We start from the raw sequence: 1,095,908 nt of genomic DNA, 5'->3' as shown, positions 1-1,095,908 counted from the left end.
CCCTGGAAAATAATTTGTCTAGACAAATGTATTTTCCAGGAGCTCATTATGATCGAGAGCAATCAGCTCTGATGGTCCCAGAGACCAGGCTGCACTATGCAACGTGATTATTGGACCTGCCAGGCAATTCATTTTGGCCGAAGGAGGGACATGTTGCTGGCTTTCATGTCCCTGTTTGAAAATGTTTTCAAAGTTGGGAGAGGGGAGCCCAATTTTTCCAAATAGGTCAGTTCTATGCCCGAAACATTTTGGGAGCAATGTGGATGAGAATTTTATGATTACAGCGCGGAAGTAAAGAGAGGGGTTCTCAAGTGAATGCAGGCAACTCCCAGGGTGACAGTAATAGAAAAGGCATCGGGGCATGAGGAGAGATCACAGTCGGCTTCTGGCAGCAAGAAAGCAACGCTGTAAAGTTGCACCTATTGTTTACTTTTATTCAATCAAATGATTTTGAAGTGTCTCCATGGTAACTTGCTACATCCACTGCTTTCATGTCACGTCCTCCTGCTTGGATACTTGATGTCACCTGATTCAAGTGTAGAACTTAAAGGCTTGAATTAATTTTTCACTTATGCATATAAAAAGATGTAAATCCCAACAATAGATATTCTATACACAGTTGAATAAGTACACCCTCAACCAGTTTTCAGTAAACAAACAATTTTCTGAATTTTGATGATGTTTGGATTTTCCTTACCTGGGTAAATTCTTTAATTTATCGTGACCCTTGCTTATACCCTGAAGTATGAAAATGTTTTGTGTATTCCAAACTGCAAGTTAGAAGTGTGCAGGAGAGCATGATGATGTGCAAATTGCATAAAAAAGACGTAGCTTATCAAAAAAATTCCCATCAGCTTCAGGTAAATCATTCATTCAGAAAGCACACTGCCTGAAAGAGCAGAAGAAATAAATGTAGAGATATTGTGTAGGCAATCGCCACACATCTTCAAGCCAATTATAAAACTACTCTTTAAGTTTGTAATGTTTGCACAGGTTCATGAGAGGATAAAGGGAATTTATGTCAGTCCAGGGACTGTTTCTGTTTTTGGTGGTTGACTCTTTTAGATGCTAGAAATGGCTCTTTATATTAAACAGTTGCTCTGTTTACCCTGGAGCCTTGGCCAAATATATTTAAGGGTTTCCACTCTTCTGGAATGTACTTAACAGTAAAACAAATACGTCCACAAGACATTGAAAGTGCTCCAATTTACAAAAATAATCTTAGTAGAGATTTTCTCGAAACATCTCAAATTCACAAGTTAGAACCTTATGAGTAATGTCAAGTCAAAATGCCCTGACCTTAAGAATGTAATCAACATAAATACAAAAAAAAATGTTTTCTATTGGACGTGCACAACCTCACAGCGCTTGTCTGTCATCATTTAGGTGTCAAGGGCTCTTTTGGTTGCTGATGATGGCGAGGAGTTGCATCAGAACTTTTAATTAGGTGAAAGATATAAAAAAAAAAAAACAGCATCCCATTCAGAGCATGGTGGTGCACTGTGTGGCTCTGTAATGACCACACATAAGGGCTCTCTTTCATGGCTCTTCTGGACCTGTGTGATAAAAAGCCCGCTCTCTCCACAGATGATGGACAGCCCAGAAGAATAGAAGATGGTCAGGGTGAGAGCAGCAGGGCCAACGTGGAGGAGAGGGCAGCACAGGTGGAAAGCTCTTGTGTCTGTAATGGTTTGTCTAGTGCATGCTGATGGGCGGACCGGTAGGCGTTTGAAGGAGTTTACATCTAAGCACTTACTCGTTGCAGTTCTTACGTCATGGCCGCGGCTATTTGGTAAATACCCTAGCGATATGTTTGTCATGCTTTAAAGACTCATACAGATGATCATTCTTTTATTTCATGTCTCTTAGGACTGTATTCATCTTTCTTTATTTCTCTTAGCCAGACGTTTTGAACAATCCATCCAGAAAGTTTTCACAGTGATTTATTTTTTTCACATTTTATTTTGTTAAAGTGTTCTTATCAAATTTGGTAAATTACGCTGGTCAAAAGCAAATTTTAATCAGAGGTGACATACTTCTGCCCACAGCATGTCAGGTTTTTGCGATATTTTTTTAAGTTTGTCATATCAGAGCTTGCGCAATATGAATTTTACAGTACTTACAGTTGGATTGAGTTTGTGATTATTAATTAGTCACATTACTTTAGGTTAAAAAGTGGAGTAATTCCGACAATAACAGTTGATTGATTGATTGATTGATTGATTGATTGATTGATTGATTGATTGATTGAGAATTAGGGCACACTTTCTAAACAGCCCTCTTAAGAATAGTTGCTTTTACAGTGCTGTTCTGTGTCTGACGCTCCCTATAAAACCCTAAGCCCAGCCCAAGGTCATGCTAATCTGCATCCCACAACATTTAGCTGTTGCCTTTGAAAACAATAGTGCTTCTGTGTAATCTGCTTATTTTACGACAAAACAAAAAGTCAGCTCTTTACTGCCAAATTATTTGGTTGTGTAATTCTGCACTTAATAACTGGGAGGACACTCCAGAGACATATTTGTACAGAAGAAATTGAAAACTTAATTTTCTCCAAGTATGTGCTTTTTAAGAAAAACATCCAACATCCCTGTGCCAATTTCTGTTGCTCCATGCAGAATCATTTGTGTTTGTGCTGACTTGTTCTCCAATGGTCCCTCACTAAGTGATGCGTTTGTCCAAATGGAGCCTTTTCAAAGCAATGTAGTTATTGTGTGAACCATCATAAGCCATTATGTTGCTTCCAGTAATGTGTAACCTGATATTGTTCTGTTTTCATAACTCTTCCTCTTTCAGATGGCTCACTCAAGCCTACAGGACAGATCAGGTAATAATAATAATAATAATAATAATAATTCCACATTTTCATATCACTGTACAGTTTACAGAACCTTTTTTGTTCTGTACTGTGGCAAAGATGTGAAGAAAGATGATGAAAACAATTTGTAAGACAAAGTACAGACAAAACCAAGCTGACAAAGCTTTTACACTGAAAAGGACAAAACCTAATCTTGCCCTCCTACAATCACGTCACAATGTTTGATTGACATAGAGTATTTAAGAATAGCTTCTTGTGCGTAGCCTGACAGAATTTTTTTTCCCCATTTCAGAGCACAAAAATTGTGGCAAAACTATTCTCAAAATGAAGGTTGCCCATCTGAACACGCACTTAGCATATTGCTTCCTTCAGACTGAGAACATAAGAGCTAAAAGTAGTCATCTTAGTATATACAGTAACCTTCACCAGAGTGCTTCTGCTTGTCATAATTTCAAATCAAACCAAAAACTAAAGTTACTATGATGCATTTCCATGTTCACATTGGAACACAGAATAACAAATCTCCTTTAAATGAAGCATGGAACTCTGCAGTTGAGTCAATTAAGATCATTTGTGGAAATACGTAACAGTCTAAATGAGAGCTATATATCACTCTAACTATGCTACGTTTTGATTACTCTTCTTCACTTCATCCACCTGGCATGCACACATGCTCAATGATCTGTGGTCAGACATCATGTGTTAATAGCACAATTATGCATACTTAGGGAACCTGTTTAACTGAGGTCTTATCTGGTGTCATCCACTTAACAGCTATCACACATCTGAAGCCATCTTTCTATACATGGACGGGTATCCTCTCGTTTCTCGTTTGAATAATTCCGAGCCATTCGCTCTTACTGTGGTCAATGGTCAACTCTTCGCACTGTAAGCGATATAGTGACGATATCAGAGCAATCTGATTGGACACTTAAAACGTATATATCGAATTGTTATCATATAATTATTTTTCCTGCAAATACAAATAGTGTTGATATTTCACTAGAATTTACAGTCTGATTATTCACTAATCTCATCTGTTTAAGATTAGTTTACCTATTCTTAGTCTTCGGAAAATATCCAGCATGTTTATTGTTACCGGAAGTCTTGAGGTCTTTGTAGTGCTGTAACACAACCCACAATCAACAAACGAGCTCTAATAAAACCAGAAACAGGAAACTTTGCAAACATTCATGACACCAGTGTGAACAAAGAGGAAACACCATTGAAAATGTGACTGAGAATGATGGGAAAAATTTGCATTTAAGAATAAAATGCCTGATGAATCTAGCTGCAGTCTTGTAAAAAGTAAGCCTCAGTCTAAGAATTACTGTGACTAAAAATTCAATAACTCGTCTTTAAATATGAACATTTTTCCAAGGACCGGGTAGCTTTGGAATGGTTGCCTGTAGATTGCAGGACCCATATGGACACAAAACAATCTCACACGCCCACCTAAGGACAGTTTAGTCATGAATTAATCAAATATTACATATGTTTTGGGAATGTGGGAGGAACAATGAGCACTGAGAGGAAACCCACGCAAGCACAAAGAGAGCTAGAGCCAAAAGTTGAACTGCAATCTCCACAACTGTGAGGTACTGCTACCACTTCAACAATCATTCAACTAATAATTCTGCAAAAAAACAACTTGAATCGTCCAAATGTTTGTCTTTCAGCATTCATCAAATTATCAGAGCAAGCACAGTGAGCAGGCTCAGACTGCGTGGGTGTTCTCCTCCCATCCCTCCTGGGGGTTTCCTGGACGGCATGTAGAAGAAATGGTCTTGGGATTCAGTGGTGGCAAGTAACAAGAGTATAAATGGCTGTATATTTTCCAGGTATCTATAATTTCCTTTTCTGGCAACTTTTGGCTTTTACTCCCTACATTTAAAAACAGATCTGTAGCTTCTACTCTTCACTTGGTCAAAACAAGCTTGTTACAATTTCCACAAATGACAACAAAACTTATGCATTAGAGAGAGGTAAAGTCAACTGAGGTTAATAGGGTCTTTTTGATGTTCTATTTTTTTTCCTGTCAGAGGAGAACCCTCCTCTCAGCTGCTGTGGCATGACGTGAACGAAGCAGTTTTTTTTTTCTAATGCCGTGACGAAACTCATGCGAGAATTGCGGCCGGGGCAAAGTCATATTTCATCTTCAGTCTGCACGTAGCATACTGTAAGGGCAGACGGAAGACAGTAGCCAAAGCAGATGACAGCAGAGGGAGTGTGCATGACAAAGAGCAGCAGCAGCAGAAGCAGCAAAGCACTCGGCCTGATTTGATCTTGTGAAAACAAAGCGCTAATTGAGAGCACCGCCAAAGGGGTTGAGGTGCACAGGCCGCAGGTGTGTTTTATGTATCTGCGAGCGAGTGGGTGACCTTTCGATTGAGTACACAAACTGCTTTGGTGGGAACACAAAGTCCATCTCATTTTTATGCCAAAGGCTTCCACTCCAATTGCACGACAAGATCTTAGAGCCTCTTCACGCTGAAGCCCGCTAATTCCTGAATATATCACCAGCAACCCAAAATGCATTGTGACCAACCTCCTCTTATCGAGAAGTCCGCTTACTATCCCATATATTGTGAGTCCACTTCTTCCCATCAATAAGAATAATTCGATTTCCTCGGGAGACGACTCATCTTTCATATCAATGCCAGTGGTGAATTAGGCTGAAGCTCAGCCATGGTAAATGGACATGATGGTCAACATTTATGGCTAAAATGGGTTATGTGGCTTCAAAAACAAATGGAAGAAAACCACTAGCGTTCTCTCCGGTACGCTCCCAGCCAATATGAATGCAGCAGACAAGTGATGTGTGCATGAATCAGTGGAGCGGATGGAAGCAAATGGGTTTTGGAAGCAGACAATAGCCCAACATTGTGCATAATTAAAAAATAACAGCTGCTCGTGGTCTGTCACGCCAAGTGAGTGCCAGCGCATCTGCGCTTCCCTGACAGCCTTCATTTTCCTCAGTACCAAACCAAACAACAACTTCGTGAACAGCCTCTAAAGAAGAGCCGATTTTACTGTCCCCTCGGGCATAGCGCATTACGAATAAAACAAAATCGCTCGAGAGAGATCAGGTGGGTGCGTGGGAAATAAATGGCCTTGGTCCATCCAAGCTGCATTCCAAGCTGCTCAGAACAAGGAAATCTCCAACTTGGAACTTCCGAGGTCCAAAGTCATAAGTAAGCAATAAACATGACCTTAGTATGCATTAGGGGTACATTCAAGTCATGCTGTTTTAAGATAACTTTATTTTATTTCACTTTTTTTTTTACGCTCATTTATTGCGGGGGGTAGGTAATAATCAAAGTTCTTAAAGAGGTGAAAATCTGTGCTTTAAAGAGAATAAATAAATAATGAATCGAAAGTTCCCCAAATGGGGAGAAACTGACACTGTGAAACATAAAACAAAACATGTACATAAAAAATTCAAATCATAATTTTAACCACAACAAATAATACCAAGAATGATAACAATAATGATAACATCACTTTAATATATCCACGTGATGGCTGGATGATGCATATGCAAAGCTACCACTGGCTAACATAGGCATTTCACATTTGACTCAACTTCAGTATTTATATAAAATGACCATCAAATTTCATAATACCCATCCATCCATCCATCCATCCATCCATTTTGGATGTGGTGAGAATTTTAAAAAACTGCCTTTAGTGGCACAAAAGGCACCGGTTACTTTTAATATTTTATATTAATAACGAGCAAGGCTATTGCGCTGTCACAGTTCTTTTTAGTTCATTAGTTCATTTTAGTGCGGTCGGGAGACATCGACTCGCTCTGCGTAACTTGGAATGGCATTCCAGGTAACATTATGACAGTCACTCCTCCGTGACTCTCATAAAGTCTGTGTACCCTTAAAGTGTGCTTTTGAAATGCTTTTTTTTTCCGAGATGATTGAATCTTTTGATATAAGAAAATATTCCACTGGTCAATACTTCCATTCACTCTTCTAGGCTTTTGCCCTTCAGCTCAAACGTATTCTGTTCCTATTCTCCTTTCTTACGACTTCTAAATGGATTTTAAAGAGATTCCAAAAGCAGTAACGAAAATTCTTTTAGGGATTAATAAATTGAAAAGTGAAAGAGGAGACAGCGTGGCTATGTAAGAGCAGCAGAGATGTACTAGATGGAGGCCAGGAAAAGACCTGCTGCTGAATACTGATGCTGCAATCATTTCCGTTTTTTCATGCAAAAATCCAGTCAGTGCTGGACCGCTGAGTGAGAAAACAAAGTGCGAGCTGAGCTTTGGGGAAAGCCAAACATCTGGCACAGTCGCTCACTCCCGTCACGTTTTTTGGGTCCTTGTTTGTTTCTTGGGGAATTGTCGGGGCCATGTGGGAGCGATGTGAGGGAAACATAGACATCAATCTCTCTTGCATGATGACGAACGACTTGACTTGTTCCCAGCACATGGACAGATATGTATTTATCAACAATTACGTGACTTGACACTCAAACGTGCGTGCCTCAGTCATCTGTGTTTACTGTGGATGTTTGCATCCATCATCAAAATCTTGACAACGGGAGTAGTTTCTTCATCAAACAGCTTCCAACAAACCTGTCACGGAGGATCGGAATGGACTTTGACTGAGCACCCTTGTTTATAACGCTTCGACCCCTGCTGAGTTGTGAACGTTGTCGACATTAGTGCGTGCGCGCGTGCTCGTGTCGGTCTACAAGGATCCACAGTAGTCGGTTCTCACAGGATTTAAGCTTCCTCTGAGGGAATGAAAGCATAAACAGCAAAGATTATTCTGGAGCTGCTCTCCCCCGCTCATCCTCCTGGCCACATCGCCTCCTCTCTCACCATCATGACTTTTCTCCTTGTGTACCCCCCCCCCCCCCCGCCCATATCACTTCTTCCGCTCCATTTGTATTTTTGCTTGCCTTTCACCTCCTTCATTAATTCCTCCTTGCGTTTTCCCCAACTCTGTTCTCTCCTCCCCCCCTTCTTTCTCCTCTCCTTTCCAGTCATTACCCTGCTGTCCTCATCTCTTTCCCCTCTTCATCCAACTGGAATCTGGTGACCTCTCTTTCCTAATGACCTCTTGATTAAGTGGGAACTTGCTGGAGAAATATGAGGCACCAGGATGTGGTCGCTGCCGATAGTTATAATTGACATGTTGCCTGCTCATACACACACCACACACACAAACATGCACAATCACACTGTCAGGGCAGGTGCATTAAACAGCAAACTAAAAGTACTGATTTAACAATTTAATTTAATAAACTGACAATGGAAAAAAATACATCTTACTAGCTACCCGACAGTGGTAAATAGAAGGCCACAAATCCTTTTTATTATTTTATTTTAAAGGCCGTTTATTGACGTCAATCAGGTCACATGTAATCTGTAATATTCCAAAAGGTGTCATTTTCATTTAAAATAAAAAAAATACAAACTGAAATAAAATGTCATTTCCGTTTCGACACAAATTAGAATAAATAGTTGAATAAAAAGAAAACATGACCTTCGTCATGAGTTCAACACAAATATATGGCAAAAGCACTTATTGCGAACGACTGTGAGAAATCATCAGGTATGAAACAGGAAAATTAGCCCATTCCACTTCAGGCAGAACATTAAAATGCTTTTCCACAATATGGCAGATGGTCTGATTAACCTGTGTACCACCTATTGGCATTCTTACAACAGCCTTTAAAGGACAGTAACAAATTAATTTGTACTTTATTTGCCACCACCGCACATATGGTGCGTATAGATGCACACACACGCACGCACGCACGCACTCACGCCGTCAGACGCAGGCGCCCAGAAAGAAGCACTCTCACTCTGTCAGAGCAGGTGCATCGGGCAGATGGCATGTAATGGCGCCAACGCATTTGCAGGACAGGAAACCTACGGGGTCACCTGAAGGGAATTCAATTGCAGGAACCTTGTGTGCAATTTGAGGGTGCTCCCAGAGGTACTTCCTCCATGCTCCCATTACGATGCTATTTTGCAGGGGATGATGAACTCAGTATTTCCATGCCACACAGAGGAGCCACAATACCAAGAAACCCATCTTGTAATGGCACAATTAACATGAAAGTGCAGATGGAAAAGAGTAAATGATCATTTTTGTTTGTTTCTAGATTAGATGACTTAAAAAAAAAAAAAAAATGGATTATGCATGTCCTTGTCATACATGGCTGAGAGATGAGAATGTTTTCGCAGAGGGAGTTCTGTCAGTCATCGAACAATGGGCCATTGTTTGTGTAAGTGTTGGTGAGGACACAGCCTGTATGCGTGCGTCATCTACAATGTGATGCCTTGAAGTATGTAAGAACACCTCATATGATTTGGAGCACCCAAAATATTTTTGAGGTGTTCAAATCATCAACTATCAGCTTTTATGAGCACTTTTTATCTTCAATATAAATGAGGGATTGCCAACTAGTCTCCTGCAGCACATTAGCATGCCAGGAAAGATCATCAGGTGGGATGTAAGATTTTCTGTTTCCTCCAGTAAGGCATCACCTGGTTACACAGTATACCAACAAATCCTGAACTTCTGTATTAAAAAAAATAAAATAAAATTATACATGTGGTTTATATGCTTTATGAAGACGGGAAGATATTTTCCATGAATAAATTTTGTTTTAGGAAAAATTTATTGCTATTATAGACAATATATTTGTTAAAATGACTTTTTAAAATGATTTTTGTCACACGGCAGGATAAAGAACAACAGTGGTTGGAGGAAGATATTAGTGTAGGCTAATGTTGGCTTGGCTTCAGTCTGTTAGGAGGAGGAATAGGACATTACCGCTTCACTCAAATTTGATGAAGACACAAATGTTAATTCTGCGTGCATACAAATGTACAATTAGGGTCCCGCGACTGGTCACACTCCTGCATATATTACAACAGTAACAGTGCAAAGCTTTGCATGCTGATTCAGAGAGCAATTTAACACATATTCTTCATGCGGGTTATGGTTTTGGTTAATGTGATTTGTGTCCCACAGGCATACAATTGTTTGATGCATTGTAACTCCGCATTAGCCTTGATCTCTGTAGATTTCCAAAGCTAATATGAGTTTTAAAAAAAATCTAATTTGCAGCAAGCACTTTATCATGTGACACCTTGACTGCTGTGAAATCTGCATGTACCTTATGTATTGTATTCCATGTGGGGGATTTTACCCATTTGGTGTTTCCGCCAGCATTAGCATCCCCCCAACCCCCATTCTGCACATGACACTAATAGAACACCTTTCATGTCAAATGGAACAAATGGAATAGTTGTCAAGATGCACAGAGTTTGAAATAGTACACGGGTTGCTGCCTTGCTCTAATGGGATAAGCAGCTATTTCATCAATGTGTGGCATTTTCCTCTTGACTGAGGAAAACACTTGGAAATGGAGAGTGGGGAAAGGGAGCCGCATGACTTTTCACAAATCTGAATCCTGCTGGAATAGGATTGTGTTCTTGCCAACCAAAAAAACTGCAGAAAATGGCTCATTGTATTTTTGTGTGGGCAGCTTTTACTTCAGCAGATTTGTTAAAAAACAGGCTTCTAACTTGACATGCTTCTTGTTATCCACATGCAAACATGTTCTAAAATCCCTGAAAATAAATGACATTAGTTTTTAAGAAACGGCTCCTTTTTTCAGTTTTCCAGGTCTAGATGTTAACATGCGCATCATTTTATTCTTTAATTTAAAATGTCACACAATAATAAATTAAATCGTGATTTAATTAAATAGATGACAAATATAGATGATAATTAAATAATATATAATCATAGTATATATAAATTCATGACTGTCAAAAAAATATGACAGAGCAAAGGTTGGTGAACAGTTCAGATGAAAAGATGATGTCACACTTTTCATTTTCCAGACAGCTGTCTTCTGTTGCTATGAACATAGACGAAATGATGATAGGGTAGATACTGCATAAAAATAAAGTTGTGAGCGTACATAGTGTATCATGACTTTCAGCTTGTTTGGACACTCTTGATGTGCTTTTATGACTTGTTGCTATGTGTTAGACTTGGTACAGAGTACAGTCCAATGAAGCATCAAAATTGAGCAGGGGACGGTGGATGATTATGCAAGGTTAGCTGTGACTTTTCACCACTTTCCTCGACTTTTCACTATTGTGTGTGAATGGCTGTAGTTAACATATTTTCATTGCAGAGTTAATTTCATTTTGCTCAGTCAGCGTATGTGACCAAGAGCAGAATTAGCTGCAGAATATACAGTCTCTCTTGCATCTATGTTCATGGCTGTATTTTTGTTTCTTGTGAATTCCATTAAATCCTGCATAACATCATTTATTGTGTTTGAAGAAGCGTGACACTACGGCCATATTGGAACTTGTAAATATCGCACAAAAAGATGATACACACTTGCCAGAGACACCCCAAGGCAATGTCAAGTTTCCTCCTCAGTACAAAGAAGTCTTATATTGAGGAGGGACAAACCCAATTAGATGCTTGGCCTTTTTCAATCAGTCTTATCTGCCCTCCTATGCATGCGAAGGCGTCTGCCTGGAGGTGAATATTCAACAGATGTTCTTTGGGAACATCCAGCTCTGCAAATCATCATGGTCAGGGTGAGTGGGAGTTTGAAATGGCTAGATACAAGTTTACGCTTATGGATTCCCCAAACTAGCAATCACACAAATTGATGGTTGAAATTTCTTTGATGCATTATTCTTTTCGCTATTCATGTTCCTCTTCTCATGTTCCCAGTACTCCCCATGAGGTAGCCTCTTTTTTTTCCTCCATTGATTTTCTGCCTCCGCTTGTGGGCTAATGGACAAGATCAGATTCACGAACGCTTTAAGGGTGGCCGTCCTTAACCTTCAGCGCCTTTGCCAGCAGCGGCTACTGGCATTTAGTGCAATTCATTAACGCAAAGACAACAGGGAATTGGTATCAACTCTGCCAGAGTAAGATGGAAGCTCTCATTACGTAACGCGGTCGGCGGAGCTTAGATGACATCTCAGCGTCACACTGGCTGTGCAAGTCATGACACACTGCTCCAATTTGAATGCAGTTATGCTGTATTGACCACGACATGTATGTCTCCTAGGTGAGGCAACTCCTTTCTGCTATCTGCTTCATTTTGCTTTACCTCTAAGTGGACCAAAAGTACAATTCACTTCAGTTGCACAATCAATGACTGTAAAGTTGACTAAAATAAACACCATGCTTGATTGAACTTGAACATCGGTCACCTCAAACTGCCAATGAGGCAGAACAAATGACAAAGATATGAATTGAATCGGTTAATATATAACTACAAAACACAAGAAACAAATAGGAAGAGCATTATAGAAATGACCCTCATGTTGTAAGTGTTCTGGTGTTGTCCAGTATAGGAGGTGCGAAAGTAAGGCATTAATGTTGCTAACTTCTCTGTTGCCTGAGGTCCCTCCGCCTTGTTTTGTCTCTCCAATAGAGTATTGAAGTTTAGAAAAAACACACAAACAATTCACTTTGATGTGGTAATAAATTAACCAAAGTTCAAATTAAAACTGACTCTGAGTTTTGCTCTTTGTTCAAAATAAACCGAAGTGCAAAATAATACAGCTTCAATATGTAACTGAAGCATGACACTATTGCAGTGCTTCTCGATAATTTTCTGTGATGCCCCTCCTAGGGAGAAGAAAACATTTCGCGCCCCCCATGTTATTAACATTAAAGTAAACAAAATTTAAATAAAAAAGAAAGATCATCTTACAATAAGGAATAACTATTAATAACATTGTTTTTTAGTCTGTAACAGGACAGATTCAATGTGCATCACTTTGCCTGAAATTAAAAATAAATTCTAATTATTTAAACTATAAACATTCTTGACCAACTGCCATTTTATGCTGGCAAAAATACAATAAAATAATAATAATAAACATACATCATATTAAATTAAATAACAGCAATAAATAATATTCAATTAAAGTAATCAGCAACATTAACTCAGGAGCACAATATATAAAACATTTTAACCTACAAAACAAAAATGAATAAAACAATTAAAAATAATGAATGAATAAAACCGTTCTTTTCATCCCTGTTCAATATTTTTCCATGGTGTCCCACTGCACTTTTTATCGCCTGCTCTGTGCTGTGTGTGCGTGCGTATGTTCCGTGCGCTCGACAATGGAGAGTAGTGTTGGCTCGTGAGTGAACGAGTCGCTCAAAATAACGATTTTTCTTTTAGTGAACGAGAGTGAACGAATCACTTTCTAAAGTGATTGTTTTTTTCAGTTCATATGACTTCAACCGGTAGGTGTCGGTAATGCGCATTGAAGCTGGTGCCACCTCGCCGTAAAACAAAACGAAGAAGAAAATGATGTAACTTCCCGTTCACGAACGAGTCGTGAATTGCTTCATCAACTGAACGGATCTGTGAGTGAATGAGTCAGTGATTTACATTTCCAGTTCATCGCGAGAACGGATCAGTGAGGGAACGAATCCTGACTTTCTCGTTCGCGAACGAGTTAATAGGTGAACTGCCTTCCTTCCCCCCGTGCATCAACGGATCAGTCAGTGAACGTGTTGCGTCTCCCTCCTGGCGTGAACTATGTAAGCCTGAATGTAGATTTACGATTTGCCAAGGGAAGAAAGAACCACTCACTGAAACACCACTTCTTTTATGCGCGTTTTCTCCAAGCTAACGGCTAACTTTATTGCATGAAGGGATGGGCCGTTATGCAACAACGGGGAGATGATGCTTCTCTTTGATGGATTGTTGATTTTATAACACTTATAGTAGTTTTTAAATAACGTGTATGCATATATACGCCTAAATATTGTTATCCAATATATCTACTGCAATTTCACATTAGATTGCTGGTTTGAAATGTACTTTAATTATTATTATTATTTTAATAAACATTAAAACCTGTTAAAACTTGTCTGGTGTTTTATTCCTTGTTTTTATTTTTTTGGGCATGAAAACAAAAATCTGACATTTGGTTAATTGCTTTATATGACAATATGTATGTGTTTTACGTTGTGTAATATGTGTTGGTGTCCCCCAAAATAAAGAGCAAGTAGTCAAATACACATTCTTGACACGTACAAAAAATGCATAAAGTTATTAGGTACACCTGAAAATGGTGGTGTACCTAATGTAGTGTCCGTGTGACGTCACAGATCAACCAGCCAATCAGGAGGTGGGGGTGAGGGCGGGTGTGGCACTTGTCACTTTCAGTTCAGTTTTGGCCATGATTTTTCCCTAATGAACTGGCCTGTTTTTAGGTACGCTTGAAAATGGCGGCGTACCTAAAGGAGTGTCCGTGTGACGTCACAGATCAAACAGCCAATCAGAAAGTGGGGGTGAGGGCGGGTGTGGCACTTTTCACTTTCAGTTCAGTTTTGGCCATGATTTTTCCCTAATGAACTGGCCTGTTTTTAGGTACGCTTGAAAATGGCGGCGTACCTAAAGGAGTGTCCGTGTGACGTCACAGATCAAACAGCCAATCAGAAAGTGGGGGTGAGGGCGGGTGTGGCACTTTTCACTTTCAGTTAAGCTTTGGCCATGATTTTTCCCTAATGAACTGGCCTGTTATTAGGTACACTTGAAAATGGCGGTGTACCTAATGTTGTGTCCAAGTGACGTCACAGATCAAACAGCCAATCAGAAAGTGGGGGTGAGGGCGGGTGTGGCACTTTTCACTTTCAGTTAAGCTTTGGCCATGATTTTTCCCTAATGAACTGGCCTGTTATTAGGTACACTTGAAAATGGCGGTGTACCTAATGGAGTGTCCGTGTGACGTCACAGATCAAACAGCCAATCAGAAAGTGGGGGTGAGGGCGGGTGTGGCACTTTTCACTTAAACCAGGGGTGTCGACCTCCAAGTCCTCGAGGGGCCGCGTTCCAATATGTTTTCCAAGTGACCCTCGTTAAGCGCACCTGCGTGAAAAGTTTTAGCTCATTTCACGTTCTGCAGGAGCTAAAACTTTTCACGCAGGTGCACTTAACGAGGGAATCCCACGGACACTCCATTAGGTACACCGCCATTTTCAAGTGTACCTAATAACAGGCCACTTTATTAGGGAAATATCATGGTCAAAGGTCACAGGTGTCAAGCTCTAGTCCTCGGGGCCGCGTTCCAATATGTTTTCCAAGTTACCCTCGTTAAACACACCTGCGTGAAAAGTTTTAGCTCCTTTCACGTTCTGCAGGAGCTAAAACTTTTCACGCAGGTGCGCTTAACGAGGGAATCACACGGACACTCCATTAGGTACACCGCCATTTTCAAGTGTACCTAATAACAGGCCACTTTATTAGGGAAATATCATGGTCAAAGGTCACAGGTGTCAAGCTCTAGTCCTCGGGGCCGCGTTCCAATATGTTTTCCAAGTTACCCTCGTTAAACACACCTGCGTGAAAAGTTTTAGCTCCTTTCACGTTCTGCAGTAGCTAAAACTTTTCACGCAGGTGCACTTAACGAGGGAATCACACAGACACTCCATTAGGTACACCGCCATTTTCAAGTGTACCTAATAACAGGCCACTTTATTAGGGAAATATCATGGTCAAAGGTCACAGGTGTCAAGCTCTAGTCCTCGGGGCCGCGTTCCAATATGTTTTCCAAGTTACCCTCGTTAAACACACCTGCGTGAAAAGTTTTAGCTCCTTTCACGTTCTGCAGTAGCTAAAACTTTTCACGCAGGTGCGCTTAACGAGGGAATCCCACGGACACTCCATTAGGTACACCGCCATTTTCAAGTGTACCTAATAACAGGCCACTTTATTAGGGAAATATCATGATCAAAGGTCACAGGTGTCAAGCTCCAGTCCTCGGGGCCGCGTTCCAATATGTTTTCCAAGTTACCCTCGTTAAACACACCTGCGTGAAAAGTTTTAGCTCCTTTCACGTTCTGCAGGAGCTAAAACTTTTCACGCAGGTGCGCTTAACGAGGGAATCACACGGACACTCCATTAGGTACACCGCCATTTTCAAGTGTACCTAATAACAGGCCACTTTATTAGGGAAATATCATGGTCAAAGGTCACAGGTGTCAAGCTCCAGTCCTCGGGGCCGCGTTCCAATATGTTTTCCAAGTTACCCTCGTTAAACACACCTGCGTGAAAAGTTTTAGCTCCTTTCACGTTCTGCAGGAGCTAAAACTTTTCACGCAGGTGCGCATAACGAGGGAATCACACGGACACTCCATTAGGTACACCGCCATTTTCAAGTGTACCTAATAACAGGCCACTTTATTAGGGAAATATCATGATCAAAGGTCACAGGTGTCAAGCTCTAGTCCTCTGGGCCGCGTTCCAATATGCTTTCCTAGTTACCATTGTTAAACACCTGCGTGAAAAGATTTTGCATCACTAGTACAAAACAGTGCAGACGACAATGGGTTGCCAGGTCGAAATAGCCGACTGGTTAGTGACATGGGCTATTGATCAGTAAGAGTTTGGTTCGATCCCAGGTGCGGGAATATACCTTAATGTGCTTTTATTGTGTAATTAATCCTTTATTTATTTACCTCGTGTAGTGTACTTATTGAATTGTCCATGAGGTGTACCTAATCACAGGCCACTTCATTATGGAAAAAGCTTAAGTGAAAGTGAAAAGTGCCACAGCCGCCCTCACCCCGACTTTCTGATTGGCTATTTGTTCTGTGACGTCATTCGGACACTCCATTAGGTACACCACCATTTTCAGGTGTACCTAATAACTTTATGCATTTTTTGTACGTGTCAAGAATGTGTATTTGACTATTTGCTCTTTATTTTGGGGGACACCAACACATATTACACAACGTAAAACACATACATATTGTCATATAAAGCAGTTAACCAAATGTTAGATTTTTGTTTTCATGCCCAAAAAAATAAAAACAAGGAATAAAACACCAGACAAGTTTTAACAGGTTTTAATGTTTATTAAAATAATAATAATAATAATTAAAGTACATTTCAAACCAGCAATCTAATGTGAAATTGCAGTAGATATATTGGATAACAATATTTAGGCGTATATATGCATACACGTTATTTAAAAACTACTATAAGTGTTATAAAATCAACAATCCATCAAAGAGAAGCATCATCTCCCCGTTGTTGCATAACGGCCCATCCCTTCATGCAATAAAGTTAGCCGTTAGCTTGGAGAAAACGCGCATAAAAGAAGTGGTGTTTCAGTGAGTGGTTCTTTCTTTCCTTGGCAAATCGTAAATCTACATTCTGGCTTACATAGTTCACGCCAGGAGGGAGACGCAACACGTTCACTGACTGGTCCGTTGATGCACGGCAAGGAGGGCAGTTGACCCATTGACTCGTTCGCGAACGGGAGAGTCAGGATTCGTTCCCTCACTGATCCGTTCTCGCGATGAACTGGAAATGCAAATCACTGACGCGTTCACTCACAGATCCGTTCAGTTGATGAACGGGAAATGCAATTCACGACTCGTTCGTGAACGGGAAGTTACGTAATTTTCTTCTTCGTTTTGTTTTACGGCGAGGTGGCACCAGCTTCAATGCGCATTACCGACACCTACTGGTTGAAGTCATATGAACTGAAAAAAGAACCAATCACTTTAGGAAGTGATTCGTTCACTGAAAATAAACCTGTTCTTTTGAACTAATCGTTCACTCACGAACCATCACTATTTTGTACTTACCCAACCGGCGCGGAGCGAAGTACTGCACGGATACGAATGACTCGAAGTGAAAGAAAGGTGACCGCCCAGCTTACCACGATTGGCGAGTGGCTCCGTCGCTGCGCTCGAACACCTCAGATTTAGGGTTCGACGCCCCACCCCTGCGGAATGTGCTAAGCATGAATGTACTAACGCTTGTCAAACTTCTCCCCGTATTCCTTTTTTTTACCTCTTCAAAAAGGAAGAGCATATTGTATGGGTTCAAGATAAAGTACAAAAATCCACTAATAACATTCTTTTTTTTTCTCAGTTGATGAAAGGAGGCAGATGTGTAAAATTAGTATGTGCATGAAATAATGTAATAGCGAAAGTCACCCAAATTGAGTTAAAACATAGACGTCTAAGCTAAATATTAGTAGCAAAACACCAATAAGTCATTGTTATTTGGTGCTGATTTTTTTTTTCATTCAAAAAAAGCTCGTTTCAGGGGTGCCTGGCTACTCGAGTTATTTGCATCTGTATTGTACTTTGTTCTCTTTTCTCCACTTAACCAAAACTTTTGACTACATGCGGTTGCTCTGTTTTGCCAGCTGTTTGGCTCTTTCATTAATTCTCTTTTTGCTCTCTATATGTGCATCCACCCTGCAGAGGGTTTTATTGCTCTCTTACTTGAATTCCTTTGTTCTCAATAGGAAGAAGCCCTGGAAACCTTCAAAAGCCATCACATAAATGAGTTCTAATGGCATGTTTGAATGTTTTTTGATGTTTAATGATGAAATATTGAAAGTCACATTATGGACTTGCCTGCAGGCAGGTGCTCTAAACCCCCAGTGTAGTATTGGCTCCTCTTTTCTGCTTTTCTAAGCTACAATTTCATTCCATAATTTTGTTTGCCGAATGAAATATTTAATCACGTGCCGAGCTGCGCCTTCAAATACCCTCATTCGTTCAGTAGTCATGTACGGTGGGAGAATGTCATTACTCGCTTATTCCCCAGGAGAATAGACGGAGATGATTGTCAAAACGAGAAACACAATTGGTCACGTTTAACAAAAGAAAGACATTGGTTTTGCATCTGACAGATTTGTACTGTCACACAATGTTCCGCCACGATTGCAGCGTCCCATTGTACGCGGCAATCATTATTAGATTGTGTTCCCAGTGGATGCTGCCGGAATGCATGAAATACGGAGCGTTCCCAAAAATTCAACACCATTTGAAATGGACACATTGAGCCACTCAGTGACATGCAGTCAGAGCCTTCAAAGCTTTCTCTGTTGGTTTAACCATTATCAATACACTGGCCATTGATGAAATCACATTTATTTTATTTTATTCCGACAGTCGATTAGCTTCATGTGTCTTGGCTACATAGCTGTTTTATTCATTTGCCCAATCAGGTTTCAGCTTCTGTGTGCTGCCATGTCAATGTAATTTGCCCAGGGCCTTCATAATGTTGATGACACTTCCTGCCTCAGAGAGATGTCTGCAATGTAATAATGTGGAATGTAAAAAGGCTCACCTCTCAGACACATGCGTTGATCCGGCCTATGCATGTTTGCCAGGGTGACCACGCAAATTCTTGTTGCGCTTTATAAGTGGTGAACTTATTTTTACACTTGTATGGCAGCTAAGAAAGAAGTCGATTCAATTCCAGCAATGAGTCATTTTTTAGATTGCACAGTGCACAATATAAACGTTACTTTTAAAGTACACAAGAATGCCTGTTAAGTATCTTAAAATATTACTTAAACATGTGTATTGCCCATACAGGTAAATGGTTTGATTAATGCAATTCAGATCAATTCAAGAGAAAAAGAAATAGTATAACCATATCAAAAAGTGAAAAACTGCAGTCGACTTTGGAGGTTCCATTTGATGTGAAAGGGTTTTGCAGCCAGTCCAAACAGTTTTAAGTTATTAAACTTCATTCAATAGCCTGGCGTCATGGGAGCTTTTTCGTTGTCGTTTCCAGCATTGCAAATGAATGCAGCGCTAATGAGGCAAAGTAAAACACACTGTTTAGTCATGTCTTTTCATTCAGATAACATATTTTGATTATCGTTAAGACAACTTGTTAGCATAACACTAAAAAGGTCAATGACCCACACAGCTAAAGTAGCCCATTTAACATTCATGTTGTTCATTGCTCTTATGTAAGCAGAAGAATCAGAGCAGAACACTGTCTAAACTCCGGAGTTCTAATGTGAAGAAAGAAGAATATGTGGGAATTGGCCTCACATTTAACTTGGTGGCACTGTGACTATTGCCTCTTCAGGACACCAAATGGGCTCCTTTTTCTTTCCTTCTTTTTCTTACTCTTGAATACCCCCTTGTTGTGAGTTCATGAATTTGTGTGGCCAGCGAAGGACGAGAGAACATCGACCCAATGGAAATGTGTATCGGATAAGACCTCGTCGCAGTGCATTAACCTTGCTAGGCGTTCATGCACAGGCTCCTAATAAGGTGTGAGGATGCTGGCATTCAAACCCCTTGGGTGAAACGTGCTCCCAGTCCAAATTCATTGCATTTCTTTTTTTATTCCGACGTTGACTGCTTCAGAGTATTTTATATATTGTCCAATTAATTCAGACACGTCTTAAGACACGCCTGTCTAAATCCAATAGCTCAACTCAGCTCAAATGTGTTTATATTTGACCACAACAGCTGCAAGAACTATCTAGAAAACAAAAACAAATACAAGTGACTTGTCACCTGATCATGAGTTTTTTGAGATATGAGCCACAAAAGGAGGCACAAAATTAATTGGATTGCAGCAATTAAATTATGATGCACAACTTTATTTACATTCTGCTTAATGATGGTATTATTCCGTGTATTTATAAAGTACAATTTTAAAATAAAACAAGGAAAAAATAATGATATAATAAAATATATATATTTGGGTGGTGGGGTGGTCAGAGAGGTGAAATAGAATGACAGCGTTTCTATTCATTTCAATGATGACGGATGATTTGAGATCAAATGTAAAGGCTCATTTTGATTGACACTATCAGAGATGACAGCATTCATCTTACAGTCAGGTGTTTCTGCTAACTTTTCTTTGCAGTTTGCTAAATTGATCATAAAAATATTAGAAACTGCTCTGAGTTTGATGAGTTGCACTGCAAACTACAATAACATCTGCATTGTTGTTGCAGAAAACTCACCAAGCGTCACATTTTCATTTAGCCTTTTTTTCCGCTAGCAAAATTCACTGAATATTAACTAAAATCAACAAATAGTATGGAAGGGCAAATATGCTTGTTGTAGTTCCCTTGTGGAGCCTTTCATCAAATATTCATATTTGAGTTATTATCACATAATAATCACATAGTCTGAATATAATTTTACTGCATGCCTACTTGAACAACTGAGCAACTCCAATACTTCGGCATAGTGCTTGTGCCCTCTAGTAATGGCATCAAATGCCAGCTAATGCAGGTCTAATTTGAATTTTGTGGGGCTTATTATATTCCTATGACTTAGCTGTTTAAAAAAAATCATCACAAGCCTCGGATGTCATTACTGCAGTGTGGATTATTCATTGCTGATTATTACCAGGGGTTCGTCTGTCTCGTTGGTAATGTTGTGCCATTAAATGGATGCAATCACTCAAAACACAGAAGTTACTTGTCATGCAGAAGAATCATTCTGAATGAAAAAGCTTTAAAGGCGCTTGGTGAGTCTGCTTCCTTTTGTCTTGATCCTGTATCATTTTGGAAATTAGCACTCACAGTTTGATGCACATGCCGACAAGTACCAATGGGAATCCGAACTCTCGAAACAGTCAGACCTCAACATAATGTGCTGGCACAAATAAACAAGCATTGGTTCTTTATCTTTTGGAGCCCAGTTTGTGTTACTTTTGACCCGTAGTTTTAAGAGTGTGCTGGTGGCAAGAAAAGCCGTGAGCTGCGAATATCTAGTTAATATTCAGGCCACCATTATTCCATTTCCATATTCGAAGGATCCATTCATGCATGGTTAATCTCATTTAAAAAAAACACATGCCTTACATTAACAATAGTCAACAGGGTTACGTACATTATCACCCATGTGTTGCATAATTTTAGCTTGTGGCAATCTTCTTTCTATCAATTGTGAGCAGTAACTTTAGCATGGATGCATCAAAGATTCTGCAAACTATGTATCAACGTTTATACTGATGCCAACTCATCCTGAGAGATTTCCTAGCTGGTCCACAAGCCTTCTTGACCATAAAGCACAGAGCACATATGGAGACAGACAACCATTCACTCAAATTCACATCGATGGACAATTTAGAGCACAGGTGTGAAACGCAAGGACTCAGCACATCATTTTATGTGCCCCACTTAAATCAATAAAGCATATACTATACTTCATTTTTTGGGCCAAATGGATTTGTTCTTTTCATTTGGGTAGAAAATTGGTACCAAAATTGCACATTTCTACTTTTAACAGATAATACAAGCATTTTTCTTCTTGACATTATTATTGTTAATAATACCAATCCAGTTTTAAGAATAATCCTATTTTGTAATAATAAAATGGCATCATTTATATGAAATGAAGTCATGATAAAAATGAGTTTGACTTTCTGAAATTTCCTATGTTGACTTGATGTTAGACAGTCAGGTCATCAGTCATCTCATGTGGGTACCATGACGTTGAGTACAAACAAAAGAAATGACTGATGACAGGTTGTGAAGTGTGATCGAGACACACCTGAGTCTCTGACTGGGGTCCTCCGAGTTCTGATCAATCCTTCTCTTCAAGCCTTTGAGTGACAGTCCTTCCTCCGGCGTCCTTTAACATCTCATCCTTATGCAAGTTCAAGACTGGACCTGGGTCAGGGGCCAAGGGTTAATGAGCATAAATGTGACAGATGACTAAGCCTTCATGAGTGTAATCCTCCCGTATAGTACATCAGATGTGGCCTGCATGAGATCATGTCCAACTGCTCTGTGGCCTTGTTAACCTTTGCAAGGCAAGGTTGAGGTGTGTCGCAACACAATCTCTTTCTCAATGGCTCTTTTGGCCATGACAAGCTAATTTTTCTCGTTGATTTGATAGTTTTTGATTAAAATGTTAACATATATTCTATTTCTTTGTTAGCAGTGCTTCTCACGGATTTAATACAGGAAAACAGTCAATCGGTCTGCCTTCCTCTCAGTTTGAAAATTGATTTTGGAGGACTAAAAAGTCGCTGACATTCAGATGAATCAAAAGTTAGATTCAAAGTGTTTGCACAAAGAGCCTTCTCGTGGCAGGAAGAGCATTTCCATAACTTTTTGCTGTATTTATGTGAGCCGGTTTCCATAACAATGTCGCCCTTGTGAGGCTGCTTGAATAGCAACTTTCCCCAGCCTCCTGTCAATAAACACCTCTTGATTGCTTTGACGCCACACGGAGGGTTGAAATTTATGCATTTGAGGAGCCAAGCAGACAAGTATGAAGAGAAGATTGATATTCAGCTTACTATTCTTTGGATTTAATTATTTGTGCAGGGTTATTTGAAATGAGCAGCAGAGTACGATTATCATTTTAGATATTAAACTCTGCGTTTGCCTCTAGAGAAATAATTAAGCAACACATCATGCTTTAAAACAATGACTTTTTTAAATCAGGAGATTTGCTTAGTTGTCCATGAGTAATTGTCGGATATTCAAATTATACTTTCAAGACATTCTCTAATTTTTAAACACTAAATACACTTGTAAAGCCATTAAAGTCGTGTTTGCAATTATAAATAACGTAACCAGCGGCAAAATTTGTTCCAGATGGAATCTAGAAGGGCACATTTTTTTTGATGCTCCATCCATGCAGACACGGCATGTTGGCATCTGGCAGACAGCATATTACGCAACTCTTCTTGTAATTCACATCTCAAAATTATAAACGTACTTATCATGTTTATGAAGCAGATGTTCAACCACTCCACCATGTCTCTCCTCAACCACGGCACCACCACATGCTCATCTTCATGCTGGTGAAGTAATTTCAATTGAAAACTCCAAATTCATTTTTTTAAGTATAAAACAAAACAAAATGGGGGGGAAAAAAACAGCAGCGAGTGGCATAGCTGCTTTATTATTTTTTTTTAAATTTTCACAACATCTGTTTGGATGTTTCGGGATATGCTCCTAGTGTTTGTGCGAGCAGATGGATTGTGTACTCTGCCGCTTAATTCAATCACACTTAGTGTTTAAATTCACATGTGTACACTGGATTCATTAGGTTCATCAAAACAGAACGTGCCTTCATCTGCGTGAATAAATTTGTAGCCACATTTAGTTATACCCGGCACTTTAGTGCTGCTTTGTGTTTGCTAAACACTTAAATCTATGCACACCAAAAAATCTGACAATATTTTAAGAGTAGACAGAAGTAGAAATTAAACACAGACTTGTAGTATACTCGTGAAAATACTTCAAAATTCCACCCTAGACAAATGTTTTTTCCAAGTCATGTCATCTTTTTTCATGCTGTAGCTCGTTGCATTGTTTTCTACATCATTTCGACAACATTTATTTATTCAGTTTCCAACTTTAATCCACGGATATGTTTTGACTTCTACATGACGATAATTTATGCAGCATGAGATACTTGAGCGCTTGAGATTACCTAACTGAATCCTCCCTCAGAGGTTATTTAGCATCCTCCGGCTGGTAGTCTCCTATCCTTGTTCTAACCTATCTTAAGCCTAAAATAAGCATAGCTTTCAGCATCAGACAACAGTTGGCATTCTCAGAGGTGGATGACCACCTTTGATTTATTTTTTAAATAGAAACAAATGTATTTATATGTATTTTGTATCAATCCTCTAATACACACCACTTATAATCAGAAAGACAGAAAGTCAAAGGCAGTCCAAAGTATGAGGAAGTGACTCAAAACAGGTAAGGTTGTGTAGGAAGTAAAAAGACAGAAAGTGTGACATATCTTCACCGTGTCACCCGTTGTAATTTCTGTCGTCTGCTGAAAGTGTCAAGTGACTGAGAGGAGCACTGGGAAAATGAATAGCGTCAACCTATGAGAGACGAAATGAACGTGTTGTGAAAATTGTCTACTTGCATGTCAGAGAAGCTGCTCGGTGGAAGGAAAAGTTCAATTACCAAAAAAAAAAAGACACACTCATACACTGGAATGTGCTGGAAGAGAAATGGAGTCAAATCTTGCAGACTAATAGCACATTAACTCCAACCTCCATCTTTGCTGGCAAGCTTCCATGGGAATTGTGTTAAAGCTTCTGACCAGCTGAGTGATGTTAAGCAAAGTAAACACAAGAAGATAAATGGCACAAAGAAGCACACGCTGTCAGTCACATTGTGGCTTTAACAGTGGCCACTGTGTCAATGAAGAAGTTATCAATGTTTGGCAAGATGGACTCTGTGTCACTGAACCATACTTGCACTGTGCTCATGATTGTTTACTCCTGCTTCGTTAGGATCACACAGTGCAGACCAAACAGAGAAGAAGTTTGAGCTGGCAACTTTATTGGTTTTAGAATATTTGGAAATATTTTATATAAAATATATAAATATAATAAATAAACGTCACACATTTAAGAAGCAGCTACACTATAAACAATATTTTTGATGGAAGAAGTTTATAAGCCAACCAAGCAGCCATAACTATTGAATGTAATTGCCAACCTCCAAATGCATCATATTGATCTCATCTGTCCAGGAAGCTAGATTTTGATGATAAAACTACTGTGAGCAATGCATGTCATTTACCCAATACACTATAACTATCTAAAGAACTCAACAAATTTGTGTTGATACTGTTAACAATTCATAATTGCACCTGTTTACCGTATTTAAATGAAGCTTCAAAAAGCATCAGTTTCACGTAAGCCAAAGACTTGCTTTATAGTATATTTCAATGATCTGCAATGGTCTGTTTACAGAAATAAAATCCAGCAGCTGTCTTGCCTGAGGCACACTGAAGGACAAGGAGACTTCTCCATGGTTACCTATATCTGCACAAGTAGGAAGCCTGACTGGACAGCGTAGCAAGGAAAGCTGGATTATTGGGATAGCGTCTAATGAGGCAGAACGGGGCTAATTCTATTTGAACTTCTCCTCTTGAGTCAACTTTACGGGCACGGTTAGCTTGCTGACACGAGAGACGGGAACAGAGGGGTTGTGGGAAGGTGACGATGGCAGGAAATAAAATCAATTTCCTCTCTGGGCAGTTCAAAACAAATGTTATGAAATTAATATTCTGCCTTTGACTGTAGTTGACCCACTATTCCTCTGTGTATCTTTACAAGGAAAACATTGACCTCAAGTGTTTGCTATTTCATATTTTATTAGCTTGTGCAATAGTAAATAATTCAAGCTATTGGAACCAATAATATCAACAACCGTAAGAATAATTCCTTCCAACTGAGATGTTGATAAGGGCTCTGGAGACAAACAACAGATCAGATGTGACTACTGGCATACATTCTCTTTGTATACAGCACATTCTCATGAGAATTTAAAAGGAACACGATGTTGTGTTCTGAACTGGGTGTCCTGTTCAGAAACACATCATGTATGTTATGTTCTGAAGCTATAATATGTCATGAAGTTAATAGAAACTGGTAGGGTTTGTCATATAGCATTTGATTTTATCCACCCACCCATGCATGCATTTTTTCTCATTAGGGTTGTAGGTGGGCTGGAGACTATCCCAGCTGACTTTGGGCAGGAGGAACCTGGACTGGTCCACCAATCAATCACAGGGAACATAAATAAACAACAATTCACAGTCACATTCACACCTTTGGACAGTTTGGAGCGCAGGTGGGCAAAGTAGGGAGACTGGAGTAAATTTAACAAATTGGCAAATTGAGCCTCCCCTTGTTGCTAAGAAACCATTTAAAAATTCAGCATGTTGCTACCTTTTTGAAAGGAAGACTTCATTAAATGGAATCTGTGAAGGTAAATGCCACTTGGCAAAAGTGGTTAGACATTTATGTTCAAAACAACATTTTTCACAAACAAAAGTATTTTCACTTTTTCAAAAGGTTCAAAATGGCTGTGTAATGCACCAAGTACTGACATATTTATTTATTAAATATTATTTTATTGTTTTGCTGAACAATTATGTTTGTCACATGTGGATGACATTTACAGGTAGGTCAGATGAGCATGACCTGAGTACCCAAACTACACTTGCATTGGTTATATATGTTACATATGGGTGAAAAAAGTGGAATTGACCTGGATCTTCGAATAATCTTAAACTGAACACAGGTTCAGCCCCCACTGAAGTCCTTGACAAAGCATCCAAGGATATTAGAGAGGCTCATTGTATCCCCCTGCTACGTGGACAAATGGAATATAGAGTAAAGTGGGAAGGTTGGGAAACGGATGGAGAGAAAGAATGAATAAATGAAAGCAAAGAGTATGGAGAAGCGAGGGAGGGAGGAAGAAAAGGGATGGATAATGAGGATGGGTGTTGATCTCCACGTTGACTGACACACCAAGAAACATCCTCTTTCAAGAGGAATCAGCTTTCGTCTTTTCTTCCAGGGCACATATTAAAGCATGCTCAGGCCGTTGACATGCAAGTAAACTTTTCAAAATGATATTTTTGTGGATTCGAAATCTGCCCTCATGTCTTTTCTCGAGCAAACTAAGTTTTCATAATAGAAACACCAATATAATGATAGAATAATAATAAAATGAATCTCTTGACTCGAGCCTATCATGATTTCCTAATGTTTCATTCAAACATTGTCCAATTTCAGAGTGAGAATATCTTTTTTGTCAAAGGGTCTTAACACATATTATTCTTGAGAGGAACCTACTTGTGTAATTGGCATAATAAATTAAATGTTCATGAGGTGCCACACTCTTCAAAGATTTTGTCTGTTTCATCATATCGCAACAAAACGTGGCAGCGTCCTTGAATCCATCCTCGGGTTTTACTGTTTGGAAAATACAAGCTATGAATCAAAGCAGTGTTCTAAAAAACATCATCTCCAAAGCGAGCTGCCTTACCCCGCGAGGGCATCAATCAGAAAAATCACAATCTGCCCGGTAAAATGGCCAGTAATAATGTTAAATGTGCAATTTTCTTGTTCAGCGGTAGGCAAGATAACAGAAAAGAAAGCAATCATAGAATGGATTTGCATCACAATTTAGTCAGTGTCATGAAATAAAAAGTTGGAGTACAATGTTGACGGAATAGAAGCTTGCAAAACGGCGTGGGGGGTCAAAGGTGAAAATTACCGAGCTACAATCATCCATCAGCACATGTGACATTTGTTGTCACATTTCTGTGGAGCAGCAGAGGTGCTGTTTGGCTGAACGAATATGCACTTCTCACTTTTATAGTATTTACATGAACAAGGCTGCTTTCAGAGGTAGAAAATGGCATATAATCATATTTACGGTATTGTCACTCTCCCACAATGCCGACCGTATCCCATGTTTGACCCTGAACTTTCTGAACAAAATATGCCATCGATAGTTTCTCGTTTACGTGTGCCAGACACTGCAATGCTTAGTTACTGTCACCTGGAAACAGACCGCGGCGAGTGGAGGGACTTTTGAACCATTATTTTGTGTGCGGCATTGCTTTTAGACAGTCACATTAGAGCTCCACTCATGTTGCTGTCCTGTTGATGTATTATTTCCTGCAAATAAGCCCTTAGAGCAGCATCATTTCCATTTGGGTTATTAGAAAACTTGCTTTCATGCAAACCCAAGTAGCAATCTTTTTTTCCATCACAGACAGCAACAAACACATCACTGACACATTTCGCGTGTCTTTGAAAATGTTTTCGATCCAGCAGAGGGAGTTTGAATGCATTTCACACACAGTTGTGTAAGGAAAAAAAAAAAGCCCAAAGACTATTTCTGGTACGATCTGTAACCTTCACCCTTTGAGTGTGGGAGCGTGAAAAGTTCATTATACAAGCTTAAACGATCCAGTCACAAATCGCCATTGACAACATGCAAACGTTCTCCTTTTGCAATGTCAGGAAAAAACAAACCAATCAAATGGTTTGATTCGAGTGGCTCGGGGTCATAAACATTCAATGAAGCATCCTCGCTTCATTTCTAAACACCAATCAAATGTTTCAGGGAACAATTGAGTTGGGGCTTCGACCTTGACGACCAGTGATTACAAGACCGGCGAGTCAGGCCTTTCTTTAGAATTATCCAGAAAAGAGTTTCTCACAGATGTTATATCATGGTGATGGAAAAACGAAACTTCAAATTTGCCTCCTCTAGACAGCACTATTTGTTCGGAGTTTAAGAAAGGGCAAGTCGGGGACTAAAATGAAGACTGCAGCGCCAGTCAATACATCACAGCATGTCACAGCACCAGCAGTTTTAAAAGCCAAAAAATATTTCTGCTACACTTTAATGATTAAATAGTAAACCATTACATTAGTTGCTTTTAAACCATTTGTCTCATTCAGGAATGTGCTCCTAACTAGCCAACACAATCCATTTCGCATTGCTTGTCTGCAACAAGCACATTTGCATCAAAAACTTCTGCAATAGTGAAAGTATTACAATATTTTCTATGCAGCGTGTAGAGACAAAGTGTGCAAGTAGGAATAACAAAACAGAAAGCCTTTTTAAACTTGCAGGCAAAGAGTCTGCCCTCATCTTGAAAGCGTCTATTCCTTGCAGATACAAGAACCTGATGGAATGACGCACTCTCCACTTATTCATTATTTTTCACTCATCTGGGAAGTAGATGTGCAGCAAACAGGAAAGGAGGAGAGCTCATTGTCTCTCTGTTCTGATGATTATTTCAACTACTATAGTTGAAACCTCTATTCCTACAAAAAATGCATATTGACATTGCTTTCATTTTGAAATGGCAAGAAATGTATCTTTTGTATTCCTGATGCACATGCTATGAAAAAGTATCAGAATAGAATTGATTTTAACAATACTTAAAATACTAACAAAATGTTTTCTCTGAGTCAATCTCATAGAGCACATTTTAAAATATAGCTATGTCATTACCCCAAACAGAATATTCCCATTGAAGTCCCTCAGATAGTAGCTACTAAAAACACTGCTCAAAAGTCTGAAGTTCAAGATTACTACCAGGAGCAAGGCCATTTGTGTCATCTGTGATTCTTTCTGTGGAGCTATACTACTGCGTATGTTGTAGAAAGAGAACAATATTCCACCATTGCAAAATGGCCTGCGGTAACACTGACAGTTAACGCAGACGAACGGGACTTGACCTCAGCATACATACATCCTGAATAGGGTCACGCGTTTCTCTACCTTGAAACCTCTTTGGGCGCAAATTGGCTGCTGAATGTCACAATCCATCACTTGTTCAACCTCAGCACTCTTAAAATGTATGACTGAGAAAAAGCTCATATCTGACAGTCGTTCTTCATTGAGCTTGTCGAGCATGTAGCTTTAAGATGCAGTGGAGCTCATTATCTCTTCTTGTTTTGCCAAGGTGATCAGTGTGAGGCCACGGTGGCATCATTCCCAACACCTTGACAGCAAACTATTCAACAAGATTATGTTGGCCCTGACGAGAAGACACTTCTCAATAGGCCTAATTGAAAGCATCCGTCAATGTTGACCGCCTCCTTCTTTCTCTCGTTCCTCATGCCAGATAACAAACACACGGTTGCTGACAAGATGGGCGGTCATGTCCGAGTCGCGACTCTTTCAAAGCAAAACAGCACCATCTGTGCCTGGATGGAGAGAGTCACGTAAATGCGTGTCATCGGGCTGCCAAGTTTCACCATCAAGCATCTGTAACCAGCATGTTGGGCATTTGGAAGGCTGGAATCCAGCTGAGTGGTGACGGCAGATCAGATTGAGGGCACACAGAGCTTTCCACTGTGAGACTGTCACTTTTTATGTCATACACACCGTCAGGCACTACCCAATTACATGCCAGAAAAACAATCGTGTCTAATGTAGTGTTCCCAAAGCTTTACTGGGCCAAGGTACGGATTCTGACATGATCATTATGCTCGCAAATGTACTTCAGCATTTCAGTCGGTCATTTTACATACACACCTACATACATATATATTTCTAATAATAATTTAAATGCTTTGTGAACCTTCTCATGGTATCTGTGTGCATTTATTTAACATCATTAGCAATTCAAAGCCCGTCGCATTTATATGCACTCTGTGGAAATGCTATTTTATTACAGGGTCTTGTTTCTTTTTCATGTAATAGCAGCACTTGGGAGAAAGACAAGCAAATGAGTGAGCAAAATAATTAGTTTATATGCAAAGATCAAGCATCTCGCTGAAATATGTGCAAATTGACATCTCCTTACTGACACATGTGTTGAATAACTCGCTGCTGTTTAGGAAACACTTGTTGCCAAATTTGTGATTCTGGTGCAACCAATGAGTGTTTTAGATAAACACATGAAATATAATTAACCAGCACTTGTATCTTCTTAGCCGTGTAGCAGCTGGCGACACGCTTGGCCCCCTGTGCGCATATTTTTCACAATATTATAAAAAGACTCAAAGATGAAGCACTTTGAAAAGTTGGGTGCAAACACACCTGCAGGTTTGCACTGATGCCCAACTTTCAAGTTGTGGGTTACAGACATTGAAGTGCTATAAATTTGCTTAAAGGACTTTCCAAACAGCAAGCTTCAGCAGAGGTTGAATGATCAAGGCACAAAGGGCATTATGTTTTACATGAAAGTACTGGACAACAAAATATAGTATTCTGTCGTGACCTATTTAACAGCAAATGGGACCGGAATTACAGCAGAGCAGGAAAACAGCCAGTTGGAAACATGGATCAAATCATAATGTACGGCGGTAACGACACATGTGCACATAAGCAGCTGAGAGCCTCAGCAATGTCATGTAATTTAACATAATGGAGGCAGCCGTTCTTAACCTGAGCTCCCTTCCCCATTAACACGTTGAGCTATTTCAGCAACACCGCTGCACGGGCAGAACAAACAAGCACACCAAAACACAACTTAAAATGACTGTATGAGAACTAACGAGTGGATAATGGGGGGGGGGGACACTGATGGGCTGGATCCATTATGTTGGCTGTAAGTAATGGAACGCTTTTGGTCACGTTGGCGCAGGACTATTTACCGGATGTTGAGGTACCATGGAGAATGTACATAATTCCATTTGTTTGCACTCCTTGAGTGTTATGAACTATTTAGCAGGGACGGTGCATATGAAAGGGGTGTGTGTGTGTGTGTATGTGTGTGTGTGCGTGTATGCATGCGTGTGTGTGCGAGGGGTGCAAACTGATGATATAATTGCTACTTATGAGATATCACACAACAAAATATCCTACAGCATGTACTTAACATGTTAACCCGGTTGTGCATTTTGCCACTCGTGTTGCTTTTTTTCCGCATATGAATGAATATGAATGAGCTCAAAACCACGAGATTCATCGACACAAACATTTTAGCTTTATTTTAATGTAATCAGGGATGACTTTATGTCTTTTTTTTTTTTTTAATCCTCACTATGTTTGGGGCTGAGTTGGAGTGTATCCCAGCTAACTTTGGACTGATTGCCAGCCAATTGCAGTGAATGTCAATATTTCCAAACATTCAACCGAATTGAAAAAGCAATAACCACTCTGCACTTCTTTTATTGACGGCTGGGCTGAAATGCTAGCCTTTAATGAATTTGACACTCTTACGTCATGACCCTAATGTGGACAAGTACTATAGAAAATGGATGGATAATTATTCTACATTCAATCGGGACTTAATAATTTATGGGATTAGTTGTAGAGTATTTGGGATGCAAAATTAATGGTTGTGAATTTTTTGTCGGTGTAGTCAATATTCGTCGGGACTTTGTTGTGGGATGCCAGCACTGCTCGCCACTGGCGAAGTTTGTGATCTCCGGGCTGTTGGGGTCCTGAACTCTCTCCCCGTTGTTTTACTTGTGTGTTAATCGTGTGCTGTGTCTCGTCACCGTGGGATAGGGGGAACGGTATTTCGGTTTCTTTGTGTGTCCTAGCATGAAGGAATTGACAATAAAGCTGACTCTGACTCTGACTCTGAATATTATTATAATGATGGCTGTACATACTTAAATGTCAAAGACTTCATTAGAAAGATGTTTCACAGCAGACTGACGAATTTGGTTGCATAAATGAGTGGAGAATGAAGCAGTTGTTTGCGTTGCCAAGCCCAGCTAAGACGGAATTCTCACACATGAACAAAAAGCTTCCAAATACATTTGCTTTAAACAAATAGACACTGGATTTGTAGCATTGACATAACGAGATCTGCCTTGACGGACGGATGTCAGGCCGGATCTGTCGTTACCATAGAGTGAAGCCACTGTCCGCAGAGTAATGACAAATAAATCAACAGAACACACAGGCTAATGATAATGCTTGCACACCATCGTGTTTTATGTCTGACAGGAGCCACCAATGGGAGGCAAATGAAGTCTTGGCTGTGCATGTTATACTATACTGAACGCAACACGAGAGGTGGTGTGTTGGAAGAAGCAGTTTGCTGACAGCGCCGCGGACTCATGATTAAATTGTCTGTTATCAGTGCTCGCATGATGAATTCCTAAATGTTGCCATAATGTGTTGAAACGGCTCATCAAGCGAGTTTATTCCATATGACGTCAGCCATGTTGCTTCACAAGTGACCTTTTTAAAGCTATTAGAGAAAATATGCACTCAGCAAAAATGTGCTAAACTTTCAAATACCAGCTACGGTGGTTGAGTTCAAATCTTGACTCTGGCTTTTCTGTGGGGAGTTTCAACGTTCTTCCTGTGCTTACATTTCAAAAACACCATAGGTTCATGTGTTCCCCACCAAATTGTGGTTCATCACATAGAACAGATTTGCAAAGGATCATTTTATTCATACGATTATTGGAGTGTTGTACCAATTGTGCCGCAACATGCTGGGCAAGCACCACAGAGGTCTACTGGAAGAGATGCCGCATAATTACAAACAAGAAGAAGAGAAGGACTCCAGCAGAGATCCCATAATAATCGCTGTTACTATAGAGAATCCAATCTTGCTCTATGCTCTGTTTGTACGCATTGCTGCTCCAGGAATGTTGAGGTTGCAGGTGTTTGACGGTTGATACGTTTGAATGCTGACAAGCGCACATACACACATAAGCAGGCATTAATGAGAGAATTGGATCTACTGTAAATATGTACGATGTCGTGCTGGCATGTTGGTCTGTTTAACAAGATAAGATGACATCCATACAATATTCTAAGCACACTCCTTGGGATGTAAATGAAGGCAAGCTCTGCATGTTCATAAATCCTGGACTGAAGGTCCGCTTGTGACACAAGTGTCAATGAGGGGTTTTGTTGGCTAGTGAAGAAAAATGTCTCGCAAATGAGGTAGAAAATGATTTATATGTTAAGCTTGTTTGTTGTCTAGCTGCTGTTGTGTCATAAACAAAACACACAGAATCCAAACACAAACTCTGAGATCATTAGAATACTGATGTGAGGAGGGATGAGAAAATAATTGGTTTTCATCACTTCGTTTCAGGTTCTCTTTTGTTTTTAAATAAAAGGATGAGACAACAGATTAATGCTCAATATAAAAGTACTTAACTGGATCTGCCTAAGGAATATTCAGCAAAATAGTTAAGCCAAATGTATGTGACCACAGAGCTGCAGCAAAATCTTTAATCTAAAGCACAAGTAAATGAAAGACTGCCGTACAAAATTAGGTGTTCCAAAAATCTATTATTTACTGCAGTTGGCCTATATATTTGATCATATATCTATGTCAGAGATGTTTGGTGACAGGCAGAACAATTAAATGCTCTTCCATTAAATGGCAGAAGGTAACTTGCCGATCATTTTTGTTTTCATTCTTGCTCCATAGTGTGCCTTGAGATTCATATTAAATATATGCCTTGGTTTAATTGTAATAACTTGCTTTAACAGAACTACAGTATTATGAAAGTTTAGTTTTCCCATATTTTGTAGCACCCGAGGCGCCTCGGGAGTGAACTTACAGTAGCAAGCAATTAACCTCCCAAATGTTTGCAAAACTGATTGAGCTGATGGCCCTATGTGACCGCCTCCACATCCTGCCTTTAAAATGGTCATTGGTCACTGGACAGATGCAGCCACGGCATTAAAAAAAAAAAAATCAGCTCGAATAGATTGGAAATATGTTTTGCATTATGTCACAATTTAGAAATGATCATGTATCAGCATCGTCGTCTTAACGCAAAGCAATGCACCCGTCTTTCTCACTTACACACACCAATGTGCTGATAATATAACAAACGCAAATAAAACATGCTCGCTCAACTTCCTGGGATATCGTAAATCAGTGGAGCCTGCTCAAAATTCCCACAAACTCGACAATTCCAAGAGCTCTTCGGACCCGCCAGGAATTAAAAATAGTTCCAGCATGTTTGCGTAGCTGCGTGTGTTATGTCACCAATACTATGAGTTATTTAGAAGCTGTGGTGTTATATAATCATCATAATTTTGTTTTCACTTAAAGTGAATACGCTAGATTCTTGACTAACAACTTTATTCCTCCAGACAGTGAGCAGAGACTTAGAATTGAACCTATTTATTACATTGCCTGTATTATAGCTACAGAGAAATCTTTGCAGACAAAGCCAAAACCTTGAAGTTTTTAAAGCAACACTAATCTTATTCTTAAATAAAAGGATTGAAATCATTCTCATAATACACAGGCTTGTTACAATAGAGAACAGCTCATCAGCATGTTTTAAAACTGATTGTTCACAAACATTTAAATGGTATATGTTAGTGAACCAGTGAACAAGACAGTTCTGCCACAGCGGCAAGTAGGAATTTACTATTATTTTTCAATTTTTACAATATCTTTCCAATGGCAAATAAAACTAATTTTCAAAAAAATAAAGACCATTAAGTAAAAATATACAACATGCAACGTGTTTCCCATTTACTTTTGTAAAATGGAATTGCAAATATCCACATTTTGGGGATGAGAGAGAGCGAGAGAGCGTGTCACCAGATTTTCATCCGCTGACAGCATGCTACACTTGGCCATGCGGATCTGGAAAAAATGCTGCTAATCCTATTTCAACTTCTGCCTAAAATCCCACTCAGCTGTTGGATCCATGTGGAGAAATGCTCCTATAAGAACTACAGAGCAGTTAACAATCCGTTTGTTCTCTGGAGGTGTCAGAGACAGAAAAATAAGTCTGCAATTTTTAAATTTCGTTGTACATGTGACAATGACAAATAAAGATCTATTCTATTCTTCAACTTTGTCTACTTGTGTTCTGTTTTATTGATTTATATGTTGAATTGTTAGTTTAATGGATTAAGTGAGAAAAGGGTAGGAATCTAAAAAGCTCTGCTTCCTCCTACTCCTTTTCGAGCATTCTTTGGGTTTTTTTTCTGTTTTTTTTTTTGTGTGTATTTTCTAACTTAAAAACGTATAGGACTTTAAAGTGTTATTTATTGTACTTCATTTTATTTATTTATTTTTCCTCTTTTCATGGTTTTAAATATGTTCAAAATAAAGACATATCAATCGATCATTTCAGATAGTATGAGTGATGTTGATCTGAAAATGACAAAAAAGACAAATGATAGAGCTCCGATCTTTATGGCCTGCCATCTTCACCTGAAGCTTTCACATCTCATTTGTATCTACTGTCGCTGTGGGAGAGCTTAATTTACAAATGCATAATGTAGCATGTCTCCTGAGTTATGCAAAGCCATTAAAGCTCAACTGTACATCTGTTCACTGCCTTGTTTTAACATTAATGTCAATACTCAAAGGTAGGGATGAATGTGTGCGTTTGTTTAAAAACAAAAAGATGAAAAAAACACTGAAAAACATTCACAATACACTTTTTACAAAAAAGAAAATGGGGGGGGATCCCAGCAAGAAAGAAAAATCTGCAAATACGCAAACCTGTATGTGCACAACAGCAAATATACTAGGGTCAACTTTAGTTTTGAGTTGTAATTTCACCAGGCACCACAAGATGTCTGTTGTGCTTAATAGAAACCCTACTTTGAAACCCTAATGCCAGTTTGAAGCCCTAATTTGAAACCCTAACCCTAATTAGAAACTTTACAATGTTGTTTTCCAGCAAGTCCTTGGTGGCGCGTTGGCTAATGCAGATGACTTGCTCATGGGAGGCACTGGTTTGATTTCTGACATGAGCAGTTTTCAGTAATCTTGTTTTCCATCTAATTCTATTCATTTATACTTAAGAGATGATGTATTCTTGTTCTCATTTTCTCAAATTCATTCAATTGAATGCTCACTAATTACATGTGCGTTCAATGTTCACATTCAGCATTTGTTCAGAAATTGCATTTTCTAGTTGAAAGCAAAATTCTATTTCTGTCCAATTAAGTGCAAAGAGTACCATAATAGAGAAAAACAGTCCTTTGTCCAAGGTGACATAACGTGTTAGAAATTGAAAATGCAGGCACACAACATTTGCATTTTTTGAATCCTGTTTCTATCCACCAGTTTTCCAATATGCACTTTCATTGGAACTCTCTTGAGGAAATATGTGACACTTGAGCTGTTAAATCATCGGCTATGCTCCACAGCTGCGGTTTGTTGCTGGGGATGATGGGCAGGTAGTTACCAGACCGTTGGAGTTGGGAAAAAAGCGCGTCGACTGTGCTAATGAGATTCGACAGAAATAAAATCGCTAGATGGTTGGCTGTCAGAAACAAGTTGAAGGAGGCCTCTACGTTTGTTGAGTTACACAGTCTTTGAAAAATAACTGAGATGATTTACTCTTTAGAGAGGCCACATTTGGGCCAAATGTGGCCCGTGAGCCACAAGACGTGATTGTCCTAAAATAACTCTAAACAGTGCATGGTCATTCATTTTTTGACAATACATGCTAATTGTGTTACCTGCAGCTCAACAAGTGAGACTGAGAAATGCAAATGATCCCCAAATGTCCAGGAAAAGTCACATTGATGCAAATGGAAGGTAGTCTCAAGCAAATTGGACATATGTACTTCAAGAAGAAAAAGTGGGATGCCCTTTGTGTTATGAGGCGATGTCGGCAGTCAAAAAGTACAAATTACACCGGCAAAACCAGACTTTATGAAAAACAACTACCGTATTTTCCGCACTATAATAACCTAAAAACCTCCAATTTTCTCAAAAGCTGAAAGTGCACCTTATAATCAGGTGCGCCTTATATATGGACCAATATTGAGCCACTACAGCAGGTGTGTCCAAAGTCCGGCCCGCGGGCCAAATGTATATATCTTACATCTGGAGAAAGTTGAAAGTAAAATGGGCCATTCATTGAAGGTGCGCCTTATAATCCGGTGCGCCTTATAGTGCGGAAAATGTGGTAATTGTATGTGAAAAGTATGTGATTTACAAAACATACAATCAAAAAGAATCTGTGTTAAATGCTACATGTCACATACACACCTCTTGTGTGTTATTTTTGGTTGACGATCCGAGTACAAGGTAGGAAGGCAGAACAGGGGGATTCCTAATCTATGTTTCAAAACCCAAAGAAGGATATCAAGGGGTGAGGGATCATCAAGAATCTCAAAATTCAAAGAATCAAACACCAACATGAAATGACTTAAACGTGTTCAGCAACCTTTCAGAGATTCAAACAGATCAAGCACAAAGCCATGCGAGTGACATAGGAAGACAAAGGAGGGAAAAGGAGGAGGTGGACGAGCGTGACGAGGAGGAACGTCAGGTTTTCTCATTAGCGTAAAGAGGATAATTGTCGCCTGACCCCTGAAGCCTGACATCCTCTGCTGAATAGCATGTGATGGTGACCAGCACATCAGGAGAAATGGCATCACGTGCACACAGGGGAATCATTGTAACCCCTTCCTCTCACTCTTTAATTTCACACATAGTACATTCAAACCTGTAACATTAGATCCCTTCATTTTTGCACGCCTAGTACATATGGACTAGACTTGTCACACTCTAATGCGTTCAATTAGGGTTCCAGCACTCTGAGCCATTTGTGATCTGCTGTGGTGAAAGAATAGATTTTAGTACACGGACTTAGCTACACTTGCACAATATAACACAAGCTAGTGCAAGAGTAGTATCCAAAACCGCTTTAACAAAGACGAAAATTTCCAGGGGTCATAATAATACACATCAACACTCATTATCATCATTGAAAAAGGGTTCTTTTTCTGTAGCGTTCTTTTACTGCCTCTCATTATGCTGTTGTACTGAATATTGAGTGTAATGTATTTGATTCAGTGGAATCCTTCAAATTGAATCAATAGATGATGCATTCACACACTCTTTATACAAAATGTGCTACACTGTGAGGAGACGGTGATAAATTTTGAGCAGTCAATGGCGACTCCAATGAGTGAGTACAGACTTGCCAAGTGCATACGATGCAGCCTTCACACCACCTTGCCACGAGCTGACTTGGAAGGCCATTTTTATGGATGACATTATGGGGGGCGGGGGGGATCAATTGCAAATCTTGTGAGGATGTTGTCACTTTTGGAGCCATCCATTTTCTAGATTGCTTATCCTCATTAGGGGCACTGGTTAGCCGGAGCCACCTGCCAATAAATCTACTAATGCTAAATTCAATATTTTATTATATTCTTACCGTATATTGTCTCCATAGTGTATATAGATGTTTTAATAACCATTTTCAAATTTACTCCCACACTCAGACCCTCTTCCCTCCTCCTCCTTTCAAGAAGGAAATGGTTGCATCCTACCACGCACCATGTTAGGTAACAGCAATTTGTGCAAAAAGACCAGGGCAAATTGATTTCACCTGAAAAGATTATCCTGCATTTTAGGTTCATCTTTAAATGTCATCCGCAAGCCAATGTCACCAACTTTTATTTTCTGGTAGTCTTAAGTATGTTGGCTCAATTCAGATCGGTAAACATTGTATCAATGACTCATATTTGTACCAGATACAGTATCTTCAAATGGACGAAGCTCTACAGGTAAAATTTCAGACGATGGAAGCTCAAAATTACTGCAGCCAAATGCCCAACACAAGATGACAGTGTGCACTAATGTGCAACCGTCCACTTCTGATGAAACCTCAGCCATGGATGAGGAAGCATGTAATCAACGCAACATCTTACATTCGCAACCGATACAACACACTGAAATTACGCAATGCCAAGGCCTTCAACATGATTATTTACAGCAATGTAGTATTTCAGCCCGCACAAGTCGCCGCAAGAAACAAAACGTAAAGAAGTTCACAGTGTTCACCTAATTTTTGGGTGCTTATGCCTTCCATTATTTCCATTAAGTAGGCTTTAGTTCAGCGGTGTTCATGTGAAACATTGGGGAGTAACAAGGCACCAGAGTTGAAAATTGCTTCATCTAGCCACTGACATGCAGTGAAGCACAAAATTACAAATGTGCATGCAGCCTCTCCTCTAACATTTCAGCTCAGTTGCATCTGACACTGATTTTAAATAAGTAATTACATCATTATTGGTGGCATCAAATGTTTATTTCTATGCATTATTTTATTAGGACTTTAAAGTTAGTTGATTCAAGCGCTGCAGAATTAAATAGTGCTAAACAAAACTCATTGGCGCACTTTAGTGGAAGATCAATTGATGCAGGAACACTTGAATAAAATTATATTAAAGAAATATAGAAATGAGAAATTACGTTTAAGTATATGGAGTAGATATTAAGTCTACAATACCCCAGTTCAATTGCCACATTTTTCTATGAGACCACAATAAATCCTTTCAAAAAAATTCCACTAACAATGTGACCGATTGTATAGCCTGTGCACCTCAATTGAACAAAATTCAATATTTTGACTGGGGAAGTAAAAATAAACAACAGAATGAATATGGTTGCACAAGTACTCACACTCTCTTCCTGAAGATGTGACTGTGTTCAAAATTAACCAATCACATTTAAAGTCACGGCAAATTTGAATCAGCACACAATTGTCACCATTTAAAGTGCTAGATTAACACCAAATGAAATTCAGTTTTTCTGACATCACTAATCTGCCCGAATCCTCACAGAGGTTCCTGCAGCGCATTGACGTAGGTAGCTCTCTGCAGACTGTGGCTGGGCTCTAAGATGTGACGAGGAAAACGTCAGAAAAAAGCCTCGTAGGAAATCTGAACTTCATTTGGGGTGAATCAGAGCACTTTAAACGATGACTTTCTTGGTTAATTCTGAACACAGCCAGTTCTAAGAGGGTGTGCACACTTGTGCAACCAAATGATCCAAGTTTTTCTGTTTTACTTTGCCTCCCTCATTTTTTTTATCTGCTGAATAGTACAGGTTATAGGTCATATTAATGGGTGAACACTTCTAAAATAGTCTTTTTGTATTACATAGTGGTTGTGTTATTTTCCGAAACAAAACAAAAAAATAAATCCAAAGTGGCTCCTGAAGGCAAAAAGAATGCTGCTTCTCTCTGGTGGAGGACAGGAGTACTGCAGTATTATGGGACATATTGCTATTTGTTTGAATTATTTGAAGGTTGTATAAAATACATGTGTTGCATGATGTCATTTGAATAATTAGTAGTATGTATTTTAGTCGATTTCTATTCGTAGAAAAAAGGCATTTAAAGGATCTTCATGCTTAAAATGACACACAAAGTGCATAGTGGCACTGAATGACTTTTTCAACAGCAAATCAAACAGCTTTCTGTATAGGCACAAATGTGATGTCAGAATTTAATTGCATTTAAGGGCATGCATGAGTTGTTCCGCTTTTGAATGAGGGGCAACACCTGATGTTTTACTTCATGTCCTTGGTGCTCCTGGCTAGAGACTCCAAGGCAGTAAACATGTTGTGAGGTGTTTCAGAATCCTCCAGCTGAGCCTTTGCACAGAAGAGAGGCGGGTAGAGGTCCATGGGATTGGTGATGCCAAGTACCCAGTTGTAAGTGCTGGAAAAGGAAATTCAGTTATATGGTTGCATGTCATTTTCACACAGACACTTCAGGACATGGGTACGCAAAATTTTATAATAAAACTGGTTCATTAAGAACATTTGCTATGGCATGCCAGCTTATACCTGACAATGGTCCATCCATTTGATGGTGTGTAGCCTGTGAAGGTCATGGGGATGCAGCCGGTGTCCGTGAAGACACTCATATAGGTGCCTGAATTTACGAAGGTATGCAGTGGTGAGGGTTAAGGGCAGTTGCCTTATTAAGGACTACAGGCATTGCAATTCTTAATATTTATGCATCTTAATCATGTGGTTTTGCTTTATCACACAATATTTGCAAATATTTCCCACCTATAAACAAACCTATTGCAAATTTTGGATTGTAAAAGTAACACCCTTGTGTATATTGTCAAACTCTTCTGAACCATGCTCTGGTAATGGACAGATATGTTTTTGCTCCATCAGTGTTTCTTCTCACCATTGCCGGGCAGGTCTCCATACCAGTTGTTGACCAGCACACCCATTCCCCACGAGGAGGAGGAGCCCAAAATGACCTGACCCATCCAGTTGGCGTCATCGGGCACTTGCATGGGAATGAAATCTGTGCTCAGGCGTCTCTTCTTGCAAGACATTTTGCTCCAGTCGATCTCATAATAGACTTTCTAAAAAATAACATCTTGACCTTTAATAAATATTTAAAATTCAATGTTTACTGTAAAGTGATCAATATTAAACTGAAAGGCTTAGAGAGAAATCTCACTACCATTGGGAAAACATTTTTAAAAAAAGACTCTTATTACACACACTGTAGACAGCAGATTAGTGTGTGGGACATTCCAAATTATGTGAATGAAATGTGAATTCAAGAAGAAAGAAAAATGCAAACATCCACATATAAAACATACTCACTTGATAGTGACATTGTTCTTGTGATAGCATTTTTTTATAACCCTTACATTAGATTGTCATTAAACCGTACAAGGTGTATGTACTCTTAAAAAAAAAAAAAAAAAAAAGTTCCAAATACACCTGTGACTTATATTTCGTGCTCACAAAACCACTGGTGAAGATTTATAGAAATCTCTTCAGTCTAGCTTTGTGCTAGTTTTATCCTTTGTTTGATATATTATATTTATATTTGATCTATTCATTTTAGTTATACTTTTAATACCTTTTGGAACAGCATCAGTTGGTCCACAGCAAAGGTTATATTTCCAGCCATGCCAAAGTTTCTAACCCGAATCTTCTGACCAAAAGCATCATATGTGATCGTTCCTGAAGACATGACAGAACCACTGAAACCCATCTGGAAAACAATTGACATCTTACTGGATACTAAAGGGAAAATGTATGCAGAATACGTACTGTATATTTTGCCTGTGTAAGTGGATTAGGGGGGAAAATGCAACTGTCTGACTTACCACAGAGACACCTCCACTCATCAGGGGTGGAGACTCTATGGCAAAAGAAATATTGAAATATACGGTGAAAAAACAGTGGCGTGTACAAAACACACATATGTAAATAAATGGCTGCATCTTGGTTTTACAAAAAAGCACTAAAAACATGATTGAAAATTAAAAAAATTACACCCAGTCAAATGACCTCAATGAGAACTATATCAAATGTTTTAGTAATAATTCTCTGATTTCTTTAGTCATTCATGAAAACAGACTAATTTATCTTGTGTTTAATCAAAATAACACATCTGTAAAAATCTGCATTTATTTCAATCCATCTTGTGTGATATTGCTTAATTGTTTAGTTTAATTATTTTTTAATTACAGCACTAAACATTATCAGATAAAAAAAACTAATTGGCTAATAAAAAGTAATCCAAGAATGCGAATAAAAAAGTATCTGAATAATCTATGAAATAATCAATAGAATAATCAACTTTAAAAATACTAATTGATAGTGGCAGCCCCACTGTATGAAAAATGTATGTAAAAAAATGACATGAAATAACAGTTCTCACTTTGTATAAAACCGGTTTATTTTCTATATAGCGCAGTGTCAAGAGCCGACTCACCACATGGTTTGGATTTCTGGGCACTGGCAGCCGCAAGGAGCAGGCCGAGGATTGCCAAAACACAGGTAACGTTCATGTTCAGAGGCTTTCAAACACCTTGGAGTCACAGGAACAGGCGTCTCCAAATATACTCAAGAACATCTGGACAGGACCCACCATGTGTTTCCGCCCACACTGATTCCTGTCTTTTAGTGGACGAAAAAAGAAAATATCAGCTCAAAATGGAAACCGCCACACATTGGTGACAGGTGCTATATCACAGGTGCACTAACCCGCCAATACCTCTGAATTGAATATTGTATGCACATCCAAAACTATTGCAAACGGTAATTCAAATTGAACATTTTTCTCCAAAGACTCATTTTAAAAATGAGATGCATTAGGACAACAGTCAAGAGTTGTTGACTTGAAGCCAAAGCACCTGGAAGAATTCCCACGTTGTATCAACCTCCACCTGCAGTGTTCTCAAACCTTCTCAAATGTTATCTCGGAACAAATTACTTTTCATCACTCTTTATACCGAGGTAACAATTACTCGCATAAATGATTTCTGCTCTACGTGAATCATGGAAATGAGAATATAGGTGATTTAGAGTTATCATTATAAAGACAAGGACACATTATATATTTTGCTTAGCTTTTCTGCAATATACCAAAAGATTAAATAAATGAATGGAAAACTCACCTGCCTCTTCCCCCCAGAGATTGCCACAGAGCTGAACTCTTGTGCATTATATGAAGAAAAGTTCTCTGCAAGCAAGTACCTTACATTTGAGACATCAACATTCATAAATGGGGAAATGGAAACATGCAGTAAAAAATAAATTGCAATGTGGCATCATACATATTTATTTTCCAATGTGTATAATCTTTGTCCTCATGTTTACTGCTTTGGGTTCTTGATGTGGACAATGAAAGAAAACCAAGCATATGATCAGAAAGGAATACGGTCATTATTTTAGTTACCATTCCAAGTTAAGGGAATTCAACAACAACAAAAAACATCCACCCTCAAAAATAAAATCAGAACTGGCAAATAAACAGTACAACTGTTTGATTTTGTACCTAAGCATCAGAAATGTACAACCTGGTGTAAACGTATGAATATTACCACAACAAAGTCCATATCGTTCCTGTGACATATGGGAATTTGTTTTTGAGTCGTGACTGTGACCAAGTAAGTTCAACGTGGGGCCGTACAGTGTGACATCACATCTGTTCCAGGGTGACCATGAACAGGTGGGAGAGGTGGCATTGCTTTTCTGTACAGTGAAGATGAAAATGGAAAACCTTATGGCAAAAGGGGCACTGGGATGGAACGTCGGCTGCATGGCTGCTTCTGTAGTTTGAAACTAGCAGTCACCCATCACTGAAAGCAGCTGCATTGATCCAAAGTTCCATCACACATTCATTGGCTCATCTCATCCCTCCCAAAAGCAAGCTGCCATTGTGCATTACTCAAAAATAAATTAAATTAAAATAACACTAAGTTAGCGCTCTTTTTATTTTTCTACTCCCTTAAAAGACACATTTTAAAACAATCTGAAGTCCCTCTCATCTTTGATTTCCAATCGGCATCTGTCATCCTCCCGAGTGATTCTTACCAGCTCTCCTAATGTAACTCGAAAAGTCAAGTTGTCAATATTAGCGTTAATCCTTCCTAAAGTTTGCTGACAGCCACCTTCCAGTGTCCTGCTACTATTTCAATATTCAGGCATCACACAGAGTCTCTCTTAATACTCTGGAGGCATGCATTGTAGTGTTCTTCTGGCCATTTGACGGCCAAACACTGCACTCCTGTGTGGGCTTGGTTATTGGCGTCCCTTTGGGGTTTGAGGAAAAAAGTAAATGTAGTCAGAGGGCCCCTTTAAAATCCATCTTTCCTTGCAGGCCAGACAAGAGAAAGCCCCCTCTTGTTGGATCAGCGTGACTGACAGCGACAGAATGACAGACAGCTTAGAGGATGAGTTCAAGAGCAAACAAACACTAAAAGGAGTTCCTGAAAAAACTGGGGTGGAGCACATTGAGTTGTTTTTTGGCCCTTGATGATCCACTTCAAAATCTTCCTCTTGTTGTCAGCAGTCTGAGATTTCTGAGGCGTCACTGGTGAATTTCCTACGCTGCCTCACAGATTTCTCCTCATCCTGCACAGTAAAACAAAGTTATTTTTATGGAGTACGACTGTGGCTCCAATTAGTTTACTATTTTCTGCCCGAGTTTAAGAAATTCCATAGGCTTCGCATACGTCTTTCTCCCACTGTACATCCAGAGCACGCTACATGATGCAGAAGAGCACACATCTTTTTGGCCATTTTGGTTGTACTCACACTCTGGAAGATTCCGTTTGGTCCCCACTCTCCAGGGGACTGGTCCTCTGGGTCTTCTGCCTCGTCTTCCTCCTCCCGTCTTTTTTCTTCTCTCACAGTGTCCATCCCATCCTCCTCATACTCTGTCAGACAGTCCGACTCCTCCGCTGAGGGGAAAGATTTAGAAGAGATATTACCGCAATAAATTATATAGTGGCTGAACCCGCCGACATCCATCCAATGTCAGGGACGTGTTCTGCTGTGTTCCAATAAAAGATGTTTGGTGTAAGGCCTTATTTATTAAACCAGTTAAAGCTAATGAGATCTTGAAGGTGAACTGTGCAAAGTCTTGTCTCAAATATGGAAGAAAGGCAGTAAAAATAATGTGATAAAGAATGAATTCTTCACCCTCAGCAGAAACGTAGTTTTGGACTGGCTCGATCCTGGATACGATCTCTGCAAGGTCTGTGAAGTCGGCTCCTTGACATGTGCATGACTGGAAGACACATTTCCGATCATTTATTCATGCTGAATATTTACAGTCATAAAAAAATGCAGACTATTACTAGTATTCCTAAATATTCTCCTATCCTAAAAATTCGAAGTGTTCTCATATATAATAGCATCCTTTTTGTTTAAGGTTTGGACACTTGCTTGATTCTGAGCATTGAGACAATCATAGAGTATCTTATAATTGGACTGGTGGCTCTCACATCAACTCTTTTGCTGTCGTTGTAGTCGGCCGATCGGTGGTCCCTTAGCATGTTTTGAATGATGTCACCTCGGGCCCAGCCAGTAAACACCAGCTTACCGTGCTGGAAGCCCACGTCCTGAAACACAACAAAATCGACAGGAGATGTTTGGAACAAAGGAAAGAGAAATGCTTCAGATAAAATGCCTAATAGCTTACTACGATTGGAGATGATTTAGGAAAATCGGAAACAACAAAAGTCGAGTCACCGGGGCATACATTATATTTATACGAGGATGTCTAAACAGGTGTCCAGGTGCCCTTCCATATATAAACTGAAAGAGGAAAGTTTAATTAAGCGACTCACATAAATCTCGTCAAACTTGCCAAAGTCCATGGTCTTGAATCGATCGATGGGCGGTCTTATGTACTCGCAATAAGCACTTTTCTTGACCACCTCGAGTTGCCGCACACAAGACACATAGGCAAGCCGAGACTGGATCTCTGCCATGTCTGGGACCTGGACACGGTTAGGAAGATTACAATTACAACACAATAAGAGTAAAAGTGACATAAAAATAATTCATGGCCACACAAACACACTGAATGGAAGTTTTGCGTTCATCGTGGTCATGGCGCTCATGCTGCCAACCTGGACGGACCTTGACTTTTTCAGCCCAAGGATTGATTCGTTTCCACAGCAACCACCAGCCAGACAGAGAGTCGCCATAGTTACAGAGGTCCGTCTCGTCCTGACTGCCCACGTCGATGGCAATGACCGTTTTGGCGCCCATGTTCCTCGCAATATCCGCTGCGATGTCCACAACACAAACACCAGAATCGAGCCAAAGATAAAAGATAAAGATTCCTTCAATACAAGGCACTTTCAAGAGTCCCAAAGTAAACAAACTAACACCACCAAAAGGTTTGTCGGCAGGGAATTTAAGGCCAACTGTTGACTAACTGATACGGATATTCTGGTAAAATTAATGCAAAGAGTACTGTATAAAGACAATATATATCTTTATAATATATAAAGAAATAATTGTCATCTTTTTCATGAACTGGCAAGTGATAAGAAAATGGGTCTCAACATTGTGGTGGTGTTATGCCGATTTAAAGACAAAGTGCAAAGCTCTGATCCAGTGTCAAATGAGCAATAAATACTCTTGATTGATCAAACTTATCAGGGAGAGAGCAGCCCAATAGTTTATCAATAAAGGGCTGCTGATTTTACAAGACTGCAAGTCTGTTGGATCAATTTTTGAACCCGCGGAGCGCCATATTTCACAAGTTTCCGTGACAATGATGGGCAGAAGATGAGATAGGATTCCTATTCCAAACAAAGATTTGCAGCATGGAGCTTTGTGAAATGTGGCTACTCACAGAATCTCGAAAAAGTATTTTCATCTGCATAACATACTGGACTTCAGAAACTCGACACAGCTTACACCCGCAGCTGTAATGTATGTCTTTAAACAATGATTTGCAGACCAACAACCTCAACTTTCCTCGGTCTTTCCTCTGGTTGAAATGGGGACAAACGCAAAGAACAGAGCAAGACAAATACAAGTTGTGCTGAGTAATAGTTTCCGTACATGAACCTGTGATCGATTAACTAATGTCCAATGTCAGTTTTCCAAAATAAATGTCGAAATAGCAGAGCACATTTTGCACTGCCTTGCTCTGTTCTAAGAGGAATGTAAATTTCAACTCACAATGACCTGATGTCAGTGAACTAGTGTCAGCCAGTAAAAGATGGAAAATATATATATATTTTTCAAGCTTACAATTACATTAACTGGACTTTGCCCAAGTATCTAGATGTCGAAATATACAAAGAGATAAATGAAACCAACTTCAAACCTCCCACACTTTCCAAAATTCTGACACTGGCTCATGAAACAGACATCAGATCCAAAGAAATACTTCCATAGCACCACTTCATTTTTGTTGGTAAAAACATGCAATGACCAAAGAGCAGACATAAAGTCCTCAAAGACGTTTTAGGGGAGTGTTTTTCTTCAATTTTTAAATCAAAGGGTGCGTTCACAGTCACACACAACCACAGCGGTAGCCTGTCACTTGATAACGCAAACTATGACATGCTTGAGACGAGCGTGGCAATGTATTCAAAATGGGCAAAGATCCATTTTGTGGAGGATCTTGGATCAGAACAGTACTAGCAGAAAAAGAATGACAACTTTATACCCAGATGGTACAACCCAGATAAAAACTCAAATGTATTTCATGATACTAATGGAACATTTAACTATAATTGACTTGTACTTTCAGTAAGCACTGATTGGGTTGGATTGGACCCATTGAAAAATTGGTTTGCTTAACATAACTAACATGTGGATGTGAACGTACCCTTTCTGATCATAGCGGCCTGCCTCCCATTAAAAGAAACAATGTCATACTCACCCATCTGTGCACATTATTGACCGTAAACGACCAAACAGGCTTCCCTCAGTGCACTTTAAACGCATCCTTCCGGGCCACGGGCTTGGTGGATATTTTGACAGAGGGCACCACCTTTTTACTTGCCTGGCAGGTTGTTGATGTAGCCACCATCCATAAGCAAGTTCCCATCTTTGGGGTCGCAGAGAGGCGGCAGGTACCCGGATAGGGTCATGCTCGCCCGCACATAGCGCCACAGAGAGCCTGGCACACCGAGGACGAAGTAGGAAGTAGGGAGGAGGAAGGGGGGATAACATCTCAATTTCTGCTAGGTGATTTATGTTAGTGTTGATGCAGATCTCAATCCCAACACTATGCAGAGATCAGTCACTGAGAATGAGCCGATCGCTGCAAAGTTTGGGATTGTAGTTCTGCCCGCCTTTACACTCTGTTGCACACCAAAGCGAACCTCATTACCGAGCACGCAGACCCATTGTGACTTGTGCGGCAGGTAAAAGGCAAATGGCAGCCATCACAGAGCATCAAGACTGCACAAATCTCCAAACTGTGTCTCAACAATAGCACATTTACTTTTAGATTTATCCAAGCAACAATATATGTGAAATAAATGGTTGGTCTAAATGTGTTGCTGCAAAGAAACCAAAGTTGTTTTGCGACAAGTTTGAAGATTGTGCCAGGGAACAACCAGCCTGCCTAATTCTGCAGTACAGCTTAGTGCCAGCAGGGGGCAGTAGCAGACAGCGAGATGCATGGGTTGGAAGGATAAGGAGCACAGCAGAGATGCGCCAGGTTGCAACTTTGCATGGAGTAAAGGGTTCTTCAGGGTTCTCTTGTCTGACCTAATGGTCATTTTCAATTTGTACACTTTGTGGTCAGAAATGGGCAACGGCAGGATCCAGAACACTTATTCCCAAATACGTGGAGAAACAATAGAAGTAAAAAACATAAAGCAAGAGACCAAGCACATTTAGGAAAATATATTCACTGAATCAACATGTCCAGAACTGGCATGCACATGGACGCAAGCAAAGCCAGGGGAGAGGAAGGTTTGCTGAAGGAGTGAATCAACATGCTCCTTCAGGTGAAGATGAACATAGAGATGAATTGAAGTGAAAGTGTGACAACAAAAGACCTCCTCATGGGGAAAGCACACAGAAACATTTCAGCCCAATGACAGGTGCAGTTATCCAAGCCAAAACAATGTGATGTAACCACATTGCAAAACTATACTTATACAAAATGTTAGCTTCATTATAACACACAAGACACTCCAAAAGTTGATGACTACTCCTAAATATCAAAGCAAATATCTACCGGTCAATTAAAAGTGACATTGTACAATGGGTATGAACTTTTAACCATCCCTATATCAATTTTCTAAAGCACCCATCTTCATCAGGGGTCATGGCCGAGCTTGGGCCGCTTATCGCACCTGATTTCCTGTGAGACGCAGGGACTACCACGGATTGGTCGCCAGACTATTACAGTGCACAGTGTCGGCAAACAATGATTTTCAATCACATTCACTGGACAATTTAGAGTCTTCAATGAACCTAACATGAATGCTTTGGGAATGTGGAAGAAAGGCAGAGTACCAGGAGAAAACCCGGGCAGTAGGGGATCCAGGAGGGCCCAAATCTTAACCCGGACCTCAGAAGTGCAAAACAGGACGTGCTAACCATTTAGGACACTGTGCTGCTCATATTCCAAGTCTTATGTAAATACCAAAGCTAAATTAAAAAAAAAAATTCGAGATGCAGGACAACAAGCCTCCCATCAGATATACAACACAGCAGTTAAGTTACAAAACACACACGAGAAAAAAGCTCAGGTGTTTGGGTGTTGGGGCACGGTGGGGTTTCTTGACCATGCAGCCTCTCTCAGGGAACCGGAACTCTACAAGTAAGTCAAAGCTTCGCAAATTTAAAATGATCTTATCTTCTCAAACCGATGCTAGTCCCCACTGCTTTGAAAACTGCAGTGCTACATACATGAAATCCAAATCCAGAGATGTATAAGAAAGTTCAAAGCATACACTGAAGGCCAGAAGCAGCCAAAAGATCATGCAACTATGACCCATAGATGCCCATAAAATTTAAAAGAAAAGTTTTTCATAGATTTTTGTAAATTGGAGAGCTCATTGAAGAGGAGGAGATGTACGATTAGCCATTACTGATAGCAGGATTATAGTGAGGTGGGCACAATTTAAAAGACACATCAATAAAATTGGTCTTTCCTTCCAAACCATGGACTCCCCATGTCTAGCTGGTCAGGATGGGGTTAGTCAGGAACAGGAATAGAGAGGGAGACGATAGCCGAGCAGCTATTTGTCGACTATGAGGGTGAGGGAGGAGGTTTTGGTGTGCGGGCATTTTAAGTTCTGACCTGGGACATTGTTTACATAGCAACCGTCCACAAGCAAGTGGCCATCCTTGGGGTCGCAGAGGGGAGGTAAATAGGGGGTGTAGGACGCGCTGGCTCTAACATACCGCCAGACGCAACCTGTCAGGAAATTGACATGGAGGAGGAACACGTCAAATATGGGTTGGACTCAAAGTAGCAGGGGGAAAAGAGAAGAGGAGACAAAGTGTGAAAGGAGAACACAGAAAGATGCCATGGACATGAATGAATGGCAATGTGTTGATTCACTCTACAATATTTAGTTTAGGCTATAAAACAGTAAATGTTTTCACTCTCAATGATAACACAATAACACTGTTACACTCTGTGACTATTAACAGAGCAATAAAACCTAAGTCAGTCCATACTACACTAATAGAGCACGTGGAATTGAATCCCAAGTGTTTATTATAAATAATATTAGCGATGTTAGATAACAAGCAAGGAAAGAGAAACGTGAGTACAGTAGTGCGTGAGAAAGAAAATAGGAAGGAGGACATGAAGAAGAGGAAAGGAAGAGGAAGTCCAACACTTCACTATAACTGGGCCTTGCACTACAATTTTACAATAACGCATGGAGAAAACTGTAACCGGACAAGACTGTGTTTGTGATGAGCTTCAACATATCTGCGTCCCATTCGAAAATCTAATCGAACGAAAAAAATAAATGAAATGGAGAATTATGACACTCTGAGACACCCCAACCCCCCCAAAAAAGAAACCTAAACACAAAATAACCGACTACTGCAAGGTTAGGCAAAGACACACTAGTTTAACTAGAGAAAGCACTATATGAAGTTAAATGAGTGAAAGAGATGATTTTAGAGGGAAAAGGATGGAATGGAGTGTTCTGGATCCTACATACTGACATGGACGTGGGAGAACTAAAAGGCATTGAGGGGGACTGAATAGGTTAGTTCTGCTCCGAAAATTCGACGCGCAGCTCTGTGATGTCTCTATGTACTGACTTCAAAACACAGCAATGACAAAATAGCCACTTTGATAATTCAACTGATCAAATGAAAATGGGAAGGAAATTAAGCAATTTACAAACAAATAAGAAAAATAGAAATAATAGAAAATGGTCAAGTAGTAAACGTGAACAGTGAGACAGAGAGGTAAAGGCTTTGCTTCAGCTGTTAATACACATGCCACGATGCAAAGAATTATTTTAGTCTTGGAAAAAATATTGCCCTGAAGCACTCTGTCCTGTAAACCCCTCATATCCAGATTGCTTTATGGTAAAACACAACTTTACAAAAAAAACAACTGAAAAATAGAATAAGAAATATAAACTAGCACATTGGCAATCATTTATAGTAGTACACTGGATTTGTGGGGTGAAGAGGGCAGCGGACTACAGTACTGTTAGTGATGATGCATATTCTCAAGTGCACACATCCAAATATTACTTTTGTCTATCTGTCTGAATAAATTATATTTTGTGGCCGCTACAAACAGCCTCTTGGAACTGTTTTGCACCATCTAACTGTACCAGTATCTTTTACAATAATTCAATTTACATTTTTGTTTGGAGTGTGCCACAATTGGGTATAAAATCAAGAGCATGCCAGTCACACTAAGCTTATTCCATATAAATTAAAAAGTTATTGTAACTTCGGCAGATAACTAATAAATACAGTACATTATTCCACTTGGGACTGACATTGAGTCTAATGACTGTACTTTTCAAAGTTCTTTTGAAAGTGGTATTATAGCACTGTGTTGTTAACGTGAAGAAGTTGCGCATCCTATTGCTGAGTGTAGTTAAAAAGAAAATCATTGGTTGCCCTAAATTGCCTCAATTCTGCTGTCCCTCCAATTAAATCAGCCATCACTTACCATCTTGATGAACACGCATGGCGGATGCGGTGATATCTGTGGTGACGTTAAAATACGGCAACCACAAATCCTGAAGACATAAATGGTGTCATAAGCATAAAGTACATTTTTCCCCACTCTAATATTAATGTATTCAAGTGCTGTACACTGCAAATCACCTCAGCTTGTTTGTCCTGAAAAACCTTGTAGATGCTGGTATTGAATGCAGAGCCAGAAAACATGGAGGTGATGGGATAGGTCAGGTCCAGCACTGTTTTGAATACTGAGTTCATGGCCTATTAAAATACCAAAAGTCATAGCACTTAAACCATTCCACAATTTTTATCTTTGGAAAAAAACAAAAACAACCTGCAATAAAATTGATCACAAAAATCGAATTGAATTTAGTGGCTCAGACTGTGTAAATAAATGGGGCTATGGTAAATATAGATAAAATAAAACTTACAGTAAACGAATTACGATACATTAGAAATGACGATAAATCCAAAGCATCCTTTCTGGTTACAATGAGAAAAATACAAGTAACACACCTTTGACCACTCTCTGGCTCTCTGCTTAGTTCTGACGGCACTCCTCTCTTCGGCGTACAACGCACCAATGAATGATCCAATAGATGTTCCGCCAACAATGTCAATGGGAATCCCTGCTTCTTCCATGGCTTTAATGACACCCACGTGAGAACAACCTCTACAGAGGACAAACAAATTGACATCAGGTACAGTAGGATGATGCACATCACCTCTGCCTGACTCACCTTGCTCCGCCTCCTCCCAGCACAAGGGCTATACTGTTTCCGGTTAGCTCTCGGGCCAGCCGAGAGAAATCACTGTGTCTATCTGCTGTTTTCTCAAAAACCTTTTCATAAACTTCTCTCTACAAAACACAGAAGACATGTGCGACAACAGTGAAGTAACAAAATCACAGCATGTGACATATACTACTGTAAGGGGATCTAGTTGGTTTTAGTACCAGTTTGCCGGGGCTACGTCTGGAAAAGACCCTGCGAGGACACTTCAGGTGAAGATGCCCCGAGCACCAGCTACGCATGTTCAGCCACTCGACTGTTCTGGAAGGACCTGGGCTATCCTCTCTGTGAAGAAGGATCAGCTGTTTCAATGCCCGGACTGCTGTGTTCTCCAGCATCTGCTCCAGCTGGGGAAAAATATAACAAGAGGTTTGAATTTCTAATATCAGGTGAAAGATTCACTGACTTAGTACAAATAATCTGATCTTCCTGCGACACTAACCTCTCCAACGGTAGGTTCCTGGTCTCCCAGGCCAACAATAAGGATGCAGTCTGCCTGCCGAATGCACCGCTGAGTCCATGGGGTCATGCTGTTGTCAGTCTGGTACAAGACAATTCGATTGATGTCCTCCTGTTGGGCCAGCCAGCCGGACAAGCGGTACTCATGGATGCTGATGGATAGGAATAAAGACTATCATTAGTTACTGTAATCCACATAAGAGGAAAGGGGAAAGGCAATACTGCCAGGAGGAATCATTGGGCTGTAGTAATTATATTAGGATTAATACAGGCCAATTAAGATACGAATGAGAAAATGCTGACCTGTCCAAAGCGGATGCTCCAAGCCGCTCTCTGATTATGTCACTGGTCAACAGCAAAGTAGGCCCTTTATGGTTATAAAGGTAACATAATAAACCAGAAACATCCAAATAATCATCCAGTAGGAATGGGATCAAACAGAGGCCTACCAATGGCACTGAGGGCATGGCTGAGCTCCAGATTGAACGCATTGATTGGAACTTCATCACATACTGGCAGCACAGCTACTGTGGAGAGGTTGCTAGCAGGATTGGTTACATCAGCACTGGTGGTCATACTGGGCAGACTCAAGGTTGAGCCTGCAAGTGAGCCAAGGGAGAAATTTGAAGGGTGGGGAGGATCAGAAGTGTCATTCACTGCAATAAAGATTCAATCACACTTTATAATTCTCAGCGTGAGCCCTTTACCTGAGAATGGACCTCGACCCTGCTGGAGGTTTCCCAGAATTTTCTGTCCTAATAGGTGGATCAGCCTCGTCACCACCTGAACAAAGAGTGAGCCTCAGAATCACATGAGTACAACTGGAGAAAGGTTAACCACGAGCCAAATCTATTTTTACCTGAGGATATCTTCTTTTGATGTTGTTGAGTGTTCCTTCAGGCAGCTTTACCAATTCAGTGTCTCTTACAGCATGCACAGTGGTGGCTCGTGGCTGTCTGGTCAATGCCTCCACCTTAAGCATATTGAGGTTAGTGTTATTTTGGTAAAAGGAAACAAAAATGTCAACAGCTGTGAAAATTGTCTTCTAGGAAGTTCAAATTCACAAATGGCAAACAGGTATTGATCATAGTTGTGCCACTGGCAAAGTGTGCAACTGACTAGATTTACAGTAACTTATGTTACAACACCTGGTATTCCAACAGGGGTGTGTACACTTTTTATATCTGTTCACTATTCAAATGTACAGTGCAAGGAAAACTCACCACTCCGATAAGGTCTCCTCTCCCATATTCCCCAACGAGTTCTTTCTTGCCATTTGCCTTGCGGATAACCGAACGCAGACGCCCATTCAGAACAATATACGTACAGTCTGACTGATCGTCCTGTCTGTATGTGTGCAGACACAAAACACATAAGGTCTAATTACACTTGTGTACTTGAATAAACCATGACAATCATGCATGTAATCCAGTAAAAGATGGAGTGGAGTACCTGTAGAGGGCTCTACCCGCTTCCACAGCCATCCAGTCAATAGCAAAGTCCATCTGTCTGACAAATGGGGACATCCGGATGGCCACGGTGTGCGCTGCGCTCAACACCACACTGGGCTGCTCCCTCATAATCCTGAGCAGTGACATTATATAATGAAGATGCAAAAGAAAGTGAAAGCTCTTAATCATGGTTCAATTATAAATAACTTCATATATTGTTGCAGTAGTGCTTCTTTGTAAGGACTTGATCAGGCAGGATACTTTCAGGAGACCAATTTGCTTGCTTTCAAATGTGACATCTGCAAAAACACTCACTCATAGAAATCAGATTTTGATATCTTGAGGTAAGTACAGTCTCGAATGGCCTTGATGGTAAAAATAAGAGGCTCTCCAGTAAGCACGGCGAGCTGTCCCACCATCTCCCCTGGGTGGGTCACAAACAGGCAGACGGCTTCTTGCTTATTTATCATCCGCTGATAGACATGCAGGCATCCGGACAGAACAAAGTGCAGACTCACATCCTTGGAGAGCGAAGACCGGGAAGGGAAAGCAAACATTATATGATTTAGTTGTCTGTGCTTGTCATTATTTTACTCACAATAGTACCGTGTTTGCATTGGGATTAGTTACCTGGTCTCCCTGTCTGGCCAAGACAGCTCCAGCTTTAGCATGATGTAAAGTAACTTTCCCATTCAACAGAGAAGGGTCCTGGGACCGAGAGGAAAATAAATAAAGGAACAAGAAACATAAATAAGGAACACTAACTGATTTATTTAGGAATCTGTTTGGGTTTTTGGAGTTTTTCCTTGCCCTCCTGGGGTTCAAGATTAGCGGATGTCATTAATATTTCTCAACTGTGGCCATGTGAAGCCATTTGGGATATTTCTGTGATAGAGGGCTATTAAAAAACATTTAACTTGACTTGACTTTTGATTCCAACAAAGATTGAGCTTGGAAAGTCAAGCATTAGGATGTTATTGTTTTTAATGTATAAACCAGCAATGGAATTGGTTTAAATTGAACCTATCAAATGTTTCTGCCGGAGAGTGTGTGCGTGTGGGTCCTCTTTTAGTGCACCACACAATTCCTCTACGGGGGGCTTGCTGACTGACCTGCTTTTTCCGCATTATAGTATGTAAGCAGATGCTGCGGGGTGATTAATGTCAATCGGCTCATTCACGCAGCAAGAGACTAGTTTCTCAATCCATAGGCTAAAGGTTAGATCTGTTTGCTTTGCAAACGTAATTTATTTTCCAATTCCATTTCTTGGAAGTTTGTTTTTGACTGTGGATATAAAATGCAGACAATCAACTAGAAAATGTCTTGTTTTAGAATTAAAAAAAAAAAAAAAAGGCAAGATTTTAACTGAACTCCCTTCATCTCAGAAATGCAATTTATTACTGTCCCCAGTCTTCGATTGCAAATCTCTACTTAACGTATACATACCTCAATCCTCATAAGCTTAAGGACCTCTTTCTGAGCTTCCTCAAACAATGCTGAACTGGATCGACAGGTTACAGTTGTGAAAATATTATCCAGCCCTGCCTCTTCTTCTGGATAGAGGTAAATCCCTGAGGGAACCTCATCCACGGTCACCTTCTTCTCCCGCTGGTCTTGGGAAACAGACTGTCATGACAAGCACAATGTCATTGCTGTGAGTGAAATTATAATTTGTGAAAGTTATTTTGGTTTTAAATCACTTCCATGGTATGACCCGCGAGTCGTTTAGTTTTATGATCCAGAAGAAATAAAATTTGTATCACTGGTTAAACAGTACACTTTACTGCACACTGACCCGAGTAAAGTTGGGTGGGGTGTTGCCATCTTCTGCAGACACAGAAATCCGTCCCCTTTCATATGCCATGTCAAAGTCTGATCTCAGACCTTTCTGAATACCTGCATGGACAGAGGTTTTTGAAGACATCTATCTTTATTACACCATTTACTCAACATGTCATATCCACAAAAAACTGCTTCTTTTAATCCCAAACATCACATCACACAATAAAACATAAAACAAAGGAAAAACACCTCACCAGAAATATCCACAGGCATGGAGATGGTCCTACTAAGAGTAGCTCCGTCCTTGGCTTGATCTCCTGTTATATACGCCAACAAATGGCAATTGAATAAGAGATTTAATGTAAAGGGGGGGAAAAGGTAATGCATTTGATTTTCTCTATCACATTATGGAATGTGATGGTCTTTGAAACAAAGCCTTCAGTCTCATTTCCTTACCAGTCAACTCACCTTTGATGGCAGCTTCGCGTTGTTCCTCAGGCACTGTCAGACTGCCAAAGCGCTTGCCGTGGCGGATAGGACTGGTGCGGGTCGGGTGGGGAGACGGAGGCAGCTGACGTGAGGGATGCAATTCCTGTCATATCGCGTGCATGTGAGATGATCGATACAAGACGGATAGAGAAACAGAGAAGAATGATACAATAATGCATTGCAGTGCTCTCAAACAAGGGCATGGCAATTAATCGTGATTTTTGGCCTCACACGAGTGTGTCTTCAGAACTCACATGGCTGAAGAGCTCATTTGTTAGGCCCAGGTAGTTGTGAAGGGCTAAGACTGTAACTCTCTGGAGACGAACCATGATAATCTGAAGGACAGTTTGAGGGATGAGTAAATCTGAATACATCTGGTGTATGAAGCCATAGAGTGAAAGAATTCACCATCCATTTAAAAAAACACACACATGAAAACATTGGGCACGACACTCAGCAGATGATACATAGTATGAAAGCATTTCAAACTGAATCCAGAGAGAACAAACCTCACCTGTACTACTCGCACCAGGCTCTCGGGATACTTCTCAAATATAGACAGGAAGGCCTCTACTGGTAAACGAAGAACAGTGGAGACCTCGGCGGCTCGTGCCAACACTGTTCTGTAAGGCTTCTGGTGGCCCTGAAAAGACAAAAAATAATAATAATAATATTTTTTAATGTACACAAATGAATATAATTAATTTAAAACCAACATGATAGCATAGGATTAATTTAAGGAATTTTTAAAAAATGACAGTATGTAATTTGTAGCAGTATTAATTTTATCTAGCATCCACTACTTGCATTATGGTGCAACTTTTATAGATGAGTGTTTCTATAGTGCATGTCAGAAACCTGGTTGTACCATACCGTGATGACATCCAGAATACTAAGGAGGCTGTGGACACTGTCTCCAGGGAAAACCTCCTTCACCACACTTTCTTTGCCATCCTGGAAGAAAAGAGTCAACAACAGAAACTAAAACAGCCTATTGCATAACCAAGTCTTTTGAGATCTGAGCTGAAAGCTAAGCAAACAACCACCATAACCAGGAAGCTTTTTAACAATGTATCCTAAAAAAAAATACTTGACACCCTTTCACAGCCTTTTGTAAAATGTGGATACCATTCCAGTAAGGCACAGTTCTAGTTTTCCATCTTGAACCACGTAGATGCTGCTGTCTGGCTGGCCCGGCCTAAAGACGTACTCCCCTTGCTGAAACTGTACAAACACCATGTGCTTGCAGAGTTCTAGAAAGAGGGGCTTCTCAAAGTGGCCCAGCACACTGCACGGAAAACAAACAGATGATGAGAAGTCACTTTATTTTATTTAAATCAACTGTGCAATGGCGCTCAACCTACCGGACATTTTTAAGCATATAAAGCACCTCAGAAGGAAGGTGAGAGTTGGCCACGTCAAATTCAGTAAGATCTGCCTCCAGCACGGAGGGAGGAGGCTCCTTGGCCTGCAATGTAGGCACTTCCTTCTTAAAGCGCAGGATCCTGCAAATGGAGACCGCTTGGGATGTCAGAAGAGCAGCATTGTGGTTGAAGAGACTAGCGGTTAGCCTTCATGTACTTTTTGGCAATGTTGAGCATCTTCTGCTTCTTTTTCAGGCGTGGTCGAGAGGTGGAGGATGTACCCACCAGGGAGGAGGTAGACTGGGAGACCTTTTAAGAAACAATGATACGAGTTGGAATGAGAAATGGAATTCCGGAGACTTTGAGATCAAAACTTACTTTACGCATGATCTTTCGCCCATAGAACATAACTTTGTCCCTCTTACGAAAACGGTACTTGGGCGCCTCCTGTGCTTCTAGGTCTGTCAACAACAAGAAGCTCTCTTACAAATAGAAACATTCACGTTGTAACTTTGTGGACGATTGTGCAAGCGCACGTAAGAAAATCATCACAAGCAAGCACTGACTTCTTAGGTGGATCCGCCGAAGGATGAAGAAGATGAGGATGGCTATGAGGACTATGGCAACGCCAGCACCAAGCACGACCCCCATCATCTGAAGAAAACACAATAGTGTTAGCTGCAATGTGCATTGCGACATACTGAATCACATCATCTGAATGACTTACCATGCTGGTCTGGAGTTCCTCCTCCACAAAACTCCTGATGTCATTAAACTTGTCCTATTACAAACAGTGGAGGTGACATGATGTCAGTCAAGTTACTCTCATTTCTCTCCTTTTAACATGATACATTTATCTCGAAGCATGTAACATCAAAATTGGCAATTCTTGATTAAAAAGAGGCAGCACAGGTTTTGTAGCATGATACGATATACTTCTGCATTTTCCTTGAAACAAACAACGGCAGAAGAAAATTTCTACTGCGGCTGCCTGACAAACCAACCTCTGAGCCATCTGTTTGGACCTCTTGTTCCGAGGTACTTTGTCCCATTGTAACCCTGTTGCTTCATACGGGTGATCCATAAAAGGCCGCTGGAACAAAATCAAGGGAAATATTATTGCTGCAATATACATAGAGAGTTGCGTGTTCAGTACGGCAATAACTCAAAATGCAAACACCCTTAAGCCCAAACAACATGTAGGTGACAAAATAAGCGTGCGTCTATGGACAAATTTGCCAAGCCGAGCAATTGCTAGCTTGGCCCAGAGTCGTGGCGAACTGCTTGTTTTGCGATAAACATCTCTTGCGTCAGTCAAACTATTCTATTTTATTGCTTAGATAAGAGCTTAGATACCGTAATTTTCGGACTATAAGTCGCGTTTTTTTTTCATAGTTTGGGTGGGGGGCGACTTATACTCAGGAGCGATTTATATACATATATATGGGGTTTTTTCACTATTTTGGGCATTTTATGGCTGGTGCGACTTATACTCCGGTGCGACTTATAGTCCGAAAATTACGGTAATTCCAATATCTGCCTAGGGTTCGTGAGTCTGACGTGATGCATAATTACAAGATTTCTGATATGATTGTTGACTTTTTCACCTCAAAACTTGTGTCTTCAAATGTATTATCAATTTAATTTCATTCAGTGCTGCTACATCATGTATTGGCACCACAGACTGACATCAGCTGTATGACAGGCCTTATGCACTTGCTGCTCCATCCTGAACATCAGCGGACGGTTGAATGTCCCTGAACTGCTGTGTAGGGATCAAATTGAATTACTGAAAGGCTGGGGGGTGGTGTCATGTTGCATGAAGTAAGACACAGTGACAAAATAACCCTCCGGAAAGGATGCTGCTGCAATACAGCGAGACAGGAGGCTTCATCCGTCGGCCATTATCCAGCAAACAAGAAGCTTTAAAAGCGGTAGAGCACTTGTACTTAGTGAAATGAGAAGTTTGTAGTAAAATCTAACCGGTTTTGCGCTTGATGGAAGTGACAACACGATAGAAGCCATTTAAAAAACAGTATTCACCCAGGTAAGCATCAATCTGAGTGTTAAACGTCTATCTCTGGCTTCACATGCCCGTGTGTTTAGTTAAGACATGGACTTGTTGCCCCATAGAGATGAGGCAATAGCCCGCCTCTTTTCTCCAAGCAGTGCCTCTCTCCACAGACGCCAACATCTTTTGTGCTCTGTGAAACAAAGCCAGTGTTGACACCACTGTACAGTACACACAAGATGCCTGTGTATGTGATGCCAATCTTTCTCTGTGGGATTAGTAATGTAGGGTTAGTTAGCAGATCAGACAATGTTGGCCCCTACATGAATGGGGACACCCCCCAGTGAAAACTAAGTACAGAACACAACAACTGGAGTAGACGCCAAGACATCGAAGCCAAGTGACCTTGTGGTAAGGTCAAATGACAGCAAAAGGTAAACAAGTGCGTGCGTAGAGCACTTAAAAGGTGAATCTAGAAGGTGCCAGCTCATGTTTCACCCTAGTAGCCAAAATAGTTTTTGCATAATTTGCACCCCCTGAGGTGTTGCCTTACTTAACTCTTGGAAATCAATGATCTGGTCTCGTTTTAATCACAAGGGGTAGGGGCCAAGATATCAAATATAACCCATGGAACACACCTGCACGAAAACCAGCATTGATGCTATTTTTAGCCCCTTTAAATTAGCAACGTTAGCTCGTTGATACCACTCCCTAATCAGCTAGGTGACTATTGCATAATGTTTGCATGAGTACAATACAGAAGTAGAGGCATGAGTTTACATTTGAGCGATTCTCTTGTGATATCGGTGCATTAGAAAATGGAAAGCCTGGCAAGATGCACCTTCTCTGCATTCAGGGCAGAGGGCAACGTGCAGGCTGCCCGTCCCATTGGTAACGTCATTCCTGCTGGCTGGCTAACAGTGATCGCGACAACATAAGCTAGCGGTCGATGCTACTGATAACGGTCCACAGCAGTCCGCTTGAGAGATCACAATAAATAGATCCATGTGATCTAGTGCTTATTTTGCATTGTTCTCTTCCCCTCCCTCTGACAGACAGTATTCAGATAAACACCACCGTTTCGCACTCTGGGATGGTGAGATGTACTTTGCACTCCTCGCTTGTCGCCAACACTATTGGTAAACTCTCGGTTGACAAAAGGTACGACTCAGATGCATAATAATATCATATTCACATACACATGTGTAAGCACTTGCAACAAAAGATAGCAGGAGTGGGGAATTTACCTGAACTGGTGGACTCCCGATTTTTCTTCAATGACTGTCAAATAACCGAACTCATATTTGACTAACTCCTCCTTTATTCTTCCGCAAGACGCTAAACCAATCAGCAACCGGGAAGTTGCAACAATGGACCAACCACAGAGCGTCAATGGGCAAGAGGCTGAATAAAGCCCTATACCGATGTAAATATGTCTTCGTTGTCCAGTGAGCATTGAGATAAACATTCTGTCGCTACGTTATTGGGTGACTAGGGGATTGATTGCTACAATGCCCAACAGCGACGCGGACAAGCTTCCTACGATGCTGGAGTGCTTTATTCTTCTAAACCTTTTGCCAAGTTATTTTTTGAAAACGGGTGACCCAATTTTCCACGACAAACTGATCCCAGCACAAAAAATGAAATAAAAATACTTAGAAAATATATCCACAAATAGATGCCTGCAGGGTTCTACTTAATTAACACCCCATACAAAAAATGATCAAAACAATATCACTTTTCAATGTGTAAACAATTGCACCTGATCTCAAATATTTCATCCATCCATTTAATGTAATCGCTTGTCCTCACTGCAACAGCATACTTCAGGAAAGTACAATTCAATGCCATATATTACATAGAATGTTTGTTTGGATGCAAAAACTGTAAAGTATGAAGAGGAATAAATGTCCTTCTCCAGCCTACATACATACATACATGGCAGCTTCCTGTTCACAATGGGAGGTTCTACAACACTATTTAAAAGTGTACAAATACAAATGAAAAGACACATACCCAATGCATTTAAAATATGTAGTTTTTATTGTGGGGTGAGTGCCAAGTCAATGATTATAATTACAATTCAGAAATGGGCTTGTGGGGCCAATATGGATATTTGACCATGTCCAACTTGGTCTCGGGGAAGGTGTCGTTGAGATCTTCAATGGTCATCTGGTCGAAGGGGATCATATTCCTGAACTTATGCAACTGCGAACATAAAGGAAAGTGAGAAAGCTATATGTATGATTTCTTCAGGCTACTGGCTAAGGTGTTTAAGCAACTATTCATTCTCACCTGTGCTTCATACTCTGCGACGCGAGCTTTTGATGCTTCCACGTAAGCTGTGGCATCTTTGTCCTGGAGAAGTCCATTGTTAGAAACTCTCATAAAAAAATGGTTCGATTCCAGTGAGAGAAATCTCTTTTATACAATGTGTGGTGATGGTATTCATTATTTGATGTTAACACTTACAGCCTCGACCTCCTGGGCGTTGATGGCAGTTGTCTGCGTGTCAACAGGCTCGGGGATCTTCAGAGCTTTGAACTATAAGTACAAGCCAAGACAATGATGCAACCAGCAAAGCAAATGACTAGAAGATTTCAATGATTCAAACAAATTCCAAAGTCATACTCTTAATGTTGGCTTGGAATTCTATTTACCTTCTTCTCAAACTCATCAACCATTCCAGCTTTGGCCACAGCGCTCTTGTAATAGCTCCAGTCTATGGCAACAGGAGACTCTGGCAGGGAAGTTAGTCTAGTTAGGGGAAAGGGGGAAAAAAAAAAAAAAAAGAAAAACAGTCCTGAGCATGTGTTGTTTAGGTAGAACGGCACATGCAAACAAAAGTGGAACTTTTTACAAATGCTGCCAAAGCGCTAAAATGACTTTCAAGTTATTGAGAATATCATCAATTGTTAGTACGCCTTACTTACTACTGTAAACCATATTTCAGCTTGTCAAGACAAACTGTTTGTAGTAATTTTGTCTTTTCACCTTTAAAGAGGATGTTAGGAGTAGAAATTTAGCAAACAAAGCACAATTTTGTCCAAGCATTTCACTGACACGGAATTATCACCAGTAGCAGCTGCGTCTGTTTTTTGACCACAATTTATATCGACCATAAGTGCTTGAAAATAAAAAAAAAAAAAAAAAAAAAAAAAAAAAAAACGTAGCAATCCTTTTGGGCTCCTTGATGATTGATCCGTTTTGTCAAGAGACGGCAAAAGTTAAAGAGCAACGAACCAAACTTGACAATCAAAAGCAATGGTGATGATATTCAACTGACTTAGCAGAAATTGCATCACTGCGGGTCTTCAGGGCATTGAACATGCTCTTCTGGTTGGGTGGAACACGCTCAGCAAATGCCACCCAGTCGACGGCCTTCAGGGCTAAACGCCGGGCTGCCATCTTGGTAATCTGAAAGACACATAATTGAACATAATGAAAGTCTTGGGCATCTAAAATGAAGGAAGTCGATTAAAACGTGATGGATGTTGCTAAATAACAACAGTCAAGTAGTTATGTTCACAATTGACTTCATCAATAATCAACTCATAACTAAATATTGAAGAACATTTTGAACACAACTTCAGTTTGCAGTTCAACATAGAAATGCAGCATTCAAATTTCTTCTACAATCATGATAAATTGCAGAACAGATTTACAACGAGAGCATCTCAGTCTTTCATCAAAACGTGCCAATAAACCAAGTGAGATTTTGACTAAACTGAGACTGCTGACATGAAACTTCGCTTGCTTACATTGTTTCTCAACATAACTATGTTATTATTTTTACATAGCACCCCATCAAACAAAAACACACAAAACGTGTTATTTTTATACCTTCTGCCATTTAGTGGAGGAACATTTACATACATTTAATCAAATGTCACTTGCAAATACGCAAAGATACATGATGCAGCCAGATGAATGAAATGAAATAGCATCGTTTCCAGCAGCATACTACTTAAAAGTAACCCATGTATGTTGCTAAAAATCCTACTACACTAACATAGACTAACTGTGTAAACTAACTATTCATGCTACAATCCTCCCTTCGTCCTTGGCATGAAATTGAAATTGGCTGCAAAACGACGCTAGCATTGTTAGCTGGTTAGCCAAGGTCAGAGAAGACCTTTTCTAACGACAAGGTTTTTGCGAAACATCGAAGGGCAACAAGTTCACGTTTGCAAAGAACGGTCGGGTAACGAGTGCATTTGCACACAGGCACATTGGTAAAAGCCGATTTAGCCCCAGTCAAGGAAATCTGCGATGAATGCGGGCGTCCTTACCTCGCTTCACCAAAGGAGTCCGTGACAGGAGGAATGATGAGCGGAAGTGATTCTTCTTTGAGCAAAACAGGTCGGCAGTGAGCAAATCGTCGCTCTCTGCTGGTCAAAAGGAACAATTACAATGTCGCGTTTCACGCGCTTGTGCGCTAATTCCAGTGGAGAGCATTCAAGGACGGCCATACGTGTTTTTTTTTTTAATAGTAGGTTTTTCGTAGAATAAGTGAAAAAAAAATCCTGAATGCTCATTTTAGCAATAAAATAGTAATACCGGTTTTAAAATGAACATTTTAATCACAGTTAATAAACCCCTGTATAAAATATGAGTTTGAATCTAAGTGCAAAATGTCTGTGGTCATTATTGATAAAAATACAAAAATGCTCAATGCGGGCCAAAGTATAAAAATGTAAAAATGAAATCATCCAATTTCAATTAAAATAGATCAAAATGAATTCATACGTTTTAATATACCAACTATAGGGGGAATGGCTTCATTCATTTACCGGATAAAATATTTTACTATAAGATTAAAAGAAATATGCTGTTTTTTAGTTTATGATTTTTTTAAATTCATTACTATGTAACCTAATCAACCAAAGAAATGTTGCCCTGCTCATTTATGTTATTTTTTTTTTATTATTTATATATTTTATTTATTAAACTAGATGAATGAATTTCAAAATAGAAAGTAATTTATTACACTTTTATCAAGTAGTTTTGAGGAAACGTCTTGATAATAAATATAATAGTAGATAATAGAATAAACTTTCTGTGGGTTGAATTAAAAAACAGAGTGGGCTCCATGTGCCATACTTGTACTCATTTATCCATGTAACCTGTAAACTCAGGCATGAGTTTAAAATGCCCCTGCCATGAACATAGCGTGACTTTTTTTGCTGCATAAATGATAGTTACAATTAAAAAAAAAAAAGACGGCACAGCAATACTAATTTTCTTTGCAATTCTTTGTGTACAATGACATCCCTGCGCCCATTATCTGTGTCACTCACCCTGCACCTCGGATGTGCTGGATCTCAGCTGTCTTCGGGCAGTAGGTGAGGTACATACTCCGTAGTCACCAGCCAATCGCAGTGTGAACATGCAGTTGAAATCATCTGTTTCGTATTAAACACCAATGTACGCATGTTCTATATGAATCAACTATTCCCAAATTGTGTGATACTGTCTTTGTGGAGTACATGAATTTCAAACTTGTGGAAATTACTTCAAATGACTTGAATATTTTACAAATTGTACAATTCACTGTTTGCTCAGTTAATATTTTAAATCAGTCAATCACCATGTTCCAAGTTTCCAATTTACATGAATAGTTTGAGATGTTCATCTTATTTTGGATTAAGGTAATTAGCGCAAACTTTAACCACGTACTATTACAACACATTAAATTACCTTCATATATTTGTCTTTTGCTTTAAAATTATATTTTTGGGGTGAGGCAAAGGTCAGTCCTGTTACACAACAAGATCCAAACCATATTCAGATATGTTGTAACTTTATTTACATGTCACTATAGATTTTCATATAGAAAAGTGTACACAGTACAAAAGAATCAATAAATACAAAGGTCCTGCTTTTCCTCTACAGCTGGACTTTTTATTTACATAGGCTATACCACAAAATCCCATAAAATTCTATTGTAATCCTCTTAAAGGCAACGTTGGCAGAGTAAACACTATTTGATACACACATTTAATACAGTAATAAATTGTCTCTCTGCTGACAACTTCATGGTAAGGAAAATAAACAGCTGAAGAAGACAAAAGTTGATGCTGGCTCTGAAGGCACTTCCTTTAAGTACTTTTAACTACTCAGTCTCAAATACAGTCAATAAACTCATGCAAACCGCACTTTTTCTCCCCACAAATACACACATTTGTACAACGTCTATAACAATATAGTTTTCAGTTTTTGGAGGTAAGAAGAACGTGTCTAAAAATATTTTTTCCCAGTTGAAAATATTTATTGTGCCTTTAAGTGTTTTTGCAACCTGTTTCCCATTACAGCACACACAGCAATGCTAAGACAAATAGTACATCCCGTACGTGACAGGTCCACCAAAGAGCCCCGGCATCGGCAGATTCGGCCTAGGATAGGGGTTCGAGGGGGCCCAAGTCGCTGAGCCCTGCACGTGCGCGCTGAGGGGAAAAGGCAGTGCAAAGGCGGACAGGACGGGCTTGGTGGCCAGCTTAAACTTCTCTAACTCGGCTTCCTGTAGCCTCTTGGCTTTGGCCCTGCGGTTCTGGAACCAGATCTTCACCTGGGTCTCGGTCAGGTTGAGCGAGCTGGAGAACTCGGCTCTCTCGGCTATAGAGAGGTACTGCTTCTGGCGGAACTTGCGCTCCAGGGCCAGCAGCTGAGAGGTAGTGAAGGGCGTGCGAGGTTTACGGTTGTTTTTGTGTTTCCGTAAAGTACACTGGGATGGACTGGAGCTCCCTAGTGCAGAGATAGAGATAGCAGTCATTACGGGGCCAATTACATACAATCAAAATGACTCGTTGCAAACGCATGCTAAGGAATGTTTGACAATGTTAATCATTGTGCAATATTGTGTGGAGGTGTATAGCGCTGGAAGAAAATTAAAAAAAAACACTACCTGGGAAAAAAAAGCAGCAAAAGTAGAAGCAAATGGCTTAAAAATAAAGAATGGACGTACGCTTGTGCTTCAAAAGATGTTTACAGAAAGTCCTCAATTCTTCCGTTTCTTTACACCACAATGTAGTGGTAATTTTGTCATAGTCTCTTAATCTCCTTACCCCGAATGTATGAGCTTGTTTATTCATAAAAATAAAAACACGAATCCCCTTATGAGTTTTTCACGCGTTTTGCTGAAGCAAAACAACCCGAATGTATTAAAAGTCCATTTACAAGAGATTTATATTATAATATGAGCAAGTTAGCCCAATTGCGCAATTTATAAGCAAACAGTACTTTATTATTATTGCACGCATCAGGTGACATTACTTACGAGAGTTCCCCTGGAACCAAGTGCTCTGGTCGCTGTCAGCCGAGTGCAGCGTGTCCTCCGTGGAGCCGCTGCAATTAGCCGGCGAGCCCTCTGCATAAAAAGTCCTCGGAGAGTAGTGCGCCGCGGGGTTCTGAGCATGCACGGTCGACTCGAAAGAAGTCCTACAGGTGCTCTTCTTGGAAATCAAAGACTCGACGCTGAACGGGAGGCGGCTCCTCTCCTTCTCCGTGGTCATGTCCTTGGGCTGCGCGTCCTCCGTCTCCTCCTGAGGATGGCCAACTTGCGCGTCCTGGGACGGCGAGCCCTGCTCTGCGTTCATCGTCAGGCGAGGCGATGGGGCCATGCACCTCCCGGTGGCCCGCAAAAAGGAGCGATGGAGTCGACGATGCGTACACGGACCGTCTCTCGAGTCAGCGACGCACACTTTAACTTTTACGCACGGACAGGAAGGTCTATAAGAGGAAGAGGTGTGTTACCATTCCTCGCTCCCACCAATCGGCTGGCTAATTTGGGGTCAGAGCGCGGTTTGGATTGGCTCACAGCCTTCTAAGGAAACATCAAGAGGCCTCTGAAAGGAAAGAGTACTTAATCATACAGACCCCATGCTGCGAGAGGCCATTCATGGCCCTCACAAAGTAGCTTAGACCAATTTTAGTGTAATTAACCAGTGGGGAGGACTCTCTCGACCATTTACATCCATTAGCCGGACAGTCCATCGGCAGCACTCTTAACTCGGGTCTGTTTCGCAGTCCTTCAACAAAGAATGCGACCTGCGTTAGAGCTGTACAGCTCACTATAAAAACGACTGAATGAATATCATGTCCTGCATTTAAAACCTGAAGATCTGAGTGCCTTTCTGCAGAGAGCTAATTTGGATTAAAAAAATAATAAAATAGCTGTCAAAATAAAGACTTTGCAGAACAAAAGAGTCAGCCTTGCATAGGAGAAAATCAAATTAAACACATCCACAGAGAGCGACGAGTCGGCCTGATTGGGTCAAACACGCATGCAGTATCACGGCAATTAAAGGCCTGTCATGATCCTTTCTAGCTTCACAATGGCCTCGCCTGAGAAGCAACAGGCCTTTTTTTTCTTTCTCCAACTCCAACTATTTAATAAGCCAGACAAGTTGAGTGTTGCAGGCGCCAGGCTTGGCTGGATCTCAAAGGAAGACACCTCGGGGAGAAAGGACTCGACCGTGCAACTCCACTGAAGCAATTGTCCCTCAAATATTTCATCCTGCATAGAGAAGTGTTTCTCATCCCACACATTTGCTAGTTTAAAACTCATGTTGTAGAGTTTAGTCTAAACACACATTTCATCATTAAATAACATAAACGGCAATAGCAACAACATCTAATCCATTACGTCAAATCACAATCATGCATTCTTTGTAGCTTGCTGTTGTGGTTGACGAACGTCATTTTAAACTTTCTATTTGATGGTAAATTGAGCAATTTGTCATCATTGAGTAATTATTACGCAATGGATTCTGAGTACCGTAGTTTTCGGACTATAAGTCGCGTTTTTTTTCATAGTTTGGGTGGGGGGGCGACTTATACTCAGGAGCGACTTATATACATATATATGTTTTTTTTCACTTTTTTGGGCATTTTATGGCTGGTGCGACTTATACTCCGGTGCGACTTATAGTCCGAAAATTACGGTATATTGTTTAAAGCATCCTAACATGTCACTATATAATGTGTATCAAGAAAACAATTACAACCGGTAAAATGAGTTATGTATGAATTGTACTTCACTTGACCAAATATTCCCATCCATAGTTGAAATGACTTTAAAAAGCTGCATTGGCTGGTTGATGATGTAATAGCCCCTCAGGTATGGCACAGTTTTTGATTGGTGACTCAACCTGAGTAAATCCTCATGTGTGTCCCGTCCTATTTGACAAAGTCAGACCTCTGTCTCCACACACTGGCGCCTCGTTCGTTACCCACATGGTTTGGGTTTACGTCTCTGTAGGCACCCTTCTATCTGCTAGAAGACTCAGGCAGGGTTTCATCTGCGGTCCATGCAGGTACACCCAGTCATATAAGCAGCACATGTCTCTTCTCTCTTCTCTCCTTGTAGTTTACTCTCTTCTGCATTATGTGCCCCAAATGCGTTCGTGCAACAGTGTGCTGTGGAGTGAGCCATGTCAGAAGATGTTAGTGAGTTTGAAAGCAGATTTATCCATCAAGGTCAGTGCAGGCATGACAGGAAGCATGTTCCCTTCTATTGGCGTCATACATGGAAAACCATTCAAATGCGCTCACTGGTCACTTCATAAAGCATGCTTTCAGCATTTGCTGACATGAAATACAAGAGAAGCACCAAAAAGAGATACTTTACAAAAGACAATAACATCTTTAACAATATTGGAAAGGTTCAAATTTAAGGGCAGTAAGTCATGAATCAGACGGAATGTGTCTTTACCACTTCAATATTTCATGTTTCATCAAACATTAAACATAAACATGTTGACTTCACTAAACTGAACTTATTTACACAGAATGAATAAATAAATATTTATAAATAAATAAATAAATAAATAAACAATTTCCTATTTTGATATGGAATCCGCAGGCCAAACGTGCGCTGTGAGTTGAGCTCAGTTGTGAATATGAGTTACTAAAAAGTCTCCTTCATTTTCATTTTTGTTCTCCTTCAGTTCATATGAGGTGACAAGGAGCCCAACTTCAGATTGCGCGACTAGAATGTAACAATATGATGTACTTTTATTTCCCACAACTAGATACAAACTGGATCAGAATTGCTTCAGTCCAGGTTTTAAAACCATTAAAAACCACAACCTCAAAAATTAGAAATATTTATGCCTGGCTGAGAATCAAGTTGATGTTTTTTTTGGAACATATAAAATTAAAGAGACTCCAAGTGTCCTGTGGTGATATGCTGTAAATGTGTTTTTGGCTCAGCAATTGATACAAAGCCGATTGTGAAACAATTAGCATTTAAAGCTTAGTACCTGGTTGTGTCTTTAGAATACATATTCAAAATCACAAGCAACATAGTATTTGTCAACGCAAAATAAGAATCTCGTGTCAAACCAATTGGCTGATTTTTCTTGGGCGTAGTAGACTTGACAAACAATGTGAATTGTCAAATTAGGCAGAGGACTGCAGGACATTTAAGTGGCCGTGTGCACACTGTGGTCACATTTCCGAACCCAAGAATGCTGCTGCAATTTTATTTGCTCAGAGTCCAAAGCTGTGTTGCAGTACATATAACGAGAAACACGGCAGCAGCATCAATTTTTCATTTTCATACCATGAAATCTTGAAAGGGTCAAAACCAGAAAACAAATAATTTAAAAAAAAACTGTTGTTTTATCAAAAGTTATAAAGCAATCACAGCTACAGTGCTAAATCGATGAATGAACTCCATCTTGATCAATCACAAGATGGGGTCTTTCTTGAAATCACTTCGTGGTGCCCACGGGCACCACAATGGTGACCCCTACGTGAAACATTTCAACCACATTTTAATGTTCTATAAAATTCAGTTTAAGTCCTTGAGATGAATAAAAGCATTTAAAAAATAATGTCTACTACATCTGGTTTTAATGAAACTGTTATTCTTGTTCTTTTTGTGGCTCTGAAGGGAGACATCAAAATAATAAATCACAACAATCCCAGATTCATTTTTTTAAATCATTACGTCCGTATGAAAAAAAAAGAAAGGAATCATGTGACCAATAATTCAACTTCATTCAATTTAAACGTGCTGACGGTTGAACCATCATAAAACGTTTCCTGAGAGTGGAAGTGCTGACACAATGGTGCAATGAATGGGCAGCACTCGTCTTATAGCGATAACGTTATTGCAGGCCCTGAAGCTCAAAACAAATGTGTGTGTTTGAATATCGTGAGATTACAATTTCAAAGTGTTCCCCATGCGAAGGGGAACAATGGCATGGGTGGGAAGTTAAAAAAGCGGGTCTCTTTCAAATAAACAAGCATGGCTTGCTTCTGAAAAGGATTGCAACGGAGCAGCCGCATTGGTTCTCAGAGGATTGGAAGCAGCCACCCTCTTCCTCCTCCTCCCCCTCCTCCTTCTCCTGCTCAGCTTCCACACACGGTAAACCCAAACAACCCGATGGAGCCTCCTCATGAGCAGAATTCAGCACATTTTTAATCCCACTTTAGTCCACCACCTCTGCCTTCGTCTTCCCATCCTGCATGAAAGTCGAAGATGGGGGTGTCAAACTTCCTATTTTGTGTGCTATTGCTTAATGAGCCTGAAAATACAATTGCACTGTTGCGGCTGTGAAGATAGCCTCCAGGCTGGTGTAAATTAGCAGTGTGAGGAAGCCCAGAGGTCTTGCTGAGCGTGCAGAATAGGGAGATGTGGCGAGTGGAGAAAATCCTGTTAGGAAACTGACGCGGAGGAATCCCGTGTCTTTTGGACTCGACTGTGGCCGACGGGCTCACTTGTTGCATGGGCAAATCCCGGATCCATGACAATGGCGCGACTTCCAGACACTAGTGAACGCCGTTATTTCGGGACGGTTTTGAACCGGCAATTCCAGAAAATGGCTCTTTTGAGGTGCTCCCTTAATCATCACTCAATTGAATTTTCTATGCTAGTATAAAATTGAAGTGAAGGTGCCGTGGTGAGAGTTTCCCACATAGCATATGTCCTCTCGTGAGCGCTGGCTGCTCTTTTGACCGCTCCGCTTGGCATCTGCTGCCCGTAGCCTGCCTATATCTGCATTCTAATGCAACTATCCTGCTGGGATGTTAACTTTAGGCCCTCCATAATTGATGGCTTCCACACTTCAGCCGGGCCCCCCCCTCCCTTGCCCTCTCCCCACCGATTGTTGGTATATCTCTGTGGTTTGGGGGTCTTTCACTCACTCATTGTTCTTTTATGGAGGAATTGTAATAGACTAACGTAGGGGGGGAGCAAAGAGAAAGAAGCCATGGAGTAGATAAAAAGAGAGTCACTGCTGATATTTAGTGAACTCTGAAGGGGGAGTTTTCATTCTCATTCTGCAAGTTTGGCACATGCCTTCTGTTACTAAGTGGCAGTGCATTGAAAGAGAGCCTTGCATTTCCCATTCTGTGTCTCCGCTAGGTGCCTCGACTTACAACCCTGGCAGCTGTTGGGCCTTCTATGTTGCTATAGACTCCTCTCCACAGGTGAGCTGCCCTACCCAACTCCCAGTCTCCACTTCACTCAATGGAGCTCCTTTCAAGTCGTCGACCGTGAGTGTGCGTGTGTGTGTGCATGCACAGAGCAGCACAAACCAAAGCAAGCAGGGTGACTTTAAATATCTCACGAAATGCTTGCAATGGCGCTACACCTGCAGAATCACGGCCTACCTTATATCAAAGATGGACAATTGGTATCCATCCACACTTGGAAAAGAAAACATCCTCCCTTCAAGTCTTAAAAAATATTGGTGAACATACTTCTTACATTAAAAAATGGGAGGGGGTGGGTCACAGAAAAACAACTATCAAAAATATTGAAATGAAAAATATATCCACTAATATTTAAATCCCCCATGGCCCCGCCAGTAGCAAATATTCTGCCGCCCTCCAACATTGCCCATCCCTCTCTTAGATTAAGTGTTTGGTTTTTCTGTGGCCTTTATGCAGTACCAAACATTCAAAAACGAACAGGCAAGATAGCATCAGCATATTGGGTAATACCTCACGAGATCTTAGTTCAACAAGTATCACAAGGCTGGCTCTGTGTGTTTGTGTATTGCTTTTTCTTTGTTTCCGAGCAGCCTCGGCAAGGGGCTTTAAGTGTTGAAAAACATGAAGAGAGGAAGAATATACACAGCAACCTGGGGATTTTGAGGACTCTCATTGGAAGCGGTAAGACTCCAGTGTCACCACACCTGCCGTCAGTCGTTGTCAAAGTTTTTGCACTTTTATTACTAGTAAGAGTTAAAATGTAAACTGCTGGGTAAAAAGTAACCCAAATTGGGTTAAATAGCTAAGACAGTGCTGCATCCAAAATGGATCGAGCAAATGATGGGTTATTTATTATACCTATAACATTAGCTTAAAATTTTAAACTGGGTGTAAAGTACCTTTACAGATGAGTTAAACCTACCAATAAATTGTTTACCTGGTTACCAGTATGGCTGCAGTTCAAAATAGTAATACAAATTCTATTACCAACATTTTCTAAGAGGAAGCTATTTTTTTTTCCATTTAAGTGGTTGATTTTTGTAAATGTCACCAAAAAATTCCCTTTCAGTGCTTTGAGAAACCACTTTAAATGATGTTAGCAGTTTTTGCCAGGGCAGGTTTCAGCACCTTTTTCTTCGTCTGAAGTCGGTGGCAGAATATTCCCCTGTTTATTTTCTTCTTATTTTTTTCCCTCCCGTGTGATGCGAGCTGTTACATATTACTCCTGAGGTGTGGTGCCTCTCCCCTCAAAGGCCTCCAGTGTTTCCCCCAAACTGCTGCCAAGCTGGGCTATCTATTCATTTGGTTACTTAAGTGTAATTGCTCCCCTTTGAAGCCTCAGAGAGGCAAATCATTTGCTTTGGCCTCGGGGCAGTAATGGTCACCGAGCCGGCGACCCCCTCCTGGTCCGAGAGCGTCGGAGAGACCGCGAGAGGCCAGAACCCATACAGAGAAGAAATAATACAGCCAGGGCCGCTCAATTTCACCTCCCTTTTCATCCCATTCTTTGAAAACTTTTTATTAACAACAGCTTTCTCTCTCAAACCGGGGCGCCGGGACAAGGGGGGAGACGAGGCACAGGGAGGGGCTTGAGAGAATATCGGCGGAGGAGGTGGAGGGGGTCCCCGTCCCCCCGTAGATGTCTGCCGGAGTCTCACATACTCTCGTGCACACATCATCAACAGTGACAGGTCAAGGAGGCACTGAGCCCCTTCCCCCCCTTCCACTTTCCCCCATGCTTCACACCGCTAAACAGGGACTCAAGTTTCGTACACCACGGGCTTACGCACACACTGAATATATGAATTTATTTATCTTTATGGACATATATTTTGCATTTAACCCATGACAGGCCCGAGTAATACTGTATATTGTAAACAAAGAGCCCATTTATTGCTGAAAATTACTGCCACTTACTGTAATTGTCACTATGCCGAGAGCATTGACATTGTAATCTCATAATAGCATAATGGGGGCTGAAACTGTGTACAGGAGGACAATTAGAACGGTGTAGCACAGGAAAAACATTTTCCCATTCAAGCAGAGAGAGTGAACATTGTGTGAATGTGTGCGTGTGGTTGCTCGTGTGTGCATGTATGCGTGCATGTGTGTTTTTATATTGCTTGAACCAGAAAAATTGGAAAATCAACTACAGTCATGGCCAAAGAGTGTGGCTGGGACTCAAATGTCATGTTTCATTAAATTGGCTCCTTGTGAGTTTGTTTGTAATTTACATTGATTTTGTATTGTTGTATTGTGCTGCAGCTTTTAATAAATACCAAATTATTTACGTTAAAGTAAGTACCAAAGGTAAACAGAGCTTTCATATATATACCGTAATTTTCGGACTATAAGTCGCGGTTTTTTTCATAGTTTGGGTGGGGGGGCGACTTATACTCAGGAGCGATTTATATACATATATATGTTTTTTTTCACTTTTTTGGGCATTTTATGGCTGGTGCGACTTATACTCCGGTGCGACTTATAGTCCGAAAATTACGGTATATAAAATTCTTCTAAATAGCGTGATTGTATTCAAGGTCCCGGGGCAGAATTAGTGCAAGAAAAGTTGCTTATAAATGCTACATTTTACTTGCATCGTTGTGACTTTGAGTTTTTTTTTTTTTTTTTTTTTTAAGAGAGAAGCTTTCCCTGCAGTCAAGCCAGATGGTAACAATTCTTGGACATATTACGGCCTGCTCTGTGCCAAATAGCATACCTTTGGGCTGTGTTTTCAGTGGGCTATAAAAGAAAATAATGTAATTTTGATCTATTTTATCAGACATCACCCTGCCCTGGTTACACTGACACCGGATAAGAATTTGATATTTTTTACCTTTTACACCCTCGGTGCACATTTTCAATATCTGCCCTGCTGTGTGACTTTGTTTGTTTGACTTTTGCAATGGGATGAAATATGCAGAGAATCACTCCCGTGCTGTCACACATAAGGCCATCAATAGGACACGATTAATGAGATACTCAAGGTTGTGCTGTGTGAATACATGTGAGGGTTCTTGCAGTCACTTTTAAAAAGGCCTGACCTTCACGTCCCAGTGTAATACTGACACAGTAGCAAACTATCTTGAGTGGTCCACCATCAGTTCCATGACTCACCACTGACCTTGCAAAACCTTTTCCAGACCCATTTTGGAACCTTAAGGGACCATCATGCAACCCTGCAATCCATATGAGATTCCATGATACTGAACACACCTGAGAACTTGGTGTGAACTTACATAAACACACACACATTAGTGAAGACAACAAATCTCAGAGAACTTTCCCACAATGTATCTAAAGATTGTGCAGTCACAGAAAGAACCACATCAAGGTGGGACAATGGAGGACATTAGCTCAGGTTTTCCATTGTGAGGGTTATTTTCTTCTCGCTCGATCACACGCACGACCGGAGGCCTGCTGAGTGGAATTGCTCGCGCTAATGGCGCTACACACTTTTGTAGCAGGAAATGGGACAGCCGCGTCGTAACTGCTAAAACGGTGATTAAAAATACTCAAATTGCATCATGATGTGACGGAGAAAAACAAGTCCTGCAAGTGGAGTGACGGCCCCGTTCTGGGCTGCGTAAATGTCGCAGTTTTGTGGAAAGTAAATAAATAAAATCCTCCAAATGTTGGTTAGCTAGTAAAGTCTAATTAAAGCTCACAATATTAACTCTGTAATTTGCTCGTCTAGGCGTGTCCCTGCCTTAGTTTAATTGGATACAACATGCACCTAATGAGACAAATAGTTCCCAAAGTTGTGCCTGGCTAAATGTCGGTTGTGGATGCTGGAAAGTTCTTTGTACTCTGTAGGGAGGGTCATCATCCAAATGATGTGTTTTATATCACTTTGGTAATGAAAAGAATGGGCGCCTTGTATAAGACCGAGTAAAAAACATGGATTCAATTTAACATCATAAGAAAAGTACAGCAAGCACTATTTTGTGGTGCCTTTCCTTGTGATGCTTGTTGAAAGCCATTGAAGATAACGCTACAATTTTGCTGAGATAATCTGTGGCGGACAGGCGAGTCTCAATCTGTACAAAACTTTCTTTGTCTGTCATCTCCAGCGGTCACTTAAAAAGACGAGCGTCCGCCTCCATGGGTGTCTGACTTTTTTGACCAAATGTTTTTCTTCTTTATTCCCCTCCTTGCCGGGAAATTGTGGTTGTATGCAAACCTTTAATGAGCTCCATCTTTGACCTGGTTTGTACTTTTCCAGAGATGTCATGTCTCCAAAGTCAAGGAATGACTTAACATGTCCTCATGATTTAATCTTAAAAGAAGGCAGTCAGAAAAAAACTGGGTTCAGTGCCCCCCTAATGTGAAGATCCTTGTAAAAGTGAAACTACAAATGCTAAATACAGCGCAAGACGATGGTAAAGTTAATATGCAGGATTATACATTTCCTCACTATGTTTGCTTTAAATGACGTTATGCACTATAACACAAAATTAATGTTAAATGTGTAAAGTTCTCGTAGAAAGTACTCACGATTTTAGAAAGTGCCTATTTCTTTCTGAAAAAGGGAACATGATTGTAAGTGACATGCTTGCTGTCATATTGTTTGAGGTTTTTGCCAAAGTAATCAAATTTTGGATGGTTTGGAAAGCCAACGTCATGGTGTGCTTCTTCACTCAGGACATATTTTCAAATGTATGCACTTTAAATGGAAAAAAGAAATACATCCTGCGATATATTATAACTAAAGTTATTTTCTTTAAAAAAAAACATTCAATAAACATCCCTCGGGAGAAATAATTTCCATGCGACAATATAAACTTTCCTATTACATTATCCAGTTGTCATGTACTCAAATCTGTTTGTTTTGTCATGTTGCTGCAGGCTTGTTTTGTGCGTGTGCAGGAAACCCCACTTTAATTAAGTGTGATGGAACACATGTGTCCTTTATCGGGGGCCAGCATCTTCTACTGTTGGCCTTTCAAATGACACTGGCTCCATGGGATAATTTGGCTTTGGCTTTAAAGCGGGGGGGGGGGGCTTCTCCAGGGGTGCCTCTCCATGTGCCTGTCAGCATGGATCAGCTGATTTCGCTGTGTCTTTAGGCTTTTTATGGCAGATTAGCTACAGTACAGGGTCATGGATAGGTAGTATTAAAATAAAGGAGGTAAGAGAAATAGAATTTTGCGGCTGCGTCTTGGGCAATTGTGAAATCTAATTTGACCACCGTACATTCATTTTTGTACAAACGGTTGTCATGTTCGTCCTCAACTTCTGTGAGGCATGCTGAACATGTAGTTTCATTAAAACCATTTTCTTAAAAGTAGTTACAATTTTTTGATTTTCATTTATTCATTTACTATATAAGTGGCTTACCACTCAGCGACAATAAGAAAAGGTGACAGAGTGACACTTGTGGAGAACCACTGTTGAAGATCAATTAGTAAATTGTCCTTTCCTTGTTATGACTTTAATGCTTAAAGAAGCAAACAAAGAAACTTGCATCCTGGCTTATATAATCATGCATGCCGAGATGCACACACACACGCGCACACACACACATAGGCCATGACTCAGCTAAATTTTGTAATTCCCAAACCAACATCCCACAATGGAGCAGTGTTTACTGTCACGTTGCATTCTTATCACATCATCAAACCAACAATTCTGGCTGGCTAAATAATAAAAGTGACAGTAAGCCTGATTTTCATTGGTGCTTAGAAGCAAAGGTGGGGAGTGTTGGAAGGGGGGGGGGGGGGTGTTCTTTGGGAAAATTGAGTCCCAGAAAAGCTCTTGCGTCGTCTGCACTCGGCACCGCTTTGACCGACAGTCCAATCATCTCCGTGCCTTTGCTGGCAGCCTGCTTCCAATTTACCAACGTTTGATTTTGTTTATATATATTTTCTTCCTGGCACAAAAAGATTGGCCAAATCTGCCAACGTTTCAGAACTGAACTCCTGAAAGGATTCTTCTAATAAATAGCACTAGATTCAAATTTTACAGCATGAGCCGTCAACAGGAAGAACGGGCGGCATGACTTGGGGCCAACCGCTTTAATTGGCTGTCTGCAGGAATTTTGGCTGCGGTGAACTAATTGACCCACAACTCCCCGGTGCTTTATCAAAACGGGGGGAAAACGCCACCAGGCTGATAAGCGGCCAGCCTTGTAAACCAATCTATAACCATTGGCCAATTTGAAACATGTGTTATTGGCTAGTTTACGATTGGTCCCTTCTTCTATATGACTAATGTTCAACTCTAAGCTGACGTTTGTAAGATTTAATAACTGGCAGTTGAAGAAGCACAAGGAATATTTCTTGCTCCGGCTAATGTCAATAGAGCCTATTCTCTTTAACGGACAGGGGTCACAACCTGGATTGGTCGGCAGTCAATCACAAGGTGCATATACTGACAAACGACCATTCAAATATGGTTTTTGTAACATTCATTCTCTAAACATTGTACAAGAATTGCATTTGTTTCTTCAGAACAGAAATATTTAATTGAGTCAGGCTTGTCGTTTATGTTGTCTTCATGTTAAGATGTTGCACCAGGGGCTAGCTGACAGTAAACAGGACAGATTCTTCTATCTTTGGCTTCATTCTTCTCAAAGCGCACATGCTAATTGCAGAAACTGCTGCTCGCCGCAATGTGGTCGGGCAAATAAACAAATATGGAGCATCTTGCTTTATTCCCTTTCTTGGAGGAGGGCTCAAGTCTGACGAGAAACAAACTGACTCCGTTTTTTTTTTGTTCTCCTCTGACTATAGAACACATTTAATTTTGGTTTTGCTCCATAAACTGACCGTTGGGGCATGTTTTCACGAACTCATGTAGGGTCACTGATCTTTTGACTTTGGACAAGAAAAATGATGCCATAAACGCTCCGAGTGGCTGCGATAAGTCGCAGTGATCAAAACCAGCTGCCAATTAACTTAATGACTGAATCTATCACATTCAATTAGAGGGGGTCTACGAGCTGCCAATCCAGCCCTCGGATCACTGGTGATACAAAAACACAGGCGGAGTGATCACTTTAGGAGCCATGTCTGTGTCTTTGTGATCCTTATCTGGCAGGCCCTGTGTCGTATTTGAAGCAGCCCCCCTATCCGCCCCCAACGGGTCCCACGGATGAAACGCTGTATGGAAGGGATCACCTCAACCTCTGGAATCCATCGACCGCTTTCTGTCTTGCCCGCTTGACAAATGGGTTCCAAAAGCACCCGGGGAGCGTCGGAGAGAATTTCTCCTGATGTGTGACTGCGGAGAAGATAGGAGCAAAATCTGAGCGATCAATCCATCCCAAGTAAGATAGATGACGCAAAATAAACCATAACGAAAGCCCCTTTCGCTCAATAATCTGACTTTGGCTATTATTCCCCAGAGGAGCAGCTATCTGACAAGAGTTTGCTCCATGGTCAGTGTCTTTAACCCCACATGATAACACTTAGCCCAGCCATAAAGAATTGGCCCCTTTAACTGATCCATTAGCGTCTGATCCCTGAGAGAGGACCTGCTGGTGTCTACTGAAACTTACCAGGAAACCTTGAAAAGAAACAGCATGGCAGACGAGCGGCAAGATCAAAGCGTGGCTCCCTCCTCATCTTCCTCAGCTCCCATTCTCTATCTGCTTCTCTCCTATCTGCAGATTTGACACAATGTTCACATACCTGTAAATCAGCATCAATCATTCTTTTCTTCAGCCGATGTGTGACATATTTATTATAAAATGAAATTCAATGGCTGACATGGGTCTGCCTGCGATAGATACACGTTGGTTCCATTTTAAAACGCACCATCCTTGAATGATATCATATCGGTATCAAATTGTCTGTGTTCTTTTGCTTCGTTTATGTTATGTTTTTACAGATACCAGACAGCAATCTGCAGTCAGATTATAAAATGATCGAGGACTGATTTGTTGCAGAGAATCAGTGTAATGGATCAAGATTTTAAGATTGGAACGGTCAGTTGTGACACCGTTGGAGGGATTAATTGAAAATTATATTTATTATTGTGTCTGTCTGTATTTTCTAGCGGTGAAGAACTGCATTTAATCATACTTGAAGCTGTTTCTAATAAGTTTTTCCTCTTGTGTAGCCAAACAATAAAAGTGCTGTGCTGCGCCGAAAAGAGCTAACAGATGATTGACGGGATGTTTTTCCCAAATGTCCCCTCATCTCGGCACACTTGTTATTGGCCCTTGTTACAACCAGTTAGTGGTATTCATTTTTAGTGTGCTACTTTTATGACAATCACAAATGGTTACAATCATTCTGACTCTACCACGAAAGTGAACATTAGGTCTGAGATGCCTGACATATTCTTCCCTGTTGTCTGTACTTTGTCTTCATGTCCCTGCCACTTTCCCTCCCGTTGTTATTCCGACGCATCCCTCCTCCCAACATCCCCCTGCTGATCAGCCTCTGCTCTCTCTACTCCCAAACTTTCCCATGCAGCTTCTCTTAACTACCAGCAGCCCCCTGGCTTCCTCCCACCGGTGTTTTCAATTTAGTACCACTATGAACCGGTTCACATTGTAACGTTATCAATTAGTCCGAGACTCCGCAGATTTTACAGGCCCAGGAGTGAGTTTTGGTGATTTACTGGCCGCGAAGGAGATGGAAGGGAGGGATGTGCAGACATGGGCTGACATGAGGCTTTTCTGTGGGAACAGAGTCGATGTGGTGCGTACCTTGAGGATTTGGTCCTGTGTGTGGTTTTGGGTCCCAGTAGAACTGTGGTGAGGAAGATGAAAAGGCTCGCGAGAGGAAATATAAAGGAAAAGGAAAACATTTGATATTTTCCGCAGGGTCAAATGGTTCTTATCATACGTTTTGGATTTCAACCACACAATTTATCTTTTTTATGCCATACAAATTGTATTCTGGCTGTGGAAATAGCCGACAAAGAGCAAAGTATTTTAATCCTAGACTTTGAATCCTCTCGTACGGCACGCGTACAGACATTGGGTGAATTAGAACAATGAAGTGTTATCTTTCTAATTTATCAAATGTTGAAGTTGAAAGAAGCTGAATGTTCATGAAAGATTTATACGGTGCGTACAGTCACTACACAGTCCCTAATGTAATCAAAACCTGAGCGTTTTGTGACCTTACATAACCTTGACCTTCTAACTCACAATAGCTTCTAACTCACTACCCAGCTTCCGCTAATAGGTTTTCAGAAAACATAATCATTAACTAATTCACTGCATGTCTGTTATCAAAACAGTCATACTAAAAAATATGTTTTACCATTTTGGACCACCATTGGAAGACATAGTACATACCTGTATGTGCAGTTGTATTATGTGCTGAATTGCTTGCATAGACTACAATGAGCTTTCGTGTGTGTGTGTGCGTGCGTGTGTGCGTGTGCGTGTGCGTGTGTGTGTTTGTCTGTGTGTTATAAGAGACCAGAGTGGGGTTTGTTGGCTTGTCAGTACACACCAGTGGCCCCCATGGTGTCTCTCAGTGTCTTCCTCTTAATTACCCATCATTCCTCTCAGGGCTTGGCCCCTCACAAATTACAGCACATTGTCCATCGCCGATCGGCCTGTCATCGCACGGCTCCACATTTCAGAGCACGGCTCCTTGTGGACCGAGAACTGCTGGGGGGCCGAGTTGAGACATACACAACACGACCATTTAGTGTGTGTGAGTGTGCATTTGCAAACTCTCTCTTTGGCCATTAAGTGTGGTGCCAGCTGACTCTGTGAACCCAGATTCTTTTCTGCCAAATCAGCAGCACCAAATGACAGTGGGACGGTATGAATATCCACTACACGTCAGCCTAAGAGAGAACAAGTGCAATGGATCGTGTGGATGTGTGTGCGTGGGGGGGGGGGGGGGGGGGGTCTCAGTGGAAAAGTGTCTTTTAGCCTAAGTGCGATGAAGTGAGAAGAAGTGACCTTCTGTTCTACATAGGTTGATGAATGCCATGAGTGAAACCTGGTGATGCTGCATTGTCAAGTGGATGCTCTTTGAGCAAATTACATGAAAATGGAAAATGAATGTGTGTGAGAATTAATAATAATAATAATAATAATAATTACCTGTACTGTAGTCAATTGTTGCATGTTGTGCAGGTGGCACAAGTTTGATTCCCAGCCACTGCTGGTCTCAAGCCCGGTTAAAAAAATGGTGGTTCACTTTCAAACTCCAAACTGTGCCAAGCAAATCATGTGGGTGGTTTGCTGTGGTAACCCCTGTTGGGACAAGCAGAAAGTATAAGTTGCAACATGGCAGCTTTTATATTAGCAACCATATCTTCCAGGACTGATTATTTCTCTGGCGACCAGTCTTGGGTGTACCCCGTCTCTTGCCCAATGTCACTCGGGGTAGGCAACAGCTCACCTGTGACCCCAAGGAAGTCAAGCATAACAGAAATTGGATGAAGATAGACTGTTTGGTTATTTTCATTATAACAGTACTGTATCCGGCAGCAACGTAGAATAAATTGAGAAACCAAATATTTGTTGTTATTATTTAGCAGTAGTAGAAGGACGCGCTCTTCTGAGTATGATTCTTGTTCCATTGATGTTTTTCCATTTGGTCAATCCAGCATCATAAATACAACATTGTTCTGGATGGTTTCTTCACAGTGTGAGAGCAGCTTGCGTGTATGTGGCGACGCCGTCCTTCAACTTCTTTGAGCCGACTGCCTAATTCTCTTCATCTTGCTGGAGTAAGTCAGTTGAGAGCCTGAGAGTGTGCGTGCCAAGTTGTTGCATCATCTGAACATTAAAAACGGATTGAAAAACAAACACATAGTAAACTATAATTGTAGGCCTTGGCAATGAGGGCTTTTTAATGTTACAAGTTCTCCCTATTATTAGCCTAAATGTGAGTAAAACGCTAATTAATAATCACAAGCACATGCTGTACAAAGCAAGGAATTCTTTATAGGGACGTTAGCTGTAAATTGGATTAAAAAGTGCAATAACGGCTGGTCAAGCTCTTCAACTATCAAGGTTTTTCCAGGATGAAATATGGTCGTAATTGTATTCAAAAATCATAATCGGCTCCACTTTTCAAAGCACGTTTGCTCAACTTTCCATGCTGCCTGAAATATTACCACAATGTGTCATGTGTGTAAAGAATGTAGCACCCCGCGGCTCCCAAAAACAAATACCTCTTAATTATAAGCAATTTCCCTTAAGTGCTCACTGGAACACATGAAAGCATCAGTAACTGTAAGAGTTGGAATTTGGGTATGGGGGGTGGTGAGACTCGGCTGTAAAAAAAAAAAGAAAGAACATTACCCTCCCAGCTCTGAGGTTTGGTTTTCGAATGCAGGCTCCAGCTTTCCTGTGCAAGGTTTACATTTCTTCTTCCTCCTCTCACATTAAAAAAACATGCATATCAGGTTGATTTAAAAATTTTCCGTCAGTATGAATGTGTGTGTTAAAGGTTGTTTGTTTGCTTGTGTTCGATCAGTCCAGGGTGTTCGTTGCCTCTTGCACAAATTCAGCTAGGATAGACTCCAGCCCACCTGCAACACTACTAAAGTATAGAACATGCACTATAATAAAAGACAACTTTCATTTTTGGGGGGCTAACACAGTAATATTAATTTGAGAATTTTCAAGAAAAAAAGAACAGTGTTTTATGGCAAAGCATAAATAAATGAAATGTGATGTCATCTCATTGCACACTCACCTCATCGCCCCTCAATAAATCAGAAAATAATAAGAAAAGAAAATGGCATGAGTAAGTTGCATGTTTCTTTCGTGCATTTGTACTAAATTTGCTTGAAATTACCAAAGCAGTTTGCTAGAAATCACATTAATGTTAGCACATTTATTTACTTACTTTTTTTATTTTTTTATTTACACCTATCTTTTTGCATTCATTGAATGCAATCACTTGCGTCCTGTCTAATCCCCTCTATCACCCAGGATGGGAAAGCAAAGGGGGTGATCTACATTTGGTACTGATTAAGACACGGCAAATTTTTTTAAAGAAGTTGTCGGGGGTGCTTGGAGACCACAGAAGTCCCACACATGCATCAGAAGGCTCCGTCTAATTTAGATGTCTAAGAATTTTCTGCCTCGTGCCAGTAAGTCTCAGCCTCGGTGCAAATAAATGGCGCAATGCAAGCGCACACTAGGCCCCATTTGTAAGCCATTAAAATATTTTCGATGTGACATATTAATTAAGAGTATTGCCTTGAAGCTCCTCAAGCCTGCCATTTTGAGTGCGGTGCTCCATGACGTAGCTGACACAAATACGTGAGCTGATGATCGCTTTCAATCATCTGTAACTCATCATGTCATGACTAAACAAAGACGCACATCTCTTGAGATGACTCATGTTGCGTTTTGCTGCAAGTTCAAGTTCACTCCATCGTCCCAAAACGCAAAGGGAACTTTGACCAGAAACCCGAAAGACAAGTCATATTTTCAACATGTATCTACGATATGTCAACAATCCATGATGAAATCTGTATCATAAAGATGTTAATGCTAAGTTGTGAGAGAGGTATTCATTTAAAATACGTTCTTATTGTGCCGGTAGTTTGCAGTGGTGTTGATCTTTGTGGCATCATACTTCTATTTTTTTATGAGCAGGGTCAAATATGTGAAACTCAGTATCAGGAAATACAATCCAATTGTCACTTCTAGATATATGACGCTCGCTGTGGCTTCTGCATCCCACTGCTGGGAGCGAGCAAACAATGGGACTACTCATCACTACTGGATGCAAATATATCTTCTTTTCAAAATATCGGCGAGGTCTGTACGTCACTCTAATGACAACAGTGATTGTTTGTAGACCAAAACAAACAGAATCTCTTCATGTGTTTGCATCACTGATACAAATCCCTTAAGGGAGTTTTTGTCTTCATCATGTGGTCTTTGTATCTTTCGGAAGATTAGAGCTCTAATAACTTTCATACTCGGCCCTTGTAGCGTCACTAAAATGTTTACAAGAGGGCAGCAAGCTCCTTTGGTGAAACCGTGCATTCATTACACAAACTTTGACTCAGTTGACTGTGTATAAATATATCCATTTCATTATGGAAGCCGGTCAAGTATTTGTTTTGGCGCCCCCCCCCCCCCCCCCTCGCATATAACTTAAATAGCTGCAAGCTGTTGCACTTGGAAAAGACATTCTCATGATGCTCGCACAAATCACAGTTAAATGTCACATTGAAATGACTACTGGCAACCAGTTTATTCCCCGAATATCACGGCCTATTCAGGAGCACCTTGGTTTTTAATGGTTTTGATGTTTTTTTGACATTTGTTTATAATCACTCCTCTCAGCTTCCTTCCTCATCTCCCGTTGCCCATGAAACAAAAGTAGCTTTCAGTATGATATGCCATTTTCAGGAGGCAACTGAGATAAGTGAAGATGTCAATGGAAAACAGTATTCTGGAATTCTTAGCATGAGCGGGTGATTTTTGAGTAAAGTTCGGACGACCACACTGCTGCCACACTACTGCCACCGTCTGACTAAGACACTCTCGCACGATATTTGTAATATGTGCATTCAGGCATCCATTTTCTGAACCACTTCACTTTCACAAGTGTCTACAATTAATAACAAGTATTTGAAAAATTCCAATAATATAAAGATACGTGCTATGCAGATCTGTTTTGTTTTACTGCTTTAGAGTGAGGTTTCTGTTGCTGAATCACAAACCAATGAGTCATTTTTCAAAAGACCACCTTGAGAACAAACCTGTAACTTATCTCAAGCATTGAAAATGTCAACAATGTAAAAGGAATGGTTAAATGTCTCACGACCAGCTGTATGGCATATTCTAAGCCTGATGGGACAGAGTGGTGGCACCACATTGGGCCTCTGCAGCCATGGGAGAAGACCCCTAGGTGGCAGCCTACCTCATGAATCCTCCACTGTAATAATTACATCAGTCCTGTGATTAAAGCACTGGCTTTTATTTGCTCAGTGGGCAACAAAAGGCAGTGCGTCTGAGCCCGGGGTAAGTTATGATCAGTCTCTCCCGCCCGCCCGCCCTTTAAACAGCAGCTTGATAGGATCTGTTGTGTGCGCTCTCAGCTTGTCTAATGTTACTCCCATCAAAGAGGCCCCAGTAGAGCTGAATGGAGGATGATGTGTGTACTGCCTCTGCTTAGTGGAGGCATTTCCAGCTGGCGCCAGTGCAGAGGAAACCCACTGAGACATACAACAACACATACAGACATTGGGGTCAGCCCCGATTCACCCTCTTATTGCCTGATCACAGTTCCCCTTTTCAGGCCAGACTGCCTCTCTCTCTCTTTTGCTTTCTTCGGGGCTCATCCATTTGATCATACATTGTGGAGCCTAATTCATTTAGAGTAAGATGAATAAGGGGGGTTGAAGGTTAAGAAGCCACTGGCACCAAATGAGATTCAACACAGGAGTTGTAAAAATAGATGGCTCCGTTTTGATTGCTGCTGTCAAAGGGGTCTTCATTTATTTCATGTTTGATATTGTACCGAGAGTTATTCGTGATATTTTGTGACCCTTGTGTAGCACAGTAATAAATCCAAATATTGCACAGGGTTCTCACTATGATGCAATGCAATTCCACACCACTACAAATCACAACACGTTATGACATATTCAAGTGCCTCAATGATTTTGTACAAGCGTACACATGATAGGCAGCTTTTTTTCTTAACCAAGTGATAACATTAACACAAATGTTTCTTTTTTAAAAAAATTCTGGGTGGATGATGTAGGACGAGCAATCTCCATATAGAAAAATCCGTGGTGTGCCTTTATACATGCAACTATTTTCACAGAATTTCAAATTCAACAAAATGATATCAAAATTGGTACCTCAAAGACTTTATGCGTTTGACGTAAGTTCACTTGCATCACTTTTAAGATTCCATTTGACAGCAGTTAAAATCTAGAAATATGAACACAAAATGAGTGTTAGCACATCGCTATGGGCCAACTACGGGAAAGGTGAAATAGAAATTCATCGAGTGAAGAATCTTTAAATAAAAACTCAATGAAGATTTGGAACTTTACTTTGATGCCCTGAGCCAACTGAAACTAAAATATCACCAATATTACTATAGAAAAAAAAAGAACCCTAATAGACTATGTTTGAAAGTTTACAACGACCACACACACTCAAAACCCCGAATTACCGATTCCGTGCACTTGTGGGAACATTTGTGAGTGCAAATGAGATGCAGATGAATATCGACTGTACAAATGGATACAATTGTTGGCGCCATTCTGTTGAAGAAATTAAAACCAACAGTAATCACTAAAATAACCTTGAAACAAGTACTAATGAATAAAAATATACTGACAATATTAAAGCACTGAAAATCAGGCAGCAGCAAAACCTTTGAAACAAGCCAACAAAACAAAAAGATATTGCCCAGGAAAAAAAATTATAATACCTGAAGTTAATATTTTGTTTAACGACCTCTTTATTTATTTAATTAATTCGCTCCTCATGTTTGTGTGTTTCAGGTCTTTTCAAAAATAGTCAGAAAGTTTTCATGCAACTGGAGACCATGCTTTCTGAATGTTGGCAGTTTTGTTTGAGAACGTTTTGGAATTTTTGTTAAACATTACATTGTCAGATGCAGCAAAGCATCCCCAGAACATAACTGTGTGGTTTTTTTTTAATGAAAGAACAGTTATGTTCATGTGTGTCTAGTTTTAGAACTGCAAACCTCTAGAACTGGGATGGAAAGGAGTTGCAAGATCTATGTTGAATCATCTCAGAAGACCTCAGATAAAGAAAAGAGCTTCATGAATGAACAAAATCTACATTTTTATTTTATGTCCATGCACTGAGATCCGGGCAGATGGATTGTGATGTAAGGACAAGCTGTACTGTGATCTTACACTCCTACACACGCAAACACATTTTTGCAAAAAACATAACCAGTGAATCACCATTTGAAGAAAAAAAAAAAGAAAAAGCTGGGAAAAGAGTGACAGTAATGACACATTAGGACACCAAAATTATATGAAGCTGACATCAAACCTTGTATAAAAATATGTATAAATGTCAATGTGTCCTCAGCCTTGGAAATGAATGTCCAATTAGTTGTAAAGTAACGGAAGATGTAAATGTTTGAATAAAAAACATGTTGCACGCTTGAATAAAATCAATGACTAAAAATGTAGACTAAAGCAACTACTCCAGATACATTCATATATTTAAAAATCACAACAAGACATTCTTTATGTCGTTTACTTGCATACTTGTAATCAAATGACAATTATTCTTGCATGGGCCATAACAGTCAGTTCTGACACTCACACATTTCTCATTTAACATCAGTTTCATAATGACAGAACATTTTTTTTTAAAAATGTCACACAACAGCAAATTGAAAGGTGTCATTAAAATGTGTCACTTTCAACATCCCATCGTGACAACATACACCAAAAATATGGATACATCGTGAATTCATGTGGTGCGCACCGAGTTAAGTCAGTGAAACCGCAAGTGACGGATTCCAACATTTTAATAACATTCTTGCCTCTGACCACAAACTTTAAGACGCGCATTCCCACGCACATGCACACACACAATTTCATTATGGCACGCTTTATAGCATCACTGACTGCCCGGTGAGAGAGAGAAAAAAAAAAGCACACCAATAATCACTCGTCTCTCTCCTGTTCACCTTTGACTGGCTGGCTGTCATGTTTGATGGGGTCGGGCTCCTTCAGAGCTCTGATGACCGGCAACCACGGCGATGGCATCTCAGGGCCTGTCCTCTTGACCTGGTTGAGGCGGCTGAGGGCGGCATACAGCCCAGAGTTGGTGCTGCCTTGGATGTCTTCCGGATTCTGCTGCTCGCTGGAGAATATCTCCAGAGCGGCCGGAGTGCAGTGCCTCTGCTGTTCCCACAGAAACAACAGTGTGACTGACGCACAAACCCACATTGAGGGCCTTGACATGCTGGAAACTTAAATTTGATGTGTTTTCCTTCATGAAATTATTTTTTGAAGCCGAACATACAAAGAAAAATAAAATTATGGCTGGTGACTTCGGACAAATGTTAAATACATATTATGTATTTCTACAAATACAGGTGGGAATTCACACCAGTTCATCAGTACCGACAGAAGGTCCGTCATTGATGGACTTGCGTTTTCGGGTGAAGAAGGAAGCCTAAACATCGACTGTAGCCACCTTTGGTGGCTTTGTGGTGAGATCATGTGCTGAAAAAAGGGACGATGCTATGTCATAGTCCCCTTTTTCATTCACTTGGGTGAGAGAAGAGGAAGTGCTTCAACACATTTTACTGAATGTGCAAGTAGAATGCGCACGCGGATTCCCAAACGACTTCAAATTTTTCCCGTGCCAGTACAGTATTACCAAAATAAAAACATTTGAAATTAACCTCAAAAGCACGTGAAAGTAAGTCACAAAGATGAAGGATATTTCCGCTATAATTACAGTTAGTTTTATAAACGTAAAATGTAGTTTCAGTTGGTTATCTCATTTGTATTTATTTCCTATTCAAGATTTTTTCAATTGTTTTAATTATTTGGTTCGTTAACTATAATAACCTTGCTCGCCATTCACAGCAAAGAGGTAGCCACATATTTTTTTTCCCCGATCTCCTCCAACAATTTGTCCTGAAACATATGCATCATTTAGTTTCATTTGTTATTAGTTACATTAGTTTCAGTTAGTTATCTCGTTTGTATTTATTTCCTATTAAAGATTTTTTTAATTAATTTGAGTTTTAATTATTTGGTTCATTTTCGTTAATTATAATAACATTGCTTGCCATTCACAGCAAAGATGTAGCCACATATTTTTCTTCCTGATCTCCTCCAACAATTTGTCCTGAAACATGTACGTATCATCAACCCTCACTTGACTCCAGCGATGCATTAGTTGGAAAAAAAATTCAAAAAGCAACTGTACCTGACAAAAAACTTCAAAGGTTCCCCATTCCTCATTTCCTGCTGTCCCCTCATAGCTAAGCCTTTAATCACCATTTAGTCACGCTCAGCCCTAATTAAAGAGCCCACCGATTCACAGGCGGGTATCCCGACCAGAAACCAAGCGCTGTCCCTCCCTCCGAGGTTCTAACTAACACGCGTTACGCCGCTGCCTTGGTACACGATGCCCAGGAGGTGTCATTAGGAGATAATGACTTTCCTGCTCCAGAGTGGAGAAAATTCTCACGGATGTGAGGGTGTGCCGGGAAACAAAGTCCCAGAGGAGCCACATTCTGTGATACTGCTATAAAGTCTACGTACTTTGGACAGGACCAGTTCATAAGCTACTCCCGTGTGTGTGTGTGTTCTGTACCTGAAGGATGAAGCCCTGTGGGCAGGTCAGACGGTCGTACCACATGGCTTTGTACATGAGCAGGAGGAGGAGGCTGGTTAGAAAGGCCAACATGATGAGGATCAGGCCTGTGATCTGAAGAACATACACACACATGCATTCATAGTTGAAAATTACCATAATATTCATTCTCTGGTCAAAGTTGAGTGAGTTTTATAAAAATATTTTAGCATTTTAGAATGTTACAAGAATAACATAATCTTTAAATGTAGAATTACTAACAAGAACATAAAATATTTAATTTTTTTTTTCTGTCGCGTTTGTGTACTGTACATTTCCCAACTACCTTGACTCTGTCAGACACATTTTTATAGAAGTTGATGTTTAGCCTCTCAGTGCTGGGCATGAACAACTTGTTCTTTTTCTTTTGTTGCAGTTGATAATGAGTCGTCGTCTTCACAATAACCTGAGGAGGAGGGGAAAAAGAATGCAATTAAAATAACTCCAATTTGCCTACAGACTAGTTGGAATTGAAGAGTAAGTGTGATGCAACAGAATTGAGGGAAGGTTGCAGCAAGATGAAATCAGCTTACTTCATCTGCAATGGACAGCATGTTGTGGTCATTGTGCAACGTTATCAGCAGAGAAACGCAAGGACGGACTTACCTTGTCCGCAAAAGACTGCTGGAGCTTGCTGACCTCCAGGGGTGTGATGAGGGGGATGTTATCAAAGCCATCATCTGCAGACGGCTGCTTCTCCATCTTATCAGACAAATTAGTACCCAGCTTCACCATGACTGCACTGTTGCGGGCGGGCCAGGCAACTCAGACTTAGGTTAGAGGTCCTTGATGAGAACGAGAAACACCATACAGATGCTATAGGATAGGCATAATAAATTCTTTAATCGGCTTTATCATAAAGTAAACAAAATGAGAGCAAAGTTTGATCAAATTTAAGTGTGATTTTCATATGGTGAGTTGTAGACCCATTTTAGGTGGGTAGTGGACAGCTAGTAAAAAGTTACATTTATTTCTATTTATTCCGATTTTTTTCCAGAACGGTTCTGAGTTGTAACAACTTCCCACATATAATGCATATAAAATATTGGCTAAACATCAGGAAATGTTACGGACCAGTTTCGAGAAAAAAAAAAGTATAAATTAGTGCATCCACAGGACTCTTGATCATGTGAATGAAGCAATCCATGGACCAATATATGCATTTTGATGGTTGATTTGATTTTGCATTTATTCTGTCAGTGAGGTCATCATTCAGAAATTTAAAAAATGCTATGATTCACCTACCGGTTTCATTCAAAGCTCATCATCTAAATGTGGCAGGAAGAGGTAAATGAGTCATTCCTAGGTCATTCGCACGGTGTAATGATCTCGGGCCCACTGGCCCACTGCTGCGCTGACTCACTAATGACACGTCACACGACTGATGCACATAATCCAAGCCGTAATGGCGGTGTGAATGTGCACTTTGGACACGTCAATGTACAACTTTGGTGAGTTCCGTTTGAAAGGGGCTAGGGAATAAGTCTGTAGCTTGTGCCTCAATACGTTTGTCATAAAAATCCATCTTTGGGCACAGAATCAAATCACAAGCAGTATGCAGCGGCTCTCTGAGGGACGCCATTACTCAAGTACATCCAATGTTCTCAGTGTGTGGGTGGTGGAGGAAAGTGTGAGAGCGATGAATCATCCTGATTAGCATCTGTGATTACCAAATAAACTGAGAGTGTCTAACAAACATCTGATGGGGCTGAAAATAATATCCATTTCTATTTTAACATAATGCTCATCTCTACAATTAATTGATACGACACTAAAATTTGTAAATGTACGTACATTAACAATACAGTATCAATTCATCAAGTAATTTAGCATTTCATTGAAAGTGTTGAATTGATCTGTGATTAATTCTGTTTTAGAGCAATTGAGGAAAAATGTAGCGCACTGCCAGGTTGCAACCAGCAGAGGCAGCACTGATTTAATTTGTTGTCTAACAAAATGTGAAGATGAAACAAAGTAAACCCCTTTTTTTGGTGGGAGATATATTTCAATATTATTCACTATAGGTGAAAATTTGCAATAGAACGACCATAAAAAAGTTAGACTTCTCACACACTTTGAACACGTAAGGAGTATTAAGAAAGACTTTTAAAACTCATTGAAAAAGGGCTGGAAAATGCATTGGCAGATGTGACCCTCCTTTCCCGCATGTGAGGGCATTCCAATATGTATAGTGTAAAACCCCCCCAAAAAAAAAATCACTTTCAGATTTCTGTAACAGACAATTGCCTTTCACCCCAAAAAATCTGCTTTACGGCAGCGGCACCAAATGTGGACCGAGATACAGCAGTGGAACACTGTACATCCATTTTATGGAAATTCCATCGGACATCGTTAATGACCTCAATACATCACTGGCAAAGAAACAGGAGTCAAAAACACAATTAGCCAATTAATTGATCGATAATTTTCCTCTCACATTGGTTAAAGCAAATGGTGTCAAAAGCACATGCTTAGTGTGACTGCCTTTGCAAATGCAAACTTGCTGCATTGAAGCTACATTATCAAACAAAGGTGGTGCAGTCAGACAAAAGAGCATCAATACAACAGCAAATCCACTTGACATGTAGACCTGACCAAAAAAACATCTATCAGTAAATGTGCTTGTGGGTTTTCTTTTCCTTCTCTATGATCTAACGATGGAGCTCCTGTTACAGATATGGTGAGCTCCCTATCTATCGCATCCTACATAAAAAAAAAAAACGTGTACCAATACAGGTCCAGTGTGTCACCGACAAGGTAAATGATGATGTCTGGCCTGCACTAATCGATAAGGAACAAATGAAATCATATTTCTTTACAACGAGAGTGTAACAATAAAGCTGTAATATTTTAGCATCAAACTGAAACACAGAGATGAGAGAATGAACTTACTGCGGATGTCTGTATGGCCAAGCGGAGGTGATCGCACGCCACTGATGCTGCCGGGGACTTGGCTGTGAAAGATGGTTGCCGTGGTGATGTGTTGTTACCGCACTGCGCATGTCACCCAGCTTGCGGCAGCTTCCGGAAGGTAAAGATGAACTCAGCCTTGAGATTCATCTAAAGGGAGAGATGGAATGACAGAACAGTGTTTGTTTCAAATACTGGAAGCATTCACACATTTGATTTGAAAAGCCCTCAGATTTGATGACAATGGCAAAGTACACACATGTCCATGTTTGGAAGTCAATTACAATTGACAAGAGCTGTAATTTAATTAATTCAGGTCTTTAGCCCATATAACATACATCGTCAAGAGTGGCTTGACACGTGGTCTAGGCCACTAACCTAGAGAAAAAAGGCTTTTCAGTCATTTAAATTCTCATTGTCTGTAGTGTATTTTCAAGCTGTTATTGATGTGCTCGGATATGAGAAAAAAAGTGCCAACCACTCAAACACCGGGAAAAATATACTACTCCTATTTAGCATCATCTAGTTTCTGATCATTCTAACCAAATAAGGGACACAGGGAGCTCAACTGATTATCCTTGATTACATGAAATTCCATTTTAGTTCCCTCCTAAAAATTATTTTTCTTTTCCGATCCGAAATGATTTCATTGTGAAAACTGCTGAATATCTGGATTTCTTGTTAAATACACGGGTGAGACAAAGTGCGGCAGGTAGCCGCTGCCAGCCTGACCCCAGATAGTGCAAACCCTCACAGAAAGCAGAAATTGCATGGTGCAGCACCACCTACCGGTAAAATGCCTGAACTACAACCAGGCCATGAATAGTATTAAACAATGAAATACAACTTGGTAAGTACCGCAGAATCTTCCTATTGTTGCAATCGCCTCAATTTTTGCATCATTATCTACTTTTGTTTTCTGGGGAACCTACAGTATAAAATACTTTTGAGTGTTTTCCTTTTTTCTTAATTGTGACTCTGCAGATTCTTTTCTGCAGAGGTTCTGGGAATCATGTGTCATGTTAAGTAGGTGGTGGTAATTTAAAAGAAGACGCCTTTTAAGTTGGACAGAGGGTCAAAGGCCAGCAATTCGGGAGCACCGGTCGTACTTGCCTCTGACCTACGGAAAGATATGATGTGACCTCAGTGACCTGCAGAACCTTCAAACATTTTTATATCAGTACTATACAACCAGAGACAGCACACTGAAAGTTTTTTCTTTTGATGCACGATTATCTGGATCAGCACATTGGAAGACTGTAAGGGGGAGCTGAAGCATATGAAGATGTATGACGTACGTGTGATAGAAGTTTGTTCAAGAGCTCTTTGAGAAGTGGATGGAGAGAATGGGCTCAGCTTAGGCTTGATTTAGCTCAGCATTTCATGGGGACAAAGGGCCATCTTCAGCCATGCTTGGCTGTAGGAAATAGGAAAATACTCATCTATAAATTTCAAGGCCCCCTGCCTGCCACCTTCCCCTCTCCCAAACCATCAACGGAGGCAGTATTTATTTTTTTGACCTTTTCTTGACAGCGTTATGACATCAAAGTGGATCGTCTATCTGTTGTCCTATACACAGAGACAGGTGGTGTCTACAATGTGAGAAACTGACAGACAGTACGGGGGGGCACTGGAGTGACACTCCGTTAGCCAGCAGAATTTTTAATTTCCAAGAATTATTCGCAGTCACAGCTACAAAGGTCAGCAGCATAATTTTGATTACTGATTACCCTGATAACCCTGTACCATTTATATACTTGAGTGTTTTGTTTGTCTGTGGACCAATTGGGTGTAATATGTCTTGTCTCCACCGTGGGATAGTAGGAAACGCAATTTCGATCTCTTTGTATGTCTTGACGTGAAGAAATTGACAATAAAGCAGACTTTGACTTTCAACATTATGAAAATACCCGTACAGTGATCTTGGATCTTGGAAATTCCATGAAATATTTTTCATGTAAAATGGAGATAAGCAAAATCAAATACTTTTTCAAGTTAAACAGATATTAACACCACATCTGAATTTTCTGGTTATTATGTATTTAGATTGTATTTTGAAATGTTTTAGTTACACTGAGAACATTCCTAAGCTTATGCAATTGTTGTTTTGACCATTAAAAGTCAGAGGTAAGCAAGTTATTTGTTCTGAAAAACTTTATTTGCCTTCCAAGCAATTTTAAACCAAAATGGAAACGGGAGTCAGATATTTATTTACATGAACTTTTGAATCAGATGGACTATATTTGTTATAATGTAGATATCTAACAAATATTAAAATTCATATTTACAAATATACAGCTTGTTTTAATATACAAAGATGATACTAAGGTCTTCATTTGCTGGACCGAGACCGACGTGCCTCAATATCTGGAATTGACAAAACAGTGTGATTTAAAAATAACAAAATATAGTGGTGCATCAACTTATGAGTGACTAGACTGTTTTGTCTTGAGCTGCAAGTAAATACTAGACGTTTTTTTTTTTTGTCTTGTGCTGTGAGTAAATATTTGTATGACGCGAGTGCTAAATGGTGGTAGAAATTTCACAAGCAGTAGAAAAATAGAAGCAGTAAATAATTTTCTAAAAAAGTCGAGAACAAATTTTTGCATTATGTGAGTGCTAAATGGTGGTAGAAATTTCACAACAAGCAGTAGAATTTTTTTTCTAAAAAATAAAACGTGCTTGCTTTAAGCTGTTCATTGTTATCGCCAGTTGAAGACTAACACTAAATAAAGGAAATTTTATGTGAGGAAAAACGGTTCATAAGAAGAATGGCTGTTTTTAACCAGAACAGTGGAGGCTCATCAATAGAGAGCGCTAACACGACGCACTACCGCCCAGCTTTCAGTTTGACTTGCATGATGCTTGTTGGAGAAATGGAACACAATTTCTGGTCGTTGTTTTTGTAGGGCTAAAAGAGATCAATGGAATTTCAACTCATATATATATATATATATATAAATAGGGATTTGCTTTGAGTTTCAAGCGTGGTCATGGAACAAATTTCAGTCAAGGCTACAATGCCCGCGTGACTATCATGCATTTTGTGTACTGCATAGTCTGTGTGCAAAAAATGGACACATACCAGGGATCCTGTGAGGCCAAACATCATTACAGGCGGGGCACCGAGGCTCTGTCGCCCCTCTGAAGAATCTTGCCACACATGGGTTGTGTATTTTTATGCCACATGTTGGATTCTCACAGATTTGGCTCTGAAATTTTAAATGAAAGGATTTGTCTACTTTGTTTGACACAAAACCATCAAGATCGGCTTTAAAGACTTTAGTAAGGTGATGTTTTTTGGAGTGGACCTGGAAGGCAATGTTGCGACAGATGCGGCACACTTTGACCTGGTCCTGATACATAGTGCGGATGTATTGCTCCATCTCAATGATACATCTGGTAGATAAGCAGTATTCGCCATTTTTCTGCACAGAATGAAGAATTACAAAAAGTGCATTTCTATCATTTGACATGCTTTGCAAGTTTAACACAAATGTATATACAAAGGTGAATCAAAAAGCTCTTTGCCCGTTAATTGATCAATATAATAGCCTACAGCTCTTTATTCTGGCAATCTGTGATTGCAAAAACTGAGTAGAATTATTTCTGTGATGATGTAGTGAAGTAGATACCAGCACTGTGCGTGAGTGGTTAGCACGTCTGCCTCATAGACAAAACATTTACAATACAAACGCTGTTCAAAAAAAAGAAAAAATACCCAGCAAAAAGCAATATCTCAGGTTCCGATTGGTTTCCTACCTCAATGAGCCAATTGTCTTGCACAAGTCGATTGAGCAGCTCTTCTGTGTCTCTCTTCTTTGTTTTTTTGGTCAAGGATTTGGCACAATTAAGAATTTCCGTGGAGTAGACCCTGCCAGTTTCTGAGTCCACGATCAGGTCCATCTTAACATGAATAGTGCACGGTTATCAAGAAAAACACACAGTACGTTAGTGCACATTCATGTTGCTTTGATTAGAATTTGGGTCCAAAGACGTGAGAGTACATGACTGAACGTACTACTTTCCGGAAAATCTCCAGTTCATGATCGGCGTAGTCAGTTGTCATTGTGGTGGCGTCCGTTTCAATCATGTTAACCTGGACAGCAGTCACATCAAAGTGATTAATAACAATTCTGCAAGACTACATTATTTATTGCAGTATTTTTACTTAAATTGGATTATAGCTGACTTGCAAAATGTTTACTTCATGATGCTGCGATGAACATCACTTACTAAAGCATAGTGCTGCACACCGCTTTCTTCACACATTCCTTTTCTAATCTGCATGAACATGGGCTCCAAATTAGAGTTGATGGTATCAATATAGTTATCGAGCTGGTCTGGAGCGTATGACGCTGGAAACAACACACAAAAAGAAATCCACATGTAAAAGTGACGTATGGAAAGGCCAGCAGTGCCACATATGTAAGCAATGTTCATTTGTGCAGTGACTCACTGTTCTGCGTACTACAACAATGATGGAGGAGTTGCTTTGCATTTGCTTCATCAACAATGCCAATACGCATCAGCGTCTGCAAGAATCTTCTGTGGCTGTCGTCCATCTGGTGGCGCGGCTCTTGACGTTCTAAAGAAAATACAGTACTGTTATGTTCATTTCTTTAACAATTACGTGTCAATGGTGTAGCATGCTAACAAATAAGGAAATCGGTCGTTTCTTTAGGGTGCTAACAACAGCCACAATATGTAGTGTGGCTATTTATTCGAGGTGCTACTGACTTGACATTAAAATTTCACGGTGTTGCTATAAGCGTCGGTTAAAAATATCCAATCACCATTTTTTGAATAGAAATACATTACCAGCGCTAAAATCAACTCAACTTCGGCGCTCTATCGCCTTCGTCTTCCACGGCGCCATGGGTGGTTTAGCAAGAAATTGCGATGATGGCGCCACCTGCTGCTCCGGAGTAGGATCGTGAAGAATGATGTATTGAAACTGTTCTATACTCAAATGATAACATTTTCTTCCACTTTCCTCTTTTTTCTCATTTCAGTTCTAAATGTGCACTACTGTGATTTTGAATACATTTTAGAATATCAAACAAATGCTGGAGGTGCTTGGGCTTCACAGCGTAGCGCCATCCTTGGATCAATGTTGTATGTACTATATTATAATTCCTCAACTTCATTACAATCAGGGTTTGTATGCTATATTTGATCTGTTACAGGTCAATGTCAAATGTACTACGTCTTTGGATTCGGGGGTTTAAATGCTGTCGTTTGATCTGCAATTTCCCTGCTGTCTGATCAATCAATAGTCTTTAATAATATTGACACTTTTAGCAAGTCATCTCCACCCAAGCAATAAATTGCATTGTTGTAATTAATTACATAAAAACAATGGTAATTGTAAATGCTTTAATAGCCTAACAAATTAAATAAGAACATATAATACAAGGTGTCCAAGTCTTTGATTGCAATAAAGTCTATTATAAACATTATTTAAATACAGTTATGTCATTGAATTTTACGGCAGCATTTAAACAAATCAATCTTAACATTATTCCACATATGCTAAGCTCAGTTTCATCCAACTGTCCAGGGGTGAATTCTGACCAACACTGAGTAGTGAAAGTCAGTGATGTCCGCTCACAAAGTGTAAAAACTCAATGGAAAATTATGTTTACGCTGCTAAAATGGTTTACAGTACTCTGTCACAGAAATCAGAGTAACCAAAAGATCTAAATGGCTGAATAACGTTCACAACTAGCAGTGAAACAACATGAGAAAGAAATGGATGAATGATATGACTCTTGCACTGACACCTGTGAATCACACTTAAACATGACACACACAGATCTTAGGGGCACTTTAGAGTTACCAATCAATCCGATATGCATTTGGGTTGGAACGCGCAACTTCTGAATCAAATAATACAGCCCTTAACTTAGCATTTACCACAGTAACACTTGCTCAAAAGATGCTTGTATTCGCAAAAAAATAAATTAGCCACATACAGTAAATAAATTGTTAGTGTCAACGAAGCATTGCATTAGTGTTTTAACGCATTATTCTTGTTGAGCCTTATTACTTATTTGGTTTGCTTTTCCATCCATCTATTTGCAATAATTGTTATCTTTAGAGGTAAGATGGGCTTTCACTTTGATAGGGCTTTTTTGCCTAGAAAGGTACTCAAAGCGCTCTGACTCTTGGTTCACCTGACTGAGTGAGAGGCATGGTACAACAAAGATGGGTTGCCAGCCAATCGTAGGGCATGTAATGTTTTTCTGCATATATTATTTTAATTCTGAAAATCATATCCAGTGGCTGACTGTTTGTCTGCGTTAAACTCATAATTTAAACAATTAAATTAAATGGGGGGGGGGGGGGGCATCACGGTTCAGAGGGTGCAGGTTCGATTCCACCTCCGGCCCTCCCTGTGTGGAGTTTCATGTTCTACCCGTGCCTGCGTGGGTCTTTCCATAGGCACTCCGGTTTCCTCCCACTTCCCAAAAACATGCATGGTAGGCTGATTGAGCACTCTAAATTGCCCATAGGTGTGAGTCCGATTGTGGATGGTTGTTTGTCTCTGTGTGCCCTGCGATTGGCTGGCAACCGGTTCAGGGTGTCCCCCCGCCTACTGCCCGATGACAGCTGGGATAGGCTCCACCACGCCCGCGATCCCCGTAAACAGAATAATTTTACGTGAAGAATGTGATTTTTTTTTTTTTTTTGTCGGAAAAGTGTGAACGTGTTCATTAAGCACAGTATGTTCAACTATGATCGTGACATTCTTGCTTAATTGAAAACAAGTAAAAGGGAACATAATACTGTCAAATGCTATTTGCGCTTCCTTCCAAAAGTGTTCACCCACTCACCACTGGCCACCGTGATAATATTCATGATTTGGAAAAGAATTATAAAAGAAAAAAATGGTACAGCATGTGCATGAGAACTCAAAACACAAACTTCAGAAATTTATCAGAGACCTCAATGCATGTACCACTTCTGCACTTCTGTGATGACACTTAAGTCTAAGTCCTTCTTTCACATTACTAGGCTTGAATTTTAGAGCTTAGATGTCAGAAAAAGAAAGGGCTTCTGGGCTAGCTGGATTTGTTCTCCAAGGTGCCCAATGTGGACCCAGCGTGTGCATCTAATGTCTTCATTGTTTTGGTTGGCAGCAGTTGACTGAAAGGACACCAAACCTGAGAAGAAATCGCTGAGTGAGAAGAAATATCAGTTGTCACTGTTATGTCAAGAAAGCTGCATGGATTCTTAATAAGAAACACGTGGCTGTGGAATGGATGGCTACCATGTTTCCTAACAGACATCCTACAATTAGTACACACGTTGGATGAAATTACTATGAACTCCTCTTTGCATACTTTACGAGTTTCTGAAAGGGCTGTTTTTAACCAGGATGTTAATATCCAATCTAAAAACTTACATTTATGACCCTTGTGTTACCCGTCCATGAATTATAATGAAATGGCATACCTTGTGTTCTAGTGGGTGGGAGGAAACTGTTCATGTGTGTGGATGGACTGTTGCAACTTCTCCTCTTTGGCCCTTCTGCTGTGGCAAAGCTGTTCAGGAACATCAAGGCAATCAACATACTTCATCTTACTGGGCTATATTCCCCTGTTCCTGTTTGTTGGGCTTGCACATTTTGTATCTGCAAAAATTCTCCTACGTAGACATCTGGCACGCTCACCATTTTAGTCTGTAGAAAATAAATCAAGCTGAATCAAACTAATGTGCTTACAACTAAATACAAATGGGGTATGCGTGCTATTGCTGTAGATCAGTGGGGGACCAGGCGAGTCACATTATTATATATACCAATTTTGATGACCGTCAGAAGGATGTTGTATTTAGTGCATGCACTGTGGCTCTCATCTTTAAAAAATAAAAATAAAAAAATGCTGGCCAGGAACACGTTGGAAGCAAAGATATGCTATGATCACAGCGCCTCTTTGATCAACTCATCGAAATATTTTTGTGTTCAGTCATTATGTGCAGCCATGCACAGTGATTAGCAACCCCTGCTGAAGTTTATTGAGCCGACCCTGTCTTAATGCAGAGGGGACTGAGCTGGGACTGTGCGCAAAGACCTGATTTGAAAGTGAACGGCCACCCAGAGCGCATATCTGACATGAAAGTCTGCAAATGACAGATTTGACGATGGGAGAATCTGTGCAGCCACAAAACTGTGCAGCTTTGCCCTCCTACGCACAGGGAACAATATGGCCCTGTGAATTGTATTACGAGCTCACCGTTCTCTTTTCCATGAAGCTGGTTAGAAATTCATCGATGTCGGTGCGTCCCTCTAAAAAGTTTTCAGCCGTGGTTTCTGAGTCATCCTCGGCTTGATGTGCTGCAACCTTTAATCGAGCCTGAAGAGTACTCAGGCTACAGCTCTATAGTGCAGGAGAGAAATGAAGTAGTGTAATTAATGAAAACAAATCCTGGTGCGGATTAAAGAAACGGACCGAAAGACACTTTTTCAAGTGGTCTCTATATTTTTAAAATATCCACAATGAACTTGTATATTGTATTTTTGTGTATGTTTAAAATAGTATACATAAATGTACACTAAAGATCTTGCTAGGGTTCACATTTAATTTCTTTTGCATCAGACTGGATGTGCCTAATTCAAAGAAAACCCTCTGTAGAATTCTGAAACAGAGAAATCCATTCTGCTATGCTACAATGAGATTTACCTCACTGAGATCGTGTTGTCGCTGCATCTTTGTCTCAAAGGCAAACTTCCGTTGTGTCAACTGTTCAAACTAAACACAGAAGAAATGTGAGCTGACAGAAAAATGCGCAATAGGAGGATTTTGACTTACTACATTTGGAATCATATCAAACCTTGTCGATAATTTCTTGTCTTTTCCCTTCCAGTTGTGGCTCCATTTGAAGGTTTTTCTCTGAAAAAGAGATACACAAGTTCCCCCCCCAACTCAATACAGCTTTTCCTTCCAGGCTGGCTGAACATTTAATGTATTGCCATGTTTGGGAGAGGAACGTACTTGCCATATCCACAATGTTGGTGACCAGCTCTTCTTTGTCACTCATGACTTGTTTGAGCTGAGGCAGTGTCATGAAGAATCTCAGTAATACATCCTCATTTTCTGACATGTTGGACAGTTGAGTCAGACTGGGGAAAGACGAAACAAAGTGTGGGTACACAAGTGTGTATGTACAACAGGATGGACAGATGGATGAAAAACAAACACTATTTTCTTTAATTATGCTCAAACAGTATGCTTGAATAAAGTCTTAACACTTAAATTACTTCAAGTCAGAGAGTTCAGGAAAAGACTCTGGAATCTCAGGCATCTTGTACATATGTCCATTTAGGCCAACCTGAAAAGACAAATAAAGGTAATGATGAGAAAGCAAATAATTTAAAGGAAGCCTTTACAAAGGGCCATTAAAAAACTAAAGTATTGTCAATGATCCATCTCTACTGCTAGATTGTATAGTATACTGTAATTTCCAGACAATAAGCAGTATATTTTTCTCACACGCTCCAAACCCTGCAACTTAAGCAACGATGACTCATAAAATGTGCATAGCCAACTAATAGTTGAACATTATCTGGGCTAATTACAATTGATGACCTAAGATTACATTGAGCTTGTTTATTTTGCTGCATAAAAAAAAACGTCAGTCTTCTATTAGATAATAAAACTGTAATTTCTTTAGCTACATGTAAAATACCACAATAATATCGTTATCATGATACAGTATTCCGCAACCATATCGCTATGTTTTTCAGATATTGTGCAGCCCTAAACTAAACTACTAAACGAAGACTTTGAAACCCTAGATCTAAGTGCTACATCATAAGATGTTTTTCCATCAGTGTACCTGCAAGTCTCCAATGGGGACAGGCATTGGCAGGTCAGTAATGAGGCCATAAGGGGTTGGACCTCGGGGGGACCCATGGACTCCGTCAACTGCAGAATGAAGCACTGGTCCTACTCCAGATTGAGCTGGTGCGAGAGGTGGCGTCTGACTTTGCCCAACATGTCGAGGACCGTAGTGGTAGCCCGGAGTCGGATAAGGAGGGATGCTCGATGGCTTGAACATACTACTGTTGGTTTAGGCAAATAGCATTGTGTTACTAAGATTACATTTATCTAAAGAAAATTGAGTCATTTGAGTTGCAGTATTTGTTGACACAAACTATTATCTTAATCGAAATAAGCCTTCACTTGTACATATGCTTTATATATACAGTATATTTACAAGCCTGTCCTGTAACAATGTAAGTGACAATCACAAAGTCTTTTTAAGTCTCATGTTGGCTAACCAGTAATTGAAGGCATACTTCCTTTTAGGTTCATAGGCTCTTGAAATTAGTAGGTAATGTGTGTTTCGGAAAAATACTAGGTTACTAGACATATCATAATGAAACCAATTACCTGACCATTTGAAATTTATGTAAGGGGATATGCTTAGTCAGCTATCATCCTAGTTAGAGTACAGAAAATGCTTGAGCAGAGTTTCATGAGAATTTGGGACTGAGGGTGGACAACAAAACAAATTGTCATCAAACTCAGTCGCTGAGTCAAAAGTGCAGGACAATGACTACAATACATGAGGGATTACATTAAGTCATGTGCTTTGTGGGCTGAGCATTTGTTTAGGGTTCAGTATGAAAGCTGCGATGTCTCTTTTCATAAGTACTGCATAGAAATAGAACAGACTCACTATGGAAAGCCAGACGGGCCAGTAGACATCAAGGCAGGAGGACTCTTCCAGAACTCATCCAGCAGACTTTGAATGACCTTACCAAGGTCTGAATGCATTCCAAACTACAAAAAAGGAATATTGAGGTGAATGAAAAATGTATCAATCTCTGTCTTGAGAGTTCAGCTTCATGTTTATGCTATCCTGTGACACCACACCAATGAAGTAGTCACCAACTCCACAATCATGCTTTGTGATCTTTAAAATGAAAACAAACAAGTCTTTTTTACCCAATAGTAATCATCTGAAAATTATGTGATCGTCACCATGCACATCAGAACAATTCTACAGATAATACTAAAGTTTGGGGATCAAAGTCAAAGCGAGATCCTTTAACAATAGGTTAACATTTTCCAAACGTCCCAGCCATACTTACATTACTGATGAGAGGGCTCGTGATCATAGTGCCATTATTGCTGTCGATGAGGTGGTGACCAACAGGAGGGTAGATGCTAACCACTGGCTTCTCCTGAGGGAACTGAGGAGGCAGAAGACTGGGGGCGAAGAAGTTTGCAACCTTAGCTTGAATATTGATTAAACTATACAGATTTCTCTCTAGATAAGACATGAATACTGTGCTGAGTGTAAAGTTTACATCTAACAGTGTTTGATGCAACACCTCTACTAAACATTCTAGCGCGACTGCATTGGTGACAGACACTAATAATGAGAGCTAACCAAACACTCTGTGAAACAACACTCGTCTCTAAAGTTGTTCAATTTTTTCACAGTCAATTCTTTTTTTAGATGTACTAAAATGCAAAGTAAGTGGTTCTGTAATGAGTAGGAACATTTCAAACTGAAGGGTTGAATATGATTAGCACCCCTCTCGCACTCAGTATGGCCCAGTATTAGAAAAGTATAAACTCTGACTAAGGGTAGTTCAGTTTACCTGACTGAAACCATGCTTAAGTCTGAGTGTGATACCCAAAAACTGCTAACGGTGTCTGCAAATATGAACTCACATGTTAACAGTGATAGTGGAGCTGTTGACTGTAAATGGGATCCTGTATTCCACATCTTTCTGGATTTCTGCAATGCTGAAGACAAAATTCCAGTTAAATCATGAGCTTTCAATGTCTATTTGCAGGAGCAAAGTTGACAAGATTTCCCCAAAATGACAGTCTGTCAACAGTCTGAGTCTGGTTGGAATGGCCACTTCGACTAGAGTATCACGTACCAAGAATTCTGAAAATTGGATGATGGGTTCCAAAGACATTTATTGTTTTTGTCGTGGGGGGGGGGGGGGGGGGGGGCTTTTTGGGGAACGTTTTTGTGTGATTTTGCCTATAGGATCTGGTTCAAATAATGCCTCCAAATAAGAGTAAAGCAGTGGAACATAGTCTAATCATAATCTAGTGTGAACTATTTCCCAGAAATGACAATCAAATTGCATACCTAATCGCTGAAATCACGCTGCTAGGTGCGCACAGGCTGATCAGAAAACAATGTAGATCACATGTACTAGGAAAAAACACCGGGCAATTATGGTGACTAGAAAAAAAAACACCTTAAAAAATGCATCTATAGGACACGCGTGATGTGTAGTGATATGACAAGACGTGACAAGCCAGCGCCAACTCTAAAGATAGCCATGGTCATTGTCACCGTCACCAACTGGATTAGCAAACACGCTGAGATACCAGGAAGTATTAGCAGCATGGTCAAATGCCCACGTAACAACAGACGATTTGCACCTGTCCTAAAACCCACTTCGACCAAATCTTTATTCAGAGAAAATATTGTTTGTTCCTCTCCTGTAAAAAAATAAATAAAATACTGACTGGATGACTCGCGCCGTTAAGTCACATGCATTCTGAGAAGCTACAAAGTTAGCATATCATTGCGATTAGAATGACTCATGACATACACCCTTGGTGTAATGAAACGATGAGAACTTCCAGCGAACTTCCAGCAACCTACATGACCGCATTCCGGTTGTCGTTACCTGGGATGAGCAGCTTTCAGAGACTCAATCTGTCGCTGTCGTTGCTGCTGTAGGCTGTTGAGTGGAGTGTGAGGTCCAGAACCCTTGGAGATGGGGAAAAGCCAGTTCATTCTCTGAACCTAATAAGACTTCACTTGGAAATAGATTACAAACGTCTGGTGTAAACTCAAGCGAAACTGCGGAATTGAAAGAGCTAATTGGAGCTTTGTGTGGCTAACCCCATTAGCTAGTAAATAACGATGCCAACTCGTTTTTGTCCGCACGCGCGTTTATAGCTACGTTTCGGAATCAGACAGCACACAGTGTTGTTCCAGATTAAATGTGCGCGCTCCTGTTTTATCTTGTAACCGGTTTGTCCCCTGTTAGGAGTTAAATTTATCACCGGTAAGTGAGCACATTCGGGCTAAAGGAAAACAACATTGACGCTCAAGCAACTTTACGTAGTTTGTTACAACAGCGTGGGCAGGGTTGGTCATCCTGTTGGTCGTTTCAAAATAAAACCATGATGCAGTTTCCTGTTGGTTGTTTCAAAATAAGATTAATACATCAAGTCATTGGTTCATTAATTTTTGTTTATCTGACGTGTATTGGTTCAATATGACATAAACGTACATGGTGGCACTTGATGGATACATTTATTTGAGAAATGCAATTGGTATATTGTTGGATGTGAACAACATATTAGACTGTATCCTGATACTAGAGATACTTTTATATCCCGATAATGATATAGCTCCAAAATTTCTTTCATGCAGCAAGTTCTTTGTGTGTGTGTGACCTCACGAAATGCCTCATACATTCCGTAATGATCGTTAACTTGCTTGGCTGCAATAAAGTCTTTGAAGACACACTTGTACCAGCATATAGTGACTGAACACCTACGACAAACAATATCGACAAACAATATCAACAACTCCACATACTTTTCTTTTGACAATACCTAACAATAACTTAGGACATATTCTGTCCATCAGAGTCTCATGAAGAAATATCAAACGTTCGTCAATGGCTACAAATTTATTAGATCAAAATTTCTAGCCAGATTCACACTCAGGAAGGAATGTCACCTCTCCTTATGGTGGTTGGTAAAGCCATACATTTTAGAAACGCATTTGTTCAGTTAAGGACTACAGAAATAATCTCTATAAGTATGGCCTTGACAAATAAATATGCGGCGACCGGAAGTCATACGCGATTGTACTATTTTCACCACAAAGAGCGCTTATATGCTGATGTTATCTTTGTCCAAACCTCACCACGTGACGTCTAGTAAAGAAACAAGAGTAAAGGTCAATTCAAATCTATTTGGACGCCTTATAAGAAAATTAAATGTTATAATCAAAGAACATAACCCCAGAAAAAATAGGTCAATGTAAATGTATTTGGACGCCTGAAAGCCTAATTAAATGTTATATCAAAGAACACCAGAATGCTTTGCGCCGGTTGTTTTGATAGCATTTGTCTTTTATCATCTAAATCGCGCATTTGTAAAGCTTAAGGCCAAAGTCTCCGCAGACGTTACATAAAAATATTAAATGGGTTTTGGGGTTGCTCGTGATTTAATTTGGCGTTCATGATGGTTAAGGCAATGCACTGTGCGCCGTTTAATACGGTCCGACCAAGAACGGGTACAATAGAAATGTTCCGCAACCAGTACTTAGAAATCTTGATTAGATTAAAACGTTTACCACCCAAATTATGGAAATTGATTAATAAAACCATGTAACACACAAGCGAGGCACAATATATGTCTTCATATGTCTAATGTTGAACTTTTATCCACGTCAAGTCGGCCTTTGGTTTTAGCTTGCAGTTAGCTTCTATGACACTTGAGGGCAGCATTTTGGCAATAAGTTTAGAGTTTAGTGAGCATTTACTATCAATTACTTGCCTAACTTTAATATGTGCCCCCTTTTATATAGCAAATAGGCTAAAATAATGCAACAATGTTTTCGTAGGTCGTATTGTAGCAGACATACAGTAACAACTGACGTCGAATGAACAGGAAGAAAGCATAATATAAACATAAAACGTTTGATTCGCTTTTTTAATTCTTTTTTATGTTATGTTGATAGTTACATCAGTTAAATGTTAACTTACCAGTATATTGTACATGGAGGAATGGAACATTTTGATTCCTCATGGATGCAAATTAAAAAATGAGTATGCTTAATAAATCTTCGTAAGGGCCATCGTCCTCGAGTTAAAAGCGGTGACGTGCAATGTCCATTGCGCATGCGCATAACTAACAGCGGTCGTACCATTTTCACCGTACGCTTCAGTAAAAGTAATTCACAATTGATTCATTCGCCTGAGATATATATATTTAAAATTTGAATTAAGTAGGTACACCAATGTGACATTTTTAACAATTGATATTTGATTACATTACTAAACATAGGGTGAGCATATTACTCTTGCATATTCAGTACCTGAAAAGCCTCAAAGGAAACATCAACAATTAATCAAATAAATAGGAAGGACTAAAAGGAAAAAACTGGAGTGCATGAAAATCATGCAAATATATTAGTAAGTACATACGTAACAACATAAATATCTTTATGGTCACTGTGCTGTTTCAGTGTGCATAGGTTGCACTGCAGGAGATGAACTTTTCTTATGGTGTAGAATGATTTTGTTGAACTGTTCCAAAACTTAAGAGTATATTTCATTTTTAGACTCCACCCTTGTTCCTAAGCAAGTATATAATGTCTTGTCTCCCATCCAGGAATGCTCTCATTTGTCGCTTGGCCTCATTGACAACACAGCGGGGAAAGGAGGTATGGCATGGGGTCTTCACCTAGTAAACAGACAGCAAAGGGTGGCATGTTTGTGATAAAACTGAACAGTCATGATTTTTTTATCAGCCTATATTTCATTCAGTCAACATGTTACAATCACATTCTAACATCAACTTGTAAAATGGCTAACACAGACAGGTTACGTGTAGAACACTTGATCTTTTAATCAGCAAATATGTAATGGGTACAGTTGTTGGTAATACCTGCTTGCCAGCTCTCTTTTCAAACAGGATCTAAAGGAGATGGCTCGCTCCATAGCTTTATATCCCTGAGAATGATGTCATGTCGTGACAGAGGAAAGGAAAATGCAGGGAGATGAATGAGAATGTTTACAACAGTATAAAAGACAGGAAAGCAAAGCAGGAATGAATCAGATGTTGTTAACATTGTTACAAGGTTAAGAGAGGCATTTGGCATTTTGGAAGGACAACAGAGGACGCAAGAATGCATGAAAGCGTGGGAGGGGGGAAATAAAGACATGGGAGAAGTGGTTAGTTATAAAAGATAATGACATCAAAAAACTACTGGGTCACAAAAACAAAATTGGAACTAATGTTATCTTAATTTCGTGCGACAATATTGACAGTCGTCTGCGCTGACATAACAGAAAACATCACAGGGTTTTTTTCCCCTCTAGAAGCAGCTCAGTTCAGTGACATGAGGTGATTTCCATTTCTCTTGGAGTTTTTCACCACTTCAAATAATTAGGTGGAGTTGATAGCAGCCTTTTTTCTCCAAGCTGTCATAGATAGTTAAGATCAAACATCCTGAAAAATCCCCACAGCTTTCACTATGCAGCGGTGGTAGGAGCGGCAGTTCATTTTCTGACTGTGCTGAATCACAATAATCAGTTCATAAAAATCTTTCATTCATTTGTCGACTGAATCGTTCAGTACTTTGTTGTTTCATTCATGATTCAGCCCTGACGTGCACATTCACTCTGTAATATATTTCATCTGCTATTGCAACTACTATACTTTCATTTGGAAAGGTGCAGGTATGGTCCCACTTCACTGTTTACGTGCCATTGAGCAAAGCATCAAACAAGTAATGTGCAGGACACGAAATAATGGGACCCCCCACCCCGCCATGAAATCTTTCCGCTGGTGCGTGTCGATAGAAAAGATAGTTCCTCACCCTGGCGCCTCGGTGCAGCCTGTCCTTCATAATGCCAATGAACTCCTTGTACGAAAGCTGGTCATCGTGATCCACGTCAAAGATCTTGAAGATAGTGTTGACCAAGTGCCGTGTCAGCTTGAGACTTGTGGCCACATACACTGCCCTTGCAAATTCATCTGGCAGGGGACAAAGACAAACACGGTGTGTTTCTCTACACATAGAAAAAGAGAACCAAAGGTGCCTTTCGTCATCTACTGTAGCAGCTGTACCAACCTTGTCCAATGGAGCGAGAAGCAAAATTGTACATCTGCATGGCAATGGCAAAGTCCTCAAGGTTGTTGAGAAATTGAAAGAAGGAGCGGAACTCATCAAATGTGATTCCCTTAAATAGCCAAAGAAACAGACACACATTAACACTCTGAGGCATATCAGATCAGTGAAAACAAAGTAAAACAAAATGCGTGGAATGAGTTAAAGTAGTTGCTCATGGCAATAATGTACAAAGCGATTTACCATGTGACTGGCCATTTACTGCTTTCCCATTGAATGCCAAGTTATGAGGACAGATTGATAGTGTAGGATTAAGTTGGAGACAAATGCTGCAGAGTTCCAATAAATATGAGTCCATGTATACTAATTAGTGCCTGACCGACTAATCGGCCGCCAATATTGGCCCTTTGATCATCGGCCAAAATGATCAGCCATTTGCCAATTGTTTTTACTTTATGTACAGCATTGAACACAAGTAACACTGATTTCATTATTTCACATAATTATAAACCTCAAACACACAAAACTGAATTTACAATTAGCCATTTAATGGCTTTTTCATTAATATCAAATAAAAAAATTTAACATGATTAAATGCGCACTACAAGTAGGTCAATGAATTGACCTAGATGTCATTATTTTACACGCCACCTAAAGTCACAGTTTCTTTATGGAAAATGAAAAATAAAACTACAGTGCAACATAAATAAAAAATTAATGTGTTAAATATGACAGATATTCTACTGCTACTACTGCTAACAAAAAGAAATGAGAGGGATCAACGCCCATGAATCTTCAGAATTTAAATACTTTAAATACATTTGTGTTTCATCGCATTTACGTATATGTTTTTAGTTTATTTTACAAAGCATGTGTTTTATGAACTCATAGAAAAAAGATCATAGACATTTTACATTAATGTCATGCACTTTAAAGAGAAATGCTGTGTGTGCGTACGTGCGCGAGAGTGCATGTGTGTGTGTAAGTAGTCGGGGAAGGCAATGAAGCATTGAAGTGTAGAGAGCGACAACAGCCACAGGCAAAAATAGCGGGGAGAAATTTCAGGTGCTATTCATGGCTGGGAGGCATGAGCACTCACAGAGGAAGAATAAATCAAAACAGATGTGTGAGGGAATTAAAGAACTGCTGCTGCTAGCTAAAGATAAAACGTCAACCTAAAACATCACTTGAAATTACTGTTTGCAAAAACATGTCAGTGGATATCAATTTATTTTTTTACAATCCTGTTTCCTGTCAATGAAAACAATTATTTTTCACTGTTGGGAAAAAGAGAGTAGGCAAGTGTAACACAAGGTACCTTCTCATCAGGTATACTGTGTCGGACATTTTCCAGGTAGGCACCAATATTCTCCACATTGGTGAAGCGCAAGAGAATCTTGGCAAAATCCTCTTCACTGATGGTGGCCATTCCTTTAGAGTAGGTCAGAAATTCAATCTCCAGCACCTCAGTCTGAAGGTTGTCCATGAACCTGAAAATATAGAATAAAGAATAGCATAAATTACAGTAAAAAATATACTTGCTAATTGGTGGCATGAATAATTGTGCGTCAAGTCATCGCAGGCTTTTGTGCAAGCTATGGAATATTACCTATAAAAGTCATCAAACGTGAGCTCAGCTTTCCCTTTCTTGCCAAAAAAATGTACCAGCAGGGTAGTGTCAATTGTTAAATTCTCATCTGCACGCTAAAGTCAGAAGAAAATGAGACAAAAAGAGAAAGAGACATCTGTGAGAGACCATTCAACAAAACTCAGGCTTTTGCTTTTTTGTCCGTTTCTCAATACCAAACGAGGGAGTCACTACAATGTATACTAATGTAACGCTATTTTGGTGGTCAGTGCACCCTAAGATAACTCACAAACTGAAATGGATAGTACTAGGGGCTTTTGACTATTCTTGAAAAGATACAGAATTTGACTTGATTCTCACAGGGTAAACACACACACACAGACAAATAGACAACAATGTATATTGAGAAACTGAATACAATAACCCAACAGTCCAAGCACATAGTCAAGCTAGCTGGTGTATCCAGATCGTATCAACCAATCATCACAAAAATAAAAAATCAGCAGTCACCATGACACAAATGCACCAGTTCAGGTCACGTTATTGTTGATTTTCTCAAGGTTTTACTCATAAATCAAGTTGGCTAATCCACTTTTGAAAATCTGACAAAAATTAAAACAAACTTAATCAAGAAGGCCAGACTGGTGACGTTTGTTGTTACAGCAGAAAACACAATGCAAAGAAACTGAGTTTACGCAAGTGATACAGCTGAAAGTGGCATGCTCATAGCCAACAAACGTGCTGGAGGTAGAATCGGAATATAGGAAGGAAGAAGATGCAGAAGGAGAGAGAAGATAGACTGAGGTTAAGACAGATGAAGTGGCCGGTGAAAAGATGCAATCAAGCTACCACATCCTCATGCATTTAGCTGCAAATGCCAAAGAGACGGACGGTCAGATCATTAACAGCACAGCAACAAGAGCACACACGCAGAGCATGTGAGATGATTCCACCTTTTTTTTTCTTTCATTTGATCCTCTGATATTTCCTTCCATCCAGTTAGACAAGTCGGTCTACATTGTTATTGTGATTATTCGAGCCAATTAAAAGACTTTGTTGTATTTATTATGTTTTCGCTCATGATGTAATCACTTGCTTATCATACTTCTAAACCCTTATAAAAGAGAAATAAGATGATTATGAGTAGTGAAGGATTCTTTTGAAATGACTAACCGTGGGGATATTTCAGGATTGACATGATTAGAAATGGGACTTTAGGCTTTTGATCAGTTCCAATTAAGAGTCAACAAGCATCAAGGCGGAAAAGGGGGAAGTAAATACTTTTCAACCACAGCCATGCCCATCACTGCCAAACCTTGTTTTTGATGCCCATGCTACTGTAAGCAGAATTGACACTGGGTCAAATCTCATGTTTGCCAAAGATGGGGGAGCATCATAATCATTTGCACCAAAATGTTGAATGGGGCTCTACCTCAAGATTAAAATCCTAAAACCCAAAGCAGGACAAAGACGGAGAAGTCAGAAAAGGCCGTTTATCAAGACATGTAGATAATGCTATGCTTCCAAATTTGCTTGCATACCAAATCGGATGATTATGTAAAACTCAAGGTCAGATGATGAAGCAGGCCCATTAGGTCCAACTTTACCTCTGACCTCACATGAGTTCACCCAGATGAACAGATAAAACATCTCAGACCCATCGCAACATCTTGTAGAAATATTTCCCACAATAGTGGAAGCTTACGTAGCTGTAAAGTGGGTCATCTACTACATATTGTAATGGCCAAGTGTCCCAAAACATTTGCTTTGTGTAGTGTAGTTTAGAAGATTATCTTTACCGTGACCACAAAATGACTACTCGACTCATGGGTACAAGTGTGTGTGTTTGTTACAAAATATTTTTGATCATTTGTTAAAAGTAAAAACATGATGTAAATCCGAGATGGTCTTCTTGATCCTCTATGATTATGTCCAAGGAGCAGCTCAGCTTCAGTCTGTCAGTTAGTCAGACCATGGATTTGGGCTACTCCATGTTTTCATTCCCATGACCTGGTCTTCTGGCCTTCTGGCCTTCTGTCAATCCTTTTTTCCCTTCTCCAGTCCCTTATTTCCCTGTCATAGCGCACGTTCTCAGTTTACGCTTATTTCCTTTCTCCTGCTAGTAACTGTCATTGCCTCCTCCTAGATGTGTCAGTCGGAGCCTCTTTTGCCACACAAAAGCAAAGAGCTTGACTAATCTGTTGAGTAAACACATCCTTCTTTAAATACAACCTGCTCCTTTCTTTTACCCTCAAAGTGCTTCCCGAGGCTCTCTTCTACCCACCCACTTTGTACCTCGACATTTGTTGTCCGCTGACCTCCGGCCGCCTATCTAGCATCCCCTCATCTATTTGGTGATTTTATCTCTTCCTCTTTTACTCTATTTATCTGATCAACTACTTCTTATCTCAAGTGTATTCTATCACGTCAGTGTATTGCTGCTTCCACAATTGACTTGTACCTTTGCGTATGTTTGCATAATTTCTGCACATTCTAGTGTTAAATCATTTGGTAGATGTTTTCCCATTTCATTTATTCTTTTTTTTCTTGTGACTTTGCCTGATTTTGTGTGTGCTGTGGCCATCTGACATCCCAGCAGATGAAAGGCTCCTGAGAGTAAATACAAGGTCAGAGCCGATACACTTCACTGTCATTACCTTCACCTCAGCTTCCGCTGCCACGGCAGTGCCACAGCACAAAGCCTGTCATTAGACAGCTAGCCAGCGTGCTATGTTTTAGCTGTTATTAATCATTAGAAACAAACAAGGTGCTTTTAGGTGAGAGCACAAGATGCTGCTTAACAAACCATTTCACAAAGTTTTACAATTATAAAAAAATTGACCGTGATGTTATTGAACAGAATTAACCCTTATAGCTCTTTACAGGGCAAGGAAAAAAAATTGTTAACTTATTAAGTCGTAATGCAAGACCCGTGGGATTTATTCCAGACAATTAGTGAGAAAGAAGTAATAAAAACTATGAAAACTATTGTAGATTCTAATTAAATATGAAAGATGAACACATCACTTTTTAACAATAACAACACTAAATCATGGACAAACTTTTTTGAGGTTAGCATTTCCATTTCCAATCTGCTTAATTTCGTGTTCCATATACTTCAATACAGATTTAAATGTGCTGTATATGATAAATAGTTTGACCGGAAGATTGGCCACAAGATGTTAAAAAAAGACAAGAGATTGGTTATTAGACAAACATTACATCACACTTAGCGAATATTTTCGAACAATCATGGCACAACAGCACAGTACAGATTTAGAAATAAAAACAAACAGACACATCAAGAATAAATGTTCTATATCCATAGGAACTATTTAAAGTATGATTTCTCAAAATAAATACATAAATAAGTGAATAAAAGGGAACAGAAGTTGAAGTAAATCCATAAACTTTCAATAAAAGAACATGAATATAGCAAGGGGGAAAAAAACAAAAATGGGAGGCTGGGGAAAATGTGGTGGCATCTCTCAACAATGAGACACATCTATCTTGACTCAAGCTAACATCATTGTGGAAGTATTTTGGTACATTTACTGTATATCTTACTCTAGTATGCGTGATGAAGACAAACACACAATGATGATCACTAAATTAAGAAAAAAATGACAAAAATGATCAACTGGAGGAATGACAGCATAGAGGACAGTTAGATCTGTGTACCTCAGCCAGGTCAGAAAAGAGGATTTGGCTGGCGCCTCGCCTTAGAACGTCCCAGTAACTCCGTGCCACAAACTCCTGACTGTCTTTTTTAAGCACCTGTAGGGGTGGTCAAGGGGGGCCAGGGTCAGTTCACTTCCAAAACCACCACTTCAGGAAGTAGCTTCTGCATTTTAGTCATCAATTTTATTTTGTAATTTTATAATAATATCAGGTCATGATGTACCCTGGGACCACCTCGCCCTTATAAAACTACCCAACACACATACCCCATTTATCAAGCAGGTTACAGCCTGACTATTAAAAACTCTCATGCTAATTGGATACTGTTTATATAACAACCTGCTTGTAAATATTCATTTTGAAGATTCAAAATGTAAATTCCCACATTAAAGAGACACAGGCTTATTAACGTCGAGCAAAACGAAACCTAGGTGACGTCAGATCATAAAATCAATAGTGTGTTTGTTCCCCCCACAAATTCAGATACACCTTACTCCTTCCGTTAGCCCTCTTTTTACCCATTATAAAATCAATCACAGAGCTGATGAGGAAAAAAAAATCCAACCTTGGCTACATTCCTTCTGTATACCTGACACTTCTTCCCTATCCTGTCCCAAATCCTAGAAGAATTTTGATGTTAAGCCATTTGACACGAAGCCACCGACAAGTACAGTTTTGGAGCAATTAATTATTTAATCTGGTAATTGTACCCTTTGATGACATTCTGAAACAGGTGAGCAAAAACAACTACAGGGCTATGTTTTTGGATACATACGCTGTTCATGGGGGCAACCTGATATCCATACAGCTGCATATTCTACCACACAGAAAAGAGGCATGAAGAAGAGAGAGAGAGAGAGAGAGAGAGAGAGAGAGAGAGAGAGAGAGAGAGAGAGAGAGAGAGAGAGAGAGAGAGAGAGAGCGACGGCAAAGCATGCAGTCAGAGAGGGAGGAGAGAAGATAAAAGACATGTTAGTACATGCAAGGAGCGAGGTTGTGGATACACTCTGCATAGAGAGGGACATGTCATTTCCAGTGGATCTCTGACTATGTCTTAGAGCAACACACCTAATTTCATCAGGAAAGAAAGTTTTCTCAATTCGCCGCCCTCCAAAACATTTTTTCTCAATCAGCCATTTAAAATATGGATGTGGAGTATTGACAAAACAGTCTGATGAGAGCTTGAGATTCATTTTGTCAAAAAAGTTTTCCATGTGTCCCAACACTATGGATTAACATATTGTCTAAAGTAATCTTTAATAGTTAGGCATGTCAGTAGATGCATATTTAAAAGTAGTTGAAGAAAATGTTGTTTCTAAGACTTAATCACAGAAGCATGGAATTACACAAGAGCATATCCATTTGATTCAGTACACAGTTGGGATGTCACTGTCATGGTAGAAGAGAGAACAAAAAATTGTAAGGCAGCATGCACTCAGTCATGGTCTGATGGTGGGTTATTATCCTTCCTAATACTGCCAAAAATTGTTATTTGATAATTCAGCATTTTAAATGCATCCACATGTACAGTTTGGCACAGCAATACCAAAGCAATTGTTGAATCACAATACCTTTGTGGATGATTTAGAATGATCACAGCCTACAATGTTTACTGTTTGGGTTGTTTTAGAATATTATTATTATTATTATTATAGATAATAGAAAGTATCAGTGTTATCAGTTTTCAGTCTATGGACATTTCATAATTGTCACACTGTTGGTTACATTCAGGACAATTGGCAAAGTGTGATGTTTTTATATTTATTGCATACTATTATTGTGTATGGATCCTTGTTCACACATTCCTGATTACCAACTCACTTACCAACTGTGCTGACTTCTCAGCATCCCCTTTCCTCCCCTTCTTCTCATTTTTCTTCCGGAAGATCTCCTGAAGCTGCAAAGAGGTCAAGAATAAAAACCATTATGATTATATAGTATTCAGACAAAACATTTTTAACACCCAGGAAAAACTATACCACTAACATCAAAAATTAAATGGACAGATTATGCCATGGATGATGGGTTTAGCCTTCCTATTAGAGACTTACCACCAAGAACTCTCTCTTGTCCACCATCTGGTTACCGTCTGCATCAAACATATTGAAAGCAATCTTGAAACCAGCATGGGGCTCTGCAGCAGAGAAGAACACACATGGTGAGTTTTATCAACAGAGTCGAATAGCCACATATAGGATACAGGCATTAGCGGACAATAATCAGAGTCCATTTAAATGACCACGACCTTCAATTTCATTCATTCCTTCAATTCATTAATACAATTAAAAGCTTCTTTACCTATAGTATAGAGATTAAGCAGCCTCCTAGCTTGTTTTTAGACCTAGGCCAACCATTTCATTTAACGAATTATGGGAAAGTAAAATTCACTTTATAGCTATAGAGCTGTGTCTACATTTTGTTGGATGCTTTGTGTCTACCTTAGCCGGAAGGGAAACTGTAGCTATGGCAATACTAGTTCATGTAATACCTACATTAACTTTGAGAGACTCACTTGTCAGAATGCAGAGCAGGAACAAGTACTCTGTGTATGAGATGATACCTAGCAAAGAGACCATGATGGGGTTAGTATGGTCGCACACACTGACACAATAACACACAATCATTACTTTGAGAACATAGCATCTTTTGATGCATCTCCTTGATGTATATCAATAATTCATTGGACCACACACTATTTCTACCAACGTGAAAAAGGCCACCATCTGGAATTTTCTATTAAAAAAAAAAGTAGTTTGCACTTCAAACGCCTCTAAAATTCCCCAAGAAAACAATTGCTGACTAAAATACATGACCAACAAAACATTGGTCTACTGCCTACACTGCTCTCCTTGTTGCTAATGTCTAATTTGTGCAATTTAAGTCGCGTTTTCTTCAGGCAATTTTTTTTTTGTTTTTAACTAAAACCTGTTAGCTAATCTAAGAAAGAGTTTTCAGTTTAGCCGGCAGATTGTGTCTGTGACTTTGTGCGTGTTTGCATAAGCAGATGAAAAATGTTTCAGGATGTGATCCTTTGTGACTTTGGCCCCATTAACACTCTTTTTCGCTGTCTGATTGTCCAGATAGTTCAGGGTGACTTGCTTGAGTGTTGCGGAACACTGCGTTCTCGTGGATGTGGACGCACTTGTGTGTGTGTGTGTTGGTGAACATGACACCAGATAGAACCAGTGACAGGCTTGTGTTTCCTAATGCACAACTACTTTGTGTAAAAGAGCTGATTTGGAACAGAAGTCACCCCACCTCTTCCCATGTAGCTTGAACAACACAATGATCAGGTCTGGGACTCAAACTACTGAGGGTCCTAAAGGAGACAAATAGCAATACTCTATATACTTAACATTGTATTAAGAGTTCCATGGGTTCTCATTGGTGCTGTATACTTAAATGAGAAATGGAGAGGAAAAAAAGAGAGGAGAGGATGGAGATTTGGTTTATTTTTAGTCTGGTCAGCAGGTTGGTTGGTTGGCCGTCAGTAAGGGACAGCATGCTTCCAACCTCGGATTAAAGACACCTACTGTGACTCACAAACATACACATTGGCAGGTAAACCCAGAAACTGAGTAAAATATGGTATTTGAGATGTGAGCCTCATAGAATCATGAATGTAATATTTAGTTAATTAAATAAATAATGTTTAAAATATTTGTAGCATTTGTGTGTGGCATGTGCTCATATACTGTACATGCATGTGTATACTGTACCCCGTTCTCTCAGGTTACGGAATAGTTTGGACGATCCTCTCCATACAGGTGGCGTATCTGAGAGGATTTTCTCCAGCTCCTGAAAAACATATGTAAAAAGTAAATGTCACTGGTAAAGATTCTCATGGGGATTGCCAAGTGTTTTGAATAGTATGTCTTGAAAGCGTAGCTTGAAACATGTCCCCTAATGCTTAAGTCAAATTTAAGATGTTTTAGTACTTTTTAAAAGGCCATTTCAATCAAATAATTTGTCAAATTCATACACAGAAATTGTTGTACAGTACATGTTTATTGTGTTTGTTGCAAGGCTAATTTTCAAAAATCTAATTTTTATGGATGCTAGTGGACACACTGAATTGAATGAACTGTATGGCATTGATTGTAAATAGATTGTTTTGAGTTTACACTAGTGAATCTTTGGCTGCAACCAGCGGAGGCACTGTTGATTCATTCTCAACTAGTTTCTAAAGAAAAAAAATTGAACACCATATTAATTATTCAAATAAATGTATAAATCCTGTAAAAATGTGTTGACCCGTTAATCAAACAGTCAAATTGAGTCAAATGGTGATAAGCGCTACTGTACCTCTCCCTGCGATTCCAATATGAACCACTGTAACTTATTAGGGAGTTAAAAAAGAAAGTCACATTTGAGATTTAAACAAACAACTACATGTACAATACAACAAATGCTGACAACATGGAGGAAAGAAGAAAGGAGCTTTTAGAGTGTGTCTCCCACCTGTTTGGTCAGGGACCTCCAGGGCCTCTTGTCTGCCGGGGAGCCAGACAAAAGAGAGAAAAAGAAGGGAAAGAAGAGAAGAGGGTTTGGGTGGGCTCTGTCAGATAGCATCTGTATTATCTAGAAATGGTCTTAATGTGCACGGTACAGTCACAACACACATGCGCGCTGTATATACAACTGTGATCATCACAGGCCCATCTAAAGTGCCCTGTCCTTGTCTTTGTAGTAGGTGGAATGTCCCGGTAAAAGCACATACTACTTTTGTTCTGTTTTATACAACAAAAGTTCATCTTAATTCAACTTCAAAGGGGGCATTAGAGGATGTCGGCTGCTGAGTGGGCATGTGTGGCTCTATCATATGTCAGGAGCAGCACAGATGTAAACACTCATACAGGTGCATAGTTTGCATGCAACATTTGTCCAGAACTACATTTTTAAAAACATGTGTTGTGTGCGTGTCCTGGAAAAAAAAAAAGTTTGGATGATAATTGGTTATGATAACAAAGTGCAAATGTGAGCAAATGGAACGCTCAAGGGAGGGCTGTGCGTGTCAGTGTCAATGCAGGGTTGTGTCTAACATTAATCTTAGACTAAACAAAAGCTGTAGGGCCATCTGCTTTGAGCTGGCAAATTTGTTTATAATGGCAGCAGGTCGGCAGAGATAGCAAAGACAAGGTCAAACATTTTGATGTATTTAAACTTGATCAGTCCTACGGGAAAGCTTAAGCTTGACACCAACCAAAACATTTCAGGTTGAACACATCACTTGAACTTAGAATTAGGGTGTAGATTTGAGGTGCGCTTTAAGATGAGATTCAAATCCTGTGAGGCAGATGTGCTAGCAATTTAAACACATTGCTGCCCTATTGACAATAATAATAAATGCTTTTGGCTCATTGTCTCTACATACATCTAACTGTTTATTTTAAACAATAATTTAATTTCTGTATGTGTGTGTGTGGGGGGGGTGTATCTCCCTCTGTCCATCGGATGATTGTCACTGGCTTTGACTGGCGAATTGTGTTGCTCAACTCCAAACTTGAGAGAAGGTATGTGGTTGGTTGCCCTGAGCTGTACATATACTGTAGTTGACTGATATAATCTAAATGTTCTGCATTCATATCTTGAATGTTCATATGTAGATGTTGATATGAGCCAAGAGCAGAGGTCACTTCTCTGTACTACTGGTCTACAAAGCAATGCTTTACGTACTCCTTGGCTCACTCATGGTGACTGACTCAATGAAGTTCTGAGGAGTCATGTAGACCTGCCCGTCATACTCCACAGAGCTAAACATACGGAAACGATACTCATGGGATGACATGTGCACATCTCCTTCCTCAAAGTCCATTGGATGTGCCTGTAGAGCAAAAAAAAAAAAAAAGAAGGGTAAAGTTTAGAGGGGTAAACATATCATTTTGTTATATATATATTTTTTTTTAGCACAAAGTCTCTTCAAATTATAAATAGAGTCACACACTTTAATGCAACATAACAAGCTTCAGTACGAGAGCACACGCATTTTTTTCCAAGTATACTTTCAACAAGATTGGAATCTCAAAGCAGCCAGCCCATCAACTAGATTGGCTGCAGTGCTACACCGGCACTTTTGTGCTGCATGAAGCTTTGTACTTACAAAACAGCTTTCCAAATTTAAACCTGCTTGGCCACTGGGCTCATTGCAGCGAGGTTTCTGCACAGCTCAGCTAACATGCTAATGAGCGTACCGATCCATTCATAAAGCTTTGATGTTGCATTGCTGCTTACACTGAGGATGCATAAATATGAGATGAGTGTTCTGCTTCCATACTAAGCATGAGAAGGCTGTGGTTTTCACTCTAACTAAGAAATTACTTTAAAGAGGTACTCTGCTTCCATGCGAGAATGGATGACTAACATGGATGTAACATTTATTTTTGTTATTTGAAATGAAAGGTTAAGTCATGTACTGTGTCTGCATACAACCACAACCTCACTAAAGCCTTGTCCTCTTTCTTCTCGGACCACACAACTGATGGTGCACTCCTTCTTGTCCAATGATTTTATCCAATAGTTCTAAAACCAAATACCAAGTAATAAATAATCCTCCAAATGCCAAAATACTGACCAACATTAAAACACAGTAGCATAGTAGGCGTAAGAGTCTTGTAACCAGATGCCCATACAGAATGAAAATGCTACACATAAAGACCATTCGGATGATGTGCGGCAAATCCAAATGGAATTTCATTTGGGTTCACAGAGGTGGCATACTCTAACCTTAATTCTCACGGCGTACGTGTTCTCAAAAACGCGAGAATCCACCTTGTCTTTAGTCTCGAGCCCACTGGTTTTCTCCAAGACACACTACTGGATAACCGGACCAATCGCAAAGCAGCGATGTGTTTACAGGCGGGATATGTGGCTGCGACAAAAGCCAGAAGCGCTGAGATCGGGGGACACAAACAAACCAACCGAACTGGCGACACCGGAAAAGAAGTTTTTGCTTCTCGAACTTCCTGATTAGGATTTCCATTGCCGTGATTGGTTAAAATAAAAGTTTGGTAGGCAAGTTGCCACATCGCCCAATCAGCTTGAAGTAATGTACTCAATTCAATTGTTCCTCCTTTCCCGAGCACATCACCGTGGAGCTGTACTACGTTGAGTGATTTATGACTCAATCTTGAAACTCTTTTTTGAAATGTCTCATCATCAGTCAATCCTAGGACACAAACACAACACCCATACAGCCGCACATTCACACCTATGAACAATTTAGAGCAGTGATTTCCAACCATTGTGCCACAGCATCATTATAATCTATAATTTAATACCAATATTTCATCTATTAATGCCCAAGACATATTCTGACAAGTGGAACAGGTAAACGCTCTTACACTCGATGGCAGAAATTAATAATAACCCGTGTATCCACTTTTTGTGACGTTTCAATTTTGGTGGTGTTCCCTGAGATGTAAAATATGACCTGAATAAAGGTCAGGAAACACTGACTTCTGAGCCTACCATCGATGTTTTCAGAATGAGAGTGAGCCTACCATGGATGTTTTCAGAATGAGAGTGGAAGCTGCAGTAGCAAAGGAAGCGTAGTCAAGACTCACATTTCGAAATGTCCGACCTGTGAGGTCGGCATACCTTCTAACCACTAACCCCATCCACCGTGCTATCGCTGCACACCTGCTTCTCAAATTTCAATTCAAAGTTGTGTTGTCGCAAGTACTCATGTTGACATTTCAGCACCAGCGCCATCGGACAGCGCCACATCCATGTGCGCGCGCACATTGCCCAGCTGCCAAAATGGGAAAAAAAAAAATACACACAAGGCCGTGGTGACCAAAGACGAACAAACAACATATTTGACAATGAGTACCGAGCTGTCATTTGCCTCGTACAGATTCGCCACCCACCTTCTCTTTAGCTTCAACGGCTGGGATGGATGGCAGCAAACCGTGGATGCTGCGAGTCCCCATAGTCCTCCTCCAGCCTCTGCGGTTGGTCAGGTCCTCGTAGAAGTAAAGTGCCACTGCACCTCCCGTCGCCAAACATACTCCGACAGTGAGACACTTCCGAGTTCTTGAGGCCGTCTGACGCCCGATCAGCTCGTTTGTCGACACCGAGCGCAGGCTAAGCTTGACAGCCAGCGCAGCCACTTTGCGGAAGGCGGCCATTGTTGCTGTAGTAACCTGTTGTGGTCAGGATTTTGCGGACTGCTTGGAGCTATCGCGTGACTTGGACTCTATCGCGAGAAGTGCCGAATGCTGAGGCTGGTTTGTCATGTTATTTTATAGTGTACAAGTGGCAAAAAATGAGAGCAATTGTTGGTTTATTTTGTGTTAACTGCAATATTTTATCTCTGATCAAATAATCAGAAATGTATAAAATGTATAAAATTCATCTATAGAGACCAGGTACATAAACTATGTCAAAATGTAAAAGAAAAAAGGGGTTAATTCATATCTCATAATCTCATAATCTCAAATGTCATTGATCAAATTACTTTTTTAAGTCGAAGCTCAAGACCCATTTGTTTAGATTGTAACTGTAAGCGAGGCCACTATATATACTCACTATAGACTCACTTCATCTGCTCCTTTTTGATTATTTTAATTTTATACGAATTTTACTGTTTTATTTTATTTGTGGAAGGCTTTTAATGTCCTGCAACATTTTTTACTTTTTTTAATAGCACTCTTGAATCGCGTTTTATGTTTTGTTTTATCTATTGTTGTTTTTATCCTATTGTAAAACACTTTGGGTACCAGTTGGCTATTAAAGGGGTATATAAATAAAATTTGATTGATTGATTGATTGGTTGATTGATTGACTTTCACCACAGATGATCTGTCAAACAAATGTCAAAGATCAATTGCCCATTAACGTCAGCAGATACATGCTGCATTAACACCACCCTGATTAGGCTTTTCTCATAGCTCAAAGAATAAAAATGAAGTTGAAGAGATCGCCATCTTCTCACACTGAAACAAGTTTCACCCAAAACTATGTAGTCCGATATGTTCACATTGAATTAAACACTTTACCAACAGTCTGATAGAAATTAATCATATTTTATACAGTGCACACGCAAACTCTTTTGCAATCATATAACTCATCACAGTAGGATTTGATATGTTTTCTGGGATGATCGGTAAACACCACCATGTATTTCATAAAATGATTTTAACCAACCCAGTGACCCTTAAAAGCGATAAATAAAAGTAATGCTGGGGTTGGGGTATGAATATCACGTCTTGTGCATATTAAAAAAAAAGATTAACTTTATATTGTAGATATTATGACAAAATCCTCCATCCACTGGAGTTCAGCTATACCAATCTGTGTGCAGCATTAACCTTTAGGCTATTTAGTTATTACCTTATCCAGATCAGTAATGTCTTTGTGTAGGAGGTTGCAGGTTAGGAGGAAAGGGGGGCTGGTACCCTGAGGGCCTCCTTCATCCACCTCCTACATACAGAAATAGTTCCTGCATGGTTGCCTTCACTTTGCCCCATCCCATTAAGGAAGCAGTACGTAAACAAAGAAATCATCTGGGATAGAGTCACGTGACCATGGGAATACTTCACTTTGCACCTCATGTGGAAATGTGCTGTTGTAGTTTGACGTCTTCATTGTGAACAGATCAATATCTAATATATCAGGATCGGATCAGCCTGGGGGCGACGCTGATCGATCCTTTGGGGGGTAAAGTTATTTTCTGGTCATAAATACTAATGAATCAGGGGAAGGCAAGCGGTAGGATGCACAGCATACATGGTACTTGGTATTTTAAATTTAAACATAGTCAAACATGCACATATGCAGCTTAAACCGAATAGCAACGTTGTCCCACAATGCTCCTGCCTTTTGTCTTTTGAAAGAAAGAGACGAGAATACAAAAATGATCTATTTAGTTATCACAGAGGCACACAAATATGGACACACACACACAAACACAAAGCCCGCGCTACCTCACCTTCAAGTCATTCATCAATGCAACTCCCTTGGGAGGGGGGCAGCTGCATGTGTGTGTATGGCCAACAAAATCAATGTAACATCGCTAGAACTTGGGCTTCTGGTTGAGACAAAACTACTTACAAAGTAGGTTTGCAAGGTTTGCCCTCAGTGGTCTCTCAAGATTTCAATAGAGTTGTGAATGAATGGATAGTGAAGCTCTGCTTTATTGTTGTGCAGCTGTCAATTGTTTTATAATGGTACATTTATTTCCTTCCTTTCTGTTAGACCAGGGGTGTCAAATTCATTTTTGTCGTGGGCCGCATTGTAGTCATAGTTTCCTGCGGAGGGCCATTATGACTGTCAACCCAAATAAATGTATGAACAGCTCATATTATATACAATGTAAGCTACAAAACAAACTTTCAAATCAGACTAGTTAAAACTTATTGTTTAAAAAGAAGATTTTTAAAAGTGAAGACAATTTGCAATTTTAGTAATGACATGAATTTGATGCAAATATGTCTTCGCAGGCCACATAAAATGATGTGGCGGGCCGTATCTGGCCCCCGGGCCTTGAGTTTGACACCTGTGTGTTAGACTATTTTAAAATTTGCTATTGTCCAGCATTTGGAATGATTAATACATACATTTGAGTGCTTTTTGTTACTGTATGTGTATTACTAGACAAGCCGTTGCCGTGGAGTTCAACAATCACCCCTATAGGTCTATCCAAACCTATTTTTTGACAGCACAGTAAGCTATATATAAAAAAAGAACTCATGCATTACTAATTCAAGTGTCATCTGTTGGGGTATTTTGGAGGTCTGCAGTTCAAACAGGTATTTCCCCACTCTAGCTTGTTTTCACCTGATCCTCTTACAAGATCTTCACCACTTTGAAGCTGTTACGTCTTTGATTCACCCTTTAAGACCACAATTAAGGATGTATGAGCTCTTCTTTGAACAGATCCCTGGAAAGATCAGTGACGGGATTGACAGTCAAGTGATGTCGTTTGCACAGGTGTACGGGCTGCTGTGTGTGTGTGTGAGAGAGTTTGCGCCTGTACGGGTCTTGTAAATGTGCTGCTGGCTTACATAAAACGCAGGGGCAATAAATCAGCAGCCGTCTGCGAAAATTACGCAAACAGGGGCTTTCCTTTTCCTCGTCGCTGCACCTGAGCCATTTCGATATGGGCCGGGGCGTGCATGGAGCGTAAATCGTTTTGGATAACCGCAAAATCACTTCATTTCATGCTCTTTGACACACGCACACGTTCTCGCAATATTTATTCTTCACACCGAGGTCGCTGCACTCGCAGAAGTGCACAACACCTCTTATAGGTTTAACAAGGATCCTCCGCCATGCCGGTGATAACGATTACCCCCCCAATAAAAAACATAAAGTCGTGTTGGTTCTGAAGTCCACGGAAAACGTCACTGGAACGTGAAAGTGCGCATCAGAAGTGCATGAATGGGACGGGTGAATGGGCTGTCTTTTAGGGGCAGTGCAGAAATGCACCATAAAGGAGGAGATCGGGGCTCATTTCCATAAAAGATCACCCCGGGCGAGTGTCTATACCCTGAGTGCATTATATAGCTACTGCTGCCTCTTGTGCTTTCAATTCTCTCGCTGGATAGGGCAGGAGACTGCGCATACATAAAAAGTAAGAAGTGAATTAAGGAGGAGGAAGTGAAAGAGAGAGAGAGCAAACCCTCCAACGTGCATCGGAGCAAAGAGGAGTATCCTGAGGAGAGGCAGTGCACTGCCGATGGTGATGATGATGATGATGCGCTGATAATCTGCAGCGCATACGGTTGTGCAAAGCGGGATGTCTGTATACATCCGCTTCACGAGGTGCTGATTAACTGCGCTGCAACTTTTACTTTTTGAACGGATCTCGACTTTGGGTCTTGTAAACCGGATCGGTTCGTTCGCACTGTGATGGGGGCAGCAGCTGAGGTTGGGATCTTCAACGGGTTTCTGGACAGCTTTGGTCCCGCGGGTGGCGCTCATTTCCTTCTCACCCCGGCGGGCGCGATGGAATACAACGCGGTGAGCGGACTCATGCAGCAAGAGCAGCAGGGGCACCTGATGTCCTCGGAACGCCTTTCCCGGAGCTTAGCGGACCTCAGCCACCTTAAGGGGATTCTGAGGCGGCGACAGCTCTACTGCAGAACCGGCTTCCACCTGGAGATACACCCCGATGGTACCGTGAGGGGCACCAGAGAGGACCACAGCAGATTCGGTTCGGAATGCATTATTGTCATTATTTTCTATTTCTTATATAATGGTAATATCTCGGAACGAAATTGAACTTTCACAGTGTTTTTGCGCACCACACAGAATAAGCTGGGGGGATATAGTGCCTGGCTCAAGGGCACAATGACAATAGCAGATTAACATCTCTACAACAATTTAGTTGCCTTTTTTTTTTATTCCGTCTTCAAGCGAGACATTCACTCTCCAGTTCCTTACAACTATCAGCTACTGCCATCCCACAAGTATCACCGTTTGTTTAGCTGCATATTATCACTATTGATGAGAGCGATTGATTTTAGCACTGGTTATAATGCATCACCTGCAACTTGGGATAACTTCATCTATGCTCTTTTGATAACGAGCAACATAAAGCTATTCAATTCTGAATGACAACAAAGCGTTTAACAATTTGCTATTTATCACGCTTGTGTTGGTGTAGAACTGCACTGCATCATGACTGGGTAGTGAAACCAAATTTTCTCTTTATTAATTAATTTTCTCTCTTTAGTGTCGCATGCACTGCAGTTCCACACCAATGCAACCATCCATCCATCCATTTTTTTATGCATATTGAAATACTTATATTGAGTTTTACCACTGTGACGACAGCTGCTCAAATATATCCGTCACTAATGGGCTTCCATAAGAGTCCTTTTATATCACAAGGCTGAATAATAGGCTCCACTAACTGTTTGACTAAAGCATAAGACAAGTATGTTGATACGAAATGTATTTAGTATGCTGAGAATGTACAGAGGGGTGTTTTGTTTACTCATAGATTGAAAGTTTTTCATTATGTCCTGGCTTATAAAGATGATCAAAAGCTTTATCATAAACATCAAAGTAGGCCGCGTAAAGATTTATTTTGCAGCTCTGAGGTAGTAACTCTTCTGGCACTTGTTTAATTCCTCCTGAGTTCTAAATGTGACTTCAAGCCAGAGGGCATTCCAGACTTAACTCGAACTTGACTTCATATTAAATTGACTGAAACTTAGCTTAGAGAGTATGTTGGTTGATTTTTCCTGTTGTACAGGTCTGTGTTTTGATGTATTGTAATGTGTGTGCAGGTATTTTGGAGTTTATCAGTTTGGCTGTGGGGCTGGTGAGCATCAGAGGTGTGGACAGTGGCCTATATCTCTCCATGAACAGCAAAGGGGAACTGTATGGATCGGTGAGTATATTGCATTTTAGGATAAGTTTCTAAGAATCAAATCCTGAGTGTTAACTCATTTACACTGAGTAGACGTACTATACAATATTTTTTTTTTATTACTAATTGGAGTAGCAGTAATCTTTTTGCACAACTTGCAACAAGAGTGAATAAAACTGCACCTCCTGTGCTTTACATCAAGAAAAATATTGTATATTTTAATTAGAAGATAACATTTTAATTATTTATTTAAGGATATGCTACTAGTATTTTAATTATTGGCTTTTCACATCTATGTACAGCTTTATCAAAGCTGTGGTTGTTGTGCAATGCTGAATTTATAAAGATGACTTGTGCGTCAATGAAATTGTTTCATGACATTCAAATTGAGAAAGGCATTTTAATTTTTGGAAAAAGTAAACACAAATTTACTTCAGCTGGAAAACCATCACCCTTCACTGATAAACCCCTAGAAGATAGTCACTTATTAACGATACACAATTCCCAACCAATGCATTTTTTAAGAGAGCTGACAAGAACTACAAGTGTAGTCTTCACTTAAGCCCGTCTGTAATTTTGTTGAGGAACCTATGATTAAGTCCATAAATCCACCATACCTGTTCTTATCCAAGCGGACCGGGTTCTCCTCTGGATAGTGAAGCCACTTGAACAGCTTCTCTGAGTTTCACATCAAGACAAAAGTAGAGACGTTGTAGAAAACCTGCAAAGTGCCATTCCATATGGTGGCCATATTGGATAGGGAAAGTTCACAATAATGGAAAGGGGCCGCTCAAATTGAAAAAAACAAAACCCACAGGTGCAGGTGATAGCTGGTGACCGCCTGCAGTCTCGCTGCTGCCACCAGCTACCAACAGGCCATCAACAGCATTTCTCTAGATGGTTTTGGTTCAGTTGGTAGAGTGGAATACCATGTGATCAAAAACGGGCTGTTTTGTTTTGCTTTTTGCTGCTGGTCTTGCTGGTGACAGCAGCTGGTGACACCAGGAAGATATGCACAAAAACGCACACACTAGTCTGTTGAAACAGCAGCAAAAGCAAAAGAAAACAGCCAAGATTTAAAAACATGACCCCTCAGTCCTACCTGCTTTACCAAGTGAGCCAAAGTCACCCAGCAAGGCCAACATGGCATTGTTGCCCCGCTGATATCTGGTGAAACCAGCAAGACCAGCTGGTCCCCAGCTCTCGCCATCTACTGGCTGGGCCCCAGTAACATACTGGGCCTACTGGGAGGCTGTGGCTCACTTCATAGTTCGTAATTTATTGTGCTCATCTAAAAACAGATATACATCTTAAGAAAGTATTTTTGACATCATTTTTCATTTTTATGGCTTAAATTTTGTGCCTTTCGAGGTGACTCAGCTAGCCAGGAGTGCGGCGCCTCAGCGATCTCATTGACTGCCCATTTACCAACTGTTGTTACATTCTAGCCTGCTGACCTTATTTTTTGTTTTGTTTTGCAGCAGAAGATATCAGCAGAAAGTGTTTTTCGGGAGCAATTTGAGGAGAACTGGTACAACACCTACTCATCCAACATCTACCGGCATGGAGAAAAAGGAGCATTTTACTTTGTCGCTTTGAACAAAGACGGTACAGCACGAGATGGAACAAGATCGAGGCGACATCAGAGATTCACACACTTTTTACCGAGACCTGTAGATCCAGACAGAGTACCAGAACTGTATAGGGATATACTTGGACAGAGTTGAGGCCTACCAAATGTGTGCCAGAAACCGAACTCAAAAGTGATCATGTGCATTTAATACTTCACCCCAGTTGCGGGGAATGTTCGATTCAAAAGGAATCGAACCAAATGCACCAGATCCAGACTCCCGATTGCTGGTATGTTGGAAGGATAGCGACCCTCTCTGAACAGTTTTTCAAGGGACTTTGACAGAATAAGCAGCAGGGAACGTCTGGGATAATGCAACAAAAACACACGTATATTATCTTGTTATTGGCATATGCAGTGGCGTCAGCAGCCAAGATGGATTTCCCCTAAGTCTCCATGCTACCTGCTTGTCCAAATCTGCATGTTTAAGTGAATGAAGGCGAGTTGAGATTAAACAAGCAGTTCTTTTTTTTCTGCTGCTTTTCTCTTTCATTGCAGGATCCTTTTTTTTTTTTTTCATGCTAAACACTACAAAGGCTGCTAAGTAAACCACGTCCAAAAAAATGTATGGCCCACTTTTCAGAATGGCTGGTTTACAGAAAAGGATCGTTTTATGCACTGGAAATCAGCCATGTTTGTGCTGTAGAAGGGAGCTGCAGCAATTTGAAAGGTCCTGTTTGCTGATGCACTGAAAATGAGAATGACTTCTTTGTGGTGGCTGTGTTCTGCGCCAAACTCTCATACTACGACCCAGTGAAGAAATTGTACTGTTCTCCTCGCTGCTTGCAGTCAAACGACGAGCACAGAATGGACATAAGGAATTCACAGACCTGTAGACAGATTGTATTCTTATTTATGAGGCTCTAAATCCTGGGACAAACAATATATTTATTTCCTATATTTATTTATTTTAAGAATATATTTTTACAGGTATGACAAAATAAAAAAAGATCATCTTTTTTCTGCTGTTTCAATGTGTGTGTCATTTCTGCATATTCTAAATGTATAGTTCTGCAATGAAAAGGATGTATCGGAAAGTTTAGTAAAATTAAATATTTTTCCTGCAAAAAATTCAAATTTAGTACATTTGCAACAATTAAATTAAACATTAAACTAAAATGTAACAGACGAACATGGTTTTCATGACTAAAACATTATTGTCAAATTGACAATGACAATTCATTTACTATGTGGTTGCCTTAATAAAGGTCACTAGAAAAAGGAGCTTCAATAAAATCATCACCATGTTGCGCTTTTCTTTTTTTATTATTTGGTTGCAACAGTAGACACAATTGAATCCTATCTGGTGACAAAAACACACCTATAAACTGTAACCGTGTTTATTATTGGAAACAAAGGGATTGTTATTTCATTTGCAGTCAAGTTCCTCTTTAAGAATGATGTCAGGTGGCAACAATAGAATAAAAAAAACAACGTTGGCAGGTGTCAAGACGTTTGGTTCAGTGAAGCCAAGCAGACGATGATAGACGTATTGAGGAGAAAAGGAAAAACAGAACATGAAGTCATCAGTGTGAAGAGACACTTTGCACTTCCACTGACATTCACCACAATTAACAAGTGACTGGCAGGCCGGATGCTGTGCAGCACGCTTTGATCCTCTCCCTCATCATTCCTTTATTTCTCTCTTCACCTGCCTACCGATAGGTGAGTCATCCCCTTTTCTTGAAACAACCCAGCAGAGCGAGCGCAGACATTCTTAAGAGGGATTGTGTCAGTAACGTCACAAAGTTGTTCAAAAATATCTTCAATGTCGAATGAAAAGTTTTTCTTCTCTGACTCACACAAAGTGTTTCAACTGATTTTGAACTCTACCACCTCCTAATGAGGAATTTCCTGATCTGAACCATCAACCAGGATCCATCCATCAAACCATTTTCTCGAGCGCGTGTCCTCAATAGTGTTGCTGGAGCTCAGAAGCAGGGTACAACCTGGAAGACAAATCTCGACAAACAAGTTATTTCAGCTCACATCTACACCTCTGAACAATTTAGTGTTCAGTGAACCTAAAATGCATGTTTTTGGAATGTGGGAGGAAGTTGGAGTACCCATGCAGAGATAACCCACACAAGTGAGAACTTGCAAACTCCACACAGGAAGGCCCAAGAAGAGGCAGACGTGTAACCACAAGGCACTATGCTACCCCACTTTATTTCATAATTCTGATCATTCTGATCCATTAGAAGTAAATATCTACTCATCTGAGGCTTCTTGGTTAATCGTGTGTCTTGATAATATGTGAGTAAGGTTTCTGCTTTGTTAAAGGGTCGTAATCTTTGAAGGGTTAATGAAGATGTTGACAAGAATATGTACCAATTGACTTAGCTGACCTACGATTTTGTATATCACAATGTATAACGTGTTCAGAGATTTGGAATGTTTTAAATATTACTCAAAAAGGATGAGGATGTGAAAAACTGATGTTGGAAAAGGTATCATCTTGAAATTCGTGACAGGCGCGCTCTAATTTGGTCTTTCACCACAACTATCTCGGCCTTTTGAATCAGATTTCATTTAAAAGGAATGAAGAACAACCTTTGATGTAAAAGCAACCTTTAGAAGCAGCATTGTGTCTAGTTAAGAAAAAACTGAGATTGGATATAATCCCCTCATAGGGGTTCACAGTGTGTGGTGAGAGCACCTCAGAAAGAAGCCTGAGTACCAGCATGTGTGTGTTGCTGTTTAAACCAGGACAGATAGAGCGAGGAAGGAATAGCTTGAAGGTTTGTAAGCAAAAAGTGGCTTTGTGAGAGGCAGAGTTACCAACGGTAACGCTGCATGTGGGTTCCAAGTGTTGCAGCCTGTCATAGTGCAATCTTCCTTTGAAATGTGTGTGTGTGATTCAGAGTGTATGTGATCTATGAATCTGTGTGAAGGTGAGCCAGGGGTTCTCCTGACCAGAGGCATGTCTGACTGATGTGTGAGGGCTTGTGTGGGTGTGTGCGCACACGCATGTGTGTGAGCGTGTCGTGCCCCGCCTCTTATCCGATTTTTTTCTCTGTGGGGTTTTCCATCATATGTGTCCTCTATCACAGATTTTCACTTATTTTGGATCGGGCTGGAACAAACAATGTAGTCCAGTTTTTTGGCTTCTTTTCCATACCTGAGCGATGTCATATTCCTGTAGGCTCACTGTACGCGGTCCTGGACACAGGACATTTAAAGTAGGTAGCAGATTATATTTTGACCAAATTTAAACACAAACCTGCCTAGTTTGCTTCAAGAATGGAAAAACTGTAAGCCAAGTTGCCACTACCACACTGTGCCTGAGATGGCTGAGGGGTTTTGTTTTTGTCAAAAGGCAGGCAGGTGTGGAGGTGATCCCTGCTGGTAGGTAGCTCCAGAAAGCAGAGCCCACAGAGGCCATCTTCCTGCGGTCGACATCACACGCGCTGTCATTCATCGCCTCTCTGTGCGTGAGATTAATGGTGCGAGTGACTCAGCTGTGGTGAATTCAGACAAAACAAATCTCTTGCCCAACGCTCACAACAGATATACAGCTTTTGACTAACAAATGATTCCACCTCTCATGACTCCTGAGAGACCCAAGAGTGGCAGTGCTCACACCTTTAGACACACCCAATATATATTTGAAAGCTATCAAAGAATTCCAAAATCCAAAAATATAAACATTATGGATCAGTTCTATGCAACTTTTAAAACTGAATGTCCCTTAAGTTGGGCATTTCTGGATTTTCTGAAAAAAGGTTCATTTGTTTTGAATGTGCATGAAAAACTAATGAATGTTTGCAATAAATCAACAAGGCAAGAACATTTTGAATAGCTCAAACAACATTACCGCCAGTCACTAGTTGATGAACGTCTTCATCAAGCCGTCAGCTATTAAAAGTTAGCCCATTTTATAGGTAAATGTAATTTCCATTAGATGGGTGGGGGCGGTGTCAATAATGTTGAGTATGTGTTAAATAAATATTGTAAATGTCTAAGTCAGTGAAGAGAGGTCTAAACGTCTTTTGGATGCTCTTAAACACTCAACGGATCCTTATTTTATTAATGGCACTCGTTTTATTGTCACTTGGCACACATTCTTTCTCTCGCTCTCTCTCTCTTCACTCTCTCTCCCTGGGTGGAAGTAATTAAAGCAAGTGAAGCTAAATTGAAGTGTATTGAACTCTTCTCTCGCACGCTCCCACTCTGTCAATAGATCACCCGCCAAGCTATATCGACCTCAAGCAAAGACTGCAAAACACTCTTCTCTGCTGTGTCTGCATGAGTGTGTATGTTGGGGGGGGTAAAGATTTGTGCAGGACAATTTTCACGACAGTAATTTCCTCACCGCTCTGCCTCGTGTCTTTATCTTGTGGGAGGTGTCATGATTTTTCAACCGAATAAAAGCATTGCACTTCCACATGTATCACTAGATTAACGGATCAATGGAACAGCATTCCGTGGTCATCTGTGTGCCTGCACAATCCATATGGTGGAGCTCGAGCAGTCATCATAAACACCCAGTGCAACCTCAGGTGACTGCACTGCGCCAGCCCATTTACTGATGCGCAACAAGAACAAACATGAGAGCTGCGCTGCAGTGGAATTAGCAGGGGAGAAGGAAAGAATAGGGTTTTATTGAATATTCATCAGGAATTCCCCTGAAGGTCTTGACATGACAAATGTCTCTCCAACATGCCAAATGGCAAAGGAGAAGAACGCGTCTGCTGTTGTCGAAATGCCGTTTTCCTTGACTTGATGTGAATTCAATCGGAGTTGAATTGATTATTTCCCTTTGGGGATCAATACTAACAGGGTTTGCTGACTCAGGTCCCCCGCTGTGATTTGACTGAGACCCTTTGGACCATTTTCTACGAAATGTTATGTTAATTCAGATAGCACAAGGGATTCTTAGGGGCCACCCGAAAAGGAATATATAATTAAAAGCCCATTTTATTTCTCCTTCTTACAACATCTACACTTATACTGTGTAGTTGTGTAGAATGAGGACTGTGATATTGTCAAGTTACAAGAGTCTTGACAGCATTATCACTAGTAACAACAGTTTTTGCATTGTTCATGAGAAAGACCTACACAAACTAAAATGACCTTTGTTTTTTTGTTATCCATCAGATTTATGACAAATAAAGACCCGCCATAATATTAGGACTTGAAACATTCCAACTTGCTGTATATTCAGTGTGACCGTTGAAATTGTTTTCTTAAGATAACACAACAAATAGTAGAGCGCAGTTCTGCAAAATGGAGGTTTGAATAAAGCATGGTGGTTCATTCCACCATGCTTTATTAAAAAAAAAAATCAAAGTATACAGGTGCAACAGGTAATAAATAAGGGAACCAATAATGATAACAAAATAAGGGTGGTTATTGTGCCTGGCGGAGAAACGTTCGTGACAAAAAAATGAAAAATAAAATAAAAAGATGGAATTTTATGAAGATTATTATGTCAGTGTGACAGCTGAAGCCTCGCACCTGAAAGACTTTTTTTCACGTTCATGCTTTTTACTCTGAATTGAATGGGCCAGAAAATAAGAATGGCAATATTTGCATGGGGAATATTGGGTACTATTATTCGTATTTTGTAGTTTTAATATATTGTCCGTTCGAAAATGAAGATCGGAATTTATAGGTTCATTGTTGTTAATGTTATGGAAATTGGAGCATGCAGATTTTTTTTTACTTGACGGTCGTAGTGAAAGTAGTGTCCCTGTGTTTGAGATTAAATTCTGCATTTTCTGTTTGTGTTGTGGCAATCCCCGAACAAATAGAGGTGCAATGCAGGCAAAATAAAATCAGCAGTTGCAATAGTGTTCTGTCATTGTCATGACATGCATAATTCTACTCTACACAACTTTTAGCAAAAAAAACGAGCACTTGGGAATACCTATTTGAAATGGCATCAACAGTGATCAGAATGAAACATTGGGTAAGAAATGCAAATTGCATGTAAATACCCTTAACTCGTGATTATATCATAAAAATAAATGTATTGGTTTTCATAAGCAAGTCCACTAAAACACTCCTGGATTTTTCTACAGATTTGTGAAATATTTTTGATCCTACGACTTAGTTTTTCTTTCCAAGTTCAGTGAGGTACAGCAGAAAGCATCTGGCATACTCTCTACTGAAACCATAACTTATCACATCATGCAAAAGATATGTAAAAGAGAACATTAGAAGAGCCAGGTGCTCATATTGTACAAAGTGTAGGAATGAATACAAGACCATTTGGGAACTATATATTTTGCAAATTCCTATGACAACATGACAACCAAGCATCTCCTGTTTGCATCAAATCCACCTGTTTTTTTTACTCTTATTTTGATCCTTCATCTCAGAGGCTGAATCCACGCTGAGGTGGCCCAGCTGTGGAGCACGGAGCCAGCACATGTTTGGACAGGAACCTCCACACAACCTGTGATTTATCGCCGTGTGTACACATTCTCGCACACACGTATACTCGCACGCACAAACCGCAAAGACACAGTGACAGGTGTGTTTTGCATACGGCTTGGAAGCACAGAGACAAGATCAGTTGCTCTATGCGGTACGTGTGTAGTAGTGTTCCCACACTGATGCTTGAAGTCAGGTGGGCTTCCACATTACGAACATCTTTGAAGGTGTGTTTATGCATAGCACACGCGAACACACACACACACACACACACACACTGACCAGCTGTTTTTCTCTTGCACAACACTTTGATGTCTATACTTCGCCATTCTATCCTCAGTACTTGCAATCTCCTCGTCGATCTTCCTTCCACCAGTCAATGTTGTTATAACTCCCGAAGAATCGGAAAGAAACTCAATTGTTATTGTGCTACCGCAACAGTCACAGCTGCAAAAAAGTGCCGTACATATAATTATGAAGATAAAACAATTGTAAATAACCAAACAAAAATGTATTCTTCAATCACAGCACACATCATCACATGAGTGCTTTGCATACAGGAGCTGTAGAGTTTTTTTCCCTCTTGTAATTTGAAGCTACTAATGGCTGAGAGAGGAGCTTCTCCATTGACGTCTACGAGGGAACTGGGATCTAGGGGGAAAAAATATTTTTGTGTTGATTTCTCAACGTTGGTAAGCAAGCATGCTGCTTTTTCATCATGGAGGATGTCAAAGTATTTGGATTATAGCCTCCTGCAAAAACAGGACTATGTATTCAGCTCACGGACTCACCATTTTTGCATTTCCCCCCCCAAATCATCTTTCCCTCATCTCTAAGCTGTCAAGACCTTCTAGTATTACCGTCGTCTGTTTTTTTTTCCCAGGCCCGGGCAGCAGGTGGATGCCCATTTGGTCTCTCGCCACAGATACACCTGATACATGCTAGCACCCCAACAAACAATCACTCCACCCTCCAAGTCACCCTTAAAGACCCCGAGTCCCCCTCTTGCCTGCAAACCACCTGCCTGCTTTACTCATGGACTTGCAACAGGAATGAAGGATCTTATTGTTGTCATCAGCGCCCCCCACACCACCATGTGTATTTTCTTTCTGTCTATGGAAGCCATCACTGTCTGGTGTTCCCTTTGTCAGCACTATTTCTATTGGAACGCCACATTCACCTTTGAAGCCCGCCCCCGACCTTTATTGACCTCTCCGTTGCTTTGATTTCCATTCGTGTCAGTGTGAACCTGTATTTCGGCGGACCAAGGACATTTCCTTTTACTTAACATCATCCGAAAGCTGTTCGCAATTCCTTATAAATGTGCTTTGCATGCTTCGATCTTCTGCATGGACTGCAGAGTCAATTTCTGCTTCTGCAATGTCGTCTCTCCTGCGCTTATTTTAAAGGGAATGTGCCTTTTCATTGGCCAGGAGGTCAGTTGGCTGTGTTCACTCCCACAACGGCGCAAATGCTCCATTCTAACTCTGTGAAAACCTCAAAAAGACGGAAAACTCCACCCATGTGCACAGTTAGACTGCACTTGGCGCTAGACTTGCACTGGGCACGAAAATAGGGCCTTCTATATTTTCTCCCAGCGGAATTGATTCTTTTCGCCAAGTTCGCTGGTCAGCACCCGTAAACGGTGTCAAATCCAACCAACCTTCTTGTTTGCAAAAAAATAAACACCAGAACTAAAGCCCGCTACATTGTTGCCTCTCACTTTTTACTGCACGTCACCAACGTGCCGAAATAGCCAAGTTGCTTTGAAAGCCCACGTGCAGAATAACAAGCCTTCCACTTGCATGCTGATGATAGTTTGACTTGGCAGCTTGAAGGACAATGAAAGGAAACCTGTTCATGCCCTTTTACTACATTCACAAACAGCAGTAAGTAACGCCTCTGCAATATACATCTGGGGCGTTAAGATGGCAGTATAATTCTCCTTCCTGTTTAGTTTTCAGGGACATTTGTAAGTATGTGAAAATTGGATCACTACCAAGATCACACATACACTTTGAAACTGACCAAAATTTACATTAAAAAAAAATCACTCCAAAGATTGTCACGTCAGACGTTATCTTGTGTTCTTTCAAATGTCAAAGAATTTTTCCCCAACGTCCACAGACAAGAGTAAAAGATTGTGCATATTCTGATTTTCATTAGGATGAAATAAGATGGCAAGTCACCACAAAAGCAGTTAAATATTTTGATGCAAAGTGACCAGCATTGACAGCAGGTTATGTCAGGGATCGGAATGGAGCAGGGCAACCAAATGCAGCTTGGACCAGGGTTTATTGAGGGAAAAGGTAGTTAGAAGGGAGGATAAGGGGAACAGACGGACAAACTAACATAACGACCTAACAAAACAACAACATGACCGACCGACAGACTGGCTCACCGAAACAGAACTGACAAAAACAGGAACCAAGAAGCAAGAAGACATGATCCGACGGGAGTGAGGGGCAGACAGAACTTAAATACAAGACAGGTAACAAGAGGCAGGTGACTGGTTACATTGATTGTGAGGTAACACAGAAGGGGAGGGGCGACGCGAACAGAAACCATGGTAACATATCGACATAATAAAGCAACCGGGGACGAGACGTGACAGGTTACTGGCATCATCAATCATCATATACTTGTCAATGGAAATCTGTGTTCTTGTGATAGAATCTGGCATGCCATCAATATCACCTATGTGTGTGTTTTTTTTGTGAATGTGACCAAGTGAACACACACAGGGTCAGTTTGATGGATTGGCCCTGTAGTGTGTTCTGTCCCGATTATTGACAGGAAGGTATTGAAGAGGCAGCATGAAATATTAATAGTGTAGATTGCATCTATGGTGAATGAAAGTGGAACGACGGCAAAGGCAAATGTTTAAAAAGGCTGGACCTGAAAAGCGAGCGTGGAAAATTTTTTTGAACTTTTACAGACAACACACCATTTCTACAATTCATTTCAGAAAAACAAACAAAAGTGAAATTGATAAAGAAAATTAGAAAAAAAAAAGCTTTGCACAGCTCAGTCATTTTCCAATGTGTTTCCATAAACATCTCAATTTCTTTAGGTGCTTGAGTATTTTTTAAATCAAAATCTAACTTTTGCGGACTTTTTATCTACAGCGTACAAAAAACGCCTTACACTACTGTGCCTATTGACAAAGTCTATCCATCCATCCATCCATCCATTTTCGGAACCACTTCGTATACTTTAAACTTTGACGTGAGTTAAACATTCCTTCACTCGCAACACAGCGCATGCCTATTATTTGCAGGATGTGTGCATGGAATATATGACTAATGTAATCCAGCTCAACTCTACAGGGATGAAATTGATTCGTAAGGGTGGCAGCAAGTATGTTGTGTTATGTTGCCACCTCTCGTCCGGATGTGGCATCTCACGAGACAAACAGTAACCATGGTTACATGATTACCGTAGGTAATCAAGTGAAAGTCCGACACGTATGCAATGTATAAAATTGACCTTTGCAGATATAGGTAACGAACAAGCTCCAGGGAGTCAATTTCATGTGACTCTTACAATCGCTTACTGCACGCAGCCAATGGGGCACCACGTAAATTAGTTGATTGGGTACACCAGCCGCCGTTGTCCGACTTAAAAATGTGCCCACTGCTGACGAGTGACTCGTTATTGATCGTTCGAAAGACGTCAAACGAGCTCATCCTGCAGTTATGGCGTCCGGTATGCCTCCTAGGAATACACCTGCCGACCGCCTCAATAAATTCAAGAACAAGGGCAAGGATCCGGCCGTAAGTTTGAATCGATCATGGGTGTAAGATAAGCGTCAAGCGTGAACAAAAACTAACCTGGCCCGTTGTTTGTTTGTGTGCAGAAACTCCGAGAAAAGAGGATGACGGAGCACGTGCAGTTGCGCAAAGCTCAAAAGAATGAGAGCTTTATGAAGAGAAGAAGCATCACGCTGTCTTCCCTGCCCAGCGAGGATACGCTTTCTCCTACATACGTCTCCGATGACAAGGTCAGCTGGTGAGCACATGACGGTTCGGAAAGGCCGGGGTTGGCCTCATGCTGCTGATCTGAACACTTTCTTGCAGGTTTGCACTTTCAGCCTTGAGGAAATCCTGAAAGACGTCAACTCTGACTGCAGGGAAGATCAAATTCGGGGCTGCCAGGCTGCCAGGTGAGCAACACTTTTTCATGGGAAATATGCTATTCTCATAAAGCAATGCATCAAGCACAGAAGCTGCTAAAAACTGCTATGAGCACCGTTTTTCAGGCAATATGCATTTTATCCGTTTTAAAAGCGATAACATTTTTAATATGCTCCTGAGCAGAAAGCTACTTTCCCAAGAGTTGAAACCTCGCCTGAAGGAGGTCATAGATGCTGGTCTCTTAGCCCGCTTTGTGCTCTTCCTGGGTATGGAGGATGAGCCCAGTCTGCAGTTTGAAGCCGCATGGGCGCTGACCAATGTTGCCTCTGGAACGTCTTGGCACACAAAGCAGGTGAAAGCACTGCAGCAGCACCAGTAGGAAAAAATTGGCGGAAACGTAACATTTTGGGTTAATTGAAATTCTCACTTTTTTTTTTTTTTTTTTTTAAAGAACAGGGGCTAAAAATATCTATTTCGGTACACAGGTGGTAAAACATGGTGCTGTACCCAGCTTCATTTCTCTGTTGGCCTCCCCACATTTGCACATCAGCGAGCAAGCGGTATGGGCCCTTGGTAACATTGCAGGTGATGTGCTGAATTTACTGTCACATAAATCTACATGAAGTCTAATGAGAATTTGAAGAGAAGTGTAGTTTAGGATTTTATAAGTTTAATACTCTAGTGTGTGTAAAATTATTATGCTTTCCATGTACCAAGAATGTTATCAGTGCTGCTGTTTTTTCTTTCTATATAACTTGCAGGTGATGGTCCAACTTACAGAGATGTCCTCATTGAATGCAATGTGATCCCTGCCTTATTGGCACGGGTCTCCCCAGAAACTCCTGTAAGTCGCTGCTGCTGTTGTTGTTAGCTTGTACATACGTAGTTCTTTACCATTTCTGGTAATCAGGTGTTCCTGTAGTAAACTGGGAAAGAGCTTGGCCTCAAAATATTCTTAGCCTCTAAATTGTAGCAATTTGAAAATCTAATTCTCATCCCTTTCAGGTTGGGTATCTACGCAATCTTACATGGACTTTGTCAAACTTGTGCAGAAATAAAAACCCATTTCCACCCTTGTCTGCGGTCCAACAGGTAAGTCGACGTTGCGTTTGTGTAAAGCTTTCTGAAATGTACTAGGAAATACGGTCTCAATTATGTGGCAAGATCACTGATCTTGGACCTTACTTTCAATTTTGCTATTTTATTTATTTTTTTAAACCTAATACACACTGATACATTATCAGTTAACGTTAAACTATTTGTATGTGTGGATTTCAAAAACTACAAATCAGTGCTCAGCAGTTACACAAAAGTAAACTAATGCATGGACCGATTGTCTTGAAATAAGAAGTTGTCAATGTGAGGATAAAACTGTTAAACTCCTGCAGGTGCTTCCTGCATTGATCCAGTTTCTCCATCTTAGTGACAAGGACATCTTGTCAGATGGATGCTGGGCAATCTCCTACCTGACGGACGGTACCAATGATCGTATTGCTATTGTGGTCAAAACGGGTATTGTCCCTCGGTTAGTGGAGCTCCTAAGCCACAAGGAGCTGAATGTCATGGTAAATAAACTTGTCACAGTTTGGTCTAATTGTTAATCTAATAGTTTGGCTAACCTTTGTCCTTTTCAACCTGTTATACTTGAGACCCCTGCCCTTCGTGCCATCGGAAACATAGTGAGTGGCTCAGATCTGCAGACTCAGGCGGTGATTGATGCTGGTGTTCTTGGCATACTTCCGTGCCTCATGAATCACCCAAAGGCCAATATACAAAAAGAAGCGACGTGGGCCTTGTCAAACATTGCAGCCGGACCATGTCAGCAAATCCAACAGATCCTCACATGTGGTGTTCTCCCTCTTTTGGTAGAAAAACTTAAAAATGTAAGTGATAAAAAAAAATGTCAGAACCTGCATTTCAAACGATTTAAGGTCACAAATTGGCAGCTAAGTCATGTTTTGTTTCCTAAAGGGAGATTTCAAGACTCAAAGGGAGGCTGTGTGGGCAGTGACAAACCTGACCAGTGGGGGCACTGTGGAGCAGGTAGTAGAGGTGGTGCATAGTGGGGCGCTGGAGGCAATAATCAAGCTTCTGCAAGTTAAAGATGCCAAAATCGTTCTGGTCATATTGGATAGCATCAACAACATTTTTATGGTGAGACACATTGCTACACCTGACCTGAAACGTGACTTGGTACGATCACTTGGAGTCTGACGTGTTCTGTTAATTACTGTTAAGGCTGCAGAGAAGATCGGTGAGATGGAGAAACTCAGCATGCTGGTTGAAGAGGTGGGAGGACTGGATCGCATTGAAAGGCTCCAGAACCATGAAAACGAGCATGTGTACAAGGCAGCGCACAACATCATTGAGAAGTACTTTGTGGATGTAAGTCCATGAATAGTGTGCATGTATTGCTTGAACTCTACAATTGTGTATTAATGATGAATGTTTAGCTTAATGCTTGGTGATGGACGGATAGAACAGACTGCCTTAGTTTATGTCAAGAAATTTACAGCTGCACTTGTTTTACCTTGCTTTTCTCTCGAACAGGCTGAGATGGAGAGCCTGATTGATGTCCCAAAGACAGGAGATTCTGTGTTCTAGAAACTCCCTGACACTAAAAACGTTTTAGACTACTGTGACTTATAAATGAATAAAACATATTTTCATACCAAACTGGACGTCTATTTCTGATGTCATGTGCCACAAACACTAGGTGCCCAGTGTATTCTGGTGACTTGGAGTTGAAAGTAACTTATGCAATTTGCAATTTAAACTGTAATAGTTTAAGTGCACGAGTTCCTGAAATGTGCCAGTTTCACCTTGATCGCTTAGAATCTCTTGATCCATGTGGTATTTTGACAGATGCACTCTATAGACTTGTTAAGTCACCCATGAACAGGTTTGAGTGCATTTGTTGGAAAAGGACAAATTCAAAATTTACAATTACATTTTATTAAGTTGCTGACCTTGGGTACCTACAGCTGATTATGTGACTTAACATGATCACAATTTTTGCAACTGATTAGTGAGTTAAACTAAAGATTATGCAAATTATGTATATACTGATACTATTTACAGAATATCAAAAGTATTCAGAATCATTTTTCTGTTTAACAATCATGCTACATGGAAATGGGAGATTTTTAATATGAAACATTTATTCAATAAAGATAACAATGTAGCAAGTTCCAAAACATACAATACATACAATTACAACTAGCTTAAATTCTTTAGTAAGGACTTTTTCAAATGAATCCAATTTGTGGATTCACTGCATATAAATCATCTGCATGTGAAGTGGGATGTTGTAGTCATGGAAATGGTGGACTTTGGACTTAAGTTGCTTAGATCAGTTGCTTACATTTTGGTTTCAAATAGAATTCAGAAAACTTTCAAATATGGAGAGGAGTTAATGGAGTTTGGCTCTTTAAGGAGAATTGGAAAGTGTGCTTCTGAGCTAAGGTATCAAATTGTACAAACTTACATCTTTTCATAGTTGAGTTCATGACCGCAGGTCGTGCAAGTTTTCTTGTAGAGGTCCTCTTCCAGATCAACCACCACTTCTGGTCCATATTCATGTTGATGAACGCTAGTGTCTTTAGTCCACATGCTGCTCCTCACTGCCCGGCGCAACTCTGTCAAAAAAAGAAATGTATTAACAAGTTGTTCAGCCTGCACGTTGAGGTGCTCCATGCTAATCCACTGCTCAAGCATTAAACTGACCTTTAACTTTCTTGTTGAACCGTTTTTGTTTCTGCACATCTCTGTTTTCTTCCCTGGCCTCCTTGGCTTCCTCCAGCGCCGCCTCCGAACCCCACACCTCCATACATCGCTTCTCAACATGTATTTTAAGGTAGAGTTTCATGTCCCCCCAGCGTGGGTTGTGAGGGTTTTTCCTCAATATGAACTTGAGTGGAGGCTCCCGCTTGTCCAGGTCACAGTCCTTCAGAAGATAGTTCTGCTTGGCCTCAGTTCTGGAGATTAACTTGTGTTTCTCGTTGCTGTCCCTGAAAAAGAGAAACGGTCAACTTTTTATTTAGATTAGTGGAGTGCATAGAAGATATTGCAAAGAAAAAACTGGACTTCTGCTTTCAGTGTCAACTTGGTCTCATATCTAAACATGAACAGCATGATGACGATAACTGTTTAAGTGTCAAATCTAACTGAACAAGGAATCGCATGGGTCAACCTGTTGCAAATGTTTCAACTCCTTGCGAGATACCGAAACAAAAGGTTAGAGAAGACTGTGGTAAAGTAATTTACAGTCTAAAGGTGTAACGTGTGGAATTTACCTGCACTTGTCACACACAGACAGGTCAAAGCTGTTGCTGAGGTAGGAATCCATAAAAGGTTTTTGACAGTCGTCGCAAAACAGGTATTCTGGCTCAATAACCGGAGCTGCGAAACAATACAGGTCATGAGAATAAAAAATGAACATCTAAACATGCAAAGGTACCTACCTGGCTGGTGCACCACTTTATTGGTCTTCTGCGTCTCCTCCAAACCCTCCTCTTCCTCGATGAAAAAGCCCCCACCAGAGTCAATGGTTTTGCATACTTTGGCAGAAGTCGCGCCCTGCTCTGCGCCCATAGGGCGGCTCGCTATCCTGGCTTGTCGGAGCATCAACGCCCGCTGTCGATTCCTCTCGATTTTTGCCCGCATCGCAGCAGACAGTTCGGGTTTGGGACATTCTTCAACGACGGGACCGTCGGTAACAAGCACCCCCGACGACCCAGAAGAATCCATATCGCTCGTTGCAACCAAAGTTAATCAACGGGAGATTAACAATATTTCTACGCGGGTACAACCAAGCTCCAAAAGTACACTTTCCAAAATACCACTGAGTCGAATGATTAAGCACGGTAACAAATGTTACGTGCCACCGCTATGTAGAAACCAGACATAACGACGTGTCTACGTGGCGGCCATATTGGCAGGGGCGAATTTTCCATTCAAGGCAATGCACATACATTGAAATAAATTTCATGATATCTGCTTGCTATTTGTCAACGTCAAAGTGTGTGCAGTCAGTAATGCACATTAAGGAAATACAGGCGCTCCATCAATTTACCTTGAGGTTATTCCCAGTCCTTGTTGACGCGATTGTACGCAACGCGTTGTGTGCAACCGCACAATGTGCCGTCATTCTTGTTCATTCAGTTTTGTTGTCCAAACATTAGCAATGTGCAGGACACATTTGCCCTTACTATCTTAGCTTTACTGAAAGCACGCATTTCAAAAGTACCGCATCGCATTTACCTATGTTTACATTTACGGGTTAGATAAGTCACGGGTTTATTTTGCGTCTTCTTCGTTTTACTTTAGCGTAGGTGCTTTTCTCATTACTGCCACTCTGTGGTATATATGTGGACTGAATATGACGAGGTATACTACTGCATTATTGTATATTTTAAATACAATAAACAATGATGATAAACAGCAGATTTGGAGAAGCAAGCTATTCCCCATTCATGGCCTTACTAAAGAGCTATGTTTGATTATCGGGATGATTGTGATGTGTCTTTTGCTGCATAAAAAAAACTGCTGCTGAAATTTAAAATAATCTCCGTCTAGTCTGAAAATACTCATTCAAGGTGGATTTTGTTTTTGTATAATTGATTGTGTTCAAAGACCTGCACACATTTAACACAAAATCCAAAATTGCTGTTTATAGTTCAGCATTAATTTATTTAGTCATGTTTTATACAGTAAATTGAGGAATTACATTTTTATACATTGTTATACACAATTCAAGTAACAAACGAGAAGGATTCCATGCTTGCATGACAGTAAAATGGAAATTTACAACAACAACAAAAATGTTGGTCAATGATGGATGAACTCTTGCAGATATTTTTGCAATGGACATTGATAATCATCAAAGCAACAATTTAAAATATTACTGCATGAGTGCCCTAAAGCTGACTCCCGAGAATAGACATTGAATTGACTATGATTACATACAGGAGTTTATATACAGTGTTGTAATATAGACCTATATATTTTTACAATTATACACATAAATGCAAAATAGAACATATCCTGAAAATTATCTGAGTTCATTTTATATCGTTGGAGAGAAGAGAATTGAGATGTGTATCTGTGGTGTTGTTGTTTGGAATAGATAGCAAGATATGTTTGTCTAAATAGGTTCTACTTCTAGATTGTTAACCAGAGAGAAAAGAGAAACACACAAATAAATGCAGATGAATATGAAAGAAAAGTTTGTGAGTCTTGGAAAAATATAAAGGGGAAAAAAACCAGTTTGCAGCACCTCACCAACTGACACTTTGACTATACAGTACGTGTATCATGTGTTGTTAAAATTGCACTGAAAAAGTTGTCACACAAAATTGTACTTGAATTACAAGATCAAATGCAGCAGATGGTGTGTTATTCAGGAATAATGACTGCCTTTAGCGGACCTTTAATTATTGAGACAATATTTAATGATGATGAATGAATGACTTACCACTTACTGTACGTAGGTCCCGTAGATCTGAATTATTCAGCTAAGTGCTATAAGGTACATTTTAAAAAACGTTTTAGCCTGAATTCCAAGAGAAAATTGTGACACATTTCACAGACATGTTGTTTTTTTTTAAGTCTTTCTCAGAAGATTTGAATATTGTTACAACTGGTGGAGTGCTTTCTGTAGATTTCTGTAATTTTATTTCTAATCTTCTGCAACAATTCTCTCCATCGCTTCCTGTGGCCCATGTTTACTGTGGTCCACTTCATGTCGCCAAACGGCACAGTAACGTGATATAATTACAAGACTTGATATAGTTACAAGTCAATTACAAGTATATTTACAAGTTTGAAGACACTTGCTTTAGAGAACATACTTTGGTTGAATGCTCAAATTATTTTCAATCTTTTCTAGGGGTAGAATCGTTTTGGTCCAGGCCTGTTTCATGAGTATTTTTTTTAAATAATTCTGTTGAACCACAGTAGCATAGCTGGGGGGCTTTTTTTTTTCATATCAGGGGGCTGCCATTTTGTCACTCGTTGCTGAAACAAAATGACGTCACCACAGTCAGATAAAAATGTGTATACTGTACTGAAAACAGCTTGTGTTTGTTCATGAAATGAATGAATGAACAGTAACTGTGCAAATGATTCTGATGAACTACACTGATGATATTGACGCAGTGCATGAAATAAAACATTTGAACATCTAGCTTTCACACAAATAAAGTGTCTCTTTTTTCCCCTCCATGATCATTGGAATCCCCTCCAGAGCTTTGCAACACAAATAATGTCCACTTCAATCCTCTTATTATAAATCACATAAAGTAACTTCGGGTTGAAGAAATGTTTTTCACACAAGTCATCATCGCTGATGATGAACCTTGCTTGACTCATCAGGATCAGTCATTGTTCATGTAAATTTTCCATCAGTCCTGTGAAGGAAGTAGAATCCCTCAAAACGGAGCCTCACGGCTGAAATCAAGTTATTAAGTGGCATCAATGTAGCCAAACATGCTCCTCTCTCAGACGGTTACAGGGCACATAATAACTTTGTCCTCCAGCAAGACGCTGACGATGAGGAAAACAAAGTAGAGCAGGAACATGAGGAAGCCGAGAAACTTGCTCATCCTCCACTTACAGGCCGCGATGGAGATGATGACAAAGAGGAGCATGAGGAAGAGGAGGACGATGGCACAAAAAAGGCCGTTGCTGCTCACCTCCACCGGCTTGAAGTCATTGATGAAGCTGTAGACGAGCCAAGGGAATGGCAGACTAGTGGGACAGTTAAAGTACACTCATGAGCTGGGGGGCAGTGGGTCATATCTTATCTCATTTCAACCTTCCACTTACCCCACAGTAATGTCAAAGATGTTCGAGCCTACTGAGCTGGACACAGCCATGTCACCGAGACCTTTTCGGGCCACGATCACACTGGTGATGAGGTCAGGGATGGAAGTGCCCGCTGCTAGAATAGTCAGACCCATGATCTCCTCTGTGATCCAGAATGTCTCTCCAACCTACAGGGCAAAGAAACACTTGATTTATGCATCCATCATTACTGTTAGGGTTGTTGCTGATGAGTAACCAGTTCAGCCCTCTGGATAGACGTTCCACGGCTTTGCGTGAAACACCTGCTCTGGGAGGGATCTTAGTTTTTTCGTCATCGGTAGTAATAGTGGTTTGACTGACGACCACACTAATAGGAGATGAACAATGATACTCTCCTGAGACCCAGAGAAAAAACTTTTTGAATTTCAAAAACACAGCATAATTCATAGGGGTGAAAAAAAGCATTACTATGTGAAAGAAAAGTCAAAATATGGTTTTGTTTCTTTTTTTTACAATGTGTCCTTTGGAGAGGACCTCAGGGGCTGAACATTAACATGCAGTCATGATGCTATGGCTTCATCTTCATTTACTTATTAATATGAGCCAAAGACAACTGGGATGTACTCCCGATCACCCGTGACCTCAATGATGATAAGTGGTATTGAATCTTCCAGGGCGTGATGGCTCTCTTCATGTCTGTCTTTTGCATTTGCACCATTAAAATAGAGTTGCGGGTTGATCTGGCTGTGGCTCACGGCAGATTAGTCAGGGATTAGCAGCAGAGGTCATATATTTAACACCCTGCTACCAACTGTATGTAACTCTAAAATAGACAGGAAAGAATAGAAACAAAAAACCTTCACGTGTGTGGGTGAGTATGTATGTCAGTTACCTGATGTGCCCACCACACCATCAGATAGGAGAAGAAAGCAATCCAACTGATAGCGCCAAGAAAGGTGACGGGGAAGAACCTTTCTGAGGTCTGAAACAACCAAAGAGGATACAAGTATAGATTGAGTTCATTTTCCTGACAGTAAGGTATGATGTAAGTGCATGTCAGGACACATTTTTATAGCCATGCATGTGTGTGTTTGTGTGTGAATTTTCACCTCTCTCCTGACATCAGGCAGTGTGAGCCAGAGAGGAAAGACAATCGGGAGGATGATGAGGTAAGTGATACGTTTCCTATTGGTGTCAGGCCAGGCCAGACTCAGAGGCTGATCTTCATCTTCCTCCTCTTCGCCACCCTGATGGAGAGCCCATTTACCATACTGTATTTTCTGTTCACATTTCACAGCTATATTTATTTGTTTAAAGATTCATCATGAAGCAAGGTGCAGACACCGTACCTCGTCTCCTATGACACCGTTCATGGGAGGCGTGACTTCCACTGCGACCTTGGTACTGGTGGGAATGGTTTTAATTGCTTGAGGAAAGAACACAAAGAATAAAACATGTATTTAAAGAGAGAAAGAGGTGAAGCTTTGTGTTGTATCTGGGTTAGGGTTTACATATCTACCAATACTGACAAAGAATAATAATTAATTACATGCAAGAAGACTAAATCAGGTCAAAATCATAAGATTATATACTGCGGGTTCGAATCTGGACTCCGGCCTTCCTTTAGGCTTTAAATTGTCAAAGTCAACTGTGACAAGAAAATGGATGGATTGAAATTGAATAAGACTGTAACTCACCAACACCGTTGGCACTGGCAGCCAGATCTTCTTTACATTTCTGTTTTGCCATTTTGTGAAGGATCGATGCCTTCTCTTTGAATCGTCCTGAAATCGGTACAAGAAAGTTTTGTTTTGTGGTTGCATTGGTGCATTACGGGAAAAAGTCTTGTTGTTGATACTTATATATTACGACCTGGAATTGTCTTGTTGAAATGTTTGAGCGCAAGTATCAGTATTTTACTTAAACGCACCTTCATTACTCAGAGGGTCCAGCGTGTGTATCATGAGCTGGAAAATGCTGTTTCTCATCAATGAGTTGTGCAGTGAAGCACAGCTACCTTCCCTCTGTAACCTTGGTTTTGCCTGTAAAAATACAAATGGGTCATAACATTCTTTTGGGGGAAAAAAACTTTGCACACAACAAAGCCGACTCACCATCAGTTTGTTCTCATCATCTGCAGCAGGGGGGTTGACCTGTAAGAGAAAAACAGCGGGAATACAATGTTTGTGTCTACTCCCTCCAAATATTTACACAATTCCTAGTATTTGTTCGGCATATCTGACCATACCACGAAGGGACACTGTCACGGATTGGGGCCCCGTGGAAAAAAAAAAAAAAGAAAAACTACAAAACATTTTTGATACATGACAGGAAGAAGAATTACATGTTTGTTCTTCAGATGGCATCAAGTACAAAAACTTCTACCTGATGCCTTTCATACAGTAGAGACAGTCTTGGCTTGCTTTTTGTCCCTTGCTGGTAATTTCTGTATTATACTATGTGTTGCGTAAATTCAGTGCACTTTGATTTTGTGTTGCACACCACAGGTGGAACACAGATTCAGATTCATGACCCTATTCATGCCCAGCACATGTCTAGCGAAAATCGTAGTCTTATTGTGCCTTTAAATTCAGTGCAGGAGAGGCGCAGAAACTGACTTGCTGTGCACAACTGCAAGCACACTTCCATGGGTGGACGATGTAAAATTGGCCAGAGTGATCACAAATCAACACTGTGAAGTGACCTTCCTACATGATTGTTGGTTAACCTCCAAATTCACCAACATTGTATAACAACACTTGTGCCGCAAATTAGACTCGCTCCAAGCTGGTCTAATGTCTAGTCTACTTTTAGCCACCAAATTATTGGAGCCTATATAATTAAAAGCCCTCGGTTCACAGGAATGCCAAGGACAGTACGGTCTGCCAAATTCCCCAAAACAGTAAAGCAATTTACAGCAGGATAAAAATTAAGATGCACCAGTTTTTACGCCGAGCACACGTGCGCTCTCTACAAAAATAAAACCTTCAGAGAGAAAGAAGCGCAAAGAGTGCTGCAACTCTTGAGCTGGTGTCCAGCTAGAATCTCATTTGTTTGCAAGTGTAACAGTGATTGATATAGATATTGTTTGTGTTGGACATTTTGTACAACTGATTGAGAGCGTGCTGGGATGTGTGTTTGCTGCCGTCACTGAAGGTAAGAAGATATTAAGGGGATAAAAGAGGATTGGTGTCTTCCGTGCTAACATTATGCAAACCAGTAGCTGCTCACTCTTTTTGCAACACAGAAACTGAAGTAGATATTAGGTTTGGTCTCCTGACAATGTCCCCAATGATCATAACTTCAGGATGTTGTCAGTCTTAATTGTGGAGAGGTCTTCTTGCTCTCTACCCTTCTGTGTGCTGCTGTGATTCCCTCTACCACCAGAGAGCACCTGACTATTATTAGCATCTTTAATGGGATTGAAGAGCATTAACCTTTGGGATTATTTAGCAGCAACCATTACATGAGGACAGGAGGACATCAAGAGCCTTGCAACGAAAACGGAAAAGCTCTTTTTGGAGGTGATGTTACGTCATCAAAAGTACAGCCGATTCCCAGAAGGCAGCAAAAGCCACAGGACAGTTGATAGCTTCAATATCCTCATCACGTTTCAATTTGCTATACAATATGTGCAATTTTGGGGGAATAACTCATATCAAGACATTTGATGTTAAGGGGGAAGTGAGTTTTGAAAATCATTAAAATATACAGTATATCATTTACATCACAACATAGTAGTGATATTAATAGTTCTTCTTGAGAATCAGTTTGTTACTGGCAACTGTTGATGATCATCAGCAGGGACGGAGGGGATAATGCCACAGATTCAAAGCATTGACTAGCGTCAAAGAGGTATGAATAATCTTGGTTTTGCATCAATCTTTGTTTGACCTTGTACCATGTCACACAGCACAATGACACTACATCATTTAGACTTCCACCATGAAGTGATTGAACAAGTGGATGTCAAGTGATTGCCTCTGTGAGTGTGTTATTAATACAAAACGAATCCACGGACAGCATAAGTGACATGCAGAACAAAGCCAGCCACTGACCCAGCAGATAAACGAAAGTGAAGGGGCATCTTCACAATGTCAGATAGGAGACAAAATGTGTTGAAAGAGGAAGCGTTGATGAGAAAGACAGTCTCTTCTGCCTTTTCTCAAACTTTAAAATGCAAAGTGTGTTTATTAAATCAAAGAAAGCCAACATCATTTAGAGAACTTTCCACCTAATGTTTGCAGATAAACCAAAGTGGCATCATTTAGCTGTTACAGGAGCTCCATTGTGAATTACCTGGGTTGTTCTGCAGAAAACAACACATTTTTGGACATAAACAAACCAACAAATTGAGTTGTTGTTTTTTTGGAGACAACCCAGCAGCTTTAAGGGTATGTTCTTTAGATTCGCACGAAGAGGCCGTGGCTTGTCTCGGTGTCTGGTACTGTGTGACATAAGAAGAAGTGCAAGGCAAACATTTGTCTCCTTGTACAAAAGAATTCACATGACCTTCTGTTAATTACCGAGTGGTGTATCAACACCTTGGCTCATTACCCTGTCTGGCCTCATAAAGGGCATTGCGAGAAACAAAATTTCCCAGATGCACATGACAAAAGCCGCTTTTGCAAAATATTTGGTAATGACTTTTAACTGTATTAGGTCACATATTTAGAGAATTTGAATTAAAATAAAAAAAAAAGTCTCATGCTAGAAACCAATTTTTGTCGGGCGTGTCATGGATTGGTGAAAATCTAGCTTTGTAACGTGTGGATGGATGGATTTATGGATGGATAGATAGATGAAAATAGGGTTGACTAAATGGATGGACGGTTGAAAGGAAATGATGACAGATGGATCATGTAGTTGGTTCGGTTGTATGAATGTAATGATGGCTCCAGAAACCAACAAATCCATTTAGTGATTGATTGGTTGCTTGATTGGGTTTATAGATAACCAAAGATGTATGGATGAAAAAATGCAGAGATGGGCGGATAGAATTAGGAAGAGAATATGGATGAATGGATGGACAGATGGGCAGATCGATGGTGTGATAAAGGGATAGACAAGTGTATTTAGGGACTGTTCAGAAGATGGATGGATGGACGGACGGATGGGTGAAGGGAATGAATGATGGATTTAGGGGCAATTCAATGAAAGTAGGGTTGAATGTGGGGAAGGATGATTTGTGGAAAAGCAATGCAACAGGGTGATCGTTGGACAAACACATGGAGCGATGGATCGGTTGGACAAACAGTATGAATGGATGTATGAGTAAATGGATAGTGAGTAGAACGAACAAATGTGTTGATGAACTGATTAATGAGAATCTGGCACTTGGTGTGGATAAACGGGTGGACAGGTGAATGGGTGAAGGGGTGAAGGGAGTGACAGATGGCTTAAGGGACAAAAAGTGTAAAAAAGTCAAAAGCAAAAAAAAGTGTACAAACAAATGGACAGATAGCGAAGGAACGGTTGTGTAGGTGACGAAACGGACATACCTTGGGTGCAGTCTCGATTATGTTCACCTGGTTGCTGCCCAGTATCCTTTTGATGACCAGTTCTACTTTGGCGTTGAACTTCATGAAAGTCACGTAGGTGAAGTAGCACGTGAGCAGGGCAATACTTTCCATCAGTGTGATTTCATTATCCAGAAAGAAGTAGATGAGCATGAGCAAGCCAACAATGTAGAAGGAGACATCTCTGAACAGAGGCCACCAGGTGAGGTTCAGCACCTCTTTGGAGAAGATGGCGCACATGCCGATCACAAACAAAATGTTAAAGACGGCCGAGCCGACAATGGTGCCGATGCCCACGTTACTGTGGGAAACAAAGACTCCTATGACGGAGGTGAACAACTCTGGAGCCGATCCGCCCGCCGCCATGAAGGTGGCTCCTGCTACATCATCAGAGATCTCCAGCTTTTCGGTAATGACTGTTAGGGCTGGGACAAAGAATTCATCGCACACAATGGCTAAGGCTATAAACATGTACAACATGCCAAACATATGAAACACCACAAAGCCTTGGCGTCTGTCCTCCACGCTAAAGTAGTCTGTAGGGTAGTCCCCGTGATTCATCTCAATTTCTGATGTTTGTTGGTCACCCCCGGGGTTGGACTCGTTCTGGTGCTCCAGGAGAGTTCTTTGGGGCACCTCTTCATCTCCTGAAACCTCCGATTCAGGCTCACTGGGCACCCCCGTGGTGACAAGAGACAAGGCACTCCATGAACACACTGTGCATACCACCGCCATGCTGAAGATCAAGCCAAGAATTCGCCCCGACCGCAGTTTCCTCTTTACACCCTGGTAGCGGTGCCTCATGCAGCTATGAGGAGGTCCGAGAAGCGGAGCAAAGCTGGTTGAATCCATGGTGTCTTGACTTCTTGTCAGGAAGTAGTCCATCATCTTTGGTTCTCAGGCAGAGTGGAAATATTTACAATCACCCCACCAAATGATGGGTTGATGGTGCTGTTGGCTCTAAGGGCGAGGATCTGACAGGCCACACTGGTTCATCGATTGGTTTGCATGTTGTTTCTCCTTTTAAATCCAATGGAGGCCCTTGAGTCGGATTCCGGGGTCCAGCCCATTTAAAGGCTTCCTCATATTACTCCCTGGACAGTGGACAAAAAAACAACAACATTGTAATTCAGAGGAATTATCACTAGAAGTATGAACAAAAACGTGATGAAAACCAATACAAGAGATGTTAGGTGACACAATCCTATTTTTGTGAAGATTGTAACTAATGCTCAGTTTTGCATGACACCGACAAAGTTGAATTGATCAAGTGTGCACGGCATCATACTGAGCGCTCGAGATAACAAATATTTAATAATAAAAAAATACTACTAAGAGTCCTCAATATAAAGCAATGTAGATGGTCACCGATGCAACTACATTTTGAGAAAAATAAACATATTGGTAAATTTCTTTAATACTGATCGTGTCAGATCTGAGCATTACTTGTGTTATACAATCTCATTAGATTCAAGTGTGATGATGTGACCCCGTACAATCTATAGCAGAGACAACAAAAAAACTTAAAAGATTACATAAATTGTTAAATAATGATTAAAAAAGGGTTGTGATTAGTCAATACTACCACACTTGTTTGCGTGTCTAATTAATTGGTGGTCAAAAGAACCTAGGGAATATTAGTATTAGTTATTTTACACTTGCTTTTTTGTTTTTTTTAACTTACATGTGTGCTGAATTGTAATTAGCAAGACAAACGAGAAGTTTGTCATTGACAGCCGATAGAGAATGATAAAGCTTGCATGGATAAAAAATACTAATAGGTTCTTTTTCTCATACGTGATTAAATGGTGGCAAATTGACTGCATTTTCAACACCAATTTTCGGCACTTATTTTAGTGCTTGCAATCAGGGGAGTTATACTGTCCATATTCAGTGTCTGCAGCAGCCTTCTTAACATTGTGCTGAGAACCTGTGAGCATTTGACATTAGTGAAAGCTTATTAGGAGGCTCGCTAATCCCTGATAAGATATACTTAGATAAGCCACACAGTCAGCACACCGCTGCTTGAAAAGTATACAGTCACAAATCAAATGTCAACTTTACGATCAAAACTAAAATAACAACGTCACTTTTAAACTTCATCAATTAACCCTCAATTAAGAAAAATATGATCGTAGAAGCAAATGAGAAGAACAGCATACACATTCAAAAATAAAACACAAACAAATATGCATAGATAATACTGTGGCAAAGAAGAAATCCTCACCTGAGTTGGAGGTTGCTCTGCCAGTTGGCCTAAAGATGGAAAAATATTCCAGCCCCTCTCAAAAAAGTCCCGATTGAATTTCTAAAACTGCCAATGGTAAATCCTCTGTGAGATCTTCGCCACGAGAAGTTCTAAAGTGAACAAGCCGAGCGCCGACTGCCAAATGCTCCTCCCACGCTCGCTCTCTATTCCTCCCACTTAGAACCTGCCTCCCTCCTTCTGCATCTCCCTGTTCCTCCCCCGTCCATTCTACCTTCAATTCAAATCCAACGTCTGTCTCGTCTCTTTTACCGGCGCCACTTGCCACCTCACCCTGCCACACCTGCTCTTCATCCTCACACCCAAGTCAGTGGATGTTGTCAATCTCAACCAGCTTAGAGCACAATAAAGCTGTGGCCCATCGTGTCATCAAGTCAATGGCCTGTGCATAAGGGCCCAGCAGATGGAACAGCAAACTTCATCAGGGATGATTAACTAGAACGGGGATCAAATTTTTTGTAACTGAGAGCTACTTATTGGGTACTACTGAAATGGTAAATAGTACAGAAATTTGCTCAAATCATCTTTATTTATGCATTATTGATTAACAATGTTAATTAAAAAAAGTGTAACTCCAAAATTTGAAAGATTTTCTCCCCAGACCACAGAGCACTGTGGGATTTAAATAACCTGGCCTTTTGTCTCCTACTGTTTCTATCCAATTAAACAGGAGCATACTTAATGGAGTGGCCCTCTCACTTTCACTCCCAGCAAATGGTGCTGGGGAGGGCTTAGGGGAAGATTGGCTCCATCCTGAGCCTGCCAAGACCCCCGTCAAAATCCTCTTCCATCTGGGAAGACATTAACAGTAAGTAGAGGAGGACTAACCTATTTGTCCTCACTATGCATTCTCGTGTTGGCGAATACCATATCACAACCTGAGGTAACTTCTCATTTGATTTACAACGCTTGAAGGCAGTGGTTTCTATATTAAGGCCCATGCAATGTCCTGTCAGGGCTAAACTTGTTATCTAACCAAGCAAACTAAGCTACCCTTCCTTCAAGGTAGCCTGTGGTATAGCAGATTGCCTGGGTGACCTGAAACAAAAATAAATCTCTTCCCATGCAAGACAAACCACACTTGACTTTGTCTACTTGAAGAAGCATGCAAGCATTTTATCCCTCTGGGTTAAGCCAAAAGGGAAGAATACTGGTGACTTGATTATTAAGGTAATAAAAAGTCAATGTTCTATTTGATAGTTAATTTGTCCCATTATTTTTGGTTTGTTAAAGAGCAGGAAGCATATAGACAAACTGTGATTCCTGTACTGTTCAAATATTAGAATTTAATTTGCAAATACAAGTCCGCATGCTTCCATGTTTTGGCTGGCAGAAGGCCATGCTGGCTCTGACGCTCCACAAACTCTATATAGTGAAGATTGTTTTAGGGTGGGAGGGAAGGAAGGATTGATCTTGGTAGCTAAAAAAAAAAAAAATACAATGACTTCTGGTATGCGTATATCTTCTTTATTAGGCACAAAACGATTGGATGATACAAAATGGAAATGTAACCTGTGACTATTTAGTGCATCTTGTTGAGGATAATGAGCAGCATTCGCCACAGTTTGCAACACTGGCTTCTAATCACAGTTGTTGATTGCTATTTCTTCAGTCTAACTGTCCCTAGGAAAGGACCCAACCCGGGTTTGTGCCACCTCAGAGGACAATTAACTCCTCATCCTGATTACAAAAATGATCTTAAAGCAAATTACCCACCATTTTATGCCCACATGATTTGGGTCCTCACCATTTAAGTGCTTCTCTCCCCATCTTAAATGTCTACTCACAACGTCTATCCACAGCACTTGGCTTTCTTCCCATAGCTGTCCACCACCTCCGGTGTGACGCTCTCGTCTTTGCCGACATCCTCAGTGACAGCTTTGCCAACCAGCTGGAAGATGTCCTCAGCCACTACGCCCATGGGCTCTGCCACCTTCACCGTCAACATGTCTAGACTGATGACGGTTCCTTTGGTGATCTTCACCTTGGCCACAACTGACTTTCCCAGCTGGATAAAAAAAAAAAAAAAAGGCATGTCATCGCCATCTTTTTTACAAATGCAATGTTATCAGAATCAGAATCAAGAAATCAGATACAATTTTATCTGCAGGGTAAGTATCAGAAAGATTTTTCCTTGATTATTGTTATTAACTGGTTACTTTGTTTATTTGGTGTTATTTAGTGATTAAAAATAACTAAACAACAGTTAAGCAAAATCACCCAAGAAAAAGCAGATATTTGCAAATGTCTTATTTTGCTCAAACACAGAAGGCAAATCAGTCATCTTTCAGGAAGGACTAGAGACATTAGAGATTACATTTGAGAGCCAGAAACAAGAAGATTTGGACAATTTTTCTTAATAAAATGTCTCAAAACGACTACCCGGAGTAGAGTTTATATTATACGCCCAGCAATTGCAATAAGATGATTTTAATCTCATCGAGCAGAGTGGTGAAACGGCACCTTGTCGTGACACGGCTTCTCACAAGGTAGCATCTTCTTGAGCCCACTTCCCAGTGCCCTCTCCACCAGTCGGATGGAACGAACCAGCTCAGCCAGCTCGGAAGCCACCAGAGATGCCGCGTGGTCACTTCCTTTCCAGGTCTTGTCCAGTGTAATGTGACGCTCTACAATCTTTGCTCCCAGAGCAACAGCCGCCACTGAAATACTGATTCCAGACTCGTGGCCGGAATACCCAATTGGAATATCAGGGAATTCTTTCTGGTATTCCTGTTGACGACGACAAGTGGTTTGACAATAAGTCCTGCTTGTACCATATCATTTCATCAGCTTATAGTCATTTGTGTTCTATTTACTGTGATCACTCTGAGGTTGACATCCTCAGGCTCAAGGGGGTAGGCACTGGTACACTGCAGGATGGCAAAATTTTCATTGTGCTCCTTCACTGTTTTGTACACCCGCCGCATCGTCTCTATAGACTGCATCCCACTGGACACAACCATGGGACGCCCTGACACAAATGAAAGCAAAGTCATTTCCCCTTGCATAGATAAAACAATGACATGATTTGAAATGTAAGTGCAGAATTTTCCGAGAAGAACACTAATCGTAGCACTATGGTTGGGGATCACTGTCTACCGGTAAAATAAATTACCTATCAAATGCATGCCGTCTCTATACCTTCAGAAAAAGACAACAAGTATAATTACTTGTTCACACCTGGACATTTAAGAGTTGACTTCTGAGAATATTTGACAATGTTGCTAACTAAAACAGCAGCAGCTTCCAAATGTTCTTAAACAGTCAGTCAGATTATAGAGTGAAGATTTGTGCGGTAAAATGATTCCATGACATTATATACAATATCTTAATCCCAATTAGAGCCTTGCAGTGCTGACATGTGATTGTGCCAAAGTGTTGTGGCGTGTGTGTCCACGTTCAGGGACATAAGACGCCCAACTGTGACATTCAAGCTTCAGCCGAAACTACAATTTTCAGCTGCTAATATTGTTCCTAATTCCAAAAAAACGTGCACAAATAAATTATGCAACTGACCAAATACATTTTCATGAACACTAACTAGTTGAGGATATGTTGGACTTTGGAACTGTTTACTGAATTAACTCTCAATTTGGGTTTTCCCACCTTTCTTGGCAGTCTTCTCGAGGTAAGGGAAGTTGTTGGTGTCTCCTGAGCCCACTTTAAAGAAAGGCACATTTAGCTCGTGAAGGAATTCTACCGCCATCTAAAAGGTGCAGAGTTAAGATGGAATCTATGTATTATATACTCAATTGTTCATAAAGCCGGCAGATACATTGAGTGCCCTACCTCATCCATCCCTGAAGCAGTGAAGAAGATCCCCACTTCCTTTGCATACTTCTGCAGTTCCTTGTACTGCTCATGGTTGAACTCCAGGTGGCGTTTGTGTTCTCCATAGGTATCCCCCCACGAGTGTTTGGCCTTGTATGGACGATCTAATGCACGTTTGTTAAACTTGTGCTCCAGCTCACTTTTTTGGAACTTGGCACAATCAGCACCACAGTCCTGTTAAAGGGCATTAAAGTTAGGCCGAGCTGCATTTTGAGAATGACGTGAATCAAGGCGTAACATCAACAAGTATTAGCACAAATATGTATACAATGTGTGCATGGAAGGGAGGAGACCGTGATAAGGTGTGTTATTGACACAAGACAAATAAAACGTCACAAGCAAACTGTTAGCAGACTGGGAGCTTTAGAAATGAGACCATTTTGGAATTACTTCTTTAACTTGAGGTTCGTTTTTTTATACAAATTAACCCTTGTCCAAGCCCATATGGGGTTCAACACAAAAAGCGTTTTTGGTCGCATATCCGAGTAACAGTTTTTACCTTTGCCATTTTGATCATTTTCTTAGCAAGCTCGATGTCCCCCTGATGGTTTTGCCCTATTTCAGCAATAATGAAGCACGGGTAATTGGCTCCGATCATCCTACCGGGGCAAAGTTCAAACTTTAAAGGCATGTTGACGGGAGAGAAAAGAAAAGCAAACACTAAACTAAAGATGAATGAAATTGCTCGGGGAAGTTGGTCTTCTCATGTACTCAGGAACGCCGACCCGGAAAATAGTGACGCATTTCCCGGAAGTGGCGTACGGCGCACGACTTTTCATTTCCCCCCCCCTCGATAATTAGACACGTATTGTTATACAATGTGATATTTATTTTCTTTAGTGTAAGTTTTTTTTTTAAATCTAATACAGCTACTTGTGATGGTGATTCAATGCATCATGCCGGTGCAGAAGAGATTTGGTGTTTACCACGTGCACGCAACTCTTCCCATAAACTTCCATTAATATTTATCATTTTTTCGTATCAGCAGTTAGAAATTGGTTGTTAAAAACTCTTTCATTTTAAAAGCTATTCTTTGGATTTTGTTAGTAAAATTGTGTGGCAGCAGGCAATACCATATGACAGCGGTGACCAACCCGCGGCTCGCGAGCCGCATGCGGCTCTTTGGCTGGTTTCATGCGGCTCTTTTACGTTCATATCAACATTTGTGTTTATTTTTCGTGCGTATTTGCTTCGCTTGAGTTCAATATGGTATTTTGGTCGAACGCGCATGCGCGTGAGGTGAGATCCCGCAAAGGAGGAGGGACAAACAGAGCGATTGGTTTTGCTGGCTTTTTAATGAATGGCGACTGTGACTACGGGGACCCATTAGGTCCAGAAAAGCGTAAAGTTGTTTTTTGTTGAACGCTATGGCAAGCCATTCTGCCTGATATGTCGGACGTCATTGGCGCATTTAAAAGCTTCAAATGGTCAGCGCCACTTCAGCTCACTTCATGCCAATATCGATAAGGACTTTGCAAAAGGGACTGAATTTCGCAAGCACAAGTTTGGAGACTTTGAAAAGTCAGGCAAAAAAATAGGTAGTTTTTCAAAAAAATTACGAAGCACTCAGAGACTGTCACACTTGCATTGTTTCAACTGGCTTGGAACATTGCACGGGCTAAAAAGCCATACAATGAAGTGGAGTTCGTTAAAATATGCCTCAGTGACGTTATTGAAATCTTGTCTCCTGAAAACGACAAACTAAAACGAATGGTCTGTCCCGCCACACATAGTCAGTGAAAAAACTTATTGTTTTTGTTTGTGGAATTTGTTGAACTGAGAGTTTGTCTGTGTGAGACAATGCACACAATGTTCATTGTTGAAAATGTGGTCTTTGGTCTGTGGTTTTAGTACTGTAGGAGTCAATTTGTCATGTTGGTGCGTGACATAATGTCACACAATAAATTTGGCTGAGCAGAGGTGTGTGTGTGTGTGTGTGTGTGTGTGTGTGTGTGTGTGTGTGTGTGTGTGTGTGTGTGTGTGTGTGTGTGTGTGCGTGCGTGCGCGTGTGTGTGGGGGGGTGTTCATGTGTGCTCATGTGTATGATGTGGCTCTTTGCGATGACACAGTAAAAAATGTGGCTCTTGGTCTCTGACTGGTTGGCCACCCCTGCCATATGATATTTACATATGGAAACAGTAATACGTAATCTACTGCGTCTGCCAATTTGGTTATAAAAAAAAACCTTGATATCCGACCGCAAAAAGCACGTCTCACCCGAGAGGCAGGTGGTGTTTGCCATGCAAATGTACTCCCACAACGGTGCACAAAGGCTGAAATCCGTTGGGTCTATTCTATCACGACCGCAAAAAGCAGGTCTCACCCGAGAGGCAGGTGGTTGCCAAGCAAATTTACTCCCACAACGGTGCACAAAGGCTGAAATGCGATGCGTCTATTATATCAGGTCACAGCCCCCTTTGCACATAATGCAACCCGTCAGACATTACTAATATAAAGTCACAAGAGTGACAACTGATAATTCTCGCAGTAAGCAATAATAGTACAGATTTTTTTTTTTCTTCTCCATTCTGGTCACAGCAAGCTAGATTTTATCCAAACAGTCCTTGGGCAAGAGGCAGGGTACACCCTGGAATGGTCGCCAAAGTACATATAGACATTCACATTCACACCCAAGGACAATTAGCATGGATATGCATGTTTTAGGAATATACAATACATAAAGCAAATAAGAAGCCCCTTTTTTTCCTCACAGTTTGCTAGAGTAGGCTATGGGCCATGTTGGATATACAGGAATACATGTTCCAGTCTAGTTTAGCAGGTCTTTGTGTTCTTTGTGGAAAACACATAGTATAAGGAAAGGCTTCTTCATTATTTGAAGAGATGTCTCCCTCTTGTCTGAAAATATCAACACTTGGTGAAGCCCATCCCCTTGCAGTTAAAACTATGCTTCACGTCAGCTGGGCACGAATATAGCGATAACGTTCTGTTCCTTGTTTATGTAATGTTAGCATTCCGTATCTTCAGCCTGTTGTTGCTTATTCTATTTTTATGTTAAATTGCCTTTCAAGGTGACATGTCTATTCTTGGTGTTGGATTTTATCAAATAAATGTCCCCAAAAAATGCGATTTATTCTACGGTGCAACTTATGTGTTTTTTTCTTCTTTATTATGCATTTTATGGCTGGTGCAATTTATACTTATTTATACTGGAGCGACTTTTAATTCGGAAAATACGGTAATAGTATTTAGTTGAAGCAAATTTGTACATTCCATTCACAATTTGTAACATTTCATACAAGCTGCTGACTTCTGAACAATGATTATACGGTAACAACTTGCTACGTTGTGGGAGAAATCCCCTCCCAAAACGATGAGAGATATTTTGGAAAATATCTAAAGGCCGTCCACCACCTCGGGTGTGATGCTCTCATCTTCACCGACATCCTTAGTGACAGTTTTGCCAACCAGCTGGAAGATGTCCTCAGCCGCTACGCCCATGGGCTCTGCCACCTTCACTGCCAACATATCTGGACTGAGGACAGTTCCTTTGGGGATCTTCACCTTGGCCACCACAGACTTCCCCAGCTGGGCAAAAGGTGTAAATCATAATAATTGACTTTTTGAGACGAGACACAATATTCTCTTAACAGCCTAATAATCATGAAGTAAAAAGACTGTAGGGACGGAGCCATTTTTGTTGTTGATTTAAGGGATGTTGCTCTCTGGACATTATCTAAGATCATTTATTAATGTAGGAGACATTACTTCCTTATCCTGACGGCAGTACTACCCCCCCCCCAATATCTCACCTTTCTGTGAAACGGCTCCTCGCAGGGTAACCTCGTCTTGATTCCAGTTCCCAGTGCGAGCTCCACCAATCGGATGGACCGAATCATCTCAGCCAGTTCAGAGGGCTCCAGAGAACCTGCGTGGTCACTTCCCCTCCAAGTCTTGTCCAGTGTGACGTGACGCTCTACAACCTTTGCCCCCATGGCAACAGCCGCCACTGAAACAATGATTCCAGACTCGTGGCCGGAATACCCAATTGGAATATCAGGAAATTCTTTCTGGTATTTCTATTAATGACAAGTGGTTTGACAATAAGTCATGCTTCTCTGTTGACATTATTCAATTGGATTTTGGTCCTTTTGGTTATATTTACTGCGATCACTCTGAGGTTGACATCTTGAGGCTCAAGAGGGTAGGTGCTGGTACACTGTAGGATGGCAAAGTTGTGGTTATGATCCTTCACTGTCTTGTACGCTCGACGTATCGTCTCCATGGACTGCATTCCAGTGGACACCACCATGGGACGTCCTGACACACACACACGCAACTTTGTTCAACTTTGTTCAACTTTGTAATGTCATTCTCAGGGCAGGTTTTTGGCAGCTGTGCCTTCAGTGAGTCTTATATGACCCTATCCCAATACTACTACTATCACATCACAGTTATAGAAACAATCAAAACTATACTATATGTATCACCTTTCTTGGCGACCATTTCCAGATAAGGAAAATTGTTGGTGTCTCCTGAGGCCACTTTGATGAAAGGTACGTTAATCTCATGGAGAAACTCTACCGCCATCTAAAATGTTCAATGGTTAACGTGAAACTTCATATTTGTTCCAAGAGTAAACCCTGCAAATAAATCAAGTGATACAGTACCTCATCCATCCCCGAAGCAGTGAAGAAGATCCCCACTTCCTTTGCATACTTCTGCAGCTCTCTGTACTGCTCATGGCTAAACTCCAGGTGGCGTTTGTGTTCCCCATAGGTATCTCCCCATGAGTTTTTGGTCTTGTAAGGACGCTCTAATGCACGTTTGTTAAACTTGTGCTCCAGCTCACTTTTCTGGAACTTGGCGCAGTCAGCACCACAGTCCTGTAAGTACATTTGGAATGGATGAGACACGCGCGCACACACACACGCACGCACGCACGCACACACACACACAGTATACATACTATACATACTAAGTATATTTTATATAAGTTCTTTGTGTGTCTTAGCATGAAGGAATTGACAATAAAGCTGACTCTGACTCTGATATACAGTACACACACACACACACACATACATTTGTAATATAATAAATTCTAATCTTACTTGTTGCAAACAATAGTGAAGAGTGCATGGTAAAATGAAACAAATGGTCACTCATTACCTTTGCCATTTTGATCATTTTCTTGGCTATCTCAATGTCTCCTTGATGATTTTGTCCAATTTCAGCAATAACAAAACATGGATGATCCCCTCCGATCATCCTACCAGGACACAGCTCAAACGTCAAAGGCATTTTGCTGACAGCCCAAACGAGTTTTAGTACAATTATAAGCTTGCGTCAATGAGGTCTAATGAATAGGACACGTTGCAGTGCCGAAGAAGGACGCAGATGCGTTGTAATTGCCTATTTAAGCAACAATGGGCGTAGTTTTCAGAGGTGGAGCCGTGGGGGCGGTTACCTTCATACAGGGTTTTGTAAGCTTTATTTTGTCATAAAGGCCTGGTTTGTTAATATTTTATGATGTTTCCTTGCTTGACAGAATAACAGTTTTTCGAGAGTAAGCACATGGAACTCCAGAAAGGAAACATTGCCGCTTGTCACACACTCCCAAGAAACCGAAAACGACCACTGGATCCTCCGAAAATTATCATTCGGTTCGCAAATAGGAAACATAAAGTGGATCTTTTGAAGCAAGGGAGGAAGCTACAAGGAACGGGTGTTTACCTAAATGAGCACCTCACTAAGAAGAATGCTGAGATAGCCTGGAACGCACGCAAACTGAAGAAGGAAAACAAGATTCTCGCAACGTGGGTCAGGAACTGTAAAATATGGATTAAAACAAACGGAGCAACACCAGAAGATGTCAAAACTCTCGTTGTGAGTGAACTGGAGGAACTGAAGAAATGTGGCCTGGTGGTGGGGGAACCAAACATTTACAATGGCTGAACTAATGACCATTAACTGGTACCTATGGACCCTCCGGACGAAAATAATGGATTACAGCGAAGTACAACAAGGCAAACAGAGACTGGCAGGGAGGACATCCATCTCAGGTAGACAGTTCCCCTACACTTTTCATGCCATCCAGTGACATTCTCACAAATGCAGGAATTTCTGTCCCACCGAATCTTGACTCTTTACTATTTAATTCATTTGACCTAGAGAATGCTAATGCTGGTATCTATGAGTCCTTCCTTAACCCAGATACAAATTACACTCCCTTAAAATCTGTTGAAATGTCATGTGAATATTTTTCTGAAGATATGTTTAACAAACTGTGCAATACTCCTCCTGGCCACTGCCAAACAAATGTATTCTCCACTGTCCACTTCAATGTACGGAGTATCTCTAAAAATTATGATGGTCTAAAAACCTATTTATCAACCTTAACACATTCTTTTTCAGTAATAGCTCTTACTGAAACTTGGATGGTTGATAATACATCTAGCTATCCTCTCTCTCACTACACTCCTATACATTCCTGTAGACCAAACAAGCAAGGTGGAGGAGTCTCACTGTATGTGATTGATAACTTAAATTTCTCTCCCAGAAAGGATTTAAGTGTCAATTTTGACATGACTGTAGTAGAATCTGTGTTTATAGAACTCTCCTCTTGCTCACTTATAAACAACAAAAATGTGATAATTGGATGTATATATAGACCACCAGACTCTGATAAAATCACCTTCAATGAAGCCCTCGACTCTACTCTAGAAATTATAAACAAAGAAAACAAATTATGTGTCTTACTTGGTGACTATAATATTAATTTGCTTGAATCTAAGCAGTCACATACAGCAGACTTCCTTAATACATTATATTCCAGAAACTTTTTCCCTCTTATCAACAAACCCTCCAGGATCACAAGCTCAACGGCCACTCTCATAGACAATATCCTATTTAATTCTCTAGACTACAAGATAACATCTGGCCTTTTGATCTGTGATGTATCCGACCATCTACCTGTCTTCCATCTCATCCACAATGATAGTAGTCCTGAAATCAAAGATCATATTGGAGATCAAATGAAATTCCGCAAATTTACTGAGAAAAACATGGTATCTTTTATATCTATCATCAGCTCTGTGTCATGGGATGAGGTTATCCTGTTGCATGATGTCAACAAAGCCTATCACTCCCTTCTAACAATACTCACAAATGCATTAGAGTTCTCCTTTCCTTTAACTTCTAGTCGTAAAAATAACTCTAAGGGGAAACCATGGATAACGGATGAACTAAAAAAATCTTCACGTAAAAAAAATAAACTATATAGAAAATCTATTGCAAATCCCATCCCTATAAATATAGAAACATACAAGAAATATAAAAACAGATTTACAGCTTTACTAAGGAAAACCAAACAAACTTACTATGCTGATAAATTTACACAAGCCTCCGGTGACATCAAAACAACGTGGAATCTTATCAACCATTTATTACATCGCAAGAAATCAAAAACATCGACCCCAAATGAGATGCTGGGGAAGAATAGAGCTCATTCAAACCCAATAGATATTTCTAATGGTTTCAATGATTTCTTTGTAAATGTTGGCGCTACCTTGGCATCTAGCTTCTCAACCTCTGATACAAGCCCCTGTTGCCTTATTAAAGGGCAGTTTCCTTCACTCTCCATTCTTGACCCTCCTAGTGTTGAGGAAGTCTACAACATCGTCATGAGCTTGAAAAACTCGGCCCCTGGCCATGATGAGATCAGAAGCATACTTATTAAGAAAATTATTCATTCAATAATAATTCCACTAACACACATTTTCTCCTTATCTTTAAAATTTGGCATTGTACCCCAAGAATTAAAAATTGCTAAAGTCATTCCTATCTTCAAAGCTGGTGAGACTAATGAATATGGTAATTATCGACCTATATCCGTACTTCCTTGCTTCTCCAAGATTCTAGAAAAACTGGTTTACTCAAGATTGGCAAAGCACCTAGAAACAAACAATATTCTCTATAAACATCAATACGGTTTCCGCAAAAAGTTTTCTACTGAGCATGCACTGCTTCAGCTTGCCAACCACATCTCAACGGCTCTTGACAATAAGAAATTCGCTCTTGGTGTCTTTCTAGATTTAAGCAAAGCATTTGATACTGTCGACCATAAGATCCTCATCGCTAAGCTAGAGAGATATGGAGTGAACGATTCTGCCCTGAAATGGTTCACAAACTATCTCGCCAACAGAGAACAATATGTATATATAAATGGTTGTTCTTCCAACAGATCTAAAATACTATTTGGGGTCCCGCAGGGCTCAATATTGGGTCCTCTATTATTTTTGGTGTACATAAATGATTTTTCCATGTCTTGTTCAAATTTTCTTCCTTTGTTATTTGCGGATGATACCAATCTCATTGCCACCCACGAGGATTTTAATTTCCTCATTGCACGTGTGAATACTGAGTTGCACGCTGTTACAAAATGGTTCAAAATAAATAAGTTGTCACTCAATATAAACAAATGTAACTTCATGATCTTCTGCAATATAAATAAATCTTACCCCAAAGAACAGGCCAAAATTTACATAAATAATAACGAAATCCATCAAGTTACTAGCACTAAATTCCTAGGAGTTATGGTAGATAAACACTTAAACTGGTCTGAACACATTGATTTGGTTTGCAAAAGATCCATGAAAACGCTAGGTATCTTACGAAAAGTTTGTCCCTTGGTCCATCCGTCTGCTCATCTCACTCTGTATTATAGTTTCCTCTTTCCTTTACTCAATTACTGCAACATAGTCTGGGCAGCTACATATCCAACATACCTCAGCAAATTACTCATCATACAAAAGAAGTTCCTAAAAATGATCTCTTTTTCAAATAGATATGAACCATCGGCACCATTGTTTAGAAACTATTCATTACTGCCAATTGATAAAGTAAATATTCATCAAACCTGTCTACTCACCCATAAATATATATACAGGAAACACTGTCTTCCAGCCACTTTTCATAATTTCTTCGCATTTGTATCGGAATTACATTCTTATCCTACAAGACAGGGGGACAATCTCCACCCACCGTCCTGTCGAACATCACGCCATCAATACAATATCCATTTTAGAGGGCCCTCACTCTGGAATGAGCTACCAATCCATATTCGATCCATATCTTCACAGGTTGCTTTTAGAAAGCACCTGAAACACCACCTTCTCCACTCATGATCCTACCAGTCCAAAATTACTCCACCGCACTCAGCTGATCCATACTAAGAACATCAACTTAAACCACTATTTATACCCTGATTCTTCCTTGTTTTGTTATTTTCTGTTTGCAGTTCTTCTGCTTCCGCTCAGCTATTTTCTTACCTGGTGTTTTTTGATTGTTTCAACATCACTAAAGTGTCAAATTTTGTTTCTCTTGTTTCTCATTTTGTATAGTGTATTTGTTTATGTATGTATACGTTCACTTTCGTATATATGCATATATAAATATGACGATTTAATATTTAGCTAGTTATGCTTGTGTTTATTCATTGATGTTTATTCATTTATATATATATATATATATATTATTATTATTTTTTTTCTTTCTTAAACACTTGAATAATATTTGATGTCACAGCACTTTGTTTGTTGTGCACTTTGATTATACAGGAGTGGAGCTCCTTACAAGCCCTAGGCTTCGTCTCCCTCCCTGCACTGTTATTTGTTATAATAATATGTGCTAAACAATAAACTAAACTAAACTAAAATAAAGGTGACATAGAACACCTTTATTCTGTCAGGCCTGATGCCTCACATCATTTGTATATGCTCGGTTAACTGTGACGAGTTGTCAGTCTCTCAAGCTTTCTTCCAGGGAGAACGTCTAGTTTTCTTTCATGTCTTCTGTGTCCAGCCCTGCTCTCTGTTGATACTTTGAAGTTGAACTTTTACTTTTCAAATTTGTGTCATGTCTGCTTCTGGGTCCAAATCTTGCTCCACATGTGCCAAAATTATGGAGAAAGCCCACAATGCAAAGAAAAAAAAGCTTCCTTTCTCCAGTAATGGCCGTCTTGATCTCCTTCTGTCTCCTGTTCGTGTCAATTGCGCAGCACTATTTGCCTGGCGGACGGATATGTAATCAACACACCACTCTTCTCCCCAGTGACTGTGTGTCTGGTCACATATCCCTCCGCCCAGCAAAACGGTGCCCCACAACAGGGCCTACAACCTTTTTAAGTGTATTAGACGTCACAAAAATCACAAATTATTACGCAAAAGGGTCCATTGTTGCTACATCAGAACGGAATAATTCATTTTCCATTATTTCTTATGAGAAGAATTGAATCGGATTCCAGTTTTCTGGAACGAATTATGGTCGAAGTCAGAGGTTCTATTGTACTATAGGCTGGCTTTGGCTGTGGCAGCAGATGCAGCTCCAACAAGGGAGTCACGTTTGTTTGCATAGCTCATATTCAGATTGTTATCAGATAATGATTAACAGACATTCCCCCTAAAAGAAAGCCAGCTCTTGGACATGGACTATCTCACAAAAGTCACTCCAGCCATTCGATTTTTGTTAATATTTTATTTTCTATCTTTTCAAGTGACAACACGGAAATAATGACACTTTCATAATCAGAATTTATTTGCCAAGTTTGTGCATGCCAAACAAGAACTTTGACTCCTTTGTACAACATTTAAGTGGCTAACAACATTCAGGTGACTAACAACATTGAGTGGCAAGAACAGGATATTATTGCCCAGTGATGTCTCTGAGACTCTATGAGTGGTGTGAGTTGATCAGAGCGACAGCTCTGAGGAAAGAAGCTGTCTCTGCTGGTTTTGACGTACAGCGCTCTGTAACGCCGTCCGGAGGTGAGTAGTTCGAACAGACTGTGACCTGGGTGAGAAGGCTCTGTAGAGATGTTGCTTGCTCGTTTCCTGGTCCCGGACAGGTACATGTCTTGGATAGATGGGAGGTTGGTCCCGATTATCTTTTCCGCGGTCCTGATTGTCTGTTGCAGTCTGTGCTTGTCTTGTTTGGTGGCCGATCCAAACAGACAGTGATGGAGGCGCAGAGGATTGACTGGATGATGGCAGTGTAGAAGGTCTTCAGCATCTCCTGTGGCAGGTTGAACTTCCTGAGCTGTCTCAAAACGTACAGCCTCTGCTGGACAGAGTCTATGTGGCCGGTCCATTTCAGGTTCCGAGAGATTGTGGATCCCAGGAAATTGGAGGTGTCTGTGGAGGGAATAGCATTACTGAGGATAGTGAGGGTAACGACGATGGAGGTGTGAACAGGGGGGTTGTGGGGGGAGGTGTGTATGTCGATTGTGATGCAGGAGGTCCTGTTGTGTGGGTGGACCGTTCAAACCTGCAGTAAAACCTGTTTAGCTGGTTCGCAAGCCTTGGGTTCTCCACAGGACGTGGGGTTGGTTTCTTGAAGCCCGTGATGCTCTGCAGGCCTTTCCACAGTGTTGAGGGATCAGGATGGGCAGAGAGGTGTCTCTCCAGGCTCTCCCCATAGCACCTCTTGGCTTTCCTGATCTCTCGGTTCAGTGTGTTCTTGGCCTGCCTGAACAGGTCCCGGTCCCCACTCGTGTAGGCCTGCTCCTTGGCTTTGCGCAGCATCCTGAGGTTTGGTGTAAACCACGGTTTGTTGTTGTTGTACGTCAGCACAGATTTTACAGTCAGGTGTTATTGAGTCCAGACAACTAGTTGATTTTCAGTTGGTGTTTGTATCTGTTTTAGAAAAGTCTGCCTTCTCTTTAAGTCTTCCTTATCTTTGTTTTATCGCTTTCAGATTTCTTTTCATGGTGTTTTGTTTTTCTTTACCAGAAAGCAAAAAAAAACATGCATTTCCTAATCTTGTTATCAGCAACACAGCTCAATTGTAGTTTTCCTTTAAATCTGCATTCTTTTTTCCATTCCGTAAAAACTTGGTACTCTCTGAGTTGCAGTATCCCCCAAGCCCTCCTCCTCTCCGCACACTCTAGCTTACATTTTAAGGAGCCCTGCTGCAAAGGATAAGATGGTTCAGCAAAATGATAGTCATTGGGACTAAATGAAAGCGATGATGACCAAGTTAACGCGCTGTTGAACTTGGTGCGTGACAAAAGCGATGACATTCTCGGCATGCTACCACTAACGGGTCAAGATGTAGAGGTGGCAAGAGGCCTTATAAACATTTCGTGCGAAACAGGCTGGCTGCTGAACGCCTGACCTGGGTCACAGTATGCGTGGAACCATGACGGAAGGACAGAGGCTCGACTCCGAGCAGGCCGCCAGACATACAGCACTCCTACTTCTGGATAGTGAGCTTGCCTTGTTCGACGTATCGAACGTATCGTGTCCAGTATTTGGGACACCAGTGATGAGTGGACACCTGCCTGCTCAGGTGAATCCCTCAAAGCACACCGACTCAAACTAGTTTGCTGCCACGCTGCGCTCGAGGGCCTACTTGTTACCTGATTATATCAATGTGAAGTATGTTGCCTCCCCGATACTCCAGCTTGAAGGTCATTACAAAACCCAGTCAAACTTGTTTCCCATGTCCAGTTTAGTACCAATGCTCCGCTCGTCCTCTGCAACACTGCTTCTGAGGTTTGATGTTGAGATTTGATAATTCTTTTTGGAAATTATTTTGGCTTGTGCTGTGCCTGGCTTTCACGAGCTAAACGCCTCCAATCTCTTACTTAGCAGTGGAGAGGTCACGTCTCTGGACTTACCCGAGGATCCCCTTCGTCTTCAACTTACCCACCACTACGATCTCAAATGACCAAGATACATCCACTGAGGCTCTGGATGGAGCTTTCAGTTCATTCAATACGACAGTAACATAAACAATTGCTCCTTCTGATCTCACTGAAACCTGGAAACATTACATGACTTCTTCCAGCTTGCTGAAATAGTTTTTCTTTTATTGGTAAAATAAAAAATTGCAGGGAGGGGTGGGGGGTGGCCTCACCATCCAACGCTGTCCCCTCTTAAATGTTTTCCTGTAAAACTCCAATACCCAAACCTATTACCCCATGCTGAGCTGGTGACTGTCCCTCCTCATCCCTCAGCGCCCTGGCTCCCCAGAAATCTTGCTCAGTCAAATTTACTCACAGTGCTCCCTGAACACACCTTCTCTGAATGAACCCACAATAGTCAAAAGCACCACCTGTGAGTTTGATCTACTTTGCACCTCTTTTGTCAAAGTCTGCTTAATGTCCATTTTTCCCTTGATCACCGGGGTTGGATGCACAATTGTGGCCTTTGTTTTACTTTTAACAATCAGGAGTTTATATTTAATAGAATATGCCATCTGTTTCCAAAGACATAACTCCTAATATATATTTTTACCTTGTATCATGGTCTAAGATACAAAATAAAAATCTATATTATATATATATCATGGTCCAAGATACAAGATAAGAATATATATTAGGAGTTATGTTATCTTGTTTCTTTGGACCCTCTTTGGAAACAGATAGCATATTCTGTTAAATATAAACTCCTGATTCATAAAGTAAAACAAAGGCCACAATTGTGTATCCATTGATTTATTTATCTATTTAATTATTTACTGGTGCTACTGGTCTCTTGTCTCTTCACCAAAAGATTGTGAAAATGCTTTGGTCTACTGACATCAAACTTTCCTAGCTGTCAGTGTTCTATGAAATAAAAGAAAACCAACAAAAACACCGCGCTATTCATTACTTGTATAGAGAAACAAGAAAACATTTGTCAGAATGAAAAACTTAACCTTCATACAAAGATAATGGCACTCTTTATGACTCACAGTTGATCTTTATGAACACGGATGTTGACGTATGACCTCGGATGTTCTTGTAAAATGAGGTCAATAAGCTTTTGTTGCAATTTGTGCAACTCTTTTTCTGATGTCTTTTATGGAGGCCTCTTCCGATTCAGGAACTTGGCACAAACTACTTTTACAAGCCGTAAATATTCAGGTAAAGGCCAGAACTCCGGTTTCTGAAATATTTTTAATAACCTGTTTGCTTGTATGAGCAGTTAGTCCCGTGGTAATCGCAAGGCACAGATGTCAGAACGTTGAGACATTATGTATTTCTATATTTTTTTTAGGAAATAGTATAACAAACTATATTATCTCAGGCATCTACTTTTACTTCCGCTTTTGAAAGTGTTTTTGTTCCAAAAGGGGAACATAAACTTCAGCTGTATCATCTCAACTAATGCTGGCATTTAAAGAGGGGCGTGCAGAGACTTGTATCCACCATTTATTATTGGCAAGTGTTGATTACAGACAACACAGTTTCAGGGTTTTATCCTGTACAGTTAAAACGTGCAAAGTACGTACATGCACTAATATGAGTTTGTGGATCTCTTTTCTAACAAACAACAAATAATCAAAGAATACAGCAGATGAAAGACAAGTTGCACGCAGTCCCACTTGGGCCAGAGACAGGCTAAAGTGAGGAAACCAACTTTCTTGACTTTCCAGGCAGGGTTCCTTTAGATTTGAAAGAATATTTCTTTTCTGATGTCTCACCAACAGCCAACAGTAAGCCTACTTTCATTAAATACTGAACGGGCTGGTGCTAACCGCTGCTGGCCAAACAGCCTGCTGCAAAAGTATCAGTGGTTTAACACCTCTGCTCTACAGTGCTTGTCTGCATTAGATGAGCAGAAGCCTGGCCCAGATGACTTTGGTGAACCTACGGATAAAGTTCGAGCATCAAAGGCATCGTTAAAAGATCTGCATTTTGGATGTGGTGAGTTGGTAATTCCCTAAAATATAACAAATTGGTGCCTTATGAATTACGCAATCAAACATTCCCGTCCGGACAATATAGAGACTTCAGTTAACACAAAATGCATGCTTTCTGGTAGAAAATCAAGAGCAACCGTCTAAAATCCACGCAAGCACAAATTCCACAGGGGAAGGCCGACGGTGAAAATTGAATATGCGAGCCAATAAGCGAGGCAAGTGTGCAAGCCACGACAGGAGAGTTGCTTCAGTATTTAACAAAATCAAAAAGACAGATTACCCACTTCCAACAAGAACCAGTATTACTTGGTGTGCCAGTAATGAGTTGAGTCATGAAGCAAAAGTTTTGAAGGTAATTATTAGATGGGAGGACACTCTATAAACTGAATAAGAGGAACCAGAAAGTCAAGTGTTTTGAATCATTGTTTACTGATATTGAAACAAGTGGGCAATGGACATGCATGGTCAAACAACACTTGACGTATATTTTGTTCTCTTCAAAACCACAACAGTCAGATTTTTTTAACATATAGGTTTAAAAGTCTGTTTATATATTGCCTTCTGTATATGTACATAGGTGAACATGAAGTACGTACACACACTGCGCTATCAACATGTTTGAATTGTAATGTAATGGACTATTCCCAGTAGACTAGGCGCTTTTCAAAAGGAGATGCATAGATTGAACACAAGCAGGCACTACACTGACACTTAAAAATACACTTACTGATTTTTTTTTTAATTTGGTCCTTAAACAGAAAAATAATCAGATCACATTGATGTGAGGTTTTAAAAAAGGAAGGTATAAATGAAATCTTACAAGAGGTTGAGGGGATTACAGCATGGTATGATGGGACTGGTACCATCTGCTGGCTTGATGGACTTGCATTTGATTGGTCGGAGGACACGCCATTGAAAAAAATATTCAGTGGCTAAACAGTGATTTGATGTTCCGAGGCTAGGCCGGTCAGGAAAAGAATACTCTGTGTGGTTTGAAATCGTTGGCTATATCCGTCCACAACAGAAAACAGGTATAGACGGAAGGGGAATAATTCTTCCAAATACAGATGTGGGTCATCAAGATGTTGGTTGTGTTTGCATTCATGGTGATACTGAATGATGTGCACCGCAGCCTAGCGGACAAGCGGGGACTGCTTCAGGGAGATGAGGACGGATCGCATGCGGGACACGTCTTTGGCCTGCTTGCTGGACTTTGGGTTGAAGTCGCACAGGCGAGCCACTCGCTCCCATTCCGTGCCTGGGTTGTTCTCGTCCATGTCTGAAATCATGGCCTCCTCAGCCGCCCTACGCCCAACAGGGGGAAGGGGGAGAATAGAAACTAATCAGCACAAGACGTGATGTACAAATGATGACAAAATATTAAACGGCTCTGAGATATTCCTCTGTTGATAACCAGGTAGCAAAATCCGAATGGGAATGTGAGAGTCACTGTTTAGAATTTGGCTCAGCTGGTATGCTTACAAGAAATTTAGTTCACAATTTTTTGGGGGGTTAAAAAAAAGTATGAATCTGACCTACTTTACAGATGTGGGTAAGACAAACTTGACACCTTTTTATTCCATTGAGTAGCCGTGAATGACACATTTATGCATTGAAAAGTGTTACATTCTTATTTGCTATCAATCATGTAAATGTATCAAGTATGAATTGGTTCAACAGAGGTTAACCGAGAGCGAAAGACAAGGGAAGACAGAACACAACTTAAACGACCCTAATACTCTTTTAACATAACAGTGCAGTTACCCATATTTACGGAAGAGGATTAGGGCCAGTGAAGAAAAAAAAACGAGGGGTGACCGGATTCTGACTTTTTTTCCTCAGAATTCTGACTTTAATAATAATAATAATTCATTAAATTTGTATAGCGCTTTTCAAAAACCCAAAGACGCTTTAAAGTCGGAATTCTGACTTTAAAGTCAGAATTCTGAGAATAAAGTCGGAATTCTGACTTTAAAGTCAGAATTCTGAGAATAAAGTCAGAATTCTGACTTTAAAGTCAGAAATCTGAGAATAAAGTCAGAATTCCCACCTTCTGACTTTAAAGTCAGGATTCTGAGAAAAAAGTCAGAATCCTGTCACCCCTCGTTTTTTTTTCTTCACTGGCACTAATCCTCTTCCATACATATTTGTGACTATGCACAACAGAATAGTTTGTATTAAAAACAGGGAGGGGGAAAAACAAAAACCCATCCAACAAGAAAATGTGGCGCTTGTTGGTGTAGAACGCTACTGTTGAGTTTCAAGCCATTCTGCATGCTTAGAATTTTAGGCACTGCAGGAGCTCGCTCTAGGGGCGCACTCCCATCACTAATAGCTGCCCTTGATTAAAACAAAACCACACAACCAAGTGTTTTGTTTGTTGCTTTTAACCAAGTCCATACAGAGTTTGAGCAATAGTAGCCTTTTACCATGCATGGAACTGGAAATTGGCAGCTTCCTTTAAGTGGATTTGATGCGTTTTGGAATTGTAAAATCAACTCAGTTCTTCTCAAACTAAAACATGTAGGCTACACTTAAAAACAGTAAATACCACATGTGGAAATTGTAGTTGCGTTTTTGATTAGGTGTCATATGTCAGGGATAGCAACCTTAAACCTGGCCTACCTACAAATATTGTACACAAAACAAACACTCCCTCCCCCCTCCAAGGTTCACTACTAGCTACAACACCAATTACACAAAGCAAAATGGGGATAAGGAGCAAATCAAACTTCACAGTCACCACAAACACAATTCACATCACAAAAGAGGCAATACATACAACTGGGTTTATACTGTACATGGGACTAATATTCAAAACTTAATCTAATCCCATCACAATAGCAAGATGAACTTAAATGGACATTTTGGTGTTTTGTTACTTAACTGGTCTAGGCGGTAGCAAGGATGGTTAATGTGTGTGCTTTAAAGGTGCATAGGAAAAGAAAGGAGGGAGAAATAGTTTCACAGGTCAGAATTTAGAAGAGAAAAAAGGGGGAGGGGGCAAAATGAAAGACAACCAAAAAATGAGCTCAATGCAGATGTTTTAAACCAACGTGCAAAAAGTGAGGGGTTTCTTTTTCTTTTTTTCATTTTTATTTCGTTGGAACGTTATAGCATGACCAGCGAGCAGCCTTCACTTTGCTTCGTGGAAAGCTAATGTTTGACATTTGCTTGCTACACACGTAGCAATAAAGTTACTTCCTGTCGTTTCTAGGTTAGGAAGACCCCCCCCCCCTCGATGATTAGAGACACTGTCTTCATCATGAAGGGGCGACTGGTGAAAAAGACTAGTCAAAGCAAACCTCTAAAATGAGCAGTTTTGTTTAACGCTACGTATGCAAATTAGGTTCTTCTACTGCAGACAGCAAATTTCGTGTACAGTACTTACCCAGTTCACTGCATTGAGGTGTGCAATAATTCCCATAGGCTTACATAACAATTACAAATCATACTGGGCTATAAAAATTTCAATAATTCTATGAAAAGAGGACAAATTACTGCCAATTGTACACTGCTGACTGGATTGGCTAAAAAGGTAAGGATGTACACCACAATGTAGACTGCAGAACATTGAAGGCATCAGACAGTAAAAGCAAAGGCTGCACAGGTCACGACTGGCTGGCATGTCCCATTTGAAGCAGGTGTGTATAAGTCTTGTAGTAAAAAAAAAAAAAAATCTTTAGTCTCTGTCTCACTTTTATTGATTATTTAATTAAATTAAGGCAAGATTGGTGTTACAATCCTGACATTATCCGTGTATGCAGTTAATGCTTTTCCACACCGCGGCAAAAGAGCAAGAATAAAAGGTAGACAGAAAACCCCCCCACAAGTTGCTCAACTTGATCAACTACAAAGTTAAGTTCTTTAGTCTGTGCTGCTGCTTTTTCGTTTCCTGAGAGAAGACGGGAAGACGATGAGGCACACAACTATTTGGGCGAGATATTATTTGAAGAAATAAACTGAAATGTGAAGTTTTGTCGACTGTATGAACACATTACATGTTTTTAATCAATAAAAGTCCTTATATGTAATCATGTCTTTTTACAGAGGTATTGGTTGTTTTGTGGCTCACCATTTTTGAGGGGAAAATGCCATGCAAGGAAGATGCAACTTAGGCAAGTTTAAATTTTTTTAAAGAGACAATCAAGATGAGTATTTTTACGACTGTACACAACTGCTTCAAAATATCCTACACATGAATATTCAGTAGGCCTACATTTATTTGGAACCAATTACTAAGTTAAAAAAAATTCGAGTGCCACCAAGGCATTTTTTTTTTTTTTAAATGGGTGACAACTTGCACACACAATTTACACAATTGTGAAAAGAAAAAAAAGAACAATTTGACAGATGCGGCAGGCAGTGAGAATGTGAGCTGTGACATGCAGTAGCATTCCTCTCATGGTTGACATGCTGAGAGAAATCAGTCGCAATTTTGACAAGAGCGATGCTGCTGAGCTATGGTGGATGGGAGATACAGACTGATGGGAAACTACAATGTCCTAACTAATGGGATGAATATGATGCCACATGGTTGGATCATGGGTGAGAATGCAAAGATTAGAAAATAAATAAATAAAGGGCACAAAATGAGGACAGAAGGTGTTAGTTGGAGCAACATACACATAACCAATGAGCTCAGAGAATGGCTGCTTGTAGAAGTCTTCATCGAGCACCCTGGACAAACATCCGCCCGCGTGACAGAGCAGCAAGAGGGCAGAAGAGAAGAGAGAGTGAGCGGGGGAAATGAACAAGAGAGCGGAAACAGGCGTTATCGTACAGGATAGTCAAGTGGTTGCATTGTGGTCACACTTTTTGTCACGGGAAACATTGTTGTCAGTGTTTTACCTCTCGAGTGCGGATTTACATGATTCACGAATATACTTCCAACGGGAAAAAAACACGCGGATCCGCGGAAAATTCTCATCCCTGATTGTGGCGACACCTTTTGTCACGGAACGCATTGTTGTTCCTCTCGAGTGCCGTTAATGATGATAAGATCACCTCGTATTACAGAGCCATCCATTTTCAATTGATAAATGGTAGTGATGGTAGCAGCACAGAACACAGTCATGAATTTGACAAATTAGCCTAATCGCTCAATTATCCTATGTCTAAAAACTGGTTTCCCGTAGTCACAATTTTAATATTTTGTGCAAACAACTAAAATCAGAAGAGCAGGCTAATGTCGACAGTCGAAACATTGTAGCACTGGTCAAGGCCCAGTCAGTACAGTTGGAATAAATTTTGTAAAAAAGAAAGAGGGCAGTACAAAACACAAAAACGTCTTTGTGCCAGAATAACAGAGCATTCTAATGTAGTTGTGATTATAATTATGGCCATGAGCCTAAACAGGAAGGAAGTGAAGTCTGGTTATGCCCTATTTTGACCTATTTACTAGCTTAATATACGTAACAATGTTGAGGATATTTTAACCCTATGTACTGCTGTTATTTACGGGAGTAAGGGAGCAAGACGGGCAGCAAATGAGAAAAGTAAAGCACCCAAAAATTGCTCACGCTTTTCTTATTTCCTATATTTTGAAATTGTCAATCCTGAATATACACCTCACAACACTTTATAATAGCCAATATAATTTCAAACTGATTACAATACATTGGTGCCTTAAGATGACTAATTTGATCTCCCAGCATGCTTGTATCACAAATAATTTTTCCCCAGTGAAATCATAGACATTAACTAATTTAAAAACAAAACAAAAAAAAAACGTTTTTTCCTGATAAGCCTACACTCACCAATACTGTACTGTATACATAAGCTTTGCTCTCAATAAAACCTTGGGAAAATGTCAGCACTAAACACACCCATACACATAACCATTCTCCTTCCTTGTCCTATTTATATAGTCAATGGAAAGTTGGCAAACGGCTCATTACTGCCACTAACTGATATAATCCTTCCACTGCAAGGAAACCGACTTGACTGGATGGATAGTAGCCAGATGATGTGACGTGTGCTGCCGCCCTCTAGTGGTGGAATTTGAGAAGCACATATCTCAACATTTTGCTCATGTCATGACTGGTAAAGAGATGGCTTGTATCCGTCAAAAGCTGTTAGCAATACATTTAGATCTTAAGGCACCACTGTATTACACTTTAAAAAAAAAAAAAAAGGTTTACATCTAAGGAAGGAACAATTTACTGCATGCCAACATTTCTCACACTTTAAACAATCAAATTCACCCTATTTCTTCTGTACACAAACTGTACTTACCATACACATACTGTACATATAATAATAACAGTTTTCATATAACGCAGTGGTTCTTAACCTTTTTGGAGATACCGAACCCCGCCAGTTTCATATGCGCATTCACCGAACCCCTCTTTAGTTAAAAAATAAAATACATTTTTTCAAATTCAAGACATAGATGTTTTTTACTGGTGCACAAAATGAGCTGTGCATGAACATCACCTCGTTCAAAGAACAAAACCAACATAATATTATTAGTATTATTATCATTATGAAAACCCGATTTACGAGAGTGAAAAAAAACTAGGTTTAGTGCCCAACTTATATTTAAATGTACATTATAACACAGGGCTTTATTGCCGACACAGAACTTGTATTATTATTATTACCAATACTATCCCCCAAGACAGAAGCAATCTTTCAAGCCAGTACCTGTTATTGGCTTTGGTTTTCTCCAGTTGCTCATTTTGCCTGGAATGCCATTCCTCAAGTTCCACCTTGGCCTTGGTCTTCCACTCAGACTCTTGCTTGCGAGAGTTATCATCTGGCCAGGAACGTAAGCATAGAGAGACCACATTTTACCAGGTACATAACCAATCAGAGGAAGGAGGGAAAAAAGAAGGGAAGGAGACAGGCGATTCAACCACGATGCTAACTAACGCATACCCATACGGGTGCCTTTTGCAGAATATACTACATCACTCAATGTAATGGAGCTCTTCTGGGCTTACCAAGCATCTCCAGTCGCTCTCTTTGCTCCTCCCTCCATTTGCGAAGGCTTTCAGGCTCTGCCTGCAGGCGGTCGGCGTTGGAAATTGCTGCATAGGCGTCAGATGGGCCGTTGCTTTCCTAAGAAACATGATATGCAGAGTAGTGACAACCGATACTTCTTACAATTCTAAATGGTTCCAACCACTAGCTCAGAGTTGCAGAATTCATTCTTGCAGTTTTTATCCCTTAGCACAAGTGAAATTTGCAGTTGTCTCTCTGTAAAAACTAAATTGATGTAATTTTTTGTTCTTCTCTTATAGGCCAAAGGAAGTCCTGACAATGCAAAAGGCAGCAATGTTGCAATGACAGCACAGGAAAGGGAAATTGGGAAGGTTCTAGAAGCCAGATACGTTAAAACAACATTTTATTGTATTTTTGCCTGTTGCAAACTTTAATGTGGTGATCCACCTTGCAAAATACTGCAAGGTGGAATTGTGGTAAAACTCTGGCATGCAACTCTTATGATGGTTTAGATAAACATACTTAATTTCAGAAGTTTCTCTAAAGATTTAAAAAATGGGTGGTATGCAAATTTTCAATTTTGATTTTAGAGTTAAACACCGTTCACAATTGATTTGAATAATTAAAAATGTCTGACATTAAACCATTTGCTTTGTTGATCTGGAGTTGCAAACTAAGAAACAATAAAAAAAAAAAAGATGTGATAATCTTTAAAAAGATTGTCAAGACTAATTACCCCATGGAACTCTCCATTGACAGCACCATCTACAAAGACAACAGGAAATATTGTGTTAGAAACAATGCAGCAGGGTTCTTTAAAACCTAAGAACACCTCTGCGGAAATATGATCAGTGAAGTACAAAGTGCAACGATTAAAAAAAAAAAAAAAGGAATTCATGCCACTGCAATTCAATGTAAGGCTTTCATTCACTAATATAATCACAAAGTCTCAATCTTCAACTACAATATAGCATGAAACTTAAGCAAAAATTATGTTTTTTAAACTCACACAGTTACAAATTCCTCAAAATTTACATTTTGCAACATTTGAAGAGCAGTTTGAGGGATTATGTGCTACATTTAAAGGAAAAGCTACTGTTTGTGTGTGTGTTTTTTTTTTTAATTATTTTGTTTCTTGGCTATTTATTTAGTCACTCAAACGTTATCATCGTTATGTCATTATCGATGTTCTCTTCTTGGCAGCAGACCATGAACTCACACATTTCACTTAATTTTACACATACCCATCAAACGTCAATTTGTTTCTATCCTTATCATTGTGATATTTTTCCCCTAAAAGTACTGTGTTGTCAGGAGTCAGGTTAGCATAGCAGAGCTAGCTGTAACCGAGATGGACAGAATAGTACATTATAAACAACTTGGGATCTATCTAATGCAAGACTTTTATCAGGGATGCGAGATCAATCTGTCCTCCGTTGACAAGGACAGTCACCCACCGTTGGAATCCGCCAGCGACGAAGGGACGTCTCCACTGTCCAGGATGCTGAAGCCTTCGTCGTTTTCAATCCCCGCAATTTCGCTCTCCTGTTGGGCCAAAAACGCCGCGGCGGGGTCCTCATCTGAGCCGACGCCGTTACCAGCGGCCGGTGAGTTGAGCATGTCAAAATCATCCATATTGCCTTTTACTCTGTCGAAATGTGCAAATATTTAGCAGGTGTAGGTATTGACCATAGGGCGATTAGCCGAAAGGAAAGGACACGCTAGAAAAAAAGACATGAAGCTTATAGACAAACGGAAATGGACGACTGGCAAATAAAAAGCCATGAAAACCGACTGATTGGATGAAGAACCAATAGGAGAAGCCCTGTCTCAATCTCTGTCCAATCAAATACGAACGCCCACCCCGATGCAGGCTCGTGACCTATACGTGCTGTCACAACTTCAATGAAGAAAAAAAAAAAAAAAGAATAACCCATTCTTCATACTTAAACTACGCAATCACCAGTGTCACATTTATTGAGACATCTTACCATCCTGAACCCCACAATTTGCATGAAATATGTGATGGAAATATTTTATAAATAATTGTGTTTGTTGCTTTAATGTACTCTAGCGATACTTCCTATTTTAATTAACCCTTCTTAATTGACGACTTGATCGTTTTTAGGGTGATCTTTTTATTGCAACCTTTAAAATTGAAACCTACGGCAAATTTACGCACAATGAAGGGACCGATATTGGACGCCAAACTCGATTCAATCTCACAGATTTACCTCATTCTTGATCCTCAAGGTTAAGCGCCGTAGAAACAACATTGGTCTCTAACCCAGGAATCACGTCACAGTGGTTAATTATTGAACTGCCCCGACAGCGTCCCATCGTTCAGGTGAAAAGCACCTGACTCAATGTACCAAGTTTCAAACATTTCTGATGATCAGGTTTCAGGTTGGGCTTTGCGGAATGACAATCAATCACTACATACACACCCCAAATATTCTCTTTTATTCAAGTACATATATATTGTTAAATGACTACCTTGAAGGTAGGCATTGTAAATATAACCCATTCATTGTGTACTCACTTGGACCATCATTAACCAAATTTAAACAAACAATGGCAGTACATTATAAAGTATACATACAATGTGTACCACTGAAAAACTATCCTTCATAGCAGCAAAAACAGTAAGTTTCAGTCACGTGATTATTCAGCCTATAATTTCATAATTAAATTAAATTGTACATTAATTGTTACTAAAGTCTTTGAGACAAGCAACTAGAATATCATTATTTAACTCATTCCAAGTCTTCAAAGAATGACATGGAACTATGATGTTAGATTGTATCTCAGTAGGGGATAAACATTTGTAGAAAAGTGAAACAGGAAGCGATACAGAAAGAGATTGAAAGATATATCTAGCAAAAATGTGGTCATTGGCAAAAGAACCTTCTCAATGGACTACTGGTTATTATTTTACAAAGAGAAGCAAATTCCTGCTTGGAGTATGTTGTTATGCTATGTTTTTTTTGTAAAAAACAAACTACTTGCTTTTTTTAAAAATCCGGAAATCAAAAAAGATTTTATGTGATAGAAGAATGCACAATGGATCCACTTGACACAAGAAATACGTATCCAGGCAACCTTTGATTAAGGATCAATTAATTTTAAAAAAGTGGGAATTGGTTTCATTTTCCTGAACACAACATATCACCAAACAGGAAACGACAGAAAAGGCATTTTTCATTTTTATAAACTGGATTTGGATATGTTAACATATGTTTGGAAAATCAACTTCAAGACGATGTCTTCTTGATGGCACAAGGAATCAAGAGACAAGTGTGTCGTTTAATAAGTCCTTCTCGTAGCATAGTCTAACACCATGCTCGCCGCTCCTAGTAAAGCGGGTTCTTCCAAGTCTGACGTTACCACCTTGGTACTCTGAGCTGGTAAGAGGGCTTTACTAGCAATGAGGTGCTTCACCGGTTCTTCGTAGATGGAGGCCAAGACACCAGATAGGATCACAAGTGAGGGGTTGAGTGTATGCATGATGTTGATAATGCCGACACCTAGAGCTGTGGAGGCTACAAAGAGAAACAGAAAAATGGAATGCATATTAACTATTTGCTGTCACGCATTTTTAGGTTTACCTGGAAATGATTTATTTTGTTTCTCTTCTCATTCTACTATTACACCCTATTTGATGTCAGGAGGAGACTAAAGCAACAGATTGCTTTAATGTGGTTACTCATTACATAAGAAGAGACCATTCCCGTTTTTTTCCTGATGTGTCTGTGTGTGTAGGTGTGCTCGTTTAGGTTCTGACCCTTGTTGAGAATAGCTACAGCTTTGGCATTCCCCAGTTTTGCTGCACTGATGAGGTGAGCGGCAGTGATGGGCTCAGACCGCTTCAGAACCAATCCCTCCCCTTTCAATAGTTCATCTGAAAAACACAACAGTATTTTCTTATTGCATTGGAGTTACCTTGGAGTGAGAAGTAAAGATCTGGAAGAACATTTAACATAATTTTAGTTATCGGGATCCCAAGTTGCAGCTGTTCACTCTCTAACTTTGTAACAGATGAAAAACTCAATTTTTGTCAAGAAACCAATTTCACTTCTCTTGCTATCTAGCTAATTAGTAAATGCTGAGCATTTAGTAAGCCTCATCATATACACAAATATGATACAATCCAACTGTCACTCACCATCATTCATTTTTTTGGCCTCTCTCTGCAGGGCCAGACCAGAAGCGTAAGCCTCGATGCATCCTCGGCTTCCACACGAACACTCCGGGCCGTCTAACGACACCATGATGTGACCTAGTTCGGCGCCACAAAATGTACTGCCATGGATCAGCTCGTTGTGCTGGATAATCCCTCCTCCGATACCTTTCAAAGTCCAAAATTGCAAATGAGTAGGATGAACCTACACTCACTGTATCAATGCAATTTCAACAATGAGTAACATAGATACAAATTAGGTCAACTCAGCCCTCAATTCCACTTTATTTTTCGAGTATTTTAAGAACAGAATTGTTGGTGCCTCCCTGTTAATGAAAGAAAAAAATAACCCCTTCACCCACAAAAAGAATGTTCTTGGTTATTAATATCGAGCTTGAGAAACAGGAATTTATCTGTATTGGCTCAAAAAATATATAATGTAATATATAAGAAGGATACCCATTGATCTTTTGTTATTACTAATTGAAATGTCTTGTTTTTCTATTGTATTAATGATTAATTTGATAGACATTCAACTCCCCCTTTAATTGTTGTATTTTTTTTATTCTTTATTATTAATAATTTGATTGGATAACTGAGTGTCTGAATGTGAATGGATGAACAAATCTGTGTGATGGAGGACAGCAGGGAATGAGCAAATGACTGCGTGAAAACTATGGCAACTCACCTGTTCCTGTGATGACTGTGACAAAGTTCTCCACTCCTTTTCCATGACCAAACTTCCTTTCGGCTAAGGCAGCACAGTTTCCGTCATTGTCCACCCAGACGGGCAGGTGGAAGGCATCTGAGATGGGCGTTCTCAAATCCACAGATGTCCACTCCTGAATTAGCTTTGTTGAGTCCAGTACCACACCCTCTTGTGGGTTTACGCGTCCACCAGTGGATACTCCTATGGATGGAAAGATTTGATGCAATGAGCATAAATTTGCTGTTTTTTTTCATACAGTGCTGTGTATCATAGTTTCATACCAACTCCCAAAATCCTACAGTTGAGAGACACTGCATCTTGCATGGCATGTTCACACATTTTCAATATGAGCTGCATCCTGGGCTCAAAGGTCTTTGGATTTGGTTGAGTATATTTCTTCACTACGATACCCTTGATAAAGCAAGGGGCAGTCAAGTATAGAAAGAAAGAGATGGGTGGTGGGGAAAAAAAATCTCATTAGAGAACTAATAAAGATTGATTATCTGTAGTATATAAAAGTCTTCAGATGAGACTGGTCAACTTACCTGGGAGCAAACAATTGCTACTCTGAGATTGGTTCCGCCAAGGTCCACAGCCAAAGCACTTTGTTTCTCCAGGATGTGATCAATGTCTTGGGATATGGAGTCTTTCACCAAAGGAAAGCAGAAAGTCTTCTGAAGGGGCTTACTCAGGTCAATGGATTGTAAGAACTTGAGAATGCGAGGAACAGCGTTTCCATCACCATAGATCTTAGAACTGGAAAGGCAGGAACATTAGGAAGAGAACTGAGAGAATGCAGACCGCCGCTGAAGCTTTAACAAAATCTGGAAGACGTACTGAACCGCTGTTTTTAATAAAAAGGAACATTACCAGGGGTATCGCTTTCCAAACTGCAGCTGCAGAGCATGGTAGATCTTACTATGAGAGTCAGCATCCCTCACATGCAGAACATTTTCACCTAGCAGAAAGAGAAGTAGAATTTTGAGCTCTCCCAGCCTGAAGACATTTCATTGTTCAATTGAGATAGTAAGAGCCAAATATGCACAGTAGGGGCCGCTAGAGACTCAAATTCACAATATCACATTTTCACCCGTCTCTCTGCCTGTTTGTCTCGTTCCCAGGTTGATGACCGGTGTGCCAAAGGCCCCGGCCTCTCGCACACCACAGCTGCTGTTCCCAATCATGCAGCCGGCATGGCATACCAGTTGAATGAACTGCTCAAAGGGGATGTGCTTCACTGCCTGGAAGTTGGGATGTGTCTCAATGCCCTTTTTTCTCATGACACGCACCATTTCCTTACTTCCTGTGGACAGGATAAGTATTAGAGTATATTCAAGAATGGATTGAGCTATGGGCTTCTTGGTTCTACTCATATTGGCCTATCCATACATATTTGATCATTTAATAAAGATCATGCCATAATAACCTATAATACCAACCAGCATCAATGTTGGGAAAGAGGATGAGTGTCCTTTTATTGAAGGAGATAAGTGCATCCAACATAAGTCCATAGATCTTAATAGAGTGCTGAATGTCAGTGGTGACTGGGTGCTGCAACGCCACAATGTAGTCATGATCCTTCACATTGTCGCCTGTAGAATGCAATAAAAATGTGATCAACAAATGAGCTGACTTATTGAGTTCAGGGTTCCTACACATTTGAGATTTCAACATTTTACCAGACCCTGATTTTTAGAGTTCTCTGTAGGTAATAATTTGTAACAAATTGATGTGTATCATTCTGAGGAATTCAGAGATGATACAAATCGAATGTTGTCTTTCGCCAATGAAAATAATTAATGACACTACCGATTTATAATTTCATACGTTTTATAGTCAAAATCAAGTTTTACTGAAGCAAATGTTTTTCCACTTACAATGCATGAGAGATTGACTAAGAAGAGTAAACAAATGTAAACACGCAAATAAAATAATCACATATGTACTGTGATTTTTGTTGCAGTGCAAAGGTGCTTTCTTGCATAGAATTCACCATTTAAGGATGGCACAAAACTGCTGAACAGCAAAACTACATTAAGTGCAAGAACTATTATATTTTTTGCAAATTAATTTTTTTTTGCAAATCAACTCACTCAAAATTTTAACATTTGTATTTCACAATTTTCCATCCCATTTCCTTATGTGTCTGAACTAGAAATTAATGGAATCAAATTTCATACTTTTCCATCGTCGCGTAGGGAACCCTGACATTTTCATGACCTGTGTCTGACATACCCAACCAGCTCTTGATGATATCCAGATAGTCCTCACGGTTATGTGGTGATAGCAGCTTATCGTAGGAGGGACAGCCAGTCAGTAAGATCCGAGAGTGGTCCTCACACATGGAAATGAGGTGTTGCTCTGCCCTTCGTGTGCAGCAGGCATGGTAATGGGCCAGTTTACTGATGGCGTGGCGGATTGAGTCATCAATTGTGCCGCTCACCTAAGAAATTTGCCAAAATGAGACCTGAGATCATGTATAATGTACAGTAAAACAAAACATGTTCAAGTTAGAAGGTAACTCTGTAGAGCAGTCTTTCACCCAAAAAGTGAGACGTTATTCTTGACCGATTCACTTTGGCACGTTTTGTGATTTTTGCATAGTCTAGAATACTTTCTTCCAAACAATTAACAGAACCTCCCTCATGGTGAGGCATCAAAAAACTATTTTGCCAAAGCTTTCTCTTTTCTTTTCTGACCACCTCTTTTGTGTGAGGCGGCATCACTTCACTCAAGTGTTTCTTTTCCAGAAAAGAGGCATTTAGTTTTGGACATAGTGAGGACATAGTGTAGCTATGCATAGAGCCTGTTTAAATAGGTTCACTATTTAAAATATTTTTTTTATATTTTACTTTTCTGTGCAATATATTTTGAATAAACACTTTTAATTTTTTAATTAATTCTTGAGATTACAGCTGATTCATATTCTGACAAAAAGTTTGAAAACTACTGTTTGACTAGAATACAAACTGCATATGTTAGTGCTGGCATTCTGTACGATAATATTAAACAAAAATTATTTAAAAAAAAAAAACTGCCTAGTTTTTTTTTTTTAATGAATATTTTGGCCTACTACACTGCTGTATTTTAACGTTGGTCATGATGGTGGTATTTTGTGTAAAAAGTTCCCTTGAATATTCATCACAATCTTCTCACCTCTCCTCCCTCTAGGTGAAGTATTCTAATGTTCATCAGTGCGGCTGAAGTTGCTAGAGCTAGCGCATCAAAACGATCTCCATGGATAACGACAATATCTGGGCGTAATCTTTGTAGCACATCAGGAAGCTTGACCAGAGCAAGTCCAACACTCTCCACCATGGCTGCTTCATCCTCCCCTCTTACAATCGTGTGCAGTTTGGAGCTGATGTCAAAGTCGTCCTGCTCAATCATACGAAAAGTGTTCCTATGACACAGGCAGAAGAAAACAATGTTCAAATGACGACTGTATGATGGACCCCTGCATATTTGCGACCTGAGATTGACAATAGGAGTCCACTGTACTCCTCAAGTGGTGGTGTAAACATGACATTTTTGTTTACAGTTGCACAGTTAATAAACTAGAACATACTAAGCAGCGCAGCTTTATTTTAGGTGTGTACGCTAGGTTGCATGTGTATCTTACCCATAATCATCAATAAGATGTGAACCAAGGACCACTACATCCAAGTCATAGTCATCAGGGTGGGATTTGATCCCAAACATGATTGGGGCCAGTTTCGAGTAGTCAGCCCTGTTGCATGTCGCCACGCACACTCTCAGCCTCTTCTTACACTATACCAATGGAACAACAGCACACGTCATAGAAGTTGATACTTGAATATGTATAATGGGTTTTTTTTTTTTGCAAGTTAATGGTTATTTATCTGTCACACCTGATTCAGATTGTCCATCTTTTCCCTTTTCTTTTTCTCTCTGCTTTGCATCCTCTTGTAGTACAACTCCTAGAAAGAAAACACAAGGGTGTCACTGAGTTCCCACACAATACAAAAACATTTCTCAGAGCACAATGGTACACAAAAGATAAGTCTGTGTGCTTTAGCAAAGCAACCCACACCTACGTACTAGTCAGTTAATCTAACTTTACTTCTAGAGAGCTTTTCATGCATGTAAAAACAACTCATATTTCATAAGGAATTGAAACGTCAATGTGCCAAAGGTCCAATATAATCACACCCATACCGCTAATAAACTGTGGGAAGCTCAATATAACATATGTATAGCTCATGTAAATAAAGGTAAGAAAAGTAAATAGATAAATATTAGTTAAAAGCTCAATTAAAAAGGTGGGGTCTGTGCACTCTACTAAAACACAGGGCTGAATGATTAATAAAACCAACGTCCAACACATGCTGGCGCTTAAATCTGTCGAAACCTGCTTGCTGATCGACAGCTCATTCATTCAAGCCAGACAAAGCGTATTCTTCACACGCACTAATCGCTAAAGAATTTGTCAACACAAATAATACACAATGAATAACAGAACCCCCCCAAAAATTCAAGATAGATAAATACATCTACATTATCTCTTAAATAGCATCAATATCAAGCACAAAAGACATAGCACCAACAAAAGGATTCATTGTAATAAAATTAGGACAGTAAAAGAAAAAAAATACTCGTGGATAAAATTCTGCAAAGAGAACTATTTCAATTTCCTGTATACACTTATTCTGTCTACAGGAAATAAAATATTAATTTATTATTTCAAATACATGAGACGAGAACTTTGAGACAATTACTGCATATTAATTCACAATCAGAATATTGAGAGGGGGCGTGCATTTTGATTATTTTCCACAACCATTCACCCCTACTAAAAACCCTCAGGCACAACACTACAAACGTTCCAGTCATTACAGGAGTGCTGGATTAGTAACACATGAATTATCAAGTTGAAGAATACCAGAACAATTGTGAGTATATTACCGTGCTATAAATCTTGATTCTGAAGGTAAAAAACACGAGAGCAAGAAAACACTTTAGAACCGCTTTAAATTGTTTTGTTTTTATTTAAATTATATGTATTGTCTTCTTAAGTGAATGGAGTGCTGTGTTTGTCTTCTTGAAATATTGTACACCACACTATTGGATGCCCACTTTTTTCTCCCTTGTCAGGTTTGGTGTTTCACGTTTTATAAATCTCTTAAGAGCTACAATACGCATACCTCGCTTTTGAGCCGATTAGGCATCATGGAGTGGAAAAGTGGAATGACAATGTTTCCCCTCTGACGTATGTCTTTTGTTGTACATCGGACTAGAATGCAAACTTCCACAGCATACCACATAGCGGCAGCAAGACTGGAACAAGGTTCAGGATGGTGAAAAACTCTGCAAAAACAAAACTTGCCCACTACTATATGCAACAGAACAAGTTGTACCGGATCTACAACGCCCGATAGGACTGGCCATAACAAAACAGTAACGCCTGAGTTTACTTTCCATCTTCTAACAGGGAGCTTTTGAGTAATACTCAGACAATGACACTAGTGGGTGTGGAACAAATGTGTTTGCTCACAGGAGGACTTCTTATTGTGATGTCAGTAACAGAGCGATGACAAGTTTTCTTTTCTCGGATATCAGTATCAAAAGACACATTCCTTCATACGATCATGTTATTGTTGAGTTGCACAGATCACACTAGTGATAAGAAACATTGTCAACTCACGTCAAAGTATGTCCATAATATTATTTGAGGATGCCCCGAGTACCGATACCAAGTTTGGTTATACTATACCATGTCAGTATGTTGTATATAAATTAGCACATACATATACGTCTTTATTTAATAATTATGTGTTTTGGGAAAATTTCAAATATTTCATACTTGGTACCGGTATTGGTGACTAGTCAATAGTTGAATACTTATGTTGGTATCAATGTGGGAAAAAAATGTGTTGTTAAACTGAATTTTAGCTCACTGGTCAGCTGTTATGAACGAACGAACGAACGAACAAATGAATAAATATCAATCACAGAAGGCTGGCAGCTTGAAAAGTCAATCTCGGGCCTAAAAGGGTTTGGAATCTCCGCTCTTGTAGTACAAACGCACAAGAAGACATTCATGTTCAAAGATCACATGGCAGCAGGCATTCAGTGTCTTACAATGGGGCATACTGTGAGACTTTTGGGCGTAAAGGGTCTGCTGCATTTTTGTTCACTGGTTATTTGCCCATAGACAACCTGATTCTTTACCATGGTACAACAAAAGCCTTGATTCAAAGCTATAAAATAATGGAAAATATAAAGGCGCTACAACAAAAGCCTTGATGCAAAGCTACAAAATAATGGAAATCTAAAGGTATTTAGTTTAAGTTTACAGTCAAATATCTTTACGAATAAGCGACTCAATACAACCGAATGCAATCAATCACTTTTGACTGAACACTCACAGTCAGAGAAGCAGATTTGTACATTTGCTACCAGCTTCATATCAGAATAACTTTTACTTCAGCAAACAAGCCAGTGTCCTTCACTATGTTTGAATCAACAGAGCAAGTTTGTTTTTAGCATGTCATGGCCACCGACAGATGAGCCAACCTGCCCACCGAAATCTCTCTAAAGAGAGAAAACAAAATTATCAGCTTTGCCTAGACAAAGTATTTTGACTGAAGACAGAATGGGCCGATATACTGGTAAGAGTCGTGAGAGAGTTTTCTCCTCTTCCTAAATATCTATTTCAATGTGATGGGCACTTTACCAAATTTTGTCAGTCTGTCCTCTGTACTTCGTCCCCGACCTGGGCAACCTTCAGTCCTCGTCCCTCCGTCATAATTGTCATCCTAGGCCTTCCAAGTCTCGTTTGCCACGTGGCTTGTACGCCGAAACTAGTAAGGTAAATGACAAAGCGTTACGACAACGTCTTGAAAAGAAAAACAAAAACTGTTAACCGACAGGCTGGGCTTGTTTCTGCCGGCCGGTACTTGACCCGGTTGTGGACGATTACGATGATAAAAGAAACCCACTTCCGTCCTTTATTTAAAACTTGAGCATTCATCAGGTTCAAATAACATAATGGATGAACAGGGTTTTACAGTGGATGTCAAGCATGAGATGGCGCCAGTTTCCCATTCATCAAAATGTAACTTCATCTCAAGCGTCACAAGACAGCAGCAGCAGCCAACACTTGGCTTACTGTGCTGGGGGAAGGTACGCATGCATGCTGAAACACAGGGATGACAAAGCAGCAGACGTACAGACAGAAAAAGAACCCCGATTCTGAGAAATGTCAAAATGGATCAAAACAGATGAGAAAAAAAACCACACACACATTTGTGAGAAAGCAGACAAAAAAAAAATCACGACTCACATGGGGGTTTTTGCACACAAAACCACAAGGCTTTTCCATCCCTCCACGACAAGATCTTCAACCAGTCACCACCTATGTCGTTTTTAACCCTTCAGTCTATTTGTATTGCTATTCAAATGTGTTAAATTGCTAAGCGGAGATGTGCAGGGAGGCGAGGAGAATGGAGCGACAGAGAGACGGTGAGATGGGCAAGTAGTCGGGGGGAGGGGAGGAATTGCCTTTGGCTTATTCGAATTTGAGTCAGTGATTGGCTGAGAGTGTGGAAGAAAAGGAGAAAAGGAGAGGAAGGCAGCAATATTTTCACATTTTCTAAAAAAGGCAAGACTAGGGACACAAATTCTGTAAATGATTAATTTAGGAGTAAAAAATATAATTGCTATTTTTTTATGTGATGTGTGCTATTGTGTTGTTATTGAATGCATTTTATTTAAAAAATAATAATACATCAATTAGATAAGCATTTAGATATCAATCGATTAATCGTTACACCTCTACACAGTTGTAACAGATTGTTGAGATCCCAAGCGAGGTTCCTGCAAAGTCTGCAAAGTCTGATGCGCAACGGTTACTTCCGGGTGTTGTCTCCTCCTTCCGGGTGTTGTCAGATTTCAAAGGTTTGGCGAAAGCACCCTTGTCTTATCAAAGTCAAAGTCAAAGTCAAAGTCTTGTCTTATCAAAGTCAAAGTCAAATTCTGCTTTATTGTCAATTTCTTCACATGCCAAGACACACAAAGAAATCGAAATTACGTTCCCACTATCCCACGGTGACAAGACATATTACACAATATACATACAAGTAAACAACACAAAAAAAAATGATGTATAGTTTAAAATTGGCATATTACAGTATTTGTCCAGCCCTGTTAACAGGGCAGTTATGTCAATGACCTAACAGCCTTGTTAGCAAGGCGACACAAATACCGTAATCAAATAAAATTTTAATCGTGAATACGATTTTGGCTGCCACGATTAAATTAACCCGATCTTTGGTAAAATTGAAATGCGAGTTCTTCTGCAAAATAATAATAATCAAGCACTTTATCAATCAATCTGTCACCAGCCAACCACCAGAGGGCAAACACAATGTTGAGGCCTCATTAAAATGGCAAACTAACAAGAGATGTGCCACAGCAAGAGAGAAAAATACTGCAAAAATTGGAGGTCCAAAAGGCTTGCTCTCCATTGTATAGTATTCAGAGCAAGAAACTTTGACCACAATAAAAGCATCTTTCATTCAAGTAGCCCTTGGTAAATTGAAAATTAATCTGGAAATTTTATTTGTGTTTATACTTTATTCTAATACCCGTTAGTCTGTCTACAAACGGAATGCAACCATTCACCTATTTTCAGCCTGAGGGAGGAAGCAGGAGCAGCCAGAGGAAGGAACTGATCACTGAAAAGAATGACTGTGTCCCATCCACACTCACCGACTCAAAGTAATTTCAGCCTTGAAATGAAAATGTAGCCTAAAAAAAAACAAATAAAAGGAGTCACACAATGACAAATGCAAAAGTAAATGATCTTTCTTTCAGATTATTCTCCAAAGCAAGACATTTGAATTATGGACTATCCTTAAAGCAAGAGCGCTCCAGAAGCCCTGTCTTTGTTTTTAACCCATAGTGCGTATACTGTGGCCATCTGCCGTAAATGCAAAACAAAAGTCAAAAATACACAATTTTTTCAAGTGGTAGATTTTTTAAAAATAAAAACAAGATAACTTATTTGTTTTATAACTGTTAATTTTAATTCGGTTTTCCGCGGAAAAATAAACTTTGCTTTCTGCAGAATTCCCCCTACATATTCCTCGGGGGACTATAAAATGTTGAATCAGTTTGCCAAGTTCTGACCATGATGACTTGCGGTGTGACGTGGTCGACGCAAAATCTAAAGAAGCCACGTCATGAAATAGTACTCATGTTTTGTCAGTGTGTATGCTGCTGCCTGTAGCACCCTAAAGACGTTCTTGTTTTCTCTCGAAAGCCTGGAGCGGCTGATAAAATGATGAATTAGGGTACCACGGCGATGCAGTACGACGAACTGACCATGCTAAACTTGTGCTAGCACGTAATATGAAATGTAACCGTATAACGGTTAAATATCGGGATGGTTTAATTCTGCGTTAACCTCAAGTCATCTTGCCTAACATACTCAGGGTGTCGCAGATAGCAAAGCTGATTCACCATCACTGATACACCTACTCGGTCAAATCGATTTCCAAGTTAGGCTAACGGTTAGCCGAAGTTCACAGTCCAACACTAGTTGCAGACAATAACATACCATCGATGATGGCGAAAGTTAGCTATTTTCCGGAGAGAGAACTTAAGCATGCAGTGGTTGAGGGCCGGCGTAATTACCTTTGTCTGCAATATTTGCACGAGAAGCCAGCGAGCCGAACCAATAGTGTTGTCCAATTGGGAAGGGTAAGGAGAAATTCCGAGTTTCGAGACGTACCGTGAACGCCTCCCGTTTCTCACTGATTGCCATTACTATAATGACATTTGGCTCCCCCTGGCGGCTTGATGTGTGACACTCCTTGCAGATTTCATGTCTGTCAAGTTGCCAGTCTTATTATGCCGCATGCGGGCATAATAAATGGCAATTCCTTGCCGTTGAATGTTGAGAAATGTTCTTTTGAACTATTTGCTTATGCACTTTGTGGTCAACCTCAGCTCTTCCTTTCTTGTGAGCAACTGAGCCTTTCAGGATGCACTTTTTCTCACTGGTTTGTAATGATCCTTTTCACCTTTGTTTGTTTGTTTGTTTGTTTGTTTGTTTGTTCCTTAAATTAACCAGTCTTTTGTTGTCCTGTTCCAGCTATCTTGTTGCAGGCATCAAATTCAAAATGAGACAAAATTTTGTTATAGCTGTCTCATTCAACAAGTTTCATATTTGGGGGGGATTATTGATAAAACAGTTAAACGTTATTTGTTATTTGAAACCCTAACCCAAGTTTGAAGCAAATGACCCAGGCTGCTTCCCTACCCCCAGTATGAGTTGCACCATTTCAACTTCTATGTGCACTTTTCAATGTTGTCCAGGAGGGGGCAATGGTGTAGCCATAGTCTTGTTCTTGTTCCCGTCATAAAGACTGCAATGCAAAGCAAGGTCTCTCTCAAGGGCACACATCATATCTGCAAAGTCAAATGAAAAAAACAGGGGGAGGCTGTGTTGGCGATTTCTGCTGGAGTAATTAAGAGGAGGAGCAATGTTTTGCAATAGCAACAACTGTACAGTATAAGAGTGAAATCCAATAATGACATACAAACCAGAGGTTTAAAATAATGAAGGACAGAACTGGTCTGACTGGCAACGCTCCTCCTACATTAGGCTGAATACTGATTAATAGAGAATTTGTGTTTTGCTTGCAGCAAGAACAGTTGAGCCATCATACCTTCTCTAGTGCCTTACCTTTTTAAAGTCATCAAATATGCATGGCCCTGGAGTGTCCATGTACAGTAATGTATTCACAAATCTTTGTTGAATTGGAAAGCTTCCCATCAGCAGTTTGCCTGTATGGGTGGGTGCATGCGGGACCATGCAGCAAGTACACATCAATCAATAACTCCTGATTCACGGTCCACAAGAAGAAAGTAGCTTTTGCTGTGGGCCATATACTGGTCTAGCACATTTTGAATTTAGACTTCAAGTAGACTCCAACTGAAAATGTATTGTAAACTCGCTAGGCTGCTCATAAAACATGCATGTGTGCAATCTTGGGCTGGGTGTTCAAATTATACTATGCGGTGTGAATAAAGATCAATGATTTGTAGGACTCATTATCAATTGTGTAGCATATAGCAGTTTTTCAAGTGCATTACAAACACCATTTCCCCATGTGACTTAATTTCCCATATCTGACATTAAGTGCAGATCATGTGAAACTTTGGCATCATGCTATTTATTTTCCTTGATATAGGAACATTGCTTCCAAATTCTGTATGAGGGGGAAACTAATGCTTCTCATTAATTTCACTTTTCCCTCCCCCAACTTCTCTGGACTCAGGCTTACAGTATCTCTCTCTCTCTCTTTTGCACCCCCTCTCTTTCTCTCTCTTCTTCTCCCTCACTCTCTCTTCTGCTTTGAGTGAGTCATTGGTGGTTACTGTAAGAAGCATTGTCAGCGCAATATTTATTACTATACGGATGACTAGGCTACATGTGCATATGTGTCTGCCTGACACATTAGCAGTGGTTGTGCATGCATGTGTGTTTATACATAGACAAACACCATGACGCTAATCTATTTATGAGCATTGCCTTATTGATATGATCTACTGCGCAGGGACTCCAGTAACACCGTCAGAGAGAAAGACAGAATTGGATAAGCTGTCTTCATGACAGTATTTTGCATAATATCTTGTTGCAGTGCAGGACATGATCCTGAAAGGCACCTCCAATCCTTTGTAGCTCAAAGGGGCATCTGTTAGAACACGTGCGTTCTGTCACGGGTGGCACTCTGTGGGGGAAATGCCTTCAATATAGTCTGTCCCTTCAGGGGAAAGATTTGGTCTTGATCAAATCATCGATATTATTATTCATTTTTATTATCACCACCTGCATCACCATACATTTCAGGAATAATCTGTTTGACCAAAATATCATTTGGGCCATTCTTCCAAGAGGGTAACAGTAATGTCATGTGCTGTAGCTTTAAATCCGTCACTGCTCTTTGACCATGCTTCTTTTTGAAATGTGTCACATAGGCTGTTCTGATTTGATGGACAGGAAGGGGTAATCTCCCAACCGATAGATGCAACCATATGTCATCTCTGTAAAATCTAGCGAGAGGAATTCCCATTCTCTAAACTTGCGTGACTTGCGCAGTGGGTGTGAATGGAGTGCCTACCCCGTCCCGTCACGCTCTCTTCTCTCCCCTGCATTGCTCCGTGACAGTCCTACTGCACAGGCTTTCTTACTAGGCACCATGCTTCCCATTCTGATGCTTTCCAACTCTACTAGAAGTAAGACAGGGACTGCCTTTTGCAGTGTTCTGCTTCTATTTCAACATGTGTTTTTGTGTAGGTGGAAGGAGTGGATGCAGGCAAGTGGTTACATCTTGTCATTCTTGATTCTTGCAGCTGAAAAAGATGGAGAAAGTTACCACGGTCATCCTAATAAACCTGAGGATGGAGTGAAAATCTTAAAAAAGTGCTGCTGTGATCACAACTCAGAAAGAAGAGACGATTAATATTTACTAGCATCCTTGTTGTTGCATAGCTCCTTTCTTTCCATTTCCTTGCAATTGTGTGAAAATCCCAGTAAATCGGACACCGCCCTACACTTACATCACATTTCATGTCTTCACCATGGAGTGTTTCCAGTTGTCATACTGAGCTGCTTCCTTGGCCACTCCTTCATCACGCTGCTGGTCATGAGGCAGGAAGTGATCTCTTGACACCACAATCTGGTTATCTTTGGTGCCACGCCCCGGTGAGCACCTCCTGTCTCTAACAATTGGCACAGGTTAAATGCATAATGAAATTTGGTGGCTTTTTGAAAAAAATTAATCAGAAAGTGCTTTAGTGGGCCACATACAGTATGGGAAAACCAGCAGTAGTTACAAGTGTTAGTTATTCCTATTCCAATTCCAGTTATAAATGGCGGGAATCACCCAAAAAAAAACACAGGTAGACCTTAGTAACTTTGAAATAGAACATCACTGATGTGACCCATGTTGCAATTTTGGATTTATTCTCTTGTTGTGCAGCCTTGCGGAGTCACTCATAAAGAGATGCTGAGAATCTATAAACGACAACATCACCTTTGTCTTGCGTTCATCTTTGCGGCAACTAGCAAGTCCGCCGGTCGGTTCTGTACATGAAGAGGTGCCTTTACGCATTGCAGCACAGCAGCACCACTTGCTCACGGCACGGGACCTCTGAGGGCCTCGTGGGCTGATGGACACGAACACGCGCACACACACACACAGCATTGCCGTCAATATCTCAGCCCCTCCCCCTCTGCCTCCGCCTTTCCCTCCACCCTCTCTAGGGACCTGAGAGTGCTGCATGGATGATAGACAGCAGACTAATGCAAAAGCTAAATCACTCCTCCCCTTTGACTTCACTAAACAACCTCACAGAGCTCACGGCTCCAAATGAATATGGTAATATGTATAAAAGAGAGATATTATATTCAAAAGATGTTCATGTTCCAATGCGGCTACTAATTCAAAACAAAATGAAACAGTTTCGATGATTTGAACAAATTTATACTCTAAATTGCTTGGTGTTCTCATAAAATGCTTCACCCACTTTTCTCATTGTCATGTCATAAACAACAATCCCTTTACACGGCACAGTTCTCAAAGGAGAATGCTCTTATATGGCGCTGTGGCACTGCATTAGCACAAGTGGGGTTTCCAGGTCAGGTGTGAATTAGCTTCACAGCGAGGTCGGAAGCAGTCAGGTGCAGAGAGAGTTCATTTGAAGGACACAATGCTCAACTGTCCAGACCCAGCAGAACAGATGTCCCTCCCAAAGCAATTCTTTTAGAGCGGGCTCCTCTTTCTGTGCACCGATGAATGGTAGCTATACCAATGGATCAGGGATGTTTTGAAATGCATAATCCTTGCGCAGTTTCCTTCCTTTTTTAGGTCGGATATTTTGGTACTGTATGCTGCTATCTGGCTACGAAAAAAGGATGCAGCCAGAATTTCAAAAGGCTTTCTCTGAGGATCTACTGATGCAGAAACACAAACGGATGCCTTTTTACTTGAACTTGCCGGAGGAAATGGCATTAAATTGCTACATTTAATTTCTGTTACATGACACAATGTCACTGTCATGCTGCTGCAATGCAGTATGAGCAGATGTGATGCGTGAAACGACAACATCCACGCAGGCGGAGAAATGATAAAAAGACAATTTTATTACCTCTTCTTTTTTTACAACTACATTCAGTGATTTATATATATTATGACAAGAATGTGACGCAAATGCAGTGGAATTGAACACACGCTGGACCTGAAATTTTGTTTTGGCATACCAGTCATAAAACTTTATGAACATTATTGGCACTTTTGCAAGGGGCAAAACACACACACACACACACAGCTAATCCTGAAGAAAGTAATTATTTGATTTATTTTTTGTTTTACTGTTGTTTACACTCGTTCTTACTATTATTTTGTAGAGGTGTTAAAAAAAACAGCACCACTGCTGTTTGTGTGACACTATTTGTGTGACAGCAGCACTATGTTAATTCTGACCTTTTTTGAATGGCAGCCAGTCCCTGTAGAACTCTGTTTCCTTTGAAAATGGCTGATGGCATTTCGGGAGCTCATACCTTGGCTTCTTTAGTTACATACATAGCCTGTATGTGGAGATAGGTTCCAAAATGTATTGAAACTTTGCTGAGACTGAGAGACACCCCAAATAATGTGAATGCATTATTGAGTCATTAACCTAAACCAACAATTATATGCCTAATCCAGACTTGTTGAGAAGTGAAGTGTGCGCCCTTTTTCAAATGTAGCTGTCAGAGGGAAATTGTGGTGCAGCGAGGTCTTACATTAAAAAGTCTAATGTTCAATTTGAAAACATTACTGTGAATTTATATTTTTGACCTCAAACCAAATGCTTGTAAATTGTGGGCATGTGACGTGTGCATTTGTGTGTCTGTTCGCATGCGCACTGCATGCTGCAGTTGTCTCTGAGCGTTTCCAGGCTATAAACGAGGTGATGGATGTGTTGGTGCCACAGTGGGTTGACTGGACACAGTCTCCTGCGTCTTGATTAATTGATGTGAGATGCAGCAGTTTAAGCTCCCCCTGGTCCTCTGTGTGCTCTCAGTCTGTCCATTCCTATTGAGTTTGCCAATGTAACCACAGGGGGAAAGGCAGGGATGCTTTAAGCTTTTGCAGGGGCATGCTTTTTTAGGGGGCCAGATAGCAAACACAGCAAAAAAGTAGGTAAACACTTGAGCATTTCAGATTTTTAAATGATGTGCTTTTGTATTACAGCATCTAATGGGTGTGGAAAAAGGAATGTTTTTGTTAAAACTGTACCATAGGAACACAGGCCACATGACGTTGAGCAGGTCCATGGCTGTCCATTATGATTAAATTGGGATGGGTTTGGATTAGTCATGTCCGGAAAAATTATATTCATGAATTTTGGTCGAGGTTACATCATATCCATTATATGTAGCCCGTGTGATTTTTAGTTGTTGTTAGTTTTTCTTTTAAAACGTTTTTACACATATTTTCTCATAGTACAGTATATTATTAGATGCTCAACAAATTTCAATGGCCACTTTTGGAACGTGCACAGTTACAGAGTCATTGGTAAATTGCAGGCTCATTCTACCCTTAAAATTGCATGGATTCATCCAAACTGAAAAAACTGACAGTGGGCAGCATAGCCAATACTATTGGATGGACATTATACGTATAGTTATGGGTATATCATATAAGATAATTGGCTCGGAAATCAACCCAGATTATTCCAGTGCATGTCTGTCAGCTAAGCAGATTGTTTATTTGTCCAAAAAGGCAATATTCTTCCCAAAACCTGATGGAGTGGTGGAACTAGGGCTGAAAAGAAAACAATAAATTGGTGCCAACTGTGCTTGACAGCTTGTGTTTGAAGTAACAAACACAAAGAGTAAAATCAACACTCAAGTGTTTGTGTTTTATATATACTATTCCATTTATTTGAGAAGATTGTTTGAGCTGACGAAGGCCACAATTTTTAAGGGAGAGACATGTTTTTCCACAGAGTGAAAACTTGTTTACAATATACGATACCGGCTTTCAAGCTTGATGGAGTTCATAGCGTTGATTGGCTGAGCACAGGCAATTCAAATGGTCTATTTCTTTAAAGAGTTTGCTGAGGCCAAATTAGCACTAAAGGTGGAGTGAGAGAGTTTATCTACAGGTTACAATAAATGTGTTGCTCTGTGTCTACCGAGTGTGCAAATAGTGCTGATGCTAATATCGGACCTATCCGAGTTTCTGTTTTGAATCCCTGCATGTTTATAAACATTCAAGTGTGGTTCTTGAGATCAAAATACCAATGTTTAAACAGCTGGATACATTTGTTTACTTTGTTTGTGTATGAGAATAGACCAAAAGTATGTATCTGAATGAAAGACAAATGCAGTGTGGTTAGGTTATGTGTGTTATTTATGTATGTCAACAAAAATTGAAGTGTATACGGTCTTCAAGTAGCCACTTCACAGTGCAGATCTTTTTCTGCCATGTTAAGACTCTTTTGTGCGACTAGCCTGCCGCATGATCAAAGTCCGCTGTGACCACTCCCACAGTGGCGCAGCCCTCCCTCTCATCAGTCAGACGGCTGCACTAACCTGCAAAATAATATCCGGTCTAACCCACGTCTGCATAATTAAGCCATGCATGTACTGTGTATGATTTACACTGGTCATGAAAATAAAGCCCCGAGTGTGCATGAGAATGGACATTATGTAAGTAAAGTTGAAAACATTATTTGTTGCTAGTTTTTTTTTTTGTTCAAGAAATTGTATACAAAATATTTTTTCTTTTTTGGACACAATAGCAAAAGACCCGGCTATTTAAACGGAGCTACTTACGGTCATGCACTGTTCCCCTCCCCTCCCCTCCCTCGCCCTCTGCATGTTCTCATCTGGTCCTGCAGAAACCCACTCGCTTCTTCCTCCTCCTCATCGTCCCTCCTCCTCCGCTGCAGCCTACAACCGGCATGTCTGCCAACTAAGAGGCTCGATTTATCCTTTTTTAGACGCAACAACTTGTATATTCCGCGACACCGCTCGAGAAGAAGCAGGCTATTTGTAGACCCGCAGCGCCTTTTTTCCTGATTTGGGCTGAGAAAGAAGGACGAGGATCCAAATCAAGGTAAAGGATGAAACCACTATTGGTGCACCGCGCGGGACAGGATGGGGACGTTTTTTGTGCTCCTACCAAAATACGCCGATCGTTCGCCGAAATATTGAATTACTTGCAAAACGGGAAATGTATCGTTCATCTGAATGCTGAGTTAATAAGGGTTCACGTGAGGAGAAATTGACGCCGCATGCAGCAGACGATGCTGAAGAGGAAGCAAAGGAGGGGAATGATTCGAAGAGGCTGCTGCAGATTAAGGCAACCGCACTTAATGAGTGCCGCAAGTTTTGTAATGCAGCAGAGCACAAGCAAACGCAGCCAATGTGTCTTTTTGATGTATTATGTGGAGAGAAATGTTTAGCAATGTCCAATATTATACCACATTTTAGAGTTACAATGTCACCCGAACTTCAAAAGAACTGATTAAACCATTCACATGCAAGACGGATTATAGTATGCTCTATTCACTTTTAAAATATAGAAAGCAATTATGTCTTCATGGAGGTTATCGTTATCACATCATGGCTTCTATTGCTGCCTTGACCCTCTTCGAGCTCCACCGCTTTCTCCACCAGTGCTTTTTCCCTATGATGATACATCACAGGTAGTTTTGTCAGCATAAACCACAAGATGGATTGCAGTTAAATCAAGGACGTGTACATCTAGAGAAAAGTCAGATCATGGTACATTGGAGGGTAAAGACTTCTCTAGTTTCATTCGCAACATTTTTTTGCCTCTTTTAAAGTGATTCATAAAACACAATGAGTGTGAATAATAAACTCCTGTAATAAAAAAAACAACAACACTTTTCTAGGAGCATTGATGCTTATTTTCACATCGTCCTAACTGGAGGTCATTCGCTCTCTTTTGTGGATCATCCCCCCCCCCTCCTCTTCGTCCCATCAAACTCTCTTGTGTGACGCCCAGCGGAATAAATGTCCTAACAGGCTTAGCTAAAAGTGTTTTGTGCCCCCGCTGCAGGTCCGTCCGTCCGTCCTCGATAACGTGACCCGCTGAAGGAAGAGAACACAGAACTGCTTCATCATGAATTTTGTAATGAAAGCTGCAATGGGAGGTGAGTTGGCTGCCAGGCGACGGCTTGATTTAACAGCACTGCAGTGTAGACCATGTGAACGGGATGCTCAGCACAAGCGGGTGCACAGGACCAGCTCTTGCAATTCAATAGGATGGTGGATGCTTTAATCTAACCTAACTTCAGTCCTGAGCAAATGTTGAAATCAAACAATCACTACTCATTAACATTATTACAGAAAACGGTTGCACAGTTTAAATATGTATTTTTAGTCACATAATATCATTTTGTCGTGATGCATCCACGTTTTACTCCACACGTCCTTAAGAGGCTTTTTGACCCTTCTCGAGCAGTACACAAAACAAGATTCATAATGGCAGTTAGCCTGAGGCATTAGCAAACTAAGTGGTTAAAAAGTGAATCTTTTTTTCTTTACCATTAAACCACAGGTGTCAAACTCAAGGCCCGGGGCCCAGCTCTTGCGCACCATATTATCTTATGAAGCCCACAAAAGAAATATTGCACAATGATGTCACGTTTCATGCTAAAATACCAAAAACCGCAAGATAGCTTTACTTTTAAAAACATTTGAGACATTGCCTCTTTTTTCCTCACTGTAACTCCGACATGGACGGTGACGAAAATGAGTTAAATGCAAGTGTAGCTTTTGTATCAGTACTAGTCAAGCAGCTGTGGTGGTGAGCGGGCAGGCCCAAATCCAAACACAAGCCATAAAATCAAGGTAGGATGGGTTGGTGTTGAAGAACTTTGGAGGCCTGAACTCAGCCCCATTAATCGCCTTTGGGATGCACTATTGTATGTATATATACTTTTCCCCGTACAGTGTATTATCTTCTCTTAATATTATAATAATTTGCCCCCTAATTAATCCTCAATCCGGTCATGTAATTCATCCTCCTTACTCCAGCTTTTCGAGGAGAGCAGCAAAAACGTCCGTTATAATTCCGATGCAGCACACGTAGCGCTGAGATGTGAACAATGCAGAGCTGTTGTTGTGCAGGTTACAGGGGTGTCTTTGGGTTACAGTGAGGATGGGGAGATAAGAAGGAAGAGCTCCCACTGCTCATTGGGATTCCGAGGAGGATGTTGCTGCCTCATCCTGCTGTATTTCAGAAAGCAGCTGCGCTTTATGAATCCCAAAATCAACTGCAATGCATCGGCTGCTGCTCAGCAGTGGGCTGCAGTCTGCCTGCAAGCCTGTTTAGGAGTTTGCATAGTGGGACCACATCTTTTACAATACAGACTGTTGATTGTAAAAAAATGATAGTAATTCACATGTAAGGCTGATTATTATTTCAGTAATAGTTTCAGGAGTTTTTGGTTGTAGTCGATTCTGCAGCAGAGCACAGTGACCTCCTTGCACACAACATCTGTGAAATTGCTGACTGTCCGCTGGATCACAAAAGGTCGCTGCATGGGGGAGAAGCGGAAAATTGAAGCAAAACAATTATCCAGAAAATCAATCAGCCAAGCCTTCATTCCGGCTCTCAAAAATTGTCAATCAATACATCAGTGCTGGTGAGATATTCTTAACTCAATTTTGTTTTTAATGGTTAGGCATCTGCATGGCCTCGTGGTCAAAGCAGCCTCACATGAATTGGTGAAGCACAAATTGGCCAGTATGAAGACAAACACAATCCAATAGAAAATTTACATTGAAATGTACATCTTTATCATTTTACAATCATGGATGAAAAACTTCTAATTTTTCATAATCTGAGGCTTTGTGTACCCTTCCTATAGCTATCATAACGAAGCTACAAGAATAGTCAATAATTATCACAATTTACAGAGAACCACCACAGAAGCTTGTTTGCACAGTTATTTCCACATACAACTAAATTGTGCTCGAGGAATGCAGAGTTAATTTCTGGATTACTGTACATCAAAATGACATTCATACAAATTAGGTTCACCTTGTAGTGTGAGGCCATTGCCTTAGGCTTGAATTTCCACCACTCCCGAGTGCTTGACTGCTGACTCAGCCCTTCCCGGCTCATCTTGAGTTAGTGTGACAGACTAAGGGGCTGTTAAATGAGGCGGACATTGGTTTGAGGGAATGAGTCTCCTCCACAAAGTAGGCTCAACTACGTAGTATATCCGCATAAAAGTTGAGTGTAAAGAAGAATGATCTCAATTTATCTGCATTTGTGCATCTCATTTTTTTTTCATTTATTTTCTTTTTTTTTTGTTTTATTTGTTTATTTGACAGGGACAGTGTAATCAATGAACATTTTTGTAGATCCATCAGAATTAGCCAAGAGGCTAAAATTATTATTATTATTATTATTATCAAACAATGATTTACTTAATCAAAAATGCTACTTCCCTTTGTCAATATGCTCTTTCAACTGTATTTATGGCTTTGCCGATAAATATCCATATACACAAAATTATGAATAATATCATCAATGAAAAGAGTGTTAAAAGCAACTTCTAGTTAGGTTGAATAGAACGTACTGCTATTAATATAACGATCTCTTGCCCTTCATCAAACAGCTGTATTTATATTTATAACACGTTCGGTGTATTTGAAGTCAGACAAAACAGTGTCATTGGAGGTCAGTTGAGAACAGAACACACCTTCCGATGTTTTTCTCTCACCTCAGAATGCATCGGCAGACACTCAGACTGATTGCAAATCAAGTCTTCATTGCTTGATTGACCTTAGACAGACACACACACACACACACACACACACACACATGCACCTCCCCACACACGTCTCCCTATTGAATTTAACAATCTCACCTTTTATGACCCATTACACTGTAATCTTTTCTTTCTCTTAATAGTGATGTGTTTTTATTGTTAATCTTTGTCAACTTTGGGAACACTTAAGTGATATTAAATTTAAAGGACCAATGCAAGCCATTAGCCAATAAGATACATTTTGTTATAAATGAAGTTATGCTCAGTTCACCCAAAACTAGACCTTGATGTTCTCTTCAGGCTTTCTCTCCACTCTTGGAGAGGATTTAGAGAAAGATTTGCACGAGAACCTCGTGGTATAAAGGAGAGGGGATGAATTGCTTTAATCTGGCACTGTTCATTCAAAGTGCATGCACAGGCAGAAGAGCCAAAGGTTAGTCTTTTTTCCTGTCTTATTGAATTTCACAAATACCTTTGGAGGAGAGGGATTAGATCAATTCAAACAAATCTGCTACTAAAAAACCCAGCCCAGAGACCACTTCAAATCTGGTGATTTTACTTGTGAGTCAATGAGTCACTGCCCGTATGACTTTATATTAATAGTTTGTTGACTCATTGATTGTGACTTCAAGACCAACCTAACAATTTTTGTAGAATCAATGTTGCACAAACCTTTACAACAACGGTGCACATTATTGCCAGCTCATAAATGGGCAAGCGCTCCCATCAAATTATTCTCTAAGCAAGACCCATGTGACGCATGAGCGCTTTAATAGAACTGCTTTGACAGGATGTTGCTGTATCGCTTGCAAATGGCACACAAGAGCTTAGCTCACGGCTCAATATAACTCAGGCTTTTGTCTCCTAGGATCTGCTTCTTCTTCTCCTCCCTTTTTTGTATTATCTTTTACAGCCAAGCAGAGACAATTTGAATGTGCTAATAAGCTTTCAGGATCAAATGAGGAAGTCATCGTGAGAGAATCATTTGACAATGAGGCTAAGATGACTGTGAGCCACTGCTTCATTTACCACTGTGTTGATATCAAGGCTTATTTAGTTCAATCCTGAAAGTGCATCAAGATTTTATTCATTCTAATGTCAAATTGTAGTTTTTAATCATAAATATTTGGTATGCACAAATGATGTATGCACCATTATAGCTGCACAACACACCATCATTACAGATGTACGTGCATATAGTAATTCAATCGGGAAGGAAATATGAGCCACTATTCCATCGTGAAAGTGTTGCCTTGAATCCAAATCACATAACAGATTGGTCATCCATACATGCACAATGACGTACACATTCTGTAATGTGCACATGCATTAAAACACAAGAAGTTGTTCAGCCGAGCATTGCTAATTAATGCATGCCGAAAATGGTGTGAAGTCATTATTTATATAATCCATATCGTGGCTCTTACTGGAAATGTATTGCAGCTTTTCTTTTCTTTGACACCATCCCCATGCACATATTAAACACATGGCCTTGTCATGGTTGGCTGCATATTGCCATGTCAACTTCTGGGCTGCTAAGACTGTAACACCGGACTCGAGTTAGATCTCTTGATTTATGTCGTTTCTTTTTATAGCTCACTTCCAATCCCTTAATTAAATTGATATACTGTCTTACAAGAGTAATTACCAACGTGAATGTGAGATTCTCGTGACTATAGCTTGCCCAAAGATATTAAAAATGGCAGCTAGTTAATCATTGCAATGCCTACAGAATGCTGACTTCCTAAAATTATGCCATGATGCCGCTTGGTGAGTGAATGATCAACAAATTAAATCTTAAAGCGGAAGTCAACCCAAACATTTTCTTTAAAATAATTTGTTGTCTTTGTCCCCTCTAGTCTAAACATGGCATTCTGATTAATATTGTGTTTGTGTAATATGAGTTAAGACGCAAAATTCAACCCCTTTTATCCATCTCAGGGGGCGGCCATTTTTTTGCTTACTGTCGACTGAAAATGACATCATAGTTGTCAGGTTTCAAGTCACAACCAATCACGGCTCAGCTTCAGAAAACTGGTGAGCCATGATTGGTTGTGACTGAGCAACTGTGATGTCATTTTCAGTCGACAGCAAGGTTAAAGATTTCCGCCCCTAAAATGAATAGAAACAGGTGGCTTTTGCCAGTTTGATTCATATTCCACAAATAAAACCTTAATCAGAACATTGTGTTTTGACTAGTTGGGCTGCACAGAACATATTACAAGAAAAATTGGAGGTTGACTTCCCTTAAAACGATAACAATGATATTCCATCAGGTGTTGCCAAAGTAATACTGTAATTGCTTTGCAGTGAAACACAAATAACGATGATCAGGTCCAATCACAAAAGAAATTAGCTAATACCAAACCGTGAATATGCTCCACTATATTGTCTATGTGCCTGCATATTGATAATGTGACTTAATCCTCCCCAAGGCAGCAGGCATGTAAAAATGTCCCATCCGTTAACCAGCCCTGCACATCATATTTTCTTATCTGTCGAATAAAACACTCACATTTCCATTTCATTCTCATGTCTCTCTGGTCCCTTCCACCTCATCTTGTCTTTTGTCTTCTATCTCTGCAATGTGCCGCACTTCCTTTTCATTATGCTGATGAGTGAAAATACCAACAATACCAGCGGCGGTACTCGTCTCACGGATTTCCTTTCTCGCTTGCTTGCTTTCGTACTCTCCATAGATGCCCCCCGTCGGCCAGCCCCCCAAGACTTCCCGACGCAAAGCCCCCGACAGCCCACTCTGCTCTTTCCTGCACTCTGTTGCCCTCTTTCTTCATCCTCATTTCCTTTAGTTTATCCTCTATCGTCTTTCATTTGTCACTTCCCTCTAGTCACGCTCTCGATTTTTTTTTTTTTTTATGGGGAAACTGAAGCCTGTTGGATAATCCCACTAACGGGAACAGCTCGGAAAATGTTTCTGACACATTCCCACCTCCTCATTATATTTCCCTTTTCTACTATATATACACAGAGTATCATTATTGACCTCCTTTTTCTTTTCCCTCCCTTTTTATCTACTCCAGTCTTCTCCTAAACCCGCTGCGTCAAACTTGTTTTCATCACGGCCACATTGCAGTCTTACTACCTTTCTAGATGTTGCTCTTGGTTTAAAGATAAATACTAATGCAATTAAAATGTATTAAATTTCTATACATTTTTAGACCATTTAGAGGCATCACAAGTGCTTCATGAAGCTTTATTTGTCCATCACTAGATTTAGATGTGTACATTTTAAACCAGAGTTTCAGTCAATTCATGATGAAATTCTAGCTTAGCTTTTTTTTTTAAAATATGATATTCACATTAAAAAAAATTCAATAATGGCTTGGTTGTGTAATTCCACACGAATGGTGAGAAGGCCAATGTTCAGTACACAAGAGATGATAGAAATGATGAAATGATATATATTTAGAGTGTTCAATTTAAAACAACTGAAATGTGGGGGAAATTTGAGAACCAGTAGGTAATAAGATTCCGTGGCACTTGAACACCAAAAAATTCTATTGCCCTTTCTTCATGCAATCTTTACACTCAAGCTTTTTGACATCAGTCTTTCCAACCGCACACTGTAATCTTCCATTTTGACGTGAGAGAGTACCGTGTGTCTCCTGATAGCGCTTAATTGAGGCATGTCTCTCATCTAGGTGGTCCTCCTGATGTTGGCAAGATGCTGGGTGGTGAGGAGAAGGAAGAGGACCCGGATGCAGCAAAGAAAGAGGAAGAAAGGCAGGAGGCGCTGAGACAGCAGGAGGAGGAGAGGAAGGCTAAATACGCCAAGATGGAAGCCGAGAGGGAGCAGATGAGACAAGGCATCAGGGATAAGGTACCACGGCAATATTTCCATATTCAAGGTTCTACTAAGTCAGCGCAAAATCAGAAATGAACAAGAGAATTAATGCACAAGTAAGAGTGCTCTTGTCACTCTTAGCAATAAAATGCTGTCCATCATATTTGAACAGTTTCATGATTTTGGATTATGTCCTCATTTTTAGCACAAACTTCTAAAGGCTCTGTGTCACCTGCCAGCTTTTTTTTTTTTTTTCATAAAGGTATTTTTACAGCAGACTGTGCCATGGAAGCAGACAATTAAAGAGCTATTTTTAATTGCTTTGTTTCCTTTGGTGTGAACTCCAACTTCCCGACACTGTGTAATAATGCAGGAGAGCAACAGAAAATAGCTGAGGAGAATTAAAGAAGCAAAAGTAGTCATTAACAAAGCAAATAATACAATTATTGCACAACAAATGGAATTTTGTGTGCATGGTGGGAATATCTTCATTAATTTCACAAAGTAGGTGGAGTGCAGCGAATAGAGAATACAGAATGTTTGATTATTTTCTCTTTTAGGTGCTGCTCTGAGAGTAAGAGTATGTTTGTATAATTCTTAATGGTAAGAGATTTTATTCAGCTTTCCGCTGCTATTTTTGCTGCCATTCGCTTTACTACTTTGTCAAATAACACTCCAGTTTTCTAGGTAAAATATTTCACAATCATCAAATTATAATAAAACTTCTGGGGCCATTTTTCATTTGACCTTTTATACTTTTTTCAGTAAATTAATAGAATATTAAAGAGAAAATCCAGCCCTGATAGTCCATTTTTCACTAAAAAGCTCAGTTTATATTTTTGATCAGGAAAATGACATCAGTTTTCATTTTCTGTTTTATAAATTAATCTTGAAGGAATAATGAAATAACCATGACAAATGCCTACTTTTAATTAGGATTATGGCCACCCCTCCCGCATCTCTATTTAGGCCCACTTCAAACCCTAAAAACAAAGCAAAACGATTGGAGAGCAAGAAATCAGCAGCCAATCGCAGCTTCGGTGCCGTTTCTGTCATGTCTGTACACGTATGATATTGTCTATTAATATGGGTCTGGAAGGTTTCCCTAGAAATAAACGGTGCATGATCATTATCTGATCTCTTATCAATTCTCGGATCTCCATGCTTTGATACACCAGTACGGCTTGAAAAAGCGTGAGGAGGCTGAGGCTGAAGCAGCGGCTGCAGCCGAGGAGCCTGCGGCGGGCAGTTTGACACGACCGAAGAAGGCAGTGCCCACCGGCTGCGGGGATGAAGAGGAGGAGGAGAGCATCATGGACACAGTGATGAAATACCTGCCAGGTCCACTGCAGGATATGTTGAAGAAGTAAGACGAATTGCCAGCCAGTGATAGTGCTCGCTGAAGTCGTTACCAGGTTGGCTTCAATCCCAAAACTCACGCTCAGATTAGCAATGTAAATGATTCAAATTTGGTTTATTCAAAGGTGACTATTAAAATTTTTGAAAAGTGAATTGCCACTGTCATGCGGATGTAGACTGCGCCATTGGGTGCATGTGTGTGTCTCGCAAAGGGGCCATTGACACAATTCGAAACAGTCTTTCCTTTTTCTCTGACTACTTCCATTGAAGAGCTTGAAGCATCAACACGGTGTTCTCCTTCACCTCGCTGTTCACTTTAATTGTACATAAGCAATCTATATAACAAGCCTCAAGCAAGGCCAAACAATCAAAGATATCCATTTATTATACTGTCTGTCTCTAAACTAGAAAATGTGATGACATGATAAGCCATATTTAAAAAAAAAAAAAAAAAAAGGATATTTAAAACAAAATTTGTGCAAGCTCTTAAAGCTGCCGTTTGTGTTTGTGTCGAGTTTATGTCAAGCCGTTTTGTACAGTGTTACACATCCTCCGTGAAAAGTGTTGTCTCTGTTGGACGTCAAAGTGTGCTCACCTTTGTGTAATGTAGGAAATGTTCCGTGTGTCTCGCATGCCATTTGTCTTGACGAGTATGTGACTATGTACAAGCCACTCCCTTTTTATCCTCTTCTTTGTTATGCAAAAAATATTAAGGCAATAACTCCTGAGTTTGTGTTTTTCCTTTATGTCAATGTAACAATGAATAATAGTAATAGGAAATAAAGCATTTAGGCCATTTAATTGACAGGTTTGGAGGGCTTTCTTTTGTCAGTAGAAAATGCGACTCTATGGTGGTTCTGACAACAGTCAAGCTTTCAGCCATAAAACCGCCAATTGTAGTGCATTAAGTACTGTTATATAACAGCGAGAGTTGTGAATGACGTATGACATCAGTATTGGACGCGTACAACAATGTTTTGTTTCCCGTCTTAATTTGTGGATAAACATAACATCCATACACTTACTGTCACTGAAGTGACCACATGGTAATAGAAGTGTTTAAATGATGTTTCATTTGTTGTGGTATACGAAAGCGAGCTGCCGAGGCGCCATAGACTGTCATGAGCAATAAAGGATTATTATGTATGTTTCTGCCTCAGAATTAATAAAAACCTAAATATCTTGTTCACATCAGCAATGTTTTATTTCCTTTCTTAAATACTTTACAGGGGGGTGGATGGGCTAAAAGTAACATCAAACCCAAAGGTAACTTAACTGTTATGTAAAATGTTTGCTTTCGGGCCCTTTTTGAGCAGACAAATAAAGCCAGTAATGGGGAGTTTCTATTTGGCTACTTCAGCTTCCAGGTCATGGTTTTTTTTCTTTTTTATACAAATAAGAATCTCAGTAACAACAGTAATGATATAAAATGTCAATATTGTTGTTGCATGAGATAATATCAACTGGAGGAAACTGGAGTACCGCCGAGCAGGCATGGGGGAGAACATGCAAACTCCACACAGGAATGCCAGAGCCGGAATCGAACCCTGCAACTCTGAAATGTGAGGCAGACATGCTCACCCTTACGGGAACGTGCTGCAATTTTTTTTAATCTTAAATAATTATTTGTAATTTATCATCACGTTGTCAAAAGTGGAGTGAATTCAAGCTTTCAAGGCAATTCAGCAAATGTTTTGCTAATGTAAAAATTGGCATCCCCATATTTTCAAAAAAGAAATAAGGGTTTATAGATGTAATGGTCTCTTGTATTGTATGCCAACTTAAAGCTATAAATAAAACCAACTCACTTTTGGAGCAAGCAACTTCCTTACTTTGATAAATAAATATATATATATATATATATATCAATAATTTATATTTTAAATTTATTCTAACTTAAATGACTATTTCAGCCCACCAAATATGTAAGTTGTATTTTTTCATTTGTGTTATTGTCATTATATTTTTTCATAGATCAAATTCTTAGAGCAAACAGCATCGAATTCCATTCCCAAGCACAGTTTGTAGGTTTATTTGAAGTTAGATGGTTTATGAATAATGCCCATGATGTCACTATTTCTCAGTACCATTTGGCATGCAGTGCATTATTACTTCCGAATCCGACCAAGTAACGACACAGTGCTCCCTTTAATTTCAAGGCATATTTATTTCACATACCACCATCCACACTAAATGTGAACTAGCTAACAAAAACTCTTAATCAAACGCTAATCAAAATAAAATGGAGACAAGTGGACACACAAGGCCGCAAATGTCACTGAATCATGTTTACATCATTCATAATTAACATTTGTTGTAAATGACATCAGCTGCCCATTTCTCCAGATCCTTCAAATAGCAATAAATATTTCATTTTAATTTCAGCAAGCAAGCTATTTGTTCCTGACCCTGACTAGATAGCAGCTGCGTTTCCCTCCTCATTCTAGTATAAATGCTGCCAAATGCTCCACATTGAAGCGCGTGCTGGTGGTATCTAGTTAGTAATCAAAGACAATGTTTGGTAAAAAGAACATCAAACCAGGTTCAGTGCAATGACACACTTAAAATGTCCAAAGGGTCCAATTAAAACCTCATCTGCATCTGCTTCAAAGCTTGTTTGAACTTTATCTATTTAAACTTTACCTCAATTAAATGTATCTGCCTGATCAGAATTTCATGTTTATGCTGTGGCCAAATATGTCTTTTAGTGAAACACTCTAAACTTAGCTTTAGAGGTTTGTGTGTGCCTGTGATCATCTGCCAGGCATCTCATTTTAAAGTTCAAGTTTTAACTTGAATAAACAATAACAACAAACAGGACTTGGATAATATTGTAGGAAAATCTGTGCTCTGTCATGTATTTTTGGTAACCGTCCCAGCTTTAAGGCTTGAATGTAATTTAAGTGTACATTTTGTGTATCACCCACAAATTAATCATAGTGTAAGAATTCTCAGATTGTTCATGAAATAATAAGCATTAATATTATGTGAAGCTCCAATTTAGAGTGGTCGCACAAGCACACAAACCCACCCTGAGCCAAGATTTCAAACCAGAAAGTCCCAATTGTGAGGCTAAAAATTAACCATTCAACTCCAAATTAGACCACTATTGGGATGTAGTATGACGGTAAGTTTATGTTTGACAATCATGATAATAATAACAATAATCATAATTCGGATAAATTCACGACCAGGTGAACATGGAATATTTGACGCATCTATAGCGCTTTATTTGTTTGGAGTGTTTGATGCTTGGGATCTAAACACCAGTCTGATCCTGATTGAAGAGGAACATGTGGATAAGTAACCATGTCACTTACCACGCATGAATAATATTAATAACAATATACAACGGTAGAAACAGGATTGTCAAAAGAAGCCATCATTTAGAAAACAGTCCAAGACGTCAAGGCACTACAGTTACTAATAAAAGCCTCTAGATGGCAGCACTGTATGGTTACTAGTTTGCACAATTCAAACATCCCAGCACATAAACATTCAAAGAACAATTATTTCTCCTTTTACATGCACTGGATTTTCTGGCAGACATTGTTGATCACACCATTTATATCCTCTAACAATCTTTTTTTTTTTTTTTTTAAAAAGTCCCAAAAAAGTTTTCTCTGAACCCTGAATCGCACTTGCATGTCAGAGATGATGTGCAAGGTCATCCGGAGAAACCGTCGTCGGACCCTTTGAGGTCGAATGGAAGTCATATAGGGATGGGGAGGACTTTTCAAAAAGGCAAAAACGGGGGGTGGAGGGATGCGAGGCAGGGGAAGAGTGCTTCTTACACATTTGTCCGACACTTGGGGAGGATGGGTCCTCCTTCAAGCCTTCTCTTTCTTACTGTGGATAGAGAGATGACATGTGAGAGGACGGTAACAACATGAGAGAAAAGGACAGAGAGACAGAGCGAGTGAGAGAGAGAGAGAGAGAAAGAAAGAGCGCAGTCTTTAAGCACTTAAGTGAAAAGAGGCCTTTGCTCCTACGGGGTTCATATGCTTCTTTCGAGGTCAAATTACAAGCACTTTCAAAATGGCTTTTGTGCTCGTCCACCACATTAGTACAGTGATGCATGAATTATAGATGCGTATATACTGTACATTTTATGATATAAATTAGGTATTCCGAGTGACTATGAGATCATCTTTTAGAGGGGGTTTATTCATTATTTGTGCTCAGATTTGAGCAAATAAAAAAAATATTTTGTTGGGAGTGCAGGCTTTGAAAAATGTGGCATTACACACAAACAACTTTCCATTTCTTGTTAGTGTGGCAAAAGAAGAAGAAATTGAATTCATCAAGCTATCGACTCTAATTTTGGGAAACCCTGATCCAACAAGAAAACTATCCATTCAACTAGTTATGTGTTTGAAAAAAAAAAAACATGAACATTTTCTTCTTCACTTTATCACAATTTTAAGCAATTTCAACCCTTGAAAAGCATCAGTAAGAACCCCATAGTAGCATCTCTTCACCTTAGCAATAGCGGTCTGAAAGGAACATTGAAAGAAAGGAAAAAAAATGTGCTCCACGCAACTGACTTCAATTGAAGCTTTAGAAACGACGCAAAGAGAAATTGTGTTGTAAAAAGCAGCTTTCTTTTGACGCACAAATTAGGTCACTGTTTAGCGCTTGTTCCTTTAAGTGGTTGATGGTGAGAGAGAAAAAAAAACATCCTCAAGGTAAAATTATAGATGACTCAGCATGAGACTCATTGTTTTAGTGTTTTACTGTGTTTACTATCTTGATGTTATTGATTCATTGTTTTAGCTGATGTTTTTATACACTATGTCTATTTTTTACTTTATGTACTGCAGTTATGGTTGTTGGGTTTTACTTTACTTTTGATGGTTCCCTTTGTTTTTGTCATTAATTCATCCATCCATCTTCCCAACTGTTTATTGGGGTGCTGGAACCTGTCCCAGCCAACTTCGGTTCAGGGTGGGCGACACCCTGAACCGGTCGCCAGCCAATTGCAGGGCACACATAGTCTTACAACCATTCGCACTCACGCCCTACAGACAATTTGGAGCGGTCAATCGGCCTACCATGCATATTTATGGAATGTGGGATGAAATGACAGCACCTGAGGGAAACCCACGCAGGCACGGGGAGAACATGCAAACTCCACGCAAGAAGGCCGGAGCCGGAATCGAATCCGCAACCTCTGAACTGTGTAATGAGAGTTGGTGCTTAAACACAGTAGCCGGTGACTTGATGACAGCGCAGGAATTGCTGAAAGGAGCTCAGGAGAAGTAAGAGAGGCTTTGAAATGAGGTGGCGGCAGTTCCAGTGTTTTGGAACAAAAGTGGAAGCTATCGTCAGAAGAAAAGCAAAACTGAAGGACCACATGTGTTTACTTAGTCTTTGACTTGAACTTTTTCCCAAAGGCCCGTTCCAGCTCAGGGACGGACAAAGTGAGCGTAAAGGAGCCATCGGACTCGGACCTGACAACCCGGGCTTCAAAACGAGAGCAGGAGGAAAAGTTATGTCCAGAAATATGAACCTATTGTCACATATACAAGCATTAAGGATTGCATTTGAAATCAAGAAGAGCTCGCAGAATCCAAATTCTTCTGGAATTTTTTGGGGGGGTATTTTAGAAGACAAACTGACTACCTAGAAGGGAATAACATGCATTATTTATAACATTTTATTTTCAACACTAAAGCAAGAGCTATTATACAACTTTATATGTTAACGTGTTCTGAACACCAAACTCTAGAAATTCATCCTTTACTGAAAGTGCACATGGGCAATGATGTAACTCCCCTCTCATGCACTGTTTTTTTATTAGTTATTTATTTTAGCGCTGATGTCATCATTTAAAAAAAGCATTGTTTGGGTTTGCCTCGGCTTTCAGACGGTACTAAGTGTAGCGGCTGATGACATCACTTGGCATCTGATCAAAGCAAAAAAAAGTGGGATGATTAAGTGCAGATAAAGCGGCAGCTTTGGCCAAATATAACTGATAACACTGCCAAGTGCACAATTCTACAAAGTGCTTATATAACCACTGAGGTCATTCAAACAGAATTGAAAACAATGTCTGAAGAGTCTGAGGACACTTGACGTAACATCGATGTTTCATGTTGGCTACATTCTGGTGTGACCATCAAGTGTAGTAGTAGTGTAGTAGTTTGCATTCATTTCCTACCAAGGTCATTGTTGTTCATCATGGCGTTGGAGCCTCGGAGACGCGGGCCCTGCTGGGTGAAATGGTAGCCGAACTTCAGCAATGTGGTGTTTTTCTCCAACATGCTTGCTATCTCCATCTCCACTTTATTGCCTAATGGCTGGCTCTGCAGAAGAAACATCCAAATCTTGTTCAAGCAGCTATATTGCCTGAAGGTACACTGGCTTGTAACAAAATATTCAAAACACTTGGCATCTCTGCCTATGTGACTTAAACTTAATTAGTGATGCAACTATTCCTTTATCCAAGCAGATTCCAAATTCTCCTCACAATGTTGTTAGCATTTTTTTGTTTCTCTGATTGGATGCTCAGAGCAACATTTGTTACAGCCAAATGAAACTAGCAAAACAAAGCTGTAGTGCTCTGCACAAATGATTAATTTTGATAATCAGCATCTGTCGTGAGTACATGTACTACTGATTTGATTGTTTTTATATTGTCTTTTAATGAACATTGATTCTGAATGCTTTAGGTGATGTACAAGGTATAATTTCGTTCAGTACCTGATTATCAATCTTGAGCTCCAGTAATGTCGTGTTGTACTGCAGTGACTCAACGAGGGCAAGGATTCCAGCCCCTGTTATGAAGTTCGACTCAACATTCAGGCTCTTCAGTGTCGTGTTAACCTTGAGCATCTCCGCCAAGGCCTGATAAAAAACCCAGCACACGTGATTAATTGTCATTTTGTTCTTTTCCTTGGAAACGTTCACCCTGCCTCGAGTTTCCAAACGTCAACATATCGCGCAAGTGTCAAAGTATGAAGTCTGCATGTGTGTTTTGCTTTTTCTAAAGTTTTGTGTGGGTTTCATGTTTCGGAAGACTGAACAGCCTCCACAAGTACACCACTGCCCAATGATAGTCAATAACCCGTTAAACGTTGACTGGCTAGCTGCGATACAAATAACTCGTAAGAGATTTACGTGAGAATGACGTCATACAGGTAATATGACTGGAACAAATTACTGTGCATTTTTGACATATTTCGGGGAAACATATGGAAAGTATGTTCTTGAAAGGAAAAAAAAAAAGCAGATTGTACTTACAAACGCTACGGGGTCATTGCTTCTGGTTCCAACGATACTGAACCTCTCCACCACTGCGTTCTCTATCAGAGCCTGAGAGTATGCCTTTAAAGTCGGGATAGGGATATTCTAAACAAAAATCAAACAAATAAATAAATAAATAAAGCGCTGTACGTGACCATGAAGACACAGACACACTTTGATACCTTAATGTTGTTGAGGTTGACCTCCACAAGCTCAGGGTCATTCCTTTTCATTCTTATGAGGGTTTCCTCTACGTCCGTTGAATTGGGCTCCTCATCGGGAACTGGTTTGTACTGGGTGGACTGGATCACACCTGCCACACACTTACAGTTACTACACAATATTGAATTACTGGAACAGTATCAATTGAAATCACATGGACAATAAAGATGTCACGCCAGCATGTACTTCATTAACACCCATTACTATTTTCTTTTTAGATGGGCTTTGGCGCCATCTTGTGGCATAAAATAAAAAGCACACAATGAATATGCCAACAATTAGTGATGAGGAAAATGAAGCTTCAAATTTGCTTTATGAACCAGTTGTATTTTTGACTTCTCTAGATGGCACGGCTGGTTGAACTAAAGGGGTTTATGAAGCCAATTTGAAGATCACGTTTCCCATCAGCACTAACAATTGTGAATAGCTGAATATGGGTGAATTTGCAAATAGTCTACTGTATATGTGAGGGATTACTGTATTTATGGCTAGCACATTACAATTGTAATAATCAGCAAATATGCCCTCATGAAGCTACAGGGATGACAAGCAAGAAATCAGATCTGACACTAACTGCTTTTAACCATACTATCACATACAGTATTGCAATGCCTACATATTTATTTGAGGGGATAAACACATAAACGGTGTCTCTAAGCATTTCCACCATCATAATTTATCTCGAATACTGTGTATGTGCCAAAGAAATCATAACATTCTGTACTATTCATGGTCATGGTACAGTTTCCCACGGTCAGTTGTCATGTTGATGAACGAGCGACCACATCAAACTGAGGTGAAAAGTACAATTATAGCAGTAGAACTGTCTGGTAAAATAAGAACATAAATAAAAGCAAATAATTTGAGTGGCGTTCCAGGGGCATCCACAGTGTTTTGTGCATGGAAAACTAATTGATTATGCATGCTCCACTCCCCCCAAATTTAGGCTGTATTGGGCTTTAGTAATTCTAACTCACCAACAGTTCTTTTGGACTGGGAGACCTTTTATTGGGGAAAAAAGAGCTATCTGCACAATTAAATTTACCTTCTTTTTTTTACCCAGATATCTGATTTTGATTATAGCAAAACATCAAATTGTGTGTTACATACTGTTAAGTCCTTGCTTGTTGACTATAGTGCTGCTTGCCAGAGCTTCATAGTACTGCTGGTTACTCATCAGGGTGTGCATACCCAGGATAGCTGGGAAAGGAAAGGACCATAGAAAGAATGGAGGTCAGCAACAAAGGAAAATGAACACAAGGGAAGAGTCATACAAAATGTGTTTCAGCTCTGTACTTGACAACCATGCAAAAAGAGGATGGTACATGCATATGGATACTAATAGACAGGTTGCTATGTTTTAGAGCTTGCACTACAAAAAAACAAGGTTGAGAGCCTCTAGTGTTTGGTTGATGCAACATAATGTGAAGTCAAGTGAGGTAATAATAATAATAATAATATTAATAATAATAAAAAAAATAAAAATAATAATATAATATAATATAAATAAGAATAATAATGATTTTAAAAAAATAACAACAATAATAATAATAATAATAATAAATTAATGAGTAGATATCCCAACTATCACCATTCTGCGTTGAATAAGAAAATTGTGAGAAGATATCTATAGTTAGAAAGTGTAATAAGCAAAGTTTTCACGTACAGTACATTTGCAGGAACTACTTGGAGGTAAAAACAGTTTTTCTCGCTCCATTGTAGAATATTTACTGAAACCTTTATGTACACCTGAATGTAAAAATGTTGGTGTCTCATTTAAGTAACATAAAAGGAACAAACAAGTAGAAACACATGATTCAAACGGATGGAGAGTTTTTGCAGTACATAAAAAAACATCAAGCAAAGATTTTCTATAGCATGCATTTAATTAACTTTATGGCTGTGTCTTCTTTTCATGCGAACACATGTATGCAAACTGCCGATACCCTGTTTGGTGCCCAGCTAACAATGATCCAGCAGAGGTGGAGCAAGTGAGGGGGTGATGAAGAGGAAGGGTGGTGGGGTTAGCCTGAAGAGAAGATGAGGATCAGGTGCTAGTATGGGAGATCGCAATGGGTTTTATATTGATTAGTGAAACAGATTAATTCCTAGACCATTAATCATATGACATATTGGTTTTAAATGAGAGATGTGAGAAAAACAAATACCAGAGCACCAGAGTACAGTATACGCCTAGATTGTGTTGACAGGAGTTAAATGCAAGTTGTTACCTGCTATATCGCAAAGTTCAGCATCAGTAGCACTGGCCAGTGCTTCTTCAAGCTCAGGCTCAAGGGTCACATTCTCCATAATGGGGTCCACCATCTTTTTCGGCACCCAGGCCTTCCCTGAAAAACAAAGCGTGTTTATATGTACATCCACCATGTCGCTTTCCCTCATTCACACTCACGTTTACACCTATGAACACAAGAGTCTTTAGTATTTAGATAGGTTACATAGGTTTTAAATTGTAGTATCTCAGCATACAACATACAAACACCACACAGAAGGGTTCAAGTTGAGATTTGCCCAGCTGTGCAACCAATGATCACTCAAAATACAAAAAGAGCAAATAGAAAGAATTCAGACCCAGTCAGAGATGTCTAACTCACTCTTAGAGGAATAAATACAGCAATAGATGACAATGTTGCAGGCTTACCTCGCTTCTCCCCAGTGAAGGGCACCAAGTCTTCCCTGTCTGGATGTTCTTTGGCTTGCTTCTCCAGATGGGCCAACAGGTCGTCTCTCTGGAACGTTCCTGTGGGCGCTTTCTTAGTCTGGTCCTTCTGACGCATCCCGGCAGGTAACAGTGCATTCTAGTCAACAATCGAAATGAACAGCATTAAAAACATTGACATGCTCCATTGGCAATGGGGCATCTTTATTTTTACGTCATTTTGTTATCACATCTAATTCATGAGAGGATTTGGATAATTCTAGGGTAAAAAAAAACGGCTCCAAACAATTACTCGATTATTAAAACAGTTGTCGATTAATTTGATAATCAAATACTTGCCGATTAATCGATTATTTTAACCAATCTACTTACCATATTTGTGTTGTTATGGTTATAACTTGTAGGAGTAGTATTACATTGCATCAAGCTGAGAGATTATTCCCATATTTTAGTTTCTACACATAATAGGCAAGAAAATGCTTGGAATAATAATAGTATCAAAAAAAAAAATTCTTACAGCATCTATCAAAATATGAGCATTAATACCTTTTATCTCTGGAAAGGCCATTTTTTGATACAGTTCTTAAATCGCACAGTTGCACAACTGTGGGCTGAGAAATTTCCCACAGCTTTGCTGCTCCGTGTGTTATTTTTAACTTAAATGCCCATTCAAAATGAAGCTCTTGCAAGCTCTGCTTATAGCCTCATATCTTATCTTTGCTCTCAACACTCTATGGCCTCACTCTCTCTCCTCTCATGACTCATTTATCCTTTTCAAGCTGCCGTCAGCCTCCCACTGCACTTACTCAAAAGCATAAAGATGAACAAAGTCACTACTATTTAATTGCATAGGGACTTCAAAAATATATTTCACAGCACACAGAAGCGTTTAGAGGAAAGCTGAGGTGTATATCACATTGACACTGGCAGGCTCATATCACAGTTACATCACAGACAAGATGTCGCTTGCATTCAGCTCCACTGTGTTATTTTTAACAGTGTGAGACTCAGTTGTCCTCTCTTCTCCAGTCGGATTGTGACTTCCTTCTCCGCTTTCATTGCTTAAACATGGCACCTCAATGTCTCATCTGGCAAGCATTCACACAGCAGCAGCCACCGGCCGGATCAGTTGGAGGGGCTCGGCATTTTGTGGCACTTGCTCTTTGGAGCTGACATCAAAACAGGACAACTTATGTGCATGGCTGAGAGGCTGGCATTTAAAATTCCCACAGACACACTCCAATAGTTTGTAAGTCTTCCAGAAGATTGAAGCTGATGTCTTGTGAAGTAGTGATCAACCCTACATTTTGTATTCTATTTTGACTTTCTTCAGATTATTTATATTCGGCGCAATACAAGGCACACATAATTTTCATGGACAGCAACTAGTGAACCCAGGTGAATGTCCCAACAGTAGTAGAATTTGACAAAACTATCAAACCATCAGTGAACTGTCAGCAAACCTAGTGAGACCTCTGCTCAATGAACCTCTAAAAGATCAACTTGCTTTGTCTTGGGGGTTTTTCTGCTATTTCTTTTTTCAACACAGACAGGAATAACGTAACTGTCAGTCAAGTATTGACGATGGCCACAGATTAACTTCACATTCTTTCTTAGACAATAGAATCTTGATGTCAACCAAGGTCCCAGAACGACTTGTGTTTGACATTGACGCTTTCAGAAAACAGTATTTCTTAAAAATGGTGGTATTTTCACCATAGTGCGATATAGACCAAATAACTCATCAGTTAACGCAGTGCTTGGCTCGTGAGTGAACGATTCGTTCAAAAGAACAGATTCTTTCTCAGTGAACGAGAGTGAACGAATCACTTCCTAAAGTGATTGGTTCTTTTTTCAGTTTATATGACTTCAACCAGTAGGTGTCGGTAATGCGCATTGAAGCTGGTGCCACCTCGCCGTAAAACAAAACGAAGAAGAAAATGACGTAACTCCTCGTTCACGAACGAGTTGTGAATTGCATTTCCCGTTCATCAACTGAACAGATCTGTGAGTTTACGCGTCAGTGATTTGCATTTCCAGTTCATCGAGAGAACGGATCAGTGAGGGAACGAATCCTGACTTTCCCGTTCGCGAACGAGTTAATGGGTGAACTGCCTTCCTTCCCGTGCATCAACGGATCAGTCAGTGAACGTGTTGCGTCTCCCTCCTGGCGTGAACTATGTAAGCCAGAATGTAGATCTACGATTTGCCAAGGAAAGAAAGAACCACACACTGAAACACCACTTCTTTTATGCGCGTTTTCTCCAAGCTAACGGCTAACTTTATTGCATGAAGGGATGCGCCGTTACGCAACAACGGGGAGGTGATGCTTCTCTTTGGATAATCTTGATTTTATAACACTTATAGTAGTTTTTAAATATTGTTCTCCAATATATCTACTGCAATTTCACATTAGATTGCTGGTTTGAAATGTACTTTTATTATTATTATGTTAATAAACATTAAAACCTGTTAAAACTTGTCTGGTGTTTTATTCCTTGTTTTTATTTTTTTGGGCATGAAAACAAAAATCTGACATTTGGTTAATTGCTTTATATGACAATATGTATATGTGTTTTACGTTGTGTAATATGTGTTGGTGTCCCCCAAAATAAAGAGCAAGTAGTCAAATACACATTCTTGACACGTACAAAAAATGCATAAAGTTATTAGGTACTCCTGAAAATGGTGGTGTATCTAATGGAGTGTCCGTGTGACGTCACAGATCAACCAGCCAATCAGGAGGTGGGGGTGAGGGTGGGTGTGGCACTTTTCACTTTCAGTTCAGCTTTGGCCATGATTTTTCCCTAATGAACTGGCCTGTTATTAGGTACACCTGAAAATGGCGGCGTACCTAAAGGAGTGTCTGTGTGACGTCACAGATCAAACAGCCAATCAGAAAGTGGGGGTGAGGGCGGGTGTGGCACTTTTCACTTTCAGTTAAGCTTTGGCCATGATTTTTCCCTAATGAACTGGCCTTGTTATTAGGTACACTTGAAAATGGCGGTGTACCTAATGGAGTGTCTGTGTGACGTCACAGATCAAACAGCCAATCAGAAAGTGGGGGTGAGGGCGGGTGTGGCACTTTTCACTTTCAGTTAAGCTTTGGCCATGATTTTTCCCTAATGAACTGGCCTGTTATTAGGTACACTTGAAAATGGCGGTGTACCTAATGGAGCGTCCAAGTGACGTCACAGATCAAACAGCCAATTAGAAAGTGGGGGTGAGGGCGGGTGTGGCACTTTTCACTTAAACCAGGGGTGTCGACCTCCAGTCCTCGAGGGGCCGCGTTCCAATATGTTTTCCAAGTGACCCTCGTTAAGCGCACCTGCGTGAAAAGTTTTAGCTCATTTCACGTTCTGCAGGAGCTAAAACTTTTCACGCAGGTGCACTTAACGAGGGAATCACACGGACACTCCATTAGGTACACCGCCATTTTCAAGTGTACCTAATAACAGGCCACTTTATTAGGGAAATATCATGGTCAAAGGTCACAGGTGTCAAGCTCTAGTCCTCGGGGCCGCGTTCCAATATGTTTTCCAAGTTACCCTCGTTAAACACACCTGCGTGAAAAGTTTTAGCTCCTTTCACGTTCTGCAGGAGCTAAAACTTTTCACGCAGGTGCGCTTAACGAGGGAATCACACGGACACTCCATTAGGTACACCGCCATTTTCAAGTGTACCTAATAACAGGCCACTTTATTAGGGAAATATCATGGTCAAAGGTCACAGGTGTCAAGCTCTAGTCCTCGGGGCCGCGTTCCAATATGTTTTCCAAGTTACCCTCGTTAAACGCACCTGCGTGAAAAGTTTTAGCTCCTTTCACGTTCTGCAGGAGCTAAAACTTTTCACGCAGGTGCGCTTAACGAGGGAATCACACGGACACTCCATTAGGTACACCGCCATTTTCAAGTGTACCTAATAACAGGCCACTTTATTAGGGAAATATCATGGTCAAAGGTCACAGGTGTCAAGCTCCAGTCCTCGGGGCCGCGTTCCAATATGTTTTCCAAGTTACCCTCGTTAAACACACCTGCGTGAAAAGTTTTAGCTCCTTTCACGTTCTGCAGGAGCTAAAACTTTTCACGCAGGTGCGCTTAACGAGGGAATCACACGGACACTCCATTAGGTACACCGCCATTTTCAAGTGTACCTAATAACAGGCCATTTTATTAAGGAAATATCATGGTAAAAGGTCACAGGTGTCAAGCTCTAGTCCTCGCGGCCGCGTTCCAATATGTTTTCCAAGTTACCCTCGTTAAACACACCTGCGTGAAAAGATTTTGTTCATTTTCACGTTCTGCAGGAGCTAAAACTTTTCACGCAGGTGCGCTTAACGAGGGAATCACACACATAAAAAAAGAATAAATAAATAAGAAAGTGTAGCGAACGATTCGGTGAACGATTCTTTTGAACAAAAATTTTGAGTGAACCGATTCTAAAGATTCAATTCACTTAAAAAAGAACTGGACTGCACATCATTAGTACAAAACAGTGCAGACGACCATGGACTGTCAGGTTGAAATAGCCAACTGGTTAATGACATGGGCTCTTGCTCGGTAAGGATTTGGTTCGATCCCAGATATGAGATTAAATCCCAATGTGCTTTTATTGTGCAATTAACCCTTTATTTATTCTTTTTTTTATTTTTTTTACCTCTTTACTGATTTAAGTGTCCATGAGGTGTACCGAATCAGAGGGCACTACATTAGGGAAAAAGCTTAAGTGAAAGTGAAAAGTGCCAAACCCGCCCTCACCCCCACTTTCTGATTGGCTGTTTATATATATACATATTGTCATATAAAGCAGTTAACCAAATGTCAGATTTTTGTTTTCATGCCCAAAAAAATAAAAACAAGGAATAAAACACCAGACAAGTTTTAACAGGTTTTAATGTTTATTAAAATAATAATAATAATAAAAGTACATTTCAAACCAGCAATCTAATGTGAAATTGCAGTAGATATATTGGATAACAATATTTAGGCGTATATATGCATACACGTTATTTAAAAACTACTATAAGTGTTATAAAATCAAGATGACCCAAAGACAAGCATCATCTCCCCGTTGTTGCATAACAGCGCATCCCTTCATGTAATAAAGTTAGCCGTTAGCTTGGAGAAAACGCGCATAAAAGAAGTGGTGTTTCGGTGAGTGGTTCTTTTTCCTTTCCAAATCGTACATCTACATTCTGGCTTACATAGTTCACGCCAGGAGGGAGACGCAACACGTTCACTGACTGATCCGTTGATGCACGGGGGGAAGGAAGGCAGTTCACTCACAGATCCGTTCAGTGGATGAACGTGAAATGCAATTCACGACTCGTTCGTGAACGGGAAGTTACGTCATTTTCTTCTTCGTTTTGTTTTACGGCGAGGTGGCACCAGCTTCAATGCGCATTACCGACACCTACTGGTTGAAGTCATATGAACTGAAAAAAGAACCAATCACTTTAGGAAGTGATTCGTTCACTCTCGTTCACTGGAAAGAAAAGTCGTTCCTTTGAACGAATCGTTCACTCACGAGCCAACACTACTCTCCAGTGTCGAGCGCACGGAACATACGCACGCACACACAGCACAGAGCAGGCGATAAAAAGTGCAGTGGGACACCATGGAAAAATATTGAACAGGGATGAAAAGAACGGTTTTATTCATTCATTATTTTTAATTGTTTTATTCATTTTTGTTTTGTAGGTTAAAATGTTTTATATATTGTGCTCCTGAGTTAATGTTGCTGATTACTTTGAATTGAATATTATTTATTGCTGTTATTTAATTGAATATGATGTATGTTTATTATTATTTTATTGTATTCTTTCCAGCATAAAATGGCAGTTGGTCAAGAATGCTTATAGTTTAAATAATTAGAATTTATTTTTAATTTCAGGCAAAGTGATGCACATTGAATCTGTTCTGTTACAGACTAAAAAACAATGTTATTAATAGTTATTCTTTATTGTAAGTTTATCTTTCTTTTTTATTGATATTTTGTTTTCTTTAATGTTAATAACATGGCGAAATGTTTTCTTCTCCCTAGGGGGGGCATCACAGAAAATTATTGAGAAGCACTGAGTTAACACAACAGATTAAGGCTGAATTGTGAAAATATGACAGACAATTGTTAGATCAAATTATATATTTGCCTCCTGAGTTGGTCTAATTCTAAAATGTCTTGCCAAAGTCTTCCAGGAATAGAGGTGGGCAGACCTGCTGGGAAGGCTGCAGTGTTTTTCAGAGCAAAAGGGTACTTTACTGTTCTGTAATTGGTAATGCTCGTAAACAGGCGCAAAAGAAAAGTACACACGCACGCTTTGACTCTCCATGTTTGCGTCATCAAGTCCCTCCGGGCCAGGCAGTGCCGGCATATGAGTCCGTGGCACACAAACGCGCACATGCACGACGAATAATAGCCTTGCTTCCAGTCATCCTCCTCTTGCCCCCTTTTGGGATTGAGGAGACGATCACAGCTGCCATCACCGTTATGACTCATGATAGTATATCATTGAGTTTATGACAGTTTACACATGCTCACAATGAACCCAAGATTGCAACATTTGCTGTACTCGACCACTTATCTCCATTAGGTTAATCTCAGTGGGGAAAGATAATTTTTTTTTTTTTTTGTATATGCTTCTTTTTAATCGCATAGTTTCACCTACTGCCACAACAAGCAAGGATTCACTTTCTGTGAGTGGATAATTTTATTACAATACATGCTAATTGGGGTTAAAGGCAGCAGTATTGCCTCTGTTCATCCACAGTAGACCTCTGAGCACAGCTCGCTAACAACATTACTAATGGGCCCACAGACGGCACACGACAACATCTTAAACACAATGAGCCATAGCAATAACAGCGCTGTAGGTGATGCTAATATGTGAAGTCAGCGTGGTCCACATTAGGGCCTGAATGACTCCATAAGTCTACGGTGACACCCGCCGGCAGCATGCTGGCAGAAAGTAAACTTACATCAGGGTCCAGCTCCTCCAGTTCATCTTCTAACCGCTGCAGCTCCTCCTCGGAGAGCTTCATGAGCAGCTCGTCCTCATCGATGTCTCTGTACTTGTCCATCTCCTTCCTCAACACCGACATGATGCCACACACCTGCAAAAACAAACACCAATGTCACAGTGACATTCATTTGGGCCATCTTAAACTCAAGTTGCTTTAGTTCAGATGTTTGTCATTCTTTGCAATGTGTCTTTTATGTTTACTACAGAGCAGTAATTAAATTGGTAATTAACTGTGACAATTGGACTGGGTGCATGGCTAGTGGGTCTTAACTTCAAATGAGAAATACAATACAGGTATGTCAGATGAGCAGCTGGGACAACTCCACATCCGTTGCGAAGGCTGAAGAATAATGGAAACAGACGAGTTGGAATACAAGTGCATTTTTTTTATATACCACTTGGACGGTATGTGACATTAACTAAGAGTTACCTTTTTGATGCAAATTGAGACTGTGTTGACCTGCAGAGAGGTAAAAAGATTTGTTGCTGTGTTTGCATAAACGAGAAGCTAATCAGGCAACTAACATTTGTCATCATTAGTAATTCTAGTCAGTGGAAAATCTGTGTCCCCATGTGACAACACTTGAGAACCAATGCTCTAGTCTAGATGACATCAGTAAAATAACTTCAATGCGGCCAAGATCTAATGTCCTCTTTATTAAATCAAATGAGATAGAACAAAAACATGCTGCATAACTCTGGACTTTCTCCAGCCACTATCCATGACAAGACAAGTTTTCAAAAGCAAAGATGAAAAATTGGGCTCAGATCCAAATAATTGGAGTGGAAGAAGCTGACCTGCTCTGCAGATAGCAAACAGAGCTGGGTCTGTATTTATGCTGCTTTCCTAAAGCTTCTGCTTAGTTGGAGCGAGCAGGACGTAAAGCTGAAGCTGAATTTGCAAAAGTAGTAGTCATAAAAAGACTGAAACTTGTACGTGTGGATGATAGAATTTTAGCTACGTTTTTTTGTTAACGCCCTGCACAAGACCAGAACAGAACATCGATTAGTACATTGTATAACACAAATGCAAATTGGGGTACAAATGAACTTTTTAAAGGCCAAATAGGAGCAGTCATCCACTGATGTAAGGTAAAAAGGTGTGAGTGAAGTAGTGTGCATTCCTGTTGTTGCGTAGTGTAAAATCTTTTATTTTTAAAAATACACCCAATGTTTATCAACTACAGAACATCAGCCAGTAAAGATTTCAGAATAGTAGCCAAAAACCTTTCACAGCTAATAAATCAACGAAATAGCAACAGAGCGGGCAGCAGGACCTGTTGTTAAACTGTTCAGCAGACAACTACTGCTCAGTGTCTTCAGACAGTCACAGTACATGATGTCAGCGTCATTAAAAACATCAGCTTCACGCACACTTACTGTACACGAGAGCATTTCACTGTTGACATTGGAGTTTTTTACACTTTATAGCTCCATTGGAACATTTCAAATGGTGCATATTCTATCTGCAGTAGTTAAATAATGATAAAGCATGTCGTGATGGGTACATTTGACTTTAAAACATGTCATATATTGCTATTTTCAGAATCAAATATCGGATAAGCCAATGTACAATATCTGAACCGCTTCTCCTCACGAGGGTTGCGGCCATGCAGGAGCCTATCCCGGCAGTCTTTAGACAGTAGGTGGGAACACCCTGAACGGGTCACCAGCCAATAGCAGGTTAAACGAAACTAATCGTGTTTTGCTTTTTGTGATATCTGAAAGCAGTAGTATCATTAAAATAACATGTGCAGTTAGTATTATCAAATAATCATTGAAACAAATATATTTTAAAAATCACTTGAAAAGTTATGTTAGTGAGGGAGAACCTTATATTGGGAGAATTGTTCATAACCTGGAACTTTCTAGAATCCACAATACATTTGCATCTACATTAAAGAGGGCAGAAAAGGCCGACCTTGATGTTGCACAGGGTATGCATTATGCATCCCCAGTATGTTGTGCAGTCACGTTATGTAGGTCACAGACAAACTGATGGCCAACATGCCATCAGACAACTGTTGCATTTTACAGCACTTGTTGACTGATCCTAATTATGCAAGGCATTTGTACTGGTCTACTTAAGTTATACATATTTAACACCAGTGAAACATTTGAGGACAACTCCAGCATGTTTTGTGAATGCATTGATTTAGTAGGATCAAGGATTGCTACGGTCTATCAATGCAATATAACATTGTCAAGGACAGGGGTGTCCTAATCAAAAAGGTCCCAAAAAACACATAAGAAATGAGAGGGAACGCTCACCCTCTCAAATAGAAAACCACAGACTGCAAGGGCCACAGTTGTATTAACTTGTACAGTACATTTGTCTCAGTAGTAGCTTTAATGCAGTGAAGTCTTCCACAGGCAGCACTTTTATTTTGCATGCACTGACGTACCTCCAGCAGCGCTATTTATAGCCGGACGGTCCGGATGGGTGACAGCAGCACCGAATACTTTGACCAGATATGGTTCCCTCAGAGTGGCGTGCACAAGCGATGCAGGCTGCTCCTCAACAGCTACACGAAGCAAGGATCGAATACAAGCCCCCTCGATACACACAGTCCATGCGCCGTGGCGCAAGACCACCGGATATTGGTGCAGAATGGAGCGGACACGGAAAGTTGCCTCCCCCGATAGCAGGTTGCAATTGGGACTTTGAGGGCTCAAAGTCGTCTCCCGTAAAGGGCAAAGCCGAGAGGACCTCCTCCCACCACAAGCCACCCCCACCGACCTCCAAGCAGGCTGCACTGTCACTCCTGCAACGACGCGCTCTTTTTGGAGATGCCTGAATTACATGTGATGCATGTTTACCACTTGATTCAATTCCTATGCAGCAGCAAAGTCTTGTAGTAGTAAGAAAATTAAAAACTAAATGATTGCAACAAATACTCAAGAACTCTTATGTAGGCTTGGCTGATGCTGATGAATAATAATTAAAAAAAAGTCATATACGTAGGTATAAAACACATTTTATCAGTGTGGGTGCATCAAACCTTTTGAGTTGCAAACATTACACCAAATAAAATCCTACTTTTAGTAATTATGACATCTATCATGGAAAATGTATAATGGACTCTAGGTGGGATTCACATTTAGCAACAGTGCAAGAAAGACCACAGCATAACACTGATAATCCAGTAACAACTTTTTATTTAACTTGCAGCTGTTTCAAAACAGAAGCATGACAACAAAAACATGTGTGATATTTCCAATTAGCATGCACTCACTCACTGCAAAAATCCGCCATGAGGGTGTGGATCCAAAGGTCCTTGTCTTCTACTTTAGTGTCCACTAAATAGACCGTTAATTTGCGCTCCCACAGTTCCTCTTGGACCTCCGACTCATCTTGTATACTTTCGATCTGGGCGACGAGCGCTTGCTTCTCCACATGGTTCCTGAAGACCAAGGACGCCTCTTCTGACCACTGGCACTTTGGCACACCTGGAGGACAGAAGGCACAAGCTGCTCGATAGATGCCTCAAATAAAGGGGTGGGGTCGTTGTTTTGTCATGTGGTGCTCTGGCTCATTGTTTCACAAAGACCACACTAAAGGTAATTCAAGAAATGGAATAGGACACTCCTGTTGTCTTTGGACAGTCTCTTTAAAAATCATTCAGGACTCAGCATGAAAAATGAGCACCAAGTGTTCAACTCACCTGCCAGCTGTGCAATGACGGCCTGAAAAGGTAGCTGCCGAAATTCTTCAATCAAGGGTTGGAGGAAAGAGCTGCGGATGAGCTCGTGTTTTCCGTGGTCCAGCTCGTAAACAGAAATCAAGCCGTTGGACAGAATCCCCTTCACCACTGCACGGTACCAACTACGTGGAGTGAGTCACAGGTGTAAAAGATACTCCTTTTATATGTACATTACAGAACCACCTCATCTACAGTACATAACTTTCATAAAGTCAGTCACCTACCTTTTGTCTATTTTGGCAGCATAAATGTCTCCTTTTTTGATCTGCACATCTGTGGGGCTCACAGTCTGATTGTAGTGCAGCATCATCTCTCCCATCAACATGACCAATTTATGCAGGTCCTGCCACAGCTGCAGCACAAAGTAACCAGGGTGGCAAGCTGCTGATATGTGGACATCCATGTTCTGACCAAGCTGAAAATTAGAGCACAAAGGAAACATAATGATGATGGGAGCGTTCGAAAATTTCCTGATGCAAGTGCATTCGGAGAGGAAGGAAAAGTGTGCTCCGCTCCTGTACTCACTTACATACGATTCAGACAAGATTGCTTTAAATAAAAACAAACACAAAAACTCATTCTCATACAGACCAGGGGGAGCGCCAGAGGTGGGGGCATCGTGGGGGTTGTTTCTGCTGAAGATGATTCAAATAGCTGTGGCTGAAGGTAAGTTGGGCTGCTTACATCCAGTCTCTTGATTGAAGCACTGCCATCTACAGTTTGAAAAAGAGAAACATGCAACACATTGAAATTGACGGGAACAACACATCAATTTTGTGAGTTATTGGGTGAGCAATGTCCTTACTACTAGTGGCCGTGAAGCTTCTGTTGCTGTTGAGTGTCTGCCACACTTCAGGGTTGCTCAGCTTATGGTTGATGCTCTGGTGCACGTCCTCGTAGTCAGCACGAACAAACAGGTACATGTGCACAAGTTTCCCCTCCTTATGCTCCTCTAACTTAAGAATCTAAAATAGGTAAGGCAGTTGCGAGAACACAAACACACATAGCGCTCGTGTTGGTGTGGAGTCACAGTTGTGCAGCCACAGCCTGTAATACAAGTGTACATCCCCAGGTTCCACAGAAATAATAATTACATTACATTTTAGTGTAGCACACAAAAAAAATGCTACGTTACCTTCATTTTACAATCCTCAACACCCAGGACAGCATTCTTCAACCAGGAAACGACATCTAGGCTCCACTCTCCCTCTGGAATCATCACATCCACCAGACGACATCTGATGGCCTGGGCAAAGAGAAAGTAGTTTTCACTGATTATAAAAAGAAACAGTTTGTTTCTTAGTCTATCATGGATGAAGAACCATTCACATTTACAGTATTTAGTGTTACGTGTTCTGAAAAGACAACAAGATTATTTGAACAATTGCATAGCATTTTACTTCCACAGCTAGGATCTAAATGACAGAGGAGAAGAAGCAACTTCTCCAAGGAGACAAACCTGTGGCGGGATGAGGGCAAAGTCTCGGAGAAAAAGAGGGGGTATCTCTCGAAGTTCAGTGACCTCGACTGTTGCTGAGACACCAAAATCAATTAAGACAACTTCTATGACCCTATTGCCATGAAGGTTGGTTATCTGAAAACAAGAACATGATCAAATGTTTCTGATGAGCCCTAACGGCAAATAGGATGGTAACAAAACAAAAAGCCCATACCTCCACTCTGCAGCATTTATCTTTGTAGCAGGTCAGACACATCTTTCCAATGAAGGGTTGAGAAACCAAGTACTCAGAGGTCACCTGATGGGGACAGATATCATTTTTGAATTAGGACTGCAGAAAATGTAACTAATAATGCAACACATAATGCCTGAGAGCAGTTGCTTCTGTCGCTGAATAATCACACATAGGTCCACAAGTCACAGAAGATCCTACCTGAGAGAGCAAAAATGCTTTTGTTTCTTCCAACAACTTGTTGAGCCTTGTGGCTCCTCTGGAGGGCAGCTGGCAAAAGATGATGCCATCCACACAAATATTTGTGACACATACACCCCGATAAGTAGAATTCACCTTAAGGCAACAGAGAAATGACACAACATCACACAACAAAGTAATAATTGATTCAGAAACCTTGAAAAGTTGACCAAATACAGATTTCCAAACATTTTACATTCTTCAGGCTGTTACTGTAATAACACATCTTCCTGGTTGAGGCTGAGCTTTCAAATGCAAAAGCCATTAGGATTGTAGTGTACATACAGACGATTCGAGTCATCGATATGTGCATCACTTAATCCCATCACACTTACAGTTAAAGGGTTATTCATGGTCTGGTCTTGCAATTCCTTTAAGCAGAGAGAGTTTATGTTGATGTCATCATCTTGTGAGGTATCATAGAGTAAGACCTCAGGCAAGTCACTGGGTGAAGTTGAGGCCAAAATCTCCATTAACATAATCTTTCCAACAGCAAACGTCTCCAAAGAGGACAACACAGATGGATGGGAACTGAATGCCTCTAAACCTGAGGAGAGGGCAGTTACTAAGTGTATGACAGTCAAGTAAAGCAAACACTGACCTGGCACAACATGATGACCACCTGCACAATATCATATGCAGCACAAGAGCTGGAACAAGTATTCGGTTTTTACAAAGTAAATAATGTTCCTTTGTGATTGATATTGTTAGAAAGTATCATTTAACATGATTGTAGTTTCCAGCCGTGAACTCCCCGGCAAACTGCGACACACGAGACGACGACGGTGGTTATGGCTGGTCAAAGGTCATTCCCTGACATCAGATATTCTTCTAGTATGAGAAATCATAATCATTCAAAGTGAATGTGATACCTGCCATCCTAACAATGGTGGCTTGAAAGGGTAGTGAAAGGAAGTCATGGTGCAGCTCCAAAAGACTTTCTCGAGGAATCTCCACAGTAAAGCCATGATCAACATAGTAAACCTGATGGAAGAAAAATAGTGTTTCTTCTTTTCAATGGCTTTATCATTGCTGAACTGATTTGTTTCCATGTGAAGACGAATTACTATTTAAAAAGAACACGCTAGGCACTCCCCCATTTCTCAATCAATTTCCCATCACTCCCCTTGTTGTTAACAGTGTCGATCAAGTGCAAGTAATCAATCATACAGTCAAGCAAACTTGATACCTTGATGTTAGCATTGGTCACCTCCGTGACCTGAGCTCTCGTCAGTTCGTTGCCATTCTCTCCCTTGACTGCTACCAGCTGACCCACGGCAAGCTGAGAGAGAGGCTGGAGTGTGGAGTTTTGTTTATACAAGGCATGCATAGCATCCTCCATTGCCTCCAGGGCTTTGGAATAGCCATCGCCAACATACCTGCACAGGGAGAAGACGTTCTTTTTTTAGATAAAAAGCAGGATTACGACTGACCCCAGTTTTTAGAAGGGCACATGTAACACATGCATGCATCAATAACAAACTGAAACTAAATACGTATGATGTGAGACCTTTTCCAGCCATATCACCCAGCGTGTACTCTTGAATATTTTCTTTTTTTTTTTACTGACAAACTTTAATTGCCCTCTGGGGATAAATAAAGTAATTATTTGATTGAAAATTCTGCTCCACATTTCAACCTGTTCATCAGTAATACAGTGAAAATGAATGAAAATATTTCCGAATTCTAAATATAGATTTTAAGTCGATATATAAATTTTCAGCTTCTTGACATACCGTACAGTAACAGCATTACTGCTTTTGGCCTCAGTAATCAGCACAGAGGGATACTGGACTAAGGGATGAACTAAACAGGGAGGAACTACAGGGCCAGTAACCTCCAGACCAGATGGAAGGTGGTGCCTTCTGCTCTTCTGACTGGCATGGCTCTCAGTGTCTTCTAGCTTCACTCTAATTGGCTTATACAGGATGGCCTGTTCCAAACAAAAAATATGCAGAATATTTGTTTAGAGTGCTCCCCAAACCTCATCACCCCCGACCAACACCACTACCCTTAAAAAACGTATGTGTGCATGAACTTACCTTCTTGCTGTTGTGTGGAATAGGGTATGCCACGGTGCACAAGTCCGGGAGGAGAGATAATTTATCCATAAAGTGTTCAGGGAATGGGGCCTTGTAAGCATCCATGAAAAGTTTGGGCAATGCATGGACCCATAACCCATTACTGTACTTGGATAGAAGCTCCTTTATTCTGTAACAGACATCAGCTGGCAAAACGGCAGCACAAGACTCAACGGGAGGACCAGGGGAGGAAACAGAGTTCAGTGACAATGTGGACTTTTGTGGTGGTAAATCCTCAGAGCGGAAGTGACAAGAAAGAGTTAATGCAGGAGGGTTGGGTTTTGGCGGATAATTGCCCATAGGCGCCATAGAGTAACAATTTGGTCCGCCATTGACAGCAGTTGAAACCAAGTTGACATTACTTGAACTGACTGTGTGACTATTAGACAAGTTTTGTGACATCTTCAAAGAAGTGAAATGATCAGTTGACTGTGGAGCCAAACCGATTGCTGGCTTGGCTAAGGCTTCTCCGGGGCCAGCTGGAGGTTTTGAAACAGAATGCGCTCGGAGAGGGGCAGAGGTAGACACCTGGGAGGAACTTAATGTAGACATCATGCTGGAGCGGAAGGGGGATTTTGAGGGGCCTTCGGACAGGCTCCTTGCCGAAGCAGTCGAGGAAGGCAAAATAGGATAAACCAGGAAGTCACCTTTGGTGCTGCTTGATTTTTCTACCTGTAAAGACCAGAGGATTATACAGTACACTGGGAAACAGTCCACAATAATTTGACTCAAATTAGAATTTCAGCAAAACAAGCCATATCATTCAAATCAGCAATCATACCACGTGTCCTTACGCACCTTACAAATGTGTGTCCACTTTTCCAACTCACTGGTCACCTGAGGAGACAGCTGCTGACCGAACATTTCACTGAAGATAGTGGGCAGTTTTGACATCCACAGCCCAGAGCAGTACTTGCTCAGTAGCTGGATTAATCTCTCCTGCACCACAGTCTTGTCAAGTAGTGTTGGCTGTGTAAAGAGAATTCCCAACCAAATCACTTTTCTGGTCATTCAGCAGAGTAAAACTTTGAAGAAAGGCACTCAACTCTACCGGTAATTCAGTTCAAGGTGACACAATAGATTTGTTGATTTTGTGTGCCTCTTTAACAATCATAACAGTATATTGAATTTTTAATACAACTCTTTCTACTGTATGGGACCACAAAGTCGAGTTGGGGAAATTTGCAAAATTCTCAAGCAAAATCAGTTTATTTCTAAATGTCTCTCAGTATGTCGTGCACGTTCAACTTCCAAAACACAATTTTTCCTGTGTGGCTGCATAAAGGCAAATAGTGAATCCAAAGAAGGGAAAGAGCGATTTCTATACCTCCGAGTTGTTGGTTCCGGAGACTTGTTCATGGGGCTTCTCTGTGTTAACAGAATATTTATTCATTTGAAAATTTCTTACAACTACAAAATACACCATGGCACACTTATAATAGATGAAATATGAAGATCCCAAAGTGCTCTTCCATCACAAATAAACATTGGGTGATTGATGCCAACAACAACAAAAAAATGCTTGTACTAACCTTTCGTTTTCTGCGGAATCACTAAATTCTTGGCCCTACAAAATGGACATGTATTTCATTGTCATGTTTTTCCAACCAATTTACATAATCTAAAGAAAAATGAAAAACTCACTCATGCAATTCTCACCAGATTTGAAAGCAAATGCTATTTTACTCTACAATAAAACTACACAGTGCCCTCATCAGTAGCCTAATCTGATTACATGAAGAAAATGTGCTATGACATGACCACAGATCAATAAGGTGGATGCAGGACTCTTTCTACGTATATCATCACCTGTTTGGGACAGCAGATTGTTTCACAGATGGCTGAGGGGCAGGTTGTCTGTGTGCTATTGGTGGAGAAAAGCACTGGCTCGGTAGCCTGACAATTGAGGAGAACATTTAGTTATTAAGTATAAAAAAAGACTAAAAACCTTAATCATGCCAAATAACATACACAAATCCCCTCCCAAAACTCTTGAATGTAGTTAGCCCTAAAATATGTTCCTGTACCTGACATCGCCAGAAGCACTGAAGCCTCTGTAGCCACCGTGGAGTTGAAAGCGGTTGGCTGGCCTGAATGCGCCACCAGCTGAAGGCTGCCGTAGAGAAGACATTGGCCACCCTAAATGCACACAAAATTTACATTTAGAACAAGGTCTGCGGTCTTGTAGTGGTCAGTGGCGGTATTGCAGGTGGTCCGCAAAATTGGAAACAGAAAATAATTTGTAACATTGTTGGAAATAAAATGTATTATTTAGACTTGGTGTATTTTCCAGCTAATTTTCTGAATCATTTACCCATCCAAATTATGTCAAATGTAGCTGAGATTCCCAAAACAGATGTAAATAAATATAGTTCTATCCTCCTTCGGTGCAAAACGAAATAATATTCCAAAGCAGTGGTCCCCGAGTTGCTTTTTGGTTATAATAGTGGACAAAACCCCTGATTTAGAGCAAATGAGACTCTTTAAAGTAGGTGGGCATTGAAGAGAAAACTTGCATCTACTGGACTTTATATAAGGGGTATTTAAATAAGTAAAGGGAGACTTGAGTTGGCAGTTTTTTATGCATTCTAAGAATATCTTACCACGATTCATGTAAGGCTCGGAATCTTTGCGTCTCATCCTGCAGTTAACGAATTGGGAGCACCCTGATTTCTTGGCGCTCTTCTGTCGCGCCACCAGCTGGGCAATGTGTGCTGTCTCACTGCATACTGCAGCAAAGCATCTCAACTGTAAAGAAGATTGTAGGTGACACATGTATCTTTTTGTGAAACACATATGCTGTTTTATTACTTACAATGCAAGATGAGAACAAAGCGCAGCTGCAGGTCCATACGGAATATAATTGTATCTGTTTGAATTTAGCTTTTAACTGGAAAGGTAAAAGGAACCTACAATGTCAACATTTTGTTGTTTTTAAATGTGCATATCTCTTTTAACCAATATTTACTTAAAAAAAAAACAATTGAAAACATTGCATCTGCATGCATGTATCACGTATGGTTGCTAAAAGTTTGAATTTAGTCTCTCTTTCAGAAACAATTTAGTATGATCTAAATTGACAAAATCAAAATTCACTGATTGATTGTTGATTTCACCTTGGTTCATAAAATCTAATTTATGCAAACACCGTAAATACACAGTGTTTGAACCATACAGTGTCATTTGTTGACATGATCTAATCCTCGCCATAGACAAACCCGAAGATACTTGCCATTAGGCACTCCTAATGATTAAAACCAAGTTCTTACGTCTGCATTGCGGTAGTCCATCCGCACCACAGAGGGTATGCTTCTGAGATAATCCTCCAAATTGGTGAAGCCCAGTTTCTTCAGAGGGATGGTCTCTCCACAGAGTGAGCGGTACTCCGATTGCAGTTTGAGAATACTCACGCCATCCTTGCTAGACTGGAGTACAGACCGCAACATTTTCTTGATGGATTCGCTGTCTGACATCCTGTTTTGGATGAAAACGAGGAGAAAGTTAGATCAGTGTCTTAAGTGATGATGAGGTGTGCTGCGGGAAACTAGTTTAGACCTCGACTCTCACTCCTAATCAATGTGCTGTGGCAGAGTAAAGCTCATTGCAATATTCCAAACACGATTTCCCCCCCCCCCCCCCCCCCCCCCTTAACACGCGAGTTCGTTCCACTTGAGTTGAAATTAATATTTTTGAGATGTTTTAATTTCGATACTGTTTTACTGCTCGTATCGAATAAAAAATGCGTTAAACAATTTACGATTAAATTATGTCACGAAAAGTACATGCATGTGTCTGACAGCTGCCGTTTATGCAGTAGCAGCTAACATTAGCCATCTGCAGCAAATGATGGAAAACTACTTTTCTCGATTACGAGAAACGTTACGATTATAATTCATTGTTTCTGCGTTCAAACTAGAATACTAAGAGATATTCTGGAGTCAAAATTACCTGTCGTTGCCAATGTGCTAACTTTTCACTGTCGAGTGTTGCCACAGACGAATTAGTGCGTTGCCACAGACTAATTAGTGCGTTGTTGTTTTTCTTCCCCTAGGCGTGTTCTCGTCAACATGGCCTCAACCGGAAGTTTGCTATTATCGCGACACACTATTGAGCAGTACTTAGTGAAATTACAGTTTTAGATCACTCATTAGATTATTTATGATAAATATATGGCATGTAAGTTTAGTAGAAATCAGACGTGTGTGCGCTAATTAGGTTCACGTCAAACTTCAAAACCCCTCAATTTGATTACCATATATGTATTTATCTGCTTCAGTTAAATTTAAAAAATAAAAATAAAATAAAAAACACACGCACAGGCTGAAGAATTCAGTTTATAAAAGTTAATGGGTTCAGGGAAAATAAAACATACAAGATATTAAAAACCTGTCACAGGCCCACCAAATTGTTCACTTTTATACTCATAACCACAATGCACTGCATGTGCTATATTGATAAAACAAGGGAAAATATGGACAAATGTATGCACTAAAATGCAACAGTCCCATAATGACCTGTTCAGCAATGAATTAAGTTATATCTTTAACTTCACACTTTTTCTTTGTGACTTTCTTTCAGGCCTCTCACCCAGCAAGCAACAGTTTGGGGTCAAACATTTGTCTTTTGTGATGTCTTTGCTGCTGTGAAGAGTTGTATTTAGCCACAGTTATTGGCAGACAGTCATGAAATAAAGATGTGTTCCTCCCTTCTGCCACATTTTAAAATTTGGGGCATTACTCAATCTTCATGATAGAACAGATACTTAACTCTTCTCAAACCTGTACTAATAAATGTGCATGGATTTATTTAGAAATAATTTTAAGAAGATGAAACTCTACCATAATTACAAACTAAAGTGTAAACAAAGTGCAATTCAATTTTTATCAACTTATCAAATCACACGTGCATTTTGATAAGACCTCCAATCAGTCACAAAATATGTATCAGTGTGTATGTAAGTTATGCATGCTCGTAGTCCGGCGTTTGTGTCTCAGTGCTCAGTGCACCGACGCTGCCTTGTTCCTCTGTGTTTGTGAAGCCATGACCCAAGCTTGCAATATTGTGTCCGATTGAAGCGAAGAAGACACATCCAAAACCCCCAAAGAGGAGAGATGCTGCTTCCTGTGCAGAATAAGATGGGGGTTCCTCAAGAGGGTGTATAACAATGTCCAACGTCTCCTGGCTCGACTGTTTACAGAATACTCTGGAAAGCAGAACAAAAATATGAGCAACAGGAAAAACCACATCAGCAGAATTTGACTTCTTGCAGTTCCTGTTGAATGCAGTTTACAAACCAGATGGTGTGTTGTTTAACGTGGAGTATGTCGGCAGTCTATGTTTGTCCAGGGTGGTGGAGACAAGCAGCTGGCAGAAGCACACCATAACTGGACTGTTATGATAGTGGTCAGCAAAGATCATCCCAATCCATGTACTATAACCTGGGAAATGCACCAATAGTTAGATTTGCACACAGTTCTTTGTGGAGAAATGCACTAAAAATACAATTTTGTCCCCTTTAAGTTGTCTTAAGTAAGTGATTCAAGCATCATATAGTATTAAAATCACCCGCATCCATGGTTTCATAGCCTCGCTGCATTATTGTGCGGTCGATGCGGGACACCAGCCATGTTCCCAGCACAATGCTGATCAGCAGTCTCATGATGCAGTTGCTTATGCCCATGATCACGTTATAGAAAAAGAAAAAGTAGTTGAAGCAGTGGAATGCTTTTCTGAAGGCAAAAAAGAAGGGACAACATTCATATTTTAGGTGATTCATATTCCCATGTTTTATTACATGTAGATATTGTAGTTGAGATATATTCAATGCTGGTTTCAGCAATTGACACTGATGTAGAAAACGGCAACTACAAGTATGACATATGTATAACTTTTTGTGCTTTGCTTTCACATTCATTGGAATACATGGCAAATTCCAGATGTCAGGTTTACAACCATGACCAATATTTCGAGTCCTTGTACTTTTTACATCACAACCCTTCTCTCATATTATATTTGCAATATTAAAATATCTATACCCACCTATTATTGAGAGCCAGAGGTTTTTGTTTATCATCAGGAGACATTTTGTCCTGGAGAAAAAAAATCTGTACCAAAGCTATCTGGAGGATCACCATGGCTACCACCAGACCAATGGTCAGACTAGAAGAAGAGGAACACAAAGAAAAGAGTAAATGTTCTCATATTGATGATGCAGTGGATATAAGTCTACACACCCGTGATCAAATATCAGGTTTTTATGACTTAAAAAAATGAGACATGTACATATAAATCCTTTTTGAAACTCTTAACTAGGATGCGGTTATGCTCATCCAATGAAATTCTAACTCCTATTAAATGGGTGTCCGCATGCACACGTGCCACCATACTGTATCTACAATACCTCCAATTAACCTCAACTATAGTCCAGATGTACTAGTAGGCTTTTTCTTCCTAGCAGAAGCCTGAAGGTTAACACTGACATTTGATTTTGAACTGTTTGTACTGCCATTCATGTCAACTCAATATCCACTGGAGCACACATATATGTAAATGCTTACATTAGGATGCCCAGGTTGGACAGCATGCTCAGGGCTTGTCCATGTTGGATTGGAATAATAATCACATACACCACCAAGAGTGCAACCAGGAAGTGAACAAAGTGGACGAGCACATAACCTGCAATATAAAAATTTAAAAAAACTAATGCTAAAAATGATATATTTATGTGATTAAAAAAAAAAAAGAATTTTAATGAAATCTTACCCCAGAGCGTAAAAGCAATTTGCCATCCAGAGTAGCGTGCGATGGAGGCCTGCCCAAAATCCAGATTTTTTTTTTACAATTTTTAAAGTTGTACAGTAAATGTCATGTGTCTGTTGTGTCACACTCACCACACTGACGGCAGACTTTGGCTTGAGAAACTTCTCTGGGAGAAAACCTTTCTCACCCCTCCAAAGTCTCTTTAAATGTTTCCTGTGGAAACGACATATTATTATGTGAACATGTCAGAGTTTGCGCTGATTAATTGCATTTTCTAGATCCACTTACCGGTAACATACCATTACATGGAACGTGTAAGCAACTGAATTGAGACTAGCAAAAATGGTGGTCGCCCACCAAGTCTCTAGAATGAAAGAAATTAATAGATTGATTTTAACTTGTATCTAGATTAGGTTTTGACAGTCTGTAAAAAAATGTTTTCTGCTATATTTTAGCCCGACTCTGGAACACAAAAGTTATTAGCGATTCTATTATCGCCTCCATTTCTAGTCAGTCTTTTTGTGTGTTAGTAGTAGTTTACAATTCACTAAATGAATCAAAAATGTATACAATTACATATACAAACAAGACATGGAGGCCAACTCACTTTTGGCCACGTTGATGAATTCTTCCAGTTGTGGAATCATTGCTTCCAAAGCTTCATTCTGATTACAGGACGCCAATTGTTTGAGTGTGTTCTTCCACCTGACTACTTGCTCAAAAGCGATATTGCTGAGACTGTAGTCAGCCAGCGTCATCTAAAAGCAAGAACAGATGGCATGCACCATTTGATACCAACTACTTTTGGAATTAAGCATGCAATTGCTTGTGCTCATTACCGTATATAGACCTATGAGGGATATGATGGCAGTGCCAATGATTCTGTTTGGGAACTTGAAGTGTGGATCCCACTCATACACTCTGCTCTGAAACCAGCTTAGGGCCTTGCTGCAACAGTCACTAAAACTTGCGTCACTAGAAATAATAAAAATCAAACAAATGACACAAATGGTGATGAGATACCTGCATTTCTATTTCAATTTGTAACAGTTCCACCCATTCCACTCTGTATTGTATTTTACTTGTGTGTACTTTTCTTCCTCAGAAGTCTCTTAACATGCTGCACTTGATGTTGCTGAGTCAGTTCATCAGAGTCCTGGTGGCATATCAATCTTAACACTCACTTTTTTTTCATTGTAAACACGCATTTAAATCTAATGTAAAAAACAAGTTGTAAAATGCATTAACTGTGAACAAGACTATAACAGTGGGAAAAAATAAAAAGCAAATTTGAAATCTCAATGATTACTCTGTGAGTTCTGATTTATATGCTCTGACCTCGTGTTCCAGCTGCAGATGTATTCGAACAACTTTCGCCAGCATGTAGACAAATCGTCCCAAAAGAAAAATGAGAGAGAGGATACAAGGCCACTGGATAATTATCTTCTGGTATTTCCCCAAAATCTTTTACAAAACACATGTATGTATTGATTTTCTGGCATCAAAAGTAAATACAAACAAACATGTCAGGTGGGCACAGCACTCACCTAGGAGCAGTAGTACCCACTTACCTTGCCATCTGGACATGTGAATGTGTCCCACACTGTAATGATAAGCCTGGAGACAATCAAATAGACATTATAGTAATTTGGCATCACGTTTGCCCATATTAAGACATGCACTCTGAATGAATATTTACCAACACAAAGAGTAGAGAATTCCGAGCACAGCTCCAGCTGCTCTGGAGGGCGTTGACAGACAGGCAAAGAAAGGTAAGTTCACAAGCCCCACCTCCAAAGCTCCAACTAGGTAAACTACAGCTGAGGAGGACCAATTAGTTTATGTGTGTACAAGAGAACATATCTTGTTGGTGGTTAAAAAAAAAAAAAAAAATGTCAGTACCTCTGGCCCAGGGTGGGACACTAAAAGGAATGTAATGTTCCGAGAAGAGCAGCAGGACGCTGTAGGACACCGCGCCAAAGGCGAACCCGTATGACCAGCGATTGCTCAGGCTGCCTATGGTATCCAGAGGTCTACCAAGGACATGAAGACTCATCACCCATCAGGCACACATGGGTTGGAATAAACATTTGAGTTGTGTATTTCATAATAAGCATTGGACAAGTGCCCAATACCAAGGGAGCAATTTGTTCCTGAATCTTCTTACAGTGGCTCCCTGAAATGACCTTATTGCTATTATTACAGACAAGATTTGTCTCTCCATTGTTTGTTGATTAATTTATTCATCGGATCAAACAAAGGTTCAAAAACAGGACAAATGTTTAATTTATCGTGCAGAAAATGCATAAATTAAGATAAATAGCTTGAAGCACGAAAATCTTGCTCTATCTGAGTGATAATAGTTTCTAAGGAATTCTTTACAAAGGTTTTTATTTTTTCTCTGTGATTGACTTACACCACAATGCCAAAACGCCTTTGCAGGAAAGGAAGTCTGTGGTCAATCGCCAATGTTTTGGCTCTTTTCTGAAGGAATGACAGCACCAAGGTAATCAGCACCTGAAAGACAACAAAAGCTAACAATTGCAAAACTTGTCTTTGTAAACTTAGGTAAAAACTTCAATGCACTTTATACATTCTCCCTTCAAGTAAGGTAAAATATACACAGCAAAAAAATTTTAATCCTCAGACTCCTTTTGCTGGACATATATTTGGCCACTTGTTGCTTTTTAGGGGTCAATCATAATCACTCAAGTGGCCAATAAAAAAAATAAAAAAAAACTGCATTTTGAATGGCAAATTGGCTGGAGAAAGATTTCGCAGGAACGGGACGTCAGACAGACACACACTTGGTAAGTCTTCTGTATTAATTAGAATGTGAAAAACAGCACCATCTTCTGTATCATGTGGTGCACTTCAACCCCGTGACTGAATGAGTTATTTCTCACAGATTTCTCCCAAACTCGTGGTTGAATGAGTAAGAGAAGAGTCCAGTGTACATCCCTTGCAATGAAGTACCTGCTCATTCTATCTCAGCAGTGGTGCTGTCGTGCTTTTACTAAACCTATTAATTAAACAAACTGTGAAAGTTTATGAGATTGTAAAAAATCAGTTTGTGGGCACGCTGCTGACTTATAAATAAACACAATTCAACAGTCGAGTTTTCAAGTTCTTGTTTAAAAGGAGGGACGACTTACAGCGGGGATAAGTGTGAGATGCAGAAAGAGGTCAATCGATATTCCATTGTGACAGTCCTGAACTATGGCTTTCCTGTGGGAAAAACGTGAGGATTGTTTTTATTTTGGAGATGTATAAAGGTTGTTTGCATCGGCATAGAACCACGCTGCAACAAAATTTTGTTTTTTAATACCTTGACCTGCTCATGTACTGAACAAAATGGGTAGTAAACACACCAAACTGTCAAAGCAACTGTCAAAGGCCCTAAACTTGGCCCCAAAGTATGGTTGAAGTAAACAAAAGTAAACTCACAACATACTTACACATGCACCAATTGTTCGGTAATCATTGTTAGATTATCCATCGGCTGTCAAAAAGTCCTCAGCACGTCTGATGAGCATGACTGTGTGGAGAGCCATCACTTCCCTATTTCCTGGTTTCACTCATGTGACTCAATCATTTGAACTTTGACCTCAGATTCACCCTTCTCTCATGCATTCCTCCCTTTTCCCTTTCCAGTTGTCATTAATCCTCTCTCTCTCTCTCTCTCTCTCCCTCTCCCTCTCTCTCTCTCTCTCTCTCTCTCTCTCTCTCTCTCTCTGTCTTTTTTAATTCATGAATGAATTGTTTAATTTGTGAACAAATACTGCTGATATTTACTTTCAACTCGTCTTATCAGGAGATCAAGCCCCATTATGGGCAGTTCAAACGGGTGTCCTTATTGTCCTGTGGAGAGAAAAGATCACCTTGAACTTTTCTTAGATCCATCTTAAATCTGCTAGTATAATACAATGGGCAGAGTAGTAATGCACAGTTAAACAGTTCGAACGTTTTATGACTTGATTTTGTTTCCCAATGGAGAAGTACAAAGATTACAAGATACACTCACGGTATTTGTTCTTAATTCCTATTGTTTATCTAGTAAATATAAATGACCATGAGCTACATCCTTATCTGTTCCAAAACAAACAAGAAAAAAGCTACGCGTTACGTATTTCTGCAGAAATACAAGCATAGTAGTTTCTATTTTGACCACCAGGCGACGCTAATACTTTCCAGATAGATTTTCCAGAAACAAACTGTGCAAAATAAAAAATAACAGTAAATCAATCATTTCATCCATCCATTATTTTGTTTTATTTACCTGCAACCACACAGATGAACAGAAGTCCTACAAAAAGAAGTCTCCTCGACATGATGAATGACAATGTCACGCCGTCAGTGCTGTATTTATCAATGTCAGATTAATGTCTAATCTATGTCAATACAGAAGAAGCACACTCAGAAACAAAACACGCACACAAAACTATTTAAGCCCTCGTAGACCATGGGTCGTTTATTACATTCATGTCATTTCTGATATTTTGATTTCACTGCAAATGAAGAATTACGTTGCTCATACTAAATTAGTGCTTTGAGAAAACATTAATTCATCCTGTAACCACACTTGCAATTCATATCTTAAATCATCTTTTGCATTTGAAGTGCAAATGTTTTCAATCCATTAAAATTGTTGTAATGTGTACTTTGAAAGAAATACACTCTTTGGATCAATATTGTCATACTGAGTTTCCCTACAAAGATGGTCAAACCTGGTGCCAAATAACAACTATTTACACATTTCTTGAAATACCTTTATTCATGAAGGGATTTTACTGTGAATAAAACTGTTCCACTGATGAAATTCACTTTCAGGGAGTTTCGCAGGCTCCCTTATAGGCAATCCAAACATTTCTCCCTACTTGCCTGTGGAAAGAAAATAGATAATATGTGAATTATTTCACTTTGATTGGTAAATGGTTTTATTTCATCTTGTGCAAATCAGCTAGGGTAATAGTACTAGGTCATTTAAAAAGTTCAAAAGTAACATGACGGAGGAAATTTCTTGAACTGTGTTAATGCAGATGGGGAAAATGACTCAAACTTCTAACTTGATATTTTTTGGGAGAAATGCAAACCTGAAAAAATACTCATGAAATTCTCAAACTATTTCTTCCATAATAATTATTTAATTATGGCCATAAGCAACATTCCTGATCTGTTCCAAAAAAAACAATAGTACACTTGCTCTCTGGGAGGCTGCTATCGGCCAATCAGAGTTCAGAACTGCAGTTGTAGTTGTTTCTATTTTAACCACCAGAATACACAATACCAGACCTCATGTGTGAATTTGCTGTGTGTGTAAGTTTGCATGTGGGTGCATGAGAGTAGCGTGAAGTACTCACTGGTTGTGTTCACAGAGAACACACACATTGGAGTAAGTGGTTTGATCTGCACCACACACAGGGCTGTAAATCTTGGTGCAAAAATTAATTGGCCCAGCTGGACACATTGGCTGACAAAGAGCAAAAAAATAAATAAATGAATGAATAAATACATTTAGATTTTTGCCAAGAATAAGCAGTGGGGCCTTAAAGTTCACAGTCAATGTGCAATAATTATACATTTGTGTTTTAATTAACTCATTATCACGCATCATACTGATATTGATTAATCGAGCTCATGCGAGCTAAATTAAGCAAAAAAAATAAAACTACTTGTTACTCACAACATTCTATATCACTTCTTTCACACAGAGAAGCTGATAGCAAATGTAAATATTTATGGTAACACTCACGTTCAAATAGGGGCGTGCCTCTGTGTCTGTGAAAGCGGAAATTGTTTATAGAAGTGAGTTCAATTTTCATACTACACCTTCAGTACACAAAACAAAGGAACATGAGAAATATATTTGACTTGCATTATAAAGATGGAAGGAACTACCAAGGAACTACCCGTGTATCTTTATTAATACACTGTAGAAGAACGTTGGTATACATAATGTTTAAAAAAAAAAAACATACAATGACACAGCAATTATCATGGCTAAATAGCATCACATTCAGAGCAAGGGTTTAAGCAATTAAAATCGTGGATATTTAAAAACAAAATTCACTAGCGCTGATGGAGGACCTCATAGAAGCGACCATGCACTTCCCAAACAGATGTATGACAAAAATGCTATTTTAGATATCGACAAAACATGTGAAAATCCACATAAAGTAATTGCAAGTAATTTCTTATTGAAATAAGTTGGGAAAATTGGGGGATTTGTTTTTTGGGAGCGGGGGGAAGTAATCGCCCCTTAATTGCAAATAAAGCTGCAACCAGACTGCAAGTAAACAGATGTCTACTGTAATATTTTAGTTGAGTGTATAAAAACTTGCTAAATTAAATATTCATTTTTGTATACCTGCAACCACACAGATGAGCAGAAGTCCCACAAGAAGAAGTCTCCCAATCATGATGAATGCTGGTCAATGACTAACTCACAATGACAATGTCACACTCAGTGCAGTGAATTTATTGCAGTCAGATCACTGAAAATCAATATCAACACACAAAAAAAGCTAACTCAGACAGTAAACATGGACACAAAAACTAATTAACTAGTTGTAGACCATGGATTGCATTTGTAGATTTCTTTATTTATTTAATATTCCTTCTGATTGAAACATTGCTGCTGATTTGATCTACTTGCTGAACAGCTGATCAGAAGCAGGCTTCATTGCGAACAATCAAAACATCCAATTCTGTTGTCCTGTGGGGAGAAAATCAAGCACTTCAAACATTGCTTGAATTCCTTGTGGATTTTATTTCATTGTGTACAAATTCTATATGATTGAACAATGGGACAAAGTAGGCTACTGTGAGTCACATCCTTATCTCTCACAAAACAAAAAAAACAAAAAAGTATAATGTGTGGAGGGTCGTTTTCAACCATTCACAGTTCTGAATTAGGAATGTTGTTGAAGTTTCATGCCTGTGAACACATTCTGCTTTCTGAAAGACTAGTGAGTGTTTTGTCTTTTGTATTTACTTGTGTTCTTACCTTCTGTGGACACAAAGGGTACACTCATTTGCGTAGGTGTTTCCATCGCTACCACAAACAGGGGCATAGTTCATGGGGCATGCCAAAAAGTCTTCAGGGCCAGGACAAAATGGCTGCAGAATAACACGTAAAATTTGTAACTTTTGTGGCGCTAAGTAAAGAACTACTGCACTATTTAAATTTTTTATGTTGCAGTTGTAGATAATTGCAAAGCGTAAACTGCAACCACAATAATAAACACTAACACGAGCCTAACAAATTTGTATAGAATATGTGTGCAATAAAAGGTACGTCACCATCCTTGGGGTTGCTGCATTCTGTGCATCTGTGAAGAATGTGGAAACATCATTTCAGTCTTCACACAAATACTTTTCAGAAATACATCATTTTATACTCTGGGTTATGAACATTAAAACATGAGCTTGAACTGGTGGTCATGTCTTTATTGCGCAAGAGCATAGTTAACGTTTGACCAGAGTTTGTCAGTGTAGCATGTTTACTGCTACGATTGTCATTTCAACCACCGCATTTAACGCTTCCGACCCGGTTCCTTGTTCGGCTATTTTGGATTAATTTGAATCTTTTTCCTTGAGGTTTTTAGAAGGTGTGATTGATTGTACAGATTAAGACATCTTGCTCCCCTTATTACTCTGTACCACTTCATGGAGGTCCTCTTGAATATTAGGTCAGTCGCTTCTGGCCATTCTCAATAACAATATGCCTTGCGGTGTAGTCCTCCAAAAGATTAAACATACTGTGGGGCATTATAAAACATCTTTTCAATCTCCAGCTTTCAAATCATTTTGAGACTTTGTACTGTTTTAGTGTTTACTTTTTCATGTAGGTATTAAGTTAATGTTTTAATCGTCTTATGTTTGCATTTTGCGTGCAACTGTGGTTGTTTTTAAAGTGGCTCATAAATTGAGTCGAGTTAAAACTTGATACATACTGTATATTAAACATATTTGAATGAGCAAATATAATAGGAAATGATTTGTAGCATACTATATATTTTAGAGAACCAGTCCTTGTGTACCTTACTTGATACAGTACATAAGTCACATACAAACATACACTTTTACAATATAGAAATAGTAAATACCTGCAGCCACACAGATGAACAGGAGTCCAAATAACAAAACTTTCCCAGTCATGATGAATGGTGATCGATGAACTGAATTACACTGGCACATCAGGTTTGTGATTTTACTGGAAGTATTATCGAACGTGGGAACACTGCAGATGTAAATGAATGCCAGGCAAAATCTATTTAACCCCTTCTAGCCCTTGTGTGTGTGTGTGTGTGTGTTGTCATGAGTAATTGTACATATTCAATTATAAGTTTAAAAAAAATATAGGTTAATATAGGTTTAAAATAATTAGCATGCTACACAGTTTAATCCCCCAACCCTCCATACCTCACCCTCCCCAAAAAGTAAACGAAAGCTTTTTTTTTTCCCAAAATGTATGAACTTTATTTTGATAGTTAACACAACAGGCAACAGACTCAAACAGCTGTTGTTTAATACTTGAAAAAATGTAAACAAATAGTAATATTGAGCAAAAGAGGAGAAAATCACTACCACTATCTCTTGATTTCACCGAGAGCAATTGGACATTTCTCAGTCAAAGCACACCTTGCTAAAATCACCTTTAAAAATAAAGATTGGATGCGGTCGTGCAGCACTTTTCTTTTGGGACGCACGGTTCAATGTCTTTTAGCCTTCCTAAGGGTCCACAACATGCTTTCTAATAATTACAGAGCTGTTAGGAAACACTTTGCAAGATTTTACTGAACATTCAGCACCACTTATTTATTTCAACCGTGCATCTATTTGGTCAGAGCACTAATTAAATCGCAGTGGTCCCCGATTGTGTCCGATCATGGCAGCACAATTAATATTAAGAGTTTGGCAACTTTTCACCGTACAGTAGTAACGTGTTGTAGTTTGTTTTTAGTTGACCTAATGGAAAAATGATGTGACATCAAAGCACAGCTTTAGAATTGTACAAAACAGTTGCCTTGTCAGTATTCTGCTAGTTGATACATATTGAACTCAATTTGGCACGGAACTGTTTTGTCATTTTTGTGTGAACATCACAAGACCTCAACTGTACATAACATTGACCATCTTTAGTTCCATCACAAGGAAAGCAGAAGTACAACTGACATCAAGCATAAGTATGAGTGCTACCTTTCAAATTTAACTTCGCCGACTAATCCTTTTCCCCTTAGCCTACTAATCCTCTTCTTCATTTAGAGCCTTCGTGTTCATGATGTTCAAAAAAATCTACAAAGAACGAAGCAGTCTGCAAGCTTCACCACATTCACAATATAGTGACGTAATTCCACTAGAGTGTGTCCAGGCGGTGGAAAGCATGCATCTCTCATCTCTTTAACATCATCTTGTTCATCCACTTCCAGTTTTCACTTAAGGAAGTCCAAGATGGTGGGGGTGAGTGAAAAGATGGCATTACAGCTGCACACCATGTACAGATATCAAGAAACAACATTTTGTTTTGTTCTTTGGAAAGGGAAGGACTGGGGTTTTTTTTTCTCCTTTTTGTGCTTTGTCAAATGAGCTTATCCGTCCCTTTCCAGTCTCTATGTGTGGATGGTTTTGTTAATGGAGTGCTCACATTAAATCCCATTTCACAATAGGCACCGCGATGAACTAAAAGTCATGACATGAGGAACAACAACAAAAAATGACAATGTTATCAATCAACTGTTATTCAAAGAGAAGAACAGCAAAATTGCAACTTATCGCGAATCGAATTAGAAAAAGTGTCACAAATTTTGTGTTCCTCCCTTGAAATGTATTGGACTGTTTGAGCCACATGACGCTTTATAAAAACTGCTCCTGGTAACGAAGAGATTTGACCTTGAAAAGGGATTTAAGTCTTTAAAATCCTTTTGCAGTTGGCAGTGAATGATTGGAACATTCTTTTCCACCTTCCCCAAAGTAGAATGCTATACTTTTTGGAATGGGCTTTCAATTAGACTTCTTCTGACAGAGTAGCACGGCTACTTTTCCAGTCAAACATGTCAAGTCAAGCCTGACGCCGCCGCTTCAAGTGTTCGTAGTGAAGGAGAAGCACCAGTCTCCAACCCTCACAAAAGTATCTTCTTGTCTTAAATATAGAGATTTCTTGCATTGATCTGCATTGAGTTCAGTGTTTCATAATACCTGCAGTCTATGCCTCAGAATATCTTTCGAGGCTGTGCGCTTAACAGCAGGTCCACTGAGACGTAATAAAAAACAACAAAAAAAAAAGACTACAAATGACAACAAAATAAAGTGAACTTATACTGTCTCCCGCTTCTGTTTTTGTGGCGCAGATCATGCCCGTGGTCAGAGTCGAGAGTGACAAACAGCGACACCCACTGGTGATATGCTGGAATCAGACACAGCTCTCCGTGGTTTTGCTGTCCATGAGGAAAGAGTTAAACTGGGAAATGTTCACGACCACCGCATCTCGTTTGCTCAGGTGGACGTCTTTCAAGTGGTCCTCGTCACTTTGGTCCTTGGCAAAATTTACAAACACCTTAACGGGAGAAAGAGAAAGGAAGATTAGATTATCTGTGGCCAAAAGAAAAGACTTACTGTTTATATATACAGACACGAGTTTTGGCATTACTTGGTCTAGCGTGGTCTGAGAGACAGAGTAGTCCTCTATTCTGAGTGCCTCCTTGTTGGTGGCCAGCAGGGAGAAGATGCGTGCAAGGGAGGTGAGGGAGGAGGGCAGTTGATACTGAAGCATGTTGCGATGCTTCTCCTTCAGTGTACTACCAGGAAGTTCCCGTTCGATGAACTCCATCACCGGCCTGAGGTCAGGATCAGGTCCGGCCACCCTCAGGATGATGGTGTAGCCATCTCCAAACCTGAGGGGAAGGACAAACAAGTTTTATTGTCATGTTCATGTGCAGCCAAAATTGACACGACATCACAGTGAATACAATTTGGCAGCATTAACTCCCTCACTTTATATCACCAGTGATTGGACAAAGGCCACATTTAAAAACATGGTAATGAGAGTACTAGTAGATCTCTCTCAAGGCTGTAAGATTTGTCACAAATGTGCCAATTTTCTCAGCAGAAAAATGAGAAAATATTTATTTGAAATTCAGAATCCCTAAGTATATTAAAATCTGATTGCAGTGTGTGGACACGCTTCAGTGTGTGTATTCTCAACAACATGTAATAATGGCCTCCTTGATAGAATAACTTCTTATGAAAGCCTAACCTTCTTGGCCAAGGTCATAAGGTCGGTGACATTTTCTGCAGTGATTCCTACCTGTTCTTCAGGTGCTGCACACTCCCCAGACAGCGGAACCTGCCATTGACCATGATGGCCATCCTGGTGCAAAGTGCTTCACACTCCTCCATGCTGTTAAAAAAATAGGTCACCAGATCAAATTATGTATGTTTGGGGAAAATACAGGACATCAATTACTCAGCTGGTGACTTCAGTTTTTAAATTCTAACCTGTGGGAAGTCAGAACGACAGATCGACCCTCTTTGATAATGCTCAGTATGGCGTTCCAAAGGGCACGCCGTGCTTTCGGGTCCATCCCTGTTGTAGGCTCATCCTGTTAAATATTAACATGATGTGAATCCCTTTCATTAAGGAACATCGAGGGCGACTAATGATTGTGTCCCTTTCCTCTTACCAGGAATACAACAGGTGGTCCTCCTATGAGAGCGATGGCGGTCGACAGTTTCCTCATGTTGCCTCCACTGTAGCTACCTGCTGATTTGTCAACATACTTGACCAAACCCAACTTGCGAATGCCCCACTCTGCCACCTGGTGGAGAGAAGCAAACATCAGCCTTTTTCCCCCGCCATGTCTAAACTAACAATGTCTGTAGCCATAACAAATGTATAGTAGGTTATTTGTCTTGATGGCCCAAAGCCCTCTCCAAATGCTTATTTTGGTTGTGTGTGTGTTACTGACCTCACACACTTCCTTCTCAGGAACACCCCTGAGAATGGCATAGAACTCAAGGTGCTCTCGTCCCGTCAGCAGGTCATTGATGGCATCAAACTGCGGACAGTAGCCCATGTTCTGATGGACCTCATCTATTTCTGTTGTAACACTAGAGTGAAGCACACAAACACAAGGAAAAATATGAGCAAACATTTTCAGCTAAAAGTTCTAATGCCACTGAAGTACTTTTAAGTGTTACACGTGTCGTACCTCTTGCCTGCCAGGTAGGCCTCTCCACTGGTAACCACTGAATCGCCTGTTAGCATTTTGAACGTACTGGTTTTTCCAGCTCCGTTGACTCCCAGTAAACCAAAACACTAAAACACAAAGAATCAAGCATTCACATATCATTTCTATTCCATTAGAAACCAGATCAGGATTCCACTGTGGTGAGCTCGATGGCCCAATTTAAATGTGTCTATCGTCAAGAATGTTGAAAGAGTAAGAAATGTATTCCCTACCTCGCCTGGGGGAATGCCAACGCACAGGCGGTCCACTGCGGGCTTCTGTTTCCGTTTATAAATCTTAGTCAGCTGACGAAGCTCCAAAATATCACTCTGTCCTGCACCGCTGAGGATTCTTTGCCTTTCTCTGGCCACATCTTCATCTTCTTCTCCGATTGGCTTCAGGTGACTGGATGAGGACCTGCAAAGACAACGTGTAGAGTTGAGGTCACACTCATTAAGGCATCAGAGAGACAAGAATTAGTCCCATTGTGAATGCTTAAAAATGTCAAAGAACACGGATAAATTCTTTCCATGCACACACCTGGCCTTGATACAGAAACGATACTGGATGAGGATGGTGATGCAGAAGAAGATGACTCCCTCAATGGCCATTGCAAACAGGTTCTTTCCCACCATGTCCCAGGCCAGAGGGGAACGGAAACGGTTTTCCCCTAAACGCCCAAAAACATCTCGTCAGAACCCACAAAAACATTTTCATGGTCCATCTTAAAAGTGGTACGAACTAGTTTAATCTTTCTGCCAGGCCACTCTGCTGCGCTTACCGAATCTTTCCAAAGCATCAGCCATTGCTTGATTCTTCACCATGTCGATCAAACCTCGTCCCAGACAGAAGTGAGGGAAGATGAGGAATACGTTCTTCAGGATGTCATTGATGCCACCGATCTCCTGAAGGGATCCAAACATTCTCTCTCAATTATCATAGTTTGCTGTAAAAAATGGCCACGAAATCCAAATGAGAGAAGTTGTTATTTACATTGCCTCCAAACAGCTCCAGCACAAACGTGGACACGCTGCCGTTTATTCCTATCAGTATGTTGACACTGGTCAGAACCACGTAAGCTGTGCTGGGTATCTTAAAGAAGAATGAGGCCGGGTACATGAGAGGTGTGATGGACCACCTGGAAAAAAAGAAAAGCCACTTTCAAACACTATTTACGTGTGCAAGGCTGGTTTCAAGCACATACAAATGACACAAATACACGATAAACATATTTAAAATCGATATTACATAACAAAATTACACTCCAACTTACCCATACAGCAGCAGCAGCAGGGCTAGCACAGGCAAGTTTGTGGAGGAGACATAAGCATCTTGTTGGAAGCAGATGAAAATGATGATCACCAGCGTGGCAGGTACGATGTAGTTACACTGTAAGAAGAGGACAAAAAAATAAATAAAAGAATATTTGAGTAAGCTGCAAACCATTTTGAGCATCGTAGATGTAAGCTGCAACTATTTTGAGCATCATGGATCTTGTGTGGTTTGCATGGCACATATTACCTAGCCTGTGGAATGAACTAGCAGTAAATCATTTATCCCAACCCCAACAGATAAACGAGATTTCAAAAAGAAGTTTCATTCATGCAGGTATTTCGTTTACAATAAGTAAGGCAGCTTTCTAAGGTCACATCATTCACAAGTAATCCTCCTATCACAAAACAGATTGGAGAGGAATGTCCTACCATGTCCCAGACAAAGTTGGCCAGCCAGTAGAGGAAAGGTTGCACTCCACTGATAAACTGCAAGTGTTTGGCCTTGTTCACCCTCTCCTGGATGAGAAAGACGACAAAGCTGGCAGGTACAAAGGACATGGCGAAGATCACGCAGATGGACACCAGCACATCCACCGATGTGGTCATTCTGACAAAATAAATAACAAATGAAAAAGAAAGTCATGATTAAGTTTTCTTGAAATTATGTTTTTTTTTTTCAGGGGTTGTTTCAGTTTACTTACAGGGCAACTTGTGACAGCTGCTCCTTGGTGAGGTTGAGGGGATGATTGTATGCCGTGATAGCAAACTTGGCGGGGTCCTGGCCAGCTGGCAGACTTGCTCGAAGGATGCCATTGTTCATCACATTTAGAAAAGAGCCAATACTGTGCCAGCCCTTGTTGTTGAACCAGATCTGTCAACAGATGGGACATCATGCCAGTTGTTGTCAAGTTGTACATTTTCAGATACTCTTTTTTTATGCATGTGAGCATGCACTAACCTTGACATTATGATTGGTGTCTAATCCTTGAACGAAGTTGGAGAGACTGCGAAAGAAACGATCTGCTGCGGTTCCCTAGATGGTTGGTGAAGAAGACAGACTTTGAGGTATGGTCTTTAGGTTTTCCGTATCTTAAACAATTTCTTACGCCCATTATGTTTTCAAAGAGTGAAAAAAATGAATTCTGACATTCCTTACCCTTTCGAGACGGAAGCGCCTACGCAATTGAGCAATTGCCTCATCGATGTTGTCTATCTGGGCTGGAGACTGAGAGCCCTTGGCACCAAGCGAGAAGCCACCATATCTGTGCACAGATAAGTTCTTTTAATACCAGAGACAACCCAGATTCAAGCTCTCAAGAGGGATTGAATGTCAGCTAAAATACCTAAACTCGTTGACCCAGATCTTGTTCTTCAGGCTAGGAGGGGATAGAAACAAAAAAGAAATTAATGACCACTGCGGGGGGAAATGACTTAAAAAGCCAAATAATATGGGAACAATAATTAAATGTGTCACCTTTTGCCAATAATCTGAGCGTAGGTCTTCACCAGATAATCGGACACATTTCTGCCTGTCAAATTCTGAAGAGTGTCAGTGTCACTGAGCTTCATCTGAAAATAAAGCCATCAAAATGGTTAGGTTACAGTTTAAGTAGGTAACCTGGACATTATTTGGCTTTACTAACTTGTGGAGGTGGAAGGCCTCCTGCACCAGCTGGACATTCAGGCAGCATCCTTTTGCGCCCCTCGCAACTGCATTCGCACAGGGGTGATGGATTCTCCATGGACCAGTTGCCGTTGTCGAACATGTCCGTCACGCTTTGAGGTACTTCTGGAATCAACCATTCATTCTCCACGCCGGCGCATGAAGTGTCCCTGCAGCATACAGAGATATTGATACACATTCATTTACAAAGTCAAAATAAAATGGATGATCACTAAACCTATTGCTAATAATGAACATATTTTGTTTAGAATCCACACAACTGATTCTGTTTGTTTCTATTATAACTCACAAAAGGGTTTCTCCTTCCACGCAGCGTATCGTAAATCCCGATTTGTCTGTCAAAGCTCCAAGTAGTTTGTTGGCATGAGGGTCCTCAGGTATGTCATTACTATAAAGGCACACAAATAAGTTGAATTTATTGTGTGTTTGTTATTCCGTTGAATGAGAAGGATGACATCAAATGTGTTTCCAAGGAGTTATTTTCATAATGGCTGGTCGATAAACATACCTGACAAAGGTAAACTGCTCTCCATACATGCTGGGATGCAGAGCCAGGCTGGGGTACTTTCCAAATGGTGGAACTATTAAGCTGAACACCAGTGCAATACACACAAACACAGCTGGTAGGACAATCTAGTGGAGGAAAAAAAAAAAAAAAGAGAATAGCATTTTTTTTTTTTTTAAATGAAAATTAAAACAATATAACTTGGAAGAGAATCACAAATGTGGACAAAAGTACTCAGACACACCTCTTAATTAATCAATTGCTGATTGGGCTTAAAACCTTAGTTCCATTTAAAGCATAATTTTTCATTTTACATTGACACTTGGGACAATTATTTGCATTAGCCTTTAAGTCTTTGTTTTAAAACACCCAATTCCATTCTGTTGTAACTGCAAAGGAGAAACCAACTCTATAGATCAATACATTTGTCCATCTAATCCATTTGTTTATTTAAAAAAAATGCTTGTCATACCTGTGCAAAAAAGCCTTTCCTGGAACGTCGAGCATAGAGGAATCTTTTCCAGAGTAGTGCCACAAACTGCTGCCGCTTCAGACTCCAGCCTTTCACCTGGAATGAGCCTTTACCATCACTGCCACTAAGCCAGTCTGTCTCACGGGACTCTGTAGACACACACCACAAACGTGCGCAAGCATTCAAAGCTTGATTATTTATTACTACATGATTTAATTACATTTTTGCATTTAGGAATGGCAACAAAGACTTTCAGTAATTCCGCCACTGGCTCACCTTCAGAGTCATTGAAATCAAAGTCATCTTCAGTGAAGGGCTTCAAGCAGCTCTGATGGTCTCCAAATGCATGACGGCGACGTGTCCTCGTCGGCACTACCCCATCTGCAAACATGTTACGGCATGTTTGTTATGTTTCCTTCGGCAGCTTTTAAACATTTTATGCAATACAAGACTTTCAATTGATCAGAACTCACCTGAAAGTTCTACAGAATCAACTCCACTGTCCTCAGCCACTTTCAAGAAAATCTAAAAGAGAAGACATGATTAAAATTTCAGCGGAGGGTCATTCTTAAATCACATAAGAAAAATATGATCCATGCACACTTGATTGCTCACAGTAGTATTAAGGCTGAAAAAGGCTCTTTACCTCCTCCAAGGTTGTGTCTGATATTCCATAGCTTGATATTCCTAGGTCGGTGAGACGGTCATCAAGCTCATGGAAGAGCTCTACAAAGGCTCCATCTTTAGCTGACTGATAGGGTAAGATATAGGTGAGCTCGTGTCCGAGATCCTCCACCAGGCGAGCCTCTGACACATGCTTGAAAATCACGTTGGAGATGAGGGAAACATCTGATGGCACAAGAGAGGTCATGGTTTTAGTTTCAAAAAATGATTAATGTGTTTTATTTGTAAAAATACCAATGGTGGTGGTTTCACTTTCTGGTTCACTGCCAAGGCCGGCATCCGAACTGCTTTCAGAGACGCTATCCTCCTAAGTGAATGAATTTAAATTGAAACCAAGACTGTATCATCACAACATTTCAAGTGAGACACACACACACACAAGCCCTCCTACCTTCTCGGGTTTCTTGCTGTAAGACACGGTGCTTGCAGAATTCCTGCAGGACTGTAGAGCCAAATCGTAGTCTCGCTTGACCAGGGTCAGGTAGTAGCCAGTGCCCAGTTGGGTCTTCAGGAAGAGGGAGGAGCCGACACAGCATAGCTTGCCGTGGGAGATGATGGCGATGCGGTCACCCAGGATGTCAGCTTCATCCATGTGATGGGTGGACAGGATGATAGTGCGGCCTGACAGAGGGAATAACAAAATTGCTTCAGGGTCAAATCATTGTTGGCGTTTTTGCCTAAACACAAGCCAAACTGACACTTACGTTTGTCGAGTCCTTAAATCTATTTAAGGTTCTGACCTCAATCGTGGTGTTTTCATTTACATGTTTCCATTTTATTTGATTGTATGACTATGATCCATCATGTTTATGTCGTGAAAATGAATGGAATATCCAATTTACCTTGCCGGTATTTAAGAAGCAGGTCCCAGATGCCCCTGCGTGCATAGGGGTCAACTCCAGCGGTGGGTTCATCCAAGATTACAACTTTGGAGCCTCCAACAAAAGCCAAGGCCACTGACAATTTCCGCTGCATTCCACCTGAATTAAAAGCAATGGGAGAAGTGTCACAAGCTGGTTTCTTGTTTATAGACCAAAAGATAAAAAATTGGGCAAAATAAAAGCGCGCCAACCAGAAAGTGTGTTGGTGCGTGACTGTCGCTTATGAGGCAATCCAACATCTTTGACAATTTGTTCCATTTCGGCCTTTACAATGTCCTCAGGCAGTCCCTTCAGGCGAGCATAGAACCAGATGTGCTCTTCCACTGTCAGCCTGCATTCACATCAAGCAGATCATGAAGCAATGCCAACACAATTTCCAGGAACAGCAAAATGCGTCTTAATAAAATCAACCGTCTCTCATGACTGCAATTGACTGTGATTACGTACATGCTGAAAAGCACATTGTGCTGGGGGCAGACACCCAGATTCTGTCTGATGGTACTAAGCTCCGAGCGAATATCTTTGCCTAAGATGTAGGCTGTTCCTGAAGTGGGCGGGAACAACCCCGTAAGGATTGACCTAAGAAATAAGAAGCAGTGAAAAGTAAGTCAATCGCCTCCTTGAACGGGAACATTTGTTGTTGACGCACATGACGTGTTGCCTTACATTGTTGTGGTCTTGCCGGCTCCATTGTGACCCAGGAAAGAGGTAATCTGTCCTTCGTAGAATCTCAGGGAGAGCCCATCAACTGCCAACTTGTTTCCATGACTGTAGACCTTTACCAGATTCTCAATGTAAACACCTGGATCTATGTGGCTCGGCTCCTCCTCTATGCACGTGGCTGGAGACAATTAAAACACCACATCAGCATGGTTTAATTACGTTTGAGAAAAAAAGCAGATTTGTACCATCAGCGTTGCTTTTCTTGGACATAGGAGTCGATATGTTCTTGCTCTGTTTCTCGCCACACCAGTAGGTCTTAGTTAGAGGGAAATACCAAGGCCTGGGGATTCCATACTGGCCTGTGATGGAAATATTTAGTCTTTTAGTATCTTATCAACAATGTTTCTGATTTACCACATCTGCTGATTTGCAAAAAATAGTCAAACAGCAATTGTGAGAACACTCACCCGGGAACACAGCTTCAATGTACCATGTCATTAGTCCATAGAGCACAGCGTCAAAGAGCATGAGACAAATGGAGGTGGTCAGATTGTAACTGTCCTCTTCAAGGGGGCTCGCCAGCAAATTGGACCACTGGACTCCCACACCTTGCTCCTCAAACAGGGATAAGTACTCACAGCCAAATCCAAAAGCCACAGGAGACAGCAAGCTCTGCGAGAAGAATGGAAAACACGATAATCCGTTAATGCTCAGAGAAGGTATATTCACAAACAAGGAGTTGAGTCGGGTTTATCAAACTCTCCACACACCACAACAATTTTTGCTCCATATCCCACGTAGTCTTGCCAGGCAACACACAGCACGTAGGGCAGGTAGAGGGTGAAGTAGATGATTCCACCACAAGCCGCTGCCAAGTTGGCACGAGAGAACAACGTGCTGATCAGGAAGCACTGCATGATGGTCACCACGCCGAAAGAGCTCAGGAAAAGGAAGACCACGCCGGAGTCGCTGTAAGGCAGCAAGTTTCCCATCTGACAGGAGAAAGAAAAAAAAAAAAAAACGCGCATACATTTCATTCAAAGTTGTATTGAAACAGAAAAACAGAACCAGAGTTTTGATTGGTTACTGACCTTCAACAACAAGACCAATAACCCGGCGCTGATCATCAATGGAATCAAACTGCTAATGAACCAGCTGAGCCACAAGATGCCGTTGTTCAGTCCCATAATCCTCATGGTCTCCTTGAGCCGGGCTTCCTTCTCGTAGACCACACCCTTGATGATGATGGCCACCGAGTACATCCATGCCAACGTCATGAAAAGAGGCATCGATCGACTCATCACCCGCAGAAACCTACAAGAGCAAGTGAGAACCAGAACTTGATAAATCAGCCTCCTGCATTATTGTTTTTACATTGTGGCATCACTTACATGTCATCTACGTAGCAAGGGTAGGGCATCTGCTGAATGTAGATCCCAGTCTTTTCCTTGGTGCCTGTCACAGCTCGGATGATTCCCTGTTCAATCACATCCTGCAAGTAGGAGAATCCACCCCAGATGTAGCGCAAGTCCTCAAAAGGGTCTGCCCTGGGGCCGGGGTCCCAGTAGCTATAAAACACAAAATTCAAAAAGCTCCTCTATAGCTCGAGTACTTGTTCCTGAGGAGTACTTTCATGGCACTTCAAACATACCCATCCTTGATCTTGTTGGTCCTCTCAACATTATCGATGTCCATGCGGATTTTGTAGTTGACTTTGGGAGGCAGGTCAGAGCTGTTGCCATGGGTGATGTCAGGGAACACAATTCCTGCCCAGAACTTTTGGTTGTCGAGCAGACCCATGGATTTGTTGACCAAGCGCTCCTCGTTTGCTACTGGCTCCAGTTTGTCCAGGTTCACACACTGATTTGGAAAGAGGGAAAGGTGGGTTATGGCAAGAGGTCCACATTTGAGGATTAAGTACCGGTAAATAAGACTCACATGAACCCACTTCTGAAAAATATTACAATTGTGATCCAAAATGATCGATACTGCACATGGGCTTTGAATAGACAGTGCAAGAGCAAAGCACGAGCTGAGCCTCTTAACTGATTTAAGCTGTCCTGCACCAGGTGTCTTTGAGGACAGTGAGTTCAAAACCTGATGAAAAGGCAGCCTGAGGACGACAGGCAGGACACAAAGTGTTTGAACTGTTTGGCCCTGACATAGTTCTTGTGAAGAAAGACAGCAAGATGGCATTATAGGAGCTCCTTAGGAGGTGGATTCCACCAAGTAGGTCGAGATCTTGCTTATAGTTGGGCTTGACATTGCCCATGTTATGTAAGTAATGGCATTTGCCACATGAATATAAAGAGACCAAAAGAGAATTTTTACTGTATCTGCCGTAATCTGAGCATCAATTCCGAGAAGAAGAATGTCACAAGGCCCACTGAATTAGCAACCTTCAACAATTGTATCCCTGACGAAGATAAATAAAACACAAGCTCCTTTCAGCTGGGAGAGAACCCTGGTTAATTTTTGTTGGGAGCATGATGTCATGGCTCTTTAGCCAAGGCTTGGCATGCTGACCCACTAAACATCGAAAGAGACAGTACGATGAATCGATTGACATACTGTAGTACTGCTACAAGAGCTTGAAAACAATGTTAACACGATGACCTAAATGGCCAATTAGGAGTCAGCTTATTGCCTTATTGAGTTTCCTCTTGCATAACGACCTAAATGAGAAGTTATTTATAAAGCGGAGAAAATGTTTCATCTGTGCTTTTGCTAGCAATACTGAGCTAGTTAAATTATAATGCAATACTATTTTTTATTTTACTTTTTTTTTTTTTATTAATGTGCTTTACTCATACTGACTTCCATAAAGCGGGTGATGGTGTGTATGGCCTGGTCAGTTTCATTGAAGACATCCCTCCAGGTGTATGCTGATCCGGCTGGTCTTTGGTCAGATGACGATTTGGAAAGGAAGTGCGACACATCGGACACCCGCCACTCCGTTCCACTGAGTTGGGTGTTTAAGAAAGTGGCACTGGCGTTGTTTTGGAGCAGCGTCTGCAAGAAAAGAGTTTTGTTTATATCATAAAAAATGTGGATGACTTTTAATCATAAAACAACAACAAACACTGCATGCTTTATGGCTAAAATCAAACCCATTTATTATAGCTCCATTTTTGGATATTCCCTCTCAGGCTTTTAAAGTTCATCTTCCCATTCCACTATCAAGGCAAGACAGACTTTAACTGGGTGGACATCCATCAAATAACACAGTTTTATAAAAATAAGTAGAGCATGTTATTCGATTGCAAATCATTATTATTATCATTTAAATAAAACTACTTGCAAATAATATATGTAAATAGATATACAACTCTACTCTCATAATAATTTCATGCACAGCTAAAGTTAGGTACTACTCAGTTAAGTGTTACCCATTTTATAGTCTATATTTGTAACACAAATATGAATTCATACATGGAATGAAGACATATTGTGCGTTGTTGGTGACTTTCGGAGTAATTTGTCAAATGCCGTTTGAACATTGAGCACTAGGTGGCAATGATGAACGTTTAACTTTAAAGTGGCCAAGAGCAACCATTTTGTGAGTATGCCATCTGAGAACTTGAGAAAAAAAAAATCTTGACATTTTCATTTCTCGTTAGGTGGCTGCATTTTCTTTCCTGTTAATCTGCCCTAAATCATATGTAAGACTAATTATATATCAAGTAGAATTGTTCATGTACTATATTTCTTTACTTTACTTTTTTTGTGTCTTGAGAATGACTAGACATTCTGAAAGGGGGTGAGAAATTGGATCCCTGAGCAATAGTCTCTGATGTTTGTCCCTCATGTTTACCCTGAAAACAAGTCAGTCCGGTGTTCATTTTCTCTACCTTATTTTCACACAGCCTGAGGATAAACTTGGTTGTGCAAAGTTGTTTATGTATAACAGTTGTTATATAAGGTCATAACAAAGCAGAATGGATCGTGACGCCAGTCGAGTGTTTTGGTACTGAATTTAGGCAAGCGCCTAATAACACTGTTGTCACAAGTTTAGAGCAAGACAAGCTGAATGACGTTAATATATGTATGCGTGTTCTGTCAGTGTAGCCCACTCACCCTGACCAAGTCCATTTCTTCACTGTTCTCCATGAAACTCCACACTTTGGGCTTCATCTCATCCCACATCCCACCAAGGTCCCTCAACAGGCCAAGCTCCTGGAAGGTTTTGTTCACCTGGAGGACCCAGTCCCGCACATTAGTCACCATTTAGAAGGGATGATCTTCCACCAAGACCCTAAGTGTATACCTCGTGGATTATCCTCTGTGTGGCTGGAGTATCTGGGGTGTACAGGATCTTTCCCATCAGCAGAGGCTTCAGAGCTCTCCAGATCATCCTGGAAATGGGACTAGACTCCAGTTTGCGCATCATGCTATTGCAATAAGGAGCTTGACAGAGAAGCAACAAAGAATTTAGAATTAATGAGCATCATTTCAAACTACTTCTCAATAAGAGCGTTATTGGACACTTACTGGATGTATTGTCATAAGTGGAAAGGGACTCATTATCGCTGTCGTTGCCATGGTTTCCAAACAGTGCCTTGTAGTTGTTATCTTCATACCAGTTGAGAGACTTGATTTTGAGGCCACCTCCCTCTGGGTGGCCACACACAATACGTGACACAGCCTGGTACATCTGATTCGGAGATCCCGTGGCATTGGCAGTGAGATAAAGGATCTCTTTTCGCATATCTTTCCAACTCTTCATGCTAGCAAGCTGGAGAGACAAACACAGCACAGTGTAAACAACAGGAAGCATGCTTGGATGAGTTTGGCATGGAAGAATTCAGGAGCCCAAACCGTACCCCCCTTTAACTAGATAGAATTGTGAGTCTTTGGGGTCTCTCTCAGGTCAGGGATGTGTGCAAAGGTCATTGATGAAAATACCTTTGCTTATAAGGCATATAAATGTTGACGAGTTAAGGGAATAGACAATTCTATGGGCACAATTCTATGTGCACATTATTTCAACTGGTAAGATGAACAATACAGGTACAGAGTACAAGTGTAAATATTTGACCATCAAATATCTTCAAGGCACATTTCCCTGTCAACAGATCATGATAATGTTCACTGTGTCACCTTCCAGGAGAGCAGAACAAAGTCACCAGTGGTTTTAAAAACACCGCTGTGTTTTTTATTTTAAACGTTTTACTGTAAACGCCGTGAATATCAGATGTGCCAAAGATCAAGTGTCACAATACAGTGAGTGTCTGCGAGACTGATGGTCATGATCAGCACTCTTAATGGTATTCCAGACATGGCGCCGTGTAGGAGTGTGTATGCACTGCAGGGGGGGGGGGGGGGGGGGGGGGCTCTGTGGGGTGGAAGGCACTTAATAGTCAAACAGATGGTGATAAATCTCCAGTCTTATCTACTGTTCTTTAGTGTGTCAGCCTTGATAACATGCGTAGGCTGCTGCAACACTTGCATACTCGCTAATTTTTAAAAGGCTTGTGTGCCAAAACGTTGTTATTATTTATGACTGAATAGAATATGATTTGCTGTAGGACACACCATTATAGCCAGGCCTGTTATTGTTGTATGTAATGCCTACTTTTGGGGAAATACGCTTGTAGGAAAAAAAAAAAAATTAACAATTATGATGATAATCAAAATAATATATTCAATTCATCAATTTCTCCAATAATTCAGGCAGTTTGATTCATGCTGATGTTATAGTTAAGAATGAAATAAAATAACAAACACACGCCTGTGTCTCAATCAAACCTGCGCCACAACTTAGACCTGCTTTTCTTTGGTTTAATATCTAGTCTGTCTTTTGTCACCAAATTATCAGGTGCGCCGGATGTGTTTAACAGCAAAACGCCTTCGGTCCGCTGGCACAGATAGACGGTAAACAAGACTTGCCCCAGCACTACGATTAATTAATTATTAATTAATTAAGATGTGGCAGTTTTTACACCGAGTGCACGTGCATCCGTATAGCTCGTGGTGGTAGATTTAGTTTTTGTTACTGCTGTTGTTTTTTGTTATGTCAAGCGTAGCATTTATTCAGATTTTGCTTTTCTATATTTTGTGAAATATATGCTCACATGCATTTGACACATTTGTCTGGCCTCTTTCACTTCCTTTGTGCGAGACATACGTAACTTCGTGAGCAGACAGGCACCACAGTTGCCACAGTTTGAGAAACAAGTCACCACAAGTTCTGCATTAATTACATTGTGTCACCGACTCGTGATAGGAAGGAGTGGAGTGGGGGTGTGACCATTTTGTGTAACAAAGAAAAAGGGGCGAAGGAGAACCTTTTGTGTCTGCAAATGTGAATTAGAGGTTACTTGAGTTCATCATTTAAAACTATTGCTCTGAGGTAATGACACAGGTTAGGGCTACCAGAAAAATATGAGCAAATATTTAAGGGAAAATAAGCAAATCCTCAGATACAGGAAAAACGCTGGAGACGTGAGGACAAAGAGAGGTTACTATCGGTCATTCTCCTCAAAGCCAACCACTGCAGGCTCCACAAGTACCCTGCTATTACACTGACAAATGCTGCTTAGCACTCACACACACTCACGTACACACACTCACGTACACACACTCACGTACACACACTCACGTACACAGACACACACTCACGTACACAGACACACACTCACGTACACAGACACACACTCACGTACACAGACACACAGACACACAGACACACAGACACACAGACACACAGACACACAGACACACACACACACACACACACACACACACACACACACACACACAGACACACACAGACACACACAGACACACACAGACACACACAGACACACACAGACAGACACAGACAGACACAGACAGACACAGACAGACACAGACAGACACAGACAGACACAGACAGACACAGACAGACACAGACAGACACAGACAGACACAGACAGACACAGACACACAGACACACAGACACACACAGACACACACAGACACACACAGACACACACAGACACACACAGACACACACAGACACACACAGACACACACAGACACACACAGACACACACAGACACACACACACACACACACACACACACACACACACACACACACACACACACACACACACACACACACACACACACACACACACACACACACACACACACACACACACACACACACACACACACACACACACACACACACACACACACACACACACACACACACACACACACACACACACGCATGGTTGTTTCAGAACAAAAGAATTGTATTATTGTCAGGATCATTTCTAGCTTAAGTAGTTTAACTCGACACATACACTTCTGTCTTTGCTTTTTGTCCACAACACATTCACATTAATCTCACAAAATTGAACGAGCATATACATGAAGCACATTGGGGCAGTTTGTTCTGAGTGTGGTTACGTATGGGCTTTGCTTGCAGTCGTATCAAATCACCAGTTTTCAAGAGTTCCATGCAAAAAAGCAGTGAGCGTGTGTGAAGCATGTTTTATAGAATGCATATCTGTGTTTGTGTAGGTGTCGATAGTGACGCAAGCTACTGAGAGCTAAACTGTGGAATGGTCTCCACACACACACACCTCAGCTGCCTGTTATGCCTCATAATAACCTCCTCCAAGCAGTCTGTCTCAGGTTACCTTAGTTCATCTGCATCATCCAGCTTTAGAAGTCACAATCACCAGGGTATGAATTGCTTATATGTCTAATTATCCAGTTCATTGATAATTGAAGGCACCTACAATTTACCATCTTACCTATCATGCTCAATTATCATCATTATACGGCACGATAATAGTATACACACTAAAATGATCTTCGATATATTTTCATTGGTGGTAAATGACGTGCAAGCACTTTATTATATTTAAATTGATTTGTCAGGTTATCTGTACTTTTGAGTATAAATCTGACTGAAGACTTTTAACTTGTACTCCCTTCATTTGAAAACAGATGTCTGTACTCTCTACTTCATACTTTGTCTCAGATGAGATCACAACTTCAGAGTGGGAGAAGTATGATATTCCACATTCATGGTCTTCTCAAGACAAGGTTTGATGTACGCTACAAAATTGATGTTCAAATCATTGTTGTGTTGGATGTATTTCATTCATAAACAACAACAGTGGGCATCGGACCCTCTGACTCACTGCACATCAATTCACTCATCACACACGAACGCGAATGATCCCTAACATAAGCAGCTTCATACCAAAGACTTCAACACTCAACATCTCTTACAAAACAAATATGCTCTTTCATTTCTGGTTCAGCTCAACACGTTTGAACCCCAAACACAGCCAGACTGCAGTGCATCAAGTTCTTTCCCTTCCATCAACATTTTTTAAATTTCTTTCTCAGTTCCAAGCAATTTGTAAGGAGGTACCCTATAAGGATAAAAAATGCTGAATGTTGCAATGGTCAATGTAAACAGTTGTTCTTACTGCTGATTAGAAAGGAAACATGCGTAGGCACAACACGCACTGTACTGTAATGCGTTGTCAGCAAAGTTGAGCACAGGCCTAGGACAGGGGTGTTTGTGTCTGAAAAAGCTATCTAACATCCAATGTTTCTCATTTCTTGTGTTAATGTTCTGCAAGAATGCGGTGACTTGGGATTAAAGTTTTACTTTATTAAAATAAAATTGCACAATGATGAGAAATGAATGTAAAAGTGTAACCCAAGTGTGAATCGTTATTAGAACGTGTGTGCGTGTGTTTGTCAGCAAAATGAGGCCTAACCTGACATTCACAACTGCTGATCGTTGAGCGTGACTAATTTTGAGAGCATGCTAACAAGAAACTGCACTCTGGACACAAATATTTAGTTTGTCTTATTTCTACAGTGCCTCATAAGTCAATGTTGTGCATGTATGCGTTTAATGCAAGTGTAGTTCAAGTACCTCCACGGTCAGCTCTCCCAGGCTCTCCAAAAGATAGTCAGTGGCAGTGGAGACTTCCTGAACAACTTTGGGATCAGACTTAACATCCTTCTGTGAAGAGACCATAAATATAACATTTTTAGGCTAAGATTATAAAACACATGATGGCGCAAGAATTTAAAACAATATTTTTCCCCCAAGCATTTTGTCCCTCCCCACCAAAGAAAATGCATTTTAACCCTAAAAATATATAATAGCTGCTTATCACACTTCAGTGAGCGGACGTTCCAAAACACACTTTTTTGTACATGTACAATGGGAAGTTTTTTGTAAGATCAATCAGTAAGCCACCTCTAAATCATTCTATCACACTGTGTCATTGGTAGTTCATTGACGTCTTGCAAATAGATTTTCATGGGGACTAAGATTTGTTTTTACCTTGAGTAAAAATGGGAGGGTTATTTGAAAAAAAACCAAATGAGTTCCCTCTTATATTATAATCAATAGTTATTAGATTCATTAAAATGGTTGTAGTCTTCTAAAATGAGTTTTAGTAAATACCAGAGCGAGAACCTTGACATTGTTTTGGGGTGGGGGTGGGGGGCTATATTATACAAAGGGGAAGGAAGGAAGGAAGCTGTGAAAGAACAACGGGCCACAGTGTCTTTGGCCTCTCGTGTTCCCGCCTGTCATACTGTTGAAAGTGGGTGTCTGTTCTTGTATGTCACACTCAGCAGTCAGCTGCTAAAATGTCTCACACACATTCAACCACAAGTGTTGTAAAGCAACCTTAGAAGAGAGAAATGCGTAAATGGTCTTGTATACTTGAACACGGCCTTGTTTTGTCTTGTACCAAACAATTATGTTGTTGGACTGCATGACAACTTTATTTATGCACTTGTCTTATTCTAATTTCCATTTTTCCAATTCTATTCATGACAATTTTGTAAAACTCTCATCAGAATTGTTTCGAGTGAATGTGTTACAGTACTCCTGACTTTTCAGATAATCAGCGTTTCTGTCCGTATGCAAGATTTCATCATCTTTTTTCAGCCGTACAGAACATTTTATTCACCTCTGATCATCATGACTCACTTGGCTGTCATGGGTACGAAGGGAAAGGGGACGGCTTTATTGGGAAAACAAAAGTAGGGGAAAGGTAACAAAGGAAGCCGATGTGTTGAAACAAGCAGAAAACCAAAAGAATTGTGGAAAGCAGAGGAGAGATGTGGGCTTAAGGCAAACTTTCACATGAGCGATGTATAACATATTTGGCTAAAAAAAATAAATAATTAAAAAGTACTTTTAATGAACACACTTACGCGAATTGGCTTGAGAAAGTCCAAGTTGGACAGGAAATGGCTCTGTGCGTTGTCCAGCCAGTCCCTGGAGGACTTGCAGATAATTTCTTGCGTCAGACGAGAGACATTGCGATCAGCTATATGCACAAACTCCTCCAGAGGCGTTATGTTGCACAGGTCTCTTAGATGAAAGCCAAAACCTTTTGTCAAAACCTGGAAACAGGAAGGAGAAAGGATATAAGACTGATTATACTTTGTTGTTTTTTGAAATGCTCCATGACTATCAACACAAAACACTGTACATGTGCAAGTGAGGGTTGTAACTGTGTCTTGACGTGCAGTACTGTGATGTGATTACATATAACATGGACTCACATTTTTCTATAGAATCCAAAACACAGAATAACACTTTTGTGTTTTTATTCATTGGGCATTATGCGCTTGTATACACCAACAAACAAACAAAAATGTTCGTTATCAAAGCTGAAGTGATGAGTCATTAGGATTTACACAAGTGTTTGGGGATTTTGCATTAAAATGAAGACTCCCCTCGAGTATTGAGCAATGACCTTGCTTGCAAGGTTACTGGAAGCTCATCCTTATTGATCAATAGACATCTGGGTAGCGGCAGTGGGTGGAGCTGAGTCACATCGCAGCACTGTGTCTGCACGTGAGAAGTAACGGAGGGAGGGTAGGCAAAAAGGAGCAGTCACGTGACTCTTGCCCCCCTCTAGGAAGTGATTTTTCAGCAGCTGCTGCTGGCGCGTCTGTACATTAGTAAAATTTTTTCATGTAAGATGGTGACCGATGGACAAATAAATACACATATATGCACAGACATTAATTTAAATTAACAAGCAGATAGCTGCACTAAAGTGAGGATGAAGAAAAACTTTTAAATTCAATTGTGATTTATTTTAATTAAAATTGAGCAAAATGTAATGCAGAGGGCATCATTTCATCTGCACCCATCGAAACCCACCCGAGTGTTTTTTTTCTGGCATTATGGGCTTAACATTCTCTACTGAGTCAAGGTTACTGGATTTGTGCATGAGCATCGAGGCTGGGGAATTATGATGATTTCCCATGTGGAAAAAAGACTCCACATACTGTTAAACACATTGACAATGTGCATTTGAAAATCTCGAAATAACACTCATCATAATATTCTACCTTTTCCAGATTGACATCGGCCTCCACTATCTGCTTTAATGCATGGCGAGGGAGTGAGGCATTGTGATGCAAGAAATGGGAGAGGGTTTCGTTGTCCTTTAGAAAGTCCTTCAATTTGAAACCTAGAAAAGTAAAAACAAAAAGATTAAATCCAGAACCTTTTGGAATAACAACTTTAGTTACACAAACAGTATAAATAAGAAATATGTTGGATGGTGAAGACCTGCTCCGTCAATAAAATCAAAGAGTGAATGTCTTTGACAGAGGTACAACAGAGTTTTCTAATCATTAAACCACAATTTGGAATCATTGAGTATTGTCTGTGCAATTCACATTCTGGTCAGACCTGGTGGACCTTTCCTGGAATGCAGGACTGGACATAATGAATGACTAAGACGATTTGGTGCATGATAAAATCGATTGCTGCGTATCACATGAACTTGCTTTGTTCAAATCACAAATTAAGGATTCTTAAGGGGTGATGCAAAGTATCACAAACTGGAACAAACTGCTCTGCTGTGACTTGCTGAATTCAGTGGATGTCAAGCAACTTCTCTAAACAACCTGACTCAGTTCCATGATGACTTGCCCGTCCGCCTGCATAAACTCGCTTTGGTTCAAGAAATGCACTCACTAAAGGTTACTTGTGGCCATTCCACTTTGCTCTACATCCTGTCAGATGGTTCCTTCCTGTCTTCTGCACATGCAAAACAGCTTGCTGCAGTCAAAATGAACATCCCAAAGAGGAAGTGAAAAACTTTAAGGTTCTACGGTTTAGTGAGGGTGTTAAATTGTGCACTTGTGCCCATGAGTTGTCTTTATTCTCTGAGGTGAACCTCCATGGAGTGCTAATAGGCTCTAATCAGTGTCCCAGTGGGAAAGAGAGGCCCCCATTACAGGGTATACAAAGGGCACAGAGGACAACAGCAGACTACAGTACATGCTCATTAAAATGGGAGGTCGTGTGGTCAAGAGACGAGTGTGGGTCCATTCCAGGTTTTTTATCTAATCTGTATGTGTTTGTTGTGCTGGATGTGGAGGATTACAATCTTCATATTAACATTAACGTGACTCGGAAACTCTGACGGCGCCTTTTTTTGTTGAAAAAGACAAACTTTAGTTCAATTCACTCCATGGTGACACGTCCCACCACTAACCAATCTGGTCTATAAACAGGCTGCTGTCATTGTGAACGAGAACAGAAGTTGCTATGCGGCTTTGACGGCAGTGAAATCAATCCCACCATTTTATGGCTGCATTCTGGCTTGTAGGTTGTGATCCGATAAAAAAATGCAGCCAGTCTTTCCTGCTCTGGGTGTGGAACAGCTAGGAAGGCATTTTTCGGAATGACGCATAAAGTTTAAAAAAAAAACATTCATATAAAATGTGCATAAAGGGCAAAGATGGTTGTGTTGAGCAATGTTTGTATCGCGATTAAGAGGAAAGATTTGTGGACCACGAGGACATGCACCCATTCAATTTCTTTGTGGACCAGGATGAAGGTCCATGTCCAATTTGTTTTCCACAACCGTTGATAACATTAAAATATATGACCCCTTTGAAATTGTCTTTTATTTCTCATTAAATATCACTTCGGTTGGAAAAAAAAAAAGATGGTTGACAAATTAAGAATATTTTGATGGATGGAGGGTCTGTCTACTCTCAACTGAGAGCCATTCTACACACATTAAAAATCTACCTTTTTTCTAAGCAATGTTAGTGGAAGACCAATACATTTAAAAATTGACAGTTGCACAAATTATTCAAGCACTGGACTGGAAAACACAATAATCCTGCATTACTCAAATTATGGACAAACAATAATATTTACAATTCTTTGTAAATGTGATGTTCTACTTCTACTAATGTGTAATGTTTGACTTTTTGAGCATAAGCTATGACTTGCAGGGCCGGACAAAAAGAACAGATGGTTTGCAAACAAAAACCCTCGCTGTTGTGCTGACTTGTGTAATATCTGCTCCATGCCGGAGTCTCGTGAAGCTTATCTTGGGCACATTTATTTTTGGAAACAAACTGAACTGATCACATGAGTATTGGAGACATATTTCAGATGCAAATTGATTAAAGTAGAACATACTCAAGCTATTTGTTATATTGTTTTGGTTGTCATATTTACTGGGCAGCATGATGAGGTCGTGGTGGTTAGCCCATCTACATTTGGAAAGTTCTAGTTTTGACTCCTGTTTGGTGCTTACGTGTTCGGCCCAAGTGCCTGTGCTTCGTCCCACATTCCTACAGCATGCTTGGGAGATAAATGAAGGACTCTAAATTGCCCATAGATGTGAGTGAGAGGTCGAATGGTTGTTTGTCTATATGTGCTGTGTAATTGACTGGTGACAATGAGGACAAGGAATATAGCAAATAAACGGAAAAAAACATATGGGTTCAAAAAAGTAAACGTTTAGTAAAACCAGTTTAGTTTTTGAATGTGTTGAAGTGATTCTGTTTTGTTGCAAAGTCAAAACAGGACTTTTTCTTATTTGAAACGATCTGCACCATGTCGGCTGTGCTGCCAACAAGCAGACGTTATCTTAGAAACGCAACCTTTCTCAGCAGCAAAGGTCATGGCTATGACTCTGGATCTGTTGCTCCCACAATCGTTCCAAACATTGCTCTAAAAGTCTAAACAAAAATCGAAGTGCGCTTAACGCTTGAACATTGTGTGACAACTGAAATCTACTGCCTCGGCATAGAAAGTATCAACATTCAAGTCGGGACAACTTTCAGATTCGTGTCTTGGCTGCAGAATAATTGTCAGGGTGGTACATATGCTTGTCTTTCCTTCACTGGCACGCAATATCACAGGCAACACCCAGTGGCCTCTGGGAGTCCGGGCCCCCCAGCCTGTCGTACACTGATAAGCAAAAACTCATAACTCTCGACTTTGTTATACAAGTTGTTACAACGTATTTTGTTAATCTACTGACGATCCATGACTTCCTCAAAAAAAATGTGATGATGATTTTTTACTTGAAAAGCGAACCCTTTCAAACAGCTACATAGTATAAATCAAGTAGAAAACAACTCAATGTGTTTTCAATAATTCAGAAGTCTCAAGAAAGACACTTACGTATGTAGTTGTAGGAAAAATAAAAAAATTCTAACTGCATGAAACTGGTTCACTAAAAGAATACTGTGAGCTGGTAAAGTTGTGTTGGAGTGTTATGTTGTCTTTCCTTATCAACACAAATAGAATTTTAAATGCAAATACAGTGCAAAACAAACTGATAAGCAAATGGTCCTTACGGGCAGTATTCTTCTGCATCTTGTGGAGGGCCCTCAGAAGTTCTCGGTAGCCCTCGTAACTTCTGTCGTTCTGGGTGTACAACAGGATCTTCTTGGCATCAAGGAATAGTCGAGAGATTCTGAAAACATATGCGGTACATTTCCAGTGAGACAAAATAGAGAGACTTTGTCATCCGCGGCATACAAAAGATAATCAATGCGCTACGGTATGAATGTTGAAGAAGGTCATTTTCATCACTCACATAGAATCGTTGAAGTTGCCAACCACCCCAGGACTCTCTCCAGGGGTTGGGTTTCGGAAGCAGGGATTGTTGGCGTTACAGATGATTCCTTGTACCCAAGGCAGAGTGCCTGCTGACGGCATGGCTTTGTTTGGGAAATGGCCTGAAAATGTATACAGTCATTATTTTTTAGTTAGTTTCATAGTCCGAAAGACAAAGTAAATGGAAAAAAAAATAATAATCAATGGGAAAAAATTCTATATGTGTTAATAAACAGATCCAAATCTTTCATACCACACATGTGGCCTCGACTATACTCTTGACGAGACCCATCACTAACTTTGCTGCCACTGAAGCAATTTACTGGACAATTTACTCATGAATTGATAAGCATTAGGGGCAAATTCAACAACTAATTTGCAAACTCTCATTTGCCTTTATTGACTTTCTATTCATGCAATATTTATTTAAAAGCAACTACATATATTATTACTGTAAACCCAGTAAAATATTTTTAGAACATATTGAGCTGTAGCCTTCATTGAGACATCAGTTCATGAAAGAGTTGTGTTGCAATTTAATGATTGTATTTCCATGAAAACCCTGTCATATGTCCCAAGCGTCCGACCAAACATTGACAAATTCCAAACATCCTCCTGAGACAACATACAATATCGATTTTACTGAGAAATTATAGGCTAGCTATGTTTAAAAAGGGGGGATTAACAAAGATGACTACAGCAAATACATTTTTTGCAATATATACTGAACATTGTTTTTTATGCTTAATGGGGAATATTGTTCATTCTTGTAACGGGCATCTTACATTCATGTTGTTCGTATGGTGGATAGTGAATCCGAACTGAGATGAGGATGAGGAAGATAAAGAGGGGCCAGATAATCTCGATCAGCAGCTGAATCTGAAAAATACGCAAGAAATAGAGGAGATGAGATCAAAAGATCAACCACATCCTCTCAGTAGAAATCAAAATCATATGAAACCTGTGCTCAGTCACCGCTTTGCTCAGCTAAGATCATTTTAATGTGGAAGACAAACAAGTGCATGTGCCCGTGATGACACGGAGTGGTCAAGTAAATAGGTTAATAAGTGGAGACAGAGGCAAGTCTGCCGTATTTGGAAGCCGCTGGGTATTGCGCCCATCTGTTCCATATGGCTGCTAAGTCTCAAGCAGACAATCACCAAAAGCAGTGGGAGGGAGGGAGCGACAATACAGACGTTCTCTCTGAGACTGCTCTGTACTTCTTTGTTGAAAATCACTGGGCTGAAAATAAAGCAGGCCCTGCCGTCACTTCGGGGAAACGTTGTTGGGATAAAGGACTACTGTATGCAAATGATAACACTTCATTTGAACAGAAGTCGGCTCTGTGCTCCGTCCGGCCCACTGCTGAATGTGATTGATATAACTTTGAGTGAGTGGATGATAGACTGCTCAAGATATTAACTGGATAATTGAGCCAATGTGCACTTGGGGCTTCACTAATATCAGGAATACTTTTTAGACTTTGAGCCCAAGTGGGGGCAGACATCAAGCCCTCCACTTGCAGTTTTTGTCAGTGTCAACAAAAAAGAACCAAGAAATTCTAAAAGTACCCTAACAATAAAAATCAGATTAATATTTCTAATAAAATACAAGGTTCCTGCATTTTAAGGCAAGTTACTTCGATATATTTTATGTCGCAAGAGCAACTTTGCAATATTCCCAATGTTCCGTGTTGTCCAAAGTTACTCTGCTGTGATCACGTTGTTACTACAAGAGTGATTTTCTTAAATTGTTGCGGTTTAAGAATGTTCATTTATTTTAACACTTGAGATACTGTATATCCTACTGAACATGTGCTAAGATTTTTGAAAGACTGATTTCAGACATTTAGTGTCAATCAACACCTTGTTATTAGATTCAAGGACAGTCTTTTCAGATTTCTTAAGAATCCGCAGAAACCCTGAAATGGCTGAGGAATTTGAACACTTGTTAAAAAGCTACAACGTTCTAATCTTAACTATCTTCCATAATAATTGAGGGTATTTAAAAAACACATTAAATCAAACTCTTTTGACAAGCTGATAGTAATGTAAATACATATTTTAAAATTAATACGTTTTTTTTAAATAACTTGACTTGTGCCTTGATTACGTTTAGCAAGATACATTAATGTTGGCAAAAAACAGAAATACTAGAACATAAAATTAGACACAATGACATTTAAAAAATAAAAGTCATATTGCCACTTGACCTGCCATTGCTTGTTACACTTTACCATGTTACTTATACTTACAGTCTGTCTTCTTCGATAAGTGAAGTTCTTCCAAAGCAGTAGACCCAGTTGAGTGGAGACAGCCATCACACTTTGTTCCTGAGCTCACTGAGCACACTCTCCGGCTCCTCACTGCAAATCCACACACACACAAAATAACAAGCAGTGGGTGTTATAGCTTCCTCCATTGACCACAGGTAAGACAAGACCGTATCGAGTGGAATATTAAAAAATAAGAATTCGGAATGGATAAGTCAATTTAAAATTTGAATAAAACACAAATTACAAACCAGTTAAGCCTTAATTGTTAACATCAAAGGACTTCAATTGTCATTTAACTGTGAAACTCCAATAATTATACTTGATAAAACCACGGCGATGAATTTATCATCATCAGTGGGCTTCTTTGGTGAACATAAACCATAAATACTGCTCATTTGGTCACCCCACTTTTTGAGATAAACCTGATTGGATGGGACACAGTAAGACAACAGCAACACCACTTCGAGGGCAAAAGGATGTGTAAACATGGTGTGTGGGTGTGTGTGTGTGGGGGGGATATTTGGTTGAATAATTGCAGAAAAAAAGCCCAAATCAGATAATTTGTCAGATTTTTTTGCATTACAAGTTTTGAACATCTCAATACATCTCAGTTGATACTAATTCAAAGGTTTTATTTGGTTTGTGCATGACACGATAGTTGAGTCCAAGAACATTTACCAAAGATACTGGTACGTATCACAAACTTTCCCTAGTTGCGTGCATATATTAACCCAATCCCCAGGAATGCATAAAATGTTGCAATGACAACTGACTGGAACAGTGGAATGAACAAACACCACAACGACCTGTGGACTTTATTTTTCTCTGTGAGTCATTGAATCTAATGGGGAAAAACTTGTGACACATTTAACCGCAAGGCACCACTGCATAGTTCCCAATATTTATGATTTACTTATTATAATACACAAAAAGACATATCAGGTAACTTGGGGACAGAAACCCAACCATTAAAAAAGCATCTTGAAGAATGACAAATTCACAAGCATGTCCTCAAATTGGATGCTTCTAATCATACATTTAGCTTACTGTAAAAGATCCCTATTACATTAAGTCCCTCCCTATTTCCAAACCAACAAAGCTGTATGTAAAAAATAAGGGGTGTGGGTGTTGCCGATTGTTTTGTTTTTTTATACATATATATCTTTTGAGGTGGTAAGCCACAGAATGACATCGTGTTCATTTCAACCATGATTAGAGCTTCTAATGATTCCATTAATTGTCACTTGTTTTTCATAGTGCACAGTAAAATGTTCTACATAAATCTAACTCATTTGACAGTTTTGCCGTCGTCTTAGTTCATTTAAGCACTGACAAGCACGTTTTTCATGTTGCCTTCAAGCAGAATGGTGCAGAGCTGCAGCGCCCTTAGTGGTAAACCCAAATATGCTCCATTTTATACTTGTTTACCATCAATTCTAGCTCACGTGTTATTGTATCACACCCCCACTCCGCAGCAGAGCAATGAGATCATTATTTGACAACACGATTATAATAATCCTGTTCATCTCAAAATATTCACGTCGACATTTTTCGCACCTTGATTCAAGAATTTCAAGAAGATCGCAATAAAAGAATAACAAACGTAAATATTGTACTGCAACATCAACATGCACAAACAAAAAGAGCAATGCAAATACAAATACAGCAATAACACAATAAAAACTAAATGAGACGCGTTTGTGTGGTTACGGCGAGACGGTTAAAAATAAAACATAAGATTGCTTTGACCTCGCACAATTTTCAAAGAAACAATGTCTAAGCCCCACACAAACAACACAGTGACAAAAGTGGCAAGATTCGCCACCGCTTGATTACGTCGCCTGAACAAACGCTTTAATTGCTGCTTTGGAGTGAGGTTACTATCGGACATTTATCTTCTTTGTGTTTACACACCAAGGTGTCAATTTCTGAAGACAACGGAACAAGTTTCCCATCTGAAAATGAACAACTTGATAATGAACCGCCGCACATAACAAAACATGTTTGTAAAAAATAAAAAGTTAATATCCACAATTACAATATCATAATACAACATGCTTCGTCCCTTTTGTCGCTTAAAAAAGCAAAATCTAGACGTTTATTTTGAAAGCAATTTACCTAAGCGTTTCCTGTCTAACATTTAGCTTGACCATAATCCATCTCAGAGCAGACGGCAAGACGGCAAAGGAGGATACTGACATCACAATACGACACAACGACCGCTGACAAAGAAAACACCAACACATTTTAATAAACTCTTGTAAAAAAAAAAGAAAAAAGAAAAAAAGTTGCTTTCATTACACATGTCCTTTCAGCATAATGACACACTAAAATACGTTCGTTGGTAAAAGTACATTTATTACTCGGAACACTAGACTAATGCAAAACAATAGTTTGCCTTCCACTAAACTAAAAAAAAAGAAACTCGACAATATTCAAAAGAACGAGACGTGAATATTAACTAATTGTGTCATGCATGTTGCGTGCGGTGAGTGAGTGCATAAAAGAAAATCACAATAAAAAAAAGTCCAAACTCACTAACCTTTATTCTGAATATCCTCTCTCGTTATCTCTTCTCATCAATAGAGACAATTAAGAATAAAAAGAAAAACAAAAAAAACGGTACTCCTGATCCGTAGCGATGCTTCGCATCGGTGCGCTTGAGTCAGTGCAAAACTGTAGTTCAGCCCCCAGTTGGGTTTTATACTGCTGCTCAATGCGGAGCAGAAAGCCAGCAGCAGTCGAGGTAACTAGCGGTCACCAAGAGCTGTCTTTATCCCATATAAGGAACGCACGTGCCCAGTCAAAACATCTCTTAAAGGGCCAGCGTCAGCGCAGTGGCGTCCTGTAAAAGATAAAACATAGATGGAAAACTAAAGTACAGTACAGCAGTGGTCCCCAACCTTTTTTGCGCCACGGACCGGTTACGTGTCAGAAAAATTTTCGCGGACCGGCCTTTATATAAATAAATAAAACGGTTGAAGCCGGATGGCAGCCATCTTAGGTTGCCATTGTTACTGAGAAATTCTAAATAAGAAACACAGAGTCCATCAAGGACAGCAATTTCCCCAAGTGTTTGCTATCCAACTTGTTCGTAGGAGTGCAAAGCAGTCTTGATTATTGCACAAAGAAGATGGCAACCATCTGGCAGTGATTATCTGGCCTAGACTGCCTTCTTTCATTCCTTTTGCTGGAAAGTTTCAGTAGAGCACAGAAAATGCTGGGAAGGTTCATCCTTCTCATTTTTCAGAACTCAATACAGACATATATATATTCCGTAAATTGTATTTACCTGTATTATTTAGGTTGCACAGATTGTTAATTCTAGCAAATGTTACAAAGAGTAGGAAGCAAAGGAAATTTCAGTCAGTTGTAAAATCTCCTTGTATGGAACCTCATTAAAACTGGGCCCTTAATTAAATGGATTGGACATTTAATCCATCTCCACCATTACAGAATCTCCCAAACTGTCAACATGGATAATGGCAGATAAAAAGCACTTAAGATAACAGAATTAACGTAACATGTCTAACATGTCATTGTTTTGTCTAATCATTCAGGGTCCACGTAATACATTTTTGCCTTGTCAAAACAGTGAGGTGAAAGAATTAGATTATTAAATTTGTGGTCATATGTATTATTTGCATTTATAATACATTCTGTCACACTGACAATTTGGGGAATTTTCTTTATTATATACAGAAGTGTTTTTTCCCATCAGTTATATTTCATAAAAGTAACTATATATTTATTCCTTTTTTCCAATAATAACAATTGTTTTCAAAAATTGGATTGTATGGAATCCGTTGACACGAAACTAGTATTTTCTAAAAGAATCAAAATTTAATTCTTGTATAAATCTGTATACAAAACCAAGGCAAGAAATGACTAAATATGTGTAGTTGTCTAAAGATTTAGAATTCAGTTTCTGCACTCCGGTTTCAGTAGTCGTTCAGTCGTCATGATCTTGCGAGCTGTCAGGAAACGTTATTCCACTGACTGGAGAACAACACTTGAACATAACAGTGACATGCACGAAAGGCAGATGGGATTACTCGCCCAAAAGCCGGTTAGGAGTGTCAGAGTGATGCATATCGGCTAACAGTAGAACATCAAGTTAGAAAATACCCAACCAGAACAATAAAAAAAGATGATTTCAGTTTCTGGTTTGGTTCATATCCCTTACAAACTTGATGATGAGCCTCTTTTCAGTCACCTTTCCCCTCATTTAGCTCTTTAGTATGCGGTGTTGTGTTTTTGCCCTGTGGCACACATCTGATAGTTCCTCTTTCTTTGGGGAATGGACTTTATTGGCATGCATTTAAAACTGCAAGGCTGTCTTATCAAAACCCCCAAATTATTTGTTTTGGTCAATTTCTGTATGTTTGAATTAAATTTACTGCTATAATCATTACAATCCCTCAAATGGAAATTCAAATGATTTTACTTGATATCCAGATGTATTCAACAATGGAGGAGGCTCCTCCGTGACACTTCACTCAATGAGTCAGACTCGCCCCTCACCTGTTGCCAGGGTTGCCAGATTGTCGATATACGTAATACAAAATTGATACCTTTGGTAAGTTTTATTTCAAAAACAAAAGGTGTAACCCTGCCTCTTGCCTGAAGCCAGCTCGGTTAGGCTCCAGCACAGCCGTGACCCTAATGAGGATAATCACGATAGAAAATGGATGGATGTGGAGAACACAAATTCTCATTTATCACATCGAACATTTTCGAATTGACAGTGAGAAAGGCCTCGACATAGCTTTCAAAACATCCAAAACTTCCTCCTGCATGATTCCGTAATTGCGGTGCTCATTAAACTATTTTGTTCTTTGTAACAATAACGGGCGCGCATGCGCACGCACGCACACGCGCACACAAAATAACATGCTAATTATGGAATTAAAGATTTTGCCAACCAGGCACGCAGGTATAATTACATGCGACTGACGCCTAGTTAAAACCTCAGTTAAAAACGGAGGAGGAAGGAAAGCTTTGACCGATAGTAGCCTCGGAGATGCAAGTCAAAGAGGAGGGGCGCTTTGACCGATAGTAACCTCGGCAGGCAGTGTAAAAATGAGCGTATTAGGTTGATGAGAAGAAGAGTACTGTCTACTATAGTCATAACTATGTTGCAAAATGTATTTAAAATATTACTCCTTGTTGTTTTATACAAAAGAGACACAGAGTATTCTATCTGTTTTGCAGAACAATTTAAACGTCATGTCATTTTTTTTTTTCATTTTTAAGGAAGTCATAATTCAAAGTGGCATTTAACATCAAGCAGAGAATTGTTGATAAGAAACATCGCTACGCGAGGATAAAAAACAACTTGGTTAGTCCATCGGTATATAAGCTTCAGAGGCAGCGCTTGTGTGACATTTATCTGCTGTCGGAATTATTTAATCTGCGTGATTTAAATCATTCCGTTGAATGACTGGGTCTTAGAATATCGTTTTTGTCCCTACAGAATTTTTCCAAACGTAACATGCATCAAGCTTTCAATCTTTAAAAATTACGGCACTGTGCACCGTCTATTAAGGAGCGTACTTTTTGTTGCGGTTGTTTTCCTTTTCCTCTTCCTCATTCTCACAAAAAGAAACTAAACAACCGACGCTCCGTGACTACGTTGAGTGAATATATGCTTACGCCGAAAAGCTTTTTGTACGAGTCCGCTGTTTTAGTATTACATTCGAACGCACAATCCCGACTATGAGATCTCGGAGATGTGGGAGGGCTCATGCGTTTCGTTTTGACCGCAAGTTACCTCGCACTGCAGCCTAGAGGGAAGTGGGTGAAAGGGGAATGATGTCACTGGCTCCTTGAGAACAACGAATGACTGAAAATGGATAATGGGCAAAAGTGTGAAAGGAGAATTATGATTTTTCTGCATTTTCTATATTTAAGGCAGTGCTTCTCATTAATGAACTAAGGCATTTTACATGACATAAATATCTTAGCACACCCTAAAATTGTCACACTGAGCATGAATTCTGAATCAGAGGCGATCTCGCCTCAATTTACTCACAAAGTGACTCACTCGGTAAATAATTTGGATTTGAATTGAACACAAGTCTAACGCAAGGAGCCATTGTATGCTCTGTTGTATGAATGGCATCATACGGACACGGTTTATTGTACCACCTGCTATCTAAGGGAGGAATATTTAATTGTTCTGCCTGTCATTATACTCTGGTGGCATAGATAGGTGAACAGATGTTTTTAGTAAACGGTGATTTTCATACAAATAATGCAATGATGATCTGTGCCATCTTTAGAAATGCCCTATTAATGGATGATGGAATGAAGCCATTGTTGTACCAATGAAGTTCATGTTTCTATGTATTGCATGATATTCTCGTAAGATCACAAACTAACGATTGTTCTGCTGTAGGACACGTTGCACAATAATGTTGACATGTTTATATAAAATGAACAAAGGTTTCTAGTTTCTAGGAGAGAATGGGCACAGCATGAACAGTTCCTACGCTCATTGCTCACATTCTAACGTGTGTCAAATTTGTGAAGACAAATTTGGAGAATACTGCGTCTAGTCATCGTCCTGTGATGATATAAGTGAAGAAAATTGTAATCATTTGAAACAGTGCTGTTTCATATGTTCAAAAAAGAGAAGTACTTTTTCATTTCCTTTTGACCTGATGACATAATCCAACTAAGGTTAAGGAAAGCTTGATAAAGGTTAGAAGATTGGATTTAGAGTCTCTCGGCCCTATGGATCAATATCTTTCAAAAAGCAAAGGCTATATGATATGGAAGCAGAACTACCCTCCTGTTAGCCTTCATTGCCGTACATTGATTAATATTTCATTTCTGTTTTTGAATGCAGTTTTGCACCCTAGTCTCCCCAAAAACAGATGGCCACTTTTTTAGACGTAAAATTAATATGGCTGAATTTTATGCCAAAAAAAATGCAGCGACAGTGGTAAAGTTAGCGCACATATTTGGAATAGAAAACAGAAAATGCAAATGTAAACCTTTTTTGTTAGGGTGGTTATTTATCTAAACGCACGAGAGAGGTATGTAGCACGTGTTGCATATGAGGCAGTATTTGGAGTAGGTGTTAAGTTGTTCAGTGTTGGCGGTGGGCACTGGCTTGGAACTCAGTGCTGACCTCGCCATTATTATTTGTGAGGGTGACACAATGCAACCGTTGCTGTTATGTTCTTAGCGCATACCGCATAGCTTTCTGCATTCAAGTACACCTTTTTAAAAGTTGTCAATGTAGCTTCAGTTCACACAATGTGCTTTATCTTCAATTAGCATCTCATGGCGTTGGTTTCATGAAGCGTAAAGAAGCTTATACTGTATTAATGGATAATCTGAAGTACAGCACAGATTTTTTTTTAACTGCCATCAAGCTCTGAATGTAGCCTGACTTCACTCCCACCTGACCAAAATCACTGACATGCACTGTTTGTAACATGTACACACTTCAAATATTGTTCTTTTTCTCAACTCCAACAATGACACATTGACACGACATTGTTTCTACACTGTCAGGAAAAAAGAAAGGGCTAGATTTGTGTTTCGAGGAGTCGAATGGATTGTCACAGGGGCTACTTGGATTGAGCTATAGCCTCAAGAGTACATCTGATGATCAGAAATGATCTGAGCTTGTATTTTCTACTGAGCATCATGCTTATTATAACCAGTTTATCATAGCTGACTGGGACCACATTCACCCCTTATGGGCAATTTAGAATCTTCAGTTAAAATAGCGCATGTTTTTTATTATGAGGGAGGCAGCCCAAGTACCTATAATAAAACATTCCTAAAAGCACGAGAATAACATTCCACAGAATTTGACCCAAAATTCATACACAGAACATCTGACTCAAGATTATTAATCTTTTGACCCGCTTATCCTTGCTAGGGTTATGAGGGGTGCTACAGCCTATCCCACCTGAATTGGTCGCCGGCCAATCGCAGGATTCTAAATTACTGCCCTATAAATCGTTCCTCATTAGTTTATTCAAAATGTCCATGACTTCTGTTTGGCCTGTGTATAAACATAAGGACATACTGTAAGAATTAACTTCAGAAACATTTGGCTGCTTAAATGGAAGTGTGCAGAGGACACAGTATATTGTTGGACTGTATTGCAGGAAGATGTCACCATTTTTTACTCATTCCATCATCCCAACTGTCTCTTGCCACTCACCTATAAAGTTGCTGACTTTGTGATTATTTTATCCATATAAACATTATACTATCCTTTTATTGACTAAACCCAAAAGTGTAGCACAGTTATTAACTCTCCAGGTCTTGGAGCAGATTCCGCAAAAAAAGCAGTCCCTCCAATGCTGCCCACAGATGACCTTGTGTGCAATGGTTTCAAATTACACACACACACACACACACACACGCACACACACAGTATTACAGCACAGCTCTGTTGCCATTCCCAAAGGAGAGCTTGTTCCTATTTTAAGCAGTAGGCAGGATATAACGCTGGAAGAGCTCAAGAGGGAGAGAATCAGTATTGTAAAATAGAGAGTCAATTGCATAGCTATGCTGACGACTATCCTATTGAGCGTGAGGGGAAATGCCAGTAAAACCATTTACCTGCACTTAGGCTCACACAAAGTATAAACTTGGCATTAGTGTTGACCTATGTGACCTATTATTTTTATGTGTACTTTAAAAAACATATTGAATTGTAGGCAAAAGTGGAAGAAGAATTATGGAAACAGAGAATTAAAATACACAAATCTTGATTTGCTCAAAAGATACAACGACAACTTTGTTTCCCGGCATGTTTGCTTTCCTTTGTTTGTGGATTTAATTGCTGAATTATTTCCGAAGGGTTGCCTTCAGGTCTTTGTTGGTGCAAACTCGACTGCAATTATCTTGTATAAAATCTGCCTTCATCTGTGCTTATGATGCTAAGGGCAGTTTAACATTCCTGTGACCTGGTGCATGGGTTTTTATTAACTTAAGCTGTGAAAAAGCATGGTGTACATTTTGAGGAAAAATAGAATGTATCTACTACTAATGTCTATTGAGCTTTTTGCTACGATATTATATTATATAGAATAAATGGTGGGAAACAAAGAAAAGACAAAATGAAAGAAAAAGCCAACAAATGAGGTCAACGAAGCACAGAAAAAAACAATAGATGAAGACTCAAAAGGAGAGTTACAGGAGTGCTGCAGTTCTAGCGTTAGAGACAAATCCCCCTCTTTTTTGTTCCCCCTCATGCTGCTGGTGCTGCATCCACGTGAGGGAACACATGCAAATGCAGAGGAAGAGAGGGAGGAAGTGAAGATGTTGGGATGAAGAAGAGGATGGCGATCAGCAGAGGATATTTGACAAAAAGATTACTTCCTCAACTCTGTCATAGCTTTGATTATTTACACATGGATTATAACGGTAATTAAAATACTGTATATCTATGTGCTCATATGAGCACATCCTCATACTAAATTTCAATGTACATGACACAGCTCATTGAGGGTTTTATTCAGAACCAGGATAAACTGGTTTGATGATCTTCGGTTTTATTGAGGAGGCGTTAGAAATAAATCTGTTATGTGACAGTTTTGGCAAGAGGTAATGGGGAGTCAGTCTAGTATTCCATCATCTCAGTACAAATGAGGTCTCATTACTCTTTCATGCTCGGAATAATTCAGCTACTACATCAGTATCATTTTAAACAGGACATAGAGTGCCCTTAAAAGTATTTGCCCTCTTCATAAACTTAATTTTGTGCATAGTTTCCCTACTAATGATCATCAACAAATATAAATGTCAACTGTAGCTACAGTAATGGCACAAAATTACATATTCAGTAATTTCTATGCAAACTATTTCAGAACTTGCCATAAATATGACAAGTTGTCAAATCTGGTGAGGTAAAAAGAATATCTTGTTAAACAGAATAAGACACTTTTTGTAAAGGGGATGAAGAAGTTGCAACGTAGGCCTTTTTCTGATTCCCATCACCCTTAACATTATATTACTGGAAGTGTTACACAGGCGCTTAAAAATGACTCATGTTTTTTTCTGTGAAAACAGGAATAGAAATACTATACTGCGGCGACATCTACTGGACATTTTGTGGAATTACTCACAGCCGTGACAAAAGAGCTGGTCAATTTGAATATCATCGTATTCTCAAACTGCATATTTTATTGCTTAGGTTGACTTCATGAAAATCTAGAAAATTTCATAAAGATGACATTTAACAAATAGCTGCAGATGTAATGATGCTTGACTAGTTAACCAAAGTGTAAATGCTTTTAAATGCAGGATAAAACTATACCATCGTTATGATAAAAGTCTTTGAATGCATTTTAAATTATTTTTTCACAAAACCTTGATTTTGCGTTTAAGTGTATTTGACCCCTGTGTTTGTAAATGCTTTTAAACGTATGTATACGAAGCACATTGTTTATGGAATGCACGAAATTGAATATAGATGGAAAATCAATTTATTTCAATTTGTTTCAAAAAGTGAAACGTTTGAAGTGAAATGCTATTATATTACTTCACCATTCACCGCACACAAAGTGAAATATTTCAAGCCTTTATTCGTTAAAGTTGGATGATTACGGCAGAAATAATAATAATATTCAACAAAACTAGAACATAATGACAAATTTCAACATTGAAGGCTCCCTGTGTGATATAAATGATATCTTGTCAGCTAATTTAGACCAAATGCCTGCAGAGGTTTTTCCTCAGCCTTACATGCTCTTTTAATGGACTTGCCCTCTAGTTTCTTGGCACCCACCTGCACGAAGATGAACGTGCCTTGCCTTGTCCAAATAATGTGCTTAAGCAGTGACCGCTAGCGAGTAAAAGGAGTAATAAAATGCAATGGTTCATGAATGGTGCATGAGATGCTCAAGTGACAGCACAAGCCCTGACTTTGCAACGCTCCACTACTGCATGGTTATACTAAAGTCCTTCGTAAACATAAAATTCTGAGGTGTTTAAGATGCTTAAGGTGTTAAATGCTGTTTGACAACTTTTTTTCCCTTTAATTAACAGTTGATAGTGGCAACACAAATAAATTCAATATGACTGAAATCAATAAATATTGAACAAGAAAAACTTCAATTTTTTCAAAAATAACTCAATTTTATTTTATTTCCATGGCACCCTATAACTACTGCACACATGTGGACCCCAAATGAAGCGAGTCACTGGCATGAAGGGTAAACAGACTTTGGTGAACTCTCAATAATTCCAAGTTTTTACCCAAGTTAATATCAATGACAAGCTTTATAGAAAATAGCAGATGTTGAAGTAGTAATTAAAGTCCCAGACAACGGAGTTCCTCAGACCACTTGGACACACAAACCAACTGTTGTCAACTGGTTTTGATCCATAGATCATTCATCACCCATTATGCACACTCAACTCAGAGTGGGAAACCTTTTCTGACAGTTTGACAGCAGGCAGTCAACAATATTTGCAGCAAAATGCAACATGAAAAAGAAACTTGTGCCTCAAAAAGGAAAGTGCTCAACCATATTCACACTCACTATGGAGCAATGTTACTCAACTTTTACTGAGCCAAGGCATCATTTTACACAAGAAGAATCTCATGGCACGGTTCCATCAATCACAATAAGTCATCCAGGTGCTGAAGTAGTAAAGCATCCCCAGACCATCACACTACCACGGCCATGTCGTACTGTTGGTATGATCCTCTTTTAAGGAAATGTTTTGTTACATGTACGCCAGATGGTCTGAAGCAATACCTGAAATACTGATTTTTTTTTTTATTTACACCGTCAGCTAACACTTAAATTCTGATCAGGGGATTAAGCACCCATCCCAGGCACAGTATAATTCCGAAGGCTGCTGCTGAGCGCATTTATTGTTCTCGCAACCCACCCAAAAACTCCCTCAACAGTTAGCAAAGCCTGCAATGGATTCTGTGGCACTAAAATGGAAGCTACTGTGACACCACACAAAGACATGCATGTGCATGCACACACAGACGCATGTAAACAAAGAAAAAAAAGCTGTGACTATTCAGAGCCTCTCCTCCTGCTGCTTTGTCCTTAATTGGTCGGCCTGTCTTGTTCTTCCCACATATCTCAGTATTTTCCCTGCTGTGTGTCCTGTTTTCATCCATATTTGAACTCATAGAACAAACAATTTTCTGTTATGCCGACAAAGACATTTGAGCAAGAAAAACAAGCTGCGTGTTTTAATTATTTTCATTTTGACAATTATGGCAAATAAGTATCTTGTCCTTGGAAATATTTAAACTCAAAACTTCTGAATCCTAACTCAGGCTTGTGTTATAATACTGCACTAATGTATACCCTAAAAGTCTCTTCTCGTTTATTCATTTTCATTTTTTTTAATCAACATTGAAATCCAATTTACTTTCTAGCTCAATGTGCTTTTATATCCCTACACCACTTGTGGAAATTTCTAAAATGTAGTTGAGCAATTGGTTTTGTTATCAGTCCTCAAGGTCAGAGGTGATTAAAGATGTCTGGGCCACAAAATGACTAAAAAGCAGAAAATCATGTTCGTTAATTTAACGATAGACATTTTTAATTAAGATGACTCGATTAGCTGATTGGTAATTTCAATTTATTTTGGTCCTGACCTTGTCAATTTACTCATTTCTTTTAAGCTCATCCTTCCTCCGAATGCGTTGACGGTTTAAAAAAAAAAGAAAAAAGAAAAAATAACTACGGCAAAAGGGTAATTATAGTGCTGACATGCAGTCACACACACACACACACACACACATGCAAGAGATGCTGAGGGTACAGAATATTTGTAGAATTGATTATTCTAGAATTTCTCCCATTGATCATTCAACTGATTGGCTAAAAAATGATTTTGCATGATTACACAAGATGCCAAACAATGTATCCATGTGAGATGCTGGTATTGTTTTTGCCCACTAGGGGATGCCATCTACACATGCTACACTTTTGTATTGGTGGATATAAAAGAAGCTTTTAAAAGGTTGGATTGGTGAGTGACATGGGCGTCAGCAAAGTGTAGAGTTGGCTGTTCTAAGATCATGTTAGCAACGGGCTGTAAACTGGCTAATGGTTAGACAGTCTGTGCATTGTCAGTTGTGGCTGTGCAGCAATTGTGTGAATGTGTTTATTACGTTTGGTTGTTATTGTTGTTTGCTGAGTAAAGCCATGGAAAATACAATTGTGACTGTCTACCATTGAACAAAGGCTACACTAGAAGATGCAAAGAGCAAAGAGTCTGAGAGTATCCAAGTCAATCTCCAGAGTCAAGGCCTCGACAATGTGCTTCATGCCTTTTAGAGAAGAGACCGAGTGTGAACCCCCATTTTAGGTTATGACCCAATATAACTTGATATATTTTAATGTAAGTGCATGTCATCCATCTTATTTCGTAAAATTCACATAAGGTAATAGGTTCAAATCTACTGGAAACGTTGAACTGATCTCTGTTTTTAAATTTCATTTGTTAACGTTCACAATGAATATTTCAAGTGAACTTTATAAGCAATTCACTTTTTATCATTGCAAGCCTAACCGAAGTTGAATGACTCATTTTTTATTATGCTGGAAAAGTTGGATAATGCTGAGGGAAAAAGTTGGATAATAATCAACGTTCTGGAAACGTTCTAATTATATAATAAGTCATTTTGAAATACACCAAATCTTTTATTCAGTCAAACTAGAGAGATGAGTGCACATGAAATGAGAACACATGGAATTTATGATCTGAGGACCATATGATACGCATACTACCCCTAATACCTTCACTATCCTTCTTTCAATTATCCTTTCTAACATCATTAACTTTCAGGCTTGATTTGGAGCGATCTAAAATATTCATAGCATTCCAGCAGGTAATCCCAGTCAAGCAAGTGCGCACAGGAGGGCATGCACACACACACGCATGTGCACACACACAGGTTAACATCTGCTGTGTATTGGGATGTTCAATATTTCAGCAGTACACACATCCCTCCACCAACAGACCTCTGCTGTCAGCAATCAGGGGATGTGTCAAGGCCAAAAAGCACATTCTTGACTTATTAATGCAACAGCAAAAGATGCTGCATGATGGATGACAGAAGAAAATAAGATTTTGGTCTTATGATGAAGGTGAAAATGGATGGGGGATATATTATTCATGTTTGCTCCAATGTGCTAATTATGATAGTTGGTTTAAACTTTTTAGGGGGGATGAACTTTATCTTTTTCACTTTTCTTCCAAAGACTCTTGTCTCACAGTGTATGAATGTTCCACTTATGAATGATTTGGAGGAAGCCATCTTGCCACCATAAAAGCAAAATTGTAACATGAGCAGGCAATAAATTTTCAATATATTCTCTTCATACTTTACGACCAAGAGTCAGACAAGCATTTGTGTTGGATAACAGAAAGGGTTTCCACTTTTTTGGTACTATTTAAAAAACAAAGCAATCCAGGATGAGTAAACAGCACTTTTCAGATCATATACATTATGGTACACAGACAGCTGATATGATGATTCATGTACTAAAATTTAAGAATAAACAGTACAAAAATGACAAACTAAGTGGGTAAGATAACATGATGGGAAAGGGAACTATGGGTGGGGCTTGACAGTAGTCAAAACTTTATAATAGCTGATAGGCTCCTGTGAACGTGGAGCCCTGGCACACCATAATTTCTTTTTTTTTTTTACACCACTTTAACACCATTGGCAGCAGGATTTGAATAATATGCAAAAATGGTAACATTGCTATTTCTGGGTAACTAAGTAAGGCAAGGTAAATTTATGTTCATTGAGTTTGCGTGAATGTGGGCGTTTTTTTATCTAGCGATACTTTGATGGACCCAATTGACTGGACTGAAGTAAACATGGAATTGTCAAACTGATACGATGTGCCATTACATTCACTGTGAAGCTGAGGTACGAGCAGATATTTGATCTTTTTATCATCTTAGCAAGCAATAAATTAAGTCTCTTCGAGTGCATTATTATTTACAGTCATATCTGTGGATGCTATGAGTCTCAAATATGATTTCAGCCTGTTCTACAAGTCCGAAGAGAATCCAAAGTCACTCTCCTGATTTAATATTGCCGCTCTCTTGATCTATTCATACAGTACAGTGCGTCTCCATCAATCACACCACAATATATCATCATCATCATGCATCACTGAAAGGAAATGTGAGGCTTGCATATACACCCTCAAGAAGTAGGTAAAGAATAGAGGTAAAACAATTTCAGCTGCTCTTAAAACTTGAGAAACTTTGTGATGAAAAGCGATGAATCAGTCAGGCATCGAAAGGGGATACATTCATTTTAGTGTGTCACTTCAAACGCTGCCAGGAATGCCAAAAGACTGTGGGAAAACAAACAACTGCGTCAAGATAAAATGAGTTTCTCAGTAGGAAGAACAAACAGGAAAAACAGGGAGGGGAGTGGGGATGGGAGGAAAAGGTAACATGGAGGAAAATGTGACTTTATCCCTCATTCAAAGTGGCAGTGTCATATTTTAATGTGAGCAACAATTTCAACTCAATTTACTTTGCCGTTAAAAATGTAATTGCACGACAAGATGCGATAGTATTTTAAATCAAAACTTTTAATTCAAATTATAGGAAATAATGTAAGGGAGTATAGTAGGGTGTTTATTCCTATGGCCATGGCAATTCATTTGAGCTCACTGTTGTAAAATGGGTTTATTTTTTGCAGATCATTTCCAGGACTGCTGTTATACTGACAGGTACATCGCCGAAAAGTTGTGATTTGAAAAAAGAAAACAAAAAACAAACAAATATAAAGCATGGCTTGTTATGTGCATCATTCCTTTTGCTGAACTTGTTAAAAGTTACAGAAATGAACTTTATTTCAAAACGACAACACAGCTCAGTACAGTAACAAGGATACCTTCAATATACAAACCTACCTCATTTCAGTGCAGGCAGTGTGTGTTTAGTTCTCACAGTCACTGTGTGACTGTGAGTGTGAATGGTGGAATGTCTCTACTGTATATGTGCCCTGTGGTTGATTGATGACCAATCCAAGGTCTAGTCTACCTTTCGCCCAAAGTGATCTGTGGTAGACACCATCTACCCTCACCCTAAGCGCTGTAAGCGGTATATGAAATGGATGGATGGATGGTTTAAATAAAAAGTTTGAAGAAAAAAACAGTCCGCATGCTCTCCAAGGTTGAACAGAAAGTGCCATCTAGAAGGGTAAAAAAAGAAAAATCCAACAACTGGTTCATGAACCTAATGTGAAACTTCATTTTTCCATGACCACTGTTTACTAAAGTGCTTGTCCTCATTTGGGTCACAGTAAGCTGTCACTGTAAATATATGCATCTATAAATACAAATATTAAATCAAAATTTTTTTCCAGTGGGCAGTATAATTAATAAATTTTGTGCAAAGCAATATGCAGCTTAAAAGTAAAAGATTCTGTTAGAAAACATGCTTAGGACTTAGGGCTATTGTTTCTATTTATTATGACCATTACTAATACCTACAGCCACCTACAACCACTTTATGACCTTTACAACACAAGCTGACTTTTCCAATCTGCAGACTATAAACTATGCAGTGTGGCCCACACTGCAAGCCACAGGAGCCACAATTCGAATATAGACACTACAAACCAATTGATTTTAAGAACACGAGACAGCTCCTGGTGGAGGGAGCTAACGCAACGTATGCTGATTTACTTTGGAGCAGAGGCTATTAGTTTGAGGAGTGTGCTCATATAAACATTCCCCTGCATCTCGTTCAGAGCAGAAATTGGTATCCAGAAAGCAAGAAGAGATGTTGACGTGCAGTCCACATCCAATCAACTCAAACCACAAAACATCCCCTTTTGTGTTAATTGAACCACAACGGTCAAGCTCAATTACCATTCTGAAATGAACCTGTTTATTCACGGACATAATTGGCATCCCTTCACGTTTACAACTAGCCCTAAATGTTCAAAGTTAAAAGTATAGTCCAGGTGCATGGATGCATTGTCCTTTGAAAGATATCATTAAAAGGAGGTGTAAATGACCCCCCGTGGCAGGTACATGCCTGTGTGGACCTTATGTGACTAACAATCTGCCTGTAATTGGCGTTCAAACTTTTGATGAGGCCCCCTCTCCATGTCATTCTCTTTTCTCCTTTTTAAATCATCTTCATCCTCACGCATTTTTAAAGCCTTTATTTCTAGATTTGCATTCTATTTGCATTTATGCTGCGTGCTCGTTTTTGTTTCAAAGGTTGAGGTACCGCATGTCCAATTGGCAAGAATAGAAAAGGGATATCTTGGTGGATCCAAGAATATCTTTACATTTTGGTCTGGCTGCTATTCAGATTGTTTGGAGATAGTTCACAGTAGCTGTAGAGTAATGGAACCTGCGTTTTTGTACAAGACCTCGAAGTAAATTCGATTAGAAGATCTGAGCGTGACAGTGAGAAAAAGCAAGTAAGGAAGACAGAGTGAGTTTACTTCTGGAATGAGCTGTCAAAATGACACAATGTGAACAACATTTTGAATACTTTGTTTCAACCTAATTCACTAGTCTTTCTCTTAGAACTTGTGGAAAAATTAAAAACGCAACCTCCAGAGTAGCTTGAATCCATCCATCTGTATTAAATCTTTAGTTTGTAGAAATGCATGGCTGTGATGAACAGATAATATACACCTGTGCCTAATTCATTTATGCAATTTCTTAGAAAATTAATTCATTTACATGTAGCTTGGAAAACGATTCTCCATACTTTGTAAAGAAAGTGCAGCACCCTATTCACCATTACTCTTAGGTAAAATTTTTATTACTATACGCCAACAGAAAATTACATGGAGAAAGTATCTGAAGGGATAAAAAACCTTTGAAATTAGAATTTTCAGGCTGCTTCTTTTAAGAAGAGAGACACGAGAGCAGGGGCACAGACACACGACATCAGCATGTGAACAGAATAAAAATCTTAGTCTTTTCCATCACCATCCAGTCTCTCCCGATGACCACTCCGATGACAAAACTCAAAGGTTAGACTAATGTTTGTATGTGTAATGTTTGAATATTTAAGTCGAGTTTATACAGGATGAATAATATTGACTTTTATTCGTGTGCTGAGGCATAAACTGTGCAGACTGTTGAAGATAAAGTAGCTTGTTTATGATTGGCTTTTGGCTCTATTGTGCAAATTCATGACCTCTAACTTGTCTTAGTCTTTCATATTTGATTGAGTCTGTGGCTAGAGAGTCTATTCCATCATTACCTTTAGAATCAAGATAAATGGGATGGCATTGCTCCAGAAACTAGAAGAGCTACAACAAGCATCGGCCTACATCAATGAGTAATATAATGGGCAAATCGTGGGGAGTGAAGATGTCAATGCCATGCGAAGGTGTTTTTGCTAAATTAATTTCACTTTTCATCTTTTGTCAGAGTGCAATAAGTCATGGGAATCAGAATTTGAATTATAACCCCAAACCTCCTTTAAAAATCTTTTTTTGTCTGTATTTTCTTCTAACAGAGATGACTGCACTGTGGGCTCCGCTAAATAAACCCTGGACAAGCTGATTTGTATGCTTTCATGAACTTCATAAGCATGCAGCCCACAACGCACAGGAAACGCCGCTCACAGTCACTGTGAAGCAACACGGCGGTAAATCTAACGCCGTCACATTCACTCCATGACAGTAGCTTACTTGGGTATGCAAAGGTGCAGGCTGAATGATCTTGGGGGCAATAAATAAAATAAAGGAGACAGCAGCATCATTATTAACGCCATATCTCATATTCAAAACAACTTCATAATGCATCACTCCTTTGTTTTCTTGTCAAGTGGCTCTCTCATCTGCACACCCCCAAGTGCTTGTATGTGTTTTATGGTCCGTTTTTTTCTTACTTTCCATGTGTGATGTTATCTGAGCTTCTGCTTACTTGTTTGGATGGATATGATCAGAAATATAGTTTTCTGCATGATGACAGTTTGACCCTACAACAGATTTATTCAAGTCATTCATTATTTAGAACAATTTTGCAATCACAATGATGAAAAATGCTGGAAATAAAGATGATAAAATGTTTTTCTTTGAAACTACAAGATGCTTTAGGATGTTGTCAGCCTTTTGTCAGATGGGATAAACTCAAGCAAACTTGGCCACCCTGCACGGGATGTTGAAAATGGATGGATGAAACTACAAGATGAAAAATACAACAGTACCAATAGGACCTATGGTCAAGACTCACAAAATGGATACACAGTAATTCATTTGTGACTCACCAAATAATACATAGACTAAATAGACAACAATCAATAAAATAAAAATGAATTATAGAACAAAGAGGCAAAACTAATCCATCTTAGTCTCGTTATTGTTTTTCCTCCTCTAGCACCACGTCTCCTTGAGACAATTAGAGGACTGCAGCAATGAGGAAACTAGTCAAGCGTGAAGATATGCATGGACACACACGCTCACACACAAACACACAGTGGACATCAGTGCAGTCTGGTGGGGAGGACAATGGGAGAACAAGAACATTAGCTATCTACCAAAGGGCCCACAAGGCACTTTGAACTGTATTACTATTTCAAGATAATTACTGCACAGTATTCACATCTATTGTCCTTTGTCATGACCCCTGCAACTCACATTTCCCTTCTTCCCAACCTTCTCATAAATCTTCTTACCCTTTCTGTTCCATGTCATCCTTTTGGTCCATCCCTACTCTTAATATTTGGGCACTAATTTCCCTTCATCTCTTCTACCTGCATATTGAAACAAGATCCAAGTCTACAATTGTACCCTGAAAATACTTTGCAGTAATATATTTTGGTGACTTTAGTTAACTCCTTTTTAGAACTTCTTACAGTATGTCGCAGTAGAGTCATACAACACAAAGCAACAATAGGGAAAAAAGCCTCTGACAATCAATACAGGACCAAGCAAATATTCAGGTTAAGTGTACAACAGCTGAGGGTGTTATTGACTTAGTACCGAAGGAAAAATAGCGTCACACTATTACTCACTCTGTCTTATGTCTTATTAAGTCCACAACCCAACAATTCTAGAAGAATCAATAATATACAGTACAGTAGATAGCGTCTACAAATGAGGTCCCTCATTTCCTTTATTAATAGCATCAAATGTCCTCAAAAGTCCCCACTGTATAATAAAGTTGATTGAACATCACCATTCTCATCAAGGTGACATTTTCAAGATGAGTTGTACGTGGCCCAGGGCCAGTGTTGGAATGGGGCCCCGTGTCCTGGATGTGACGGTCTGTGTGAAGACTTAGCACAAGAGCATTTATCTCAATAAAGACACGATGCCTGAGAGGAGAGCAGGGCATATTTTTTATCGAGGGAAATTACAATAAATGATAGATTGGGTAGGTAATTAGCTCTTTTTTAATGGCTCCAGTTATACAAAAGGCGGAACAGTAGGAGAGGAAAAGTTTGACACCGGTGAATGGGGGATTTCATGAACATTTTGTGCACTGCTAGACATGTTCTAGGGATCAGAGAATGAAATATGCTAATATCCTAAATGCCAACAGTCTCCAACTTTGAAGGACCTGCTTCAACTTTTCACCTGTGCATAGTAAAATGAATACAAGTCACATTGTATAAAGAAGTGACTGAGCATTCTGTCCTTGTGGTAAAGCAGTTTTAAGACATCATGAACTCTTCGTATTGCTATTACACGGAAAGGACATACCAAGTAGGAAAAGTAGGAAATTATACAATAGTAAAATTGATTTTTTTTTATTTCCTTCATCTGAAAAATAATCTTGATTATGTTTATAAATTAAGGAGTAAGATTTTTCAGTTTTTGAACCTAGTATTTTTTTTATGGGGCAGGCGTCTTAAGAAATCGCATCCGCATTCACGGATTGGTCTTTTGATGTGAAGTATGTGACGGAACTTCCTTGGTGTAAGAATTAGTAATACGACTTATTTCTCACTCTACTCATAGGCTTTCGACAGTGTTGAAATGTTGCCGTGGGATTGAAGTGTCAGAAGTAACGCCTGAGTTAACCTCATGCTGATTTCAGACATCTGAATATAATGTTCACAAAAAGGCGTCCCCAGCCAACCTTTCCTTCTCATCACAATCAAGCGGAAGAGAAAGTGACTCTCTCTTGGTTTGCTGTTATCTCTGACGGGATGTCTTTGGTGCACACAGAGAACATCTATAAAACGCAGCAGCGGTTACAGAGACATAAAGTTGAGGAAAACAGGATGGGGAAAAGCATAACTTTAAGGCACTTGAACCAGTTTGGGGAGACTGCTACAGTACATGTCGAGCAAAACACATTACAAAAGTATGACATGCAATTGTAGGTCCTTCCTCCAACAAACAAACTAGAGTAAAGGGCTTTGCACAGTCCTACAGACTTAAAAATGTAAGAGATGTTATACTTTTATAACACTTGAGGTTTTGTAAGCATCTCCAGACGAGTCTCAAAGATAAAGTAGAGTATATTATTTTTACATTTTAGAGTGGTTAACATGTTTTTGAAGTTGAACACCAATATTAAAACATGAGTGATAAGTCATACATTTGTCATGTATCAATGTCAAGGCCACGTGTATTAATTTGACTTGTGGTGAGACTTGATTAGTAAAATATAAACAAAAAGATCTTATGGTTCATTTAATAAAATGAGAATAATTTTGTAGTGGTTGTCAGATTTCAATACCATCGATTTTACTCAACAGATAGAGTCACCCCCAAAGTTTTATTTTCATTCAAAATACTACAAACATACATTGGAAAAGTATTTTTATGTTTGATTTAGGGAATATAATTTTAAAACGCTTTTTGAGCTGCTCTAACTCATGAAATCAAGTTGAATTCATGAGTTTAAAGAACATTTTGTAACCTCAAGCTATTCTTAAAAACCTAATTGTTCTACTTTCAAGTACACTCATAAGCAGGGGAAACCTTCAAATATACATGCACTTGGTCAACAACAGTTAATACAAAGTTGCATTTCTAACATCTGAAAGGGCCAAGCAACATAAAAAGAAACACTCCGCTGACTGACCTAAATCCCTTCATTCTGCCCGAGCAATAACTGCTGTTGCAAAATAGGCCATAACAGTTTGATAAACACCTTAGTGTGATTTAATAACAACAAACCCACTGGTTTCACAGTATCTGTTTATCTCTTTCTGACAGTTACTGGAACAAAGTAGCAATGTTCACACTAGAGCAGTTGGTTTTAACTTGAGCTTTAGTGTTGTCCTTGTTTGCTGACACAAACGTTGGACTAATTGTGCTTTTGCATGAGAAGCTAAGTGTTTGTTGCATACATGCTCTTTCTTTTTCTTTCTTTCTGCAGTGCTTTCTGCAGATACCAACCAGCTCTTATACAAGAACAGGTAGACGATTTTTTTTTTCTTGTGCTTGTTTCTTCACCGAGCTCTTTTCCCGAGCTAGACTGTCTCCCTAAGCTTTGCTTCTGTGTGTACTGATGTACCCATTATTTCTTGTCCTCATTTCCAAAAGAAATGAGCGACAGTTGTCTTATTAAGTTGCTACCCATTGCGGCCATCAGGTGGCAACACAAATCCAGATATGAAATCACAACAGCCCACCCCCCCCAACCCAATCTTAAATATGACACCTTCTCCCTGTATTTGGCTCAGTCACTGAATTCCAATTAATTTCTTTTCTCCAGCAAAACTGTTTTTCCACCAATGATAACATCAGTGCAAATAAACAAACAATGTTTCTGTGAGCGATTCAAATGAGATAAAACTAATTCAAAATGAGATTTTTTTTTCTGTTGTTTTCATCTATAAATACGTTATCTCTAATACATTTTGCATACAGTGCTGTTGATTTTAAGATGAGATGTACACTATATGAATAAAGATGTTTCACAAAAAATGCGTTAATAAACATTTTATGACTTTTAGTAGAGAATGACTTATATTTTGTTCGGTGTTAGTAACTAGTAAATTTTGTACACACGCACACTCTTAGATATTTGTTACTAGTTTGTGTGTCCGTGCATGTGCTATGCAATGTCCAATGTGGTGAGGTGGCAAAAACCCCCAATAAATCCAAGGATCATTACTTATTATATGATACAGTAGATCAAATAATATGAGTCCTTTTAAGGTAATGGAATGTGGTGATGAGGAAGTAGTGTGTATTAAACCATAAAAAAGCAAAACTATTTATAACATTGAAATGCTTTTAAAAGGAAGAACTTAATTATAAAAAGTTAGAGAAATATCAAGTATGTACTGTTTGAGAAGTAATGTAATTCACAAGTTTTTTTTTTGTTATGCAGTCATAAAGTGAATTCAATGAAAGGGGTGGTTTTGAATGGCACATTCAACAGACCAAATTCCACCAAAATTAGATACAGGAATAAAAAGCGAGATGACCTTTCTGGCCACTAATTGAGGCTTATTTGTTTAGTACCTGAGGATTTCTTCCGTCGACTAACAGGAACCAACATTTTAGTCCATGATTCATTTTCTCCCTTCATCCTTTGCTTTTTTTTTTAAATACTGCTTGTCATGAAGATCTAGGATGAAGTAGAGCCTTTCCCAGCTGACTTTGATCAAGAAGTCCATTGTAGTGCTCATATAGACAAACAACCATTCACTATGGACAATTTAAAGTCTTCAATACACTTAATGCATGTTTTTAAAATGTAGGGATAATTAAACATAATCGGAGAAACAAGCATGGGGAAAATATAAAAACTCCACCCAGAAATGCCTAAACCAAAATTTAAATTGCCAAAGCTCGTTATGGTAAGGTAGTCCTAATCACTCTATGAGGCCCAATTCATTTGTTTCTTTTGGTTTATCAACAGCTGTTGCCACCATAGATTACAGACAATTTCTGAAATAATTTTCAGTAGACTTGATTTGGTACTAATGCACATATCCACAAATGGGTCTTTTTTTGTGCCACAGGTCCACTTGTGCTTATATAAAAGCCCATCTCCAGCGAGATTTTATTGAGCCTTCTTGTTGAAACGAGGCTTGCGCTGAATACTGAACACGACTTCTGAGTCTGTCAAATACAATAACAATCTGATGTTAAAAGCAGAAATATGCGCTTTTATTGGACTTTAAACGATGCAAGTGATTGCCCTATGGAATTACTTTGCCACCATTCTATGGTTGTCATTCTCCTTCCTTACTTGAAACAATACAATCACCGCCCTAGAAACCATACAAAAGGAAAAAAAGGAACTATCCTTCCAAGTCACCACACTTGGATAGTAATTGGCTATATTAAGTCGCTACAGTCCCCTGAAAAATCACTAGAAGGAGCCAGAAATGAATTCTTTAAATACAAAGTTCTCAGTCTAAAATGCAAAGGATTTGTGCATAATGGTGAAGAGATTGCTATGCTAGCAAATCCGTTAATTTCCCACGAACAGTTAAAGCCTTTGATATTAAAAATCCAGACTTCCAGACGAGAGAAAAATAAGATCATCTCAGCAATGAAAGGGGAGCTAACATGGTATTAGCACCATTATTTCTTTTTTTTTTTTTAAATCAAGGTCAGGTTGATGAATAGTTCTACCAAACTGGGCCGGACGCTCAGGTTCTGCATGACAATTGGATGAAGTGTCTGAGGCCGAGTCCCTCTTTGATCGACAGTGAAGTAATCAACAACCTTGTTGGTATAACGCTTTACTCATTTTCAAAGTTTCAGAGACTTTACCAAGCGATGTTGCATTTGTTAAACAAAAAACAAAAGACGGACAGACTACCTCATCGATTCGATGTTGCAATAGTTATCTATAGTTAATTTAATAAAAATAATAGCCCTATTTTCCATTGAGGACAACATTAAACTAATCATCACAATAATAAGTCATAATATTTGACAACAGTGGGCTTACGTCCTTCAACTATATAATAAATAAATATGACTACTTTTATTATTTTTGTTTGTCAACCAGCACACAGCACATAAGCGGATAAAAGCAAACTGAGACGACAAAGCAATTGCATTTTATAAGAAACACCCACTCATAACCATGCATGTATTTGCAGGCTGACAGAAACTTTAAACATAAATCTAAGCAATAAGGCAATTAAGTGCTTTTGGCGTCAAAACAGAAACACCACATTTTTTAGACAAACAGGGCAAACATAAATGCAGAAAACATTTTAATGAGGAGCAGTAATAATGCTGGCTAAAAGTCTGACATGTTTGCAAACAGTTGCCACTAAGGTTTGCAGTGGAACATTGATAATAAAAATTCTTGGTTTATGTAGAACGTTCTTGTTAGTGGGTCACGATCTTCTGGCCAAACAGCGGTTCGCGACATAATAAATTGGGAAATGATTTCAACGGTGACCTAAAAAGTGTTAGAAGGAAGGGATATTCTAGCAAGCAGGACAAGGTGCTCCTGTTAATTTCACACAACTTTCAGCGGCTGAATGTATAACACACCATCCATCGTGGTATGTGCGCTGGCAAGCAAAAGAAAATTGATGCACGGTGGGAGTGCAGCCTTATTAAAGCTCGGCTCATCTCGCAGGTTTGAGGCCACTTTATGGCAAGAGGTGGCCAAGTGTCGCTCATGCTGACAGCTAGCCCACCCAATCAAATATTCTGTCAACTTGTCAGCACGACATAGTCACCACTGGGGAGACAGAAAAAAAACCCCAACAGTGTTCATCCAGACACCTACAGTGCATTAGAAGATCAGGGGGCACTGCAGCTAAAGATGTCACAAGATGAACATCAAAGTTGAACACCTTTACATTTTGAACTTGGATCGTGTCAGAATCTGAACAATCATGAAATCTATTTGTTTTCCTTTGAGAATGAAACTTATTACAAATGTCTTTTTTTGTATGTATGCTATTTGTTTAAGTGAAAGATTAATGAAATATTTTTAATATTTAATTTGGATAGTTCACTTTTTACTTTTTCAAAAGCAATGTTTCAGCGTTAACATAAAACTAAGCACCTTATAAAGACTATTGAATCAAAGCCTCCTTTTCTCCATAATTAGGCTCAATGTTGGCCTGCACCATTATGAAAGCTTTTTATGCAGACATGGCATATTAATTTTTTGCTGAGCCTTTCCAACGTTAATTTTAATTGGAGGGGAGGATGCCAGTTGTCAGCTTGAGTGCTAATTTGTCTTCTTGTCCACCTCTTGTGTCTCAATATCAGCGGTACAAAGGTCTCGAATGCTCATGTTCTAACACAGCTGAATACAAATACATGTAGAAATGGACTTAATCAAAAGAGGATAAGAAATGGTACCGTCAGTACGTGTGCATTTTCTAAATTGAGAATGGAGGTATCATTTTGTTTCATTTCACACGGCTCCCCGTCTGTGTGCAATTTCAAGGGCTCAGCTGGACGTATGCGTCCTTGCTTTTGAGGAAGGCACCCTACCTGTTGGGGGAATTTGTCGAAACGCGGACACCATATGGCATAGACCATGATTAATTCTTATCTGTCATGGGCCAAAACGTCGCACATGCATTGTACACACACGCACTTAAATATAGGGTTGATATTTTACACATGAAATACAGTAGTCTTATTCATCTCCCAAAAAAATAAACTTAGTTAGGTGGGAGGGGTTATTTAAAAAAAGCATTATTTTTATTCATGAATATTAAAAATATATATATCTTAACTTGTCAGAAACAAGTCAAGATTGTTAAAAACTTATGGCTGGTCGATAAGAGCAATCACAAGTATATTGGCTGAACAAAATTCCATGAAGCAAAAAAATTATTTCACAAACGACATTAAGAATCTCTACTTTATAGTTGGCATAGAAAGATAAAATATATACGTGGAAATGGAAAGAGAATAACTATAATTGTTATAATTGTTGTCAACTCTAAAATAAAAATAAAGAGTTCTTAACATGAGGTACTGAACAGCCTCATTTCACTGTTGTGAGTAATGATGACGACTTTCCTTATCAAAAAATTCGGTTTACCACAAGGGCACATTTAAATTATTCATATATTAAATAGGATTTTAAAAATACAAAGTTCCCCTCAATGATATCTTTTACATCTGTTAAACAAATGTGCGTGTGCGCATGACCTGGCCTCTGTCATACAGAAAAAACTACAAGAGCGATGATGCTTGCTTGGAAAGCAGTAGGGGATTCAATTCTCAAGTATTTTTTTTAACAAAAGAGCAGCGTGATTGAGTGTGTCTGCCTCCTGAATTCAGTATTTAATTTCCTTGCAGTCCCAAGAGCCATGTCTCTGTTTCCAATTTGTCTTCCTCATGAGATCAGGATCAGGTACATAATGAAGGACTTTGGCTCCATCTTTGCCCTTTTAGTAAATCCCTCATTTTATTTCTTTATAAATTTATAGGTGAATTAGGCATAAATTAAATCATATACTTTCTTAACGGTTCAGTAATGGCAAATATTATTTCAAAAAAAGTATAATGATATATTGTCTTACCTTGATCTGTTGACACATTTTCCTCTTAGCTGTCAAAGTAAAGTTATGGCTGCAAATCCGATAACAATTTAGTCACTTTTCCGTTGCGTTTCTGTTGTCATCCTCTTGAAAGTCCCACGTATAGAGTACGATAATTGCTCTACAGTGCATTGTGCCATAAACTACGGTGACCAAATGACAATATCTTGGTATTTTCAAAAACAAGAAACATTGCAAGTGGTTTTTGTCACACACCTGCACCACCTGCCTCCCAACCGGTAACTTTTTTGCAAATCATTCTCAGCCCCACCCCTGCAATCACCGGCATCTGCCCCTGATTGTTAACGGCACTACTTAAACCCTGCACTTCCAGCAAACTGTCAGTTTTGGGTTCCTTGAGGGTGGCAGGGTTATATGAGAAAATATAAATGTATGTGTGCCCCCTGGCTTTATTTTGTGTCCCCACTCTTAAAATATGTGTTTAATAGCTAGTGGTAGGTAGATTTTTAGATTGTGAGTTTATGCTCTGACCCAGTATCTGGAACAGTAGGTGGCGGTAATGCCCTGATAGGTGGCCAACCGTTGGACAATCCAAAAAGAAGAAGAATCTCTGTCAGTTTGTCCATGATGCCATCCCTGTGCTCACTGTTCTCTGCCCGGCTGACTCCTGTTGCCAACCTTGACCATATACTGACCTGATTGGCTCAGAACGCCACCCATCCTGACCACTTGATCATGATTCTGCACTACGACCTGCTACCAGCTACCCCAGCAATCCAGCCTCCCATTTCCCCGATAATAATCAATAAAATCTGCATTGTGTTGCACATGGTTGTTCAGCCATGTTTGTCACAGTTTTGGCATTTCATTCTGGACATACAAAATGTTCTAATGCAATTTGAAATGATTGAAGTATTAAGGAAATGTATCTATCAAAAAACTTTTACAAACAATTCCGACAGATGTCAATTGTGCAGATGACCCATTTACCAATACATGCACAAGTAATTGGTTCTAAATTTCAAAAGAAGAGTTACAAGCAATAGGGAAAATTATACCTGCATTAAAAAAACATGCAGAGGGCCATAAATCCTGTAGAAAGTGAGTAATTAAATAAGAACAGACTGTTTCACTATCGCCTTTATGTCCGTGCTACTTTGATACCTCTGACAGCGGGATTAACTCCCACTATAACAGGCCTCCTGAGAGTCGTTTGCTTAAAGAAAATCCCCGCTTTTTCTTTTATAACACCTCCTGTGGAGAAAAATGATAAAAGGAGGTGTGGGTGTTAGTACTGCAATCTATTCTACAGCCCCATTGTGAGAAGCCTAGATTGCGTAGTTATCATGAATGGATGACATACCAAATTAATTATCCCAATAATATCACATGGTCAACAGTTTTACTGGGATTACTTAGTATAATGTAAAAGAACTATATGATATTGTCTTTCTAAAAAAAAAAAAAAAAATAAAAATGTTGTACCGGGATAATTCAATGACATACTATATCCATTAGGCCACTGGAGCACATATTAGAACATTGAAATAAATTAACACCCGACGGAATTTACCAAACCTCAAAGAATACGCAAGATGGGACTTGAACAGAGAATCCCTGTTTTAGGGGGCCAGTGTCCTATCCATTAGGTACGGCCACTGGGGCACATAAAACTTGGAAAACATTATAGGAATTCAATACAAACACCCAAAGGACTTAACCAATCAGGGAAGAGATGACACCGCAGTGCCTTATCCGGTCACTAAACAGAGAAAGGATAACACCCCAGAGTCTCTAGTTTAGGCCACATTGTACCATATTAACACCCAACTGAATTTACCAATGAAGAACACCCCAGATGGGACTTGAACCCACAATCCCTGGCTTAGGAAGCCAGTGCCTTGTCCATTAGGCCACTGGGGCACACAAAGAACCAAAATGAATATTAGCAATTCAATAGAAACACCCGATGGAATTAAAATTTTACCTTCAAGTAAAGTTATTTTTTTAAGGCAAATAAAAACCTGTACACATTTGAAATAATTAAGTTGGATTCATCACATCAATCCTTTTGAAAAAAACCCACAAATTATTTATGTAGTGAAGGGAAAATAAAGCCTCATATTTGCTTCAAGAACCAGTTGATGTATTTCTTTACTCCCCTAGATGGCACTGATGGTTTAAAAAGGGGTTTGAGAAATGGCAAGTCAGTGTGCTTTCAGTACAATGTTGAAGAAGGTGCCATCTAGAAGTGAAGAAAAACAATTGGTCCATGAATCAAGTTTGAAGTTTCATTTTCCCATCACTACCTTTATGTAAACTCTATTTGCACAATAGAACAATTTAAATTTGTTTCTAAAATTTAAAATTGTCATCTGAATTTTTCAAAATTGTTTCGAATGCATCGGAATGATAGGCAAAGCAACGTTATTCAAACAGCACATAATTGCAAGTAACAAATTAATACTTTGAACTATTTGAAGTAAGAACAAAACATTAAACAGCTGTTATATACTTTTTTCAGTGTAGGGCCCATGGAATCACCACGCATATACGTAGGTTAGTGCTTGATTTGCTAGCAACGTGGTCATGATCACCACCTTACCTATTTATTTCTTACTAGCAGGATATTTTAAATTGCCTGACAGTTTCCATCAAAACCGGCACTTTGGGCTCCTCGAGCATCTTTTATGTGTTATCTTGCTCCACTTGTCATGGTGAATGCCACTTAGAGCTGGAGGGACCCACATTTGACTTTTGATTAAAAAGTGAAGTATTTCCACATCCAGTATGTGGTACTGTGAGAGATGTCTAAAAAAAAAAAGATCTACCACCCAAAAAAGCGACCCCAGCCCACTCACTGTCTTAACATTTGAGAACGTTTATTAGACTTACTGGACCTTCATGCTAGTATATATGTCGACTGTGTTCCGCATATGGCAGGATTATTGATATTAGCAATAAAAATTGAATGGCAGTCCTGCAGTGAGGAAACAAGAAGAATCAAACTCACATGCACAAGACTATTTTTAAAAAGAATATCTTTATTTATTGTGTTATTTTATTGGTATTCTTACGTATATACATGGCATCGTTTGTGCTTTTTTTATCAAGAGTAAAATCAAGTCAGAAAACAAACAACTTAAAACCAGGGTTGGATAGTTCTCTTTTTTCATTGGATATACTGCAACGACAAACCCGAGTAGGAAAGTTGGTTGGGTAGTGTGTGTGTGTGTTGTCAGGGGTGGGGGCAAAATAGGAAGTAGGTACGTAGGTAGGTAGGTCGAAAAATAGGTTGACACTTGCAGATGTCCACTAAGCGGAGTGTGAACGTCCAGACTGGGATGTGCTTTTACCAACAGCAGCAAAGGCACCTGTGTATCGCTTTGTAAAAAAAACAGAGTCAGTCAGCCTTGGGGCCTTAATCCTACCGAGCACATACTTATTCAGCTCATTGCCCTTCAGGGGTTGGGGGATGACACCTAGATTACGCATCAGTCACATCACACATTTTCATTAAAAATCATTAAATCATTAAAAACAAACCAAAAAAAATCATTAAATATTGTTGTGGAATCTTTATAGTTGTTTTCTTTTAGTTTGCAGAGCTGTTCAAAGGTCAGCGAAGATGGATGTAACATGTTCCAAAAGCCACAATGAAGACATAAATATTGGGACACCTAGCCAACACAACCAAAATGGCAGAAAACATGGAGTTGAAGCGAAAAAAAAAAAACTGTCACTCTCTTGGAAAGACTCGAAGGAGCCGCCACACAATTTATCCAAAAGGGGTTTGATGTGTTGAATTCTTCCACATGAAGGTTGCTTGACCATGACGTGCCGCTACAGAAAAGGTTTTTTCTCAAATAGTCCCACAACGTCGTCACAGAACTGTGTTGGCAAGATGAAGAATTAAGATTCAGGTATGATGTCCTACCACCAAGTAAAAGATTTTTGGAGGAGTCCCAAGACTTTTTTAAATTTAGTGTTTAGGAATATCAGTTGAGCAACAGATGAAAATGAAAGAAATAGTCAGTACTGAGTGATGGCAATATAATGATTTCTCACTGGTCGATATTTAGTAAAACACTGAAATTAAGAAGGCTTAAAATGTAACTGAAAATAACAAAAAATTGTTAAAAAATAACAGGAAATTAAATGAGTGGAAAAGGGGAATACAGGATGACTCTTGGGTTGTGTTCACACTGTACTTAAGGTTGCTTGGTAAAAAGCTGTATTTTTTGTTAAGACACTCAAATTTCCAAAACATTTATTTGTCTATTATAATTCACAAACATGACTTGATAACTATATTGGGTCAGTATAGTCATCATCATTTGTTATGTTTATTCTTGCCGGTGTGAACGTAAAATCAATCAGTATCATATTATGTGTCTTTTTCCACGTTTGTCCGGACCAGAAAACCAAATGACAAGAGTAAACACAACCTTAAAGTCCATTATGAGACCTGAACTAGTTGTACCGTTGCCCCAGTGTGGTGGTCAAACCAACACCATAACTCTATTTGTCTGCTGCTGGTAACCTGAGCCTGGCCATTTAAAAAAAAAAGAAAGATTTGTTTTCTCAAAGACATTTTAAATATAAACCTAAATAATAAATAATGAATGAAAAGGGTCTAGTTTTGTTGTGACATTATTTTGCGACTGAAAGGGGCGAGTGTGGGGTTCAGTCGTACTATAACAATTGGGTGAAAATACCAGCCGGGTAGGAAAGGGAAGGCCGTTCTGGTATAGCTTGGTCCAGTCGCTAGCCTCAACTTCCCACGAGATGAAACCAAAAGTGGGAGCTACCTACAGCTTGAACACATGATCCTCAGCTGAGGTTGACCCACGGTCCTTATCTGTGTTCCTGCTGGTGAGGTTGCAGTCAATACCGTTCGATTTTTAATCATTTGATGAGCACTACACTTTCTTTCAACATTTGTTTTTGTCTGATGACCATTTTTGTCGCACTTAAAACACAACAGCCACACGAGCATTGTATCAGATAGTCCGACTTAGTACGGTTGTGACATCCATGTCCTTAGTGTGACACCTTTGTCAGTTCCACCAAATTCTTCCATTCTTCTGACTAACATGTTGTACTGGCATACTCCAATTTGGTGGGTAACTGAGCTGATCGTCGATTCTCTCTCTCATCCCTGATGCAGTTCTTTAGTTGGGACTGTCTTGACACAAATCCACAGGCCATGGTGGTTGGTGCTGCCAAGATCTTTTCCATTTTATATGACTTGCCAGATTACAGACAACTGGTCTTTTGGCTTGCAATAGCTTGACCACCATTTATGATCCGTGTTGATTCAGTTTGTTGGCTAGCATTAGCTTCTCTCCTGTGGTCCATTGTTTTTCACTTTCATGTCCGCCTTCTGCTTTCAGCTCCAGAGGCAAAAGTTACTTGTTGTTTGGCAGGTCGAGCCTTTCTCAGCGGGTGATAGGTAGAGCTTGCCGTTGGCGCAGGCACACAGTTCGTACACACCTGTCTGTTTGGTGTAGGTGGTACCTGCTGCAGCACCTTCCAGTGGGTCCACCGCACTGCCAAGGGGAATGTTGCCCAGCCGGATGGTGTTTGCGTCTAGAAAGATCTGGGAACACAAGGAATTTAAGAAGATGGTTTGAGCTCATAACATTAATTGTCTGGTGGAGCCAACAAAAGAAATAAATTACAGATTAGAACAGATTGACAGTAAGAATGATGAAAATACCAAAAGTGATCACTTAAACCCATATCCCCTTGAGGAGCAAAGATTTGCGAGTGTTTGTGAACGTAGTGAAGGTTGATCTTTCATCAGGGTGTCGCAAACAATCGCAAAGATGTTCATCAGATGTTCGGCAACAGTTTTAATGGTTCGCAAACATTTTTGACATGTCAAAATGTCTTAGTGACGATACATTTTCTTTTGCTAACCTCGTTGAGCTAAATAAATATGAGTCTATATCTATTAATTACCTACTGGTCAAATTGAAGAGATGAAAATATTTTAAGTCTGTAAAGTGATTCTCCTGAATTTGAATGACACATGAGCATATTGGAGTCATTGGGTGGACATAAATTAAACAAATTCCCTGGATTATCTTGATATCATGTTCAGCTAATGAAAACAAAAGCATTTTTGAAAACAATAATTAATACATTTCAATCATATACTTACAAACCTGCTAGTTCATCTTTTTGAGTGTATGCAGTAGGAGGTGGGAAATACAAAGAGAGGCCGACAACTTGATGGAGAGAGATTGGACAAGTGAGGAATCACGTTTGAGAAGCAATTAGTTTAACTAATGATTTCACTCTGGCTGACGGGGCACATCTTGATCTGTTTAAAAAACACACACATCTACGTACATCTGCACTGTCTCACTGTTTCTGCAAGATGAAGTGAAGCAAAATTGCAGTTCCAATTGCATTTTAAATATCAATGTAGCTAAAAGCAGAACATCCATCAGCTATTAACCAGGATCAAGATACGCGGGTAACCAGAACATTTCAAATGGTCTCAAAGGTTTTAAATTATTAACATCCTCTTTGCAACAATCCCTGTATAATTACATGGGATTCCGCAAACTACATACTCCTTAAGCACTTGTAGATACAGTAATGACCAAGGAAAGGCTTGGGCCACAACTAATTATCATTATTATTATTTATTATTATTACTATTATTATTATTATTATTTTTGACCACTTTTTTGTCCACTGATCACTGTTTTCCCACCATCCATCCATCCATCCATCCATCCATCCATCCATCCGTCCGTCCGTCCGTCCGTCCGTCCGTCCGTCCGTCCGCCCGTCCGTCCGTCCGTCCATCCATCCATCCGTCCATCCATCCGACAAGGATCATTGATCATTGGGGGCTGTTCTAAGAAATAGTATGAGATGAGACAGGAGGACATTTTGAATAGGTAAAAATAGATGAACCCTTTGCACACCGCAATGACAAAGACAATTCTGACACAATGAAAAAGGAGACTCTAGGAAAAATGATTCAATCCGTTTAACATTTGTGAAAATTCCACACTAAACAATAGCATTTACAAGTGTTCACCACAAATAATTCTGCACACAATGTTCAAACTTTGCCTTTGCTGACCATCAGGTCAAGTTGCCACAAATTGTCATACCCACAAGCACAAAGCTTTCAACAACACAAACATGTGGGAGGTGGTGACACCATCTGAGTCTATTACACAGACCATTTGGCGAACTGAATGTACAGACAGTGAATTGAAGCTGACAACAAACTAAATGATTGGCACACTACAGGACAGAAATAATGGCCAGTCTGCTTGACCACATGTGCACACACACTTCACATACACAAAGAACACCGCTGTACTGCACGCACGCACGCACGCACGCACACACGCACACACGCACACACACACTCAGGACTAAGACGTCGAGTGTGCATGCTGTGTTGTATCCAAAAAGAAAGTTGTCTTTGGAAACTAGAAGTTACAGAAGTTGGCCATCACCACAAGGAATCTTCTTCTTAAGATGACAAATAAGAAAGACCGCCAACGGTTTGCTGAAGACAAGCAGACTAAGGACATGGATTACTGGAACCATCTATACCAACATGTACTGTGACACACTAAAGCAAAACCAGGCATCTGCCAAAATATCAAAACCCAGTCAGTCTATGTACAGATATATATATACCGTGACTTGCACTGGGCATTCAAATAGAGTCAACAAACTTCACATAGACATGTTCCACCGGAGATTTGATGCCAACTCTCCTGGCTGTGTGGCAGAAACTCTAACCACCATTGAGCCAAGACTGTAAGTCTATTTGCTCTATTATTTTGTGTGAGCCAGTTCAATTTGAAGGAGTCATTGCCATTGTGAGCCCCAGTGACTGTGTACAAAACCTTCCAGCATTTTAATTCACTCAACATTCTGCTGCTTTGCTCACAGGTTAATGGACAAACAGAAGCGGAGCAGCCAAAACACAACACCTCTGTCGAGCAAACACCTCCAAGCTAGTCTTGATAAGCCTTGACATTGTTCCACCAAGCCCTACAGTAACATGAACAAAATATTTCCATTATTAACCTCTCAAACAGCACAAGGAGGAAAACATGTCATCATGTAGTCATGATATGATGTAGCGATAAAGAATGTTTAATTTCTCTTCTATGATTGTTATAAAATGTTACTTAAATTCCCATGCAGTTAAGAAATGATTTTATCATGATATTAGTTTGAGCCTTGAACAAATTAATTATATTTACAATTTTTCAATGTAAAGACCGTTTTCAAATTAGAACAACCCACATCTCAGAATGGACTATATATTTTTCAAACATCAATTTAAACATTGAATAATAATAATAATAATAACAATAATAATAATAATAATTATTATTATTATTTTCACCACTGTATGATAGGATGGTAATGAATTAATCAACGAGACAATTGGAGTTGGTGAGAGTAAGACATATTAAGCACAAAATAACAAAAGTGAAGGAAAATAATGAGAGGACCCGCCAGCTCCAATTTTAATGGAACCCATTGCTCTCTACCTTTAGCCCATTTGGCCCTAATTCCAGGACTGCGTTTCCAAACTTTCTAAACTTTAATGGTCCCTTCTTAAATGCCAGCTGCTGACAACATTGATTTGGCTTTAAGCCTTGCTGTCCCACACACTTTTATTTTGTCCCACAAAATCGACAGAAACATCTATTTGCTGCCATCCTCCTCCACCCCCCACTCATTCCATCCGCCCCTTACATTCTTTCATCATCAGCTTGCCACTGTTCATTTGACAGGGTTAGCAGTCAGTCCAAATTAATATTGGAACATGTAAAAAGGAATTGTAAATCATGGATAAGATGCCCTTTACGGGATCTGTGTGCTGTATGCTTATGTGAAAAATGGCTTCGATTAACACACAGTCGTGATTCCAATTTGGGTGAGCTGATTTGAGGATGAGGCAACACATGTAATGGTGTGCCGGTGCCGCTTCCCGTAAACTGTAGCTTGAGATTCTAAGTCATTCAGGTTTCATTAAACCAACACAATAAAACCATTAAATTGAAGCCAACTTGATTTTCACCACACTCAATGTCTTCACCACAAAGAAATTATCCGTTTGCCCTTGTTTCTACCTTCTTAGATTACTATTTACGGCCCATTCTCATCACATCATCAGCCACTGACTCATCCCGCCACGCTAATTGTTGGTTTCATTTGCTAAAATGAGCCAAATAGTAAAAACAGAGCCTCAGAAGAATCTCCCCCCGGCTGTAAGACACTTTCAAATCAAATTTTACATGTTTTCAATGGGCAAATTGACACAGAACTATAACAGCAGTTTTATATGCTCTAATCAGACCTCAATGCCTAAAATATTTGGAAGTCTCAGCATATCGTTCATGTCATTTTGAGCTCTGGAGTTATTGCATCAAACTGTGCTCACATTTTGGCATATGGCGGTGTTCCAAAAAATAAATAAAATAATTAATCACGTGCCAACGCTTCTTGACTGATTTATATGGCCAACCCCTTTCACATAACTAGTGTAAAGATTGACAAGTTCAAGTGGCATCATACAGTATGTCCTTCATGCTGGGATTCATTCATTCATTTATAGAGCCTTGGTGTCAAACTTTGCTCCAATCCTTGCGTAAGCCAGCTTTATCATTCATGTTATTGTTCACTTCCTGGGAGACATCCATTAATGCATGCACGACAGGGAGACGGAAAGAAAGAGAATGAGAGACAGAGATAATGGATGAGAAGGGAACAGAGGACAAAAGAATGCATGAAATGCAAAGACAGAGAGAACTGACACAAAAGAGGCGAAAAAAGTCCCCTCCTTTTTCCTATAAAGTGACAGTCATGCTGATGTACAACCCTGGCAGAGGAAAGTTAATTAGATAGGCTGGGTTACTCAGATATGACAGACTGAGAGGATGGAGGAGGAGAACACGTAAGAGAGGTTTTTCCAAACTGTGGGCTGAGCATCTCTAGCAGTGCATTGTTTCTCCTGACGCCTAAAAATACATCATCAGTCTGAATTTGTTCAAGTCAACTGGGATTGGCTCCACTACCGTGACACCCCTCGGCTCAACGATCTAAAAAAAACAATAGATCAATGGGTGCTCTCACCGCATGCTAAATTTAAGTCCAACACTTTGTTGTGTAGATATAGGGATGAGTTGGTGTACTCTTCCTGATTAAGGGTCAGAGGGTAGAGACAAGAGGTGTGAGAAGCGCATGTGAGGGGATATGAAAGGATTCCAAGAGGTTGGTAGGAAGGAAGAAATGAGAAATGCGCTTTGGAGAGGATCATCATGCTTGTTTTCTAAGACTTGATATGATGTGCATGTGTGCACAAGCGTGTGCTTGTGTGTGTGTGCACGTGTGTGTAGGAGAGAGCAAGAAACAGGGAGAAAGTGTATTCCATGTATGATGGAACCTGACAGTGTGTCCAAATGATGAGGCATTCTTCTGTTAATTACAGAATTAATGACACACTGTGCTCGAGTGGACACATGCACGGATGCTCGTGCACACGCACACACATACACTGACAATGGCCGAGCATGAGCTCTTGCTCCCATGTGGCAGGCTGTTATTCAAAGAGACAGACAGTAAGATAGCAGGCTAATAGAACACACACACACATGACGGCAGCAGATGACAGCGAAGCTCATCAGAGCAGCTTTAATGAAGTCACTTTCCCAAATACAAGAGAGGAGGGGAGAAGAAAAGGACAAGGTCACTAGATTGATGATGCTCATTAGCCCAGCAAGGTACTTTAATGAAGGGGGGGCCTATACTGTCTCGTATTTAAAAGCACACAAACCAGATGAGATAAACACAGATATCACACATAAATTTCATGACATAGGAGAAAGGCTGATCGATTGCACACTGGGTCATGCAAATCCTCTGTATTCTTCTGTGAGGATCAATAAAGGATTATCTCATCTTAAATACTGTATACTCACCTCTCCTTCTGAGGACTGCAGCAGGAGGTCTTTCCTGCATGATGCTGTTAAGTCTCCAACCCCAGCATTGATCTCCACACCTCGAGGCGCCTCCAGGGTTAGCGTCCGAGTTGGAGACTCAAGCCTGGGAAGAAAGAAAAAAAAAACACTCTTGCAAATAGTGGATTGGATTATCACCATGGTTGAGTTCACAATGTGAAGGTGCATTAAGCAATGACAGCCAACTATTACAGTCATTGGTGAGGTCATTCATAGTTTGCTGAACCTGGGATATATTGAAGAGAGAGCGAGAGAGAGAGAGAGAGAGAGAGAGACAGAGACAGAGACAGAGACAGAGACAGAGAGAGAGACAGACAGAGAGAGACACAGAGAGAGAGCAAGGCTACCAGGAACCCATGAAATCGTTTGCTGTTTTGTCCTTCTAATATTTAGAGCAGCAATGGGTAAACAATCACACAAAGGTTGTATCGACAATTTTAAGTGTGCTTCAAGTAGCTAACTTTGATAAACAGCATATACCCAGTAATTACAGTGCTAAAAAAAGGCTTTCAGACAATAACTTCATACACCGAGTGCAAAAATAAAAACACAGCATCCTTGTATTGGCGTTTGAGAGCGTAAAGTGTTTTAAAAGACTGTCTCCTTAACTCGATGTGAACGCCGAATACGGGAAAAACCCCAAAACATTCTGAAGTGCTCAAAAGAGCAAAGAATGCAGTTGGTGTTGCTCTCCTTGAAGCGTGCAAGGTCAGTAGCGCTTGACACAAAGTTGAAAACAATATGAGAAGATTAAACGGCATAGTGGCATTAGATAAGTGCTGCTGTTTCGCTCAAGGGTAAGCTGGCAAATGAAATTGAATAAAAGGTCTTTTTGGCAAAGCAGAGGGAATTACAATTGATGACGGGGGAGTACAATAAATTAAACAGCACATTCACAATAAAATCAAATCGGAAAAACGCTTTGCTACTGGGACACTTGTCGAGATACATTTTGCTCTGAGACACGTTCTCTGGTTCCTTAAACTCTACTCAGTGATTGAGGAGGGAAATAAAACAAGGCAACAAGCAGATTAACCTAATGCATTGTGTCCAATCCGTGGCCATAAGGGGGAGTGCTGGCATTATCATCCTAATGTTCATCAATAGTTAAGGTCCCCGGAGTCGACAAATTGTTTATCCTCAGGCTCAGTTGGAAAGGTAGGGTTTCTGCTTTATCTGGATAATTTGCACCATACGCAGAGAAGCAAGAAGATTCCCTAGGAGAGGTTTTCATTTTGTTTTCCAACGCAAGTACAAAACAGAAAATGGAAATGGGTCTTTCTTGGTCATCAGGTTTGAGAGGTTATTATTATGAAAGCATTCTTCTTTTGATTAGTTGGTGGAAAACACTTGTCTTAGTGTTTCGTTCCTCTTGCCAACATCAATAATCTGACATAACTATGAGTTGTATAATCATAATCATGTGATGCACAACTTCTGACACGGTGGGCGCGCAGCAACAAGTGTAGGCAAGAATGAAAAATGCACAGTTAAAATGAAACAAGCATACGAACTATGACAACTGTAGACACATATACTCAAGTTAATAAGACTGGTGAGATGAGCGGCAAAACACAAGGGAAGGCTCAAAAGCAATTGCCTGGCACAAGAAGAAAAACGCAGAAGAGGCCGTAGCTCACGAGACAAGGAGAAATCCCCGAAGTCAAACAAAAAGGAGCATAATGCAGTCAATAGAAAACTGCTCATTGAAAGGACCTAAAAATAACTTTAAAGAGGGACGAAGGAGGTAAATGTTCCACAAATCAAAACAGATGTCTTAATAAAATGTCTGTGACCCGTGCTTTGTTAAAAATCCCAGAAGAATACAAAATTATATCGAGCGGTGTCTGAAAGAGCATTGGGTTCTTGTAGGCATTTCTGTCTCATGCAAATGAGCCAGTGCTCACCATGCGCTGTTCTGCGGCGAGGTGTGTGCACAGCATGTCTTTGCGTAATATGATGACTACCGAGTGCGAATCAGAAGAAAAACATCACAGATATGTTTGAACCGGTGTTGAACCCAGAGCAAGACGAACGAGACTTCTGAGCAAGTTCGATAGTCACGGTACAACACAATGGAGGCTGTCTTTGACATAATAGTGGTTCCAGAGCTGGCAAAAAAAAAGTCTAGCGAATCAAATAAATTGACCGCAAAAGTTTGTCGACATGAAGTTTTTGCCCTGAGGCTTCACCATGTAAGCCATCCACACAGCGTTTCTACATAAAACTCCATTCCACTAGCCTATCAGCATATTGTGTTGGTGGAATGTTGCCATGACGACTCTTCTTCAGCTTTCATTTGTTCTTATACTGTCTTTTGGCAGGTGGCAAGTACAGTTGGTGCAATGCTGCCACTTTTTTTTTTTATATCATGCTGTAAAGAGGTTGCCACCGGCAGTAATGCATAACTACTTGTACTGCCTTTTGGCGGATAGATAAAATAATTCAAATACAGGACCGGGTAAACTATGACAACAAAAACGGACTTACAGCCCAAAAAAAAAAAAGGGTAAATGTATTATAATTAAATGAATACAGCCTTTATTCAGCCTTCTATGTCAACACAAATATGAAATAAAATGAATTCAATTTATTTAGTTTGGAAGCAGGTGAGAGCAGTGGAGGGATAGATGAGTCATGAGAAGGTTTATTGGCGGGCCACGGTTCAGCTGCTGTGCAGCGAGGCGCTTCAGAGTGTTATAAAAAGTTTTGGAAGTAAGCACTCCACATTGAGTTTGACTTATTGATCGGTGAAAGATAATAGGGGAAAAAGCAGTCAGGTTATGAAGAAGAGAAACAAAAATACACACGGATCAAATCGAATATGTTAACAGAAGAGAGTACCTGTAGACTACCAATTAAAGCTAGTAACCACACTATCATTCACACTGGCATGACTTTTAAAACATTGTCGTGGCAACAGTTTGACCTAGAACAAATGGTTTCTATTTCTATAGTTCTTTGGAGGAAAATGGTGGCGTCATCAAAACTAATTAGAGATCAAGCAGAGTTGAGGAAAATGTATCTACTGTGATGTACTGAGAGGGGGTTATAACCCCAACTTAATTTTTTTCTTCGAAAGCTATAGGCTCAGAGAAGAAACGTACCGGCAGGCACACTCAGGGAAGAGCAATTTTGAGTATCAAACAATTGCATTTGGTTTTCATCCTGTACTCATGCATTCATGGACAAAGAAGGTGTAGATGATAGCTGATATGATAACTAAGCCGAGTACAGAGAGGCTCTGATGAGCATATAATAATACGGCCGAACTATCAAGCGTCTCATCCCTCAGGTGTCACCTTGACACCCTCACCTCCCGTTCCTTTAAATACCTACACATTATCATGCTCAGCGTTAGATTGGGCATGTTATGAAAATTAACAAATCTCCATTTTGTTAGTGCTTCATTCCCACCAGTAAAGTATTCAGACTACTTTGATGCATAGGTCTTTTGATCAACAAAGAAAAAAAGTATTGGTTTGGAGTTTGCAGTATGACAGGTTTAAATATATCCTTGAGCTACTTTTGCATAAAAAAAAAACCCGCGGAAAAACACAAGAGCATAGGAAAAAGAAAAAAAAAAAATTGAAAACCTTAAGAATAAGTATATGTGCGAGTCTGATTGTGTGGACAGCTCACTGTGGACGTTGACGAGAAGAGAGACGAGTTGTTTCAATAAAACGCTCAATTTTGATTGTCGTTATCAGAGAATATAACATTAGTATGGTGTTTGTTAATGTGCTTGCCAGTAGTGTACAACTGGACTGCACCATTTTGAGGAAAAGTAAAGGCACCATTTGGAATAGAGCTAATGCAGGTGTCCATTACGTTGTGACCGGTGAATGTATAAAAAAGGTTCCTCCTAATGGCATTTTATTGCTTTTTAATGGCTCTCAGTGATCAAGGTCTCCGTTCATTAATGTACACTATTAAGGCAGCATGTGAACTTATGGTGTGGACGTTCTACTTTTAAATGCACAAAGCAAAAAAAGATTAGTCTGATATTTCTGTTCATGAATTGGAATGAGATATTCATGAAAACAATTCCTCTCCATGACTCATGATCTTCACCATTTAAAATATGTCTGAACAATACTGGCCAAGGCAGCGATTGTTTATATTGGATCTTGGTACAGTCAGTCGTCATACATACTTTTATGGATAACTGCTTATCCTAAAGGCTTTTGAGATGTACAGGGTTTCCCAGAAACGAAAACACTTAAAGCACCCTCGTAGTTGGCAATGATTACTGTGCTTGACACCCAAAAGCCGCATTATTGTTCTTGAATATAAAATGAATCTCTTTTGTATTCATTGTGGTGTGTTTCTATGTAAGGTTTAAGAGGATGGAGCAGTACAGCGCACAAAGTAATCAGACTCAGCATATCCACTGCAAAGTCTGCAGCAGCTCTCCTGGAGGGGCAGTCATAAGAGAAGAAGAGCAACAGAAAGAATTCCAGCAGGTTTTAGACTGACTACTGTGCGTATGTGAAACATTTGACCATTGCTTATATTCAGCAGAGGAAATATAAACAAAAGGACTCTACACTTATTGGGTTTAAATTTAATGGGACAAGACATACCAGAGCGTAGGATACACAAAGAATCCACATTTTACTGATAAACCCAAGCAAAACTGGACATTTGTTCAGTCTGCAGTCTGCTCAGCCTACCTCTTTGTGTGTTTTGTGTGTGTTTTGACACAGGTGTGCTGGAGCCATTTGGCAGCTTTCAAAGCTGGCTTTAGTCTCCACCATGGCGTCAGAACATCTTCACTCGATATAGAGTAAGTTTTGTCCAGCGATTCTTGAGAAACTTTTGGAGCTCTTGATTGTAATACTTCCTGTCTGTTTCCAGTTTCAGATAACTGCCAGCCCTTGTTTGATGCACAGCAGACTTTAGCACTAAATATGAACCCCTAAACTCATTTCATCCTGCTAAGGAACCTGCTATAATCATACATGTTCCAAGGACTGTGACTACAGTGTGACTGCGAAACAGAGGGTCACAAGAACATTTTGGTCAAGGAACCATTTTGGAACTTAATGTAAAATACTCAGATGGTAATTGTGGTGTGAAGGCGTAAACTTAAGCGTACTTATGAACCTTATGGGGCTAAGTGCTGTAAAAAATGGACAAAGCAATGGACGAATGGATGGATTTTATGTTCAGCTTAGGAGGCTTTGTTTGGCATTTTTTAAAGCAACTAAATTATTGCTACTTTCATTATTTTCAAATCTACAAATATCGAAGATTCATGTGTCCCTGACATTCTAATGCAGTTTAACACACAGCTTTTTTTTTTCATTTTTTTTTTCAATTGTAGCCATAGGTTATGAGTGGCTCTAACAGCAGTGGAATGTTGTGCGAGAGAGCTTACAGTATTGTTCAGAAATGATCCAAAAAAGACTTTTAAGTGCGATTTATATTTCCCACGAGACTTGGGTAACATCCTTTTTGCCCTTTCATCTTCAGATCCATTGAAGGCCTCACCACCTTACCAATTGGGACACAAACCTTATAACCTTTTCATGCTAAATGCACTGTCATCTGCCTCAGTGCCTCTGCCACATCCAATCACATCCACAAAGGCTGTAAAACATATTCAATCTTTTTCAAAAAAGCTCTGAATGAGAGCAAGAAAGGCCTGGAATTTGAAGGATCCATCTTCAGAAAGATCAAAACCAAATGTAGAAATATGGCATTCCAAAAGCCTCATGATTTACTCTCGTCACCTGCAAGAAGGAAAGGTTGATGCGCTGCCCCATGAATCTTTCAGGTATACAAAAAAAAAAAAAAGAGAGAAGGGAAAGCCTCCAGCTGTTTTAAAAGGTTATACAATCCCTTTCTCAGTTAGTGAAGTGACTTGCGAACACATTACGGAGAAAACGTGTATTTGTGTGTCTGCCTTGAAAGAGGCAGAGGTAATAATGAAAGTGAGAGCCATCCACTTGAATAATTTCATCAACTGTTGGCAATTACATTTATTGTAACTGGTAATGTGTTAAGCGCATGTCTTAATCTGCGGCCACAAATTATTTTTATAATATGCTGACAGAGTGGTGTTTTGTCTGCTTTTATACAACAAACCTCAACTTTGAAAATGTTTTCTAAATGTGAAATGAATAACTGCAAGAAAACAAAACAAAAAAGGCAATTTCATGCTTTTGCCTCTGATGGGGCACCAAGCTGATAATTTAATCAGTAGTGAAAGACTGGCCACACTCCTCTGCAGGTTCAAGCAATCTAACCGTGGTTCATTTAGTTCACATATTCATTTATTGGTAAAACAGTTTGCAGCTGAACTCTTGTTAATCAACTGCAACAAAAGTGAAGGGAAGTAGAAAGAATGTGACAATAAATTAGATCCTGTGATGCATCCATGAAAATGGTAGCAATGAGTAAGCCTTGGAGTGGAGTGAAGACATGAATAAGTTTTTTCCGTTTACACCAAATGATCAACTTAGATTGCACATCACCATAGGGCCTGTACAATATGTGAGTTATGTGATGTAGGGGGGAAAAAAAGAGGGCGCCTGATATATAATGATGGATGACGTTCGGACTGAGGTAATAATTACCAATCCATGTATATGCTTAAAATTGAGTTTTTATGTCATTTGTAATTTTCCATGATTAGATGTCCACATGCTAGAGATGAAATGAAATGAAAACTCCACCCATGAGAACATTACACTGCCTCAACCCGCTGGGAACAAGGTAGTTTCAAATAATACCAAATAATAATACCACTGAAGTTGGGAGTCGTGTAAAATATATATAAATATATATATAAATATATATAAACATTATTAACCTACAGTACAACCATAAAAATAACGTTTTTATTTTCATATAACAGCATATTTCCTTAGACACAACTCTTGAGAATATTTCCCCAAAGACAGAGTTCAAAGAGAAAGTGGCGTATTGTAAAATTTAATGATATCCAATTACTTTGACATGAACCCCACTTTTTAATCAAAAAAAAAAAAAAAACAGCCAGGGGCAGCCTTATTCACAGAGTTTTTAAGAGCTAATTAGGTGGTGCTCTTTGCCATCCCACACTACATTCCTTCATCAAGTTCTTCATTGAAAAACCTGCTTAAATTAACGCTTCAACAATCGTGTGGAAAATACTTTCCCTCAGATCCTACTATTTAAATAAAAGAAAGGCGAGGGCTCAGACACATTTTAGACACATAATTTGTTAGACCTATGAGTTTGGCCCATTTGAATGTTCCAAGTCACTTGCCGAGAATCTCATTATACGCTACTCATCTCACGAGTTCCCACTGTTCGAAGCTATAAAATGTTTATTAATTGAATATATCTTCCAACCTTGAAATAAGCTTTTGTTGTTTTTCAATCCAGAGGTTGAGAGAGTGGAGGTAGACTGAGTTTCAGTGATGACTCATCTCCCTACTCCCTCTTTTGAAATGATACATTTCTTAATTGGGCTGGTTTGGAAATAGGCCGCCAGGACGCAGGGCCATTAAGTCAAATCGCTTCTGTCCTTAAGAGACCTACCGCAGGAAAACAACTTCAAACATCAAAGAAGATTATTCATTTTGTAATGCGGAGGTCTACGGGACCTACTACCTATGTGGGATGGAGAGATAGATGGAGGGCAAAAACGAGGTCAGTGCTAGGTGTCTTCAATTTGGTTTTAACAGAATCTCTTGCCATTTGCTAAGGACGTCGAGCCTCACTGAAGGCTCAACACTTAATAAGTTAATGCAGCACAAGTGGGACACTCTGTGACAGTAATTAGCAGTAATTACGCATCCGCCAGCACCACTCCAGGACTATGAATGAAAAGGCTGAGGGATAAAACAAGATCACTTGCTAGGTTCAAGAGACATATCAAAAAGACAGTAACTCAGAATATAGAAAAAAGGCCCCAAGGGTTTTGTCTACCCATGCAAATGCTCTTCACCAAGGACTGTCCTGTACTTATTCCGGATAAATCACACGAGAAAAAGAAAGAGCTATTTAGTCTATGAACGAAGAATATGTAGTCCATTTCTTATGTTTCCATGTGGGAAAATTGCATACATTTTGTACTAACTCTCTCCTGGTTCATGTTAGCACAGATCACTTAATTAAAATGAAAAAATATATATATTGTGCGGTCATCTAAGACTTCCCATGAGCGTAGTCTGAATGGAAATAAAAAAAAGAGGGAGTGAGCATGACAATTTACATGGCATTAGTTCATGCTAAACACTGGAACCTCAAAAAATTAATGAAGTCTATAACCTTATAATAATAATAATTCATTAAATTTGTATAGCGCTTTTCAAAAACCCAAAGACGCTTACAGGGAACAAGGCAAAGACATACATGAGGGGAGGTGGACGGGGAAGAGACAATGGGATAAAATTAAGTCGAGGAAACCATAGGCTTGAGAGAAGAGGTACGTTTCTGGACGGGACTTAAATATGGGGAGTGTGGGTGAGTCACAGACAGACTGAGGGAGAGAGTCCCAGAGTCGGGGTGATGTGCAGGAGAAGGCTCTGTCACCGAAGGATTTGAGTTTAGATTTTGGGACTGTCAGACGTGAAGTATTGGAAGATCGGAGGGGACGGTTGGGGCAGTAGGGGACAAGGAGGTCGGATAGGTAAGTGGGAGCCAGGTGGTGAAGGGCTTTGAAGGTGAGGAGGAGTATCTTGAAGATGATACGCTCCTTAATGGGGAGCCAGTGAAGAGAGTGGAGAACAGGAGTGATGCAATATCTTTTTCTTTTTTCAATTCAGTATTTTGCATCAAATACCTCAAAGGATAAATTTGTTGATAAACTTACAGAAGTTTTGCTGATCTTAAAAGGAGCTGGCTCACTTGAGATTTCTATCAAGATGAAGCACTGCATTATAAACTTGAATAAGACTGGATTAATCAACTAAATGTGTTTTTTCACTGCCATCAGATTTTTAATGAACGGCCTCAACTATGGGCATCTGCAACAATAGGACGATCAATTTGTTTCAGTGTGATGTTGGAAAATGTGAGCTGTGCCAAATCATAACTAAATCATGTTCAAAATGACTTTGTAAATAATCCCTAACAGCAACGAAAGAACACAATGAGCAATGTCATCTGAAAGCCTCAATTTGAAAGTGAGCACGGAATGTTTTTAGTCAACAAACATGAAGCTGCACTTAGATACTTTTAAACTTTTTTTTTTTTGTCTTTAGAAGTATGTTAGCTCTGTTGAATTTGAGCCGCACTACAGTATTTTCTCGTGTTGACAGACTGAATGCTCTCCGATGCCCTTGAGAAACACGAGAGATTTAAAATAGAAGAACTGCAAATGGAAGGTTACAGTCTTGGGGATAAGGGCAAAATGGCAAAGTGCTCACTCAAATCAGCGCCTTTGCCTACAGAAGAGTTAAATCTCCCTCAAGGGCCTTCTCAGATGCCATCAAGGGTTTAAATGAGAGGAGGAGGAGAAGAAGCAGGACGAGAATGAGGATGGAAGTGTGGATCGCGCTGGGGAGAAACTGACTCAGCAACAGCTTGCTTCTCTCTGATGTGGATCCAAGCATTAGATAGTCACAGACCTGTCTCGCATGTCTCCGAGCATAGCGATGCAGTGGCGTGAGACTACTCAGCTATTGATTTCACTCTCCTCGCTCGGGCAAAGTATTGCTTTCCCCATGCAGTTGCTTATTTAATGTCCGTACCCTCGAGACCCAGGGCTTTTCCTTTCCAATGAAAACTCTGGTGTCACTTAATGATTTCAATATGATCATTGCTTTAGCAAAGTGGTGACTGCTTTATTTATGCTTGTTTGTGCTCGTCTGAGATACCGGCCTTCAAAACCAACAAGCTGGAAGAAAATGATCCTTTAGTCCGTGGTGCAAACCACAGTTGATGAATTCAGCAGACGATCAAGTCAGAGGTTTTTAATCAATGTGACATCTAAGAGTAAAGCTTCTCGGCTTAGTTGAATAACAATTTTACTGTCTGTGTTATATGGAAATGAGAAGATTCGTATTTCATTGCTGCTCAGTGAATACCGTAAAGTGCATCCCTGCTTCAGAATAGATCATATTTGTAACTAAGTTGTTTATCTGGAGGAAATCCTGCTTTAGTGTGGACATTTGTTATGGCTTTTCACAGCATACTTGTTTACTATAATGATGAGCCACAATTGTTGATGCCCTTAATATAAAACACAAGCATTTTTTTTATCCATCTATAAAGTGGAGATGGATTTGGCACAGGGTAGCAACAAAACAATTTCTCATTGTTTTTTTTTTTTTTTTTAATTTTCAATACTTTATCAGTCCATAATAAGATTATTTCTTTTGAAGATCTCAAACCATCACACATAATGCACTTTAGTCTCCCTCCCCATATACTTTTGAGGAAGCGGAATATTACGAAAACAAATTACAGTGGTTATCATCACAGCAGAAACTGTGACAATCTTGTGATAGTGTGCTATTTGGAAAAGAGCATTTGGTTGCCACGAGCAGCAACTAAGCTCAAGCACTCTGTGCTTCACTTTTAAGTGTCTGAAACGTCCATCACAGCTGCTATCCTTGGGAGAACTCATTTAACGTTTCAAGTGACAAAGTGATCTGAGCTGCCTCCAGCTCCCTGGTCACTGTGATTGGCAGTCAACACAGTTAAAAGCAGCTAAAAGTCACGCAGAGGAAGCATGGAAATAAAGAGTAGCTTAAATGCAGGAGTGGTGGTAGAATTTAGTTTGTATTTTGTACTATGTGAATATCAATTGCCATAACAGTAACAAAGTGATAAATGTAATAAGTCCTCCTCCCAATGTTTAACATAGTGGAGCAATGTTCATAGTAGATACCCTTTCCCATTCTTTGCGCTCACCTTTTCAGCTTGTTTAAAAAAAGAACATTAGTCCTTCTACACCTCTTTTTGTCCCTACATATTTTTTGAATATTGAATATTTCATATTTCCTCTGAAATGCATTTGTTTGCTCATTGTCAGGAACATGGAACATATTTAAATGGGGTTGTGCAAGTTAAAAATCAATGACAGAAGATGAGGTATACATTGGAGAGCTGCAGGAGAGTGACCCGCGTATTATCTATATTCCTAATTTATAGCAGAGCACTTACTTTAAATCCTGGAATGGCTCTGCCCTCACGTGTGACGTCTGTACGGAATGGCTAAACACAACTCCTTCTGACCCTATGAAACAATACAAGAGACATATTTAGGTTAAAAGAAAAGAAAAATAATTTCCTTCTTTCTGCATAAGACACTGACTCAATTTTCCAGGATTACAATATGGATGAAAGTATAATTTGTATTTGAACAGATTGATATGTGTGCATGTTGAGTATTTTTGACCCAATAATAAAAAGAACAACGCCAAGAAGAACAATTCCAGCTTGAATGGATAAAAGCACCTGTCACTCTGAGTTTCTCAGTGCCGATGCTGATCTCCTCTTCATCTGCAGAGAACAGAACTCTCTCTCCATCAGGACTCTTCACCTCAAACCTCTGACACTGGACCTCCACCATCTCTGAGCCTGATCAGGCGGAAAAGAAAATGGGATCTGAGTCAAAGATTTGGAGCACAGGAACTTTCAAAGCGTAAATAATGTACCATGTGGATGGTTCCATGTAAAGTGTCCAAGAGAACCACATAGTGTAAAGGGTTAGCTTAAATGACCCTAGAAAAATGTGAACTCTGAACTGCAATGTGCTAAAAAAAAGGTTCAGATGCTCATGCCTTGTGTGCTATTGGCGGGTGTATAGCACATCTGCTAAGATTGTAATATTTTACTAATATCTTACAGAAATGATGCTAAATGCTGTGTTCATACATCATAACAGATTGCACTTGCACTCACTCACTCACCCATCCCTACGAGCCAAGTTACTTCTGCTCCCCCACACTTAAGGCACACATCTCTAAAAGCTAACCATCATTAAAAATGTAGAAAGAAAAAAATACTCAAGATCTTATTTCATTTCATCATCGTACCGATTTTTCGGGTTAGAAATAATTGTGTTGAGTTTTTTATCACTTAGATATGAAAAATTTAAAGAAAAAAAATGGTCTGATCTTGTTTGATTGATGCTAGAATATTATTTTCCACCACTTCGGTTTTTGTGCATTGAGCAAGATTGTGAGAGGTCTCTGAAGCCAGACATGATTGATAAGATGGTGTTTCTCTCAAATAATCTGTAAATGTTGGAGTATTGCATTCGAGCTATGGTTGAGAGTGTGCTATGGATATCACAAACACATAGACACCTGCTTTTTGTTTTTGCGAGACTAGACTTGCGCTGGCGCGAAAAAGAAGCTACGCTCATTTTGCACGCTTGGGTGCCATTCTACCAAAATAGGGCCCCAAGAGTGTCCAGTCAGTCTCAGTCAAACATTATTAACCACATCAAAGTCAGAGTATCCCCCGCCTCACCCCTTGCTGTCCATTTTAAACCACCGGACAACTTTAAGAAACCAAGCAGACAAGGTTTTGAAAACCTGACTCATCCTAAAGTGAAGTGTGCCAGAGTTAGAAATGTATGTAAAGGTTTGGAGGGGCATTGGCAGACGCCATGACGGGAATGAAAGCAAGGGAAGAAAGGACTTTCAAGTTAGATGGAGAAAGAGAGGCTGCTTCAAATTGGAGATGTGCTGTCTCAGACATCCAGCGAGTAGTGTTTCACTGCTCAGCTCTGTCACATAATATAGCTTCCAGAGCGGCTTTCCTTGCATTGGAATGGGTCAGCACATTTTCAAGGATGTTTTATTCACATCACTTATTTCTTGAGGGTGGATAAAAGATTTTAAGAAAAGCTAGGAAATCCACGAGAGTGGAAAATGGATAAATATATTATGCTTGGAGATGAATGGGGTGAAAGTTTGCAAACAATACACAATGGGGACACATTCTCCATCCTCAGTACCAAAGCATTTTTTTCTGCGGCCTCTAATTTGCTGATGTTTAAAAAGAAACATAAAATAATCGGAATAGAAATAATATCTTTCAAGCCTATCCCAGCTGACTTTGGACGAGAGGCAGGACACACATTGAACTGGTTACTAGCCAATCACAGGGCACTGATAGACGACTAAACAGCCATTCACACTCATGCCAGTGCTCGGATTTCAACATACAACCTGAGGGGATTTGCCTTGGTGCCACCACTGCGACACATCTATGTGGAGGAAAAACGATGCTGCTGGTTTGTGGTGATGAGTTGATACGTGTTCACACTTATGATGGGAGCAAAGAGTAGACATAAACAAAAAGGTGTGTGTGTGTGGGGGGGACACTGAAACACAATTGATGTTTGCTCATCTTGTAGTCACCTAATGTCAACTCAGAATTATAATCAAATCAAAGTGTGACTAGTCATTTTTTTTTACTTCCCTCAGCTACACTAATAGATGTAGTAAAGAATGTAATCACTGAAAGAATAGTCCAATTTAAATTTATGATGCACAGTATCTGAATAATTCTGTTGACCAATTTCGATTTTGTAATTAAATCAAAGGGGGCATTAAAATGGTCGCCAAGTAACTTTTCTTTTACTACTGTACATTAAAGCATTAAGGCCATAATAAAGTTATACAGCTTGGCTATGCTGGATTTTTAATTCCAGGCGTTAAATTAGTGTTTGTAGCCATAAAGACATATTATGTGAGAAAAACTTCAGAAGATTCAAGAATTCAAAACACAAATAAGTGTCTGAAGTGTTAATCATGCAAATAAACACAAGTTATCCTACCAAACAGGCACTAATCAACTCTAATTAAAATTGTCTTTACAGTGCTTCATTATGCGATCATCTTACGTTTTCCTTGATTTCTTAATAATTGCTTCTGCCATTGCGTGCCACTCAAGTAAATAAAGAGCCAAATAGCTTTCACCATGTTGAACGCAACATTAAGCGTGTTTATTAAACTTCAGCTGCCTGTCACTGGCTTATAGCATCTTCTATTCAAATCTGTGGCTGCTGCATTCCCGCTAAGTTTGAAGAGTTGGCGGCAAACAAAACTCAATGAAATGACTTTAAACTAGTGAGTCAATATTGGAGAAACTTACGAATTGACTCGTGAAGTGGCTTGTTCTGGAGTGTTTTTAAAAATATATACGTATATTAAACACAGTGACAGATTTAGTGTAAAAATAATAATAATCTGCCATTATTTGGAATTATTATGGATTTTTCTAAAATTGTTAGAGGTCCTGTTTTCAAATCAGACATGATTATTAAACTAGTCATTCTCTCAAATAATCTGTAGATGCTGCACTGAGCCACACACACAGTTGTTTTGAAGTAATATTAATAATTGGCCTTTTTTCCATGCATTACAAATGCCACCCTAAAACTGCGGCCTGGGGACGGATCTGTTGTGAATATTTACACTATATCAAGTCATAAATAGCAGTGAAAACACCTTGAAGAGTCAAACAGATGACACTCATTAGCTTGTGAAAATGCTTTAAGGTACGAGAGGATTTGAAAACTAACCATCCTGATGACTTATTCAAATGTGTCTGATCTTATCTGTGGATTCATTTAATCATTTATAGAGTAAGTCGAGAGGATATGCTTGCCATTTTCGTTGCTGTCAAAAGTATTACATTTCATGAATATTCAGTGACCCTGCTGGCTGTATTTGCAAGGTAAGAATTAGTGGTGTGATGAGCATGGCGGCTTGCATATGACGTGCAGCGATGATTTGTGTTTTGTACTGACAATGGCAGATTGCAGTTATGCGAGTTGTTCACACTAGGCAGCAATGCTGCATACATTGGACAGTTTAAAATATTTCGGAATCATCTGCTTATGACAAGCTTAAGAGGATTATTTTATCGATTATGTGAGAGAGCTTTATATATTCATACATACTGCATTTGGTAAAAGACTGACCTGGTATTTTCTTTGTGGATGTATTCTCTCTATTAGGTGAAATGTTTTTACAAAACTATATAAAATGGTTTATGTGCAGTGTTTGAAAACATTCCTGCTTAAATTCCAGTAAAACTACACTTGAATCAAAAGTTTTTGTTTTTTAACTGTCAAAGTAAAAATGATATCAATGCTTAGCAGGACTTTTGAAGCATAAAAGAAATCGTATTTCATAAAGCAAAAAGTATAGCAATTTAATGGTTTAACATAGAGATGCTGAGTTTTTTTTTGTTTCACCTCCTCTTAATTTGTATATGCACATTATGTGCATGCAATACAATATGCAACACAACTTCCATTTTCAACTACTATTAATGGTTACAGGGAAGCTGTTTGTGCAAAATACAAACTTTCATAAAAAAATAAAATAAAAAATAAAAAAAAAACAGTGTGGGCTACTACGCAATCAGTGACCCCAAAATAACAGTGTCAACAACTAAAGAAAACTTTCTCTAGTGGTGTGAGCAAACACAACTCCTAACTATTCAAGATAAGTGAGGCCAGCCACTGAGTGGATGTCTGAAATTGGAGTGATGAAAGGCAAAACCAATTGCATTATTTTGCCACATCTATGAGGCAACAACATGAAACCATAGGGTCACCACCAGCACCACCGCTTTAATGGAACCTTTTTTACTTGTCAAAAAGCAGGGCCAGACCTTTAATCTTTCTGAGTGTTTCTTCAACAAGCCTTAGGAAAGAAACATTCAGATTTTGACCAATTGCAGAGTGTGTGTGTGTGTGTGTGTGTGTGTGTGTGGTGATGGTGGGTGTTATTTAAAATGCTCATAATGTTCAGTAAAATAACAAAAAACATGAGAGGGGAAGACAAATTAGTGCTGTTACCGGCTTCATTTGTCAATCTGAACTTGAGTCTGCAATGATACAATACGATTTGTTTTTTTAACAACCTAGTGCTCACAGCATAATCAATGTCCTTAATACGTATACGACACATAACATTTGGTTTTCTTTTGCTATTCTTATTTGTGTTGTTAAACCAACAGCCAACAACGAGTTGTAGTTTTACTGCACTAATCATGCTGGTTTTTTTTGGTGTCTTGTTTTGGAATCTGTAATTTCTGCATTTGCAAAAACAGTCAATATCAATGAGCTTCTTTTGTCTGAAAAGAATATAAAAAAATATATGGAAATTTAGGGTGCTGTGCAGTCTGGTGTGTTCTGGATGTGACATACAGTAAGTTCAGTTGTAAACTAATTAAGTGTCATATCTGTCAGGAGGTTGCTTTGTTTTGCAGGAGGTTTGTACAGTAAAAATATTGCATAACCTACACATTTATTCAAACTACCTACCACATGTGGGCAGTTTTTCAACAGAGCCAGCACAAATGTAATGAAGGGAAATTGCAATAAACAGCAGGATTCATTTAGTATTTGCACACGACTTACTGAGGTCTTGCAATAATAGATAATGACAGCTTACATGTACTTCATTAATTCTGATAAATCATTTTAATATCTGACATATTGCCTCCGTGGAGGTCGTTTGCACTTTCACATTTGTATTTTTTTGCAGTTTGCTCTGTGCAATATTATTCCAAGGTTCATAACAGCGTATGAAATGTGAACCTAAAATATTTTATTTATCATCAAACAGACAATGCACACATATTAGAAAAAAGGTAACTAAGAATCTAAGTGAAATAATAAGTTAAATACTTTGAGTGTGGCCACTAAAGAGGTCTGATCATTGGTAGTATATTTGGATCATGTCTGATAGAAGCAAAGACAAATTGAACACCGTTTTCCAACAACCTCCTTTGACTGTCATGCGGATTAAGTGTAAAGATGAATCTTGAAAAAAAGAGTGTCAGTACACTATGCTGTAACTTTACGGCAGTCAATAAAATATTCATTTTCAGACACATTCCAAGCTCATAAAAAAGAAAAAATGAAGAAGAAAAAAAAAAAGATGTCTCCCTTTCCCCTTTGTCCTTTAGCTTGATTGATATTGAACAAAGGGAAGCCTTAATACCGAGCTAAAGATTGCATCTTTAAAATGATGAGGTGGCTCTCGACTTTTTCACATAACTATAAAATACGGTATATTTCCATAGGCAGGTCTGGTGGTATAAGTCAGTGGCATTTCATCACTGGTGTATGTGGAGAGAATGGGCATGATGCTCCTCTTAAAAAAAAAAATAAAAAAATAAATAGTTTGGTAGTTTTTTTTACAGAAAGGACATTCTATGAAAACACTAAAGAATTCAATATTATCTACAAACAAATAGAAAGGAATGATTAGGTAAACACCATAACCATTTGTCTTTATTTATTCAAAATAATAATTCTTTAATAGTTTCTGTTGAAGGACATGTCAGACTGAAAGTAAAAACAAGCTTAAACAAGTCTATATAACAACCGACGTGAGGATAAGCAAGGTCACGCCTCAAGCGTTATACAGTCGATCGTCCAAACAAGGTTGCAATGTCAGGTCTGCAACTCACTATCAAGCTGAAGGACGTCTCCATGTAGCTGTAGCAGTTAACTCCTTTCCCACACTTATGGACAACTGATGAAAATATAGTATGACGTCTAGCAAGGTAGGGTAGTCAATTGACCTCTGCATAATATAAACAGAATGAAAGCTATAGGATCAACAACGGCAGTACATCCACGTCTTTATCGAGTCCTTGGCAGCCTCTTAAAATGTATTTCAGTTCATTAATGCTCCAAGCTATGTATTATTAAATGGCTCATTAAAATTATTGACTTGATCAAGGGCTGGCTTTATAAAATGGGCAAGTTGGGCTGTTTGATCTATTGATTAGATGAGGCAGTGACACAGTATCATACTAATTTCAGCATTATCTTTTTTTCTGCCGCCAATTAAAGGCAGAAAGACCTCACTCTTGCTGAAAATGAGATCGCTGTGAAACATGATTGTTATGTACACCATTTGTTTCTCAGAGGGGGATTTGCAAAGATGTAGATTCATAATTAGAATGTGTGTAATGGAACAATTGAATTTTATGCAAGGCTTTGCAAGTGTTCACTCTCCGCACACTAATCAGAAACCAATTTTCGCCGACATTCAGCTGCTTAACTGCGACGGCAACCTCATGTTTCAAAAACACAATTGCATTCATTAGGTTCGCTGAATTCTTTATTTTGCACTTACAAATCTGCAAATCTTAACTACAACGGCACATTAAAGCTTTTGCCTTGGGACCGTCAACATGCTTTTACCACATAGCGCCCATTAACCTTTTGCCTTTCAGTCCCTTAATTTCAGCAATTTTATAATCCCAATTTCCAAGCAACAGCATCAGAGAAATGATCTGAGTAATTCCACCCTGATAAAAGAGAATGTAATTAGTGTAAGAAGTTAAAGATGATGATAGCGATAAAATGGAGTTTAGAAGGCAGTAACAAAGTCGATGGGAAATTAATGCGTTGCATGAAGAGATGAGATCCACATGTGATTAAAAACCATGAACGGTACAAATGACAATCAAGGGAGGGAGCACTTAGACCTTAAAAAGATGGAAATCAAAAACCTACGCGCATTATCAAGAATTATACTTCTTTTTCATACACACAATTTGAAATGAAAAAAAAAGTACTTTTGCAAGTACAGAATGATATATGCACCTTGAATCATAGTATAGACCTCCGCCAAGGTCGATTGCAGTTTTTTGCAGTCAGCAGAACGGACTCAGAAAAGAACAAGGCAGTAGATGGCAATGAATAGCCTTTGTTGCAAACTCTCATACAAACACAAAATGGTGAATTTCCACCCTGGTAATAGCAAGCTGACGTCTGGTGGAGCACACACATCGTTATGAATGATAATGTGAGATGAGAAAATGAGCACTGCTTCGCAAAACTGCAGGAAAATCATGTGTAGCTTCTTGCAGTCGTGCAAAGTGTCAAACAAAGAAACAGCATTTGATTGCTTCTTCATGGCGCTCAGATGTAATCAAGTACGTTCATGGACATGGTAGTGGGGACATTTGTTACTTTGTTTTTCGTCGTGGACAACACAGACCACGGGTGGCCACACGTGTTCTTCCTCTCCTGACGGTGAGTTACACGTGTTTGTTTCTCCCATGTTTCATGTAAATGAATTATTTTGAAAACTGTGGATGGATCTCAAGTCTCTTGATTGTATATTAAGGAGCTCTCATTTGTTTTGAATGTACATCAAGGTGGATTGAACACTGAAGAGGTTTCTTTGAATAGCTCAAATCAGAGGATCACTAATGTTTCTTTTGTAGTCTTTGACAGCAATGTATTCAAAGTAGCCCTGTACGCCTTATCAATTTTAATTCATATATGTACATTTGTTTTATGTTGAACAGTATCTAATGCTTGAATAATTTAATGACACTGGCTCATAGTTTCTGTGCAATAAAAGTCTCGAGAATGTCATTATGTCAAATGTAACAGGCCATATCAAGATTTTAAAATGAAGTTTTAGTGATTCACCGCTATTTATGCATGTCACATACTGTAATAAATGAGCAACATATCAACACGGTGTACTTGTGTATGGATATATATTTCAAATAGATAAATGTTAGAATCAATAAAAATAATTTAATGATGGTCAACAAGTCATCATTGCCAATATGACATTCTGGTAGAATTTCCTCACTTGCAAACGGAAAACAAAACTATCACACATCACAGTGCAAGCCGGCAAAATAATTGGTTCACCACAATCGACACTGTCCCATCTGTACGAGCGCCCTGTTATCAGGAAAGCCACCTTGATCACAGAGGTGCCCACTCATCCCCTCCATCATCCCCTTGCCATAAAAATACCAAGTTGCCCTGACCAGAAAAATATTCCCTGGAAGAAACAAAAAAAGAATCTGCAAATTAAAAAAACAACAACTATCAAGTCACATGTCAACCATATGAGAAGTTTTGGTCCTGCTGTAAGTGGGCACTGGCAAGTTTGCATTCAGTTGAAGGGTCACTTGTTTGGAGCAAAAAAGAAAAAAAAAAAAGTGTTAGATTCCTCTCCACTTCCCCTTACTTTCCCAGATATTGATGTTGCACAGTCCACTCTCTTGAGTGGACTATAATGAAGTATGCATGGTGTGTTCATTGAATGCCTTAAGTATGTTTGCTTAAACAAGTCTATTAGTCTTCATGATAAAAAGCATTTTATGTAACTTGTTTTGATGAATTTTATTAAATCTAATTCACACACTTTGTATACATGCACTATAGGAGTCATTGCATAAAGTCAATTTAAACGAAGCAAATCCAAAAGTGTTGGACCCTAATGAGTTGAGGGGCTTTGCTCCAGGGCACGTCAATAGTGCTCCCACATTACCGCTTACAACTTGCACATTTTTTCAGATGCAAAGTAATACTGCATTATTTGTGGATGAAACGTGGAGATGCACGGCCTTGTCCTAACTAAACTCATGCGGCTTGTCGAGACAAAGAAAAATTAACCACTCTACATGTTTAAGCCCTTCCAGTATTTCTCCTACTTCCAGAACGTGGGCATTCATTAGCGGTACATGCACTTAAGGAAATGAAAATTCAATAAGACCGGCATGGCATAACACTTAGACACTCACATACATTTTGCTATTATGATTAACAACCTTGCCAAGATAACAGCGCACAAAAAGCAGAATAAACCTGAGGAATAACTGCTCCGGTCAAATAAAAATCCTATTAATGCTGCACTGCTGCCGTTTCACTTAACAGGTGAACAACTTTACACATACTAAGAATATTAATAAGCAAGAGACTAATCAATCAGTGTCCCCCGGAACTTCATCATAATAAGACTTTTTTTTTTTCCCCCAAGAACTTGAGAATCCAAACCTAGAGCCTATCAAAATGTTTGGGGTGACCTAGAACAGAGATGGTGAGCAAGTTCATCAGTGATATTAATAGAAACTTAAAGACAATGGACGACAACTGCAAAGCTGTTTTAAATTGAGACATCATGGGGAAGGGTCACAGAATAAGCGGAACTTAAACTTGTAATGCCTATGTGATTAGTAGTCCACGATAGTTCATGTCAGTGTTTTATAGTCTCCAACTGTACTCAACTCAATGGGATCTGACCAGGAATGCATTTATCTGTTCCTTTTTGATGGCCAGGATTCAACTGCTCATGCTGTAACATCACTACCTAGGTGGGTGAAAGGGTAGGGCTTCAAAAACTCAAAATCCACACATCATCTTTATGGTTGCCTATTAAGAACACAAAAATGAAAGGTTCTCACTCACATAAATGAGCTGACAGAGAGGACGGAGGGAAAGAAGAGAAAGGGGGATGAAAGGAAGTGAGTGAGTGCAATAAAAAATGAGATAAAGTGCCCAAGGCCAACAAGCGTACTCGGAATCTCTTCTGCAGCAGATGCATGCTCAAGGGAGCTCACTTGTTAAGTGTGTTTAACTTAAGTTAAGGCACTTACAAAGTAAACTGTTTCTTTCATCACAAGGAAAACACATCAAATCCATAAAAGCTCCAACAGGACAGCTTCAGCTGTGTTGACAGTACATACTGTATGTACATTAATTGGTTTGCTGGCATACTGTAGTAACTCTAAACTTTGGTTCGATCGCTATAGGTCTGGTGATGTTTAAAGATTGAGGAAAAAAAACTAAATATCACAAATTCCTCAGGAATTTCCCCGTGTGGGACAAATAAAGGAATGTCTAATGTAATCTATGTGTTTAAAACAGTTTGCCCACTTTGTCAGCAGATGTCATTTTGTAATAGTTATTTTATATAGAATATAATTATAATATATATATATATATATATTCATTTATATATACAATTATATTGAAGATTTACTACTGTTATGGTACAGTTCATTATTTTCCATTTGTGTTTGACTTAATCCATCCATAGAGTGATGGACTTCACATTTATTTCATCTTTCCTTTCCAGTGAAATACAATTTTGTACAAACAGAAGTTATTCTTCTTGTGATGGAATACAGATCGGGGTTTTACCAAGGTGAAACATTTTTACTTCAAATGTGGTAAGTGTTTTTGTGATGAGGGAAAAATGCTGTTTTTGGCTGGGTAATTCCTAAGAGGAAGCATTCTCTATATGTTTTTGTTTTTCTGTGTGTGAGGGACAGAAACATAAACGTGTTGGCGAGTCAGCACAAAGGAAGCGAGAAGCAGTGGCAGGCCAAGACCAAGGGGTTTCCAGATAATCCTCCGAAGACTTCATTCTTTTCCATTCTGTCTTATCAAGGAGCCACTTAGACGTTTAAAGCAATCATATGTGTGTGTGTTTTTGTGTCTGAACTATCTATATGAAGATGCATTTTAACATGTATCATATGTCATTGGTATTCAGGAGAAATTCCGAGCCTGTGTTTGGCTTTGTTCAAAGTGTGCGTGTGCGTGTGTATGTGTGTGTGTGTGTGTGTGTGTGTGTGTGTGTAAGGTAGGTCATGCAACACAGTTCATGTCATCCTCTGGCGACCTGACTAAATTGACTGCAGACTGTCGCGCCAACCAATTTTACAGACTGATTCTGCCTACTCCAAGATAGGCATGCAGACACACTCACATACATCAGCATTAAAGTGGGTTTCTTGGTGAGGAAAGCTGCTTTGGGGAGCTTTAACAGTAGGAAGGGAGCTGTCAGGGATTTCCTACCTTCAAAGTCCAAGAGAAGGCAAGGCTGTACATGTGTGGATGTGGGAGTGCCTGGTCAGCTTATGAAAAGAGATGACTTATAAATACACCCCAGTAGCATTGCACAAGATAAGGGAAATGAAAAAAAACCCCACCTGAATTGGACTTTAAACATGATGTGATTTGGTTTTGCAAAACTCATCACCAAAATACCACATGTGATAGGGATGGCATTAATCTTCATGTTATTAAAAACAACAAGAATTGTTTGATGGACGGATGGACGGACGGACGGACGGATGGACGGACAGACAGACAGACAGACAGACAGACAGACAGACAGACAGACAGACAGACAGACAGACAGACAGACAGACAGACAGACAGACAGACAGACAGACAGACAGACAGACAGACAGACAGACAGACAGACAGATAGATAGATAGATAGATAGATAGATAGATAGATAGATAGATAGATAGATAGATAGATAGATAGATAGATAGATGGATGGATGGATGGATGGATGGATGGATGGATGGATGGATGGATAGATAGATGGATAGATGGATGATAGATAGATGGATAGATAGATGGATAGATAGATGGATAGATAGATAGATAGATAACTTTTCATCTTTGCCAATATTATTGGCACAAGATCTATAGATTATTCCTGACTATCGAGCACTCGCAAATTTATTTTAAATGTCTCAATTTCTCAAAGGTGTCAAATCCAGGTCCAGAAAGTAAAAACTCAGCCACGGTTTGTGTCCCGGAGCTCCAGCCGGTTGAGAAGAAGCACCTGTAGACTTAGTCAAACTGTTCCAGGGCTTTTACTTTCTGGGTCTGGATTTGATACTTCTGTAATTGTTTCATCTTCATTTCAGTCTCAATCAGAATAAACTCACTGCCTTGTTAAAGCACTACAAACAAAATTGTTGGTCTGTATCTTAACTAGCATTGTGAACAAATTATTTTTAGTGAAGCTTCAAATTTGCTTGATGAATCAGTTAAATTTTTTTTTTTTTACTCCTCAAGATGGAACTGTTGGGGGGATTAAGAAATGGTATTTTATTGTGCTTTCAGCTCAACGTTGAACAGAGAGTACAATCTAAAAAGGACTTGCTTGAAACTTAAAGGTTAAGACTTGAAACTGAGCGATATCACTGTACAAATGTGACTTACTCCACCTCTGGCTGGTTTCAACTTGCTGGTGTGACAAAAAATAGTAAATAGTCATCTTTGGAGATACTCAAGGGTTGGCCCCCAAGGTGCAAATGCAAGTGTCAAGAGTACAAAAGCAAGAGCTCTGAGACTACTAACACACTGACAGCTCATTCTAACCCTTAAGACTTTCTTTAATGTTTTTTTTTGTGTGTGTGCGACAGACCTCATATTGCTCTGACTTGTAACCTGTTCTTACTGGGAAACTGAAACTGAACGATAAGCGCAGCAGGGAAGGTGTGGGAGGCAAAATCCACAACCGCTAGTCAGCAGCCCAATGTGCTAAGAAGAATTCAACGACACTTCTACATAGGGAGTACTATAAGACGTTCTTAAAATAACACTATACACTGTACACTATATGTATTTAATGTCCCATAATATTAAAACGAATCTACATTATAAAAGTTAGCCTTTTTTTTAAGCCTCAATGAAACAAATACTGTGATTCAAATATTTAAATTTTTTGTTAAAACTAATCTATACATTATAAAAGTTAGCCTTGTCTTCAAGCCTCCATAAAACAAATACTGAGATTCAAATATTTATGTGCCAAATGATCGATGAACTGAATAGTTATTTTATCATTGCTCATTTTCACTCACACAAACACGCACTCTCACACATGCACACGGCTTAATAGTCATAAACAACACAAATGGCGGCACATCAATCATAACTCTACTGTTGTTGCAGTCTCATAATTAGCTCATCTCTGTGTACCTTGTTCGTACGACATTATGAGGCTAACCTTTCTAAGTCATTAAACTCTAATACTACTGGTTACTTTAATTTACTTCTCACCAATCTATCAACCAGACAAATGTGCAGGCATGAGCTAGCAAATTCCCATCGAGAAGGGAGACATTTGAACATATCACACTGATCTCTCCCTACAGCTGGATGAATGAAAATGAGTCATGCATTGGGCAGACACATTTGTCATTCAACACATTACAGCATACAACTTTCATAACAGATTTGTTCAAAGTCTTTGCATGCTTGCCTGAGTTATTAAATTCTATAGGAAGACGTCATACACGCCACACAAGCTCAGAATTATATCTTCTGAAGAACAATAGGCTTTCACTAATCCAATTAGAGCTGATAAAAATGATTCGGTCAAAGAAAAAAAATTGCTTTCAAGGCTCAGTGAGAAAGCCTAATGGAAACAGATAGTATTTAGTTTAGTAAACAGAGGGGGGTAAATGCATTTAGGAAGTCAAGCAAAAACAAAGCAATATAACTTAATGTCCTTTGAGAAATGATCTATTTTCTTTTATGTGTTTTTGCACACTCTTCGCATAGTGTGTGTGTGTGTGAGTGCACGTGTATGTGTGTGTGTGTGTGTGTTTGCGCGCCTTACCCACTGTGAGTTGACCAGTCAGTTGTCCATCATCAGTCCTAGCATTGATAGTCACATTTCTATCCGACTGCATGATCAATGGACTGTCCTGCAAAAAGACACAGAGGGGTGTGGTGTCATTAAAATAATTGCTCCACTAATGTTAATTATCGACCTAGATACACATACCACAACACAGATAACCAAATGTATCAGCTCCACCATTTGTTATGCTTCCATCAAGAGCAAAAGTGACAAGTACTGCTTTTGTTTATACTGTGAGGCCCAGGTGGAAGCGGTGACCCATGTGACCTTTTTTTTGATCCCACGGCCGGATTGAGACACTCAAATTCACACTTTTCATCACTCTCTCGATTTTCTTCCTAAAGTTACATGATTTTCTGTCCCATTGCTTTCATTTGTTTTCTTTTTATGCCTTGAAATGGCGTTTTTGTTTGGCACCATTAGTTGCATGGCTCACTGGTGGCTGAATTTCTGTGAGGGTTTCACCCAAATAATCCTTTGTTGCATGGTTCAAATTGCAAGTTTTGGCTTAGTGATATAGACAAACGTATCTTCCATAAATGTTCCCTTCAGGTTTAAGAAATAAAATACTGGGTACCAGCAATTAGACTACATGTCAGAACACACCATCCAGCATCATAAAGATGACTGAGGAGTTCCAAATTGAAAACATGTTTTTGTAACCAAAAACTAGTCTAAAATAGCTCATTATTAGTTACCTATTAATCAATTAAATACACTTTGTATGTTATTTTCTATATACCAGTGAATTAAACATCACGGAAAATGATTTTGGTGAATGCAGATGTTTATCCAAAGCATTTTTACATTGGCTGGTGAATTAAATGAGATAATCTCTGTGCATCATCTTTCGCTCTTCTTTTTTTATCCTTTTACTTTATTTCTTATGATACTCAAATTGCTCCTGAAACACAATTACAGCACATACTTACACCGAAGTGGATGAGGCTGATTGTGCTCCTGACACCACAAGAAGCAAAGACACACAAGCATGCAAAGAAAGGATGCCACATTTGACACACACACACACACACGCGCACGCACGCACGCACGCACACACACACACACACATACATACACACACGCACTAATTAGAGAGGTTTTAATTAAGGTCATGTACATGGTCAAACAGATCATTGAAAACACACGCAAATGCGCACACAACAGCCACTCAGGCAGACAATAAAATGGTTTGATGCACATAGTGCTTATATGCTCCCAAAAAAAAGCATGCACACTGGATTAATTATTTTCAGGAAGGCTTGGGATAAGCTTCACTATATTATCTTTCCACTCTGTTTAAAGCGTATGGCTGCTTTGTGCAGCTTGACAGATGTAATGTTCTCAACATCATTCCAGCTCAACGGGCAGTGCATATGAGCGGCCCTGATGCCATTCACTAAGTGCATTGCTCAGTCATCTAAAACCATGACTGTATATGGAAAGTCTTATTTCATTAAGCAACCATATGCAAATGAATGGAAATTGGAGTTGTAAATAATGAATATTAAGCAGACGCTAATTGCTATTTGTGCAACACCTGGTTGACACCGAACAATGTGACGAATACGAGGATATAGTCACCATAATTAAATCTACTGCATTGGAAAATGAGGTAGCTGCAATTAATGCCTCTAAAATGTCAGGTATCAGATATGATTTTTATAGCCCTTATCATTACAGGAACATGTATACCAATATATCATCACTACAAATCAGGGACGCAATGGCCATGGCCTGTGCTTGTTATGTTTACTTCCACTGGGTTAAGGTTAGGGTTAGTTTGGAGTCAATCAGATTTTCATCAAGTATCTCCAGTTGGTTCAAAGTGCTGCAGCACACCTCCTGGCACTCGTAAGAGGGGGTACATAACGACTACTCTGATGTCCCTTTCATTGGCTCCATGTACATTTTAGAGTTCTCAGCATGAGACTTTTTTTTTTTTTTACTGTCTTTGTTCTCTATTGTTTTACCCGTGTTTGTTGTTGTATGACTTAATTGCGATATACATACAGCGCTTTGCTTTAACGTGCTCTAGATATACAGTTGAGTTGAGTGTAAGTTCCTCACTTTCTCTTCTTTTCTTAGTTTTGCCCCAGGAACAGCAATTTTTTTATGTAACCCCAAGTAAGTAAGTATAACATTGGATTACGGTTTAGGTATTGGTCTGGGCATTCCATCTTAATCAAGCTGATCTGCTTGCTTTTTTTTAATTTTTTTATTTATTTATTTATTTATTTATTTATTTGGAATCCTTGTTGGAGCATCCATTCCAAGGGCGTTTTCTCTTCGACATAAGTCAACATGACTTTCTGATCCATGGTCCCTGCAATGTAACAAAAAGGCCTGACACCATAATATGGGAAGCGTCCCTTGTATCATGTTTGTGCCATCATGCGTCACTATCTTACATTTGGGGGGGGTGAAAAAGCGTGGCCTGAGACCCGAAAAGAACAATCATGCTATCATCAGTCCATAAAATGTAGCCCCATTTCTCTTCAGGCTGATGTTTTTGACAAATTGTCACCTCTTCAGAACATTTCATCCTTTTTCCAGCAATGGAACTCAGGGTGGCTTTACATACACGTCTTGAAGGAATGCAGACGAATTGTCCAATCTTTTTGCTTTAATCAGTTCTTTTCACGCTGCTATTATCGTGAACACAAATGTAAGACCATACCAACCTTTGAAACGAGGAAAAAAAATCTATAAAACAAATAAATCCCACATTTTCTTTTCATTGACAGTAGAAGCAATTTGAGGAATCACAAAGACTCTTCTAATCTGACTGTCAACAGATCTGGGGCACTTTTAGCTCAGCTTCACAATGAATAGAGATGAGTCTACCTCAGATAAACCTCGACACAATCCAATGCCACGTTCACAAACAATCCTTTCGAGTAAAAGAGCACTGATTAAAAAACACAAGTATATACTATCAGACTAGCCTGCAGCATTTCTTCATAAAACATGTGGTAATAAGAGGTTAGGTTTTATATTATGATTCAAGACAGAAATATCCTCCAGCAGCTACAACCAAACACACGCATGTACGCACATGCACAAATTCACGCACAAACTCTCCCATTGCTTTTTTTTGCAAAAATGTTTGAAAATACATTGAAAACCCTCACACCTCCATCCAACATTTCATCTCCAGTTTTATCAATAGTAATACATATGCAGTGTTTTTATTTTTTAAGAATGTAATGTTTTATTTGAAACATTTTTTAACGCCGGTACTATAAAGCAAAAGTACTCACCAGATAAACAATAAAATACAACTTTATTTATACAGCTGGAGCTCGGTTTACATATAACAATGGGCTTACCAAAAAGATGTCAATGAAACATTTGATTTTGAGACATGCGGTAAAATATGGCAGAAGCAAGTACTATAATATAAACATAAACACATTACCTGACATGCACTAACTAACACATATGGAGTGGAATATAAAACTAACATGTTAAACACCTGAAGTTAACGGCGTTTCCAAAGTCATTATTGCGGAATTGGTCCACTTCTTTGCAGCCATAATTGCTTCCACTCTTCTGGGAAGACTTTCTACCAAATGTTGTTGGCATGTGTGTCTGTGGGAATTTCATAGCACGTTTGTGAGGTCAGAGGTCATTGATATTGTTGGTCCTGAGAGAGGACCTGGATCACAATCTGTACTCTGGTTCATCCCAAAGGTGTTTGATGAGGTTGTTCAGTCAAGTTCTTCCAAATGAAAGTCATCCAAGCATGCTTTTATGGCTCTTGCTTTGTGCACTGGGGCACATGCTGTCTTGCTGGAACATAAAAGGCCATCGCTAAACTGTTCCTACAAAGTTGGAAGCATTCCATTATAAAATTGACCAACCCCTTTCCTGACCCCCGCTTGCCTGCACTCGCATATCGTTTAGATGTGTGTCATTACTGTATTTAGCCTACTGCAAGTTTTCCTCATTTTATGAATTGTTACTAGCCGTACTACTCCATTATACAGTCGTCATGAATAACTGTGAGGAAACGATAACATCACAGTACCAATCTACATTGCACTTACATGCATGATTGTGTTTTTGCAAGATTCCTATTCATAACTTGCATAATTTAACATTATTTAAATGTATTTTATTCAATCTGCTAAATGGTGCTGTTATTCATGCATTTTGCATGTTTAGAGGTTTTGCTCCAATACACCTAACTCAAATGATCAGAATCATGATCAGAACTTCATTGTTTGTGGAGTACAGTTGAAAATATTTGCCTGTTTGGATAGTGAACAGAGGCTGCTAGTGAATACTTCACAAATATACAATAATTGGTGAATACAATATCATTTAACAAAAATAATTTTGCCTGGGAATAGTTTACTGCTATGAATGATTTATTATCAGGCCTCTTTGCATAATCACCACACATTGTGGCTTCTCGTCAGTTGTCCATTTTGTTGCTCGTTTGAGCTCAGAATTCGCACTGTATGTTCCGAATTGGATATGTTCTTCCACCGTCATTCTTGAATGCAGCATTGTGGAAAATGTCAGGAAGAAGCAATTTCACAGACTCGCTTCCAAGGTGGCATTCTCACACTTACACATTATAACCCATATTCTCATGTGTTTATAAATGCATTGCCAAGTGTGGAAATGGGAGAGAATGAATTACAATAAAAATATATTTTTTTTCCATGCTTACTTCACTTTTGATTGTATTCTTTTCACTCACCTCTCCCTCATTATCCTTCCTTGTTGTTTACACAAAAGAAGAAAAGCAGTATTAACATAAAAATGTTACAAGCACTTGTGAGCTACCATAACATCAGCTCAGTTAATAATTTGATTTGACATTGATTATAGTTGCAGGCACAAGGCTAGGGGCCTCAGGCACTTAGTGTAATTAGCGCATGAACAGTGAGATGTGGAGTGTTGGTTCATCATCATAGCCTCAGGGCACGAGTACAGATGGGCCTAATAACAGCATTCAGCCTGTCCGTCACACTCACTGTTAGAGTGCTCCCTGGTTCTAAGCAGACGTACTTGGTTGTGTTGTGTGTAAGCTACATGTTTATCCACATGCTTATTTGTAGTCAAGCCTTGATTAATTTTGCCATTATGGTGAATGACTGTTGTGATTATTGGAAGAACTGAGACTGTTTTTCTTCAATGTCCCATCTTGGGGTAATGACAGACAAGGACATCTATCTGTTATAATATCTATGTCCAGTCTACTCTATACTTTAGTTCACGAAGATAAGTGGTTGGATATGGAAGCGAGGTATTAAGTGTTTTTTTGGAAGGCTTCATTGTCTCATTTCCCAAAAGCTGTCGCCACATATTACAATAGGACGTCATGGGAAAAAAGCTTAAGTTTGACTGCAGATCAATATCTGCATCCTCTTGAACTCTTAGGCTCTTCTTCTGGCTCCCTTTTTAAGGCATATTTGGTATCAAAGTAGTCTAAAACTATTTAAAAGTAATCAAGTTACACATTTTATGGTACTTGAATTACGTTACCATTATTTCCATAAGCATGAAAAAAAAAAAATCCACAGAGGAACTGCGATTCATGCTAACTCATTGTCCACTGTGCTTCTCTAGAAAACATGCTTGACAAATATTGCAATTAATGCCAGTCTAAGTTCTGATTCATATCACAACCTACAGTGATGCCTTTAATTGCATAATTTATCTTTAAAAGAATTGTTGTACCCAATGTTTTTCAAAGCCCATCTCTCCCGCTCCAATCACATCTGCTTGTGTTCTAAATAATGTAACAACAAGTAATAAATGAGTTGGGTGAATCGAGACAGGCAGGGAGGCTGGTTTAAATTGATCTGTTTGGACTTGTAGCTACATAGTTCTTGCTGTAGTCAGACTTAAAAAACAGAATACCAATCAAACGGTGAGTGATTAAACAGCCTGCGGTGTCCCTCTATTCCTCTTTTATTTATTCAGCTAAATTTGCAAGCACTATTAAATAAGTAATGGGCTTGTTGTCGGGTAGCACTAATGTCTTATTTTGGTACCCAATGGCCATATAACTGCAGAAGTAGAGAGAAACATTCCCACATGCTTAATACCCAATAGGAAAAAGTATTTACAATTCTGAAGTTCAGATGCCCTGTCAAACTAATTTCCCAATCTCGGTCTGTCACATCCTAAAAATATTTTAAACTGTACAAAGTTTTGAAAACAATTTTAACATTGCTTATCACCATACATGTGCAATCGGATTTTTATTCAATGTCAGCTGGTCTGTCTCACTTGAACAACATTTTAAAGACCATTTAAAAGGTGTATTCTCAGGACTTATTTGATAATTAAGGTCCTAATTTGGAAAAGTTTAAATTGACGACAGTGGTTAACAGTTCATCTGTTCTCATAAGAAGGATGAGGTTCATTGAGATTTTACTGTAGTTTGCAATAAATGGAAAGTCGAGGGAGGAAGAAGCAACGAGAAGCAGGGACCATTTGCTTTTAAGAAACATCTTGAACTACAGATGAAGATGCATAAGGATAAAAGACCAACAAGTCCACAATGCAGGAAAAACAGGAGATAAACAACAGGGTGTTTGTTTCAGAAATGAAAAATGCAAACCTCTATGGAAAACGAAGCATCACTACAGAGCATCTCATGGAAAATAGATTGAAATAGATAGACAACGTATACGCTCATCAGAAATTTGGAGGATGAAATAAAATAAATCTAGGGGCTAGCGAGGGAGTCAAACCAAATGCTTTTGGTCTGCAGCAAAAATAAATATTCATATATATTTGATGTGGAGGGTACATCTTTATGACAGTCGCTAATCCTTTAAGATGTTTCCATGCGAAAAGTTGAACCTCGGCAATAGTAGTAGAGACAGTGATATAAAATAGGGCTGACAGCCATTTGATGAATCACTGACAAAATCAACTCTTAGGCTGTGTTATGACAGCAGACGTGTGTTAAATGGTCTGTATCTATACTTAAAAATCAATGCTCATGGAGAAAATTCGAGCTTACATTTAAGCTGTCAAAGCTCAAAGCGCTTGCTCTACTGGAAGCATTATGACTTTCTGTGTGTCATTGTGTTGGATCTCACATTACCTTTTTATATCAGGCAATCCAGGACATAATACCTCCTTATAATAACTATGAAAAAAATTGAAATTGTTGTTCAAGACGAGTTGCAATTTCTCAGATTCTTTGTTTTGACTTTATATATTCATTGCTGAAGTCTAAAAAATTGAGTGACAAACTATGGGACGAGGTCAGCAAAAGGTTAGGTGCATGTGGAGTCCTGTTCACACAGTGAATACAAAAGAGGATCAATAATATGTAAGAAGTGCTGTGGGCAATTATGGTATTAATTTGCCATAACGGTCTCAGAACATTCCATCAGGGTCACCTCTTCCCTCAAAACATCACAGATCAACCAACTAGCATTACTATTTCAGTACAGCATGTATTTCTTCAAACAGTACCGGGGGGAAGCGAGTACTAGGTGTTAATTTGAAGGTGATGCTTGGGTACGGGTGATGACACACACACATACACACTACTGCTCATTGATTGGTTGATATCTCATTACAATACATCTTCAACATTGTTATTCCATTGGCATGACTGTGATTTCTTTGCTTCAGAGATCTAAGGATAGAAATGAATAGCCACCCAAAGTGGATTTGTTTTTATTTACACTGTATATATTTCATATACCTGCACCTAAGCTGAATAGAGTATCAGTAATATGCACAATTGTGCACTTGGTATAGAAGTCATGAATGAAATAACTCAGTGGCAACAAGGACCGGACTGTCCCATCATGTAAATAAGTTATTATCGATGCGGGAAAAAAAATGACCTTTTGACCTAAATTTGTATCCTGCTGCTGGTCCGGTAATGAATATTTATCCAACAACCAATAGAAACTCATTTTATAATGCTTATCTATCTCCATGTGCTATTCGTACTGTCATTCAACAGTATTTCTACGTAAGGCGATTTCTCCATTTAGTTTGTATTGGACCAGTAAACATAATAGGCACATAAAGCCCGCTACATTGGATTATGAAAAATATGCTGGGAGCAGACAATTTACAATGAAGGCAATCGTGTTAATTTAATTTGCTTGCAAGTCACAATCATGTGGTTAAATTAATAATTGAACTACGTATATGTTGTATGTATCTTTGTGGAAACAGCTCACATCAAATGTAGGCAGGAAGCAGATACTGACTTTCTACTGGTCTTCAAAAAAGAAACCAGTTTAAGAACCTGCTCTACAGCAATGTGCAGTTTATGGGATTTCTTTTAATCTCACATTCTTTTCATCAGAATCTTTAACTAGTTATTTCTAAAACAAGTCACATTTAGTAGGTACACCAATTGGTTCAACTAGTATTGCATTGCACAAAACTAATCAATGAGATGTTTTTTTTTTTTAACTTGTTTTGTTATTAAAATTGTATCCCAGCAACATTTGGTGCAGCAGTTGCTTCATTTGTATTTAATCTCAGGTTGTCAATAAACATCGGCCTGGGCATTTTACATCCCCACATCTTCAATATTCTTAGGCTGATTCATGTGCTCAGTTAGATTTCTTGACATTGGCATCCCTGCAGATGAAATCACAGAGTCGTTACCACCGTAATTGTTGGAGGGTGGTTTACAAGTAAGAGACAACAACAAAAGTGGATCTGTGATTGCCACCATTTGCATGAAAATAGACATGAGCAAATTTCAATGCATTAGCCCGTATGAACACGCTAGAAATTAAAAATAAAATCTGGTTTAGACAAAAATACAGGACTTAGCTGCAGTTCTGTAAATAGAGTCGACAGATTGAACAGTCGGTCAAAGTATAGCAGTATTAGTCTACAGTAGCTAACAAATCACATAGGATAATGAGAGATGGTGTGAAAATAATACAAAGAAATGAATAAAATCTGCATCAACATAAGGGAAGGTCATAAAGAGATAACGACTAAAAAATATTTTATGGAGGATCTGTCTAGTGTTGAATATTATTTTAGTAGTTTACTGCATTTTTTCGCAGTAGAACAGCAGGTCACAAACCCATTATAGTTTGGTAGGGAGTTTAATACTCGAAAGAGTTCGCAATACAAGAAATTAAGGGTATCAGAAACTGCACAGAAGTACAACCTTTTAAACTGAGGACAGACAGCATCCTTGGAGTGAGCCATTCTTTTCAATCAACTTTTCTCAAGCCTCAGTGAACATTTTTTTTACATAATTAAACACAACAATTAGCTAAATACAAGTTGATGAAATGAATGTAACCTTGAAAGATACATATTCCACAGAAGACTGCACAGATAAATATATGTTAAAGGAATGGACCAGCGATGATGGCCCATTTTTTCCACTTATATTATCTCTTTTTGCCTATTCTTTGATCAGAAACATTTTATTAGCTTGCATTTTTAATTATATCAATTTGTTTTGAGAAATTAGTAAATAACTACTCTTGTAATGCCTATTTCTGGGTAGTAATATGGCCCCGTCCCCTTCACAATTCATCAAAGATGGTACCTTTGAGTGGTTTTAGTTTTGTTTTCATTTTAATTTGTATTTCCCACCTTCTTTGTCATTTAATGTTTACTGTATGTCATGTGGACCCATTATTGCGTGTTTTAGCATACTTGGCCATGACATTTATTAAAGGAGAATAACTGCTTGTTGGTTATACCATTTCGTCAGCGCATGCTTGCATTATTACCATTTCCATTGAGGGAAATGTCGGCACTATTCGGCCGTTACCGCGTTATGACCACAGGGACCCATGTGGTTCAACTAAAATGTTTGTGCTCTTGGACTGGCTGCGATGGTACGGCTGGATGGATGACTGGAGGAGGTGAGGATGTGGACTGAAGAGCGTCATCAACATAGGGGCCCGGAGGAGATGTGGAGTTTGAAAACTAAAGTAAAGAGAATCAAATTGGAACAGGAGATCTGAACCATTCTTTCCATATGTGTCTACGGTATGTTATTCACCAACGGATACTACAGTTTCTTGTTTGCGGTGCTTTGGATTGAAGAAAGGAGAAAAGACAAGTACATTTTTTATATCTTGTCAATTCATTATCATTGATATAATTTGTATCCCTTTTTATGATAAATATCCTTTTGCCTTTCCACAATCTGATTTCCCAGAATCTTTAATGTGGAAGATTTCTGGAAAGCCACTTATCTCATGGACAACCTCATATTAATCACAATTCTTGGAATTAACAAGGTCAGACCATTTTCTCCGGACAAGATTTAAGATTACAGTATTTTTTTTTTATGGTGATTGAAGGATGTGAGTGAACTCTGAGATTGTGCCTGGCAGGAGCACACCATAAATTCTTCTTCACTTGATCTATTTCTCTCCTCTCTGAAAGGCTAATATTACTTCCATTCTGGTGACATTCCCTAAAATCTTGTTAAAAGATAATGAAGGCCATTTTATTCATGTATTTATTTATTTAAAGCTATTTTTAATATATTTTATACAAAGCCTATTTAATCAAACCTGGAGTCGGAATCACATTTTTTAAACTTTATATTTAATTTATCAAGAGTGGAAGAGTCACCGTCTTGTTTGATAAATTGTTAATGTTGTGGGGGATGTGGAAACCCTGGGACATTTGTCAAGCTATCCACGGATATCTGCGTGGAGCAGCCCTCTCGACGTCTGACAACATGTCACTTATTCACACAGTGTATTGTAGTACCGTATTTTCCGGACTATAAGATGCACCTGATTATAAACCGCACCAGATAAAATTGGGGGAAAATCTTGTTTTGGTCATATATAAAGTAGTGGCTTATAGTCCGGAAAAAAAATTAATTTCTGTGTTAAGGTTGCAGAAAGAAAACGTCGTGTGAAGAGTGCAAGGTTGACACACTGTTTCATTTAATTAAATTGTATACCTGTTGAACAGATGGAGGAAAGACTTGATACGTATATTGAATAATTTCATGGGATCCAATTAAAAGGTTAACAGAATTTAGGCTTCCCTCAGAGACTGAATTTAAATACAGAGATGCTGCTGCCATGCCAAATTATTAAATAAATGTTGGATTTGAATGAGAGTCAATATTATATCTAACAGAGCGTCCTGAATTGCAATCATTTAGTGCTCCTAGGTTTTGTGAGTGGCAGAGGTATGATATGAGAGCCACCTGATTGGATATTAAGGTGGTTCTAATGGTCAAACGGCATTCATTGTAAACATTTAAGGAATCACTGTTAGATATGACAAAAATCACACGTGATCATTTTAGTTTACCATGTTTCTGCACCTAGGCTGTGGTGTTACATTCAACAGTTTTCACTTTACAGCAACAATCCATTTTGAAACTGCTGCCACTCTCCTCTCCGCCAACTGCTACATGCTGAAAAGTAAATACGGGAAGCCCTTGATCTCCTCTATTGTTGTTTCCGTTGTTTGTGTCTTGTACCAATTGGTGGGTTCAATGCCACTTGCACTTGCAGCTTGCTGTCGAACAAGTAGAAAATCAACCACTGCACAATAAGGGTGGTGTTGGAATTTTTGCCAAAAGGTTCTACCTTGGTTTCATCGGACCATTGTTTGGTATATTTTATCATGATTTGAAACGAGCTTAGAATACATATCTGTGTGTGTGTGTGTGTGACTGACAGACAGGCACGCTTGAATAACTCAGCAGACTGATGATAACTTCTTACCAAAGTCACTCTCACTAAAATAGTGTAATATTTTAATATAAAACATGATGCAAGGAGGGGGTTGGTCAATGACACTTTCCACGGGACAAATTGTATCGATAATTTAGAAATAATATTCCGAGATAACGCTTATTGGCAATGCACACTACACAGGGAGGAATAGGTTTTAAAAAAAGTGCAACAAAAAAGAATAATTTGCCAAAACAAATTACACACACCATGTGATGGGAAAGTCAGAGTAGCTTGACCTGTGGTCTTTGAAAATATTGTACCTTTCCTGTTTCAAAAAAGACAACTAAAATAACTTTAAAACAAATACAGTCAGCCTGCTGCAATTCCTCTGAGAGAAAGTTAGTGCGGATAATGGACAATTAAAGCCAAACAAACTCACAATAACAGCCACACGGTCACAGTGTAACAACTTTAACAGCTCCAAAATGTCCTCCTAAACTGAGGTCTGCATCTGTCTGCTCACATCTACCTAAAATTGTTGACAATATTTCAAAGTCAAAATCAATAGAGACTGGCAAGATGGGAGCCACCTAATTTTTTCTATTAGAAACCTCCAGCATTCAATTAGAGCGGCGGAGTTGGAGAAGTTTCAGCAAGTTCATGTCCTTAGGGAAGAACACTGAAAAGTATAGAGTGGAAAAAGAGTGAATAATAAATCCATTCTTGACAAGGAGAAATGAAGTTATCTCGCCACTATCATCCAACAGCAATCTGTTCCAGGACACTGCATGGGCCGAGGTTCTTTTAATTACAGTTTGAAACATTTTCCAATCGTACCTATCTTTTGTATGTTTATCATATTGTGTTACACCCCTAGAGAGACACGCACTTTTATAAATTACCTCCTTCCATAGCATACTAACATCTATCCTATCGGATCTGTCTGTGACAGCGATTTCCCCCAAGAAAGCAAAGCCCTTATCCAGGCAGTCGACTCCACGTAAATAGGACAGTCTCTCGGGAGGCTGTATGACTACATGGATGAGAAAGGACCCTGAAACTCAAACCAAAAGACATAAAACAGGTGGAGTTTGTGCAGGGGAAAAAATAGTCGTAGATCATTGATAGAAGAAAAGTCTAATAAAAAGCAACAAACAAAGAAAAGCATTTAAGTTGTGTCTTGTGTCAGTTAAGGTTGTTATGTGGTCCCTTTGGGGACAATTACAGACCTGGCGACATGAGTCTGTGTGAGTGAATGTATAGTGAGGATGGGCAATTACTACAGGACCACTGTACACGTTCACAGCAAGTATTGGGAGAGTCAAGGATTTCGTGATGGTCTGCTCACGTCTTATGGCGCTTCGTGCTAGAGCACTTAAGTCTTATTCAACCTTTAAGTCAGGGGTGTCAAACTCATTTTTTTCGTGGGCCGCATTGTAGTCATAGTTTCTTTCGGAGGGCCATTATGACTGTCAACCCAAATAAATGTATGAGCACCTCATATTATATGGAGTAAAAGCTACAAAACAAACTGACAAATAACTCGTTTTCAAATCAGACGAGTAAAAACTGGTCAAATATTTAATAAAAAAAAAAAAAAATTAAAAGTGAAGACAATTTGCAATTCTAGTAATGACACGAATTTGATGCACAATTTGTCTTCGTGGGCCACATAAAATTATGTGGTGGGTTGTATCTGGCCCCCGGGCCTTGAGTTTGACACCTGTGCTTTAAGTGATCATTTTTTGATTTTGTACTGAGAACACTTTCTTAGTACGTACCTTCCAGCAATCAGTTTTCAATCACTCAATTCTATTTGATCAAATGTCTTCATTTGTCTCTCCACCAAGATCTTTGTATTGGGTGAGGGATGTCTTTTCAAACTTATCTGTAAGATCTAATGAGGGCAAAGACAAGGTAATAGAGCTAGTACAGGACTCAAACTAGATAGAGAATACGTAACTCGTACATAGAAATTTAAAATTGGTGTTATTATCTGACTGAATCTCCCAGTTTAGCAATTTCTCCTCTTCTTACCTTGAAAGTGGTCAAGGACTGTAGCTTTAATTATCCTGCCAGCTATTTCCCTCCTCCCGAACCCTTATTGTCACAGAGCACATGCCTTTTGTGAGGGGCTCCAAGCGCTGGTTTGAGATGAGTTTCTCAGAGCTGGCAGAAATGTTGGCAACTGAACAGCTTTATTCTCTGTTCACATCATCCGTGCTTCAGGACTTCCAAAGCTTCACCGGTGCCTTTAAATGCCTTCCCAACAGCCCGCTGATTCGAGTTTCCGGCCAAAGTACCATTGTTCTTGGTTCAAAATTCTGCCTAGCTCTCCATTCATGCAACATAAATACACACTTTAGTGCCAAAGGTGTCACTGCATTTGTCACAGTAGCAGGTATATAATGACAGAATATAACAAGTATGTCACTCAGAAGAGCGCAGGCCTCAGCCAAGGCTCATTTCTTAAGAAAGTGAAAAAAACGAGGTGCTGTATGTCTTCCCTGTGTTTGTTGATCTGTTCATTGACAGAAGTTGATGAACAGTTGGGCATTGCCAGGACTATATTGGAGGGTAAACAGTACCATCGGTGCCTTCCTCAAATAATGGTAAATGGGTTATACTTGTATAGCGCTTCACATCCCATTCACCTACTGATGACATGCCATTAGGAGCAACTGGGGGTTCTGTGTCTTGCTCAAGGACACTTTGGCATGGTTACAGTGGTTGAAGATTAAACCCCCAACATCTGGATTGTGAGGCAACCACTCTACCACTGAGCCATATCCCCCAAATAATAAAATGAAAAAGAATACCCACACTCAAATATAATTATTCGCTGAAAAGACCCATCTCAGCCCTTTTAACAGTCTTGATTCTTTTTTTAATTCATTTAGGCTATATGAACATTATTTTCCAACTTGCAATAGAATGAAGTTGAAATCAATTAAAATGGATCCTCTTCACTAGTGGACTCATTGGAGCCATCTCACCCAACTCCAGCGCTCTGCACAAGAGGCTCCTGCCTGTGCCAGTGTTACAATGATTGATAGTATTATATAAAAACATATATTGTACTGTATAACCTTATACATACCTAGTTTTTATAGCCTGTTTTTATTTTGATATGTGGGTTTGGTATTGATGTAAGGGTGGTGACTCCTGTGCAGTCCGAGCTACACCAACCAAATCAGTGCCCAGCACTTTCTTGTGAAGGTTCGGAGGATGGAGTTTTTACGAACATATACTCTTTATAGTCGCTGACGGCGAAGTGGTACTCTAAATTTGCCTTTGGTGCAGGCAGCATGGATTCACTTCCCACTCAGTGAAGGTGTGAATGGATGTCTGTCTCTGTGCTGGACAGTATATGTGTGCCCTGCAAGTGATTGGCAACCAGTTGAGGTTGCCTTTCGCCTGAAGTCAGCTGGGATAGATAAAAAGTCAATTAGAACTACATGGACAGTAGTGGCGTAGAACATTTACACAGTATTGTAAATTCAGTATATCATCTCTTCTTTTACAGAAGCCATCTGTTCCAATTGCACTCATGCTGATGTGTTTCACCTTACATATATCTGTCGTCATCTCCCTGCATACTGGGTGGCTAAAGATAATGTAATTGAAAAATGTCCCTCCTAGCAGAATTGGAAATTAGGTGCACTGTGTAGAACACAAGCATGACATAATAATATCCACACATGGACGAAATTGTTGCTACCCTTCTGTTAATAATAAGAAAAAAAAAACAATAGTAATAAAAACAAAGAGAGTTTTAATGAACATTAACCAGTAAAAATCAGATATTGCTTTTGAGTTGCAGTACAGCAGAATTACTTTAAAAAAACAAACAAATGAAAAAGGCATGGACAAACATGATGGTATCTTCAATTTAGTATTTTGTTATTGTCCATCATTTTTCCTCCTATGGCCAGATCCACGGATCCTGGCACCAGTCCTGTGGATCTTAGCTTTCGGAATAATATGTGCAATTGTGTAAAAGGCAATAAACATGCTTCCTATTGGCGCCACCATTTACCCGTATTTATTCATTTCATTCTTTCCATTTGGAGTGGTTGCTTCACTCTGAGTACTTTACTGCAAAAAGACCTCCTTCTTTACGTTTTTATATTCAGGCCTCTTATTATCCTGTCTTTCATCACCACTCAGGAATTACATTCCTCCATGTGTCGCTCTGAGAAATATGCCGTTCTCTGAGTTGAGTTGTCACTGTTAGCCATTGTGTGATTGTGTGCACGCGGACTCGTGTGTGAATAACTGTGTAAGTATTTGTACAGTATATCGGCTTTCAACTTATTATGGGTTGTAAAAAGATTTCCTTCCTTTTAAGGCGTCATTATTAATGTATGATTGTTAGTAAAAGGGATGCATCAATGCCCAATGAAAGTGAATCCAATTTGACATCTCTGGGTTGTTAAGTGGACATGTACAAGACAAGTAAAGCATATCAACACGATGCTTTCCCGAAGTGTTCATTGTTAAATAACTTTGCATTATCAAGGAAGATAAAAATAATTTACCTGATGATTCTTATTTACACACTAATGGATCTGTTAAAGGGCCTTTTATCATTTTAGGCTGAGGCATAGTTAGGGTACGTGTACAGGAAATTTCAGGATGAGCAGTTATTGGTTTGATTGGAAAAAAAAAAAATCAAATAATTTCACTAACAAAGCTTCAACAATAATTAACCTCAGTTTCCAAATAATTTTTGAGTTTTGTTAAAAGGAGAGGTCATGTATACTACAAAAGGTCAACATGAAACTGTCCCAGCTTTTTTAGAATGTGTTGCAGGCATTAAGTTTAAATAGAGTGAACATTTGCAAAAAGAAAATCTATCTCAGATAGATTTGTGGCATCAACCCATTGTACAGTCATTGATTTGTGGTCACTCATTTATCTGCAGCTATCTCTTCCCAGCTTGTCATCTTCATTTCACCCCTTCTTTCTGTTTTTTAAGTGCCTATCTCTCAGTATATCTTCTCATAAAGTAGATTATTGGGTCATCCAGGAGTTTCATATACTTCCGATTCAGCAAGTTTCCCCTTAACCAGTGCAACCGCTGCATTATTTATGGTCAATTGTGATAGCTGTTAATGTCGAAATAGGAGACAGTCCATCTACTGAAAATAAGATCATTATCATACAGCAGGTCAATTCTGGTTTCTTTTTTACGTACATATGACATGTATCTGATTTTTTTTTTTTTTTTTGCATGTCAATGTGAACATACAATTTAGATTTGGTCAAAACTGACCTCGGCCTCTTTTGTGTAAGGAAATTGGACAAGCATCTGATGAGACTGGATATCATGCTAACAATCTAAAAGTTTAATATTTATGATCCATCAGTTTATCTACTGTACATGAAGCATAATAATCTGCTGCCTATTCGGAAAATAGAAAACAATACTCAATCAGTATTCAATATTCAAAGAATTCATCATAGTAATTAGGTTAGAATAGTTTTACAACTTTAACTGGTACTGATTCCTCTTATTTGTCTTATAAAGTTGTTCATTTTTATTTAGTCATTTATCATATACAAAACTTGTTAAAAGGCATGTTAATACTTTATAATATTCAACCATATAGTATTTAAGATAGACTCTATGTTACAATGTACAGTAATAATTACAATAATGATACTAAAAAGTTAAAACTCAGGTTTCAACAATATAAAACAGACATTCACTCAAACACACGCAAAATCACACATCTTTCGTTGTTGCATTACGATTCCTCTTCTGATAAATCCCAATAATGACATAAACACCAAAACATTTTTAGGCATGTCAACCAAGTACCAAAACATTGAATTCACATTGTCGTACTGAGTGCAGTAGTCGGCCAAGTTTTGCCACGTCTTTTACACCCAATGTCTGGGTTCTTTGAAAGGACATCGAATTCAATTACATCCTCCAAACTCTCCAATTGATGTTCCACAGCTCCATCTTTTTCTGAAGCCACTCGCACTGATAAACGGCGCAATGGATAAATGGTGTAATGATATCCTAGAGCTGCAATGATCTCATGGCTGGAGCAATGGGAAGAGGTTTGTATTGAAAGACTGATTCTTTTTTAACTTTTTTACTTTTCCCTCTATTTTCCCGTCCCACCGCACTATAAATGTACAAAACCTGTGTCATTCGTGTAGCTGCCCTAATAACACAAACACACACTTTTACACACATTGTCATTTCAAGCATGCTCTAAGTGCGCACCCATTGTCTATGTTGCCTTCACTAGCAGAATCAATGACAATTCTGGGTGGGTTTGATGGATGGAGGTATTTTGAAACAAATGTCAGAACATGTTGTAGTGAGATACAAAAACTCGCGCATGCATCCACAGACGCACACTTTTGATAGATACCTTCTAGGGAAAGCCTGAATATTTCATTAAGATTCATTTTTATGACCTATGTATTATTTACATGCAAAAACCGAGTCAAAGTAAACTAAATAAGGCTAGTATTATCAATGTGATAAGAACAAAGGGGGTAACTCAAAAAAAAAAATACAACACAAACAATCTGGTTTCAGATAATCTGAAACAACACTCAGTGCTCATCAAAAATTTAGAGAGAAAAAAAAACAGTATTTAAAAAAAAAGAAAAAAAACCCCACAGCTTTTAGAATCAAAATAAGAATCAGCTTTATTTTATTAACAATGTCTCTGTAAACACAACCATTTTAATGACAATTTGACTTAGATTGAATTATGTTGAACTACAACTATACTACTGTAGTCCATCCATCTTCTGTACCGCTTAGTCCCCACGGGGGTCGCGGTATACTACTGTAGTGTTTTTAAAAATTAAATACATACATTTGTCAGGAAATGTGTGTAAAAGTCTCATTTGTATTTAGTAGCCTACCTTTTTTGGCAGCATAATTGTATAGTGTAGTCTGCAGTACTTGAACTGTATAAGTCTTTTGAAAGATGTTGCATTTGTTTTTTGACAGATGTGGAGATCAAATTATATTAAAAATAATCTAAATCTAAATAAAAAACATCACCAGTGTTCTTCACCCCAAAATATTAATCATGTGCATGTACTGGGCTCCTCTGGTGGGATCCAGAATTGATTTGAGTCTTTCTTTTCATATGTGCTACCTTTGCACTAAGTGATGTAGTGAAATTGCAATGATGTCACAAACAGAGCAAGTGTATGGACTTGTAACTACTTGAAATTATTAGTATTGTACAATTAAGAAAACCCACATTAAACATTAAAGAAAACAATTAAAACCATGCGACAGGTGCACTTTACACTTGTAGGCAAAACCTTACATTTTCACACTTACCCTTCGGGACTGGATCTCTTTGACGTATAAAGGCAAAAGGAATTCAGACACCCCCTCCAGTCTCACCCCTTCTTTGGTCACTCGCAGATTGCCCATTCCTTCCTATAACCAGAGAGAGGGTGATGGTGGTCAGTGCTTGCTTGTGAGAACAGCCACAGCACAATAATAATAACAGAAGAAGAGTGTATGTTTTTCAAGGACATTTTTGGCATGAAGGGTCACGTTTGAGGATATGACAATGCATGCAGTCACGTCAAGACAATACGACTTAAAATTTTTAGGATGGTACGACAGATTGAGTGTGTAATAAACTCAATGGAATAGATTGGTGGGATATTTGAGTGTGACAGTGATGAGTCTAATTTCTTTTCGGTCAAGGGAAAGCACCTGGTACAAAAACAATCTTGTTTACTCTCATTTGACATTAGAAAAATCTCTAAAAATGTCTTCAACAAGGATAGAAGCATTGACATCAGTACAGAGAATGACTTTGCTGTCAATATTTGAGCTCACTCTTGTCTCAATTACACGATGAGGCGATAATGACTGACCTGCCACTGTGGCTACGATGAATACAAATGAGTTTGACTTGCTGGGCACTTGACTTTTTTTCCCCTTCATAATCACATTTATTGATGGAAATGACTGATATTTTTTAAAGGAACTGAATGTGGAAAGGTGCTATTGTTAATTATCCTTAATTGCCGGTGCAACAGACCAAAACATCTTTTCAAATTGGAAACTTTAGGCGTGAGAAAGATTGAAATGGAGAATTAAGGGCGAGGAGCTAAAGAAAGTTTCAAAGAGAGACAGGCTCAAGAGATGCTTCTATCAAAACAAAATCCTAAGAAAAAAGTTATTGATGGATGGAAAAAAAAACTCTCATACATAAGGGAAAACATTATATCCGTGTGCTCTTTTCTTCAATGCATATTACGTATAGAAACCCATATTTAAATTGCGTATTAGAAGAAAAAAAAAAGCTAAGCATTATTTAAGTGCCCACCAGAAATGGTAGCGCATGAGTGATGCAATGAATTTTAGTAATAGTGCAATTTAATGCACACCTAGATCTAGAACAAATCCCAGAATATCAGACTTGGCAGTCCGTTAAAAGATTTTAAAAAAAAATCAATAACAAAAACCAGCCAGATGTTTTCTGTGATCTGCGGCCATTAAATTAAATGAACAGTGGCGCATGACGCGTGTTCAATAAAAAATAACACAACAGGTCTGAAAAGTCCAAAACACAGGCATAATGGAAAAACACATATCCGCATTAGAACACAGGAGAAGCATCTACAGAATCAAACATTGAACAAAAAGTACAAGCAGCACATGCATGTACACACTCCGGTCAAGTAAACAATCAAGTAAAAGGGAACTATTTCTCATGAATATCTAAAAAAAAACAAAAAACATTGCGACATACATGACTTGTACATATACAGATATTTTGGCTCCATTCAGAAATTCATACTAAATGTACTAAACTGAACTGACTCGTACAACCAGGTGCAAACTGGGCTAAACTGTTTCATTATAACTAAGCACACTACAATATAATATCAGTCTCAAAAATATTTTCTCCCCCAAAATGTGGCATTTTGTCACCTTGAAGAGCATTTGTGCGCTGATGAAGAGGACAAAACAACAGAGGTGAGCTGTCATGGCCAATAATGGCCTTGCCTGATGGCCTAAACACCATCAGAAGCACTGACCTACATTTACACCCCAAATTGTAATACTTGACCCATGGAATTATATTAATATACACATTTCTCAACAGTCTATTCTTTTGATCATTTACAATATCCCTGGGCTGTTGGTTCCAGTACTGTATGTGGATACATGATATTATTTGTCCAGTAAGATTTCAGTCATACTATGTTGCCATTACATGGCGACCGGGGCTTAATGTCACACATTTTACACTTTAGTGTATCTCTTGGAATAGAAAAATATTATATAAATAATGTGCCAAATGAAAGACCAAAGTCTTGGCTGTATATTTTGTATTCATGTCATGTTCATATTCTTTTGTCTGTGCAGAGTTATAAGCAATCAAACAGAGAGTGTGAATATTTGGCATGTTGCTCCATCCTCAAGTAAGTTATCTACATGGGGTGAGATGTCACATTGGATTTACAAGCTAATGAAAAAAGGGTAAAATTATGTGTTTCTCCTTTTTTTTTTCTTTCTTTTTTTACTTGAAGGTGAACATTAAGTCGAGAAAAGAAAACGTTCACTATCGAGGTTGAAACATATTTTGAAATAGGCTTAGAAGTAACTTTCAAAAGAAAATCCAACAGTCAATAGATTACAGTATGACACTACATTACATTGACGTTGGTATCGTTCTGAAAAATGTGGTATCGAACATCCTTATTTCATATGAATACCATCGGTCAGACATAATAAATAAACAATAAAATATCACTGCCATCATTTTACCGCCACACTGGCTACAGTATTGATTTCAAACTTTTACAGGTTGCTCGAACTATCTTCATGACCTTGCTCTTAGATTTGGAATGAGCAGTTGCTTCAGTGGTCAAATGCCCTCCAAATCTTCCAGCACACATCTTGCCACTGGTTAAAGTTCTGTTTCTTTCTACAGTGGTTGTGTTGACAACTTTAATTTGCATCAATTAGTTGTTCCAAGAAAGGATATATGCAACTAGATCCAGTTTCATGCACAGCTATATTTTTGAGTCTCAAAATGCTTGAGAGGTAACAGTAAACCATATTCAATCACTTTAATTTTATTATTAACCACAGTGGTGTGGCATAATAGTGGTTGAATGCAACTCCACACAATGCAAGCTGCTTCTGAAAGTCTTGTGAATCTATATTGTGACTGGTTGTTTATCCCCTGCATAAGTATAATATGATTGACTGGCAACCAGTTCAGGGTGTACCTCAATTCTCTCTCCCCAAGTCCACTAGGATAGTCTCCATCTTACTCACAACTCTAATGGGGATAAGAGGTAGAGCAAATAGTGGATGGATGGAATATTTTAATGTAGATTGAGTAATATGAAACATTTTCACCAATATCTCTGAAAAGGTTAAATACATTTATCAAACATGACAAAATGAAAAATCTTGGACCTGAAAAAGTTCAATGTATGATTTACACACATATAAAGTGCTATATAATGCACTATACAATACACTCATGAGCTTCCGTGTCCCACATAAATTTAAGGGTTAAGTTAAGAATAGACCCGACAAGTTACAGTGAATGCTAAACAGCCAAAATAAAATATGACAAAGAAATTATTGAGTGACAGAAGATTCCTTATGCAGTTTAAATTCCATGCACATCAACAACCCGGTCACTTCTCTGACTAGGACTGATATGACCTGAATACCAAGCAGTGTATAAAATATATGACTGGCTATGTTGTTGATGGATGTGTTGGCGCTAATGTTAGGTGATGTGTGCTGGTCTGTGTTAATTTGAAGCTGCATAGTGTGTCTGTGCAGGATGCACTCTGTGTTCTTGACTAAAGCGCATAAGACTTTGTGGAAATGAAGTCATAACCAGCACAGCAGACACAATAGACAGTAGTCAGTGCCTGCCAGTGGAAGGCATTAAATTAAATGTTTGACCTGCTGTACCTTGTGGATTGTGTCATGGTGTGGCATGACATGAGTGTCATTTTGAAATGGGCAATTTTCAACAAATGGGCTCCAAAACAAATAAACATCTGTGGCCTTATAGGTCAGCGGAGATAACTCAATTAGACATGAAATGTGAAAGAGGTTTTGTTCATAGAAGGACCGCAGGTGAAATAAAACATTGTGGGGAGTGATTTCTTAGTTTGTGTGTGTGTGTGTGTCCTTGAACATAGCATTACTGAACAGATAGCATTACTCTAGTAAATGACAAAAAAATGCAAATGTCAGTGCAATATGGCTACATCGACACTAGCTAATTCAGCATTGCCCCCTCCATTGCAAATTAAACAATGGGAGGTAAATGATTCCCAATGTGAAAGGAATTACCAATTTTATGACAGAGTGATTCCAATCCTATTAGAATATCCATCCATCCATCCATTTTCTGAACCGCTTAGTCCCCACGGGGGTCGCGGGAGTGCTGGAGCCTATCCCAGCCGTCATCGGGCAGTAGGCGGGGGACACCCTGAACCGGTTGCCAGCCGATCGCAGGGCACACAGAGACAAACAACCATTTGCACTCGCACTCACACCTAGGGACAATTAGGAGTCTCCAATCGGCCTACCAAGCATGTTTTTGGGATGTGGGAGGAAACCGGAGCGCCCGGAGAAAACCCACGCGGGCCCGGGGAGAACATGCAAACTCCACACAGGGAGGGCCGGAGGTGGAATCGAACCCGCACCCTCCTAACTGTGAGGCGGACGTGCTACCCAGTGCGCCACCGAGCCGCCTCCTATTAGAATATGTTCCTTTTAAAAAAATAACGGTAAAGCCAAAGAAATCTTTTCATTCCAGAATAAACTGTGGTTCCACTTTACTTCGGATCAAACTAGCAAAGGAGTTTACAAAACTGCATTAGAGATTTTTCTTTTTTTTTTAAGGTTGACAGCAAAGCCAAGAGTCAAGACTGTGCTGCGTTGAAAGAAGAACACAATACGTCAAAAATGTGCCTCCACTGTTGGAGTAACAGTGTGACTATATGCGAGTTAGTAAACAGTCATCCTCAAAAATATGTTCAAGAGACCTTTCGACACACCGCGAGGTAGCACTATGTGCAAATAGGAATAGCGTGGGTTTGTTTCAGCTTGTCTGCACACAAAACTGCATGTGATTTATGCATGGAACCCTTTCAGTTTGTGGGTGTGTTTGTTTATGTGACAGTGTGTGTATGCCTCTAGCCAATCCATCAGTGCAGTGTACACATGGCAGCATGTAGACAGATGGTGAAGTGTGTGTTGAGAGTTTTTGTTTGTGTAAAGAGCTGACAAGGCTGTGGTATTGACATGCATATTTGAAAGTGATTGCCTGCATGTGCTCAACTTTCCTATATATATTTTTTTTATCTTCACCCACAAGATTAAATGAGTGCATATTAGGCAAGGGTCTTTCATGTGCTGTCAGTCACTGCAGATATATTGGCTAAACATACTGGCTGGGAGAGATGGAGAATGAAATGTAGAAGAGAAGGGATAAAAGAAAGTGGTAAAATGAACATTTGAGGGGAGCAAACAAACAAAACAGTGAGAGATCTCAAACGCAATGGGAGAGGCACTGACAGATTGAAAATATGAAGGATAGGGCATGATTACTAAAACAAAACAACTTGAAGTACAAGCTTTTCCCAAAGGAAGTGAGCTTCACTGAAACAAGGTCAAGGTAGCTTTTACATCTCAATATAGAAACCTGTTATTCCAAAATGATTTCAGTGACTTCAGTTTGGCTTATTGGCCTTACATTAGTCCTTTTGATTTAAAAGAAGTTACAAATGCTTCCAGCTTGGTAGAAACCGGTCTGCTATATTGTTATTTGCGCTGGCAAAAAAATAAAATATGCCTGGCATTTGGCAAAGTTGAGACCTATAGTATGAAGTATGAGATGCCACAACAATGACAGAAATGTTTTTCCCATCAAAACTAGCTCAATGTCAAACACTGCATTATTTAAAGTTTAAGTAACAAGGTCATGCCCTCCTCACAGAGTGGAATTAGTTTATAATGTTTATGGTCTGATGCTCTTGTATTTCAATAGATAATGGCAAATGAGAGATTTTTCCATCCGTATAATCTAGTACTCTAAGGGCTTTCTTGTGGGTCTTCAAAACTGTTCATTCCATTTTTGAAACTTGAATGACGTTGGGTTTGTCTAACTGATATTGGGAGGTATCAAGGGCATCTCAATTCCTTTCACTGCATCTTGAAAGACATCTGATGGAATATGTTGCTCCCTGTTGGGAGTCAAGGAAGGTATCTACTTCATCATCCATAAAACGAAAGTAACTGTTCCCTATTTAGAAGGAAAATAAACATTACATTACTCTGTGGAGTATTTTTTTTTTTGTTTGACAGCAAAGTATAGAATCCATTGCATGACAATCTTACATTGTGGGTGAAATGACGAAGGCCCCACCCAGTTTATCAAAACTGTGGGGACCAATAAATGATTCGACCACAGGACAAAGAATCATTTTCAAATCCCAGTTCAGGGTGTACCCCACCTACAACCCAAACACAACTGTGATAGGCTCCAGCACCCCCGCAACCCTCAGGAAGATGAGCAGTTCAGAAAACAGAAGGATGGATATTTTCAATCAAGCCTTTTTAGATTATTAAGAACTGGTCAGGTAAACACTTGACTAAAACGTTAACACAAATAAATTGTCTTTCCATTTCAGGCCGTGGGTAGCATACAATGGCTGCAAGTAACAGATGAACATAATCATTTCTCATTGGCCATCTGGCCTTCATTATATCGATTGGTACTGGCCCATTAAGTGTCTATTTTTTTTCTCTAACATTGTTTGGAACAACAACAGAATTGGTTTTGAAATTTAACAGCCAAGCCCTATATGTCAACGAAAAATAAAGATAAATTACTGCAGTGAATGAACACTGTCAATGAATTCTTCTAAATTGAACCAATTGTACCTTTGCTGTCTAATGTGGAAAGATGATAGACCAAAAATGAGGAAGAGACAAACACGAGTGACTATTTCGCAATACAAAGCTCTGCAAGAACATAATTTGGAAGAATTCATTTACAAATACAGTATCTATTTCGTAATCCAATGATTTGGATGTCACCACAAACTAATTCATGACATCAAGCTAGACAACTATGGAGACCTCATCAATCGTAAAAACTTTAGTTCTGTGAATATCGATGTCAACGTTAATTCAGCAATAATAATGAAAGAACTGAATCTATGGAAATATGACCCTAAGAGAACATGTGCAAGATTGCACTTGATATAATCACAACTTGATTAGAAGTATTTTTTCTTTCTTGAAGAAATGGCAGAGCTATTATGTAACTTTAAAACGAGTCGCCGAAGAAGCCAATGATTTACAATTGCATTACTGTATACATCACACACAATTCGGCACTGTATAAAATAAATAGTTGAGAGGAATCTGCCACAGAATGGAAGCGTGTCACAGATGCAGGAGCTTTGCACCTCAGTTGATAATTTACATCAATTCCCTTTTGTGTTTTTAAAGTAAAACATCACATACTGCATGCTTCTAGATTCACCAACGGTCATTATCACACTGGTGGGTGCAGCTCCCATTGCAGCAGTGTCTAAGCAGTCATCTATTTGCACAGCTAAATTATGTACTGTACATGCTGTGTTAGAAAAACACATCAATTCAATTCCTTGTTTTTAATCATGTGATGTCAACAAAGATGCTTTTGTTGTTTTCCCAAGTGTGACTCTGAAACATGCAAGTCTAGAGCCTTGATTGGGTGAGTGCCTTGCTGAAATAAGTCGGCGTCATTAGGTATTCATGGTGTAGAAGTTTGAGGAACACAAATAAATTCACAGCCAAAATCCTCCGGTCGTAATCCAGACGCGCATCTGCGGAATGTGTTGGATAAACAAGTTTGATCCACGGTGCCATCACCATCATATACTATACAGGACGAAAACGATTTGCCAGCGCACCATCTGAGGGCTTGTGCGGTCCATGTCTTGATGGGTCAACAACAGGTGGTCTTACGCCATACCAGGCAGGTGGCTAAGTGTTATGATGTTGTTTTGACAGTGTGGCAAATCCCTGAAGTTGCTGTCCAAAGTGACTGATCCCTCCCAGAACGCTCAGAGCTCTCATCTGTGGATGACGGAGATCAATGTGGCGCACATGCCAGTAGGCTGTCAACACTTTAGCTGACACACCAGGTAGCACAACCCCCATGGTGGGCCTCGTTTGTATGTATATAGAAAAGAACACAGTCAGATTTAGTATCACAAGGTACCAGAAAATGTTTCTTGTAACAGACAAAATGACCGCATCAATAAGCAATAGGGTCAAAGTTCAAGTTCTGTTGTGAACAAACGTAAAAATGGATACAAAAATAATCAAATACGCATAATAATATCTTCTAATGAAGAACGGCAGTGTCCATCCATGTTCATATTCTTGTTGTCTTAGTTTGTAACAGTGGATACTAAGATAAGTGACACATTCAACAAAGGTCACAATGACATCAAATCATTGCAGTGACATTCCCCATTGAAATCTGTTTAATTCATTATTTTGGTCAACAGAATTTGACCTTTATAGCAAATTATCTTACTTCATAATGTTCATTATTGAACAAAAAGTAATGTGAAATGAGTTGACAGCAGAGGTGCATGTTAAATGGACACTTCCGGAATTACTCAATTAAAAAAGGCCATACATTGTTTTTTTTTTGTTTTTTTTCCTGGTGTTAATGGAGGACAATCACTTAATATGAAAATGTTCAATATATCACATGCTCACATGGACAAGATAAAGAGTATGCTCACCAAGACACAAATTAGTGCCTTGTGCTCACACACAAATATCCCAGAGCAGTAGTGTGTGAAGAAACACAACTTCAGATCATCAGGCCTGAGATTGGATTGGACTCCCAGATGGACAGGTCATCAGTCAAGAGGCTACTGCTGTGTGTGAAACCATGGTTTCCTCGGGTAGTACATTAGTTAACAGGCACAGTTTCTTTTGTAGGCTGTGTTGTTGTTTTTCCTTATCTAACAATTCAGTATTACAGACATATATACTGTATGTCATATCGCTTCCTTGTTGCTCTGAGATCATCACTTTTCAGGCAACCAAAAACAGAATGTTTGTTCCCCAATAATTTGTAAGAATGTGCTCGTCCAAACACATTTACATGTGTACAAACTTGCGGACGGATGGAAACTGTGACCAGTATTTACCCAATTTTGATGAAGGATGGAGGAAGAATTACTTAACTTATGTTTTAAATTGCTGAATATTTTACATTATACAAGAGTAGGCTACTGCTTCTCTTTGAAAGCAACATGAATTGATAAGAACATTGCTTATAGTTTTCCTATGCATAACATTCGGATTAGCATTAAAAGTACATTCTCAGTATGATCTGTGAAGTAAAACGCTCATACCTGCATCCCATTTGGATTACCATATAGAGTTTATGGTCTTCTCCTCAGCATGCAGTCGGACAATTTTAGATTTGACGTCACCAATTACTTCCATAAGTTACATTTAGGATTGAAAGTATTACATTCCCCTTGGATAATAGACCAAGCATCAGCATTTCTGCGGTAATAACATTTATTACAGTACTGCAAGCATGGTTACTTGAGCAAGTAGAGGATGTCCCATGACATCTAAATTGGGCTGTACAACCAAGCTTAGTTTTTTTTCCACAGCTATGCAAGCCATATTATGAATTATGGCGCATTATTATCAGAATATTTACTTAAATGTGCGTTTACTCATCATTTCTTCTGGATGCCAATAACCCAAGGTCCAGTAAAAGACATTAGATAGTGTAAAGAGGGGAAATGATCTCCCAGTAGAAGGACATTCAGCACATCAGCCAGACAGCAGCCATCCTCTTTGGTAACATGAGAACATCTCTTAAGTCCACAAATTCACTTGTATCCATCTAAAATTTCTCCAGCTACTGAAGCGGAGCTTGGCCATGACAGGACCAAAGCCGATCTGCAGCTGATCCCCTCTGCGTCACTGCTCTGTACTCGGTGTAGATGGGATTCTCCTCCAGTGACTACATGGCCAACTAAGCTGTAATAGCGGACTGTGCGTGGAAGCCATCTATCCAAGCGGTGAAACGGTAATTATGGAGCTAAAAAGCTTTACTAGCAGACAGTTCAAGCTTGGTTACGCTTACTACAGGTTTCATAGTGCCTATTTTTGCTGGACCACTTTTTACGATCATTCTTTTAGAAATAAGATGACTTAAAAATTGATATTGTTTGTGGTCATCTGTATTACATGTGGGATGTGACCATGATGACATGAGCAGAAAACACCACTGGCGATCAAATTCACAGAAGCCTCAGATGAGCCAAACCGGAGGGATATTGCTGAGAAGCAAAGTGTGGCTCGGCCGAACACATCCGAAGCTACAAATATAGCCGCTTCACCTGTGATAGCTTTGAAGTGTTCAAACACAAAGCACGTGAAAAAGTGCATGTCAACGGTTGAGTGCGATGGAGCACCTCTGAACCAAAACGGCTCCAAGAAGAAGTAAACATCTAATGGTTAGACCAACAACAGAAATCAGAATTAGACCTCACCGGGTCCAGACTGACGAGATCTAGGTAGGTCCCAACAACGAGTACAGCGCAGGGATGTAGAGGGGATCAGCTGCGGATTGGCTTTGGTCCTGTCATGCATGCCTTGGGGCGCAAGACAGGCTCGCTACGTTGACCATGATACAATTAAGTCACAGGTCAGAAGGCGAAAAGCACGAAGGGAACAGAACGTGTTGTGGACTAAAGCAGTAAATTCGACATGACATAACCACACTTTCCTAAAGTGCAATTAGTAAAATGGGACCGGTGACACGTGCTTGTATATGCCGAGGGGCTGCTTGGATTTTGGATCAGGGACTGTCATCTCTATTTGAGACAAAGATGGGCCCATACGAAAACATGGCTGTGCACGTTGTTTTATCTTTTAGCCACTGCAGTGACGACATAAATGATTTTGGACATTGGATTCTTCTTTTTAAAAAAATATTTTCTTGGGGTTGTGTGGTTTAGCGATTAAACAGCATAAAATACATCTACAAAAATTTTCAATTTAGATTCTTATTTCCAAAATAAGCTTCTGAATCGCTTAAAATGTATAAAATGATGTTCAACCTGAAATAATAAAAAGGAACACATTTGACTGAATTCACAAATACATAAGATGTCTTCATCTCTTTCAAAATCGTGTGTATCCTCGTTTTTTGTTGTTCTGTCATTGTGCCACCTCCAGTGGTGTGACAAAGACTTTGCTAAATAAAAGCCTCATCCACACAGTGAGAGATGATACAATTAAAGAAAAATAGGTTAAGTTGAACCACACATAAGCAGTTAGCCAAATTGCATTGAGTCATGAGCTTGGCTGAGACAGTCTCATTTCTTTATTGTCACACCCCATATACAGTTCCCTTGATAAAGAGGTAGGCAGCCTTTAAAATTAGAACAGTGACTTGCTCTGTCGTCTGATTCCTACTTAATATCAAGCACCATTAAATGATTCAGTTTAAGACGTCTGAGTATCTCTTGAAACGTTATAAAACACCATCGCTGAAAGTTTTCATTCTGGAATATCCCATTAGAAAATCAGTGAGGGAAATTAGGCAGGACAAAGGTTTTAATGAGATGATATGCGGATGAATGCTTACTTACCACAGTACATCCTTCCTAGTGATTTAACATTGTTTAAAACCTTGGGATAACAACATTTAAACAGCACTGTTGTGCCACTAATTTGACGTACCACTCTATACTTGGGTCAGGAGCTCTGAGAGCATGGCATCATGTCGCATGAAATAAACACGAGAAATAACACGCAAACAAGAACGTCAGCATAAAACTCAGCATAAGCAACTTGATCCCTTAAGACACGGCGAGACAAACACTTAAAGTAGCACACTTGTTCCTATTAGTCCACAAACGGACACCCTCACTCTGGGGCCCTGAAAAATGAGTGTGTGTTCATTATTTATCATTGTTAATATCTATGATTGAGTGCCAGCTGAGATAACAAGTTGAAAACTGCTGACTGATGGCTATTTCACATGCCCACACATACATTAAAGACACACTAAATGTAAAATCCCCTTCTTAACACGCACGCACGCACAGACACACACAGACACACACACACACACACACACACACACACACACACACACACACACACACACACACACACACACACACACACACACACACACACACACACACACACACACACACACACACGCACACACAGACGCACACACACAGACGCACACACACAGACGCACACACACACACACACACACACACACACACACACACACACACACACACACACACACACACACACACACACGCTTTAGATCTTATAGATCTGTACACACTGCAGGGAAGCGTTAGGCTCACCGTGTGTGTTTTTTGTGTCTTTTTTTTGACATATTTTTACTGAAGATAATAAGACTATAGTGCTGACTAAATCAAATTTAGCTGTCACGGGCGGTTGCGTTTATGCATAAAAGCACAAATCAGGTTTTTATGTTCTTTTCTAACATCAAACTGAAAATGTTGCTGACACTACAAAAATATCTATGCTTTTACAGAGGCGGTTATCTCTAGCTTTGTTTTTTTTTCCTCTGTGGACTCAAAGACATTTATAACCTCTTTTGTTTTGTAACTCATTTCAAGAATGTACATATAAAGAGACAATAAAGTCCTATTCCATTAATTGTGACATACTGTATGTACTAGAGACTGAACGTTAATATGACAAATACACAAACCTGTCCCGACAAGCGGGTCATACAAGGCTATGCCCAATAACCAAGTTGCTTCTGCCCCCTAAAAATTAACAGTCTTTTTTTCTCTTATCTAGATGGATGCATTCAAGATAATAATATATCAAACTCAATGATATAGGTTTTCCCTGCTTTGTATTGTGTGTGTGCGTGTGTGTTCGTGCACATGTACTTGTGGCTGCGCACCAAGCAGCATATGAATTGACTATCCAAGCAATTGAAGTGTGCCAGCACTCAGTTGTTCTATGGCATTAACCTCTCTTTGTGTATCTGTGAGTGTTAAGGTGTGCATGAATGTCTATGCATGTTTGTTTGCGTGGTAAAAGTGTGAGTGTCAAAGGAGGACAGTACATTTCACGCCGGACTCTCCCATTACCTGGGGTCAGCCTCGCGACTGACAAAATGAGAAAAATGTGTGCCCGTGTGCGTATGCAATAAACTCCAGTGTGCAGGTGTGAGCAGCCATAATGATGTTGAGAGGCAGAGGAGCTGAGTAAAGCAGCTTTCAGTGCTAATACTGCCTTCAACAGCACACACGGAGCACAGCAAAGTGCAAAGAAAATGATCCAAAACTTTTCAGCAAAAATATACAGTAACAAACCATGCCCATCACGTGACAAGCAAATCTCGTGTGATACAAAAAATGAAATATGGAACACATCTTTGTACAGGGTTGCTATTCTTTTACAGGGCACTGAAAAGGATTAAGATGCCGATCTTCTCCTGTACTGAAGTGTTAGATTTACCTGATCTGCAACAACAAAAAAACTGTGTGGCCCACATCTACCACAGAACATTGTTTTTTATGTTCTTGAGGAAGTGAGCAAACCATGGGTGCGACCACTGACACTAACAGTCACTTTTAAAATGCTGCCTTCCTTTCTTGACAGATCACCCACTCATTTCCACTTCATCAGGGAGCAAAACAGATCAGCTCATCATGTCCCTGAGGAGCCTGAAGGCAGAGGGCGGATGGGAGAAGCTGAGCCTGCACAATGGGACACCCTTTTCTTTTAACAAACACTAATAAACACATGCAAATAAACACACGAACACACTTAGTCTGCACATATGGATACGCTTTTTCCCTTTTCCACAGAGAGGTCATCTTATATTTGCTGAAGGACTTAAGATACTCTTGGCAAGTGTGAAAATGTACACAAATCTGGTGAGCATGAATGACGATGGCAGCCATGACAGCAAAGTGCAGCCCGGTCACTAATTGAGATCGTGTACCTATTGCCCTTTTCAGCCTAAGAAAATGACAAATTCAAATGGTCCGGCTAAAAATCGGTAAGACAATGCTCCGCATATGATTCGGAAAGCTTTGGCCTTTCTCTCCTGCAGTAATCTGCCTTCATATGCCATTTATATTTACAGTGTGTTTAATGTGAGAAAATCTAATTAATTTCTTCAGTGACAGTGTAAGATGGTGACATCATATTAATTTGTCAAGTACTTGTTAACAATTGCATCCTTGTGCATTAATATAATATACAGTGAAATGTAAATGCATGCACAGTTATCAAGTACCAATTATAGATCTCTAGTCTATTGCTTCCGGTACATCATTAGGGCTGCAAAGAACGGGGCTGATGAGACAAGAAAGCCAAATTGGAAATGGTCCCGTTTCTAAAAATGAAGATGTATGTACATAGTTTTATAGCTCTTGAAAGAAAGATATAAATTGCTATGCAAAGTACGTTGAAGGAATAAAAAGATTTAGGTACAAAATAACAATTCCACAAATCCAATAATGATAATAGTTTTTTTTTTTTTAGTATGCTGTGGCTCTAACCTTAACGTCTCTCTCTATGGTGTTTTGCAAACAACCACATTTAAAAATAATGAAAAAATACTTCACAAACTGATAGTAAAAGTCAAACCTCCATCAAACTGAGACAATTTACCCGCTCACACACACTTTGCTAGGCGATCTGTTTGGTGACGAGGGATTAAAACTGCAAAGTTGGAGCACAACCTTGAGGAGGAAAGCAGGATAAATGGAATGTCAGCTGAAAATTAATATTTCTGCAGCAAATGCTCACATATTTGAAAGAGGAAGGCACACATGAATGCATGAATAGGCTGGCTTCCACTGACACACATCAGCAGGAGCAGGTGCTGAATAAATGCTGGCACAATGTGCATACATGAATATCCTTGCTGACTCACTCTGCCTTTCAAACACAGGTTGAGCCAATGCCTTCCACCAACATTTACTGCCAAAACTGTCTCTTCAAAACCAAATCTCTTTCTGGTCTACCTTTTCAGTCAGAACTAAATACGACAAGGTCTCAACTCTCTCCTCAACTTTATTTATGGAGAACTTTAAATATAACCACGGGGTGCATGCAGTGATGTACTTAAAGTTAAAATCAAACTCAACATCCATCCATCCATTTCCTGAACCGCTTTATCCTCAAAACAATTAATAAATAAAATAAAATCAGTAAACACAATAAAACAGTGCCGATTCTCATGCTGAGTCAAAAGCCAAAGAATAAAAATGTGTTTTAGGACGAGTTCTAAAGACTGACAATAAGGGCGCTTGCCAAATATTTAACGAGATATCATTCCAAAGGGAGGGACTGGCAACGGAAAAACCTTGGTCCCCTCTGAATCTCCTCCACTTAATCCTCAGTGCCTCCAGTAGCGTCCGGTCCACTGACCTGAGGCCCCGGGCAGTTATGCATTAGTGGAGGAGCTCAGAGAGTAAAAGTTGGGATTCAAAGACAAAAGAATCTAAAAATAGATTCTAAAATGTACAGAAAATCAAATGAACCAACACGATTTTGTGGTCCACCGAATCAAATGCTGCAGTCAGGTCCAACAAAATAAGACGCAGTCTCCAGTGTCATTACCAGGAGGATGTCATCAAAAAATCATAACAGGGCTAACTCTAATCTATGCAGCATCTTAAAACCTGACCGAAAAACCTCCATGGCGTTATGTTTATCCAAAAACTATCTCAGCTGAGTGTGCACCACTTTTCTCCTGAATTTTTAAAATAAAAGGCAGCTTGGGAATGACTCTAGAATTCAACACAGCTTGATCAAGGCCAAGTTTTTATTTTATTTTTGAGTAGTGCTGTTGACAACAGCCAAAAACTGACTGACCTCTCGAGAGGCTCTCCTCTAAGAAATGAGGAGGAACAGCGTTATAAGGGAAACTGGACAGCTTAAATGTGGCAAACCACATTCTCTAAAAACCTCTAGGAAACAGCTTCAAAAGAATTCAGCACCACCCAAAAAAGGGACATGGACAGAGGGGTCTAATGTGGAGTTTGAAACGAGAGGATTTTATTAAACATTTCAGAGGAAGACTGTCTAAATAGGCTGAGGGGGTGAAGAATAAAGTCAATAGTTTTGAATAGTGCATGTGGATTGAGAAGCTTAGCCTTAATAAAGGTTGACAAATGTTCTCTTTTGGCCTCGTTAATGGTGCTCTGGTAGCAGTGTCAGCAGTCTTAGAATTCCATAAGGTACCTGCAGCTATTTCTTCCACCTATGTTTAATTTTGTAGCACTCCTTTTTAGCTGCACGAATTGTTTCATTAAACCATGGCTCTAGACACACAATTTATAAAGGTGCTACCAAATCCAGTATAGTTTCTGTAATTGAAGAAAAGCTCAATGAAAGCCTTGGAGAAGCAACCAGCAGTGGCAGGTTTTACTGCAGCACAGGAAAAAGAGCCCGGGTGTATTATCAGAAATCACATTGTCCAAGACTTTCTAATTTAACCCCAGTCGACCATAAGAGTAAGGTCAGGGGTCACCAAATGTTGTCCTCCAGGGCAGTCTTTTAGATGTGAAATAATAAAAGATAGTTATGATTGTACAGGGATTGCTGGTGAGCTGATCATTTTGAATCAGGTGTGGTGAACGTCGAAAACAATGTGTTTAGTCGCCCTTGACGAGCGGAGTTGGTGACCCTTGCTCAATAGTATGTATTTGTCACCACAAACAGAACAAAGACTTTCATCAAATCCCTGCAGCCAGTTACAAATCAGATGATTTGGGGAAAAAATCCATCTGTGATTCCATTTAGTTGTGCAGTACTGTGAGTCCAACTGAAAGGTGTTCTGATGTTCCAACACCCGCCTTCCAACTCATCATCCCTTTACTTTTACTCTAGCAAGCAATAAAATCGATCAGTGGGTCTCTATGGAGCAAGAAAGCAGATGCTTGAAGGGAGATGCTGAGCATGCATGCCATACTATACATCCTTAATGAATTGTGAAACATTTCATGTCCACCATTTTCACCCCAAAACAGTTCCTTTAGCATAATGCGCTCGGCGTTTCAATTTTAAAAATTCTAAATCAAGTCTTTAAAGTGTAAGTTTTAGCTATATTGTCATAAATCTACTAATGATGATGAAAACAGTTTATTATATGGCTAGCACTTTAATGTATTCATATCATACTTTATTTATTTCACTTTGACTTGTTTTTATTGATGTTGCTTCCCCTTTTCTCGCCTCTTGCCTTTATGACTCCAGTCTTGTGGTTTTCCATATTGTTTTTCACACCGTTAGCCAATGAAATATCCTCTGCTCTTTTTTTTATACCTTGCGCTGGCTGCCATCCCGCAGGCATACATATTTTTTTAACTGCATCCCTCCTTCCTTTGATTTTTTTTTTACTGCTGCTCTTATATCCTCGTATATATTGAAACATAAGCTAGGTGAAATGCTGCACCATTTGCATACTCTCTCTCAGAGTTTTAGCTTTTGGTTCCTTGAGGCGATATGGGATATTGGTGGCTTGGGACCTGTGACCCTTGGATGAGTCTAGCTTGAAAGTAGATGAACCCAGACTGATTGGCGAACAGAGTTTTACGAGTTAAAGAAATGTTGCTCTTTGTAGAATGGGATGAAAACTATTTTGACAGACTACTAGACTGGAATATGCCACAGCAAATCCAGATATATTTTTAATAGTTGGATCCAGAATGACTTAAGTATTTTTTAACTGATGACCTTGTGAAAACTGAAATTAATCCATACTACTGGCAAGCATCACACCTGGACAAACACAGAAGCTGGGTAAGGTAGCAACTTTTAGTTTCTTGAGCACATTTTCTTAAACATTTTAGAGTAATTCACAAATAGTACAACCTTTCTTTTACCTGACAGCAAACCTTTTAAACCACCCCTAAAAGCGTTCCTCACATAAAGTCCCTCATGAGCACTGACCCATATAACATTTTGTCATTTTAATGACACACAGACAGCTCGCCTCTTACCGGAGTGAAATTCATGACTTTGAGGATCCAGATGGTCAGCGCCAGGTTGACAATCATAGTGACGACAAGGAGGAGAATGAAGAAGTACAAGCATCTTTTCCTCCAGCCGTAGATTCCCACCGCAGGGTACATTTGGGCTCCGCACACTGATGACCCCCGCTGGTGCAGGGAGTTTGGCTGCGCTGCCAGAATGTACTGCTCCTGAGTCATCTGAAAGAACAAATGTGTCATAATTTTTGAATAGGGTTGTGAAATATCATACACATGCACTGTATTGGACACTTTTGTTGCAGTAGCCTCGGACATTGTATAGCGCAGATGAACAGATTGCAGCCTGCGAGGTCTTCTGGAAAATGCTGTCATACTTGCTAAACATGACCGACCTTGCGACCACGAACAAAGAGGTCATAAGGTTTACAGATCCTTGGAACACAGCGTAGAAAAATAATCTTGGACAGTACTCATGCGCTGATTTACCAAATCTAAAGACAAAGACAATATTTTATGATCACATGTAGAAACCCCCAATGCAAAATTCTTATTTCACATTTCTATTGTATCCGTTTATTACATAGTGATAACCTTGTCAGATTGTAAAATGGATTTCGAAAAACAATTTTGCCAACACATTTAGAAAATGAAGATTGATTTTAGATGAAGAGGTATCATTGGACAATTATTTTGACAATTGCCATTTTACTAGGTGTCTTATTTATAAGTGAGCTTGCGGGTAAGCAAAGAAAAATGAAAATTCAATACGAGTAGTAGAAACAGAGACAGGAAGGGTGAATATGATGGATAGAGGGAAAGCAGTATTACTGTATTTCCACAAACAGTGGCATTGGCCATATATGTAAACAAATGGCCAAATGGAGGCGTCTAGTCAGGGGAGCCTTATCTAAAACCGTATTTCACAACATAATAGAAATGACAACACACACACGGACATGCAGAACATTACAGAGCGACCAATAGGGATTTCTAACCGCTGGAAATAATCTACAAATAACATAAGATTGATTGTCCATTGTGCTATGAACAACATTTAGTAAGACTCCACACTTTAATTCAGCCGATAGACTGATTAAGGTGCCTCAGGGCTGTTGCTTTGGTTAGCAATATGATCCAAATGGGATCAGCAGTTAACTCTTTAATATCCATGTGTGAGCAATATCAAGTATCGACTGAAGTAATTAAAGTTACAAGCCATTCCCTGTTCTGGGGGGGAAAAACAAGGCGTCTTTTTGAGAGAGACATTTGTCTTAAGAGGACGACCAATTGCTGAACTGAATTACCAGTACAATAGAGACAAACTTTACATGTGACACCTACAAATATAAATGTTCTGTTCTAGACTTAAGTTTGAGTTTTACTGGATGCACAGTATTGATGTTGTGTCTTCTCCGCTCACATGCTTTCTCTCCAGGAACTATAGCTTCCTCCCACAAAAGGAAAACTGCATTTTAATTGAATTGAAGACTATAAATTGCCAATGGGTGTAAATGTGAGTGTAATTAGTTGTCTCTTTTTATTTGTCAGCCCTGTGATTGACGAATGATCAGTCCCAGGCCTTGCTTCTCTTCTTATGCCAACTGGGATAGACTCCAACAGTTGAGTATCCTACACGAGATAAGCGCATACTGTTATTTACATTGCCTGCCAAAAGACCCTGGACAGGGTAAGTGTAAGATGGAAGTTTTGACATGCTGCCTTGACTTTCTGTTCTATTTATTGTTCTTCTTGTTACCTGACTGCACGTGTTCATCTTCTTTGTGTGGAGTGCAGAGCCGAAGCAGAGAACCAAGGACACTTAAGAGGAGTGGACCTTTTCTAATTATTTACCTTGATTAACACCGGGCAATTTGGTGACACAAAGTAGTCTCGACTTAAGATCAGGTACTGGTAAGAGTAGGTCTAAGTTGTGGGACTGATGGCATTTCAGATTCTTTGCTAATATGTGTGGTAAATATATTTTACTTCATTTTACTTCATTCACAAATATGACAACAGAGTTCATGTTTGCATGAGGTTGGGGCATGGTAAAAAAAAAATGGCTTTGATCCATAATTGACTTCAATTCTATTTTAATATTGATCCGCATGCTTTTCTTACAGCCCTGTTTTTCAATGTTAAATTGTTTGAAGGCCATTGAACTGCTTATCTTCAATTTTATTTTGAGGGTCTTCACTGGTTCCCTTTGTCTTAAGTACTCGTTTCACTGAGGCCGTGGAAGCCAGGGAGCAGGGGTGAGTGTGGAGCCGAGGGCTGGATAAGAATGAGAAAAAGTAGAAAGAGGGAGGCGAAGGATAAAGCAGACACAGAGGCGAGTGCAGAAAGGCAGACAGAAGTGGATGGCGAGTGGAGAAGAGAGCGAATGAGAGAGTGGGAAGATAAGACACCAGAGAAGGGTTGAGTCCATTAGTTGTCGTGCAGCAGGATTCATCGGTGGCAGGAGAAATGGACACTGGCTACAAGGCACCACTATCAGCCTATCTGTGTCCGTCTCCACCTCCACAACTCTCTTTACCGTGTACTTTTGAGAGACACTTTCTCTATCTTCCTATTCACCACCTAATTTGCTCTCCCGGTGAAAGGCTGTTTTTGCGATGATTATAACAAGAATAGTTGGGAATCCAAAAATGCTGACGCTTGACTAGTCTCTCGTAAAAACAAAAGTAAACGCACCGACTTTCCAATTTGTTTTATTGGTCTCAAACACATATGAACCTATTAGCTTCCTCTCTATAGGGGCCCTGTTTGTTAAAAAGGCAGGCCCAAGGTCTTATGTCCTGGCTATGACCCCCTTTCTCAAAATAGGGTAAAGTTAAACTTTCGTAAGGTCGTTGAAGATTAACGGGAGAGTCTGGCTTTGTGACAGCAGACACCTGCTGTTCATATGATCCTTATTATCTCCCCAGATGCTACCGACTCCTCTCAGGGAAGCAAGTTAGGTTAATTGGTTAACTAAACTGAATTTCAACGGTACTCTGGGGCTATATTGCATTGGCAAAGTTTCCATCCTCTGAAAGAAAATGCACTTTTCTGTTTATCAAAGCAGCGAACACAAACAAACACTTGGCCTGAATAAACATGCAAGTTTTATGTCAAAATCCTTTTTCAATGTGTGTGTAATTGCATGTGTGCCTGTTATGTGTGCACACATGCATGTGTTGACAATACAATAAATGCATACTTTATAAATGTATTACCTCCATTTAGACAAATCTAATGGAGTACAGTATAATCCTACAGTTGTGAAGTAAATCATCTTTATAATGATCCAGTTATATCGAAGGAGAGAGTTGATGATTTATTCTAATGGTCCTCTTAGCAGGAGCAATTTGTGTTGGTGCATACAAGTGCATCATCTACCCATAGTAAAAGATTTGCATCACCACCAGTCCGACCACTCCTGTCACAAGATGCTTTGCTTTCTAGTGTGTCTGTCTTTACACCGCAGGGGCTTTATTCCACTTCACTTAACACATATACACGGTGACTGAACTATCATAAAATATCAAGGAATGGACCCATGATGCCATGTGGCAATAAACCAAAACATGTCCAATGGTGCATTGTCATCCTGTATATTCCACAACATCATGTGTAAATGTCACTGTGCATTGTGATGGGAATATTACAAGACAAGAGACACATACTGCAGTTTCAAAACTTCACTGGATGAAACTTAAACCTCCATTGAACCTATAAACAATAAGTGGGACTAAATCTATATGCACTTTTGGGGACTAATGTAATTATTAAGACAGAACAGAACAAAACATATGTGTCGTTGATTAAATGAAAACTGGGCTAAAGTCTATGGACATTTTAGTTCACAGCAAAGATGAGGAAAATATTACTATACGTTTTGTTCCCTCGAACATGTTCTTGCGGAATTCAGAGCAAAATCACGCTTGATGGTGAGTTCATTTGTCAAAATAACGTCAGGTCAGTAGGTGGCAAGTTGCCAGTCACAGCAAAATGATCACTGCATAATATATTCCATCTGTTGCGAACAAACCAAACAAACCAAAACGATTTTGCTGTCTGTTGATTCAGATTGTACGCACCAGAAAAGTGTTTGTGCCAGATGTGTGTCTTGATCTGTGCTGAAAAATCAAAAGAAAGCAACTTTGGCACATCACTTAACATATTTCACGTTTGTTTCACCATGTGCGGAAATGTCTCACTTTGGAAAATTTAAATGTAACTACTTAAATTGTGTGAGATATTTGCCCCAACTAACCACTTAATGTCTGCCTGAACCACTGCACAATCAACAACGTCAGACAAAGAAATGAAACTGGCCGGGATTCAAAAGTGAATCTGACAAGTCATATTCGGCTTAATGTGCACAGTGTATGCCCGGATTTTGGCAACAGATGTTGTAACGAAGTAAATTATGAATTAATGAATGAATAATAAGCAATATAGAGGCTTGGGAGAGGTTTTAAATATATTCAGACACAATCGGAGCCTTGCGCTTGTGACTACGTACTCTGCAATGTATGACATAGATATTTTATAATTATATATGGTATGATGTACTTTTACGAACAAAAATAATCTAAACACAGACATACACACAAATGAGAGGGAAAGGTAACGTGGGGATAATAGGATTTAATTTTGCTTTCCATCAAATGTGAAGAATAAAACCAACAGCATTCACTTAACAAAAACAAATACAGACAAGCGATAAGAATACAGGGAAAATACTATTTTCTTAAGTCATCTTTATTTCAGATGCATTTACTGTACAAAGCTTTCAAAATCCATTAGGAGAAACGTCAAATCACACTAGCAGCAACCGACAAGGGGTTCTTCAAAGCGTTTGTCAGATCGCACCGTCTCATCCCTGCTAGCAATGAGGCTCGGGACATCACCATGTTGAAAAGTTTCATTTTTATGCGAAAGGCTACAGTCTGGCCTGAATTGGACACCGATGCATAGTCATGCTGTCTCATTATGTAACCACAGGAATATTAATGCATTTGGGGTGTGAGGTAAATGTCAAGTCAGACACTGCTGTGCTGCATTCTGCAAAAGCGTGGATAAAAATATATATACAGTGCACAGTCTTGCACTGTATGTAAATTTGGTATGCAGTCAGACAGTGGGATAGTGGTGGAGTTGATGGATGAAGAAGAACAAGGCATGCATGAGCACCCCCCCCCCACACACACACACACACATAAATCACACGATTTAAGATTCCTAGCTGAAATGTGTAAAGGTGTAATTAGTATGCATGTCTGTTCTTCCTGGCATATGTGAAGTACTTGGGGAAATTCAATGGGCCTGACAATCAGCATAAAACAGCCATACTCTCCTCTCATCTTCTTGTATCCAATCAATTGTTGGCCTTCAAATGTCTGACATTCTGTTTATCTTCTATTAGCCGCTTCAGTGTCAGGAACAGCAAATACAGCATTAGTAGTGGAGATGGCCACTCAAAAAAATCCCTCTTCCTTTGGATTACATTGATAGGGTAAAGTTGTAATTTGTAAATTTGTATTTGACACACATTATCTTCTTGGACACACCTCGTACGTAAGAACTAAACTTCTTCACATTCAAATGCACAAGGCACCCTTTGAAAGTCATTGCAGATGGTTAAAATCCAGATTTCCTTTTGTCGCCGTCTACTAACAATCCTACTTCATTCGTTCACTTTTTAGTGTAATTTGATTCACCATGTCCTCATACATATCAGCTTAACCCTAACACTTATTAAATTGTCTTACCAAAGAACTAATAAAAACATATTGATTTTTTAAAACAAATGTATATTTAGTTTGAATTAAAGTTGTGTGACTAAATTAGACATTAAACCAAAAATAATATAGATTTGATTCAAAATGTATAATAAACAGACTGATGGCTTTATGAGGTTGTCGGATGCATGTCTATAATGCAATGTTACAACCTGAGAGGAACACTAAAGACTCATTACTATCGCTGTGGACAGAAGTTATGAAACCATGTCAAAAATATTAAATGTACACCAGCAACTTAGATGGTGCTTACTTTTCCATCCTGGGTTTTTCATGTTCTCTCCATGTCTGTGTGGGTGATCTGTGGGTCACAACTAAAACCATCTAGGGTCAGTTTCCTGCCACACTTTGAATAGACAGAGCAACATGAATAAGTACATTTTGATTACCTATGAATAAAGGTAAAATTGTCTTTCAAGTTAATGCACATTAACAATCACAGCGCATTCTGTCAACTGATGAGTGTAAGTACAAGATGTGAGCATGTGCATGAGCTATTCCAAAAGTGTGTCGATGAGGACTCGGGTGTTTAGTAAGTGGATAAAGCTGTCATTCTCAAACATGCTGACACCTGCATAGGACAACTAAAGATGCACACAAGCAAGTAAGTAACAGCGCAACTGTCTAAAAATACGGACAATTACAATATGAGACTGTCTCTCTGGGCGCCATCAAACACAGGAAAACACAAACAGTGTGTGGAAATCAGAACACATGCAAACAAGCCTACTGTGCGGTGAAGCGTTAACTATTTGAGCTGATTTACAAGAATGCTCTGCAGGCATATTGTGAAGAGAACTTAAAAGCATAATATTTTGCTGCCCAAAACAAAACAGCTGTTCCCATTTAAACAAACAATGCCGAATATAAAAAAGCACTGAGGTACAGGAGGAATAAATCACACAAAGAATGTTTTTTCAAATTATGATGATGAATCCATCCATTTTCTAGAATACTTGCCCTTCATTTTTCAAACTTTTTCTCTCCACTCTGCTTCCCCAAAAAATCTTCACCAAGGAAATTTTAGAACGTCTCAGCCCATATTCGCTGACTGTCAAGCAAGACAAGGGCAATACAGTAAGTGACAAGATATTTTAGCCAATCATTAGCTTCAATAAAGACACAATAACAATGCACAATTGTTAGTGAGCTGTTTAATGCAAAATGCCTTGAAATTGGCCTGTAAAAAAATAAAAATAAAGGAATCGTTTCCCACGGATCAAAAATAAAGAAGAAAGGCTGTTGCAGAGAAGGCTTATTTTTTTTCTTTCTTGTTTTTAATTACACACGTGTTTCTCTTCATCATTTCAATTCCTTTATCAGTGAAATTTTATGCTGGTCCAACACTGATACGGCGATACAATCCTATTTATAGAAGCTCCTGAGTGACGAGTTGTTCTCATTTGTCTCTGTCTAGATTTATCTGTGTCTATTGATGTCTTTTTTTTTTCCCAGGACCCGTGAGACTAATTAGCAGATGGTGCGAATGGACAGGAAATTTGGGAGGTATGACCAGAGAAAAGGAGCATTCATTTTAAACTGCTTTTTCTTTTCAAACTACTTAGATGCATAACATTAGCTGTAGACTGATGACTGAAAATTTTCATTTTGCCCAGTTATTCTTGGCAGCTTAAAGTCTCGGAAAGGGAAAAGTTTACCATAGATCAGGTATGGAAAATAGGTTATTTTACAAGTAATATCATTAGGTTATAAAACAATAGCTCTTTGAGCATTCGGCCATTATACAAACAATGATTTTTTTTTTCTCCCGCTAGAATCAGGGGTGTCAAACTCATTTTTGTCGCAGGCCGCATCGTAGTCACAGTTTCCTTCGGAGGGCCATTATGATTGTCAACACAAATAAATGTATGAATGTCTCATTATATACAGTATAGGCTACCTGATGACTAACTAGTTTTGAAATCCGAGACTAGTAAAAACTGTTCAGATATTTAAAAAGATGAATGGTAATGAAAAAACTAGCAACATCTCTATTTTTTTTTTTTAAAGTGAAGACAATTTGCCTTTGCAGGATTGACACAGAGTAGATGCATAATTTGTCTTCGCGGCCAAACATAATTACACTGCGGGCCAAAGTTTGACACCCCTGCTTTAGATCCAAAAACCTATATTTTGTAAGCAATTAGATTAAATGTTGGGCAGACAGGGGACTCTGTTACCATTAAGCACTTGGCTATTTTCGATCATTTCTGTGTGCTCTTTGAATTATGTATCATTCCAAAAGTTCAGGCAACCTCTGAGTCCCTTAAGAAAAAGCACTAAAATGCGAGTACCAGCATAAAGTTTATGGAGACCAACTGTGAATGCAGAGACGGTTGATGAACCGGATGTGGCTCACAGGCCCTACTTTGCCCAGGACAAAGTCAAAAGGGTGCATTTTGTCAATTTAATCACTCAAATTATCATGCATTAGAAAGAGCTATGAAGGCTTGTTATCACTTCAGTCATGGCTTATTGTGAAACAAACAAACCCAGTGGGGCCCGCTCAATAATAACGATTCACATGAAAATAGTTTGCTCGTCAACATTTTGTTCTTATAGAAATAGCAGGGCAATTTGTGCTTTTCTTAAGTATGTTCTAAGTGTCTCGGAGTTATTGCCGCCATTATTCAGCTATTCCTGTGCCAGGCAGAAGACACGCCAAGAGTTTTCCTTGAGAAGTCCTCAAAATACAGTGACTTATGCAACTGTCTTTCCACCACAAAAGTGACACCAGCAGTGACACTTCAGCTGCCACTCACAGTCAGCCAGCATCCGGACAGCATATTTAAAAACATTTGGCAAGTTGGAGCCTACACTGCAAAATTGCCTGGATTAAAAATTGCGTGTAAATTGTGATTCAAAGAAAGAAGCTGTGACTTTGAAGGAAGGGCAAAGAAAACATTCTTTTCTGCTCTTATCTAAAATGGTGTAGAACAACAATAAATGTGGCCTTCCTGAAAGTGTGTGAGTACAAGATACAGACACAAAGGGGAATACACTAAGAGATTGCATGAAGATGGCAAGAACAAGATTCTCCAAGGGCACACTGTGAGAAGTGTAATGGACGCCTGCTGAAAGTGTATGTCACTGTGTGTGTGTGTGAGCTGGTGTGTGTGTGCGCGTGTGTGTTTAAATCTTTGCCAGTGACAGAATCAGCACATAGGCTTTATGACCCTGCTCTGAGCTGGCCTACTCCATCATTGTGCCGTCTCCATGCTTCCTCTTTTTTGTACAGCATTTTTTTTCACCTCATACAAATACACTACAAATTCTGTTGTATGAGACAGCTCATGGGCTATATAATAATAAAATGACCATGTTTGTCTTTGGCAAATTTCAATAACTATGGTTGCTAAGTGATGTAAGAGAGTCATTTTCAATCAATCAATCAATCAATCAATCAATCAATCAATCAATCAATCAATCAATCAATCTCCCATGCTACCCAGCTTCATACAGAGTAAAATGGAACCACAACAACAACAAAAAAAAGGAGGACAAATTAAGATTATGAAGGCATCCTTTGCTTTTACTGGCAGCTCAACACAGTATTCCCTAAACACCAGTCCGCCATTTTGGTAACAGGCCATGTAGAGAGCCAGAATTTTTATTATTTTACAGACCATCACAGCCGCTGCACAGTAAGACCGAGATTCCAGCAAAGCCTTTGATATCAGAAGAAACACCGGTCCCTTTTTTTAAATTAGAAAAATAGCAATTAATAATATCGTACTCCATTTAAAACCTGTGATGCCATAATTACATATTTTCAACAGTTTGTGTCACACTTTGCAATTCAGTGGTATTTGTGCTGCTTTTCTGTGTACTGCCACCTGGCGGGCCAGCCTAAGACAGACAGATGGATATACGGTACAACATGGAGAAAGTCTCAGGAGATGTTACCTCCATTTCATAAAGCGACCTCCTGTTTTCAGTACCCTACAGTATCTAGGTTAATAGACGATTTCAAATTCAACCATAATTTATATTACTTGGATGCTAATGCCAACCTGAATTCGAGAACAAATCACTTCTTTCACTTGCCTTACCCATAACCTTGTACACGTTTTTAGGTCATCACAGAATTTTTCTTCCCTCCATTAAATCACTCAAATGTCTAAAATGATACTGTGAAATAAAGAGTGTTTGCATAAACATGACAATTTTGAAGCGGAGCGAAATAGATCACTTGGTCATTCTTTACATTGGATCAGTCACTCTACTGCATTATTAAGTGTGTTATTACGCAAAAAGCACAAACCACCAATGGCTCCGCTATCTCTTTCTATCAGAGTGTTTCACATCGCCCACACCTCCTCAGTGTAGTTTATTATTGCCCCTGCACCATTCACATTTTTACTTCTGTGGCCATCATTCACTCCACTTGCATTTCTTTCTGACATCCTAATTGAGTCTTATGTTGTCAGTCCCGCAGCTCTGCTCAAAGCTCCCTTTCATAGCCTGAACCAAAGAGTGTGAGTGAGTATGTGGTGCGAATGATGTGTGTGATGTATGTCCGGCAGTCACTCATGTCCAAATTTCTATGTGGACTGCTCGTACGTCAACCGGTGAACACTGCACAATAAATGAATGGAATGAGTGGAATAAACAGGCTGGCAAAGTTGGCATGTAATAGAAAAGTAGTTTGAGATAAGAAATTCAATATATTCATCCTAGACTTGTGCTCTCACTCATGCTAGTATTTTATTCTCTTCAAAATGTTTTTTTTTTTAATTACATCCCTTTATCAATCCAATTATTTTGCCCCTTAGAGAAATGAACTCATTGGGAAATTTGTGCCGTTTGATTACCGTAATTTTCGGACTATAAGTCGCGGTTTTCTTTCATAGTTTGGGTGGGGGGGCGACTTATACTCAGGAGCGACTTATATACATATATATGGTTTTTTTTCACTTTTTTGGGCATTTTATGGCTGGTGCGACTTATACTCCGGTGCGACTTATAGTCCGAAAATTACGGTACTTTTTGTTAACCTTGGCCCTCATCTGTAGATACAAATACTGCACCCTCTCAGATGTGCTGTGCTGCACCAAATTGGTTTCTTTGTATTTGACAAACTTGAGCCTTTACTCTCAAAACAGGAGAAAATAAACCACTACAACAAGGCTAGCACTGTTTAATATTGACGCTATGGTAACTCTTTATCATGCTAAGGACACCACAGTGAGTGAATTATACAGGCAACAAAAAACTTGGAGTATTTTGGAGATATACGTAACAATCAGCGTGAAGCCGTGCCAACAAAAGGCACCACAAAAAAAATATAAAGTTCATGAAAATACATAACTCATGATAACAGCTTTATGAGTGGCCTGTTCTTTACTCATTTTTCTAGCTTGTGGGTTTGATATTAAAGTACAGCCAAGACAAGTACCCTTGCATCTTCACATGCATCAAGAGGCCATCACCGATGGCTGTAAGAGAGAGAATCCTGTCACTTTACAAAAAAAAAAATAGTCTTAGTGATAAATAAACTGGAATTACTGTAAGGTTTTTATTCTTCCATCTGCATGGCCCGGTCCAAAATGGAAGTTATTGCAAAATTGAGCCCTGTGGATCATTGTGGGACGGATTTATTGAATGCATTATTATCATCTTTATGATATTTTTTGTACGCCTCTCATGCACCGATTTTAAAGCCGCTTTGATTGGCGGTGAATCAAGTCGGTTGCATTCATGCCCACAATGGCACAAACGCCCCTTTTAAACTGTGCCAAATGCGCGTGTCTGTGAAAATATCAAAAGCCAGTTCAGCCTCCCAGTCAGCAGATTAGACTGAAGTTTAAAGAAACATGACATATTGGCAATTTAACTATTTATTCAGTAATCAGGAGCCTATGCAGCGCATGGAAGAACTATAGAGAGCTACAACAGCCTGGCATCTCCTCAGTTACAAATTGAATGTACCAGAAGCTCAATAAAGATTCAATAGAAACAGCAAAATAAGATAGTTGGCATTTGCCAGAAAAGATCTGGCACATTTTTCATGGGCGTGACATACTGACATACTCCGCTGCTCATCGCGCAAATGCATGTTCTTTACCAATGTGGCCTTATTTAAATTGGAAACAATATAAGTTTCTAATGGTGTACGATTTATTGACATAAAGTTACAAGAAGAAATAATCAACCCCCCAATGTTTTTTTTAAATAACTATGCACAGATTTAACCATGTGTATGAGCAGCACCTTTGGTGAGCACTTCATTGTCTCACTCAAGGACAATGTAGACTTTGTGATCTTGACTTCTTGACAGTTTGACTCAAGGCTCTGGATCTCACACAAAGACAATAAATAGGAAGAAAAGTCTGAGGTAGAAGTGCAAACACATTGTTTTAAGCAGCCATGCTGATGAATGGCACTTCTCAAGTGTTTTTTTTTCTTCTCTCAGTTGGGTGTATAATGTGAATCTGCAGTGCGCACAAGCTGGCAGAAGGTTGGTCCACATTATTTTGAACACTGTCGAGGATTGATTGATCAATTGATTGATATTATTTGAGTACCATGTTTGAAACAGAATACACAAATTACAAAATAAGGCTAATTGAGGATTGATCGATTGATTGATGTCTTTATTTCGAACATTTAAAACATGAAAAGAGAAAAAAATAAAATAACACTTTAAAGTGACATATTTTTTTTTAAAGTCACAGAAAAAAATTGATAATTGTGGAGTAGGTAGAAGGTCAATGAATTCTTGTTCATACATCTGAATTGTGCTGAATTTTGAGGATTACTGTATGTTAATCTAGTTGTATATAATAAATGTACACAGGACTCTGATTTAAAGGAAGTACAAGTGGTCTATTCTACACCCACATGGTGAAATTGAAGCATTTACTAATTTTCAGTTTATAAAAATCCAATATTTATACGATAGCGGGGACCACAATGGTGTATTTTTCCTAAACTGTGGCTTTAAGGGGTCGGGGGAATGGGTTTGTTGCTATATTTAGTTAAATCTGTTCAGTTTAGCATCTTAAAGCGCTTACTAATTCTGCTGAACATGCTGTTGCACATATATTCGGGTTCTCAGCAACAACAAACAGATGCCTTATTCCCAGCATGCAGCATTGACCTGTGCCTGCTGTTACTGCGCAGCAATGACGCATTAATTAGTCTGCTGTTTCAATGGCTTGTTAAGGGACAAATTAGATGAGATACTCGAATAAGGTTGAGGGTGAGGCTGATTTATCGCACTATTACACATTGGGAGTGTCCTTAGACATGCACACAAAATCTCAAAGTTCACAGTAGCCACACTGATTAAACATATCCAGTCCAGCGCAGTTGACGCTCAACATGGCTGATGTATAGTTTTTTCAGTCCCAGAGCAGGCGCCCTAGCTTTGGTGGTTTTCATTGATTTGAAAGTCAAAGTTTGGTACATAAACTTGACTTTGAAGTCAATCATAATTTTCGCATTTGCAACCAATGAGACAAAACTGAAATACAACTTGATTGTCTTTTGCTAATGGAGCCATGCCCTGTAATTTAACGTCACAGCTGAGTATTACAAATTAAGATTCGTAATAAAAAATTACATTGAAAACACACTGAATAACAAATGGCATCACTACAAATGCCAAAATAGAAAAGAAAGTTGATTTAAGGTCACAGAGCTGAATCTTTTTTATTTTTGTTGTCAGGCAGATATTGGTTGTTGAATTGCTCCAAAAGATATTGTCGTGTACAGGTTTGGAGTTGTTTAGAGAAAGGGTTAACTTTATTTCTTGTTTTAGGAGTAACTGTATCCATCCCAATTATGCAGAATACCCTGCTTCCTCTGTAATGCTAATGCATACTTCTATTGCGTTTTGTTTGTATTATTTCAGACAATCTTGACATTACAGTCATTGTATTGAGGGTGGATGAACTCACTGAGGTCCCCATTATTGACATTTCCAACGCGGCCGTATCAATGCGAAGAAACATATTTATGTAAAATGTGAATAAGTCATATCTGAATGGGTTTAATTAAAATGGTGATGATAAACACAACTGAAAAAGTCATGAAGCCCAGAAGAAAAGAATTGATACAAGGACAGGAAGTGGAGGAAAACAGATGCAGGAAATTAAAAATATATGTAAAAGACCCAAAAGGTGTCAGTTGAACTACAAGGACAAAGAGGATAGAACAACGTCAACATGACAGGGGATGGTACAAGAGAATTAGAAGCGGAAAACAAAAGGGAGACATGGGGGGGAAATAGATAGGGTCCATTCCAGTACTGTCACAACAGAGAACACGAGTATGTGTACGTGACAGCCATGTGATCTAAGGTCTTATGTGTCACTGTCCTGCCTCTGCTGCCAGAGCGAACCATTCATCACCTCAACATCTGGTGCCCTTACAGCTCTCTCTTACACACACACATGCACACACACTCCCTTGCATCTTTGTGCCGTGTCCTCTATCATCCAGCATTCTCTTGTTTATCTTCATCGTCTCTCAGCCACTTCGAATCATCCTGAATTCCTCCTAACTTTGTTAGTATTGCCATCTATTCGTTCATCCATCCATTGTACCGCTTATTCTCATGACACCACAAAACAAATATACAGAAGCAATTCCAAGATACAACTTCAAATCAGGATGAAATCATTTACTCCGCATGAAGCCGATGTATTGTTTTTCAATTTGAGATGCTTGTGTTTTGTCACACCTCTATATGTTGGTAATGCCAAGGAAGAGTGGAAGATGTACTGACAATCATTCAACCAGAAATTGGAATTTCTCAAACAAAAGAGGACACAGTTCAGCAGTTAAGTATGATATTAGGAAAAAAATGACGGTATTACAATGCTGGAGTCAGCCTGAAATGTCATGTCCAAATTTATCGAATTTTCTCTTTCTTTCCGACTTTTTTTTTTTTTTTTTGCACAAATCTGTACTATTGGTCAGTCCCTATGTGGGTCAGGTATTTAGAAAAAATTGCTGACCAATCTCAAGTGTTGACAATGGCTTGGCAATGCCACAATGTCAAACGCGACACTTCTCTTGGAAAGTGATTATTTTGGAAACGTTGCCGCACACACTGGAAAGAAGCGAAAATCAACCAAGGGCTCTTGTGGAAAGTTACATGCAGCGAAACTAAAGTTGAACCCTAACATTAAGCGCACAGTGTGATTCCCCATGGAGAATGTGAAAAAGAATGATAATCTTTAGCTGTTGTGTACTGGGAAGAACTGCTGGAATGCCAGAGTCAATAGTAATTGAGCTAATTAAAGAGGGCATGCTGCAGAGAGCAGTTTACCTCTAATAGCTTAACCAAGGCGGAAAATACAGGAAAACAAAGATTAGAAATTATGTTAAATACAGTATATAATTAATATATATATATATATTTTTGTAGAGGCAATATATATTAACAGGATCACCTCTGTTTTATTTTGCACTAAATAATGGTTTGCATAATACTTTTTATAATAGTCATTTGTTCGTAACAATCAGTTTTTAGTAGATTGATACACATTTGGCACTGAGAATGGATTTTTGACAAGACTCATTTTATAGAAGCATCCATACTAATGCCTTTCTCTGGAGTGGACATTGTGTGTAGCCACTTTTTGCTTTTGTCACACATAAACCTTGCCGTTAGCGGATGCCTTTATCAAAATGTTTTCGACAATCACTGAAAGCATACAAATTTAAGGCAAATCCATTTTTTATTTTCCATTTAGGAGATTACATGCCTGCATTTGCCGAAGCCCAACTGCCCCACAAGGTTATCATCTGCCAAAGCGGAATTAAAAACAGCGCTTTGCAGTGAAAGAAATTGTGTTTATATCTAAGTCACCACAGCACAGACTAAAGCATACTCATATTAAGTTTAAATCACAATTATTCTAGAATAACATATTCTGATCATTATTTCATGTATTTTTCCAGGCTTAACTATTTGACGCATAGCTTATTTTTTGGTTCAATTTATTTCCTGGTCGTTATCATCAAAGGTGGATTTGTAATTGCAAAGATGTCATCTGTAATTATTTTGTCATGCTGAAGTACATGTTATAAGTGGGATGTATTATATAACCACCTGCAGTTTAAAGCTGTTTTTAAAGCAGCTGAAATTAGGAAGGTATTGTGATCATAAAAAAAAAAAAAACACCTAAGAACCCAACATACGTAAAGACATGCATACGCGCGTACACGGAATGATAGAGTGCTGTTTGTTGGCAGGGTGCCCGTAACAGGGGAAGAGCAGCAAAGAAACCAATCGGAGAGGAGTAAGCTGCTGTCCTTGGAGTGGACATTTATCACACAGCCTAAAACACACGCACATGAACAGGGAATTAAACACACCACCAGATGTTATGGGCATCATAATACTAGTAGGAACACTGATACAGAGAACGTGCACAAAAATGGGGAAAAAAAAAAAAGTCATTGATTTATGTAGATTTCAAACTGTATTTACTATGCTCAGCAAATACAAAATGGCACGCTCCATATGAGACGTACTCCAAGGACTCATGCCTGGCTGAGTGCAGCAAAAATGTCTTTATCCATCAAAGTTAAAAAACAAACAATAAATAAATAAATAAATGTGCAATGACTGTACAATATTATTTCTGCAAGTCCCTAAATGGAACAAATAATGTTTTTGTTTTTTTTATATAGAAAAAGGGTTAGTTTGGTGTTAGGGTTTTTATATCTAAAATATGTACCTCGGCTCAATAATGGTTGAGAAACACTGCTCCTCGGGTCTATTTCTTAGACTTGTTGGTATCAAGCATGAGGGTAGTTGAACATTTAGGCAAGATGAGGTGATTATTTTCTCTGAACGTTGTGGTTCTACAATAAGTGTCAGAAAACAAAGGAAATGGTTTGAAAAGAATGGCACAGGGGGTATTTCAAAACACAACCCTGCACCCAATGTTTCATCTCATTTCAGCGCAACATTATCCGATGCCTCACAAGTGTCTGGTCTCACACTGGTTGCACCGCCACGGGAAACCAAATCAAAAAGCCAATTTACTTGCAGCTCAGACCACCAAAACCAAAACTTTTCTCCAAAGAGACAGCAATGATTAATCATGACTTCGGGCAAAGTAGGAGAATGTTTCCTCATGATGCTCTTACATTATATACACACACATTTATTGTTGTTGCATCATATTTATATATTGATGTGCCTATTCTACACACTGTACAATCATTATGAGGATAGATTAGATTGTATTATTTTTTGCAATCTGGAGCTGGATAGGCCCTGGCATAACTGTAATTGTAACTGAATGTATTATCAACCTGTTGGTCCAGTATGGTGTAAATTATGTTTCTGTTTGTGTAACTAAAATAAATAAATGAGAGGATAGCACGTACAAAGTTGAGATTTAGCGATGACCAAAAGCACAGAATATGGCTAGTTGCACATACTTGCTCTTACAAGTCAATAACATTGAGAATTCCATGAGTGCCTGATTTAGCCAAATTGAAATGCGATCTTTGATTCAACTGCTTGCTCTTTTCATTTTAGCTATCTCCCCTCTCGCTCCATGACTAATTAGAGAAAAAGGCCCTGAGCTTGGCACAGAGGAAATGAGGGATGGCTGTAGGGCTTGCAGCTGGTACCAAGAACGAGGGCAGGGAAATGAAGGGATCCAGACAGGACAAACACAGGAGATGGACAGATGAAGGCCAAAGTGAAATAGTGCATGGTCCAGATAGAGCCAGAGGACGGGATAATGATGAGACTTCAACTGGGCAGAAAACTGTCAGTGGATGGGGAGAAGTGAAACTGATTGGATAGAAAAAGACTTATGCAGGGTGGAGAGAGAGAGAGAGAGAGAGAGAGAGAGAGAGAGAGAGAGAGAGAGAGAGAGAGAGAGAGAGAGAGAGAGAGAGAGAGAGAGAGAGAGAGAGAGAGAGAGAGAGAGAGAGAGCGAGAGAGAGAGAAGCAGAGAGCTGCTAGGGGGATAGCAGATGTATGCTGTTGAACACTTGTACTCCATCAGAGATACATTCTTCTGAGGCATACAAGTGATGAACAAAGGCCAGGAAGGATTGAGAATACATCTCTTCCTCTGTCCTTTCTCATTTTTACGTCAGCTTCCGCTGGTCTCTTAAGGGGAACATGTAAATACAAGTCAGTAAGCCTTTATGTAATATGACTGCTTCCCACAAGCATACAATGCAGATGCTTGCATAAATCAAATGAAACCTTCAGTGATGGAATACGATTGTCGGTAATGTGACGGTGGGTCACGTCTGCCTTCTCAAGCAATTGCTTCTTGTAATTGAAGAAAGTTGCAAAGAAAATCTGTGAAGTATCAGCCTCAGGCTCTTGTATTGCTTCAAATTCCTTGTTTGGCACGCTCAAACATGGCGAATAAAAACTCTTGAATCTTGAAGTTTGGGTAAAGGCATAAGCATGCAATCAAAAAATTTAACATGAAGTCAACCAGGAGAAATGTTAATTTGATCTAAAGTTTGCCTCACTGAGGTTATTTTGTGTATTGTGCTTTTTCCACAGGCAACATATAGGTTGTTTAATTTTTTGGGTAATATACCTTATTTATAATCTCAGGTTTTGGTACTGTGTGAATGATGTTGCTCAAAATCCAAAGAAGGCTCAAGGAGCTTGCGTGAAAAACTTTATACTCTGCTCAATATCTTCCATCACGGTTTCACAATTGTTGGGATATCTATCAATAGTTAGTAGTTGGGTTTTTTTCCCAACTTTTGGGAAACTTTTCCCCCCATTTTAAGGACCAGGCTATAAAGAAGAGAAAGGACCTGGTTGGATTTTATGTGTGAAGGTCTTTATTTGCACACTTGATAATGTTGACAGCACACACGCGCACACTCTCACACACACACACACACACACACACCTACAGCTATCACTACACAAACCCTGAACTCAGACAACAAGTCAAAGCAAATGATTGAACTTCTAACACTCTCAGGACTGACTAAGAGATACAACTTGTATGTATGTTTACTGTTGAAGTCATGCTGGTGTTTGTGAAATGTTGACTTATCAAAACAAGTCCAGATGAAAAAGTCTTGAGGAAAATTCTGGGCTTGACATGTTAAGACTACATTTCTCACTCTATGCTGCAGTCATGGACCCCGCGGCACCCTTGATAACTCCATTTTGTGCATACCGTTTTTACAAGTGTAGTAAAGGAAAGAGTCAATCGTAACTCTGCTTTAACTGTGCAAGAGAAGACGTGTCTAACATGATGGAAATTCATTATTGATTTCCGTACGACATACTAGGAGGGGGGCCCCCCCTTAGACTGCTTGACTTATGACTTCCAAAGTGTCCTCAACAAAGTGAGCTCCAAAAACTCTTTGAACATACTTATTCCACACAGTGCATCCCTTTATTAAATGAGAAACATTCTCATTTGCCGTAAAGCAGTTTTAAAAGATGGTTAAATAATTCATGGTTAGATTTTCTCATGCGCTTCGTTAAAATGCCTCATTTTTTTAAGAAACTTTTCTTAACGCTCCTTCAAATCTAGCACCTGTGATGCACACAACTGTTTCAGAACTATTGGCAAAACAGTTCCATGCAGGCTGTTTTAGACACAAGCATCTGCTAAATGATAATGATAATATCACACCAAATGAGACAATGCATTTATTCTTTAACTAAAAATGAGGAACTCATGACACATAATTGGCCATCTCGAACAAGAGCAAATCTCCTTTTGCAGCTCACCAGCTCAAACACACAAACATGCAGCACACCAGCCAGATGTGCTTGGCTTTCATTCCTGACATCTGGCTTTTCAGGGCTGGAATCATTCCAGACTGTCTTCCACTAGCCGAGGGTCAGCATACGACATATGCAACACTGTTCAGCTCTGTCTCTATGAGCACCATCACTTTTTAATCCTGACTCTTCTTCCATCTGTGTATCCCAGCTGCTGCCTCCTGCTTTTTCCGATTCCCAAAACCAATGCATGTTTTATTTTGGGTCCCCTACATTGATTCTATTTGTCTGTGATCTCTGTCACAATGTAGTATTTCTACGGCCTAATTTTTTCTTGCCTCCTCTTTATATCTCTAGTGGTTGCTTCTCCCTCTCGTGGCTCTGCTTCTGTTCTGTCTACTCAATAACAGAGCTTGAGGGTTCAAATCTGCAGGAAGATGAGTCTCCCAGGTGTGTGTGCGTATGTGTGTGTGCGTGTTTGCGTGTGTGATGACAAGCTTCATTACACAGACATCTGTCAAGTGTATGTGCAATGCCTGCCTATTTCATATAAATGTCACACAACAAAGCAGATGCGAGCTAAACACCTGTTTGAATGAATACAAATACAACTGTGTTTTGTTTGTTACAATATTGATACAAACATATATTTTTCATAAGATTGCAAGATAAAGTAAAATTACTCTGTGACCATTAAGAATTAAAAATGTCCAAATATAACAATTATTATTATTCAATTATTTCTGTTGAACCCATTAAATTATTATATTTGTTAATGTCTTATTTGATGAAGTGCTCTGCAAATCTATGTAGTATTAATGTGCTAAATTTATAAATTTACATTGTTTCATCATGCAATAATGTAATGCTATCTTTATTTGCACAGCAATGTATTGTATAATATATCAATCAATGTATAGTATAGCAACAGGCGGCCCATGTCTTTTCTAATATCTTGCCATAAAAATTCCACGATACTGTAATAAATTTTCGTTTCATAAGAGGGCTCTGCTCCTTATAGCTCATATTATTGCCGCTCAATATGTTCTACAATGTCAGTCATCTTGCCGATTTTTTTTTTAAGAGTGCAGTTCCCCTCTTTATGTTCAGCCACTGTTACCATTTTTAATGGGTCCAACTGAAATGCCAATGCAAAAGCAACAATGGCATAATAGCTTCCTGTGCTTATTTATTCCCTTGAGTGTGTTACGAGCCCCATTGCCTCCTTTTATTACTTGCTTCCTTAGTCCCTGCAACTTGAGCAATTGTCGCCAACCAGGTACATTCTTGCTGTTAAGGTGGCAGTAAACATGAACCTGCCCATTGGAAAACGCATAAACAATACGACACAACTGTTAAAATTGACAGTCCGCCTGCTAACTTATGTTGAATAGTCTTTTTTTTTTAAAAGCAAAAACGTATACCTTTGTGCAGACAAGTACCTAATTAAAACTTCCAGGTCTATCCAAGGTATGGAAACATGCATTATATTCTTGCTTGCAGGCACACACATTATATTTATTGCAACGCATCAACACGTGCAAACACACACACACACACACGCACACACAACGTGATTAAAGAGCAAAGCCATCTGCTACTGTGAGGAGGCTGAAGGGAAAACACAATCTCAGTCGATGCAAGCCTTGAGACATGTCATTTACATCCTCCTCTACCAAAACCTCCGGTTTGCCACCTTTCAATCTGCACTTTCCTTTTCTCAAGTTAATGCCACATCCAACCGAAAAATCCATACCCTACCATGATATTTATAGATAACCCCGGGTGTCCCTGATGAAATTAATTAAAATGTGTCAAGCTCAACATGCACCCCAAATGCAATGTCAAGGAATAGGGAATTCCATCTTCCAAAAAGGGGCTGCTTCTGAACGTAAGCTTGAGATATTACAAAAATATATTTTTTCTTAAGCAACATGTAATACAATTTGGTAAAATATTTTTAGTGCATGATTTTTTTTAATGAAACAAGATCAGGACCAAACAAGGGTGGTGGTGGGTTCTTGAACATGTCATTCAAAATATTTCGATTTTTTTCCCCCAGACTTGTAGTTTCACCTGCATATGAGAATGTTCAGATATTCCAAAGCATGGATTTAATAGCCTTGCCTTAATAATATAACATTATCGTGAAAATATAGAGGGGCAGTGCTAGGTATCACTTACACTTTCAGAATGGCGACATATGGGCTGCTTCATTACCTGTAATATGACAACAGCTTCCACATGAGACGTGTGTGGGTAAGTGCACGTTTGCGTGCGTGTTTGTGTAGTTGGCCTGCACCTCAATGCCAGTGTTGTCATTAGGTTGCAATCAAAGACTAACAAGCTCCAGATAGCGACCACCAACACACATCCCCCCTGGAGAGAGCACATCCTTGTCCACGTCCATCCACATCTATGAACAGACAAACCCGAGTCAATTTTAGGACCTGTGAAATGAGGCTTTGATATTATCCAACACAACGCATGAAGAACCAGAGCACCTACAGTATACCGAAGTGTAAAACAGTGATGTATTTCTATTAAATCTGTTAAATACGTAGTGCAACTACATGGACAGATCTTCTAACAAACATGTCCAGATCTGCAAGTAGGAAACTAGTACTGTATATAAAAACATTATTTTCCCTACAGCAGTAAACTGGTCCTTCTTATAAGGAAAATAAAAGCACCAGTCAATGCTTAATCATGAAGTTCTCAACACAGTAACAAAAACATGTTTGTGTTGTAGTCTGCTGTTGACTGCAAAATTAAACATTACAAACAGACCTTTTGCTTGGCTATAGCTCACACTTAGCTCACTCTTATGGTAGGTAAGAGAGATAGTATACAGTTAAACCTCAACTAATTCAAGGACATTTGGAGTATCACCAAAGTAACGAGAGAAAACATGTCCTGTCATGAAAATCCAATCATTAACTCGTGACCTCATAACCAAACCTCACGAGACCTCAATTCAGTCAGCATCAAATTATTTATATGGGCGCCTAAGCTGAGGAAGGAAGCTGATGGTACGATGGGTGGGATAAAGCCCAGCTTTTGTTCAATGACTATCCAACTGAAATGCCAGGAATGCCTAAAGCAAGCTTGAAACTTAGTAGAATTGACTCGGGGAGATGAGCTAATCAATATGTGCTGTCGCAAAGAGGATTTAAAAGTAAATATTGTTTTATCCTTTCAGGTATTAGAAACAGGATTACACACTGTTCAGATTTCACAGACTCCAAGTAATTGAACAGACAAAAGATGACAAAGTATTGAATACAAATAACGTGTCGATACAAATAATGTGCCTGCTAACTTTTCTGATACTTCAATAACATTAACTATTTAGTTGCACAGTGGTGGTTTCATAATAAGGTTTGCACTGTTTGGACATTCTTCAGTTAAAATTATAACTACCGAGAGGTTATTGGCAATAATAAATCAGACAAGTGTCGCTTGTGTCTCGTGCAGTAATTTAGCAATCAGACTTTTTTGTGCTGCTCTGAGTATATTGGCAAATGCACATCAATAAATGCCCAGTTTGAAGGCTTACTTAAAGGTAAATGCAGCATTTCTGTGACAGGTAATGACTCATTGAGTGTGTGCACGATATATACATTCCTTCTTTAACAATACACAGGCTGGGTTTGGCTTGGGTTTCTAAAGTCCTGCCAACTGTTAAGTCTTGTCTTTGTGCCAGTGCCTGCTGTCAGCACCACCTGTGCCATGAAAAGGAAAAACCAACCTTTCCTCAGTCCTTTGTTGGGCAGGACATGTGACATTTTAACAGCAAGTTAAAAATGTGGGTGAGAAATCCATAAAGTGGATGTTCTAAAAAGCTGGTATCAAAATTGGACAGTTGAAAGATCTCAAGGGATTTTTCTTTTTCGGGGTGGACATTGGAAATTAAAAGAAGTTCAAAGAAAAAGAGTTCAAAGAAAAACAACACTGTACCCGGTATTTATTTCATTACTATAACAGTGCAGATTTGTAGATAACTGCAAGTCCAAAAATAATAGGCTCACCATTTTTCATCCCTGTTTTTGCACACCTTCTTATCCCTCCTGTCTTCAACGCTCATACTCCCATAACAATACTTCACCCATATGTACGACGGAAAGACGTGACCTTATAAAGTCCATAAATCTTCTTCTACTTTTGTCACCATCTCGTTTCTTTGTCTCTTTAGAAGTATGACAATATGCATGTATGAGTGGAGCGTAAAATATAAGGACTCATTTTCCCCGAGAGATCTTCAGCCAATATGGGTGACTTAAGATGACCTTTCTCGGGTTTACCAAAGTTCACCTGAGAGGGGACCAAAGACGACTAAAAACAAGACCTACAAATAAAGAAGAACAATAAAACAGGTTGCCGTTCCTCGAAATCCATACCTGGAAGCCCAACAAATACCCAAACATAAACAAATGCCACTCATTCAGTTAATCTATTCTCCTAAGCTTAGCTTTACTGTTTGGTTAGGGTTCAATTTAAAATATTTTTGCTCTCGTATGGCATTGTGAAATAAAACAAAACAAATGTCATCAGCTTGTATCTGTTGAGTCTCATATTTGAATGTGAACCCGTCCTTGGCTAAAAGCCTATTCCCATTCGTGCTCAAAAATTCTTCCTCTGCTCTCCAAAGTACTGATTACAGTCACTCTTCATGGGACAAATCATCTTCCACAAATGGAGATTCTATTTTTAGGCTAATTTCTTGCTGTTCCTTTTATCCCTTTTGCACAGGCTGCTAGCAGTGTGGCATGTTAGAGGTTGCATAGGACACATTACACCATTTAGAATACCGTATCTTGATTTAGACAGCAACAAATGTGAGTCAGAAAAGCACCTGGAAAACAAACTAGTATTCATATTTATAGATTGAGAATACTTGGTTCTTTAGATAGAAAGATTAAAACACAGCAAGCCAGGGTTTCAGGAGGTGGGATCAGTGTAAATTACAGAATACATGAATACGCCTGTAATGCAATCAAGTGCAAAAAAAGTCATCACAAACCTCTGTAGATGTGTATGTACCCATGTACCTTCCTTTATTGGTTTAGACTTATACAAGAGTGATAACGCAAATCCTTACCCTTTAGAGATCAATGGTAATGCATACAGAGATTTCCTCTAGTCCAAAAGAGGAAGTAAGACACAACGGAAACAAGCCGGAGGCTTTTGATGGCTTAACTCCCTTGGAAATTTGCTCTTTTGCTCCTTCCGTCGCAGAGAGTAAAGCAGACACAATGCATGCCAAGTACATCCACCACCACGGCAACAATACACACGTCAAGGGAAACCAATGATAGCAGGTAGCCCAAGTGCTGCCAAAATGGCTTCCCTTTGTTTCCAAATTGCAATATCCTTATTTCACAGTGGGCATTGTGAGGAATTGTTTCATTGACAAAGAGGTCACAAGGCCAGTCAGTGTGGTCAAATGTTCACCATGGATCACAGCTCATGGCACACATTTGGCTGGTATCATCACTTTAAACTCTTATGCATTTAGATACCAGTGGTATTGATAAAATAATTGATGTGAAAAGGTTCATAGGAGCCTGAAATATTGGCCTTGTTATCTAGCCTGTCCTGCTTCACAGTAATGAACCAAAGTAATAGATCCTACAAATGCACAAAAATGATGGTGTGTCAGAAAAGTCTCAGGACTAATACAACATCCAACCCAACTCTGCCATATCTTCATGCATTCCTGGAAGGATTCTCGAGAGAACGCAATCGGCATGGCCTTTGAATGTCTTCATACATGTCTCATCACCAGTGAAACTCATTTGTTTGTGTTTAAAAGTGTCTTTTGGACACCAGACTTGGAACTTTCTGACACATCATATTTGGTGTAGGATAACTAAAATTGGTATAAAAATACATATGCAGTTGGCTGCAACTAGAATTCTCATGTTCGGTACTTTGGTTAGTGGTTGGAGCCTTGAAAAGTGCTACACAAATAAAGTTTGAATGGCAAGTAAATTAACAGTCCTTTTGTTCACGAGGATGAAGAAGAGCGCTAAAGTGAACCTTGGGTTGTCTGCACTGTGGAAAAATACTTCATGCATTACATTGCAATACAGAAGTCAAATTAAGCATTTGTGCTGAGCCAAGTGCTGCTATTCATCCATTCACTTGTCCATTTTTACACTCAAGACAAATACAAAAACCTCTAATTTCCTCTGTCTTTCATTGCCCATGTGTTTCTCAAAGAAAGACAGTTAGTTAGCTTCCTGATAGCCTGCTGCCTTTCAACGGAAACAGTTTGAATTCTACAGCGAAGAGGAGGAGGAGAGCAAGAAGCTGAGCTGAGGGCGGCAGAGAGGAAGATATTGAGAGCTGGAGATCATTAAGTGCATGTTAATTAGCCATTCGATTCACATCGAGGAATGACTGCCACTCAGACTGAGGCTGCTGCACCAGCTGCATGTGTTTGGATGTGTGAAGGCCCAATAGGAATCACCATCAATCGCTCAGTCACATTCTGTACATCACTGTTGCACACCACCACTGAGCCTGCAGTTTCTCGCCCACACACCGCAGGCTGTCGATCATCACCTGAAAATAGGCAGTGGATGCTGTAGCTGCGTGCATTTCATGTGCAAATACTGAATACATTTATTTCCAAAACACTAGTGCTGGATATTTGTGCTTTTGTTATTATTATTATTATTATTAGGGTGGGATGAGCAAATAATTATGGTTTGCGTCGTCCAGAGGTGCAAATGAATTTTTTTGGAAGTTTGGGGCAAACCAATAATGGCCCAACCCAAAGACTTAATGAACAAAAGTAATCAGGCTAGTATTATGTCCTTAAAACAGTTTGCTTAGTTTGTTGACAATTCAATGAATTATGATGAAATATTTCTTGAAGATTTTGTTTTTTGTTATTTAATTTTATATTTTAAAAATCTAAACTACCGAGTAGCATGCGGTAAAGCTACTGATCCTATTCTACTGATGTGACAAATCTCACAATGAGCTGCGGTAGCTGAAATATTTTGCCACAGCCAACACATATTATACACTAACAAACACATGTTTCAAATTTTATATTCTCTTTACTCCGAACCCTGTTCCGGTTTGCAAAAGGCAGACTTCACACTAGACTTGGCTGATGACCAGCCAGCCACAGGAAAGGTTTCGAGGCAGACAACCACTGACACTCGCATTCAAAACGTCACTGAGTGGGAACTAAAAACACTGTCCAGTGAGTGTACCACTACACTTCTAATGGCTGTCTCGAATTATCTCTTCAACCAAATAATGAGCATGTTGATATGGCGAATGTCAGTCATGATGAGTAATAGGGGGTTTCATGTTTTATACATGTGTCTGAGTGAGTGTGACTGATTCTGTATGTTTTCTTCATCAGTGCGCGAGAGCAGTCAGATTCCCTCATTCCTTAAGTCCCAACAGTTGTGCAAAAATGCAAGCTTGGATAAGCAACACGCCCCAGTCAGACTTGCATATTTAATGTGTGAGGAACTCTTGACGTGAGCCACATTCACGTGTTGGCAGAGAAAGGTGGGCTTCAAACAACTCATTGGATTCCTCGATTGCTCGACTCTTAAAATCATGTGAGCTGTAATTAATAATTAAGCAAACGTGCATGATGTTAAAATATTAATCCTACTTAAACCGCCGTGTGCACCTGCATAGTACATTTATGCAGACTTCGATGTCCACGATGAGGAAATGACCTAAGACTAGTTCTTTGGGGGAGCCTCATCGTTATTCTTGTGTTCCTCCCAGGTGACTGAGCTCTTTCCCCCATTTATAGATTAGAGACAAATACTTCAATTTGTGTTGCCTTATTTGAGTGAGTCACAGCAATGAACTGCATATGCTTGTTTTTACGATGACTGCCACTTTTAAATAACTGAATGCAACAAACATCATCTATCACAGACTATGTCTATCATGACTATCATTTTTCTCTCTCGCTCTCTGTCTACCTCCTACCCTCCCTCTCACTCTTATTTGGATTGAACAGAATTGCCCATTTCACGTTCTGAACAAATTAATTTTCAGTATCTGTTCTTTTTCCTCAGCAATCAGACTTTAATACAAACCTCAGCATGCTCCCAACTTCTCTCATAACCAGTCTTGTTAATAATGCATGCTCTTTCTTTGGCAGCCACTGCTGGAGCTTTTGTACATGAATTGATTTTGAATGTAATTGTAGCACAATGATCAGCCACCTCTTATCCTTGCTGGATTTGCCAATGTTGGCTAAGTAGCGCTTTTGCTTTATGGTTTCAGTGTTTGTGTCTTCGTGATAGAGTCATTCATTTAGAAAAAGAGAAAAAAAAATGTGGTAGACCTCCCTGCTTTTGATGTTGTAATACAATCTAATTAAGACCAAAAAAAAAGCCTTAAATTGAAATCTCCCTTTTCTATCCTTATAGTTCCTTAACACTTGCAACAGGTTTCATTTCATCTTAAAAAATCTTGGCTTTCCAAATTCCACAGGTAATTGACCAACATTAAAATCCCATAGTGTCCTAGGCCTGTGTTGATCAAAAACATAGCAGCGGTTACAATCATTAAAGCTGCATCTCATACTGTAAACCATTAATGCTGTCCAAAATGATTAAGTTCTATTTAATTGAATAAATTAAAAAGTATTGTGCACAAAGCGTAAAAATATCTTAAAATATGAAGTGCATGTTATATTTTATGCATAGTATATTACACTTAAGTTAAATACAATAGAATTTATTTGTCAGCTGTACCGTACAGAATTAAAAGACAAAAAATGAAATAGTATGTAAATTCACGTCAGTGATTCTTAAATATACCACTAGAGGGAGCCCACATATCACTGGTGGTACTTGTACCACACTTAAGAACCTCTGTAAGGTGGACATAGCGTCTTTCAGAAAATGTTCACACAGTTTTTATTTTAGTTAATTAAATGTAGTTTATTTAGTTGGGAAAATCTGCAGCAGCAGTCCTCCAGAACCATAATCTTATGGTATTTCCTCAATTAAAACTAGGCTTAAACTAAAATAGTTTAGATGACATCACTCTGACTAAAACATTTTATTTTAATTGTTTTTTAAATGTTCTAGTGAGGAATTTGACGTATTACATATGTCCAGTCTCACCTTTCGGACCTTCTTAGTATTTAAGTTCAAAGTCCAGTTCAACATCCATATTAATCAAAGAAATAGTTTAATACTATTCACACAAGTATTTATTCTTTTTATTTTTAGGCCTCCCCCAAATACTTGACTATTTTAGCTTTTGTGGAAATGTGTTCAATTTGTAGAAGCAGCTGAAAATCATTTTTCATGACATTCCACTGTGTCACTATGTCACTTTACATCACTGTCCTGTCATGAAGAGTAGTCCCTCTTTGGATATGACAATCGCTTGGTGTGCACATCTGCATGATATCTGTTCTTTTTCCGCTACAAAACCAGACAACCCATCAAGAGGCGCTTCCATTTTTCATGAAGTCATCATCTTCTCAAGAACCATTCGTTCTGTGAAACACTACGGAGAAGTCAACAGCTGCCCATTTTTGTCATCCCTCATGAAAAATGGATGTTAACATTTGTTAGTGATGTCTGCATTGTAAATGGTATCGTGGCAGAAGGATGGCAACGGAATATAAATGAATCATTTGTCGTTACTAATGGGACACCATTCATACAATTGTTTGGTTTACTGGCCTGTGAGGCAAGAAAAAGATTGAGATCTCATTCATACTTACATAGCTTATGTATTTTCATACATATTTAAAACTCACCGCTAAAGATGATAATCGGCAAGGCATGCAAAGCATTTTTGTATTATTGTATTTAAAAGTTTACAAACCACCACTAATAGCCTCATATATAATATATCAAATGTAAATCTGCCACTTTGTTGGTGAATGGGTTATCAGGCCCTCAGAGGCTGAGTGTATGACATACAGGATATATTACATCAGTGTTTCTGGTATCTGCCGATCAATTCAATACTCCTGTTCTTGTTTTAGCTGTTTTAAATTGCATTGTGTAGCATTTAGCGGGTGGTCTGCACGCACACACCCGATACAATATATATAAGATGACATGTGCCTTGGGATGGGAATCTGATTACAGGAGTCATTTTAGAGCAATATTGCCAAATAGAATTACTGAGAAGGAACACTTTGAATGTGTTGAACTCCTTTTTTTCATGCTAGAGTTGTAATGGGTTAAATCGTTTTGCCCAAAAAGGTTTTGGCCGATGCCTACTTGGATGGTGGCCTTGGCTGTGTCTCAAATCAGGGCCTGCATTCAAAGCGTGGCAACAAATTGTGTCCCACAAAGCCTGTCCTGATTTCAAGTGTGAAGGTTCCATCAAATCCAGCTGACCAAATGTTTGCTACGCCATCCATCCATCCATCCATCCATCCATCCATCCATCCATCCATCCATCCATCCATCCATCCATCCATCCATCCATCCATCCATCCATCCATCCATCCATCTTTGGGTTTTTGAAAAGCACTATATAAATTGAATTATTATTATCATCATCATCATTATTGTTGTTGTTAATCCATCCTGAATTTCGGTTGATTGTGGGGTCAGCAGCTAAAAGGCATTTTCTAAATATATGAACATTAGCATTTATTTGATAGTTTTGGACATTTCCCTTTTTTTCTGATCTGCAGGAACGCTAACCAAAATAGAATCAGTTGTAATTTTAAGATTATTTTGTGATGGTTTTGAGTAGATTTTGACCAACTCACATTTGGCTAAAAAACGGTGACGTCAGCAACAGAAGGTGGGCCCACGCGTTCTTGTTTGGATCACAGTTCTAGCTGTGTCATTTAAGTTCTGTAGACCACTCATAGTGCACCTCCAAAACATATCTGGGCCAATTACTGGAAGTTTATTTGACGCCTGCTATGTGGTGTAAAGTGCCAAGTGCTCAATCTAGACTTATCCGGACCCCCTCGTCCTTTATTGCAACATTCCTCACCTTTAACAGCTGGTCATGAGTCCTTCCCAGCAGTCACAAAGTTTAAGAATCGGTACAGATATTGCAACTTCAAGCACTAAAATGTGCTTTTACGAACCAACTATGATAACGGATACAGGTTACATATTCGCTCTCTCACTCATGCTACAGAGTGAAAATTGGATAGTTAAGTAGGCAAAATCAAAACGTACCTTTTTAGCTGCTAACTAAATTTACTGAGAGTGAAAAATGTTCTTAAGTTAATCGATATAAGGTTCTCCCAGGATCCACTCAGACCTCATTTCCACAAAGCATTCTATCTTCAATTATGTTTCAATAACTATTTCAGCCAAATTGTGACAGAAAGAGAAAATCGTACATTGCTCGCACCGTGTTTATAAAATTATAGTTGAATGAGTCTTGCACATCCAGATGCACTCTGACAGACACTGCAATGCAAACTCACAACTAGAGTCAGTGCCAGCTGTTTAAGTGACCCATTGCACAATGCATAATGAGCCATGCACAACAATGCGCAAAAAAGCATCCACCCAACCGTTTTCTGCGCCACTTGTCTTGCCTGGGGTCACAGGGAGGGAGTGAGGGAGGTTGGGGAACATTCTGGATAGATCACTTGTCCATCACACGGTCGACATACCCTGAGACAACATTCTGCTTGTTGCACTGGATGGAAGCCAAAGACTACCACTGATTCCCCCAGCAGTCAATCTAACTAATACAGTGGAACATCTAAAGTTAAACACAGATCTTTTCTGAAACTCTGACTACCAACAGTACAAACAGTACAGTACTAAACCTATTAAAACACACTTGATAAAACACATTCTAAAGGTATTTGAGCAAAAACAAGCATTAAATGAAGAACTCACACCAAACTATGTATGTGTACAATAGTTGCAAAAATCACTGGTATTTTTCTCAACTTGCTCTGAATACAAATGTAAATCCCACTCTAACTTTTTTTTTTTTTAATTGCTATGCCAACACACTTACTCACGCTCCTTACTGTCAAATGCAAAGACCCACCCTTCTTTGGCATTATTGTCCAATCACATTCAGACACTTGCTCATTTAATACCATTAAAAAAGTCCACTCAGAGTTTATACTACTCAGACTCACACCAATCCCGTAGCTCAACTACGAGTTCTCTTCTTGTTAGATTACCATAGAATAGTATATATTTTAAGAAAAACAAAAGAGGGTTTTCAATAATGTATTGTATCCAACCTTCAGTTGTGTTACGTGGATTTCTGCAAGAGTTTTGTAAGATCCAACTGTCTTTGAGACCCCGAAGGTTTCTGTGCATGTCTCAGCTATTGCACACAAGCCAAGATGGGAGAGCAGTTGGATGTTTTTCTTTGACACATCAACTGTTCATTTTTCAATAAAGAAGTTACTGATTAATCATGGGTTGTCAGAAACAGACACAAAAGGTTTGATGCAATTGATGTATCAAAATTGACTAACTACATAACACTGAGCTACGATTATTTTATCGATTGTTATCTTTATGTGGCATTCAATTATTTTAGTTGGAAAATGTGTCATCGTGTAACACATTTTTAGCCTCCATGGCCACCAGATGCTATTGTGACAATATTTTAATTTTTGGTAAACACACATTCTGTGCAATCAACCAATAAGTGGCAGTTAAATTTCAATTTAAAGCCTATAATTTCAAGACATTGTATCCGGTGTCTATTTAGGCAGGGGGAAACAAACCAGAGAAAGAGTTAATACTGCATTAATAACAACCCTATTGTGTTAAGATCATAATGGCGCCTCAGATGCTTATGCTGGCCCGTAAGCCAAAATTGGAAACTACTTAGTTCTGGGACATGGGGAACGGCCATTACTGAATCCCCTGAGTTGAATACAAACACGAGGCAGCACAGCAGAAGCTCATAAGGAGCCTCTAAAGCTCGAGTTATTGTCTCAAATACATGCAAGGAGTGGTCAAAAATAAGCTGAGGCTTAGGAAATAGCCCAGCGGAACAGACTGAATTAGAGTGTCCATCTATTTAAGAACGTACCTGGTGGCTTTGGATTAAACTGTTTATGCAAGTGTAAAATTGGATTGCAGTGATTTCTGGATCACAGCAGCAAAGGCTGCCAGGGCCAAAGTTTAAGTGCACCAACAAAAAGTAGCAGTGCTGCTGTCACTTCATTACTTCTTTGCTGCAAATCTATCCCAAATAACGCTCTTTGGACTCACATCAGGCAGATTGCTGACGTCACTGCTATAGAGTTTACTTTTCTTATTAACACTATATAGACAAATACTTCAACAAAGAAAATTGACATGGCGAAGCAAATGTTCTCTGCGAGACATGGGCACACAACTTCTCGGTGACAAATATGGTCAAATATGTTTATGACAAAGAGCCCAGTAATTTAAAAAAAAGTTGATCGCTCTCAACATTGTCAACGTCAGGTGGCTTGTTTGTACGTGGCAAAAGCACTTATGGAACCACTTACTGCCAGTAAACTTACCGAATTAGATGGTGCAGCTGTTGTGAATGACTGACGCATTCAACAGCCTTCCATTAAATGCTATGTTCCATTTGTACTCTGAAATACATTGTACCTTTTATTCATCAAGTGTTTTTTTCCCCCCTATCACTTAGCAGCATTTGCTAACCCTCTCTAGTTCTAAGTGCCCCATCAGGAAAGATTTTCAATGTTGGGGTGACATTTTACTTATTTTACTTAGTTAAAATAATCATTAGCACTTGGCAGCCTACCTGGGATGATAATAAGTGGTAAATACTCTTTTTGGGATTCTGTTGACATTTTCAGGAGCAAAGGTTAATTTTGTTTGAAAGCAAAAAATTCCGAATAATTTCACATATAAGTCGCTCCTGAGTATAAGTCGCAGGATTTGTTGGGACTGCTTTAGACGTTTGTGGGAGGGCATTTTTTCCTATGCTGTCTAAATTCCTAATATCTGGACGGACAGCGTTCCCCTTAAAATGTTATTATAAACTCAATACCATTCCAAGGTTCAGATAAGGAGAATGTTTTTTTTCCCACACAGTGTATTTCAGAGGAGTCAAAGCCTTACTTTGAACCATTTTGTGTGTGTACTAAAGACCAACACATTAAAAAAATACACTTGAAAAGAAATAACCATGTTATTAACCATACTGCCCTGCTGGCAATGTTGGCATCTTTAAAGTCTCTGTGCTTCTTCCTGCTTTCTTTCTCTCGACTTGAGCGATTTTTTCCCCTCATTTCATACCCCACCCTTGTTGCCGTGCTCAGAGCAGCTTTCTAACATTTGAGGACTACCTGTTTGCAAAACGCAGATGCTTGAAAAACTGAACAAACAGCTGCTGAAGGCAATGTGATGTTCCATCTTGCTACAAGACTTAGGGTGATTTCTCTTTCATTTTGCAAAGGTTAGAAGGCCAACTCGTATTTTGCAACATAACACGGCGACAAATGCAACATGCGACAGAGTTCGTGGTTTACTTGTATTTACTGTAATTGGGCCTACCGCCTATAATAGCTGTTTCTCACTATGTGGATGTAGCTCAACTCCCCATAGCTTCCCTCTTAGACCACAAAAGGAGCTGCGATGAGAAAAATAAAACATCATATCCACTGGTTACAGCCAAGTTTGTGATCCTTCAAGTTTATGGATATTGAACTAATCTTATAAAAGTAGGTACTGCAGTAGGTCATTGTAATTAGTTGTAACAAAAATGTAGCCATTCCTCCAGTGTGTGTCCTATCAGATCACAGGAAGTGGTGGCACAATAATGGTCCCCTTTTTGTAAAGGTGAAGAGACTTCAGTATCCTTGAGCAAGGTCTACTTACTGCAGCTGTTGTGTCACCCAATTGTGAATGGGGCTTTACCATCACCACATTATCATACTGCAAAAAACATTTTTTGCTGAAAGATGAACAGCAATACAATAGTACAAATTGTCACTGTAAATGCACAAAGTTAACTGTCACACAAGACTGTTTGGAAAAATATGTTCCCTTCAACTGGAATTGTTTTTTGCAGTAATAAAAAATAATTTTAAAATCCCAAAATGTATACCACATTAGGCTGTTTAGAGTGATTCTTGCTGAAGTATGCAGGGCGAGTTTGTTCAAAAGAGAACAAAACAAAAACAATTCTATTGGATTCCATTTATTTTAATAGCCCATAATTTAGCTAGACAAGTTCAATTCTATTGTCATGAATCACAATGGAGTTTCTGTAGCAAGCAAAGTATCATTCATTACAATTCTAAACTGCAGTATCTATCTATGTGTATACTGTATGAATGTAGCTTTGGATATTGTATGGAAATTCTGCTTTCTTTGAATAAAGGGCAGCAGCTCAAGCAGAGGCTGAATAAGAATCACCTCACGCTACATACAAAGTAGTATAGTTGCCAAGCGGGTCTCTGCAATTAGAAACTCACTGATCGAGAGAGCATCAAGAGAAGTGTGCAAGTACAATCATGTATGTCATTTATGTTAATTTGAGCCTTTTAGTGAATATTTGATGATGGGCCGTGTTAGAAGTCACGTTAGCTGCCAATGTGCTGCTGCAAGTGGAAGATCAAGTGAGCACAGCGAGAAGGACTAATCACTCTGAACGCAGCTCACATCCACAGCGATCATGATGACATGCCAAGCATTAATGATTCAGAGGCCTAGGCGCTGAAAAGAGCGAAAGAGGGAGATGAGGGAGGAGAGATGCCAGGTGGGAAAGTGTAGGAGGCTGTAGAAAGCCAAAGTTGAATAAGCAGACAGAAAGTGGCAGAGGAGGACAATGCCACAGAGACTTCATTGCTCCCAGCCATTTTGGTTGCTCTGCTCTTTCTGCCTTATTTTTGGAAAGTGTGACCAACCAGAATTTCTGCACAGAGTTGCCCACTCCAGAAGTTAGGACATTTAGAATTTAATACAACAGTAACAACCAATGGTAGGTTCAGACTAACCTTTTCATGGCTATCAAAAATCATACAGAAGAAAAAACACACCGGTCTACTTTGCATTTGTGTACTGATGGAAGATAACAGCGATCGACTAAGTGCTTGATCGATTTCTGGCATTGATCTAATGTGTTGCCAGGACAGAGATGCGTGTACTACTTTTGACGGCATAACCAATGGCGGTTCGAGGAGCGCCAGGCCGACCCTGCCCACCTTTTTGTGTGTCCTTTGGAGCAAACAATATCAGAGCTGCTTGTGTGTGCGTTTAAATTTGTGCCCCTCTTAAAAAGCCACTGCTCCCAAACCGGCAAATCCAGTATTATTTGTGGAATGAGATAGTTCAAGTGGTAGAGTGGTTGTCTCCAAACCCAAAAGTTTCTATACTCAGCATTGTGATCACGTCTAAGTATTTTTTTTAGCAAGCTACTGAAAGCCCAGCTGCTCCTGATGCCGCATCATCTGTAGTTGAATGAGGAGACAGTGTTAAAGTGCTTTAAGTGCCTTGAAGGTTAAAAAAAAAAAAAAAGCCCGTAGAATCATCACTGGTTATAATTTCAATTTTGTCGTCCAATTGCCTCTATTTTCCATCAGTGCTGCCGGTCACACAAACAAAACAAAAAAAGCACAGAAAGCCAAAGGGAAAAATATTGTAATGATTGCTGGAATATAAAGAAGTATTACAATTGATGCAGTCTGACACTTGTCTAATGCAATGTTTTTTGGTACCCAATATTCTTGCTGACAATAATTTCTCACTAGCAAGTTGATAAAATGTGCAATTTACCGCCATGAAGTGCGATCTAAGAGACGACTGAGCCCTGCTGGCGTACAGACAAGGTGACGAGGACCTGCAGCCAAGCCTGTCAATGTGATTACACGCACACACGCGCAAACACACACACACACACATGCATGCACACGCACACTCAAGCAGCTCTGATATTTGTTTGCGCCAAAGGAAACAGACCACACACAACGCATGCAAAACACACACAGGTGCAGCAACAAAGTGGCAATGACACTGTTGGTGGCCTTGTCTTAACCTCCCATTAGATGTGGAGAGACACAACACGATCGCGTTTGACAATTTTGGACAGATTTTTCCTTTGCTTTTTTACCATGAAATAAGGACATGAATAGCCGCTAAGTTTCCATAAAGTAAGCAGCCTTAGTATTTGGTGTAAGTGTTACAGTGTTTCTGGTCATTACAAACTGAGAAACTGCCAGTAAATACGTATATGATTGAGCATAGGTGGGTGACTCAGCTAATCAATGTTTAGAGCTGTTTTCCAGTCTATGCTTTTACACTGATTTGGCCAAATAGGAATCTTATTCGCTCCCTGTATTGAGCAACTTCTGGTAAATAAATGACTTTGACTGCAATCTTCTGGGGCATTTTACGAATTTCAACAATCTGACCATATGCAAGGCAACACATTTCTGTTGGAAATGTCAAGTGGCCTAACAGTCAATATTTTCCAAGCTATTGGGAAATCATTTGATGGAAAAATTACCTCCTTAAATAAATGTGATGTCTTTTTTTTCAAGATTAAAATGGTATAAAAGTTTTTCACATTTTAAAGACCAGGTGATAGCTCCTCAGGCCAACAAACACTGTGGTATGTCGTTCAGCTTTGAGTTTTAAATCATTTCCCAATGATCCGAAACTACAAATGAGATCATATTTGCCAAGGCCAATTCCCGATCAACTCTAATACTACAGTTGACAGCGGTTGAAGATCTGTCATCTCCGCTCAGCGCTGCAGAGCTACGGCCGGGATTGAGAAACTCTCAAGCTGTGAACACATTCGTCATGTACGCTTATTATTATTTGATCATTTCTTGTGTTTTGTGCTTTTATGACCCAATTGCTTTGTATAATTGCACTTTACAATAACTATTAAACTGGGTTTACTGAATCAGATATGGTAAACTGCACTTAGGTATACGTATAGCATTTTTTTTTTTTTTTATAGCTCTGCCAGGTCCACACCGGGAGCAAATTGGGATTCAGTGTCTTGCTCAAGGACACTTTGTCATGATCACCAGGGTTGAGGATCAATCGCACAACCTTAGCGTTGAAAAAAACGCTGTCATTGGTCACTATGCGTTTCCAACCGGAAGTCAACTTGTCCACCTTACGCCAAACATGAAAGAGCTGCCGGCATAGAGTCCATCAGCATCATGACTGCGTTTGACCTTACCATTAATACTGAGATAGCAATGGACAGCTTTCCAGTGCCTGGGGCATGTTGAGCAGTTGGATAGCTCATTCTTTATGCTAAGCCACATCTGCCTCCACCGATTGAGGACACTGATGAGCCCCCCCCCCAAAGAAAACATGCTGATTCTTGTTTGTCTGAATAATCGCTACAAGTGTCATCAGTGAAAGTTATTGTTTCCAAGTGAAATTATGGCAGTTAGTAGTGGTAGACTGCTTCCACTTATTGATACTTACCAATGCTCATAAGCAATCGACCACACTCTTACACAAACAACCATAAAGTGGGCAGTGTTTCTTTTTAATACAAATTGAATACAAATATGCAAACGTCTCAATGGAATCCTTGTAGAGACACAATAAGATCTATAAGTACCATGAGCAGTAATGCCATGCACAAGACCTTTGAACCATTAGATTGCTCAGTAAGCTCCATTGATCAGACTTTATTGGCTATCGATTCCTAGGTGCTGTGCTCACACGAGTGCATTGGTGAAGAAACCATAACGGTTAACAAAGACTGATGACCTGAAAACACGGCCAAGGGAAGAGCCCAAGGCGTGACACGATAAACAAGAAATACTCAAAGCAGTGCTTAGACAAAGCACTACCTCTTTTGTATTCACAAAATAAATGTTTTATTACCCTTTACATTACATTCGCTACTGTACCTACAGTATTATGAAGACAAATTTAAATGAGAGCTGGCTTTTCTCTGATGGGTACATAGTTGAAAAGGGTATTTGCATCAGGTATTAGAATGTGGGTGTCAGGTAGAGGGGAAACATATAGAATTTAATCCCCCAGTCAAAAAGAGAAACATTTGATGTAACAGTTCAAATGAAAGATGAGATAGAATTCCCTGAGACGGTACATTTCGGGGGATATGACACAGCTAAATCCAGTTTTCAACTAAGGATAAAAAAAAAAACCACAGTACTCAACATTTTTTACCGTATAGTCCCTAAAAGTGTGCATTTATAAAGTTATTTAAATCAGGTAGTCTATGATTTTTGTGTACAAAGTCAGGGTTGCATTTCACATTGCTGGCACAAGTCATCAGAGCTACTGTTACTTGATAACTACTATAATTTCCAGAAGCTATTTAAATAACGACCCACGTGATTCATTAAATTCAATGGAAAGTGGCTTTTGCAAAGGCTTCCTGTCAAGTCACATTGCGTTTGCTTGACTGATACATTTCGGTCGAATGCCTTATAAATCCACAAGAAGTCATGATTTCCATTGTAACAATTATATACTGACAGAAAACATCTTGTTCTCATGCATTTCTTTACAGTCATTAATTGTAATTGCCAAATGATTGCAGGTCATTAAATCTGTCTCGCCATTAGAATTTACGTAATCATTTTACAGATTCTAAGCAGCATCTAAATTGCCATCGCAGAACATGTATTGCATCCTAAAATGCACACAACCAGCGCCTTATGTCTCCGTCCTCTCTGATCAACAGGACCAATGAAAATATTTGTACAGCAGGTTCCATGGTCTACCTCAGGGACAACCAAATATTTTTGTTTTTTTTATTTGGCATTGTTGTACTGAATTATCATACTCGTGTCCATTTTGCTGACGTCGGGCCAGAATCTCCAATGTCATACTTTGATCTATATAATTAATTATGTGATTATTTTTTTCATAATTGTTTAATGTTAGTAAAGACATCTTGAGTCCGACAGTTTTGTCAAATATGTACTGCTCAAGTCAACATTCTGGCTTGTTAAAAAGAAACGTGAAATGTTTTCAGCATACTACAAATGTGATGAAAATTCGTTTTATTTCTATTTAGTGGCTATTATCCTTGCATGCACAGTATAATAAGTTTGACCTTTTACCAAACTAAATTTGGAGTTCTGTGGTTAAATGCCATCTCTGCTACCCTACTGTTTCAGCATCACTAAATTTGTGAAAAAGAAGAAGTCTGATGTATTGCAGATTATTTGAACAGCAAGTTGTTTTTAGGCAAATGTTCCATTGAAAAGAAAAAGAAAGGCAAAGAAGTCTCATTTCAGTGGAAAGAAAAAAACACTCAATGTATCCTGATAAAGAAAAATATTTAAACACTCGATGAGTGATAGAAGAAAAAAATCATTGAGGAGAGATGCACACAAGCATTTTTTGTTTTTATTCGTCTTCACTCACAGCTGTCTTTTTAGTGCCGCGCCACCCCTTGCATATGTAACAAGATATCATCTTTGTACTTGCACTGCTCAAATGCACAAACATATAAAAGACCTTCTGCTTGTCCATGAACAAAATATCAGTGGACAATTTGAAAGCACTGTGATTTTCATGTCAGTTCAGTAGACTCATAAACAGGTTTTATAAAGTCGATAAAGTCGTGTGCCTGCTAACTCGTGTCCTCTATTTATACTGGCACTACACATGTTTAATTAAAATGTGTAGGTGCTCTAAATGGATTACAACACAAATTGGACATGGCAAAGTCATCCATGGTGGTAAACTCACAACAGTAAAGATTGAATGAAATGATGAGGCACACTGCATTATGTCATTCAAAGATAAAATGCACTTTTGACATTCTCATACAATTAAAACAACAAATGATATGCCAGATTGCCGGTCTGATTATGCACAGGGATATATTGTACATTGCAGATGGCAATGCAAATGTAAGAGATGATATTTAAATGTTTAGTTCATGTTCAAACTGTGTCTTCCAGTAAGCTAGGTTTAGGATATTTTTTTCATCTACACTTGGATATAAAGAAATTACTAATTACTAATAAGACAAAACCTTTTTTTTCCATGTGGGATAAATAAAGTAAATGTATTTGTAATAATTTACAGTTTCCCGATTGAATGGCGATGCCCATTTGAGGTTTTATCAGATTGGTCAAAGTTAGATAAAGTTCATTTCAATACGATTTTATTGCATATATGCATATTGCATATGGCATGACTGTGATGATGATATTTTTGGGCATAGTCAGTAATTGTCCATATCCAAACAAAAACTAACAAAGAAACAAATAAAAACACAGAGACACTATCTATACACATAGTTCAATGTTGCTTACTGTGAAGTTCTTCAAGGTAATCCCTGATTGTTAGGTAATTGATTTTTGTGCTTCACAATGACACTCAAAACACCATTAGTGTCAAGTTCTTAAAAAATATCATGTTTGCCATGCCCTGAAATGTTCTTTGTCTTTGTCAAAAAATTGCCTTGACAGTACAAAATGAAACAGGCCATCTGCTCTGTCCCTGTGGCCTTGGCCCAGGTGTCCCACTAAAATCAAAAAAGGGTAAATCTTGGTCGCCTTTGTAGTGTGTATGCTGAGTTGCACAATTCCAAACCACAAAAACACACAGACATCAATAAAATGGCCATGATAAAATGTCAGCACACGCACGCACGCACACACGCAGGTAGACAGGAGCGCACACACACACACACACACACACACACACACACACACACGCGCTATTGATATGGCCAATTCCTCAGTCTTCGGCTGCAGCAGGCAAAAGACACCAGTCTCAACTAAATATGGCATCCCATATGGGCCAGTTACTATGGCAACCATTGCATCTTTATCCATGTAGCCCAATATTTGCTCAGCAGACAGTTTCCTGTTTGCCTCCGGGCTGGGTAATGACATTGGCCCACCTGCTATATTCTTTACAACAGACAAGATCTATTATAAATGAAGTAAACACTGGTCTTGACACAACCCAGGTCATGTGGCTTGGTTGGCTTCCATGTCTTAACATTTGGCATGGTGGCAGAAATCAAGCAAGATAACTATCAATCATGCAGTACCCTTCATAATATGCTCAGTAAACTAACAAATAGAACAACCCCTTTTTTGTAATACCGATCCCATAAATAGGGTTAAGGTTGACTGCTGGCAGGTCATTCCTCCCTCTTAACTCCTAAATTCTGGAAGTAGTTCCTGATAACCGCCTCTCTGCGGGGTCAGGTGTTCTCGTGTTGGAGGGCAGGATTCGATTGCCACTGGTTGCACAATCTCATCTGGATATGTCTCTGCATTGAAATTGCCTCCCTTGAAGAAAAGCCTTGGTTTTCCAATGAGAGAGAAGCTCCCCGCCTTACCTATCATACTGCCTCCACCAAAAGGTGCTACCCTAATGGAGCAACAATCAGTTCAGTGTTGTCTGTGTCTTCTCCACACTTGGACTGAATGTGGACTCATCAGTGAACATAACATGCAGTGCTTGTTTTGCCAATTTAGCAGTTCAACACAACAAGCAATGGCAAGACCAAAATAGGCTGTTTATTGTTGGCAAAGAAAAATATGTGATTTTCTTTCATTATTATGATTACTTTTAGCACCAACAGTGACTTATGGCAATAGAAAAGTGATTTAGACTGAACTAAATAACTTTTTCTTGTTAGCAGAAAAATGAATTATAACCTCAGTGTAATTTCTGACAAAATGTCATCTTAACAGTTTTACAATTACTTTAATTGAAGCCACTGTTTATAAGATGGGTGCATAACGCGACAGCTATAATTATGGTGTAGGCAGAAGTGATTATTTTTGCATCGTGGAGGACCTCATCAAATGGATGTGCAGACGAAGATCAAATAAATTGCACTAAATTAGCTATTTTGCCTAATTACATTTTTTATGCAATTCAGAGACACAAAAGCGATAAAATTAACAATAATGCTAGTTTGCTAAAGTAAGATGTGACTGTACTGAGTTACTATAGCAATGACCTTCAATCCAATGCAATCGCATTGATCCAACAATTGGGAAACACTAATGCCTTTTGCTGTGACTCAATATGAAAAAAAACATATACTGGCCATTCTTTCTGAATACTTTAATTAAGTGTGAAATGTTACGGTCACTCCATGCATGCGTCTGGCTATCTGGAGGGGCCAGTCTGTGATCCATTTTGGGATATCCAGATTAAAAGACAGATACTGCACTGTGCAAGGAAGAGATTGGGTGAAGGGAAGAAGGTCAAAAGGGATAGAAGTGGAGAGACTAATAGATGCAGACAAAGAGCAAGTGGAGGAAGATTAAGTCATTAGGCAGCACCTATACCAAGAAGCCTGGGGTCTATAGGTCAACTCTTAGTCGCAAGTGTCAAGTATCAGGCCACTACCAACTGCACCTTCGCAGGTAATTGCTCTTTGCATGTGTGTGTGTGTGCGTGTGTGTGTGTGTGTTAAATGAGTCAATTTGGCTGCATCTGTCCCTCATCCATACAGACATGGAGGCAATTGAAGCGATTTAGCAGGTGACAGAGATAGACACTGCAATGATGGATGCAGAGACTTGCAAGTGAAAAGTGAGCCTAATTTTAGAGAAGGGCTATAAAAATGCATTGCGTACTCCACAGAGGACCTCCAATGTTTTCATATTTCTTCAGTAAAATTCCCACCGTCATCGTATTACATCACATAGGTGTAGTTTGACCACAAAGTTTGTAAGCAGCTTTTCAGTCAGAATTTCAGCGGGAATGTACATTTGACATACTGTAGTTTGAATTTTGGGGGTAGGCTTTGTAAAAGCATGAGGCACGGGAGAAGGGGAAAAGTAAAAAGAGCAAGACAAAGCAAATGGATGCTTTCAAAGCTTGCATTTAAAACAGTCTGTATGGCAACTATTGATTTTACATTCTCTCTAATGGACATTATGAGCCCTGTATATCCATCTAGAGCAATTTAACTATTACTGGGTCACAAGAATCACAGCAGCCATCCAAGGTTAACTCACTAAAAGTAAAAAATTACCTCAACTTTATGGAAGTGTAGAAATGTGGCTTGTTTATTGATGCGCCGACTTTGTCCTGTGGTTTAGTTAGCTTCAGTTTGTGTGAGTACATGATCAGAGAAAACAAACACTCATGCAGATATGCTGACACATCGCGTAAACGCTACCGTGCTTAGACACGTGCACTTTCATCAACGTTCAGCTCTTGTCAAATGTAATAGAAGACATGGTAGGAAAGACAACAGGATAATAGGATTATTATTCTCTTCTAATCTGTATGAGTCAGCAGCATCCAGTTTGTGTGTGCACATGTCTGTTGCACTTAATTATATTAAACAAATAGCCAATAAGAGATGGCAAAAAGTGGCAGCACCGAGCCGTGGGTAATAGCTTATACAATATGCATAACATACGTACGTACATCGTGCATTGTTAGTCACATCTTTTCAAGTAGGTTAGAGACAGCATTAATGTGTGCCGTTTCCAACAGTCAACATTCAGCACATTACTAGAATATGAAAGAACTAACTCTTTCCAACAGAGTCAACATTCAGCACATTACCAGAATATGATAGAACTAATGGCCAGTGAATGATCATTGTTTCACTAAAACAGTTGGATTGTTATTAATGTGGTGTTTGTTCCAAGAAAAGAAAATAGGTCCCAGCTTTTTTCAAGGGAACACTCACTTATTCACTAACAAATTAGTCCTTTTTTCCATTTAAGAAACTCAGTACATTAGTTTATCGAAGTCCTAATGGACCGGGCTACTTTATCAATGTGAGAAGCAAAGACTGATTGGACCAATGAGCCTCGAAATAGAACCATTCTTGGAACGCCCAAATTGACATTAGCCAAAAAGTCAATTTGACGTTCTAAGGACCGATTCCAATCCACCTCTGTGGATATTGTAGAAGGTCAAATGCAAAGATAGCCAACATTTGATGAGCATTTAGTCTAAGTGGAGGATGCAAACAAGTCAGCATGTGTTGGCATTCATGCGACGTATTTGTGCACATTTGGTTCAGGACACACATCAGTCATTGCCATTTGAAGACCTGTCTACCTGATACATTGGACCATTTTATATAATTGGTTACGTCTTCAAATGTACTGCAATATACAGACAAGCACAGCTGAGCTGCAGAGGCCAGCATGACCTACTTCAACATTACATAAAAAAGGAGAAACGTAAGAGAACACATTTACCATACTCTGAAATAAAATCCAAGCAACAGGAAAGAAGCTTTTGAAACCTGAAAACCATCCCAGATTTTGTCCTCGCCAAGGGCAAACTGGCGTCAAACAATAGCATTTAAAAATGTCCATCTTGTAGTGATAAACAGAGTCAAAGGTAACCAGCCAGGAGATTCCGCTGCTATTACATGCTTAAGGACAGAACATAGGAAAGGACATAAGGCAGAAAAGAAAGGTTCTTGAACCAACTAGCAAGCCCAAAGTCAAAGGGACATGTCAAAGGTCCAAACGAGGGAATGGGGCACTGCAAAACAGCGGCATTTTAGACACTGCACCTCAATAAATCACTGGTTGCGTCATCCACTTTACAAAATAAATCCCCGCCCCTCCCCTCCCCATGTATGCTAATTGGGTGGTGCAATATAGAATTCCGATGACTGAATCCGTACGTAAATAATGTGATAACAGGGCAGCAAGGCAACGTTTAACTTGCCAGTAATTTCAATGATAGAAATGTTGCACAATACACTAGTACCAATTTAAACAACTACTACAAACATTTTTAAATGGTGTCCTTGTAAACACTCTGTTTTTCAAAGATGAGTTGTTTTTTCATTTGTTTATGTCCCCAGGAAGCACAAAGATTTCACTCAATCAGTAAAATACACTGGTAACTTTGCTTACGAGTGATTTGTGATAGTTAGAGTGAGAACCACTCTAACAAAGTACGTGACAAGAGACATGCTGCTCTGGTTGGGTAGCTGTGGCTAAGGAGTTAGAGTAGGTGAATTGGTGAGGGGTTCTTATCGTTAACCTGTATGCTGATCTATGCCCTGCTTGTTTGTTTTTTTGTTGTTGCCGTTTTGCAAGGAACTCTAATAACTCATAAGTTGGGGCACTTGTATGTCAAGGTACCACTGTTGTATGGCTGCTGGTCAGGCAAGTCTATCATACAGTATGTGATGGTGCAGAAACTTAAATAGGAAACAATTACTTATTCCTCCAGATGCACTAAATTATTGATTGGATTAAAAAACATTAGAATAGTAACTATTAATAAAAGGCAGCACATGTTCCATCGATAGACATCAGAGTCTAACACATCCCAGACAAGAAATACATTAATTCTTTACTTTTGATTAGCTTTAGCTTTTGCTCTCAACTAATCGTTGAAATACATTATCCATCATTTTCCTTATGACAAGCGTTGCAGCTGCTGTATGAGAATATATACAACTGCTGTGAATGTGCTGATTGAAGGGTGCCAGTAAGTATTCTCCCATTGATTTTATGATAACACAAAAGTTAGTCAAATTTAGCAAATTGACAAATGTAGGACAACACTCACAAGCACATTCACCATGCCAAGCCTCGCTATCTATTATTTGGGTAAGGTATGTATTATTCAGAGCCTTCGCATTTTTTGCCTGCCTATCCGTCCTACCGCTACAAATTCTCCTCCCCATTTCTCACATTTCACATCTCGTCATCGTCTTCTCTATCACTCTCCCCATTCTTTCTCACTCTTGTGTGCTCCAAGTTATCTTCTGTAAAGTACAGTAGATAAGTATCAGTATTTCAGTAGCGGGAGGAGAGGGAGAATAATACACAACATGCTGGAGTGAAGGTCGAGCTGCCTATATTATCTGAGTGTTTGTCTGACTGTGTGAGTATGTTGGTTGGTTTGTGTGTGTGTGTATGTGATTTATAACCGCATCGCCTCTGTCTTTATCGGTATTCTTATCCAAAGCTTGGCAACCTTTCCACAGAGCATATAGACACTATTAGTGTCCAAGTCTGGAGAAGAGAGTCAGAACAGAGTGGCTATAAGAGCTGACATCGCGGTTGCTCTTTGAATCCATTTGAATAATAATAATAATCATAATAATAATAATAATATTTACATGGCTCTTTTGTGGACACTCAAGGACGCTTTACAGTGGATCAATTATTCATGCGCTCACACATTCACACTCTACATAAGTAGTCCCAGCTGCCCTGGAGCAGGTTGACAGGAAAGCGAATGCCAGTAGGGCCCCTCCGACCACCACCAAACATTTGCACGTGGGCATAAACCAGTCTAAGTGGAACTTACTCTACTATCTTTTATTGTCGCATTGTTTTTTTCTCACCATAGACCAGAAATAACCACTCCATTTGTTAACTTTTCGTCAAGTCTAACATGAAATGTGAATGTGTGTGACGTCAACATTTATTGCGGCGTTTTCACGAGACATGAGAATTCCTTAGCGATCCAATTTATAAATAAGTCATGAGAAATTAACTTGCAATGTGAATTCAGAAGTGAGGACTGGTGATGTGTGTGGCTCATCTAAGGGTTACTATCAAGGTGTGTGTGTGTTTTTGCATTCACTTTTTAATAAATCCAATGCAAGCAATTTAACAGAATACTCATAATGCTCATAACAAATGCTTCGGAGGCAGTGCACACTAGGAGTCGACCGGGTTGCCGAGCAACACACTGTGCAAGTGGCTCGTCAAATACCCCAACAATTTTGTAACTTACAGCCCATTATTATGATGATTGTATTGTTTGTGATTGGCGCTTTAACTCCAAGTCTTATCGGCATGTGGAAAAGCTCCTTACAAGTGAAGTATAAAGTCAGTTGGCGCTGATCCTTTTTTTCACTCTTTAATACGATTTAATGTCGACGTTTGACCGCCATTGTAATGTTGGGACATTATCAATGAGCATATATGGGACAAGTGGGTTTTGCACATTCATTTAGCATGATGATGATCTCACTAGTTAACTAGAATTGTGTTTTTGCCTGAATTGTGATTGGTTGGTTGATAAGTGCATGTGTGTCTGTGTGCATGTGTGTGAATGTGTATGCATGCACGCAAGATTGTTTTTGTGTGCGCATGTGGGTCTGCATGAGAAATGGCATATGCATGTGCACCTCGACAAATCTCGCCACAAACATGACTGCGTTGTCATTCATGGCTGACTGCTTTTCAGTATACTCACTATGTAAGAATGTATGTTTTGACAACTTCATATGCAACCACATGAATTTGCCTGCAAAGCCACACACACATATGCACCAACACATTATTGGGGCGCTTCTTATTTAGTGATAAAAGGCAAGCCAGAGGGAGCCCAGTAATTGAAGTTCAGCGCACGAGGCTTAGAAGCGCCATGCATATCAAGGGTAATAAGAAAAAAAGTTATTATTCACCTCAAAGATGCATGAATGCGCACTCAAACTGGAGCAGATATATTGATTCACACAACAAAACTCCCAAATCCACAATCTTGAGCTTTGGAATTTTCCAGCCGAACCAAATTGGAAAGATGATGACAATCAGCACATGGAGCAATTGCATAAGCAAATAATGCTTGAAATTGTTGACTTTCACACTCTGTATCCTGCTGTTCCACTGAATAGATCAGAGCCTTCTGCCTGCCTTGCTCTTTGGATGCATTAAATGTGTTGGCATGAAAGAATTCACAATTCCACTTTGGAACACAAGCAAGAACTGGCGCTCACTCAGAGCCTCATGTTATTCATAAATGTTCTCAACTACATGATGGTGGAGCTGGAGCACAGAGATGCAGATCTTACATTTTAACTGTGGATTTTTGCAAAACTTTAATGACTCACAACGATTGAGGTCTATATTGTCATTTGAGGTGAAAACACAGAATTAACCTACCGTAATTTCCGCACTATAAGGCGCACCGAAAAACCTCCAATTTTCTCAAAAGCCGACAGTGTGCCTTATAATCAGGTGCGCCTTATACATGGACCAATATTGAGCCACTACAGCAGGTGTGTCCAAAGTGCGGCCCGCGGGCCAAATGTATATATCTTATATATGGACAAAGTTTTAAAATGGGCCATTCATTGAAGGCGCGCCTTATAACCCGGTGCACCTCATATGGACAACGTTTTAAAATGGGCCATTCATTGAAGGTGCGCCTTATAATCCGGTGTGCCTTATAGTGCGGAAAATACGGTAAAATAGGCACAGCACACATGATGTCCCTTCACGGTCTTTAATGTCATATGACTGATCTTGTTGAAGCATAGCTAATGCTGAATGCTATGTTGTTTTTGTTTTAGGAAAGACAACATCGATCATTCTCCCTCTGACAATGGATTGTAGTAATGTCGGACAAGATGATAACCCTCATCTGTATACGACTTCAAGTTATGTCACCATTTTATGGTACGAGCTTGATTAATTTGCCAGTTGAGCTTTACAAAGGCCTCTCTGTAATGGATGAATGCCAGAACAGCAGGATCTGGCGTATGTTTCCCATTCATCCCATCCTGTTCTGTTGAAGACATTGTAACTTTCCAACATCTGTTAAAGCCTGATGCTAGCACTATTATTATCACATATAGAATTATCTGTTTTCAGGATTCCATATGGATTTTAAAAATCGAAAGAGTTGTGGCAATATTTCACTTTACTGGGTTCCATGTAAAATGTAAAGTCGACTTGATATATTATTTTTCGTTGAGAAAGCATTGGAATCCGTGTGTCAATTCGTATGCAAAGCCTAATGTTCTTCCCGATATTCAGTCATTATCTCAGACATGACCATTTATTGACCTGAACTCTATTTAAATATAGTATATATATATGAGAGGTCATTCATGGTCCACGCAACCTGCTGCTAATGCAAAAATCCTTATTGTATTGCATATCATACGCATGCATATTGTCATCCTGAATCAGATTCAGATGTGGATTGGTAATTTATCAATATGGACTCCTCAGAGACCATCTAGTAATCATACCACATTTTCACTGATGCGCTTGTGCGCATCGATTCCAAGGTACATTGATAGTCATTCAATTATATAAAGATTAGGTATATATACTATTCTCATAAATTATTAATGCTAAGGATGATTTTGGAAATGACCTCTGAGTGCTGCAACATTGACCATATGGAAACTCACAATGTGCTGTTCAGTCATTCAAAGTACACTGAATGGAAGCTATTCAAGCAAGATGCGGGAGTTTTGGGCCGATAGGGATTAAAAAAAAAATTAACTACAAGTGAATTCACAGAAAGGGAACCCGTTCTGCCTGTCAGAACACTTGCACATTCTCTTGAGCATAACATTAGCAGTGGTAATGTTCCACCCTTAAAAATACTGGGTTAGAAACAACCTAATTTGGACTGAAGAAGGGAGTTGGGTCAGTTTGCCCAAAACAACCCATTTTTATCGAACATTTTTAACCTCCGGGTGTTGCATATTAGGGGCATCCTTCCATACTAGGAAATATATGACCACGTTGGTATACTGAAATAGAGCTTCACATTCCCACCCTGAGATTATGATGGGTGCTAAGAATGTGGCTGCTAAAATAGCGAGCAATTACGTGTGGCCTGAAATGATTGCATATAATGACAGGGGGATATGAAGGGAAAAGGAATGAGTTGGAAATGGAATCAGTCGTTTGAATTTTGGAGGGTTGACTGGATGATTAGATGAAGTCTCATGTGGGGAGATAAAAAGGGAGGATGAGCGTCATAGAAAACTGAAAGGCTGGATAGAAATGTAAATAACTCCAAATGTGAGAATAGTGACTTGGAAGTAGCTGTTGTTTTCCAAGATTTGCAGTGTTGACTTAATTAGTCCGAGTTTAAGCTCAACATTTGTTGTCATGCAAATCCATGAGAATGCCCAGATTTATGAGTCAAGAGTGGGGCTGAAATTAAAGCCATGAAACCACACTGATAACTATGTTGGTCTCTCCGGTTATTGTGACAGACTCTCCTTTAAAAGGATGAATACAACTGTATTAACTACAATATTCTAATACTTTTTGGGAATTTGAGTGGATTCGTTTTTGTCACATCTCACATTACACGTAAATGTGGTTAATGTAGCCTGGTAATTTCCCAATTTGTGTACAGTACAAGAATGGGGTCAACATTTTGTGTTTTACAAACATAATAACAAATGTGCCGCCATAAACCACCCCACCGCACATCATCTCCATTTATGAAATAACACCGTTCTTCACAAGGCAATAACACAGGAAGTGGAGCACATCAAAACAATATTGTTGGAACTTCAAGATTCAGCTTTCAAAAGTAAAAGTAATTTAAATGAGAGTCTTCTGGCAGCAAGTCGAGATTTGGAAGCTAGGTCAGGAAATTAAGAAGGTCAAAGCAAATTGAATGGTGTGCTAAAATGTAAGGTCACCTTTGAACATACCTTTTAAGGATGTAAAGAGGCTTAATGAGAAAAGCAGTGTGTGTGTGTGTGTGTGTGTGTGTGTGTGTGTCTGTCTTGACATTGCTCACAGTGTCAGGGGCCTCTGCTCTGATCCCTCTCTTCACCCTTTTAGGGATTGAGAGGTTCACTCTTCCTTCACGTTCTCTCTTTCATCTCGACCCCATCACGCCATCCTCTCGGGGAGGGCAAAAACAGGGGGGAAGGGGCAGCAAGGACTGGCTTTTTATTCATCCATCGCCTCACTTGTCCTTCTCCACCTTCTCATATCCTCGTTCCTTTGCATTTTTCAAGGCCTTATCAGCCCTTTCTAACCTCCAAACCTTGCTTCACTTTCCTCTAACTTATTCTCATTCTTTCCCATCCAATTCAGACCCATGGAATAATGATGATGCAGCATGCTGTCTTGAATGCAGTTTGCATGTCCTTCTGATGCATGCATGAGTTACACTAACACTCCAATAGCATGAAAACGTGCAGTGGACTCTCTGAAAACAATTTGTCCATAATACATAATGGAAATGGGAAAAAAATGTGTTCCTGGATTAGACAATTTCCTTTATTAAACTTGAATTACTACACAAGTCATTAGCTCCTGTACAAGTTTCATACTAAGTACACACACACACACACACACACACACACACACACACACACACACACACACACACACACACACACACACACACACACACACACACACACACACACACACACACACACACACACACACACACACACACACACACACACACACACACACACACACACACACACACACACACACACACACACACACACACACATTTGGTATACGTATATGGATGGTATATGGGATGGGATATACATTGTGTATATAGATAGATAGATAGATAGATAGATAGATATGGATGGACAGATCATGTTGGTGAAAAGAAATAAAGACATGTATGTCATCAAATGTGTGATTTTTATCTCCTCCTTGGCCATAGGCGTAAGAACTGTGGGCGTCAGGCTATTTTTTGTTCAATTTGTAGTTGAGCTGTAATGTGAAGAAGAGCAACTCTCTTCCTCTTTCTCTCACCATCCGTCCTTTGGAACGGACTAAATTTGACAGCTTTCCGTTCCCATGAGTTTATGAAATTTCCATCATTGCTACCTCGGGGATGATTAATACTCAAGACTGGGATTGATCGCACAGTATTTTTGACTAGAGGAAAGCCATGAATCAGGTGAGCTCGATCTGTTGGAACTCGTAAGTCAGGAGGACGAAAAATAATATGCATGTTAATAAATGCAAGTCAGAGGACATCTCATGTTGTTATTTTTATTTTTGTGATTTCAATATGTGAATATAAAAGGAGAGCACCATTGCTCTACTTAGTGGGTAAGATTACTTTTTCTCCCCCCAATCAGGTCAAGTACTATAACACATCAGTACAGAGCATTAACAGTCTTTAGTTCAGACAGTTAATTTATTCTTCGGGCAAAAACCACATGAGTGAAATTATTGGCACTGAGTCAGTCCCGTTTGAGCGATGAGCCGGCAACTGTAATCATCGCAGTAAAACACAGCAATAGAAAACTGATCTCGTTTTATTCATTTCAATCCATTTTCCGTTAGTTATTATCTCTTATTTTGCTCTAAAGACAGATTTATTGTCTTCTCGAAATTTACATTTTTTGCTGAGATTCTGCCTTGTCAAAGCTGCCAGAGTTAAGCAAAATTCATTCTCTACTGCCAACCATGTTGATGCACTGTATTTGTGCACATTGCAGCTGCAGCTGACAGCTCACATATAAAATGCGAGACCAAATCAGGCAAATTCATGGAATGCCACTGGAAAGCGTCAAAACACCAACACAGGCTAGAGGATGGCGACGTCAACAAGATATTGCCTTCACTAACTAAGCTGTCATTTGACACATTACGATTTTGATGAATGATGAAGAAGCCAATCCCATTCAGCTCTTAAGTATAACCATCCTGCTGTGACGTCTCACCAAGGTACAAAGCATCTGTCTGCATAAATGTAGTCTGGAATGGTGCTTCCCGCGGCTATGCCAAAGCCAAAGGCCGTGATGTAAATTCATTATCATGTGTCTTAAAGATGAGAAGCCAATCTGTCTGAGAGGTGTCTGGAAGGCTTCGTAATGCCGGCATGACAGAATGAGCGGGAGTGAAATGCCAACACAGTCCCTGGAGTGTGTGTGTGTGTGTGTGTGTGTGTGTGTGTGTGTGTGTGTGCCGGACTTTTGTGTGAATGAAGTACGCGAAATGTGTTTATTGTGCAATATATGGCTTTAATACACTCATTAAGGTACTTGAAAAACAATGGCATTAGTAAATATTGAGTAAGTAATCACCAGGGTGCTGTTACTGTACTTCATATTAATTCATGTATGGTTTTATTTTTTTACCTATGGGAAAACGTTTGCAAGTGTACTCATCTGTAGCCCTGGGGGAGTACTTGGATAACTCGTGAGGTCCATTTTTGACCCAACTGGAGCAGCAATTACATAGCAAGCAGCCACAAGATATTTGTACAAGCGCAGTAAGTGTTTGCCTGACTAAATGGATGGAGACAAGGTGAAACACAAAATAATTAAAAGTGGGGAAAAAATGCCAAAATATGTATACAGGAATACAATAAAGGAATGAGAGTATAAATAGACTGCAAATCTATTTCAATGCGTCTACCCTGCATTTGACTGGGGAAAGCCATGTTGAGCATCAGCTGACGAAGCTCAGAGCTCAGAGGAAATCAGACTCTCAAGATGACTTTTTTGCATGCTGCTCTAGCTGAAACGATTGTTTTTAACTCAGGCTCAGACATACTGTGGAGGAAGCTGGGTTCACTATGAAGGGACAAACCGATGATTTGTGTACTCTGACTACTGTCGTTCACCAAATAGTATTCGTGTAGCTACAAGTTTTCAAGGACTTTCAAAGGATGTGCAGCCAGTGTTGGGAACATCAATATATAAAATTTGTGATAGTTACATATTTCTTGCTCAAAAAGTAACTAAGTCATTGAATTACTCTATATAAAAAAAACTAGTTGTCATGTATTCTTTGCTCTTAAAAAAACATGCAGTCAGTCATTTAACAATCCTGATTGGCTTACAATTGATTTTGATTGTACCTCAGCCAGTCATCGTAAAAAGAAAACAAAAAAATGTATTTGTTTATTTATTTAGTTAGTTGGCTAAAGGATGATCCGATGAAAATATATTCCATTGTGTAATAATAAAAATAATGCATGCAGAGTATAATTTGGTATTAACAGTAATAATGTAAATGTGATGGAAAATGTAATTAATTAGATTGAGAATATATATACTGTATTTCTTTTACTTTAGTGATGCCCTTACTCCCATCATTACTACTTTGACAGTAGCTGAGGCTGATCGGCAGAAAAAGTGAGTTTGGCAACTCCAGATGGATAAATTATGGTCAATATTGTTGATGAAAACATATTTAGAGAGCCTAAAAAATAGGAAGCAGTGAATCATCAATCGGGTTACGCGAAGCTATTCCGGGGAATTTGATTATTTGGATTTCGTGGGTCTAATTTGGAGTGAAGAGAAAGAATTATGATTATATAAGCGTGAAAGATCAAAAGAAATCCTGTTTCTGATGCATATACGGTATTATTATAAAACTGGTAGTTTTCCAGAGTATGATTTTATCCTCCAGGCACAGAGAATATCCCCTTTTATCTGCCCATAAGTGTGTTTTCAAGCACTGCTTAAGCCATTCATTTGCATCAATTCCATCCCTCTACTGAGCTTGTTTGGTTGAATGACAACTTTCCAAGTCACTCATTAGTTGTTAAAACGGCCAGCAAAAAGAAAAGGAGGGTGAATGAGAGGCTGGAGGAAAGATGACAACTGGCTGACAAAATGACATTCACTAGGGACAAAAGAGGGAGAGACATGCAGGGAGACTGAGGCGAGTAAATAATGATGGGCACGATGTAATGGAGGATTGACACGGTACTGAAGGAGGAGAGGAATATAGACCATGACAGTGATGGGTAGGGTGAAAAAGAAAGTGAAAAATGGAGGAACGGCTTTGTCACTTAAGTAGTTTGTATTTTTCTGGGTATGCCACAGCTCCCTGACAACTCACAGAGTGATGGCTACGTGTCTTTCTCATGCAAGGGAAAGGTCTCTTTGTACACACCATTTAGTCAATGTCGATGTGTGTGTCCTGGTCACCACACAAAAACAGTTCAACGATTATATTTTAAGAAGAGTGAATAGTCACCAGGTTTTCTGCCAATTTCTAAGTCCATGACATTCCAATATCGTTGTATAAATGTGCTGTTTTTTGACAAGAGTACATTAAGTCATTAGGTTACATAGCAAGATGTTTTGGAATTTACCTGTGGCCTGTCCGCATGGTGTTTTTTTGCTCCTTGCATTAGATTCAACCAAACAAGCTCACTATGGAATTCAAAGTGTGACATTGTTGTTAAGTCTTGTTCTATTATGATTAATGCAAAGATGTGAGTTGGTTTTTCTTCTGTAAATTTTGACCAGTGTAATTTACATGCTTGGCAGGCTTTAAAGAAGACGTATAAGGGATTTTTGCTGCAATTTCAAATGGTGTCTCAATTAAATGTCTGTAACATGATGCTTTGCTCAAAATATCCCATGGATCAAGAATCACAGCACACTTTTTACTGTCTTTTTGCAATCCTCAACCAGTTTTGCAGGACCAATGAGAGAACCATTTGCTGTACTATGATGAACAGGGGGCAGTCCTGTTTTGACCCCTGCGTAATGAATGAATGAATAAATAAAGAAATAAAGAAATAAAGAAATAAAGAAATATCAGCCACTTTTGAAAGTTGATACATCCTGGAGTTACTGTATATGTAACAACGCATTCACACCCACTTTCACACCTATGAATAATTTGGACTCAATGCATGCATGATTTTGGAATGTGGGAGAAAGCAGGACTTGGAGAAAAAACACCCACAAGTAAAAGATACAACAAAAAAGCTCACAAGGTGACTGTGATGCTTCCTGACATGATATTCTATTTAATTGGGAGAAAGGCCTTCCGGAACTGCACTGCAGAACATTAAGTGGTGGATGCTCTCGAGACACAGGCTACAATCTTTGAATCGTTGCTTCGAGGAATAAAAAGCTTGATGAGATTTGATATAATCAGCATTTTATCTGTAAACTGAAGTAAATTTGCAGGCCATTCAAAGTGTGTCTGCAAATAGCCCCCTGCAGCATATTATATTTTAGATTTCCAGCTCATGTTAAATGGCCATTGTACTTCACTTGATTAAAGTAATGAAGCGCAATTTACAACTATCACTTTCACGTTTTCACATTATTAAGGTTACTATTTCATATTGCTTCTGCGTTTTCGCAGTAACTCCCAAAGTCAGGAGCGATCTCCTCGGTGAATCAATTTTCCCTGAATTTCAATAACTCGTGTTTGTCTCGAGGTTACAACAATCAGAGAAAATAAGTACTGGCAACATTTACTGTAGGTGCTGATAACACACCTACTGGGAGAATGTCAATACACACACATTAGTACACACTGCCGAATCCCCTCGACCTTCCCTAATGCAAGGTGTGTTTGGAAGGAGGGAATGCACGCCCTGGATTCTTTCACCTTAAGGCGAAGAGGACACACTTATTTATCACCGAGCTTAGCTCTGTCGCAGGCCGGCATACACACATAGACGTTGGCACGCACGCACGCACACACATAGGTCGACTCAAGACACAAAATGTAGGAAGAAGAGAGCAGAAAGAGAGAGACCCAGTAATGTTGGCTTTCTTTGCAGGGAAGATGAAAGTGAAGATCAAACACACGTTGCTACATGATCCAGGAAATGTCATCCCACCCCTCAATCAGACACACACAAACATAGAAAGCAACCCCCGTCATACATTTAAATTCTGCATGCTTAAAAGCAAAGATGTCTATACATATATCGGTAATGTGTGTGTGTGTCCATGCACTGTATAATGGCATCCATCTTATCCTCTGAGTAATTAATCATAAAGCAACTCAGAATAACTTAAAAGCACAAGCATCGTTCTTTTCCCTATAGGGACACAAACAGGGACCAAAGACAAGGTCACAGCAATATTTAAACGAGTTCTTCAATTACACTTGGCCTTATCACACAAAAATAAACATGGCTTACTGCAACCATTGGGGTGATAAACATCAGCTGTTGATGTCCATTGATGATAAGCTCTTTACTGTCACTTCATCACATTACACGAACATGGAGGACAAAGCAAAAATTCTTTTTTAGGTCACAAAAATGATATATTTTCATAATATTTCAAAGTGTTTAAGGTAGGGCAAGATAATATTTTGTTCAGCTTAGTTAAGAAATTATTTCATTATTTGTCTACCAGTCTGTCTACGAGACTAAAGGAAAGCAACTTGGTAAGGAGACACACGCACATCACACACACATATATATATATATATATCAATTTTCTTTACCGCTTGTCCCCACGGGGGGCCGCGGTCTGTATGTTTGGTTTCTCAGAAGAGGAATTTGTGAATAAATGTTTTTTTTATTTTTTTTTTATTGTTTTGTTTGTATTTGTCTGCAGCAGTTGAAAGTCTACAAAGAAATTTTAAAACTACAATTCAAGAGGATGTGCATTTCAAAACACATATTTGATGCACTATGAGGGTAATAAACCTTTGAGTGTGTTTGTGTGCCTTTAAGAGAGCTGTTGAAGACATGTTGACTCCCTCTCGTCAAAATAATAATAAAACGGTATATTTTCATTTGCATGTTATTCGTATTGGATCTATAGCGAAGGGCTACAATCGGCTTAGAGCATTTACCAAAATTCACTTTTTGCCATTTTTTATTACCTGTCTTGCTGTGGCATCATTACATCACAGCTGGCTTGAACTCCCACCAGCCATCAATCACTTCAATTTGAGAGCAGTGGGGGTTGGGTGGTGGGCTAGCAAATGGTTTATAGCTCCCAATTATTAATTCTAGAGGCTGGTAGATAAAAGGATTGCATTGGTTGGAAAAAAAATACAGCAACAAAGAAGTCTGCATAATAATGCAACACTTTTTTTGGCCTGGTGGTAAAGACGTGTAGAGGAAAGCAAGAGAAGGATATTGGAGGATGGCTGGAGTTTGTGCAAATGGACATACGTGAGTGTGATGTTGGAGGAGAGGTAGGGAGTGTGAGAGGATCTGGCATTGAGGGAATAAAGAAATCAATGAATGAAAGGTAAAGTGACGATTGGAAAGGTTACAGAGGACACAAAGAAAGTCAGACAACATGGCCGCCTGGCATTGGAAATGTACTGACAGCGGATAATTGGATAAAAAAGACTGGTGTTTTGGACTATAAAGGACCAAAAATGGTGTTTATGTGGAGGACAGAAGCAAGCACTTTAGGAAGGAGTGAAGCAATAAGCTGTAAAGCCTCACCTGTCAAAAATAATGGGGGGAGGGGGCTGCGAGCAAGCAACAAAAGTACGGAAAGAGCGATAGGGGTCACAAAGTGAGGTTAAGAGTGAAGCTGAGCCGAGGAGGCACATGGAAGAAAAATGTCAGCCTGGGAGGAGAAAACAATGGCAAAACAAAGAACCAGAATACAAACAAAAATATACTTTTTAGCAAAGTAAGATTGTCAGTGATGCGGGGATAGGAGTCCCTATAATTGATGTCGCGTTTACTTTTTTAGACAACAAACTCATTAGGACTGAATCAACGGTATGTCTGCTGTTTACAGACAATTAGTGGATCTCGTTTTACCTTGATTACTTCAAGACATCATTTATCAGCAATCTACTCCACACAATCAACATGCCTCTTAACAATCAATGATTATGTTCATCCTTTATGTAGATAAGTATATAGACATCACTTTACCTCTGACAATCTGAAACCCGCCTGGTACCCTCACACATGAATTCCCATTCTACCTGAAAGGCGGATTATCATGATCATCATTAATAAATAAAATGCCAGCAACCCTAAGCCTGCCTGCATCTAATAAATCCTCCCTGATCCACACTGGAGTGTAATTAATACAGATGGTGGAGGGTGGTGGTGCTAGAAGGTTAGCTTCCACAGGACATGAGTTAATAAGGAGGGAGTGAAGGAGTTGTGAAAACAGACTTACACCCAAGTCTCATCTCTCTATTTTTAAAAAGTTATCAAAACGCTGAGCAAATGATTTAATACCTAACAGTTTAAGGATTACGATACACCAACATGTACCGTCTCGGGGAGATTGCTCATTTATGCATTGAGAAGAATTTCGCTATGAAATGATTTATTTCAGATTAATTTCAAAAAAGTAATTATGAGACTGTTGGTCTCAAGGTGTTGGGTTTTCACAACAAAGTGTTCCTTGAAAAGCACAAATCATCATATTTGATATTCAAATATTTATTATACACATCAATTTAGACCTGGTTTGAGCAATCTCAAATGTATCTGCTTTTTACTTATTTAGGTGAAATTTTATTTGTTTGCAATCCAATGTATGGGACTGCTTACACGGACCATTTTTAAAGAAAAACGATTTTAAAACATTTGGAGAGTGATTTGTTGATATCTGAAACTGCAGACATTTTAAAACAGATTGCTATAGGAAACTCAGTTATCAATTCCATATGAACCTTAAAAAAAGGACCTCCGTGAAACTGGACAGAGGGTTTTATTCTAGGCAGGTGTGTGACACATCAACGGTAATGGCAGAACGAATGTGGACCATCAACAACTTCTGGTCCGGTACGAAAATGTATGAGCATTTTTGACAATACTGATGCCTGTATTTGAAATTTAAAAAAAAAAAACATGTTCTCATATTGCAAGACTCATCACACAATACACACCACTACCATCATTAATGATATTAACAACTTTAAAGTGGATCTCTTGAACAATCATGAGCCTCACTGCAGCCATAGTCACTTGCGGCGCTTCTATCGACGGCATCCCCACAGCTCAGCATCTCAATGATTCATGTACGGCTCACAGCGCTCCTTCCCTCATTTTTCAGTATGGCCGCCAGGATCGGGAGCAACAAGTTGAGCGACACACACACAGTCCATAAACTCTGGCAGCATGGACTGTAACTTCTCTGAGTGGGAGGAGCCAGACTGTTGAAATTGGCGACCAAAAAATGTTACTTGCTCCAAAGCCAAGGCGTGGAAAACAACAGCTTGGAAATTCTTCCTCTTTGCAGTCATAAGATTTAATTCAGTTTGGCGTATTCATTGGGCATATGTTTAGGGAGTTTGGTTTAAGCATTATTCTGCATTAGAATAAAAACATAATTTGTATTATTTCCATGTTTTAGAAAGTGCAGTTCTTCCCTCTGGCCAAAGGTGGAAATTGGCAGTAAGTGGAACAGATTAGAAAATGAACTGGAAACATAACATTGAAACCTCAATCGGCACATAAAATAAAATGAGCATATCCGACTGCTCATAAAACTGATGTTTGTAATTTATAAGGTCATGCATTGTTTTTGTTGAACAAGCAGGTGCCATGCAAGGACCCGATACTGTTAACGTTGCTGAAATGATTGGACAATATTGATGACGCTACGCAGTAAATATGTGAGGGGCCTTTAGTAAATGCACTGTTTGACTTTCCCATGGAAAGAAAGATTAAAAGGATTGGAATATATCTGAAGAATAGGAATTCGATACAGGAGAATGGATCTTGACTTTGACTTGAAGGATGTTCACTTAACTGGGCATCAAACAATGAAACATGGTTGTGTGTATCATATAGAGCCAAATTACAATACCATCTCCTGGAATAACTAGTAGCATTAAAAGATGCCAATTATACTATTTTGTTAATGAATTAAAAAAGAAGTAGTTGAGCGGCAATCAACTGTGTGCTCTCTAACAAGAATGAGGCACTCACAAGCGCAAAATACAGGATCTTTCCTAAAATGCAGTAGATAATTGGCTTGGTACAATATGCAAGCTCTACACAGTTTGATTACATTACAATCCACAAACACATCAACTACCCTCTACCCAAAAAAATTAAAAAAAAAGCCCCAACTCTTGCCCTTTGTCACAGGAGGCAATACCACCATTAATAGAAAGTTACTATTGAAGCGAGAGAAGGTGGATTCTGTAATCTAACATGGCAGAGGTCCCTAGTCATACTTCCATCTTGTTACATTTAGTATTAAACATGTCAGCCTGTGGATCCAATTCCTTTTTTTTTTCCTATGAGGAGTCACTTCGGGGTCACATAAGACTATTTGCTTCTTTATCACTAGTGAGAGTAGTCTTGGTCCCTTTACTCCCTACACAATTTCTAATATACCTGCAGCCATCTGTGTGCCTGTTCGCACACTTGCACACGCGTACATTTGCTCATGCACATAATTCAGTCAATCCACCAGGCTGACTGGGAACCATGATTAAAATTTTTTTCATGTTCAACTTTGGCCGTGGTTAATGTTCAGTGGGGTCTCTCTCACTCCTACAGCCCCCCCCCCCCCTCCCACACACACACACACACACACACACCTGTCAAAAATGTTCAGGTGTCAAATTCTTCGTCTGCATGAAAAATGGAAAACCACCTCCCGCAAAATCCAAAATCGCAAAATCATCCTTCTTGTCCACTGAGCTGTGCATAGATGCTGGAAATCAGCTTTTGTTCCTTCCAGACCAGTGAAAGATTCAAAATGAAGCCAACTTGCCCAATGTGTATGCATGCAATGATAAAGCCATCTTACTTAGCACTATTTGGAAATAAAAGAGGTTATCTTGGTGAGAATTTAGTGGCTTTTGTTTTGTACAAAAATATGCCACCAAGCCATCAGTCCATCCGCCCATCCATCCACTGATATAAATCTGTTCCCGCTTCAATCTTTCATGAGATTCCTCCAGTTTTTCCATTAGATGAAATTCATAAAATGCAAGCTGCCTATAAATATACATATGGTAGCTCGCCAAATTATAATCCACTGGATTGGCTTGTCCACTAACTAGTTCCACAAAATGTAGGTTGTTGTCCACCAAAGAGATTGTGTAATTATGACACAAAAATATGACCATGTAGAAATAAAACAGTCAGACACAATTTAGTAATGTGCATCACCAAACAGTTCTAGGAACACTTCTACAATTGCACAATATTGTAATGGTCTCATGATAATCACATTGTTCATTTGCAGTCCCCATCATTGCCTTTTGTTCTATTTTTTGTATTTTCCAATGAGCATTATACTCACATCATGAAACACCGCTTTAATTGGCCAAATTAGAAATTGTCAGATATATTGAAGTAGAAGTCATTTGGCAAATGGGAACCACTCTGTCACTGAAGTCATTAGATAGCATTTCTATTAACTGATTTCTATCTCCTCTCATTGGGTGCTTCTTCTTCTTCCCATCTTCACTCCATAACCCCTCCGCCCCCATCACGCGACATTTTAACAATGCCTGAGTCATGCCACAAAGCTTCTGAATGCCTCTCATCTAACACTGCGTTCTTGCCACCCTTGCAGGCATTGATGTATCACTGCTCCTCTTTGTTTGAGTCATAGCTTTACTTTTTGATTTGAACTTTACTCACATCTGTTTTTGGAAAGTTCACCAATGAGGAGGAATAATGCTTTTAGAGCGATTACATTCAAAATGAAGGGTGGTTTGTTCACTGGGCGAATCATAATTCCTTGGGCTTTTTTTTAGTCATTACACATCAACAGTGGCTCATAAAGAACCTCCAGAAACACATCTAGGGACAAAATGTAAAACGGCAATAAACACACACACACGCACGCACGATATGCATACACATTCCATGGCCCTAGTTAAAAGTTAGAGGCGTTTACCTAGCTGTAATCTGTCACTTCAAGTTTACCACATGATATGCATGAACACACACACACACACACGCGCGCACACACACACACACACTATGAATCATGGATTAATGCCTTAGTGGGGCGTCTAAGAACACATCTCCTTGCTCCTACTACCCTGGTTGTCGTGCTGTTACACACAAGTGGCAAAGATGTCAAATCCACACAAACACCACAAGGTGCCTCACAGCATGTCAATGTGCTTTTCCTATTTTCCACTGTTTGCACAACACACATTGGCGCTGATCTCCGTGCGCTTCCAGCATTTAAGTCATACGATTGATTTCAATGTTTGAGCACCACATGGCTTAAAAATTAAATTGCCATTTCAATTATAGAAAGATTCTAGGTGCTGCTCTGCTGTTGATCTTGGCTTGACGTGTGATGTGTTTTTCAGGTGTACTCAGCCTAATTCTCATTTGTGTTCATTTTTTCCAAGATTATTCCAACACATGCCGTTTTTGTTAAATTATTTGATTGATGAAATACAATATATTTTAAATGGACGTGAGACGAGAACATCTTTGCATCAGGCAACCATATTTCTCTGTTTTATGTTAGTTGTAACAAGAATATTCAGAATTAGTTTGTGTGATAAATAAATTATCATTTGAAAGTAAAATCGTTTGATAGCCGTAATGTTTATACAATTATTAGCCACATTCAGAGCTGAAAGAAACCCAAATAAGTCACTCAAACTCTAAATTTGGACATAGTTATTATGGAACAAAGTGTTACAGTATATTGATTGAGAAAAACTAAATTAAGTCCATAAATTATGTCCAATGAAATAAAATTTGATCATGATGACAGCCAAGGAAGAACAAGAGACAGTGGAAATGCTTGAAGGGAATATTTGGCAACTGCCATCCAGTGTGAATTATTCCTGCCATCAATTGGACTAGAGTGGGGTACTTTGGAATGGAGGGTACATTTGGAGCAATCAAGTTGTGGCTTTTGATTTGCCTATTTGAAAACATTTATTTCTGGCATTGGTTCGACATCGCATTAACGTTAATTGTTTGGTGCGTGGGCATTTGGAAAATCTCAGTGTGCCCTGAGTTTTTATTAGTCATTGACAATTAGGGCTTGTTGGCAAAAGATCCAACTGTGACAGTTTTTGAATATTCCCGCTTGCTGTACCCAAGGTATTACTTTCTCCGAGCTTGCATGTTGCAGATGATTTGTGCAGGCCATGCTTGTAGTGAGCTGTACTCGTTGGTTATTAAGAACGGCAGCATATTAAAACAACTGGAATTAGGTCAATGGGGCGAACATGGCAGCGCTGCTAAAATGGCCTTTATTACATACTGCACTAGTTTGGTTTGAAAATGAAATAAATGTTAAGATGCTGTCCTTTACTCCTTCCATCATCACGGTCAACACCCTTAACAGCTGAGCGTAAGGTGGAGGCCAGAGGTCTATTCTCCATACTCATTAGAATGATGATATTAACATAACACCAGTTCAGCGCATTTAACTGCCACATACAGGTCATGCAGTTCTATGAGTTTGAGTTGGATGGCTAGACAAATAGAGCAGCTTAGGAAGACAGTACAGTGTCAAATACGTTTTGGGTCTGATTTATGCCCAAAGTTGATTGCTCATACAAATAGATATGGTAACTAACCAGGCGCATCGAGGATTTTGTGCAATTTAAAGGGTTGTATTGCTGGTGTCAGGTGAACTCCTGGTACCTTTGCAATCATCTCATTTCAGGAAATTCCCAAACGAGTGTGTTTATTCATTAACATTGCATCCTCTAAGAGAGTGAGCCATTTTTAACATATACACAACAGGAAAAATGTGAATCAGCGGGGAGGGCTTAACTACATGTAAATTGTTTTGAAATGTCAGACAAATTGATCATGAATTATTGTAGTTGTGCTAGATTGTATTTCACGGCCTTGTGACAATTGGTGCTGATACAGCTGCTGATGCAAAGTACATCCTGTTCCCACACACCCTGGGTTCAATCACACATGGCTTTTATGCAGTCACTAGCTTCGCAAATCTATAGGAGCAATAGATTTCTTTTGATGTTAGCTTGTCTTTTATTATTATGCTTGGCTTTCCCAAATTTCCCATGGAAAAAAAACATTCTTTCTTGGCCAGAAAAATTCCAGATTCCTAAATCAAACATCCCAGACTGCTTCTGGGAAGGTATAGGACTCAAGCAAAAAATTCTGGAGGAGAGTCAAATAATTTCACACAACGTCCATTACAGGAAGGATGTGCACAGTGTGCAATACATAAAAGATGCTGAAGTGCCCTTTGCAGCGTGTCCAATGGATGCTTACAAGCTCCGATGTAGCCAAGTCTGAATTCCCTCTAGTTGACACAGGTGCACTTCTCTGTGTAGCTTATTTAATTAGTTTGAAATTACAGTCGAACAGCCATCCATGCAGGTGTGAAATCCTCACCTTTTTTTTTTTTGGCTCTGGAAAATCTGAGCTTGTTACTTGGTGCAATGACTCACCAGATCATCACCACCCACAGGATTGGTGTGGAATCGTTTCATATTCTGTTGCTGCTATATCTTGTTCAGATATTGTGACTTTTTAAATGGACCCAATTTTTCTGAACAATTTGGTTAAATTATGATGTTTTTCATGTCGCTGCGGTCCATTAGGTCCCTAATGTCTTGTCCTGCATCATATGCGGCAGTTGTTTGGAGTTGTATGCCCTTAGAAGCTTTTTTCCGATCGACAATGCGCAATTGTACAACCACAGTTGAAAGTTCCACTTGTACTTGACGGTTTGACTTTAGGCCACGTGCGATGTCAATAATTTGTGACAATTAGACAGAAAAATAGTCACTGAGAGCTTCACATCACCCCCTCAGCAAGGGCATACCAAATATTTTGCATTCGACATCCGCAGGCCATAGAAGGGGAGGGAGAAGATAGCGAGGACTTGAGGGAGGAGAGCGAGGTGGACCAAGAGGAGGAGATGAGTTGAGACCAAAGAGAAGAGGGGGATTAGAGAGCTTAGAGGTCTTACGACCGGAGTTTGAGGAGGTGAGGTCATGCCAAGAAACGCGGGGTTGAATGAAAGTAGCCAGGAAGAGAGATAGAGAGAGAGAGAGAGAGAGACAGAGAAACACAGAGAGGGGGGAGGGGGGGGGGACTTAGTCAGGGGGAAGGAGTGTGTTGTAGATCCATTATGGCATCCCGTAAGCTTACTCTCCTCTATCCTGCCTCCTGGACTCAATACTATGTCCCCCGACACACACACGCACGCACACACACAAAGCAAGTCGCATCACATATTGTAACCTTCCCTGGGGAACCACCAGACCAATTCTCTCTATTGATTTTGATGGAGACCTTAGAAGCTGATGCGAAAGAGTCACTTTAGACTAAGTGCACCTAAGCTTCAACACAGAGCCATGCTGAGCTATGCTGACTGTCTGTACGGTACATTAGAATATGTGCACTTTTGCCTCCCACCAATACAGTCAGTAGAAGAGGAACCTCGCCAGGGCTGTGTTAAGTGAAGTCAATGCTATTTAAAAAGGTAGATGCGACATTTAATAACATCTAAGGTGGAGGGCAGACACGAGTGGGTAAACAGATGCCACTGACACATTCCGTACACAAAACTATTTGCACAAATGTCTCAAATGTTACATTTCGGAGCAATGTGACAATTTGATGTAAATGCTTGTAAGCTGGTCTGCGAATTTTCTTCTTTCAAAACTGCGGCAAAATAACTCTTGAAACCGATGCCGTTATTCATAGAGATATGTCTGTTTTACAAAAGAGAGGTACAAATGGAATAATTTTAAACTGTAACAAATGCCTTCAGAACATCATTTTCATCAGTTGTGATGTGCTTGGACTTGAAGTGTAGTTAATGTAGATAATTAACTGGTTAATGATGCAAATTGTGTCTTTGCAGGAGTGCCAAGGTTCTTTTGTGTATGAAAAATAAAGCATTTCCTCATCACTTTATGGTGCTACATATATCAAGGAAGATTTCACTATTATATTTTGTAGCGGATCTGGAGAATCCACTTGATATCATTTTACTCAAAGTCTGCTTGAGACTATTGTGTGTTATAGAATGGCAACAATTTTTCCACCAAGATTTGTTGAGCGCCAGTCTCATTTTGTGTTTGTTTTTGTTCAAACTGTTGTAAACAGTGGCTCAACTTGGAATGCGCGCACCTGTCCTTCTCACTATTCTCCTACGGGGATTTTGTGTCATGCGGCACTAACCCTGAGATCTCAACAAATTTGCTGCTTGAGGAAACACCACCGTTTTATCATCTCTCCCAGGGCCGGCCTGTCTTTTTACCTCATACCCCAACAGGGTACTGTGTCAAAATGGCTTCAAATTTGCTTAAACGTGCGTCTTCTCACATTCGGTGGATGACCTTTGTTCTTCTCTTACAACTTGAAGAACTGGTGTACGCAGTCACCTATATTGCCAGACAAACCTTTATGGATAGGAAACCTGTATGATATTCAATACATTAATGTAAAATTTCAGCTAAACTATACTGTCTCTCTCATGTTAATTTTCTTAAACACTTTAGTAGGATGTGATAGCAGAACAGGTGAATAGTCTAGACTCCGAGCAATGCTTTGGATAGGCAAGTCTTTTCATTTGACCTTTGAGCAGTCGTGGTATTGAATAACAGATTGTCACCAAACTGGCATGGATTATATTTCGGATCAACTACCCTACCACAGTCATGCGATATGTCCAGGTGTGTTCTATCCCTCACTCTAAATTTATTTTCGAAAAATTTACATTCAGGGCCCATTCCAAATTATGAGGGGGCTCCCCCATGCAGTTCCCATGAGCAGTGAATGCCTCAATGTGCAGGTTTTTGACAAATGAATAGATACACCTTCTTTCATGTCACTAGACATCATCAATACACTTTCTACACTTTTCAGACCTGTCACATCAATCACAGAAGCCAGTGGATGTCCACCTTCACCTGGGGAACAACCAATCATATCATTCCCGACTCAGTCGCATGGGGCAGGTGGGGGATGGACTACTAAAGAGCCTTCAATAAAGTCAAGTGAGAAGCTTTGGGTGGATGAGTTTCGGTGGGGATTCATCAGGCGGTCACTATGACACTGGCACACTGGGACAAGACTGTGATATAGCCAATGGCAGAGTGGAATGTTGGTTCAACAAGGGTGGGGACGTTAGCAAGCACGAGCAGTCGACTGGAGAGCACAACTAAATCCTAATGGAGAAAAATTAAAACAAGTATCCAAATTCAAACATAAAATGTGAATCCACACAAAATGGTTAGACTGTTTTACAACTCCTCAAAGCAATCATTGTTTTAGAAGATAAAGTTGGTACCATTACAGCAATTTTGTCAGAACAAGACAATATTTCTTGGTTGAAATAAGCACAGAAAAACAGCCCTGAACACTGGTGTTGGTTAAAAGGGTGTTTTTACTTTTGTTCAGATGGAATTAAATAGAAGATGATTATTTTGTGTACTTTTTCCTAAATTGAATCCTTTCCACACACCTATTCAATTCTAAAATACAGATATGGACAATAGACCATTTTGATCAGGACGGTAAAAGGGGTTGTGTTGAAGGACCAATTTCTCTACTTTTGTGGTTAGATAAGGAAAAACTGAAAAATAAAATACACTTGTTGCCTAATTAAAATTTGAGTCTTCTATTCAACTCTATTTTTAAGTTCAACAAAACCTTTGAGTGAGTCATACCTGATGTTTCCAATTACCGGACACCAACAACAACTTGAATGTCCACTGTCGTGATTTACGCTTATGGACTTTTGAATTGCTTTGAATGTAGTATATTGTTTTTTTCCAATGTCTTGTTTACTTGTGCCTTTTGTTCATGTCATGTCCACTTGTTAGGTTTTTATCACCACCTGGTCTTGACAGTTCTGTTCCTTGTGTGTTACAATAACCTGTTTGCTGTGTGTGTTTATTGAGTAGAGGGTTAGTGACATGTTTGTCATTCATGGGTCTGTACAGTATATTTATATATTTATATCAAATTGTCTCACTTGAAGCATGAAATTTAAATTCTGTCTTGGAAATCAATATTTTGATGCACAAACAACAAAGTAGAGGGTCATTTCCCAAGTTGGTGATGTGTTTTGAGTCGTGTCTAAAGATAAAATATAAATATATCTCTTCCTATTCCAGGAATTGTACTTTAAGTGAAGTTTCCATCAAAGGAGGGAGGGGAGGGGCTGTTCTATGCCTGTAATAAAAGTTTACATGGAATGTAATTGATTACTGCACAAGTCAGAAATTACATTGACCCTACTACGAACTCAGTCGAGTAGAATGGCTTGCTTGGGCAATTTGGTACAAAGCTGCTCTAGAAATGGCAGCCAAGTTTAAGGTTTGTGGATATAGACATTTTTCAGCTGGGCCAATGACCCGACACGCTCAATACTTGACTCAAACAGCAACTCCACTTGAGAAGATAAGAATGAGCTGGTAGGCAAATAATGGCGCCAATACACTGCAGAACATGACGACTGTGGTGTTCAGCAGTTGTACGGCATATTCCTTACATACAGCAGAGGGATCATATATCATAGTCAGGCCCCCTTTTGCAAGGTCATATTCAAACACCTTTCAAGCGCATTACAGCTATGTTAAATTACATTGCAGGGAACTGGTCACTACATCGACACCTACATTTACTATATATATATATACACACCAGGGTGTGTGTGCGTTTACATATACATTGTTTTGGACTTTGGAAAAGAAATGGGGTACTAGGACTAAGGGGACTATTCAAACACCTTATGTGAAATTCAATCACATAAATTGCCAATGTAGGACGTTTTTAGTAATTCAAGTACAGTTCCTGTAAGAGATTAACATTGCGAGTGCTACTCCATGTTATATATGTGAGACTGGAGTATGTCTGAGGTCCAACTGTAACTGGCTGTAGTGTTTTATTCCATTTGAAGCTGTTTATGCCGCCTGGTTAAAGTTTGATGAGAGCTCTGGTAGTAAACGAAGAAAGGAAGGATGGTTGCAGAGAGAGACGCATTGCGGAAAACATCTTGGATTGTGTGGGCATGCTTTGACCAAATTGACCTCACTTTGACATTTGTGCATGCGTGCATGAGCTTGCATGAGGTTTATCCCCAAAGCTTACTGACAAAATTGTGTTTGTACCACTTTGTGTGTGTCAATGTGGCGCAGATGAGAGTCTGCGTGATTGGCATACAATTATCAAAGTGTCAGTACACTTGTGCTCTCCTGGGTCGCTCCAATACACACTAGGACTCCAATATGCTGAGAGTTGTTTGAGTGCATGTGGGTGTCAAGGCTAGAGGCCTCCACTCTAAACTTTGGGAAAGATTTACTGAAATCCATCCATCCATTCTCTGTACTGCTCATCCTCACTTGGGTGAGCTAGAGCCTATCCCAACTGACTTTGGGTGAGAGGTGGAAAACAACCTGAACTGCTATCCAACCACTCAAAATGCACATATTTAGACAAGCAACCATTCACAGTCACATTCACACCTACAAACAAGTTTTCAGTAAACGTATCATGCATGTATGTGCATTGTGGGAGGAAAGATGGGAGCCAGGATTTGAACCCACGACCTCTGAACTGTGCTAACATGTTACCGTGCCGAAAACCGAGACCATAAAAATGCAAGTTAAACTATGTTAGATTTTCTTCAATGCAACCAGCCTGCCCCTAATGCTCCAAAGCAAACTTTTTTCGAATTATTTTTATTTATTTTTTACTTATTGTCTAAATAGTATCCTCATACAAGCCTAACTCAAAAACACAAAATATTAAAGGACAATATGAGACTCATGTATTTAGTATTGGAAAACGTGACAAATGTAAAATATAGAGTGCAAACTTCTTGATTTGACAAAAAGCATTAATCCAACAAGTTTGACAAGTGACGAAAGTTTGAGAATTCTGTCATGACTAGACACACTGTTAATGAAATTCTAAGTTGGTCCATCCAAAGGCAACACTGTCCTTGACTCAAGTTTGTCATTGTCAAAAAAGTTTTTGGTTTGTAGTTGTCGGGCTTCAAAATTATAGTGCTTGAGGACACCCCCATAAATTGTCAACGTAAAGTGGATGAAACTGGATGTAACCCAAAGCTGCAACATTTTAGACAAATGAAACCCAAAAAGGCTGCCAAAATGAATACAACTGTGTTTGTACTTTGAAGTATTACTTCCTCTTGCTGGCGGATTCATTATTCTCTCTCCATCCCTGGAAGAAAATATGACTGCTTTAATTGGGTCATGTCATCTAATTCAATTATATTCTGTTAGAGTTGTGGGTTTTCCTCATAATGACTTGCTCTCATTTATACATGTTGGGTTTTTTTTACCCTGGAAAAATGTATGCTATGTAATGGAAAACAAAACATAAAACTTTTGGTTTATGAGAGTAATGCCTTTGTTAAAGCATCTAATTGTGTGTGAATCTATACAACACCGAATAGTCAGCAAACGTATTTGTAAAGAATAAATAATGCATATTCTAATTCCCTGGTACTTTTCTAGCCTGCAGACATTCTGAGCATAACAACCTGTGCATTAGTTGTTTGGTGCCCTAAAGTGAAGTAAAGTAAACAAACTCTCCCAGCACTCATTGCCAACACTCTGCATACTGTAACATATTTTAAATCCATAGTAAATATTAAAACTTATCAGACATTAAATTTAACACACTTTTGGAAGATGCAATAAAAATAGAGTGTGGCCGATTTGATTTTTTTATTATATTTTTATCACATTTGCTCTGGCTAAGATTTGTGAACCATGAACAAATAAGTACAGTACTTCCTCAGGTAGCATCCCTCACAGGGTAAACCAAAATATGTTTAATGCTGAGTCAGGAAATCTCATGAGATCACTTTTATCGCATGGAGGGAACATTGTAATGGAGCGGAAAATGATCATTGATAAAACACCACTAAATCGGACACCTCCTGATGGTGTCACTGTAGAGTCCCAAAGAGCCATTCATCCATCCATCCTTTTTCTATATCATTTGCCCTCATAAGGCTTATGTGTGAGTTGAAGCAGTTCTTAAGCTTAGGCAAGTGGTGAGGTGCACCCTGGACTGGTTGTAGGCAAGTCCCATCAACCCTAAAAAAAAAAAGCTAAAGATAATGTCAAACAGGTTTCCTGTTGATGTAAAGTCTCACATTAAAGATTTATGCAGACTTACCCCTCAGAGATAACAAGTGTTTTAGACGCTGTGGTCCAAAATAGAAAATGTAGGTTGAGAAACGGTGATGACTCCTTAAAACACAAAATCTGCTCCATACAACGCCTTTTTTTTTTTTCTAACCGTACATGTACGAAGAACCATACGTAAGTAGTTCAAATAATAATATGACATAAGTGCCCTTATATGGGAGGTGTGCACGTAATGGTGTTTTCTTTACTACAGCCAGTTTATGATGATTTGAATGTTAATAACAAATATTTTATAGAGCATTTCATATGATTTTCAAACTGAATGATAGCTACTTCCTCTCAATATACCTTTTCTATACCTGATGCATATCTGTCAAACCCGGACTTTCATTGCCTAACATATGTGAAATAATAAGGACTGTTGTTTTGATTCTCCCTAAAAAGTATCGGAAGTTTTTGAAGCCATCCGACTTGCTACATAGCAGACCAAGACACACAATTACCTGCGGGGGAAGCACCATGCCCAAACAAAATTAACGCAAGTCTTTCTCCCCGAAATTAATTTCACGCTATATTTTCCTTCGACATCATTACCGTGTGAATGCGCGCGCTTAAGTGTGGCTCGCAGCTACAATTTGCCTTATCGCAACACAGTGTCACTCCTTTTATTTCACAATGTTCCCCATCTAGGGACGAGATCAAGCGAATCCCATCTTGTGCGCGGAGGAACATGCGTGTATGCTTGCCTGCAAGAGTACTTTGAATGCAAACATGATAGGGATCAATATGAGGCAAAGGAAGTGAGTGATGGAACGCAAACACAAACATGAAGGGCACAAAGGGCGGTGGAGAGGAGAACTTGCGTTGCATTTCAGGACACATTCAGAGATTCCAAATAACTAAGATGATGAAAACGAGCTCTCCTTCCATTTTTAATGCCAACCATCCTTTGTCTTGTTGATGCCTGCAACAATTGCAGCTTATTTTCTTTAACCTTCCTATTCTGCATGCCCTTTTCATCTCCTCCTCGCGCCTTCGCTTCCCCCCCCCCCCAGCCTCACAGGTTGCCTCATCTAATCTCCTCTCATGGTGTCGTTCCCCTCAAACCCTCCTGCGCTCACCTCCGTCTAAAATCAATGACTTACTTGGAACAGGGCTTACTTTGTTTTTGAATTGATCACCCTTACTGCGGGAAATCTTTTGTCAAGATGACTTTCTGAGCTGGTTTTGCTAATTGTACTAATTAATCACACTGCATGTGTCAAGGGGGGTATGAGCCATTGGCAGCACACAAAATTAACCTGATCTAATGGAGAGCTTGCTAAGTGACATCATTTAGCACAATTATAATCAGCACGGTATCTTCCAGAAACCCAGTCGTCAGAATTTGTTTTTCTGTTTAATGTATGCAGTTATTTACTCAAGTGGACGGTACTGGAAATTAATTGGGGCATGCCGTCTATTAAAGCCGAGGACCGAGCAATTAGAAAGACAGAAATCGAGGGATGTCCAGCATTTTTTGTTATATGACACGATGGCGAGACAAAGTAAAAGGCCATTGTAAAACGTGCATTTGAACTAAATATCTAAGAATCTATTCTGTTGTTGAAAACAAATTAGTTATTTTTAAACTGAAAGAAAAAAACAAACATTAACTAGACATTTGTTGCATCACATGAAGTATGGGCCCCGCTTAACACTTGTATTTGTGGTTCATCTGTGAGGAGTTTCCGTTCTCCATGTTGTCTATGCGAGTTCACTTCAGGTATTCAGGTTTCTCTCCACGACTAAAAATGTATGAGGTTAGGGGTCAGGGTTAGGGGGCTCTTGAGGGATTGATTGCAAGAAATCAATTTTGCTCTGCGTTTTACTTGTGACAAAAGCTCAGTTCACACTACAGGTATTAATCCCCAATTTGTAAAATAAGATTTTTGTGTTTGTGTATGAGCATTCACATCACATATTAGTCCGTCTAGCATGTGAGCTAAATGTGTCCCCAAAGTGACAGATGGGCAAATGAAGAGAGGACATCACTCACAACGTGTTTACAGATGTCGGCTATATGTGAGCTGTCCGTTCAGACTGCCGTCGCTTTTAAAAATATATAATACGTATCAAATTTAGGACCGCATATAGAGTGACCCAAGTCTGATTAAAAAAAACCTCAAAATTAAGCCATTCAGACTGTTATAAACAAAATCAGATACAATTCACACATCCGATCAGGTCACATTTGCCTTCAGTTTGAACCTAGCCAAATATTGTCCAAGAATGAACTTTAAATGTGCTTACAGTGACGTAGATTACTAAATTCGCTCTGGCTCTTCTTCCTGGTCATTTCACATTGTTGCGATGCATAACATTGTGCACAATGATATTAGCCCCATAGGCTAATAACAAAATTGACATATTCCACTTTTGTCCACTAGGTTGTTTGAATGACAAACTATAATAGGCCTTCGCTATGTCCTTGGAAAACTGGCAGGAACGGAAAGTCATACAGAACACTAAAGACGTTACAAAAAAAAAAAAAAGGTAATAAGACACTTTCATTGTGGATTGATTTCTTTGCATTTTTATGGACACTACACTGTTGTGGGTCCTGCATGGAATAAATCCATTCTAAAAGCTTTCTGTCCAACTGCAGTGAGGGCCACTACCTTCTTGTCAGGAGGTGTCATCTTTGCTTTGTTCATTTTCCATTTCCTAATTATTTTGTGACAATGATATGAAAGTGTGTCCGATTTTGGTGAGGCATATCTTGTATTGCATAAAGCACTTTAATGCCACGTGTATTGTGGTTTTGTGGCATTGACAAACGGATTTCTCATTGAAATTACAAAAACGAAATTTAAAAAATAAATGAATAAAAAGAGAAACTCAGTCATCCACATTGGGTGCTTTTTTTTTTTTTAGGTGTTTCTGCTCCATTGTTGGGGTCCTCATACACCCCTTAAATTCAATTTCATCGCCCCTAAAATTCCCTCCGACCAAGTGTGCATTGAGCACAATGTATGCACAGAGTAATAGTTGCTGACTTCTAGTATATACAGTTGTAGTTTAAGTACTTGGCTTGAATCAAGATTTGTTTAACAAGTATTAAATTATGTCTATTAATACCCACAATTGCAAACTACACACGATTATCATCATATTTCTTCATTTTGCTGCATCTAGGCAGTTTTATTTATATGGCACATTTTATCTTGATTCTAATTTACTGTGCATTACATAATTAAAACTATGTACAACATTTAAAACCATATACAAAGAAAAACATTGAAACCATTCAAAAGCAAAGTAAAGAAATAAAAAAAAGCATTCCGTGAAATCCAGTGAATAAAACACCGCCCTCACAAAAGCACCCTTACAAAGATTTTTTGTATTGACAAAATTTTGAATATGCACCGTGATTGCCGGCCTTGTACCTTTACCGTTCATTACAGTACTTTACAGTACTCCTCCCACCAACAGTTGACTGTCCACTCAGCCCTTTGCCAATCTCCTCATATACTTCAATGAAAAGTCAAGAAAAGAGTAAAGCTTTTGAAGGCCTTCGCTGTATGAAGACCATATTGATCATACCACTCAAATTATAAAGGATAAAAGGAAGTTTTGCTAGTACAGACAAAAGCCAAGCTCAGAGCTTCAACAGCCCCTGCCCCGTGCTTCTTTATTCTTATGTATCCCTCTTCACACCAGTCTTCCTTTTCATCTTATTTGAACTGTAAAATCAATAGAACACTTCTTTGTGAAGAAGCTGTTGAAAAACTGAGGCTGACCACCAGTTGAGGCAATGAGGACTTGAGAGAAAAGCAATGCTGATGAAAAGTGCTCTTCCTATATATTAAAACCATAACACAGAATGTGTTTGCACAATTCCATTTACCTGATTAATTGGCCATGCTTTTTAGTCACATGGGGAAAACACACACATGCAAATAAACACGTACAGTTATACCCAGATCACTGGTAAGGAATCAATGATTAAATGCCAGACAATAAAACCATTAACAGAAAGAAAGGCCATCCAGACAGAAGACAAAAAGCGACATTGAAGGGTTAGCTCCTGCAGACAGGATTCAGTCTGATCAACACGGACACTGATTGATTGCTATGATTGTAGCTTCTCTACTGCCATCATCAAGTTAGTCAGTGTCCTCAGCAGGGACACTCAGTCTGACGAACAATTCAGAGTGAAAGTATGAATTCATTATGGATACTGCAATGTGACATTTTGTAGAAACAAACATGACTTATAGAGATGTGCAACCTCTGAATGTACCATGACATCAAACAAGTTTAGAATTAAAAAAAAAAAAAAAACAGATCTAGTTATCTAGCTTTAGTAAAGTGAAAATATCTACTCAATTTGGCACAGAACAGAGAAGACAGAAAATAACCCTGTCAAATTTGAATGATTTAAAAAATGTCAAGTACAGCAAATACAATAAAGATTCAAAACTGTGAAAAATTAAGCCATTGGTCCTTTTGTCAAATGCTGTGGGTAGGTGACGTCTGTGTCTGTTTGGCACTAAATTTAGCTGGGAGCGGCATTAAACAACTTGGAGCCTCATTATTAACAAATTGTTCACTGTTGTGCGTTCATTGCCACCATGCAGTGATCTTATTGCCTTGCAAGTCATAGCAAAAAACTTCTTGTACGTCAAGTCACATAAAAAGAAAAATAATAAAATGGATGCAAAGAATCTTCAGCACACACATTTGTAAAAGTAGATGTACGAGAAGAGCAGAAGAGACAATTTTCAGGGGGAATGCTGAAGCACATTTTGTCCAATTATTTTGAATCTGCTCTAGATTTGCAAAGTCCTCATTGTTCAGGACTCACTTCACACCGCTGTGGTCCAACCATAAGAATTCGAGTACACAAAGGCTTAATGTCGCCTACAATGATGTGCGATGTAAAAATAAATGTATTTCACTGCTTTCTGTCAATTCGGTTAAGCTTTATTAAACATAATATGTATTGAGAATGAATAAGTGGTTCTAAATCTGTTGAACAACGTTAGTGTTTTGCTTTCAGCATTAAAAGAAAAGTCAGAATATCAGTTTTTTGTTAGAGTACTTAGGTGTATTTTCAGATTCTTTGTAAGTATGATGTGCAAGACAACTAAATTCAGTGCTAGGTATCAATTATCACTTTGCCGTGGTTTAATTTGTGAGTGGCCTGTCATCATGACTCACTCTGCTCTTTCCACCCCGAATGTCATATAGGTTGTGCCTCACAGATACAAAATCAGTTTCTCACACAATCACACACAAACCGTGGAAACAAAGAAGAATGTTGAAAAGGCATGAGGAGGGAAATAGGAGAAAAAATAGCAGAGCGGAATATGGTACAGTATGTCCCTGCACTAGTTGGTGCTGCAGTGTTTTGCAATTTTCATGACCTGTCAATCACATCCCACTTATTAGGTTTATACGGAGACGACTCCACTTGCTTCTAGCCATGGACAATAGCGGACGATTTTCATTTGATACAATACTTAGGGGGTCTTTTTTTTTCCAATACCAATACTTGTATGTTGTGCTATCTATTTACTTTGTTGCAATAAAACACGACAATAAATAATTCAACAATTATCATTTTGTTTATAGTTAAGAAAAGCGGTTCAGAAAATGTTTGCATTTTCTGACACGAAAATTACGTTTTTAGTTGAAACAATAGTAAGTCAAACTAAGGGATTCTTACGAATGCTCTTATATTTTATTTGTTGTGAGAAACGTGCCAATATAAAGGTTAAGATATGTATGATGCGATTTAAAATCATATATATAATAGTACCACAAAACCTAAGACCATGCCACAAAACAGTTATATTCAAACTCAAGAGGTGAATGACATTTTAAAAAGTATACAAGTGCGACTTACAGTAACCATCCCCAAAGATGAGTTTGACAAGGCAGACCAAGGCTTGCAGTCCTTGCCTGGCTTCCACTTGATCTTGAAAACCAAGCAAGCAGAAAGATGACACGCATGCTAATGAAAAAGATGATAAATGTGCTCACCTCCTTGTGAACTAGTGCTGCAGGAGCCTCAATTAATACAGCTCCTCATAGCCAAAAGCCTTACTCAGCATCTGCCTCCTGTCCTGTCTTATGCCACGCATCAACTGTCTTGATACAGTGAAGGTGTCAACAATTTCCCTCCATTAAATGCAAGGCTGATGAAACTTTTTCAGATAACCCTAAATTGACCTTTTGTTTGTTTTTACACCTGCATGGCAGGTGGGATAAAATGCACCTGATTTAACATCAACATGAACTTCAGTTTGCTTTCGCACAAGAAAATAATTTCTCCTCATTTAAAATGTGACATTCTTGCACACGTCCACCACGTCGTCATAGCATCAAACCACGTCTTGCAGAAATGAAATGTGAATGAATGCAGTGTGTGAGCTTCAGAGCTGTGAAAACTGATTGTAGCCTTACCTTCAAATTTTGTTGCACAATCTTTCGCGACAATAACTTCAGTTAAACATTTTCTCTAACTCTGGATGAAAATTGTGCACCTGTTCACCACTCCTCGTGCGCAAGCTGTCTCAGATTTGAAGAGTGCTTTCTCCTGACTGAACACCACAGCTTTACATCCACAGATGTTTAATAGGATTTAGATCATCGTTAAGAAAATGCCACTTCAGAATAGTGCTTTGTTTTGAGCTGAGTGTTTCGGGACTTCTGTTAAAGGACATATAGCTTGCAGCTTTGGCCTAACGTTTTGAAGCTGGCCAGCATATTTGTGTTTCAGAATGCCTTGAAGTTGTTAGGATTTCAACGTAGCCACCACAAGTCCAAGTTCAACATAACAGAGACTCCTCAATTTTCACTCCAAAGTAGCAACTATGTTATTTTCTTTGTACATGTGTTTCATTTTTCTGCCTGTAGACAAAAAGCTGACAAGACTCGGGAAACAAAAAGCTCTGCTTGTATTTCATCTGTCCAAAGGACATCCTCATAGAAGCTTTATGACTAGTGAAGTTATTTCAGTTACTCTTGTGGGTGAAGACTGTTTGTATGACCTGACTGTAGAGTTTCATTCAAATGATCTGTTGTAGCAGCCATGTCGCGTGCACATGCATACGAGCATGGCTTTGGTGATCAACGCAAGATGAAGGTAGTAGAGAAGTGAGGCTACATTCCAATCTTGCTAGTAGTTATAAAAGTACATATTCCACCTTAAGTGGGGTAAGAACAATTTGCAAATGTTAATGAATACTGAAGTATGAAAGGAAATGGTGAAAATAAGAGAATTTAGAGATAATCGCCGATGGGTTCTGTTGACTTGAAAGGCGACTTCAATAAAGACTTGAACAACAGCATGATTTGGATTTAATTGAAAAAAAAAGTTAGTTTTGACTTGACAGATAGTCCATATGACGTACATTTATCTATTTCAGGGACTGTCTTCATGCATGTCACGAGAATTACAAAATTCAGAAAACATTACTGGAGGCCTATTGGAAATAAAAAGCATAATTAAAGAAATGAGAGGTAGAAGCGGCATCCCAGAGGAACAGATGCAGAGGCGAGAGGAAGAGCAGAGGAGGGAGATGAAAGCTAAAATGTACGAGTGTCAAGCCCCAGAGATGGCAGAATGCAGGCTGGCTAAGCGCAAGTCTCTTACGACAAAACTTGTGCGTGTACATACATCATAGCTGTGTGTGTGTATACGTACACGTGTCATCACATGGTCTTATAATCTTGATCTCAATGCCCAACAGCGTAAAAGAAGGTGAACAAATGGACTTTAATGTGCTTATGCATGCACATGCACAATTGCTTGAGTGAACGTCCATGTGCAAAAGAGCACGTGCGTGCCAGTCATGGATATTTAAGATGCCATGTCTCATTCAAATCGTTCCTTTGATCAAACGTCTTTGTTTTCCCCTACTTTCCTCAAAAGCATTGTAAAGTGGATGATGTGGGAGAGTGATGAGGGAGGGAGCGATGGAGGGAGCATGTGAGGTTAACCAATTGGGAGAAGAGAAAGGATTGAGGTTTTTTTTATTTGAAACAAATTTGAACAGTCAAAAAAAAGGAGTAAACACAAAAACACAATGTGAGACAAATGTACAGTATAATAATTGTATATGTATGACGTAATTTAAAAGTATGACCACATGTCCTCTTGGAGGATTTTTTTGGTGTACCTGTCATTCAACTCTCCAAAATTGAGTGGGCCTGTAGCAACCACAAAGTGGGCACGCACTTTAAATAAAGAGGCACGACTCAATGGCCCCAAATTCAAATCAGAGCATTTTGAAAGTCTTTTGACTTTTATCGGTTACTTCATTCAATCCACAAATCGCATCGATGTCACAATTGCGGCCGCCTTCTTTTGATAGATGACTCTGCGATTATGATCGAAGTTCACCTTTAAAAGACTTTATAGAAATATTGTGTCTTTCCTGCATATGAAATAAAAGTTGGATTGAACGTCATCAAGTACTCATTTTGCAGAAAATATTCAAGGGATGGATGGCTGGAACCTCATTAACTCTCAGTTTAGCCTCTTGGCCCAAACCAGCACCCGCATGCTGCTTTCACACAATGAGTAACTTATCAAGATTTTGTTTATGTTTGAGTCCCACGCACTCAATTGTGTTCTGTTTACAGATTTACAAAAGTTTTCGCATTAAAATTACGATGCAGTGACGCCTTACTAAAATGCATTTGAGCACAAGTAAAACGAGATCCGGAGGAGGAAGTGGAAGAGTGAATGCTGATGAAGACAGTGATGGAGTGAAAGAAAAACAGATTGACAGAATGGTAAGTACCCTTGAGGGTAGAAAATTAGCACACAAGAGAAAAGATAAGTGAGTGTGCGCAGGAGGAATGATTTTAAGACTTGAACATTTTGAAGATTTGAAAAATGAACGGTGAGAAATGAGGGGAAAAATATTGAGTTTAGTGAGAATTGGAGTAGAGATGGCCAAGAAAATATAAGGCTATACTAAAGGTGGGCAGTGGGTGTGATTGTGGTAAGCTTTATTGATCCAGGTAGTGACACCCATCCTCCTAGCATGGATTACTGAAAGACGGCAGGGTCCCGAGTACTCAAACAGACCGGGGGTACACGACAGAAGCGCACACACACGCAAATATGATGACAATTTTGTAGTACTGCCATGTTGACAGAAAATATGTTTGACTGTATATCCTTGTTTGGGGATTTCAGTCTGAACTGGATGACATTTACACACACACACACAAACACACAATATCTCTCTTTCTCTCTCCGCTCACTCTCTTTCTGCCTCACACACACACACACACACACACACACACACACACACACACACACACACACACAAACACAAACACACACACAAACACACACACGTGCACACATATATAGTGGGACACCATTCTTTGTTCTGTGTTCATTGATCCAGAGCTGGGAAAAGTCAGACCACTCAAGCTGTGACACAATCTTGGCTCCCACACACACCTATACTTAAACACGTATATAATATACAGTGCACACAGCCATACACACATTGGGTATGTGGGAAGGAAAGAAGGAAGTAAAGAAGGAAGGAAGTGAAGAAGGAAGTAAAGAAGGAAGGAAGGAAGGAAGTGGTGATAAGATGGTGAAAAAGGATGCAAATCACAAAATCACACGACAAGAAAAGGCAAAAATAAATTAGCTAATATATAAGAGAAAATACTGAATTATCAAACAAATTCTCACTGTAATCGGAGTTATCTGTGCTTGATGGAAGTGTATGGGCCCGTCCGTATGCACGAGTATAAGTGTGTGTGTGTGTGAGAGAGAGAGAGAGAGAGAGAGAGAGAGAGGCGAAGCAGACACCAATTGCTGTACAAGGCCAAGCCTCCAGTATATAGATCATATCCCAATCACCATATTATTGCCTTCAACTCGGGATGGAAGAGAGATGAACACAACAGTTTTACAGCCTGTTCTCATTCAAAGGCGCGCGCACAGACACACGCTCTCTTTTTTCCATGCCTTTTTCATTCCACATAACTACTGGTGAATAATACTTCAAAACTAGTACACTGTAAGAGGAAAAAAAATACTCAGAATTGCAAATATGAATGAAAATCATCTGATATGTAACAGATTTTTTTCATCACTAAAATGTGTAACCGATGAAAAACAAATAGCAAAATATATAAACACTTGTAGGGTAGCAATATGCAGCCACACTGTAATTAGGTGGATTCGAACTAAAAAACTATTTTGGATAAAGAGTAATGAGATGTAAAACAAACTGATTAGGGCAAACACAACATCTTGCAATAAACCATTTTAAGATCCATTTTAAAAGTTGTCATGTCTACATTTTAAAGACAAATTTTGTAAGTTCATCCGAAGGTGATTTTTAGGCTGATTTCGTCTTTATTACTTTAAATATACTTGGCAAAAAAGTCTCTGAACTTACATTTGCATCACCTCCACTTGACTGCATTACTTCTCATCTTAAAAAAAAGTTTGTTGAGGGTTTGAACTCAGTTTCAACCCATTCACAGAAGAAATTTCGAGCACTAAAAACAATGTGCCAATGGGGTTTGATGGAAGCAGGAGATACACTTGGATGGTGCATGGCTCAGGAGAAAAAGGGAATCATTACTGTTGTTTGTTTATTGGCTTGTTGGCTACCAAACCTTACAAGCTGAGTTCAGGAGAGGCAGAAAATAGTGATATTGATCAGGGATCTGTTTAGTTTATCAGATGGACAAATGCTATGATTGCTCTCTTTCTGGTTCCTTTTGTCACACGCATCCAAATACTACCGCGGAAGACTTTTTGGGAGCTTGTTTAAGTGGAATACATTTCATTTCAGAGTTAACATATACCTCTATTTTTTTTCTCCCTCTCAAATTCTGGCTCACCTTTCAAATTTAGCTCAGGTCAGCAATATTACTATGTGCCGCTCAGGGAATCAAATATATATTTGATCTATTATTGCATTTCACATTAACAACTGCTTTTATATTGTTTTTGTTATTTACATTATGCTTATGTAATAATAGCTTATACTTGCATTTTAATAATACCGCAATATGTTTTTTAATTCTGTTAATTTCTGCTGTTGGATGATAGAAGATTCTTCTGCATCGATTTAGTCTTAATCTGTTGATCAAACAATGTCTTAATGAAAAGGCAATGTTGAATGTCCTTTGAGTTATGCATTTTTTTGTGATTTTGAAAAACATCTCACGGGAGACTACAATTCTGAAGTCACACAAAAATCCGTTTCATGTTAGACTTCTGCAAACGAGTCAAGTAAAGACTGAAGTATTTTTTAGAATGGAATTGTTCATCCATGAAACTTCAGATCTTGGAACGGTGTTTACATTTACTATTCGGTGCAAACAACATAACTATCTTGTTTACCGAACTGTTACCAATACGCTCCAAAATCATGAAGCTGGCAAACGAACATCTATCAATACCTGTGACTCTCTTTGTCGCGCTCACTTTTTTTTCCTCTCTCTCACCGCCTCCGGTGCAACTACCGGCTACACTATCTCCTAGCAACAGCATCACGCATTGTGATGAAAGTATCAAATTATGACAATTTCTTGGTAAAAAAAAATGTGCATGAATATTTGATATGTTCGAGTGCATGTTTATTGTTTGAGGTGTGAGTTGTGAGTTGTGGCATTGTCAATGCTACTTTCACACTTTAGCTATTGCTCAAGACTTTTTTTTTTCCTCTCAGGTTTGACTTCTTTTGTGGTTGCTCACATTACTTTACAAATGTTTACAGGGTTATACTTGAGTGAAAACAAACTACTGCCCCAATAGACAAACAGAAGACATCTGCTCTGAAATCACTACTTTGAAGCAGCATTAAACACACCAGTCATTTGAAGACACTAACTAGCAAAAACAATGGAAAGGAAAAATTGTCAGGGACGATAGAGGATAGGATGCAAAGAGGTGTCCGATGTTACTTCAGTCCAGACTTCTTTTTAAAACGGCTTTTCTATTTAAACATGTTTGCATGTAGTCCATAAAGAATATCAGATTACCTTCAAGGTTATCCACACCTCTTTTTTTTTTTTTTTTTAAACTCCTGTTTGGTGTGATGAAGAGAGAAATTGAATGTGGCAGGAATAAAATGTGTTAAATGTGGCAACAGTCAAGGTAGGAGTCAGGGAGACACATGGCGGGACACTTACTGTGATGGATCTTTCCTTTGCTCTTGTAAATCTTCATTAGAAGGAACGGAACACGACTTCTCTTGCGAGAGAACACAGTCGATTCAAATGTCACCTTACCTCCGTTTTTTTTGATGAACCGAATTATGTACTATGTAAGAGAAATTTTCCAGAACGGACGAGTACATGTTGTCTAATAATGTCGTTGTGTTTAGAATGAGTATAGTAAGATGTGGCCCATCACACAAGGTCATTCTTGTCCACAACCTTTTATGTAACTGGGAGAAAAAAAAATGTGTTCAACACCTCATGTGCGTTACTCTGAAAGCTGCTCTGCACAACCTTTCCACTTCTATGCATGTAATAAAATGACAAAAGGAATACCCCTTGGTGTTACCCAGGATTTATGACAGTAATCTAAAAACTTACTACCACAACACACTATAAAAATGTAATTACAAAAAGAAATGCAGATTTGCAGTAGTTTGTATAGTGCATTTTATACACAATGTGCTTTACACAATTAACGGTAAATGATTAAAATTGCAACAGTTTGCTCATCTGTCTTCCACGATTTGTGGTTTTCGCTACCACTCCGTAAAAATGAGTGACCACTCAGCTTTTTTCCTTTGTCTTTAAATATTTTACAATTACAAATAACATCATAATACTAATATTGAATGTACTTTGAACAAATTTGAAATTTTGTTGGTGGTTATACAACTTGTAACTTCATCTGTAACCAAAAAGCAGTGCTTGTTTTCAAAAAGGTTGCTGAGCACTTATCTAAAGGTAAGCCGCAGGGGGATTCAGGGGGCAACCCTGTTCACTGCATTTCCACCACAAGATGAAACGTCAAGAATTTGGGGTCCCGGGGTGATGACCGTGTAGCTAACATTCTTTGTGTGAGGTCAGATCAAGGCTGGACTGAAGGAAGTGGCTGTCCATGCCCTCAAAGGGCACTGGAGGTGGAACAAGCCAGTTGGAACACCATCTTGGTTTTATTGCAGTACTGAGTGGAGGAATCAATTTAAACTCTGCTCCTTTCATTTCCCATTCCTTGTGTAATTACAATGCTCAAAATAAATGAGTACGCACCTTTGAATTTCTTCTGATCTCGTACCGAACGCAATAACAATTTTAGAATGTTAATGATGATTAGTTTTTTATCCATTTATCAGGGTTTGGCAGGAAGATTTAAATGGTTGGGGTGGAGGGATAAAATCAAGAAACAAGTGAGGAACAAGTGACAGGTCAGGTGTAAAAAAACTGAGAAAAATAGGAAAAAAGATCAAACCTATTATAATTTGGGATATTGCAACAGTGTTTAGGAAACAAACTGATATCTCTGCACTATTCAAATTTGAAGCAGATTGTGAACCTGACACCGTCCGGATATACCTTATTTTCCTGACTATACGTCGTTTTAGTTTTTTTTCATAGATTGGCTGGGAGTGCGACTTAAACTCAGGAGCGACTTATACCCCATTGCGACTTGTCTTTTTCTTCTCTATTATGCATTTTATGGTTGGTGCGACTTATAGTCCAGAAAATACGGTAAACGGAATTCGTATTGACTGATTTTGTGCTGTACTAACCAAAAGTTGCTATAGCCTACAGATGAATAGACAGATGGATAGATAGATACTAGATTGACATCATTCAAACAGGCACAGTCGAGACAAATGAAGCAACAACAGGGTTAAGGGCAAGATCAAGAGATTTTTCCAATGAAAAAGAAACCGCATCATGCGTCCCATATCAAAACAAGTCTCTTTCATGTCAAAAAGAAAAGGGAATACGTTATTTTCCCCGCAGAGTATTTTCAATTTTGGAAATGAAAGTTGCATGGGCTGCCTGTCGTCCTTTGTGGCATTGAGGCAAAGGTGCAGGAACAAAGATATGAGGAGTTGATTTGCTTCCAGGTTAAGATGAATGCTCCCAAACATCAAGATTCCTTTGCAGTCAATACCTGCACTGATGTCACACCTGAAAGAACTTTTTATTTGCACGGCGGTTGCTGTGATTTGGGAAGCTAGGGACAAGTGATGCTCCTGTGACATTGATTGACAAAATGCTTGTCTTTTATTGCTTTATTTATTCATTATTTTCTTTTCTGGAGAGCAAAGTGGGGGATTCTGTATTGCAGTTCATTTCGCATGGTGGGGTTTTATTACAAACCATGACATTACATTTTTTACATTACATTGCATTGCATTAAAGCTGACGTTTTCAATGTTAAAACTGCTAGCAAGATTTGAATTGATCGTCACTTCACTATTCGCTCGATTATAGTTATACAATGAAAAGTCAGACGAACTGATGACTGTCACATAACCACTGTTAAAGTAATGACTCTGATGGATTTTTTAAATGCAGCACTAGTATTGAATACGATTGTGTAGGTGTACCTGATGTTTCTGCCAGGGAGTATATACTTAGTGGCGAAATGGATTAGTCATAGCTTAGGCTTTGAAAATCTACTCTATCATTAGGTTTTATTTTTCTATTCCACATGTATGACTGATTTGGGATGCTTAATATTAATTTCATGGAAATTCAATCAATTTGCAATGCTACATTCCGTTTATAAAAGATCATGTGTGTCTGCTATCTTTAGTCATAGAGGACGACTGTCTCAGTGTGAGATGAGGAATAATGCAATATCAATTCTGATTCAATTCTAATGGTATGCCCCCACTTCATGTGTTATTTTCACACAATATTTACAATTTAAAGTGTTTAAAATAGTTTGAAGACATTACTGCTCTTGAATGCAACTTAAAGTAGGTCTGAGAAATGTTGCAAAATCTGTGTGGTGTAATTGTCGATGGTATTAAACGTCTGGATAGTTGTTTTTTTTCTTGGACAGAGAGAACATTTTAAGGTTAGATACATTTAAGTTGGCTTGTTCTGTTAAAATTGATTGCTGTAATGCCTTGTTGCAGAAGGGTGCCCTGCCTGTGCACCATGGAGATAATTTTGCTACTTTGACGTATTCAAAGGCTTGCCATTATTAAACCTCATTTTAAGTTTAACATTTTCATGTTTATTTGACGTATTCTTAACTCTCATACAAGTGAACAATTAGTTTCCAGTAATCATGGTCGTCATCAAAGCACTAAATAAAAACATTAAAAGGTGATACATGGCAGAAGTGTAAAGCACTTCTAGTTATTGAGTTGGTTTTAACTGTTCTAAATGTGAGTGCGCTGACTTAATTCTCTTCTCTTACTAACCTTTTGAGCTTTGGTTTGGAATGAATGACCACAACAAAAGTCAAAGATAAATGTCTACGGTCGATACTTTGAACTCACTTGAACTAAGCTGTATGTTTATTTCTGTTCAGTCATAAGAGATTAGGTTGAAATCGGTTGTTTTTATGTAAGCTCTGGCTGTATTCAATTGAGAATCTATTGAGATTCCAAATTGCATCTCTTGTGCTTCGTTTTATACAATGGGCTCTCATCTCTCCTCTTAAGGCTTTCTGCAGGTATTAGTGCTATTAATATCATTAAATGAATAAACACTCTCCTCTTCCCCAACCTGATTTCTCTCCTTAACCAATCTCTATCAGTCGAGACAGCACATTTAAGTCAATTTAGTAACATGGCCAAAGCAATAATGCAAGTATGCTCTATTTTTATAGCACAGTTTTTACTAGTAAAAATGCAACCTCCTAACGTTCTTACTAGGAAACAATGTTTAGAGGCTTCACATATACTGTACTGTATTTTTTTTTCATTGAACCACAAACAACATGGTGCGATTGTCAAGAAGGAAGCACTGTCTGTCCACTGTAGGTATATTATAATATAAAAGAGGAAATAAGCAAAAAATAAAGGAGTGCAAGCTAGAGGGTTATTCTATATGTTGGATCTGTGCCAATTTTTGTGAAAGTGATACAATTTGGCATTTGTGATTGGTCATGACATCTTACCAGCTACTTTTGTGACACCTACTTTTTCGACATCATGTCCACTCTTCACTGTTTGGTTCATTTTGCTGTTTGCCCCGCCTCAAAAATGCGGTTACTCACCAGACTCAATCGCTAGTACAATGATGAGTCGGGATTTCCAGGCGAGGATGAACACTTCATGTCAAGTAACACAAATGCTTTGTGTCACAACAAAAAGATATTTGTTTCACGACTAATTTGATTTGGATTTGTTCTGTGGCAGCGTAGGCAGAAAAATAAAGGCATGTTATTGGATTCCCTCAAATCTGAAGTAGGCCTTGATCATTTGCCTATATGAATCACATATAGCAATATCTGCCAATATAACTGCAGTGTTGGCAGATTGACCGGCTATACCCAGACACAGAGCTGAATGTCATTGAAAAATATACCAATCAATTGCTCGTACGCACTCATCCTAAATGTGAATGCTAAATTACAGAATCAGATTATCAAATACGGAAAACAACTGGAAAATTGTAATCTGTGAAATAATGTTACAATTAAGTGCATTCAAACTGATTATACTGTTATTGAACCAGACAATATATTTCAGGATCTTTTTGAACAATTTTATTCAGACAGGCACCGAAGGTAATGTTTACTATTATGCTCCATCTGTTAAAGACTCTAGTTTGTTTATGATCCTGCTAACAAGCAAATGGGTAACGTGTTGAACCAAACCCTACAATTTAAGATCATATCCCCCTATAATGTGTATCCAAGTACCCAATAAAAACAGTCCGATTCATTCTTGTCCTGATTTGCACCAAAGAATGATAAATTACTTAAGGTGCAAAATAAATTAGGAAGAACAGAATTAGGGTTTTGCAAAGAGTCTGGAGGTTAATAATGTGTTGGCTGATTACTTGCCTGCTATCTCCTCTTGCCTGCTAGATATCTGGGACGAGAAGACAAAGCTTTGAGTACTTCTTTGCGGGGTGCGACTAAGCACCGAATTTAGAGCAAGGACTTGTATCAAAACGGATCCTAATATTGTATTGTCAAACTCCCAAAACATCCCTATATAGAAAAACCTGCCATGTCACTCAATCACCATCAATGCAATGCTTTTCATCTCTCCTTTGGAATCTTTGAAGATCCAGTTCTAGATTTTTTTCATTTCCTAGCCCTCAAAAAATAAAAAATACACGCCACCTAGCTTGCGTTGCTTATATTGCTCTTCCACCTCCCCTTGACACACTGTGGTGGCTCATTTGGCTGATGATGAGCTCTGTTTTGTCCTTGAGAGAGGAAGAAAAAAAAAATCCCCAGACAAAAAAGGGTATCGGCACACATTTGTGTGAGTGATATGAATGCGTCATGTGCTTTTAATGCACATGCAGCCTGGCATGGCCTATAAAAGTGGCAGGCATGAGTTTTGCGCTGTCACAGCTGGAGAAGCGATAAGTGACTTGTCAGGAGAGCGAACAGCAAGACGATAGATGCATGTAGACGCAATATGCTGCTGGTGACTTCATGTAAACATGCTGGGCCATTTCTGTGGCACATATGGCGCACCTTTGGAGGAAGCACTCATGTACAGCGCGATAAAGAGCAAATACTAAACGACTGCTGCAGAAGTCTTTCTGTTTAAAATATGTATATATGTCATGGGGTTCATTTTTTAGAAAAAATAAGCAATGTGTAGTCATACATTTGTAGTTAAAGTTAAACAGGTTACACTGATGAAGAAAATAATTCACCCCCTCCCCAACTCTCCACCCTCGCTAGAAATATAAATCAAATAAATAATGTTGATAATTGTCAACTGTAGAAGTGTGATTGCATTTCGAAAGTGAAGGCTTTAATTATCTAAAACGTTTCTTATCTTTGTAAACATTGTTAACAACGATTCCAGCCTCTTTGTTGAGTTTTCAGTCAGAGAAAATCAAATAAGGGGAATCGGGCACAAAAATTAACTACGAAATGTTATTTAATGTTATTTAGGGTTTTATTGCTCCTACCTTTCTCTCTTCAATGTTCAGCACTTGGATATGGTTTACTTCTTTTATAGTTTACTTCTAAACACACATTTATATCTTTAGCCAGGACGGTTTTAATTGACCTACTACCACTTCAGTAAATGGTGATTTGTGATTGTTTAGTAAAACTGTGTGTAATTGTTTTTATAAGGACATCCACGTATTCCAGTGAGTCCATGCTGGCTTCATTTAGTGGTTTGATGCTCAACTGAAGGAGCCCATTAAATAATGCTAATTAAACGAAAATAGCATTGACACAATAATCAGCTAGACTATCCTGGTCTCATTTCTAATCAACAGGACTAAATTGCATATAGTAAAGTCAATGTAATTAACAAAAATAAAATGAAACCTCATAATCAAGTAGCCAATAGGAGAACACTGAATCATGAAATGAACCAAACACTTTTTCCCCTGGCTATTTATCAGCCTGTTTCACACTGGCCATTTAAGTTTTTTTTTTTTCTGACTTTTAACCCGTGTGCCTGTGTAAGGTACGGACGCAGGATGTGACAGTTAAATTTCTTTTTAGCATTGGCGGTGTGAATGCATAAAGGTCTGCCTGAAATGGAAAAAAAAAAAACATCTCATGTAAGCCTCTGATGCTCCATTTTATTGGATATGCAGTGTGAATATAACTCAGTATTCGATATCATCAATTATCAGCCTACAGTAGCTGTGGTAGGAGTAGAGTGGGCGTTTTGGTGAAAGATCATTTTTAACAACGATTATTTACTGGTTGAATGTCATTTCAACAATCAGTCAGTACGATAGCTCCCTTGCTGCATCGGAATGACAAATTAAACAGGATCAGGGGAATAATTGTCTTAAGGTAATAAAGGACGCCACCTGCTTGAGCTTACAATTGAGAGGGAAGGTAAAGAAAAATCATACGATAGGCCCTTTAATTGCTCTTAAATTTAACATGCACATGATAACATGATAAAAGTATTGGGACATGCACGGCTTATTATAATAGTGTACACATTTTTATACAGTAATTGAATAATCCTTCAGACAAGATAAATGTCAATCTTGTTAGCATATTTAAAAACCGCCTCACAGGGGCAAAGAAAAAGGATGAAACTTGAACTGTTGTGGTTGAAAGATCAAATAGTGTGTAGCCGGGCTTTACATATAAGCTACTCACACAGTGTTGAAGTGTTAATGATTGTTGGGTTGATTTATTCAGCGTGTCAATGTTGGATTGCACTGCCATTATATTAGAGTCATGCAAGTGACTCATACACTGTAGCATCAAGACTTAATCACTGATATGAGGGAGAGCTACTTTGCCACACACACCAATAAAATCAACTGGATCATGTCCAAAATCCATTTCAACAGGTTTGGGAAATGATGACAATTGCTGCCCCACCCATCAATGACAAGAGACATCAATGTGATCAATGGCGGCTTTACATCATGGCCAAATGGAGTTTTTAAACATTGTGTGTTCTCTCAAGAGCTACAATCATGTGGATCTGACTAGTTTACTAGAAAATGTGTGCACTTCTTGGGCCCTAAAATATTTTTTCTTGCATTGTAAATATACTATAGTATGTTATTAGCTAACTGGAAACGAGCAAAAATGTGCTACTGGACCGCTACCATATATTTTTAAGATGATGTCTAAAATGCTATTTTTGTCATAGAAAGTCAATAACTACAATAGTAATAATAATAATAATAAAAAGTAATAATAGTATAATAAAAAAGTAAGTACTAACATCCACACAACGTCAGTCATTCAACTACCGCCTTCGTCACTTTAACTACTCTATTCATTGCAGTGTAAATCACTCTACTGGGTCTCAACAGCAACCAGTGGCAGCATTCATTTGGGAGAAAATCTGAAGGCCACTGTGGTGTCTAATAAAAAACAATTGAGTAAAAATCCATGCATGATTGACATCCAATGAAATACTTGAATTTTTGTTTTTTTATAAACCCAAAGCACAAGTATGCACAAGTAGGTCCAATGTGGTAGAGGGAAAAATTCATGATTCCATCCAAAAAAAAACAAAAAAAAAACTTATATTTTTGTTTTTTTATTACTCAAAGGACCCAGTCCGAGTCAGTTGAAGGCCAAATGCGGCCCATAGGCCTCCTGTTGCCTAACACTGGCATAGTTGGTGTCCAGGAGGACAGGATGTGTAATGGTGAGTTTAATGTGTAATTATTATATCTGAAGCAGGATGTGGACCCTGGAGTTCCCTCTTGGTTCATGTTCCCCACCATCATGTTTGCTCTCTGAAGCTTCTTCGGCTTCACAGCTCCAGCTACACTTGTGTCTCTACAAACAAAATCGTGAGTACTTAATTGTACAGTATGTACTGTAAGGATAATGCTTGTATTGATCAAATATCCCAGAGGACTGTTCTTTTTAATCCGCTCATTTCTTCTCGTGATAAGTCAGTAGGATAGAATACCTAAGCCCTGAGCTTGATTTAAAAAAAAAAAAAAGAAAAAAAAAATTTAAATGAAAAAATTTACTACTACAGGTGCACCACTAAATTTTCAGTGACCACCTTTATCACATAGGTTTAGTCCAACACTATTTTCTGCGAAACTTTTAATCCGTACTGTGGGTACATAAAAAAAAGTAATTACATTTGCCCTTATCAGCCCATAGCTCATTACCCTTTGCTTTGACCTTCAATGTGTATCGGATGTGATATTAATAATGGTAATAGATGGCATGTAGGTTCATGGCCTCTACAAGCTATTCTTTAAGTACAACTCTGCACCTGTTCCCCAAAGAGGACTAAGTGCACACTTCTGCTTCCAGTATTCATGACACCATGTATTTTCCTGATTCATCATCAAAATCATGCCTAAATAAAGTTTTGTTTGTGTTAAATGAATCTAAATATTTTTGATTAGTCTACATATGCCGTTATCGGATGTTACTACCCCATTCAAACAATGCTTACAAAAGAAGTTGAATACCATCATTTTAAACTTTTAACACAACTTATAAGCTATCGTCACCAAATCTAAAAGATAAAATTGAAGCTTTTCTTCAATTCCTGACGGTATCGAAACTGCTAAAAAAAAATCATCATATTTCCTCTGTGGTTGGAAGGCATGTCATTCCAGCCAATTTGGTTTCAGATCCAAAGTCCTTCACTTTGGAATGCTATTGTGACTGAAATGTTTGATTCAGCATGTTTTATATCCATGTGACATTTTAAAGAAAGAAACTAATTGCTAGTGCCCATATAATAATATATGCATACTGGGTCAAAGTTGTATTAGTATACCAGTCATTTAACTTATTTATGTGCATCATAAATGCCCTTTAAATATTAATCACAATGTAAAAAGAAAAATAGCTGTGGCTCATTATCAGTACCATAACGTCCGAAAGAGTGGAGATGGTATGCATTAGTTTTGTTAGGTGCTTCACATCAACCTCAGTATGTGAGGAGAATGCAGCCCTTTACAATTTATGCAACTTTCACATTGTAGGATTTTATTTGTGCATCAAATTTAGACCTCAGATTTCGTTTTAGAGTTTTATTCAATCTCATTTTTGTGCAACATATTCAGAAGTGCCCTTGGAAAGGAGAGAGGAGAAAACAAAAAAAAAAAAAAAAAACAAAAGAAAAAATCACTGAACCACTAATTGCTCCGTTTTGGATGCTCAGTGCCCATAAACGCATGAATGAACTAGCCTCGGGTGGCTACTGAATATAAGGGGGCGAAATCTCGGTGGGTAAACAGCCACCATGCGAATGTTGATTCACTCTGGCTATAGTTTAAAAGGCAATGGATATCCTTTTGCAGACAAATTAATAGGCAGCTTCCCATCATTTAGATGTTCTGAAACTTTACTTGGCAATATTTTGACACACATCCGCTGAGGGATAATGTATAAAACTGAAAATAGATTAAAATAAAAAATAAAAACTTTTTTTTTTTTTTTTTTTATTTAGTTTGACTTTTAATCTTGAAAAAAAATCTGTGCGACGTCTTATGTTACTCCTGATCTTTTCCTTCTTGTGCTCAGGTACTGGCAGACGTTGGCTGTTAATCACACCTTTACTTAAAATGTTTACCAGCCCTCGTCTCAAACACATTATCATTATGCACCACCTGCAAAAGCGCTTTGCGAGAGGTAAGCATGGTGGCACCACTTGTCACAGTGTGCAGAGATGATCCATATGTAAGGAAATAAAGAGTTGAAAGAAGTTTAGTCACATGTAACATCAGGACTTCTTGTAACAGGCTGTATGTTAGCATTGGTCATTTAGAAGCTCCAAACCTGCTTTGCTGAATAGATGGTAAATTGATATTTCAAAAACATTATGCCAAATGTGTGCTGCTTTGAGCCTTACAGATATGCTATTTAAGATGCAAAATCAGCCGAGACAATCTATCTCAGCGTTTGTATGTTCAATCAAGTCCATATGTGCAGAGCTTCTGTGAAATCAATTTTCAGCGATGACGAGATAAAAGAATGATGTCTCACTCGAGCTATTAAAGAGCTCTTCAAAGACTAGACTTGAGCTTACAAGTGCAAATTTAAATTATTTGTTTTTTACAGATACAACTTGATCTTAATCTTCAATTGGACAAAAATTCATTACGCCTTGATTGATTCTAATGAATGTAATTCATGGCCCAGCTATTTCTGACAATCAATAGCACTTAAACGTCCCAACTTGATATTGAAACCTGAAGTGATTTACAAGCAGTGACACTTTAATCACATTCACACACACACCAAAGAAGCCCTTAATAATGTATATTGGGTCTAAAGTGGTATAATCCCAACGTCCCCAAAGTTGTCCTTGTTCATATCCTCTGATTGCATTTATGGAACACACGCACACGCATACGCACACGCACACACAAACACGCACACACAAACACACACACACAAACACACACACACAAACTTGCACAAAGAAACAGGATATTTATTTGACAGGAAGGCTGTGTTCCAAATTTCTAAAGCCATATTTGGTAGCAAACCAAATCCTTAATATACCATACTGTAATTTACATGTGAATGCACATTTAATTAGGATTATTTATTCTGTGTGAAGTTATGGACTTTTCAACGACGATAAACTTCGCTCTTCTCTCTAAAAATTGCTCAGCAGAGGTGAAAGCAGATGCATTCAACAGAGCCAAGGATCTTCTACTAGCTCAAGAAATAAGCAGAAGAATAGATGGATAGATAGGTGGAAATGGACAAAAATCATTTTTATTCAGCAGACAGGTTGACGCACTCACACTCCGATTGGTTGAAATTTCATTGGCGGACACCCAAAAATGCTCTTTGTGCTTGAAATCTTTACGTTAGGCGACAGGAGCTGTGCCCTAGCCATGCCAACAACTTACTAATGGCACCTGGCAAGAGGTTTGGCAGTTTTACTTGAATTAGTTTCTTTTTGTTACTCAGCGTAGCCTATCTGATTTTGGTTGAGGGAATCACATGGATAAAGTCTCGTAAACAATAAAAAAAAAAACTATTTTTAATGAGTGCCTTTTTGAAGTATTACACTAAACTTCATTCGCAATAAACCTTTCAGCACCACCGCATCTATAAAAAGCCTTTAAGAACACCTTATGGGACAATAGGTTGAAAGAAAAATTCCAATATAGTGTGAGTCATAGTTGTTCAGATATACTTTTCCACTGCATGCTACCTACTCACAGCTCCATACTTAAAATTGACACTTGATAGGGCTTACTCTGCAATCAAGAAGTGACAATAGCATGTGTTTCAATAAACACCAAATACAAAAATGTCCATAAAATGTCATGCACAATGCTTGACATTTTATGATAGAGTATGTTACCATGTCCACTTCAAATCAAGTAAATGTCACAAACTAGCACAAATTATGGCATCAGGACAAACAAAGACAATCAATATGCATTACAGATTACTCAATACAATATGCCCAACAGTTCTTTAGGTTAAGTAGACTGACTAACATTTAAGGTTATTTTTTTTAAATCAGAATGTCAATTTTTATCTTTCGATTGAGCAACCAGCATACCAAAGCAAAGTCAATTTCTTTTCAGAAGCGTGATCACATAAATAGCAGCTTGAAATGTCAAACCCCAGGCGAATGACATCGATTCGATTTGCTGATTTATCCAATTGTTGGTTACCAGTAACAGCAGGCAGCATAGAGGAAAATTAACATTTCTACACAAAATTATCATCTGCATCACAGTCCCATATGAAATTTGACTTTAAATTACTTAAAAGCATATATCAACATTTTCACAAAGTGCAAGAAAAAGGAGCCAAATATTTCTTACCGACTGCCCATGTGGCCTGTGTCTTTGATTGAACAAACATTTCCAAGAGGCTCCACCCCTTTAAATTGCTTACCTGTCCGTCCATAAACGAGTCCCACAAGTACAGGAAGAAAGATTCCCCAGTAAAATGAAACCTAACCCCAATCTGAATTTAACCAAATCTCTCAACAGACGCTGTAACATCAGATCAAAGTTTTACAATTTGTTTATATTATGTAACTCAAATTTCCCAGTCACTTTAGTTGCATGTGTGGAAAAACAACGTGGAAATGGTTATTTGGGTATTTTGAGATTTATTCAATTATAGCACGTTTGGATTTTAGTGAATAATATTTATTCCAACACAGCCCACACACTCACTGATATAGAAGATAAATGTAGACTACAGTAGCCCTACATTATTGTTGCGTACACATTGAGAATCTAAAGACATTCAACACATGAGTATTTAAATTAAGCCTATACAAAGTTAGAAATTGTAGTTTTGATTGTGCCGTTTGCCCTTCCATTTTTTCATAGTTGGTGCATTCATTAGGGTCACGAATGAGCTGAACTGGAGTCGATCCCAGATGATTTTAAGCAAGGAGTGGGGTACGCTTACCAGCCAATTATAGGACCCACATATATAGACAAACAACAATCACATTGACAACATGGTCTTCACTTTACTCCCCGTGCGTGTTTTTGGAATGGTGGATGAAGCCCGTGTATACGTATGAAGAAAACCCATACAAGCACAGGGAAACAAGCATTAACTTAACAAAATTTTGTTTTTTTTATTAAATTCACAACAACCCTAATATTAGACTGTACAAAGAAATGCATATGCCTTACCCCGGACTATTATTTTATGAGTGTGAGCAGATATTTTGATACATCTTTTGGGTTGATTCTTATTAAATCGTGCACTGTGAAAATATGCCCAATGTTATCGCCAAAACTTCTCCGTTGTCTTTATAGCGTGGATAAAAATACTGTATATAGCGTGGTTCTGGTCAGAAGTACCAACACATCACACCCACTCCAGCAGCAAGTAATATCTTTCAAGTGGGTGTTGTGCACTGCACTTGAAAATGATCACGAACTGCTGCTATCACTACACATGAGTGGAGATTGAAAGAGAAAAACAGCAATGGGGTGGATTATTCCTCCCTATCTACTTCTCCTAAATTCTTGCACATGAATCCGCCCCATTGGACCTTTCCGTCCCGTTATTCAAGCTAAGTATCCCACCGACGCACACAGCAACTCTGTGCAAGCCAAGCATTATTGAAATTCGCCCCACGCACTGAATTGACATACCACGACTGCAATCCGTTTAGTGCCCTAAGCAGAGCGTGATGAGCGTGTTTGGAGAATCCCACCAGCATACACCTTTTTTAATATATATATATATTGTACTAAAACAATCTAGAAGTGGAACGTGGTTCTAATATCAGCATACCGGTGACCTAATTCCCCACTTGCAGGTGCGGGTCAAAAAAAAAAAGGGGGGGGGTGGGGAGGAGGGGGGGCGCAGTCATCGTCCAACTGGCCACCCGTACATCCATTTACCCAGCATCGCAAGCGCGGTGAATCCTAACTCTGCCCCCGGGGGCGAGCGCATAACAGTCGGCTGAGCGTCTTACCTTGAGCGCTTCTATATCCAAAGATGCTGATCGTTCCATGAGGAGGGCGGTTCGGGCTATGAGCCTACTCTGGAACCAGCATAGAAGTCCTGTGCGATGACCAAAACAAGGAAACTGTACATAGGCCTATAAATAGAATTTGAGAAAAGTTCGGATGCTCTTTAGATTGCCAAACTCTGCTCCAACATCATCCTGATCGCTATCATTACATCGCAGCAATGGAGTCTGAGGAGAGTTGCGTTTTCCTGGGTGGACGTGTTGCTAAAATCTGGACTCCGTCATCCAGCCAAAGTGGTTCAATCTTCACATGCAGAGGATGCGCACTTAGCGCCCTTCTTGGTCTCAGTTACAAACCCTCTGCCAGAATGAAGTCTTGATCTCCAGTGACCCGTTGCGGTGCGGTCCGGTGAATGCCGTTACATCCGTGTGGCATGTGCCCGTGCAGCAGTGTTGAAGAGTCCGGGAAGCAGATGATGTTGAGTCTTTAGCGACCATGCGGCAAACCGCCAGAGATAGCAGCTCTTCCACAAATAAGAGGAAGAGAACAGAATGTGAGGGAGCAAGAGAGAGGGAGTGTGTGAGGGAGAAAGGGGGTTGTTGAGGAGACGATGAGAGTAGAACGGCAGAGTTGGTAGACAGAGGAGAGATGGACACAGGCTTAGGCTGTGTACGGTCTAATTTATTCATATTGTGTATGCGTGTCTCCGTGCGTGTGTTCGTGCGCGCGTATGCGCGTGTTTGTGCGTTACCGTAAGAGAAAAACAATCAATTGGCTTTGCATTACTTTTAAAGCTTTCACCTTTTATTTTTTATTTTTTTAATCAGGTTTGTCTTTTGCCACATTTAAAAACAATTTACTTCAGAACTTTATCCATCCTATTCCTGAGGGCTCTGACGTAGAAACAATTATAGGAGCGACATCCGAAAGTAGCTGTGAGCTATTTGTTACAGCTTTCGCTTCCCGCAGTGATTTATTTGAACGATTTTACGTTTTAAATTATTATTATTATTCCTATTATTATTATTGTTATTAATTATTATTAATTATTATTATTATTATTAAGAAGAAGGAGACGAAGAAGTTGAGTCTGTGGCTACATGAGCAATGTTTTGAACGTGCACCCCAAAACAATGAGAGAACGTTGTCATCTTCCTTACAGTTTCCAGCGCCCGCCTGGGGATAAGGAACACAGAAGGATTAGTAATTTTTCAGACAATTATAAGGAGCACTTTGATTTTACAGAGTCGGGCTAATGTATTTAATACTTATGCATTAGACATTCAGGTTTTGGTGATCACATAAAACCAGAGATATAGCGTGAGGTGAGGCAAATAATATATCGCCTCTAATCTGCAGCAGCCATCCTCCCTCAATGTGGCCGTAAAACAGCCTAAACGTCTGTTTCCAACTGCCCACCTTTGCAAAAATACCAAAAGAAAGAAAACTCCCCCCCCCATGCATACGATTGTGCTAGACTTAGAGTGGGCACCAAAATAATATATCTAATATCTCTCATTGTTAGTCCCTGCCAATTCTGTTATTTGGTCTCTTGATTCATTTGCCTGTCTTTCATGTTCAGTTTTCACTCTGTAATGGTGTAAATGTGACTGTGAATAGTTGTCTGTGTTCTGTGATTGACTGACAAGTCCAGGATGTCATCTGCCTTTAGCCTGTCAGTCAAATGACTCCAGCTCCTGCAACTCTCAACAGGGTAAGTGCATAGAAAATGGAGAGATGGATGCTAATTCTGTCACAGATGATATGTTGTCTATAATAATCATTCAAGTTAATCTTTTCCAATGGAGTGCTGCGAGAAACACAGTCTGACCCTCAAAGTTTCGTGCATCCTCACTCATGGAACTCGGCAATTGCAAACAAATCATCTGTAGCAAACAAGGAACAAAATGTAAAGAACTGATGAATGCGGCAACGCGTACATCTGCACTCTAGGTCCTTAGGTCAAACCCGATATTAGTTACATGCAGTACACACAAAACGTTTGTTCCACCTTTTGATATTGGAGGCTATAATACAAAAACATGTGAGGTATTCATAATTGGACCGATTTTGTCAGATGTTAAGATCTTTATTTTTCCCACACGGGAAATCGATGTATTTCTTTTAGTACACCCTTTAAAAACTTTTTTTAATTGGTTTAGATTTTATTTTAATTTGTTTTGAGGACAAGAAGCAATTCAATGTCTTGGTTTAAGAAAGTAAAACATATCAATTCATAAACGTACAAATAAATTGGATATGCTGAGCTAATGGCATTGGACTGAACTTGTCAATTAGACTGGCTCCTTTTACAGTACTGTTCATCTTATTCTCATCTTCCTTGTGCTTTGTAAGAATGTCGCCGCCTGCCGGCCATAGATTATCATTTGACACACTGGAAGAAAAGGGTGAAGGGAGGGAGGGAGGGAGGGAGGGAGGGAGAGCGAGACACCTCCTTGATTTACAAAAAGAAATACCATAAGCTACACAGAAGAAATGCTTTTTTTATCATTCCTCGTATTCAACGAGTTTAGCACTTGATAAATCACAAAATTGTACAGCAGTAGTAGGGGAAAAAATGTGTAGTGCCGGCTTTGTGTTTCTACAAGAAAAAGATGGCAATCAATGACCTTTATTCTGAAGCCACACCGAAACACAAAAGACAAATACCTCTTCCCCTGCTACTACAACTAGTTACATCAATTTCATAAGACCACACACACATGCTTTGTTTGATTCAACTAAGCAGGGTCCAAAATTGTAGTGCTGAAAAGACATTTTGTCGTGATAATTTCTGTTGACATTTCAAAAAGTGGAAAAGTGTTGCCATATACTACCTTGATTGCCTGCATTATGCTGGCCTGCTTTCCATGCTGGTTTTGACCTGTCTGCTGAAATACATAAAATGTTAAATTCCTCTATTTGCATAGATTTTTTTAGAGATGTTCAATACCACATTATTTATTCAGACCGATCCCAGTACGAGTTGCAGACTACTGATACCAGTCGTACTTTTGGTACATAAAATGTACACCCAAAAAACAATGACCGATACTTTTAAAGAACGACCTGGATAATCCCAATAAGGCACTTACGTATATAATCTTCTCATTTCTAATTTCTAGTTCCTGATCGTAGAACGGCCACAAGAAGTTGACCAATACAAGTATCAGCCATCGTCGCGAGGACCGATACCTAGAAATAAGGCTGATAACGACACCAATACCTGGTCCCGGTACTCGCCCAGCCCTACTTTTTTTATTGCATGTTAAACTGCTTCACAGTCAGTGTAAATATTCCCATGTATTCCTGGTAAAAACATAAAACAAAACGAAAGACCAGATCGCAGCAATACCTCCATGATACATTTTGCATTTTATTGCTTGGAAGAGGCTACACATCACCATTAATTCTTCATGCTCCCTTTGCTTTTACCCCTCTTGCCAGCCTGACTGTGTCAGATGTATAAAATGAAACATTCATGTTACATACATACTATGTAAATGGCATACTTGACAAACATGCACAACGATGGGCCAACTGAGCAACACTCCGCAGAACACAGAGGAGCATTTGTTGTGGGAGTCAGTGGAAGATAACGAACATTGTATTAATGACTATCTCGCTCGTTCGCTGCATGGCTTCCTTTGTTTTTATGCCTCTCTGCTTTTTTCTTTCTTTTACACTCGCTTCTCACACTGTCTCTCTTCAGGCTTCTCAACCTTTTTTGCTTTCCCTGCAATCCCACCATTTCCCGATATCTTCCTCCCTCCCCGCTCCCTCCTTTTTGATGTTGTGCTCGCTCAACCGCTTTCGCTTACTCACACTCATATACGCCACACACAAACATCAGCTTGCTTTCAATAAACACTGTGCTCTCTTTCGGGAGACATTTTTCTAAAGGCTTTGTCATATTTATTCAGAAGGGAGTGACTGACCTCAAATTCAGCCACCTGGTCCTGTGCCAGCACCATGACATCACCGACCCTACGCCTTTCTCTTGCCTCCATGTCTCTAGGCTTCCTTCCTCTTGCATGTTCAAACGCCATAAACAGTTTCTTTCCCTTAATTTACTTGGAATGTTACCTCAAGCTGCTTGCTCACATATGCAAATGTTACAACATCATCACTTCAGTGCCAAAACTCATCAAAAACAGACTTCTAATTTAGTTACTTGTGTTATGGAAATGGGGGAAATGAAATGAAAATACTAAAATGAAAGAATAAATGAGACATGGGTTACAACAAGTAAGAAGACCTGTCTTCGTTTGCCCCCCATGGGTACATTCAGTATAGCCCACCGAGAAGAGTTGGTAGCACCTTTGCATAATTTGTCAGTGACACTTTAACCAGATTACTCAAATGTAATATGGATAAGGAAGTTAGTTGTTTTTTTCTTTCTAAGTACTTTAAGACTTTGGGGGTAAATGCCATTGAATTAGTCTAGTGGTACCAGTGCCATCAATTCAATGCTGATTTGTACGGAGAAATTGTGTTCTTTTCAGGATTTTCTTTTTCATATACTTTATTTAATGTGGAAATTACTTTCAAAATATTCTGTTTGATGCATGCATTACAATTAAGCGGTTGTGTGTTCAAATTCGGGCTCAGGCTTTCCTGTGTGGAGTTTGCATGTACTCTCTGTGCCCGCCTGGGTTTTCCTTGAGTGCTTGGGTTTCCTCCCACATTCCAAAACGTTGCAGGATAGGTTAACTGATGCCCCCAAATTGTTTGTAAGTGCGAATAATAGTATGAATGGTTGTTTGTTTATACTACATATGTGTCCTGCTTTTGGCTTGCAACCAGTTTAGGATTTTCCACGCCTCTCGCACCTCTCGGCTAAAGACAGTGAAGGAAAAGTACTGTAAGTGGTACAGAGAATGGATGGATACTTTATACGCTGCAGCATATCAGATCAATGTGTCAATATCATGAAACTACATCATGCCTCTTCAGGACTGTGGGAAGAATATGTGGTGTAAAATACAATCTAATTGCATTGTTATGAAGTACGATATTGCTCAGTAGTTTTCAATTCTGTATCATTGCTTTTCTGCCGTAAGGTACAGTTTATTCTTGCAAATATATTTTCATTCATTATTAGTTAAATTATGCAAATAATTATTTTTTCATTTTGACAGTTAGCTCAGATAATTCGACTATTCGACTTTATTGTCGTTGAATAAAGCACAACTATTTGTGATCAATCAAATTAAGACATAGAGTATATGGGTATCTGTAAAACTCCAAAATGGGACTGCTGAGGTAGTATATGGGTCAGGTCTGAACTCTGCTGAGTGCCATTGTAGTTATTTCTACAACAACAATAATAATAATAATAATAATAATCTTTCATTAAAAAGAACATTTCAAAAAGTGACAGAGATAAAAGTAAACTTAAATGGAAAATAGCTTTTCATTTGGTAAAGAAAATGGACAGATGGATCGATTGATATTGATAACAAAAACCAAAAACAAAAAAGAACTTCAATACCCAGAAATGTTAGCGAGTAAATCCCCTTTCGCCAATTGGTCAAAGCAGCGCCCAATCACTTGGCTTAGACGTGTCCTCGGAACCAGAGCATCTTTCCGTCATGGCGTTTGTTTGGGTGAAATGCTTTGCTAACCTCCCGATCCTGTATGTTTTCTTTCTTATGATGCTGTATTTGCCGTCTGGAGGAGGACAGAAGAAAAAGGAGGTAAGGTTTTACCTCCGGAATGTATTTCATTTAAGAGAATATTGTCTTGTCTCTCGACCATTTAGGTTGAATCCGCTGGTGGTCCGTCAAGCAGACGTTGACAGCAAGGAGCAATGATCCCGAATTATTGATTGACTGCTTAGTTTGAAGAATCTCAGTTCTACCTGAAAATTACGTTTTGCAGTGTTGCATAGAAAGGTTTCTGTAGTGCTCTCCACATGATTTGCATTCAATCGTGGGCCACTGCTGGCAAGATGCTTTGATTAATAATGTGCATAATACAGTAGTATGCTGCTCATATTGCGGAAAAGCACTGCTCAAGAAGCCACGATTACAGTAAATTGAGATTTATTGAGAATGGCTTTAATGAAATATTCATAAAACTGATCAAACACAGAACATTTGTGTACACTGGCTTCTTTTGTGACAATTGATTATTTCAAAGATTAGTTGATGTATGTGAAACACGCATTAACAGATGGCTCTTTCTAATACAATTCCAGTAATAGAAGTATTACATTTTTGGGACAATTATACATTAACATTTATTTTAAGATTAATACCAGGGATATGTAACATTGGTATTAAAAATATGCAGTATGGAAATACTTCTGGGTTTTATGCATATCTATCCATCCATTTACTATACGGCTTGTCCCCACACCATGAGGGTTGCGGGCGTGCTGGAGCCTATCCCAGCAGTCATTGGGCAGTTGGCGGGGGACACCCTGAACCGGTTGCCAGCCAATCGCAGGGCACACAGACATGAACAACCATCCCCATTCGCACTCACACCTAGTGGCAATTTGGAATGCTCAATCTGGGACGGAACCGCAGTGCCCGAGAAAACGCAGGTACTGGGAGAAAATGCGAACTCCACACAGGGCGGGCCGGAGGTGGAATCAAACCTGCACCTTCTTAACAGTGAGGCGGACGTGCTAACCAGTGCGATTTTGGGCACATCATAGTGTGTAAATTTCTCTCCATACACCCATTAAACTGCTTGCTATTTGCAGTTAACTAATGTGATATATGTACGGGTGAAATGGGTACTTGAGTGATTCAGCTACCTTGTAAAAATCGGGGCGCACTTTATGCGCACGCCATCTCCACATTTAGGGCTCGGCAGCATGTCTACTTTCGGTTTAATACATACCAATCTTTAAAAGTCTACTGGAATGACGTCAAGTATTACCTTTCTAATTGATCCAGTTATCCAAGTGTCTGCAAAGCAATCGACTCACCAAACCTCATTTTGACACGCTCGCCAGCCTATTGCATTCTTTTCCTTCTGTCCAAAGACTGCTGGGATAGGCTCCAGCACACATGCAAACCTTGTGAGGATAAAGTGGTCCGGATGATGGATATAATGGATGGAAGTACCAGTCTTTGGAAATTATGGTATCACGTTATTTCTGCCACCAAAATTCACAATATGGTGCTGATACCAGTACTTGGTGCAAAACTAGTTGTCTATTATTAATTGAATTTTTTTTTTTTCCTACAACCAAGTTTGAGCAAGTGTTTTCCAACGTGTTTATTGCCATTCAATGAAATTGGCAGTGAAACAGAAAGGCAGTCCGGGGACTTTTCCCCAGCAGCACATGATTTAGTGCATTGAAAGTTCATCATATTTCATCAGAAAAAATGCCGAGAAACATGACGGGCTGCCCACTTCTCTCTCTATTTCTCCCGTAAGAACCCCTCCTTCTTAACTTACAGTTATTGCCGTTAAGATAGTATTTGCACTGTTCAGCGAATTTTTTTTTATCTGGAAACTATTACCCTTAGCCCTTGCGTTGACCACACGTCACTAATGAAATGCCAATGTTTTCGGCATTACAAAACAATTTCATTATTTTGTAAGCAGACCTTTGGTCTTCTATTAATTCAATTTTCGTGGTATTTTGAACGTTTGTGTTCCAACGGTAAGTCCATCATGGGCATTATTGTACTGCTCCATTCATCAAACTGTAATTGTTTCAACAACATTGCATTAAACATCACTGCAGCATTGTGTCATCAGCACATTTCTTCTGAATTAACTTTGCATATAAATAGAAAACTGATGAAGTTTCCAAATAGAATGGAGTATATAAGCTCGGTATTGACAGAACACTTTGTGTACATGCATAATTGAATGCAAAGTTAACAAAGTCAACAGCATTTAAGAGGGGGAACCTTGAACAAACAAATAAGCAATGATTAGGTTCTGTTAAGAAGAATTCTTTTAAGAGATTGAGCCATTAACCACAGAGGCAGATTTATTTATATAGCACATTTCATAGCATCTCTATCTATTTCTGTCTGTCTGTCTGTCTGTCTGTCTATACGCACACGTACACACGCACAAATGTATGATGTGTTACACAAAAAAGTTTCCAATTATCGTATTGGTTTGTAGAAGCAGAAAGTTATCGGTATCTGTGGTTAAAAAGAAAAGAAAAAAGGCGGTTATCGTGCATCCTTAGTATTTATGGGTAATAGCTGAAGTAACAATTGAGTCCGAAGGGTTAAGGCGAGGGTTCGGCATTGAGATTCTGGCAGACAGTAGAAAAGAAATGAAACCAATTTTTGCAAAGGAACTTAGGGCAGCAGCGGTAGACCCTTGCCTCTCTAAATCCTGTTATATACCCCTCGGGAAAGGGAGGAAATAGTCATGGAGAGCAAAGAATATTTATAGCCCTTCAACACTTGCTCGTTCATCACTTCAGCTTTGCTAGATATAATATCTGGCTTGTGTTGTGCTTCTGTCTTAAGGCTGACTACTGCACAAATAAAGAACCAATGTAAGCACTTCCTATATTGAGGCATCTAGAGTCAGCAAGGGGCAGAGAGAGGACAAAATGTCCAAGGCAGATGCAGGCAGTGGATATCTTGAGACTTGTATATTTATAAAGCGACAGTTTGCAAAGTACTGTTCCTGATTTTGCTTCCAGGGACCAATACAATCGTTAAAATAAAGCCGTAATAAACTACAGAGTAAGCTTTTCATTTTCAGGTCATAATCCGAGCTACCTGCTGAGTTTAGATTGTGGCTGAGAAATCTTTGACACTCTGCAAGCACTATTGACTTTTGGTTTCATCTCAGACTTGACATAATCAAGTGTTTTCTTTGCCTGTTATGTTTGTAGCATGTAGGTTTTTGTTCTAACATTCATAGTTTGTGATATTAACAGAAAAAAAACAATTTGTCCGATAAAATCCTGGAACATCCAAAATTAATTCTATGTTGAATTCATTGATAAACTGACAAAGGTGAAAAACAAGAATCAAAACAACAGTACTTAAAGTTGTGACACAAAGGTCTTGAATAGAGGAAACTCAATTTAATAATATATATAAAATGTATATAACATATTTAATGGAGACACTTTTTGGGGTAGATAATTGATGATGTTGCCATTGTTTGAACTCTGAAATTCAAATCACATAGGATAAATTGAATAGTGATGAATGGAACTGCTTTTACATGCGACATAAAACAGAATTTAGATTGTAAGGCATGTTCCTGTGACTGAATCACACTTATCTTCTTTTTGGTGGTGATTATTTAATGGGGATAGAAGTGAGTGTAGTACCTACCTATAAATGATGTGAAATTGTGCATTTTACAAAATGTCAAACATCTCTAGCAAATATATTCAAAAGTATCCTGAAATGATAACTCATTATATCAGATCTGATTTGTTGGAATTGTTCTAATAGACTATTGTAGTTGAAGGGTCCTCGAGTATGTATGGTTGTGTTATCTCACCGTTCATACAAAGGAGCATAGTTCATGCAGTTGAGCTTTTAGTCTTTGAGTTTCAACATCATCTTGTAGATCTTCCTCACGTCAACGTCCCTAGGTTATGTCTCTGATCTACTTATGCTTCCACTGTCTTGTCATGATTTTTTCTCAAATTAAATATTGTCTATCAAAAAATGTTTTTTTTTCAGTTCATAGTTACAAAACATGAATGCTAAAAGACAAGAATTAATTGAAATCCCAAGGTGTATGTATAAAATACGATTGCTTTTTTCGGTTTGCCTGTCTGAGCATCGCTCGGTGGATTTAAACCCAATCAAAGAGGAACATGGGAGCAGTTTGGGGGTACTTTGTCAGCTCAACAATGTTAGCAGCCTCGCACCTCTCCTATTCCCCATTTCCTTGTTTTCGGCTAAAAGTCTTTGCAAGCTGAGCTTCTGCCGCCCCTGCTTTAAAATTCATTTTCGAGACTGCGATTTTGCTGTGTAGGAAACTTGAATTGTGGTTCCGTGGATTTGCGCGTGCTGTTGTGAACGTTCACTTATCACCTGCACTTCAGCAGCAGTTGCTTATTGCACAAAGAGAGAGGACAGAATATCCTTTCATGACTTTCCTCTCTCTTTCTTCTTCTGCCTCACTTTCTCTTTGCCTGTTGTGAAACGGGTCTCTCTGTATTTCACTCTCCCACTCCTCTCTTATGCATGCAGTTTTCAGTCACTCGGTTGATTCTCTCCATCCCTTTCTGCTCATGAAAATAAATGTGTACTATTCAAGTGTACAACAGATGACTATTGCTTCTTCTCCCTTCATTCCGTCACTTTAGTGGCAATCCAAGCCAAACTATAGTTAAAAAGTGCTTCTAATTCAGCCAGGATTTGTTTGGATGATCGCACTCATTAGGTATAGTTTTGTGAATTATTGATGCAGTAGTACCGGGGTTGTTCTCTAGTGACGGATGGCTTGCAAGTCACTTTACTCCTCTGTTGTTCCTCCTTCTCCCCCCATGACGTCCTTTGCCCAGTTTATGAGTTGTTAGTCTAAACTAGTTTAGTCGAAACACTTTGATTAACATTACCTTCGTGGAATAGGAACTAAGCAGAAACATTCACCATTTACCCCCCGAGAAAATCAATCTCTCGGTGTTATATGAGCCCTGAGCAACTGTGATGCAATTTTCAGTGACAAAATGGCCAAACGAGATGGATAAAATCAGATGGATTTGCTGTTTAATTCATACTCCACAAACTCAGTATTATTCAGAATACCACATTTAAACATCAAGGAGATCAACTTCTAAATACTGTATAAGACTATTATCATTTATTAGTGAGTGTAGTGATTGGCCACTGATCATGATGGGTTAATTTCTATGAAGAAGTTCTTGATTAGCATATGTCGGTCATGAACTCTCATTGCCGACCACATTCTGAGCAGCCTGCAGTCAATTAAAGACCATCTTGTGTGTACTGGTAATGTCTCAGATGGGGATTCTGTATTGGCCGACTCAAGTGACCCGACTCAGATGCACACAAATGTCTTAAGTTATCCTAACCTCATACTGTTGTTACAAATGCTAAGAACTCACTGGTATTTCAATTGCCACTACTAATAAAGACAAGGCTGTTTTAAAAATTTGAGGCGAATTTCAAATAAAGTTTGTACTTGTCATGATAAGTATATAGCATAGTCATAAAGCAATAGAAAAACACAGATAATACGAGTGATAAAAAGGGTATGAATAAACTATGACGAGCCCAGCAGCTGTGACATCCTCAGCATCCCTTTACTCACTTTTATGGGCTGCTCGTGGCTGCTCTCCTGCATGAGCAACTGCTGCCCTCTCCTCTTTCTTTTTCTGAGGGAAACATAAAAAATACACCCCAGCAGTCAGTCCTCCTGGTGGGTTTGTACCAAATAGATGCACACGGCTTTGTGTTGGTCGGCCACCTGTGGTGCGGCAGCCTCAGCTATACAAGTAAACTCCGGTTTGTGTCATACTGCCATCAATTCGAAACCAGGGGGAACAAAAAAATCTATATTGGCACCATTTTATGGTCAATACACAGTGGAAACCCTCTGAAGTTGTGGAATATTGCCTTTGGAAAAAGAACTTTCTGCAGTCACAAAACATTTGAAGCACATTCATGTGTCATTACTTGAGTTCAGCAACCGTCATGTTTTTTTGTTTGTTTTTTACCTTGGCTTTTTTTGCAACATTCAGTCTGACAATTTAGACTGCTGCAATGGATGACTTTTGCAGGGGGAAAAAAATCAACTAGCATCAAAGTCTAAATGAACTGTATGTTTTGGCTTTTTTGTTTTTGCAAAAGCTCTGCCAAAATAAGGAATGTTAAGCCAATATTATTATTTTTTTACACCAAACATGACTGCATGTTAAGCCAGCAGAGTCACATTCAAAGTAACACAAAAGTAATTGCTGAAATAATTTGATGTTCTTATGTTTTACAGACAGTTGTACAAACTTAAAGTTGTGTGATAATGTTAAAACTGACCCCAGGTTGCAGATTTCTATTTTTTTTATTTTGTATGAAAAATAATGCTTTATTTGGAAGTCAACAAAAGTTTTTTTGTTCCATTTACCTATCTTTAGTTGTATATATCAGCTCTGATGTCTCTTCTCCCCAGTTCCTTATGCGAGTTTGCCAAGATAAACATCTTGAAGGCCATTTACTAGTTTTACCAAATGCACACTGTTAGCAATTTCACATTGTGATCAGTCATGAAACTTCTGAATTCTTCTTGACCTACAAAAGAATAACAGTTCTTTTAGCCACTTTATCTTTTGCTACCACTTCTGCTGACCTCAACACTTTTGCATTCTCATTCTTCACCCCTCACTTTGCAGCCTTGTCCCGCAGGCTTTTGCTCCCCCTCCTTTTTCCCTCCCGCTTGTTGTCCCCACCTCCCAACCCCTTCTTCCAAAGGGAGACAAGTGTCAAGCGTTTCTATATCGCTGATATGAGCGAGTGTGATTTCCTATTGTGCACCCCATACGTCACGCGTGCGTGCGTGTATGTGTGTTACTGTAAGCAGGAAAGTGTGTTTGTGTGTGTGTCTGGCTTGTGGCTGATAAGGCGTCACACTCTTATCCTCCCAGACAGCCTTGCGTTGCTGTGACACTTCAAACTGAACACATCTTCCAAAACTTTCACTCAGCTTCACATGATCAAAATACATAACTACACGTTTACACACACTGCTCGTATATGACAGTCACACACAGTGCTGACTATGTTTCATTCAAAGGTTTAAATGGAACGATGAAGTTTTGGTGGGTGTCCATGTTGCCTGTCACCATAATCTGGACAGCGATATTTATTTAGGGAATGTCATGAAATGATGTTCTGATTTTAAACTTAATTTTATGCAGTCACTGTCACCATGGTAACCCTGATGCATATTATACAATACAAGCTGTTGCTGGATTCATTTTAAGAGTTGCAGTCTTCATTCAAGGGAAGCAAGTTAGTACTTTTCCATTAGTTTGGAAAAGCACTACGCCTAAACCTAGCTGTGCATCTCGCTTCAAAATGAGACCATATAACACACACGGCAATGCAATAATATCCAAATGCAAATATCTTTATTTTAGTATTAAGCTGGAGACAGGGTAAAACAAAAAAAGTATGGATATACAGCAAGTCACAACTATACACAGTTTTGTTAAACTAATATCACACAAACATTTGTGGGCCTTCCACCAAATCATTTCCATTTGCTTGTTGCATCTCTCTAATAAACTGACATTTCTGACATTCCCAGCAAATATAAAAAAGTATTAAAATAAAATTGAGGAAAAAAAAAAATGACTCTGTAGGTACCGAACTGCAAGCATGCATGTTCATCTACTTGTGAAGATCAGGGTTTTCAGTTTGAATCATTCAAAAATAACATTTTCTTGACACTATCCAAATTCTTCAAATAACATCAGAAAAGGCTTTAACGTCTGAACTGCAGACATCACTGAAATAAACAAGAAGCAAGAAGAAAGACTCTTTCAACCATGCTTGACAGATCATGTCTCTAATGAGGAGTTTGATTGCGGATGATCATTGCACTCCTCATTTCAACGAAGCAACTGGTGGCCACACCCCCTCCCAGCTGTTCCCATTGCTGACCAGCCAATTAGTCTTGGCGCAGCACGGCAGGGAATCTGATCAAGCTCTCTCGCTCGCTTTCTATCACTACAGTACTTAACCAAGGCAAACTTGGCTTTCACCATTGTTGCAAGTTACCATAGCCTCTTAAACTGTCTTTTAGAGTATTCCTAAGAGGAGGTTTTTATCCCCACCCACACAGATAATAAAAAGGGACGTTCTCGCCAGCAGCTTTTCTTGAGTGACGTTATTGCCGGCTCATTCTAAAAGAGCTTTCGCTCTTTAGTCGGCGTGGTGGCCCATTCATGTCTAACCGCCTCATCAAGCTAAGGTCGCAATAAAACATTGGGTGATGTGGCTTCAAGTCATTATATCAGACCTTTTATCGCTTGTCTTTGTTTTAACATGTTCCAAATGCCAAATCCATAGAGGTAGATTTAACCCAGTAATGGACGTCTTAATTCCCTCATTTACGGTCATTTTTGCACTTTACCGACCATGAAAAAGTACTTACATTTGCATTTCGGCTCTAGTTATTCCATCACAAATTGCTTGCCATTAACAGATTTGACAATGTCACTCACTGTTGGTTTAAGTCCAGTTCATGCCATTCAGTGAAAGGTTTTTGTTTTGTAAAAGGTTTTACAGTGTACAGTGAAAGTCACAGCACAAAGTGAGAAAAGATGTCAATCTTTGGATTTAATAAATTGAGCTATCATTGGCAGCAGTAAACCCAACCAATTGTTTTCTGGAGTTGTAAATCAAACCTCTTCAAGGGTCAAGAGGACTCTAAGACAAATCCACTGTACAGAACTGTTTTCGTATAGCAATACTCTTGGGATGTACGATGTGAATCATTCTCTTGAGGTCATGTCACATCTCACTCAGGTTTAGATCAAGACCCTGACTGGGCCACTCCAGAAGGACCATTTCTTTCTGTTGAAGCTATTCAGTTGTTGATTTAGTGCACACACTCACACTCACTGTTTAAAAGATAGTGATCGCTTGATAGTTGGAGACCCAACCGGCCCGTATGTACAGTACTATGTTTCACAACAGTAATAAACTATACTTATAATTCCTGTCGCTGAAATGTATAAGCTACCACTCCATCGCCAAAATGCACTGAGCCAGTTTGTACGGCATAGCGTCACTGAATGGGGCCGATCGAGGAAACCGCCTCCCATGTGCACACACCCTCCTTTTTAAAATACCAGTATAAGTAACACCGATATATATTTATCGATTTATTTATTTATTTATTTACATGAGAAGGATTTAACCGGATGACACGTGTCAGAGTTAGGCTTACGAGCTTGGAGCGCTTTGGCTGATTATTATTTTCGATTTATTTTAAGTACCAGTATTTAGACATTATGGTATCATATTATTTTTGCCAACCAAAATGATATGAGTACCGATACTTGGTGCAAGACTACTTTAAATACACATTGAGACTTGACAGATTGAAAACATCCCATTTTCTCATGTGGAGTCTTAGAGGGTCATATGCAAATGGGATCATTTAATCAGTCGAAAATCTAAGCCATTTAAACAGCTTAAAGTTTGTTAATTAAACACTCTTCTTTCACTCTTTAATTTGATATTGGGTAGATTTAGATGGATGTGCTTCTTTTGCTGTTGTAGTGTGGATTAATGAAATCATCGGACCACCCACAGTTGACCCATGCTGCTTGAATTATTAAATAGAATGCAAAATATGTTTATATTGTTTGTGTTATGCCATTGAATGCCTAGTATGTAGAAGTTATCATGGTAAACAAACAAAAATAACACATCACTAACTAATTGCTATATTCTGACATGTAAATTTTATTATAGCCTGGAAACGTTCAAAATATTCCTTATTAACTGTAACTTTAAGAAACTTATAATCAGATCTGTGAAAATCCTTGAGGGAGTTGTTTAGTATATAGATGTGGCTACCATCTATGATACAGGATAATTACATTTTTACATGTGGACAATTTTTTATGAGTTTGATTTGTGGCTTTTGTTGACATATGCAATAATAAAAATGGTAATAGAAAACAGCAATCCATAGTCTGGCTTGTCAAATCAACTGGCCTTGCAAACTGAACCTTGTTTGTGTGGATTTATTTTAAAACCATCTGTTTTGATTTCTTTTTATAAACCAAATCTTAAATGTATTTCATTCTGCTTTTTTGTTGGGTTTATAATTAGGTTTTCTTCCTTTGTTGATGTCTGCCTATGCATTGTTTTTTTTATCATCTTCCTTTTTCATCCACTCTTATCTCTTCCTAAATAGTCTTCAAACCATGCAATGAAAGCTAAGTCTATTTGACTGAGCACACATCTAATACTGCTGACAGAAACCCAGCTGCATTAATATGTGGCTGCAAAATGAAAATAAATTAGACAAAATCATCCCACCCGAGGTTGATGGGCAGAATGGTGTATGGACAATGGCAGTAGAAAAATGCTTTGATTTGAAATATTTGTTATTTGCCAGCTAAGATGACAAATCTCCTCCCATCACTGACAGCTCGTGTTATTTCTGGAAATGGCAGCTTGTGGGAAGCCAAACTTGAAGCTAGAAAGATGAAGTTTTGTTCTAATTCAATAGAGTTGAAAAATGGAAAGAATAACAGAGACAAACAGACAGGCATAATATCTCCATATCGGGAGCCAAATTAAGGCAAATAACCTTTGTTGGCTTGAATATACAATACAATGTAATGTTAAATAAACATTTATTAGAAGATAATATAAAGGATCTGAAAATCATGAATATATTTATGGATTTAAAAAAACCGTGGGAAAATCACACATTATATGAGGCTCTGAGAAACATGAACATCAGAAATCCCGGGTATTTGTGTTAATAGTTTTGAACAAACCTTTATAACCACCATAACTACTACCAAGTCGGTATCATTCTGTCCTGCATTTAACTCACTCGCCATTCTCTCCCCTTCACTCCTTTGTAATCTTTTTTTAATGTGAGAAAGACAGAATACATGATATTTGTCGGCTTTCTTGTTGCTTCTTAATTCTGTGTTTGTGTGTAAGGGAAAGATGAGTATTTTGTCTGGTGTTACACCAAGCCAATTTTAAAAAATCCCTCTTCTGAATAGAAAAATTGGTGGAAACCATATTGGAACCCAATGGCCAAAGCGGAGATGCATTCACTTACAATAAAAGCAGTTTCAGAGCACGGTGAGCCAATAATTGAACAAATGCTGTTAGGTTTTCATTTGGGAGGTGCACAGAACAAGCTTCTGATTTTTAGAAAATCCAATGGTGCCCCTGTTCAGTGATTCAGCTACCACAGAAATATATCTTAAACCATCCCACATAGAATAATGAACAGAAAGTAGGAAATCGAATAAACTAAAACCGGTGACAGCATGAACCACAACAGTACTTGTTTCTTCAGTTCTTACAGTTCTAAAACATTGTATTGAAAGAATTAAAAAAGTAAAAAAGGCTATGTTGTCAAAATATAAAGAAAATAGTCATGTTTTTCAGAGCCTTTCTCGTGGCGTGTTTTTGTTTGGCCTGTGATGCAAATGTTCCTGACAAAACATCCAGAATGTACCTGAGAAATGATGTAAAGGGCATCTCTGCCCATTCAATGTCCAGTGCAACAGTCTACAATCATTTTTCATTTCTAATCTTAGCCACAAACCTAATGTTTCGTTTCTTCCCCTTTATTTCCAGAACCTCCTGTCTGAAAAGGTGGACCAGATGATGGAGTGGTCCTCTCGTCGCTCTGTTGTACGAATGAACGGTGACAAGTTCCGTCGTTTTGTCAAAGCCCCGCCCAGGAACTACTCTGTCATCGTCATGTTTACGGCATTGCAGCCTCAAAGGCAGTGTTCCGTCTGTCGGTACGTGCACCTACACACAAAGCTCAAGCTGGCATCATGCTTGCGTTCTGGCAGTATTTACAGTCGGCACCATTCATCCATCTTTCTGTCAGTTGAATGACTTGCGTCAGTCAACCCTGAAGGACTGGGGATATTAGACAGGAGACGCTTTGCTGAAGCATAGCACAATATTAGACAATAATAATAGGAAATGCTTTCACTGGTGATTGTCTGTTTAGAAGATTCGCCCAAAATTTACAGATTAGCTTTGGAATGTATCTCATTTATTAGTTTCATGAGTCAAAACAGTGGAAATCTTTGGAATCACCAGATTTTTAAGTAGCAAAGAGAGGGCCATACTTAATTGTTGTTGATTGTATGAATTCATTCAGTGGTAAATGCTTTGAGATGGCGAGAGATATGGTAAGTTCAATATTTGATGTCGTAGATAGTTTAGACACTCTCGATGAACCAGTGGACAATTCCCTTACTGAAATAGACTGCCAGCGAGCGAGATGTATGCGGAAGATGGTCTAAATGATAAATACTTGGCCTCTAGTACAGATTTAGACTTACCGACCAATCACGATAATGATGGTTGATAATGTCATCGTCTGGCTCAATGTGACAGTGGCTTCGAGCACCGATAGCATAGACTAGCGGGAGATGGTTAAGAAAAATGGCCAGATCAATGATTTGAACTTGGTTTGACTTTATGCTTGGAAAGTGAGCAAAAATGTTATTTGCAAGCTGGGGCGCATGACCGTGCCTTCAAAAGAAAGTATCAATTGGTGCTCCCATTTAAAAACAAAATGTGTGATCGATCCAAACGCACAGTCAGTCTCAAAACAGAGTCAGGAAGAATAAATTGTCCTGCGACTACCCTCAAATGCCCTACTACCAAACTGCATAGTACATACGTTTGGTGCAAAAAATTGGTACAAAACATTGTACATAAAGTCTTTTCAGGTAGCGGCTCTGTTGGCCAACACATTTGTGGCCGCCATGCCAGTACTGACACATCTAGACCCTGTATAGTCACAATTAAATACGATAAGTTGCAATCATTATTTCACATTTACTATCTTTTATTATATTACTTATATCAATTTGCTATCACAAAATGAACTTCGGAGAACAAGTACATTTCTATTTGGATCCTACCTTCTGAAAATATTGCCTATTTGCCGTTAGCCGACGAGGCAGAAGAATGGTTGCCGCAAGTACGCATGCACTTCAAAATCACATGTATCATGTGTAAGTCAAGGGTAATGTTATGAGTTTGAAATGATATTAAACGTAAAAACTATCTTCGGGATGTTGCCAAAGGGTTTTTTGCGATCATTGCATGTTTTATCACACTTGACATTCAAGAACACTGTAACTAGAGGAATTTGTGCGGTCATGGTATCTTCAATCTACAGTAATGTGCTAGCTAGCAAAGAGGATACTTAGTTTTGCAACGATCCTAGTGATCATTGATGTATTTGCTTGTGTCTGGGTTTGTCCTCATTCCGGTTGTTTGTCACACCTAAATGTTCTAGGCAAGCAAATGAGGAGTACCAGGTCCTAGCAAACTCATGGCGCTACTCATCTGCTTTCTCAAACAAGCTGTTCTTCACCGTAGTGGACTATGATGAAGGAGCAGATGTTTTCCAACAGGTTTGTATTGTATATGTCCTTGCATTCTACAATTGCTACGTATATTGTTTGGCAAAATGCATACAGTATACTCCACACATTGAATTTGTCCTTGTGTTCAAACCATCCAAGGCTCTTGAGGCATTTGCTTGTTGACACATCTCATGACAACACAAATTTATTATTATTATTATTTTGTTACTGATGCATTACAAAGATCGGGGACAAACGGGCTTGCATCAGGGACTCTCATAACCCATATTTCTGGAGCGTACCCAGAGGACACCCTGAGGGACATGAACACCTTCCCCATGTCTTCAAATGCAGTTTTTGTTTTGTTTTGTTTTTTAATGGCTTGATCCATGCTCACAGTCATTAAAAATGACCGACACAGTTTTTAGGACATAATAATCATGAATTAATGCAAATGAGGCCATTTTATCTAGATTAATTATAGATACATGATCAGCAAAGCAATAAGTGAAGATATTAAGACAAAGTGAAGCTTTTGGGGGTTCTCATGTTATGCGGCAGACTGTTTGTCATGCTGAAGACCTGCTGCAACAGGTCCTGGAGGCATTGAAGGCATCAAAGCGATGATCAAATCAGAAGATTATTGCCGCATCTTGGAGCAAAATGTGTGAGCCAGTGTCTTATAAACAGATCTTAGGCTGAATGGAAAACCACCCAGCAGCGTGAAAACCTAGAAAAAAGAAGCAATGAGTAAATAAGTATTGAAATCCTTCAGAGAAGTAACACTTTCTACTGAAGAAAAAAAAAAAAAAAAAAAAAAGACTTGTGAACACTTTAAATAGCAGTAATGGAATTGTTTGATGTGGTTAGCAGACATTCAGAAAGACTTTTGTCTTTGCTTTGTCGTTCTTTCTATTTTGTTTTAATCTGGATATAAATTTGATGGAATTATGTCTGCAGTTAAAGGGATATAATGCTGGTGATGCAGCAATAAATAAATAAATAGATATAATCAAAGTTATTTACATGTTTTGTTCACTATGCTTGATTTCAATATTTGCAGGAATTGTGGAGATACAATCCCACACAACTTGCATAATGTATATCTTAATACTTTGATTATTGATTTTCTGTTTTCATTTCCAGCTGAACATGAACAGCGCGCCAACATTTATGCATTTTCCAGCAAAGGGAAAGCCGAAAAGGGCAGACACATTTGACCTACAGAGGATTGGCTTTGCTTCAGAGCAGCTGGCCAAGTGGATTGCAGACCGCACAGATGTCCAGGTATGTTACACACATGAGGAGTGCTTAGGACCGGAGCGAAGGAACTCACTGCTAAATGGATGCTTTGGGGTGTTGATAAGACAAAACCGAACTGTCCTCTTACAATAGTTTTACTTTTTGTACAGTTTTAGCAAGAGTAAAACAATTGCTTTATGTCCTTCTCTCTAGATCCGTGTCTTCCGTCCTCCTAATTATTCAGGGACCATTGCTTTGGCTCTGTTAGTCTCTCTTGTTGGAGGTCTACTATACCTGAGAAGAAACAACTTGGAATTCATATACAACAAAACCGGATGGGCCATGGCAGCACTGGTATGGACAACAGCTCTCACTACTTAAAATTAATCAAATGTTGTTGTTTTTTTAATAGTGTTTCTTCTCTCTCCCATTTTGACTCAGTGCGTTGTTTTTGCAATGACTTCTGGTCAGATGTGGAATCACATCAGAGGTCCTCCCTATGCGCACAAAAACCCACAGAATGGACAAGTGGTAAGTGTGTATTGCTCGCAGACATCCACTTGCACAAAAATACGCACAAAAAAATGATACACTCCCATCGGGACCTTTTCTTTCCTTTCATTCTATCTGCCAGCCCTCTTGAGTAAAACTGCACTTGGTAGTGTTGCCACCTGCTAGCAGTTCAGCACTGAGCCAGCATGCCTGAGTCTGTTCTACAGCTAGTATGAGCAGTTACTTTGACTTTAGAGACCGATCAGAGTCATCTTGTACAAAGCCTGTGAGTCATGTCTTTTTGCCACAGGAGCTCTTTTTTATTTTTCCTCTCAGTTTTCTGTCTCTTACTGGACAGGTGATGTGAATTATTTTAAGGTTATTTTCAAACATTTAAAAAAATAAATAAATCAAAATGGAGTCATTAAAAAATCAGATAGAGGCCATGCCGCATACACGCAATAAAAATCTGGTTTGGGTAGCAATTGCCTGCAGTGTGAACTTCGCCTTGTACTCACTCTTTTACTACAGTGTATATATAACATGCACAATATGGCGTGGCATTTTCTTACAGGGAGGTCCCTGAAAAAGACGTTGCTTCAATGGCATTATTAGTAGCTCCAAAGTCTTTATGTACTTTTCAGCATTAATAGTCCCTTTACAGATGTGCCAAAGTGAAGGACAGAGTTTGACCGACAAAAGCGAAAACTCGTAAATTTCAGGGGTCACTCAAAAAGTGATTAAAATTGCCTATTATAATAGTTTAAACAATAAATACAGTATAACTATGATCTCAAAATACTTGGAGGTAGTACCAGGAGAGGTTCCCCCAATATAGGCAAATAGGCGAGTACACAAATGCTGAATAGCAAATATACAAGAGTCCACTGTAGTGAAATGATAACGATGCATACAATCAATTCTTCTGCAATTCCAGTCACATAGCGTACAAGCTAAGCTTCAACGATCCACTTTCTCGGGAGCCTCACCCAAACATTCAGCCAAAATAGCAACAGATATTGCTTTAGTCGCTCTTGTGCAAATGGCCTTCCTAATTTTATTTATGATCATTTTCCACCTTTCTTCTGAGCTATCCTGAAATCTCACTTTCCCTTCATTCTCGCAGTCACTGGTTCGCACCTGCCAGACAATATTAAAAAGATATCTCTCTTCTCCCCCCTATTTTTGTGTTACTTCCTTTTACATTCCTCTCTAATCTTCCACTTCCCTCCCCATTTGCATCAGCTTCCTCAGACAGTATAATCAGGGGTGTCAAACTCATTTTCGTCGCGGGCCACTTTGTAGTCACAGCTTCCCTCAGAGGGCCGTCATGGCAGTGAAACCAAATAAATGTTTAATCATGTCAGCATATTATAACATAGATTACAAATTGATGGATTACTAGTTCTGAAACCAAGGGTAATAGTTTGTTTAGTACTTGTTCAAGTTACTGTTTAAAGGGTAACAAAAAAATCTCAACAAAATGAGTTATTACACGTGAGAATTGGAAATTTTGATACAGATTTTTGCATAGATCATGAAAGACACAATTTGCTTTTGCGGGCCAATAAATCGATCGGGCCAGATCAGGCACCCGGCCTTGAGTTTGACACCTGTAGTGTAATTTCTAGGTACACTTTATTGAAAGGATTGTTGAAGTCATAAATAGTAATAGTGGGCAGATATTGTGTCATTTGCCTGAAGTTCAGCACTGTGCAGGCACACACACACACGCACGCACGCACAGACAAACACACGCACGATGAGACAAACATAATTGTAGATAGAGTGGCACACCTACAAACAAATAAACTGTGCGTGATCCAGTGGAATGAATGAAAAGGGTAGAAGCAAAATCAGTCACATTTGCAAGAATGCATGGAGCATGGCTTTTCTAATTAAGCAGTACCAAATAGACAATATAGATGCATCCTTTTTAATATTCAAGTCCGCCTTTCTGGCTTCCTATCAACCACTTCTTTGTTTACACACTATTAGCTGAGGACATTATTACCATATTTCCAACTGATTTCACAGGATGGGGTAAACCATTTCTGCAATTGTTACGGTCACAGAAAAGCAGGTTTTTTTCATCCCAAACATCAAAACACTTTTATTGCCTCCTGAATAGAAGACTTCTAGCTTGCAGAAGGACACCACTGTGTTTTTATGTTAGCCAGCATGGGCAGTAAGCTATTTGTGTGCGTGCAGGAATTATTACTGTTTGTATTAATAACCTCTAAGAAGAATGATTGTTTAGCATTCCTCACTTCCTGGTTGTAGATGTAAAGACTGTCTTTGTATATGTCGTAATGAATGTGGACTTCGGTTTTGCGTCACTGAGCTCTTTTTGTTTTCGTTCTCGCTCTCTTTTTTTTTTTTTTTTTTTTGTAGCTTTAACCAGCGGGGTATTGGAAAATTAGTCCAAGGTGACTTTTTCCTGACTGACAAAACTTTGTTCTTAATTGGGGTAATGGAATCCATTACAGTTAGAACTTCAGAACTAAGGTCACTAAGGTCATCAACAGAAGCTGCAGGCTTGGTGACAGTGGAAAAGCCAGAGTGAATAATGTACAGGTGTTTTCATCGATATAGTGCTTTTCTAATTACCTCTGCTCCACTTTTTTTCAAATTAGCATGGGCTGATGTTTTAAATAAAACACAGTATTCATCAGATAGGGCAATATCAGGCACCACTACCTTCGAAATATGAAAACCTTTGGAAATAATTGTATCCAATATATGCCCCTGGTTATGCATTGAATCTGTGACATATTGAGAAAGCTCAAAATTGTCCGGGAGATTCAAGAGTTGTACCTCTAGTATTTTCCATCTTTCAGATCGTCAGTACGAAAGTTAAAAATGACCCACTAACACAGCACACCCTCCTCCAAGTTCAGCTTTGCCGACGTTTTATTTTCCCCTTTTGCTGTCTGAGTGCCTTCTGACCTTTTGCAAATGAAACAGACTCACACACACATCCACATTCCCCAAACACATGATAGTCTCAAAAGGGAGGAATGTGGCTATTTGAAAAGGTTACATGGCCTCCGGCTATTAACGGCCAACACTGTTGTGGTTTGGATTAAGAGGAAAGCAGTAACCATAAACACACAGCACACTTAATGCCCACTATGTACTGTTTCTTGGTATTTATCTTGCTGCCTGTGACATGATACAGCAAATATAAATTACAACTTACTCCAATGCACCTGTTCTTAGCCTTTAAAAGTATGGCCTTTAAAATGGGGTGTACATCTAGCTGCATGTGTTGATAAATTTTGTACATATTACACGCTTGCTTTGCACAGACCCCTAATTTGCTTCACTGTCTGACAAATGGGCTGTTCAGTTCTCATAAAAGCACGGTATCGTTACGTCCATGTATTCAAATGAATGAGTAATGCAAGGCAATCACATTGTCGTCGATAACGGTTTTTTTCCTTGCGTTAGCGACAACAAAACGTATTGCATCAAGTACATGCCAAGGAGAGAACAAACATCTTAGTGAATTAGTATACTGAAACAAGTTTTCAAAAGGCTGTAGCCTCTATCGACTTATTTGGTTAGTTTTTCACTAAATATATAATTTGTGCAACATTAACAAGTTTTCGAGACAAAGTTTTCTATGATTTCATTAAACTGCAGGTTTTATACAACTATGCTAGGCTTTCATTGTCATGTACTCAATTTTACAACATTGCAATGTATAAAAGTCTTTTCCATTGCATTTTTGTCTGCGATATTGCAAAATCCCATTTATGCTGTTCACATTTTGGGGGACAATGTCAAGGCTTTTTTAAGTTCATATCTTATTCTTATTAACAACAACAACAAAAACTAATCCATCACAATAATTGGGTCTGTAGAAGGTTAACAATTTACGAGATGTCTCCGGTTTTACAGTTGATATTGAAATGAATTACTTGACGTTATGCTTTTACATCAACACGTCAGATGAGATGCGTTTTAAATACATACAAACATATATACATAATTTGTTAAACTGACCAAGTTATGGAATGTACAACCCCCACTCCAGTCTGCTAATGTTATGCGTTTTTGTTTATCCACCTCAAGTGCAATTTTCTTTTTTGTTTTACAGTTCAAAGCTTTTTTTCCCAGTGACAAGTTTTCTCTAAACAGTCCTATTCAGAAGCACATGCATTTATCTACTAGTTTTTATTATACAGTGGACATGTGTGAATACAAAGGCTGAAGCACACATTCAGCATTGCACACTAATGAATAGAATTCCCACATTCTAATCCATCAGATTAATTGGAAGTGCCTGGCCATGGATTGAGGAATTTTTCATTCCAAGCACTGCTCTTCCTTTAAGGCTCTATATGCACTTGTTTACTTGTTTGTATGAAACATTGGTAGCAAAGATTCATAATAAAATCATATTATGTAAATCTTCCCCGACTCCCAACTCAAGGTATTTCTTAGTTTGTTTTTCATATCTACTACTTGATTTTATTTATTCAAGTTGCGTAAATGCATTTCATTGAATTACGGTTGGCATGGTAAAGTATGAATTGACGCGTTAACTAGTGTTTGTTCCTTATGGTTTAAAATGTAATTATAGCATATTTTTTATTTTATTCATCAATTCTTGATACTGGTTAAATTTGGGGTGGTGCAGGTGTGTCGCAGTGCACCAAAAAGTCAAATATATCTATGCGATGCTTCCTTGTCATGCAATTCACAGGAATTCCCTCCCACTCCCAGTAAATTCCAGAGATAAGGTATTTTTGTGTATTTGAAGTGGCTGCACTATATAAAGGCCTGTCTGGTTGCATATACTGGAGGAGCTTAGTAATGGCTTTGTGAATTGTAAACTACAGTTTTCATTAGACATTTTGTGACAAGTAAGAGACTTGCATTGTTTAGTTGAACTCATGTTTATTTGAGGAGTAAAAGTTCTTCAACGTTACAAATGATTGAAAATGACTTTTTGGGTCAGTATACATTTGGATTTGTGGCTTAGCAGTTGGCTTTTTTTTTTTTCCTAGAAACTTTGCTGTTACGCTTGACAAAGAAGTTTCTTCTCAGCACTCTCATTATATTAAGAAAACTAATTATCTTTACCCATTACAGAACATATGCTATTAAAACAATTTAATCGCAATTCTGCGGCTTATTAATAGAAGAATCAAACAGCATCTTCCAAACCTCTTGTCGTGCCACCAGAAACAACCTTTTGTTCTTGTGCAAATAAGGATTGCTTTGTTGGCTGCAGAGTAAGAAAGGCATTTTGATAACAATTCAAAAGCCCCATCTTGTACAAGACAACACTGTCTGCAGGAAAGACAATAGTATCAGCTTTAGGCCTGAGCCTTTGTGGATTTTATGTCCGCTTTCAAGTGAAAACATTCTTAATTTCCCTCCAGTGAAGCAAGAAATATCTGACCACCCTTCTACTCCTTCTTTGTCATCACTCCATTCTCACCCATGTCTGATAGGAAAAGAAATAAACACCAGGGCAGTCAAGTGGAGAAACGGACGTTAGATGTGCTGTAAAGCAGGGTGCTAATAATCTGTAGAGGCTTAAAGGACTATCAGACCTCCATTCAACCGTTTTCTCATTTCCAAGGACTCCTTGGTCTGTTTTTGTGCCTTTCCCTCATCATGTATGAATTGACAGCAATGAAGTTAGAATGAATTCTCATACGTGTTGTGTAGCTCTTTATGAAGCAAGGCATAATTATTGGGTACTTGAATGGGTAGAGTGAGAGAGAAAATCTGAGGATTTCGCAACCAATCAACTAAAACTAGCAATGATGAAGGCAGGTAGGCTGTCTGTAAACACCATCCCTTACTTCTACCTTTATTGTGAGATTAAACTCTTTCAATCCCTTTTTAATGTCCAGAGTATAGTCTCGTTAAATTCTGAAGACCATGGTATAAAAAAATAAAATAAATTCTGAGTAGATCCCATTGTTTTAGGCTTTTTACAAATAACATGGTCTAGGATGTACGCCAATGTTATTGTTTTAGTCAGGGGTCGCCACGGTGAGTTACTCGCACGGTACGCTAAACACAGTATTTATGGCAGATTTTGCGGTGTCCCCCGGCTTTTTCTCATTTTATCAAAGTTTTTACAACATGAAGGTCAGTCAGTGCATTGGCATTTTAACAACGACCGCAGATTGGAATACATGTGAGGCTCTTATGAGGGCACATCAGCAGCACACAACAGTCAGTAGATGTTTCCTTTAGGTGTCAAGATCTTGAATGGAATCCATATTTAAGTGTTCCCGTAGGTCTCCATTCAACTCTGCCCACTCAGAAAAATAAATTCACCTTTTTACACCTACGCAGTACAGGCATGAAATCTTTAGGATTCACAAGCATAGCCAACGCTTGCACTCCCTGTGTTGAATATATACATTACTGTATATTATATACACTTCCCACTGTGTTTAGTTTAATTTGATTATTGTGATAGAAGTCACTCGGTGGGATATAACTGGAACATATCATTTATAATGTTTTCGTGTTTATCTAGTCCTGCTATGAATCAAGAAACTAGCCTTTAACAAATGTGAGTTCACTTGTATTTTTTTAACCTTGGTATCACTCTACCTCTTTGTCTTACAGAGTTATATTCATGGCAGCAGTCAGGCTCAGTTTGTGGCGGAGTCTCACATCATCCTTCTCCTGAGTATCCTTTAGCCAATATGTTTGTCTGTATACATCTAGAATGCAGCAAATTGCAAATCAATTAAACAACCTCTGCGGTCTACGACAGCTCGTTTGCTCAGCAAATGTATTTGATTCTCCACGCTGTGTTTGTTTCTTAATTTGCTTGCACACAGCCCACCGTTTTATTTCAGAAACAACAGCCAAATACTGTCAGTTATATTTGTTTACTCAGAATGAAAGCTTGGCCATCAGATTGTTCTCTCCGTAGGGGGGGCCACCTCCTCTGCCACTGTGTACGAAGACAGCCTCTAACTGTCAGTTATATTTGTTTACTCAGAATGAAAGCTTGGCCATCAGATTGTTCACTCCGTAGGGGGGCCACCTCCTCTGCCACTGTGTACGAAGACAGCCTCTAACCTCTGTGTTTCATTTGTTCTAAATTCTCTATGATAAATTGTGGCTGTTTACGTCTTTGAAGTAAAATCTCTGTTGGCGTTTGACTACTCGTTTCTGTTTTTGCACTGTTGTATACTTTGTGCTACTGCATGTGTGTGGCCATTGTGGTTGTCCTCATGGCAAACAAGCAGTTCAAGGTCGCACCTGCTGCAGCGCTACATTTGCTTGCCTCTGCTCATCTGCCTTATTTTGTCCGTTTATTGCCTTACCAACTCAATTGAAATGATCACAAAGGTGAAACACACACAGGCGTGTTCTTACCAGAAGTATTTGGCATGTGTGTGTGCGTGTTTTTGTGTAGAGAGCATTATCTTTTTTCAAATGTTTCTTCATGCTCGAAATTGCGCCTGTGTTGCTGCATTGTATCTCCAATTTAATAGTTACTAAATTTGTGATCCACTACAAAATTTTCACAAGAGCACGTTTCATGTACTGTATAAAGAATTTGTAATATTAGAATATATCTTTTTTTAAATTCCACTAACCATTATATACTTTCAGGTTCGGGCTTTTGTACTGGATTATAAGTCAGTGTTATTGTGTGTATATTGAGCAGGAGGTGTTTCTGTTCTGCTACGCATTACTCTGTAGGTTTTCACCAATTTTTCTTGGGGCAGTATACAAGATTTGAGTGTATGGTTTCCTTGACAACCATTCACCAGATGCTGCCATCACCATGGGGATGGTGCTGCTCAATGAAGCTGCTACTTCCAAGGGAGATGTCGGCAAAAGGAGAAGTAAGTAAAGCCTACCGTTACTGATTGGGTTTTTTTTGTCCTTGACAAGTAATGTGTGGCAAGGCTAAGGAAAAGTGGAAACAGGATAAGCAGTAAGTTGTTAACCTCACATGCAATCTTTGTTCAAAATGTCTTCGAGGGGATCAAATCAATGTTATCCGCAGACTATGACATTCTTTTGTCTGTTACTTGTTAGGCTACTTGTTTTCTCACACCAGGTTGATGACCAGATGAAAATGCTTCATCAACCACTCTAAGCTAAACTTAATACAACAAATGTCCTTTGAGATCCCTCTTATTTTTGTGCTCACTATCTTATTTTTTGCTACTTATTATTATTATATACTTGTGTATTATGATGTGACCTGATATTTACATCTTTCCCATGTCAGATATATTGCTCCCATGCAACTGCAGGTGTAACGTCTTATTTTGTGGAGCCAATCAATCACATGATTCATCAATCAGCAAATTAAAGACATTACGGTCGATTGCAAGATTTGCATAAAATCCAAAATGTTGGCCACGCCAAACCAATCCAACCAATCAGATTGCTATAAAGTCTAGTGACTATGAAATACATGCCTGTCTATCGGATTGTTCAACCTTATACACGAAAACCATCAATTTAAGCATTCCACTAAGCCACTTTTGATTAAAGAGCACATGAAAGCCTGCTTGAATCCTTTTTATTTTCCCTCAAAAAGGCACCAAAGCTATTCTCCAGTTTAGAGAAGCAAGATGAAAGAAAAATCTAAATGATTTGGCTTCAATTCTGATGCCATTTAATGAGAGGCACTCAGAGTAATCTCATTATAATTATTTGTGAAAGTTGCGGCACACAACAAGGATACTTTAAAGATAGAAGGAAAATATAAATGCTGAAAGAAAACTTTTACTGTGATATTCTGAATCACAGGCTAAGGCCAAGATTTACACAGAACTAGAGGAAAACTTTGAAGGCATATGAAAACAGATGTAAACTGCTTAGAAGAATGAATGAGTCTTCCAAATTAAATCAAGTTTATAAAATATTCTCTAAATGGACTTGGAGTTGCTTGCATTTCTACCAACTACGCTAAAAACTAAAAAAATGAAGTAAATCTTGCAAATACCACCTGTTGATAATGTTGATCAACTGTAGATTAATTAATTTTAGATTTAGAAATAATTTAATATTTCTTTAAATTGGATTTTAGTTTTGGAGTGGTTCACATTTTATATGAGATAAATCCAATCCAAGTCCTACTCAGTTAACAAAATTGCAGGTCTAGCTATACAAAAATATTCCACATAGATGATAAGTGAAATTATTTGAAACAATTTACGCATGCATAATATGCACCAAAGAAAAACATTCATACTCATTCCATTTTCATTGTAGTAATTTCTATCCTCCTCAAAACTGCCATTTGCCCTGTGATGTAGGAAAACTCATCTGGTACTTTCTTCCATTGACAGTGACTTTATTGAGCTCTATCGTGTGGTTAAAAAGTAACACCAAAATGTGCTGTTTGTTACAAAGATGAATCATGTAGACAGCATTAACACATCTTGCACATCATTTTAAAGCAACAATGCAATGCAGTGACAAACATCATCCCGCTGAGGCATCTTGTGTCTCTATTGTAGAAGAGTTCATTATATTTATCTTCTTAATAAGATGACTTTGTTTGTATTCGCTGGCCCATGCTTAGGAAAGAAATTACATTTGTCTGTGCCATTATATTCAGATTTTAATTAACATACGTAAGTAATGAGTCACTGTTGGGATTGCTGAAAGATGACCAGCAGTATCCCTCCAGGTTTCCATGTTGGTGCTTAATCCAAATTTAATTGTTTTCACCCCTGTAGTTATTTTCTTTGCTTGATACAGCAGCTAACCCACAATTATGGATCAGAACTCTAAGAACCACACACTTTGTAGTTGGTTAACAAACCGGAAACATGTAATTATTCATGAAATAGTACAGCAAATATTTGGTAGATACTGTACAAGAACTTGCAAACTAACAACACAAATATTTACGGGTTTACCTCTCTGAATTAGGTTTTTAACAATTTATGTTGTTGGTGATATAGGAAATGCAAGTGTTGCTTTCAGAATTACTGGATTAGAAATAATGTATTTCCTTGCCTAAATATGTTGGACAAGCAATAATGACCACCAAGGACATGAGAAGGCAATCTGCTGAAAAACAAGACGATGATGATCGTTATTTAGTTATGAAACTTGGACATTTTATTAAACAATGTCCTGATGTCTCGTTCAGCTATTTCTGGTGTCAGAGTTCTCTCAAATTATAGCAATCTTTGAATGTCTGCTTCTTATCCGTTGCAGTTATCTGCTTGGTTGGCCTCGGACTGGTGGTGTTTTTCTTCAGCTTCCTACTTTCCATTTTCAGGTCGAAGTATCATGGATACCCTTACAGGTAACTGCAGTCACCAATCTGTTTTATGGATCTGTCATTTTATTAAGCTTGGGGTAGCGTGCCGTTAGCCCAAATTAAAATAGCACGCATAAATCAATGACATAGGCAACTACGACGTCGTTCAATTTGATTAAAAACCTTGCCAAAGCAGAGTCCTCAACTACACATTTTAGAGCCAAGGACTTTTCTCTAGAGACCAGCTTTGACTCTGTGACATTTTGTTGTACACATAATGTTCCCTCCTGAACATAAGCGAATGAATTAAAAAATAAGAATGGCACTTTGCTGTAGCAGTTTGTACTAGAGGTCAACACTGTATGACGAAACAAATACAGGCCACTGAAAGCGTACAAAGGCAAACACTAAAACTGATACAAGGACAGATAAATAAGTGCACTTGAATCCTCTTGGTACATGTAGCTTTAAAAACAACCACAAGTCTTTCTTCCAGCTCCCTTGTAGGACTTTTAGTCTAATGACTGTTACCAAGTGGAATAAGTGCACTGAGGGAAGCTCAGCTATGGCTTGTAAGAGAGATGTTTTGAGCCAATAAGTCTTAAATTATCGTGCCGTTAGAATAAAGTGCTACCAGTCGGAGTGCTTTTCTGTTGCTGAGTACCCTCAGATTTATTCATGATCAGATGTGCATTTGCTACTCTTCGCTTTTGTGTTGTGACAGATTCAACGAGTTTTCATTGAATACATATCATCATAATACAAAAAAGATCACTATATTCTGCAATACATTTTCAACCAATAATAAGCCTGACATAGTAAAGATTTTTTTTGAAGGGGGAAAAAACAGTGGAGGCTTATTAATTTTCCTATATTTCCTGGATTTAATCATTTCAATGCCATTCGACAGTTAAGTATTCACTATTCAGTTTCTTCTAGTCAATAATATGCACTTATTTCACCTTCTCGCTGTCTGTTTTTGCCCGTGTTATGGAACAAACCCTCCCCCTTGTCTTTCAGTTTCCTTATTAAGTGAAAGAAGGAGCTGTAGGTCAGAGAATGACCAAAGTGGTAGGTGAGAGAAGTCGACAAGATACTTGAAGAGGCGGACACAGCCTAGCTATTGAATCTTCGGTTTGTGTTATGCTTTTAAGTTATTTAAATATTAATATCTGTAGTAGTCACATTGTTTTTGTTATTGTCATAGTGGTTGCTGTTGTTATCATCTCTGCTAGCTGATTAGATAAAGCCCTTCCTTACAATGGAAAATAAAGGCATTTGTCACAACTCTATCTTTGTCATTTCTGCCAGCATTCAAATAATGCATTAAACTTGTCATATTCTCTGATGCAGCAATATTTCACTCTTGTCTCCACATCATATCTAAACTTTTAATATCGGCCCTTACTTTTCTGTCGGAGTCAAAACACAATCCATTTGAAGAAGCTGTTTTGCAAGTTTTTCTCAACCTGCAGTTGTCCTGATATCCTCATGCTTTGTTCATGTTGTGATTTAAAAAAAATAAAAATAAAATAAAAAATAAAATAAAAAAATGGAACAGCCACTTTTAATTTAGTCTCTGAATTATTGCTACCGCCACTCAGAAATCTACATTGATTTGCATTGCACATAAATGTGTTCACAACTGTTCTGCAAGTGGATTTATTTTACTTTTTACTGACTAAGACCCTTGAGGCATACAGAAAAACACGCATGAAGTGAAACATTGAGTGGGTTGTGTGGAGCATTGAAACCATTTATGTAACTTGTTGTGAGTGGGCAAGAATAACAGTGGCGTGACGAATAGACTATTTTTGACAATTGTAATAAAAATATTCACGATTGTTCCATTTAAGCCCCAAATCATTTGGACCTTTACAACATAGTGAGTGAGTGTTAAGAATTAATTTGATGTGAGAACTCTGGGGCGGTTATCAGTTCCATTTTTTCTTGTCCTTTATAATGTCGAGAAAATAAATGAAGTGAAATGGCATCTACAAGGGGGACTATCAGATGGAGCAAAATCAGTGTATTAGTCAACAGTTATATACCAAAAAGGTCATTTGTACCTGCTGCGTACCAAAAGTCTGTAATTAGCATTCTCTTAATCCTTGGAAGTAGAGTATGTTTGGCAAGCATAAAAATTCCATATTTTACATACAGTATGAGTTACTGATGATTATTAGGTATTAAATCTAAAACTATCTCTAATGCTCGAAACTAATAAGCGATCTTATTTTCTTTAAATGAAGACAGCTGAAAAACATTTGTGTGTCGATTTTACACTCTGCTCAACGCCGTGAAAGGGCATGCGGGTGCAGACTTGTGTGCTTGTATAAATGCAAAAGAAAACTTTTGAGAGAAGTCAAGACTGCCAGAGCAATCAATGCAAAGATGGAGTGCTGGATTTAGGGAATAATGTGAAGCAGAGCTATTGATGCAAATGAACAGAAAATGTCTTCCAGTCATATTTTGTATTGACCGTGGGGGTAAAGGGTAACCAAGAAAAATATGATGAGATGCAATTCCTGAAAAACTGAATGCTCTAACCAGAAAACAAAAATGCTATGTTAAGATAACTGATATGAAATCGCTGTTGGAAAAATATTTCAAACCCAGAGGAGATAGTGTTTATTGATGACTAGTGGAAAGGCCTTGCATACATCTATCTGAACTGGTCCTTGCTCTGTCCAAAGAGAGTAGAAATAGAAGTAATAGTTTTGGATAAGGCCATCAAAAAACAAATCTTTTTGGAATCGATTATCCAATCGATTATTCCATTGATTACTCGAGGCATCAGCTCAGATGGATGGTGTATTGATGCCTCCACAACAATCAGGAGTTTAACACCAAAAACAAGATAATTGCCGACTTTTGGAACATCACGTCGCACGTCAAAAGGAGCGTGTTGTATCTACCTAGTCAGTCTACAGTGTATGATTAATGGGGAGCTCATGCACACAAACATCTATTTGATCCTTTTTTTATATTAGACACTTTAATGGCATCTGATCGTAACAGTAGTAAAAAGTGGACGAACACTAACATTGTACCTTGAGTGACCACTAATCAGTAAAATAACTATTATAATTTGAAGTTAACTGTGGCAACACTGGCTCGAACAGACAACCGTAATAAATGGGGGTTCACTGTAGCTACACCACCAGCTTCCAAATTCCAAGTCTTTACACACAAGCTACTGCCACCCTCGTTGTATACTTTTTTTCCCCTTGGATTGCTTGACAATACGGAGGTGGTGCAGCAGGCTGCCATCTGCTGCCTTTCAGCGTCTTCTCTGCAGTGACCTCCGTGTCGGGCATCCTATCGAGCCTGACAAATTTTGACAAAAGTCCTGCTGTTTATCTGTTTAAGGTCTGATGCCACTTCGCTGTGGCGCCTCTTCTCATCTCATCAGTCTATGTACACTTTCTTCAGGCTGCTCAAATAATTATCATCTGGGTGCTGCTTCGGTTGTTGCTGTTGGGTTGCATCACTGTTTGTGTGGGTGGATGGGTGTGCAATCACATGTGCATCCGTAGCATTTGGGCACGATTCTATACAGATAGAGCATCACACATTCCAGAACTCAAACAAAACCTTTATAACATGAAACACTTGTGAATTCTGTTTTCTCCCAAAATGTGCCCGTACAAATACGATCATTCTGCTAATTTACATTTTCCCCACTGTTTTTTGAGACACCCACATACTGTAAGATTTTTTTTTTATTATGATAGCTCTACTTTATATACGTGCATGAACTCTGGCTTCCTGATTTAGAAATGTGACTGGATCATGTTATATATGCAGAACATTTACTGACCTTCTGCGTGCACAAAATTTGTCGAATTAGTTTGATTCACCAGTGTGGGCGTAAGGGGCTGAGACCTGAAGTAGTGCCAGTCATACAGTTGGCCAAGTAAGAATGTTTAGATCTGTGCACAGTGCCCTCCGCCCCCTAACAGAAGCACCATCAAAGCACAAGCCCATGCATGCTGGGTCTAAATCCAGCAGCTTAAACGCTTCAAGAATCTTTGAAATCCCCTCTCCTCACATGGCAGCTATTCCGAACAACCCAAAACTGTCCTAATCACCCCATCATTTATGTGGTAAACAACAACCAGCTGGATTTTTAAACTTAAACATTTATCTGATGTGTGGAAGGTTTGTTCTTATGTTCTCTTATTCCATATTTTTATTCATTTATTTCACTTTCTATTAATGATGCAGAAGATTTCAGTCAGATCTCACCCACGCCTTGAGTAGGCTTAATGATAATGTAATGGTTGCTAATTGATAGGAATAATATGTAGCAGGAATCCAATGTATTCCACCCATCGGTTCCCGCAGGACCATCGCGCGCTTCTATCCATCCCCGCAAACAATTACGTATCCCCTTCTGACTTCAAAGGGCAAAACTTGCAAAAAGTTAGTAGCCATCCTCGGAGCTAATTTTCTTCCACAAACAAACTGTCAAAACCCACATTTCATACAACAACCAGAGGGCTCTGAGATCATCATCACCGACATAGCAGCTTTAAAGAGAAGTGCTTATTTAGGAAAGAGACCTTCAAAGAGCTGCCTTCAAAGTGCTTTTAATTATTACTGGGAGATTCTCTCAGTCTCTGCTGTCATTCTGCTTTCGCTCGGCGAGCTCGGTATTCCCGCTTTTTCTTGTTCTCATTTTTGCACATTGGATTGTATTTACACTCAATGATTTTGACCACACTCGCTAATGAGGTGGAACCTACCCTTGTGCATTAGGCAACCAGACAATGGTAGCATTTGCAAACAAGAGTACGACTCACTGCCACCGGTTGAGCATGCAAGAGCAAGTTTTGGGAGCAGCAGCTTACACACTGCAGCATTACATTGCACATAAATTGACATGATTGCTCTCGTGTATGCGGTCTCAAATTCACCGATTGTCTACTAACCGAATCTTTCCAAAGGGTTCTCAGTCTACACTGCTGTGTATTATTATTTTTATAATGCCCCACGGGAAAATCAAAGACACTCTCCTTATATTTTTGATACACACTTAAAGAGAGGCAGGACCACGGTCTCGTGCAATAAGCGTGCTCAAGGGCACCCCGAGAGGAGACAGAATGCAGACTAGTAGCTCTCCAACCAAGAGTTGCGATTTGTTTAGCCCACAGCACAATCCTAACTAAATTTGGCACAGATCCACCACCCTATATTTCCAACTCCAAAGTCCTTACGGATTAGCCACCTCTGCACAAATTGCTTCTACAGCCACTTTGTTTGTTATTTTCCTGTTGCGAATAAACTGTTTTTCCCAAGACACTTTTTTGTGTAAAAACAATCTAAAGTAATATCCACACTGTCATTCCCTACGGTCGCACCATCCACTAAAAATAACCGACATCAGACTCACTTTGATAGTGACAGCATTGTCGTTTTTAAAATCATTGAGCACGATAAAAGTTACACAGCTGCTTACGCTGCAGATATCAACGTTCAAAACCATGACGAGTGTTATCTGAAAATGAATAACAGCAAAGATTCAGAGTGCACACTTTATAAAGTCATTTTCAATAAATACAAAAGCAAAGTTGTCAAAGTTCTGCTTTAATATTTCTTGCTGGCCTGGAGCAAACTAACGTCCACAGCTCTGCAATTATCCCTGACACATTTGACATGTGAATTGTGTGATTTTTTTGCAATCGGAAGGGTGTTTCTATTATGGCAACTTTCGACAATATTGTGCTTAGATTATTTGTCTATAGGAATAAACAGACTGTTGTTTACATTGTGGGTGTGTATGAATGGATTTTTCACAAAGGTTCACAAAACTATAAGTAGTGGCATTTCATTAAATTTGCAGAAACGTTCTTGATCACATTTTCCCACGCTATCTAAACATGCAAAATTAGCCATCGAAAATCTGTCTCATAAAAAAGTTGAAAGCTGACCAGCACCATTTAATCTTAACTAGATCTACACTTACTAGCAGACTGCCCATCGTGGCATCATTTGATGTTCTATTTTCCACTCCTGCAAAACCAAACAACTATGTTGAACTGTGGAGGGGGAAAAAATATTCATTGCAGGAACGGACAAATGCCATTTTATCACAATTAACCTCATCGCCATTGAAGCCAATCACGACCCCATGCATCTTTACATCCTTATACATGTCCGCTCCCGTTATTTCTCAGGCCGCTGCTATTAGAGCTTCAATTGTGCTTGAAAGTGGGCATAAAATATGATTGCGTGTCACAGGCCCAAAGAGAGAATGTCTCACGAGAGGAATGATGTCAGCTACGAACAATCCTGTCACAGACACAAAATGTAAGCCAATTTATTATTGTTTTTTTTTCCCCCTCATCATTATTCTGTTTCACAACAAACCTGCCTTTCAGCATGTACATACGCTTTGCCCATTATTGCAGTCAGAGAAAAAAAGACAAGAAATGGAACCTGCTGTTAATGACCATGTGAGTGTGAGTATGACAGCTTTTGGAGTATTGGATGGTTTATTTTTGTGACACTTTAGGATGGTAAGATAAATAATGCAAAATTGATAGCATTTTTTTCATTAGAAATGAATTTTTCCATACAAATAATTTGGTGATAAATTAGTTGAAGCAACTAATTCTGATATTTTTACAAGAGAAAGAATAGTTTATCCAAATTCAAATGTATGTTTTTAAAACAAAACAAGAATGACTGCTTTTGTGTTTGGATTCTCCTTATTCTTCTCCCTAAATGTGCAAACCAAACTCCAATACAGTTTTGTGCATTTGTAAGACGGAATCTTGAGTGTGCCCATTTAGTAGCACAGCTCTGTTTGCGTGATGAATCGAGTTGGAGGAGCCTTTTGTAAGTCAAGCCCTAAGAGAAGAAAAGTGGACCAAAATGGCCTTTCCTTCAACTGCTGGATTTTGCTTCCACTTCTCTGTGGGACATTCACATAATTGCTCACATAATTCACGGTGTTCAGCGCCGTAATTGTGGCCGAGTACTCAGGAGACATTTACATTCGCTTGAGTCAAAACCCCTTCCCTTGCTGAACATTTCTTGGAATATATTATTAGATTAGAGATCTAACCGTTGACTCGCATTTGCACTGTGAAAACTAAACTTTGAATTTCTTCTCTTCACTTTCTGATTCACCCAATAGCTATTTTACCATCATGAAGAAGTATAAAGTATAAATGTAAATCTTTTTTATTTTGATTATCTATAATGAGGAGGTTCTGATTTCGATGGAATTTCCTTCGGGGTGTGCGTTACACATTAAAATGGGGTGGCGATATAAATAAAGGTTGTTTATGCTGAACGCATTTTCATCACTCTTATTTGGACTAGCTGTGTGAGCGAGAGAGAATGTTCAAAAAAGCCTTTGCCAATTTCTAAGCATGAACAGCATGAAGCATTTATTTGTTTTTTTATTTTTATTATTTATGTTTGCCTCTGCGGCTATTGTTTTGTTTAATAACAGATTTCAAAATGGGCAAAGCAGTTATTTTTTATGATGTCCATGTGCAAATCACGAAGGTTACTATCTGTATCCTTCAGCAAAATAGAGTCGTTTAAGACATGACACACACCTAAGAAAGGAAAGGCTCTCTAGATTATATATTATTTTGGTATTCTATTATATTATTGGCAGAAATACAAGAAAAGTGAGTTTGGTGTCAAGCATTCAATCCAAGAGGCGGTAGAACCAAATTCAAAAGATACTGCGAGAGCCATCACAACACATTTCTGGAGACTAAGGACATAACTCCAATTCAACTCTTTCTCTGAATGGAAGTACGCAGGTTCAATCATCTGGCGACACCAGTGCTTGAAAGCTACCAATACCAAATGAGACATTTCTGTTTTTTACGAGTTCACTCTTTACCGACCTCTCTGATGGACAAATAGATGTTCACATATGTTGTGGTAGCCTCATCCTTTGCATGTTCTCCCTGTACCTGTGTATGTTTCAGAGAGCTGTCTGCCAATTTGGCAAACACGTGCAGCGAACCTTGGGCCGGCACAAAAATCAGGCTCGACTAGCGTTTGCGCCTTGCCTCGAGTGTGCTGCCTCGAAGAATAGAGCCCCTTGTTTCATTTAACATATTTGATTTTTTTTTTTTTTAAATTGTTTAAACAGAAGAAAAATGCACATATAAAGCGAGTGGCTATAAAAGGCAGGCTTAGGTCAACTCTGAACATCCGCCACCAAAAATAGATGGTGTATGTGGTTGTATAGATAGGTACCCTGAAGGTCCGACCCGTTTATTTACGCTGTGATACCGGCTGGAGTCGACCAGTGACAGTTTGACAAACACAGCTTATTACAGAAATGGTTTTATCAATGCTTTTATACTGCCTTCCCTGTCAAGGATCATGTGTTGGCTTCTAAGTGTGTATTTCTGCCTGTGTATAAGTGAGGGAAAAAGAACAATACATTCGAGTGGGACTGCGTAGCACAGTGCTCTAGAGTAAGCCAGATAATAAATACTTAATGTGATTTTATACTTCTATTTTCTCTTCTCTAGTGGGACACGAGAGGGGAAGGAAATCGACAGAGTAATCAATGGAAAGGCGAGGGCTGAACACACTGGTGGGTTTGTAAATAAATAAAATGAAACTTTTTACACTCAGACATATCTCATTTTGTTTAAATTGCTGTTTGGAGTTTTGGAATCCAAACTAATGTGTCAGGCAATGATCCTGCTACTTTGTGACACAAGCTCTCACATGTATGTGGCCTAATTAAGGGAGCATCACTGGCCCTGGAAACATTTTGTAGTGTAGCTTTTTACATAGCTGACCTTCATGCAGCTGGGGCAAGCTCAATTTCGAGCCAATAGTCCATCCTCAATCACCCTATGATTGACTGCTGACCAGTCAACGATGTCGTCCACTTGTCACCAGCTGGCTTAGGCTCCAGCCCCCACAAACATAATAATCATTATGGTGGAATTATACACACATCATAAAGATGTACCACAGTGTCGGGTCAAGGAGTGTCATGTTTATGCACGTATATAAACGTGCCACACAAATGAAGAGGCCATCTCTGAGCATTAGTAGATGGTGTCAAGTGTTGTGCCTGTCAAACGTGTCCCCAATGGCGTGTCCAAATACTTCAGGTGTTTGGGTTCTACCAAATAACAATTGGCTATGGTGGTCTTTTTTTTTTTTTGTCTGTCAATATATTTTTTCTCCCTTTCCATCTGCATCTGAGTCGGTTTAATTGGTACCAGTATGTGATTTTGGCACTGCAATCTACCAAGGCTGCACTTTGTCAGAAATTCTGTTCAGAACCTTTATTGACAAATTTTCCTTGAACTTGTAGATAATGTGGTTCTCTTGACTTGATCAGGTCTTGATCTTCAATACTTCAATATGAAGGGACTTGAAAATTACCAATTCCAAATCTAGTGCCAAGGTCTTGTGTGGACTGCCTTATCTGAGTCAGGGATGAGATCGTGCCCCAAGTGAAGGACTTTAAGTAAGTCTGTCTTATTTATAAGCTCTTCATTTTCAGAATGTTCCCCGCCTAACCTGTCATGAAATGTGGGTCATGACCGGAAGAACAAGATCTAGGATATAAGCAACCCAAATGACTTTGATCCACAGTGTTTCTGGGCTGTCCCTTCGAGATCAGCTAAGACGCTCACTCATCCGGGCAGGGCTCAGAAAAGAGGAGCCATCTCGAGGAGCCAGATAAGGTGTCTGGGACTTCTGGTGCGAATGCCTCTTGAGGTCTTCCTGATACGATGTCCTAGGGACTTCTCACCAGGAGAAGGCCTAAGGTACAATGACTTGCTGAAGAGTACCATGGGATCTTCCCGGGACAGCAGGACAAAGTGACTGTGGACTGGGAAGTCTGGGCCTCTCCACTTGGGTTGCTGCCCCTGTGACACGACCCCAGATAAGTCGAAGAAAATAGATGGAAGGTTGGGTTATACTTGATGGCTCGTGATCCTCGGTAAAATATTGTGCTTTGGACCGCGGGTTTCTGATGCATCATCTGCAGAGTGTATTTTAAGTGACTCATCTCTTTTTCAGACATTGCCATTTAAGTGTGGGGACAACAAAGACGCAGCCTTGTAGGACCAAGAGCACCTGGCGGAAGTCAAAAGCAGCCCCATAAGCACGGGTCAGCAAACACGTGACCTGGCATGCTTGTACTTTAATAACGGCACTACACAATAACGACTCTCTGAAGGGCATCTCAAACAACAAGGCTCACTAGGCCTTACAGATAATTGGATGCAGCAGAAGAGTAGATACAGGTGAGCTCGCCTTTTCCACTCCGCTTCCGAACCGGACTTTATAGACCCATCACTTTTATTGGCGCACAAAAGCACTTTTATCAAGAGAGAACTATAAAACGTGTATAACTGGTGCATTACTTCGTAGTGCAGCCTGTTGTGCCGAATGTCTATTGTGTACTATGAAGCAAAGGCAATTTTGACAAGCTATTTTGATAAAAGCAGTATTGATATTAGGTTCACTTTCCAATTCAGCGTCCTTGTAGTAACCTTTTCCAGACGCAAGAAAAGACATATGAACATCATTTGACCCAATGGAAATAGGTAATGATTGAACATCTTGACAACAATTGTGATTCATTCTGTCCATTTGACAGTGAGTCCCAACCGGGGAGCTGGCGCGCACTAACATGCCATGAAAGCTCATCAGGGGTGCCACTGGAATGTATTCTATTTCACTGAATTAGAGTTTATCAATAAATTATAACAAATGATACACTATAAATGAGTCTGAGTAAAATTAAGAAAGTATGTCACATTTGTACCAGGTTTGTTCAATGTGTCAAATAGGGAGACTCATAACAGGTATATATTTCTGGGCAAATTTTTCTTCTAAGTTGAGTTGACAATATTGCTTCACATTTCTTGAGCAAAACTATACATTGTTAAGGCAACTTTTCTTGAATTTTTGACTGTTTTTGCTATCTTTTGCACACATGGAACATCTTCCCACTTGATACTTAATTAGCTGTCAGTTGTCTGACCATAAACTTACCATGAATGTTCTATTTTCCCTGCAGAACCCTTCCTGTCAGCATTTTTGACATGTTTTTTAGCACCTAATCAACACACTGTGTTCCCCTGAGGGTTTTGCCAGATGCTACAGGTGCATTCAAATCCCAGCTTTAATAAGCAACGGGAGATGTCACCTTTGTTGTTTCCAACCCATTCAAATATGGTGCATGTCTTTGTACTTTGCGCGATTGGACTTTCATAAAGACATTAAGTGCCCGGTCCAGCATGTACCCTTCTTCCCTCACAAAGTTTGTAGGGATTGATAGGCTCCAACTCACTTGTGACTCTAATGAGGGCAAGCAGTATGGAGCAGGGGGTTCACTTGGTTTTCGGGATGAGGGGATAGGGGGGGTGCAAGCCTCCAGGAGATGCGCAGGATGTAAGCGAATGTTGTTCACAAGCACTAAATTTCACAAAGAGCTAAAAAAGACATTGTGTTTGGACAGATTTACCAAAGGCACCGATGATGGTTAAAAAAAGAAATGGATGGATGGTTAGACAATACGGAGTAAATATAGTGAAACTAATTCCAAATAACTGTGGGACAAGAGGTACACACGTAAATGAAAATGCAGCAAGATAAGCTACAATAAAATGACAAAAGTAATCTAAACCTCATGGAAAACAGTTGCAAAATGAGGAGGTTCTGATTGTTTTACACTGTACATGCATTGTAGTGTGGTTAGTTACACACAATGGTTAAAATGCCAGTCATGTTGTTGCACAGAAAATATGGATCAGCCATGAATGAAGTAACTTTAGCCCTCACAATGAGATGCTCCAAGGCAAAATAGCTAGAAAGCCCACAGAGCTCTCTATAATAATCTGCCCGGATAGAAATATGATGACAGCATCCAAGACTCTAAGCCACCATTGTAGTTTTTAACAAAAGCTTTTGTTGTCTTAAAATATGACAGAGTTTATTTTGTAATTGGGGGTTCATTCAAGCCCCCTTTCAATTTGTGTTAATTTTTACTTTCTCTCCTTGCTATTCGCCAGTCCACTAGTGTTGGGAAAGTGAATTTACTACATGAAAGAATTTAAAGCTCAATTCCCCTCGTTTCCCCCTCATTCATGCACATACAGGACATTATTTGGACTAGTTTTCATTCCTCTCCTTGGCAGTGCATAGTGCCTCCAGTCCACCAAAATGTATTCCCTGCTTTCACAGCAGATCACAATGTCATCTGCAAACATCGTGGTCCGTGAGGATTTCAGTGTAATCGCATTTGTCCATTACTATTGCAAAGAGGAAGAGGCTCAAGATTTATCTGTGTCTCCTGATGTCACCAGTCACTCATTTCAATTGTATTTTAGACATCAAATCCTGGTTGGAAGATGTTTTTCCATCACAACCATGATAAAACTGAAGTTTTAGTTATCAGTCCTGAGGCAACTCTAAAGTAATGTGCAAGCTCTATCAACATCCCTCACCAAGTGAAAAACCTTTGTGTTATTTTAAACTGAGTTCACGTATATATATATATCTCACTCTAAACGATTAACAAAAATTGTTTTTTATAACTTGAAGAATATAGCAAGACACTCTTAATTTCTTTCTCTCTGTCCAGCACAGAGATGCTTATGCATGCTTTTATCAGTAATCAGATTGATTACTATAATTTCCTGCTTAGCGATTTCCTAGAAAGCAGCGCTGTAAGTGTATGCAGTATTCAAGAAGTTGATTCAAGAAGTTTATTGGCCATGTTTGGGCATGCCAAACAAGGAATTTGACTCCGGTAGATCTCAGCCTCTGTTCAACATTTAGGTGACTAACAACATTCAGGACATGTGCGAAAATTGACAATTATTCTCAAACATCCCCTGATCTTAACGTATGAGCACTTCTCAATTTTAGCCTGAGCATACTGGGAATTCACATAGCACACAGTAGCTACATTTGTTCTACTTCGCCTTTCGTACTACTCTTACGACTCCTTCAGTTATTCGGGTAGGTCAAACTAAAAAGGTGAGCAAAGATTTTTTTTCTGCCTCTAGTAACAGTTTGTGTGCGTGGATTGTCATATAGACATGTCAAGGAAACAGGCTAACTTTGAAAAAAAGACCACACAGGTATCAGAACCACACTGCAGACTGGCTGACAGACATAATTTGAAAACAATTTTGAAAATAATAGTTCACTAGTTTCATTTCATTCAAATTTTTACTCATGTTGATATGACAGAAAAAAATCAATTGTGACCACAAAGACTCGTCGTAGAATGTCAGCCTTTTATCGTTACAGCGTAGTGATAAAAAGTCACATTTACTCAAGGAGATATTCTCATCCAAACATTTAATGGTTTACAAATGAACAAAGTCTACGTTTACAAAGTATTTCTTTGTTGTTGTCAACCAATACACACAATATCATGGAACATATTGACTTTGGAGATATGCTTTCGGCTGTGTTTGCATGGATGATGACAGTCACAGCAAATAGAAATTCATTTTGGATTCAATGTTATAAGGTTCACTGAGATAAACTATCTGAATGATGCCTCTCATTGAGTGCACGTTTCTTTTTCAGTCAGGCTCATTTTATCTACTATGAATGACCACATTAATGCCATGGGAGGGCTCGGGATTGGAAAATGATGTTTTCTTTTACTCAAGTAACGCAACTCCGCTGGAAATCGTTTTTTCTCCCTGAATCCCACAAATAGGTAGAAACAAAGAGCAAACAAGATGGACAGAAAGACTGTTTGGTTTCACGGGTGACTGCAATTTTGCTTTGGTTTCCTCCTCAGTGCCTGCTGGATGGGAAATACATTTCCACCTCATCTCTAAAGGCTCTGACACAGGAGCATACCCACTAAGACACACACTCACACATGCACAGACAATACATTTATCACAGTGCCTTGCTCAAATGCTCTCACTGCCTTTCACAAGCTGGCAGAGGTAAACAGACATTTAAATTGCATGCTGACCCGATAATCAACCACTAATACGCTCTTTAGGGCTCTTTAGTTACTGATAATACACTGCATAAATGGTAGCTGCCCCATATTCATGAGGACATAAAGAGATGGACATTGGAATTTTCATTGATGTGATCTGATCTAATGTACTACTCGCACATCCTCCAGCGCCTTAACACCTTCATCAGTTCTCTGGGTGCGCCTCTCTTTTTCATGCAAAGCCGTGTGTGGAATAGTAATCTTATCGTATTCTGTTATATGCAAATAACCATAATCAGGCATGTAGATGTGAGGCTAATCACAGGCATACACAAACACAACACCAATTTTATTAAGGTAGAATTGCCTACGGGTGGCTGAGGGCCATCTCCACTTACCTTCCTTTTGTGCAAGATCACACATGCTCGTGATCCTTTTTCTTCACTGTCTTTGTGGGTTTGTTTGAAGTGCATAGCTTATATGGGGCTGCTTTCATTAGTGGAAATTGCAGATGAGAGTGGATGGTGCATCAGGAAAAACAGGTCCTGGAAAGAAAGCAACTAAATTAATCGCTACAGCTATTCACTTTACCAGCACCACTCAAGCTCATGACCTAAAGCAATGGTGTCATGATTGCTTGCATAACAATTCTACCTAGTGAGTGCATTTTTCTGCTCATCACCTTTAAACTCAATTAATGAAGAGTATGTTTACTTCGAAATGTACAGTATATTTAACATAATAATAGTAATTATAGTAGAAGTGTTAGTGTAGTGTGTGAATTTAGGTAATGTATGATTGCTAAATTCACTGAAATATCAATTAGCACCCCCCAGAAAATATAATTTTCTAGCTATAATTTCCTACATAGTGTAACACAATTTTAATAAAATCAGAGAAAATTCGTTCAGTCTCATTTCTTAACGGCTGCAACTTAACATTTTTTGGCTGCTACATCACATTTTTAGATTCTGGGAAAATTCTTCACCCGATTACTTTAGCTTCAATGCTCACTATGCTAATAGTAACCACCAGAAGATTGCATATTTTCAGTTAAACTACTTAATGCAGGGGTGTCCAAACTCTTTGCAAAGAAGGCAGATTTGGTTAGATGAAAATGTTTAGGGGCCGACCATTCGGACTGACATTCCTCGAACCATTGCCATTGTAAATGAACTTGGAAATATGTAACTGTATTATTTGCTGTCTGCTTTGTTTTATTATTGTTATTATTGTATTAATGAGAAGGGTGATATTGGTGTTTCGACTGCAGTAAACAGGCCAGGTTGTATCATGTCAGATTTTTAATCCAAATTAAATCATTCTCCGTTTTTTCTTTTTTCTTTTAACTTCATACATAACAAAAATACTTCATAATCACAAACAGTTTTTTTTTCTTTTCTTTTCTTTTTTGCAATCACTGTGAGTGCACGGCGCGGACGCGCAGTAGTGTTTGCAGAGTTAGTAGTAATTAATCAGAGCTCTCACCAGTAGTCCTGGGACCTGGATTATTTTGCCTTTTCCTTGTGCAACGTCACTGGCAGCGTCTCTGAGTTTAGCGTCCCCTTAATCCTTGGTGTGCGGACATTTAAATGAGGAAATGTTTGTTCACTGATAATCTTGCAGACGGGCACCTGTGTGCGCGTGAACTGAGAAGGGACGCACCCGATCATGAGCGCTCGCACCCAATCATGAGCGCTCGCTCCTTTGCGCGTTCCTGTGCGTGCGCGTTTCATTTCTGTGGCTCGCTCTGGGGCGCGCAGGTCCCCGCGACGGTGCCCGAGGGCCACATATTGATTTAATGACACGATGCTTTGGGCCGGTCATAATTTAAACACTGGCCGGATTTGAGTAGGGCGATGCAAGCCATCAGGAAAGGCCACAGTGACACAATGGCCTACCTCAACTCACTTATCTAATTATTAAGAGACCTAATCTAACACCATAGAAGTCAGTTCATCCAGTGTACGTTACATAAAACACACAATCAAGTTTTGTATAAAGGACAAATTAATTTACCAAATTGGATACTATGTGTCCCATACCATAAAGAGTAAATGAGTGATTGACAAATATACACATTTTTATTGTGTGCAGAGGTGTCAAATGCAGGTTCAGAAAAAAGAAACCCTCACACAGTTTGGCTTCAGCCACTGATGCTTCTAATTAGCCGGCGGATAAATAAACTACACGTGGTTGAAAAATTAATAGAACTAAATTTATAGACAAAAAAAAGAGTGAAGAGAATGATAATGACGATTCAAATTACGTATTACCATTCCCGAGGTCCCACTATAAACTCTTGGAATAGAAGTGCAGTAAAAGGAAACAGGTATACAGTATATTGGTTGGCTTGGCATGAAAGATTGCTGTCAAGACAAAATCTCCCCAGCAGAGCTTATCTGCAGAGAGCTAACAAAATAGTGTTGACAGAAACGCTATGATACTCATAAAGTGATAAGTAAACAGTAGAGTGCAGCAGTTATGTAAATAGAGTTCACCTGAAATGACCACAGAAATATACAAAGTTATTGTTTTATACCGATACATAAGTACATATACGCACCAGCTTCTAAAACTAAAAGTATCAGGTCAAACTTCCTAAATAAGAAAATATATGTAATCCTTCATTCAGGTAAATGTCATCCCTAGGTTAAAATATTTCTCTGCATTTTTTATTGCCACTTAAGTTAGAGCAAACAAACTACTAATTGCAGATCTCTGTTATGGATAGCACGCAGACTGTTTACATTCACCTTGTTGCCTACTGTAAAGGACACATAACATGGCACTGAAGCATGAGATTAGATGCACATCTCGAGGTACAGCCACATCCAATATAATGGCATAGTAATAAATACAGACACACACACACACACGTTTTTAAATAGCCCTATGCTGCTGAATAATCCTCTTTACCTTTTCTTTTTTTTTACATTGATAAATCCTGATAACATCTCACCATCTGCGGGCCTAAACCATTTGTTTAACATTTGCATATCAGACACACAACCACACAAAATGTTTGGGAATGCACACAGTTGTGCTCCGGCAGAAGTATCTGAACCGAAGCCGGGAGCGACGGCTTAAGCCGTATATCAAATACAGATGGATTTGTCGCAAAAGTAGAAAATATGAGGTTTTTTTCCACTGCACAATACAATAAGCCACAAACAGAAAATCATGCTGCATACTATCACAATCAATCACTGTATGGCGGCGGGTTACACTCCAAACTACCGAAAGAGTTCCCACCTTGAAAAAAAAACAGGTGTATAATGTCAGGGCTACTATTTACCCGCCGAAGTACAATACCACCATATCTTTTGTCTACTCTAGGCCTTATTTCACTGCTAGGCGGTCTCTGGTGGAACATGTTCTGAGTGGAGTTTTTCAAGGGATTTCCTCCCACATTACAAAAGCACCGATTGGGTAATTGACTCTAATGGCCCTATTTTGGTGCTCAGTGGAAGTCTAGCGCAAAGAGCAGTCCAACTGAGCGCATGGGTGAAGTTTTCTTTCTCTTTGTTTTATTCCTGCTCACATGCAGATAGAGAGGGCATTTGCGCTGTTATGGGATGGAGCGCAGACGAGTCCTGACCCATTGAAACAGCCCCCCTTCGTTCCCATTATAATCAGGGCGGGGAAGTAATATGCAACACAGCCCTAGATAGACAGCAAATATCTAAAAAAAAATCCTGGCCACTTGTTATCAGTTATCAGAAGAAAAGAAAGCATTCTATCATAACCAAAAGGCCTGTCTTTTTCCAAGTCTTTTTTATAACCATACAAGATTGCTTTTGATACTCACTCACACTAGATTGAAGCTCTTATAGCTTTATTTTTTTTGAATAAACTTATAAAGCTGTCATTGGATTCCTCTTACCCATACTCACTTTAGAATGGGCCAATGGTGATGTCATATTTCACAGAGCTGTTTTTAATGCAGCTGGCGAAGGATCAATTCTCCCTCAACGTATGGTTCAGTCACCCTGTGATTGACTGGTACTCGATCTCTGTTTCAGTTCTTAGTCAGCTGGGATGGATTCCAGTTCAGCCCCTACTGTGCCCCTGCACAAGCTAAAAAGCATAGATCAATAACTTTATTTCACTTTTCACATTTTGATCCTTGGCTAAATCAGTTTATTTACCTAGCTTTGTTGGACTTTACTGCATTGTAGCAGTTGCTAAGAATATGACGGCCTTATGAAGTATTCAAAAGTCAGCTTTGACACAAGCTCATACTTGCAAAAACAATCCCTTTGTACACAACGGAAATGAAAATCCTGGTTTGATTCATATTGCAGCGAAGGCCCCCGTGTACACACAACGGGAGGTTCGCGCGTGTGCATCTGCACAAACTAGAATACCTAAATGTCATTGATACGTTTTCTTGTAGCATACGCCAAGCGGTATTACCGTAATTTTCGGACTATAAGTCGCACCGGAGTATAAGTCGCACCAGCCATAAAATGCCCAAAAAAGTGAAAAAACCCCATATATATGTATATAAATCGCTCCTGAGTATAAGTCGCCCCCCCACCCAAACTATGAAAAAAAACCGCGACTTATAGTCCGAAAATTACGGTACCAATAAAGTGTAGAACCTCTTTTAGAAAACACAAGCGTCAGACCAAGTGAAGAGTATCAGGTGAGCAGCACTAATTATGTTGATAACAAGTGGCTAATGCTCTCTTTGTAATGCGACACAACCTGATCCCTCATTATACCACCGTTGTGGCTTTGCGGGTGTTGCTGTTTGCGGTCTCACGCTGCGGCGACTGATTATCATGATGTCACTGCCATCTTCTCCTACATTCTTATTAATCACACTTGATCGCACCGCTTGCCTTGTGAAGCATCATCTCTCTTCACTTGTTCCTCTCTAGTGTCTTCTGTGTTTTTGTCATCAGACCCCCGTGGGTTTTCTGCCGAGCTCCCCGCTGAATCACGTTCCGCATTTTGGAGGCCTTTGTGCAGTGTGCCAAACACAACTGTCTAATCATTTGTTGATGGAAGTGGCACATTTCATTTACAGCTCAGCCAGACTTAATGATCAAACAAGTCTCACTGGAGTTGCAGGACTATTAAATTGTAGGGTATGAAGGACATTGAGTTATAATCTAAGATTTGAGAATTATTTATTTAGTAGTTAAGAATAGGTGACTCACCAGCGATCACAATTTTGTATTTTCTGTATTATCACACTTTCACATGAATCCTCACACCCACCACATGGAAGTGTACCCCTTCAAACATTTATCGTTTCGAAAGCTTATGTAATACAAGATGTACCGATGTGCGACATGAGGTGGCACGGCTCAGTGGTAGAGTGGAGGTTGGGGGTTCGATTCCCAACCAATGTGGAAAAAAGTGTCCTTTAGCAAAATACTGATTTTGTGTCTTCACTATTTCCATCACTTTTGCAATCCTGAGTTGCACAATTTACATGTTTCTCTTCAAACCCTGCACAAATGATACTTACTACCTATTTATTAAACCAATTCCACGCTTGTCTTTATACAATCATAAAAGCATGCGGGTCCTATTTATTATTTTGTAATCCGCAGTATTTTCTTCAGCTGATTAAATAAAACCAATTTTGAAAACCATCTACACAAAATTTAGATGCATAGCTTTGTTGTCATTGTTGCCTCTGGTTATAAAATTATTTTAAAGTTGTCAGTTTGCAATAGAAAGGATGCAATAATGTTTTATAAGTAAGGTAATAAACATTTAGTATTATTTGGTGGGTTTTGAGCGAGCACTCGTAATCCTGGTCTTATCATTAGCAGGATATTCAAGCCTTAAACACAACTATAAAGCAAAAAGAAGCACAAATTATGCAGGGGGTGAATGTTTTTTTTTTTTTTTGCCTTTAACAGCGCATCATGAGATGACAGACAGCAGTAATCCATATTGGTGTACGTGCATGAGTGTGTGGATTGTGCATAAGGAATAATGCAAAGTCGACTAGCGGGGGAGCGAGAGAACGCGATTATGAGAGGAAACAAATGCAGCTGGGAAAAACATTCATCAGAGCAGATGAGCTGCACCGTAGGTGTCGTGTGTCTCAGTGTGCATCCATTTTAATGTGCAAGACAGCGCAGCTAGATTACACACACACACACTTGCGCACACACACAGGCTGTACAGTTTCATTCATATGTACAGCAATGTGTGTGACTGTCAAATGGATAAATATTGTAATATCCCACTCCTTCTCATACATACATACCTGAAGCAGATAATAAACAGTTATCGCATCACAATTCATGTCCATGCACAAACTCACAAATACTGCTTTGCTTTCATATTTGAATGAAACAAAAGGCACCACAGCATTTGTAACTTCTTCAATCTTTTATTGTGTTTTGCCCGTGTCATGTTTTTTATTCAGTCATGCTGCAGTGTAATATCTTTCTCTTCCAAACAACTATCTATTTTTTATCATGATTCTTCAAGCACTGATCAAAATACTTAATGATGGTGTACACGCACACACCAAAATAGAATTATGCCCTAATACTTCATGATTATATCAGTTTGTACCTTTGCACAAGAGCTGAGATGATAAATAGCTGCTTAGGGAAATGCTGTGGGGAAACCATTCCTTAGAGAGTTAAGTGAAGTGTCTTTTTAGTGAGGCAAAGTATCCTCTTGTGTCGTTTTTTTAATTGACTCCATCTCTATGATCAGTGTGTTAAGGCTCTGTTGTTATCAATTTAGTTTTCTTTCCAAGGACAAGAATGAACTTTAACTTCTCCTTTGTGTTGTTTCCTAGGATCAAATGTTTATACAGGGTTTTTATCTGAATCTGAATGGCTCATCTTATCCTTGAATTGTTCAACTGCTTTCTTTTTTTGTGCCAGATATATTGTGAGCCTCTTTTATGAATAATGTAAAGCCGAGGTATTTTGAGAATATGTACGATACAGCCATTAGCATGTATTAGCATTGAAAGGTGCCGCTTAAATAAAACCCATCGGTCTTTCACGTACTTTACAAGGATCCATATCGTGAGTGCAGGTATTTAAATGTTTATCATAGTAGGCATGAAATGGTGACGAGAACCGTTGGTGTAAGGACATTTGCAGGCGGTGATTGCGTAAACCGTGTGTGCACGTGTGTGTGTGTGTTTGTGCGAGCGTTGCCTCGCAATTGATGCTCTGCATCCCCATAATCATCACTCATGCTTCTGCGGCTTTCAACACTGAGTGGCACAGCCATATCACAGACTATTAGCGAGGGAGTGAGCCTCTACATGACTTTGTTTATGCCGTGTGTTATTGTGTCTGTGGACGCTCTTGGATGCGTAAAGGGTATTTTTGTGACCTGCAATCGCCGACTGGATGACATCAGGCCTCCGGGCTAACTTTTGCCAGTAAACTTGTCCATACAGAAGTTCAGTCAGGACGCATTGAAACTGAATTTTTAACAAACGCTTTTTCAACCTCAAGGACCACTTGAATTCGTGTTTTCAAAGAATGTACTGCTACAATGTATCAAAATGTGTCTCAACACCCTACAGCACTTGGACTTCAGTATTCATGACAATCTATATTCAAATTGCCACATTAAACACATTAAAAAGTCAGTGGTTGCCCTCTTAATGACGATGCTTGGCACTGGTGACACATTTCAGCATGCTTTGTCTGTTTTGATGACATTGAAGCCTCTTGTTGGCACACGGTGTCCACGACGTGTCATGTCCCACATGATGGGTGGTTTGAATACTGTGGCCTGGAGCATCCTTGCTATCCTTGCTCTTGTCATGGATTGCATTCAGCACATTTGGCTGAACATCAGCTCCCTTCAGGATTCAGTGACACGCAGAAAATGTTCCCTTCCCTTTCCTTGCCTGCCAAATCTCAGCACTCAACGGCAGCAAAGCCAAACCTGTCAACATTTGCAAAATATCTGAGGGAGGAGTGTGTTTGTAGAGGTTGCGCACAATGATATGTAAGGGAAGCATCAGTGTAACTTTTGTATTCATATTTGAAGAGCTATTTTCTGAAAGGCCATGACTGTATTGTTATTCTCTTAAAACAAATTATGATAAGTGGGTAATTTTCTGCGGATGCACGACGCGAAACACATTTATGGTTATTCACAATTAATTTTGACATTTCCACCAGCAAATGATCATGAAATTGATGCTGCTGTCTTGCATATTGATTAACCAGCAGCATGTGTGCAATCATTTCCTTAATCATTTTCTTTTGCTTGAGTATCTACAAAAAGGAAGCATCGTATTAGTGGTGTACACCTGTAGCAGTTGTACACATTCTTCATTTCTTTTTAATCAATTTTATAGTGAGCACCATTTGATATTGACGAGTTGTTATCCCAATATATACTGATATTAAATCATTGCCCAACCCTAATATAAGTAAATGTTTCAAAATATGTTACAAGCCGATAGTGTAACTCTTTAAGAACGTCTCTTCATCCGCTGTCAATCAAACAGCCTGTGGTAACTGTCTGTCATATCAGACATGTCAGACAGCAGACAGACCACACAAACACACACACACACACACACACACACTGTTTTGCTCGTTCCTTACATGCAACAACTAAACGTAGTTAGCTGTTACATAGTTTTTAAAACCATAGTCAGGAGAGAATCATTTCTATCGTGAGGAGGAAAGAAACTCTCCAAACTAGTCCAGCATATCAAACCGCACTGATTTGTAACCGACAAAAAATCTGGCTGTGTCAAATCGTACGTGTAACTTAAAGTCCTTATATAGTTTTTCGACAAGTCATTTTTTTTCTCTCTCTCTCTTCCCTCTAGCTCTTCTCACCCACGCAGCGTGAGCTGTTTCAGAGAACATTATTATAATATGATGAGCACTGGCAGGTTAAGACCCCATAAAGTGAGAAATGACTTCTACAGGTCAGGTTGTTGAAATAGACTAGTAATGGAAAATATTGCTCCTCTACTTTCAGAGTTTCATTTGCACATTTTGAAATTAGTCACAACATATTGTCACAAATAGAAAATGTGGCTTTACACTGACTGTACAGTAGGCTGAGTGTAAGTCTTGCTTAGGTTTAGATTGTAATTACTCAGATTATTTTTTAAAAAGAAGTCACATCCTATGTTTTTCCACTTTTCAGGAAAACACTTCATGCATTACTGTGTGGCCCCATAACAAAATTAGCATCTTCTGGAAGCCAAGCATCTGGGATTTGTGCAAATCCAGTGTTGCTATTTTTACTCACTGCTTATTATGTGCCTGAGGTCTGCTCCGGTGTCAGAAATTAGGAAGAAAATAGACGCAAAAATGTGCTTGTGTAGGAAGATGTGTGCATGTGCGGTGTTATTATTCATCCATGACGGAATTTACATTGTCCTCTAAGTCAGCAGGGAGCGGCAATAAAGGCACGTACCTGTGTGCGTGCATGTGTGTGTTTGCTGCACTGTGGTCTACTTGACCCCCTCTCCACCTCTTTCCTTGTCTTCCAGCCTTCATTACCATTACCACGTTTCACACAGCTGCTGTCAGCCCACACACTGATGCAAATACAGTAGCGCACGTACCAAAACGACGGGATGGCCGTGCGTTGTGCTTGCACGAATGAGTAAGTGTGAGAGAGGCAAGACGGGCCACTGACCATGTGATCACAGTCAAGCTGAGAACAAGTAGGGAACATAATTACATTTCCATATGAGTATGTTGATATCTCATTGTCAATCAAATGGGGGCGGGTTATACATGATCACGATTAGGGTGGAGAGATGAGCCAAGTCACAAACAAATCATCACTTGCAACAGTGACTGCCAAGTTGACAATAATTCAACAAATGCAAGAAAACACTGCCCTTTGTTTCGTTTGTGAAAGCACCATAGCTTCAGAAAGTAATGCATGCCATGATTGCTTTTAGTTGTTATTGGATTTTTTAGGGGACAAGTGTCACCCTGATGTTGGGGAAAAGAAGAAAAACGCTCTTCAAATGCTATAGAATGCTGAGCTCAATCGGCGGTCCAGGATTTTAGCTCACTGGTCAGCGTTCTGCGCTGTCAAACCAATGAAATGTTGATGGCCAGGGGGTTCAATCCCCGACCGACTTGGGTACATGCTGCAAGAGTAGAACGCCACCAGTTACTCATATCTGCCTCCAACACTGGATGAACGTGAGTCCATGGCTTACCAAATAATTAACTATTAAAGAATGTATACACAGTCTACTTCTGGCCTTAACGCTTTTGAGTTGAGTGTTTTATCTCGAAATCTACCCGTGCAAGTTCCGACTCATTTTGATATGCAGCAAAAGTGGCGTTGAAATGTCATATACAAAACTGTGAATGAGCTATGACGTTTTTTGAGGCGTGGGGTTGTATTTATTTTTGCGATGCCACCAAAGAAAAGTACTCGTGATGGTCAAGAGAATAAATGTGTTGATAACCGTTGTCTCTGTCTTGGATGTTAAACAAGATAAAATCCAAAATAAGTCGTCATCAATTATAAAATGAAACACTTCTTTGTACCACTTATGTATATGACTGGAAAATAATGTTAAGGTTTTATGATGGTGTCAGTTTAATTCTGGGTCAGAGTATTCCATTTTCCATTAGTTCATCCGGCAAGCCTTCGAGGTAGACTAGCATCCCAGAATGATTATGTGCTACCTCTACCATATTTACAGGACACTGACCAAATTACTTATAAAGTACTGGACGGTATATTATCACACATGGGCAGCAGGCTTTTGTTTTCTGTTGTGCACTCAACTGAGAGCCGGTACATGTATTATGTATTTGTCTTGAGGTGAATAGATGAGGTGGGCAAAGCAGCTCCTATTAACCTGCCATTTCACAGTCCACAAAGTACAATAATCGTGTGGCTGAAGACAAACATGCACACGCACATGCACACAGCTATTTGCCATCCCTTTAACACATTTAACAAAGGGGAGGAGGTGATTGCTTCGACTCCCCCCCATGTAATCACACCATCTGAAAGGGGCCTCAAAGGCAATCCCACACACTTGCACATAGAATGCTCTATATCATCTTTCCTTCTGGATTTGGTCATTATGGCACATTACATCCAATTCAAGTTGTTACTGTTAGGGTGAGATAACAAATAACTTCCGTAATGTATGTGTGTTATGTGTGTCATACACGATCAACCCACCATCGAGAGACATATTTAACTTCACATGCCGGCATTGTCCACAATGGTTGTCATCTCCAAGTGGAAAAATGATTGATGGTGTGTGGGTAGGTTGATAAATAGGTGTAGAGCCAAATGGATAAAAAGGTGGGCAGATGGGTGGATGAATAGCTATGCAAATGGTCGGCTACCCATCCACATATTGTGTGTAGATGGACGACTGGTTGGTAACTAAAGGATTGTGTAGGATGACAAAGGGCTAGGTCACAACATAAATTGATAAAGATGTGTCATCTGCATTTTCGCAGAGGTAGAGGATTGCACACAGAAGATGACCTTTTGCTTTTTGCAAAGTATAGCGAACAAATTGCTACATAAAGGAAGTGCATCATGCTGGCCAATTCAAGAAAAAGCCAAACGACTCAAAGTGAAAATCAAGTAAAGAAAAAAAAACGGCACCATATCTGAGTAAATTAGAGGTTCACAATACATGGGAAATCACACCATTTTTTCCCAAGCGCATGTAATTATAGGAGGTGTCACATTTAGACTGACAGAGTAGATATTGAGCCATTTAAATGACTTGTGACAGCATCCAACTGAAAATTATTCCTGGTTTAACATTTGATGTTCCACAACAAGCTGGTTGCGGTTCGGTTCTGCGCAATGAAGTGTGACATGGAAATCAAATCATCAAAGTGGTGGACCAGTGGTTAACGCTGCCGCTTCTCATTTGCAGCACCGAGTAAGCATCCCAGCTGGCAATAATGTACAAGTCAACAGTGTGGGGCCGGTGAGACACATGTATGCTGCTAAGTCACGAGAGGTTGCTGTCACACATCACTTGAAGCACATAAACGATAAGGGAAAGAAAGAGGGAAGAGGCAAGTGGCACATGTCGTTTGTATGAAGATTCATTCATCCTTTATTCAGATGCTAACATCACTGCTAACATCTGAATAAAATTTAATTGAACATTTATTAAAAAAAAACTTTTTTAGAGCACCTCAGCAACAGAGGCCATGGTTGGGGATGAAGTCAGATGATGCAGTTTTTTCTTCTCTCTCCATCATGGATGAATCAAGAGGTGGACAGTCACTTCGATGCAGTGTCCGCCGTAATACGGCAGCACCGTCATCCAATGGCCAATTAATGGCCAATCTACATTCCCACCCTTAGCTATGGTGACAATTAAGGGTACTGACCAAAAGGACAAGATCCTGGATAGAAGCTGCTAAAATGAGCTTCCTCTGCAGGGAGTCTTGGCTCAGTCATTAGGGACGTGTTGGACGAGTAGGGCCACTGTGCCTCTACCAATTCTGGTGACTCAGCCAATTAGGCTACACTTACACGATGTTCCTGGTGACTACGGCAACCCCGTTTGCCTGAAACCTAATGTTGCCTGGGATTTTGACCACCACCTTCATTCTTATTCTTTTTTTTTTTCACGGCCTATCACAATATGTGTGAAGTGCCTTGTGGGGATGTGGCTGCTGAATCCTGGAGGTTCAAAGGTGCAAGAGGGTTCACGTTCTGATTGGCTCACTCATGCATATACATTCTGTCAGGGCGAGATGAAACATAGATGCCATAAAACTCCCTTGCCAAGCCCGGCTCCAGAGTCCGCATCAGCATAAGCTCACATAGTGGCGCTCAGTAAATAATAATTTTCTAATTCACTAATCCATCTCGTGGACCAAAGCACGCAGAGGGAATGGCCTCCAACTTGTGTTAAGCCCCAACAAGTGCTGTTGCATGCATCGTGTTTTACGACAGACAACAAGGTTTCCCATGAAAATGTTTAGAAATCCCCCTGCGTTCACTCACAATCATCCTGTTTTATCCTGAAGGCAACATAGTGTAAACCAAACCACGGCCACAACCAGTTAAAGCAATGGCTGATCACAACGTTGTTTTTTTTTCGTGTGTGTGTGTGTTTGTCCTTATACCACTTCTCCAGCCAAAGCAATTAGAGGAGGAGCTCCAAGTGAGGGAAAAAAAAGTTGGTGCACAGCCAAATGTTTTTTCTTTACAAGGTGAGATTGCCAATTGCACAGCATGCACATTACTGTGTTTTCAGTCTAGCACAAGTATAGTCATAAAAAACATCAACAAAATATCAAATTTCCATCATTTATTTTCCACTCCAGTGTGTTTTTTCCCTCTTCAAGCAAAAACATCAAAAGAGAAATGCCAATGGATGTATCAGAAACATGGTCTGATATTGTGTCACGATAGGAATGGGATTTATGCTCGATGAATTCTCATCGGTACAGAGGGGGCTTGGTGATTGGGATTTCCCACATTGATAGGATCCTTGTTGTATTTCTTAGTCCTCATTTTAAGATAAACACAGCAGCCTCTGCCCCTCAGCACGCGGCAACCTTGCAAACTCCTCTCCGGAGAACCACTAAAGTCTGTGATGCGTATCGAGTTTACTGTCGGGGTGATTTGAGCAACTTGTGTATCTATGGTAATTCTTGCAGTAATTGCTCCTTTGGCGCCTTGGTCAGGTTATGAAGATGTACCTGCTGGTATTCGAATCACTTTGGTGTAAAAAAAATAAAAAATAAAAGGCCCCTTGTGTGATAGGCATCATATACCTGACTTTACAGAATGAAGCTTAAGAATTGCCCTTCTTTCTCACTTTTTTGCTCTTTCCATTCTTGTTTCCATTTCTCGTTTTGCCGAATTCTTCCTTGTACCCGCTTACCAATTCCTTTGCTATTAGCTTCCTCCGACCTGTGCACAGTTCCAATTCTCCACACATCTTCTTTTCTCCTCTGATTACCCTTTCCTCCATTGCATCTTTTCTCTATTATGTTCCTGTGATTACACTGCACTACACCTTCATTTGTTTTCCCACATTTGCTTTTGTTCTGAAGGTAACACTCTCACTGTCTATCTCTTCTGTAGCACTTCTCTCCTCAGCCTATTTCCTTTCCAATCTCTCTACCTTCTCCGAGGGTCGCTCATCCGAGCCAAACATTTTCATTCTCCACCAACCTTCCTCGTCTATGTTGGCCTTCTACCGGACCTGCAGATTTGATGCCTACTTCAATGTCGCTGTTGTTTTTGTGAACCCACACTAAAATCTATACTGCACTAGACCCTCAGCCAATTCTCTTGTCTCACTCAGTGGCTCATTTGTCTTTTTTTGCGATATCTACTCACCATTTTGCCCCCTCACATTCCTCCCACAGCCTTATCCCTCTCTCCCACTTCTTGATTATTTTAGGGTAATCATCATAACTATGCCCGTGTTCATAAATGCTGAAGTCCAAGGAGAGGCAGGAACTCGTTTTGAACCAAATTGTTTCATAATGCTGCCATCTTTTGGAGAGAAGTTGCACAGGAAGCATAAGGTTTTAAAATAAGTACTAGATCAGTCAATTCACACAGCCAGGCAAAGAAAAAAAATTCATGTTTACACAAAACTAACATGGTTTAATTTAACTGGCTGGTTCTTAATTTGTTCTTATTGTGAGGCAATGGTACTGTAACACGTCTGTCATGCAATGTGCAGAGAAATGTGTGCTTGTACGTAATCATCCCTAAGGAGCTTTGGGCGGCAACTGTGTAGGCTCCAGGGCCAAATACAAATCTTGTGTCTGTATCTTAGGCGAGAGCACTGACTTGAAGTCAACTTTACACAAACCTACGCAGTCAAGCAAGACAAGCAAAACAAACTACACGTAGAAAGGCCACAAAGTCACTTAACAGCACTCCAAAATGAATTCAGCCAAGGGCATTCTCAAATGTACTGCAGCAACAATTCTTGACTTTTATGTGTTTACTTTTGAAACTGCACTAAATACACCAGGTCGCAATGTCGATGAGATTTCACCGAAAGCATGGTGGACTCAAGTTCTAAATATTATGGAGAAAAAAAACCCTACAATGTACTTTTGAAGAAGGAAACGTTTTGATAGTAACATGCGGTATTGACAGAATAATATTGAAATGCAATAGATGGATTGATTGAAAACTACATACAGCCATGATGTTTGTTTATATGCAAATATTCTTGCTATTATGTGATTATATTATATTTCATCCCTTTGTCCACACGTAGCTGAGCTTGTAGTTAAGCTAGAGCTGGGTAAAGAGAGAGCCTCAAAATGTGTTCAGGCCTCAGAGAGTTTTGATTTAAATGGTTTGTGGGATATACGCATAAAAAATGATTTGATAATCTAATGATGTTATGCATGGATCTTGATACGGTGCTACTCTTACCGAGAGCTGGGTTGAATCCATTTCCATGCTTTAGGATGATGTCATCATAAGGGATTGGGCTGTTCTTGGTGAAAGGCCTGAGGCAACTTGTTTGGAGGCTCAAATAGGCAGTGAATGCAACACTCATCCCTCCTGAGACAAAAACAGTCCAACAGGAAAAAAGACAGGATGAGATAACGTCGCCTTCCGTGGCTCGCTCATTCACTTGGACAGCTTGAGAAAGCGAAGTGTTTAAAAAAAAAAGTCACAGGAAACTTTGGCTTGTTGATAATGAATAACTAACAAATAATCTTCGACATAATCGGCGCATGTTGCAGTAGCTCCAGCTTGTTGTTGACCTTTTCTTGTTTGTATTTTTTGAGCTTTGTGTGCTTCTTTTGCTTTCTAAACATGGACGCGCAGTTTGGGCTGGCACGAAGCTGCAGCTGCTGCGTTTGGAGTCAGGATCAGCTGTCGCAGTTGTTGGCACTCCATACCAGAGACTCAACATCTGTGGTGGCAGTCTAAAACACTCAATGTAAAAAAAGATTAGTGTCACTTGAACTGTGATCAATCATCACCTTCATTTGTGTGGACTTCTCTACTCCTGCCCACTCCCACCTCTGAAAATATCAAAATAACCCGGGTTATGGATGCTGGAGTGCCATGCAATAGTTTTAGATTTTTCTTTTTTTTTTTCATTTTGTTTTAAATATTTTAGTTTTGGGAGCTTTGAGTTCCTTTGGCTATGTTTATACATACCAACAATTTTGAGAATACTGTCCCCCATTTGAGACAGGGTCATAGTCAGGTTCAGCACCCTTAGCAGATCATCTTCGAGCTCACGGAGTTCGAGGCTGGCACAGCAGCAGCTGTTGAAGGCACACTCGAAGTCCTACTCATTGTACGTAAGCTCATCCTCCAGTGCCTCTGCAAACATAAAAGTACATCAAATTTTAAATCAACAATATTTCAAATAACAACACAAGAACAAATATATTAGACATATGCATCCAAACATGTTAAGGTTCACATCATATTTTATCTTTGTCCGCAAATAAATGCAGGCAATTTGATAAAGGTTTTGGGCCGTGTAACCACATCAAATTGTGGTTTGAATCATTTTTTTTACTTAAAGAAAAAAAAAAAGGTAATTTTTACCTGCAGCCTTTTTCAATACGCTGATGGACATTTGGGCTCTTGCACTGTGCCACAGCAGGATTATGACAAAACGAGTGCACACGAGCCTTTGCATCTTACACCTGAAGGGAAAGTCCATTGACAGTAGGAATAAAAACACGTTAGAATAGATATTGTGGAAATGTTTATCTATTTTTTGTGGCATTTATTTTTATTTGGCATCATTGCAGCCATTCACTGAAAAAACTGTGTTGCACATGATTAAAAAGTCCTCAAAATATTCAAATGTTAGTTTGACATGTTTGAATCAATTGGTGTACATTTTATGACTGCAATTCCCTCAAAAATATGTGAGTAGAAAATAACAAGAATAATACTTATACCTTTTTGAAATCCCACACATAATCTCCTGTCCATTCTCTGACTTTGTTACCCTGAAAACACCACCAATAATCCACTAAAAAAAGGAAATACAGACAAAGTTTCTGCCGAGTTGTTTCTCAAAAGATTCTTTCCGTTCAATGCTTGACTTTTAAAGGTCCAGATGGATGGAGGGAATCAGTCCTCTGGAATAACAATCTCTTTACTGACGTTATCTGATCAAATTGTACCGGGAGGTCCCCTTTAATCTCTGTGTTCACTTCAGTTGAGGAGGGACGCGTCAACAGGCAGCATCCCCAGAGGCTCCGCACTGTATCAAGGTGTGTACATGTGTACAGTAGTGATTTGGGTCAAAGGTGTCAGGTTATCTGATAGCATCGCTGTATAACCTCAAAAAATACATTTAGGCCAGGGGTGTCAAACTAATTTTTTTCACGGGCCGCATTGTAGTCATAGCTTCTTTCGGAGGGCCATTATGACTGTCAACTCAAATAAATGTATGAGCACCTCATATTATATGCAGTAAAAGCTACAAAACAAACTGACAAATAACTCGTTTTCAAGTCGGACGAGTAAAAACTGGTCAAATATAAAAAAAAAAAAGATATTAAAAGTGAAGACAATTTGCAATTCTAGTAATGACACACGAATTTGATGCACAATTTGTCTTCGCGGGCCACATCAAATGATGTGGTGGGCCGTATCTGGCCCCCAGGCCTTGAGTTTGACACCTGTGATTGAGGCCATTGGGAACATTGCGAATGTAACGATCCATTGCTCCTTTTTCTCTCGTGCTTGTCCTCAACAGATGTGAACCCGAGTCTTTCTTAGTTGAGCTTTGGTGACAGTCGTTTTTCACCCTTGGACTACAGATCACTTCACATTCACAGCTGTCGACATTTGAAATCCTCAACTAACCAAACAACTATATTTTGGGCATGTGGGGGGAAAAAAACAGCACCCACATCTCATGACTCACTTCTGACTGTGAGGCAGGTGAGAATTCGTGAGCGTTATTGTACTTCACATTGTCCTTTTACATAAAAATAACTTCTATTAAATAAAAAAAGCTTTGTGTCCAGCGCTGTACTTTTAAAGAAAGACTTGATGCACTCCAAAGTTCCAAGGTGGAGGGTGTAAATGGAAAATGGATGAATCAGCATAGTAACAAATGGAACAGTGCCAGTTTTAATGTTGTAAAAGTAATTCCTTTATTGAATTTTTTACTTAATTACAATCAGTCTAGCAGTGACACTGCAATGGTGCTACTTCGTTCCACAAGCAATTTTCATTTATTAGGTCTAAATCCTACATGCTGCACATCCACAAAGTCTATATTAGTAATATGCAATCCTTTTGCAAAGACAGTATTGAGAGCTCAACTTAATGGCTTAAGTGTGGCAATATAAAGGTAAATCGACTCATTCAATATCTTTTTACTCTACTACACTGGGTACTTAATTGTTGATAGCACATGACTAAAATATAGTAAATTACATTTCCCCCACTTTTCCTTGAATATAAACATAATGTACTATACTAGTTAAACTTTAATTTTAATCATATGCCACGGATGTGAAAGGAAAGGATTTTTATCAGGTGCTGTTTATCAGGTTACTTTAGGCTATATTGAGATGCAGAGACACAGACACATGAACACTCAATTTCGGCATCCAAGGAGGAGCAATCTAGATGAACATTTTCCACTTCTGTTTGTTGTGCCACTCTTGCTCCTAAATGTCATTAAAAGACACCAGTTTCAGGCCTGACATTGTTAGCTGCAGATTAGTATGACACGCAGTATTCAAGCAGTTTTTTTTTGGCATATCAGCAAAAATATCTCATCTTTGGCAAAGTGTTTACTAAAGCCAATTTGATATTTAGAATTTTATTATATGAATTCTTTCCTGTTATCCCTTTTTTTCAATGATGTAAATGGGATAAATAGTGATCAATTGACAAGGTGACAAGGCTGGTATTATTGTCATTGCCTGACACCAGATAAATGAATCTCCATTCCAAAAATACAATGTTAGAATATTTGGAAGAGCATTTCACATTTGAGATTTGCATAATAAGGCACAAAGTTAAGCACAAATTCAGTTTATATGCTTGCCAATACGTGCATATTACCTGAAAATATAGAAAGACCAAAATCGTATGTGTGTCTTCAGGATTAGGATTCCTTCACTTTGTCATCATAAGTGCCGCTTCCCTTGTAAGATGCAACATAGCCACTACTGTCTGGGATGTCCTCGCGTCCAAGCTTTCCCTTTCCTTTTCCTGAATCATCGAATCTCTCCTTGTGTGTTCCTGTGTACTTGGACGTGTCGGTCAGTCTGTCCACAGCCGCTGCCTTTGCTGGTCTCTAATCAAACAATAAAATAATAACCACACAAGGTAATTTCTCAGTCACATCACTGCGATTGTAACATGTTTCATTTGACTGAAATTGGTAAGCATGCATCCCCTCTGTTGTGCCTCATATGGAGCACCAAGCTCTTCCTCTGCAGAAGGAGGCATGAGTGCAGTGGAACTAATGACAATGTACTCACAGTGATTCCAGCATTGGCAGGCTCCTTGCCAACAATGAGCCCATAGAGGAGCTGGAGAGCTTCCTCTTTACTCTTGCCTTTGAAGCGCTTCGGGCCCAGCTCAGTCAAGGCCATGATGAACTGCTCAAATGTGATTACACGAGCTGACTTGGACCTGAGGAAACATGTAATACCGTTGTAGGCTCCTCTGAGAAAAATCTTTCTAGTGCCAGAGGACGGATATACCATCAGATTCTTTATGTAATGCAGGAATGTGAGATTCCGACAGGTTCTTAAAGTAGTCAATGTAATCTTTGTGTGGCACCTGCATGTGTTCAAATGATTTCTTTGCAATTACCATTATCCTATCCTGGTGGCATTCAACACAAGAATCACAATTAAATAAACACATAAATTTAGATCAAGGGATGGCAAGTCACAGCCTGCTGGCAAGCGAGATTTCTTCTTTGTGGGAGGAGAACTTGGTATAGGTTTAAATAGTATGTGCTGGTGTGGGTCAGGGTATTTGCTTTTTTTTTTTAAATGCTTCATAAAACTGTTTTTTTATTTCTCTAGATGGCACTATTGGTTTAAAGAAAGGTGTTTAGGAAATGGCAAGTCAGTGTGCTTTTGGCTCAAAGGCGAACAGAGAGTGCTATCTAGAGGGCGCAATAAACACAATTGGTTTATGAAACATTTTGAAGCTTCATTTTCCCATCGCCAGCAGCATCCCGCGGGATCACATTGGATTTGGGGAGTGATACTTCATTTGCTTTCAACGTAACAGTGCGGACTAAATGAATATTGCGTGTTAAACTAAATCTATTAATGGTTTGTCATGTCAGGTATCCTTTACTAAGTTAGATTTGCCCTGTTACAAATGACTACTTTGTCTGCTAACGATGCTGCATTGAAAACATTACTTGACTTTGGTGAAGACGATGTCAACATCTGTAGTGGTGACATTCTTGCCGTCAGTGATGAGACAGTCCTTGCAGATTTTGGCAAAGTTCTTGCCGTTCATCTCCTTCCCCGTCGCCTTGGTGTCACCATGAATGGCAAATTTGTGGAAGGACATCTCCACCTCTGCTGTCAACACAGAGCCCTCAGCCATGCTGACAAACACACTGTGGATAAGCATTGCATTATTATTTTGGGGGTTGGAATAGAGTACACCTCCATTTTTGTTGAAGGAAAACATTTCCAAAACTTGATTGGCATGTTAATCAGTTGAAGTGATTATTTTGTTTGGCTCTGAATTTTTTAGAAGCATGCAGCAGCAGTTTCACATCCATCACAGTTCTGTTACTCAAGCTGATTGCAGGCCAGTTTAATTCAATCATCCCCATTTACAAATGGCCCCTCTTTGGCCCACTCTGTTCAGGATAACAAATGAAGGTCGTTTACTTTCTTTTTTCCCCTCAACTCAAGACACAGACATAGATTCAGCCATCATATATTTTTCAGTTATGCTTTTCTAAACCTATCTAAAGTCGGATGCAATTTTGAATTGCCTTACATGATGTCATGATCAACATCACCTCGTAGATGACAGGATTAATTAGCTTATTAGAATATTCATACATACTCACTGTAAAAAGAAAGTAGCAAGTAGATAAATACCACTAAGATATAGTATTTCTCAAAATCATTTGACAGATATATTATTTATGTTGCTGGAGCAAAGAAAGTGCAATCCTTTGGCATATAAACAATGTCCTCCTGGCAGTATTCCCTGCTGCATTGTCCCTCAGGGCATCCACTGCAAAGAAAACAAAGTGTACCTGCTGCTGTAGGCTGCAGGATTGCTTGCCCGTGGATATTTTAAGGAAATCCCGGAAATCGCTCACGGCTGCTCAACCTTCTTGTCCTCCTCCTCCCTTCTTTTTTCCTCCACTTCCTTTCCTCCACTCTGCCACTCCCAGGCTCTTTAGCGGTGACGACATCCATGCAGATGCTTGGATAGGAGGAGGAGAGAAGGGGAGGAGGGAGAGAGTACCACCCAGCACCATCAGTGACATCACCACCACTTAGCTTCTGTCTCTTTTTGTCTCATAAAACATGCTGTTAGTATATCATTAATTATTTTAATCTACTGTATTTGTATTACCCGCTATGCTACAGCGTTCTCTGCATTTTCTGCAGTTCAACCGTATTTTTATTTTGTTCATCATGCATATGTGACAGCTTCTATTTGGGCCACAATGACAGTAGTAGGCTTGTTTGCACATGATGAGAGTCATCCTCGAAAGGACAAAGCGCACTGACGACATAGCTGACCCATAAATCCCATCAAACTCTTTCATGATGGTAAGCCTGAGCAATATTCACTCACATGGAAAATAACAAAAACTAATACAAAAAAAAAACCTGAAAAGTATTGCCCATTATTATTATTTACCCATTCAGAGGTAGAGTTTTTCATTTTTTCTTCTCACACATTTATATCCTTGGCTGAAGTTGAATGCTTGTTTTATCCCAGTGTGATGAATGGTTTTAAGGATTGGTCAAAAGACAATGTATTTTCTTCTGTTTGACTTGCTCATCCTCTCATAATCCAAATGGCTTCTCTTCCCTTCCCTCCATCTGTCCTGTCAGCCAGGTTTGGCATCCTATGGGAGCATCAGAGCTGGGTTGCCCTCCTTTGAGCATCATTATGAGCATTATCTCCGCTCTTTCCTCTTCCAAACATATGCTTACACAGCCCGCCTCTTGCTTTTTTTCCACAAACACATCAGAGGGATGCACTCCATGTGACAGACCTCCATCACATCACAGCTAATTTGCCACATGTTCCCCATGACTCATCCAAGACGTTCCACCTAGATACTCTACTTTGGCAACGCCTCCACAAACAGATTCAGCAACAACATCACTTATTTTGGTTCTGTGCCAAGTATGCTGCAGCAAAATCTCACAAAATGTAAGCGCCTGATTATTCATACTTGTATGAGCCAACTGAAAGATTCCTTCACAAGGGCGAGTGATCATTCCCTAAATTGCTGTCAAATGCCCACAATGCACACTTCATCTAAATCCTGGATATTGTCACCTTGCATTATTTGTCCACATTATAGCATGTATTTGCGTAGGTGCCCACATCCTGACAGCATGTTTTCTCTTCATGGTACACAAGAATTGTTTTGAAAACATGCACCATCATGAAACTCAACCTGCTCAGTCACATGGACACTGGGAAACAGCTAGAAGCACGGAAACCTTTTGCTGAGAAATTCTGTATAAAAACACAATGAGCAAGTCGTGACAGTGCACCTGAAACTCAGCGATTTCGAGTCTGTTCATTTACAGCACAGTGAAAACATCTTGGTTTCCTGATTTAAAAATCTTTCGCAGTCAATCATTTTGACACGGTAAAACGGTAAATAGCAGGGACTTGCGAGGGTTAGCAATAATATTAATTTGGGTTCCATTCAATTTGGCTTCTAGTGACAGCTTACTGCAGCTGTTTTATTGTTGTTCATTTCCTCTGGCCTTCACGGTAGGGAGAAAAAAACTGTATGTCTAATAAATGGATATATCCCGCACACAAAATAAAAGAACATATCTATACAGCAAGAAGGAGTATATGGATCTTAAGTGCTTTTTTCAGCAGTCACTGCCTTGAATTATTTTTAATGTTTTATACATTCTGAATTTATAAAAGCGTGCTTTGGGTCCACAAAAAGTACATGACAGTTTCTTGCTGACCCGTATGTCAATGGATAAACTAAAATTTGTAAAGGTCGCTGACTGCTACTTCAACACAAACGACGAAGAGACGTCGTTGTGGGTGAGGAGACAGGCTGTCTGCTTGTAGTGTACACAAAACCTCCCCTTTCGAAATGTCAGTATAAAAGCAGAATGTCACCGTGTTTGGTCACTTCTGCTTCAGATGCTTCTTGATTTATTCAGAGAGATCTACATATGCTTAAAAGAGTCTACACGCATTTGTTCTAAAAGCATTATGGCTGAGTCGGGTTTCCCTTTACCTCCAGATGCCATCTGTCCTCTCTGTGTGGATGCACTCAGAGACCCGGTCACCATCCCATGTGGGGACACTTACTGCTTGGAGTGCATCAAGATCTACTGGGATCAGTTTGACCACATGGGGGTTTACAGCTGCCCCCAATGCAGAGCAACCTTCACGCCAAGACCCGTGCTGAAACGCGATTTACCGGATGTCTACCACGAGCCCCGCCGGCAACTTCCAGAGCTCACACCTTTCCCCTATATGCACCAGGAATCCTTCTGTGATTTCTGCGTGGGTCGGCGGAACAAGGCAGTCAAGTCATGCCTCATGTGCTTGGCTTACTACTGTGAAACACACGTGAAGCCACATTACGAGTCTTCCACCTTCAAGCGACACAAGCTGGTGGATGAAACAGGCCACCTGGACAGGAAGATCTGCCCACAGCACGAGAAGGGCCTGGAGCTGTTCTGTCGCTCTGACCAGATGTGCATATGTGTCTTGTGCACTGTTCGAGAGCACCGCGGCCACAATATCACCTCTGCGGAGGAGGAGCGCATCGACAAACAGGTATAGTAGGCATTGTGAACTAAATGGCACTTCCACAGAAGCTGCTGGAGATAAGGACAGTCTGGTCATTGGCTGGGACATGTATATCGTTACACGAAACAGTACTGATTGGTTACCTTACTCAATTTGTTGGTCAAATTAAACAAAAATTGGAGACATCTAAAGTTCGTGATGGGAAAATGAAGTTTCAAATATGTTTCATGAACCATACACAAGACTTCCAGATCACGCTGTTTATTAAAGTAAAATGTCATACTTAGCAGCCTACAGTAGCTCCAAAGTAAGAGGAGATGAGATTTATAAAGTCCTTCTTATCCTTTGTTTCTGCCAGAAAGTCCTGGTGGTGACACAGTCTGAGGTCCAGCACATAATTCAAGAGAGGATGAAAGAGCTGCAAGAGCTCAAGCATAATGTGGATGTTCTCAAAGTAAGACCAGTCAAGCTTAACACTCTGATAGATAGCAAGTCATTCCAAAATTATATTTTTATGTACCTTAAACATCCTGACAAAATGACCGTACCTGTCTGTTAGAGCTGTGCTCAGCGGGCCCAAGTCGAGAGTGATAAGACGTTCCATGAGATGCTACAGGCAGTGGAACGCTGGAAGGCTGAAATCCATCAGATGATAACAGCCAACATGCAGGCGGCTATGTCCCAAGCTGATGGCTATGTGGAGCGTCTGGAACAGGAGATACTGGAGCTGCAGAGAAGAGATGCAGAGCTGAGGCAGATTCTTGAAACAGAAGACAACATTCACTTCCTGCAGGTGTCACGGTTGGAATGGAGCAGGGCGAACAAATGCATCTTGGACCAGGGTTAATTAAAGGAAAAGGGGAGTTGGAATGGAGGATGACAGACGGACAAGCTAACATAAACGACCTAACAAAACAACGTGACTGACCGACAGACTGGCTAACAGAAACGACACTGACAGACAAGGACGTGGGACGAGAGACAAGAAGACATGAGATGAGAACAATCCGACAGGGAGTGAGGGGCAGACAGGTCTTAAATGCACGACAGGTAACGAGAGGCAGGTGATCACACTGATCATGGGCAGACACAGGAGGGGAGGGGCGAGCACACAGAGACACGGACAGAAACCATAACAACAGAAACATAATAAAACAATCAGACGAGTCGTGACAGCAGGTCACCAATTGTCATTTATTTCGGAATAATTTCAGAATTTGGTCAGTGGAGTTCTTTTCAATTACCCAAAATGTAGCACTGTTAAATGTTTCAATTTAAATGCTTTAATATTTTTTCATTAGTTTTTTTTACTTGATTGTGTAACTCTTGTCTCATTTTGTTGAATAGAACTTTCCAACTCTGTGCATTGCTCCAGAAGCCATGGTACCCAAAGTGCTCATCAACCCTCAGTTCTCTTTCAGCGAGATGAGCAAAACAGCCTTAGAAATGAAGGAATATCTTGATGATATCTGTAAAAAGGAACTCAGTAAAATCTCCAAGACAGGTTTGTCCTCCAAAAAACAAAAACATTTTGTTTGCTGCTCAATGTGCAGCAGACAAATGTAATTTGCCTCCTTTTAACAGTAAGCGAAACGCCTGTGTACATCCTTTTGCCAAGAAATGGAGACAAACGGATCAAAGGTAAGTGTAAACCAAAACATCAAATTATAGTGATATGATTGAGCAAATACATATGTGAAGACAAAACAAATTGTGAAATATTCATTTGGTATGATATTTCTTTGCTTCACTTTCTCCCAAGAAATCTGTTCCATTAAATGTGTCTTCACTATGCTTATTAACTTCATTGATCAACTTTTTTGTTGTTTGATCAATAGAACCACTATCACAGTGGCCCAACAAAAATGCGGTACTCTGTTGGTGCTGCATTCAGGTACCTGGGGGAACTGGAAACTGGACGGACTGAACATTCGACCGATACAAAATGGTTTCAATGTGTTGCTTAGCCATCAAATTGAATGTTACCCAAAAACGAGGCATAATTTGAAAGAGGGACTTTACAGTTGTTTAAAATGAATTGCACAAAGCATTGTGGCTATTATTTTGTTCAGGAAAGTGGCCTCATTTGATCTCAACTTATCACAGTAAATGTTTCATATTCTCTTGCTGCAACAGTTCCTAACAGAGTGGATTTCCAGGAGCCAAAAACAAGATCAGACTTCTTGAGATGTGAGTAGTTCATTGTTGAAGCATACCTTCTACTCTTGGCCCAATGCTGCCCTGAGAATCATCATCATGTTACTCTCGCTGGCCCTACCTATAATTACTATAGTGGATTGTGTTGTGATTGATTGTGAGTGATTGTTGATTGCAGTTAAGTGAAGGAATGTTTGCTCTTAGATGCCTGTAAGATGTCCTTCGATGCCAATACAGCCTATAAAGAGCTGGTCCTGTCAGATGGAAACCAGAAGGTCACCAGGAAGAAGACAGTCCACTTTTATTCTGATCATCCGGAACGCTTCGATGGCTTCTCCCAAGTGCTGTGCAAGGAGCCACTTAGCGGCTTCAGATTTTACTGGGAAGCTGAGTGGAGTGGCGAGTTTTCCCTTGGGGTGGCCTACAAAAGCATCAGTCGCAAGGGGAAGAACTCACACAGCCTGCTGGGCTACAACAACAAGTCTTGGAGTCTGCTCTGCTCCGACTCGGGATATTCCGCGTGGCACAATAAAGCAGACTTTGACCTCGCCAATGCACCCCGTGCGTCACGAATCGGCGTGTACCTGGACTATGGTGGCAACACGGTGGCATTTTACTCTGTCTCAGAGAGGATGGAGCTCATCCATAGATTTAAAGCTCGGTTCAGCGAACCTTTGTATGCGGGCTTCGGTGTGGGCTCATCAGTTACCCTTTGTCACCTCAAACAAAGTCCCACACCTTACTAAAATACTCAAATATGGTCGAATTGTTTTACGTTGTGCAGTGCATGCTGTATTAGTAATCTTAGAATTTTAAAATATGTGCAATCATTTAATCGTGACAGCTTCATAAAAAAAAAAAATCTGATTACTAGTCTTCAGTCGTCGCCTTTTCACCAAACTGTTGATTTTACAAAGTTACACCTAACATACATTAAGGTCATCTTTCACACCTTACTGTTTTCACTGTCTTTGTCGTTGTGTCAATATTTTATGTTATGTAAAGCATTTTGTTATAACTGCAGTTTCTGTGGAATGCCCTGTGTAAATAAAGTTGTATTCTATTGTATTATTATGATTCATTCCAACTGGCCTTTGTGAATAGATTCCGAACTAGACGCTGACTTCATCATTGCAGCGCAGGGTGTGGCAATACTAGCAGATCCAGTTTGACATTTCATTTGAGCAGGGTGTTGAGTTAAAACAAAAACAAAACTAAGAGTACCGCGCTGAAAAGCAAGTTTTGTCTCAGAACTAAGGTGGGGGAGACCACCTACGTGCTTCTCTTAATGGGGTACGGCCTGCATTGAATTGTGTATGAGTTACTAAGCAAACAATCTCTCCATCTGATTTGTGACGCATAATGATTCAAGAATTTAAATGAAGCAAATACAGAATGTAATTTTCACAAATACTATTATAGTTATCTATCAAAATGTAGGTGCAGTTTCAGTTGAAAACAAAAAATGTGTTTCATTAGAAAATATTTTCCTGACAGTGCTTAACTTTTGCTTTGGGGACATTTTTATCAATATATGGTTGTAAAGTGGTTGGCCTTTGTGTGTGTGTGTGTGTGTGTGTGTGTGTGTGTGTGTGTGTGTGTGTGTGTGTGTGTGTGTGTGTGTGTGTGTGTGTGTGTGTGTGTGTGTGTGTGTGTGTGTGTGTGTGTGTGTGTGTGTGTGTGTGTGTGTGTATGCATGTGATATTGTCCTTTGAAAATGTCAAAGCAGTTTTTCCTCTCTTTGAATAAGTGTTACAAAAATACACTGAAAAAAATGCTGTATTTTTTGAAAGGCCTTTATGCTGTATTCAGTCCTCAGTTATTTTTTTCCTTTCTAGATGTACTTGGCAGGGGAACCTAGCATGGGTCATTACTACCTTTCTTCTCCTAACCTGCCCGCTGGTGTCTGTCGTCATCTATCTTCTACCCCACTGCCAGTACATTTCCGAAAAGGTAATTTGATGAAATTTCTCAAAGAGAATGCTGTATTGCCATCTAGTGGGTAAATGCTGAGCCACAACTTTTCCTTCTGTTAAGGATTCAGCACAAGCCAACGACTCCAGGGGATACGGCTGCAATACAAAACCCATTGTATTGACTGATGCTATGGTTATAAAGACAATGGCATCGGATACAGACTTCAGTCAGGCTTGGAGCGATGCAGAAGAAAAGGCTCGGAAGCCAGCCCACGCCTACATTGAGAAACGGCATACTGTGGCCATATACATGTATACAAAGTCTTTGGATAAGCATTCCAGCAATAAATTAAACACTGGGCAAGTAAGTGGCCATCAAAGGAGCAAAAATGAGCCCATTTCTATCCATTCAAAGCTTTACTCTTCTCTGAGTGAAGCCATTCAGTTTTGAAACACAGTCAAGTGACATGTCTCAAAGCCAACTACCGAACACAAAGACCTTTACATGTGGACATTTCTAACAAGCAAGTCCGGTTTGGCTCCTTTACGTTAGCTTCTGATAAAAGGAGCCTTGAAAGGAGCTCCACGTGTTTTGAGATGTCCACGTGTTTCGGTGCCGACATAAGCCATTACTCTGCGCTGGAAATGAATCATCAGGTATTGATTCCTCCATATGAGGTCTTCAAAGTGTCTGGTGTCCACCCTGACATGACTGAGGACTGTAATGTCACCTACATGTTGGACAGCAACCTTGACTGTGTGTATGATACAGAGAGACAGATGTTACATCCAATATCTGCAGCTCCAGAAGAAGGATTGTGGTGGATTGCCATTGTCACTTTTGCCATCACTCTCTATCTTGTGTTCTCTGTCATAATTTTGAGGGCATATCGAAAAAAGCAGAGTGTTTCTTATTTCCAATCTGTAAACTACTGTCATGCTGAGGTGGTTATGAAAACTCCCTCATTCACTCTTGAATAAATTTAATTTATCTCAAGTTCTTCCTTCATAATCATCATTAATTATGTTTTTTGTATTTGTTAAGGTTTTTATTAAGCTTGTCTGTACGTCTCAGATATTCACAATGACTCACACCAAATATTTCAAATAATAACACGTAAGTACATTACTTGAATTACTTGCAAGCATCTGCTGTATATGAAGCCATAGAGGTGTTTATTATCTATTATCTAAATCTAATTTGTGCTAGCAGTGCAAATGGCATTATGTAGTCAAGTAAATAAAAGTCAATTAATAAAGACCACATTTCCATAATATGTTCTCTTTCTCTAAAATATGATGTGAAATAGTTTTACAAAAGCTGTTCTAACAGCTTTCCTACCTAAATAAATTGTATTAATGTGATGTTAGCATCTGGGCATTCAAGGAAAGTGAAACAATACTTTAAGATTTAGTCCTGTTTTCAAAATAGGGGTGAGGAGGCAAAGGTATGTATTAGCCACAAAGGCCTCAAGGGAGAAGTGTTTGTTTTGTTGACTATGTTGATTCAGCAGGTTAACAACTGGACTAAATACCATTTGACTGTTGCTTAGTCACTAAACATGTTGCTGGACTAGCTTCAGTAATTCATATTCACACACACACACACACACACTTCGGCGGCTCTCAAATAAGAAAGGACCCACAATTTACCTGTGTTGATCCTGGGAACTAAAATGTACTCATCGGGAGACTAAAGCAGCCTGAATAATAATTTTGTCAACTACAAGAACATATAAGGTGAGTCTGTCAAGTTTAACGTCTTTTTTTTTTCTTGCTTGTGTGTTCCCTAGGTTATATCATGTTTCTAAATTCTTTCTATGACTGGGTTACTCCAACTCAATGCTCTGGCAACTGATTGTGGATTCAATTATAAATGAAGAGTGATGGTTTTACAACAAACTGGGATTTATAGAGAATTTCCATTGTGATTTAGGTTTCTCCACATCATGATAATGAGCAACAAGTGGAAAGTCTTGCTGCCGGTGTCTGTGGTCCTCACCCTCACAGGCCTAACACAAAGCTTCCAACCACTCTTTGTGTCTGATGGAAATTCAAGCACTCACCGCGACATCACCCAAAGGGCCGTTCTTCAAAAGACTGCTGAAGTCTGTAAAGACATGGCTGTGGCGGATGGAAGGGACTTTGTTTTAACTGTAAAATAAGCGACACACTTATTTAGTCTCACATAATCGTTTCACAAACAGCTTTTGACTTTTTGTTTTTTTTGTTTTCAGATTGATGACAGTCTCACAGTTGAGCAAGTACAAGCGGCATGTTCATTTTCAGACAATTCCCCCTCACTTCTGTCCAGTGTCTCGTTCCATATTTCCATTGCCAATATATACTTGAGCAATGCCAATGTGGATTTGGTATCTGCGCTGAGTGATGAGCACCATTTTGATGGTGAGACGTTCCAAAAAGGGAGAGACCTAATCACACAAGGTACACAAAACCATTTGTTGAGTTGCTGATCCTTCTACGCGTTTTTTTTTCCCCCCTTATATTGCTTCACCTGCTGTCCTTGTCTGTTATTTATCCTTTTTTAAATTTGGCACTTGTAATCTTGCAATGTGACAAGTAAATCTCCCCGCTGTGGGATGAATACATTTCTATCATCATCATCATGAGATGAGATACATCATTGGTCCTGGTTGGTGAACTGCACCAACCAAAATATTTAGAGCATGTTCAGAAAAGGAAAACATTTATATAACATCGCTTCACCTGCCTAATAAAATGAGATAAAATATTTATTTGTCCCACACGGGGAAGTTCCAGTATGCTAGAATAACGTCATTGGTGACGAGCACCAACCAAAATATGAAGACCATGTTCAAGAAAGGGAACATCTTATGTCTTACTTCGCTTCACCAACTAAGATGAAATCTGTCTTAATTTGTCCTATATGGTGAACGTAAAGTAGTGAAACAGGATTGTGGCTATGTTGTACTTCATTTTTTGTTGTTGTATCGCATGCGCAGGTGTGTCTTCTGTAAAGGCCAGTGTAAAACTGGAGAACTTCAACACTGCACGCTGGACTCTCGGTCGTATATGTCACACACTACAGGTGAGTTTAAGGACTAGTGTAGTTCTGAAGGCGTGATGCAAGTGATGCCGCATATAATGAGTATAAGTTATGATGTTGTATGTTTGCAGGACTTCTACAGCCACAGTAACTGGGTGGAGCTAGGGAATACATTTCCTTACAATGCCCTGATCAAACCTGACCAAACTATCGTAAATGTGGCCGGTAGGATGCTGTTCATATTTATAAGGAATGCTTTCCGTAGCAACTACTGCTCTGTGTGAATGGGGTGTATAGCTTTAGTAAAACACAACAAAAGGCACACTGTCATCTTATCATACGACTACCCTAGGATGGTTTGTTTTTAAAATACTCATTTGTCCTGATACAATGAGGCTCTTGTAGCATACATGGGGCCAGTTATGTGGGGTAAGGTTGACTGGTGCGGCACCACCCCTCTGGAGTTGGGTACAAATATAAAATATAAATAAAAAAATGAACCCAAATTAGAAGATGGGTATATATTGTAATTTGGACATTTATTGAAACAAGATTAACAGTGGATGATCAAATATTTGTTTTCAAAGTTTTTAATTATCCCTCCATCCATTTTGTTTATTGGCGATAGAATGATTAACTAGTCCGTTTTGTAACCAATGCCCAATCTACAGCACTACAATAAGAGATAGGCTTGCAACCACAATTGGTTTAAAAGCTTGTCTTTTAAACATTGGGTATTGAATCACGATCCGATTTTTCCTGACCTAATTTTCTTGTAGGAATAAATATTTCAACGTGTAGAAACTGCACAGGAGACAATTGTGATGACAACATTTTGCCTGACGTACTCGAGCAAGGACTTCTTACTTCAGGATACTTCAGCGTCATATCGCCAGACAAACCAGATGGTAACTGCGAGAAATTTGTTGTATGAATGATTTGCAGATTTGAAACATCAATTAGACTTATTGGATCACTTTGCAGCCTAACACAACATTGGATTTCTTGGACACAAAAAGAATAATATGAATGATATGAAATTAATGATACATTCTGGGGTGGTACACAATCCATTGTATTCCTTTGTGCTCCAAGGTAAATGCAGCCATGGAGGTTCTCTTGACCAAACGAGTAAACGTGACCCAATTGGGGGCATCAATAAAGACACGATTGAGTCCAGCCATGGTTCACTTCACCAAGAAGCAGCAAATTTGGCCTTGAATGCCACTATGGAGCTTCTGGAGGACATCAGAACAGCTGTAGGAGACAAGAACTTCACACGGTACATGAAATGAACATCTTGGCAAACCCTTTTTAACGGAGCATTCTTAATCCCGAGGCGCAACTGGTCACGGTGAAGACATGGAGTGAATATGGTTTGTCTTTCAAATTCTTGCAGACTGATGGGCCTCTCCCAGTCCTCTGCACTGTGTTTTGTCATCGACACGACAGGCAGCATGAGCGATGACATAGCAGCAGCGAAAAGAATTTCCTTTGACATCATTGACAGTAAGAGGGGAACCCAAGAGGAGCCTTCGGCCTATATATTGGTTCCGTTCAATGATCCAGGTGGGAAGCAAGCACTCATACCAAGTGTATTCATGCTCCTATACTTAGTCTCAGGTTGCAGGTTGTAGAGAACACACCCTACTGTAACAAATAATATAATATTCTTTTATCATTTGCAGGATTTGGACCTTTGCTGTCGACGACCGATGCAGACAAATTCAAAGAAAGCATCAATGGACTGACTGCCAGTGGCGGTGGAGACATTCCAGAGTTGTCCTTGTCTGGACTGCAGGTGTTTTGAAGCGCAGTGAACCCTTTCTTAGGAAATACAATTTCCAATTTAGATACTAATTTACTAAATCTGGATTAAACTAATTGACTTTATTGTGTGTTTTGGGAAAGTTAAGAGAACAGAATGGTGTTAAGTCACAAGTACTATAAGTGCAACAGATGAATCCGAATTAAACTCTGCAAATTTACTTTTTATTCAGGTCAGTGGCTACATTTTGACTATTCTGTTTTCGGTTGACAGCTTGCCCTTACTGCTGCTCCATCCTTGTCTGAGATATTTGTCTTCACTGATGCTCCAGCAAAAGATGCTTTTCTGGAAAGCACCATCACTGCCCTTATAGAAAGCACAAAGTCTGAAGTGAGTCCGTTTTACATCTTAAAATGTCAAAACATCGCAAGGTTTGAGGTATATTAGGGCCAAATTATGAAATTATCATCACTATATGAACCAACCAAGTGTTTCGTTTTTTTTCGTTTGGTTTTGGCTCTCTTGAATTTCCAGGTGACTTTCATGTTGACGGATGTCTTGTCCAGTCGACGCAAAAGAACACTGAATCGAGCTGATGCCGAACTGTACCGTAATATTGCCCGGGCCTCTGGAGGTCAGGCCATTGAGGTTAGCAAGGCAGACCTTGCTCTAGTGACAAGTGTCATAAGGGATTCCTCATCGAGTGCCTTGGTCAGTGAAAATCAAAGGAGAGAAGCAAGGAAAAACTGCGCGCAAGATGTTTAAAACTTTTCTACACTGTCTTTTTCAGGTTACGGTCTTTCAAATTGTGATCAAGCCCGGAAAGCCTGATAATTTTACATTTACTGTTGATAATTCGCTACAAAACATTACTATTTACATCACAGGAACCCCTTCTCTCTCCTACAATCTGACCAGCCCCACAGGTATTTTAGTTTGTCTAGTCTATATTTTTCTTCATTCAAAGTACTTGCCAAAAAACACAGTTTATGCATGTTTATACAAAATTATATATATATTAGATATATTTGATATCCTGTTCCTACCCTTGCAGGTGTTTCTCAGAACTCGAGTGATTCTAGTGGTCCTTTAGCATCTTCGAGCTTGGCTGGTAACCTACGGAGACTGGCCCTGAACAATGACAGTGAATCAGGAGTGTGGAAACTCAATGTAGACTCTAATGACCCCTACTCAGTGAAGGTCACAGGTTAGTTAATTTAACTCAAAGAGGCAGGTAAATTGATGTTTTGACCATTGTAAATTTTAGCCATTCTTGACACTAGGTCAAAGTTCAATGAACTTCATCTACAATCTTGTGGAAGCCCGTGAAGCAATCCATGGTGATTTCTTTCTAAAGGAGGGGCGTCCTATTACAGGTGAAGATCATATCATACACTTTGACCTCCAAATCTTTTATCCATGTCCCCAGTTGTGTCTTTATTCAGCTCATGTAAAATTGTATAAATGATTGAATGTCATATTGTGCAAACTTTCAGGTGGTAATGCCACCCTCTTGGTCACAGTGACAGGAAGTGACAGTGTAATGATTCCAGAGGTCACGTTGTATGACAGCTCAGGGCCAACGGAAGTCACCGGGACCTCAGAGGCATGTTGGATAACATTCTTAAACACTGATCACTCAATTCATTAATAACAAAGTGAATATGCCTCTGCTATAATTTCAACGCTAAATACGTACTTCATATTACTATTCGTTTGGTTTGTTTAGTATAACAGCGTAGTGTCCCAAAACAAAAGTCCCCAACTCCAGTACTTTGTTTGATACAGGCTTCAATAATTACTACTTCAGATATTTACTCTGCTTTTATATCATTAGCCTTGTCCTTTTCTCCACAGTCATTAGGAGGGTCAAACTTCCTAGTGACATTTAATGAGATTCCAGCTGGTGATTTTGTGGTTCGGTTGGAAGGAGAAGAGAGCAACTCATCAGCAAGGGCAACTCCAACCAGGTTCATGAGGCAGGCCCCCACTCAGCTTAGGACTTCAAGCATTTCTATAACGGTGATTTCATACACCCTCAGTTCTCAGAAAACAATAATCAACATTGATCCACTCAAACTGATAAATCACAGTTGAATTCATTGCGCAGATAAATTATAACAGACTAGAAAATGGATGGATGGGATGGATAATTGCAATTAAAGTGATTCGAAACTGTTAACATGCACTTTAAATGGCTTTTCTCCTATTTTAGGCCCAAGCCAACAGTACCAGCATAGAACCAGGCTCCACAGTGTCTGTCCCTTTCAATGTCACCAAAACAACTGGTGGAGTCGTTAACGAGAGCGCAACTGGGACTTTCGCCGTGCGTGCTACCAATGACCGCAGCTTTACCTCCACATCGCCCAGTTCTGTGACCATAGAAACAGACAGCGGCGGGAAAGCAAATGGCACTGTGACCTTGACCGTTCCCGACAGTGTGGCATCGGGGAATGATGTCACGCTTACGATTGAGGCAGAGGATGAAGCTTCCAGTGATATCAACTATGTTGTGCTAAGATTTTCAGTTGCTGCTGTGGTAAGAGAAAAGCACTAAAGGTTTTTTTTAAGCGGTAGAAGATAGATGGATTACATCAGACTTACATTTTATCATATTGCTACTTCACTATCTGCCTTCAGGTGACTGATGTTAGCAGTCCAGTGTGCCAAGAGGTCAGTACATCCCCCAACTGTTCCTCTTCCTCATCGCTCTGTGACTCCTCCCAGTGGGGATTTGTGGCCAACGTGACCGACGGTGTAAATGGGACGGGTATTGATAGAATCACCGTCAGTGAAGGGAACGGCACTCTCAACACAACCCAAGTAGTCGGGCCAGGGGGCGAGAACATCACCGTGATCTCCTACCAGGCTTCCTGCTGTGCAGACAGAGTTGAGCTGTCTGTTGTGGACAATGTAGGAAATGTTGGAGTTTGTGTGGGCCAGGTGAGACAGTCCACCACAGTTGCTCCTATGACTCCAACTAATGGGACTCCAACTAATGGGACTCCAACTAATGGGACTCCAACTAATGGGACTCCAACTAATGGGACTACAACTAATGGGACTACAACTAATGTGACCACCACGCCCAACGGAGGGCACACCTTGAGCACAACACTTTGGGTCTGGACAACAATTGTGGCACTCCCACTTTGGAAATGAAAGAGATGCATTGAATTAAATTGATTGCAGCACATTATGAAGATACTGTGATTATATATCATGTCATCAAATCTATATATTGGTGTTTGGATGAGAATTGTAATTTTTATAAGGTTTATATACTTATTCTAAAATTATGTTTATTGTATGTGGTTAGGGATTTTTTAGGAGTATTATTGAATTTCTTTATGATTCAGTCAAATTATTGTTATAGGGTTACAGCAGTGCTCTCTCATCTAACCACATTTAGTACACAACAAAAAAATGACATGTGAGGATAATGCTTAATTAACAGTTTAATAGCGTGGCAAGAGTTGATTAAAAATCATTTTGGGGCTGTATTGATGTGGTTTGAATTATGACCTAGTCGCATTCACACTTGTCACTTGGTTAGCCAAAGTCACTCTCAGATGCAGTGTAGAAAACTGTATTTACAAAATGTACAAATAGTGAAAGATAACAAAACCAATTTCCACAAAACTATGAGGAAAGGGGAACAATAACACACAGGAAAAAAAAAGAACTGCAGTACACACTATGAAACCGCCCAATGACATGTTCATTGTCACCTACCTGATGCAAAAGAAAACTGATTTGCTTGTATATATTAGATCAATGTACTAGAGCAAACAGTGCAAAAATGACTTGACCAGCAAACAATGAAGCCACAAAGACAGAACAAAACCAGGAAACATGTACAAGCAATTGATGAGACAACAAGAAACACCTAGACAAGACACAAGTTGCTAAGGGATCTGATTGGAAGATACAAGGGACCGGGCTGGTGAAAACAATGACATAACCAACAAACATAGAATGATCTCACAGAAAACAAGAACTAAATCTCATCAAAGCCAAATCAACAAAACCACAGATCATGAGTGAGGAAGACATTTCTTTAGAATAAGCGAAATACGGCACTGTGCGCTCATCAGTGTCCAGTCAGCATGCCTTTGTTTTTATAGAAGAAAAAAAAAAATTCCCCCACTCATTGTTAAGTTTGTTATTGTTCTCCACCATTTCTGGCCATAGGCTCACACACAAAGTGAGATAGCAAAGAAAACACAGAGCACTATCTACCTACCTGGAATGTACTCATACAGCGACTGAAGCGTTCCAAGTTCTGACTGAACTAATGGACAAGTAAGACATAAAAAGGTGAGACTCTTTGTATTTAATTTGGCTATTTCAGAAATTCAGATTTTTGCTGGGGATCACATTTCATACTTAAAAGGCAGCATGCAGTGTTTCACTAAAATAATTCCAATTCCAATCGTTTCCTCTTGCCTGGTTTCATCTGTTGTAGTGATTTGAGAAAAAGACAGGTTCCTTTGTGATTTCAGTTTCTTCTCATCCATCACCATGAGCACCAAGTGGTCCCTCCTGCGGCTGCTGGCCATGGTCATCATGCTCATAGGTCTAACTCAAAGCTTCCAACCACTCTCTATACTTAACGGGAAGTCCACCTCGCACCGTGAAATCACCATAAGGGCAATTCTCCGAAAGACAGCCGAGGTCTGTCGAGACATTGCTGCTGCAGCGGGACAGGAATTCAGTCTGACTGTAAGAATGTAGGCTTGTACGTTTCTTCAATGAAGTGTTTGTCTACTTTATGTTTCTCATTGTTTGGGAGGTGATCTATGCTCCTGTACAATGCAAGGTATGAAGAAGCGCAACTTATAACAATATTTTGATTATTATTAGTGTCGTTGGTGCATTACATCGTGGGGCTGCTGAGTTTTGGGTCCTTCATGTTGTCAGTTGCTATGGTCCTTTAATTTGTCACAGTGTTGCTGGCTTTCAGTATTTAAAATTGGGTTAAAGGAAACGTCATCAGAAAGGTTTCTCCCATGATTCTTTGTTTGGCGCACTACAACAGTGGCCAACTCTTTGTTATTACTTTGTTTATGCCAGTCTTCTTCTGCCAGCCTTCTGTTGGGTAATTTTAGGGGATATTTTTTCTAGATATTTTCTGCCTTTTTAATTGTTTATTACATATTTTTTAGATTATTTCTTTTATATTTTTTATAACTTTATAATGCTCTTCACGTCACGTCATGTTCATAGTTTACTGCATCACTTACTCCTTGATGAAAGTCCCAAACAAATAAACAGCCCAAAATGTTGCAGAGTAGATTAAAGTACAACTGAAATCGTGGACATTGAATTCAGGGCTTGATTCTGTGTTTCACCACTTCAGGTCAAAACTGCTGCATCTTGATTTTTGTGTTGGTACAAGTGTCATTCAGCATGCACGGGAATTTGGCAGAATTTGCTGCATCATATGTAGATGGGTGTAATAAAATAAAGGTAGTGGAGCGATTCATAGCCTTTATATGTTGGCTTGTGGGGCGAAGGTGAAGACGTAACATTGAACAAAATTATGAACATTATGAATGGTAAATCCTTACACTAATGCCGTGGCCCATTGTCAAGATGTCCCCTGCCTTAGCTCAACCTCAGTTTTGAGTCACCAAAACTCCCAAATGCAATTCTAACCATCAATTCCTTTCCCTTCAGATTGATGACAGTCTAACAGCGGAACGAGTGCACAAGGAATGCTCCTCCTCAACAAACTCCTCAATCCTGTCAAGTATCTTTTTTTCTGCTTCCATTGTATCGATTTACTTGAACAATGCAAATGTGGATTTAGCGTATGCACTCAGTGGCGAGCATCATTTTGATAACGAGGCCTTCCAGAAAGGACGAGACTTGATCACACAAGGTACAGGATTCCTTGTTTTCTCTTCAGTTCACTGTGTTGTGTGTCTTTTTGTGTACTGTATATCATATGATTTTTTTTACGGGCTTATGGGGGCAATACTAGGGCCTCATTGAACTCTGCCTGACAACAAGTGACATCATCAGTTCTGTTGATCTTAAAAAAAATTATTTGATTTGGGTTTGTTCCATGTTATTTAGTCAGATACCACTACTAATTGTCTTCCGGTTGAATTATTCTGATTAGGTATGTCTGCTGTGAAGGCTAGCATCAAACAGGCAAATTTTATCGCAGGCCGTAAAACACTTGGACAACTATGTCACACTCTGCAGGTGATTTCAAAGATGATTGATCTTATTGACATTGGTTAAATATACATAGTGTTGAAATTTTGAAGATGAAATGAAACCAATAAGTATTGTATGGCCTGAGTAAGTTGTGATATTGTTTATTCCTAGGACTTCTATAGCCACAGCAACTGGGTAGAACTGGGGAACACGGATCCTTACAATGCTCTAATCAAACCTGACCAACCTTTTGAGAATCTGGCAGGTAGGTTGCCAGATTTATTCACAACATGGCATTTGTTTCACAAACAGGATTTTACTTGGAATGCATGTTAGGTACATGTGAAATTTCCCCAAATTAGTTTTAAAAACTTAATTGGGAATGTCTAAGATGTGATTATGCTGATCATTGTCATACATTGAGTGCAGGGCCAGATGAGCCCACGTGTAGAAACTGTGCAGGAGAGAATTGTGACAACAACCTTTTGCCTAATGTGCTGAAAAAGAGGCTACTCACCTCTGGCTACTTCAGTGTCTTCTTCTCGAAAAAGCCAAAAGGTAACTCATATTGTCTTATGACAATATTTCATCTGAACTTTGAAGGGGCTAAAATTGGGTTGGGTTGGACTGACACTGAAATGTGACTAGTAACGTCATGAACGATAAACCATTTCGATATTCTGTCCTGAGTACCTTTGTCTATTTTGTGTCAGACGAACCACTATCGCTGGCATCGGGCATAATTAATCATCAATAATTAGCTGTGGGACTCAAATGTTATAAGATCTGGCATCGTAAGCAATCTTGAGTTTGTGTTCCAAGGCAAATGCAGCCATGGAGGTTTTTTAGACCAGACGAGCAAGCAGGAGCCAGTGGGGGGCATTAATAAGGATGACATTGGATCCAGTCATGGCTCACGTCACAGTCAAGCAGCCAATTTGGCTGTGACTGCTACTATGGATCTGCTGGAGGACATCAGACTAGCTGTAGGAGACGAGAACTTCCTTCGGTAAGGTAGAAAAAAAATTGTTGGGTCCAAGCTGACACTGATCAGGATGGAGACAAGTACTATGGGTTGTCTTCTTTGCATTCCTGCAGGCTTATGGGTCTCTCCCAGTTCTCCGTGCTGAGTTTTGTTATCGACACAACAGGCAATACGAGAGACGGCTTAGCCCAAGCTAAGACACTTATTTTAAACATTATCGACAGCAGGAGAGGAACTCTGCAGGAGCCACCAGCCTACACATTGGTTGATTTCAATGATCCAGGGATGCAGGGCGCACACACGCATTTCATTGTCATGGATTAAATACAGTGGTCCCTGGACTTGCAAGTGCGACAATTCACACATTTTGGTGTTACAAGCGATTTATTGGTTGTGTGTGTTTTTTTGCGCATATAAAATTAGAGTTTGCTTGTGTAAAAAGGAAAGGAGAGCAACTGTAGCCAATGCAGTTTCAGTCATTGTAGAGTGGGGCAAATAGTCAAAATTATAACACTTGCAAGCAGCTAAAGTGGGCCAGAACTCACATCTGGACACTCACACAAACACTGAAGAATGTCGCACACACATATGACACTCAACTTGCTCAAGGTGAACAGAATTGATTAATTTTCATGTTTTCATCATTACGATTTTAATTGGCTTTATCAAAAGCATGTAACAAAAATGGGCCTATTTGTGGGGGACTGGAACAGATGAAATAATTTTATGGGGATTATTGATTGCTATGAGGTTGGCCATGGAATGATTTAAGCTTGTAAGTCAAAGTATCACTGTAGTTTTGATTTCCTATTGGTTCAGGATGGCTGACAATCCACTAGAGTCTTATAAACGGGCATTCAATTGCTTCCGGCAGGTTTTGGACCCGTGATAGCAACAGCAGATGCAGACAGGTTCAAAGAAAAGATCAACGCCCTGATTGCCGATGGAGGAGGTGACAACCCAGAGATGAACTTGTCTAGACTGCAGGTATTTGCTCTCACGCTAATGTCCATTTCTGTTTGGAACATAATTAACTAAATGCAATGATGTAGTTTTAACCTCAAAGTACATTTCTTTTGAGATAAAATTCAGATTTTTGTCATGTTCCTTTTTTTTGCCTTAAGCTTGCCCTGACTGCGGCTCCGCCTTCATCTGAGATATTTGTCTTCACTAATACTCTAGCAAAAGATGCACACTTGAAAAACACAATTTCTGCCCTTATTGAGACCACAAAGTCAGTAGTAAGTGTTTTTCATTCTTCTTGCTCCCAAAGTGCCATCAAGGTCATGAGTTTCAAAACCTACAGGATTTTAAAAAAATGTTCATTAAATTAATAAAAACTGTATCAAATAAACTTGATGTGTTTTCTCTTGCTTTTATAGGTGACTTTCCTGCTGACAGATGTCCTACCCCATAAACGCAAAAGAAGCCTTAGGGATGTATTGCCTCGAGTTTTGAGCCAAACAGATGTTCAGCTCTACCATAACCTGGCACAAGCTTCTGGAGGTCAGGCCATTAAGGTCAGCAGGTCAGATTTTGCTCTGGCCACAAGTGTTATAAAGGACTCTTCGGACAGTGCTACGGTAATATAAGAGCAAAGGATACATTCAGAATAATATAGCACATGTACATTTAACATGTGTGAATGTCTCTTTTAGGTGATAGTTTTTCAAGGAGTGAGAAATCCCGGAAGGCCTGCTCATTTTATGTTTGATGTTGACGGCTCACTGACAAACAAAACTATCTACGTCACAGGGACCTCATCTCTCGACTTTAATCTCATCAGCCCAACAGGTATTTATAGTAAACATCAGCCATGCTGTTTGTATATGAAGAACTTGCCACTCCTCCATTGCAGGTGTATCTCAGAGCTCCAGTGAGTTAAGTGGCCCACTGGCTTCTTTGAGCATGGCAGGTAACCTACGGCGACTGAGTCTGAACAATGACACTGAAACAGGACTGTGGCGAATCTCTGTAGACTCTAATGACCCCTACTCAGTTAAGGTCACAGGTCAGTAATCAAATCTAATTTAAAGAGGCAGGTACAGTAAATTGTCTCATAAATGTGTTTTGTTAATGCTAACATCAGGTCAAAGCCCAGTTAATTTCATCTACAACCTTGTTGAAGCCAATAAAGGACTCCATGCAGACGTTTTTCTAAAGGAAGGACGTCCTCTTGCAGGTCGGATATGAATTTCATCCTCATACTCATTTCCCTTGGTCATCATCCCTCTATGGCCTCTTAATTATGTTCAGGTTATTGCAAAAAAAGGGCATTGATCTCTCCTGTGCAAAATTTCAGGTGATAATGCCACCCTGTTGGTCACAGTGACAGGAAGTGACAGTACACATGTCACAGAGGTCACACTGTGTGACACCTCAAGCCCAACAGAGGTCAACGGAACATTCCAGGCATGTTTGATCCAACAGAATTCTCATCAACCAAATCATCTAATCCATATACAGAGAAGTAGATCGTATTAGATAGATAGTGTGTAATATCTGTGATTTTTTTTTTTTTTACCTCAACCTTTCGCAACAGTCCTTAGGAGGTTCCAACTTCTTGGTGACATTTATTGAACCTCCAAGGGGTAATTTTGTTGTTCGACTGAGAGGAGAAGACAGCAGATTATCCTCAAGGTCAACTGCAAGATGGTTCCTGAGGCAGGCCTCCACTCAGATTAGAACTTCAAGCATCTATGTGACTGTGAGAAACTCCTTCAGATCTATACCAAAGAATCGCATTTACCTCACATTAGACCTTCAAAAGTCATCATAATTTAAAGTGCCTGAAGTATCGAGGGCCTCCCCAGGTCCTGAGACCGTAAAATAAGACTGGTACCAATACCTGGTATCAATTTGGTATGGGCCTTTAGTTGGTTTGGATGGATGATAGCATTCACACTAACCCTAAACCTAACCCAACAAACACTCAAAATTGCACTCTTTTCCTCTTCTCCAGGCTCAAGCCAACAGCACCAAAATAGAAGCAGGCTCTACCACCTCCATCCGTTTCAATGTCACCACTGCCAGTGGAATTGGGGCATTCATGGTCCGTGCCACCAATGACCGCGGCTATAACACCACATCACCCAACTCTGTCACCTTAGAAACGCATAGCGGAGGGAACGCCAACGGCATTGTGACCCTCACTGCTCCTGAAGGTGCAGCATCAGGAACAGAAGTGACACTTAAGATTGAGGTGGAAGACGCAGCTGCCACTGATATCAACTATGTTTTTCTTAGGTTTTCAGTTACTGATAAGGTAAGAGAAAAGCAATAAAGGTGATTTAAGAGTCTGATAAACAGTTTTTGTCTTTTTTTTTTTGAAACCTTGACATCAGTTCTTATTCCTATCAATCTGGCTACAAATGAATCAATCCCACCCTGTCGGGAAGCAAATTTAACTGCACACAACCAGTGGAAGCAAAACAAGCTTGGATGATTTTTTTTTTTTATATAAATTATATACTTTTCATTATGACCATGACACGTGAACTTTAAGAGCATGCTAAGTCACCTTCGAAAAGGAAAATTCCTACATATAAATTGGACACAAAGAAACACAGCCAATAATTTTTTACGCTTGGCCATGCTGTAATGACCTTAATGCTGGGGTGAACACAAAACGGAATGCATTCCTTTGAGTCCCGAGAACACCTCAAAGTTTGGGGCTGTTCTAAAGGGGACTGAAAACTAAATTATTAGCTTTCAAACCGCTATTTTTTTTTATCCTGACTCCCAAGTGTGTGTTTTTTTTAAACAGTTGTCTGTTGTAACCACTTCTTTTATTTTTTGTTTTAAATCTCTGTAGCACGGAGATGTATTTGAAATGTAAAGTGTATTACAAATAAATATATGGGGAAAGCTCCGTTTAAATTACCCACGTCTGGCAACAAACAAATCAGTGTGAAAATGGGTAAAAAGAATAAAATGATAGCCATAGTATTCTTTTGTTCAGACAAGTTGCAAGGTCTTACCTTAGTAGCTTTTTCTGACAGTTTCGGCAGTAATTTCCGCCTTCATCAGAGAGATGAAACTGTCAGAAAAAGCTACTAAGGTAAGACCTTGCAACTTGTCTGAACAAAAGAATACTATAGCTATCACAAATGAAGACATAACGAACACAATCCAACTAAATAAAATAATGATGTATGTACAGACCCATTTCAGTTTGTAAACAAAGATGCATCAATTAACTACTTTTTTTTTTTATTTGTCTTGCTCTGCTTAGTAAAACAATAATTACAATAAAGAACCCAACGAAATACAATAGATACAATTGTCAAAGTGGAAGAACTCAGCAACTATCAGATGAAAAATGTTTAGGGCGTACTGCACAAAGCAGAAACAGACAAGAATACACAAAGTAGTTCATTCATCTTCTACTTTTTGGGACAGGCCCCAATTGTCAATGTAAGCACAAATGAAAAGTGCACCAGAAAAAAAAAAAGTTGGTCCTTCAGAATGAATTTATCCTTCAAGTGCAACCACAAAAAAAGGGGGTGGGAGGGGGGGGGGGGGGGAAGTCATCATAAAGCGTGTTCATCTCACTAAAAAGAAACTTTTACAAACTCTACAAAAATGTGTCCTGCAGTGAAAACAAAAGGTACTATTGTATGAAGTGCACCACTATCACCAGCAGCATTACTCAATCAAAACTCAATACAAAGTATTCAACTTGAAACAACAATTCCTTCTTAGATACAAGCATATTCATGAAGCTGCCAACCATATCACGCAACAAGACCTTTCTATTTTAAGACTTTTTAGTTACAACGATGAAACATTCCTGAACAGATTCAAATGCAAGGAACTTCCTATACTAATCAATGAGAACAGCATTTACATTACTCTTTTAAACAGAGCAGACCATATTACATAGTTGGAAATTGTGTTTTTTTTTTTTTATTGTAACAGCCCATCGTAGATTAAATGTATCCCTGACAAGAGAGATGGTAATACCAGAGTTGTCTGTGTACTCCTTACAAAAAGATGATAAGACAAATACGACAATTAATGATGAACTGTACAGAATATTAAAGATTTTATGCCAAGTAAGACCACAAGAGGATGCTCATGTTATCACTACCAGGAGAGCAATAGAACACATTGCCCCATTCACAAATATAACTGGGCTGTGCAAAACGCACACCGGAAGTCAATTTCAAAAGTAACAGCTAAATGGACGGCGGAATAAAAACAAAAATTGAATAACAAGTTAGCCCTGACACATGCAGTTAAACCCACAATGACGGACAAACTGAGCTAAAACAGATTTATATGTTGTGATCTTTTAGGAGACACAAGTAAGTGGAAGAAGACTGTATAGGTAAGAAGAAAATAATGAAAATAATTCATATCCTAGAATGCAGGAATATGGAATGATTTTATTGTATAGTTGCTTAGAATGTGCTGTATTATGCTGTTAGATAGCTTGAGCCTTAAGAATGATGCAAAAACATTGTCAAAATTGTGAGAGATGTGAATTACTTTCAAAAGGAAGAAAACAATATACTTTCTTGTGTCATTTGATTTCCAGACAGATCTTCAACACATGCAAATTCAGTTCAAATGTTTCACAGGTTAGAATCATTTGGGGCATAACTGCATGTCATTTGTCTAATGATGCCTAGCTCAGCTACAACACCACGGGATGCTGTAGGCCATGCACATATGAATCTAGGAGGATTCCATACTAAAAGTAGTGCACAAACAACAGCAAAACAGTCTTTTGGGGCAAAATCCTAGCATGCCCGTTGGTAAGGCAGATGCATTCAAACAAAATAGTCCAGTTCACGAATATTGTGCTTTTTTTTTTTGTATGTTTTCCCACTAAATTCTCATGTACTTCCTGAACAGAAACCCGGTGCTGATATACGGTTTGTTAGATTACATGTGACAATGCTGTTGAGGCATGCAGAGGCACCAAGTTGAAGTAGTTTGTAGGCCTGTAGTCTTTCATGCTCACGTCTCACTTAAAATGTATTGAATATAAAATTATAGCATTGAGGCATTCATCGAATTGCATCATCAAAGGCATTCAGTCTGAAAACTGCATATACAAACATCCTTCATGTATACATAAATTAGGAACATCCCATGCAGCATATACAAGTACTTTGAACAATTGAATAATTCCCCATTACTTATGTACTGTAATATTGTGTGATGTTCATATTGTCTCGAGTTGTTGAAAAGTAGGACTTGCCACATTTTTGTAACCTTTCATAATTTTCACCAGGTAGAGAGAATATATTGACTAGTTGGGTAACATGGCAATAAAGAACAATTCTCTGCTCAATCACTCATCAGACAAAATCGATGCAGTTATGAGGCGAAAGTGTCTGCTCTGCTAACAAAGCACATACTCAAGTCAGCTTGATGCACATGCCCGCATCTTTAGATAGAGCTTCGCGGGACCCTTCCGTTCACTGTGAATATATTATGGTGTGTAAAAGCTCCTCTAGAATGCCCCCGCCCCCATTTTTAAAAGTGGTACGTTAACAGAATTTAATAAATAAAATAAAAATGTAAAAAGAAAACTTTCTTAGGGCAATGGTGCCAAGGAGCCCATCAAATAGTGCAGAGACTGAATAAAGGTGCAGATAGATTATTGTCACCAATATGGCATTTCGTGGAATTGTCTTCTAGGAAGTAGCTTGGTGTCTTGACAGATGAATAAAAACAAACATGACCTATGACTTTTTTGGGGTAACTTTTGTTAACAGTTCAGCCTTTCTGGAGGTCTATTGAGTGACACACTAGTTATGTTTGGTCAAGCTAGAGTTTCTAAAGTTAGTTTTATACAGCACTGTATGCACATGAGCCATTCAAGCATACATACTGACCACAAGTTGTGGTATGGTAACACTGTCGTGCCAAAACTGCCAGTGTACTTAATGGCTTTATTACGTATAGGCAAACATTTTATGATTGTAAACAGTCCGTGGGTTCAGCATTACAAGGAATAGGCTGTGTTGTAATATAAAAAGTGGCTGTTTGGCAACAAGTAAGTAGAGTAAGTCTACAGTGACATCTGTGAGTCGAGGAGGGGAGACCTGAGGTATGAACACTGATCTTGTAATGCTTTGTGTACTTTATGAAATACTCTAGGCCCCTAAGAACATAACCGCAGACTTTCTAATGTGAACTCGCAGTTTGTGTTGTGACTAAATACAAAGGGAAACTGGTGGCTCTGCGGCGCTAGTATAAGGCATCTATTTTTTTTTTTTTTCACCAACTAAGGAAAACAAGGGAAATGGCAAATTCAAAGAATCGCTACACAACAAAATTAAAGATGAATGCTCTGAAGCAGAAGTGAAGGTCAAACCATTCAGGGTGGCTATGATAGTATCTCAGTGTAAAGGGCGAATTGATTTGTTGTCCAAACTTTTGAAAAAACACAAAAAAAACAATCATTGTCGTGCAAACATATCTGAGAATGCCGAAAGAGTGAATATTTGGGATTCTGGGTGGGGGGGGGGGGACAGATCAAAAGTATGGGGAAGACATTCAGAAAGGTCCATCTACTGCTCTCCCATCTCAATAGGATCGGCGCTGGAGGAAGGCGATGTTGAAGATTGAAGGTGATTCAAAGAAGGAAGTGGGCCAGTAGCAGATCCCTGCTGCACACCGCTCGGAGACGGCTCGGGAAGTGTCAGGGTTTCTGGAGCTGACTTTTTGCGGGGCCTGTCCTTGGAGACCGAGAGGGAATCGGGTGCGTCGGTGCACAGTGGAGTGGAGGGGGCGCTGGCGGGACCAGTGAGGGAACAGGAGGATAGGGGGGTCTCGCTGATGGAGATCGACGGGGGGAACATCCCAATCTTCTGGTTGGTGGCCTCCTGGATTGTTCGCTCAAATTCTCTCACCTCATCCATTGTCATGTCTGGGTTGAGGAGACATTAAATGACAACAATGAGGTGTTTGGCGAAAACTACATTATTATTAAGATGAGTGAAAGAGGCACAGGACAAACGCATAGTCCTATTTTGTTGTTTTTGTATAATCTCATTGTATTTTGTGTCACCTCTTTCTAGATCTCTGAAGATGTTCTCAAGCAGAAAACAACTTTGTATGAATAAAAACAATTGGAGGTCATCAAAGGTCATCAAATATCAAAGGTTCATATTGGAGGGAAAAAAAAGAATGAAAAAGTCACATACTCTTGCTTTCTCATGGATCTGTATGGCATCCTGTGAAGATGGATTTGTTGTGGAATGCTCTGCCTGTTCATGGCAAACTTTAATGTTGGTTTTCTCATACATGTTTCTCTCGTAATTCCTGACGTCATCCCAAGTCATATCTGGAAGAAGGAGGGAGGGGGCAAATCTGGTAACTCCTCTGAAAAGGCACTCCGGTTCAGGGAGAGGGGAGAAGGTGATGAAAGTGGCGAAAATGCAAATAGTTTGAGCAGGAAGCTTAACTAGAGGAATAGCATGTAAAAGGACAATCATCCCAAGTAGAAGAGTCAGACAGAAGATTTTCAAGATGCAGACAAAGCATAAAATCCAGAGGTCCAAGATGAAAGCTGGGATGGGTTTGGCAATTCTCCATCCAAAAGAAATCCATACGTTGAGATCAACGGAAGGGAAAACAAGGTGAGCGGAGATTGCACAAGCACTGCAGACTAAAGCGTTAAGAGTCATTCCAAAAGGATGGATGCATTTAGGGAGTTGCAGGACTGGCAGTTGCACGGTTAACTTGTTGGAGTGCAGGTAAGGTGAAAGTACATGCACGATAATAAACAGTAACAGTTCTGGAAAATTCACAGTTAGAGGTTGAAATTTCAGTAAATGCCTATTCTCATACACTAGGGGAAAAAGTATTGGGACAAATACACCCAAAATAAGTATAATTTCCCCCAAATGGCATTAATTCCTTCCATACAAGATGAATTGCTCGAGGGCAATGCTGAGAATGAGCAAGTACACTATAATTTTGAAATCATCCACTTGTGTACTGGAATGCATGAGAAAATACAGATAATGTCCAGTGGGACACATTATGCTGATTCAGGGAAGAACCCATAATCAAGTGCATGTGAAGACTGGTTTTAGTATTATAGTATGATAATTCAATAATTCCAATTATTTGGTTTATATTGTGTGCATGGAATTTAAAGACTACATTGTGTAACCTGAAGAACGATTGACCCACCAATCCATTCATCCACCCAAGCAAAGGCCTGCCTATGTCCAAGCAGCAAGACATCACGAATCAACTGCAACACAGAAACAGTTGAGCTGCCTTTTTTTTTTTTCATACAGACTTCTTTGTTAGCAGAATTATTTCTGAACCAAATTCGACCAAACTTTTGTTTCTGACCTTGTGAACAAACTGTTCCACACGCGTCTGCAGACCCCACACCTCAAACTTGACTGTGACCAGTTTGTACGAGCACATGATGGGATGCTGCGTGTCCCTCCATCCTTCCTGAAGCACGCCCCGCGATGTCTTCTCTGACTTGAAGTATCGCAAGTCCTGCATTGGTGCATTATGAACACGCGCAGAAGAATAAACTTGTGTTATGACGGCAACAAAGGAGAGCCTAAAGTCGAACATAGGATTACAAAGTGTTTTAATGTTGTTTCTTATGACAATCCAACACAATGGAAATAGATTACAATGTTTTCAACTTCTATTATTTTCATTGTATGATTCAAAATGAATTTTAATTTAATATTTTTCTGGAAATCCACTCAAATTGAAAGTGTGAATAAAATTAGCTCATCAGAGACAGAAAAAGTGCTTGAAGCGATAAAGCATCATTTGCCGATAGACCCCCAGCTCACCTCTGATTCCTTATAGTAGCGGTCAGGAATGTCATCATAAGCGATGTCGACAAAACACACCTCCCTCTCCTGGTCCTTCAACTCGGAGTCAAAGATCTGGTAAAACAAACACTTTGGTTGACAAAAGGGAATATGCTGACAAAACAACTATTTGAAGGACTAAGGATGGAGTTTGTGATCATTGTGTAACACTCTACAAACCCAGTAGGGGGAACTATGCCCATGTTTTTATTTCTTCACAAGGCGCCAAGCGTTTCGATGACATTATTATACACTGATGGGTCACAACAATAAAACCGCTTAAAGATTCAGTGTAAAGCCAAGTGTCCTCTTATAAATTATTCATTCATGAGCCCTGCTCTTCATCAGTATGTTATTAGCATACCACTGCCCAATAGCCACCAAATGGCTTTCTGTAGCTATAAAACAGCTGAATAGTGTGCATGCGCGTGTGTGAGAGGGAGTAAAATCTCTCACTTAGGCTCCTCTCTGTCAATGCTGCAAATTGTAATTGTCTGGTCCCCCTGTCAGTCATGGGGCCCCGGCAACTTAAAGGTTCTGATCAGAAACAAACTACACCCAATGAGCCAAACATTTAAGGTTCCAGTCTATGAAATATACATTGGAAAGAAGACGAAACATTTGTGTCTATTTGAGTCATCACTACATTTTAGGAATAGTGTCAACATTATGGCGCTCATCATCTTAATCTTTTGAGGAACAGCATTTAATCCGTCAGTATCCCTCGAGGGGGAGATTACAGTTGACTGTTACATTTTTATACACACAAGAGATAGTAAGTCATGCAGTGGTATCTAAGTGCATGTATGACAGATGTTGGGGTGAAGGACACGTTTGTACAATGTGGTGTGTTCGTTGAAGGTTCTACGCTTTAGCCAAGGTCACTTCAGCTGGGCTTGAACATGAACCGATACCTCTAAAGCCATGGTTCTCAAATCGGGTAACTAAGCACCAAGGGTCCATGAGCTAGCTGTAGCTTGAGCTCCACAAAATAAATTGCAAGAAACAATTGTGTTAATCGTTTATTTACAGAATGAAAGGTGAAATATCACAAGAAGCTATATTTTTAAATTCACCTTTTCCTTTGATAAACTTTGCTTTCATACCACATCACAACTATGTTGAAAATGTATTTTAGGAAACCTTTTTTTCCTATGACATTTAGTGATGGTAGACATGGTGGCAGGCATCCAGTCAATGTGTCAAGCATTTGTTTTTCCTCAACTTTCATGGCTAATCGAGCTTGATATCTTTAAGAGCAGCTGTGTCGCTTCCTGTTGGGTCAGCACTTTGTCACCATGACGGATGTGGAAAATGTTCTTTCTATACTGTTTTTATCTTAGCCTTCCAGGGTGTCAATGACAATGTGGTTGAGCACTGCTGGCATAAAGGGGGTGATATGTGACATGCATGCTTGAATAGGGATGAACAGATGGCAACTTGGGGTGTTTAAGAACTGAAGACAAAAACATGCGGGTATGTCAACGACGGTTGAGAGAATTTTATAAAATAATATTTTAGTTTTTTATCCCCAGAAAATAAACTAAATTAATAACAAATATTACAGTTATAAATAATTCAATTTTAGAGATACAATTGCATGACCATACAATTAAAAAGATGGTGAGCAGGCCAACAAGTTGAGCAATTTCTTTGGCAGCCTCAAATCTTATGCAAAGTGATCTTCAATATTCCAAATGGCTCATGCCGTGCCAAATCTTTGACAATCTCATTGTTCTCTACTTTAATTTCAGAGTGCACTTACGTTATCATTGCTACCTTTGTTGTCCTCGTATTTCGTCTCTATGTGAATGGAGAACTTGGGAAGGAATGAGCACTGAAAAAAAAAAAAAGAGCAACACATACTTTATTTCAGCATGTGCAAGTCAGCTTATTTTTTTCTCTGCTCTATAATTCACATTGATGTATTACAATTCAACTCCAGTTTATGAATCGCAACATAAAAGTGACTCGTAAGCTAAATGCTGCTTTGAAACTTCATTGGAGTGGTGAGAAGAAATGCTGCCAAAGATGCTGTAATCTTAAACTTGATAGCATTTAGGCACAGAGCCACTTGACAAAGTGAATTCAGCCTTCACGTGTCAACACTGACACATGTATGGCAAATTCCTCCCACACTAAAAGAAATATCAAGCATTCTGTCACTGCCTTGTCATCGCCTTCTTTTCCATCCCATTAAAGTGTGGCTCGTGATGTTGACATTTATTATCTACATAATATACATCCAGAAGCAAAGTGCAGACCAAAATTATACAGTGAATCTTCAACACTAAATTCATCACAGGTCACGTGTCACATTGTCAGTGTCATTATTGCAACTATGCATCATATTATTTTTTAGGGTACCGTATTTTCCGCACTATAAGGCGCATCTAAAAACCTCCAATTTTCTCAAAAACCGACAGTGCGCCTTATAATCCGGTGCGCCTTATATATGGACCAATATTGAGCCACTACGGCAGGCGTGTCCAAATATATAGACTTATATATGGACAAAGTTTTAAAATGGGCCATTCACTGAAGGTGCCCCTTATAATCCGGTGCGCCTTATATATGGACAAAGTTTTAAAATGGGCCATTCATTGAAGGTGCGCCTTATAATCCGGTGCGCCTTATAGTGCGGAAAATACGGTAAATTCTTTTTTTCCCAGCATGGAATCACTGCAAAGTAATTTTATTGTGTTTAGAAACTAATGAGTCAATCTTCTCAAAGGACAACCGTACTGTATGCACCTAAAATAGCACCATTGCTACGATTGTTGGTTGTGTAGCGGAAAAAATATAAGATTTGATTTGAACATATGTAGTTGTTGTGTTTAGTTTCAAATGTGCCTAAGAACAAGCTGAAAAAATATTACCTAACAAGCTCTCTCGCTTATCTTCAAGATGCAATTTGATATACTGTATGTCCACAAATGGTAGGAAATATACTTACTGTGTATTCTACAGGGTGAAGGATACACAACCAACCATCCATGTCATGTCAGGAAAAGCACAAAAACAAAATTAATTGCTGTCAACTTCTTAAATAGCTTAAAATATGAACACATTTATATAATAACACTGATGAATGAACAACCGAATACATTCTCATGTTGGGAACATGTTGATGTTTTCACTCTGCTGGCCAAGTGAGGAAGAGAGGCTGCACAAGTGTGACTTACGGTGAGATGGCTGAGTCACCATCAATCGAGTCGTTAAATGTCAGCATGCCAAGCAGCGTGCACTGTCTGTTCTACAGCTTTTCTCTTAAGGGGCATCAAATATCCTTGTGTGCAGGTACTTGGGTTGGCAGCACGTAGCTTTATAGTAGCACTGTATAAGTTGTGCGTCATGATAAACGCTTAATAAAGTCAACAAGGAGGTTTTGTTTCGATTGGTGTGGGTTTGTCTAGTGGAGTTTAAATGTGCTTGCATGGGATATCCCCAGGTAGGCCTGATTCCTCCCACATTTTCAAAACATGCATCTTAGCTTGACTAATTGCAATGAGAGTACAAATGGTTGTTTCTCTATATGTGCCAGTTTCTGGTGTGCCCCGTTTCTCGCCCTCATGGCCGAATTGACTCATCACTGAACAGAAAAACTCTTTTGGGGGTGTGAGGGCCAACTTCACTTATTGTTTGCAGTCATAGTTTGAATAAACTGCAACTAAGATGTAGTTGGAGCTGAGTTTTGCACTTTTCCCACATGTCCCTTCATGTACCGTATTTTCTGGACTATAAGGCGCACCTAAAATCCTAAAATTTTCTCAAAAGCCGAAAGTGCGCCTTATAGTCTGGTGCGCCTTATATATGGACCAAATTCCTAAATTTAAACTGGCCCGAAGCATTGTGTCATGAAATCAATCATAAGTGGCCCGCTGAAGACTATGAATCATGAATCAAAAAGACTATGGATCATTACTTTGCGATTATAAAGTAATTTGTTGCATCTGAAGTTGAAATAAAAAAGATAAAATGGAGAATGATTTGATTTGGATTAAAAATCTGACATGATGCATTAATGGTGCGCCTTATAGTCCGGTGCGACTTATATAAGGACAACGTTTTAAAATGGGCCATTCATTGAAGGTGCACCTGATAGTCCGGTGCGCCTTATAGTCCGGAAAATACGGTAAGCAGAAACCTAAGGTTGCATTAAGTCACCTTCAATACAATAAAAGTCAAATTACAGTTGATGCTAATGGCTGTAACGTGCTAACCTGTGACTGTATAAGGGTAATAGTTCCACGCCTTCTCGGTCACGTAGAAGATTTTAGGAACGACTGCCCGAGCCCAGCTGGGAAGTTTACTGCAGAGACAGAAAACGATGAGGTGCTTGCTGAAACAGGCTCAAATGGATTCTGTAATCAAAGAAGTCATCTTGTTCTACTTGCTCACAGCACAGATTAGTGGAAGCAAAAAAGAAGTGTGACTTCCGAAAATGCTATATTCTCCACAGTCTTCTCTGCACAGTGTTTAGGGTCTTCCAAAAACATCATGCAAAAAAATGAACGGCAATATTATCAAGTGTAATTATGTAGCGTGAATACACTGAAGAGATATTTTTAAATACACTCAAGATTTCTTAAATAGTTCAATGTCAGATTAGATCAATGTTGAAATCCAGATCTCAAGTGGGCTACACAATGAACATAATGTATCAAATGCAGTCTCCTTCCATCTGCACTTTCTCTGACTGACAAGGACACCGACTGTGAATCAAAAGTAATATAAAATGAATGCATAAAATGTAGTGTATGCATCGATTATTTCTCTCTTCATCTCTGTCCTAGCGACAGACACTCCGCCCACACTTTCATCTGTTGATTTCTCCCATTCCTGGCTTTACTCTTCTTAAATGTCTGCCAGGAACTGTGTGGCCATGCTTACAAGTGGTGCGAGCAGTTGGCCATTTTTTTGAAAAACAAACTCTAAAATGCTGGACATTAGAAATTAATGCTCCAAAAAACTATTTCACCAAATCAAAGGTTTGGAAATTGTTAATCAGCATCATTAAAAAAAAATTCATCATTTACAAAGCATATATACGTTTGTTGTGTTTTGATTTTTTGGAAGCAATTTCCATTCACCATGATATCGAATGGCAGGACATGAATGGAAACAACTTGGGCTTTTTACTTTGCTCCTGCAGGGCAGTTGTGTGCTTAGTCAGCAATGATCCCCCCTGCAAGGTGAATGCTGACACAAGTGATTGGGTTCAAATGAGTCTCCTGCAACAACTTTGTCCACCACGTTTCGCCCACCCTGCCATTGTTCTTTCCTTTTACATCATACTTGAGTTAACTGATTGCAACTGATAAATGATGCACGTTAAATTTCACAGATTAAACTATCACAAAATGGTTCACTCTATTTATAGCTAGCCTCTGTGAACACCTGTGCAAAAGGAGATTCGCTTGTTTGCAGGACTAAGCAAAATATGACACTTTGTAGAGGAGTGGGCATTCCTAATTTGTTCATTTGTAAAGTCTAATCATGAAGGTGTGTAATTTTTTTGGTTCGTATCAGAGTGTCAACTGGCTCAAGAGTTACAGTCATTTCATAATGCGCAAACACTTCTGCCTCTGAAGAGAGATAGAGGCGTTACTACACTGGGGGAAAATGAAGGCGTTAATTGAAAGCGTACAGTATATTAGAGTGGGTGATGGGGAAAAAGACAGCGTTAATATTGAAAGCGAATATTCTGAAGAGTAAATAAGCAACGATAAAAACACCTGTCATTGTCTTCTACACAACGACGACAACACATCAGATTTCAGTCGGTTAGAGTAGGAGAGGTATAAGTGACAGACCTGTTGAGGTAGACCCGTTTTTCTGTGAACTGTCCCTGCCCATGCAAGGGGTCCTCAAAAGGTTCGTTCTGGACAACTTCCACACCTTCCCCTCGGTCGCTCTGCTCATGGCTGTGTTTGCTGATCATGTAAAGCTGCCCAATGCGGTACTGCAAAATAGAGAAAGAATAATAAATAACCTTGAAAGCTTGCAAGGTGCATTAGTAGGTGTTAGTCTGAAACAGATGGGACAGCAGAGAAGTGTTGTTTGATGGCCAGGGGCTGGCGGGCTGCTGTCAGCCAAAACAAGGCACTGGTATTAAAAGTCATGGGTAGATCAAGAGCCTGCAGAGATGCTGAGGAACGACAACAAGCACAGCAGCATCTGATACACCAGATGGGACACTTGCTAGGTGTCTGAAGCTGCTACAGTGAAATTGAGCACGAACCCCCGCCCATAGAACCATTCCCATCCGTCCATCACAGTGTGAATACAAAAGACTGTCCCTGCATAAAAAAAGACTATTAATGTTGATCAACATTTGATACAATTGAAAATCAAATGTTTGAATTGTATCTGGTATAATACTGTTAAAATTTGATCTCTGTGTGGAATTTGCACGTTCTCCCTGTCAACTGGAAACCGCGACCCAAATGAGGAGAAACGGTTTTAGAATATGGATGGATTGATTTGTTTTCTTTCACAAGCTTTAAAGCAGCAGGGACTGGAGGCCAGTGAAGGGAAATTTAAACCCACTACACTACCGTTGCTGCTCTCTTTCTCTGTGCCCTTTCTACCTGTCATGAGGCTGTCAGAGGGGAAAGACCACGCAGTCATCTCAAATACATTTAAATATGTGCCAACTCAGCACCCGGCCTCTGTTGCGCATGACCCGAGTCATAGATTTCAGTTTCTGGCAAAGATCAATACAGCAAATGCCTACAAGTCCAGCAGGTCATCAGCTGATGTTGAGAAAGATTGCAGAAGCAAGCAAAAATTGCAGCTTACGTAAGCATTTGCTGCAGCTTTATCCAAGTAGACAAGTCCCTAACTCATTAAATAATAATTTCATAATTTTAAGATTGATGAGATTAAATGCAAAACGTGAAAAAGATAACTTGGGTTGCAATGCAGTGCTACAATCACAATATTAACTGTGATAGGGCAAAATGTTTGAAGCATTAGTTTGCATTAGATTGTGAAGAGAGCATTTTTTGTGTGCAGTCATTAGACATGAGTTGCAGTGACATCTTACGTTTTGGGTCACCTTCATGTTACATTTAAGAGTGGCTGCTGTGTCAGGTGTTGTTCAAGTCACTGCACAGCTCCAGTTCATTTTGTGGCTGCTCTCCAAATCTGTTTGAATGTATCGTGAACCTGCCATGCGCTCAACTAAAGGTCGAGCTTTAGCCTATGCGGTGTAATGGAGTAGTGCAATGTGAAATGTATCAATCATCATCTACAGAATTTTTCAACGACAAGGTGTGAAACTCTCACAGCCCAACAGCGTGACTAAATGCATTTCCTGTACTTGCGTTGTAGTTAGAAATAAGCAATTTTGCGGACTGATTTGACAGTCAGCGGTGTCGAGCTATTAATTGAGGATTGCTGTAGAGTAGCCGTACCAAAATACTACTTGTTTAATACATCACAACATTTCCAGATGTCATTCAGAAATTTCTAGAGCAGTTTTCAAACCTGTTGGACAAAGAACCACTTGAAAAAAATACTAAGCGTTCCAAGTACCCCATCATCAAAGCACAGTAGCCGTAGTCGATTCAAGTGTTGAATAAAATGGGGCGGAGGTTAGTGTCTCAAATGGCCTTATCAATCTATCTAAACTAGATTCTGCCATGATTCTTCTCCTGAAGGCAATCTGTCACATAGGCTACTTTAATAAGGCATCATCACTCTTGTGATGCCGCAAATGCAATGAAGCTGTTTCTAAAAGCAGCTGTGGCATGAAAGACCCCGACAACCTCAGAGCACATGTGAATAATGTAGTTGATTATAACTCTGGGTTTTTCACACCGCACAAGAAATGAGGGATTCAAGGACACTGATGCACAGGGTGAACTGAGGGTGAGGACAAAGGGCAGGGTTGGCGAAACAAAAATAGCAGGACATCAGCGTCATCACCTAAAAATTGCAAGGATGGCCGATGTGATTATTTGAACAGCGTGCTTGGCCACAAATGTGCAAATGGGTCCTTGTGTAAATTGGTTGGCCTATTATTTCGTTTACAGACATTCAAGTAAAATAGGTAATCACTCGTGGGAATGATTCAATAATGATGTTCTTCTCTGGGAACGTCACAGGATAATCATGTGGCAGTAAAAAACAAAACAAAGAGGCCAGTGCCTTCCTTAGCCTTATTTGTCTGACAAGCCACTCAGATTTTTTTATTGTCCTTCAATCCAGTGGATTGTTATTGTTTCACCACAGCACGGATATATTGATAAAACACTCAAGAGCGCCAGAAGGCCCGGTCATATTGCTTTCGCTCCAACATGCAGTAGTTTTGCCTTACAATAATGAAATGACATAGTAATTCAGTATAACCAATTACGCAGAATGGGTTAGTCAAGCTAACATCAAACCATTGTGTCAGTAGTCCACTAAGCATTTTTTTTTAATCCTGGAGGCCAGCATACTTCAATCTTGTCAAATGTGATGTGGAAGTATGGGCATGGTGGCCATCGGAAATTTCGGGAAAATTTTGATAATTTTCAAATTAGATACGCTGTTATGAAATAACACATCAGCTAGAACTCCGTTACACAACAAAGAACGAACAAGTAATTCTCAATCATTTTGACCAACGAATGCTGGAGACCATTCACCTGTAATGTGATTCAAACTACGAAAAAGAAAAACACACATTAAAGGTGTCCCTTCGGTATCAGTGGGTGTATAATTAACCTCCACTTAAACAGCAGCAGCAACATACCTCCCTACTTGAATGTCATTGTGAGGCAGTAAGCACACTAATGGCTTTGCTAATCACCATACTGGGCTTGCAACAAGGGTGCCATGCAGGAGGGAGCAGAGCCGCTGTTCATCTGAGATCATTTTGCCGATGGTCACTAAATCTGAAATTTGAAACACTGATTGTAACGGGGTGGTTTTAATTGCACCATTTCTGTGTGGAGGATTGCAACAACAATAGCAGTAACAGCAAAAAAAACAACAACAAAAACCACTGGGTTCATTGTTGCCATGTATGAGCTCAGTGCTTTCTTTTGGTTTTAGTGTGTGGGTGGCCTGTAACCAACCGATGTGGTCGCATGATTAAAACCTGTCAAAGTGTGAGCGGAGGGTGAGGCTATTCCTACAATACATACTCTGCCATTAGGCAGGTAAAGGACAATGATTAAACAAAATAAATGTGACAAATGATTATATGGTCAAAAGCAGTGATGCATAATCTATCTTGTGCTATTATTGTTGTTGGCAAAAATATATCAATAATGTCCTTTGGAGGTTATGAAACAATTCTCACCTCTTAAAAAATGCAGTTCCACATTTTTGGGGTGTGAATAATTTTCAATAATAAATCATTTCAATTTAACTCAATGATTTGGCTTTGCGGCCTTTCCCACAATCATTAATCACATACTTAAATAATCCCATACGGCTGTTGGCACTGTGATGGACCCCCATCGCTTTGCACTTTCATTACCTGCTACGGCACACACACACACACACACACACACACACACACACACACACTTTCTGCGCACATTTAATCAACTGGGCAAGTGACTGTGCATTGGGCTGCTCTCTCTAGATAAGATTATTCTTCAGTTGTAAGCCCGCGAGTCAATAGGGGTACAAGGAGTGTAATTAGTAGGAGCATACATGACAGAAGGGTAAAGCAGAAAGAAAGGGTAAAACACGACCGCAAAGATTGCGCATGAGTACTTGGTAGTGATAAATGCAATTGAAAGTTATTGGTGCAAGCCATCTGAGCATGATAACATCAAGCAATCTGTGGCATCTGCTGTGTGTGCACTTGCAATGCCTCCACCTCCTGCTGCAGATAAACTAAGATTGAACAATGGCTTGTAATAACAGAGATCCAGCTTTCTAAAACCCAATTAGTTACTGATCTTGACATGAAAGTTGTAGTCGCGCGTTGTGATATAAAGAAACCGCACACACCTGCTGCGGCCTGCTTACACGACAAGGGAAAAGTGTGACAAGATGTCTGTGAGCATGTCTGTGAGTGCACGTTGGTGTATGCATTCATAGGTTTTCTCGCTTTCCCTTGAATGTCTCCTCTGCCATTTTCGGTCCCCGCAATGTCATTAACTATATACATTAAGGATTCACATAGTGTGAACAATTAATTCATAACCACGGAAAGGAAAAGATGTGTGAGACCTTCCTTCAGCAGATATACCAGAATCGGGTTCACAAATCACAGAAACCCCCAGCTGATAGTATGATAGTACGTATGGATAAGATATAAGATTATGCAATAAATCTTTTGATTCAAGAAAAGCGATCTCGGGCCAAATCAATAAACATGTTTTACAAACAGGGCTTGTCGAGAACAAATGAGTAGAACAATGCCAATCGGTCTGAAATGCGAATCAATCGACTGTTCGAGTAAATGTAAAGCTCTCCAAGTTTCCATAGAGATAATTACATTTTAACTGGAGTGTTATTTTAGGGTAGTGGCATTGTTAGGCTTATTTTAGGGGGGCAAAAAAAATCTCATACTCCCTGCTCACACTCCGACAATTAAAGTGCTAATGCCACCTACTGTAGTGGATGTGCAATTACACTTTTTATTCCAGTACAGTAAAAAAAAAAAAAAATTTCCTTGGCACCACCGCTGGCATCGTGCCCACCTGTCCATAAAATCTAGTTGCACCCGCGCTGAAGGGGCAAACAAAGACAGCGCCGTGGCAGGCAGTTGGCTCTGATGAAGTCATAATTATAAGTGGGAAAGTTAGAGTTAAGAAGAAAAAGAAAAACTTTTGTACTTTGAGACTTATATATACCAAATTTATGAAGGGGCTTCATTTTTTATGTCAGGGAAAAGCAGAGGAGGAACAGAGACCTAAAAAATGGATAACAACAGAGAAGGTAGGTAGGTGGTGATGTCCCAGCTAGAACAAAGCACGCAAGGAGAGGATGGATGAAAGAACACAGAATAAATGACAGATGTGACGGGGCAGAAAATGAAACAGTATGAAGAGGGCATACAATAATGAAGAGAAAAATTCTATTTTGAAGTGATGGCTTTCTGACAAGCTCACCAAAAACGCAAAAACTACAGAATTATCGTAATTGTAAGGCTTGGTGGTGTATTTCGCGCCTGGACCACTCGTACGTCGACGTATGCATAGCATTTTTGTGTGTCTTGGCATGTGAAGAAATTGACAATAAAGCAGACTTTGACTTTTTTTTTATTTTCTGTGGAAAACAATACGCAGACAGGCAAACTGACCTTCACAAGCTTTGAATTTACAGGGAAGGTAGTCAACCACACTACTGAGAGAGGCGAGAGGAAAATTGCACCTAAACACCCTTTTTTGACACTTTCAACAATGTCGTTTTTGTTTCAAATACCCTTTTTTCTCCCTTCGCCAATTTTCAAACGTATCCTTTTTCCTTTCGCCTTCGCCCATTTTCCTTTCATCTACTTGTCATACTCACAAGCTGCTCTTGAACATTCAACTTGTCTCATACTTTGCCATTGTCACTGTGACCACCAGACTGTCAAATAGCATACTCGGTAGAATAAAAATGGCCACTCTGTTATTGTTCCAATGATGCAAAATAAGAATGACAAGAAATTCACGCATAAATAGTAAAATATGGAATTGTTCAACAAGATATACACAGTCTACGGAAGTATGCATATATGTATATGGTTTGCACTGTATAAAATTAGGACATGCCATTCTACCTTGCTACATAAGACATTGCACACAGCAATTTGTGCCATTAAGGTGTCACATCTTGAGACATTTATGCACTCCAAGATGCCTTTTCACGGATTCAATTTTGTGCTTCTACATTTTGTGTCTAGACACTGTTTGGGATCTGGCACATTGCGTTCAATAGTTTTTGAAGACACCATCTGTTTCACTATTAGATATGATGTACCAGTGAGCTAGTATATATTTTTTGGGAAACGACCAATCGTTTTTTCTTGCATGAGTGGCCTCATTTGTTGTGTGCTCGCAGTGGCTAATCATGTGGGTAAATGACTAGGGAGGGCCTTGGTGAGTAAACGCAACTCAAATGAAAAGGTCACATTGAGTGAAGGCAGCTTTGATGGGAATGCCCACTGGGAGTGTGCGTGTGTGTGTATGTTTGTGTGTGTGTCGGTGTGTGTTGCCTCCTCTTTCATCCCATAGTTACTTTTGGGTCTTTTTATAGTTCAACACTGTTCAAAATGCATGTTCACCTTTAATGCACAATCCAGCTCTGGGAAAAGGTCTTCAGGCCGATGTATAGACCACAAATAAAACTACTATCAGAATACACAACATTTTTAGAATAAATAAATAATGTGGCATCAACAAATGGTTCTCAAATTTTGAAAGCAATACAAATCTATACTGTTCTAACAATAGGGCTGTGCACAAATCGATGGTAATTCAAATATTTATTTGAGTGGAAGAGCAAATGTCAAATAATAAATAAATGTCATACTCTTATCAGAACAAAGCAAGTCATGTCGCGTGTGCTGTCTCTTGAGTGAGAAGCTCAATGTGTGACGTTGGAATGCGGGGGGCGGCAGATACATCTTGTGGAGGTAATACTTGTGCAGATACGTATACTTGGAAGTGGGTGAGTGTGTACGCTATGTAATTGGCCAGCTAATCAGCATCAAATCACACAGTAACAAGCGAAGGGAGTATGCCCAGAAGACTAACTAAGTTGTACCGCACCAATAGACGCAGTAACCGATCCAGATTCTACCTTTGGCAAAATTGCAAAGTAGTTAAAGCAGCAGCAACCAGCCTTCAGTACGCCAGTGGCTGCCGCTGTACTTTCCAGTTCAATAGCTTTCAAGTAAATGAATGAGAGGCTTTGTTAAGTGCTTTGGGAATGCTATAAGCACTATATAAGTGCACTCCATTTAGCATTTGGATTTTCCATATCTGTGGAAACGTATCTTGAGGGAAAGAGTGCAAAAGATACAAATCAATTTGGAACTAATTCACCAATGTCAAGATGAATAGTGAATTGGGATTTGGGGTACCATTCTGACTTCTAGTTCTAACAATGTAGCCTAGGACTTGTTGACAGAAGGACGACAACAGACTGACATTAAAATTTCACAGACATCATGCACAAACACACAAGAACAGCAGTCAATTCTTCCTGGTCATAAATGTTTCTCTGTCAGCTGCACAACCCTCCGCTGACTATACATGCTCTCTTCCTTCAATCTCACCCAACGCTGACATCAACACCCTTTGTAGTGCCCACTGCTGATGTGATGTTCTTCTGAATGGCTCTTCATGTCTGTCCACAGGGCCAGTGTTACTTTCTCAGCACAATACAGTACATCCGAAACCAGCCTCAGCATCTTTCGAGATGCCAAGCTCCAAAAACCTTTAATATGGAAAGTGGTCAATAGTTAAACCATGTGTGATGCTGGTGAGATGAGAAATGGTATCAGCATCAATATAAAGTGCCGGCACGGATGTTGCTTTTCTATTCAGGCATTCTTACCAATTCTTTTGATCGTGACTTTCTAACCCCCACCATTGGAAAGATCTATTTTGAATTGTTTTGTACTCATCAAAGTCCAAAATAGCTTTGTGTGTCAATTCAAATCGCCTACACAGAGCTGTGTGACTTTTACAGCCTCCACAAAATCTGTTAGGCCTACCGCTTGCTTCCATTTTTTGCCACTTCGGAGTACATGTTTTAAAATGTGAACAGATCCATAGTACATATTTGTGCTGATTTGATATGAAGGAGCAAAAAAAATGATGATGTAGATTAGGCATTTTATGAGGCTCTTGTATATGAAACACTAAATGTTTGCGCTCAAACATCAGAATAATGAGAAAGTATTCATCTGGTTTCTGCTGCTGACTGAAATCTGCAAACAAAATTAGTCAATTTGCTCTAAACTGTACTGTTGCTCACTGTTATCCTTGGGAGCACGCGTTGATCTGTGAGCAGCCAGCCCTCTGTGCAATTTAGGCTTTTGTGACTTTGTCCCAAATTGGCTCTGCGGTTTGTAAAGCTAACGAGTGTAGAGATAAGGGAAACTAATGCACACGTCTTCAAGTCTTCACTCAAGCGCAAACACAATTTGTTAGTCACAAGGAATTAGTGGCGCTACCAAGGCAACCAAAATAAAAAGAGTTAATTATAGTTATTGCTGTAACGTTCAGGACGTAAAACTCCTTCACATGGATGAACATCCAACCATCCATTCCCTGTACCGCTTCTCCTCACTAGTGTCACGGGTGTGCTAGAACATATCCCAGCTGACATTGGTCGAGAGACAGGGTACACGCTGAACTGGTCGCCAGCCAAATGCAGGCCACAAATAGACAACATTTCACACTAGCGGACAATTTAGAGTCTTGAATTAATCGGCCAAGTATGTTTTTGGAATGTGTGATAAAAGCAAAGAGAAGAAAGCACACGCTGACATGTAGGGAACATGCAAATTCCATACAGGAAGACCAGAATCTATAACTTCAGAACTGTGAGGCAGATGAACTGACCCAGGGATGTCCAGCTTCGGTGCTTGAGGGCCGCCAATTACATGTTTTATGTGCAGTTTAACAGGGGAATGTCAAAACAGGTTAAACAGAGATGACTCAAAGTTAAACTAAGTAATAATGGACAAAAAAACAGGATGGTACTGAATTTTCCTTGGCTACTTTTTTTTCTTAAGCAAACTGTCCAGTATGCAAATGCCTAGCAACATGAAAATGACCATGCCAGCAAGAGGCCCCTTTCCTCTCAGTGTGGGCGCTCTCACTCCCAGAGTGGAAGCCAAAAATGGTCTAACTAAAGTGTTCCCTTTGGAATCCCTTCACTTTGTGTCCAAAACATCCACAAATGAATCAGCAGCAGGAACAAAAACACAAAGACAGAAAACCACAGTTGAAGTATACAAATGCGTTCATTTGGCATTTGACCAAAACGGGATGCAATCCAATTTGGCTCTTGCTTTCCTTTCACTCATCGCAGAGCTTCCTGAGAAGCAAATAATAGATGTCATTTCCGGGAACTCATTAAATGAATTCTAAATGCTAGTGGACAAAGGCTAAAAGGTGGAGAGCTACCACACAATTGTGAAGGAAAAACCAAGCACATGCTACTAGTCCACATAAAAACACCATGGCCCAAGTGACAAGGTTGCAGTATGCCAAGTATGCTCACTGACAAGATTATCTAGCAGACATTCAATGGGTCTCTCAGTAAGTTTCCAATAAGCATTAGGCTGTGTTCACACAATTTGCTCCGTGTTTTGGGAATTGAAAAGCAAATGATACATGGCACGTTTAGTCTTTGGCTCAGACATCTTTAATTGCACCAACAGCAGCACAGTAAAAAAATGTACAGTACTGTTGTCCGTTCTTGCTTGCTAGCTAACCGTAGTCGGGAGACGCGAGGAAGACGTTTCTCCAAGGCCGGGATTGCCAATGGAATTGCAATCGCCCCCACGTCGTGGAAGGGGGGAGCACACTACAGGGAGACAGTGGGTAGTGTAATGCGTGGCATATTTCTCAACAGGAATTCAATTATTTTTGTTCCTACCAATATTCAATAGAACATCCAGGACACCAATGCTAGACTATTTTACGTGACATCCTAATATAAACAACCAAATTCTCCTCAACTTCCAAAGTTTATGCAGCATATGGCAACTTGACAAGCTCCTCAACCCAAGTACACTTTAATGTTCATTTAAAACAAGAGTCCAAATATTACCACCTCTTTTTACCCCCTTTTAGTGTTACTAATGAGATCAAAACTGTTTTAAAAATAATTATAATACTTTCCTGTTATGCCTCATTATATCTGGAGTCATAGAAAATAAGCAATAGAAGTCATGAGGACGTTAGAATTTTTGGGAAAATCAGAAGAAGATTGTAAATTTTCCTTTTCACTATTGACATTTTCCTAGAACTTGCAAGATGTCATTCAGCAAATTTAGTAAGCCAGTGATGTCTGTGACATTCACAATGCAGCACAGTCACGCTACAGGGCAAGCCAGCCCAAAGGAGTGTGACTAAAGCGCTAATGAGCTCTTTTACCTCACTGCCTGCTGGTAGATCAATAGGACTCCCTTCACTGAGTGTCTATTTCAATGACTTGCTGGGAGGAACAGTCTGTCAAGGCGAGGAAACCAGTGTGCGTGTTTGTGTGCGTTGGGGTGTGTATGTTGGGTGTGTATGTTGTTGATTTGTCCACAATTTTCTGCAGCGGTCCTGGAAACAAGAATCCCAGAGACTTCCTTTAAGTCTAACAGAGACATTGCTGCATACACTTAAGTTACCTACATGATGTACGGTTGCAAATAAATTACTGCTGGTGAAGATATTCCCCAAATTATAGTGACAAATATTGTTGAAATGTCATTTTAACACAGTGAGCCAAGCATGAGGTCCTGAAAATTTCAAATGTAACCAGTGATGCACTCGAAATTAGTTGGATTAACAACAGGGGTCTCAATTTTACATTTTATCACACTAAAAACACTGTCAAAGCTCATGTGTACTAGGCTTCATTGTAAAGTAAAATAAAGGCCAGGAAAAAACATATTTGGCCCTAAAAATTATTGTGGAAAAAAAGACTTGAAACGACCTAGCGTATTTTCCGAACTATAAGGCGCACCTAAAAACCTCAAATTTTCTCAAAAGCCGACAGTGCGCCTTATAATCCCGTGCGCCTTATATATGGACCAATATTGAGCCACTACGGCAGGCGTGTCCAAATATATGGACAAGGTTTTAAAATGGGCCATTCACTGAAGGTGCGCCTTATAATCCGGTGCGCCTTATATATGGACAAAGTTTTAAAATGGGCCATTCATTGAAGGTGCGCCTTGTAATCCGGTGAGCCTTATAGTGCGGAAAATACGGTACTTGAAACGGTCACCAGTCTTGAGGAAGCATTTTCACCAGTGAAAATAAAACAAGAGAAAGCACTGAACAATGTGTGCTAAGAATTTCTGCATTTTAGGAGGGTATTAAATTCAAGAATGTATTATACTAAATTTCCACAAGAGTGGTTGCTCGCAACTACTTTCTTCTCAGCAACATACCCGTAAATCAAATTCGTTGGCCATCCTCCACCCTCTTCCCTCAGTTAAACGGAGGCATCCAATGAAATAAGGGTGGGGGGGCAGTAAACAAACAGAGGGAACGTGACGTGAGGCCGCAGCATGTGTTTCAGCCCTCTGGACCAGTTCCCAGTCCCCTGCTTGCGTCATTCATCTCCAAAGATGCTACAAAAGTGCTTTTCACACAAACCCATGACTTGGATCAAGCTTAGAAAAAGATAAGTACAATGTAAGCCATAAAGTGAATACCAATCTTTCTAATTGACCGCATGGCTGGAATCCAGGCATGTAGGCCTAATTTATGATGACAAATGAGCTTGGGGAATTGTAAAAATTAATTAAAAGATAAAATAAACAAATACAGTACATAGAGGGTGAAGGGATGCAGTAATTAATATGCATTTGAGTCCTTCAATTGATTAAGTTAATAAAACACACACACTCATTTAGGTCTGGTTTTCAGAGGGGTACCTGAGGTTGCTGCTCTTTTTTTCCAGACCCACTGACCTCACTGTATGAAATTTAAGACTTAGAGAATAGTACCAACGGATTTGGCGCAGTTCTCCCGGGTAATGCTAGCTATCATTGATCAGCCGATAAATGTGTAACTAATACATTTACCAATGGAATTGGGGGGGGCAGGGTTGGTGCTGTGGCCCTTTTGTACGCGTAGAACAGGAAGGAGCAGAGAAAGGAGGTCTGCTGCCTCTGCATCAGGTTCTCTGGTGAGTATGATGTTATTTATTTCAAGTTTTTATGTAGATGAATATTACTTTACTGCAGTGCGGAGGTTAGGAGTGATATATTGGAAGATAACAGCAACTGTGTTTTTTGCTTTGATAATACTTAAATAATAAATGATATTCATGCTCAAATTCATGAAATGCCTCTGCCTCTTCATCTGTGTTATACAGTGTTGTTTTTTTTGGTACATTCTAATGTGACATATTAAGAGATGATTGAGGTGACTTCAATATCCACTGGAGGCTCGGGTTTGAAACTCACAGCTCACCACTGATTTAACAAGAAACTGACAATTCACAGAGAAGTGAGACTATGTGATATAAGCAATCACGCTAATTGTGAACACATACAGCTCAAGTCACATGGAGCAAACAAAAGTTGCTTATATGAGGCTTCGGAAAGTATGACACATAAGTGGTAAAGTGACGCAGCCAATGACAACTGAGAAAGTTAGATGCTGGAGAGAGACAAACCACACTTTGTTCTACTTTTTTTGTTTTCTGCTAAAGATACTTTGCACCCTGCTCAAACATTTGATGGGATGTCCAAACATGAGCTTTGAATGCATACAGAAGGGAAATATTGAGTAGAAAAACACAAACATGAAAGGAACATATAGGGAGCGGAAGGAAAGAGTTGGGGGTTGTTTTTTGTGTTTTTCATTATTTGTATGAGAAAGATGTCGCTGACAAACTACTGAACCAATTTTACAAACGAAAAAATGAAGTGCATGAAAACGTTAACACTCTCAATGAAATAAAAAGTGATAGTTATGCTAGTCCATCTGACTTCAACAACTGTCTAGTTTTTTTCTTTCATTGGTTGGAATAGGACGTGCGGCAAAATTCTAATCTTGCTAACAGCTTGGGTATCACAGACTGCACCTTTCAATTTCAAATTTTGGCATTGGCAAAGTCTTGCGCTTTTCACATTTTTTCCATTTAGAGAACAGTCAACTTCATCTATTTGCAATGACAGCATGAATAGAAAAACAATCCACATCTCAGTGATGCGAGTCAATTTGGCACAAAGCACATGAAAGAGTTGTGTCCAAGTGAGAGGGAGGTGGTAACGTGAAACATGCACGCACACTAAGGAATGTCTATATAAAAAGAAATGTGTGGGAGGTGATCAGATGCCTGCTCCCGCTGAACAAACGTCTTGAGCTGGAAAGCAACAAATAAGGGGGAAAATATGTGCACGACGATTGATGGATGGAAACGAGCGACTCGAGATATATCTAAGGATGCCAAGGAAGAACAATGACAACAAATACACCAATACTCTGAGGAATTCATTAGGAATATGTTGCTGCAGTAATAAAACTTGCTTGCAGAGTCATAAATGTATATTGAAAAGAGTAAAAACATGGTTAAGTGTGATGAGAAGAAGGGACATGGTGTAAATAAAATACATTCTTCAATTGTTCAACCTCAGCTTTGAAATGAACATAACATGATTGAGATGAGAGTATTTGGTTTCTTTCCTAAAGCGGTTCAACCTAAGATAGATGCACAGTTGTTATGGAAACTCTCCACAACCAAAACACACACAGGAGGCACTGAATCTTTGCATGTTAGAATTTAGAACGCCAACATACCAACTGTTTGACATTAGAAAACCAAAATACTTTCACACTTCTGAGTTTTATGCTTCATACTAAAAGCTGTTGAAAACAAAGCCAGGATATCTTGAGCCAAGAAGTTTGATCCTTGACTGTGATGTGCCATGAGATAATGTGATATATGTCACAAATATAATTGTTTGTATCTTTATAATTACAGATTCAATTAGATTCATTTTATGTGCTAATTCCAAATCTGCCCTCATTTTTTTCTCTTAGATTAATTTTATGTGCTAATTCCAAATCTGCCCTCATTTTTTTCTCTAACACATTGGGGCTTTTATAATAATAATAATAATAATATGTAATAAAGCAATATATGCAGTAATATATATGAATGATGGGTTAGGTTGAGCAACAGTCTTTACATAGATAATTGTTTATCAATAATAACATAATAAAGAAGATTTGAACTAAATGTGTTTATACAGAAGTGTGTATAAAACTGGTGTCACATTAAAACAAAATACCTGAGAAGAAGCTCTTTGCCTTGGTCAATGGCCCCTTATTTACATGATTCAATGCACCAAACATTGCAAGCTTTACTGTAAACGCTGGAAAAGTAGAGGCTTTATTTTATGGGGGCATCACATGATTTACATTGCTAGCATCATGTGATCTACAACAGTATGCCGCCTGTTTAAGTCATTTAGTACCTACATGACTGGTAAGGCAAAGCAAGTTTATTGGTATAGCACATTACAAGACAATTCAAAACGCTTAACATAACACATTAATTTAATATCACAATAAAACACATTACACAAAGAGAAACAAAATATTCCCGTATTTCCTGGACTATAAGTCGCTCTGGAGTGCAAGTCGCACCAGCCATAAAATGCATAATAAAGAAGTCGTACTGGAGTACAAATTGCATTTTTGGGGGAAATTTATTAAATTGATCAAATTTATAAAAAATAGAATAGAGGCAACAACAGGTTGAATAATTGTACGGTATGCTAACGTCACATGAAACATAAACAACGAACTGAGAATGTGCCTGGCGTAACATATTAAGAGTTATTCAGGTAACTATAGCATAAATAATATGCTAACAACTTTACCAAACCATCCATCACTCCAATTCACTAATTCCAATGAAATATTCATCCTCTGTGTCACTTTTAAATAACTCCACTAATTCCGGAGGGAGAAGATGGGGTGCTTCCTCTTCTACGTTGCTTACGTCAGGTTCATCGTCAGTTGCAGTTCAAATTATTCCACAGGCCTAGGCAGTCTTGGGTTTAGTGTGAAAATTACATTGGAAATTATATAATGCGTTATTAATTTCACACCTAAGTCGCTCCTGAGTATAAGTCGCACCCCAGCCAAACTATGAAAAATACTGACTTATAGTCTGGAAAACATGGTAATTAAGTAAATATTATGATATTAGGAATTTAAAAAAGGAGAACAGTGAATAGTTTTACTTAATCAACCCGTTTGAGCAGATTTTGGCTATTCAGGGAGTTTGTTGCACAGGTGAGGCACATAATAAATGTTGTTTGGTACTGGTTCTGCCGACATAAAATGGATCCGTCAGAGGCCTGAGACGTCTGGATGCTACATTTTCCATATGTTTTGGTTCAAGACCATTTGGAGATTTACAGACCAATAGCAAGATTTGACTAACAGAAAGCCAGTGTGAGGGTTTGAATGAATTGTATCACAATAAAATATTCACAATAAAATATCCATCCATTTTCTCAACTGCTTTTCCTCACGAGGGTTTTGAGTGTGCTATGCTGGAGCCTAAAGAGTTTTTAAATTAATATCTAACATATAAACACACTCACACGTCTTTGTGAAAAAAACAAAAGTTTAGTTGGTATTTTTAAACCAGATGTGTAAACATGATGCAAAGCATGTAACGGAATGCTGAATGAAAGTAAACATAGGCTATTTACATGAATGTGTCCAAGCGGGGGGACTTAGAAAACACACTGCAAAGACCTGATTGGTGTGGTGAAGCTTAAGGGAAGGTAAGACTTCATCATCTGGCTCATTATTTGACAGTTATCCTGGGGAGGGTCTTACACTACAATCACCACAGCGCTATAATCCACCTTGCTATAGGGCAGTGGCAAGCATGGATAGCGATGGTTGCCACAGAAACGAGAGATCATAATGAAGCGTGGACGCATATAGCTATCTTTAGCATGCTTTATATGTCTGTAGCTGGGAGAAACGTTGTCTGCACTTCTTAATTAAATTTGTTTGTTTGTGATTAACTTAAATGTACAGTGAAAGTCCATTCGTTGCAAAGAGCCCAGAAGAGTTTACAGAGTTAAGCCATTCGAAGAGGTCACAGAGGTCACATTCAGTACTTGTGGTATCTGAGAGGGAAACTTGCAAACACTGCGGTAGAATCCACAATCGAAGGTACCATAAGCAAAGGACGGTAATGGAATAATGACATTGGAATGTGGATTTAAAAAAATAAATAAATAAATCAATAAAACAAAAGTGTGCTATCAGCCAACTAGAGATTATGCAGACTGGACCGTAGCAAAATTATGTTTCATGTTATATTCGTCATAATGACATAACAAGCACAATCCTTTATTTATCCTAAATTACCTTTTTTGTTACTATTTTCTTCCAGCTGTGTGTATTATGCTGCGGCATTGATGTTTTAACCCTGTTTATTGTGTTAATGCCCCTTGTGCTTTTGTCAGGAATGTGTTCAATAATTCAGAGAGAGAGAACGGGATGTAGTGTTCAGATTATTTCTACAGCAGATAATGCTTATGGAAGGTACGTATCTTCATGAAACTAAGTCATCCATTCATTATCAACATTGAACCTGGTTAGATGAAATCCTGTATTCTTCTGTGAAATTAAATTATTTTTTCACTGAGAATAGATGGCTAGTTTGACTTCTTACTAATCAAAACATCCGTGTCAGTGTACATAAAAATGTCCGACATACTAGTATAGCCACTTTGCTCCATCATTCGGCACTCGCCGCTCCAAACCTCACTGCATTATTAAATGTGTTTCAGGGCAAAGGGTTTGAATGGTTTGCATAAACTCATTTCCCAAGACCATTGAATGTTCTTCCCATTTCAAGATAAGCTCGTCATAAGTGCTTCTTCTTAAACTGCCCCGTGGTACTGAGTAGCTCAGTCTAGCAAATGAATTATTTTACTGTAATGTCAAGTACTTGGAGCACCACAAAGAGCCTTCATCTCGCATCACATTCCAGGAACTCTTATCATCATCTCATCACAATGAAAATGTGACAACTTTATAGAAATGTAATTATTAGCACACTACCAGATGTCTGATTTCTACAGCAAAAGCATGTTTACACTTTAAGGAACTGTAGTTGTGTACTGTGAATTCAGAAAGATTTAGACAGAATTTTAATTTGAAACATTTGGAAGAAACTTGGTAAACCGCATCCAATCATTGCTTGGAATTTCATCTCTATCGTTATGCTATAATTCATCCAAAATTGATCCTGCATGCCTCACTATGAGGCAGTTGCAATGAGTTCATCAACCAAAAAAAATACAGACATGCTAAAATATGAAAAGGCAAGAAAGCAACAAATAGTTACATAAAATGATATCAGTATGTCAAAATACACATACATCACACACTTTTTCAGAAAATAAAGTCATTTTATTCTGGTTGTGGTCTTGGTGTGAAATAGCAACTTTTAAAGTCTTTCAATAGGTTTTCTGTGACAGGATAACCAATGCGACTCGTTTCCATTTCACATGCAATTTCTGAGAGATGGAACATTTTAGTCACAGTAAAATATTTAAGATGAAGCGAGTATCTTCTCAGAATGAATAAACACGAGTCACACGGGCAAACTTTTTGTAATACTACATTATTCAATGGTGTATTTTTTTTGGGGGGGGGGAGTATCTTGAAATAAATAAATAAATAAATAAATAAATGTAGACACAGCCACACACAACATTACATATGTTGGCACTAGACGTGGCTAGGCTAGAGTAACATTTTCGACCCAACAAAGCTAAGAGGAAAAAGATGGTCTCTGTGAAACAAAAACAACAATAACAACAAAGGTGGCAAAATTCTCTCATATTGTTGCCGCATGTCATGAATGCTGTATAGGTGCCACTGCTGAGTCACGAGAGGGACACACAATTGGTTATGTGGCTAAGTAAGTCTTCTGCTTTCAGTGTTTGATATGTGCAAAACCCACGTTGTGAAACAATCGCAAAGCCCACGTGAACGCAAACACAGAAGTACGTGCACATAAGGAAATGAGAATGGTTGGATAATGGGCCATCACAAGGACTAAATGGAAGTAAATGGGATTTTGATTGAATCACAGCATTGCATTGTATACCAGATGGTAAAAGGCCTTGCACCTCACCATGACACCAAAGAAACAAACAGCCCATTTCCTAAACAAAACCATGCGTGGAAGGAAGGAATCTGACCATGAAGGGTGTGGGATGGAAGGAATGCACCAAATGGAAAAACCTGGAGTAACCTAATGCATAGCAGTTATACGTTCTAAATCATGTGATCAGCTGGGTGAATTTGGAATGAAAGAAGTGAATCAAACACTTTAGGAAATGAAATGGTGATCCAAGGCCCTATTAAAGGATTCAGTTGTGCCCTATGATTGACTGGCAATACAGAGTATAGTCTGCCTCTCGCCCAAAGTCAGCTGGTTAAGACTCCTGCTCACACATGACAGAGCACTACATGCAGAAGATGATGAATTTAATGGAATTTCATGGCCATTTCCAACTCCATGCTGCCACAACCTAGATTAAAAAAAAAAAACATGCCTGTGAGCATTTTAAACCTAATCTTGTGCCTCAAGCCTCATGCTCATGTTGCAGTCAAGCATTCAAATGGTCAATGTCATTCTTGATGCTGGCACATGTACAAAAAAAACACAAGCGCTTCCATGGATATCAATGACAGATAATTGTCCACAGGGGGGGGGACAAATGACACTTGTAATCTTGTTACAGTGCAACAACCAGGTGTCCGGATCAGGTGGATGTGCCAGCTGCGTGAAGACAAACGCTTCTCCGTGGTGTGTGTTCTCATATCAACAACATCAGCGATCCGTCCACATGCAAGTGGTCAGATGGAGTTACGCGGCTAACCCTAAATGAGGCTTTAGACGTTAACTCTATGTATTCTTTGGCAAGTAGGGGTCGTATTAAATTTATAGATATTGAAATTTATTCAGTTTTACTCATTAAAAAAAAAACAGTTTTCTTACAAAACACTAAATAAAAACACAATCGGACCTGTCAAGTCATGAATAAGAAATATTGTTTGGTGGCCTAAGCAGAATACAAAAAAATAAGACAAACAGGCAGGACTGAAGGAAAAAAGCTGATACCCCACCGTTTTATTATTTTCAAAGAAAAGAGAGGAAACTTACTGTATGTCAATTGACAACATTACACATACGGTTAACCACACAGGACGTTGTGTATGAATCTTTTAGATCGCATTTTGTGCATACGCAGTAAGTGAGACCCACGGTGAGAAAGACTCAGCCCAGTTGTCCCTGCAGTTCCAGTTATCCATCTGGACACTGACTCACCAAGTTCGGCCTCCTCTCATTCAAAGAGTCATGCATCTCCAAATATCTCCAATCCATCTTCATTGCCTGCCATCTAAAGAAGAAGTTGTGTTTTTCCTAAAAGACCCCTTCGGACAGTACATGCTTTGATGCAATTGCAAAAGCGAAACACAAGGGGTGAGTGTCTAGTGGGTCATTTAATTTCACACCTTTTCTCAGCATAACGGCATTCCCCTACGCACAGGCTTGTTGCACCTCTGTTACATCTCTGATACTACGTGGGAAAATGGGAAATCGCCCCCATTCAATACAAGAGTGACCCAAGAAAGCAAAACTAAAATAGCTGACTTTTACAAGCAGTGGAAATGTGGTTAAGATGTTGCAAAGAGCTACTTGTCAAGCACGCCTTTACAATCTAACCTTTATGGTAGCAACAACTGCTTCAATGTCTACTTGAAAATAAGTATGCTTTTAAAAATAATGTTTTTCTTGCATCAAAGTCCACACATTAGCCTCCTGTATTTTATACTTACCAGCACTGTTTTATGTCCACCAAACCTTTCCAAAACCAAAACAAAGTTGTGCCAGGTTTGAACTACGTTATTGTATAAACATAACCTACGATCAGGGTTCCAAAAACGGCACCCCTGCCCCCACCACCACCAATTTCCAAGTTATCTTTAAACTACTAGCACAACCAAAACGTTATTGTTTCTATTTCTATTGAGGCTATTATGATTGACATACAATTGCATACACATTTATGTTTTGATCCATACCAAAAAACCATGTCAATTTACATGATCAGTGGGCTTCACTTAATCACTTTACGAGCTTTTAGTTTAGCGAGTGTCTAGTCATCTAGTGATTTTGCCGGCCCCTAAATTTCTCCACCCTTGGGAGTGGGCGGCAAAAAATGCCAGGGTGGACTTTTTCACCTGATGATTTTTCCGCCCCCTAGATTTTGTCACCCTCGGCGGCTGCCGAGCTTGCCTAACAGTAGGGCCGATTCCTGTATGTAGGCTTCATTTTAGGCGAACATGACGTCATTAATGCAGCTGGAGCATATGCTGACTAAGGGCAGCAATCGAAGTTTTGCATGATGTCAGCATTTTGGGTCACGAGTTTGCAAATAAGCTTGTCAGCCGAAGACTGGGAGGTATAAGTGAAAGCAGCTGTAGCAAGGAAAAACACTGTGGTACCTCATCTACCGTGACCTACGACCTTTTTCATCTTTTCCAAGAGTAGCTGGGCGTGGCAGAAAGATGATCCAATGAGACTAAATTCCTTCACAAATGGTTTTGTCTGTTTTTGCAGACCAGAAATTTCTGATGTGGCATGAGTGACATCACAACCATGGCTGTAATTATGCTTACACTTTATATATATCAAAAAAAGTGCTGTTGTACATCCCTAATATCTAAAGAAATGAATCATATCCAATCCGTACCTACTTCCAACAGAAAATGAAATGTCTCTTTGTTGTGGAAAAGATATCAAAATGAGCTTGTTAATAAAATACACCTTTGAGAATGAATTGATCACAACAAAGCAATCGCCTTTTTTTATTTGCAACAAGTCATGATTCTCAAAAATAAATCCGTTAACCATAAGGATAATAGCTGTCTTATTTTCTTGAGTTGATTAAGGCTGCTTGACAACATGAACCGTCAGGCCCGAAAAAATATCAAACAAAACCAAACATACGATGTGACGTAAATCCACCAAGCTTGCCGACCCCTCCTCCTTTCAGTCACATGACACAAGTATAGCGGCGGCGCAATTTCTTTCCTAAAACAATGCACGCTTCGGGTGAGCCTTCAAAAAGACAGATGCACAAAAAGGAAGTCTGGAGACTTAAAACAGGTGGCTGATGGAAGACCGCATGCTGTCTGACATTGCTCAATGCTTTCTTTGGTGTTTACAGTTCAACTTGAGTAAACGCCGTGAAGCAAGTCTGTCCTACATCTGCCATTGTGCTGAAGCAACAGTCATAAAGCCGTCAGAGACATCGGTTTCCGGAGAATATACAGACAGAGACATGACCTTGTTTGACAAAAACACATGCAGGCCCGCACATACGCACGCACACACAAACAAACCGTCATTCGTGCAAAACTCTGAGGAAATTCCAAATTAGCACAACTCCTCCCTTATTTACCAGCATCCACTCCTTCATTTGTTTAGCTTGAATCCTTAACAGTCAGCTACACAGTCACTTTACAGTGGCACATTTGACACTCCAGCCTCTTTCCTTCCTTCCTTTCTTTCTGTTTGGAGGGGCAGGAAACTTTAAAAACACATTGATGGCATGACACGTCGTACAGCCTTGAGAAGAACAAACACAAGAAGTGGCCTCTTTGTCTCCATCCTGGTTCATTTAGACCTGACTAACTTAAGAGAATGTAAAACGTGCTTTAGCTGGGTTTTCCTTGCAAGTGCGGTCGAGTAACATAACCTCTACTTTCTCTTTAGCTGCCTCCTTCCACATTCTCAACCTACATATGCTTGTATATAATATTTTGCTTACGATGTGGATTAGTACACCCCAAAAAGAGGCAAGTGTGATAGTTAATTAAGCTGAGAATTGAAAATGGCATTAAAACTCAAGGGTGTGTATACTGTATGGAGAAAAGGAAAATAAAACATTTTGTCATATTCTATAGATGTACAGTGGTACCTATGGGTTGGGAAAATGTTGCACATATACCGTAATTTTCGGACTATAAACTGCACCGGACTATAAGCCGCACCAGCTAAAACTCGTGATTCAGGGTTTAAAATTTGCAAAAATAGTCGCGGCTTATAGTCCGAAATTTACGGTATTCCTATATTTGCAATGTCTAATGTATCAAATTCATATAATTATACTTTAGAATTTTCGCTGGTCTGAGGTGTGGTAAGAGTGGATTTTTTTTCATAAAAGGGTCGGAAACATTTGTTTCTATTTTATTTTATTTTTAAATAAAAGTGGGTCCTAAGGACGACAAGAAGTATTTTCCAAACGCTCTGTCGACTTCAGTAATACTCAACACATATCCAGAACTTTGCTCTTCTTTGTTTCTGTTAGAGGACTTTGTGTGTCACACCTGGAAACAGCTCAAACAAATGCAGGAGTGTCAGTAGAAACTCTTGACAAGGTAAGAGACCTTATCTTTACATCAAAAAACATGCCTGAGAACAAGAGTTCCTAATATATCAAATTACTATATGGATAATACTTTTTTGTGCATGGATACCAGGAATTCTGAGGATGTATTATACATATGATAGAAAATCCAGAACTTACGGAAAGGGCATCTTGAAATAATTAAGGCGTGTACTGTACTGGTGAATCAGTCTCAACTAGTTTGTGGTCAAAAGAATAACATGACATCAGCTTTGGGAAGTTGAGCAACTCTTCCGGGTAGCATACTTTGGCTGTACCAAGTTTGATGAAAGTGAGATAAATGTGTCATTTAGAATTTGTATTGGCTTCAAATAAAATCAAGCATACTGTTGTAGCACACATGCTGTCAAACTACTCCCTGCCTAGCCTGATATACATTTTTAAGTGGTCTTGAGGAGCTTACAGACTCTATTGAAATAACACCACCAAATGCATATCGCCAGTCTGCGACTATAACCAAACCAGCAAGAACAGGAACTAGGCTCAAAAAATAGCTTGTGTGGTAGCTTAGCAACAAATGGCAGATTTTGGCACACTTGTACTGTGCCACTGTCATGCCTGCATTATTCTGAGTCCTACCTCATGGTGGGCACAGCGCAAACTCAGTGCAGTGTGAAAGCACTTTAACACTTCTCGCAGGTCAGTCATTGTATGACACCAGACTCTTGTTTAGGTCATATTCAAGTTTTGCAATTATTTTATCATCAGGTCATTAAGCATGTGAAGTTTGACTTGCATCATGAATGTGTATGTCGCAGCAATTTATGACAGCCTGAAGTTGGTCACAAGAGCAGTGGTTTTATGGTTCATCAGAAACATCAACATGCAGGCATTGGTGAGACACATCCTTTGCACAAGTCATTAAAAATCCATCAGAAGACGCCAGTGCTCCATCAAGTCATATTTCATGTCCTATCAAAGTAAGCATGACTGCCTCCAGAATGCTACATTGAGGTTCTTTTCTACGGATAGTGTCAACAGATGCCTGTGAGAGGGGAGCAACTAGGCCTCAAAAACACTAAAGTGCTGAACAATAACAGAGTAGCTGTCAAATGGTGACAACTGAGAGAGAGAAAAGGTGTTGTCTTGTTTGTAATGTGCATGCCAGTGCAGGAGAGCAATTATCCTCCACTTCTAATTTTAGACTTGACTCGAGACCTGATAGACAAATCTGAATGCACACAATGGGGGAGGGCATCCGTCACTCAAGTGTGTGTGCGTGTGTACTCATCACGTGTTGAGGACATACAGTGGGTTTATTGCTAAAGTGCCATCAAGGGAACCAAAAATCAGGTTCTGATGCCTCAGCTTGTACACAAGCTCAGGTGAATTGGTCAGCTCGAATGACAAATATGGAAAATGAACACAAAATAAGCACCGACAGCTGCCGGTGTATCCTTGGAAAGGACCCAAGTACCAGTATATGTGCCCATTTAACCAAAACAGAGACATTTTTCAATTAAGGTATGCCTGCCTCAGGAACAACTTTCTAACTTAGTGGAGCTTATTATTATTTTGTTGTAGGTTAATTCCAGGGAACTGAAGCAATTCATTAAAAAATGAATAAAATATGACAACATAATGAATGAATAATTTAGTTTGCTTTTTTATAGAATCAACTCTTATTTCATACACACATTGTGTATAGCCTCAAACTTGTTTTATGTCTAGAAGCAAAGCTAAATAATTTAAAATAAAAAAAAAGCTCTGTTGCAATGTAATTTGGGAACATTTATTATGCAAAAGTCAAAGTCAAAAGTCAAGACTATTGAGAGAACAAACAAATAATATCACTCACAAATTTAAATATTTTATGCTGGATTAACATACATACTTTTAAGCTTTGATAAAACCTGCAGGGAAAAATACCTCATAAAGTTAGAAAGTTGCTCCTCCTATTATGTAATTGATTTGCATAAGTGCTTTTATTTCGAGCCTTGTAATATAATATATTGCGTCTGTGCGTGTCGGGAGCACAACTGGCGCGCGCGCGCACACACGTTAAATTAATTAATTCAATTAATTAGATTATTAATATATTAAAATAATACATTAAATCATCGAGGCAACAATATATACATAAATACATATATATATAATAATAGCGCTTGTATGTGCGTGCTTGCTATTGACATGTGGCTGTCAGGCATGAACTTCATCACTCACGCGCAAAGGCGCGCACACAGACGAGCCAAGTTAGATGAGTTTGCTGGACAAAACCGAGCATTCATAGGAGCACAAAAACGCCACAAAATCAAAGAACTCACCTCCTCCACAGTGAGCGGCATGCATATCCTGTACTCTTTCAGCAACATCTTCCCTGTGCTGCCCGTGCTGCTGACAATGTGTCTCACAACGCTCCCTCCTCACTGGGATGTAGGATCCAAAAAAAGAAATGCAAAACTCCTTTGCTTTGTGTTAGCGCATACGGGAGGATGGTGCTTTCCAAGTACGGCCCGACTTACGGAGTTCGCTCATCCGAAGCCAGCATTCGCTAGCGGAACGTTGCAATGCCAAGTCAGCTCAGTTTGAAGGATTCGTCCCCTCCTTTAAAGCTCAAGAGTCAGGAGTTAGCAACAAGCTCGCAATAAGCATAACCGGAAATGTCAAAGATTTGAGCTTCAAAATAAAAGCACAATGAGTTTTACCTTTATATAAAAAAAAAGGTCATAATCAGCACGTTGTTCTCGATGTTGTCATTTCAAATCTATAGAATACTCTTTCCATTTACCATGGACCGTGCACTTTGTAATCAGATCCATCCATCCATCCATCCATCCGCTTATTCGGAGTCAGGCAGCATCTTCACCAGTCAAGCCCAGACCTCCCTCTCCCCAGCCACCTCTTCCAACTCCACCCAAGGTGTTCCCAGGCCAGCCAAGAGACATTGTCTCTCTAGCGCGTCCAGGGGCATCCATGGAACGTTCCCGGAAAACCTCACAAGGGAGGCGTCCACCTGATCAGGCCCTCAAAGCGCTTCACACTGAATTAACATTCACCGACTGATGACACAGCATCAGGAGCAACAATTAAATTTTCAAGGATATTTCAACAAGGTCACAATGGCCAGGGATCAAACCCCCGACCTCTGGTTTGGGAAATGATCACGCTACCACAATTATTGAAGGGAATTATTCAGCATTATTAAAAGGAAAGGTGATGTAATTGTATAAATATGCCTTTGATCCCAGCTTTTTCTGAACATGTTGCAGGCATGAATTTCGAAATGAGAGTATTTGAAAAATAAAGAAGTTGATCAGTTTTGACATTAAATATCTTGCCTTTGTACTATATTCTGTTGATGTGAGAATTCTTGCCTCCTTTCCTCAATATGACATAGTCAGGCTGATGTGTGAAAAACCAGACACAACCCACAAGTAATGTCCGTAATTAAGATGCCCTGAATGTAGTCATAAAAAACGCATTAAATCACCAACGAGATTTTCAGCAAGGTGAATTTCGGTGCTGACATCATTTTTACATCAGACCTATTAGATTAAGTGCTAACGTTAAGGTCTTTCAATGGTCCCTTTAATAATTAACAATTCATTTGAGAAGAGACTGATCATGTTAATGAATTCTCACAATAATAAACTTCAGCACGGACACGACTCATCAAGATAAGATGTGCGAAAAATAAATGGATGGATAAATATCAATTTACACTTTATTTCTATAACTTTCTACCAGTGAGTATATTTTCAGATGATAACTTTTACAACATTCCAAGGCGAGGCTCAAGGTTATTTTATGAGGGCTAAAAGGCCTGATGATGCCACTAGTTCGGCGTCTTCATAGTTGAGAAATTTTGCTTCAATGTAACTTTTATTCAATTGAAACTTGCTGTTAAGAATGTAAACTTAAAACATGTTTTAATGGTTGTGAACGTTTGAGCCAGGATTGAATGAATTTACTCGACATTTGTTTTGAAACTAAGAAAAGCTGGCAGCGGCAAAAAACGAATTGAGTTTGAATTTGGAGGTTCCACTGTGGATGCTCCAGCGAGACAGCCGAGCTGTTTGCTTTCACATTATCTTTAGTGGAGTGCCTTTGGCCATGTGGAAAAGAGGTATGATTTGATATGAGCTGGACATTTGATCAAACAGAGATTTCATCATGTTTCTCTGATGCATGGTGCAAGAAACATTTACTCGGACAGTATTTAGAAGGATTATTTATTTTTTCTGTATTCCTATTGCTTTTACTGACGCTTCAGGGGATGAGAAAGTAAAGGCCTGTTGATGACGTAACAATTTCAATAAGGTCTTGTTGATTAAAAAGCAGATTAGAGAATGATGTCATCTCAGATGTGGTTTCATGCCAAAGGTGGTAAAAAAAAGATGTGAAAGACCTTAGTTCTGCTTTACAGCAGAGAATCACACCAACACCTAAAACATTTTCTACTTAGATTTGAATATTTTCAATGTTAGATGCTATATTCAGAAGCTATATCAGAAAATAATACACCAGTTGACAATAGTAATATAGGTAAAATATTTGTTACCCTCAACCCAGTCTCCTTTATAAAGGATAGCTTATATTTCTAATGTCATGTAAAGTATTTTCAGAACAAAGTCAGATTATGCAACGACATAGTCATTGCCCTATTTTGATATGAGCCTTTGTAATGCACGCCACGTTTATTTTTTTAACTCTTCAATCTTTATGTTGATTCAAATATCGGTGAAGCAATCAGGGCTGTTTCTGCTACAAGGAGGGAAACTGTTGACCCTTTTAAGCGCTTTTTTATGGCCTGTGTTTAGATTCAAATCAAAAGCTACAAGAAAGACCTCTACTGGTGTATAGGAGACGTTACATGCTTGAGTCGTTTATGTCGCAAAATCTTGTTGAGTATGGTGTATTTCTACAAGGTCACTAAAGTAAAGTGACACTGATTCACAATCTTCAAAGGCAATTGAATCACTGTAAATTTAAAAAATAATATATATTAAAATAAAACATTTTAAAACCCGTGAAATGTTAGACATTACATTTTGAATTAAATATCCATCCATCCATTTTCTATACCGCGGGTGTGCTGGATCTTAGCCAATCAGTTTTCGGGCAGTAGGCGGGGGCCACCCTGAACCGGTTGCCAGCCAATCGCAAGGCACACAGACACGAACAACAATCCGCACACGCAATCTCACCTAGGGACAATTTGGAGTTCTCAATCGGCCTACCAAGCATGTTTTTGGGATGTGGGAGGAAACCGGACCGCCTGGAGAAAACCCACGCAGGCACGGGGAGAATATGCAAACTCCACACAGGGAGGGCCGGAGGTGGAATCGAATCCGCACCCTCCTAACTGTGAGGATGACGTGCTCACCGTGCCGCTCTTGAATTGAACAAATGTTGAATAAGAAAATAATTAATTATGATAATATAAATTGTAGGTGTATTTGTTTTTGCTTTTATTTGGCTATGTTTTACTCTGCAGTCTGCTGCCAGATCGACATTGGAAATCACCTGTTCTTAAATGCCTTTCCTTGATCAAGTTTAAATAAAAAACTAACATAACGTAATAAAACCTGAGAATTATTAATTAAAACGATTGTATATGATTTGTAAGCACGTTTTTACTGTTTTTGTTTTTGTCATCTACAAATCTCCATTTTAAATACCTGACGTGGCCCTCAAGCCCCAAAAATAGCCCACTCCTGGTTTAAATACACTAAATTAAAAATAAAAAATGTAGTAAAGGATTAAAGGAGTAAAGGATGAAATAAATATGCACAGGTGTGTGTACAAGTTCATATTTAATACTTTCCTTTCTACCTAAGTATCAGTCAGACGGCTATTTGCTGTGAAATTTGTTTACGCACACACGGGGGAAATTATTTAGTAATATCTAACAAGGCATGCTAAAAAGGAACTAAAGCGGGTCCTTCCAGGGTCTTTCAGGCATACGGGACACCTTTAACATCCTCGCAACTGATTGGTCAACTTCCAGTCCCGTTCATATGACAGGCAAAATACTTGCGGTAGCCTTACGAGCAGTAACCCCGTTGTAACTAATCGTTACCTGGACATCTCAAACATGGCAGAAGAAAGAGCCGAAAGATCTGATGGAAAGATTGTAAAGATGGAGGTCGACTACAGCTCAACTGTAGATCAACGTCTCCCGGAATGCGAGAAAATGGCTAAAGTAAGATGTCGCGAAAGAGGCCACCGCTGGCTGAGTCATGGTGTCAAGTACTCGTTTTCTAGCATTTGAGCTAACGTTACACGCCTGAAAAGTACCCCCTAACTCTCTGAGATAAATACAGTTAAACTAAAAGCTTGTAGTTCATAAAATGTAGAACTTCCACACATCCGTTATATTCTATTTTAATACCTTTGGTGTGCTTGTTTGTATACTGAAGCATAGTATGCTAGCAGGTTTAGCCGTCCGTGTAAATATCACCATCATCATCATCATCATCCCAACAATTAACTTGAATAAATGCTTGTGCTCATGAAATGTTCAAAATGTTGCAAATGCTAAACGTGTGATATAAAATCTATGTTTTTCTTCCATCAGGATGGCAAGCTGCAAGAAGCAGTTGAAAGCCTGTTATCATTAGAGAAGCAAACTAGAACGGTAAGTTGCAATAATGATGGTTAACTTTATTTTTATTGCATTAATTACATGGACAGCACTTGTAATTGTGTAAATTGAGGGCTCCTGGACACATTTAGTCATTGATATGTTCATTTGATTGGGATTTTGGTGCTGATAACATGTTTTTTTATTTTATTTTTATTTATACTTTGCAAAGGCATCAGACATGGTGTCCACGTCGAGAATCCTTGTGGCTGTGGTCCAGATGTGTTATGCAGCAAAAGACTGGGATGCTCTGAACGAAAACATTATGCTACTTTCTAAAAGGAGGAGTCAGCTGAAGCAGGTCAGACATAATATTTCCATCAATGTCCCTCCTTACCAGTGAAGTCATTCAATAAATAGTTTTCTCGTGATTTTCTGCTTTACAACCCATTTTGTGTTGTACTGTTTCTCTCATTAGGCTGTTGCAAAAATGGTGCAAGAATGTTACAAATATGTTGATTCTGTGACGGATTTGACCATAAAGCTCCGGCTCATTGACACGCTTCGGACTGTGACTGCTGGAAAGGTTTGGATTAGCCCTAATCAGTGTTTGAATTTCTTTGGATCTTGGCATTTTGTTGCATCTTTTGGCCAATTTCATGAACTACCTTTTTCCCCACACAGAGTATTGTCACTTAGCATTTATTTTTCATTTTTTTATCCTTAATAGAGCAAATCATCAAATACCATGGTTTATGTTTACTTAGCTTCTCCTACAGAATTTCTATTTCATTCTGATATTCTTACTTCCTTAAATGTTATGTCGCGTTGGCAAAGCTTGACTTTGCTTCTTTTGATAAATGTTGAAACATATCTTCTTCCCAGATCTATGTCGAGATTGAGCGTGCCAGGCTCACAAAGACCTTGGCTAATATCAAGGAACAAAGTGGAGATGTAAAAGAGGCATCATCCATTCTTCAGGAGCTTCAGGTAAGAGACTATCGCTGGGATTGGGTTCATATAGTGGTAGTTGCCAAGTTCAATTTCCTCCTGCTGCATACAAAGTAATCACCCTTATATCTGCCTGATCAATGCTTTTTTTAACCTCAGGTGGAGACATATGGCTCAATGGAGAAAAAAGAAAAGGTGGAGTTCATCTTGGAACAGATGAGGCTTTGTGTTGCTGTCAAGGATTACATTCGCACACAGATCATCAGCAAGAAGATAAACACCAAATTCTTCCAAGAGGAAGGCAGTGAGGTAAGACACTAGCATAAAACCAAATGTAAAAATCGTGTTCAGTAGAAAGGAGTGAGGGTGTGTACTTTTTGTTTGTGTGTTTTAAGAGGAGTTTGATGAACTGTGATTAACTGGCAACTGTTTGAGGGTTCTCCTCACTTATTGCCCAATCATCTGGGAAAGGGTCCAGCTCTACTAAAACCCCATTGAGTGCTGAACCAGATATATGGATGAAGGTTTACCTGAAAACTCTCTTCCCTATGAACAATTTAGGAACTGAAGCTGAAGTATTACAACCTAATGATTCAAGTGGACCTACACGAGGGGTCTTACTTGTCTATCTGCAAACACTATCGGGCCATTTATGACACCCCATGCATCTTGGAAGACAGCACAAAGTGGCAGCAGGTACACCCGTGCTACATTAAACATACCTGCTCCCGATAACTGATCAGTTGTCCTCATGAACGAATGTGTGCACAAAATGAATGTGTGTTTTAGGCCCTGAAGAGTGTCGTGCTGTACGTGATTCTTGCACCATATGACAATGAACAGTCTGACCTCGTACACAGAATCAGTGCAGATAAGAAATTGGAAGAGATTCCCAAATACAAGTAAGTGACACGACTTACACGCTGCTTCCAGAAAGTATTCAGAGCAATTTTTACACGTTTTGATAAATTATAGCTGTGTTCTATAATGGAATATTTTTTTCCCTTCAAAATTCTACACATGGCACCCATTTTATAACAACATGATTCTTTTTTTTTTAACAACATTTTGACAATTAAGAATAAGAAACTAAACCACTGTCACTTAAGTTGAACTTTTCCTTTTGCATTAATCAGCACCTAAAAAGGCACGTGATATTGCTTAATCGTTTATTTGGTTTTGATTAATCATTAAGCAATACCAAAAAAACAACAGTCATTGGTTAATAACGGTCAATAATCACTGTAATCAGAAAAAAATAGTTTGCGATACATTTATTGCAAAATTATGTCCTCGGTATCCCTCAATAGTGCAATGCGATGTCAGTGGTCTCTGTCTAACCGTGATCAATCTCCAGGGAGCTTCTGAAGCAATTCACCACCATGGAGCTTATGCGCTGGGCTGCCCTTGTGGAGGATTATGGGAAGGAGCTGCGAGAGGGCTCACCTGGGAGCCCCGCTACAGATGTCTTTTTGTATTCCGAGGAGGCGGAGAAGCGGTGGAAGGACCTGAAGAACAGAGTAGTGGAGCATGTAAGTCCAGGACTCAGTGACAGACATTGGTCGAAGCAAGTGACATTGACAACATTGGTTTTAGCAATCCACACATGAAGCATTAACCTTTAAATACGGTGAACGCTAGTTTATTGAGAGTGATATGTTCAGACCCAAAAAAAAAAAAAAAAATTCACCGCTTGCATAATGTGCAAATGTCACTCAGGCTCACTCTCCAAATAAGCACAGTTGCAATCACAGCAGCAGAAAATCAAATGTTGATTGTGTTGTATGTGTCTCTTCTTTTCCTCAGAACATAAGAATAATGGCCAAATATTACACCAGAATCACCATGAAGAGGATGGCTGGGCTCCTTGACCTCTCCATTGACGTAAGAAGTGATTAATGGGCTGCAACTGTCAGCCCCGTTGTCCGACTGCCATTGTTTGAAAACACGAGGATTTTTTTAAATGCATTTTATATTGCCAAAACATCAAACACCATATTTACCTTTATTTAAATTGTACATTTAGGATACAGTCTTCCCAATTTTGAAAATGCTGTGAGGAAAAATCTGGCATGTTATACTGTTCAGGAATCCGAGGAGTTTCTCTCCAGCTTAGTTGTGAACAAGACCATCTACGCCAAAGTGGACCGTCTGGCCGGAATCATCAACTTCCAGAGGCCCAAAGATCCCAACGACCTCCTTAATGACTGGTCACAAAAACTCAATTCTCTCATGTCGCTGGTCAACAAGACCACACATCTCATTGCCAAGGAGGAAATGATCCACAACTTGCAGTGAAACAACATTGTAGTTTTTTTTCCATTGTTGTAGTTTTCCCTCCTTCTGAGGAATTGTTTTTGAGTATACAATAACGTAAGATCTGCAGTATAAGCACGGCAGCAGGGCTGTGCTGAGTTGTTTATTCCATTAAAAACGGATACATGACTGTTGTATACTCCTGTCACATCTTGCTATAACGTCATCTTGAATTGTTACCGCCTGACCATTTAAAATAAACTTCCGTTTGTGTAATGAATGTGTAATATACTATTTAATGACAAGCATTACAGTACTTATAAGTGAGCTATCACCTGAATAGTTTGAACTTTCATGAATTTGCCAGATGCATCCAACAACACGTGCAATCACAGTTGCAGACTAAGACATGTCGACAGCAGCATTTCCCAACCTCACCAGGTCTTAAATTTTACATCAGGAAAAAGCAGCTGAAGTGATCTCACGCTTCACCAATTTGCTTTCAGTGTGAAATCTTAAACATTGGTATTTTGTGGCAACTGTTTTTTTTTCTCTCAATTGGAAGAGCATTGAATTGTTCTGTTTGGATGAACAAATATCTGCTTATTTTGTTGTGTGTAATACCAAAAAAAAAAGAGAATGGGAAATTTCTTGCAACTCACCTGGTCATTTCTCACACAACTCTGCCATCGTACAGTGGTTGAGATCGACTAAATTGGTGCTATTGAGCATGAAACATTGCTTACTCTGTCTCTTGCTCAATGTCAGCTGGGATAGGTAGGACATTTTACATAAATGACATTTTATGCAAAGAAATGTTATTCCCCTAGCAACAGGATTGCTGTGAACCTACCAACCCAGGCTTATTTTTACTAAATATTAATATTTCACCAAATATCTCAAATTCACACTGTTGACACTTTCTAATTTTTTTTTTAGTTCCCACAGTGTGACTTTTTTTTTGTGAACAAAATGAATGTCACAGAAAACTAGCACGCACGCACCCGAGCTCCTTTCAACCTTCAGATCATTTCGTCCCATGATCCTTTGCGCGAGTCTGACAAGTGGATCCAAGATGGCGTAGAAAGTAAAGCTAGGTAAGTATTGACTTCCCATTTTCAAAGCTTTCATTTTCTTTCTTTTTTGAAGGCAGATGTAAATAATTGCTTATTCGCAGCATTAGGAAAATGAAGCATGTTTGGATTTTATGCGTAGACAACAGGGCGATGCCATATAAAATATATGCGCCAATTTACCGTAGCAGAATCACAGGCCCGAACCCGTTTTGTTTAGGCAAACCCAGTTTAGCCAAGCTAGCCAGCTAACATTAACCCAGCAGCCTGCGACTCTTTATTTGAGCTTTCAAGGTTTGTGCTGCGAAGATGCATGTTTTAACAAGCGAGCAAACTTGCAATCGCTGCGTGCCTTGTTAACGGCATTGCCGTTGCGCCTGTGGAAACGCGGCGCGATGGAGACATTTTCGAGGCTTTGAAACGTCACCGTTTGCTACAGTCAAAACAAGTTTGCCTCTCAAAGAGAAAAGTAAGCCCTTACTCTACCACTATCCCGTCGATTTTAAGTATAACGATCTTCTGATCTTCAAATGTGTCGGCTAGTTTTGAAACGGCGCTGCACCATTATGTCAAACCGAGAACAATTTGGTTATTATTGTTGTTATTATTATTTTACTACTAAGCTCGCTGGTCCGTTATTCCAGCCAGTGCAGTGATGGGCTTTTGTTCTCTTCCTTGTGTAAATGAGTCTCACACAAAACATTGCAATCCTCAATATTTTTTTGCCGTACCAGTTGTATGGTCTTAAAAGCATCCTTGTCTCACTGCAACTTTGTAACACTTTCACAAAACACGCAGCTGTAATAAAGTGCTGTGCACCAAAGATAAAATAGTAACGTTATAATAATATTACGATCATAAATGACCAAGCATAATATTGTCTCATCCAAATAGATTTTTAAAATGTTAGTTGATAAGAGGAGATAAAAAATTGAATTCTCCATTGACTGGCATAAAGGTGCCTGAATTATAGATGTTGCGATCACAGTGTACATGATGTTGCTCAGTTTTGCTTCAAGCTAAGTTTGAAAGTAAACAAGCTACTTTTCCAATTCTCCTGCCCCATTTTGTCATCTCCCTCTCTCGACTTTATTATAGAAACAAGCACAAATACACTTCTCCAATGATTACCATGGCCAGAAATTCTGAAAACAGTCCACATAAGGTCTATATGACATAAAAGATGTACAATCAACTATAAATGAGAAAAAGGGTGAAAAATTAGCAGCGTTCTGCCAAACTTAAAAGGTGCTGTCTTTTCAATGTTTGGTTTTTCATACCCTTTACTCCCTCTCATAGCAACTCCATGGCAACCAGTTTAGCCCTGATTTTGTAGTTGTGGTTGGTGATGTTTCTCATTTGCTATTAAAAAAAAATTCATTGTCAACAGGTAGCAACTGAAGCAAGACAAAATTTCAATGCCCATGCTGATATTGCATGCCCCAGCCACAACAAATGGTAAATCTACAAAAGTGAATATTAAATACAGAATATTTAGCGTGAACTACATGAATGTAACAGCCTTTTGTGAGATAATAGTCTTCAACTTCACTTGTCATTGCTATAAGTCTGATTGTAGTTTCAACAAATCAAGATGCAATAATAACTGTACGACCCTAGTTAGAATAAGCGTTATGGATAATGGTTGGGTTAACAACTTGAAAACAACAACCACGGCTGTGTCCAATTTTTAACATGCACATATATAAGGTTTCTCTCGAGAATGCATTTCTTTTTTCACACCATAAGGAAGCCCTAAGCATGGCTTTGAAGTCATTGTTGGTGGGACGATCCATCGTTATGGTTTCAAGAAATGAAACCGCAAAACACATTCAAATCACAAGCAAGAACAAGCATCGTTTGGAAATATGAGGAATAGAAAGTTTTAAGAAACCGACTTTCATATCAATAAACTGATCTCTGAGGGGCTACTGAGCCCCCTGTAGCTGCAATCAACAAAAAAATGTCTCCCAAAGAAATCTGTAATCATTCACTTTGTTTAATGAAATTTACTAATCCAAAATAAAATGATACCGCCTACATTATTGATATTAAGATGTTTGATGGAATAGTGGTGATGAGTGCTGGTCTAGTTAAAGCCTAACCCTAACCCCCCCCCCAATCTTCCCCTCACAGAAGTTTTGTCCCTGAGTCATGGCGGACAGGAGAGCGGAGAAATCATGTGAAGAAGCCAGCAGATCCTTAGTCAGGCAGGACTATGAGGCAGTAGTCAGCCATAGCACGGACACCTTGGCGGTCCTCGCTCCCCAAATCCAATCCACAGGCGCCCCACTCTCACCGAACCCGCCTTCCGGAAGCCTCCGCAATCGCGCCCTGCTTTACCGCATCGCTGCCTTTCTTCAGTTGGTGAGTACAGTGCTGATCAAATGTCTTGTTATACATCGTCAAAATTGAAATAGTCCCTTTTACAATGCAATCTTCATTTGTACAGCATTTTCACATCAATTTGCGCCGTAACGAAGCGCGTTGCAAAAACAAAATAACAATACAGCAGGAAATATTACATAAAACACTGGCAATAATACAATAACTATCCCTCCATATGCTTTGTTGTTTGAAGCGGTTATAGATTAAATAGGAGAAATTCGAAGTCTCCTTTCGGTAGTCGATTAAAGGCATTTGCTCCAGCTAAGTTTGAAATATATCAAACTCTTCTTCATAAACAATAGCCGTAGTGTCCAGTGACGGACAGAGAGACTAAGACAGGATGGTTCAGTTCTCCTGTCCCATATAGATCCGCTTCAATTTCAAGTGGCGATTCAAGGCACAACTCCGTATGCCACGCCACTCCGTCTTTATTCTCCAACCAGACCTTCCAACAGCGCCGACATGTTCTCTGATCAAAACGGGGCCGTCAAAAAAGCTGCCCAACACTGGCTCAAAAATTACAAACGTCCCGTGGCTGTCGAGCTGTAGCAGTCAAATAGCGCAGACATTCCCGCCACCAAGATCAGTGCTACTGATTAGGCACAGATCTCGCTCCTTTGAAACGCTGGAAACGTCTGCAATGGGTGCATATGTTGGACAAAAACACACAACATGAAAAATAAATGACAAAAACACAACAACAACAGCGCTCTTGAGGCACTGCGGTCCCAAGCCAGACATATTGATGGTGCCAGTTCAATCCCCAAATTGGATTGATGTTACTCATGACTAGGATGTTTTTAACTTGCTGTTTCACCTATAACCAGAAAGAGGAGATTAAATGAGAATAATAATTATTTGTCCCTCAAGGGAGATTTAATGAGAATAATCAACATTTGTCCCTCACGGTTCTCTTCTCAGAACATCAAAATTATACACTATACATTTATAGACACTACTTGTATTATATAATGACAGTGGAAGCAAGTCCATTGTGAGGCCTACTGTAGATCGTAATTCTCTGAACTTCTGAGTGAAGGTCTGACCCCGACAGCATGTCTAAAGTATATTTGTCGTGGCTGTTGTTCAAATTATTTTTTTCTTTCACAACAGAAAAAATATGATGAAGCAGATCAAGACTGCAAACATGGTAAGCATTTTTTCAACTCTCGAGTACTTACCGATACCAATAACCGATGCCATGAACACTTTTGGGGTGACAATAAACTACGGAGGTGCAAAGAAAGTTGGCGTGCATCATGAGTACGGATGGCTCTGACTTTGCATGTACAGTGCACTGAGTAGGAACATTTCTACACTTGGATTATTGTCTTAGGCATTATGTTCTTGCTTTTCTGTCTAACCTAGTCCTGGCAGAAGATCGGACCGCGGGAGACAGTTTGCTCCAGGCCAGCTTGAACTCTATGCAGTTGGATGGCAGCCTGCAGGATGTGGCCAGCATCCTTTCTAAAGCCTTGTTTGGAGAGCCAACGGTACGTTGAATGAACATGTACTATACATTGTGTACTAAGCGGTTCGGATAACTGATGGGTTGACAAATGTATGTTTAAAGCCATCTTTGAGTGTTCCAGTTCTAGTGTTAAGATATTTGATTATTGCTGTAACAAAATTCACCATTCCTTCCACTCCAAAACAAAGCACGTCCTTTAAATACGTCTTACAAATCATTGCTGTAATAAAATTCTCCATCTTCTTTTGCAGAATGGCATCGTTGCAAAGGACATATCCAGATTAAAAATTCTGTTTTCAGAAATCGAGGTCAGTTTCAAACTCATGCACCACATTGCCATGCTTACGCTCCATTCTTGTTTATGCCCTTTGCCGTGTTTTAATGGCTGAATACTACAAGCGAGAGTCATATTGGCAAATTTATTATCCCACTCAGTCTCATTTGTAGCTGTTTTGAATCTAATACTCATTTGGAATTCCAGTGGTCAATTAATAGCCATGCCACAATAATTGTCTGTCTCCACCTAACCATTACCCCGTCCTTTTTTTGTCTGTCAGGCTATAAAAAAGAGTGAGATGGCACCTGAATACACAGATGACCAGGAGGAGGGTAGGCAAAAGTTTGGCAAAATTTGCACGCAACTTTGTGGTCTGCAAAAGGGTTTTATTCAGCCTCGTTGACCGTTTAACTTTGTGTACGCTGACAGAGGTACAAGATGGCTGGCAGTTCAGGCCCCCTCCTCGAGGAGTCACCAGCAGTGAAGAGTACACACTCTGTAAAAGGTTAGAAACAAACACAAATGTGGGTCTCAAATTGTGAAAGTATTGTGAGTTTGGATGAGTGTTACATTGTCAGACTGATGTTGAAAGGCAAATGTTATCTTCATCTGCATTTAACTGTGCAGTATCATGTCGATTAGGCATTCTTAATTGAGAAAAAAACAAGAAAACAAACGTTGTTGTCGAACTAGCACCCAACCACACTGCTCACATTTCCTTCAGGTACTTGGAGCAGGGTCTGTGTCGGTATGGGGCCCAGTGTACGTCGGCCCACTCGCAGGAGGAGCTAATGGAATGGCAGAAACGCTACGCATCGCGCCTCATCCGTCTCAAACAACAGCAGGAGAGCAAACACTTCACTGAAAATTACATGGAGACACTAATTGAGAAGTGGATGAACTCTCTGTCTCCAGAGAAAGTGGTATGAGATAGAAAACACACTTTATATACTATAGACACTTTTATCTTGAGATTTGAATTTGTTGCACTGCTTGTGATGCTTATCTGCAGCAAACACAGGATATAGCAATAGAATTCATACTTAAGAAATAACTGTTGTTCTTTTTTCCATTTATTTATAACGCATTTATAATCCTTCCTGCCCTTCAGTCCCAATGGAGAATTATTATTCCCAAGTCTGCAATAATTAACCTGTAGAAGTAAAAAAAAGTATAGGCATTTCACCTAATTATTTTTCTCTTTCCAGCTTAGTGATTGTTTAGAAGGAGTCGCTGTTGAAACCAGCTCAAGCCTCTCTCTAACTGTCACCACCAAAAAATCCTTCCACTCTTGGACCTTCTCACTGCTCTGCAAGGTAGGGGGAAGTTCTGTGCTTTATCAGGGATGTGCATTTGACTCATTTTCCTTGATTGAATATTGACAATTTTCAAATGTTTTTCATTATTATTATCTTGAATCCCTTCAAAATAATGTTAATCTCCACGTTTAAGTAGTTTGTCAATTTGTCACTCACTCCTTACACTTATAATACACCTTTATTGATAATCACCCAATGCTTATATCTGAATTTTGCCATTGCGAATGGAACAGTATTTTAGAATGCAATGTGTTTTCTGTTCTAAACCACCGTTTTTCTCTTTTCTGTCATCTGTGTCAGCCTCCCAGAAAGCTATATCGCATAGCCCTGCTCTACGATGCCCACAGACCACATTTTTCCATCACAGGAGTTTCTGCTGGGGAGCAGATCCAAACTGTGTCTGCTGGCTCTCAAGAGTGGACTCCTCAAAACGAAACTGCAGGTATGTCATTTAGTATATGATGCAGAACAGTCAGAGTTTAGGACCACGTCACCTTCCTCGTACGCATCTAGAATTATCTATTCAGATGACCCATGCTACTTTTTTTCCCCCTAGCCACCACCCAAATTGAATTAGCAATTAAACTGATATCCGCATCTGGTACCAGTACTTGCTCTTCCCTGGCTAAAATGTTTGACAGAGCTCTTATATAACAAGTATACGCCCTTCGTATGTTTTATTAGATGCCATACAATGCAGAGTGTCAAGTTTATCTGAAACGGTTGACAAATAAATTCAGGCCTTTTCACTCCTTGTGATTTTTGCTGTACGAACAGTGGCGGCAGACAATGGCATCGACCACTGTGTCTACAAGGTCACCGTGGACTTCACAACAGAGATCTTTGGCACCTTCAGACAGACAATAGTTTTTGACTTTGGCTCGGAGCCAGTGCTGATGCAACGAATCATGGTGGATGCTGCCTCTATTGAAGGTATGTCAAAAAGAAGCTTTATTGTCAGATCCATCCATCCATTTTCTGTACCGCTTGTCCCCGCGGGGGTCGCTGGCGTGCTGGAGCCTGTCCCAGCAGTCATCGGGCAGTAGGCAGGGGACACCCTGAACCGGTTGCCAGCCAATCGCAGGGCACACAGAGACAAAGAAAAATCCGCACTCACGCCTAGGGGCAATTTGGAGTGCTCAATCGGCCTACCATGCATGTTTTGGGGATTTGGGAGGAAACCGGAGTGCCCGGAAAAAATCCACACAAGCACAGGGAGAACATGCAAACTCCACACAGGGAGGCCTGGAGGTAGAATCAAACCCGTACCCTCTGAACTGTGAGGCGGACATGCTAACCAGTGCGCGGACGTGCTAACCAGTGCGCCACCCCCGCCTTGTCATATACACAAAGTTTCAAAAAAAAACACTCTTAACTGTTTGCTTTTGTTTTCTAGATATTGAACATCTGATGGCAGCTAGACAGCAGCTCTTGATGACTGCCAAACGTTGGGACTCTTCCTGTAAGACTTTAGTTGGATTCACACCTAATGAGACCATGTGTGATCTGGAGCGCAGCCTTCTTTCACGCTATCAAATCCCACTGTCGGCGGATCAGCTCTTTACTCAGTCAGTTCTGGACAAGAGTCTGACCAGAGAAAACTACCAAGCCCGGCTCCATGACCTTCTCTACATAGAGGAGATTGCACAATTTAAAGAAGTTAGCAAGTAAGTAATTTTTTTTTTCTTCCCTTATTGTATGGTGCAATGGCTTTCCTATAAACAGGCGCACATAAATAGATAATAGTCAGTCAGATTTACAACAATAAAGGAGGGAATAATTTTTGTCGGCTTACAATATTGGCAGTGTTGGAACGATATTGAATACCAAATTACTTTTCATGCCCTTTGAGCTTTCTTATTCCACCAGATATCTAAGACAAAATAAATAAATCTTGTTTAGGCACAACTGGATGAAGAGTGCAAATTATCTTGTTAAATGCTGGCAGTTGGGATAATAGCAAAGCTACACCTCTGTGTTTGACAGTCCCACTCAAATAGTGCCCTTGTGAATTTTGAAATTGGATGTTTGAATGAATCCCAAATTGGTGTGTTTTCAGCCTACCACAAGGTGTCAGACTTCTCACACACAATTAGACTTCCAGTGAGGTCTAATAACATGGCTGAGATGATAGTTCAGAGCAGGGCTTTTTTTTTTTTTAACTTTGAATGAGCAGACCCAATTTGTTCCCTTAGTGTTACACAATCACTACAATCTACTGTGATTTGTATTTACAGGCCAAATCAGTTTTTTTTTTTAATTTGATACCTTGATTTTTCTTCGAATTATGATGGTCCACTGGTTTGTAAATATGTTAGTTGGTCCTCTAACTTTTTTTTTTGTCTCCCAAGGTTTAACATCAAAGTAAGCCTGCAGCTGGTATCCAGCTTCATGCTAACTGGCATTTCAGTTGGAGCCAAGTATGCCCAAAATGGACAACTTTTTGCACGTTTTAAACTTACAAAAACACTGTCTGAGGTATTGTGTGAATAGATTTCCCATTGTAGTACCGCTAAAGATCAACATTTTGCGTTCTCTGTTAGCTAGTTAAATCCAGCAGCGTTTCTATCACCCCTCAGGACACACTGGCTGGACGACTAGTGATGACCAAGGTGAATTCAGTTCTCTTCTTGCCATTGGGCTTGGAGGGCTTCAGCAGCCATCCTCCTCCGGGGGTTAAAGAGCGTGTCTACGAAGCTGTGATTGAGGAGAAGACCAAGGAATACATCTTCCTCAGGATTTGCAAAGACTGCTGTGATGAACTTGGACTACTGCCTGACAGAAAACTCCAGGTTTGCAACCTAATGATGCCTTAAATATGACCCCCCCCCCCCCCCACTGGTACTTAGCTGTCTCCCGGTTAAGAAAGTTCTTGATTGAAGATGAAACCTTACATCTCGTTACTGTGGGTATAGCCGTTGATTTAGATTGTCTGTTTAGTCAAAGGATGTTGTTTCTGCATCAGGTGGAGCTCCAGTTCCAGCTGAACAGGCTTCCACTGTGCGAGATGCACTATGCCCTGGATCGCATCAAAGATAGTAAAGACAATAGCATTCTCTTCCCTGATGTAAGCCTTGTCCCGACCATCCCCTGGAGCCCTAACAGGTAATTCTCGCATTACACACTCTTCAATGCTGCAATTCCTCCAACCGGGTACTTTTGTCGGAAGCCTAGTTTGTCAAACGCAACTTGTAACTGCAACATCATGCTATCCTCACAGAGAGCCCGTGATGCCAATTTATGAAATGACCAATTACACTTTGACTCCCTGATCTGTCAGGCATCATGAAAGCGCCTTTCAGATTGTGATTTAATAATTGAAGTCAAGGGCAGACACAATATGAAGCCCTGCAATTTACGAAGCTTTCGCTCAGCTATGCTCCAGATATTGATTGTTGTATTTGATATGAATTTTGACAGAAAGATAATAGTCTTCGTACTTATCTGTTTGGAAGGCATTCTTTTTTTTTTTTTTTCTTTGTCATTCATGGCGGCTCTTTTCCCAGTGTGGTTGTTTGTGCATCCGCAGAGCTGGCCAGGTAGATTTTGTCGGTGGAGACTGGGCTAAATGCCAAGTCGAGTACAGACCGTCGGCATACACGAGGTTTTAGTGGCTCTATTTCAATAAAACCTTATTCAAATCATTACTGAACCCATCTTTCTCTGTCCCTCAGGCAGTGGGATGAACAGCTGGATCCACGTCTGAATGCCAAGCAGAAAGAGGCCATTTTAGCCATCACGACCCCTGTCACTATCCCCCTGCCCCCAGTGCTCATTATTGGACCCTATGGCACTGGCAAGACATTCACTCTGGCACAGGCTGTCAAACACATCCTCCGCCAGGAAACTAGCAGGTACTTGTTTATTGGGTGTTATTTGTACCACGTTTTGGCCAATGAATTTGTAATCATTGTTAGTCCCAAACCACCAATTTTCCTAAGCGTCATTCTTGATCACTTTATTTGTTTCATTTTGTTAGTTGTTTCCGAAACATGACATTCATCCCACTTTAAAGTATTTTCTGTTTTAATTTTTATTGGTGGACAAAATAAGAGACCCAGGTCATTGTGCAATACAAGTCAACACCACAGCACTGCTCTTAAAAAGTGAATAAATGAATAAAAAGATAAATAAATATAAATATCGAATGAACCAATTGCTTGTAAAACCAAGTATCATTAGAACAAATTAGGACTTGTTTGTTTTTATTCCACTGAGTACGTTTTACTCCCAGTATTTGGATAACTACATTATACCTAACATTTTGAAATCATAGTATTAATTTTTCTTCTCTCACTGTGGCTGTATCGGTGGTGAATTTGCTTTCTCTAATTTGATTTCTCGGGTCATGTGGAGACATTTGGGTCATTGCACGCACATTGTTGGATTGTCGTTAGTGAGTACTCTGTACAGATAATTACGTAATACCTCTTTATGGAAACAATGCCATATACCAGGTCTCAAATGAATGAAATACTTTGTTGAATGTTCAGTTCCTTAAGTGCCAGAAGGTTGACTACATGTCACATGAAAGTGGAAAAAAGATCTTTGGGGGAAAAACAGGCAGCAAATGTAATATTTTTATCTTTTGCCTCTGAATGCATGTAATATTCAATGTTTTGGATGAATTATCCATCCATCCATTTTCTGAACCGCTTAGTCCCCACGGGGGTCGCGGGAGTGCTGGAGCCTATCCCAGCCGTCAACGGGCAGTAGGCGGGGGACACCCTGAACCGGTTGCCAGCCGATCGCAGGGCACACAGAGACAAACAACCATTTGCACTCGCACTCACACCTAGGGACAATTTGGAGTCTTCAATCGGCCTACCAAGCATGTTTTTGGGATGTGGGAGGAAACCGGAGTGCCCGGAGAAAACCCACGCGGGCCCGGGGAGAACATGCAAACTCCACACAGGGAGGGCCGGAGGTGGAATCGAACCCGCACCCTCCTAACTGTGAGGCGGACGTGCTACCCAGTGCGTCACCGAGCCGCCTGGATGAATTATAGATGTTTTAAAAGCCAATACAAACAGAGGTGACCATTTTAGTTTCGTGACATACACTCAACTTCTTTTGTTCGTCTGTCAGTAGCTCAACATGTTGCTGGTTTTGAATGATTTAGCAACCTTGTAGCTGAAGTACCTATACAGTTTTATAGGTTGCGTTTTAAACATGTGTTGTGTTGAATAATTGTGCAGTATTTTTGGAATGATATTTGAATTCAAAAATTTAGTGTTTTGATTAAAAGTAAAATGCGGGTTGCATTGCAGAGTAACTACTGGTTAGTGAATTGGAATGCTAGCATTAGATCAACCTTAACATTGCTCAGATAACAACATGGTAAGACCTCCCACTTTGGTTTGCCTTTGAGCTCATTTATTCTACTGTTTTGCCCAGCAACATAATTCAAATTGGCTTCGCAGCTTACTCTTAAAGGCCCATGTGTAAACACAACAGTAACATCTCTGATCTTTGGTTATTGAACTTGCTAAAAAAAAAAGCAGGCGGGGGGAGAATTTTGGTATTTATTTCAGGCACATTATGAGCAGCTTGGGGCACAATATTTGCAGCAAGTTCAGTGTTTGATTTCTCTGTGGCTGGTTTTTGTCTCAGCAGGGTTCTGATCTGCACGCACTCCAACAGTGCAGCTGACCTTTACATTAAGGACTACCTTCATCCTTACGTTGAAGCAGGCAATCCACATGCCAGACCTCTCAGGTATTGATAAACGCACTAAAGAATATCCATCATCGCCATCAGAATAAAGCATATTTAACTCATTCACTTCCATTTACAAGTCTATTGCATTTTTTTGACACGGATGGGAGCACAGCTGATGCGATTCCTGTAAATGTCAAACTTGGAAACAGCTTCACAAATTAAACAAAAGCATCTTATGTTTGTTTTGATTAAAACCAAAAATATATGAAAATAAGACTGAAATAAAAGGAAAGTGACACTTGAAATTCAAGAACTCTTAAGTGTAAGTTATAATTGATTTTAAAATATATAATGAGAGATTGGCAAGTATCCAAATTTGATTAAATTGAAACATTAATTCTTTTTTTTCCTCTTTTTCCAGGGTATACTTTAGGAACCGCTGGGTGAAAACGGTCCACCCAGTGGTCCAGCAGTACTGTCTCATCGCCAACACACAGGTCACTTTTAAAATGCCCACAAGAGATGACATCCTCAGGCATCGTGTGGTTGTGGTCACCCTCAGCACTTCCCAGTACCTCTGCCAGCTTGACTTGGAACCTGGTGAGTCGCAATTCATCGCATGTACTTCAATAAAATCAATTTCTCTGTAAGGCGTGGCACAAATGCATACCAACATGAAGAAATGAAATACCATGAATTGCACAGCATAATGTATTGGAGCATTTTTCAGATGTGGAAATTCAAACTCGTTTGAATAATTAAATAGTTGTAGCGTTAAGAGTTTAAAATTTATAAATGTGGTTTCTCTGTGGTTACCCGAAGATGAATATTCCTAAGATTCTTTTAGGATTGGCATTGCACTGAACCCTTGTTTATTTGTGGTTTGACATTTTAATGTCAAAAATCCTGAAATGTGTAACAACAATGATATTATACACTGATGTTGCAAAGTGAAAAATATTTGCGGTGTCCAACTTGGCTGAATGTAAGCTGAACTGGTAATCTTTTACAAGTATGTGTACAGCCATTTAATTAAGAATATTGTTTCTTGAGCATGGTGAGACAGCTGAAGAAAAGCCGTGTTTATCCGGTTAGCTGCAGTTTCTCGACTCTATCTTGTCCTGACACAGGGCTACTGTTCAGTCAGTGATGAAACTCATTTATGTAGCGTTAAAAGACAAGCTGAACGAACCACTTTGTCAGAGCAAGCAAATGACTGCTTCTTAATGTCAGTGGGAGGGGACTTTGTTGCGTGGGAATGCCATCTGCCAGTTTTAATGTATTTTTACATCATTAGGCTACTCCCCACATTCCATCTCTTGGGCTCGCCTAGTGTTTGATGGTGATGTAAACAGTCGAAAACCTCTACCAAGTTGCTATCACAAATCCTCAAAGCTATGCTTGGGTACTTCGGAAAGATGTCTAAGCTGCTTTATGTTACTAATCAGCTTGATTTATGGCCTGAAAGTTGAATTTAGGATATGGATAAAGTATTGTCGAGATGGTGGAACAGATACTACCTACATTTTGATTATTTAATTTTATAGTTAATTCTGCTTTTAAGAAAACGGATGAACGCAGTTTGTTGACTGTTTTTAGATGTCCTGAACAACAATAGTGGCATTCATTTGTTAGTTTTAAATGGTTGCCTTTTCCAGGTCAGATGTACTGCAGGCAAGCGACTGAAGTGAAAATGTGCCAGGGCTTACGCACATAAAGTAAAGGACTTGCTATTTATTATTAAATGGTTTTCTTAAGTGCTGATCATTGTGGCAGTTTTTTGCTTGGCACATCATGCCATTTGAACTGTCATTTATAAATATAGCTGTCATCTGCAGAGCCATGACAGATAACAAAAGGCACCTAACGATTGACCTTTGCGGGACCCCACATGCTATGGCCATCCAATCAAGTTTGAAACTTACTATCACAAAATAGCTATTTTTCTCCAAGTAGGACCTGCTCCATTTTTGAATAAAGTTACAAAATTACATTGAGTTTAACATGAAATTTTCATAACGAAATTGTACCTCATTAAATTTTGTACAAGTTATAGCAATCATTTATCAAAAATGCTTTGTCCATTCCATTTAGGCCTGTTCACTCATATCTTGTTGGATGAAGCTGCCCAGGCCATGGAGTGTGAGACGATCATGCCTTTTGCCTTAGCTAGCAGTACCACCCGCATTGTGTTGGCTGGAGACCATATGCAGGTAAGTGCCCAAAAAATGGCTACAGCAGAATATGGATTTCTGTGCTGTACATTTGTATGGAGGAGGCACGGTAGCGCACTGGTTAGCACGTCCGCCGCACAGTTCAGAGGGTACGGGTTCGATTCCACCTCTGGCCCTCCCTTTGTGGAGTTTGCATGTTCTCCCTGTGCCTGCATGGGTCTTCTCCGGTTTCCTCCCACATTCCAAATAACATGCATGGTAGGCTGATTGAGTACTCCAAATTGCCCGTGGGCGCGAGTGCGGATGGTTGTTCGTCTCTCTGTGCCCTGCGATTAGCTAGCAACCTGTTCAGGGTGTCCCCCGTCTACTGCCCGATGCCAGCTGGGATAGGCTCCAGCACGCCCGACGGGGGTCACGCCGTACAGATAATGGATGGATGGACATTTATACGGCATTTGACCTTTGTTTACATGCTGGGATGTCTTCACACTGTCAGACCTTAATTAAATCAAAATACTTTTGAGGGCGAGCGGAAGAGCTTGCTGCAGATATTAGCCCTGTTTTTTTTTTTCCCCCCCCAATCAGAAGAAAACAGCCTTGTTTGAGCTGTCCAAACAGCTCAGCCACAGCGAGCATGAACTACAGCGTCAGTGAAGCTTTACAAGTCCACATATGGATTTACAGCTTTATATTTCCTTATATCCTGCTTTCTATAAATTGCAGAGGATTAACAGTACAGTGAATGACAGCTTTACAAAATGCCTCATAGCAAATTCATTTTAATTACTTAGTCTGTTTGGTCCACTCAATAGTGGGTTTAAACTGTAACCAACCACCTGTGTGCCAACTGTCCATAACTGCATTGCCTTTCAAATTGTTATTTTTCTGTTGCATTTCCCCAATGTAAACATTTCTACGTTGTGCTCATAGGTTTTCATACCCTGGTAGAATTTGTATGAATTTGTATTATTTAAAGTAAATAGGAGTGATCAGGCAATTTTTATTTTTTATTTTTATCTATTATATTTAAAAGCCTTTCAGAATAGCCCTATAATTACACAAAACTCTAAAGAAAGTAATGAATTGGTCTCCCTTTAGTCATCATTTTTCCAGAATTGCCAATATTTCTGAACCTCATGAGCGCAACATTAGCTGTGCGTTCCAATTTTAACTTTAGCCTGTATGTTAATCCGTCAAACAGTTGCATTATCTAGCCATTTATTCATCTCATGATTGCATAGGGTTGGCCATCTTTCATGTTCTATTTAAAAAACTAAAACTACATGGCTAGAATAGTCTTTTGCCAAGGTTGCTATCTCCAAAGAATGCTTTTCATGTAGGCACCATTATGTTATGGCATTTGTCAATCAGTCTTGACAAGCCTGATATTAAAAATATTTGCTTCTAAAAGGCATTATTGTGCAGATAATGACCAAGCTACTCTAATTTCCTTTTCAATCTACAGCTGAGTCCATTTGTGTACAGCGAGTTCGCCCGTGAGCGAAACCTGCACGTGTCCTTGTTGGACAGACTATATGAACACTACCCTTCAGAATTCCCGTGCCGCATCCTGCTGTGTGAGAACTACCGCTCCCATGAAGCTATCATCAAGTAGGTGTGAGCCCTCAGTGCACTGGCATTGGAATGGTGGTGGGGTGATGAGATGCTTAATAGAGGAGAGAGAGGAAAGCAGACTGACTTGGGTATTCAGAATGCTTAGTCTCATGATTAAGGCAATGCTCACAGAGATTTCATATTTCAGATGCTTCAAAAAGCTACAGTTTGACCTGTGAAATAACATCAAATAAAAAAGAAAAAAAGAACACAAAGTTGCAAGTTGACATATTCAGTTCTAAGGCAAGGTCTTTTTGCTCTGGTATAACCATATATGTATGCAAATTTGACATTATGAACCTGTGGTTGGCTGATAACCAGGGAAACTACGACTACGATGTGTATGAACTGACTTAGATTAAAATGTTGATTCTTTTTGTCTTATTCCTGCCTATTGTTTTTACATACAGCTACACGTCAGAGTTGTTTTATGATGGCAAGCTGATGGCAAGTGGAAAGCAGCCCTGTCACAAAGATTTCTATCCTCTAACCTTCTTCACTGCACGAGGAGAAGATGTCCAGGAGAAGAACAGCACTGCCTACTACAACAATGCTGAGGTATTGAAGAATACATTTGTTTTTTAGTTCATATTCCACAAACATCTGAGTACCGTGTTTAGTGGTTTAGTTTAAAACATGTTTTTTGTTTTACAGGTGTTTGAGATTGTGGAGCGTGTGGAGGAGTTGCGCAAGAAGTGGCCAGTAGCTTGGGGAAAGCTTGATGAGGGCAGCATTGGAGTGGTTTCGCCGTATTCGGACCAGGTCTTTCGCATTCGGGCTGAGCTCCGAAAGAAGAGAATGCATGAAGTCAGTGTGGAAAGAGTGCTCAATGTCCAAGGTGAAAAAAACATCCTTACCAGGTTACCATTTAAAAAAAAAAATCTTAAAATTGAGGTCCCTTTTAGGGGCAACTGCATCCCAAAAGCCTTGGTAATATTTCTCCATAATATTTTGTATCCACAATTTCCTTTTTTGAGATACTCTTTATGTATTCTCATTGGGAATGTGAGCACACTACACTACCCTGGTATGTCCCACTGTAATTATGAGCGTGTATATTAACCTCCACATCATCAATTCTCATTATAAGGGGTATATAAGAGCTTCGAGCATTCGCTCCCCTGATCAAGCATCGTACATCTTCCACTTGCATCCTATCCAGATGCTTTCTTCAGGTCATTAAGCCCCTCATTAATTGCACATAAAAGGCACGGAGACACATACACTCAAACAACACTCTGGTTAATGCCAGAAAGTGAATTAGAACAAGGCACATATGTTAGTTTTAGTAGCAATGTGCAAAGTCATTTATTGAATAATTACAGGGCCTTGCTTTTTTATTATTATTATTACTAGGGATTTGGATTCTAATGTTTGTGGTGTGATTTAAAATAATTAGCTGTTATTTGAACTATTTAAATTCAAGTGAATATTATTCTTTAGCGACAAGTAGCTGTGTGTATTTTTTATTGTTTTTTAAATGAAATGCCAGTTTAGAATGAGCACTCAACCAAGACATGTTTGTAGGTAAACAGTTCCGGGTCCTGTTCCTAAGCACGGTGCGGACGCGGCATACCTGCAAGCGCAAACAAACAGCCATCAAGAGGAAGGAGCAGCTTGTGGAGGACTCCACTGAGGACCTGGACTATGGATTTTTGTCCAACTACAAGCTGCTCAACACAGCCATCACCAGAGCTCAGTCGCTGGTTGCGGTCGTGGGAGACCCAATTGCACTGTGCTCTGTTGGACGCTGCAGGTAAATAAATACAAGCTGTCTTTCATACCATTGGAGGATTTGTGAAAGTATAGTACATCTATATTTTTACAATATCATTTTAAAAATCCCAACTGATTTAATTTCAGCTAGATATGTAGTAGTACTAGTTTAGAGCAGCTTGTACCAGATGTTTTGAAAGAATTTAGCTTTGACTAACACTGTATTATAGTTGTGACACTTTGGTTAGAAACCACTGAAGAAGACTCTTCCTTAAAAGGCTGGCTTTTCTCTTGATTCATTTTCAGAAAGTTCTGGGAGCATTTTGTTTCCATCTGCCATGAAAACTCAAGCCTCCATGGCATCACCTTTGAGCAAATAAAGACCCAGTTAGAGGCCCTGGAGCTAAAGAAGACCTATGTTCTCAACCCTCTGGCTCCAGAATTCATCCCCCGTGCCCTCAGGCCACTGCAAGGGCACCCGCCTTCACAGGCCCTACATCCCCACCACCATCCCCATCCTCAGCATGTGCAGACATCCTCCACAAAACAGGCACAGCAGCAACAGCAGCAGTCACCACCTAAGGTAAGGGGTGTGTGTGTATCTGTGTGTGCCTGTGTGTGTGTGTGTGGGGGGGGGGGGGGTAGAAAAACATGCAATAACACTTGCGGATTGTATATATCAAACTCACTTTCATATCCAGTGATATTGCTGCAGTCTTTGTTGTTCACTGTGTACACAAAATAAGATAGGACCATAGGTAAAAAATAGATTAGTCAGTTGCTTTGCAGCGCACGGTAGCAATGTTTTAAGCAAGCCCATATTTATGGAAGGTCTAAATTGTGTGACTAAACTGCCCCGTTGTTTCATGTACCCAACCTCCAACAGGAAATTGCTTTTATGGCCATTCATTTAATGAACTAGGGTGTTTTTTTTTGTTTGTTTTTTTATAAATATGTGCTTGTGTACCCGCTGTCTGCCCTGAGGTAAAGGTTAACGAAATCGCCACTGCTGCCAACATGCTGCCATCACCTACTGGGCCTAATGAGCCCCAGCATCAGCTGGATTTAGCAACACAGACATGCAATTAAGCAATGAAACACTTGATCCTATGATGCTTCCCGTAAATGTCATTTCAGCATATGCAGCATGTTGCTTGTTGAAAAGGTCATCCCATTGTTTGGCTATTCACGAGTCACATATTGTTACAAGTGTCATTCTAGCTTTTTGCGTGATGCTTTTTGGATTAGCTTTCTAATATGGTTGGCATAGAGGTTCAGTGTTTCAATGCAAGTTTAGTAGGTCGACACGAGACAGATGGAAATGATGATGACCAATTTGTCTTTGGATATTACAGCATTAGATCCTTAGGAACATCGTTATACAACGGAGTCTGAGCTCAAAATTAGATTTGTTATTGTTTGTTTTGCAAGACAATAGTCTATTACTTAGTTGCTCTGTTATTGTTCAGCTTAATTCCTGCTTACCCATAACTAATGAAAAGGTGCTGAAAGTGCAACAGCCAGGACCACCCTAACAGTCGTGGCTTTCCTTTGGATGAGCTCCACATAGCCACTCGTGGCGTTTATCGAGTCCCCCTTTGTGATTTTCTAATGATCCTTTTATCTTGCAGGGCAAACATGCCAACCACACAGAGCACCTTCCACCTGAAGGTTATGGTGAGTGTTTTGAGTTGTCTTCTGATAGTCTGTGTAATTGATACTATTTCTGAGGAGTAAAAGTGCATGAAACATGTTGCCAACTCAACAGCAGAATTGTTGTCATGCTGAGTGCATGTTGAATGTCCATGCACGTCTGGCAGCCACGATTGCTAGAGGTGAAATAATGACAAGATCACCATCAATGTCTTAGAACCTCAGCTCTCATTAAAAAGTAAAAAGTGTCAGTCACTCAGAGTAGTAAAAGATCCTTCGGCAATCCCATCGAACCTGTAATACGTGGAATCACTGTGACTTGATATGTCTTCATTTCAAACACATTTAAAACATAAAAGGAGGGAAATAAGTAAAATACAATAAACAACACTCCAAAGTGCCACACCCAAGTCACACAAAAAACCTAGTAGCTCGAAACCTAGTATCTATAAATGGCAACTACAGCGTCTTTTCTACTCCTCTCTCATTGCAGTCCAGCCCAACCCAGCTGTTCTAATGGGAAACCCAATCCAGGCATTTACACCCCCCGTGGGTGCCGCCCCAGCTGGCTTGGGCAAGTCACCAAGTCCTGTTCAAAGGATAGACCCTCACACAGGCGCCAGCATCCTTTACGTTCCAGCAGTATATGGTGGAAACATGGTCATGCCTGTGCCACTTCCTGTAAGTTTGTGCTCGATAACCAATTGACAAATGTGTGCAAGCCAAATATGTAATCTAGTAGTTTGAAATCGAAGAGCTGACATTTTTCTCAATCTTTAGACTAGATAAGAAAGATGTTCTTATTTGTGTATTGTCTTTTTTAGTTGCCATGGCCAAGTTATCAGAACCGCTTTGCTGTTGACCCGCGAATCATGAGCCACCAGGCAGCCATGGCCTACAACTTCAACCTCTTGCAGGCCCAGAATCGAGGCTCTCCTATTCCTTGCAGTGGAGTGGTACATCCCTCTCCCCTTGGAGTGGGACAACCAAGCCCTGACACAGATCTACAGTCGGATGCAGTCAGAAATGGCATGCTTTGATTTTTGTTTCACAACCGTTTTTAAATTCAAGGAGGATTTATGCTGCTAACACTGTTGTTGTTGACTACTTTTTAGGAAAACTAGAAGGATGTCCAAAGTCGGAGCAGACACCTGAGAGAAAAAACACAGAAATTAAGGATAAACAGGTACACTGTACATAATTTTTTGTCTACCGACCATACACGGTGCTGTGTCTTAGATAATTCTGATTCATCATTTTGATTCCGGTTCCAAACAATTCTCAATTCCAATTCTTTTTGGAGTTAGTCTTTCATAAATCAGGAAGTTGTCTGCAGATAGACAAACAAATATGCAAAATTTGCTGAAATGTTTTCACATGTACATTGGAGAGCTGTGCTCACCATAGTGTATATTGTCAGTCTTAAACGATAACGGGGACAATCCAGTTAAACGTAGTTACAAGCTTGCAGTTCATTTGCTGTATACAACTGTGTCATTTCTCAACTCCAGTCCCCAGTTGTTAAAACACAACGTATATATATAAAAATCATAGTTAATTGCAAAACATTGTTTTCCTCTATGTTTTTCAAAGGGCGATTTTGACACTGGTCGAAGTCTGGAATCACAGCCCGATGGTATAGCTGGTTTTCCAAATGCAATGCTTCACCGAAAAGACCCCTCGGCCGGTCAGAGAGCACTCAATTATCATCTGGCTCCACCCAACCCTGCCTTCCCACCACATCCTGTCAGTGGAAGATCTCTCCCCCAGCAGTGTCCGGTCTCAAGGCTCCCTTATCGGGTCAACCAGCCGCAACATCCACCGATGGTCCAGCAGAGTCAGCTCAGCCCTGCCTTCCCTGGTGGGGGTCACAGCGCATCCTTCTTTAGTGGCAATATTGCCCCTCATAGGGCAATCCAGTCTCCCACTTTAGATGTGCCAGAATCAGGAAGCGTTGAAGAGATGGGAGGCTCTATTAGGACTTCTGTGGCCCACCTGGGGGGTCACCACCCAAATCTATCACAACACCACAACAGAGTCAGTAGCTTTGGGGAGGAAGGACAAGATGCACCGCACTCAGATGGTCATGGTGAGTTGTCTCCAATGCATTCAATTTTAGCTCAGTCATTTGCAAAATCACAAGGGCAGTCATTTTAGAGCTAATGTCATGTCCTTTCAGATCTGCGAAGGCCCTTGGCTCTGGAGGTCCTGAACCAACAGCAGCAGGCTGCCAGGCTTGGCCAGTGGAATGAAGCAGCAGGCCCTTTCCTCCCAGGGGGTGTCGCCTTCCCCTTGCCCCAACAAAACCCCCACCTTGCTCAGTCACCCATGACTCGCTTTTCTCATCCGTTACACCGTGCAAGTTGGGGCCTTGGTGCCAACATAGAGGATGATGCTAATTCCACTGGTCCACCATTCAACAGGTTAGACCATACATAAAACATTGTTTTAAAAAGAATGGATTGAATTTGCAGTTTAGTCTCACCTTTAGTTATATTGATGTCAGATTTTTCAAGATCTCATGCAACGCATTTTCACTCGTCAGGTACACAGGCCTCCTGAGAGAAATCCCCCAGCACGAGTCACCTGAAACCAGGGAAGCAAGTGAAATTCAACCCCCTCCTCAGTCTCGCCTTCTCCAGTATCGCCAGTCCCGTGCCTCAGCTGACCCTTCATCTTTAGCTGCTACTTCAAATCATGCCGGCCCATTTCCGTCTGGACCTTACCACCACGAAAGCGGACGCGATCACCTTAACAACAACAACGTTCTCAACAACTCAGCTCTGCAGCAGCATACCGTTGGAAATTCTCTTTATAATAGCAGTTGCTACCAGACACCAGCGCACCCTGCCAGTCCCCCTGCATCACAGGTCAAATACCTTTTACAGGAGACCCAGTGGTCCCATGGTGGAGGCGCATCCGTGAGCCCGCCACAACAGAGCCACCTGTTAGGTAACCAGGCCCACGGCCTTCCATACGGACTGCCCATCATGGCACCACCCAGCAGGCAGGAGCAAGTCCATTTGATGCAGCTTCACCATCAGCAGCAGCAGCAACATCAGCAGCAGCAGCAGCAGCAGCAGCAGCAGCAAAGTCAAGACCAGGAGTCCTACCAGTCATTGTCACCCAGAACATCTGCAACCACTGCCCTGCACAGTGTAGATGAGGTAGATGTCAAACATTTAGTTGGTTGATGCTGGTTGTATAGTGTCCTGGACGCAAAGCAAAACAACAAAATGCAGTTGTACAAAAAAAAAAAAATGGAGGTGTCAGGTCAATTCTTCTTCTTGGAATTCATATCTAATTGTAGATTTTTTTTGCATTCAGCAGTTTGCATATAAATTTTAAAATTGGTCAAAAGACATTTTTCTTCCATGAATATCCTTCCGCATTACATACTACTATTGTATCACTTCTGGCACCTTATTACTGTTATTGTTAATGCTGATTATGTTTGGATGAAACAATAGAGCTTTGTTGAAGAATAATGTTTAGGGCTATAAATGTCATGTTCTCATTGGGGTACAATTGAGAGAACATTGATCTTTTTCTAATCTTTTCCATCTTTTGTCCTGTATCCAGTATGAACCCAGAGGTCCTGGTCGGCCCCTGTATCAGCGCCGCATTTCCTCCAGCTATCCAGATCAACCCTCACTTGCCAATAGCCACAATGCCATGTCCCAGCAGTCCCAGTCCTGTGCAGGAGACAGAAATCAAGACCACCTCCATCCGCACATTCAGCAGCAGCAGCACCCACCCCCTCCCTACAGCTACCCGTCACATGAGCTCTGGCCCAGTAACGGTGGTGGTCCCGGTCCATTCCAGAACATTCCATGTAATGGAGGTGGGACCCTCACTCATCATCGGGAACTTCTAGGTAGGCTGTTTCACAAGAGGTGTTTGCATGTATGTGTACAGTAGAAAATATATGGCTGCCAACAAGGTTAAATTTGTTTTGTTAAAGGGTACCAAAATTTATGTTCAGGCATGAGTTTGTTTTTTGAAATAATTCTGTTCAAGGGCACAAGGGCATTGTCAGATATCCATTGTCTAATTTTCAATACATTTGTATTGATTACTTCTAATTAATGACTGCAAACTCACATTTTTAACTTAATTTACAGGTACCAACAATTTTGTACATGTGTATATGAGTAAACAATGCGTTTCTCATATTTGTATGCAGCATATATGATGTTCTCTTTTTGTGTTTGTCAGCTTCCAAGGCCCTCCGTCAGATGGAGGAGCAGGTAAAGGCAGAGCCACCGGCAGCACAGCAAACACACCCCCACACGCTAAACTCCCTTCAGCACCCTGGACAGTTCCCGCCCCTCATGTCCAACAAGCAGCAGCCACAACAGGCTCCTGCAGAGCCCGTTCAGGCAGCTCCAAATCTAAACAAAGCACCTACTATGTCCTATGCCAGTGCTCTCCGCGCTCCGCCCAAACCACGAGCGATTCGACCTGAGCAGGCCAAAAAGAACAGCGACCCACTCTCGCTCCTGCAGGAGCTCACTATAGGGAGTTCAGATGGTAGCAATGGCTACTATTCCTACTTCAAATGAGTGTCACCCTCTACCTGTATACCCCCTAAAACATTTTAAAAAAAACAAAAAAAAAACAAAAATGGAGAAATCTTACCTGAAAATACAAAAAAATAGTGCAGTTTATTTACAAATCGTTTCGATCAGTAGGTTTGTTTTCTGCATTTTGTTCTATTTTAAACCTTTTATTTGTAACCGTTTATGCTGTTTCACATATCTGTGAAAAAAAAGTATATATAATGAATGCATTACCAGTATATATACATAGTCATTATGTATATATGAACATATATACTTATATTATCTACAATTGTATATGTACGTAATGCTAAGAAAAAAAAGTATTAAAAAAATTTAAGAAATTTTGGTTGGCCACTTAGCTTTCCTGTATTTTTACTTCCATATTGAAGTTAGTTTTGCTCTTCACTAAACACACGTGTTGGCAGTTTCGTCGAGTTTTCACATGATTTGTTTTTGTACTACTATAGTTGTGGCAAGGGTCAAAAGCTAAGTGGTCAGCTGACAGAATCTACATGGAGATGTGTATAGAAGTAGACAGTTTCATCTAATCTGTACATTAAAGACAATAAATGACTGAATCGTATGCCACAGACATGTCCTTAAATTATTATAGACCCTTGTTATGTTTTCAGATATGTTGGACATTCTGCACAGCCAGTTAACCCAAATATTCCACATTTGGCTTCTTGAAGCGTTGTCATGTATGGACATTTTCCCCTCCATTATTAGAGCCCATTTTGAATCTTTAAACAGGGAATCGGTGGTGTTGTCATATTCTGTTGAAAAGAAACGAAACAAATATTGCTTTTATGCTTTACGTTTTAGGCATCAGTTAGAATTTTTAATAAAGTTTTTCCTGTGGAAGCAATCCCCTCTCACTGCTCTCATTGTGGCTGCTTGTTATTCAATTTAGTCTCGCTAGGAACAGGAGTTGTGGTGGTTGTATTTGGGCTCGACAAAACCTCCAATAAAATCTGATATTGTTACAGAAAGGATAAATGAAATGTGCTGTTAGTAGAAGGACAAGAAGGTCTAACAATTTGGAATGTTGCAGTACTGTGATGGTTTGTGAATGTGAACTGGAGGGACTTTGAAGCCAGAGTGGAGTGGCATTCGGGATAATTGGAAAGACTTTGCGTCAAAATGTTTTGTTTTTGGGATCTAATCACACGTTTGTGATAAACATGTACTGATATGGCTGAGATCTGACTGTTGCACACACTGCTCATGTTTTCCCAAAAAGACAATCTACCAACAATAATGTGAACACGACATCCTTAATCAACCTCATAATGATTTTCAATTTGCTTTTCGTTTGTGCCAAATTGGTTTCAAAGTACAGAAGCGCAGTCAAAAAAAAAAAGACTAGTTTTATTTGGTTTCTGCTGGAGAGGTGGGGGGGCTTTTGCTTCCTATTAAAACAATTTGCTAGCTGGTGTACTGAGAGCACTGCTAGTTTTTAACGAATGAAAAACAAAACTGCTCTTTTGTCCAATCAGATAAAAAGTTGGAAGCAGCAGCTATTTGTGTTCACTGCCCCGTCTGGCTCAAACTAGTGACGTCATCCCACTGTGCCATGATTTTTCATACAGCAGTTAAAACTTCTTAAAATGTGAAAAGGGACCTCCTCGTCTTCTTGTGCTGGTATTTTCATTGTATCGCCGAGGTGTAGGTTCTTGTCACTTAAGGTATATTAACACCGGATAAACGTATACTTGTGTATATGCATTTTCTAAGTATTGACGAACCCTAAATTTGAGAATTTTTGTAGATGCTATTCAAACGAAGAGATATGTCCTTTTTAATCATGCAATTTCGCAAAAGTCAAAGTCGAAAAATCCAGTTGGTGGGCTCAAATGTCGACATGTTTTTTGTTTGTTTTTTGATGTTCAGAATGACAACTTGTTGTTTCACACTACCCCCCCCCCCCCCCCCCACTCTGTACAATACTTTAGATTTCTGTTTCTGTACTACAATCATGATTTTTCTTTTTCTTGCATGGTCATTTTTTAATCCCTATTTTTATTTGTATCAACTGTGGGTGGCAAACAAAACTTTTGTTCAACTCTTCACAGTCAAAACTTTTTGGTGTATTTGGTGTGTACAATGTGACATAAACCAGCTATTCTATTTTAGTAACATGTCATTCAGCAATGTATCAGTCATGTACTATGTTTTGTGTTTCAAGCGGGGCTCAAGCCGAAGTTGCTCCCTGATGTGTCTGAAGCTCATTGGCTGAACTTGTGCAATACTAATATTTCACTGCCTCTCCAGCTCCGATTGTTTTTGTTTGTTTTTGTGGCAGACGGCATTGAGCCAAAGACTATTAGACTATTACTTTTTTCTCTCTCCCCCTCATATGTGTTGCTTGGATTGAAATGTTTTGGCCTCCGCTTTTGTCTTTGGAAGAACCCGAGTCAAGCAATTTGTGAGCGGAACACGAGGGGAGCAACTTTGGCCCAGCCATCAGAGATAGATCAGTGTGTCCATCTCTTTCTGTCATCATGTTGCTCTCATCTGTTACTCCCTGCAGAGACTCTGTAGTGACTGGCACGTCCATCCACCCACCCAGCCCCAAATGGCTAATCCCTAATGTGGGTGCAAAAGTACTGAATAGATCCGTTTTACTCTTTTCCATTTCAACTGATGGTGGTTATAATAAAGGATTTAGACTGTGTTTTAAAGGTTATTTACTTTGTTTCTCTATTAAAGTGTTTTTATTGAAACACGCTTGTTTTTTCCCTTCACAATTATCTTCTACTAATGGCTTGTGTGAGTTTATGAATGTCTTTTTAGTATTCAGGCCCATTTTAAAATGTAATTTTATCACGTCTAGGAAATACACTGATTAATATTAAAGAAGTCAAGTCAAAAACAAGATTCTGATTCATATTATGTCTGTGGAATATGAATTAGAGCAAAACCTACCAATTTTTATCCATCCATCAATGTTTAACTAAATTGAGATCTTCAGAAGTGCGATTTGATAGTATACTGACAATACCCATTACTTCATTCATGCACAATTAACACAAAAGCAAGCATATTTATTTGTCATTAAAAAGGTACACACAAACGTTTTAAACATTTTAACATTTTAAAATTCAAACACACTGATAAATAAAGCCAGACAAAGTCACCATAAAGTGTACGTATTAAAAAAAATTAAATCAGAACAACCCTTCATTGATGGTACTGCCCAAAAAAGCATGTAGCACTAAAAAGGTGTTACTTTTATGTTTTTCAGACTGAAAGAAAACCCTCAACAAATTTGTAGATAGATGCCGTACAGGTGACAAACACAGCTGCAGCAGAGCACATCATGAAGATCATTGGGGGCTTCAGCGTGAATAGCAATTTCTACAGATTTTGTAATCTGGTCATTAGGATTTTTTTAAAACATACATTTGCTAATACAAAGCTGCTTATCGCCTGCACTGTAGGTGTATTTACTCCAAAAAGTCCAAATGAAATAGTCAAATGCAACTCATCTAAAACTCAATATATGACTCCATTCTCATTTTCTTTCATTTGTATTTGTTTTTTGCAATTGTACCATTACTTGTGAGATACCACCAAAATAAATGAGAAGAGGAACATGAAATATGTACAATACATAATACATAAGGCAAAGACTTCATGCACAGCATAATTATCAAATCACACCATGGTCACATTTTAAAACTATTTGATTTTGAATCATGTGGGGAGAAATAGATGAAGGTGACCGCAACCAGATGCTGGACCCCCGATTAAGGTACACATGTGCACCCTAAAAAGAACCAGGAGTAGAATATAGGAAAACAAATCATTGTGCAGGTTTACCTAAGTTAAATCGCAAAATATCGTGTAACCCAGTCTGTTTCCCTGCATGTGAATGACGGGGCTCTGTGTTCTCCATCTTCATCATCAACAGGTTTAGGAGATGACGTGTTTCTTTTCTTTTCTGGTATGTATTTTAGAAACTGTACAACTGACCTACATTCAAGTTGTTTAAAGGTTGAGAGGTAAACTTTCCATCATGGCTACGGTCCTTGCAACTCTTGTTCTTCTCAATCGCTAACACCTATCGGCCTCTCACTCCACTTGCTCGGGCTCGGCGTCCATGCAGGTCTCCCATGGGTTCCTGGGCATTTGTGGCATGGAGAGGATGAGGAGGGCGATGCCAGTGAGAAAGAGAAGAATGAAGCCGGCGCAAGCGCATCCGAAGGACCAGCTGTAGTAGTGCTGGATCCAGATGGTGTCCTCGCTCTCGATCATGCGTTTAACCGACTGACGCATCACCTCCAGTGAAATGAATGAACACAGACCTGGAAAGATAAAGGACAATTTTAAGTTGCTCAGCGTCAGTGCAGATGAGGAGTTATAGCGTAGTGAACCTACCCGAAAAGGCAAAAAACATTCCAGCGGGTTTGAGGAGGTACAGTCTTCCTTTTCCTTTACCCGTGCATGAGCCAATTAAACAGAGGGAGCCTAAGATCATGAAGGCCAGACTGAAGATGGAGATGGCCGCAGCAGAGATGTTGTACTCTGTAATGAGAAATAATTGTCCCATTATTGAAGAAGAAGAAAAAAAAATAGGGATTTTTAACTCAAGGACTTCCAATGCGCTGGAAAATTGTAATTACTATTTTCTTTATACAAGCATGATACACACATCTCGACTAAGCACTGGTGCCTTAATTGTGCTAGCACAACGTGAGAGGTGTCCTGGCTAGTCCATCTATATTACAGATGATTAATGAAGGAGATTCAGAAAACATGGCTTGTAGAGTTACTATATAGACTCCGGAACAGATTATTTCTATTTGAGAACTTGCAGTGTCCGTGTCACTGGTGGGGCTGATAGACTGTGAGTGGCGGATGATGGGGGGAAGGGTTGCTTATGTTTGGAATGCCTGCAATAGCATCTTTAGTTTCGGGTGTGGAAGCGTACGCAACTTAATGCTCACATTTGCACCATCCGATACATCTGCTGCAGCGGGGACAGCTGGGAATGCAAATGTGACAAAACAGCACAAGCGCACAATGACAGATTGAAAGCAGCCGTCTCCGGAGAGTTGGTGAGGGGAGTATTGTGGAGTGGGGGGCAGCCACAGAGACTCACCTTTTTGAGTTTTGTGTTCAAAGATCTCAGAGTCCTGTCCTGGTGTAAAGTGGCCAAAGTAAGTGCAGTTTTCATCTAAGGGGAAAAAACAACAGATATTAAGTTCATTCATGTATTCATTCAATTACAGTATGATGAGTAGCAAGTTCAACAAGACTAGAATATAAAATGTCACTTTTTATGCGGTAATTTCCCAGATATTATTTGGATGGATGGATGGATGGATGGATGGATGGATGGATGGATGGATGGATGGATGGATGGATGGAACTGAACATTCTTTGTTGTCAAAGTCCATCCACCCATTTTCCGTGAAACTTGTCCCCCCCCATAAGACTGCAAGTAGACATGAGGCCTTTATGATTAAGTGTTTAAGAGCTTCTTGCACTTGTAACAAGGAAGACAGTTACAAAAAGAGAAACAGTATATGACAATTGATGGCAACGTGAATCACCTTTGCTTCACCCTTTTGTATTAACATTTCAGTTTTTCGCTGTTTAATATTTCATTATAAATTTGCATTGCATTTATTTTCTACAAGAAAATAGATAAATCCCAACAAAGGAGAGGTGGACGAAAGTCCTCGAACATATTGTTCGAATTCAGAGGTGGCGCTGTAATTTCTTGCTGAGTGGAACAATGCAAGTTATTCGATGAGCTTTGGCATATTAACACCTCAATGTGTACGTTACGAGCTGACAGCTGTCATTTCGTTTCAGAACTTTAAACTGAGAGCCAGTGTGCAACACTTTGCACTACTCAAGCAATATGAAGAGCTGTCGAGTGAACTGTGAAAGCAATGTGGCGTGTTATTTATTGCTCCAAATCTTTTCCAAAGTCCTCGTCAAGTTTTGCCCCGCATACTTTAACTTTGAATTCATATACATACATTATGCTCCACCTGTTGTCACTGTACGGTGTGAATATGTAAATCATACCAAGAAAACCATTTACAAGAATAGACTAGGTAGAAAATTATATATCTTCACAAATCTAGAAGAAATCTAATAAGTCTATCACCTTTGTGTGGGAATGTGCAACAAAATGTCACCAGTTCCACAAAGTATTCGTAGGCATCCTGCCAAAAAACAAATAAAGAAACCAGAAGCACTTCTGTACTAAAAATGCTTCCACTGAAAGGTGGACTTATCAAGGAGGGGGAAAAACATTGTTACTTAGCAACAAGATCCAATTTGGAGGACACACTTGACTTGACTGTAATTTTACTTCAAACCTTGTCAAATCTTGTGGATTATAAATAGTTTTGAGTGTTTGTACTTAATGTGATTACATATTAGCATGTTTAAGGAAATTAAAATCCTTTCTCGTCATTCTCTTCTAACAAGCTTGTTAGTACATAATGTCAGGACATTTTCTGTCTCACTACACTCGGAAGGAAGATGAACAGAGAGAAAGAGGGAGGGAGGGGGGGCAGAAAAATGACTGTGTGCAGGCTTTGTGCTCGACATGTATTTCAAGCAGGTTTTTGTGACTCTTGCTTGGCTTTTGATTAATAATAATTATTCCCAACTGAAAAGACAATGCTTTGATGGCTGTTGCTTTGCATATTCGATAGTTTGTAATGAGCAGTATTTTGGGGCACTTAACAAGAACCCAATTTACATAAAACTTTGTAGAGGTGTGGTCTACCAAAGAGGAACTGCTTCAATTTTGATGAGAATCTGGATGAAGGCGTAGACAACCATTTTTTTTTGCGTCACTAACAAAAAATGTCCCAATTTCACAAAATTATAGTATAGTATAGTTCTGACCTAGAACCAATTTTGGAAAACTTTGTTGAGGTGTTGCACACTACATTATGTTTACTAAACGGTCACCGTCTATTTGCAATTAGAAAAATAAATGGGGCCGCCTATTTGTTTCTAAAATGTTTCGTCACCCTCATGAGCAAGGGAGTACTAACTTACCACACAGATGGGAAAATAGTAAGATGCAATAGATTTCCTTTTTTTTAAGTTTGTTAATACGGGGCAGTTGGTGGTATAGTCGTTCATATACTAGCTAGCACCCCTTAAAATTGACAGTCTGCTCTTTTTTTAAACCTGTAACGTTCAGGCTTGGTGGAGGCCTGAGCCATTCTACTTACATCTTGTTTAGACGTAAATTTACATGCAAGCATCTGTTAACATATGCTAGCGCAAGTCAACTAGGCAACAGTCACATTTGTTTATTGCACTCTACTCGGCTATGTTGACAAGCCACTCTCGCTCCTATTGCTCTTTGTCAGTCATCTGTCCAAGGATCGATCATATGAGGTCATGGACGTAATCGGATTTCAGCATATTTTGTATCACCAATCGTTTTTGTTTTCATCCACAGCAAAAGGCTATTTTTGGTTTGAGTTTCTTTTGAATCTTGCCATTACAAGATGCTTGTTGTCACGTTGTAAGGTGACACGAGTGATGACAACTTTGGTTATGTTGGTGAAATGGTTGACACATGAGCACACCGACAAAATAGTGTCCACGCCACAAACAATGGTGTTAGAGGCCTTTCGGTGTTTGTAATAAATGATAACAAAATGAATCAGTGGATCGCAGAATCGGATAAAACCGAAGGTGCAGACAATCGAAAGCCATATTAAATAAGTGCCTTTACAAATCTCAAAAACTCCAAATGAATGGGATGTATCTCAAAGCCATCGATGTATTTTCTCATTTCTGTACATGATGATTCTCCTGTATTTGCAAAGGCAGATACCTAATAAAATTTCTCCTGAGTGTACAGTGCTTATGTAGCTGACACCCAAATGGGAAATCCACCAGCCTCCACAGAGAAGGCTGGCACATGGCCCTGTGTGCTCTCTCCTGAGAGGAGCATGTCCTGTGAGGACTCAGGAAGGCCAAATGGTAGCAGCCGTTTTACCTCACTGCATTACAACTTTTGTTGAGTGTGGGGTAATTTGAACGTCTGGAAATGTGAAGGCAGCGGGGGCGAGTTCTTGCTATAGTGGGACGACAAACCTTGGAGATCAGTGGGGTCCCCACATGTGGTGCCGTCACTCAAAAGGAGACTCGGACTGGTTGTGAACACTTGACCGCCGCGGCTGCCGGACTTGACAGCTGAGTATTCACGCGGCCTATATTTGTATCTCTAATAACTCCCTGCCACAGACTTTACATGGCATCATTAAAAGATATTGAAAATACATTATATAAATACTATATTTGTTTTGTCTGGAGCCATGCTGAGTTCACTGTTCTCATTTTATCTCTGCTGTGATGGACAGCAACCTTCTCACTCAATCCTTCCTCTTTTCCTTCACCAACTGGCCTTGGTTGAAATGTCTTTAGATCAAGTGGAACCTCTAGATGGGTGGTTAGCAGAAGAACATGAAACGTAAAGAAGAATTTACACAGGAAGTTACAGTATGCGAAGTAAGCTGACTCACATACAAAAAGCCAAGACAGGTCTCTAAGAGTGGTTCATTATTTTTACAGTTAAATCGTATTTAAAAGTTCCCTGTTGTTACTTTTTAGGGTGTAATAGTTTGAAGCTGGAAAAGACTATTTTCATTATTTCCACTATGAAAAGTGGTTCCCCCAAATAGATAATGTTGGACCCCAGAGGCTACACTGTAATCCTGCAATCTACTATAAGACCTCACCAGTTTTCCCCATGAGTGTCTCGCCATGACCTCATCTCAATGCATTACTAATGGTATTAGTCCTGCTTTTTATCACTGGCTTTTGACACCACCCTTAAAGACTTGTGGCTGTGATAAACAATAACGTTCCTCTCCAAATACAGCAAGCAGGTTCGCGACTTTCCTCAAGCAGGTTTACTCAGTTCGTAAACAACGGCATGCAGCACGGCGATGGCCGCTAATCAGACTTATTTATGTGGACCTCAAAATGACTCAGCTTCATTAGTTGCTGAATTCGTCTGAATGACCCTCAAGCAAGATCATAAACTTGTTCACATGATGTCCTACACCGTACAGCAAAAGACTCTTTTTACCGGCATTAAAAGATGCTCAGCACTGAACTAAATGCAGCCAGAAACAATTAAGGCCACTTTTTGGTTGACCAACAAGAATATTGTTTTTGAGCTCCATAAATGAGATTGACTGGGAGATCATCTTTCCAACTTAAAAAAAAAAGTTTGCTTTAATTTTGTAAAATGTGACTTTGTTAAACACTGTAGTTCTACAAGTGCTTCTTTTAAAAAAATTGAAATTATTTTGACTAACAAAAAAGCAAAGAAAACTACAATCTGCATTCTGTGATGCATTTGTCATAATATTAGGATTGTACACTTCCTGCCTAGACAGGAAGTGCTGGTTAAACTGGAAGTAGGAAGTAAGTTCAGTGTAGTGTTTCAAAACCTGCTTTTAAGTGCAATAGAACCTCTCGTGCATGGTCATCTGGACTGAAGTGCTGCATGTACTGTAAGTCTATGCTTTGTATATTTACTGACTGTGGTGTGTTATGTGTAACCTAGGCTACAAACTTTGGATGAAGGCCTAGTCAGTTTGCCTCTCCCTTATTTGTTTTGTTAAAACACTCTTCTTCTTTGCTATTTGTGTATACTGTACTTGGGCAAACGCAGGTTACAACACCGACTCTGCCAAATTAATTTTATTGTTACCGTAATAAAGAATAAATAAAGTGCTACCTTGAGTTCAATTCGTCACATGACCACACATGAACTGTAAAAAGAAATCATCCTCCCCTAATAGAAATCTACCTTCCCCCCCACCCAAAAAAAAAAAAAACTATTTAAATCAAGACATCACTATGCATATTTTTGTAATAGATACATCAACAAATGGTGATTATCCTTTTTTTCTGTTTGTGGGTTCCTATCTGCTGCAAAGGCCTTCTCAGGAGGCTGAGATGTCTCATCCTCCTATTTGTCCCAAAAAGGAGCACGGACGGCATCATTTGTCACTTTGATGCTCCGCAGCATATTTGCAAAGCACAATAATGTTTTAAAATTTAAGACTTGGAACGCAGAGGGCTGAAATTCTACTACATCTTCTTGAACTGTGTTACTCAAGTGCAGAAAGCCAGAGCTTGCTTGTTCATCTTCAATATACACATGTACGTTATGAACAATGAATTTCAGTTTCCACTGTTAAACTCGGGTTGTTTTTAACTTTGGCTCTTGTTTTCAAACTCTTGAGAGTGATCAGACTAAAGTTTGGCTGTGTACTCTAATCATAAGTCATATTTGCGTCAGTGATATTTGAGTCGCAAACAGTTGCTCTCCTCTTACTATTTTAAAGTCATCATTTTAATTTCTTTTGGACTGGACCATTTTGTGCTTGCACCCTCTGTCTTGCACTATGCAACTCTTGGACTCAAAGTTTCTATACTTTAACTTGAAAATTCACCACTCATCATTTATGAAAAATAAGCATCATTTTCAAACTTTTAAGAAGACACAGGTGCAAAATGTAAAACAAAGCTTGTGTAAGCCGCACTATTGTGAGAATAGTTTTGGATGTTTTTTACAGTAGTTTGGTTTTATTTCAGTATGACTACTTTGTAGATTTGTTAGTTCGAATACATGTGTATATATATATATATATATATATATATATTCACATGCATATTTATATGCATATATATATATATATATGTGTATACATATTTATATGCATATATATATATATATATATATATATGTATACATATTTATATGCATATATATATATATATATATATATGTATGTCTGTATACATATTTATATGCATATATATATATATATATATACACACACACACACACATATACATACATATTTATGTTTATATAGGTATATATATGCACGTAAAATGTCATTTCAGTTCGCTATCATTTTTATTTCATTTCATAAACAAAAGATGCTTTGGGGATTTTTGTTTTTTTCATGAGTTTTCATTAACGTGAATGACCTTGACCTGCAGCAGCATCTCTCCCCTTGCTAGCTTATGAGGAATCAGCTGGACATTATCCATCCAAACATGTTCTGTTTTAGTGGAATACAATGAGATGACACCACGCCTCACCTCCAGGCAGGGTGATGGGTCCGCAGCCATGCTTCTCATCGTAGACGTCAGCGCTGATGTAGATATGCTTCTTACACAGCCTCCAAAGGCCAAAGTGGGCCGCCTCACACGTCTCATTGACCTTCTTCACCTGGGGGCTCAGCACGGCCCAGTAGTCCGTCACCACGGCCGTGAACATGCAGGCCATGCCCACCAGCAGCACAAAAATGGCAATATTGATCTTGATGCGCTTTTCCATGCTCCCAGGTGATCAGTGTTCAATCCAGCAAAGAAATAAAAATATCTTTTGCTCGTATACACAATCGATGACTCTTTCCACTTGAATGAGTCAGCGGCAAGCTTTTGTCTTCCTGTCGCTCTATCTGCGCTTTGAGTGTGTGCCTGTGCTTCGAAATGAAGAGGGTCAAACTCCTCCGTCCCACTAATGATCCTTATCCTGCTCGCTGTGACCGAGGGGGCTGCAAGTTTAGAGGCACAGCTGTTGAGGTAGATCAGAAAAGCTGATGACCAAACCAACTGTGTCTGCCTTTGCAAGCAAACGGGATAGTGGTGGTGGGACGCTGCATGTGGCGGTTGGTGTTTTCAAATGGGGCCGGCCGGGGGTGTGTTTGTAATTCTATAAATGTGACCGATGAGTCAAGTTGTGTGCCTATCCCGTTGCTCTCAGCATGTTCGAATAAATTGAACCTCTGAACCCCTTCAGAATTTTATGGGAAAGTAATAATAAACCAAGACCTATTCCATAAAGATCCAACATATCAACATTAACTGGCAACCACTCTTTTTTTTTTTTTTTCTCCCTCCTTTAAATAGTGTGTATACCAAATTCCGTTCATAAACACGCTAAAAATTAGACTTATATAACTAAGGATTTTTAGGCTGGGCAAAGTCTGCTTTCTGTTACCAAATTATCAGGTGCATTGTGGTAACGCCTGCCACTTGTTTTCTGTGTTTGGTCATGTGATGTTTGCAAGGTGCGCCCTGAGACACTGTGATGTCATTTACACTCGCCAGCAAGTTGCAAAATGGCCGCCCCCTGACACGACTGAATTTTTCTGCCCAATTCATATTCCACAAATGCAATAATAATTAGGGTAGCATGTTTAGACAAGTGGGGGATAGATAAAAGATATAATTGTGAATTATTATTTTCCTTTAATTTGCGGCATCTCTGAAAAAAGGTCTGTCGGATTTGTCCAAGATTTTGGTTTATTTATCAGTCATTTGGAACTCTGAGTATTTTCAATAAAGAAAGAATCAGTAGTTCCGGATGTGACTTGGGGAAAGTTGCCCCTAAAACAAGTGATGTTTTTTGCTCGTTACATATCGGATAATGAGGTCAAGCATCAATATCTGGTGTGTTTCACGATTCAAATGAAAGGATATACTCCAACTCGGATTGCTCAGGGCTAAACCGAGCCTCATCACAGTGACAGATGTCTCCCCTGTCGTTGCCGGATCCACTGCATGGCACCAATATCCACAGGAAGCAGGGTATAAAGACCCCTGCCGGGAGAAATGTCAGCCATTTAACACTTTCAAGAACTTAAGAAGAGAGTGGGTGCCTGTGGAGAGGCAATCTTGCCAGGGGGCAGAAGCTCCATCTGACTTAGACACTTCTTCACGGGTTAAAGCTGAATGAGGTTCTCATCCTTTTGAACTGACGATTGATTTTCTACATGGGACATTTTGGAATGTTTGAGTAGTTTGAAGACACTATGGTGTGCTTGGGCTTGAAACGATTGTTCATGCATGAGCAAATGCACCATAAACTCTCAACGATTATCAATAACAATCGCCATCCCGCTCGTAAAAGATAAACTCAAAGACTCAAATCTCGCTCTCTCACTCACAACCATTGTCTGAACAAACATGTGACATGGTCAGGAAAAAAATAGTCACCTGTTTGTGATATGCTTCTCCAAAAAAGGAAAAGAAAGTCTCAATACATGTGAAGCAAATTTCTTGACGCGTAGGAATGTTTCACATAAACAAGGACGCTACTCCTAAAATAAACACCCATTGGATGTAAATGTTTTGTTTAGTATGTGTCATTTGATTGTTTTTGGGAATCTCAAGGACTGATATATGAACTGTAGTGTCGTCTTCTATTTGTCACATCAGCCCAGCATGTGTCATTCTTGCACCTCAACCTAATGGCGACTATGTGAGTGCACGGAAAGGTGACCCATGACAATCTCTTGTCAATTAGTGGAGGAGGCACTATATATCACTGGACTTAACAAGAAGGATTAGGGCACAAGCTTCATTGTGGATAAAAATGTCAGAGCAGATCCACGGGTGTCAAGTAAACAGTATTGGCTGAGCGAACACCCTAATTCAGGACCGCAGAGGAAGAAAGGTCATACGACCTGTTTGGCAACAGCAAGCTACATTTACGCACGCAAGTGGACTCAAAATAAGTCCATCCTAAATCAAGGCTCTGTTGCAGAGACTCTCCAACGACGCTCGCCAAGCACATGAGGATGAGTTTGACCGATTCCAAACTGGGCAACATATTGAAAATCTTTGATGCAACTCAAGTGTGTAAAATAACAAGAATGTGTGTGATATTCTAGATGGCCGTGCCACAGACAACAGCCGCTTTGCTTGATCTTATGTTACTAGACTGGAGAGGAAGCGTTCAGCAGCTTGTTAGCTCAGTCAAGCATTATGTTTGATCGAGCATTTTCACTTTAACACCTCGCATTGGCTGACTGTCTGCCTTCCAGCGTTACGGCACAACATGCCTGCATCAGTGGACAAATATAACCTCTCCGGTCAACGAGCACATCTCTCCCTCATTTTTATTGAACCCCAATTCAACTCTAAATAACAACATTGCTCATTTAAAAAAAAACAAAAAAACATGACATCACTTTATAAAATTTATTGTAAACTGTACTGAAATAAGCCAACAGGTTCTGCAAGTATGCAAACAAAGCAACCAACATGCAACAGTGGCACCATTACTATGAAATAGCCAATTCAAAGAAAGAATTCTCAGGATGGCAGAAAATACGTCATTTTCTGTAACACCCAAATTATCTGAGCGCAAAGGCAACTAGTTCCTAACAGAGACATGTAAATATCATACACCTTGTTGTAACAGTCCCGTTTAGTTACAAAAAGCAAACATACTACATACTGTATTTTCTCATAATGTGGCTGGAATCATTCAACAGCCTATGAAATGTAATGTTTGTGTGGCGCTTTCTTATTCAAGTTGGCCATGCAACCAAGCTAGGACATGGAGGTTTTTTTTTTTATACCAAATGAAATACAGTATTTGCTTTTCTTGTAAACAAAAGAAGTAGGAGCTGCTTGCTTTTTCCTGAACTCCAACAAATTATCATTTGTCCTTGATACCGTCCCTGAGCAATCGACACGCATTTATACCGATTTAAATTAACACGCATGCTTCGGATGTACCCTGGAATATGTTTTGTCGTTCATAATTTGCAAGACATGTCCGTATTTACAAAAAGCACGTTAAAAGCATGTGGCAATGTTTCAGAGCTGTTTAGCACATTTCACATATTGTGAACACAAAAACTAGAGCTAACAAAATTTTTAGGAGGCTTTTGTACACATTTTTGTAAGAGGAGAGCATAGCACCAGCTGTTAAAGAAAACAACACATACTTTTCGTAAACATTTTTGTAGATGAGACTTGCTTCAGTTAAGAGGTTCTATCGAGCAACTATCCGTTTTTATCACGTAACATCTCCTTTTGCAAAATGGCAGTAAAATCTTTTTTTATACGATTTGTCACAAGACAGCAAAAAGATTTTGTGGTTGCGCTGTAATTTTTCATCTTAAAGTAAGGCACAAATAATAAATGAAGCTTATGTCTTTGTTTTACTTTTAGTCCACAGTCAGGCCATGATATGATGCATAGTCCTCTTCTTTGATTCCATTGATGGTTAAAATCAGGTTGAAACATGTATTTTACTGCTACCCACAGGGCGTCAGTGGAACAGCAGCAATATAAGTGACAACTTAAATCGCAAGTCACCATCAGTCTAAATTGTGTATGCGGTCAGCCCGGTGAACGAGCAGTTAGTACAACTGCCTCACAGTTCTGAAGTTCGGGTACTTCATCCCACATTCCAAAAAATCAAGCACGTTAGGTGAACTCAAAACTCGAAGACTCAACATTGTCGCTAAGTGTTAGTGTGCATGATTGTCTGTCTTTATGTGCCCAGCAATTGGCTGGCGACCAGTCCAGGGCAAATCTCTCCTTTCATCCGAAGTACTTGCAGCCCTCATCAGGATAAGCACTGTGAATGGATCGATGAATTCTTTTTGGGTATGTCCATCTATAAGTGAGGATACTTCTGCATTTATTGTACATATATACTAGGACTTCAACTAATTAGTCGACTATTAAGACTCGACCACCTTGACATTTAAGGCTTGAAGTAGACTACTCACATGGTCTTGGGATCTCATGCGCCAGTTTGCAAATCTTCGCTTTCGATGGACTATAATGGACTCATTCCAGCCAACAAAGCAGCGCAGTCTCCATACATCCGTGCAAAAGCTGATTGCGGCTTTGGCTATTCTGATTGCCATATTGCCATTAATATAATATTCATTTATTTTCCCTCTCCACAAATTCCTTTTTTCCCCCCATAGTTTCCCCACATTAATGTTTAAGATCATCAAATGTGTGAACATCCCCTCAACTAGTTTATTTAACAAAGATAGCCCAAGTAAACAAAACGCAAATTTTAAATGATTTAATTCATCAAGAGAAAAGAAACATTCACTTCAGCTACCTGGCCCTGTGATGTTCTGGTTGGAGAACTGAGCAAAAATATCCCACAGAGTCGTCGAAGACTCATTGCAATTTGTCACACCAGGCCAGGTAGCGTGGAATATTATTTTTTTTCCCCTTCATGAATCAAATCACCATTTTAAAACTGCCCTTTGTTTATCTGGGTTAACCGTGTCCATCCATCCATCCATTTTCTGAACCGCCTAGTCCCCACGGGGGTCGCGGGAGCGCTGGAGCCTATCCCAGCCGTCATCGGGCAGTAGGCGGGGGACACCCTGAACCGGTTGCCAGCCAATCGCAGGGCACACAGACAAACAACCATATGCACTCGCACTCACACCTAGGGACAATTTGGAGTCTTCAATCGGCCTACCAAGCATGTTTTTTGGGATGTGGGAGGAAACCGTGTCTTATATTTCAATTTATTTGATGACAAGTGGGGAAACAATGAAAAAAATAATAATTTGGGAACAGGGCAAATACTTGTTGATGTCACTGCACAGACACGTACAGTCAAGTAATATCTCTCGTATTGTAAAGTCAGACAAGAGCGCTCATACGGGTGTGGTCCTCCTGTTGCCTCCATCTTTCACATCTTCCTGGAAGCAGTTGTGCACCTGCAAGAAGCCAGAGTCACTCTCAGGACTGTATTGCCTGCCTGCCTTCAAAGGGTCAGTGCGGAAGGTGTATAGGGATATGTCTCCCACCTGCATGCTCATCTCCCCGCCAAATCCTCCCCCCCGCTTCATCCCCCCCGGGGAGAGCTCCAACGACCTGGAGCGCGAGCGCCTCCGTCTGCGGTGGTAGCTCGGGATGCGCGCGTATGGCGAAGAGGAAGTCATGGATTTGATAAAGTCACGCCTGGCTCGGAAGCGCGTCTCTTTGTTTTTCTCGATGTATATGTTGATGGCGAGTACTCCGACTGACTCTGCCACAATGAAGGAGAGGGCGCCAAAATAGAAGGACCAGCCGTAGTTATAATGGTTTTTCTTGTCTTCGTCTTTCTTGTCACTGGGATCGCCAGCGTTACTGGAGATGTAGACGATGATGCCGATGATGTTGCTCAAACCTGAGGAGACGGAGGAAAAACGGATTAGAAAGCTTTGTTGCAATCTGGATGGAGACGTGATGACATCACCTTGATTGACTGGAGGGAAAATGAAAAAATCATTAATCAGCACCTTAAGTTATTTCAGATATATGTATGTATGAACCCATAGGAGGATCTATGTAATTTTTAACATTGCCATTGGAAGAGAATAATAAATTGGTGAAGCAGAGATGACTGTGGATGTCTTCTCGTGAGTATGGCGTTACCTGCAGCCACAAAGAGAATCCCAGCACTGAGCAGGATGTTGTTCTTCCTGGTGTAGATGCGCCCGACACCAACACACAGGCCACCCAGCATCAGGAGGATGGTGCTGAGAATGGGGAAGAGGCTGGAGGCTCGCACGATACCTGACATGATGGAAAAAAAAAAGAAAAGCGGGCGTTACTATAATTGAAAGTGGCGTGTGAGTGAGTCATAGCTGATATATATCATTAGCAACAAAAGTTGGAGAATTTATTTTTCATTTCCGTGTTTTTAAACTGATCATTGCATCCATTGTCATTGTTGACTCAAGGAATTTAATCAGTAAAGTTTGTTTAATTGTGAGTGAGTAGAAAAGCTTGCATTTGGTAGGGTACAGGGCCTTTGATTGATTGCTAGGTTTTTGTCATGTAAAAAAAAAATTATACGTATATAGGTATATATATTACAAATACTTTTTACACTTTTTACACCATGAATATGACCATTATCCTCAACTGATCCAATTAATTACCGTATTTTCCGCACTATAAGGCGCACCGGATTATAAAGCGCACCTTCAATGAATGGCCCATTTTAAAACTTTATCCATATATAAATCCATATATTTAGACACGCCTGCTGTAATGGCTCAATATTGGTCCATATATAAGGCGCACCGGATTATAAGGCGCACTGTCGGCTTTTGAGAGAATTGGAGGTTATTAGGTGCGCCTTATAGAGCGGAAAATATGGTAGGTAAAAATCAAATTTTATTGATAGAGGGGGGAAAATGTATTATTCCTCACTGGTATTATTATATCAATATATTAGTATCATTTTTTTTATTGTATTTATATTAATTACATTGACATTGATTGAACTACAACATTAAGTGGGTGTCTCTTGGGTGACAAGATTTGAGGAAGGCCAATTAGTCATGGGCACACCCTTTGTCATTGCTTTTGAGCCAGTTAGCGTCCTGACATCCGGATTTAATGGGGGCGGCGGGATGGCAACGTCATGACTCATTAAGCCCCCCCCTTGGTGATGAAGGCATCAGCACTTGACAAAGGCCAGAGGATTAAGAATTGAAGAGTGTGAGGATGACAACGCCAAGAACACTCACGTAGAATGTACTCCGAGCTGTCTGTGTCATAGTCATTATCGTCCGGGAAGTGATTGATTCGAAAACAGCTTCCTTTGTTGATACCTGCACGAAACAATGACAAACACTTAAAATAAAAATAGCGTCTCTCTTGCTACATTTTGAGGACAACCCAGGATTTGTGTGTTTAAAAATGGTGCGGAGCCCCCAGGCACTTTCTATTCCAAGACTTGGCACACAAAGTATATCTTCTACTTTTAACAGAATAAAACATGGGTCAATTATGAATATCGAATTCTCGACTTTAAATTAAATGTCAAACGGATGATTCCGCCAACTTTCAGCACCACTCGGATGATGGCACAAGGTTGACTTTAAGGTTGAAAGAGTATTTTGAGAAAAAAAAAAAAAGACATTTTGAACAGCATTTGATATTCGTATTGTTACTATTGAATATTTTTGAAGAATCTTTAGTGAGTGTAATTTACATTGTTGCATACCTAGGTCATATTAGTAAGTCATTAATTGAATCTTAACAGTTTGGTGCTGTGATATTGCATTTATGGGTAGTATTGATTTCTATAATTCTTACATAACAGTGGTGGAAACTGAAGTATATGGATAACGCTCCTTTTGGGGTAGTTGTATATTTGTTCTTTTTGTCAATAGAATTCAATCGAAGGGAGCTCACAACCGTGTATCTTGACTAAATTCACCGAAATCATTTATTTACCATCTTAACTTTAATAGCCGTAATTTTCTGCAATTAATATATATTTTAGTTGAAAGAAAAATGGGCTAATCTCACCAGTAGAATGAACATCTGAGGCCTTCTTAAACAGACCTGTGAGCAGCCTGCATGAGATAAAAGCACACATGTGTCTCTTGATGATGTGTTGACATTAAGTCTCTGATCCTTATGATGTTTTTCAGAGGCTGCCTGAATAATTTCATGTAGGCTCTGAAATAAAGACAGCCAAGGAAAGAGAGCGCAAAGGAATTCCAGTTTGAATTTGACTCCTCTGGGAATTTAGCGTACATGATGGCTAAAGCAAACAACTTCACGTTTGTCCTCATTCAACTCAAGTCAAATTTGGAACAACCAGCTATTAATATGTTAGATGGCAGTCAAAATAATTCTGTTGTTCTTGCTTAGGTGGCTTTAAATGATGCAATGCACAAAAGAAATCATACCTGGAAGAATTAGCCAGTATGTGAATGGCTTTTCTGCTGAAGAATATTCCATTTATTTCACCTACACTGAGAAGTTTTGGAGCATTGTGAGCACCTCACCACATTGCATGGGCCCCAAAAGATGCCAGCCCAACGGGTATCTGCCCTGTACGCCAGATGACCGATTCAACCATTCTGTTGCTAAATGACTCGAAACCTTGCTGTAACAAAGTTTTGTTCTTTCATGTACCAAACAGCCCCGTTGGATTGGTGTCTGTGTTAGATTTTAAATATACTTTGATTTATGAGTGCATCTAAATTTATAACGTATCGCGTTTCAGATAATTGGATCTTTCTCCCAACTGAGCCATCTGAAAAGGTCCAGGAAGAGGCAAACACTGTCCACTGATAATCGCAATAAAGTAGAGAAAGAAAGAAATGGAGATGGATGTGACAGAAAGAAAAACATAAGAGTTAATAATAACGGTGGGATGAAAGGAAGAAAATTGTAAGGGGGAGGAACTGGAGAATTATCTCTCCCTAGAGCAAGCCCATCTTTTATTAGTCAGCATAACGTCACCGTGGCAACATCCTCCCCTCGGCAAACCACAATCAGATTTCTTGCTCGACCTCTCACAGGATTTCTTTGACATCTTAACTAATGTATTCAACACGCACGCACGCACACACACACACACACACGCACACGCGCACATACACACATCACGCTAGCTTATATTCATTTCCTGCAGACACATCATGGCCACAGCCACAACTGGCTCTGCAGGAAGAAAGGCAAGTATCCACAATTAATTAATACTACCTGTGTGGACACCTTATTAGGTACACTTGCACTGTCCAATGCACAAGCTTTTAGAAATGAAAATCCATGATTAATTCTAAAAAGCAAATGGCTTAATTAAATTCTTTTGACAAGAGAGACAGACACACTCAAGAGCCCGTTTGCCAATTGCAGTCACACAGAACACCTCGTACTTTGTGCCTCAATCACTTCAAGATGAGTAAAAAATTAATTCCTAATTTCCGAATGATTAACCAACCAACTAATCAATCATCATATGTACTCTGAATTTCCTAACGATTAACCAACCAACTAATCAATCATCATATGTACTCTGAAAAAATATTCATCGTAATTCAATTTAATAAAACAAAACTCAAAATGAAAACTGTATTGATTAACACCCCCCCCACACACACACACATACACAATTGCCCTTCCATCTGTCTCTGGGTGACGTGCACACACACACTCATGGCAATCAACAGGCCACACTAAAAATGCCCCTCCCACCCCCTCAACACTTCTGCCTTACTCTTTGTGACATGCATGCAGTGACACGCACTTCTTGCTGACAGTGAGATGCTCTAAAGCAGCTACTAAAGTGGCCTCTCTGAAGGGATGATACATTTTCAGGGAGTTGTCATCGTAGCTATCTAGCTTTGTGCCACGTGTTAGGGTTAGGGTTAGGGTTAGTGTGCTAGCACGTGTGCTAATGCCATCAGTTATTTTACATCGTCGGGGAGGAGCAACTCATACAAGACTCCCAGGTTCTATTTTAGCCACGCCCACAAATTAGCAATACTGAAATGGTGAAAATCAGCTTAATGCCAAAGTATTGACACCTAACCATATGGGGTCGTTATCATCCCTGGAGAGGCAAAAAGAGGCTTCTAGTTTCAGTCTAGTCTGAGTAAATGTTTGCAGTGCAACACTGTCATCACTCACAACATGAGCATGATGAACATCCTCCCCCTTCATAAAGGTGTGTTTGCCACATGGGGACAAACTTTATTGCTTCTACATGGTTAGCCAGGGTGCCCTCAGACTAAGGCTTTATTTATGTTCTTCATTCCTCCCAACTCAATACAACTGTTGCAGTGCAAGCCATCTTTCCTTTACTTCCTGTCATAGATTGAAAAAAATGGTGCAAACTATGCCGACTGTAAATCCCTTCGAGAGACAACAAATACACCACAAATGTTCAAGGCAGATTTTCTGCTACGCTGTTTCAGTTGAAGTGAAGAGTATCACGCTCAGGGCCTCCACTCAGTAGCATCGAAGCTGCTGTTTTCACTTCCCTGCAACTGTAATCAATGTGTGTGTGTTTGTGTGGAGATGTGACACCTCTTCACAGATGGGACTTGGAAAACGGAAAACATATTCCCAAAAAAAAAGTCCGACTGATGCTTTAAGTGTAGCGTGCACTTGGCAGTGATGCCGCTTATATTAGGCTCAGTGCTTTGAAGCACGAGAGAGGAAATGGCAGTTTGAGTTTGAAGATGGTTCTACATTTTTAATCTAATTCCAGTAAGAGTGGGGGGCAAATACAATGAACGGCATGCAATAACCTAATTTTGGCCCCCTTTTGTGTTGTTTTTTTAATTATGAAATATTATCAATAACCACAGTAATGAGGAATTTAATATCATTGTTTTACAGTGATATAACACATTATTTTATAGTTTGAAGATGAATATATGATGTTACCATGGTTACTTCCGATCACTCCCATAATTGGTTTAGTCATCACTTGTTCTGTGTTTTGTGTGAGTTCGTTGGTATCAATACTGCTCCTTTAACAATCTGATATTCAGTAGGAAAAAATGTAAACCTTCTCACACGCATTTCTGTGGTCATGGATTTATTGGCCAACAGTACTTGCATCCTAAAAAGATGCCTTTTGCATTATGCATGGTCGCCTTTTTTTATTATTTTTTTTAAATAAACTGTTAAAGGCGATCATTAACATTCTGTGATTTAGTAATTATATAACTGTTATATTTCATTTGGAATTATAGCTCACTATTATATTTGATCATTATGTTATCATTTATATACAGTAGAGTGCATAGACCAACATCATAACCGATCCAATTAAATCACTCTCGCAAATGTTCTACCTTTTTTTTTTTTTTTTTTTTTTAATAGATGATGTTTTCTTTCTCAGTTTTAACATGAACTACATGGAGGCAGTTCGCAAGTAACCGCATCCCGTCTTTGAGACAAGTTGGACACGCGTTTGATTACGCAAGGATGCTTTTTGCGTAACCAGCAGGATGTTGCCTCCAGTGCGCATCACATCACGCCCATGTTGCATGCACACAGTCTGATTTGCATGCGTAATCCCAGTTCTTAAACGGAATAAGACCAAACCGGCGCTAAAACAAACACCCCGAAAGTTTGTTTTATTTCTACCTTCTATGCAGCAGATCCTCCAAAGTCCAGAGTGCGTCAGGTCGCCTTTGACTTTCTTGCTCTGAGCTTGGCTGTCGTCCATGCTCGCGTTGGTAGCGTTGCAGATATACGCCCGCGAGTAGAGCCAGTAGTCGGTGCCGATGGCGATGCTCATGAGACTAAATGCGGCGAAGGCGCCCACGACAGCCAGGAGCGTCTGGAGCCCACGGTCACAACAAGCCATGACCGCGCATCGTGCGTGTAAAATAAATCAACAAAAGTACCCCACCATCATCGCCACTTTGTCTGGTCAGGTGTCTGCTTTGTGCTCCACGTCCATCCAAACTTCAGCAAAAGTTGAAGGTCGACTCAGGAGGTCCATCATTTCTTTTCATTTTGTATTTTGCGGGACCTACAGGTGGAACACTGGAAGAACCCGTCAGAAGAACCCTGAAGACCACAGCTGCCTTTTTGGAAAGTGCAAGAACCGACATCCAGACCACACCTACCATCAATGAGATGCAGCCAATGGGAGAAGAGACTCCGAATTAAGAGAAGGAAAAAGTCACGCTTCAACCTGTTTGGTGTGCAACTACAAAATGAAAGACTGTCATCACAACAACTGCATGCCTGATTGAAATAAAATGAAGAGGAAAGAAAAAAAAATGACATCTAAAAAGAAAATTAGAGACATTTATGTGTAAAGCTATGTTGCTTCAAAGCAGACCAAAGGCAAAGCAAGATGAAAAACCATATTTAAAAAAAAAAAAAAGTATGACTCACTTTCATATTTGATTCCTGATCTTTTTAATGCACTGCTTAGTTGGGCTGACTAGTTTTAGCTGCACTGTAAGTGCCTTTTTCTTTTTCATATATATATATTTTTTTTCTTCTTACAGATAAAATGAAGTCGAAAATATCCTGCAGTCTGAGTGGCGACTGTCGCAACAGGGGGGATCAATCTGGTCTCTCCAGGCAGTGACCCCCTCCCTCCCTGCACCTTGTTAAAAAGTATGCTTTTAGGAGGACTGGTGGATATTTAATCAAGAAGGAAGGTAAGATTCGGAAAAAAATTGTTTCCGGTAAAGCCTATGGAGATGTATGAGTATCCATAGTTCCCATTTGCATCGTCCAAAATGTAACACATCATTTCGAGAATGAAGACGTCAGTGCTTAAATCATTGTCGAGTGAGAGCAGGTTAGGAGATTTAAATAGTAGACTTACATGTATATGGAAGGCCCAAGATTCCAGAGTTAATCAGGCCTACTGTATATAACAATCTAAATGGCCAAAGCAAAACAAAAGGACTAGAACCTATTTAGAACAGTAAAGAGGTTAGCATGTGTGACTGACCTATGTGACCCGTCGCAGCCCAAAATACTTTCTTTAGAATCACTTTTGTGCTGAGTCAGTGTAATAATTGCTCCAAGGCTTCCTGGAATACAGAATGGACCAAGAGGCTCAGGCTGTTCAAACGAAAAATGAAAGCCCCTGTCAATAAAGTGACTGGTTATTTGCGTTAAAAGGATTCCGTGAAAATTCAGGATCGTTTAGCTAAATTGCAGAGCAGATGAGGAAGAGGGCAATTTATGCCACACTAGATGAAGGGAAATCAAAACTTTGGATAGGCAAATACGTAAGGTTGATTTTAAACAAGTAGATAAAGGTTTGAGTTAGGATTGTGTGGAGGAACCAGTCGCAAGTCTTCCCCTTCTTTGACATGCTCCTAGAAAGTGCAATTGATGATTCCATCTGCCTGGTAGGGTGCTTCCTGACACCCTCTGTGCGCCGCACGAAAGAAAAAGCACTATAAAAGTACATAACAGTATTGACACTGATGCTGCAGGGTGCTTTGAGGCCATCCTTACATCCAAAGTACATCCACTTACAAGGTAATGCTTTTCCTGTGCTACTTAAGATTTCCAAGATTTGGCAGCTGTGGCTCAGGCAGTAGTGCGGGTCGGTTAGTAACCGGAGGGTTGGCGGTTCGATCCCAGCTCTGTCACAGTCACATGTCGTTGTGTCCTTAGGCAAGACACTTCACACACCTTGCCTCCAGGTCGCCATTGTAAATGAGAAAGTGTTCTCAATTGGCTTGCCTGGTAAAACAATGAATAAAAAAAAAAAAGAATTTACCGACCGAATCAATCTTGTGATCCAAGTCAGCAAAAGCCAGGTTATTTGGATATTACTAAAAAATTAAATCCTGAGCGAATATCTTGTGGTGTGGCGCGTGCTAAGACAAAATGTCATCTCTGAAATTGTAAGGGCGACAATTGTAAATGTTAATTTCATTCATTTTGATTGGAAATCGTTACTGAACGATGTAACCTAAATCTTGCACTATGGCCACACAAAGGAGCAAATGGCCATGCTGAGTGTTTGCATATTGTGTCTCCCAAATCATTCATTCAAATAAGAGTTTTTGCAATTGTAATATAGTTGCCAGACAAGCCAAACTTCTTTTCTAAAAAACAAATTTAATTTACCAAAAATTATCTTCTTTTGTTTTGTTTGTTTTATCAAACGAACAAATAAACGCTCTGTATTCTCAAGAATAGTTTGTTGCCATTGTGTTTTTTTTTTTTACCTTACAAATGAATTAATTCATCAGAGAGAGCACTTTCCAAAGATTTTGCAGAAGGCCCTGATGCACCAGTAAATATCATACTGTTGTGCGCAATAAGATGATAAGGTCATCTTATTAGTTGTTGTAGAGTATAAAGAAATGAGAAAATAAACAGGAAATTGATTCTTTTTTTTATATGCACCTCACGTTGCTTGATCGCTATCATGATTTTATGAAAGGTCCAGCTAGGATGGAGGCCTCGCGCTCGTGTAGTTGGTTTAGTATATATACACCATGAATTGGTTGCCAGCCAATCGCGGGGCACCAGTATCTTAGACGTTTGCCTTTATGTGCATAGATATACAGTAGTATACTATCATATCCCAGTTCACTGGGTGGAGGATTAACTGCGTCTGTGACGTCTACGCAGACGAAGCCTGCAGCAGAACCGAGAGATTTAGAGGGAAATTGAGAGGAATTGGAGTGAAGGAAAGCAAACACAGACTCTGGCTTCAGGCTGTCACAGACAAGCTGTTGTAGACTATCACAGCCTGAAGGATGCTTTTGCCATGTTCTGAACATAAATCATACCCATATAATGTGTGAAATAATATTGTATGTGTAGTTGAAGCAATGTATTGTGTAAAACCTGCATGCTAGTTTAAATGAACTTGTCCACATACCAAAATGTCAACGCATGAATTTTCTATACATTTTTTTTTCACCTCATTAGTGTTGCTGGTGAGCTGCAGTTACTCAGCTGACTGACCAAAGCCTTGGACTGTTCGCCAGGCAATCACAAGACATTTATAGACGTTCATACTGACATTCATAATTGACAATTTAGGGTCTTAAATGCGTGCATGTTTTTGGAATGTGGCAGGAAATGGGTGTGTCCTGCAAATCCCACGCAAGCATGAGGACAAGCAAATTCCAGTTAGGAAGGCTGGAGATTTCAAACCTGTTCTTAAATTCAATCCACTTGGAATACAAATGAATGAATGAATGAATGAATGAATGAATGAATGAATACTGTGTATTCCAGATGATTTTAGAATCATTGAGTTGGCAATGCCTCAGTTCCTGTTTTATTTACAGTAAAAGACAGAGGGAACCATTTTCATACTACTTATTGATCCCGTGGCCTAATGAGCAATGTCTTTTGTGAAGAACACTCACATTTGTGTGTTTTCAATTTGTCATAAAACACTGTAAGATTGTTTTCTTAGATACATTAAACTGAACACATGAGGCAGTTCCATTTGAAAATACAAATCAAAGCAGCAAACTCCCCAGAGTACAATTTGCATTGGTAATCCATTTGAATAAGAACATGTTGGGCCTCAATTCTATTGCTTGTTAGCAACATCCCTTTGAGGAAAGCTTCTGCTTGTCTGGCCTTGGTTTTTTATTCATGTGTTCGAGAGAGCAAATATTTTACCTTTTGGCCATTTTCTCTTTTTTATCTTTTTCTTTCTAGGATTATTTCCAAAATAAGTAGAGTGTCTCTGACCATATTTTATTTTATCAAATGGGTGGACCCAGAAGATTTTGGAGCTCAAAATGTATTGCAATATAACGTGCAAGATGACTTCAAAAAGCCATTTTGTTTTGCATTTTTGCACATCTCTTATGTAGCACTAGTAACATTAGTCACAAAGTTTGGGATCAGTATTCCAAACTCCTGTGCTTGAGGACTCCCTTATTTATTATTATTATTATTATTGTTGGTGTTGTTGATATTATTATTATTGTGATTTTAGTTATTAAGAAAACCTTTGGATGTCTCGAACAGCTCTTAAATTCAGCTCTTGAGTTATTTTTATTGTCATTGATATATTGGTCCAAACAAATTTACTTCTAGGTACACCGTACTGGGCATAATCCCCCCATGACTGTATGTGTTTATGTTCTAAATATTTGTCATGGCTTGTTTATTGTAGTAGCAACTAGAGCAACTCTTTAACTATCGGAGACAACTTGTGTATTCATAAACATCATTTGGCTTGTAAAGTTCATTGTGAAGCGCAATCTTAGTGTGAATGTTTTTTGCTTTTGCCTCAAGCACAGAATGTCATAAATTAGCATGAAGTGTTGAATTCAATAAAGATTTCCTTTCCTTACAATTACATTATGTTGAGTTGACAGTAACTAACCAGCACTAACTCAATATGAGGCAAGCATTGCTTTCTTGACTTCTTAGCTCCCTCTTATGGACAAAAGTAGAGGTTACATGCCCTTCTCATGCAGTACATTCATTATTTCACCTTAAATACTAAGAATTCCTTAAAATGTTAATACTACATATCAAATGGTGTTGGTTGCATATTTATAAAAAATGAAAAATGTACAGAGACATTATCAAGAGAAGCAAATGGTTCCCTTGTTCTTTTAATTTCATTTTTAATGTGAGTTAATGGCTGTGAAAACAACTGACTTGACACCAAGGAAAACGACAGCTGGACTGGAGTGATTTTTCTTGTCTATGCCAATGTAGTGATTGGAGTCCAGTAAGATTGTGAGACTAGACAGCTCACACGAAAGCCAATCAGCCTTTAGGAAGACCCCCTTTCAGGCTTGCAGCCTATTGATGGGAGCAATCACTGCGCGAATGTGCCAGTTCATCACGTCAAAAGCTGAAACTGCTCAGTTGGACGGCCATCAAGCAATCAGTTCATCCATCTGATTCACAGCATCATTACGTCCCATTCAACATGCTGGACGTGTGCCATTCATGACCAGTCACCTAGAAGAGAGACTGAATGGCTCGCAGCCTCCATTCCAGTTCAAGTTTGCCCGCCTTTACTGAGCCAAGGCATACATAGAAAGCACTTGACACAAAAATTGAATAGAAAAAAAAAGATCAATTAACTTACAAATGTACTTATTGGGATATCTGGGCCTGTATGGTTGAAGACAACACTAATATTCTGTTGGATGACAGGTTAATCATACTTTCTGCCCTCTGAAGAGTATTTAATTGTTTTGCGTGTCACTCTGTCATTGGCATAGATTGATAAACAAAGTCACGAACGTTAGAGTTGTGCCTTGAGTAGCTCGACTTCTTGAGTTTTTTTAGATACTGTACATAGCTCACTTAATGATAAGCTGCAGTTTGGCAGTTATTGAACAAGTTGGTTAATGCCACTTACAGTTTTATCATTTTGTTGGCAGTCAAGGCTGACAAAATGCAGGGCAAGATGGATGACGCAGTAAATGACTTGTTCAAATCGGTTTCTTCAGACATTGTCTGAACGGCTGTTATTTAATACATGCATCTTTTAAAAGACGAGCAACAAAACAGAACATAAATTGTTTTGCAAATCCCTTTATTTCACTGAGTATAGAGTCACAATTAACGTCATATTGTAACAATTAATGTTCACGTTGGCTATCGATCAAAGAACAGAACATCCATAAATGTATATTTAAACTCTCCTTTATACAAATCTTAGTCTATATACATCAATAATTTCATATTTACACACGTTTGGAATATAATCACAATGATCTATATACAAAGATGCTTGCGACGGATACTCTTGTGTTCGTTTAGATCTTGTATCCTGTTAGACAAATACTGAATGAACAAGTTTACATGTACTGCAGAAAATGCTGGATACTTTTAATAATAAGAGTTGACACGATACAACAGTAAATATGAGCAGCTATCATTATCGCAGTGAACTAAAGTAAAAATAATTGCACAAGACAAAATGTTTCTCAATAATATGTTTACTCGCTTAAAGCTGCATGAAATGTTTGTATTCAAGAGTTCCTTGGCACAGGTCTTTTGGGAATATTCTGAACAGGACTATTTTGTCATCAGAAGGGTATCAGTTACAAAAATATCATATCTACAATTTGAATTGATGCATATTTTCCTTTTTGTATGTCTTACATATGGCAAGATTCCCTTGTTTGTTTAGAATAGCTTTTTCGTAGCAGTATTTTACTGCAACATTTGTTACTGTGATTTGTTTGTAATTTCAGTCAACATACTTTTATTTCCATACTTTTAAATGTATTTACTTCTCTGATTTAAATGCTGTACTTTGGATTTTATGTGAGGTACATTGAGTCACCTTTGTGTATGAAATGATCATCTGTGACCTTGATGATGACAGACACTATGGATTAAGAAATGGATAACAGGGGGAAAAAAATTCTAACGCTTCTCATTATGATGCAGTTCAGTTTTACACCACTGCAAAGTGCAGTTCTAGACAAAACCATGGTGCCAGGTAACCGCAAGGCATCCCTCTAGACGCCATCTGGTATTTTGTCATGAATTCCCATACACAGCTCTCGTATTGAATGTCATGACATTCTATGACTGTACAGAGCACAGTATTACAACTTGGCCGCTGCTGTAATAACCTTTGGTGGTTCTTTGCTTCAGCAAGGCGATGAGGACATCTGTTCATATTCAGGACACTTGAGGAGGGCTGGGTAGTTGGAGGAGTTCATCTGCAGGGAAGCCTCGGAGGAGATGGACGAGGGGCTGCGGCCGCGTCCGGCCCATGCGTCCGGATGGAGGAACTGGCCCGAGTAGTCTGAGCAGTTGCTGAGGCGAGGCCGGTAGAAGCCCTGGTGGGGTCGGTACATGTCCTCCGCCGTGTAGCGCTTCATGAACAGGTACACCGACATCACGCCGGCTGTCTACAATGGCAAATCGTTGCATTGGAAAAAGAAGCATAATACATTCAAGTGAGAAGATAATCATTTTGGAATATTAGCTGTCAACAGTAGGCTTTCACACAGGCTGGCCTTCCTGACACAAACCATTTCACGACCATCTGGGAATCCGTACCATATGTGTGAAAGGCTGCAGCATGCTGCTCTACCATGCTTAAATGATTTCAATACAGATTATTATTTTGCCTTTGTGTTATTGTACAGCTTCGCCGCTAGGGTGCACTGTGATTGCATTAATCATTTTGAAGCTTTGCTGCAAGGGGAGATGCTGGCATTACCTCAGTGAGGAGGAAGGAGATCGCGGCAAAAGCAAACGACCATCCATACTTGTAGCTGAAGTAGGCCTCATTGCTTTTGGTCCTATTCAACATTTCATCATTGATATTTGAGATGTACAACACCAGACCAACGACCAGAGACAGACCTGTAAGCACAGAAAGAACACATTAGTGTTCCACTGCCACCCATTTTGAATCTACAGGAGAAAGCATCATTCATCAAAAACAGCAGCAAATTCAATATGAAAAAGACAGCACGATGCTACTGTGCTTAAAATGCCACAAGTGATCCATCCATTTCTGTAGCACTTCATTGTCTGCATTAGGCCTATGGGGAGATGAAGCCTCTACCAATTGATATGCAGCAAAAGGCAGACAACACTCACAGGGACAGTGGAATGACTCCATCGAGACCTTTGCTGAATTTAAAGGGAATGAATAAGTCGCATCTATCGGCCGTGAAAAGAGACGACTGTGTTCACTCCCACAATGACGCAAACACACCTTCCTGTCTACTAACTCCATCAATTCGACCAGTTCAACTGCACCTTGTACTAGACTTAAAAATAGGGCCCATGATGTCTCTCAGTGAATAGAATCCCAAATACGTACCTGATAAGATGAAAAAGATTCCTGAAATAAAGGCTAGGATGGTGCGATGTGGTCGAATGTGGCCAATGTTGCTCAGGACAAAACCGATGAACATGAAGAAGAGGCTGACTAGTGGGAAAGGTGTGGCAGAACGGATCATCTCTGCAATGAAAGAGAAATGAAGAATTTTGCTTACAACATTACTTACAAAGAAAGAGCAGCAACCTGTGGCTATCTGTTAGGAGTGTTCCTTAGCATCCCATAGTTTAAGGTTACACATCAAGATGGAGTCTGACCTTCCTACTGAGAGGCACACAAACTCTTAAAAGCAAAAGGCTCTTTATTCTTTGAAGCCTCCTACTGTGTTAAGTTAAATGTACAATATTGAGCGCTTCACTTTTCAAGTGCTTGTATACTAATAGTTGGGTCTCAGTCAAGAGCGTATGCCAACTCATGTTAAACAGTCAAGCAAATATGTTGTTTTATTTACGTGAAGACTCGATCTCGTGTTGTATGTGGATTTACTTACTCAACACACTAACAGTGGACTCCGAAGTCAACTGGACTTTAGTGGGCATCACATATTCAATGGTAAAACAGCGACCTTTCTCCTCCCCTAGAAAGAAGACGCGGCAGGCAATCAGCTTTAATTGAACACATTTCTGTCACTAATGATATAAGAAAGTGTATAAAGCATATGCCCCCAACAGGGCTAAAACGTCAATCATTTTTTAAAATGTGGAATATATATGTGGGGGCAGAACCATTTCCCTATTGACTTTATTGTGGACTGAGATTGTTTTTTTTGTTTTGCCAATGCTTTTACATTTACTACTGTTGTTGAGGACATAGGTCAGTGATAATCTTGTCTCAAAGTCTCCCAAAAAGTATCAATGAAGTATCACGTTGAATATGACTCCCAAATGATGTTTTTGAGTAAACAATCTTTCTTTGACCTCCCAAAAGTGCAACGAAAGCAACAAAGTGACATCAATGTAAGCCTAAATGTCCATGCAACATCATTCAGGGTCCCCAATGTAACTGTGCCATGTGATAATGGCCGGTGATTATTTGTAGGTCAAACAATGTGGCAGTTAAGTGGGCAATAAGGCCACTCAATTGGCCTTAAAACACTGTGTCCCATTAAATAGCCCGTCCCTGTTAAATGGGATGGGCTGCCGCCGTGTCAGGAAAACATCTGTTATCTCATCACATCGTCATGACCTGCCTACATCCAGCCTGGGCGGTCATATGAGGACTAGAAGAAGAAGAGCTCAAATATTTCTGCTCCAAAGAAAGTTGCGCAAGATGCACAGCATAACAAAGTAAACATTGGAATACTTGCGTGTCAGGCAAGACTTCTTTAAAAAATGCAGAGTGAGCGGAAAGTATTTTCAACACTCACAAAGACATAACTGCTGTCTCTTTTTTCCACCTTAGGTGTAAAAGTAACAGCGCACACTGTCGCTCTTTGCAGCAGCTTTCAACAGCATCAATTGAAGGCGTCATGTGACCACAGTTAATATAGTCGGCTGCAGAGCATCGCAAGATTGTGTTGACATCTAAGCTGAGCAGAAGACACTTCTTAAACCTGATAAAATCATGTTTTGGACACACAATGGAAAAGTTTCAGCAACACCTCAAGATTGGTAGTCACAGCTCTTGTGTGTTTTTCACACTTGCTCCATATGCTTTCGCTGGGTAGAAGCTTGTAAACGGCAGGGATTTACAGTACCTAATCTCACCAAAGACACATATATATGCATATATATATATATATCATTGACAATTATTCTCAAAGCATCCCCTGATCTTATGCTCCCAAGAGAGCAAGGAAAAACTAAAAAAAAAACTACTAAAAGAAAGAAATAGTCGTATCATTTTATTTCATCGTATTTATATATTTATCATAAATGTATTATTTATTCATATAAAGGCCGGTCCGCGAAAATATTTCTGACACGTAACCGGTCCGTGGCGCAAAAAAGGTTGGGGACCAAATCTATTCGCTTGTGAGCTACTCCATAAAACCATATTTATTCCAGGAAATGTGAGCGAGGCTTCCATAGTGTAGTGCAGGGGTGGCCAACCAGTCAGAGACTAAGAGCCACATTTTTTACTGTGTCATCGCAAAGAGCCACATCATACACATGAGCACAAATGAACACCCCCACACACACCTCTGCTCAGCCAAATTTATTGTGTGACATTATTATGTCACGCACCAACATGATAATGACAAATTGACTCCTACAGTACTAAAAGCACAGACCAAAGACCACATTTTCAACAATGAACATTGTGTGAATTGTCTCACACAGACAAACTCTCAGTTCAACAAATTCCACAAACAAAAACATAAGTTTTTTCAGTTACTATGTGTGGCGGGACAGACCATTCGTTTTAGTTTGTCGTTTTCAGGAGACAAGATTTCAATAACGTCACTGAGGCATATTTTAACGAACTCCACTTCATTGTATGCCTTTTTAGCCCGTGCAATGTTCCAAGCCAGTTGAAACAATGCAAGTGTGACAGTCTCTGAGTGCTTCGTAATTTTTTTGAAAAACTGTACCTATTTTTCTGCCTGACTTTCACCTCACGCGCATGCGCGTTTGACCAAAATACCATATTGAACTCAAGCAAAGCAAATACGCACGAAAAATAAACACAAATGTTGATATGAACGTAAAAGAGCCGCATGAAACCAGCCAAAGAGCCGCATGCGGCTCGCGAGCCGCGGGTTGGCCACCCCTGGTGTAGTGCTTAGTGCTCCGGGCTCTCACCCCAGCGACACGGGTTCGAATCTCAGTGGAACCCAAAAATTTTATCTATGATAATTTTACCATAGAAAATATGACCATACACCTCCCTAAAACTTAGGGTTAGGTTTAGCGCTAGGGTTAGGCAAAGCGCTAGGGTTAGAGCTGGGGTTAGGGTTAGAGCTAGGGTTAGAGCTAGGTTTAGAGCTACGGTTACAGCTGGGGCTAGGGTTAATGTTAGAGCTAGGGTTAGGGTTACAGCTAGGGTTAGAGCTAGGGTTAGGGTTAGAGCTAGGGTTAGAGCTAGAGCTAGGGTTAGGGCTAGGGTTAGGGTTAGGGTTAGAGCTAGGGTTAGAGCTAGAGCTAGAGCTAGAGCTAGGGTTAGGGCTAGGGTTAGGGTTAGAGCTGGAGCTAGGGTTAATGTTAGAGCTAGGGTTAGGGTTAGGGTTAGAGCTAGGGTTAGGGTTAGGGTTAGAGCTAGGGTTAGGGTTAGAGCTAGAGCTAGGGTTAGAGCTGGAGCTAGGGTTAATGTTAGGGTTAGAGCTAGGGTGAGGGTTAGCGCTAGAGCTAGGGTTAGGGTTAGAGCTAGGGTTAGAGCTAGAGCTAGGGTTAGGGCTAGGGTTAGGGTTAGAGCTGGAGCTAGGGTTAATGTTAGAGCTAGGGTTTGGGTTAGGGTTAGAGCTAGGGTTAGGGTTAGAGGTAGGTTTAGGGTTAGAGCTAGGGTTAGGGTTAGAGCTAGAGCTAGGGTTAGGGTTAGGGTTAGAGCTAGGGTTAGGGTTAGAGCTAGAGCTAGGGTTAGGGTTAGAGCTAGAGCTAGGGTTAGGGTTAGAGCTGGAGCTAGGGTTAATGTTAGGGTTAGAGCTAGGGTGAGGGTTAGCGCTAGAGCTAGGGTTAGGGTTAGAGCTAGGTTTAGAGCTACGGTTACAGCTGGGGCTAGGGTTAATGTTAGAGCTAGGGTTAGGGTTACAGCTAGGGTTAGAGCTAGGGTTAGGGTTAGAGCTAGGGTTAGAGCTAGAGCTAGGGTTAGGGCTAGGGTTAGGGTTAGGGTTAGAGCTAGGGTTAGAGCTAGAGCTAGAGCTAGAGCTAGAGCTAGAGCTAGGGTTAGGGCTAGGGTTAGGGTTAGAGCTGGAGCTAGGGTTAATGTTAGAGCTAGGGTTAGGGTTAGGGTTAGAGCTAGGGTTAGGGTTAGGGTTAGAGCTAGGGTTAGGGTTAGAGCTAGAGCTAGGGTTAGAGCTGGAGCTAGGGTTAATGTTAGGGTTAGAGCTAGGGTGAGGGTTAGCGCTAGAGCTAGGGTTAGGGTTAGAGCTAGGGTTAGAGCTAGAGCTAGGGTTAGGGCTAGGGTTAGGGTTAGAGCTGGAGCTAGGGTTAATGTTAGAGCTAGGGTTTGGGTTAGGGTTAGAGCTAGGGTTAGGGTTAGAGGTAGGTTTAGGGTTAGAGCTAGGGTTAGGGTTAGAGCTAGAGCTAGGGTTAGGGTTAGGGTTAGAGCTAGGGTTAGGGTTAGAGCTAGAGCTAGGGTTAGGGTTAGAGCTAGAGCTAGGGTTAGGGTTAGAGCTGGAGCTAGGGTTAATGTTAGGGTTAGAGCTAGGGTGAGGGTTAGCGCTAGAGCTAGGGTTAGGGTTAGAGCTAGGGTTAGAGCTAGAGCTAGGGTTAGGGCTAGGGTTAGAGCTGGAGCTAGGGTTAATGTTAGAGCTAGGGTTTGGGTTAGGGTTAGAGCTAGGGTTAGGGTTAGAGCTAGGTTTAGGGTTAGAGCTAGGGTTAGAGCTAGGGTTAGGGTTAGAGCTAGGGTTAGGGTTAGGGTTAGGGTTAGGGTTAGAGCTAGAGCTAGGGTTAGGGTTAGAGCTGGAGCTAGGGTTAATGTTAGGGTTAGAGCTAGGGTGAGGGTTAGCGCTAGAGCTAGGGTTAGGGTTAGAGCTAGGGTTAGAGCTAGAGCTACGGTTAGGGTTAGAGCTAGAGTTAGGGTTAAAGCTAGGGTTAGGGTTAGAGCTGGAGATAAGGTTAGAGCTAGGGTTAGAGCTAGGGTTAGAGCTGGAGCTAGGGTTAGGGTTAGAGCTGGAGATAAGGTTAGAGCTAGGGTTAGAGCTAGGGTTAGAGCTGGAGCTAGGGTTAGGGTTAGAGCTAGGGTTAGAGCTAGGGTTAGAGCTGGAGCTAGGGTTAGAGCTAGGGTTAGGGTTAGAGCTAGGGTTAGAGCTAGGGTTAGGGTTAGAGCTAGGTTTAGGGTTAGAGCTAGGGTTAGGGTTAGAGCTAGAGCTAGGGTTAGGGTTAGAGCTGGAGCTAGGGTTAATGTTAGGGTTAGAGCTAGGGTGAGGGTTAGCGCTAGAGCTAGGGTTAGGGTTAGAGCTAGGGTTAGAGCTAGAGCTACGGTTAGGGTTAGAGCTAGAGTTAGGGTTAAAGCTAGGGTTAGGGTTAGAGCTGGAGATAAGGTTAGAGCTAGGGTTAGAGCTAGGGTTAGAGCTGGAGCTAGGGTTAGAGCTAGGGTTAGAGCTAGGGTTAGAGCTGGAGCTAGGGTTAGAGCTAGGGTTAGGGTTAGAGCTAGGGTTAGAGCTAGGGTTAGGGTTAGAGCTAGGTTTAGGGTTAGAGCTAGGGTTAGGGTTAGAGCTAGGGTTAGAGCTAGGGTTAGGGTTAGAGCTAGGGTTAGGGTTAGGGTTAGGGTTAGGGTTAGAGCTAGAGCTAGGGTTAGGGTTAGAGCTGGAGCTAGGGTTAATGTTAGGGTTAGAGCTATGGTGAGGGTTAGCGCTAGAGCTAGGGTTAGGGTTAGAGCTAGGGTTAGAGCTAGAGCTACGGTTAGGGTTAGAGCTAGAGTTAGGGTTAAAGCTAGGGTTAGGGTTAGAGCTGGAGATAAGGTTAGAGCTAGGGTTAGAGCTAGGGTTAGAGCTGGAGCTAGGGTTAGGGTTAGAGCTAGGGTTAGGGTTAGAGCTAGGGTTAGAGCTGGAGCTAGGGTTAGAGCTAGGGTTAGAGCTAGGGTTAGAGCTAGGGTTAGGGTTAGCGCTAGGGTTAGAGCTAGGGTTAGGCTAAATGCATATGACAATATGTATATGTGGTTTATGTTCAGTCACGCACCCACGGTCTAGATATTGTGACACACAGCCTGTGATAAAATTCTACTGGTAACTTAGTAGTAGGTAGTGTAATTGCACCTGTGTTGAACATACCAGCCAGGAAACAAACCCTCCACAGGCCAGAGTGCAGGGACATGCGTATCTCGGTGCTCTGGTTGAGTGGAAGGATGACGCCTTCCTCCAGGTAAAGCCAGTAGTCGGTGCTTACGGCGATGCCCAACAGGCCCAGGCCGCAAACAGCGAACACGCTGCTCAGCAACGTCAGCGCCTTCCTGCCACATAGGCTCATACCACAGGCTCAAGAGCAAAGGGGCGCCGCCAGCAGAAAGGGAAGCTGGGAGAAGAGAGGGGGAAAAAAAGATTTCATATAAGAGGAGGTAAATCAAGAGTAAGGAAAGTGGCCGTGTGATCATAAGATTATAATATCTTGAAAACAAGAATGACAATTCCGCTTCCTTTGAATGCAACAATGAAAATCAGCATTGCAGATGGTGTACATAACGTGTCAGCGAACAAACTTCAAAACAATGGGTTTTTCATATGATAGCCGGTCCCACATTTGGCAGGAGCTTGAACGCTGGGGATCTTGGCACAGGATTTCATGTTGAAAGGAATTGATTTTACATAATGAGCTCTCAGCGTGCTGCAGTATTAAGCACTCACTGTGAGACTGGAACGATGCAAAGTAATTATGTGGAAGGATTTTTAACTCATTAATTCTACTCGGCCTTTTCCTTTTTTCCCTACTGTGAATCGAAAGCCCCAGCTGAAAAGAAAAGACGAAGAGCAACTGTTCCACATGGGAACTTGTTACACCTCAGTACTGCTCTAAAACAAATCCGGATTTCTTTACAAGCTGTCTGTGACCGATCTAAAATGGCTTCAAGTTGAAAATCTGATGCATGTAAGAATGGAGTTACATTTCTTTTCTAAAACGTAACCAACATGTATTGGGTAACTAACAATGTTGAAATGCAAACTCCCACAGTAAAAGCGGAGTTAAACACAGTCTGAGCTATTTTTAGTTGTGTCCTTTACCTGTAAGCCACAGGTCAGCAGGTTGTGGAGAAAATCTGATTGGAGGATGAATGGAAGCATTTCAACCCCCCACCCCCCTCCCTCCAGAGACATGCATTAATGTTCAAATAAGTACCATCATTCAGCCTTCTCTCATAGCATGGTGCAATCAGTTTCCATTCAACTCATGTATGCAGAGAAGTATGTTATTGAGGAACCTACCATGTTTTATTTATAGTTAATTGTCCTCATTAGGATTCGGGTAATGTGAGGCTTTGTGCAAGAGGGATCAAGGGGTACACTTTGGACTTGTTGCCAGTCAATCACATGGCACACATGGAGCAAACTAACATGAAACGAACATGTCTGTTTTGGGGATATGAGTGGAAGCTGTAGAGGGAGAAAAACACAAAGTCCCTGGAGAGATGTTCCAAGAGATACTCATAATTAAGGATACCTACATTTTGCATACTAATATGGTGCAGAATGTTCTTATTCAACTATTTCCACCTCTGGCAAATTTCAAATTGATTATGTATATGTATAAAAAAAACATCTGGCACATAGCTGCCCAGTCCACCCACATTCTCTAAGTAGTATTCTGATTATGCTTCCACCCACATCACACACAACACTGCGACTCCACTCTAAATATAGTTTCACAGATGTTGCTTACTAATAAACACCCACGTACATATAGTGTGTTTTTATTCTACAACCACTTGATTTTCTGCTAAGTAGCTATTTGGTTAGAGCGTCATGGGCTGAAATAGATGTGGCAGACAGACAGCTAGAGTAAAGGGCAAGCTATCATGTGGATTGAGGCATTCCAATGAAATGCTGTTTCATTAAATGGCAGAAAGTATAATTAACCTGTGCATTCACTTGTTTCCATTCATTTACTTGGGGGGCAGACAGAAGTTATTTCTCGTGGATCCATCATCCATGTCTTGCGTCGTGACAAAGTAATTTTGCTGCCGATCTAAGCATTTTCGTCAATCCATCTTCACAATTGGATGCCCATGGCGCCTCTCTTTTTGCGCTCCCCTGGCACTAAGGATATTAATAGATTAATCATTATTTCAATCGCTACTCATTTGTGACTTTTAGTTTGGTGGTGTGTTCCAATAAAGTTGGGATGATGTGTAAAAGTTAAATAACAGAGTACAAAGAGGGCTGTCATAATGGAATATTTTTAAAACCAACTTTTATCTAGATTATTCCGTGAATTCTATTGATTATTCTATTGCTTTATCAAATAATCGGATACACTTTTGGTTAGTGTATTACTTTTTTTCCCCAACCATTGTTATTTTGTATTTTTGGGTGATTACAAACCAACTAAACAACAGTTATGCAATATCAAGAAGGATTGATAATGTCTTTTTTTTATTAAGCACAAAAGCTAAATGAGTCTGCTAGTCAGGACTCATGAAAAAAGAAAATTGGTACTTTTCAAAGACTGAATAAAATACGAAGCTATTAATTTGATCATCGATCTGTTTTTGATTTGATTAATTTTGACACTTATATTTAATTGAATACATTACAAAGACACAATATGTAAGAGTCAAATTGATCAACTTAATTGTTTTTTGTGACTTCACTGACTTTAAATTTGGAGCCTGCAACACGTTCCAAAAAAGCTGGGCCAGGGGGATGTATTTCACTGCGTTGTGCCACCTTTTCTTTAAGCGTTTGTGATATTGCAAAGCTCTGTAGAAGAAATCCCTTCCCATTCTTGCTTAATGTACAACTTAGTTGCTGGAATCTGACCTGGGCCCAAACCGTTACTTGGCTACGAGAACACATGTTGGCCCTTCTGATTGAGATTTTTGGCCAACTACAGTCAGAATCCAAACATGGATGTGCTTTTGCAGTGAATATTGACCCAGTTAGAAGATCTGTGGGAGCCCTTTTACAAATGTAGTCCCTGGGTGACCTCTGCGTGGACAGGCAACAAACACAAAGCAAGCTCAGCACAGAGGAGCATGAGGAGCCACATGGGAATACACAACAGAAGAAAAGAGAGTTAGTAAGTGAACATCGTCTGCGCACAGCTGGATGTGGCCCCTGTGATCCTTCCTCTGTTTGACTTCAAAATGCATGCTGAGGAGCAGCATACTTTGTCTTCCAGTGTTGCCAAAAATACACACACACTCCAAATTCCCTTGTGCATGCATACATTAAGTGAGGCTTACGTGTTACTGTGTATCTACTAAGCCTGAACAATTGAAAAGTGATCTAATTACCCCCCCTAAATATTATGATTTGCAGTCAATTTGCAATTATTCTTTTCAGGGTCCTCTTCCCATTGTTTTTTACGAGCTTTAATTAATTAATCTGTTTTATATTACACACAAAATCTGGGTCTTATCACAATATATGCGATTGAACTTTATATTCAAGACAGTTTGACTTCAATTAGAGTTGTTAACTTTGACATGTAGTCGTTTAAGTGTTCACAACAATTTTACAAAATTCTACCAAGTAAACGTGATAATTATTTTTCCATTACTTTCTACGACAATACATTATTAGTAAATGCCAACCTGCAGGGTTTACTTAACGTTAATAAGTTCACATGTGCCTGCAGTTAAAAAAAAAAAAAAAAGAGAGAAGCGTGGGGAGTCTCTGTCCCAAAATGCATGGGTGCAGTTAGTAGCTAGGGCGATCATTGCTAACAGCCTTGTGAATATTTTTCAAAATCATGGTTTTATCCTCATTGGAGTCCCAGTCGGAAATACCGCACTGTGATGTCAACATTACACAGAGCAAATGCATCAATGCCTGTCTCGTTGCAACAAGTCGCCTGTCATTCACCATCACAGCAGTTGCGACTGCCACAAAAAGCCCTGACAGTTCCCCGAAAGTGTTTACGTTGCATTTGCAAACACACATTACGATGGCCTCCCACACATGACTGTATTTCTGCTGTAGCACTTTTTGTCTGGCCAGCATGTTGACGAATGGCTGGCAGCCAAGCAAACCCGTGGGCTGTGCACTGCTACAGAATAACAAAAACATCAATTGCACACAATTATGTAATACTGGATGATATATCAGTTGGTTCACAGCTACTAAAATGAGCAAAGTACTTATTGCTTACTGAAGAGCAGCTCATATGTGCTCTTGGTTTGCTGTCCGTGGTGCTGAAATATCAATCTACGTATTGGAAGCCATTCTTTAGTAGTTTTAGCCACTTTTTTTTTTTTTTTAACTGGAAGATCTATTATCCAATCAAAACGTATAGCTTGATTTCTATTTTTATCATCCTGACATGAATCAACACAGTGCGTCAGTCCTGCACAATTCAACGACATCCAGTCGAAGAGCTGTATCACGATGCATGGATTTGAATTATACTAATTGTATACTACTACCGTCAACAAATAACTCAAACTTTACTAGTATAGCTGTAACATAACTACTATTGCTAAATTAATATATATCTGATTATGTCAATCAAAACGGAACACAACGTATATTGGTAAAAACTGTTCTTTTTGATACACCACTTGTCTCAGATGAAAACTGTGTAAACAGTAAGACAACAACAGATGTTAAGATTATAAAACGGGTCGACGATTTAACCTCATATTATTCTCCAAATGTTGCAAAAGGCAAATTTGCATCCTCTCACTCTCGTGGCTAAATTATGTCGATGGCAATAAACGTGAAGCTTCAGGCTGAATAATAACAGCTGCCACTATCATTGCATTTAGAGAGCAAAATAAACTCTTGGTTTAGAACTCCGAGTTTGAAAACAGTGTGTTACTTGTTAAAACATATGAAAGCTTCTAGGTGCGCATAGGAAGACCTCGAAGAACGCGCGTGACATAAGACATAAGTAAAACAAAGCCACGGAAAGATGACATCAATCCAAAATTGATTACCTTCACGAAGGAAAGTCGTTGAGGAAAAGGCTGCTTTGTTGCTGTGGTGTGTTTTGTTTGTTGTGTCCTTGTTGGTCTTGCGCGTAGTCTCCACTTTGGAGCCAAGCACAGCTGTGAGCACCTCAGGCTCGTGCACGCCTACTTGCTCCACAAAAGGGAGTGCGCGTCGCACGTGCCAGCCGACTCTTCGCGCACGTCAAGCGCGCATGAAAATTATATGATGTTGAGGAGCTGATGGATGCTGATTGTGTTTATCAATCGATCAATCAGTCAGATACTCATTTCTTTACATCTGGGGGCTTTCTGTATTCATCCCTGCAAGAAGCCCCCCCCCCCCCCCCCCCCCATAAAAAACACGTCACATCACTCAGTAAGTTTTTTTTATTTGACATATAAAAGGAAATATTGTAACAAAAAAAATCAAGTTGCAAACATTACTTTCCATGATTACAAGCTAAAAGAAATATTTGTGGACTTGTATTTGGTGAGAGGGAATGCTTGAATATGCACTTTTTTTTTCTTGTCGCCAAGAAATTTTGCGGCAAGTCAAAACTGTCTGTGAACATACTAGAAACTTTTTGCAACCTTTTCAGAAGCCATTATTCACCCCATACGCAATTATTTGTAAGAACACAACACAATAACTGAGACACACAGGACAGAAGCAAAACATGACAACAACAAAAAAATCAACAAAACCCAGAACATGACAGCAACAATTACTAGCATTTGCCACGCAGTCAGATATAACCTTTAGGGTAAGAGAAGTTTGTAGGTATTAATGTAAGCGTGATTGATTGTTTGTCTATAAGTTCCCTGCAATCAGACAGGATCTCGTCCCAATTAAACTGAGATGGGCTCCAGCTCACCCACAACCCTGGTGGAATAAGTGGAATAGAAAACGGAGAGATAAGGAAAAAAAGCAAATAAAAATGGATAGTATATTGCTCTTTCTCAACTAGGTCATTAGCTGGTCGTTGGTTTGACTAATGAGACAAACTGGCATCACTACTTTTCTCATATGAGGGATACACATTCACATGATAAGTACATAGTTCCAAAGCTAATGTGATTAGCCTGAGTTAATGCAGCCTACTTAATGTCCATGTTAGTAAAGAGTGATTAAATAATGCAGTATGGATCTAATGTGTATCAAGCCACGCTAATTATTCACAAACAAGATTACATTGCAGCATGTTGTCACGTGGAATCAAACATACCCTGTGCATATGTCACTCTGATTTAGAACATGGCGTCTCAGAACATATGGGCCGTCTTTGAAGAGCATCTGGACATTTGCAGTATGACTAACACATTGTGTTCTTCGGTGATACGATGAAAGATGGATGCTTGAAGAGCACGTCATCGCTCAGATGAACCCTCATTGCACTCGCAGCGATGGCACCACTCACACACTTGCCATTTTGTAGCACTCCCTTTTATTTCATCTTTGATTTACCCTCTCTTCTGAAAGCCAAATATCAAAGTCGGTCACACCATCTGGATTACCACAGGCAGAAATTAACATGAAATATAAACTCTTCCAGCATACCCTGGACAGTCACAGTCACATATTTATTTTTTTAAAAATCAAAAAGTGACCAACGATGTAATCATCTGTAAAGAAAAATGGGTCAAATATTCGACCTATCGAAAAATGACAATCATTTGTCTTATCATTGTGGTTGTAGTTCACAGTGGTTACAGAATTGTCCATCATAACAGTGAGCTCTGTTTTGAATATCAATGGAAATCAAAATAATCTGGTGGAATGTTGTTTTATTGCATGAGAAAATATGAGTAACTGCACAGGCAAGGTTTTGATGGAAACATCGTCAGTGCTCAGTTTCAGGAAAGAAGAGAATGCAATGTCATTCAGACTTTGGACAGACACATATTCAAATGTGGATATACGTACACGTGGGTGCAGCGGCAGGAGGAATTAAAGGTCTCAGATATTATTCTTAAAAATTCATTAACATTTTCAGTCCTAGTGGTGCGAGACTAAGATACTAAAACGCTGATGTGTTTCAGTGAAACATTAAATGCGCCATTGCACTTGTTCTACCTTCCAACAAGTGTGAGCAAAATGCATTAAATTAGCCATATAATTGCTGGTGCATGTACACAATGTTCATACTATAAACACAGATGTCACTTTATTAGCTATTAGAAGTGCGGCTAATTTGACTCAGGGGACTGGAGGGCTTTCAGGGCTCAGACCGAAACGTGTGCTTCTGGAAGCCTGCCTTCGAAGGTATGTGTAATGCAATTAAATATTGTAAATGGAGATTTCATAATAGTGTGAATATGCCATAATAACTATCTACAAATGCTGGGGTGTGTCATAAAAATGAACAGTTCATAGTCGTCTCATTTCATAGCAGTAGATTCAGTCAATGTAACAAATTGTGCAACGAATGCTTTTTTGTTCCAAATCATTGGACATTTCTGTCTGAATATTTGAGGAAAGGTCATGAAGAGGAATGCAAAATACAAAAATTAAATAATTGCTAGCAATGACCTTCCCGCTGGTGGAGTAATGGTGAACACGCCGGCCTCACAGTTCTGAAATTTGGAGGCTGAGGCCGACCTGGGTGGAGTTTGCATGTTTTCTTTTTGTACTCTGACATCCTCCCTCAGTCCAGAAACATACATGTTAAGTTCATGTTTGACTCATGTGTTCACTCCACTTTAAAGGTCTTTTTTTTTTTTTTTTTTTTTTAAATGTACTTGCATAGTAAAAAGATTTCAAAGTATGAAACTCAAGTTTCCTTTTTTATTTGCATTATCATATTAGGTACAAATGACACAATCAGTTACAAGGTAGGTTGCTCAGTCGTTTTAAAGGTTTCAGGCTGACGATGAAGGAGAACCAACATTTGCAAAATACAAGGTCATCTATTTATTGTCTACATAGGCATCTACTGGAAGTAGTAGTTTATGTACAAGGACAATAAGAGATTGTGTGATGAGTTTGGCAATAAGGCATTTCTGCCCTCGTTCTAAGGGATGACACGTCCTTCACCTCTCTTAACTGGAACAGACTAACTTCTATGAAAAGACAACAGGATTCATCGAAAGCCTTATCACGTGCGTACCTAGTACAGTAAAGGAGCAGTAGTGTAAGAAAGAAAACAAACCCTTCACTCATACTTTACATTTAAGATGTATTCATTAGTATCGGGCCATAATTATTTAAATTTAAAAAAATGACTCAAGTGTAAACCGTGTAAAACACAGACATAAACATGACTCGTAAAATTTCCTTCTGGGGTTTATGATAGAGAAGTTGGAGTTGTTGAAAATAATGTGTGTTTGTATTTATGCTCGCGTGTGGAGGCTGTCAATTAATTAGGCCTTGCATCTTTTCTCAGTGTTTTGGTTTCGTTAATCACACATGAGCAGCTTCATTTTATAAAACTACGGGGACTAGCTTATCTGTTTGGCACGGGAAAGATGATTTTGTATCTGGTGTATAGGTATCAAATATGTCACATATTGCAGGAAAGAAAGTTCGAATGTTTGTGTGGTTTTTTTTTTTTTTTTTTTTTTTTTTTTAAATAACATTCTCATATTGGCTGAGGAAGCTGGAAAGATAACTGACAATGGCCACAAAAGTAAACCTAAGAAAATAACAAACACAACATTTAAGATTATAAACCCCATTAATGAGACATAGCTGGTCTATAGCAACACAACAAGCAGTGTTAAAGGAGCACTAAGAATGTGTTTGTCACGATGATGGATTCGGTAAAAATAATAAATCCACAAAATCATGAACTTATGACCTAAAAGGGGATGTCCTAAAAATTATAAGCAAATGGAGAGCACGCTGAATATCTGCAAAGCTCTGCAAATATGCAAACCTAGCACTCAAAATATTTAAGATAAGCAAATATGATTTTTTTTTTTTTTTTTACCCTAAAACTGATCAATTTTGTCATTTTGTTGCATAAAAGAAAAATATTTATATCGACAAACATAAACCATGTTAATTTAACAAAACGGAACCACCAGTATTCATCGATAAAATGTCAATAAACGCCCTCCTTTTTGAATTCCACAAAAAATATATATTTCCACTGGAAGTATTTCAGTGAACTTTATTTTGAGGAAAAAAAAAAAACCTTTTCAATTCGCATGATAACATCTGCTGGTATAAGATAAGAAATCTTGGCCAATGAGGAAGTTTGCTGAAAATCACAAATGACCCTCTTAAAACAGACCCGAAAACTCTTATGATTCAAATCCTACACACATATTGTAAATACTAACCATGAAGACGTAGAGTGAGCATCTAACTGACTGAAATTGTTTGAGTTTTGAGGAGAGTGTCACTTTCTAGTTGAATTGACGATTACATTTAGGTGGCATGCTGCATTTAATGACTCACGTGCATGAGCGATTCGATCACGTGCTTGCTCGTCCTACACAACTTCAAATGAAACGACGATAAACAGTGTTCACCAAACCTACCAAAATGAGCAACTGGCAATATTAGGAGCGCGCTCGCTAAACTGTAGATCGTCTCAACAATGTTGAGAAAAGCACATTTAGGTGTCGGTATAAAAATTTGCTAGACTCTTTTGAAATACTCCATAATGATTATTTACAAAGGCGTTGTACACAGATTTAGGTGCGTTCTAAGCTCTTATGTCATAGATGATGAGGGTGATGTATTTATAGTTTCGCAAAAAAACAAAAACAAACATTGTTCTACTTTTAACATAAATCTAATGAAAGATTGTTTTTTTTACACACAACATAATGCATCCCCCCAAGAAAAACATTGCATGATTACTGCTGTATTCAAGAAACCAAATGTCTACATGACAGTGATGTTAATTTCTAAAAACAGCACGTTAACTAGAATTTGTTGACCCCTGTTAACTGTTAATTATTTTAAGGGTATACACAAAGTATCGATGTGTCCTGTGAGTCAAACGTTTCATAAATGTGGTCATAAAAAAAAAAAAAAAAAAGATTTGACGATCTGCAGAGAAATGCAGGTTTAGTAGGGCTTTGTAATTTGGAACTAGTCCTGGCAAAAGTGAACAGCTTTTTCTTTTTCAAGCTCCATTGCATCTTACCGTATATTCAAATCTGACTTCATTTTCGCCACCACTGGCAATTGAGACAATTGACACTAAAACCTTACAGACATAAATAAGTTAAACGGGCAGAAAGCTGTAAACATGACACCGAAACATTCTCTCACGAGGTGCTTTTTCAATGCCCTCTCTTTCATATTTGACTACGGTAGCCAAGGCAGGAGGTGCCTTCATGCTATTCTTATTTGTTCATTCAAAACAAAACTGAGCCACCAACTCGATGCGTGTGGACAACAATGCTTCTCAAGTCATACAGTTCATGCATCTAGAATGAATCCATGCTTTGAATGCTCTTTTGAAATGATCTTGCTTCTACAATAGACAGCCGCAAATGAATATATTCTTTTACTTACATCGATGAACACTGTTTTGTCTCAGTGCGTCCAGTTCTGGAGTAAACTTTCACTAAAAAAAGGACATCATTGAACACAATACATGCTCATTAGTAAACTAAACAAAATGACTTCTTGTGGCGGCACAATCTAAATCAAAGCTAATCTAGATAGCAAAATATACCATAGAAAACAAATAAGCATGCCGTACAATTCCCGCTTGTGATTAGAAATGATACATCAAGTTTTGTAATGTCAAGTGGTGGTCGTATATTAGGTTGTTGCTTAGTTTTAGTGGATGGCAGTGAGTAGAGGAGCTCCTTGAAGGGTGACTACGAGACGTTTGACCATCCTTCTCATGCTCTGTTGTTGAGCGACGGGTTTACAAACTGCGGGTTTATGAAGGAGAAGCCCGCAAACTCAGCCTGGTCAATGTTGGCGATCACCAGCTCGTCAGGAGGTGTGAGCTGAGGCTGCGTGCGAGTGAAGAACTTGTCGAAGTTTTCGGCTCCTTTGCCACACTGTAGTGACAAAATAAATACACGAATTGATGAGGTACACGTGAGCATTTTTAAATTAATTCATTTTGGGGCTATTTCTTAGATGATAATATTCACGCTTCCGTGTGGACAATACGATTAAAACCTTTGCAGAGTCACTTAAAATCATTTCCATGTGGGTGAGGTCAAAACTGTGTCTTAACTTTTTCTGAGAGAGAAAAAAAAAGCTGTTTACATTATGAGCATGCATGACATGCAGATATATAGATTTGTGCATATATTTTGTCCTTACAAATAAAATCACATGGGTGACATCTTTAGGAAGGCACATAAAAAAAATAAACATCCTGTAAATAGTTAAAAAAAAACTGTTGTGCATATCGAGGGTAAGCATTTCCCACGCCGACCTGTTGGTAAGGATCACGAAACGTACCAAACTGAAATTGGTTGAACCAATCTCTTCGTCTGAATATTCTGTGCGCAGTGACACGTAAAAATGAAGAAAGAAAAAAAAAACACCTGACTATTAACGTCACATTACATGCTCCAGATCTCATTCACAATCAATGGCAGTGGAGCGTTCACAAGACCAAATCAGCATAGGCGCAGCTGCAGAACACTTTCAAACAAACAAGGTTCATTTAGTGTGAGCTTTGTAGTATTAATGATGCGCTCATGTGATCTACATCTACGATTCATCATGCAAAAAAAATTACAGTATGTACTCTACATGAGTTCTTGACTAATTTAACATTGCATTTACATGGTTAATAAATTCATGTAGTATACACTACCGTTCAAAAGTTTGGGGTCACAAAATTGTTTGGGTGACCCCAAACTTTTGAACGGTAGTGTAAATATTATTATAATAAAATATTATGAATTAAATATTATAAATTATATTTTATATTTGTATAAGATTATATATAATCTATGAATATAAGTATACATATATATTATAAGATTTTTTACACAGAAGATTATATATATAATCTATAAATAATTATCTAAATAAATATAATCACTACCGTTCAAAAGTTTGGGGTCACCCAAACAATTTTGTGACCCCAAACTTTTGAACGGTAGTGTATATATATATATATATAGCTATTTATATTGTTTTCAAACATAAGATTCCAATGTATGAATTTTAAACAAGGGTTTAACAAACTGACTAAAACTACAGCTATTAGAATTAAACAATAACAAAGACATGTTGATAACGATAGACGAGGATGAGTGTGTCTCCTGACCTAATTGGTGGTCTAAATTTTCCTCTAAATAAGTTCAACTTGCTCGTGGGATGTCCCCGGCTGCCCTTATGTGTCTAACGGGGTTTTCCCTTTCTTTTCCGATTAATTAAGATCTGAGTTTTGTTCAGACAGAGCTGCTTATTTAGGTCAAGACAGATTCATCACGTGTGCTTGGCCATGTAGGGCAACTTCTAACTTTGTTCTGCCACATTTTGGCCTGAACTCACACAGCGAGCAGCAGAAGCCTCTTGGCTGCTCATGACTTCTCTTTCAACCCCAAACATCATCTCCTCACATGAAGCATCAGTCAAATGAAAAAAGACTTCCACAAAACATCCATCACACAGTAGTCAGTTGAAGTGGATAGAATCGACCAAAGAACTGCAGCACCTGAATTCCAGAAATTTGGTAAACTCGAGGTAATTTTTCCGTTATTTTTGTTTGGTATAGGATTATCAAACTTGAGTCTTAGTATGTCTCACCACTCATAGGACTGGACTGGAAAAAAATCCCAACTACAACTCAACATTTTTTTTCTTATTCATATAATCCCTAAAAATCATTAGACAGCAACCACACAAAAAATAAAAAATAAAAAATAAAAATCGATCGATGCTGGTGATGTTTACCATCATATTGATATTTTGTTCCCCTGTGGCTTCCTTCCTTTGTCATGGTCGCTTCAAATGGTTACTGGCAGCTGTAACCAGCCTCCATTGACCTACATTCCTTGTGTTTATGCTAGCGTCAATTGTGTATGAATGTGCACAAACATGCACAGAAATAATTTTGTCTGGCCATGCACTGTTTTATTTTCCTGTCATTCTTTTTTATTGGACAAAAACAAACAGGTTCATATAAAGAAGCACAAACATGTGTTTGTGTGTCACAATTGTTCAAACGATATTTTTACCGACAAGTGAACTTCCCTCCAAGCCACTCTTCGACATAAAGAACAACTCCCTGTGTTTATGCATGCGACTGATGCACAGCAGATACCTGACGGGTATCGCTCGCGTCCTTCAACTGTCATCTTCCATCCATCACTGACTACCCTTCACTCAAGAGGGGCAGTGCATTTCGCACTTTGACCTCTGATGGCCATCTTGGCTTCTTTTTCCGAATGCCACGATTGACAACAGAACAAAAATCATTGCCCACTTTTACTAGAAATCTTTAGACCATTCATTCTCATTGAATGATTCGGTCAAATCTTACAGGTTGATGACCCAAGCTGTTGATAAATTGATATTAAATAAATTGATAAAGTATCCAACATGGGATTTTGACCTACTTTCTTCTCATCTTTAATCGCTTTGCCTCGGTCCTTCTATCTCTCTCTCCGCATCTACACTGCCATGCACGCCTTTGCACGCAAGCATATTAAAATAAGTCAGCTACTTAGGATGATAACTGTTTGCTCGCCTCCATTAAGAGTTGTGCCAACCCACTTGCTCTCACGCACCACAACTACCTCGCTCTCTCGACAGCCACAACTGTGAGAAGCCCTCCGCTTTTCACCTCATCTCACCACAAAATTGAGTTGTTTATTAGCGGTGAAGACATTTGCACTCAGCATATGTTGCACTGAGATAAGCAGTTTATGAGGAGAGCAAGAAATGATTGGATTTAGGGTCTTCCTTGTGTACAAGATTTGTTTTTGGTTATAAGTGTGATTAACGTAGCGCTAAAATAGTTTGGGCAACTTTGAAAGATTGGAACACCGAATCCATAAATTTAAACATTAAAATCCCATTAAAAATAAGAATGAAATCTTCCATTACCAATGAAAAATGAGGCATCCTTGCAAAGCCTTCACAGATTAGCAGTGAGAAAAATCAATCACTAAATCACATTGAGTGCTTAGGAAAGACATGCTTGACCTTTGACCAGCTGCATATACCAATCACTTGCTTTGCTGATATTTACTACTTGTCGGAAAGCTGTGACCAATCAGCACCCACCTAGTGTAAAATAAAACGTGCATGAGAGATTACTGCAGTGTACAATTCCAAGAGAGGAGAACACACTACGGTAGAAGAAGCAGTTTGGACTGAGAGAACAACATTCACAGGATCTGTTTACCAATCAGTTCAGTCATGGTGATCTGTGAGGTCTCAAAGGATTCAAAATGTTGTCCATTTTGGAGACACTAGTCAAAGTACTAGGGCTTTTTAAATACCTCTAGAAAAATCTTGGTTTACTTTAGTTGCTTTCACAGTCTTGGATGTATGGTTGATTTATGGTTCTACCGCCTTCCAAAGAGGCGTGAGTGTGTTATTTGACTCAAATGCCAAATTGTGCCTCATAGAGAGTGGACGAGATATCAGTCATCTTTTACCAAATGTCATTCGAAAGCAAACAAAAATCTTGCCATGTTGTCAATGTAAATATTCCCTTTTGCTTCAGGAAGGTCTGAAATTTTGCCTTGCAGCACACTAACAAGAAACCTTCAATGAGAGCACTTTTGTTAGGCATCCTTTAAAAATCTACAAGATGCTTCTACTTCTACTATTAGTATTTCTCCAGGTTCACGGCAGAATGTAAATAAATCTGATTTTAGCCCTTTAAAAGCAGGCCAAAATAGGCTATGTGTCAATGTCATCTTGTAAGCGTGTGTACCCTTCATTGTCTTACAGCTGCAGTGAGTCATAATTCATGCGAGCGGCCATTAGGTATGCCGTCCATGGCCAATGTTCCAGGATGTCTGCGCAATGACACAGACCTCCCACTCTTCTTTTCTGATCCTCTGTTCATTCCCAGCTCCAGCTCACACATCTATCAATCAACAGCTTTTACACTCGACCTAGTTTCCTCCTTAAAGCATGTTGGCCATCCATATGTGGGCGTTTCTTGCTAACACAGTGCTCAATGGATGTTGTCAGTGTTGCCTTGGTAACAACATCCCATGATAGATGGACGCATGAAAAAAAATGCCTCCATGCTTATACTGACATACATTTTTTTTATCCACCTTTGAATCTAAAATGCAGTGAAGGCATTGATTGCAATTGTGCAGCTGATGCGGGCAGATGAAATGATAGTGAGCAAGGATGGCTGTGCATAAAAAGAGGAAAGATGAGAGAATGGGATGGAGAGGAAAGCTTGGATGTAGTCGAGTGTGAAGGGAGTATAACAACAGCTATTTGCTGATAATGGACAAGTCCCCAGTGCTGTATTACATAGTTGGGTGAGATGGACATGATAGAGCATTACGTATCAGATCACAACATTCACCCTAACACGACCATCGCTTGTCTTTTTCCACATCTACAATACAGCCATGCAAACATCCGCTGTGCTACGACAATGCCGACATGCTTGCATTGGCTTCCCCTCAATGTAGAATTAGACCAGCACAAAAAAAGATAGGCACAAAGGCCATGGGAGTTCTATTCTTTTTCTACATGTGAAAACTTGGACTTCTGTGCAGCAAACACAAAGCGTAAATACTAAATACAGGACATGCATCCCTAGCTTGTCTCTATTTCTACGGCACTCACATTCTTCCTACGTATAATCGTTCAAATTGAAAGTCACGCACACGCAAAATTTGCATCACACAAAGAGGGACAGTGAGACCGGCCGGCATTCACCTTTTTAGATGAACCGGAGCCCTTGAGGGTTAAGAGAAGAAAATAAATACTGTATTCAAATATGTAACACGCACACGCTTCTACATACAAGTAGTTCTGCCTGTCTTCCATGCTTAGATTTGTTTCATGTCTGGGTTGACAATACTTGCCTCATTGTATCCTTCATAAGTAATTGACAATGTATTAATTATACATTGGGATAAGAAGATATGGAATTAGTATTTATGGGCCATATATGTATGCCAGATGCAATCTACAGTATGCCCTGTCCCTGCAGCTCTGTTTTGACATTGTCTCACATCACAACATTGTTGAAGGAATATTGCCCTTTCTTCACTTGACATCTTAATTGGTGTTGACTTGAAGTTCGAATGCCCAGAAGGTTAAACAATCTGACCAGAATTTTAGTGTCACAATTTCCAAAGTCAGTTTACATAATGTCAGAACACAAGATTTTATTTCAGACAGCGTCGTTGGGTTAACGTTTTGCCTATTTTGTTCTCCTGAAAGGTCAGCAGACAAGAACATGTATGGACAGGAACAATGATCGCCAGTAACCATGAGGATGATGATGATGAATGACTGTCATGTTTATCACTGTTCCTTTATTCATCTTGCTTCATTGCCATTGGATTGATAGGACTCGCAGGATTGACCACAGATTGAGGTAATTACTGCAAACATAATGATAATAATGTTTCTCATGCTGGAGTGCCACTCATGCCTAGTAAGTTCCATACATTACAGTAGCAATGAAGCTATTTAGTATTGTAGCCCCTTGAAGGACTTGTTGTGTTTAGTATTCATGAGCTACCTAAATGGCTGCATTCCCTTGACAACGGAGCACAGGGAAAGCAGACGGATACCGTAGATGAATGGAGATTTGTCATAAAGGCGGGAAAAGTTAGAATAATGTTTTCAAAAAATATTCATATAATAATGTAATGTAAGATTAAATCACTCACATATTGTTTGGTTCGGAAAGTGTTACTTGAGTTCAAAATGGAAACGTGAATGAATGAGAACGTTTTCTTTGCATATTCTATGAAATATGACAAAGACTAAATCATTGTGCCGTGGCCGCAACATCTTGAGGCGTTCAGGGAGGCATCCTAACCAGATGTCAAAGTAGCAGCTCACCTCTGCGATGACTGAGATTCTCACCTGATCTCTAAGGGAAAGGCCGGATATTCTGCGGCGAAAACTCATTTGTGCCACTTGTATCCGTGATGATGTTCCATGACTTGGAACCTTAGGTGATGGTGGGACCATAGACAATTCAAAAGCTACACTTTTCACCGAGCTTCTTCTTCATCATGACGACTGGATGTAGAAACCTCATCCTTGCTCGAAAGGTGACATTGCACATTGCTAGCCAGCTTTTGGATCAAGAGATCAGAATGCCAAGGTCTATCCACAGATGCATAAGATATGGCCATGACAGGGTGGATAATTTTCTTTTTTTTTTTTAAGTGTATGTGCACAAGACTTACCAGTTTTGGCTTGAAGGGCGGCTGAATCTCCTTATTCTCAAGACGCTCCCAGTCAATACGTCGGAAGAAGGCATGTTCTTTGACATCCCGCTCTCCTTCAAGACCGCAGCCCAGACGCTTGGATGGATGCTTAGTCATTAGCTGTTTAATGTACAGAACAACAAAGTGGATATGTTGTCAAAACAAGTGGCTCGCACTGCCTATCATCATTACATCACAATTGTACTCAAACGGAGTAAAGTGTTTTTTACTCCCTCTCCAGTCTTCTTACACTGACGTGTTCCTTAATGAGATTTCACTGCATTTCTAGGTCACAGAAGGGCTCGAAAATAAGTGACATAATTGTGATTTTTTTTAATTTTATATATATCCTCTCTGTTTTTCTTTTAGAGAACTGCTGCCACTCTTAATCATATCACAGAATATATATATATATAATTTTTTTTTTTCAGAAAGCAAATTAAAAAGTACCCACAGGAATATGAGCAGCAACAACAACAAAAATCAGCTCCGTGTTTAATTCTGCATGGCCAACCAAATGGCACATAAAATATGTATCAAAATGGAACCATCTAGAATAAAATACAACTTAGTATGACTTGTCTCTTTGAACAAGAGTTTCTATGATATTCAGTTTCATAAATAGTTTAGGTTGAAGCCTTTAACATTGGTGCAATATGTGACCTGTAATTACAACATTGTTTATATTTGTGCTTTCCCATGTACAGCTTGATAGCGAAATAAAACAATACTTTAGTTGAAATCAGGGATTCTAAGAGTGAGCGCTGGGGAACCATAACTTGGGCCCTAAAAAGATAATTGCAATGAACGAGGTCACATCTTTTTGTTTTAAGTACCTAACTAAATATGAAGAGGACCATCACAACAAATAAACATCCCAAACCAATTACTCCTCCTTGTGTAGATTAACTGTAACAAAAATGTTTTGCTTGGTTTAATTCCTGCAATTTAAATCCTGAAATCAACATTTGTATTGTGTCCAATTTACTTTAACTCACAATATTATTTACACTGACCGAGATGTTGTGAGCATGAATTGTTTTACTGTTATGTTTCCCCAAATGCACACGCTGTTGTCTAAATAAATCTTGTGATAAATAATGTATTCATGATTCCATAATATCTTAACTTAGAGGTACTATAATGGACAAAATGTTGGTTTTCCTGCAGTGTGTTTTAATAATGTACGTATATGTGCATGTTAAAAAAAAATAGGTGAGACATGGCCAAAGCAGATTTAAAGAACATCTATTCTAATTCACACTGACATAGAACTCGGGAGCTGTTCCTTTCAGGAATAAAGATGACAAATGTAGAACGAGCAGACTTCCTCTTATATTAATGTAAATGATGTTGGATTTGGTGAAAGTGAGTTCCACTGCACTTAGATTGTTGATTTCCATGAGTTTCTACTCAGACTGATAGTAATAATGCATTTTTTTGCATGAATGTGTGTGTGTGTGTGTTGTGTTGTGTGTGTGTGTGCGTGTGCGCCTGTGTGCGCGTGTTTGTTTGAAATGCCATTGATTGATCAAACCTTTTACTCACCCCTTTGCAGATGGAAACAGCCTCTTTGGACAAGGGCTTTGGGTAGGAAACATTGTGCTCCATAATGGACTGGAACAATTCGTCTTCATCCTCTCCATCAAAAGGAGGCTGCGGACAGATAGAGCGTGATGTTGAGAGTGTTTCATCCATTATCACAAGATGGATGAATAGATGGTTGCAGTTTTGAGACCACAAACAATTTTTTGTCAAGTGGTACCAAACAGTATGAGAGGGATCCAACAGTGGCAGAATTGGGGATTTTTAATTTGTTTTCTTCTGACAAACAAATTTAAATTGGCCAAATTGAAAATATCTGGAGTATGAATAGCAATAACTAGTGGATTATCAATTGATGGAATGTATTGTTAATTAAATGCATCTTTAAGCAATGTAAGTAGACATCTCTGAGCAGCGTTGTGCCTTCTTCACTAGGTGGTTATCATCAGTAGCTCTCATGTGGATGTCTCAACAGTTGAGGAAATGAATTATTTGTTGTTAACACTCCACTAGGCTTGCTAGAGATAGCCCGTCTGCTTCATGACCTCTTGATCCAGGTCTTCACACACTCAGAAAATATAGGGACATCTCAGGTAAAATGTTATATTCATTGAATAAAACAAATATGGATTTAGAAGAACGTGTAGAAAATACAATACAGTTATATTACCACTTGTGAGAGACCCAACTAACCAGTTTGTTGACTTGAGTTCTTGAGTTGTGAGAAAAATGTGAGCTATGGTGCAGCAACACGTGTAGACAAACAACATAATACTGAATATAATAATGAGAGCATGGTCATGGAACAAATTGAACTCGTAAGTCAACAACTGAGCAAGTGTGTGTATGTGTGCAGGTGTGTCTGTGTGTGTGTAAGACACTCACCTGTCCAGCTAACATTTCATATAGAAGCACTCCATATGCCCACCAGTCAACAGAGCGTGCATATGGCTGATATGCAATAATCTGTGGAGCACAAAAAAAAAGAGAAATCTGACTGAAGCAATGTTATGTTTGTTTATATTCCCGATTGAATGGATTGATGAAATTAGATTTTTAAAAGATATATGAATAATTCATCCCATATTCGATCGAATTCTACAGGACTTGTCCTCAGCACAATCTGGAATGGTTGCCAGTCGATCACTGGACAATAAGGACAAATAACCATTCACAATTAAACAAAATGATTAATTCATTCATCCATCAATTTTCTTTACTACTTATCTTGTTCATATGTTTAAATCCATCAAAACAGACATAGACAAACATAGAATTCTGAATGATGACCTTTCCCCCATCCCTCCTCCCTGCAAAAAAAAAGGAATATATCTAAATGTTTTTAGGATCTCTCAAAGATCCTTGCTGAGTAACATCTGACCTTTTCAGTTAAAGGACATTCCTTCAGGTCACGTGCACACAAACACACACCAAGATTGACAAATGCACATCCAGCTCTGCACACCCGAAGGTTGCATGACTTCCACGTTAACCCCTTCACACAAGGGCAAGAACGTGCACATTCATGCATGAAAACAAGCCACAATTTTTGAATGTCATCATTCCCTAGAAGAGTAGACAAAAAAAAGAATGCAAACATTTAAGTAGTTCTCTTACTGCCTCTCCTAAACTAATAAGAATACAGTTGAGCTTGGACAGCAAGTTTCTTCCACAAGTAAATAACCTTGCATAACTCTTGGCCAGACGTGCAAAAGATTCTCAGTCTGCGCTCTGCAGACCATGAAAATGAGGTTTTTGTAACTCATCACACTCAAATGCTGCATGTCGGAATGCAAAAGTTGTGGAAAAGAGACTCCGCGCTATCAAACCTACTCAGGATGAACCCGCTTCAGAAGACTGCTTCGCACTGCTCAGTAAAGCGGAGGTGGTTATTTTTGCATGAACTAAGAAATTAAGTGCAACACAAAAAAGAGAAGCGAGTGTCATTTCTGAAAGCTGACGATGCAGGCAGAAGTTGACTGGAGTGTTTGCTGTTGGTGGGTGCTCATTGGTATTCAAAGGTCGTTGGAAAGATAATACCTGCTCTTGGCGTCAGTCGCGGGGAAAAGTCTACAAATGAGATCCAGAGGCAACCAAGAGGGATCGATCGGTACTAAACCTGAACCTGATTTTTGAGAACTCTGTTTGATTATATGTCTCATATGTGTTATTTCAAGAACCAAACAAATCAAAGGTCACAGAGCCTTCAATTCATAATACCAATGTTCAATCCTGAAAATGTTTAGAAATAAAATGACCAACAGTGCAAATTGTCAATATTTGTCAATGTATAAATTCACAAAAAATCATTATTAAATTGTGTCCAGATTTGTTGTCATTTTCAGCACCCTCTTTTTGGCATAGCAATCACCATTCCACTGCATTCTTGAATCCCTTGAAAGCCACTAAATAAATCAAAGATATTATTATCGTTAAATAAGGATGAACCTAAAACAAGCCCACCATTGTCATTACTCCTATGATGCATCAAGATGTAAATAGTAGAGAAGCCACATGCCAATAAGGGAAAACAAGATTATGTCTGGACTCTGCAAATATTGCAAAAGAAACGTGATCATCTATCTTCCCCAAATGAAGTTTTACTTCAACTATAGATTGGTAAGATGAACTTGACTGGTTGTCTTGGTGAAAACGTCCTAGTGAACACCCTGCATTCAGAGAGCCTTAAGACTTGGAGACCGGCACACACATGCTCATTCATGGATCAAAGTGTAACTTAATCCTGGATTTTCTCTTTGGTGAACAATGAGAAGGAAGAAGACGTGAGGTAAACTTTCTTTGTCTTTCTTCCATGCTTTTAATTAGCGAGCAGGTCAAAGACTGCAAGCTGAGGGAAATCCTGATGATGAAATTCTTGAGCATGGCTGTTTAATCCTGTTTCCCGCCAGACTAGTGCTGAGTTTGTGTGTGACCTTGCAGCTACAAACAAAAACACCATCTGTTGTCACACACTATTACAATATAAGAAAAACTACACAGCAAACTGCTCTTAATGGTAAAATTATGTTACAATTATAGCCCCTCCAAAAACATAGCCGTATGCTAAAACAGTACATATGGCACTGCTACATGCCAGATGATTAATAAGGAGAGAAAGCTTACTTAATCCTGTGGTGATCTGCTGCAAGCTGACAGTATGACAGGTGGAACAAAGCCAACGCTAGACAGTGTGTCATTGAGGACCCACCGAAATATGTCACATGCGTTCAACTCTGTCTCTGAATTGACCCCTACGGTCTCCTGCAAAAACTGTCCACATTAAGGAATTTAGACTCAGGAAGATTTTGGTCAGGAGAGACAAAACAGTGCATGACATTGCTATTTAGGATTTAAAAAAAAAAAAAAAAAGAGAGAGAGAAGGAAGACTAGTGGTAAGTCATGAAACCAGACTGAAATTTAATATGTGCAAATTAATTTGTTCCAGGCCATCACCATTGTAACACCCTTATGAAACATACAGCTGATTTTATAGGGGACATAATGTGCATTATTTTTAAATTACAACAATGCAAATGATGTGTGTATTCCATTGTGTCATCCTGACCACCCCACAAAAAAAAAAAAGGCTAGTTCCCTGCCTGCATCCTGTTAGGCCAATGGCAAATATGGACTTCATTACCATGACAACTAGGGGTGGGGCTGCACTGGAGCTACAGGAAAAAAAAAGATAGAACTGCGACGTGAACACCTGCAGTATAAATTCTATTGCCCCTCGATATTTATTTTCCCTTCAATACTGTCAATATTTTGTGTTCTCTGAAAATTAAAAAATAATATTTGACAATGTGTAGTATATTGTTCGTATAATCAACATGCTTTTAGGCCAAACATATTAATTTCATCCTTTTAGAGTGTAGAAAAAAGTACTCCCCGTTGAAAGTGTTAATGTGAAGTAGCTGTGACTTGCTGCCCGTTGTCACCCTGAACTTATCTGCAACACCACCAGCAGAAAAGAAATTCGGTCATGCTGACCTTTATGTAATGCGTTGATGTTTTGGGTTTCGCATTGAGTTGGAGGAAAGTGATGAATAAGTCACGTAAGTGTTCTTTCTATCAGCCAGGTTGTGAGAAGAAGAAATAGCAATTGGAAGAGACGTGTGAAACCAGTCTGACATCCAATGCTTTTATCTAGTTGTTTCTTTTTTTTAAAATGTATTTTATTGTATAAAAGCCTCTGGCCAACTCTGCTGATCTACTACAGCATATGAGCGTGTGTGTGTACATACCAGCAGACCTATATCATCGTTTATGTCCATCTACTATAGAGTTACTCCTTTACAGTATATCTATACATCTATATGAATTTATTTATTTATTTATATATACATACTTGTTTTTGGTTCTACGCAAGTGTTGGGGTGTTTCTGTGTGCGTGCATGTGTGTGCGCGTGCATGTGTGTATGTATGTGTGTTTTGCTGTAGACATTGCTCTCCCATTAGGCCTAATACTACATGACAGTTTTGGATCAGACTGCTAGCTATTTCAGGCTAGTCTCTTTACAGCAACACTCAAGACACACATGCTGATACGTACATGTACGTGCACCAGAGCAGCCCAGACCACCTTTGTGCTCCATATGAAAACTATTTAGAATTCACTGCATTGTGGTGAATGCCTTGCTGATATTGGAGGATGCTTATATACAATTGCTCATGAGGGTCGCAGGTAAGCTGGAGCCTATCCCAGCTGACTGCCGGCGAGACTGACTTCTGGGGCACATGGCACTGATAGACAAACATTCACACCTACTGTAGACCTACAATGGATGTTTAGGGAAAGAGAGCATCGTCACAGGGATTCAAAAACTGAGCATCACAACTGCGATGGACGTGCTTTGCACAGTGCTGCAATGTTGGATCTTGTAAGATAATGCAGGTGTTTCTAGTGGCCAGCAAATAGAGTAAAAATAGAATAAAGGAAAAGAGAGCTTGTTAAGAAGCTAAATTTGTACTTCATTATCTTGATGGCACTCTGATATTTATTTATTTTTTATTCCAGAGACGAAGCTGTGTGCTTGGGTCAACAAGACCACAAAGGGAAATGTGCCGCATCAGACAGCTCAATAGTCTCAAATGCCCTGTGAAATGTCACTGAGTCATCCTTAGACTGATTTTACGCCTTCCTTTCTGCCTTCATTGTCCTGCTTCTTCTTCTGCTCTTTTACGCACATTTAATAGCTTTTACATCTCCTTGTTTTCCTGACAGAATCAGCTTTTTGTCTCTATTGCTTTCTCGTTGTATCAAAGTCACTGAGGTGTAAATGTACATTAGTGCGATCATTCTTCCCTGACAGGCACAATAACAGACTACTTATATAGGTCAGGCTAAACAGAGCGATAACTCCATGTGTACGTGTGTGTTCACGTGTACACTGACAGGCAAGGGAAAACACTTTGATTCTCCAGCCGCCGATGAAAAGTCGAAAGTGAGAATATTTCTCAGGTTACAACTTTAACACAAATGGATTTTTACATTTGAATGGCAATGGGTAGAGCGTGGAATTCCAGCACCAAAAAGCGTGTCTTAAGATCTTTTTGTTTCGCTCATGCATTATTATTTGCACAGAAAGAAGAAGAATCAGCTACGACTTTATCCAGAGCTGCACTAAATTCAAATGGATTCCTCCTTCATTTTCACTTCCACCTTACCTGCGACACAAATGTAAAATCAAACCAAATCTCAGCAGTTTGACTAACACTGAAGTTGCTTTTTTTTTTCTTTTTTTTTTTAAGATAAGTTGCATTGTTTTTTTTAAGTAGTTGCTTATTCCATGCAGGGAATGGAGGAGCACAGAGACTCAGGAAAAATAATGTAAATCGCAACTCAACAATAAATAAATACAATTAAGATGAGAAGCAAATCAGAAACAGTCAATTCCTTAGCTCCTTAGCTGTGTGAGGTGTTGAAAATCTTTGTGAGGGCTCCGTGATACAGCAATCAGAATGAAATAAATCTCACTTAATAACATGTAAATTAAAAGTAAATATTTCAATCTTGCTGATATTGATTCACAGAGCTGTGTCATTCATATTCTTCTATAGAAAATCACTGACAGATTTTTTTCTAATGGCTTTTTGAGTGTGCCTGTATATGCAAGCTTGCATGTGTGTGTATGTGTGTTAGTGTGACCGTTTTCTGAAATTACATTAGATAAAATCTTTAGCTTCTGAAAAGGGGCAGGATTATTTCATTAAATATTGAGAGAAGCAAGGTGTATGTTTGCAGGAGGTTACTTTGGGAGTTAGCCACCCCAACTTGTCGCTCAGTGAAACCCACCACCGCGATATATGTATATTTAAGTAGACCCTTACTAATATGGCTGTGAGGATAGGCGGTATACTGTAAAGAATAAATAGAAGGACTGAGAAGTTTCTTGAAATATACCATGGTGAAATACTTAGTTGCATGTGACCACAAAGTTCAAATCTGTCAAAGAGAGTGGAAATATGTTGACACATTCGAGGTCAGTCGTCTCTCCAAATTATTAATTCGTTGAGAAGTATGTAACACTTCCAACGACGTGTGTAAAAAAACTACAGCGTGTGTGCGCTATTGTACGTTTGTCCACTCACTCACAGCATGGTGGAGGCAGCGGCCGATGCCATCCCCGCTGTGCCTTCAGTGGCTGGAGCATTAGTGTCAGTCTGACTGTGTGCAGTCACAGCATGTTGTCCTTGACTCCATGTAGACAATATCTCATTCTGACAGGGAAGAAAATCTATAACACAAGTCCCCAGTGGACAGGAGGGAACTAACTGATAATGGCCACAAAGTTGGACAAACTTACAGTATATGTATATGTGAAATAACTGCAGCAGGCTCCTTATCTCATTTTTAACATGACTGGGTACGAGGGCACAAAGCAAGGTCCATAAAAACTTGGACGGCAGAGTCTGGTATGGATGAACCGACAGGACACCTTTGGGATGAATTACAAGCCAGAGCTTCTCGTTCAACATCAGTGTGTGACCTCATAAATGCTCTTCTGAAAGAATGATCAGAAATTTCCATTACAGAATCCTAAGCCTTGTGGACAGCCTTCCCTATATCGACATCCTATTGAAGCCTCAAAAATGGATGGTCACTTAAGTTCATATCTGAGTCGAGGCTAGGGATGGGAAATCCCACGTTACCAATTCCTTGGAATCGTTTGCTATTTTGCTAACAATTCCCTTAGCGATTCCAGTCAGCATGAATTTCGTCACTTCGCACATAAACTGATGGCACCTGTGAGGCAGAAGCGTTCAAAAGTTTGGTTACATTTCACTAAGAAGAACGAAAATAGAGCAACGTGCAATACTTGCAATGTTGAAATTTCAACAAAGGGACGAAAGACCTCTAATATGCAAAAGGATTTGTACACGCAGCATGCCATTAGTGTTGCTTGTTTGATCCGCTGTGGAGGGTCAGTCAACAACCCAGCACCAGCAGCAACATTAACCCGAGCCCGACGTGCAGTTTTACAGCAGGATAATAACTAAAACTGCTTTCCGAGCTAGCTCTTTTTCTATAATTGTAAAATCTGCCATGCCAATCACGTCTCGTGTTTTATTTCAGATGATGACGAAAACCGTATTTCCACTCATGTTTCTTCTACCCAAGCCACCATACTGAATGTAGGCCACTTAAGGTCAAAAAACAAGTTATTCGTCATCGCTGTGTTTGATGATGATGGTTGAGCGCGGACCGAAGCAGCATTTTGGCATCAGCGTTTTGCTGGGGACAAGCAGACACCCCACGCTGTGCTTCACAGCAGACGCACTGGGAGTCTGCTTGACTACAGTGCTTACATCATTAGAAAGCACACGTGTGTGTGTGTGTGTGCGTGCGTGCGTGCGTGCGTGCGTGCGAGTGAGAGCGGGCATGCGCGTGTGCATGCGTGTGCGTCTGTATGCATGTGTGTCCTGAGGCTGTGGCCTTAATGTGGTCCGTGAGGATGACACAAGTGACCTCTTGCATCAGGCCATGCTCACTCTTACACACGCACACGCACACAAGCACACGCACGCACGCACACATCTTCCAAGTTCAAACCTTACCTCAGGGGCGATGTAGTCTGGAGTACCACAGAAGGTGCGAGTGGTCACTCCATCTGACATGTTCTCTTTACACATGCCAAAGTCAGCAATCTTAATATGTCCCTCATTGTCGAGCATCACGTTGTCCAACTTGAGATCTCTGGAGAAGCAGACAAATACATGTTAATACTGATATTTTTAAAAAAAAATCCCTGAAGGGCATTCACATTCATTTTTGAACGGCCTTCAAGAACATGGTTTGCAATGTCAATCATGGCTAACTGATTTCATTAAAACTATTGCTCTTGCAAAAATGCCTTTCTCTTCAGAGTTAATCTCTCTGAAAAGTAGACTTCAATATAATTGTCATTAGCTGAAATAAATGCTTACCTGTAGATGACTCCTTTACGGTGAAGGAAGAAGAGACCAACAGCGATCTCTGCTGCATAGAACCTGCAATTACAACAACACAGCCAATCGCAGAGCGCATATGGACAAACAATCATTCACACTCACACTCACGAACAATTTCGAGTCAATGAACCTAACGCAAGGGGAGAACATGCAAACTCCACAGAGGAGAGCCTGAGCCAGGATTCAAACCCGCGACCTCTTACCTGTGAGGCGGCCTAACCACTATACCACTGTGGAGCCCCACACAAAAATCGAATAAGCAAAAGAGTCGACACTTCTTGCAAACTAACCTCACTCAATTTGTTGCCAATATTCGTACTTGACATACTGTAAAGCGTCCATCGGTGTGAGTGCTTTAATAAATACGACAGCAACGCACGAACGATTATTTGTGGAAAAGGCGGCTTTAAATTCCTTACACTGCTTGCGGTTCCTTGAACTTGCCCACTTGTTGAATGTGATACATAAGGTCTCCTCCATTCACGTACTCCATGACAAAGTACAGACGATCCTGTGTGCAAAAGAAATGGGGAAAAAAAGTGCACATAGAAAAATCAGAACGTCTCTTTTTTTCTTCATTAAATCTATTTTGAAAACTCCCGTTAATTCCATTGACGGTTTCTCCACCAATAGGTGGAAGTATTATTTTGCAAAATGATCTTTTTTTCCATTGATTGTGAGAAGGATTCATTAAAAGTATTTGGCTGATTTTCTGCAAACGTAATTGAATTGAGGGATGGGGTGGGCGATGGACCACAGAAGAACATGGAAAAATGTCTTTTCTTAACGTTTTCATATTTTTTATGATTTTCTCAATATCCCATTGAACAAGTATAAATCTTTATGACACAATTTAAAATTGCAGAGGGATTGTTTGGCCTTGACAAAGCATGACCTCTGAGTGCTATTCTAACATGGAAATGGAACATATTGTACATATCCTATACAACTGAGCCTCACACGCTCTAAATTATGGGAATAAAACCAGGCATAATTGAACAGAATAATACATAATTTGGATTTATTATTATTATTATTGTGCTTGCAGTTTCACAATGAATCACGTAGACGGTTTGTTATTGTTGTACGCCGCATTCATTCATTGCATACGTGGTTAAGTGGCCAAATGTATTTTATGTTTTGTAATGCCACAGAGCTGCTCATTTTATTATTACGCCTCAGTCTGTGTTTGGCCTCTAAGGGTTTAGTGTATTTTTTTTTTCTTTTTATATAGTGCAAGCGTCACTTTGTTCTCTCAGGTTGCGCAGTCTGTTCTTTTCCCTAAGGACTCAAACGTGCAATTACGTGTTTTCCACACAAACTGCCTGTTTAACCCCCTCCCTTTCATTGTACTTGTCATGCGTGTCCTCTGTTTAGCTCAGAGCAACATACTTTGAAGCGACCTTGACCTAAGAGCATTGTACCCACCACAGTCTGGAAGCACGAGTGTAGCTGTGTGAGGAAGGCTGGTTTCTCCTGCTGGGCAAGGACCCTCTTCTCCACCATGGTACATTCAACGTCGTCGTCCTGAATCACCACGTCCTTTTTGAGGATCTTTATGGCATACAGCTCTTCTGTGGCCTTCATTTCTGCCAGCATCACCTTCAGTCACAACAAAAGTCATTTTCACCAAAGAGCAGCTTACTTTCTTGCGAAAGGTGACTTTTAACATGTGTTCTACCACAAGGAAAGAAAACAACATTCCAGTTTACCTTGCCAAAGCTGCCTTTCCCAAGTACAGCCAAGAAGTTGAAGTCACTGAGTTTGACTTGGTCCAAGCTGTTGAATGGCAGCTGGCTGGATGGGCTGCCATCTGTCTCTGTGGCGGCCTTCTTGGTTGGGCCCAGCTTGGCTTTCTGCGCTCAGGACAGGGTGCGTCAACATGCAGTCCAAGGAGCACAACATTTGAATAATGTCCTAATCTAAATGCTCCCTTTCAAAGACAATAATCTGCTTTGAATGACATTTCCTTGAGCAATATATAACAATACTTTCTGAGTTGGACCTCAAGCCACAATCCAATGTGATATTTCCTTGTTGGGATAGGATTGGGCCAGTGTTGGGTGGACTTTTTTCACAAACTTGAAATTATTACACATAAATTCCACATGATGATCCATTTGTGTCCTTAAACACTTGACCATTTAAAAATGCACACAAACATGTCAACGCTTGACCTTCATTCAAGAGATCCCTATCAATATTTTTTCTGAGTGACCCAAGACTTGGAAGAAAAAAAAAAAAAACTTGAGGAGCTTTCACTCAGGCATGGTGATATTTCAAGTCGAGAGGAATAATCTACTACTACGTGCATTCATGCCTGCTCCAGACAAGCCTCTCATGTCAACAACAGCCAAAACATGACAAATTCACCATGAAGCTCATTCAAGCCAAATTCATGCTTAATCTTTATCGACAAATGAAAAGCGTTTCATGGTGCAAAAAAATGCTGAGCATTGACAATGGATCGATAGAGATTCTCAAGACTGCTGATTAATAGTGGTGTCGCCAGCAAAGGAGCTGTTGATTCATTCTCAACTAGTTTGTGGTCTAAGGAGGAAGATCTATGAGGTCTATGAGAAGCTTCACACAAGCTTCAGTTACGGCGCAAGCCTTCCCGATAGTTTTATTCTTCTCAAATACAACCCTGGCGTGGAAGCAGGAGTTCAGAACATTCTATAAGTAACTCTTCAATCTTTATTCTTGTCATTCAAACAAAATGGGCAAATATCCTATTGGCTATGCATTAAAAACCCAACCACATTTCATGTCCACAGTTCACACTCAGCCAGGACAAACATAGATCCAAACCTCATGCTGAACCTGATATTGTGGCTAGAATCACAATCCAGAGAACTTTGACTTTCACTATAGCCAGCACGAATGGATTAAAAGCCAAGCACACATCATTTTCACACCTTTAACCATAATCAACACTAGACTATAGCAAATATTGGTTTGACTTTTGACAAGTTGGTAAATTCCGTGTCAACTCACTGACAGACCTCAAGTATTTCAATGACGTGCTTCCCCTCTGTCCAGATCAAGAAACATTGATTTCAAACAAGCTTGTGACAAAGTAGGAGCAGCCTTAGTTTGGTTAATTGCGTGAACTAGAGTCTAGCTAATGTGCAAAGGGCAGCAGACTACGCCAAACCACAGCACACCTTGAAGCTTTAGCCAAAGACAAGAGCCTGTCCGAGCTGAGCGAGCGAGCGAGCGAATGAGCGAGCAGCCTTACTTTCTTCCTTTTAGAGTCTTCCAAAATTGCTTGGTCCTGGAACCATAAGAAGAAGCAACCAAAGGGCCTGACTCACTTTGAACATCTCAAACAATACTTTTACACTGGGACACTTTTATGCTCAGACGTTGAGGGACAAGGAAGAGTCTGGCACACACAGAAACAATATTTTGTAATAATTCATAAACATGATCCATTCACATTCAGACATGGTGAGAGCTGTTGCTAAAATGACAATACAATATTTTTGTTCATCTTTTCCTGTCATATAAGAGCCAGAACAAACTAATGATCTTCTACTATCGCATCATCATTGTCGACATTTCTCTTTGGTAGTGTGCCAATCGATTTCTCTCATATAAAATACGATATGTGGTGAGGCTGAATAACTTTAAAAGCGCTGGTCAATAATAAAACTAGGTATTTTGTTATTTGCTGACATCTAGTGGTCAAATGCAGAGCACAACGTTATGGTAAAAATAGATTAGGAAGACGAACATTTATCTTTCTTATATCTACTATTTTCTGTGGAATGAATGCACACACAAAAAAAGCCTAACACACTACGTTTCACCCTAACAGGTACCTAAAGGTAATTAATATAAATAAATAAAAAACTTTACAATTAGCTTACATACAATGCTGATAAAGAAATAAGTCTCTGACAACTAAAACTTATTGTCATGTATTGCAATACTTTTGAATTTTCAAGTAGACTTACATTTACCAAAAATCTTTCAAACTTCCCATCAAACAGAATAATTTATTCTGGTTGGTGTGGTAAAAATAAAATCTGACAAACTATTTATTTATAGGGAAACGGATATACCAAGTTAAAATCAATAAAAAATGCCGACTTCTCAACTTTATGTCACTGAAAAGACGGGATATTCTCGAATGTGTACTTTTGTAACTCCTTCTGCCTGCGCCTCCTACCCCTGCCAGGGAAAAAAAAATGATCAGAAAAGGACAACCCTCACCTCAAATTTCAGTCGCAGTTCTTCATTCCCATCATCCTCCTCTGAGATGGGAACGTTATAATACTCTCCCTCCTCCTGGCACAACAACTTATACCTGACAAACCATGAGACAGCGTGAGTAAATGAGTGTGCAATCGGCAAAGTCTTAAAAGGTCAAGAAATGGGTCTTTACCAGCCACACGCCGGAGACATTATGAGCTCCGACACCCCAAATGAAAGGGCGCCCATGAAGTCATTCCTGGTTGTCCGATCCCAATCCCACACTTCCACGGATAACCTGCGGTCCTTGTCTGTAGGTCTCAGTTTACTGGAACATGCAGAGAATTACATAATGATCCATCCAGAGAATTACAAACTATCCCAAAAACTGAATACAAAGAGGCAGTTACTTACAAGGTAAAAGTCTCACCCCATTTGGGGTTCAGATTAGAGCGGATGGTTTTGGTCTTCTGCTTGGTCTCATTTTTGGGATCAGGTATGAGCTTGAGTTTTACGTATGGATCAGACAGGCCATTGGGGTCCATCGGTATCAGATTCCTCCCTTCACCAACTGAAAGAAAAAATGGGAACATAAGTGTAGGTTTATTGCATTCATTGAATTCATAATCAGCAGCCAATCTATTATTATTATTATTATTTGTTTCTTTTTTGCAGGCAATACACATTTTGAGTTGAGAAAATGTCTTCACTTTGAAACTGTTGAAATTTCAATGTGAGACAGAAATATTGTCTCGTTGTAGAATTTGGATGAAATGATTAATGATTATCCAGAAGTTTGTTTAAGACTTTTATACAAGAACCACATGATTTAAATAAATCATGAACAACTTTAGTAGTATCATAAAGAGTTAAAGGTGAGCCCATTGGGATAAATACATTGTGGTCGATCGTGAACTTCAAATAACCTCAAATTTGAAAATCAAATGAGAACCATGAACGGATTTTCTTTTTTTAATAGGGTCTCTCATTGTTCAAAAGGGACCGCTTGAGCATTTGTTCTGCACTGAAGTCTCAATGAATATTCAACTTCATTTCATCTGTATCAATCCAAAAAAAAAACAAAAGCAAAACAGATACTGCAGGTGAACATCAGTGGAACACACTGCAGGTGTTCAAGATCAAATGTGCGTCCGTGCGTGCGGTGACCCTGAGCTTTAGATGGAGCAAAAGCAGGAAGTGGGGGAAGGCTCTTTTATCCTCCCGTTGTGAGATGGACAGTAAACAACACGGCAAGAATTCCATTAACCAGGCTTAAACTAAACAAAACACACACATAGGAATAGACATACATTCAAATGCATTTACAAAACATTCGGTTTTTTATTGGTGCATGCTTTATTCAAATTAAAATAAAGCTGAATTACTATGTGAGGGGAACTAAAGAAGAGACTCACAGACCTTTTAGTGCTAATGACAGAGAAAACAATTAATCTCACTGAGAGCAAGTGGAAAGTAAAAAAAAAAAAAATGGGAAGAAAAGTGGCCTATACAGATTTTCAATTTTCTATGCGTTTTTAAACCTTATTAGATCAACAACAAGAGGCAGACAAAATCAATTTTAACGATTACTTAAAGGGAACTGTCAACACAGGGTACTCAGGATTACCACATCTGCCTCACAGTCCTGAGGTTCGGTGTCTAGATCTATCTTCCTGTTCAAAGTTGTTGTTTTTCCCCCTGGGTCCTCTGGCTTCTTCCCACATTGCAAAAAGATGCGTATTAGGTTAATTGAAGACTCTAAAATTGTCCAAAGGTGTGAATTTGAGCGTGAATAGTTGCATGTGTAAATATCCACTACCATTGGCTGGCAACCAGTCTTTGCGCTACACAACTACAGATTTCATAATAATAACTGATGATTTGGAATCATGTAAACCAACTTTCTCATCTGCAAACAATTTTTTTTTTCCAACAAGAGTCTTAATTACATACTCCACCTCCAAATCTAGCATCTCGCACTGACAAAAAATTCAAAATAAGTTATTTTTCTAAGATGTACTTCCAGACTAAAACGATAGAGGGCGAAAAGCCCATTCTAATGTCGTTCAGCAGGCTCATGTAAAGTAGAAACCAGTATGAAACCTTCCAAATGCAGTCCTCATACAAATTGGAATGCAGTTTTAGTCAAACAATTGTGTAGAATTAATGGATACAAATCTAACCTTAATATACTATCAAGGTATCAATAGTATTAAGGTTTTCAATTGAGAAAATAAATGTATGAACGGCACAGACGCACATGGACATGTTCATTATTGATGTAAAAAAGAAAACCGAGAACAGTATGTTCAATCGCCAATGGTTACCTTCTCTGCACTCATGACAACTCTACTCCACTTCAACTGACACGAGTTGACCCCGTCCACAAAGCAATGAGGTCAGCCGCGTTTGCACTCCTTTGGCAAACAAGTTGAATAAAGTTTTTAGTCTCATTACCTAAATATCCCGCTGTGTACACTGTTGAAAACACCCTTCTCTGCAGAAAAAAAGAGAGCTCCCAATGCTTAATTTAAACAGCATAATGAAAGAAGAGAAAAAGGGAACATTAAGTATAAAAGATTTGAGAGTAGTGAGCTTTTAGAGCTGCTTGTGTGGTTGACAGTTAATAAAGGCTTGAAGATGACTTCACCATACATCCCCTTGGAGTGTGTCGTTCTTGTAGAAAATTGTGTGCCTGTGTCCTTGAATGGACTGTACAGCATTTCAAGATATTTTTCACAGACCAAGTATTTTTCTGGTTAAAATTTTCATAGCTGAAAGCTAGTTGGCATGGTTACATGAAGGCTCTTCAGTTTCTGCAGTCAAAAACAATATTGAAGTTGATTTCCTCCTGGCAAAGACCTCTTGGCATGTGTGTGCAGTGCCATTGAGTATTTTACAAAGAAGGAAATTGTAGAGCGAAGGCTTCAAAGTGGAAGAAGCTCGGGGCCTAAATCATTGTATCTGCGTGCTGTGCTGTCCACTGCCAGGCTGCATGCAAAGCCCAGACAAACTGGTGAAGCAAACTCAACTCTACCTTCCAGCAAGCCTTCTTTCCTAGCAGAGACACTAATGGGAGGAAAATGTGATTTATTTATTTATTTATTTATTTTGTCTGGTTGATTAGCTGGCAGAGCGAGAGGCCACATGTGGAGACCTAATGCATTTTGACCGTATGGAAAATAGCAGTGATGAAGAATTAAGGGCTTATATGAGAGACTTAGAAAAAAAAAAAAACATTACTGATGGAAAGTGATTCATGTACATGCATGGAATCTTCATATAATGCAATCTCCGCATGATGCTGTGTAGCTCTATGAAAATAATGACTGTATATATGGTTAAACCATATATACGTGTGTGTGGGTGCGTGTGTGTGTGCGTGCGTGCGTGATATATATACAGTGAAACTGGTTATACCTATTTGACCTTCCACGGCTATATAAACATTTGTATGCCTATTGCCAAGCGAACCAAATCGCAACGCGCTAATCCGAAACTCGAGACCAACTGTTGGTTTGCCATGTATGCTCACTATTAAGCAATGAGAGCAGAAACCTGATACTGTCCTCTGCTTACCGCCAGCATCTCAAAATAGCCTGAAAAAGTGTGAAAAGCAAACAATAAAGAAAGAGAGCAGGCTAGAGGGAGTCAAAATGTACAAGATAAAATGTTCATGCCAACATTTAGATAACCCTTTGGATTTTTACCTTCAATACTGACAGGTTATAACATGGAAATGAATCAATGATCCTGATCTTCAAGAATTTAAGACGGATTTAATTAATTCATGTTATTTGCCCGCTTTTAACCTGTTTGAGTCATGTGACCCTTTTATTCTTTTTTTACATATCTGGAACAATCCAATCACTGTTACAGGCGTGACAAGTTAGCATTCACTTATTTCTTGTAACATGTATTTCAAATACGACTACACTAAGATAACAATATTCACCACTAAACACACTGAAGAACTATTTCCAGTTCATCAGACTGTGATATTTTCTACTTCTGGCTTGTTGCAAGTGTGCACACAAGCAAACGCTGCAAGCAAAAGTCCAGGGCAGATTTGAGCTTTGACAGTAAAAGAAAAACAAACCAAGAAAAAAAGGTTAAAGACAAAATGGGATCTCTCTGATCCACCCACATCTACAGTAAATGTGCCTTGAACACTAACTCCTGCGACCTGTGCACACCTACACAGAACCATCAGCTGAAGCACAGTTTAACAAGTCAAATAGGTTAACAATTAACAGACAAAGATGGGGCAGTTGGTCAGTAGTAGGGATGAAAACTGGGAAGAAACTGCTACAAAGTACGTAATCAAGGTGTGAGTTTTGAATTTCTTGAAATTTTCATCGTAAAACTGCATATACAGAAGGCGGTTGTCCACAAAGCTGTGCAACTGAGCGCTAGTATGTACTCCTCCACAGTACCTAGAGGTGGCAGAGTTGTGTAACGGCCACAAATAGTGAACTACAAGGAAGTAAATTACAGTACATGCACAAAGATGCTCTTGAGTAATACAGTGAATACTAGCACACATCGAGGAAACAAAAGACCAAGGCGAGGGTGGCTTGCTCAGCACTGACCAATACAAAGGAACTGTGTTCCTGAGTTATGGCAAAGCGAAGGACGGCACTAAAGCACCACAGTTGTCCTCCACCACACAAACAAAACCTCTTGTGTCTCCTTCAGCACCTCCCTGCCAGCGCTCTTTCCCCACAACAACACCATTTCACCATCTCTGTATTGAAACTGCCACAGTGACAAATCTGTTCATTTTGCAAGCGTTATGCGCAGAAGACTGCTTGAAAGAACATCAGACATAATACTTCCTGCACAACGTTATGGCTCTGGACACTAGAGAATGATGGATGGACACATCGGTAGAGCTCGCTTATGCCAAGAAGAAGAAGAAGTAGAACTTTAGTTAGTTTACTCCATGTACTTCGCCTTCCACTCACATCCGAAAAACATTCATGTTAGGCAGAAGTGGATGCTGTTTATTTTGAGAGCAGCGCTGTACATGTGATAATAATGTAAAGATTCTCGCTTCGCGCCATCCAGCATGCTATTTAAACTGTGTAACTCAAATCTGTTTGGAAGGCTGCCCGCTTGGCGTCAACAGCGGCTAATGTAATCTGTAATCTGTACAAGATGGCATGAGTGGGCTGTGCGGTTAGTACATCGGTTCTGAACACATACACACACAGACAGGCTCACCAGCCATCCATTTTCTGCAGCACTTGTCCTCATTGGAGTTGCAGGTGAACTGGAATGGCGGAACCTATCCCAGCTGAGTTTTAATCACGAGGCGGGGTACACTGTCAATCGCGTGGAACAGACAAACAACCATTCATACTCACCATCACACCATTGGGCAATTTCAATTTGTCTAACGTGAATGTTATGGAATGTGGGAAGAACATACTTTCTTCATACCAAATGCATAGAAAAAGCAGGTTCACCCCAAAGACAAAATCCCTAAAAGAAAAGTCATGCACTGCAGTAGCGTGAGGAATGCAATGACACTCGAGAGACTAAGCCGCCATTGCACAGGCGCATGACATAATATCGGGGAGTGGCTTCGTCGAGTCCAGTCAGCTGTCCATATGCATCTCGTAAAGAAAGGCGGCAATGCTTCGAGGACAGCCACGTACAAATTCTGGATCGGGAGGGCTGCTATTTTGAAAGAGGTGTAAATGAAGCCATCTCCGTGAAAAAAAGAAAAGACGTTTCTAAACAGACATCACCTCTCATCTGCCTCAAACAAGAACCTGATGCCCGTCCATGCAAACATCTCATTTCCCAGGAAGAGCGGCTCAAATGAGTTGCCAGTGAACAACCGATTGGTAAGCAGGGCTGACATTACATTAACCTCGCCCGGCAAAAACAACAGTGCTGTGTTGTTGACAACCCCCAGGGGACACACCCACCCAGGCTTGACCTAAAAAAATTGAAGAAGCCTTTTGAATTCAAGGTGAAATGTCTTCAATAAAAAAGTCTCATTGCCATGTTGCAGCACTTCAAATTTCTGACCAATTACTCAGAAGTCCTCGGGTCCTGTTGAGATCATGCGTTTAGATCAAGCTAAGAATAAAAATTCTCTATCCTTGAGGAGCATGTTTTGACTTTTAAATTTGTGTGTACGTATGCTTCGCACAGTTGTATTGTTTTACTCTTTTCGAAATCTATTATTTTCACCGATTAGCGATATGTCAATATTGAAGCAGCTTTGATTTGTTTTGTTTTCCTAACTCCCAGCCATAATTTATCCTGTTTCTCCACCTGCTGTTCATTTGATGAATGAACGAGTCACGAAGTTAGTGCCTCATGACGCGCTGACCTCAGTGAGCCAAGCTAATTGAATGATTACATGAGCCCGCTGTCGGCGCCCCACCGTCATCTTTGTTCTAGCCGATGTGCTAATTCTCTGTCATCACGGAGCGAGGATTTACAACATGCCTCCAAATAAGAAGCAAAAGCTGTTGCGAATAAACACACACACTTGAGCTGTTTACGGAGCAGCTTCATTATTTAATTCAGACTGTTATGTATCATTTATACAAGCTGCAATCAGTTTGATATTCTTAGCATAGCATATCAATTTACAGAGTATATCTATTATTATTCAAGGCCTAATTACTTTCTTACATGTTCAAATTGAGCCACAAACCTACGTGAAAAACTGCTGATGCAAACATTAGGACTAATTTGAAAATACAAAATCATTCTGATGGCACTCCTACTTAAAGAAGAAGCCAGCCCCCAAATTTTCATTGTAATAATATGTTCTGTGCAATCCAACTAGTCAAAATGCGGACTTCTGATTAATGTTTGGTTTGAGGAATATGATTTAAGCAGCAAAATTGACCTATTTTTATCCATTTTGTAGGGAGACATTTTGCCGCTTGCTGTCGCCTGAAAATGGCATCACAGTTGGTCAGTCACAACCAATCACGGCTCACCAGTTTTCTGAAGCTGAGCCGAAATTGGTTGTGACCTGGACCAGGTAACGGTGATGTCATTTTCATTTTGCTGCTTAACTCATATTGAACAAACACAATATTAATCAGAATGCCGTGTTTGGACTAGTGGGAGCACATCGAACGTATTATCGGAAAGAAATTTGGGAGGTTGACTTCCTCATTAAACAGTCAATACTATTCACTGATTAGACTCGTGTATCTTTACAAGCTTTGCTGCAAAATGATCGCACAATGTCTACTTCAAGAATATTAGATATAAACAGTTTTACTACCTCTGCTGGAGTGGTGCTGTTGATGCCTGCTAACCCACTACATTATAACGTCAATTTGAATTTGATTATTTGTTTTGCCCATCAGGCTACCCTTATTGCGTTATCTAAAAGCTTTTAGTGTTACACTGACAGCTATTTATTTAATGACAGTTTAAACATAGCAGGCACAATCAGGATATTTCTTTTGGCTGCGGAGCTCAAAATTAACAAATTGCAGCAAGAGGATTAGGACAGATTAAGTAGGCCTCGGAAATGTTACCTCAGAATTCATTCATCACATTAGGACATGTTCTTCTATGATTGCCAAGTGACCGCAAGCACCCCTCATTGTGAACTGTATTGTACAATCCTGTCTGAATAGCAACCAAACAATGTGTAACAGCCCTAGATTAAATATATTCTCTGCCACCACAATGGTGAGCGACAAAGTGGAATGGAGCAACATTCATTTTTGTACTACATTTCAGAGCCTGTACTTTTTCTTTTACTTAAGAAATCAAGCAGTATTTGTAGTTTCATCGGTCTTTTTTTAAACATGTCTGTACTTCTATTTAAGTACAGAATGGGAGTACTACTGTACTTTTCAGTACCTATGACTAGGTCTCAAACACAAAACAGATCTAGTTTTTAGTGAAAAATATTGTTGATTCATTGTTTTGTTCAACTAATCGTTACCAGTTTAATTCGAGGTAAGTCTATGCATCCTTTCTTGATGTCATCAAATCAGGACAATTGATCGATTTAACCCACAAATAGATTCAAACTACCAATTGCAATTAGAAGTCGGATTGAAAAAGAACAAGAAACAGAGCATACTGAAGAAAATGGACGAACGGATAGATGGACGGGCGGATAGTGACGGCAAGTCATTAAATTTGATTTGTCGGTTCATTTTGAGCCAAGCCTTGGTGGATGGATCTCAGGTACCACCATACTTGCTACTTTTCATGTGATTGTTTTGAAGGCATGTCCTACAAATGTTTTTCACGTTGTTTTTATGACTTAACTAATGTGTTAAATTTGGGTTTCATCGCTTATGTGAGAACCGACACATACAGCGCATACATATTTTGCTACATAAAAATCAGGTGAATGAGGTGTTACACCATTACTGATGCCGAAAAATACATGTCAAGTGTATTGTCAAGAGATGGTATGAACTGCTGTTTATTATTCCAACACGTGTTTTGTTCACACAAACGGGCACGATGAATTGAGGCAACTGTTGCTTTTTTTTTTTCCTGGAACAAAAAGCTTTTAGTGGGCTGTTCTGTGTCCTGCAACTGCACCGGGTTTACCCCATGCCCCTCTTTTGTGTGGCGTGCCAAAATGAGAACATATTTCATTGTGTAACCTTGACAATTAATGAGAAAAACATGGCGAAAAGAACAGAACCAAACTAGAAAAAGACGAAGATATGCAGCCATATATGATTGAACCAGAGGATGACTGAGGGGAAGATGATTCAGGATGTTAAAAAGCATGGTTTGTTTTTAATGTTTTGTTTGTATAATGGCAGGTTGGAAAAATTCAGACAGTAAGCTTTTTCTGTCTCTGTGTGTTCATCCAAGTACACTGCAGCACAACTCAGCTTTTGTCTTTGACATAATGATTCTGCGGTAGGTAAGACATATTTTCTGATATGGCTAACGTAAAAATTATCTGGTTGTGTAATTTCATACATGATGGGTTGTGCATAAGAGCAATCCACATTTCCATAAGACGTCCCCTTTAAGAGACTTCCACCACGTCACACTTAGAATAAATAGAATCAAGCCATGTCACAACATCAAATCTAAGCTATAGGATATTGCCACTAAGGAAAATCTCCATTTTGTCTCGAATGATTTGATTGAACACTGCGTTCGTAATTGAGATTCAGAGTTTGAGCAGCATCTCTTGCCAGCACAGTCGTGACAGTTTGAAAATATAGTAACCCACGCGCCTGGCTGCTTCTGGACTATTCACTTTGGTATTTCCTTTCTTACAGGAGAGTCTAGCAAAGAGGATTATTGATCCGTTTTCTAAATGGGGTATTGCTGTTGTGCCATGCTGATAACTGAGTCAGCCGGGTTGTTAGCAGTGAGATTGACTGCATAATAAGCGGGCAGAATAAATGGTCAAAGAGGTTTAATTCAGGTTAATGGTATCAAAAGACTGAGGGTGACTTTTACGTATGAAATGAGATGGCCTTGGTGTTAATTCTGATCTGAAGTCACAGCGGAAACAGGCCAATAGCCGGGATGTTCTCGCACAGACAAGTGTATTCAAGCGGCAGTGTACTCATCAAGCAAATGACAAGTCGACCTACCTGTGACCTGCAGCTTCTCCCCGCTGACCTCGCACTTGAGGAAAAGTCGCCCCCTCTGTTCCGTGTAGTCCATCCCACACAGGCTGGGCACGTTCATGACACACTGCTTGTGGACGTTCATATCGCACGCTGGAGAACAATTTAAAAAAAAAAAAAAATCTGTTTAGTACATTAGTCAGGTGTACCTAATTGTGCGAGTGCATTCTGTATTAGAGCTGTCTTGTTTTGTTTTATTTTGGGTTAAAATATATGAATATATGAAGCACTTACTGTCACACTTCATTCCCTGGTGCACAAGGCCGTACAGCAGAGAGCCACAGTGGTCACAAAAGGTCGGACTCCCAAACGTGTGGATCTTAAATTTATGTTTTGTTCTGGGATCCTGAAGAAATAAACAGGACAGGAAAAGAAAAAAGGTTAGTGATCTAGTATATACATTAACTTCAAGTATAGACTGAAAGCAACTTTATCTGTATTATAAACAGATTCTTTTGTTCAGACAAGTGTAATTGTCTGAACAAAAGAATCTGTTTATAGTATTACGAAGACATGATGAATCTCATCGAAATAACATTATCTGTAGCTAAACCAATAAAAAGACAAGATCACGTGTACCTTCCACAGGGGATTGTCCCTTTGTTTTACAATTATTCACTTGAAGAACACAAGGCCTGCCGGAGCAACAGTACTGAACCAACACTTGCACCTACACAAGTTTGAATGTTTACCTGCTTTCCACCCCAATGATTTCAATTATTGCGAAGTGAAATTCTTTACAGCACCACTTTGAGGGAAACCCATCCTGTGCATGAAAAGATGTACTACAAATGCGCTAAGAAAGAGACTTGAATTTTCTTCTGAATCTGAATTCCACAGTCCAATGCGTAATGGATGAGGAGAATATCAACAGAGAGATGGAAATCAAGAGTAAATGGAAGAGTGTAATTAATCTCTGTCAGAGCTGGCAGTATATCATTTTGGCTGTGATCAATGAAGCCATTTGCCAACTCGGGGACTTTGACACTGGCCTCTGGACTGATGCAATAAAGTCTCTGCCTATTTTTCTTTTGAAAGGGTTTTCAGCGTAGAGGAACATTTCTATCGTACGCTTTTCATGGCTGAATCTGAAGTAAAACACGGGTGATGTTTTGTCTAGCTCCTGTACGAACACAAATGTATCACCTTGAATTAGGAATGAGCAAAAGGAGACGGTGCAGATTCCACAGTGGTGGGACGAAGTCGATATTTAAAACCAAGACTTCTTGGGCTTGAGGTGTTACCCAGTTGAATATTAAATATATCAAATGGATGGACATTTTTAGAATTCAAAAAATGGAATTGATAGCACACATTGAAACATCATACAAAGAAAGGGGAATGCCAATTTTACACCAGTTTGTTAATTCGATTCGAAAGTCTTCATTACAACCAAAACATCAGTTTTCAATGACGGAAAATGTATAAAAATAATAATAATAATAATAATTCTAAGATTGAGTCCCACCATCCAAAGCAGGATTTCAATTCTCCTCAAATCTTTATACTTGCACACATATCAGAAATGAAAAAAAGCATCAGAGATACTGCAAAGCCTCTTGTAACATGCTTAGTTTAAATTCACTAAAGCTACCATGGCAACAAGACCTGGTGGTGATGTTCGAGTCACAGTTTTGTTGTTGATATAATGCAATGTATTTCTTGTTGATGTTTTGTTAAGCGGCTTTTATCATGTCTCTTTATTGGCGTGTGAGCTTAGCGTTTAATGACGAGAAAATTAGAACATAAGCCGTAATATTTAAATTCAATAACGGGAAGTTCTGACGAGTATGATGTATATTGTAGTAGTTATTTAAATTCTGGCAGACACACAAGGCCCATCTTTTTGCGCACTCCGTTAACATTACACATTGTTCAATTAGCAGGCGGGCCGGAGTGTGCGCAGATAACGACAAGCTGGGGTTGACAGACAGCGCAGAAGGGGAGAGGGGAGCCATGCCAGCTGCACTTAGTCATGCCCACCTCCACACAGCTGATCTTGAAGGACTATCCTCTTGTCACCTCACCCCTTCTCTGCTTTGTTCCTTCCACTAAGGCGCAAACAAGTGATAGCGACAGATCAACAGATGGAGTGCATTTTAAAAGAAAAAAAAAAGATCTACAATCCCAGCAGCTTTGATAATGAAACAATTTCGATGTTCCAGTCTGTGAAAGTGCCCGATACTGCAAGATTCAAAGATCTGACCGACACCTTGACATGAGGACAATTGGCGGTCTGTCCAGTCCTTCCATTTTTTGCCGATAGCGCTTGTTCTCATTAGGGTCATGGCAAAGGGTGTAGTGTCTAGTCACCGATTAATCGCACATTCAAACAAAAAAAATGTATCCACACATCTATGCACAAGTTAGAGCAGGGGTCACTGATCAAGCTGTGAGCTGATTCTTGGGTGCTGATTATTGCAAAGGGCTGGATACCACAAGTATATTAGTTTTAGGTTTATAGTTATGCTATAGTTTTTATATTTTGACTTTTGTTTTTTAAAATTATAGTTTTCAACATGGTTTGTTAGTTTTTATTGCTTCAAAAATGTTAAATATTAAATATTTTTTTCCATCGAAGGTTCCCCTGAATAATAAGCAAGCGTATAAAACACCCCCTCATTAAATAACCCTGAAAAAGCTTTTTTTCTGTACTCGTTTTAAATGTGGTTCCCCAATTTTCTGGTATCTTTTATTATCTAAGTGAAACAGATCAATTCCAAGTATTGTTGGACTGGGGTATGCTTTCCTGACAAACCCTTAATTAGAAAACTTGGGCACGATCCACTTTGGAGGTCACACCGTAAAATGTAGTACTATTAAAAGGCAATTTTTTAAATTAGCAATTCATTATTAATCATAGTCGTAAATGAATCAGTTTCATGGTGTAATTGCTAGAATGAATTCACATGAAGTGACATGGCAGGTGTGAAAAGTCTGAATAATTTGTGTGCATCTATTTAAAGATTGACTAGGAGGAAGATGTAATGCGCACAAAATGAAACCTGTAGCCTAAATGAAGATAAGTGACGGCACATCACTGAGCACACGGGGTTGTCCATTAACACATCTCTGGCGGCTACTAGATAAGTGTCTCAGCGCCTCCAGATCCTCTCACCAATTTCAGCCTCACCGGAAATTCAAGAGCGACCGGGTGGCACCGTCGTACCACAGCAAGTGGTGCCGGGAGAAAGGAGCAACCTAATCACTTGGCTCAACATAAGGACATTAGAATGTTACAGCAAAGCAGCCCAGCGGCTGGTACAAGGCAGCCTAGAAGATGGTTGACCTTTAATAATAATGCCAATAAAGGCCATCGCGGATAAAATGTGCCCACATGTTCCTTCAGCTTGTTGTTCATCACAATGGAATTAAACATTCATCTATGCTTGCTTTAAGCAGTGCTTATTAGATTTGACTGGCACGTGCTAGTCAACGGAGCATGTTCTTTTTTTTATTTTTTATTTCAATTGCTGTTAGATAATAGAAATAAACGCACTATACTGCAGTGCAAAGAGTTTATTTCTAAATTTCTTTCTTTCATCAAGTTGGGCACTTGAGAGCATTTTCTCATTCACACCACCTCAGTTGGAGGGGGGGGGATTCAAACTGATGCCAGCCAAGTTCGTTATATGGAGCACATCAGTCCTCATATCTACAATCAAGGGAATTCGTTTCCAATGGGCTTGATATGATAATGGGATTATGCATTCAACATTCTATCATAGTATTTTCTTTATTATTATATCACCATTGGATGTTACTCTGCAAGTTGTTTTATAAGTTTCATGTTTTTAAAAAAAAATCTGATTATTCATAGATATTTTTGCCGTTTTCTAGTTGAAAACTTGAACACACAACTCTTGTGTGGGTTTCAATTCAGTTATACTGTGTGAAGCGTTTATTCTTGAAATGAATGCTTAAAGTTGGTGTGTATTATTTATATTCTTAATAAATATCCCAAATGTCATAGTTTATAAGTTAATATTATGGAAGAAAATAAATTATATAGAAAAAAAAGTGTGTGTGCAAAAAGATTGCTGTGAAAGTTGTCAAAAATGATCCAAATTGATGAACTGCTGATGGTGTAGATGTTAATGAGAAAACATCCTGTAAATTATTGTTGTGATTGTTTCGGCAGAAGAATCTCTGAACTAAATAAAATGTACAAACAGTAACTCTTAAGAGGGAGGGGCAACTATCATTTGTCTTGCCTCGTCGTGTTTTTATTCCATTTTTTTCTGTTAATCCCATCTAAGTGTGTATGTAAAGCCAAAGGTCATGGACAGCACTCATCTAAAATTTGCTGGAGGTAGTAATGAATCGGAGACACAGGGGTCAGCCCACTGATGTCGGCTAATTGGCCTCACTCGCCGATCCAGCTTCATTAGCAAGCAGGACATCAGGCAGGCTTGTTAATGAAATGCTCGGCAGAGTGATGCTGAGCAGGGGCTTTTCATCAGAGGAAATAATGTCAAGTAAACTTTTTTTGGTCTCAATCAACGTTCTTTTGGAATTTGTCAGAGCAATCGAAGCCATCAGCGGGCATCTTGTAATTACAAATAAGTGTACCAATGATTCAGTCCTTCAGTGGATCTCACCATCATCATTATTATATCAAGAACTCAGTCCAAGATTTTAGTGTTGAGTAAATAAAAATGGTATAGTGATTTATTTGGGTGGACATTTATGTGTGAATATGAGCAGGTTTTCTGCTGCCAGGGACATCTATCTGCATCTATCTGTCAGATCACTGCATATTACTCACACTTTTACTGTCAAAAGGGCTTGAAAATTTATGAACTCACTCATTTACCTTAAACATGAGCGTCGCTAAAGGGCTAGCTACAGGAAATCTTCTATTTCTTGCAAAAATGAGCTCAATGAACTGGATGCTAATCAAAGAGGAGTAGCTAATACAACCTGCCTGCATCCCACAGAGTCAAGAGAGACCCACCTAGTGTGGCATTTGCAACCTGTGTGTGAGCAACACGAACCGCCCTTATTGTCTCTTTATTGCCTTGTATCTTTTGATCCGTATGAGCCTCAAATTCCCATCAGATTCTCCTTTCCCTACTTAAACTGCCCTTTGTTTTTACCGTCATCCTTCATCAAGAGGTGACATCTGAATAGGAGATGGCAGGAGGTTCTCCCTTGAGTGTAAAAGCTTCATGGCTTCACTTGCTGTATCAAATTGAATTTGCTTCAAACCGCTGTCATAGCGATAAACTCAGTGTGACAAACTTGCATTTGAAAGTTTGTACAACTATGTGACATTGGCAGACAATAGAATTCTGCGAATACATTAAGAGTAATTAAGTAAATTTAAGGCTCACATTTATGCATGCAGGTGTAAAAGTGATTGCGACTAGCATGTTGTATGTGCCACTGTGACTGACAGGCAACCAGTCCAGGCTGTCCCCAATTTGTCACAAATGTCAGCCGGGATAGAATTTACTCCCAGCTTTGATGAAAACAAGAGCTACACAAAATGTCATATTGTAATGTACAACACTTTGAAATATGGTAATTACCTGTTATCAACCATGGTCAACAACTGCGTAAATAAAACCCGACCAATTTAGTCAAAGCAGGGTTTAAGGTACGTTTGATGATAATCGTCCAGATTTTCTGGATAAACCATTTACATATTTTTCCAGTTCTCACTGTATATTTTATAGCTTAATGACTGTGACACTTCTGCTGCCAGTTGAAACAGTTATTGCATACGCTAATTCATGCAGCACTTAGTGTAATAACACTGTAACGATATTATGTGTCACTTTGGCTCTGTGATTATTCCGCTGTGGAGCTTCACATTTCAATTAGACTTCATAGCGCTCATCAAGTGCACATCAAGACACGTGTGCATACGAAAAAGATGCAAGAGCAGTACTGGCTGGTTGCTAATGCTCCCTTTTCAGCGACTTAGGCAAGCGGAACTAAAGTTCAAAAGGTTAGTCAGTAGAGAACAAACTGGAGTTATCATCTATCTGGACTGGAGGTGTTAAACTAGACGGGGTTACTATTTTTAGCCCATAAATCACCACCCTCATTCCTCTTGGCCTTTCACTAAGCTGATGAGTGCTGAGAGGGTGGGCAGGTTGCCACTGCAGCTCACAGGGGGTTTTCCTTCCTGTGTGCTAGCTGTTAACATTTATCTGCAAGCAATGCACTACATGATACGTGAGATTTTAACTATAGTTTGGCCCAACTCGTTAGTTCATTCATTACGATCCTGCTCGTTACGTTCTGTTCAGTCAGGGTGACGAAGAAGTGGAGGGTATGTCAGGAGACTGAAAGAGGGGCCACGTCACTGCAGAGTATTAAGCAAACCTAACATTCAAATGCATGATAATAAAAAGTGATAAAGATTGTTTGATTGACACCATCATCGAGGTATTCATCTAACTACAGTATATTGTTGTAATCATACTTCGCAGTGGTAGAAAATTACACTGCTCTCAAAAGAATACTCAAGTCTGCCTAATACTGTTTTACTGCTTTACTTTTCTGAATAACATATTAATAATTGAGGCAAAAGCAAGTTGAAGTGTGTAAGTACCGTGTGGCTGAGAGTAATGATGTCATGTGTCACTGAACAGGTCAAGCAGGATCAACAGGTCTTTTTAAAATGGGAAACGTGATGTAACGATTTGCATTTTCCAGGAAAGTAGAGCTGAACGTTTATTGACGCGGCTGGGGTTTTTTTTTCTCTAGTACTAGTTAGTGTACTTGAGAATAAAAACAGTTGAGTACAGTTGAGAAAGTGACTTGTGCTTCCAGTTGATGATGATCCAGATGCCAAGTGGCAGAATAAAGAGGCTCAGCAGTCATCGACCATCTGTCAGCTGCATAACGAGTAAATCTAGATGTGTTGGAAAATATTTAGGGGAGCCTTTTTCAGCATAATGAGCCAGCTGACAGATTCAATTATTTTATTATTCTCAGACCAACCTCGGACAAAATAAATGGCGAGAGAGAGTCAGTGACGTCCTTTCATCAGTATTGATTCGTGAAAATTGCGAGAATGACTCAGATTCATCAGAATCGGTTGTTGTCTACCCGCCGGGTGGATCCCGGGGTAGGTGTCGTGTCGGATGAGAAAGCAGGAGGTGCCGACGCGCTCGCATGTGGCCTGCCTGGCAGGCAGTGGGCTTTTTTTTTTCCTGACGGTGGCTTATTAGGGTCACCTAGCTAGTAAAAAAAAAATATCAAATAGAAGATTTCCATCCATACGCAATTTGGTGGTCCGTTTCCTTCCTTCCTTCCTTCCTTCCTTCCTTCCTTCCTTCCTTCCTTCCTTCCTTCCTTCCTTCCTTCCTTCCTTCCTTCCTTCCTTCCTTCCTTCCTTCCTTCCTTCCTTCCTTCCTTCCTTCCTTCCTTCCTTTCTAATTGTCATACAAAAGAAAGCAACGCCTACCTGAGCTGAGCTTACAATTTTGCATGATCTGTTGTAACCAGCACATTAGTATTGGGTCTCTCTTTCCTCCACTCAGTCTCTGCTTCCGGCATGTACCTGCGCGACTCTCATAGAGGGGGCGTGTCTGCAGGATGGGGTTCCTCATCTCCCACTGTATATAATTTCTGTTGCCCTGGAGGTCCGTCCGTTTGTGGAGAAGGAAGATACCCATGATAATTTGTCTCCAATTTTGATAGTTGCAAGTCTGTGTCCCATCTTTTTTGCATTGCCAAGTACCTTGTGAAATGTTGAACATCACAGTGGGGTGTCATTTGTCTATTTTAAGAGGATAGCAACACCCTTTCTTTGCTTGAAGGAAGAGCAGAACTGATGACAGGATCTATTGCCTGTGACATGCAACCATGCCTGTGGCGCACATGATGTCATTTAGCCCCACTATCTAATCTGATTTCCCATTTCCACGCAGACTCCTTACCACAATGGTGAGCTCCAAGCGTTTTCACCACAGTGTTTGTTTTTCCAGACATTTCTGTAACAACTCTTCCTGAGTGATTTAAGTTTTTAAATATTAGAGCTCACTTTGAAATTAAACATTTAAACTGAGACTTTCAAAACGCAGGCCATCAATAAATACGATATTTCTGTCTATTGCCAATTCTGTTGCTTAGTAAGAGAGAGCGAGACAGACAGACAGACAGACAGACAGACAGACAGACAGACAGACAGACAGACAGAAATAGAGAGACCGAGAGAGCAAAGGGCAAATCAGTGTGGATTTCCTCGGGTCATATACAGCAGACTGCTGGTTAAGTGGACATCAATGATGCAGCAGCCATGCACCCGCACTAACACAAGCACAGTAAAGCTCTCAGTTTCATCTGCTGAGCCTTGTGGTGAAAGGGGAAGCATCTGCATTATTGATGCCTCTATCCTGTAAAACACTAAAGTCGCGCGTGCTGCTACTCCTAGCGTTACACCAGGCAGTCAACAAGAGCAGCATTTTGTCAAATAAATGGCTTTAGCAAAAACAAGCTTAAGCCACGTGTGGTCTTGTAATGCCACTTGAGTCACAATCTGAAAGGGTTAGATGTACCAATTAAGTCTCTTTCACTAAGCAGTCCTGTTCGGTTGGCGTCACCCCAGTATGATCCAAACAGCGGTTCAATGACGATTGCCAATTTTCACTGCTTGCTACCTTCTCGTAATGCCTGGTTAGTTGGAGTTCCAAGCGAGCAGAGTCAATTTCAAACTATATAATGATATAAATCACCGCTTCCATTTCCTTGAGACAAATTCCTACTTTAGCAGGGCTTTGGCGTCCAATGACAACCCTGCCTCTGACCAAAAGTCAGCTGGGACAGGCCAAAGCTTGCCTGCAACGAGAATGAGGACGAGCGGTATAGAAAATTGATGGATGGAAGCGCTGCATTGAGCCATGTTGGTGCCATGCAGTGGGAAATGCTATGATGTAACACTGTCTACGCAGATGACACGGCTATTGTCGTTCCACCTACAGACATTTGAGACGTAAATACAAGCCTGACCAAATTTAACCAATTTAATCCAAAATAAGCAACATTGATGAGTACATTAAAGGAGCCAATTATGTGCGTAAATGTGAAGATGATGCAATGTGCGGAATCTAACCGTGTCAGATGAAGTTACCCAAAATATCTTGTGGTTGCCTCTCAACAAAAGTTTTCTTTTCCAGTAGGACTGTTATAAAACATTACTGTGAGTCATTCAAAGCAGGTAGCCAAGAACCCGCAGATTTTAAGAATATTTACTTGCCATGGGAGTTTCTTCTTGGACTGCTTGCCCGGGAGGCAGAATGCCATGTAATATGTGTGGTTACCCATGGCAACAACACTACTTAGCACACATAAATGTATATTAAAAAGATAATGGTGTACTTCTATCGAGCAAGAGTTTCTGCATCCTTGGAAAACAAAGATGTGGCACATGGCCAATGAACAGTTATAAAGACATAACGTGAAGCAAAAAGGCCAGTGTGAAGTCATGTGCGAGACTCATTTAACACTCTGCTGCTCCAACACATAGGGTCGCCTGAAATATTTCTCTTGTGCAGATTCACTCCCTCTGTTGGCCACAGCCATTAGATTCTAATGGGGAAGCACTGTATCTTGAGGGCCTTTTGTCATAGTGCAAATCAGTGAAAGCGTTCTTGTACTGTAAAGAAAAATCCACTATCCAGTAAGTTTCCTAATGAGGCAGATGGGTAATATAAATATTAATGTGTGACCAGAGGGGCCTAGGTTCGTCAGACCAGAACATCGTTATGACAGTCTTATCAAAGTGACCCAAGGGGCTTTTTTAGGCACTGATTAAAAAAATGAATGAGGAATTCCAACATCAACTATAGTATGTATGTACTTATAAGAAAAAGTATTTGACTCCTTTGGAAATGACCTGCATTTCTGCATTAATTGTTGATGTAGTTGTTCCCATATTGATCAATGCTTTTTGAGAATAGCATACTCATAAGCCGGAGTGTGAATGATTACAAATTGTGTGGTATTAGTGTAACTATAGGATTATATATTAGTATAATGTAATTGTCTATTATTTTGACTGATGAAGATAAGACTGCATTTAATGCCCAATTCATACGTAAATCCAAGCAATTACAAAGGTTTAAAAATACTGAAAATAATTTATGCTAGGATTGTTCATTCAGAGTAACATATTAGGATAAAGTAAAATGAGAAACATTGATGGATGTTTTGTGGCACAAAAAAAAACTTCATACGAGTTGAAATACAATAAATTTTTAAATTAATTTTGAACAATTTGTCATTTTATTAGGACCAACACAAGTAGTAACCTCTTTGAACCCTTGTTTCTGTTTAAGTAATGAGGTGGCCCGGCTTAAACTATTTTTGGGTGCTCAGGCTTCGATGATGTTGAACGGCACAAGTCTGGCTTGTCTCTGGTTACAGAGGCCAAGTTAGGTCTCTGTAACACTGAAAGGTGAACTGGCAATAAACGCGTCATGGCCACCAAGCAGACACACGCAATGTGGAGTTTTCACATTTGGCAAGCAGTGGTTGATTGAACTGCCAATTAATTGTTGATTAGTTGCTCAAATAATTTTGATGGGAAAAAAGTAAAAAATAATGTAAAATATAACAAATATAGAAACACTGGACTATCCTAAAATACCATAATTTATCAAGAATAACACTGCCGGATTAGTTATTATTTACAATTAAACCTTGAACTCTCACTGTTCTGGGAGCAAGCTCAAAAGGGTTTGAACATGTTTTGAAATCACAACCTAAATTATTGGCATAGAATAATCTTCTCTTCCTGGGCTGTGTGGAGGCAGTGATGCAACAAGTAGACTATTTGAATCCTATTTTCCTAATTGCAGCACCCAGGGACCCCATTGAAACATCGATATTAAATGAATTGACTTGTCCACCTGCACCTGCTTCGAGTCAATCACACAGCATCTTGACTAAATCTATACATGCAGTAGCTCTTATAATGCTGACTTGAATTATTATTTCTTCAGTAGCTTTTACACCTGAGATATTTCTGGGGTTTTTTTAATTAGAACAAAAAAATTCTATGTATAAAAATTGATATGAAAACATTACAAAACTGTCAAGGCACACCACTAAATAGAAATATTTACGTTGGCTATTTTATATGTTTTACCACATAGTGGAAGACCATTTATGTAATTGTGCCTGTCACAAACATAGCTGGCATAAAAGGTTGAACAAAATTACAAAAAATATTTTTTAAATATTTATTCACCATCTTCATTTGTCAGTTCCAGCAAAAAAAAAAAAAAAGTATTTATTCTGTTACTTTAGCTCAAAGTTTAGCCAGGCTTGACTGTAAACTTAGTTACTTACAATCTGAGTTACTTACATCTGTGTCTGGACCCTTATCCGCTCCTGGGCAAGAAAATGTGACAAATTCATGGCACCTCTTATGGACCACAAAACAGCAAACTGCAAAAAAAAGAAGACAACAGCAGAATGGAGTGAAATTGGTGTCAAAGAAGTACATTGACCGACAACACAAAGGAGCTAAATAATGCGATGGTTAACACAGATTGTATCATCATCAATGTTGACAGCACAGTGACAGTTATTGATAGACCAAATGAAATCTGGTCTCAGCTTGTTCTTGAGTCCTGGTCCTGCCAGTGTTCTTGTCACACATTACAGTGCAACTGTTTGGGCAGACACTATATAGCATCCAGACCACACGCATATCCTTGAACAAATTGACATATGTGCACCCACATACACTTGGAGCTCAGAGTCTGGCTGTCAAAGAGTGATGAGGTCACTGAAATCGGTCGACAGCAGATTCTCAGTTGGACACACATTGGGATAACGCGGGTGTCACTGGGCCAGCACAGGCTCAGTGCAAATAAATTTTTAAAAAAAGGCAGCAGCAAAGCAGACTGAAGGAAATGCAAGCAGTACAGCGTTAACCTCCAAAGAGACCAAGCAATAACACTAGATGTGCTAGTGTAATACTATAGAAAATGTCATTTGGAAATGTCTTCTGTTTTAAAACAAATTAGAAAATATTGGAATGATGGGTATAATTGAGGACTTGATGCTTATGAGTGCACTTCTTGGCGGCAACAAGGCGAGGCAACCTCATTTTCGTACTCAGTACGACAGAAACATGGAAGCAGGAATCCTGAAATTCAGAGAGTTTTCAACCTCCAAATATAAATAATTAACTAATAGTTGTTAACATCTCCTACAATCAATAAAGGGATTTATTTAAATGCCAATCCTGACTGCACATGGGAAGGCCTGAGCTAAGAATTGAACTCTGGTCCTCTTGACTGTCAGTGTTAGACTTGCTAACCATGAATTTACTGTAATGGCATTTCAGCATATTCTTATCATTTTTTAATGACATAAAAACGATTCTAAAAAAATATATACCAACTATATTTTTGTACAAATCACAGTTAATGGCTTTTTGTAAAAAAAAATAATAATAATCCTGACTCCTTCTTAGAACAGGCTGTCTATATTTTCATTTTGTACAGCATGTTAGAACATCCTTGCTTCTCACCAAACGGCTAAACTCTCACTTGATGTTTGCCAGATCGACACTTGCTTCATGGCATAAAATCATCGGACTGGTGGTTTCTACGGTCTTCACTTAGCAATGAGTAAGCCTGAGTAGATTAGACTGCATTAGTGGTTTCTGTTCCATTTGTCCTCCAATGCCTTTTCAAAGAAGCTTGGCAGATTTTTATTCCACACTTGCACAGTTCAAAGTGTTGGGGGAAAAAAGTCTCTTTGTTTCATAAGAGCCCATTAAACCTTCACCTGTACTTCTCTTCCCACTGAGGTCTTCTTTGGAGAAAAGACTAAACACTGTATCACCACGGAGCTGCACAGCTACCATTCTGTGATAAATACGTCCTGTACATTTAACATATTTTGGAGGCATATTAGAAAATGCAGCCATATGTTTCACAGCGTGTCGCACACACTCTACATAAGGTATACTTTCACAGTAGAGCTGTGTGGGTGAAAGTGTGTCCCACACAGCACATATTTCTACTTCAAACAGGTGTTTTTTACTTGTATTCGTTTTCAGAATAAAATTGGAATGCAATATGGCCTTGCAAAAGATAAATCCAAACGTTTGACACAAGAAGCTGGCACTGCATGAAACGCTTCTGACTGCAAGTTTTGTTTTCCTCATCTTTATGCCAGCATTTGCAGATATTTGCCATTTGGATGTGTAATTCTTTGCCTGTGCAGAGCTTATGAAAACTTTCACAAGGAGCATCCTTCATAAATTAGCAGTTTCAAATAATGAAGTGTGCTGTTGTTGACAACATTACCCCTATGTAAAGGGCAATGGTCACTAAAGAAAGTGAATGTTGCCATTAATGACAGAAAATCAATGCAGTTCCACACAGGCGTATTACACCACCACAAGTTGACCCAGACTACCCTCTGGTGCCCCCTCAGAGCTCTTGGTCAGCAAAGTCAATTATCAACACAAAACCATTGGGTAATCAATCACACCAGCACCAAGCCACAAACCTGACACATTATGCATCTCAGTGACATCACAACAGGCCACACAGGATGACCGGTTGGGTTCATATATTTTCATATAAATAAACATTTACATATCAATAAATGGTCTCGAAGTTAGACAATATCTTTGTTTTTGCTGTTGTTTTTAATTTGTAGTTTAGCTTACCCTTGTATTTATTTTTGTAATGAAAACGTGTTAAACTCTAAAAAACAGACTTGGTACTTCCAAATAAAATTGTCAACATTTATTTGAGTCCTCATATTCTTCAAATGAAACCCAAAGGGCAGTGAACCTAAAACAAAAAAAATGCAGTCTGCATCAGTGTTCCATTATCATTTTATTGTGTGTACTAAGTGGCGTGCCAAATGAGTAAAAGAAAAATCATTTGAAATTCAATACTTATTATTTATTACTTTCGAAAGTCACAGAGAGTCAGAGGGATCAAAGAGCCTCATGTGGCTCCGGAGCCACGGGTTGCCAATCCCAGTATCTAAAAGGATTTTGTCCCCAGAGGTTCGACTTGCTTTTCACAGACATCTATATCTGAATTTGATGAAAACAGCCAGTGGCTCACAAACAGGGGAAAGTTGGGAAGACTACTACAATTGGAAATTTAAAAAAAAAAAATTGATTCTTTTGAAATGTAAGGTTGCAACTCGCAAGAGAACATTTTCTGTATTACAGAAGTTGTAGTAACAGGTTTGTTCAGGGATCCTGAGGTAGTTCCCTGTGACAAAACATTTTTTTCCTCCAGGCACAATTCATTATAAAGCGGGTGAGAGTTGAATGACAGTTTGAAAATCAATAGTTATTGATTTTGACTATAATACACATGAGACCACCCTCCTCTGAGATCACCACTCCTACAAGTCAAGGGTTCAATTTCCTGAAGCTTTGCCATGGAGTAAAAATAAAAATGATCCAAAACAATGATTCCATGACCCACCACTTTGATATGGATACATACACACACCCATATTTACATTTACATTGACATATTAAAAGCCAGAGAGAGAGAGAGAGAGAGAGAGAGAGAGAGAGAGAGAGAGAGAGAGAGAGAGAGAGAGAGAGAGAGAGAGAGAGAGAGAGAGAGAGAGAGAGAGAGAAAGAGAGAGAGAGAGAATTAAATAAGCTTTGTGACGTTAAAATTTTAATTACTGATATATTAAACCTTGAGAACAACCAAGTGATTCAATAACACAGAGAGAACAGTTTGGCGGTGATGAACTAAAAGATTTAGTAAGAATAACAGTCCACAGTGTATTTAAACCAAACTTTAACAATGTTTGAAAAACTAAATGCTAAAAAGGCAAACTGGAAGAAAGCAAGCATAGTTTCCAAGACAACAAGTCATATAATGAAATTACTGTAGGAAACCAAGGAGGCTGCCTTACAATGAACCCAAGGCCATGTTATTGCACTGAAACATGGTTGCTGATCTGGGAATGGCAGCGGTAATATAGCACCATTGACTTTAAAAACACAAAATAATAGTATGTGCTCCAGGCCATGTTTTCGGTTGTTTGCAGTCCAGATTTTTCTGGCTTTCGACTTCATCTAGTGCACTTTTGAGCAACAAGAAATATTAGTTGTTCATATTTAAGCATCACAAACACACTAATAACATGGGAATGAAAATATTATATGTGCACACTAGCACTAATTCATCAAACACATTTTTTGAGGCTGGCTGCCATTGTATCAACAGTTCAATTGTGCATTCTTGTAAAGCCTTACGTTTATACAATAACCCCTATAAACATTCATTTAATAGCCCAAGGAAGCATAATATAACTGATTTATGAACAGGAACTTGCCTCTTCCAAAGATAGAAAAGATAAACAAAATTCCTGAAGCAGCTGTATTCACTAGTATAAAACCAACTACGCAGACTCTAAACAAACAATGTAACCCTTTCAATGTGCTTTTAGCAGTTGCTTTATTATGAGCACATTTGATTGTTTTACTGTTAAACACTCACCATTTTATAATGTAGGATCATCTCATACATAATATCAATCTAATGTACATATTTTGTAGCGCTCTGGGTGAATAGGAGAAGCAGGGTTGTAAAAAAAAAAGAAGTAATTAAAGCTGTGTTTAAATATTTACAATGAATAACAAAAAGAGAACACTGAATGTTTCATATGACAATAATATTTCTAAAATATTCAAGTCACCAATGTTATTGCAAGTTGAAAACCTTGGGGGGGAAAGGATATGAGATCATTTCATTCAGCAAAGTTTGTTTTATGTACAAAATACCTTCACTTATAGTCAATTACACATTGCCTTAAACTGTTCTCACAATTAAACCTATTGTTTTGAATGCAACTTTTACTCTAGCCAAAAAGTAAATAAATAACGAATCTATGTGTAATAAGCCCAAAATGGTTCATGCACAAAATATATGGAATACTTTGAGAAAAAGATAATCATTAACCAATTACCTGTGTTGACATTTTCAAACCAGTCGATAGGAGCGTTTACAATCTAAAAGAATGAAAGCAGCTTGGATGTAAGGAGATAAAAATCATTACGGACCATCTAACCCAGCAGTAGAAAAAAATAGCAGTCACTATGGATTTGTCTCGTTACAGGCCCTGTGATGGTCATTGAAGAGAACACTGGTGAGAACATTTGTTCTCTCGAGAGGGAAGCTCCAAAAGCCTAGAAGGATATTTGTGTTTTACAACCACTCAGTTGTTGTACGCCAATGAACATTTTCAGTCAAGAGCTAAAGCAGATGAACCTCAGCAATTAAATGGCACCAATGCTTTTATTTGACTTTGACCAATCAAATAATGGTCATGTTTGGTGGTCGTATTGGAAGAGCATTAAATTGTTAACCATACATTTGAAGTGAAGATGTACAACCGGTTTTTATCAAAAGTGAAAATCTAGTTTCTGCAAGAAGATTTCAAAAAAGATTTCGTTTCTAATTGGTCAGCACCCAAGCAAGTTCAATCTGGTTTAACCAGAGCGTCAGTGATCCGGGATAGACTTAATAGGATTCCAAGAAGGGAGAGATAATCCAGAGCAAGGCCAGTAGACTCTCTGCAAGATACACTTATTGTGCCTTGAGGCAAGAACTTACATTTTCCAATCCATTTTCCAAAACTTGGCTGTTATTTGTTTTGTGTGGAGGTATCTATTCTTGTTTACGTCTGTGTTAGGCCATTTTACTGCCTGTCAAAGACAATTTCTGAAAACCCTTTGGAGTCAGACAAAAAAGTTGCATAATGAATGTGCAGTTGTTGCTCTGGGTTGCTGGCTATGGTCAGTGTGTGTAACATTTACACAAGACCATTTAAGTATAATGTTTTGCTCTTCATGCTTGCCATTCCTCAGACATCTCCAAGACATGCAATTCAACCATTAACAGACCCACATGGTATGTTGATGAATGACCCAATTGTCATCCTCATCAATAATCGACTGACACTGAGGGATATCTCCATAAACAGACCTTTCTGTGTCACACTTGTGCTCAAAATGGGATCAATGAGTCACATAAATCATCCAATGATTTTGCATCAACAGGTCTCAATAAAACATTGACGACTAATCTATTTTTGTAGTGGAGGGAGAGCAGCCATTTCTAATAATAAGATGTTTGATTTGGATGTCCAAGAGGTACTGATTGAGACCTCCTCCTGTGAATTCTTCTTCTTATTGCATTAGATATAATGCTATAAATGGAATGGTGTAGGACCAATGACATTTCATTATTCATACAATATGATGCACATGATGCTCATACACCACTCAGTGGTGCAGATTTTGGAAATGGGAGTGAAAGGTTGTGATATTGATGTCTCACTGTTCTTTTTAATCATAAATATAATCAAAGAGAATGTAAAGAAAAACATTCCTTATATAAAGTGTGCAAAAAGTCATGCAAACACTGAGGTATTCATGGATGAGATGAAGGGCACGTGCACATTGTTCCTCCAGCGCGAGTGTCCTCGTCATGCTCCTTGTGAGTGTTTTCATTTTGTATTTGTGTTTGACTCCTTTGTCCCATTCATTAAATAGCTGAACATGCTTTGGCGACATGCTTTGACTACAAAAGGAAAATAGCCTGTTGGCAAACTGTGGCGCACTTGCAGAAATGTTTATGCGCATTGTCATTGCTCAATAAATCAATAAATAAATGAGTTCTTACAAGCCATAACTCGCTAGCTTTTTATATGCTCTTCTTATGAAACAAACACACATGACCAAAAAATGTGTCACTCTCTTGTAACATAACAGCTCACATAAGCTGCAAAATAAGGCAAACTAAAAAATGAATTTCCATAAGTTAACGTCTTTGTAGGTCACAGGGCCAGCATCTCACTAAGTATGTACAGTAGATCGTTTCCATTGAGTTATTGCTGCAAATGGAGCCAAAGATGCCAAGTGTTGATTATGTCCTTGGCTCTTAGTTATGTTATGAATTACATTCTATGACAGGGCCTAATAAATCTAAAACTGATGGTCCATTTTGGAGAAAAATACTTTGCTCATTGGCAGCATTCTGGTTTTTTATTACTTGTGACACCTCCAGAAAGCCTGCAATGCTTTATTTCTGTCGACTGGTGCCAGGGTGCTGAATAAGGCGTGAAAGCTTCAGGGTCTGGATGTAATGAGCGCTCATTTAAATCCTCACTATCATGATTAACAAGTAAGGATTATATTTTTTTTCTCCACGTTTGAAGGAATTGTAGATATTTCTTTCGACTTACAATACGTCTGATCGTGTTTTCTCTTCTCGCAGCTCGGAGACCATTTTACTTGTGTGTTAGAAGGACAGCCTTGACCTTGACAAATAACATTCTTATCCATGATGTTGAGAAATTGTGCATGGAAATGTCATAGTGGGTGAAGTAGCTGAGGTAAAATGGAGAACAGTACTTGGCTGTAACCAGTAGAGTGCTTGTGCAGTTCAGTCAGTTGCCCCAAATGTCAAATGTGAAACATCCATGCATCCATGTAAACTTCTACGATGACACAACTCCGCTGACTAGCATTACTCTGCTCAATGCACAACTGGAATCAAAACAGGAGTTCTGAACATGAAAAGAGAGAACCTCCAATCCATTCAAAATAATATTTAAAGAAATAAAGCTGATTGAGGAATGCCCAATCATAGTTGTGAATTCTTATTTACACAGTCTTTTATTTGCAGACAGCCTGCATCACATACAGTATAAAGGCCACACTTGGTGTGAATTCAGCCATTCACATGCCCCCCCCCCAAAAAGTTAAAAAACAAATTCAGAATAAATGGGGGTCAGGCTGCCTTTGTGAAAAATTAATACGCAATATATAATTCAAGGTAGTCAGACAGTGATGATTAGTGTCTACTCATAAATGTCCGACTAATAATAGCGACGAGGTGCTCACTAATCTTGTGATAATGTGGGTGTTGATGAAGTAAGGGAATGGAGGAAGGAGGGGGGTGGGGGGGAAGGTACACTTTTTTTCTCACTAGGCAGGCTAGTATGCCATTAGTGCAACGCGCCAAAACTAATGATAAATGATGTTGATTATTTTTAGCTGATTGTTAAGTCATTGTCGTTAATATTGCTGAACTGTGTTTGAAAACATCCATCCATAGTTTTTTTTTATATTGTGCTTGTCCGCATCTTTGTAAATGAGCTGAGCATATCTAAAACTAAATTTACAAGTTACATTTTGTTGAGGTAAAAGAAAAAAAAAAAACTAGAATGGGAGACTTCATAGATTAAGCATGGTGCAAAATTACAGGAAGACAGAAGAAAATTAACTAAGACATGACAAATGAGGAAAAGAGATAAAAATGTAAAAACCCCTGTGGGTAGGTACACTGACAGTGAAAGGAGCAGGAGATGGGTGGGAGGGAGGCTATGCCCAAAACTTTAATTACGAAGTCAAATTTGTGCAGATGTGTGCATGCTAAATGAAATCTCTACACCACTATTTATATAACTCCCTCATTTGCGCTTTTCACACCGTCTAAATCTTCTGCTAATCTGGCAGCACATTTGTCACAAATTCTGAATAACACAACTGACCAAGTGCACGTTTACATGCCAATACGCAACCAGAGCTTTAAAAACTCCTCGATACCTTGAAATAGGGCCTGTATCAGCCTACTACCAATACTTGGTATCAGTACTCGCCCACTTAAAACACACTGAACAACTATGAGTGTACGTGTGCATGATCGTGTGTCATGTTTTTCCTCCTTATCTGTTAGGAAGTAGCGCTGGCTTCTCACTCCTATGGCAATATCGTCTGACAACCTCCCGTCTCACAAAATAACAACCAATCCAGCAAGAGCAGGAAAGGGGAAAATGCTGTTTAGACGATGCTGGCTGATTATACATCAGGAAATGGGTGGTGTTTGGCTGATATTAAAAGTACAATAGTGAAATGTCAAGTTAATCTGTAACAGTACAACTGGTTAAAAAAAAAATACAAGGATGGAAAGTTTTGCAACAGTTTTCTATCTTTACATTGGTGATCTCCATTAGTGTGAAACTGCAGTGCAATATACCAGACAGGACAGATAGTATGTTGTTTGGATCTGTATGCACGTTTGCTACTGATGACCTCATGTTTGAGAAACAAGGCCATTGTGCCTCTTGACTGTTTGCATTTTACACATTGTACTTAATCTTGTCATTCGCTGACAATAAAGGAATAAGGATTTTGGGTTCAGGATTAAATTCAAATTTTATTATATACTAGTCGCACCTGAATATATTCTAAGTTGCTAGATGAGACAAACTGGAAAAAAAAAGTGTGACGTATGGTCTGAAAACTACGGTATTAACAAATCATTGGAAATGTAATTGGGATCTCATCAGTGAGATATTACATGGACATAAATATTGGGACACACTTCTCGGAATGGAGTTACACAATTGGTTAATTCTCGATTTAGTGCCTATATCAATTTAAGCTATTATTATTATTTTCAACCATGTCTGAAATTTCTCTAATTAGATCTATTGAACAAGCAAAATGTACATATCAGAATGAAGTAAATTTTCACCTACCGTCGATGTAACGAATACGCCACTGGCCGCTGACAGAACTTGTTTTTCCTTTTCAATGATGCGTGCACCTTTTATTGTAACATTCAGTGCTCCAATTCCACATCCAATTCAACTTTGTGAGAGCTGTTTTGAGAAAGCCACTTAGTGTTCCCAAAGCACATTTAACAAAAGCATTGATAGGTTTGTTGCCTGGAACCATGACTTCGAACCTATCAAGTTTCTAAGAAGTCACACAAAAGTGCCGTGATGGTGGTCAAAGTGGGCAGCAGGAGATGGAGGAAGGAGCAGCTACTAGATGAGGGTGACGTGGCTAAAATTACAGTTCAGTGAGAAGGAGACGGATGACCTGGCTAGAAATGGCCTTGTCTGGCAATACTCTCTCACGTCTACTGCTTCTTGCTGACGGTGATTTGCCGTTTTCTATGTTATCTTCACTTGATTATGTGAGCAAGAACTCCACATGATGCTTGCAACTTGTTTTTTAACTATTATTAAAAATGGTACGTAGAGTAAAAACAAATTCAGTCAGTCTGATTTCTATGCCCCAGTATTTTTACATATTTTTTTACATATTTATACATGTGTTTTCTTTTTTTGTCCTTTTATCAGTATTTGGTTTGTTTTATTTTCTTAAATACAGTTTTTTCCCCCAATGCATTTCAATAGACGTCGAATGAAACCGAATGAAATTCTGGGCCAGAAAATCCAAGAAGAACCAATATGCTGCAATTGATTATATTTTTTTAATGTTCCCCTCAAACCATTTTCTTTCTTTTCCAATCATTATACAATGCAGAAGTACAGCACTGAACAAATGCAATGTATTTGCCAATGTACAAGTGACCTTTATGCCAGCTACATCAGAGAACACACAAAATAGACACCATTGCTATCCAAAGCAAAGTTCACACCCTAAATGTATTTTCTTGGACTACAAGGGGAAAAATGCTATTTGTTTTTTTTACATTACCTGCCAATCACATAGTATGTCCCCTAAGGCAGATACGAAAAAAAGAAGCCAATCTCATGAGCTGCAACGAAAATAACGGTACGGCCGAGTTTGTCAAAGGTCTTCACAAGCGAGTCAGAGGGAGACTGTGGCCAGCACATTTGCGACTGCAAAGTCGATAGTCATTAGCTGCAGGAGCTACTAAGATGAATGTGTGTTTGGTGTTTACTGTACGTAGAGTGTAATCGCTGATGCTGCAGCTCAATGTAACACAGTCTGGCGAAGAAATAAACGTTTGTGAAAAGTAAAGAGGTAGTTAGAGGAAAGGAATTTGTTACATGTAATTTCACGATGTGTCATGTCGGAAACCTGAGCAGGCACACAAAATTTACACTCCGAATTGTTTGTTTCTCATGTAGCATTCAAATAGAATTCACTCATTTGTTACTTGCCGAAACTGAAAAGGAAAGGAAATGTCCGTATCATATGAACATATCAGCAAGTACTAGATATAAACAAAAGGAACATTCACAAGCACCCCTGCTCAAGATGTTGCCTCCAGGCTGAGCAGCAGACGAAATGTTTGTTTTGACAAATAAGCTTTGCGGTTGCTGGTCCTTAGCCATCACATTTATAAAAATAAAAAAAATGTTTATTTGACAACCTGAGAATATATACACTGCTCCTTACTCTCATAATGTGTTTTATTTGTTGTTATTGATTAACAGTAGAGCATTATAAGTACAAGAAGTGAAAATGGAAAACTATCTCGAATAGGACAGCTACCATATCTCCAGGAAGACTTTGTATGACATTTTAGTGTATTTGGTTTTGGCTTCGCCCTGAAAACAAGCAATGATGGACCTGAAGGAAGTAGCCAAAACATATAAAGCAAGTCAAATAATCTTCCCTGACTAAAAGAACTGTTTAAATAGTCAACTTAAGAAGACAGTATAAACTTTCACAAAACATTCCCAAAGACCTTTAACAAAAAAAAAAAAAAAAATTAAAAACTCACCCTTTATGAAACTTTGCTTCATGTACTGGAGCACAGTCAAGATGGAACAAAAGGGCAATAAAATTCTTGCCCGCTAGTTCCCTCGCTAGTTTAATAAGGAAATACAATAAAAGCAAACCTTACTATTGAAACAATAAATCTGAGCAAAGCTGGAGCATGAAAGAGCAGAGTGTTGGAAGAAAAGAGACAGCATGTACAACACTGTAAAGACACTCAGAATGTGTTTGTATTAGAGGTGTCGAAATGCATCGGATGATTGACAACTAATCGATTATAAAATTAATTGGCAACTATTTTAAGAAATGAGTAGTTATTTGGAGCCATTGTTTAGCTTAAAATTGTCCAACTTGTCTGTTTCAACCTCTCATCGGGAATGATTAATTTGCGCAAGAAGACGTTTTAATTGTCTTTTGCGTTTAATAAAAATGAGACATTTGCACACATCTGCTTTTACTTCGGAAAAGAATTATAGAACCAGTATCTGAACCAGTTTAAAAAAAAATGAGTACAACATCACTACCTCTTGTGATATAAGTCTTGTAGTGCATTTTAATGCAAAATGTTATATAATTGTTCAATTAACTCATGTAATAAAACAATGACTCGATAGTGACAAAATCAACTTTTTTTCTATCAAAAAAATATGTATATTTAATATTTCCCTGTCAGATGAGGCAATGGGAGGATAATCTCAATAAAGCTTGAGCTCAATAAAGGTAATATGATGTCAGTGATTTGTGTCTGCCAGGTTTTTAGCTCAAGAGTGGGCCATTACATTTTGGGGTGGATCCAAATCAAGGGGGGAATGTAATTTTAGCATTTTATTTCTAATAACCTAGGCCTTATAGTGATCTATCCATCCATGCATTTTTCATATTGCTTATCCTCATTCCAGTTGCAGGTAAACTGTAGCCAATCCCAGATGACCTTGGGAAAGAACTGAAATGCATCCTGGGCTTGTCGCCAGTCGGTTATATCAAATACAATGTTGAGCATTTTGCCAAAAATGTTTTTCCTAACATTCTTTGATAAGTGCAATACGTAAATGTTGTGTACGCTACACACTTACACACTGGACATCAAACTATGTGAAATCACTGTTGAATGAATGAAATTATGTTTTGCTTCTGTAAAGTGCTTTCACAGTAGTTATGGTTTTACACTCCCAAAAAGTTGAACACGATCATATTCTTGTCACTTGTGATCGAAAGATAGTTTTGAAAGGTGGTGTTAGATGTGTGCTGTAAATTCCATTATGTTGGCAGTTAGTTTCATTTCCTACTTACTTGTGTGGCAGATAATGTTAAAAGATGGGATTTGTCAGTTGAGCGTAAGTGAGGAAACAAGCAAAGTATTTTCATTTAATGCGGTGGGCATATTACTGCGCCATCTAAATAACCTATGTTATTAGGTCACAAGAATCCACTCATTTTGTTTTAATCCTCACAAATGGGAATTTAATATAGGGATTAAACAGTCATACAGTGTTTGAACAAAAGTCATTTTAGGGCTTGTCTTTGTGAAGGGCAAAATACCACGGGTTTATAATAGCTTTAATTTTTCATTAGACTTTGTTTTTATTTTGTTATGACTTTTGTTTTTCTTAAAATCTATTTCTTTTAATTAATTTTTATAGTATCTTAGGTCATTATGATTAGCTTTTATCTTGAGCAAATTCTTTCTTTGAGTTCATTTTTTACTAGTGTTTTTATATATGGAGTTTTTCAAGTGAAAGGTAAAAAAAAAAAAGTATTGTAAAAAATTTCTTGACCCCAGCAATACCAAAAGATACAATACATTTAAAATGAAACACAAAAACTCAATGAAAACAGAGGACACTTTTGCAATAATCATACAGTTTTAATTTTACAAACATTTACGTTCAACTAGTTTTCATTTTTTTAAGCATTTTTATTTAAATTTTTTCCAAAAGGTTTTCAGTAACTATAATAACCATGATATATGTACACGAATGCCTAGTGATAAAGCCCCACACACACACACAAATATCTCAGTCCTAAATGAGAGTTATGATAGAGTCCTCAATGTGAAAGGAAGCCGGAGAAACCAGAGAAACCCAATCCAGGCGCAAGGAGAACATGTAAACAACACAGGAGGCAGGAGGTGAGATTCAAACCGTCAACCTCAGAATTGTGAGCAGCTGAACAGAACAATGTAAACGCTCTTCCGCTGTGTAATAACATTGTGGGATTATATATATATATTTTTTTTTAATTTATGAGTTTAAGGTCAATTAAATCTTTTGTCTTGGATTAAAAAGCACTTTGCAAACCAGAGCAGAATTAAGTCGGCATTTGGAGTTATTTATTTTATGCGTATTTGTGTGCTTTGCTACAGTCTGGCAGGATAAACCACTGGCTCAAAGTTAACCTTTCAATTTTGTCTGAACATAATTGAAAAACATACTCTAGTCACACAGACACTTTCTCTGTTCTGATATGTTCATTTATGCAATTATGAGTGTTTTATTGTTATCATTTTCACCTTTCCGCCCTCATATCAGTTCAAATGTAATTGTGTATATTAAAAACAAAAAATCTGAAAGAATTTAGGAAACTCCCTTAGCATTGTATTATGGTTTTAATGATTTAAGTCAAAATCGGGACACCATGAACTTGAAAATGTCAACATTCTAAATAATGGGATTTCTGTGCTTGGCTCTATCATTTTGTGTGGGGGACAGTGAATAAGAAAGTCAGCAAGGCCATAGAGGACAAAAAAAAGGCATCACATTCACCATTTAGAAGTCTGTGATTGTTCAGGTTTTGCAATGACTACAAAAAGGAACAGAGAGACAGCCCAAGGATGACATTTTACTGTTGCTAACCTCTCAAGCTGTAATGATGGAGGTCTAAATCATCTCTTCAGGTCAACAGTCTGTATAATGGCCCGAATCTATACCTGACTGTATCTGTTCCATTTGCACCGCCTGTTGTTTTTCTTAGTGCTCCTGCGTTAGATAATACCATTATCACATCAAAACTGCGGGCAATTAAATGTAGATTACACTGTAATTCGGAGTCTGGTGCATTAGTCTTTGCTCCATCACAGAGCTATCTAATACAACTCTAATGCATTCAGACAGTATCCCACACTAATCCTTGGTAATGTTCAGTGCTGCACCTCGCCAGGGATTAAGTGAGCCCTCTCACTTTTAAAAGCATTCTGATCCTAACCAAAAGCAGGGCGCACCTCTAAAAGGTACACCTTTCGGAGGTGCCGCTTAGAGCATGAGCTCAAAGATTTTTTTCCCTTGTGCATTAGCCTCACAACAACATGCAAATCCAGGTCAAATCTTTTCCACAGAGGTTTGTTATGCTTGCTAACATCTGCTGCATACACTGACCTCTGACAAACCACCTTTGCGTTAAGTTAACATAGCCTTCAAAACAGCAAAAGGGGAAAATGCATATCAAGGGACTCCATGAACACAGCAGGGTTGAAAACATAAATTGTCTGGGCAGATGTGGAATTTCCAGCAACACAAAGTATGATTCTATTTTTTTTCACTGCAAAGCAATTAGACATCTGCTAGGCCCTTAATGATCCAATTAAGGGTCCTTTCAAGCTCTTCCACCACTATGTTGGCGATCATGATCCAAGATATTGAAGGACTGCTTTTTGTATGCCACTGTCTTTGTTCAATTACGACGAGAATAATCGACTTTGCATTGTCTTTGGAATTCTATTACACCACCGCATGCAGTTGCACTTAAAGGCAAAACAAGTTTTAGAAATGACATCCCTCAAAGTGTGTATATGCTTGTATTTGTTTCTGCATAACAGGAGGATGGCCAACATTCGCTGCACAAAGGCTTAGCGACTTAGCGGACGGACAACGATGGAGCTAGATAAAAACTTGATATCATCCGGAACATTAAGCATTAATAGTCAAAGTAATCCACGGGTGAATTGGGGCAACTGATGGCGACAATATGGTTGTTTTTCTTTAGAATGCTTGTGTCCATCCAAGCATACATTTTTTTATTTACTGCTCGGTCACGGAGAGCCAATTCCACCTGATTTAGTCCACTTATCAACAGTCAATCATAGGTCAATGGTGTTTTATATATATGATATAATCAACACCTTCTTTCCTTTTTTAAAATACCTAATAGCCAATATTTTGAGTTTTATCCATGAAAATCGATCAATCGTTTACCCAAGCTCTGCATATTTGATTGCTCTCATTATGGTCACTGAGTCTACAAGCTTTACTATTTCATCCACATGTATAATTATAATTTTCATAAAGTATTGTTTTAAATCACAGACATCATGGATTTTTATAATATTAATTTATCATAAGCATACACACAAGTATGAAGGTAGACAAAACCCACCTTCAGAAGAACTGACTGCAAACTGTGTTGATTGTGCAAATCATTTTACTCTGTCTCTTCGCAACGTGGCTCAGGTGTTAGAGTCATAGAGATGAGCATTAAACTATTTTTTTTAATCTCATCATCATAATTGGAAAATATGGGATGTTTTGCATTCGGTCAATCTTCAACTGGGATGCTAATGGCGAATGGGTTCTGGTGGGTTTTGCAAAATGATTCCAGCAAACCTGCACATCTGATATTGTCAGAAAAATATTACAAGTTATCGGTTATTGATTACCAGTTCAAGTACCAGTACAAGTTCTTAGCGATCAGTAGGCTATATGTGCTGTGACAAAAAAAAAAATCCCGCGTCTTGAATAAATTTAAAAAACTCGTGCAGAGTTGTAACCTCACAGGATTTCCAAACACACAGGAAAGTAAAACCATCCCAGGGTTTAATTTGAAAGGCCAACACAAGGTCAGTGTAATAGTCTATGTCAATGCAAACAATCCAGTTTAGGGACCGAGCCGGCCCGACCGCCAGAGGCCTAGTTTGCTTGCAGACAAATGTGACAATTTGCAAGCCGTTGATGCAACAGCACCGATTAAACGGTGCAGACAGGGATTGTATCCTTTTGCCCACATAAAACTAAAAAATTAATCTGTGCAAATGGGCGCACTTACGACAGGCAAATGACAAAACAGGTGGCCCCGTTCATGAAAAACCGAGTCATTCATTAGTATATTCATATGACAGCAGGAACATGGGCAGCACTGAAAGCCTCTCATCAAACAGTGACACGGCCAACACGATGCGTCTTCTGACGCCTGAAGACAAGTGAGTGTTTATCAAAGTGTGGTTCAGGTTTCCCTAGAGACTCACGAGGTGATCAAATACAGAATCAGCAAGAGTGGCGCTGTAGCAAATATCACCGTGCCATTTAAAAGTGTACTTAGACACACATACAGTGTACTCACTCGATGAGCACGTGGTCCGAAATAGGCTGACGAATATGACATGAACACTACCCGACGTGTACGATATGAATTTAGCGCAAATGCACATTGACAATTGAGGTGATAAATAATGCAGCTGCCATGATGGCTTGGTCTCTTCTTAATGCGGCTGAATTGATTAGTGGGGAACAGGAAGAGATGTGAGAGAGGCTTTCGGAGAAATCCAAACTGCATGACAAATTTGGTAAGGGTTGGTTTAAAGCAAAAACATGCAGAGTTTTTTTTTTTTGTTGCACATGTTGCATGATGCTGTTAGGAGAGAAAGTTGCAAGCAAAATTTGAATCGGAAAGTGATCTCGTAGGATTTTAGAAGCAATGCGACAGTTCAGACCATCTTTCACAATTACAACCTGCAACATCAACTTCATTTTAAAGTATCAACATGAGGTTTTTTTGAGGAAGCAGTTCTTGAAGGAAGGAAGGAACAAGCCTGAAAGCCAACCTGAAGAGCTTAAGTAATACGTATTGCATGTCGCAAGAACATAATCACCAAAAAAGTCCATAAAAAAAAAAAAAAACAGCAGCGTCACTTTTTGAGGGTCAGAGGAGCTTTAAATGTATGTTCTGTACATTTCGCCTTGTAAACACAATACATGCGTATATTTGGCGACTCGGCTTTGCGAGTGTTGCCAGAGACAACCGAGCAGTTGAAAGATCTTACCTCCAGGAACCCTGTCATATGAAATTCCGCCCAAAAGACGAGATACGAGTGCCAAATTGACCACGAGTGCTAATTTACGCTGTTTAAATGGCAAGCGATGAAGAGATCTGACAAGAGGGGGAGTGAAGCGCCATAGGCACTCAGAGAAAATGCACAAAGTGATGCTCACGGCTTATAACAAGTGTCAACGCTGCTGTGGATGTCACAGAGCATACAAGCAACATGGATTCAAAGGGCCAAAGAATTATTTATGCTTTGTTGACAGGAACTGTGAGAGGGTAAAAAGTATGTTCAAGATGCATGTTCATCTTTTCATTTCATATTTCATCCATTAAATTCCATTCAGTCCATCCATTTTCGGAACCATGCTTGATTTTTTTTTTTTAATCAAAAGTATACAGTCATTTTTTTGTACCAAACTGCTCAGCCATCAGGTTTAATCCAAACTATAGTTTTAATACTCGATTCATCACATTTTAGGGTTGAGAATTTGCATTTTGAATGTGTTTCTGCTGCTAACAGTCAACATAGCCTTTACGACAGCTCTGCCTTTTCGTGTTTACACAATACAGAGAATTTAAAACAATAATCATTTTGAGAACCTTTCTTTCACTTGTACTTTTGCTTTCTAAAACACAGCCGGGTTTACCAGGAGCCAAAAAGACACCAATTGTTTCTATTTGTATTTAAAAACAGACTGATGTGAGCAAACCCTAACTCGCCAACTTTATCTGTCTGTAAATTTGTGTTTGGAAGGAAATGTGTGCTTGTGAAAACTATCAAGCTAAATTGTTTCCTCTGTTGACAAGCTCTATTGTAGATTCGGGATGAAGCAGAGGAAACAGACCAAGATGCTGTTTGAATAAGTTACCAGTGCAACAGTATCAGGTAAAGGCAGAATGTGTGTTCTGAGCACATGAACACTGGTGAAGTTTACCTTTCAACTGTCAACAAAGGCCGTCGTCCACGATTCTGAGCACTGTTCAAACACTGAGCAGTTACTGTTTTCTTGACATTTGTTAAATTGATGCTTTAAATACAGATGACACACATGACTATAAAAGGGTCATCTGTGTGTGTGTGCAAGTTACTTAAATTATGGTTAAAGGCAAGGTGTCATGTTTGAATGTTAAGTGCTCAATGTAGCACAAAGATCATCATTGAATCCTCTTTTCCCAACTAGTCAATGCAAGAAAGGTCATTCTTTTTAAATTATTTGTATTCATGTGAATCATGGACAAAAGCTCACTCACTCAAGGGCTGGCGTTTTTAAAAATGATGGATGAGTCAAGATAAACAGATAAAAGGAGAGTATGCGCAATCGTTTAATCGCGGTTCACAGTGATGCTTACCTATGCTAACTACTTCAAATAAAAAAACATCTAGACTTGTGAGATATTCTCTTTTTGTGCTGCTTAAGATCATATGGCAATGAATGTGAATTAGATTACATCACATCTTGAATAAAGACTGAAAAGTTTCTGCAAGCACTTGACAACTCCAGTTAGGGCAGCTACTGTAGCACTACTTCAGATCTAGATAAGAATGTTAAGGAGGATCTAAATAAAACAGGTCAAGGGAGAGAACCACTGAAGGTAAACTGTGCTGAGGGACGGCGACAGGCCAAGGCCAAGGCTTTGAAACATGACTCGGCAGGAAATGTTTGTTCACGAGGCAGATAGCATCAAGACGTGTTGTTTACACAACATTTCATTGCTAGTGTCAAAAAGAGAGAGAAAGACTGATTGAGTCTACATTTTTGCACAAGTTCCTGACTAGTAATGTGTTTTGTATGAATGCCTCAGTCTGCAGATGTCGGACACTGTGTCCCATGGCGCGCTGAGATTTATCACTAACTGCGAATTTCTCACTCACCATTGGAACGTTGTACTCTAAAGTCAGTTGGGTTCTTTTGATTACACGTCGTTTTAAAGATTGGCACATTTTCATCAATTCTAGGCTACAGTCCAGAGTACATTTCCCAAGGTCTGAGCTGAACTGGGAAGAAAATGATGTACAGTCTTCCATCCAACCTATTTTCTTTTTTAAATCAATTTAGTTAAATGCCCATCCTGTACAAACATTGCCACTGTGCTCGCAATGAAGATGATCTTATATCATCTCATTTTGACTTTGAGGAGTAAATGGATGCTCTAAAATGTCAACTGATGAAAATCTCTTTCATGAATATTTCGTCAAAACTGATCTATTTGGGGGGGTGGGGCCAAGTCATCAAAATGTCCTGCTTATGACATGGTACCCATAAGTGTGATCTAATATGGCGCAATCCCTATTTTTAGTCAAATAACATTTACGGGGGATGAAAATGAAATGTCAATCCAGTTACAGAAATGTCACCCTCCCGTTTATCACCTTGTCATTTTTCGAGGAGTGACTGAGAGACCGCCCGGCTCTGCTGGAGCACCTGACCTCCATTTTATAAAAGCACCTCAGTGTTAATAATTTATGGCCAAACAGATCTTCCAAAGTGAGGCCCTTTCCTACTTTTAAAAGTTGCAGCGGAAACGATCACTCCTTGATAGGGGGGGTCATTATTTATTCAACATGTCTGGAAAGGGAATTTATGAAAAGTGAAGACGACATGGCCACTTGAGATTCGGTTTTCTCTCCTGGGCTACGTCGAGGCGACGCAGTGTTTAGCGAGTCTGCCCAACATGACTGCCAACCAGCTCAGGGTGTGTCGACCCAAAGTCAGCAGGGATTGGCTTCAACTAACCAGCGACTCTAATAAGGAACTCAGATGTCAAGATAACTCATTCTATTATATGTGACACTTCAATCCATAAAACTCCCCTCTATGTTTATTAGAAAGATGTGTTGAGCCAAGACTTCCATGTTCCAAGACACTCATAGGAAAAGCTCATAATTACTAAGGTCAACTGTCCAGCAAGGTGTTTATCTAGCAATGTTGCAAAAATACCACAAATGCTGGCGTTGACAATGATGGTGAGTGGGAGCTCTGAGTGGAATGCAGTGTTAACAACATATACATATGTGACAAATAATCCACAAATGGCCTTATACCTTCAGTTTATTTTATGTTTCATTAGTGATGCATTCAGTGACACGTTTAAGGGAACTACAGTTAACAGGTGACGCAGGTAAAAACTCCTGCAGTGCCATTTATAACCTTTGAAAATGAAAAACACTAAACCTTGATTTAGAAGTAAACTGTTATGCATGTTGTGACAAGTGCATCCGGAAAGTATTAACACTTCATTGTCTTCACATTTTCTTGTCAGTTTTATTCCAGAACGGATTTGATTTATTTGGGGGGGCACAGATGGGTGAATGTTCAATCATTTGAATCAATAAAAACAAACATATAGAGAATTACCCTCGAATTGTAAAAGGATTTCGATAACATTCCTGAAACAAATATGATTGGTTCATTTAGTTTTATTTGTGGAAAAGGCAATTAACTGATTAATAGCACAAAAATGAGAAATGGAGACAGCAGTGAAAGCGTCACTACTTCTTGATACTGCTTTAAAGAAACGGAATGCGCCAATCAGACTTTGAGAAATTTCCTATATCCGAGGAAGACCTCTTTGAGGAGTAGTAGAAATATAACTCCATTCTGCTGGATGAGCATCTCAGACAAGCATTACTGGCATATTCCTCGATTTAATTACTTCTCAAATTGCATCAGTATGTTTGTGTGTGTTCTGCTTCACTTCCTGCCAAATTCAGTTCTTGCCATATTGGAAACAATGTTGATTGAGGCCCACATCCTTCTGACCACATGTTTTGTGGTTGCAGAAACAATAAACACTATCCAGGTTGTGGGAAAACAATAGCTCCATGGCTGCAGAATCGAAAGCTAAATATGAGGTGGGTGTAAATGTTTGCCTGAATATGATGCCAAAGTTTCTGTTCAGTTACTTTCATGCATGACCACTTATTTAACCACAGCGACCACTGAACATGATCCACACGGTATGTGCGCACACACACACACAAACACACTTACTGTCCACATAAAAATAAACACATCATGTTTGAACAAACCAGAACTGAAGTCAATTTGGATTACCTTGGCACTGAAATCCTTGTTTTCCAAAGCCCCTGTGGAAGCAAACAAAGCAGGATTAAATGAGTTGACCATTTCCACTCACATAATCAGAAAGCCCTTAGCTTTTAATAACAACAATAGGCATTATGCGAGGGTCAGCACTTTGCATGACGTAAAACAAATAATCATGAGGCGTTTGCTGGCAGTCTTTTAAAAGTAAAGCTACCCTAGCCTTATATTCACCACAAGACTACAAAGTCCAGGGATTCCACTGTGCACGTGTTCAGCATTCTTTCAGTCTGGAATGGTTTTTATGGAAAGAGCTGGTGCAGTGTGATTCCTGCTAGACTCGCGAGAGGAGAGGTCCAGTCCGCTTAGCTGCATGATGTTGTGACAGTGAGTCCCACCCAGAAAGCAAAGTGGACCCTCCCTGCTTCTTTTGATACAATGGTGCATTGGAACAAGTTGTTGCCTGTAACTGCAGGACATGTTTAGCTCTCTGGACTACGGACTAAGGAGTGCCATTAGGCAATGCACATGCCTTGCTGTGAAACTGTCTAGGTCATAAACTGTAAGTAGTAAAGGCCATGAGATCATACTAGCACTTGCAAAAGTGGATGACTGTGAATATGGCTGGAACTCTACAATCTGAGATTGAGAATAACCTGTTGGGGAAGATTGGACCATATCATTAAATAGCAGTCTTACTCGCTACGTTTTTTCCAGACCAGTAGCAATCAAAATAAATGTATGTATCCAATTAACTGTGTTTTTATTTTCCATTACTTGATGTGTGGGACAGGAATAATTAATTAAATGTTTGGCCGCTTTAAGTAATTCTTAACTGTCATGCGTGTAAAAATGAAAACCGAACCTTTAATGTCCTATTAATATGTAGCATTTATAGAAAGAAAGTTTGGATTTTAAGTCCATGATTTTTAATACATATACGAGTGAAAATGGTTGAAACAGCCATCTGTACATTTTCTATACCTCTCATTCTGTTCAGTGATGCAGCAGTTAATAAATCTAACTAAACATGAGTAGCTATCCAGATCTTTAATGTATAAATGGGTCTCTGGGGTGATAAAAGGGGGGAGACCCCTGCATTAAACCATGCAAAAACACATGGAAAAACTAAAGAGGATTATTTTTTCTGGGATGTGACCTTCCAATGTAAAGCCCTTATTTTATTTGATATTGATCTCTACTTGCTGTCAATTTAGCCAAATGTGACTGAGCTGCCAAGCAAACGCAATGAGTTGTATTTTCCTTTCCTCATTCATCATTGCCTTAACAAAAGTCACAAAACTTTAGAAGAGCTGTGAAAATAGTCGGAATCTGTACTTTGGCACGGGGCGTACTTTCCATATTCATTTTCTTCCCCAAAACTACTCCATATGTTTCCACAGTGGCAGTCTTTTCCTCTTAAAGAAAAATATTGGGAGGGGGAACAATAGTAGTGCGGTATGCCTCGATGTGTGCCTCGGTAAGGGAAATAAATCGTGACTCATCCAATATGTGCATCGGCTTTAGCAGGAAACATCGCAGTAAATGTTCTCTCTAATCCTAAATTTGCCCTAAAGTCTGCTTATTATGACTTTGAATCGCAACGGAACTTACAAACTACATATGCACGGAACGTTTACACATGTTAAGTGCTTTATACGGGAAAATAAACAACATGGCCCTCCCCATTTGGCACCGGGATCCCTGAGGAAGTCTGCTTCTTGACAGCTCAGTCGACAACAGAGTGAGATTTGCAGAATCAAGTGGGGGAAAGTTGCAAAGTAAAGTTGCGTAACATCATGGAGGAAGGCTCGGGGGCGCAAAGTTGCAATCCAATATGCAACAGGCTGCACGCGTGGATGTGGCCGGGTTGGGTGGAGGCGGAGACGGATGGCTTACCAGATGAAGTCCGTGCAGTGGCTGCAGAAAGTCGGCTGCTTGAAGAACCTGGCAGTAAACTTGTGGTTCTTCACTTCGTGGACATTTTTCTGCCTCAGAGCACCTTTGCGAGCAAATCTATTCGCTACGTCCTCGTTGGACGACTCGATCGAACTTGTATCGGCCATGTTGAACGCAAGCAAGCTCCGTGTTGCTGTCTTGCGAGAGTGCCTGTGCCTTGCGCGGCGCTGAGTCGGGAGCCAAGCAGAGAGACACGCTGGGGACTTGGTGAGTGCGAGACTACGAGTGAGGGCTTTCCCCGCCTGTGGCTGCCACTGGACGACGCCGAGCTGTCAACTCAGAGCGCCGTCAAGTTAGCCAGATACAAACTGTACGTCCGGTATCCTTCAAAATAAAAGCATCTACATTTCTCCTGAGCCCCGCGACGAAGAAGGCCTTTAACTACAATGAACAGTCAACACAATACAGATTAGGATTTTTATTTTGTTGTTTGATTTTGGAGTAGGGTCATCCCAGATTTGAAGGACAATGGGACATTTCTACCCCTATGAAAATTGATCATTCACAAAACATGCACTTATTTGTATAAATAAAAGTTCTCCTGAGACAAACTGTATTTGTCACTGTAATAAAAGTGATTTCTGAAGCCATACATGTCCTGTTCCGTTTATCTTGTTCGGTGTCAGGGTGGTCGGAGAGTGGGACCTTATCCTGACTCCCGGCAAAAAATTGATGACACCCTGGACTGGACGCCAGTCAGTCAAAACAGGTGTTGTGCATCCATTTTCAACACCGCTTATCCTGTTCAGTGTCACGGGAGGTGCTGGAGCCTATCCCAGCTGAAAATGGGCGAAAGGCAGACTACTGGTCGCCAGCCAGTTGCAAGGCACACATAGAGACAAACGACCAGTCACACTCACATGCACATTGTCACTGAGCGAGAATCGATTCCACATGTGTACAACGACTTCCATCAGACACATTGATTTGTAAATATAAAACTGGTCAACAATTTTTTGCTACATCTTATTGCAGTTTAAATTATTTGCTTTTTCCTGATTTGGAAACTTCCTTTCATTCTTGAATGGTCCTCTCAACACTGTCATGCTCCACAGGATTGAGACGCGATCCACGGTCATGCAATGAAAATGCTGCATGATGCCGCCATCGTGCGGAAAACCAGAAAAGTACATTGTTTGTTACTGTCGCCGTTTTGAGGGGGAAAGAAAAGGAGACAAGTGAAATACTGCAATCGGAATGATGAATGAGGATAAGCACAAAAGAAAATGGATGGATGGATGGATGGATGGATGGATGGATGGATGGATGGATGGATGGATGGATGGATGGATGGATGGATGGATGGATGGATGGATGGATGGATGGATGGATGGATGGATGGATGGATGGATGGATGGATGGATGGATGGATGGATGGACGGACGGATAGATGGATGAGTGTAATTTTACAAGAACATATAGCAACGGGATACATGTGCAGTAAGTTGGAATTTCAAAAATATTGATTATAGATCATTCATATCTTGTTCATTATTTTACTTTTAAATATCATTACATTTTTCAGTATCAGTTATTATGACCATTAACCACCTCCTCTCATGGAATCTTGGAATACTCCATGGACCAAAAACAACAGCAACAAACAACACTCAAATCTCTGAAAACAATTTACATCAAGTCCCATCAATATACTGTAAATACATATAAGCCACACAACAACACAAATGTGGCTTTTATATGTACTTTATAACAACGTAACAGTGTTGTAACAGAAGGGAAAGTCCACCGTCAGAGCTTCCAGTAACAGAGATTTCAGAGCATTGATTCTTTTTTCTGCCAAGGTCACTGGCGGTCAAAATAAACATACATCTGACAAAATGTTGCAGTGTCAGTAGGGTGTTAATGTCTTTTCATAAAATGCCTCAAAATCACTGATGTCGTTCATCCCAAACGTGTATAAGTACGATCAAGGTCTTCCCCATGCCCTCATGAACCACACCTTCCTCAACATGTTTCTACAAAGTTGGAAGCATCAGTAAAGTGATCGTTAGGTGACTGTTAGAAGGTTGCTTCTGTTGACAGGTGAATCAAAACCAAATGTGAGCAAGTACTGTCCTTCTCTTATCTGTTTACTTTTGGAGAAGCACAAATAGTTGTGACAAAGTCAACACACATTTCAGAAACAGTTTTGGTCACCACAGGAAGGACACCATGAATTTCTGTGCTTTTCCCCTCAGGTTGGAATATATTATCTATGTTTGGCTATTAGTCACATTTTTTAACTTTGTCAAAGCACAAGAAGACAACGGTATTTATATTTTCATACTTTTTCTTGTCACAAGTGCTGTCTATTTTTATATTTAGTCTAATGACTGATTGTAGACCAACCCTCTAACTAACTAACTAACTAACTAACTAACTAACTAACTAACTGACTAACTAACTAACGAACTAACTAACTAACTAATCAAGCTGGTAACATTGTGCAATAACCTGCCCAAACAGTGTTACAAGGTTCTGTGTTCTGCTCTCTGCTTAGTCCATCTTGTGCTGAGTTTGCATGTTCTTCATCATCTTCCCACATTCTAAAACATGTATGCTATATTAACCGAAGACTAGAAATTCCCTGTTAAAATTTCCATTGCTGTAAATATAAATCTAAAGGTCTAGATTTGTCTTGCAAATGACTGCCGGACCAGTCCAGGGTTTAATGTGCCTCTCAATCTAAGTCAACAAAGACCCCCGAGCCCGAGACCCTATTGAAGACAAACACTCCAGAAAGAATGAATGGAGTAACAACCTAAATGCTAATCAACACTTGCTTTATTTGTCAATCATCAAGTCACTAATTATGTGTTTGTCCTTGCAGTGTGTTCAATACCTGAGCTGGATGGCAACATTGTAACATTGGAGCACCAGCGCTACTTTCGGCCTGGTGAAGAATTAGTGCTGTTTTGTAAACCGGGATACACGTCCATTTTGGGCCCTCGGACAATTGTATGTACTGACCAAGGAAGGTGGACTGAAACCAAACTGAAGTGCATTGGTGGGTCCCAGTTCAATATTATTTCATGTCACTGCACACTTCCTAGATGTGTTTTTTTTTTATCATTCTAAGCTGTGTCTCCATCTTTGTAATATCATTATTACCAAAACTTTGAAAAGAAACAATCGTTTTGGAAAAAAAAAAGATTTTAGTTGTTCATTGCAAAGGCCAGGTAATATGTTACTAACCATATGTAGACTCACAACAGTACTAATATATTGTTCTATCTTTTAGCAAAGCATTGTCCTGCTCCTGACCAACTGCTCAATGGAGATCTGTATTATGAGGATACGGTGTACCAGAGTATAATCAACTATACCTGTCACGAGGGGTAAAGTGAGACCATTTAGTTAAATTCCAATGAATGACATGTAAGAAATGATGCAAGTAGTAGTCAAATTAGAAATGGTGATGCGCACTCTTATACCATTACGAGGTTGTCGTGCATACCCAGTAAACATTACTCGAGTGAATTCAATGGAACCTCCAAAGTTAACTTAAAATATATTTATATCCGATTGAATAAAAAAAATAAAAATGTTTTCTTTCTATAGGTACATCCTTTCTGGACCCCAAAATGCTACATGCCAGGCTGATGGAACATGGAGCACATTGGTACCAGAGTGTAAACGTATGTATTCAGCCATTTCCTTCCTTTTCTCTTAATGTTTTTCTAATTTGCAACACGTAATCCTTTCACACTTTTGTATTGTGAACAGTTCAAATCTATTCCAAAGGTTGTTTTTTTTCATTAATTGATACGTTTACCATTTACAACACAGTATGTGTTCTCTTATCTTGCAGCTGTGTTTTGTGGTCTTGCTCCAATCCCAAAGTTTGGTCTTATCAGTTATAACAGGAAAATAAGAGGAAACACGACATATTTTGGCACCCATGGGACATATAAGTGCTTGCCTCCTTACGTCCTTTTTGGAAACTTATATGCAGAGTGCACAGCCAGTGGCAATTGGACCGAGACACCCGAATGTCGAGGTATCGTAAAAAAAACAAAAAACAATCAATCAAATACAATTTTTTTTCCAGTGACCAAACCAGTCTAATACAAAATCTTTCCAGTGGTAACTTGCCCTCCACCAGAGAACATTTTCAATGGTTACATGTCCAGCAATGACCAGAGACGTTATGACTTCATGGAGACGGTGCAGTACGGCTGTAATGGCAACTACATGCTGGATGGAAGCTTCCAGATGGTTTGCCAGAAAAATGGAGAGTGGTCTGAAAAACCAGCCTGTAAAGGTAGGTCATGAATGTACACAAACTAGCGTTTTGATATTTGAGTGATGAGGATGCTTTGTTATTTATGCATAACAATCCCAACAATTTCACCAAATTTGTTACCATTATCATCATGTTTTATGTTTTATTGTTTCTGTGGCAAACAGCTCCTTGCAGTATTGGCATTAAAAGAGGAAGAATATTATACAAAGAAAAAAAACTTTGGATCGCAGACTTCGAGCCAAACAGAGTCCTCCACGGCGATCTTGTGTCAGTCTATTGCTTGGACAAGGTCAGGAACTGTGGCTACGCTGTGTCAACTCAGTGCGTCGATGGAAATCTCAAAATCCCCGAATGCTATGAAGGTAGTGATTGATTAATAATAATTTCCCAGTTGTTCAAATGCTATAAAGGTACATTGAGAAACTATATCAAGAAAACTTGAGCAACAACCCAAACCTTTACTCTAACCAATTATTTGTGTTTCTTTTCAGAGCCAAGCGGAATAAACTATACCTTATATTCTGGTTCACTTCCTTCTGAAATAAATCAGTGCTGAGATGGAAGCCTATCCCTTCTCTGATTATGAATATTACGTCACCAGCATTAACAGCATTGTTCTGGGCTCTAAATATAAAGCACATCTTGAGTCTTAAGATGCGTGTGTGGGTCAATTTGTGTTTGATATCTTCTGTGTAAGATTTAAGAATGAACTTGATTTTGTGAAATAAAAGTTTAATTCTATTTTGTGGAATGAAAATGACAACACTGTTGCTACATCTACAAAATACAAGTTAAGTAAGTCTTGGTAGTGTGCATATTCAGTTGAAAATGGGTTGAAAAGGAAAATACAAGGAAAAAAAGTCTAAAAAACTTAGGAGCTCTTAGCTAGTGGCAACGCAAGATGGCCGCCAGGGTATTTCCCGTTGCTTTGCGAAGAGCGAGTAGGAAGTAGGCGGTATCAAATTCTCGTTGTTTTGAGTGTGGCGTCGGAAATCTCGTTGCGCATTTTCTATTGTCTCGCGAGCTTGTCCGAAGTTCCACCTCTCTTATTCCAGCATGGCCGTGCTGTACGAGGGGTACACGTTGTGTGGACTAGTTCCATCCCAAAATTCAACAAAGTCCGGCATTCAGGGCATCGAACCGGAGAGGGATAACGACCATGTAATTGTCAGTGATGCCTTCAGATCAGTTACTCTTTATAAGGTAAAGTTTAACGTGTTTTTGGGACATCAAGCGTTTCGAGGCTAGCTAGTTAGCTGGAGAATGAGGCATCGGCTCGCTCAGAAAGTGCCTTTTACTTTCATTCCAGCGTCTGGGATACTTTATTTTACTACTTTATATTATGTTATTAATTTATATTACTAGTTAAACCTCTTACAACAAAGGTCACTGAGTAATCATGCGCCTAAGTGTGGGACTCTGAAAAGTTTTAGCCTCTGGTAGCAGATTTGACTCCAATTATCTTAGAAAGTAATAATGCTACTAGCTTAATATTTTAAACAAATGCTGACAATGAAAGATATATTTAATACACAATGGGACATAGTTTTCCAAGTTCCTCTTTCCAATTAGTGTTTCTAAAGAAAAATTACCAAACGTGCTCCAATTAAGTTGCAAACATTATTTTATTAAAGTTAAACTGAACAAAGCTCGCTGTTATACGGCATGTCCCATTGACTAGGAGTAATGTACACATTTTGACACTTCTGGCATCCACTTAAATCAGTTTGGTGCCAGTGTAGCAGATATGTTACCAGCATCAGTGTTTGCATATTTGATAACAGCCAATTGTTGTCACTGGCGTGTTAATGTTTTTTTTGCGTGTGTTTGTGTCAGGTTTCAGACCAAAAGCCACTGGGGAGCTGGACTGTCAAACAAGGCAGTTGTTTGACCTCTCCAGCAATTTATAACACTCAAACTAAAGAATATGTAGCAGTAACAGACAATAAGGTAAACTCATTCAGTGTTGCGCATCACAATCAGCATCTCAAAATGCAAAAGAGGCTACACAGTTGTTTAGTCCATCAAAATTTCAAATCTTATTTTGTATGCTTTTCAGGTGATCAGAATCTGGAAGGAAGATGATGATCTCTTGGACAAAACATTTAAAGCGACTGTAAGTGTGATTGTTCCCTCTACTCTACGCGTTCCTCATTATTGTCAGTTTCCTTTACTGTAGGCTACATGTCACATGGCCATTTGGTCCATTATTATGTATTTCACATTTGAAATAATAGCTGGGTTTGGGAAGTCGCTTGTCTTGATTTACAGCTTCAGATGTGTTGAATAGTTGAGTATTTATGTGTTTTGCTCAGGTGTCGTCCGACATCTGGAGGGTCCACTGCGTTGCTGGAGAGGATGCCGTGGTCTTGTTTCAGAGAGGAGCTGTGAGACTTCTGGATTCTCTTCTCGCGACTCCTCAGCAAACTGTCGAGGAAGTCTTGGCTCCAGATGAAACCATCAGGTAACATTCTACTGTTGCAATTTGGAGTTTAAAGATTGAAAGATTTAATTTGCTTCAATTGTGCTGCTGTCTTTGTTTTCTGTTTGTTTTCAGGTGGAGCACCAACATAGTGGCAGAAACCCAGCAGTTTGTCATCTTCACAACAGAAAAGGTACCAAATTTATTCTTTGGTGTCTTCATCATGATAAATCAACCCACTCCAAAATTATTTTTCTGGCATAGCTACGAATGCACCGTCTTACTTGCTACATATCGGAAGAATAAACCTCATTCATAGTCAACCGAATTGAGGTACTTAGTGGAAACAATGCTAATATTAGTCCAGCAGATATTTTCGAATGGGAATGTTGTTTATTTTGTGATTGTTCCCGGTAATTCTTACATCATAAATGGGCTTGACTGAAATTGAATGTATTTCTCTAGAAAGGGGACCATTTTTTGTACCTGCTGAAAGTGAAGCCAAACATACTGCAGAAGTACCAGTTGGAGCGAGAAGACGCCAGCCTTTCGCCTCTTAGCTTCTCTGCATCCTACAGAGATGAACTCATCCATCTGCTTTACCTCTGTAAGCCTCCATTTCTTCTGTTTGAATATTGCTTTCTAGCTTCATGATTTTTGTGATTATGGCAATCATAATTAATGGCAATCATGGCCCAAATATGAGCGACACAATTTTCAAGTTCCTCTACGCCTTGTCATCTCTCTGTCATATAGATCCTAATGGACACATGTACCAGAGTGTGATCTCTGTGTGGGGCCCTGGGCGTGATGAGGACTCTCAAACCATTTCACTGCCCCGTAATCTGCTGCTGGCTCTTTCGGTTGATGAAGACCGGTTGGTTGCAGCTAATGCTGTCTTCTTAGATGAAGCCCATGTCGCTGTGGTTGGCGTTCCGCACCCCTCGGCCGGAACTGGTAAAGGTACTTGACATCATCACGTCCCTGAGGAGCATGAAAGTGTCTCCTCTACATCTGATCAAGAACTCGCTTGTGCACTAAGTTGACAAAAGTACTGAGACAAACTGCAATCTTTAGTGGCCCCTGTATTGTAATTCTTAAGAAACATTCTGGACATTTCTGTTACCAGCACTGTACAGTTGTTGCAGAAGGTAACGTTTCCTTAAGTCAGTCAAGTGAATTTGGTGATTAACTGGATTTTCCCGCCTCACGCTTTCAGTTTAATTTACAAAAGAGAGTACACAAGAAGGTTTCCCCTGGACAGTGGATGCTTTTCCAATAATAAAAATTAATGGAACGTATTTTCTTCCATGTTAAAGCCTTGTATGCGTGTCAACGGCTTTGTTCATAGTACAGAATAGACCCCTGCGAAAATCCACATAGAATTGATGCCCATTATAAAGGTTTTGTTTTGTTTCTTACTCCCCATCTTGAAAAAAAAAAAAAACACTAATAATTTCTTGATGTCTTTTTCAGATTTCCTCTGCATTTGGAATATCAATTTCCAGACACTTCAAGCAGGGAAAGAAATTGTGGGTAAAATCTTTGGACAGGTAGGTACATAACACGTTTATTGTTTTCTTTAAAAATCACCCACAGAGCCAAATGTTTTACATTATCGATGTTTCTTAAAATGCGGTGGGGACTTTGGCTTTGCAAGTTTAGCTAAAGTAGCATCATGACCAAGGAGTCATTGAGCAAATTAAAGTTTGATCAATGACATCTTTTGTCGTAATTTGGACCATAGGCCAATGTTCCCTGTCCTCCCAGCTGGTGCGTGCTGATGGAGGACTGTATGACTTTGGTAGAGCATCACATCTGCTCTCAATTGTGATTGGGATTCATTCCCTCCTCACAACTTTAGAGCAGTTTACAAGCTTATCATTTGCACGAACCCATTACTGTTACTAAGTTACCTTTCCTTCTTATTTTTAGCTCTGGTGTTATTCCAACAAGATCTTCATTCCACATGGTAAATGCCTGTCTGTTATTCCATACGGATGCACCAAATCTTCACTCGCTTCTGCTTTGGGCAAATTGAAGCAGTCCAAGACTGAAGGTGAGCCAAAACATTCGATAAATTCCAAAAGATAGATAAATAGCAAGAATACCCTTTATGTCTCAGTGCGCAGACTCCATATTTTGCTCATGAAATGTCTGCGCATTTCCACCAAAAGAATTGTGTTCACTGTTTATGTGCAAAGTGACAGATATTTGGAACTGGTTATAAATCCCTTTGTGGCAGCAGAAAGAAAGAAAAAAATTAGTGTTATATCTATTAGAGCGGCTTTTCAAGGGACACTAACTGGTATGTTTAAATACAGTATACATCAATGGCTGAGATTATACGCAACAAAATGTATACACGTATTTCTCAATCTTGTTTACATTTAAGGCATACAGTCTTTGACTTAGTAATGAAATGCTGTCATAAATAGATTTGCCGCTCTATTGATTAATTTTTATTAAAATTTGACAGAATCCAGACCGCTGGTGTCAGTGCCTTCATGGAACAACATTTTACATGAAGAGAAAACCCAGTCCTCGAGAACAGTAGGGACCAGGACTTTGGTATGTGAATTATTGTAACATTCTAAGGAAGATTCTAATGGGCAAGATTTGGTTGGTTGCTTTCAGTCCCAAATCATAAAAGTGATGGTACCGATTGGCCAACAAAGTGCGAACTCGGCACCATTTTGTCGTGTGTTTTGTATGCCACCTGTAGATTATTGTGGCTTCCTTTCGCATAGCCAATCCTTAATTTTAGTCTACTGTCATTCCAGAGAACTTCAAGTAGGAGTCAGTCATCCCGCAGTTTAACAGTTGAGCAAGTTCTCGAGCTCATCAAGGTAATACTTTTTTGATTCTAGACGACTGAAAGAGATTTAGATTCGGATTTGTTTTGCAAACTACTCATTTTGGGGGTAAAGTTGTTTGATGAAGGTTAATGTGTAACATAATTGAGCAACATCCTCTCTCTGTTTCAACTACACTTCAATTCCATATTTATGTGCCGTCGATTATGAGGTCAACATGTTCACATATGTATGTGGGATACGTTGCATACGATTGTTTGATTTCCATCATGGTACAATTCCAAGATGGCATTATAAGTCCTTGCTTATTTTTATGTAACATAGACCGCATCAGTAGAGGAAGTGCAGAAAATTGTGCATCGCCTCTTGTCCAGAGCAGCCATCCAAGACCTGAATCAGTCAGTGGGCCAGCTGGCATCGTCTCTGGTGTCCCGCAGCTTGGCAGATGCTGCCTTCTACACACCGAGCACGCTGGCGCAGCTAGTACACAGCCAATTTCTCTGCCACAGGTTAGTAAATTTTGTTTTTCCTTCCAAAGGATTTTGGATGTACTGTAATTTCGCACAAAATCTACGCATTAATGAAGTATTGATCTAATCTGATCAATTTAAAGTAAATTTAGAGTTTCCAACTGACTCAACTCATGACAATCGTTCTAATATAAGCTTGCCTGCAGTTGCTTCCATAAGGTCCCGAAGAAATGCAATATCTAAAATTTCTGGACTCAAATCTTTTTGGTGGGTTGGTGGTGTTAAACAATTGTATTTAATGTATGAGATTAATATTTTGTACATTCTTCATTTAGGGGAGTCAACGTTAAGTAATCAAGATGCACGTTAGATTTACTTTTGTCACCCGCAGATAGGAATTTACTATTTTTGCGAAAAAATTTCAGAAACAAAACACTTAATGCGATTGATTCTCTTTACAGTATGTGCCCTGACCTCGTGCAGCTGGCCCTTGAAAAGAAGGATTACTTCCTGTGTCAACTCTGCTTACACTTTTTCCCTGACATCCCAGAAGCTGTCACCTGCACCTGCCTGAAGGCCTTCATTAGGTAGAATGATAATGTTAACCGTTGAGGCAAACCCAATGAATCAATTCCTTTAAGTACAACCTAAAATGTATATATTTTACGCTCTGTTACAGTATGCCAGACAGTGATGCAGAAAAAGTGGAGCCGGAGCCTGACAGTGTCTCCTTCATGGAAACTCTGACCTCCAGGGAGCACAGTCAGGTTGGCTTGCAGAATGGGTCTAGGTCGTCTTTGGAGGACCACTCGAATGTCACAATGACAACAGCGGATCAGGAAAATAGGAATGCAACGTGGGAAGAACTAAGCTGTCCAGTTGTCTTACAGAAGGCTGTTTTACTGTATCCTTTTACTGGCAGACAAACACCAATTATCAGGTGTTGACCAGAATAAAAGTTCAGTATTATCGGTGTGTGATCTTGAAGATTGTAGATGGTGGAAATGTGATTTTGATTCTTGACTGAAGCTGTGAAGAAATGAGGTCTTACAGATGGCATTCAGCGATGACCTCCTTCTCCCCCATTTGAAAGATCTTTCATCACAACATGTTTTCGTGAGTTCCTTGGTTGCACTATATTGTATTTTCAGGGGGGTTTATATTTGTGAGTGTATTGTATGTGAGAAATGATGGTATCTTGTCGTGTAGGTACTGGCAAATCCAGCATTCCTGCATCAAGCATACTTTCCCAGTTTAATATCATTGATCTATTTTTTTTGCTTGTCCTATCAAGATCTTCCTCCAGTATCTGCACTTCCTCTACCTGCAATATAACAAAGAAACGTCTCTTCTGAATCACACCTTCCGAGCGCCCAGTGTGACACAGGTTTGTAATAATAATTACATTGAGAATAATTGTCATGATACAGCTGCATTAAAACTTGCAACAAACTGAGCACAACTCGGGCAATAGGTGTTGCAAATTGAATAAAAACATTATAGCAGTAGTGACTTGTTTTTGTTCATTGCTCTTGTTCTGTATTACACCGGCTGCATCTTTGAGTGCCAATATTGTTTTTGTACTGCAGTAGCTAGCAACTGATAAGGTATGCCATTATTGTTAACTGATTCAATTGGATGTGTGTTTTTCTTTCCTTCTCTTACAGATTATGGATTGGGTGGGCTTATTGTTGGATGCTCATTTCACAGTTCTAGTCATGACCCCAGAGGCCAAAGGCCTTCTGGTAAACCTCTACAACTTAATTAAGTCTCAGGTACGTCCTGCTTGTTCTGTCAGTGCAAGCAGTAAGGTTTATATCTGTAAATCAAATGCACATTTTAGTTTAAATCACTTTTGAAATGCAAACGGTTTACTCTTCAAGATCAAACAAACTTTATATTGTCTTATTTTTAACCCTGTGACCTTCTGTTGTATCCTCAGGTGAAACTATATTCTGAACTTGGACAACTTGAGGGAGGTCTCAAACACCTCAAAGACTTGAAGATAGAACAAGATAAAAGACAATATTCTATTGAGGTTATTGAGTTTTTTTAGGTTTCTGTGTAATGCTTTTAAGTAACTAATTATCATGCCTCTCCAGATTTTAACCTGAAGCCGGTTTCATGTTTTATGTCCAAAAGCTAGCCACCAGAACTCAATATGTATAAAGATTCAGTGCATTTGTTTGGGGAAAAAAATGTTGATGATGCATTTAAATTGTGTTTTCATGTATTGTGATTTTGAAATTTAGACCATTAAGTTGTATTGCATGTCATCTTTATTTGTATTTTTTAATGGAAACAATCTGGATATTATCTTAAAATGTTTTTGTACGTGGCCGATGCTGTCAGGGGAGGCAGTCTGTATGTGAAGAGTTGGAGAAAAAAGTACTAATGATAGGCCTCTATAAAGTTATTTTGTTTTAGTTCTCTGGTCTGTCCTTTTATATTGACTTTGTTTTTTAATCCAACCGTGCCAAACATTTCGTAGTGAGAAATGCTGAACTTTCCTTTTTCCTCATCGAAATACATGGCCTTCTTGTGCATTAGCAAACAGTCAACCTCATTTTAAGATTGTGCAAACCTTCATGAACAGTGAAAATTACACAGTGCAATACCACCATCTATTGGTAAATCTTTTGCACAACAAGAAGCCTATCTGCAAGCACCTGTTCTGTCTCTGCGCATCTCCAATGTTTCCAGACACATATAAATGTTATAATTTTCAGAAGTCAGTATAATGTATTTATTGTTTGTGTTTTAAAATATTACTTATTACATAAAAGCATGGAATGACAAGCGTTATAATTTTCAGAAGTTGGTATGTATTTAATTTTTGTGTTTTTTAATATTAATGATGACATAAAAGCATGGAATAAAGTATGACGTGAGGAACAGGAATCCTGCTTCCACATTGGGGCCAAAAGTTACTCACGCGCATACCTAAAATTACATTAAACGATGAAATAACCGAAAATTCAAACAAGAACTAAAATTTAAGCTTACATTGTATTCAAACTGAACAAAATATATTAAATGAACATACCTCTGTATGAAGGCCTATTGTTTTGCACGACACTTAATGCATTGCAATGGTAAACATGCTACCTGGACAACTGGAAATAGTTATCTGTAAATATGCGTGTAAAATGAGTGTTGGGGTGGATGTGTTTACCGTATATATTTGTTTTCAGTTTCATTCAATTGACTTGTCCTAGTTGGTTCTTTCCGTACGATTAGAAAAATATTAAACGTTGTCGGCAGGATTCGAACCTGCGCGGGGAGACCCCAATGGATTTCTAGTCCATCGCCTTAACCACTCGGCCACGACAACATGTCCAAGCTCCGATCGAAATCCGGTATACTTCCAACGTAATACGATTCGATAGCTGAAAATTCTGCAATTTGGTGATATTGCTGAAGATCAGGCAATACACATTGAAATGCGATATCAAAGCAACCGAGACAACGAATGCATGTATGCAGTTCCCAGGTCCGGTTAACTTTATGACGACTTGCTCGACGCATTTACGATTATCTTCTTGCTCACTCGCCTTCACCACAGTGGCGCCATGTCTGTTATAAAAGCAACGACTGCATTAACTGTCCAAGCTGATCTGGTGCCACAAAACAATAGGACAACTCTTAAAAAGCACCGGGAGCATAGAGTGTTCGCAAGTGCGACTGGTTTTATGAAGTAGCATGCAATTTGCGTTGTTGTAAAATAGTGAGTCACGTGATTCGAAATCATTGGCGCTTCGTGGTGGGTGTCAAGTTACACGAAAGTTAAAAAGACAGCACTTCCTAAACGTCACGCGTCAAATGTTATATTTTACTGCAGAGTGATTCATCTTAGAGTGCAGGCTCTGTGGAATCGATACAAAGTGTTATGTCTAACTAAATTTTATGGCGTCGACTACTTTCTGTGCGTGAATGTAGTTCATGTCACGATGTTGCCTTCGTTTTATTTTGATGGTCTGGAAGATTTGCTTCCGGTAGAATCCCCGGAAACTCCACTCGGCTTGACGCTGGTTTGAGGCCTTCTGTGTTTTCAACGAAAGAACCGAGAAGAAAAATGGCGTCGATTGGCGACCCGGAGCGGGACACCGGCTATTCACTTTAAGCATTGCGCCCAAAATTGGGTCCGTGCGCTGGTGGGAACTTCGCGGCAACTTTTGCATGACCCGTTCGTGTTTCCTTTCCTAGTTTTTCTTTGTCGTGCGTGGCCTCTCGCGGCTCCGCGATTGAAGCGGAACAGAAGAGGCGCTCTCCTACAATGAGGGGTAGAAGAGGAAGGCCGCCCAAACTAGCAGCGGGGATGCGGGAAGGCTCACCCGGGCCAACCCGCGGCTCTCGGAGTGGAAGGGGCAGAGGGATGCGAGGACGGGGACGGGGCAGAGGACGGGGTCGTGGACGCGGTTTAACCGACACCGCTTGTGTCACCGGTTCCGCTGAGGTGGACACAGAAATATCAGGCCGAGAGAACTTTAATTTGTCCCGGGGCCGCAAGAAAGTTGGAGCCGCCACCTCTGAGGTGAGCGCGGCATCGCGGGGCAGAGGAAGCAGAGGGAGAGGCAGGGGGTCGAGAGGCGGCCGCGGGAGTAGAGGCGGAGTGAGGCGGCCTCCGACCAAGGTGGTGTACGACGACAACAGCGACGAGGAGGACGACAATTTAAGCTACCGCTCGGAGGAAGATGAACTCTTAAACGACAACCCTTCGTCGGATCTTGAAGAAGAAGAAGAGGCCTTTGGAAACGTCTCGGACTATCTGGAGGAACTACCAGATGATGATGATGCCAGCTACTGCACGGAGAGTAGTACAAGGAGCCAAGGCTCGCACGGGAGCACCCCAGGTACGCGTCCTTCTGCAAATGCACGGCATGAGACTTGCCTCTCTTGGAGTGCATTTTATTTTCAGCTCTAAATACAAAGCAAGGCGCATTGTCCAAAATGGAGCTTGCACGGAGAAACGGGCCTTTGTTTACCGTGTGCTCTGCTGTCCGCCACTTTGCAAAGAAATGCCCCACGCTACAGTCGACTTGCGTGGTTTAGGTACTTTAGTCTGATCCTGCACATTCGTCCTGTCTGAGTGAAATTACGTTTTTCTCCCCACCGTAAAACATTTTTTTTTTTAACCGTAATTTTGCAGCGCGTTCTACGTACAAATTATATTTCATTCATTAGGTTTCTACACTCGCCCTCACGCAATCATACCTGTAATACAACTTGATAAAACATATTTGCACCTTCAATTGTTATTAATTATACAACTTTTGTTTTCATATTTAGCTGTATTAAATGCCTCAATTATAGCTCAGTTAAGGATTCGTTGCGGCAATAATACATAGGATTTCAAAATGATAATCTCATAAGAAGGCACGCAGTTCAGCTACGTGTCCTGCAGCTAGCTCCCGAATTAGTTTGACAGTTCTTTGTTTTGAAGAGAGGCGCCCTTTTTTCCCCGACTTGTTGCAGACGCCAGCCCATTCATTATTACGTCGTTACGGCAGCAACCACTCGAGTAGTAACCAGGTAGACAAACTTTAATCTATGGAGGTTTTGTTCAGGTAAGCATTTTGTCCATGCAATGATATGGAACAATTCAAGATAATATAAAGTTCTTCTTATGTAGTTTCATAAGGTCGGTCAATTGAGATAGGCTAAAGAGGATAAGCGATGGAGAAAATTGAGGGATGGGTTTAAATTCTTTAAATGAACCTTCAAAATTCAAACTTCCCTATTTCGGTTGATTCTGTTGGAGGTGACACTGTATCTAAAAGTTATGCTATTTAACTGCAGCTCAATCACGCTAATTCGTACATAAAGTTTTTCGTACTTAGGTACTCGTGGCCAAGGTTAGCGCATCCGCCGTTTTAAGATAAGAGGCTCGAATCCGCGCACGGCCTTTCTGTGTGAAGACAAATATTCCAAACCAATATTAGTTTTGGAAGTGTTCAAACTCAAATGAAGACATCCCAAGAGGAAACAAATGTATCCTTTGTTTGATTTAAGCAAAAAAACCTCCTTTTTCTGAGCACATTCTCTTTGTTTTTCACCCACATGGCTCTAAAGTGGAGCCACTTAAGTGCTACACTAGCCATATGTCACACGGTGCCTATTTCCTACACTCAGCCAAAGTTCCAACCATTCAACAGCAATCATAAATAACCAAGCTCAAGGGCTAACATTACGTTTGGAAGGTATACTAACCAACATTGATCCCACTGGTAATTTGTGTTTTCTGACCTTAGTTCCTCTGATAAGGAGTTCTCAAAACGGATGTGCTCTAATTTGAATGTTGAATTTCGATCTTTTCAGTCAAAAATGTTCTTCTTCTCATTGCTGGCTTTCCAGGTCGACGAAGGAGTCGAGTGGCGCAACCGCAGTCTCCCGTCTTCGAGGCACAAGACATTCCCCCATTGGAGCTTCCCAAGTCCTCCGAGGACCTCTTGGTTCCTACCTCACAGCTCCTCAACGTATCCGCCGTGTACGAGGTTCTCCGCAACTTTGGCACTGTGCTGCGGCTCTCCCCTTTCCGTTTTGAGGATTTTTGCGCGGCGGTTGCCAGCCAGGAGCAGTGCACGCTCCTGGCAGAGACCCACATTGCCCTGCTTAAGGCTATACTCAGAGAGGAGGACACATCCAACACCACCTTTGGGCCTGCCGACGTGAAGGATTCTGTCAATTCCACACTTTATTTTGTGGACGGTATGACCTGGCCGGAGGTTTTACGGGCATACTGTGAGAGTGACCCGGAATATCGACACATTCTCCCTTTCCAGGAAGGAGAGGATTATCCGTTTGAACCCTTGGAGAGCAAAATCAAAGTTCTTCAATTTCTAGTGGACCAGTTCCTGGCGACCAACATCGCCAGGGAAGAGCTCATGTCAGAAGGTGTGGTAGCCTACGACGACCACTGCCGAGTTTGCCACCGCCTGGGTGACCTGCTGTGCTGCGAAACCTGTGCGGCCGTTTACCATCTGGAGTGTGTGAAGCCGCCACTGCAGGAAGTGCCGGAGGACGAGTGGCAATGCGAGGTTTGCGTAGCGCACAAGGTGCCCGGTGTGGCTGACTGCATACCCGAAATACAGAAAACCAGACCCTTCCTTCGCCAGCTGCCGGTCGGATATGACCGGCACAGTCGCAAATACTGGTTCTTGAACCGCCGCATCGTCGTGTAAGTCCGTATAGTTACCTCGAATGTCGAAATGTGTTTCTTCGCAGGATAGCACACAACAAATTAATTTCAATCTGTCTGGAGAAATGTGGAAACCTATTTTTTAAGGAGCCAGATGAGGATTCACCAATGTGTCAATCTGCCATAACAACAACTACTTTTGAGGGTGACTTAGTCAATGTCAATTTTCTGGGCCTTAAGTATCGGTGACTGGTATCGGCAACCTCCACATTACCTGATACCTTAAAATTAGACCCGTATTAGCCCAATACCTGGTAGTGATACAGGTCCATCCCTAACAGACTGCACAGTGGGTTAGTGGTTAGCACGTCTCTATCAGAGTTCTGAGGTTTGATTTTTAATTAGCATTCATGCTGATGTAAATAAGTGGAGCGCCATTGTAGTTTTTACATGTGTTGATTCAATGTGCATTAGTTGAAAAAAAAGATTACTTGTACAAATGAGTGGAATTTGTAACTTTTGAGTTGCACATCTTCAAATTTTGTGGGACTGCTGGTGTAATTTGCTCTGCAACTGCTTCCGATATTGTTGTAGCCCACCAAAGCGCATACATTGATTAATTGACCAGAGACTTTTTTGTTTTCAGATAAGCGGTCACATTGTTATTTTGATCATGTTCAATTTGTGTATTTGTAACAGTGGCCGAGTTTAAATTTAAATATAGTCCTCTATCTTTTTTTCTTAAATTGCATCACTGCAACATAAAAACAATAGAATGCTATAAGCATGCATTTCTAGTTTCTAATTGTGCTCTTTTGGCAAGGAGGCTAGCAAAGATGTTTGACCTAAAATGCATTATGACTGCAGCCTACAAATTGTATCAATAGTATGATAGTCGATATAGTTGGCTGGTTCTGATTTCAAAGGAGATCCTGCGCTCATCCATCCTTATAGCCAGCAGGATAGCATCTTGACATTAAACAGACACAGATGGTGTGTGTGTTGGCACCACAGCAGCCAGGGGCCTGCTTCATAAATCATTGGCTGATTAGGTACGGATCACCTGAGTAATACAAGATTTAAACGGCCCGGCGGCTTAACTTTTTACCATAATTTCTTTCTCTTTCCTCGCGCTCATCTTTTGCTCGGAGCTGCACAGCAAAGTGACTTCCAGCAGGTGCAGCCTTGCCTGGCTTCAACCCCGGGGGCTGTGTGCACATGCAGATAACTTACAGAAACATTTTGGTCAATTTGGGCGCAGGCGTAGTGTGTGAGTAGAGATTACCACTGTGACATAAGGCATTATGGATCACGTTAAGAAGAAAGTTGCTGAAATGGGGATTGTGTAATCTTCATCTCGTCTTTATTCAGTAAAGGTGAAGACCAACAAGAATACCCATGTCGAGGCGGATGTATTTTAGCCGAGGCTACAGTTGATCTGAATTTGGAACACTTTAAAAGAGAGAGTTGATGTTGACTGCTGTTTGCAGTTTGCACCCATTACCCTCAGGCGGATTCATTAATAACCATTACATACAGCAACCACACAGCTTATTTGTTTCTGCATGTTTCTCCCAATTGAACCCGGCCACACTTCTTTCTAATGTGTCATATCTCCCCATGTCATTCCAAAAATAATCCCCTGTGTGTCCTCCTTTTATCCCCTTTAGCGAGGAAGATGGCGAGCAGGAAAATAAATCAATCTGGTATTACAGCACCAAGGTAAAGACAGCTATTTCTCCTTGCAAGTGTCTGCTCTTCAATTATTCAATCATATGAAAGTATGGTTGCTGCCTTGCGTGCTTCAAAAATCTCAAGTGTCTTTCTCCCTCTCTGTTCCCGCCAGTTCCAGCTAGGTGAGCTCATCGAGCGCTTGGATAAGGATCACTGGGAAGCCGACCTCTATGCTGCCCTTGAAGAAATTCGGGACGAGGTTCACACACACATGGACATCACGGAGGAACTAACCAACAAAGCTCGAGGCAACAACAGGTCTTTCCTCAATGTTGCCAATGGTAATGAGCTCCATCTTTTTTATTTCTTTAGCAGACTTGTGATTTATTAGTTTTTTTGTTTTATTTATTTGGTTCAATTAGCTGAGTTGATGCTTTGCTGATCAGCCAATATCATGCAATGACTGTTGAGTTTCTCACTCTTTCATCCAGAGGAGATCCTGGAGCGTTTGCGAGCCAAGCAGGAGGAAGAGCTAGAAGAGGTGAAAAGGCAGGCGGCCGAGGAGGCCCTTAAAGCTCGTCTGGAGCAGGAGAAGGACGATGTCGATGTGGAGAAAGATGATAACAAAGACGGCAAGCTGATTGACGCTGAAGAACAACAGCTTGTCAGCGTCAGTGATGAGACCACCAAAGAGGAGGACAAGGAGACCAATGAAGAGGCAGTGGAAGAGAAAAACAATGGCAAAAATGAAGGTAATTATCCCCCAAGGGATTATGTCTCAGAGTTCTGTGGAAAAACATTTCCAAATGTTAAATTAAAAGTAACATCAAAAACATTAAACAAATTTCATCAATTTCAACTACTTTCACTTCATCAATTAACGGACGGATTCATCAATTACTAAAATAATCGTTGGTTGCGGCACTGATTAGCTCTTCCGACTCGAGCCAATAGATCGTAGTCTGAATGCAGCGGAGCTCTGCCTGCTCATCCAGGTCTCAATTCCCCGTTTGCCCTGCGGGACATGAATAAGGAGACACAGACTGTTGTGGTTTTCTCTGTGGATCCTACTTTTTCCTTGTTTAGCTGCAACATTCACAAACGCATCCTTTAAAGGACTTAACATTGTATAACACTGGAATTAGACTGAAAAGAATTTGTCCGGTGCGGTGCGGGAATACAAAAATGTATAAGATAAATGTGTTATTTTCAGGAATGAAGAAATCAACATTAACGTAAAAATCTCAGCTGTTTTAATAATAAATACTGTGTTCATGTGGATTATGGTATGGAATCATATTACAAAAATGCTACATTCCTTTTAGGATTATGTAATAACCGTCACCTCTGTTTTGGTCTGTAAATATGGACTACTTGCATGTGCTCTAAGTGGCCGACAGAGGGAGCCACAACCTTAACTCCGAGTGTATTGTGGCCGCCACTCCACCTGTCCTTTTACTGTGCAGTCATGGCAATCATTGATTGCTTCAATCAAAACAAGCGTTATCAAAACAACTACTTCACTCCATGTGTGTGTGTGTTTTATTCTTTTACAGCAGAACACCCATCATCAGACTGTGTTGCTGTTAGTGGCGATGGTGTCCCAAGTTTGAGCCATCCCAACCAGGTGATTGAGGACAACAGTAATAGCAGCATGGTCCCACCCAGGGGCCCTGAACCTCCGGATCTGGCTGACAAGTCCTCCCAGTCCTCCCTGTCAAGCTTCGAAGACACAGGTCAGACACAATAACATTTCAGTGCTCTTCTAATATGCTCTCTGGAGAATGTCATTGTATATTAGAGTTTTTACAAACTCGGGGGGCGTTTCGATGTAAATTGCATGCTCTTTGTTTCTTTGACTAAAACTCATGTTGTGTTTGTAGGAGATGGCAAAGACTCCACCAACGGCGAGTGTCCTGGTAGTAAGAAATCATCTGCAACTCGTATGGTGACCCGCCTGAGGAACCCGGAGAGCAAGTTGAGCCAGATGAAGAGCCAGCAGGTTGCTGCTGCCCTGCATGAAGCCAACAGGGGCTTCAAGGAGGGAAAAGAGGTGAGGCATGTATGAGGCATGTATGATACTGAATTGAATATTTTTAGAATTAATTATTCTATGGATTATTTAAATCATCTGATACAAATTTATTTTGCATTAAATTATGTTACAATATTTTTTTTCCCCGATAATTATTAATACTTGAGCAAAACCAAAGAAACAACAACCAATCATGACTTGGTTTGGTAATCTGACATTAGCAAATAGAGCCCTCGGGCACTGTGATGTCATTTTCAAACGCCTGCAGAAGCAACTATGTGATTTTGAGCATGCTGTGTCGATGTTTCTTTTAATATGTCAAACTTTCTATCCACCTGAAAATACATCTTGCTCCCTCTATAGATTCTAGTTGTGAATGCACAAGGTGATGTCACCCGTGTCAGTACACGCAGCAAGGACGTGGTGATGAAGGGGACGCTTTGCCAATACTTCAAACTCGGTCAGGAGGGCAAATATCGAGTCTATCATAACCAGTACAGCACAAACACCTTAGCCCTCAATAAGCACCAGCACAGAGAGGCAAGTAGCACACGGCTGTACTCGCAGAACACAACTTAGACATTGCCATAGCTTCTCTGATGGTTTCAATACACCTTCACTAGGATCACGACAAAAGGCGGCATCTCTCCCACAAGTTCTGCATGACTCCAGCAGGGGAATTCAAATGGAACGGGTCCATTCACGGTTCCAAGCTTATCACCATCTCTACAATAAGGCTCACCATCATTCAGCTGGAGAACAATGTTCCGTCTCCATTCATGCACCATAACTGGGCCTCACACAGGTATGGATCCGAGCAAAACATCATGTGGCTATCATGGCAACCTACACCATACTGCATGTTGCCCAAGTATGTTCAGATTGGTCTCTTGAAGCTGATGCCAGCTTACGTTTATTGAGGAGGAAAAAAAATCAATAATGTAAAGAAAAGTGTTTCGAAATGTTTTCTTTTGTAGGACCAACTGGATCAAAGCGGTACAAATGTGCAGTAAGGCCAGAGAGTTTGCCCTGGCTCTCGCCATCATGGAGTGTGCCATCAAGCCTGTGGCAACCATGCCAGTCTGGAAGGACTCACTTGGTCACACCAGGTACTCATAGCAGACTATCACCATTTTGTTATGTGTGCATGTCTTGCACAGAATAGATTGAACTATTCTCTGAGAAAAGTGTATTGTTATCGGCACATCTGATCGGGCGAAGACCTTAAGGGGGAATGTAATGAATGGACCTTTGTGCGCACTGATATCATTTCATATAAAGTGCAGCACTTTACAGTTTCAATTACAATCAAAACACCAAAGATTTCCTGCAGTTACAAGCATTGATATATTGGACCAAGCATTCAGTGCATGAACAAAGGAAGTGTGTAGTCAGTCGGACATTCATTTCAGCAAGCAGCGGTGATCCTGACCAGATCACATCAAAAGGCCCACCCTAGCCGCAGAAAAATAATATTTAGACTGCAGGTCCACTACTAGTACCACCCACTTATGCCTCTCAGCGACCACTGCGTGAACACAACACCCCTTTTAAAGAAGCCAACATTTCAGAGTTGGAATCGGAAAATGTGTGTTTGAACAATCCAGCACCAAATTGAGATAGGTAATGCCACAACTACTGAAAGGTGTTTCTAATATTTTGCCCAGTTACTCAAAATATTTAGAAGAATACTCTGTGATATACAGCCATAAAAAAAATCATCTTAGTATATAGACTCACATGTTCACAGTCATTAACAGTAAATAGCCTTTTGTGTGCTTGCCATGACATTGTTTAGGTGAACCCATTGAAGTCTCCTGCGTGTATATTTTTAATCTCAGTAAATTGTCTGAAGGCTTCTCTTAATCACTGGATTGGGAAGGCTTCAAACACATTCATGTTATAATATTTAAGACTTTTTATATAGTCATTACATGTACATTTATTTTATTTTTTTAGGTTAAACCGGATGACTTCCATGGAGCGTGAGGAAAAAGAGAAAATAAAGAAAAGGGAGAGGAAGCTGGAGGAAGAGGAGACAATGCAACAGGCTACTTGGGTCAAATACACTTTTCCAATTAAACACCAGGTAGGTAACATTTATTGGAACCTGAGTGGATGTTTTACAATTTTGTTTTATTTGTTGTGTTGGAGCTAATATTTTGTCTTGGACTTGATTTGCATGCTCGATATAATTACTTCAATTGTTCAACTGTGAACCCTTATTTTTTAAATGGTGGCGTATGTACATTCTTGTGTCCTTTGTGACCATCACTGATAGTTGAGCTCTAATAGGAGCCGTGCCCTCAGCAGTTGGTGGTCAGCAACCAAACATTCCTTTTCCCGCTCTCCCGCTGTCTTTGTATACACATTCCACACATTTTTTGACTTTCTCCCATATAACCTCACTGTTGACTCTTCTGTGACACTTTGTACTCCTCTTCATTCCCGCTCTTTCTGTCCTCCTTGAAGGTGTGGAAACAGAAAGGTGAGGAGTATCGTGTTACTGGCTACGGTGGCTGGAGTTGGATAAGCAAGACCTATGTCAAGAGGTTTCTCCCAAGACTTCCTGGCAACACCAATGCGAACTACCGAAAAGAACTTGAAGGTCTGGGGGGGAAGTCACGCATGCGTTCATATTTTATTAAAATGTGAGATCGTCAATTTGGTTGAGAACAGTTTTATTTTGCTTCAATGTATGGTCTTTTTTCTCTTCCAAAGATGCTAAACTTGGCTTAAAATGCACTCTTTTGGACTTGAGTCGAAGACCCAGTGTCCATCCACCTGAAGATCAGGGAGTCTCCAGCTTGAGCAGTGATCCAGCAGCTACAGAGTCATCTCCGCCTTCGAAACCCGCCCAGGATATTCAGCCGCTAGATGAAGTCATGGAGTCGAATGAGAAGATGGAAGAGGAACAAAAAGAAGCTGTGTGTGAAACAGAAACATCTGAAAAAATGCCTGTTGACAACTCAGAATCCAAGATGGAGTTGGAGGTTACTAAACTGAAAGCAGACGATAAGACAAGTAAGGACGTAACAATTAAAGTATTGTGAAAAATTTATTTTTGCCATCTATATTTCAATACCATTGCTTTTTTTTTTAACTAATGGTGTAACAGAACGTGTAGGACCAATAGGCACTATTGTTTGTTAGAAGTAGTCTAAGATAGTCCCTTCTTTTTTCTTCTAGTGTCCAGTATCAAGGAAGAGCCTGTGAAGGAGGAGCTTGCAGATGACCCTTTTCGTCCTTTTAACTACGACGTGGTGGATGTCAGTAAGGGCTTCCTCACCCGCATCGCATACAAGAAGAAGGTCAAGTCTTCCAAACTTGACAGCCTGCTAGAGCGACGAGTGAAGCAGCACGCAATTGAAGAGAAATCGAAGCAACATGTGTCTGCATCAAAACCCAAGACCGCCCCACCTCTTTCACCCTCCTCCTCAACACCACCACCACTGGGCACTCCTGTACGACCGCGGTCGCCGCTTAAGCCCCAGGCTCTGGCTCAGGCACAGCTCAAAGTGTGCAAAGCTGCGAAAGAGGAGAAAAAATCTTGCGCATTTCAAACGTGTGGATCTGCAGATGTTGGAAGAGTTCAAGGTGACGGTCAGGCTGTCGTCTCTAAAACAACAGAAGACGTAAGTGGTCGCCTTTCTCCTATTCCGAATTCAACACCCAAAGACAGTTGCTGTTCAGGTGCAGAAAGAGATTCGTCTTCACCACAAAACCAAGCCATCATGTTGTCCCAGGAATTGAAGGTTGAGTCCATTGAAAGGACTATGGGGCCAAAAGATTGCTCTTCAGAGCAACAAACAGACAGTGCTTGTTTAGACACTACCAACGGCGGGCTTATCGAAAATATAGGGTCCGAGGAACCTAACGTGGACTCAAGTAGTAAAAAGGACTCGGTAAGGACGTTTATAAAAGCTGCCGAGAAAATAAATAGTGAGAATACATCACAGCAAATTCCGGAGACAATAAGCTCAGTGGAGCTAGCCACTGAGACAAATGGTATGGGGCCTGAGGAAAACCAGGAAAGTATCAAAGATGCTGAAGACCCCACTTCTCCTGTTTCAGTTGATCCTCTCCCTCATATAAATGGTAAGGATGGTTTAGGGAGTGATGTCGGGTTGAGTAACTCCCTGGTAAGTCCAAATAATGGCGTGCTGACTAACAATACCAAGGTGAACAGCATTGGTCAAGTAGAAGACGAAGGTATTTCACAGAAAATTAACACCGAACAAAAACTTTTGGTAAATGGAGATTTGACTCCTATGAACAAAAGCATACACGCTGTAGAAAAGGAGCCGACCCCCGCAGAAACATTTGAGCGCAACGTAACGACACCGCATCAGGATTACAATCCTCCTCTGAAGATATCAAAGCTGGGAAACAGCATGGATCCATTTGAGGCTTGTTCTCCAAGCTCTCTGCAGCACAGCTTAAAATATACCCCCGTAGTCAAGATCATCAGAATGGCACCCTCACCTATACCTTCGGCAGAAGAGTCGAGTTTAAGCGATGAGTTTGCAGAGAACAGTGAGCGAGAGACGGCGACGCCATTGAAGACTGAGGTAACAACCACCGCAGCGGTTTCCAGAGAGGCTGCAACAGCAGCCATGACAACAGAAAGTGCCGTTTCCACCCTCACTTCCATGACCAAAACGACCGTGACCAAAATCTCTTCCTCCAGTCCGTCAGAAGACAGCCAGAGTGACATAATGGCACAGCAAAAGGACAAAACCATTTCGGGCAGGAAATCAACAGCCAGTGGCGTAACTTCAGACATATTCCAGGAAGACTCGACCAGAGGCCGAGTACGCCTCCGCAAATTCTCCCGCACAAAGAAAGTGCGCTCGGACACGGCGCTTCCTTCGTATCGCAAGTTTGTCACCAAGAGCAACCGCAAGAGCATTTTTGTGTTGCCGCATGACAACGTGAAGGTCCTGGCAAGGCGCGGGGGATTCCGCGAGGTGGCCGTCTTTAACTACAACGCCAAGCCGGCTCAGGATATTTGGCCGTATCCTTCCCCCAGACCCACATTTGGCATCACTTGGAGGTAAGTCATTTCTCTCTCTCTCTCTCTCTCTCACACTGGGAACGTTTCATTTTACCCTTTGACATAGAGGACAAAATAAATCTTATTAGCGGGAAAAAGTGTACTTTGTAAAATAAAAAACAAATCAAGTCAAATCTTTATTTTCCAAGTTGAGTAATAGTTTTTAAAGCATTCCATATATAGTATTTCAGTTTCATAAAAAAATAAATAATCAAGAGTGGGATTTGCTGTTAACTTTATATCAAAATGTAGTTCTCAACTTTTTTAAGGCTTTTGTTTCCATTCTTTGTGCAAGTTTTGACCTATGCATTTCCACTGACATTTTGCTGTATAATTGGAGAGTGATTCTAACTAAAGTGCAATCTTTGCACAGTGTTTGTTCTAATGCTCAACTTTGCATACATACGCAGGTATCGCTTGCAAACAGTGGACACTTTGGCTGGTGTGAGTCTGATGCTCAGACTGCTCTGGGCCTGTTTGAGATGGGACGACATGGCCGTCAAGCCGTCCGCAGCCGTCGGTACTACACGAACAGGTAGACTCGCTGACCCCAGGCCCACCCATAAAGGATTCTTTCTCAGAGCACTCAAACATTATGATGTGTTCCTATGATATTACTCTTATTTTGAGTTTTTCATCTAGATTTTTACCATTGCTGGAAACCCACAAATAAGGTTTGTTTGTGTGTATGCGTCAAGTTGTGATGTATCCTGCGTTCCTACCTTGAGACATAAGACAGAATGAAATACAAAAATCCATCTCCTGTGGCTGACACAGGTGTTATGTTGGAGAACATTTGCTCCATTTTTCGGGCTCTCCTCCTCATCGTCATACCAACGCAGCCCTATCCCCACTCATTACCACAGAGACGTCAGACACAGAAATCACCACCACAGAGATCATCAAACGGCGCGACGTGGGACCCTATGGCATACGCTCGGAGTACTGCATCCGCAAAATTATCTGCCCCCTGGGAGCACCCGAGACCCCAAAAGGTTAATACAGTATGCACTTTTATCAGTCAGTCGTCGTTGAATAATTTGAGATAGAAAAAAAAAAAAAGGTTTATTTACAGAATTAATCATCAGTGAATTACAACTTGTGCGGTGTCCACCATTATAGAAACCCACACGCCACAGAGGAAAGGGCTGCGCTCCAGTGCCTTGCGTCCCAAGAAACCCGAGCCTCCCAAGCAGACGGGCCCCGTAGTGATCGAGACTTGGGTTGCTGAGGAGGAGCTCGACCTCTGGGAGATCAGAGCTTTCTCGGAGAGGTCAGAATAAAAAGGAGTGCTTTGATTCCATTGTGTCAGTGGTGTAATAAATGCTGTCAAATTAACAAATCGTCACAAATGTTGATCCTCTCTTTTTACCTAGGGTTGAAAAAGAGAAAGCTCAGGCAGCTGAACAAGCCAAGGTGAGAGGGATAATATCAACGTTATTGTATCCCACTGAGCAGACCCAAGAGATTTATTGCATTCACTCATTCTCTTGAGCTAACCTCATTTTAGGCACCGTTTTTTTTTTTTGAGTTTCACATTGATTTTAATCAGCTGTTCTTGTCATATGCGACCATATATTAATTGTTGTGCTTTCAGAAACGGCAGGAGCAGAAACCAGGCTCGGTCACGGTCACTCCAACAGGAACTCCAGCAACACCTGCCGTGACGCCTAAGGTCATGGTAGCTTCACTGTCAGGCCAGGGAACTCCCAGCGCCAAGGTGGTGCTGTCCTCAAAGATGGGCACGCCTGTCAAATACCAGCAGACCAAGAACTTCCAGCAGTCATTTGCCTCGTGGATTAAACAGAGTCAAAACTCACCAGGTACTGCAATTAAACCATTCAAAACTTTGAATTCTATCAAAAGTGACAAAACAGTGTGCTTGTTAAACTGGGAAAGCTTGGCGTTATCATGGACATTAATAATGTGGTCTTTGTAGCTTTAACCACTCGTGAGTGTAGTCATTACAATGTCATGTTTTTTTTTCTTGTTTTTTTTCCATGTCTGCTTGCACAGAGACCACAGTGACCACGACTGGTGGGCACACGTTTCAGATTACAGGAACCACAGTGGGTGGGAAAGTAGTGACCACCAAGTTGCCTCTTCCAGCCAACAGCAAGCTTATCACAGTCAACATGGCAACGTCACAAGGAGGTACACCGGCTTTTATTACCTCACACCAAAGAGGCAGATGAGGGGGCCAAAAGTGATTTTTAAAAAAAAAAAATTTTATTGCACAATCCAAAGGTTTCTAATAATACACCTTTCCACACCAACACCATTGTAGTGTCCCCACCACCTTACTTTGGTATGGCTCATCTTCTTGTCTGTTTGGGTCCTGGCAGAATAGTGATAGAATGGAACTTGGCTATTTTCGTTCGATCATTTAGGGACGGAACACCCGTTAAGTCTGGGTCTTTGAATCTAAATTAGAATTTGGCTCAACTTTTTTGTTGTTTTCAACTTTTGGTAATATCAGGCTGTTGTGTTGTTGGATGGTTATTTGCCGATTGATGAATTTGTGCTCAATAAAAAGGAGCAGCAACTCATTGTTGCAATATCCAATTCTCATATTTGTTGCACAATGTTATCCAAGTAAAACATGCAAATGACAAATTTCCACACTCTCAAAGCAAGACCAGTGGATGTATTTTAACAACTATATTAGAAACCAGTGGAGATAAAACACTTCAGTCTTCATGCAAAAAAATGAAAGTAATTTTCTTACCTTTTTGGAGAAACCTTAATTTCAGGTGGCGTGTGACCATTTAATGGACATGTCTATTTATCCAGCATGACTGCGGAGCGCCCTGTTTGTTTTGGAATGGCTTAAGGAAGTTAGGCAGGAAAACAAGTTTACCCTGAGGCCTAGTTCCCAGACAGGTAACTCTCTATTGCGGGATTTCAGTTTTCTTGTTCCCCCCCTTCAACTTTTCGAATAAAAGTCTACCGCTTCACTCTTCTGAGCCCCGACTCATCAAGCGCCTTAAACAACCAGTCCATAGAAATCTGTGTTTGATGTCTGTGACCAGAGGAGAGACTTGCAACCAGATTTAAGGTCCCTGTTTGAAGAGGGAAACTCTTGATGTAAAGGTTTACCTGACTGGTTGTGGTTAAACGTGCGCACAAACACACACACACACACAGCAGGATCTGAGGAAAAGCGAGAATGTTACTCATATGATTTCTGTTTGAGCCATCAGCGTCACGTGTGCTCGCACCACAAATATGAAACGCTCCCTCTGTCGGGCGAAGGTTGTGAATAATTTATGAAGGAGCTCAAGATATGTTGGGGGAAACCCAAGTAAGCTTTCAGCAAGACTTTGAAGATTTTGTTGACCTACTCCACCAATATTTACCATTGCTGTGATCAAACGTTGGCCATCCTGCAAAGAGAGAAGCCCACAAATAATGCATTGAGCCATGTCAATGCACAACTTGTCACTTGTAGCATGCAGCCGCTGCTTCATAGTATTGTATTGCAAAGGGGATATTTAGACTGTGAACATTTCCTAGTCATGTGCTAAGTAGCAGAAAATGGGGTGCCGTGGAGGACTGAAGGGTTCCTGATTTAATTTCTTTCATAAGCATAGTGGCATTTGATGGGCTCGCGTGCTGAATAAGACAATTAGTGCCATCGTGTCACAAATGTTTTCCTTCCACTTTATTTGTTCTTTACATGTAGCGTTTCTGTAATTTCCTGCTCTCTTTTGAGTCGCACACCCTCTGATTTTATGTGTCTTATCTTTTTCTACGCCTCCAAAATCAGGTGCTGTGCAACAGAAGGTGTTGGGTATCATCCCTTCCGGTACTACGGGTGGTGCTCAGACGTTTATCAAATTGCCACGCACTACCCCTGTGAACATCAGGCCCAATATCCCAGGCACCCAACAACCGGTACACCATGCTTCACTTTCAGAATTAATAGTGTCGTTATTTATGTGCATTATAAAGTGCAACAATGGCTTCCGCTTATTGGTATTTCATGCTGATTTTTTTCCCTCCATTTTTGTCAAATCTGTCTGTCATTGTTTTGCTTGTCAGTGAATATTTATTTTCTTCCTGGTGAGCAGATCCGGCCTGGAATGACAACAATTCGGACACCAATCCAGCAAGGCGGACCGATGGGAAAAACAATCCTCAGAACACCGCTTGTGGTCCAGCAAGGTCATTGGCTGTTTGAAGCTTGTCTATGTGTTAAACTATCTGTATCTTAACATTGTTTTATTTGCAATGCAGAAACTAAACATGCCACCTGTTTGTTTTTAGGTCAGGCTGGCCAACAAGTGGTAAGTCAGATCTTACAAGGCCAGACAGTGTCAACTCCAGTTTCTGGAGCCAGCCCTGTTGCCACAGTTACTGGCCAGAGCCCAGCCTCCCCCGCTACTACTGGAACGACATCTGGCCAGGTTAAACTCACCATCTCACAGATAGCTCAACTCACACAGGTTAGTGAGCGTTGCTCATTACATGATACGAAAGTCATTCAAATCATAGACCTGAATACCATTTATTACTCACTGTTACTGAGAATTCTGATGTTAAAGATTACATATTGCCAGCTGTATGGCGGTTGCAAAAGCTTGCAAGCTGACGTTAATCATCAGGGCAGTGTGATTGTGATTAAAATATGATTTCGTCTTAACACTGTGCCTCTGCTCTGCCTCCTTACAGAAGCAGCAGGCTGGCTCAGGTGTTGGTGGCTCCCACCAGGGTGTCACAGTGATGATTCAAGGTCAAGGTCAGACTAACGGCCAGCTTCAGGTCATACCTCACGGAGTCACGGTCATTCCGGGTCCCGGCCAACAGCTCATGCAGGCGACTCTGCCCAACGGCCAAATGCAGCGCTTCTTATTCACACCCCCATCCGCAGTGGCTACACCTGCGCCGAGCACGGGTATGACCGGAAACACACTTGGATGGTCATTTTGGTTTCTCACAGTCTCTTTGATCCACTCCTCGAAAATCTTCACAGGAACCACACCGTCTTGCCAGTCTAACTCCGACTCCACAAAAACGCCAGCCCAGCCTGCTCAACAGGCAGCCGCTCCAGTGCAGCCAGGGGCGGCTCCTCTGGCTCCCACTAGCACCCCGTCTGCATCCACCCCACAAGGCCAGTTACCCCCACAGACGCAGGCCCACATGCCCATTCAATCTCCCACCTCGCTGCAGGTGACGACACAGGGAGGAACTGCCCAGCTGCAATTGCAGCAAACCCCCCAAATCATCATGTCTGGACTGCAGCAGCAGGTGCAGGTACGATTACAAACAGGTTGCTATTACAAACTTCCGCCATTCCCATTCAAGAACCTCGAGATTTTCACAGTATGTGTGAGTTCAACAGAGACAGATGGACGGTGACATTGTTATGCTTAATTAATCCCAAAGGGAAATTCTACTTTTTCTTTCATGGTTGTGTGTGGTCAGACCCTTACCTTCTCACAATTTTGTTACATTTGTGTTTCTTTTCTGTGGATGCTCTAGGTGTTGGCCCAGCTGCAAGGTCAGCAAAGTGGCACATCTTTACCACAGCACTTTAAACTGCAGCTTCCTGTTCAGATACAGCAGGCCGGCCACACCTCTACTCAAGGAGGACAGGTAGCGCAAGCAACCTGCTAAATCAAAAATCTTTGCATGTTGAATATGGGGGAAATATGAGAAAATTGTGCCTGTTGTACTGGCACAATAATTAAAACCCTTGTTACTTATGTTGTATTGAATTCAGCCTGTTGAGTTTCATATCTTGCAATTTTGGCCCCCTGCAGATTGGGAACGTTGTGACCATCCAGGCCGCTTCCGTACAGGAGCAGCTGCAGAGGATCCAGCAGCTCCGAGAGCAGCAACAACAAAAGAAGAAACAAGCTGCAGAAGCCAAGAAAGAGCAAGCCCTCAACTCTGTCAGCCAGAAGGACATCATTCAGAAACAGGTGTGGGCTCAGGAAGGCATCACAATCGGGGCCGGAAGAAATTTAACTCGTAAATCAAGGGGCCACCGAATAGCTATGTTCTTCCATATTGATGCCACAGGTTGTCTTTCTTTCTTAGGTTGTGATGAAGCAGAACGCTCTCATCGAATATCTGAAACAGAAGAAGACTCTGACACCTGAGGAGAGAGAAGAGAATCAGAGGTTAGCCGTGTGTATGTGTGCATGCGTGATCTCTTCCTCTCTTGATCAGATCAACAGCGTGTTGAGAGGTACTGCAGAACATGGGAAAGTTTAGGTGTGGAACCACGAACAGCTGCATGGCCTCCATTTAACCCAATAAATGTTGACACAACAATCAGTTCAATAATGAGTTTCAGTTGGAGACCTCACATGGCCCCTCCAGATCTAAATATTTCATGTGGATGAGATTGCTAACTCATCTTTCTTACTTCGAATCTATTAGCAGGTAGGACTTAAAAATGAGCCAAGTAATGTTAAGATATCCTCCACACCTTCCTGTCCTCTAAGTTGACGTTGCGGATAGATGATGCCCTGACCGTTCGCTGACTCTGACACGCACGTGTTTGTGTCAACACTGTGCCCATTCACACAGACCCGAAACACCAAAGCCAGACTAGCGTGACTTTGACCCGGCAGCTCCGTTGGCAGTCTGTCTCTGCTTATTTTCCATCCATTTTGCCGTGCTGCCTCTTTTTGCTTTTCCTGCAAAACATATTTTTAATCACTTCGTCATTTGAAGGTCACACGCACACTTTATTTCAAATTCTTGAGCTGCGCTGTTTTTTTTGCTCATTTTCGTAAATCTTCAATGCATTTTACACTAAATAAGATGTTTTAATCAATAATGTTAGGAGCTCCAATAATAATGTTTTATTGGGGATCAGACACAATTTTCACTTGTTTTCCTTCACTGCACTTATTACAATTTTATAGACAAATGATACTATTTATAGTGACTGAGGAGAGGTGGGGGGCATGACATATTTTCTCAACAGAAAATAATTGAGAAGCACTGAACTAGCCCCAAGCTCGTCATTAGCCAAAAGATGTTTCCTTTTCCCCATTATACACAAAACGGATTTGTTCAATAATGTGGAACAACATGTTTAAGTAGTTTGCTGTAATGAGGCTTGTAGCTGGGAAACTTTCTCTGAAATTGCTGTCAGTGATGTAAAGAGATGACAAAAGCTAATTTATTTATCTTGAAACATATGGACATGTTCGTGTCCCGCTTGCCTACACGGACGGCCCTTGTTCATGCCACCTTTGCAGCGTGCACATCGTCTGCAATTCCTGGCCTGTCTTTGACCCTGTCAGCCACGGCTGCGTTTGTGTGCCGTTCACACAAATGCTCAGCCAACAAGGCGCTGTGTTGCTCACTTGAACCAACAATTTTCTCCCCTAGCCGCGAATGTTGGCAGACACAAGTGAACATACAAATGACGCAGCCATAAATGATCCACATTTACTGTAAAATTGATCAATTTTTAATGCAATAGTTTGAGAGCTTCTCTTTTTTTCTTCGTGAAAGAAAGGCAACACAAATCAATGAACCTTGAAAACTTGAATTATCCTTGGGCAGGACCCATCCTTCCATTCCTGTCTCCTATGTTTGCATAAGCAGTGAAGCTGTCTGTTTCTCAGTATGTCCCTCAACTCCACTCCCCTACTAGTCAAATCCAAATAAACACGGGAGAGCTGACAACTGACTTGACATCAATATGATAATCGGCACCGTTTTAAAGCATTCAAGCTTGTTTTTTCTTTGGTTTTGTTTAAAGTTAGAACTTGTCCATCTCATTAGAAGTATTCTGTATTATTTGTACTATTTATTTTTTTAAAGAAATGGTTACCACAACCGTGCGAATTTAATCATTTTAGCTCAGAGACAAAACTTACAATTTTGTCATACCTCTACTATGTGTAGTTTTCATTGATAGGGGTGAGCATAATGACTGAATGAATTAATTATTGATAATTTGTCAAATCACATTGAGGGAATTCAAATAATTGATAGCACTTTGTGGTTACGGCCAGCAGAAGTGCTGTTGATATCGTTTCAATTTTTGTGGTTCAAAGAAGAAGAGCATATGCTATTTCATCAGTTATTTCATTCTGAGCAACAGTCATGCTAGTCAATGCTATAGTCCTATCCTCTTCTGTCTGCTGTTTTTTATGTAGGTATACTCCATCAAGGAATTTTTGAAGATATTTTTTTTTGAACTTTCCTTTTTAATCTGTTTTTGTACAGAATGATTGTATGCAATCAGGTCATGAAGTCACTCCTGGATCGCATAGACAAAGATGAAAGGCAAGAGGCCAAAAGGAAGAAGAAGGAAGAGATGATGGCGTCCAAGAAGAGGTTGGCAAATGCCAACAAGCTCGCATCGCTTCTTTACCGCCACAAAGAGATGCTGAAGAATGATATCTTGAAGAAACGAGCGCTTCTTGATCAAGAGCTCCATTTAGAAGCCCAGGTATACGGCGGTCCTGGGAAGTGTCCGTTTGATCAAAGACTTCCTGGTTAATCGATTATATTTTGTAATATTTTTGCTCCTCAGGAGGAGCTAAAGAAAGACCTGTGGAGGATGCGGAAGGAGAAGGAGAGAGCGGCGGCACAGAAAGCTGCCCAGGCTGCCGCCGCCTCTCACGGCCAACAACAACACGCTCAAGTCCGTGCGCACAACATAACCACTCAACCACACCACGCCACCACCGTCACCCCCATACACAAAAGGAAACGTGACGAGGACAGGGAAAGTGCCACATCGGCTAAGTCCAAGAAGAAGAAGATGATCTCCACCACCAGCAGCACCAAGGACACCAAGAAGGACACCAAACTCTACTGTATCTGCAAGACGCCCTATGATGAGAGCAAGTATGAGAGCCTCGCTTATTAATGTGTGCAGAAGTTACAGATTTGCATTACTGTATTACAAAAATAAGCACCTTGTCCGGTGCAAAAAAACGGTTTTAAGTGATAATCAACTTCATCCTTGTGAAGGTTCTACATCGGCTGCGACCTATGTACCAACTGGTATCACGGCGACTGTGTCGGAATAACGGAAACAGTTGCCAAGGATATGGACGACTACATCTGTTTGGAGTGTAAGCAGGGCCGGAAGAGCACCAAAGAGGAGCTCTACTGCATCTGTCAGACACCGTACGATGAATCGCAGTGAGTACTGTCCCCGGTTCATCAAAGCGTGAGACTCTCGGAGTATGCTGTTTCAAAGAGTGTTGTGTCCTTTGTGTTGAAAAAAAAAATACATCAGAATGACTTGCTGTTTTCCTCCCCCCTCTCAGGTTCTACATTGGTTGCGACCGGTGTCAGAACTGGTACCACGGTCGCTGTGTAGGCATCCTGCAGAGCGAAGCCAACCACATAGACGAATACGTGTGCCCGCAGTGCCAGTCGACTGAGGACGCCATGACGGTCCTCACGCCGCTCACTGATAAAGACTATGAGGGACTGCGGAGAGTCCTGCGCTCCTTAACGGTCAGTGGGACGCGAGCTGAAATAGCCACACTTCATTGCCATATCACCAAAATGCTAACAAGCTCATGTCTTAACAATGAAGACGGGTTTACATGGAGGTTATCGCTTGTGCCTGGAAAATGTGTCTCTCTTCACTTGCAGACTTAAAGTGGTGGTGTAAATTACAGTTTTGTTTTATTGATGATTTCAACATATTGTCCCTTTATCCTTATGGTACTAAGCAGCCGAAAGAGATTTTTTTGGGGGTGGTTAAGGCGTGTACAGTACATTATTACACAATTTAAAAAAAAAAAAAAAAAAAAAAGATTAAACCCCTCCTTTAAGTCTTTGTTTTCACATATTGTTACAGCAGTGGAATGAAAGAGCCGCATGCCGCTGTGTAGCCGCACAGTGCCAAATCTTTTGGCTGAACTTAGTAAAGCGATCAGCTTTTGGGCTAAAAGTTAACTAGCATCATACGATATTATACAGAGGTTGGTTATTGTCCATGGAGCATAACTCTGTCAGTAGAAAGTTGCATTGTCATTAAGGGCCCAAACACCTACCCTCGTTGCCCCTCCTGAGTGGAACAGCAACCAAACAAAAGCCTTCTGTGTCCAACTTATCTTATAGCTCGCCACGAGTTGGATGACCGCCTTCTCTCAGACCTTTTTTTTTTTTTTTCCCCCTTGCATCTTTCCTCCTCTCATCCTGTCTCTCCAACAGTCCTCATGTCCTCTCGAGGGGCACATCAATGTTGACCTCTGTGCTCTGGATGTCACGTTCACAGACATATTTAACATTTCTTGAATGTCTTTCTCTTTAACTCTGGGCCTTCCCGCCTCTGCAGGCACACAAAATGGCGTGGCCATTCCTAGAGCCGGTGGACACAAGCGACGCCCCTGACTACTATAAAGTTATCAAGGAACCAATGGGTAAGTTTGTGTCCATGCGTCTTGCGCAAAAGTGAGTCAGGAATTTCCGTTGGAAAATTGTAATCCCTATTTGTTCATCTACCAGCTTTCAAGATTTTCCCTAAAACTTGAAATTGTTTGTTTATTAACCAAAATACATATCAGTGACCATCTCTATAAATGTTGACTTTTTTCGAAGCGTTCCAGCCAGAGACTTCCAGTACCACCCTGCACGAAGAAAAATCATTTTGTCAAATAACATGGTGATGCCAGAGAATGCTTCGTGCTTTTTGCTTTTGCCACCCAGAAGAAAGTGTGATGTCATGGAGAATTGTCTTTTATTTATGGCCTGGAACCGATGTTCATGAAAAAGAAATATTTACTGTAATTACAACTTTACTGCTGTGTTAGTGGTTAGGTTAACGATGTACCAACTTGCATATAAATTTGGATTGCGTTGCCGCTGTAGGACTGGAACTGTGATTAACTGAGGACCCCTTGTTGTATTCGTCTTTAGCATCCCACGGTGAGGTGGCTTTGCTAAAAGCCAACGACTCTTTACTCAAGGTCGAAATTGTCAGCCTGATACGCCTGTCCGCTTGTTTTCATTCACTAGCTGCTTTATAGCCTTTTGGAAATGACACACAGTCTGACCAGCTCAAATATTCAGACCTCTAGCTGCCCGGAGGCCTACAGAGAGAGGAAGCCCTCCATCTCAGATCAAACCAGCCATGTAAATGTAGACTTGCGTCAACGGGGTCTTTTTGAACGTTTACACAAACAAACCGTTAATGAGCTGAACTGGTTCTGCCAGGCTCCCGGTGGAAAAGAGCCTGCCCTCCCACACACACTTTGCTCTTGTAAGTCCACCCACCACAAGAAAAAGACCCTGTTGGTTTTGGGGAGGGGGGGGGAGAACATTTGGCTGGTGGGGCTGAAGTTTAGGAGGTTTTTTCGTGAAATCTGATGATGGGGAAGAAGGAGGTCCTTTGATATTTGCTGTAAGTCGCACAGGCCTAAATTCCTGGATGGGTGGGTAAGAGGTTGAGGAGGTTACCGTCTCTGAAATACTTGAGGCACAGCCCCGCTGCTGTTTCACCCATCGACATGTTATATATGAAGCCAATTAGCACGCTTCCTTTTTATAAACTATCCCCATCACGAACTCTTTTCAGCATCCAGAAATCACGTTGCAAATACCCTAAGGTCATGTCTTTTCAATGCTGGTTTCTCAGATCTTTCCACCATGGAGGAGAGGTTACAGAAGCGCAAGTACGTCAGGCTAACGGAGTTTGTGGCAGACATGACCAAAATCTTTGACAACTGCCGCTACTACAACCCCAGCGACTCGCCCTTCTACCAGTGTGCCGAGGTTTTGGAGAGCTTCTTCGTCCAGAAGCTCAAAGGCTTCAAAGCTAGCAGGTAAGAAGGCAACAAGCGACTCTGCCAGACAGAGAAATAAAATGTCACCCATCTGTGGCTGGCCTTGTTATCCTCATGGCTCAGTAAAGGTTGGAAAACACTGCTTTTAAACAGCAATGTTCTTCAGCCGCATGTATTTACTCCTTCCATTGTCTCTGTCTCTCTCTGTCTCTTTTGCAGATTGTGATGTCAAACTCCTGGGTGCCAGGGTCACTGTCAAAAAAAAAAAGAAAAAAAAAAAGACAAAATTTGCAGTTGCTGTTTTTTTTTCACTGGTGTAAAACAGCAACAAAAAGACAAAACCTTCATATAACCTGATCCTACATTTGGGGAATGGCAGCCATGTTGGTAACGCAAAGCAAGAGCAGTTGTATTTAATGATAAAACAGATGACGGCTATTTTTAAGTTGGATACAAACTTCAAATGTCTCTCCATAATTTCAAAGTTATTTATATGTTTAATTTGTTCAGGCCCCCAACACACTGCCATATGACATTTGACCTCATTTCTTAGCCAACAGATCATTTTGGCTCTGTTCTTCCATAAAATAATTCTCGGCCCTGTAAAGGTAGCTTGAAAAATGTGTGTCGTTTTGTCCTTCCAAAGGCGATTGTAGTTGCTTCCCACACTGTTTCACCAACATGGCTGCTCGGTCTGCATCAAAATGTCTGACCCACTGGCATCCAATACATCTTTTTGTATTTTCCCTAGTAAATATTTTTGTCATATTGTAAAGCTTTTAATAATAAAAAAAAAAATGAAACCACCAACTGTTTTTCCTTCTCTTTGCCATCTCTGTAGGTCTCATAACAACAAACTACAATCAGCTGCCTCTTAGTGCCCTCTTAAAAAAAAAAAAAAAAACTTACGGAAAAAATAAAAGTAGGATACGGATGACCGTTTGATTGATTAAACCTTCCAAGCTCCAAGTTGTGCTGCGTCTCATGACCCAAGGTCACTTCCAGATGAAAAGGGAAAGGAAGTTGAGCCATCTGAGGTGACAGCTGGACTCGGTGACTGAGATTTCCCCCTCAGACCAGTGTGGGCAAGCGGAAACATCCAGATGCCAAAGAAGTGAGCCAGCAGTACCGTTTAGGTTCTCTTTGCTTGCAGAAATGGTAATTCTATCAGGTATTGTGTTCTGATTAGAATCTCAAAGGGGATAGTACAAAATGTGCAGCACTTTGTTCATTATTCCAGACTATTGTCAAATGTGATATTCTTACCCTTTGACTAACTAGCAACCAGTCAGGAGTGTACCCCACTTTTCGTCCTAAGTCGACTGGGATAGTCTTCAGAGAAATAATGAATGTTATCCAAAGCGACACACTTCACCTTAAGATGAAATGTCGTTTGGAAATTATTGTATTTTTACAAAAAGTTGAAATGAGCCTTCATAAAACTGATTAAAAATGCTCGCTGTCCAATGGAAAACATGAACAGGTACCTCAACAGTTTAGAATATCAGGCCATTTGGAAATGTGAAAAGCATATACGTTTGTTCAGGACAGATATTTCAAGATTAGTTTTCATCATTTTGATGGTTATTGCTTTTGAAAACTTAAAATTTTGAATAATTAGATTACGTACATATACAAAATGACTTAATAAATTAGTATGTATTTGAGTTTACTTTTTTGCATTGGAGGATTGATGGACGTGAACTAATTCTCATTGGTTGAGACACTGATTTCTCCAAATTGTGTGTGTAAAAGGAAAATAATTTTGCACCAATCTAAAGGATGATGCATAAAATGACAGTTCTCATCAACTACAAAGTACTGGGTATCGAATACAGTGAACACTTTTAGGTGTGACATTTTATCAAAATGGGTAAAAAGTAATGAAATTATAAATTTCTCTAAGTAAAACTTTTTATAATATCCTATTAGGGGATTGCCACCTAAAAGGTTTTTGTTCAACAAATGAAAAAAGAATTTTAATTTTTCGCCAGTTTACTGTGTATTAGTTTTTGTACAAAATCCTTCAAAATTCTCATTAAAGAAAGCTCAACCTGTAGCATTTCGCTAAAGTAGCATCCTTTTTGAAGGAGCGTTACCATTCTGCCGCGTGGTCCGCACACCAAAATCCCCGCTTAGTGCAGGCTTCATAATCCACGTGGCCTGGAGTACATTGTTTCATTTTCTAATTTTGGAATGCCCCTGAGCAGCATCTTAATGGGCATATGGGAGTTAATAGTTCACATTTTTGTCTCCCAGTGTTCATGTCCATCAGATAATCCCATCCGTGAATGTGTCTTGACGAAATTCCCTGGAGTCGTCACATGCTCCGACATTCCCGTCAATATTTTCTCTGCAGGATTAGCATCATTGCACTTAACTGTTTTAGGAAAACAAACTTCCTCACTTGAGTAATTTGGGGGGGGTCGATTTGTTGTGACTAACCCACAGGTCATGCCTTTCCACCCACCGCCTCCATCACTTCCCAAAAACTTCACAGGAAGTTGGGGGGAAACTATACGAACCTTGGGAGACGGTTCCCCACGTACATGTACTGTAAATGCATCCCAGGAACGTTGTGTCCATTCTTTCTATCATCCGCTTCCTGTTACATACTTTCCCTGAGGTCAGCTCGCATGTGTCTTTCAACTCTCGCTCAAAGCACTCCCAATAATTGGATGGTTGACATTTCCTCTCATCAGCTCAATTACGCTGCGGTCTGTGGCTGCATTTGAGGGAAGAAAACAACGAGCTGGGACTCAGTAGGCGTTCTAACATAGGGGTTTGTTACACAAAATAGTCTAGCTGCAATTCTAAGGTATTTTAAGCTTGTCTTACCTGAACTGGGCGAGCAGTCGTATGACAAAGAAGAAAAACAAAAAAAAATCAATCTTCCACTCTTTACTGCTGTCCAATTCCAATAGAGTGTAAACGTTTGGACTTACTATAGTACAAACTGTACATTTTTCACACTTTGAACCAGCAACTATAAGCCCACTTGTATATTTGAAATATATTTCCTCTTTAATTGAAGTAAACTCGACTGTTTATTTGTGGAGTTGCCCTTCATATTGAAAGTGGTCGAATGAAAGTGGTCATTCTTGTAAAGAATTATTTTTTGTAAGGAAGCAACCGATCCGGCACAATACTTATCTAGTATTGACATTGCATTTCATTATTTATTCAAAGCGACAAATGATTCAGATTTTCTTTTGAAAATAATGTTTAAAGAAATGTAACTGTAGAGGGAAAATGCACTCTATGTTTTTAACTACTAAAACGAGTCTTTTTTTTTTTTACTTAACACAATTACAATGTAGATAATAAAGAACTGTTTCTGACACCTGCTTTATATGGTGTTTCATTGAACCATCTAAGAAAACTAGTTCGCTTGACTCTTCCAAACATTTATACAGGTTTTAGGCCATGTTACTATGAAATGCCTCTTTTTTTTTCTACAGCAAAATGACTACAACATATCTTTGTAATTCAAACACAGTTGGATTTAGGAAATAACGCATTATAAAATACATTGTCCACCTTATTTGACTGTAGTGAAGGTGCTCTCTCAGCTCTCATTTCATTTTCTGTAAACAAACATATTTTTTTACCATTCAGCTCCTTGTTAGAGAACAGCAAAGAGTGCCGATACTTCTTAAATGTTGACCAGTTGGACATGTGCATTCAAAGGTTGAGGGGAAAAAACAATTATGGTCACTTTATGATTATCCTGAAATTTCACATGAAAGCTCTAACTTTTTGGGAGTAGCATTGGCATCTTCTGTAAACAGGGTGGGCCCAGGACATAACCTTGGGGCACACCACTACACATGAAAATACACTAAATTATTTATTTTGGTGGGCAAACGGGGTTAATAGTTTTTTACTCCAACCCCTTGCCCTAAACAAGATGCTCCTTTCTCGGACGAAAACATGAACCTAGACAGCACAGCTAGGCGTTATCAATCATTAGCATTGATCTGCTCACACCAACGCTCCTTTCATCCCATGGTGACCTTTGATTTTCACAGCACTCTGCTCCTCCGTCCATCCGTCAAAGTGCCAAATAAAGGCTGGAGTGTATGCTGAGACATGACCACCAGTTCAGCATGGTTTCAGCCCCCTAGCAAACACATACTTCCTCCATGTGGCTTTGGTGCAATTGCACCTCCCCCTCACTTGTTGTCCACTACATCCTCTGATGAGGAATGTCCTCCTACTGCGATGGTGGCCAAAATGTGCAGCGGGCTCCAGTTTCCTGCCCCCCACCACCAACCCTCCAGCGCTGATCCCAGATAGATGCTTCTTCCACATCCTGGGAACCAAGCGGACCCGTTGACAAACGCTCCGAGAGACCACTTTTTTGGATGTTGGAGCCATCTCACGAAGTAACAAAACATTTCTTGTGGCATCAAAATTTTATTTACTTTGTCTATATGCAACAGTCAGTGCAAATGATCACCCTTTCATGAAACCAGGGGTAGGAATGGATAAACATATGTACTTCCCCAGTGCAAAACTGTACTTTTTATTTTGAACTTTGGCAACAAATTAGCTGGAGAGATGTCAAGACTGCCATGGTGCCCTTGAGCAAAGCACCAAACATTGGGTCAATAATTCTTGACCTTATCTTCTATGATATTTGAATGTCACAAAATGTGTCAATTGAATGAACACAACAGCTATCTTTTAATGCCTAACATGTATTGTGGTTACTTGGAGTTATTTTCTCACGTATCATTTGTAATCCTTGTTACGTTAAAAGTGCATTTCCGGCTCAGCAATAACAACGACATGACACGGTTTGCATCCATAGTAATTTAAAGGCATTACATACAGTACATTTACGGAAGCTGCCCAATACCAGTACAGGGCGATCAAATATGTGGATTACATGTGTTAAATCTGAAAGTTCCCTTTTTGGGTGCGGGCCAATTGTATCCCCTTTTAGCTTCATGTACCAGCCATGAATAAATGAAGAGGTCACGTGGTATTTGAATAACAGTTATTTAAGGCTGATGAACTCTTTAATTAATGTCCTAAGTAGTTTAATGGTAAACCATTTAAGAGAAGACATGTTGGTAGTTAGTTGAATGATGGATTGTGTTACTGCACATTGTGGTGGTCCATGTTAAAGTGAATCCATTCACTTTTATTCTTTTCCATCTTTGCTCCATCCATTTTTGTCAATTTTGTCCTCAGTGATGTCACTCACGGTTTGAAGTCCCAAATCCCAACGGACTTTATATGTGAGACGTGGGGGGAGGTACAATGGATGCCCATTCACACCTATGGATTATTAGTCTTTTAGGAACCAGATGTGCATGTTTTCGGAATGTGGGAGGAAACCGGGGTACTTGGAAAAAGCCCACGCGAGCACAGGGAGATCATGCAAACTCCACACAGGAAGGCTAGAGTCGAGATTTCAACCCACTACCTCTCGACTGCGATGCAAACTTGCTAATCACTACTCGTGTTGCCTCTTAACCGTCTTCTGGTGTAATAATACTCAAAGGTTATTTGGAAGCGGTTCAGATAAGATGCTGTGTCTCTTCCCTTGCAAGCGGGGCCAAAGTCTCACGTTTGAGTTCACCGACACTTGGAGCGGGTGGCTTCCAGGACCTTCTGGTGCTTCCGTTTGTTGAACCTTTTTACATAATTGCTGCTCCTGAGGATGCCGTCGCCTGGTTTTAGTCGGGCCCCGAGCAGGTTCAGGAGATCGTTTGGAAGATGTCGTCTCCGGTGGTAGATTTGGCCCATTACGATGTATCTGGTTCCTTGGGAACAAAAATAAAGAGAATCAAGGACGACGTTTTTTCAGCCATATACTGCCATTCAGTTCAAATGAATCTTTGACGTCTAGAGTTGTCATGGCAACAAATTAGTTAACATATGCTTGACCCTTCATCTGTGGGAGAATTGTGGCAAAGGTGTTTGATAACATATTGTTTTTATTCTATTACCACAACCACCAAAATTGTCGACTGTTCATTTTTTTTGTAGAGCAAACTTAGACATTTTCTGGCGTCCGTTTTTACGATCAACTTTGTGTACAACTAGAATTGTGTGAGTCAGACTCATGAATAAACATCAAGCACTTACCAAGTTTGATATCAGGACAGGGTTTGCTGCATTTGTAAGTGTCCAAGACCAGAAGTCGCACTTTGAAGAAGAAGCTGTCAGGGGTGGCATAGAGGCGACTCATCTTGTAGAACCCGTCGCTGCTCACCATCAGAGTAATGAGACGTATCCCTTTACGAAGCACGTCAATGTCATGGACGACCCCGTTGACAGCTGTTTTAGGGGGAGATGGGAGTCAGTAAATCATAGTTGTTGATATTTTGTTCGTGACATTTTGGTTTGGTGGTGTGCTGTCAGATTTTTCTGAAGTCAAAAATGTGCTTTGGCTCAATAAATGTTGGCAGACACTATTTTTCAGATCAGCTGAATATAAGCTGCTTGATCCTATGTTGACAGGTACTCCAAGCCAACAGTCAAAGACTCACTTAAATAACAGGACAAAGCATAATAGCATGCTTATTTCAGATGATGTCACATAAAGTCAAGCTAAAAGGAGCCTGAGAAACAAAAGATGCGAATCTTAAGACAATACTTACCAAGCATCAAAGGTAAAACATTAGTTGTATTTGTGTCTGTAATTTGTTAATTTGGTCTGTGAATGTTAGCTACCGAAAGAGGAAACAAAGTTAATCTTATATTAGCGCAGTCGGTAAGCGAAACAAGGTTATCCCTTGGTGCCTATTAAAAAAAAAAAGTCAGTCGTACGTGTGACTTTACTGTCTTGATTTTGTAGCTGATATTGTTTTTACTTTGTACTTTGTTTTCATTACGAATGGACGATTTCATTATCGGTATCGTTGCCGGTACCAGCCTTATTTCATGATATTGATACTTGCGACCTTTGCATACTAGTTTCAGATGCCCTATATTGACTGTTTTACAATCAGAAACTAGAAATACAAAATTAGAAGAATAGAAAGTTGCTATTCATTTCATATAATTGTGAGCAGAATTCCTATATTGGGATGTAACGTATCAAAAGAACTGGTATCAGTCAGAAAAATGTGGTATTATCCTCAATTTTGTTGTGTGATTGAATTAAAGGGTTTCTGATGACCAATCTGCAAGACTTACCAAACTCGCTGTAGCAGTAATAATCCCTCTCATCCTTCTCCTTCCTGCACTCGCTCATGCAGAAGGCATCATGGGGGAGTTCGGACTCTGGGGTGAGCAAACGACACCTTTGAATGCTTGCTCTTGCTTAACAGATGTCAACAGAACAGGGATGTTACACCCTTGTGAGATTAAAATTTTTGAAAGCTCCAAAAACAAGTGAGAATGATTTCATTCCAAGATTAGTCAATTGGCCGCGTTCCCAAAACAGGACAGAACACTGACCTCGTCTGAGGATATCAAATTGGTAGAGGAGGCTGGCGGAGCGCCGGTTGAAAGTGACAGGCGGCCGGCTGTTGTTCCGAGGCGGCGTCGCGCTGATTCCGGTTTGGTAGAGACCTGCTTTCCCCGGGCGGTTCTCCTCTGGGTCCAGGCGTCTGTTGGAGGGGTCTCTGCGAGGAGAAGGTGCTGGAGCAGGCTGTGGGTGAGGGGCGCTCCTGGATCTGGAGTTGGGATAGCCCTCCGGCTCGGTGGGGTGAGGCGGGTTGATTACGGTCTGAGCGGTGCGGTTAGCGGCCGGAGCTGTCGACGCCGTCAGAGAAGGTTTGGGAAGGAGACCGGCTGTTTCTCCTCTGGTTTTATCCGTGTTCAACTCCAGCAGGTGCTCGCTCTTGGGGCCGCGCTTGCTCTTGTTGTGGGGGCCATGGTGGCGAGGGACGGGTGCCAGGTCGCTGTGTTTTGGCCAGATGGCGGAAGGTAAAGGAAGGAGGGAGAATTTGGACTCGCCGGTCCTGCTACTCTTCTCTAAAAGTTCATTGATGGGCAAAGACGGTTCTTTCACCATCAGCCTGGTTTGATTGCTCTGTGGGTGGTCCACAAAACTTATTGGAGCTTTCTCAACAAGAGGATAAAATTCTGGAAGTAGAATGTATTCAGTTTCATACATCTTATATAAAGAAGCAAAGTCTATTTAGAGCGAAACTTTACAACATCTACTGAGGTAGGTACGATAGATAGATAGATAGATAGATAGATAGATAGATAGATAGATAGATAGATAGATAGATAGATAGATAGATAGATAGATAGATAGATAGATAGATAGATAGATAGATAGATAGATGTGAGTTTAAAAACAAAACAAGACTTACCATTAACAACATGTTCCTGTGCCTTGTGAAGATGGAACATTAAGAAAAAAAGAAACACATTAATCCTCATCATGGTTGGTGAATGTTGTTGAAGGAGACATACAGAGCAGGTTCTACTGCAGAGCTGAGCCTTTTTATACAACACTGGGACGGGCCTGCCTGCCTGCAGCGCGAGGCGGGCCGTCCTACACGGACACACAGATACATTGTACAGCTGTCATCACACTCGTTCCAATCATAAACGAATTCTTGAACCCCCCCAAAAAGGGGGGAAATTAGGGGCCTGGTATCAGCAATTGACCGATGACGTATGACTGACGTGTTAGGAGTGGATTTTAGTCAACGTCTGTTCACATGAGTAAGCAGTGCACCTACAATTGTTCAAATGAGGTTAATGAAGCTTTACTTCCTTCTAGAGGCAGCAGTTGTGAACTGCAGCAATTAATTAAATTCAAGATGATTATTGTGAAAGGACAGTATTAGAAACAAAGTCGAGAGAAGGCACATCTCACACTTCAGTTTAAAGTTTAGGGCGTTTCAAGCTTTTGCGCCCTCGTGAGGATAAATCGGTTCAGTTAATGGATGAATTAATTAATCTTGCTTAATTTGATTATTTCATCTGTTTTGTACAATTATTCAATTGTTTTAGCGTGATGTTTGTTGCTCAATAGGGAAAATATTTATGGAACGTGTTACTGTTTTTGGCAAATCGCCGTTAAGTCTTCTTGAGTGACTCGAATAGAAAAGATCGTAAAGATCGCACACATTCTAGGTATCTTGGAAAAACCTCAAGATTTCCAACATTATCAAGCTGCATCACAAACGCGTCTCATAAAAACGACCCAGATGGGACTCGAACCCACAATCCCCAGCTCCGGAGGCTGATGCCTTATCCATTAGGCCACTGGGTCGTCATACTACGCATATAACGGATTTTTAGCTTATAAACTAATATCCTTAGATACCTGAGTTGAGATTCTGGTGAATATTTCGTATTATTTTCATACAAAAAAAACGTGCATTTTTTTGCGACGTCGACGGCGGCACAGATTCATTTAGAATGAGATAAAGGAAATAACTCAATTCTTCCGCTAGATGGCGTCATACGGTTTTGGTATGTTATCACAAGTTAAGCTATGAATGAAATGTCATTTGGCTATTAGTGTTGTTTATATTTTCACCCGCAACAATGTAAATAAATGAACATTAAATGAAAGGAAGTTAAAATTAGAAATATTTATGGCAGTTGCTACGAACCAATTTGTAAGCACGATTTGAGCATCTCCCACATAAACAATACGTATTTATTTATATATACGCTATACATATTTGTGAAAGTATAACTCAATTTTGTTTTTTACACATCTGATTCTACAATTGTTACATTTATATTTTCCAAGTCATCCGATGTGAATGAAGTTTGCTGTTTGATCATTATTACAGATCACGTTCTAAAAAGAATTGTTACCGTTGTAAGTCACTCTTAATATACTAATATTAGTATCGCTGAACTGGCAATACAAATCCCTATTTTGTCACGAAATTGCAAATTTATTTTCATGTCAAACCTATTTGTTTTCTTTTGAAAATATCCACCGGACATCGTTTCACCGTGTTGCACTTTACGTGCCTGTATGTGTCGTGCACTACTCCACTCACTCATCACGAAGCACCCTAGCCGAATAGGCGCCTGTCCGGATGGAGGTCGAACCTTTCACTTGATTTTATATTTTTGCACCTTTAATTTTGTTTGTGGCATGCACGGTATTTTGGAGTGTTCTGACTTACATTTTTTCCAACTAAGGATTATCATTTTCAGCCATGCGTTCGTTGGCGACGCCGTTCTGTTTAGTGTACACGGGCCAATGATGTGCTATGGTGATACAACAAGCTAATACGACGTTAGCAGGGGGGGCTGATTTGGGAGACACCTTTTGAACAACTCAGCCAATGAATCGTACGATCTGTTAATTTTCAACACGCCGGAACACCAGGGGGGATGTCTAACCAAGGAGTTCGGAGGAATGGCCCAGTAAAGCTGCGGTTGACAGGTAAGCGAATTTAAACCCCCTGCCCTCCCTTCTCCCCCTCCCGCACCGCTCGGAAGCGTTAGCATGCTAGCCAGCCGAGCTAACATCTGCTGATGGTCAGCTGGCGATGTGGCGTGCGTGGTTTGTACTTTAGCAATTAAAAGTCTTCCTGTGAACTCTATTCATAATGACCTACGTTCACATGGGTTTTAAAAACAATCTAATGATTCAATCAGTTTTCTCTATTTACGAGGTTCGGGCAAAGAACAGCAGAAACAATGTAAATAACATGCAAATCAATAGTCATGTAAGAAAAAGTATAGTTCATTAGCAGGGAAGTATTTAGTCATTTTAGGGCCCAAGACAAACTCATGACTGGGTCCTCCCTATGCATGTACTAAACTACTCAGTCCTAACTAAAGTCATAATTTCACCTCAACTCAAGGTCTTCCACGATAAATATATTTAAATCAAGTTTGAGAATTACAGTGGTCAACCCTTTTTGACTACATTTTAAATCAGAGATGCAGGAATGCTTTTCCAGTTTGCCCTTCTTGAAAACTTCATACAGGAGACATTGGCATTAACATCAATCTCGGATTGATATTGAAGAACATTTAATTGTCTTGCCTTGTCCATATTTGTCACTGGCTTGGTGAATAGATGAGCAAAGATGCAATGTTATTTATGGCACATGTATTCAGCAACTGATCACTCTTATCCATCCATCCATTATCCATCCATGCATTCACTCTTGAGTCGCAGGGGCAGCATCTTAAGCAAGGAAGACCAGACTTCCTTCTCCCGAGCAGCTTTATCAAGTTCTGCTATCTCTTCAAAAATATTTGAATCAAATCTTGCATTAGAACGCATTGGGCTGTGGGATAGAGGAGTTGCTCATGCCATTTGTACTATCTAGACTCCTGCTGGTCCTGCCGACCATTGGATCCCTCAGCTTGGCATGTGTGATGATAAATGTTGCCTGTACTCCACATGAATGACACGTCCCCATGATATATTGCATCTCAGCCGCTGCATTACAGCAAGGTGCAGTAATAAGATCTACACACTTTAAAGCCATTCTTTCTGCACGCCGGACCTTCCCCCCCCCCCTCCCTCCTCCATATGGGGAATGGTTTTAAATGGGTCGCAGTGGTCTTAAGACGGAATCCCAGGAATGTGAAACCTCAGAGAGGAAATGTGAGTCTTGCCGATCATAGGCATACCCTGAGTCTGTCTTTCAATTAAAATGATTCTGTGACCCCTTTTTTTCCATCAAGATCATACAAAAATGCTGATCCCTCAATGAAGACATGCCGTTCGTCTGATTTTGTCTTTTAAGCAGGACCCGGCGAAGTGTTGCAGCGTTCACACTGTGACATGGCATCCTGCTAACAGATAATAAGATGCATGACAAGGTCTGCGCTAGACTTCTCGAAAACTGGGGTGGGGGGGTCGGAAATACCCTTACACATATGCACCCTCTTGTCCCTTTTATGATTCTAGCCCCTCCGACACTATGTGGAAAAGTCACCTTTTTTCTGACAAATAGTTTGTGTGGATATTTGAGAGTCTGTTTGAAAAACACAGGGCAAACTTGTGCTATGGAGTTCGTCTTGCCTTGTTTGTAAATACTTTCGGGTGTTGCGCTTTTGGTTTTGTGAAGCGCTTTGAGTTGTATGAAATGTTTGGACACGTCATACAGCGACTTGGGGGGGAAAAAAAGGCAGAAAATGGCGACGTTTACAGGCAGGGTAAAAGAGACTTCTGAGTTTGTTTTATCGGAAAGCCGGTTGTGACAGTGAGCAAGAAGAAGAATTGCTTCTGACTTGCACACACAGGGGGATCACCGCTGCAAATTTCTACGTGTGCTGTCGTTGCCAGCATGGCCAGTGTTGAGTCGTGGCTACGTCGGACTTACTATGTGTCTGAGACTGTGCACATTTAGACCCAACGTTGAACCCCAACCATCGTCCGCTTTCACGATCTGCTTAGTGTTCTCATCGTTTTCTTTTTTGTCTGTGTCACAGAGCGGGGCAATTTGCCAAACCAAAGACTTGTGACATCGAGCACTGTGTCTCCAGGGCAACTATGGCAGCTCTGAAAAACATGATCATATGAGCAGCCTGGAGTTTCCCCAAAAATTCAACTTTGACTTTGAATCTTTGTCCATGGCTACGTAGATGAAGTCCTCTGGATGTAGTCAAAGAACAAACGCAAATATAATGCTCTATGGATTGTCTTCAACCTTTTTTCAATACTAGTTTCTCCTTGGTGGAGGTGTAAAATACACGTTGTTGCCTAAAATGGTGGAAAGCTGTAAAATGGTTGTTCTGACTGGGTTATGTCACATTTGAACGGTTGACCAGAAATCGAGTACAAGCTCTGCTACTGAAACACACAAAAAAAGTCAACTAAATTGCAATTATTTGAAATTTCGGTTCAAACTGAATATGTTCCAACATTATAATCATTTGATGTGGCCTTCCTTGAATAGCTCTGAAAATGATCTCAAAAGTCAAGTTCTTCAGGTTGATAACTTGGAGCATCCCACATGTTGAAATCACTTCACAATGCAACTCCAGCTTCCATCGAAAGTATTTAACTGCAACAGTTTTGATTTTTCACAGTTTTACAAATCAGGAAGAAAAAAAAAAAAAAAACCACAATAAAACTGTTTATAGTGTCCTGATGAGACAGTGGCGTGGGCCATAATGACCCCAACAGTGCTTGCTGCCTAGTGTGTCGACACCAGACAGTAGATGTGCTCCCCACAGTCCAGAAAGAGGTATTTTATTTCATTTTTTTTGCACTGGTTGGAATCTGGATCCACTCAGGAGAATGACATGAGATGTATTAGGGGATGAATCCCTTTTCTTGCCGACACTGCAGCAAGTCCGCCTGTGTGATCCATTGCTTCCATTAGCCTCCAGTTGGCGTGCAACAAGCAGCCAACCACTAGAAGCCTCGTCTTCCTGTACTCGGTGAGTGTGCAACTCTCAGACAGGCAAGGGAACACGCGGCTACATTTTTCATCAGCTGTCAAAGTTTGCGTGTGTTCAAACATTTGGGGGGAAACCGGTGCTCGGTGTGTGCGTGTTGATGGGACCAGAAGGAATTAGAAGCTGCTGGTTAAGATAAGGATTCGGCATCTGCTCCTAGACCGGTTTTAGCTCAGCTTTACGTCACTTGTGCGCGTGTGTGCTTGTGCTCACAAAACAGGACAAATATAGGCCGGTCCACATATTTCGGAATTTCACCTTCCATTTGATCTTCACCCAAAAAAGGTCCAGTTTAAAACAGGAAAAACGTAACTAGACAAAGATTGCCAGTTCAACAGTACTGACCGCAAAATGGAAGATTTGAGACAAATCGTGAAGTCACAGTCTCCTTCCTCAGTTGCAAGGTGTGTCAGAAAAGTTACGGGACCGGAGTGTAACACTTTCCCAGCTGTCACGTCCACGCTTTCATGCACTACCGGAAAGCATCCTTCCCGGATCCTGTGTGGCGCCATTGTTACAGATACTATCTTGATGTTGTCCACATCTTCAAAATGTGAACTTGGGATAGAAACAAACAACCCTAACCCTCCCCAAAAACAAAAATCACACAGAGCCAGGTTGGGTGAGTAGAAAAGTTGCTCCAGACTAGCAATTTATGTTCTCGCCCAGGAACTGTCCGATGCTCAGGGTGTTATAAGCAGATGTGAAGGCTACCTGAAGATAGTCATGATCATTTTCACTCTTGATCAAATGAACAGCATTCTCAGAGATGGTACCGTTTTTATATTATTAAACTTGTCAAATATAAACACAGCGTTATCTCTCTTTTTGCCACCTTTCTCTCTTTTACTATATTTAGCACCGTTTTGTGGACGTTTTCAATTTGAACTCACTTCCATGCGCTTCAACTTCAATTGTATTTTCTTGCTGAATGGATGTGGCTAAAACTCGCATCTATAAATAAGCATTATACCATAAATATGGCAGTTTGGTTTTAGCCTCACAAGCTCACGTCTGAGCCATTTGCTTGTTGCGGCCCATCGTTGGTATTATCTGCTTTTCCGATTACTTTTGAACTTGGTGGCATCCGTGTACTTCCGAGCAGGAAAATGGAAAGACTGAACACCTCCATGTTGCGTAAGAAATTCTAACCGGAGAGAGGAGGTGGGCTTTAGCGCGCTGTATGCCTTAAACTTTCCAAGAACAGCTGGAGGATTTTCCTGCAGCGTGTTAGAGAACTCTCCCTTGTTACTTTTTATTTTAGGTAGAGTTACACTGGCAGTGAAGGTTCACTTCATTAATTAGATATGTGACTCCCCCCGCAACTCTCAGCACATCTTAAACTGCATCTCTACATCCGTCTGTTGATTAATGAAAAGTTGTGGCCTAGTCTGGAACCATGACATGCGATCGCCAGCTTATGGTGTCTTATCGTCTGAACACACTCTTGCTCTTCGCAGCCTCTCATCACGTCCCTGCGTTTTTGTCACGCTTTCATTTTTGTCCTCGTTCAAACAAGAATCTGGTTCAGACACTTAACAGATGACTCAACTGGTGTCTTTTCGACTGTGATCTGTACTAATCGAATGTGTGTGGTGTGCGTGCGTGCCTTGTGAACTTTTGTCTTTTTTTTAATATAACTGAAAATAGATCTGCTTTATATTTTGATTACTCCGTGGTTGCAATAAAGCAGATTAGGGTCTTTAGGGACCACTCTCTCCTCCTGTTCTTCTGCTACTGTTTCTGTGGTCAGACAGCTTACTGATGTGTGCATGCTTGCGTGTGTCTGGTAGACCATTCAGCATGACTGCTTTACAAACACTCAAATTGCATCCTCCTAACCGTGAGGCTGTTTCCAGTTCCAGTGTGGAAGAAGACAGATTGAGGCATGCTGTTTTTTTTTTTACTTCTTAAAATAACAATCCTCATTGCAGCAATCTTCCATATATATGTTCCTACCACCTGATCACAATGATTGATTATTAATCAATATTTCAATTCGATGTTCCTGTCGGGTTTGCTTTTCAAATCATAAAGACTTTTAATAGCTTTTGTTTCCTAATGAGATTTTAAATTTCCTCAAAGACATTGTGTTTGGCTGCCAGTTTGGTAGTGACCCTGCTGTAACGTGTTCGTTGGGGGTGGGCCTTATAGAAACATATGGACAAACATATGCTCACAATCAAGCCCGTAAGTACGTGGCGTACCCAGTACTGTATTCACAAAGCCGTAAACTAATACATTTGTGTTATTTATTTCTATTATTACCACTACGTAGTTTATTTCAGATACCACAACTGTTTTAGCCATGAAAAGTGCCAGTGCAATGTCCAGCCGTCTTGGGAATAATTCTGATATAATAATAATAATTCACAAAGTGTCGTTAACTAACTAATGCTAAATTCTGATCAACTATTCATTTGTACCACCTGAATGGTTCCACTGTATTTTTTTATGATATATCCGCATTTCAAAATTGCCTACATCGTTTTTCCTCTTCCATTCGACACATTTTAAATTCTTTTTAAGAACTATATCTGTTTTATTCATTGACATCCACCTCCGCCATTAGTACAATTATACCTCTGTACTGCAGTGATCCTTACTCAGTGTAGCATGACCACCCACTCCCCACGTTAAGAGGTTACATGACTGTTTTCCTCGTCATACCCATGGCAGTCATCTTATTTTGGTCTTGGCTCATCCTTGCTTTGTTTGTAATGCTATTCCCTGCAGAGAAGGTTGACTTTGCTTCTGTTTCCTTGAGGAAACAGACACATGTACATACACTGACTCGTGTTGTGCCAGATGGCCACGAACAGATTTTATAGAAAACATGAAAGTATATCTAGGAAAAAATTAATTTGTGTAGATCTGCCATTTTGAATAAAGCTGAGTAAACATTTTCAGTTTTTTTTTTCCAGATTTAATAAAGCCCATAATAATTTAAGTTCTACTGTCTCACCCTAAAACTATCCAAACTTATATCCTATTTTGTTATGCTGCTAGAATGTTATCCCTATCAAATTTCCTTGGTGCAAATGATCCTCCCCCTGACGCTTCTTCCTTCCTTCTTCCAGACGTTCTCTGTTCCACATATTCGGGTCCCGATAGACGTCCCTGTCTTTTGTTCACATTCCAACAAATTTCGCTATTGATTATAGAGATTCAAACAAAGATTACAACAATGATCTGTTGGTAGCTATCACATTATCCTGCTTAGCGTCATGACTAAAGTTTGCTCAAGCAAGATTTACTGACTCCAGAGTGTTGTCATCTCCTCGGGGATAGCAGTAGACTGTTGGCCTCTGAAGGAATGACATAATTGGAATCCCAAGTATTTATTGGGTTGGAGAAACAAATGTGGTAAATGCAGTCAGGCTCAGCTTGCGGCTTAAGGCGCACGCATTCGCCCAACATTTCAATTACATCGCTCGACAGCATGACTTTTTGCAGGTGTAAGCTTTGGCAAGTCGGTCACGTAGGCCTTCTGCTCTTGACACGTTGCCAGCGTGTATTCCCCGTGTGTTGTAGTAGGTGAACAGGCCCGCCAGGCAGACGTGGGGAAGGGAGGAGGAAGTGTTTTGTTTAACTGTCGAACAATGCTGTGAAGGAGACAGCACAATGCTGTGGCTAGTAATAAGGGTGAAGGACCTGTGCCTTCATTTTTCGCCAATGACTCACATGTGAGTTCGCAACTCCAGTCTCAAGCGTTTGCTTGGTTTTACACATTTCACACCGACTATGTTGTATACAGTGGAACTTCTAAAGTGGATGTGCAGAGTTCTTGAGTAAAGCAAGGAGAGTGGTTTGAACTTGTGTCTTTGAGGGACTTTTTCACAAAGTGTACAATTGCCAATGGCCTTGGCTTACAATTCTATTTAATTTGGCTCCAGTTTTTGTTCGAAGAATGATCTTGGGCATTAGCTATTCCCAAGTACTTTTTGTATAGCGTCTTCGATGTTAAGACATCATTAAGACATTAATGTAAATTGACAATCATTGACATCTCCTAAATGTTACTTGGGACGTATTATTATAGCTTCCCTTTAGCTGTGCTGGCGTCGAGAAGCTCGGGTTTTTACGCAGAGCCGACGGGGATATGAGGATGTATTCTTAGGTAAGCTGTAACCTACAATTAGAAGTAGTTATTTCTTTCAAGCATAACGTTACTCTTTCCCCACTTGGATGGCGTTTTGGCACAGCTCCTGTTCACTGGGGCTCCCCAGAACTGGATTGAGTCTCCCTCTTGGGTCAGTGCATGCTTCAGGCCAGTATTTGTCTTCAGGAAAAGATGAATGTTCAAGATCAACTTCTCAGATGTCCAACTACCACCAGACTCTTTTGGGATAGATCGAGTGAGTGATCAAACTTGACACCCAAAAGTGCGTAGTGCATTTTACCACCTGGTTGAGTTACATTTCACTGAGCTCTGCCGGGTTTTTATTACACGTTCTGGGACAAAGTAGTACCCATTAGATTAGTGGTTTCTTTCTCTTGACTATTGTGTCTCACTAGCAGTTGGGGTTTTTGAAACGACGGCCATTCCCCGAAACAATGTGAACAAAATGACCGAGATAGTTTTAGTTCCTTGTAGAAAACCATTCATATTATGTTGTCACGGTAATGCCGAGGCCATTCACAGCCAACCAAGAAAACATTGCACATGTGCAAAAATACACGCAGGCCTTTTGTTTCATAATCTTATTCTGGCCAGATGCAGGACTAACGAGAGACTAAATACCATGTCTTTTGGCCGAGCATTAAACCCAGCCAACGACTTGTTTCTGATGCAGTACGTGTCAGCCCGCCATGTCCTTGTAGTGCTGCCAGGGAAATAATTGAACAAATGGCTGCATTTGACCATGGAGTTGGCTTTGGATGATCACGCAATTGTCCACTGGAGTTAGTGACCTCAAACCCTTTGTCTAGGACAGAGCTGCTAGCGACATGGTCTAATAAGTGTTACCACAGTACAAGAGGCTCCATGCATGCTGGTAGTTCAGTAGAGTATACAATGAAAACCATACTGTAGACTTGAACACATAACCTGGCAAATAACACACTTTTCCTTCCTTCCTTATTCAAATACTTTTTTTTGTAATCTACACGTGGAAAAAACCACTATTGATCTCAATTACTTGATCTATCAGTCTGTGGTCAGCTTCCAAAGCAAGAACCCTCTGGGCTTTAAAGGCTTGAATTGTAAATTCACTGCCCCCTACTCTGAATAAATGGCATGACGGATCATGCTGACATATTGGAAAATCCCCTGAGAGAGCAAGTGGAAATCCCTTGACCATAGCAAATGCTAACCTTCAATCTGACCTTTGGATTCAGACAGACCGAGACGTTACAACCCTCCCGCCACAGTAACGGCAGCCCTTTGTTGTTAGAGGCACCCCGCGCATTTTCCGATGAATAAGAGCCAAGATTTTTGCGGTATACAATGGTTATAATCATATTCAATGAGGCGTCAATTTGCCATGCCCTGCTGGTTGTTTAGTTTATTCATTGAAAATGCAAAGGTGATTAAATATTGTCCTAAATTGGATGTCAGTTTTGGGGATTGAATAAGAGTTTACATAATACCACAACAGGGGAGCGAATGTAGCAATAGCGTTTGCATAACACAAGCTGCCAAGTAGTAGTATCAAATGTCTGTGTTTGACCTTTCAGATAATAGTGAAAGTATGAATCTGCTAATTAATTTATTTTACTAGAAGGAAAATTTGATGAATGGGGAACAGAGGGATGCATCAACAAGAGGCCCTAAAAGTGCAGCTGTTTGAATTTCAAATACCCAACACAGTTAAGAACAGAGCTGACCTCTGACATGTCTGTCACTGACGAACTACACACAATTTGATTGTAGCTTTTCCAGTATGATTGTAGAGCATTTCATTTTTCTGCCTGTTACTATACGCCACTGGAATAGACATATAATATATAACTATATAACAAAATAGTACAACAGTATTTAATATTAACATTATGAACTTGGATCCTGTGTTTTTTCTGTCACTTCTAACCTAACTCTACATGACATGATTGATTTTCCGAAGAGTCAACATATACTGAACCGAACCGAAAAAACAATGACCACAAAACGCAGCTACGGAACCGAACTGTGGATTTTATGTGACGTTCAAATTATTACTATTGTGGTTTAGATGGTGTAGACTTGCCAGTAAAACTGACAGTTTTTTTTTTTTTAAAGAAATACTATCAATACAACTTGCGAAAACAATGACCATTAAAGCTAGTAAAATGAAGTCTGGTTGATGTGGCTTCTGTGAATTTCTTGTCATTACTACCAGTAGCCAGTTTGTTATGTAAGCATCTTTTAGGACTTGGGTCCACGGACAGAGATGTGGTTTCACCCACCGCGGGTCTTCACGGTCATTAACACCGTACCAGCTGACCTATCGTTCCTGATAGAATTGGACGGAATGACTCTGGTCCTCTGCCAGCCCTAGCTCACCATGGCTTGCTCATATGGCAACAATTAAACATAGCTTAACATTTTTACCGTATACGTACACAATACATGTCTTATACTACATTAATTTAGACTCGGAAAAAGTATCACTGAAAGTATCACTACGCATAGTCTGTCATTCTATTTCAGTTTCCACTATAAAATATGCTCAGAGACGAGCTGTCCAAAATTCACTGGCTGTGTGGCCTACACCATCACGTGCTCAACTGTCCGTGCGCAAAATACACAACTATCATGCGTATAGTCGTAATTAATTAAATATAAATTTGGACTTACATCTATGTTATAAATATGTGTCAGACAATTGATTAAAACCAGAAAGTACATCAATAAATGTTATACAAAGTGTTTCCGTGTGTGCCTTTGGTGCGTTTTTTTTTTTTTTTTAACTTGCGTTTTTTTCTTGTCTTCAACTTCTGCTGAATAGGTAACACACACAAAATACGTTCGGAGGTGGAAACCTTCCCTGTTTTAGGTATGAAAAATCCATTAGTTCATTCATAATGCAGACCCACGACTTAATGACTTTACCTCACACATAGCATTTAGGATACCCTAAATGGAACCTGTTATTTAACTTTGATGCTTGAATAAAGCTATTATATTAACAAATATGAAATAAATTTCCACCAAACGAGTAATAAACTTCTTTATAAAATAATTAAATGGCAATTGGTTTCTACTTAGTTTATTGTGTCAAATTGGTTTTTGCTTAGTTTATTGTGCTAAAAAATGGAAATAAAACATTTTTTATATCCGCACAATTGCCAGACCGACTGATGACAATAGGACAGCTTTCGCTCGTGGTTTTTGTGGCTCATTTGTTGGAACAGTGTGCAGTTTAATCTCATAATCCTCATTAGCCTAGTGTCGTCTAGCATGCTAAATGTTTGTGTTTTGTACACACACTTGAACTAAATATACTCTTTTTGCACTGACTCTCCTTTTGAATACTGTTTTGTGACTTCCAAAAACTTTTGGTTCTGCCGACAAGTACCAAATCTGCATCAAGTATCAAATTTAGAATGGCAATTTTTACCCAGTAAAAATGACCCCGTACCATTATTTGAATTTGGAAAATAAGAATTCAGCGACGCAGTTGAACTCAAAAAAAGGTGTGGCGCAGCTTGTTGCTGCTGCAAGAAGACACAGACTAAAACAGACATGGCTACAAACTCTTGGTGCTCTTGCAGACATAAAACATCTTGTGAAGAAGAAAAAAACACAGTTTTAGAGAATTTCAACAGAGTTGCTTGGGTTTGATATCGCAGCACTTGCTACTTACTTTATACTTATATATAGACCAAGACATCCTCTTGTGCCATTCTCAAGTACCAGATGGAGTTCAAAATTAAGCTGCTGTTCTTTTTCATAGTCAATCCATCCATTGGCAATTCCACAAATTCTTTCTAACGCTGCATTAAAACATACTGTAATAGTATTTTTTTTTTTTTTTTGTGGTTGTGTTTATGGTTTGATCAATACTGCATTTGAGTAAGGCTGTTGTGCCACCAACACACATACTGTAAAGTCTGCTGGTATTACCCTGGATGCAAAGGAATTCGGTAGGAAAATCATGCAACCTAACTCTAGGCTATAATGACCCATTTAAACATAAGTGATCCTTTTTGTCGTTCATAAATGTCGCGCCAAGACTGCGGGCCCCGTCTGCCGACAACATGGTGTCTACTTGTCCCACAGGATGCAGCCCTGGCGGCCTTGGACTTGGCCTGCGCCCCATACTGTCGGCTTTTTTTTTTTCTGACGAGCTGATGGTTAGTGTTCACCCAGCCCAGCCCAGCCCATGTAATTTGATTTGTGTCGAGACGTGTTCACTTGTGTCCCACATCTTTTGCGGTGTGATTCTGTCAGATTCTTTTTGACTGTCATTTTGGGCCCTGTCAAGATTTCCGCATCTCAGCAGTGTAATCATGGCTTAGCGTCCCAAAATGAAATATCTTTGTTTTGTTTCCTCAATCTAATGTCTATGTATGCCTTGTCTCCACCATGGGGCAATTTTTGTGGTCTTGCTTGTTTGAGTTTAGAGCAACAATAAGTAATACTTTAGTTTTTACAAGACTTAACTGTAACGTCTTAAATACCTACATGTATGTCATTACAAGGCGCGTGCTTGTTGGGCCAACTTGTATCATGACCGTTTCTGAAGGTCAACACTACCACGTATTAGACCACCTGCTCACAGCCCTACACGTATTGAGGATCAACAGTTTAATTTACACACTACTGTGTTGCGTGGTACCTGTCACAAGCCAATAGTGCTTCGACAATGGTGTATTAGGGGCTTATGTACAAGGAATCCCTGGGATCCAAATAGGGATGTGCGGCCAGAGCTGGCAGGGGGGCTGGGAGCTGAGCCTCCCCGTGCCCTTTCCTGTATGTGATGAGTTAAAAAAAAAAAAAAAAAAAAAAAAAAACTACCGTAAATTTCGGACTACAAGCCGCTACTTTTGTACTAATGATTACATTCAATTATTTTCCAATTTAGTTCTTTGCTCCATATTTTCTTGCTCTATTCATTATTGCCAATTTCATGACTGAAATGAATGAAACAGCAGAATTTAGTTTTTCCCTATTACAAATACATAGGAAAGAAGGGAAGAGCGGCTCAGATGAGTCTGTGTCTTTCGTGCACGCGCTATTTTCCGACAAAGGCATTTAGCGCATGCGCTCACATGAGAAATTGCTTGTTTGTCTTTAAATCTCCAATATATGCTGACGTTTGTCTGATATGTGTATTGTACTCATCTTTACCATTCGTTTAAATCTTTTGCTCTTTGTACTTCTCTTCCAGTCCTCTGTGCAAAGAACCTGGCAAAGAAAGACTTCTTCCGTAAGTAAAACCCATTTTGATGTGTTGCTATTCTCGTCCAACAGATCCCTTGTGCATTTGAGTGAAGGCAAGGGGCTATAGTTTGAAGTCTCTCTCTAAATTAGGTAACTGTCAAACAAAAAAAAATTTCTGTGTAAGGAAGACACAGGATCTTTTATTCCTCAGTACTGCTACTTCTGTCAACATTTTGCTTTAGGTTATGGTTTTAGATAAATTAGCAGAAATGATTATTTTCTGCTGTGCCGTTGGCATGCAAGATACATGTAAAAAAACAAAAAAACATCTTTGGTATTTGCCAGTAACTGTAACATTTCATTCAGCCAGCATCCAGAATTTTCCCTTCGACATGTCAGGTCATTCAAACCATAATGAGTTAATTTCCTCTTTTCTTGCACAAACACGACGTATGAGCGGAAAGCCCATCTAAAGCAACCAAACGGGTTTGGCCTGCAACAGTTGTTCACGATTAAGCCTTAAGAAATGACAAGTGACTAGCACAGTCATAAATGGATCCCTGATCAGATTACTCAAATGTCATATGGCCCAGCGCCGCCTGTACTTCCTTCGGAGCGGGGGCTCCTCCGGCCGTCATGACTACTTTTTACCGCGGCACCATTGAGAGCGTCCTCTCCAGCTGTATTGCTGTCTGGGGTGGCAGCTGCACTGACCAAGACTTGAAGGCCCTGCAGCGCATAGTGAAAACGGCTAGTAAGACTATTGGTGCTTCTCTCCCCTCCTTGAAGGACATTTACACCTCCCATCTCACCCGCAAGGCGACCAAGATTGTGAGTGATGTGAGTCACCCCGCTCACTCTTTGTTTGAACTTCTGCCCTCTGGGAGGCGGTACAGGAGCCTGCGCTCCCGCACCACCAGACTCTCCAACAGCTTCGTACTCCAGGCTGTTAGGATCCTGAACTCGCTCCCCCTTTCAGCGTAGCGTCCTGTTCTTGCTGTATGCACACTGGCTCGGTTTTGCCCCTCATATTTAATGGGTTATTGGTCTGTTAGTTATTCATCGCTCATTTTATTTTATTTTATTTATTATTTATTATTTATGGTTTGTGCCTTCTTGTTTTTGTTTTGTGTCGCCTACTTGTATGTCTCGTCACCGTGGGATGGAGGAAACGGAATTTCGGTTTCTTTGTGTGTCTTGACATATGAAGGGATTGACAATAAAGCTGACTTTGACTTGAAAAAATAAATAAATAAATAAATAAATAAATAAAAATATGGTCTGGTAAGACCCTATTTGTCCAGTCTAGCTCTAAGTATTGGGACACGTGCAATTCCAGCCTTTCTGGGTTTCAGCTAGGACTTTCTTTGGCAGTAGGTTACTATGCTATTTCCTTAATTGGATCAAGATTAACAGTTGGTATTTTATTTTACAATTCACTTCGTTTAACCAGAGTATCTCTATGAGACTAAAAACACAATTGCCTCTGCAAGAATCACCTCAAAACCTTTAAATTACTTGTAATGTTTATTAGTTTGATTGTTTATTTGTTCATTGCTAAACAAACTTCACATACTATATGTCTGACTTTTGTTTGTGCTCGACAGGGTTACCTGATCCTTTTGCCAAAGTGGTGGTGGATGGCTCCGGGCAGTGCCACTCTACCGATACTGTGAGAAATACATTGGACCCAAAATGGAATCAGCATTATGATCTGTAAGTAGACCCGAATGCTACTCATGCTTGTACTCATGTTCAAGTGGCATTCATTTTCAATGATATCTGATGAAAGTAACCCTAAAATCACGATAGAGTATTTTAGGGGCAGGATTTTTATTGCAGAAATCATTTGTAATTCCAGACCTATTAAATAAGTGCCAATATTCAGCCAATTACAGGGGCCCTTTCAAATTTGAATGCAGCCTTGTTGTATTGTTGTTGCTATGCAAGTGTTTGGGGAATGCCGTTTAAGTCATGTTCTCTCTGCCGAAAGCTGTGAAGCACAGGAACAAAACATCCTGAAGGTTTTGGAATATGCATGTCTGTTTTTATATGTCAACTGGCCAGGAAAAAGAACCCAGACTAATTTGAATGTTTTTGTTCCTTCTGTGAATTCTGCTTATATTTTGGAAACAGAATAATAGCTTTTTGGTCGAAAATGCTCTGTGAACAAAACTACTCTCGACTTTAGTTTGATCATAATCCTGTCGGTGCCATTTTATTTGAATGTCTTACAGGGGTCTTCTTTGTCAATGTAACTTTCTCCGTCGATTTCGGCAATCCCAATGATACTGAATTGACTCGTTCTCGTGAGAACTAACTCTAACCTTTATCGGAAAAGTCTCCTGCTCGGCGCCATTAACCCTATCGGACATTTAATTCTTGTTTCCATTGCTCCTTCGTCACCGACAGTATCTGTCCACATCAAATCTCCTTCCGCTTTTACATAATGCTCTTCCCCCTTTTGGACCGTTCAGTGAAGCGTGCTCCCCGCCAGCGACCCCTGGCCTCTTCCTCTGCTTCAGGAAATGGCTATCATGCCACAGAAAGCAGATGGGACTGTGGGCTTGGTGGCTTTCCAATCTGCCACACCCCCCAATAGGCAGACTCCAGTTTCACAAGTGTCGCTATCGTGTCTTTTTTTATGGCCACGTGCGTCGGCAGCAGGCTCCTAGTTTATTTACAACCCCCGTCCGTCTCTGTGTAATATGACATCTACACCCTGAAAACTATATTTTGGGACCATTAGCCCATGTTGTTAGACTAAAATATTTTGTTCACAGAATGATAATAAAATAGGTAGTATATTGTGTGCCCTTCAACCTTTGTTCACGTTTCTCTATTTGTAGATTGCCCCGAGTAGTGTAATCCTTTTAAATAATAATAATAATCACTCCCTTTTTCTCTCGCCAAATTTAATTCTTGGCATAGACGCTGTTAATTAACTCACCTGGATAAGCAAAATAACTTGTCATCTATTTCTCATTAAAAAAGCGGAAAATGTTCAGTGAGCTCATAGTATACGACGGAGCAAGGCTGCCAAGCCCTGCCACTGCATCCTGGTCAGAATCACAAGCCACAGGGGTTGTAATTATAATTTTAATATGACTAGTTCTAAATGCCGAGATTTAGTTGTCATAATAAACATTTTGACATTTTGAAGTGGTTTTCATGAGGGAACACCTTACCTTGCCAGATGTCATATTACAAGGCTGACGTGCTGCAATGCTGTGTTTGTGGGTCGAGCCATTTGTTGTTGTGTATTTGAGTGTGAACTCAGGCAAGATATGTTTACTCTCATTTCAAAACATAACATCTGTCTGTACCGCAGATATAATAAAGCACGTCATCTGCATTTCCTCTCTTTTTTTAACACTGACTAGACAGGCTTCCTTTGCACTAAATCAGCAAAACCACATTTTCACACACTTACTTTCAAATCTGTGTCTTCTCTTATTGCTCAGCCTGAACGTCTGTCTACACCACAATCCCAGCATATGTTCTCACTCTTAGGAAAGACTCTTAGGTAACATTTCAAAGCTGAGTACAAGGATGCCTAAGTGCTAAAACTGTAACTTTGCAATGTGCTCTATAATGTTTAGTTTTAATTTCTGACTTAAGAATAAAATGCCAGGAAAAAGTATATCTATTTTTTTGTTGCATAATTTCAATACTTTAGGGTCATCAAACAAATACAAAGATCAACCAAAGAAATCGTGAGTGAAGTGCCGTTTTTAAATGGTGATTTGATTTATTGGGGAAAACATCTATAATATGTAAATATACAAAACACTTTTTCACACCATTGTATGTTTGTTTGCTTCCCTCCAGGTATATTGGAAAGGCAGATTCCATCACTATCAGTGTTTGGAACCACAAGAAGATACACAAAAAGCAAGGAGCTGGTTTTCTCGGTTGCGTCCGCCTCCTCTCAAATGCTATCAACAGACTTAAAGACACAGGCTGTAAGTTTTCGTTCGCCTTTGGAAAATTGACACGCCATTATCTTATATCACATTGGAGTGATTGGGGTGACAATGTATTTATTGGACAGCTGGAATAATGCTGAGTCATATCAAATGAACGATAGCCTTCACTGACTTGTCAAAATAACAGCCCCTTCCCTTATGTCAAGTCGCGCTCCCTGACCATAAGCACGCACACACTCTCCCGTCGGTAACAGTATACCGGAAGTGCCAAACTGTTTCCCATCCTTTGTGAATTTTTCAAACCACCCTCTACTATTTCTATTTATTCAGTCATATCCACAAGCGGTGTCCAAGTTGTACACTCAATGATTAGTTGGGTTAGGGTTAAATTAAATTTAACTTAATTTGAGCAATTTTGAAGCAAGTCTGCTTTGTCAATAAGTCAATTTCGTGTGGAGCAAAATACACAACACACAGCCTTATGACACTTATAAATTTCAACAAGCGTTTCTTTTACCACTGTTGCTTAATCGAGATATTGCTATTCTTGGTGAAATATAGCAAGTTAAGTCTGCGAATCCCACACCTATTGCCAATGTTGTAATAATATTCAGGTGTATGTTTACTAAATATCTAGTATTTAATTACTTTGACAGCAAAGATATAAACTACGCCATCAGGCATGTTTGATTTTGTAAATATTGGATGTCAAAAAATGCAAAAAAATGGTGATCATACCCAAGTCACCACAGACAAGTCAACTTAAAACAATCTGCAATATATTACTTGGCTATAATTCAAATATTTTTTTTCCACATTCGTGCTCTAGACATGAACTATTGAAAAGAGGCGTAGATGTCATGGTTGAGCTACTTTATGTGACCAAGTGACTGACTTGTGAATATTGAATGAAGTTTAATGGAGAGTATAACCCTTTAAGGAGGACATTGAGGATGAGTCATTTATCTCTAACGGAGAGCAGCAAAGCACTGGAGTCAAGCAGGATCATGTAACTGCTGCAATCAGGATAACACTAATAAATAATGTCCTTTTATCTGAACTGTCTGGGCTTCCTTGAATGAATGTGGTGGAGTTTAAGAGCCTCTTGCGTCAACTCCAAATACTTAGTGACATTTTTGTTAAATCCTGATTGTAATCTCCCAACTATAGAGCAGGAGCAATCTTGCCAAAAAAAAAAAGTCTTATGATGGTGCCAGTCAAGTACAATGCTGTCACCTATCCAGGGCCAAAGGGCATGCACTTTAGATTTGCACACGGTTTTCTAAAACAGACACGACATTCTCCTGTCCGGCTCCAGGCTGGCCACGTTATTGTATAGCCAGCATTCTAGACACTATACTTAATCGGAGCCACAGGAAGCATGAGCAATTGCAGCACACCAATTTGCACATAAATCCTTTGTCCTTGTCCAGTGTGCAGCAAATGTGAACCGCACTCATTCTGTGGTCTGACCAAGATGCAAACATACATGGACACGAAAAAAGCGCTCACACACACATGACTGGAATCTCCATGATTCCTAGAGGGTTTATTCCTAGCCATAGCTGACTTGTCATTCAACTTAAAGCCAAAGTTGTACAAAACTGTTTCAGTTTCTATACAAACAAAGCTTCAAAACCCCAAATGGGGTTGCCCTGGATTTCTAGAAATCTATCTGGCAGCATACCGAGCTCCTCTTCCTGTTGTGTTGTGGTCACAAACCTCAACATCCTCTGCCTCACTTCACAAACACCCATCAGATAGATTTTAAAACATACCTGTGATGTTACTCTTTCGTTAGTATCATTACTTTTTAAATCATATTGCACACATTAATGGACAGATAGAAAAACATAGCCACACCTCCCATGGAAGTTTTCTTTTACAGCCACACACAGTGCAGGTTTGCACATTTTTCATAGCCTTTAGGAGCTAAATGGTGTGGTGAGTGCTCGTGGTTGAGAACTATAAATGTACTGTCTCAATGGTGGCCTTTTATTTAGAAAGAAAATGTATGTTTAGTCTAGACGTGTATAAGGAACAGATGCTCAGACGCTTCTTGGAACAAAGTTATTTAGGCCGTCAAGTGCTCATATCACACAAGCAAAATTCATGGATGTAAAGGGAAGGTAACATTCTGTACTGTTCCCAGTAGGTCTGGTTCTTGAGTCATTAAGGAACCACAAGACTTGGATTCCTGCTCATTTTGCTCGGTTATGAGATTCATACAAATATAAAATATAGTATTCAATGTTTTTTTTTTTTTACATGACTTTTAAGTACAATTGTCAAGTTCATGTGTATTGCATCTATAGATTTAGCGTGAATTACTTTCCTTTCTGTTGCCACTAATATGTATGACATGATGTGACCTTTGGATATGTGCTGAATTAATGGGAATCCTTCTACCCTTTGCAGATCAAAGACTGGACCTCAATAAGCTTGGCCCAAACGATAATGATACAGTCAGAGGGCAGATCGTAGGTAAAGCGACACTTTTATGATCAATCAGTACATGGACTTATTCCTTTTCCTATTATTTTGCATTTTCATCAGTGGCATTATATGTAAACCGGTGGTTATATGTCATAAAACGGAGTGATTTGATAAAGTCCATCTTTCTTGTCTTTTATAGTAAGTCTTCAATCAAGAGACCGCATAGGTACCGGAGGACCAGTGGTGGATTGCAGTCGTCTCTTTGACAACGACTTACCTGATGGGTCAGTATGATGTTTGTGAAGAAGCTTGTGTTCGCTGTGCTTTCACGAGTTTAGTAAGAAAACATCCTTCACATATACTTGTTTTCTTAGGACTCACATTTTCATCCATTGATGAGTTGAAGAGTGCATCTTTTTTACCTTTCCTTGTTTGTTTTCCACGCCGCGATTTTTATTTGTTTTATTTACTTCACTATCAGTGCGTTCTAACAATGTTGGAAACTTTCTAACTGTGCATTCTCTTGGCTTTTTGTACATCTAAAAGAAAACGTCATTTTTACCTTCCCTGATTTATTTTTCTTACATTTTATTATGCTTTCTTAAAAGCAATACAATGCAAAACATCAACAATGTTTTTCTTATATTTTACGATGCAACAAAGAAAAAAAATTCTTGTTTTAATTTACGTGTTAAACAGATGGGAAGAGAGAAGAACAGCCTCTGGAAGAATACAGTACCTGAACCACATCACACGCACCACACAATGGGAGAGACCTACCAGGTACGTTGCTTTTGCACTTAACTTTGAGAAATGTAAAATGAAATGAAAATAATACGATAATTGATACAGGTACTTTACATCATTAACCTTGTGAAGTAATATGATTTTAAACAAAGAAGTATTAATACACGATATGGCACGTTTCACACCAGACATCTGTCATTCACGCTAATACAATAAATAAAAAGAACAACATGGTACAATACAACACAGTAAATTGTTATTTATTTAGCACTTACACAACAACTGTGCAAAAAGCAATAGGAGGGTCTTTATTTAACTGGCTTCAAATGACCCCTTCTAGTGTCGGTAATATGTGAACTTCCTTTAACTCCACCCCACCCTACTTCAGCTCACGCATGCACACCAATACCCAAATACGTTTGCGAGTAAGCCAGCCAGTCGAACAGCGAGGTTTTACTTGGCCCGTTTTCCTGCCGGAACAACTGTCGCCTTCCTTCTTGACCCATATCAGCGGGAGCCGTCAGGGAGTAAGCAAACAAAACGCCTACCTCAACTGCACTTTCTTTGCCGTTTTAGTGGCCGCCACAAAGCAAGGTAAGCAATGAAATGAAAAATCTGAATAGTGAACATAATTGAAGAAATTGGCTCGATTTTATTAGTGGCCGAGTGAAATGGTTGAAGAATTGTTGAAAAAACACTCTGTAATCAAGTTTTGTTTCCGTGCTTTTTATTTGATCGCATGGGTTAACAATTTGTACTTTTTCTCTTCATATCATTCTTAATCCATTTAGTGAGCAAATTGTTGGTGGTTAGTGCTAAGCTGTGGTGGAAAAGGAGGTAGTGAGAGGGGAGGAGGAAGAGGAAATGGAAGGAGGAAGGAGTGAGGAGGAGGTGGGCTGACAGACAGGGGTTCGAGGTTTTTGATAACCAAGGCGTCAGTTACTGTGGATAGCCAGACAGTGGTCAGACTTGTTACACACACAAATGTCAGTAAGCCAGACAGTCTGTGTTTGTGTTTGCTTATCAGATATCTGCTGTCGACATCCTGCTCTTAAGTAACTCACAAACATACTAAAGATTCAGTGTTGTGAGAACCTCCTGTTCACTACTAATACGGCATAAATATTCATAACCTTCAAATGCATGTCGCCTTTTGAGGGATGATGATACCATAATTACACGCTTCTTATGTGTTTTGTCTAGACACCAGGACAAGAAAGAAAGCCTCCGACCGCACATTAGCGCATTTTTGGACCAACCTTCCAAATAATCACGCAACCACACTTATCAAAACTCGTATTTGACCATACTTTTTATTATTTCCACATTGCGACCAATTAAACATTTTACAAATAATTGAAAACTCATTTTGTTTGTCAGCCTACTTCAAAGTTGTTTTTGTGCTAAGGCTACTTTGATATGTGAAGGAGTAAGTCAAAGTTGCGGTTGAAAGCATGAAAGCAGAAATGATATTCAAAACAGTAAAAATACATGTTGGTTCCTTCCAGGCCAGCTTCAGAGTACTCCAGCCCATCCGGGCGTCCTTTGAGCTGTGTGGTGGATGAGAACACACCAGTGATGACGCCCGTTAACGGGGCAGAGGCCAGCGGCCCACCCGGAGAACAGCGACTCCAAGAGAGACGGGTGCGATCACAACGACACCGCAACTACATGAGTCGAACGCACTTGCACACGCCTCCCGACCTGCCCGAGGGTTATGGTAAGAGATGGCAGAGATACACGTTGGTTTGCACGCGCACAGTGTTGAAGCAAAATGTTGTTTGGACGTGATTGTGTCATTTTAGTAATTACTAAATGGTCTGGTATGCCTCATTCAAAGAATAAACCAGCCACAGCATTATGACCACTAAATTGTTACCTTATTTAGCTGTGTGACGGATAGAATATTTCAAACCTTTGAAACACAATGTTCTGATTATTGTTTTGGTTGTGGAATGTGAATCAAATGGGCAAAATCCATTTTATCCATCTTAGGGAGGAGCTGTTTTGCCACTTGCTGGTGACTGAAAATGACTTTCAGGTCGCAACCAATCACAGCTCAGCTTCTGGAAACTGGTGAGCCGTGATTGGTTGTGAATGAGCAACTGTGATGTCGTCTTCAGTCGACAGCAAGTGGCAAAATGGCTGCCCCCGAAGATGGATAAAAACAGGTCAATTTTTCTGCAAAAACATATTCCGCAAACGTAATAATAATCACAATGCCAGGTCGAGCCTAGTGAGGGCATATAGAATATATTATTGTCAAGGAAATTTTGGGGTTGACTTCCCCTTTAATTATGAGTCTTTAAAAATGAATTGTTCCTCAAAAGGCGATGGTGTATGCAAGTATTTTAGGGTGGCACTGTTGGATCCCTACTATGTGTGACGCTGGCCTCACTTGGACAAAGTGAGTCACTGATGCTCCACTGCTAGTCGGTGAGCTTTCTTTTCAAACTGAACCCACTGAACTACAGAGACAGAAAAATGATACAACAGAGGTTTTACAAGCTGTTAGAAAATTACACATGGACACCTCCACACTCCCATCCTATTGGTGTCTTTGGCTCACTTATTTTTTTAGGCTCAATTTTTACATTAGCAGTTTTGGCATGATCCAAACACAAGTACCATTTGTAAGTTGGAGAAGGTCTCTGAATGAATTAAAGGGTGACATTGCTGTCTTAAGAGAAGACTTTGGTCAACTGTGATTCTGACAGATTACGCATCTCATTAATTCTAAACAGACCTCTCCATAGTACACCAACTGACTCATTCTTTCTTCTCTCAGGGCCAGATGAGTAGACCTCTTTGGCAATTTTTAATTAAAGTCTTTTTCTGTCTTTTCTTAGAGCAACGAACGACTCAACAGGGTCAAGTGTACTTCCTGCACACACAGACTGGAGTCAGCACCTGGCACGACCCTCGCGTTCCCAGGTAGCCATCGTCTTCCTATTTACTTCCTTGCTCTTGATTCTCTAGACGTACATGAAGACTTATATATGCATTCAGAAATCGAAAGTATTTTAGGCATATGTTACATTCAGTCAGGATCACCCAAAGGAATGACCTTTCCTCAGTTGGAAGAAAATTGTTGGAATAACCAAACACACCACCTGCAAGAAGATCTCCACTCGCAATTCCACAAGCGCTCCAATGTGTTCTTTTGGATTGCTGAGTACATTTCTGAGGATCGCTCTGTGCAGCTGCAGCTCATAGATGAAGCATGCATCTAAAGCGCCAAACCCATAGATGCCACCTCGGTGTTTGTTCCCTTTGGACGAGGTTTCTAAAATGACCTAGTATGTTGATGGGTGCAGCGAGGCATGTGCTCTGTGTCCATGACTAATGCGTACTGCCTCAATACAAGGACAGCATGCACACATACACACCAGGACATTAGGGCTTTGGTGTCCTCATAATGGTCAATGTACAGGAGAGAAAAAGAATTAACAAAGTGGAGCAAGGAGTTTGCCTGAGGGATAAGTCTGTTAAAAGCCATGGCTATGTGATCTTATTGAAAAGGTCCTGTGTGATAAATACCATCATGCCCTGTGTAAAAAATGTCAACTCAGATACAGCCACTTTTCTTTACACGACCTAGATGAAGCACCCTGCATAGCGTAGATCAAACATAATACCAATAAACATTTCATTTGGCATGACTGCTGCTAATGGTTTCTGGTGCTCATCCAGGGACTTGAGTAACGTGAACTGCGAGGAACTCGGCCCTCTGCCGCCAGGCTGGGAGATTAGAAACACTGCGACCGGCCGCGTCTACTTTGTGGACCACAACAATCGAACTACCCAGTTCACAGACCCGAGACTGTCTGCTAACCTGCATCGGGTTCTCAAGTAAGCAAAGGAATCATTAACCCTACTCAGACCTTTCCCGGTAGTGTACGTGGCTTATAGATTATGCTAAAAATTAAATTACAATGGCGTCTGTGTTAATCGAAAAAATAGATGATCATGCGGCTACATGAATTTGTTTGAGTCAACATAGTATGATTGAAATAGAATTGTAATGTGATGTACACTGTATTTATGTGGTAATTATAGAATTGCTTAAAAAAACACCTTGTAATGAGCGCCTTGCTTTTGTACCCCTCTCTGTCTTTATTTGGTCCTGTCTCGCTTTTCCTTAACTTTTGTCCCCACTTGTTTCTGTGCTTCAACCCCCTGTTCTGTCATTCACCTTCTCTTTTATGGCTCACTTCCCGTTCTCTTTTTCCCTCCACGTTCTCCACTCCAGCAGCCCCAGTCCAAATGGATCCCGTGTGGTCACAGACAGCCAAAACACTAACCACAGGTAACACGTGCGCACACACTGAAATGTGCACAGCCTACACACTGTAATTGCATCCAGACAACACACACACACACACACACACACACACACATACTCATACATTGCTGACGTACTTGAAGAGAATTATGATGAACATCCACAGGTGACAGATGTTTTCATACAATCACTCTACCACATACTTTCTGACATACTGTGGCCAATTTCCTCCATCTATCATCTATCGGACAACTCAAATGATGGCATTATATTTGCAAGCTTGGCTTTCTTGGCCAAGTACAAATGTGCTAAAGAAAAGACAACTAAGTGATAGAGCCATAAATGTATCATCTATGGAAATCATTTAACCCTCAGTCCTGAGTTATGGCTTTAGTATCAAGGCCTGTCCAGTTGTGCGATGTACTTTTATTAGTCTGCTCATATTTGCATGCAGGAAGCATTTAAACAAAAGCACTTGCAGTAATAACAGAAACTAGTATGAGAGGCATGTTTGGGAAGTCAGCATCTGGCCTTTTGGTCAAATGGTATCCATGTGTGCGTGCGTGCGTGCGTGTCTGTGTGTGTGTGTGTGTATGTGTGAGAACCGCCTCTGGATGTAAGTCAGAGCTCAGCTATGTTCTTCAGCCTGCATCATTAGCTGCTTCTCTTAACTCTTTATTCGGGGAGTTCTAACAGAGGCCAGACAAGGTGCAGAAAGTCCAAATTAACTGGAACTACTTTCTAATGGAGCCTCTCTCTGTCAGAATGAAAAAGGTTGGGACGCTCTACATAAGGAATCTCAGAAACAGCAGGTGTAAATTCAACTCACCTTGACATAGCTTGTCAGCTGGACTTTTATCTTCGTTCATTATCTGGATGGACAAGGTTGCGTGACAACATCCGATTCTCCCGTTTGCAGACATAACAGACAAAATGGATGGATTTGTGAAGCGCTGTCATTTGTGCACCACTTGCTGTTGCTATTGAATGCTCTTTACCTTGAAAATGAAAAATTCTTCCCATATGAATGTTGTCAGTGACAAAGATGCATCACGTGGTGATTTGCTGACTTTTCCCTGGGTACATTGCAATATGACTTCATCCATTGTCAGCGACCGCTCCCAAGTGCCTAAATGTCCTTGCAGCGTTTTCCCCTTTCCCGAACCTAAACTGTAGACTTATTCTTGCAGACTTTGGCGCTGCTCTGTTTGCTTGTTGCTTATTGTGACTCAAAATGGCTTGTTTAACAGCAGCAGATGAGCAGAATGAGGCACATGCCTTGGAAACAAAATGTAATTGTTCCTGCATGGGCATGCTAGTCTTCTCTTACTGTCTGCAGAGGCCTTTAAGAGGCTTTTTACCGTTGCATCTCTACTATTATCCACCCCCGCCCCCACCTCCCCTTACCACCACCACTACCCTATCAGCTCTTGTCCTCAATCTCTCTGCTGCTCCCCACCCTCTGCGCTGTTCCAAAAACTGTTAAAGTTATAAGCCTCTCCGTTGGCTCACTGTCAGGACATCTGTCTTTTATCACTCAGATTTGGGGACGTTTCACCCAACGACGCTATACGTCGTACACATGAACACACCGTGACCCAGCTAAAATCTAGCAAGGCTTTGACCCAATTACTTTTGAATGTCCTTGATGGAGGTGGTACCTGTATGTCAGGGTCAGTTATTGCACGCTGCCTTGTGCTAATGCTCGTGGTGGAGGCCAAAGTCGACCTGTTTTGTGTAAATCCATCACAAGTTGCCAGGAAAAGAGATTCCGGGCGCGAGTGCATGGGGATTCATACCATACGTACAAACACATTTGACTTGATAATGCTCCTGAATGAAATGTACTGGCTTTTTGTGTGTCAACCTCAATCTGACAACAAAACGTGCAGACATCTGTGTTGCTCTATCGCTGCCAGAGACAAAAGGCCGTTGAATGGAATGATTTCCATGTGGGGTGATTTTTCCTTGCCATTTTTATCAGCCAGTGTTTTCCCTTAAGTGCTTCTGCTTCTTTGTATTTGTCAAGGTTTTTATCTTCTGCATTCAGTAGCATTTGGTGTTTTTGTGTGCCAGAATAGAGCAGAAGAAATGTGATGCAAAATTGTGTCTGTTGTTGACACCTCTGTGTTCCTCGACTTTATAGGCATGGCACGGATCTGTTTCAAACATATTTCTGGCAGCGGGTATGGCGTCCGTCCGTCTTCGGCCGTGGAAGGCTACTGTTGTCAGACACTTGTCAGACAGTCAGACACGGCCACATTACTGTGGTGTGCCACACTGTCTCTCCCATAGTTTGCTTCCTCCCATGCACCAGCACATAGTGTACATCTGAGAAGTTGCGTCACTGTTTGCTGAAGGTATTTTTAGTCACTCGTGGATTCCGATTTAGTGGGCCAAAGCGGGTATTGCCCCAAGAACATCATCATTTTTTATTTAAATATTTGCTTTAATGTCTTGAGTCGTGAGTATTGCTTACTTTTCACAGTTTGAATATACCACAGCCATAATTTACCATATATAAATGTAAAGTGCCCGAGCTGCTTGAAAGTTCCGCGTTCCCAAGTGTGTTTCTCCAGTAAGCACATAGCTTCCCAATCATTTCTTCACTCTGCATCTTGAAGCTTTGAAATGAAAAGGAAAAAAAAGTAGGTATAGCATGCTACAGTTTTGTTGGTTGGTGTTATTATATTCTTATCAGGCTTCAAATGGATCAATTCTGATCTTCATGCTAGAAAGTGAAGTCCAGATAAATAATTTTTTGAGCACGCGTTCAACTTCAGAGTCGGTAGCCGTGCCGTAGTTCCGACCAGTTCTCTCTTACAATGCAGGAGCCCCAGCTGATGCCCTCAGCAGATGGACTCATAAAGGCCCCTTTGACTCTCGTTCCTGGGTGGGGGGGTGGCGGCGACGGGTGCGGCTTTAACACCACTGCACCCACTCAGCACTTATTACTGCCCCGCAGAACCTCGGAAAAGCCTTTTTCTGTTCATAAAACGTGTCAGAAAAGTTCCAGGACGGGCATCACAAGAGCTATTTCAAACCTGAGCTACTAGTTTTCCTCTTCAACTCGAGCCAGACGGTCATTCAGCACATCTGAAAAGAGATGCTGCGAGAAGAGGCAAGAGTTGTGGCATGACCACTCATGGTTGCTTTCCATGACAACATTCTTGCTCAATATACCCTAAGCAGCTGAGCTGACACTTCCTGGCCAAGAAGAACATTGCCTCGCCGGAGAAACCGCCACACTCACTGGGCCGAGTTCCATGTAAATGATTTGCTCCCCACCCCTTTTCCAAGCTCAAGAAGGCCATCAAGGGGGCTCCGTTTTGAAGACGTGGCTTCATTCTGATGGCTCTTGTGGATGGTGGAAGAATCCTTCCACGAGTGGATGAAGGTGTGGCAGGCAAGACAGTGAAAGCAGGCGTATTAGTGCCCGGCGGCATTACTTCAAAGGGCAGAAGCTGTGGTTTGGATTTGAAAGACACTGCCTGTGGCACGCCTCACTATATTCATCTACATATGAATACAGAATGAGGACCAGGTCTAACCATATATTTTTGCGAAACATTCATTCCTGCATTCTCGACTACGTGCACGCAAGCATTTAGAAAAATGTTTGCTGGATTTGCATTGTCTTCCAGTCAGCATCTTTTATCTATCCATGCAGTGGCGGTGAAGAGCTTGGTGGATTTTCAGATTTGCCGTGCTGGCATTTTCTGTATTCACCATCAAATATGCAGAGCTTTTCTTGTTTGTAAACCAGAGCCCATTAACTTTGTCAAAATGTATTTTTAATTACAGTGTGCTGTCCAAAGAAGTGTGCTGAATTTGGGCTCTATTATACGCTTTGTAAAGGAGGCGTCTTAAGCCTCAGTCAAAAAAAGCACATTCCATTATGTTTAAAGGCCATCTTTTCTTTTCGGGGGAAAGACTTTGACATGCTAGAAGCCCCAGTGCTTGCCAGAAAAATAAATAACAGTGGACTTGATTATACAGGGACAGACCCGTGAAACACTGCACCCGTTTAGTTTGGAACGGCGGCGAGGCTCAAGCCACTGAACCGGGGTCCTCAAGTGTACGAGCCGTGTTGGAATAAGTGGGTGCTTATATACTGCTACCTTAGAAGGCTTCCCGTTCCTTGATGTGTGAATGAAGACCTCACGGTGAGAAGCCTTTTGTTTGACCGGCCCTCCCACCCCCGTCTCTCAGCAGACGACAGCAGCTTCTTGTGAAGAAGCTATTTGCTGACTCAGCATCTCCTCACTGGAGAATGTGGGCTCTTGTCCTGTTGAAGGGAGAGATGGATTACGTTTTTATGAGGGCCACCCAGGCATCCCACCGCCGACACCACAGAGATGGTTTGAGGGCGACTCGGCCGCTGTACTGACCATGCATAGATGAACCCGAGGCGGAGTGGTAAATTAACTCAACCTCACTGGTAGCATTCAAGGAAGTGTCTGGAGTGACAAAGACAAAAGCTAAGTTTGCAGAAATGTTTTGCTTTTCCCAGCATTACCTCAAAGTAGAAGGGTGGCCACTCCTGTGGCTGGGTCATGGAAGTTCCACTTGTGGTGGGCAGGGACACCTCGGTCCATCCACTTCTTTATGCAACAGATGGGAAAGGAGGTGGAAGGTAGGGAAAGAGCTACCCAGCTAAGTTGATGTTAATGTGCTTATTTGTGCTGGATATGATGTACCTATTTTGCGTTTCAACATAAGTGTAAACAGTGTAAATTAAAAAGTTTTTAAACAATTGCCAGAGCAGAGATGCACAGGCTGCATTTCAGTGAGTTCCATTTGCAGTTTTATTGTCAGCATCACGGTTTTTGTCTTCATTGTTGATGGTACCCAATTAAAAAAAATGCCTAATGCCACCACCACACTCTATTCTCTCTAGCCATGCAGTTCAGATGAAGGGCCAAGGAGGTTCCAGTGGCCCGCAGCAGACACTCTCCCCAGCCCAGTTGCCGGAGGAGGCCGAGTGCTTGACGGTGCCCAGGTACAAGCGAGATCTGGTGCAAAAGCTCAAGATTCTACGTCAGGAACTCTCACAGCAACAACCGCAAGCGGGCCACTGCCGCATCGAGGTGTGCCGTGAGGAGATCTTTGAGGTAAGAGAAAAGGAATATCTGAAAAGAATGAAGCCAATCACCAAGTGTCATACACCTGCGATTGAACGTGTGCAACACAAGCACACGCAAAACCTCTAACTCACTCGTATGCATATAAAATGGATTACATGCCTTGCTTTTTTGGGCCCAACATGCCTGTAAACAATGGAATGCTCTCAACATCTTTGCATTTTACTAGCAATTCCTTTCAAAGTGTTTATGACGTGCCCCAGAAAAAGGCCCGGGGCAGCCCAATAACATAGCAGTACTTGGAAGCACTTTATGATTTCCAGGGAAAAGCAGACCAGAAAGACCCTCACGCAAGCTCAGAGTGTCATTCTGTTCCTTTTCCTTCTCCCAATCATTTGTTTGACCCAGGCGAGGCATTCTTTCAGGATGATTTCAGCAGCTAAGAAGCTCGGGATGGGGACGGGGGCGGGCGGGGCGCCTTACGGAGGCAATGAAGGCAAGGGTGGTGAGCCAGACGTAACTTCACAAGTTCAAGTTGAGCAATGAAAAATATGACTTCATCCTCGTTGGACATGACAGATGTTGAAGTGTGCAGAGCTGCTTTCGTCTCACTGTCTGGGCCCGCCGGGGCAGAGAGACTGAGGTGGCAAACGCACAACGGCTTCTGTGGAGTTATCTTGACCTGCGTCCTGTACCACACATTCGTTTGAGAATTGTAAAAAATCGATAATGATGCATGTGGTTGAGGTGCAGTGCTTTCACGAGCACGAGTTGCTGGTTTGCACAAAGTTCTGTTGAACAGCTGCTGCTGGCAGCAATTAGCTCAATGCTGCCTCAGACGAAGCGTTTCAATGTAAATGTTGAAAGCGGCCGAGCTCTTGTTGGGACTTTACAGCAAGAGCTGTCGCTCGCCGCGGTGGGCAGAGATGTTTACTGAGACTCAGCCTCTGGAGGCCGGACTCCCCCCGAGAGGTCCACTCTTGCGTCATGTCGAAAGGAAAAACATTTTGTGCAGTTAAATAACATGAAAAATGATGCTGCTTTGAGAACGCTAACTGCTATTATTTTGAACCCCACACATCCCCTGCAGGACTATTATTTGGCTTTCTATTTCATTTGTGCTCCATTTCTGTATCGTCATTTTCCGCCTCGTACGTGTTCAACCGTAGGAGTCGTACCGGCAGGTGATGAAGATGCGACCAAAGGATTTGTGGAAAAGACTGATGATCAAATTTAGAGGAGAAGAGGGACTCGACTACGGCGGGGTTGCAAGGTACTTTGTTGGAGCATATCCTCCTGAACATAAATGTGGATAGAATTAATGCTTTTCATAAATGTTGCGTGTGTCTTAGGGAATGGTTGTACTTGTTGTCCCATGAGATGCTCAATCCGTACTACGGCCTGTTCCAGTACTCCAGAGACGACATCTACACTTTACAGATCAACCCCGACTCGGCCGTCAACCCTGTAAGGAAGGATTTAATGGCTAAACGCGTCTCGCCACCAACGACCTTTGCAATAAAACGTCTAACGTACATTTTCATGTCACGTTTCGTCTGCAGGAGCACCTGTCGTATTTCCACTTTGTGGGTCGCATCATGGGCATGGCAGTGTTTCATGGCCACTACATCGACGGAGGCTTCACTCTGCCTTTTTACAAGCAACTGCTGGGAAAACCCATCACACTGGACGACATGGAGTCTGTAGACCCCGACCTCCACAACAGTCTCGTTTGGATCCTGTAAGATGCCCTTCCCTCAAAGAATAATGTTATAATATAAAGAATCTTTACCTTCACGTTTTGTTTGTTTTTCAGTTGTTACCATTTACACAATCACACAGTAAATCATACATACGTATGTATACTAAAGCAGCCAATTGAAACGCGTGCGGCGCCCTCTGCTGGTTTTATTTGGTCATGCAGACGTTGTGTTTTTATTTAGCCATTAGATTAAGTAGAATAAAAATTTGTATACTAAGCAAACCTAGAATGAAGTTGCATACAAGAGGTAATGCAAAATCAAATGTACAGAGTATATAAAATATGCAAAGTCTATAATATGAAAAAAAAAATCACCTGTACATTGAATTAGATGCAGTAGATCAACATCAAGGAAATATTTTAAAATACATGCCATAGTAACGATGGCTCGTTGGTGTTTTTCTCCCCAGGGACAATGACATCACCGGCGTCCTGGACCACACCTTCTGTGTTGAGCACAATGCTTATGGAGAGATCATCCAGCATGAGCTCAAACCTAACGGAAAGAGCATCTCTGTCAGCGAGGATACCAAAAAGGAGTACGTCAGGTATGAAGGCGTTCGTCAGAAGTTGAGAAATGTGTTTTGCCTATTAGAGCGCTCTGTTTGACTGGATTGATCTCATGTCAGCACGCGGAACCCAAAATAGCGTTCGCTACACTTTGCAGGTTATATGTGAACTGGCGTTTCCTACACGGAATCGAGGCTCAATTTTTGGCACTGCAAAAAGGCTTCAATGAGGTCATCCCACAACATCTGCTCAAGTCCTTTGACGAGAAGGAGCTCGAGGTACCAGAGCGAAGACATCAGAATGCCGTCGTCATTTTCGGCGTCGGCACTTCTCTAGCGTTCTCTCTGCTCTTCCAGCTGATCGTGTGCGGCCTGGGAAAGATCGACGTCTCCGACTGGAAGTCGAACACGCGTCTCAAGCACTGCACGCCTGACAGCAACATCGTCAAGTGGTTCTGGAAGGCGGTCGAGTCCTTTGATGAGGAGAGGAGGGCACGCCTCCTGCAGTTTGTCACCGGCTCCTCCAGGGTGCCCCTGCAGGGTTTCAAGGCGCTGCAAGGTACAGTCTCATAAGAACTCTTCTCTTCTGTGTCACCTTGTCATTAAAGCTTCAGAGACTTGACTGTTTTCTCAACGTGTAAAAGTAACACGTAAAAAGGTGAAACGTTTGCTGAGTTCTGTTTGCTTTCTTGTCGTTTTTGCCTGCAGGTGCTGCAGGGCCTCGACTTTTTACCATTCATCAGATTGATGCCAACGCCAACAATTTGCCCAAAGCCCACACCTGGTTTGTCTAATCCAAATACACGCACACACATACGCATGTGTGTATATGCAGGGCTGCTCAATTATGGAAAAAAAATAATAATAATCACAATTATTTTGGTCATTTATTTTTGGGTACAAAACAAGAACATTTTTAAATATTTTTTAAAAAGATTAAGGATGTGTTAAGACAAATTTCTTTGAAGCACTATAATTATGTAAGCTCTTGTTACAATTGCCAATCTTGTAATTGTAAACTTGAATAGTATTAGTATAACACTATATATATATTATATAGTATATACCATACTATAGTATTATAGTCGTGATTGTGATTGAATTTTGAGTAATTGCTCAGCTCGATATGCACATAAGCAATTTAGATAATGGTGGATGGATTATACATGCTATAAATGTATACTTAACACATTTTCTCCAGATTTATTTAAAATCACTCTGCAAATGGCATAATTTTCAAGTCATCAACTGTTAGAGAAATATTTGAATATTTTCAAACGTTCCTTCACTTAGCCACTCCTCCCCCATGTAGCGCTATTCTCTGTGAATATCTTCTCTCTTTTTTTAAAAAAAATCTCACATATTGTTTCAGCTTCAACCGTATCGACATTCCGCCCTATGAGAGCTACGACAAACTATACGACAAGCTGCTGACCGCCATCGAGGAGACCTGCGGCTTTGCCGTGGAATGAGTTGGTGTGTGTGTGGGTGTGTTAATATGCGACTGTTCCAAGGACTCATCCATGCAGCATAACTGAGCATCCCACAGTCTTCCTCTTTCTTTCACGCTGCTATCCGCGTTCTTCCCATATCGTTCAGAGCGCCTCTTCCTTCTAGGTTTCTTTACGTTGTAGCACGTTTGGGAGCGAGCAGGCGGACTTAGAGACCACCACCACGCTCACACCGTTCATTTGAATACTCCTTCTGGGTGTTTTTTTTTTTTTTTTTTTTTTTTTTTTTAGCGCAGAACGAGAATTAGCGTTGCTCTGTGCACGTCACGCTCCTGCCACTTCTCGCCGCGACTTCTTCAGGTAGCCAATTCTTGCCCAAGCTCTCCATGTTCATGAAATCAGATATTGTAGTGGAGAGGCGCACTTTCATCCTACCTCAGTCCAAACTTGTGTGTGTGCGGGTGTGTGCGGGTGTGTATGCGTGTGTGTGCGTGTGTATGCGTGTGTGTGCGTGTGTGTGCGCGTGTGTGCGTGTGTGTCTGTGTGTGTGTGTGTCTGTGTGTGTGTGTGTCTGTGTGTGTGTGTCTGTACGTGCAAGAGGGATTCAGTTCATTCTCAAGCCCCTCATTGAAAAAAAAGTCCACTTTTAAAAGCAGCCCTAAAAAGGTAATATATTGTTTTTGGATCTCGCTATAAATCTTGATTTTTTTTTTTTTTTTTTTTTTTTTGTTTCTTTTTTTTTTCTCGATTCAATCTTGTCAGTGCTGAGGAAACAGACTCTGGTGAAGAAGTTCTATCTGTGTGTGCATGTGTCTATATCCACGTTTGTATGAAAAGCTAAGTGGGGCTTTAAGTTTTTCTTCTCACGGTATCTTACAGCGGAACCTCCAAGAATTAATTATAATTTCAAGTTATCCATTTTTTTTTTCTAGGAGCCCATGTAGAGAAGAAAAAAAATCATGTCAAACTACGCAGTCTTTGAAAACAGTTAATGGAGTGGTAACACAAAGAACTGTGTCAATTTCATATTGTGGCACTTTTTAACCCCGTTTTGGAGGTTCCACTGCTGGTCTTTAAAGCCGCTCAATATCAAGTGTTGGGCCTATTGTTTTTTTTGAGGATTTCATTCATCCATCCATCCACATTTTGTATGGATGTGTTCTTCACCCTGGCCACCGTGCGCGCTCACTGTGACATGTTGCAAAGTGTGCACTGCTGCAGACAGACAAGATGTTTATTTTCACTCGTCACTGTCAAGCACTTTAGCAAGTGAGCAATGATGTCAGGAGTACTTCCGCCTCCCAACACCCAACATGAAAACAGGGTTTCCCAAACGAGAGACAAATGAAATCGTATGTTCCTCCCTCACACCCCGAAACGCATCAACCTTGACACCCCAAAAAAAAGTCTTTTCCAAGATGTGATGTGCGTGATTGCCAATTGATAAAATAGCTTCCAGCATTTTAATTGCCTAAGTGGGGGAACCCCTGTTTTGAAATGTATCATGTCTACTTTGCTATACTATGTTACACATACAGAGTAGAGGAACACATATCTCTATACATGGAGTATATATATATATATATATATATATATGTACAAATATATATATATATATATATGTACAAATATATGATTTGTTTTTGTTTGTGTTCCGTGCAACTGCAGCATGTCTGTTCCAGACCTCTTTGCATTCTCAGGTGAACGCGTTTTGAGGTTGTTGTTTTTTTTGTCAATTGGAGCGTGGGTGGGATGTACATTATTTTTTAAATGAGGATGGCTTGACGCAAAAAAAGACACACCTGACTTTTAAACAGTCATACATTCATAGGAATTTCGTTTGCTACTGGGGATGTTTCCACTAGAGGGCAAAGTTTCGTGTTTTCTCAACAAGTCCGTTTTGCATAGCCACAACTATTTGTTTGGACTTGTGAATCCTTTTTCTTATTTCTTTACTGGCTGCAACCATGAAGAGCTTACAAATTGTTCTATGAACATTTACAGAGGATTTAATTGATGTTTTATTTCACACAAGTAAAAAATGCATAGCAAGTGTTATTTGCAGATGTCATGTATACATCTTGGACACTTCCCTTTATGTACCAAATACGAAATGGACGGATTTTGTAGACTGCATCCGTATATGCACACGCACATGTTTCCGCTTTGCCGCACATATGTTTGTCCATATCTCATCTGTGTCGCTTTGCCATATTTCCTGGCTGACTCACTCATGCTAACAAACACTTGGGCGGGGTTGGAATTGTACCCAATAAAACCAACCATCTTTTTCAATAATTCTGCATCCAATTTTCCCAGGTTTTTGTATTTATTGTTACAGTAAATGTTGCGTTTTTCTCCACAGCTGCTCTGTTCTGTGAGCTTGTAACTGACAAATGGACAATAAAGTAAAAATATTAAAATGATGGCAAGGGTGGGGGACAGGTAATTCTTGTACACCTGCAGAAAGCCAAGCAATAAAACACTGCTGTCTGGATGTGACAGCAATATGTTTTACAGACGTATGCGTATCACTCATTATTTCCATTTGTCAGTATTTTGAAATACCGATGATTTCACTGTGTGTGCTCTGCCTGTGTGTTTTCTGGTCCATAAACAGTCCAGATCAACTACTTCCTGGTCACTGTCACTGTTGTGCCATAGCGTGAGCAATGTGGGCATGACACCACTCGGGCAACGCTAAAAATTCAAGCATCTGCAACAAAATGAAGGGCTAAACATTGTTGTGTGCCTTCATATTAGGTTGAAGAAAAATGCAAAAGTGTATTGGTTTTTTCCCCCCACTCCGTTGTGTAGACATATTTGCTGTCCAGAGGGACAACTTTCAAATTGGACACCACGCTCGGGTGTGTAGCCAACATTTTTTTTGCCAGCATCGGTTAAAGGAAAGGGTACGTTAAAGAGGAGCTGTCGTTCGAGTGAAACAATTACTCTCGCCCCTTCAAGACCATGTGTCTCAGAGGTAAGGCCAAGGCTTGCCAAAGAAGAGACAAGACAGTAGAGCATGCTGTCTGCAGACACAACTAAGACAATCTGCTTAGTGACCTCCTCGACCTTGGTTAGACCAGGTAAGACAAGTAAGGCAATACTATGTACAACTTGTACGTGCATGCTAGAAGCAAAGTAACATGCACATGCCTAGATTTAATTTAATGTTACTTAAGAGTTGCTTTACTGTATAGCGAAAATTGATACATACTGTTGAGTTTCTGCCTTTCATATTTGTGTAACCTACCTGTTTCCTCTGTTGTCCAAAAAATCTGTGATAATCAGGCATGTTTTTTGTTCCCAAACCAACTGTGTCTTATATCTGTTCTATTTTTGTAGGTTTTGCTTCATATGCTCAAGATGCGCTTCTGGGCGTTGATTTGTACCAGCTCTATCATCTATGGCAAGTGCTTCATGTTCCTGAACTACCTAGCCCAGGGAGTCAATCAGCAAGACGTTGCTGACAGTTATGGAGTCCACCAGGTAACCCTCAACCGGATCATTTCATGGAGCAAATTTATGTAAATGCACATTTCTAGGTTCAGTGAGGCATTTTGGCAGCGTTAATCAATTGTACACTGTTGCATGTCTGCTCACAAATTATGATAATGGGTCTCTCATTGATGAAGACAACTTAGTAGCTTGACACCACAAAACACGCACGTTATTATCTCTCGTATCGCCAAGTAATGATTGTTGTCTGTACAAGTTCAAGTTTGACATAACAGTCATTTTGAATTGTAATTGTTACATTTAAATCACTTTATTTCATACAGTAACAATACAAACCTTCCACCAGTTATCTTTCCCTGGCAGTGTTGAAAAGACAACCATGCTGTATTCTGAGCTTGGCTTCACACCGCACCTCCTTCCCAATTTTAGTTTTTTAAAGGTTGGTGTCAATTGTGTTCTAGTGCACACACTTAGAGGTATTTGTGTGGATAGATGCAACAGTAGATGCGGTGAGAAGTTTGCAACGTGAGGTTTATTGGTTCAAGTGCAGACTAGATCACCCACAACAGCATTAGTCTTGTTCATGTCATTTAAGGTGGTTCAGACATCATCGGGAGCTTCATAGAAGTTAATTTCCCTCCTAAATATGTACAAACCTTTAGTCACACTTAAGAATGCTCCAGTTAGATAGAAATCCAATAGCTTTGGCTTCTCTTAAGACTTAATTGTTATTGTCTTATGGATTAGACCGCACCAACACCCAGTTAGTATTTACAAAAAATAGGTCAGATTTAATTTAAAAAATAAATAAACCACAAACAAGTTGAAGGAAGACTTAATCACACATGGTAAAAGGAAGTTAAAACCCAGTGTTCTGGTGGTCATTTGGCATAAGAACAAACGTTTGTACTGGCAACCAGCTACAACAGACTAAGGTCACAGTGAAGGTACAGTTGGTTACAATTTGTCGGATTGCTTTCAGTTACTCAATTGTAGGTTCGTCTTGTACCCAATTACGGTTTGCGGAAGCGCGCTCTTCTTGTGCAAATCTGAGCAGTTACCAGGACGTTGCACCTCGGATTCATTCCTCTAGTTGAGACCCAGACGTGTCACGGTCAGTGCAGACTGCTTTTGTGGCAGTGAAATGAAGCCATGCACACTCGATTGCGTAACCTCTGGACCTCCAGATCCTGGAAGTGGTCGTCCTGGTCGTTCTGGATGATGATTTTCTGCAGCTCGCGGATCTCGCGCTCCATCTTAGAACGCAGCTCGCATTTCATCTTGAGCAGCACCTGCGAAAAGGCACTGCTTCAACAAGGGGCAACCTGATAGTAGTGTTTTAAGAATATTTTTAACATGACTTTTTCTTTAAACCTTCTCTTGAGCTTTTTTACGAATCTTGATCTCTTGTTGCTCTTGTGCAAGTTTTTCAGCCAGAAGTGAAAACTGTAAACAGAGAAGGGTTAGGTGATTTAGAATATGAGAGTCAAATGATTAAGAACAGCTGTCCGTATGATGCAGTATTGGCTTCAAGGATAAAAGTGTGGCGTTCATATCTTGAAGGCAAATATTTCATTCAGCTCTTGTTGCAGGTCTCATACACTTGTGCAAGTGGTCCTACTTGATCTTTGTAGTAGTTCTCCATCGACTCTATGTGGTCCTGGTGTTGTTTCTGATACTCCAGCCGTTGCTCCGTGGCGAAGGCTCTCTGCTCCCTCAGACGAGCCTTCTGTACCTCCAAACCTTCCTCAAAGAGTTGCCGAACCATCTACACAAACCAAACGACATGCCGGATGATCAGATCAGCTTGTTAGTGCTGAGAAGTGGAATGCGTCACGCAACCACCTTCTCCTCGTTGACGCGAGCCTTCATGAGGCGAGCCCGATGCTCGACGTGGTAGTCTTGGTAGTACTTCCTGGCCCGAGCGATCTGCTGCCGCTGTTCTCTCAGTCGGGTCTGGGTGCACTTCTGCTGCTTACTGTGCTCTTTAAAGTCCCTCTGGAGGATCGAGACCATAGCGAGTCACAGCCTGCTCTTTTTTTGGCTGTTTGGAACTCACTGGAAGAAATGTGAGTGAACCCACCAGACGTCTGCTGTGCTCCTGCTGTTTGTGGACCAACCCCACCAGCAAGTCATGCTTCCTCTGAGCTTCTTCCAACTGCCACACACAGGGAAGCGTCCATTACTCACTTGCGCTCCACCTTCAGGACCACACCAGGTCAAGCACTAACCTCTCGGGAGAATCGACTGCGCCGCTGCTTCTGGGCGAAGGCTTGGGCATTGAGTTGCTCTGCGTGTTGCTTCTGCTGCTGCCACATGAGGCCCAGCTCATGCGGGGAAATATGCAGGAACGGCAGCTCCTCCAGGAGCAAGGGCAGGAGCTCATTCTCCTTCACTTTGACTGAAAGGAGAAATTGCATGCCGAAACATCATGCTCTGCTCTGGGGGGACAATTTGATTGTTTGTGTTCTTACAAGCCCATTCATTCATATGTAAATGAAAGGAATGCATCTTACGAGGTGGCGTTTTCTTGGGGATTCGTAGCCGTGCCGATGTGCTTTGTTTGTGGACCTTGGGCTGGGACTTGCTTGTCGAAGGAAGTGTTCTGGGTGCCTTGGGGAAGTCATCGAGTAGGGCCTCTCTGTACTCTCGCTCCTGTGTACACGCAATCGAGTCTTGTTTGGTGACACCTCTGTGGTTGGTGACAAGCACAGCGACGACTTACAGCTTCTTGAACTTTGTGTCGTTCCTTGTCCAGATCGGCTCGTTTTTTGCCTTCTAATCTCGCCAGTTCCGTCTCGTAGGCTTGGTTCACCACAGTCTGGTTAGACAAAGAACGTGAATTCCATAAATACCATCTGAACGTTGGAAGTCAACCACTATATATGGGATGGATAAAAATCAAAACAACCTTTCTGTGTTTAGTACGGCGCGGCGGCTCACTTTGCCACATCAGAGGACGGTTTGGGATGTTCGTTTGTCGGCTCAGGGCTTCGTGCTCGCCATCCTGCAAGCGCTCCAGCACGGAGTGATGTCGTGCTGGCGAGGATAAGGATGTCCTATGGGTGGATTTGGGTTCGGGTGTTCCTGAAATACCAAAGAATTCTTGTGGATGTGCTCTGAGTGAGAGTAAATATATAGCTGAGAAAATGCATATTTTCATCACACCTGCACGTGGTCTGGAAGTCCTATGTTGCGTTACGAAGTCGTCACAGAGGTCAGACTCCTCTTCTGAATCTCCGACAGCTCCAGACTCTCCACTGGTGCCCATAAGTCGTTTTAGCATCTGCAGGAAATACAAAAATTAAGAAAAGAAAATATGATGCTTTTGAAGTGAAATGTTGAGCTCCAAGAAGGGGGCTTTACTTATATGGCACATTTCCGGCATTTTCAAACGAAAGGTCAAGAAAATCCAGAAAGAAAAAGTTTACAAACATGCACTTGAACCTGATCTCACCTGATCCAGCTCATCAATTCGATGGGTTAGTTTCTCAGAAATATGATGCAACTCTTTTTCCGCTCGCTTATTGCTCTTCCTTCGGCAAGAATGTGTCTCCTTGTCTTCTTCCTCCTCATCTTTTTCCAACCATCTGCTGCTCAGACAAAACAGTGAAGGCTTGAGCGAGACATCCTCTAAGCGAGGGCAACTATGCTTGCATGAAATAGTTTTACCCGAGGGCCTTGCTATTGTGGAGCCTCTCCGCCTGCAGTCTCGTCATAGGACATGACTCTTCTTCCTCTTGCTCCTCTTCCGTGTCTGGTGGCGACGGAGTCGTGGCCGACGCCTCATCCTGCAGCGTGAGGATGAGCACATCTGGTTGCGTGTGGACTAAAACCCTCCTGGGGCCTCCCTGAGTGGGCTGAAAATATTGTACTTGGTGCTGAAACTTGTACAAAATGCCGGAAATATGGCATTTAGTTCAAATGTGACGACCTGCTTCTTTCCTACCTGCAGTGTCTCGAACGCAACGTTGGCTCTTTGCTGGCTTGTTGACTCACTTTCACTCAAGGCTGGAAAAGAGGCACAGAAGTGCCAGACTGTTAGTCTCAAGATGTACGCGGGGACCAACTGTGTTTTGTTTTTCTCACCCACCCGGAGAGTGCAGTCCATTGCAGACAACTCCCTGGGCTTCAGCGCTAGAGGTCTGTCCCTGGAGAATGATGGGACATTTGAACATAGGACCAAAAAGAAGGACTGACTGAGGTCAAAAAGGTTACTAGGAAAGTGAGACCTTACAAAATCTAATATTTAAAAACAGAAGATTTTAATACCTGAATGACAACATGGTCGTGTTGCTCCTCGGCACCACCGGCGTCTTGCTCCATGCAATGTGTGTCTGTGACGACGGGCTGGGGAGAATCACTCTGGGTGGGTGGCTGCAGTGCAATGGCGGCGTGCAGCCGCACACTCAAAGGTAGGTCCTGGTCCTCTGAGGGACTAGCGGCAGCGACTGCATCCGTGGTGGCGACTGCATCCATGGTTAACATCTGGACAGCTGGTTCTGTTGAGTCAGAAGGTAAAGGATAGATGCAGGGGACAAAATTGCCTACAACTATTTCTGGCATAGCAACAGAAAAACTCCATCCTAAAGAGGGGCCACCTTGTATTTTTTAATGCATATTTTTGCATCTTCACCTTGTTGATCTGCAAACGTGCGTGCTGAAACTCCAAGCCCGATGGCTTCGCCGGGTGAGCCGGGCTGCTCACTGTTGCCGGAGTGTTGGGAAGTCCTACTCGACTGCATAGTGGACCTGCATTGGAAGATATGTGAGCATGCATGGACATTTCAGTTGACTCACTCGACTGTTAGGAATACATGTGTTGTGGTTTAGAACTCAGGAACTTGTTTATAAACAGCCTCTAGTCCGTGGCAGAGCGGTTAATACAGAGCAACCCAGAAACATCCCGTCTTTAACAGGCAGTGCGAAAAGAGCTACAAAAATGTACTTACGTTCCATCATCAGAATATAAACGCACTTTCTCCATCTTTGTGTCTATCAGCTTGATGGCATTGCTGGTTGTTGGCACCTCGCTTTCACTGGGAGCTTCCTCTCGGAGACCACCATTTTGTGACCCTGATTTTGTAAAAAAAAGAAATCCCTTGTATTTTCTATCTGGGACATGACAATCATGAGGTGCAGAGGAAGTTACATAATGTGGTCTGTGGCGAAGTTCAAGCCACACTAACAAAGCACTGCTCAGTTCTGCCAAATGAGATGTTTCTTTGTTTTCCATAGCTGGTTTTAAAAATCCTTTTCAGTTTGGAGACCACACATAATAACTGGTGTCAATATATTGAGAACAGTCAAAGGAAAGAGAGAGGATTGTTAGATGTGCCCACCGTCATTCTGTGAGTCCTCACTTATCGCCTCGCTGAGATATTCCAGGAGCCCGTCAAAGATATCCAAAAGGTTCTTGATTGACTCTTTGTCTCCCCTGATTACATTTTCTCCTGTTAGCAATATAGATATTACACATTTTGACTGTTATTCTAAACAGCTAAAAAAAAAACATGGTGCAATTCAAACAAAAAAAATTACGATGCCTGTGATATGCGAGAGACTAATCTGAAGATAATCCAGTGACAGCGAGTCAATCACACACTGAACATTATGGATGTCATCCTCTTGACTGCGTGGTGGTACAATATAATCTGAAAAGATTGAAAACAATCAAGCAAGTATAGAAACCATCAATAATTGTCATTTAATAATAGATGATTGTCATTTATTTTTAAGTCTAAATTAATAAAAAATACACTGTTTGTTGTTTTGAATTACAACTACATTGTGTTTTGAACAATTGCAGACTGAACAGTCTCAATAAATGGATTTATGACTAACCCCAAAAATAAATTGTGGCCCTCCCTGTAAATTTTGTATTTCAAAGTCTGCTTTATTGTCAATTTCTTCACATGCCAAGACATACAAAGAGATCAAAATTTCGCATGAGAAAGTTTGAGTTGTAATGATGTAAAGGATTTCTCTAAACATAACTGAACTCCAAAATAGATGCTGCACCCGGTTTGCTGTCATCTTACCTGGAACCTTCTCTCTCAGGATGTTTTCATAGAGACTAATAAACACATGGGCGTCACAGTCTGTGAGTTTAGTCAGCTTCTGTTGAATGCCACACTTGCCGAGCAGCTCATTTGCCACATCTAACCAGTCTGTTAAGGGAAGAAAACATACACTGAGTTGCATAACACATACAATTTCTCACAGTATTGCAAGTTTTGAGGTCAATAACAAACAGCAGGTCACGTCGATATCTATTGATACCAAAGGCGAGTGTCGCAACTTTAACTCAACAACTCAACTAGCCAGCACTGCTAAAGTCACTTTATTTCGCGCCGACTTCAAAGAGTCTTACAATGTATACTTTGTAGACCGATTTGGGGGGAATTTAATACAATATGAGATCATTCATTCGGCTGGAAACGTACCAAAACAATAACAGAAATGGAGCGAAACAACAAAGTTAGCAATGGAAAGTTAGCGTTAGCTTACGTATAGTACGTCAACAGCGAGCGTTGCCTTCCGCTTTTACCTTTCTCTTCCTCCGGAGTGCCCATGAAACAGCTGTCGAAGAGAGGCAGATGTGGCTCAAAAACAAGGAAATTCCCGGGGAGATGTTTTTGGTGAAAGAACTGAAATCCAGAGCGGACACTACATGTACGTTAGTGTATTGGTAGTGTAGTTTTCAGCATGAGAAAGAAAGAAACAACCGTCTTTCCTGACTTAAAATGTTACTGTTTTTGATTGGATGTTCTTGTTGCTAGTTTCCGGAAGTGTCGTTGATCTGTGATTACTGCCATCTGCTGGATATCTTTTGTCAGTGCAGGTATTCGCTTGTGTAGGTCGTGCAGGTCAACTCTTTGGAGTTGGCATATTCTCTCCGTTGTGTGTTTCTTTAGTATTCCGTTCATTTTGGCAACGTTTGAGGCCATCATTAAAAAATAAAATAAAATAAAAACCACATATCCAGAGTCTTGAATTTCACTCATGTCGATTTAAAAAAAAAATGAAATAAATTGTAACGTTTGTTTCGTTGTTGTATTGTTGACATTAAGTTGATGAAAATTGTGTATCTAGTCTTTAAGTCTTGCCAGTGAACCTAAATTTAGAGAATTCCGTTCTACAGTTTGTTGCTGATTTGTACGCTTTATACAAAGTCATGATTGGGTTGCATCATTCTTAAGAATTAAATCATAAATTGTCCCAGTGTTTGGATCTTGGATTTAGCCTTCTTTGACGTTGGCATGTTCCCTCCATGCTTGCGTGTGTTTTCCTTAGCACTCCAGTTTCCTCTGACGTTCCAAAACATCCATGCTATGTTCATTAGGGACAATTGTCCGCGACTGCACATGGTTGTTTGAATGTTTGTTGGTCTCCCCTGCGATTAACTGGTTACCAATCCAGGTACCTGGTGTACCCTGCCTTTCGCCCAAATTAGCTGGAATGAGCTCATGTGCGACCTTAATGACAATAAGCGCTTTAGAAGGTTAATAGATGGATGTCACATGGCACAAAAAAGTATTCTTTATTCAGCCCAGTGGTTTCTCCACAAACGCTCAATGTTTGTAATAGGAAACAAAGCAGATCAGACCATTTTAAAATTATCAAAGCACTGCAACATACATATATATATGAAATGAAATTGTTTCAGAGTTAGTTGTATCTACTAACAGTTGCATCACACCTTTTTTTCACAGATCCAAAAATGTTGTTCATCACATATGACATCATTCCAGTTGTTTATATTGTCATTGTACCGTATTTGTACACAGTCTTCTTTTTTGCCTTCATGTTTATTGGGTTCATTTGGAGCCCAGAAGCTGTAACACAAGAAAACACACACAGTTTTCATTTTCATTTTCATTCTAACCCCCGCCTTCTTTCTCTCTCTTTGTCTCTGTCTCTATCTCTCGCTCTGTCTTGTCTATCTCTCTCTCGCTCACTCTCTCTCTCTCGCGCTCTCTCTCTCCTGCTCTCTCACACTCTCTCTCTCTCTCTCTCTCTCTCTCTCTCTCTCTCTCTCTCTCTCTCTCTCTCTCTCTCTCTCTCTCTCTCTTGCTCTCTCACTCGCTGTATCTATCTATCTATCTATCTATCTATCTATGAATCTATCTATCTATGAATTATGTATCTCTATCTCAGTGGTTCTTAACCTGGGTTCAATTGAACCCTCGAGGTTCGGTGGGTCGGCGGTCTCAGGGGTTCGGCAGAGCCACCACTGCGACGGTCCGAGGACACCAGATTTATCGTGCAAATTCGTGATACCGTGTATCTGAACTGGTCTCGCAAAGTCACACTGATTAGCAGGCGTGTAATTTGTTGTGAGTTCATGCATTGTGTTGATTTTGAACAAAGTGACGTTCATGCAAGGCTAATTTTGTGCACCAGTAAAAAAATCGTAATGTCTTGAATTTGAAAGAAATAATTTTATTTTTCACTAAAGAGAGGTTCGGTGAATGCACATTTGAAATTGGTGGGGTTCGATAGTCGATACCTCCAACAAGGTTAAGAACCACTGCTCTATCTCCACACACGCACACGCGTGTGCACGAGTCAGATTCAGTCATGAAGCGCAAACATATTTTGAAGCAATGATGTGGCGTGTGTGTGCATAAAAAAAGTGTGAACCTTGTTTTCAGCTGAGACCCGTTGACCCAATACCACGTGCCCCCACGATCTTTCAGCCCAATCCACACCATAATGTTGAATTTTCTGAGAAACTCCTTGTTAAGAGACAACGCAACACATCATGCTCTCTTTGAGATTCAACTCCAAGAAATAGTGAAAATAATAGGAATCACACAAGAACCAGCGCTACCTGCTCTTCCCTGCTGTCGACAACCACCAGGTCTGCACCTTTCCTCACGCAGTCGACTTGACTGCGGAGCCACGTTTTCCTCGTGGAAGAGACGTAATACAAACTGGAGGGAAAATATACCCACCCTTCTTGTCCATATTTATCTGCTCAACATTTTTTAACACACAAACAAATAAGTAGATAGTAATTAATTCAATTTTCTGTCAATAAAACCAGTCAGATCGGAATCATAATAGCAATGATTATACGTTCCCAGTTATCCTTACCAATAGTATCGATTTTTCTTTTCAGTTCTTTCTCAAGAGTGGAGTTTGCACACGCAGCAAATTTGTCTATTTCACTGACAGAATACACTGAAAGGGAAATGAACCAGTGGATATAAAAAGTCTACACATGCTTGTTCATATATATCAGGTTTTATTAGCTGTGTTTTTTTACACTTATTCATTTGTACACTTTTTCCAAATGACATATCAAGGCTACATGCATATACGTATAACACCACAAAAAAAGAGAAGAAGAATTGGAACTTACGAGAAGTAAGACGTAGTGAAATGTTGAGAGCAGCTTGGAGGACACACAACAGTCCGAGGCTCACAGCGACGAGTCTGTACACCTTTCTGCCTAAGAGACCACATCATTATCATGAGCACCAATGAGAGAGAGACATGATGATTGAACTCAAGTTGTTGCGGTGAATTTAATCATTGAACATTGTGTTTAATATTATCTTTGTATTTATGTAATTTGTCCCTCACAAATAGTATAGTGACCAAAATATATGCTACAACACTACAACTACAATATTACGTTAATAAGCTTGAAGGCTCCATGTACTCTTTTTTTTTTTTTTTTTTCTTTTTTAAATAAATAGTACCTAATAAGGGGAAATGGTCTTCGAGAAAATTCCAGTCTGGTGAAATATCATATGAGTGATACAGACCAGGAACAGAAAGCATAGACAATCACTTCACTGGTTCTTTTATATCAAACAAATTATTTTAGGTGCATTACCTGACATGTTTCGGCGGGTTCTTCCGCAAAGGAAAAACAAGATAAACTTAGTACAACCAAGCATAGACAAATTACTAGGTCAGACAGCTCTGAGAGGCATAGCAGTCTACCATCCATAGTTCATACATCCATCCATTTTCTGGACTGCTTTGTTCCCACGGGGGTCATGGGCGTGCTGGAGCTGGCGGGGGACACCCCGAACCAGTTGCCAGACAATTGCAGGGCACACAGAGATGAACAGCCATTTGCACTCGCACCTCAGGGCAATTTGGAGTGCTCAATTGGCCTACCAAGCATGTTTTTGGGATGTGGGAGGAAACCAGAGTGCCCGGAGGAAACCCACGCAGGCACGGGGAGAACATGCAAACTCCACACAGGGAGGGTCGGAGGTGGAATCGAACCCGCACCCTCCAAACTGTGAAGCGGAGGTGCTAACCAGTGCACCGTCGAGCTGCCTCCAAAGTTCATACTTTTCAAAATGTTCATAATGCACCTGTGTATTTTACCCTATGCTTTTAAATTGGTAAGACATTTATATTAGTTCTCCAACTAATGGTTATTTTAATAATCAATTAATCTGTTGATTAACAGTTAATAAAACAAGTTGTGACTTCTATCTCTATATTATAAAACAGGACATCATTTCAAATGACAATGCAGACAATGCTCACTTAATTCAGATTTAGTTACTGCTTTGCTCAGAAACACAACAAAATGCTGAACATTGTTTTCCAAATTAAAAAGACATATTTGTCGGAAATTTTTTATTTAGAAATTTATTTAATTTACTGCTGAGCAGCTGAAATTTTATCCATTTGGACAATTATAAATTACACAAGCTTTTGTGACGACCAACCGATTAACAAAATATTAATTGATTAATTTGATTATTGATCAGTTGTCGTTTAAACCTTCATTCCGAAGGATCCAACCACCATTATTGTACACTTTCTGACAAACTTTCTTCTGAAAATGTTCACATGAATCTAATAGCATGGACATAAAGGTGGAAAAATAAACAGATTAATATGGCTTAAAAATTCTTATATTCACCCGTCTCTGCCTCTGTCCCTTCTTCGCTTGAAGCTTGAGGCACGTTCAAGTAGTCCATCTGCAGTGGAGCCTCCGAACGATGAAGTCTCACCATGTCGTGGCCGCGAGAGAGTTACAATAACGATGGAAGTTAGTGTCACGGTCGTGTGAAAACCGCTTCTGTGATTCTGCCTTTTCATTTCTTTCTGTCAGCTGGCAAGGTTGTTGTTCTCCATTTATCAGCATGTGATGGGATTATGAAATTCTTGAAGAGGATGTCCATGAGCGAAAAAGAGAGTGAGAAATGTGCTTAAGCCTTTCTTAGTTCCCCTTTTTACTCATATGATTGATAAATAGTGTCAGTTACCTCGCGCTCCAGAATTGACACATTGTCGATTGTCACTGAGCTGAAAGGTGAATGCATGATTCCTGTAGAGATGGCACAGCAGATGTCCAGTGAGGATACAAATCGAAAAGGTAATCTCGTCCTCATCATACCTGAGAATACTTGAGAATAATATCTGGATTTAAGTTTTCTGTAAAGTCATAGACTTCCTATTCCTGCTGGAGCTTACTGTTTCTATATATATTATGGAATTTATAACGGTGAAAATATTCATTTATACTTTAGGAATCAAGCACTTGCATCTCTGCAAGTACTTACACCCTGCAAAATATTTGGTTCATTAAGCCCCGAGTCTTTGACACTATATATGCATCCATTTAGCACAAGAAAGAATGTGTCATGTATTTCTCCTAATCATCGGCCTTGGATGTGTCCTTCAAGCCACGCTCAATGTTTCTCTACGCCTCGCCTGTAAGTAGACTGCTCATACTATTGTTTTTGAATGTACATGTTTAAACTTCTGCTGTATCAAGAAAGTAACATCAAACAGTGCTGTGAATAGATGCAATGGAAAATCCAGTTTGACGTTCCAAGAATCGTACGTTTTGGAGTTCAACCAAAATTCTCGAGAAAATATCCTTTAAAAGTCAAAACCTGAGTTCAAACCATCATCACAAAATTGAACATTGCCTACTGACTTCAGCTCAGTGAACATGGAAAGGATTTCTGGAAAAAAGTTGATTAAATCCTGACCAAGAGGTGGAAATTCCAACATTCTTGTGTAATTTCAATGCTTTGATAGTTTTTTTAGTACGCCATAAATGTCCTGAACATTACAGAAAGGTCTGACCAGCAACTCAGAACTACGAGGCAGAAATGACCAAATTCTCCCAAATTGTAAAATTAAAGCAGTGTCAAGGAATGAATAATGTTCAACTTAAGAGGTCCCGCTATTCATCTGATTTTGTGATAATGATCCATTCATACTTTTTTCCTTCAGTGCCCTCACAATTTTGTTTGGAGTGCAATCTAACGTGCCCAACCAGTCCACGGCCCGTGACGCCGATTTACGCGGATTGTGGCAGAAACACAAGATTTCGGTGCAGCAGATTACAAGAAAGTCTCAATGCTTTAACAAGAGAAAGAGACGAGCTTCGAAACAGCCTCTCTCAATTGAGAAACTTGCTCGTATGTAAATAGTGCAATACCTCACTTTTCCGGTGAGGTGGTTTTAGTCTTTTTTCCATCTCCTTCCAATCGCTGTCTTTCTGATAACACCATCCTCAGGCTACTAAACATGCTTTTTTGGGTTGGAAAATGTTATTTACGTGCTTGTTTTATTTATTTTTTTGTCATTGTTGGTTTTTGTGGTTGGTATTAAGTTTTTGGACCTTAACACTCATGTACTCAAAATGAATTCTCTTCAATTTCTCATTTTTGTTGTCTGTCTATTAAAATTGTGTTCTTGCATAATCCCTCTAATTTGTTGAAAGACATAGTGAGCAAGAAAATTCTTCAATTCTAATAGATAAATTAAATTAAAATCAAATACTGAAATTTCTGGACTATAAATCACTACTTTTTGCACAACCTTTGAACTTTCCGGTTTATAGTCCAATGCAGGTTATCTATTATTATTTTTATGATTTAGATGATATTGTAAGAAGATTTGTTTTGATAATACATTTAATTTTAATCACCTGCGGCTTATAGTATTATATGTATATGAACAAAACAGAATTTTCCCCTAATTTTAGCTGGTGTGGCTTCTATTCAGGTGTGTCTTATAGTCTGGAAATTACAGTAAATAGATTAATTACTTTAATTAAGACTTCAAGTCAGCTACCATAATGTAAAAACATGCAGAAGCGCTGATCTGGTTCTTTGCTCAATTCTGATCTTCCCTCTTCAAGGCATCACAGCTAGCTGAAAACAGACCTTATAAGAGGTCAAAAAAGATTATGGTGGAAATAAATGAAATTGGGTCTTTTGTGGTGCGGTAGACAATAATTACAAAGGCCTTGTATGCTGAATGCCAGATGGCTCATTGTCCTTGGAAGGACACAGGGCAGAGTTTGGACATTTATGTCAAAGATGACAATCACAGGAAAGCACAAGAATTAAAGAATCAAGAACACAGCAGTGTCTTGAATGAGAAAGATGTTTGTTTCCAATTTATACTTTGTCATGAGATCTTCCCGTAAATTCCTTCTGTCATATGTTGTGCAAGTTTCTGCGTTTCCAAAAATATCTCTTTTTCTCACAATGAAGAAATATGGGACGACCATATAAGGACCGGAATCAGAGAAGTGGATGAATGCAATCACACCGGTTAGTCAATACTTTATGGTGTCATTGTTGGGGGAAGCGGCAGACTCCAAGAAAAAGTTCAATTATATACTGTATTGCGAAAACTGTGCTCATCCATTTCGTCAAATTTGCATATATTCAGTCAAAATGCTTTTCTCTTATCATTACCTTATTTTGCATTATCAACAACGAGAAAGAAAGTTGCAAGAAAATATTATTAATTATAAAAATCAGTGGCGGCGCGATGGGGCTCTGGTTAGCACGTCCACCTCACAGTTCAAAGGGTGTGATTCCACTTCCGGCCCTCCCAGTGTGTCCGGAGTTTGCATGTTCTCCCCGTGCCTGTGTGGATTTTCTCCGGGCACTCCGTTTCCTTCCACATCCCCAAAACATGTATGGTAGGCCGATTGAGCGCTCCAAAATTGCCCGAAGGTGTGAGTGTGAGTGGATGGTTGTTTGTCTCTGTGTGCCCTGCGATTGGGTGGCAACCGGTTCAGGGTGTCCCTTGCCTACTGCCCGATGACTGCTGGGACTGGCACCAGCACACCAGCGACCCCTGTGTGGACAAGCGGTAGAGAAAATGGATGGACCAGCGACCCCTGTGTGGACAAGCGGTAGAGAAAATGGATGGATGGATGGATGGACGGACGGACGGACGGATAAGAATAAGTTTGTACTGACTTTTTTTTATTTATTTACAACTAGTGCGTAATTTAGCTACTTCTGGATAAAGAAATATCAGCTTTTCTACTTTGTCAAAGTGTACGGAGTTTTGCTACTTCTGGGTAAAGAGATGAAAACGAAACAAATGTACAAAGCTGGGGGGATACGACGTTATCGCCGCATTCTGTGGCGTCATTTCCGTCCTTTCAGTTAGCCGAGCTGTGTGTGGTTAGCCGGTCTTGTTAATCCAGTAAACATATTTGCCTTCGGTTCGCCTTTATTTTCAGTCTACTCTGCTGCATAATGCCAGGGTTTTCAGACAGAGACCGTGGCCGTGATAGAGGGTAAGTCACCCGCTGTTTTTTTATTAGTTTGCTTTGTTTCACTTTCCGTTTACAAATGGCTGCTAACATCAAACGCCGCCTTTGCTCCATTGCTGCGAGAGAAGCCTCGGTTTTAATTCATCCCTCCATCCTTTTTCTGGACCGCACAGTCACACAATCGATTGAATTTATTTCTGCGTTAAAGTGAACACACTGTCACGTACTACAACCCCCTCGATTGGTTTTAGATTCAAGCTGGCTAACTGCGGGCCGGGCCGTGTGATTATTAGCTGCCCTTATAGGCACGAACACTAGGAGGAAAAATATGAACAGCCTTAACGTGACATGGGTTTATGACGCAGCGACTTCCCGTCTTGACAAAACACATAGACTTAATTGCTTCGTTTTGTCTTCAATGGTCTGCAGTATTGTGATTGCTTTGTCGCCCCTCAATGTCACTTCATGCATGCTTTGAATGCACACAACGCACAAGTGTTCAGACACTAAAAACTCCCTTGGACAGCATTCATTTAAATGTACTACATTTCTTCAACCAGATAAAACATTCTACTTCCTCATATAAATGGTGTCTTCTCTAGATATGGTGGGGGACCTCCTCGTTTTGGAGGCGGCAGGGGTGGACCTCCCCCGGTAAAGTTTGGAAACCCTGGTGACAGACTAAGAAAGAGACACTGGAACCTTGATGAGCTTCCAAAGTTTCAAAAGAACTTCTACCAGGAACACCCCGATGTCACCCGAAGGCTGCTTGTAAGCATTTATTGTTGTTGTTTACATTTCCATATGTGGTTTAACGTGAGGTAACACTTTCCCCCTGTGCTCGTGTGGGCAGTCCTCATTGTTTACGTGTGATTCCTTTCCTCCTATTTCAGCCAGAAGTTGAGCAGTACAGAATAAGCAGAGAAGTGACAGTCAAAGGAAGAGAATGCCCCAAACCAATTTTAAGGTTCAATGAAGCTGCATTTCCAAGTGAGTTGAAATGATTTTTCCTAGAAAATCAAAATGCAGAAGTTTGCAATGCTGACAACTGGAACAAAAGTGTTGCATAATGTCCGTTTCCTTTTATCTTGCCTCTCCTGTTTTGTAGACTATGTCATGGACATGGTCATTAAACAAAACTGGATTGAACCAACCCCTATTCAAGCTCAAGGGTGGCCAGTTGCTCTCAGTGGCAAAGATATGGTTGGGATTGCTCAAACTGGCTCTGGGAAAACTCTTGCAGTACGTATTAAAACATAAGTATGATGTTTTTCAAAGACACTGAAGGACACATAAATGCATGTAAAGACAAGTCGTTTTTTTTTTTGCTGGTAACTAAGCTTTTGATGCGTTTACAATTCACAACAGAAGGCTTGGTGAGCTCAGAGAAACTAATATGTACTCACCCTGTTATCCTTCAGTACCTTCTACCTGCTATTGTGCACATCCAACATCAACCCTTCCTGGAGCATGGTGATGGACCTATTGTAAGTAAACCATCCTTTAAATGTGTACTACTTATTATCTATTTTTTTATGATATATTATTTTCCAAAAGCTGAAATTGGCTTGAACTAAATGTGTTTAAATGTGCATTATAAATATACATTATTGGAATTTTTTTGTTAATATGCACACTCGGAGTGCTACAAAAATCAGTCAAATGTAACTCAACGTGGTATCAAGAAACAACGGTCGTAGCTATGCTCGAGGATGCAAATGATGTTTTTGTGAAGAAGTCAATTTGTATGAGCTCATGGTTGACTGAAATGGAGATGGCGGCACCTGCAGCAAAAATATTTTTTAAGTTTTTTTTTTTTTATATATTAAGTATTTGTTTGGTTTTGCATGGTTAGGAAATGCACCGTCAAATAGACAGGTTCTATTTTTGTTTGAACTCTTAACTGTATTGATGAATGCACATTTTTAAGCAAACTAATGCTTTTTTGCAGTGCTTGGTGTTGGCGCCTACACGAGAGCTGGCCCAGCAGGTGCAACAAGTGGCTGCTGAATACGGCAGGGCCTCCCATCTCAAGAGCACCTGCATCTATGGGGGTGCACCCAAAGGACCCCAAATTCGGGATCTCGAGAGAGGTACGCTGCTTTGGACTGTTACATCTTCGTCGGGAGTTTTTGGGGGGTCCAGGGGAACGTGTAAATAATAATGTGTGAATTGTGGTTTTATTCAAGGAGTTGAGATTTGTATCGCCACCCCGGGTCGTCTCATTGATTTCCTGGAGTGCGGCAAAACAAATTTGCAGCGTTGCACCTACCTCGTGCTCGATGAGGCCGACCGCATGCTCGACATGGGTTTCGAGCCACAGATCCGCAAGATTGTCGACCAAATACGGGTGAGATCATATCCTATCACTCTGAAGTTTGGATGCCTTGTGACTCGAAGTAAAAATGATTGTAAGGCAAAAGAAACTGAGTGTCGCCCGTCTCCTTACCAGCCTGACCGTCAGACCCTGATGTGGAGTGCCACATGGCCCAAAGAAGTTCAGCAGCTTGCTGAGGACTTTCTGAAAGATTATGTACAAATCAACATTGGAGCGCTTCAGCTCAGCGCCAACCATAACATCCTGCAAATTGTTGATGTTTGCAATGACATGGAGAAGGAGGACAAGTAAGATACTTTGGAGAGGAAAGTTAAGTAACTCAAAATGATTTCATACTGGTAGTTAAAAACAAGCTGTCATTTTGTCTCCAGACTGCTTCGCTTGCTGGAGGAGATAATGAGTGAAAAGGAAAACAAGACAATTATTTTTGTGGAGACCAAAAGACGCTGTGATGAGATCACCAGGAGCATGAGAAGAGATGGGTAAGTATTACCCCAATGTCATTTTATTTCACTCAGTTAATGTTGTCATAACTGATTTAAAAACAATTCTGATTTAAAAACCAATTCACTACAACGGCACATATCATGCAGAGTGTGTTTCACACAGGTGGCCAGCAATGGGGATTCATGGAGACAAGAGCCAACAGGAGAGAGACTGGGTCCTTAATGGTAAGAACAAAATGAGCTCACCTTTTCCACTGCATGGTACCTACTGGGCACAACACAGATCTCGCTCGCTAAATTTGCAAAACTAGATCATCATTTCACTCGGTGGTCGTGCAGCTTCATCATTGCATGCACAAGCCGGTTCTATGCAGTGGAAAAGCAACTATGACATATATGTTTTTCTTTAATTCCATTGCACTTTGCCGCTTTTTAGAGTTCCGATACGGCAAAGCACCGATCCTCATCGCCACAGACGTGGCCTCCCGCGGCTTAGGTCAGTTTGCCATTAAGCGGCACCTTTTTTTTTTTTTCTGTTATGTAATTTAAAGAAAGTGTTTTTGCTTTCTTTAACTTCTCTATGCATTTTTCTGAGTTTTTCTCACCTTAAGGTGGAGTCTTTGTGGCAGGCACTAGGCATGACAGTCCCAGGCCTGGAGAGGGAGAAGGATGACATATTGGAAGTGCTCAACTGGCTTGCCACCCAGTGGGCCTAGAGAGGTGAAAGCTCTTGTGTGCCAGTGATTTTTTTTCTCAAAAGGCTCTGTGGCTAAGCCTTTGCCTCCGACATGTTGAAATACACACACATCTGTTCTCTGTCCGTGGATTTCGCCCGACAACTGCCATCCAGCTGTTTCCGACTCAAACCGTTACCGCCCCCCAAAAGTGCTTGCTGCATGTCGCTGTGTTTGAAAGCGCTGTACGGTATTGAGATTTGGGACGATTGTTATCGGCGACGCGCAGGTGCTTGTCGCAGCTCTCGGTTCTCGCTTGTTCCCGTCAAAGTGCTGGATTCCTTGAAATGGAGAAAGCGGTTTAAGAACTTGTATTAGTCTCTGAAAATTGATGAGACCTGGCACATGTGCATAGGGGTTAGTGAGGAGAAAGAGTGAGCGAGAGCTCAAACCAAAGTTCCTCCCTCGCCTGTATTCTAGAAGTCATGTCGAGACCTGCCAATGAGAGACATTTTCTCAAGTGAACACTGGCTTCTTGCGACATCTTGCCTTGATGACACAGATGAAGGGACGTGGGATTTGTTTTTGCTAGGGGGCTCCCGCAAGGCTTACTGTTTTTGAAGGGGCCCCTGTCAATTGAATAGCTGATCTATTTTGTCTTGGCAAGACGTGCAGTGTGGCTTCTTTTGAGGGTGTACTGGGCAAAAAACTACCTGCAAAAATGAATAATATTGGCATATGAGGAGGCCCCCAGTGCATATCCTGGCCCAACTGCCTAGAAGAAGCTCCCGGATGTCACTTGACAACATGTGGGGGATTTGGCTGCATTGGGAAAGGACTAGTGAATGCATACTCCTTATATGGTAAGCCTTTAAGCATTTGTATTCTCCCCTGGTAACCAACGAGGGAGTGAAAAGTCTTTTTTGGATCATTTGGACCATGGTAAGCAATGGGAGTGTGCATCGTTTCTCTCTTCCCACAGTAGTATTCCCATGGAGTAGATGTCAAATGATGCTGCTCTAACCCATTCCCTCCACAGCCTCAACAACACCTTCCACCTCAGCCTTCACAGTTGCTAATTGTGTGCTTTGGTCTGGCTGTTGTGGTGTGCAAAATCCCCGTGTGGCCCCCATGTTTCGTTTTGCCACACTGCAACACTTCTCACAGATGTGGAGGATGTGAAATTTGTCATCAATTATGACTACCCTAACTCCTCCGAGGATTATATCCACCGCATTGGACGCACAGCCCGGAGTCAAAAAACGGGCACAGCCTACACCTTCTTCACCCCCAACAACATGAAACAGGCAAGTGACCTGATCGCTGTGCTACGCGAGGCCAACCAGGCCATTAACCCCAAGCTCCTCCAAATGGCAGAGGACAGAGGAGGTACGAGAACCACTCAAATTGAATGGTGACAATTGAGTGACGCGAGACGTGACAGCATGTATGTCTTTGTTTGCATTCCATTTAGGTCGCGGAAGGGGGGGGCGAGGCGGCTTCAGAGATGACCGTCGAGATAGGTATTCTGGAGGTGGGCGGCGTGAGAACTTTGGTGGTGGTGGCGGCTACAGGGACAATGACAGAGGGTTTGGAAATGGGCCTAGGGGTGGCTTTGGGGGTAAGGTGCAAAATGGGGGCAGCTATGGAGGTAACTCTCATGGTAGTTATGTCAACCATTATGGCAACAGCAATGGCCAAGGTAATTTTGGTGGTCCTTCCAATCAGTCGGGAGCCTTTGGAAACCAAAGCTTCCAGGGCCAGGGCCCACCTCAGTTTGGGGGCATGCAGAGACAGGGCCAGAACGGCATGAACCACCCGTTTCCTTACGTCGCTCATCCCCCACCACCGCCACAGGCTCAACAGCCACCACCTCCAATGTTGCCCTACCCCATGCCACCACCCTTTCCACAGTAGTCGCCATACAAGATATTGAAACCCCTTGTTTTTTCTTTGTTTAGTCGACAATTCACACGCTGATTGCATTTAAAGTTGTTATAATTACGGTATTCTATATGTTTAACTTTGTTTTTTTTGCTTACTGCAGGTTTTGAGATTAATTGAGTGATACCAGAGCGTCTCCTTCGGTGCAACGGTCATGTGCTGTATTTTTTCTTGGTTTTGTGTTACCGTACATTCCTTAGTTATTTAACTAGGTGATGCGTTGTATTGCGTTGGTGTTATGAATTAGTGAAAGTGATGTGATCATTATTAAAATGGTGCAATGTCCCTTTTTTAAATAAAAAGAAGAAAAGGGGAGATTTGTCTCTTTATGGGGAAATTTAATTTGGGTTATATGTACCATAAGTGGGTTATACTATGGCAAAGTAGATGTAAAACAACAGATCATGTGTTCACAACCTCGCCGGTGGTCACATTAGATGGCGCTGTGGACGATTTACACAGAGAAAAGCAAGACGTAAAAAAAAAAAAAAAAAAAAGCTTCCGGGTTACAAGCCGATACGAATTTTGAAAACAACGTAACTATGTCCATGTACTCTTTGTAGGACAAACATTTACGATAAAAGTTTGAAAAGAAGTTTCGAAGTGACAGACGAAAAAACAAGCTAGCCAATAACGCTTGGCATGTGTCATCGTGATTTTTTTTTTTTCCTCAACTCCATTTTAAACAGCTTTACGCCACCATAGATGGATGTTGAGGTGGGTTATTGGTGGTTGGATTATGTTCCCCTGATGGATTCATAAATTTGACAGATTTGTCATTTTACCAGCTCGTTGCTCATGTTCAATCACTTAGTAAAGAAAGGCCTACTAAAGTGTGCGTTCCGATGTACGCCGCGTGTTTGGCAACATGTAAGAAGACGCTGCTGTCCACCAACCAATTTGGATCATACCAGGACTTTGTTGCAGCTCTTTGTGGACAGACACTTCATCTCTCCTGGAGACACCAATGTGGAGCTGTTTAAACGTGGGAGAGGTTGCAACTACGGGCCACTGGGCACTGAGCTCAGGGAGAATGTGCTGCACCAGTGGTGGCGTTCGATGACTGGATCCAGAGATCAGGTGTTCGGGATCAACACGCCGAGTTGCAGCACAGGAAGTCACGATGCAGCTAGGGGACAATGGGGATACCTGGCGGTCCCAGATCCTAATAACGTCGTAAATATACTAGAGGAGACCGAGCTGAGCAAGGAGCAGAACGTCCACACGTTTCTGCAGACATCACCTATGTTGAGAACCAGCCTCATTCCAGGTAGCAATCCAATCCTTTCTTTATTTTTAATTGTAATGTTTTTTTCCCTTTTAATATTTTTATATTAGTGAAGACAAACTAGAAAAGTAATCGCTTGATGTAGTCAGTTTTTTGTGTGTGCAAATGACAACTCTTGAATTCATTTATTGTGCCCTCTGCTTATTTTCTAAGGGTCTTTGGAGCAGTTTGTCCCCATATTTGAGATGGTGAACAGGAAGCTCCCATTTGGCATCGCTGAAACTGGTCGATGTTTTCAGTCCTCGAAAGACGGTGATGGCTGGTGAGGCTTCATCGACGCTCCACCATCCCTTGTGTGTGTGCATTCCAGAGGGCCACAGCAGACAGAAATGTTATTTAATGTCTTACTTACCCCAGTTTACAATGAAAAGGAGAAATAACTGCTTAGAGCACTGTGAAGTGAGCTTGGCCTTATTAAAAATCAACCACACAAACATGAATCTCTACTTCTAACAACTGGTGCAACAGAAAACACGACATAAGCAGGGGTGTGATAGCCATCGGAATTTTGGGTGAAGCCGGTCCAGTCCAGGCTGAAACTGGAGTGATTATTTACATTTTAGTTTACTCCTTAGTCACTCCTTCATAAAACTGATGTGCAGTTTTTTTGCAAACAATCTGACCAACCAGCAAACAAAAAATCAGCAGCAACTTCATGCTGGGAAGTAATCATTCTTAACTGTGCCACTGTAATTCCAAGAATGATATTTCTGTCAGCCCAGCAGAAGTCACACAGGCATCTCTTGTCTGGTTCTGCTCCTCTCGAACCTCCTCGCAATGGTTGGACCACTGGGCTCGACAGAGGCTCAAGTGGTGGAGAAAGGTGAGTTCTTGATGGATAACGCTCAAAATACGTTTTGGTCAAATTGATACCTTTTATGTTTATTTTTTTTGGACCAGTTTGCCCTCGCTCCATCGGACTTCAGCAGCAGTGACGTCTCTCTAGATGAACTAGAGGGGCCAACGTCACGCGGTTTGAAGATCTTCTACAAATTCCCGTGGGGACAGGAGCCAGTGGAGGTTCTATGGAGCCGAGGAGACGGCGAACTGCTCCAGTTGCACAAAGAAGCCCGCTCTAAACTCCAGGTCTATGCTGCTTTATGGCTTCTTCACATGCTCTTTTCCGGATCGTGGCGTTTTCCTAAGACATGAATTCATACATTTGGAAAATATGTCACGCTTCAAATGTGGAATCAACTCATTGATCTGGAAGTTAATCCTCGCCAGTGACATGTGTGGTTCATCTCCAAGCTACTCTGAATGAGCTTGAGTTTTGTTTTTTCTTCTTCGTTTTTTTAACAAATTCAACACAAGCGATTTCATTCAAATACTGTGAGCATGACTGAATGCTTAGGAGGCAGTGCAAAGCGGCTGACCAGGTTGCCAAGCAACACAATGCGTCAGGCACGCGAGTGATCAAATACAAAAAAATCAAATCCATTATTACGACTGTATTGTTTTTGATCGGCGCTTCAAAACATACACAACATAAAAGTTTGCTGGCACTGATTTTTTTTTCCCTCAGGGATTAATATGATATAATGTCAACATTGTAATGCAGTAGGGATACATGAACAGTACGGCCGGTGAGATTTTGAGCATATATGGACAATCCAAGTATATAATAATTTGCTTGCATTGTTTGTTTTTCCAAATATCCTGTAGAGTCGAGATGGGCGCAAGTCTATTCCTCACGTAGTTTCAATTACCGGGAACGTCAATCGCGGTTTATTGGCTTTTCTGTCCAACTCGCTGCAGCTACACAAGAGAGAAGACACCAAACAGAAGCTACAGCAGAGAAAAGTAAAGCCACCTCCAAAAGTATTTTTATGAAACATTTCTTTTGTCTTATTTCATCATGTCATCAATTTCAGGTTCTGAAATTACATCCATTGTTGGCTCCAGTCAAAGTGGCTTTAGTTATTAGCAGGGGAGCCACCATGGAGCTGAGGAAGGTCAGAGAAACACTTCAGTATGCAATTACATTACCTTTGCTGAGCGTCATTTGTAATTGACTGTGCTTCTGGGCTATAGGTTTGTGAAGGGCTGCTGCAGGAGTTAAAAGAGTCTAAAATCTCTGCTTGGCCCGGATATCTTGAAACATCACCCTCACCAATGGATCAGCTCAACTCCAAGTAAAAATGTTCATCAAAAAGAAATGAATATACGTACAAATACAAATTAGGGTTAATTCAGGTTTTGGTTTAAATTGCAGGCTCAACCTAAAATGGACTATATGGACCTTGACAGTTGAATTTAATTCAACACTTTGTAAACTTTTGAATGTTCAATTTTTCAATCATTTTGCTGGTCTGTTAATAATAGATTTTCAAGGATATCCATTTCTATGTCTTTCTGTGACTCTTCCGAGTTTCTATTGCACTGCATCACTAGCCACTTCCATCTGAGGTAGTGGTGTCCCTATCCCATATTTTTATCTAAAATAAGACCAAAAACAATATTGGACTATTGTTTAATATCCAAAATCTCAGATATTAGCGCTGATATAAAGTTCATTCCAGATTCCTGAATCCAGAAGTTGTATCGTGACACCCTTAATCTGAGGGCAGCCTGTTTAAAGCCTTATAATGATAAGGTGCTAGTGATCCTTTGTACAGCGTCATCTTAATCTTATGTTGTTAAAATGCGAACAGCGCGATGAATTTATATAATATTTAAATATCGATTAAAATTAATCCAAGAAATGTGTTGGTCAATTCATGGAAAAGCTTTTGCCTTTCAGATTCTTGCTGGAAAACAGCAACTTGTGTAAAAAGTACTCAAAATTGAACAAATAGACATGACTGTAGTAAAACTTACTTTTAAAGGATGTAGTGCATTTTAGGTTTATCCATAGGATTCACCTGAAAAAACACTATCTTAGCTTTTTGTAAGGACTCGAATGTATATACAATATATGATAAACAATTGATTAAATACTGCGTGTATGTATTTGGTGCCTTGTAGATATGATGAGATGGGCGTGCTTTTTACTGCGGTGATCAGTGGGAACACTCTGGAGAGCGGCCTCCTACAGATACGCAGCAGAGACACCACCATCAAGGAGACCATGCATATTTCGGAACTGAAGAACTTCCTCTGTAGATATATCTCTGCTGCAGACAACATGTAAACTAGTATCCACTTGCTGATTTCATGCTCTAATAATCGATTGTCCCTTCACTGCCACAGTTTTGTATCTTGTAGGTACAAAACCATTGCCAAAGATCTCCCCCCCCCCCCCCCCCCCTTAGACAGAAAGTAAATGCTAATAAATATAAAGGTGGTTTTTGAGCACATTTTGTCATTCAAAGCATTCTGAATGTAATTATAACTTAACGTCTGCATGAGCGCAAGTAAAGAATCAGCACGTTCCAACCTATGTGCAGGTTTGGGTTACATTTCCACTGTAAAATAGAACCTCTCATAAGTAAAACAAAACAAACAAAAAAAACACAGTATCTATAGCAAATTATCTATGAAAACCGTTGACACAAAATAATTTAAAAAAGAGTTTGAATGACATACTCGAGAAATATGTCCATACTGGCATTTGAAGTATTGGTTCACCGGCCTTGACTTATACAGTGATGCCTGTAATGAGTTACTCCATGATGTGCATGGATGACCAACGTGTTACATTTACCAATACAATTGTAGATTTAATAAAGGCCGTAATTTATGTATAAATTACAAAAAGCAGTTGCTTGAAATGGAGACCGGCGTATCAATGTGGCGTGCGTCACGTGACATGGATTTCTGCAGTGACAAAGCATTGACGTTTTTTTAATTTCCTGATTTTCTTTTTTTCTACAATTGAAAAAAAAATACCTACAAACACATGATTTTCTTTTTTTTCTACAATTGAAAAAAAACGCCGACAAACACTCGGTTTTGTCAAAGTCAAGTACAGAAAGAATCAGGTACATTTCAAAATAAATATATAAGAAAAATAAGCTATGATGTCTAATTTTTATCAATGATTCTGAGGTTTTAGTTTAGACTTTTTTTCGTTTCTTGAGTTCCGACTGACAACAAAGACCGAGGAAACTCGCGAGATCTTCCTGACAGTCTGGTCCTCTCCCTGCAACGTCATTGGTCCGTTCATGAAGAATTCAGCGTGTCTACTCCCTGTGGCTTCTGTGCTGTGCTTAGTTTCGCTAGCTTTTAGAAATGACCACAGTCAAGCAAAACGAAGCGAAAGCTTCTGCCTTGGAGGAAAATAAAGAAAATTCACCGGGTGGAGGAGTTGGACTTGAAAGTATCTTTTTTTGCAGCGTTCTATATTTATTGCGTGTTTTATGAAGACTACTAAGCTCCGAAGCTAACCTTAGCATATTAGCTTGGTGTGTCCGAGGCCAGCGATGTTAGGCTACGTGTCACTGAAACAGTCACTGCTAAACAGTTCAACGTCTTTTCCTAACTCACCCTGAAATTATTCTGGTCGGCTTGTCCATGTAAACGTAATATGTGTTTTTCGTGGGATGATCGTGATGTGTAGTACACGCGCATCGTATTGTACGGAAACGTCAATCACTTGTATGATATTATCGTGATGTTGGGTACACGTGGTATGTTAAAATGAAGAAAATATTCGCATGAGTGTGTGTGTGTAAGGTTCCTTAACTGTGATTCGCAGTCTTGCAAATCATTAAGGAGTCCCAGCAGTTGCACGGTCTCAGACATGGAGACTACCAAAGATACAGGTAAGCCCCTGTCAGGTTCTGGAGTAGTGGAATTATTCCTGTAAGAAGATTAAACTTCTATGATCTTGTGACTGTGCCATAATACTATCCGCCCTTTTGCAGGGGCTACTGCTCTCGTAGACTACGTCGTCTACGCAAGACTCTCGGATTCAAGATGGGAAACCGGCACAAGTTTGTTGGGAAAAAAATAACAGTTGAAATGCTTTTGGACAGCAGGTATTTAATGTTGCAAAATGCATTACTGTATCTGTTGTGTGAATGGTAATAGGTCTATACACAGGTTACATTTACCATATAGTGGATGAGCATCTAATTTTCTGCCTGTTGCTGCAATTTGCTGGCTTAGCTAGATGACCAAAGATGCATTTGTGGTAAACAAATTGTAATATTGTTGAAAATGAAATGGCACTCTGGGTTAGGAATACCTGACATAAATTGCTTATTTATACCCAGGGGCTTATGCAACTTTTTTTTCCCCTTGTTTTAAGGTACTTGCTGCTGGTTTTGATGGAAGCGGAGCGTGCATGGAGCTACGCCATGCAGTTGAAGCAGGAGGCCAACACGGAGCCGCGTAAGCGTTTTCACTTGCTGGCACGGCTCCGCAAAGCTGCCAAGCACAGTCAGAAGCTGGAGAAGCTGTGCGAGAGTCCCTCTGTTGATGCCAAGACTAAACTTGAAGCGCAGGTATTCACGGGTCTAATAGTGCCGCCTTGTGTAGCACAGTTTTTCATATTTTACTTTAATTTTTAAACTCTCAAAGTAAATTGGAGGATGCTTTTTTTTAAATGCCATTTATTGTGATGATGATAGAGCAAAAATAAATTACATGCATTCACACTAGTTTAAACACAGTATTTTTATTAATACTACATTTGTTGAATATGAATTCAGATGAAAAACTTACACATTTGTATCCATCTGAGGGTATGACCTTTTTGCCTTATATTGACATTTAGTGTCTTTCTGAAATGACACACAGTGCCTAAGGGCTCAGCCTGCAAATGTGACAAGACTCCCAACTCATCTGTTATTTTCAATTGTTCTGCAGCATTTTTTTTATATTTTTATAATATATAATACTAATTATATATACACACACACACACACACACACACACACACACACACACACACACACACACACACACACACACACACACACACACACACACACACACACACACACACACACTATGTATGTATGTATGTATGTATGTATATGTATCATTTGTTTTGCCAAATTGCAGAGCCCCACTCTCACATTATTGTTCCACCTAGCTTGTGATGTAGCACCCAAGGCGATATAGGCTAATTGCTAATTATTTGTGCTCTGTGGTTCTGCTTATTGTTTGTCCTTTTTGTCCAAAGTCACTGAAATGACCTTTTGTTTTTATTTGCAGGCCTACACATCCTACCTGACTGGCATGGTGGAGTTTGAATTGCAGAAGTGGAAGAGTGCCATGGAGGCCTTCAACAAGTGCAAGTGAGCAATTTTTCCCCCATTTATTTTCCTCATAACATTCAGTTCTTTTATATATTAATTTTATCAGAGTCAAGGGATAAAATAAAATATTAATTTTGACTCAAGGACCATCTATGAGAAGCTTGCAAGTGCATTCACTGAGGAGCTGGAAGCTCTTTATCGTCAGCGTGTAGACGAAATATCACCTAACATCCGATACTGTGCTTACAATATAGGTAAGATATTGTGAAAATAACTCACAGTTGTATTTTTAATCATCACACCTCTTGTCTATTCCCCTCATTCATGATTTTTTTCTGACAGGTGACCAGAATGCTATCAATGACTTGATGCAAATGAGACTGACGGGAGGAGGAGGAGGCATGATGGCTGAGAAACTAGAGGTGAGAACAATGATGTCACTCACTCACAAAAGAATCACCACTTCCAAATTTACCAAAGGTCTTTATTCTTCCAGACCCTGATCACTCAGGCGAGAACCAAGCAGGCGGCCACCATGAGCGAGGTGGAGTGGCGCGGGAGGAGCGTGCCCGTCAAGATCGACAAGGTCCGCATCTTCCTGTTGGGTTTGGCAGACAACGAGGCTGCCATTGCTCAGGTCAGTACTGCTACATGATTTTATGGAGGAGACCGCCTTTCACTGCGCAACGTGCCTTAGAGAGCTTGAAAAGGAGAATAATTAAAAACATGTCTTGTCAAACATGAAGACAACTTCTCACATTGACATCATCATTGAGTGGGAGTTGAACAACAACCAATACACTTCCGAAGAGAATTTCATTGTCAGCAAGTAATACCTAATAAGAGATTGTGTGGAAACTCGTAGATGTCACCAGAATGTCAAATGTGGTTCAGTGGTACCGTCAAAGTTAATACACCCCATAAGTGGTATGATTACCCTGAGCCATTGTAGTTCTGAATGTTTTCTAGGAAAAACATGGCTCACGACCATGAAGTGGAACTTACTGCAATGTAGAAACATGTCTAGATGCTCAGGACCAGATGAGAAATAGAATAAATTAAAATGATTGACACCATTGACTAAATGTCTACTAAGCAGTTGCTATGGCATCTCCAGCAACAATTTTCAGCGACATTATGACTTTGCAAAAACCTTCCTTTTTTTTGTCTCATGACACGTCTGTTTAAAGTATCAGAGTTTAACTTAGCTATTTTATTTCCTAATACTAAAGTTAACTTCTTTATATCCTTGATAAGTATGCTTGGGCAGCTGCTGTCTTTTTTTTTTTTTTTTCTATGTAGGGCCAGTTTGATCCCCTAATAAATGACAGTCCATTAGTTTCTATAAAGAAACTATATTTGGAATTAGAACAACTTGGAAATCAACCAACACTGCAACATTTTCTTGTCTTTGCGATTCTCACCTTTGCGAAAGTGTCTGGGTGTAGTTTACCAAACATTCAAAGGGTGTCATTGTCCGCCCTTGGTCGATCGCAGCCACCTCCAATCCATTCCTGCGGGTTTTGTCACAAGCACTTCTTGTAGGCGCTCCCATCACGCCCTCTGGCATTCAGCCCTGCTCTTGGTACAACTACATTCTGAGCATATCGGTACACACATAAATGCAGGACAACACCCAGTTTGCGTGTGCCTAATAGAATTGCTGCTTACTTTAAATACTTTAGACCCCACCCAACATAGTGCGCTAGGTGTCGATGCAAGAGTCAAATCAATTCATGTTTTGTCTTTTACACACAATCATCCTCCGCCCGTACGTGCTCTGTGCAGCGAAGAGCCACATTATATATATGTCAGCCTGCAGTGCAGCACGCATGCACCTTCTCAACCACAGGGAATGTAGAACAGGTAAAGCCGGTTTTGCTGGGCGTAGCAAGGTGTTGGTACGTAAGTGCGGGACTTTAAATACCATCACCCCTGCCTCGACGTGGTGATAATTGCAAAGATTGATGTTAATTTGACTGCTTTCAGAAGTAAATGTGTTTTTTTTAAAAAGCACATCAAACTGAAGCATACACCATGCTGACCATCACGTGTTGCTTTTTTGTTTCATAGTTGTGCAATGCGTGTAGCTGTGTAATATAAGGGTACGTGCGGGTGTTTGTGGTTGTAAGGTGAAGAACAATGTGTCATTGATAATAGTGGAGTATGCGCAAGTAGAGTGCAGGAATCCATCAGGAGCCCGCTGGGCCACATATCTTCTCCTCCGCCTCTGTCGTCTTCACCTTCATCACTGAACATGCATTCTTGCTTGGAGTCTCCCACTTAAACTACTTAAGTTTAAGACGCCTTGATGGGGTCGTGTGATTGAGTACTGAAATTGTGACTTTAATCATGCAGAAAGTAAATGCAAAGGTGAAATTCAGGTGTTGCGCAACACACCAGCGCTCCAGCTCAACATTTGTCCCCCAACATTTGTGAAGATATTTGTACTGATTCCATCTGCTCGACCACATTTAAATATGAGGGAAAAGCAAATACGCCAAGGTGGCAAGTGGTAATCATTACATTCTATGTTCGCTATGAACATGGTGCGCATTCCAGAAATGCAGATCTTAACACACACGATTCAGTGTGATTCGATTTGATGAATCTTATCTTCTTGTTTCCCCTCGAGAAGGCAGCCAACGAGGAGACCAAAGAACATCTGTATGAGACCCTGCTGGCCGAGTGCCGCGACACCATCCAAGCGGTGCGAGAGGAACTCAAGACTGAGGCGGTACGATGAGATCACCTTTAGAAAAATAGCAGATTTTTTTATAGCTCGAGTGGGAGGTGTTCCTGAAAAGTCAATAATTAACATGTTTGGTTAATGCTTCTGCTTATAGAAGCAGCGCGATAGAAGCTCGGATGCTGACAACGGAAAAGTGTCCAACATGCAGTTCCTGCACAGGTAGTTTTTAATTTTGTCTTTGTGATGTGATTTACATATTTATTTAAGGTGTTACTATTGTTACTTGTATATATTATCGCGCAAAGGGAGTTTCTTGATTGTGGTTTTCCACAGTGTCTAACATGAAGTTGGAATAGTGAGAGCTACATAAAAGCGTGACGCAATATGTGGGTTGTTAACCAATTAAAGAAGGATAAATGGAACAGCGTGCTGACATTTTCTGTATGAACACAATCCTCGTTCAGTGCAACTTGGTGTTGAGGCATCAGTGGGCCGTTTCAAGTCAGATCTTGATTCATGAATCATGATTTAAGGACTTTGTGGTGACAAATCAAATGTATTGATAGTCACGTTTGAATTGTTAGCATAGGCGGAATGTTTGCTTAAGCCACTGGTGTCGTCTGCCAGCTATTTGAGCTACATCAAGCTGTGCACGCTGGTGAAGAGGAACGAGAGCATGGCACACACGCTGCAGGCCAAGCTGAAGGAGCCCGAGGGGGACGAGAATAAGAGGGGGCCCCGTCCACAGGACCTCATCCGCCTCTATGACATCATCCTACAGGCAAGTGTGTGGACGCCTGTACCCCAAACACGGCATCCGTAACAACCACTCTCTTTGGTGTCCCCACAGAGTCTGGCTGAGCTCTCCTCCCTGCAGGGCCTGGAGGATGACCATGGGTTCCAGAAAGAGGTGTCCCTCAAGACACTGGCCTACAAAGCCTACAGGTCAACCACACGTGTGATAAATACATGGCATGCCTATGATATTTACAATGTTTGTCTTACTTGTAGGTGTTTCTACATCGCCCAGTCTTACGTTCTGGTAAAGAAGTGGAGCGAGGCTCTGGTGCTCTATGAGAGGGTGCTCAAGTATGCCAAGGAGGTGCAGTCAAAGACCAAGGGCATGAACAACAGCCTTAAGGTTGGGAGCAACACTGAGATGCTAATATAGCTCCAGTACTGCATGTACATCCACTACCGCTTTGCGTGGAGCCTCTGTATCACTGACGTAGTCTGTGATGTTGACAGGACCTCCCTGATGTGCAGGAGCTCATTGCTAAAGTCAATGCAGAAAAATACTCTCTTCAAGCGGCAGCCATATTAGGTGAAGGATTTAAAGTGGCACTTTTTATTTATTTTTTTGTTCTTTTTTTTTTACCCATGGGAGCAAAAATTACAATAAGCTGTTTTTTTTTTCCTCAGATACCGGAGAGACTGTTGACGTTCCCACTCCACAGCCCATCAAAGACAACACGGTAAGAGGAAACTTTTTAAAACATTTCGGATTAAAAGGTAACCACCACGAGTGTACATTATGACAGTAATCTTCCCGATTGTCTGATTTTGTAACTACTGTATGTACAGTACGTAGACAATTACTGGATTTTGATGAACATTCTTGTTACTGCACATTTTGCTGCTATTATCCTATTATCCAATTAATGGGCGGTGAAAATATATTTATATTTATGTAATTCCCGTTTTAATGTAATTTCACCTTTTAGTAGTTTGAAAGAAAATACAGCACAAAAAAGACTGCAGACATTGGAGGCTGTGGTCAAAGACCAAAAAGAGTTATCTGGTTCATATCTGAAACATGGGATGACAAACGACAAGTTAAAAGAGAAAAAAGTACATATATTATTTTCAGCAAACACAAACATTATTTTAAGAGGATTATAATATTTAACGTTGCATAACGAACAAATTTAAGACTTTTTTTGTTCTTAAATATCTTCAAATGACTTTTAAGACTTGTCTGTGTTAACGAAACACTCATGTAGAATATTATGGGTTTTAAACAATCCCCGCATTTGTGTGGACATGTGCTACAATGCTCTTTCAGTCATTGAGTCATTTGTCACGGTAACGATACCCCTCGTCATTCTCCAGCCTCTGTGCGACCGCTTGGAGACGTTCCGCCTGGACTCGTCCCTTGTGGGGAAGCACCCCAACCTTGTCCACTTCCCGCCCGACTTCCAGCCGATCCCTTGCAAACCTCTGTTCTTTGACCTGGCTCTCAACCACGTAGCCTTCCCGGCCCTGGACGACAAGGTGGAGCAGAAGGTCAAGGGCGGCCTAACCGGCTACATCAAGGGAATCTTTGGATTCGGCAGCTAAAACGTGAAGAGAAGCCTCCCTGGTGTCACTTATTAGAATCATCTTTCTTGAATGGTTACTTTTCAGTGCCTCCGTGTGAGACAAGCGGATGAGTTTTGGAGAAAGGAATGTCATGAAATCTACCTGCCATCTTTTTAATGACTTGTCATGGTTAAACCGGTTACCATGTCTTAATGATTGCAGCCAAGTTGTTTTGTTCCCAGAGCATTTGCAGATTTTTTCTTCGGCACAGTAGTACACTTAATGAAACAGCCGTAATGGTGTGACCTTAAACACCTCGTTTGTTTGCTTTGTCCCTTGTCTTTCCTGCACCGCCAACCTGATTTTTTTCTCATTTGTCAGAGTTCACATGCAACCTTAAAACTGATCAATTGTTTAGGAAAGAAAAAAAAAATCGTTGTTTTGTACAAAATTGGGTTGTTTTGTGCAATTTTTAACCCAAATTTGGTTGTTTTAAAGCCAGCATTTTCGAGGGGGTGTAACCATTGCAGAACAGTCAAATGGTTTAGGTGATTGGGGTGTAACCGGTACAAAAGCACAAGACAACCGGTTGCTTAGCAGTGGTGCTCAGAATTTAGGCAAGCTCATAGGGAAGAAAACTGAAGCGTAGTTCAAAATGCCCCCTCTGCTATGGTCCAGACTGCATGGAAACACAGAGCGGTGGTGTAATGTAATGGAACACTCATACTCTTGAGGAGAGCATGTCAGATTACATTTTTAAATGCATCCTAAATTCAGCCTTTTTGATTTGCTTTGTGACTGTCCTTTAAAAAAAATGATCTACATATTTTAGGCTGTAGAGTAAGTGAGTCAACCTTCTGCTATCTTGCTGGTGACTTCCTTTGGGACACTGACGTGAACTGATTCATTGGTTTCAAATGACTCACTTTTCTCTCAAGTGAGCACACCCCACACAATTTGGTAATTTTGTTTTCATGGGATGACAGCAAAATGGCACCACACTGCTGCTTAGTTTGAAGGATTTGGTCATCTATACCTTAAGCCGTCCTTAATTAGAGTTCCAATTCCATGCCATGTTGAACTGCCAGTGACCAGAACGGGAGCGATTACGTCATATAAACACACCGGAGACTAACACCAACTAGCCAAGTGATACCGGGGACGCTCCCAAATTCAGTTGGGACCCATTTTGACATTTTCACTTAGGGGTGGTCCTGTGTAAAGTCAAAACATTTACCAAAATGTGACAGGTGTACTCATTTTAATTTTTTTTTTTTTTTTTTTTTAAGCATACCTGATGCTACCTGATGACCATGTTGGAGTCTTTTAAATGTTTTTTTTTTTTTAATCATAAATATCATCCCGGTCCGGAAATATTGTACAAAGGTCTTAGGCTGGCACTAGCTTTGTTGTTTTATAGACCCTTTTGCAAACAGACAAACAAATTTGACTCTACCAAGTGAACTCTATGAATCGTAGTCATACATGATTATTGTAACAAACAACAAAGCTAAAGACTCCTAAGACTTTTGCACAGGCCTTCGAAATATACTGTTTGATATTTTATCAATTAACCGCTGATCACTCTACATGAGAGGTTCCCAGCCTCATAATCAGGTTTCATTCTACTGTGGCAACACAACCAGAATTCCTAGTTGTATCATGGATAACAGTAAATAGCATATTTGTACAAAAACACTTCTAGGCAATATATTTTAAACAAGCAAATGAAAAATAGTATGCACGCAGGTAACAGGATGCCTTGTGCTATGCAATGACATTCTGGGCCATTCATCAACTAGTCCAAACCGAAGACTCTCTGTATTATTTTTTCTCCCCCTTTTTTTTTTTTTTTTTTTTTTTTTGTAACCCCTTGAGTTAATTTTGTTCCCCTTTGTCATTGTAAAAAATTGGTCCAATTGATTTATTTTGAAGCGAAAGAAATAAACTGGGTAACTTGAACACATAATTGAAATCGATTTGCACCAACTGTTTGCTTTAGTTCATTTACATATATTCAACAGCATCATGATCTCTGAACTACACATAGCGTTGTCGTGGTGTGTGTTGGTGTGGCTTTGTGCAGTGCTTGGAATGCCTCAGCTGGGCGTGGATGTGTGTAGGTTTGTGTACATCATAGCTCGCATTAACCGCAAAGGCGTGTTTGTCGCTCTTTGTTGCATTTTTAACATCATAGTGGACTAACCAGAGCTCTCTTTTGGAAGCATGTCAAGTCTTTGTCATATCCGCTTCACACATTCCAGCGTCACATAGAATGTGCCCTACCCGGATGGAGCATTGATGTGCCGTATGAGGTGAAGATAAGGATTCTTGCATGTTGTGCCAAATTAGCTGTGGCACTGCATTTGATTTCTTTCAAAGCCCTTAAATCCTACAACTCTACCACATCTTTTTATGGTTGAGATGCTGACATTGTCTGGAAGGCTACCACCACCCTTTCAAAGTATCTATAGCGATGACATATACACACAAGTGTATGGAAGGGGGCACTTCATTTTGTGTTTCTGAAACGTGACAATGCAGTATACTGTAAGAAGCAGTTTCAAATATTTAAATGAAAAAAGGCCTTAATCTCAAGTTAAGTGGATATTAAAAAACAATACCTACAAGCTCCTATTAAAATGCCAGAACTCATTCAAAAAGAAAAAACTCAAGAAAATCTGAAAATGCAGTTCTGTACACCCCTCATAACTGGAAATGTCCCTGAACTAAGAATTAAATATTCAAACTCATGTTGAATTCAGAAAATATATTTATATGTTTTTTATATTTATATATTTGAATGAATGATGAAGTTTCAATTTAAAACGACACTAAAATCGATTGTGCATCTGATTGTCATACAGGCTTACACCTTGGTCCATTTATTGGTACAGGAGTGCTGCCTCACAGGTGAATATTCCACTCGTCTTTCAGCAATGCTCCTCTTTTGTCTATTCCCACAATCAATCATAATATGGATGCTCGTTTTTGCTTTTTAGGTTAGCAAACCTTTAAGCGCAGAAGAGGATCAAATCAATATTTCCACCACTATGACACAGTATAGCCCTGTTCTACAGTACAGCTGAAGCTCAAATTGGAATAAAACCCTGTAGTACCAATGTCAGGACGCACCCCAGTATATGTAAGTCCTCCACTGCTCAGCTGCAAGAAAAGTTGCTCTGCTGCATTCCTTTTACCCTTGTTTCACTTTTTTTTTTTCTACACCATCCAAGACCAATGACTCACATTCCTTTATGACGGGACTTTACAAACTATTAGTCGTCCTTAATGATTACTTGGAAACATCTACTGTCCTGTGTATTACATATAAGGCGTTATGTAATCCACTCACCGTCTGCCATGCCAAATTACATACACTTTCAATTCTTTGGGATTGAAGCGTCATAGGAAGAAGTATTACTTGCATTACATGTTACACAAATCGAGATGCCTAGATACAAATAAATTATGATGACATTTGAAAAACATGCCTTGAAAGTCAAACGACAACAAATGTGCAAGTGTCTAAAGCATGAACTCCGCATGTTTTTCTTTTTCTTTCAATTCTTGCATTGCCAACAGAGAAAGGCACAAGTGTTGGCCAAGAGAAAGAAAAGTCTTTTGTGAGTTTCTTGTGGCTGCGCTTCTTCCAGTATGTTTGGCTGTTAAATTGCGTTTGTCCAGTCCAAATTCAGCAATTGGACTGTTAGTTTACCCAATAGGATATTAAATTGACCTCAGAGAGCTTGCTTGGGCTTGATTGTGAATTGCTCCAGGTGATTTATGTGACAAAGAGTAAGCTACTGAAATCTCAGCTTCAAAACTCACAGATTTAATATAATTTAATGTAAGCAGTACACTCTTCCAAAGTTGCTGTTCCAATCAGTGACATGTAGTCTATGTTGAATTCCATCTGAAATTAGCCCAAACGGGTGCAGCTCAACTGACAAAAGTGAACAAACGCAAAGGTGTGTCCACCTCTTAAATGACTTTTGTATGTGTGTAACATATACACATAGTTTTCTTTAAGGTGACATTTAGCATGAAATGTACCATAAAGGTCCATGCTTGATGTAATAAAGTAGCTTTCACTAGAACAGAAGCAATAAACATGGCATGCAAGGACGGAAATGGTGAATGGGCCCCTGATGAAAAAGATGGGCAGGGCCCCGAAATGGGAGGAAGGCAAAACTGGTCAGTCCGGTCCTCCCCGTGCAAGGTGGAGGTCTGGGTGGCGACACACCTGCTAGGCCACCTGGGAGGAGGTGCGTCTGTGCCGATATGAACGCGTGTAAGTGAGTCTTTTGCTGTGTTTAGACTTTGACAGCGGGACCCCGAGGAAGTGGAGAGACACGGGGGCGAGTGAGACGGACACAAAGGAGGAGTAAGAGAGAGACAGAATTACAGTCAGTCTCGGTTGACCCCATACACTGCCAGGATGTCGAAGAAAAAAGACAGTTCGGTCAAGGTCATCACCAGGTATGCTTTTTGACAAATACATTTTTTGATATGTGTGTGTCTGCGTGTGTGTGTGCCTCCTAGCCGTTTAAATTCTGATGAGAGGCCGCATCAACAATGATGGTGCCTTTTCCCAACTTGTATGTTAGCTGTCAGGTTAGAAAATGAGAAGTAGTGAGAAAATTAGAATCTATTTGCTTACACTGAACTGTGTGTGTCAGAATAGCTGTGGCACAATGAGGGCCGGGCCCTTTAACTGGTTCCTGTCCTTTAGTTGCACTGTACGGGCGTTGGCCTGCAACGATACCCAACCGTCCACTCATGAGCATGTACAAGTCAGTGGTAGATTTTAATAGAAAGTATCTGATTAACAGGTCTTTTCAATTAATACTTCGAGATGCTTGGTGGTTGCACACGTACACCGTCAGCGATGCTAAAAAGTCAGTTGGCAATGATTCTAGCGACCCATGAAGCGAATAGAAGAAATAGTATCGTAATTTCAAATTGGGGCATTGAAATGGTAGGGCGGTATTTAATTCTGTCCTTCAAAAATAGGCTTAGAATTAAATGGTAATTCATGTTTTTGCAATGTATCCATCCATCCATTGAGCTTCTCCTCACAAGCGTTGGCCATACCCAACACCTCTGTACTGTGCAGCGTATCCATCTTTTTACAAATATTTGACGCTTGACAACCCGCATCAACGTAAAGTGTCGCGGGCAGTTACACATTCCAGTGGCAAAACAATCTTTTCAGATAACCACAGTTGGAGATGATTTTTAGATGATTAAATTCATGACCTAGTAAGGTATTTACTATCATCATTCCTGGCCAACATTTCTTATGCTCCACCATAATCTAACCATGCTTTGAAATCGTCAAGTAATGTTTTTATTTTTTAAGCTGCGGTGATGTATAACAGAATCAGCTACAGTATCACTATATTTGGGGTTTCTCAAAATTTGGTATATTCTGTATTAGTATTTGGATTTTATAATCATACCCAACCACTCTTCTTAGTCTCCCACACCCTTTTCCTAAAATGGACTTACAAAAGTACATTCACGAACTGTAAAAGGTACCAAGGTTCCAAAGGAGTTTATCAGCTGTTGGGCACATTCTGTGAATCTTAAGAGGAAAATATGACTTACCAACATATTCATTTCTTTTGTTCACTCAATTTTTTCACCCTTACGCTTCCTTTATTACAATGTCGACATTGCAGCAAAATCCTTGCTTTCAGGCGTTTTCACATTTGAATGAGGGAGTGTTTGCAGTGCCGTGATCTTGGTAAAGAATGTAGACAAACCCTGCTCAATTATGCAGCCAGTCCAGTTTGTCAAGGCAGCTAACCAGATCATCGCTCCCTGTCTGCCGTAGTAATTACTGACTTGGTTATATATGGTGGCTATGTACCAGTAGCTGTTTAATTATCTCTCCCGCAAAGGAATCAACAAGTGAACAATTCAACGTTTCATAAAAACATAACACATTCGACTTAAAATGACGTTGATGAAGTAAAAAGAACGAAAAAGACATGCAAAGTGTCACTGTGATGTGCGTGCAGGGGGGATATAAAGAGGAAAAGAGTTTATTGTCACTGCAATGTGCTGATAATTAGAAAATTGTAGATTTCCCGCCCACCTGAAAAGATTATGACATGTTTGCACAACCCTACTAAGCTAATAAAAACTTTTGATTTCAACATTTGATTCGTCTGAAAGACATGAGTGACACTGGCTCTCAGTGGAATGGCGTGAATTTGAAGAACGCTTTGGGAGTGGCTGAAAAGATTTATGCTAAACGCCGCCACCCTCTTGAAATAGTTTGAGGTGTTTCAATGACACGTGTCACTTATAGAGGTGTTTTTTGTAGGCTCGTAGGGAAGCTTTCTCCATCTGGGGCCACTTCGGTTTTTATAAATTCCTCCAGAGGCCATGATAAGTTTGTTTTAAATAAAAAAGTGTTGCAATGGCAAAAAAAATTAAAATTACAATTGACCCCTGCTATCTAAGGCAAAAAGAGAATACAGCATGAATAGCAGATCTGTGAATAATTGAGGCTCCCTTAAAAGTGACAGTAAATAGTTCAGACTATTGATATACCACTAACTATAATTCCAAAAGCATTTTAAATGCTTACAAACATCTTTAAATATTGCTGTACCCTCAAAAGTATAGTACAGTAAACAATGTAAAGCTCAGCACACAGACAAAAATCTCGCATGCCCGAGGAAGCATCTGAACCCCAGTGTCTTCTGGTGCTGAAGCTTGACTGAGCAAACAAACTAGATGTTTGTTCTCGTCTTGCAATATTATGGGATGTTTTACTACTGATACTCACTGTTTTCTATCTAAATTAAAGAGATGATACAATACAGTGATTATCTGGACATGCTGCAGCAAATATGCAAGGCAAAAGGCAAACTCACAAACAGGCATGCTTTCCATGAGTGTTATTCTGAGATGGATAAACTGTGTGGGGGAATTGCAGCCACTAACATGGCTGGTTCTCAGGTCTTTGACATTTTGTCCCAATCTTGCAGGACCCAGCCCACTAATCTGGCCATGTTGGTCGCCCAGATGCAAAAGAATGCAGACATAGTGGAGAAAGACATCCTCCGGTCTGAGCAACTCTTGGCTGAGGTATAAAGCTACATAAAGTCCTATCTCAATAGGTTTTTAAAAAAAAATGTCTTCTTCCACCAGGATGCAGAAAATGAGCGGAAAGAGCTCCCTTTGAAGCATCAGAATCAGCTCTGTGACACGCTGGGCGAAGCTGAGAGCCTTCTGAAAGACCTCTTTTTGGACGTGGACAAGGCCAAGAAGCTCAAACATCCGCAGGCCAAAGAGATCGAGAGCGAGTGAGTATACAATGTCTCTAAAAATCCACGTCCGAAAATTTGGCATTGTCAGATGATATTACGGCTCCCCCTACAGATGGGGTGTATTATTTGCTTTATGATGCCATGATTTTTGTGGGCTTATTTTAAGAGACCATTTCTACATATTGTTGCTTTAAAATATCAAGTATGTCTGCCTTTTCTTTCCAGTGTCCTCCACCTTCACGAACGCTGGCTGAAGGACTGCACTTTCTATCGAGACATCTATGAGCAGATTGATGACGTGTCACACATGCCCAGGATTGACTGGGCGCCTATTTTTAATACAAAGCAGGTTGGTGTCACAATTCGCTTTGACTGCCTTTCACCAAACTACAATGGCAGTAGCATTCAATCGCTTCCTCCTGTGTGTGCGTTTTCAGGCACAAGTGAGCAGTAACCAGTATGGGCCTACCATCGCAGAATTGGAGAAACAAATTGCTTCTCACAAACTCCTGCACCAGGAGATCGAGGCCTACAATCCGCAACTGTGCGTCAGCTCTGCCGGTACCAAGGTGAACTAACACTACCACCACCTTCACACCTTGTGTGCCGTTTTTTTATTTGAATTGATGTAGTAACACATTTTACTGTAGTAAAAGACGTCCATCGTCTTGTCTTCCAGGAGAACTACGTGGCCCTCAAGAAACAGTACGGCAACCTTCTTGTGAGTGTCTTGTTAGGATTTGACAAATCCCATAGGAGAATAGTCCGAGTATTTGGCTGGTTAGATTGACTTGGATGAAATCTGATGTCTTAGAATTTATGATACAACTGAAGGCCAGTGCGATGGTCCGATGGTCCCTCCGCTGCTGTTCACATATTTTTCCCTCTCTTAAAGGAAACCTCTAAGTGGCGCGGCCACTACTTGGGCAGCCTTTATGAGTACATGCAGGGCTGCAACAAGGAGCTGACTTTCCTGGGAGAGGAGCAGGATAAGATCAAGAAGGAGGACTGGAGTGACAGGATGGTGGATCCTCCAGATGTCCGCAGGCAGTATGAGGTCAGAATTGACCAGTTACTAGTCGTAATGATGAGACTTAATGGGGATTTTGTGCGCTAACCTGGGGTAAATGTGTTTTTGTCTTCAAGAACTTCAAGAACAACAGTCTGTTGTCACACGAGAGCGAGGTGAACAAACTCCAGGATGAAGGAGACAGACTTATTGAGAGCAAGCACCCTGCCAGCGCTACCGTACAGGTATATTACCAAACACTTTTATTTTACATACACAGTTGCATTCATAGTGATTTTTTTTTTTTTTTTTTTTGCTATTGACATTCTCCACATGGCTTTATCTGATTAAAAAATAATGGGGCATGGTTCACTTATAGAGTCTAGGCAAAAAAAAAAAAAAATGAGTGAGTCTTTCTAACTTGCCCACACAAGCGAATACGTAAGTACATAATTAGCAATGATCTCAAGAAGCTACAATGTCAAGCGATTCTTTTATCCCGCCAGTTCATAGGCCTCATCGCCCAATGTCAAATGTGATGATACTCCAGTCAGTCATGGCCACTTGGCTCACCACTTCATTTTATACAACCTTCCACTTGCAGGCTCAAAGAGACGCCGTACGCAACGAGTGGCAGAAGTTCCTTCACTTGTGCATTTGTCAGGAGACACACCTGGACAATTTGGAGCAGTATAAAAAGGTAATGATGGGGAATGACAAGAAGACTTCTTGTGTACCTGAACATGCCTTCCTGTGTGTTTGACACAAAACGCGTTACCTTGCAGTACCAACTGGACACAGAGCAACTGGCAGAGAATCTGGGCAAACTCAACAGGAGCTTGGACCCAAAACTTATGAACAGAGTGAGCCACTCAGAGATGTTGCTGCAGCTTGAGGTATGCGGAGAATGCTTTAATCGTGTTTTGTCACAGCCCCATTTAAAGATGTCGATATGGAAGCCGACAGCCCAGTAGACAAGTGTATTTTTTCCCAACCTTGATTATAAGCCAAGGCACACACGTTTTGCATTCGAAAAGTTGTCCATAAGTGGGAATGTGAAAGGTTGTATGTACGGCTATATACGTAACAACACAACACGTCGCAACACAGACACTGAAATCTGAATGGACACACAAAAAAACCACACAAACGCCTTGGTGCTGCACAGCCAAGCTACGTGCTATGAAATGAAAACTGTTGAAAACATCCCGATAAATGCAATTTCATGGAAGTTGTAAATGGTGCTTTTGAGTGTGTGATACCAGTCAATCTTCTTTTAGGGATATTGGAACAGACCTACCTTGCAGTAACTCCAAGATGACTTGTAAAATGTGTGTGTTTCCCACCAGGCGGAAGAGAAAGCTGTGCAGGACAGTGAGCAGCTGCTGGCGGACCTGAGAAGGCGCAGCACCACCATTGCTCCACTGAAGCAACGTCGTACCATCCCAAACAGATCAGTCACGGTGGAGTCCCTCTGCGACTGGGAGTCTAGCAAGGTAGAGCATTTACTCTTAAATATTAGCGGGCGGGAAGTTTTTTATTTGTGTGAATTCCAGCTACATGTTCTCTCTATAGTGTGGATTTTTACATGATGGATGAGTCTTGAATGTACCCCTTATAATGAAATGACTGTATTTCTGCGTCCTTGTCTAGGGACCTCTTTCAAGAGGCGAGAAGTGCACCTTAAAGTCTAACCCCGAGATTGACAACTGGGACGTTATAACCAACAAAGGGGTCACTAACACCTTCCCAGGGGTTTGCTTTGTGATCCCACCGCCTGATCCAGAGGCCATCAACAAAGTGGACATGTAAGTAACCACCAAATATGTCAGTCAGTGATGTAGTCAACCAACAATGTAACATACACTTGTTGACTAGTTTGGGTGGTGAACTGGGAGACATTAAGAAGAGGAGAGCCTCTCTGGCAGCAAGCCTCAAGAACCACAAGTCAGAGATGGCCAGGTCCTTGCAATCAGGTCATTGTTAAACCATATATTGTCTCCAGACCCCTCACATGTTGCTCACGTTTCTAATAAATGAACTTATCATTTACCGGTTCAGCCCCAGTGTCGACGCCCACATTGGACCCCAGCCTGTCAGCGCTGGGTCTCCGGTTGGACAAACTGAACGCCGACCTGGACGATGCTGATAAAGACGTGCTGAACCGCATACGATCACCACTGAGCCGCTCCAACCCCAGTGGAGATCTGCTCAACAGGCTGAAGGAACAGGAAGTAAGGAAAATAAACAGAGGGCTAACATTTGTGATTGATTGATTAATTAATCGTAAAATCAAACAATACAGCATATACACACAAGGTTGAGCACAGAATTCTAAAAATGATTTCAGGTGGCTTTTTTATTTGGTGGGTGTGTCTTATGGAAGTGACACAAAGTGACATATTCGTTCAAATGAAAATTTTTTTAGCATGCTGGCAGGACACTGAATGGTCTGGAGCAGGAGAAGCTTGCAGCTCGGGATGATTTGCAGCCTCTTCTGTCCAAAGATCCTAATGCCTCCTTCGGGCTGCCAATCAAACTCAACAATGCCGAAAACAAGTATGATGGCCTCTCTGGACTTGCTGACCTCTATAACAAGAAGTAAGTAGCGGAAGATGACCTAGAAGGAAAATCTCTATTATTCATCATTCTTTTCTTATGTGTGCAAAATAGAGGAAATAGCTTTCTGTAGTGCTTCTTTCTAACTTTGTGCGCTTGTTTTCAGAGCAAATGCTTCCCTCAACCTCGAGAATCAGATAAAGAAGGTGGATGGCCTCATCTCAGGGTTTGAGAATAGGCTCAGTGAAGATGGCCCAATACTTGATGTGACAAACTCCATTCAAACTGCTAGTGACAGCCTTCATGTAAGGAAATAACAATTTCCTTTCAAACTACACAAACATTCCACAACACCTGCGAAAAACTCAATTTTCCTTTGCCGTTTTTAGCAACAACGGAAAGCTGTGGCATCGGCCCAGCCCGAGATGAGGAAGCTAAGTCAGGACCTAGAGACCACTGAGCAGCTATGCAGTTCACTACAGCAGGGCTACCAGGAGTTCTGTCCTGACATCCTACGTCAGAGAACAGAGGTCAAACAGCTGCACAACCGCTATGCAAACCTGGACAACCAGCTAAAGGAGAGGTAAGGCTCCGTTCAGACACACGCAGCTCAATTTCATATGTATCAATGCAAACAATGCAGCGCTTTAAACAATAGACCATTTTTTCCCCCAGAGAGAACATCTTACAAGAAGCTGCCGCCAAAAACCAGGAGTTCCAAAGTTCAGCCAAATCCCTCAATTTTTTCCTTAACAACCTGCCAAAAAACAATATCAGCTACAAGGATGATGTGTCTTCAGTGTCTGCTCTTTACAACTCGCAGGAGGTGAGAATCATTTTGATGGTTTTGCTTTTTAGTCCTTGATTTCATGATAATAACAACTACAACAACAATATCGACAATTGTGGTGGAGTAGTTAACACATCTGCCTCACAGTTCTGGAGTGTGGGGTTCAAATCTTGATTCTGGCCTTCCTATTTAGATTCTTTTTTATGTCTGTGTTTTTATGTCCCATCATTGTACCTTCCCTAATTATGTATCAGCAATTATAGCACTATGATAGAATGTTATCACTCACTCGCTGACACTTCACTGCAGAGGGTGATGGACGACCTGAAACGGAAAGGCAATGACGTAGACAGACTGTCCGACCTGTCTCAAGACCTTCAGCTTCTGCTTGGTGTAAGACATAACATCCAGCATTCATAACACTGAGTCGAAGCATACATAAATGATTGAATGCACAATAATATTATTGGACTACCTTTTCGACATGCAGGAGTATGATGCCAACATTGGCAAATTCAACGGTACGCTAGAAGATGCCGGCGCCACTATTGTAAAGAGACCGTATACGCTCACACTTGCTGAATCTGTCCAGAAAGAGGTATCATCTACAACCTGTTGATAATATTGACCATTTTCTTGAAATTTGCAGAGGTTACCCTTTCTCTTTCTATGACAGGAAAGGGATCTGGTCAATCGCTACGCTGAGGCGTCAGCTGAAAATGGTCAACGGCAAATACAGATGGGCTTGGCCCAGAGTCTCATGACGAAAGTAAGAGGGCAGGCCAGAAGCAACTCAGTACGCAAAACAAATAACTGTATGATTTATGAACTCATTGTGATTTCCTTTGCTGTAGAATGATGAGAAAGTTCAGTTGTTGGCACAACATCAGGTGCAACTGGAAAGCCAGCAAAGGAATGCTTTCGATCTAAACAATCTTTCCAGAGAGCTGGAGGAAGAGAGGGAGAGGAGCCTTCACGTTGAGGCTAATCTAAAAGCCTTCAGAGATAGGCTGATGTCACTGAGGAATCGCAGAGGAGTAGAGCGTGTTGAGGAAAAAGAAGTGCTTCAATACTACCGTGACCCCAAAGTGGAGACTGACTTACTAGAACTTCAGAAGGTACTTAACGAAGAGTATCGGAGACGGACCATGATCCAGAGTGAGATTGACATCTATAACAAGAAATTTGTCCTCTTTGAGGACAACCTGAAAAATTCCGCACCAAAACTCTTGACGAGAGAAGTGACAGAGTTTGAGAAAGACCCTCAGCTCGATATCGATGCTGCCATGCTGAGAGATGAAATATCAAGATTGAGAGAAGACATCCGACTGAGAAGCTCGGAGTACATGCAGATAAAGTCAGAGTTTGAGTTCCTCCAACAGAAGAAACCACTCATTAAAGAGAGGGTGGTTAAGAAGGAGGTAGTGAAAGTAGAAAAAGACCCAGAGATGATGAGATCTGTGCGGAAATTTGAGACCGAAATTTCGGAAGAGACGAGCAGGGTTAAAATGATTAATGATGAAGTATTCCAAATGAGAAGCCAGATTAATGCCCTTGAAAGAATGATTCCAAACATCCAGCCTAAGATCATTACAAAGGAAGTTAAAAAGGTCGAGCAAGACCCCGAACTCATCGCAGAATCAAAGAGGACTCGGGTATCGGTGGAGAATGAGATCATGGAAAACAACTCCTTGTCCAAAGAGCTGTTTAGCCTCCACAGTCGCTACAGGGAAGTTCAAGCTCTGAGACCAAAAGTTGAGATGAAGGAAATCGTTAATGAGATATTCCGCATTGATCCAAACACAGAGGTAGAAATTTTACGCCTGAGGAAAGACATACAAGATGCCAATTCGCAGCGCTCTGTCATCGATAGGGATATCGCAAAGATCGGATCAGAGGTGAATTTCCTTCGATCGCAGAAGCCCAGGGTAGAAACGAAAGAAGTTCTTCAAGAGGTGGTGAAGGAAGAAAGAAGCCCTGAGAACGTGAGAGAGATTCAAAGGTTAAATGAGCAAATTAACATCATCCACAACAATTTCAACTTTTTCCAAGACCAACTGAGGAAACTCAGGAGAGAGAGAGACGAATGGAAGGTTGAAAAGTCCAAGATCGAGACCAAAATCCTCACCAGAGATGTCATTAAGTATGAACCGGATCCTCTGTTAGAGAAAGAAGCTGACCGTCTGAGAAGAGAATTGAGGGATGAAGCGCAAAGGCGACGTTCAACTGAGGAGTTGGTGTTTGACCTGAAGAACAAATACATCTTGTTGGAAAGACAAAAACCAGAGGAGAAAGTGGTTGTGCAGGAGGTTGTACGTTTACAGAAGGACCCGCGCCAAGTGCATGAGCACGAGAGGCTGAGAAGGACCCTGGATGAAGAAGTGATGACTCGACGTCAGATCGATTTAGAGTTTCAGCAACTTCGAACAAAGGTGGAAGAGTACGAGAGGCTCCTCAGAGCAAGTGATGAGCATCAAAAGAGGATCATAGCAGAGTCAGAACTCAAGGAACTCAGAATGCGGATCCACCAGCTGGAACATGCGCCGCCTGCGGTTTCAGAAAATATTGTTGTTGAGGAGGTACTGAAAGTGGAGAGGGACCCAAAACTTGAGAGGTTGACAAATGGCCTGCGCTCAGATATGGATAAGGAAACCAGTGATATCCTGCGTCTCCAGAGAGACATCCGTAACATCACTCTTAGGCTTGAGGTCCTCCAGAAAGAAAAGTCGGTTGAAAAGAAAGTGTACAAAGAAGTTGTCCGTGTTGAGAAAGACCAAGCTGTGGAAGCGGAGAGGGATCGTCTGAGGGAACAGGTCTCGAAGATGAAATTTGGAAGGCAGGACATTGAGGGTCAAATCAAACGCCTCAGTACTAGAACAAGCCATATGATGACTACCAGGTCTAGCAGCTCAAGAGAAGAAACGACCCTAACAATGAACAGAGACAACTTACTGAGGGAGAAGGACAACCTGACTCGTGAACTCAGGACACTGGATGCAAAGAAAAACGACATGAACTTGTCTTTCGAGCAGCAGAGCAGACTCATGAGTGAGAGATCACAGATGAGCAGGAACAGAAGCATGAAGATGGGTTCTGACGTACAGCAAATGGAGAGGGAAATCATGAGCGAGAAAGATAAGATCCATATGCGTGACAGCACCATTCGCGAGCTCATGCTGAGCCTGCAGAAAGAGGAACATGCTGAAACCAGGACCAAGGAGACCAACGTGTCCACCAAAATCACCATTCTGGATCCAGACACAGGCAAAGATATGTCTCCTTACGATGCTTACCAGCGGCGACTAATCGATCGCCAACAGTACATTCATTTGCAGGAGCTTGAGTGCGACTGGGAGGAGATTACTTCCGTGGGACCTGATGGCGAGACATCCGTACTGCTGGACCGAAAGAGTGGCAATCAGTACCCCATTAAAGATGCCCTGAGGGATGGCCGACTAACACAGATGGATTTGGATAGGTACAAACAAGGCCAACTCCACATCTCAGAACTTGCCTTGCTGGTTGCCAGTGAAAGCAAGTCCAAGGCCCAGTTCAACTCATTTGTCCCAAATGCCAACACACCATCGGCCTCAATTGACTATGCCGCTACACAAACGTATCCAATTGCTGGAATCATGGATACACACACTGACACCTGCTTCACAATACGCAGCGCCGCCATGCGTAAACTTATCGACGCCACGACAGCCCAAAAGCTGCTTGAGGCTCAGGCGGCAACCGGCGGCATCATTGATATCACCGCCAGAGACAGACACTCGGTTCAGAAGGCAGCTTCCAGAGGCCTCATTGATGAAAGTCAGCTCCAGAGGCTCCTCAACGCTCAAAAGGCCTACACTGGGGTGGAAGACCCAGTGACCAAACAGCGTTTGTCCGTGGGAGAAGCCATCCAGAAAGGTTGGATGCCAAAGGAAAGTGCAACATGGTACATGGAAGCGCAGCACCTGACCGGAGGTCTGGTGGATCCCAATGGCAACAGAAGAATAAGCATCTTGGATGCCATTGGATCCAAAATGATCAACAGCAACATGATGAGAGATATTCAATCTGAAATCAATTACAAGAAGGATATCACAGATCCCCTCACCAAGCAGAAGATCAACTACAAACAAGCCTTGGATCGCTGTAAAAGAGACCCCAACTCTGGCCTTCTAATGTTGCCGGCCTCCTCCAAAGAGTCTGGCTACACTCCAGCGTACAACAGATATGCAAGATTCTAAATGTGTTTACACCTTAGCGATGTCTGCTCTGCTCTAATAGATGAGAAAAAAAGAATCTGCCAATATATTTGGGATCGTATTGTATGAACGTAAACGGTGCATACAATGTGCCTTTTTGAATCAGGCATGCTTTCTGTCAAACCCCCAGAAATGCTGCCAAATTGTCTTTGTTTACCAAACATGTCAGATGCGGGCAGATGTTATTATGATTTAAGTAGAACAATGTTACAAATGAAGTATCTACCTGATATTACTACTGTGGAATACTGGGACATGGTGCAATGCTAATTAATATGATTATGTATTACTGTGGGCTATCCTTAACACTGTTCACTTTTAACTCAGTCAATAAATTTAAATTATAATGTCTCGTGTCATCTTTTAAAAAAACACACATGAATGGACAATTCCTCTGACTTACTTCATAAATTATGAAAATGAGATCATGTTATAGAGCGCAAGCGTCGTCAGATATTGGGAGTAATGCCATAACGTCATGGCTACATAGTAAATGCTTTTCTGGCCATGCTGTAACAAAAGCTATTGCAGGAAATCAAAAGTTGGAACTAAGAAAAGTATTAATTGAGTGGCACATTTTTTCTTTGATTTAATAAAGCACTGGAGATATACACCATAAGTATGTTGTAAATCCTTATTAAAAAACAAACTACAAAATCCAAAGCATCAGCAGTCCATGAGCATGTTCAAGATCAATTTGTATCTGCATGTTGTACTGCAGCATCCTCCAGATGGCTCTGTCTTTCCTTGAAGAAGCTCCTCTGCTCGTTGATGACTTTTTGCAGTAGGGCAATGTTTACACCATCCACACAGTTGAGGACACGAGCGCAGATCCTCAGCCCCTCCACCCCTGTGAAACAAAAGATGCTTGATTAACAAAACAAAAACCAACAACACAAGAACGTGTTGAAAAAGACAACACTTACCTTCAGCTATTTCAATTTCACCCAGAACTATATATTGAGCTCCAATTATGGGATTAAATGGTTCCACAAATGAGGTATTGATGACAACATGGTGCTCTTTGGAAGCGTGCTGAGTTGTTAGTGAAGCCTGGGACTTCTCGGGCTCATAGCGGGTGAGTCTAGAAAAATGAGATATAATTTATATCTTATATTTTATTATATGATATATATTATAATTTAATTTGTCTGAACAAAGGAATACAATGGCTATTAGATATAATTGTTTTGCTCATGCAGGAGATATGGGTCCATAACATCCTGTCAGAATTTAGCTTTCAGCAAAGTGGTGCCTATCTTTTTTATTCTACAAACAGCACGACGCCAAGCTAATAGAAGAGGGAAAGGTTTGGTGTGCAAAGGGTTTATTTTTGATTGAGCCAAAAAGCTGTTTTTGTTTCCTTTTGTACTTGAATAGATTTAACAGTTTGTGCTTTTCTGTGTGTGTACATCTAATAAATAAATACTACTGAGTATCCCCCCACCTTTGTGAACGAAATAGAACTATCTCAAGTGAGTTACTACTAACCCACCTGCCAAATGTTCGCACAGACTGTCTGTCCTGCAAAGCTCCGGACTTCACTTCCCACGGGAAATAATACACCGCAGCAGCAGGAAGCATGGCTTCTTGTAGTGATAACTAACAACGTGTTCAAAATTCGAGTTATGTCGTAAACTAAACAAATACCAAATAGTGTAAACGAGTTGAGGAGGTTGACATGTCTCCAAAAAAAACCCCAAAAAATCTCTTACTTCCGGGTTTGTTCACGTGACCAAGCGTCATCAACCTCTCCAAACGGAGAGAACAGGCCGCTTCCGTCCCTCAACCCACGTCGTTCTCAATCCTCCTTTAAATTCATTTTCAGGCTCAAACATGAATCCAGACATACTGAACGAGAGGAAGAAGGCAACTTTTGACATTGAGAAACTCACCAACATTCTGAACGGAGGCCCCGAGAAGACCAAGAGGAGGCGAGAAATTGGTAACTTGTCGCACGCGTACTCTAACAGGTCATTTTGGACACCGTGAACCTCTAACCCACTTTCAATCTATAGTCTCTATCTGATCGTTCCTAATTATTGTCTAATATTAAATCCTAGTGTCAAGTCAAACGAAGCTAGGGGTTAACGTTAGCTAGTAGCTCATGGTGTCTTTATATTTCAGTGCACACACGATAATGGGTTTTATTACGTTAATTTCGCGGTTGGTTTTATCTGTGTACTGTTCTAGTGTGTCAAGAAGCAACAAACTAGTTCACTGTTTCCAATTTCTTCAGCCAAAGATAATAAATTAGACAAAATGTCATCAGCAAACAAATATGCCACATAAAGTGGATACACAGGTTAATTATATACCTCCTGCCATCATCTGCTATAAGAATTTAATTGTTCTGCTTCTCACACTACACCACTGGTATAGATTGATGAACAAAGATGAAGTAAAATATTTTTGGACCAATTAAAATCACTCCCGACGGGACATCTGATCTCTCACAGGAGGCCACAGTAATGTGTCATGGCACACTAGTTTGGAATCACAGCAGCTAGTCAGCAAACTACATCACAGGATGGATGGTCTGACTTCTCATTATTCTCAAATCACTTTATAGAGGCCATGTAGAACATTTGAGGGAAATTGGCATGTTGCAGCACGTTGCATGCTGCAACTCAATTTAGCCTTGCCTGTCTGCCGTGGCCTATCCATGCGTCCATTAAAAGCGCTCAAACTGATGAAAAAAAAATAAATCCACTCCATAGCTGAGACTCAAACATGAGGGTTCACTATTTTGCTTTCACCCTTATTCATTGCAGAGTCCATGGTTCTGAACGACCCGGACTTTAAGGAACAAGACCCAAACTTCTTGTCTCGCAGTGAGCGCTATGACCAAGCTGTTAGAAAGAGTGCCCAAATGATCCTCAAGTTGAGAGAGTATGGCATTGCGGACCCAGAGGAGATCTACTGCTATAAGAGGTAATTTGATTACAGATTTAAACAAGTACATGTCATGTGCATGGAATGACACATTATACAACACTTCTTTTCTATGACAAGGCAAAACTCCAGATTGAATTGTCATTTGGAAAAAGTTTCAAAGAGCTTTATGTCAACTTTGCCCGGGCATTCTAGTTAGTATGTATGGTCAAATAAAGTTGGAGCAAAGTACAGATTAAAACTATGTCAAGGGGTGAATGAGGTTTTCAGCTTGTTGCATGTGCTTAAATACCAGACACAAACCATGTGATGTATTTAGTAGTATATTTATTCTTTAAAGTTAATTTATGAACTATAGATATTTCGTTAAACTCAAGTCACTATACATAGCCTTGACTCCAAGACGCATTACAGTTGAGTTTGAGAGATCGTAAAACAGCTAGGCCTTCATTACGCAAGCTTAGCCCACATGAAGCAGAGTTGAGTCCCCTGCCAACAGTAGAATCCCAACCTTCTCCAACTTCACTGACACTCAATACTTAAACATTAGTTAATGATTGTATACATTTTTTTTTCATCCAGTATGTTTCGAGGCAATGTTCACGAGGCAATGGGCCTACACTTTGTGATGTTTGTCCCAACCCTGTATGGCCAATGTGACCCTGAGCAGTCCAAGAAATGGTTACCTCTAGCAGAGTCCTACCAGGCCATTGGCACATATGCTCAAACTGAGCTAGGTCACGGTCAGTTCATGAATACGCCTCTGATTTTCTTTTTTTGGACACAATTCAAAATCTATATATTTGGTATTTTTGACTGGTGAAAACAGGCCCATTCTAAGTGCAAACATGATTAGGCTTACTTGTACAGTATGTGTTTGACAGATCAATATTTATATTATTTCTGCCTACACTAATATCAATAATTTCATTTTGTAGGTTTACATACCGGCACCCACGAGTTATTCATCTTTTGATTAGCTACATTCCAAAATGAAATCAACCATGTTTAGTGTTTCGCAAAGTGCACTGCCATTTGAAAAAAATAAAAGTCATCAAAAGTGCATACATATTTTAATGCATTTTCATTCCTCTCTGAGGTGTAACCAAATGGTATGCAACTTGGTACTGGTCCGAATGTTTAAGTACCTCGGTTATAAAATACTCAGAGGTTGAGTTGTTGTTGCCAACTCATTATCTCTTTGTATTCAAAAAGGCTGAGAAACGTGCAAAGAAGAAAGTAGGTCAAGCAAGTTATTGTTTGTTGCTGCCCAGTGAATGTCCATTTTCTAACCACCGAGGCATTGAACTAATTGCTGAGTCTTTGTTTTTAAAGCTATTACTATCCTGTTTAGAGTAACTTCTGTTGCACAGAGATCATGCAAAATGTGTGCATCGGGGCTGTAACAGAAGGTCCGGAATTGATCTGCCTTTGGCTTTTTCATAGAACCCAGTCAAATAGGATATTGCATCTGATGAATTCAATGCAGTACTTATTTGGACTTACATTTGACACAACCGGACGGGAGAAGTGTGAAACTTCACACCCCTATCCTGGCATTGCTGATTCCTCCTCTCTGTTACAACTGGAGCCACAAGACAAATTATGCACAAATGATTGTTGTTGTTTTTCAAGCTCATAAGTTGAATAAATTATTTGCTCTCTCCTTTCTTCATGGCTTCTTCTTTGCTTGTCCTCTATCCATCATTTTTTTACACTCCATTTGCATGTTTACTTTCATTTTTCCATGTATTTAATTTGGCCTACACTTTTCCATAATTTGTGCTCCCTCCAAAATGCTTCTTGTTGCTGCTTGTCTTTGCCTCGCATTACCACCTGGTTTCCTGTCCCACCGGCCTCTGTCTTCTGTGGTTTAGCTGCGTGCACCCAGGCAGGCCTGAACCTTTAGATCTGCATCTCGGAATGTTCCTGCCCACGCTGCTTAACCAGGCCACTCCAGAACAAATGGACCGCTTCTTCATGCCTGCCTGGAACCTAGAGATCATCGGCACCTACGCTCAGACTGAGATGGGCCACGGTAAAATATTGAAAAGCATGGCTCAAAGTCCACCTACTGATTTGAGGAGACCTGTGTTAAGGAGTGAAAAAACGTGGTCCGCTTTTGCAATGCCACTTATTAATTCCAAATGTCTGGGTCAGCAGATTTGTCTGCCTAACAGCCAAAACCAGAAAAATTGACTTAATTGCATATTCCAGTTTGGGTGGGTCATTCAGACTAAAAATACATTTGAAAAAAGTATTTAATAGGACATAAGTATTAACATGTTTTTGGATCTGTCAAACATATACAAGGTGCACTGCTTTACTCTGTCGTAATGGAACATTCAGCAGAGGGCATTTTGTAGTCCTGTAATTCTATACAGTATATTTACTCAAAGATTTAGCAAGTGACTTTATGGCAACTCTCATGGGCTTGTTTTCTACCAAGACGCTTCCTGTGTTTTTTTTTTTTTTATCCATGTTGGAGTGAATTAGTTTATAGTGCGGTGTTAACATTATTTAGATGAACGATAATTGTTTTCTGTGACTGTGTGTGACTGGTGAATGGTTGCTTTATCCCTTTCCTCCAGGAACACATCTCCGAGGACTGGAGACCACCGCCAAATATGACCCAACTTCAGAAGAGTTTGTCTTAAACAGTCCCACTGTTAGCTCAATTAAATGGTGGCCTGGAGGCCGTAAGTACAAGTATACACTTTCCAGGAATGCAAAACAATTTATATTTTTGAGATTTCTCTGCATTTTTCCGAATCAGACTAACTGGTGCATTTTGAAATACGAATGTTTGAAAATCTAAATACATACAATCGCTGCTGCTCTTTTCTAGTTGGGAAGACCTCAAACCACGCAATCGTACTTGCTCAGCTTTATACTCAGGGAAGCTGCCGTGGTCTGCATGCTTTCATTGTGCCTATCCGTGACATGAACACACATGTACCACTGCCAGGTAACTACAATATTTGGAATTTCTTTTAATTGAATGGTCATGTCTGTTCATATTTCTCATTGAACAGAAACTCTTTTTCCATAGGTATTGTTGTTGGCGATATTGGACCCAAATTTGGCTTTAGTGAAGTTGACAACGGCTTTTTGAAACTTGACCACGTGCGGATACCACGGGAGAACATGCTTATGAAATACGCCAAGGTCAGGCAATCCTCGCAAATTGCATAGTCAAGTAATTTCCAGTTTCCAAGTTTATACATTTAAGTATGCTGAAGAAAATGCATAGATTTTCCCAGAGATATCTAAAACACTTCCACAAACAAAATTAGCATGTTAGATAACCAGCAAGAGAATTTAGTTATTTTAGGAGAGCAGCAGTTTATGTATTTTATTTCAATTGGCACGTTCACATGCTGAATTGTTCTTTTCCGTCCACTAGGTGGACCCGGATGGCACCTACTTCAAGCCACCCAGCGATAAACTGACTTACGGCACAATGGTTTTCATTCGTTCCATGATTGTAGGAGAGTCCGCTCGGGCCCTCGCAAAATCCAGCACCATCGCCATCCGCTACAGCGTTGTCCGACACCAATCTGAAATCCGGCCAGGGTCAGTCACCGCTGGCTTCTTGGCGTCACTCAAGCAAACAATTTAATTTGGCTTCTTCAGACATTAACTTTTAGTGTATTTGTCCATGAAAACAAAATATATATTTGTTTTTGTCCTGCAGAGAACCCGAGCCGCAGATCCTCGACTACCAGACGCAGCAATACAAACTGTTCCCAGTGCTTGCCATGGCTTATGCCTTCACTTTTGTTGGTCATTATATGAACCAAACATACCATCGCATCACTGGTGACATCCATCAGGGGGATTTCAGTGAGCTTCCAGAGGTACTAATAGCACATGTAGTCCACGTGATCTCTCGGTGCAGCAAAATCTTAACCAATGCATCGTTAATAGATGTCTGGGGATTCACAATGTCTCCATATAGTTTTGTTTGCTGACTCCCAATGTGTTCAGAAAGATTTCCACCCTTTGTGTTTGTCTCCACCTTTCTCCGATGTGTAGCTCCACGCTCTGTCTGCGGGTTTGAAGGCTTTCACCACGTGGGCAGCCAACTCTGCCATTGAGGTGTGCCGCATGTCGTGCGGAGGTCACGGCTACTCCCGCAGCAGTGCCTTGCCCGACATATATGTTGACTTCACTCCAACCTGCACTTACGAGGGAGAGAACACAGTCATGATGCTGCAGACTGCAAGGTGTGTCATTCCACACAAATGTACAGGTGGACCGATATTAGCGCTGCATAGTTAGATGTTCATATTTTTGTGAAAGGCCTTTTCACACTGCCCTTGATTTTCTTATTTGGTTTGGGTCAGAAAACATCTACCATCACACATCAGCATTCTGTCCTTCCAACCCTCATAGCACATAAAATGTGTGTGTGCAGATACTTGATGAAGAGCTACAGGCAGGCTAGAGCTGGTCAGCAGCTGCATGGCATTGTGTCATACCTGAATGAGGCAGAGCATCAAAGAATCCAACCACAGCTCATCGCCGCAAAATCGACTGTGATCGATTTTAATGACCTGTCCACCCTGGTGGAGCTCTACAAACTGCGGGCCGCCATGTATGGGACAAGAATCATAGATCGTCACGAGCCAGCAGCCAATTTGTTTCTGATATATGCAAATGGTCCTTCTGTGTGTTTAGTCTGGTCGAACTGGCAGCCAAGAGCATCCAGAAGGAGCTGCAACGCAAGAAGCGCCAAGAGGACGCCTGGAATAATAGCGCTATCGACCTGGTCCGAGCTTCTGATGTAAGACCGTTTTATGTGAATTTCAGTATGTTTTAGATTCCCATGCAACACTGACAAACTTCTCATTCACTGCTGTTATTCTACTTGTAGGGGTAAATAAAATTGAATGAAATAAAAGATTCTTGCATAGTGACTATTTGTTTGTTTATCTGATTGTCTGACATTAATTAAACACCGTGTCCTCCTATTTGACCTCTTCCAGGCCCACTGCCACTATGTGGTAGTGAAGCTCTTCGCTGACAAGCTGGGAGAGATTGATGCTGCCCCCATACACTCAGTGCTGTTAACGCTTGCTCGCCTCTACGCACTTCATGGCGTGTCGAACAACTCTGGAGACTTTCTTCAGGTACAAATCTATCTCGGTGCCTTAAAATACATAATACTTTGTTGTGTGACCACACTCGTTACTCTAAATAATCATACCGCAAATTTGTCCCATTGAAATGAATGGAAATGCTTTTAATCTGTTCCAGTATTTCCTACAAAAATGTTAATGAGGAAAAGTAGTACTCCATATTTTTTTAATAAAATATTATTCAATAGAATACAAAAAGTGGATTTTTTTTTTGTGCAGCTGCTAAAATTTTTTTATATATATAATGTCCTTTTGCTCGAATATCAATTCAACAGTGTATAGCAATACTGGATGCCCAGTCAAGGATTTTCTTTTGTTGTGTCACTTCTAATTCAAGATTTTCTTATTGTCTAAAATAAATTGCGTAAATTGCTATCTGTAATTATCTAACCCTCATCCACATTTCCATCTACTTTATCTCAGGCTGGACTGTTAGAGGGGTCCCAGCTGATAGAGGTTACTTCCCATATCAAGGAGCTTCTTTCCGAGCTGAGGCCAAATGCTGTGGTGCTGGTAGATGCCTTTGATTTCCATGACAGGATGCTAAATTCAATCTTGGGGCGATACGATGGCAATGTCTACGAAAACATGTTTGAATGGGCCCGTCGCTCACCACTGAATTCTACGGAGGTCAGCAAATGCCGCTGGAAAGATTATAATTGTAAAATATAGTCATTTATCATTTCAATTAACGGTTGCATTCTTCCTTCTGCAGGTCCACGAGTCCTATCATAAGTATCTGAAGCCGCTGAGGTCTAAACTGTGAGCGGAAACACACATTTCTGCCTGTGAGCATTTCTGCATGTGAATAGAAAATGGTACATCATTTCAAATCCCAAAAAGTCTCTTGACTTTATTCTCATCAAGACTGACCTGTGTCCTTAACATGAAGGCCCCTAAATTAATCAGGGGAAGCAAGGTTTTTAACTATCTTTTTTTATTTTTATTATTTGATATCAAATGGTCATGAATTATGTGATTAGCAATCATAGATTGCTGTCGCATTAAATAAAATGAAAGTAAATAAAATGTATATTCGCAACATTTTTAATCTGATCTAATTATGTAACATGTCCTCCTCTCTGTTGTAGCCTGATGGTGGGTTTTTGTTTGCCAGTTAAGTTTTTCCCAACAAGAACAGAATGCAACAATGAAAATTACATAACAAAGCCAACACCAAAATCTCTTGCTTGTTTTCTGTAGACTGGGCTGCTTGCTCTTCTGGAAGAAAGAAATATTTAGAAGTGCAGCCTCCTTGTCACAGTTTTTGTAGGCATTTTATACCTGAAGCAAAATAGAGCGGACGATTGGCCTTTTACTTTCAAAAAAGTTTGTGTAATTTCTGATGGGCTGAGGTTGGCAGTTCTTGTGTTGTGGCTCAAATGTGGGCCTTTTAAAATAATTGCACACTAGATTGCATCATGATCATAAAGTAAATTTGATTCTGGGATTTTACAGACGGAAAAGTGGATAGATACTTGCTTACAAATCAAAGTGTTTTAATGTCATGGAAACTCAATGTTTCATATAAAAGAACTGTAATACTTTAGATTAAGTTTTTCATATGGACAATTGAAAACATTTTTATCAGATTATGTGCCTGTCTGTTTGAGGGATGTTCCTTCTCAGACTAAGATTATCTTCACAGGACAACATGTCCTCTCTCTTGTATACTGTAAATTCATGGTAACAATTAGCCAAGATGTTTATTCACCATAATTGGTTGGATATTAGTTTGTGTTTCTACTAACATTGATAGTTTGACATGTTGTCAAAATAAATATTCATAAAAGAGTGTGCATCTGTCCTTCTGTGTAGGTGTTTTAAAGGGAAGTCAGGTCACTTATTTTCTTCACAATAAATTATATGTGGACCCCACTAGTCTAAAGACAGTATTCTGATTAATATTGTTCGTATATAATAGGGAATAGACTGCATTGGGGATTTTTTATTCAACTTTATATATTAAGGTTATATTTTTAATGTACAACCTGTTGATTTTAGATTGACTTTTAATCCCAAATTAATGAAGTCTCAATGTTTCTATAATTATAACTTACTCCAATATAAACGTGTTTCTTTTAGAATGTAATTTTATTGACATAAAACCAACCAATTATTAATCGAGGCAAATTAATCAAACTACGTAATGAATACATTTTAACTATTGCTGCCTAAAAATAACCATATCAGCAGACATTTTAACTGTTTTTCATTTGGCCGCATATCAAGCAGTTTTACTACACTGAAAATCTCTGACTGTTCACTTATGTTTTTTTTTGGTTCAAAAAATAAAGTATTGTCAACGCATTGTAGGAATATATCCGAGCAGTGCTGTACTTTCGGTTGGGGGCGGTGTTGACGGAGCTGGCGTCCGTCCAGCTCGCCTGGTCTCCGGATGAGGTCAGTTGAAACTCCGCCTCCCGCTCTTGTGTAGTGCGGCTGCAATTCAAGCCAAGGATGTTGGAAGACACAAAGAGGGAAGTGCCGACATACCGGCGGACGCCCTGCCGACCGCGACGTTTCTATCTCGATAAATACAACCTGCTCATGAAGAACAGGTTGGCCATTCATTATTGCCGGTGAGTCGAATATAGCTTTAGGCGTTGACGTTACGATAATTTTGTAACAGCGTGGAAAAAGTTAGCTTTTTTAGCCCACTTCGTGTCCTCAGCGGGCTACTCGTGGTAATGGGAAAGTAGTCAGCGCTGACATTACAAAATCGCCACCGTAAATTGTTCTCTGCCTAAACTACAATAAATGTACATTTTGTTAGGAAATTAAAATTACTCAATCGAATTGATCGGGTAAAAATAATTATTTTAGTTTCCGCTGTATGTCCAATCATAGTAATTAAGCAGAGCGCTCCACACAATTTAGTCTCGTGTTATTCTTTGTTGCGCTATTGCAGCTGCCGTGTGTTCGGACATGTCATTTATTTGTTATCCAAACTATGCGGGAGGCACTAGTCAAACACAGTCATGTGACGATGGAACGCGTGCACACTTTCGTGTCCATTTATGCTCATCTTGTTTGTGTAGCTTGGTGTTTTCCAACCTTTGAGCGTTTGAATTTGAAAATTCTCACGGCACACAACCTCGTTTCTTTTTGGACTGTGCTGTACAGCTCCTGGCGCCCACAGATCGCAGTCTTCCCTACATTGTTAGTCCTGCAAGTTATCTGCGCAGGATGTTTTTTTTTTCCTTTTAACTCAGTTGAGAATGTTGTATCATAAATTCCTGTAAGTGTAACTTATCTAATACTTTTACCTTACTTTGGTGAAATTGGGTTAGGCTCGCCACTTAGTCATAGATTGAACTGTATGACCTCTAGCTATATCTAGTTTGACACACTATTAGGCTCAGTGGGATGTAAATCACACCATCATTCTCAAATTAAAACAGGAAGTTATGTAGTGTGAACACAGCCATTCAATGGCTTTAGAAGCCATAAAATTTGAACTCGGCAAGAGAACTGTTGCTCTACCGCTGGTAGTAGGGAAACGATTCCAGAGTTCAAAATCTCACTGCTAGCTTTTCTGTTGCAATGTTGACTGTCGAGGACAACGGTGCTCATTTCGCTCAAAGAAGTGATGTTTCGATAGTGAAACACATGAATTCTTAAACAATAAAGCATAACGCAGAGTTTTTTTTCAAGTAGGCATCTTCAAGATGATGAGAAGCCAGGCTGCTGCTTAGCTGAACAAACTCCCTTGCCTGTCTGCAGGTTTGGGCATGCCAATTCTTGTGGGGATGGTGCAATGTTTTAGACTGCCTCTGGCGTGTTTAAATGGAATCCAGTCTTACCATTCTTTTGCAGTGAAAGGCAACCAGTGGCTTCTGTATTTTTCTAATTGTCGACATTATTGTGTGCTAATGCAGGCAAAGAACAAAACAAAGGTTTTGAGTCATTAAGCTCTGGAGATTTCTCAGTTTGGACGTGAAGAATGACTGGGTAGGTTTGACTGTTGACGGACTAAAGAAACTCACACACACCCACAGATTTCGATGCATTCTCATTATGCTCCTGCTGGCCTGAAAACCGCTTGTTCTGTCATGGTCGCATGATGCCGACTGACCAGCGCTGACATTTTAGCCACATTTTAAAAGACTCGGTGTGAAATTCATCAGGAGACCGGCTGTTGTTTTACTAACAAGTGACTGTCTTAAAAAAAGGTATTTTTCCATGCACAATATTCCCTTTATTGAGACACTCTGCCAGCTGGTCCCATACTGCAGTGTCCTCTCGCACAATATCATTTGGTAGGAAGTTTTCATGTCAGGATTGTAGTGACCAAAATGATCGCTATTGTACTTTGTACTATCACAATATTCTTCAGCATAGCAAAGCACAAAGGGGTCGTTTTCAGAAAACATACTCCAGACGTGTGACATGTGAGCCCAAAACTGAACATAACAAAACCTGCTTTAAATCAAACCTATGATTAGTTAGTAGTTGACACTCAGCACTTTGTTTGCAGGAGATTGATGTGTTGTGGTCTACTGTGTTGGAACGGTTGTTACATGGACAGATTGAACACCAAGAACTGGCATGTCCAAAATTATTTTTCAATTGATTATTTTTGAATGGGTTCACTCTTACTTATCGTTGCAGGTACCTTGAGGGATCAAAATGAAACCACCGTAACAGAGTTGGCAGCTAGAATTCTCGGCTCAAAATACATTCCCGCAAAAACAACAGCTTAAATATCAGTAAGGTTGTTCATTTTATCTTTTCGTCATATAAGCAATATTGGAAACAATCAAGTCTAGTAATAAATTGTATAGGGACATTTAAAATATTGATGTATCTCAAACTGGATCATCATCCGCAGCTCGGAGTCAGACCTTTTATTTTAAGACTCTCCTTACTTGACAAGGTCTCTGAGGGAAGGTGATGACTATTAAGAAAAGAAGTGATGAGGGTCATTTCCTCATTGAGCTGTCACAAGACAAACTTTAAGATTCAAGAGTTTTTATTCGCCATGTTTGAGCGTGCCAAACAAGGAATTTGACTTTGGTAAATCACACCCTCTGTTCAACATTTAGGTGACTAACAACACTCAGGACATGTGAAAAATGGCAAATATTCTCAAATATCCCCTGATCTTAAACTCCCAAAAGGGCAAGGAAAAACTCAAAACTCCAGCTAGGGGAAATGAGAAACCTTGAGAAGAGACCACAGATAACCTTTAAACCTTAATGAGGATAAAATGAAAGACCTCAGATTCTATTGAAGAAACCGAGTTCATCAGAATATATGAGACCGTCATTTTTGATTCATGTTTGTGATCACCATACAGAAGAGAGTCCGAATAAGGCTGTGTAACAGGAGGAAGGATGTTGCGCAATCTACTTGATTACCAAACAGTATCCAGTACTTACATCAGAAGTGCTTGTTTGTAGCATGGAAAATGATGCTTAGCGTGAACGCACCGCGAAACCTCCGTCAGACACAAGTCTCCCAATATAGAAAAAAATGCAATACACATCAATCTAAAATACCCCCGAAATTAATTGATAAAATAATTGCTACAATAATTCATTGTAAAACAACTTGATTGTGATACTTCTACATGTCACGCACATGGACCTCTCTGATTTCAGTTCATTCCTGGTTGTTACTAAACTGCTACAAATGGTATTGCATTTTGGCCGGCGTGCATCCTGGCAACTGTGGGAGTTGTAGTGCTGTAAAACTCAGAAACTGTGCAGAAATGCACAAAGATGTGGAGGCGCCTTGTGTCACCTTGAGTCAGAGTGTGAAACATGCCAAAAATACACCGTGGGTGAAAATTGTGTATATCTACAAAGCAACCATGTGTGAAACCTTCTATCTATCGCTTTGTTTTTCTTATCGGTTTTGTAATGTAACTCCAAATATTCTTCCTATAAAGTTGTGTAAAATAACACCTATTCTGCCAGCCGGGTGTTTTCGGACACTGTTTTCCCACATGGAAAATGTTGTTAGTTATGAAATGATAAGAGCACATTTTGCCTCCCAATTTTTAATACGCGCATTTGTTCGGCCTCGCCCGTGGTCAAACAGACGGTGTGGGGCTGGATGATGAAGTATGCCTTTGCAACAGCTGCTGATGAATAAGCGCAGCAAAGGCCGCATTGTGAAGCGGTTTGGGCAAACTATTTGGGCATTTGTTAGCTTGGCTACTTTCCAGGTCACGTGATTACAGTAGAAATTGATGACGCCAATGACATGTGACTCTTTGGAATCTATGATGTCAGTTAGTGGGTGGCTGACTTCTCTCCCACACTTGTAACAGGATCAAGCCCGCCATTAATAAGAAACGACATCTTGGTTCAACAATTAACATCGTCAAAAAAACACAAACCATTACAATTTTGTTTAGGAGTTAAAAGATTGAAATCAACCTCACTGAGTGCTGTAAAAAGCTTAACAGGTGTCATACACAGTTTTAAAAATGACCTGTCAAAATTCACCAAACAATTTGTTTGTCAGTTTGGCCACGTTAGAAAAACATTTCAGAAAAAAACAAATTTTATTGTTATACTCCCTGTGCAAATCCACACTCCTCAAACACCACAGTCTGTACATTTTCTAATTCGTTAGAACATTATTTTTCTAAACTCTCTTAATTGTCATAAGAACGCAGGCCTATCTTTAGAGAAGAGCGAGGATATGGACAGCGGTCTACATTAATACTCTCCACCACTTGAGTGCTCTGTCCATTAGAACAGCTCTTTCATCATCTAAGTGGTTGAGTGGACGTATAAATGCTCTTCTCAAGGGAGCTGAATTAAGATTTGATATTCAAGCTTAAAATGTTTATACACTTGAAGTGGATACAATTCAAACATAACCACCAATTGTCATTAAAAATGAAAATGGCCGGTGGATGTGCACAGTCAGCGAAATGTCTGTCTAGAAGAAAACTAGTCTATTGGTTGAGCTGCTGTCAAGTTTCCCTGCTGCATTTGTGACACACACACACACACACACATCCCGAGCCCCGCATTGCTTTTATGGCCTTCGACTCGACAACAAAGCTGTCCCTCCTATCATGACATTTATGGATGAGCTCGGACCACTTCAGGGTGACTTCGATAGTTACTCCGATTACTGCGAAGTACTCAGTGTCTTGCTTTGTGATGTTTTGGACATACTCAATTACACTACCTGCTTGTTCCCGTCTTGGCTGTGACTTTGTCAAGATAGATTGAGGCTCTATCATTGCATTTTCTGTTCTTAGGATACAAATGAATGATTTGTAATTACTGCTCGACTGAGCTAATGCTTATTTGTTCCACTGGCAAATTAGATCAATCATACACATGTGGAGTTATTTCCAGGCCCTGTTAAAAGTTAATCCGATAAGTCAGTGATGGATGGAGATATTTAATTGAATTTCATTCTTAAAATAGAAGTCAAGCATAAACACTGATACATCTGAGTAAATTGCAGTTTAGCCATGATAATGCTACTTTTCATATGGCTAGGATGTTATTATTCTCTTTGTTAAAACAAGTTATTTTTATTTATTTATTTATGTATTTTTTTTTACAAGTCCCTTTAGATGTCCACAAAAATAAATGAGGGTTGTTGAGGAATTTTTAGGCCTACAGTCAATTATAAGGGTGGTTTAGCACAGTGTTTGTCTCCTAATTTTCAGGTTGTGGGTTCAACCCTCATCCCTGGTGACCATGTCGAAGTGTCCTTGAGCAAGACACTGAACCCTGAATTGCTCCCAGTGGCACCAGCAGCCTCCCACTGGTAGAATATCTTAATTTTGTTGTACAATGACAATAAAGTAATTCTGTCTATTTTGTATTCATTTATTTTACCAAGACTTGACCAAATGAATATCTTTATTTTTCTCTTCTACAGAACATCGTCAAGATGCAAGAGGGGGAAGAGCCACTTCCTTATGGGCAGCAGTCGGATAGCCGTCTAAAGAGCAAGAAGCCACCCAGTCTTGTCATAGCAATACCCAACCCTGAAGAGATGATGCCTCATGACCCCACTAAACAGGTACCTAGGTTTCTCATCAGTCCCTATTTTCAGCACTCACCAACATGATTTTCATATTTAATGTTATAGTCTAATTGTTGGTCTTGTGAAAGCAATTGAGGCTAAATGGAGTGCTCGGCTGGGCTTCAGCCAGCAGTGCTACAGTTGATTTATTTTCAATCTCAACCAGTAGTCTGATGAACAACTTGGCATCTGTTCGTTGCGTGACATCCATGATGCTTAGTACAGCACAAGTCCTTGGGCAGCATTATTCTGACCCAGATGACATTCACCTGGAAACAGGAGTCTAGAACATTCAAGGAAATTGACCCAGTCTTGTTAATCCAACCAACCAACCATCCATCCATTCATTCGTCTGCCGCTTCTCCACTGAAATGTACAAAATTGCAATGTATCTATTTTCATTGCTCACTGATTTTGCTTGCAGCGTGAAACATTTAAGTCTTACTGTTCATTCATGGACTGTTAAGAGTAATATTTAATTTTCTATTCATACTACACCTAAAATGAACAACAGGGGCATAGCAACTTAGATATTGATCATCCATTGGATCAATAATGTTTCCTATCGCCACAACGCTGTACTTTACACTTTTCTCACTAGGTAGTTGGTTTGTGTTGTAGCAGGCCTCTTAGGAATTTTCACGATCTTGCACATTCATTCTCTAGGAGTATGGCGATCAACAAGGCAAGCAGCCAAAAATAATCTTTCTCTGCCAATAGTGCAGGAGTGAGATCCAGGATGAAGAATCAGGACTATAGTGTATTTATTTTATTTTTTTAAAGTTGGAAGACATTCAAGTTCAACTATGTTAATCTCGTTGTTTGCCAGGGCAGAGTATCACGTTGGCCAGCTGTCCTTTGCATTTGTAGGCATGAAGCCAAACCTTTCTCCCCTGCGGGCCCCTTGCTCAGAATGCAAACATGGCTTTTCAGTACCACTGAGTCGAAGACAAACTGTTTTATGGCACATGTTGCCCCCTTAAAGTGTTCGTGAAGATCAGTCACTGTAGTCCACCATGCATACATTTGTTATCAAGAGTCAACCAACCGTGCACTCTCATTACCCAAAAGAAGAACAGTTGGAAATTTCATTTGGAAAGACTGTGCTCCATGGTGTTCTTAAGGTCGTAAACTAGTTGACTAATATTTTTCCGTAATCTATTGTGCTGTCCCCAATTTAAATACTCTTTAATTAAAATGTTTTGCAGAGAATAATACATGCACAGTTGAACTACTCTGAAGATAGTATCACTTTCTTTTTTAATCTACTTATTTGTAATTCATCCCAAGCAACTTGAAACTTTCCTCTCCCGTCTGTTTTACTCCAACAAATGTTTAAAATGTATTGCCTTTATTTCTGGTTTGGTCAGCCCCTTCGGCCATCTTTGAAGAAAAACACCGGTGGCCAAGCAACCAGCTCTGTGTCCGAGAGTGTCACCGGAGCCGGAGATGGAGGCCGGTCAGCCTCAGAGAGAAGGGAAAAGTTTGGAAGACAGACTTCGCTCTCACAAAGTATTCGCAAGTAAGATCATATTGTTTGTTCCTTCAGCACTGAGCAAAAAGCTATTGCAACCTCTGACCTTACTGATGGACTCTTATCAGACTAAAGCTCTATCCGCCATCTTTCCTTTGTGCCCGCAGGAATACAGCCCAGTGGTTTGGGATAGGAGAAGACTGTGAAAGTAAGCAGCAGGTTTGGCAGAGGAAGAGTCTGCGCCACTGCAGCCAACGCTATGGCAAGCTGAAGCCACAATTCAGAGATCCCGATACAGCCACAAACATCGAGCAGAGCCTGGAATCACCGGTCCCACCCAAGATGCCTAAGGTGCTCTGTTGACAATAAGACATGTAAATATACTTCATACTGATCAAGACTAGAACTCACTGTTCAACCAGACTCAATATGCTCATATTATTTTGACTTCTGTTCATCCTCCCCCTTGAGCTCGCCACTAATAGCAACATCTATCTCTCATCTCCTCCTCCTCTTTGCTAGATTGTGGACCCCCTGGCGCGGGGACGAGCGTTCCGTTACCCAGAAGACATAGACACTCGCTCCCCCAAGGCTCCCATCACCCCTGGGGTCACCTCACTCAGCTCCTTTACTAGCCAGCGCTCCGGGTACAGTCGCTTGCCCAAACGTAAGAGGGAGTCTGTTGCCCGCATGAGCATCCGTGCAGCAAATAACCTGCTGAGGGTGGGTCCGACTCCGCAAAGTCTGCATGTGTGTGTGTGTGTGTGTCCATGCATATGTTACAGCTGTATTAGTAGTCACAGAGTTGACTGTCGTGTGTTAGAAGCCCACCGTTCACAAAAATCAACATCACTTAGTCTACATCCTGCTTTCAGGCAAGGAAAAACTCAGAGGCAGCCAAATGTGTGGGGAAAAAAAGAAATTAATTCAAATGAAACACTTTAGTCAAATCAGTTAGACTGGTGTAAAATGAGGCAGCCATTAGAATAATATAATGTGATGTAATATGATCACAATATACCGGGTTGCCTTATGGAATTTCTTAATTCGATGGATGACATCCACTTTGTCGTTAAATTTTAGAAAACGAAAGGTTTCTGATAGAAAATAGTGTCTTGATCATGATGACATTGATGAGTAAATTTATGACAAATTATGTGTGTGTCCTTCTCCCCACCCCCTCCCCAACCACCACCACGACCACCAGGGCCGTAGCGGCTTAGCGGGGTCCCTTGCCGGCCGCAACTTTCCCAGGAGGAGCTTTGTCAGGCCCAGCTGGATGGACGATGACACTGTGGACTCAGCAGACATGTCTGAGTCACTCTTTTTTAGCAAGGTCAGACAGATCGCAGAGTAAATGCTCTGTCATTACAACAATTTCTTTTTTTGATGCACCATACTTATCTTTCCTCCTCACTGAACAAAAAAAAATCTCCAGGATTTTGTTAGCTATAGCCATTACCAACTTTTTTGCAGGTCGATGTCCACGATGAGTTGTACTCTATGGCTGATGATGTATTTGAGTCACCACCAATGTCCGCTGCTTTTGCTCCCAGTGAGCAACCAGACCAGAAATTCTCAAGCCTGTGAGTAAAACAACAACAACCATAACATTAGAACAATTAACTCTCCCTCCCTGCAAAATCCTGGCATTCCAACAGGCATGTTATATCCATGGACTAGTATATGCGTCAAAGTAATGTCTTGAAATCCTATTTGATCTTCCCTCTCCCCAGTAAAGATGTATCTCGAACACCTCGCACACCAACAGCGGCCCAGGAGAAAAGCCATTCGCGACGTGGCCGTCGCATCGCTTCCCAAGTGAAGCACTTTGCTTTTGACAACAAAAAGCGTCACTATGGAATGGGCGTCGTGGGCAAGTGGCTGAACCGGCACTACCGACGCAGCCTCAGCAGTACCATCCAGAAGCAGTTGGATGACTTCCACAGCCATAGGTTAGGGATAGAGGCTTACTATGTCTAAAATAATAATAGTTGACTTGCAGAACCACCACTTGCAAAAACATGACAGTTGAACAAGGTCAATGTAGGGTTGGGATGGGCAATGTGTTTAAACTACACACTTAGAGTAAGTGAAGATGTTTTTTGTGCTTTTAAGTCATCATTTGTATTTTCAGGCCTTACTTTACCTACTGGATCACCTTTGTCCATATTGTAATCACGTTGCTGTCCTGCTGTACTTATGGTTTTGCCCCTGTGGGGTTTGCACAACATTCTAAAACAGACCTAGTAAGTGAATATTGACTTTTTTTTTTTCCCCCCATACCTGACAGGATAATGTTATTTCTACTTTGTATATATTTTTTTTGTTGCACAATATGTGACATTTTTATGATCCCGTTTACTCGTGTACAGTCAAGTCTCTGTTGTCATCATGTCTGCTGTATTTCATTCAGCCCTGTGTCGCCCTCTGTAGGTGCTGAAGAACAAAGGCATCTATGAGAGTGTCAAGTACATCCAACAACAGAACTTTTGGATCGGCCCGAGATCTGTAAGTGTGACTTCACGTGCTGAATTTTACTGATACAGACCCATTCGAAAACAAGAATATTATTTCCTCTCCTCCTCAGGATGACCTGATTCATTTGGGGGCCAAGTTTTCTCCATGTATCCGACAGGACAGACAAATAGTCCATCTGATTCAGAAGGCCAAAGATCTGGAGAAAGAGTCTGGGTGTTGTGTTCAGAATGACAACTCTGGATGTGTGCAGACTCTCAACTCCGACTGCTCTGTACGTTGCTCGGCACATGCACGCATCTTTGTAACACAACTTTACTGGGTGGGAATATGGTAGCACGCGCTGAACTCATTCCGGCACGTGCACATTTAATCTTTGACAATGTAATCCCTTTATAATACTAATTATTAACAGGATTTGTTCAAAAGTATGCAGCAGTATTGTTTTGTTTATTTTTTTTCTTTCTTTTTTTTCTGTCCTCTACATGGGAATTATCTTGTGATAAATATTGGATCCTTAAACTGTCCACGCAGGAGACACTGGCCACTTTCATCAAATGGGACAATGAACTTGTGGATATCAGCAGGTCCTCTGGCTCTGTATGTCACCAGGATCCCAGGTGAGCACATGCCCATATTGCATGAGTAGAAGCTATTCTAATTGAATAACTGGGCTTGTAAGTTTGGACTGCATCTTTACAAATTTCCTCTCTACCTCACTATGTGGCGTGCTGTGAAGAGTATGTGAAGAGCCTGCTTCTGCAGAGCCTCACACGTGGCCAGATGACATCACCCTGTGGCCGGTGAGGAAATTCTAATATTGTGGAGAATTTATTTTTTGTCAGTTCAAAAGCATGCACACTCTTTTTCTGTTTTGCGGTCATGCATAGATATGTGTGCGTGCGTGTGTGTGTCTAGGTGTGTACATATCCACAAAAATGGAACCATACCGGCTACAGACACATGGATTGTAACATCAAGGGTCGACCTTGCTGTATAGGCACTAAGGGCAGGTGAGATGTTGTTCATATCTACCTTTTGACTGACCTCAGTGGCTCATTAAGATATGACATTTTCAGTATGATCGTGTCAAAGTGCCATTATTTACCCTTCCCGTAGGTGTGAGATTACAACCAGGGAGTATTGCTCTTTCATGCACGGCTACTTCCACGAGGATGCCACACTATGCTCACAGGTAGTGTGAATGTGCAAAATTGACTTTAATGTGTCTCAAAGTGTTTTTTTTATTCACATGCCAACTTTTTACAGGTCCATTGTCTGGATGACGTTTGTGGCCTGCTTCCCTTCCTAAACCCTGATGTACCTGATCAGTTCTACCGTTTCTGGTTGTCCCTTTTCCTCCACGCTGGGTATGCACGTCCTCATGCAAAATATTTGGTCTTGAACTTATTTGATTTTTTTTTTATGGAGAGTCTGCTAAACATAAATTTAAGTGATCTACATGTTGCTACCAAATGCGATACTCCACATAAAACGTTTTACAACTTGTTTAAATACCATTAACTTGCAATATTTGTAAATCCCCCATATTGCTTTAAACTGTTCACTCGTGTGATTCTTAAATACTCTTCGTTCCTAGTATGTGAAGAACCCTTGAGTTTTTCTTTAAAGAGGAGTCATAGAGCTTAATTCAAAATGGATTGCCGGCTGTGTAGCGCCCAAATGATATAATCAAGCTTCAGAAATTCACGTGTATGTTTGTTTGTGTTTAGGTTACTACACTGCGTGGTATCAGTAGTGTTTCAGATGACCATATTGAGAGACCTGGAGAAGCTGGCTGGGTGGGTGCGCATTTCCATCATTTACATCTTCAGTGGTATAACTGGAAACCTTGCATCTGCCCTTTTCCTGCCCTACAGAGCTGAGGTGGGTTTCTCTCTCCCATTATATTTGTCATACATTAGCGACCTCCACATACGCCATACATCGTGCAGAGGCTGCAAATAGTGCAATAGAGGAGCCATAACTGTCATCCACTGGAGACCCGAGCCCGGGTTTTTACTTGACTCCTACTTTGTTGAAGTTTTAAAATCGTTTTAAGCAGCAAAACTGCCAAAACATTAACCGGTGCTGCCGTGTTTAATGATGCAATCCAACACTGTGGCGCAAGTCAATGACAAACACACACACACACACACACACACACACACACACACGCACACACACACACACTGTGTCAATTTTGCAGTCTTTGCACGCTTGTAATCTCAAACACTTTCTGCTCTTCTACTTCATTGAAGACCGTAAGGTCTAGTGTGAGTATTTGGACAGTAGAAACAAAATCTCATGAGACAGATATGTGTTATGTGTTCTGTGCTTCCTTCAAAATCAAAAATAGAAATTCGTTACCAAATAAGCCAAACTGTGTTTACCTGTTGATAACAGTCAACATCACTGGATGTTCCGGCACTGCCTCATATCCGCTGTTGTTGTCTTGTGTTTTTCCTAGTGTTCCCACTCACTGGTTTAACGCGGCTTAGTTCACTTACTGGAGAAGGTTTCCCCAGTCTGGGGATTATCAAAGCAGATTTAACCTTCTATTTACTCAAATGACTTCGAGAGAGACATACTGGTAAATACCCAGGTGCCTTAGGCCTCCAATAATAATTCACACGATAAGATCCCAATATGTATCCAACCTGGCGCATGAACAGCACACCTTTCAAATTATAATGAAAATGCTATAAATGCTTTTAATTCATTTATTGAATGCGTGTGTCTATCATGAACCCAGCATTGCAAAATAATAAATAACAGTTCTGATAACTGTTGCAACGTGTTGATCTGAAAACTAGGTGTGGGAAAAAAACATGTTCAAGATTACCTACTTTTTACTGGCAAGACTTTTGCACGTGTGTGTGTGTGTGGGGGGGGGTCTGCAAATGGCGACTTTCTTCCTTTTTGGGATTAGTCTAATACCATTGTGTGGCCAAACAAAGGCCGTTACCAACTGGGATTATTCACTGTTCTACACCGAGACGGTTCTGGAACTTGTTCTTATCCTCACACCTTCTTCAAAATTCATTCTGGAATACAGAAACAGCTCCGGAATTTGGGAAATGTCCCACTTTGTAAACGTTCCATGGGAATTAATTAGAACCAGGCAAAAGTCGCCTGTAATATATTTTTGCTCTGTCTCATCACATTGAGACCTTTTGAACCCTGTTTTGTTTTCTCGCCACCTTATTGCGAAGTGAAGTAGTTTGGATTGTGACGCGCCTTGACGTGTGACTCAGAAATCCCACTGTTCAACTCTCCTACAAACTAACCAGCTCACAGGTCTTCACACACCAGGAATACCTACAGGAAGCGTCGCACAGGACAGTAAAGCCACTTAAGAAGGTGGCGTAAGTGGATTACCCTTTAAGTGTGGGGTTAAGAAGACTTGGTGAAATTACTGGAATAACTCGTGTTTGATGCCAATATTTACACGTTGCAGATTTTTGGAAAGATTGCGCAGACCTCAGGTTGCGAAAGTAAGAGCGTGAGGCCATGCTTATCCCAACGGGTGATTTTTAGGCAGTTCTAGGAAACAAGAACATTACTGCCTCGTGATAGCATCTCCGATAAAGGCTTGATCTCAGCCAATGACAAGCGACCATGTTGTGCGTTTGAAACTTGTCAGCCTTGCCGTCTGGGCCGTGTGGGAAGACGCGCTGTGAATCGTTCTTCTGTCTGTTTGTGGAATTTGGTTGTCTTCACAGATTAGCCATCTGCCATTTTACAACCAGGCAAGACTCCAAAATCAGACCTGACGTCATTTTCACTAATCCTCTCGCCTTTACGACAGTAGACTGGCTTAACATACCTCCCTAGACCCTGGATTTTCTGGGCTAATTGCTCTTGCTCCAGTCAACTATATTTTCAAGTATTCCTTTTTAAGTCTTGCAGTGAGGGTTCCAACTATAATGTAAAGAAAAAATAGAAAACAAACAATTGTGGGGAAGAACATGCAAAGTACACGCAGAAAGGTCAAAACGAGATCCATAATTGAGTGTTCCGGATGTTGTTTTCTTGTGACGTGAATGACTTCACGTTATGTCTTTCTATCCCTCCAGGTGGGTCCGGCAGGTTCTCAGTTCGGCCTCCTAGCGTGCCTATTTGTTGAGCTCTTTCAAGGTTGGCAGATGTTGGAGAAACCATGGAAAGCTTTTTTAAAACTCTTGGGAATTGTTTTTTTCCTCTTCTTGTGCGGCCTTCTACCCTGGATCGACAACATTGCCCACATTTTTGGCTTCCTCAGCGGCATGCTGCTCTCATTTGCCTTTTTGCCCTACGTTACATTTGGAACTTTTGACAAGTACCGTAAACGCATCCTCATTGGCGTTTCGCTCCTGGCCTACATTGGCCTGTTCTCATCGCTCATTGTTTGGTTTTATATATACCCCATTAACTGGCACTGGCTGGAGCATCTGACATGCCTGCCCTTCACGAACAAGTTCTGCGAGAAGTACGATATTGATCACGACATTAACCATGTGGTGCACTAGTCATTACCTTGCTGATGTCCTCTGTGACCAAGATAACCAGAGATAATCCAGGTTTTCTAAGTGCTCTTTAAATCTTTGGCAATTGTGTCTTCTGTTATTGTTGTTTTATCAAAGGTACTCAGCAGAGTCTGATTATTAACACACTTCCATAAAGGTCGGACTCTGCCAGTATTTACCTGCTGCTCGGCCAATGCATCTTTAGACCCTGCGGATGGGAAAATTACTCAGGACCTCAAATGCAAAAAGCAGGATGAAACCAAAGAAGCATCACTGGTTTTGTTCAGCATTTTTAAAAGCATACAGGCGAAGGCTGATCCAGCGGAAATGGATACCACCATTATCAACTTAGGTGAACCGGATGCCCCACATAAATGACATTGGGGTCAAACACTGGACAAATCTGCTGTTTTAATGAATTTCTGTGTTTTGAAGAGATCCTCTTGGCTTGGCAGGCCAGTAGTTTTTGAAAAGTGTACATTGTTTAGGTCAACAGAAGTGGTGGGCAGAGGTGAGATTAGAGTTGCTGCCATTCTACCCACCTTCAGTTTGTTACTAACCACAGCCATCGAGGAAGCGGCTGTGAGTGATCAATGCTGAGGGGATAAGAAATTAAGGGAGCCATGAGATTTATCTGTTGGCTTGCAGGTCATTTGACATTATGTAAAACATGAGATGTAATAATTTATTGTTCATCTTTTTTTTTTTTTACTTTGAACAAATGTTAGCCTGTAACGATTTCAACTTCCCTTTTGAACACATTTTAGCCTGTAACGATTTCAAATTTATTCTGTTTTAAGCACCAAGATTGCCCTTTGTTTAAAGGACTGCCTGTTTAAAGGAACCCTCTGCACTGTGCCTTTTTTTTTTTTTTTTTTTTTTTAAACTTGAAAGCATGTGAATGTTTCAATTGAACCCCCAAAAACAATCATGACTTCACAGCGCCTATTTGCACTAAGACCAAATGACTTTTTTAGATAGAAACAAAAAGGGCAACATGAACCTTAATTTTTGACATCAAAGCTCTACTTTAATCTAATTTGAAAATCAATGTAATGTTAAAGCAATCATGTAAAAATAAATGACACTTTATTAATAATGTGTGTCTTGAAATGTACCTCAACCTATTTTGTTATTTGATGCTGTACTTTTGTCATTGAAATTGGGTAATACTTTGTGATATTGTTAATGATGTAGCTATGAACTGATGAATTTCCAGAAGAACTGTTAAATACTCAATTCTATTTTTAACAAGATATAGATAGCCGACCGAGGCAGTTTTTAACGACACATAAACACTGACAAACTCGAAAATATATTCTTTATTATCTTCAGAACAAAACATTACAAAACTATTTCAACCACATTTGTCTTGATTCAAGACTTCAGCAGGCACAGAGGCTGAGTATCTTTACAACCAGAGAAGGCAAGAAGCTTGAATGGCTTATAAGGATAAGTGACATTAAGAAATCATTGACTATTGTGCTCTTTTGTATGTGCTTTAAATGGTAGTGTTTAATAGATCTGAATTGTTCCAGCCTCTTTATAGACTTGTGGCTGCATGGCTTGGATAACCTATATGGACAGAAGTATTGGGGCATATGTCCAATATACTGTACATACAAAACTGATAGTAAATGTCCAGCATTTATCAAATGCAATATAAAGATATAAAAAAAAGAAAATATAAAACCTTTCTAATATTTTTCCTAATGGACGCATTCTTTTAGACCTTTCTCTAAAACAATGTTTTTTAAAACTAGCGTCATGCCAGATGTTTTACTCTTCTTCAAAGGCAAATTGAGTGTGTCATCTTGCTCTATGTTTTAAAGAGATGATCACTGAGCCTAATGTCTCTTAAACTGTTCCTTTTCCAACCAGGGGCCTGCCACTGGTATCCATCCTGAGAAAAAAAAAACAAGTCCCAAGTCTCAATATCCACTGTTGCGACGCATGAAGGCATGGCCCCTGACCGGGTAGAGCATTTCAGTGAAGGTGAGTGGCCCTACTGTGATCTCACTGGGGCCCTGCACCTTGAAACCGGACTTCTGGTAGAAGGGAACCAGGAAGTCCTCGCACATGAGCACAGCTCGCCGAACGTATGGCAAGCAGCGGAGGTACTGTAGGTAGCGCCACATCAGGATTGAACCTTTGCCCTGTTGGCGGAAGGTGCGGTGGACAGCCAGGACGTGGATGTGGACAGTCATGCCGTGAGGCTTGTGGAGGGTCAGGGCATCCTGAAAGACAACTACAGGTCAGTCTGAATCTGCATTAAGAGATTTGGTATCCGTCTGAAGGTGCGGATGTGCAGATGCACAACCTGCCATTGCAAGTTTGAGCTAGTATCAAAATACATTCACTGACTATGTTGTTTTTCAGGAAACATTTTTGGACTATTTGAGAATAGCTCAAAATGGATTTTTTTCCCCAGTGGTTCACTTTGTGAAGCCCATTCATTACTAGATTCACTGTGCACAGAGTGAAATATTTCATGATTTGATTTTGCTTGCTGCAAAAAGAAAATTAACAATCTTAAGAAATTAGAATACTACTCAAGAAATATATATTTTTTTGAAATACTGAAATTAACCTTCTGAAAAGTGTTTTCAGTTGATAGTGTATAATAAATCTCTTGATCTGTTTTCACTTTTTGAAATGAATCACTGGAATTAATTCACTTTTCTAAGATATCTTAATTTATTGAGATGCCCGTGCACCACAGGACGAGTAAACAGAAGTTACTTGGATACGTGTTGACTCTTACCATGTTAAGTCTCTCTCGGTCCCACAGTGAGCCGATAATGAAAGCCACCAGACGTCCCTCCTCGAACCAGCCCAGTGACAGCTCAGGACACAGCGTGAGGAAATGACGTACCTCATCCAGCAGGAGAGGGCACTCACCAGACACTGAGATGAATGCTGTAAGTGGATATGCGGACAAATGAATTTTGACTAATAGTTGATGTCGACCAGGGATGTCCAATCTTTTACAACTCAGGGTCATGTACAGAAAAATAGAAGTGAAATGCCCCACATTTAAACATCTATCTAGTACTTTTCTGTATTATTTATCGTATTAGGTCAGTTGAAGCCTAGGCCAGCTGACTTTGGGTGACAAACAACTACTTGTATTAACAAAGGACAGTTTTGAGTCATCAATGAACCTTGGAAACATTTTTAATATGTGCATGTGTGTGTATGTTTTGGGGGGGGGGGGGGGGGGGGTGTTAAAAAAAATCACATTTTAAATGTGCCATCTAATAGCATTCATCTTACGTTACAGGTTTATTTTGAATTCCACTAACTAATTGTCAAGCTTTCAATATCTCCAGGTTTTCTCGTTACCGGGCCAATTAGAATATGCATCAGGCCACAAATCGCCCACAAGCTGCACTTTGGACACCACTGTTAAACCCAAGATAGACATTGCCCGGTTACCTTCTCTCTCGATCTCAAATACGCTGATGGCGTCTTCAGGGCTGAGGGAGCGGAACTCGCTGGCCGGCAGCGTGTGTCGACGTCCCTGCGAGACTGGAGAGCGCATGTGGAGCGGCTTCGGGAACGTCATGGAGCTCACCACTGACATGCTTTCAAAACGACTTTCAGAAGTGTAAAGGAAAGAAACCTACGTGGGAACGGCAAATTAGTTAACTGCCTGATTGTTTTTTCCCCTTCTTTTTCTCCCGTTTCCTTCTGCTCTGTCGATCCTGCTGGTATCGTGCGTAAAGAAGACTGAGCTCCAGCCTTGCGCACCAGGAGCTTTTATAGCCTTCGCACACCGCACCTTAGACCGCGTGGTAATCCTTAAGTTGCCAGCTGGATAAGCAAACCTTTTCAACACGTGAGTGAGCTGAAGCTGAACAATAATCATATTGAGAGGGGGTAAGGAGGGGTGTTTTCGTTTTTGCGTGTTGTGACTTATCCTGGATCAGTTGGTGGTATGACGAGGATATAAGTTCTCTTCGTCATACCACCAACACGAGCACCGCATCGCATTTGGATTTGGCGCGCCACATGTCAACAACAACATGTGAAAGGATTTCGATCGAAAGCCCTTTGAGCATTTTGTGTATCCTTTTAGTGCAGCTTTATGGTGGCTGTACTGGTATACCCTTTGATTTACAGTGAGACAATTCAGCGTACGAGAAGAGCGACTGTCTTCTGAATGATTTTTTTTGGTCTATATGTACCCTGCGAATGAAAATGAATGGATGAATACAGATTCAGCACCATGTATAAATAAGTACCGTATTTTTCGGACTTAAAATCGCTCCGGAGTACAAGTCGTATCAGCCATAAAATGCACAATAAAGTGGAAAAAAAACCATATGTCGCACCGGAGTATAGGTCGCATTTTGGGGGAAATTTATTTGACAAAATCCAACACCAAAAACAGACATGATCCAGCTACAACAAGCTAACGATACGGTATGCTAACCCAATGGCCCAAAATAGTTGTGGTATACAAATTTTAATGCAGTCAGTTTCTTTCCCCCTAAGTTTATATTGGCTCTTCCCTAGATTAATTTGAAAACATTATTTGTGTACAGTAGTCAGACACCTTTAAGACAAATTATAGCGCAGAATGAAAGTACCCAGACCCATGTTAGTTCTTGTCTTGCTTTATTTTAACCCCTTTATACTGTAGCTCACTTACACTTTTTGTTGATGCTTTCATACAACAATCTCTCTCTGTCACTAGTGTTGGCTCGTGAGTGAACGATTCGTTCGAAAGAACGGATTTCTTTCAGTGAACGAGATGTTCAATTCATATGACTTCAACCAGTAGGTGTCAGTAATGCCCATGGAAGCTGGTGCCACCTCGCCGTAAAGCAAAACGAAGAAGAAAATGACGTAACTTCCTGTTTACGAGTCGTGAATTGCATTTCCCGTTCACCAAAGAACGAATCAGTGACTTTCCCGTTCACGAACGAGTCAATGGGTCAAAAGCCTTCCTTCCCCCCGTGCATCAACGGATCAGTCAGTGAACGTGTTGCGTCTCCCTCCTGGCGTGAACTATGTAAGCCAGAATGTAGATTTACGATTTGCCGAGGAAAGAAAGAACCACTCACTGAAACACCACTTCTTTTATGCGCGTTTTCTCCAAGCTAACGGCTAACTTTATTGCATGAAGGGATCCGCCGTTATGCAACAACGGGGAGATTATGCTTCTCTTTGGGTAATCTTGATTTCATAACACTTATAGTAGTTTTTAAATAACGTGTATGCATATATACGCCTAAATATTGTCATCCAATATATCTACTGCTATTTCACATTGGATTGCTGGTTTGAAATTTACGTTTAATATTATTACTTTTAATAAACATTTATGTTGAAACGTGTCTGGTGTTTTATTCCTTGTTTTTATATTCGCCAATTAAAACATAAAAATCAGACATTTGGTTAACTGCTTTAAATGACAATATGTGTAGGTACACCTCATGGACACTTCAATAGGTACACTACGCGAGGTAAAAAAAAAGAAGAAATAAAGGGTTGATTGCACAATATTGTATATTCTCACACCTGGGATCGAACCAAGCTCCTACCGAGCAGGAGCCTGCGTCACTAACCAGTCGGTTATTGCGACCTAGCAGCCAATGGTCGTCTGCACTGTTTTGTACTAGTGATGTGCATTCGAGTTAAGTGAATTGAATCTTTAGAATCGGTTCACTCAAAATTTTTGTTCAAATAATAATGAACTGGCCTGTTATTAGGTACACTTGAAAATGGCGGTGTACCTAATGGAGTGTCCAAGTGACGTCACAGATCAAACAGCCAATCAGAAAGTGGGGGTGAGGGCGGGTGTGGCACTTTTCACTTAAACCAGGGGTGTCGACCTCCAGTCCTCGAGGGGCCGCGTTCCAATATGTTTTCCAAGTGACCCTCGTTAAGCGCACCTGCGTGAAAAGTTTTAGCTCATTTCACGTGCTGCAGGAGCTAAAACTTTTCACGCAGGTGCACTTAACGAGGGCATCACACAGACACTCCATTAGGTACACCGCCATTTTCAAGTGTACCTAATAACAGGCCACTTTATTAGGGAAATATCATGGTCAAAGGTCACAGGTGTCAAGCTCTAGTCCTCGGGGCCACATATTGGAACGCGGCCCCGATGTACGCACCCGGTGTACCTAATGGAGTGTCCGTGTGATTCCCTCGTTAAGTGCACCTGCGTGAAAAGTTTTAGCTCCTGCAGCACGTGAAATGAGCTAAAACTTTTCACGCAGGTGCGCTTAACGAGGGTCACTTGGAAAACATATTGGAACGCGGCCCCGAGGACTAGAGCTTGACACCCGTGACCTTTGACCATGATATTTCCCTAATAAAGTGGCCTGTTATTAGGTACACTTGAAAATGGCGGTGTACCTAATGGAGTGTCCGTGTGATTCCCTCGTTAAGTGCACCTGCGTGAAAAGTTTTAGCTCCTGCAGCACGTGAAATGAGCTAAAACTTTTCACGCAGGTGCGCTTAACGAGGGTCACTTGGAAAACATATTGGAACGCGGCCCCGAGGACTAGAGCTTGACACCCGTGACCTTTGACCATGATATTTCCCTAATAAAGTGGCCTATTATTAGGTACACTTGAAAATGGCGGTGTACCTAATGGAGTGTCCGTGTGATTCCCTCGTTAAGTGCACCTGCGTGAAAAGTTTTAGCTCCTGCAGCACGTGAAATGAGCTAAAACTTTTCACGCAGGTGCGCTTAACGAGGGTCACTTGGAAAACATATTGGAACGCGGCCCCGAGGACTAGAGCTTGACACCCGTGACCTTTGACCATGATATTTCCCTAATAAAGTGGCCTGTTATTAGGTGCACTTGAAAATGGCGGTGTACCTAATGGAGTGTCCGTGTGATTCCCTCGTTAAGTGCACCTGCGTGAAAAGTTTTAGCTCCTGCAGCACGTGAAATGAGCTAAAACTTTTCACACAGGTGCGCTTAACGAGGGTCACTTGGAAAACATATTGGAACGCGGCCCCGAGGACTAGAGCTTGACACCCGTGACCTTTGACCATGATATTTCCCTAATAAAGTGGCCTGTTATTAGGTACACTTGAAAATGGCGGTGTACCTAATGGAGTGTCCGTGTGATTCCCTCCTTAAGTGCACCTGCGTGAAAAGTTTTAGCTCCTGCAGCACGTGAAATGAGCTAAAACTTTTCACGCAGGTGCGCTTAACGAGGGTCACTTGGAAAACATATTGGAACGTGGCCCCGAGGACTAGAGCTTGACACCTGTGACCTTTGACCATGATATTTCCCTAATAAAGTGGCCTGTTATTAGGTACACTTGAAAATGGTGGTGTCCAAGTGACGTCACAGATCAAACAGCCAATCAGAAAGTGGGGGTGAGGGCGGGTGTGGCACTTTTCACTTTCATTTAAGCTTTTACCATGATTTTTCCCTAATGTAGTGGCCTGTTATTAGGAACACCTGAAAATGGCAGTGTCCCTAATAGAGTGTCCGAGTGACGTCACAGATCAAACAGCCAATCAGAAAGTGGGGGTTAGGGTTAGCTTCCATGCGCATTACCGACACCTACTGGTTGAAGTCATCTTAGGCTCATAACATTCTTCCATTTCTTCCTGGTGCTGGGCTATTTAGTTTGATTTTTGTTGAGTGATGATGACTCATTTTATCAATCTAGAGAGCTCTATTTTCCCAGGAGGCAAATGTCTGTAGTTGGCAATTTAATGTTTGATGCTATGATTGACAAATAAAAGGCTACTTCAGAAAGTCTTGGTGAGTAATTTCTCATAGAGGCTACTCCTTTTGGAATAGCCATGCTTTCAACTTTTTATTTCTCAGGTCTTGTCCTCACAATCGTGCTGAATCACATGTACAATTCTTGGTTGTCTCCTCAACTTCCCGGTAGCACAGTGGGGATCCAAATAAACAATAGAAACATCATTATGATAATGCTTGCAAATTTTAATGTTATACATCTGTCTCAACAAATGCAATTAAAAAAAAACAATGAAATCATTTTGTACATATTGCCCAAGCATCTGCACATCTCTTTGAGTTTATACATCCATGACATCCGTATGACATCCGGGAATCAGGCTACAAATCATAACTTCAACTCTTTATGTATCTATATATATATATATAGTATATATATTTATAAATAAAACAGGCCACTGTGGAGATGACATGGTACAGTCAAGTCTGTGTTGCCTGCCAGAAAGGCAAATTATATAGCAAAATATTACATGCTTTGGCTTGTGTGGGAGAAGATATACAAAGAATATTGTTAAAAAGCAACGTGCTTGATCAGATCTTTGACAACTTCACAAGCAATGGCATCAGTTTCAGGAGCTTGTTTGCACTTGATGTAAGAAGATGGCTGACATTTACAGACAGCAGCGTGAAGGTAAGGAGTAGAGTGTAGAGCAATCAGGCTTGACGCTACAGTGAACAGAAAATCTTTCTCTGTAGCATTAGAGGCAGCAAAATAATGATGTAGGAATGTCAAGGAAGCCTGATCCAGCACAGAACTGCGCGCGCGTGCAACAAATTGTCATTCCCAACTTCATAGAAAAAACTCCCAGCTCTCGTCATCAAATTAGTTCAGCAGCACACGGAAAGCTTACAAGCATAACACGTAAAGCTTACAAGCATCTTCTTAGTCAAAAAAAAAAAAAGATATGTATTAAGTTGTTTCAACAAAACAAAAAGATGTAAACAAAGACTGCTCTGCTCTCCCAGGAAGCACAAGTGTATCACTTTTATTCACAGTAAAGTACAGCATCACCTGTCACCTGGCAAAATAAAACCCAGAAAGGAGAGCTGGTGCTATACTGACTTTATTTTATTTTCAACCAGTCGTACGTGGCCAGGGAGGAGCAATCAGAAGTGTAGTTTGGTGCCATTCATGCAGTGAGGAGAGATGAGGGAACGATGAGGAGATTAACACTGCAACAACCACCAAACCAGCAGCTCTGTACAAGATTCTTTTCAAGTAAGGCAACATTTTGATGAGACAATGGAATGGACGTGATAGTTGTACAGTATGTGTGTGCGCATGTGTTATTTCAGGTAGACTTAAGTGATAAAGGCTGGATTTAAAATGAACTTCAAAAGCACAAAATACCATTTTGGTAATACAGTGGTACCTTGGCTTACGAGTTTAATTTGTTCTGTGACTGAGCTGATATTTGGTCAATTTATTCATATGTCAACAAACTGTGACGCTGAATGCTGAGTGGATATCGTGAGGTCATACAATTTGTAAGTCAAGGTACCACTGTAATATCGTAAACAAAAGCCTTATGAATGACCTAACAAGCTGTTGGCAGTTTGATGAAATCCTGTATATTTTGGAATATTTGTGTATTGGCAAAATTTGGCAGAAAAGAAGTGGTTTTGTTTGAGGAGGGGGGGAGCGAGAGAGAAATAAAAAGCCTTCCCATATGCTTGCTTGACACATTTGGATGGAGACATCAGTGCAAGTTGGTCCACTGATGGCATCAGCGGTGCTACAAAGTGGCAGCAGAACGGGGCTTTAAACAGGAACCCGGTGGTCTTTCTCAACAGGTTGTGAGCTTTTCAAGCAAAATTGAAACGCGGGGTGGTCATCAGGGCCTTGGCACTGTTCTTTCCATTGTTTTCAATCTCCACCACTGACAAAAGGGGGTTGGGGGATCATTCACCTGCTTCGAGTGCAGATGGGGGTCTCTGTAACGCATTGCAGTTGAGGTCCTTTGTATCTTTATGTGTCACTGAAGGAGAACAAAAAGACAGGAGATTAGGTGGCACCCGCAAAAGGAAACACAAGCAGATCAGAGACATTAAGGGGTACACAAGTCACTTGGATTCACTGGAGAGAAAGAAAAAAAAAAAAGATGAAATACAATGAACCCTTGCATAGTTGCGGTTCCACATGCGGAGATTTACGTAATGTGGGTTTGCTGAATAAAGTGCATGAAATGTTTACATTTTGATCAATTGTTTTGATGTTGACATCAATTTAACTTGGTAGAAAAGCCTTTGGGTTACCAGCTGCTATCTCAGGGTGCAGCTGCAGTGGTAAAAAGCTCCTCTGCAGCTTGATGGAAAGAGATGGAGACAAGAGGAGCAGATCGTGCAGAGGCTTGAGGAGGCACTTACTCGTCCTTAGCGCGCTCAGGGATGGATGCGGCCTCCAGCGCGGCGCGATACTGCAGCAGCACGCAGCGGACACTCTTTACGAAGCCTTTTGAGAGCGGGAAGAGAGGGAAGCCGATGTCCGGATAGCCGCTGCCCTCGGGGAGGAAGCTACGATAGCTCTTTCTCCGTTTCTTGGGTCGCACCACCGGCTGGCCGAACCCTCCGTCGCCGGCGGCGGCGGAAACCGGTTCTGACGTGACCGCAGCGGCATCCTTGTGGTCGGCAAACCCTCGGGAGCCATCGCGGTCTGAAATCTGGCCACTCTCCTGCTGAAAGGTGGACGTAGTGGACGGACTGAGTCCCGCTTCCTCTGGCTCCTCCTCTATAATACTGTCTCCCGCCTTCCTGGGGGTGCTGTGGGCCACGGCTGCTTGCTCCTCTGCAGCCTCAGTGCAAGACGGTTTGGCATGATGAGCCCTGGAGGCAGCGTGTGAAGCGTGGCCCCTTTCGGCTGCATCATGAAGTTCCAGCCATATTTCCAGGCGGTGGACCAGGCGCCAGCCGTTGGAGACAAAGTGCTCCTGGATCTCCTGCTTGAACACCTCCACGGGATTCTGCAGCAGTTGCGTCATGGACTGAACCATTTTGATCAGGGCCATCTCATTATAACAACGGCTGTTTTCATAACCTTCCTGGAGGCCGCGGTCGCTGTCAAAGCCCGCCTCGTTGTAGTAAGGCTCATTGACCAGGATCAGACCTGCCGGGTGACGCAAAAGATGGAATAGTATAAGACCGTGGCACTCACATGCCACCTAACACAGTTTGTAAGTAGGGCTGAACAATTCATCAAATGCAAATCGACATCGCGATAAAGTAGAATGCAATTTTCAAATCGCTCCACTGTGGGGGAGAAACACATTAAAAAAAAATAATAATAATCTCTTTTGTTTCAGATAGTTGTAGTAAGCATATTCAATTATTTCTAATCACAGCAATACGACTCATTACCTATATAATGTTATTAAGTCCACAGACACACAACTGGAAATATAGAAATGCATCTTTAATGGGTAATCAAAATGTGGTTCTCTGAATTATAATCGTATCATGAGGTGGCTCGAACTTCCCATTCGTACATCTTACCCAAAGTGCATTGGGATATTTTTCCAGCTCAACCATGACCCTGGACGCGGCAAGTGGTTGAGGATGGATGGATGTGCTCACCTTGTATGGAGATGAGGACTTGCAGCAGGCTGGACTTGCTGGTCCATCTCTCTGTGCCCTGTTGATGAAACAAATGAAGGACACGGCTGACTATTTTGTCTCCATTGAATAATAGGAGTCAAAAATTCCTAAAAGATTGAAATGACCAACACGTAGCGGCCATTTACCTTGCCGATCCAGGTGCCAAGCAGACTGACACAGACTTTGCCGTTGTTGTAGAGATTGGGATTGAGGCGGCCGCTGCACTGAGACAGGTAACGGAAAAGAGGCGGCAGGGACGGATAAATGTTAGGCAGCTGGATGTCAAACAGGAACAAGCCGTCCTCATAAGGCGTGCGATTTGGCCCCTTGATCAGAGCCGAAAAGAGGTCCTGTGTGGGAGAAACACCCAAAAATGCTAAATGAACATGGAATCATTTAGCTTATTAAACACTAAACACTTATTTATGTTGTGTGTGTGTGTGTGTGTGTGTGTGTGTGTGTGTGTATATATGTATGAATTTCAGACTTGCAAACCCACCATGCGATCTTCAAAGGTTTTGACCATGATGCCATCTGGCAGTGATGTCGCTAGCAGAGCCATTTCCTTTCTTACGGTGCTGAAGAACTTCTTGGCCTCGGCTGGCTGAAATTCCAGTTTGTGAAAGGAGTGTGTTTCTGCGCAAACATGAAGAATTTAAACAACTGGCCGAGATATAGTCTGCATGGTCTTATCTGGTTTGGTTGACTGATTCACTCAGAACCAAAGAAAGCTTTACGAATGGATGCCATTTTTAGTGTTTCAATAGCATTATATTTCACAAAAAGAAGTCAGTTGAACTGCTGACATTTCCCTTTAAATGTAATTAAATATGTTCCTGTTCACGAAAAAAGCAGTTTTCATTTGCTTTTTGAACTGATGCGAATCAAACCATTGAGTGAAAACTAAAGTATTGGCGTAGCACTACAATAAGACAACCTGAGGACAAGCACAACTACACTGTAGCACAACATGTATGACAAAGAACTAAAGAATAAATAAAAAAATAAATAAAAATGGTGTACCTGGCGCCCAATCCAACACAGAGAACACTTCACCCTTGGCACTGGTAAAGGTGACGCCAGGTCTGCCGCCACTCTGTTGGCACAGTACAGGTGTGTCACTCAGAAAGTCACTGGGCCATTCCTGACCAGCCACCGGGGTCTGTGGCTCCTGGCGTGTCTTCTCCTCTGCGGGTTTCTCAGCCTGAATAGTACGTAAACAGAAGGAAAGAGACAAAAAAATTCCCAAGAGGAAGAGAAATCAAATCGACACAGATGACTGACTCGAGGATTCTCAGAAGATACCTTTGTACCCGCAACCCCGCCGGCTTCTACGACAGCCTCCATTTTCTCCTCCTCCACAATAGCCACATTATCCAGCGTCTTTCTCAAGTTCTCCTGCAGCTTCTTGAGGTCATCAAGGAAGCGCTTCTCCTTGTTGGGTTTTTCGGTGGCTGAGGGCAGCGCCGGGCTTGCAACGTTAGTTGCCGAAGCCGGTGCGACTGAGGTGGGAGATGTTGGCGAGAGGCCGGTCCAAAGCTGCTCCACAGTCATGTTCTTGAGGCTCTCCAAGATCCTCAGGGCTTCCTTCAACTCCCGGAAGCCCCGAGAGGTGCAGTCTTTACCCGGCTTCTCGGCTCCGTTGACAGCGCCTGCTGGAGTGCGAAAAAATGCACATTTTGTTCAAATGTCCCAAAAATTCACATTTCCTCCCAGATGTAGCGTTCTGTGTCATTTGTTGTTGCCAACAATAGGTGCATCAATTACATAAATAACGAGACATCTGCAACTCCACAATTCAACAAATCAGAACACAGCATAGTACTACTGTGACTCCTCACCCAGCACGCCCACAACCCTCATGAGGATAAGCGTGACGGAGAATGAATGAATGGATGAATGACTCTCAGATAAATGCAACCTTTTCTTCTGTGTCAAGAAGCAAAAGTCAAAATAAGCCCTCACCTCCTCCAGAAGCTGAACTCGCCACTACCAACGCTTCGCCCTCCTTTCCACCAACTGCTTTGGTGGGACTGGTGACCCCAACTTTGTCCACTTCTTGAGGCGGAATGATGAATGTGGAGTAGCAGGATGTGGGGGTCACCGTCTCTGTGACATCCATACTGTCGACGTGGCTGTCGTCCTCTGTGGTGAGGCCGTTATCCGTCTCCCAGCTGTCGCTTTCGTCCTCCCACTCTTCGGTAGACAGGAGGCTGCTTGTCTCGTCGGCCGAGTCGTAGTCCGTCTCCTCGATCTCGGACTCCACGCAGTAAAGGTGCTGTGTGGATTTAAAGCGTTTCAGCAACTATGATGGCAATAGCGTTCAATATTATCATTTTAGTGATTGGGTTGTACGGCACCTGTGGGAGGACGATAGTGATGGAGTTGTCCGCCCACACCACCTCTACTTTGCTGCTCACATCCACTCTGGACACCTGGCCGACTGATGTCTGAGAGTGGGGATATGTCAAACCAAATCAAAAGACAAAAGCATGGGAGGCTGTTAGTACAACAAAAGGAATAAAACAAAGATTATATAGCTAATTCACAAGTTTCAAATCTGAAGCATTCACATGCAGAAAGAGTGACAAAGCCATCATCATTTTATGTGAAACAGGACATATTAAGACGAGGTTAACAAGCGTACACAAATACAGTTAGCTCAGCTTCTGGCTAGCAGACATCATTGATGGCCATATGTTTAATATCATAAATAGTCATCGTAATTAGTAGCACGGCACAAACACAATTTCAACACACCGTACCTCATTTTCACAATCATTCTCGCCGACTTCCGAGTTCCATATTCTTATGACAATGTCAGTGGTACGGAAGGAGAAATCTGGATGGTCTGCTATGTCGTACACGCTGACATCTTCCTCCACACCAATAACCTGGAGGCCAGGAGAGGAGAGGGAGAAAAAGATCAATTATGCTACCGGTAATAGACTCGACAATGTTTCTCAACATGCATGATGGGTAAAATTATTTCAATTGTTTAACTCTGTGCTCTGGCTTCCTGACTGACCTCTACATCATCACCGGTGGCGTTGAGTTTGATCCACTTAACGACACATGTCCTGCCCTTGTGGTCACCAGACTGGATCACACCATACACGCCAGAGTCCTGGAGGGCTTGGGCTATGGGGGGAAAAACATCGACATTTTAAAGCTCTTATTGTCATAGAAAATACAAACCTCTAATTGTAATGACTTAAATAAACATGATAGAAAACAGAGGTAAAACAAAGGTAAATTAAATACTGAAGAAAATAATCTGGTTAACGATCATGTGTCCAAAAACAAACAGCTTCAATATATGACTTTGCAATAGGCTTACGTCGTTTGTCCACAACAAAGTCGCCAGGGCAAAACTCATGGCCGTCTAGGTGCTGAATAGGGATGAGGTCATTTGATCGTATGCCTTTCTCCACACGTCCATCCTTCCACATCACATCAGCTGTGGTCTTGGTAGATACAACTTCCACAGCCACACTATACATACACACACATTTTGTTAACCAAAATTATATTACTGTGAAAAATATGATAATTAGGGGTGTAACGATTCATCGATACATCGATATAATGCTCTACGATTTGTTGGCATCGATGCTAAACGTAAACATCGATCTATATCGCCCGTTTTTGACCTCGGACATTAGACACGACTTTATTTTGAAATCCAGTTCATTGTTGCTTGCTTCCTCTTTCCGGGAGCAGTGCGCGGCGTGTTGAGTTGTGAGCAGAGCAGGCACGTGAAAGGGGAGGCGACAACTACGCGGCTCCTGGGCTGGTGCTATGGCTAGTGTCTGTCCAAGAAGACGAGGAAATTCGCTCCCCTTTGGGCTTCAAGTCATTCGTTTGGAAGCACTTTGTAATTTCCTAAATAAAGAGTTTGCAGTACGTTGTTGATTTTATATATCAATATATATATATATATATATATATATATATATATATATATATATATCGTGATGTCTCGTGAATGAATCACAGCAGGCTTTAAGATATCGGCGAATATCGTATCGTGTTCTTTGTATCGATATGATATCGTATCGTTACAAAACCCGCGATTTACACCCCTAGTTTGTAACCCTAACCTTGATTTTAAACCCTAGTCGGAAACCCTAACCCTAGCTTGAAACCCTAATTAGCAATGGCAAAACTCCTTGGAAACCCTAGTCAAAAACCCTAACCCTAGTTTTGAAAGCCTAGTTAGAAACCCTAATCTTAGAAACCCTAAAAGTAGTTTGAAACCCTCGTTGGAAACCCTAACAGCTTTAAAACCTAGTTTGTAACCCTAAGCTTGGTTTAAAACCCTAGTCGGAAACCCTACCCCTTGTTTGAAACTTTAATTAGCGATGGCAAAACTCCTTGGAAACCCTGGTCAGAAACCCTAACCCTAGTTTTGAAAGCCTAGTTAGAAACCCTGATCTTAGAAACCATAAAAGTAGTTTGAAACCCTCGTTGGAAACCCTAACCCTAGCATTAAAACCTAGTTTGTAACCCTAACCTTTGTTTAAAACCCTAGTCGGAAACCCTAACCCTAGTTTGAAACCCTAAATAGCAATGGCAAAACTCCTTGGAAACCCTGGTCGGAAACCCTAACCCTCGTTTTGAAAGCCTAGTTAGAAATCCTAATCTTAGAAACCCTAAAAGTAGTTTGAAACCCTCGTTGGAAACCCTAACCCTAGCTTTAAAACCTAGTTTGAAACCCTAACCTTGGTTTAAAACCCTAGTCGGAAACCCTGAGCCTAGTTTGAAACCCTAATTAGCGATGGCAAAACTCCTTGGAAACCCTGGTTGGAAACCCTAACCCTAGTTTTGAAAGCCTAGTTAGAAACCCTGATCTTAGAAACCATAAAAGTAGTTTGAAACCCTCGTTGGAAACCCTAACCCTAGCATTAAAACCTAGTTTGTAACCCTAACCTTTGTTTAAAACCCTAGTCGGAAACCCTAACCGTGGGTTTGGAACCCTAGATAGCAATGGCAAAACTCCTTGGAAACCCTGGTCGGAAACCCTAACCCTCGTTTTGAAAGCCTAGTTAGAAATCCTAATCTTAGAAACCCTAAAAGTAGTTTGAAACCCTCGTTGGAAACCCTAACCCTAGCTTTAAAACCTAGTTTGAAACCCTAACCTTGGTTTAAAACCCTAGTCGGAAACCCTGAGCCTAGTTTGAAACCCTAATTAGCGATGGCAAAACTCCTTGGAAACCCTAACCCTAGTTTTGAAAGCCTAGTTAGAAACCCTAACCCTAACCCTAGTTTTGAAAGCCTAGTTAGTAACCCTAACCCTAACCCTAGTTTTGAAAGCCTAGTTAGAAACCCTAACCCCAACCCTAATCCTAACCCTAACTTTGGAAACCCTAGTCAAAAACCCTAACCCTAGTTTTGAAAGCCTAGTTAGAAACCCTAATCTTAGAAACCCTAAAAGTAGTTTGAAACCCTCGTTGGAAACCCTAACCCTAGCTTTAAAACCTAGTTTGAAACCCTAACCTTGGTTTAAAACCCTAGTCGGAAACCCTGAGCCTAGTTTGAAACCCTAATTAGCGATGGCAAAACTCCTTGGAAACCCTGGTCGGAAACCCTAACCCTAGTTTTGAAAGCCTAGTTAGAAACCCTGATCTTAGAAACCATAAAAGTAGTTTGAAACCCTCGTTGGAAACCCTAACCCTAGCATTAAAACCTAGTTTGTAACCCTAACCTTTGTTTAAAACCCTAGTCGGAAACCCTAACCCTAGTTTGAAACCCTAAATAGCAATGGCAAAACTCCTTGGAAACCCTGGTCGGAAACCCTAACCCTCGTTTTGAAAGCCTAGTTAGAAATCCTAATCTTAGAAACCCTAAAAGTAGTTTGAAACCCTCGTTGGAAACCCTAACCCTAGCTTTAAAACCTAGTTTGAAACCCTAACCTTGGTTTAAAACCCTAGTCGGAAACCCTGAGCCTAGTTTGAAACCCTAATTAGCGATGGCAAAACTCCTTGGAAACCCTAACCCTAGTTTTGAAAGCCTAGTTAGAAACCCTAACCCTAACCCTAACTCTAGTTTTGAAAGCCTAGTTAGTAACCCTAACCCTAACCCTAGTTTTGAAAGCCTAGTTAGAAACCCTAACCCCAACCCTAATCCTAACCCTAACTTTGGAAACCCTAGTCAAAAACCCTAACCCTAGTTTTGAAAGCCTAGTTAGAAACCCTAATCTTAGAAACCCTAAAAGTAGTTTGAAACCCTCGTTGGAAACCCTAACAGCTTTAAAACCTAGTTTGTAACCCTAAGCTTGGTTTAAAACCCTAGTCGGAAACCCTACCCCTTGTTTGAAACTTTAATTAGCGATGGCAAAACTCCTTGGAAACCCTGGTCGGAAACCCTAACCCTAGTTTTGAAAGCCTAGTTAGAAACCCTGATCTTAGAAACCATAAAAGTAGTTTGAAACCCTCGTTGGAAACCCTAACCCTAGCATTAAAACCTAGTTTGTAACCCTAACCTTTGTTTAAAACCCTAGTCGGAAACCCTAACCCTAGTTTGAAACCCTAAATAGCAATGGCAAAACTCCTTGGAAACCCTGGTCGGAAACCCTAACCCTCGTTTTGAAAGCCTAGTTAGAAATCCTAATCTTAGAAACCCTAAAAGTAGTTTGAAACCCTCGTTGGAAACCCTAACCCTAGCTTTAAAACCTAGTTTGAAACCCTAACCTTGGTTTAAAACCCTAGTCGGAAACCCTGAGCCTAGTTTGAAACCCTAATTAGCGATGGCAAAACTCCTTGGAAACCCTAACCCTAGTTTTGAAAGCCTAGTTAGAAACCCTAACCCTAACCCTAACTCTAGTTTTGAAAGCCTAGTTAGTAACCCTAACCCTAACCCTAACCCTAGTTTTGAAAGCCTAGTTAGAAACCCTAACCCCAACCCTAATCCTAACCCTAACTTTGGAAACCCTAGTCAAAAACCCTAACCCTAGTTTTGAAAGCCTAGTTAGAAACCCTAATCTTAGAAACCCTAAAAGTAGTTTGAAACCCTCGTTGGAAACCCTAACAGCTTTAAAACCTAGTTTGTAACCCTAAACTTGGTTTAAAACCCTAGTCGGAAACCCTACCCCTTGTTTGAAACTTTAATTAGCGATGGCAAAACTCCTTGGAAACCCTGGTCGGAAACCCTAACCCTAGTTTTGAAAGCCTAGTTAGAAACCCTGATCTAAGAAACCATAAAAGTAGTTTGAAACCCTCGTTGGAAACCCTAACCCTAGCATTAAAACCTAGTTTGTAACCCTAACCTTTGTTTAAAACCCTAGTCGGAAACCCTAACCCTAGTTTGAAACCCTAAATAGCAATGGCAAAACTCCTTGGAAACCCTGGTCGGAAACCCTAACCCTCGTTTTGAAAGCCTAGTTAGAAATCCTAATCTTAGAAACCCTAAAAGTAGTTTGAAACCCTCGTTGGAAACCCTAACCCTAGCTTTAAAACCTAGTTTGAAACCCTAACCTTGGTTTAAAACCCTAGTCGGAAACCCTGAGCCTAGTTTGAAACCCTAATTAGCGATGGCAAAACTCCTTGGAAACCCTAACCCTAGTTTTGAAAGCCTAGTTAGAAACCCTAACCCTAACCCTAACTCTAGTTTTGAAAGCCTAGTTCGTAACCCTAACCCTAACCCTAGTTTTGAAAGCCTAGTTAGAAACCCTAACCCCAACCCTAATCCTAACCCTAATTTTGGAAACCCTAGTCAAAAACCCTAACCCTAGTTTTGAAAGCCTAGTTAGAAACCCTAATCTTAGAAACCCTAAAAGTAGTTTGAAACCCTCGTTGGAAACCCTAACAGCTTTAAAACCTAGTTTGTAACCCTAAGCTTGGTTTAAAACCCTAGTCGGAAACCCTACCCCTTGTTTGAAACTTTAATTAGCGATGGCAAAACTCCTTGGAAACCCTGGTCGGAAACCCTAACCCTAGTTTTGAAAGCCTAGTTAGAAACCCTGATCTTAGAAACCATAAAAGTAGTTTGAAACCCTCGTTGGAAACCCTAACCCTAGCATTAAAACCTAGTTTGTAACCCTAACCTTTGTTTAAAACCCTAGTCGGAAACCCTAACCCTAGTTTGAAACCCTAAATAGCAATGGCAAAACTCCTTGGAAACCCTGGTCGGAAACCCTAACCCTCGTTTTGAAAGCCTAGTTAGAAATCCTAATCTTAGAAACCCTAAAAGTAGTTTGAAACCCTCGTTGGAAACCCTAACCCTAGCTTTAAAACCTAGTTTGAAACCCGAACCTTGGTTTAAAACCCTAGTCGGAAACCCTGAGCCTAGTTTGAAACCCTAATTAGCGATGGCAAAACTCCTTGGAAACCCTGGTCGGAAACCCTAACCCTAGTTTTGAAAGCCTAGTTAGAAACCCTGATCTTAGAAACCATAAAAGTAGTTTGAAACCCTCGTTGGAAACCCTAACCCTAGCATTAAAACCTAGTTTGTAACCCTAACCTTTGTTTAAAACCCTAGTCGGAAACCCTAACCCTAGTTTGAAACCCTAAATAGCAATGGCAAAACTCCTTGGAAACCCTGGTCGGAAACCCTAACCCTCGTTTTGAAAGCCTAGTTAGAAATCCTAATCTTAGAAACCCTAAAAGTAGTTTGAAACCCTCGTTGGAAACCCTAACCCTAGCTTTAAAACCTAGTTTGAAACCCTAACCTTGGTTTAAAACCCTAGTCGGAAACCCTGAGCCTAGTTTGAAACCCTAATTAGCGATGGCAAAACTCCTTGGAAACCCTAACCCTAGTTTTGAAAGCCTAGTTAGAAACCCTAACCCTAACCCTAACTCTAGTTTTGAAAGCCTAGTTAGTAACCCTAACCCTAACCCTAGTTTTGAAAGCCTAGTTAGAAACCCTAACCCCAACCCTAATCCTAACCCTAACTTTGGAAACCCTAGTCAAAAACCCTAACCCTAGTTTTGAAAGCCTAGTTAGAAACCCTAATCTTAGAAACCCTAAAAGTAGTTTGAAACCCTCGTTGGAAACCCTAACAGCTTTAAAACCTAGTTTGTAACCCTAAGCTTGGTTTAAAACCCTAGTCGGAAACCCTACCCCTTGTTTGAAACTTTAATTAGCGATGGCAAAACTCCTTGGAAACCCTGGTCGGAAACCCTAACCCTAGTTTTGAAAGCCTAGTTAGAAACCCTGATCTTAGAAACCATAAAAGTAGTTTGAAACCCTCGTTGGAAACCCTAACCCTAGCATTAAAACCTAGTTTGTAACCCTAACCTTTGTTTAAAACCCTAGTCGGAAACCCTAACCCTAGTTTGAAACCCTAAATAGCAATGGCAAAACTCCTTGGAAACCCTGGTCGGAAACCCTAACCCTCGTTTTGAAAGCCTAGTTAGAAATCCTAATCTTAGAAACCCTAAAAGTAGTTTGAAACCCTCGTTGGAAACCCTAACCCTAGCTTTAAAACCTAGTTTGAAACCCTAACCTTGGTTTAAAACCCTAGTCGGAAACCCTGAGCCTAGTTTGAAACCCTAATTAGCGATGGCAAAACTCCTTGGAAACCCTAACCCTAGTTTTGAAAGCCTAGTTAGAAACCCTAACCCTAACCCTAACTCTAGTTTTGAAAGCCTAGTTAGTAACCCTAACCCTAACCCTAACCCTAGTTTTGAAAGCCTAGTTAGAAACCCTAACCCCAACCCTAATCCTAACCCTAACTTTGGAAACCCTAGTCAAAAACCCTAACCCTAGTTTTGAAAGCCTAGTTAGAAACCCTAATCTTAGAAACCCTAAAAGTAGTTTGAAACCCTCGTTGGAAACCCTAACAGCTTTAAAACCTAGTTTGTAACCCTAAACTTGGTTTAAAACCCTAGTCGGAAACCCTACCCCTTGTTTGAAACTTTAATTAGCGATGGCAAAACTCCTTGGAAACCCTGGTCGGAAACCCTAACCCTAGTTTTGAAAGCCTAGTTAGAAACCCTGATCTAAGAAACCATAAAAGTAGTTTGAAACCCTCGTTGGAAACCCTAACCCTAGCATTAAAACCTAGTTTGTAACCCTAACCTTTGTTTAAAACCCTAGTCGGAAACCCTAACCCTAGTTTGAAACCCTAAATAGCAATGGCAAAACTCCTTGGAAACCCTGGTCGGAAACCCTAACCCTCGTTTTGAAAGCCTAGTTAGAAATCCTAATCTTAGAAACCCTAAAAGTAGTTTGAAACCCTCGTTGGAAACCCTAACCCTAGCTTTAAAACCTAGTTTGAAACCCTAACCTTGGTTTAAAACCCTAGTCGGAAACCCTGAGCCTAGTTTGAAACCCTAATTAGCGATGGCAAAACTCCTTGGAAACCCTAACCCTAGTTTTGAAAGCCTAGTTAGAAACCCTAACCCTAACCCTAACTCTAGTTTTGAAAGCCTAGTTCGTAACCCTAACCCTAACCCTAACCCTAGTTTTGAAAGCCTAGTTAGAAACCCTAACCCCAACCCTAATCCTAACCCTAACTTTGGAAACCCTAGTCAAAAACCCTAACCCTAGTTTTGAAAGCCTAGTTAGAAACCCTAATCTTAGAAACCCTAAAAGTAGTTTGAAACCCTCGTTGGAAACCCTAACAGCTTTAAAACCTAGTTTGTAACCCTAAGCTTGGTTTAAAACCCTAGTCGGAAACCCTACCCCTTGTTTGAAACTTTAATTAGCGATGGCAAAACTCCTTGGAAACCCTGGTCGGAAACCCTAACCCTAGTTTTGAAAGCCTAGTTAGAAACCCTGATCTTAGAAACCATAAAAGTAGTTTGAAACCCTCGTTGGAAACCCTAACCCTAGCATTAAAACCTAGTTTGTAACCCTAACCTTTGTTTAAAACCCTAGTCGGAAACCCTAACCCTAGTTTGAAACCCTAAATAGCAATGGCAAAACTCCTTGGAAACCCTGGTCGGAAACCCTAACCCTCGTTTTGAAAGCCTAGTTAGAAATCCTAATCTTAGAAACCCTAAAAGTAGTTTGAAACCCTCGTTGGAAACCCTAACCCTAGCTTTAAAACCTAGTTTGAAACCCTAACCTTGGTTTAAAACCCTAGTCGGAAACCCTGAGCCTAGTTTGAAACCCTAATTAGCGATGGCAAAACTCCTTGGAAACCCTAACCCTAGTTTTGAAAGCCTAGTTAGAAACCCTAACCCTAACCCTAACTCTAGTTTTGAAAGCCTAGTTCGTAACCCTAACCCTAACCCTAGTTTTGAAAGCCTAGTTAGAAACCCTAACCCCAACCCTAATCCTAACCCTAATTTTGGAAACCCTAGTCAAAAACCCTAACCCTAGTTTTGAAAGCCTAGTTAGAAACCCTAATCTTAGAAACCCTAAAAGTAGTTTGAAACCCTCGTTGGAAACCCTAACAGCTTTAAAACCTAGTTTGTAACCCTAAGCTTGGTTTAAAACCCTAGTCGGAAACCCTACCCCTTGTTTGAAACTTAATTAGCGATGGCAAAACTCCTTGGAAACCCTGGTCGGAAACCCTAACCCTAGTTTTGAAAGCCTAGTTAGAAACCCTGATCTTAGAAACCATAAAAGTAGTTTGAAACCCTCGTTGGAAACCCTAACCCTAGCATTAAAACCTAGTTTGTAACCCTAACCTTTGTTTAAAACCCTAGTCGGAAACCCTAACCCTAGTTTGAAACCCTAAATAGCAATGGCAAAACTCCTTGGAAACCCTGGTCGGAAACCCTAACCCTCGTTTTGAAAGCCTAGTTAGAAATCCTAATCTTAGAAACCCTAAAAGTAGTTTGAAACCCTCGTTGGAAACCCTAACCCTAGCTTTAAAACCTAGTTTGAAACCCGAACCTTGGTTTAAAACCCTAGTCGGAAACCCTGAGCCTAGTTTGAAACCCTAATTAGCGATGGCAAAACTCCTTGGAAACCCTGGTCGGAAACCCTAACCCTAGTTTTGAAAGCCTAGTTAGAAACCCTGATCTTAGAAACCATAAAAGTAGTTTGAAACCCTCGTTGGAAACCCTAACCCTAGCATTAAAACCTAGTTTGTAACCCTAACCTTTGTTTAAAACCCTAGTCGGAAACCCTAACCCTAGTTTGAAACCCTAAATAGCAATGGCAAAACTCCTTGGAAACCCTGGTCGGAAACCCTAACCCTCGTTTTGAAAGCCTAGTTAGAAATCCTAATCTTAGAAACCCTAAAAGTAGTTTGAAACCCTCGTTGGAAACCCTAACCCTAGCTTTAAAACCTAGTTTGAAACCCTAACCTTGGTTTAAAACCCTAGTCGGAAACCCTGAGCCTAGTTTGAAACCCTAATTAGCGATGGCAAAACTCCTTGGAAACCCTAACCCTAGTTTTGAAAGCCTAGTTAGAAACCCTAACCCTAACCCTAACTCTAGTTTTGAAAGCCTAGTTAGTAACCCTAACCCTAACCCTAGTTTTGAAAGCCTAGTTAGAAACCCTAACCCCAACCCTAATCCTAACCCTAACTTTGGAAACCCTAGTCAAAAACCCTAACCCTAGTTTTGAAAGCCTAGTTAGAAACCCTAATCTTAGAAACCCTAAAAGTAGTTTGAAACCCTCGTTGGAAACCCTAACAGCTTTAAAACCTAGTTTGTAACCCTAAGCTTGGTTTAAAACCCTAGTCGGAAACCCTACCCCTTGTTTGAAACTTTAATTAGCGATGGCAAAACTCCTTGGAAACCCTGGTCGGAAACCCTAACCCTAGTTTTGAAAGCCTAGTTAGAAACCCTGATCTTAGAAACCATAAAAGTAGTTTGAAACCCTCGTTGGAAACCCTAACCCTAGCATTAAAACCTAGTTTGTAACCCTAACCTTTGTTTAAAACCCTAGTCGGAAACCCTAACCCTAGTTTGAAACCCTAAATAGCAATGGCAAAACTCCTTGGAAACCCTGGTCGGAAACCCTAACCCTCGTTTTGAAAGCCTAGTTAGAAATCCTAATCTTAGAAACCCTAAAAGTAGTTTGAAACCCTCGTTGGAAACCCTAACCCTAGCTTTAAAACCTAGTTTGAAACCCTAACCTTGGTTTAAAACCCTAGTCGGAAACCCTGAGCCTAGTTTGAAACCCTAATTAGCGATGGCAAAACTCCTTGGAAACCCTAACCCTAGTTTTGAAAGCCTAGTTAGAAACCCTAACCCTAACCCTAACTCTAGTTTTGAAAGCCTAGTTAGTAACCCTAACCCTAACCCTAACCCTAGTTTTGAAAGCCTAGTTAGAAACCCTAACCCCAACCCTAATCCTAACCCTAACTTTGGAAACCCTAGTCAAAAACCCTAACCCTAGTTTTGAAAGCCTAGTTAGAAACCCTAATCTTAGAAACCCTAAAAGTAGTTTGAAACCCTCGTTGGAAACCCTAACAGCTTTAAAACCTAGTTTGTAACCCTAAACTTGGTTTAAAACCCTAGTCGGAAACCCTACCCCTTGTTTGAAACTTTAATTAGCGATGGCAAAACTCCTTGGAAACCCTGGTCGGAAACCCTAACCCTAGTTTTGAAAGCCTAGTTAGAAACCCTGATCTAAGAAACCATAAAAGTAGTTTGAAACCCTCGTTGGAAACCCTAACCCTAGCATTAAAACCTAGTTTGTAACCCTAACCTTTGTTTAAAACCCTAGTCGGAAACCCTAACCCTAGTTTGAAACCCTAAATAGCAATGGCAAAACTCCTTGGAAACCCTGGTCGGAAACCCTAACCCTCGTTTTGAAAGCCTAGTTAGAAATCCTAATCTTAGAAACCCTAAAAGTAGTTTGAAACCCTCGTTGGAAACCCTAACCCTAGCTTTAAAACCTAGTTTGAAACCCTAACCTTGGTTTAAAACCCTAGTCGGAAACCCTGAGCCTAGTTTGAAACCCTAATTAGCGATGGCAAAACTCCTTGGAAACCCTAACCCTAGTTTTGAAAGCCTAGTTAGAAACCCTAACCCTAACCCTAACTCTAGTTTTGAAAGCCTAGTTCGTAACCCTAACCCTAACCCTAACCCTAGTTTTGAAAGCCTAGTTAGAAACCCTAACCCCAACCCTAATCCTAACCCTAACTTTGGAAACCCTAGTCAAAAACCCTAACCCTAGTTTTGAAAGCCTAGTTAGAAACCCTAATCTTAGAAACCCTAAAAGTAGTTTGAAACCCTCGTTGGAAACCCTAACAGCTTTAAAACCTAGTTTGTAACCCTAAGCTTGGTTTAAAACCCTAGTCGGAAACCCTACCCCTTGTTTGAAACTTTAATTAGCGATGGCAAAACTCCTTGGAAACCCTGGTCGGAAACCCTAACCCTAGTTTTGAAAGCCTAGTTAGAAACCCTGATCTAAGAAACCATAAAAGTAGTTTGAAACCCTCGTTGGAAACCCTAACCCTAGCATTAAAACCTAGTTTGTAACCCTAACCTTTGTTTAAAACCCTAGTCGGAAACCCTAACCCTAGTTTGAAACCCTAAATAGCAATGGCAAAACTCCTTGGAAACCCTGGTCGGAAACCCTAACCCTCGTTTTGAAAGCCTAGTTAGAAATCCTAATCTTAGAAACCCTAAAAGTAGTTTGAAACCCTCGTTGGAAACCCTAACCCTAGCTTTAAAACCTAGTTTGAAACCCTAACCTTGGTTTAAAACCCTAGTCGGAAACCCTGAGCCTAGTTTGAAACCCTAATTAGCGATGGCAAAACTCCTTGGAAACCCTGGTCGGAAACCCTAACCCTAGTTTTGAAAGCCTAGTTAGAAACCCTGATCTTAGAAACCATAAAAGTAGTTTGAAACCCTCGTTGGAAACCCTAACCCTAGCATTAAAACCTAGTTTGTAACCCTAACCTTTGTTTAAAACCCTAGTCGGAAACCCTAACCCTAGTTTGAAACCCTAAATAGCAATGGCAAAACTCCTTGGAAACCCTGGTCGGAAACCCTAACCCTCGTTTTGAAAGCCTAGTTAGAAATCCTAATCTTAGAAACCCTAAAAGTAGTTTGAAACCCTCGTTGGAAACCCTAACCCTAGCTTTAAAACCTAGTTTGAAACCCTAACCTTGGTTTAAAACCCTAGTCGGAAACCCTGAGCCTAGTTTGAAACCCTAATTAGCGATGGCAAAACTCCTTGGAAACCCTAACCCTAGTTTTGAAAGCCTAGTTAGAAACCCTAACCCTAACCCTAACTCTAGTTTTGAAAGCCTAGTTAGTAACCCTAACCCTAACCCTAGTTTTGAAAGCCTAGTTAGAAACCCTAACCCCAACCCTAATCCTAACCCTAATTTTGGAAACCCTAGTCAAAAACCCTAACCCTAGTTTTGAAAGCCTAGTTAGAAACCCTAATCTTAGAAACCCTAAAAGTAGTTTGAAACCCTCGTTGGAAACCCTAACAGCTTTAAAACCTAGTTTGTAACACTAAGCTTGGTTTAAAACCCTAGTCGGAAACCCTACCCCTTGTTTGAAACTTTAATTAGCGATGGCAAAACTCCTTGGAAACCCTGGTCGGAAACCCTAACCCTAGTTTTGAAAGCCTAGTTAGAAACCCTGATCTTAGAAACCATAAAAGTAGTTTGAAACCCTCGTTGGAAACCCTAACCCTAGCATTAAAACCTAGTTTGTAACCCTAACCTTTGTTTAAAACCCTAGTCGGAAACCCTAACCCTAGTTTGAAACCCTAAATAGCAATGGCAAAACTCCTTGGAAACCCTGGTCGGAAACCCTAACCCTCGTTTTGAAAGCCTAGTTAGAAATCCTAATCTTAGAAACCCTAAAAGTAGTTTGAAACCCTCGTTGGAAACCCTAACCCTAGCTTTAAAACCTAGTTTGAAACCCTAACCTTGGTTTAAAACCCTAGTCGGAAACCCTGAGCCTAGTTTGAAACCCTAATTAGCGATGGCAAAACTCCTTGGAAACCCTAGTCGGAAACCCTAACCCTAGTTTTGAAAGCCTAGTTAGAAACCCTAACCCTAACCCTAGTTTTGAAAGCCTAGTTAGTAACCCTAACCCTAGTTTTGAAAGCCTAGTTAGAAACCCTAACCCCAACCCTAATCCTAACCCTAACCCTAATTTTGGAAACCCTAGTCGAAAACCCTAACCCTAGTTTTGAAAGCCTAGTTAGAAACCCCAATCTTAGAAACCCTAAAAGTAGTTTGAAACCCTCGTTGGAAACCCTAACCCTAGCTTTAAAACCTAGTTTGAAACCCTAACTTTGGTTTAAAACCCTAGTTGGAAACCCTGAGCCTAGTTTGAAACCCTAATTAGCGATGGCAAAACTCCTTGGAAACCCTAGTCGGAAACCCTAACCCTAGTTTTGAAAGCCTAGTTAGAAACCCTAACCCTAACTCTAGTTTTGAAAGCCTAGTTAGTAACCCTAACCCTAACTCTAACCCTAACCTTAACTCTAACTCTAACTCTAACCCTAACCCTAGTTTTGAAAGCCTAGTTAGAAACCCTAACCCCAACCCTAATCCTAACCCTAACTTTGGAAACCCTAGTCGAAAACCCTAACCCTAGTTTTGAAAGCCTAGTTAGAAACCCTAATCTTAGAAACCCTAAAAGTAGTTTGAAAGCCTCGTTGGAAACCTTAAGCCTAGCTTTAAAACCTAGTTTGTAACCCTAACCTTGGTTTAAAACCCTAGTCGGAAACCCTAACCCTAGTTTGAAACCCTAATTAGCAATGGCAAAACTCCTTGGAAACCCTGGTCGGAAACCCTAACCCTAGTTTTGAAAGCCTAGTTAGAAACCCTATTCTTAGAAACCCTAAAAGTAGTTTGAAACTAGGGGTGTAACGATTCATCGATACACATCGATATAATGCTCTACGATTTGTTGGCATCGATGCTAAACGTAAACATCGATCTATATCGCCCGTTTTTGACCTCGGACATTAGACACGACTTTATTTTGAAATCCAGTTCATTGTTGCTTGCTTCCTCTTTCCGGGAGCAGTGCGCGGCGTGTTGAGTTGTGAGCAGAGCAGGCACGTGAAAGGGGAGGCGACAACTACGCGGCTCCTGGGCTGGTGCTATGGCTAGTGTCTGTCCAAGAAGACGAGGAAATTCGCTCCCCTTTGGGCTTCAAGTCATTCGTTTGGAAGCACTTTGTAATTTCCTAAATAAAGAGTTTGCAGTACGTTGTTGATTTTGCGTATGAATTGTTATAAATCAGGATATTGTTCTATATCGATCGTAGAGCACTATATCGTGATGTATCGTGAATGAATCACAGCAGGCTTTATGATATCGGCAAATATCGTATCGTGGCTCTTTGTATCGATATGATATCGTATCGTTACAAAACCCGCGATTTACACCCCTAATGATAATACTACATATTAGCGTCATCTAGAAATAAATCCAATGCGCAACAATAGAGGTAAGTGGCCCAAACATAATGTGACTATGTGACATCCCACCTGTCTCCTGGTTTGAACTCGCGAGAGAACTTGGTCCTCTTCCGCTTGTGTTTCCTCTTCAGATTACGTATCGAGAGTGGGATGCTCTTCTTCCGGTTGGTTCCCAGACCGCCGCTTTGTGAAGACGTTGTGGAGCTGGCCGATGATGTCAGAGAACTACAAAATAGGTAGAACGAGTGAGTTTTTTTTCATTCGCTCTATCCAGTAAAAGATTTAACAAATGCAATACATTCTCTGACGAAAGCAGAAGTTGCTGCGGGGCAGCACTGTCGGAAATGTTTTAAGGTGAGACCTATATATTTTGTCTGAACTAAAAAAAACAAAAGGCTTTACTCACTCATGTGGCGCACAACACGAGTATGCGTGCGTCTCAGGTAAATGCTAACTGCTATACCTAGTGTCGTCCGTGTCTTCTGCTGCCTCATCATCAGCATCGTGCTCGCCGTGTTCAGCAGGAGTGTTGCGAGTCTTGTGGTGGTCAGGCGGGTTGGGATTGTTAGGGCAGTTATTGTCGTGATGGGAGGCATCTGTCTGTTCCAATTTGTGGTCGCCTGTTGACAAATGAAAACTTCAATACATTTGCAATTTGAAACTAATTTTTTTATAGGATTAAAAATAACGCAGTAACGAACAAAAAAAAACATCATATCATATCAAAAACAATTAGATGGGTTACTTTTCTGTGTGTAGTGAGGGAATAAATTAGCATCTTCATTTGTTTTCCTGGAATATGGCAGACTGTGCTGCACTTCAGCATGACTTATCAACAAACTATTCCCTCAGCTCAGGGCGTCATTTGTGGAGAGTCGGTCTGACAAACTGCGGCTCTCACTTGAATTTAACACTCTCCGATACGGCATCAATACATTTAGTTCCCAGATACGTGAGGGGTGATGTGAGAACATCTTTCATTTTCTGCCCATGACAAATGAATAAGGACTTTATGTGCGTAACGAAAACGGGACTGCAGTTTGTTAATCAGAATACAGCATTGTTTGGCACCTTGCGTATCAGCGTTCTCTGTCTTCTTGCCAGAATCTTTCTTGAAAAATCTTTTCAACTGCAACACACATATGCACAAATGAGTCTCACTGGGATCACTTTTGTGTGAACTGACAGTTTTACTTATTACTTGGTAACAAGGTCATCTCAAGCTAATTATCAGAAATGCCTAATGTAATCGAGACCTTTCGGACTACAGGGTCCTCTTGCGGAACCGGATTCCCTTCAAGTCCTTCAAAGGTGATGCGTGTGGCATCCCCAATAGCAGGGAACACATAGAGCCCCCTGTCTCCAAGCTGCCTCTGGGTGTGGTCATAGTAGCCTAGGCGCCTCACCCTAAACGCAGTGAAAAGAGCAACATTACACACAGAACAGTGTACAACAATGGTCGGATCTTAACGGGCGAGCTCAAAAAATAAATGTGTCTACATGACTGCTGAAAATCAAATTTGCTCCGTGAACCAGTTGTATTTTTTTCCCTCCTCTAGTTGGCACTCTTGATTTGAATTCAGGGTTTAAGATATGTCAAGTCAGTGTGCTTTAACTCCAATGTTAACGAGAGAGTGCCATTGGGAGGAGTCAAAAACCAAACTGGTTTATGAAGCAAATTTGAAGCTTCATTTTCCCACCATTACAAGATAGTTTGGCTTCATTTGCACCAGTGAGGGGGGGCGAACCAACCTGCAGAGGTTCTCCTGTGTGATGGTGCAGGGAGGAGGATAGATGCTATCAGAACCTTTTGGGGAGAAGCTTTTGGTGATCCACGTAACCTTCAGCTCAGAGACCTTAACCTGAATAGATCACATTAATAATTCCAACTGTAGCCTCACAGTATGAAACTAATTGCATTTACATTTTGCTCCAAAACACACTGATATGATTGAAAATTAATGGCAGCTTCATTTTCCATCAAACCTGCATGAAACAGCAAAGAGTTCCTTTACCTCCTCCACCACCGCCCTGAACTTGCAATTCCTGCAGAGGACAGGTTTGACACCTGACAGCCACCGGACATTAGAGAAGATTTTAGAAGGACCAATCAGGACCTGGCCTGGATAGAACCCATATTCCTCATCTAAGAACAGACCCTGAAAAACAACAGTCAATGTTGCCGCAGCAGACAAAAACAGCACATTATATTTCAATAATTAAACAACCAAGAGACTGTCAGGGCTGCTCATAAATTGACACAAAAGCCAAATTAGAGTAAAGGAATATCTATTATGTTCTTAAAATATAAATCAGCCATGTGGCTTAGATTTCACAGTACATCACGAGAGCATCAATTCCATACCGGATCACAAACATGAGGACTGACATCGTACAGCTTGGCGCCATCCTCCACGCTCATGGAACATCTGGAAGAAAATGAGATGATATCAATTGACACAATCGCACACTCAATGAAACTCAAATTAGCTTACCTGGCTCCATTGGAGAGCTTGAGAATAATATGATTGGTAAAGTCGTAGACTTTCCCAAGCCAAAAGTCATAAGCTATGTAGTCACCGTACATGAAAGACTGGGGAGGAAATAAAATGACAAACAACAAATTATCTCAAAACATAACAGACAATTTAAATAAATGGAAGCAATGGAATTTTGTTATGCTACTGGTACCATTTAGCACAATTAAACAAAAGTAAAAAAACAAAACACAATTTCAAATCTTATTACAAGTTCTGTAGCACCCAACACTGTCATATTTTACTTGTCAGAAAAGTAGAGATTACTAGGAGAGGGCAAGAGGCTCTTGACTGGTTCAATTAGCATATTTAATTGCATACTAGTTTCTTGATGATAAATGTGAATGATTACCCAAATATGATGTAACTCTTTGCTGTTGACAGAATACAGTACACAGTTTGTGCCCACCAGTTTCACTGCACACTCAATGTCCACGTTGGTCACAATACCACACTGGCTGTCCTGCAATTACACATGATGAGAGAGACAACAAAAGTTACTTTGTTGTGCCTGAACACATTTTTCCCTCCAATTAAAAAAAAGTAATGAAGGTTCATTACTTTTTTTTTTTTTTTTTTTTAACAAAAATGACCAAACAAAAATGACGCTAACCTCAATTTAATATTACACAACCTTTTGGGGCAATCACTGAAATCAAAAGATTTTCACAGTTAACACTGCGTTAATAGTGACAATAAAGGAATTCGATTCAATTCAATTCAATTTTTGTAATTGATGAAAACTGCTCCAGCTGTCTCAGGTCCGAAGCACGTCTTCTCCAGACTTTCGCGGATGTTCAAAACTTCATCAATTAGTCGTAGTGGGATTTGAAAATCGTTGTATTCTATTTTTAGATTCATTGGAATTCTGAGCCTTTAGCAATGCAGCCCCAGAACATAGCTTTGTACATCTCTAAATAAAAAACGGATGCATTTGTGTGTTCGTCTTACATTTGAATTATTGCGTCGAACAATGTCTCGGATCACGATGGATCGATCTTCAAGCAACAGCTGTGGTGAGAAAAAAAAATTTAACATACAGAATCTTTCAAACATTTTTGTGCCATTTTTATTATTATTCTGCAATATCATTCTAAAAGAGAGACTAAATGTGAAAAGAAGCTTCATTCTGACACTCCTTAGACTAAAATAGGTCATCAGGTTCCTTTACATACAAATCTTCAGCTGTGCTGTGCCAGTTATGTTTTTCCTATTACTAAAAAAAAAATACTCTATGAGAACTGACATAGGGTGGAAGCAAAGAAGATGCTATAGCAGACTGACAACAACTTAAAATAAAGTTCATAAGTAGATCGCACGGTATACTTAGGATAAGGAGATTCATCTGATAAAGCACACATTTTAATCTATAACCTATTGCATAAATTGAAAAGAAATAACTACGTTGAGCGGGTGGGGTTTCAAACAAATATATTATACAACAGTACATACTAAAATAAACACTTTTAAAAACGTAGTATAAGATGGTTGAATCGGTGTGCACAGCCTAAGCATTGTTAAACGTATGTTGTTCTTCCACTGATGCACAATGTTGTTTTCGCCACACACAAAAAGGTTCGCAAAGACACAATTCCTGTAGGAATCGAAGCTAATGATTGTCGGTGTAACAAAAAACAAGTACATAATCAATTACAATGACGCCCTGATAGCTTCTTGTAGCTGCCACGAGACAGGGCCGAGTGGCGGCAGGCTATTGATTGACACAGAAGAACTACTAAACCACCTAGACAAAACAATGGAATAAATGAACCAGTGCCTAATATACAGGCCGTTCATCACCTTTCTGTGTAAGGCAAGACAATGAAAAAGAAGAAAAAAAAAATATATACATAGAAGGGAGGAAGTAGTCCATCGACCAGACAGAGACATGAGGAGGATAGGGGTGTGGTGGCAAAGAAACTGAAGATGAGCAGCAAATGCGGCACGGAGCAGATATTTGGGCAGGCCATTAAGTGGGAGATTCAGAAAGAACAGAAAGAGAGAGTGACAAATCAAGAAAAAACAGAAGGGGGGGGTTGTGAAAATGGTGGTTGTGAGTATGCATTTGTGTTTGTACGTGCGCGCGGTGGAGAGTCGTCTGTCTCCTAATGGGCAGGGCCGACTGCGGATAAGAATGGAAGCAAGAGATCAAATGAGATCCATTATCCCAAGGCAGGGCACGCATCCAGTCAGCAGCATATTAGGTCAACATTTCCCAGCTGGGAAAAGGTGGGGAGATAACTGGGGGGATTTGAAAACATGACTGGAATGGTAGATGATGAGATGAGGATGAGAAGGAGAGCTTTAAGAAAATATCAAGAAAGGTCATCGTGTGTCAGAACATAAACTGCTACCGTAATTTTCGGAGTATAAGTCGCACCGGAGTATAAGTCGCACCAGCCATAAAATGCCCAAAAAAGTGAAAAAAAACATATATATGTATATAAGTCACTCCTGAGTATAAGTCGCCCCCCCACCCAAACTATGAAAAAAACCGCGACTTATAGTCCGAAAATTACGGTATATATCTCCTTGACATAATAAATGCAAATGGCAGGTTCGTTGAACACAGTGAGAGTTACAACACCTAATGCTGCATTGTATTGTAAAACACAAAAAGTGCCTTTTAGGCTTAATCAGAATCAAACTGATGAGCCTCACAATGAAGTCCACAGCGTAGTGGAAGCTAGACTCAAGACAGAAGTATTTGTGAGCATGACCCTGTGTGGCGTTTGCATGTTCTCCCCATGCCTGCGTGGAATTTCTCCAGCAACTCCGGTTTCCTTGAACATTCCAAAAACATGCTGCTGCCCGATGACTGCTGGGAGAGGCACTCATCGTGGGGATAAGCGGTAAAATAACAGCAGTCTTTGAGTGGTGTCACAGCAAGCCAAAATGTTCTTTCTTGGTAAAATCGGTGTACATTGTATTCTGATTTGATCTGAGATTTGGTAAAGGCTGATAAACAACAGCACATGACTCCCGGTGCAGGCTAAAAAGGTACACGGGGACAAAGTGACACAATGACTGAAATAGACTTCTTCTAGGCCAGTCACGTACGTCTCTTTGCAACAAGCCTATGTACACTCTTTCCAGATCAGTCTTTGTTTTAGGGCTGTATCCTTTAACAATAGGTTTACATGACAGCAATACGACATACATGCAGAAAGGAATGTTCCCCGTGATCACTGAAAAAACGAAGTTTGGGACCAGGTCAGCTGTAAGAACAAGCTGAGTAAGATACAAACTGGTTGCATCTATCAAAGCCAAGTTGAGGCGGTTCCCTCTTTTTTTTTTGACAATTATGTCATTTCCTTTGTTTAAGCACACTTTTGCCTTGGCTGTCATTTTCATAATGGACAAAATGAAATGTATATATATTACTGAGAAACACTTGTGATAAGCATGTCTGCTTCCTCACAAATTCTCTCTTTGTTTCTACTATATGTGCCCTATGGCTGAGGTTAGTGAAATGTCATGAAGCATCCTTTCCCTTACAGATCATTCAAAATGCACCTAAGAATATGCATGGGGATCGGTTACACCCAGCTGAGGAGCTAGCCCAAGTTTAGAATGAGCCCGTCACTGAGGGACATCTTCATGCACCTGTCGTAAGGATGAGCTCGCCTACACCACAAAAAAACCACACACACATCTCATAATACACGAGATAAATACCATACAAGATGTAAGACAGTGCACCAGCTCAGCAACTTACGGCTAAGAGCTATGCTGCTAGCTAGCATGTACGCTTCGAGCGCTAGCAAGCTAGCCATATGGGCTAAGGCGTTCAAGCAAATGAATTATTAGATGCACCGAGTGAAAAACAAGTCCACGCGCAATCGCGTTCACTACTGACACAGACAGTTTGCGGAAGTGTGTCAGGCAAAGAAAGCCGTCAAGGGTCAATTGTTTACACTTTAGCAATGATGTGGTACCTGTGACTCCCCAATGTCCTGCTTCCCTCCATCAGGGTACCACTGGACACGGACAAAACCACGAACGAGAGGCCGACTGTCACACAGGGCTCGTCCACCTCCACCGCCGCCTTTTCCTCCTCCTCCTCCTCCATCGCCACCACCACCATCTCTCCCTCCGCCATCATCGTCCGAGTCGGAGTTGAATTCCTCCTCGCCGTGAATCATCCGTACGAGGCCAAACCGGAGAGACCCTCTATACTTCCTGGAGACCAGGTCGTGGGAGAAGAGAAGCCGCTGAGACCCGTCGGCCGTGGGAGACAGGGCCATGGATAGCGGCTCGGAGCACGGACTTGCCGCGGGGGAAAGGCCCGGGGTCGGGGATGGAGGCTGGGCTGTGTCCGTCGAATCGTGTGCTGCGGGCTCCGCCATCGCTGCTGTTGTCAGGGAGTGATGCTGGAGCGCTAGGACGACACTGTGCGGTGAAAAAAGTGCAACCTGGAAGCACGAGAAGGCACGAGAGTACGTAGCGATACGCAAGCTCCGTAAATAGCGTAACTTGCGTAACGAGAGAGCGTCATCGCGTTGTGCCATCTCTCGTCGATAGATGTCAGACAAGTGCTTGTTTTGTTTTGGGATGTATCAAAATATACAAATACTTTGTAGAGTTTATTCAAGTATATTTTATTGTTTAAGTAATGAATTCATATTTCTGAGGACTTTTTAGTTTTTAGATGACACATAATATGTTAGTTAAAATGTATATATATTTGCATTTCTCTTGTTATATAGATGATTTGTTTGTTTTCGAAAATATTAAAACAAAATATATTCTCTAAAAATATACTGATAAATTGTTTATTTTTTTAGATTCAATAGTAAATACAACATTAGGCAAAACGTGAGATCTGAAATACTATATATATATATATATGTATATAACCTATATATAGGTTGAGTAGAAACAAAATTATATACATATACAGTATATATAGTTTTTTTCTACTCAACCCTCATGAGTACATCTTTGTTTTATGAGTCCACCTTTCCTTTTGAATGTGTTGAAATGAAATAAATACGCCTCCCCCTCCTTTCAGGACACTGCTAATGCTCTTAAAGCACCACTTGCGGCAACAAGATAGTGTGTCTCTTAAGAGGAGACCACTGCTATCTTCATGCAGCATTTAACAAGTCAATACATATATAAAGCCCCCCAGGCCCATTTGTACCCTGCTGCAGGAATCAGGCTCATGATTGGAAAGGACCCTAACCCAACTGTGTCCTCATGAGATCTTTGGAATAAAATAAAACAGACAAAAGCCACAATTAACAGTCCATGTTACAATCATTAGCGCATTATTAAGGACAACTTGGTGAAGATTGTTTACGTGTGATTTTGATGCCATCATTCCCTTATTAGTCTCTATTGGCAGGGTAGTGACAGAAAAGCATTATGCAATCATGCTGACAAGCATGATATGTGCATCTCAATTGAGAAAGAGAAAAGAATAACCCTGCTTAACCAGATTTAAATATTTTGTAATGTGACAGTAGCATGATGGAAGTTGGATTAAAATATGCCTTAATATGATGTGTGTGCGTGGGTGTCTTTGTGTGTGTTTCAAGTGTGCATCAACTGATGAGTCTTGCGAGGCCCCGGTGCACCTCTGCTTGCACCGGCCCATATTCCACCACCTCTCCATCCACCGTTATAATCCCTTTGGGAGAATACGGCTCCATCCTGAGCGCCCGCACCTTGGTGTGCACCAGATGAGCACAGCTGGAGGCTACATGTGCGCCCTTCTCCATGGCCAGGAAGAGTCTGAGCAGCGCGGCACGGGTTATTCCAGCTTTGACGTAAAACAGATGAATGACGCCATCGTCCAAAGTGGCATCTGGTGCGGCCAGCAGGTCCTCGGCCAGGTGGGATTGGTACATGGCCAGTACCAGTACAAAGTCTTCTTCGGGTACCACCATCCAGCTCCCGGGGAGAGGCTCATCCAGCCGGGGGAGTACCGAATCCCACAATCCCGTCTGAGTGCTGCTGGAGCTCTGTGAATGCTCAAATCTCACCTTGAGCGAGTTGTTGGAGTGACAGGAGTTGTGTAAAGAGTTCCACGCGGGAAAGTCTTTGGAGAGATGCAAGGGGGCACTGTGATGGTTGCTCAGTCTGGATCCCACCAGGTTGCGGTCTTCCGCCACAGGTAGGTAGGCCAACTTGCCCTTGTAGACGCGAAGAGAGGCCAACCTCACCAGGGTGCCCAGGGTGAAGCGAGCCGCCCCGACGTGGCGGTACTTCTCGCTCTCAACATCCACGTCAGCCACAAAGCCCCACGCCAGCGAGAGGAAGGAGAAGAGACGGGTCCCGGAGAAGAGGTGGACTGAGACCAAATCCATGCGGGACACCACACCTTTACACAATAGGAAGCCGCAGCTGATCAGGAGCTCTTCACTGGACACCAATGAAGCACTGAGGGAAAAATCAAAGTAAAGAATCAAAAAGATATCCACACATCTTAGAAAATCAGTGAAACGCATTTTGCCTCAATAAATTATAAATGTAAGAAGATTTTTTTTTCTAACCGATGCCAGCCTCCTAATTGGATGTGCGTTAATATTTAAGTTCCCCAAATAAATATGCAGACAAAGATGAAAACATGAAGGTGCCCTTAATATTTGCGGAGGTTTGGAAATGATTCTAGGCTGCTGGTGTAATGTGCTTTTCTTTTTTTTCCTTTTTTTTTTATAAATCAATCATGAGTTATTTTTATTGTTTTGGGCCAAAATGGCTGTAGGGACACAGCAGTTTGATAAACCCATGAAGGCAGATGGATGGTGTGTACGTGTGTGTGTGTGTGTGTGTGTGTGTGTGTGTGTGTGTGTGTGTGTGTGTGTGTGTGTGTGTGTGTGTGTGTGTGTGTGCGTCAGCTTGGGTGGCTGTGATTTTCTTTACACCGTGCGTATACATTTAACTAAATAAACACCCCGAGCTACTCTATGAGTGACATGACATCCGATTTCCAAAAGGGCACTGTTACTTTTATGTTCAATCCAAAAAAATAATCAAACGTGAGTCTCGTTCAAGCTCACAGTCCCTGGGGTCACATATTGCGCTCTTCGCCGTATAGCATAATACCAGCTAACTTTGAGTCGGTGCTCATTTGAAGCACAGCACGCAGCCTCAGCGAAGCTTCCCCTATTCATCAGGGAATAATCCAAAACGTACTGCCTGCCGCTGAGCAGCCTGCAGCAAGCAGACGGGGAGTGTGAGGTGTGTACACAAAACAGACTCTGGACCCTTCCACTATTGTTGTTGTCCCCGGAGCCCTGACATATGCGAAAGGGATTGACGGGCACAGGCCAAGGAATTTATGAGAAAGAAGGGAGATAATGGAACTGGATGGTTCTCATAGAATTTGAATGAATTGATGGACAGCTGCTGCTGTTGAGCGAGCCTTGATGAGGAGAGAGAAAACAGGAAAAACATGATTTCTATTGTTGGGACTATGACTGCAAATAAATGAATGCATGGCAATTTTCTGACTTGATTTTGGCTGTACATATATAATATTATTATTTTACGGGACATACATATAAAATAAAAACAACAAGTTCAAAACATAAAACACAATGTCATTATCACCACTTTCAAACTGCACAATGCTAATTCCGCTGGGACTGATCTTTTTCACCAATATGATATAATGTTGACGTTCGGCCGTGGATGTGATGGACACATTATGGCGGTTCAGTGTATATTGGCTAGGTGTATCCTTAGCAGTCAATGTGAGTTTTGCAATTTGTGTGACCCACCCTGCGTAGTGATGTATGGATGCAGCCAAGGCGTTGCCTGAGCCGCCAGGGAGTATACCAAGCGGGGTGCGGATAGCCTCCTCCCAGTCTGATCTGTCCAGGAGACCGTTTATCACCTAATACACACACGTAAAAAGAAAAATAGGTCACTAAGTATTTTATAATAAAGAAATGTAAACTAGGCGGCTCGGTGGCGCACTGGGTAGCACGTCCGCCTCACAGTTAGGAGGGTGCGGGTTCGATTCCACCTCCGGCCCTCCCTGTGTGGAGTTTGCATGTTCTCCCCGGGCCCGCGTGGGTTTTCTCCGGGCACTCCGGTTTCCTCCCACATCCCAAAAACATGCTTGGTAGGCTGATTGAGCGCTCCAAATTGTCCCTAGGTGTGAGTGCGAGTGCGAATGGTTGTTTGTCTCTGTGTGCCCTGCGATTGGCTGGCAACCGGTTCAGGGTGTCCCCCGCCTACTGCCCGATGACGCTGGGATAGGCTCCAGCACGCCCGCGACCCCCGTGGGGACTAAGCGGTACAGAAGATGGATGGATGGATGGAAATGTAAACTACATTTTTATTTTATTGACACGCTTTTTCAATTTTCATTTTAGTTTTTGTTTTTGGCGACATTGTTACATCTATGCACCAAATTGCACATTTAATTCAGATATGATTGAAAACATCTTTGTTTTAACAACTTGTCCATATAGTAAGTAAGTCATGATGTCCTTCATGTTGAACTTACTTTTAGCTTCGCAGCACATATTTTGTTACCTCAAACAGAAGACCGTCTCCTGACATGATGACAAGAGCGTCCCACTGGGACAGGTCAGCCTCCCTCACTAGTTCGCGGGCATGATTCTGACGTTCTGTAAAAACACAAGTACAGCAAGTGATGTCTCCCCTTCTGCCCATTTGTGTAGCAAAAGTCCTTTTTATTTTTAGTGCTTATTAATGTCTACGTTTTGGCTGATACTGTCTCAGTGGGTCGAAATACAGTTAAATATAAATATAAAAAAGGTAAACTCCCACAATTCGGTTAGGATGCAGCATTTGCTTTCCTTGCTGAAACACAGTTTTTGCCAAAATATTTAGCTTCACATAATCTTAATAGAATTTATTTCACAAACTCTAGAGTGAAAACTTGTTGAAAGAGTGCTACGGCTGACGTTTTAATTGATAAACAAGACTCAAGTTGAGGACAAATTAAATTGAAGACAACCATATGCTGAAACCCTTAATCGGCTTCTATTTACGACACCAGCGGCGGCTGTAAAGTATTGCCATCCGGAAAGTTTCAGCGCTAATGTGCTGATTGTGCATCCTTCATTAGAGGCAGGCGGCACCAGATGAATGTGCACGCTGCAGCAGGGAGCTGTTTAATAGATGCAGTGCTCCACCACCTCAGGAACAGCAGGTGATGACTGTGTGTGTGTGTGTGTGTGTGTGTGTGTGTGTGTGTGTGTGTGTGTGTGTGTGTGTGTGTGTGTGTGTGTGTGTGTGTGTGTGTGTGTGTGTGTGTGTGTGTGTGTGTGTGTGTGAATACCACACCAACCGCTCTGATAGCTTAATCAGATGCCAAGGGACAACTGCTGCAAATATAATTGAATTTATATGAATTCAAATTCTCACCGTGTTGCTCTCATACAAGTCAGAACATGCAGAAGCACAGTACATACATAACTTTGGACAGGAACGCTAACTTAAGCAGTCGGTATATTGTGATAGATCACTACAGTAGGTAGTCTGATGTTGCCATGCTAACCATAGAGATACAATTGTCCTAAGGACAAGAATCTACAGCAACTGCAAACTGGATTTAAAGGGTGCTGTCCTCTTCTTAATGCTGTCTGACAGATATCCTTGGGTACTTGTGCAATGACGGAGACCAAACATTGCCATGCCATCCTTACTGACACACTGCTGGGACTAACCAAGACATGCTTACTCACCCCTCCACCACACACACATGCCCGTTATGAGTTGTCTAATATGCGTCAGAACTAACCAAATCATTACTAGGGTAACATTCAGATTAAAACCTGAGATTAAAGTGGCTCGAAATATTGGATTTGAATAGATTGTAAAATAATTTTCTTGTTTGTAATCATACACTTTAGGATTAAATCCTAAAGTCTTTCCTCCTAAATCATTTCCTTCAGGATTAATGTGGCTAAAAGTGCAAGCCCCAAAAAATAATGTGTTATTTCCCCATCGTAATTAATACACAGTTTTGTTGTTTTTCCTTACTGGTCAAATTAGTGTCACACTAGTTCATCATAAATCTGTGCGCTACATAATCACCACTAGCCCGTATGGAGGCTTATGATGAATGAAAAAAAAAAAACCCATCAAATCATGATGAAAGGGGATTTTGTGTGTATCATCTTTCTGTCTTTATCCATACAGTATGTGAATGCATGTGCGCGTGTACATCACACACGTTACATAACAGCTGAGTGCGCACGTGGGCCAAAGGCAGTTTACCAGCATTGTGACAGCATGAAAACATGAGGATTTCGTTCAGAGGGCAAGTTTTTTTTGTAGCTGTGAGGGACACCAAAGAAATGATCAGTGAGAGGTCAACGATAAAAGAAACGATTCAGTCAAGTCTGGTGGTGAGCTTGTTTACCAACTTGGAATGACATAAGTGAGCTTGTGATTCAATTCAATTTACAAGAGACATCATATCATAATTTTGTAATTAAAAGAAATAAAGAAAACATTTCCAATGTTAAGGATAGTCTGACTTTTAATGTGGAGACTAAAATTGTATCACTGGATATATTTGATAATAGAAAATGAGTACTTTTTTTTATCTTGCCTTCAAGGAATCTTATTTACAGTCCAAGTGTATTCATACCAAAAAGGATTTAATTCTTCAAACTGTTTCCTTACATACAGTCCAAGTGTACTCATTCAAAAAAATATTTAATTTTTCATACTCTTTTATTGTTAAAAAATTAAAACAACAAAAGAAATAAACATTTGTTTCCACACAGAACTTATTGGGTTATTGTTGTGTGTAAAAGTAGGAGGGGAAAATTAATTGATTTCATTTTGGGGAAAAAAAGGCTGTAACAAATGGAACAATGTTTTTTAATGATTTAGCAGAAGCCTGCTTTTTTCCCTCCAGGTTTATGTCACAGCAAGCACATATTGGTTTGAACACAGCAGGACCAAAGAGCTCCTCCGTCAAATTTAAATTTTCTTTGCGATGTGTTTCAGACTCACCGGTGATGACCACCGTGTGGAAGACGCCAGCCTCATTGAGCATCCGCTGGACGTGGTTTTTGTAGAGTGCGAGCGCCTGTCCTTTCCCACTCTGTGGATTCACCAGCAGCATCATCCGGCACGGATGCGACGGCTCATTAAGCAGTACCCCTGCAAGTATTCAAATAACGTACCTATGTAGTATGTATGTCTAACTGACAATATAACACTCATTGACAAAAATAATGTGAAACATTGTGAGATCAGAGTTTGACTCTGTGCTATGCACATGACCCTGAATGAACTCCAGGGATCCATTATCCATTCAATGTTTGTGTTTTACAAACACAACGCCCAGGATTATTTATTGATGAAAATGTGAAGTTATTGTTAGTGACCTTAAGCGTAGGTATAAAAAGTTGAATTCAGTTCTTAATTCCTGTTTGTGATGCTAAAACACATCTGAATAAGCAAATTATGACAAGGCTGACCATGTATGCTGCCACACATGCAGTTAGAACAACTGAGAGAGCGTCAAAGAATGTTCTTGTGGAATTCGGAGCATGACAAGCGGTAATAGTGCCACTTTGGTGGCCTTGTGAACGAGGAGGCGTGACTGTTGGCGCCGCCGGCCGTGACCCTGCTGCCTGTGCGCCCTTGTCGACCACATTCAAATCCCCGTCCACTTCCTGTGTGCCACTCCTCCCTCCCCAAGACATTCCGGAGTGAATTATCTCCTTGCTTATGTCTACTCCCAGTTTCCTCCTCCGTCATTAACTGCAGTGACACTGTGGCACGGGCCCAAACTGTGACACAAGTTGTATATTTATTTTCCCATCATGCGCAAGAGGACCAGATCAGAAGAGGACCAATGGATTTACGACAGAAGATAATGAGTCTGGTTTGTTTGGATAGGAATGGGTGGAGCCCTGATTGCTAATTATGTGCCGTTTTCCACTATCTAGTTTTTTTTTATATACCTTAAATATCAACTTAGATTGTCTACTGTGTTTAAAAATTATAGCAGTCCCCATTGTCAGAAAAGTTTGTGCACCAGCTTTCAGCGAGTTTTGCGTCTCCTCTGCTTTCTTCCGATCGAGAGCATGGGAACCGGCCCAAATCTTAATGGAGTAATCACTATATTGAGGTATCCGCCATAGTATTTCCTATGTCCTAATTGAAAGGGGAGGGGAAGCCCAAGAGCAGGAAAAGCGATCTTATAATAGCTATCTGGGCACACGCTGTCTGGAAGTCTGAGAATAAACAAGTTAGACTGACCATATTCGGCAACGTTTCTTGAACTCAACATTGTTCAAGACATCATTTGGGATTAAAAAAAAAACCTCTCATGTGTTTCTTTGTACCTACCAACAGGTTGAGATTTCCTATATCTGCCTGTTGCTCTTTGGTGACGAGGCCGCTTAAGCCCTGACAAACACCCATTAGGAGGGAATCCAGTTTCCACATTAAAGGGATTAACGGATTAACTTGAATTTAACTGCTGCGAATCTATCCCTTCTGTAATATGACATATAGATCCAATGTAAATCTGCTGAAAACTAAATAGTGCCGTTTTCGAGCCATCTGAAGCTAAATCAGCCTTACCAAAATAAAATTTCTGTTGATCTTTTGCAATAATCATTGAAGAACGTTTACACAAATTTAACTGTACACTTTTGCAAGTTGTGTGAAGGGGAAAGAAAACATTTTATTGGTCCCTGAAGGGGGAATTTTAATTTCTCTTCACATACAAATGGATCTGTTTCTCAACAATTTTTTTCTTGATAACATGAACAATATTCCATTAAAATCAACAACATTTATAAAAACCTACCAATTAACTGAGGGAACAATTTTATAAATGTTTTGAATATCCTTTAAATATACAGGTTTATTGCAGACTGCACCAATGGCCTCGCCACAGCAGCAAATAGATGTCCTTTTCCATTATGTTGCTCGTAAAATAAGTGGCGACTTTGAGGCACATTTTTGCTGAACGAGACCAAAAGGGTGTGGAGGGGGTGGATGAAGTGGAGGCGGCGGAGGAAGAGGAGGACGAGGAGGTGGTGCTGGTGGTTAGCTGGCTGCGGCTCTATTTTAAGAGAGGCTGAGAGTTGACGACATTGAGGTTTGTATCCCAATGCGATAGTGTCGTGTTTAGTTTGTTCCGAAGAGATGCATACGCCACAGACGGAACTGACGCTAGGAAAGCGAGAGTGAGGCTACATTCAGTAGATTCTACTATTTCTTATTTACACACCCAGATTTAGGCACTTTATGTGTATCATCAATTTTTGTAAATGTACGAAATCTTTCTATGGTCTTTTTAGAGCAGTATGAATGGCCTCACACACATGTGTGCAATCACTTATCGCAACCATCTATTATGTGGGTAAAGATATGAAAAGGCACTTGGGGAAGCGGCTATGATCTTGCACTTTTTTTTCATTTTATTGTCTCCATCAGAAGGGTTTTGACGAACATGGTTAGTGGTGGTTCCTTTCCTGGTAGAACATCTCAGCAAGTATGTGCGTAACAGAGCACACAAAGCAGGAAGAGAATATATTGGTTTAAGGTACTAATTTAATAACAGCAGCCAGTGAGGTAGGCCTGGAATTTTTGCGTCTGTGGTTTCACAATTCAAAGGATATCCCGGTTGAGTTAGTACTCATTGCAAAACATTATTTTGATAAACGTTAAAAAAAAAAAAGTGATCAGCTTGGTTAGACGGAGCTGCTGCTGTATGTCCGCACCAAGTGATTCATATCAGGCCTGTGTGCCTTATGACGATGAATGATTATCTTGCTGGCGTTTCCACCTCAGGTGTGTTGGTGGAATGCTGACAGCAGAGTCGAAAAAGTAAACGAACACAACTCCACATATTCTCTGTATTCTCGTCTAATCGTTTTCCCAGCAAGAAAAAAAAAAGCCCTTAGCGATTGACGCCTTAAGGCATCACAAAGATGTCAGTGTTAAAATCAATTCTCACAAGTATCCAGGATCTCTCATCTAAATTCTGCAGAGAAGGTTAAAGCTGCGGTTTCAGAGGCCTAATGTGAATGAAGTGGGTGGAGTGCATTGCTCGACAACAAAGACTATTGGGTTTCCCAGGATACAAAACCTGTCCGATCACTACTGCGCCATGTCTTTTGAGTCTCTCACATTTCTCTCTCACATCTGCTATTTCCTCCTCAGACAATGACAAGATGTATTAAGTTGCAGTATGTTTTGTAAGAAAAAAAATACATCCCTGCAAACTGGCAGATGCTATCTGGGTCACGGTGTGCCTGTGATACTCCATGTTCTTTCAGAGAGCTTGTTTTAAATGTGAGATACTTTCGCTTATACTCGATCGCTTATCTATGGCAGTCTTGAGCATTCTACATAGGAGTAATTGTGCTTGTTCATATTTCAGGAATTTAACAACCCTATTGCCTCCATGTTCTCTTTATAGTCAAAATTAACTTTTAAGATGAGCAAACAAATACGTAACAATACAAGCATTGAAAGAGACATTGAGGTGTTGTAGAGGAAGAAGAAGCGGAGCAACGTAGGCTTCGCAATTATGCTCAAAGCAACCACTTTAGGCCCGTTGCCATAGTTACAAAGGCCAGATTTTAAGGTTTGATTTGAAGGTCGCGTGGATTTGGACATCAGCGTGTGGTCGAGCGCACCGGAAGTTATGTCAAGTGGATGACAAATTTGGCCTTAAAAAGATGCAGCCTATATTTGGACACAGCAAAACGATCCAACTTGCGCAGGAGTCTAGTTTTATTATTGCAGTATGTTTTTTTTGGTGTTAAAATACATTTTCAAAGATGTACCTATAAATAAATATGGATTTAAACCCAGTGTTATGCACAATTAGTGCTGCCAAGTGTTGCACCAATTAAAGACTAAATTAGTGCCAGTTATATGATGTCAGAATGCGACACTTACTAGTCATTATATGATCCAGTAGCCTCAAGAATGCAAAACATGCCAACTATTTTGCCCCGTGTTACTGACAACTGACGAGAAAAAGTTGAAAATTACTTTAACTTTAGATCTTTTAAAGGCAATGGGTATGTGGAGGAAAGGTGAGCAAACAGAGAGCCTCTCATACCATCTCGAAGGTGCTGCCACCGGTTCGAGCGCTCCCGGACGGCGCGAGCCCACTTCTCCGCTTCTTCGAGATTGGCACGCGGATCTTGGAGCGCAGCGAGACGGAAACACTGTTCCACTCTCTGCCGCGAGAGCCCGGAGCCCATCCAACGCCGCTTACGTGGGTAAAAATAGGCCGCCAGATAGGCGGCCGGGTCCGCGTTGTCATCTTCCCGGTACGCCCGGCAGCCGACGCAGTCCTTCAGGCTGAGGACCACTCGGTTCCGGCCCGCCGGTACCGAGGTGAGCCGCTGGACGACAAGCTCCTTGTCAGTCAGGCTCACGACGCACCAGACTTTTCGGTTACCTGTGACCGTGAATTCCCCGTACAGAATGTTCATGTTGTGGTCATATTGTGCTCTCCTCAGGTCCATCCTGACCTGGAGGCGGGGGTCCGGGACACAGCGGCGGCCGCACGATCACATCGCAGGGAGACTCGGGAACACTTGGGGACATCTGACAGCTGCCACCGGTCGGACTATTGTCAGCACCAATTGAGTGAATGTTACTACATCTGGTTGTATTTCACAATAAGAGTATTCTATCTGTCAATGCTGAAATTTGAACACAAGAGTCACGCTGCAGTAAACACAACTTTAACCTTTCTTTTATATCAAATATAAAAATGTTTCCTTGGTAAGAGACAACGGTGAACCACTTCAACAATAGTGGGAAGCTTTTATTTTCAAGAGATTGACAGACACATTTGTAGGTATTTGGGGTAATTCTCGTGAACTTCACACGTAAACTTATCCATGCCTCACCCGCAACTTTAGTAGAGTTGTGCGAAAAAGATGTGCTCTAGGTCCCTCTAGCGGTTGTTACATGCAAACGGGTTTTAAAACGTGAAAGTACACGTTAGGCCAAACAATTCATCAACACTACGAATTATTTATTTATTTATTTGAGTTTATGTATTTAGATTTTAAATTTTTATCATTTAAATTTTAAATGATGACAATTAACTAATATAATGAAACATATTTCTTAATATCAGTTCAATTTTAATATCAGCATCAATTCAGCAAAGAGACTGCTGTCTTTTGCGCTATTATTTATTTTTGTAAATTCCTTTTTGGGGTGTGGGGGACTTGCTCGTCTGTGTCAAGTTACAGTTATTGAAGCGCAGTTACTTTATCACGCCAACAGATGGCAATGTTAGAAAGAACAATGACGGTCAGTTTAGAATACGTACGGATTTAAACTTTTTTTCTTTTCATTCAAAATTGCATGCAATGTCTTTAAACTATTCCGAAGAGACAGTAAATAGGGGAAATCATTTGTTTAAATTCCACTGATTGTTTGTATTGCATGTACTGGTTGTTCAATACGTTGTTCAATTATAACTTCTCGTTCGGAAAAGAAGTAAATTGAAATATATAGATTAAAGAGCCTGTACCTTAATACCGAATGTTTTCTATATTTGATACAACAAAGAGTGTGTTGCGGCCAAATTTAAATGATTACATAGATGGCCAAGTATAAAATAAAGCTTTAAAAATTGTGAAGTTGTTCTCTCTGCTTTTTACTGTTGTGGATGTGTTTGCTGAATGAGCTGAAATCATGGACAGCTCCACTCACTCAAACACCACGCACTTTGAGTCAAAATGATCCAATTCTCACCTGTGACCCTTATGACAATGAATGTGATGGAGAATATACAATGTGCAATACTAATGTACTGTCATTTTGCAAAAACCTTTCTTTTGTTTCCTAAACACTATGGGTTTTACTTTTCGTACCGATGTGCACATTGAGGAGGGGGAAAGGAAACACAAGGTTTTGCACAATAATTCTGTTCTGCATATTTTCCGTGGTCAAATCAAAGTCTTTCGTGTGTTGTGGTGGTGATGCTCCAGGCACTAGCCTATCATCCACTGAAAAGAAAAGAGGAGTGGAAAAAGAAGGAGGAGGTGTACAACGTATATGCAGATGGGAATTCATAGTCCCAGTAAACACCTGAGCCAGAGGGGAAATGAGATTCACAAGCTACTCGTGCGTCTCAAAATACATCAGTGCAAAAAGACTTCCAAGACAACAGAACATAGGTAGACAGCACCTTGCTTCCTTTGATGCTGCATTTCTCTTTAAAAGCCATTCATGAACACATTATGTCATTTGCAGCATCTCAAAATGCTCGTGGATGTGTCTTCAGAGCCAGATCATTATGTACACTATGGAATTCCCAACAAAAGAGCCTTTTCATTTCAAACTGCAGGGGAGATGCTGATTCCCTAAAAGTGATTGATTAAAAATTGCACAGCTGAGGAGCTGCCATGAATGGAGACATGTCGATTTTCCCTTCCACGCTTTTCCAGCTGGGAGTCTATTGTAGCCTTGAAGACTTTAAAGTGGGGGAAGAGGGCTGTCCTTGCATGTGGCGGCATGGAACACCACTAACAAACGTTCATCGTTTGGAGGGGTTTGATTTCAAAAATTGCCACTAATTGCAGGCATTCGCAACAATGAATCTCCTGAACACAAGTTGACTGACGCGAGCTTGATGATAGTTGAAGTGTCATTATCTACTGAAGGGGTCATGCAGCACAGATGTCAACTCAGAGCTAATTCAAAAATGTGCGTGCGAACACACACACACACACACGCACGCACACACACACACACACACACACACACGCACGCACACACACACACACACACACACACACACACACACACACACACACACGCACACACGCACGCACGCACACACACACACACACACACACACACACACACACACACACACACACACACACACACGCACACACACACAGTACCGGGTTACCAAGTGGGAGGTTGGGTTGTTTAGATCTCAATGTTGAGATCAAATTGGCATCCGACATGACACGCTGGCCATCTGGGTCGCTTAGCATTGAAGGCTCGCAGAAAGATTTCGCCTGTCTGCCCGGCTCTCCTTCATTTGCCCCTTAATTCTGCTCTGTTTCTTTGCATGCCCGCCCCCATTGTTGCAGCGCTGACTTCATTATATAAGAGCAAGAAGTGGCGTAACCTCAACCCTCCACATATAACGGATGTATGGCAGACTTCCGAAATCCTGCCAAGAGCTTTAAATAAAGGGCCACAAGATGTAAGAGAGCGAAGAACATGGCAGCAGAAATGATTCTGAAATGAAAATCGTGTCAAGAGCTCTTAAAAAACGTAGACATGTCCTGATGCTTCACCTCAAGTTCACATCCGAGACAACGCGAGAGCCTTAAACCCAATTGAATGTCTTTGGAAAGACTGAAATAGATCATCTATCGATGTTCCTTTCCTAACTTGAAATAGTTTGACAGATTTTTGCAGGAGGGAACCTTCAAATTGAGGTGTGAAAAACTTGTGGCGGTATTCTCAAATGACTCGAGCCTGTGTTAGCTACAAGTATGCTTCTAGTGAGAAAATATTTCAAGATTCTGACATGTTGATCAACATTGGGGACAATTACAGTTGAAAAAATATCAAAAAAAGTGCAGAACAAGTGTTGTTTATATAAGATTTATATCACTCATCCTAAAACCAAAATGTGTTGATATTACTCAATATTTTTTCATAAGCGGTTGCATAAAATAATATCGTCTGGGTCCCGATATTTGTTAAATAGATTTAAAGTCCACTTAAAAAGTCTATCCGGATCTAGATGATTTTGTTTCGTGCATCCAATTGACATATTAAATTTACGCAAATTCACAGACAAAGTTTTTTCAGTGAATCATTTGGAAGACGGTGTTACAAGAGCATTACATGTTGAACTTTGTCCTTACCTTTTGCACAGGCACTCAGTACAAATGTTCTGAGTTGGTTTCACATCCACCCTTACGTTTCCATTCCCTCACTAAAAGTCTGTTGTTTTTTTTGTCTTTCCCCGCTTGCCATCTGTGAAGTTGTTTAAGCCCCCTCCAACTTTGCTTCTTCCCGCTTCGTGCCTGCCTTTTTTTGTCCTCGCTCCGACACAACACTCAACAGGAACCATGCTGCCTGCATGAATAATAGGTGCAATTAATACAATTACAAACTGTTGGCGATGGAGGGAAGCTGGGAATTGTAATTTGTATGCCCTTTAAACCCATTTACTTTGTCCATGGTAAATTTCAATAACACCTTCTTGAGAATCTATTCATAAACAATCAGTCGGACCACAAAATGTCACAGTGAATGCCGAATTTAATTTGTAATACTTTTATAAATAAGAACGGCATGTTTTGTCCCGTCACTTTGGTAGTACAGTGAAACCCACTAATGGCTTTCTTTCTTTCTTTCTTTCTTTCTTTCTTTCTTTCTTTCTTTCTTTCTTTCTTTCTTTCTTTCTTTCTTTCTTTCTTTCTTTCTTTCTTTCTTTCTTTCTTTCAATCCCACTATTTTGCATTCTCCAAGCAGTTCGAGAGTCATTAAAACTGACATGAAGCCAAGAGGAGTAGACAGGAGGAAAACCCTTGTGTCGCCTCTGTAAAATGTTTTGGGGTTATCCCTCATTGTTCCATATTACATTGGTTTATTGGGTCATTCTGATAGCAAGGTTGATGAAGTATAAAATGGAGGAATCAAACAGTGGCAGCTGTATTAGCGTGCCAGCATTGATATGTGCCATAAACAAGCAATGCGCACTCTTGCATAAGTCTATTAAATTGAGTTATTATAACACTTGAAATGCACCGCTGGCTTGAAAGATCACGGAATGCTGAAGCCAGTGGGCGCTGGACAGAAATCAGAGTTGTCAAATGCTATTGTAGACTAAAGGCAGGCTACACTCTGTAACAATCAGCATACCACAGCTGCATCTTCAATTGTTCATGCACAGATTCTATACAATACAACTCTATTTATATTGTGCATTTTGTAACAGCTGTAGCTGTAACAAAGCGCTTCACAATGGCAATGGGGCAACCACAAAGACAGTAAAAAACAGTCAATTGAAACACAAAATAATATAAAGATGGAAAAGAGTCGAAAGCCAAAGAATTTGCAAAACAAAAATCACATCACAGGATTGGCAGCTCTTAGTGTATTTGCTGCAAGTTACTGAGACATCATCCTCGTGTCAGTTTTAAATTCAAACGGTAGCAACAGAGTTTGCCATCATGCTAAAACTGTAATGTGCAGTATGTGAATAAATATCTTCTGAAAATCAATCAATTGAATCGGTTATTTATGAAAATAACAACCAGGCTTGTGTTTGTGCGTTCTCCATTCTCTCATTACCACCATGACAGTGTCAACCCAGAGTCGCAGCTCTCATGATTCTAGGCGTGACCTATTCGAGCATAGATGCCGCTGCTCATTTCCTGAAGTAGGCCTGAGAGAGGAGAACAAACATTTCAAGTCTTTGGAAGGCACACCTTGCTATTCTCATCTCCTCTCCAAACACACTACAGCCACCTTGGCAAAGTGTATCCTTGTAACCAGGGGACTGTGTGTAGGCGGTCACATGTGGACATCCCTTGCGAGACTATTTTTGCTGCTCCAAACCAGCGGCCGTGAATGGCGTCTCATCAGACACTTGGTTGCACTGCAGGAGGCCGCCGCTTGCTTCAGCAGGGTGGATGCTCATTAGGATGAAGAAACACTCTCATCAAATGTGTAATAAGTATAAAACCATCCACAGGCCAAAAGTAGATACCAAAGAAAATGTACTGCCCACTGCTTTCTATTCCCGACGTTTTCTTAAGGAAACACAAACACAAGATTTTATGCACGAAATGTTTCTCAAGTAAATGCAGCAATAACATTGTAGGGATGCTAGACATAAAAATATTTTGAGCCACAAAAAGACAATCCTGGGGATTGCTTTCTAAAACCAGGGGAGTTAAAAACATCTCCTCATCTTGATTTATTTTCAGAATTTTCCTTAAACAAGCATTGTCATGTGGTTATCACATCTGCTGCGATACGGTGTTTAAATCTCTGTGGTGTGGAGTTTGGATGTTCTCCCTTTGCTTGTATGCATGTTAGTTGAAGGAAAAGTCCAATGATTCCAAAGGTGTGTGTGAATAAAAGTGGTTGTTTATCAATCGGTGCCTTGAGATGGGAATTTAAATGAAAAAAATCCAAAATACATTCGGTTGTGTCCTACCATGCATTTAGAGTATGTCTCAAGACACCATGTTGTGTGACGGTTGATTTTAGAGGTCCTCACAACCGAGATTGCGAATCGCTGTTGCACGGAGCAGTTATTGCGGCGGAGGGCAGTCTCGATTACTTATCGAGTTCAATTTTCTCCAGTGTTGATAGAAAATGGATGGATGGATGTACTCCATCTCTGCGTTGTGCAGACACAATATGTAACAATTTTCATCACTGAATGACTTGCTTTTTCTCCAACTTGCATATTTCCATATACCTTGAAAGCGTCTTGTGTCACCTTTTGAAGTTTTCACTTTCACGGCATCAAAGCCATTGTGAGGCTCTCTCTGGACTTCTGTCTGACGATAATCATACAAGACTTATTGTATTTTTAATAAAAGAGACCTACTAGGCTTTATTTAATAAGCACTTCCTCTTCATTCTCTTCCTTTCATGTAAACGGATTTGGCGCACACCCATGTCTTGCATGGACTACACTGAACTTAAACGGAATGAGGGAAGCCGCTTTGATGGCTGTGTTCACTCCCACAATGGCGCAAACTTCAATTTCTAATGACACATATCTATAAAAATACCAAAAGAAAGAAAAGTCCACCCTTGCGGACACTTAAGACTGCATTTTGCACTAGACTTGCACTACGAACAAAAATAAGGCCCTTAGTCTCTTTGAATTCATTTTGATCTCCAACTATCAAGAAGAGACTGTGTTGCTCCTTCTCAAGTTGCTAAGCAACACTTCAGCAAATGCCCAGCTAGAGAAAAATCACCTGTGTCAGGCTTGATTAAAAAAAAAGTACACAAAGGTCACGGACATTGACACCATGAAAAAAAAAAATCTGGCATGATGAAGGAGAGAAGAAGAGGCCAACACAAGTTGAGTTAGAGACCTCAGATTTAGTGGTCTTTTTTCCCAATTTCAATGACAATTGAAAAAAATCAAAATATTACTTATCAAGTAATGTCAAATTGTTAAATGTATCATTTTAAATTCCCCATTTTGATTTGGAACAATTTGGGAGGAAAACCTGCGTGGACCGTCCAAACCAACGCATATATCTTTTATTTAAAATCCCAATTTTATTATGATAAAAAGTCCAAGTGATCATTTTTTTCAAAAACCATTCCCTGTTCACCATACCTGACTTGGTTTCTCATCAGCATGAACACATCCAATTGGCAATAATGATTAATGACAGGAAATATTAGTCTGGGTCACAGTGTCAAATCAATGACAAAACGCTTAGCCTTCCTCCTCAGTCAACAGCTCTGACTATCTTTAGTTTCTCGAGACAACAAAATCATTGATGTCGCTTTGATGCCTTCCAGTCCTCACGTGGAGTCTTCAAGTCTGGTGGCGAGAATACAAAATAAATCTGCAACACAAGCGTTAGATACAAGCCAAAGGACGCCCTATCACCTCGTGTCGCCTTCTCTGAGGCCATGAGGCATTGTGCGTCTCTCCCATCATTAGATTAACTCCTGTGCTCTGCGAGTGTTCGCAGGAAGACCATGCTCATTACCTTCACCGGACCAAATGCACAACAAAAGTCCTGCTTTCACCTGGTAATTTGAGTCCAACAGGCTCATCAGCGTGGGGAGCGACAGCGAGACGTGGACCTGCAGATATTCATGTTTCAAATCACCTTGATTACAGTGCATGATGATTAGAGTGCATGCTTGGCAGAGGCGATGTTCCTAGGGAAACATTAGCCACATTAGCTCCCTCGGCTTTGAGCAGTATTGCACTGGGACTTGGCACACAATGGCGCAGAGACATTTGCCATAATAGAGTTTTTAATAGAGTAGATGCCTAACACTCAGTCCTTTTACAGATCACAGAGGTGCATTCTGTCTTTTGCTGCCTTTTTGTTCCAGGGGAATGTGAAATGAGTGCACGCTGGAATACCAGGGAGAGCGAGCAGGAAAACAACCAGAATATTTAAGAAAATGATTCTACTTACAAAAGATGAAAGAGCGCATTTGCTGAAAAGATTCTGTACATTGGAACATAACCATTGTGATTCAGCAGGATCTTGCAAAATAAGTTAGAGTGAGCACCACCCTAACAATGCAACTGAATGTAGTGTTGAGCTTGACATTAATTAAGGAAAATGGCCAATTAATGCTGATGTCAGTTGGAGGTTGCTGCCGTGCTACTTTGTATAATTGATTCATTTATTTCATGCCTGACAGTTATCACCCAAAGTTTGCAGTTATACACCTGTTTGGTGGTCACACGGTATTAAAGAACATTAAAGGTTAATGAAAGCAATTCTCAATTCAGCCTCCTCCAAGTGGCTGCCCAGGACGAAGACTGGACATGCCATTTGTCTTGGCTGTTGCTGTCATATTATCTGGACTGTTTCCACAATCACGGCGAGGATATTTCTCCAGTGAAGCGTTCTGGAATATGGAGAATAGATGTTAGTGTAACTTTACTTCCCATAGTTAACTATAAGCAACCACGGTTTTGATAGCAATATGAAGATTTCAAGAGGTATTGTGTCATCTGCAAAGTAAGAGCAAAGTAGTAACACTAAGCACCAGAATTCTTATTTTACACGGTTCTATTTACAAAGACCAAAGAAGAGATTTGTTTTAACGCTGACTGATAACATTTGTCTTCTTCAACAAAGAATAGAAGATTTTTAAGCAACTTGAGTGAGCTCACCAGTTTTCTCTCCATGGACCTGATGACAGCTTGCATGTCCAATACCCACATCTTCAAGCAGAAGAGGGAGGTGAGGGGAGGGGGGCAAAGGGTAGGTTGGAAGAAATGAACAATTTTCATTTTATTTTTATTTTTATTCAAATACTGTAATTAATTCCAATTAAGTCGGACTGTTGCGTAAAATGTATATCTAAACAGAATACAATGATTTTCAAATCCTTTTCAATCCGTTTGAATACATAAAGACATGAAATTTAACGGTCGAGCTCGCGTTTCCTAGTTCATCCAAGCCTTGAAAATGTTCATATTGATTAGCTGAGAAAGAATCCTCAACAAGATCAAAGACATGGCCTTGTACTATATATTTTCAGCGCTAATTCAATGAATTTTATCAGCCACAAGTGCCTCTTTGCCGCGCTACTTATTCATTACTATCTTGTTTAACAACCTGCGCAGTGCTTGCTTATCTTCATTCATTTCCCTATGGATGATTTGGGAGCAGCATTGTCTTATTAAATTAGAAATTAATTAAAAATGATTGACATCATTATTATATATTGTCAGTTTCTGTGTTCAGCAGACTTTGTGATGGTATCAACCTTTTGAAGATAGGATAAAGATGAGCAAAAAACAAAGTACTAAAATTGGCACTATCAAAGTTTTGGACTGTTTAATAAACCATCCATTTCATTACCGCTTATCCTGTTCAGAGTCATGGGTTCCTGGAGCCAGTCCAACAAAAGTGAAAGGCAGACCGTACCCTAAACTAGTCATATAGTCAGTCGCACGTATAGGGACGGAAAATTATTCACACCGTCACTGAGTGGGAATTGAAGTCAGGCGTACTACGACACCACCAGTGCCTTCTATTTAATGAATAAAACGCCAAATTAAACCTGTCAATCAAGTACTGGAGTGGATAGTTATTTTGCAAAGCATCTAAAATATGGAGAGTTAATAACTCCCACATTGCTGGAGGCGTCTCTTAAATAAGTTCGTTAAAGGAGATAATTAATTGTGTAGTTTCAAGATTGTCCTTTTTTAAATCAAATGACTATATTTACCGTAGTGCAGCCTACAGATATGTAAAATCTAACATGGAAATAACCGCCACTTTCTTCTTCTGGATGTATATAAGTGTCAATGGTTTACATCGTCAAAGTGTAAGTGATACAAGATGTATTGCCAGCACAAAGAAAACTCGATACACAACAGTATTATTAATAAAATACCTGCGGGTCTTTTACACAGAATACAGAGCAGAATATTGTGTTTACATTTGTGGTTCGTCCACTGTTTTAAAAAACAAACAATGAATCTTAAGATGTGACATTTCGTCCTGATGGTCTTACTCTGGGGTCCTGTCTCTTCTCGATGCTCCACTCTCGCACATCTCTCCAGTGTTGAGGTAAACATACATCAGCGGATCGGCTGCCCACCTTTTTTGCCATGAGGCAAATACACGGCGTTCTTGGTCACTGAGCTGCTCACAGACTGTTACTTGATTCTAGAAATGGATCCGTCCATGTAGCTTCTTGGTGTAAGCTTACACCACCATCAGTCCAACCAAAATGAATGAAAAACAAGGCCTGATGACCTCTCCATACTAAAAATGGCAATACATTGTTGCAATAATTGTAAAGCAAGATGTCTCTCTGCAGCGTATATTCCAAGGTTCACCCTTGCAGGTTTGTGCTTGATAACAATCCAGACTAAACTCAGTGGGGCGGCAATAGCTCATCTGAGGACTTGGGGTTTGCAGCCGGAGGGGCACAGATAAGAGCAGTGATGAGGAAAAAAATGTCAAATTGTCAACTAGTTGTCGGAGAGGAGCTAGTTTGCTCGATGGCTGCTGACGATTTGCCCTTAAGCAAGTCACCGTCCATCTCCGCCTCCCAGCTGGAATCAATCTGTATCTCTCCTTGCATACCTGTGTATGTGTATGAGTTCTCCGTGTGGTGTCCAATACAAGATACACACTTGACTCTTGCATATTCAATTTGTTTGAACTTCAGCATTCGCAAATTCAGCCATTCAGAAGATTTTGTTTTTTGGAAACTATCTCGATTATTGACAGAAACTCCCTTTTATTTAAGTTTTTGAACGGATCCCCTGCTTATTTGCAGACAACCCCTTGCCCCAGAGTCCAAGTTGAAGTTCACATATACTTTTTATTATTAAATTAAAGAAAAAAAAAATGAAGATGACCATCCACAAATGTTATACACAAAAGTTTATATAAAAGATGGCAAAAGTGAATCTTGCTGTTTTGCTATATCTACCAGAAAGATTATTTATTCATTGGCATGGCTTCATTAATTGAAACGCTAAAGCATTTTATCGTTTACCTGTACGGCCTCACATCTGAGCCTTGCTGATATGCATATCAGTTGTCGCCTTCTCTCCGGGGTCTTTTGGAACGCTATGAGGAGAAACACAAGCTGGTGAGGGAAAAGGTCAGCCGGTCAGGGTATAATTGTGAATTACTTTGCATTTTATTTTTTTAGGACATAATAGGGTTGGGAGGGGATGAAAGTGATCCGCGAGATGGGACTTGCAATTCTGAAGAAGTACCAGCAGAGGTGTGAGCTTGCATTTGTTTGTGACATCCCATAAAAAAAATTGTTGTGATGGGCTGAATATCAATACGGTGCCGCCAACATTTAGGATTGAGAAACATTAATGTTTTTTTGCAAATAGCTCATCATTTACACGATGGGGTTTTGTTATTATGACTTCCTATACAGTGAAAAGATGTGCAAATGCAACATATTTACATAATAACTCATACTAGTGAATATAATAGTGTGGAATAATGCAAACCTAACACCTGCCTAGATGCAAAGTGTTTGTTTTGGCAGTAATCTCAATCCATTTCCTCAAAAGGGCATCCTAACTGAGTGTCAGCCTTTTTCAACCTGCCAGTGCCGCCACTGCACAATAACATAATGATCTTGGCATTTCAATCGCGTATTTGTCATATTTGGCTGTCACAGCCTGCCATAAAGCTTTGGATTCCCTTAAGTGACAAATTATGAAGTTGCCTATGTTTATGTCTGCAAATGTCCTCACCCCTACTTAAGAGGATATGTTCTCATATAGGCACATTTGTTTCTTCATTGGTTTCCCGACTGAAGTTCCAACTGATATATCAATCTGGATATTTGATAAGGATCCATTCTTGCTTGCTTGTCAAGAATTTTAAGTCCGAACATCCCAGTCATCATATTCAGATGCATAGCAAAATTACTTTTATGATAGCTCAGCAGATCAAATATACATGATATGAAAAGCTCTTCTCATTTAAAAATAAATGTGATTTGTGCTACTTGGGAAATATATTCTCCACAGAAAATTTGGCTCCAATTCCAAATTGAAAGACCTCTAAGGCTTGTGATACCAAAGGTTGCCCTGTAATTCAAATAAAATGTATCACCTTGGCGTCAGAAGAAACTCAGCAATCAATTTTTACTTCCTTATTAGTAATTATGATTCAAGTCTGTATCCTTTTTTATCATCATTGATTTCTGTGGCAACAAATGTCAAATGTGGTCAGAGTTCTTTGAGAATTAATGTTGCTTTATCGATCTTTAGACGTTTACTGTGCTAATGAGCTCAAGAACCCTGGATAGACCCTGACTTCGAGATGGTGATGTGGAATTGACTCATGGACTGGACACTATGTCAAACTCCACCTTGAGACGTTGACGTCTAACTGTAGTACCTCCTCAGATCCATATCTGCCAGGTTGAAAAGGACTTCACATTTATCTATTTGATTCCATTAATTTTAATGATGTCTGGTCTTAATGTACAAGAAGCCTCAGGGCTAGCATCAGCATTATTGGTACAAAGGTCAATGTTGGGCATTTAAAAATTAAATGGGACAGTGTGGGTGGAACTTGACTTTGTAACAGATATGGTTCCTAATAAACGAACACAGTCATGCCGAAATAATAAGCAAATAACAACTGCCTATTGTTGGTGACTTAAAGGTTTACATTTTACAATCCAAATTCTCAATGCGAGTGGTTAGCGTGTCTGCCTCACAGTCGAGGAGTTCTGGGTGCAAATCCAGGCTCCAGCCTTCTCGTTTGGGGTTTACTACCTTTTTTTTCCCGTGCTTGCCGGTTGCTTCCTCACATATTCCCAAAACATATGTTAGGTTCATTGAAGACTCAACAGTTCCATAGGTGTGAATGTACTCTAAGTGTAAAAGGCTGTTTGTCGATGCGGTATGTGCAATGTGATTGAGCGGTGACCAATCCAGGTTGTATCCCACCTATTTTTTGGGTCACTCATTTGATAAGACTTCAAATTATTTAAACATACAGTAGAAATAAGTACAAATTGGCCTTTTCCCTGAATGTTTTCAATTACTTCTTGTAATACTGTATGTATAAGTTTCATAAATGTATTTTGTACAATAATTTTTATTTATGTGAATGGGGCATTGTCTATCCCGGTCTCCCTATTTTCGTCTATCCATCAGCCTTTCTGCTGCTCAAATTCACAGGGCTCCGGAGCCTATCCTAGCTGACTATTGTCATTGTTGATTTGGTTTTGATTGGATTTTGTTGTGTCATATTTTCCCCGAGCCCCTTTTTTCATGTCGGTTCTTGTCTGCCTCATTCGTTTTTTGTGTCCACCTGTTCTTGTCATCCCAGTCCCTTGTGTCTTCAACTCAGCTCCCTCAGTTACTTGTGTCTTGTGCAGGTGTTCATCATTTTCTCAGTTTGCTTGTATTAGTGCCGCAGTCGAGGAAAATTGGAAGAGTCAGGATTATCTCACTCTGAGAGATTTTTTAAAATATGTATTTATTTTTTTTTTTTAATTTATTTATTTGTTTGTTTGTTGAACAAATTTTGGGAGTCACCATCAATAGTCGTTGCTACTATTGTGCTGTGAAGTATCCGCCGTGGCTTAGTACAAAAGTACAATTCTCCAGTAAACTGGATTAACGTGAAAGGGAAGAGAAAGGACTCACGTTTTGACTCGGTTGATGAAATGCTGACGCAGTACGACAGCCAAAGTTGAGAGAACCATGATAGTGGTGCACATGGTGTCGACAGCCCACCGCAGTCTGGCCAATGAGTGACAGAAGATGAAGCATCCGTAGCAAAGGCAACCTTACACAACATGCACAAATGGAGTCCAGGTGTTGGCTCTGTCTCTAACCGACCCTGCCCGTCTGTCTGGATCAGCAATGGTGTGGGATTAGTCAATCCCAGATTAGACAAGGTGACAACAACCTTCATTCAGTTACGGTACACAGTTAATCTATGTCGGAATAAGTGTTTCATTTCACCTAAACCCAGCATGGACACACTCAGCTGCAAATGAAACACCATGTCTCATTGTGCTCAATTTATATGTGGTCAGTGAGCAAGACATGGATTTTGAAAATCCTGAGATGACATTCCTCTCAACGACGTGTGTGACTCTGCCGTCACCACTCATGTCATTAAACCTCTGGCGCGTGGACAGCACACAGATGGAAGTTCACACAAGTGGTTGTCGGGAATGTCAAGTTGCAGCGATGTGGCTGTGCATCTAATCTTCCGCTCTGAGATATATACGCTCACGCGCACCTAATTGGTCATTTTGGCAGGCTGCTTCTGCAGTGTTGACGGCGAGAGTGGCACGGAATATTGCCATTGATTACAAATCAGAGGGTTGTGCTCTCCGACACTTCCAAAATGCTCACAGCGATGTTAGTATTCTGGTGTGGATTTTGAAATGCAGTTCATATAAAACAATACTCACTTCCAAACACCACTGGTCACTTTTTATTGCGACCCTGCATCATTTACACAGCTGTCATTGTTCAGCACTGCCGCACGAATGAGATCGTTACATGGCTTCGATCAATGTGATTATAGTGTCGACCTTCAGCTTTCATTCAGGTGGTTTTATATGATGACATCTGTAATTTTGAAACAACCACAACTACATGTGAAGTATCTCTTTCTATAGGGGGATGAGTGTATCTTTGCTTTCAATGGTTGCCAGAAGTCAGGAGCCATTGGACTTGTAATTCTGAGTTTCCCTTTGAGCCTCAGAAGATGGTATGGATACTATTTTGCAACATGAGTCAGCACATTCATCACCAAACCACCGAGTTACACTTGCAAATGTAAGGATTTGTGTATGTTGCACATGCAATGCAAATACAGTATTGCATGCAAAACACCAAAACCACACCATGTCAAATTCCGTGCGCCTTATCAAAGCTAACAGTTTGCTAATGCTAATCTGTGCATTCAAAAAAACTCAATAGGGCGCAATCTTACTTTCTTTTGACTTATAATAGTTTGATTGTTTCTGGTTGTGGCTTGACACAAAATAAGCGCAGTTAACATACACATTTTTTAAAAAATGGGCAGCTAACAAAAGATATTTAATTTCGCAGTTGGGGGTTGGATAGGCGCTCCAGGGACTGTGTCTATATAAACAATTAACAAGATAATTTTCCTTAATGTGCTCCCTTTAACGAGATTCCAAAGCAGAGGTCATTGTTAATGGAGTCTTTCATCAAGGCTTCAGCGTTGCTGGGACTCAGAATAGAATCAGTGAAATAAAAAAATTAATTGACAGAGATGTTGACAAAGTCCGTTTTTACAGCTGAGTCATTGTCTCACATCTCAAAAATAAAGAAGTTAAAACAAAGTGTGACACCAAAATTTGCTCTGGTGTGAATACTTTTGTCGCATCGTTGGGCATCAATCTCACGGTATGAGATACCCCTTTAGCAGAGCGCTCCTGGAATTACAAAATCAGGTGATGGGAATATGTGCCATGGGAACAGCTTAGCGTATGGTTAAGCGGCACGCCTGATGGAAGCCTATATTGATAAATTGCTCTATTTTCTGGCTGCTGCGTTATCGTTTACCAGCCTCACCTCTTTATATGACTCCATCAAGCCATCCATTTTCTATGCTGCTTATCCTCATTAGGTTTGAGGTTGTGCTGATGCCTATCCCTCATGATTTCCTGTGAGAGGCGGGGTGAATTTTGGGTTAGTCAACAGCCAATCGTTGGGCAAATATATAAAAACAGCCATTCAATCGTGCCGCCCTCTTCATACAGCTCCAATGAGACAAAGCAAAAACTAAATCTAATGTCCCTAAAGGACGTTAATTTCTATACATAATATGTTAATGAGCAATACAGAATGTTTATAAAAGAATATTCCATTGCTCAAAATCGTGGTGCCGCAACTTCTAACAAACGCCGACATTTGTTAGGCACTTGGGCAAATGCATGTAAAAAAAACAAAATCAATTTCTAAAGTGCCTCAGGGTATGTGAGGCCAATGATTAAAGGATAAAAAATATCCTCCTTGCATGAACCTCCCACTGGTCCTGTCGCTTGCAGCATCAAGCGACAAACAGGCAATCATCAAACATTAATTAAGAATATTTATACTTCTTTTTATTTAATATAACTAATACATAATATTTGGCCCCGAACAACCAGCTTTATCATTGTGTCTATAAATATACTGTAAAAGCGAGTAATTCATGTTCTTCATTGTTAAACGACATCGCAAGAAGTTAAGGTCAAAATATACAAGAAGATCTGCAGTGTGATTTTTTGTTTTCCGAGCTCGAAGGAGGACAGAGATAGATGTTCAAGTGCATTTTATTAACTGTTTTCATGTTCATCACGTCTACAGAGGTACACGTTTGTGGCAAGGTGTGCAAACATGCTTGAAATACGACAAAGCCACTGCACTTGCTCCCACCAACAACATAGTATACAATTACATGATGATATATTATTCAAATATGTCAGGTCATCTTCAGAGATATACTTAGAAAAATATAATTAAGTCTGCACTTTTAATAACTGATTGAAAAATTTCACAACAAAACAGATAAGAGCACACGTGTGTATGTATATATGTGTGTGTGTGTGTGTGTGTGTGTGTGTGTGTGTGTGTGTGTGTGTGTGTGTGTGTGTGCGTGTGCGGGCACATGTCAGCTAATTCAATGCACAATCACAAGTATGTGTGTGTGTAAGAATGTGAGCATCTTGTATATGGTATATGTTTGTGTGTGTAAATAGAATGATGAAAAAGTGATGCAAATTGAATGTCACAAAACCTGTAGGTCGGCAAGAGCAGGAAGCCACAGTGCGTTTGTATATTACGATATGATTTTTTTGCCATGCAGATGACAACTACACTATTACTATTCAACCATGGAATCCAGTCATAAACTGACGGATCATTTATCATCGGCAGTCGTTAGGTTTTATAGCCTCTCGCTAAAACTTGAAAACGACTTGGGTCTTCAAGAAGAACATCTGCTGATCTTGTGAGGATGAACGTTAAATCTTCCTAAATCGCAAACATTTTAAGTGACATCAACCAACATTACTAATTCTGAAGGTCCAGATTAGATTAACGCGACGGCACAGAAAGACTGAAATCTGATTGGACAAAAAATAAAATCGAACATCCACATAGTACATATGCTGCAAGCCGTGAGCAAGTAGTGAATTTTCATATGTTGTAGATTTTCATATGAATGAAAACAGGGTCAGAACCAAAATTAAAGGTCGGTTCTTTCTTTTAATCTTCCAAGTCATTATTGGAGGCAAACTAATTGCAATCTTTGTAATTGATTGGAAGGGACGCTTATAAAAGATTTATCAGTGAATGACAGCATACGGCATTTGTAAAAGTGTTTTAGCGCTCAGTGAGAATAATCATTACCGAGGCAATGGGATGTAACGTTAAGTAGATGAATGAGCAGATGAGGAGGAGCGGAGACTCATTGCCTCCTTGTAAACGCCAGATGATGATGCCAACAAAGGTCGAATAGAAGAAACAGGACATCAGTGGAGCAGATGCAAGCTCAAGATTGGATCAAATGTCCATCCTAAACAGATTTGCAGTGTATGCTTGGGAATTTAATTGACGGATGGGGACTTGAAATTGTCATCATTTCGAGAGGTTACATGAGTGGGTCATGTGAGGTTTGTAATTTGATCAAGAACGAGAAATGGCATTTCTTTGCTGTAGCTTTACGACAAAACCTGACGGAATTCTTGTCAGCACTCTGCTCTCTGTTTCCGAGACCTCCGGAAGAGTCTTTAAAGCCCTTAATGGAGCCTTTAATGTGTTATATCTATCTGATTGTCTAAACTAAGTGACAGGCTTGTAAATATTAGCAAAGGAGAGGACCGTCCTTGAAACGTGCACATATGTGGTTGCTGATCGTGCCCACCTGCAGACATTTTCCATTTATCTCATTGTCATTGTGTTTATGTGACATGAGTGAATCCAATGTAAAGCCCGAAAAAACAAAAAACGAGTGAACAGCCCTCTTTGGTGCCGAAACAGATTCATGTGGAAGTGAATTGGGAAAGCAGAAGAGTACATGTACACTTGCACACGGTTCACTTATACAAACGACAGAGTTCAAGCAAGATATTTAGAGCGCACAATGTGTTGATAAAGAGCGAAAGAGGAGCTCGGCCCCGTTAAATTTGAGGATTACAGGACAGAAAGAGTAAAAAGCAAATAACAGTCAGCAGTTCCATGGTCCCAAAGTTAGGGCTTTGACATTTGACCCTATTCTAAATCATTCCCTGTCTAAACACATTTGACATTACTTTCAAATATCATATAATATGTGTGACTTGAGGATGCATCTCTTGTGATAACATGACTGAAATTTTACAGAGAATTTTTTTTTCTGCTGCATTTATAGACATTTGGATTAAAAAAATGACATTAACCACTATTCCTAAATTACTGTACACAGACAGCCAAGGCAAGGCAGAATTTCGACGCATGCATTGTTGTATGAGTTGGATCAGCTGCAAATGTTAATAAAGCGCATAACATTAGAGCTTAGTTTAATTTTCATTATTTAAAAAAAACATTTACATTAATAAAACATGTTCCCCAAGTGTGTTCTGTAGATTATTTCTTTGTCACAATTAGTCTGCTTTTTTTTCACCACTGGAATGTCTGTTTATTTTCATTTGTAAGGAACATGCAATTTTGGAATAGATAATTATTTTTCTATGTCACACAGCTTATTCTGCTGGTGTTATTGGTTTGGTTGTCATTTTTTGTTCAGCTTTTAGTACACTACTAAAGTGGTCATTTGGTGTCTACTGGAAGAATTTGCATGGCAGGCAACTTCAAGATGATTTTCAGCAAAAGAAAGTTGCTGAATGATTTGGAGTGAGCCCAGCTACAAAGAATCTCTAAACTGATGGCCAAGTTTGATTATGATGCAGCCCAAGGTTCTATGTCTTGAGACTGCATGTCGTTAACCTACAGGCGCACATTGTAAAACTTTTTGATGGAGGTACATCTTCATCACTGGATATATGAGGCTGTCATCATTGAGTGCAGCTTCACTGCAGAGAGATACAGATGGCAACTGGTGGCAATCCCTTTGGGAGTAGAGAAAATGGAAGAGCCTGCCAATAGTCCTGACCTCATCTCAGTTGAACAGTTTGGGAATTATCTTGAGTGTGCTATTCGTGCTAGAGTGACCAAACGCAAACTACCAGTTGGCTGACGGCTCCTGGTTGAGCAGTGAAACTGGAGCAGCGCGTGACCAGGCTGCGGTGGCTGTGTTTGATTCGTGCACACACTACTGAGGCTATTTCTTCTTATAATAATACTAAGTAACAAAAAAAAAAAAAAAAAGGTCCTGTTTATTCCTTGGCACTGATTAGGCTACAATAAACCAAAGTGTGGGAAGTCAACAGCAACAGAAGACTAAGCTGTATTCCATAGGCAGTGATGCATTTTTAACAGTAACATTTTTATCTTTATTTTTTTCAACAGTAGAAACGGTTTTGGCAGAACAAATCACTGTTAATGTCTTATGTTGTTCTTGTTCTCAAATCAATACGATGCGTCATTTTTTCCGGCTGGCGTTATATATAGCTTTGTACGTGTGTATTATTTGACCTTTTATGTACAATCAATAGTTTGTCTTGTGAATAAATTTGCTCGCTGACCAGAGGGATAAATTATTTCAGAGAATAAAATGAGCACCATGCTTTTTGAAAGGAAAAATGAATCTCCAGTAAATCTCGAGAAAGATTAGCTACCCGCAAGTAGTCTTAGAGATAATGAGAATGACCCGAGATTGCATTTTTTAACTGTCTGCAGAAACATATTGTCTCGGAGAAAAGTGTCTGAGAGCAAAGAGGAAATTATACAGGCAAAGTTTCTTATGCTTTTCTTGTGGGGTTGGCAACAATTGACAGTTGACTTGATAATTACTATCACCCATGGGGGTCTAAAAGCACAGATCCAACCATCACTGACTTGAGCTAAATTGTCATTAGTGTTTGCAGATGTTGGCCAGCCTACTTTAATAGGGGTTATCCAGGATATGTAGTCAACAAAATCCCGGCAATAAAGCCCCAACTCCAAAATGTTGCAAAAATACAGAGAGCAATTGAGCAAATGGACATGTTACTCATCATCATCATCGTTATCATCATCATCTACCTTCTGCGAAACCTTGCTTGCAAAACTTGCAAAGTAAACACTGTGGAACAACATGTCATTCTCTGTTTTCATTTTTTTGAGTCGACTGCACAGCTCTCCACTGACCCTTCACACAGCCGAGCTGGAGACCTGGAGCCAGCCCACATCTGTGTAGGCTCCAGTCACATGCCAGTACACGGCACCGAAGAGTTTGGTCCACACCAACTGCACTTCTGCCGTGAAGGATTCCGGAAAGTCTTCAGACAGCACCTCCAGCATCACCCCACTCAATATCTGCAATTTGATATATGAGGCGTGTTAAACAAAAAGTTCTACGGCTGGCATCACGAATAATATATTCCAACTCTAAACAACGTTTTGCCCTCAAAGTCGAACACACCTTCCCAGTCTTCCCTGCAATGCCTTCATACATCCCTAGGAAGATTCTTCCTTTTCTGACACACCATTTACAAACGTAGATAAGATAATAAAAATAATAATATTAAAATAAAATAATAAAAAAAAATATGGCTAAAATATGAGCAACAGTGAGATGGAAAGTGAATCAAATGAATCTGTCATGATAATAAGATCATTAAGTAAGGTAGGAGTAGAGCTGAGGGGGACGTCAGCCCAATTCACTGCTGCAAAAAAGTGGGCGAGACAGGTGAGAATTGAAAATGTCCACAATGATGAAACATGAAAGAACAGAGTGGATGAGGATCACAAAGGGAATGAGAGTCTCACGGTAGAGAGGACAAAAAAACTGAAGTAAAGACGTAGGCCATATGTGCATCAAGGGACATGAAATACACTGTATGATGTAATACACTCAGCAACAAAAGTAGAAAATAGATTCTTCTTACTGGTCATTAGAAAAAAAGAAATAGAGAATAAATGCATATTTCACGTACAGGTGCATGCTCTTGCTGTATGATCAGAAAGTCTGAAAGTCATTTTTAATGCCATATTCCATATAGTATTCAGATGGGAAGAGTTATGCTGGCATATATATATATATATCCATATTTTTTTTTCAGTCAGTTATGTATTTTCTATGGTTACACTGGAATATGATTACATTTCATACATGCAGAATGTAGATGGAAAAAAGAATTCAATACTGAAGTTTTTCTTTAATTAAATCACCGTAGCCAATCGGATGCCAGTGGCTTCAATGGTGCTAATGTGCTCTCTGTGCAGCTGCATTTTAGAGGATGACATTGAAAAGACATGAAGAGAGGAAGTGTCTTCCATCATATGAAGAGGGATGTGTGGTTGATTTTCTGATGGCTAATTATGCAACTTTATGGGGAAAACGTTGAGTATTTTGCTTGGTAGTTTGTCTGATTTGTCTTCCTAGCAATCAACAAGTAATGGGCACAAGTTGGGTCTAATTTCCTTCATGCCTTATACTTAATCACGAATTTGATTTTTGCATTTTATTTTAGAGCAATCACGGAGGACTCGTTATTTTAATAGCTTGACTCATATTTAACAAACACAGTCTTAATCACGAATTAGCCATGCTTAGGCTAGTGGGGGACACATAGAACATATTACTGTTAAAAAAATGACTTGAAATTTAACAACGTCATTATAATAATGTTTGCGCAGCAAAGACATGTTGGAAAAGTGCAACAGATGAGCTTATTCCTACCTTAAAATATATTGGTTCCACCTTGTGTTTGATAGCATGAGCCTTCCCCACCAGGGCCAACACTGATGACACCTTCTCCGGGTCATTTAGGTTCTCCACCACAGTATTGATGGCATTCATCACCCTGCGGGCATGTTGTCGAAGCTGGCTACTTCGCTCCATCTCTTCAGGGTCCTCCATGTCCTGGAACTGGCTAAAATACTGTTTGGCAGATGGGAAGTTGACAAAGAACCTGGGGAAAATCGTTCAACACAAAACAATGTCATTTGCTTTACTCATGTGAAAATTAAGATGGTCTGTCCATCTTTTTGGTTAGCCACATAGTTTGGATTAAAAACATTTAGACTTGGGGATGACTTCAGTTCTGTTTGGCAGCTTATTCCACTGACATGCAGCATAACACCTAAATGCTGATTCACCATGTTTTCTTTGACCCTATCTGTATATATCTACTACCTTAAATTACAGCGCCACTTTTTTTCCAAACGCAATCCAAATCTGGATTGAGATACATTTAACTCCTGAGTTGAGAGCTGTGCGCTAAAGTACGTTAGCATGGCTACATTTGGCTACTTAAACAGAACATCACTTAATAGTTTCATCAAGCTACTGAAGACACATTAACCCACTTAGACAAAGCTACAGTATACAATCGAACCTAATTAAATTGAAAATGTCAATTTAGCTAAAGTAAAATTCGACTTCATAGACAGGTTAGGATCCAAATAATATGGCATTTAAATGCATAGTATGGCATAATCCTTAAGTGGAATGTGGAAAGTGGAGAATTTGTAGTGCGTCACCAATACAAGTGCTCAGCATATTGCGGATCTTACGAGTCTTTGAGAGTTTAGATGTATCCAACTAATTGAATCTTACGGCCAAATGCTAATGTATAAATGATTCAGGCATTTAATTTTCATCAATAAAGTTGCAAAATGGCCACATAATTATGTAAAATGTTTACAGGAGCTTTAACATCACCGGTTTTCACACTATTAACTTACTACTTTGACCTCATTTAAATCTGGTCATTGCTCATGCTGGCCAAAATTGTGGATACAATTATTTCCCTGTTAGAGTTTGGCCCTGGGCAATTCTGATAAACTGCATCTAACCGTCACCGGTTCTGTCATGCCAGGCCAAGAAACACTTTTGCTTGCCTATAGCATTTTTATCTTGGCTTGACCAGCTGTCACGCTACAGACAGACTTTTTCCTGGGTGACAGGAAAGCTTTTGCTCTGTTTGGACTGACATGAAGTTTTAATGCTATTTAGTACAATATGTAGAAAATGAACAGCTTGGAATTCACTAGAACGGTAAAACCAGTGTAATAGGCATAAAATATATGAGATCAGCTACTGCTGATTGGATGGATGGATGGATGGATGGATGGATGGATGGATGGATGGATGGATGGATGGATGGATGGATGGATGGATGCCATAAGCCATCAATCAATGAACACTCTCCACAGACAGGTCAAAAAATGGTATTTCATAAAATGAATACATTTCCAAAACACATTCAAATACATGGCCGGTCACAGGCACTTCATATTTAATGTATGTTTCATTTCTTTAATATCTTGTGTTGCCGAAGCAAACCGGGGAACATTTTGTCCGTGCGTGAGAGCTCTGAACTCATTCTTGCACCTGTGTCCGCATTCAAATGAATCCATTAAAGTTAAATGGGCACCATTAGCATAACTTGTTAATCATACTTGAATCAAACTGGGAGAGTTTTTCTGATTATTTAGACGAGGGTGAGTAACCTTCAAGGATGTGTTTTTATGCACCATTTAAAAACTGCATGCTGTTAGAAAGGAATTCAAAAACAAACGTGCCTTACTCAGACTACCTACAATGGATTTGATGAAATGGTGATTAATTTGTATCATTCATTAAAGCTACTTTTTTCAGAAATATTTCTTTATTTCTGGGTGCATCATATATACATGAACCCACAGCACAACAAGACCACATTTGCAAAAATAAATGAGTCTGGAGTGCAAGGAAGTTCATCGCAAACAAATACTGATAATGAAGTGCTCCTGGAAGTATTGGTTTGTATAGTTTTTCTTCCAAACAGTTTACACAGATGATGATAGACAAATAAATTATATACCGGGAGGTTCATGCCAGATGTTGGCAGATCTCTTTAACATCCCGTAGTGTGACGATGAGGATCAAATTTCAGTTGTAACTCAACTGTGCTGTAGACCAAAATGCCACTTCAACAATACAACTTGAATGTGCCGTATGCACTGTTGCCTAAGGAGATCTTATTCAGTGGTGCAATTGCATTTGTACGCATTGCTGGGATCAACTGAAGCTGCTGCCACTGTCACTCTGCTCCAAGCATCCGAGCAGATGGAGCGACATCAAAGTGAAAAAAAAATCTTCATGCCCAGGCTGGCTTCTGCGCACTGATCCCGCATCTTCTCGACAATAACATGTCAACCATGCAAGGCTTTGACCCCCGGGTCAGTCTCAGGTTGTTCGGCAACCGAGGAACTGTCAGTCAACTGTTGATAATTATACTCTTTGTCTATCACATGGCCTACATTGAATTTCAGCACAACTATAATTTCAAAGATTATTATTATTATATTTTTTTGACTCTAAATCCCTTTTAAACAAGATTAGTAAAACTCTATAATCATTTTGTCTTTGGTGGAAACGTGATCTTTTAACAAGAAAAATACAGCACCCACTCATTGCCTCCCACCTCTCCCATACCAGCGCTTTCAAAACGGAGCGATATGCTGCCTTGCTGTACAGTTATGACGTTAGTACCTAAACACAGCTCCAATTGTATTTGTGTAATCAATGGAATTAAACAGATGAATCCACCTGTTTCTTATTCAACTCAGGGGATTGACAATTTATGTAGCACCACCGCCTACTATCGACTGAAATTGATGTCAAAGTTTAGCACCCCTAACCTTAGAATGGTAATAATTCTAGCTGATCAAATGCGATATCAAATGTGGAATCTTACTCTTTGGGAATTTTGACTTGTCACAGCAGAAGTGAAGAGTTCTACAGTTGTTCAATTTCTATTTAAGCAATTGAAGAACATAGGACAATGTTATAAAAAAAATTTAAACCAAGTATCATCGAAAACAAGCTGTATCGGGTTAAAAGTACCTGCTTCACAGATCTGTGATCTCCCTGGTGTACTTTACATTAGACGGCCATTTCAATCTCCTTATTTTAAGGCAGTAAGGCAGTTGACTTGATTTTGACTTGCATTTTTAAGGTCAACTTAATTTATACTGTTGCTTTAAGTTGATGATAAAGAAACAGATATAAAATAGCAAATCAGCCTTCATGCAATCATTTCCACAGCATGCAATCTACTTTTCAGCTTTGAATTAATTGGTTTTAACGTTCCTCACTACTAATTAAGATTTTAAACAGAAGATGAATAACTGTCATTTTATTATCTTTTCTTAGAGGACAAAATGTGTTTAAAAGGCGTCTTTTTCTGTACAGTAAAGAATGAAAACTCGAAAGTGAAGGGAGAAGTGCCAAAACATATTTCTGTCACCCTCTGATAAGACGACACGCTGCACACATGCGCGCGCACGCACGCACGCACGCACACACACGCACACACACACACACACACACACACACACACACAAACACACAAAGTATACTTCCTGCCCTTTTGTTCCTCCCCCTCGGGGATTCTGTCGCCCCAAACCGGGAATCAGTTTGTCTCACTCCGATCACTCCTTGGTTGCGGTTTGCCATCCATTTTAACAATCTTAGTGCGACATTGACAGTTTAGCACTGCAAAACCAAAAATTCAACCTTTAAGAAAAGAAAATGCATGAAACTGACACTGAGATAAATTGCAATGCTCAGTACTAGGTGCCTTGGATGATTTGGCCAGAGTCCTACTCAGAGGAGGAATCTTCATTTTTAGAGTTCACAAAACGGCAGAAATATCATCTAGTTTCTTTGTTGATAGCTGCAGTTAGAAGCCGGTGGTGGATGGTCACCTCCCTACCGTGCACAGTGGTTACCATTTAATACAGACGAGTGTCCATGTGCATATGTGTTTTCCTCCCATCATTACTTCTCTTGATGCGGTACAACAGAGAACAGCAACTGTGTGACAACATCTCACTCGCTACGCCTTATATTTGTAGACAGCGCAGCTGGATCAGGGTGGAAGGCGGTCTCCAAGTGCTCACTTTACAGATCTGTGATCCCCCTTGCTTACTTTACATCAGCTGCCAGTTCCTTATAAATGTACTTTGCCTGCTTTAATGTCCTGAACGGACTCCAGGAAATCATTTTCTCCTTCAGCCATGTCAAGGACTGTGCCCCGTCTTACGTCCAAACTTTACCTTTACGACTGCAGTTAGTGAAAGACGACATGGCATTGCAACTTGTGTTCAAAATTGTCACTGCTATAGGAACGGAACTTCATCACAGACTGACGACCACTTCTAATTATTAAAATTACTCTCATATATGAGAAAATAAATTTACTCCACTGTCATGAAGACTATTTCTTCAACCATTTCTTACCACCCACAAACTTGCATTTTTTGTATTTGAGCATACTAAAGTTAACAAGGTGCTCTCAAGGAATGTGATAAGTTGGCTCGAGCACATTCACCTGTTGACTCAACTCACCTTATGAGCACTGACACCCCCACGTCGTCACAGTTCTGGTACACATGCCCCCAAGTGTCCTGGATGATCTCCCTCTCGGAATCGGACAGCGGCTCGGTGCGCTCCGGACGGTCGTCGCAATCCACCTCCCGCCTCCTCACTCCAAGGAGTTGCTCCGGCGAGGGCAGCGGGGGAGACTCCCTGCGAGACATCCTCCTGCGGCGCAGGAGCCTGGAGGCTCCAAGCAAGGCCCGTGGGAGGTAGGGAGCAAGGGAAGGGGGGAAGGTGACGGAGAGCTGAGACCCCACGGCGGGAGCTGGCAGAAGACCCAGGATGAGAAGAGGAGTGAAAGGGAAAGGGGGACACCGAGAGATGGGGTAGGAAAGGGAGGAAAGACAGTAATAATGGCCCAAAGAGAAAAAAGAAAGTGTAAAAAAAGTCCCCCAGCTGTCCTTTGTTATTCTTTCCTCCGTTTCAAAGAAACTTATTTCTCCTCTCTCTCTCTCTCTCTGTCGCTCTCTCTCTCTCACTCCCCCTCCTCTTCCTTAATACTTTTTGTCCTCTCTCAGTATGGGAGATCCTTGTCAGTGGTGCTGATGCTGCTCCATGTCATGCTTGTCTTCTGTCTGTCTCATTGTCTCACAGGCTGCATGTGTGAGGGAACCTGATGGAATGAGTGAAGGGTGGGGGAGAATAAAAGAGAGAGGGTCACAGCAAAAGAGAAAGTGAGCGAGTGAGTGAGAATGAGAGAGAGAGAGAGAGAGAGAGAGAGAGAGAGAGAGAGAGAGAGAGAGAGAGAGAGAGAGAGAGAGAGAGACCTTAAGCATCTCTCCATCTCCCTGACAAGGCAGTCATTGAAAAGACTCAATTAAAAAATATAATGCCAATAAAATCCCTGAAGTACATTACACAGTGCAGTGATGGTTTAAACTTTTTAATAGTTCTCATTAGTGGTGCTCCAATCGATTAGGCACCAATTTTCTTTTCTGTGGAAAAGTATGTGATTGGCATATGACGATCAATGCTTCTCATGATCGAGCACAAAAGTTGCAGCATGTTCTTTGCAGCCTACACACGGGTTAGTAGAACAGTTTCCACATCCAGTTTGTGTACGTTTTTGGACACCACTTTGTGTGCCTGCCCCCATATCACCATTTCACCAAGGAAGAATTAACACTACATGAAAATGATTTATGAGTTAGTTTGTTGTCATCCTGCTTGCGAGCCATTTGGTATAAATTGAGGTGAAACAAAGTGGCAATAAAGGTCAAACATTTACCTCCATTCAATTAGGCATAGTCACAGTGAGAAAGACAAATTCGCCCTCCGTCATTTTTGCAATCAAATAAAACTGAGATGTTTGATGATCTGTTGTCACGACAGGAGCAGGAGAGGAATGGTGGAGGGTGCTGATGATGACATGTCAGAGTCAACAGGATAAACGAAGCCAATAACTGAGAGATGAAGCTGTCACAGCATATTACAAAATTGCAGCTTTCAAAGGCTGTTATTCTTTCTGACATTCATAGGGACAAAATGAACAAAGATGATGTGACTCAATTTTAACTGAATTTGGAGATGACTATTACAGCCCATACTTAATCATATATACATACTTCTGCTGCCCTCTACAGTATAATTTCGTTTAAAAATATAGCTATATGTCCCTTTCCCCCAGCTAGGCCAACAGAGAAATAAGGTCCTGCCTCACATCTGTATATTTTTGTGAAAATCAAGAATAACGAAAGGTACTTGGTGGCTGTCCTGGGGGCCAGACAGGTGGCGAGGGCGGCCGCAGGGCTTGTGCCGAAGCAAGATCGCAGGGAGGTCGCCGCCAAAGCATGGTTGGAGGGCAGCTGCAGGATATGCGAGATGACAGAACATAGGTAATATAATAAGGGGTCAAAACATAGCAATTTATACATTAAAGAATAGCCATTCATAACAGTATCCCACAGTATACCCCACAACAGAAATACTATTACCAGATGAAGTCAGGAGAGAAGGTAACCTTTAATAAATTTGCATTAACAGTACTATTGGGGAAATCAGCAGGAAAAACAAAGTATACATTTATAAGTTCCTGAGCAAAACCGAGTTGGTTCAAATAAGAAATTTTCCTCGAACTGCATAAAACGGCCTGTTCAACATTCTTTTCTTCAGTTAGATTTCTGGCAGTGTAGATGCAACGCCCTCCATAGCTACCACGACACAATTACAGCTCAAAGGAGGCAAAAAAAAAAAAAAAAAAACCTAACCTGCCCTTCCCCACTCCAGTCCACTTGGTGGTGGTAATACACCGAAACATTTTGGGTTTTCCAATTGCAAGAAAAAGAAGAAGACTGAGAAGACGAAGAAGCACAAGAAGAAGACGAAGAAGAAATGCTCATAGGTAAATATGACACGCTCCCTTTAAATCGCGTGCTCACGACGATGCTAAGCTAGGAGTGGCAAGTCGTCATCAAAGCGCATTTTGTGTGTGGACGGCAAGATAACCGAACTCAAAGCATGCTGGCACGTTGTGCTGCCTACCGACACGTACAACGTCATACAATCAGGAACCTGGGACGAAATGTTAATAGGTAAATCAAAAAATGTTGGTCTCTTTTTCTTACGTTAAATTTACACGCTTTAGCATTTGTCATCTATCTATTGACAAAAAGTAAATATTTTGAAGATCGGTTGAAAAACGAGTGGCGACTACCGGCGCGTTCGGAAATTTACTCCCAGCGCGCACTATTTCAAGTGTGATGGCTCCAAAATTCAGTGCGTTGCTCGATTTTACCGTTTGGAAATTCTGAGTGCACCAAAAATGGAGTGCCAGTGCGCGCACACACGGTGATCCGTTAGTGCGCCAGCGCACCCGCAAGTACACTTCACACTGGTCCTTTTTGAAATTAAATGGATCGGAGCGAACTCCTGCCCTGCGAACACGCCCACTGGCGTTAATGGAAATTTATTTCTTTTGATTTCGTGTCTTTATCTTTTTAATTGATCATCTTTGTTATTAATCAGTGCCCTATTGTTGTGTTCTCATCCTGTCATTGTGCCAATAGTAGCGTTGTAATAATAATAATAATAATAATAGTAAAAGTAAACTACTGAATTTCGATGTCCATGGATTAATGGTCTGGTTGGAAAGTTGCCCCTTTCAAGATGGCCGCCACGTAGGCACGCCGCCGGTTCGCTTGGCTGCAGCAGTGCAGGCGTATCTTTATCGCAACAGCGGGAAGTTTTATTGTCAGAGAAAGCGCACGTTGGCTAACAGCTTCTCATCAGCTTTTTGCGTACGAGTAATGTTTTAAGTCCTTTTCCACCCCCCCGCAAAACCAGTGTGGCGCTATGTCGCAGCGAAAGAGATTGTCCAATACTCAGAGATCCTCACAGAGAAAAGTAAGTCGTCTCATATTTGCGAGATCATTAAATTCATATTAATTATTTTGCAATAAAACGAGAAATGACCCTCATCATTGTAATATTTCCTTTTCTAGTTATGTATGTAACTTTATACAAACGCACACACGCACCGAAAGTCAACAACATGGCAGCAAGATTGATCGGTGGTTTAATTTGGCATTCAAACATGCACAGAGAAAAACAAATTAAGAATCTATAAATTAGCTAAATGCATTGTAAGGGACGTATTATAGCGCAGTTAAGAGGCATTTGTACTTGATCAAATCCATTACATTTTAAATATGAGCTATCATAGTGGGCCCTTGAAGTTGTGGAACAAAATGAAAATGATGAGCTGAAAAAAATGCAAATTTTCTTTCTTTCCTTTCTCTGACACCAATCGTGCCAACTTTGTTCTCTCTCACAGAGACCACAAAGCTCATCGGGCGCTGTGGGTGAGGATGAAGATGCAACGTTCACTCAGCCGAGTGTGTCACAGGTCCAGAGAAACCTCGAGAAGCTCTCGCCTTCACAAGTTGACCAAAAGGTACGCACACTAATAACCAATATTAGACCATTTTTAGTTTCACGCAAATTGCTTGATGTTTTCTCCAGATAACTGAGGTGGTCCAGTACATCCTGGTAAAAGATCAGAAGAAGATACCCATACGGCGTGCAGGTACATGGAAGTCACAACACAACTGCTCCACAGGTTTAAGTTCAGCTCTGCACTTTATAATACTGTAGATTTTTTTCCCCCCTGTTATACTTTTGCATACCATCCATCAATTTTCTCAATTCCTCCTCATCTGGTGAGAGGTGATATACCCTGTGGACTTGTCAACCAAATTTTACATATAGACAGGCATGAATGTGACGGGAGGCCTCATTGGCGGTACAGCATCCATGCAAGCGCAAGGAGAACATGTCTACGAACATAGGAAGGCCGGAGCCAAATTTTTAATGCTGAACCTCAACTGTGAGGCAGAGCTGAGCACACAGTGCTACCACTTCCAGATCTGTCCATCGCAACAACATTTTCTATTCGGACAGCAATGCAATTTGACCAGGCTGATTTGTTTTGGTTTCAGACTTGGTGAAAAATGTGATCAAAGAATACCGAAATGTCTACCCTGAGATCATGAAGAGAGTGACCCACACCTTTGAACAGGTTTGTCTGGAGCAAAATATGGATACTTTGTTGTAAACGGACCAACAATGACTGTGTATTACTGTTGTTTTTGTAGAATAGGTAAGAGTTACTTTGTTCCGAAGTTATTATTTCTGACACTTGTTAAATATCCTCTGTTCAGGTTTTTGGCCTTAAATTGGTCAATATAGACACAAAGAATCAATTGTACATCCTCATCAATAAGTTTGAGGCAACAGCTGGAGGACCGTCCTTCTGGTAAATCCTCCACAGATGGTTTTGCCTTTTGAAAGCCTTCAAAGTGACTCATTTGTTTGACATGTTCACCACAGCTTGGCCAACCGGAAGACGGGACTGCTCTTTTTCATCCTGAGTGTCATCTTCATGAAACGGGGCGTGGCCAAAGAAAGTAAGCCGCCACAATGCCTCTGCCATGTCCCTGCCGTGACGCTCTCAAATGTATTTGCACCCGCAGGCCTGATATGGAACATGCTCGAAAAACTCCGCATTAACCCCACGTAAGATTTCCGTCATTTATCCACCGATGCTTGACTTCGACTCGGTGACGACACGAACCGTATTTGCAGGAAGAAACACGAGGACTTCGGCGACGTCAAGAAGATGGTCACAGATGAGTTTGTGCGACAACGGTAATGATGGCGCTTGCGATGGCACCGCAATTTTGATGTTAATCCATTTTATTTATTTACATCTTTCATACATTTTCTGTTCATCTGAGATTCAGCGCTGGTGTGTTCAGAGCCAGATCCTGTAAGACCATAGAGTCTGGTTTATACCACACCATACAGCAACATGGAGGAGTGCATACATGCATGCAGCCTTGAAGTCAGCATGTGTCTGCATTTGCACATACTCCACACATTTTTTTAACCAATTGGTCACCACTGCAATGCAGATGTTGGAATCTCTCTTTATAGAAAAATACATTTAGAGCTCCTATGTGTGTGTGTGTGTGTGTGTGTGTGTGTGTGTGTGTGTGTGTGTGTGTGTGTGTGTGTGTGTGTGTGTGTGTGTGTGTGTGTGTGTGTGTGTGTGTGTGTGTGTGTGTGTGTGTGTGTGTGTGTGTGTGTGTGTGTGTACTCAGGTATCTGGAGTATGTGCTCATCCCCCACAGTGACCCACCCGAACACAATTTTCTCTGGGGTCCGCGTGCTGACAAGGAAGTCTCCAAGGCCAAAATCCTTCAATTTGTAGCAGAAGTATGTATCAAACTAGTGTGATGACAGTGATGTCATTTGTCATTTCTGCATTTTTATTTGAGCCTCAACACAAGTTCTTTTGAAATCTGTCACTATTATCTGCCAGTTTAAGTTTTTTGCCAACCTAACTGTTATTCTGTTGTACTCCTTTCAAGTGAAAATTTATCACAAAACATTTTAAATGTGGTCAATTAAGGATTATAAATTGTCAAAATTTTAAAATGTGAATCAATTTTCTTGAGACATTTGGGCGACATGTTGGAATTTTCAAGGCAATTGCCTGCATTTTCCTTCTGGTTAGCCCATCCTTGATTATTGTCATATGATACATGCAACCACATCTATGTATGCAGTGTTAATGTTAAATTTTAAAAGCAATAGGATTGCTCATCTTTACTTTGTTAATGAGTGTCAGCGTATAGCCATGCTGGAGACTCGTTGCTAGGTGGTACGCCAACATTTAAGGTGATAAGATAAAAATTGCAAAAAAGTGTTTTTGTGTCTGAGTGAAAATTTGACTTGCCACTGATGTGTTTGTTTGTTTGCTTGTCAGCTTCATGACCAGGATCCTCGAAATTGGAAACATCAGTACGCAGAAGCTCACAAGACTCAAGACAGCCAGCCAAGCTCGAGCAGCCGAAGATGAATTTTAGCCTTATAACTTTTTATGTGTTTGTTTGTTTGTGAAAGCTTTAAAATTTTTGTCCTTACCATGTTGGCATGTTTTAGTTGCCCTTCTTTAAACCTTCGATACCGAACAGCTTAGATCAGTTTGGAATGTTTTTATTTGTTAACTTTTAACATTTCCACCTGTTTTTTTAAATAAAATATGTTTGCATATATTTTGCTATGGTTTGTCCTGTCCTCCATCCATTCATTTTCTGACTAATCCTCACGTCCGTGACGCCAAGCTAGCTGTTTTTGGGCAATAGGCAGGGGAACTGCTTGCCAGCTAATCATACCACATAAAATTAGGCCCAGTGTTGCCTTAAATACAATACGTTGGGTCAAACAATGTATTATTATTTACTTATTGCGATATCAAGGTATGTACACAGACATTTCTAGCCAAATTCTCAACCATACTTTTACTGTCATTGATATTTTTTTCTTTACCCATCGAATTGATATTTGACATCTACGATCACAATCGATCCGTGCATCACTTAATTATTCGCAAAACTTGTGTTGCACGTGGAAGACCACAGGGGGTCTGCGCGATCCTTGTGCAAAGGCTGGAAGACCATGTAACATCACATGAAGTAACGCCCACTCTTGAAGACACGTGGATGTGGAAAGTATGAAGTGGCCTTTGTGCCTTGCAAAACTGGATAAGAGGTTCAAGGGTCTCGATTACTCATTTATTGCGTGGGAATGTTGCGCTCTTTGCGCGTGTATGTCTGGAGCACACACCGGCGCTTATCATGAAGTTCGAGGACATTATCTCTGACGTCGGCGGATTCGGGAGGTTCCAGAAGATGATAGTGATCATCAGCTTCATAAGTCGCTTAACACTGGCCTGCCACTTTCTGCTCAATAGCTTCATCGCGGCGGTTCCTGCGCACCACTGCCTTGTCGCTGCCGGAGGGCTCTTCCCGAATCTGTCCCAGGCAGACAGGCTCGCCGTCAGCATCCCACTGGAGGAGGACGGCACCCGCAGCTCCTGTCGGATGTTCGCCGAACCTCAGTATCATCTGCTTTTCAACATGTCTGACGTCACTCAGGTGCTCACCTTGCCCTGTCTGGATGGGTGGGTGTATGATAACATTACCTTCAAATCCACTCTGGCCACCCAGGTGACCTACATTACATTGTTTTACATTTTATCATTGGTTTTCCCCTGTAAACATATAAATGTGTTTGTATTAGTGGGACCTGGTGTGTGATAAAAAAAGCAGAAGCCAATCCACGGCCAGTATCTTCTTTATTGGCGTAATGTTTGGATCTGTGACTTTTGGAAGTCTGAGTGACAGGTAACATAATGCAATCATTGCTTTTCACGTTGACTTGATTGCTGAGAGATTGATGGCATTTTATGGTTAGATTTTGATTCCCTATAAGGACTCCCTGAGAAAGTTATGATCATGCTTGTACACAGATTTGTCCACGGATATTTTCTTTAAATATTTGATTTTACCGTAATTTGTGAGGTCATAAAAAAAAAAAAAAAAGTCATTATGTCATCATTTGAGGGGCTCTGGACAAATTAAAGGGTAGTCAAGTCATTTTTTTTCACATTGCAATAACATGTTCTGTCCACCCTTACTAGTCTAAACATATTATGATGATAAATATTGCACTTGTAGAATACGAAATAAGCAAAAAATCCACCTGTTTCTTGCCATCTCAGCGGGCGGCTATTTGTCTTGTGCTTACTGTCAATTGAAAATTAAGATGATGCGATTGTTCACATTTTCAAACAGTTCCCAAGTGCCTATATAAAAGTTCTCTCACATCGATTGGTCTTGATTGCCATGTGTTGACTTCCTTGGTCCTCCTGCTCAGGTTCGGTCGGAGGATCATGCTGCTAACATCTTATCTCTCTGGAATGCTGTTTGCTCTCGCCAGTGCTTTCGCCACATCCTTCCTGATGTTCGCAGTGCTGAGATTCCTTACCGGCTTTTGCATGACTGGCATAGTCATCGTCTCTTTGGTTCTCTGTACAGTCATTTTAGATCATCAGATGACATTTTATGTTCAACTCAACCATTATTTGAGGAGTTGCTTCATTTATCCATCCTTACATATGTGTGTGTGTGTGTGTGCCCTTGTATTCTTCAACCAGGTGTGGAGTGGGTGGACATAGAGCACAGAAAGACGGTTGGAATTCTTGACAGCTTTTCCTGGACATTTGGGAGCATTTGCTTCGTACCCATTGCTTACCTTGTGAACGACTGGAGGTGGTTGACCGTTGCCGTCACTTTGCCCATCCTCTTTGGTGTCTTTACGTGGAGGTATAACAAAATAGATCAAAATACACAATGTATGTATATGCATCAGATTTCTTTAAATATGTTTTGAAAATTTCTTTTTTCTCTTTTTCAATTTTTATTATTTTTTTCCCCAATTTTCCCCACTTTTTGTGCAAAACATTCACATCAACTGTCCAAATAGGTCTGATCCTCTACAAACCTGGGTTGTTTTGCACAACCCCTCTGTTATTTAGTAAATGAGACATTGTGGACATAGTGACTGTGCAGATTCTGATTCATCCAGATTATGGTTGTGTGCAAAAGTCCAATCAAGGACACTGGAGTGTTTGAAGAAGTTAACTTTTTATTTATTTATTTTTTGCCTTCGACCCCCAGGTGGATGCCTGAGTCAGCGCGATGGCTCATTGCCAACGGAAAGCTGGAGGAAGCTCATTTGTGTCTCGTCAAATGTGCCAAAATAAACGGCACTGAGACGTTGTGCCATGGACTTCAACCTGAGGCTCGCATTATTCTCATAATGATGGTAATGTTCTAATTCTCACTAAGTCACCAAGATTATTCCTTTGACTGTTTCCAGACTCTGTCCTCCATCGTGGTGACAGAGAAGAAAAGTCGAGTGTATTCCTACTTGGACCTGATGAGAACGCCTAAAATGAGAAGAGTGTCCTTGTGCACTGGTTCTATTTGGTCTGTGCACAATTTTTTTTTTCTCCACATCCAATTGTGGGTTTGGGTTACCCAATGTTACAGCGCACTCTCTCTTTCCTAGGTTCGCCATAGCCGTTGCATTCTACGGCACCCTCTTCAATATCAGCGGCTTTGGCCTCAATGTCTACCTCACTCAATTGCTCTACTCATCAGCTGAAGTGCCGGGCAAATTGTCCAGTTTCTTCTTACTGGACAGGATTGGCAGGAAGCGCACGCAGGTGGGAATGTTGACCATGCTTGCTGTCTCTCTCGGAATCAACATTTTGATACCAAAAGGTTGGTGTCATGGCATTTCCAATTATTGATCAAGATGTCATACTGAATGATTCCCGTGACTTTCCCCCAGATATGTCAACCCTGAGAACAATGGTGGCAGTCATAGGACAAGGCTTTGCTTCAGCATCATCTTGTACCATAGTGCTCTACTCTTCTGAATTGTTTCCTACTGTTGTCAGGTGCGCTTACATACCGTACATTTTTTCATCAGCAGGTTGTAGGTTTCTGCAGTTTGAAATAAAGGCCTGTTTTTCTATTCAAGATGTGTTTAGGACATTAACTCGAAGTAAACAGGAATGTCTCCTATTATTTCATGGTTTATTTACCTTTATTTCAGCATATAAAAGCAAAACTTATAAATGTGATAAATGTATTGTATTGTATGTTTGATTTAAAAAAAAAAAAAAAAAACAGGAAGAGAACCTTGATTACATATTAACTCACACGTCCTATATTGAGGAAAACAAAATTACAATTTGATCATTTTAAACTGCTGAGCGATACGTCCAAGGCTTTTATTTACTTAAATTCTAGAGCAGCTCTGGGCACACCTCACCTTTTGCCCAAAACTAGCTTCCTCTAACCAGGTAGTGACTTGTTTCCATCCGTGCAGTTACTGGCACTCATCGTGCCAGTCATGATTCTAAACGGTCTGTACTGTAATTTTTATGTTAAAGGCAAAACGGGATGGGCTACAACTCATCTGTGTCCCGAATGGGTGTGGCCCTCACTCCTCTGGTCCTTTTACTGGATGACGTCTGGAAGGACCTGCCCCAACTCGTCTTGTTCTCCTCAGCTGTCCTTGCAGCAATCCTGGCATCGCAGTTGCCAGAGACACGCGGCCGCTGCCTGCCAGAGACAATTGAGGATGTTGAGGGGAGAAAATAGGCCGAACTGTGGTTCTACCTGTACTGTTACAGGATTAGAATTTCATCATAGCTTGTGAAGCTGGACCAACACCTTTGTCATCTCGTTTAACTTTCAGGGAGAACGTCTGTACAAGACCAAGTATAAGAGATCAAATGTGATTTTTTTGCCGACTGCAAGGTGCTATTATCAGCTTAACATCCTCATTCATGGAGCCTTGAAGCCACTCATGAAGCCTTTTTATCTTGGTTCAACTGGTAAATGAACACTTTAGAATGAAGTTGATTTGTATGACATCAAGTGCATTGCTGTCATGACATTCACATTGGTATTTAAAGCATCCAGATGTAGTAAGTCAAAGCTCCTATATTAAAGAAACAAAGCCAGCAGTCAACAATTCCCTACAGGAAAACATCAAAACAATACTGTTAATAATGTGCATTGATGAGAATGACTGGCCTGTGGTCTTAGTACTGTAGGAGTCAATTTCCATCATGTTGGTGTGTGACATGATTAAGTCACAATAAATTTGGCTGAGCAGAGGTGTGTGTGTAAGAGGAAGGGATGAGCTCTCTTGTGTGGACTCTGTCATAGTTTTAGCGAGTGTTTGACCCACATGCAGAAACCGATCAGGAGTCCCAGATGGATGTGGAGTTTGTATTGAAGGGAGTGAGGAAGCAATAGTGCTGGGGGTCCGAGCCAGGGGCACGGAATTAGAGCTGTGATTGTGGAGCGTGAGTGGTTCGGTCTGAGCAGAGTGGAGCCGGTCGGCGGTCCAAGTCAGGGGATCCAAGAGCTGGAAGGGAACAGCAAAGAGTCAGAGTTCGTGGAAAACAAGGCGAAGATCAAACAGGTAGACCGGAGACTCAGCATAGACAAGTAGGGTTGACTTGGATAATTGCTAAAGGCGTGGCCGTAGAGGAGATCGCATAGGCAGACCCTCAGGCGATGAGCGGCTGGCGGCACGCTCCTTAAAAGCCTTCCCGACCACAAGCTCTCCGCCGAGCTGCTGCACACCGACGCTGCGCTGTCGGTCCGTGTCGGGAGGGACTGACGGGAAAGCAGTCCACTGCGCCCGCTGGACACCGCGCGGAAATGGTGGTGGGAAGCCTTCAAGACATGACGACAGAGCAGGGTGGCCTTCCCCTGTGTCAGCAGACACGACAGGGGCGCCGACAAGGTCGCCATTGTTGTTGTTTCCAAGGAGGCAGCTCAGCTCAGCTCAGCACAGCACAGTACGGTTGAGCGAGCGAGAGAGACAGACGCTCGACTGTCAAGCGCTTAAACGGCGGCAGCGGCGACGTCACTTCCGCATTCGGCGAGACCGCAGCCAATCAACGACCGGCTTTCGGGCACGAGGGCAAATAAAACTATACCCCCCCCCAAACCATAATGCTTTGATGGCAAAGTTGCACATTGAAATTGTATAGGATAGAGCGACACAAACGTGCAAAATAACTAAATAAATATGCTGGTGAAATGTCTTTGCTCGAAAGCTTCAAACGTCACTTCCGTGTTTGGCGACCCTACAGCCAATCCGCGACGCGCTCCGAGCACCGAGCATCGCGGTGACATATGAAAGCCACTTCCGATACCGAGCAAAGCGGTGTCATATGAGAGAGGCTGGCATACGGATGCGCTTGCCTTATTTTGACTGGTGCCGATCTTCACCTTCGAAGTCATGAACTCTGTTTGTTCGAGAGCCAACAACTGTTTCGACTTCTCGACCAACGTGATGATGACCTTAGCCTTCGGCTGTTATATCACCACCGTGTTGATCGACACAAGCGTTCCCGTGGACATCCGTGTCACCAAAGTCATGCTGAGAAATGTCTACAACGTGACCGGATTCGGGGAGCCCTGTGATATGGTTTACATCACCTTTGACCTCTCGGCCGATTTGCAGCCGGTATTCAACTGGAATGTCCTACAACTCTATATCTTTGTGTATGCCGAGTACGCGACACCGAAAAATGTTTTGAACCAGGTGATGCTTTGGGACAAGACTGTCTATCGAGGAAAAGACACGCTGTACCTCAGAGACCAAAAATCCAAATACTTCTTCTGCGATGACGGAAACGGACTGAGGGCCCACGAGAACATCACCCTGACGCTGTCATGGAACGTCATTCCCGTCGCTGGAAGTCTGGCCATTGTACCCGGGAATGGATACACCAGTCTGCCCTTTCCCAAGACATATGAGACTCCCACCAGCTATTTGTGAGACACAAAGTTGAAGCTCGACGTTTACAGCCCATTCTTGATTTGCGGGCTTTGTACAATCATAACGTATGGCTGTGGAATAAAGGAGACTGCTGAAAGGAACATTTTGCACCCTCTTGTGTATATTCTTTGCCAGTTTACAACATCAAGGCTTCTTTGATAGGGCTTTGCTTTGACATTGCACCTCTTGTGTATGTATAGTCTTTGCTAGATCAAATGTGATTTTTTTGCCGACTGCAAGGTGCTATTATCAGCTTAACATCCTCATTCATGAAGCCTTGAAGCCACTCATGAAGCCTTTTTATCTTGGTTCAACTGGTAAATGAACACTTTAGAATGAAGTTGATTTGTATGACATCAAGTCCATTGCTGTCATGACATTCACATTGGTATTTAAAGCATCCAGATGTAGTAAGTCAAAGCTCCTATATTAAAGAAACAAAGCCAGCAGTCAACAATTCCCTACAGGAAAACATCAAAATACTGTTAATAATAATGTGCATTGATGAAAATGACTGGCCTGTGGTCTTAGTACTGTAGGAGTCAATTTCCATCATGTTGGTGTGTGACATGATTAAGTCACAATAAATTTGGCTGAGCAGAGGTGTGTGTGTGTGTGTGTGTGTGTGTGTGTGTGTGTGTGTGTGTGTGTGTGTGTGTGTGTGTGTGTGTGTGTGTGTGTGTGTGTGTGTGGAAGAGGAAGGGATGAGCTCTTGTGTGGACTCACTGTCATAGTTTTAGCGAATTGTTTGACCCACATGCAGAAACCGATCAGGAGTCCCAGATGGATGTGGAGTTTGTATTGAAGGGAGTGAGGAAGCAATAGCGCTGGGGGTCCGAGCCAGGGGCACAGAATTAGAGCTGTGATGGTGGAGCGTGAGTGGTTCGGTCTGAGCAGAGTGGAGCCAGTTGGAGGTCCAAGTCGGGGGATCCAAGAGCTGGAAGGGAACAAAGAGTCAGAGTTTGTGGAAAACAAGGCAAAGATCAAACAGGTAGACCGGAGACTCAGCATAGACAAGTAGGGTTGACTTGGATAATTGCTAAAGGCGTGGCCGTAGAGGAGATCGCATAGGCAGACCCTCAGGCGATGAGCGGCTGGCGGCACGCTCCTTAAAAGCCTTCCCCTAACGAGCCTGATCAGCCATACCTGTGGGGATCAGCCACACCTCTGGGTCCTCCTCCACTCTGCTCACGGCTGCCCCCATGTGGATAAGGGAAAAACCTCCCGGACCCTGACACACACATGACACTAAATCCAGCGAGGTGGTTTTTCACCTCTACACAAGTTATTTTGAAATCTGTCACTATTATCTGTTAAGTGACTATTAAGTGATATCGACATCTAGGATCAAGTCATGTCAAGTCAAGTCAAGTCAAGTCAAGTCAAGTTTATTTGTATAGCCCTAAATCACAAGCAGTCTCAAAGGGCTTCACATAGACAAACAAATTGACAATTATTCTCAAAGCATCCCCTGATCTTAAGGATCACAATCGATCCGTGCATCACTTAATTGTTCGCAAAACTTGAGTCGCACATGGAAGACCACAGGGGGTCTGCGCGATCCTTGTGCAAAGGCTGGAAGACGATGTAACATCACACGAAGTAACGCCCACTCTTGAAAACACGTGGATGTGGAAAGTATGAAGTGGCCTTTGTGCCTTGCTAAACTGGATAAGAGGTCCAGGAGTCTCAATTACTCCTTTCTTGCGTGGGATTGCTGCACTCTCTGCGCGTGTATGTCTGGAGCACACACCGGCGCTCATCATGAAGTTCGAGGACATTATCGCCGACGTCGGCGGATTCGGGAGGTTCCAGAAGATGATAGTGGCCATCAGCTTCATAGGTCGCTTCACACTGCCCTGCCACTTTCTGCTCAACAGCTTCATCGCGGCGGTTCCTGCGCACCACTGCCTTGTCGCTGCCGGAGGGCTCTTCCCGAATCTGTCCCAGGCAGACAGGCTCGCCGTCAGCATCCCACTGGAGGAGGACGGCACCCGTAGCTCCTGTCGGATGTTCGCCGAGCCTCAGTATCATCTGCTTTTCAACACGTCTGACGTCACTCAGGTGCTCACCTTGCCCTGTCTGGATGGGTGGGTGTATGATAACACTACCTTCAAATCCACACTGGCCACCCAGGTGACCTACATTACATTGTTTTACATTTTGTCATTGTTTTTCCCCTGTAAACATGTGAATGTGTTTGTATTAGTGGGATCTGGTGTGTGATCAAAGAAGCAGAAGCCAATCCACGGCTACTATCTTCTTTGTTGGCGTAATGTTTGGAGCTGTGACTTTTGGAAGTCTGAGTGACAGGTAACATAATGCCATCATTGCTTTTCACGTTGACTTGACTGCACAGAGATGATGGCTTTCATGGTTAAATTTTGATTCCTTATATGGTCTCCCTGAGAAAGTTATGATCATGCTTGCACACAAATCTGTCCATGAAAATTTTATTCAAATATCTGATTTTACCGTAATTTGTGAGGTCATAAAAACAAACAAAAAACAAGTCATTATGTCATCATTTGAGGGGCTCTGGACAAATTAAAGGGTAGTCAAGTCATTTTTTTTCACATTGCAATAACATGTTCTATCCACCCTTACTAGTCTAAACATATTATTATTATGATGATAAATATTGCACTTGTAGAATGCGAAATAAGCAAAAAATCCACCTGTTTCCATCCATCTCAGTGGACGGCCATTTTGCCTTGTACTTACTGTCAATTGAAAATAAAGATGATGTGATTGTTCACATTTTCAAACAGTTCCCATGTGCCTATATAAAAGGTCTCTCACATCAATTGGTCTTTCAAAACACACAAAGAATGCAGGCTGAGGTACTGTCTTCTGCAAATCTAGTGTGGCTTTTGTTACCATGACGACCACGGGAAGCGCTAAAGCATCGGGACAAAGCGAGGGTTACTTAATGCTGCCAAGTGAGCAACACATCTAGCGACTATTTCTTTGTACTGACAAAAGAGCAGGTGTGTCCAGACTGCCAATGAATGGTGCTTGCACAAAGTCCAACCCTCCATCCGCACCACGAGGAATCATTTGACTTTGACCAATAAATGTACAGGAAGGGTTAGCTGACCTCTTGATTGCCATGTGTTGACTTCCTTGGTCCTCCTGCTCAGGTTCGGTCGGAGGATCATGCTGCTGACATCTTATCTCTCTGGAATGCTGTTTGCTCTCGCCAGTGCTTTCGCCACATCCTTCCTGATGTTTGCAGTGCTGAGATTCCTTACCGGCTTTTGCATTACTGGCATCGTCATCGTCTCTTTGGTTCTCTGTACAATCATTTTAGATCATCAAATGACATTTTATGTTCCACTCAACCATTATTTGCGGAGTTGTTTCATTTATCCATCCTACATGTGTGTGTGTGTGTGTGTGTGTGTGTGTGTGTGTGTGTGTGTGTGTGTGTGTGTGTGTGTGTGCCCTTGTATTCTTCAACCAGGTGTGGAGTGGGTGGACATAGAGCACAGAAAGACGGTTGGAATTTTTGACAGTCTTTCCTGGACATTTGGGAGCATTTGCTTTGTACCCATTGCTTACCTTGTGAAGGACTGGAGGTGGTTGACTGTTGCTGTCACTTTGCCCGTCCTCCTGGGTGTCTTTACTTGGAGGTATAACAAAATAGACCAAATTATACAATGTATGTATATGCATCACATTTCTTTAAATATTTTTTGAAAATTTCTTTTTTCTCTCTCTTTATATTTTTTCCCCACTTTTTTGTGCAAAACATTCAAATCAACTGTCCAAATAGGTCTGATCCTCTACAAACCTGGGTTGTTTTGCACAACCCCTCTGTTATTTAGTAAACGAGACATTGTGGACATAGTGACTGCGTGAATTCTTATTCATCCAGATTATGGTTGTGTGCTAAAGTCCAATCAGGGACACTGGAGTGTTTTGGGTGGTTGAAGATGTTAACCTTTAAACCTAAAGTCTGTCCAATTTCCTTGATTCAACTTTTGCGGACCACGGGACGTCGTATCAAACGAGAATTTTACTTTCACACTGCAGCTGTGAGCAATTGTTCCAGAAATCAAAGTACTTGTATACAAATCATAGGAAGTCAATTTTCAATATTCTGGCCCTCAAAACTAAACGCAGTATTTTTTGCCTTCGACATCCAGGTGGATGCCTGAGTCAGCTCGATGGCTCATTGCCAACGGAAAGCTGGAGGAAGCTCATTTGTGTCTCGTCAAATGTGCCAAAATAAACGGCACTGAGGCGTTGTGCCCTGGACTTCAACCTGAGGTTCGCATTATTCTCATAATGATGGTAATGTTCTAATTCTCAAAAGTCACCAAGATTATTCCTTTGACTGTTTCCAGACTCTGTCCTCCATCGTGGTGACAGAGAAGAAAAGTCGAGTGTATTCCTACTTGGACTTGATGAGAACACCTAAAATGAGAAGACTGTCCTTGTGCACTGGTTCTCTTTGGTCTGCGCACAATTTTTTTTTTTCTCCACATCCAATTGTGGGTTTGGGTTACCCAATGTTACAGCGCACTCTGTCGTTCCTAGGTTCACCATAGCAATTGCATTCTACGGCATCACCTTCAATATCAGCGGCTTTGGCCTCAATGTCTACCTCACTCAGTTGCTCTACTCATCAGCTGAAGTGCCGGGCAAATTGTCCAGTTTCTTCTTACTGGACAGGATTGGCAGGAAGCGCACGCAGGTGGGAATGTTGACCATGCTTGCTGTCTCTCTCGGAATCAACATTTTGATACCAAAAGGTTGGTGTCATGGCATTTCCAAGGATTGATCCAGATGTTGTCATACTTAATGATTCCCGTGACTTTCCCCCAGATATGTCCACCCTGAGAACAATGGTGGCAGTCGTAGGAAAAGGCTTTTCTTCAGCATCATTTTGTACCATAGTGCTCTACTCTTCTGAATTGTTTCCCACTGTTGTCAGGTGCGCTTACATACCTTACTTTTTTCATCAGCAGGTTGTAAGTTTCTATACTGCCTTTATTTCAGCATCTAAAAGTTACACACATAGTGCCAGTCACAATACTAAACAATCTGTGCTGTAATTTTTATGTTCAAGACAAAACGGGATGGGCTTCAACTCATCTATGGCCCGAATGGGTGTGGCCCTCGCTCCTCTGATCCTTTTACTGGATGACATCTGGAAGGACCTGCCCCAACTCGTCTTGTTCTCCTCAGCTGTCCTGGCAGCAATCCTGGCATCGCAGCTGTCAGAGACACGCGGCCACGGCCTGCCAGAGACAATTGAGGATGTTGAAGGGAAAAAATAAGCCCAAACTTTGGTTCTCCCTGTAATGTTACCTGATTAGAATTTCATCATAGCTTGTGAAGTCGGACCACTGCCTTTGTCATCCTGTTTCTCTCACACATTCTCACTCATGAAGCCTTGCAGCTTGTTGTTTACTTGTGTGTATATTGTGTACTGTCTTGTCACCGTGGGATAGTGGGAACGTTATTTCGATCTCTTTGTGTGTCTTGGCATGTGAAGAAATTGACAATAAAGCAGACTTTGACTTTTATCAGGTAACTTGATCTTTTGTGGATCCAACTGGTAAATGAATGCTTTAGAATGAAGTTGATGTGTAACACATTAAGTGCATTTCTGTCATGACATTCACATTAGTATTTAAAGCATCAAGGTGTAGTAAGTCAAAGCTCCTTTAATAAAGAAACAAAGCCAGCACTCAACAACTTCCTACAGGAAAACATCAAAACAATGCTTCTTTTGAAAATATTTATAGTGATCCAATGCTTGCTGATATTTCTTTCTGGCATTACAGTTGAAGAATGGACAATGTGGGAGACAACTGAAAGCTAACAAAAAAATATATATATAAAAAAAAAAAAAATCCAAATGCTAAAGAGTCAACAGTTTTAAGATACGATGATACAGAAAGATCTAAAACTATATGGTATGCTGTCATTTTTTCAGGACAGTTATTGGTTAACGTTTAGTACTGGGAATACTCTTTGCTCTCTAGTTTGGCAACGATTCGCTCCAGCTGTCGTTTAGCTTCACATTGTGGGAAGTTACTCATTTCGTAGTACTGTGGGGCAATCTTGACCAGCCTGCAACACAAGAGACAGCATGAGAAACCACACTTGAACTGACGGACGACCATGACCCTATCAATTAATTTGGCTCACCACTCTGGTTTAATGTCTGTGCAAGTGCGAATGTAGTTCTTGGTGGTGAGAACAAATTCGTTGTAGAGCACCCATTCGGGCTTGTGGTCCAAGACTGTTGATGGGTGCAGTTGGACCACTTGGTTGTCTTTGACTGTGAGGTAATGACCGGTTCGTTCCAGATGAGCCACCTGCAGCACAGACAGCAAGCAAGTCAATGTCTTGTAAAATCCGGTCAATTGAGCCAAACAGTATCCAGGCTGAATTCACTACATTTAAGAAAATAAACTTCAGAAGTGAGGACCTGTCCAAATGCTTTGGTGGATTTGGTTTGAAAACAAACACTTAATGAAGCTAGTATTTGTTGGAGCTGGGGAAAAAGGCCGACGGTCCGAACGTCGACCACCGCGTTGCGCACCGGCATTACCAACCTGCATGAAGAAGCCGGTGCAGAGCGCTCTGCGGATATTGATGTAGTAGTCTCGACTGGTGAACTCTGTGCTCCGGCGGGGCAGATTGAAGCGATCCATGATCCTGGACAGCTGCTGCCGCACGTTGTCGGCTGACATCAACGAGCGGTAGTTGACAAAGTTGTCATAGCACCACTGGTTCGCCTCATGGTCTGAAGAGGACAAAAAGGTCATTGACAGTGACAGGCATGCGCAACGCCTTGTGTTGTGGACCAGCTTAGTGACTGACACTCACTTTGCTTGAAGGCGTGGTAGACATTGAGCAGTGTCAAGTGGTCGCCGTCGATGTGGGCGAACCTCATCTTGGACTCGTCGGCGGCCTTCTTAGCCTCCGTGGGGCGAACAAAACACTGTGGGACTAAACAAGGTTGGTATGGGCCCCAACAAAGCCGCCCACAGGGATGAGTCAAAAATTCACAACACGATAGAGAAAAGCCTAAGCGGTGATAGCTGGGAGTGGCACAACCACAAGCTCTATCGAGGGGGGGGGGGGGGGGGGGTGTCTGCAGCCTTAGCTCAGAGACGGTTGGGGGAAGTTCATTAAAGCACATCTGGAAAGCAAAAGTTTTCTTGCGCTTCTAGTCATTGCATAGAAGTTTTCGAGTCACCGGAGAGTTTAAGTGGATACATTTTTGCGGATCAAACAATTTGTGCACATGCTAAGGGTTCAGCTAACATGGCCACAGCGCCTGATTGCCAAGTGAAGGTCTTGATTTTTCTAAGTCTGATTCAATATACTATTCATTTAAATTTGGCAAGTTTGTTAACACTTCTCTGCACTGTGTAAAATTCACAAGACATTTACATTTTCTCATCTTAAGGATCTGAAACTGTTTAGTTACTATTAAAATGCATCAATTTCCATCCTTTAGCCTCTCAAAGACATTTGGGACTTTTTTGTGGGGGAAGTTCGAATAGTTTGAAAGCTGAAATGACGCACACTAATAGTGCCGTAGTACACAAAAATGATACAGCAGAACCACCAATTTTCAGACGTGAAATCCAAGCGCTGGCCTGTGACGTCTGAGTATACGACATATTCAACATATTCCACCCTTAACAGACGCATTCATTTATTCGGAGTTGCCTTGGAAATTCTATTACTTGATGCTCAAACGAAAAACAGCACGCTTCAACTTAATTTCGTATTTTATTTTTGGATTAACAGTTCTTCTCTGCTCAAGTATTGAGACCCTTTGAACCCATGTGAATTGATGTGGATTCATCAGGGACTCTGAGCGGGCCCAGTCCTGGCCATTACCTGACAACATAGCGGTGATGGAAAGGATCTCATTGGAGCAGTTGAACTCGCAACTTGCGATGACCATCTTAGCCAGCTGGGGGTCGAGGGGGAACTCTGCCATCATGGAACCCAGCTCAGTCAGGTCACCGTCATCATTGAGAGCCGCCAAGTAGTTGAGTAGCTCCAGGGCTCTCATCAGTGTCTCAGGAGCTGCAAGGAGGTCAAAGAGGTATGACAACACAATCAGGGATGAGACACCGTCCACCTCACTGATTTGAGCGCTTTGTACACTGGACAGTCTCACCTGGTGGATCCATGAAGTCAAAGTGCACGAGGTCATCGATGCCCAACTTTTTGAGTTGCAGCACCACAGACCCCAAATTTGAACGCAGGATTTCTGGATACGTGTTATCCTGAAAAGGAAAGCATGATCAGTATAATCTTAGAGGAGCTATTGAAAAGGAAGAACAGCATTTGAGCCTGTCACCTGCATCTCTGTTTTGTAGGCTTTTTCTGTATAAAGGCGGAAACATTTCCCTGGACGGGTTCTGCCAGCTCGTCCTGCCCTCTGCTGGGCAGAAGCCTTACTGATGGCTGTGACAAGCAGCGACTCCACTCGGATACGAGGGTTGTACACCTGCAGACAAATTTGTAATCACATTATATCCAATATACTGTGTATAAGATTCAAGTGAGATTTGCCCATCTCAAACAAATTTGGGCTGCTCCACATTAAGTTCTGCTGCACAGCCCACCTTCTGTTTGGCAAAGCCAGGATCGATGACAAAGACTACGCCGTCAATCGTTAGAGAGGTTTCAGCAATATTTGTCGATACCACAACCTAAAACAAACAAACAAACAGTTAAATCAATATGAATCGATGAACAAGTTTTGAAGTATTTTTTTCTGGCAAGTTTTTGTTTTAAAGTTAAATTTAAAATTACCTCAAGTTAATTGGCAAGTGAGGGAGTCACACTGCACTTGAGAAAAGAATACTTGGTGTAAACCACCAATTTCTATTGCTGCTGGTATGTGTGCAATATTGTAGCTTCATGTGTAGCTTTTGTACGTCGACAGTTTGAGCAGTGCACATCAGTGAGGATGCACTTTGCACCTAGCCTTAGGTCAAACTTGAATTATTAAACCAATATACCTTTCTTCCTATAGCACCATTGGGTTTCCGTGGGGGTGGCGGCTCAAAGATCCTCTGCTGCTGCTGTGGTGGCAATGTGGAATACAGTGGAATAATTTTGATGTCCCCAACTTCAGGCCCGAGGTCATCAACCTCACGCTTGATTCGTTTGCACGCTTCATCAATTTCCTACAGAGGAAAACATTTATTTTTAAGGACATTAAAGGAACTGACAACACTGGTGAAATCTAAGTCGAACGCCATTCAAGTGGTATAATTTGGACATCGAACAAAACTGTGTGTCAAACATCTCTTCATGACTATCATATTTTCCTGTTCCCTCTCATTAGGTGCCATCTTCAACAGGTAACTCTTGGCGGTAAATTTCAATACTTACAAAGAATTTTTCCTGAGATACTGACTGTACAGTTGAAAGAGGTTTTAAGGACAATGCCATGTTTGAGTTTAAATGTCAAGCATGCTCTCACCTCTTGACCGGTGAGGAAGAGAAGACAATCGCCCTCGTCTTCCTCGCACATGTGAATCTGGATGACTGTGCGAATGGCAGCCTCGAGGTAGTCTCGCTCCGGCTCAGGCGTGTAGAAGATCTCTACCGGGTGCGTACGGCCGGGAATCGTCAACAGGGGGCAACTGTCAAAGTACACTTGGAACTTCCCTGCATCCAGAGTAGCACTCATAACTATCACCTGAGCAAAAAGAGAACATCCTTGATGAGCTTCTTCCATAGCAAATATCTCCCCTTCAAATTTTCTTGAATATAAAAAAAAATTGCTCAATTACTTTGACTTAGTCTTTTTTTAATGCAATTAGTAAGAGCCTCAGAAGACTAGAAAACATAAATGAACTCTGATTGAAAAGGTTTCAGCACATGTAAGTATATTTCATGGGGTCTTGCCATAAAATTTAATTTGGCTGCTTCTTTCATGCTAACTTTGAAACAAAACTATATCGCTCCATGCCAACTGTAACGGCGAACAACATCGGGATTGGAGATTAGTTTGAATGAGTGGCTCCTCAAGTTCCAAATATGCAAGGACATACAAACCTTCAGATCTGCTCGCTGACGCACCACCTCCTTCAGCACTCCCATCAGAATATCAGTGGCTAGTGTTCGTTCGTGGGCCTCATCCAGTATAATCACACCGTATCTCTCCAGAAGAGGGTCATTCATCGCCTCTCTTAGCAACATACCATCTGTCATGTACCTAAACAAAAAGGAGATGGAATCAGACAGGTGGATATGTGTTGTGTTGAAAATAATTGAATGGAGCCAGCGACTTACTTTAGAATTGTTTTGGCAGAACTGCAGTCTTCAAATCGGATGGAGTAGCCCACTTCCTGTCCAAGCATCACGTCCATTTCGTCTGCCACTCTTTGGGCCACGCTCATGGCTGCCACTCTCCTTGGTTGAGTACAAGCGACAGCCCTCTTCGGACCAGGAATGCTCCTTATAATGTCCACACACCACTGAGGAATCTACAGGTAAAAGCAAAATTCCCATGAATTCCAATGCAATTTCAGTTGGATTACATTTTCGTGTGTGGGTTTTCTCACCTGTGTTGTCTTGCCGGAGCCAGTCTCTCCAACAAGGACAAAGCTCTGATGGCGTGTGATGATGTCACTGAAGTTTTCCTTGTATTCCCAAACGGGAAGCTGTAACCTTTTCTTAAGGATCTCATAATAGCGAGGCGTGTGCGGCAGGTTGGTGAATGGATTGATCTGCTGCTGCATGGCCATCTGCTTCAGCTGAGGCATGGTGATGATGGGCGGTGTGCTTTTAGGTGGTGCACTTGAAGACTTCACATCTCTCTCACGGTCCCGGTCTCTGTCACGATCACGATCCCGGTCTCTGTCCCTGTCTCTGGAATGATCCCCACGGTCTCGATCTGAGTCTCTGTCACGCCTGTCAGTGTCAATTAAATGCAATGTTAAATTAGTCATATTGTCTGCTGATGTTTACATATACTTCGAAATGGCGTTGGGTCGATTATTACGGTTTCAAAACTTGTTTCTGAAGAGAAATAAAAACCTAGAACACTAGAATAATTAAAATAAACTATAACCTGTTGTTGACTAAGGTCATTGCCACTTGCTTTTCTACTAATGAGTGAAATCGGATTTTAGTGAAGAAGAATAAAAAAATAAAAAAATATCGAAAACTTTGGTTTAAAGCCCGAAATTGAAGCCTCTGAAATTATATGTTGGTTGATCTCTCTGCTTTTAATACAAATTTAACAGGCAAGCTGACCTCTTTCTCATGACAGTTGAGCCAATATTAGATTGTACTGGGAAATGCGGGGATTATATTTTGAATACACTGCCTGACAAGATACTGTATTAAAGATATTTAACGGGGCGTAATTTGTACAATTTTGATATACGTAGACCATGGCATGAACGGCTTTAAAGACGTAATTTAACAAAATGCTCTCGTTTGCCGCTTGGGCTAGCGTGCTAGCTAGTTAGCTTAGCTAGCAGGTATGGCTGCTAGCATCCCGCTAACTTCATACACGTGCCTCAAATTCGTATCGTGATGCGAGCTAATGCAAAACACTCCAAAACGTTCACGTATCACCTTGGGCGCAATAAAGATTATCTAACCAGCATGTCGCAGAGTGACCACCACCAGCACAGACCGCTAAGGTTAGCTATTTATCTCTATTCCCATTAAATCACAACGTAGGCTTCGAGCCAACTCGCAACAGCCCGCGAGCGCCTAAAATGTTTCAATGGACGCGTTCGTTTAGCGTCACACCTACCCTTCGGATCTCTTCTTACTGGAGTAGTCATCACCCAAATCCAAACGATGTCTTTTGGACATCTTTGTGAGAAAACGGCGTACCTTTTACAAATCAATAACGGCGGCCACTACTTCACCCGGTTTAATGCAACGGCGTTTCCTCATTGGGTTCTTCCTTGTTTGTATTCTGTTCAGTAGCGTCGTAGTTGCATTACCGCCGCTAGGTGGTCGGGAGTAAGAATGTTTCTATTTCGCAGCTTCGGGTCCGAAATGCCAATTTACAAACATTAAATCTCCCCGCTGTAATAAAAGCGCACAGAATTCTCGTTGTAATGATTTGTTATTTTGGATAATTTTATTGTCTTTTATTTTAATCCACAAGGAACATACATTATTAGGAACACGTAAGCATAAACAAACTTAAACATGCATTAGACTACAGAACAAGTTAACAGTATTTTCATAAAGACATATAGTTTCATTGTTTCAGTGAATTGTTATGAATCTATCTGTTGGGGCCAGCACCAAAATGTGGAAAATAACAATAGCCTCTATGAAGAAACATTTTTAATTCATAGACTCCCTGTAGAAGTAAAATAAAACTCTTCCAATTGTACTTAGACACCACTCCACCAAGGATTCAACAGTTACATAACATTTGAACAGAAATCACCACTCTAAAGTCCAAACAATTGAAATAGTTTCATCAGCGGTGTAATTTATTCATTCACATTAGTGTCATCTGAAGCCAAGTATATGTCTGTCATTTATAAGCATTCATTGATTAACAACAACAACAAAAAAAACATTAGTTCATCATTTAAAGACTGCATTTGCACTACGTATTTCAATTGCAAGCACTGGTCCTTGTGTTTGTTTGTAATGAAAGAACTAACTGTAAAATGTATCATTAATTATTATTAATTTCTTCAAAACACTTTCCACACATTTTCTAAGCAAAGCAGGAAAAATCAGTGTATCAGGCTAATTAGCCTGTGCAAAGTTGTATGATTATGATATTTAAGATCAGCCAGCGCATGTTGACTACATGTATGGCTATCAGCAAAAATGTGGCATTAAATTCCCCATATTTGCGTAATGTGTGCCCTCCACAAATCGGGGGAGGTAACCCCAATAACGCAGCAGCTGAGTACAACTCCTGCATTTCCATGAATCAGACTGCCATCATTCCCCCCAAGGCCAAGGTCATCCCGCCCCTGGTGAATCGAGACTGCTCTTCCAAGCACAGACAGATGACCAAATAGCGTGACCTCAGATTCAAACACTGCTCTGATTTCACCTTGCTGAGGCAGAAAGTTTCCCAAATCTCCCAGGTGGTTGGGATGAGCGACACCTTCAGGGTTGAAGTGATTTCCAGTTAAACCGCACCCGTTCATCAGGTTTCCATACTGATGAATGTGCAACGCCCTGGGCTCTGGCCCGCTCCCTGTGGGGAATCCATTAAACCAGAGAAGGACTCTCATCGTTCCATTAGCATTATCCTGCCTAAAGAGCAGTCGGCCATAGATTTGGGGCAAACCCTCAACCGGCGGTAAGTTTGGGCTCATTTCACAGGTTGCATACCGAATGCCATTGTTTTGCCCGACGTCTGGTCGTTGTCTGTCGGTGTGGTCTGGTTCACACTGACAGGTGGACAGCACAAACAGAAGCAATGCCCCCACTATACACTTTAGCCTGAAAGAAAGGAAAACATCATCCATTATACTATAAATGCTCAATTCCAATGAGGTTGATACATACTGTACAGTGTAAATAAAAATAAAATGATTTGATTGACTTGACAGATGTTTAAGGCTCAAACTGATAAAAAGAAATCCCCTAAGTATTATATTCTTTTGAATTTGACGACAGCAGTACATTCCCAAGTTAATATACTCACCAGTGTTGATGCATTGTTACTACAATTAAGAAAACTAGGGCGAACCAAATATCTTGGAAGTTTTTGCTGCAAGGATCGCTTGACGAACGAAGCAATGTTATCATATATATATGTTTCGTTGTATCGTAAGTGGGCGTTGCTTTACTGAGGGTGGAGCACAAATACACAAAAGACGATGTGTATACTGATTTTTAAATGAGTTGTGAGACGTTTACATGCATATGGTTGTCTTAACATAAACACCTGGAGCACAGACTTTCCATGGCTGAGGCATTTGAATAGCAAGTAATTCACAATTGAACTTCTCTAATTCCAATTTTTATCAAATGTGTGTTTACCAAAATTACAATGTACCTCAATTTTGCATCCTGGGAAATCAACAACTAATCCCATAATGCCCACAAAGGAAAAAATAGATATCAAAGTAAAATAATTTAACAAAAGGTGGGAAAGCAAATACTTGTTTGTGCTTTAAGGGGGTAGGAAAAAAAAAACCAGCATGTCCTTATTTCTGTAATGGAATTCATGGATTTATGATAACTAAACGCATTAGACAACAAAGAACGCTAACAGGAGTTCCGTAAAAGCACAGTTTCATTGCTTCAGTGAATTGTTATGGATGTATCTGTAGGGCCCAGTACCAAAATGTGGCAAGTAACAATAGCCTCTATTTAGAATTATATATTTTTTTATGTTATTATATTTTTCTATGTTGTATTGTAAGCAAGTCAGTGGGTGTCGCTTTACCAAGGGTGGAGCTCAATTACGTGTGTGTAAACTTAACTATTACCAGGGGCGGCCCTTCGTACTTCAAATGGTATTTCTGATTATTCAAAGGGATTCTTTCACAAGCATTTAGCCTCAAGTCAAACCCTATTTTTTTAGCTGCTGGTACTTAAATATATATAAGTTAATTAAGTTAATAAATATATTTAGGTTAAGTTAAATGCGTTACAGGCACGGAAATATATTGGTAATGAATTGTTTAAGTGCTCTTATTTATGCTAAACAAGTGAAACGCTTCCATCTTTTTTTCTATTGCATACATTTTGTAACTTTTCTATTAGTTTAATAAAATCCAATGGAAATGGATTCAACTCTTGTTTTTTCAAATAGCCTTTCAAAATGAAATCTTGTTTATTCAAAGGGATTATTTCACAAACATTGAATTTGAAGTCAAGGTCATTTTTGTTTTTGATGTTTGGTTTCATGGAGCAGCTCACAAGCGAATAGTATAGTCCACATTTGTGATTGATTGCAGTATTTTTGTGCTCTTATTTATGCTTGAAACAAAGAAGCAAAAAACTCCAACAACCACATAGAAATAAAAGAACTCACTAACATGTGCCTCAATAAAAAATACCCCCCAAAAAATACAATTCACTCTTTGACTCCGTATTTTTCTAGTGTATTAAATCAGCAAAGAATCTGTTGAAACCCACTACCACATCATTTTGATCTGGCTTTAATTCACTATTATCTAGAACGGTATCTGCAATCTCATTGTTTCTTATTTTATTTCTCATAATAAAGTTTTTTGTTTTTTTACCCACTAAAATACGAAAATGTAAATTATACTTCACAACTGTAGGGGGAGACGAAGAGTTAAAAACAAAATGGGGATTTTTTTTTTTTTATTGCTTGTAATACGTATTGTATAAAAACTCATTTCAGAGTGCACTGCAATTTAAAAGGAATGCCAGTCTGCAGGAAGCCTAACAACGCAATCAAACAAGGTATGATCTCATTCACGGCACACTCTCGTCTCACCTTAACTTTGATTTTCTGAATGTTACATACCTTTGTGTAACGGAACTTTTGACGACTGTGTCAGTCCTCGAAGGCCCGTGTCTTGCGTGTTTTATATGTCTCTCTGTTGTAACACACCTAATTCAAATGGTCAGACAATAAGCAAAAATAGATCACAATTTTGATTATTTTCACGTGTGTTGCAGCAGGGAGACCTATAAAACATGCCGGACACCGTTACCGTTCGTCGAGGACTGAAATTGCCCACCCCTGGTGCGTGCAGTGAAGAAGCTGTTGTCTGACGAAAGCGGGTGCCCAGTCGATCTCGGACATCAAGTCCCTGATTCCCTTATAACAAGAAAAATAATCTGTTGCTCAAACGTTCTTTGATTCTGCAGTTTGTAGTAACAATGCATCAACACTGGTGAGTATATTTCTTTATTTTACCAAGCTGACTCAAAAAGTACGACTGAAATGGTTTGCATGCTGAAAACGCGAAAAATTCCAACTTTGGCAGTCCTATAAACCTGTGCCGCACTTTGGTTCATGTAACTTATTTAGCTTATTAAATTCTGCATAAGACCCGTTTTCGTTAGATCATTGTGCACTAGTTCACTTGTCCAGCTATTGCATGTTTTCCCAAGATGCCCACAACTGTCAACTTTCACCTATTAAACAAGAGAATAATATTGTCACTAGTTAACAGTAAGTCTTTACAAACACCAATCGGACTGTTAAGCAACTGAAAGACATAGAATCGGAGGAACTCTACAATTATATCCTCATTTACCAAACACTTATTGGGTGTTGCGCAATGGCAAGGTGATGACGCAGTGGTTAACAGGCCTCTGCTGGAGCTTTTTGGAATGTGTTGCGGTCATCAAAATAAAAATGAGTGATTGTTTTTTGTCAGTTTGAACCTTAAATACTATTAAAGGAAGGACTTTCTATTGAAGCTAACTATGTACCAATTTTGTTGAAATTAAGCCTTTGAATTGTAATGGATAATCTTTTCATATCTTACAGGCCAAAGTCAATAATGGTGGCGTCCCTTCTTTTGGTGCTGTACATCTGTCAGAGTGCCTCAGCCTCCACCAGCACCTGGGCACCACCAGAGGTCTGGCAAAACAATGGTGCTCTGTATGCAACCTGTAAAGTGAGACCAAGCTCCACGCTAGCTGAGGGTTTGCCCAAAGTCTATGGCCAAGTGCTCTTCAAGCAAGATTATCCTCATGGGAAGCTCAGAGTGATTCTCCGCTTCAATGGATTCCCCACGGGGAGCGTGCCAGCGTCCAGGGCGGTGCACATTCATCAGTATGGAGACCTGCAGCAGGGGTGCGATTCCGCTGGAGGCCACTACAACCCTGAAGGTGTCAATCACCCCAACCACCCAGGAGATTTTGGAAACTTTGTGCCTCAACAAGGCAAAATCAACGCAGCATTTGAATCTGAGGCCACGCTATTTGGTAATCTGTCTGTGCTTGGAAGAGCAGTCGTGATTCACGAGCACCAGGATGACCTGGGCCTTGGGGGGGATGCTGGCAGTCTGCTTCATGGAAATTCAGGACGCAGGCTCGGTTGCTGTGTTATTGGGATTTCAACCCCCAATCCCTGGAATACATACTCCAGGTCGATGACTAGGCGCCTGCAGAAAATTTAATGCCACACTTGCCATACATCTATTCTACATGCGCTTGCAGATCTTAAATATATCAATCCTACATCATTGCCTAGGCTCAATATGCCTGATAGACACTTTTTTTTTTTGCTGTGCAAACATATGAAAAGTAGTTTATTTTGAAGAAATTATTTACTAATACACTTGTTTCATCACACAATGACAAGTGCTTACAATTGGAATATGTAACAGTGCCCCTCCTGAGGCAGTTGTCGTAACTATTCATCCAGTGCCGTTGGTGTCCCTTACACGCAGTCTTTAAATGGTGTGCTCGCAATTTGTTTCACTCTGTAGCTTGTGAATAAATAAACAGCTGATGCAACTATTTGAATTGTTGAGTGGTGATTTCTGTCCTCCAAGGATACTTTTCCAATGGTTAAATTGAAAATCCATTTCACCAAATTCATCCTTCACAATGAAGGAAAAAAAAAAAATCCAACAAATCTGATTTCAATTACATCTGATCCAGACTGAGCTTATGGGAATATGCATTCTCATTTGTCTTGTTCAAATGTTATGTAACCCTTAAATCCTTGATGGAGTGGTTTCTGAGTAGAACTGATAGTTTTGTTTTCCTTCTACAAGTAATCCATATTGAAAAAGTTCTTAGAGGCTATTTGTCACATTTTGGTGCTTGACTCTACAGATACATTCATAACACTTCACTAAAATAATGAAACTGTCATGAAAATCCTGTTAGCTTGCTTGGTAGTCTAATGTATTCAGTTGTCTAAAATGATCAAAGCGCAACTACTCTGCTTTTTAAGCACAATTGTGTTAAAAACTGTAAAATACAGATTAAGTAGCAGCCTCTAGAAGTCTTCTGGAATGTACAGTGCCAGTGTGAAAGAACAATTGTTTTTTGGATGTCATCCTTGAAAGTGGACAGTATCAAACAGAACATGCCATATTATCTGTCCCGATAAAAAAATCCTGATCTTGTTGAATTTCCTGCTCCTTTTCAAAGGGAACCGTTGGTGGGATATGGACATGTTCCTCTATTATGATACATTCCGTTTCAACGTTCTCTGCTCCCACTTCATCTTTATTTTCTCTCGTGTGGTTGGATGTGACAGTTGGTCGCTCAGAGGTGTTTGACACAAGGGGTGTGTTCACATCTATTGGAGGGGGGAAAACATCACCTGCACTCTTGTCATCTTTGGATTGTTGACCTTCACATAGCTCATGGCTGTTTGGCAAGATTCTCGTCGGAGGATTAGACGGCTCCTCTTCAGATGGAGGGAAAGACGAGTGGGACGATTTGGGAGGTTCTGCTGGCGTTTCACTCGCTTGTATTGGATGTCCTGATGAACATTGCTCTGACTCCCCTGTGAAAACACGCATACAACGTATGACAGTATGAGGAGACAAGGGGGAAAAAAAAAAAGGTCCTCTTGCAAACCTGATGTGTCTGGTGGCAGAGTGTTGCAGCTGTCTTTTCCCTCTATTATGAAGGAAAATAGTGTTAATTATCTTGATATAGTTTCACAGTAACAGAAAAAAAAAAGAGGAGAGACATACTTCCGCATATGCCCACTGAGATATGGTAAGTAAGGCCTTTGGGACAAAACACAAAAAGCAGAGGAAAGAATCATTTGCATGCTGATTAGAAGTGCTTCAACCATTTTATTATTTTTCAAGCACATGAAGTGAGAGGACAAGACAGTTTTTGGCTTTGCAATCAAGGCATAGAGATAGAGGGGATTTATAAACTATTATTAGGGATGCCAAATACTGATACTGGGTATCAGTTTTGATGCCGATAACTTCCTTATTTCAAGGTATCGATACTTGCGATGTTATGCAGAAAATACAGAAAATGGGAAGAAAAACTGCCAAAGAAATGATATATTTGAGCTGTTAGGTCATTTTTAGGTTGAGGATTTTTATGTATCAAAAAGTACGATTATTATTGGCATCTGTATAGGTGACTAAAGAATTAAGTACTCTTACTGGTTTTAATCTGAAAAAAAGTTGGCTTGAGCATTCCTAAATATTATGACTGTATAGACAAATGTCTCTCACTGATCACATATTTGCCTACCCGGCAGACTCCACAATCCGGACGTCTCCAATGATTTGAGTTTCTTCTCCAGTTCTGCAACTCGAGTTCCAAGAACCCTGGAGATAAGGGACCCAATAAGAAACATGCTGGTGAAGCAGAGAAAGACAAATAACAGTCAGCACTTGTTAATTTGTCGCTGGTGCTGAATCAACATGTTCTTCTCGTGGATGGTTTCCAGGAGAGCGGTGGCCAGGGACTTGAGGTCCGAAATGGACTGGGCGGTGACGGGCAGCGTGCACCCGCTTTCGTCAGACAGCAGCTCCTTCACTGCAGACACACCCAGATACAGTCGTCAAACTTTCCATCACACAAATGCATGTGACAGACGGAAAATTCAAGTCAGGGTGAGATGAGAGTGTGCTGCGAATGAGATGACACCTTGTTTGGCTGAGAGCACCCCAGTGAGTGCACTGCTGTTCGGCTTCCCGCAGACTCTGACATTCTTCCTGGATTCCAGTGCACTCTGAAATGAGTTTAAATACAGTATTAAAAACAAAATTCACCATTTTTTAACTCTTTGTCTCCCCCTACAGTCGTGTAGTGTAATTTACATTTTAGTATTTTAGTCGGTGGGTAAAAAATACGTTGCAGCGAATATAATGTGTGAAATCCATGTACCTTGTACTTGCCCAGATTTGTCTTGAGCAAGGTGACCTCCTCCGTAAGCTGACAGAGCCGATCATGCAAATACCTGAAATAGTCCGAACATGTTAAGAAATGGTCAAGAACTCTTCCACACTTCTTTTGTTGTTTTAAGTTCTTCACGCCAACAAACCTATTCTCCATGCAGAGAGCGTCGATATCCAAAATCCGAACGTCAACATTTCCAACGATGTGGTTCATCTCCACATTGAGGCGATGAGCCTTCTGCTGAAACACGTCGCGCTCCGCTCGGACGTCCTGAAGCTCGTCGCTGAGAGACTTTGTGCTGTGCTCCAGCAATTCGTTCTACAGCCACCCCAATACGAACACACGCACACAGCTCCATGTAGTCAGAGGTCATCTGGGTTGGTAAAACGCGAGTGGTCAGTCATGTTCACCTGCTCTCTGGCTCTTTCCAATTGTTTGACCAAGTCCTCACGTTCATGCGCTGGGAAATGGCGAGCGCCTACCTCGTCGTCTCCCAGTCGTTGTTTGGTGATAGTCATACGTAGGAGCTGGAAGACAATAAAGCCATCTGAAGATGATCACTTCTTGGAGACTTCGTGTTTTTAAACTATATTTGTCATGTTTGGGGATTTATAAGGTGATGCTGCCCATCTTTTGAACGCCATTACAGAAACAAGGACATATCGTTTTTTTCTATCCCCTTAAAGAACAAACATTTATTCGTGTTCCCACCTTTAAATAAATGATTTTTTTAAATTATCTATTTTTACTTCCTGGGCATTATTAGTTGTTGATTTGCCAGGATGCCAGGAAGCAGGGTGCAAAATTGAGGTGCATTATACAGATGTAATTTTGGTAAATACACATTTGATAAAAATTGGAATTAGAGATGTTCAATGTGATCTATTTGCTGTACAAATGTCCCACCCATGGAAATTGAGTAATGTCACAGACCTTGTTGTCTCCCTGAGCTTCGGCCAGTCGTTGCTTCAGCTCCTTCACCTCATCAGAGAGACGGTTGCTTTTTTCTCTTGAGTCCCTCAATAACTGAGCTAAATTCACCTGTGGAAAATGCCATAAGCTTTAGTGTAAGTCATTCTTGTGACCCTTTGATACAATTGATCAAATTAGAGCAGTTAGCTGATGTCATGATAGATTGTACATCCTTCCATTTTCTATACTGTTAATTCTGTTCAGGACGCTGACACCTATCCCGATGCAACCCAAAGGGTGAAGGTCGATTGTCAATCGGAGTTTCATTTTGAATGGGGCATTAAGGTGAAATTGGTCCTATGCTAGCTTGCACACCATGAACCGAACATAATAATGTTGAAAATCAGTTCTCTTGGATGGGACCCAAGGTACAAGGAAATCAAAAGTCTTTAAATGAACAAGGTCATCATAGGACAGCAAATGAAATTCATCAGATCTGAGCAATCAAATTCATAATGGCTTGTGACATAGTGTAATATCCGGCTTTGAAAACTTACTTGGTGCCGTTTTTCGGGAGGCAAAGACAGATCCCCATCCTGTTTTTAAGGAATTAATAGAATGCAATGCGTTACAGCAAAATAATTTGTGTGTCTTCACAACAATGCCTGCAAACATCTTACAATGAGCTCCCTGTATTTCTTTTTCAGTCCTTGGTGCCGCTCACGAAGCTGGTTGGCCATCAGCTTGTACTGATCCCTCTCCTGCTGGCATGTATCCAGCTCTTTGGACAGGATAAGCAGAGCTTCCTTCTTGCTCTCCAGCTTCCGCTTACAAATTAGGAACTGGGAAGGAATGGATATTGGTCATGACAAAGGACATTTTCAGATGCAAGGAAAATTAATGTTGTAAAATATGACATGAATATATCACCTTTTTTAACCCGATCAGTCTCATCCATCCATTTTCGATAAAACTTGTAATCGCAATTGAGGGTTGACCAAACATGCATTTTAGGGGGTCTCCTAAAAAGTCATTTTGGAGGGCCAGTGATGCCAGGAAAATGCATGATAGGTTCATTGAAGAATGGGAGTGTTATTTTATATATTTTTTCAGTGCGCTGCGATTGGCTGGCAACCAGTGTCGGCTGTATCCCACTATCAGCCCGCCAGAGGCCAGCTCACCTGTGACCCCATATTATCTACTGTAGTAAATGGCTGGGTGGATGATGTTCAATTTAGTATTTTCTGGGAAAGCAAGCTATTGCATATCTTGTTTGAACCCAGGAACCCCGTGTAAGGATTTCTACAAACAGCAATGGGGTTCCTCTGTACATCATTTGCTCATTTCATCACTCCAAAACAAACAAACAAACAAACAAACACAATTGTACCCATATTTCGTGATAATCAATCTTCTAAAAAAATAAAAAATTAATGTAGACTTGTGTTTTTACACTGTGCAGTTGCAGCAAAAATCACTTCCTTGTGATCGTGCCCTGCAGGCAAGGAGAGCTCTGCTTCAAGCTAAGCCATTTAAGCGGCATTAGTAACAAATAGCACGATTATTAAGTGTCAGGACGTGAGATTCGAGAGGTCAAGCCAGTGCTCGGTTTTTAGCACACAGGTTTTGTTTTTACCTCGTTTACCATTCCCTGCCAGTCGCCGTCACTCCTCCTTGACAGATCCATCTCCCTGTGACGTGCAAGAAAAACCTTACTGACGTCAAAATATGACACAAATAAACGTGTCCTTTCTGCTCAAAATACTTCCAGCTACATTTTTGGATCATCAACGCCGATGAGCTGGACACAATTAGCAGGAGTCATCAGAGATGTTCTTGTAAACAGTGGCAATAGCGCATTTTCTTGCCGTTTCCTACTATAGCAGCTAAATCCTTTAAAAAAAAAATCTTGGTGGCTCGGGTTAGCCTGGATCACGTGTCACTTTGAGCCAATCGCACGGTTTCTTTGAAGTCACGTGGTTTTAAAACATGGCCAATGTTGATCATCCCCGTTATGTTATCCCGAATAAACCTCAATTCATGAATCAAGTAAATTTGTTTCGTTTGTTGTGAGTTGTAATAATTTCTAGATGATACTTGATGATGATTTTATAACGATACTGGACATTAGTGTACCTAAATTTTGCAAAAGACATACCTAAACGTTATCTCTTGCATTACCGAAGATCTTTGGACGTCAATGTCGCGTCATGACGCATTTATGGTCACTTGGAAAAATCGTATCTTTTATTTTCGAGCGTTCTGAGTGTAAGATTTACATAGCCTCTTATATAAAATGTTTATTGATAAATTGTAATTTTAAAACATTTCATTTTTGTTACATTTCTTATTTTCAGATTATGATACGTCGTATCAATTTGAAACGTTCAGGGAAAAATAGCTTTCTGTTTGCAATGTTGATATAATTGCACATTTAAAGAGGAACAAGAAATACCCAAAGTGAATTGTGGTCATCATTTGTTTATTAATACACGAATAAAGGATTTGATTTTCATGAAATGCATACTATTAGCATTGCTAGTACATTCATCAGATACTATAATCATCAAGGTACACACCTCTATTGGGCAAGTGAAGAGGTTTTCTAAAACAAACCATTTACCGTCCTGCATTTTGCAATGAAAAAATATGAAAGAGGCACCACAAGAAGCATTTCAATAACAGCTTAGACTTGTGTTTTGCATAGGACAATGTATATTTGTGTTGAGCGCTTTATATAGACAGCCCCACTAATCCAAGGGAGAGTAAGAGGACCATGCACATCATGTCACCAGAGTTACTGGACAAATACATATACTAGCATAGTACACAATTGCAACACAGCCAAATAATCTGTCAGAGTGCAAATATTTCTTCTCAATGTCTTTCATTTTTGGCAAAATTTTGTACAACAAAATTACAATAAAAGCATACATCTATAGCTATTACTGTACAATGAGCATAGCCATACAGTGCATGTATCCAGAGCATTTTATCGTATTGCATTGGCACTGATGCAAGGAGCCAACTCGACTGAACCATTTCCGGAAAAAGTTCATTTTTTTACTTCGGAATTCTTCTGGAAACCTGCATTAGTGCAGGAATTCTAATGGAGTATTCTCGTCTCACATATACTATCAGATTGAGACACAATGTGGGTATTTTGACTTATAAGCTTAAATCTATCACAATATGCTCAAAGACCATTGACTTGCCCTTAAAGCTTGAAGAGAAGATGAAATTCCTGCGGTCAGTGGTGACTGCAGTAAAGGACCGTGGAGACTGCACATAGATGTCCTTGAACTTCTGGAAGGTTTTGGCCTCGCTGTCCCAGAGGTAGATTTGAGTGAAGGAGTAATCGCTGCCTAAAGCAAGGTAGTGTCTGTCCGTGAAGGAGAACGGCTGGAGAACCATCGCCCCACGAGAAGGAAGGGCCTGCATCTCTGTGAACTGCTTACTGGTCCATTTGAGTATTTTGGAGTCACCAATGAAGCAGGTCATAGCCAAATACAATTCATTTTCCACTCGGAAAGCTTTGACCGCCACCACGTCCTCCGCATTTGGGAATTCACTGTGAAGCATGAACTTTAAGGTGCTCTTGTTCCACAAATAGACGACAGGCGATTGAGAACGGCTGGCTAAAATGAGGTAGGACTTTCCGTCCATTTCAACATACTCAGCATCTGTATCACGGAACCATTCATGCAGGAACTGATAAGTATAGAACCCGGTTTGGTTCTGATCTGGTTGGTCAGTCCACTTGTAAAGAGTAGACAAGCCTGCTTTGGAGCCGTCTACTATTACAAAGTACCACTCTTCATCCATGCGGAAGACCTCAATGTCATTTGGTTTGGAGATATTGAGGACCTCAATGGATTGAAACATGGTGAACTTGTTCTGCTGATCATCAAACTTGTAAAGGTGAGAGCCCCCGAAGAGCTGCGTGACGATAATCATGACGTGCTCGTCGACCAGGATTGACGCGCACCCAACGACAGACTTACCTGGAGAGAGAAACGATCTGTCAGCAGCAGTACAACAGAGCATAATTCCTAACCACTGTGCTGCGGCACATTCGTGTGTCATGAAACATCACCGGGCCATTCATACAGCAGCTTTCCATGATCTAAACATGCCCAGAAATGACCACACAAAGTAAATTGAGACAATACATCACAGATGGGTACATTCCAACCTGTGATGTTGTCAAATTTTCGGAAATTCATTTCAATGTGATCCCACTCCATGACTACGCAGCTGTTTGAGTTGGGTGCAGCCATGGCCACATAGATGTCCTCCTTAACGGAGAAGATGTCCGCTGACATGGACTGAATCGGAATTGACTGGTGACGTACAAAGTCTGCAGAGGGATAAAGACACAAAACACGTACAAGTGCAGATAATTACTTATTTGCTTATTAGGTGTAAAAATTCTTCAATTAATTGATCATGTACAGCAAATTTGACACTACAAAAATGTACACATCAAATGTGGACTCTGGGGTATAATGACCTCCACAGGGTAAGGTCATGCTAAATTATTAAATATTTTCATTGATTATTTCCTTCTCTTTCTTTCCACACACGCTGTCATCTGTATTATAGAGGGACAGTTCCGTTATTGCTTTGGCTTCATTTCTGTTTACCTGTAGACATGCACTGGTCTGGTGCAATGGGAAGGTCATTGAGACGCTTGCCCTTCATGTCAGTGGGACCTGCACAGAAGATGTCTGACACTGTGGCGTTTGTGTTTTTTAGCCACGTTATCAGCCACTTGTTCTCACAGCTGCACTGGAAAGCGTTGCCTCGTAGATCTCTACCGTCACACACGGGGGAATAAACACATTAATGCTATAAGTGCAGTAAAAAACTGGACGTGATTCATGCGTTTAACATTCATTTGGGTAACAGTAATGCTGCGCAACACAAAGTGCAGTCTGACTCAGCTGAAGTAGAAATGCAGTAAGACACACACACACACACACACACACACACACACACACACACACACACACACACACACACACACACACGCACATACACACACACTGCATACACAAAGTGCTTACTCACAGTTCCAGCAATGAATCCAAGTCAAAAAACAGGTCTCTTGGCAGGAACTTCATTTTGTTATTGGCAAGGGATCTAAACATAAACCCCAAAGAGAGAACATCAGCAAAAATTGTTGCAAAACTCATGGTTGTAATTTAGATGGCTGTGATTTAATTGGTTGTATACAAATGCGGAGTAACTTGTCTTACAGATGAGTTAGATCTCGCAGACCACGGAAGGCATTTTTGGTGATAGTTTCAATCTTATTCCCTTCAATGAACCTGTTAAACAAACAGTACAATAGGGATGCATAAATACGCAGACTAGAAACAGAATGATTCACTTTTTTTGAACACTGCTTTAATTACTTACAAATATTCCAAATGTGGAAGACCATAGAAAGCATCATCTTTAATTGTGGTCAAAGAGTTAGCATTTAGAAGCCTGTAAAACAGAAGAGTAGGAGAAAAAATTGGAACACTGCACAATTATTGACTATGCTCTAATCCTCGTAAATTCAGCCCTGAATAAGATCATGTTTTTTTGCTTTTTGTCGGAATGAGTACACTTATACTTTTGTTGAATTTTGTCTTATATTTAGGTTGTGTTTTTTTATCAGTCATGCAGTGCAGCTACAGTGAAAATCTAAAAACTGAGCTTTTACCTTTAATGCATTTGCTGTACAGCTTTTGTATGGGATCATTGAATTGCACAACTATGGTTGGAATGTATGTGCAAATGTAGCTCAATAGTGTCAGTTCAGAATTACACTTACAATAGCTGCAGAGAAGGCATGAGTGAAAACATCCCCTCTGGGATTTCTGCAATGGAGCCGTTTACGATGCTCCTGGTGATATAAAATAAAAAAGCAAACTCACATTGGGACATTTGGACCTCTAGCAGCAGAACCCATGACCTTAACTCGAGTGACTTTAATTATTATTATTTATTTTTTTGCAATGTAACCAAGGGCATGGAGAATTTCATTACGTTTTTTTTTAATGTCATGCTTAATTACGTTTAATATTTTTAATACTGTTTACGTGAACAGTGCTGAGAGATGCTACTTACAGCGAGTTGATGTCACTCGGCACTGATCGCGGGACGTGCGAGGTGCCGACACACATGATAGTCTCCTTCGTGCACGAACATCCTGAAGGACATTTAAAATTCTTTCTCCATTTGTTGGCGCTGCAAATACACAGCAGCGCAAACAAGAAGACCAGAAGACGGAGCATTGTGGACGTCACTTTGTCCCTCCCGTCGTTGTAATATGAAGGTAGAAAATGAGCGTGTTTTGCTCTACCAGCCGTCGGGGCGACTTCCAGAATGCAGCAGTCGAGGACGCTCCTGCCCTGACACCGACTGACACGCGGCTGCGCCCTCCCAAGAACAACATTGTTGATGCAGCCAGTTGCTCATTTTTGAACATGGAAATTGGCTCAAACATACTCTTTTAAAAAAATAAAATAAAAATCCAATTCGTCCTATACAATATAGCAATCTGACTATAAAATATTTTGATATGCCTAAGGGACATTTTATTTCTCTAAAACTGAGAGGGGGCAGGTCATTTGTACCTGTAGATTATAGGTGTCAACCTCTGGTCTTCAAGGGAGGTCCTCTATCATGCCTCTTTTATATGTTTTCCTTTTCCAACAGCCCTAATTCAAAAATTAGCTCACCACCACTTGTTTTATTTTATTTGCTGATCTGTGGTAGCCCAGTCCGCCAGAAAGAAAAAAAAATCAAGCCTAATATTAATCTACTGAAATGAGATGCTTCAATGCAAAATACATGCATCTTGTTTTGAGGGGGGCAAATACATCACAGCAGATCCTAACAAGGTGGCAAATTTGCTGAAGGACAAGAAGTTGATGAGGATGATGAAACTGAATCTTCATCGCCAAGTGGAAGCAATCGTACATGTCTGCCATGGCTGGCATAATTCATCATAGCTCTGCATCAATCATTGCTGTTTTTAGCCTCTGCGTGCTGGCCTTAACACAATGTGGGCACGTGCAAACTGAAACCAAGACTCTTGCTATATGCTATGTTGTTGTCTAATAGCTTTGGATGATACGTGGAAACTGACAGACATTTCAAACATGTTTTGCGTCAGAGGCTAACAACACCTGCTCGGTCGTATTATTTGTCTTTCACACTCACGCAGAGATGACTGGCGCTTGTGACCCCTGACACCACAGATGTTGTTAAATTTTGCTCATGTCTCGAATGCCTGCGCACGTTATGAAAGTGACCCCATTGCCCCTCAGCCATGGAAAATTAACATTCGACATGCGTATATTTACATGGACAGGATACTTTGATTGCAGTATCTAAATTAGTTGTTCATAGAAGATTCTACTCATATTCATTATGTGTTATCCTGGTGGTCGTCTCGTCTTGAATGCTGACTATAGCAAAGCTGCTGAGCCGGAATCTTTTCAACACAAAGATAGACTAACCAACATACAATAAATAAATACAACACTCAAGGAATGGCACTGTGTTTTACTGAGTGATGTTTTTTTTTTGTGGTCAGTGCAAAAATCAAGCTCTTGTCCAAGACATTTTCAAACCATATCTTAAAATGTCTATGCAATCCAGTTAATTGTTATCCACCCAGCTCCTGTTTTCCTAATAAAAACTGGCATATTTGGTAGCTTGATAATATTCACGTTTTCTCAATTTTCACATTCAGTTGGTTGGGCAAACCTTTCACGAATCTTCTTTTGACCCTTGGGCGTCGGAGGCGGGTGCAACCTAGACAAGTATGCTGTCAGTGAGTGCTGTGAGTGTTTCATATTCTCAAACATCTTGTGTTCATGAGCAAGAGCAGCAGAAAGAATTACGTTAGGATCAGAAACAAAAGGGCGGAGATTCATTGAATAGCAGTTTGAATTTCTGCCCCTTTTCTGTCAGGTTTACTAGACAAGTGAAATTACACCTCTCATAAGTGTTGCTAGCAAACATGTTGCAGCCATAACTCAATCAGCTGTAAAAGTTTGGAGGGGTTAAAGAGAATTAGGAGTTAAAGTGTCCTAGTATTTAGCATGGCTCATCTCTGAGGGTTTGTCACCTTCTGGAAGACATTTGTCAGCTCTTTGAGTAGACAGACAGCTGTGTGACAAACACTTGTCAGCTCTGCACATCTTGTTCACATTGGGAGATTTGCTGCTTTGCTTTTCAGGCCACTATTTTTACCCCAGGTACACGTTGCAAATCGATTCTGGGCCGTGACCCTGTTACAAATCAGCATGTAATGTTTGCAAAAAAACATCTCAGACGATGATAGATGGTGTTTGTGATTGACCACCTGCTGTTTTAATGTATCCTTTCTAAGAAACCGATCTGCACGCGTCTTCATTTCAAATAGCTACAACTGTGGATGTTCTCCGCGGAGCTCGCTTCAACCTGTACTTGCTCACATATGTACACATGTACCAGCTCAGTGGCCTAGTGGTAGAGTGTCCGCCCTGAGACTGGAAGGTTGTGGGTTCAAACCCCGGCCGGGTCATACCAAAGACTATAAAAATGGGACCCATTGCCTCCCTGCTTGGCACTCAGCATTAAGGGTTGGAATTGGGGGGTTAGATCACCAACTGATTCCCGAGCGCGGCACCGCTGCTGCTCACTGCTCCCCTCTCCCCCAGGGGATGGATTAAAATCACACGGGGATGGGTTAAATGCAGAGGACAAATTTCACCACACCCAGGTGTGTGTGTGACGATCATTGGGACTTTAATCTTTAATCTTTAATCTTTAATATGGGCATGCTCGGAGGAACCTTTAATAGCTCACACTGCATGCACTCTGCTTCTACATAGTTTCTAGCTAGACTACTAAACAGTTATGATTACTACATTTTCTTGTTTTTCAATTCATCTTTCTCTCAATGTGGTGGTTGACTCTTGTGTTATTCAGTTTTACTGTGACATCTCATCAATCAGCCAATGCTAAGACACTACGTTACTCGTTTTCTCGTTTGGTTAGCAACAGATTTAATGCACTTTTAACTCATTTAAAAGCAAACAATTGCCTTTTAAAACATGTTTACACTGCTATGAATGTGCGGATTGCTACATCGTGTTTATGTTTTCAATACAGAGCAGAAGTTATTTTCCAAAAGGTTTTGAAGGCAAGAAGTGCAAAGGGGTAGAAGAACTACTTTTGTCACCTCTTGCTTTAAAAATATCAAGAATGATGAAAGGTATATTGAGGAGCTGTTCATCTCTTAGGGGTGCTGAATGTACAGTTTAAAAAACTAACTCCATAAAAAGAAACAAATGAATAACCTTGAGGGTAACGTTAAAAAGCTGTGATATGATGGTGGTCCTCCCCCAATGGTCCCACCCTCTCCCCCATTACCCTCTCCCCTCCCCACTATCTCACTCGCGGCTCTCTGTGCCCACGTTCTGGCAGCCGGCAGAGTTTTCCGTCCTGTGTCGGGTCAACATCGCAGACCTCATGGAAGCAGCGGAGGAAATTCTCGCTTACCGAGATGGCCCCGGACCTTTTAGGACGCTGCTCCCCGGGGACAAGTCTAAGGACGCTGGGGGACATTTTGAGAATAAAAATGAGTCCAACTACGTGGATTTGGACACGAGACCAGAAGGCGCCAAGACCGTGAAAGTAACGTTCACCGGCGAGGGGAGCCAGCTGTCTGTCAAAAGTGACGGTTCGAGGCAGGGGCTGCGTGGACAGGCCTCTGTGGACTCTGCGGACATGTGTAGCAGTGTTGATCCAACTTTGAAAACTCCTGCCGAACCTTCCTACGAGGAGGACTCCGAAGATGAGACGCAGCTCCAGGTGGAAGTGGACCCGAGTGACTGCAGCGAGGGAGACGAGTACCTGAACAGCCGATCCGAGTCGGACGACGGTGCCAGTGCAGTTCTGTCCGACCACAGCGGCACGGACACGCTTAAGGACGAGTCTCACTATATTACCACGCATGAAATCCAGTTGACTGAACTCGACCACGACGTTGATTACGACCTCGGCCGTGGTGCCAGCTGGGACTTTGAGGACGACAACGTTGTGTACTCCTTCGTGGATTACGCCTCGTTTGAAAGCGACGACACCCGAACCGGGACTCTGATCTTGGAGGGCAGGGGTCAAGTTGCCACACTCGGTGCAAGCACAGAGCAGGACGACAGCGATCTTTGCGACTCGGAGAAATGCGCCAGCTCGGATGAAAGTGTGTGCAAAAACCATGTCGTCGGGGACAAAATGCACCTATCAATCAAAACGTCCAGCGAGGAGCCTGTCGTCGGCATTACGGATGAGGGCGCCAAGCTCTTTGGAGACAGGAGCCACTTTTCTTTCGTGAGCGCTGGACCTCTGGGAGATAACAAAGCCAAGTATTTCATACCCGCTCCGGGCCGTCAGCACCTTGCAACCAAACTAAGACGGAAGGACATTAATGAATATTCCAGTGGCGCCTCCAGCTCCATCAGCGAGCTGGATGACGCCGATAAGGAGGTGCGTAATTTAACCGCCAGGTCATTCCGAAGCTTGGCGTGTCCTTATTTTGACACGATAAATTTGAGCACTTCGAGCGAGTCGTCCATGTCGGAATATGATTTAAACAAGTGGTCTGCTTACGTGGATTGGAATTATGGACACGTCCCGCGGGGGGGAGAGCACGGTGTCATTGCGCACAAGACCTCCAGCGCTACATTAGAAATGAATGAGACGGTGGAGAGTCAAGGAGCCCCACGGGGTAATAAGAAACTAACATTTCATCAGGAAGAGTCTTTGTGCAAAGGTGCAGCGATGAAAGATCAGCGAGGGGTCACGTTGAATCTCCAGTGCAACTTAGACGCACAAGCAGCCAGCAGGCGACCCAAAAGTACCAAGAGCAGGTCCGGAGAGGTGCGTGGAGCAGTGTTGGCTAGGTCAGGCTGTGAAATGCAGTATCACCACACAGACAGCACAGGCAACACACATAAGAGAGCCATCTTTGCATCAAGCCTGCTTAAAAATGTCATCTCCAAAAAGATGCAGTTTGAGCAGGAGCGTATGATGGAGAGAGGCGAGCTCTCGGCCGCGCACCCTGCGCTCTCCCCTTGCTTTCTGGACGGGGGGAATGACAGGAGGGGCTTTCAAAGGCAAAGCTCTGAATCAGGCTCAGGTTACACTAATTCTGGAGATGACCAGCCTTTGGAGGGCAGCAGGCCGAGTTCTTGTGAGCTGGCAGAAGAGCAGAGGAGCAGCGATGCCGTCGAGGATTCAGGAAAAAAGGTGACTAAAACGGGCCTCAGTCACAGTCAAAGCAGTGCGTTTAATTCCTGGAAGGACGACGAAGCCCTGAAGGAGGCTGAGCTCTCGGCAGCCGCCAAGGACGCCAAGGAGGAATCGGACAGAAGCAACATGCTCACAAAACTCCTTTTCATGCCGAGCTGCCAGCGTTTCCCCAAAGACAAGGAACGTTCCGAATGTGACACGGTGCTCAAGACAGCAAACACAGCTAGTAAAGAAGAAAGCGACAAAGGCGGAAAAACACCTGAAATCAAAATATGTCTGAGGAGCGTGAAGGAAAATATAGGAGGGGCCCTGAATATTGCCAGTTTGTTAACCCCTAAAATAAGTTCCATCAACACATTTCGGGCAGGGGGTGATGCCAAATGTCATATTTTGTCTGCTTCGGATAAGATCCCAAATTTTACAGTTCGAGACGTCCGAGACACCAAGTGCAAGTTTCAAACGCCAATCTACCGTGTCCGAGATGTGCGAAAACTGGTGAAAAGTTCATATCGCTGTGTTTCTTTGGATAATAGTGACAGTAAAGGTGCGGTTGAACCTACTGAAAAACCTGAAGAGAAGGCCAAAAAGGAGCCAGTAAAACAGGTGTCACCTTCTCCCATTGTCATTAAATGCCACTCAGTAAAAACAAATAAATCACCAAAAGAAACAGAAGCAGACACGGCACCACAGTGTGCCACCAGCAAAGTCCCTCTTATTGTAACAAAGCCACCAAATCTTGACCAGTCGGAAGCTGACAAACTATTAAAACAAAGGCAAGAGAAGTTTGGAGGCGAGGTGGCTGACAAGCGATTCGAGCCTCGAATTCCCAAACAGGCTGCACTGGAGAAACTCAAAGCTGCTGTCAAAACAATGGAACAACTTTATGTTTTTGACCGAAACGAATGGAAACGCAAAACTCAACCTCAGCAGCCAATCACGGGCAGTCACGTGCTTTCGCTCATCTCCCGTGAGGAGCAAGGAGCAGAAGAAGAAACCACGGCAGCGTCGGAAAGGAACGAAGGAGGTGCGGAGAAGCTCATACATGTTCCTCGTGGTGATGAGTCAACGCATTGCCAAACCTTCAGCAACAAAAGTGTCCTTCGCGTCGGCAAGAACAACAAAGCTCACGTCAGTATTAGCTCGCTTGCGAGCCCTAGGCTACAAAGTCTACAGAAAAGCTCCAAGACGCCAGCTATGCCTTTTTCCGTGAAAATCGAACCTGGCAAACATTCACAGGTGGAACAGAGAAAGTTCCAAATCAGCCCCACTATTCCCAGCATCCCACAAAGCGATTCAGAGAACTATTTAACCATACCGGGCCTGACACACGGCAATGAGATCAAAGTGGCCAACAAGGAGACAGCTTACACGGAGATGAAGCCGAGCATCAGCCAACAAGTTGACGTCAAGACACCCGAGCAGAAAAGATTATTAATGGCTGAGTGCCCAGCTTCATCTATCTACCACCAGCCTGCAGCGGGCCAGCAGACACAGCAAGTGTTATGTTTCTCACCCCCTTTTGCCACTCTGTCACCTCCACCTTTGAGCGGAGAGACGGGCCTTCAGCGCAAAATGCTCCTCGACCCCACCACGGGACTTTATTACCTAGTGGACACGCCAATCCAGACCTCTACAAAGCGACTTTTTGACCCAGAGACAGGCCAGTATGTGGACGTACCACATTCACCCGTGCCGCCCATCGCCCCTGTCACTCCTGTGTCCCTCCCGATGCCGCCCCTGGCCCTGAGCCCAGGGGCGTTCGCACCCACCTACATGATTTACCCGGGATTCATCCCCTCGCCAACTCTGCAAGCTCAGGCCTTGCTGACGCCGTCGCCTGGTCACTCTGAAGACAGAGAAAAGTTGAAAAACAGCACAAGTGCAAAGCAGGAAGTGAACGTTCCGTCGGCAGAGAGCCCCTACTACAGCGCCACGGCCGAGGCCCCGCCGGAACACGTGAAGCCCCCTTCGCTCATAGGAGGCGCGGTCAGCTCGGACAGGAAGCCGATTATCAGCATCACAACGCAACAAGGTCCAAGAATCATCGCCCCGCCTTCCTTCGACGGAACAACGATGAGCTTTGTGGTGGAGCACAGATGACCAAGAAGACACCTCATCGCACACGTAAGTTCGCACATTCCCTAAACCAGGGGTCTCAAACTCCAGTCCTCGGGGGCCGCATTCCTACATGTTTTCCAAGTTTCCCTTGTTAAACACATCTGATTCAACTATCAGGCTCCTGCAGAACGTGAGGATGAACTGATCATTTGAATCAGGTGTGTTTAACGCGGGAAACTTGGAAAACATGTCGGAATGCGGCCCCCGAGGACTGGAGTTTGAGACCCCTGCCCTAAACAGTCACATTCGATACTCTGCCATAGTTTTCTAAATTAATTTGAATTGAGTTAGGGTTTAATGTATGTTCTTTGTTGCTCTGATCACTTGTGTCTTGTCTGACTTGTTGGAAGTCAGTCTTGGAATCAAGACATGTTCCTTACTTCTGCCACATTCGTGCAGCCCTGAAGTCTCTGAAAGCCTTACTCAGGCAGCACATGTTGAGACGTGGGCGGTATGACCCGGATGGCGCCGGCTGGGTGGGCATGACGGCTGAGTCAAGCCGGTCCTGACTGTGGCGTGCAGCTGTCCTTACAGCTTGAGCCAGACTCAGGGAGCATGTGCTGAGGTGCGGGCGGTAGGTCCCGGTCGGCGCCGACTTGACATCTGATTGCCAACAAGTGATCAAAGCAAGACAATATGATGCATTCTTTCAAGTCCCACTCAAGTGAGCCCGACCACCATTAGCGCTATAGTGATATCATTTTATAAATGGCTTGTTTTGTCAGAACGATGTTAGACTTTTTTTTATTCGTGAGGTTAAGGAGTTTGAGGTCAAGCGGTGTGTATTCGGTGGTTTAAAGGCCTTCGTGACCACATAAAATCTTAGCTCAGCTGTAGCATGTCAGCGTTAAGAGACATACGGGAGCTTCTTGACAGGTAACGTGAGCCCTCGGAACTGTCGCCGGGCTTGGTCGCGTTTTCAACCGCATCGCTTAAGTTCCCCGTTATATGCATGACGGCACTGTCGGACGATTTGGATAGTGAGCGTTTGTTTGCATGCTTGATGTTGAGTGTTAGATAAAAATGCAGGAACGTAGAATCATACTGACTCCCACATATCGAATGATTTGAGTTTTTGTATTGTATCCAATCTTTTTACTCCTGGTCACCAACCCTCAACAAAGTTTTGCAGAAATTGGTTTTGTTGGTGTAATCAGGCTAAATGTGCCACCATATTTTACTGGGTTATAATTCCAAAATAAATGCTGTAGAAAATGGTTTCAGTATGAAATAACAAAGCCAACACTCCATAAATAGGATCATTAAAAAAAATAAAAGGGTTGACTCATTCACACTTGTAATCTGTTCCAGTCTATTGTCAACTAAGGTGTCAGAATAAGAATACAACTGCGTGAGCTTGCAAGATTCCTCAGTCTGGACTTTAGTAATGGGGTAAAGTGGTACAGTGTGTGTGTGTGTGTGTGTGTGTGTGTGTGTGTGTGTGTGTGTGTGTGTGTGTGTTTGTGTGTGTTTGCGTGTGTGTGTGTCATTGAGTGAGTAAGTGTGAAGGGGGCATGGCTGGGAGAGTGAAGCAGGAGGAAAAGGTCAGGTCAATGTAAAGTATTTGTTGTGCTGATGCAGGGAGAGGACAGCTGCTGGAAGAGATCAGATGCTGCTACTCGCTCCACCGTGGAAGCGAGTCCGCCGGGCTGGAACGAGGGTCAAATTTTTATAGCCCCCCTCCCCCTCTGCCCAGTCCAAAACGGGCGGATGGAAGTGGAGAGCAGTGTACTCCCTTTACTCTTACATAAACTGCATAAACTGTGTTTTGAATCCCTGCAGTATAGTGAAATACGGCACTTGTCACATTCAAAGTGAACGCTTGGTGCTACCTCAATTATAAGGCGCTCAAAAATAGATGGAAATTTGGCATCATTCGTCATCTGTAATAGATGGAGGAAAATAAATTCACCTGATCTTGAACCGATAGAGTATGCAAGTATCGTTACTAAACTAAAGGTTTCTTACTTTTCATTTGTAGACATCTCCGTGGAGAAATCCGCCTTCTTTCAAGCCCAGTCAGCACCTGTTCTTCAAGACATCCTTCAAGTCATTACAAGTTTAGTCGCTTTGCATGGCAGCGCTTTGCAAGGTATAAACAGTGACTCACAATATGCGTTGCTTTATCAATCTAGCAAAAAAGTCAATTGGTCACCAGACATAAAGAAATAGTATTAAGGACAGGGACCATTTGTCGAGAGTGAAGTCAGCTCAATGTGGATTTATTTTATTTTTTTTGCATTGTGTCACAGGAATGTGGTGTTGAGAATGGGTAATTATTTACAAGTTGAAATCTCATGTTCTACTTGAAGTACATGCATCCTCTGTATCATGACTGCTACTGTAGCACTGGAATGAAATGTATGGAATGAGTCAGCTGTGTTTTATTAGGGAAGAAAGCTTGCACCTTAAATGACACAAGGAGAACAAAGCACAACAAGTGTGCCGAAGCGGAGCCGGGACTCCTGTTTGATTTTTAGGGGATGACTTCCTCTATTTGTGTTTATTTATTTTTACACTTTTGGGTGTAATGAGGTTGGAGTCAGTGTGTCTGCTGCATGCATGTGTGTGTGTGCGTGTGTGTGTGTGCGTGTGTGTGTGCTCCACATGCAGGGGGTATAAGCATTCTGCAAAGCATACAAAGGAGAGTCATGTTACTTCACTGTGAACAAGAGCCAGCTAACACAACATGCTAGTGTTCTCCTGAGAATTTAGTAGGAAACTGTCAAAAATGACTTGACGTGAATATTTTTGATTCAATTGAGTATCAGTGAGCTGGAGCCTATTTCAGCTGCCATTTTTTTTTTACAAACTAGAAAAATTCTTCAGATTCACAGAAAAATCTAAAAGATACTCAAAAGTCAATTATCTGGCCTGGCACCTTGGAGGGGGCCATGCATAATTCAGGGAGAGCCATTGCCCCCGCAACCCCCCCCCCCCCCCCTTAGCTCCGCCAGTGCCTACAAAGAACGGGCTCAACATGCATGTTTACAATGAATGACCTTTTTGTTGTCCTACAACATTCTAGTGAGAACAGGCCTGTTAGTGTGCTTTTATACCAAACACTATTCTCGCCAACTTGTACAAACAATCCCTAACACCCATCAAATGTTCGTCATTGGATGACATTTAGGATGAATTCAATTCTCAACACTCTGGGAATACATTTTGACTATGCAATGAGCCATTAGAAATGATCAAAACCACCCCGTCCAGACTGTTGTTTTAGCAGGTTACCAACCTACTGTGTTAAAGGTAATTGAATCTGCTGGTCAGTCTATTTGCCTTCTTTGTGTAAAACACACAAATTCATTTAAATTGCCCTTATCTCAGAGTTTGCACGAGTGTGTAATTTGGATGAATGTTTGATAGCGCAGAATGGCTAATTTGTGCTTCATTGCAACTTGACTGGATGAATTTTGAAGTGCATGGTTGCACATAACGTCTATTTTTGAATCCATCTGTCTTTGTGGAATCTCCAATTCGGGACTAGTGCAAATTTGTATTGAAAACTACACAGCATTTATAAAAACCCTTTTAAAGATATACTATGTGGAAGAAAATGATTGCATATCCCTAACATTTTGCTTTGTATCCTTTTAATGCCAAGTTGTGCAAAAGAGGCTCCAATGTTTATTATTTGATTATTTATTGTAAAACACTAAATATATGTATATCATTTAGACTCTGATAAGAATGCTTCTAAATGGAAACTGTTGTATTTATGATATGAATATAAAGGCCATCATACCTACATGTGCATTTTTCGTCTGTTGTATAATTTGTATGAATGAATATTATTGTACTTAATGCACTTGGATTATATCCGTTCAACATTCAAATGACTGCAGAGGTTGCAGGTACATTTTCACATTCTCAAGTTGAACAGTGGAAAATGCAAGCTACCGGTGTTTGCATTATTTGAATGGGTTTTAGCATTAACGTGTACGTTCACATTTAAGCTTTTCCCACAGAAATGGTGAGCTATTAAATATTATTTACAGCAACAAAATACTGAAAATATTCCAGAATTGACTTGCATTTAGATGTTGCCGGTTTGTACTACATAATTGTTACAATAAGTTTAATAAAATGAGCACAATAAGTCTATGTAAAAAAAAAAAAAAAAAGTTTAAAAGTAGATTTAATTGAATAGGGTCAATGTGTAGAATTTTATTTATGTTTTATGTTTGTAATTTTATGTTATTTATTTATTTATTTATTTATTTATAAATGAATGAACAAAACATTTTATGCATTGTCCCTTTAATATTAAATACATTTTGATGATATTCTAAATTTGAATAATTTGGGGAAAACAAGGAAAAAAGTGTAAGCAAAAGCATCAAAGAACCATAAAATATAATGAAAGAAATGTGTCGTAATTTACTGGTACTATTTATTCCCTTTTCAAATTACCAACAGAATAGCAAATATTAAGTTTGTAATATATGCATGTCCTTGGTTCCTCATCTGCGTTTACACGCCTGTGTTTACGTGATTGAATGTTTGAAAGTATAAAAAAAATAATATTGAGTGTTAAATGCAATCATACAGATTTATGGCAGTGGCAAAAGAGCACATGTGCTGTCTTGCCAGCATGCAAATTTAGCTTTGTGGTGACACTGAAACATCACCCGACTGAGGCTTAAGTTTAACCTGAGCGTTTGCGGCTGTGTTTACTTGGTGGCCATGGCAGCAACGAGACTGGCAGACACTGCTTTGCCCCCAGCTGCTCTCTGTGCTTTTGAAAGAATCTGCAACAAGGCCCAGCTGTTGGTTTTGGATGCCAACTGAAACTCTGATGTCAGTGAGAATGCAAAAAAATATTTCCTCACCTGGACAAACTTATGTGTCATGACCTTTTTTTTTTTTTTTTAAATGTACTACCAAGAAAATAAAGAAGGGGGGAGCTTCTATGAGTCTACCTTTGAACTGAAGATGTACAAATAGTATGGAGGTACACTACGTAAGAACATGTAGAGTGTTTTTATTTTTATTAATTTTTTCCAAATCTAAATATGCAGTATGTCAACAGAAATGGAGTTGCCAGTGTATGCTTTTACCCATCCGATCCGAAAGTGATCTCCAAAGAAGGTCGTTTTAGCTTGAAAGAAAAAATTACAAAACAATTATACAAAGACATTTAAAAGACTTTTTTTAACCCCAGATCTTGCACGTACCGTGTAAAACACCTTAATGGTGAATAATGTGATATTTAAATGTGAAAGGGTGATACAAGTTGCCCCTTATTGGTAAAGACATTTACTAAAATAAGATTTTTGAGGCAATTGATCTAAAAATTACATTTGCAACCCCTTTTTAAACTGTATTGTTACGTGCCCAACATAAATATATTTTCAAATAAAGCCCATAACATGACAACAAAAGAACTTCCAGTTGCAAACAAAACATCAGATTATTTAAATACTCACTCACAGGAATGTAAACATTGCGTACGCAAAAAACACATTCACCACGTTTGTCTCTTTAGGTGTTTCGCGGCATGATGCTGAGGTGTGATGCGACATATATTTGATGAAATGCACCCAAGCCTCACAGAGGAGAAATATAAAATGCCCCAAACATGCAAGTTTTCTCCTGGGAGTTACTGCTTTCTCCTCTACTAGCTGGAGTGAAAAACCTTCTTGCACATGTTTGAGTTTTCCTGGTGGAGCGGGAATTCGGAGCCGGGGATAAGCAGCTTCTTGCTCTTTTGTGACACTACGCTTTTCCCTGATGACAGGCTCTCGTATTTCTTTACGTGCTCGCTGAAAAGTAGTAAGAATCGGGATGTTAGATCTCTTTTCCGAGGGGGTATAGAGTTCATTAATTGGGGATTGTCTCGTACCTGACAGGAAAGGTGCTTTTGTCCATCTGCATGCACACCAGGAAAGGATACTCAGAGAACTGGACAGTTGTGATGAAGTCGAGGGAGGCCTCTGTTTCAAAGCTGACCTCCAAACCGGCGCTCATGAAGTCCATGTCTACTGTAACATTACCAGAGACCACTAATGCTCCCCTGCAAAGCACCACAGAGGAAGGCTTAGTGAAACTGATTCTCTTATTTTCCATGCACAAAATGCTACCTGCAATTATCTTTTAAAAAAACAAAACATGGTATTAATAATATTGCATTTGTGAAATATGTGAAATATGAGCTGCCAACTGAAAATTAGCTAGCGACAGTCACATGACCAAACCCACAAAATAGGCACTGAGATATCATTTTCAGTTTATAAATGGCTGCCCCCTGTGATGGATAAAAAAACGGTAGATTTTTATGCTTATTTCATGGTGCACAAACACAACATAAATCTAAATACTATGTTTAGACTAGTTGAGGGTGCATAGAAAATATAATTGTAAAGACGTTTTGTGACTTGACTTCCACTGAAAATTGCACTTTGATGTTTTGAGATTTATTTTTGGCTGCTATTTGAATAAATGCAATTTCAATTAGAAATAACTATGGTTGACTCCAACAAATCCTGCTAATCTAAGTCACTGAGTTAAAGGCACGAGCTGCGTGCACTGTCTTGACCGCTCAGTAGTTCAGGATTCATCTCTCTGGTGAATCCTTGTCTCGTTCAGTGTTTGATTTCATTGCAACGGTGAGTGGCACAGAGAAAACACACCACGATCGATGAACAAAATGGCTGCCTGTGACGTGTGCGCGTCTCCTCTTGCGTCATCTCTCTCCCCTTCTATGCAACTTACATGCAACAACACGCATAAGACTCCATTGAAAAATCCACCTGTCTGTAACTTTGGCCCGGCAAAGCTGCGAGTGTGTGGTTTGTTCTGTGTCTATAGATAGGCCGTCAGTCTATTATCAGGGTGAAAGAGGCACTTATGTTGATCCATTCACCTGCCTCTGCCATTTGCTTGCACACGCAGGTTTAGTCTCCTTTTGCTTTTGAGAAGCTCGGCTCTTCAACGGAAACTAGCACCTGAAGACAAACTTCCCTCTACTTCCACTGTTCTTTTTCGAAGCATCCGCACTGACATACTGCACGGTTTGATATTTTACACAGCCACTTACAGTAAATGCATCATAAATAACCCTCGACTTATGCAACTAATAGGTTCGTTAAAATATAGTCATTGGGCACAGCACCACACACCACCGAATCCCACCAAAGACATCCGATAGCTGCGCCCGCTGTCGTGTATTATGTTCTAAAATAGCGAGCCAGACAGGACTGACGTCACGTTTCATGCGACCCCCTCAAAGCGAGATAGGTGTGAAGCACAATACTGGACGGCTTCCAACATGTGGAGTGGAACAAGTGAATCAGACAACACTTATAGAGCGTTTAAAGTTCACATGATTCCAACATCAACACGCGTCTATTTGAGGTGCCGTGACATGGTTGGAACTTCTGAAACAACCATAAAGGTTATTTTTCTCAGAATTGCCGTGGAGGTCTCCAGAGGCGTTCCATCACACTTGTACATGCGGTTGTGACCTATTTACAGTATGTTATGGTCATGTAAAGGCATTACTTTGACTTTGGACTCTTTCATTGTGTGCTTTCTGGAGTTTACCTGTTATTTACGCTGGTTTTGGACTCTCTGTACCACAAACTGATCTCCATGCCACCAGAGATGTCGATAGCTAACCCTCCTTGGAACTCTGCACTTGCCTTCAGACCCGACTGCAACTGAATGACCTGTGAATGAAGAAAGACAATAAGCACAGTAGTAATTATGGCCATTGATGTGCCTTGACATGAATATGTCCATATTTAGTTCTAGAATTCCAGAAACAAACAGCTCTTGGTCCATAAAATAATTTGAACGTTGAGCTTATACTGACCAATTATTTGCATACCTCAGAATGATCAGTCAGCAGAATGAGACCTTTCACCACATTCATGGGTTCCCCAGTCATGGAGAACATTTTGGACATGAGGTCGCTATAACCCTTGAAGAAGGTGACAGGTCTTAGCTGCACATCAAACAGCAGAGCCGACATCCCGGCGAATGACTCCAAGTCTCCCTCGCCCTCATCTGGCGTGGCGGCGATAAGGGACTCCAAACCCTGCGCCTCAATCGCAACCTGGACCACAGCAGAGATGAACCACTTTGATCGCCAAACCCAACGTTTTACTTTTAGCAAAATTCTTCAAACTCTTCAAACCTGTAGTCCATGTAGCACTGCTCCTTTACTAGCACCATAAATATTCATGTTGCTTCTTCTCAGGATTCCAGAGCCGGAGTACAAAATGTCCAAACTGTATGTGGAGGTGACATCAGCAGATTCTGTGGGAAGTAATTTTGCAGGAATGTGAAGAAAGGTGGAACTTCCTCCATACATCCTTTCAGTTTCACTTCATGTTTGTAACCCAATACTTGCTGAATAATTCAGTTTCCAATTGTCATAAGAACATTTATGAATCCTTATAAAGTTGACCACTTACGTGCCATGAATCCCGAGAATGCAGATGAGGACCCGACTTTTGAAAATCGGTCATAGTTGTGTGAAATCATATCCCGCATAACTTCCCTCAAAACATTGCTGAAAAAAATCATAATTGAACATACATTTGTTCCACATTACTTTTCTGCTCTGAGTAACATTTCATTTTGATTGTGTTGCTCACCTGGCAGGCATGTGGAAGCGGAGGATGTCCTGGACCTTAGACAACATGTATTTGTTCATCTCGTGTGGCAGGTGTCCGATGGACAATAGGAGATTCTTGATCTCCATGTACGAAGGCTTGCTACTGAGGATGACATCCGCAGCGGCAGCGCGCACGTTTTTCTCATAAATCCGTCGATTCTGGTGGTAAATTCTGTTCACTGTCTTTTTGACCTGAAATGACAGATTAAATTTTTTAGGGGAACATTGTGAGATGATTTTGCAATGATAGTAAGGTGTTTAATATTAATATACTGCACGCAACTATAAATGTTTCGGTGAGTGTCAAATACTCGCAGTTTTTTGCTCTTTGTGAATAGTGGAGTCTTTTTTTTAAATTTTATACAGACAGGTGTGGTCTTAGTTTGAGCTGGTCATTCACCTCATCAGTTATGAGGCCGATGTCATATCTCTGCAGGCTGGTGAGTGCGATGGTGCTGTATGCACCCACTTCTGACTCTGTGTATTTGGTGAAGATGGGAATGGCCTCAGGGACTAGAGAGTTTTTTAGAGCCAGAAGGAACATCTGGACCTGGGACTCTTCTTGAGTGCTGTCTGGCCCCTCCAGAATCATCTTCTTGACCTCAACGACTGTCTGAGAATTTGAAGATCATCAGCTGAATGGAAGGACTAGTAAATCTCATCATAAACAGGTTCTGTACAGACTAACTGCTTTAGTTTCTAGACTTTTCCTTGCAGCTCACCGGTAAGTTACATCCTCCTTTCTGACACAGTTTGTGGACCAGGGCTCCCATAATAATCACCACGGACTCCTTGATATCAGGGCTGCCAATCTTTCCTTTAGAAATGTCCTGTGTGAGAACACCGGCATCAGTACAACAAAGTTTAGTTTCAAGTGGGTTTTTTTCCCTCCCCCACTCACCAGCAGCGTCTGTAGCATCCTCTCATTAGGATGTGAAGCGAATCCACAGGCATAAAGGAACCTCTCCTGCAGAACCATACCTTTGGCATCCGTGAAGTTGAGGAATTCAAGCATGGCATCCAAAGATGCTGTCGTTTGGGAGGAAGTGACAGCATCCACCAACTGAGGACTACAATTAAAAAGTCGACAAAAACAATAAACGGTTAAAGCGACTGAATAGTCAACCTCAAATATTCTGCTATGAAAAGCTAAAGGAAAGTTTGAGGGGAATAACAGCTACGTACAGAGTGGTCTTGCTGGAACTCTTTAGCACTTTGAGGATATCATCTTTGCTTGACTTCCTGATGCTCTGAATAAGCGCCAGGAAGCTGCGAGGGGCCGTGGCCTTGGACAAAGTTCCCGGCTCCAGTTTCTTTTGTAGAACCTGCCACTGTTCAAAGAGCTGAGAAGATTAAGACAACGTTAGTTAATGAGCAAATTGAATAAAATCATCAAAATATCTATCAGTTGAACAATTGGAGCAAAGTAGTAGAGTGCGTGATTTAAAAATAGAATCACTGACTGATGGACAAGTCTTGCACTGAGCTTTGAGCTTCTCCGCTTTGATGCCAACAGCTGCTATCTTGGCATCGATAGACTTGACAACCGCGGCCGCATCTTTTCCAGCGGTCTCTAGGGGTCCAGCTTCTGTCCCTACTAGTGTGAAGCTTTGCCTGTGAAGCCAAAAGAGAATTTAATATCTTCATGCTTTGATGATGGATTATCCAAAAACTCTTTACCTGGACACAACTTTGGCAGCCGAAGATCGGTGGACGTTGACAATCATCCAGTGATTTTCTTCAGCCACGGCTGAGCGGATAAAACCATCCTCAAGAGTGAACACCGTGACGGAGCTAGATTTCCGGGTCACGCCCATAACCTGAGGGAGAGACACGGAACGCAACAGCTGCGTTAACACTTCAGGAGAATCAATCCTGGGGCAGATGGTTGCCGCCTAACTGACCTGGCTGTGTGTGGTGAATCCAGTCTCTGCAGTTTTACATGACTCCAGCAACTTTGTCCTTGTCACTTGGTTGTTTTCCACCTTGTATGTAACCGTGCACCTTCCAGACACATCATTCTGTTTCCACATAATTACTCCTATTAATTTATTAAAATCACATCTAATCAAATATCATGTTTGATGATGACCTTTACCTCAATAACTTTTCCTGTATTGAGCTGCAGTTGCAGTAAACTGGACACCCCTCGTTTGAGGTTTTTGATGAGGCCTGGCTCCGCCCAGTAGGAATAAAACGCTTTAACCTGCAGAACGGAAAGAAAGCGGGATTATTTGATTTTGAAAAATGAATGTTAGTTTAACCTGCAGATTTAGCAACAGGGTGATCGAGCTACAGCTCACATTCACTTTCATGGCGGTGTCAGCATTCCTTTGCACACTCATGACATCAGCAACTATTTGCATCACATTATTTGAAGTCTAGAGCTGAAGCCAAACATACTTGGGAATTCATATTTATATTTTACAGAATAAAGTTCACCTCAACCTAGAAAATCTCAAATTGCCTATCAGAATCGATATTTTATTTGAATTAAAAAAAATCCCACAAATATATAAATATCAACTTTTAGAAAAGTGTTCATGTGTGACAAAAAATTTGAAGTAAATCTTACTTTTCAAAGGGTTTGCACTCATTTATACTGAGCACTGTATTGTATATCATATTAATATCGTGTTTTCTGCTTAGGCTCCAAGTTCTCAACATGCAAAGCAAATGACATCATCCTACGGTGTCCCCTATAAGCATGTCATTTATTTGGCATTCACCACAACATCAGATAGGACCACCAGAAATAGATCAGCTTGTGTCTTTTGCTGTGTGTGTGTTCTTGGCCCCTTAAATTTCCATAAATAACCTCCACGGGCAGAACGGCGCTCAGTTTTTTTAATCCCATTCTTCCAAACCGTAATCCACAACCCCAAAATTAAAGCGGTGATGAAACAAAGCTTGTGGCAGTTGACACCCACTTTGTTAAGTGCATCATCCCAGATGATATAAAGAAGATCAAGTGGGCACGGAAATGTGTCATAGCTGTGCCTCAGCCAGTGGGATGATTTAAAAAATATTTATTAAAAATGATTATAAAAATAATGCATTCAATAAATTAATTTCTGCAGTGATTTAGATGTTCAATGCACGCTCCCGTCACAACAAATCGGTAAGGTAACGTCCTTGATATGCTGAAACACCCACCATGAAAAATGAATATAAAAATCAGCTTAAAAATCAGGATAGCCAGTTTTCACGCACAAATGCTGTCTACAAATATGTTAATGTAACGTTGTGATTTTACCTTTCCATTTCTCAAGTGCACAAAGAAAGGCTTTGTCAGGGCTGCCAATTTGGTTTTGCCCATTAGACTTTCAACGGTGGTTCCATGGAGGACATTTTTCTTCTCAGATCGATGGGACAACGGGTCCGCTCGCACGTTGGAGATCTAGCATACAAATATGGAATCAGGTGAAAATTGAGTTTGTGCGCATTGAGGTTTCATATGAACAGACAACCAAGTTACCTTCAGCTGGATCAATTGCTCATCCTTGTTGCTTGGATCTCTCCACACCAGATTGACATCCACATCACTGGAGATCTTGTAACCGGCGCCGCCCACTTTTGACCCCTTGGCCCTGTTCAACAGCACCTCGGTGGTGTAGCTGAATTTGTACAGCTGGTTGTTATTCAGCTGGGGTCCTACAGCACCACCTGAAGAAACACAATCACCACAACTTGTGAACATCCAATGCAGTCAGTTCATTTAATAAATGAATGATGGTCCAATCAAAGAATGCTTTAAATGTTCTTCCTGTGTCATAAAACTTCCTCACAAAATAACAACTCAGCAAAGCACAATGCAACTTTCCTTTCACAAATTTGTTTCACTTTCCCACAACTTACGTCTTGAGCCACTGCTAAGCTGATTCAATCAGTGGCCATTTAACCGGGTGTGTTCACCCTGATAGAAGATAACGTTTACTCCTCTGCGCTATGAATGACAAGCGCTTTGTCAGATAGGAGTCCCGTAATGAGCGAGGATGAACTGACGTGTCACTATATGATTTCATCACTACGTACTGATTTCAACAAATCAAAACTCAAAGTAATTGGAGGGTCTAGCGAGATCACCTAATCAAGACTATTCTGATGTCATTTCAAAACGGAGACATTTTTTTTATTCGCAGCAAGCATCTCTACTGAGATGACATTGGGAGTGACACACGGTCAAATAAAACAAAAGACAGTTTGTAGAATGAAATAACAGCCTTTAGCAAATAAAAACAGAGCAGAGCAGAAATACAAAGCAGAGGACTCACCAGTGGCATTTGGCGTTGCGACACAGGAGGCTGTGCAAAGCAAGAACACAGCAACAGTTAACATTGTGTGTTCTCTCTGCAGCCAAATGGATGAAACTGACACACAAAAGTGTCTGTGTGTGCGGGTTGGCACTACAGGGCCAAAAAGAGGAAAAGAAAGTCAAAGCTTGTCCTATTATGTTTTATCAGAGGGGAGGGCAGACTCCAAACTCCACGCTCAAGTACTAAGTATACGAGATAACGAGCAAATCATTAACCTGATGAGCACAGATTTGACAGGAACTTGTGCTATTGATTGGTGTAGCCAAGACCCCCTTTTCAGGAACCAGTGGTTGATCGTCTGGCCAGGTGATCATTTGCTCAATCAATGAAATGGCATTATCTGATTGATTATCATCAACCTTGCATTTGGAAAATAAAGCAATATTGTTCTCTTTACATAGAAAAAATAATAATGAATGAATCCATTCACCTAGTAGATGTGGGGACACGTCCTCATGTTGGGCTCCTTATTTCCTTCTCAGGGGAACAATTGTGACTTTGTTGCTGCAAAACGGTAGGAGGTCTCTGCTGAGTGAAACCAGCCGCTGACTCAAATTACAGCTCTTTAGAAAGTTAAGATGGCCATCAGTTTTATGGCAAAGTTTATTAAAAGTTGCTTGGGAATTTAGCAAAGGATTATGTTCGTGCTTAAGTGTTGAAACAAGATACATAAACACAAAATCACGGGGGAGGTCATCAACATGCATTGATGGATGCGTGGGGAGTGAGGGCGCAATTAATCTTAATTACTTTGTATACATTGAACGATAGTACTTGAAAACAGCTCACACATGATTCTCAAGTCGATCCATCCATTTTCTATAACACTTAGCTAGTTCAGAGTCATGCTGAACTGAAGAAAACAATTGTGACTGGACCTTCTAAATCAGCAGTAATTTTAACTGCTATTTGGTCAAATGTCATAACAATGTGTATTTTTTTTTTCAAGTCTACAGCTAGTTCTGTTAAAGTAAATGACCCAAATGAATGTGCCATATTTATACATACCACACAACATTTATGCAAACTGAAATCATAAACCATAACAGCGTACACTAGTTACTTTAAACACCGATTTTTTTTTTAGTATTCATGACATCCTGCAAATACTGGTGAACAATAAATAATAGTAATGTACTGCATTACATTACTATTATCATATTGTAGAAAGCTGACTGCGTCAGAAATACATAAAGACTTCTGTTTTGGCAGGACGAGAAGGTGTATTACAATGCGTGTTATCTAGTACACGTAAGGTTCAGGAAATATATCATGACCTATGACACACTACTTTTGTACAATGGGATGATGAACGAATGAACATTCACAAAAAAGACTGGATAGTATAATGAAAGTAATACAAAGGAAATTTTTTTTTTTTTTAGATATATAACTTATTCCTCCTTCAGGGTGCAAGTCTGAATTATTACAAGGGTGAAATATGTTTGTAACACAAAAACAATGAAGTAGTTCAGTAGTTGTTTAACCAGTATTTTACTTAAATAAATAAAAAATACCTCATAAAATGGACCAAATTATTCAAATATATGGTTAATAAAATTAAATTGCTAAAAACAAAATCCTAAAAGTTATGCTCGGTCATCTGACCAAAGGTCACGAGTGGTTTACAAGACAAAGCTATTCTTATCCAACGCGTGTATCTAAATAACAAATTATCTCTTGTGCCGTGTTGTAGAAGTGTTATTCGTTGGTGCTTTGGTGACACTGAAGGACATGGCAATGTGACTTTTTACCTCATAACGTTGTGGTTTTCAGATTATTTTATGATGACTCGGATTATGAGACTAAAATTAGTCACCTCAGTTTAAGTGACAGTACTTTATTGCAAAACATCAGTCACCATTTTAACCCTCGAAAATGATTCGTTTTTCTTTGAACATGAAAAAAAACAAAATAAGTTATTTTTAACTGCTAGATAGCAGAACTAACTTTCATATTTGCGTAAAGACATTTATGGACACATTATCCATGATTTCTCATTAGTTACTGATTTATTTGATTATAATTCAAGCAAGGTTTGTGCAATTGCCTTTGTTCAAGTCTCTGACATTTGCTATCCATTGTTTGACGTTACATTTCATACTAATTATTTGTAGGGTGTAATAATTTTAACCACTAGATGTCAGTATTAGGTTGACTCAAAGCCTCTTCACCACTGGCCACGTCATTTTTCGTTCAGTTTCAGCTCTGCAGTGTTCACGCACAATTTGAAATTGAAATTGCGCATTAATGAGCATTTGTGATATGAAAGGGAAGAGCGCATACAGAAGTAATAGAAAGACCCACATTTATTCAGATTTATGTACATCTTGCCACAACCCAGTTATTCACAAGAAAGAAGACAGAACAAAATTCAGGAAAGACTATATTAACTTATAAGCAGGAATATGCAGAATTTACATATTTGGCACTGAGTGGTAAGAAAGTGTGTGATCAATCAACATTAACAATCATTTTAAGTTTTTGGTGATTTGAAAACAACAAAAATCATGATGTGAACGCAAAACCCTGAAAAGCCTCTTGCAGTATTTAAATAATGCTGCTGGTGGTGTGTGTGCGCCTTACTTTTAAATGCTATTTGCGTGTAAGCGTTAAATTATTTTCTCAAGTGCAAATATAAGCAGATTACACAACATAACACAACACAACACAAGCCTTAAAGAAAATCCCAATTTTCCATGAAAACCCACTGGCTAATACAGTAAAGCCAATGGACATTTTTTCCCTTATCAGACACATTAGATCACAAACAAAAACACATTTAAAAGAACAAATAAATAGCGAGGGCGAACAGAGAAATTATATATGAATGACGCCACTGGCTGACAATAGAGCGGCAGACGTTACTGCTGCAAAACGACAAAAAAGTGCCCCTATAGTGGTCCACTGGTCGGTCCCCCATTGAACTAAACCGAAGAATTAAAAGAGTATAGTAGCTTGATTTGCCCAATAAGCATTGTTATTTCTCCAAGAGGATTAAAGTGCTTAAGATTGACTTTTGACAAATTGTTGTTTCTTCAAGATGGATGTTTCAAACAAGTTGAAAATAGTAAAACCTTGCCCTTCTATATATACCTGCTTAAACTATCCATCTCAGGACTACGAGGTGCTGAATGTCACAGTCTGATAAGGTGACGCCATAAATAAATCTCAAGTTACGCAAGTCTTGGCGACTTCGAATTCCCATTGATCATTTCACAAAGTGCTAACCCGCCAATTGTATGAATGAACTAGCCACTCATTTCGCAAATATTTTCTAATACTTAAAAAGCACTACGGATAGGCAAACCAATGCCCCACCAGTAGACAAAAGGCATGCAGTGCTTGCTCAGAATAGACTTAACTTTATACAAGAAGCATTAAAAAAACGCACAGCTGTGTAAAGTCGGGTCCTCTCCCAATACAAAGTACTTTTTCTGAGAATGCAACATGGCAGCCTTCTCTGCTGCTTCCCTTCGAGAAGTGTTTTTTTCTTTTTAAAAATGACTGTACTTCAACAGAATAGACGCCCACTGCATTGAACTGCTTGACGCAATGTACTTGGCAATGAATACATTTCAGAGGTTGTGCGTCATCCAGAAATAGGTCCACTGACTCTACATGTACTATTTACACAAAAATTAGCCTCTTCATTTTGTACATTAAAGTTGATTGAAGTGTCTCATTGCTGGTGTACAGTCTGAAGAGTCTGAGGGGAGAAATAAAGCATTTTGAGGCGCCACCTATTAACTGTATTGCGTGTTTTTAAATTGAATTGTGGGCGGGGGGGGGGGGGGGGGGGGGGTGTTTAAGACATGGCATTTTTTTTATTGCTGTTTATACCGGAATGTTGCAAAGCCATTTATCTGCACACCAAATTTTGAATCACAACAAAAATCACTGTGAGCTGCTCATAAAAATGAGATGCAGCCCCTCGTACACTGCGCCACAGTTCGGCAACGTTCGTCTGTGATGCTCAGTGTAAGGCGGGCCCAAGGCTTACCTGGTACATCCTTCTTGCCTCTGGAGATTATATGGCATCCTTAGGTGAACAAACTGCACAATACGAAGCAGATTTCGATGCATTACAAAATACATTGAGAAAAAAGTACTTGTATACAGCCCCACCCAAAATACAACAACACTTTCTTTTTTTCTCAATTTTCTGGAAGGAAGCACAACATCACACCCTCAGCTTCCATCCTTTCCTGGATTTAGAAAGTAAACAAGGACATGCTAGCATACTCTATGCTCTTGTGTGTAATAAGTATACTGAACAATGAGACACATTTTCATGCCACAGCAATAAAATATGCATCAAGACATACATCAGTAAAACAAAGAATCCCCAGAGATGTCATGTTTTGATAGAAAGAATAAAGAAACGTACCAACTTTCTCTTACTGCTTCAATGTCGCTCACTAGATTCTGTGCTAGACAGATGCCAAATATCTACACAAAAAAAAAAACACACACACACAACATATCAAAATTTGTTACGATTTTCCACCCCCAAAAAAGTGCCTCATTGATTCTCACCTGTAACAATGCAATCCCAATAAATATGCCTGCCACCACTGTCAGGTTGTCTTGAAGCCACTTCTCAAACTGTGGGACGCACCCTTTAATGTAGATGAATGTCCTCTGTTCTGAGTCCTGAAATGTCCAGTGAGCCACAGCAAACACACCACTTTACTGTCTGTTTACATTTACATTCAGGTCACGGTGTGCTTTGCAGTTTCTCTGAAGTACACTTGGCATTGCGGTGGAAGCTTTGGCTTTCTGAAGCTTTTCCAAATGAAAGCTTGTTGCAATATTGTCACTAAATTACTCACACAGTGTATTTAGCATACCGTTTTCCTCTAAGGACTGCTTAAAGGTGCTTGATTTTTCTTCACATTTAAAGTTAGAAAAAATAAATAAAGGAAGAAAACCTCAGCCTTTCCTCACATTGTGATCCAAGTGAGGGAGTGAGGCCAAAGCTAATGACGGGGGAGGGATTTCAAATCCCACCGCATTGCTGCAGCATGAGTAATACCACATCGGTACTGATGGCGACACAGCTGCTAGATTTTGAGGAGTGAACAGAAATGTACTGAAAGGACGATATTGTTTCATGGGTGGAGAACCTAATGACCTCATACATCAGCAGCAAACCAAGGGAAACAGCGTTCACAAATTAAGTTGATACTGCTTTCATGTCAGTAAGCAGAACCCTTTTTTCGGGGAAATTAAAGATCTCTCTCCGAGATACTCACACGTTTTTCTCGGATATCGTATCCACATTGAGTGTTGATGACGTCCTCCTAAGAAGAAAAAAAACGTTTCATGAACTACCAGTTTAAGAGTAAAGTATATTTGTGTCTGCTTGTTAAAAAAATAAACAGGCTGGGGCGAATATTGCATTATTACACATCTGAAATATAAAAAATAATCAGAAAAACAACAATACCAAGGCGGAGAAGAAAATGAATGCCATCAAAAACTAAAAACCATGATTTCTTTTTTAAAGCATTGGTTGCCAAATTTGTTTTGCTTAAGTACTGCCACAGTATGTTCAGAAATTGAAGGGCCCCTCAGCAGCACATAAGAAAATGCCTTGAAAATTCCATTCAAACTGCCCTGAGCCAGCAGAGAGCAAAACGACTAAACATAGAGAGGCCTGGATGTCCTGTTGGACGCCAGCCTGAATAGTTAACGGCAGCCAGCTTCTGGAGGACGCAGATAACCAAACTATCTGTAACAGGGAGGAGCTTTTCAATTTCCCCCTACAAGTACTTTACAAGCAGTCGAAATATTTCTGCATGCCAGACCTTGACCTATGCAAGACTGTACAGCTGCATGATTATTTTCCACTGAATGGCCAGGAACTGCGTGGGAAGGAGAAAGACACTGAGCGGGCAAGACATACATACCGCCGGGTCTTTGGTGCAGCAAGAAAATGGCACACCACATTTCTCTCGACTCGGGTTTGAATTAGTGCAGTTGAAGTAGATGTTCAAATTCCAGTCGTCAGCTCCAAAAGCACCGCAACACTCCCACTGCGACAAGACAAATGGGCAACATATTTTCAGTTCAGATAAGCAAAAACGAATTGGATTCAAAACAAACTCTAAAGCTCACAAATTCTTGGGTGAAGTCGATTAGGTTCTGAAGATCAATATCATCCCTGTAGGCCCGAATGTTGTTGTTGATGAAAAAGTTTAGCTGGTCCTTTATCCAGTCTTTGAAGACGAAGGCTAGAATTCCCGCCGTCAGCTCCAGGAAGAAGATGATACCCAGGAACACCGAGAACTGAACAATCGCAATCAGAGCTAGTGTAAAATGACAAGCAAACGTTGGCCACAATTAGCTTGATGAAGACACCTACAAATTTCAGCAGGAAAGAATTTTCTCGCAGTGCTCCAATGCAACCCGCAAATCCCAGAACGAACATAACTCCTCCAACCACCAAGAAGAGCCACACTGGATCGAAGCCCCCCAGGTCTGTGATGGATGAAATGTTGGATAGAACACCCTGGTGTGGAAATAAAAGCAAACGTGAGTTATTTGGCATAAAGATAACTAATGAATTGATCGACTGATTAAAAACTATACAATGAAGAAAATAACCTCTTTTTGACCCTTTAATGCTTACAACAATAAAGATATGAATTAAAGGAAGAACATTTGGCTATTTTACAATCCTCTGGTCTTTGTTTAACTTTACAGGAACAAAAACAGACAAAAATGTTTTTGGGACCATTTTTCTGGAACGTTTCAACATCATTATCTTTGTTTTGTGCTGTAAAGTGAACATTTTTTAAAATAAATCTGTGGGAAAAAAAAACTAAAATTAAATCATCTAACAGATTAATCTAATCTAACTTCACTTATTGTACTGAGTTTATAAAATTATAACGCATGAAAGAGTGACTGAAGACCAATAATAATACTAAAAGTTTTTAGGTGGCCTTAGGCCACAACCAAGCAATGAGAATGAATCTGTGTACAGTATGTGAGGTTAATCCATGGAAACCAACCTTCTCACTCCATGCCCACAATCCGATGCCAAGGAATGCAATACCGAGTAACTGGATTGGGAAGAGAGATAAGAAAAAACAAAACATTATTCTTCCGTGATAGGTACTGGGAGACCAACGGCTTTCCTGGCTGCCATCCATGCATTTGAAAGAAAAAAAAAAAGAAAAAATCTAATTTCAGTCTGCAACATCCGCAAGAGACTCTCGCATTGGAAAACATCTTAAAAAGCCCAAATAAATCATGACTGCGCGAATAACGGCAAGTTCCAGTTCCAACTACCGTTTAACGTCTTAAAACACATTCCCAGAGGTGCAACTGGTGGCCAACCGACATGAAAATTCTGGTAGTAGGTTCCAAAACTTTCAGCTAACATAAATTATGTAACTCAGTCTACTATAATGGAAGTATTTTCCTCTGTTGTTGTTTGAATGCCAGTTTCACGTAACACTTTTCAATTTTCTTTTACTGAGTTATTTGATTCGTTGTCATTTAGTTCTGTGACTCAAACCAGTTTGACATCTTTACAAGACATAATGATCAGATGCATAATATCGTAATGCAACCATTCATGCATGAGAGAAATTCTGAATTATTTTTCTGTGTAGTTTTTGAAAGCATTTTTTGAAAGCAAATTGTGATACCCTGGCCCTGTTGTATATATAGTATGTCAAAAAAACAGTGTTTCCCTGTTGTCCCAGTTGTTGAGATGGTACAGCCCAAGTTCAAAGGCAATCGGGTCAAATGTCCACAAGGAGGGAGCAAAAGTATGACCCCTGTAGGAGTGCAAAAATTGGCCAAAATTATACTTTCAAATACTCATAACTCACTTCCTGTACATGTTAGGGTATAGCTACAAAAGTATTTTTTGTACATCTGAGGGTGCCCCACGTGTCACCCAGTTTTGTAGCCATCGGTCAAACGCACCGGGACAGGGCTCCGATAAGTCCCTCGCCAAGCCAGATGTTTGTGCAAAATTTGGTGAGTTTTCATTCACTTTTAGTTCCTCAAAAATGAAAGTCTTTCCGGAGAAGAATAATTATAACGCCCTTGTTTGTATTTAAATGATGGCAAAGTAGACGATGCTCTTCAGTTGCTTTATTCCCACAAGTGGTAACAGAATACACAATCATTCAGGAGCTGCTATCGATCACAGCTCACACCCACCCAACACACAGCCTGCCTGTCTGCCAAAAACCACCTTTACACTTGACTCATACCTTCATCTGCAATGTTCCTTTGATCCTTGCATAAGCATGTTTAATCTTCAAAATTCCATTCCAAAGACATCACATACACACTTGTGACTAAACCTCGATAGGATGCCTTTGGGCAGTCCAGTAGCTACGAAGAAATCAGAATTCCCTTTAATGAAACAAGAGCTCATAATTGTCCTGGAGCATGATGAGCATCAATTAATGAGAATAAGAGGACCATCGCACAAACATGGAAGTACCCTTAAAACCTTCTGGTGGATGGATGTAAACAGAACCGGTGGCCGTGTAGCGATCACACCAGTGCACGAAAACAAAAAAGCCATTCGATGCCTGATGGAAGCAGCAAGTACACCCAAGCAGCACGCTTTGTTGCAACGATTATCCAGAGGCGGCTGGTAAACGACTCTCACATCATTGAAATATTCCATTAATGGCAGACTGCACATGTAACCCGAAGAATGTTGTTGCAGGCCTCGAAGACAATTTCTGCAAGGGGAGTACTTACCCAGAATATGATGTTGAATCCGAAAATGAAATACTTGATGCAGCAGCTCACTTCCTGAGCCTTAAAATGCTTTCCTGACATCATTTTGAATGCTTTGTCCCCGCCGCCCTCTCTGCCTTAATATCACATCGATGTTTCTCCGGCAAAAAAAAAAAACAGTCGCTTGACAAAACACCCGATTATTTTGGTTTAACGTTGCCTTACACTGTTCCAGCGTCTAGTTCGAAACAGCATCCCGTTACACGATGACGAAACGCACGCGGAGGAGCGTTCACACGTCCGTTGCTTTACACTTATCACTTTGCTAAATACGCGACTTCCTAAAGGTTGACTGCAAGATAAATCCACAGAATTCAAGCAGATTAAAATTGCTGGTTTCCTATCTGAGCTACAATCGTGACATGGCTGTTTGATTGACGCACGTGAAAACAAATGAAGCCTCATAATGCTCGCAGGGGGCGGGACTTCCTAAACTGAGTCTATGATTAATTTTCCATGGATAATTAATTGACTCAAGGAGTATAGAATTATAAAAGTATTTACATTCAGATATATTGTACCATTATTCATCAAAATGTGTGCAATAAAAAAAATTAAAAAAAGATGATCCGCAATATGTTGAACGGCTTTCACATTTGCTTTTTCATGGTATTTAAGTGCGGCTTGAATTGAGTCACCTAAATTGTCTTTTTAAAAAATCTTTTCAATTACAACAATACTGTACCTGTATCCAGACGAGAAAATGGCACTAGAAAACAATCCCTTGGCTGGGTTTATTAAGTGGAAAAACTCTGCCTCATAGTGGTCAAAAAGTATTATTCACCGACAAATGAATTAAACTCCAAGCAAAGGATGTGATAGTCATCATTGGCTCCATTTATTGCATATAATAAAGTACCAATATCCTATTACAAATGTTTGTTTACAAAACAGCATAAATTATGAAAATAAATAATTCTGTGCTGCGGTCTGCGTTACAATGGGGGAAAAAAAAGATCAACATAAGTGAAAATACACCATTTACTGCTTTGTGAGTGCACAGTGTGCACTGCAGTTCATTGAAAACTACACAATCATGTATTCTTCAGCTTCACAATGAGACATTGTTCACATTGGCAATACTGTATTTCTGGAGGATACAATAAAAATATAGTATTTGGCAATACAAATGTACATGCAATATCAAAACCATTCATAGTAAATATGCTGTTATTTAAATTATTTGGGGGTTTAAATATTACTGTAATGTCAAGACTACAGTTTCTGTGGAAAACCTTCATTTTTCCACTCATGTGCGCATGTGAGTTTTCTCACATGGAATACAATCATTTGAGGTGAAGCATTTGTTTCTTTTTAACATAAGCTTTTTAGCACCCACGGTTCCCTTTTCAAATTCAACACAGATGATTTTTGGCAAAATAATCAGCCTTAAACTGGACATAAAAAATATGTAATCTTTTTATGAACTGTAATTTAATAAATACATCCGTTTGTGATTTAGGGGAAATAAGACAACTCTGCTTCCCTTAAGTGAAAATAAATACCAACACAGCAAACAATTATGTGCTGTACCATGTTTACAAGAGAGTTTTACACTTTGGTTTTCTTCGGCAACACACTATCCAGTATGATTTAGGCTTTGCGCGCAATTCTCATACATTTACTAAGCTTATAGTCAAACATTGTGTATCTGGACTGAATAAATAAACTCCAGAAAATGAGACACGAGTTGAGATTTCTGCTGTTAAATAAAAAAACAAACACACTTCAAATATAATATAAAACAGTAACAAAAGCATTTTGAAAGTTACCTACAGCTTAACAATTACAATGAAATACTGATGCTTGACCTGAAATGTTATGATAGTGATTTTCTGTTTGTCCATTCCGAAATCCAATCCATTTTGATGTCAACATTCACTTTTTTTTTTTACATTTTGGTTATTATGGCTCTTCATTCATTAACATACAAAGACATCATTGGTTAATAAAGTACAAGAGTATGATTCCAGTCAACCACATTATCATGCTGGTAATAAAGACATCACTGGAGGAGTTGCAGTGAACTCTGAGCAGCTGGTTTTCTATGATGTAATAATCACAGTTGGTGTATCCAGTGCATTCTTGTCAGCAATGCTGGTTTCATAACGGCCAGAATGCACCGATTAGATGCAGGGAGTTTGTCAAGGCAATACCAAATCCTAAACATTTTTGGAGTTACCACACCATGTGCAACACATTTAATAAAGCGGAAAATGCATCATCCGTAATAATATCATATCACATGCTCTTCCTGGCAAGCTCCATGGCACGTTTGAAACGCTCATCAGAAATGTCCCCAAGTTACGTTGTTTGTGGCACGTTTGTTCTTTTGACTGTGCTTCAGAATAAACTGCAGGTAATAAATACCACTTCTGTGATCCAATCCAAAATACTTAATGAAGGCAACTGGTCCCGGCGAGGAATCTTTTCGGAACATGGCCTGGTGAGAAATGTTAAAGTGCAACCAGCTGGGCAGTCGTGGATCACCTTACGTCACCTTGATAGCCGATTTCTTGTGGACAAAGAGGAATGAAACGTAGGGAACGCCAATGAAGGCCCATTTCTCATTAGGCCAGAACATAATGACTGGACCTCGCTCCGGGGCCTCGCTAGCAACGTCAAAGTAGGCGAAGCAGACGCAACCCAAGTAGGAAGCCAGACAAATGAGGATGTGCCTGCAAGAGTGACAATTGTGAATAGAACACAGACAAGTACAAGAAAATAGAAAAAATAAGATAAAATAATCAAATATAAAAATCTATATCTTATTCCGTTTGGGGTTACAGGTGGGTAGCTATGGGAACAAAGCAACCTCAAACTGATCATCTCAGAGCTGAGGCACAGAGATCGACAACTATTGCAGGGTTTATAAAAATGTTGGATTTTTCATGATTTTGTTTTGCTGTAGTTTCTACTTTTGTTTTTAATTCAGTTAGTTTTAATTCGTTTTTATAGCAATTCTGTTAGTTTTCATTTTTCACAAATGCTTCGGTATAGTTCATGTTTGATTAGGTTTAGTATTAGTTTTTTTTCTAAATACATTTGTATTTGTCGAGTAATTATTGTGCAATTAAGTAAAGCAAACTACAATTTTCATGACTATTTTACCTTCGTGATTGTGTGTGTGTGTGTATGTAAATGATGTACACAAACGTACACTGTGCTGCTGCTTGCAGACACAATCCAAAATTATTTCTATGCAATCAACCTAGTCCCTAGTTACAAACAGACAATGTGGATATGCTCCACATAAAATTGCTGTTTTTGTGTGTAAACCAAATATTTTAGAATTAACAAATGATCACAGAATACATCATGCATTTCAAAGCTGCAAGAAATACTTCTAACTGCAACTCCCAGACTCATATAGTTGTTTTGGTTTCTTGTGTGCTGTTATGTGAACTTACCAAGCACAGTGTAGATAGGGAAAGTTGACAGATGACCACATTTCACAGAAAATCTTGTCGCTGAGCCAGCAGAGCAGAGCTAGAGCCCACCAGATCCCTGAGATCAGACCCAGCTTGAACACGCGTGGGTTTTCACACCTGCCACAAATAAAACAACATTGACTAAGTGTTTCTGCAGGATCTACTATATGGCTTGTTAGGTTATTGCCCCCAAGTGAGTTGCTGATTTTTAAAAGCAATCTTTTGCAATTTGTAAACAATCTCTTTGGAATCATTTGGCCTCACAATTTTCCAAGCATACAGACATGGGTGGTGTGTTTCAGACAACACGGAGCTTTGTGTTCCCACTTGACAAATCTCCCAGATGGTTCCCAGACCTCCCAGCTGTGTTAACTGCTCCATTTTTACTGTCCATTCTTGAGTGTTAAACTACAAATGAACAGCTCTCTTCTAAAGAAAGTTTTTTTTTTTAAAAATATTTTATATTTTCATATTTAGAAGAGAGCATACTAGATCCTCTGATCTAGTTCTCTGTATATACATATGTGTCCTTGCACCAAGTCAGTGACCCTGAGACTAATCCACAATGCTGTTCATACAAAACTATTCTTAGTTGTGTCCTTAAGCATGCACATTGCATACACTCATAAGCCCGCTGCTGGCTGAATGGCAGTCACTGTGACGCACTCATGCTCACTGACAAGCTTCGCTTCGAGGAGAAATTAACATTGAGGGGACGCTTCCACCAAAAAATGTTGAGACAAAGTTTTTCACTACTACTTTAAAATGAAGTGAATTGGTTCAACCAATTTCTTGGTTTCATTAGGTTCTTGACGGGTCATTGTTTTGTGGTGTTATATCACAATATCTTGCTCTTAATGTCATTACTAATTTGCCAAGGTCATTCTCACACTTTTTCCAGCCTCCTGAATTTGGTTTGGTCATTGAGTTTTGTTGGACTCACAAATTTGCTAAAACTAATGGTGTTAGCCTCAAATAAGTACTAGTATGTACATATGTGCCTCATACATAGATCTGCACATTAATTGATAAGTGTAATTCAATGATGAAGAAAATTCAAATCCATACTACCTTGGTGGGGTCACATTTGCTTTGCAATTCATACTCTTTTTTTTTTACATTAGGGACTCAAATTGGTGGCCACCAAGGGATCTTCTTAGTCCCCATGGCATCCAAATTTGTAATAGCCACTGGCCAAGCATGACATGAGGTGTCTCACTTGCATTAGAGCAAGTTAATTGAAGCATACCTGTTTAAAGTTATGAAAACAATTATGTATAATTTGTTTTCCTTTAAGTAACAATGCATGTTCCTTTTTCTTCTATTCAAATCATTTAGATTATTTGGATTTCAAAGTTGACACCTGCCTATGTATTGTGCTTTATTCACTAACTGGCAATCTATAACTGGTCATGTATTTTTTAACTTTGTACTGTGTATTTTGTGAATGTCTTCCTTTTTTTTGGTCCAAGTAGATTGAGATGCACAAAGATTTACTGTATGCACAAAAATGCCAATGAATCTTGATTTTAAATGTAATTTGAAATTCTGAGAAGTATATCGGGTGCACCACACTAAAAAAGGATGCAACATTTTGATAATGAGAGCATGAAGGGACACTTCAGTAATGTTCTTACGTTAATTATGAATTAGTCTACTATTTGAAGAGTTTTGGCAGATAGGAGAGGCTACTCTCGGGCAAAAGGAAATACTGTAGATTAGCTGGCTTGTGATACTTCCTCCCAAAGGGAAATGTCTTCCGTTATGTCACATCGGATAGCGTCTGGCAAAAGCCAGTCAGCAGCATCTAGCGTGGCTTTTAGGACATGTCAACCGCTACAAGCACTTCCTTCCAACAAAGCAAATGTGCCAGATCCATTAGTTCTCAGTAGTAAGTCTCTAATACAGTGACTATCAGCTACGACAGAAGCATGCAAGATAAGAAGCAGCACCAGGACTTGTTTTGAGGAGGGGGCTGCTGGTGAAATTCATGAACGTGTGACAGTTGGAGGTAGAGATAAGTGGTGAAAAGGCTGGCATGTCTATCTTGGGTGGAGGCTTAATGAAAATCTGGAGGGAGGAAAAATGGGAAGTGACAAGGAGACTTCATGAAAGAATGCTGTACTGACAACATACAGAACCAAAAACTTCATTATTATTATTATTCGTGAGGATTGCTTTCACACCCAAATTGCAGTAAGCTATTTGCATTACTTTCATCTCCATAAAGTCATGGGACTTCTTTATTTCTCAGTATTCAAAGCAACAACAACCGTGTTAAATTCGATTATTTCGAGGGATAATGAATTTCATCAATCAAAGGGCAAGTGGAGAGTACAAGGCAAGAAGGAGACCCCTTGAGATTTTTCCTGCTTAATTTATAATCCACAAATGCAGAATTGGAATACAGTGCTCAGAAAAGTGTGGGCGTATAAAACATACATATGTATACGCACACATACTTGGTCAAATATATAACTTATACGATATTTTTTTTCTTTACTTCCCCCTTAAGGGTATCTCATTCCGAGACACAACGATCTATATCTATGCCAAAGTCCTTTTTTTATAGGTCATTTATATTTTTTGTTGGATTAATTAACCTATGATTCAGGTTATTGCCCTTACGATTAGTCATTTCATGGTGGAATGGAATGTTATTTACATCAATTCCTGGTGGATGTGACGCAAATGAGGGGAAATTAGTCGCACTGTAAAAGGCAAACAAACAACAACATATCACGTACTTAACAAAGGCCAAAGTCAGAATAGGGCAGGAGGAATTCTCACCCAACAAAAACAAGCCGCCTCCGTGAATGACTGGCACCAAAGATAATGTCAAGAATTATTATCACGTTGAACAATAGAAGACTTGGTGTCGGAAGAGTAGTCATGGTGAGTGAGTCCGACAGTAAAAGGAAACAACTCCAAATTGCAGAGTCAGAGGGAAAGGCTGCAACCTGGCTTGTTATGTGTTTTCAGAAACATTCTTTCACATCATACCCCTCTGTAATGACTTTAGAACAGGTCACTCGACAATACAAGTACAGAAGGTCAAATGGGGGCGAGTGAATGTACTGCTATCTGCAAGATGACATTTGCCCCTTGTCAGTACACAAACATACAGTAAACACACACACACCCACATACACAAAGAAAAACAGCCATTGGCGGAAATGTGTTGTATCTGCTGCCGTTCAAGTGTTTACAAGTTACAAACTGATGGTCTAATTTTAATGAGCCAAGAGTTTTTTTTTTTTTTAATCCTAGTTGACATGAAATTTACGTAACAGGGAAATTTTGTGGACAGAGGATATAAAAAATGTCAAAAAACTTATTCACAGACAAACAATACTAACATTGTGATATACACGCAAGACCAAAGGTTGGTCTGAAGAGAGTTGAGGGTGTGTAAACGAACACCTTAAACTCTGCCTGGACAGATCAGTCAATCACAGGGTGACAGCAGTGAAGGGGTCAATGACCTACCAACTTGCTTCTCATGAAGAAAGGTTCCTTACTCAAGAGACTTTTCCACAGTGGCTGCGCTAGGAACAGCCCTGCATGATCTCTGTTCAGGCTTTCCAAGAGTGGCCATGACAAACTGCCAGAAAATCCTCGATTCTAATCAATCTGGGACTCGTGATAAAAAAATAAATACATTTCTAACAGCTTGTCCTGCACAGTCGGACTGTTTCAAAAGATGTATTTTTGCCATCACTTGTGTTCTGTATTTGTTTTTATCATCTTGTTTTGGCAGGCTCGGAATTCACACCATCGTCAAAGCATTTGCAGAGTTATTACACCCACTCGTTATTGCATTAACTAAGAGACTCTTTGGGACATTTCATTGGATTTGTAATAAGCAAATCTGATTATATAAAACACCAGTTCACAACCTCGTAATTCATTTTAGTTTGAAACACTTCCATGACCTTTGGCTAACCTTCCGTACTCACTGCTCTATAAACATGATGGCAAGCAGTGCTTGAGTTGTCCCAGTAATATTTATGACATCGTTCTTGGTTATTACCGCCCATGGATCCCTAGGGAAGTAATCCTGCTTTTTTACCTCAAATATTTTCCTTAGCTTAGTTTGACACAGCCCTATTTGCTGGTTGCCTTTCAACATTGAAAAAATACAGGAGACAATTTGAGAGGAGACTTGGGGCAGTAAGAAAATGGACTCCTGCAATCGATTGTGGTGGAGAATACTTCAGTCTCTAGTGATAAAGCACAGCAACAAATGTATCCTACAAAGTATCTGTTCCTGCCATTAGGAAAGTGTCAAGAGCAAGAAGAGCCTTTATCAATCATGACTTCAGATGCATTTAGCACAAGTGTTACAAATCCCAGTGGACAACTGACCTTTTAAGCTCGGTGATAAGCAGCACCGTGCATGGGATGCCCAGAGTCATGAGCGACAAGGAGTTCACGACTGGTTTAACAAAAGCCAAGCCGGTAGTGATTCCTGACAGGATGCCGATAACCACTTTGAACCTCGACCTAGAGCAAAGAGCAAATCAAACTTAGATAAAAAAGCTTTTTGTCATGACAAAAACACTGTTAAGGGCTGTTGGGTACCTCAAAATCTTTCTACAGTAAAGTGACAGTCTATAAAATAGATCTGCATGGGCAATAACAGCAACCACAATGGCTGTGTGACAATGGAAAGAGAAGTAAGGACATGTGATGCAGCTTTTACTGGTGTCAGCTATCTTAGGCCAACCTATTATTAAACTGACGGTTTGACAGCAATGGATATGTCTTGTGACAGAATGGCAAGCATAAGCCATAATACGGTTGCTGCTTAATACTAATTTAAGATCTGAAATTCAATCTGTCTAAATAGAAAAATGGTCCGCAAGAAAAAACAGGTCTCTCGTTCCAGATACCGAGGAGTAACAACAGATTTTAATATCAGTTTAAATTTTCTAAAGTTAGTTTATGAATCATCAACTATTCTGATGGCCATACCGATCTCTCCTGAACATCCTGGGTAAGTATCTTTTGGGGAACCACATGGCTATGGCACACATGAGCACCCACAAAATGGCCAACTCATCCAGCATTTGGCCCAGGAAGCTGAGGGTAGCGTGAAAGTATGTCGATCCAATACCTACAGTGGGAAGTATAAAAAGAAACATACTCATTAGAATAACAAACTGTGCCAAAAAGATTGGATGTGATGTATATTAGAAGACGCCACTTTTCCAAACAGTCTCTATTGTCTCTTCCCAAGATAAGAGTTGAGATGCGGACCATCTGATGTGTCAAGATCAGAACAAAAAAGATTGCATTTAAAAGAATTATTTTTCACAAAAGTATATACCTATATCGATTCACTTTATGGATTCCACAAAGGAAATAATGGAATATTCTTGGCACACAATCCATTTTAGATATAAACCCGCCCTGGAATCCACACCGACTTCAGAATGGAAGGAGGGGGTTACTGTCGGTTAAAATCAACACTGAGGGAACAAGGCACTGTAATTCCTCTCCAACGTTGTTACATGCAGAGAGGCACCATTTAAGACTAAAGACTATTGAGTCAAATCTATTGAAATCAGACCAGTCTTCTTCCAACCAATGATTAATCCTTGTGATTATATTACATAGATTTGAATGATTGAGGATAGCTTAAAGCTGCAGCTAATGAGACTATAATATCATGACCATAGAACTATTATGTAACCTTTTCCTAGTACAACGTGACCAATGTGCATATGTCTCTGTCCTGGCTACTCAGTACAAAAAGGGCTAAGTAAGCACCAACACTGGACCCTAGCTTGTTTTTTGTGCGTTATTGATTGGTATAGTGATTGGTATTCTGTCTGTTGACAGGCTGCTTAGTATATTCTTAAAGAAGTCACGCCAAACATTTTCTTGAGACTTGTATGCACAGCCACTGGACTGCATACAGATTTATATTGCATCTATGGAGTCTGAATTAAGCAGAAAAATCCAGCCGTTTTTTTTTTTTTTTTTAAATCCATCTCAGGGGTCACTTGCTGTCAAATGCTAATGACATCAAAGTGCTTTAAGACCTATCCCACTGGCGATCAACTGTGGATGTTGGCAAAAATAGCAAAATGCACACTCGGGGTCAGTCTGTCAGGGTTTGTTCAAGGTCGCAAATGTTCTTAAACTGTTCGTCAAACGTTTCAGTATTTTTTTTGTCCTGAACATGCTCAAATTTTCGTTGCAATGAGTACATTTGAAAACATTTGTGACCTTGAATGCATTCACTGCCTTCAAAAACACTTGACTTTTTAAGTGAGATAGGGTCTTATGGGCTCAGGGAATGACCAAGCATGGCTCACCCAAGCTGAGCCATTTGCACTGTGATGTCATTTTTATTGACAGCAAGTGGCATAATAGCCAGCGATTCATATTCCACAAATGCAATACTAAACACAATACTGTGTTTAACTGCACAGAATATATTATTTTAAAGAATTGTAAAGAAATTATGGAGTTGACTTCCTCTTTCAGCAGCAAGTAGACAGTAGCAATGTGTTTGGTATGCATCTTTAACTTCTTTTTACACCTGTATTAAGAACTTTATAATTTTGGGTTTACTCGTATACATTAAATTCCTTATATATCTACCTTTAGCTTTCAACACAATTTCCTTTCACTCAGGATAAACTGTTCTTATTTGCTGAAACTCCATTGCAACCTGACTTGTTTAAACTGCTTATTGTGTCATCTTCTGTCATGAATTTAAGCTTCAATGTAAACTGCATATTTAAATGCATATTATAAAAGGTGTTATTTTGCTGAGGTGACTAAATGCTGGCACAGAAGATGGATCATTATCACACAGTAAAAGATCATGTCACTCAAGCCAACTTACCCACCACGACCAGGAGGGTCCAAATGAGGTAAATCCCACTGTTGAAATGTGTGGCATATTGGCGAAATAAGCACATTAATATGGGCGGCAAAACAAAAAACAAAATGTTGCTGATCTGAAATGACAAACAAAGGGAAACCCATGAAAAAAAGAAACACACAGGCAGATGTTTTCCAGCGTGCAGGGCCTCTATACTAACATGTGTAACTTGATGCTGCAGCCGAAACGGTAAACATCAAGTCCCCAAAGCGGTAGTTCAATACAAAGAAAAACTCAACTACAAACGTGACAGCTGTTGATGGAAAGCCGATCTGCGTTAATATGCAAAACAAAACAAAACAAAACAAAACAAAACAAAAAAACCCGCACGGCTTTTACAAAGATTGCACACTGACCGTGTTGTAAAATTCTGCGATGCCTGGATAAATAAGGTAATTGCCTTCACACCAATCCACATCTGAGCTGCCAGCCTGCAAGTGGTCCCAGAAAATCAGATCAACGTTACTCATGTCTGGACTAGTTGCGCTCAAGGGAGAGACAACGATGTTGTCGTCCCGCCGCGCATAAACAAAACACGCGAGATGAATCCGTTATGTCTCGTCTTGGGTCTCCAGTAAATTTATGTACGTGGCGAGCACATGCACATTGCATGCGAATTTTTTTCCAGACTGCCTTATAGCTATCGTCTGTGCCGTGACCTGACTAAGATTACTGTTCTACGTAACATTCAACGTCATCGCGTTGACACTTACTGTGTATGGGGACAAAGATTACTTGCTCTCGGTTGGAGAGTGCAGTCCTATGCAAACAAGTAGTTGTTTTTTGGAAGCAAAAACGTCTTTATCTACTACCTACAATCAGTAGTAATCAGTCTGTCAGGAGATCAACTTATCGTCACCTAACTAAATTACCATTCTATATTGTTCGTACTATATTGTCATAAAATTAATATAAATACAGATCTATACAAATATCATTCATGGTAACTGTGCAAATACACTGCAGATTGATAATATATGCCTCATGTTGCTTTACTGTCAAATGTCTAACACCAAGGCTTGAATTTATTAAAAGACGGACGATGGTGACCGTGAGAGGAACTATCTTGGCCTAGCATACCAATGAACAATTAACCTCTGGCGACGTTGAATTGAGCCTGGTTGAAACGTCAAATATTAAATTGAATTCATTTGACTTGTTTTCGACTATATGCATGCACTGCATATTTATTCATAAAACATATTTTTAACGTTCTTCATTTTGTTGCGTTGTTCAGCATGACAATATTTTATGTGAGATATCGCGAGAATATCTCAGCGCTATGTGAGATCCTGGAGCGGATATCCGGTCTCTTTTTCGTGGCGGACCGTCGTTGGGCCGGTTTGCAAAATGAAGGTACAACGTTTATTCTAGCGTATACTTTTGTGTAAAACAAATTTCCCCAAAATAATACCGTAAATGTAAAGAAGTCTTAATATGAAAACAAGTGGTCCTAAAAACGGTGGCAATAATACGCTCGTCGCTGAGGATGCGTTTTGATTGTAGCGCCAGCTAGCACTGTGGGTTGTCGAGTAGTGTGGAACATGGCTAGTCACAAATCGAAATGTGCACCTACTCGAGATCACTTTGACGCAAGTTGCTAAATGTGCGTATTCGCACTATTTATCCGTCCTAATTCTAGGCCGTTCCTAAGCCCTGTTAAACGCTAAAATTGCTGCTGGTAGTGTATTTTCAGGTATGGCCAACTTCATCTTAATTACTTGCTGTGAAGTTAGTAATGGAAGGGCCCATTACTAGCTAGCTACAGGAGCTTTCCTCATCGAACATTTTAGGTCCACATCTTAGCTGAGTGGCACAAAAGTATTAATATTGGAATCTTAGCTCGTAAAATTTGACGTGCGCACTCGTTAAATTGTCTTGCTTGATGTCAATGGTCACTAATGCACTGTGTTGTCTTGCAGCTCAACATCTCGTTCCCCGCCACTGGCTGCCAAAAGCTTATCGAGGTGGATGATGAACGCAAGCTGCGTACCTTCTATGAGAAGCGCATGGCCACCGAGGTGGCTGCTGACCCCCTTGGAGATGAGTGGAAGGTAAGTTGTAATATGAGTTGCTCAAACGTGATTTGGAAATGTGTGCGGTTACTGTAAATGTGGCTCACCACGATTACTTTCTGACTGACCCGTAGTCATTTAGGTGAAACAGTGTGTAGCCAAAGAAGCCGTAGAGGACTCACCAGATGCGGCCAGACCTATACAGTGGCTGGTTGAAACTGCAGTTCTCTCCCATTGCATTGTCTATTAAACTTATCTTGAGTTTATTTTGAAAATCGGTGGTTTACTGATAATTTTGTATGCATCAGAAGTTGCTTCATGACTTCATTACCACCCCATCTTTCCTTACTCTCAGGGTTATGTGGTGCGCATCAGCGGAGGGAATGACAAGCAGGGCTTTCCAATGAAGCAGGGCGTGCTGACTCAAGGCCGTGTGCGCCTGCTGCTCAGCAAGGGCCACTCTTGCTACCGTCCCCGCAGGACTGGCGAGCGCAAACGCAAGTCTGTCCGCGGCTGCATCGTAGATGCTAACCTCAGTGTTCTCAACTTGGTCATTGTCAAGAAAGGTAATGTTTAAGGAGTGTGCCTCATTCAAGTGCACAGTCGGAACGCACTGAATGGTTAAGTTGGAAGTTTGAAATGATGTATTGTTGTTAAAATACCTGAACTGATTATTCTATGTAGAATTGTTTTCTGTACAATGTCAAATAGAGAAAAATGTGCTGCTAGTCAAGTAAATGTCAAATTACGGAAACTCTTTGGAGGGATGCTCGTGGCACACCAGTTGGTCCTTTCTGACTACTCCAGTCATTAAGGAGGGATAGTGTGTGCCAAAGGAACTGTAGAGGACTGTAGAGGATACGACCAGCTCAAACAATGGCTGGTTCAAACTGCAGTCCGCTCACATTAACAAATGTTTGTCAAAGCTTTGACTGTGCTTCATCCTAAACGGAGAACTGTTTATTCTTGAATACCGCACCTCACCTTGAAGAGACCTTTTTATGTCCTCCCCACAGGCGAGAAGGACATCCCCGGGCTGACCGACAGCACCGTTCCCCGTCGCCTTGGTCCCAAAAGGGCCAGCAAGATCCGCAAGCTCTTCAACCTGGCCAAGGAGGATGATGTCAGACAATATGTTGTGAGGAGACCCCTGACTAAAGAAGGTCAGTCTCCTAGTGTTGCCAGTAAATTGTGCTGTGATCATTCAGTGAGACAATAAGAGGCACACATTTGAATTAGTGGTAAAGTATTGGATCTAATTTCGCACAATGCTATTGCTGCATGATAGTGCGAGATAAGTGACTGCTTATGCGGGTGTTGTCAGTCTTTTCCTGTGCATGCATTCTCAGTGGCAGTTGACCTTGTCTTTTCAGGCAAGAAGCCAAGATCGAAGGCTCCCAGGATCCAGAGACTGGTGACCCCTCGTGTGTTGCAGCACAAACGCCGCCGCATTGCCCTTAAGAGGAAGCGCACCCAGAAGAACAAGGAGGAGGCATCAGAGTATGCCAAGCTTCTGGCTAAGAGGATGAAGGTAATCGTCAGGGCATGCCTCATCTCTTTAAAGCTCAAATATTCATGCATTACTCCCATTAGGCACTCGGGCCAAACTTGACATTTCTGGTCGGTTGGAGAGACTGGATCACTCACTAAACTGCTCCAGCTCTTTTCAACCTTATTTACTTTTTAATTACAACCAATAAGAATAGTGTGATTAAATACTTTTTTACAACCAATGTCATTCATACTCAGACATGCATTCTGTGCAGTATGCAAACATGTCGTTTTGGCACAGTTGTGTCCTGTGATGGAGCCGTTTTAGTGCTTCACATTTTGATGCTGTATAAAAGTTCCCACTCTATTGTGAGACGTTTAATTGACTTGTGTTTTCTTCTCACCAGGAGGCCAAAGAGAAGCGCCAAGAACAGATCGCCAAGAGGCGCCGCCTTTCTTCTCTCAGGGCATCCACATCCAAATCAGAGTCTAGCCAAAAGTGAACTCAAAGTCAAATAAAGTAATGTTTGGTCTAAAGGCAACTGTTTCAGAGCATAATTTCAATTGTTGAATACTGTATTTTCCACACCATAAGGCACACTTTAAAGCCTTTAATTTGATCAAAAACCCAGAGGAACGCTATTTAATAAGGTGCACCTTCTTTTAACCCAAAGTGCCTTATGATGTGGAAAATACAGTACATACTTTAAACTACATGACAAAGATAAATGCTCTAAAAGGGGATGTGGACTTAATAGTTTAGCACAGGGGTGTCAAGATCTGGCCTGCAGGTCATAATGGCCCTCAGAAGAAAACTATAAAAATGAGTTTCACACCCCTGGTTTAGCAGTTCCGAATCTGTTGGTGTGGGTCTATTAAATTAGTGACTTGCGAGGCCGCTCTCGACTTACATCAATAAAGCTAATTAGCACCCGTGTTAATTGAGGTTACCAAACTTATAAAATTATTTTGTCAAGTGCAAGTCAAATGTATTTTTTTTTTTGCTGCTCTTGAAAATAACAAGTTGCTCAATTTTAAATTGCCTTTATTTACATAAACTTGTACACCAACCACTCAGTGAAATCAGTCAACGATGCCCACTCCTTTTCCTGATGAGCTCAGTCGGCTCTCAATCACAGACATGCTGGCGGGTCTCCTCGCTCGCCAGTTAGAATTTGGCTGGGGACTATTCCTGCTGCCCCCAAGTGGAGTTAGACTTGCCTCTGGTGGTGCGGCTGCACTGTTGCGCACACTATCTTGGTTGGAGCCGCTCTGTTGGGTGACTCTTAAGTTGTACATTTCTGTGAAGTAGAAGAATGCTGACACTATCTGTTGCTGTAGATTTAATGGGAGCTGCTCCAAACTCCATGTCAGGGCCAGCCAGCTTGACTGCAAGATACGACGCTGACCTGAAGATGTGGAAAGAGCCTCCATGATCTGCAAATTAAAGAAAATATGGTAGTTCTCTCCTTAGCAGAAGAAACATGCTTTTTTGACATTTTGTGGACATCATGTTTATATGCTAATACGATTGAGTTGTTCATAAGTACACATAGCAAATCAAGTAATATGTGTAGAGTGCAGTGCTATTCTACACAACTACAATACTAAGCAAAAAACAGCATTATTGTGTTTATGGAGAATGTCTTTTGCCTCCATAAAACCCTGTACATTTTTTGATGGTAAACCAAAGTAAAGACCTGAGCAGAATGCATCTTGGCTCCGGCCAGCTGGATAGTTCTCCTGCACAGCGTGATGGAAAGTGTCATCAGCCGCACCGAGTACTTCCTCTCGTACGCAGCTGCATTAGAACCTTCAACTAAGACGACCTCTTCTATAAAATCAGCATAAATTACATTTCTGTTTAGTATCAAGCCACAATAGAGTATATTTTGATTCCTACCCACTCAGCCACCTACTTTTGTCTTCCGCTGGAGGTGGTAGCATACGATTCACCAGAGCTTCAGATACATTCAGTGCAGAAGTCAGTCCCATGCTGGACGCAGTGACAGCTCTTCCCACCAGCGTCTCATCTGGTTGCTGCACCCTCACCATGATACCTGACACTGCATGCTGCACACAGTCCACAGTTCCATGTGCCACAATGGTCACCGCATCCTGCACCTCCAGCACCTTAATCCTAACATCATCCACAAGCTGGGACACAAACATCAAAGTAGGACATTATTTTAACACATTCTAAATGGGGGGAGAGGGGGGTAAATAAGACAGTATTAGTTAAAATGCTCAGAGACCTCATCAAAAAGAAATATTGAATGCCTAACCTGGTCAGTGGGTGTGTGCAGCACAGGGAAGGTTGCCTCTAACCAATCCAGACTTTTGCAAGCAACATCATTGGCAAAGGAAACTATGAAAATAGACAGTAGGAGGGCATCAACCACTTGCCTAGATCTCTAGTTTCTCTTCCAAATGCAAACAGACTAAACCAGACCGACAATAACCTATGACTCACTATAAACCAAAATCAGACAAATTTAGCAGCTAACAGAATTGCATTGAATTATGTTGTCTTGCCCTTTAAACGAGCTGTTGAAATTTGCTTGCAATAATGCTGAATTCGATTTTCTTCTAAGTACGGTCACTATGTACGTTTGCAAATGAGTCCGTTTGTGTTTTCTTTGTTTATGTCCGTATTTTATTTACTTTGTTCTTTTGTTAAAAAACAACAACTTTTCTTTTGATTCACACACCTTGCGGTTTCAGCTTAGAGATGACTGGTGACACTCGGCGAATAGCCGTCGAACCCAACACGGTCACGCTGCTCTCCAGGCCCTCACAAACACGTTTCAGTCTGGCGTCGCTGCTTTTGGTATCCGTGTACAACACCGACAGCCTGGCGTAGGCAGAGCGTACCAGGGGCAGCTGGGCCACTCGAGCAGCAGCGGTCTGCGGCATACGAACAAGACATTACACTTCGACTGCAATATAAAAGAGTCACAATTGGAAGCCGACAATGTCAACGTGTGCTGCAGTGAAGCTTTCCGAAGCAAAGCGTGGTCCTAAACGTGACACCAGTGAAAATGTTTCAAGCAGCAAACGAAGGGTTAATAAAGTGAATTGAGCTCACCTGTTTGTCTACCGACATGTTGGCTACCTAAAAGCACAGAAGGAACAACATAAGAACATGACAGCACGTTAGGGTTTTAAAGATTTAGCCAAACGGAAATAGCCACTTCCTCATCCTATTCTAAACACCAATTATGGGAAAACTTTGTCGTCACGTTTCGGCGACTGACCAATTAACGCCAACTTGGGTCTCGTTAAGTTGTAGATCTCGCGAGATGAACACACAATTTGCGCTGTTAGAATACCCCGCATATAAATGCGATTGACAGTCAAAGTGAACAGACTTTAGCGTTCAAAGGCCATATTTGATACACATTTTCCAATAGGTACGCTGTCATTTTACGTACGCTTTCATTGGAGATAAGTTAAAGAAAAATAATGTAAGTGTGTTTTAAATGGTGGACAAATATTTTACACACAATTTAGATGACCAATCTGAAGGAAAACAGCTAAATCAATGCAACAAATCGTAAATTACGATAGAATAAAATTGTTGATTGGCAGGACTGGTGAGCGTAAACAGTTGTATTGCCTCCTAAACGAGATACATACATAAATCTTAACGAACACCAGGAAGACAACATAAAAAACGGTGAGGTTTTTGGACAGTTTTGCAAATTTCTATCATTTCATTTTAAATCTGTCATCAGATTCAAACACTGAACCCCAGAACTTCGAGGCAGATGTGCTAACCACTATTTCACTGTGCTGCCTTGTTTTCCCTAATTGATTAAAAAGGTAAATAAATAACATGCATACATACGTATTGCCTATGGAAAAGTGCATTTCGGGTACGCTGCATACATACATAAAAATCCATTCAGATTTAAGGAATTCATTTTGTTTAACATATCACGTTTCTCTCCAGAAGATGTATGTTTTGGGCCCCGTGTACGCTTTAAAACACGTGGGATGTTCCCGCGTGGTGCTGATGCTGGATGTTGATTGATGGGGCAGCATCATCGAAACGTGCTTGGCCAGAATGTGTCGGTATGCGTCAGGGAGGAGGGCGGGGTGCAGCCGCTCGGTCTTTTGTATAGCATTTTGGGGTGGGGTGGGGGGGGGGGGGGGCTGGCGGGATGGGGGGTCGAGACTGTTGTTGCAAGCCGAACGACACGCACGAGTAACACGTGCAGTGGGCGGGGCCTCGATGGACCAGCTGCACGTGGCTTTGACGAGCGCGCAGTCACCACGCACTTCAGTCTGTTGCAGCATCTGCAGAAGATAACGTCAGCATGGCTATGGAGATGGAGCCCTCGGAGTAAGAAAACATTTGAATTAATTAATTGAATACATTTAACTCATTCGCCGATTAGGGCACCTTGATAATTGCACGTTACATCTTTTTTAAAATGCGGTGATATTTGCAATATTATTTTTACTATTCAGTTTGAAATGCAGCTACTTATTCTTTTTGATGAATGCCAAAGTCCTCATTTGGTGTTGTAATTATATGTGCAGAATGATTATGCTGCGAGGAGACAAGGTTTTATATGCATGTGCCTGTTGACGTAAAGCGCCAGCCTGTAAGCTTTTGATGGTCCATAATTACATTTCATTTGCTTCCTTTGGGGAAAAGCGCTCTAGCGGATTTTCTTACAATGTGTTAAAAAAGGTTTAACGAGCACAGTTGGCTTAAGAGAAGAACATCAGCACCACTCGGTGGCAACATGTGATCCACGTGTAGAATTATTATTATTCCTCTTCTTGTTATAATTTTTGTGCAATTCATCATACAAATATTAAGACTACAAAAATATGTGGCCCAAAACTTAACACAAACAATGGATTTCTCAAGTTCTTCCTTCTTTCTGTAGTGTCATTCGCCTTATAATGCAATACCTGAAGGAGAACAACCTCTACAGGACCTTGACCACGTTACAGGAAGAGACAACAGTCTCGCTCAACACCGTGGAGAGTATCGACAGCTTCATCGCAGACATCCAAAAAGGCCACTGGGACTCAGTCTTGCTAGCAATTGAATCCCTCAAATTGCCTGACAACACACTAATTGACCTTTATGAACAGGTGACTTTTGATTTTTCTCAGAAACAAGAAGAAATTTAAAATCACTTCTTCACTCTTTAACTCGGTGAAAGAATGTCTAAATATTGGGTTTACAGTGGTAAATTTCATTGTGGCTTAGTTTTTATAGACATTGTATCCTAGACCAATTAATTCCACGATGTTTATATGATTGTGGTTATTTGCTCACAAAAGGATACTGAGCTGTTCTTACTCAATTTGGGTCATTTTTAAACAAGTAATTTTAAAAATGTACATTTTGAATGTGCAGTATAATTTCCTGTTAAATTCACTCCAACAGGTGGTAATGGAGCTGATTGAGATGAGGGAGGTGGGCGCTGCTCGTTCACTCCTCAGACAAACCGACCCGATGATCATGTTGAAGCAGACCCAGCCCGAGAGGTACAGCCACCTGGAACACCTGCTCACACTCTCCTATTTTGACCCGCGTGAGGTGAGTCCAATCCAGGTTGCTGCAGCGCAGTGAAACAGCTCACAGGTATTTTGGTAGAGGGACACCTTGGTCTTCCTTCCTTTTGCAGGGATACCCAAAAGGTAGCAGCAAGGAGAAGCGACGCAGGGCCATTGCAGAAGAGCTGGTGAGGGAGGTCAGTGTGGTGCCGCCATCACGCCTCATGGGCCTCCTGGAACAAGTCGGGGTAAGTATCCAAAATCATTATTGAACACACATTGCGATGAATACACACACATAAAGTTAGGCATCATCGACTTTTGGGGGAACTTTCAGGATGAAGCAATAATGTAAATTTGTTTTGTTTTTTTGAGTCGTTGAGACTGAACTCACCAGAGAGCCTCTCACCTGAAATGACCATCGAGAGCCCATGGAAAAAGGACATATATGCAGAGAAAGAGACTTTTCCAACCCAACTGTACCGTCACATTAAGGTAAACAACACTGTATGTATTAATAATAATTGAAAATCTGGAAAGCTGTGCTCACAGGCTATAATTGTGACTTGATGCATTTGTTGCAAATCAATTTTTGGCATTATTTCATGTGACCTTCAGGCACTCTGAGGGCAAAGTTCACTGGGCACAAAAAATGAATTAGCAGTGATAGATTCAGATAAAAATGGCTAAAAAACATGTGCTTCAGAAATGAGCACAATTAATTTTTAAAAAGTAATTCCTACAATTTTGTTATATAAAAATCAAAATTAAGAAAACTTTGATTTGATGTGCAGTTTGGACGTCGGTCACATGTGGAATGTGCCCGTTTCTCTCCCGATGGCAAATACTTAATCTCTGGCTCGGTGGATGGATTCATTGAAGTGTGGAACTTTCACACGGGCAACATAAGCAAGGTAAACGCCATAAGTGGCACTAGAGGTCAGCTGATCTATTTGTCTATGAAAGACATTCACACAATCTATCCTCTTTTCTACGTGTATTCGATTTAGGATTTAAAGTACCAGGCCCAAGACAGTTTTATGATGATGGACGATGCAGTGTTGTGTGTGTGCTTCAGCCAGGATTCAGATCTACTCGCCACCGGCGCTCAGAATGGAAAAATAAAGGTACAGCCATCGATCAAGTATTGTAATCGTAATAATAAAAGTAGTAATAATTTTCCGTGTCAATAATGATAATCTCTCATGGCTAAACTGTTCGGAATCACTGATTTGTTGTGTATCATTGCTAGATATGTATCGCACTGTCAAAATACATCAACGCCACAGCAGGCAGAAGGTTCCTTATTATTTTATGGACTTATTTTATGAAACCCTTCTGCGTATGTCTTTGTCAAGTCAAGTCAAGTCAAGTTTATTTGTATAGCCCTAAATCACAAGCAGTCTCAAAGGGCTTCACATAGACAAAAATTGACAATTATTCTCAAAGCATCCCCTGATCTTAAGCTCCCTTTGTGCGCAAGGTGTGGAAGATCCAGAGTGGCCTGTGCCTGCGCAGGTTTGAGCATGCGCACAACCAAGGTGTGACCTGTCTGAGTTTCTCCAAGGACAGCAACCAAATCCTCAGTGCATCTTTTGACTGCACCATCAGGTGCATTTTTTAAGCTATTTCATTACAACAAAATACAAATTGGACTGGGATCATTTACAAAGGGAATTCTCCATAAGTTCACAAATACCATCTTTGCTAATTGTTGGCAACCAAGTGATGAGCATTTTTCAACTGACAGTTTTAATAAAACACACACATACGCACGCACACACACACTCAACAACAAACTCTATCACAATGAAGAAGTTGGATATTTCTATTTCTGTCTCCAGGGGTGTGTGGGCTGAGCCGTTCCCCTGTCGCCAGCACATAAATTTGCGTGGGGGCAGTCGAGACTCCATGTGCTCAGGAACAACACGTGCTCCACCATGCGCTATTCTAGGAGTCACAAATTTCTTTAAACCTAGACTGAATGCAGTGAATCAACAGGCGCTTTTTTGTCACAGCCCAGCTTGACACTGAAAAATTTAAACAAAACTCCCAGCTCAGCAACATATTTTGTCCATTCTTAAAAAAAACTAAATGTCTTCTTGAGATGAAGATAATTGTTTGTTGGTTCCTTTCATGTTTACTTATTATGTCTTACTCAGGATCCATGAGCTGCGTTCGGGCCAAACACTGAAGGAGTTAAATGGACATCTGTCGTTTGTGAATGATGCATCTTTCACACAGGATGGATTTCATATCATCAGCGCATCATCGGACGGTACTGTTAAGGTACAGTGGGCGATCAGATGAGACACGATGCCACCTTGGAGTTTTTGAACGCATAACGCAATTAGTGTCATGCAGTTTCACCATTTAAAAAAAACTTTATTCCAGTCACTAAGCAGCGTGAATGGAAAGCTTTTATTAAAACAACTGCACAATTATTATTGGATAACTTAAAGAGACAAATAAATGCAAAAAAAAAAAAAGAGTGCGAAAAAAGTGCTGGCGCTGATGTTTTTATTGATTTATTGAATTACAGTTCATCTGATGATTGTTTTATTTAATGGATGATTACTATTGTGTGTGTGTATTTTAGATTTGGAACAGCAAAACTTGTGAATGCATCCACACGTTTAAGTCTCTGTCGCGGGCTTCGGATGTCCCTGTGAACAACGTGATCACTCTTCCCCAAAATCCACAGCTCTTTGTGGTTTGCAACCATTCCAGCACGGTTGTTGTCATGAACACGCAGGGTCAGGTAAGAGGGATCACATCACATCATACAGTTATTTATATTGAAACAACTCACACTGTCTGTATGTATAGAGTGACGCAATTTGTTACCACCTGCAATAATGTGTGCCAAAGCAAATGCTAAAAACAAATCCATCTTTACAAATATTATTGGTTAACATGTTTTGGCAATTTTTTTCATATTCAGATGGGTTTTTTTGCACCTACTCTGAGTCTGCCCATGTTATTCTCTATTTTTACATTCAGTAATATTTATGATTTACGGGTTAGGTTCAGCAACAGGTAGATTTTTTTCTTTACCGTCACAATATAACAGTAAATTCATAAAATAATAAACTTTTTGCATAAACTTTAATTGGTCAAATTTAAAAACTAAAAGTGAATCTGAAAAACATAGTGCTAGAAAAGGGGATAAACATTTTTGAGTTAGTGTCAAAAAATACATTTAGAGACACTTAAATGGATCTTCAAATTTGCTGTTGACCAGTGTAAACAATTTTTGCAGTCAGAGAAATATTATGTTCATTATTTTTAGTTTAATTTGCAGTGACTACATCATATTGAAAGCTTTCTTCTTGTTGGCCCTCTCACGTAGTCAAATTCAACGTTAGTATATTAGCTTTGAGTATAATAGAAATCAACGTGATAAACATTTTGGTCTCAGTCAAAACTTGTCATTTTTTTTCCATGGAGGGTATTATGAGTTTCTTTGCTTGGTTCCTTCTCAGACTGTCAAGACGTTTAGTGCAGATAGAAAGTCGGGAGCAAAGTTTGTGTGCAGCGCAGTGTCCCCGCGAGGTGAGTGGATTTACTGCGTAGGAGAGGACTTGGTGCTCTACTGCTTCAACTACGCGACAGCAAGACTGGAGAAAACTCTGACGGTAGGCCCTGCGCAGAATACTCGTTCATGATCAAAAGCCCGCAGGGAACATGTATGAGCATTATAATTTACTTAAATTCAGGTTGCCAGCGTTATGTAAGAATTTGGGACGACTTAACCAGAAAATATATATGGCTAGAGGAGAATGTGCTTTTGTGCCCACTGCAGGTCCATGAGAAAGATGTAATTGGCATCACTCACCACCCACATGAGAATCTGATTGCTACTTACAGCGTGGACGGCCTCCTGAGGCTGTGGAAGCCTTAGACTGATGACTCAGGGTCTTGGATGATACGGAGAATCTCACACGTGATGTTTGCATCCCAACGTGCAACGAATACTGAATTGAGACACGACACAAACCAGACGAACAACTAATCACAATGAGTCTACTAAAGGTGCTTTTATGCATCAGACCATACAGCATACAGACAGATATACTACTAAAGTAGAATAGCTGATGCTGGAGTGGGCTCACCTTGTGACTGACTGGTCCTTTTGCCTCAACATCACAGCGTACCTAAGATGGACAGGTGGATGCAAAAAACTAAAAAAAATGGAAGAAATATAATATTTTAGGATTATAGTGCTGGTTAACATATGTAGCAATCTTGTGAACATGTAAATATGGCCCAGGAGCTGCAGTTATGATCTTCAGGCGATCATATATTCTCAGCATTAAAACAATAATACCCTTGTCGAACGGGTTTTTCATGGGCTCGCAAGGATTGACAACAATTAAACCCCAGATAACCAATATCACATTAAATGAAACTTGATTGGCACCTGTATGAGTTAAGAAAAAAAAAAAGCTTCACTGCAGGTGAGAGAAGAAAAACGGACATAGCTAAAAGAGAAATATTGTGGACGTAGGTTGCCAAGCTCATCTGACAACAAAACAATGAAAACGGATGCAGCATTTCTGTGAGAACTCTTTTTACTACAGTGATCAGATGACTTCTTTTCTAAACAGATGATTTATTCATGTATTTACATTTAATGGTTGTATCGTGTCTATGAACGCTCAATCAAAGTAGGTCCTTAATACTAGTAGTGCCTACTTCATAATGGTTTCAATTTTGCCAGCACAGTGTAAACTCACTCATTTTCATCTATTTTGTATTTCGATATGAAAATGCATGATGGTGAACTGCTGTGACAATACTTTTACAAAACAATGTCGGTTCTTTGTTTGGCCGTAAACAAACAGTATCAGGAGTATAATAATGCATTATATGTAATTTTTTGTTTCTAATGCACTTTTGTAAATGTTTTTGTATCTGGTTTTTTTTCAGTATTGTCTCTTTCTGCATGCTACCTCAGTGCTAATTATTACTCAGATCGAGCTATTTTAGCATTTGCATGACAACAACACTAAAGTCTCCGTGAAGCTCCAGTGACGCACGTTGTATGAATATCGTACAGTACGTACAATTAACGTGACGTCACGTATTACTCTTCTGTAGTACAAACAACTCTCAGTAATGTAAAGGTGCAAATCATACTGTATTTCTTTCCTATGGTACTGGCAGTCATCTGCCATTGTAAATATAAACGTATGTATCTCTGCTTGCCACTGTCAGAAATGAGAATCAGTAAAATTCCCAAAATCTTCCTTATAGTTGTTCGTGTTTATATGGATAATTGCTTTTTTTCTTGGGTCCCATTAACACATGCAGGCGTGCATTGTCTTTCACAGTAGCTTTGGCGCCATCTACCGGTTAGACACTGTTGTAAACAACTTACGTACAGTGCTTTAGTGTCTTTGAAACCTTTATTTATTTTCCTGAAATGTTGATAGTCACGAATATTCTCAAAAGCAACTACACCAGCTGCCATTACGTTAAAATTTTGTAAATATGTGACTCATTCCTTACTTGTACCTTGCTTTGAAGTTAATGATATATTTATGTTTATACATTTGCGGATTAATATTGGAATTATAAACGCTCTTGAACCTATTCTTTGCCCGAGTATTGAGTACTGCAAAGTACCTACCAGCTTTTAAGATGCGCTCATCAGGATGTTGTAGGGCTGTGGAATGCTCTAAAGTTTCGTTCAAGACTTCAAAATGTTTTCAAATGGATGGATTGTTGTCAGTGTCGAGAAGCTGTACGCTTGCCTGCACGCTGAATTCTCGCGATATTTGAGAATTCACCAAAAAAAAAACGAGAATACTGTGGAGAACTTCTTTGAGGATTCACTTTTATAAATCTGTCTCTTGCCAAATTAAAGCTGTTTTGTCTTGGCTGCAATTGGTTTTGCAAGCGGCTATACTTCAAGAGTATGCGAAATATATTTTCTCGAATTGCAGCTATGTGTTTTACAACTGGTTAGGATTTCAATTAGACTGTCAGCATATTTGTATGCTTTTGTAAATTGGGTAAGTCAGATACATAAATAACTCGTCCTTAAAAATGTGTCGGACATTAAAAATACATCTTTGCTTCTAAATATGCATTTTGTTGAGAATGGATGCACCTTAGTGTATCATCAAATAATTTCAAAATTCCTTAAGACAATCATTTATTGAGGTAAGATTAACACAGCTGCAGAGCCACCTACCAACATGGCATTTACAGTCAACAACAACCAGTTTGACAACCACCATGACATGAGACAAAATGAATGACTTGCAGGCCTTAAACTCTTTCTGTTGATTAAAACGTGTCATTTATATTTCCAGATGTCATTCCCTAACATTTATAACATGCTAATGCTTCCAGTGGTGTATCCAAGTAAACATTGAAGTAAAAACCAAATCAACTGCAGTTCCTAAAAGTTTCTGAATCTTAAACACGACTGGAACAGCAGACAGTTTGGCTCATTTAGGATGTTTTTTTTTTGCCGACTTGTAAATTGTCTCCTTTCATGACAGGTACAAAAGCAAAACAAAGACCACACTTAATATGGCAGTAGGGAATTAATTGTTGAACCAAAGTTAAATATTAGACTTTCAACTGAAAAATTTCAAGCATTGTTTCGCTGCTTAGCTTTGTCAGTCACATTTTTAAAATTAAGAAATGTTTAAAAAATAGCATCCATGTAATAAAAGTGAGCATGCACACTCCATTTTAACACACACACATTGGATTGAACAGGTCATTGACGAAATGTTTACAACAGCAAGTGATTCAGTAATACTATAAAAGGTTATTCTATATTATATTGGCATTGTAGCAGAATGCCACGCCCCGCATAAAAAAACTGTTATCGGGACAAAAAGAGGACTTATTTCATTTTCTTACATTGTCATTACAGCAGCAACACCAATTAAGTCCTTCAGAGTTTCAAAAATAATGACGACAAACACAGTTTTGTGGTTCAGTTTGACAACTGAGAAAAGTTAACCCCCCCTCCAAAAAAAGTGCATGAGATTATTATTATTTTTTTTTTAAAAAGGCGCTTAACTTTAGAAGATGAAGGTTTTGGAATGCAAAGTGGATGTTTAAGACGTCTGGCACTGAACACCTCCGGTGCTGGCATAGTCATCTTCATCCATGTAGTAGTGCTGATGCCTGTGCCGTTTGCGGCTCTCAAGGTCACAGTCCTCAAGGTCGGCGTAGATGTAGAGGTCATCCTCCATACTCTCCGGCTGCTCTGCGTCCACCTTCACCGGAAGGTAGCGCTCGAGCTCCTTCAGTCTGTTCTTTGGGAGGAAGTCGGCTTTGGGGAACACCACCTAGAGGAAGGGAATTTGGGTTAAATGAAACGTTACAGCTTGTGAGACAATGTGTGACGTGTATGCGCAAACGTGGCTCGCTTACAGAAAAGTGAATAATGAGTTTGCCCTTCTCAAATGGCCGGCGATACATTGGCATCCCCTCATTGCAGACGCACTTGGTGTCCCCGGGTTTGATCAGTTCCCCTGTGGGTCAAAAGACAGCCTTGCATCTATTAACTGGTTTTAGTCGGGACCTTTTTGCAAGAAGTTGACAGTGTGCTTGTGACCTGGATGGGACGTGATGAGGAGGGTTCGGTTGTCAAGTGTCTGGACAGGCTTCTGGAACCCACACAAAGCTTCTACCAGTTGCAACTCCATCGACATGGTCAAATTCTCTCCTCTCCTGGAAGTGCATTGCAAAATTGGCATCACCGTGCCGCCCGGGGAGAATATCACTGTGCAAATGTGGTGCACTTATCCAGCCCATACAGATTGTGATAGACTCCTAGCCTACAAACCTACGCACAGTGTAAATAATTACCATTTAGAGGTGAAAATGGTACCTTGTGAAACGGGGATGTTCTTGCAGGTCCAGTACAATGATGATGTCACCTGGCTCAAGACCTGGCTCCTGGTCTCCCTCCCCGTGAAACATGATCTTCTGCCCGTCTTTCATCCCTGTACAATGTAAGGTTTAGCTTGATCCTTCATTGACAATTCGACATTATGGTTGGATCTTCCTTCGTTCTTACCCTTGTCAATGTGGACTTCCAGAATCTTCTTCTGTCGCAGCATCTTCCGACCACCGCACGCTTTGCAGCGGTCCTTCTGACTGATTCGCTGACCTTGGCCCTGACAGCTGTGACACACTGTGGACACCTGCTGGACCATACCCGGCACTAGTTGGTGTACTCGAACCTGCATGCCCGTACCATGGCACGACATGCACATCTGGGCTGCCCCTTTACGACTGCCACGACCTGTCGATGCAATATTTCACAAGCTGTTAGAGTTCAATTTCTGGGCTATGGCAGTTGTTCACAATAACAAAGGCCTTGTTCACACAAAAAGTCCATTTTTATCTTGTTTTCAAATATTCTGGCCTTTTGTCCAAGATGAATCGAAGTCTGGCATTGAGACATTGGTGGAAAATTTCTTTGTCGTAAAATATGTATAACAAGCGTTAGATTGTTTTTGCTGTGCTTTTCTATAAAGCTCATTAGGCTTCTGATTAGTCCAAAACATCTTAATGTTGGTGGTATACCCAACTTTCAATATGGCTTTTAAATTAGGTCTCTTTTCAGACATTCTCTGCAATTATTTTTAAATCAGGTCTCTTTTTCAGACATTCTCTGGAATTACATCAAAAAGTAAAGAATCGACTGGAATGTTTCCTTGGAAATTATCACCTAGATTAAAAACAAATGATGTCACAAGGCTTTGTTAGCTTTCAGTTGAGTAGAGGATAAAGGACCTAATCTTGCCTATCCAAGAAATACAGTCAGAAAAGACCAATCGAAGTTTGTTAAAATTCTTACAACTACAATGAAGAAGCTCAGAGACACCGCTGGTATGTGATGCTGATATGTCAATGTGTGTGTGGATGAGTTTTTGTGAGGCGCCATAAAGCCATTTGGGCAACAAATGATGGAAAGCGTTCAAAAAAAAAAAATGCACTCCATTTACCATAGTTTTGAATCTTTAGACATACCTTCACATCTCTCACATAGAGTATTTTTCTGGACAGAAAGTTTTCTTGTGGCTCCATTATAAATATCTTCCAGTGTTACTGAAATCTGGTGCACTATGTTCTTCCCTGCCATGGGAGGAGAAAAATAGCAATTTATATATGTAATACTATTCAGAGTGTTTCAAAACTTTGTCACTTTATAACAGCTCATATCAAAATGTTTTGTGTTCAACACAGATTTCAGATAAAATTTTCAAAGCAGCCACCAGACAGATGTGTACCATACATGCAAGGGGGTTTTGTGTCCCTGAAAAAGAACTGGAGGCCTACCACCTCCTACTAAAACTATTTCACAATTTTGAAACTCAAATTTGCTCTTTATTAATAATAATTTCTCAGCTTTTTTGTTTTCATACTTTGCCACAGAAAATTAAGATCAATAGCGTTCCGGAAATGGAAGTTGGGTTTTCATAGCTTTCAAAGGTCATTGAGTTATTATAAAGCTATACGTCAAAGTCCAGGCCCGCGGGTTTGGTCTGGAATTTTTTTTCGTTTGGTGTGGTTCCTATTCAGACTGTACATTTTTATTCCCACCTGAAGCGAACCGCACCAGAGTTCGTTTGGAAGCGAACCGAGACCACTGGGTCTTGGTCCGTTTCTGTAATTGGCACCAGGATTCATTTGCGTGTATTCACACATACACAAAAGGTCCGGACCAGCATTACAATCGAACCCTGGTCTGTTTAGTGCCAAGATAAAGTCCAAGACTGAATAATTATCCTTAAAAGTCACCAATTAGACACCAGAAGATGTTTTCTTATTTTAAAGTAGTGATCTGTGGGATTATAGAGCAGCACAGTAATGCATTTTCAGTTCATAATGCATGCACTCTCATTCATGTATTTATCTTGATATTAAGAAACATTTTGTTTTTAAAAACAGTTGAATTTGAAAATGTTTGCCCTTGAGGTTACTAACAGAGCCATTACAAAATATTGCTTTATTCTTTTATTGGGGTTTTCTTTGAAGGAAGTTCGTTTTTATCCATTTGCCTGTTGAAAAATGATTTCACTTGAAATGACTGACAGATCCATAAGAAAATATTGCCTTATTCATTGAATTGAATAATATACACTGTATTAGGTTTTGGTTCAATAGGCTATGTTCATTCCAATATGTTTTAATAAACATTTCAACAATCCGACCGTTGGCTTGTCGCAAATGTTTTGGCCCTTGGTGAATTTGACTTTGACATCCCTGCTATAAGGGAACGCAAAGAGAAACAGACTTGCCTAACACCCTGTAGTTTGTCAATAAAAGAAATACCAATACAGCTTATAGAAAATCAAGTGACGTGTGTACGTACCTTTTCTCTCTCTGTGCATCCGCCTCACGCCTCCAAAAAACAAGTCAAATATGTCCATCGGTGATGCGAAGCTTCCTCCTCCACCGCCACCACCTCCTTCTTTGATGGCCTCTTCTCCTCCCCGGTCATAAATCTCTCTTTTCTTGGCATCTGACAACACCTCATATGCCTGTGAGATTTGCTTGAACTACAAAGAATCCAAAAACTCTCATTAAAACATGACCGATACAAATTGTCACAATTTGGACACTTTTTATTACCCTCTCTCCTTCTGTGGGATTCTTGTCAGGATGATACTTCAAAGCAAGTTTGCGATAAGCCCTTTTCAGTTCATCGGGAGTTGCATGGGGTTTCACCCCCAATGTATCATAGAAACCCGTTTCCTTCACCATGTTTTCCTTGAGAAGATAACCTTTGAAAAGAGACATCATGAAAATACATTTACTATTGAAATACATATAGTTAGGGACCCAACGTATCATAGAAACCCACTTCTTCACCATGTTTTCCTTGAGATGATAGCCTTTGAAAAGGGAGATCATGAATATAGGTACATTCAACAAAATACAACACTGGACTTTTATGTTTTGTGTAATTTGCAAGTGAATCAATAGATTATCTTTTAGGGGCATGGAAACACGTGATGCCACCTAGTTCTTCAAGGGAGTGGCCGAATCAGAAATATTTGACATTTATACACAACTTAGCAATTATAACGAAACGCAAAGTTTGATGATTTTGTCGTACCATGTGGTGACTGTCACGGGTTGTTTTGTCTATGATTACATTACAAAACGAAGATGACACAACACGCTCAACTAAAACGCATTTGCCCTCTTTCATCATTGTCACGTGTAAAATCATGCTGACTTTTAAGATGCATTGAAAGAGACATACACAGACTAAAATGTGAACAAATACTTTGAAATGGGTATGAAATAGAAGCAACTTGTGATTGCAAAGCATTGCCCATGTGTTAAAAAGGTTTCGTTTCTCCGGCCCTGCTTTCGAGAGCCTTGTTGCTAACGCTAGCTAATGCTAGTTTAAGATGCGATGGTAAATGTTTTTATATTGACCCATTTAACGGAATTCATACACTAATATTCATTCGCACACTCGCAACAACGCGTTCAAACCTTGTTGGAAGCAACACGTTGACGCCGCCGAAAAGTCAAGCGAAGACTTGAAATTCCAGAATTTTCTCTGTCACGGAGCAAGCGGCACCGCGGCGGCGACGTCATCACAAGGCGCCGATAGCAGTCAACAAAGCAACCGTGGGCGGGTTGTTAATCTGACTTTTATTTATATTTTCAGTCTACATAAAATGCTAAAATGCCAATTTGCTGGCTTGTTAGTCAAGAGGAAACGCATAAACCTATTTTCTTGCCTCACCTTCAGCCAGTTGTCTTGGGTCGTGGGCCAGAAACTACTATTAAAGACAAAAAATGCTCCAGAGAACAAGGTAAACGGTACTATGCCAGATAGATTAGACTTCATGTAATTTCAGTTTGTTACTAATGATTTAATCTCTCGGTCTTGTTTTGTATTCTTAAATGTTACAGCTCTGTTTTGCATACTTTCAATGTGGCTTTATCTGCACGACTCAGATTATACTCAGTATAATACTGTGGTAGCCTACTAACTTTATCTAAGTTATTTTCTCAGATTATTTTAAAATGCAATTATCCTAAATTGATTAATTTACAACTTTACCCAAACAATCCTTTTCAAACCAGTCGAGTTGAAAGCTGACTGCAACAAAGGTTTTGTCCACGTTAAACAGGTAAGAGAAAATGATTTTTTTTAAATTATTTAATTTTAAAGATGATAACTGATTTGCTTTCTCATTTTGATACTATAGCTGGGTGCAAACCACAGCTCCATCGACTCTGTGGTGGTTGGTCAAGGGAAGGAGGTCAAAATGAAGCCTGGCCAGTTACTCCACATTGTGAATGAGTTGTACCCATATAAAATACAATTCAAGGAAGATCCTGGTAGTTGTAAGAGACCACTTAAAGTGGCTTCTATGGATCAAGAAGGCTGTCCAGAGGCTCCCAGTAGAAAAGCAGCCAAAAAATCCGAACTGCTTGGGTCTGGCCAAGCAGAAGACTCAAGCAAGATCAATGTAAGACATTTACAACTGAACTTTTTTTCAGGACTTTTTAACAATAATTTTGATTCAATTGCCTAATGCTACCATTTTTTACATATCCCAATGACCTTGTGACAATCAGTTACTTAGAATAAATTAAATCTGGCAATGGATTAGTTCCCATGTTTTCTCATGAAGTGGCCACTTTTGGACATACATTAGGGTAAGTGTTTGTTCTTTCGGGGAGGGTCTTTGTGTTTTACAGAATTAACGTAACAAATTTTCATTGTACTTATGCCTCCATTACTTCAGTGAGATGGAATCTTGTCCCGACATCAGATCTTAAATTCTATTCCTTAACTCTTTCTTGCTCACTCTTGAAATATTTTTTGTTCTATGCTGCATACGGCAGAACTTTCATTTTAAACTCCTGAAGCTTTACAAATGTGATGTGCTGTGTTGTGGTAGATAAACAGATAGATAAAAACAGCCATTGGAGGTGTGGCCTTTATTTATTCCAGTGGACAATGCACCATGTAATTCATTGGGGAGCAACATCAAGGGAATGCAGTAAGCTGCAGCCAAAATCATAAGTAAAAAGTAATCTGTTACAGGAAAGCGTGGGACATTGGAGCCAAGGGCTGAAGGCTTCAATGCAAGACCCCAAAATGCAGGTTCTTAAAAAGATATGCTCATAAATAAATCACAGCGATGGTTATATGGTTATCATACATATTTTTTTCTTGTAGGTGTACAAGGATGATCAAGTAGTTGTAATCAGAGACAAATACCCCAAGGCACGTTACCATTGGCTGGTTCTTCCATGGCTATCCATTCCCAGCCTGAAGGCGTTGCGCAATGAGCACTCCAACCTGGTTAAGCACATGCAGAAAGTAGCCGAGCAAATGATTCAACAGTGCCCACACGCCAGTTCCTTGGACTTTCGCTGTGGCTACCATGCCATCCCAAGTATGAGGTAACTGGATCTTATAGTGATAGTTGTTGAGTAAGGGCTCACTGCACAATGATCAATGTGGCCCAACCCAACTGAACTGTTTGTTTTCATAAGTGGCTGATTTGTCGGCAACTAGTTTTACTGCCATTCAAAATTTGAATCGCAGTTGCAGTGTGATGATGTTGCAAATTACAAGCTTTCTTTCACACATGCTGAAAATAAGTTTTAGGATTTTACCTGTGCAAGGCACAGCCAGTTCTGTTGCCAATCCATGAAAATATAAATTTTAATTTTGGTATACCTTGTTATAATATTTTTTCACACACATACATTTGTGTCAAATGTTGTCTTTTTCCTCCTGCAGTCGTGTGCACCTCCACGTGATCAGCCAAGACTTTGATTCTCCTTGCTTAAAGAACAAAAAGCACTGGAACTCGTTCACAACAGCCTACTTTATTGAATCTCAAGGTGAAATCAATATATTGGTCATAGCAGGGTTGCAACTAACGATTATTTTTTAAAAATCAATTAATCTGTCAATTGTTTTATTATTGGATAAAATGGATATAAAAACATGTTTCAATGTATCCTTAAAAAACAGGACATTATTTCCAATTGACAGTGCAGAAAATGTTGGAACTAATTGATTAATTATGACTCAGTTTAGTTCAAAACATGTCCGAAAATGTCTCTCATTGTTTTCCAAAACAGAAGCCAATGTTGGCACGTCTTATTTTGAAACAATACAAATCAGTCTCCGTTCATGGAAGGCTACAGGAACCAAAGTTACTGTTTCGGACATCCCGAGCATTAGGACAATTATAAATGAAAAAATGTTTCTAAAATTGATTACTTTGTGCTCTTTTTGTGATTTCCCTGCAGATGTCATCCATATGCTTGAAACGGATGGAAAGGTAACAGTTAAAGAAGGCACCAGCGAATTGTTAAAACTACCTCTACGTTGCCACACGTGTCGCAAAGAACTTGCCACTATACCAGCTCTGAAACTGCATCTCAGGTCTCATTTCCCTGCAGAGAGTCCGTGATAATACCTCACATGTTCATAGCTTCGTTGTGGGACATCTGTATTTGGCTCGCGACCAGTCCAGGGTGTAACCCGCCTTTTACCCAAAGTCAACTGAGATGATAGATACCATCTTACCTGTGTCTCGTGAGGATGAGTGATATGGACAATAGGTAGATGCAATATGAGATGCTCTTCTCGTGGATTTAAGCATCATGACACAACGGTCTACATACCTTGCTTCTTTTCCCACTTATTAAATGGCTTTTCAATTGCTTAGTAAAACATTCAATGTAGATTAAAGGAAATACTTTTGTCATTGTATTTGTCTTTTGGAGATAATGGTGACTGTTATAACATTACTCAATGAATACTGAATAATGTTAACGTCAACACTTAGTAGTTCCAAATTTGGATGTGCTCCTATAAGTAACCTACTGAACAACATCATAAAAATATTAGATAATGCTTTAAAGTAATAGTTTTTGTATTCATAGTTTTAGAGCAAAAAAAAGCGTGAAATCATAGTTGTGAATTTCTTTTAGTAATTGCAACACAATTGATTTTAGTAGTGACCGAAGCTGAGTAAAATGCATTAGATTAGTGTAGGGGACCGGAGTTGGTGACCCCTGGATAAGAGTATATTCAATGTGTCCAAATACAAGAATGCTGCCACTGTTTCTTATCCTGTCCTGAGTTATGATGTAATAGCTGTACAAAATCCATTTAATTATGATGGAAAATTGACAAGTAAAGTAATCAAAAGCTTTAGTGGCCCGTACGGGGATCGAACCCGCGACCTTGGCGTTATTAGCACCACGCTCTAACCAACTGAGCTAACCGGCCGTTGCGGCGTTGATGCGAAACAGCGGTTTCTATACAGTTATTACCCCTGACCGAGTCTAAGAAAAAGTAATCCGTACTACGCAAAAGAGAACATGGCCCGTACGGGGATCGAACCCGCGACCTTGGCGTTATTAGCACCACGCTCTAACCAACTGAGCTAACCGGCCACGGTGTCATAAACGCGTAATTTTACTTTCTATACATTTTTGACCGATGACGCGAAGGAATCCAGACAACGCAAAAGAACGCGATTTTGACGGTGTTAGCACCATACTCGAACCAAATAAACTAGCCGGGCACCACGGTTCGGGCCGCAACTTTTGTTACGTCTATTTTTTACATATGTTGTATGCCGGGGAACGGCATTCAGGAATATGCATTATTTAGGTTGGAGGCATAGTTTACTAGTTAACTGCTGCACGTTGTTGTAAGGATGACACAGGTAAATAAAAATTAAAGATTTATTTTTATAAGACATACACAAAATGCAGTAAACTGTAGAGACACTCTGCCACCAGGTGAAGAGAGAAGCAAAAAATAATTTCAGTAAACACACATGATAACATTATGATGCCAATATCAAGATTCAGGAGTAGAAAAAATAGCTTATGTTCCACCTGTCACCACCAAACAGCATCTTCAACAGTCTTGCAGTTGATTTGGGAGACTTGCTTTATGTGAGGTCATCTTCTTCGCAGCTGTAACTCCATGACGTCTTCATCTGGCACCAAGAGATTGTCCACTGAGTAGTGAGCATCGTCGCCAATGTCCTGGAAGAAATACTCCTCACTCTCGCAGCTTTCGTCCCCATCATTACAGTCTGTGGCTTTGCTTTGGTGGACCTCATTGCTTTCATGACTGTTGTCTTTGGCCTTACTAGTTTCACTGCTGTCACTGTCCTTGCTGGTTTCACTGCTTTCCTGACTACTGGTGGCACTGGATTCACTACTTTCGTGACTTTTGCTCTCTGTGGATTCGCTGCTTTTATGCCCGGTGATGTCGCTGGCCTTTGAGGTTCCACTGGATTCACTGCTTTCATGACTGGTAGTATCACTGGACTCACTGCTTTCATCACTAGTGGATTCCTTGTCCTTAGTGGTGCTTTCCGGACTGGTGGTCTCACTGGATTCACTGCTTTCATGCCCGGTGATGTCCCTGGCCTTACTGTTCTTACTAATGATGATTTCACTGGACCCACTGCTTTCATGACTGCTAGTGTCACTGGATTCACTGCTGTCATTTTTTATATCACTGGTCTGAGTGGTTTCTTCACTGGTGCTCTCACTGCTGTCATTCACACTTACCAGCGAGGCCTTGACGTCATAGTTGACCTTACTGATCTTGACTGCATCACGGGTTTCACTACTAGGAATATTACTGGCGTTGTTACTCTTATCTGCCTCCTTGCTTTCATTACTTGTACTGTCATCACTGCCCTTGCTGATCTGACCAGCTTCCCCACCATTGATTCCATTTTTGTAAATAACTTCACGAACCAAAGGGGCTTTGACGGCGTAACTTTTGTCATCGGTTAGACTTGACCCATTGCTGGTGCTCTCAGTTGACTCGCTGCTGTCACTGGCCTTACCAGTTTCCCTGACGTCACTTTGATTGCTATCAGTACTGGTGCTATTACTGGTCATGCTGGTCTCTTCACTGCTGCTTTCACTGCTGCTGTCACTGCTGTCAGGGCTACTAATGGACTCAGTGCTTTCATCACTAGCACTTTCACTGCTGTCCGTCTCAGTGCTTTCTTGACTTGCTTCACCGCTTTCACTACTGGTGTCGTTTCTGGCCTCACTGCTGGTTCCATTATGCCTATTGTCGGTCTGACCAAGTTCCTCAATGATACCCCCGCGTTTGTAAATAACTTCACTTACCAATGGGCTCTTGATGGTAGAACTTTTGTCACTGGTCTGACTTGATCCATTACTGGCGCTCTCATTGGACTCGCTGCTATCACTGATGTCGCTAGTCACACTTTTGTTGTTGTCATTACTTGTAATATCCCTGGTCTGAATGGTTTCTTGACTGGCGCTCTCACTACTGTCAATCACATCGCTTACCAATGAGGTCTTGATGGCATAGCTTACTTCACTGACCTTAACTGTCGGATGGCTTTCACTACTGGGGTTGGGGCTATCCTCGGCGGATTCGTTGCTGTCATCACTGGCACTCTCGCTGCTGTTGCTTTCACTGCTTTCACTACTAATGTTGTCGCTGGTTTCACTGCTCTCGCTGCTTGTTCCGTTATTACCCGCTAAGGTCTGACCAGGTTCCTCACCGTTGCTCTCACTGCTGTAAATAACTTTCAGTGTGCTCTTGATTGTATAACTTTTGTTATCAGGTTGACTTGGTCCATCATTGTCACTTTTGGTGGTTTCATTAGACTGGTTGCTGTCACTACTGGTGGCCTCACTGCTCTCGGTGCTATCTTTTTTTGAGTCGTCGACGCTCTGATTGGATTCATTGCTGGCGCTGTCACTGCTGTCAGTCTCGTCACTGGCTTCATTGCTTTCGCTACTGCTGCTCTCATCACTGTCAACAGTGTCAGCCGCGTCGCCAGCGATGCTGACTGTGTCCCCGTCCTCGCTGGTGGTGTCGCTGATGTCAGCTGCGTGCTGCGCTGACTGACTTACGACTTGGTTGTCAGAACCCACAGAAGCTGGATTCAAACTCTGAGAAAAAAAGAAGCAAAATAAATAAGCCTTTAGCTATTTTTTTTCACCAGTAGCTTTGGGCTTGATTTCAGTATGCCACCATGTGGCTTGCATGCACACTCGCAGAGTCAGCTGCATCCATTCATTTTCTACGCCCCATGTCATTAAAGTTTTGCGTAGTCTGTAGGCTTAAAAAGTCCCCAATGCAAAATAAATGTGTGGGTAATTTTTCAAAACTCCAAATAAACCCCAAAAAACAAGTGAAATGAATACATTTCAAAATGATTCCTTTACTACATCAAGTCATATATGTAGAGTAAATTACCTGTTGGTACTGTTGCATAAAATACTGATAGGATTGTGGATCATAAGAACCTTCACTTTGAGCCTGAGAGAAACGAACAGAGAGGCATTCAATAATACTCTTAACCATCTCCATTATTGAGCATGTTCTTTTGATAAAAAGGCTAGACGAACATCTCAAAATTGTGCCTTCAATGCAAAAAATCATCGTTATATTCAGTACATTACCTGCTGGTAGTATTGGTATAAGTACTGCTGATAAGACTGTTGATCATATGAGCCTCCAGCTTGAGACTGAAAGAAATTAACAGGGGCATTTAATGATATTCTTCGACAATTTAAAAGTTTATCACTGTCAACTATGGGCAAAAACACTCACCTGATGTTGCGGTGTTTCTTCAGAGCTCTAAAACCCACAAAAAATAGAATATCTCAATATGATGCCTTTAGCAACAAAAAATCATAATTTAGTCACTTGTCGAGTAAAATACCTGCTGGTGGTTCTGGTAGGGGGAAGGTTGATGGGATCGTGGATCATCCAGAGACTGGGAGAAATGAACACAGAAAACAGGAGACCTTTAATGATATTTTTGAACATCAACATAATAACTGCTGTTCTTCTTAGGGACCCATACAATGCACATTTTTTGGTTTTGTTATTCAGATCTCCAAAACACCCCCAATAAGAGGAAACAAATCTCAAAGATTTGCAAATGACATAAAATCATATTTAAGTGAGGTAAATTACCTGCTGAGGGTAGGTGGAATGTTGAATGGATTGTGGAACATGTGAACCACCAGTTTGAGACTAAAAGGAATAAACAGGGAGGGACATTTAATGATACTTTTCAACATCAACATCATTACGCTGGTGCATTCTTTGAATATTTGTTGCTATAAGCTGCAGACGAAGAATTCGAAGCGCAGACGATATAATAACTGCACCATTAGTTTAATGATGTGCTGGGTTTCCAGTGTTGAATGAATTAAAGGAAAAGACAAAAAAAACCACTCACTGATTCACTTGATTCACTTGACTCTGTGACGCCATTAAATGAAATCTGTCCAAAAGAAAAGAGAAAATGACATTTGTTTTCACTGTATGTGATTTTTTAAAAGCTGTATAGCATCACATAGAAATAACATTTTAGTTCAATGATAGGCAAAAAGCCAAAAATTGTAAAACTGTAAGTTATCATTGTACTTGTATATACTCACAGGTTTGGCAAATATAGCCCCGATAAGGCAAATTACTAGTCCGACGACCTTCATTCTGTAAAACACATGTATTTCACGTTACTATAAAGCTAGATCATACTCACAGAGAGACAAAATAGTTCAGATGTGAGCATAATCATTATTTTTAGAATCATTGTTAGAGATAACTCAAGTTAAAAGCAGATGTTTGCATGCAAATTTCAAATACCTAAAAAGACATTACATATTCTGTGTAAAGAAAAAGGCAAACACATTTAACTTACTGAAAAGACACAAAGTAAATATATTCAATATTACCTGAGTAGAAGTAATCAAAGCTTAATGGAGAATCTTTGATGAAAAGCTGTCAGAACTTCAGCTTATATGTGACAGCGAGCAGGAGAAGCGTGAGTGGCAAGCTCGTAGTTGGGACGTGCTGCAGGAAACCCCGAGCTACTCTATATATGCAAACCAAATTATGCTTCTGTTACATCACTTCCTTCCGGATTTCTCCTATGGACACGCCAAGATGTATTTGTGTCAGCAATCAAGCTCAAAACACATTTTGGCGGGACGGTGCTGATTACACACACAAACCACAAACAGACACCACAAACGCACACACACTCACATGCACGCACATATAGATTTTCCTTGAAACAAAAAAAAAGTTCTTACACTTCAAACCAAGTGTCATAAATTATGAAGGGACTTTACAAGTCCAGATGTGTAAACCAAAAAATTGTTCCACAGACAGACATACAGACACTTTAGATACTGTAGAACTGGGGTGTCAAACTTATTTTTGTCGCGGGCCGCATTGTAGTCATAGTTTCCCTTTGGAGGGCCACGATGATTGTCAACCCAAATAAATGGATGAACGCTTCATATTATGTATAGTATAAGCTACAAAACAAAATCTTTCTCAAATCAGACTGTTAAAAACTGTTCAAATATATTAAAAAAGATTATTTTTAAAAGTGAAGACAATTTGCAATTTTAGTAATGTCACATGAATTTGAGTTGTCTTTGCGGGCCACATAAAATGATGTGACGGGCCGTAGCTGGCCCCCGGGCCTTGAGGTTGACACGTGCGCTGTTGAAGATGGACGGATGGATGGATGGATGGATGGATGGATGGATGGACGGACGGACGGACGGACGGACGGACGGATGGATGGATAGATGCAAACTGAATTCTAAGTTACACAACACCCTCCCTTGTCATAATTACTATAAGGTTTGTGTTCGTCCCTTTGTGGTTAAAAAAAAAACCCTCTCCCACTCAGAGCGGAAGAGTTCCATAGACGAGGTAATACTTGTTTCCTGTTGACTTACATATTCACCACTTGAACCAAAACTGCTGTCTGTCCATGATAATTGAGTCCAGTAGACAGCCTAATTCCTTTATAATTATTTTTGTCTAATTTTCATGCTGCAGTATTACCTTGTCTCTGCGACATCATTGTGTATTGTACTTTAACTTTATCTGCCCCCAACATTCCAGCCTGCAGATCTCATCAGATTATTATAGTATGGTTAATTAACTATCATTATGACTTGCATAAGCAATTACAGTAACAATGAATATTAGTGCTGCAGCCATTGAATATTTCAGTATTTTGATATCCTTTTGAAAATTGTATTGAATGAGTATTGGTTACAAAAAACACGTATTTGTTCAAGAAAAAAAATGAGACAAGAAAAAAAAAAAATCACTTAATTATGAATGAAGCATTAGTTTCCATTTTTGGTCATAATTTTCAATTGTTCATATAAGCAAACTATTTTCTCCTCAAAAAACATTTGTAAATGAGATTTGGGGCTATAGGATAAATCGACATCAGGAACACATAAAAAATATTCTGTATTGTATCTCAGTTTTTTTTTAACCATTATTCTTTCAACATGAGCTCAAATCATAATTTAATTATGTAACCCATTGTAAATAAGAAATAGTTTGTCATGAGGTAACCGTAGCCTGTTTTTGGAGCTATGGGATTGGTCTGTGGAAGTAAGATATGTCGGCTACTGAAATAAAGAGGTGTACGTTTCCTGCTTGAGGCTTGTAAAAGTTTCCTGGCTGTCCATATATGGTCTGGCTTTAAATAAAACTAAAGAATTCCTTGTTTAACCTCCTTGGAGTTTGGCTATGAACAAGAAACATGTAATTAGGTTGGGGATGTTCACAAAAGTCTGGAGCGCTTTGCAAACCACAGCCGCCACTCGGTGTCCTGCTTTAGAAAAGGGCGGAGTGAGGCGAGGTTGATTGATGCTTGTTGTGGCACGCAGACATGCGGTTTACTATGTCTGTGTGTTCCCCGTGTGGTTCTATGAAGTTGAGTGACGCGATGACCTTGGCAGTCAGTTTATATATTTGTGAATTTACGCAAGGGAAATAACTTGAGGCGAGTAAACATTTGCCACGGACTTGACTTTTTCGATCACCTGTTGGTTCAATGCATTAGGCAGACAAATCATATGAATAATGAATGCCAGCGCTCTGAAGAGCAAAAAAAAAAACCCACTTGACCCTAATATGCAATATGGATAAAAGACTGTTGCATTGATTGAGAAGTTAAAATAAATACTGACCATCTGCAAGCACAGAGAGAACATACAAACTCCACACAGGAAGTCTGGAGCTGTGATTCGACCTTCGAACTGTCGACAGACACGCTAACCGCTAAGTTACCGTGCTACCCAACAAGCGGCCATATCAAGATCATTTTGCCAACATCTATTTTCAATCAAGGTCTAAATAGGGTCCATTTATCATGGGTTTCACAACCTGCACTTGTTTGACATGAGACTGTTTGTGTTCTGGCCAAGGACAGACATTATGCATTTTTGATGATTGAGTGAGGTGAAGAGAATGATGACATCCAGGCTCTTGAATTCCTGCATCAATGTCACATCAGGTGTGATCTTTCATGGGGGCCCTCGCTTGACCCCAAAATGGTCTTTTTATGCCATTTTGTCTGACCCAACCGCATCCTGTTTGGCGTTTTGAAGCCGTGGTTGGTGGTGCCCTTTTCTTGAGCCATGATTATGCAGAAAGATTGAATCTGGACCTCAAGGACCTCAAATTGACCTAGAAAGTAGGACGTAATATTTTCAGTGACGTACAAATTCTAGGAACTTGAACTGTTTTTTTTTAAGCAATCTGTGTGTCACGACTCGTCCCCGGTTGTTTTATTATGCGGAGGCTGACGTGGTTTCTGTCCGGGTCTGTGTACTCGCCCCTCCCTTCCTGTGTCTACTCACAATCCATGTATTAATCACAGTCACCTTCCTCTCGTTACCTTGTCTCGTATTTAAGTCCTGTCTGCGTGTCACTTCCTGTCGGATGGTTCTTGTTTGCTGTCTCCGTCCCACGTCTTTGTCTGTCTGTTTCTGTCGGCCAGTTAGTCCAGTAATTGTTTTGTCATGTCGTTATGTTAGTTTGCCGGTTCTGTTGGTTTGTTCCCCTCATCCTCCCTTCCAACTACCTTTTCCCTCAATAAACCCTGGTCTAAGCTGCATTTGGTCGACCTGCTCGACTAATTCCGTGACACTGTGGTGGGTAACAAAAGAATCAATTTGATAAATGATAAATATATGACTAAAGATATTTGATAAATGTCAGTTGAAGCCCATATTGTTTCTGAACATTTTAACAGAATGGTGAATTTCATGTTTTGGGGCGATCCAAGAGGCAAACATTTCTGAGCGAGTACGGCAAAATAAAAGGAGGAACATGCTTTTCTTCCTTGGACAGGTTTCATGCATTTGTATTTTGTGCTTATGGTACTTAGAATGTCCAGTAAAATGTGTTCTCTGCTTTGAAGCCATTCATAGAGAACAGTGGCCGGCTGAGTACTGTCTGGGGAACTAAATCCAGACCTTGTGTCAGCACCTTGGTCAAAGGAACTGGCCGGAAATGAACTTTCATGTTTTTGGAATGTGGAAGCAGAGAACATCCACAGAGGCTAGCGCATGGAATTGTCACACTGAAAGACCAAAAGTCAGTTTTTAAGAGCAATTGGGAAACTAGAATTGAAACAAACATTCAGCTAGTCTGCTGCCATGTCACTGACTTACTACTGGCCTTGTCTGCTTCTCCCAGTCGAGATGTCTGGATTTGAATTCCAGCTCCATTCTAGAGTTGGTTTTAACGAGAGTTTGAATGTAAAAGCTAGGTTTATTTTCTGTGCCCTGTGATCTATTGGCTACAAGCTGAGGGCCACTGGACCCCAACCCATTTGTCAAAATGTTGGCGTGACTGACCGATTGTGTGTGTGTAGTGTGTGTAGAGTTTGATCCTCGTCTGCAATACAAAAGGACTTTTCCCAGGTTGAGCAGAGGCACATACACTAATGCACTTGTGCAGGATTCTCGTTCTTCCAGCAACTTATCTCAGGTATTATTTCATCACGTACTGATGTTTTATACTCAGATTGCTAATTTGTGAATTAATTTATGTTCTTTAATTAATACATATTTATTGTAGCTCTTGCTGGTGTGCTTGTGCCTCTCATAGCCAAAGTTGAGCGTTGATTATTTTACTCAGATACTTTGGGATTTCTGTGTCGAGGTAATGAATACTGCTATATATAAACTACAAGTCAGTTGTCTAGACAATAATTGTGAAAACGTGCATGTTAAGGTATTCAGTGTTTGAGAATTAGTCAAGTGTGGACTAGTTATATAATGAAGCCACCGAACCAGTACATAGTTCACACCGTTTATTTTACCCATATATCAATGTGGCAGATGTTCTAGCAGGCAGACACTTTACAGTAATTGCGGCTTGAAGAATTGACATTTATTACCAGAGTTAATTAGGTTGAGAAATTCCCTCAACTAAATAATGCCACAAATGAAAGCTTAAAATACACTGTCTAGACTCGGGGTTGGCAAGGAATAGGCCAGGGGTCGGCTATGGACCATTTTTCTAAGCCATTTTGCTGATTTTTTTACATTATCGACAGGCTTTTAATATTTGTTTAGTCAATGAAACAATTTCTCAATGAAATTGGTCAAATAAGCACATTTACAGTATTCATTTTCCAATTTAAATGATTTTGTATATACTAATATAATTTACCTGGCTAATGTGTAAAAACTATTTTACATATACATTTGAGATTTAATTTAATTAAATAATTTATTTCTTGATAATAATACAACATACTAAAGAATATTAGTAAAATAAATAATTTTACATTTTGCTGGCGTACTAAAAACGCCTATGTCAAAGTTTGGTCAATTTAATATTTTTTCCACAGATTTATACTACAGTATTGTTTAGTCCCCCTAAGTGTGCTATTTTTGCAATTTGTATTGTTTTTTTTTTTTTAAATTCTGACCGCCCACGGCTAACAATATAGATAAAATATACCTCCGCCCACCCTTCTTAAAAATTTAACATTAAATTAAAAAATTAAACAACACAATTCAACAACAGCCCATGAACACAAATATATACCAACACCAACAGCTCATTTCATAAGTATTTTTTAAATGTCTAAAGAATGAATAGGATGACACGTTTAAGACCAAGTTTAAAGAAAAAGACGTTCACTTTTTTTTGGACTAATCAACATTTTGAACACAGTTGCCAAAACTATAAATGACAAGGTGTGTCCACACAACTTGTATTACAAGCATTACAAAAGTATGAAGAAAAGTGAGTTTCTCCATCTATATATATGAAAGTACCAAATAAAAGAATTCTTCTACAATATTTGCACACATCGTAGCCATGCATTGAGTTGAACTGCATGGGTTAACTGGACCAATCCAGAGTACCTTGGTTCCCAGGGAACAGACCCGCTAATGTCTGCTTTGCTTCTGCTCTGCAACAACAACAAAAAGCGACTGTGGACTTAGTCTACTTTTTTTCCAGTCTGGTAGTCACTTCATGTTTACTTTAGCTTTAAAAGTGAGGCCCGCTACCATGATGATGGGGGATGGCTTTGCACACTTTAAATCAAATGTGTGGAATGAAAAATATTTGACGGTTTTGAAATCTATGTGCTTTGTTGCTAAGATTTGTCCTTTAAAACATTTCATTGTCATTTTGTCTGTAGTGATTGATGGAAATATAATTTGTATTTTCTTGTTTGTTTTGTTATATTGTTTCAGGCATGAGGGCCTGCATAGTACTTATTTGCCTTGTGGCTGCAGTATTCCCTTTATCTGTGAGTAGGAAAGTAATTTTGTAGACAATTGAATGAAGTTTTTAAATACACAGACAGAATTATTAACATTTGTAATTTTATACAGGTAGAAAATAATCGTCATGGAAAACATAGGACTTCGCACAAGGCCAAGGAAAAGGTAAAGTACATGATTTTCCTTTTTCAAATATTATCTAAAAATTTTAATTTATTTTGGTCTTTGCTCAAATAAGGACATTGCCATTGAGGAGGCCAACGAGGCACCAGTCTTACCCACTTTAGTGGCTGTTGAAGAGGGCAACCACGAGCAGGAAGAAGGAGAAGCGAGCGCAGACGATGACGCTGCCGCCGAGAAAAAGAGTAGCCACTCTGAGATGACAAAAAGTGAGGCGGTCCTCTTGAGTGAGGAGGAACTGGTGGACCTTCTCAACAAGGAAGAGGATGAAGCAGAAAAACAAGAGATGGATGAAGAAGTGACCACAGGTGCAGATGAAAAGGAATTCAGACAAACAGAAGTGCAAGAGGAGAAATTGGCAATGATGCAAGATGAGCGGGTTAAAAATGAGAGTGGGGAAGGTGGTGAAATGTTAATGAAAGAAAGCCAAGACTCTGAAGTGGAGATGCAAAGCAAGAAAAATGACGAAGAATCTTTAGGAGAAGACAATGTTGCTTCTTTGGAAGAATCTGAAGGCAGCTCAGAGTCCAAGATAATATCAAATCTTGACTATGCTGGTGATAGCGCAATTATGCCATCTCTAGCCAAAGTGGAAGACCACACAGAAGAAATAACGTCTGTTTCTAAATCTGATATCAAAGAGGATAAATATGCTGGAGTCATAGATGACGATGTAACAGAATCTCAAGGAGCGTCAAGTGAGGTTCAAATCCAAGACAACAAGGCAAAAGACTCAGAGACGCAGATGGCTGGAAAGGATGAGGAGATAAGTAATGTTGAGAGTAGAGATGATGCCAGTGGAAAAACAAGGAGACCAAAGAAGAACCAAAGAACAAGGAAGCACTCGCCACAAAGGGAGGAAAATCAAGATGAACACGAGCAGAGCCAAGAGACTCCTCATGAGACTCACAATCACAACACAGTTCAGAAGGCAAAAAGGAGAAGAGGAGGCCAATGGGTATGGCACACATGGAGGAACCTCCAAAGCTGAACACAATCATTTCGATGAAGCTTTCATGTGAAAAATTAAAAAGTGAATTAATTTATTCTGTAACATTCATAAACATTATTTTATACCAAGAATTCTCAATGGTGTAGTACAAGTACCACTAGTTTTTGAATACTTACAATTGTGTTAATGGTCGTGGTGGAACGGATAATCATTTTTCGCAGAAAACTCATGATGGAGAAATTCTCCATTTCAATTTATATGTGACTTTTCTCAATTTGTGGGCCATCTGGTCCTCGCAAATAGGGGATTTCACTCTCATATTTCAGTACAGCCTTAATGTTCAACCTTTACATTATGTTATTGTGGCTTACAATATCATTACATACACTCTAAATGCATCTAATTTGAAACGAATACGTAGGCCTACTACTTCACTGTAGTTTGGTCATCATGGTGGTATTTGGAAAGCTAAGTGTTTTTAGGCGCTACTTAATGTGAAAAGCTTGAGAACCACAATTTTAAAAAAAATCACCTTTTGAAGACATTAACAGGAAGATGTTTGTAGGGTGATACTGGCATCTAGTGGTTTTTTTATGATTATTTCTGGAAGGGCAGTATTGCTGCCCTCAAGTGGCGCAAAAAGTAATTACGTGTCCATCAAGGAGCTCCTAAAGTAAAAATGTGACTAAATGTGGTTTAGCTGCAGTAGAAGTAGAGTAAACATTCACAAACCCCTCTATGTTTGCAAACATTTGAATATTTCCCCATATTTCATCCTACAGGGCTCTTTAGTAGGTGTGAACCCAGTGCAGATAAGGGCCAAGGTGGATCTCTACCCGAGTGCCAGATCCTCTCCTGCCCCAGAAGCCCCTCCTGGTTGGTGTCTGCCAAAACAGCGGCATTCTCTCCATTGACTCAATCACTAAACCAACAGTCTCGCAATCTGCTGACGGGCGCATATAACTAAAACTTCAGCATTAGCAGCCATTCTTGCTTCATGATTGCAAGCAAAACACAGCTCTACCAGCTTAAGGGCTGAATGCAGGCACATCAGGTTGAATTTAGTCACTGTACAAGCTTGAGAGGCGATGGTATGTCACAGGATGGTGCTTTTGAGTAATAGCTCACTGGATTTTCAGCAATCGACACTGCATTGAATGACATCATTGAGTCAAGTGCAATTAATGTTTTTTTTTGTTTCAGATCTATGCGATAATTTCCGCTGCAAGCGTGGAAAAATGTGCATACTTGATGAAGATAAAAAGCCAAATTGTGTCTGTCAGGAACCCTCTCAGTGTCCTTCTAGTTTGAATGAGTTTGATCATGTAAGTATGAAACACACATTTTGTGTTTTCGTCCAACCACATTATTTAATATAAGTAGACTGGACTGTGAAGCAGACAAGACAAACGTCTATATCGCTCATTGTGATTTCATTTCTGAAGGTTTGCGGTACGGACAATAAGACATACAACACTTCGTGTGAACTCTTCGCCACTAAATGCAAGCTGGAAGGCACTAAGAAGGGACACAGGCTTCATCTGGACTACACAGGACCATGCAAATGTGAGAGCGTGTCAACATTTTACAGCAAACTCATGGATGGAAAATAAATGACCTTTTTTTTTTTTGTCTTGCTTAGTGATACCTCCATGTGAAGACACCGAGCTGGTCCAGTTCCCGTTGCGAATGAGGGACTGGCTGAAAAATGTGCTGCTGCAGCTTTATGAACATGACTACGTGTCCCCCGGCTACCTCACTTCTAAGCAACGATTCAAAGCGCGTTTACTTTTTTTTTTATTTGAAAAACTTTGCCATTGCTGCATTTTCTACCCTTCTAGTTCTCTGAACTTAAAATATATTTCACCATAAACCACAATAGCAAAAAAAAAAACCCACTATATATAAAACACAGATGTGAAGTTGTTTGGTCTTTTTTATAGGTGAAGAAAATCTATGAGAACGAGCGACGTCTTCATGCTGGTAATCACTCGGTCGAACTATTGGTTCAAGACTTTGAGAAGAATTACAACATGTACATTTACCCAGTGCACTGGCAATTTGCTCAACTGGACCAACACCCCTCTGACAGGTATAATAAGTAAAATACATTTTAAGGAACTACTGTATATGATCAACATCTATTCCCTCCAACAAAGGAAAGCACAAAAATTAGACATTACATACTGTGAACATATTTAACGGTCTCTCTTGTACAGAATCTTGTCCCACTCAGAACTGGCCCCGCTCCGAGTCCCTCTGGTACCTATGGAGCATTGCACCTCTCTCTTCTTTCAAGAGTGTGATGCCGACAAGGACAAGCAGGTCTCCCTTACTGAGTGGACTTCCTGTTTTGGCATCAAGAATAGTAAGATCACACAACACATGCCAATATGAAATAAGTAAAGAAGGTCATTGAGAAAGAAAAAAAAAAACTTTAATGAAATTATTGAGAAAGCACTTGCTACACACTAAGTAAATAATTTATTGGCTGCTTAGGACTTGATCCATATTTTTTGTCAATTTCAAATGCCAATAATTTTGTCTTTCCACAGATGACATTGATGTCAACCTTCTCTTCTAAGTTCACTTTGTGGCTCACTAATGGACACAAGTTGGCAGATGCTCCAAAATACAACTCGGTTTGAGCATGGCACGCATTTTAGCCCAGTAATCGATTAATCAGGGGTTGGGCTGGACCTTTTAACTTTCCTCGAACTAATATTTCGCCTTACTCATTTAAAATAATCTATAAAAAATAACAAATCTAGGCTTTCAACTGTGGGGAAGACCATTTTCTGTTCTAGCATGACGAAGCTTTACTGCAGAATCTTTTTTGTAAAGCAGTCCCTCACGCCAGCTTCACAAGTATGAACAGACCAAAATGAGCACAAATTCCAATATCTGCTTTTCGCTGCAAAGAGCAGTCGCTACTTTCTTTACTTTTTATGTATGTAATGACCTAGCATCCTATTACCTAGCATATGAGAAAAACATCCTTTATTTTCTACATTTCATTCTATTCTGTTTTACATGTATTTTTTTAGTGGACAATGTATTACATGGTAGGCTTCTTAATTACTGTAATTGTCATTGAATAGATTCTTTTGCAGCGTCACTAAGAATGGAAAATTATTTCTGTCAACTATGCAACTTACCTTAGAAGCTGTTTATGTTTGCAATCATTAAAAGCTGAATGGAACACACGTTGTGTTGGCACATCATGTTGGTGAATCCACATTGACTCATGTACATACATCAAAAGTTAATGCGGTAATTGCAGGTTTTGTTTGTGGCTCAAATCTCAAGAGGCTGCAATGGCATCAGAATCAATCCTAAAAATTCTAAGCAGTATCCAGTTGATTGCAAAATTTTGAGATGGTGACCCCGCTTCATATAAGCAGAGACAGGCAATCAGCTCTTCATCTGCTGCTGCACTGATAAAGAATGTCTT

The 1,095,908-nt window shown here is 40.1% G+C and overlaps 73 protein-coding genes, 5 long non-coding RNA genes and 7 other non-coding genes across 155 annotated transcripts; 31 read left to right on the top strand and 54 right to left on the bottom strand.

Moving 5' to 3' along the window:
* Nucleotides 1-41,052: 41,052 nt before the first annotated feature.
* Nucleotides 41,053-43,446, bottom strand: LOC119127820 (ependymin-like). Its single transcript, XM_037259993.1, has 6 exons — nucleotides 43,319-43,446; nucleotides 42,708-42,742; nucleotides 42,458-42,592; nucleotides 41,765-41,948; nucleotides 41,410-41,497; nucleotides 41,053-41,281 (listed from the first exon to the last, which is right to left on the bottom strand). Exons 1-6 carry the CDS (start codon nucleotides 43,392-43,394, stop codon nucleotides 41,131-41,133), a joined length of 669 nt encoding a protein of 222 aa, XP_037115888.1. The 5' UTR covers nucleotides 43,395-43,446; the 3' UTR covers nucleotides 41,053-41,130.
* Nucleotides 43,447-44,185: 739 nt separating this feature from the next.
* pnpla6 (patatin-like phospholipase domain containing 6) lies at nucleotides 44,186-62,710 on the bottom strand. 4 transcript variants are annotated; one of them, XM_037252012.1, is made up of 37 exons: nucleotides 62,590-62,710; nucleotides 60,336-60,424; nucleotides 60,059-60,112; nucleotides 59,898-59,985; nucleotides 59,710-59,792; nucleotides 59,549-59,640; nucleotides 59,332-59,472; nucleotides 59,096-59,255; nucleotides 58,841-58,921; nucleotides 58,482-58,610; nucleotides 58,222-58,302; nucleotides 57,947-58,070; nucleotides 57,733-57,795; nucleotides 57,492-57,592; nucleotides 57,143-57,322; nucleotides 56,327-56,404; nucleotides 56,012-56,217; nucleotides 55,698-55,829; nucleotides 55,469-55,592; nucleotides 55,105-55,218; nucleotides 54,953-55,028; nucleotides 54,695-54,844; nucleotides 54,549-54,612; nucleotides 54,229-54,397; nucleotides 53,951-54,133; nucleotides 53,736-53,854; nucleotides 53,512-53,668; nucleotides 53,140-53,256; nucleotides 52,982-53,051; nucleotides 51,125-51,241; nucleotides 48,866-48,982; nucleotides 46,978-47,126; nucleotides 46,683-46,835; nucleotides 46,338-46,454; nucleotides 46,033-46,120; nucleotides 45,646-45,791; nucleotides 44,186-45,462 (listed from the first exon to the last, which is right to left on the bottom strand). In XM_037252012.1, the coding sequence occupies exons 2-37, from the start codon at nucleotides 60,381-60,383 to the stop codon at nucleotides 45,394-45,396; spliced, it is 4,140 nt and encodes a 1,379-aa protein (XP_037107907.1). In that variant the 5' UTR covers nucleotides 60,384-60,424; nucleotides 62,590-62,710; the 3' UTR covers nucleotides 44,186-45,393. The 4 variants fall into 4 exon arrangements, with proteins under 4 accessions (XP_037107907.1, XP_037107924.1, XP_037107918.1 ...); XM_037252029.1 differs by lacking the exon at nucleotides 48,866-48,982; XM_037252023.1 differs by lacking the exon at nucleotides 51,125-51,241.
* A 652-nt stretch (nucleotides 62,711-63,362) lies between these two features.
* atp5pd (ATP synthase peripheral stalk subunit d) lies at nucleotides 63,363-65,714 on the bottom strand. Its single transcript, XM_037259247.1, has 6 exons — nucleotides 65,635-65,714; nucleotides 64,629-64,759; nucleotides 64,003-64,099; nucleotides 63,815-63,886; nucleotides 63,638-63,700; nucleotides 63,363-63,550 (listed from the first exon to the last, which is right to left on the bottom strand). The coding sequence occupies exons 2-6, from the start codon at nucleotides 64,748-64,750 to the stop codon at nucleotides 63,419-63,421; spliced, it is 486 nt and encodes a 161-aa protein (XP_037115142.1). The 5' UTR covers nucleotides 64,751-64,759; nucleotides 65,635-65,714; the 3' UTR covers nucleotides 63,363-63,418.
* Nucleotides 65,715-67,128: 1,414 nt separating this feature from the next.
* LOC119127846 (homeobox protein MSX-2-like) lies at nucleotides 67,129-69,039 on the bottom strand. Its single transcript, XM_037260029.1, has 2 exons — nucleotides 68,619-69,039; nucleotides 67,129-68,086 (listed from the first exon to the last, which is right to left on the bottom strand). Exons 1-2 carry the CDS (start codon nucleotides 68,959-68,961, stop codon nucleotides 67,671-67,673), a joined length of 759 nt encoding a protein of 252 aa, XP_037115924.1. The 5' UTR covers nucleotides 68,962-69,039; the 3' UTR covers nucleotides 67,129-67,670.
* Nucleotides 69,040-89,491: 20,452 nt separating this feature from the next.
* On the bottom strand, nucleotides 89,492-95,065 carry caly (calcyon neuron-specific vesicular protein). Its single transcript, XM_037255773.1, has 5 exons — nucleotides 94,953-95,065; nucleotides 92,667-92,845; nucleotides 92,347-92,466; nucleotides 92,022-92,135; nucleotides 89,492-90,592 (listed from the first exon to the last, which is right to left on the bottom strand). Exons 2-5 carry the CDS (start codon nucleotides 92,793-92,795, stop codon nucleotides 90,353-90,355), a joined length of 603 nt encoding a protein of 200 aa, XP_037111668.1. The 5' UTR covers nucleotides 92,796-92,845; nucleotides 94,953-95,065; the 3' UTR covers nucleotides 89,492-90,352.
* nsmce1 (NSE1 homolog, SMC5-SMC6 complex component) lies at nucleotides 94,982-99,892 on the bottom strand. 4 transcript variants are annotated; one of them, XM_037255746.1, is made up of 8 exons: nucleotides 99,792-99,892; nucleotides 99,430-99,558; nucleotides 99,207-99,328; nucleotides 98,992-99,069; nucleotides 98,733-98,876; nucleotides 98,282-98,398; nucleotides 98,056-98,182; nucleotides 94,982-95,120 (listed from the first exon to the last, which is right to left on the bottom strand). In XM_037255746.1, exons 2-8 carry the CDS (start codon nucleotides 99,533-99,535, stop codon nucleotides 95,104-95,106), a joined length of 711 nt encoding a protein of 236 aa, XP_037111641.1. In that variant the 5' UTR covers nucleotides 99,536-99,558; nucleotides 99,792-99,892; the 3' UTR covers nucleotides 94,982-95,103. The 4 variants fall into 4 exon arrangements, with proteins under 4 accessions (XP_037111641.1, XP_037111652.1, XP_037111622.1 ...); XM_037255757.1 differs by lacking the exon at nucleotides 94,982-95,120 and adding an exon at nucleotides 97,107-97,337 and having other exon boundaries at nucleotides 99,207-99,335; XM_037255727.1 differs by lacking the exon at nucleotides 94,982-95,120 and adding an exon at nucleotides 97,107-97,337.
* Nucleotides 99,893-101,590: 1,698 nt separating this feature from the next.
* vps37a (VPS37A subunit of ESCRT-I) lies at nucleotides 101,591-110,431 on the bottom strand. Of its 5 annotated transcripts, none has more exons than XM_037253168.1 (13): nucleotides 109,420-109,503; nucleotides 107,647-107,729; nucleotides 106,664-106,738; nucleotides 106,075-106,192; nucleotides 105,660-105,763; nucleotides 104,814-105,039; nucleotides 104,236-104,306; nucleotides 103,970-104,097; nucleotides 103,809-103,867; nucleotides 103,658-103,726; nucleotides 103,211-103,354; nucleotides 102,436-102,520; nucleotides 101,591-102,141 (listed from the first exon to the last, which is right to left on the bottom strand). In XM_037253168.1, the coding sequence occupies exons 1-12, from the start codon at nucleotides 109,486-109,488 to the stop codon at nucleotides 102,440-102,442; spliced, it is 1,227 nt and encodes a 408-aa protein (XP_037109063.1). In that variant the 5' UTR covers nucleotides 109,489-109,503; the 3' UTR covers nucleotides 101,591-102,141; nucleotides 102,436-102,439. The 5 variants fall into 5 exon arrangements, with proteins under 5 accessions (XP_037109063.1, XP_037109091.1, XP_037109055.1 ...); XM_037253196.1 differs by lacking the exon at nucleotides 109,420-109,503 and adding an exon at nucleotides 109,747-110,431 and having other exon boundaries at nucleotides 101,649-102,139; nucleotides 102,432-102,520; XM_037253160.1 differs by having other exon boundaries at nucleotides 101,649-102,139; nucleotides 102,432-102,520.
* LOC119130221 lies at nucleotides 108,596-108,804 on the bottom strand. Its single transcript, XR_005099380.1, has one exon. It is a non-coding gene; the product is annotated as a small nucleolar RNA U3 (small nucleolar RNA).
* On the bottom strand, nucleotides 109,953-125,276 carry micu3a (mitochondrial calcium uptake family, member 3a). 5 transcript variants are annotated; one of them, XM_037253110.1, is made up of 16 exons: nucleotides 124,974-125,276; nucleotides 122,782-122,929; nucleotides 121,567-121,598; nucleotides 120,825-120,903; nucleotides 119,618-119,665; nucleotides 119,157-119,239; nucleotides 118,931-119,002; nucleotides 117,881-117,922; nucleotides 117,106-117,201; nucleotides 114,857-114,871; nucleotides 113,446-113,540; nucleotides 113,155-113,326; nucleotides 111,840-111,948; nucleotides 111,585-111,742; nucleotides 110,651-110,715; nucleotides 109,953-110,446 (listed from the first exon to the last, which is right to left on the bottom strand). In XM_037253110.1, the coding sequence occupies exons 1-16, from the start codon at nucleotides 125,232-125,234 to the stop codon at nucleotides 110,443-110,445; spliced, it is 1,479 nt and encodes a 492-aa protein (XP_037109005.1). In that variant the 5' UTR covers nucleotides 125,235-125,276; the 3' UTR covers nucleotides 109,953-110,442. The 5 variants fall into 5 exon arrangements, with proteins under 5 accessions (XP_037109005.1, XP_037109015.1, XP_037109025.1 ...); XM_037253120.1 differs by lacking the exon at nucleotides 114,857-114,871; XM_037253130.1 differs by lacking the exon at nucleotides 117,881-117,922.
* A 3,267-nt stretch (nucleotides 125,277-128,543) lies between these two features.
* LOC119127849 (fibroblast growth factor 20-like) lies at nucleotides 128,544-133,002 on the top strand. 2 transcript variants are annotated; one of them, XM_037260051.1, is made up of 3 exons: nucleotides 128,544-129,262; nucleotides 130,344-130,447; nucleotides 131,911-133,002. In XM_037260051.1, the coding sequence occupies exons 1-3, from the start codon at nucleotides 128,959-128,961 to the stop codon at nucleotides 132,151-132,153; spliced, it is 651 nt and encodes a 216-aa protein (XP_037115946.1). In that variant the 5' UTR covers nucleotides 128,544-128,958; the 3' UTR covers nucleotides 132,154-133,002. The 2 variants fall into 2 exon arrangements, with proteins under 2 accessions (XP_037115946.1, XP_037115939.1); XM_037260044.1 differs by having other exon boundaries at nucleotides 128,550-129,262; nucleotides 131,908-133,002.
* Nucleotides 133,003-142,116: 9,114 nt separating this feature from the next.
* Nucleotides 142,117-145,249, top strand: kpna7 (karyopherin alpha 7 (importin alpha 8)). The gene is made up of 12 exons (XM_037251140.1): nucleotides 142,117-142,213; nucleotides 142,297-142,440; nucleotides 142,517-142,602; nucleotides 142,757-142,925; nucleotides 143,059-143,158; nucleotides 143,335-143,417; nucleotides 143,579-143,665; nucleotides 143,962-144,138; nucleotides 144,223-144,456; nucleotides 144,545-144,727; nucleotides 144,812-144,958; nucleotides 145,124-145,249. Exons 1-12 carry the CDS (start codon nucleotides 142,136-142,138, stop codon nucleotides 145,175-145,177), a joined length of 1,542 nt encoding a protein of 513 aa, XP_037107035.1. The 5' UTR covers nucleotides 142,117-142,135; the 3' UTR covers nucleotides 145,178-145,249.
* Nucleotides 144,782-147,898, bottom strand: xpa (xeroderma pigmentosum, complementation group A). Of its 2 annotated transcripts, XM_037251168.1 has the most exons (5): nucleotides 147,037-147,898; nucleotides 146,869-146,974; nucleotides 146,300-146,583; nucleotides 146,061-146,211; nucleotides 144,782-144,812 (listed from the first exon to the last, which is right to left on the bottom strand). In XM_037251168.1, exons 1-5 carry the CDS (start codon nucleotides 147,320-147,322, stop codon nucleotides 144,797-144,799), a joined length of 843 nt encoding a protein of 280 aa, XP_037107063.1. In that variant the 5' UTR covers nucleotides 147,323-147,898; the 3' UTR covers nucleotides 144,782-144,796. The 2 variants fall into 2 exon arrangements, with proteins under 2 accessions (XP_037107063.1, XP_037107072.1); XM_037251177.1 differs by lacking the exon at nucleotides 144,782-144,812 and having other exon boundaries at nucleotides 145,715-146,211; nucleotides 147,037-147,897.
* Nucleotides 147,899-148,237: 339 nt separating this feature from the next.
* On the bottom strand, nucleotides 148,238-159,524 carry slc24a2 (solute carrier family 24 member 2). The gene is made up of 10 exons (XM_037251130.1): nucleotides 158,126-159,524; nucleotides 155,881-156,992; nucleotides 152,494-152,532; nucleotides 152,310-152,421; nucleotides 152,077-152,163; nucleotides 151,729-151,805; nucleotides 151,489-151,626; nucleotides 151,272-151,361; nucleotides 150,401-150,567; nucleotides 148,238-150,322 (listed from the first exon to the last, which is right to left on the bottom strand). Exons 2-10 carry the CDS (start codon nucleotides 156,784-156,786, stop codon nucleotides 150,073-150,075), a joined length of 1,866 nt encoding a protein of 621 aa, XP_037107025.1. The 5' UTR covers nucleotides 156,787-156,992; nucleotides 158,126-159,524; the 3' UTR covers nucleotides 148,238-150,072.
* Nucleotides 159,525-159,615: 91 nt separating this feature from the next.
* On the bottom strand, nucleotides 159,616-162,737 carry LOC119122682 (sialic acid synthase-like). The gene is made up of 6 exons (XM_037251153.1): nucleotides 162,495-162,737; nucleotides 161,954-162,169; nucleotides 161,771-161,870; nucleotides 160,981-161,135; nucleotides 160,628-160,894; nucleotides 159,616-160,172 (listed from the first exon to the last, which is right to left on the bottom strand). The coding sequence occupies exons 1-6, from the start codon at nucleotides 162,624-162,626 to the stop codon at nucleotides 159,957-159,959; spliced, it is 1,086 nt and encodes a 361-aa protein (XP_037107048.1). The 5' UTR covers nucleotides 162,627-162,737; the 3' UTR covers nucleotides 159,616-159,956.
* A 2,486-nt stretch (nucleotides 162,738-165,223) lies between these two features.
* Nucleotides 165,224-167,362, bottom strand: LOC119127031 (sialic acid synthase-like). Its single transcript, XM_037258702.1, has 6 exons — nucleotides 167,123-167,362; nucleotides 166,624-166,839; nucleotides 166,444-166,543; nucleotides 166,119-166,273; nucleotides 165,766-166,032; nucleotides 165,224-165,541 (listed from the first exon to the last, which is right to left on the bottom strand). Exons 1-6 carry the CDS (start codon nucleotides 167,252-167,254, stop codon nucleotides 165,350-165,352), a joined length of 1,062 nt encoding a protein of 353 aa, XP_037114597.1. The 5' UTR covers nucleotides 167,255-167,362; the 3' UTR covers nucleotides 165,224-165,349.
* Nucleotides 167,363-177,047: 9,685 nt separating this feature from the next.
* clta (clathrin, light chain A) lies at nucleotides 177,048-185,346 on the bottom strand. Of its 3 annotated transcripts, XM_037247007.1 has the most exons (7): nucleotides 185,044-185,346; nucleotides 184,323-184,351; nucleotides 183,586-183,703; nucleotides 183,287-183,398; nucleotides 181,265-181,318; nucleotides 179,526-179,561; nucleotides 177,048-177,943 (listed from the first exon to the last, which is right to left on the bottom strand). In XM_037247007.1, the coding sequence occupies exons 1-7, from the start codon at nucleotides 185,219-185,221 to the stop codon at nucleotides 177,772-177,774; spliced, it is 699 nt and encodes a 232-aa protein (XP_037102902.1). In that variant the 5' UTR covers nucleotides 185,222-185,346; the 3' UTR covers nucleotides 177,048-177,771. The 3 variants fall into 3 exon arrangements, with proteins under 3 accessions (XP_037102902.1, XP_037102912.1, XP_037102921.1); XM_037247017.1 differs by lacking the exon at nucleotides 179,526-179,561; XM_037247026.1 differs by lacking the exons at nucleotides 179,526-179,561; nucleotides 181,265-181,318 and having other exon boundaries at nucleotides 185,044-185,344.
* Nucleotides 185,347-186,028: 682 nt separating this feature from the next.
* On the bottom strand, nucleotides 186,029-198,257 carry gne (glucosamine (UDP-N-acetyl)-2-epimerase/N-acetylmannosamine kinase). Of its 9 annotated transcripts, none has more exons than XM_037246934.1 (16): nucleotides 197,122-197,238; nucleotides 195,173-195,299; nucleotides 193,641-193,803; nucleotides 192,348-192,416; nucleotides 192,098-192,246; nucleotides 191,632-191,878; nucleotides 190,711-190,918; nucleotides 189,915-190,067; nucleotides 189,566-189,778; nucleotides 189,346-189,433; nucleotides 189,021-189,231; nucleotides 188,757-188,886; nucleotides 188,455-188,676; nucleotides 187,752-187,934; nucleotides 187,371-187,487; nucleotides 186,029-187,128 (listed from the first exon to the last, which is right to left on the bottom strand). In XM_037246934.1, exons 3-16 carry the CDS (start codon nucleotides 193,758-193,760, stop codon nucleotides 186,893-186,895), a joined length of 2,346 nt encoding a protein of 781 aa, XP_037102829.1. In that variant the 5' UTR covers nucleotides 193,761-193,803; nucleotides 195,173-195,299; nucleotides 197,122-197,238; the 3' UTR covers nucleotides 186,029-186,892. The 9 variants fall into 9 exon arrangements, with proteins under 9 accessions (XP_037102829.1, XP_037102836.1, XP_037102816.1 ...); XM_037246941.1 differs by having other exon boundaries at nucleotides 197,209-197,223; XM_037246921.1 differs by lacking the exon at nucleotides 197,122-197,238 and adding an exon at nucleotides 195,782-195,964.
* A 7,127-nt stretch (nucleotides 198,258-205,384) lies between these two features.
* Nucleotides 205,385-215,668, top strand: cplx2l (complexin 2, like). Its single transcript, XM_037257781.1, has 4 exons — nucleotides 205,385-205,616; nucleotides 206,586-206,679; nucleotides 212,973-213,151; nucleotides 214,294-215,668. Exons 2-4 carry the CDS (start codon nucleotides 206,649-206,651, stop codon nucleotides 214,483-214,485), a joined length of 402 nt encoding a protein of 133 aa, XP_037113676.1. The 5' UTR covers nucleotides 205,385-205,616; nucleotides 206,586-206,648; the 3' UTR covers nucleotides 214,486-215,668.
* Nucleotides 215,669-216,621: 953 nt separating this feature from the next.
* tmod1 (tropomodulin 1) lies at nucleotides 216,622-234,360 on the bottom strand. Of its 4 annotated transcripts, XM_037256968.1 has the most exons (13): nucleotides 234,045-234,359; nucleotides 232,070-232,099; nucleotides 231,907-231,979; nucleotides 231,596-231,736; nucleotides 224,604-224,760; nucleotides 224,176-224,292; nucleotides 223,055-223,144; nucleotides 221,905-222,035; nucleotides 221,720-221,827; nucleotides 221,180-221,323; nucleotides 220,638-220,782; nucleotides 219,841-219,940; nucleotides 216,622-218,323 (listed from the first exon to the last, which is right to left on the bottom strand). In XM_037256968.1, the coding sequence occupies exons 4-13, from the start codon at nucleotides 231,716-231,718 to the stop codon at nucleotides 218,305-218,307; spliced, it is 1,134 nt and encodes a 377-aa protein (XP_037112863.1). In that variant the 5' UTR covers nucleotides 231,719-231,736; nucleotides 231,907-231,979; nucleotides 232,070-232,099; nucleotides 234,045-234,359; the 3' UTR covers nucleotides 216,622-218,304. The 4 variants fall into 4 exon arrangements, with proteins under 4 accessions (XP_037112863.1, XP_037112872.1, XP_037112888.1 ...); XM_037256977.1 differs by lacking the exon at nucleotides 231,907-231,979 and having other exon boundaries at nucleotides 231,596-231,723; nucleotides 232,068-232,099; nucleotides 234,045-234,360; XM_037256993.1 differs by lacking the exon at nucleotides 219,841-219,940 and having other exon boundaries at nucleotides 234,045-234,357.
* A 511-nt stretch (nucleotides 234,361-234,871) lies between these two features.
* Nucleotides 234,872-242,846, bottom strand: tdrd7a (tudor domain containing 7 a). The gene is made up of 21 exons (XM_037249636.1): nucleotides 242,625-242,846; nucleotides 241,959-242,103; nucleotides 241,383-241,494; nucleotides 241,165-241,251; nucleotides 240,888-240,922; nucleotides 240,683-240,723; nucleotides 240,154-240,324; nucleotides 239,317-240,027; nucleotides 239,011-239,207; nucleotides 238,464-238,653; nucleotides 238,147-238,258; nucleotides 237,610-237,821; nucleotides 237,236-237,370; nucleotides 237,017-237,100; nucleotides 236,803-236,937; nucleotides 236,479-236,589; nucleotides 236,149-236,308; nucleotides 235,931-236,056; nucleotides 235,568-235,892; nucleotides 235,305-235,465; nucleotides 234,872-235,089 (listed from the first exon to the last, which is right to left on the bottom strand). Exons 1-21 carry the CDS (start codon nucleotides 242,826-242,828, stop codon nucleotides 234,872-234,874), a joined length of 3,672 nt encoding a protein of 1,223 aa, XP_037105531.1. The 5' UTR covers nucleotides 242,829-242,846.
* Nucleotides 242,847-243,676: 830 nt separating this feature from the next.
* Nucleotides 243,677-249,794, bottom strand: stra6l (STRA6-like). Of its 3 annotated transcripts, none has more exons than XM_037261600.1 (18): nucleotides 249,562-249,794; nucleotides 249,270-249,342; nucleotides 248,531-248,631; nucleotides 248,017-248,147; nucleotides 247,814-247,934; nucleotides 247,686-247,731; nucleotides 247,453-247,578; nucleotides 247,197-247,270; nucleotides 246,954-247,089; nucleotides 246,722-246,872; nucleotides 246,403-246,478; nucleotides 246,246-246,327; nucleotides 246,118-246,166; nucleotides 245,913-246,030; nucleotides 245,395-245,514; nucleotides 244,921-245,084; nucleotides 244,650-244,793; nucleotides 243,677-244,558 (listed from the first exon to the last, which is right to left on the bottom strand). In XM_037261600.1, the coding sequence occupies exons 1-18, from the start codon at nucleotides 249,564-249,566 to the stop codon at nucleotides 244,353-244,355; spliced, it is 1,923 nt and encodes a 640-aa protein (XP_037117495.1). In that variant the 5' UTR covers nucleotides 249,567-249,794; the 3' UTR covers nucleotides 243,677-244,352. The 3 variants fall into 3 exon arrangements, with proteins under 3 accessions (XP_037117495.1, XP_037117476.1, XP_037117485.1); XM_037261581.1 differs by having other exon boundaries at nucleotides 249,573-249,794; XM_037261590.1 differs by having other exon boundaries at nucleotides 248,531-248,598; nucleotides 249,573-249,794.
* Nucleotides 249,795-252,699: 2,905 nt separating this feature from the next.
* spink4 (serine peptidase inhibitor, Kazal type 4) lies at nucleotides 252,700-254,402 on the bottom strand. Its single transcript, XM_037261614.1, has 4 exons — nucleotides 254,223-254,402; nucleotides 253,417-253,445; nucleotides 253,121-253,233; nucleotides 252,700-252,829 (listed from the first exon to the last, which is right to left on the bottom strand). The coding sequence occupies exons 1-4, from the start codon at nucleotides 254,311-254,313 to the stop codon at nucleotides 252,781-252,783; spliced, it is 282 nt and encodes a 93-aa protein (XP_037117509.1). The 5' UTR covers nucleotides 254,314-254,402; the 3' UTR covers nucleotides 252,700-252,780.
* Nucleotides 254,403-254,627: 225 nt separating this feature from the next.
* LOC119128792 (phospholipid-transporting ATPase ABCA1-like) lies at nucleotides 254,628-284,411 on the bottom strand. Its single transcript, XM_037261569.1, has 49 exons — nucleotides 284,202-284,411; nucleotides 281,639-281,749; nucleotides 280,170-280,263; nucleotides 279,365-279,506; nucleotides 279,123-279,241; nucleotides 275,856-275,977; nucleotides 274,704-274,895; nucleotides 273,403-273,492; nucleotides 268,996-269,239; nucleotides 268,772-268,911; nucleotides 268,582-268,698; nucleotides 267,322-267,516; nucleotides 266,156-266,364; nucleotides 265,896-266,072; nucleotides 265,596-265,818; nucleotides 265,275-265,496; nucleotides 264,972-265,176; nucleotides 264,750-264,863; nucleotides 264,508-264,682; nucleotides 264,289-264,420; nucleotides 264,033-264,172; nucleotides 263,803-263,940; nucleotides 263,352-263,581; nucleotides 263,195-263,267; nucleotides 262,923-263,125; nucleotides 262,750-262,801; nucleotides 262,553-262,657; nucleotides 262,277-262,425; nucleotides 261,808-261,932; nucleotides 261,589-261,687; nucleotides 261,259-261,448; nucleotides 261,090-261,184; nucleotides 260,959-260,991; nucleotides 260,772-260,877; nucleotides 260,574-260,648; nucleotides 260,317-260,486; nucleotides 260,045-260,222; nucleotides 259,615-259,730; nucleotides 259,335-259,479; nucleotides 259,123-259,246; nucleotides 258,882-259,011; nucleotides 258,575-258,758; nucleotides 258,324-258,430; nucleotides 258,081-258,222; nucleotides 257,796-257,930; nucleotides 257,611-257,714; nucleotides 257,420-257,512; nucleotides 256,763-257,006; nucleotides 254,628-256,669 (listed from the first exon to the last, which is right to left on the bottom strand). The coding sequence occupies exons 2-49, from the start codon at nucleotides 281,702-281,704 to the stop codon at nucleotides 256,526-256,528; spliced, it is 6,807 nt and encodes a 2,268-aa protein (XP_037117464.1). The 5' UTR covers nucleotides 281,705-281,749; nucleotides 284,202-284,411; the 3' UTR covers nucleotides 254,628-256,525.
* A 26,476-nt stretch (nucleotides 284,412-310,887) lies between these two features.
* trnar-ccu lies at nucleotides 310,888-310,960 on the bottom strand. Its single transcript has one exon. It is a non-coding gene; the product is annotated as a tRNA-Arg (tRNA).
* Nucleotides 310,961-313,008: 2,048 nt separating this feature from the next.
* On the bottom strand, nucleotides 313,009-480,385 carry LOC119120341 (zeta-sarcoglycan). The gene is made up of 8 exons (XM_037247149.1): nucleotides 479,742-480,385; nucleotides 381,912-382,121; nucleotides 364,171-364,272; nucleotides 345,178-345,265; nucleotides 331,459-331,581; nucleotides 331,165-331,237; nucleotides 320,020-320,143; nucleotides 313,009-314,639 (listed from the first exon to the last, which is right to left on the bottom strand). The coding sequence occupies exons 1-8, from the start codon at nucleotides 479,778-479,780 to the stop codon at nucleotides 314,430-314,432; spliced, it is 969 nt and encodes a 322-aa protein (XP_037103044.1). The 5' UTR covers nucleotides 479,781-480,385; the 3' UTR covers nucleotides 313,009-314,429.
* Nucleotides 480,386-485,297: 4,912 nt separating this feature from the next.
* Nucleotides 485,298-512,030, top strand: tusc3 (tumor suppressor candidate 3). The gene is made up of 10 exons (XM_037258142.1): nucleotides 485,298-485,438; nucleotides 497,013-497,182; nucleotides 498,706-498,823; nucleotides 499,922-500,062; nucleotides 500,231-500,371; nucleotides 500,459-500,548; nucleotides 507,116-507,179; nucleotides 508,279-508,353; nucleotides 510,695-510,785; nucleotides 511,761-512,030. Exons 1-10 carry the CDS (start codon nucleotides 485,334-485,336, stop codon nucleotides 511,774-511,776), a joined length of 1,011 nt encoding a protein of 336 aa, XP_037114037.1. The 5' UTR covers nucleotides 485,298-485,333; the 3' UTR covers nucleotides 511,777-512,030.
* Nucleotides 512,031-542,733: 30,703 nt separating this feature from the next.
* tppp2 (tubulin polymerization-promoting protein family member 2) lies at nucleotides 542,734-546,013 on the bottom strand. 2 transcript variants are annotated; one of them, XM_037259302.1, is made up of 4 exons: nucleotides 545,861-546,013; nucleotides 545,000-545,191; nucleotides 544,098-544,251; nucleotides 542,734-543,910 (listed from the first exon to the last, which is right to left on the bottom strand). In XM_037259302.1, exons 2-4 carry the CDS (start codon nucleotides 545,188-545,190, stop codon nucleotides 543,719-543,721), a joined length of 537 nt encoding a protein of 178 aa, XP_037115197.1. In that variant the 5' UTR covers nucleotide 545,191; nucleotides 545,861-546,013; the 3' UTR covers nucleotides 542,734-543,718. The 2 variants fall into 2 exon arrangements, with proteins under 2 accessions (XP_037115197.1, XP_037115206.1); XM_037259311.1 differs by having other exon boundaries at nucleotides 545,000-545,203; nucleotides 545,861-546,004.
* Nucleotides 546,014-547,949: 1,936 nt separating this feature from the next.
* ftr84 (finTRIM family, member 84) lies at nucleotides 547,950-551,811 on the top strand. Its single transcript, XM_037253516.1, has 7 exons — nucleotides 547,950-548,613; nucleotides 548,945-549,040; nucleotides 549,146-549,379; nucleotides 549,934-550,090; nucleotides 550,171-550,227; nucleotides 550,723-550,776; nucleotides 550,948-551,811. The coding sequence occupies exons 1-7, from the start codon at nucleotides 547,969-547,971 to the stop codon at nucleotides 551,487-551,489; spliced, it is 1,785 nt and encodes a 594-aa protein (XP_037109411.1). The 5' UTR covers nucleotides 547,950-547,968; the 3' UTR covers nucleotides 551,490-551,811.
* Nucleotides 551,812-551,895: 84 nt separating this feature from the next.
* On the top strand, nucleotides 551,896-560,958 carry LOC119123980 (von Willebrand factor A domain-containing protein 7-like). 2 transcript variants are annotated; one of them, XM_037253492.1, is made up of 19 exons: nucleotides 551,896-552,036; nucleotides 554,596-554,815; nucleotides 554,897-555,104; nucleotides 555,644-555,729; nucleotides 555,819-555,912; nucleotides 556,467-556,595; nucleotides 556,783-556,969; nucleotides 557,087-557,256; nucleotides 557,376-557,488; nucleotides 557,729-557,845; nucleotides 557,990-558,166; nucleotides 558,246-558,381; nucleotides 558,510-558,662; nucleotides 558,739-558,831; nucleotides 558,952-559,061; nucleotides 559,313-559,477; nucleotides 559,671-559,994; nucleotides 560,096-560,432; nucleotides 560,508-560,958. In XM_037253492.1, exons 1-19 carry the CDS (start codon nucleotides 552,032-552,034, stop codon nucleotides 560,615-560,617), a joined length of 2,934 nt encoding a protein of 977 aa, XP_037109387.1. In that variant the 5' UTR covers nucleotides 551,896-552,031; the 3' UTR covers nucleotides 560,618-560,958. The 2 variants fall into 2 exon arrangements, with proteins under 2 accessions (XP_037109387.1, XP_037109396.1); XM_037253501.1 differs by lacking the exon at nucleotides 551,896-552,036 and adding an exon at nucleotides 554,257-554,399.
* A 693-nt stretch (nucleotides 560,959-561,651) lies between these two features.
* LOC119123991 (von Willebrand factor A domain-containing protein 7-like) lies at nucleotides 561,652-567,913 on the top strand. Its single transcript, XM_037253530.1, has 17 exons — nucleotides 561,652-561,775; nucleotides 561,961-562,180; nucleotides 563,138-563,342; nucleotides 563,586-563,671; nucleotides 563,798-563,891; nucleotides 564,056-564,184; nucleotides 564,449-564,635; nucleotides 564,725-564,903; nucleotides 565,486-565,598; nucleotides 565,736-565,852; nucleotides 565,994-566,194; nucleotides 566,270-566,405; nucleotides 566,470-566,622; nucleotides 566,701-566,793; nucleotides 566,914-567,023; nucleotides 567,154-567,318; nucleotides 567,574-567,913. Exons 2-17 carry the CDS (start codon nucleotides 561,980-561,982, stop codon nucleotides 567,892-567,894), a joined length of 2,490 nt encoding a protein of 829 aa, XP_037109425.1. The 5' UTR covers nucleotides 561,652-561,775; nucleotides 561,961-561,979; the 3' UTR covers nucleotides 567,895-567,913.
* An 885-nt stretch (nucleotides 567,914-568,798) lies between these two features.
* Nucleotides 568,799-605,154, bottom strand: LOC119123366 (cytoplasmic phosphatidylinositol transfer protein 1-like). Of its 4 annotated transcripts, none has more exons than XM_037252417.1 (10): nucleotides 605,051-605,154; nucleotides 604,853-604,954; nucleotides 580,243-580,391; nucleotides 578,650-578,738; nucleotides 577,383-577,390; nucleotides 576,192-576,263; nucleotides 574,406-574,501; nucleotides 573,939-574,094; nucleotides 573,771-573,834; nucleotides 568,799-572,499 (listed from the first exon to the last, which is right to left on the bottom strand). In XM_037252417.1, the coding sequence occupies exons 2-10, from the start codon at nucleotides 604,898-604,900 to the stop codon at nucleotides 572,141-572,143; spliced, it is 1,041 nt and encodes a 346-aa protein (XP_037108312.1). In that variant the 5' UTR covers nucleotides 604,901-604,954; nucleotides 605,051-605,154; the 3' UTR covers nucleotides 568,799-572,140. The 4 variants fall into 4 exon arrangements, with proteins under 4 accessions (XP_037108312.1, XP_037108303.1, XP_037108316.1 ...); XM_037252429.1 differs by adding an exon at nucleotides 572,777-572,916 and having other exon boundaries at nucleotides 572,396-572,499; nucleotides 604,853-605,140; XM_037252408.1 differs by having other exon boundaries at nucleotides 604,853-605,142.
* Nucleotides 605,155-608,523: 3,369 nt separating this feature from the next.
* psmd12 (proteasome 26S subunit, non-ATPase 12) lies at nucleotides 608,524-612,597 on the top strand. The gene is made up of 11 exons (XM_037251974.1): nucleotides 608,524-608,733; nucleotides 609,109-609,168; nucleotides 609,347-609,475; nucleotides 609,593-609,700; nucleotides 610,000-610,104; nucleotides 610,225-610,374; nucleotides 610,627-610,761; nucleotides 610,855-610,967; nucleotides 611,423-611,597; nucleotides 611,872-611,949; nucleotides 612,154-612,597. Exons 1-11 carry the CDS (start codon nucleotides 608,626-608,628, stop codon nucleotides 612,361-612,363), a joined length of 1,371 nt encoding a protein of 456 aa, XP_037107869.1. The 5' UTR covers nucleotides 608,524-608,625; the 3' UTR covers nucleotides 612,364-612,597.
* Nucleotides 612,598-613,362: 765 nt separating this feature from the next.
* On the top strand, nucleotides 613,363-638,958 carry helz (helicase with zinc finger). Of its 3 annotated transcripts, none has more exons than XM_037251894.1 (34): nucleotides 613,367-613,418; nucleotides 614,785-614,852; nucleotides 615,531-615,761; nucleotides 616,896-616,932; nucleotides 617,151-617,275; nucleotides 617,505-617,561; nucleotides 617,811-617,862; nucleotides 617,960-618,035; nucleotides 618,255-618,453; nucleotides 618,739-618,846; nucleotides 619,150-619,291; nucleotides 619,627-619,782; nucleotides 620,246-620,516; nucleotides 621,201-621,327; nucleotides 621,429-621,641; nucleotides 621,815-621,954; nucleotides 622,524-622,703; nucleotides 624,466-624,567; nucleotides 624,932-625,110; nucleotides 626,605-626,723; nucleotides 628,150-628,295; nucleotides 628,709-628,856; nucleotides 628,953-629,136; nucleotides 629,826-630,054; nucleotides 630,321-630,597; nucleotides 631,646-631,691; nucleotides 632,161-632,348; nucleotides 632,492-632,696; nucleotides 632,783-632,853; nucleotides 633,261-633,756; nucleotides 633,847-634,090; nucleotides 634,213-634,834; nucleotides 635,250-635,544; nucleotides 635,886-638,958. In XM_037251894.1, exons 3-34 carry the CDS (start codon nucleotides 615,549-615,551, stop codon nucleotides 636,230-636,232), a joined length of 5,994 nt encoding a protein of 1,997 aa, XP_037107789.1. In that variant the 5' UTR covers nucleotides 613,367-613,418; nucleotides 614,785-614,852; nucleotides 615,531-615,548; the 3' UTR covers nucleotides 636,233-638,958. The 3 variants fall into 3 exon arrangements, with proteins under 3 accessions (XP_037107780.1, XP_037107789.1, XP_037107772.1); XM_037251877.1 differs by having other exon boundaries at nucleotides 624,463-624,567; XM_037251885.1 differs by lacking the exon at nucleotides 614,785-614,852 and having other exon boundaries at nucleotides 613,363-613,418; nucleotides 624,463-624,567.
* Nucleotides 638,959-639,248: 290 nt separating this feature from the next.
* LOC119123113 (voltage-dependent calcium channel gamma-1 subunit-like) lies at nucleotides 639,249-647,915 on the bottom strand. The gene is made up of 4 exons (XM_037251955.1): nucleotides 647,357-647,915; nucleotides 641,340-641,414; nucleotides 640,616-640,762; nucleotides 639,249-640,542 (listed from the first exon to the last, which is right to left on the bottom strand). Exons 1-4 carry the CDS (start codon nucleotides 647,592-647,594, stop codon nucleotides 640,310-640,312), a joined length of 693 nt encoding a protein of 230 aa, XP_037107850.1. The 5' UTR covers nucleotides 647,595-647,915; the 3' UTR covers nucleotides 639,249-640,309.
* Nucleotides 647,916-652,547: 4,632 nt separating this feature from the next.
* On the bottom strand, nucleotides 652,548-659,400 carry LOC119123095 (voltage-dependent calcium channel gamma-4 subunit-like). Of its 2 annotated transcripts, XM_037251930.1 has the most exons (5): nucleotides 658,931-659,400; nucleotides 654,559-654,642; nucleotides 653,456-653,596; nucleotides 652,846-653,207; nucleotides 652,548-652,755 (listed from the first exon to the last, which is right to left on the bottom strand). In XM_037251930.1, the coding sequence occupies exons 1-5, from the start codon at nucleotides 659,151-659,153 to the stop codon at nucleotides 652,693-652,695; spliced, it is 873 nt and encodes a 290-aa protein (XP_037107825.1). In that variant the 5' UTR covers nucleotides 659,154-659,400; the 3' UTR covers nucleotides 652,548-652,692. The 2 variants fall into 2 exon arrangements, with proteins under 2 accessions (XP_037107825.1, XP_037107816.1); XM_037251921.1 differs by having other exon boundaries at nucleotides 652,548-653,207.
* A 5,391-nt stretch (nucleotides 659,401-664,791) lies between these two features.
* Nucleotides 664,792-677,939, bottom strand: LOC119123106 (voltage-dependent calcium channel gamma-5 subunit). Its single transcript, XM_037251943.1, has 6 exons — nucleotides 677,775-677,939; nucleotides 672,955-673,195; nucleotides 667,576-667,662; nucleotides 667,068-667,208; nucleotides 666,456-666,601; nucleotides 664,792-666,141 (listed from the first exon to the last, which is right to left on the bottom strand). The coding sequence occupies exons 2-6, from the start codon at nucleotides 673,148-673,150 to the stop codon at nucleotides 665,878-665,880; spliced, it is 834 nt and encodes a 277-aa protein (XP_037107838.1). The 5' UTR covers nucleotides 673,151-673,195; nucleotides 677,775-677,939; the 3' UTR covers nucleotides 664,792-665,877.
* Nucleotides 677,940-680,533: 2,594 nt separating this feature from the next.
* On the bottom strand, nucleotides 680,534-748,684 carry prkcaa (protein kinase C, alpha, a). Of its 2 annotated transcripts, XM_037251909.1 has the most exons (18): nucleotides 748,349-748,684; nucleotides 746,462-746,493; nucleotides 725,220-725,302; nucleotides 714,128-714,239; nucleotides 713,858-713,986; nucleotides 704,697-704,853; nucleotides 704,476-704,610; nucleotides 704,304-704,397; nucleotides 703,324-703,359; nucleotides 701,795-701,938; nucleotides 701,511-701,684; nucleotides 700,502-700,593; nucleotides 700,059-700,121; nucleotides 699,690-699,828; nucleotides 692,514-692,594; nucleotides 691,632-691,739; nucleotides 690,063-690,203; nucleotides 680,534-683,741 (listed from the first exon to the last, which is right to left on the bottom strand). In XM_037251909.1, the coding sequence occupies exons 1-18, from the start codon at nucleotides 748,513-748,515 to the stop codon at nucleotides 683,577-683,579; spliced, it is 2,052 nt and encodes a 683-aa protein (XP_037107804.1). In that variant the 5' UTR covers nucleotides 748,516-748,684; the 3' UTR covers nucleotides 680,534-683,576. The 2 variants fall into 2 exon arrangements, with proteins under 2 accessions (XP_037107804.1, XP_037107813.1); XM_037251918.1 differs by lacking the exon at nucleotides 703,324-703,359 and having other exon boundaries at nucleotides 748,349-748,683.
* On the bottom strand, nucleotides 686,095-690,056 carry LOC119123121. Its single transcript, XR_005098004.1, has 2 exons — nucleotides 688,548-690,056; nucleotides 686,095-688,389 (listed from the first exon to the last, which is right to left on the bottom strand). It is a non-coding gene; the product is annotated as an uncharacterized LOC119123121 (long non-coding RNA).
* Nucleotides 748,685-749,826: 1,142 nt separating the features above from the next.
* Nucleotides 749,827-753,307, top strand: LOC119125968 (beta-2-glycoprotein 1-like). Of its 2 annotated transcripts, none has more exons than XM_037256943.1 (8): nucleotides 749,827-749,848; nucleotides 751,239-751,415; nucleotides 751,650-751,746; nucleotides 751,970-752,046; nucleotides 752,220-752,408; nucleotides 752,493-752,672; nucleotides 752,819-753,016; nucleotides 753,146-753,307. In XM_037256943.1, the coding sequence occupies exons 1-8, from the start codon at nucleotides 749,842-749,844 to the stop codon at nucleotides 753,208-753,210; spliced, it is 990 nt and encodes a 329-aa protein (XP_037112838.1). In that variant the 5' UTR covers nucleotides 749,827-749,841; the 3' UTR covers nucleotides 753,211-753,307. The 2 variants fall into 2 exon arrangements, with proteins under 2 accessions (XP_037112838.1, XP_037112831.1); XM_037256936.1 differs by lacking the exon at nucleotides 749,827-749,848 and adding an exon at nucleotides 750,519-750,677.
* A 372-nt stretch (nucleotides 753,308-753,679) lies between these two features.
* Nucleotides 753,680-761,259, top strand: nol11 (nucleolar protein 11). Its single transcript, XM_037256924.1, has 18 exons — nucleotides 753,680-753,857; nucleotides 754,491-754,604; nucleotides 754,714-754,770; nucleotides 754,970-755,118; nucleotides 755,212-755,269; nucleotides 755,542-755,683; nucleotides 755,833-756,039; nucleotides 756,553-756,629; nucleotides 757,012-757,135; nucleotides 757,556-757,647; nucleotides 757,860-757,925; nucleotides 758,217-758,401; nucleotides 758,824-758,949; nucleotides 759,042-759,266; nucleotides 759,400-759,478; nucleotides 759,657-759,749; nucleotides 760,030-760,137; nucleotides 760,305-761,259. Exons 1-18 carry the CDS (start codon nucleotides 753,711-753,713, stop codon nucleotides 760,416-760,418), a joined length of 2,163 nt encoding a protein of 720 aa, XP_037112819.1. The 5' UTR covers nucleotides 753,680-753,710; the 3' UTR covers nucleotides 760,419-761,259.
* Nucleotides 761,260-761,614: 355 nt separating this feature from the next.
* On the bottom strand, nucleotides 761,615-761,696 carry trnas-aga. Its single transcript has one exon. It is a non-coding gene; the product is annotated as a tRNA-Ser (tRNA).
* A 690-nt stretch (nucleotides 761,697-762,386) lies between these two features.
* LOC119120532 (nucleosome-remodeling factor subunit BPTF-like) lies at nucleotides 762,387-787,950 on the top strand. Of its 3 annotated transcripts, none has more exons than XM_037247505.1 (35): nucleotides 762,387-763,215; nucleotides 764,717-765,539; nucleotides 767,171-767,222; nucleotides 767,347-767,515; nucleotides 767,666-767,926; nucleotides 768,731-768,910; nucleotides 769,058-769,227; nucleotides 769,573-769,749; nucleotides 769,833-770,014; nucleotides 770,187-770,318; nucleotides 771,169-771,298; nucleotides 771,682-771,817; nucleotides 771,931-772,233; nucleotides 772,399-774,265; nucleotides 774,676-774,800; nucleotides 775,132-775,260; nucleotides 775,388-775,538; nucleotides 775,642-775,681; nucleotides 775,863-776,088; nucleotides 776,282-776,419; nucleotides 778,035-778,162; nucleotides 778,339-778,432; nucleotides 778,535-778,713; nucleotides 778,940-779,162; nucleotides 779,241-779,521; nucleotides 779,750-779,863; nucleotides 780,031-780,192; nucleotides 780,311-780,393; nucleotides 782,465-782,690; nucleotides 782,775-783,091; nucleotides 783,218-783,391; nucleotides 783,520-783,712; nucleotides 784,542-784,626; nucleotides 785,841-786,027; nucleotides 786,830-787,950. In XM_037247505.1, the coding sequence occupies exons 1-35, from the start codon at nucleotides 762,639-762,641 to the stop codon at nucleotides 786,864-786,866; spliced, it is 8,451 nt and encodes a 2,816-aa protein (XP_037103400.1). In that variant the 5' UTR covers nucleotides 762,387-762,638; the 3' UTR covers nucleotides 786,867-787,950. The 3 variants fall into 3 exon arrangements, with proteins under 3 accessions (XP_037103400.1, XP_037103410.1, XP_037103420.1); XM_037247515.1 differs by having other exon boundaries at nucleotides 768,734-768,910; nucleotides 786,830-786,866; XM_037247525.1 differs by lacking the exon at nucleotides 786,830-787,950 and adding an exon at nucleotides 786,208-786,305 and having other exon boundaries at nucleotides 762,388-763,215.
* Nucleotides 787,951-790,387: 2,437 nt separating this feature from the next.
* On the bottom strand, nucleotides 790,388-794,399 carry LOC119127837. Its single transcript, XM_037260016.1, has 5 exons — nucleotides 794,274-794,399; nucleotides 793,408-794,037; nucleotides 793,144-793,230; nucleotides 792,091-792,282; nucleotides 790,388-791,765 (listed from the first exon to the last, which is right to left on the bottom strand). Exons 1-5 carry the CDS (start codon nucleotides 794,344-794,346, stop codon nucleotides 791,578-791,580), a joined length of 1,170 nt encoding a protein of 389 aa, XP_037115911.1. The 5' UTR covers nucleotides 794,347-794,399; the 3' UTR covers nucleotides 790,388-791,577.
* A 712-nt stretch (nucleotides 794,400-795,111) lies between these two features.
* trnar-ccg lies at nucleotides 795,112-795,184 on the bottom strand. Its single transcript has one exon. It is a non-coding gene; the product is annotated as a tRNA-Arg (tRNA).
* A 731-nt stretch (nucleotides 795,185-795,915) lies between these two features.
* LOC119125554 (E3 ubiquitin-protein ligase SMURF2-like) lies at nucleotides 795,916-831,336 on the top strand. 2 transcript variants are annotated; one of them, XM_037256154.1, is made up of 20 exons: nucleotides 795,916-796,324; nucleotides 808,620-808,658; nucleotides 810,220-810,328; nucleotides 812,444-812,577; nucleotides 814,960-815,025; nucleotides 815,177-815,261; nucleotides 815,677-815,760; nucleotides 817,233-817,444; nucleotides 818,574-818,658; nucleotides 819,418-819,576; nucleotides 819,977-820,033; nucleotides 824,910-825,123; nucleotides 826,263-826,366; nucleotides 826,446-826,560; nucleotides 826,656-826,834; nucleotides 827,266-827,403; nucleotides 827,523-827,643; nucleotides 827,722-827,923; nucleotides 828,073-828,148; nucleotides 828,737-831,336. In XM_037256154.1, exons 1-20 carry the CDS (start codon nucleotides 796,273-796,275, stop codon nucleotides 828,834-828,836), a joined length of 2,331 nt encoding a protein of 776 aa, XP_037112049.1. In that variant the 5' UTR covers nucleotides 795,916-796,272; the 3' UTR covers nucleotides 828,837-831,336. The 2 variants fall into 2 exon arrangements, with proteins under 2 accessions (XP_037112049.1, XP_037112058.1); XM_037256163.1 differs by having other exon boundaries at nucleotides 819,980-820,033; nucleotides 828,737-830,221.
* Nucleotides 831,337-832,785: 1,449 nt separating this feature from the next.
* On the bottom strand, nucleotides 832,786-839,070 carry LOC119125530 (centrosomal protein of 95 kDa-like). 4 transcript variants are annotated; one of them, XM_037256127.1, is made up of 21 exons: nucleotides 838,828-839,070; nucleotides 838,319-838,447; nucleotides 837,824-837,931; nucleotides 837,620-837,730; nucleotides 837,230-837,353; nucleotides 836,914-837,029; nucleotides 836,550-836,779; nucleotides 836,371-836,428; nucleotides 836,227-836,288; nucleotides 835,950-836,137; nucleotides 835,735-835,870; nucleotides 835,446-835,563; nucleotides 835,189-835,364; nucleotides 835,003-835,098; nucleotides 834,794-834,932; nucleotides 834,509-834,678; nucleotides 834,361-834,435; nucleotides 834,123-834,275; nucleotides 833,899-834,045; nucleotides 833,652-833,723; nucleotides 832,786-833,569 (listed from the first exon to the last, which is right to left on the bottom strand). In XM_037256127.1, exons 1-21 carry the CDS (start codon nucleotides 838,850-838,852, stop codon nucleotides 833,393-833,395), a joined length of 2,610 nt encoding a protein of 869 aa, XP_037112022.1. In that variant the 5' UTR covers nucleotides 838,853-839,070; the 3' UTR covers nucleotides 832,786-833,392. The 4 variants fall into 4 exon arrangements, with proteins under 4 accessions (XP_037112022.1, XP_037112027.1, XP_037112028.1 ...); XM_037256132.1 differs by having other exon boundaries at nucleotides 835,189-835,316; XM_037256133.1 differs by having other exon boundaries at nucleotides 835,950-836,068.
* A 716-nt stretch (nucleotides 839,071-839,786) lies between these two features.
* LOC119125599 (CD209 antigen-like protein E) lies at nucleotides 839,787-843,424 on the bottom strand. 2 transcript variants are annotated; one of them, XM_037256229.1, is made up of 6 exons: nucleotides 843,181-843,424; nucleotides 841,648-841,737; nucleotides 841,380-841,466; nucleotides 841,114-841,256; nucleotides 840,924-841,018; nucleotides 839,787-840,115 (listed from the first exon to the last, which is right to left on the bottom strand). In XM_037256229.1, the coding sequence occupies exons 1-6, from the start codon at nucleotides 843,272-843,274 to the stop codon at nucleotides 839,974-839,976; spliced, it is 651 nt and encodes a 216-aa protein (XP_037112124.1). In that variant the 5' UTR covers nucleotides 843,275-843,424; the 3' UTR covers nucleotides 839,787-839,973. The 2 variants fall into 2 exon arrangements, with proteins under 2 accessions (XP_037112124.1, XP_037112133.1); XM_037256238.1 differs by lacking the exon at nucleotides 841,380-841,466.
* A 79-nt stretch (nucleotides 843,425-843,503) lies between these two features.
* Nucleotides 843,504-844,975, top strand: LOC119125610. Its single transcript, XR_005098505.1, has 3 exons — nucleotides 843,504-843,636; nucleotides 843,887-843,976; nucleotides 844,506-844,975. It is a non-coding gene; the product is annotated as an uncharacterized LOC119125610 (long non-coding RNA).
* Nucleotides 844,976-846,686: 1,711 nt separating this feature from the next.
* Nucleotides 846,687-852,513, top strand: LOC119125565 (probable ATP-dependent RNA helicase DDX5). The gene is made up of 13 exons (XM_037256175.1): nucleotides 846,687-846,822; nucleotides 847,401-847,569; nucleotides 847,692-847,788; nucleotides 847,907-848,040; nucleotides 848,220-848,285; nucleotides 848,750-848,891; nucleotides 848,988-849,148; nucleotides 849,251-849,423; nucleotides 849,508-849,618; nucleotides 849,746-849,807; nucleotides 850,019-850,078; nucleotides 851,424-851,645; nucleotides 851,731-852,513. The coding sequence occupies exons 1-13, from the start codon at nucleotides 846,782-846,784 to the stop codon at nucleotides 852,171-852,173; spliced, it is 1,881 nt and encodes a 626-aa protein (XP_037112070.1). The 5' UTR covers nucleotides 846,687-846,781; the 3' UTR covers nucleotides 852,174-852,513.
* Nucleotides 852,514-852,698: 185 nt separating this feature from the next.
* polg2 (polymerase (DNA directed), gamma 2, accessory subunit) lies at nucleotides 852,699-857,326 on the top strand. 3 transcript variants are annotated; one of them, XM_037256218.1, is made up of 10 exons: nucleotides 852,699-852,917; nucleotides 853,128-853,470; nucleotides 853,642-853,750; nucleotides 854,206-854,311; nucleotides 854,389-854,574; nucleotides 855,154-855,291; nucleotides 855,363-855,443; nucleotides 855,523-855,623; nucleotides 856,456-856,715; nucleotides 857,269-857,326. In XM_037256218.1, exons 1-9 carry the CDS (start codon nucleotides 852,906-852,908, stop codon nucleotides 856,619-856,621), a joined length of 1,242 nt encoding a protein of 413 aa, XP_037112113.1. In that variant the 5' UTR covers nucleotides 852,699-852,905; the 3' UTR covers nucleotides 856,622-856,715; nucleotides 857,269-857,326. The 3 variants fall into 3 exon arrangements, with proteins under 3 accessions (XP_037112113.1, XP_037112095.1, XP_037112103.1); XM_037256200.1 differs by having other exon boundaries at nucleotides 852,699-853,470; XM_037256208.1 differs by lacking the exon at nucleotides 857,269-857,326 and adding an exon at nucleotides 856,889-857,171 and having other exon boundaries at nucleotides 852,699-853,470.
* Nucleotides 857,327-857,582: 256 nt separating this feature from the next.
* Nucleotides 857,583-866,605, top strand: srp68 (signal recognition particle 68). Its single transcript, XM_037256187.1, has 16 exons — nucleotides 857,583-857,749; nucleotides 858,128-858,194; nucleotides 858,297-858,410; nucleotides 858,683-858,878; nucleotides 859,594-859,676; nucleotides 859,782-859,891; nucleotides 859,980-860,059; nucleotides 860,134-860,274; nucleotides 862,276-862,374; nucleotides 862,484-862,548; nucleotides 862,957-863,110; nucleotides 863,180-863,274; nucleotides 863,341-863,470; nucleotides 863,578-863,653; nucleotides 863,752-863,804; nucleotides 864,442-866,605. Exons 1-16 carry the CDS (start codon nucleotides 857,662-857,664, stop codon nucleotides 864,667-864,669), a joined length of 1,779 nt encoding a protein of 592 aa, XP_037112082.1. The 5' UTR covers nucleotides 857,583-857,661; the 3' UTR covers nucleotides 864,670-866,605.
* Nucleotides 860,104-862,276, bottom strand: LOC119125615. Its single transcript, XR_005098506.1, has 2 exons — nucleotides 861,062-862,276; nucleotides 860,104-860,338 (listed from the first exon to the last, which is right to left on the bottom strand). It is a non-coding gene; the product is annotated as an uncharacterized LOC119125615 (long non-coding RNA).
* A 2,277-nt stretch (nucleotides 866,606-868,882) lies between the features above and the next one.
* Nucleotides 868,883-880,882, top strand: evpla (envoplakin a). The gene is made up of 22 exons (XM_037259851.1): nucleotides 868,883-869,112; nucleotides 871,638-871,737; nucleotides 871,801-871,955; nucleotides 872,145-872,268; nucleotides 872,357-872,488; nucleotides 872,599-872,640; nucleotides 872,815-872,976; nucleotides 873,066-873,173; nucleotides 873,533-873,628; nucleotides 873,714-873,824; nucleotides 874,278-874,424; nucleotides 874,582-874,736; nucleotides 874,807-874,904; nucleotides 874,990-875,162; nucleotides 875,357-875,529; nucleotides 875,654-875,792; nucleotides 875,877-876,070; nucleotides 876,163-876,313; nucleotides 876,587-876,670; nucleotides 876,768-876,875; nucleotides 876,954-877,046; nucleotides 877,132-880,882. Exons 1-22 carry the CDS (start codon nucleotides 869,072-869,074, stop codon nucleotides 880,513-880,515), a joined length of 5,970 nt encoding a protein of 1,989 aa, XP_037115746.1. The 5' UTR covers nucleotides 868,883-869,071; the 3' UTR covers nucleotides 880,516-880,882.
* Nucleotides 880,883-880,913: 31 nt separating this feature from the next.
* On the bottom strand, nucleotides 880,914-882,259 carry ten1 (TEN1 subunit of CST complex). The gene is made up of 3 exons (XM_037259881.1): nucleotides 882,029-882,259; nucleotides 881,460-881,617; nucleotides 880,914-881,383 (listed from the first exon to the last, which is right to left on the bottom strand). The coding sequence occupies exons 1-3, from the start codon at nucleotides 882,115-882,117 to the stop codon at nucleotides 881,226-881,228; spliced, it is 405 nt and encodes a 134-aa protein (XP_037115776.1). The 5' UTR covers nucleotides 882,118-882,259; the 3' UTR covers nucleotides 880,914-881,225.
* Nucleotide 882,260: 1 nt separating this feature from the next.
* acox1 (acyl-CoA oxidase 1, palmitoyl) lies at nucleotides 882,261-890,379 on the top strand. Of its 2 annotated transcripts, none has more exons than XM_037259863.1 (14): nucleotides 882,261-882,478; nucleotides 883,308-883,467; nucleotides 885,306-885,466; nucleotides 886,020-886,127; nucleotides 886,277-886,396; nucleotides 886,481-886,596; nucleotides 886,835-887,004; nucleotides 887,126-887,288; nucleotides 887,467-887,657; nucleotides 887,849-888,028; nucleotides 888,112-888,217; nucleotides 888,420-888,563; nucleotides 888,996-889,202; nucleotides 889,288-890,379. In XM_037259863.1, exons 1-14 carry the CDS (start codon nucleotides 882,370-882,372, stop codon nucleotides 889,336-889,338), a joined length of 1,986 nt encoding a protein of 661 aa, XP_037115758.1. In that variant the 5' UTR covers nucleotides 882,261-882,369; the 3' UTR covers nucleotides 889,339-890,379. The 2 variants fall into 2 exon arrangements, with proteins under 2 accessions (XP_037115758.1, XP_037115764.1); XM_037259869.1 differs by lacking the exon at nucleotides 885,306-885,466 and adding an exon at nucleotides 884,011-884,171.
* A 621-nt stretch (nucleotides 890,380-891,000) lies between these two features.
* On the top strand, nucleotides 891,001-907,287 carry LOC119133323 (inactive rhomboid protein 2-like). Of its 10 annotated transcripts, XM_037269142.1 has the most exons (21): nucleotides 891,005-891,154; nucleotides 892,454-892,526; nucleotides 893,187-893,284; nucleotides 896,221-896,321; nucleotides 896,436-896,579; nucleotides 897,953-898,104; nucleotides 898,224-898,407; nucleotides 898,579-898,779; nucleotides 899,264-899,392; nucleotides 899,533-899,642; nucleotides 899,793-900,011; nucleotides 900,194-900,305; nucleotides 900,493-900,567; nucleotides 900,647-900,808; nucleotides 901,069-901,154; nucleotides 901,274-901,337; nucleotides 901,453-901,547; nucleotides 901,654-901,729; nucleotides 901,804-901,904; nucleotides 902,268-902,421; nucleotides 904,614-906,143. In XM_037269142.1, exons 5-21 carry the CDS (start codon nucleotides 896,448-896,450, stop codon nucleotides 905,043-905,045), a joined length of 2,484 nt encoding a protein of 827 aa, XP_037125037.1. In that variant the 5' UTR covers nucleotides 891,005-891,154; nucleotides 892,454-892,526; nucleotides 893,187-893,284; nucleotides 896,221-896,321; nucleotides 896,436-896,447; the 3' UTR covers nucleotides 905,046-906,143. The 10 variants fall into 10 exon arrangements, with proteins under 10 accessions (XP_037125722.1, XP_037124949.1, XP_037125037.1 ...); XM_037269572.1 differs by lacking the exon at nucleotides 892,454-892,526; XM_037269235.1 differs by lacking the exon at nucleotides 893,187-893,284.
* Nucleotides 906,561-909,256, bottom strand: aanat1 (arylalkylamine N-acetyltransferase 1). Its single transcript, XM_037270067.1, has 3 exons — nucleotides 908,481-909,256; nucleotides 907,807-907,961; nucleotides 906,561-907,279 (listed from the first exon to the last, which is right to left on the bottom strand). The coding sequence occupies exons 1-3, from the start codon at nucleotides 908,626-908,628 to the stop codon at nucleotides 906,974-906,976; spliced, it is 609 nt and encodes a 202-aa protein (XP_037125962.1). The 5' UTR covers nucleotides 908,629-909,256; the 3' UTR covers nucleotides 906,561-906,973.
* A 3,700-nt stretch (nucleotides 909,257-912,956) lies between these two features.
* On the bottom strand, nucleotides 912,957-940,636 carry ube2o (ubiquitin-conjugating enzyme E2O). Of its 3 annotated transcripts, none has more exons than XM_037268815.1 (23): nucleotides 940,106-940,636; nucleotides 937,119-937,178; nucleotides 936,520-936,630; nucleotides 936,126-936,223; nucleotides 935,996-936,059; nucleotides 935,646-935,789; nucleotides 935,383-935,492; nucleotides 934,887-935,037; nucleotides 934,702-934,759; nucleotides 934,094-934,250; nucleotides 933,700-933,855; nucleotides 919,723-919,877; nucleotides 919,411-919,523; nucleotides 919,148-919,276; nucleotides 918,743-918,832; nucleotides 918,348-918,660; nucleotides 917,688-918,037; nucleotides 917,406-917,586; nucleotides 916,882-917,018; nucleotides 916,529-916,732; nucleotides 916,362-916,419; nucleotides 915,159-915,894; nucleotides 912,957-914,770 (listed from the first exon to the last, which is right to left on the bottom strand). In XM_037268815.1, the coding sequence occupies exons 1-23, from the start codon at nucleotides 940,514-940,516 to the stop codon at nucleotides 914,761-914,763; spliced, it is 3,996 nt and encodes a 1,331-aa protein (XP_037124710.1). In that variant the 5' UTR covers nucleotides 940,517-940,636; the 3' UTR covers nucleotides 912,957-914,760. The 3 variants fall into 3 exon arrangements, with proteins under 3 accessions (XP_037124710.1, XP_037124735.1, XP_037124817.1); XM_037268840.1 differs by having other exon boundaries at nucleotides 917,688-918,034; XM_037268922.1 differs by lacking the exon at nucleotides 912,957-914,770 and having other exon boundaries at nucleotides 915,155-915,894.
* Nucleotides 940,637-940,926: 290 nt separating this feature from the next.
* On the bottom strand, nucleotides 940,927-951,721 carry LOC119133767 (sphingosine kinase 1-like). Its single transcript, XM_037269949.1, has 5 exons — nucleotides 951,205-951,721; nucleotides 947,121-947,270; nucleotides 944,661-944,755; nucleotides 943,898-944,013; nucleotides 940,927-942,554 (listed from the first exon to the last, which is right to left on the bottom strand). Exons 1-5 carry the CDS (start codon nucleotides 951,614-951,616, stop codon nucleotides 941,717-941,719), a joined length of 1,611 nt encoding a protein of 536 aa, XP_037125844.1. The 5' UTR covers nucleotides 951,617-951,721; the 3' UTR covers nucleotides 940,927-941,716.
* Nucleotides 951,722-971,100: 19,379 nt separating this feature from the next.
* cygb2 (cytoglobin 2) lies at nucleotides 971,101-978,501 on the bottom strand. Its single transcript, XM_037259223.1, has 3 exons — nucleotides 977,786-978,501; nucleotides 973,127-973,358; nucleotides 971,101-971,760 (listed from the first exon to the last, which is right to left on the bottom strand). The coding sequence occupies exons 1-3, from the start codon at nucleotides 977,974-977,976 to the stop codon at nucleotides 971,596-971,598; spliced, it is 588 nt and encodes a 195-aa protein (XP_037115118.1). The 5' UTR covers nucleotides 977,977-978,501; the 3' UTR covers nucleotides 971,101-971,595.
* Nucleotides 978,502-978,682: 181 nt separating this feature from the next.
* On the bottom strand, nucleotides 978,683-980,616 carry LOC119129209. The gene is made up of 2 exons (XR_005099146.1): nucleotides 980,297-980,616; nucleotides 978,683-979,620 (listed from the first exon to the last, which is right to left on the bottom strand). It is a non-coding gene; the product is annotated as an uncharacterized LOC119129209 (long non-coding RNA).
* Nucleotides 980,617-980,904: 288 nt separating this feature from the next.
* ndnl2 (necdin-like 2) lies at nucleotides 980,905-984,372 on the top strand. The gene is made up of 10 exons (XM_037262251.1): nucleotides 980,905-981,157; nucleotides 981,588-981,707; nucleotides 981,776-981,839; nucleotides 982,252-982,331; nucleotides 982,474-982,568; nucleotides 982,643-982,719; nucleotides 982,786-982,828; nucleotides 982,898-982,960; nucleotides 983,416-983,530; nucleotides 984,084-984,372. Exons 1-10 carry the CDS (start codon nucleotides 981,107-981,109, stop codon nucleotides 984,174-984,176), a joined length of 801 nt encoding a protein of 266 aa, XP_037118146.1. The 5' UTR covers nucleotides 980,905-981,106; the 3' UTR covers nucleotides 984,177-984,372.
* Nucleotides 983,058-983,193, top strand: LOC119130242. The gene has a single exon (XR_005099387.1). It is a non-coding gene; the product is annotated as a small nucleolar RNA SNORA11 (small nucleolar RNA).
* A 377-nt stretch (nucleotides 984,373-984,749) lies between the features above and the next one.
* LOC119129143 (solute carrier family 22 member 7-like) lies at nucleotides 984,750-988,455 on the top strand. The gene is made up of 9 exons (XM_037262221.1): nucleotides 984,750-985,326; nucleotides 985,400-985,503; nucleotides 986,036-986,190; nucleotides 986,316-986,484; nucleotides 986,839-986,962; nucleotides 987,041-987,150; nucleotides 987,233-987,447; nucleotides 987,518-987,626; nucleotides 988,125-988,455. Exons 1-9 carry the CDS (start codon nucleotides 984,955-984,957, stop codon nucleotides 988,333-988,335), a joined length of 1,569 nt encoding a protein of 522 aa, XP_037118116.1. The 5' UTR covers nucleotides 984,750-984,954; the 3' UTR covers nucleotides 988,336-988,455.
* A 127-nt stretch (nucleotides 988,456-988,582) lies between these two features.
* On the bottom strand, nucleotides 988,583-991,944 carry LOC119129207. Its single transcript, XR_005099145.1, has 2 exons — nucleotides 991,685-991,944; nucleotides 988,583-989,110 (listed from the first exon to the last, which is right to left on the bottom strand). It is a non-coding gene; the product is annotated as an uncharacterized LOC119129207 (long non-coding RNA).
* On the top strand, nucleotides 989,811-990,648 carry LOC119129201 (signal peptidase complex subunit 3-like). Its single transcript, XM_037262297.1, has one exon. It carries the CDS (start codon nucleotides 989,996-989,998, stop codon nucleotides 990,536-990,538), a length of 543 nt encoding a protein of 180 aa, XP_037118192.1. The 5' UTR covers nucleotides 989,811-989,995; the 3' UTR covers nucleotides 990,539-990,648.
* A 233-nt stretch (nucleotides 991,945-992,177) lies between the features above and the next one.
* Nucleotides 992,178-996,244, top strand: LOC119129136 (solute carrier family 22 member 7-like). Its single transcript, XM_037262210.1, has 10 exons — nucleotides 992,178-992,674; nucleotides 992,748-992,851; nucleotides 993,682-993,836; nucleotides 994,005-994,173; nucleotides 994,690-994,813; nucleotides 994,891-995,000; nucleotides 995,084-995,298; nucleotides 995,372-995,480; nucleotides 995,616-995,948; nucleotides 996,070-996,244. The coding sequence occupies exons 1-9, from the start codon at nucleotides 992,303-992,305 to the stop codon at nucleotides 995,824-995,826; spliced, it is 1,569 nt and encodes a 522-aa protein (XP_037118105.1). The 5' UTR covers nucleotides 992,178-992,302; the 3' UTR covers nucleotides 995,827-995,948; nucleotides 996,070-996,244.
* Nucleotides 996,201-1,002,474, bottom strand: LOC119129129 (pre-mRNA-splicing factor ATP-dependent RNA helicase DHX15). The gene is made up of 14 exons (XM_037262197.1): nucleotides 1,002,309-1,002,474; nucleotides 1,001,104-1,001,452; nucleotides 1,000,832-1,001,025; nucleotides 1,000,595-1,000,754; nucleotides 1,000,017-1,000,235; nucleotides 999,550-999,717; nucleotides 999,151-999,237; nucleotides 998,883-999,032; nucleotides 998,700-998,808; nucleotides 998,414-998,605; nucleotides 997,388-997,510; nucleotides 997,114-997,304; nucleotides 996,704-996,873; nucleotides 996,201-996,625 (listed from the first exon to the last, which is right to left on the bottom strand). The coding sequence occupies exons 1-14, from the start codon at nucleotides 1,002,368-1,002,370 to the stop codon at nucleotides 996,508-996,510; spliced, it is 2,292 nt and encodes a 763-aa protein (XP_037118092.1). The 5' UTR covers nucleotides 1,002,371-1,002,474; the 3' UTR covers nucleotides 996,201-996,507.
* A 142-nt stretch (nucleotides 1,002,475-1,002,616) lies between these two features.
* Nucleotides 1,002,617-1,006,149, bottom strand: LOC119129174 (extracellular superoxide dismutase [Cu-Zn]-like). Of its 2 annotated transcripts, none has more exons than XM_037262261.1 (2): nucleotides 1,004,190-1,004,670; nucleotides 1,002,617-1,003,984 (listed from the first exon to the last, which is right to left on the bottom strand). In XM_037262261.1, the coding sequence occupies exons 1-2, from the start codon at nucleotides 1,004,291-1,004,293 to the stop codon at nucleotides 1,003,366-1,003,368; spliced, it is 723 nt and encodes a 240-aa protein (XP_037118156.1). In that variant the 5' UTR covers nucleotides 1,004,294-1,004,670; the 3' UTR covers nucleotides 1,002,617-1,003,365. The 2 variants fall into 2 exon arrangements, 1 of the variants encoding a protein (XP_037118156.1); XR_005099143.1 differs by lacking the exon at nucleotides 1,004,190-1,004,670 and adding an exon at nucleotides 1,005,990-1,006,149 and having other exon boundaries at nucleotides 1,003,867-1,003,984.
* On the top strand, nucleotides 1,005,774-1,007,941 carry LOC119129188 (extracellular superoxide dismutase [Cu-Zn]-like). 2 transcript variants are annotated; one of them, XM_037262285.1, is made up of 2 exons: nucleotides 1,005,774-1,005,925; nucleotides 1,006,965-1,007,941. In XM_037262285.1, exon 2 carries the CDS (start codon nucleotides 1,006,978-1,006,980, stop codon nucleotides 1,007,596-1,007,598), a length of 621 nt encoding a protein of 206 aa, XP_037118180.1. In that variant the 5' UTR covers nucleotides 1,005,774-1,005,925; nucleotides 1,006,965-1,006,977; the 3' UTR covers nucleotides 1,007,599-1,007,941. The 2 variants fall into 2 exon arrangements, with proteins under 2 accessions (XP_037118180.1, XP_037118172.1); XM_037262277.1 differs by lacking the exon at nucleotides 1,005,774-1,005,925 and adding an exon at nucleotides 1,006,235-1,006,362.
* LOC119129152 (coiled-coil domain-containing protein 149-like) lies at nucleotides 1,007,761-1,013,133 on the bottom strand. 2 transcript variants are annotated; one of them, XM_037262232.1, is made up of 13 exons: nucleotides 1,012,860-1,013,133; nucleotides 1,011,904-1,012,065; nucleotides 1,011,781-1,011,819; nucleotides 1,011,245-1,011,352; nucleotides 1,010,722-1,010,838; nucleotides 1,010,457-1,010,629; nucleotides 1,010,300-1,010,372; nucleotides 1,010,060-1,010,144; nucleotides 1,009,804-1,009,948; nucleotides 1,009,661-1,009,737; nucleotides 1,009,138-1,009,173; nucleotides 1,009,019-1,009,060; nucleotides 1,007,761-1,008,944 (listed from the first exon to the last, which is right to left on the bottom strand). In XM_037262232.1, exons 1-13 carry the CDS (start codon nucleotides 1,012,908-1,012,910, stop codon nucleotides 1,008,508-1,008,510), a joined length of 1,545 nt encoding a protein of 514 aa, XP_037118127.1. In that variant the 5' UTR covers nucleotides 1,012,911-1,013,133; the 3' UTR covers nucleotides 1,007,761-1,008,507. The 2 variants fall into 2 exon arrangements, with proteins under 2 accessions (XP_037118127.1, XP_037118135.1); XM_037262240.1 differs by lacking the exon at nucleotides 1,009,138-1,009,173.
* Nucleotides 1,013,134-1,013,684: 551 nt separating this feature from the next.
* Nucleotides 1,013,685-1,018,824, bottom strand: LOC119123068 (leucine-rich repeat LGI family member 2-like). The gene is made up of 8 exons (XM_037251864.1): nucleotides 1,017,347-1,018,824; nucleotides 1,017,051-1,017,122; nucleotides 1,016,648-1,016,719; nucleotides 1,016,485-1,016,556; nucleotides 1,016,297-1,016,368; nucleotides 1,015,870-1,016,039; nucleotides 1,015,419-1,015,583; nucleotides 1,013,685-1,015,227 (listed from the first exon to the last, which is right to left on the bottom strand). Exons 1-8 carry the CDS (start codon nucleotides 1,017,511-1,017,513, stop codon nucleotides 1,014,392-1,014,394), a joined length of 1,626 nt encoding a protein of 541 aa, XP_037107759.1. The 5' UTR covers nucleotides 1,017,514-1,018,824; the 3' UTR covers nucleotides 1,013,685-1,014,391.
* Nucleotides 1,015,109-1,037,705, bottom strand: LOC119123056 (microsomal triglyceride transfer protein). 2 transcript variants are annotated; one of them, XR_005097994.1, is made up of 19 exons: nucleotides 1,037,546-1,037,705; nucleotides 1,036,750-1,036,937; nucleotides 1,036,528-1,036,671; nucleotides 1,035,370-1,035,477; nucleotides 1,035,176-1,035,292; nucleotides 1,034,952-1,035,091; nucleotides 1,034,735-1,034,885; nucleotides 1,034,457-1,034,614; nucleotides 1,034,173-1,034,341; nucleotides 1,033,994-1,034,101; nucleotides 1,033,672-1,033,884; nucleotides 1,033,252-1,033,463; nucleotides 1,033,069-1,033,166; nucleotides 1,032,789-1,032,910; nucleotides 1,032,480-1,032,707; nucleotides 1,032,194-1,032,318; nucleotides 1,030,494-1,030,664; nucleotides 1,029,838-1,030,413; nucleotides 1,015,109-1,015,120 (listed from the first exon to the last, which is right to left on the bottom strand). XR_005097994.1 is itself a non-coding variant. In XM_037251849.1 (18 exons), exons 1-18 carry the CDS (start codon nucleotides 1,037,607-1,037,609, stop codon nucleotides 1,030,269-1,030,271), a joined length of 2,661 nt encoding a protein of 886 aa, XP_037107744.1. In that variant the 5' UTR covers nucleotides 1,037,610-1,037,705; the 3' UTR covers nucleotides 1,029,613-1,030,268. The 2 variants fall into 2 exon arrangements, 1 of the variants encoding a protein (XP_037107744.1); XM_037251849.1 differs by lacking the exon at nucleotides 1,015,109-1,015,120 and having other exon boundaries at nucleotides 1,029,613-1,030,413.
* LOC119121742 (uncharacterized protein C4orf54 homolog) lies at nucleotides 1,020,605-1,027,429 on the top strand. Its single transcript, XM_037249622.1, has 2 exons — nucleotides 1,020,605-1,024,648; nucleotides 1,026,624-1,027,429. Exon 1 carries the CDS (start codon nucleotides 1,020,605-1,020,607, stop codon nucleotides 1,024,622-1,024,624), a length of 4,020 nt encoding a protein of 1,339 aa, XP_037105517.1. The 3' UTR covers nucleotides 1,024,625-1,024,648; nucleotides 1,026,624-1,027,429.
* Nucleotides 1,037,706-1,039,878: 2,173 nt separating the features above from the next.
* LOC119127565 (tetraspanin-5) lies at nucleotides 1,039,879-1,046,752 on the bottom strand. 2 transcript variants are annotated; one of them, XM_037259580.1, is made up of 10 exons: nucleotides 1,046,330-1,046,751; nucleotides 1,044,610-1,044,660; nucleotides 1,043,958-1,044,104; nucleotides 1,043,711-1,043,881; nucleotides 1,043,503-1,043,628; nucleotides 1,042,846-1,042,893; nucleotides 1,042,127-1,042,243; nucleotides 1,041,978-1,042,039; nucleotides 1,041,591-1,041,643; nucleotides 1,039,879-1,041,296 (listed from the first exon to the last, which is right to left on the bottom strand). In XM_037259580.1, exons 1-9 carry the CDS (start codon nucleotides 1,046,411-1,046,413, stop codon nucleotides 1,041,631-1,041,633), a joined length of 819 nt encoding a protein of 272 aa, XP_037115475.1. In that variant the 5' UTR covers nucleotides 1,046,414-1,046,751; the 3' UTR covers nucleotides 1,039,879-1,041,296; nucleotides 1,041,591-1,041,630. The 2 variants fall into 2 exon arrangements, with proteins under 2 accessions (XP_037115475.1, XP_037115473.1); XM_037259578.1 differs by lacking the exon at nucleotides 1,041,978-1,042,039 and having other exon boundaries at nucleotides 1,046,330-1,046,752.
* Nucleotides 1,046,753-1,047,182: 430 nt separating this feature from the next.
* On the bottom strand, nucleotides 1,047,183-1,057,392 carry acer2 (alkaline ceramidase 2). Its single transcript, XM_037259581.1, has 6 exons — nucleotides 1,057,057-1,057,392; nucleotides 1,056,662-1,056,776; nucleotides 1,054,777-1,054,918; nucleotides 1,054,168-1,054,305; nucleotides 1,049,779-1,049,916; nucleotides 1,047,183-1,049,046 (listed from the first exon to the last, which is right to left on the bottom strand). Exons 1-6 carry the CDS (start codon nucleotides 1,057,168-1,057,170, stop codon nucleotides 1,048,860-1,048,862), a joined length of 834 nt encoding a protein of 277 aa, XP_037115476.1. The 5' UTR covers nucleotides 1,057,171-1,057,392; the 3' UTR covers nucleotides 1,047,183-1,048,859.
* Nucleotides 1,057,393-1,057,963: 571 nt separating this feature from the next.
* rps6 (ribosomal protein S6) lies at nucleotides 1,057,964-1,060,748 on the top strand. The gene is made up of 6 exons (XM_037259587.1): nucleotides 1,057,964-1,058,056; nucleotides 1,058,623-1,058,754; nucleotides 1,059,071-1,059,281; nucleotides 1,059,732-1,059,878; nucleotides 1,060,089-1,060,246; nucleotides 1,060,614-1,060,748. Exons 1-6 carry the CDS (start codon nucleotides 1,058,051-1,058,053, stop codon nucleotides 1,060,707-1,060,709), a joined length of 750 nt encoding a protein of 249 aa, XP_037115482.1. The 5' UTR covers nucleotides 1,057,964-1,058,050; the 3' UTR covers nucleotides 1,060,710-1,060,748.
* A 486-nt stretch (nucleotides 1,060,749-1,061,234) lies between these two features.
* LOC119127616 (perilipin-2-like) lies at nucleotides 1,061,235-1,065,943 on the bottom strand. Of its 3 annotated transcripts, none has more exons than XM_037259609.1 (7): nucleotides 1,065,816-1,065,943; nucleotides 1,063,295-1,063,321; nucleotides 1,062,918-1,063,113; nucleotides 1,062,492-1,062,574; nucleotides 1,062,122-1,062,363; nucleotides 1,061,907-1,062,040; nucleotides 1,061,235-1,061,643 (listed from the first exon to the last, which is right to left on the bottom strand). In XM_037259609.1, exons 2-6 carry the CDS (start codon nucleotides 1,063,310-1,063,312, stop codon nucleotides 1,062,022-1,062,024), a joined length of 558 nt encoding a protein of 185 aa, XP_037115504.1. In that variant the 5' UTR covers nucleotides 1,063,313-1,063,321; nucleotides 1,065,816-1,065,943; the 3' UTR covers nucleotides 1,061,235-1,061,643; nucleotides 1,061,907-1,062,021. The 3 variants fall into 3 exon arrangements, with proteins under 3 accessions (XP_037115504.1, XP_037115512.1, XP_037115495.1); XM_037259617.1 differs by having other exon boundaries at nucleotides 1,065,731-1,065,865; XM_037259600.1 differs by lacking the exon at nucleotides 1,065,816-1,065,943 and adding an exon at nucleotides 1,065,686-1,065,762.
* On the top strand, nucleotides 1,064,472-1,070,982 carry LOC119127551 (WD40 repeat-containing protein SMU1-like). Its single transcript, XM_037259577.1, has 12 exons — nucleotides 1,064,472-1,064,554; nucleotides 1,065,111-1,065,321; nucleotides 1,065,620-1,065,772; nucleotides 1,065,861-1,065,977; nucleotides 1,066,105-1,066,224; nucleotides 1,066,524-1,066,643; nucleotides 1,066,740-1,066,856; nucleotides 1,067,213-1,067,340; nucleotides 1,067,892-1,068,018; nucleotides 1,068,329-1,068,490; nucleotides 1,069,215-1,069,367; nucleotides 1,069,535-1,070,982. The coding sequence occupies exons 1-12, from the start codon at nucleotides 1,064,529-1,064,531 to the stop codon at nucleotides 1,069,631-1,069,633; spliced, it is 1,533 nt and encodes a 510-aa protein (XP_037115472.1). The 5' UTR covers nucleotides 1,064,472-1,064,528; the 3' UTR covers nucleotides 1,069,634-1,070,982.
* An 897-nt stretch (nucleotides 1,070,983-1,071,879) lies between these two features.
* Nucleotides 1,071,880-1,077,346, bottom strand: dnaja1 (DnaJ heat shock protein family (Hsp40) member A1). Its single transcript, XM_037259562.1, has 9 exons — nucleotides 1,077,223-1,077,346; nucleotides 1,076,347-1,076,498; nucleotides 1,076,087-1,076,273; nucleotides 1,074,742-1,074,846; nucleotides 1,073,783-1,074,010; nucleotides 1,073,594-1,073,708; nucleotides 1,073,318-1,073,433; nucleotides 1,073,134-1,073,234; nucleotides 1,071,880-1,073,048 (listed from the first exon to the last, which is right to left on the bottom strand). Exons 2-9 carry the CDS (start codon nucleotides 1,076,476-1,076,478, stop codon nucleotides 1,072,815-1,072,817), a joined length of 1,218 nt encoding a protein of 405 aa, XP_037115457.1. The 5' UTR covers nucleotides 1,076,479-1,076,498; nucleotides 1,077,223-1,077,346; the 3' UTR covers nucleotides 1,071,880-1,072,814.
* A 44-nt stretch (nucleotides 1,077,347-1,077,390) lies between these two features.
* On the top strand, nucleotides 1,077,391-1,080,550 carry aptx (aprataxin). Its single transcript, XM_037259568.1, has 7 exons — nucleotides 1,077,391-1,077,548; nucleotides 1,077,823-1,077,869; nucleotides 1,077,948-1,078,211; nucleotides 1,078,793-1,078,852; nucleotides 1,078,928-1,079,154; nucleotides 1,079,498-1,079,601; nucleotides 1,080,016-1,080,550. Exons 1-7 carry the CDS (start codon nucleotides 1,077,419-1,077,421, stop codon nucleotides 1,080,177-1,080,179), a joined length of 996 nt encoding a protein of 331 aa, XP_037115463.1. The 5' UTR covers nucleotides 1,077,391-1,077,418; the 3' UTR covers nucleotides 1,080,180-1,080,550.
* Nucleotides 1,080,551-1,080,929: 379 nt separating this feature from the next.
* On the bottom strand, nucleotides 1,080,930-1,081,003 carry trnai-aau. Its single transcript has one exon. It is a non-coding gene; the product is annotated as a tRNA-Ile (tRNA).
* A 93-nt stretch (nucleotides 1,081,004-1,081,096) lies between these two features.
* Nucleotides 1,081,097-1,081,170, bottom strand: trnai-aau. Its single transcript has one exon. It is a non-coding gene; the product is annotated as a tRNA-Ile (tRNA).
* A 419-nt stretch (nucleotides 1,081,171-1,081,589) lies between these two features.
* Nucleotides 1,081,590-1,085,623, bottom strand: LOC119127534 (dentin sialophosphoprotein-like). 2 transcript variants are annotated; one of them, XM_037259550.1, is made up of 10 exons: nucleotides 1,085,482-1,085,623; nucleotides 1,085,185-1,085,239; nucleotides 1,084,983-1,085,027; nucleotides 1,084,715-1,084,774; nucleotides 1,084,458-1,084,511; nucleotides 1,084,346-1,084,372; nucleotides 1,084,195-1,084,260; nucleotides 1,083,989-1,084,051; nucleotides 1,083,227-1,083,681; nucleotides 1,081,590-1,082,806 (listed from the first exon to the last, which is right to left on the bottom strand). In XM_037259550.1, the coding sequence occupies exons 2-10, from the start codon at nucleotides 1,085,236-1,085,238 to the stop codon at nucleotides 1,081,687-1,081,689; spliced, it is 1,944 nt and encodes a 647-aa protein (XP_037115445.1). In that variant the 5' UTR covers nucleotide 1,085,239; nucleotides 1,085,482-1,085,623; the 3' UTR covers nucleotides 1,081,590-1,081,686. The 2 variants fall into 2 exon arrangements, with proteins under 2 accessions (XP_037115445.1, XP_037115439.1); XM_037259544.1 differs by having other exon boundaries at nucleotides 1,081,590-1,083,681.
* A 3,816-nt stretch (nucleotides 1,085,624-1,089,439) lies between these two features.
* Nucleotides 1,089,440-1,095,660, top strand: sparcl1 (SPARC-like 1). The gene is made up of 11 exons (XM_037259629.1): nucleotides 1,089,440-1,089,565; nucleotides 1,091,293-1,091,348; nucleotides 1,091,434-1,091,487; nucleotides 1,091,561-1,092,460; nucleotides 1,093,237-1,093,330; nucleotides 1,093,658-1,093,779; nucleotides 1,093,900-1,094,020; nucleotides 1,094,097-1,094,233; nucleotides 1,094,398-1,094,546; nucleotides 1,094,674-1,094,822; nucleotides 1,095,010-1,095,660. The coding sequence occupies exons 2-11, from the start codon at nucleotides 1,091,295-1,091,297 to the stop codon at nucleotides 1,095,036-1,095,038; spliced, it is 1,809 nt and encodes a 602-aa protein (XP_037115524.1). The 5' UTR covers nucleotides 1,089,440-1,089,565; nucleotides 1,091,293-1,091,294; the 3' UTR covers nucleotides 1,095,039-1,095,660.
* Nucleotides 1,095,661-1,095,908: the final 248 nt, after the last annotated feature.

This window comes from Syngnathus acus, chromosome 1, assembly GCF_901709675.1.
Source record: "Syngnathus acus chromosome 1, fSynAcu1.2, whole genome shotgun sequence".
Lineage (NCBI taxonomy): Eukaryota > Metazoa > Chordata > Actinopteri > Syngnathiformes > Syngnathidae > Syngnathus > Syngnathus acus.
This window is presented reverse-complemented; position numbering and strand designations above follow the sequence as displayed.

Excerpts from the sequence above, each read along its gene's own strand:
- LOC119127820 (XM_037259993.1), bottom strand. The coding sequence starts at position 43,394 with ATGAACGTTACCTGTGTTTTGGCAATCCTCGGCCTGCTCCTTGCGGCT. Across the intron at positions 42,743-43,318 it reads CCAGAAATCCAAACCATGTG|AGTCTCCACCCCTGATGAGT; the intron begins GTGAGTCGGCTC and ends CTTTTGCCATAG. Across the intron at positions 41,949-42,457 it reads AACTGATGCTGTTCCAAAAG|AAAGTCTATTATGAGATCGA; the intron begins GTATTAAAAGTA and ends GTTATTTTTTAG.
- pnpla6 (XM_037252012.1), bottom strand. The coding sequence starts at position 60,383 with ATGGGACAAAGTACCTCGGAACAAGAGGTCCAAACAGATGGCTCAGAG. Across the intron at positions 59,793-59,897 it reads TCGGCGGATCCACCTAAGAA|ACCTAGAAGCACAGGAGGCG; the intron begins GTCAGTGCTTGC and ends TGTTGTTGACAG. Across the intron at positions 48,983-51,124 it reads CTATGTAAACAATGTCCCAG|GCTCTCTGTGGCGCTATGTG; the intron begins GTCAGAACTTAA and ends TCGGTGTGCCAG.
- atp5pd (XM_037259247.1), bottom strand. The coding sequence starts at position 64,750 with ATGGCAGCCCGGCGTTTAGCCCTGAAGGCCGTCGACTGGGTGGCATTT. Across the intron at positions 63,887-64,002 it reads TTGATGAGTTTGAGAAGAAG|TTCAAAGCTCTGAAGATCCC; the intron begins GTAAATAGAATT and ends TTGTACTTATAG. Across the intron at positions 63,551-63,637 it reads TCGCAGAGTATGAAGCACAG|TTGCATAAGTTCAGGAATAT; the intron begins GTGAGAATGAAT and ends TTATGTTCGCAG.
- LOC119127846 (XM_037260029.1), bottom strand. The coding sequence starts at position 68,961 with ATGGCCCCATCGCCTCGCCTGACGATGAACGCAGAGCAGGGCTCGCCG. Across the intron at positions 68,087-68,618 it reads TTGGTTCCAGGGGAACTCTC|GGAGCTCCAGTCCATCCCAG; the intron begins GTAAGTAATGTC and ends TCTCTGCACTAG.
- caly (XM_037255773.1), bottom strand. The coding sequence starts at position 92,795 with ATGGTGAAGCTGGGTACTAATTTGTCTGATAAGATGGAGAAGCAGCCG. Across the intron at positions 92,467-92,666 it reads AGCAGTCTTTTGCGGACAAG|GTTATTGTGAAGACGACGAC; the intron begins GTAAGTCCGTCC and ends CCTCCTCCTCAG. Across the intron at positions 90,593-92,021 it reads CACAGGGCTTCATCCTTCAG|CAGAGGCACTGCACTCCGGC; the intron begins GTACAGAACACA and ends CTGTGGGAACAG.
- nsmce1 (XM_037255727.1), bottom strand. The coding sequence starts at position 99,535 with ATGGACGACAGCCACAGAAGATTCTTGCAGACGCTGATGCGTATTGGC. Across the intron at positions 98,877-98,991 it reads TGGAGATTTTCCGGAAAGTA|ATGGACCTGATCGTGGACTC; the intron begins GTACGTTCAGTC and ends ATTCATGTTAAG. Across the intron at positions 97,338-98,055 it reads TTGGCCTCACAGGATCCCTG|ATATTGAGGCACGTCGGTCT; the intron begins GTATGTGTCCAT and ends TGTCAATTCCAG.
- vps37a (XM_037253168.1), bottom strand. The coding sequence starts at position 109,488 with ATGCTGCCCTCAAGTGTCATAGAAGCTAACTGCAAGCTAAAACCAAAG. Across the intron at positions 103,868-103,969 it reads CAACATTGTGGATATGGCAA|AGAAAAACCTTCAAATGGAG; the intron begins GTACGTTCCTCT and ends TCTCTTTTTCAG. Across the intron at positions 103,727-103,808 it reads GACAAGAAATTATCGACAAG|TTTGAACAGTTGACACAACG; the intron begins GTTTGATATGAT and ends TTCTGTGTTTAG.
- micu3a (XM_037253110.1), bottom strand. The coding sequence starts at position 125,234 with ATGGCCGCCTTCCGCAAAGTGGCTGCGCTGGCTGTCAAGCTTAGCCTG. Across the intron at positions 120,904-121,566 it reads GGAGGTCCCTGACCAAACAG|GAGCTGGAGAAAATCCTCTC; the intron begins GTGGGAGACACA and ends TATGTTTTTCAG. Across the intron at positions 119,003-119,156 it reads ACAAGAGAGAGTTCTTGGTG|CTTCAGGAGATCTTCCGGAA; the intron begins GTAAGTCTCTAA and ends ACCTCTTTGCAG.
- LOC119127849 (XM_037260044.1), top strand. The coding sequence starts at position 128,959 with ATGGGGGCAGCAGCTGAGGTTGGGATCTTCAACGGGTTTCTGGACAGC. Across the intron at positions 129,263-130,343 it reads AGAGGACCACAGCAGATTCG|GTATTTTGGAGTTTATCAGT; the intron begins GTTCGGAATGCA and ends ATGTGTGTGCAG. Across the intron at positions 130,448-131,907 it reads AAGGGGAACTGTATGGATCG|CAGAAGATATCAGCAGAAAG; the intron begins GTGAGTATATTG and ends TTTGTTTTGCAG.
- kpna7 (XM_037251140.1), top strand. The coding sequence starts at position 142,136 with ATGGCGTCCGGTATGCCTCCTAGGAATACACCTGCCGACCGCCTCAAT. Across the intron at positions 143,666-143,961 it reads CCTTGTCTGCGGTCCAACAG|GTGCTTCCTGCATTGATCCA; the intron begins GTAAGTCGACGT and ends AAACTCCTGCAG. Across the intron at positions 144,457-144,544 it reads TGGTAGAAAAACTTAAAAAT|GGAGATTTCAAGACTCAAAG; the intron begins GTAAGTGATAAA and ends TGTTTCCTAAAG.
- xpa (XM_037251168.1), bottom strand. The coding sequence starts at position 147,322 with ATGGATTCTTCTGGGTCGTCGGGGGTGCTTGTTACCGACGGTCCCGTC. Across the intron at positions 146,584-146,868 it reads TCTGTGTGTGACAAGTGCAG|GGACAGCAACGAGAAACACA; the intron begins GTAAATTCCACA and ends TCTCTTTTTCAG. Across the intron at positions 146,212-146,299 it reads GTTCAACAAGAAAGTTAAAG|AGTTGCGCCGGGCAGTGAGG; the intron begins GTCAGTTTAATG and ends TTTTTTTGACAG.
- slc24a2 (XM_037251130.1), bottom strand. The coding sequence starts at position 156,786 with ATGATGGACTACTTCCTGACAAGAAGTCAAGACACCATGGATTCAACC. Across the intron at positions 152,164-152,309 it reads GGACCCTCTGAGTAATGAAG|GACGATTCAAAGAGAAGGCA; the intron begins GTGCGTTTAAGT and ends TACCGATTTCAG. Across the intron at positions 151,627-151,728 it reads ACGGTGTCATAGGAGACGAG|GGTGGCGAAGAGGAGGAAGA; the intron begins GTACGGTGTCTG and ends GCTCTCCATCAG.
- LOC119122682 (XM_037251153.1), bottom strand. The coding sequence starts at position 162,626 with ATGCCTTTAAAGTTTGAACTTTGCCCCGGTAGGATGATCGGAGCCAAT. Across the intron at positions 161,136-161,770 it reads CGAGAAGACTGCCAAGAAAG|GGCGTCCCATGGTTGTGTCC; the intron begins GTGGGAAAACCC and ends CATTTGTGTCAG. Across the intron at positions 160,173-160,627 it reads AGAAGCCGTGTCACGACAAG|CTGGGAAAGTCAGTTGTGGC; the intron begins GTGCCGTTTCAC and ends TTTTTTATCCAG.
- LOC119127031 (XM_037258702.1), bottom strand. The coding sequence starts at position 167,254 with ATGCCTTTGACGTTTGAGCTGTGTCCTGGTAGGATGATCGGAGGGGAT. Across the intron at positions 166,274-166,443 it reads GGAAATGGTCGCCAAGAAAG|GACGTCCCATGGTGGTGTCC; the intron begins GTGATACATATA and ends TGTGTGTGTCAG. Across the intron at positions 166,033-166,118 it reads TCAACCTCAGAGTGATCGCA|AAATACCAGAAAGAATTTCC; the intron begins GTAAATATAACC and ends TGTCATTAATAG.
- clta (XM_037247007.1), bottom strand. The coding sequence starts at position 185,221 with ATGGATGATTTTGACATGCTCAACTCACCGGCCGCTGGTAACGGCGTC. Across the intron at positions 183,704-184,322 it reads TCAATGGAGAGTTCCATGGG|GAAAGCAACGGCCCATCTGA; the intron begins GTAATTAGTCTT and ends CATGTTTCTTAG. Across the intron at positions 181,319-183,286 it reads AAAACCAAAGCCAATAACAG|GGTGCTCGATGAAGACTTCT; the intron begins GTACTGGCTTGA and ends ATGTTTGTCCAG.
- gne (XM_037246934.1), bottom strand. The coding sequence starts at position 193,760 with ATGTGGTATGCTGTGGAAGTTTGCATTCTAGTCCGATGTACAACAAAA. Across the intron at positions 192,247-192,347 it reads AGATGGACAATCTGAATCAG|TGTAAGAAGAGGCTGAGAGT; the intron begins GTGTGACAGATA and ends CCATTGGTATAG. Across the intron at positions 190,068-190,710 it reads TATCATCAAGAGCTGGTTGG|GCGACAATGTGAAGGATCAT; the intron begins GTATGTCAGACA and ends TGCATTCTACAG.
- cplx2l (XM_037257781.1), top strand. The coding sequence starts at position 206,649 with ATGAATTTTGTAATGAAAGCTGCAATGGGAG. Across the intron at positions 206,680-212,972 it reads AATGAAAGCTGCAATGGGAG|GTGGTCCTCCTGATGTTGGC; the intron begins GTGAGTTGGCTG and ends TCTCTCATCTAG. Across the intron at positions 213,152-214,293 it reads GACAAGGCATCAGGGATAAG|TACGGCTTGAAAAAGCGTGA; the intron begins GTACCACGGCAA and ends TTGATACACCAG.
- tmod1 (XM_037256987.1), bottom strand. The coding sequence starts at position 231,718 with ATGTCGGTGTTGAGGAAGGAGATGGACAAGTACAGAGACATCGATGAG. Across the intron at positions 223,145-224,175 it reads TGAACTTTGCGATATAGCAG|CTATCCTGGGTATGCACACC; the intron begins GTAACAACTTGC and ends TTCCTTTCCCAG. Across the intron at positions 219,941-220,637 it reads GATGAACAACAATGACCTTG|CCCGGGTTGTCAGGTCCGAG; the intron begins GTAGGAAATGAA and ends CTCGTTTTGAAG.
- tdrd7a (XM_037249636.1), bottom strand. The coding sequence starts at position 242,828 with ATGTCAGACAGCGAATCCATCAAGAAAATGTTGCGGTCTGTACTCCAG. Across the intron at positions 240,923-241,164 it reads CAATCTGCTGTCCCAAACAG|GGCCAAGAATTTAGTGATTC; the intron begins GTGATGATATAC and ends TCCATTTTGTAG. Across the intron at positions 236,309-236,478 it reads TTGAGGATTGTAAAATGAAG|ATTCTTAAGTTAGAGGAGCA; the intron begins GTAACGTAGCAT and ends TACCTATTTTAG.
- stra6l (XM_037261581.1), bottom strand. The coding sequence starts at position 249,613 with ATGGATAATCTAACAATGATTACCGAACAATTGGTGCATGT. Across the intron at positions 246,479-246,721 it reads ATTCATCAACGTGGCCAAAA|AGACTTGGTGGGCGACCACC; the intron begins GTGAGTTGGCCT and ends CTTTCATTCTAG. Across the intron at positions 244,794-244,920 it reads CTATGAAACCATGGATGCGG|GTTATAGTACATGGATTGGG; the intron begins GTGATTTTAATA and ends TGCATTTCCCAG.
- spink4 (XM_037261614.1), bottom strand. The coding sequence starts at position 254,313 with ATGTGCCAGTGTAATTCAGTTCATCGATCACCATTCATCATGACTGGG. Across the intron at positions 253,446-254,222 it reads GTTCATCTGTGTGGCTGCAG|ATGCACAGAATGCAGCAACC; the intron begins GTATTTACTATT and ends CATTCTTCACAG. Across the intron at positions 253,234-253,416 it reads ATGCAGCAACCCCAAGGATG|CCATTTTGTCCTGGCCCTGA; the intron begins GTGACGTACCTT and ends GTTATTCTGCAG.
- LOC119128792 (XM_037261569.1), bottom strand. The coding sequence starts at position 281,704 with ATGGCTGTCTCCACTCAACTGGGTCTACTGCTTTGGAAGAACTTCACT. Across the intron at positions 258,223-258,323 it reads GCCTACCTGGCAGGCAAGAG|TGTTACAACAGAAATAGATG; the intron begins GTACGACACGTG and ends GCTTCACTCTAG. Across the intron at positions 257,715-257,795 it reads GACCACCTGTTGTATTCCTG|GATGAGCCTACAACAGGGAT; the intron begins GTAAGAGGAAAG and ends AATATTTAACAG.
- LOC119120341 (XM_037247149.1), bottom strand. The coding sequence starts at position 479,780 with ATGGAACGATCAGCATCTTTGGATATAGAAGCGCTCAAG. Across the intron at positions 364,273-381,911 it reads AAGTCATGAATTTCACTCCG|GAAGGAATGGGCAATCTGCG; the intron begins GTAAGAGGCGAG and ends CTCTGGTTATAG. Across the intron at positions 345,266-364,170 it reads AAGAGATCCAGTCCCGAAGG|GACAGTCCATTGATCATGCA; the intron begins GTAAGTGTGAAA and ends GTCTTTTTGCAG.
- tusc3 (XM_037258142.1), top strand. The coding sequence starts at position 485,334 with ATGGCGTTTGTTTGGGTGAAATGCTTTGCTAACCTCCCGATCCTGTAT. Across the intron at positions 485,439-497,012 it reads GAGGACAGAAGAAAAAGGAG|AACCTCCTGTCTGAAAAGGT; the intron begins GTAAGGTTTTAC and ends CTTTATTTCCAG. Across the intron at positions 508,354-510,694 it reads AGATGTCGGCAAAAGGAGAA|TTATCTGCTTGGTTGGCCTC; the intron begins GTAAGTAAAGCC and ends TATCCGTTGCAG.
- tppp2 (XM_037259302.1), bottom strand. The coding sequence starts at position 545,190 with ATGGCTGAGGGCTCTGTGTTGACAGCAGAGGTGGAGATGTCCTTCCAC. Across the intron at positions 544,252-544,999 it reads ATCGTCTTCACCAAAGTCAA|GTCCAAGTCAGCTCGTGTAA; the intron begins GTAATGTTTTCA and ends ATGTTTCCTCAG. Across the intron at positions 543,911-544,097 it reads CTGCCAATGCTGGAATCACT|AGACCAGCAAAGGCAGCGGC; the intron begins GTGAGTACATTG and ends TTGTTTGATTAG.
- ftr84 (XM_037253516.1), top strand. The coding sequence starts at position 547,969 with ATGCTTCTTGATTTATTCAGAGAGATCTACATATGCTTAAAAGAGTCT. Across the intron at positions 550,228-550,722 it reads TGGAGACAAACGGATCAAAG|TTCCTAACAGAGTGGATTTC; the intron begins GTAAGTGTAAAC and ends TTGCTGCAACAG. Across the intron at positions 550,777-550,947 it reads AAGATCAGACTTCTTGAGAT|ATGCCTGTAAGATGTCCTTC; the intron begins GTGAGTAGTTCA and ends GTTTGCTCTTAG.
- LOC119123980 (XM_037253492.1), top strand. Across the intron at positions 556,596-556,782 it reads ATCGCCAGACAAACCAGATG|GTAAATGCAGCCATGGAGGT; the intron begins GTAACTGCGAGA and ends TTGTGCTCCAAG. Across the intron at positions 559,062-559,312 it reads AAGTCACCGGGACCTCAGAG|TCATTAGGAGGGTCAAACTT; the intron begins GCATGTTGGATA and ends TTTTCTCCACAG.
- LOC119123991 (XM_037253530.1), top strand. The coding sequence starts at position 561,980 with ATGAGCACCAAGTGGTCCCTCCTGCGGCTGCTGGCCATGGTCATCATG. Across the intron at positions 565,853-565,993 it reads TTGAGACCACAAAGTCAGTA|GTGACTTTCCTGCTGACAGA; the intron begins GTAAGTGTTTTT and ends TTGCTTTTATAG. Across the intron at positions 566,195-566,269 it reads ACTCTTCGGACAGTGCTACG|GTGATAGTTTTTCAAGGAGT; the intron begins GTAATATAAGAG and ends TGTCTCTTTTAG.
- LOC119123366 (XM_037252417.1), bottom strand. The coding sequence starts at position 604,900 with ATGTTGCTGAAAGAGTACAGGATATGCATGCCGCTCACTGTGGAGGAG. Across the intron at positions 580,392-604,852 it reads TGCCGCTCACTGTGGAGGAG|TACCGCATTGGGCAGCTTTA; the intron begins GTGAGTTCTTTG and ends TCTATTTTGCAG. Across the intron at positions 578,739-580,242 it reads AAACGGGTCTACCTCAACAG|TAAACTTCCCAGCTGGGCTC; the intron begins GTCTGTCACTTA and ends CTGTCTCTGCAG.
- psmd12 (XM_037251974.1), top strand. The coding sequence starts at position 608,626 with ATGGCAGAAGAAAGAGCCGAAAGATCTGATGGAAAGATTGTAAAGATG. Across the intron at positions 608,734-609,108 it reads AATGCGAGAAAATGGCTAAA|GATGGCAAGCTGCAAGAAGC; the intron begins GTAAGATGTCGC and ends TTCTTCCATCAG. Across the intron at positions 611,598-611,871 it reads AGAACAGAGTAGTGGAGCAT|AACATAAGAATAATGGCCAA; the intron begins GTAAGTCCAGGA and ends TCTTTTCCTCAG.
- helz (XM_037251885.1), top strand. The coding sequence starts at position 615,549 with ATGGCGGACAGGAGAGCGGAGAAATCATGTGAAGAAGCCAGCAGATCC. Across the intron at positions 616,933-617,150 it reads AGATCAAGACTGCAAACATG|TCCTGGCAGAAGATCGGACC; the intron begins GTAAGCATTTTT and ends TGTCTAACCTAG. Across the intron at positions 631,692-632,160 it reads CCTTCCACCTGAAGGTTATG|TCCAGCCCAACCCAGCTGTT; the intron begins GTGAGTGTTTTG and ends CTCTCATTGCAG.
- LOC119123113 (XM_037251955.1), bottom strand. The coding sequence starts at position 647,594 with ATGGAAAAGCGCATCAAGATCAATATTGCCATTTTTGTGCTGCTGGTG. Across the intron at positions 640,763-641,339 it reads TGAACACAAAACTCAAAAAG|AGTACAACATCTCTGCTGCG; the intron begins GTGAGTCTCTGT and ends TTCTCATTACAG. Across the intron at positions 640,543-640,615 it reads AATGTTTTTTGCCTTTTCGG|GTCTGTGTTCATTCATTTCA; the intron begins GTAGGTTCACTA and ends TTATCTTTCCAG.
- LOC119123095 (XM_037251921.1), bottom strand. The coding sequence starts at position 659,153 with ATGGCTTGTTGTGACCGTGGGCTCCAGACGCTCCTGGCTGTCGTGGGC. Across the intron at positions 654,643-658,930 it reads GAGGATCTGCTGCATAGAAG|GTATCAACAAAGGAAGCTGT; the intron begins GTAGAAATAAAA and ends TGTTTCGTGCAG. Across the intron at positions 653,597-654,558 it reads CAGCTCGGAGTACATTCTAC|GTATCGTGCGAGCCTCCAGC; the intron begins GTGAGTGTTCTT and ends CCATCATGTCAG.
- LOC119123106 (XM_037251943.1), bottom strand. The coding sequence starts at position 673,150 with ATGAGCCTATGTGGCAGGAAGGCGCTGACGTTGCTGAGCAGCGTGTTC. Across the intron at positions 667,663-672,954 it reads GAGGGTTTGTTTCCTGGCTG|GGGAGGAGAAAGGTCGCTGT; the intron begins GTATGTTCAACA and ends TCTTCTTTCTAG. Across the intron at positions 666,142-666,455 it reads TCTCCTTCCTCCTCACTGAG|ACAGCCGGCGTGATGTCGGT; the intron begins GTAATGCCAGCA and ends TTGCCATTGTAG.
- prkcaa (XM_037251909.1), bottom strand. The coding sequence starts at position 748,515 with ATGGCCGATACAAGTTCGATCGAGTCGTCCAACGAGGACGTAGCGAAT. Across the intron at positions 701,939-703,323 it reads AAGACTCTAAAAGGAAGAAA|AAAGCCAAGCTGGGCCCAAC; the intron begins GTAAGGCTGCTC and ends TCCTGAGCGCAG. Across the intron at positions 701,685-701,794 it reads GGAAAGGCAGCTTTGGCAAG|GTGATGCTGGCAGAAATGAA; the intron begins GTAAACTGGAAT and ends TTGTGACTGAAG.
- LOC119125968 (XM_037256936.1), top strand. The coding sequence starts at position 750,581 with ATGAATTTCTGTGCTTTTCCCCTCAGGTTGGAATATATTATCTATGTT. Across the intron at positions 752,673-752,818 it reads TGAAAAACCAGCCTGTAAAG|CTCCTTGCAGTATTGGCATT; the intron begins GTAGGTCATGAA and ends TGTGGCAAACAG. Across the intron at positions 753,017-753,145 it reads AATCCCCGAATGCTATGAAG|AGCCAAGCGGAATAAACTAT; the intron begins GTAGTGATTGAT and ends GTTTCTTTTCAG.
- nol11 (XM_037256924.1), top strand. The coding sequence starts at position 753,711 with ATGGCCGTGCTGTACGAGGGGTACACGTTGTGTGGACTAGTTCCATCC. Across the intron at positions 754,771-754,969 it reads ACAAAACATTTAAAGCGACT|GTGTCGTCCGACATCTGGAG; the intron begins GTAAGTGTGATT and ends TGTTTTGCTCAG. Across the intron at positions 757,648-757,859 it reads CAGTAGGGACCAGGACTTTG|AGAACTTCAAGTAGGAGTCA; the intron begins GTATGTGAATTA and ends CTGTCATTCCAG.
- LOC119120532 (XM_037247505.1), top strand. The coding sequence starts at position 762,639 with ATGAGGGGTAGAAGAGGAAGGCCGCCCAAACTAGCAGCGGGGATGCGG. Across the intron at positions 783,392-783,519 it reads ACACCGTACGATGAATCGCA|GTTCTACATTGGTTGCGACC; the intron begins GTGAGTACTGTC and ends CCCCCCTCTCAG. Across the intron at positions 786,028-786,829 it reads AAAGGCTTCAAAGCTAGCAG|GTCTCATAACAACAAACTAC; the intron begins GTAAGAAGGCAA and ends CCATCTCTGTAG.
- LOC119127837 (XM_037260016.1), bottom strand. The coding sequence starts at position 794,346 with ATGATGAGGATTAATGTGTTTCTTTTTTTCTTAATGTTCCATCTTCAC. Across the intron at positions 794,038-794,273 it reads ACAGGAACATGTTGTTAATG|AATTTTATCCTCTTGTTGAG; the intron begins GTAAGTCTTGTT and ends TTCTACTTCCAG. Across the intron at positions 793,231-793,407 it reads ATTTGATATCCTCAGACGAG|AGTCCGAACTCCCCCATGAT; the intron begins GTCAGTGTTCTG and ends TGCTCACCCCAG.
- LOC119125554 (XM_037256154.1), top strand. The coding sequence starts at position 796,273 with ATGTCTAACCAAGGAGTTCGGAGGAATGGCCCAGTAAAGCTGCGGTTG. Across the intron at positions 815,262-815,676 it reads GACAACGACTTACCTGATGG|ATGGGAAGAGAGAAGAACAG; the intron begins GTCAGTATGATG and ends CGTGTTAAACAG. Across the intron at positions 827,924-828,072 it reads GGGTTTCAAGGCGCTGCAAG|GTGCTGCAGGGCCTCGACTT; the intron begins GTACAGTCTCAT and ends TTTTGCCTGCAG.
- LOC119125530 (XM_037256127.1), bottom strand. The coding sequence starts at position 838,852 with ATGGGCACTCCGGAGGAAGAGAAAG. Across the intron at positions 834,933-835,002 it reads GACACAAAGTTCAAGAAGCT|GAGCGAGAGTACAGAGAGGC; the intron begins GTAAGTCGTCGC and ends GCGTGTACACAG. Across the intron at positions 834,679-834,793 it reads CCCCAAGAAAACGCCACCTC|TCAAAGTGAAGGAGAATGAG; the intron begins GTAAGATGCATT and ends TTCTCCTTTCAG.
- LOC119125599 (XM_037256229.1), bottom strand. The coding sequence starts at position 843,274 with ATGGTGAGACTTCATCGTTCGGAGGCTCCACTGCAGATGGACTACTTG. Across the intron at positions 841,467-841,647 it reads TTCACTACGTCTTACTTCTC|TGTATTCTGTCAGTGAAATA; the intron begins GTAAGTTCCAAT and ends TTTCCCTTTCAG. Across the intron at positions 840,116-840,923 it reads GGGTCTCAGCTGAAAACAAG|CTTCTGGGCTCCAAATGAAC; the intron begins GTTCACACTTTT and ends CTTGTGTTACAG.
- LOC119125565 (XM_037256175.1), top strand. The coding sequence starts at position 846,782 with ATGCCAGGGTTTTCAGACAGAGACCGTGGCCGTGATAGAGG. Across the intron at positions 846,823-847,400 it reads GACCGTGGCCGTGATAGAGG|ATATGGTGGGGGACCTCCTC; the intron begins GTAAGTCACCCG and ends TGTCTTCTCTAG. Across the intron at positions 851,646-851,730 it reads AATGGCAGAGGACAGAGGAG|GTCGCGGAAGGGGGGGGCGA; the intron begins GTACGAGAACCA and ends CATTCCATTTAG.
- polg2 (XM_037256200.1), top strand. The coding sequence starts at position 852,999 with ATGTTCAATCACTTAGTAAAGAAAGGCCTACTAAAGTGTGCGTTCCGA. Across the intron at positions 853,751-854,205 it reads TCGAAAGACGGTGATGGCTG|CCCAGCAGAAGTCACACAGG; the intron begins GTGAGGCTTCAT and ends TATTTCTGTCAG. Across the intron at positions 854,312-854,388 it reads GGCTCAAGTGGTGGAGAAAG|TTTGCCCTCGCTCCATCGGA; the intron begins GTGAGTTCTTGA and ends TTTTTGGACCAG.
- srp68 (XM_037256187.1), top strand. The coding sequence starts at position 857,662 with ATGACCACAGTCAAGCAAAACGAAGCGAAAGCTTCTGCCTTGGAGGAA. Across the intron at positions 858,195-858,296 it reads GGAGACTACCAAAGATACAG|GGGCTACTGCTCTCGTAGAC; the intron begins GTAAGCCCCTGT and ends GCCCTTTTGCAG. Across the intron at positions 860,275-862,275 it reads ACGAGGCTGCCATTGCTCAG|GCAGCCAACGAGGAGACCAA; the intron begins GTCAGTACTGCT and ends CCCCTCGAGAAG.
- evpla (XM_037259851.1), top strand. The coding sequence starts at position 869,072 with ATGTCGAAGAAAAAAGACAGTTCGGTCAAGGTCATCACCAG. Across the intron at positions 875,530-875,653 it reads GCTGACCTCTATAACAAGAA|AGCAAATGCTTCCCTCAACC; the intron begins GTAAGTAGCGGA and ends GCTTGTTTTCAG. Across the intron at positions 875,793-875,876 it reads CTGCTAGTGACAGCCTTCAT|CAACAACGGAAAGCTGTGGC; the intron begins GTAAGGAAATAA and ends TGCCGTTTTTAG.
- ten1 (XM_037259881.1), bottom strand. The coding sequence starts at position 882,117 with ATGCTTCCTGCTGCTGCGGTGTATTATTTCCCGTGGGAAGTGAAGTCC. Across the intron at positions 881,618-882,028 it reads TCTGTGCGAACATTTGGCAG|ACTCACCCGCTATGAGCCCG; the intron begins GTGGGTTAGTAG and ends TCATTTTTCTAG. Across the intron at positions 881,384-881,459 it reads TGAAATTGAAATAGCTGAAG|GGGTGGAGGGGCTGAGGATC; the intron begins GTAAGTGTTGTC and ends TTTGTTTCACAG.
- acox1 (XM_037259863.1), top strand. The coding sequence starts at position 882,370 with ATGAATCCAGACATACTGAACGAGAGGAAGAAGGCAACTTTTGACATT. Across the intron at positions 887,005-887,125 it reads CAATCTGAAATCCGGCCAGG|AGAACCCGAGCCGCAGATCC; the intron begins GTCAGTCACCGC and ends TTTGTCCTGCAG. Across the intron at positions 889,203-889,287 it reads CACCACTGAATTCTACGGAG|GTCCACGAGTCCTATCATAA; the intron begins GTCAGCAAATGC and ends TTCCTTCTGCAG.
- LOC119133323 (XM_037269054.1), top strand. The coding sequence starts at position 896,448 with ATGCAAGAGGGGGAAGAGCCACTTCCTTATGGGCAGCAGTCGGATAGC. Across the intron at positions 898,780-899,263 it reads CAGCAAATAACCTGCTGAGG|GGCCGTAGCGGCTTAGCGGG; the intron begins GTGGGTCCGACT and ends CACGACCACCAG. Across the intron at positions 900,809-901,068 it reads CTCTCAACTCCGACTGCTCT|GAGACACTGGCCACTTTCAT; the intron begins GTACGTTGCTCG and ends CTGTCCACGCAG.
- aanat1 (XM_037270067.1), bottom strand. The coding sequence starts at position 908,628 with ATGTCAGTGGTGAGCTCCATGACGTTCCCGAAGCCGCTCCACATGCGC. Across the intron at positions 907,962-908,480 it reads ATTTGAGATCGAGAGAGAAG|CATTCATCTCAGTGTCTGGT; the intron begins GTAACCGGGCAA and ends ATCCACTTACAG. Across the intron at positions 907,280-907,806 it reads ACCGAGAGAGACTTAACATG|GATGCCCTGACCCTCCACAA; the intron begins GTAAGAGTCAAC and ends GTTGTCTTTCAG.
- ube2o (XM_037268815.1), bottom strand. The coding sequence starts at position 940,516 with ATGGCGGAGCCCGCAGCACACGATTCGACGGACACAGCCCAGCCTCCA. Across the intron at positions 935,038-935,382 it reads ACACAGGAGAACCTCTGCAG|GGTGAGGCGCCTAGGCTACT; the intron begins GTTGGTTCGCCC and ends CACTGCGTTTAG. Across the intron at positions 916,733-916,881 it reads AAACCTTTGAAGATCGCATG|GACCTCTTTTCGGCTCTGAT; the intron begins GTGGGTTTGCAA and ends TCTCCCACACAG.
- LOC119133767 (XM_037269949.1), bottom strand. The coding sequence starts at position 951,616 with ATGGACCTGAGGAGAGCACAATATGACCACAACATGAACATTCTGTAC. Across the intron at positions 947,271-951,204 it reads GTGGCAGCACCTTCGAGATG|GGGTACTGCTTAATGAGCCG; the intron begins GTATGAGAGGCT and ends GAATACTTGCAG. Across the intron at positions 942,555-943,897 it reads TCCATACATCACTACGCAGG|TGCTTCATTGGTGTCCAGTG; the intron begins GTGGGTCACACA and ends TTTTTCCCTCAG.
- cygb2 (XM_037259223.1), bottom strand. The coding sequence starts at position 977,976 with ATGTCTCGCAGGGAGTCTCCCCCGCTGCCCTCGCCGGAGCAACTCCTT. Across the intron at positions 973,359-977,785 it reads GGGGTGTCAGTGCTCATAAG|GTTCTTTGTCAACTTCCCAT; the intron begins GTGAGTTGAGTC and ends GATTTTCCCCAG. Across the intron at positions 971,761-973,126 it reads TGGAACCAATATATTTTAAG|ATATTGAGTGGGGTGATGCT; the intron begins GTAGGAATAAGC and ends ATCAAATTGCAG.
- ndnl2 (XM_037262251.1), top strand. The coding sequence starts at position 981,107 with ATGTCGCAGCGAAAGAGATTGTCCAATACTCAGAGATCCTCACAGAGA. Across the intron at positions 982,569-982,642 it reads GCTGGAGGACCGTCCTTCTG|CTTGGCCAACCGGAAGACGG; the intron begins GTAAATCCTCCA and ends TGTTCACCACAG. Across the intron at positions 982,961-983,415 it reads GATGAGTTTGTGCGACAACG|GTATCTGGAGTATGTGCTCA; the intron begins GTAATGATGGCG and ends GTGTGTACTCAG.
- LOC119129143 (XM_037262221.1), top strand. The coding sequence starts at position 984,955 with ATGAAGTTCGAGGACATTATCTCTGACGTCGGCGGATTCGGGAGGTTC. Across the intron at positions 985,327-985,399 it reads AATCCACTCTGGCCACCCAG|TGGGACCTGGTGTGTGATAA; the intron begins GTGACCTACATT and ends TGTTTGTATTAG. Across the intron at positions 986,485-986,838 it reads TTTGGTGTCTTTACGTGGAG|GTGGATGCCTGAGTCAGCGC; the intron begins GTATAACAAAAT and ends TTCGACCCCCAG.
- LOC119129201 (XM_037262297.1), top strand. The coding sequence starts at position 989,996 with ATGAACTCTGTTTGTTCGAGAGCCAACAACTGTTTCGACTTCTCGACC.
- LOC119129136 (XM_037262210.1), top strand. The coding sequence starts at position 992,303 with ATGAAGTTCGAGGACATTATCGCCGACGTCGGCGGATTCGGGAGGTTC. Across the intron at positions 992,852-993,681 it reads TTTGGAAGTCTGAGTGACAG|GTTCGGTCGGAGGATCATGC; the intron begins GTAACATAATGC and ends CCTCCTGCTCAG. Across the intron at positions 995,299-995,371 it reads CAACATTTTGATACCAAAAG|ATATGTCCACCCTGAGAACA; the intron begins GTTGGTGTCATG and ends ACTTTCCCCCAG.
- LOC119129129 (XM_037262197.1), bottom strand. The coding sequence starts at position 1,002,370 with ATGTCCAAAAGACATCGTTTGGATTTGGGTGATGACTACTCCAGTAAG. Across the intron at positions 998,809-998,882 it reads CCTACAAAACAGAGATGCAG|GATAACACGTATCCAGAAAT; the intron begins GTGACAGGCTCA and ends TTTCCTTTTCAG. Across the intron at positions 997,305-997,387 it reads CTACCACGCCTTCAAGCAAA|ACCATGAGGCGAACCAGTGG; the intron begins GTGAGTGTCAGT and ends TGTCCTCTTCAG.
- LOC119129174 (XM_037262261.1), bottom strand. The coding sequence starts at position 1,004,293 with ATGATAACATTGCTTCGTTCGTCAAGCGATCCTTGCAGCAAAAACTTC. Across the intron at positions 1,003,985-1,004,189 it reads GTAACAATGCATCAACACTG|GCTAAAGTGTATAGTGGGGG; the intron begins GTGAGTATATTA and ends CCTTTCTTTCAG.
- LOC119129152 (XM_037262232.1), bottom strand. The coding sequence starts at position 1,012,910 with ATGGATCTGTCAAGGAGGAGTGACGGCGACTGGCAGGGAATGGTAAAC. Across the intron at positions 1,009,738-1,009,803 it reads CACCAGCGACAAATTAACAA|GGTTCTTGGAACTCGAGTTG; the intron begins GTGCTGACTGTT and ends CCTTATCTCCAG. Across the intron at positions 1,009,061-1,009,137 it reads CTCAGTGGGCATATGCGGAA|AGGGAAAAGACAGCTGCAAC; the intron begins GTATGTCTCTCC and ends CCTTCATAATAG.
- LOC119123068 (XM_037251864.1), bottom strand. The coding sequence starts at position 1,017,513 with ATGCTCCGTCTTCTGGTCTTCTTGTTTGCGCTGCTGTGTATTTGCAGC. Across the intron at positions 1,016,557-1,016,647 it reads CTTCCACATTTGGAATATTT|GTTCATTGAAGGGAATAAGA; the intron begins GTAAGTAATTAA and ends TTTGTTTAACAG. Across the intron at positions 1,016,040-1,016,296 it reads TTGGATTCATTGCTGGAACT|AGATCTACGAGGCAACGCTT; the intron begins GTGAGTAAGCAC and ends GTGTGACGGTAG.
- LOC119121742 (XM_037249622.1), top strand. The coding sequence starts at position 1,020,605 with ATGGTGGTCCTCCCCCAATGGTCCCACCCTCTCCCCCATTACCCTCTC.
- LOC119123056 (XM_037251849.1), bottom strand. The coding sequence starts at position 1,037,609 with ATGTTAACTGTTGCTGTGTTCTTGCTTTGCACAGCCTCCTGTGTCGCA. Across the intron at positions 1,033,885-1,033,993 it reads AAGGAGGATGTAACTTACCG|ACAGTCGTTGAGGTCAAGAA; the intron begins GTGAGCTGCAAG and ends TCAAATTCTCAG. Across the intron at positions 1,030,665-1,032,193 it reads AAAACCAGCGTAAATAACAG|GGGAGCATTAGTGGTCTCTG; the intron begins GTAAACTCCAGA and ends GGTGCTTTGCAG.
- LOC119127565 (XM_037259578.1), bottom strand. The coding sequence starts at position 1,046,413 with ATGATGTCAGGAAAGCATTTTAAGGCTCAGGAAGTGAGCTGCTGCATC. Across the intron at positions 1,042,894-1,043,502 it reads GCTGCACCAAAGACCCGGCG|GAGGACGTCATCAACACTCA; the intron begins GTATGTATGTCT and ends TTTTCTTCTTAG. Across the intron at positions 1,041,644-1,042,126 it reads TTGGGATTGCATTGTTACAG|TTTGTTCACCTAAGGATGCC; the intron begins GTGAGAATCAAT and ends CGTATTGTGCAG.
- acer2 (XM_037259581.1), bottom strand. The coding sequence starts at position 1,057,170 with ATGAGTAACGTTGATCTGATTTTCTGGGACCACTTGCAGGCTGGCAGC. Across the intron at positions 1,056,777-1,057,056 it reads TCGCAGAATTTTACAACACG|ATCAGCAACATTTTGTTTTT; the intron begins GTCAGTGTGCAA and ends TTGTCATTTCAG. Across the intron at positions 1,054,306-1,054,776 it reads AGGATGTTCAGGAGAGATCG|GTCGAGGTTCAAAGTGGTTA; the intron begins GTATGGCCATCA and ends TCTTTGCTCTAG.
- rps6 (XM_037259587.1), top strand. Across the intron at positions 1,059,282-1,059,731 it reads CTTGGTCATTGTCAAGAAAG|GCGAGAAGGACATCCCCGGG; the intron begins GTAATGTTTAAG and ends TCCTCCCCACAG. Across the intron at positions 1,060,247-1,060,613 it reads TTCTGGCTAAGAGGATGAAG|GAGGCCAAAGAGAAGCGCCA; the intron begins GTAATCGTCAGG and ends TCTTCTCACCAG.
- LOC119127616 (XM_037259609.1), bottom strand. Across the intron at positions 1,062,575-1,062,917 it reads CTCTAAGCTGAAACCGCAAG|TTTCCTTTGCCAATGATGTT; the intron begins GTGTGTGAATCA and ends CTATTTTCATAG. Across the intron at positions 1,062,364-1,062,491 it reads TGCACACACCCACTGACCAG|CTTGTGGATGATGTTAGGAT; the intron begins GTTAGGCATTCA and ends TTTGTGTCCCAG.
- LOC119127551 (XM_037259577.1), top strand. The coding sequence starts at position 1,064,529 with ATGGCTATGGAGATGGAGCCCTCGGA. Across the intron at positions 1,064,555-1,065,110 it reads ATGGAGATGGAGCCCTCGGA|TGTCATTCGCCTTATAATGC; the intron begins GTAAGAAAACAT and ends TTCTTTCTGTAG. Across the intron at positions 1,065,322-1,065,619 it reads TAATTGACCTTTATGAACAG|GTGGTAATGGAGCTGATTGA; the intron begins GTGACTTTTGAT and ends TCACTCCAACAG.
- dnaja1 (XM_037259562.1), bottom strand. The coding sequence starts at position 1,076,478 with ATGGTGAAGGAAACGGGTTTCTATGATACATTGGGGGTGAAACCCCAT. Across the intron at positions 1,074,847-1,076,086 it reads GATGCACAGAGAGAGAAAAG|GGAAGAACATAGTGCACCAG; the intron begins GTACGTACACAC and ends CTCCCATGGCAG. Across the intron at positions 1,073,235-1,073,317 it reads CCTCATCACGTCCCATCCAG|GGGAACTGATCAAACCCGGG; the intron begins GTCACAAGCACA and ends TTTGACCCACAG.
- aptx (XM_037259568.1), top strand. The coding sequence starts at position 1,077,419 with ATGCCAATTTGCTGGCTTGTTAGTCAAGAGGAAACGCATAAACCTATT. Across the intron at positions 1,077,549-1,077,822 it reads AAAATGCTCCAGAGAACAAG|TCGAGTTGAAAGCTGACTGC; the intron begins GTAAACGGTACT and ends TTTTCAAACCAG. Across the intron at positions 1,078,853-1,078,927 it reads TGCAAGACCCCAAAATGCAG|GTGTACAAGGATGATCAAGT; the intron begins GTTCTTAAAAAG and ends TTTTTCTTGTAG.
- LOC119127534 (XM_037259544.1), bottom strand. The coding sequence starts at position 1,085,238 with ATGAAGGTCGTCGGACTAGTAATTTGCCTTATCGGGGCTATATTTGCC. Across the intron at positions 1,084,373-1,084,457 it reads CCTACCAGAACCACCAGCAG|AGCTCTGAAGAAACACCGCA; the intron begins GTATTTTACTCG and ends TGTGGGTTTTAG. Across the intron at positions 1,084,052-1,084,194 it reads TATACCAATACTACCAGCAG|GCTCAAAGTGAAGGTTCTTA; the intron begins GTAATGTACTGA and ends CGTTTCTCTCAG.
- sparcl1 (XM_037259629.1), top strand. The coding sequence starts at position 1,091,295 with ATGAGGGCCTGCATAGTACTTATTTGCCTTGTGGCTGCAGTATTCCCT. Across the intron at positions 1,091,488-1,091,560 it reads CGCACAAGGCCAAGGAAAAG|GACATTGCCATTGAGGAGGC; the intron begins GTAAAGTACATG and ends TGCTCAAATAAG. Across the intron at positions 1,093,331-1,093,657 it reads TGCCCCAGAAGCCCCTCCTG|ATCTATGCGATAATTTCCGC; the intron begins GTTGGTGTCTGC and ends TTTTTGTTTCAG.